Source organism: Pseudophryne corroboree, chromosome 8 (assembly GCF_028390025.1).
Source record: "Pseudophryne corroboree isolate aPseCor3 chromosome 8, aPseCor3.hap2, whole genome shotgun sequence".
In the NCBI taxonomy this organism is placed as follows: domain Eukaryota; kingdom Metazoa; phylum Chordata; class Amphibia; order Anura; family Myobatrachidae; genus Pseudophryne; species Pseudophryne corroboree.
The window spans coordinates 254,210,414-255,298,729 of record NC_086451.1 but is presented as its reverse complement, the minus strand read 5'-3'; the positions used below and the strand labels follow the sequence as shown (position 1 = coordinate 255,298,729).

At 45.7% G+C, this 1,088,316-nt stretch overlaps 2 protein-coding genes, 2 long non-coding RNA genes and 1 pseudogene across 8 annotated transcripts; 3 read left to right on the top strand and 2 right to left on the bottom strand.

The window, feature by feature from the left end:
- Positions 1 to 120,626: 120,626 nt before the first annotated feature.
- Positions 120,627 to 852,164, bottom strand: NEXMIF (neurite extension and migration factor). 4 transcript variants are annotated; one of them, XM_063937182.1, is made up of 6 exons: positions 851,411 to 852,164; positions 651,934 to 652,014; positions 511,153 to 511,213; positions 259,603 to 259,700; positions 128,139 to 128,263; positions 120,627 to 127,114 (listed from the first exon to the last, which is right to left on the bottom strand). In XM_063937182.1, exons 4-6 carry the CDS (start codon positions 259,614 to 259,616, stop codon positions 122,880 to 122,882), a joined length of 4,374 nt encoding a protein of 1,457 aa, XP_063793252.1. In that variant the 5' UTR covers positions 259,617 to 259,700; positions 511,153 to 511,213; positions 651,934 to 652,014; positions 851,411 to 852,164; the 3' UTR covers positions 120,627 to 122,879. The 4 variants fall into 4 exon arrangements, with proteins under 4 accessions (XP_063793252.1, XP_063793250.1, XP_063793251.1 ...); XM_063937180.1 differs by lacking the exon at positions 651,934 to 652,014 and adding an exon at positions 564,169 to 564,219; XM_063937181.1 differs by lacking the exon at positions 651,934 to 652,014.
- LOC134947689 (uncharacterized) lies at positions 236,768 to 257,921 on the top strand. The gene is made up of 2 exons (XR_010182694.1): positions 236,768 to 237,551; positions 257,349 to 257,921. It is a non-coding gene; the product is annotated as an uncharacterized LOC134947689 (long non-coding RNA).
- LOC134949991 (5S ribosomal RNA) lies at positions 440,943 to 441,061 on the top strand (annotated as a pseudogene).
- A 172,089-nt stretch (positions 852,165 to 1,024,253) lies between the features above and the next one.
- On the top strand, positions 1,024,254 to 1,026,865 carry LOC134947687 (myb-related transcription factor, partner of profilin-like). Its single transcript, XM_063935653.1, has 4 exons — positions 1,024,254 to 1,024,592; positions 1,025,176 to 1,025,235; positions 1,025,311 to 1,025,523; positions 1,026,138 to 1,026,865. The coding sequence occupies exons 1-4, from the start codon at positions 1,024,265 to 1,024,267 to the stop codon at positions 1,026,815 to 1,026,817; spliced, it is 1,281 nt and encodes a 426-aa protein (XP_063791723.1). The 5' UTR covers positions 1,024,254 to 1,024,264; the 3' UTR covers positions 1,026,818 to 1,026,865.
- On the bottom strand, positions 1,025,058 to 1,028,139 carry LOC134947688 (uncharacterized). Of its 2 annotated transcripts, none has more exons than XR_010182692.1 (3): positions 1,027,248 to 1,028,139; positions 1,025,371 to 1,025,520; positions 1,025,058 to 1,025,261 (listed from the first exon to the last, which is right to left on the bottom strand). It is a non-coding gene; the product is annotated as an uncharacterized LOC134947688 (long non-coding RNA). The 2 variants fall into 2 exon arrangements; XR_010182693.1 differs by lacking the exon at positions 1,027,248 to 1,028,139 and adding an exon at positions 1,027,070 to 1,027,237.
- Positions 1,028,140 to 1,088,316: the final 60,177 nt, after the last annotated feature.

Genomic DNA, 1,088,316 nt, shown 5'->3' with positions numbered 1-1,088,316 from the left:
GAAGTTTGTGCCTGCGGTGGTGTTTGTGCGCAGCTGCCACAGGAGGAAGGGAAGTTACAGCCCACTGTCGGAGGGCAGGAGGTCGGAGGGTGGCAATTGCAGGCTGCTGTAGCAGGAAAAATGTTTCCTGTCTACAGTCGCAGCACAGTAGATGCAGTGGGCCTATTTTGATGGGGGGGCCTGGAGCTGCAGCTCCATCCGCCCCATTGTTAATCCGGCCCTGTATATAGGAGACACCCACACAACGAATAGGGCCGAGCGCAGCATTTAATCACCAATTACTGTCTATAGGTTAGTCACCTAAGTGCTGCAGCTAGCCCGTACAGGTATACTCAGTGCGCAGAGTCACGAACTTTCTGTACTAATTCCTGGAATTGTTGCATTTAATAAATATATGAAACTGAACTTTCTTCGTCCTCCCTGCTTTCATCATACATCAGCACCTACACCTTTGATTGGTCCAGGGTTAACGGATTCACAAAAACACTCGGCCCTGACAAATACATGCGCAGCGCGACTTAGAAACATGAGCAGTGTGACTTAGACACATGAGCAGCACAACTTATACACAGGCATAGCGTGACTTAGACACATGCATAGCGTGACTTAGACACATGCGCACAGCAACTTAGACACATGCATAGCATGACTTAGATACATGCGCAGCGCAACTTAGACACATGACCAGTGCGACTTAGACACATACCAAGCGCATCTTAGACACATGCCCAGCATGACTTAAACACATGTATTGCGTGACTTAAACACATGAGCAGTGCAACTTAGACACAAGCGCAACATGACACAGACACATGCGCAACGTGACTTAGACACATGCGCAGTGTGACTCAGACACATGCGCATTGTGACTTAGACACATGCGCAGCGTGACTTAGACACATGAGCACTGCGACTTAGACACATGGGCAGCACGACTTAGGCCCTCATTCCGAGTTCATCGCTCGCTAGCTACTTTTAGCAGCCGTGCAAACGCATAGTCACCGCCCACGGGGGAGTGTATTTTCGCTTTGCAAGTGTGCGAACGCCTGTGCAGCTGAGCGGTCCAAAAACAGTTTGTGCAAAACAAGACTAGCCCTGCAGTTACTTATTCTGTGCGATGATTGCAGCGACGAAGGTCCTGGAATTGACGTCAGATACCTGCCCTGCAGACGCCAGGACACACCTGCGTTTTTCCAAACACTCCCAGAAAACGGTCAGTTGACACCCAAAAAATGTCCTTTTTCTGTCAATCTCCTTGCGATCGGCTGCGCGAATGGAATCGTCGGTAAAATCAGTGCAAAACAACAATGCTCTTTGTATCCGTACGACGTGCGTGCGCATTGTGGTGCATGCATATGCACAATTTTGCATTTTTTTTACCTGATCACTGTGCTGTGAAAATCGGCAGCGAGCGATCAACTCGGAATGACCCCCTTAGACATGCATAGTATGACTTAAAACATGCGCATTGCGACTTAGACACATGCATGGCATGACACATGGGCAGCGTGACACACACATGAGCAGTGCAACTTGGACACATGCGCAGCATGACTTAGACCTGTGAGCAACGCGATTTAGACATATGCGCAGTATGACTTAGACACATGCGCATTGCAACTCAGACACAGGCATAATGTGACTTAGACACATGCTCAGCGTGACTTAGACACATGAGCAGCACGACCTGCATAGCGTGACAGACACATGCGTACAGCGACTTAGACATATGCGCATCGCAACTTAGACATATGCATAGCGTGACTTAGACACATGCATAGCGTGACTTAGACATATGAGCAGTGCAAATTAGACACATGAGCAGCACTACTTAGACAAATGCATAGCATGACTTAGACACGTGAGCAGTGCGACTTAGGGGGTCATTCCGTCCTGATCGGTGCTGTGTGTTTTCGTACAGCAGCCGCTCAGGTCTCAACTGCGCATGTGCCGGCACCGTAGTGCACCGGCGCAAGCCAGACAGCCGACGACTGTCGTAGCCCAGCGAATGCCTCTGCCTGATTTACAGGCAGAGGCGTTCGCTGGGTGAAAGGGGGAGGAACGGAGGCGTTTGGCCACAGTTTTTGAGGGCGTGGTCCAGCCAATGCAGACGTGTCCGGACAGTGCGGAGGGGGGCCACAGCGGCTGCGTGACATCACACACAGCCGCTGCGACTCGGCCAGCGACGACTAACTCCCTGCCAGCTGCAGGAGCTGCGCTGGCTGGGAGTTACTCTACAAGTAGAAAAGCATCGCATTGTACTTGTTCGGGGGGCGCATGTCCGGGAAGATGATCGTAGCTGCTCCTGAAGTACAAAAGCATCACCGCTGTGCGATGCTTTTGTACTTCTGCAACGGGGCAGGGACTGACATTCGGGGCTGCTGGGTGTCCCCCCCCCCCACATGTCAGTGTGCCTGATCGTATATCAACTCTGAATCACCCCCTTAGACACATGCATAGCGTGACTTAGACACATGCGCACAGCGACTTAGACACATGAGCAGTGTGACTTACACACTTGAGCAGCACAACTTAGACACATGCATAGCTTGACTTAGACTGTGACACATGCGCACAGCGACTTAGATACATGCATAGCGTGACTTAGATACATGCGCAGTGCGACTTAGACACATGACCAGAGCAACTAAGACACATGCCAAGCACATCTTAGACACATGCCCAGCATAGAAACACAGAAACATAGAATTTGACGGCAGATAAGAACCACTTTGCCCGTCTAGTCTGCCCCCTTTTTTTTATCCTTTAGGCAATCTCAACCCTTTTTGTACCTTAATTCTTTGTAAGGATATTCATATGCCTATCCCAAGCATGTTTAAATTGCTCTACAGTCTTAGCCTCTACCACCTCTGATGGGGGCTATTCCACTTATCCACTACCCTTTCTGTGAAGTAATTTTTCCTTAAATTTCCCCTGAACCTCCCCCCCTCCAGTCTCAGTGTATGTCCTCGAGTTCTAATACTTCTCTTCCTTTGAAGAATGTTTCCCTCCTGAACTTTGTTAAGACCCTTGATATATTTGAAAGTTTCTATCATGTCCCCCCTTTCCCTTCTCTCCTCCAAACTATACATGTTAAGATCTTTTAGCCTTTCCGGGTAAGTTTTGTGATGTAGGCCATGCACCATTTTAGTTGCCCTTCTTTGTACACTCTCTAATGTATTTATATCCTTCTGGAGATATGGTCTCCAGAACTGGACACAGTATTCCAGATGGGGCCGTACCAATGACCTATACAGTGGCATTATCACTTCTTTTTTCCTGCTACTGATTCCTCTCCCTATGCAACCAAGCATCTGACTTGCCTTTCTCATTGCTTTGTTGCATTGCTTTCATGCCTTCAGGTCACTTGAAATAGTGACTCCTAAATCCCTTTCCTCCTCAGTAGTTTCCATTATAGTACCCTTGATACTATATTTAGCCTTTGGGTTTTTGAGACCCAAGTGCATGGTTTTGCCTTTTTTAGCATTAAACTGTAGTTGCCACGTTCTTGACCATTTCTCAAGCCTACCTAGGTCATCAATCATTTGTTTTACCCCTCCCGGTGTTCCGGGACCAGACAGGCTGAAGTGATCGCAGCGGCTGAGTAAGTCCTGGGCTACTCAGAAATTGCACAAAACCTTTTTGTACCGCTCGGCTGCACATGAGATTGCACACTTGCAAAGCGAAAATACAGTGCCCTATAGGCGGCGACTATCTGATCGCAGCGCTGCAAAAAGTAGCTAGCGAGCGATCAACCCGGAATGAGGGCATATGTCAAAGGACACAGTATGTCTAATCCAAAATAGATATGTGTTATATATATTATATACACACATATATACTATGCTGTGAGGGCATCTGTGAAGCTTAACCTGTTACTTCGAGTGCCACACCGAAAAAAAGAATTTTTTTATATATATATATATAGAGAGAGATAGATAGATAGATAGATAGATAGATAGATAGATAGATAGATTATATTTTATATATATATATATATATATATATATGTACACAAACACACACACATACACACACATATACATACATACATTCATTATGTACGCCTGAAGACAGGGGTCCAGTATTCATATTTTTGGAAGTCCTGAATTACTGTGCCGTATCCATGCTACATGCTAGGACTTCACACGTCAACATTACATATCTGGCAAAGGCACTCAGACACTTGATTTTATTCAGAGAGTGACAATTTGTGGTATAATTATATATTTACAGTATATTATATAATATATATAGTATGCCAGTGCCTCAGTTACTGTTATTATATAAGCTCTCACGCAGCCAGCAGGGCTGACGCCTCACCTCACCTCAGGAGGATCAGTCAGCCTGCCAGGCCACCTTCATGGAGAATCCTGCTGTCAATGCTGCCAGTGCTTCCTGGTGTAGTGGTGGCAAGGCAGCACACTCAGAGCCGGCCCTAACCAGTTTGATGCCCTAAGCAAGATTCTAGCTGGTGGCCCCTAGCATCACCCGCTAGTTCCGCCTCTAACCAGCACCCTTCTCCCAGCATCGCACCCAACACCCAACAGTACAGATCACAGCAGCAGCCAGCAACACCCATCACCCCTCATAAAGGGGAAGAGAGGGATAGAGAGGCAGCGGGGTGTGAGAGAGATAGAGAGAGAGAGAGAGAGAGAGAGAGAGAAAGAGAGAGGGAGTAGAGAGAAAGAGAGAGAAAGGGACACAGACAGCAGGGTAGAGAAAACAGGGTGAGAGAGAAGAGAGAGGTGAGAAGGGGAGAAAGAGAGAGGGGGAGTGTGAGAGGAGGGGCAGGGTGTAAGAGGAGAGGGAGAAGAGAACAAAAGAAAGAGAGATAGGTAGAAAGAAGGTTAGAGAGAGAGAAAGAAAGATAGGGAGAGAGAGAGGTAAGACAGAGGGAGGGGTGAAGGGAGGGAGAGAGAGAGAGAGAGAGAGAGAGAGAGAGAGAGAGAGAGAGAGAGAATGAAAGAGAGTGGAGACAGAGAGAAAGGATGAGAGATAAGGGAAAGAAAGAAAGAAAGAAAGAGAGAGAGAGGTGAGACAAAGGAGGGGTTGAGAGAACAGGGGAGGGAGAGATGGGAGAGGAAAGAGGTTACAGAGTGTGGGTGAGAGAGAGAGAGAAAGAGGAGAGAAAGAGGTGAGACAGACAGCAGGGTAGAGAAAGCAGCGCGAGAGAGGCGAGAGGAGGAGAAAGAAAAAAGACAGACAGAGGGTTGTTAGAGTGGGGGAGGAGGGTGTAAGAGAGAGTGGGGAGGGAGGGAGGGAGGGAGGGAGATGAGAGAGGGAAAAAGAGCAAAAGAAAGCGAGGGAGAGAGGGTTAGAGAGAGAGAGAGAGAAAGTATGAGGGAGAGAAAGGTGAGACAGAGAGGTAGTGTAAGAGAGAGGGTTGAGAGAGAGTGGGATGGGGTGGAGAGCAGGGGAGGGAGAGAAAGAGAGAGAGAGAGAGAGAGAAAGAGAGAGACAGGGAGGATGAGAGATACAGTTGAGTGAAACAGGGGTGGATGAATGAGGGAGAGGGTCGGAGAAAAGGGAGCAGGGTATAGAGAGAGAGAGAGGGGGGACAGAGAAAGTGAGAGAGAAAGAAAGAGCAAGACAGAAATGAGAGAAAGAAAAGAGAACGAGAGAAAGAGTTAAAAAGAGAGAGAGAGAGAAGGGGGTGACAAAAGGGGGGGCTGTATAGAATGAAAGAAAAAGAAGGAGGGAAACAGTGGGGGTGAGAAAGACCAGGGTTGAGAGAGAGGGGAGATAGCGAAAGAGAGAAAAAGAGAGAAGTGAGATAGATGGAGGGTTGAGAGAGAGGGGGTACAGGTGGCCCTGTGTACTTCGCTCTGTCCCCTGCCCCCAGTACAAGTGACACTGTGCTTCCATCCCTTCAGTGAAACGGCACTGTGTACCTCGGGCAGTAGTGGGTCCCCATTCTCATCAGTGACGGTAACAGCGGGACCCCTTTCTTCTCCGGCAGCAGTGGGTCCATTCTTCTGTTTTCTGTCGGGCAACAACGTCAGAGAGTGGTAAAAAAGGTGAGTGCGGCTGGACTGGCTGGACCACCTCCTCCTGCTAGTACTGCTGCATGCCCCTTCATGGCACCACACTGCCGTAGGTCCCTGCTAAAAAAAAAAAAGTGGCAGAAACAACATGGGGTGGCTCCGACAGTGCCTTCAGTCACCCCACACAGCCTGTTCCCCCCCAGTCACCCCCCGTCCCTCACACACACACAGCCTGTTACCCGCAGTCACAGACCCCCTTCCCGCACATACACAGCCTGTTCCCTCTAGTCCCACCCCCCTCGACACACACACACACAGAGCCTGTTACCTCCAGCTAAGTCATCCCCCCTCCCCTCACACAGCCTGTTACCCCCAGTCACTACCCCCCCAAACACACACACATTACCCCCAGTCACACACCCCTCCCACACACAGCCTGTTACCCCCTGTCACCCCCCCCCACACACACACACACACATTACCCCCCAGTCACACACCCCTCCCACACACACAGCCTGTTACCCCCAGTCACACACCCTCCCCCCCCCACACACACAGCCTGTAACCCCCAGTCACCCCCTCTCACACACACAGCCTGTTACCCCCCAGTCACACACCCCTCCCACACACACAGCCTGATACCCCCAGTCACACCCCCTCCCCCCCCCCCACACACACACAGCCTGTAACCCCCAGTCACCCCCTCTCACACACACAGCCTGTTACCCCCCAGTCACACATCCCTCCCACACACAAAGCATGTTACCCCCAGTCACCCCCTCTCACACACACAACCAGTTACCCCCAGTCACCCCCTCACACACACACACAAAGCATGTTACCCCCCGTCACCCCCTCCCACAAACAAACACAGCCTGTTACCCCCAGTCACCACACATACACACAGCCTGTCCCCCCCCCCACACACACACAAACACACATGTATACTATACCTGTCACCTCCAAGTCCCCACAGAGGAAGCAGTGAGGGGCAGGCCACACACAGACTACACGCCAGGAGCCAAGCAAATTCGGGGGCATGGCCTAACAACGGACCCCCCCCCCCCCCCGTGGCCACGCCCATTTTTATGAAGAAAACCCTAGCATGCAGCATTACAGCACCTGGCTGGAGGCGGAGCTATCCTGGACTCCGGAAAAGAGGAGGAAACACTGACTGCAGTTACGTCACTGCCTATGCGGCGCAGAGTGGGTTAGTGACCCCTTCCACTCCGCCGACCTGTGTATGAAGTTTGTGCCTGCGGTGGTGTTTGTGCGCAGCTGCCACAGGAGGAAGGGAAGTTACAGCCCACTGTCGGAGGGCAGGAGGTCGGAGGGTGGCAATTGCAGGCTGCTGTAGCAGGAAAAATGTTTCCTGTCTACAGTCGCAGCACAGTAGATGCAGTGGGCCTATTTTGATGGGGGGGCCTGGAGCTGCAGCTCCATCCGCCCCATTGTTAATCCGGCCCTGTATATAGGAGACACCCACACAACGAATAGGGCCGAGCGCAGCATTTAATCACCAATTACTGTCTATAGGTTAGTCACCTAAGTGCTGCAGCTAGCCCGTACAGGTATACTCAGTGCGCAGAGTCACGAACTTTCTGTACTAATTCCTGGAATTGTTGCATTTAATAAATATATGAAACTGAACTTTCTTCGTCCTCCCTGCTTTCATCATACATCAGCACCTACACCTTTGATTGGTCCAGGGTTAACGGATTCACAAAAACACTCGGCCCTGACAAATACATGCGCAGCGCGACTTAGAAACATGAGCAGTGTGACTTAGACACATGAGCAGCACAACTTATACACATGCATAGCGTGACTTAGACACATGCATAGCGTGACTTAGACACATGCGCACACAACTTAGACACATGCATAGCATGACTTAGATACATGCGCAGCGCAACTTAGACACATGACCAGTGCGACTTAGACACATACCAAGCGCATCTTAGACACATGCCCAGCATGACTTAAACACATGCATTGCGTGACTTAAACACATGAGCAGTGCAACTTAGACACAAGCGCAACATGACACAGACACATGCGCAACGTGACTTAGACACATGCGCAGCGTGACTCAGACACATGCGCATTGTGACTTAGACACATGCGCAGCGTGACTTAGACACATGAGCACTGCGACTTAGACACATGGGCAGCACGACTTAGGCCCTCATTCCGAGTTCATCGCTCGCTAGCTACTTTTAGCAGCCGTGCAAACGCATAGTCACCGCCCACGGGGGAGTGTATTTTCGCTTTGCAAGTGTGCGAACGCCTGTGCAGCTGAGCGGTCCAAAAACAGTTTGTGCAAAACAAGACTAGCCCTGCAGTTACTTATTCTGTGCGATGATTGCAGCGACGAAGGTCCTGGAATTGACGTCAGATACCTGCCCTGCAGACGCCAGGACACACCTGCGTTTTTCCAAACACTCCCAGAAAACGGTCAGTTGACACCCAAAAAATGTCCTTTTTCTGTCAATCTCCTTGCGATCGGCTGCGCGAATGGAATCGTCGGTAAAATCAGTGCAAAACAACAATGCTCTTTGTATCCGTACGACGTGCGTGCGCATTGTGGTGCATGCATATGCACAATTTTGCATTTTTTTTACCTGATCACTGTGCTGTGAAAATCGGCAGCGAGCGATCAACTCGGAATGACCCCCTTAGACATGCATAGTATGACTTAAAACATGCGCATTGCGACTTAGACACATGCATGGCATGACACATGGGCAGCGTGACACACACATGAGCAGTGCAACTTGGACACATGCGCAGCATGACTTAGACCTGTGAGCAACGCGATTTAGACATATGCGCAGTATGACTTAGACACATGCGCATTGCAACTCAGACACAGGCATAATGTGACTTAGACACATGCTCAGCGTGACTTAGACACATGAGCAGCACGACCTGCATAGCGTGACAGACACATGCGTACAGCGACTTAGACATATGCGCATCGCAACTTAGACACATGCATAGCGTGACTTAGACACATGCATAGCGTGACTTAGACATATGAGCAGTGCAAATTAGACACATGAGCAGCACTACTTAGACAAATGCATAGCATGACTTAGACACGTGAGCAGTGCGACTTAGGGGGTCATTCCGTCCTGATCGGTGCTGTGTGTTTTCGTACAGCAGCCGCTCAGGTCTCAACTGCGCATGTGCCGGCACCGTAGTGCACCGGCGCAAGCCAGACAGCCGACGACTGTCGTAGCCCAGCGAATGCCTCTGCCTGATTTACAGGCAGAGGCGTTCGCTGGGTGAAAGGGGGAGGAACGGAGGCGTTTGGCCACAGTTTTTGAGGGCGTGGTCCAGCCAATGCAGACGTGTCCGGACAGTGCGGAGGGGGGCCACAGCGGCTGCGTGACATCACACACAGCCGCTGCGACTCGGCCAGCGACGACTAACTCCCTGCCAGCTGCAGGAGCTGCGCTGGCTGGGAGTTACTCTACAAGTAGAAAAGCATCGCATTGTACTTGTTCGGGGGGCGCATGTCCGGGAAGATGATCGTAGCTGCTCCTGAAGTACAAAAGCATCACCGCTGTGCGATGCTTTTGTACTTCTGCAACGGGGCAGGGACTGACATTCGGGGCTGCTGGGTGTCCCCCCCCCCCCACATGTCAGTGTGCCTGATCGTATATCAACTCTGAATCACCCCCTTAGACACATGCATAGCGTGACTTAGACACATGCGCACAGCGACTTAGACACATGAGCAGTGTGACTTACACACTTGAGCAGCACAACTTAGACACATGCATAGCTTGACTTAGACTGTGACACATGCGCACAGCGACTTAGATACATGCATAGCGTGACTTAGATACATGCGCAGTGCGACTTAGACACATGACCAGAGCAACTAAGACACATGCCAAGCACATCTTAGACACATGCCCAGCATAGAAACACAGAAACATAGAATTTGACGGCAGATAAGAACCACTTGGCCCGTCTAGTCTGCCCCCTTTTTTTTATCCTTTAGGCAATCTCAACCCTTTTTGTACCTTAATTCTTTGTAAGGATATTCATATGCCTATCCCAAGCATGTTTAAATTGCTCTACAGTCTTAGCCTCTACCACCTCTGATGGGGGCTATTCCACTTATCCACTACCCTTTCTGTGAAGTAATTTTTCCTTAAATTTCCCCTGAACCTCCCTTCTCCAGTCTCAGTGTATGTCCTCGAGTTCTAATACTTCTCTTCCTTTGAAGAATGTTTCCCTCCTGAACTTTGTTAAGACCCTTGATATATTTGAAAGTTTCTATCATGTCCCCCCTTTCCCTTCTCTCCTCCAAACTATACATGTTAAGATCTTTTAGCCTTTCCGGGTAAGTTTTGTGATGTAGGCCATGCACCATTTTAGTTGCCCTTCTTTGTACACTCTCTAATGTATTTATATCCTTCTGGAGATATGGTCTCCAGAACTGGACACAGTATTCCAGATGGGGCCGTACCAATGACCTATACAGTGGCATTATCACTTCTTTTTTCCTGCTACTGATTCCTCTCCCTATGCAACCAAGCATCTGACTTGCCTTTCTCATTGCTTTGTTGCATTGCTTTCATGCCTTCAGGTCACTTGAAATAGTGACTCCTAAATCCCTTTCCTCCTCAGTAGTTTCCATTATAGTACCCTTGATACTATATTTAGCCTTTGGGTTTTTGAGACCCAAGTGCTTGGTTTTGCCTTTTTTAGCATTAAACTGTAGTTGCCACGTTCTTGACCATTTCTCAAGCCTACCTAGGTCATCAATCATTTGTTTTACCCCTCCCGGTGTTCCGGGACCAGACAGGCTGAAGTGATCGCAGCGGCTGAGTAAGTCCTGGGCTACTCAGAAATTGCACAAAACCTTTTTGTACCGCTCGGCTGCACATGAGATTGCACACTTGCAAAGCGAAAATACAGTGCCCTATAGGCGGCGACTATCTGATCGCAGCGCTGCAAAAAGTAGCTAGCGAGCGATCAACCCGGAATGAGGGCGTATGTCAAAGGACACAGTATGTCTAATTCAAAATAGATATGTGTTATATATATTATATACACACATATATACTATGCTGTGAGGGCATCTGTGAAGCTTAACCTGTTACTTCGAGTGCCACACCGAAAAAAAGAATTTTTTTATATATATATATATATATATATAGAGAGAGATAGATAGATAGATAGATAGATAGATAGATAGATAGATAGATAGATAGATTATATTATATATATATATATATATATATATGTACACAAACACACACACATACACACACATATACATACATACATTCATTATGTACGCCTGAAGACAGGGGTCCAGTATTCATATTTTTGGAAGTCCTGAATTACTGTGCCGTATCCATGCTACATGCTAGGACTTCACACGTCAACATTACATATCTGGCAAAGGCACTCAGACACTTGATTTTATTCAGAGAGTGACAATTTGTGGTATAATTATATATTTACAGTATATTATATAATATATATAGTATGCCAGTGCCTCAGTTACTGTTATTATATAAGCTCTCACGCAGCCAGCAGGGCTGACGCCTCACCTCACCTCAGGAGGATCAGTCAGCCTGCCAGGCCACCTTCATGGAGAATCCTGCTGTCAATGCTGCCAGTGCTTCCTGGTGTAGTGGTGGCAAGGCAGCACACTCAGAGCCGGCCCTAACCAGTTTGATGCCCTAAGCAAGATTCTAGCTGGTGGCCCCTAGCATCACCCGCTAGTTCCGCCTCTAACCAGCACCCTTCTCCCAGCATCGCACCCAACACCCAACAGTACAGATCACAGCAGCAGCCAGCAACACCCATCACCCCTCATAAAGGGGAAGAGAGGGATAGAGAGGCAGCGGGGTGTGAGAGAGATAGAGAGAGAGAGAGAGAGAGAGAGAGAGAGAAAGAGAGAGGGAGTAGAGAGAAAGAGAGAGAAAGGGACACAGACAGCAGGGTAGAGAAAACAGGGTGAGAGAGAAGAGAGAGGTGAGAAGGGGAGAAAGAGAGAGGGGGAGTGTGAGAGGAGGGGCAGGGTGTAAGAGGGGAGGGAGAAGAGAACAAAAGAAAGAGAGATAGGTAGAAAGAAGGTTAGAGAGAGAGAGAAAGAAAGATAGGGAGAGAGAGAGGTAAGACAGAGGGAGGGGTGAAGGGAGGGAGAGAGAGAGAGAGAGAGAGAGAGAGAATGAAAGAGAGTGGAGACAGAGAGGAAGGATGAGAGATAAGGGAAAGAAAGAAAGAAAGAAAGAAAGAGAGAGAGAGAGGTGAGACAAAGGAGGGGTTGAGAGAACAGGGGAGGGAGAGATGGGAGAGGAAAGAGGTTACAGAGTGTGGGTGAGAGAGAGAGAGAAAGAGGAGAGAAAGGGGAGAGAAAGAGGTGAGACAGACAGCAGGGTAGAGAAAGCAGCGCGAGAGAGGCGAGAGGAGGAGAAAGAAAAAAGACAGACAGAGGGTTGTTAGAGTGGGGGAGGAGGGTGTAAGAGAGAGTGGGGAGGGAGGGAGGGAGATGAGAGAGGGAAAAAGAGCAAAAGAAAGCGAGGGAGAGAGGGTTAGAGAGAGAGAGAGAGAAAGTATGAGGGAGAGAAAGGTGAGACAGAGAGGTAGTGTAAGAGAGAGGGTTGAGAGAGAGTGAGATGGGGTGGAGAGCAGGGGAGGGAGAGAAAGAGAGAGAGAGAGAGAAAGAGAGAGACAGGGAGGATGAGAGATACAGTTGAGTGAAACAGGGGTGGATGAATGAGGGAGAGGGTCGGAGAAAAGGGAGCAGGGTATAGAGAGAGAGAGGGGGGGGACAGAGAAAGTGAGAGAGAAAGAAAGAGCAAGACAGAAATGAGAGAAAGAAAAGAGAACGAGAGAAAGAGTTAAAAAGAGAGAGAGAGAGAAGGGGGTGACAAAAGGGGGGGCTGTATAGAATGAAAGAAAAAGAAGGAGGGAAACAGTGGGGGTGAGAAAGACCAGGGTTGAGAGAGAGGGGAGATAGCGAAAGAGAGAAAAAGAGAGAAGTGAGATAGATGGAGGGTTGAGAGAGAGGGGGTACAGGTGGCCCTGTGTACTTCGCTCTGTCCCCTGCCCCCAGTACAAGTGACACTGTGCTTCCATCCCTTCAGTGAAACGGCACTGTGTACCTCGGGCAGTAGTGGGTCCCCATTCTCATCAGTGACGGTAACAGCGGGACCCCTTTCTTCTCCGGCAGCAGTGGGTCCATTCTTCTGTTTTCTGTCGGGCAACAACGTCAGAGAGTGGTAAAAAAGGTGAGTGCAGCTGGACTGGCTGGACCACCTCCTCCTGCTAGTACTGCTGCATGCCCCTTCATGGCACCACACTGCCGTAGGTCCCTGCTAAAAAAAAAAAAGTGGCAGAAACAACATGGGGTGGCTCCGACAGTGCCTTCAGTCACCCCACACAGCCTGTTCCCCCCCAGTCACCCCCCGTCCCTCACACACACACAGCCTGTTACCCGCAGTCACAGACCCCCTTCCCGCACATACACAGCCTGTTCCCCCTAGTCCCACCCCCCTCGACACACACACACACACACACACAGAGCCTGTTACCTCCAGCTAAGTCATCCCCCCTCCCCTCACACAGCCTGTTACCCCCAGTCACTACCCCCCCAAACACACACACATTACCCCCAGTCACACACCCCTCCCACACACAGCCTGTTACCCCCTGTCACCCCCCCCCCCACACACACACACACACACATTACCCCCCAGTCACACACCCCTCCCACACACACAGCCTGTTACCCCCAGTCACACACCCTCCCCCCCACACACACACAGCCTGTAACCCCCAGTCACCCCCTCTCACACACACAGCCTGTTACCCCCCAGTCACACACCCCTCCCACACACACAGCCTGATACCCCCAGTCACACCCCCTCCCCCCCCCCACACACACACAGCCTGTAACCCCCAGTCACCCCCTCTCACACACACAGCCTGTTACCCCCCAGTCACACATCCCTCCCACACACACAGCATGTTACCCCCAGTCACCCCCTCTCACACACACAACCAGTTACCCCCAGTCACCCCCTCACACACACACACAAAGCATGTTACCCCCCGTCACCCCCTCCCACAAACAAACACAGCCTGTTACCCCCAGTCACCACACATACACACAGCCTGTCCTCCCCCCCACACACACACAAACACACATGTATACTATACCTGTCACCTCCAAGTCCCCACAGAGGAAGCAGTGAGGGGCAGGCCACACATAGACTACACGCCAGGAGCCAAGCAAATTCGGGGGCATGGCCTAACAACGGACCCCCCCGTGGCCACGCCCATTTTTATGAAGAAAACCCTAGCATGCAGCATTACAGCACCTGGCTGGAGGCGGAGCTATCCTGGACTCCGGAAAAGAGGAGGAAACACTGACTGCAGTTACGTCACTGCCTATGCGGCGCAGAGTGGGTTAGTGACCCCTTCCACTCCGCCGACCTGTGTATGAAGTTTGTGCCTGCGGTGGTGTTTGTGCGCAGCTGCCACAGGAGGAAGGGAAGTTACAGCCCACTGTCGGAGGGCAGGAGGTCGGAGGGTGGCAATTGCAGGCTGCTGTAGCAGGAAAAATGTTTCCTGTCTACAGTCGCAGCACAGTAGATGCAGTGGGCCTATTTTGATGGGGGGGCCTGGAGCTGCAGCTCCATCCGCCCCATTGTTAATCCGGCCCTGTATATAGGAGACACCCACACAACGAATAGGGCCGAGCGCAGCATTTAATCACCAATTACTGTCTATAGGTTAGTCACCTAAGTGCTGCAGCTAGCCCGTACAGGTATACTCAGTGCGCAGAGTCACGAACTTTCTGTACTAATTCCTGGAATTGTTGCATTTAATAAATATATGAAACTGAACTTTCTTCGTCCTCCCTGCTTTCATCATACATCAGCACCTACACCTTTGATTGGTCCAGGGTTAACGGATTCACAAAAACACTCGGCCCTGACAAATACATGCGCAGCGCGACTTAGAAACATGAGCAGTGTGACTTAGACACATGAGCAGCACAACTTATACACATGCATAGCGTGACTTAGACACATGCATAGCGTGACTTAGACACATGCGCACACAACTTAGACACATGCATAGCATGACTTAGATACATGCGCAGCGCAACTTAGACACATGACCAGTGCGACTTAGACACATACCAAGCGCATCTTAGACACATGCCCAGCATGACTTAAACACATGCATTGCGTGACTTAAACACATGAGCAGTGCAACTTAGACACAAGCGCAACATGACACAGACACATGCGCAACGTGACTTAGACACATGCGCAGCGTGACTCAGACACATGCGCATTGTGACTTAGACACATGCGCAGCGTGACTTAGACACATGAGCACTGCGACTTAGACACATGGGCAGCACGACTTAGGCCCTCATTCCGAGTTCATCGCTTGCTAGCTACTTTTAGCAGCCGTGCAAACGCATAGTCACCGCCCACGGGGGAGTGTATTTTCGCTTTGCAAGTGTGCGAACGCCTGTGCAGCTGAGCGGTCCAAAAACAGTTTGTGCAAAACAAGACTAGCCCTGCAGTTACTTATTCTGTGCGATGATTGCAGCGACGAAGGTCCTGGAATTGACGTCAGATACCTGCCCTGCAAACGCCAGGACACACCTGCGTTTTTCCAAACACTCCCAGAAAACGGTCAGTTGACACACAAAAAATGTCCTTTTTCTGTCAATCTCCTTGCGATCGGCTGCGCGAATGGAATCGTCGGTAAAATCAGTGCAAAACAACAATGCTCTTTGTATCCGTACGACGTGCGTGCGCATTGTGGTGCATGCATATGCACAATTTTGCATTTTTTTTTTACCTGATCACTGTGCTGTGAAAATCGGCAGCGAGCGATCAACTCGGAATGACCCCCTTAGACATGCATAGTATGACTTAAAACATGCGCATTGCGACTTAGATACATGCATAGCATGACACATGGGCAGCGTGACACACACATGAGCAGTGCAACTTGGACACATGCGCAGCATGACTTAGACCTGTGAGCAACGCGATTTAGACACATGCGCAGTATGACTTAGACACATGCGCATTGCAACTCAGACACAGGCATAATGTGACTTAGACACATGCTCAGCGTGACTTAGACACATGAGCAGCACGACCTGCATAGCGTGACAGACACATGCGTACAGCGACTTAGACATATGCGCATCGCATCTTAGACCCATGCATAGCGTGACTTAGACACATGCATAGCGTGACTTAGACATATGAGCAGTGCAAATTAGACACATGAGCAGCACTACTTAGACAAATGCATAGCATGACTTAGACACGTGAGTGCGACTTAGGGGGTCATTCCGTCCTGATCGGTGCTGTGTGTTTTCGTACAGCAGCCGCTCAGGTCTCAACTGCGCATGTGCCGGCACCGTAGTGCACCGGCGCAAGCCAGACAGCCGACGACTGTCGTAGCCCAGCGAATGCCTCTGCCTGATTTACAGGCAGAGGCGTTCGCTGGGTGAAAGGGGGAGGAACGGAGGCGTTTGGCCACAGTTTTTGAGGGCGTGGTCCAGCCAATGCAGACGTGTCCGGACAGTGCGGAGGGGGGCCACAGCGGCTGCGTGACATCACACACAGCCGCTGCGACTCGGCCAGCGACGACTAACTCCCTGCCAGCTGCAGGAGCTGCGCTGGCTGGGAGTTACTCTACAAGTAGAAAAGCATCGCATTGTACTTGTTCGGGGGGCGCATGTCCGGGAAGATGATCGTAGCTGCTCCTGAAGTACAAAAGCATCACCGCTGTGCGATGCTTTTGTACTTCTGCAACGGGGCAGGGACTGACATTCGGGGCTGCTGGGTGTCCCCCCCCCCCCACATGTCAGTGTGCCTGATCGTATATCAACTCTGAATCACCCCCTTAGACACATGCATAGCGTGACTTAGACACATGCGCACAGCGACTTAGACACATGAGCAGTGTGACTTACACACTTGAGCAGCACAACTTAGACACATGCATAGCTTGACTTAGACTGTGACACATGCGCACAGCGACTTAGATACATGCATAGCGTGACTTAGATACATGCGCAGTGCGACTTAGACACATGACCAGAGCAACTAAGACACATGCCAAGCACATCTTAGACACATGCCCAGCATAGAAACACAGAAACATAGAATTTGACGGCAGATAAGAACCACTTTGCCCGTCTAGTCTGCCCCCTTTTTTTTATCCTTTAGGCAATCTTAACCCTTTTTGTACCTTAATTCTTTGTAAGGATATTCATATGCCTATCCCAAGCATGTTTAAATTGCTCTACAGTCTTAGCCTCTACCACCTCTGATGGGGGCTATTCCACTTATCCACTACCCTTTCTGTGAAGTAATTTTTCCTTAAATTTCCCCTGAACCTCCCCCCCTCCAGTCTCAGTGTATGTCCTCGAGTTCTAATACTTCTCTTCCTTTGAAGAATGTTTCCCTCCTGAACTTTGTTAAGACCCTTGATATATTTGAAAGTTTCTATCATGTCCCCCCTTTCCCTTCTCTCCTCCAAACTATACATGTTAAGATCTTTTAGCCTTTCCGGGTAAGTTTTGTGATGTAGGCCATGCACCATTTTAGTTGCCCTTCTTTGTACACTCTCTAATGTATTTATATCCTTCTGGAGATATGGTCTCCAGAACTGGACACAGTATTCCAGATGGGGCCGTACCAATGACCTATACAGTGGCATTATCACTTCTTTTTTCCTGCTACTGATTCCTCTCCCTATGCAACCAAGCATCTGACTTGCCTTTCTCATTGCTTTGTTGCATTGCTTTCATGCCTTCAGGTCACTTGAAATAGTGACTCCTAAATCCCTTTCCTCCTCAGTAGTTTCCATTATAGTACCCTTGATACTATATTTAGCCTTTGGGTTTTTGAGACCCAAGTGCATGGTTTTGCCTTTTTTAGCATTAAACTGTAGTTGCCACGTTCTTGACCATTTCTCAAGCCTACCTAGGTCATCAATCATTTGTTTTACCCCTCCCGGTGTTCCGGGACCAGACAGGCTGAAGTGATCGCAGCGGCTGAGTAAGTCCTGGGCTACTCAGAAATTGCACAAAACCTTTTTGTACCGCTCGGCTGCACATGAGATTGCACACTTGCAAAGCGAAAATACAGTGCCCTATAGGCGGCGACTATCTGATCGCAGCGCTGCAAAAAGTAGCTAGCGAGCGATCAACCCGGAATGAGGGCGTATGTCAAAGGACACAGTATGTCTAATCCAAAATAGATATGTGTTATATATATTATATACACACATATATACTATGCTGTGAGGGCATCTGTGAAGCTTAACCTGTTACTTCGAGTGCCACACCGAAAAAAAGAATTTTTATATATATATATATATATATATATATATATAGAGAGAGATAGATAGATAGATAGATAGATAGATAGATAGATAGATAGATAGATAGATAGATAGATAGATAGATTATATTATATATATATATATATATATATATGTACACAAACACACACACATACACACACATATACATACATACATTCATTATGTACGCCTGAAGACAGGGGTCCAGTATTCATATTTTTGGAAGTCCTGAATTACTGTGCCGTATCCATGCTACATGCTAGGACTTCACACGTCAACATTACATATCTGGCAAAGGCACTCAGACACTTGATTTTATTCAGAGAGTGACAATTTGTGGTATAATTATATATTTACAGTATATTATATAATATATATAGTATGCCAGTGCCTCAGTTACTGTTATTATATAAGCTCTCACGCAGCCAGCAGGGCTGACGCCTCACCTCACCTCAGGAGGATCAGTCAGCCTGCCAGGCCACCTTCATGGAGAATCCTGCTGTCAATGCTGCCAGTGCTTCCTGGTGTAGTGGTGGCAAGGCAGCACACTCAGAGCCGGCCCTAACCAGTTTGATGCCCTAAGCAAGATTCTAGCTGGTGGCCCCTAGCATCACCCGCTAGTTCCGCCTCTAACCAGCACCCTTCTCCCAGCATCGCACCCAACACCCAACAGTACAGATCACAGCAGCAGCCAGCAACACCCATCACCCCTCATAAAGGGGAAGAGAGGGATAGAGAGGCAGCGGGGTGTGAGAGAGATAGAGAGAGAGAGAGAGAGAGAAAGAGAGAGGGAGTAGAGAGAAAGAGAGAGAAAGGGACACAGACAGCAGGGTAGAGAAAACAGGGTGAGAGAGAAGAGAGAGGTGAGAAGGGGAGAAAGAGAGAGGGGGAGTGTGAGAGGAGGGGCAGGGTGTAAGAGGAGAGGGAGAAGAGAACAAAAGAAAGAGAGATAGGTAGAAAGAAGGTTAGAGAGAGAGAAAGAAAGAAAGATAGGGAGAGAGAGAGGTAAGACAGAGGGAGGGGTGAAGGGAGGGAGAGAGAGAGAGAGAGAGAGAGAGAGAGAGAGAGAGAGAGAGAATGAAAGAGAGTGGAGACAGAGAGAAAGGATGAGAGATAAGGGAAAGAAAGAAAGAAAGAGAGAGAGAGGTGAGACAAAGGAGGGGTTGAGAGAACAGGGGAGGGAGAGATGGGAGAGGAAAGAGGTTACAGAGTGTGGGTGAGAGAGAGAGAGAAAGAGGAGAGAAAGGGGAGAGAAAGAGGTGAGACAGACAGCAGGGTAGAGAAAGCAGCGCGAGAGAGGCGAGAGGAGGAGAAAGAAAAAAGACAGACAGAGGGTTGTTAGAGTGGGGGAGGAGGGTGTAAGAGAGAGTGGGGAGGGAGGGAGGGAGATGAGAGAGGGAAAAAGAGCAAAAGAAAGCGAGGGAGAGAGGGTTAGAGAGAGAGAGAGAGAAAGTATGAGGGAGAGAAAGGTGAGACAGAGAGGTAGTGTAAGAGAGAGGGTTGAGAGAGAGTGGGATGGGGTGGAGAGCAGGGGAGGGAGAGAAAGAGAGAGAGAGAGAGAAAGAGAGAGACAGGGAGGATGAGAGATACAGTTGAGTGAAACAGGGGTGGATGAATGAGGGAGAGGGTCGGAGAAAAGGGAGCAGGGTATAGAGAGAGAGAGAGGGGGGACAGAGAAAGTGAGAGAGAAAGAAAGAGCAAGACAGAAATGAGAGAAAGAAAAGAGAACGAGAGAAAGAGTTAAAAAGAGAGAGAGAGAGAAGGGGGTGACAAAAGGGGGGGCTGTATAGAATGAAAGAAAAAGAAGGAGGGAAACAGTGGGGGTGAGAAAGACCAGGGTTGAGAGAGAGGGGAGATAGCGAAAGAGAGAAAAAGAGAGAAGTGAGATAGATGGAGGGTTGAGAGAGAGGGGGTACAGGTGGCCCTGTGTACTTCGCTCTGTCCCCTGCCCCCAGTACAAGTGACACTGTGCTTCCATCCCTTCAGTGAAACGGCACTGTGTACCTCGGGCAGTAGTGGGTCCCCATTCTCATCAGTGACGGTAACAGCGGGACCCCTTTCTTCTCCGGCAGCAGTGGGTCCATTCTTCTGTTTTCTGTCGGGCAACAACGTCAGAGAGTGGTAAAAAAGGTGAGTGCGGCTGGACTGGCTGGACCACCTCCTCCTGCTAGTACTGCTGCATGCCCCTTCATGGCACCACACTGCCGTAGGTCCCTGCTAAAAAAAAAAAAGTGGCAGAAACAACATGGGGTGGCTCCGACAGTGCCTTCAGTCACCCCACACAGCCTGTTCCCCCCCAGTCACCCCCCGTCCCTCACACACACACAGCCTGTTACCCGCAGTCACAGACCCCCTTCCCGCACATACACAGCCTGTTCCCTCTAGTCCCACCCCCCTCGACACACACACACACAGAGCCTGTTACCTCCAGCTAAGTCATCCCCCCTCCCCTCACACAGCCTGTTACCCCCAGTCACTACCCCCCCAAACACACACACATTACCCCCAGTCACACACCCCTCCCACACACAGCCTGTTACCCCCTGTCACCCCCCCCCCCACACACACACACACACACACACATTACCCCCCAGTCACACACCCCTCCCACACACACAGCCTGTTACCCCCAGTCACACACCCTCCCCCCCACACACACACAGCCTGTAACCCCCAGTCACCCCCTCTCACACACACAGCCTGTTACCCCCCAGTCACACACCCCTCCCACACACACAGCCTGATACCCCCAGTCACACCCCCTCCCCCCCCCCCACACACACACAGCCTGTAAGCCCCAGTCACCCCCTCTCACACACACAGCCTGTTACCCCCCAGTCACACATCCCTCCCACACACAAAGCATGTTACCCCCAGTCACCCCCTCTCACACACACAACCAGTTACCCCCAGTCACCCCCTCACACACACACACAAAGCATGTTACCCCCCGTCACCCCCTCCCACAAACAAACACAGCCTGTTACCCCCAGTCACCACACATACACACAGCCTGTCCCCCCCCCCACACACACACAAACACACATGTATACTATACCTGTCACCTCCAAGTCCCCACAGAGGAAGCAGTGAGGGGCAGGCCACACACAGACTACACGCCAGGAGCCAAGCAAATTCGGGGGCATGGCCTAACAACGGACCCCCCCCCCCCCCCCCCGTGGCCACGCCCATTTTTATGAAGAAAACCCTAGCATGCAGCATTACAGCACATGGCTGGAGGCGGAGCTATCCTGGACTCCGGAAAAGAGGAGGAAACACTGACTGCAGTTACGTCACTGCCTATGCGGCGCAGAGTGGGTTAGTGACCCCTTCCACTCCGCCGACCTGTGTATGAAGTTTGTGCCTGCGGTGGTGTTTGTGCGCAGCTGCCACAGGAGGAAGGGAAGTTACAGCCCACTGTCGGAGGGCAGGAGGTCGGAGGGTGGCAATTGCAGGCTGCTGTAGCAGGAAAAATGTTTCCTGTCTACAGTCGCAGCACAGTAGATGCAGTGGGCCTATTTTGATGGGGGGGCCTGGAGCTGCAGCTCCATCCGCCCCATTGTTAATCCGGCCCTGTATATAGGAGACACCCACACAACGAATAGGGCCGAGCGCAGCATTTAATCACCAATTACTGTCTATAGGTTAGTCACCTAAGTGCTGCAGCTAGCCCGTACAGGTATACTCAGTGCGCAGAGTCACGAACTTTCTGTACTAATTCCTGGAATTGTTGCATTTAATAAATATATGAAACTGAACTTTCTTCGTCCTCCCTGCTTTCATCATACATCAGCACCTACACCTTTGATTGGTCCAGGGTTAACGGATTCACAAAAACACTCGGCCCTGACAAATACATGCGCAGCGCGACTTAGAAACATGAGCAGTGTGACTTAGACACATGAGCAGCACAACTTATACACATGCATAGCGTGACTTAGACACATGCATAGCGTGACTTAGACACATGCGCACACAACTTAGACACATGCATAGCATGACTTAGATACATGCGCAGCGCAACTTAGACACATGACCAGTGCGACTTAGACACATACCAAGCGCATCTTAGACACATGCCCAGCATGACTTAAACACATGCATTGCGTGACTTAAACACATGAGCAGTGCAACTTAGACACAAGCGCAACATGACACAGACACATGCGCAACGTGACTTAGACACATGCGCAGCGTGACTCAGACACATGCGCATTGTGACTTAGACACATGCGCAGCGTGACTTAGACACATGAGCACTGCGACTTAGACACATGGGCAGCACGACTTAGGCCCTCATTCCGAGTTCATCGCTCGCTAGCTACTTTTAGCAGCCGTGCAAACGCATAGTCACCGCCCACGGGGGAGTGTATTTTCGCTTTGCAAGTGTGCGAACGCCTGTGCAGCTGAGCGGTCCAAAAACAGTTTGTGCAAAACAAGACTAGCCCTGCAGTTACTTATTCTGTGCGATGATTGCAGCGACGAAGGTCCTGGAATTGACGTCAGATACCTGCCCTGCAGACGCCAGGACACACCTGCGTTTTTCCAAACACTCCCAGAAAACGGTCAGTTGACACCCAAAAAATGTCCTTTTTCTGTCAATCTCCTTGCGATCGGCTGCGCGAATGGAATCGTCGGTAAAATCAGTGCAAAACAACAATGCTCTTTGTATCCGTACGACGTGCGTGCGCATTGTGGTGCATGCATATGCACAATTTTGCATTTTTTTTACCTGATCACTGTGCTGTGAAAATCGGCAGCGAGCGATCAACTCGGAATGACCCCCTTAGACATGCATAGTATGACTTAAAACATGCGCATTGCGACTTAGACACATGCATGGCATGACACATGGGCAGCGTGACACACACATGAGCAGTGCAACTTGGACACATGCGCAGCATGACTTAGACCTGTGAGCAACGCGATTTAGACATATGCGCAGTATGACTTAGACACATGCGCATTGCAACTCAGACACAGGCATAATGTGACTTAGACACATGCTCAGCGTGACTTAGACACATGAGCAGCACGACCTGCATAGCGTGACAGACACATGCGTACAGCGACTTAGACATATGCGCATCGCAACTTAGACACATGCATAGCGTGACTTAGACACATGCATAGCGTGACTTAGACATATGAGCAGTGCAAATTAGACACATGAGCAGCACTACTTAGACAAATGCATAGCATGACTTAGACACGTGAGCAGTGCGACTTAGGGGGTCATTCCGTCCTGATCGGTGCTGTGTGTTTTCGTACAGCAGCCGCTCAGGTCTCAACTGCGCATGTGCCGGCACCGTAGTGCACCGGCGCAAGCCAGACAGCCGACGACTGTCGTAGCCCAGCGAATGCCTCTGCCTGATTTACAGGCAGAGGCGTTCGCTGGGTGAAAGGGGGAGGAACGGAGGCGTTTGGCCACAGTTTTTGAGGGCGTGGTCCAGCCAATGCAGACGTGTCCGGACAGTGCGGAGGGGGGCCACAGCGGCTGCGTGACATCACACACAGCCGCTGCGACTCGGCCAGCGACGACTAACTCCCTGCCAGCTGCAGGAGCTGCGCTGGCTGGGAGTTACTCTACAAGTAGAAAAGCATCGCATTGTACTTGTTCGGGGGGCGCATGTCCGGGAAGATGATAGTAGCTGCTCCTGAAGTACAAAAGCATCACCGCTGTGCGATGCTTTTGTACTTCTGCAACGGGGCAGGGACTGACATTCGGGGCTGCTGGGTGTCCCCCCCCCCCCACATGTCAGTGTGCCTGATCGTATATCAACTCTGAATCACCCCCTTAGACACATGCATAGCGTGACTTAGACACATGCGCACAGCGACTTAGACACATGAGCAGTGTGACTTACACACTTGAGCAGCACAACTTAGACACATGCATAGCTTGACTTAGACTGTGACACATGCGCACAGCGACTTAGATACATGCATAGCGTGACTTAGATACATGCGCACAGCGACTTAGACACATGCATAGCGTGACTTAGACACATGCGCACAGCGACTTAGACACATGAGCAGTGTGACTTACACACTTGAGCAGCACAACTTAGACACATGCATAGCTTGACTTAGACTGTGACACATGCGCACAGCGACTTAGATACATGCATAGCGTGACTTAGATACATGCGCAGTGCGACTTAGACACATGACCAGAGCAACTAAGACACATGCCAAGCACATCTTAGACACATGCCCAGCATAGAAACACAGAAACATAGAATTTGACGGCAGATAAGAACCACTTTGCCCGTCTAGTCTGCCCCCTTTTTTTTATCCTTTAGGCAATCTTAACCCTTTTTGTACCTTAATTCTTTGTAAGGATATTCATATGCCTATCCCAAGCATGTTTAAATTGCTCTACAGTCTTAGCCTCTACCACCTCTGATGGGGGCTATTCCACTTATCCACTACCCTTTCTGTGAAGTAATTTTTCCTTAAATTTCCCCTGAACCTCCCTTCTCCAGTCTCAGTGTATGTCCTCGAGTTCTAATACTTCTCTTCCTTTGAAGAATGTTTCCCTCCTGAACTTTGTTAAGACCCTTGATATATTTGAAAGTTTCTATCATGTCCCCCCTTTCCCTTCTCTCCTCCAAACTATACATGTTAAGATCTTTTAGCCTTTCCGGGTAAGTTTTGTGATGTAGGCCATGCACCATTTTAGTTGCCATTCTTTGTACACTCTCTAATGTATTTATATCCTTCTGGAGATATGGTCTCCAGAACTGGACACAGTATTCCAGATGGGGCCGTACCAATGACCTATACAGTGGCATTATCACTTCTTTTTTCCTGCTACTGATTCCTCTCCCTATGCAACCAAGCATCTGACTTGCCTTTCTCATTGCTTTGTTGCATTGCTTTCATGCCTTCAGGTCACTTGAAATAGTGACTCCTAAATCCCTTTCCTCCTCAGTAGTTTCCATTATAGTACCCTTGATACTATATTTAGCCTTTGGGTTTTTGAGACCCAAGTGCATGGTTTTGCCTTTTTTAGCATTAAACTGTAGTTGCCACGTTCTTGACCATTTCTCAAGCCTACCTAGGTCATCAATCATTTGTTTTACCCCTCCCGGTGTTCCGGGACCAGACAGGCTGAAGTGATCGCAGCGGCTGAGTAAGTCCTGGGCTACTCAGAAATTGCACAAAACCTTTTTGTACCGCTCGGCTGCACATGAGATTGCACACTTGCAAAGCGAAAATACAGTGCCCTATAGGCGGCGACTATCTGATCGCAGCGCTGCAAAAAGTAGCTAGCGAGCGATCAACCCGGAATGAGGGCGTATGTCAAAGGACACAGTATGTCTAATCCAAAATAGATATGTGTTATATATATTATATACACACATATATACTATGCTGTGAGGGCATCTGTGAAGCTTAACCTGTTACTTCGAGTGCCACACCGAAAAAAAGAATTTTTTTATATATATATATATATAGAGAGAGAGAGATAGATAGATAGATAGATAGATAGATAGATAGATAGATAGATAGATAGATAGATAGATAGATAGATTATATTATATATATATATATATATATATATATATATGTACACAAACACACACACATACACACACATATACATACATACATTCATTATGTACGCCTGAAGACAGGGGTCCAGTATTCATATTTTTGGAAGTCCTGAATTACTGTGCCGTATCCATGCTACATGCTAGGACTTCACACGTCAACATTACATATCTGGCAAAGGCACTCAGACACTTGATTTTATTCAGAGAGTGACAATTTGTGGTATAATTATATATTTACAGTATATTATATAATATATATAGTATGCCAGTGCCTCAGTTACTGTTATTATATAAGCTCTCACGCAGCCAGCAGGGCTGACGCCTCACCTCACCTCAGGAGGATCAGTCAGCCTGCCAGGCCACCTTCATGGAGAATCCTGCTGTCAATGCTGCCAGTGCTTCCTGGTGTAGTGGTGGCAAGGCAGCACACTCAGAGCCGGCCCTAACCAGTTTGATGCCCTAAGCAAGATTCTAGCTGGTGGCCCCTAGCATCACCCGCTAGTTCCGCCTCTAACCAGCACCCTTCTCCCAGCATCGCACCCAACACCCAACAGTACAGATCACAGCAGCAGCCAGCAACACCCATCACCCCTCATAAAGGGGAAGAGAGGGATAGAGAGGCAGCGGGGTGTGAGAGAGATAGAGAGAGAGAGAGAGAGAGAGAAAGAGAGAGGGAGTAGAGAGAAAGAGAGAGAAAGGGACACAGACAGCAGGGTAGAGAAAACAGGGTGAGAGAGAAGAGAGAGGTGAGAAGGGGAGAAAGAGAGAGGGGGAGTGTGAGAGGAGGGGCAGGGTGTAAGAGGGGAGGGAGAAGAGAACAAAAGAAAGAGAGATAGGTAGAAAGAAGGTTAGAGAGAGAGAGAAAGAAAGATAGGGAGAGAGAGAGGTAAGACAGAGGGAGGGGTGAAGGGAGGGAGAGAGAGAGAGAGAGAGAGAGAGAGAGAGAGAGAGAGAGAGAGAGAGAATGAAAGAGAGTGGAGACAGAGAGGAAGGATGAGAGATAAGGGAAAGAAAGAAAGAAAGAAAGAAAGAGAGAGAGAGGTGAGACAAAGGAGGGGTTGAGAGAACAGGGGAGGGAGAGATGGGAGAGGAAAGAGGTTACAGAGTGTGGGTGAGAGAGAGAGAGAAAGAGGAGAGAAAGGGGAGAGAAAGAGGTGAGACAGACAGCAGGGTAGAGAAAGCAGCGCGAGAGAGGCGAGAGGAGGAGAAAGAAAAAAGACAGACAGAGGGTTGTTAGAGTGGGGGAGGAGGGTGTAAGAGAGAGTGGGGAGGGAGGGAGGGAGATGAGAGAGGGAAAAAGAGCAAAAGAAAGCGAGGGAGAGAGGGTTAGAGAGAGAGAGAGAGAAAGTATGAGGGAGAGAAAGGTGAGACAGAGAGGTAGTGTAAGAGAGAGGGTTGAGAGAGAGTGAGATGGGGTGGAGAGCAGGGGAGGGAGAGAAAGAGAGAGAGAGAGAGAAAGAGAGAGACAGGGAGGATGAGAGATACAGTTGAGTGAAACAGGGGTGGATGAATGAGGGAGAGGGTCGGAGAAAAGGGAGCAGGGTATAGAGAGAGAGAGAGGGGGGACAGAGAAAGTGAGAGAGAAAGAAAGAGCAAGACAGAAATGAGAGAAAGAAAAGAGAACGAGAGAAAGAGTTAAAAAGAGAGAGAGAGAGAAGGGGGTGACAAAAGTGGGGGCTGTATAGAATGAAAGAAAAAGAAGGAGGGAAACAGTGGGGGTGAGAAAGACCAGGGTTGAGAGAGAGGGGAGATAGCGAAAGAGAGAAAAAGAGAGAAGTGAGATAGATGGAGGGTTGAGAGAGAGGGGGTACAGGTGGCCCTGTGTACTTCGCTCTGTCCCCTGCCCCCAGTACAAGTGACACTGTGCTTCCATCCCTTCAGTGAAACGGCACTGTGTACCTCGGGCAGTAGTGGGTCCCCATTCTCATCAGTGACGGTAACAGCGGGACCCCTTTCTTCTCCGGCAGCAGTGGGTCCATTCTTCTGTTTTCTGTCGGGCAACAACGTCAGAGAGTGGTAAAAAAGGTGAGTGCGGCTGGACTGGCTGGACCACCTCCTCCTGCTAGTACTGCTGCATGCCCCTTCATGGCACCACACTGCCGTAGGTCCCTGCTAAAAAAAAAAAAGTGGCAGAAACAACATGGGGTGGCTCCGACAGTGCCTTCAGTCACCCCACACAGCCTGTTCCCCCCCAGTCACCCCCCGTCCCTCACACACACACAGCCTGTTACCCGCAGTCACAGACCCCCTTCCCGCACATACACAGCCTGTTCCCTCTAGTCCCACCCCCCTCGACACACACACACACACACAGAGCCTGTTACCTCCAGCTAAGTCATCCCCCCTCCCCTCACACAGCCTGTTACCCCCAGTCACTACCCCCCCAAACACACACACATTACCCCCAGTCACACACCCCTCCCACACACAGCCTGTTACCCCCTGTCACCCCCCCCACACACACACACACACACACACACACACATTACCCCCCAGTCACACACCCCTCCCACACACACAGCCTGTTACCCCCAGTCACACACCCTCCCCCCCCCACACACACAGCCTGTAACCCCCAGTCACCCCCTCTCACACACACAGCCTGTTACCCCCCAGTCACACACCCCTCCCACACACACAGCCTGATACCCCCAGTCACACCCCCTCCCCCCCCACACACACACAGCCTGTAACCCCCAGTCACCCCCTCTCACACACACAGCCTGTTACCCCCCAGTCACACATCCCTCCCACACACACAGCATGTTACCCCCAGTCACCCCCTCTCACACACACAACCAGTTACCCCCAGTCACCCCCTCACACACACACACAAAGCATGTTACCCCCCGTCACCCCCTCCCACAAACAAACACAGCCTGTTACCCCCAGTCACCACACATACACACAGCCTGTCCCCCCCCCCCCACACACACACAAACACACATGTATACTATACCTGTCACCTCCAAGTCCCCACAGAGGAAGCAGTGAGGGGCAGGCCACACACAGACTACACGCCAGGAGCCAAGCAAATTCGGGGGCATGGCCTAACAACGGACCCCCCCCCCCCGTGGCCACGCCCATTTTTATGAAGAAAACCCTAGCATGCAGCATTACAGCACCTGGCTGGAGGCGGAGCTATCCTGGACTCCGGAAAAGAGGAGGAAACACTGACTGCAGTTACGTCACTGCCTATGCGGCGCAGAGTGGGTTAGTGACCCCTTCCACTCCGCCGACCTGTGTATGAAGTTTGTGCCTGCGGTGGTGTTTGTGCGCAGCTGCCACAGGAGGAAGGGAAGTTACAGCCCACTGTCGGAGGGCAGGAGGTCGGAGGGTGGCAATTGCAGGCTGCTGTAGCAGGAAAAATGTTTCCTGTCTACAGTCGCAGCACAGTAGATGCAGTGGGCCTATTTTGATGGGGGGGCCTGGAGCTGCAGCTCCATCCGCCCCATTGTTAATCCGGCCCTGTATATAGGAGACACCCACACAACGAATAGGGCCGAGCGCAGCATTTAATCACCAATTACTGTCTATAGGTTAGTCACCTAAGTGCTGCAGCTAGCCCGTACAGGTATACTCAGTGCGCAGAGTCACGAACTTTCTGTACTAATTCCTGGAATTGTTGCATTTAATAAATATATGAAACTGAACTTTCTTCGTCCTCCCTGCTTTCATCATACATCAGCACCTACACCTTTGATTGGTCCAGGGTTAACGGATTCACAAAAACACTCGGCCCTGACAAATACATGCGCAGCGCGACTTAGAAACATGAGCAGTGTGACTTAGACACATGAGCAGCACAACTTATACACATGCATAGCGTGACTTAGACACATGCATAGCGTGACTTAGACACATGCGCACACAACTTAGACACATGCATAGCATGACTTAGATACATGCGCAGCGCAACTTAGACACATGACCAGTGCGACTTAGACACATACCAAGCGCATCTTAGACACATGCCCAGCATGACTTAAACACATGCATTGCGTGACTTAAACACATGAGCAGTGCAACTTAGACACAAGCGCAACATGACACAGACACATGCGCAACGTGACTTAGACACATGCGCAGCGTGACTCAGACACATGCGCATTGTGACTTAGACACATGCGCAGCGTGACTTAGACACATGAGCACTGCGACTTAGACACATGGGCAGCACGACTTAGGCCCTCATTCCGAGTTCATCGCTCGCTAGCTACTTTTAGCAGCCGTGCAAACGCATAGTCACCGCCCACGGGGGAGTGTATTTTCGCTTTGCAAGTGTGCGAACGCCTGTGCAGCTGAGCGGTCCAAAAACAGTTTGTGCAAAACAAGACTAGCCCTGCAGTTACTTATTCTGTGCGATGATTGCAGCGACGAAGGTCCTGGAATTGACGTCAGATACCTGCCCTGCAGACGCCAGGACACACCTGCGTTTTTCCAAACACTCCCAGAAAACGGTCAGTTGACACCCAAAAAATGTCCTTTTTCTGTCAATCTCCTTGCGATCGGCTGCGCGAATGGAATCGTCGGTAAAATCAGTGCAAAACAACAATGCTCTTTGTATCCGTACGACGTGCGTGCGCATTGTGGTGCATGCATATGCACAATTTTGCATTTTTTTTACCTGATCACTGTGCTGTGAAAATCGGCAGCGAGCGATCAACTCGGAATGACCCCCTTAGACATGCATAGTATGACTTAAAACATGCGCATTGCGACTTAGACACATGCATGGCATGACACATGGGCAGCGTGACACACACATGAGCAGTGCAACTTGGACACATGCGCAGCATGACTTAGACCTGTGAGCAACGCGATTTAGACATATGCGCAGTATGACTTAGACACATGCGCATTGCAACTCAGACACAGGCATAATGTGACTTAGACACATGCTCAGCGTGACTTAGACACATGAGCAGCACGACCTGCATAGCGTGACAGACACATGCGTACAGCGACTAAGACATATGCGCATCGCAACTTAGACACATGCATAGCGTGACTTAGACACATGCATAGCGTGACTTAGACATATGAGCAGTGCAAATTAGACACATGAGCAGCACTACTTAGACAAATGCATAGCATGACTTAGACACGTGAGCAGTGCGACTTAGGGGGTCATTCCGTCCTGATCGGTGCTGTGTGTTTTCGTACAGCAGCCGCTCAGGTCTCAACTGCGCATGTGCCGGCACCGTAGTGCACCGGCGCAAGCCAGACAGCCGACGACTGTCGTAGCCCAGCGAATGCCTCTGCCTGATTTACAGGCAGAGGCGTTCGCTGGGTGAAAGGGGGAGGAACGGAGGCGTTTGGCCACAGTTTTTGAGGGCGTGGTCCAGCCAATGCAGACGTGTCCGGACAGTGCGGAGGGGGGCCACAGCGGCTGCGTGACATCACACACAGCCGCTGCGACTCGGCCAGCGACGACTAACTCCCTGCCAGCTGCAGGAGCTGCGCTGGCTGGGAGTTACTCTACAAGTAGAAAAGCATCGCATTGTACTTGTTCGGGGGGCGCATGTCCGGGAAGATGATCGTAGCTGCTCCTGAAGTACAAAAGCATCACCGCTGTGCGATGCTTTTGTACTTCTGCAACGGGGCAGGGACTGACATTCGGGGCTGCTGGGTGTCCCCCCCCCCCACATGTCAGTGTGCCTGATCGTATATCAACTCTGAACCACCCCCTTAGACACATGCATAGCGTGACTTAGACACATGCGCACAGCGACTTAGACACATGAGCAGTGTGACTTACACACTTGAGCAGCACAACTTAGACACATGCATAGCTTGACTTAGACTGTGACACATGCGCACAGCGACTTAGATACATGCATAGCGTGACTTAGATACATGCGCAGTGCGACTTAGACACATGACCAGAGCAACTAAGACACATGCCAAGCACATCTTAGACACATGCCCAGCATAGAAACACAGAAACATAGAATTTGACGGCAGATAAGAACCACTTGGCCCATCTAGTCTGCCCCCTTTTTTTTATCCTTTAGGCAATCTCAACCCTTTTTGTACCTTAATTCTTTGTAAGGATATTCATATGCCTATCCCAAGCATGTTTAAATTGCTCTACAGTCTTAGCCTCTACCACCTCTGATGGGGGCTATTCCACTTATCCACTACCCTTTCTGTGAAGTAATTTTTCCTTAAATTTCCCCTGAACCTCCCTTCTCCAGTCTCAGTGTATGTCCTCGAGTTCTAATACTTCTCTTCCTTTGAAGAATGTTTCCCTCCTGAACTTTGTTAAGACCCTTGATATATTTGAAAGTTTCTATCATGTCCCCCCTTTCCCTTCTCTCCTCCAAACTATACATGTTAAGATCTTTTAGCCTTTCCGGGTAAGTTTTGTGATGTAGGCCATGCACCATTTTAGTTGCCCTTCTTTGTACACTCTCTAATGTATTTATATCCTTCTGGAGATATGGTCTCCAGAACTGGACACAGTATTCCAGATGGGGCCGTACCAATGACCTATACAGTGGCATTATCACTTCTTTTTTCCTGCTACTGATTCCTCTCCCTATGCAACCAAGCATCTGACTTGCCTTTCTCATTGCTTTGTTGCATTGCTTTCATGCCTTCAGGTCACTTGAAATAGTGACTCCTAAATCCCTTTCCTCCTCAGTAGTTTCCATTATAGTACCCTTGATACTATATTTAGCCTTTGGGTTTTTGAGACCCAAGTGCATGGTTTTACCTTTTTTAGCATTAAACTGTAGTTGCCACGTTCTTGACCATTTCTCAAGCCTACCTAGGTCATCAATCATTTGTTTTACCCCTCCCGGTGTTCCGGGACCAGACAGGCTGAAGTGATCGCAGCGGCTGAGTAAGTCCTGGGCTACTCAGAAATTGCACAAAACCTTTTTGTACCGCTCGGCTGCACATGAGATTGCACACTTGCAAAGCGAAAATACAGTGCCCTATAGGCGGCGACTATCTGATCGCAGCGCTGCAAAAAGTAGCTAGCGAGCGATCAACCCGGAATGAGGGCGTATGTCAAAGGACACAGTATGTCTAATCCAAAATAGATATGTGTTATATATATTATATACACACATATATACTATGCTGTGAGGGCATCTGTGAAGCTTAACCTGTTACTTCGAGTGCCACACCGAAAAAAAGAATTTTTTTATATATATATATATATATATATATATAGAGAGAGAGATAGATAGATAGATAGATAGATAGATAGATTATATTATATATATATATATATATGTACACAAACACACACACATACACACACATATACATACATACATTCATTATGTACGCCTGAAGACAGGGGTCCAGTATTCATATTTTTGGAAGTCCTGAATTACTGTGCCGTATCCATGCTACATGCTAGGACTTCACACGTCAACATTACATATCTGGCAAAGGCACTCAGACACTTGATTTTATTCAGAGAGTGACAATTTGTGGTATAATTATATATTTACAGTATATTATATAATATATATAGTATGCCAGTGCCTCAGTTACTGTTATTATATAAGCTCTCACGCAGCCAGCAGGGCTGACGCCTCACCTCACCTCAGGAGGATCAGTCAGCCTGCCAGGCCACCTTCATGGAGAATCCTGCTGTCAATGCTGCCAGTGCTTCCTGGTGTAGTGGTGGCAAGGCAGCACACTCAGAGCCGGCCCTAACCAGTTTGATGCCCTAAGCAAGATTCTAGCTGGTGGCCCCTAGCATCACCCGCTAGTTCCGCCTCTAACCAGCACCCTTCTCCCAGCATCGCACCCAACACCCAACAGTACAGATCACAGCAGCAGCCAGCAACACCCATCACCCCTCATAAAGGGGAAGAGAGGGATAGAGAGGCAGCGGGGTGTGAGAGAGATAGAGAGAGAGAGAGAGAGAGAAAGAGAGAGGGAGTAGAGAGAAAGAGAGAGAAAGGGACACAGACAGCAGGGTAGAGAAAACAGGGTGAGAGAGAAGAGAGAGGTGAGAAGGGGAGAAAGAGAGAGGGGGAGTGTGAGAGGAGGGGCAGGGTGTAAGAGGGGAGGGAGAAGAGAACAAAAGAAAGAGAGATAGGTAGAAAGAAGGTTAGAGAGAGAGAGAAAGAAAGATAGGGAGAGAGAGAGGTAAGACAGAGGGAGGGGTGAAGGGAGGGAGAGAGAGAGAGAGAGAGAGAATGAAAGAGAGTGGAGACAGAGAGGAAGGATGAGAGATAAGGGAAAGAAAGAAAGAGAGAGAGAGAGGTGAGACAAAGGAGGGGTTGAGAGAACAGGGGAGGGAGAGATGGGAGAAGAAAGAGGTTACAGAGTGTGGGTGAGAGAGAGAGAGAAAGAGGAGAGAAAGGGGAGAGAAAGAGGTGAGACAGACAGCAGGGTAGAGAAAGCAGCGCGAGAGAGGCGAGAGGAGGAGAAAGAAAAAAGACAGACAGAGGGTTGTTAGAGTGGGGGAGGAGGGTGTAAGAGAGAGTGGGGAGGGAGGGAGGGAGATGAGAGAGGGAAAAAGAGCAAAAGAAAGCGAGGGAGAGAGGGTTAGAGAGAGAGAGAGAGAAAGTATGAGGGAGAGAAAGGTGAGACAGAGAGGTAGTGTAAGAGAGAGGGTTGAGAGAGAGTGAGATGGGGTGGAGAGCAGGGGAGGGAGAGAAAGAGAGAGAGAGAGAGAAAGAGAGAGACAGGGAGGATGAGAGATACAGTTGAGTGAAACAGGGGTGGATGAATGAGGGAGAGGGTCGGAGAAAAGGGAGCAGGGTATAGAGAGAGAGAGGGGGGGGGACAGAGAAAGTGAGAGAGAAAGAAAGAGCAAGACAGAAATGAGAGAAAGAAAAGAGAACGAGAGAAAGAGTTAAAAAGAGAGAGAGAGAGAAGGGGGTGACAAAAGGGGGGGCTGTATAGAATGAAAGAAAAAGAAGGAGGGAAACAGTGGGGGTGAGAAAGACCAGGGTTGAGAGAGAGGGGAGATAGCGAAAGAGAGAAAAAGAGAGAAGTGAGATAGATGGAGGGTTGAGAGAGAGGGGGTACAGGTGGCCCTGTGTACTTCGCTCTGTCCCCTGCCCCCAGTACAAGTGACACTGTGCTTCCATCCCTTCAGTGAAACGGCACTGTGTACCTCGGGCAGTAGTGGGTCCCCATTCTCATCAGTGACGGTAACAGCGGGACCCCTTTCTTCTCCGGCAGCAGTGGGTCCATTCTTCTGTTTTCTGTCGGGCAACAACGTCAGAGAGTGGTAAAAAAGGTGAGTGCAGCTGGACTGGCTGGACCACCTCCTCCTGCTAGTACTGCTGCATGCCCCTTCATGGCACCACACTGCCGTAGGTCCCTGCTAAAAAAAAAAAAGTGGCAGAAACAACATGGGGTGGCTCCGACAGTGCCTTCAGTCACCCCACACAGCCTGTTCCCCCCCAGTCACCCCCCGTCCCTCACACACACACACACAGCCTGTTACCCGCAGTCACAGACCCCCTTCCCGCACATACACAGCCTGTTCCCCCTAGTCCCACCCCCCTCGACACACACACACACACACAGAGCCTGTTACCTCCAGCTAAGTCATCCCCCCTCCCCTCACACAGCCTGTTACCCCCAGTCACTACCCCCCCAAACACACACACATTACCCCCAGTCACACACCCCTCCCACACACAGCCTGTTACCCCCTGTCACCCCCCCCACACACACACACACACACACATTACCCCCCAGTCACACACCCCTCCCACACACACAGCCTGTTACCCCCAGTCACACACCCTCCCCCCCCCACACACACAGCCTGTAACCCCCAGTCACCCCCTCTCACACACACAGCCTGTTACCCCCCAGTCACACACCCCTCCCACACACACAGCCTGATACCCCCAGTCACACCCCCTCCCCCCCCACACACACACAGCCTGTAACCCCCAGTCACCCCCTCTCACACACACAGCCTGTTACCCCCCAGTCACACATCCCTCCCACACACACAGCATGTTACCCCCAGTCACCCCCTCTCACACACACAACCAGTTACCCCCAGTCACCCCCTCACACACACACACAAAGCATGTTACCCCCCGTCACCCCCTCCCACAAACAAACACAGCCTGTTACCCCCAGTCACCACACATACACACAGCCTGTCCCCCCCCCCACACACACACAAACACACATGTATACTATACCTGTCACCTCCAAGTCCCCACAGAGGAAGCAGTGAGGGGCAGGCCACACACAGACTACACGCCAGGAGCCAAGCAAATTCGGGGGCATGGCCTAACAACGGACCCCCCCCCCCCCGTGGCCACGCCCATTTTTATGAAGAAAACCCTAGCATGCAGCATTACAGCACCTGGCTGGAGGCGGAGCTATCCTGGACTCCGGAAAAGAGGAGGAAACACTGACTGCAGTTACGTCACTGCCTATGCGGCGCAGAGTGGGTTAGTGACCCCTTCCACTCCGCCGACCTGTGTATGAAGTTTGTGCCTGCGGTGGTGTTTGTGCGCAGCTGCCACAGGAGGAAGGGAAGTTACAGCCCACTGTCGGAGGGCAGGAGGTCGGAGGGTGGCAATTGCAGGCTGCTGTAGCAGGAAAAATGTTTCCTGTCTACAGTCGCAGCACAGTAGATGCAGTGGGCCTATTTTGATGGGGGGGCCTGGAGCTGCAGCTCCATCCGCCCCATTGTTAATCCGGCCCTGTATATAGGAGACACCCACACAACGAATAGGGCCGAGCGCAGCATTTAATCACCAATTACTGTCTATAGGTTAGTCACCTAAGTGCTGCAGCTAGCCCGTACAGGTATACTCAGTGCGCAGAGTCACAAACTTTCTGTACTAATTCCTGGAATTGTTGCATTTAATAAATATATGAAACTGAACTTTCTTCGTCCTCCCTGCTTTCATCATACATCAGCACCTACACCTTTGATTGGTCCAGGGTTAACGGATTCACAAAAACACTCGGCCCTGACAAATACATGCGCAGCGCGACTTAGAAACATGAGCAGTGTGACTTAGACACATGAGCAGCACAACTTATACACATGCATAGCGTGACTTAGACACATGCATAGCGTGACTTAGACACATGCGCACACAACTTAGACACATGCATAGCATGACTTAGATACATGCGCAGCGCAACTTAGACACATGACCAGTGCGACTTAGACACATACCAAGCGCATCTTAGACACATGCCCAGCATGACTTAAACACATGCATTGCGTGACTTAAACACATGAGCAGTGCAACTTAGACACAAGCGCAACATGACACAGACACATGCGCAACGTGACTTAGACACATGCGCAGCGTGACTCAGACACATGCGCATTGTGACTTAGACACATGCGCAGCGTGACTTAGACACATGAGCACTGCGACTTAGACACATGGGCAGCACGACTTAGGCCCTCATTCCGAGTTCATCGCTTGCTAGCTACTTTTAGCAGCCGTGCAAACGCATAGTCACCGCCCACGGGGGAGTGTATTTTCGCTTTGCAAGTGTGCGAACGCCTGTGCAGCTGAGCGGTCCAAAAACAGTTTGTGCAAAACAAGACTAGCCCTGCAGTTACTTATTCTGTGCGATGATTGCAGCGACGAAGGTCCTGGAATTGACGTCAGATACCTGCCCTGCAAACGCCAGGACACACCTGCGTTTTTCCAAACACTCCCAGAAAACGGTCAGTTGACACCCAAAAAATGTCCTTTTTCTGTCAATCTCCTTGCGATCGGCTGCGCGAATGGAATCGTCGGTAAAATCAGTGCAAAACAACAATGCTCTTTGTATCCGTACGACGTGCGTGCGCATTGTGGTGCATGCATATGCACAATTTTGCATTTTTTTTTACCTGATCACTGTGCTGTGAAAATCGGCAGCGAGCGATCAACTCGGAATGACCCCCTTAGACATGCATAGTATGACTTAAAACATGCGCATTGCGACTTAGACACATGCATAGCATGACACATGGGCAGCGTGACACACACATGAGCAGTGCAACTTGGACACATGCGCAGCATGACTTAGACCTGTGAGCAACGCGATTTAGACACATGCGCAGTATGACCTAGACACATGCGCATTGCAACTCAGACACAGGCATAATGTGACTTAGACACATGCTCAGCGTGACTTAGACACATGAGCAGCACGACCTGCATAGCGTGACAGACACATGCGTACAGCGACTTAGACATATGCGCATCGCAACTTAGACCCATGCATAGCGTGACTTAGACACATGCATAGCGTGACTTAGACATATGAGCAGTGCAAATTAGACACATGAGCAGCACTACTTAGACAAATGCATAGCATGACTTAGACACGTGAGTGCGACTTAGGGGGTCATTCCGTCCTGATCGGTGCTGTGTGTTTTCGTACAGCAGCCGCTCAGGTCTCAACTGCGCATGTGCCGGCACCGTAGTGCACCGGCGCAAGCCAGACAGCCGACGACTGTCGTAACCCAGCGAATGCCTCTGCCTGATTTACAGGCAGAGGCGTTCGCTGGGTGAAAGGGGGAGGAACGGAGGCGTTTGGCCACAGTTTTTGAGGGCGTGGTCCAGCCAATGCAGACGTGTCCGGACAGTGCGGAGGGGGGCCACAGCGGCTGCGTGACATCACACACAGCCGCTGCGACTCGGCCAGCGACGACTAACTCCCTGCCAGCTGCAGGAGCTGCGCTGGCTGGGAGTTACTCTACAAGTAGAAAAGCATCGCATTGTACTTGTTCGGGGGGCGCATGTCCGGGAAGATGATCGTAGCTGCTCCTGAAGTACAAAAGCATCACCGCTGTGCGATGCTTTTGTACTTCTGCAACGGGGCAGGGACTGACATTCGGGGCTGCTGGGTGTCCCCCCCCCCCACATGTCAGTGTGCCTGATCGTATATCAACTCTGAATCACCCCCTTAGACACATGCATAGCGTGACTTAGACACATGCGCACAGCGACTTAGACACATGAGCAGTATGACTTACACACTTGAGCAGCACAACTTAGACACATGCATAGCTTGACTTAGACTGTGACACATGCGCACAGCGACTTAGATACATGCATAGCGTGACTTAGATACATGCGCAGTGCGACTTAGACACATGACCAGAGCAACTAAGACACATGCCAAGCACATCTTAGACACATGCCCAGCATAGAAACACAGAAACATAGAATTTGACGGCAGATAAGAACCACTTTGCCCGTCTAGTCTGCCCCCTTTTTTTTATCCTTTAGGCAATCTCAACCCTTTTTGTACCTTAATTCTTTGTAAGGATATTCATATGCCTATCCCAAGCATGTTTAAATTGCTCTACAGTCTTAGCCTCTACCACCTCTGATGGGGGCTATTCCACTTATCCACTACCCTTTCTGTGAAGTAATTTTTCCTTAAATTTCCCCTGAACCTCCCCCCCTCCAGTCTCAGTGTATGTCCTCGAGTTCTAATACTTCTCTTCCTTTGAAGAATGTTTCCCTCCTGAACTTTGTTAAGACCCTTGATATATTTGAAAGTTTCTATCATGTCCCCCCTTTCCCTTCTCTCCTCCAAACTATACATGTTAAGATCTTTTAGCCTTTCCGGGTAAGTTTTGTGATGTAGGCCATGCACCATTTTAGTTGCCCTTCTTTGTACACTCTCTAATGTATTTATATCCTTCTGGAGATATGGTCTCCAGAACTGGACACAGTATTCCAGATGGGGCCGTACCAATGACCTATACAGTGGCATTATCACTTCTTTTTTCCTGCTACTGATTCCTCTCCCTATGCAACCAAGCATCTGACTTGCCTTTCTCATTGCTTTGTTGCATTGCTTTCATGCCTTCAGGTCACTTGAAATAGTGACTCCTAAATCCCTTTCCTCCTCAGTAGTTTCCATTATAGTACCCTTGATACTATATTTAGCCTTTGGGTTTTTGAGACCCAAGTGCATGGTTTTGCCTTTTTTAGCATTAAACTGTAGTTGCCACGTTCTTGACCATTTCTCAAGCCTACCTAGGTCATCAATCATTTGTTTTACCCCTCCCGGTGTGTCTATTGCCTTATCTCCCTCTACCAAATGCTCACTCTCTGTCTTAAGTCTTATTATTCCTCCATTTGATTTTCTCCTTTCACTTATATACTTAAAAAAGTTTTGCCCCCTTTACCTACTGACTGGGCCATTTTCTCCTCAGCTTCTGCCTTTGCATGTCTTATCACTTTCTTAGCATCCTTTCGGCTGTCCAGATACACCTCTTTGTCATTATTATTTTGAGTCTGTTTGTATTTCCTAAAAGCCATCTTTTTTGCCTTCACACTAGTTGATACTTCTTTTGTGAACCACACTGGTTTCCTTTTCCTGGTGCTTTTCCTAACCCTTTTGGTACAAAGGTCTGTTGTACTTAGTATTGCACTTTTCAGTTTTTCCCACCTCTCCTGCACTCCTTCCAAGTTCCTCCAGTCTGCCAATGAATCACTTAAACATCTCCCCATTTTTGCAAAGTCAGCATTTCTAAAATTCAACACCTTTGTTTTTGTGTGACAGGAGTTGGATCCTGTCTTTATACTAAACCATACTGCTTGATGATCACTGGATCCCAGGTGCTCACCCACATATGTGTTGGATATCCTATCACCATTTGTAAGAATTAAATCTAATATTGAGTCTTTGCGAGTGGGCTCCGTCACCAATTGCTTGAGAGATGCTCCCTGTAAGGAATGTAGAAATTTGCCACTTGTAGCTGAACTTGCAAAAGACCCCTCCCAATTTACATCAGGTAAATTAAAGTCTCCCATGATTATGACTCTCCCTTTAAAGCCATTTTAGTGATGTACAACAATAGGTTCCTGTCCAAATCCTGCCCCTGGCCTGGTGGTCTATAGATCACCCCAATGCGAATAATGTCCTTCTCTGCGGTTTCTATGGTGACCCAAAGGGTTTCAGTTTTGTCTTCAATATTTTGTATTAAAGTAATATTTATGCTTTTTTTTACATACATTGCTACCCCTGCTCCTATTCTATCCTTCCTAAATAAATTGTATCCTGGTATAGCTATGTCCCAGTCATGATTCTCATTGCACCATGACTCTGTAATTGCCACAAAATCCAGGTTATCCCTTGCAATTAGCTCTGGAATTTTATCTCCTAAGCTCCTAGCATTTGCACACATAGCTTTAAGAATTTTGTCTGTGCATTTGTTATTAGTAGCCATATCCAGACAGTACAAAATAAATGACAAGTATAAAGTTGAAATGACCTGTTTGGGGATGTTGCTCAGTGTTTGTTTGTTTTTTTTACTAATCAGGAATCACACTCTGTCCTGTACACCACGACTACACCTCAGTAAATGTAAAGATATAGTACCCTGACCACAATGGCCAAATGATCAAAGGAGGTAAACACCAGAGAGCATGCAATAATAAACTGTTTCACTGTGCAACTTCCCCACACATGCAATGCCAATTACAAGGCAATCATTACACATATACATACATTAGAAGTTGCAAAGAAGTAAATGTGTAGTTGTTGTTGGTGCTTGTTGTTTTCTTTCAGTTTTCGTACAGTTTAAGTACAGGCTAAGTACAGTAAAGGCTGAAAAACCACTTATATTTCTCCACTTTGATTTCTACACTCTATCTACGTCAGCCTGGCTTGTCAGCCATGTATCCCTTAATATGTAGACCAAATACCAAGTGTTTGCATTTCCCCTGATTAAGGCCACACCTCACTACCCATCACCCACAGAGGGTCAGTGAGGAGAGCAATAAAATTAAAACAAACAAAATGCTGAGGGAGACAGACACCATCACATAAGTACAAAACAATAACAGATCAAACTACTTTTTTACACATATTACAATTACCTAAGAATGCTGTTATATTAACTAGAGATGAGCGGGTTCGGTTCCTCGGAAACCGAACCCGCCCGAACTTCAGTTTTTTTTACACGGGTCCGAGCGACTCGGATCTTCCCGCCTTGCTCGGTTAACCCGAGCGCGCCCGAACGTCATCATCCCGCTGTCGGATTCTCGCGAGGCTCGGATTCTATCGCGAGACTCGGATTCTATATAAGGAGCCGCGCGTCGCCGCCATTTTCACACGTGCATTGAGATTGATAGGGAGAGGACGTTGCTGGCGTCCTCTCCGTTTATAGAGAGTGAGACTACTAGAGTAGAGAGAGACACAGTATTATTTACTTTAGTAATTTTGGGGAGCATTAGGAGGAGTACTACTACTTGCTGAAGTGATAGTGTGACTGTATATCTGACTTGTGGGGGAGACAGTGGGGAGCAGTTAGAGTCTGAGAGCAGGAGTACATATTTTAACGTACAGTGCACACTTTTGCTGGCACTCTGCTGCCAGAGTGCCACACTGCCATTGTGACCACACTGACCACCAGTATATATTGTGATTGTCTGCTTAGGAGTACTACTTGCAAGTTGCTGATAGTGTGACCAGTGACCTGACCACCAGTTTAATTAATCACCACCAGTTTAATATATATATATATATATATAATTGTATATAATATATATATAATTGTATATGTATACCACCTACCCGTGTTTTTTTTTTTCTTTCTTCTTGATACATACTACTATAGTAGCTTACTGTAGCAGTCTGCGGTGCTGCTGAGCTGACAGTGTCCAGCAGGTCCGTCATCAGTCATTACATAATAAATATATATACCTGTCCGGCTGCAGTACTAGTGATATTATATATATATATATATATATATTAATTTCATCTCATTATCATCAAGTCTATATTAGCAGCAGACACAGTACGGTAGTCCACGGCTGTAGCTACCTCTGTGTTGGCAGTCGCTGGTCCATCCATAATTGTATACACCTACCCGTGGTTTTTTTTTTTCTTCTTGATACATACTACTATAGTAGCTTACTGTAGCAGTCTGCGGTGCTGCTGAGCTGACAGTGTCCAGCAGGTCCGTCATCAGTCATTACATAATAAATATATATACCTGTCCGGCTGCAGTACTAGTGATATTATATATATATATATATATATATATATATATTAATTTCATCTCATTATCATCCAGTCTATATTAGCAGCAGACACAGTACGGTAGTCAACGGCTGTAGCTACCTCTGTGTCGGCAGTCGCTGGTCCATCCATAATTGTATACCACCTACCCGTTGTTTTTTTTTTTCTCTTTCTTCTTGATACATACTACTATAGTAGCTTACTGTAGCAGTCTGCGGTGCTGCTGAGCTGACAGTGTCCAGCGGGTCCGTCATCAGTCATTACATAATAAATATATATACCTGTCCGGCTGCAGTACTAGTGATATTATATATATATATATATATATTAATTTCATCTCATTATCATCCAGTCTATATTAGCAGCAGACACAGTACGGTAGTCCACGGCTGTAGCTACCTCTGTGTCGGCAGTCGCTGGTCCATCCATAATTGTATACCACCTACCCGTGGTTTTTTTTTTCTCTTTCTTCTTGATACATACTACTATAGTAGCTTACTGTAGCAGTCTGCGGTGCTGCTGAGCTGACAGTGTCCAGCAGGTCCGTCATCAGTCATTACATAATAAATATATATACCTGTCCGGCTGCAGTACTAGTGATATTATATATATATATATATATATATATATATTAATTTCATCTCATTATCATCCAGTCTATATTAGCAGCAGACACAGTACGGTAGTCCACGGCTGTAGCTACCTCTGTGTCGGCAGTCGCTGGTCCATCCATAATTGTATACCACCTACCCGTGGTTTTTTTTTTCTCTTTCTTCTTGATACATACTACTATAGTAGCTTACTGTAGCAGTCTGCGGTGCTGCTGAGCTGACAGTGTCCAGCAGGTCCGTCATCAGTCATTACATAATAAATATATATACCTGTCCGGCTGCAGTACTAGTGATATTATATATATATATATATATATATATTAATTTCATCTCATTATCATCCAGTCTATATTAGCAGCAGACACAGTACGGTAGTCCACGGCTGTAGCTACCTCTGTGTCGGCAGTCGCTGGTCCATCCATAATTGTATACCACCTACCCGTGGTTTTTTTTTTCTCTTTCTTCTTGATACATACTACTATAGTAGCTTACTGTAGCAGTCTGCGGTGCTGCTGAGCTGACAGTGTCCAGCAGGTCCGTCATCAGTCATTACATAATAAATATATATACCTGTCCGGCTGCAGTACTAGTGATATTATATATATATATATATATATATATATATTAATTTCATCTCATTATCATCCAGTCTATATTAGCAGCAGACACAGTACGGTAGTCCACGGCTGTAGCTACCTCTGTGTCGGCAGTCGCTGGTCCATCCATAATTGTATACCACCTACCCGTGGTTTTTTTTTTCTCTTTCTTCTTGATACATACTACTATAGTAGCTTACTGTAGCAGTCTGCGGTGCTGCTGAGCTGACAGTGTCCAGCAGGTCCGTCATCAGTCATTACATAATAAATATATATACCTGTCCGGCTGCAGTACTAGTGATATTATATAAATATATATATATATTAATTTCATCTCATTATCATCCAGTCTATATTAGCAGCAGACACAGTACGGTAGTCAACGGCTGTAGCTACCTCTGTGTCGGCAGTCGCTGGTCCATCCATAATTGTATACCACCTACCCGTGGGTTTTTTTTTCTCTTTCTTCTTGATACATACTACTATAGTAGCTTACTTTAGCAGTCTGCGGTGCTGCTGAGCTGACAGTGTCCAGCAGGTCCGTCATCAGTCATTACATAATAAATATATATACCTGTCCGGCTGCAGTACTAGTGATATTATATATATATATATATATATATATTAATTTCATCTCATTATCATCCAGTCTATATTAGCAGCAGACACAGTACGGTAGTCCACGGCTGTAGCTACCTCTGTGTCGGCAGTCGCTGGTCCATCCATAAGTATACTAGTATCCATCCATCTCCATTGTTTACCTGAGGTGCCTTTTAGTTGTGCCTATTAAAATATGGAGAACAAAAATGTTGAGGTTCCAAAATTAGGGAAAGATCAAGATCCACTTCCACCTCGTGCTGAAGCTGCTGCCACTAGTCATGGCCGAGACGATGAAATGCCAGCAACGTCGTCTGCCAAGGCCGATGCCCAATGTCATAGTACAGAGCATGTAAAATCCAAAACACCAAATATCAGTAAAAAAAGGACTCCAAAATCTAAAATAAAATTGTCGGAGGAGAAGCGTAAACTTGCCAATATGCTATTTACCACACGGAGTGGCAAGGAACGGCTGAGGCCCTGGCCTATGTTCATGGCTAGTGGTTCAGCTTCACATGAGGATGGAAGCACTCAGCCTCTTGCTAGAAAAATGAAAAGACTCAAGCTGGCAAAAGCACCGCAAAGAACTGTGCGTTCTTCCAAATCCCAAATCCACAAGGAGAGTCCAATTGTGTCGGTTGCGATGCCTGACCTTCCCAACACTGGACGTGAAGAGCATGCGCCTTCCACCATTTGCACGCCCCCTGCAAGTGCTGGAAGGAGCACCCGCAGTCCAGTTCCTGATAGTCAGATTGAAGATGTCAGTGTTGAAGTACACCAGGATGAGGAGGATATGGGTGTTGCTGGCGCTGGGGAGGAAATTGACAAGGAGGATTCTGATGGTGAGGTGGTTTGTTTAAGTCAGGCACCCGGGGAGACACCTGTTGTCCGTGGGAGGAATAGGGCCGTTGACATGCCTGGTGAAAATACCAAAAAAATCAGCTCTTCGGTGTGGAAGTATTTCAACAGAAATACAGACAACATTTGTCAAGCCGTGTGTTGCCTTTGTCAAGCTGTAATAAGTAGGGGTAAGGACGTTAACCACCTCGGAACATCCTCCCTTATACGTCACCTGCAGCGCATTCATAATAAGTCAGTGACAAGTTCAAAAACTTTGGGCGACAGCGGAAGCAGTCCACTGACCAGTAAATCCCTTCCTCTTGTAACCAAGCTCACGCAAACCACCCCACCAACTCCCTCAGTGTCAATTTCCTCCTTCCCCAGGAATGCCAATAGTCCTGCAGGCCATGTCACTGGCAATTCTGACGAGTCCTCTCCTGCCTGGGATTCCTCCGATGCATCCTTGCGTGTAACGCCTACTGCTGCTGGCGCTGCTGTTGTTGCTGCTGGGAGTCGATGGTCATCCCAGAGGGGAAGTCGTAAGCCCACTTTTACTACTTCCACCAAGCAATTGACTGTCCAACAGTCCTTTGCGAGGAAGATGAAATATCACAGCAGTCATCCTGTTGCAAAGCGGATAACTGAGGCCTTGACAACTATGTTGGTGTTAGACGTGCGTCCGGTATCCGCCGTTAGTTCACAGGGAACTAGACAATTTCTTGAGGTAGTGTGCCCCCGTTACCAAATACCATCTAGGTTCCACTTCTCTAGACAGGCGATACCGAGAATGTACACGGACGTCAGAAAAAGACTCACCAGTGTCCTAAAAAATGCAGTTGTACCCAATGTCCACTTAACCACGGACATGTGGACAAGTGGAGCAGGGCAGGGTCAGGACTATATGACTGTGACAGCCCACTGGGTAGATGTATGGACTCCCGCCGCAAGAACAGCAGCGGCGGCACCAGGAGCAGCATCTCGCAAACGCCAACTCTTTCCTAGGCAGGCTACGCTTTGTATCACCGGTTTCCAGAATACGCACACAGCTGAAAACCTCTTACGGCAACTGAGGAAGATCATCGCGGAATGGCTTACCCCAATTGGACTCTCCTGTGGATTTGTGGCATCGGACAACGCCAGCAATATTGTGTGTGCATTAAATATGGGCAAATTCCAGCACGTCCCATGTTTTGCACATACCTTGAATTTGGTGGTGCAGAATTTTTTAAAAAACGACAGGGGCGTGCAAGAGATGCTGTCGGTGGCCAGAAGAATTGCAGGACACTTTCGGCGTACAGGCACCACGTACAGAAGACTGGAGCACCACCAAAAACTACTGAACCTGCCCTGCCATCATCTGAAGCAAGAAGTGGTAACGAGGTGGAATTCAACCCTATATATGCTTCAGAGGTTGGAGGAGCAGCAAAAGGCCATTCAAGCCTATACAATTGAGCACGATATAGGAGGTGGAATGTACCTGTCTCAAGCGCAGTGGAGAATGATTTCAACGTTGTGCAAGGTTCTGCAACCTTTTGAACTTGCCACACGTGAAGTCAGTTCAGACACTGCCAGCCTGAGTCAGGTCATTCCCCTCATCAGGCTTTTGCAGAAGAAGCTGGAGGCATTGAAGGAGGAGCTAAAAGGGAGCGATTCCGCTAGGCATGTGGGACTTGTGGATGGAGCCCTTAATTCGCTTAACAAGGATTCACGGGTGGTCAATCTGTTGAAATCAGAGCACTACATTTTGGCCACCGTGCTCGATCCTAGATTTAAAACCTACCTTGGATCTCTCTTTCCGGCAGACACAAGTCTGCTGGGGTTCAAAGACCTGCTGGTGACAAAATTGTCAAGTCAAGCGGAACGCGACCTGTCAACATCTCCTCCTTCACATTCTCCCGCAACTGGGGGTGCGAGGAAAAGGCTCAGAATTCCAAGCCCACCCGCTGGCGGTGATGCAGGGCAGTCTGGAGCGACTGCTGATGCTGACATCTGGTCCGGACTGAAGGACCTGACAACGATTACGGACATGTCGTCTACTGTCACTGCATATGATTCTGTCACCATTGAAAGAATGGTGGAGGATTATATGAGTGACCGCATCCAAGTAGGCGCGTCAGACAGTCCGTACTTATACTGGCAGGAAAAAGAGGCAATTTGGAGGCCCTTGCACAAACTGGCTTTATTCTACCTAAGTTGCCCTCCCACAAGTGTGTACTCCGAAAGAGTGTTTAGTGCCGCCGCTCACCTTGTCAGCAATCGGCGTACGAGGTTACTTCCAGAAAATGTGGAGAAGATGATGTTCATTAAAATGAATTATAATCAATTCCTCCGTGGAGACATTGACCAGCAGCAATTGCCTCCACAAAGTACACAGGGAGCTGAGATGGTGGATTCCAGTGGGGACGAATTGATAATCTGTGAGGAGCGGGATGTACACGGTGATATATCGGAGGATGATGATGAGGTGGACATCTTGCCTCTGTAGAGCCAGTTTGTGCAAGGAGAGATTAATTGCTTCTTTTTCGGTGGGGGTCCAAACCAACCCGTCATTTCAGTCACAGTCGTGTGGCAGACCCTGTCACTGAAATGATGGGTTGGTTAAAGTGTGCATGTCCTGTTTATACAACATAAGGGTGGGTGGGAGGGCCCAAGGACAATTCCATCTTGCACCTCTTTTTTCTTTCATTTTTATTTGCGTCATGTGCTGTTTGGGGAGTGTTTTTTGGAAGGGCCATCCTGCGTGACACTGCAGTGCCACTCCTAGATGGGCCAGGTGTTTGTGTCGGCCACTAGGGTCGCTTATCTTACTCACACAGCTACCTCATTGCGCCTCTTTTTTTCTTCTTTGCGTCATGTGCTGTTTGGGGAGTGTTTTTTGGAAGGGCCATCCTGCGTGACACTGCAGTGCCACTCCTAGATGGGCCAGGTGTTTGTGTCAGCCACTAGGGTCGCTTATCTTACTCACACAGCTACCTCATTGCGCCTCTTTTTTTCTTCTTTGCGTCATGTGCTGTTTGGGGAGTGTTTTTTGGAAGGGCCATCCTGCGTGACACTGCAGTGCCACTCCTAGATGGGCCAGGTGTTTGTGTCGGCCACTAGGGTCGCTTAGCTTACTCACACAGCTACCTCATTGCGCCTCTTTTTTTCTTCTTTGCGTCATGTGCTGTTTGGGGAGTGTTTTTTGGAAGGGCCATCCTGCGTGACACTGCAGTGCCACTCCTAGATGGGCCAGGTGTTTGTGTCGGCCACTAGGGTCGCTTATCTTACTCACACAGCTACCTCATTGCGCCTCTTTTTTTCTTCTTTGCGTCATGTGCTGTTTGGGGAGTGTTTTTTGGAAGGGCCATCCTGCGTGACACTGCAGTGCCACTCCTAGATGGGCCAGGTGTTTGTGTCGGCCACTAGGGTCGCTTAGCTTACTCACACAGCTACCTCATTGCGCCTCTTTTTTTCTTCTTTGCGTCATGTGCTGTTTGGGGAGTGTTTTTTGGAAGGGCCATCCTGCGTGACACTGCAGTGCCACTCCTAGATGGGCCAGGTGTTTGTGTCGGCCACTAGGGTCGCTTATCTTACTCACACAGCTACCTCATTGCGCCTCTTTTTTTCTTCTTTGCGTCATGTGCTGTTTGGGGAGTGTTTTTTGGAAGGGCCATCCTGCGTGACACTGCAGTGCCACTCCTAGATGGGCCAGGTGTTTGTGTCGGCCACTAGGGTCGCTTAGCTTACTCACACAGCTACCTCATTGCGCCTCTTTTTTTCTTCTTTGCGTCATGTGCTGTTTGGGGAGTATTTTTTGGAAGGGCCATCCTGCGTGACACTGCAGTGCCACTCCTAGATGGGCCAGGTGTTTGTGTCGGCCACGAGGGTCGCTTATCTTACTCACACAGCTACCTCATTGCGCCTCTTTTTTTCTTCTTTGCGTCATGTGCTGTTTGGGGAGTGTTTTTTGGAAGGGCCATCCTGCGTGACACTGCAGTGCCACTCCTAGATGGGCCAGGTGTTTGTGTCGGCCACTAGGGTCGCTTAGCTTACTCACACAGCTACCTCATTGCGCCTCTTTTTTTCTTCTTTGCGTCATGTGCTGTTTGGGGAGTGTTTTTTGGAAGGGCCATCCTGCGTGACACTGCAGTGACACTCCTAGATGGGCCAGGTGTTTGTGTCGGCCACTAGGGTCGCTTATCTTACTCACACAGCTACCTCATTGCGCCTCTTTTTTTCTTCTTTGCGTCATGTGCTGTTTGGGGAGTGTTTTTTGGAAGGGCCATCCTGCGTGACACTGCAGTGCCACTCCTAGATGGGCCAGGTGTTTGTGTCGGCCACTAGGGTCGCTTAGCTTACTCACACAGCTACCTCATTGCGCCTCTTTTTTTCTTCTTTGCGTCATGTGCTGTTTGGGGAGTGTTTTTTGGAAGGGCCATCCTGCGTGACACTGCAGTGCCACTCCTAGATGGGCCAGGTGTTTGTGTCGGCCACTAGGGTCGCTTATCTTACTCACACAGCTACCTCATTGCGCCTCTTTTTTTCTTCTTTGCGTCATGTGCTGTTTGGGGAGTGTTTTTTGGAAGGGCCATCCTGCGTGACACTGCAGTGCCACTCCTAGATGGGCCAGGTGTTTGTGTCGGCCACTAGGGTCGCTTAGCTTAGTCATCCAGCGACCTCGGTGCAAATTTTAGGACTAAAAATAATATTGTGAGGTGTGAGGTATTCATAATAGACTGAAAATGAGTGGAAATTATGGTTTTTGAGGTTAATAATACTTTGGGATCAAAATGACCCCCAAATTCTATGATTTAAGCTGTTTTTTAGTGTTTTTTGAAAAAAACACCCGAATCCAAAACACACCCGAATCCGACAAAAAAAATTCGGTGAGGTTTTGCCAAAACGCGGTCGAAACCAAAACACGGCCGCGGAACCGAACCCAAAACCAAAACACAAAACCCGAAAAATTTCAAGTGCACATCTCTAATATTAACTAAGCCCAATGCAACAGTGTCTGACTTAGACACATGCATAGCGTTACTTAGACATATGAGCAGTGCTATTTAGACGCATGAGCTTAGACACATGCGCATCGCGACTTAGACACATGAATAGCGTGACTTAGACACATGAGCAACGTGACTTAGACACATGTATAGAGTGACTTAGACACATGCGCAGCGTGACTTAGACACATGACCAGTGCGACATAGGGGTCTTTTTACTAAGCCTTGGACGGAGATAAAGTGGATGGAGATAAAGGGGGCATGTACTAAGCAGTGATAAAAGTGGAGAAGTGAGCCAGTGGAGAAGCTGCTCTGTAAACTTTTATATTATGCAAATTATAAATGTTACACCAATACTGATTGGTTGCCATGGGCAACTTCTCCACTGGCTCACTTCTCCACTTTTATCACTGCTTAGTACATCTCCCCCAAACAGTGTGGGACTGGGTCATGAAGGGCCCACCGGTGGAATGCTGTTCTAGGGACCCATGCTTAAGGGTGTGGCCAGGCTCCAGTGGGAGCGTGGCCAGCCACCACAGATGTTTGGCTAACCTTTACGGAGTACATGTTCTGTGCCCCTTGGTAAATGTATAATAAAGCAAATTCTAGTGAAGTATAATGTTAAATAAAACTGATCTCTAGAGGAGGAGGGCCCACAGGCAATGGGGCCCACCGGTGGTTTCCCCTGTTCTCCCTGTGGGCCAGCCCAACCCTGGCCACAAAATACCAGCCAATCAACTCCTGTCATTTTTCAAACCCAGCCTCTGGCATGGCAGTTAGGAGCCGATTGGCTAGTACTTTATCTCTGTCAACTTTATCTCCTTCCAAGGCTTAGTAAATAGACCCCCTAGACACATGCCAAGCGCATCTTAGACACATGAACAGTGCGACTTAGACACATGCATAGCTTGAACAAGTAAAGAAAGTTTGAATGGTTAACCTGTATGGCGCAAAGCTGCCCGTCCACTAAAATATCAATGTAAAAATCACTGTTTCTACAAAAAAACAATATGTAACAAAGAAAGAGGATGATATTTATCTATGTCCAGGGCGCATATAAAACATAAAAATATTCAACATGAAAAATACATCCCTTATTATTGTAGATGAATAATTCCATCTTCTACACTCCTGCAGAACATTGCACTCAAATTCCTGCTGGTAATTCCATCTTCTACACTCCTGCAGAACATTGCACTCAAATACCTGCTGGTGAATATATACTTGTCTAGGTTTATTGTAAATGAGAGCTGCAGATTATCACTACTGATTGCACTGAAATAGTAATTAGCAAATTGGTTATTAAGAATTATAGCATTGCTATAGGCATAAGGCATCTGCTTTTATATTAGATTGCTTATGCACATGATGGGTTGCTATTGATAAATTGGAATGTTATCTCCTGAGTATAGGCATGAGGGCATGACTGTGTTAAATCTCAGTTGGTTGGTTTGTTCGCTTGTTTTGTTAAGAGTGTTTTATTACTAGTCATTGCTGGGGGAGGGTTCATTGGAGTTTGGGTGCAATCAGTGTATTCACATGCTTGGTCCATTACTTAAAGAACATCAGGAAGGCTTAGGCCGTAGGCTTGTGGGCCATTACTTTAAAGGACATTATTCAAAGGATAACTACAAATTTAAAAATAATTTCGACATTACACCGACGTTAAACCGAAGGAAAACAGAAGGACAACAACCTAACCACAATCTGGACCACTGAAGGACAGCTTTCAAACAAATGTGAGTCCAGTTCCTTTTCACATCAAACTACTCCAGCCTGAGTAACCCATACTTAGAACTTAAATCTGTGTTAGGAACGCTGCTAGACCTTTCCACTTCATCCGCAACTACTCAAATCTATGTCTATAGCTTACCAAAACCATCTGAATTCTCACCTGTACCAATGTTATCTGTCTTTTTACACTATGAAAAGACCTCCCCAAACTGCTCACTACAGCTCTCTCTTATGCAAACTCATGTATGTTTTTTTATGTAATAATTGGCTTGTAATTGGCATTGCATGTGTGGGGAAGTTGCACAGTGAAACATAGTTTATTATTGCATGCTCTCTGGTGTTTACCTCCTTTGATCATTTGGTCATTGTGGTCAGGTGTACTATATCTTTACATTTAGGGAGGTGTATTCATGGTGTAAAGGAAACAGTGTGATTCCTGATTAGTAAAAAAAAAAATTATATATATATATATATATATATATATATATAGCATGCAGAGTTGGGCGGCACTCACGGCGCAGGAAGAAAAACAGACAGGCAAGTCTGGAAGTTTCAATCAACGTTTCAATGTGTATTATAACATTTTCGTCAGGATAAAAATACAATGTGTTGCTCACCCTTTTAACTCCGTCTGATGGTCCATGGCGCCTCCTGCCAGTCGCGTCCCGCTCCGTCCAACTGATGACGTCATTACGAGGCACCAGCCGCGGCGTCATGGAGCATCCGGACCGGAGCACGCAAAAAACACCTCCCCTGTGACAAAACAGTTACAAACAAAACACACATTTTAACCCCAAGAAACAGTATCGGTCACAGGAAAATCAGTGATACTAAGTACTAAATATGTATCAACTTGAAGTGAAACAAAGTACATAATTGTATATAGCAATAAGCATGTTTAACCCATACTGATTTCATAGGAGAGCTGCACAGAACAAATGCACTGATACCCACCTAGTAATGCTACTACCGAAAAATAAGTTATATTACAATCAGCACTATAAAAAGCTAGTAATAATCATAAATACAACGAGCTACCAATCACTAATAAATTATAGGAAAGCTGACAGTCCCGCTTGTTCATTTAGCCCTTTAGGGGATAGGGTGTCCAATGTGAAAATCCACTTAGCCTCAGCTCTAAGTAAAAGTTGTGCCCGATCACCCCCTCGTTTTAATGGGGGGATATGATCAATTATTCGGTGTCGCAAGACGGCAACAGAATGTTTAGCCTGCAAGAAGTGTCTTGCAACAGGTGATACAAAATGTTCATGATTACATAGCTGAGTTGGACCGTCAACTAGCAGATAATACCACCTACCGAAAACTACCATCTGATCCCACCGTATCCTTCAAAAAGGAACTTGATAATGTTTTGTCACAGGCAGTGAAGGACGGCTACTTAACATCAGCACAGTTTGAAGCTTTGACCACAAGATTTCCAGTGGTACCAATACTGTACTCAATACCCAAATTACATAAAGACAGTAAATCTCCTCCAGGACGTCCGATAATTTCGGCAAGAGGGTCGTTGTTCCAGAAAATTTCCAGCGGGACTGTCAGCTTTCCTATAATTTATTAGTGATTGGTAGCTCGTTGTATTTATGATTATTACTAGCTTTTTATAGTGCTGATTGTAATATAACTTATTTTTCGGTAGTAGCATTACTAGGTGGGTATCAGTGCATTTGTTCTGTGCAGCTCTCCTATGAAATCAGTATGGGTTAAACATGCTTATTGCTATATACAATTATGTACTTTGTTTCACTTCAAGTTGATACATATTTAGTACTTAGTATCACTGATTTTCCTGTGACCGATACTGTTTCTTGGGGTTAAAATGTGTGTTTTGTTTGTAACTGTTTTGTCACAGGGGAGGTGTTTTTTGCGTGCTCCGGTCCGGATGCTCCATGACGCCGTGGCTGGCACCTCGTAATGACGTCATCAGTTGGACGGAGCGGGACGCGACTGGCAGGAGGCGCCATGGACCATCAGACGGAGTTAAAAGGGTGAGTAACACATTGTATTTTTATCCTGACGAAAATGTTATAATACACATTGAAACGTTGATTGAAACTTCCAGACTTGCCTGTCTGTTTTTCTTCCTGCGCCGTGAGTGCCGCCCAACTCTGCATGCTACATTGGACACAGCGCTGCTGTAACCAGGGAGGGCACCGGCCATATCTCTTGTATTCAGAGACTTTTGGGAATTGGGAGTGCCGTGAACCTGGTAAACATATATATATATATATATATATATATATATATATATATATATATATATATATATATATATATATATACCAAACACTGAGCAACATCCCCAAACAGGTAATTTCAACTTTAAACTTGTCATTTATTTTGTACAGTCTGGACATGGCTACTAATAACAAATGCACAGACAAAAATCTTAAAGCTATGTGTGCAAATGCTAGGAGCTTAGGAAACAAGATTCCAGAGCTAATTGCGATAATGACAAGGGATAACCTGGATTTTGTGGCAATTACAGAGTCATGGTGCAATGAAAATCATGACTGGGACATAGCTATACCAGGATACAATTTATTTAGGAAGGATAGAATAGGAAGAATAGGAGGAGGGTAGCAATGTATGTGAAAAAAAGCATAAATGCTACTTTAATACAAAATATTGAAGACAAAACTGAGGCCCTTTGGGTCACCATAGAAACCGGGGAGAAGGATGTTATTCGCATTGGGGTGATCTATAGACCACCAGGCCAGGGGCAGGATTTGGACAGAAACCTATTGTTGGACATCACTAAAATGGCTTTAAAGGGAGAAGTCATAATCATGGGAGACTTTAATTCACCTGATGTAAATTGGGAGGGGTCTTTTGCAAGTTCAGCTACAAGTGGCAAATTTCTACATTCCTTACAGGGAGCATCTCTCAAGCAATTGGTGACGGAGCCCACTCGCAAAGATTCAATATTAGATTTAATTCTTACAAATGGTGATAGGATATCCGACATATATGTGGGTGAGCACCTGGGATCCAGTGATCATCAAGCAGTATGGTTTAGTATAAAGACAGGATCCAACTCCTGTCACACAAAAACAAAGGTGTTGGATTTTAGAAATGCTGATTTTGCAAAAATGGGGAGATGTTTAAGTGATTCATTGGCGGACTGGTGGAACTTGGAAGGAGTGCAGGAGAGGTGGGAAAAACTGAAAAGTGCAATACTAAGTGCAACTGATCTTTGTATCAAAAGGGTTAGGAAAAGCACCAGGAAAAGGAAGCCAGTGTGGTTCACAAAAGAAGTATCAACTAGTGTGAAAGCAAAAAAGATGGCTTTTAGGAAATACAAACAGACTCAAAATAATAATGACAAAGAGGTGTATCTTGACAGACGGAAGGATGCTAAGAAAGTGATCAGACGTGCAAAGGCAGAAGCTGAGGAAAAAATGGCCCAGTCAGTAGATAAAGGGGGCAAAACTTTTTTTTAAGTATATAAGTGAAAGGAGAAAATCAAATGGAGGAATAATAAGACTTAAGACAGAGAGTGAGAATTTGGTGGAGGGAGTCAAGGCAATAGCAGATCACCTAAATAATTATTTTTGCTCAGTATTTACTACAGAAGAAGGGATGGGGCCACAGTTAAGTTGCAAGGACATTCATAAAAATAAGGTAGATGAAAGTACATTTACAGAGGAGAAGGTCCTAACAGAACTTTCACAACTAAAAGTGGATAAATCAATGGGACCAGATGGGATACACCCAAGGATACTCAAAGAGCTAAAAGATGTGCTGGTTACACCGTTAACAGAATTATTTAACCAGTCACTAAGTACAGGTGCCATTCCAGAGGACTGGAAAAGAGCAAATGTAGTTCCACTGCACAAAAGTGGAAGCAAGGAAGAAGCAAGTAACTACAGACCAGTAAGCCTTACATCAGTAGTGGGGAAAGTAATGGAAAAACTATTAAAAGAAAGAGTTGTGGAATATCTTAAATCAAACCAATTACAGGATCCAAAACAGCATGGATTTACTGGTGGTAGATCATGCCAAACAAATCTTATTGACTTTTTTGACTCTGTGACGAAAATAATAGATCAAGGGGGAGCTGTAGATGTAGCATATCTAGACTTTAGTAAGGCATTTGACACTGTCCCACTTTGCAGACTGCTAAATAAACTTGAAAGCGTGGGGGTGGATTATAAAACAGTTAAATGGATAAGAAACTGGTTGCAGGATAGGAAACAGACAGTTGTAGTTAATGGAGTGCAATCTATGGAGGGAAATGTTACCAGTGGAGTACCCCAGGGATCTGTACTTGGTCCAGTTCTCTTTAATATCTTTGTTGGTGACATTGCAGATGGTATTGAAGGGAAGGTATGCCTTTTTGCAGATGATACAAAGATATTCAACAGGGTAGACACACCGGGAGGGGTAAAACAAATGATTGATGACCTAGCTAGGCTTGAGAAATGGTCAAGAACGTGGCAACTACAGTTTAATGCTAAAAAAGGCAAAATCATGCTCTTGGGTCTCAAAAACCCAAAGGCTAAATATAGTATCAAGGGTACTATAATGGAAACTACTGAGGAGGAAAGGGATTTAGGAGTCACTATTTCAAGTGACTTGAAGGCAGGAAAGCAATGCAACAAAGCAATGAGAAAGGCAAGTCAGATGCTTGGTTGCATAGGGAGAGGAATCAGTAGCAGGAATAAAGAAGTGATAATGCCACTGTATAGGTCATTGGTGGGGCCCCATCTGGAATACTGTGTCCAGTTCTGGAGACCATATCTCCAGAAGGATATAAATACAGTAGAGAGTGTACAAAGAAGGGCAACTAAAATGGTGCATGGCCTACATCACAAAACGTACCCGGAAAGGCTAAAAGATCTTAACATGTATAGTTTGGAGGAGAGAAGGGAAAGGGGAGACATGATAGAAACTTTCAAATATATCAAGGGTCTTAACAAAGTTCAGGAGGGAAACATTCTTCAAAGGAAGAGAAGTATTAGAACTCCAGGACATACACTGGGACTGGAGGGGGGGAGGTTCAGGGGAAATTTAAGGAAAAATTACTTCACAAAAAGGGTAGTGGGTAAGTGGAATAGTCTCCCATCAGAGGTGGTAGAGGCTAAGACTGTAGAGCAATTTAAACATGCTTGGGATAGGCATATGAATATCCTTACAAAGAATTAAGGTTCAAAAAGGGTTGAGATTACCTAAAGGATAAAAAAAAAGGGCAGACTAGATGGGTCAAGTGGTTCTTATCTGCCGTCAAATTCTATGTTTCTATGAATAGTTTCCTTCAAATATGGGCTTAGGAAATTCCTCTTATTCGGATTTATCTTCTTTCGTGATGTCGTGAATTTCTCCCAATTTTATACAGAAAAGAATATAAAGAACATATGTGTAGAACAGTTTTACACAAATCAGATTATTTTCACAAAAAAAACAAAACAAGAAGGGCGTACCCCACTCTTACAGAAACAAGTGAGTGGAAACCCATAAAGGTATCTTTATCAACGTCAGTAATTCTTTTCAGATTAGATTTTCAAGGCGTACCAAAAACTCACACTAAGAACGAGGTGGAAAATCCCATAAAGGTATCTTTACAACCAATTAGATGAATAGTAGATGAATAGCTTCCTTCAAATATGGGTTTAGGAATTCCTCTTATTCAGATTTATCTTCTTTCATGGTGTCGTGAATTCCTCCCAATTTTATACAGAAAAGAATAAAAAGAACATATGTGTAGAACAGTTTTACATACATCAAATTATTTTCACAAGAACCCCAAAACAAGAAGGGCGTACCCCACTCACACAGAAACAAGTGAGTGGAAACCCATGAAGGTATCTTTATCAACATTAGTATTTCTTTTCAGATTATATTTTCAAAGCGTACCAAAAACTCACACTAAGAACAAGGTGAAAAATCCCATAAAGGTATCTTTACAACCAATTAGATGCGTACCCCAACTTACACACATCGGGGGTAGAACATATACATAAAGGTATCTTTTCAAAAGGCAATCATATGCGTACCCCAACTCACTTGATAACAAGTAGATGACACCTATCAAGGTATCTTTGTCCCGAGTTTAGTATTTAAGGAAAAAATATATTTCATAAAATGATACACACTGGACTGTTGTGAATAAATTCTCTTTTTAATACATACAAAGAAGAGATCATTCTTTTTTCCTGGTATTTAAAAATATATTTTTTCCTTAAATACTAAACTCGGGACAAAGATACCTTGATTGAAGTTATCTACTTGTTATCAAGTGAGTTGGGGTACGCATATGATTGCCTTTTGAAAAGATACCTTTATGTGTATGTTCTTCCCCCGATGTGTGTAAGTTGGGGTACGCATCTAATTGGTTGTAAAGATACCTTTTATGGAATTTTTCACCTTTTATTATTATTATTATTACATTTTATTTATAAGGCGCCACATGTGTTTCACAGCGCCGTACAAAGGACAGTACAGGGAGACAAAACATAGCATTACAGTAAATAAATAACAGAAATAGTGTACAGGTAACATACAGCACCACACATTCTCAAGACATAATACAGCTAAGATGTAAGTATTGAGGGATTGATCATCGTACTACTAGAGGCTGGTGGCCATAGATGGAGATGAGCCTTTACTTGCAGGGTAAAGATGGTCTTTGACCTTGTTCTTAGTGTGAGTTTTTGGTACGCTTTGAAAATATAATCTGAAAAGAAATACTGACGTTGATAAAGATACCTTTATGGGTTTCCACTCACTTGTTTCTGTGTGAGTGGGGTACGCCCTTCTTGTTTTTGGGTTCTTGTGGAAATAATTTGATTTATGTAAAACTGTTCTACACATATGTTCTTTTTATTCTTTTCTGTATAAAATTGTGAGGAATTCACGACACCACGAAAGAAGATAAATCTGAATAAGAGGAATTCCTAAGCCCATATTTGAAGGAAACTATTCATCTACAATAATAAGGGATGTATTTTTCATGTTGAATATTTTTATGTTTTATATGCGCCCTGGGCATAGCTAAATATCATCCTATACCTTTGTTACATGCATAGCTTGACTTAGATACATGCGCAGTGCGACTTAGACACATGCCAAGCGCATCTTAGACACATGAGCAGCGCGACTTAGACATATGCATACCTTGACTTAGACACATGCACATCGTGACTTCGACACATGCATAGCGTAACTTAGACACACGAGAAGTGCAACTTAGACACATCAGCAACGCGACTTAGACACATGCATAGCGTTACTTAGACACATGTGCATTACGACTTAGACACATGCATAGCGTGCCTTAGACACCTGGGTGGCGCAACTCAGACACATGACCATTGCAACTTAGACACATGCCAAGCGCATCTTAGACACATGCGCATCACGACCTAGACACGTGCATAGCGTGACTTAAGGTCCATACACACGGAGCGATATAGCTGAGCGATTTTGACTATATAGTCAAAATAGCTCAGAAAGTTAGTGCATATCGCTCCGTGTGTATACAGGAGGCGATAGCGATGCGCGTCCCCGCTAGGTCGCTATTGCTGGGAAAAATAGACTGTGCAGGCAAGTCAATTTTGACTAGGTCGCTGCAAAAATAGGATTTTAATACCTACCAGTAAATCCTTTTCTCCTAGTCCGTAGAGGATGCTGGGGTCCATTTCAGTACCATGGGGTATAGATGGTTCCGCAGGAGCCATGGGCACTTTAAGATTTTTCAAGGGTGTGAACTGGCTCCTCCCTCTATGCCCCTCCTCCAGACCTCAGTATAGGAACTGTGCCCAGGGAGACGGACATTTCGAGGAAAGGATTTACTTTTAATTTAACGGTGAGATTCATACCGGTCACACCTCAACCATGCCGCACAACATGGCATTCAACATAACACACGCCAACAGGCACGAACCATTTGCAGCAACATGCTGAAAATAATTGTAACACAACACTTGTGTAACTACAACAAAGTAACTACTGCAGGTAAAGTACGCACTGGGTTGGGTGCCCAGCATCCTCTACGGACTAGGAGAAAAGGATTTAACAGTAGGTATTAAAATCCTATTTTCTCATACGTCCTAAAGGATGCTGGGGTCCACTTCAGTACCATGGGGTTATACCAAAGCTCCAGTACGGGTGGGAGAGTGCGGATGACCCTGCAGCACCGATTGACCAAACTTGAGGTCCTCATCGGCCAAGGTGTCAAACTTGTAGAACTTTGCAAACGTGTTTGACCCTGACCAAGTAGCTGCTCGGCAAAGTTGTAATGCCGAGACCCTCCGGGCAGCCGCCCAGGATGAGCCCAGCTTTCTAGTAGAATGGGCATTTACCGACTTCGGTATCGGCAATCCTGCCATGGAATGAGCGTGCTGAATCGTCCCTCTGATCCAGCGCGAAATAGTCTGCTTAGAAGCAGGACACCCAATCTTGTTGGGAGCATACAGGGCAAACAGAGCCTCTGTTTTCCTTATCTGAGCTGTTCTTGCAACATAAATTTTCAAAGCTCTGACCACATCAAGAGACTTTGACTTAGTGAAAGTGTCAGTAGCCACTGGCACCACAATAGGTTGGTTCATATGGAAAGACGAAACCACCTTTGGAAGAAATTGTTGGCGAGTTCTCAACTCTGCCCTATCTTCATGGAAGATCAGGTAAGGGCTCTTGTGAGACAAGGCCCCCAAGTCAGACACCCGCCTTGCGGATGCCAAGGCCAAAAGCATCACCACTTTCCAAGTGAGAAACTTCAATTCTATCTCCTGTAGAGGTTCAAACCAATCCGATTGAAGGAACTGCAACAACACATTAAGGTCCCATGGTGCCACTGGAGGCACAAATGGAGGCTGAATGTGCAGCACCCCTTTCACGAACGTCTGAACTTCTGGAAGGGCGGCCAATTGTTTTTGAAAGAAAACTGACATGGCCGAAATCTGGACCTTGATTGAACCCAATCTTAGGCCCGCATCCACACCAGCCTGCAGAAAATGGAGAAAATGTCCCAACTGAAACTCCTCCGTAGGAGCCTTCTTGGATTCACACCAAGACACATATTTTCTCCAAATATGTTGGTAATGTTTAGATGTTACTCCTTTCCTGGCCTGAACAAGAGTGGGGATGACTTCTTTGGGAATACCCTTTCGGGCTAGGATCCGGCGCTCAACAGCCATGCCGTCAAACGTAGCCGCGGTAAGTCTTGATACACACATGGCCCCTGCTGCAGCAGGTCTTCGCAAGGAGGAAGAGGCCGAGGATCTTCTATAAGCAACTCGTGAAGATCTGGATACCAAGCCCTCCTTGGCCAGTCTGGGGCAATGAGGATTGCTCGAACCTTTGTTCTTCTTATGATTTTTAGAGCTTTCGGTATCAGTGGAAGTGGAGGGAAGACATATACTGACCGAAACACCCACTGGGTCACCAGTGCATCCACTGCTATTGCTTGAGGGTCTCTCGACCTGGAACAATATCTCTGAAGCTTCTTGTTGAGACGAGATGCCATCATGTCTACTTGAGGAACTCCCCAAAGACTTGTCACCTCTGTGAAGACTTCTTGGTGGAGGCCCCATTCTCCTGGATGGAGATCGTGTCTGCTTAGGAAGTCTGCTTCCCAGTTGTCCACTCCCGGAATGAAAATTGCTGACAGAGCTCTTGAATGCCTTTCTGCCCAGAGGGGGATCTTTGTCACCTCTGCCATTGCCGCTCTGCTTTTCGTTCCGCCTTGACGGTTTATGTACGCGACTGCTATTACATTGTCCGACTGGATCTGCACGGGTTGATCTTGAAGTAGATGTACCGCTTGTAGAAGGCTGTTGTAAATGGCTCTCAATTCCAGAACGTTTATGTGAAGGCAGGTTTCCTGACTTGACCATTTTCCTTGGAAGCTTTCCCCCTGTGTGACTGCTCCCCAGCCTCGGAGACTTGCATCCGTGGTTACTAGGACCCAGTCCTGAATCCCGAACCTGCGTCCCTCTAGTAGGTGAGAACTGTGTAGCCACCACAGGAGCGAAATCCTGGCTTTGAAGGACAGGATTATCTTCCGGTGCACGTTTAGGTGGGATCCGGACCACTTGTCCAAAAGGTCCCACTGGAATACTCTGGCATGGAATCGGCCAAACTGTATGGCCTCGTAGGCAACCACCATTTTCCCCAACAACCAAATACATTGATGTATTGACACTCTTGTTGGTTTCAAAATCTGTTTGATTTCCAGAGCCTTTTCTACTGGAAGAAATACTCTCTGTACTTCTGTGTCCAGTATCATCCCCAGAAAGGACAATCTTGTCGTCGGTTCCAATTGTGACTTCGGAAAATTCATGATCCAACCATGTTGTTGGAGTACTGACAGGGAGAGTGCAATGTTCTGCACCAACCGTTCCCTGGATCTCACTTTTATCAGGAGATTGTTGTCGAAGGAGGACCATCATCTCTGCCTTCACCTTGGTGAATACCCTCGGTGCCGTGGAGAGCCCAAACGGCAACATCTGGAACTGGTAATGGCAATCCTGTACTGCGAATCTCAGATAAGCTTGGTGAGGAGGATAAATGGGAACATGCAAGTAAGCATCTTTTATGTCTACTGACCCCATGAACTCTCCTTCCTCCAGACTGGAAATCACTGCTCTCAGAGATTCCATCTTGAACTTGAACCTTTTGAGGTAGAGATTCAGTTTTTTCAGGTTTAAAATTGGTCTGACTGAGCCGTCTGGCTTCGGAACTACGAAAAGGCTTGAATAAAAACCTTCTCCTTGCTGTGACAAGGGTACCAGGACAATGACTTGATCATGACATAATTTTTGAATTGCAGCTGTTACGACTTCTGTGTCTGGAAGAGAAGCTGGCAAGGTCGATTTGAAAAATCGGCATGGGGGGACGTCTTGAAACTCCAGTTTGTATCCATGGGACACTATTTGTAAGACCCATGGGTCCAGGCCAGATTGAAGCAAGATCTGACTGAAAAGTTTCAGACGTGCTCCCACCCGAGCGAACTCCCGCAAGGGAGCCCCAGCATCATGCTGCAGATTTGGCAGAAGCAGGGGTTGATTTCTGCTCCTGCGATCCTGGAGACGCTGCAGATTTCTTTCCTCTTCCCCTTCCTCTACCTGCAAAGAAGGGGGAACCTTTGGCCTTTTTGTATTTGTTGGGCCGAAAGGACTGCATGTGAGAGTGCTGTGTCTTTTTCGCCGGTGCAGGAGCATAAGGCAAGAATGTCGACTTACCTACGGTAGCCGCAGAGACTAACGCATCCAGCCCATCTCCAAACAAGGCCTCACCTTTATACGGGAGAGCCTCCATATTTCTTTTGGAATCTGCATCAGCATTCCACTGGCGAATCCACAATGCCCTCCGAGCTGATACTGCCATGGTAGCGGCTTTTGTACCCAAGAGTCCAATATCTCTCATGGCTTCTAGCATGTATGCAGCAGCGTCTTTGATATGACCTAACGTTAGAAGTATCTCGTTTCTATCTATCGAGTCAATTTCCGATGACAAGTTATCTGACCATTTTTCGATAGCCCCACTCACCCACGCGCAAGCAATGGTGGTCCTGAGCAACGTACCATTGGCCACAGAAATAGATTTTAACGTAGTCTCCAACTTGCGGTCTGCCGGCTCCTTCAGTGAAGCCGCCCCAGGTGCAGGGAGAATCACCTTTTTAGTTAACCTTGACAGGGCACTGTCTAATACGGGGGTGACTCCCATCTTTTCCTGTCCTCTGCCGGGAAAGGATAAGCAACCTGAATCCTTTTGGGAATCTGAAATTTCTTTTCAGGGTTTACCCAAACTCCCTCAAATAGAGTATTAAGCTCATGAGAAGGAGGGAAAGTTACATTATTTTTTCTTTCTTTATAAAAATAAGCCTTCTCCTGAGGTACAGGAGGGGCTTCCGTAACTTCCAAAACTTCTTTTATAGCAACAATCATATATTGAGTCCGTGTCGGTATCAGTATGTACTATTTGTGCAAATGGTCTCTTATGTGACCCAGAGGGGTCGCAGGCGGATGAGAAGGCAGAACTATAAAAAATCACATCTTCCACTGATTTTCTCCAGCTCTCTGCATGAGACTCAGACTTATCTAATCTCTTACTGATATGATTCACACTATCACGTTATTCTTTCACCCATTCAGGCTCGTGGTGTGCCGGCAGCGCCACCACATTACAACTCTGTGTCCCTAAAATGGCTCCCTCAGGGGAAGAGCTCCCTGCCTCAGACATGTCACACATGTGCACAAACACACCACAGACACTCCGGGGCTTATAGGGGACAGACCCACAGTAAAATCTGTCAGAAGGACACAGATAGGATTTGCCAGTTCACAACCCAGCGCCAGTAATAAATTGGCTGTGAAACACAAAATGCCCACTGACATGCAGCGCTTTTATAATGGTAATCACACAATATATAGCACCAAATTTCACTGTGCCTCCCCTGTTTTGCACCCTGATAGTTGGTTCAGCAGTGGAGGAGAACCAGCATTCTTCTCTGCAGCCTGGAAGGAGAGAAAATGGCGCTGAGCAGTGTGCTGGCTGACTGAGGAGGAAGCCCCGCCCCCGTAATGGCGCGTTTCTCCTCAGCATTTATGAGGTAATTTTTTATATTGGTGGGGGTAGGACTGTGCCTCAGCATCTTATGCCCCTTTATTTGCCAGTTTTACTAGGTTTCATGCTGCCCAGGGTGCCCCCCCCCCCTGCACCCTGACTTTTAAGACTTTTCAAGGGTTTGAACTGGCTCCTCCCTCTATGCCCCTCCTCCAGACCTCAGTTTAGAAAATGTGCCCAGGCAGACTGGATGCACTCCAGGGGAGCTCTGCTGAGTTTCTCTGAAAAGACTTATGTTACTGTAGGTTTTTTATTTTCAGGGAGAACTGCTGGCAACAGTCTCCCTGCTTCGTGGGACTTAGGGGGCAGAAGTAGGAACCAACTTCCTGAATAGTTTCATGGCTCTGCTTTGGGCTGACAGGACACCATTAGCTCCTGAAGCTAACTGAACGCTAGCTGCGACTATGTGCTCACTCCCACGGCCCGCCATCACTCCCCTTACAGAGCCAGAAGTCAGAAGACAGGTGAGTGTAAGAAGAATTCTTCAGACATCGTGACGGCTAAAAGGTACCGCGCAGCGGGTGGGAACGCTGCGCGCCATGCTACCCACACATACACAGGCATTGCAGGGGAGTGCATCCAGTCTGCCTGGGCACATTTTCTAAACTGAGGTCTGGAGGAGGGGCATAGAGGGAAGAGCCAGTTCACATCCTTGAAAAGTCTTAAAGTGCCCATGGCTCCTGCGGAACCGTCTATACCCCATTGTACTAAAGTGGACCCCAGTATCCTCTAGGATGTATGAGAAAGTTAGTTAAAATCGCTCATATGTTTTGTCCCCAGTGATTCTTCCCAGCGATAGCAATTTTTAGCCACTCCCCACTGCCCATTTTGTTACCTCAGTGCGCAGAGGCTGAAGTAGAGGGAAGAGCCAGCAGCATTCTGAACTGAAGACAGTCGTAAAAACGTATATTGTGGACTGCTGTCCTCCTCAGACTGTAGTGTCGTGTCCGGTCCAGGGGAGGTGGGAGGGAGACTGTAGTGTCGTGGACGGTCCGGGGCAGGGGTGGGGGAGACTGCAGTGTCATGTCCGGTCCGGTCTGAGGGAAGGGGGGGGGGGGAATGGCCGCTCTGTACTGTCTGTCCCCTGGCCACTCTGTAGTGTCCACGGTCCGGGAGGACGGAGGGGGAGTAATGGCTGCTTTGAAGTGGAGGAATGGCCGCTCTGTAGAGTCCGATCCGGTGGGGGGGGGGGGGGGGGGATGAAGGATGGCTGCACAGTGGTATGGCGCTGTGTGTCCCTGTAGCCAGCACATATAGGGGGACATTTACTAAGCAGTGATAAGAGCGGAGAAGTGAGCCAGTGGAGAAATTTCCCCATCAACCAATCAGCAGCTCTGTATCATTTTATAGTATGCATATTGTAAATGTTACTTCAATGCTGATTGGTTGCCATGGGCAACTTCTCCACTGGCTCACTTCTCCGCTCTTATCACTGCTTAGTGAATGTACACCATAGTGTCAGCAGGAACGGGTGGGTTACTGGCTGTACAGTGTGCCGGAACTCAGCTTCCCTGTGCATCTAGAGGCTGGCATATAGGGGGAGCAGCTCCTCTGGCTAACGTCCTGTGTAGGGAGGCCAATCCCGGGATCGGGATCGGCGGGATCCCGGGATTCAGGCCCAAAAACACCGGGATTTGAATCCCGGGATTAAAAGCGCGGCATCATCGCCTCCTTCCCCCCTCACTGCAGTCTCTGTTCCCGGGCAGCGCTGAGCACTCGGCTCAGACACTGCCTTTTGAAACGTGGCAGCATCGCCTTCTCCCCCCCCCCCACCCCCCTACAGTCTCTCACCTGGGTAGCGCTGAACACCCAGCTCAGAAGCTGCCTTCTGAAGCCGGCAGCAATGTCTCCTTGCCCCCATGCAGTCTCTCTCACCCGGGCAGCCCTGATCACCTGGCTCAGAAGCTGCCTTTTGAAGCCGGGCAGCATCACCTCCTCTCCCCCAGCAGTCTCCATCCTGGGCTGCGCTGAGCACCCGGCTCAGATGCTGCCTTCTAAAGCCGGGCAGTAAGGGACCCTCACTACCAGACGCCTGCGTTTACCTCCCCTCTGGACCTTGGGGACCGCTCTACTCATTTGTGAGTATGTTTTTTTTTTTTGTTTTGTTTTTTAACTTGTAACCCCCCTGACCCCCTCCCCCACATACATAAATTAAAGGAGGACAGTTCAATCCCGGGATCCCGGGAATCCCAGGATTGAGATTTTTTCAATCCCAATACCCGGGATTGAAAAAACGTCCCGGGATTGGCCTCCCTAGTCCTGTGAGAGGGAGAGAGAGGGGGGGGGGGGGAGACGGTGATGGTGCTATGCTGCCTGTGGAAGGGGGGGGAGTGCTGCTTGCTGTTGTCCCGCTAGTCTATGGGAGGGCATGATGGTGAAGTGCTGTCTGTCAATGGGTGGTTGGGGGTGGGGGAGCTAGAAGGGGCTGTTCTGTCTGTCAATGGGGGGTGGGGGAGGGAGAAGGTGCTGTTCTGTCTGTCAATGGGGGGTGGGAGAGAATGTGCTGTTCTGTCTGTCAATGGGGTTGGAGAGAAGGTGCTGTTCTGTCTATGGGGCTGAGGGGTTATGGTACTGTCATGTCTGTCTATTGGGGGGGGGGGGTGCCTGCACTGTCTGTATGTGTGGAGGGAGGGTGGGGGTGCCTGCGCTTCTGTGTGTGGAGGGAAGGTGGGGGTGCCTGCACTGTCTGTATGTGGAAGAAGGGTGGGGGTGCCTGCGCTTCTGTGTGTGGAGGGAAGGTGGGGGTGCCTGCGCTGTCTGTGTGTGGAGGGAGGGTGGGGGTGCCTGCGCTGTCTGTATGTAGAGGGAGGGTGGGGGTGCCTGTGCTGTCTGTGTGTGGAGGGAAGGTGGGGGTGCCTGCGCTGTCTGTGTGTGGAGGGAGGGTGGGGGTGCCTGCGCTGTCTGTATGTAGAGGGAGGGTGGGGGTGCCTGCGCTGTCTGTGTGTGGAGGGAGGGTGGGGGTGCCTGCGCTGTCTGTGTGTGAAGGGAGGGTGGGGGTGCCTGCGCTGTCTGTATGTAGAGGGAGGGTGGGGGTGCCTGCGCTGTCTGTGTGTGGAAGGAGGGTGGGGGTGCCTGCGCTGTCTGTGTGTGGAGGGTGGGTGTGGGTGCCAGCGCTGTCTGTGTGTGGAGGGTGGGTGGGGGTGCCTGCGCTGTCTGTGTGTGGAAGGAGGGTGGGGGTGCCTGCACTGTCTGTGTGTGGAGGGTGGGTGTGGGTGCCAGCGCTGTCTGTGGGTGGAAGGAGGGTGGGGGTTAATGCGCTGTCTGTGTGTGGAAGAAGGGTGGGGGTGCCTGAGCTGTCTGTGTGTGGAAGGAGGGTGGGGGTGCCAGCGCTGTCTGTGTGTGGAGGGAGGGTGGGGGTGCCAGCACTGTCTGTGTGTGGAGGGAGGATGGGGGTGCCAGCGCTGTCTGTGTGTGGAGGGAGGGTGGGGGTGCATGCTCTGTCTGTGTGTGGAGGGAGGGTGAGGGTGCATGCGCTGTCTGTGTGTGGAGGGAGGGTGGGGGTGCCAGCGCTGTCTGTGTGTGGAGGGAGGGTGGGGATGCATGCTCTGTCTGTGTGTGGAGGGAGGGTGGGGGTGCCAGCGCTGTCTGTGCGTGGAGGGAGGGTGGGGGTGCATGCTCTGTCTGTGTGTGGAGGGAGGGTGGGGGTGCCAGCGCTGTCTGTGTGTGGAGGGAGGGTGGGGGTGCATGCTCTGTCTGTGTGTGGAGGGAGGATGGGGGTGCCAGCACTGTCTGTGTGTGGAGGGAGGGAGGGTGGGGGTGCATGCTCTGTCTGTGTGTGGAGGGAGGGGGAGGGTGCATGCGCTGTCTGTGTGTGAAGGGAGGGTGAAGGAACATGCGCTTTCTGTGTGGAGGGAGTGTGAAGGAACATGCACTGTCTGTGTGTGGAGGGAAAGGGGGCTGATCGGGGTGCCTGCGCTGTGTATGGAGGATGTAATGTTAAACACTATGTGCGCAGCCCGGCTACAGGGACACACTCAACGCCATCCCACTGTGCAGCCATCCCCCCACCCCCAGACCCTTTACTACTAGGACGAAGAGGGCCGAACTCCATTGGATAAAAGGTGAGTATTTTTTTTTTTTTTTTTTACAGGTACCCCTGTAGAATTGGATTCTACTGGACAAGGGGACGTGATTGGTGGCGTGGGATGTAGGTAAGTATGTGTGAGTATGTAAGTAAGTGTGTTTAAATACATTTTTACTTTCACGGTGTGTGAATTGTGTTTTTATTTGGTTATTTCTTTTGTTGTGGATCTACAGGTACCAGCGGGTCCGTTATTTCCCTGCATGCTGGTACTTGTGGTTTATCCAAATACCAGCATGCGGGGGAGGCTTTCTGGGACTTGGGGAGGGTGAAGGCTGCGCTGTCTGTGTGTGAAGGTGCATGCGCTGTCTGTGTGCGGAGGGAAAGGGGGCTGATCAGGGTGCCTGCGATGTGTATGGAGGATGTAATATTAAACACTATGTGCGCCGCCCGGCTACAGGGACACACTCAGTGCCAGCCCACTGTGCAGCCATCCCCCCACCCCCGGACCTGACACTACTGGGACGAAATGGGACAAACTCAATTGGATAATAGTTTTTTTTTTTTTTTACAGGTACCCCTATTGGATTCTACTAGACAAGGGGACGTGATTTGCGGCATGGGATGTAGGTAAGTATGTGTGAGTGTGTAAGTGTGTTTAAATAAATTTTTACTTTCACGGGATGTGAGTTGTGTTTTTATTTGGGTATTTCTTTTGTTGTGGAACTACAGGTACCAGTGGGTCCATTATTTCCCGGCATGCTGGTACTTGTGCTTTTTCCAAATACCAGCATGCGGGGGAGCCTTTCTGAGACTTGTAGTTCCACAGAAAAGGACCATATTCTTTTTTTTGTCACTTTGAAAGACTATCAGCCCCCATCCACTGCCCAGGGATGGGGGGGACAGACTCGGCTCCACCCCTGGCCCTTGGGTGTCTGGGGGGTGACCTCTTGATTTAAGGGGTCCCCACTCCCCCAGGGAACCCTGTCAGGGATGACTAGTTGGGGGGATAATGCCATGGCCGCAGGGACCAGTATAAATGTGTCCCCCGGCTGTTGCATTATCTCTCTCGCTAGTGGAGCCCGGTGCTGGTCTTAAAAATATGGGGGACCCCTACATCTTTTGTCCCCTGTATTTTTGGAACCAGGACCGGACCAAGAGCCCAGTGCTGGTTGTCTAAATACGGGGGAACCCTATGCAATTTTTTCCCCTGTATTTAAACAGCCAGGACTAGCTTAAAGAGCCCGAGGCTGGTTATACATAGCAGGAGGGATCCCACACAATATTTTTTTTTACTTTTAACTTTTTAAATACTGTACACAGTGAAGCCCTGCACGGATCTCACTGATCCGGCTGGGCTTCACTGTGTAAAGTCTGGCAGTGTTTTACTATTTACTCCCGTAATACACTGCCGGCAATACGAATCACACCGACATTGGAGAATTAGATTTGAAAAAACACAGTAGTTTGGTAAATTACCATGTTTTTTCTCAAAAAGATGCAATCTCACACTGCCTATGTCAGCCGAGATTGATCTCGGCTGAAATCGGCAGAAATTAGAATGTTAGTAAATATACCCCTTTGTCTCAGTCACTATCTCTTTCTCTCCCTGCCTCTGTGTCTCTGTCTCTCTTGCTGTCTCTCTCTCTCTCTCTCCCTGTCTCTCTGCCCGTCTCTGTCTTTCCCTGTCTCTCTTCCTCCATCTCTCTCTCGAATCCCAGTGGCTGTACCAAGTGTCCAAAAAGTCATCTGTTGGGAGGCCATCGTTCAGTATACCGATGCCGGCATTCCAATCGCAGTAATGCTGACCCCTAACCCTCCCACTCTGCAGCCTAACCCTAACCCCCCCTTACCCACAGCCTAAACCCATCCCCCCCTTTCCCGCAGCCTAAACCTAACCCACCCCCTTAGTGCCTAACCCTAACCCCTCTCTCTGTAGCCTAACCCTAACACCTAACCTGGTTGCAAACTGGGAGGCATGTAGTTAATGCTTCCTACTGCTCACACGACCACCACCCACTCCTGGTCGGAGGCACCTAGAATTGGCACCCTGGGCAAAGATGGCCCTGAACTTCAACCACATCTGAATCAGGCCCAGTGGCGGAACTACTGCTAGTGTAAGCGGTGCCTTGCACTGGGGCCCGCCACTGTCAAGGGGCCCAAGGCTAGCACGGCATGTAATGAGTCAAACTGTCTCATTACCTGTTGCTGTGTGCTGTAGGCCACTGCCGCCTGCCGCGGAGAGGAGCAGCAGGGACGCAGCAGCCACGGGGGGGAAGGAGGAGGAGGGAAGTGGAGGAGGGAGCCGCAGCAGCGCAATGTAATTGGTGGAGGCGCCGCTGCTGCTGTCCCTCTCCTTCCACATAGGCTGTCCTCTGCCGCTGTGAATGCTGGGATGCGCTTCCCTCATCACAGCGGTGACGGGTAGCCTATGTGGAAGGAGAGGGACAGCAGCTGCGGCGCCTACACCAATTACATTGTGCTGCTGCGGATCCCTCCTACACCTCCCTCCGCCTCCTTCTCCTTAGCCCGGGATCATCATCTGCCAGAAGAAGCTGCTGCACTGCGGAGACAGTAAGTATAATCTATTCTTTCTTTCTGCCTATCTATCTATCTATCTATCTTAATGTGTAAAAAGGGGACGCTGTCTGCCGTAATGTGTAAAAAGGGGACGCTGTCTGCCGTAATGTGTAAAAAGGGGGACTGTCTGCTGTAATGTGTAAAAAAGGGGACTCTGTCTACCGTTATGTGTAAAAAGGGGACGCGGTCTGCCGTAATGTGCAAAAAGGGGACACTGTCAGCCGTAATGTGTAAAAAAGGGGACGGTGTCTGCCGTAATGTGTAAAAAAGTGGACGGTGTCTGACGTAATGTGTAAAAACGGGACGCTGTCTGACGTAATGTGTAAAAACGGGACGCTGCCTGACGTAATGTGTAAAAGGTGGACTCTGTCTGCCGTAATGTGTAAAAAGAGGAATCTGTCTGCCGTAATGTGTAAAAGGGGCTCTACCTGGTGTAGTGGCGCTACTGTGCTGCATAATTTGAATAATGGAGACTACTGTGTACCGTTATATGAATTGGTACTATTTTGTGGCCACACCGCTTCCCCATGAAGCCACGCCCCTATATTTTTTGTGCGTGCCTAAGGCACGCACTGCCCCTGTTTTACATAGAGGGGGGGCTCCGATGCCATTTCTTGCACACAACGCTAAAATGTCTAGTTACAGCACTGTTGCTAGGTATCTATTTTCCTGGCCCTGAACAGGTCCCCCTCACCAGATCCTCTCCAGGGGTGAGGGGGTGGACTTGAACAGGATGAGGGCCCAAAGCATTTTGTCACACCTGGGCCCACCGCTCGCTAGTTCCGCCACTGATCAGGCCCATCGAATGATGACTCTGGTTAATGCTTTCACAGTGTTCACATATATAAACATAGAATATATAGCGCTATGAAAGGCTGTAACATCTTTCAGGTCCACTGACCACTGGACAATACTACATAGTCCCATAGGTCCTAACCTACCAGAGACTGGTTTCTATGAATTTTTATGAATAGCTCCTTTTTTAATATTGTGGCTTATTTTTATTTTTATTGAATAATCTATGTCCAATAAATTTTATTGTCATTTACACCTGTCTGCTTATACCTTTCATAGCGCTATATATTCTATGTTTATATATGTTTCTAGTTGGACTGACTATCCATTGTTGATATAGCTGCTTAGAGAACCAATTTATTTCAAGCGTGTGGTTACCCACTTCTTAGTGAGGTATTTCACAGTGTTCACGCCTTGTTCCCACTTTCACTACAGCTGCCAATGACCAAGCACACGGCGCCCACTCATGAATTGTGCAGACACATTTACTAATCCGCCATCCTACATGCCTGGCCACAAACATACTGGCAGTACACACAAGACAATGCATTTAGTGATATATAATTCATTGGCTGTATGAACGATATATTGTATAGCGTGTACCCCATTTAAGACTCAAGGGAAATACCACAATTTCCATTACTCTTTTACTCATACATTTCAGGTAAAGTTGATAGACAAAATTAAGGACCAAAGAAGAAAGTAGCAGAACTAATTTATTAATTGTTATGTGCATCATGCTATGTAAAACTATATATAAATCTGGTATAAACAGTGTATTACAAATATACAAGATATTTATGGGAAGACGTATAAGGCTGCCACCATCTGTTTCCTGTCTGCTCCTGATTAGCAATTAACTGATGACCTGATTCTGCACTATTGTAAGACTTTTGAATGCAAAGTGTTCCTGCTTAAAAGTGTGAGCAGCAGAGGCAAAGGGAACAGACCGAGCCAGTCACTCTATTTAACAAAAAGAAACTTGATTTCTAGAAATATAGTATACCGTAGATGAAATACATGAGCCACAGTTATGCATACTTGCCTACTTTTGAAAACTAGTTTCAGGGAGATTTCAGGTGGCAGCATAATATGCAGTGCTTTCCGTTTGGGGGGGAAGGGGGCTCATGCATGTCTACGTCCACCTATGAGAGTATTTATTGCCACTAAGGGATGTGTCCTGATGAAATCTATAGTACTAAAGGCAGCAACAACAAAAAAGAGTAATAATATAGGTACACTAGAGTAATAATAGGTGCACTATATATTAAGGTAGTGTGTACTGTACACTTGTGAGAAGGGATGAACAAATAGAAAACCTACAGTATATATACTGGCGTGCGATTGTGTGATATATATTTATACACACACAAACACACACACATACACTTATTACACCCAGTACACACAGCACCATAATACATTACATTATACACAGACCCCACATTACACCCAGTACAAACAGCACCGTAATCCACTACATTATACACACAACCAGAGCCATAACTAGATATTTTGGTGCCCTGTGCCAGCATCTAACAAACATTAAACCAGGTAGCCTATGCCAGGTAGCCTCTTACACACATTACGCCAGGTAGCCTACGTCAGGTAACCTCTTACACACATTACCCACAGTAGCACATTACATTACACCCCCCCCATATTAAATACAGTAGTACATTATATTACACCCCCCCATATTACACACAGTAGCACATTACATTTTACACCCCCCATATTACACACAGTAGCGCATTACATTACACCCCCCCATAGTACACACAGAAGCACATTACATTACACCCCCCCCATATTACACACAGTAGCACATTACATTACACCACCCATATTACACACAGTAGCACATTACATTACACACCCCCATATTACACACAGTAGTGCAATACATTATACTCCCCATATTACACACAGTAGCACATTACATTACACCCCCCCATATTACACACAGTAGCACATTACATTACACACCCCATATTACACACAGTAGCACATTACATTACACATCCCATATTACACATAGTAGCACATTACATTACACCCCCCATATTACACACAGTAGCACATAACATTACATTACATATTACACACAGTAGCACATTACATTACATCCCCATTATTACACACAGTAGCACATCACATTACACCACCCATATTACACACAGTAACATATTACACCCCCATATTACACACAGTAGCACATTACATTGCATCCCCCATATTACACACAGTAGCACATTACCTTACACCCCCCATATTACACACAGTAGCACATTACATCCCCATTATTACACACAGTAGCACATTACATTACACCACCCATATTACACACAGTAGCACATTACATTACACCCCCCCATATTACAAACAGTAGCACATTACATTACATCCCCATTATTACACACAGTAGCACATCACATTACACCACCCATATTACACACAGTAGCACATTACATTACACCCCCATATTACACACAGTAGCACATCACATTACACCACCCATATTACACACAGTAGCACATTACCTTACACCCCCCATATTACACACAGTAGCACATTACATTACATCCCCATTATTACACACAGTAGCACATTACACCACCCATATTACACACAGTAGCACATTACATTACACCCCCTCATATTACAAACAGTAGTACATTACATTACACCCCCCATATTACACACAGTAGCACATTACATCACACCCCCCATATTACACACAGTAGCACATTACATTACACCCCCCATATTACACACAGTAGCACATTACATTACATCCCCATTATTACACACAGTAGCACACCACATTACACCACCCATATTGCACACAGTAACATATTACACCCCCCCATATTACACACAGTAGCATATTACATTACACCCCACCATATTACAAACAGTAGTACATTACATTACACCCCCCATATTACACACAGTAGCACAATACTTTACAACACCCCTCCCCCCCCCCCGAATATTACACACAGTAGCACATTACATTAATTATACATAGTCCCCCCACCACCCCCAATAACGCCCAGTAGACACCCACCTGGTTTGTTGCTCCATGAGTCCCTCCTGTGAAGAGCAGGGAGTGTGTGGTAGGGGAGGTAGCACAGAGCAGTCACATCCAGCAGCAGGAAAGCTGGGCTGTTACACGCAGCCTACTGTTAGCGTGGTGGGCGGGGCCAGCCACAGCGATAGAGCCATGGCTGCCGGGTCATGTGCTTCACTGTACACTACAGGTGGCTGCTGTGCTTATTCACACCCTGCTGCTGTTCAGACTGCCTGACACAGTGCAGTGACCTGGACTCTCACAGAACACAGTCTGCCTCTCCGGCGCAGGCCCCGCCCCCCGCATTTCCAGAATCGCGCATGCGCAGTTCGGACCACGGGGAAGAAGAGTTGAGAACCGGGAGGGCTTAAAAGGTTTGCAGGTCAGCTGGAGGCTCACGTAAAAATTATGAGCCTTTTGCTTAATGCGGGAGGGTAGGCAAGCCTGCAGTTATGTCTCCTTTCAGATCAATGGTGTATCTATAATGGGTGTAGGGTGTGCTGTGTACACAGACCCACATTGCAACACTGCATCCGTTGCTGCACTTACCTGTCTGTGGCAATCGCAGATCTTCAGTATAGTATTGACTGTGGAAGTATGGCGCTGGTGCTCTATTTCTAAAGTGGTCAACAGAAATATGTATTATTTTATTTATTAACAGTTTCTTATAGTCGTATAGCACAACAAATTCCATTGCGCTTTATAAAATAACAAGATCTACAGGCTATGAATGACTTAATAAGCTTTACTGAAGGGATAGAAAGTGGTAGTTTTTTATTAACAGTTTATTTATTAACAGTTTCTTATATAGCGCAGCATATTCTATTGTGCCTTAGAATTAGAACAACAGTAATATCCGTTTTAGACTGACAATAGCTGGGTCGCACCCGGGAATGTGTACACGGGTGTTTCCCAGGTGCAACCCGGCCAGACCCGGCATATTGCCAGGTTGGTGACGTCACCACTGACGCTACCGGAGATGGTGCTTGGAGATAATCATCTCCAAGCACCGCCTCCTCCTATGCAGAGAACGGGTGCCGGGTCGCCTTGACCCATCTTACCAGTCCACACTGCATGCATCCCGGGTCAATTCCTGCTTCAACCCAGGTCGAGACCTGGGATGAAATGCCAGGACGCTCGTCCCGGGATATTCTTTCAGGACCCTTTCACACTGAGCAAATTTCCGGGTTGATGTGCATTCATGTGCAATAACCCGGGAACTATTTGTCAGTGTGAAAGGGGTATAATAGAACAAAACTGGGTAATAACAGACAGACATAGAAGTAGGAAGGCCCTGATTGCAAGCTTACAATCTATAGGGAAATAGGCATTGATATACATGTACAAGGTGCTACCAGTTGCATAATGGTTCTGCCAGATTGCGAAGGCTTATAATGGGCGGTATGATATGGTCACACAGAAATGTTGCCCATGGTTCAAGAGGATGTGAATGCGAGTTGCTCGCTCGTTGACGATTTTCGCTATGCTGCGATTCGTTGCTAAATGCGCATGCGCATGGTACGCAGCGCGCATGCGCTTAGTTATTTAACTAAAAACTTAGCAGTTTTGCTGTTGTTCGTGCGGCGCTTTTCAGTCGCACTGCTGATCGGTGAGTGATTGACAGGAAAGGGCCGTTTCTGGGGGGTAACTGAGCGTTTTCCGGGAGTGTGCTGAAAAACGCAGGCGTGTCAGGGAAAAACGTGGGAGTGGCTGGCCGAACACAGGGCGTGTTTGTGACGTCCAACCAGGATCTAAAACAGACTGAGGTGACCGCAATCTAGGAGTAGGTCTGGAGCTACTCAGAAACTGCAAGAAAATATTTAGTAGCAATTCTGCTAATCTTTTGTTCGCTATTCTGCTAAGCTAAGATACACTCCCAGAGGGCGGCGGCCTAGCGTTTGCAATGCTGCTAAAAGCAGCTAGCGAGCGAACAACTCGGATTGTTCTATATAAAAGGTCAATGTTAAAAGAGCAAATTAGCAAACATTCAAATATGCCCAACAATATAGAAGTGTAAAACAGTGAATGCAGATGTGGTTTGTACCCGCATATATGAACTGCTAAAGTCCCAGCAATATAAGGTCCAGTTAGTTCATTTCCCATCAGGGATATTTACCAGGGGATCCGGTCTGAAGATCGACAGTGTCTAGGTCGACAGTGTCTAGGTCAACCACTATAGATCGACAGTCACTAGGTCGACAGGGTCAGAAGGTCGACAGGGTCAGAAGGTCGACATGTTCTAGGTCGACAGGTCAAAAGGGCGACATGAGTTTTTCCAATTTTTTTTTTTTTTACTTTTTCATACTTAACTATCCACGTGGACTACGATTGGAACGGTAACCTGTGCCAAGCGAAGCGGTAGAGGAGCGAGGCACCTTGCCCAAAGCATGGCGAGTGAAGCGAGCCATGTGAGGGGACACGGTGCACTAGTTGGGGTTCCCGGTCACGCTACGAAGAAAACGACACCCAAAAAAAATCACCTCATGTCGACCTTTTGACCTGTCGACCTAGAACATGTCGACCTTCTGACCCTATCGACCTAGTGACTGTCAACCTATAGTGGTCGACCTAAATATTGTCGACCTAGACACTGACGATCTAATGATCCACACCCATTTACCAGTCCTTGGATTATGCGGTCCAGACAGTCCTTAAGCAAGATGACTTGCAGTTGTTTGAGTTGCGGAGATCTGATTGCTGCTGTGCGTTTTCGCACAGCGGGCAATCAGTTTCGAACTGCTCATGCATATGCACCGAAATGCGCCGGCGCGTTGGACGGCTACAACGGGCTTCGCCGATCAGCGACAGGAAGGTGCGAAGGATCCATTCGCACGGGAGTTCGCAAGGTGATTGACAGGAAGAGGCTGTTTGCGGGTGGCAACTGACCGTTTTCACGGAGTGTCTGGGAAAACCAGATGGGCTCAAGCGTTTTCAGGGTGGGTGTCTGACTCACGATCAGCAGGATTCCTTCGCATTGGAAGAGTAAGTCCTGGGCTGCGCAGAGACTGTATAAACTAATATTGTGCAGCTCTGCTACACATGCGATCACACACTTGCGCAGCAAAAATACCCTCCCCCTGTAGGCTGCGACTATCTGATCGCAGGGCAGCAAAAAAAACGTAGCCCAGCGATCAGATCTCAATTACCCCCACTGTAGCATCAGTGGAAAGTGCAAATCAGTGTTTTATAGGTTGAATAGCTGCTTAATCACCCTCCCAGCAATATGTATAGCACTGTCAGAGCAAGGGGTTAAGGTGGTGGTGGTGGAACGAGGTGGAACTGAGTTCCAGCACCTGTAACTGTAGGTGGAACTAGTTCCAAATGTTCCACAGCCTTGCACAGTAAGTCCAACAGAAAAGCCCACCCTGCCCCCCACGTCAATAGATGATGCAGACGGCGCTATTGTCACTAATGAGCTGCAGACACCTCCCTTTCCTCAGGTCCTGGCAGCTACTTTGTCCTCCTCTACCTGTGGCCCACCCTGCCTGGAACTCACATACGCTTTGTCTATCAGACGGCATTTGTTCCTTCCGCAGGTCCCAGCAGCTTCCTTTTCCAGCACTGCGTATGTTATGTCATGCCATCACTGCCTCTGAAGAAGAGAACCACGAAGTGGAGCAGGCTCTGTTCATGCTGAAGACAAGGTGAGAGGGGGCTGGAGAGACACAGAGAGGCAGGGAAGCTGCTGGAGGGATATGGGGCATTGAACTGCTGGAGGGACATGGACGGTGAGCTGCTGGAGTGACAGAGGCAGATATGTGTATAAGGGGCACCACTGTGGGCATTATGTGTATAAGCGGCACTACTTCTGTAGGCATTATGTACATAAGTGACACTACTACTGTGGGCATTGCATGTGTAAGGGGCACTACTGCTGAGGGAATTGTGTATAAGGAGAACTTCTTGGGCATTGTATATAAGTGGCACTACTATGAGACATAATGTGTATAAATGGTACCACTGTGTAGCGTAACATGAATAAAGGGAACTACTGAGTGACGTAAGGGGCATTACTGTATGTCTTAATGTGAAAAGGGTGCACTACTATATGGTGTAATGGGAATAAGATTGTACTACAGTGTGATGTCATTTGAATTGGGGGTACTATTGTGTGACCACGTCCCTTTCTTGTGAGACCACTGTCCCTTTAAAAAGTAAGGGAGGTAGAGCATACATTTATAGTTTGCAGGGGTGTACCAAAAACCCTAGCACTGGCCCTGGCTCCAACTAATGGAAGGGGGGGGGGGGGGGGTAGTGTCGGGGAAATTGAGTTCCACCCCCTCTCCAGGATCACTTTAAGTCCTGGTTAGAGCTGGAATGGGCCTGGTCCACAGTTAGGAGCAGATAAAAAAGGGGGGGAAAATGAGAAATTTACTCCTGAAAAAAAACATGTAAGGGGAGCAGATGCATGTTTTTTTGTTTTTTTTATTTGGTGGGGAGCAACACGATTTAATCCATCTCCTATGCCTTTCTCATCCCCAAGATTAGAGATGAGCGGGTTCGGTTCTCAGAGAACTGAACCCTACCGAACTTCACGTCTCGAGCCTGGATCCGAGTCAGGCTCGGATTTTCCCGCCTGACTCGGAAACCTGAACGCGCAAAATGTCATCATCCCGCTGTCGGATTCCCGACAGATTTCGATTCCATATAAGGAGCCGAGCGTCGCACCCATTTTCACTCCAGTCTCGGAGACTGTATTGAGAGGACGTGTCCTCAGTGTTCAGTGTCTGTGTGGGGGTGGGAAAGTGGGGTGACGAGTCTTGTACTGTGTTGTGCTGCTCAGTCCAGTCCAGTTTAGTCAGTGTCTTATGCTGCATCAGTCCAGCCAGTCACAGTGTTACAAGAAAAAGCAATAGGAAAGCGCTAATTTGATCTGTAGTAGATTTTATTATTAAATGGTTAATTATGAAAACTAAAGTTAATACCGGCCAGTATCAATAAAATTGACTCACATTTTAGTAAAACACATATACATTACACCCATCCATATAGACAGTGACCTGCAAAAACTGTAATATAACTGCAAACCAATTCTCTGTATAAAAGTCCTTGAATGATACTTTCTATTATGGCTACAAGTTTACTGTTCAGTCCACATGTCCAATGTAGCAATAAAAGCATGCACTTGAAAACTCCTTTCTTTGCAGTTGATAAATGCCTGTTACTTTAGTAATGCAATTAATAGCTTTTTGTTAGTTTTAACTGCCAGATTAGTTTGATAATAAGCAGTCATGCATGGCCATGCAAAAATAGTCTATGCTAAATCCAGAGCTATTGTCAGCAGATAATATATCTCAGCATATTTTTTATGGATCAGTCAGCAAACCTATTTCACCGCAGTTGGATGATTACCCTCCCGGCTGCAGCTCTCTCATTCAGCCTTATCTGGAGTCCGTAGATCACCTCTATGCCAACGATGTTCCTCCCGGCTGCTTGCTCACCATCAGCTTTCTCAGGAGTATATTGTCACTTCTCCACCTTGTGCCCCTCTTTGCACTGGGGTATATTATTAACCAGCCGGCTGGTAAATGTATCTCCGCTATACCGTGTATGTGGATTTGAACCGTTATGTGCGTACTCTTAGTAGAAAAAGGTATTTTGCCTTAAAATCTCTAAAAAAGAATAAAAGCGATGAGACTCATATAATTCTGGATGCAGATGATGATAAGATGAGGGAAATTCTTGAATGTTTGGAACAAGAAGGGGCTACGGATGATCTAAATATAGGAATGGAAATTCCAGTGTATGATAGTAGAATAAATCCCTTTAAAAAGAAATCGGATTTTTATCCCTTGTCATACAAGGGTCCGTATGTGGACAGTTTTTATAGATCAACCCTGGCTAGTTTCAGGGAGATCTGTGAGAATTCTGATGACATTAAGTATCAGGATAATCTGACCCCTGGGGAGAGAAAAGCTTTGAAATCACTGCAAAGTGATGAAACTACTGTTATCAAACCTGCGGATAAGGGTGATGGGGTGGTTGTCATGGATGTGGAGAGCTACATTGCAGAATGTCATAGACAGTTGTGTGATGTGGTGTTCTACCGCAGGCTTGACTCTAACCCCACCACCCTATACCAAAAACAATATATGGGGTTACTAGATGGAGCCCTTGAAGATGGAGCTATATCCAAGGAAATATTTCATTTTTTAGTTTGTGCACATCCTATCACTGCCACATTTTATGTTTTGCCAAAAATACATAAGTCACTAGTTAATCCACCGGGTAGACCTATTATTTCAGGTGTGGGGTCACTCACCAGCAATTTATCGTTTTTTGTTGATCACTTTTTGCAAACACATGTAGAGGGTCTGAGATCACACATAAAAGATACTCAACATTTCTTGAATACTATCAACCAAATGACATGGAAAAATAATTACTATTTATTAACATGCGATGTTGAGGCATTGTACTCAAATATACCACATGAAAAAGGTATCAAAGCAATTGATCAATATTTGAGACAGGGTGAGGTCGCAGACTCTCTACAGAAGTTTTTACTGGCAGCTATACAATTTATATTATCTCATAATTATTTTATTTTTGACACTAAATATTATTTACAGACACGGGGTGTGGCCATAGGGGCCAGATTCGCTCCGAGTTTCGCTAACCTGTACATGGGAGTCTTTGAAGATCAACATGTGTGGGGAGGTGGACTCGGGGCGGATCTGGTATACTATGGCCGTTTTATAGATGATTTATTTATAATTTGGGATGGGAGTTTGGAAGCACTGCAAGTTTTCACCAATCACCTGAATAAAAATGAATATGGTTTGAAATTCACATTTAATTATAGTAGTACAAAAATTAGTTTCTTGGATATAGAGCTATCAGTAGAGGAAGATCAATTAATTACTAAAACATATATTAAGGAGGTTGATCAAAATAGATATCTTAATTATAACAGCTCTCATAAGAGAAACTGGAAGAATAATATCCCCAGGGGTCAGTTTGTCAGATTGAGGCGAAATTGTACCTCAATATCCACTTATCGGAAGCAAGCAGTAAAACTTATGGAGTCATTTCAAGAACAAGGGTATCCACAAAATTTATTAGAGACAGCAATGTTAGAGGTGGAAGGAATTGAGAGAGAGCTATTACTTAAACCTAAGGTTCAGAGTCAGTTAGACAATAATAAAAATGCAGATAGATGGGTTGCCTTTACCACAAAATATAACAGTTGTGCTGGTAAGATCAGTCAAGTTATAAGGAAGAATACCTCATTACTACTTCTAGATGAATATTTAAAGCCACAGGTGAATCCAAAGGGATACACTATTTTTAGAAAGGCTGATAATCTGAGAAATAAACTGGTGCCTAGTCACTATGTGAGTAAAGGGAAACTGGAAATGGGTGTGCAAAGTAAGTGGCTCCCAGAAAAACCAATAGGATACCACAAATGTGGGAAATTAAATTGTTTATCCTGTAAGAATTTACCTAGGAAGAGCACTAGCTTTGAGTCATTCAAAACGGGAGAAAAATTTCCTATAAGGGAATTTATGAATTGTATGTCGACTTATATTATTTATCTTATTTTATGCCAATGCGGCAAACAATATATAGGTCGGACTACTAGAACTCTCCATGTTAGGTATATGGAGCACAGGAGAAATATTATGAAAGGTGCTAAACATCCATTATCAGACCATGTGATCTATTGTCAGAATTCAAAAGTGGAAAATATTAAAATGATTGGTATAGAACAAATTAAGGTGACAAATAGGGGGGTGATCGATTTGATAGACTTCGGAGGAGAGAAGCGTACTGGACATTTAGAATGGATACTATGGTCCCTTCCGGTCTTAATGACATGATAGAGTTAAATGGAGTATAAATCATAAATATGATATTACGATATGGAGTGATATTTGATGGGATGAAAAGAAATTATTGTATAGGAATCTGTGGAATGAAATAGATGGAGTTTTTTATTTTTAAAAAATCTTTTGGATAGTAGTTTTTGTGATTTTATTCGTATATATTCATATAATATGTTATATATGAAATATATCTCAACTTAGAGGAAATATGTAGTTGAGGTGTGATAAATACAGTATAAGTTAGGTAATGTTAGGAGGATTCAGGAGGTTGCATTCATCTATTATTCTCTTTAATATTTTGTTATTTTTTATTTGTTTATTTATATTATGTAAAAGTGTTTAAACAAATATATATTTTTTAGTGAAGAAAGATTGAAACTGAAATAATAACAGGAGTGACCAGTGTTGCCGACAAATGAAACCGATATATATTTTTATATTTATATGTATATTAGTTTAATGTTTTTAAGTATATGTTTATGGATAATATTATTAATATGAAAAGCTCTTGGAGGTGCAAATAATTATGTTTGAAGAGGAGTAAGTGATGCTGCTATGTTGATGAGCCGATAACGGGGCTCAGATCCAAATAAGGAGTTAAGCCATTATGCTTTTGTGCTGGTGTCAGCTGTGCAAATGAGACGTGTAGAGCAGGATGTCTACGCTAGCACGGGCCACGGGAAAGAAATGTGTTTTAAAAGCCGTGCGGCCGGGGAGAGTGAATCACACTGAAGAAGCCGCCGAGGTTTAAAGGCGGGGAAACGCGTCTGTTTCGTCTCCCACATACACGGTATAGCGGAGAGACATTTACCAGCCGGCTGGTTAATAATATACCCCAGTGCAAAAAGGGGCACAAGGTGGAGAAGTGACCATATACTCCTGAGAAAGCTGATGGTGAGCAAGCAGCCGGGAGGAACATCGTTGGCATAGAGGTGATCTACGGACTCCAGATAAGGCTGAATGAGAGAGCTGCAGCCGGGCGGTAATCATCCAACTGCGGTGAAATAGGTTTGCCGACTGATCCATAAAAAATATGCTGAGATATATTATCTGCTGACAATAGCTCTGGATTTAGCATAGACTATTTTTGCATGGCCATGCATGACTGCTTATTATCAAACTAATTTGGCAGTTATAACTAACAAAAAGCTATTAATTGCATTACTAAAGTAACAGGCATTTATCAACTGCAAAGAAAGGAGTTTTCAAGTGCATGCTTTTATTGCTACAGTGGACATGTGGACTAAACAGTAAACTTGTAGCCATAATAGAAAGTATCATTCAAGGACTTTTATACAGAGACTTGGTTTGCAGTTATATTACAGTTTTTGCAGGTCACTGTCTATATGGATGGGTGTAATGTATATGTGTTTTACTAAAATGTGAGTCAATTTTATTGATACTGGCCGGTATTAACTTTAGTTTTCATAATTAACCATTTAATAATAAAATCTACTACAGATCAAATTAGCGCTTTCCTATTGCTTTTTCTTGTTCTACTGATTATGAGGGGTTTATAAACCAATTACCCCTGGGAAAGCAGCAATTTCTTCGGTGCAATAAAGGCGCCTGTGGTTTTTTGGTTTTAGTCACAGTGTTGGTGTCCCGTGCTGCCATATATCCAATGTAAAAGCAAAACATAAGGTTTGTTGGCGCTGAGCAGATCTGTGTGGGTTAACACCCTGGAATTAGCAGCCACCTGGTGAGAAGGTAGCCAGCCTCCTCAACCAATTAAACAAAGACAAGCAAACACCTGGCCGGCGCTCAATTCCAATGATGCTCCCAAATGTATATAAAGAAACAATTTATTAAAATAACATACAGAAAAAATGATAAACACACGTATGCATACTTAGATATTGTAAATAGCACTAGTTATAAAAATATGAGGTAGTCGCTGAAACTTATATAAGGAGACTCTCAATTAGATTTAGTCAGTCTTTTGTACTTAGTTAGTAGCCCACAGTTCAAATAAGGATGAATCCTCCAGCTGGTATATTTAGCATCTATAACCATATATATATGTATACTGAGTTGGTGTGGATATTTCCATGGAGTGGGTAAATAAATGCAATGATGTAAAACCGTATGGTTGCTGCTACTCACTGAATAATTGTGACTGTCCTTACTGCGCAAAATAAGTTGTTGGAAGGATCGAGTGGAAACCGCTCCCTTCCGTGCGGCACAGTGTTAGTGCACCGAGCCGCCGTGCATCACCCCCGACTCAGATGGAACAGTGCTCAACAAGGCGGGGTGTTTGAAAGTTCCCAATGCAAGGGAGGAATGGATGGTGCAGTCTCGTCACAAATGAGCAGATTACCGGCAAATGATAGCAGACAGCCAATTGCTGTGGAAGCTGGTATATTTCTCCTGTGGGCACTCGGTTAAGGCGACCCTTTCTCTCTGTACCCTCAACGCATTTCTCCGCACCCCAGGCGGCTTTTTCAAGAGGCAGAGTGAACTGTGGGCTACTAATTAAGTACAAAAGACTAAATCTAATTGAGAGTCTCCTTATATAAGTTTCAGCGACTACCTCTTATATTTTATAACTAGTGCTATTTACAATATCTAAGTATGCATTTATGCAAATATTAGAGGTATAATACGCCTCAGTTTTATGTGGTATAAAATAACGTAGTCTATTATTATTTTTAATAAGTGTGTTTATCATTTTTTCTGTATGTTATTTTAATAAATTGTTTCTTTATATACATTTGGGAGCATCATTGGAATTGAGTGCCGGCCTGGTGTTTGTTTGTCTTTGTATATATCCAGTGTAGCTGTATAAAGTGGTGCTGTGTTGTGCTGTCCAGTCCAGTGTAGTCAGTGTATTGTGCTGCATCAGTCCAGCCAGTCACAGTGTTGGTGTCCTCTGCTGCCATATATCCAGTGTAGCTGTATAAAGTAGTGCTGTGTTGTGCTGTCCAGTCCAGTGTAGTCAGTGTCTTGTGCAGCATCAGTCCAGTGACCAGTCAAAGTGGTGGTGTCCTCTGCTGCCATATATCCAGTGTTACTGGCGTATAATTCCTGTGATACTGGCGTATAATTCTCGTGATATTGCCGTATAATTCCCGTGATACTGGCGTATAATTCTTGTGACATTGCCGTATAATTCTCGGAATACTGGCGTATAATTCCCGTGATACTGGCGTATAATTCCTGTGATATTGCTGTATAATTCCTGTGATATTGCCATATAATTCTCGGCATACTGCCGTATAATTCCAGTTATCCTGCCGTATAATTCCATATAAATCCATATAATTCCGTATAAATCCAGTCCGGTGGTGCTGCCATATAAATTCAGTGGTGCTGTCCTGTGCTGTATATTATTTACTTCAAATAAAGGGGTTATTAATATTTAATCCAAATAATTTTTATAGGGTTTGCCCTGTGAGGTGTAAGGGTACTGTCACGATCCGGGTATCTGGACGCCATTACTTACCCTTCAGATGCCTCCTAAGGCTGGCTCAGCGTTCCAGGACCGGATCCCGCTGTTCCTGAGTTTCCACATGCAGAATGTCAGAGTGGTGATTTCATCAGCCGCGGCCTCCGCTGTGCCCGCGTGGTTAAATGTGCGCTTGTCAGTCTGGCGTCTCCTGTCTCCTGTGGCCGGCGTCGCCATTACTGTTTCAATTCTCACATGGATTACAAACCAAACTTCCCTCCAAGTGTCTGCATGGGCGCAGCCATCTTGGATTTTGTCATCTGATTATTTCCACCAATCTGCTGTCTGTATTGTTGATTTGCATAATTGCCTAGCCAACCCCTTCCTTGCTGCAGGTATAAGTATGCTGTGCCTGAGCAAGGAAGGCGTCAGTGCTTTGGTTGTCTAACCTAGTTCCAGTTTGTCTCTCTCCTGTGGTTGTCTTCCAGGTTCCAGCTCCTGTCTCCAGACTTCTGCTATAGAGACCCACACCAGCATTCCATCTGCGGTGTAGCCTGACTCTCCGATCCATTCTGGACTCACCTTGTTTCCAGCTACAACAATCACCTGCTTCCAGCCCAGCTTCCAGCAGTGTACAGCTTCTCTTAAAGGGCCGGTGTCCTTTCTGCAGTTTACCACTCTCCACCGGTATTATTATTTCACCGCTCTCAAACAATCACCTGCTTCCAGCCCAGCTTCCAGCAGTGTATAGCTTCTCTTAAAGGGCCGGTGTCCTTTTCTGCAGTTTACCACTCTCCACCGGTATTATTATTTCACCGCTCTCAAACTCCAAACTTCATTATTATTTCATCGCTCTCAAGTTCGTTTATTATTTAACTGGTTCCAGCCAGTATCCACTCCGTACCAACAACAGTCTGGTTCCAGCCAGTATCCACAGCAGCCGTTTTACCTTCAGCAGCCCAGCCTTTCCTGGAACATCAGCTGGTACGATCCTGGGTTCTCTCCATTGCTACAGTCAGGCCTGGTAAGGACTTTCCAACTAGAAGATTATAAGAACTGTCTCACACTACCAGTGCCTGTGGCCCTTGCCACCCTGTAGTACCCAGGAATTGTATTTATCCTCTGTTGACTTTTATGTTTCCTTTTACTGCTGCTGTGTTACGGAGTTTGTCATAATAAACATCATTGACTTTTATCCTGGTTGTCGTGGTCACGCCTTCGGGCAGTTATTCTACATGTTACTTACATGTCTAGGGGTCTGATACAACCTCCCAGGTTCCGTTACATCTCAGCCCCTACAACTGAGGCTGCCTCCCGTCAGCTCAGGCCCTCAGTTGTGACAGTAAGCACTGACCTAATGAATCCAGCCGGAGACCAGGATCAAGCGGCCAGGCCGATGCAAGAACTGGCAGCCCGACTTGAACATCAGGAGGCTGCACAGGGCCACATCATCCGCTGTCTCCAGGATCTCTCTACACGGCTGGATGGGATTCAAACGACCCTCCGTGGACCTGGCACGTCCGGTGCGTCCACTACAGTAACACCAGCTGTAACCCCACCCACCTTACCCATTTCCAGTCCACATCTTCATCTTCCAACGCCAGCAAAATTTGATGGATCTCCAAGGTTCTGCAGGGGATTTCTCAATCAATGTGAAATCCACTTTGAGCTTCTACCTGGCAATTTCTTCAGTGACCGTACCAAAATTGCCTATATCATCTCCCTTCTCAGTGGCTCAGCCCTTGACTGGGCATCACCTTTATGGGAGAAGTCTGATCCCCTGCTATCCTCCTATACTGACTTTGTAGCTACATTCAGGCGCATCTTCGACGAGCCAGGCCGGATAACATCTGCTTCATCTGAGATTCTCCGTTTACGCCAGGGAACACGTACTGTGGGACAGTATCTTATACAGTTTAAAATCCTGGCATCCGAACTGGCATGGAACGACGAGGCCCTGTATGCTGCATTCTGGCATGGCTTATCAGAACGCATCAAGGATGAGTTAGCTACCAGAGACTTGCCCTCTAAGTTGGATGAGCTAATTTCTCTTTGCACGAAGGTTGATCTACGTTTCAGAGAGAGAGCAACCGAGCGAGGAAGATCATCTACTCCTAAATCTTCTGCTCCTCCTCCTCGTCAACCATCTCCATCCAAGGATGAGCCTATGCAAATTAGTCGTTCCCGTCTATCTCCCGCTGAGCGCCGAAGACGTCTCTCTGAGTCTCTCTGTCTCTACTGTGCAGCTCCATCGCACACTATCAATGCCTGTCCCAAACGTCCGGGAAACTCCAGATCCTAGCTCGCCAAGGAGAGGGCCGGCTAGGAGTAATGATCTCCTCTCCATCTCCTCATGACTGTAACCTCCCAGTGTCGCTCCAAATTGCTCAACGTTACAGGAACGTCATTGCCCTCCTTGATTCCGGAGCAGCTGGGAATTTCATAACCGAAGCTTATGTTAAACGGTGGTCCCTACCCACCGAGAGACTGTCCTCGTCCATCTCTTTGACTGCCGTGGATGGCAGCAAGATTTTTGACGCAGTCATTTCCTTAAGGACTCTTCCAGTTCGTCTGAGAGTGGGAGTTCTTCATTCTGAGTATATTTCTTTTTTAGTGATTCCAAGAGCCACACATCCAGTGGTTTTAGGCCTTCCATGGCTCCGTCTCCACAACCCATCAATTGACTGGACGACTACGCAAATACTGGCATGGGGTCCCTCCTGTGCTGAGACTTGTTTAGCCAAAGTTCTTCCTGTTTGTTCTTCCTTCCCCAGGTCATCTGATGTTCCGCCTCCTCCATATCAAGACTTCACGGACGTGTTCAGTAAAGCCTCTGCTGATATCCTTCCTCCTCATAGAGAATGGGACTGCCCAATCGACCTCATTCCAGGGAAGGTTCCACCGCGAGGCCGAACTTATCCGTTGTCTCTGCCTGAGACACACTCCATGGAAGAGTACATCAAAGAGAACCTGGCGAAGGGTTTCATCCGACCATCTTCTTCTCCAGCCGGCGCAGGCTTCTTCTTCGTTAAGAAGAAAGACGGTGGTCTGCGTCCGTGCATCGACTACAGAGGTCTGAACGACATTACCGTCAAGAACCGATACCCTTTACCCCTGATTACCGAGCTCTTTGATAGAGTTAGTGGTGCAACTATTTTCACAAAGCTGGACTTGAGGGGTGCCTACAATCTCATCCGAATCCGTGAGGGTGACGAGTGGAAGACCGCCTTTAACACCCGTGACGGACATTATGAGTACCTCGTCATGCCCTTCGGATTGAGCAACGCTCCAGCAGTCTTCCAGCACTTCGTGAATGAGATTTTCAGGGACATCTTGTACCGCCATGTCGTGGTTTATCTAGACGACATCCTCATCTTTGCTAATAATCTCGAAGATCATCGTTTCTGGGTAAAAGAGGTTCTTTCCCGTCTCCGTGTCAATCACCTCTATTGTAAATTGGAGAAGTGTGTGTTTGAAGTTAAAACCATTCCGTTTCTAGGTTACATTGTGTCCGGTTCCGGACTAGAGATGGATCCTGAGAAACTCCAAGCAATCCAGAATTGGCCTATACCCTTAAGCCTCAAAGGGGTCCAGAGGTTCTTAGGGTTCGCCAATTATTATAGAAAATTTATACGAGACTTTTCCACCATCGTGGCGCCTATCACTGCATTAACCAAGAAAGGTGCTAATCCGTCCAAGTGGTCCGAGGAAGCTACACAGGCCTTTCACCTTCTGAAGCAACGGTTCATCTCTGCACCAGTTCTGAAACAGCCCGACACCGACTCTCCTTTTATCTTAGAGGTAGATGCCTCCTCCGTTGGAGTAGGAGCAGTGTTATCCCAGAGGGCCAAAGATGGACATCTACATCCTTGCAGTTTCTTCTCCCGGAAGTTCTCCCCAGCTGAGCGCAACTATGCCATTGGCGATCAGGAGTTGCTAGCCATCAAGCTCGCTCTGGAGGAGTGGAGATACCTGTTGGAGGGAGCTTCCCACTCAATCACCATACTTACCGACCACAAAAATCTTTTATATCTCAAAGGCGCACAATGTCTGAATCCTCGTCAGGCCAGATGGGCACTTTTCTTCTCTAGGTTTGACTTTAAACTCCAGTTCTGTCCGGGTTCTCAGAATCGTAAGGCCGATGCCCTTTCCCGCTCATGGGAGCAAGAAAATGAGTCCGAGTCTGCAGACAAGCATCCTATTATTAATCCGTTGGCATTCTCCACGGTAGGGATGGACTCTACGCCTCCACCAGGGAAAAGTTTTGTTAAGCCAGTTCTAAGGAAGAAGCTCATGCATTGGGCCCATGCTTCCCGTTTTGCTGGACATACAGGCATTCAGAAAACCCTTGAATTTATTTCTAGGTCCTACTGGTGGCCAACTCTGAAGAAGGACGTTATGGAATTTATTGCCTCCTGCCCAAAGTGTGCCCAACACAAAGTCTCCCGCCAGTCGCCTGCGGGGCAACTGGTTCCATTATCTGTTCCCCGTCGACCTTGGACCCATTTGTCGATGGACTTTGTTTCCGATCTACCTATCTGCAACAAGTTTAATACCATCTGGGTGGTAATTGACCGGTTCACCAAGATGGCACATTTCATCCCTCTCACCGGTCTTCCGTCAGCTTCCAAGTTGGCTCAAGTGTTTATACAAGAGATCTTCCGACTTCACGGTCTTCCTGAAGAGATCATCTCGGATCGTGGAGTACAATTTGTAGCCAAATTTTGGCGAAGTTTGTGTCAAGCCCTCCAAGTCAAGTTAAAGTTTTCCACGGCTTACCATCCTCAGACCAATGGTCAAACCGAGAGGGTGAATCAGGACTTGGAGGCCTTCCTCCGTATATATGTGTCTTCCTCTCAAGATGACTGGGTTCAACTCCTTCCTTGGGCCGAGTTCAGCCACAACAATCAATACCATTCCTCATCTTCTTCTACACCATTCTCCATTAATTATGGATTCCACCCTAAAGTCCCAGAATTCCAACCGCTTCCCGCAACTTCTGTTCCAGCAGTGGATGTCACCTTGCGTCAGTTTTCAAATAACTGGAGGAACGTCCGCGCAGCCCTGCTTAAAGCCTCATTCAGGTATAAGAAGTTTGCGATAGGAAGCGTAGAGCGGTTCCTGCTCTCAAGGTGGGTGATCGTGTGTGGCTGTCCACGAAGAATTTGAGGGTGAGAGTTCCCAGCATGAAATTTGCACCTCGCTACATCGGACCCTTCAAGATTGAACAAGTCATCAATCCTGTTGCCTACAGGTTACAGTTACCATCCTTCTTGAAAATACCCAGGACATTTCATGTTTCTTTGTTGAAACCGCTGATCCTGAATCGGTTTCATTCCGCACTTCCTCCAGCTCCCAAAGTTCAGACTCAACGGGGAGTCGAGTACGAGGTGGCCAAGATTTTGGACTCACGTTTCCGTTACGGTCAGTTACAATACCTCATTGACTGGAAGGGCTATGGTCCTGAAGAACGCTCTTGGACCAATGCCTCAGACGTCCATGCTCCTGCCTTGGTCCGAAATTTCCACGCAAAGTTTCCTTTAAAGCCTAAGAAGTGTCCTGGGGCCACTCCTAAAGGGGGGGGTACTGTCACGATCCGGGTATCTGGACGCCATTACTTACCCTTCAGATGCCTCCTAAGGCTGGCTCAGCGTTCCAGGACCGGATCCCGCTGTTCCTGAGTTTCCACATGCAGAATGTCAGAGTGGTGATTTCATCAGCCGCGGCCTCCGCTGTGCCCGCGTGGTTAAATGTGCGCTTGTCAGTCTGGCGTCTCCTGTCTCCTGTGGCCGGCGTCGCCATTACTGTTTCAATTCTCACATGGATTACAAACCAAACTTCCCTCCAAGTGTCTGCATGGGCGCAGCCATCTTGGATTTTGTCATCTGATTATTTCCACCAATCTGCTGTCTGTATTGTTGATTTGCATAATTGCCTAGCCAACCCCTTCCTTGCTGCAGGTATAAGTATGCTGTGCCTGAGCAAGGAAGGCGTCAGTGCTTTGGTTGTCTAACCTAATTCCAGTTTGTCTCTCTCCTGTGGTTGTCTTCCAGGTTCCAGCTCCTGTCTCCAGACTTCTGCTATAGAGACCCACACCAGCATTCCATCTGCGGTGTAGCCTGACTCTCCGATCCATTCTGGACTCACCTGTTTCCAGCTACAACAATCACCTGCTTCCAGCCCAGCTTCCAGCAGTGTACAGCTTCTCTTAAAGGGACGGTGTCCTTTCTGCAGTTTACCACTCTCCACCGGTATTATTATTTCACCGCTCTCAAACAATCACCTGCTTCCAGCCCAGCTTCCAGCAGTGTATAGCTTCTCTTAAAGGGCCGGTGTCCTTTTCTGCAGTTTACCACTCTCCACCGGTATTATTATTTCACCGCTCTCAAACTCCAAACTTCATTATTATTTCATCGCTCTCAAGTTCGTTTATTATTTAACTGGTTCCAGCCAGTATCCACTCCGTACCAACAACAGTCTGGTTCCAGCCAGTATCCACAGCAGCCGTTTTACCTTCAGCAGCCCAGCCTTTCCTGGAACATCAGCTGGTACGATCCTGGGTTCTCTCCATTGCTACAGTCAGGCCTGGTAAGGACTTTCCAACTAGAAGATTATAAGAACTGTCTCACACTACCAGTGCCTGTGGCCCTTGCCACCCTGTAGTACCCAGGAATTGTATTTATCCTCTGTTGACTTTTATGTTTCCTTTTACTGCTGCTGTGTTACGGAGTTTGTCATAATAAACATCATTGACTTTTATCCTGGTTGTCGTGGTCACGCCTTCGGGCAGTTATTCTACATGTCTTCGGGCAGTTACTTACATGTCTAGGGGTCTGATACAACCTCCCAGGTTCCGTTACATCTCAGCCCCTACAACTGAGGCTGCCTCCCGTCAGCTCAGGCCCTCAGTTGTGACAGGTACGCTCTCTTGTGCCGCATATTGTGTTATATAACGCCAGAAAAATAATGGAGAACAAACATTTGGAGGATAAAATAGGGAAAGATCAAGAACCACTTCCTCCTAGTGCTGAAGCTGCTGCCACTAGCCATGACATAGACGATGAAATGCCATCAACGTCGTCTGCCAAGGCCTATGCCCATTGTGATAGTAGAGGGCATGTAAAATCCAAAAAGCCAAAGTTCAGTAAAAAGACCCAAAAAAAGAAATTTAAATGGTCTGAGGAGAAACGTAAACTTGCCAATACAGTATGCCATTTATGACGCGGAGTGGCAAGGAACGGCTGAGGCCCTGGCCTTTGTTCATGACTAGTGGTTCTGCTTCACATGACGATGGAAGCCCTCATAACTGAGGCCTTGACACCTATGTTGGTGTTAGACGTGCGTCCGGTATCCGCCATTAGTGCAATGGGATTTAGACAATTGATGGCGATATTGTGTCCCCGGTACCAAATCCCATCTAGATTCCACTTCACTAGGCAGGCGATACAGAGAGTTTGCCATTTAATTCCAGTGATTTGGACGTATAATTATTAATTACAGTGATTTTGTCAATGAATTCCAGTGATTTGGATGTATAATTACAGTGATTTTGCAGTATAATTACAGTGATTTGGACGTATAATTATTAATTACAGTGATTTTGCCAATTAATTACAGCGATTTGGATGTATAATTCCAGTGATTTGGACGTATAATTTCAGTTGGAATTGTTTGTGTTGCTTGGCTTAGTCATACAGCTACCTCATTGCACCTCTTCGACATCTTTGCATGAGGTGCTATTTGGGGCCTAGTTCTTGAAAAGTGCCATCCTGTCTGACACTGCCGTATGAGCCCAGGGGTACTGCTGTATTAGTCCTGGGGTACTGCCATATAAGTCCACCAATTGCAGAATTTTATTAAAATGACAGGGGCGTGCTGGAGACAATTGCGGCCCACTCTCGACATTTAGCCACTGCGTGACACTACTAGATGGGCCAGGTGGTTGTGTCGTTTAGCTTAGTCATACAACAACCTCGGTGCACCTTTTTTTCTTCTTTGCATCATGTGCTGTTTGGGGCCTTTTTTTGGTATCTGCCCTCCTGTCTGCCACTGCAGTGCCATTCCTATATGGGCCAATTGTTTGTGTCGCTTGGCTTAGTCATACAGCTACCTCATTGCACCTCTTCTACATCTTTGCATGAGGTGCTGTTTGGGGCCTAGTTTTTGAAAAGTTCCATCCTGTCTGACACTGCACTGCCACTCCTAGATGGGCCAGGTGTTTGTGCTGCACACTTGTGTCGCTTAGCTTGGTCATACAGCCACCTCAGTGCAACTTTTAGGCCTAAAAACAGTATTGTGAGGTGTTCAGTGTAGACTAGAAATGAGTGGAAATGAATGTTATTGAGGTTAATAATACCGTAGGAGCAAAATTACCCCCAAATTCTGTGATTTTAGCTGTTTTTATGGGGGGGGGGGTGTTTCAAAAATCATCCAGGTTCAAAACCAAAACCAAAACACGAAAGGGTGGTTTTGGCAAAACCAAGCCAAAACCAAAACACGAAAGTGGAATTAGAACCAAAACCAAAACACAAAACATGAAAAGTGCCAGCCGCACATCTCTACCCAAGATCATGCAGGGTAAATACTGGTTGCTTCTGCATGCAGCAAACAAATACTCATCTGCTCTGTTTTTACACTGAAATTTAGAATTAAACTAAAACATGCCACTTGCGAAGTCTGCATATCTCTGCACAATGGGCCTAATTCAACGTTGATTGCAAAACAACATTTTCCTCTAATGGGCAAAACCATGTACAGTGCAGGTGGGGCAGATATAACGTGCAAATAGCGTTAGATTTGGGTGGGGTGTGCTCAAACTGAAATCTAAATTGCAGTGTACAAATAAAGCAGCCAGTATTTACCCTGCACAGAAAAAATATAACCCAACCACATCTCTGCACATGTTATATCTGCCCCGCCTGCTGTGCACATGGTTTTGACTATTAGAGGAAGAGTTTGCTTTTGCAATCAACTTTGAATTAGGCCCACTGTACAGTAAATGTGCTCCACCTGCAGTGTGACATGGTTTACCAAGGTATATATTTCTTTTTTGTTATTTGCTCTTAACGCTGAATGAGGCCCTATTGTAGAGATGTGCCCCGTGTCCCAGGGCACATCAGACTGGAGGGTGCAGGGGATCTGCATCCCTGCAGTTCCTGGCTATGGAGAACGCTGAGGCAGCTTGTCTGTCCCCAGCGCCTGTCAGTGTGCAGGAGCGGCGGGTGTCCGGTGAAGGGATTAGACTTTTTCCTGCACCGGACCGGAGGCTGCGGAGGCATTTGAATATTGGCGCCCTCCGGGAGCCAATCACAGATGGGCGCGGCGAGCCATCAGACGCCGGGCGGGAGCCGAAGACCTGGAGCACGCGGAAGAGAGCTGAAGAGGAGGCCGCGTGGAAGAGCGGCGAAGAGCGGGTCGGGAGGAGAAGACGGTGGCCGTTGGACGAAGAGATCCGATGGCCGCTGAGGAGGCCAGAAGACGTTGGGTTGCAGAAGGAAGATGTCCAGTGGTGGCTGGATGCTGAAGAGCGGAGGCGGCACCGCTGGCCAGGACGGGTCAGCGGCATAAGAGGGCGCCGGAGACCCCCCGAGCAGGTGATGCCTCAGTGAGGCTACTTTCACCCCCCTGCCCTTTCCTCCCTAGACCATCAGGGACGGGAATTAGGCCCAGGGCACAGTTCAGGCACTAGGCCTGTGGCGCAGTTAGGAGTTTCAGTCACCCCCTGATTTGGTGGTTTGGGCATTAGGCCCAAGCCACAGGAATTGGCGCTGTAGGCGGGCACTAGGCCCGTGGGCAATATCAGGCATTAGGCCTGTGGGTTATTAGAGGGCATTAGGCCCTAGTTCAGTTTGGTCGTCAGGAGTATAAGGTGACTCTGGGCACTAGGCCCAGGTCACCCAACGGGCCCCAAGTTAGGCGGGCGCTAGGCCCGTGGGTAATGTCGGGTCTCTAGCCTGTGCGCAAATAGGGGGCACTAGGCCCAGTCAATAAGTGGTTCCCCATAAAAGGTTAATAAAGGTGGCACTGGGCACTAGGCATAGGCCACCCTGAGGTGTATAGGTAGGCAGGCCCGCTCGGCCTGAGCCCCTGGAAAGTAGGTGTACGGGAGGTGGGTGAGCTGTACGGCACCCACTCCCTGGTGTTCTGATTCAGGTAATTAAAGGGACAGCACCGTGGTTCCTACTCGTACCGTGTATTGTAATGTATGTTGTTACCGTGCAGGGCAAAGTGTTAGTTTGTTAAGTTTGTATCTAGTTTGTTGCACCACACCCACAGAGTTAGTTGAGGGCTCTGCTGTTATAGTTGGTATAGGGGTGTTACTTTAGGTGAGAGTTAGGCACTGCACGGCTGTTTGTTTGTTTGCCTCCTTACAGGGACCTGTAAGTGGAGAGGAAGATCGCGGTGCAAGACTGATGACAGTGAGTAGCATCTGTGTACGTTTGTCCCTTTGTCTGTCCCCGAGCGCCGGAATAGGGGTTTGCTCACGGACGTGAGAACCCCTTCATCACACTATGCGCGAGAGTGCGAGTGTGTGAAATTTGGGTGGCTGAGGCTTTGTGCCGGTGATGACCTTACACCCAACCAGTGAAGGTCGCCGCCACTCCTGGGGTATCCCTTTTTCCGGTGGAAGAAGGGTTGATACCCCCCTTAAGTTAGTTTATTTTCTCCTCAGTCGTTCGTCCGTCAGCTCGGAGAGGGGATCGCCGTGTCCGGGTCCAACTGAAGATTTCCAGGTCCGTTGAAGCTTCCGGTACCTTAAGGTGGGAGAGTGCGGCGCCTGGTAAGTGGTGAACCTACACCTGCACGGCAGCAGGCACTACACTGCACCGCCACCCTCTTACACTATAACTGTTGAGCTACAGATTGGAAGGCCCTGGATTTACTTTATTTACATTTAAAAGGATCCAGTAAAATGAGACATGCTGGTTTTGACAAATGGGTATTACTTCTTTGTTTATGGCCTTAGGGGTAGATGCAGGGCCGATGCAAGTTTCCTCAGTATCCTAGGCAAATCTTCGGTGAACCCCACTCCCCACAATACCCAGCCCCTCAGGTGAAAAAGTGAGAAAGCTGCATCTTATAAGTTCCACAGCCACTTCGTGATAATGTTAGCACTGCGTGAAAGAATATTTTCTTCACATACAATTTAACGGCAGATAGAGACCATATGGCCCATCCAGTCTGCCCTTTAGGGTTTTGGACTAGAGAGTATTAGGGTTAGTTTACTGGATTGGATTAGGATATTAGGGATAAAGTATTAGGGTTGTTTTAGCGATTTGGGTTAGGGTATTATGGTTAGTTTGGGGCATGGGGTTAGGGTATTAAGGATAGGATATTAGGGTTGGTTTATCAGTTTGGGTTAAAGGGGTTACTATTAGGGAGAGATCTGACTATAAATATGGATACCCGGACGACAGCCGTCGGATGTTGCCCTTGGAGATGCACTCGTGCACGGGGTGGAGACTGATGGCAGAGGTGTAACTGGGGTTGATGGCGCTCAGGGCAAATAAAAAAATATCGCCCTTTCTCTATCAGTTAACCGCCAAGCCCCCCTGCCCCCCCCTCCCCCACCACTTTCATGGAGCGTTAATCAAAAGGCAGGTGCCAAGAGCAGCTGCAGGGTCCAGGTGAAAAGCCCTCTGCACTAATGGCAGGGTGTAAGTACTGTGGGTGTCAGAGCCAAGAGTGACATGGGGAGGGGGAGAGAGAGAGAATCATGAGGGAAAGAGGGGACATGGGGGAAAGAGAGAGAAAGTGAGACATGGGGTTAAGAAAGAGAGGGACATGGGGGAAAGAGAGAGCAAGACATGGGGTAAAGAAAGAGACACGTGGACATGGTAGAAAGAGACAGACATGGTGATGGGGTCATGTGGGAAAGAGAGAGAGGGACATGGGGGAAAGAGAGACATGGGGAAAGAAAGACAGCGAGACATGGGGAAAAGAGATAAGGGGAGAGCGACATGATGGATGGAAAGAAAGAGAGCGACATGGCAGAGAGATACACAAATAATGCCCCTTCACTGCTCACCTCACAGTTTGACATACTGCCCCATTAATCTCCTATAATAACAGCAACACCCCTCCCCACCTTTCTCCTTCTCCCTCCAGCTCCAGTGCTGGAGAGGGAGTTGCAATTCTGCATCAATTTTCCCCTCAGCAATTCATGTGCTAAAATGCACTTGGAGGGGGGAGATATGCAGTGACAATGCCAAGGCAGGACAGTGTGAGGGAAGAGAGAAGCCTGCTCGCCCACCTGCACTTCCGGGGTCAGCCTGCAGCAAGTGGGCTTCAACCTTGTCCTGCTGACAGTATGAGAGAACCTGAGTGAGGCCAGTGAACAGGGGATCCGCGGCACTGTTAGGACTCGCATCAGATTATCCTCATGTTCCATCTCGGGAATAGTGGTATTTTGGGGGTGGCGCCACGGCCGTGGATAGGAGGAGGAAGGTTGAGGAGGAGGAGCGGGTCTGTGAGAATAGAATGCTGCTCATTGGTGGCTGATCTTGGGGGAGGGACCAGCCTCGGGAGCTTAGCAGTGCAGAGACCGGGTTTGTCTCTGCAGCGATCAATAATATTGTGCAGCACTAGTTGAGGATCTAGGCAGGAGCAGGAGTTCCCTGTAAATGGCATTGCCTCCCCCCCAGCGTCAGCCTAAACAGAAGAGTGCTCATACATCCGCTGCTGGGCGGCAGTCACCGGCTGCAACTGAACAAACTGGTCCGGCGGCGAGTGAGTCCAAGCAGGGCACGATCCATATGACTCACCTACACTGAGACAGCCCGCCCCCAAAACATGCTGCCACCCTCCCTCTCGTACTGTGTGAACTGGACTAGTGAATGGCTGATCTAATAATCTGTCCGCCCTCAACTCCTCCCAGCTAAACTGCAGGCCTGATCGCCCCACAGTAATCACCTCCCTACTGTGATGCCGCTACCAGGAACATCGGCACTGGAAGCACTGCAGCAGGCAACTCAAAGGAACAATTGCCAAGGGGGAGAGTAAGTGAACGGCTCAGGAGGGGTAGGCAGGGACAAGTCCCGGACATGCAGCTCCAGCCCCGGCTGCCAAAGCTGACATCGGGTGAGCATGGAGCGGATGCCTCACTTGTCTCATCCCTCATGGCATTCCACTAAGCGCCGCCCTTCAAGTACCGGCGCCCATAGGCAGCTGCCTAAAGCTGCCTAGTGGTAGCGCCTGCCCTGGGTAGATGTACTAAAGCTTCTAAAACAGACAAGTAGCAGTGTTGCTCATAGCAACCAATCAGATTCACCAGACACTGTGCTAGAATGCCATAGAGAAATGATAGCTAAAATCGGATTGGTTGCTCTGGGCAGCACCTCCACTTTTTATTTTTAGAAACTTTACTAAATCTACCTCTTGGAAGCCAAAGATGCACAGGGAATCTTAATATTTACGATTTTGTGTGTTTATTCACTAAATGCTGAAACATATATCATGCCCAGGGCCGGTGCTAGGGTGTTCGGAGCCCTCCTGCAAACTATAAATTTGTACCCTCCCAGAGCCGGCCCTAACCAATATGATGCCCTAGGCAAGATTTTGGCTGGTGCCCCCTAGCACCCCACTAGTTCTGCAGGAGATGCCTGGCATGAGTCAGCTGGCAGCTCTGCTAACGTCGGGCTCCTTTGTTTATGAAAATGCTACTTATTTGCTTTACTATGAGGCTAGGGTGCATAAGCAGCTTCTGCTGATTAAAATGATATGCAGCATGCCTATACTCTGTGTTCAACTGCGGCTGTATCTGCATACGAAATGCTACTTTACAGTGATTTCCAGGAATACACTGCAACGTAGCATTTCGTATGCAGATACAGCCGGAGTCACACACAGAATATAGGCATGCTGCATATAATTTTAATCAGCAGAAGCTGCTGGTGCCCCTAAGCATACCAAATGCCCTAGGCATTTGCCTAGTTTGCCTATGCCTAAGGCCGGCTCTGTACCCTCCCATACTTTGTAAAGGGACAGCGCCCATAACGCTCCCTGTAGCAGTGACACATATACACATAATGATCCCTGCAGTGACGTGCGGTGGGGTGAGGCAGAGCCTTTCCTGTCATACTTACGCTTAAACCAGAGTTTTGACTGAATAAAGTATATGAAAAATACAAATAATTTGTTTGAAATATCTTCTTTCCATTATTCTAATAATTTTTATAGCCCAAACTCTGGAGTAAAAAGTCTATGGCAGGTGAGGCAGTGCCTCACCTGCTTATCTTTTCAGCACATCTCTGATCAAAACTCACCAAATTTCCAGGACTTTATACTGCTGCACCTGTGTATAATGCCCACATGTACCCTTTGGCTCATATATTGCATGGAATTCTGGCTCTGGGGCTAGCCAGTGCCTCCTGATCCATTTAGCTCACCGCACATCCCTGGATCCCTGTAGTAGTGCCGCTTACACACGCAATGCCCCCCTGTACCGGTGACACACATGTAACGCCCCCTGTACCAGTGACACACACGTAACGCCCCCTGTACCAGTGACGCTTACAAATGCAACGCCCCCCTGTACCAGTGACGCTTACACATGTAACGCCCCCCTGTACCAGTGACACTTACACACGTAACACCCCCCTGTACCGGTGACACACATGTAACGCCCCCTGTACCAGTGACACACACGTAACGCTTACAAATGCAACGCCCCCCTATACCAGTGACGCTTACACATGTAACGCCCCCCTGTACCAGTGACGCTTACACACGTAACGCCACCCTGTACCAGTGACGCTTACACACGCAACGCCCCATATAGTAGTGATGCTTACACACGTAACGTCCCAGTACCACTTACACATGCAACGCCCCCCATATTAGTGACACTTACACATGTATCGTAGCGTACACACGTAATGCCCCCTGCAGCGGTGACGCTTACACACGCAATGCCCCCTTCACCAGTGACGCTTATACACGCAATGCCCCCTTTACCAGTGACGCTTACACACACAACACCCCCCTGTAGCAGTGACGTTGTCGTTTACACACGTAACACCCACTGTACCAGTGATGCTTACACACGTAACTCCCCTTGTAGCAGTGACGCTTACATATGTAACTCCCCCTGTACCAGTGATGCTTACACACGTAATGCCCCCTGTACCAGTGGTGCTTACACACGCCGGCACATGCGCAGTTCCGACCCGATCGCTACGCTGCGATAAACTGCAGCGAGCGATCAGGTCGGAATGACCCCCAATGTCTCCAGATAAGTGTCAGACACATAATGATATGCCCCCAGTAGTGCCAAATACACATACACCCTGTCGAAGCCAAAAATACTACATAAAGAGAACATACAAACTCCACACATTATGAGTTGCTATGCTTGCAAATACGCACAGGGTGCACAGCAATATATGGTAACATACGCATTTACACAGACATGCCACAAAGATATATTCAACACATATTTCATACAGCACATAAATTAAACATGTCAAGCACCAGACATTATAAGGTTTTAAATTATATAATGGAGTATAATGTCATGTATGTGAATTGTTGGAGCGGAGCAAGATAAACATGTCATGCATGGTGTCAAAATGATCAGGAGAATGTGTGTGTCAATTTGATAGCTATGAGTAAGTTGTAGCACATTGCAATGAGTAGTTATGATTAAATGTATGAAAGCTAAAGTAACTCTTATTAGAACAATGAACTTCCTGGAAGACAGCATGCTTGCAGAAAGGAACCAGTGGCTATCCCCTGTAATTACACCATCAAGGCTGGACATTGCTTGCATATGAACTGACCAATGACTCATCATGAATGAGAAAGTTCCCTCCCCTGGACTAATAACAGAAGACCTATACTCCCCCAACATACACAGTGTATAGCTGATCCCACACACAAGGTTTCCTGTTGTTTGCTGGGTGCTGATCGAGATGGTGTTTTGCAGTTACTCTGCTACTGTGAGGATGGAGAGAGAGAGAGATATGGAGCGGAGTTTGCATTGAGGGAAATGGTAATTGTATGCTGTGGCTGTAACTGTAATGGATTCGTTTGTATCTATCTGCTTCCTGTGTAAATGTAACATTATAACTGAATGATATATACTGTACATGTGTTATATTGTATACATACCCTTTTAAATATCAAATATATACAATGAGTGTTGGAACTCATAAATGTGTGCGTGTACTTGTTTTTCTCTTAAGGGATGTAGTGATTGCGACGTACAGCGCACTTTTATCATATATGGTAATAAGATGCGCCTTGCGTCGGCAACATATATTAGCGCAGGCATTTTAAATATTTATTATAAATAAATCTGACTCTTACAACCCCCAGTAGTGCCAGATACACATACACCCCCAGCAGTGCAGTGCCAGATACACATTATATGCCCCCACAGTACCAGATACACATTTTATGCCCCCACAGTGCCAGATGCACATTTTATGCCCCCACAGTGCCAGATGCACATTAAATGCCCCTGGTAGTGCAGTGCCAGATATACATTATATGCCCCCAGCAGTGCAGTGCCAGATACACATTATATACCTCCAGCACTGCAGTGCCAGATACACCTTATATGCCCCCAGCAGTGCCAGATACACAGTATATGTCCCCATCAGTGCCAGATACACATTATATGCCCCCGGCAGAGCCAGATACACATTATATGCCCCCACATAGATACAGATAATATGCCCCCATATAGTCAGATACACATAATATACTGCCACACTGCATATACACATGCCCGCCAGTGTCAGATATACATAATATGCCCCCACATTGTTGTCAGATGCACATTATATGCCCCCGGTAGTGCAGTGCCAGATACACATTATATGCCCCCAGCAGTGCAGTGTCAGATACACATTATATGCCCACAGCTGTGCCAGATACACATTATATGCCCCCAGCAGTGCCAGATACATATTATATGCCCCCAGCAGTGCCAGATACACATTATATACCCCCGACAGTGCCAGATACTCATTATATGCACCCACATAGTCAGATACACATAATATGCCCCCATATAGTCAGATACACATAATATACCGCCACATTGTCATATACACATGTCCGCCAGTGCCAGATACACATAATATGCCCCCACAGTGCCATATGCACATTAAATGCCCCTGGTAGTGCAGTGCCAGATACACATTATATGCCCCCAGCAGTGCAGTGCCAGATACACATTATATACCTCCAGCACTGCAGTGCCAGATACACCTTATATGCCCCCAGCAGTGCCAGATACACATTATATGTCCCCATCAGTGCCAGATACACATTATATACCCCCGGCAGAGCCAGATACACATTATATGCCCCCACATAGATACAGATAATATGCCCCCATATAGTCAGATACCCATAATATACCGCCACACTGCATATACACACGCCCGCCAGTGTCAGATATACATATGCCCCCACATTGTCAGATGCACATTATATGCCCCCGGTAGTGCAGTGCCAGATACACATTATATGCCCCCAGCAGTGCAGTGTCAGATACACATTATATGCCTCCAGCACTGCAGTGCCAGATACACATTATATGCCCACAGCTGTGCCAGATACACATTATATGCCCCCAGCAGTGCCAGATACATATTATATGCCCCCAGCAGTGCCAGATACACATTATATACCCCAGACAGTGCCAGATACTCATTATATGCCCCCACATAGTCAGATACACATAATATGCCCCCATATAGTCAGATACACATAATATACCGCCACATTGTCATATACACATGTCCGCCAGTGCCAGATACACATAATATGCCCCCACAGTACCAGATACACATAATATGCCCCCACATTGTCAGATACACGTGTATTCACAGTGCCAGATACACATAATATGCCCCCCACAGTGCCGGATACACATGCTTCGCACAGTGCCAGATACACATGCCCCCCACAGTGCCAGATACAAATGCCCCCCACAGTGCCAGATACATATGCCCCCCACACAGTGCCAGATACACATGCCCCCCACACAGTGCCAGATACACATGCCCCCCACACTGTGCCAGATACACATGCCCCCCACACAGTGCCAGATACATATGCCCAGGCCCGGCGACAGGGGGGGTCAAAGGGGACACCCGTCCCGGGCCCCGACGTTGTGAGGGGCCCCGAGGTCCAACGATGGCATAGGCAGCTTGTCATAGATTAAAATAATTATATAAATCGCGCTAGCCGCGGGCCGCCCGCTGTGTAGTTAGACGTAATCAGTAACTAACTACTCTTTTTTTTTTTACAGCGTTCCTCCCGGCCCTGTGGTCACCACAGTGCCCCAAGCGCAGCCCCAGGTCAGCCAGTCCCCGTCCCGATCTCCCCTCCTCTCCGAGTTTTCCCCGCCCACCCGCTGTCTCTGCTGTGGCTGCTGCGCCTGTCAGGCGGCGCCGGCAGCTGTGTGGCTGTGCGGCTCCTCTCCGGCACTTACAGTGCAGCAGCCCGGGCTTCAGCAAGCCCCCTCTCCCCCCGGAGAGTGCGGTAAGCTCCGCCCCCTTACTCTCCGCAGCGCCTCATATTGCTGCTGCGGCCCTCATCAGCATTCAGCGGTGCAAAGAAGTGTGCTCTCCTGGGCACCAGTGAGTCAGACAGCCGGCGCCGGAGCCAGTAACTCAGTCTTCCTATGGGGTGGATGCAGGTTTGATCTGTGCAGCACTTCAGGTCACTGGGCTGGGGGAGGGCACAGGAGCACAATGGTTAGCATAACCACTGAGACTGTGTGATCAGTGGTCACTGTTTCAATCCCCCCCCATGTTCTGTCCCAGCCTTTGTCAAACCCCCCCCCCCATGCTCTGTCACTATTCCATCCCCCCCATGTTCTGTCCCAGCCTTTGTCAACCCCCCCATGCTCTGTCCCTACTCCACCCCCCCCCCCATTTTCAGTCCCACCTATTGTCACCCCCCTGTGTTGTGTCACTAATTAACCCCCCCCTCTGTGTACTGTCCCAGCCGTTGTGTCACCCCCCCATGCTCTGTCACTATTTCATCCCACTCTCTGTGTTATGTCCCTATTCCACCCCCCATGTTCAGTCCCAGCCAATGTGTCACCCCCCCATGTTCTGTCACAATTCCCCCCCCCCCCCCCCGTGTTCTGTCCCTATTCCATCCCCCCCTCCATATTCAGCCCCAGCTATTGTGTCACCCCCTTGTGTTCTGTCACTATTTCACCCCCCCCCCTCTGTGTACTGTCCAGCCATTGTGTCACCACTCCCGCTCTGTGTTCTGTCACTATTTCACAACCACCTCTGTGTTCTGCCCCAGCCTCTGTCAGCCCTCTCTGTGTTCTGCCACTATTACAAACCCCCCCTCCCATTGTGAAATATGGTAAGGCGCAAATTTGCAGGGGGGGTGCTGTACACCCTAGCACCGGCTCTGCATGCATTGCATCTGCCCTTTTTTTAATCAGTATTCAGAACACTGTAAACCTGCTATTACTGTAGAATGCATATTTAGCTGTGTCTTAGACATTTTCAGAAAATCAGACATGGCCCATGAGCCATCATCTTCATGAGATCACATTTGGCCTGTTATGTGGCCATCTTGGAAGTATTTTGCATTTACTGTACAATTGCTGCCTCTACACGCTCCTACCAACCCCTGTCCTGATCCCCTTGGCACATGGGAGTGTGTGTGTGTGTGTTGGGGGGGCCCACAGAGATATCAGTGTACCGGGCCCCAAGTTTTCTGTTGCCGGCCCTGCATATGCCCCCCACACAGTGCCAGATACATATGCCCCAAAACAGTGCCAGATACATATGCCCCCCAAACAGTGCCAGATACATATGCCCCCATACACAGTGCCAGATACATATGCCCCCCAAACAGTGCCAGATACATATGCCCCACAAAAGCCCCACAAACAGTGCCAGATACATATGCCCCCTACACAGTGCCAGATACACATGCCCATCACACAGTGCCAGATACACATGCCCGGCCCCTGTAGTGTTGCTTACCACCACCGGCCTCGTCCTGCTGTTCCCGCACTGCCACTGCCTCTGCCGCTACTCTGTGTGAAGGGAGAAGCGCACAGCGTGTGCCTCTCCTTCCCCTCACTCCCGTCTCCAACTGTCCCCTGCCTGAAGCCGCCGGTCAGTCAGTCAGACAAAGCTCGCGGTCCAGCAGGAGCTGACGCTGCTGGTTCGTGAGTTCTGATTGGCTGACGGACTGGCGGTTGATTTAAAATTGCGGCTGGCTACCGCCCGCCCTTAGAAGTTGGCGCCCTGCGTGGCCGCTCCTAAGGAACGTGCCTGGAGCCGGCCTTGTCTTTAGGTAATAATTTTCTTCATAATATAGTTGGAATATATTCTATAATTATATTCTTATACCCAGTGGTCACGTCCTTAGTGAGACAAGTGGAAGGCACTCAATAGGCACTTGCTCAGTGATCCTGGAAATTATGGTGGTCATTCCAAGTTGTTCGCTTGGTAATTTTCTTCGCATTGCAGCGATTTTCCGCTTATTGCGCATGCGCAATGTTCACACTGCGACTGCGCCAAGTAAATTTGCTATGAAGATTGGTATTTTATTCACGGCATTACGAGGTTTTTTCTTCGTTCTGGAGATCGGAGTGTGATTGACAGAAAGTGGGTGTTTCTGGGCGGAAACTGGCCGTTTTATGGGAGTGTGTGAAAAAATGCTACCGTTTCTGGGAAAAACGCGGGAGTGGCTGGAGAAACGGAGGAGTCTCTGGGCGAACGCTGGGTGTGTTTGTGACGTCAAACCAGGAATGACAAGCACTGAACTGATCGCACTGGAAGAGTAAGTCTCGAGCTACTCAGAAACTGCACAGAGAAGTCTTTTCGCAATATTGCGAATCTTTCGTTTGCAATTTTGACAAGCTAAGATTCACTCCCAGTAGGCGGCGGCTTAGCGTGTGCAAAGCTGCTAAAAGCAGCTTGCGAGCGAACAACTCGGAATCACCCCCTATGTTTCCTCAAGTGTGGAATAGAAACACATTTGAAGATACCACTTTAAAGTTTAGATATTTGTGGATTTTAATGCAATAAGATAAAATACAAGGTTCTACTTACCTCTGGGGTGGGTGAGTAGTTTTGCATACTCTCAAACTGTTCTAGATTGTAATATGGATCCATTAGGTGTGTTAATTACACTTATTCTTTTGTAATCTCTTATCAGTTTGGTTGTTTTATTTTAAGCATTTCCATTTTAGTCACTTTTTAAAACGTAACGATTATTAACCAGCAACCAGGTCTCTCATCCTCCCTGGAGGTAAGCCCCCGGTCCTACTACTGTGGACCTGATGCCAGCTCCCTCCAGCCACGGTTAGTGGTGTGCACCTAATCATTGATCAGATGCCAGTGACCACTACCCAGCATCTCCATTGGTACTATTTAGGGTATAAGGGGTATATTTACTAATGTGCCAGTTATTAGAAGTGGAGATGTTGCCCACAGCAACCAATCAGATTTTACTTTCATTTATCTAGCACAATCTAGAAGATAATAGCTAGAATCTGATTTGTTACTATGTGTTATATATTCACTGCTAAAAACCCGCATTTTAGTAAATATTCCCCTAGTTGTCTGAAGGTGAAACTGGGTACCTTGGAACAATTATGCTAATACTCTACATTAAATGTGTAAAAATATTTCACATAAAAAGTGTAAATATCTGCGTACCCCAGAGTAATGACATAGCGTGCACATCAGATTTAGTGGTTTCTACAAGGTGTTTTTGTCCTCCATATAAAACTGAGAAGAATAGACACAATAGAATATTACATTCACTAGGATTCTAGATGATGAATGCTTAAATTAGCACCTCAGTTATTTGGTTCTATACCAATATCTGCCAATCTCCACAGGGAAAGAAAGGATGACACTTTTGACTCTCATATAGGATTTTCCAATATGCCTCAAGAAATGCAGAGGGCATACAACAGTGTAACATCATAACTTAGATTTATTTTTAAATTATACACTACAATTGACTACATTAATAAAGAAAAAGATGGGATCTATTCATAAAGCCTAGAAAAGCCCTATTTTGCTAACCGCAATTCACAGAGCGTGTTATCGTGGAGAAGTCCCTGACTTCTCCAGCGGCAACCCTGCTCCGTGCCTGAATTGCATCACCATACTTTAGTATGGTGAGTGTGATTCATGAAGGAATGGAAAGCCCACCTTTCTGCTTCTCGATGAGTTCAGGTTCACCATCTCATGATGGCATAACCTGAACTGCAGTTAGGTAACTTCAGGCAAGCTCAGTGCTATCCTGCTCTCTGTCCGTCACCCATGCTGGCTCCGCCCCCCTGACCCACCTGTCATTTAGGATTAGGCTGTCCCCAGCGCTTAGAATGATGGTGTCAGTCAGCCTGTCATCCCTCCCCTCATATAGCTCAGACGCGGCCCGGAAGAACCTCCCTCTCTTCCGCTCTCAGCCCACACTTTCTGCGGAGGAGAGATCTGTGTTGTGTCCCTAAGATGTGATCATACGTTAGCTCCTGCCTGGGACCAGAGGCGAAACTACCGGCAGCCTGCCGCAGTGAAGGGGCCGCAGCATGACAATGAGTCAAACTGACTCATTATATGTTGCTGCTGCCTGTCAGTCCCTGCTCTGCGCTGTCACCCACTGCTTCTATGACCCTCTCCATAATCCACTGCCTGTCACCCTCTCTCTGTCACCCACTGCCTCTATCCGTCACCCACTGCCTGTAAACCTCTCCTTTCAGCTATTGTCTCTCTTATTCACCTACTGCCTGTCACCCACTGCCTCTCTCCATCTCCCACTGCCTGTAACCCTCTACCTGTCAGCTACTGCCTCCCTTGTTCAACCACTGGCTCTTCGTCACCAACTGACTCTTACCTGCTGCCTCTCTCCCTGCCACCCATTGACTCTCTGACTCCATCTCTCCTTGACACCCACTGCCTCACCCTCTGTTCTCCCCTTCATCAGTTTCTCCATCACCTTCTTTCTCCTGTCACCCTCTGCTTTTCCAAGGATTCACCCTCTGCTTTTCCGTCTCCCACTGCCTCTTCTTGTCACCCTCTCCCAATCACCTACTCCCTGTCACCCACTGCCTTTCCACGTCACCCTTTCCCAGTGGCGTCACAAGGCGAGTACGGAGGTTGCAGCCCGCACCTGGGTGTTACACCTGGGGGGGGGGGGGTGACACCAAAATGTTGGTTCCTTCACAGTGACAGGGGTCAGGTGCTGCAGTGTGAAAGTCTCCTACAGCCCCCGGCTCCTGTCATAGAAGAGGGGCCAACAGAGGAGGGAGACTGTCTCCGGGGGCAGCCCAGCATCTCCGGAGATGCTGGGCATGCCCCCCCCCAGAGTGAAATTCTCGGGGTGCACCGGGAGATCAAGGGTAAACACCGGGTGTCACCACTCCTGGTGACGCCTCTGCCCTTTCCTGACACTCACTACCTCACCATCTCCCTCTATCTCTCCCCGTCACATCTCTCTCCTGTCCTGCCTTTCCCTATTATCCTCTATGTAACCCACTGTCTCTCCCTGTCACTCATTCCCTGATGTCACCCTCTGGCTGTTACTGTAACCCGTACCCCTGTGAGGCCACTCCCACTTTTCCAGGAGCACATGCGCCTTCGTTGTGCACAAATACCCCCCCTCTTCCCTGTCATTTTGTTCTGGATCCGCCCTTGATACCAGCCTACGTATTTTAATAGTGTTCTATATATATCTGTTTACCATGTGTTGGAGAAGCCAACAGTAAGTACCAAATGAGCCTTAAATAAAAAAATGCTAGTGAACATGCATGCTGTTCCACGTGTGTTTTCACTCTTTTTAATTGCACTAAGGCAGGGATGGACTGGTTATCTGGCACTTCTGGCAAATGCTAGAAGGGCCTATGGCCTGATGGACAAGTCTGGCCACACAGAAACCAGGGATGGCTTCCTGACGCTCTGCTCATCTGCCCCCCGACACACAGAGACTTGGGGGGTCCTGTGAGGCCATGCCCCCATGAGCTGTGACCACGCCCCCTTGTATAACAGATACACATGGACTATCTATTAGAAACCAAGCACAAGTGACAGATGGTAGAAACAAGTGATAAGCAAGGAAGCACAAAAAAATATTTCAAATTAAGAACAGTTTTTTTATTTATTCCATAAACAATATACCAAAACTCAGCATGTTAACAATGTGACATTTTCACCATACAGGATCAATCACAAATATTGAAAAAACTTTGCAACAAGAACAACAAAACTTCAAATGTTACAAGAATAATTTACAAGGGAATCTATAAAACAGCAAAGAGCTCACAAAATTCTCAATGAATCTTTACACGAAATCACTACACTCTTCCACAATATTTGTTTTATTACAAAATTTCCAACAAAATGTACTTTTTTTTCTTTGTATTTTGGTTTTTAAAACCAGGAACCTTTAAATATACATCCTTTTAGTGACACCCCAGGGTGTAAGAAAAGGAATACCCACACATACAGACACTTCACAGCACTTCTCTAAGAAAAATATACACTTACAAAATATATTACAAATTGGCACACTTAAAAATATACAAGTTTTTTTTTGTAGGCGTCTTCTAATGATCCCTTAAAGAATTATACTTCAATTGATTCTACAGATATTTATAAAGCTTATTCTAAAAGAAATAAAGGCAAACCGAAAACATTAACTTTGCAGAAGTTCATGTTAAAACAAAACATCTGTTTTTACATTCATATAATGGGGCCTGCAATAGTTTGTGTAATACTGACAGAGGGTACGGCAAACCAAAATCAACTTAGCACCTTAAAAACCCCTATATTTGCTGGGAGGTTGCGTGACACAGACCTCTCCGAGACTGCACAGGTAAAGCAATAATAGTAACATGCAATGATAAAAAAAAAAAAAAAATTGAGAAGCATTACATTCAGATTTCTGTAGGTATATAGCAGAATATAAAAGGCCAATGGAATATTTATGATAAAATTGTATACTGTAATCTGATTGTATGTTTTATGGGTGACATTTGATCTAGGGTTGGTATAAGATAGCTACAGTACATTGAGGGTTGTAACATGTTTACTTGTGCATGAGATGACATTATATCTCTTTGGAAAGCATTACAAAGTACACAATGTACATTTGGTCTGATGTGTCCACAAGGAGTGACTTTAATCTTACGCATGTCAGATCTGCATGCTGTCATCAAATCGCTGGATTCAATGAAAGTCATTCCCTCATGTCTGCTGGTCAGTTTATTTTCTTTCATTTTACAGACTTTGTAAATTTCAAAAATCAGAAGAAAACATGACATGAATACAAGTTACTTCATTTAAGAAATCCATTGGAAAAAAAATATAGCTGCAGCTGAATTGTATTAATTTATCAGGGTAAAATAGAACTAATGTGTGTATAATTTATAGTGACATGTGTTAAAACCGTTAAAGTGCGTGTGTGTGTGTGTGGGGGAGTGCATTGATCAAACCGATACACTTCCCCATTGCACTTGCTGTATACATTTTTGAAATCCCGTTTGGTGTTTGTTAATCTTGTTAGTTATTCTAAATTATCCTAAACCAATCTATTTGATAGGTTGCACAAAAAAAAGTATCAAATATAAACAATATGATAAATAATCACATTTCATGGTGCATTCATTTTAGCCTAAATATGCTGTTCATAGCACAGGTTTTGAGGCATAAAGCAATGTTCCACAGATGAGGCCACTGCAATATTAAATACTGAAATACTGTGTGAACGCATAGCACTAGTTTTTTTCCCAATCGTTGTAAAGAAGGCATCAGATTGCTTTTCAGTGAGAGGGAACAATGCAGCCTTACATAGCAGCCGGTTGTCCATCAGTGATATGTACTGTAGTAGGATTTTTTAAAAATACAATTTTCTGAACTTCACGTTGTGGTAATAGTCTATAGAGAACTAACACTTTGAGTTTAAAATACTTTAGTTTAATAATTGTTCCTTACAAATGAGAAATCCTGTCTGTCTTTCTGGTTAGCTGGCAGTAGACACTGTAGGGTGATTGTCCCTTTTCAGCAACTAGTCCTTCTTGACTCCTCAACTTGTGAAATGCAGCAATTTACATTTACTGTGTAGCTTTCTGGAGTATTTGATTTTGAAATGTGATTTATAGTTCTACATAAAGTGTATAATGGACATATTTTCTTTATGTAAGACTCTCTAGCAGGAAGTATATAGCTGGAACCTTGTAGTGCAAAGCCTTCATCTTCAGGGTACCAGTCATCTGTCAATGCCTGGACCTACTGTCTTGTCATCTGCCTAACGTGAATGGGTAACTAGTGGAAATGGCCATTTGCACCAGTGAGTTCAAACCTACTGGCATTGTGCATAGAATGTATTTACAAAAAGAATCTATTTGGGACTATTATACACTCTAATAGAAGCCTGACGACACTGCATTCTGCATACACAGCTATAGCAGGCTATTGCTATTGAATGGAATACAAGTTGAAATAAAGAGATGAGCTGAATCAGTGAATATTAGACGTGAATGCCTGCTCACACACACACCTGAAGTTGGTAAATAACAGTTGCATGTGTGCCAGGCTGATGCCAGGAGTACAATAAACGTACTTACGTATATATCTCTGCATAGGCTGCCAGAGCAGGATATACAACTGTGAAAATTCCCCATGTGGTTATTGCTTGAGTACAGCTTTAAGACAAACTATCCTATAGTGTGACTGCACCAATTGAGCCTAAGCTATGCAATATTGATCCATTACAGACACTCTATACCAGTGGCCTTAGCTGTAACTGTAAAGCTTAAAATAAAAGTGAACAGATGAATCTTAATAACTAATTAATTAAGCACAATCAGCTGGAGAATGTTATCTGCAATCAACCAATAAAACAGCAGTCAATCAGAAGTATCTAGCTAATGCTGCTGAATGGTATAATCATCGATGCACTTTGCACTAGGGGCTGAGTACCAGAATGAATGCACCTCCTGACTGATATATATTCAGGTCTGAGGCAATGCCCTTACTGTACAAACCCATACCCTCCCCTCGTTCAGCCTCCTAAGTATAATGGGCCATACCCAAAGATGCAACAAACCCTGCATACAGACATCAGCGTATTTACTTGTGCATATGGTACAGTGTGGTATGGAAATACATATGTTGAGCATAAAAATTAAGCTGCCTACATTTAACTCTACATGAGGTCCCAAATGTACAGTATAAGCCACAGTTTCTATTGAGAACGAGTCCTTATATATAGAGACATATAATAATTTGTAGGAGTCATCTTCTTATTTAACATTTCTTTATTCCTAGTGCGATGAACTACATATATAACATTTTATGAAAATGGTCCTGGCATGCCTGCATACTGTAAACCCATAATGCAATGCTGAGATCATATACAGTAAATAAACATTTCATCATTGATCTTTCTTGTCTCTCTCTATAACTACTGTAACTGGGGTCATCCTCTATGTCAGTCTGCTGGAATGTGTGATACCACAGGTAAGCAAAAACCCTATGGCATCACAAAACAAACAGCAGGAGGGAGAGAGAGAGGAAAAACAAGAAAGAAACATGGCTCATATGAATACAGCCGCTTATTTAGGTGTTTTATAGTGTCCACTGGTTTATGCAGTCTTCTGCACATCTACAATACTTTGATTGACACCACAAGGTGGTTCCTGTTTAAAGCAATGAAGACAACTGAATTTTGGCAATAGGGGATGGGTATGAATTGTCCACAGTCACAATATTGACAGTGTAATGTCGACCAGACAATGCTGACATGGCAGCAATGTGATTTAAAGCATTTTAACTGTGTCGGCATTGTAACTTTAAGCATGATCTAACCGAGTCGGCATTGTAACTTTAAGCATGATGCTACCGAGTCAACATTATAGCATGAACATGATGCTTTATTATCATGTTTAAAGTTATGATCCCGACATGGTTAAAATGCTTTAGATCACATTGCTACCCCACTGGCATCGGGCAGTCAACATTATGCTGTTTAGGGAACCTTTTGGTACAGGCAACAGCATCCACAGGCTGTTTCATTACTGGAACCTAATGGTATTATGCCAGAATACTTGTTCTGAAGATTTTGAATGAGAATATCTTTATTTTAACCTCATTTAGGAAACACAGAATAGCTGAAATTCAGTTTAATATCATGATTGGCATAAGGCAATGGTGCAAGGAGCAGCGTAAAAATGAGAATTCATTTTGCAGAACGAAATTGAAAAAAGGTACGACAGGGTGTTGCACCCTGGGAGGATTACTGGAGTTGGTGTAGATAGGGACACATCCTAGACCTATACTATTAATTGGATATATTTGGTGCCTTCTAGTTACAATTTGTTGGAAAAACGGATTTGTAGGCACATTTTGGCCAAAATAAAACAAAGCATCAAACACACATAGTTGTAAGCTGTGAAAAACACAGGCCCGTGTTCCGCCATTCATATAATTCATTTAAGCCATGGACAAGGATAAAGAGGGAAAAACAGAAATGTGTTATTTAATAAGAGATGTAATTATGATGAGTTTGGCGGACGGTATGATATGAAAAGATAATTACACTTTTATGCTATGTGCTCCCAGATCTTTCTAGCTCTCTGCCCACCTAGATCTAACCTCCTGAGAGTGAGATGCAGGCATGATCCATAATGTGCAATGGGAGCACCATTTACTTGTACAGGTGTAAATCAAAAGCACTTTGATGTGTTTCATAAATGAGGTCTTGATATAATGATAGTGATGAACTTATAGACATGCAAAAGCCAATATTGAATAGATTTTGATCCCACTTTTCTGAGATTGCTCCCTTTTGGAAGGATAAGAATATGGCTTAGTGCAGTGGTTCCCCTTAGTTGCCTTGGGGCACTTCCCGTTGGGTGCCTCAGGTTGGTGTTCGAGGACCAACTAAAATTATTTATGGTCAATGTTATAGGCAATATCAGTGCTAGTGACTGCCAATCCAAAAATATGTGGACAAACAGAAGCGAATCCTGACCCTCGTCACATAACTGAACCTCCGGATGACATTTAAACACAATTTACTTAATATAATATTTTTTTCTGAATTTCTCTGTAAGAAACTTTTGGTTTAGGGGTGTTCTAGGGCATCGTGACTCAAAAAAGTTTGGGAGCCTCTGACTTTATTATTTATCTGACGTTACTAAATGACTTAAGCAATGTAACTGGTATTGCACCCACATACAAAAAAATATTTGGTATTGCTAGATCTACCTTCTGGGACACAGCAATCCCAACAAAATGACTTGATTGTTACATATCCTGCAGAGAAGAGATAATCATGCTGTTATCATGTTGATATTTTATTTCTCTCCTCTGGTAGATGCCAGGGGGGAATTCAAAGTGTGGGGTTGGGCAGGGTGCAGCAAATAAGGTAATTTTGCCCCCCCCCCCCCCCTCCCCCCCTCACCACCATTCTGCTTAACACCACTATCCGAGCCATGAGCAATGGAATGCGGGTCAGCAATGATTTGAGTCAACTTGAATTGCATCACCAAGCCACCAGGTCTGCCCACTTCATTGGGCAAGTGGGAGGCATCCGGGAGACTGGTCTACTAGCCCAGGATTACTGAAGAGCTCCCCAGAGAAACCATGAGTCTCCATACAGTTCCAATATTATGGAGGGGCACTCTCCTTAAATACAGAATAGTCCAGAAACACATTTGAATCTTGCAAATTCATGGCTTTAATCAGTCGGTTTCGATTCAGCCCAGTGAATCTTTTCCAAGACAAGCCTTTGTAACAATCAATTGTAGTTCATCCAAAATACAGCAGATAATAATGGTAGTGCATGGCTCCTGCAATGCGAACATAGTGGCACACCTACTCCTTGTGATCTATTAATCTGGTTGTACACATGGTATACACTGCCTTTGGACTAGTGCTCATTTGACTGATATGCTGTAGCTGTGTGGATATTTGTTGAAGTTTGCCCCATGTATTAAGGAGCTACTGACATCATTATTTTCTGCTGTATTCTGGATGTACTCCAATTGATTGTTGGAGAGGCTTGTCTTGAAAAAGATTAACTGGGCTGAATTGAAATGTCGACTGATTAAAGCCATGAATTTGCAAGACTATTCCGTATTTAAGGAATAGTATTTAAAATGTACTCATGGGAATAAACCTGGTATATGTGTTATATATATTGATATGCTCAACTTTAGTATGTTTTACTGGTGTGTAATAGCTTCTCTGAGCCTGCAGATAGCACTCTTGCAGCTTTTTATGTGATAATTATTTTACAAATGTGTTGATATTGTTTCAATAATGCATCATCAAGTTATGTGCAGGGCTTGCGCTACCCATAGGCAACAGTCCGTGCCTTAGGGCACCAAGGTTTAGGTGGCACCTACATCACCTAATGAGTGACATAGTGTTGCTCATTTACTGTTTTTATTTTCCCATTGGTGACCCCATTCTGACAGCTGGCTCTTTACATGCAAAACTTTGTCTGCTGCTTCTCCATGCGGAGGAAGTCTGGGGCTGAGCTATGATGCCACAGCACAGGGCCACACTTCCAGTCTGACAGGATCTGAAGATGGTGGTCATGCCCCCGCTTCAGCAAGGGAGTAGAAGCAGCAGGTGTGTCTGAAGGTAAGTGCACTTGCACCAGCCCTGATCATGTGGTTTGGGGCAAGGGCAGTTGGTAACAGAAGTGCCTGTTTCAGTATGCAAAATACAGGTAAATCTACACTGACATGAGACATGGCTCCGGCCATCTCGCACCCCATTACATCTAGTCCAAAAACTGGACCAGGCAGAAGAGGAGTAACCACATCCCCAGGGTGTGCCAAGCATTTCCAAAGTGCTAGACTGACCCCTTTCCATACTCAAAAACACCACTTCCATTGTCATACCTCCCAAGTCAGTAGGGAACTGTGCATTACAGGGTGTTGTAAACAATCAATATGGAGTATAAGAGTATACACAATGGTGATAAACTAAAAACAAAAACTAAACACTGTTTATATAGCGGGCAATCAAATATAGGTAGTATGTTTTATTTAATATTCAATAATGTTTTATAGTGTCAGTCATAGATTGGCACAATTACAAAAATTTGCAAGGCATTTGTGACTTTATATTCAAAAATTATTTAAGTTCCAAGAACTGTGTTAACTAAAAAAACAGCACATTAATAAGAGAAGGGGGGAGAGCAGGGTTTTTCTTCATTTCATGTGTACATGAAAATTGTTTTCCAATAATAACTACTATTATATTAATAAAGACCATCTGGTAGTCGGGGAACTGTGTACCATTAGTTAACCAAGCATCTTTGGATAGTGTCAAATACACTGTAGTATTCTGATTGCACTTTTAGAGGTTTTTTTGTTTTTGTTTACACGATGATTTAGATCCAGGGAAAACGTGTAAATGCCTAACTGATGTTTCACTTCTGGTGGTCAACCAGGAGCCGTTACACTAACAGGTATAAGTAAAGTTGCCACCATTTATCTCAATACCTAAATGTTATTCTTATCTTAGTCACAGAGTTCTTAATAAGTTATTGGCACTTGGCTATTGGCACTGTCCGATTGTAGTGATCAAGAAAAATGTACAGCTGCTTTATTCACTCTTCTGCATCTCTTGACCTTACAAAAATAGCTCAGGTTTGACAGGTTACTGCTGTAAACAAGATCGCTACATTTAAAATACAGTTAACGAGGATGTTTGTATTATGTAAACATAAATATCTGTTTGTTGGGAGTCAACCATACAAATAACATGTATGTAAACAATTGAGGTGAACAGTAGATCTACACAGAAAAACATATTTTAAACATTGCACAAATGCCCTGACACGTACTGTATATATTGCATTTAAAGATAGCACTATATGTATGTATGGGGGGCAATCAATTTGCCAGCTGTCGGGACCCCGAAGGTAAGGATACCGACGCCGGAATCCCACCAGCTGGAATACCGACTCACTGTCCATGACACCCATAGCGAGCCCACATGAGGACTCATAGCGCTCACCTAGCTGCTAGCATTCTGGTGGGTGGGATGCCGCTGTCGGGATACTGACAGTCGGCATCCCATCTGCTGGGAATACAGTACATATCTATTCCGTATGTATGTCCTCATCACAGGGATAAGGGATATAGAAGCTCTAGACCAACATTTCTCAACCTTTTTCCAGTAAACAAAGTAACTCCTTATGTGTGTTTTACAATACTAATGATCCCATAATGTGTGTAAATGGTAATAAAAAGCCTACTAATCTTACTAAGTTTACACCAAGTCCTTTAGAGGGGAGTTCAGTTAGCTGCGGTAAATACTGCAGGCTAATTGATTGGGCTATTCAATTAGTCCCAAACGGAACTGCTGATAACTAAGTAATTAACAGGTGACCCTGTTAACACACAAATCTGTGAACTTTTCACAGATTGGCCCACATGTGTTAACGCCCGTTAACACATGTTAATGCTCATTAACACGTTAAGTCAAAGGGTGTTAAGAAGGGTCTCAGGGGTTAAAAAGGGGCTGGAAATGAATAGCCCCAGGCATTAAAGCCTGAGGCTACCACCCATTTCCACCAGTGGTAATTTGCCGCAGGTAATTGAATTCCCCCCTTATATTTTTACATGTTAAATCTATTTGAGGTACACTTAGTGGTACAAGTATTAAAGTTTTCTTAGATTTGAAAACCTAGACTCTAGCATGAAGATGTATGTGACTCCTGATTAAACATAGGTTTTTGCTCAACCAATAACTATGGCAAACTAAGTTTTAAAGGGCTATCCAGTATAGCAGTCAGATGCGGTCCATCCAATGTGATTTTTGACCTTACCTTATTGGATTGTTATTCCTCTGCAAATGTCTGTTATTACCAGAGGCAGTGTGACAGTTCTCCAACTGTATCATTCGTCAGTATTGAGAAATAAAGAAGTTGTGGGCTAGTTGACTTTGGCCAACCGTGGTGGCTTCAGCTGCAGCTTAGACACAGCTTACTTCTTATTCATTCCTTGATATGGAATGCTTGTACAAAGTGGAATTTCTCTCATGTTGATGGCACTAATGGACATAGAAAACATATTCCTATTTTACCCTTTTTCATTTGGATGGTACTGCTGTAATAATAATTGTTGCATTGGCAAATTAAAGGGTGAATGCTTGCAACACTGACCAGTACATATATTTTATCAGCTCATTGTTGTAGCAGCTGTTGTAGACATAATATACTAGCCGTCACTTTGTAACAGATGAACTAGAGAAGATTGAGAAATGCTGATCTTGAAAGCTCACAGTTAGAACTTCCCAACAGTGCACGTTATCACAGTCTCATTGCATGACTATATTATAGTTGCTTCTAACGAAATGTCCCACACATCCTAAATACTTAAAAAAAAAAAAAAAGATAAAACTATACTGTTGGTAACTGCTGAGTTTGAGATTTGAAAGTCTAGGGCAGGCATTCCCAACCACGGTCCTCAAGGCACACTAACAGTGCGGGTTTTAGTGATATCCAGGCTGCAGCACAGATGGTTAAATCAAAATAACTGAGGTGCTAATTAAGTCACCTGTGCTGAAGCCTGGATATCACTAAAACATGCACTGTTAGTGTGCCTTGAGGACCGTGGTTGGGAATGCCTGGTCTAGGGGATGAGGTCTCAAAATGAACCAATTCAATTAGGAACATTTCTAAATCTGGTGCAAAGAATTATACCTTCATTTTAGAACTGCACTCGGGAAAGTCAGATTCTGCTCGTATTCTGTGAGTTACGCCATTTGTTCCTGTGCATCAGATGCAAAAATGTCCCCATTGAGTCTACGTATCAAGCAAACAGTTTAAATGCTAAGAAGAGCGCTAGTAGAATACCTTTGATCATAAATAGGGCCCAAGTGATGACATTATAACTTTCCATTTGAAAAGTAAACTTCAAGTTTGCATATAAAAATAGTCACTAAATTTTGTTAGGCAAGATTATATTTTTTGATCAGATTGTATATACATTAGTGTATTATATAACACATTTATAATATGCTTTATTACTATGTACTATATTAGACATAAATAATCAGTGGATTTTTTTTTAATTATAATCTGCAATAGCCACTAAGCAAAAAAAAAAAACCCAAAAAAATAATGAGCTGTATACTAGTAATATGCTCACAGGGTTTGTATTTAATTCATTTAGAGGAAATAAATTACACACATGAAAGTTAAATAGTAACAAAAAAAATAGACTTTTGTTACCATGTATAATATCAGCCGTTTTCATCAGTTTTTTGCATACACACTTTTTTTTATGGCTTTTGAGTTATATTATTTCACTACAGACTTAGGTTACCTTTTACTTTGCTTTAATAGAGGTAAAGATAAATGATACAGATTATAGACTTCAAATGTATCCAAAAAAGAAATTCTATTTAATCAATGGGATAGTTTTGCTTTATATATATATATATATATATATATATATACACACACACACATATATGTCCCTCACATCTTCTTGTACAGCATTTGGTCCATGTTTGCTGTGATACATAGACCAATAAGTGTTTCGAGAGACATGCCTCTGTACATACTTCAGTACAATATTGTTTCCGACATCTTATAAACTCGTGTAAATCCCTTCATACTATATAATGACGTGCTAAAACATGCTATGGCATAAAAGTGACATTAAAAGAAAAGCACAAAAAAATGTCAAACAAATAACATATAACAAAAATCCCAATATTGTCTTAAAAGGACACATCAATTTCTTCTTATCGTTTTTCAGCATGATTGTTCAATAATAAAGGCTTTTAACTCCAGTTCAGTGCAGCATACCGTAAATGTTATCCTGCCTGCGTACAGGTATGTCAGTCATTGGCTCAATCTAGACCGACAAATCTGTATCAGTGCAGGAAACCTTGGTTTAATTCTTGACGGCTGAAGTAACAGCCCACTACAGTTCTAAGGGAAAGGAATTCTAGTTAGAGATTTACAGTAGTCGCTTGTAGGAAGCATTGTTTTATACAAAATACTGGCATTAGGAATCAAATGTCTGTGCAGTACCTATGACTAAGCTACGGCCCCCATCATTGCAGAAGTCAAATAATGAGGGCCCTGCAGCATATTGCTCTGCACTTTAGTGCTGAAGTGTTCTAAAAAATAAAATGAGATGAAGACAGGGGATAGTGAATCTTTGTCACCTTTGGTCTTCCTTGGGTATATAGATGATATTCAGTTTGTTTTCTAGTAATCAGACTATGATATGAGGTAAGAAAATATGGCACTATATATGCTATGCTCAGTACGCAGTTTGAAGAACCAATATAATGCAGCTTAATGGTCACTTTGCGTATGTCAGGTGCATTACAAAAAAAGATGTGACTTAAAATGTGTATTTTGGAATGTTTGCAGTAAAGCAAAATGCTCAGATCCAGACTGAGATTACCCACCAATGAAATGTAGTAATATATATTTGTATATATATATTATATATAATAAAAATATGTACAGTCACAGATCAGAGTTTGGCACAAATTCATTTCTTTTGTGGGCTGCAATAGTGCATTAACTACTGTACAACAGTATGACTTTAAAACAGTCTTTCACAGAGAATACCAGATTAAGCTGCCCTTCAAACAAATTATCACAATGTAAACCCTGGATTTTAGCACTTAACAGATCAACAATCCACAAGGCATATATTTTTCCCAAAGAAACAAAACATAAACATCAATGTATTTTTTTTTTTTTTAGAAAAAAAAAAAGTCTCTTTTTTTTTTTTACTCTTGGAAAATCCAAAAAGTTTTTTTCTGTTTTCCTAGATTCCTGCAGAGAAAAAAATGCACGATGTCAGCTCGGTAGGTGGGACTATAAACACAGTTTCACGCATTTTGATTCTCCTAGGCAGATCTTGCGAATGTGCAGCAGGGGGAGCTGAAGAAAACATCAATGGGACCACATGAATCTAAACAACATATGTGTTTCATATCCTTTAGATTCCACATTGTTGCGTTTCAATGCATAATTTTCCTTTTTGTTACTTTTTTTTTATTTTTACAAGGTGTTTGTAAAAGAAAATCTTTGCATTAGAAACTAAGAAGCACATAAGTATATCATAAATAAAGAAGCCAAACAGCAGAAAATAGGATTTTGTGTTAGTCTTTAGTCATTGTAAAACACGGCCACGTCAGGAATCAAGTGATTTTTAGGTAGCTCGTTAGCAGTTGTCATGCGCAGCTTCTTCTTTAATGCAAGGCAATGACTATCATGCAGCTTTAGCCATTTTTAAGACTGGTTTGAAGGGAAAACTAAACAAGGACCAGCAGGCTTAGCAAGTGTGAAGAAAAACAAAGCAAAACAAAAAAAATATATGTTTGAGACATTTTGGTGCAACATTACCTCAGTTTCTCAAATGCAGCTGTGACCATTGGGTCCTTGTGTGCTTGGTCTATTCTTTTCCCTTTACAGTTTTCATCTCGTAGAGACTTAGATGTTGATTTATGACGATACAACTTTTTGTGAGTTGGTACATTATTGGTTAAAATACTGAGGTTCCCAAAGTTCTTATCAAAAAATGCTGCATGAAGGTTGGCTCCATAACCTAATGAAGAGCTTGGATCAAAGACCCCAAACTTAGCATTGTTCTTACCTGAGCCTTTGTTGGTTGACTTTTTGGACCCTCCCACTGAGGTACCATTTACCTTTTTCTTGAAATCCTGTGGTGTCCCAGCCAAGATTTTCAATGTTTTCAATTTTAGGCTGTTTGATTCTGGAGACAGCAGTATATCAGGGATGTCACTGGGGCCCACAGGATTATAAAAAGGCTCAATTGAAGCCATCATGAACCTTTGAACATCAGCCATACCAGATGCAATGTTGGAAAGAATGTTAGAAGGTTCCTCAAATTCTCTCTGATCATCATCAAGGAGATTGTTGGCATTACCTACCCTAGGATCGGACCATGCAGTATTACTGCCTTTATCTAGCGTCCACTCACTGACCCCAGCTGTGTGCTTCCCTGCCTTAGACGAGCCAGGACCATAAAGCTTCATGCAGTCAGTTAAAGCCTGTTTAGTTGAATTTGCATTATTTATGAGACCTGATCGATTGCCAGCACTTTGGGTTTTTTCATTTTTTCCATTTTTCCCTTTCTTGGATGACTTGGGGCCTGTTTGACGAGGAGTCTTTGTCTGTGTTTTATCTGCCCCTTTGCTAGCTTTGGGGGTTTTCTTCTTGCTACTTTTTGGAGAAGAACTTTGGTTGGCACCTGTGTTTTTGCTGGCAGACAGTTTCTTTTTAGATTTTGAGGGTTTGCCATTGGCATGAATTGGAATGGCAGACTCATCAAATGTTGGCAGACATGGACCTTTCTCCAAAATATTGACAGAATCCTCATCATTAAACATATGAAACTGAAACTGATGGTTATTTAATGCAAAGCCACTATTAGTCTGCTCCTGTGGAGGAAGAACAGCACAATTCCACTTGGCCTTTTCTGGTCCATTGAGCACAACCTGGGTACCATTCTGAAAAGCCTTTATGTTCCCTACTGACTTAACATCTGTGCCTGTGATTTGAGGGGAGAGATTTGGTGTATCTGGTGGGGACATCTCTGAAAGGGATGAGTGGCGGAATTTGTCAGGGGTAAAGTTGGAGATGTCCAGGAGGTCAGTAGACTCCTTCAGAGGTGTGATTTCATCAATGCTTTGCTGGATTATAAGTTTGGGACTGCAATGGGCTAGAAAATCATCGCTTATTTCATCCTCTCCATCTTTTTCACATGACTTCATGCTTAAAGAGCTGTAATTACTGGAACTAACTGACAATGAGCCTACTGAGTCAAAACTAATAAGCCTGCCATTGTCTGTGCTAAGTGTGCCTCTCTGCAGTATGAAGTGCCCATCTCCACTATTATAATGACAGGGCTGATAAGAGTCATCCTGCTGAATCTGGCCCTCTTGCAGAAATGTTTTGTGGTACAGCTGTTTGCTGCTGTTCGAATGAACTTGACTATATCCAGAGGCTGTCATGTCTGTATCTGATACAGCTGCAGAACCGGTAAAGTCTCCAGATATGATGGACACTTCCCTAAGGTTTGATATGAACTCAGCCTGATTGCTAGGGGGTTTGCTATGCCACATGTCTGGGAAGCTCTGCTCCATGTCTAAGTGATGAGGTGACTGCTGCAGCTCAGACTCTGATGGGGGAGAGAGCACACAGCTCTGTGCAAGTTGTAGGGAACTGAACTGTTTTTCTGCTGTCTGCATGATGTTAACTGAGTGCTGCCCCAAGGGATGAGGGGCAAAGTATGTTATACCAGTGCCACTAGATGAGTCTGATGCATCTAACAATGTCTGTAGATACCCTCCAGGGAGAACTGGTACATTGGTAGTGATGTGAGCAGATGGTAATGGCTTGTCAGGAGTGCAGGTGGCTTGTAGAAATGGGGAATTTTTAGCTTCATTATCAGTGTGGCACTGAGATGGATGAGAGCTGTCTGGTGCACTATGAATGGTTTCCTCTTTTAAAAGAGCTGCTGAATCCGGATTCTCAGTGGAAGGAAAGTTTTCTATTGGATCTGCAGTACTAATGGCATTTTCTTGCTCCAGTTTTAGCTGTTTGCATTTCAACCTAGCTTCACTTTTAAATTTGATTCTCCTGATCACTTTCCGGTCTGCACATTTAAGCTCCCTTTCTAAAGATCTGCATTTAACAGGGGCAACATCTACTATGTCACTTAAGTGTAATCCATTCACGCAGCTTGGGGTTTGCAGAGCTAGTGAAGGCAAGTCATTAAGGCTAGCATTATCTTTGCTGCTGCATCCCTGCCTGTGGTCATAGGAGGAAAGCATATCCCTGCTTATTGGTTGCTCAATAGTTTGTATCCTTTGTAACCGGTGTCTGTTTGCTAGCTGGCCTTTTCTCTTTCTCGGTGGAATGGCATTTTCTGAGCCATTAAGACTTCTCTGTGCACTCAGAGCTGATGTGTTCCTCCTCCTTTCTTCCCAGTACTCCTTGACTGGTGCAAGCTTTTGGTATTTCCCAAGCTGGTCATCACTCAGAGTAACTGTGGTCTCATTCGCATCAAGCTTGCCGAGCTTGATCAGCATGTGCTTCTCACCTTTGAACCTGTTGATGATGATATACTTGATGATGACAGGTGGCTCCTTCCTGCAAACTTTCCTGCGTTTCTTAGGGCACCAGTCATCATCATCTTCTTCTTTGATTCCATCTGGTGTGCCTTCCTTTTTCTCTACAACTTTCTCATTCTCCAGGGAATCCATGTCGTACAAGTAGTCATCACTGTACCTGACTTTCCTTTTCACCCTCAGACCATAATTTGGCTGGATTAGAGAATGGGAGTGCTCACGGGATAGGTATCTTGTACAGTCTTTGATGTCTCCTAGTACATCGTAAGATGATTCACTGCATGAGCTGTCATCACTGTACTCCCCTGAGTCCTCAGCTGAATTAACTGAATCCAGAAAGTGGCTCCTTTTGGTGCTTATGTATTGCACAACATCCATATTTCCACAGGTTTTATTCAAGCCAGATTTCCCACTCTCCCCTTCTTCTTCATCATCTTCCTCTTCATCATCATCTTCCCATATCCCACCTTCTTCTAATTTAAATTGAGAAGGATCTCCTACCCTCTTATTTGATCCTTTGCTTTCCTTCTTGGTGCAATTAGTGAAGACGCTTGGGAAGAAGTTAAACTGAGCATCTTCTTGAAGAGCATTTGTCTTCTCTCTAACATTGTCCTGAAATGATTCGTACCTGATCTTTAAGGAGCACACATCACTGCCAAGTGTAGAATCATCATCATCGAACATGTAATTATCCACATCTTCCTCTGAAAATAAGTTTACAGACAGCTCATTTTTAGAGCACAAGTCCAGCAGCTCAATTTTACTCTCGCTAATAAATGACTCAAAGTAGCCCCACTCCTGGCTAGGGTTGGCCAGTAATGCCTCATCCCCGTTGCATTTGTCGAGTAGCAATCCTTCATAATAGTTTTTTGGCGTAGGGTCCTCTGAATCACTGTCAGACTTGTCTTGGTCCCTTTTATCAGTTTCTCGTGATTTATGAACAGGAAAGCTTAAGAGCTGGTCAGAGAGCAGCTGATCACCATATTTTAGACTGTCTCCTGTACCCATGCAATGAATCCCCATGTCAGAGACGGGACAGGTGTCATAGTCTCTACTTATATCTTCTATTTTCAAACTGACACCTGGCTCTGGATCTACACCATCTTTTGATTCTATAAAACAGCCTAGGCAGGTCCGGCTTTGCTGCATCAAGCAGTCGCCAGTCAGAGCTGACAAAGCTCCAGGTTCCATGATGGTAAAAGGTGTTTTTTCACTGTCGCTGGGCAAGGACCAAGTACTTAGACCTTTGGTGACACAGGTTGTCAGGGATATGGCCTGAGCTGATGGGTCACTGATAACATGTTCCGCTGTATCGGATAACCTCAGGGGAGAAGGAGGACCCAGCAAGCAAGGCTCTTTGGAAATGATGGGTGGCAATGCTCGGTGACAGGCTTGGATTTCCTTCTGCATTAAGGCTGGGAACGTGACAGGAGCATCTGCAGCATCATAGGACTTCACATCATCCACAGGATCATGTGGCTCTGCAGCAGACAGGAGAGAGATGTTTTAGTGTAATTATTCATCAAGCTGTTCAGTGTATAAATGCATATACACATCACTACACAGTAGGAGATAGTCACTAACATGCAAAAACTATTTAATGATCATTAACAAACGTTCAAGAAAATGACTGTTAACAATGTTTAATGGCCTATATACTATAGTCAGTGGACCCCATGGTATGTAAAATAATTCTATCTCAATATAGATTTGATCAACAACTATCTGGCATAAGCAAGCACACATTATGACATTATTTATATGTGGGTGAGTTCCAAAAAGTTATGAATGAGGCCCATTTATCTTGTATAAGTAGCTGAACATGGATTTAACGCTATATGGTTATTATCTACACAATGGATCTACTTTGTGATGAGAGAAATGTTCAGTTTGCATTGAGAATTTGGGAATTGGAAATCAACGTCAATGTCAGGTTCTTAGAGAAGGAGACACTATTCTATATTACTATTCAATGTAAACATAATTCTGTCATAAATTGCTAAATAAATTCCAATAAAGGTAAAAAGGAAACACAGCTGTATAGGAGCATTTTTTTCAAAGAACCATTTTCTTTGATTTGTGAAGACAGGCCAGACCAATGTACACCACAATAGCTCTTATCAGATATACTGTCAATCATAATTGCCTACTTTTTGGACCTTTCATCCAGGTGATTCCATAAAGGAGGTCCAAGGAGCATATGTAGGGGCATGATGATGAGATACATGTTACCATGGTCACTACAATGCAATGCAACAATCATGTTGCCTTGCAGCAAGACCATGATGACACAATTCATAGGGAAATGCATAGTAAAGGCTGTGTCCACTTCACTCTGGAATTGAGCAAGATACATAAGGATGGCTAACATTTCTCAGAGAGCTCCATGAAATGTGAGAGTCTCCTATAGATTCTGTGAGAATAGGCAATTATAGTGTGCAGTAGTTCAGTAAATTCAGATGCAAAGGTGCATTTACTTTGTGTGCCACCTCTAAATAAACTTACCATTTCCACTAATCCCATTAATTAGAAGTGTGCTGACTGCTTCGGGGGCAGAGTCTTTCTCTTCTTGGCCGTCCATCAATTTATCGTTCTGGCACTCACTCCATACCTCACCACTTGTGTCCAACCTGTGAAATAAAAGCTTCCTTTTAGTTTTTGGCTAATGGCTTCAAGTAACAATTCATACAACAAAGTTCTAAAACACCTAATATGCATCCAGCAGCAGCAACAGTAGCAGCTTTCTAGTGTCCAATGTCAGGTGTGCCGGATGGAAAATGACTGCTGTACAGACAGAACTGAACTGTCATACACTGACCGATTTGCACTTTCATTTTAGCAGCACTAATAACTGGACACTAGCCTATACACCTGGGTTATTATACGTTTGGTTCTCCACATTGGCTTTTATATAATGGGTGCAGTGTGTGCGGTGCACACGGGCCCCTGAGTCCAGCGGGGGCTCACACCGCACCCATTTCTCCTATACTTACCTTTCCGGAGTCCATCGCTGACCATGTGTGGGCCCCCTCCTCTCCCGTAGCCGTCGCGCCGCTGCTAGCGCACTGACCACTAGAGACTCTGGCACAGTGACAGAGTCTACAGCGCATGTGCAGGACTCTGAAAAAATGGCGCGGCTGCCATTTTTCGTAGTCCTACGCATGCGCTGTATACTCTGGCACTGTGCCAGAGTCTACAGCGCTCAGAGCACTAGCAGCGGCGCGACGGCTACGGGAGAGGAGGGGGCCCACACACGGAGTCTGGACACGGGTCCGCTCCTCTCTAGAGACACCCCTGGTTCTCCAGCTGCTGTGGAACTACTCAGCTAGTCTGGACAGACGTCATGGTAGTCCTTGGTCACTCTGGGGTGTCAAGATAAACCTTAAAGAAGATTACAGCCGCCGGAGAACAGAAGTAACAACAGACACAAGTGTAAATTGAAAGCTTAAGACAGCATATAGTTATGACTGGCGAAATCCCGGACGTCGGAGGGCCATACACAGCCCCTTGCGACAGTGCTGTTCTGTCTCCCTTCTGTCCTACTTTATTTGGAACTGCTCATCCCAGCATGCCCTATTAGTCCATGCTAAAACAGTGGCAGACATGCTGGTATGTGTAGTTTTAAGCACTTTCTAAAAGCATATAACCTAAAATATATATTTTGCTATGAGAATGATACACTAGTGTTGCCTTAAGAGTAAAAGGGTTAATATATATTCATTTGATATACAGGCACACAGCAAAAACCTGATTTCATTTGTGCAGAAATCTACTGGCCAGGGCGCTGCGGCCTAAGGGAGGCGTAGTCGCAGTCACCCTGCCAGCAGCATTGCTAGACTCAAGGCATGCTCGGCGCTGCCTCTGTTTACCACTGGGCAGTTGTGTGCCCCGGCAGCCACACACCAACAACACCCCCCATCGCCTTCTTCCCTGAGATGTGTGCACCCAGCAATAACCCACCAACTATTATTATTACATTTTATTTATAGGTCGCAGCGCCGTACATACGCACACATTAGAACAATACAGGGTAAATACAACATCGCATTATAGTAACCAAAACTGAAATGGAGAACAAGTAACAATTACCACCACAAATCTCAATGCACAATACAGCTGGGATGTAAGGTAAGCGAAGAAGTCATTGCTGTATTACTAGGGGAGTGCAGCTGTTGGGAGAGTGGAACAGCTTTTTAGTGATTATTTTGCCAAATGTTTTTTTCAATTAATGCCCTTTTTTCACGGTAAAATTGACCTGCTTCTGTGCGAAAAAAACACATGATCTGGTATATGTTAACAATACCATGTGATTTTGCGATTGTGGCCATGGAAAAAATGGCATTTATAGCGGATTGTGGGCCTAATTCAGCATGGATCGCAAAAGCAAAATCTTTCTCTAATGGGCAAAACCATGGGGGTCATTCCGAGTTGATCGCTAGCTGCTTTAGTTCGCTGTGCAGCGATCAGGCAAAACATTGTCAGTTCTGCGCATGCGTATGCGGCGCAATGCGCATCGTACAATTACAACCAACGATGTAGTTTTACACAAGGTTTAGCAAAGCTTTTCAGTCGCACTGCTGGCCGCAGAGTGATTGGCAGGAAGTGGGCGTTTCTGGGTGTCAACTGACCGTTTTCAGGGAGTGTTCGTAAAAACGCAGGCGTGCCAGGAAAAACGCAGGCGTGGCTGGGCGAATGAAAGGCGTGTTCGTGACATCAAAACAGGAACTGAATAGTCTGAAGTCATCACAAGCGCTGAGTAGGTCTGAAGGTACTCCGAAACTGCACAAAATAATTTTGTAGCCGCTCTGCGATCCTTTCGTTCGCACTTCTGCTAAGCTAAAATACACTCCCAGTGGGAGGTGGCATAGCGTTTGCACGGCTGCTAAAAACTGCTAGCGAGCGATCAACTCTGAATGACCACCCATGTGCACTGCAGGGTGGGCAGATGTAACATGTGCAGAGAGAGTTAGATTCGGGTGGGGTGTGTTCAAACTGAATTCTAAATTGCAGTGTAAAAATAAAGCAGACAGTATTTACCCTTCACAGAAACAATATAACCCACCCAAATCTAACTTTCTCTGCATATGTTTCATTTGCCCCACATGCAGTGCACATGGTTTTGCAATTTAATTAACACCCCCCCCCCTCCCCCCCGGTAGCTGCCATAATTTACCGAGGCTAATTGAATTCCCCCCTTTGTTGGTAAAGATTTTCTACTGTTTATAAATTGTAACACCTACTTATACTGATCAACTGAAAGGTTTTTAGGAATTTTGTATGAACCTCTATAGTGATTGCTATTTTTTAAATAATAAAATAATATATTTGAATTTATACTGGTGTCATTTATCTAACTCAACAACGCTTCACTGGCGCAGTTCTTGTCTTGGGTTATATGATTTTTGGGAGGTTGCAAATACCTCTCATTTACTGTTGCAAGTGTCCCCTTGGATTCATGTGGGATAGTTCAGGCACTGGGTTTATTAGTATTTTTCATTACCATTCCCAGCCACTAGGCACACTAAAGAGACACTCAATCACACTTTTAAAAATTAAATGATAAGGGTTAAATTCATCTCTATCTAGCATATGATGAATTTTCCCTAGGATTTGTACCATACTTGCTGAAATTCTGGCTGCCCCCTCCAGAAGGAGGCAGTCAGGTCTGCAAAGTGGGGGGCGTATCGTGGCATGAGGGGGTGTATCGGTGGCGTGGTGCCAAATGGGGATGGGCCTGGGGAGTGGCAGCAGGATCACGTTATCGTGGCCCAACCCCGCCACACAATGCCAAGATTACTGGCATTGTGAGTGAGGGGGTAGGACCACGTTGACGCGATTCAGCACACATTGCGTGATCGGACCCCCACCAGACAGAGAGGGAGACCTGACCACTCTTCCGGGAGGGACATCCGATTTTCGGGAGCCTTCCGGGAGAGTAGACAAGTATGCCTTGTACAGATTTACAATATATATTGCAAGTGGCTAGAGCACAGGTTCTCAAACTCGGTCCTCAGGACCCCACACGGTTCATGTTTTGCAGGTCACCTGTAGATTTTTAAAATGTGACAGTTGGTGATAAACAGTGCAGCTGCTGGGTGACATGGAAAACGTGAACTGTGTGGGGTCCTGAGGACCGAGTTTGAGAACCACTGGGCTAGAGAACTCAACAGTGGTGGAGCATACTGTACCTGGTACGTCCTGGGATTCAATGTAATTGACAAATGCTTGGTTTATATTCTACCCGGTGGCACCCTGAAAGACATGCCCCAGTGCTGCCATCTCCCCAGTCAGTCACAATAAATATTTAGATGCAGCTTACCCTTTAAGTCTGCAGCCATTTGTGGGCCACTGGCATATATCATTAGCTGTGGTTGTATGTAGTAAATGGATCAAGAACAATCACTGTACCTGCAGTCCTCAGTAAAACACACATGGTAGAAAGCTGATAATGTAGCTGTCATGTGTAAGATATTTTCTCTTACTTCTACCTCTCCCTGCATTAGGCAAGAAAACATCAGTAATGTACAGTGCAGGTGCTTGGATTTGGAATCAGGATCCTGCAAGGTGCTGCAGCGTCTGTATGAGGCTACTGTAGCTGCAAATGAACAGATATAGGCCCTCATTCCGAGATGATCGTAGCTGTGCTAAATTTAGTACAGCTACGATCATTCACACTGACATGCGGGGAGACGCCCAGCACAGGGCTAGTCGGCCACGCATGTAAGTGCCCCCCCCCTGCAGAAGTGCAAAGGCATCGCACAGCGGTGATGCCTTTGCACTTCCAGAGTAGCTCCCGACCAGCGGAGCTTTAGCGTGTTGGCCGGGAGCTGCTGCGGGCCACTCCCCGCACGGTCCGGCCATGCCTGCGTTGGCCGGACCGTGCCCACGAAACGGCGGCCGAAAGCCGCCGTTCCGCCCCCTCCCACCCAGCTACCGCCTCTGCCTGTCAATCAGGCAGAGGCGATCGCAGCCCCGCTACGGCCTGCGGCCGTCTGGCATGCGCAGTGGGTACCCGTTCACTCGGCTGCGATAAAAAGCAGCGAGCGAACCTGTCAGAATGATCCCCATAGTACAGTACTGGCCATAGGAATATATAACTGCTGTCAACTGGTGGTATGCAGTCATCCAGATTTATCTGCATCCTAAAGCTGCTGCCCACACACCATAAGATTATGGTAGTAAGAATAAGAAGCAATGTCATATAATGTCACTTGATCCTATTTGTTGCTGTCAGACACAATAACATAGCCTAATATTATGGCAGCATTGCTGGCCTCTTCAAATGACAAGGTTACAGAAAGATCTTAATTCACAGCACTTCTATTCATCAAAGCTGTCACAGCGGAACAGACATTCTGTATTCCAAATCTCTTACGCAGTGAGATACACGGAAAAGATCTGAATCTGGGAGAAGATCTGCACCAGAGGCATACCTCCCAACTGTCCCGATTTCAGCGGGACAGTCCCGCTATTCACACACTGTTCCGCTGTCCCTCCCGTGGGTCACAGTGTCCCGTGGGCGGGGGGCAGTTGGGGGAGGCTTTGATCACCCACTGCTCTGCTCTGCAAAGCAGCGAGTGATCTCAGAATAGATGCTGTGTGCACGCGCGCGCACAGCCTCTATACGGTGCGGGGAGTGAGTCAGGGGCTGCCCAGATGCTCAGAGAGTGCTGGGCACGCCCTCAAAACAACGGAAAATGGGTCATCGGCGCGTGGCCATGCCCACTCGATTGTAGCCACGCCCTTACTACCCGAGGCCACACCCCTTTTTTGGGATGCGCGCAAGTGTCCCGACTCAGAAAGATTAAAAGTTGAGAGGTATGCAGTGGCGTATCTACAGTATAATGGGTGCAAGGTGTGCAGTGCAGGGGGGCCCACACTATACAATCCAGAGTGGCCCACACTATACAATCTACACCCATTTCTTGAATACTTATACTTACCCCCCCAGAGTCTCACATCGTCGGCCACAGTGCTGCACAAATCACGTCTGTCGCGCCATTTACGTGCGCATGCACAGTAGTGATGTGCACCTGAAATTTTTCGGGTTTTGTGTTTTGGTTTTGGGTTCGGTTCCGTGGCCGTGTTTTAGGTTCGAACGCGTTTTGGCAAAACCTCACTGAATTTTTTTTGTCGGATTCGGGTGTTTTTTTCAAAAAACCCTAAAAAACAGCTTAAATCATTGAATTTGGGGGTCATTTTGATCCCATAGTATTATTAACCTCAATAACCATAATTTACACTCATTTCCAGTCTATTCTGAACACCTCACACCTGACAATATTATTTTTAGTCTTAAAATTTGCACCGAGGTCGCTGGATGGCTAAGCTAAGCGACACAAGTGGCCGACACAAACACCTGGCCCATCTAGGAGTGGCACTGCAGTGTCAGGCAGGATGGCCCTTCCAAAAAATACTCCCCAAACAGCACATGACGCAAAGAAAAAAAGAGGTGCAATGAGGTAGCTGTGTGAGTAAGCTAAGCGACCCTAGTGGCCGACACAAACACCTGGCCCATCTAGGAGTGGCACTGCAGTGTCACGCAGGATGGCCCTTCCAAAAAATACTCCAAAAACAGCACATGACGCAAAGAAAAAAAGAGGCGCAATGAGGTAGCTGTGTGACGACTAAGCTAAGCGACCCTAGTGGCCGACACAAACACCTGGCCCATCTAGGAGTGGCACTGCAGTGTCACGCAGGATGGCCCTTCCAAAAAATACTCCCCAAACAGCACATGACGCAAAGAAAAATGAAAGAAAAAAGAGGTGCAAGATGGAATTGTCCTTGGGCCCTCCCACCCACCCTTATGTTGTATAAACATGACATGCACACTTTAACCAACCCATCATTTCAGCAACAGGGTCTGCCACACGACTGTGACTGAAATGACTGGTTGGTTTGGGCCCCCACCAAAAAAGAAGCAATCTCTCTCATCATCATCGTCCGATTCATCACCCCTTTCACTGTGTACATCCCCCTCCTCACAGATTATTAATTCGTCCCCACTGGAATCCACCATCTCAGGTCCCCGTGTACTTTCTGGAGGCAATTGCTGCTGGTGAATGTCTCCATGGAGGAATTGATTATAATTAATTTTAATGAACATCATCTTCTCCACATTTTCTGGAAGTAACCTCGTACGCCAATTGCTGACAAGGTGAGCGGCGGCACTAAACACTCTTTCGGAGTACACACTGGAGGGAGGGCAACTTAGGTAGAATAAAGCCAGTTTGTGCAAGGGCCTCCAAATTGCCTCTTTTTCCTGCCAGTATACGTACGGACTGTCTGACGTGCCTACTTGGATGCGGTCACTCATATAATCCTCCACCATTCTTTCAATGGTGAGAGAATCATATGCAGTGACAGTAGACGACATGTCAGTAATCGTTGGCAGGTCCTTCAGTCCGGACCAGATGTCAGCATCAGCAGTCGCTCCAGACTGCCCTGCATCACCGCCAGCGGGTGGGCTCGGAATTCGTAGCCTTTTCCTCGCACCCCCAGTTGCGGGAGAATGTGAAGGAGGAGATGTTGACGGGTCGCGTTCCGCTTGACTTGACAATTTTCTCACCAGCAGTTCTTTGAACCTCTGCAGACTTGTGTCTGCCGGAAAGAGAGATCCAACGTAGGTTTTAAATCTAGGATCAAGCACGGTGGCCAAAATGTAGTGCTCTGATTTCAACAGATTGACCACCCGTGAATCCTGGTTAAGCGAATGAAGGGCTCCATCCACAAGTCCCACATGCCTAGCGGAATCGCTCTGTTTTAGCTCCTCCTTCAATGCCTCCAGCTTCTTCTGCAAAAGCCTGATGAGGGGAATGACCTGACTCAGGCTGGCAGTGTCTGAACTGACTTCACGTGTGGCAAGTTCAAAAGGTTGCAGAACCTTGCACAACGTTGAAATCATTCTCCACTGCGCTTGAGACAGGTGCATTCCACCTCCTTTGCCTATATCGTGGCCAGATGTATAGGCTTGAATGGCCTTTTGCTGCTCCTCCATCCTCTGAAGCATATAGAGGGTTGAATTCCACCTCGTTACCACCTCTTGCTTCAGATGATGGCAGGGCAGGTTCAGGTGTTTTTGGTGGTGCTCCAGTCTTCTGTACGCGGTGCCTGTACGCCGAAAGTGGCCCGCAATTCTTCTGGCCACCGACAGCATCTCTTGCACGCCCCTGTCGTTTTTTAAATAATTCTGCACCACCAAATTCAAGGTATGTGCAAAACATGGGACGTGCTGGAATTTGCCCAGATGTAATGCACGCACAATATTGCTGGCGTTGTCCGATGCCACAAATCCCCAGGAGAGTCCAATTGGGGTAAGCCATTCTGCGATGATCTTCCTAAGTTGCCGTAAGAGGTTTTCAGCTGTGTGCGTATTCTGGAAAGCGGTGATACAAAGCGTAGCCTGCCTAGGAACGAGTTGGCGTTTGCGAGATGCTGCTACTGGTGCCGCCGCTGCTGTTCTTGCAGCGGGAGGCAATACATCTACCCAGTGGGCTGTCACAGTCATGTAGTCCTGAGTCTGCCCTGCTCCACTTGTCCACATGTCCGTGGTTAAGTGGACATTGGGTACAACTGCATTTTTTAGGACACTGGTGAGTCTTTTTCGGACGTCCGTGTACATTCTCGGTATCGCCTGCCTAGAGAAGTGGAACCTAGATGGTATTTTGTAACGGGGGCACACTACTTCAAGCAATTGTCTAGTTCCCTGTGAACTAACGGCGGATACTGGACGCACGTCTAATACCAACATAGTTGTCAAGGCCTCAGTTATCCGCTTTGCAACAGGATGACTGCTGTGATATTTCATCTTCCTCGCAAAGGACTGTTGGACAGTCAATTGCTTACTGGAAGTAGTACAAGTGGTCTTCCGACTTCCCCTCTGGGATGACGATCGACTCCCAGCAGCAACAACAGCAGCGCCAGCAGCAGTAGGCGTTACACTCAAGGATGCATCGGAGGAATCCCAGGCAGGAGAGGACTCGTCAGACTTGCCAGTGACATGGCCTGCAGGACTATTGGCTTTCCTGGGTAAGGAGGAAATTGACACTGAGGGAGTTGGTGGTGTGGTTTGCGCGAGCTTGGTTACAAGAGGAAGGGATTTACTGGTCAGTGGACTGCTTCCGCTGTCGCCCAAAGTTTTTGAACTTGTCAATGACTTCTGATGAATGCGCTCCAGGTGACGTATAAGGGAGGATGTTCCGAGGTGGTTAACGTCCTTACCCCTACTTATTACAGCTTGACAAAGGCAACACACGGCTTGACACCTGTTGTCCGCATTTCTGTTGAAATACTTCCACACTGAAGAGCTGATTTTTTTGGTATTTTCACCAGGCATGTCAATGGCCATATTCCTCCCACGGACAACAGGTGTCTCCCCGGGTGTCTGACTTAAACAAACCACCTCACCATCAGAATCCTCCTTGTCAATTTCCTCCCCAGCGCCAGCAACACCCATATCCTCATCCTGGTGTACTTCAACACTGACATCTTCAATTTCACTGTCAGGAACTGGACTGCGGGTGCTCCTTTCAACACTTGCAGGGGGCGTGCAAATGGTGGAAGGCGCAAGCTCTTCCCGTCCAGTGTTGGGAAGGTCAGGCATCGCAACCGACACAATTGGACTCTCCTTTGGGATTTGTGATTTCGAAGAACGCACAGTTCTTTGCTGTGCTTTTGCCGCAAGTCTTTTCTTTTTTCTAGCGAGAGGATGAGTGCTTCCATCCTCATGTGAAGCTGAACCACTAGCCATGAACATAGGCCAGGGCCTCAGCCGTTCCTTGCCACTCCGTGTCGTAAATGGCATATTGGCAAGTTTACGCTTCTCCTCAGACGCTTTTAATTTTGATTTTTGGGTCATTTTTTTACTGATCTTTTGTGTTTTGGATTTTACATGCTCTGTACTTTGACATTGGGCATCGGCCTTGGCAGACGACGTTGATGGCATTTCATCGTCTCGGCCATGACTAGTGGCAGCAGCTTCAGCACGAGGTGGAAGTGGATCTTGATCTTTCCCTATTTTTTTAACCTCCACATTTTTGTTCTCCATATTTTTCGCACAACTAAAAGCCACCACAGGTATACAATGTAGATGGGTGGATAGTATAGTATTATATTACTTATGGACGACGAGTGACGACACAGAGGTAGGTACAGCCGTGGCCTACCGTACTGCTGCTTATATATATAATATACTGTATAACGGACCTGGTGGACACTGTCAGCAGACTGCTAAACTAGTATGAAGAAAAAAAACAACAACACAGGTATACAATGTAGATGGATGGATAGTATAGTATTATATTACTTATGGACGACGAGTGCACTGACGACAGAGAGGTAGGTACAGCCGTGGCCTACCGTACTGCTGCTTATATATATAATATACTGTATAACGGACCTGGTGGACACTGTCAGCAGACTGCTAAACTAGTATGAAGAAGAAAAAAACATCACAGGTATACAATGTAGATGGATGGATAGTATAGTATTATATTACTTATGGACGACGAGTGACGACACAGAGGTAGGTACAGCCGTGGCCTACCGTACTGCTGCTTATATATATAATATACTGTATAACGGACCTGGTGGACACTGTCAGCAGACTGCTAAACTAGTATGAAGAAAAAAAAAACACCACAGGTATACAATGTAGATGGATGGATAGTATACTATTATATTACTTATGGACGACGAGTGACGACACAGAGGTAGGTACAGCCGTGGCCTACCGTACTGCTGCTTATATATATAATATACTGTATAACGGACCTGGTGGACACTGTCAGCAGACTGCTAAACTAGTATGAGGAAAAAAAAAACACCACAGGTATACAATGTAGATGGATGGATAGTATAGTATTATATTACTTATGGACGACGAGTGCACTGACGACACAGAGGTAGGTACAGCTGTGGCCTACCGTACTGCTGCTTATATATATAATATACTGTATAACGGACCTGGTGGACACTGTCAGCAGACTGCTAAACTAGTATGAAGAAAAAAAAAACACCACTGGTATACAATGTAGATGGATGGATAGTATAGTATTATATTACTTATGGACGACGAATGACGACACAGAGGTAGGTACAGCCGTGGCCTACCGTACTGCTGCTTATATATATAATATACTGTATAACGGACCTGGTGGACACTGTCAGCAGACTGCTAAACTAGTATGAAGAAAAAACAAACACCACAGGTATACAATGTAGATGGATGGATAGTATAGTATTAGATTACTTCTGGACGACGAGTGACGACACAGAGGTAGGTACAGCCGTGGCCTACCGTACTGCTGCTTATATATATAATATACTGTATAACGGACCTGGTGGACACTGTCAGCAGACTGCTAAACTAGGATGAAGAAAAAAAAAACACCACAGGTATACAATGTAGATGGATGGATAGTATAGTATTATATTACTTATGGACGACGAGTGACGACACAGAGGTAGGTACAGCCGTGGCCTACCGTACTGCTGCTTATATATATAATATACTGTATAACGGACCTGGTGGACACTGTCAGCAGACTGCTAAACTAGTATGAAGAAAAAAAACAACAACACAGGTATACAATGTAGATGGATGGATAGTATAGTATTATATTACTTATGGACGACGAGTGCACTGACGACACAGAGGTAGGTACAGCCGTGGCCTACTGTACTGCTGCTTATATATATAATATACTGTATAACGGACCTGGTGGACACTGTCAGCAGACTGCTAAACTAGTATGAAGAAAAAAAAACACCACAGGTATACAATGTAGATGGATGGATAGTATAGTATTATATTACTTATGGACGACGAGTGACGACACAGAGGTAGGTACAGCCGTGGCCTACCGTACTGCTGCTTATATATATAATATACTGTATAACGGACCTGGTGGACACTGTCAGCAGACTGCTAAACTAGTATGAAGAAAAAAAACAACAACACAGGTATACAATGTAGATGGATGGATAGTATAGTATTATATTACTTATGGACGACGAGTGCACTGACGACACAGAGGTAGGTACAGCCGTGGCCTACCGTACTGCTGCTTATATATATAATATACTGTATAACGGACCTGGTGGACACTGTCAGCAGACTGCTAAACTAGTATGAAGAAAAAAAAACACCACAGGTATACAATGTAGATGGATGGATAGTATAGTATTATATTACTTATGGACGACGAGTGACGACACAGAGGTAGGTACAGCCGTGGCCTACCGTACTGCTGCTTATATATATAATATACTGTATAACGGACCTGGTGGACACTGTAAGCAGACTGCTAAACTAGTATGAAGGAAAAAAAACACCACAGGTATACAATGTAGATGGATGGATAGTATAGTATTATATTACTTATGGACGACGAGTGCACTGACGACACAGAGGTAGGTACAGCCGTGGCCTACCGTACTGCTGCTTATATATATAATATACTGTATAACGGACCTGGTGGACACTGTCAGCAGACTGCTAAACTAGTATGAAGAAAAAAAAAAAAACACAGGAGTGTTTTTCAGGCAGACAAACGTATACTGGACTGGTGGTCACTGTCAGCAAAACTGTGCACTGTACTCCTGCTATAACTGCTCCCCAGTCCCCACAATTAGGCAGTGTGAGCAGAGCAGTGCACTCAGCACAGATATATCATGCAGCAGTGCAGCACACTGAGTGAGCACAGATATGGTGGTCGGAGCGTTTTTTTCAGGCAGAGAAACAAAGGATTAAACTCACTGGTGGTATAATCAAAACCCTGCACTGTACTCCCTAACAGCTGCTCCCCGTCCCCAATCCTCCCCACAATTATAACTAACTAAGTCACTCTGTGTTCTACTATAACGGAGAGGACGCCAGCCACGTCCTCTCTCTATCAATCTCAATGCACGTGTGAAAATGGCGGCGACGCGCGGCTCCTTATATAGAATCCGAGTCTCGCGAGAATCCGACAGCGGGATGATGCCGTTCGGGCGCGCTCGGGTTAACCGAGCAAGGCGGGAGGATCCGAGTCGCTCGGACCCGTGTATAAAAAGGTGAAGTTCGGGCGGGTCGGATTCCGAGGATCCGAACCCGCTCATCACTAATGCACAGTAGGAAAATCCCAGGCAAAATGGCTGCTGCGTGATTTCACCGAAGACCTGTGCATGCGCACTAGACTCTGGCACAGTGCTAGGGTCCCCAAGTGATCCTAGTGCTCACCGAGTCTACTACACTGCTGGCTAGAAAAGAGGATGTCCGGATGGAGACTGCACACGGGCCCCCTCCTCTCTTAGGGCCTAATTCAGATCTGATAGCAGCAGCAAATTTGTTAGCAGTTGGGCAAAATCAACTGCACTGCAGGGGGTGGGGGCAGATATAACATGTGCAGAGAGAGTTAGATTTCGGTGGAGTGTGTTCAATCTGAAATCTAAATTGCGTGTAAAAATAAAGCAGCCAGTATTTACCCTGCACAGAAACAATATAATCCATCCAAATCTAACTCTCTCTGCAAATGTTATATCTGCCACACCTGCAGTGCACATGGGGGTCATTCCGACCCGTTCGCACGTAGTGGTTTGTCGCTGTGGTGCGAACGGGTCCGGAATGCGCATGCGCAGCGGCCGCACTGTGCATTCGATACGTTGCCCGGCGCCAGGGGTCGCCAGGTTACGTCGCGTCCTACGATGGAAGCGGTCGCAGAGCCGACCGCAAAGAAGATTGACAGTCAGAAGGCGTACCTGGGCGGATCCGGACCGTTGGTGACCGTTTTCAGGGAGTGACAAAGAAAACACAGGCGTGTCCAGCAGAACGGAGGGCGGATGTCTGACGTCAAAACCGGCCCCATTGCAGAGATCGTCGCACAGGGTAAGTATGTCCAGGCCTAGTCTTCTTTTGCTTTACATTTTTTTAGCTTAGCAGGGCTGCACAAGCGATCGCAGCCCTGCTAAGCTAAAATACACTCCCCCATAGGCGTGGACTAGTTGATCGCAGCAGCAGCAAAAAGTTGCTGGCTGCGATCAACTCGGAATGACCATCATGGTTATACCCAACTGCTAACAAATTTGCTGATGCGATCAGATCTGAATTACCCCCTTAATATGCCCCTGATCTGCACACACTGCAAAAGTGTGCAAGGCCTGTACAGAGCTGCACTATCTGACAAGCACAACTTTATTGCTTGCCATTTGTCTCTACTGTTTCATGGCGACTCCATGTAGAAGTTGACTAGTGACAACGCATTGGTTGGATCTTTGAAAGAAAATGTAAAGTGAGAATTAGGAATCTGTCTTTATTTTGAATCAGGCCTGCAGTACCTCAGTGTTTCAAGATGTGCTGCTGTGACATTCAGACACTTTCTCCTTACTGCAGGGTTAATATGTCTTCCCTGCTAATCACCTACACCTGCCTCACTGCTATTTTTTCCTGCCCTTTATTATGTACCTTGCTTGTCACTAATTGATTTGCAAGAGCCTTGGATTCATAGTTGCCGACTTCCTGGCTGACAGGTCAGCTCAGCCGAGGGGCAGTGCGGGGGTGTAACCCATCACAGAGATCAGGGTGGAGGAATGATAATGCAAGGAGGCGGTATGGGGGGCATAGTGGCCGCGTTCGAGTCATCGTAGCCCCCCCCCACTGTACAATGCATTATACAGCAGGGGGTGTGGCTACGGTGATGTGATTCAGTGAGAATCGCGTCATCGGCTGCCTGAACCGCCCACTTTACTCGCTTAGTGGGTTGCCGGGCAGAGGCTAAAATCAAGACACTTGCCCATTCTTCCCTGGGGCTTAGAGGGCCTCCAGAATTTCAGTAGCCTTCCGGCCGTTCCGGGACAGTAGGCGAATATGAGCTAAGGTACTCCTGCAAGTCTTCTGATTTCCCACTGTATCTGCCAAGCCAAAGGAACTTGCTCATTTATCAGGTTATCAGTCTGCTGTTTGTTATAAACTCTGTTTTTGCCATTCACTACATTATCATTCTCCCATAATTTCTGGACTCTGCTTCCGTCTTTACTATTGCAAAGTTTCCAGTAATCTGCATATCATGCTTATCTGCACTCTCCTGCCATTATTATAACCCATTATATACACCATTTGTAGTCACTACTGCATTCTGTGACTTGTGGTTCTACTGCACTCCAGAGTTTCATAACACTGGAAGCCACTTACATTCTTACGTTCTATATTCTACTCAGCATGTAGGATCTGGAGCAGTCATTTCTGATAATTACTCCTTTCCTGTACAGATGGCGGGAGATGGGGCGGGAGGGAGAACACTACACTGTAGAAGGGGGCAATGGGCTGAATGATAGGGCCCTGGTACATGACTTCCAGGGTTGTAGGGGGTGTTTAATATGCAGGGGAGGGGTGTATAGTGGAGTGGGCTTAATATTCATAATTTTATGGTGGGAGGGCAGCTTGCTTGACTGCAGATATCTCCAGTTCCTGAAAATAAATTTCTTAGCTTTCAATGGGATAAAAAAAAATATATAGAACCCCACATTTCAGGAGGTACTGGAGACTTGGGGATCAGAGTTCAGGAGACAGAGCAATCCACCGACGAAAATGTAAAACTGCATACCAGGCGTGTGGAGCTGGAGCAGGGACCAGCTGCTGGAAGGCTGATATCTCTGGGTCTGGGCATAATAGGGACAAGCTGCTAGTGTCCACCAAGAGGGGAGAGTCCAATCTTTTGGAGTACACCTTCAGAAAAACTCAGTCAGACAGAACCCGAGATACTATATCTGGCTGGGAAGAGCAATTAACAGGCTCAGGTGGGGACCAGTGCTTTGAAGTCTGATATCTCCGGTTCCCCAGGACCAATTTTCAAAAATCAGCCTAGGACCCCTATACTCCTGGGGCCCTTGGGCAACTGCCTATTGAGCCCATATGAAAAGACGGCCCTGACTAGAGGAGGTATTGTGTGTATGTGCTGTATTATGTGTAGGTGTAGTCTGTATAGATGCTGTAAACAGTGTAGGTGTTGTATATGTAGTGTATAGTGACTAGAGAGGGTACTATGTGTATGTGCTGTATTCATACTCACCTACTCTTTCAGATCCTGCAGGGAACACATGGTTTTTCGTGTAGTCCTCTGCAGCCCAGGAAGAGTGGGTACGCCTCCCACAGATAAATACAGAGACATCACAATCCCTGTGGAGGCCTAATGATGCTATTATATGCTAATTGCTTAATTTTAGCCCCACCCCTATGCAAATACATCCAATCCTGGCATTTTTCCTGTGAGGGGACGGGACCTAATGAGGCTATTAGCCCGTCTCCGCCAACCTGCTTCTCTTCTCCGGGCATCTCCTGGAGAGGATATTCAGAATGTAGGCAAGTATGGCTGTATTATGTGTAGATGTCGTGTGTATAGATGCTGTATACACTATCTCCCTGTAACCCACTATCTCCCTGTTACCACTGCCTCCCCAGTCACTTACTATCTCTGTGTCATCCACTATCTCCCTGTACCCTTGGGGGTACTACTGTGTGGCAACATCTTTTCCTTGTGAGACCACACCCCTTTTTTGCAGCATGCACCGAAGGTCCACACTGACACTTTATAAAGTTTATGCCCATCAAGGGACGCCGAAATCTATATTCGCTTACCAGAAAAATTGTGCCCAACTCAGTCGAATCTCCACTTGTAACTGAAGTGACACAACTGTCTAGAGAGAGTGTGTCAGCAGAGTTGTGAGCTACAGGTATGCAGAGTTGTCCACATAAGTAATTACGCCTGGTTTCAGAATGTTAGGGTGGTGCTGTGGTTACTGGCGTGACCAGCAGCCTGCTAAGTATAAAGACAGTGCTGCTGCGGCGCAAGTTGTGACTGGCTCGAGGACAGCATGAACTTCAAAATGCTTCACGCTTGGCATGCAGCCGGACCACAATTTGCTGCCAGGATCCCCTGTCTGCGGGTGGAAGGGGGTCCTAGGAGGCAGCAGGAGCAGCAGTAGTGGTGGCTGCCTCCCACCATCATCTGGATTGTCTTCCTATCTGAGGTGCGTGTATCAGGCTAGCATTCTGTGCCCTCCCCTCTAAAGTCCAGCCTTCTCTTTAATATGTCCCCCACCCAAGTCCAGCCTGCCCTGTCCTGTGCCCCCCCCCCCCCCCCCCATTAAGAGACAGTTTTCTATGCCCTGTGCCCTCATCCAAGGTCCAGCCTCCCCTGCCCTGTGTCCCTCCATTAAGGTCCAGGATCCATGTTCTTTGTCCCCTCATTAAGGTCCAGCCTTCCCTGCCCTGTGCCACCACACCATGTCTTCCATCCCTGTGCCCCTAATAGGTCCAGACCTCCCGCCCCTGCATCCCCCTTTGGTCTTGTCTTGTCTTCCCCTGTCCTGTGACCTTCCAGCTTCAGTCTTCGCATACCCAACATCACTGGTCTCTCATATATTGCCCCCGCCATCCACCTTTCCCCTGTGCCCTTCACAAACCACTTTTCCTCTTGCTCTGTCTGTCTCTCATCCTTTTTCATCACTTTATATTTATTATGGATTCCCCACCCCCATAGCCCAAATGTAATTTTATTTTTGTTTGATTACACACCAATTGCTGCACCACACCCGCTGTATCTCCACCTGACTTTTGTTATGGGGGGGAGGGGTGGGGGCTGCCTATTTCGTCAGTCCCGGGCCCCACAATTTCTGATTGTAGCCCTGACAGGGACTTTTATGTGATAAAAATCCACATGCAAAGGGGTAACTTATTAAATTCCAATAATTCATTAAAGTTACAATTATACACTATGTAGTCAAAAGTGATTGGACACCACCACTCTGCTCCCCACACAAGCAAAATAGTGTGTTCATACAGCAGACGTGTTCGTGAAGGTATAAAATGGGTAGAGGGGCACTGATTAGATAATTTGATAACGCAATGGCTTGCTGGAAGGAGCTAACCGAGTTTGAAAAGGAGTATCATGGTAGGCTGCGCGATGTCATGTTTCCAGGGCGATGCTGGACTGGTTTACGGAACATTTCAGTCAGATTTACCAAGTTTGGCCCCCGCAGCTAACGCCATCTGAAGATGGTGTTAGCCATTTGTAGCCTATGGGCTACAGAATGCAAATTTTACTGTCAGAGGGTCCCCCCAGGACCCTCCCGGCAATGGCCACTGAGCACGTGTGGGCAGCGGGACTGTGCATGCGCAACGCTACCCCTCTGAACACATTACAGGGACAGGCTCCTTTTGAAGCCCCTATCTCTGTGACTGTTTATTATTGCCGGGTGTAATCGCATATCCAATTATCAGATTGCATTGAGTATGTGATTAGTAATAAATACACCCCTATGTCCTGAATGAAGGCCAGTTCTAGAGCATAACATGTACAATTATTAAGCAATTTCCAGAATTGCAGCAGGCAGCCCATAGAAGTGCATGCAAAAATAAGTAGGGTTTTGCTGGTTATGGTATAATAGGTTGACAGTCAAAAGGTCGACAGTGCCTAGGTCGATACCACATGGTCAACATGCACAAGGTTAACATGGACAAAAGGTCAACATGGAAATGGTCGACGCATGAAAAGGTTGACATGAGTTTTTCTTATTTTTGGTGTCATATTATACCTTGCAGCACGTGGAACCCCAATTAGTATGCCATCCTTCAGGCAAGAAAGAATTTTCCTGGTTCTCCACGCTCCTGGATAACATCAATGTTGCTGGCAGAAGGAAAGTAGGAGGGCACCTTACTCCATAAAAGTCCTAAAGAAAAATTGGAACTGTCGTTCACCGAGTACAGCATCAGACACTCTTTGTGAAGCGCTGGACGAGACGACAAGCCGGGCATCTTCTGCCGGGTTTGACCGGACCTCTCTGTTCCTCGCCAGGTTTTCTACATACGTTTGTGACTGTTGGCTGTACTTTCAGATAAACTTTTACATGCTGTATCGTTAATTTTACATTAAAAATTATCCGGTGTCTACTCTACGGTGGTGAGGATTACCTATCATTCCCCTTTAAAGAAACCTTTGATGTGAATGTGAGATAGAAACAAAATGTAAGTGTGTTTCCAATCAGCTTGAAGTTGCCATTGTGTTTCCATTTAAAGAAACTGCTACATGAATGCGAGACAGAACTATAATGTGAGTGAGTTCTGTCCAGTTTTTAGTATGAGCTAATGCTTTTTAGCAGATTACAGACAGTAGCGGCTCTTGCCACGGGCAAGCAGTACTTTTGCCCGGGGCGCCGCTGTCCCGGGGCGCCGCCGCCGTGGCAAGAGCCGCTACTAACTAGGATGGCGGCGGCGGTGGGTTTGAAAAGGTCCTCTCCGCGAAGGGAATCTAGATGCGCAGTGAGGTAGCATCTAGTTTCCCTTCACGGAGAGGACCTTTCTGTGCAGCGCTATGGAAGAGACGTCATGACGTCTCTCCCATAGCGCAGAGGAGCGGCGCTGGAGACAGAGTGCAGTGATCGGGAACAGGAACGGGGCTGGTAAGTATTTATTTTATTTTTTTACTAGGTGCACAGCTACTTTTGGGCACTACTAATGGAGGCACAGCTGCAGGGGGCATACTAAGGGGGACACAACTACTGGGGCCACAACTAATGGGGGCACAACTACTGGGGCCACAACTAATGGGGGCACAACTACTGGGGCCACAACTACTGGGGGCACAGCTGCAGGGGGCACAACTAATGGGGGCACAGCTGCAGGGGGCACAACTACTGGGGCCACAACTAATGGGGGCACAGCTGCAGGGGCCAAAGGAAACTTTCGCACTGGGCGCCACAAGGTCTACAACCGGCCCTGATTACAGATTATATGGTCTCACGATAAAGGTATTTTATTTATACTGTTAAAGAGACCATCTGGCGCAGGTGGACGGTTCCAATTTTTCTTTAATGCTTCAGGCAAGGTTACTATTCACAATCGTAGTCCATGTGGATGGTTAAGAATGAAAAAGTTGGGACAAAAAACATGTTGACATATGCTGTGTCGACCTATTGTTTGACAACTTTTTAACTGTTGACCTATCATCCGGATACCAGTTTTGCTCCCATAATAAACCCTGGATGCATTCCACTCTCATATGTACTTGCATGTTCCAACACATCTTTCTACTGTAGAAATATTTTCCTTTCCAATGTAAGGTAAAGCTGTAAGGCAGATTGGCACTTTAGCTGGTCCATTTACCATTACTATGCCGCTTTGTTTGCTGGGAGCTGTGTACGAAAGAGGATGTAGCAATGAACTGCCATTCCCGAAGCCAAGTGCAATCTATCATGATTAGCTGGCCTGGATAAGGGGTGCCCCACTGTTGCAGTCAGCAGGTGGGGCTGCAGGTCAGAGCTGGCTGAGTGAAACTGAACAGTGCCAGCTGGCTTTAGAAATTCTTCTTCAATGATTTCCTTGTAAACTGTGCCACCGACTATCAGTTTCTCTGCTGGCTAGAACTCCCCTTCCCTGCACAGATTAAACTAACTCATTCAATGCTGATCTCACATACATCACAATGAAGTGATATACTAGAAAAAAACATGGGCTGGCAGCTTTCTGCTATCTGTGAGGGTAGTTTGCAACTTTTTAACTTTTGCCCTGAGATGACCAACTGCAGAAAAGAAGTAGCCTTGCTCCATCCCAGTATGACACACCATGGGCCAAATTCAATTAACCGCAAACAACCAGTAGAACAGCTTCCGGGAGCATTGCAGGATACCTCTTTAGCTGATTTTCTGTCTGCAGCCTATGGAGGTGGAGCAGAAATCAGCTACTATAATGGGCCGATATGCTAGTCTGCTTTCTCAGAAGTCTGGGGGAGCTCCATGAAATCTGTGAGCCTCCCGGACGCTTCAGGAAAGTAGGTATTATGTTTTTGCATCTGTGTATATTATATTGAATATTTACATCGCAAGGAACATGCTGACTCTATTTAAGTAAAGGTTAATAAATATGTTTTATTCCTTGTCTCTGGAAACTTCTGGATAACACATTTCCAAATAAGAGATACCTCAAATCTTTATGTACGATGACAGTGATGAGCTATAGTTGGCCTCTGAGGTATACAATCTGAATGCTGTCAGGACAGAGGATCGTTTAAGCATGTGTGTTAAAAGAATTTCTGGGTATAGGAATGAAGGTTTGTACGTTACCATTTGCTGCTGGTTCTTGGTAAATTTGCATCGGCAGAGTTAAGGTTGGCCTGTCTGTAACGTCGCGCCTGTTCGTTTCCATATAAATGTGAAAGGAGAGGGGATGGCAGCTTGACTGTTATGAGGTTTACTTTCAGGCATTTGCAGGCGCACATGAAGATTAATTGCAGCGCTGAGAGTGGATGGGGCGACAGGCATGAGCAGATTGCCAGGATTTGGTTTTCTGACAGGCGCACCTGTTGAGACCCAGAGATTGAGATCTAATATTCTAGGCAAGAGTCTGTCAGCTCTAATCATCCTGGGCAGGTTGCTATGTGCAGTGGTTAGACAGGCCGTGGGGAGCTCATCTGGACATTATAGCGCTTAGCTTTGAAAAGCACAGCCAAGTAGCTCCACCATGGGCTTCTCTGACTGGCTAATTCACCCTGTCACACAGCCCACATGGCATCAACCACAGATAGTTGCGACAGGTCATTTTATTTTTGGTTTTTACTTAATTAACCTACCCTGCATAACTAATAGCTGGCTTTTTTTTTTTTTAGCTTTTTTATTTAAATTGCCTTTTTTTATATGGGCACCTTACAGTAATCTCAGCATGAGGGAGATGGCACATGGATTCCAATCTCTTTGCCTTGTAAGTGTTTGCCCCTTTTAAAAAAAAATCCAAGATCGTCCGGCATCCCGCACCTCCGGCGATCTCAGACTTCATTACATCCCATCGATGTTGTGGTTTGAGTTGGAGTGAATCTTTTTCAAGTTCTGAAGCCATAGGGTAAAAATGTGTAAATGGCATGATGAGGCAGGATGAGAATATGGGTCTGATAGTGAGATGGCAGGATGGGAATATGGGTCTGATTGTGAGGTGGCAGGATGGGACTATGGGTCTGATTGTGAGGTGACAGGATAGGAATATGGGTCTGATAGTGAGGTGGCAGGATGGGAATATGGGTCTAATTGTGAGGTGGCAGGATAGGAATATGGGTCTGATTGTGAGGTGGCAGGATGGGAATATGGGTCTGATAGTGAGGTGGCAGGATGGGAATATGGGTCTAATTGTGAGGTGGCAGGATGGGAATATGGGTCTTATAGTGAGGTGGCAGAATGAGAATATGGGTCTGATTGTGAGGTGGCAGGATAGGACTATGGGTCTGATTGTGAGGTGACAGGATAGGAATATGGGTCTGATTGTGAGGTAGCAGGATGGGACTATGGGTCTGATAGTGAGGTGGCAGGATGGGAATATGGGTCTGATAGTGAGGTGGCAGGATGGGAATATGGGTCTAATTGTGAGGTGGCAGGATGGGAATATGGGTCTTATAGTGAGGTGGCAGGATGAGAATATGGGTTTGATAGTGAGGTGGCAGGATGGGACTATGGGTCTGATTGTGAGGTGACAGGATAGGAATATGGGTCTGATTGTGAGGTAGCAGGATGGGACTATGGGTCTGATAGTGAGGTGGCAGGATGGGAATATGGGTCTGATAGTGAGGTGGCAGGATGGGACTACCGACCCTCCAACATGACCCGTCCCACTAGGTACAAAATGCTCTGTTTCTGGATTTCCCTCTTAATGTATGATTTCCATCACCTGTGTTGAACTAGCTAAATGATAAGAAAGCTGTTTCTTCACAGGTGATGGCAATAATAAATTAAGAGGGAAGGCCAGAAACAGAGCATTTTGTACCTAGTGGGGCGGGTCATGTTGGAGGGTATGGGACTATGGGTCTGATTGTGAGGTGACAGGATGGGAATATGTGTCTGATTGTGAGGTGGCAGGATGGGAATATGGGTCTGATAGTGAGGTGGCAGGATGGGAATATGGGTCTGATAGTGAGGTGGCAGGATGGGAATATGGGTCTGATTGTCAGGTGGCAGGATGAGAATATGGGTCTGATTGTGAGGTGGCAGGATAGGAATATGGGTCTGATTGTGAGGTGGCAGGATAGGAATATGGGTTTGATAGTGAGGTGGCAGGATGGGACTATGGGTTTGATAGTGAGGTGGCAGGATGGGACTATGGGTCTGATTGTGAGGTGGCAGGATGGGACTATGGGTCTGATTGTGAGGTGGCAGGATGGGACTATGGGTCTGATTGTGAGGTGGCAGGATGGGAATATGGGTCTGATTGTGAGGTGGCAGGATGAGAATATGGGTCTGATTGTGAGGTGGCAGGATGGGAATATGGGTCTGATTGTGAGGTGGCAGGATGAGAATATGGGTCTGATTGTGAGGTGGCAGGATAGGAATATGGGTCTGATTGTGAGGTGGCAGGATGGAAATATGGGTCTGATAGTGAGGTGGCAGGATGGGACTATGGGTCTGATTGTGAGGTGGCAGGATGGGACTATGGGTCAGATTGTAAGGTGGCAGGATGGGAATATGGGTCTGATTGTGAGGTGGCAGGATGAGAATATGGGTCTGATTGTGAGGTGGCAGGATGGGAATATGGGTCTGATTGTGAGGTGGCAGGATGGGAATATGGGTCTGATTGTGAGGTGGCAGGATAGGAATATGGGTCTGATTGTGAGGTGGCAGGATAGGAATATGGGTCTGATTGTGAGGTGGCAGGATGGAAATATGGGTCTGATATTGAGGTGGCAGGATGGGACTATGGGTCTGATTGTGAGGTGGCAGGATAGGACTATGGGTCTGATTGTGAGGTAGCAGGATAGGAATATGGGTTTGATAGTGAGGTGGCAGGATGGGACTATGGGTCTGATAGTGAGGTGGCAGGATGGGACTATGGGTCTGATTGTGAGGTGGCAGGATGGGACTATGGGTCTGATTGTGAGGTGGCAGGATGGGAATATGGGTCTGATTGTGAGGTGGCAGGATGAGAATATGGGTCTGATTGTGAGGTGGCAGGATAGGAATATGGGTCTGATTGTGAGGTGGCAGGATGGAAATATGGGTCTGATAGTGAGGTGGCAGGATGGGACTATGGATCTGATTGTGAGGTGGCAGGATGGCAATATGGGTCTGATTGTGAGGTGGCAGGATGGGAATATGGGTCTGATAGTGAGGTGGCAGGATGGGAATATGGGTCTGATTGTGAGGTGGCAGGATGGGAATATGGGTCTGATTGTGAGGTGGCAGGATGGGAATATGGGTCTGATTGTGAGGTGGCAGGATGAGAATATGGGTCTGATTGTGAGGTGGCAGGATAGGAATATGGGTCTGATTGTGAGGTGGCAGGATGGAAATATGGGTCTGATAGTGAGGTGGCAGGATGGGACTATGGATCTGATTGTGAGGTGGCAGGATGGCAATATGTGTCTGATTGTGAGGTGGCAGATGGGAATATGGGTCTGATAGTGAGGTGGCAGGATGGGAATATGGGTCTGATTGTGAGGTGGCAGGAAGGGAATATGGGTCTGATAGTGAGGTGGCAGGATGGGAATATGGGTCTGATTGTGAGGTGGCAGGATGAGAATATGGGTCTGATTGTGAGGTGGCAGGATAGGAATATGGGTCTGATTGTGAGGTGGCAGGATGGAAATATGGGTCTGATAGTGAGGTGGCAGGATGGGACTATGGGTCTGATTGTGAGGTGGCAGGATGGGACTATGGGTCTGATTGTGAGGTGGCAGGATAGGAATATGGGTCTGATAGTGACGTGGCAGGATGGGACTATGGGTCTGATAGTGAGGTGGCAGGATGGGACTATGGGTCTGATTGTGAGGTGGCAGGATGGGACTATGGGTCTGATTGTGAGGTGGCAGGATGGGACTATGGGTCTGATTGTGAGGTAGCAGGATGGGAATATGGGTCTGATTGTGAGGTGGCAGGATGAGAATATGGGTCTGATTGTGAGGTGGCAGGATGGGAATATGGGTCTGATTGTGAGGTGGCAGGATGGGAATATGGGTCTGATTGTGAGGTGGCAGGATGGGAATGTGGGTCTGATTGTGAGGTGGCAGGATGAGAATATGGGACTGATTGTGAGGTGGCAGGATGGGAATATGGGTCTGATTGTGAGGTGGCAGGATGAGAATATGGGTCTGATAGTGAGGTGGCAGGATGGGAATATGGGTCTGATTGTGAGGTGGCAGGATGAGAATATGGGTCTGATTGTGAGGTGGCAGGATGGAAATATGGGTCTGATAGTGAGGTGGCAGGTTGGGAATATGGGTCTGATTGTGAGGTGGCAGGATGGGAATATGGGTCTTATAGTGAGGTGGCAGGATGAGAATATGGGTCTGATAGTGAGGTGGCAGGATGGGAATATGGGTCTGATTGTGAGGTGGCAGGAAGGGAATATGGGTCTGATAGTGAGGTGGCAGGATGGGAATATGGGTCTGATTGTGAGGTGGCAGGATGAGAATATGGGTCTGATTGTGAGGTGGCAGGATAGGAATATGGGTCTGATTGTGAGGTGGCAGGATGGAAATATGGGTCTGATAGTGAGGTGGCAGGATGGGACTATGGGTCTGATTGTGAGGTGGCAGGATGGGACTATGGGTCTGATTGTGAGGTGGCAGGATAGGAATATGGGTCTGATAGTGACGTGGCAGGATGGGACTATGGGTCTGATAGTGAGGTGGCAGGATGGGACTATGGGTCTGATTGTGAGGTGGCAGGATGGGACTATGGGTCTGATTGTGAGGTGGCAGGATGGGACTATGGGTCTGATTGTGAGGTAGCAGGATGGGAATATGGGTCTGATTGTGAGGTGGCAGGATGAGAATATGGGTCTGATTGTGAGGTGGCAGGATGGGAATATGGGTCTGATTGTGAGGTGGCAGGATGGGAATATGGGTCTGATTGTGAGGTGGCAGGATGGGAATGTGGGTCTGATTGTGAGGTGGCAGGATGAGAATATGGGACTGATTGTGAGGTGGCAGGATGGGAATATGGGTCTGATTGTGAGGTGGCAGGATGAGAATATGGGTCTGATAGTGAGGTGGCAGGATGGGAATATGGGTCTGATTGTGAGGTGGCAGGATGAGAATATGGGTCTGATTGTGAGGTGGCAGGATGGAAATATGGGTCTGATAGTGAGGTGGCAGGTTGGGAATATGGGTCTGATTGTGAGGTGGCAGGATGGGAATATGGGTCTTATAGTGAGGTGGCAGGATGAGAATATGGGTCTGATTGTGAGGTGGCAGGATGGGAATATGGGTCTGATTGTGAGGTGGCAGGATGGGAATATGGGTCTGATTGTGAGGTGGCAGGATGAGAATATGGGTCTGATAGTGAGGTGGCAGGATGGGAATATGGGTCTGATTGTGAGGTGGCAGGATGGGAATATGGGTCTGATAGTGAGGTGGCAGGATGGGAATATGGGTCTGATAGTGAGGTGGCAGGATGGGAATATGGGTCTGATTGTGACGTGGCAGGATGGGAATATGGGTCTGATTGTGAGGTGGCAGGTTGGGAATATGGGTCTGATTGTGAAGTGGCAGGATGGGAATATGGGTCTGATTGTGAAGTGGCAGGATGGGAATATGGGTCTGATTGTGAGGTGGCAGGTTGGGAATATGGGTCTGATTGTGAAGTGGCAGGATGGGAATATGGGTCTGATTGTGAAGTGGCAGGATGGGAATATGGGTCTGATTGTGAGGTGGGAGTGAACCAAAAAAGAGCAAGGGGACCAGTAATTAATAATCGCATTTGCAATGTGACCGGGGAGTGATATTAGCTCCCAGAATCACGTTGCACTATGCGATTATACCAGGACAATGTATTAACAGGCACCCGCAGGAACAGAGGGTACAAAAGGAGCCCATGAATGCAATGTGCTCAGTGTGCTGCCGGGGCACCTGCGCACACACCCACTTCCAGCTAAGATCTCGTAGGCTACAGCTAGCTACCGTTGGTAACTCTGGCAGCATAGCAATCCCATAGAAACTTATGGGGCTGCATTTGCCAACGGGAATGGAGGGATCGCAGCAGGTATCGGAGATATCTGCTGCGGACCCTCAGTAATACATTAGGGTGATACTAAATATTTGCAGTTAACCCCCAAACCCCAAAAACTGGTGATTTTGGGGATTAAGCACCAAATATTCAATGATAAATGGACTCCCAAGTGACAGTGCACCTGGGCAGGTGGGGAAGATATAAAATATGCAGAAAGATAGAAAGATTTTGATTTGGGAGGGGGAGTGTCCAAACTAAAATCTGAATTGCAGAGTAAACATAAAGATGTTATACAAACAAAAACGAATGTTTCCGCACCGGTATAGTATGACCTAATCCCCATATAACATATTAATATAGGGATCTAGATATCTACCTGAGGGGACGTGCTACCTGCTACCTAAAAGGTCGATATTTAATCAAAAAAGAAAAAGAAAAAGGGTAGCGTTGTGGTGCACAAGGTCATAAATTGGCTGTTTATTAATGAATTAAAACGTAACTTTTATTAGTAATTTAGAATAAAATAAACTCCCCACCAATCAACAAAAAGGCGAAATATTAAAAACTAAAAGATAGTAAGAAATGAAATATTAAAAACTGGCGCTGAGACACCTGATATTGCTCCTATAGTACTAAATGATTGATCCAAATATCAATGTTAGTATTGTGTAGTGGTGTGTAAATTATCACCTACTAAATATAAATGTTAGTCTCACGAAGTGGTGTATAAATTATCACCACTGTAAATTAACATTTATATTTAGTAGGTGATAATTTACACACCACTACACAATACTAACATTGATATTTGGATCAATCATTTAGTACTATAGGAGCAATATCAGGTGTCTCAGCGCCAGTTTTTAATATTTCATTTCTTACTATCTTTTAGTTTTTAATATTTCACCTTTTTGTTGATTGGTGGGGAGTTTATTTTATTCTTAATTACTAATAAAAGTTACATTTTAATTCATTAATAAACAGCCAATTTATGACCTTGTGCACCACAACGCTACCCTTTTTCTTTTTCTTTTTTGATTAAATATAAACATAAAGATGTCCAGCGTTTCCGGGCTACATGCAAAAGCAGCCAATATTTACCCTGCATGTAAAAAAAAGTAAATAAATAAGTGTATTTGCTCCTTCTGTAGCGCAGCATGGTTTGTCCAGGTACACTGATTCTTGGGGGTGGGTGGGTGTGAGGGTGCTATGGTTGCAGGGGCGGGTGGGGGAGGGGGTGGAGTGCCACGGGTGGTGGGTGGATGCGGTGGGTGCCGCGGGTGTTGGTGCTGCGGGTGGGGGAGAGGGTGGGAGTGCCGCGGGTGGGGTGCGAATGCGGTTGGTTGCCGCGGGTGTTGGTGCTACGGGTTGGGGGAGGGGGCGGGAGTTCCGCGGGTGGGTGGCGCGGGTGTTTGTGCTCTGGGTGGGGGAGGGACGGGAGTGCCGCGGGTGGTGCGCGTGTTGGTGCAGCGGGAGGGGGGGGGGAGTACCACGGGTGGTGGGTGGATGCGGTGGGTGCCGCGGGTGTTGGTGCTGCGGGTGGGGGAGGGGGTGGAGTGCCACGGGTGGTGGGTGGATGCGGTGGGTGCTGCGGGTAGGTGGCGCGGGTGTTGGTGCTGCGGGTGGGGGAGAGGGTGGGAGTGCAGCGGGTGGGGGGCGAATTCGGTTGGTTACCGCGGGTGTTGGTGCTACGGGTTGGGGGCGGGAGTTCCGCGGGTGGGTGGCGCGGGTGTTTGTGCTCTGGGTGGGGGAGGGGACGGGAGTGCCGCGGGTGTTGGTGCAGCGGGTGGGGGAGGGGGTGCCACGGGTGGTGGGTGGATGCGGTGGGTGCCGCGGGTGTTGGTGCTGCGGGTGGGGGAGGGGGTGGAGTGCCACGGGTGGTGGGTGGATGCGGTGGGTGCCGCGGGTAGGTGGCGCGGGTGTTGGTGCTGCGGGTGGGGGAGAGGGTGGGAGTGCCGCGGGTGGGGGGCGAATGCAGTTGGATACCGCGGGTGTTGGTGCTGTGGGTGGGGGAGGGGGCAGAGTGCCACGGGTGGTGCGGGTGTTGGTGCTGCGGGTGGGGGAGGGGGTGGAGTGCCACGGGTGGTGGGTGGATGCCGCGGGTAGGTGGCGCGGGTGTTGGTGCTGCGGGTGGGGGAGAGGGTGGGTATGGGGGAGGGGCAGGGTTGCAGCGGGTGGGGGAGGGGCGGGGGGTGCTGCAGGTGTGGGAGCTACGGGTGGGAGTGCCGCGGGTGGGAGCGGATGTGGGGGATGCGTTGGGTGCCGCTGGGGGGGGGCAGTGGGTGTTGGTGCTGTGGGTGGGGGAGGGGGCAGAGTGCCACGGGTGGTGCGGGTGTTGGTGCTGTGGGTGGGGGAGTGCCACGGGTGGTGGGTGGATGCGGTGGGTGCCGCGGGTGTTGGTGCTGCGGGTGGGGGAGAGGGTGGGAGTGCCGCGGGTGGGGGGGCGAATGCGGTTGGTTGCCGCGGGTGTTGGTGCTACGGGTTGGGGGAGGGGGCGGGAGTTCCGTGGGTGGGTGGCGCGGGTGTTTGTGCTCTGGGTGGGGGAGGGGACGGGAGTGCCGCGGGTGGTGCGGGTGTTGGTGCTGCGGGTGGGGGAAAGGGGGGAGTGCCACGGGTGGTGGGTGGATGCGGTGGGTGCAGCGGGTGTTAGTGCTGCGGGTGGGGGAGAGGGTGGGAGTGCCGCGGGTGGGGGGCGAATGCGGTTGGTTACCGCGGGTGTTGGTGCTACGGGTTGGGGGCGGGAGTTCCGCGGGTGGGTGGCGCGGGTGTTTGTGCTCTGGGTGGGGGAGGGGACGGGAGTGCCGCGGGTGTTGGTGCAGCGGGTGGGGGAGGGGTGCCACGGGTGGTGGGTGGATGCGGTGGGTGCCGCGGGTGTTGGTGCTGCGGGTGGGGGAGGGGGTGGAGTGCCACGGGTGGTGGGTGGATGCGGTGGGTGCCGCGGGTAGGTGGCGCGGGTGTTGGTGCTGCGGGTGGGTGAGAGGGTGGGAGTGCCGCGGGTGGGGGGCGAATGCGGTTGGTTGCCGCGGGTGTTTGTGCTACGGGTTGGGGGAGTGGGCGGGAGTTCCGCGGGTGGGTGGCGTGGGTGTTTGTGCTCTGGGTGGGGGAGGGGACGGGAGTGCCGCGGGTGGTGCGCGTGTTGGTGCAGCAGGTGTGGCAGGGGGGGGAGTGCCACGGGTGGTGGGTGGATGCGGTGCGTGCCGCGGGTGTTGGTGCTGCGGGTGGGGGAGGGGGTGGAGTGCCACGGGTGGTGGGTGGATGCGGTGGGTGCTGCGGGTAGGTGGCGCGGGTGTTGGTGCTGCGGGTGGGGGAGAGGGTGGGAGTGCAGCGGGTGGGGGGCGAATGCGGTTGGTTACCGCGGGTGTTGGTGCTACGGGAGGGGGAGGGGGCGGGAGTTCTGCGGGTGGGTGGCGCGGGTGTTTGTGCTCTGGGTGGGGGAGGGGACGGGAGTGCCGCGGGTGGTGTGGGTGTTGGTGCAGCGGGTGGGGGAGGGGGGGGAGTGCCACGGGTGGTGGGTGGATGCGGTGGGTGCCGCGGGTGTTGGTGCTGCGGGTGTGGGTTGCCACGGGTGGTGGGTGGATGCGGTGGGTGCCGCGGGTGTTGGTGCTGCGGGTGGGTGCGAATGCGGTTGGTTGCCGCGGGTGTTGGTGCTACGGGTTGGGGGCGGGAGTTCCGTGGGTGGGTGGCGCGGGTATTTGTGCTCTGGGTGGGGTAGGGGACGGGAGTGCCGCGGGTGGTGCGCGTGTTGGTGCAGCGGGTGGGGAAGGGGGGCGAGTGCCACGGGTGGTGGGTGGATGCGGTGGGTGCCGCGGGTGTTGGTGCTGCGGGTGGAGTGCCACGGGTGGTGGATGGATGCGGTGGGTGCTGCGGGTAGGTGGCGCGGGTGTTGGTGCTGCGGGTGGGGGAGAGGGTGGGAGTGCAGCGGGTGGGGGCCGAATGCGGTTTGTTACCGCGGGTGTTGGTGCTACGGGAGGGGGAGGGGGCGGGAGTTCCGCGGGTGGGTTGCGTGGGTGTTTGTGCTCTGGGTGGGGGAGGGGACGGGAGTGCCGCGGGTGGTGGGTGGAGACGGTGGGTGTTTGTGCTACGGGTGGGGGAGGGGGCAGGAGCAGTGGCGCCACAACGTGGGTGCGGGGAGTGCGGCCCGCTCCCGGGTGTTACCCTCTGAGGGGTGACACCAAAGTGCCGGCTCCTGTCACAGCGCAGAAGCCAGCACTGCAGATTCAGCAGTGTCCCCCGACCCACAACGTGCCGAAAACGGGGGTCGGGGCACAAAGCCACGCCCCCTTCCGCGAAGCCACGCCCCCTTTTCGCCCGCGACCGCAGCGGGTGTTAGAAAAGTGAAGACTCTGGGCGGGAGTGCTGCGGATGTTGGTGCTGCGGGAGGGGGAGGGGACGGGAGTGCCGCGGGAGGGGAGCAGATGCGGGTGGTTGCCGCGGGCGGGAGGGCGAGTCACTGTTCAGCATGTCTCCCTGACTCAGTGGCAGCCGCAAGACTGTGAGGCGGGTAATGTGAGTTCCGCTCACAGTCAGCGGCTGCGGTGTCACCACTCACCAGGGGCAGTACGGGGAGAAGGGAGACAGGGGACTGGGCGGAGATCGGGAGGGGACTGGGCGGAGAGAGGGAGGGGACTGTTCCTGGCCAGATCTGTGCCTGTGAATCCGCCCAGCGTTACGGCCAGCACAGAGTCACAGACTTGGGCAAATATATAGGAGATGATCATAGGCAAACACGGGGGGGGGGGGGGGGGGGAATTGGTTGCCTGGAAACCCCCCTCGTCTTGGCAAGTGGCTCAAATTATAACAACAATAGCAATGGTATATAAAATTAAGGTAGCTGCCAGGGAGAAGAGACCGAAGCCATTCCATGAGGTGGGAGAATGTGTGCTTAGAAAGTGCACTTCTGTATACTACTGGTTCTATTATGTTTATTTATTTAGTATGGTATGTTTAACCTTTTCCTGACCACATTTCTTATTTATATTGTTTAACTATGTTTTTTATAATGCCTATACTATAGACAATCTATAGCGTTAAATAATAATACTCTATTCCATACAATATCCAATGTATATAAAGTACCAATGTTCAGGGTCGTTACTAGGTTCTTCTACTGCTCCCCCAGACTCCTGCACTTGCTCCGCAGAGTGGGAGATTATGGATTTCATTTGGAATCCCCCCTCTAGAAATCCTGCGTTTGCCACTGATGATTGATGATAATTTCAGGCTCAGGTTTTTATCTCTGTCATACAAAGGTTAGTGGTGAATTTTGAGACACATGCCTAGGGGCAAAACTTGTTTGGGGTGCACTTGGATACTTTTGTTGGTACTGTCAGCCCGAAACGTACCAGTAACTGCTAAATATTTCCACTATACTGCATACTTGTCTACTTAATAGCTGCTCACTCTAGGAGAGAACAGCCAGGTTGGCTCACCAGACGGTGTGGTTTCAAAATATGGGGAGTGGTCCGGGGGCATGGAGCTACGATGGCCACATTGCCGGCATTGAAACTGGGGGCGGAGCTACGATAGCGTGATTCAGCACAAATTGCCTCATTGGCCCGCCCACTTTTCCTCTGTGAGCAGAGGATGTGGCGGTGAGAGGGGGCTGCTGGCAGGGGGTGACAAAATGCGTGAGACTTGCCCACTTTTCCGGGTGGCCAGGAGGGCCACCCAATTTTTGTGAGCCTCCCAACCATTCTGGGAGAGTAGGCAAGTATGGTGTAATGTACCACATGCCATCCTGAATGGAGTGTAAATAGCAAGGACATGCACATACTTCCCAAGTAAGGTGTTCTACTTAGTAAATATGTATACATAAATTAAAAAGAAAAAAATTTCAAAGTGGCTTTTTTTATTACTCTTTTAAATTGGCTATTATCAATGAGGGCTTATAACCAATTAATGAAAATAATAAAATTATGCAGTGGGGGGGCAGCGGCCATTACTGTTGTGCCTAGGGGTGCCCACACCCCTACATCTCCCCCTGATATAGATGCCTACATATTTATCAAACAATATTTGCAAGATAATGGATGTTTTCGGGAAGGGTGCAAATACTAAAGATCTCCTGGATGTACCATCTCCGTTTCCATGGGAGCTGATAGTATGCCAAGTTTACTAAGCTTGGTTTGGGCCCCTAACCCCAGCGTTAGCCCATTGTAGCCTATGGGCTATAATCACAAACCTTATTGGGAGATTATAGGATACCTCCCTACTGCTGCCAACTCAAACGTGCTGCCGGAGCAGTAGCGCAGCATTTGGTCAAATCAGAAAGTGAAGTGATCGCGATGCCATGATTTTACTTTTACTAATCACCGGGACGTTCATACGACTGAGATTTGATATATTCAGACGAATAAGGATTCCTTGTTGACGCAAATTTTGTTAATCAGGGATACACCATATATATTAATAAATATGCCCCTAATGGCCATATTTTATCAAACAATATTTGCAACATATCGGATACACGTAAATATTGCAGATCCCCCAGATGATGGCAGCAGATATCGACAAGTGTGCCGCACCCCCTGGACGTATTACTGACAGCAGTTGTAGAGCCCCCATAGAAATGATGGGGGCTGTACAATTGTCAGATTGCTGTCAGTTTGGCCCCCGGCATTTAATGCCATCTGAAGCTGACGTTAGCCACTGTAGCCTATGGGCTACATTCTTCCCCAGCAATGACCTCCACACATGCATGGCCAGCATTCCGTGTATGAGCAGAATGGCCCCGGCTCCAGGATAAGTGAAATGATTATAAAAGTGATCACTTTGCTTCTTACATATCGCAGGGCTAGGCTGCATTTATATTAATAATAGTACATTTGGGCATTCTATAATTTCTTATTGCCGCAAATAGTGGCAATAAGAAATATAATTATCAAGTGTAAAACCTGACAATTACAAAATATGCCCCATAGTCTCTTATAACAATTATATACAGTACTTAGTTGCCCTGGGATCCTGATGCAGGAATATCTCCCAGAACATCCCTCCACTGTCTGTCCCTAATGCCCTAATATACTTATCTCCCTGCTGGTGACTGTACGCCATAGACTGTCACCTGTTTGCGGGTTCAGGCTGGTGACAATTTCGTTATGCATGTAACATCATAAGCAATTCAATATTAGACCACCAATAACATAAGGGTCATCAGGCTTGGACTGGCCCACAGGGGAAACCACCGGTGGGCCCCACTGCCTGGGGGCCCACCTCCTGCTCTAAGGATCAGGTTCCAGACTGTGCACTTGAATTATACATCATACATATGTTACCTTATACTGGAATATGGTATATTTTCTACAGTGCATTGCTGTTATTAATCTGTTATTAATCTGGTACATTATCATGCATGCAGCAGCTGAATTTATGGTATATATTTATGAAGGGGCCCAGATGTTGCACTCTCTAATGGTTAGTCAAACCAATGAGGTGGCAGACCCCACCCCCTCTGCAGACTGGCCACACCCCTAAACATGGGCCCCTACCACTGCATTCCCCCGGTGGGCCCTACATGCCCCAGTCCGACACTGAGGGTCATTGTGTAGCATGAAGGCCTACTATGGCCCAAAGTCCACTAGTGTTGAATGTCCAGCTGATTCTGTGAACCCTTATACGCTACTCCAGCACTCACAAAACCTAGCACCTCGAGCTGGCTGCAATTTTCAGTACATGTTAATGGGCCTAATTCAGGCCTGATCGCAGCAGCAAAATCTTTCTCTAATGGACAAAACCATGTGCACTGCAGGTGGGGCAGATATAACATGTGCAGAGAGTTAGATTTGGGAGGGTTATATTGTTTCTGTGCAGGATAAATATTGGCTGCTTTATTTTTACACTGCAATTTAGATTTCAGTTTGAACACACCCCACCCAAATCTAACTCTCTCTGCACATGTTACATCTGTCCCACCTGCAGTGCACATAGTTTTGCCCATTAGATAAAAATTTTGCTGCTGCGATCAGGTCTGAATTAGGCCCAAAGTCCCATTGAATTGTATAATAAGCAGTCTGGGAGTTGTAATGATCTATACCGGCATAAATGAAAGTGATATCACGCATTGATATGTCTGTCACTGCAGCAGCAAAGTTTCCCCAAAAATACTATGCATATGTTGGCAAGTAAGGAAATGGTATTATGTAGCAGAAATAATAAGAATTTACTCACCGGTAATTCTATTTCTCGTAGTCCGTAGTGGATGCTGGGACTCCGTAAGGACCATGGGGAATAGCGGCTCCGCAGGAGACTGGGTACAACTATAAAGAAAGCTTTAGACTACTGGTGTGCACTGGCTCCTCCCACTATGACCCTCCTCCAGACTTCAGTTAGGATACTGTGCCCGGAAGAGCTGACACAATAAGGAAGGATTTTGAATCCCGGGTAAGACTCATACCAGCCACACCAATCACACCGTATAACTCGTGATACAATACCCAGTTAACAGTATGATAACAACTGAGCCTCTCAACAGATGGCTCAACAATAACCCTTTAGTTAAACAATAACTATATACAAGTATTGCAGACAATCCGCACTTGGGATGGGCGCCCAGCATCCACTATGGACTACGAGAAATAGAATTACCGGTGAGTAAATTCTTATTTTCTCTGACGTCCTAAGTGGATGCTGGGACTCCATAAGGACCATGGGGATTATACCAAAGCTCCCAAACGGGCGGGAGAGTGCGGATGACTCTGCAGCACCGAATGGGCAAACTCTAGGTCCTCCTCAGCCAGGGTGTCAAACTTGTAGAATTTTGCAAATGTGTTTGACCCCGACCAAGTAGCTGCTCGGCAAAGTTGTAGAGCCGAGACCCCTCGGGCAGCCGCCCAAGAAGAGCCCACCTTCCTCGTGGAATGGGCTTTCACTGATTTAGGATGCGGCAGTCCAGCCGCCGAATGTGCAAGCTGAATCGTACTACAGATCCAGCGAGCAATAGTCTGCTTTGAAGCAGGTGCACCCAACTTGTTGGGCGCATACAGGAGAAATAGGGAGTCAGTCTTTCTGACTCCAGCTGTCCTGGAAACATAGACTTTCAGGGCCCTGACTACGTCCAACAACTTGGAAGCCTCCAAGTCTTTAGTAGCCGCAGGCACCACGATAGGTTGGTTCAGATGAAAAGCTGATACCACTTTAGGGAGAAACTGGGGACGAGTCCTCAATTCTGCCCTATCCATATGGAAAATCAGATAAGGGCTTTTACATGACAAAGCCGCCAATTCTGATACACGTCTGGCCGAAGCCAAGGCCAACAACATGACTACTATCCACGTGAGATATTTTAAATCCACGGTTTTTAGTGGCTCAAACCAATGTGACTTTAGGAAATCCAACACCACGTTGAGATCCCAAGGTGCCACTGGAGGCACAAAAGGGGCTGAATATGCAGCACTCCCTTAACAAAAGTCTGAACTTCAGGTAGTGAAGCCAGTTCTCTCTGGAAGAAAATCGATAGGGCCGAAATCTGGACCTTAATGGAACCCAATTTTAGGCCCATAGTCACCCCTGACTGCAGGAAGTGCAGAAATCGACCCAGCTGAAATTCCTCCATTGGGGCCTTCCTGGCCTCACACCACGCAACATATTTTCGCCAAATGCGGTGATAATGGTTTGCGGTAACTTCTTTCCTAGCTTTAATCAGCGTAGGAATGACTTCCTCCGGAATGCCCTTTTCCTTCAGGATCCGGTGTTCAACCGCCATGCCGTCAAACGCAGCCGCGGTAAGTCTTGGAACAGACAGGGCCCCTGCTGTAGCAGGTCCTGTCTGAGCGGCAGAGGCCATGGGTCCTCTGAGATCATTTCTTGAAGTTCCGGGTACCAAGCTCTTCTTGGCCAATCCGGAACAATGAGTATAGTTCTTACTCCTCTTCTCCTTATTATCCTCAGTACCTTTGGTATGAGAGGAAGAGGAGGGAACACATAAACCGACCGGTACACCCACGGTGTCACTAGAGCGTCCACAGCTATCGCCTGAGGGTCTCTCGACCTGGCGCAATATCTTTCTAGCTTTTTGTTTAGGCGGGACGCCATCATGTCCACCTGTGGCCTTTCCCAACGGTTTACAATCATTTGGAAGACTTCTGGATTAAGTCCCCACTCTCCCGGGTGGAGGTCGTGCCTGCTGAGGAAGTCTGCTTCCCAGTTGTCCACTCCCGGAATGAACACTGCTGACAGTGCTAACACGTGATTTTCCGCCCATCGGAGAATCCTTGTGGCTTCTGCCATCGCCGTCCTGCTTCTCGTGCCGCCCTGTCGGTTTACATGGGCGACCGCCGTGATGTTGTCTGACTGGATCAGTACCGGCTGGTTTTGAAGCAGGGGTTTTGCCTGACTTAGGGCATTGTAAATGGCCCTCAGTTCCAGAATATTTATGTGCAGGGAAGTCTCCTGACTTGACCATAGTCCTTGGAAGTTTCTTCCCTGTGTGACTGCCCCCCAGCCTCGAAGGCTGGCATCCGTGGTCACCAGGACCCAGTCCTGTATGCCGAATCTGCGGCCCTCTTGAAGATGAGCACTCTGCAGCCACCACAGCAGAGACACCCTGGTCCTTGGAGACAGGGTTATCAGCCGATGCATCTGAAGATGCGATCCGGACCACTTGTCCAATAGGTCCCACTGAAAAGTTCTTGCATGGAACCTGCCAAATGGAATTGCTTCGTAGGAAGCTACCATCTTTCCCAGGATCCGCGTGCAGTGATGCACCGACACCTGTTTTGGTTTTAGGAGGCCTCTGACTAGAGATGACAGCTCCTTGGCCTTCTCCTCCGGGAGAAACACTTTTTTCTGTTCTGTGTCCAGAACCATCCCCAGGAACAGTAGACGTATCGTAGGGATCAGCTGTGACTTTGGAATATGTAGAACCCAGCCGTGCTGTTGTAGCACCTCCCGAGATAGTGCTACCCCGACCAACAACTGCTGCCTGGACCTCGCCTTTATCAGGAGATCGTCCAAGTACGGGATAATTAAAACTCCCTTCTTTCGAAGGAGTATCATCATTTCGGCCATTACCTTGGAAAAGACCCTCGGAGCCGTGGATAGACCGAACGGCAACGTCTGGAATTGGTAATGACAATCCTGTACCACAAATCTGAGGTACTCCTGGTGAGGATGGTAAATGGGGACATGCAGGTAAGCATCCTTGATGTCCAGTGATACCATGTAATCCCCCTCATCCAGGCTTGCAATAATCACCCTGAGCGATTCCATCTTGAACTTGAATTTTTTTATATATGTGTTCAAGGATTTCAAATTTAAAATGGGTCTCACCGACCCGTCCGGTTTCGGTACCACAAACATTGTGGTATAGTAACCCCGTCCTTGTTGAAGTAGGGGCACCTTTACTATCACCTGTTGTGAATACAGCTTGTGAATTGCCCGTAACACTGCCTCCCTGCCTGAGGGAGTGGTTGGTAAGGCAGATTTGAGGAAACGGCGGGGGGGAGACGTCTCGAATTCCAGCTTGTACCCCTGAGATACTATTTGAAAGATCCAGGGATCCACCCGTGAGCGAGCCCACTGATCGCTGAAATATTTGAGACGGGCCCCCACCGTACCTGGCTCCGCCTGTGGAGCCCCAGCGTCATGCTGTGGACTTAGAGGAAGCGGGGGAGGACTTTTGCTCCTGGGAACTGGCTGTATGCTGCAGCTTTTTCCCCCTACCTCTTCCTCTGGGCAGAAAGGACGCGCCCTTAACCCGCTTGCCCCTATTGGGCCGAAAGGACTGTACCTGATAATACGGTGCTTTCTTTGGCTGTGAGGGAACATGGGGTAAAAATGTAGACTTCCCAGCTGTTGCTGTGGAAACGAGGTCCGAGAGACCATCCCCGAACAACTCCTCACCCTTATAAGGCAGAACTTCCATGTGCCTTTTGGAATCTGCATCTCCTGTCCACTGCCGAGTCCATAACCCTCTCCTGGCAGAAATGGACATTGCACTAATTTTTGGATGCCAGCCGGCAAATATCCCTCTGTGCATCCCTCATGTATAAAAGTGCGTCTTTAATATGCTCTACGGTTAGCAATATAGTGTCCCTGTCTAGGGTATCAATATTATCCGACAGGGAATCTGACCACGCAGCTGCAGCACTGCACATCCATGCTGACGCAATAGCTGGTCTCAGTATAACACCTGTGTGTGTATATATAGACTTCAGGATAGCCTCCTGCTTTCTATCAGCAGATTCCTTCAGGGCGGCCGTATCCGGAGACGGTAGTGCCACCTTCTTTGACAAGCGTGTGAGCGCTTTATCCACCCTAGGGGATGTTTCCCAGCGTGACCTATCCTCTGGCGGGAAAGGGTACGCCATTAGTAACCTCTTAGAAATTACCAGTTTCTTATCAGGAGAAGCCCACGCTTCTTCACACACGTCATTTAACTCCTCAGGTGGAGGAAAAGCTACTGGTAGCTTTTTCTCTCCAAACATAATACCCTTTTCTGTGGTACAGGGGGTAACATCAGAAATGTGCAACACATTTTTCATAGCCTCAATCATGTAACGTGTGGCCCTATTGGAAGTTACATTAGTCTCATCGTCGTCGACACTGGAGTCAGTATCCGTGTCGACATCTGTGTCTGCCATCTGAGGTAGCGGGCGTTTTAGAGCCCCTGATGGCTTTTGAGACGCCTGGGCAGGCACAGGCTGAGAAGCCGGCTGTCCCATAGTAGGTATGTCGTCAAACCTTTTATGCAAGGAGTCGACACTGTCGCGTAATTCCTTCCACAGAACCATCCACTCAGGTGTCGACCCCGCAGGGGGTGACATCACATTTACAGGCATTTGCTCCGCCTCCACATAAGCCTCCTCATCAAACATGTCGACACAGCCGTACCGACACACCGCATACACACAGGGAATGCTCTGACAGAGGACAGGACCCCACAAAGCCCTTTGGGGAGACAGAGAGAGAGTATGCCAGCACACACCAGAGCGCTATATAATACAGGGACTAACTGAATTATATCCCCTTATAGCTGCTATATATATATACTGCGCCTAAATTTAGTGCCCCCCCCTCTCTTTTTTACCCTTCTGTAGTTGTAGACTGCAGGGGATAGCCAGGGAGCTTCCTTCCAGCGGAGCTGTGAGGGAAAAATGGCGCCAGTGTGCTGAGGGAGTTAGCCCCGCCCCTTTTTCGGCTGACTTCTCCCGCGTTTTTGAAACTCTGGCAGGGGTATTAATTTACACCTATATAGCCTCTGGGACTATATATGGTGTATATTTGCCAGCCAAGGTGTGTAATATTGCCCTCAGGGCGCCCCCCCCCCCCCCCAGCGCCCTGCACCCATCAGTGACCGGAGTGTGAGGTGTATATGAGGAGCAATGGCGCACAGCTGCAGTGCTGTGCGCTACCTTGGTGAAGACCGAAGTCTTCTGCCGCCGATTTTCCGGACCTCTTCATGCTTCTGGCTCTGTAAGGGGGACGGCGGCGCGGCTCCGGGAACGAACATCAAGGTCGGGTCCTGCGGTCGATCCCTCTGGAGCTAATGGTGTCCAGTAGCCTAAGAAGCCCAAACTACCACCTGTTAGGTAGGTTCGCTTCTTCTCCCCTTAGTCCCTCGCTGCAGTGAGTCTGTTGCCAGCAGATCTCACTGTAAAATAAAAAACATAAATATACTTTCTTTCTAGGAGCTCAGGAGAGCCCCTAGTGTGCATCCAGCTCAGCCGGGCACAAGATTCTAACTGAAGTCTGGAGGAGGGCAATAGTGGGAGGAGCCAGTGCACACCAGTAGTCTAAAGCTTTCTTTATAGTTGTGCCCAGTCTCCTGCGGAGCCGCTATTCCCCATGGTCCTTACGGAGTCCCAGCATCCACTTAGGACGTCAGAGAAATTATTTAAAACTTAATATAATTTCTATTAAAAAAATGCACTACAGTCATCTCATGTAAAAAGTTGTATTTGTTCACAATACAGATAAAAATAAATATAGTAAAAAAAAAAATCTTGTTTAATTCCAAAAAGATGTATTTTGTTCTGGGATCATATGGTAACTTGGTCCGCTGAGGTAATTCAAACCTCAGATAGAAAACCACCATTCTGCTTGTGTGCAACTATTACAGGAGTAATGAGCCCAGGCAGATTGAGCAGTCATGACAAATGACAAGATCATGCCATCAGAAGCACGCTGGATTATTGCTTCAACTATTCAAGACGTACAGATTCCAGAGCACTGCTGCGAGGCAGCTTCGTCACACAGAGAGGCAAATTAGGATTTATTGAGATTTGTGAATAGGGAAAAATAGATATTTATAGTACAAGAGAGACTGATGAAATGATTCATTTCTAATTTATATGGGGACAAGCAAAAATGAACCCTTTCTGTACTTTGCATATATCTCTGCTTCTCAATAATAAAGAATACCACATTTTACCACTAATCACGGTGCAGAAATACGGATAATACTTCATTGACTCCCATGCCAGGCAGCACTCTGTCAGTCAGAGTGCTTATTCCAGCTGGTAACAAGTACCTGCTTTGTTCCTATAGAGGGCACTCTTTACCAAGTCTACTCCCTACATCTTGTACCTGTATATATAATAGCCGCTCTATAACTGAGGCGATTTAGGCATACATATGGTACGTATACACAGAGGTACTATACCTGCTTTCATGCTATAAAGCATAAAAATGACTGCAACCTTTCACGGTGTATTTGTCTCAATTTGCAACCATGTATTTGCAATAATTTGGGGCAATGCTTCAAAGAAACTAATAGAGAAGGTTTACCTCTTAGCCTCTCCTCATCACTGTTTTGTTAGAATAACACATTTAAAATGTGTATTTTAAATTGAGTATTTTCATTATTTAAAAAAACAAATATATATATATATATATATATATAAACAATAATCAGAAAAGAGCACATATGTAGCCATACATATATAGAAGTTCCAAAGACCATCATCATTAATGCATATTGGGGGTGATTCCGAGTTGTTCGCTCGCTAGCTGCTTTTAGCAGCATTGCACACGCTAAGCCGTCGCCCTCTGGGAGTGTATCTTAGCTTAACAGAATTGCGAACGAAAGATTCGCAGAATAGCGAAAAGAAATTTCTTAGCAGTTTCTGAGTAGCTCCAGACCTACTCACAAATAGTGATCAGCTCAGGCCGTTTCGTTCCTGGTTTGATGTCCAACACACACGCCCAGCGTCCGGCCAGCCACTCCCCCGTTTCTCCAGCCACTCCCGCGTTTTATGCTGGCACGCCTGCGTTTTTCCACACACTCCCAGTAAACGTCCAGTTTCCGCCCAGAAACACCCACTTCCTGTCAATCACACTACGATCACTTCAACGATGAAAAATCTTCGTTCGGGCGTGAGTAAATCTACTAAGTTTTGTGGTAAAATACTAACCGCATGCGCACTGCGAACCATGCGCATGCGCATTTTTGCCTTAATCGCTCCGTTGCGAAAATTGGCAACGAGCGAACAACTCGGAATGACCCCCATTGTACACATAAATCAGCACACAGATATACAATAAAAAAAAAACAATGAATGAGCAATCAAGGAGACTATAGGTGTGTAGTATGCTATGCCGGCACTTGGGACCCCGGCCCCAAGATCCCAACCGCCGGCATGCAGGCAGCGGGGTGAGCGCAAAAGAGTCCATGACACCCCATTTATAATCCTTTCACACCGCCAATGCCGGATCCCACCCGGGAATTGGAAACGGGTCCTTCCCGGGTGGGATCCGGAATTGGACGCTGCTGCTGGCTTCCCCGACCCGGCAATATGCCGGGCAGGTTGCCATAGCAGCGGGGGGCGGAGCTGGCAGCGTTGGTGGAAGTGGAGGCGGCGCTGGGAGATGAGATAATCTCCGTGTCGCCTCTCCCTGTTGTAGTGAACAGGTCCTGGGTCGCATCGACCCGGGAGCCCGTTTACACTGCCATTGACCCGGTATTCATCCCGGGTATAACACTGCTTTATTCCCGGGTTGAATTGCCGGGTCAGGTGACCCGGGATTTCGGTTATGCCCCTTTCACACTGCACGCTGACCCGTGTCGACCCGGCAATATGCCGGGTCGATACCGGGTTATTTGTGTGGTGTGAAAGGAGTATTATTCTCCCTCCAGGGGTGTCGTGGACACCCCAAAAGGTAGAATAGTTGTCAGTATGCCGGCTGTGGGGATTCCGGCGTCGATATGGTGAGCGCCTGGGATCCTGACAGCCGGCATATCAAATGCCTCCCGACTATAGTATAGGTAGTATTCATTACACAAATAGCACTAACCATGCAACAAGGTATACACTACAGTATATAAAATAAACAATACAAACACAGCCACACTCTGTAACATATCAGTGAAATGCAGCAGAAAAAACGTGTATTTTAATATAAAACAAATAAAAGAGTCCTACATGTACAGTACATGCTGTACCTCCCAACTGTCCCGATTTTGGCAGGACAGTCCCATTTTTCACGATCTGTCTCGATGTTCCACCCGCGGGTCACAGTGTCCCGCGGTGGGGGGGGGAAGGGGCAGTTGGGAGATCCCCCCGTCACTCGCTGCTCTGAGCAGAGCAGCGGTGAATAGATGCTGTGCGCATGCGGACAGCGTCTATTTCCGGCAGAGAGGGATAGTGGGCATGGCCAGCAGCTCTCTAAGCGCTGTTCATGCCCCCATAATGACGAAGACTGGGCATGGCTTGCGATCGCGATACTTGCCGTGAGGTTGCACCGCCTTTCCGATAGGCCACCCCTCCCTGACTCACAGCAAAGTTGGGAAGTATGACAGTATGAAACAGATGTAGTGCTGGCAATGCCAATTGGCTGGAGAAAGGTAGGGCTAAGAGGCAGTATTCTTTTGATGATTCATCAAATTACTATTCAAAATTAATCTTAATAAGATTTTTTTTTTTTAGCAATAAGATTATAATATAAACAGAGACCACTTTGCTGGTTCTGGAAACATGAATACAAACATAAATACAAATGTGGTAAATGGGCAATGGCGCCACCAATACATTGTCAGATTTCCCCTTTCATTGCTAGGAATCAGTAAAACTTATCCTCAGTACGTCTTCAAAAATGTTGATATGTAGGTCTGAGGAAAGATTGTTGCGATACAGGTGGCAATAACAAGAAAGTCATGATTCTCTGCTAATTGCAGTCCGTACTGGCAGTCCTATAGGGGGAAAACACCTCCCTCTGGGACTGCCTGACCAGCGGTGATTAGCTGGCAATACTTCCAATGGGAAGAAATAGGGATGGCCATCGGAGGGCTGCCCATCGATGGCTGCCATCAGTGGTGCCATCAGTGATAACCATAGATGGAACATAAACAATCTATGGTGACTCATTGATGGTTTGCACCACTTGATGGCCACTGCTGGCAGGTGCTGCCCCGGCCGTGGGCCAATAAAAAAAATGGGGATGGAGCTTAGCAGGTAGCCGGAGGCGGGGCTAAGCTCAATGTGGGTAAAAAATTTTAAGAAATATTTAGTTTTACTCAGCCATCGATGACAGAGAACCATTGGCTCTCTATCACCGATGGCAAAACAACTGGCCATCAGTAGTTAGCCATCGATGTTTGGCAACTATCGGTGGTCGATGGCCATCCCTAGGATGTCACTGCCACTGCCAGGCAGTCCCTGTGTGTGGATTTTACTGGGGAGCTGCAACCCTGCATGGGCTACTCCAGCCATAGTTTGCAGGTACTGATAGCATTGCTTCAATTCCAACCAGGAGCTATCTGTTGTTACATGAGTCCATCCCAAGTTGGTTCTTTTTTTCATATGTAATCTAGATGAAAAATAACTAAAAAACCCTAACATGAACAGTCCCTTTATGAAGGATTATTGTCAGAAGAGAGTGAGGATGTGTAGAGATGTGCCCTGTGTCCCAGGGCACATCACCACAACAGTGTGCAGGGGATCTGCGTCCCCTGCAGTTCCTTGCTGTGGACAGCGCTGGGGCAGCTTGTCTTTCCCCAGCGCTGGGAGTGCGGCAGCGGCGGGTGTCCGGTGCAGGGATCGGATATTTCCCTGCACCAGACTGTCAGCGGAGTCGGGCAGCGCGGCGGCGTTTTGCATTTGGTGCCAATTTGGCTGCCAATCAGAAGCACCGCCCGCGGGATTTCAAATCCGGCGCTGTCCGCGAGCCAATCACGGCTCGCGGGGTGCCGGCCAATCAGATGCGGGCGCGGCAAGCCAATCGTCTCTCGTCGCGTCACAGGCCCCGCCCCCGGCTTCTGACGTCAGACGCCGGGCGGGAGCCAAAGACGGAGAGCGCGCGGAAGAGCGCTGAAGAGCTCCGGTGGCCGCGGAAGAGGCCAGAAGACTCCAGGCTCCGGGAAGAAGATGTCCAGCGGCGGCTGGACGCGGCGAGGCGACGGCGGCGACGCTGGCCAGGACGGGCCAGCGGCCGAAGATTGAAAAGGAGCGCCGCAGAAGTCACCAGGGGTGGAAAGGAAGAGAGCTGACGAAGCTCCCCCCTGGTGCCTCTCCCCGCGGGTCAGGTAGGCCCTTCTCAGGTGCCCCTGTACCCACTCCTCCCTAGACCACCGGGTGTTCGGGCATTAGGCCCGTGGGCACAGTCAGGCCCTTCCGGCCTGTGGGCACATAGTCGGGCCCTCCCGGCCCGTGGGCACTTTGTCGGGCTCATGGCCCTGTTAGCCGGGCACTAGGCCCGTGGCCACGTTTAGTCGGGCCCCCCACGGCCCGTGGCGCAAGATAGGCGGGCATTAGGCTTGAGGGCAAGCGCACGCAATAGGCCTGGGGGACATTAGATGGCATTAGGCCCTAGTTCAGTTGGCGGCTGCTAGGGATACAAGGTGACTCAGGGCATTAGGCCCAGGTCACCCAATTGGCGACCAGTTAGTCGGGCGCTAGGCCCGAGGGATAAAGTCAGGCCTCCGGCCTGTGTGCAGTTAGGGGGCGTTAGGCCCAGTAGATACGTGGTCCCCCCCCCCAGGAAAATAGGTAGGCAGGCTCACTGGCCTGAGCCCTACATAATAGAGGGTATCGGAGGTGGGTAGGCTGCACGGCGTCCACCCCCCCCCCCCCCCCAGAGTGCAGGTAGGGGTTTAAAGGAACAGCACCGTTTGATGCTGTACTCTGATATGTGTGTTGTTACCGTGCAGGGCAAAGTATTGTTTTAGAGTTTGTGCATAGTTTGTGTTGCACCACCCACACTTGAGCCAGTTTGAGGGCTTTGTTTATGTAGCTAGTGTAGCGGGTGCACACTAGGTTAGAGTTAGGCCCTGTTTCTCTCTTTGCCTCCTTTCAGGGACCTGTAAGTGGAGAAGATCGGAGTACAAGACGTAGGACGGTGAGTAACATCTGTCTGTGAGTTCCTTCTGTGTTTGTCCCTATCTGTCTCCCTTCCTTCAGCGCGAACGGTAAGCCTTGCACACCGGTGCAAGGTAGAATTTCCACCTGGTGCGAGAGTGCCAATAGGTGAAATTCGGGCTCTGAGGCGTACGCCTGGGATGACCCTCACCTAGCCCGAAAGCGCTATTTTCCTCGGTTCCGGAGGGCGTTTCGGTCCACAGTCAGAAGGACGGCACTCAGCAATCTTCTTCCTCCTAGGTCATCGTGTCCGGGTCCGACTGAAGATTTTCCAGGTCCGTTAAAGGTTTCGGTACCTGAAGGTGAGAGAGTGCGGCGCCTGGTAAGTGGTGAACCTACACCTGCACGGCAGCAGGCACTACACGCACCGCCACCACCCTCTTACATTTTGGCGTAGTCGGCAGGATCAAGGATACAAGATCACGGACACGATGTGGAACGTCCCCAAGAAGACCTCCCTGCGGACGGCTCCGGAACAGACCCACCCCCGGATGTGTGCGGACCAGAGCAACTGGGTGACTGTGTCTGGGGCAGACCTCCTGAAGATGGTGCAGCGGTCGTTCCAGCGTGAAAAGGAAGAGCGCCGGGAGAAGGGGCGCAAGAAAGCCGCTGTGATGCCCTGCAAGAAAAGCCGGCAAACGGGACACTTTGCCGACGAATGTACTTGGCGAGAGACATCCCCAAAGAAGGTGGTCCAGGAAGCGGACCGAAGACGTCAGAAGGGCCAAGCGAAGAAAGAGTCCTGGTGTTTGCTCTGCGGAAACTACGGGCATGAGCATAACAGTTGTCCCTGGGATGAAGAGTTGAGCCAAGACGAGGGTGATTTCTGGTGTGAAAGCTGTGGAGATCCCCGACATCGGCTCCTGGAGTGTCCATGGACTGAGGACAGGACAGACTACGAAGCCACGGTGAAGCAGCTGACGGAGTCATGTCAGCAACTTTGGGACCGGGTGGCTGCAGAGCCCGTGTGTGCGCTCTGCGAGGCTAAGGGACATGAGCTTCCCGATTGTCCGTGGAGTGAAGACCGGATGATTGCGGATGGTCGTGCCCAGAGATGGGAGGAGGAAACCAGAGAAATGGAGCGGAAGAGCATGCTTGAAGTTAGTTCGCAGGTGCCCATTTCATCTGAGCCGGAACCAACGGGTGAAGATCCCTCAGTGAAGGAGGTGGCCAAGGAACCCGTCTTGGAGAAGGTGGCAGTGACCCTCCCTTGTTGGAAGTGTCGGCGATCAGGACATTCGGCCAATGAGTGTCCCTGGGAAGTTCCCAGTGTTCCTGGGAAGATGCCGCGGACCTACTCTGCCCCAAGAAAGCGACCCCAGTAAAGAAGGATCCTTTCCCGCATACGGCGGAGGTGGACGACTGGGAGGAGAAGAAACCACACTGCGAGGAAAAGCGTGAAGACCCAGTGACGAAGACGTCCGGAATTTCCCCGCGTTGGAACCGTCCACGACCAGGACGTGCGGAATAGGTATGTCCTGGGTACCAAGAGATGCCAGCGGAAGCGAAGGAGTACGCTGAGGAAGTAGAGATGCCAGCGGAAGCGAAGGAGTACGCTGAGGAAGTAGAGATGCCAGCGGAAGCGAAGGAGTACGCTGAGGAAATAGAGGTGCCAGCGGAAGGGACTAAGTACGCTGAGGAGGAAAATCATCCCCTAGTCCAGTTATCGGAGGAGGACTCAGACTACGGTGAAATGTCCGCCGACTAATCCCTCCAAGAACAGAAGGAGGACAACTCTGGCATCGGGAGTGCTGACGAGGGTGACTGGCAGGATCGGGTGGAGTCGTGCTCCCAGTTGATTGCCCTCCGTGAAGAGGAGGAGATAGTCCTGGAGCAAGAATACCTGCCGGAAGTGACGAGTTGGACGTACGGGGAGGGGATCGTGATGCCGTGGGAGGACCCGTTCCAGAGGAAGACATAGGACCTTTGGAGATGCCCCACGAGGAGATGCGACAGATGGTGGTTGTTGCCCGGGAGGAAATGGATACCCCGGAGGATTCCGCTGTAGGGTGGTGGTCGGTACCACACCCTGAAGACTGGGACGATGCCCCAGACGATATGGGAGGTCAAGAGTAGGTGACTGTTGTCCCCGTGGAGGAAGATTCCCCTTGGTGGCCAACGTCGAGCGACCATGAGGAGATGCCACCCCCCCAGAGGATCCGCCGATGGAGGTCAGGAGGTAAGAAAAGGAACCCGGAGCTGGAGGAGGAAGGATGTGGGGTCACAGTCTGTCCGGGCTGGGCCCTTGAATACAACCTCGCCGTAGGGACCTCTGAATTCCCTGACCCGCGGACAATGGACGTCGTGGAGACCTTTGTAGGAACTACAAAGGAAAAATGGGGGGGGGGGGGGAAATGTAGAGATGTGCCCTGTGTCCCAGGGCACATCACCACAACAGTGTGCAGGGGATCTGCGTCCCCTGCAGTTCCTTGCTGTGGACAGTGCTGAGGCAGCTTGTCTGTCCATAGCGCTGGGAGTGCGGCGGGTGTCCGGTGCAGGAATCAGATATTTCCCTGCACCAGACTGTCAGCGGAGTCGGGCAGCGCGGCGGCGTTTTGAATTTGGCTGCCAATCAGAAGCGCCGCCCGCGGGATTTCAAATCCGGCGCCGTCCGCGAGCCAATCACGGCTCGCGGGGCGCCGGCCAATCAGAAGCGGGCGCGGCGAGCCAATCCGCACTCGTCGCGTCACAGGCCCCGCCCCCGGCATGTGAAGTCAGACGCCGGGCGGGAGCCGAAGACGGAGAGCGCGCGGAAGAGCGCTGAAGAGCTCCAGTGGCTGCGGAAGAGGCCAGAAGACAGAAGGCCTGTGGGCACATAGTCGGGCCCTCCCGGCCCGTGGGCACTTTGTCGGGCTCATGGCCCTGTTAGCCGGGCACTAGGCCTGTGGCCACGTTTAGTCGGGCCCCCCACGGCCCGTGGCGCAAGATAGGCGCATTAGAGGGCATTAGGCCCTAGTTCAGTTGGCGGCCGCTAGGGATACAAGGTGACCCAGGGCATTAGGCCCAGGTCACCCAATTGGCGACCAGTTAGTCGGGCGCTAGGCCCGAGGGATAAAGTCAGGTCTCCGGCCTGTGTGCAGTTAGGGGGCGTTAGGCCCAGTAGATACGTGGTTCCCCCCCCAGGGGTATAGGTAGGCAGGCTCACTGGCCTGAGCCCTACATAATAGAGGGTATCGGAGGTGGGTAGGCTGCACGGCGTCCACCCCCCCCCCCCCCAGAGTGCAGGTAGGGGTTTAAAGGAACAGCACCGTTTGATGTTGTACTCTGATATGTGTGTTGTTACCGTGCAGGGCAAAGTATTGTTTTAGAGTTTGTGCATAGTTTGTGTTGCACCACCCACACTTGAGCCAGTTTGAGGGCTTTATGTAGCTAGTGTAGCGGGTGCACACTAGGTTAGAGTTAGGCCCTGCACGGCTGTTTCTCTCTTTGCCTCCTTTCAGGGACCTGTAAGTGGAGAAGATCGGAGTACAAGACGTAGGACGGTGAGTAACATCTGTCTGTGAGTTCCTTCTGTGTTTGTCCCTATCTGGCTCCCTTCCTTCAGGGCGAACGGTGAGCCTTGCACACTGGTGCAAGGTAGAATTTCCACCTGGTGCGAGAGTGTCAATAGGTGAAATTCGGGCTCTGAGGCGTACGCCTGGGATGACCCTCACCTAGCCCGAAAGCGCTATTTTCCTCGGTTCCGGAGGGCATTTCGGTCCACAGTCAGAAGGACGGCACTCAGCAATCTTCTTCCTCCTAGGTCATCGTGTCCGGGTCCGACTGAAGATTTTCCAGGTCCGTTGAAGGTTCCGGTACCTGAAGGTGAGAGAGTGTGGCGCCTGGTAAGTGGTGAACCTACACCTGCACGGCAGCAGGCACTACACGCACCGCCACCACCCTCTTACAGATGCAGAGAAACATGAGGATATCGATCCCTCCCTTGCTGTAACAGACACATGCTATCTTTCTCATTTGTAGAGGTGTAGCAAATGGGATTGTAGAAGTCGTGTTACTGACCAGGACTCTGGCCCCAAGGGACCTGTTATGACCTTCCTATTACATTATTTCTCCATTTAGATTCATAATCGCTTCTCCCTAGCACCAAGCTGATAGCACAAAAAGCATGGTCATTTCATGACTTGTAGAAAAAATATATATATAAAAAATGGCTTTATTAATACTTTGTGCTTCTATTAAGACTTCATAAAAGCACATTTCAGTGCCGAATCATTGATGTGCTTTAATAGCATTATGTTTTGTTATTCAACAAGTCCGGGGATGACCCTGACTTTGGAGTATGTTTATGAGACTTCTGCTTGGATTTTGTACATGAGACCCCTCAGCTATTGTTTTAAAGGGTGGTCTTCAGTATGCCGACTGACGGGATCCCGGCGCACAGTATACCGGTGCCGGGATCCCGACAGCCGGCACACCAACACTTATTCTCCCTCGTGGGGGTCCACGACCCCCCTGGAGGGAGAATAAAATAGCGCGCCACCGTGCCCGTAGCGTAGCGAGCGCAGCGAGCCCGCAAGGGGCTCATTTGCACTCGCCACACTGTCGGTAAGCCGGCGGTCGGCCACCCGGCGCCGGTATGCTGGTCGCCAGGAGCCCGACCGCCGGCATACCGTAGTGAATCCGTTTTTAAAGACAGTTTGTACTGCTATTTGATTATATAAATATATTTATAGTAGGACTATACAGCACAATTAAAAAATACTTATATTTGCTGTATATTAAGTAGAGATGTGTGGGTTCAGATTTATTTGGTTCATAACGCCAAAATAAAAAGTTAGGATTTATCTGCATTTTTCTTATTGGCTATCCAAAACATCTGACATCCAAGAGCCAATAAGATGCTGTTTTGAGATCCGGGTAAATCCGGGTAAATAAGAACCTGCACAACTGTAATATTAAGGCGGCTCTTCTTAAGCTGTGTGTTGCGCGTTGATATTTGGTGTGTCACACACAATAACAGTGGAATAACACCCCAAAAGAAGGATGGGTCCTGCAGGATTTACTGTGGCCTGTCAGCAGAGCAAGGGGAAGAGAGTGTTCTTTTCCACTCTCCCATCTGCTCCAGGATACTCAGTGGTCAATCAGCAGAGCAAGGGTAAAAGAGGGTTCTTTCCTGCTCTCCCCTATGCTCCAGGATAGTCTCTCCGTAGCGCACACAGGGGAGGAAGGGGTTTCTGAGTACCTGGAACCCCCCCCCCCGATGAGCCAAATGTTTTATTATTGAGACGGAGACAGCATTGTCTCCGTATCAACAAAATCCGTGATCGCGGCCGCGGAACTGCTGCAGCAGCAGAGAGCTACAGTGCATAGCTCTATGCATAGTGACAGTCCAGGGGGAGCTGCTGGCGGTGGAAGCTCAGCCACAACAGCTACCTCCCTCATCACAGAACTCCCACTCCCAGCCCCTGGTGCTATGTATACAGTACCACCATATATTTATACTGTATATGAAGTGTCTATGTATGTGTATGATAGATATATATATATATATATATATATATATATATATATATAAACAAATGAGCAGCAGCACTCCAGGATTTGGTAAAAAATAAATCTTTGTATTGTGAAAAAATGTCACATGTAGCCAACATTCACGCCTTGACATGGGGCACCGGGCACCCGAAACCTATGTGTGCATGTATATATAAATATATGGAATCGGTATGTTTTACAGGCACACGGGATGCAGTCTGTCAGTATACCGACAGCGGCATCCTATCTGTTGGAAGCGAGGCAGCGAGTCCCCTCATGGGTTTACTATGCTCAACACGCTTCGGGCCCGGTGGTTTTCCCGTTCTCCCCCTGCTCCACTAGATACTGTATAGTCTTGGCAAAACAAAGTCCCATCCATCCCCGGGGCTTCTTGCATGCTGGGTTAGTAGGAAAACAGACTAGGGGGGCAAAAAAGGAGAGGAGTAATAAGGTAGGTAAACTACGAAGTTTAAAGAGAATGGGTGGAATGCACTAATAGGAAAATGTGGTAACGCTCCCATTCTCTGGGTTCTACTGCATTTTCTACATGCTCTAACCCCTGGCTGCTGGTTTTCTGAGGCGCAATAGCTGGCATTACCCTACAGAAGCCTATGGGATTCTCTCCGCATCGGATGCTGTCAGAGGGATCCTATCGGATGCCTCCCAGCATGCCCCGCGGCCGCCGTGTCTCTGCGCATTCACATAAAGACTCCTGGGTAATAAACCTGGAAATCCAGGGATGGGAGCACATCGCGAAGCTTATTGGAAGAGCTTTCCTTCGCAATACCAATCACATATGTTAGTGCATATGCGACTGGTATCGGTGCAATGATTGGCGATGTGTGGCGGGATGAACACTGCAAGGTTAGTACATCCAGACCATTGGGCCTGATGCTGAGTAAGACGTACGCATTGTGTGTGGTTTTTGCACATCACATGCTCTGGAACAGCGCTCATGCATGTACGGCCAATGGAGAGTTGTACATGTTGCAGGCACATCTCCATGTCTAGAAGTGTAAATAAGTCTATTTTCAGATGTATGTTTTGCACTAGGGATAGGGCTGGTCCAACAGTGCACTGGTGATGATGATGATGATGATGGCTGTCAAGCCAAGAGTAAGGATGGGGTGATCCACTCGCAGTGTTACTTACAACTCGTATTACACATTTAGTTCACTCCTAAGTGCGCTAGAAAGAGTAGAGAAAAGAATATGTACCTTGCTTTATTTTTACTACTGGAGTAAAGACAATTCCAGTCTATTATTGATAGGGTGTAATTTCTGAACACATAGCAGAGCAGAAATAGCCTCCATGAAACCAATGTGTATTTTGTAATTTAAGGTGTTGCTGACATATTCAGTCTTAATCAATGTGCTTTGTGTTGTGACTGCTCGTGTCATGCCTTGCTCAGATAACTCATATATTCAATGAAATTTCTTCAAAGTGGAGGCGGTATAAAAACCTTTCAGATTACTGCGGTTATTTTGCAGCTTACGCTGGCTTCACAATGATTACCGAGTCTGACAGCCACTGCACTAAGGCAAGAAAAGTGTATTTAAGTGATTAGAATGAAATTACAAAGACAACAGATTAAGCACAAGTACATTTTATCATGTTTTTATCCCATGCATTTGAATATATCGTACATCTTCTAATGGCACAAAGACAGATCATAGTTCTTAGTGCGAGTGACAAGACCCTTTGCATTGCACCTACAAGAAGAACATACCAAGGCTGACTAAAAAATATACCACACTTTATTACATCAATATGTTGCTGCTAATTTTAAGCCATTCAGTAATGTGTCTGGCTTAGATAGACTGCAAACATTCAGATGTATTAAATTATTCAGTAATGTACACAAGGGAGGCATACAGCAGTGACGGAGAAGCGGCAGAGTAAGAAGTCATGTGGGTAATATTAGTGTGTGGTATAGCAGGACAGCTGCACAGTAAGCATGGTACAGGCTATAGCAAAGTATTATATTTCTAAGAAAATTTTTTAATGCACGTTCCAGTACATATCCTGTCCATCAAATATGAATACATTAAGAGTGTTTTAAAGCATCCATTGAGTAAGCAGTTAGTAACTACGGCTGGATTGGACATCATGAGACATGTGGTACAGTATCACTGGATGGACTGACTGACTAAAACCAAACCCAATCAAGCCTTAAAGCAGGGGTTATCAATCATTTTTTGGGCGAGTACCATATAGAAACTATGTGAATAAGTTAAGTTACACTTTACAGAGGTTATGAATTTATAAACATGTACACAAGGGTGACATTCATTACACATAGCCCCTCCATAGCTCTCAATGCCTCCTTCACATAGCACTCATTGCCCCTCCAGAGACCACTCTCTGCCTCCTCCACAGACTTCTCTCTGCCACCTCCGCAGACACTTCTCACTGCCCTATTCACAGACCTCTCTCTGTCCCCTCCACTGACTTCTCTCTGAACTTTGCACAGTCCACTCCGTAGCCCTCCCACAGACCTCTTCTTACTGCCCCTCTACAGACTTCTCACTGCCCCCCCACCCCACAGACTTCTCACTGCCCCTCCACAGACTTCTCACTGCCTCCTCCACAGAACTCTCTCTTTCCCTGCACATACCTTAATGCTGTATTTCATGCTGATGTTCCTATTCATCATACGCAAGTTCACATTCTGGGCGGGATGGACTAAAAGAAAAATGTGGTAAAACCTCCCGTTTTCGGGGATTTACCGCATTTAAATATGCACTAAGCTCCGTATCCCGGGGCTTTGGTGCAGAAAGTAGCTGGCGTTACTCTATAGAAGCCTTTGGGCTTCTTTCCACATTGTGCTGTGAGAGGGATCTGATTGGATCCCTCCCAGCATGCCCGCGGCTGCTGCGTCACACAGGGCAGATAGCCGGAAGTCCAGTGAGGACTGAGTTATAGTCAAGGTTTATTTTCTGCCAGCGCTTAGAGTGCCAGGGAGCCTGCTCTCCATAGAGTGTTAACGGGACCCGTGTCGGATGACCCGGGTCACCCATTCAACTTTACACTGCACCCAAAGCTGGAGTTTTACCCACCAGGACTAAGCTCCAGACTGTATCGTATTCTGGAGTTTTGTACATATGGAAAATACTAAAAAGAGAAATGCATTTATTTTGGGTTTTTATCGCATTTTAGGGTTTAGTACATCCCAACCTCAATCACTACATAAAATAGTGCGATGGTGCAAGCTAGTCATTCTTTCCACAGCCAAGTTGAAAAGATTTAGTGCAGAGGTTTGTTTGAACAACAAGCTCAGAAATTAGTGACGAAGACCCCAAAGTAGTCACACACTGTGGCAACGAGACTTAATGTTCAACCTACACCTAATGAAATACAAGTGGATTAGATTTTACTCTCTCTGAATGATTATGTACCCGGCCATAGGCAGTACGATTTTACAGTGATTAAGGTTAAAAGACCTAAATGGCGAATTAGAGATCCATGGGTACGGCTATCAATGGCTACAGAACAGGACACGCAGTGCTATAGATAACACATCTGCAGGCAGTATTTGCCACACGATTCTCCCAGCGGTGTCAGGCCTAATACACAGTACAAGATTCCTTATCCCTGTTAATCTACTCATAGCAAAGATGGGTCATAAGGCACAATACACTCACAAGTCGGAAAAATGTACCGCTCTTATAGAACAAAGGGCCTATATTATACTCTGATAGATCTTTGAATTTAAGAAATGAGAGCTGAGCAGTGCAGTACCGCCCAATGATTTCATCACCATCAGTAATAGTATGTTTGATTGAAAAAAAAAAAGTTATCTTTTTTCTAACAAAGCAACTCCCACATATGTACGAATATTCATTTTGCAGCAGTAACAACCACAGTAAAAGGAGATTTATGGTTAAATCTCTTTCTGCGAGGTACACTGGATTCCACAGGGAATACATCAGGTTGTAGAGTTGGATCTTGATCCGAGGCACCAACAGGCTAAAGCTTTGACTGTTCACAGGATGCACTGCACCGCCTCCTCTATAACCCCGCCTCGAGGCACTGGAGCTCAGTTTCGCTAACCAGTCCAATGCAGTAGCAGGTAAAAGAAATGGCAGATGTTAGTCACATAGAACCACATTCTCACGACAGGAGAAGGGACCAGCGGCTAATGCCATACAAACCCAAAAATTTCCATCAAGGTGGACGGCCTGTGGAATCCAGTGTACCTCGCAGTAAGAAATTTAACCATGTTAAGTCTACCATAAATCTCCTTTCCTGCAGCGGGTACACTGGGATTCCACAGGGAATACATCGGGGATGTCCTAAAGCAGTTCCTCATGGGAGGGGATGCACCGTAGCGGGCACAAGAACCCGGCATCCAAAGGAAGCATCCTCTGAGGCGGAAGTATCAAAGGCATAGAACCTGATGAATGTGATCACGGAGGAGCACAATTTCTTCAACGGCCGCCCAAGAAGGTCCAACAGACCGAGTAGAATGGGCTTTAATAGCTTGTGCAATCACCATTCTAATCCATCTGGCCAAGATTTGCTTATTCGCAGGCCAGCCACGTTTGTGAAAACCAAAAAGAACAAAAAGGGAATCTGACCTCCGGATAGAGGCAGTCCTCTCCAAGTAGATACAGAGAGCCCGTACCACATCTAAAGACCATTCTTTGGAAGACAAACCAGAAGAGATAAAAGCCGGAACCACAATCTCTTGGTTAAGATGGAAAGAAGATACCACTTTAGGTAGATAACCGGAGCGAGTTCGAAGCACTGCCCGGTCATGGTGAAAAATCAAAAAGGGTGGACGACAGGACAAAGCGCCTAAGTCCGACACCCTCCTAGCAGAGGCAATAGCCAGCAGAAACACGACCTTAAGCGTAAGCCATTTAAGGTCCACAGACTCAATAGGTTTAAATGGAGACTCTTGTAGGGCATTTTAAAAAAAACTACAGATCCCATGGAGCCACAGGAGGGATTATAGGGAGGCTGAATCCGTAAAACACCCTGAGTGAAAGTATGAACATCAGGAATAGACGCAATTTGTCTCTGAAACCACACCGACAAGGCAGATATGTCAACCATGAGAGAGGCCAGACGAAGGCCTAAATCCAGGCCTTGTTGCAGAAAAGCCAAAAGCCTGGAAGTACTGAACGAATAGGCATCATAATTCTTAGGAGCACACCATGTGAAGTAAAAGTTCCAGACCCTGTAATAAATCCGTGCAGAAGCCGGTTTGTGGGCCTTCAACATAGTTTGAATAACCGCCTCAGAGAATCCTTCGGCCCTCAGGAGTGAAGCTTCAAGAGCCACGCCGTCAAAGCCAGTCTTGTCAGGTCCGGATAGGCACAAGGGCCCTGAACGAGGAGGTCTGGGCATTGAGGGAGTAGAAGAGGGCACTCTATCGACAGACCCTGCAGGTCTGAGAACTAATGCCGTCTGGGCAACGCTGGAGCGACTAGAAGTAGTATTCCTCTTTCTTGCTTGAACTTCCGTAGTACCCTGGGCAGAAGTGACACTGGAGGGAACACGTATGGCAGCTGAAAGTTCCATGGAATTGCCAGTGCGTCCACGAACGCTGCTTGAGGATCCCTTGTCCTTGATCCGAAGACCGTGATTGTGATTGTGTCGAGACGCCAAGGTCTACATCTGGTAAGCCCCACTTGTCCACCAGGAGTTGAAAGACTTCCGGATGAAGACTCCACTCTCCGGCGTGAACGTCCTGATGACCCAGTTGAGGACTCCGGGAATGAACACTGCTGATATTGCTGACAGATGGCGTTCCGCCCAACGGAAGATTTTTGTTACTTCCAACATTGCCATGTGGCTTTGAGTGCCGCCTTGATGATTTATGTACTCCATCGTGGTGGCGTTGTCTGATTGTACTTGAACAGGCCTGTTCTGTACCAGAGGCAGGGCAAGCGTCAATGCATTGAACACTGCCCGCAATTCCAGAATGTTTATCGGGAGGAGAGATTCCTCCCTGGTCCACCACCCCTGGAGAGAGTGTTGCTCCAACACCGCGTCCCAACCCCGCAGACTGGCATCCGTTGTCAGGAGGACCCAGTTGGAGATCCAGAAGGGAAGGTCACTGCTCAACTGTTGGTCCTGAAACCACCAACTCAGTGACAGACAAACCTCCGGAGTCAAGGAGATCATGTGAGACCTGATCCGATGGGGCATGTGTCCCACTTGGAAAGGATTAACCTCTGCAGAGGGCGGGAATGAAATTGAGCGCACTCTACCATGTCGAAAGCCGACACCATGAAGCCTAGTACTTGCATCGCCGAGTGTATCGACACTCTTGGACGAGAGAGGAAGTATCTGATCCTGTCCTGAAGCTTCAGGACTTTCTCTGGAGACAGGAACAGTCTCTGGCTGTGTGTCCAGTAGTGCCCACAGGTGCACCATGCTCCGAGCAGGGACCAGCGAGGACTTTTTCCACTTGATGAGCCACCCTTGGGTCTGTAGGAATTGGACCGTCAGTTCCAGATGACTCAGGAGAACATCTTGGGAGTTCGCCAGGATCAGTAAGTCGTCCAGATATAACAGGATCCTGATTCCCTGACAGCGGAGAAGGGTCATCATCACGGCCATGACCTTAGTGAAGATCCTAGGGGCCGTGGCCAGACCAAATGGCAGAGCCTGGAACTGATAAAAGAGGTGATGTGAGACGGCAATAGGTATATGCAGGTAAGCATCCTGTATGTCTAGGGATACCATATAGTCTTCGGTTTCCATGGCCAGTACAATAGAGTGCAGAGTTTCCATACGGAATTTGGATACTCTCACAAATTTGTTCAATGCTTTCAGGTTGAGTATAGGCCGGAAGGACCCATTTGGCTTCGGAACTAGAAACAGGGTCAAATAATATCCCCTGCCTCTCTGGGACAGAAGTACCGGCACTACCACTCCTGTGTCCAGGAGGAATTGTACAACCAAGTGTAGAGCTTGCGCTTTCAACGGATCCGAAGGGATAACTGTCAAGCAGAGCTGGCAAGGGGGACATCTCTTGACGGAGATTGCGTACCCGTGAGAGACAACTTCCCACATTCAAGGCGTCCGAAGTGGTCTTTAACCAGACCTGGGCGAACTGCAGAAGTCGGCCTCCCACCCTGGGGTACCCCAGGGGGAGGCCCACCCCGTCATGCAGCAGGCTTGTCTTGTTTGGAAGCAGGCGGACGGGCGGCCCAGGATTGTTTAGGTTTGGACTTAGTGGATTTGAAAGTACGAGCCTGTGTGGGGTACACCTGACCCTTTGCCTTCCCTGCAGGTCGAAAGGAATGAAAAATTGTACTCTTTGCCTTCGGTGCAGAAGGATTAGGACTTGGGAGAAACGCAGTCTTAGCAGTTGCCAAGTCAGTCACAATCTTATTCAGATCCTCCCCAAAAAGGATGTCTCCCTTAAAATGAAGCACCTCCAAGGTCTTTTTGGAGTCTAGGTCCATCTTCCAGGACCTGAACTACAGATTTCAGCGAGCCAGTATAGACGTAGTTGACGCCTTGGCTGCCATTACACCTGCCTCAGAGGCCGCCTCCTGAATATAGTGAAAGGCTGTGGTAATATGAGACTGATATTGTCTGGCAGTGTCAGAAACATCCTAACGCAGCTCATCTTTAATTGCCTGAACCCATGCTTCAATTCCTTTCACGGCCCAGCACCGGTAAGAAAATAAATAGACTTCAGGCATCCCTCCACACGCTTATCCGTCGGTTCCTTCAGTGAGGTGACAATGGTGACAGGCAGAGTAGATGACACCACAAGACGGGCGACATGATAGTCCACCGGCGGTGGAGTTTCCCACTTGTTACTCAACTCCGCAGGGATAGGATAACGAGCTAGCATCTTTTTTACAGGGAAAATTTCTTTGCTAGAGGCGACCAGGATTCCTGACGTATGTCAATTAAATGGTCAGAATGTAGTAAGACTACTTTAGTAACTTTCTGACGTTTGAACTTATCAGGTTTCTTAGACGCAGTAGTGGGATTGATCTCATCGTCAATTTGGAGTATCAGCTTAATAGCCTCCACTAGGTCAGGGACATCAACCTGGGTTGTAGATTCCTCATCAGAAGCAACTATATCAGTGTCTGATGGATCAGTTTATTCCCCATCCTCATCAGAAGAATTATCCAAAATATTAGTGGATTGTGAGGAACAAATGGCCCGCTTAGATGACCCCTTGGCCCCAGAGGGGCATGGGGTAGACTTTTAACTAACCAAAGATTGATTTAATTGTTGTAACTGTTGTAATTGTTGTAACTGTCCGCCCATGGCGGATTAACTACAGGGACCATATGTGGCTGCAATGGCACTGGACGCCCCATAGGGGACGTATGACTTGTCACAAGTGTATTCAGCATACTTGAAAACGCAGCCCAAGATGGTTCCTGATTGGCCACAGGTGCCGCAGGCTGACTGGGAGATGTATGGCACCCAGTGCCTGAACCATTATCTAAAACTTCTCCCTCAGGTAAATCCTTGGTGCCAGCACTGCATGATGCAGAAGCGTCCGCGGATCTCCCACCCTGTGTGGCATTCATTATAGGGAATGTAGCCTTAGAGCGTAACAGTACAATATAGCCAGACAATACAACAACACAATACCTGCAAATATCCCCCTGAGTTATGTGAAAGTAAATACAGGGCACAAAAAGAGGATTAAAGCGGTATGAGGTGACTGAAATACACAGTAAAAAAACCCAAACAGTATATACTGTGTAGCACTATATATATATATATATATATATATATATTAGACCCTGATGCACCTAGCCCCCAGGGTACGGAATATAGTGATAGCAAGACGTGTGGTGCAATAGAATGAAAGCCACACAGCAGGTACAGGCACACTCAGTCACAGGTACAATGCAGAAGTTATTACAGATAAACAATAAAACTGCACTGGACTAGTAAAACTACATATAGATATGTATGTATATAGATATAATAATGCACAGTAGATACTGGATGTATATCACAGAATACTTGTACTAAATATTCTGGTAGCAGTACACTTGTTCTTAACTAACACTGCCTAAAATGACATGTAGAATACTTAAGTGTCTGCAAATGCACAGCGCTGATGAGACAGGCGGCTTTACAGAGGAGACAGTACCCTGCAGTCCCGGAGATCAGACCAGCTACTTGTGTAAAGATGCCGCCAAAATCTCTGTCAGGGAGTGAGGGAGAGTGAACTGCAGCTCCAGGGCGGGAACACCAGCAGTAGATGGTGCCTGGAGCTGGGGGAGGGGCTACAGGTCAGTGCCTTATCCCCTATGCTGGTCCTCACCACTGGGTACTGTGGAGTTTATGTAAAATGGATTTGAGTAAATCCGACCTGTGCTCCCTGCCCTGGTGAATATAGTGGGGTCCCTGTGCAGTACAGTGTCCACGCCAGCAGCGCAGTCCGTCTCCTGGGACTGCGACCGGACCTCGATTTACTGGCGGGTCCCACCTGGGGGACCCTCTTACCTCCTCCCTGATGTGCAGCCACGCGATCCAGGAGAGCGTCAGTGGTGTGTGCCTGAAGTCCGGTGCACCTCCGCTGAAAGTACCCGGGAACCAGGCCACTGGAGTATGCAGCGCTGCTGGGGGAGGTGATGAAGCCGCAGCACAGCATGTCAGACTGACATAAACAGTGCTGCAGCCCTTGAAGTCTTCTTAAAAAGCTCTTTTCAGGGCTGCCCAGCGCAGACCCACCTGTTAGTGACCTGCTCTGCAGGCACCAACTTACAAACTGAACTCCAGTGCATGGCGGCGGCGTTATAGAGGAGGCGGTGCAGTGCATCCTGGGAACAGTCAGAGCTTTAGCCTGTTGGTGCCTTGGATCAAGATCCAACTCTACACCCCGATGTATTACCTGTGGAATCCCAGTGTACCCTGCTGCAGAAACATATATTATATTTAGTATTGTATAATTACCAATATACAAAGTTTGCATTTCTGAGATGGATTAAACAGTATATTGTATTGAGAATATCACAGAGTAAGAAAAGATCACGAGAATGTAATTTTCTTTAGCAGTGAGCTGTAGATTTAAGGGCTAAGCGGCAGGTCGTCCCTCTCTGTTCCATCTTGTCATGTCTTTCAGATGGGAAAAGCGTTACTTCCAAGTAACACAGAATCTGCCTCAAGTTTCTCTGGCAACAAGGTTAAAGTTAGCTCAAAGTTGGCAGCTTAATTGACGCACAGAAAATGGGAAAAAATAAATGAGGCACGTAGTATAATCAATAGCTGTCATAATATGTGCGCACGCACAACGGCCGCCCAAGAAGGTCCAACAGACCGAGTAGAATGGGCTTTAATAGCTTGTGCAATCACCATTCTAATCCATCTGGCCAAGATTTGCTTATTCGCAGGCCAGCCACGTTTGTGAAAACCAAAAAGAACAAAAAGGGAATCTGACCTCCGGATAGAGGCAGTCCTCTCCAAGTAGATACAGAGAGCCCGTACCACATCTAAAGACCATTCTTTGGAAGACAAACCAGAAGAGATAAAAGCCGGAACCACAATCTCTTGGTTAAGATGGAAAGAAGATACCACTTTAGGTAGATAACCGGGGCGAGTTCGAAGCACTGCCCGGTCATGGTGAAAAATCAAAAAGGGTGGACGACAGGACAAAGCGCCTAAGTCCGACACCCTCCTAGCAGAGGCAATAGCCAGCAGAAACACGACCTTAAGCGTAAGCCATTTAAGGTCCACAGACTCAATAGGTTTAAATGGAGACTCTTGTAGGGCATTTTAAAAAAAACTACAGATCCCATGGAGCCACAGGAGGGATATAGGGAGGCTGAATCCGTAAAACACCCTGAGTGAAAGTATGAACATCAGGAATAGACGCAATTTGTCTCTGAAACCACACCGACAAGGCAGATATGTGAACCATGAGAGAGGCCAGACGAAGGCCTAAATCCAGGCCTTGTTGCAGAAAAGCCAAAAGCCTGGAAGTACTGAACGAATAGGCATCATAATTCTTAGGAGCACACCATGTGAAGTAAAAGTTCCAGACCCTGTAATAAATCCGTGCAGAAGCCGGTTTGTGGGCCTTCAACATAGTTTGAATAACCGCCTCAGAGAATCCTTCGGCCCTCAGGAGTGAAGCTTCAAGAGCCACGCCGTCAAAGCCAGTCTTGTCAGGTCCGGATAGGCACAAGGGCCCTGAACGAGGAGGTCTGGGCATTGAGGGAGTAGAAGAGGGCGCTCTATCGACAGACCCTGCAGGTCTGAGAACAATAAAACTGCACTGGACTAGTAAAACTACATATAGATATGTATGTATATAGATATAATAATGCACAGTAGATACTGGATGTATATCACAGAATACTTGTACTAAATATTCTGGTAGCAGTACACTTGTTCTTAACTAACACTGCCTAAAATGACATGTAGAATACTTACGTGTCTGCAAATGCACAGCGCTGATGAGACAGGCGGCTTTACAGAGGAGACAGTACCCTGCAGTCCCGGAGATCAGACCAGCTACTTGTGTAAAGATGCCGCCAAAATCTCTGTCAGGGAGTGAGGGAGAGTGAACTGCAGCTCCAGGGCGGGAACACCAGCAGTAGATGGTGCCCAGAGCTGGGGGAGGGGCTACAGGTCAGTGCCTTATCCCCTATGCTGGTCCTCACCACTGGGTACTGTGGAGTTTATGTAAAATGGATTTGAGTAAATCCGACCTGTGCTCCCTGCCCTGGTGAATATAGTGGGGTCCCTGTGCAGTACAGTGTCCACGCCAGCAGCGCAGTCCGTCTCCTGGGACTGCGACCGGACCTCGATTTACTGGCGGGTCCCACCTGGGGGACCCTCTTACCTCCTCCCTGATGTGCAGCCACGCGATCCAGGAGAGCGTCAGTGGTGTGTACCTGAAGTCCGGTGCACCTCCGCTGAAAGTACCCGGGAACCAGGCCACTGGAGTATGCAGCGCTGCTGGGGGAGGTGATGAAGCCGCAGCACAGCATGTCAGACTGACATAAACAGTGCTGCAGCCCTTGAAGTCTTCTTAAAAAGCTCTTTTCAGGGCTGCCTAGGGCAGACCCACCTGTTAGTGACCTGCTCTGCAGGCACCAACTTACAAACTGAACTCCAGTGCATGGCGGCGGGGTTATAGAGGAGGCGGTGCAGTGCATCCTGGGAACAGTCAGAGCTTTAGCCTGTTGGTGCCTTGGATCAAGATCCAACTCTACACCCCGATGTATTACCTGTGGAATCCCAGTGTACCCTGCTGCAGAAACATATATTATATTTAGTATTGTATAATTACCAATATACAAAGTTTGCATTTCTGAGATGGATTAAACAGTATATTGTGTTGAGAATATCACAGAGTAAGAAAAGATCACGAGAATGTAATTTTCTTTAGCAGTGAGCTGTAGATTTAAGGGCTAAGCGGCAGGTCGTCCCTCTCTGTTCCATCTTGTCATGTCTTTCAGATGGGAGAAGCGTTACTTCCAAGTAACACAGAATCTGCCTCAAGTTTCTCTGGCAACAAGGTTAAAGTTAGCTCAAAGTTGGCAGCTTAATTGACGCACAGAAAATGGGAAAAAATAAATGAGGCACGTAGTATAATCAATAGCTGTCATAATATGTGCGCACGCTCCCTACCACTCCTGCTATGCAGTAAAACACTCCGACGTATCACTGGCTGCAGCGAATAGGCTAACATCAGTACAAAGTGCCTAGACAAATTGTTGTGACACGCTGTGCAGCCACATATTTTATATCTACTGCAAACTGTGTGGGAATTATTTAATAAGATGTCATTTTATTAGTAGAAATCAGAAGACGCAAATTTTCTAATTGCACCTAAACAGAAAATTCAATTCCTGTACAATTCAGAACCTCATTTGTATATGGCATTGTTTTTCGTAAGTGATATTGTATTTGTCCACTTGAATGTACTATGACTGTATATGTATTTTCTAATAAGTAGTATGACTGGGTCATGCAAGAAAATCACTTATACCGCTTTCACATCGCAAACCCTGCTTTTGAAACGGTTCTTTAAACGGTTCTTAAAACGGGTCTGAGCATTTAAACCCCCTTCACATCGCATGTTGTAACTGTTATATTACCGTTTCATTACCGTTTTGGTACCTTTCACATTAAACCCGTTTCTCCCATAGAAAACAGTGGTTGTCATTTTAAATGGACTTTTCTGGCCCACACATTATTAATAATTATTAATTATTAATTAACTATTAATAATTTGGCTAGTCGTACGATGGAACCCAGCAGCTTCAAGCAACTTTACCATGTTTTTGTAGATTACTGCATCCTTCACTGTCCCAGTGATTTGTCTACATATTTCTTCATCCCCTCTCATCCTAAGCAGCTCCCTAACCTCCTCATCACTCCAATTTGCCATTTTAAACTGTATTCTGTATAATAAAATGCTTCTTCACTCTCATGTGTTTCCTCCAGTTTATTTCCTGCTTCTGCCTGGTGACATCACGCATGGAGACAGCCTACCACCTTCTGTGGTTTGGAAATTCCGTTTCTGAGCCTTTCACATTGCACAATGAAACGGGTCTGAACCGTGTAGGACCCTGCTTTTTAACCGTTTTAAAATACCAGTAATCTGTAACCAGTAAATTCAAAGTGGCCCTTTCACACCGCAGCTAGAACCGTTTTGGAAGGCTTAAAAAAACGGCAATTTACCGGGTTATAGCTGCGGTGTGAAAGGGGTATTATATATATATATATATATATATATATATATATTTTACATCCTTTATGCCTGCTATTTTCTTTATAGGTCTTTTCCACTTTGTTTGCGGATAGCTACTCCCTATTCTCAGTGCCACTGCTTGACAATGCGAGAGAAGGAGACAGTTATAGGGCCTGATTCTGACTTGTACGCTAAAGCCTATTCAGTGGGTGAATCATATGGCACAATGTGGTCTACCAGCCTATGGACTGGAGCAACTACGCAAGTGAAGCAGCCACCCAGAAGTGAATAGAAACACCCACAGGAGCCATCGCAACATCTAAGCAACTGCGTACACATCCACTGCACCGACGGAAATCAGAAGAACATTGACCCCATGAGCTGCGATGCTGGCGCCATATTTTCTGCGTGCACGATCGCGGATGTAGGCAGAGACAAGCCCTGAAAATGGTTATGACATGCCTGCGTATTTACCACCACCCCTCCAAAAGGTTTTTGACTGTCAATAACTGAGAATAAATCCTCAGTGTGAGCAGCATCACAAAAGTATCTTTCAGCGTGCGCAGTGTAGCCGTGATGCATGCGAAGTCCGATATAACTGATCTGCTGCATAAATATTTGCATTGCATACAAATCAGGGTCAGGCCCATAGATCCGAGATCACAGACCGTGTCAATTCCATTTGGAAATAATAATAATAATAATAATAATAATAAAAAAATTAATATAATACCATAACATGCAGTACCCAGAATAGCACTAACCCTAGTATCGTCTCAGTCTTTCCTATACATCAAAAATAGACCTAGTTACTTATAATGATGAAAATTATTATGAGTTGCGTACAGCATACTAAAATGTCTTGTCTATTTCTAGGTGTTATTTCACATATTGTGTTTCATTTTTACTTTAGACGTATGTTTCTACAAGTACAGAAATACGTAATTCGTATGATCTATAGTACAATTATTTTCTTTTTGCTGCTTGTATTGCACTTTACATCACATCCTATAAAAATGATGTCAGTACAGACGTAAGCTGCTTTCCTAATTACGCTCTGTAGCTTTGTGTCAGTGCATGTTGTAGGAGACAGGCCGTGTTTCTCCAGGGAGGTGAAGGTACAAAGATATGTCCTCCTAAGACATCTGTCAAGGGCTGACAGTGTCAAATCCTCAATATGTCCATTGACCCCAGTAATATATGCAGTGACAGAAGCCTGTGCTTTAGTTTAGGTGCTGCCATCAACAAGGCGTTTGTATACTTGATAATGCAAGGAAGAAGAATCCAGGCAATATTGTCAGAGGTTAAAGTACCGTGTAGCAGGGGAGAATGCTGGAAAACCGCCTGATGAAGAGTCTGCAAACAGCAACAATGTAATAATTTATTGCCAAATATCAAAGTATTTAATGATGTTATCTTGAAGATTAGTGCTGTTTAATTAAAGTAAATAAACATCATTTAACTCACATTTCCTTTACATGTTCTATCATTGTCATGGTTGATTTTAATAGTTGGAGTATTTCATGTGCCTTTATTGATATTATTATTATATTAATTTATTTATTTATATAACACTACCAGAACTGCGCACATTGCAATATTAGGACTATTTATTAAGGCGGTAGCGCAGCAACAGTCAGAGATATCGGCTGTGTTCCCTCTGTTTAGTTATGTATCCTGTATGCTGCATTGTTGAATACTCTATTTTATTGTAAAGGGATCCTTAGGATCCCTCTCCTGTAGTGGGCATAAACTTGGGCATGGCTATACATGCCATACCTCCCAACATAACCCTCTCCAGGAGGGACAAAAGGCTCTGCTCCTGGACTTTTCTCTTAATGTATGATTGCCATCACCTGTGTTGAACAGGTTATAAGAAAGGTGTTTCAGCACAGGTGACGGCAATCATACATTAAGAGTGAGGTCCGGGAGCAGACATTCTGTCCCTCCTGCAGAGGGTCATGTTGGGAGGTATGCATGCACATATTGCTGAACTCCTCGCCAGTGGCGTTAAGTTGCTGGAGAGATTGTAAAAACACCCAGCTACGTTTTATTTCCGCTGGGGCTCCGAGAGGAATGCCAATTTTTTAAATACTGCAGGAGACAAAAAAAAACTTGGGCCGCACAGTAACACTAATAATACTGAATAGGCTCCTGCTCCTGTCTCCCAAATCTGCGCCACGTTGTTTGCATTTTCTGCTGCTTTCTGGCTGGGAGCTAGAAAAATAAAAAGTGCAGGCTTAGGATTTTTATATAAAAACAAAGATATGTAAATCTCTGAGGATTCAATCACATATAAAATGGGAAACTATCCTGAAAGGGTTCATAAAAACGGAGCTTCCACTTAGGTTTTGTTTCAGCAGCAGAGTTGGGAAATGTACAGTGTTAGTGGTCACTTCATCAAGATGAACTACCTCTGGCTTACATACAGAGAGGAGATAAAGTCTTCAGCCATGTTCCCTTCTCTGCCATCGCAAGCAATAAATCTTGGAGAAGCTAATTCACTTCACGGCAGATAAATACAAAGATGTGTGTTAGAGCATTATATGTGTGATCCCTAAATCCTTTAGCTCATGGGGAAAAATATGTCTGGTAGAGAAGGGATATAAATCTACCTCTGGGGAGAGGAGATAAATGCATTGAGAGGGATGGCATTCTATTTTTTATAGCTGCGCGGTGACATTAAATCTGGTGCATACATTTCCACAAGTGCCACTTCATTTTATTAATTAGCTTCCTATTTATTTCTGTTAAGAGAAATTATTGTGTAAAGCAGAGGGTCCTAAACTCGGTCCTCAAGGCACCTTAACGGCCCAGGTTTTACGTATATACATGCCTGGCCGCGGGAGACTTAATTAGTACCTCAGACTATTGGATTTAATCACCTGTTCTCAGCCATGGATATCTATAAAACCTGGTCTGTTAGGGTGCCTCGAGGACCGCATTTCGGAACCACTGGTGTCAGGGCCGGTTCTAGACCTTGTGGCTCCCAGGACGAAAGTATCTTTTGCCCCTCCCCCCCCCTTAGGTGAAATAGAGTTAGTGCGCGTCGAAGGCGCGCGCCAAAAATAGGGTCGTGGCTTCCCAGGAAAGGGGCGTGGTCAGTTTTGCTCCCTGTAGTTTTGCCCCTGAGTAGCTGTTGTTCCCCAGTAGCTGTTGTGCCCCCAGTACTGCACCCTAAGTAGTTGTGTCCCCAGTAGCTGTTGTGCCCCCAGTAGCAGCTGGGCCCCCAGTAGCTGTGCCCCTTGCAGCTGTGCTGCCAGTACTGCGCCCTCAGTAGTTGTGCCCCCATTAGTTGTGCCTCCAGTAACTGTTGTGCCCCCAGTAGTTTTGCCCCCAGTACTGCGCCTTCATTAGTTGTGCCCCCATTAGTTGTTGTGCTCACTGCAGCTGTGCCCCCAGTACTGTGCCCTCATTAGTTTTGCCCCCAGTAGCTGTTGTGCCCCCATTAGTTTTGCCCCCATTACTCTGCCCACCAATAGCTGTGCCCCTAGTAAAATGAAAAAATCAAGAATACTCACCAGCCCCGTTCCTGTTTCCCGACCACTGCTGCCGCCTGTCTTCCGCCGCCGCTCCTCGGATCCATAGGAGCGCATAGACACTAGAGATCAATTATGACCCCTAGCGTCTATGACTGTCCTAAACTGCCGTGCGGTGCGCGATGACGTCAGGCGCACCGCACGGCAAGCTCCAGTAGCAGAGAAAGGTCCTCTCCGCGACACTGTGTGTCTAGTTTCCCTTCAGGGAGAGAACCTTTTCCTAACCACCACCGCCACCATCCCCGTCGGGACACAGTACCGGCGCCGCCATCTGGACACAGTAGCGGCTCTTGCCACGGCAGCGGCGCCCTTGGGACAGTGGCGCCCCGGGCAAAAGTCCTGCTTGCCCGTGGCAAGAGCCGCTACTGACTGGTGTAAAGGTAGCTCTATCCCGATAAGATTGCATACTTGGATAAACTGTTTACCTTATTATATCTATATCTCTATCTCTCTCTCTATCTATCTATATATATATATATATATATATATATACTGTATATATACTGTATATATGTATATATAATTACCATACTATCCCTTTAAACCAGCACAGTCATGAATTACACAGGTTCTGTGGCTGGCTGTCTTCAAGCTTGCACTTCACCTGGTCTTAATCAGCCACAGAACAGGTGTAATTCATGTGTGTCCCGATTTAAAGAGATAGTATGGTAATCCTACTGTACTGTATTTATACATGTGTTTCTGGCAGAAGATGAATATACAGTAAAATGGAAATATTTATAAAATTAGAGAATTACAGAATACTGGTTATGAAGATGGTAAGATGATGGTAAATGGTAAGGCCAGCCTGCCATCAGTTATACTCTACTGCTCACAGTCCAGATGTGTTGGACAGCTCTAGTTCTCCTACACAGGGCCGACTCCAGGCCTACTAGCACTCTGAGTAAGAAACTGTGGAAGTGCCAACCCCCCCCCCCCCACCCATGTGCAGAAGGCACGCGCGCTCCTGGAAAAGTGGACATGGCCTCGCAACTTTATATTATCAAACTGTAAATAAATATATTTTCACACCCCCTCTACACACACAATTATCAGCCTTACACATAACAGCCACAGTAGTGTTCTTTACACATAATGTCTCGAGTATAGTGTCAGATACACATAATAATCCCAGTAGTGCCAAATACACATACACCACCAGTAGTGCCAGATACACATTATATGCCCCAGCAGTGCCAGATACACATATGCCCCCAGTAGTACAGTGCCAAATATACATATGCCCACAGCAGTGCCAGATACATATGCCTCCAGCAGTGCCAAACACACATTATATGCCCCCACATATGCCGCCAACAGTGCAGTGCCAGATACACATTATATGCCCCCACAGTGCCAGATACACATTATATGCCCCCATATTGTCAGATACACATTATATGACCCCACATTGTCAGATACACATTATCTGCCCCCAGCAGTGCAGTGTCAGATACAGATTATATGCCCTCAGCAGTGCCAGATACACATATGCCCCCAGTAGTGGAGTGCCAGATACTCATATGCCCCCAGCAGTGCCAGGTACACATATGCCCCAACAGTGCAGTGCCAAATACACATTATATGCCCCCACAGTGCCGGATACACATTATATACCCTAACATTGTTAGATATACATTATATGCCCCACATTGTCAGATACACATTATATGCCCCCAGCAGTGCAGTGCCAAATACACATTATATGACCCCAGCAGTGCCAGATACATATGCCCCCAGCAGTGCCAGATACACATATGCCCCAACAGTGCAGTGCCAGATACACATTATATGCACCCACAGTGCCAGATACACATTATATGCACCAACATTGTCAGATACACATTATATGACCCAACATTGTCAGATGCACATTGTATGCCCCACATTGTCAGATACACATTACATGCGTCTAGCAGTGCAGTGCCAGATACACATAATATGCCCCCACAGTGTCAGATACACATAATATGCCCCCACAGTGTCAGATACACATAATATGCCCCCACAGTGTCAGATACACATAATATGCCCCCACAGTGTCAGATACACATAATATGCCCCCACAGTGTCAGATACACATAATATGCCCCCACAGTGTCAGATACACATAATATGCCCCCACAGTGTCAGACACACATTATATGCCCCCACAGTGTCAGATACACATAATATGCAACCAAAGTGCCAGATACACATAATATGCCCCCACAGTGTCAGACACACATTATATGCCCCCACAGTGTCAGATACACATAATATGCAACCAAAGTGCCAGATACACATGCCCCCCATAGTGCCAGATACACATGCCCCCCATAGTGCCAGATACACATGCCCCCCATAGTGCCAGATACACATGCCCCCCATAGTGTCAGATACATGTGCTCACCACAGTGTCAGATACACGTGCCCCCACAGTGCCAGATACACGTGCCCCCACAGTGCCAGATACACATGCCTACCATGGTGCCAGATACATGTGCTCCCCACAGTGTCAGATACATGTGCCCACCACAGTGCCAGATACATGCACCCCTGTAGTGCTGCTCACCGCTGCCGGCCTCGTCCTGCCGCTCCCGCGCTGCCATCGCCTCCGCCGCTGCTCTCTGTGTGAGGGGAGGAGAGCGCAGCGTGTGCCTCTCCTGCCCCTCACTCCCTTTTCCCCCTGCCTGAAGCCGCCGGTCCGTCAGCCAGACAACGCACGCGGTCCAGCAGCAGCTTTCGCTGCTGATCTCCAAGCTCTGATTGGCTGACAGACCAGCGGCTAATTTAAAATTGCGGCCAGCTACCGGCCACCCTTAGGAGCCGGCGCCCAGCGCGACCACTCCTAAGGAACTTGCCTGGAGCCGGCCCTGCTCCTATAGTTATAAACTCCTGGATTATAGCAGAATAGCACATGCTTGTCTGAAAGATTAAGCCATGCACATGTAAGTACACATGGCCGGTACAGTGAAAGTGCAAATGATACATTAAATCAGTTATGGATCTGCTATAATCAACTGTTTAAATAATTCTTCAAAACTATGGTTGCCATTTATCAGTAGCCCCTCCCCTCATACAATGTTCACTGCATTATGCAGCAGAGGCCACGATGGCGCAATTCACCGCAAGATGCAGCACTGATCTCTAGTACTACCAACTTCACTGGTTAAATGTGCTGAATCCAGGAGACTGGTTTACTGTACATCTCCAGGGAGCCCAGGAGAGCTTCCCTAAATGCTGGAGTTACTGAGAGAGTAGGTGAGAATGATCACATATTAACCATTTATTTCAGAAATTAGCTTCTTGGTTACTGGCCACTTTCTTTGTTGCTTTCCTCTTTTATTGGTAGCATTGCTCTAAAGCTTTAAGTGGGGTACACACAGAGCGATATTTACTTAATTTCTAAGCAATATGGCTAGATTTCTTAGAAATTAAGCAAACATCGCTCCGTGTGTAGTGGTGCCGGCGACAGGCCGCGCATCGCTATCGCTGGCTCTAGATTGGGCATGCATGCGTGCCCAATCTACTGTAGTGAGATCGCTCACTTCGCGGGTGAAGTGAGCTTTTTTTTTTTTTCCACCCTTGCTCAGCACACAGCGCACACATTGCGCTATGGGGGTCATTCCGAGTTGATCGCAGCCAGCAACTTTTTGCTGCTGGTGCGATCAGCTAATCCCCGCCTATGGGGGAGTGTATTTTAGCTTAGCAGGGCTGCAAACGCTTGTGCGTTTTGTGTAAAACAAGACCCCTGCGAGCAAACGGGTCGGAATGACCCCCTATGTGCTGAGCTTGAGAGATGTATGTTGAGCAATCTGTGTGTTGAAAATCAGTTAGCACTCTCAGCACCCCCGCAGAGAAGGCAAGTCTCCAGAAGACGTCAGATGCTGGCTACCCCCCCCCCCCACCCCAAATCCGCTCGCACGCCCCACGATCCCCCTGTTCGTAGACCAAAAGGGGGTGGAGCGATGATGTGATCTGTGCTTAATCGACCATCGTAGCCCTGCCCCCCGCTTTATGTGCCGGTAATCACATCACCACGTCCCCGCACTGCCCACACATGCAGATTCCCCACGCCCTGCTGAATCGACCTGGCTGCCACCAGCCAGATAGTAGGTAAGCATGCAATGTAGTGCACCCTAGATGGCTGCCTCGCATAGTATTTTTAAGGGCAGGATGAGCTACACACTGAATTATCTATGCAGTGGGTAATATGCAGTGGGTAATTTGTTAGTCACTGTCCATTTTCAGGGGTGTATCTGGGGGTCCGAGCACCCCTAGCAAAGTAATGGGCTGGCCCTTCATTCATTTTTTTGAGGGCATGCAGCAAAAATGTTAAAAGTCATTTGTGACATTATAATGGGGAATTGCTAGGTCATGGAGGGGGACATACCTGATCAGCAGAGGGTGTACACAGTGCTGGAAGTCACACACTGAAAAGAAACAGAATAATGAGCTTTTAATTACTAGAAAATACCTATAGTACCCCTCTCACACCGCAGGGTTACTGAACACGGACTGGCTGGACCAGGGATATTACCTGGCTTTCCTCAGCCGGTTCTTGGAGATGACATCATCATTAGTCATCATTAGTCATTTTGACTAATCGTTTTGACAGCGGCCGTGGGATCCTTCATAGCAGAGGTCCACAGTGCATTATTGTATTGGCTGCACCGCCGCTAGTTTTGCAACTGCCCGCATCATGCTTTTGTGTGTGTCCGTGACTGTCTGCATGCAGCGTTTAACTGGTTTCCGGACTTACTGCGCAGTGATGGCTGCGTGCGCGGCAGTGGGGGTACTGCATGGGGCTGGCAGTATCCCTGGCTGTATCAGGCACTGGCCGTAGCCAGTGAGAACATCGAAAACTTCAGTTTAGAGTAAGAGGTTCCGCAGCATAGGAGACGCTGCATGTGATCTGCAGAAATGTCATGTATTTACGGGGCATGGCGGATTTTCTATTGGGAATCTGAGTCCTGAGAGACCTGTTCCCAGAGCCTCTAACAGTAATAGGCAGAGTAGGACCCACCTCCAACTTCCACAGTGTGTGATTGGTGGAAGAGGTGCACCCCACACAGCCACAAACAACTCAGCTCACGGAGCCCAGACCTACTGGCCACTGGTTTTACCACCTCGCGGCGCTCCTGGTGAGTGCCATCCTGGTCAAGGGGTAGATATGCCCCTATTCATTTTATCCTTGTATGCCTTATTTCCACATATTACTCATTCACACATTGTACCCAAAGTAGTAACCCCAATATGGCTGCCTCGCCTTGTGTGCTGTGTAGGATATAAATATATATGGTTCTGATAAACATGCAAGGACCTCGCCTAGTATTTCTATCTTTCCCATGATGTGTCAAACCTTGCTTATTCTGCCCTGAGTAATCCTATGTAGTGTGCCTAAAATATGGGCCTCCCCTGGATCTTTTGTTGATAGGATGATGCTTGCAAGTGATGACCCAAAATGGCTGCCTCGCCCTTTGTATTATCGCCATGATTTATGTATTTCATGCAAAGTAAAACCTCTTTATTATGTCCATAGTTTCTGTGCTGTCTTATGTTCATACTATCTGTTAAGGTCTTTGAGTCCTATTGGAGAATATATAAATATAAATAAAATTACAAGTTGAGTATCCCATATCCAAATATTCCGAAATACAGAATATTCCGAAATACGGATTTTTTTGAGTGAGACTGAGATAGTGAAACCTGGTGTTTTCTGATGGCTCAATGTACACAAATTTTGTTTAATGCACAAAGTTATTAAAAATATTGGCTAAAATGACCTTCAGGCTGTGTATATAAGGTGTATATGAAACATAAATGCATTCAGTGCTTAGACTTAAGTCCCATCGCCATGATATCTCATTATGGTATGCTATTATTCCAAAATACGGAAAAATCCCATATCCAAAATACTTCTGGTCCCAAGCATTTTGGATATGGGATTCTCAACCTGTATTATTAGAGAGGGAAGCTAGTGCAAAATGGGAATAGTACTTTTAACATTTAAGGAGCCCATCAGTCAGTGATGGCTATTGCCGAAGACAGCTTATTGCCAGCTACCTCTATCAACAGCTCCTCATACAAGGCAATAGGATGCCTATTTAAGTAGGCTGGCAGTGGTACATGAAGCGCGACAATGATCATCTCAGGATGGCCATAGAATGGAGCAGCAAAGGAACAACAGCTGTAAGAGTCTTGTATCCACTGCCAGCCAGTGTCGTGGGGGAGCTGAGCTGCCACAGAGAATTGTTTTTCTCTGTATTATCTTTTCTATCACCACATATTAATAATCATAAATCATTGGCCTGTAAATATCTATCAAGCTAGGGTGTGAGCAAGCAATATAAGCTAAGATCAAAACAGACAGATTCTAAGGGCGAGATTCAAATCTTTTAGGCGCCGGCAGCCTCAAGATGGCGTCGAATGTAGATTTTGAAATGTACATCCGTTCGGGTGCAATCGGCTGCCAGCATCTACATTTCAGCTCTATCCAAATTCTAATCCTTTCTACTGTTGACAGTTAATCTGGGTGGCTAGCTGAAATGTGTGAAAGGTGATCCTCTTGGACAACCAAACGGCACTTTTCCCGATCACGCCTATTAGTAGGTCACTAATGGGCACGATCAGCGCGATAGGGGGCATCAAATGAATATCGCCCCCTGCGATCTCCCGTCTCTTTAGACGGGGGCGATAACATTTGAATTCCCTCCAATGATGCAGTTACCTCATATTAATTCTACAAGAGACCTGTAATCATATGGTGTTCCTATTTTGAATACTGAGTGCAGGGCCAGCAGCTTGCGCACTCCAGTTCTATAGCCCCAGTCTGACTTAAGGGATCCATACATCTAGCTTGTATTGAAGCAAATTCATGTATTAGGGCAATTGGATTTCCACAACTCACCAATTCTAACCAAAAAAATGGTCTGTATCGGCAAGTCAGTAATTGTTAACATGTTGAATTTCCCTGATGTATCGCCAATCATCGATGTCTGCCAATCAGCAAATCAGAATACCAATGAGATCGGCAACATGGTGAATCGGAGCTGCATGGGCAGCAGTATTTTCTCCTTTATGTTGTATGGCATAGAAAAAAAACTAGATGGGAGCAGCTGGCTTACACATCCTGTGTTTTCCTCTTCAGCCCGCAGGGAAGTCATGCAGCCCATCTATGTTGTATGAGGGCATGTGGGATATGTATGTGGGGCTGTTTTATTTTGAATTAAAGGTAATGTGCATCATTTTTTAAAGGTGAGGGGACTAGTGCAGCTGAGCAAAGATGTGAAAAAGGCCATTGCCAGTCTTTCAACTGAAACATGTATCTTAGGGATGCAGTCATGTGACTGGCGCTCGGGATCCCGGCGGTCACCATGTCGACGCTGAGATCCCGAGCGTTCAAATGACCGACAGTCGGCATGGCAACTAACATGGACTCTTCCCATATAGTGGGAATAGAACCTGTGGCGAACGCAGCGAGGGGCTTTGTTGCGCTTGCCGCCCCAGCTGGCATTCTGCGGCCAGGATCCGGGGTCGCTATGCTGACTGCAGGGATTCCAAACACCGGTAACGCAGCCCCAACCCATATCTTAGTATACTTACTTTAACATAATTAGTGGTAAATTAATTAGCTTATTTCCAAAATAAAAATAAGCAAGTGGTATCCTGTAATAATCAACCTGGACATAAATGTAGTATTTTTTTTCCATGACCCCATACTTGCTGTTTCTGCAACGCTATACTGTAGCAGAAGAACCAATATATATTAAATCTTAGATGATGGAATGAGACCCTTCCACATTTCAAAATAAAAGCTTCTCTGTCACCATCAAGCTTAACAACATACACAGTACAGTGTACATTATTGTGTTCAGAGTGACCAGTAGCTACTGATACATTGTTCTGCAAGTAGACACAGGACTGACACTTCTAGCTGAGAGAAAGAAGCAACAAACAAGCCGCTCCTCACACTAGGAGATTTAATGTTTGGACAACAACAAATAGAACTTTGATGATAACACCATAGGTAGTCATTTTACAATAGTAAAATAAGTAACACTACAATAAATTCAATAAGTGCTACTTCAACCTAAACCTGGTACTTACCTTAAAATAATATCTGAATAAACAGGAGGACTCTTCCATCATTTCTATTACAAATCAATGACTGTTGAAAATCACCATAACTACAAGTAGTCTTTGGTCAGGGTTGGATTTCATTTGAGGCTGATAAGACTTACAGATACACAGAACCTCAGCAAAGGCATTTCCCTACAACGCGCAAATGTCAACGACTGTTTTTCATTTTATCAGGAAATAAGAAATGAGCGAATGAAAGGAAAAAAAATGTCAACTAAACTGACAACATCATTAACTTCTTCATAGCCATAAGCCCAAGGGTTCTCTTTGCACAAGTAATAACTATTTTATTACTTAGGGCTGATATCGGCCGGTTCGTTGCGATATTGTGTAGTGTGTGTGCTCAATACAGGATACGATGTGCACTTCCGTGGATCATGTCCTGCATCACACATCGGAACTGCATGCAGGTCTGACGTGAGATATTGCTTACGACTTACGAGGGCTATGCTGCCAAATGCAGCATGGCCCTGCTCCGCTCCAGTATAACACAAACCAAGGGAGTGACAAATTTGCAGGACGAGAAGGTGGTCCACAGTGTTAAAAGTAGCAGAGAGGTCGATGAGAACGAGTAGAGTCTAGTTGGCCTTGGATTTGGTAGCAAGGAGGTCATTGCTGACTTTCGTGAAGGCAGTTACAGTGGAGAGGACAGGAGCGAGATAGAAATGGGTCAAGCAGGGAGTGAGAAGAATGAAAGGTGGTTGTAGACAATATGTTCAAAGAGTTTGGAGACAAAAGGGAGGAGTGAGATGGGTCGGTAGTTAGAGTGCCAAGATCAAGGGTAGGTTTTTAAAGAATGAGTAAGACAAGGGAATACTTGAATGCAGAGATAAAGGGATGAGATAAAGGGATTGAGGAGGTGGGCAAGATGGAAAAAGGCAGAAGAAGAGAGGAGCAGAGGAGGCGGGTAAGGATAGGGTCAAGTAAGGAAGGGGGTTTACCATGACTTCATATCCAGATACAGAGGAAAAAGAAGTTGGGAGTTGGTAAGATAGATGGAGTGGGTTGTCTGGGAAAGGAGGAGGCAGGGTGCTGAGGGTCTGGTGGGATGTGATGTACTGATGTATGGAGTCAATTCTGACTTTGAATTAGGTGGCAAAGTCAAGGGCAAAAGTGAGGAGGGGAGTTGAGGTGGGGGTGGGCAGAGGAGGGAGTTGAAAGTGGCAAAGAGACACCGGGGGTTTGAGGACTGGGAGAAGATAATGTTCTTGAAATACAACTGTTTAGAGAAGGAAATGGCAGCACTGTGACAGCAATGATGAGAGCATAAGTGTGAAATGAAAGAAGTCCGCTTTAGAGCGTGATTTCCACTGTTGCTCGGCGCTTTGTGAACACTTTTGCAGATATTTGGTGAATCTGGAATGGCAGGGTTGAGGTGTGGATTTGTGAGGGTAAATAGTGGTCACTGGAGGAACAGAGTCAAGAGCAGAAGTAAGGGAGGCACTGTATAGGGAAGTGGTTTGTTCATGGAAGAAAAGAGAAAAGGAGAGAGAAGTGAGTCGAGCAGGGAGGATAGGGAAATGGTGTTGTAAGCCTCATGAAACTGCATACTGATTTTTGCTGAGATTATCATGCTGCTTTCTGAATGACAATATATAGCATAAAATAAACTAGGCTGTGTGGAGGAAATAAAGAGACAGCAGTGCAAATTGAATACAGGCTTGTTAGGACCCTGTGACTTAAGTTTTCTACTATACCAGCAGCACGGCCTGAGATCGCTGTATGATCACAGTTTATAGACAATGCAACAGGTATTAGCTGTGATTTAGGGACATTAGGCCTGATTTGGTGTTGTGTGCAATTTGGCCACAACGGCATTGTGTGCTAAATAAAGAGTCTGCCTCTTCTATGCTGCCGCTCCTCCCCTATATACATCCCATTATTAGTTCCCATCAGAGATCAATCTCTAAATACACTCAACTCTGAATTGTCTGCAATTCTGTCTCAACGCCCACATCACCTTATCCTGCGTGAGAGTACCCATTCATACCCAATCAGCCAAACCGGAGATGTGGTTTAGTTGCGTTTGACTCTGAACAGCCCGCAGATCACATATGTCCCACTGGGATGCATGCGCAATGCAGAAAATGGCAGATGCCGCCACTTTGTGTGTGACTCTCAATAAGGCCTTTTTTGTATTATTATTTATTTTCAAATATACATTATACTGTATGTAGAAAACAAAAGATACACATTCAATAGCACAGACAATATATGTAATGAAAAAGAGGGGGCGGGGACTGACTATATTCGCAGGCACAAACAGAGTGAAACACAAGTATCTATAAAGGAATAGGACATTGGGCTTAATTCAGAATTGGTAGATAGTGCATAATTGCTGTTTCACTGGAAGCAGCAGCAATGCTTATATATGGTAATGCAGCAGGAGGCATATGGTATAGATAGACGCCACCTGAGTGCATTTGTGATCCACTGCTGCTGTGATGCAGCTCTGTTGCTGAGGCCAGGACACCCTGATCTAGGCACGCCACACAACGGAGACATCACACCTCCGTTTTTGTAAAACTGAGCCCATCGCTGCCTCCAAACCTCTGCAAACTGTCAATCACCTGACATCTGCAGCCCATTGCGAGCGTGGATGCAGGACCCATACTACACATGTTTTATGATAATCGGAAAACTGTATTAATGAAGCAATACCGACCAGACCTGAATCAGGCAGCTGGTATCAATAAAGTCCACATTCTGTACCCATTCCTTACATCGCTTTTAAAAGTACTATCTGTATAAATATATAAATAATGGAGATAAGGTACTAAAAAAACTGCTGAATGGACTTCACTTCTGAGCATAATAGGTACATTATCTTACCAGGTCCCAGACCACCCAGATGAAGGTGCCTGTCTGCATAAATCACAACCTGTTGTTTCCATCTCGTAATGTCTATGGATGGGGAGATTTCATGCTGTCTGTATGGGAACAAATATAGCCTGTGCATCTTGGGATGTGTTATACATTTAGCTATTATATTACAAGTTCAAACAATTTTTACCCAATCTTCACTGGAAAGATTCTTAGATACAGTATATCTCTGTCCCACGTCAGGTGGATTGAGAGCTTCCCTTTTATTTTTGTTTTACTGACAATTATCTATGTAAAATATAAAATAGAATAGTACACAGTATAGTGTGAGGCAACAAGAACCTTGTAGCTGATATCTGATTTGAAGGCATTTATGAAGATCAGATATGAGGGAATAAGTTAGGATTCCTAAAGTTGGAAGAAGGCAAACAGGGCACCTCCTGGAGTGTCACATGGCCTTTGTCATGCCAGGTTTCCAGATGTAGTTTGGGAATTAGTTTTGCTAAGATGAGAAGGGAAATGATAAGAGAAGGCAAAAACATGTCCTCGGGGTGGTCTACAAACAATTGTGGTTTTAGACATATTAGCCTTCTCCCTGTCAGATCTCAGTATCCAAATCAAGTTTTTAAGAGAAAAAACATTGGTGTTATAAGCCACCTCTGGTGGGTCTGTGTAATTGCAGCCTGACTCCTATGTCTTCTGTGTGCAGTCCAGCTGCTGCATAATTAGGCCATTAGCACTAGGCCTTGTGTGTCAGGCTGCTCACCTGCAATGACTCTCCTCATTGAGGGGGCTTTTCCTTTTTGTCTGTCCTGATTGGATTAATGTGTCTTTTATTACCCAGCCTGCCTAGGACCTAGTGGTTGGTTATACTCAGTCCTTATCCTGATTCTGTAGAACCTTGATCTACTCAGTCTATCCTGACAAACCCTGAACAGTTCGTGTAATCCTGTCATACTCTGAGCCTGTTGTTTCCCTGCAAGTGCCTAATCCTGGGTGTTCCAGTCTACACTGTCTCTGTTAAGAGCTTCTGTTTATGCACCTGATTCTGTGCACAATCCGGAGTACTCCAGTCTGTATTTGCTCAACTAGAGCTTTAGTTTGTACCCTGTGTAACTCGTAGCATCTATTCCATACATGTACCGTTGGTGTCGCTGTTAGTGGTCATGTCAGTATTCCAGCCCTGCCTATTTGTATGTCTGTAGCTTGCGCCGCTCCGCGGTCTGGTCCTGTATTTCTGTCTGCCTGTGCCGGCGCTGCTCCGCAGCCCGGTCCAGCAAGTCCATTTGTGAGTTCCTGTATTGTGTGCTATCTGGTCCTGTATTTCTGTCTGCCTGTATTATATTTAGATGCTACCAGGGACTGCACCGCTATCCCCTTGGCCATGATGGTTCAGTACCCAGTGCTTGGTTTCCCATCTCCAGTACTGTGGCGCTAGTGTGTACCATCTGCCGCAGTACCATCCTGGTGGCACCCCTAACAACTGGCCACCATACAATTTGGTAAGTTTTTAGACTGGGGAACACCAGGTGGCCATTACCTTTGCTGCTTGCTAGTCCCCTGCCATATGTACCCATTCATATTCTAGTAAAAGTAACATAAAAAAATGGACAAGAATAACCTGGGAACAGCATGAAACAAAGTAATGAAGGTAATATGAATATTTTAATGTCTAGCCACAAGACATCATAGAACATTTAGGGCGGTAACCAATTATCTGCGGTAATTTATTCCAAATAGCTTTGATAGCCAGTGCTTATCCCCTGATGCAAGCGCTTATCTGGGGCTTGGTTTCACCTGACTGAGGCAGACAAAGCCAAATTCGCTTTTAGCAAGTTTATTGTCGGCATTCGCGCTACGAAAATACATATGTCTGCAGCTTTTCAAAGAGGCTATGTATTTTGTTTTTCGTGCGTAGCAATATTTTTGAGGCTAACTGGATACACCCATTAGTCCTCAATGAGGGCTGATAATTTATTTAATAAAGATTGATAGTTACAGGCTAATTTATTTAATAAAGATTGATAGTTACAGTCCAATTGATAGTTACAGTCCATGGCTGAGATTTGCATTACAAGATAGGTGAAGCACAATATCTGCCAAAGGAGGTACAATCATGCATAAAGACTGTGCCCCTTATATGCTCATGTTTAACTTGAATTAGACACCATTTAGAATTCCAGAATGAAGTGCTTTGCATCATCATGTTTGTGACCTAATTTTACCATAATACAGTAGCAATAGATTTCAAAAAATGCATATAAATGAACAGTTCATTGTTTTTTTTTTCGAACTAATATTTCGTATTTTAATGCTTAACATATTTTAAATTTTTATATGTATCAAAAATATTCTGATGGTTTTATGTGCTACGTTATGGAGTTCAATATATTATAATTAAAAAAGTCCTTTAGCTCGCTATACAGCATGTATTTTATTGTGTAAGCATAACTTGATTGTGTAATCTAATATGACTCCTAGCCAGTGCACATATATGTAGGCAGCAGACGCCTGAGTAGCATACGGCTTTAGCAGACCCGCTGGAGCCACATGTCACAGAGTGTCTACAAGTGATCTGAGCACTTGTGAAGGTCCATGGACTGTCCCAGGTAAATGTTACATATGAAAGAGGTGTTAATCAAAAGTACTTTCTTGGAATGAGCTGTTGCAGGTTTATTGCTTCAGTAGAACTCAGGATGGAAACATTTGTGTATACAAGTGGAAAGTGAAACATCTATTGTCTTTGCTGCCCAGTAAGTGTAGTAAGATATTGAGGTCAATCCCCATCATGTGAGTAGAAGAGAGAAGACCATAGCTCAGGACCTGGGACTACTCATTACAGGTATTGGAAAAGAACGCTGGTGAGTAGAGTGTAATGTGAGTACAGTGTAAAGTGATCCCCCAACTATTGCTGCATTTTTGCATTACAGTGTGCTTTGCGTTTTTCAGATATTTTAAAGACTGACACTTTCACCTACCAATTGCCTAGGTGATTTATTTAACCCTGGATGATGTACCAGTAAATACAGGAGTGACAAGTAAAGTTGACATGTGAGCAGACCAGTTGGCTAGCAGGATAAAAAGAATGAAACATTTTCCAGGTATCCTCACAACTTCGTCAAATAGTGGTGCTCCTTGTGGACCAACTAGGGGGGTAATTCAGAGTTGATCGCAGCAGCAAATTTGTTAGCAGTTCGTCAAAATCATGTGCCCTGCAGGGGAGGCAGATATAACTTTTGCAGAGAGTTACATTTGGGTGGGTTAATTTTTTTCTGTGCAGGGTAAATAATGGCTGCTTTATTTTTACAATGCAATTTGGATTTCAGTTTGAACACACCCCACCCAAATCTAGCTCTCTCTGCGCATGTTATATCTGCCCCCCTGCAGTGCACATGGGGGGTAATTCCAAGTTGATCGCAGCAGGAAATTTTGTAGCAGTTGGGCAAAACCATGTGCACTGCAGGGGGGCAGATATAACATGTGCAGAGAGAGTTAGATTTGGGTGGGGTGTGTTCAATCTGCAATCTAAATTGCAGTGTAAAAATAAAGCAGCCAGTATTTACCCTGCACAGAAACAAAATAACCCACCCAAATCTAACTCTCTCTGCACATGTTATATCTGCCCCCCCTGCAGTGCACATGGTTTTGCCCAACTGCTAAAAAATTTCCTGCTGCGATCAACTTGGAATTACCCCCATGGTTTTGCCCAACTGCTAACAAATTTGCTTCTCCGATCAACTCTGAATTAGGCCCTAAGTTCAATGTTTCAAAACCAAGGGCCAGATTAATTTTACCCTGCGACTAAATAACAGCCTACACCTATTCAATTAGTTCCGCATCCCCACAAGTTACGCCTCAGATAGTGCACTTTGGGCCTAATTCAGCAAGGATCGCAAATCAGCAAAAAAAACGTAAAAACGCAGATTCTGCAACTTAAATAGCAAAAACTGAGAGAAAAAAACCAATTTCTGAGACTTAGCAAAAACTGCATGTGCACTACGAAAAGTAGGCGTGTAGGGGGCGTACTAAAGGGCTGGACTCACAAAAACTACGATCAGGGGTGTGTTGTGGGCGTATGCTGATGGTCGGTGGGCAGTGCTTTCGCAATTTTTACAACAGATCGCACATTCTGATGTGCAGTTTCTGAGTGACTACAGGTCTACCTTAAAAATTGCACAAGCTGACTTCAGCTGTAGACTGCATGTATACTGCAATCATTGCTTCATTACACCCAGCTAAAGAAGCTCAGACCTCAGACCACAAATCACTTCATTCAGCTGTATTGGAACTTAGAAACATGTAAGGTATTGTTTAACTCCGTAACACATGTTGATTGTGAAAATATATGTTACTAACCGATTTGTGTTTACACCATACTTGCCTACCTGACCCTCTCCATGAGGGAGAAAATGCTCTGTTCCTGGACTTTCCTGGTAATGTATGATTGCCATCACATGTGGTGAGCTAGTTAATTGATACGAAAGGTGTTTCGCCACAGGTGATTGCAATCATACATTACCAGGAAAGTCCAGGAACAGAGCATTTTCTCCATCATGAAGAGGGTCAGGTAGGCAAGTATGGTTTAAGGGCCCTACACACTAAAAGATTATCTGTCCAATCTGGCTGATTGGAAAGAAAATCTGGCAATTCACTATTTGCTCTCAAACATTGGAAAACAGACAAAAATGGACTTTAAGACAAATTGGTTAAGTTTGTTTCATTAAACCAATTTATCTGAACTGTTTTTGTCCATTTTCTTGATTTTGGTAGCAAATTGTTGATTGTCATTTGCTCCCAGCCATTACCAGATTTTCTTTCCAATCAGCCAGATTGGACAGATAATCTTTAAGTGTGTAGGGCCTTTTACACTTACTAACAATCGAGGTTTGCCAACCACACTATTTGATAGAAGCAAATGTAAAATAACCTTTACAAGCATTTTGCTTAGTAGTATCTGCTAAATGACATTTAGCTTCCTAACATTTTTGTATTTTTTTTTAAACAACCAACATTTTTTTTGTTAAACAAAACATACTTACATACATTTTTTTTATTTTTTAAACTTTATTTGTGCGCTACACACATAAACATACGTTGAAGAACAGCAACACCATCTTTGTATTTTCAAGTTTTGCAAATTCTGCTCCATTTGTATACTTATTGAAACAAATATTTACACATAGAGTAATTCTTTAAAGTAAGGTATGTAAATAAAAGCAAAGAAACAATAATATGTAATGTTTGACCACTTCACAATCAAAAACACACTTTTTTTTAATAAAAATGTTACTGTTTCCGAATTCAAATATTTTGACTCCAAAAAAAAAGTGTGTTTGTTAATACATATACCAATAATTGCTGTTGTGTAGGGTTTAGAGGCTAGAATTCACACTCTCTCTAGTTGAATATATTTGAACACAGTTATGGGCATTAGTCAATGTTTGAAGAAAAACACTATGGTGTCTTTAAGGTAATAATTGCTAAATTACCACAAGATCATTTGACCAATTAAGTGATGATTGAATTGATTTACAATTGTTGAGTAGTTTCTTTAATTTGGGTGCAGGAAAGTAGGTTGTGCAATTTTTTTTGGGGAAAAACACTGTTGTTAGCAAAAAATGCAACATCAGAAACGTGTATGCAAAAATTATGTACATTTGTAATATGTACGCAAAAATATTAGGATGGTTTTCGCAATATTTGCACATTTCACAAGGCCACCTTCTTTTTGTTAAATTAAATTAGTGTTGCAGTTTTTCCGTTTTGGCGTGCTTTCGCAATTTTGCTTTTGCTCGCAATTTTTGCTAATTTTTAATTTTTGCAATCCTTACTGAATTTGCCCCTTAATGCATATTTTTCCTCGCAATCCCAGAAGCAGAGAGAAAAATCTGCATTAAATGCTCCCTCTGGGGCTTAACACACAGGAAAACGCATAGATTTCAACACTTAATGCAGTACCTATAGATTAACCAGTGATCATCCAGTGAGCTTTATATACAGTATGAAGTTCATTGCGGTCATTTATACTCCGGTATGTCACTAAAGGGCCCTACACCTAAAGATTATCTGTCCAATCTGGCTGATTGGAAAGAAAATCTGTCAATGTCTGGGAGCAAATGACAATCAACCACTTGCTCCCAAAATCAAGAAAATGGACAAACGGTTGTTCTGATAAATTGGTTTAATGAAACAAACATAACCAATTTGTCTGTAAGTCCATTTTTGTCTGTTTTCCAGTGTTTGAGAGCAAACAGTCAATTGTCATTTGCTCCCAGACATTTCCAGTTTTTCTTTCCAATCAGGCAGATTGGACAGATAATCTTTTAAGTGTGTAGGACCCTTTAGTCTAACATCTTCTAGGACTCATTCATATTTATTTATTATTGGCCTCAAGGCAGGGGCGGTTTAAGAGAGGAAAGGGCCCATATGCATGTTCCATGTGGAGCCCCTCCTCTCTGGCAATGCAGTAGATTCTGGCTACTGCGCACGTTTCTGGTAACATGGTGCCCGTGCTATGTTCCCAGAGACATCTCTGAGCACATGTGCAAATTTCCAGCGAAATGGCCTCCACAACATTTTCTCAGTGATTTCTGTCTGCAGCGCCAGCCTGCGCGGGACTCCAGAGAGGTAAGCAAAATTATAAGAGTGTGCACCGCCCACCCTGCACCCATTATAGATATAAGCCTCAAGTAGTAGTTTATTCCTATTATGCCTTTATTATTATTATTATTATTATTATTAACCACTTGCCTGGCTTGGTCACATGTGATTTGACAGGAGCCAGATGTACATTACCTGGCCACGTCACATCGAATGTGATGCAACCTCTGTCTGGAGCCCGTATTGTGCGCTGCCCCGCTTGTGTCCTGGACCCGGCAGTGAGGGGTGGTCTCTGACTGCCAACACCACTGCCGGAATTGCGCCCTGGAATGCTGTGTGGCTGGAATTCTGGAGCGCACACTCTGGAGAGCACAGTGTACGGAGGGGAACTTCATTTCTCTCCCAGCACAATTTGCCTGATCTTCAGTCCCACATAACACACACTTGGCTGCCCTCTGCATTTGAGAAAGGGGTGTATGCCTATGGGGGCCCCCAGGGGGGGATCTATACAAGTGGGGGAGGGGGACTATATCGTAAAAGGATGCTAAAGGGGGAGTAAAATAATTGAAACAAAAAAATACATTGGTCACAGGTGGGGGGTGCAAAAGGCTCTTTTTGAGGGTGGGTGTGTGTATGTGTATATATATATATATATATATATATATATATATAATTACAAATATTTTTCCACTTTGTTAAGTAATAAAAATAAAAACGACAATTTCTTAATGGTTTTGTGGTGAAAGATTTGTCAGCTAAGTGGTTAAGCCGTTTCTTTTTAGAAACGTATACTACTATATAGGCAGTAGGAGCGATAAGTTGGAAATACTGTATACATTTCATTTTTAGAACATTCATTCTTTTCTCACAAGGGAAGCTCAAAAAATTGCACACGTATGGAAAAAATGCTCATGGGGAGTAAAAACATATAAACGTTTTGTATACAGCTAAATGTATGTGTTTTGATATACACTCGCAAAGTCCATTACCCAGCACTGTAACAATGTTTTTTATTTAGTAATGTTGCTTTAAATTGAAAGCGCAACAAAATAAAACACCTAAAAAACAAAAACATTTCTTTAAAACTAGAGTGAGCTACACTAATAAGCCAGGAAGAATTTGACAATCAATTCTCTTTGTACTAATGATGGCTGTTTATCATTAGAAGACAATGTGCGCAGTGATTATATAGGGTAAAGGGCTAGAGGTGTTACCTGCAGTTTTGTATTCACGTAGCTGTAGCAATTTATACCATATTTCAGTGTAGCTGTAAACATGTAGCATCTACTGTACGTGTTGGCACATACAATCTGAAGAATTACAGATTCAAAAAAGATTACATATTCATTGTAATTAGCATGTCTTTAATACAAAGGAATGTTGGGTTCTGCTCATGTGCCAAACAAATTGTATAAACACACATATGTCACATATATACAGTACGTGTCCACATTATTAGATACCTTTCTACTACAGGGTAGGGGGAGTTTGGAGCAGAGTAGCAGAACCCCCTCCCCTTTGTTCCCGGAACACCCTGATCTGTCTCTTGATTCACACACCACTCATATGCAGCTGCATCTAGCGATCATTCTCATACTGCGCATACGTCTCAGCCGTTTCTCTGCAGCTACTAAATGGGCATTTCTGGGTGCTAACTGCACAATGCTCGTGCATGCATGCACGATAATCATTTTTTGGGTGTGTTGGGGTGTTGTGACCATGTAGCCAGAGTTACTCACTATTCTGAGTTAGGTGTATGAATACTGAACACCAAATTCAGATGGATCCTATGCAGCTAACATGGGGTAGGTATAAGTGCCTAAGGGGTCTATTTACTAAGCCTTCGGTAGAAATAAAGTGGTTGGAGTTAAAGTCCCAACTAACCAGCTCCAAAACTGTTTTTCAAACACGGGCAGAATTAGCCTGGTGAAGTGATAAAGTGGAAGGTGATAAAGCACCAGCCAATCAGCTCCTCACTTCCATGTTACAGGCTGGGTTGGAAAAATGACAGTTAGGAGCTGACTGGCTGGTGTGTTATCACCTTCCACTTTATCACTTCACCAGGCTTTAATAAATCTGCCCCACAGCCTGTGACATGGCAGTTAGGATCTGATTGGCTGGTACTTTATCTCCATCCACTTTATCTCCATACAAGGCTTAGTAAATTGACACCTAAGTTAGTGATGATGGCTGTGCTCATGTACAAAATGGTGAAGCCTGCATCTGCATTAGGACGTGCATATAGTCACATCAGTATTCCATTTGCAGTTCATTCTCATTCTGTTCGCAGTGGTCAGCCAGAGATACATTTACTTTATGGGCCTAATTCAGGTTGGATCGCAGTGTGCGACCAAATCGTAATTTTTGAGAAAACGATGAGGGAGCATGCGCAGCGCCCGTCCTGCGCCTGCATTTTCTGTGGGGGGGGGGGGGCGCAGAAACTGCGATCACCTCTGCCTGTCAATCAGGCAGAGGTGGGGGAGGCGGGCAATGCTCCGTTTCCAGGGAGGAGATGGAGCGTTGTGGGGGGCGGTGTTGCGCGAATGGGGCGTTCTGGGGTGTGAACGTGGCTGCTGCATGACATCACATGCAGCCACTGCGATGCCGGCGATTCTCCTGCGGCCGCAGCTAAGCTGCGCCGGCAGTTGGCTTCCTCTATTTCTACTAACAAGCAGAAATTGCAATGCGATCGCAATTTCTGCTTGTTGAAGGGGAGGCTGGCAGCATGCTGGCCGGCCTTGCCCTGTGAGGGGCGGCCCCCAGCATGCGATCCAAAGGATAGCAAATTCTGCTAATTAGCAGAATTTGGATCCTTACTGAATTAGGCCCTATGTGCGACTCAGAATCAATCCTGTTGTGGCATGACAGCGTCACGCAGTTACTTTATATTGTCAGCAGCTCATTCATGCTTCAAATCACTTGTGTTACCACATCCCAAAGGTGCTTTATTGGAGAGATATGGTGACGAAGGAGGTCACTGGAGTACACAGGCCGCAATGGCATGTTCATAGAACCAACAAGATGTCTGATTTCTCTAACTCTCCTTTCCTACTTTCCACCCACCATCTTCTATTCTTTTCCCTCTTCTCATCTCCTGCTTCTTCGGTCTCCTTCATCAAGTGCAATCTCAGCAACCTTGACCCCGCCTTCTCCACCCTTGAATCCCTCTACTCTCTCCTATTACAAAACTGGCCTGTGCAAAACAGGTAAACCAAAGCTCAATTCTGGTCCTTCAAACTTAACAAAAATGCTCCCGTAATGCCGATAACCTGTGACCTTCTTTGTTTCAAATGTATTCTGTATTCCTAGAATTCTGCCCTCACACATGCCAAATAGTCCTTCTTCAAGACACTCATCTCCTCTCAGTCCTCCAACCCTACAGACTCCGTGCCAGGTTTAGTATATTGTCTCGAGATTGTCAAGGTTGACAATGTCAACATTCATAATGTCGACATGAGAATGTCAACATGTTGATAGTGTCAACAGACATGTGCAGAGAGAGTAGATTTGGGTGGGGTGTGTTCAAACTGAAATCTAAATCGTAGTGTAAAAATAAAGCAGCCAGTATTTACCCTGCACAGAAACAATATAACCCACCCAAATCTAACTCTCTCTGACAGTGCACATGGGGGTAATTCAGACCTGATCGCACGCTACATTTTTTTGCAGCGCTGCGATCAGGTCAGAACTGCGCATGCTCCACAATGAGATCGCCGGAGAGTGACGGTCTTACCGAAGAAAACGATCGCACCGGCGATCGCAAGAAGATTGACAGGAAGAGGCCGTTTGTGGGTGTCAACTGACTGTTTCCAGGGAGTGTCTGAAGAAACGCAGGCGTGTCCAACCGCTTTAAGGGAGGGTTCCTGACGTCAGCTCTAGGCCGGGTCATTGCAGCGGGTGAGTAAGTCCTGAGCTGTGCAGAGACTGCACAAACGTTTGTTTGTGCAGCTCTCTGCTCATGCATTTGCACCCCAGGACAGCGATTACCTCCTCCCCCTGTAGGCGACGACTAACTGGTCGCAGCAGTGCAAAAAATGCCTGCTTGCGACCAGGTCTGAATTAGGCACATGATTTTGCCCACTAGCTAATAAATTTGCTGCTGTGATCAGATCTGAATTAGGACCTTTGTTAATATCAGTAGTAGAGAACACCCAGGCATTCTGGATATTATAGTAGACCCCTGCAACTAATACCCCTTTTCCACTAGCTCCTTAAAACACGGGTAAATGCACGGGGGAGCGCGTTTACCCATGTTTTCCCTAGTTGAAACGGGTCCCCCGGCAAATTCCCGGATCAAGTGATCCGGGAATCCTACCCGGGTAGCTAGCCGGGTTGAACACGTGTTCAACCCGGCTAGCTGTCTAGTGTGAACGGGAGCCGTGTCGAGGCGACACGGCTCCCGTTCACAGTGTATAGGGAGGGCAGCGCTGGGAGATAATGTGATCTCCTAGCGCCGCCCCTGCCGCGTCACTAGCCGCGTCACCAACCCGGCAATATGCCGGGTTGATGAGCGCTGCTGAAAGGGGGCTGTAGCACGGGTTGCAGCCGTGTCAGGCGACACGGCTGCGACCCGTGCTTATAGTGGAAAAGGGGTATAACACTCCTTGCTTAAATGTAAGCAATTCCAAAGCAGGCAAACAGCACTAGAGATGAGACAATAATACAGCATACTATAATCCTCTACTGTCATTCAAACTAAGGGAAAAGGAATCTTTTGTAATCAGAGCGGCATGCAACAGCCTCAGCTCAGCATGTGATTTCAATTATATTTAGATTACCATCATGCCTCTAATTGTTTTTATTTTGTGTAATGTTATTATGTCAGTGTGTGCCTCCTTCCCTTCGCTCTAGTGTTATCAATTACTCACACAGATCGTATGAAAACTGAACTGGTGCAGGTGGTCATGGGTAACATAACATGCAAATAAAGTATCGCTCATTCTCTGAGAGACCTTCTAAAGCGAGTTCAATACTGCTACCCTGGGGAGAGGAACTGAGCAGAGATGTTGTGATGTGGTGTCACTGCTCTGCTATGCTTTTTAAGACATGTCCAAATAATGAAAAGGTTTTGTATGCATTGAAATAATTTTGACTCCAGCATTTGTACAAAACAAAAAATAGACAATTCAATGTTAACCCTGTTCTGTAGACTGTAGGTCATTATAAATGCAGATTTCTAAATCTTTGGTCGTTTTACAATGTAAGTCCCTCAAATCTGGGTGACTTTACAATGTACAATGCAGGCCCCCTAAATCTTCTATGGCTTTATGATACAGACCTAGACCTACGGTGATATATTTTTTGTAATTAAAACCCCACTTCCCTTATGTCAATTTTAGTGACAAAATGCAGACCCTAGATCAGCGGTTCTCAAACTCGGTCACCAGGACCCCAAACGGCTCACGTTTTCCAGGTAGCTAACAGGCGCACAGGTGAGTTTATTACTCATTTAAAACTGACACATTTTAAAAGATCCACTGGTGGAACTAATTATTCCACGTATGATTCTTTGAGAAGACCTGGACAACATGAACTGTTTGGGATCCTGAGGACTGAGTTTGAGAACCTATGCCCTAGATCTTTGGTGTCAACCTGTAATAATTACTTACTCATCCCAGCACACTGCAGATTAAGTTTGGATGTTACAGGATGATATCATACCCAGTAGGCAATTCCCAGCATTCTGATTGCTGACTTGTTCCAGCCACATTACCCTGATGAATGGCCAGCTCCTTCCACTAACCGCATGCTGTGAAGCCGCACAGTTCCTGGTTGCCCATGGTGTAAAGGCAGGCATAGGATGCTACTTGGCCATTCCTGTGCGTTTTATAATAGAGCAGAAGTAGAATGGATGAGGAGCATCTTGTGTATGCATCTCTGCTAAGGGGTTTATTGATCAATTAATACGAAGTATCCCCTGAATGTATCTACAGGGGATCGCATAAGATTGTAGAGATGACTGCTGCAACCCCCTATTTTTTACAGTAAAAGCAGCTCCCATAGAAATCTATGGGGGCTGCTTTTTTTTGCCAAATTTACCACACTCCAGAAAGCATTGAATCTACATATTAGCCATTGTAGCCAATCAGCTACATGTTACAATAAGTGCCGAGAGAAGGATCCCTCCTCGGGACTCACCACAGTTGGTCCCTAAGCATAGTCTTAAACAGTTCAGACCAATTCCAAAAAGTACAAATGTTACCTGCTTGTATGAAAGATAATCTCCTGGCCGCACTCCCTACATGTTCCTGTGTATAGAAACCCAAGAATAAGCATGAACTATTGTGTCTAAAGGGGTGTAATACATTTACAAATTTGCCTAATAACATTTAACACGCAAAAAAATAGAACCATCATGGGCCCAGCACAATTTTGCTAAATAGATTACATTTTTTTGAAACATAGAAAGCATCTGTAACAAGGCAGTGTTTTTTTTTTTTTTTTCAAATGTGTTTATTAAGTTTTTCACAAAGTTTTTCATATAACAAAGTTTCGCAGTGTTGTACATGATAGACTTATAAAAGATAGAGTCATGGACATAAATTCGTCATCTCTTAAAAGCAAACACAGTCAAACCGGATAATATTTCGTCAGAGAGCTGATGGAGGAATCATCTAGAGGTAGATTTAGTCCCTTAAGAAATAAGACATTTTAGATGAATCGCTATAATTGGTGAGTTTGAAGCTTGACATCTAAGCCTGGGTGATGTTCTACAACACAGTTAGGTAGTCTCATAATATATTCATAAACCTCAGAAACATACAGAGTGTGAATATAAACAATTTTAACAAAGGGGGTGTAAGGGGGAAGGGGAGAGAGAAAAAAGGGGGGGGGGATGGGATTAACTAGGGGTGCTGCCTATATTCCTGAAAAGTATAGCGTATAAGAACCATTCCTATAGGTGATTATAGCCTATCCCATAAGAGTCAGCATACCTCTCTTCTTGGTTGATTATTAAACTGAGCATGGTTAGGGGTGTCAGTAAATCCCAGATCACCATGGAGAAAAGCGGAAAACAGTAACTGGAATGAGGTGTTTCCCTATCATTACCTCACCATATCTTGGGGTTTTCCCTTTGGGTAGATTCTATATATAAACCCCATTTCTTGTGAAATCCTACTGACCCATTACAATAATCAGACAGTACGTCATACCTGTCGAATGCCATATATTTCTCAAGTAAGTTAATCACTTCCCTCAATGAAGGAGACCTATGTTTAATCCAAGAGTTTAGGATGATTTTTTTTAGCTACAGTGACTATCATAGTCAAAATAGGAATAAGTTGTCGTCTCCGAGTACCGAGATCCCAAACGTCAAAGTTGGCAAATAAAAGTGGGAGGGGATGTAATGTCAATTGCATGGTGAAAATGGCATTGAGATGGTGTAGTACCTTATACCAGAATTTCTTCACATGACCACATGTCCAGAAGTTGTGTATGAACGTCGCTGATGAAATCCTGCACTTTGGGCAGCTACCACTTTCTTCCGGCACATAATGGCTGCGTTGCCCCTGAGAAATGTATGCCCTGTGTGTGGTTTTCACATGAACCTCCTGGAGCACCGAGGATCGTACTGTCTTTAGCACTGAGTGATAATGTTTAAGTATAGTGTCATCTTGTATGTCTGTGGGAAAATCTGTTGTCCAGGGCCTCTCAATTTGTTTCCATGTGGGATCCTTATTAAGTTTTAATAAAGTTTCATAAGTGATCCTTGGTTTATATTTATTTAACGTACATTTAAGGAAAATGTGCTCCAATGGGTCTAAAGGTGGATGTTGTTTAGGTAGGGTAGGGAGGGTGAGAGCATAGTGTGTTAGTTGGGCATAAGCATAGTAATCCGCAGATGTGATACCGTAAGTCGCCTGTAGTCGCACGAATGGGATAATGTGACCCCCTGGGTCGAACACCTGGGATATAGCTTTCAGGCCTTTTTGTCGAAAACGCTGAAAGGCAGCGTTTTCGATGCCCGGGCTAAATATAGGGTTGCCCCCCATTGGTAGCCACTGGGAATAACTGGGGTCCCTACCAAGCGAGGTGTATATAGTATGCCAGGCTGAGTGAGTATCTCTGAGAAAAACATGGTTGTAAACCCGTTTGTCTATGGCCGATTTGGGAACATGTAATAAGGCCCCTGGGGATAATGGAGTGAACAAGGCGCATTCCACTTCATAATTTGTGTATTGACTGCGTTCTAGTAGCCAATCCATGGCATATCGGAAGTGTATGGCTTGAGTGTACAATGATAGGTCAGGGAAACCCAACCCGCCATCCTTTTTGGAGAGACACATTTTTTTGAGAGCTATCTTCGGTTTTTTAGATTGCCAGATAAACTTCGTACAGGCACTATTGAGGGACTTAATGTCTGCCTTAGTTATTTTGATAGGTAGAAGCTGCATAATATAGGTTAGTTTTGGGAGAAGGATGGATTTTATAACTTCCACTCTACCTAATAGGGATAGGGGTAAATCATGCCACTGTTTAAGATACTTTTCTAGTGACGACAGGATCGGGTGGAAATTCAGCTTGTAAAGGTTCGCAAGGGTATGTGGGATCTGGATGCCTAAATATTTAATATGGGAGACGGCTAGTTTGATCGATGATATATCGTCCGTTTGAGGTAAACTAGGTGGCGGGCCCCTTAGAACTAATAATTCAGATTTGTTAATATTTATTTTGTAACCCGAAAAGGAGCTAAATTTGGATATGATCGAGATGGCTGTAGGGATTGAATGCTCTGGGTGTGATAGAAAGAGCAGCATATCGTCCGCAAAAAGCGATAGTCTAAGATCAGCCGAGCCTATCGATATGCCTTGGTAGAGGGGGGATTGTCTCAGGGCGACTGCTAGGGGTTCTAATGCAATCGCAAATAGTAAGGGGGATAGGGGACATCCCTGTCTAGTGCCCCTCAAAATGGGGAAAGGGCCGGATAGAGTGCCATTACATAGTATGTTTGATGCTGAGTCTGTATATAAGGTTTGGAGGAAGTGTGTAAATTGTATTGGGAAGCCAAATTTGGAGAGGGAACGGAATAGGTGATCCCAGTGTACCATGTCAAAAGCTTTCTCTGCATCAAGAGACAGTATTGCCCTCCCTGAGTTTGACATGGCACCCTGGGAATCACTCACCGCAGCCAAAACCTTCCTGATATTGGTAACTGGATTCCTACCTTGGATAAAGCCCGTCTGGTCGGTGTGTATTAGGGTCGGTAAAAGGGGTTTCAATCTATCTGCTAAGATCTTGGTCATGATTTTATAATCTAAATTGAGGAGTGAGATAGGACGGTAGGAGCCTGGATCGGAGAGGTCCCTTCCTGGTTTCGGCAGTAGTCTTAAGAGTGCTCTGTTAAAATAGATGGGAAGTGCGTTAGTGAAGAGAATTGTGTTATAAACTTTAGTCAAAATTGGTACAATGTGATCTGCCAGTAATTTGTAGTAATCCGCCGTGAGGCCATCTGGGCCTGGCGCTTTTCCCTTTTTAAGGTGTGCTATACCGTCCCTTACTTCTTGCTGTTATATCTCAGAAATCAGGGTTAGGCTTTTATCTGTAGTTAACTGTGGCAGTGCTAGGTTTTCCCAAAACTCAGTTTCCTGGACTATGTCAGAGTACGGGGCCGAGTATAGTTTTTGATAATAGTCAAGTAATACTTGCGCTATCTGTGCATTATCCGTGGTAAACCCACCATTAGTTGTTTTTAGCGGATGGATTATGGAGGGGGGGCGGGTACCTTGGAGCATGTTTGATAGGAGCTTGCCCGACTTATTTCCAAATTTGTGGAATTTAGCATCTCTGGAAAAGGAGTAAGACATCTCCATCTTAATGAATACCTGTTCATGAATTAATTTGGCCTTTTGATAAGCGGATCTATTTTGTGGGGTGGGTTTGGCTGCAAATGAGAGGAACGTCCTAGAGACCAGATCGTGTGCTTCTAAATATTGTTTAGTTAGTTGCTTTTTAATTGTAGAAGAGTGTGAGATAATCTCACCTCTTATAGTAGCTTTGGAAGCCTGCCAGAAGATGATGGGGTGTGTTTGTTTAGTGTCTGCGTTATGTGTGTCATAAGTAGCCCATGCATCTAGAACCGCCTGCTTCAGCTTGGAGGAGGTTGCCAATGTGGATGGGCATCTCCAGTTAATATAGCTGCCCTTATCCCGTGAGAGTTGGATTTGAATCCAGATCAATGCGTGATCTGATAAATGTATTGGCTCCATATCAGCTATGAGCGTGGTTGATAAGAGTTTGGTGGAAACCAATATATAGTCAATACGTGACATTGTATGCTTGGCAGCAGATAGGCATGTAAAATTTCTGTCCGTGGGGTGTAATATACGCCACAGATCTAGTAGTAGCAGTTGTCGTGCTAATTCTGGGACCCCCAGAGTGGGCAGTTTTCTTCTGCAAGTGCTCGGTTGTTGTCTATCTAGGTGTATGTTTGAGATCAGGTTAACGTCACCTCCTAGCAAAACAAACATATGTAGACGTGGAGTAAGGATGGTTATGATGTGTTCGAAAAACTTTCTTTCATAAATATTAGGAGCGTATACATTCATGCAATAAAATAGCTGATGTTCAATCTTTAAAGTGCAAGAGACATATCTGCCAAGTGGGTCCGAAATTACATCAGACACCTCCACAGGAAAGTGTCGTCTCGCCAGTATAGCCACCCCTCTTGCTTTGGAATTATAGGAGGCCGAGGCGAGCACCACCCATCCTAGCATATTTAGTTTCAGGGTTTCAGGTGGGGTAAGGTGGGTTTCCTGTACATATACTAGGTCAAAGCGTAATTTACGGAGATAGATTAAAATGCGCTTCCGTTTTTGGGGCGAGTTTATGCCACCTACATTCCAGCAGCCTAGTTTAAGTGTCTGTGTCATCTAGAAAAAGGAGTGACGTGACATAACCCCACAGGCAGTATTCTAAGGACATTTTCAGGCAGCGTAAGAGGTGTGGGAGGGGGAGGTGGTGGGGGGGGGGGAGGCTAACTGGGGACAAAAAAACCAACTAACAAACCTACATATAAGCATTCCTAATGAGGAATTCTCCTCAACAAACTGTTAGAAGATAAGATCCGTGCTCCTATACCGGAAGCACTATATCATGTGCACTCCTAGGCCGGGGCGCCTCTCGTGAACATCATGTGGAGCCTGCCAGCCTAATGCACTGGGCTCCTAATTAGAGCCTTAGGTCATAGAGGGGGGGTGGTGGGGTAGGGAAGGGGAGATAAGCGAAGTGCACATCAGGCAATATAACTTAGCACGATAAGCATTAATAATTGCACAGTAAGCATTAATAATTGCACAGATAACATAAATCTAATGGTAGATCAGTGATCTGCGGAAAGAAGACAACTCATAATCATACATTTCATTCACATTCAAACATGTGTGATCTTGAGCGAGCATTCTCAGCATATTCCTGGAGATAAGCCTTTGTGTCAGCTGGGCTTAGGAAGTCCAAGAAGGAAGACCTATCATAGATACGCAGGCGTGCCGGGTAAAGAAGTGCAAATTTACATCCGTCTTGCACTAGTTGCGAGCAGATAGGAGCGAAATCCTTTCTCGCCTTGGATAACTCCGCAGAGTAGTCCTGGAAAATGAGAATCTTGTTTCCATTCCATGTCAGATCTCTGCATCTGCGTGATGCTGTCCAGAGCAATTCTTTGTGTAGATAATTGAGGCTTTTAAAAATAACAGCGCGTGGACGCGCTCCCTCTTGTTGGCGCTGCGGCCCCAGTCTGTGTGCTCTTTCTATTATTAAATCCTGGCATCTGTCAGCTACTTTGAGCAAGGATGGCAAGGTGATTCGGATAAAATCAAAGAGCGCTTGACCTTTGACCTCCTCAGGTAGACCTACAATTCTTAGATTTTGCCTGCGTGAACGATTCTCCAAATCCTGTACCTTATTGTGCAGCTGATGTATTTCATTTGCCTGTGCAGAGACTCGTTGTTTTAAAGAGCTGACGTCTGCAAAATTCTCCCCCAATCTATGTTCGGTATCTAGAACTCTCTGTGAGAGTGATGCCAGTTGCTGATTAATTTGAGCAGTCTGTGCTTTCAGAAGGGGATCAATAGCCAGTCTAACTGCCTGCACCATTTCCCCATAAGTAACAGGACGGTCCATATGTGGGATCACCCTGTCTGTTGTATCTGATAATGTAGGGGAGCGGGGGGAGACTCACCCTCTGAGAAGTGCTGTGCTTCGATCCCGGGAGAGCGGACACGCTGAGGCAGGATGGCAGGAGAGGAGCACGCTGTGACTGTGCTGGCGTCCGGCGCCATCTTGGAATCCGCCCGGCGCTTCTCCTTGTCCTTAGCTCCGCGGTTCTTGGAGGACGGCATGGCGGTAAGATACTTGTCCATGTACCGGACTCTTCCCCTGATAATCGGTGGTGGCTGGCAGTGTTATGGAGGCGGCTAGCGCCGTGAAATCGGTAGTGAGGGGGCCCGGACAGCGGAGCTGAAGTGATCAGCAGCCGTTCATGCCGCTGCCGGAACCGGAAGTCCAACAATGCAGTGTTAAATGATTTCACGTCATGTTTATTTGTAGTAGAGGCTACAGGTTCAGGAACATATACAACAGTACATGCATCATTTTCCTACCTGGTCCATTTAACAATGTTTTTGTTTGTTTTTGAGGTTTTTTAGATTTGCATGGAGGTGAATGGGAGTAGATGTTATGCATGTCTTTGGAAGACCTTTGAAACAACAGAAGATAATTCAAGTACCGAAGAATAGTAGCACATAAAAAAAAGTTAAGTCTCTCTCTCTAAGAGTTTATGTAGCACATCAGTCAGTTATGTCCCTAGAAGCAACATATGTGTCTTATAGGACGGCTCTGGGGGGACAATGGCGCGATATCCGGCTTTGGGGCCACGATGACGCAATTCAGCATGAATCGAATCACTGGCTGCCTGAACCATCCGCTTCACTCGGGAAGTGGGTGGCAACCAATTCTTCAGGAGCCACTTGGCTGTTTCGGGAAAGTAGGGAAGTATAGACAGAAGTCTAATTACTAGGACGGCAGTACTATATAGTCATTTAGAATAAAGATGGTTGGGAGATACATGTATGCATTATACAAGTGGTCCACTGTAAGATAGACAAGTCTGCAAGACCAATGAGGATTATAATAATTCATATCAGCTATGTTGCACATATTTATCAACAATACAAGTCTTTACATCAACAGTACAAGTCTGTACTGTGCATTCAGGACACAAACAATAAGTGGTGGTGTAATGTACAGTTGATCAGCACTGTCAGGAAGGATAACTGAAGGATAACCAACGGCATTTTAACTCCTAAACTTGTTTTCAATTGAAGTACAGAGCATTTTCAATGCAGACTGTGAGAGTTAAAAAAAATGTTGCTGGATAGTTTTGTTTTAGGGACCAATGGGGAAGGAGCAGGTTTGGTTATTGGTCTAATCAGTGGCGTAGTAGTCTCTGGCTTCTTTGTGCAGTTGGAATTACCCAACCCTACCCCCTTGTGAATTACCCTATCCCATGTGAATCTCATAGCCGGTCCCAAGCCCGTATAAATGGAGAGGGGTGCTTGCCATGGTGAAGGAACCGTAACGCCCAGCTACTTAACCAATGGCAGAACAACTCTCAAAACTGCAGCAAAAATCTAGCACATAAGGCAGAACCCAGCGTCAGAGGCAGCTGGGCCCTTGGCAAAAAATGGACTACCAGCCTTAAACCTGTCAACTGCAAAACAAACTGTAATTCTAGGCACATAGCATAGCCGATCTGGCTGTCAAGCAGGCAAATTAATATTTTAGCTGATGAACTTGAGAAATACAACGTAGATGTGGCCACAATAACAGAAGCTAGAATTTCTAGTCAAGGAAAACGGGAAAGAACACTAGGCCCATATGGATGCGGGAAAGTAGAAAAGTATAGATATATTTTCTAATTACTAGGACGGGTAAGCACAACAATCTTGCAATATGTAACACCTGCTTCTAACATTCACAAAACCATTTCTTAACATGGTTCTCCAATAATGGAAGAGACAAAAGTATGCTGGACTATGTCCTCATCCAAAAATGATTTCAGAGTGCCTTCCCTGATGTTAGAGCAATATACGGAGCATCAGCTGGCTAAGATCATCATTTAGTATGAGTAAAGCTATAAATCTATCTAAAAGCGTCAAACTCCTTGAAACCCTCACCAATTTTAGACTTTAACGCCTTAAAAGACCTCAGTACCAAGGTGAAATTTAAAATTCTGCTCAAAAACAGGTTCACGCCCCATCACCTAATGATAATGTAAACCACAGCTGGATTGACACTAAAACGTCAATAAAGTAGTCCCTCGGACAGACATGCCCAATTAAACGGAGAAAGATAAAACCATGGATCTCTAACAACACCTTACACTTAGTAGAAGAACTTGTCAAGTTACAAACATTAACCATAAACTCAACTTGCGCCTGAATACACAAATTAAAAAACAACTCAAAACAGAATAAGAAAGGTGGAAAGGAAAAGCACAAGAAATGGAAGAGGCCAGTAGAAAGCATGATTTATGGCTGCTGTACAGCATATTATGCAGCTGCAATGGAAAATTAAGAACCTTCACCACAAACGTCACAGATCTAAATAGCCAACATATTACAGTACATAAATGAGCAGCAAATTCGAAAGATGACAAGAACACTTTGAGCACCTATTAAATTGCCCCAGGCCTGTTTAGTCCCTGAGTTACTAACAAATATGACCTTCCAACCCCCCACATGCAGACCAAATTAGACGAGCACTTAAAAAGCTGAAGAATGGAAAAGCACCAGGCATTTATAACATCGCAGCAGAAGGAGAGGTAATAGTAAACCAACTTAGAGACATATACACAATTACCTGGAAAGACTCCTGTGTGCCAGAAGACGTCAAAGATGCCTTAATAATTCCAATTCACAAAAAAAGGTGACCCTGCAAACTGTAAAAACTACAGAGGCATAGATTTACTAACATCCAGCAAAATATTAACATCAATTATTAACATCAATTCAATATTAACATCCACACGAGAAAGCAACTGCAAAGAACAACAAGCTGGATTTAGGCCCAGTAGAGGATGCAGTGACCATATTTTCGCTATCAGGCAAATACTTGAATCACACCTACAGTGCATCCGGAAAGTATTCACATTGCTTCCCTTCTTCAACATTTTGTTATGTTACAGCCTTATTCCAAAATGGAATAAATTAATTTTCCCCTCAAAATTCTACACACAATACCCCATAATGACAATGTGAAAAAAAAATTTTTTGAAATTTTTGCAAATTTATTAAAAATAAAAAACGAAGAAATCACATGTACATAAGTATTCACAGCCTTTGCTCAATAATTTGTTGATGCACCTTTGGCAGCAATTACAGCCTCAAGTCTTTTTGAATATGATGCCACAAGCTTGGCATACCTATCTTTGGGCAGTTTTGCCCATTACTCTTTGCAGCACCTCTGAAGCCCCCTCAGGTTGGATGGGAAGCATCTGTGCACAGCCATTTTCAGATCTCTCTCCAGAGATGTTCAATCGGATTCAAGTCTGGGCTCTGGCTGGGCCACTCAAGGACATTCACAGAGTTGTCCTGAAGCCACTCCTTTGATATCTTGGCTATGTGCTTAGGGTCGTTGTCCTGCTGAAAGATGAACCGTCGCCCCATTCTGAGGTCAAGAGCGCTCTGGAGCTGGTTTTCATCCAGGATGTCTCTGTACATTGCTTCTTTGCCTCTATCCTGACTAGTCTCCCAGTTCCTGTGACTGAAAAACATCCCCAAGGCAAGATGTTGCCACCACCATGCTTCACTGTAGTGATGGTATTGGCCTGGTGATGAGCGGTGTCTGGTTTCCTCCAAACGTGATGCCTGGCATTCACGTTAAAGAGTTCAATCTTTATCTTATCAGACCATAGAATTTTGTTTCTCATGGTCTGAAAGTCCTTCAGGTGGATTTTGGCAAACTCCAGGCGGGCTGCCATGTGCTTCTTACTAAGGAGTGGCTTCCGTTTGGCCACTCTATCATATAAGCTTGATTGGTGGGTTGCTGCAGAGCTGGTTGTCCTTCTGGCAGGTTCTCCTCTCTCCATAGAGGAATGTTGTTGCTCTGACTGAGTGACCATCAGGTTCTTGGTCACCTCCCTGACTAGGGCCCTTCTCCCCCAATCGCTCAGTTTAGACAGCCGGCCACCAGAGTCCTGGTGGTTCCGAACTTCTTCCATTTACGGATGATGGAGGCCACTGTGCTTATTGGTACCTTCAAATCAGATCTTTTTCTGTACCCTTCCCCAGATTTGTGCCTCAAGACAATCCTGTGTCAGAGGTCTACAGACAATTCCTTTGACTTCATGCTTGGTTTGTGCTCAGACTTGCACTGTCAAGTGTGGGACCTTATATAGACAGGTGTGTGCCTTTCCAAATCATGTCCAATCAACTGAATTTTGCACAGGTAGACTCCAATTAAGCTGTAGGAACATCTCGGATGATTAGTGGACACAGGATGCACCTGAGCTCAATTTTGGGCTTCATGGCAAAGGCTGTGAATACTTATGTACATGTGAGTTCTTCGTTTTTTATTTTGAATAAATTTGGAAAAATCGGGAATTTTTTCTTTCTTTCAGTTGTCATTATGGGGTATTGTGTGTAGAATTTCGAGGGGAAAAATGAATTTATTCCATTTTGGAATAAGGCTGTAACATGACAAAATGTGGAAAAAGTGAAGCGCTGTGAATACTTTCCGGATGCACTGTACAAATCAAAGAAATAACTTTTTCAAGCTTTTGTTGACTTTACATATGCCTTTTACAGTGTGGACCAAGAATCTGCTTGGTGTGCCCTCAAGGTGGAGAACATCCCACATAACACCATTAAGGTGCTTAAAGCTCTATACAACAACGAATCAAACAAAGTTAAATATGCGGGCCAAATGTCCCAACCGTTCACAATCTCAACTGTGCCAAGCAAATTTTTCTAAATGAAATGGGCACAGTTACTGGCAAACATATAGTCCTCACAGATCTTGTCTACGCCGATGATATCTTCCTAGCTAAAAACATTCAGGGTGCCCAAAACATCCTAAATAAGCTTCACACAAATGTAGCAAAACTTGGCTTATAAATAAATGTTGAAAAAAAAACAAGTAAATTTTTACTGGAACTACGTCTGTGCAGCTAGACCTAGATGGAAACATCAGTGAACAAGTGGATACCTTTAAATACTTGGGTTCAACTTTAAATGGTCAATAGACCAAGCAAAATCACAAGTTGTAGTGGTTGAGCTACAGCTGCCTTTTAACTCTGAAAAAATGGCCTCTGGAACCAACAGGACATTTCCATTTCCACGAAAAAGAAGGTATTCAGTGCATCGGTTACAACAATATTACTTTATGGCTCAGAATCATGGACAACCCTTAAAAATCACCTAACAAGACTGGAACATTTCCAAATGAGGTGCTTAAGAAAACATACTGTACTACAAGCAAAACTAACAGACTGCTGGAGAAATGCAAATATCCAAAAACTATGCCAAGACCAACCCATAATTTAATTATATATTAAAAGACAGCATTTAATGTGGTTCGGACATGTCTACAGAATGGAGCCAAAAATAATACCATACAAGTGCCTAAATAACACACGTCCGGATGGATGGAAAATAACACAGGGTGCACCAAAGATAACACGTCTAAAGCAGATTGCCCATTGCCTTCAACCATTGAATGTCAATGATTGATGCCATCAATATAACTAAAAGAACTAAAACAAGGACAGTTCGAGCTACAGGCTCATGTCAAAAATATAGGGGGAAGGAGCCGTGGTCATAAAATAATATCAGTTTATATTATGCTGCACAGTAGTCTCCATTATTCAAATTCATCCTTGATCCACTACAATCTGGCTTTCGCCCACTCCACTCTACTGAGACTGCCCTGGTGAATAACCTGCTTTCGGCGAAATCCAGGGGTTACTTCTCTCTGCTTATCCTTCTGGACCTCTCTGCTGTCTTTGACACCATGGATCATCCTCTCCTCCTCCGCATACTCCAAAACATTGGCCTCTCTAGCACTGTCCTTGACTGGTTTACTTCTTACCTCACTAACCACTCCTTCTCTGTGTCTGCCCCCGGCACCATCTCATACCCTTCCATCCTTCCTGTTGGTGTCCCTCAGGGTTCTGTCCTCGGCCCCCTTCTGTTCTCCCTGTACACCTATTCCCTGGGTGCACTCATTAACTCCTTTGGCATTCAATACCACCTTTATGCTCTTGACACACAACTCTACCTCTCCTCTCCTGATCTGTCCCCCTCTGTCCTCTCTCAGGTTTCCAGCTGCCTCTCTGCCATCTCCTCCTGGATGGCTGAGCGCTCTCTGAAGCTCAACATGGACAAAACTGAACTCATTATCTCCCCCTCAGCCAGAGTAACACCCCCTACCAATATACCTATCACTGTTGACAACACCACCATCTCCCCCGTTCCCCAACTCCGCTGCTTGGGCATCATTCTTGACTCCTCCCTCTCCTTTGCACCCCACATCCAAGCCCTGGCACAATCCAGTCGGTTCCAGCTATGCAACATTGCTCGCATCAGGCCATTTCTCTCCCAGAGTGCAACTAAACTTGTCATCCACTCACTGGTCATCGACTACTACAACGTTCTCACTGGCCTCACTTGCTCCCATCTTGCTCCTCTTCAATCTGTCCTGAACTCCGCAGCTAGGCTTATCTTCCTCTTCCACCGCTCCACATCTGCCACTCCACTTCGACAAAATCTGCACTGGCTTCCATTCCTCTACAGAATCCTCTTCAAACTCTTCACCCTCACATACAAGGCCATCTCTAATTCCACTGCTCCCTACATCACCAACCTCCTCTCCCTTCATACTCCCTCCCGCCCCCTACGGTCGGCCAATGACCGTTGCCTCTACCCTGGTAACGGCTTCCCATGCTCGAGTTCAAGATTTTGCCTGTGCTGCACCCCTTCAGTGAAATGTGCTCCTCTGCTCCATTAGACTCTCCCCAACCTTGCAAAGCTTCAAATGGGCACTGAAAACCCACCTATTCAATAAAGCATACCCTTCCGATGCATAACCTAGTCCTGAGGCTGCTGCTCCAACCTCCTGCCTCGTGCCTTGACCATCTCTGCTTTGCTTACATCCTGCCATCAGGCTACCTCCCACTTGCTTGCACCGCATGTCATCTGTCTGTCACCCCTTCCTACTAGCTTGTTAGCTCCTCAGAGCAGGGCCCTCTTTCCTCTTGTTGTCAAAACCCTCTCCTCGACACATTTCACTCACAGCCCTCTCCTATCAGCGACCATATTTACCTGCTTTTTCTCCTGCTGGTAAAGGCTCATCTCTATCACCATCCCCTAGTAGTACGATGATCACTCCCTCACTACTTACATCTAAGCTGTATTATGTTTTGAGAATTGTGGTGCTCTTTGTTACCTGTACTCTATTTTTGTTATTTATTTACTGTAATGATACGTTTTGTCTCCCTGTACTGTCCTTTGTACGGCGCTGCAAAACACTTGTGGCGCCTTATAAATAAAATGTAATAATAATAAAAAGCGCAGGGCACTGTTGGTAGCACTTGTTAATTCTGAATTTTCTAATTACTTTCACTTGCAGCTTCCCACTTTTTGAAGCCCAGCATCTCCTGACCGCCCTGTTTCCTACCCCCACCCCTTTTGTCACTAATACCTATACTACATTTGTAGACTTAACTTAAGAGCTCTTTGTTGTTCAGTCACACTTTCTTTATTACATTTCGGATGCTGATGTGCCCAGGATTAGAAACAGTTGCCTATGACATTACAGTCGGACACTCTGGTTGTAATTCAGACCTGATCGTAGCAGCAAATTTATTAGCAGTTGGGCAAAACCATGTGCACTGCAGGGTGGGCAAATATAACATGTGCAGAGAGAGTTAGATTTGGGAGAGGTGTGTTCAAACTGAAATCTAAATTGCAGTGTAAAAATAAAGCAGCCAGTATTTACCCTGCACAGAAACAATATAACCCACCCAAATCTAACTCTCTCCGCAAATGTTATATCTGCCTCCCCTGCAGTGCACATGGGGGGTCATTCCGAGTTGTTCGCTCGGTAAAAATCTTCGCATCGCAGCGATTTTCCGCTTAATGCGCATGCGCAATTTTCGCACTGCGACTGCGCCAAGTAAATTTGCTATGCACTTAGTAATTTTACTCACGGCTTTTTCATCGTTCTGGCGATCGTAATGTGATTGACAGGAAATGGGTGTTACTGGACGGAAACAGGCCGTTTTATGGGCGTGTGGGAAAAAACGCTACCGTTTCCGGAAAAAACGCAGGAGTGGCCGGAGAAACGGAGGAGTGTCTGGGCGAACGCTGGGAGTGTTTGTGACGTCAAACCAGGAACGACAAGCACTGAACTGATCGCAGATGCCGAGTAAGTGTGAAGCTACTCAGAAACTGCTACGAGGTGTGTAATCGCAATATTGCGAATACATCGTTCGCATTTTTAAGATGCTAAGATTCACTCCCAGTAGGCGGCGGCTTAGCGTGAGCAACTCTGCTAAAATCGCCTTGCGAGCGAACAACTCGGAATGACCCCCATGGTTTTGCCCAACTGCTAACAAATTTGCTACTAGGATCATGTCTGAATTACCCCTCTGTTCATTGAGCTATCTGCCCTTGCATAGAAAGCTAGAGAGTTCCAAGCTGGAGAGTTTTAACTATTTGAAGCTTACCTTGTACTTTGTGAAGGGTGATCAGCATTACAGCTGGGCAGATCTATGTAGTGTCTGGCTGCAATAGATTATGGTGCTGATTATGGTGCTTAATATTTGGTGCTGGTTATTTTTTTTATGGGGTACAGGTAGCTTCATATAGTTATAAATCTCATTGTTTTTATGTGGGTTCAAGTAGCTCGGTGGGTGGATTGTTTGGCTGAGATGCAGCAGGCTCTGGATTTGAGAGCTGGGTGTGGCAGTATATTACAGGTTGAGTATCCCATATCCAAATATTCTGAAATACGGAATTTTTTAAACGAGATTGAGATAGTGAAACGTTTGTTTTCTGATGGTGTTCAATGTATACAAACTTTGTTTAATACACAAAGTTATTAAACAATAAACATATTGTATTATATGACCTTCAGGCTGTGTGTATAAGGTGTATATGAAACATAAATGCATTCTGTGCTTAGACTTAGTTCCCATCGCCATGATGTCTCATTATGGTATGCAGTTATTCCAAAATACGAAAAATCCCATATCCAAAATACTTCTGGTCCAAAGCAGTTTGGATATCGGATACTCAACCTGTATTATTATATATTAGTTATTTAATGAATTTAATGAGGGGTATTGAGGCTAAATGATGGCAAGCTCTTGGGTTGAGTGCATGTGTGTGGTATAGAGAGGATTTGTGTCCAAATCTATATATATAGGAAGGTGCAGCATAGCACGGGTGTTCTCTGTGATCAATTTTGTAATGCCCCTTCCCCGTATAGAACTAGCTGCTTTAAGTGGTACAGTTATCGTACAGATGACCAGGTGAATACAGGTTATAAGCAGCGAGTGGACAAATCAAATTCCAGCCAGACAATCTATGATATGTGAGTTGTTTTTAATTGAATGTGTGCTTATTTTTTATCGTTTATTATATGTATTGTGATTGTACTTCACTATTGTGCTTCCCCTTTTTATATTTTTATGCAGATACTGCTGTTACATTGAGGATGGAGAATGGGGGATGCTGCCTAAAGAATTATTCTACCAACATGCATATTGGAGTAACTTTACCCATGGTGATAGAAGATTTTATGCATATATATTTAATAGATATACTACTTTTGGGTGCACGGTCACGCTCTGACATACAGTACGCATGATGCCTTTAACTACCCAAGATGGGTGTATATCAGAGCGCAACCACACACCCAATAGTGGTATATCTATGTTACAAAATGGCCCCTGTTGTGGGTCAATATGTTAAAACAGATACAGAAAAGGAGGAAAAAATAGTTCAGAACAGGCTGCTTTGTTTGAATTATTTTTAATAAATAATCATTTAAATGGATAACAGTGTGAGCGAATAAAATAGTGAGACAGTGATGTGCTGATGGCAGTGATAAGCTGCATTTCTGTGAGTGGTATCTGTGAATGATGGTATTATTTACAAGTTGAAAGTTGGAAGTAGTTCAGGTGTATGGTTATGCTGGAGCAGTGCGGTCATTGGGAAATAATGCATGGTCATGTGATCTAGTGTGTCCAATCACATTAAGAGGAATTTATGTGATTAAAACACACAATTTTAGATAGATAGATAGATAGATAGATAGATAGATAGATACCATATAATGTTATAATGTTGGCCGCTGTCACGACAGAAGCCGCAGAGATAGCCAATGGAGGAGTAGGAATGGCAGCAACAATGACAGTTGAACTCACTGGGTCCAGCAGCAGAAATGAGATGATTTCGGTAGATGCCCCAAACCACCCTGTTCTTGGTGTAATGACTCCTCAGCACTAACATGTCATTTCCCACTGATTCCCACATGATTACTGTGTAATATCAGTGGAAAGATGCTGCTGATGTGAAGCACGGCCATCACCAACTGCCATCACCAACTGCCGCCGGCATGCTACATTTGAATTCTCATGGTATAAATCCCCAGTGCATGGCAATATCACTGGCATTTCCTGAGCTGAAGCTGCTGCTGACGCATGAGAAAAAGCCTCCCAAGAGAGATCACATTTGCTAACTAGAATTTGCTGCCAGCGATTCACCAGTGACCGGACATCCGCGCACAATCACATCTGTGTTTGTTCTTTCCCTTTTTATTTTTTAAATTTGTGTAAGTACTGTCACCAGTTACAATTAGTCAAAGGGACTTAGCCCAGCTGTTTGGAAATGAAGGAACATCCCATAACATCAGTGAGACATGGCTGAGGTCGGGATGTTGCAGACCATCCAATGGAAGACAATCATCAGGTAAAGGAAAAGCAGGACCATTATCAGGAAAATAGAGACCTGGACCATCACCAGGAAGAACTGCACCATCATTGGGAAAAGGAAGAGCTGGACCATCATCAGAAAGAGGAAAAGCTGGACCATCATTGGGAAGAGGAAGAAATGAGCCCAGTGCCAGTGAAAATCGGGCAACTGCATTGAAGGAAGAACTCCTGAGGCTGGAGAACATCCTGAGGCCCATTCTGCTCAGTATTCCCACCTAAAGCAGACGCACTGTTGCGGAAGGAAAAGACGAAGGAGTACTGCACCATCTGCATGTCTAACATTGAGGTTGGAATGGAAATGGCTGTATCATCCTGCCACCATAACTTCCATGTTTCTTGCCTGACAAAATGACTACAGATGAACAGCGTTTGCCCTGTGTGCTGCACAAGGTGCTGCAACCTGAACCTTATCTGAAGGACACCAAATAGAAGCAGAAACAGTGGACCCAATCCTAAGATCAGAAGTCCAAACCGGTGAGTAAAGATCAATAATAATTTTAAACCAGTGAGCCTGTTCTGGGCATTCGACTGGATGGATTTGGATGAAAACTTTAACCACTAGCCTGGCATGGTCGAATCAGATGGACCACACCAGGCCGGGCTTTCCTTGATGTAGTTGTATCTTATGGAACCTGTCTAGGTGGCGCACACAGGGGGAGGATCTGAGTACCCAGAAACGCCCCTGATAGATGAGGAGAGGGAGCACTGTCTTATTAAACCCCATCCCACGCGGCAAAAATGCTGTGATGCGCGTCAATCGAGAGGGGGCAAAGCCAATATGAAATAATTCCATTAAAATCATGTAATTTTGTCCCTGCTCCCTCCCGACTGACACGTAAATCATGGCATTTTGCCGCGATGGGAAGGGCATAATGATGGTGCCTATCTACAACATGTCTGCAGCTGCAAGCCAGGTGAGAGTGAGTGAGTGAATGTGTGTGTGTATGTATAGACATATGTGTGTGTAATCATGTCTGCAGGCATGGCCAACCCGTGGCTCCCCAGCTGTTTCAAAACTACACATTCCAGCATGCCTTGCCACAGTTTAAGTATTCCATAATAGCAAAACTGTGGCAAAACATGCTGGGATTTGTAGTTTCACAACAGAGAGACACAGGTTGGCCAGTCCTAATGTATGTGTGACTCTGTGTGTAATGTATGTGTGACTCATACATATGTGTGAGGTTTTTTTAAGAAAATTGTATTGGACATACTTTTAAATATTCTTAACCTAATTCAATTCTAAAAAAAAAAATGCACAAAAAGAATGACAATTTCGGAGCAGTTTTTGAAAAAAATATTAATCAGATAAGTGGTTAGTGAACTGTAATAACTGACAGAAAATAGGATTTTAATACCTACCAGTAAATCCTTTTCTCTTAGTCCGTACAGGATGCTGGGGACTCCGTAAAGGACCATGGGGTACAGACGGGATCCGCAGGAGACATGGGCACACTATAAGACTTTGAATGGGTGTGAACTGGCTCCTCCCTCTATGCCCCTCCTCCAGACCTCAGTTAGAAAACTGTGCCCAGGGAGACGGACATTTCGAGGAAAGAATTTATTGTTTAAATACGGTGAGTGTCATACCAGCTCACACCTTGAACATACCGCAGAACGCGGTATTCAATAGAACACCAGCCAAGGGCATGAAAAATTACACAGCCACATGCTGAAATAATACGTAACACAACCTGTGTGTCAATCCAACCAATAAGAAGATACCACATGCCATGGCATGAACAACGTCAGCAACAGACTGACTAAAAAGACACACTACAAGAGTGTAACCATAACCAAACTGCATATACAGTACGCACTGGGACGGGCGCCCAGCATCCTCTACGGACTAAGAGAAAAGGATTTACCGGTAGGTATTAAAATCCTATTTTCTCATATGTCCTAGAGGATGCTGGGGACTCCGTAAGGACCATGGGGTTTATACCAAAGCTCTAGACCGGGCGGGAGAGTGCGGACGACTCTGCAGCACCGATTGAGCAAACATGAGGTCCCCATCAGCCAGGGTATCAAACTTGTAGAGCTTAGCAAAGGTGTTTGAACCTGACCAAGTAAACGCTCTGCAAAGTTAGACCGCCGAGACACTTCGGGCATCCGCCCAAGAAGAGCCCATCTTCCTAGTAGAATGGGTCTCCACCGACTTCGGTAACGGCAATCCAGCCGTAGAACGAGCACACCGAATCGTATCACAGATCCAGCGTGTAACAGACTGCATAGACGCAGGCGCCCCAATCACGCTGGGAGCATACTGGAAAAAACAGGGCCTCTGTTTCCCCAAACTGAGCCAAATTGGCGACATAAATATTCAAAGCCCTATGCATCGAGAGACCTTGAATCAGCCAATGCTGAGGTTACCACAGGCATCAAAATAGGCTGGTTTCTGCAAAACACAGAAAACCCCTTTTGGCAGAACTATTATCCGAGTTCTCAATTCCGCTCTATCCACATGGAAGATCAAACAGGGCTCTAGTGAGACAAAGCCGCTACTTCCGACACCCGCCTTGCGGACGCCAAAGCCAAAAGCATGACCACTCTCCAAGAGAGGAATTTTAACACTACCTTTCATAAAGGTTCCAATCAGTGTGACACCAGAAAACTCAACACCACGTCAAGGTCCCACGGTGCCAATGAGGGCACAAATGGAGGTTGGATGTGCAGTACTCCTTTCACGGAAATCCGAACCTCCGGAAAGGTGGCCAATTCTTTTCTTGAAAGAAAATTTATAAGGCCAAAACCGCACTGAAATGGAGCCTAACTTTAGGCCCGCATCCACACCTGCTTGCAAAGAATGGAAAAGAACGACCCAGGTGAAAGTCTTTCGTAGGAGCCTTCGTGGATTCACACCAAGACACATATTTTCACCAAATACTATGGCACGGCTTTGCCATTACTTCTTTTCTAGCCTGGAGAAGTGTGGAAATGACTTCACTGGGAATACCCTTTCGGGCTAGGATATGGCATTTAACCGCCACGCCGTCAAACGCAGCCGCGGTAAGTCTTGATACACGCCCGGATCTTGCTGTAACAGTTCCTAATGTAGAGGAAGAGGCCTGGGATCTTCTATGAGTAAATTTGAAGAACTGGATACCAAGTCCTCCTTGGCTAGACCGGAACAATGAGGATCGCCTGAACCTTTGTTCTTCTTACGTTTATCACCTTCAGAAAGAGTGAAAGCGGAGGGGACACACAGACCGACTGAAAACACAGAAGGTGTCACGAGGGCGTCCAGCGCTATAGCTTGAGTGACGCTTGACCTGGGACAATATCCCTGAGGTCTCTCGTTGAGGCGAGATGCCAACATATCCAATTGAGGCACTCCTCAAAGACTTGTCACTTCTGTGAAAACTTCTCGATGACGAGTTTATATCTCCCGGATGGAGATCGCGTCTGAAGAGGAAATCTATTTCTCCGTCGTTTACATCCGGAATGAAGACCGCTAATATATCGTTTACCTGTCTTTCCGCCCAGCGGAAAACTTTTGCGGCTTCTACCATTGCCGCTTTGCTCCTTGTTCCGCCCTAGCGGCTTACTTACGCCACTGCTGTCAAGTTGTCCGACAGACATAACACGGGCAGATCACGAAGAATATGTTCGTTGAAAATAGCTCTTAATTCAAGAAAACTTATTGCAGACAAGCTTTCCCGCCTGACCCCTTTCCTCTGGAAATACTTCCCTTGGAAAGACTGCTCCTCAGCCTCTGAGATCTTCATGCATGGACACCTGGATCTAATCCTGGATCCCGAACCTTCGTCCCTCTAGGAGGTGAGACTGTGCAGACACTATAGGAGCGATATCCTGGCCATTAGGATTATATTCCGGTGCATGTGCAGGTGAGACCCGGATCATATTTCCAACTGGTCCCGTGAAAACCACTCTGGCATTTGACCTGCTCACCGAAAAGGCCTCTTAGGCCGCACCCGTCTTCTTCATCAACGGAACATTGATGGATTGTCACTGCAAATCTGATCCGACTCTGGATCCTCAGACCTCTTTCCACAGGAAACCACAGAACCTCAACCGTTCAGTATCTACTCTGATACCCACCTCCGACATCCGCGTAGTTGGGAACAACAGCCATTCCCTGTGTCAAAGAACAGTCAGAGAGAAACAACTATTTGGAGCACTTGTTTCTTGACCTCTCCGTAATCAGGGGAGCGTCTCAGTACAGAATAACAATGGCACTTACTATTGAAAGGAACCATCATACTGCCAACACTCCGGTGAGATGGCAAAGACAATCCTGGATATCAACCCAGGTAGGCTGAATGCTGAGAAAAAACTAATTTAAACCCTTTTTCTACCTTTACGAGCTGGAGCTCCCTGGCCTGAGATATTCTATCCTGTAGTTCAACTTTGTAAGTAGAAGTCTTTGTTTCTGGCGGATGGGGATCTGAATCCAGGACCCCAGCTGTTGTAGTGCAGAGCACTGTACCACTAGGCTACTCGAGTAGCTATATTTTATTTTTTTTTTTTACAGGGGCAGCAGGACAAAGTCCTGAACCTGACGCAACTCTGGTATGGCGTCGCGTACTACCTCCCCTTCCAGAGGGGAATCGGTAAGATCTATTTGAAAAATCAGTGAGGGGAATCATCTGTAAACTCCAGTATGACCCCCTTTTGATTCTATTATTAACTCCCAGGTCCAGGTCCATTCCTGGACTGACGGAAGAGCCTTAGACGAGTTCCCACCAGTGTGGGATCCAGCCAGATAGACCCAGCGACATGCGGTGGATGTGGCAGAAAATAAGATTTTACTTACCGATAAATCTATTTCTCGTAGTCCGTAGTGGATGCTGGGAACTCCGTAAGGACCATGGGGAATAGCGGCTCCGCAGGAGACTGGGCACATCTAAAGAAAGCTTTAGGACTAGCTGGTGTGCACTGGCTCCTCCCCCTATGACCCTCCTCCAAGCCTCAGTTAGGATACTGTGCCCGGACGAGCGTACATAATAAGGAAGGATATTGAATCCCGGGTAAGACTCATACCAGCCACACCAATCACACCGTACAACTTGTGATCTGAACCCAGTTAACAGTATGATAACAACGAAGGAGCCTCTGAAAAGATGGCTCACAACAACAATAACCCAATTTAGTTAACAATAACTATGTACAAGTATTGCAGACAATCCGCACTTGGGATGGGCGCCCAGCATCCACTACGGACTACGAGAAATAGATTTATCGGTAAGTAAAATCTTATTTTCTCTGACGTCCTAGTGGATGCTGGGAACTCCGTAAGGACCATGGGGATTATACCAAAGCTCCCAAACGGGCGGGAGAGTGCGGATGACTCTGCAGCACCGAATGAGAGAACTCCAGGTCCTCCTCAGCCAGGGTATCAAATTTGTAGAATTTAGCAAACGTGTTTGCCCCTGACCAAGTAGCTGCTCGGCAAAGTTGTAAAGCCGAGACCCCTCGGGCAGCCGCCCAAGATGAGCCCACTTTCCTTGTGGAATGGGCTTTTACAGATTTTGGCTGTGGCAGGCCTGCCACAGAATGTGCAAGCTGAATTGTACTACAAATCCAACGAGCAATAGTCTGCTTAGAAGCAGGAGCACCCAGCTTGTTGGGTGCATACAGGATAAACAGCGAGTCAGACTTTCTGACTCCAGCCGTCCTGGAAACATATATTTTCAGGGCCCTGACAACGTCAAGTAACTTGGAGTCCTCCAAGTCCCTAGTAGCCGCAGGCACCACAATAGGTTGGTTCATGTGAAAAACAGAAACCACCTTAGGGAGAAATTGAGGACGAGTCCTCAATTCTGCCCTGTCAGAATGAAAAATTAAGTAAGGGCTTTTATATGATAAAAGCCGCCAATTCTGACACACGCCTGGTTGAAGCCAGGGCTAACAGCATCGTCACCTTCCATGTGAGATATTTTAAGTCCACAGTGGTGAGTGGTTCAAACCAATGTGACTTAAGGAACCTCAAAACAACATTGAGATCCCAAGGTGCCACTGGAGGCACAAAAGGAGGTTGTATATGCAGTACCCCTTTTACAAATGTCTGAACTTCAGGTACTGAAGCCAGTTCTTTCTGGAAGAAAATCGACAGGGACGAAATTTGAACCTTAATGGACCCTAATTTTAGGCCCATAGACAGTCCTGTCTGCAGGAAATGGAGGAAACGACCTAGTTGAAATTCCTCTGTAGGGGCCTTCTTGGCCTCACACCACGCAACATATTTTCGCCAAATGCGGTGATAATGTTTTGCGGTTACATCCTTCCTGGCTTTGACCAGGGTAGGGATGACTTCATCTGGAATGCCTTTTTCCTTCAGGATCCGGCGTTCAACCGCCATGCCGTCAAACGCAGCCGCGGTAAGTCTTGGAACAGACAAGGCCCCTGCTGGAGCAGGTCCTTTCTTAGAGGTAGAGGCCACGGGTCTTCCGTGAGCATCTCTTGAAGTTCCGGGTACCAAGTCCTTCTTGGCCAATCCGGAACCACGAGTATTGTTCTTACTCCTCTCCTTCTTATGATTCTCAGTACTTTTGGTATGAGAGGCAGAGGAGGGAACACATACACTGACTGGTACACCCACGGTGTCACCAGAGCGTCCACCGCTATTGCCTGAGGGTCCCTTGACCTTGCGCAATATCTGTCCAGTTTCTTGTTAAGACGGGACGCCATCATGTCCACCTTTGGTTTTTCCCAACGGTTTACAATCAGTTGGAAGACTTCTGGGTGAAGTCCCCACTCCCCCGGGTGGAGGTCGTGTCTGCTGAGGAAGTCTGCTTCCCAGTTGTCCACTCCCGGAATGAACACTGCTGACAGTGCTATCACATGATTTTCCGCCCAGCAGAGAATCCTTGCAGCTTCTGCCATTGCCCTCCTGCTTCTTGTACCGCCCTGTCTGTTTACGTGGGCGACAGCCGTGATGTTGTCCGACTGGATCAATACCGGTTGACCCTGAAGCAGAGGCTTTGCTTGACTTAGGGCATTGTAAATGGCCCTTAGTTCCAGGATATTTTTGTCTCCAGGCTTGACCATAAGCCCTGGATATTCCTTCCCTGTGTGACTGCTCCCCAGCCTCGCAGGCTGGCATCCGTGGTCACCAGGACCCAGTCCTGAATGCCGAATCTGCGGCCCTCTAGAAGATGAGCACTCTGCAACCACCACAGGAGGGACACCCTTGTCCTTGGTGACAGGGTTATCCGCTGATGCATCTGAAGATGCGACCCGGACCATTTGTCCAGTAGGTTCCACTGGAAAGTTCTTGTGTGGAATCTGCCGAATGGGATTGCTTCGTAGGAAGCCACCATTTTTACGCAGAACCCTTGTGCATTGATGCACTGAGACTTGGTTCGGTTTTAGGAGGTTCCTGACTAGCTCGGATAACTCCCTGGCTTTCTCCTCCGGGAGAAACACCTTCTTTCTGGACTGTGTCCAGGATCATCCCTAGGAACAGAAGACAAGTCGTCGGAACCAGCTGCGATTTTGGAATATTGAGAATCCACTCGTGCTGCCGCAACACTACCTGAGATAGTGCTACACCGACCTCCAACTGTTCTCTGGATCTTACCCTTATCAGGGAATCGTCCAAGTAAAGGATAACTAAAATTCCCTTCCTTCGAAGGAATATCATCATTTCGGTCATTACTTCAGTAAAGACCCGGGGTGCCGTGGACCATCCCTACGGCAGCGTCTGAACTGATAGAGACAGTTCTGTATCATAACCTGAGATACCTTTGGTGAGAAGGGTAAATTTTGACATGAAGGTAAGCATCCTTGATGTCCCGAGACATCATGTAGTCCCCTTCTTCCAGGTTTGCAATCACTGCTCTGAGTGACTCAATTTTGAATTTGACCTCTGTATGTAAGTGTTCAAAGATTTTAGATTTTAAAATCGGTCTCACCGAGCCGTCTGGCTTCGGTACCACAATAGTGTGGAATAATACCCCGTTCCCTGTTGCAGGAGGGGTACCTTAATTATCACCTGCTGGGAATACAGCTTGTGAATGGCTTCCAAAACTGCCTCCCTGTCAGCGGGAGACGTCGGTAAAACAGACTTTTGGAAACGGCGAGGGGAATACGTCTCGAATTCCAATTTGTACCCCTGAAATATTACCTGAAGGATCCAGGGGTCTACTTGCGAGTGAGCCCACTGCGCACTGAAATTCACTGAGAACGGGCCCCCACCGTGCCTGAACTTGTAAAGCCCTAGCGTCATACTGAGGGCTTGGCAGCGGCGGAAAAGGGTTTCTGTTCCTGGGAACTGGCTGATCTCTGCAGCCATTTTCCTCTCCCTCTGTCACGAGCAGAAAAGAGGAACCCTTTTGTCCGCTTGCCAACCAGGACTGCGCCTGATAATACGGCGTCTTATTTTGAGAGGCGACCTAGGGTACATCCCCTTTTTTAAGGCAATACTTCCAAATGCCGTTTGGAATCCCTGACCACTTTACTGGTAGAATACAACGCACTTATACTTGATGCCAGTCGGCAAATATTCCGCTGTGCATCATGCATATATAGAAAAGCATCTTTTAATTGCTCTATAGGCAATAATATACTGTCCTTATCTAGGATATCAATATTTCCAGTCAGGGAATCCGACCACGCCACCCAGCACTGCACATCCAGGCTGAGGCGATTGCTGGTCGCAGTATAACACCAGTATGTGTGTAAATACATTTTAGGATACCCTCCTGCTTTTTATCAGTAGGATCCTTAAGGGCGGCCATCTCAAGAGAGGGTAGAGCCCTTGTTCTTACAATCGTGTGAGCGCCTTATCCCCTGTAGGGGGTGTTTCCCAACGCACCCTAACCTCTGGCGGGAAAAGGTATACTGCCAATAACTTTTTAGATTATCAATTGTTATCGGAGGAAAACCCACGCATCATCACACACCTCATTTTATTTTTCAGATTCAGGAAAACTATAGGAAGTTTTTCCTCACCAAACATAATACCCCTTTTTTGGTGGTATTCATATTATCAGAAAAGTGTAAACATTTTCCATTGCCTCAATCATGCAATGTGTGGCCCTATTGGAAATCACGGTTGTCTCTTCACCGTCGACACAGGAGCCAGTATCCGTGTCGGCGTCTGTATCTGAGGTAACGGGCGCTTTAGAGCCCCTGTATGAGACATCTGGACATGCACAAGCTGAGTAGCCGGCTGTCTCATGTCAACCACTGTCTTTTATACAAAGCTGACACTGTCACGCAATTTCAACAGTACATCCACTCAGGTGTCGACCCCCTAGGGGGTGACAACACTATTACAGACACTCTACTCCGTCTCCACATCATTTTTCTCCTCATACATGTCGACACAAAAGTACCGACACACAGCACACACACAGGGAATGCTCTGATAGAGGACAGGACCCACTAGCCCTTTGGGGAGACAGAGGGAGAGTTTGCCAGCACACACCAGAGCGCTATATATATACAGGGATAACCTTATATAAGTGTTTTTCCCTTTATAGCTGCTGTATTGTTTATACTGCGCCTAATTTGTGCCCCCCTCTCTTTTTTAACCCCTTTCTGTAGTGTAGTGACTGCAGGGGAGAGCCAGGGAGCTTCCCTCCAACTGAGCTGTGAGGGAAAATGGCGCCAGTGTGCTGAGGAGATAGGCTCCACCCCTTTCTCGGCGTCCTTATCATCCGTTTTTCTATATGTTTTGGCAGGGGTTAAATGCATCCATATAGCCCAGGAGTTATATGTGATGCATTTATTTTAGCCATATAAGGTTTTATCGATTTATTGCGTCTCAGGGCGCTGCCCCCCCAGCGCCCTGCACCCTCAGTGACCGGAGTGTGAAGTGTGCTGAGAGCAATGGCGCACAGCTGCGGTGCTGTGCGCTACCTTATCTGAAGACAGGATCGTCTTCTGCCGCCGATTTCACCGGACCTCTTCGCTCTTCTGGCTCTGTAAGGGGGCCGGCGGCGCGGCTCCGGGACCCATCCAGGCTGAACCTGTGATCGTCCCTCTGGAGCTAATGTCCAGTAGCCTAAGAAACCCGATCCACTCTGCACGCAGGTGAGTCCGTTTCTTCTCCCCTTAGTCCCACGATGCAGTGAGCCTGTTGCCAGCAGGTCTCACTGAAAATAATAAACCTAAACTAAAACTTTCACAAAGAGCTCAGGAGAGCCCCTAGTGTGCACCCTTCTCGTCGGGCACAGAAATCTAACTGAGGCTTGGAGGAGGGTCATAGGGGGATGAGCCAGTGCACACCAGCTAGTCCTAAAGCTTTCTTTAGATGTGCCCAGTCTCCTGCGGAGCCGCTATTCCCCATGGTCCTTACGGAGTTCCCAGCATCCACTAGGACGTCAGAGAAACAGAAGACAATATCCTCTTCTACGAACCTAACAAGACTGCAGAACTCTTACCTTTTCACCTTCCACTATCCGCACAGAAAGGGAAAAAATAACGGTATCGAACCGGTTAAAATGACTACATCCCACAAAAGAATGCGTCACCAACCGCTGTGAGGGAATCTAACACCCGAAGGTAGACTTATCAGTGGTATCCGCCGAGAGTGACTTAACTGAGACATCCCCAAACAGCGGTACACCGTCACAGGGAAAAACTCCAGTATCTCTCGGAGTCAGCCTCAGCATTCCCCCGGCCACACCTCCTGTATACGCACGGCAGCCTGCCGCAATGTTATAGAGAAGAACCAACATAAGAAACATTCCCTCTCTCTCTAGGGTAATTCTATCGGATGCCTTTCCGAATACAAGCACTCCCCCATGCGCATGTAATGCAAATAACTTCAAAGCATATAAAGAAAATATCACTTAGCTTCCTGTATACGATCCTCACGAGGATCTGAGACCAACTCGTTACGGCCGACCTAGAGCTTTATCAACAGAGCGACCAGCACATGAGAAGGAATAATTTTACTTCAGCATTCATTAGAAATCGTAATATGAATATACATATTGTAATACACATATACACACATATCCTATAATATATATATATATATATATATATATATAGCAGACGTGGAGACTGCGGCACTCGTGATGAATTTTGAAAAAAGTGCTGTTTATTAAATCAAGCCCATGATAATGAAAATGCCATGCAAGGCCAACGTTTCGGTGTGGCGCACCGTTTTCAAGGCAGGCATGAACATAGGACAATGCACTGTATACATATTTAGCTACGCTTAATGGAGAGGTATATTGCTGCCCAGGGCCCCCCCCCCTGTACCCTTGTAAAGCCGTTGGTGTGTGGGAGCAATGGCGTGCAGCGTGACCGCTGCGCGGTACCTCTGAGACTGTGCCGTCACTGAAGTCTTCTGTTCTTCTAATACTCACCCGGCTTCTTTCTTCTGGCTTCTGTGAGGGGGGTGACGGGACGGCTCCGGGAACAAACAGCTAGACGCACCAAGTGATCGAACCCTCTGGAGCTAATGGTGTCCAGTAGCCTAAGAAGCAGAGCCCTTAACTTAGAAAAAGTAGGTCTGACTTCTCTCCCCTCACTCCCACGATGCAGGGAGCCTGTAGCCAGCAGGTCTTTCGAAAAATAAAAAACCTAACAAAAGTCTTTTTCCAGAGAAACTCAGTAGAGCTCCCCTAGTGTGTGTCCAGTCACTCCTGGGCACAGAATCTAACTAAGGTCTGGAGGAGGGGCATATAGGGAGGAGCCAGTTCACACCCATTCAAAGTCTTATAGTGTGCCCATGTCTCCTGCGGATCCCGTCTATACCCCATGGTCCTTACGGAGTCCCCAGCATCCTCTAGGACGTATGAGATATAACCATTTTTCAGTGACCTGAAATTACTTTACAGAAATGGAGGTGGGAAGACACAAAATTTTGTGTACCCAAAAGCCTTGGAATAGCAACATTGATAACAGAAGGAAAACCCATTTCGGAATGTAAAAGTGATTAAAAAACTGAACAGAAATGAAAACTGGGGATTAGGGCTACTGGCAATACCCCAAAAACAAAAACGACATTAGGCAGCCACCTCATGCGTGTGTTGGAAGAGCTGCTAAGTATTTTTAATATGTTGACAGTTACATCCAACTCATTGATAACTTAATAACTGGAAAATGTAAACCTGGGCAATGCCGGGTACTTCAGCTAGATTCACACATTTATAGAAAACTGCAAGAAAATGGATTTGGACACATCCTTTTTATGCACTTAACGTGAGAACTGCTGTTATTCACTTACAATACACTTTATTAAATAACACTTTTCAATATACTGCCATACCCAGGATTCAAACCTATAAGCTATTTAATTCCAGGCAAACAGACATTTTTTTCATAAAGTACAAGGTAAGCTTCAAATAGTTAGAATTCTCTAGCTTTCTATTCAAGGGCTGATAGCTCAATAGTTTCTGATTGCAATGCCACTGGCAATGGGTTTGAATCCCAGGTATGTCAGCATCTTGAAATGTAATAAAGGACAGTGTGACTGAATAACAAAGAGCTATCAAGTTAAGTTTATGAATGTTGTATAGGTACCAACAGAAGGGGTAGGGGTAGGAGACAGAGGCGATCAGCAATTGCTGGGCTTCAAAAAAGGGTGTAGCATCAACTGAAAGTAATTAAAACAGACCATTGACAAGTGCCATCAGCAGTGCCCCCCGCCCTGTGGCGCTATGTGCGGTGGAACACTCTGCACACACCTAGTTACGGCCCTGAAACACCACTTTGTGCAGTTGACGCATAAGTAGTCATTCCTTAAGTTAATTTTTTAACAGGGTTGTGGCCACACCTCCATGGTAAGTCCACGTCACCTTTATTACCGGGGCCCAGGCAAGCTCTCTAGTGCCCTGGGTATGCCAGCAGTCTCCGTGAGCTATTCCTGAATGGCACATTGCATCCATTGTGCTGAATTGAATTCCCCCCTTTGCTACTTACAGTGTGCCTGCTGACTACAATGACAGTGAGGGCAACCACTTGACTCGCACTGTGCCTCTGGAATACATATGATTTACCGGCGGGCAGGATGCCGGCTGTCCATATACCGACAGTGGCATCTCGCCCGCCAGACTGCTGGCAGCAGGGCAAGCGCAAACAGTCCCCTTGCGGGCTCGGCGGGCTCGCCACAGAATCTATTCCCACTCTATGGGTGTTGTGGACACCCACGAACGGGAAAAGTTCTGTTCTGCCGGGATTCTGGCTGGCGGGATTTCGGCGTAGGTATCCTGACCGCCGGGATCCCGACAGCCGACAAAGTGAACAGATCTCGTGCTTCCATATTGTCACTGGTTCCATGCAACTGATAGGTCACATTGTCATAAATATTAGTTTCGCTGGCAAAATGGAAAAAATACAATAACCTTAGTCGGCAAATAATACATTGGTTAGAACCATATTTTATAATTATACAGGGTGGTAAAACAACATCTTGCCTTCACTCCATATATTTTTTGTGTTATAATACATTTCTCACTTTAAATCTCTAATCCCTCTAAATTGTTCCTCATAACTCAGATCAACTAACTGTGCCGTACCGGGAAACAGCTGAGATAAATGGCTAGGTAGTGAGGAAGGGAATAAAATGCAAAACTCATCATAAAACAAGCACTTTAAAGCATCACAGACACTTTCAGGGTTTCTCTTTTGATTTCCCTGGAGCAATGGGGATTTAAAACAGCACAAAGAAAATCCACAATATAGATGTAAGACCAAACCAAGCATGCCAGATCATCCCCTCTTTGCACACATTTCATAGCATTGTGCAATGTTAAAAAGTGTTATAACCCATAGCAACCATCCATTTGATTTGATTTTGTAAAACGCACTAGGAATTCTAGCATTTATACATACCTCCCAACATGACCCTCTCCAGGAGGGACAGGATGCTCTGCTCCTGGGCATCCTTCTTAATGTATGATTGCCATCACCTGTGCTGAAACACCTTTCTTATCCATTAACCTGTTCAATACAGGTGTCGGCAATCATACATTAAGAGGGAAGTCCAGGAGCAGAGCATTCTGTCCCTCCTGGAGAGGGTCATGTTGGGAGGTATGATTTATATCTATAGATTATAAAATATTTGTGCTTATTGCACCATGCCATAAATAAGTGTGATGCAGTGAAGGGTTAATGTCATTACAGCTTCCTGTGCACCTAGCCAAGTCCTCACATTATTGCTCCTGCATTTACTGATGCAGTAGGTATAGAAAGAAGCACTGAACATTTGTGCAGTGGTGTTTAGTGGTCACTGCTGCTGCCAGGCGCCTGGGGGTCCTCCAGAAACAGAAAGACTTGTCACAGATCACGACTGCAGGTTGTTCACCATTAAATTGCCCTGACTGCTGCTAAGATTTCTATTCTTCAGTGTCTCAATGAAATGTTCAGTCTATGGTAAGACATGCAGTGCTGCTGTGCCTCCTAATACTGTGCGCGTTCCATACCCCATTCATTTCTTAATGAGGTCTATTCAAGGCATGTAGGCCATGCTGCGACGACAAGATATTGGCAACCTTTGGCCTTCCAGCTGCCGATGAACTACATCTCCCAAGATTCTCAGCCGGGTTTAAATCCTTTTGATTACTTGATTTCTTTATCTGAGCTGACACCATCTCCACTGTCCGTCGAATGTTTTTGAAGATATATATGATTATCCTATAGGGACATTCCACAGACTTTGAAACCAAGATAAAAAAATTTTTTTTTGGATAACACATCATTCACACTGAAAACAGTGTGATAATTGTAGTTAACTTTATTTTTCTCTCAAAAGCTTGGATCTAGACATAAATCATATCTGCCTTCTCTTGCGGCTACCTGGGAGAATATTCAAGTCTCCACCTGAGTAAAGTGACGTGATTTGTGCTGAAATTGTGCCACCATGATCCTTATAAAATAGGTTTCCCATTATTTGCTTGGGAAAGCTTGCACCAGTGAGGCCATACAATCTTTTCTGGGGGGAAGGGGGGAATACCCATTTTGATATAGGTAGGGCTTAGCTCAGTTTGATAAATAGAACTAAGGGCCCTACACACTGGCCAATGTGTTGCGGCCGATATGAACAATCTCGTTCAGTAATGAACGAGAAATTGTTAATATCTTTCAGTGTGTAGGCACCAATGATGAACGATGTCCGGCCAAGCGGTTGTTCAGCGTTGGTGCTGGCTCGTTTATACCTGCAAGCCAATATGGACAATATCAACCATATTAGCATGCAGGGCTATGGGGCCGGGGAACGTCAAGGAGTGAAGAAACTTCACTCCCCCCATCACCCTCCCTTCTCCCGCCGCCGGGTTGTCCGACAGCCGTATTGGTCGTCGGGCACCTCGGCGGCAAATCGGCCAGTGTGTAGGGCCAATTAAGGGAGAATTGTATTCTATTTTCACTAAAAGAGCTGTTTTTTTCCCCATGATTGCTGGTGACTGAGTGATAATGCCAGTAATACCACTTTGCCATCCAACCTGGTTCCTTATGCATATGCATGAAGTACTATGTAATAAATAACCCCCTTTCTATGATTCCAGCAACAGAGGCCAGAAATGTGAATGGTACCCTGGGCCTATAGGTGGAGGGATAGAGCCCATTTATGAATCCACACCAATAGCCATAAAATGGGGGCTGCATGTGTTTTTGCATATGCATTAAAAAGGGATTACAAGCGTTATCCCGGCGGACGGGATGCCGGCTGTCAATATCCCGACAGCTGCATCCCGCCCGCCAGAATGCCGGCAGCGGGGCGAGAGCTAAGAGTCCCCTTGTGGGCTCGCCACGTTGCGGTCTCGGTGGCTCACTACACTCGCCACAGGATCTATCCCCACACACTCTGCATACACCTAGTTACGGCCATGAAACACCACTTTGTGCAGTTGACGCATAAGTAGTCATTTCTTACGTTAATTTTTTAACAGGGTTGTGGCCACACCTCCATGGTAAGGCCACGTCACCTTCATTACCGGGGCCCAGGCAAGCTCTCTAGCTCCCTGGGTATGCCATCAGTCTCCTTGAGCTATTTCTGAATGGCACATTGCATCCATTGTGCTGAATTGAATTCCCCCCTTTGCTACTTACAGTGTGCCTGCTGACTACAATAACAGTGAGGGCAACCACTTGACTCGCACTGTGCCTCTGGAATACATATGATTTACCGGCGGGCGGGATGCCGGCTGTCCATATACCGACAGTGGCATCTCGCCCGCCAGACTGCTGGCAGCAGGGCAAGCGCAAACAGTCCCCTTGCGGGCTCGGCGGGCTCGCCACAGGATCTATTCCCACTCTATGGGTATTGTGGACACCCACGAGTGGGAATAGCCCTGGTACGCCGGGATTCCGGCTGGCGGCATTTTAACTGTATCCCCTAAAAAGGTTGGGTGAAATAAGTCTGTTCTGGTGGCTGGTCCAGTTTGTATGTGGCAGCTTGGGTGTCCTGCTGAAAAATACAATTTGATAATTTTAGTGCTGTAGCAGAACCCTAAGATTCCAGCTAAAACAGAGAATGCCTATGTATTTTTTATGTGGCAATTTGAAACCTTTCATTCCAGGGCTAATTAGAAGACTGCTTTTGAGGACTCTTAAATATTTTATGAAATTGCTGCACACAGAAGGAGAACACACAAAAAAGGCTGCAGACTTAGGAATAATTGATCCTTAAGTCGATAGGTGTTTTTTTTACGTCAATGCTAAATGCAGAGGGAAGTGAGAAAATGCACTAGTTTAATCTGTCCCACGTTTAACACTGCTATCTATTACTAAAAACACAGCTATGTCATCCTAGGGAACATTGGGGCAAATGTATTAAGCCTGGAGACGGCACAAGGAAGTAATAAACCAGTGATATGTGAAAGGTGATAAACGCACCAGCCAATCAGATCCCAACTGTTAATTTACATATTGTAACTGATTGGCTGGTTCGTTATCACCTTGCAAATATCACTGGTTTATCACTTCCTTATGCCTTCTCCAGGTTAATACATCTGCCCCATTGGATCTATGCAGTGTAGCCTTCGGGTGTAGCCCGTTGTGTCTGCTTTCTAACCCTCTGCCTTGCACCTCAGAAAAACACTTTGATAAATCTAGAAGCACTCATCTGAAGCATTTCTTTATCTACGGTCATTTTCGTTGGAGCTGTATTTCTTTGTGTCCAGTTGAAGTGTGCCGCACAGATGGAATGGCCAAGATGTATTCATATTAAGAAATTCACTGGAAAGAACTGTTACAGCAAAAGCAACTGCTACAAAAGCACATCTACCTCTACCAGCTTAGACCCACCTGGATCAGCAAAGTCCCCAGTAGGAGTTATCCATTTTCCTGAATCCCCGGCCTATACCCTCCTCATAAAAAAAAGCAGAACAGTACCAAAAGCTGATTATCATATTAGTCTATACATAGTGATATAATTCACAATTATTTCGGTAAGTGTTAGTTTGCCTTATTGAAAACAGACAGACCACGGTAGGGATAGATCTCTCCTTTGGTAAAGCATACAAAAACCAACTGAAAACAAAGAAAGATGGTTCCTTAAAAATAAATAAGTGCTTTCAAGCCATGTAGTTATTTGATATCAGCAAGGTCTGCATCAATCAATCTAGAGATACCATCTTTTATATTTACAGGCATACTATTGCTTTGTATTTCAAAAGAGCTCTCTTCATCTCTATCATACCGCCAGGATGTAATAAAGACAATGTCAGCACAAACATGACATTCCCACACCCAAAGAGCATTTGATTGCATTTACCGAGAGTGGCTGTAAAATAATTCCAGTGGAGAAAAGTACACATATATTCTGCAGCAGCCCCCTCCTAGCTGTCAGCCTGTCACTCCTCTATTGTTCCATGCACTCTGTTCTCAATGGGTAATCACTGCACATCCAGGACAAATTGAATATGATTCCAGGTCACGAGCCTTAAAGAACAGTTGTGAAAAAACGTCAGCACTTCACCAGTGTGCTCCAGACATATATATTCAACCCATACTCTATCAAGACTACCTGAAGAGATTCTTTACTTCAAGTGAACACATGTACTTATTGTCTCCTCTTTCAACTTTTTTCTTACTTACAAAGGAATACCTGCTTTAAATTCACCTTTAAGCAGTACAGACACTGAGACTGAGACTGATAGTAAAACACTGTACAGGTTGAGTATCCCATATCCAAATATTCCAAAATACAGAATATTCTGAAATACTTAATTTTTTTGAGTGAGATAGTGAACCCTTTGTTTTCTGATGGCTCAATGTACCCAAACTTTGTTTAATACACAAAGTTATTAAAATTATTGTGTTAAATGACCTTCAGGCTGTGTGTATGAGGTGTATATGAAACATAAATGCATTCTGTGCTTAGACTTAGGTCCCATCGCCATGATATCTCATTATAGTATGCAATTATTCCAAAATACAGAAAAATCCGATATCCAAAATACCTCTGTTCCCAAGCATTTTGCATAAGGAATACTCAACATGTATAGTACTGGAGAGAGGCACTATTTTAAGCAACTGAATTAGGTCACAAAGCAGGTTACTAGCATGTGCCACCAAAGCTGGTGGGCATATTTCATGTGCAATGGGCACACCCATATTTGGAATGTTATACCCTAAGCCAAGGGTTTCACAGGTGTCAGTGAGAAAGTAGAAGTCATCGCTTGGGGCACCACTGATTCATTCTGCAGTGATTGCCATATAATGGTAGTTTAGGAGCAAGGAGCTCAATTACTGTAGAAAGACTGGGCCTGCATAAGGCTGAAATAGTACTGCTATAAGGCACGCCACGTACCCACTGGTGTTTCACTAGTGCTTTCCATACTATTAACTACACAGATTTAACTCCTAAATGTAAGTTTATTACTAGCATTTACAAGGTTATATGTATCCTGGGGATTACTGCCAATGATAGCTGTAAGATTCGCTGCAAGCTCAGCTGCAATCCTTCTGTTTTGACATCTCTGCAGTTAAAAGCCCCACTGTATTATGTTTTTTTAAAGCATGTTTTAAAATCAGACTTCATTTAAAATTAATTTTATTGTTAGATTTTTTTTATTTTCTTTTTAGTTTTTTCTTTAAAAAATTGGAAGTGAAAGCCCAAGTTCAGGCTCTCGGTTGGGGATCCGAAGATAGGTGCCGAAATCCTAACACCTGTCAGAATGCCGACGCTGGAATCCTGACAGGCGGAATCCCAACAGTCGAAATCCCAAATATAAACATGCCGGGAAGGGTTAGGGTTAGGCTGCGGGTGGAGGGTTAGGCACTAAGGGGGCGGTTAGGGTCAGAGGACAGAGGGTGTTAGGCTGCGGGAAGGGAGGTTTGGGGTTACTTTAGTTGCTCGCACCTGTAAGGATTTTGGCAGTCAGGATGCCGATGTTAGTATTCTGGTGCCAGCATCCTCACTTCCGGAATCCCGTACCCGATCCAGTTGCACTAATCATACGTGAACAGCATAGCTGGGTCACACATGGGCACTTTATCTCAGTTAAGCCAACAGATGAATTTCTATTGCTGAGAAACGGATAATAGACAAACGGTCCTATTACTATGTATTAGTAAATAGACTGGTAACACAGGGATGCAGCAAGATCAGATGCAATTATACAATGGACAGGTGGACAGAGAGACAGGAAACAAAATTGTTCGCTGGCCGCTAAGCTTGGTACACACCTATCTAATGACTGGTAAGTGCACACACACTTACCAAATGTCCGCCTTGTGTCGTGCCTGATGTCACAATTTTGTGGGCTTTTAAATGTGGCCGTCCAGTTGAGCAGTCAATCACCTGCGGTCCCTGCAGCAAGTGTGGGTATTGGCTGTGCCGCACAGTCGGCGTGATAGGTCTGTAAACAACATTCACATACAAACCGGGGGGACCACATCTGCCGACGGACTTACAATATACAGTATCAGCCGTTTGCTCAAACTTATTGCCTTGGTGTTATGCTTAGAAATTACTGAGTCTGCCAAGGGCCTCCATTAAGAGTAGCCAATGATAAAAGCATCAGACTATGGGGTTGACTGATGTTTTTTTTTCTTACTTTGCCCTACACATCAAATGGTTACCACTGCCGATAACACAGCTATGGCCGGCGATAGCATCCCACTGACGAAAGATTTGCCGGTGATAGTTTATTGACCTGCAGTTGGAACACAGTTTGGAAAGTCACAATGCTGGTGCCTCATTGACAACATCATCAAATTTTCCCTCGTACCCCATAGAGGATGTTGGGATGCCATAATTCCTGGGAATGTGACCAGCAGCACATTGCGTCTACTTGCTAAATTCATCCTTTATGATCTCCTATAGAGATAATGTCTACTTACAATCCCCTCCATGTTTTTAGCTTGAGAATATAATTTTATATTAATATTTTTTGTTCTCAGAACCTTCCAATTCTATATGATGGACTATTAGGAACAACTGACAACACGGCCTTTCATCCTCTAACACATCACACGGCATAGCTTAATGCAGCCTTCATCTGTTTGTGGAGGTGCCTGGGAGAGATAGGATGTTCTCAGCAGCCAGCAAGTGTGCTCTGAAAGGCCAGAGAACAAACCAGGTTTGCCCTTGAAACCTTTTAGCATGTGACAAGCTCAGCCGCTCACCAATTATCCTGTGATGAAAATCAATGATGAAGTCCCAACATTATATGTGTATAGTTGTAGCAGGCAATAGAAGGCATTAGGACAAGACAAGCTACTACACTGTGACTTCGGAAACCTATGTACCTTATCAGCAAACATGAAAACAGTTATATGTCACTTATATGTGCAGGAGCACAAATGCATTATTGTTCACCACACTAGTCATATATTAAGGAACAAGTTACATGATCAAAAAAAGCTGTTGCCCCTAACTCACTTTAAAAGGCAAAGCAGCAATTTCGGTTGAGCGCTTAATTCCAATGGAATTCCAACTGTTATCAAATAAATGGTTTAATGTGTAAAGTTAAATTATCGGTTACATGTAATAGCTCAGTAACCTAATGACAGTGAAATGATGTGGAATTGTCTAAACGTTGATTTCTAAGTAGCTAAATGGCAGAAGTGTATTAAAGGGAGAATCTCCCCTATTTGTGTGCAGTGACAAGCCATCTATTTTTGCATTAGCTACTCTAATGATATAGTTGTGACAACACACCACCCTGCCCCCGCACACTCAAATCATTTACAGTGCTTGACTGCTGCCATAACCAGTGACCACTGTTTATTCTAAATTGGGGTATTTTTGTTCCTGAAACAAAGATCATTTGAAAGTGTGTACAGTGTGATCTTTATCTAGATTAGATTACATTATCCGAGCATTCTAAGATGTCACAGGTAACATATTGTGGGAGCACTGGAACAGATAAGTGTTAACACTCACTGTCAGATTTTTGAACTACAATTTCAACAGTGGGGCTCCATTGGCCTCCATTAATAAGAACTAACCCTACTTCATCTGAAAAGAATTAAACATCTGTTTTTAAAAGCACTCAAAACAAAATCAACTAAATGTGTCCGTGATCAACCCGCCATTGTGGAAGTAGGTTATAATAGCTAGACCTTTCTGCGTTAAAGGGACATTCAGAAATATAAGTACCATAAATATAAATACATCAGTACTTGTGTACGTACAAAATTATGGAGAAATGTATCAAGCCTTCTAAAGAGGACTGGTGGAGATGTTAACCATAGTGATCAATCAGGTACATTCTATAGAATGTACTTGATAAGTAAAATCAGAGTGGTTGCTATAGGCAACTTCTCCAATTCTCTGTAGAATGGTTGACACCATTCCCCCAATGTATCTGATCACAGGACCATGTTTAGTTAGAAAAATTGGCCCTCATTCCGAGTTGTTCGCTCGCTAGCCGCTTTTCGCAGCAGTGCACACGCTAAGCCGCCGCCCTCTGGGAGTGAATCTTAGCTTAGCAGAATTGCGAATGAAGTATTTGCAATATTGCAAAAAGATTTTTCTTTGCAGTTTCTGAGTAGCTCGAGACTTACTCTTCCAGTGCGATCAGTTCAGTGCTTGTCGTTCCTGGTTTGACGTCACAAACACACCCAGCGTTCCCCCAGACACTCCCCCGTTTCTCCAGCCACTCCCGCGTTTTTCCCAGAAATGGCAGCGTTTTTTCACACTCTCCCATAAAATGGCCAGTTTCCGCCCAGAAACACCCACTTCCTGTCAATCACACTACGATCAGCAGAACTAAGAAAAAACCTCGTAATGCCGTGAGTAAAATACCAAACTTCTTAGCAAATTTACTTGGCGCAGCCGCAGTGCGAACATTGCGCATGCGCAGTTAGCGGAAAATGGCACAGATGAGAAGGAAAAGAACGAGCGAACAACTCGGAATGAGGGCCCTTATTCTATATGTAGAGAATAAAGAACAGTCCTATTACACGATAGCTAAGTCAGATTCATCTCCTGAAGGCGGTTATTATGTCAGCTGAACCAATAGATGCTTGGAGCTTGGACATTATTCAGAACAATATTCATGAGAATGCAGACTATTGGTTATTTATTCATTAGAAACTCATAAGATCACTGAATAAAACTATCAACATCTCCAGATCACAGAAAAATGTCTTGTGCGCTGTGTTATTTATTACTGCACTCTGTAATAGGAGGTTGTATGCAAGTGTTTACCTTGAACAATGCATTCCCGCCTTATCTCTGGGCCTTCGGTAGTGATCTGCAGGCTGCTTGACGGGCGCGGACTATTGGCATCTTGCATCCTTCAGCACCTTTGGAAAACCACAAGACAAACACAAATCAAGGTTTTTGTAAATAAATGATGTCTCTATAAAGGGCTGCAAGTATAAAGCTGGGATCATATATCATAGTCAGTCCTATGAAGTACTGTACACATATTGCTGGTCATTCACAAGTAATGCTATGTACTATAGATTAGGGTCACATTTACATATCCCATGTAAACCACTTAACTGAAGTTGTTTTCCAACACAAATCACTCAGAAATTTACTTTTTTGTATTACTTAAAAGTTTATAAAGTATTTTTTATCACATATTTAAATATTTTATTTGGAAAAAATATATATCTGGCGGTTGAACCGTGTTTATAGGCCCCCATTATAAAATAACTCCCCACCCCCTTAGAAGTAAAAAAAATATTTTATAAACAAACCACCCCAATATAAAAAGACCCTGTTTTTGCACCCCCTCCTCCTACCCTGTGACCAATGTATTTTTTTTCTCATTATTCTACACCCTTTCCCCTCCAGCATCATATATCTTTATTTTACCCATCCCCACCCCCACTGGCATATACTCCCCCCCCCCCCCCACACACACACATGCAGAGCGCAGCAGAGTGTGTGTCGAGAGGGATTGATCTGTCCCCACCTCCGTTGCAGCTAATTTCTCACACTTTGATCTCCAGTGCACGCGCTCCATGTGATTCCGGCATTGATGTTAGTGGTCACAGACCGCTGCATCACTGCAAAGGGTCCAGTGAGCCTGAGGAGATCCGTACTGCACTCTCCTCATCAAAAGTCGGGCACACGGATGGCAGCGCGTCAGATGTGATGCGACCTTGCCAGCTGATGCACTTCTGGCTGCTGTTGCATCACATGCGACGGCGCCAGTTAAGTGGTTCACACAACTTTGTTTCTCAAAAACAATTACTGACAGAGGCAAAAAACAGCCACAATAATCAGAGAAAAGAATTACCCTAAAACAGATCTGTAGTATAATTATTACTTCAGGATTTTCATTCCACCACCAGACTAATTAAAATGTAGAGATTTGTTCAATTTTTACAGCATAGAAAGTATATCTGAAGTACGGGACACAATAAATAAGACAAAATATTTCAAAGTCAGAGGCACTGATCTATAATGTAGGGTATTTTGTTCTTCTTTAGCTGAATTGTAGATATCTCATCACGGTTCCACATATCCAGTGCCGCAAACTATGTATTTGCTAGACAGCAAATTTGAATTGATAGTCTTATAGATAGCTTAAGTTATTTCAAATACATGCTGATCCTCCTCCCTCATGAACTTCCCTTTGCAGCGGGGGTGGTGAAAGTAGTGTGGAGTATAGCGTGGAACAACTACAGCCATCAGTGAACCGAACGGATCTGGCGAATAGCACCTGTCATGTAAAAGTATTGTTTTTATCTAATTAATCAACACAATTAAGATAATCAAATCCTAATATGGTCCTCAAATCATTGTTGGGGTGAAGTACCAATGAGGCTACATTTTCACTCCTTTGTTAAGGGCTCAGCATTATTGGAGATCTGATGCAGGGAAGGTTGAATGTACAGCAAAGCATGGTATATCCTACTGTAAATGTATTGCTCCTGCGTGCTCAGTATATAAACTGTAAGGCAGCAAGGTTATAAGTCAGTTCCATTTTCCTTCATTACAATTTTTTAGTGGAGTCTAGTGATTTATTAGAAAGCCAAAAACAAGTCATTATGCTAGCTCATAATATACATATAGCTATATCCAATCTATGGCAAAACTGTTCCATATAGCCTGAATCTCTAATAAGCGTGTAACATACTTATACCTTGGTATCCTAATTTGTACTGTACACATGAGTACTGTCACTGTGATGTAGACTGCTGATAGCAAAACCACATATGTGATATACACAGTTACCGCACACAGCCCCAGTGATATCAGTCGTCCATCGTCACAGAATTATCCATCAGCATGTAGAGGCTGGAACCAGAGAAGCCGGATTCCGGTGCTGTCTCTATCTCCTAATCATATTTCAGGCAAACTGGCTCATCTGAAGAAATGCAATTTTTTGTATTGCCTGTTTCCTTAAAAATGCAAGAAATATCCTCTGCTTGGAGCGTAAATACCCATTTCACAGATGGCACTGATTCAGTTACTGTGTATGAAATTCATTTTGTACACAGTATGCAGACAGACAGTTCAAAAGAGATCTGAAGGCTCTATTAGTATGCATAACAAGGGTCCCCTGGCAATAACTGTGACCAGCACTGGAGAAAGATAAGCCAAGCACTGAACATGTGGTTTGAGCTGCAATAAGCTCTTCTGAGTGACTGTTTATCTGTTTATATTTTTCTGTCTGTTCTGCAGTGGAAGTGTCCTGGTACAGAGTATCTTCACCATGGACAAAACCCCACAGCTGCGCAAGAGAAAGACTAAATAGAACATTCTAATATTCGTTTTATACTAGCCATGGAGACAGGCTTCCAAGGGCTTCCCCACACCCCCCGAATCCTTTGTATAGAAATAATCAACATATGTCAGTAGTTTTAGGCTTGCTATTTTGCTTTCTCTGATCTACGGTCTAATGGGCCCTACACACTTGGCAATAAGGATGATCGATATGAATGATATAGTTAAAAAATGAACGCTAAATTGTTCATATCGGTCAGTATGTATGTATCAACGATGAATGATGTGTGGCCCCATGATCGTTCATCATTGATATATCCTCGTTTATACTTGCAAGTCAGTTTGGACGATATATATGTATAGATGTGTCCACTTACATCTTTCCTATTTTGCTTAATCTGGCACAACATGCTAAGCTGTTTTTCACGAGTAGCAAGTGGATGGATTTTAATATTTTTGCTTGCCATAATAGAATATGTCTAAAGTAACATATTAAAGAAGCAAATTAAGAAAAATCACAAGGCATGGCTAAATCTCTGAGTTTATGGCATGCAAAACCGTGCCATACATGGCGGGATATAGCAAAGATGTACATATGTATGTAGTCTCATACCGTCCAAATTGCCCATCGAAATCATCCAGTGTGTAGGCAAAAATCGTTGGCGAAAATATCGACCATCGATAATATCCTTGGTCGATAAAATCGCTAACATCGCCCAGTGTGTAGGGCCCTTTAGAGTTGACAACCTGTGTTGAATACTTATGGAATTCCAAGTCAGAAAATACCCTGCCAGAGTTCTGCAAAGCTGGGCAGCAAAGGTTTGCCAGGCAAGAATATAGACGTCTTTTTTTTATTATTCTTAATAATAATAATAATAATAATAATAATAATAAGTGCACCAGTGGCGTAAGTTCTTCCCTATCTACAGGAAGCAAGTTAGAGTTTGGTGCCCCCACCCCTTGAAAAAAAGGGAACATTATACATAATTTGGGGCTAGGACAAAGGTGACAGGACCAAGAGGGACAGTGCCAGGAGAGGTGTGACAGGGCCAGTACTGAGATAAAAGGAACAGTACAGTGGGCAACGACAGACTAAGACAGAGAGGACAGGAACAGGACAGATTAGAGGGGACAGGAGAGAGGTGACAGAGCCAATACAGAGATGACAGGGATAGTAAAGTGGGGAAGAACAGAAATGACAGGGCCAAGATAGAGAACCAAGATAGAGGTGACATGGACAAGAGAGAGGTGACAGGGACACAATAAGGACATAGGTGACAGGGCCAGGATAGAGGGGACAGGGGTGTAAGCGACAGTACAGAACAGAGGGGTGACAGGGACAGGACAATGACAGAGGTACCAGGACAGAGGGGACAGGGACAGAAATGAAGGGACAGGAGAGAGGGTTAACAGGACCAGGACAGAGGTGACAGGGTCAGGACAGGGGTGACAAGGACAGGAAAGGGATGGCAGGGACAGAACCAGAACAGAGCCGACGGGCAGAACAGAAGGGTCAGAAGAGAGGGATGATAGGGCCAGTATAGAGGTGACAGGGACAGGAGAGAAGGGAGACAGAGCCAGCACAGAGGTCACGGGACAGGGGTGACAGGGACAAAAGAGAGGGGAGACAGGAATAGGACAGGGGAGACATGGCCAGCACAGAGGTGATAGGGACAGGAGAGAGGGGAGACCGTGCCAGCACAGAGGTGACAGGGACAGGACAGAAGGGCCAAGAGAGAGGGGAGACAGTGCCAGCACAGAGGGGACAGGACAGGGGTGACAGGGCCAGCACAGAGCGGACAGGATAGGGGTGACAGGGCCAGCACAGAGGAGACAGGACAGATGTGACAAGGACAGAACAGGGGTGACAGTGACAGGACAGAAGGGCCAGAAGAGAAGGGAGACAGGGCAGAGGTGACAGGGACAGGACAGGGATGACAGGACAGAAGGGCCAGGAGAGAGAAGAGACCAGGCCAGCACAGAGGTGACAGGACAGAAGTGACAGGGCCAGCACAGGGGGGACAGGACAGGGGTGACAAGGACAGGACAGGGGTGACAGTGACAGGACAGAAGGGCCAGAAGAGAGGGGAGACAGGGCAGAGGTGACAGGGACGACAGGACAGAAGGGCCAGGAGAGAGGGGAGACCAGGCCAGCACAGAGGTGACAGGACAGAAGTGACAGGGCCAGCACAGGGGGGACAGGACAGGGGTGACAAGGACAGGACAGGGGTGACAGTGACAGGACAGAAGGGCCAGAAGAGAAGAGAGACAGGGCAGAGGTGACAGGGACAGGACAGGGATGACAGGACAGAAGGGCCAGGAGAGAGGGGGGACCAGGCCAGCACAGAGGTAACAGGACAGAAGTGACAGGGCCAGCACAGGGGGGATAGGACAGGGGTGACAAGGTCAGGAAAGGGGTGACAGGACAGAAGGGTCAGGAGAGAGGGGAGACCAGGCCAGCACAGAGGTGACAGGGACATGACAGGGGTGACAGGGACAGGACAAAAGGGCCAGGAGAGAGGGGAGACAGGGCCAGCACAGAGGTTCTACACATAGTTGCCTACCCTCCCGCATTCTGCAGGAGACTCCCTGAAATAGCAGCAATCTCCCTGACTCCCTAAATAGACCAGCAATCTCCCTTATTGCACCTTAATCCCATTAAGAAGCTGTTTCATTCATGGGGAAAAAATTAATTAGAGATACAGTATATACATTCAAATGGGCTCATCAGTGCCATGTCCCTGCATTGGTTATAAGGCACAATGATCCCTATGGCTACATGCATTTTAAATAATGTTTCTCATGGCCACTTACAGTATATGGAACCTCTTGTTCATATTATTACAGTTATAATTATAACTGTTATATATAATTATGTTTTATATATATATATATATATATTATAATTATGTTATATATAGTTATATATAATTATATCCACTTACAGTATATGGAACCTCTTGTTCTTGTTCACAATACACAAACAAATCCTGAAAAATATGAGTGTCTTTTCGTCAACAAGTAGATCTTACTAACTTTGGGGCTCATTTACATTTGGATGTAAGTCATTTTTATGACACGCCTCTCTGATGTAGTAGGATACGTCCGCGCTGATAGGTGTTACTTTCACATCTCAATGAAATGCTTTATCAAAAGTAGGCAATTATGGTACTACATCATAGGAAATTAGCCCTCACATCCCTTATGCATTTTCTGGGTAGGAGGATTTATACAGATAAGACATCAAGAAACATATACTTATAAAGAAATGAAAACACCAATATGGAGAATTAGGCAATCTTTTTAAAGCTACTCCTACGTATTTAGGACAGCAAAAGCTAATGCACCATTAGAGGAGAAATGGGAGGTGATGGGTTTATTGCGGTGCTGTCAGAGTGCCAGCTTCTACGGACATTCCAGGGAGAGTAGAGAGGAGCAGCATCCCCAGCCAGTACATGTAGGGAGGAAGATAGGAGACTGGAAGCAGATGCTGTATAGCTTGGATGGTGCTGCTGGTGCATAGCGACGGGATGGTGCGAAAAAAGTGATTGCACGGGCGATCGCATGGAGATTGACAAGAAGAGGGCGTTTGTGGGTGGCAACTGGGAGGGTTTTCAGGGAGGGTGTCTGACGTCAATTCCGGTCCTGAACAGGCTGATGTGATCGCCTGTCCTGAGCAGAGACTGCACAAAATCAGTTTGTGCAGCTCTGTTACACATGCGTTTGCACACTTGCACAGCTCAAATACCCTCACCCTGTAGGTGATGACTATCTGATCGCAGGACAGCAAAATTCGCTACCCAGTGATCAGGTCTGAATTAGGCCCTGTGTCCTGCACCCTCTGCGATCCCTAACCCTGCTCTTTTTTACGTATCGTCAACCTGCTGCTGGAAAGATTGGATGGCTCGAGTTTGCTGCTATGCTGCGCTGCTCCTGCTTTAACTCAATACCAGGTCTACAGAGAAGCGGAGATAGTGCCTCTTCAGCCAGATGCCACTAGGCTTTTGCAGATGCCCTAGGCAATTGCCTATTCTGCCTATGCCTAGGGCCGGCTCTGCACTGGGGTCTATTCAACTGATTCGACAAGTTGGAAAAACTGCATTTTCTGACCTTTTTAGGTCGAATCTGGATTCAATCTATTTAAGTCAGTTTCCGTTTTTCCGACTTGTCGGAAAACACGTAGATCGGCGGATTAGCCGCCGATCCACGTGTTTTGTCGGATTTGCGGTCATTTTCAACAGGTTTTTGCCCCATTTTCGACAATGCCGATCTGACTTTAAGAATCGGATCGGCGTTGTCGAAAATAGACAAAACCTGTCAGAAATGCACGGAAATTGAATAGTGCAGTGTCGGATCCTCTCCGTCTGAGAGGTTTCGACACCAATTGAATAGATCCCATTGATGTACATTAGCAAAGCAAGATATATCATGGTTTGGAGACCTAATGTGCCATGCCGTCCCCATACTCTAGTATGGGACGTAGCAATTATACTATTCAGCATGCTCCAAAAACAGAAAGCTTCCTGTGCTTGACTGAAGTAGCTAACATCATCCTACATGGCGTGAGTGTGCTGAGCCCATCTCCTTCTATCCAGATGGCCATACCTCCCAACATGACCCTTTCCAGAAGGGACAGAATGCTCTGCTCCTGGACTTCCCTCTTAATTTATGATAGCCATCGCCTGTGCTGAAACACCTTTTTAATCCATTGACCTGTTCAGCACAGGTGATGGCAATCATAAATTAAGAGAAAAGTCCAGAAGCAGAGCATTGTGTCCCTCCTGGAGAGGGTCATGTTGGGAGGTATGCAGATGGCATGAGTGTGCTGAGCCCATCTCATACTTGCCTACCTGACCCTCTCCATGAGGGAGAAAATGCTCTGTTCCTAGACTTTCCTGGTAATGTATGATTGCCATCACCTGTGGTGAGCTAGTCAATTGATAAGAAAGGTGTTTCACCACAGGTGATGGCAATCATACATTACCAGGAAAGTCCAGGAACAGAGCATTTTCTCCCTCATGGAGAGGGTCAGGTAGGCAAGTATGGCCCATCTCCTTCCTTTGATTATCAGTGAAAGTGGTAGTGTTAGGTATGGGGACAGCTTTGTTTCCAAGCAGCTGCCCTGGCATCGGAACAATGATGAATTACTCCTGTAGATTTGACTCTGTTGCCATAAATTATGGAAAATACAATTGTTAATTTGCATATGGCCCTTACGATTATTGATAAACAGGCCCCTAAAGCACTGGATTTGTCCGGTTTTGGAACCCGGTCATGTTGTATTTTAGGTATACAGTTTTATTTTCTGGTGTAATAAATTTCAGAGACTCTGGGGCTCATTCCGAGTTGATCGTAGCTGTGCTAAATTTAGCACAGCTTCGATCGTAAACTCAGACATGCGGGGGGACACCCAGCACAGGGCTAGTCCGCCCCGCATGTCAGTGCCGGGCCCCCCCGCACAAATACAAAAGCATCGCACAGAGGCGATGCCTTTGTATTTGAGGAGTAACTCCCAGCCAGCGCAGCTCCTGCGGCTGGCCGGGAGTTACTCGTCGCTCTCGCTGGCCGCAGCGGCTGCGTGAGACGTCACGCAGCCGCCGCGGCCCGCCCCCGAATGGTCCGGCCACGCCTGCGTTGGCCAGACCGCTCCCCCTAAACAGAGGCGATCGCTAGGTAACAACAGCTGCCATGCGCCGGCGCATGCGCAGTTCCGACCCGATCGATGCGCTGCGACAAACTGCAGCGAGCGATCGGCTCGGAATGACCGCCTCTGTTTTAAAGTTCCATTATAGTCTGTAGCTAATTAGCTTTTCAACATCCCTGGGTTATGCTCAGTGCAGCACTTTTTCCAACTACTCTGTTGATTGTCCAAGACTTGGTGGATCAAGATCAGGTGGATCAATAAGAAGCCATAAAGTGGTAAATTTAAATGTTCACAAAGTTATGTGGTAATACGACTTTACATTTGAATGGTCCTGATGTCACTGCTAGAAGTTTCAATGAGTCAGAACTACGAGCTAACAAAAATAAAACAGATTTCTCAATTCAAGCCCGATATTGGGGGTAATTCCAAATTGATCGCAGCAGGAATTTTTTTTTAGCAGTTGGGGAAAACCATATGCACTGCAGGGGAGGCAGATATAACATGTGCAGAAAGAGTTAGATTTGGGTGGGTTATTTTATTTCTGTGCAGGGTAAATACTGGCTGCTTTATTTTTACACTGCAAATTAGATTGAAGATTGAACACATCACACCCAAATCTAACTCTCTCTGCACATGTTATATCTGCCTCCCCTGCAGTGCACATGGTTTTGCCCAACTGCTAAAAAAATTCCTGCTGCGATCAACTTGGAATTACCCCCATTGTGCGGTATTCTGAGCTAACCCTTGTATAGTCAGTTGAGTACAATGGGGCAGATGTATTAATCTCTCCTCATCGCTACAGCAACCCTGATAATCTCATTCACATCTCTCCCACAAACTCATACCCCCTATCCTGTGCCCTCTGGAATGCCAGATCTGTTTGTAACATGACCTTTTCATTTCCAACTCCCTACACCTACTAGCCATTACTGAAACTTGGATTACGCCCTCTGACACTACCTCTCCTGCTGCTCTCTCTGCTGGAGGCCTTGCATTCACACACACACACACCCCGACCTGGGGGTCGCCATGGGGGTGGAGTTGGGGTCCTTTTACCTTCTAGTTACTCCTACCAGCTCATACCACCAGAACCATCCCTTACATTCTCTACACTTGAGTTCCATACTTTACGCCTCTTCCAACCAGTCCATCTTAGAGTAGCTGTCATTTACCGCCCCCCCTGGCGCTTCTTCCAAATTCGACAACTTTGCTTCCTGACTTCCTCTCTTCTGACATTCCCTCCATTATCCTAGGTGATTTTAACATCCCTATTGACATCCCCACACAACCCCCTGCCTCTAAACTCCTTAACCTCACCTCTTCACTTGGTCTCTCCCAGTGGACCTCCTCACCCTCCCATGTGAATGGGAGCTCACTAGATCTGGTCTTCACTCACCGCTGTGATATTTCTGATTTTTCCAATTCCCCATTTCCCCTCTCTGACCACCACCTGCTTTCCTTTAACCTATCTCTCTCAACTTCCCCATCTCTACCTCCCAAGGCTACCATCACTAAGCGTAACATTGAGGCTATTGACACCACATTCCTTTCCTCCCTGTTTGACTCACTTCTCTCTCCTATTCTCTCTCTCTCATGCCCTGAACAAGCCACTTCCATATACAATGCTTCCCTCACTTCTGCTCTTGACTCTGTTGCTCCACCAACCACTATTCACCCTCGCAAATTAACACCTCAATCCTGGCACACCAAATGCACCAGATATCTGCAAAAATGCTCACGTGCTGCTGAGCGTCACTGGAGGAAATCACGCTCTAAGGCAGACTTCCTCCATTTCAAACTTATGCTCTCATCCTTCAGTGCTGCCCTTTCTCTTGCTAAACAGTCATACTTCAAGAACCTCATCTCCTCCCAGTCTTCCAACCCCCGGCGCCTCTTTGCCACTCTCAACTCACTCCTCTGCCCACCTCCACCTCGTCTCCCTTCCTCACTCTCTGCTCTTGACTTTGCCACTTACTTCACATCCAAAATTGACTCCATACGTAAGGACATCACATCACACCAGACCATCAGTAACCAGCTTTCTCCCATCCCTTACCACCCCTCCCCATCCCTCCCACCAACTCTGACATCTTTTTCCCATGCATCTGGAGAGGAAGTCATGGCCCTCATTCATTCCTGTCCCCTCACCACCTCCCCACTTGACCCTATCCCCTCCTGCCTCCTCCGCTACCTCTCTCCTTCTGCTTGTTCCCATATTTCCCACCTTCTCAATCTCTCCCTCTCATCAGGCACTGTCCCCTCTGCCTTCAAGCGTGCACACATCTCTCCTATTCTTAAAAAACCTACTCTTGATCCAAACACTCTCTCCAACTACCGACCCACCTCTCTCCTCCCTTTTGCCTCCAAACTCCTTGAGCGTTTTGTCTACAACCGCCTTATTTCCTTTCTTTCCTCACACTCACTACTTGACCCATTCCAGTCTGGCTTCCGTCCTCTCCACTCACTGAAACTGCCCTTACAAAAGTATGCAATGACCTCCATGCTGCTAAATCTAAGGGACACTACTCTATACTTATTCTACTTGATCTCTCTGCTGCTTTTGACACTGTGGACCATCCTCTCTTACTGCAAATCCTTCACTCCATTGGTCTGCGTGACACTGCCCTCTCTTGGCTGTCTTCCTACCTCCCTGACCGTTCATTCTCTGTCTCCTCTCATGACTCCACCTCCGCCTCACTTCCACTAACTGTAGGTGTACCCCAAGGTTCTGTCCTTGGTCCTCTTCTCTTCTCTCTCTATACATCCTCACTAGGTAAGCTCATTAGTTCTTTTGGCTTCCAATATCATCTCTATGCTGATGACACCCAAATCTATCTTTCCTCTCCAGACCTCTCCCCTGCTCTCCTCACTCGTATCTCCAATTGTCTCTCTGCTACCTCTTCCTGGATGTCCCAGCGCTTTCTTAAACTTAACATGTCTAAGACCGAGCTGATCATCTTCCCTCCCTCCCGCATAACCTCACCTCCTACAATCTCATTATCTATTGATGGCACTACTATCTCCTCTAGCCCCCAAGTGCGCTGTCTTGGAGTAATCCTTGACTCCTCCCTCTCCTTCAAACCACACATTCAGCACCTCTCACAAACCTGCCGTTTTCATCTAAAAAATATTTCCAGGATCAGACCCTTTCTGACCCAGGATGCTACTAAGACTCTTATCCACTCACTGGTCATCTCCAGACTGGACTACTGTAATCTCCTCCTGACTGGCATTCCTGACAAACACCTCTCTCCACTCCAATCTATCCTCAATGCTGCTGCCCGGCTCATTTTCCTCACCAAACGCACTACGTCTACCTCTCCTCTCCTACTAGACCTTCACTGGCTCCCCTTCCATTTTAGAATCCATTTCAAGCTTCTCACACTCGCTTACAAAGTCCTCACCCACTCCTCTCCCACCTACATCTCTGACCTTATCTCCCTATACACTCCCACCCATCCTCTTCGCTCTGCTAATGCATGACGACTCTCCTGCCTACGGATTACTTCCTCCCACTCCTACCTCCAAGATTTTTCACGTGCTGCACCACTTCTCTGGAATTCCCTACCTCTCCCCCTCAGACTCTCCACCTCTCTACAAAACTTCAAACGGGCTCTCAAGACCCACTTCTTCACCAAACCCAGCCAAATCTCATCCTAAGCCTCTGTTCCACATTCTCTATGTACCCCATCTGTGTCACCCCTGTCTGTCTACCCTCCCCTTTAGATTGTAAGCTCTCACGAGCAGGGCCCTCTTCCCTCATGTGCTTATCCTTTGTCTTACTTTAATAATCTTCAACTGTACCACATCCAGCAGTCTTCTGCCATCTGATACTTATTCCAGTGTCATTGTCACAACTGAGGGCCTGAGCTGACGGGAGGCAACCTCAGTTGTAGGGGCTGAGATGTAACGGAACCTGGGAGGTTGTATCAGACCCCTAGACATGTAAGTAACATGTAGAATAACTGCCCGAAGGCGTGACCACGACAACCAGGATAAAAGTCAATGATGTTTATTATGACAAACTCCGTAACACAGCAGCAGTAAAAGGAAACATAAAAGTCAACAGAGGATAAATACAATTCCTGGGTACTACAGGGTGGCAAGGGCCACAGGCACTGGTAGTGTGAGACAGTTCTTATAATCTTCTAGTTGGAAAGTCCTTACCAGGCCTGACTGTAGCAATGGAGAGAACCCAGGATCGTACCAGCTGATGTTCCAGGAAAGGCTGGGCTGCTGAAGGTAAAACGGCTGCTGTGGATACTGGCTGGAACCAGACTGTTGTTGGTACGGAGTGGATACTGGCTGGAACCAGTTAAATAATAAACGAACTTGAGAGCGATGAAATAATAATGAAGTTTGGAGTTTGAGAGCGGTGAAATAATAATACCGGTGGAGAGTGGTAAACTGCAGAAAAGGACACCGGCCCTTTAAGAGAAGCTATACACTGCTGGAAGCTGGGCTGGAAGCAGGTGATTGTTTGAGAGCGGTGAAATAATAATACCGGTGGAGAGTGGTAAACTGCAGAAAGGACACCGGCCCTTTAAGAGAAGCTGTACACTGCTGGAAGCTGGGCTGGAAGCAGGTGATTGTTGTAACTGGAAACAGGTGAGTCCAGAATGGATCGGAGAGTCAGGCTACACCGCAGATGGAATGCTGGTGCGGGTCTCTATAGCAGAAGTCTGGAGACAGGAGCTGGAACCTGGAAGACAACCACAGGAGAGAGACAAACTGGAACTAGGTTAGACAACCAAAGCACTGACGCCTTCCTTGCTCAGGCAAAGCTTACTTATACCTGCAGCAAGGAAGGGGTTGGCTAGGCAATTATGCAAATCAACAATACAGACAGCAGATTGGTGGAAATGCTCAGATGACAAAATCCAAGATGGCTGCGCCCATGCAGATACTTGGAGGGAAGTTTGGTTTGTAATCCATGTGAGAATTGAAACAGTAATGGCGACGCCGGCCACAGGAGACAGGAGACGCCAGACTGACAAGCGCACATTTAACCACGCGGGCACAGCGGAGGCCGCGGCTGATGAAATCACCACTCTGACATTCTGCATGTGGAAACTCAGGAACAGCGGGATCCGGTCCTGGAACGCTGAGCCAGCCTTAGGAGGCATCTGAAGGGTAAGTAATGGCGTCCAGATACCCGGATCGTGACAGCACCCCCCCCTTTAGGAGTGGCCCCAGGACACTTCTTAGGCTTTAAAGGAAACTTTGCGTGGAAATTTCGGACCAAGGCAGGAGCATGGACGTCTGAGGCATTGGTCCAAGAGCGTTCTTCAGGACCATAGCCCTTCCAGTCAATGAGGTATTGTAACTGACCGTAACGGAAACGTGAGTCCAAAATCTTGGCCACCTCGTACTCGACTCCCCGTTGAGTCTGAACTTTGGGAGCTGGAGGAAGTGCGGAATGAAACCGATTCAGGATCAGCGGTTTCAACAAAGAAACATGAAATGTCCTGGGTATTTTCAAGAAGGATGGTAACTGTAACCTGTAGGCAACAGGATTGATGACTTGTTCAATCTTGAAGGGTCCGATGTAGCGAGGTGCAAATTTCATGCTGGGAACTCTCAACCTCAAATTCTTCGTGGACAGCCACACACGATCACCCACCTTGAGAGCAGGAACCGCTCTACGCTTCCTATCGGCAAACTTCTTATACCTGAATGAGGCTTTAAGCAGGGCTGCGCGGACGTTCCTCCAGTTATTTGAAAACTGACGCAAGGTGACATCCACTGCTGGAACAGAAGTTGCGGGAAGCGTTTGGAATTCTGGGACTTTAGGGTGGAATCCATAATTAATGAAGAATGGTGTAGAAGAAGATGAGGAATGGTATTGATTGTTGTGGCTGAACTCGGCCCAAGGAAGGAGTTGAACCCAGTCATCTTGAGAGGAAGACACATATATACGGAGGAAGGCCTCCAAGTCCTGATTCACCCTCTCGGTTTGACCATTGGTCTGAGGATGGTAAGCCGTGGAAAACTTTAACTTGACTTGGAGGGCTTGACACAAACTTCGCCAAAATTTGGCTACAAATTGTACTCCACGATCCGAGATGATCTCTTCAGGAAGACCGTGAAGTCGGAAGATCTCTTGTATAAACACTTGAGCCAACTTGGAAGCTGACGGAAGACCGGTGAGAGGGATGAAATGTGCCATCTTGGTGAACCGGTCAACTACCACCCAGATGGTATTAAACTTGTTGCAGATAGGTAGATCGGAAACAAAGTCCATCGACAAATGGGTCCAAGGTCGACGGGGAACAGATAATGGAACCAGTTGCCCCGCAGGCGACTGGCGGGAGACTTTGTGTTGGGCACACTTTGGGCAGGAGGCAATAAATTCCATAACGTCCTTCTTCAGAGTTGGCCACCAGTAGGACCTAGAAATAAATTCAAGGGTTTTCTGAATGCCTGTATGTCCAGCAAAACGGGAAGCATGGGCCCAATGCATGAGCTTCTTCCTTAGAACTGGCTTAACAAAACTTTTCCCTGGTGGAGGCGTAGAGTCCATCCCTACCGTGGAGAATGCCAACGGATTAATAATAGGATGCTTGTCTGCAGACTCGGACTCATTTTCTTGCTCCCATGAGCGGGAAAGGGCATCGGCCTTACGATTCTGAGAACCCGGACAGAACTGGAGTTTAAAGTCAAACCTAGAGAAGAAAAGTGCCCATCTGGCCTGACGAGGATTCAGACATTGTGCGCCTTTGAGATATAAAAGATTTTTGTGGTCGGTAAGTATGGTGATTGAGTGGGAAGCTCCCTCCAACAGGTATCTCCACTCCTCCAGAGCGAGCTTGATGGCTAGCAACTCCTGATCGCCAATGGCATAGTTGCGCTCAGCTGGGGAGAACTTCCGGGAGAAGAAACTGCAAGGATGTAGATGTCCATCTTTGGCCCTCTGGGATAACACTGCTCCTACTCCAACGGAGGAGGCATCTACCTCTAAGATAAAAGGAGAGTCGGTGTCGGGCTGTTTCAGAACTGGTGCAGAGATGAACCGTTGCTTCAGAAAGTGAAAGGCCTGTGTAGCTTCCTCGGACCACTTGGACGGATTAGCACCTTTCTTGGTTAATGCAGTGATAGGCGCCACAATGGTGGAAAAGTCTCGTATAAATTTTCTATAATAATTGGCGAACCCTAAGAACCTCTGGACCCCTTTGAGGCTTAAGGGTATAGGCCAATTCTGGATTGCTTGGAGTTTCTCAGGATCCATCTCTAGTCCGGAACCGGACACAATGTAACCTAGAAACGGAATGGTTTTAACTTCAAACACACACTTCTCCAATTTACAATAGAGGTGATTGACACGGAGACGGGAAAGAACCTCTTTTACCCAGAAACGATGATCTTCGAGATTATTAGCAAAGATGAGGATGTCGTCTAGATAAACCACGACATGGCGGTACAAGATGTCCCTGAAAATCTCATTCACGAAGTGCTGGAAGACTGCTGGAGCGTTGCTCAATCCGAAGGGCATGACGAGGTACTCATAATGTCCATCACGGGTGTTAAAGGCGGTCTTCCACTCGTCACCCTCACGGATTCGGATGAGATTGTAGGCACCCCTCAAGTCCAGCTTTGTGAAAATAGTTGCACCACTAACTCTATCAAAGAGCTCGGTAATCAGGGGTAAAGGGTATCGGTTCTTGACGGTAATGTCGTTCAGACCTCTGTAGTCGATGCACGGACGCAGACCACCGTCTTTCTTCTTAACGAAGAAGAAGCCTGCGCCGGCTGGGGAAGAAGATGGTCGGATGAAACCCTTCGCCAGGTTCTCTTTGATGTACTCTTCCATGGAGTGTGTCTCAGGCAGAGACAACGGATAAGTTCGGCCTCGCGGTGGAACCTTCCCTGGAATGAGGTCGATTGGGCAGTCCCATTCTCTATGAGGAGGAAGGATATCAGCAGAGGCTTTACTGAACACGTCCGTGAAGTCTTGATATGGAGGAGGCGGAACATCAGATGACCTGGGGAAGGAAGAACAAACAGGAAGAACTTTGGCTAAACAAGTCTCAGCACAGGAGGGACCCCATGCCAGTATTTGCGTAGTCGTCCAGTCAATTGATGGGTTGTGGAGACGGAGCCATGGAAGGCCTAAAACCACTGGATGTGTGGCTCTTGGAATCACTAAAAAAGAAATATACTCAGAATGAAGAACTCCCACTCTCAGACGAACTGGAAGAGTCCTTAAGGAAATGACTGCGTCAAAAATCTTGCTGCCATCCACGGCAGTCAAAGAGATGGACGAGGACAGTCTCTCGGTGGGTAGGGACCACCGTTTAACATAAGCTTCGGTTATGAAATTCCCAGCTGCTCCGGAATCAAGGAGGGCAATGACGTTCCTGTAACGTTGAGCAACTTGGAGCGACACTGGGAGGTTACAGTCATGAGGAGATGGAGAGGAGATCATTACTCCTAGCCGGCCCTCTCCTTGGCGAGCTAGGATCTGGAGTTTCCCGGACGTTTGGGACAGGCATTGATAGTGTGCGACGGAGCTGCACAGTAGAGACAGAGAGACTCAGAGAGACGTCTTCGGCGCTCAGCGGGAGATAGACGGGAACGACTAATTTGCATAGGCTCATCCTTGGATGGAGATGGTTGACGAGGAGGAGGAGCAGAAGATTTAGGAGTAGATGATCTTCCTCGCTCAGTTGCTCTCTCTCTGAAACGTAGATCAACCTTCGTGCAAAGAGAAATTAGCTCATCCAACTTAGAGGGCAAGTCTCTGGTAGCTAACTCATCCTTGATGCGTTCTGATAAGCCATGCCAGAATGCAGCATACAGGGCCTCATCGTTCCATGCCAGTTCGGATGCCAGGATTTTAAACTGTATAAGATACTGTCCCACAGTACGTATTCCCTGGCGTAAACGGAGAATCTCAGATGAAGCAGATGTTATCCGGCCTGGCTCGTCGAAGATGCGCCTGAATGTAGCTACAAAGTCAGTATAGGAGGATAGCAGGGGATCAGACCTCTCCCATAAAGGTGATGCCCAGTCAAGGGCTGAGCCACTGAGAAGGGAGATGATATAGGCAATTTTGGTACGGTCACTGAAGAAATTGCCAGGTAGAAGCTCAAAGTGGATTTCACATTGATTGAGAAATCCCCTGCAGAACCTTGGAGATCCATCAAATTTTGCTGGCGTTGGAAGATGAAGATGTGGACTGGAAATGGGTAAGGAGGGTGGGGTTACAGCTGGTGTCACTGTAGTGGACGCACCGGACGTGCCAGGTCCACGGAGGGTCGTTTGAATCCCATCCAGCCGTGTAGAGAGATCCTGGAGACAGCGGATGATGTGGCCCTGTGCAGCCTCCTGATGTTCAAGTCGGGCTGCCAGTTCTTGCATCGGCCTGGCCGCTTGATCCTGGTCTCCGGCTGGATTCATTAGGTCAGTGCTTACTGTCACAACTGAGGGCCTGAGCTGACGGGAGGCAACCTCAGTTGTAGGGGCTGAGATGTAACGGAACCTGGGAGGTTGTATCAGACCCCTAGACATGTAAGTAACATGTAGAATAACTGCCCGAAGGCGTGACCACGACAACCAGGATAAAAGTCAATGATGTTTATTATGACAAACTCCGTAACACAGCAGCAGTAAAAGGAAACATAAAAGTCAACAGAGGATAAATACAATTCCTGGGTACTACAGGGTGGCAAGGGCCACAGGCACTGGTAGTGTGAGACAGTTCTTATAATCTTCTAGTTGGAAAGTCCTTACCAGGCCTGACTGTAGCAATGGAGAGAACCCAGGATCGTACCAGCTGATGTTCCAGGAAAGGCTGGGCTGCTGAAGGTAAAACGGCTGCTGTGGATACTGGCTGGAACCAGACTGTTGTTGGTACGGAGTGGATACTGGCTGGAACCAGTTAAATAATAAACGAACTTGAGAGCGATGAAATAATAATGAAGTTTGGAGTTTGAGAGCGGTGAAATAATAATACCGGTGGAGAGTGGTAAACTGCAGAAAAGGACACCGGCCCTTTAAGAGAAGCTATACACTGCTGGAAGCTGGGCTGGAAGCAGGTGATTGTTTGAGAGCGGTGAAATAATAATACCGGTGGAGAGTGGTAAACTGCAGAAAGGACACCGGCCCTTTAAGAGAAGCTGTACACTGCTGGAAGCTGGGCTGGAAGCAGGTGATTGTTGTAACTGGAAACAGGTGAGTCCAGAATGGATCGGAGAGTCAGGCTACACCGCAGATGGAATGCTGGTGCGGGTCTCTATAGCAGAAGTCTGGAGACAGGAGCTGGAACCTGGAAGACAACCACAGGAGAGAGACAAACTGGAACTAGGTTAGACAACCAAAGCACTGACGCCTTCCTTGCTCAGGCAAAGCTTACTTATACCTGCAGCAAGGAAGGGGTTGGCTAGGCAATTATGCAAATCAACAATACAGACAGCAGATTGGTGGAAATGCTCAGATGACAAAATCCAAGATGGCTGCGCCCATGCAGATACTTGGAGGGAAGTTTGGTTTGTAATCCATGTGAGAATTGAAACAGTAATGGCGACGCCGGCCACAGGAGACAGGAGACGCCAGACTGACAAGCGCACATTTAACCACGCGGGCACAGCGGAGGCCGCGGCTGATGAAATCACCACTCTGACATTCTGCATGTGGAAACTCAGGAACAGCGGGATCCGGTCCTGGAACGCTGAGCCAGCCTTAGGAGGCATCTGAAGGGTAAGTAATGGCGTCCAGATACCCGGATCGTGACAGTCATCTGCTGATGTAACTTTGTTTATTTACCCTGTACTTGTCCTATACTGTCATCAACTGTAAGTTGCTGTTTTCCTGTTTGATTATTTATGTACTCTGTAATTGAGCGCTGCGGAACCCTTGTGGCGCCATATAAATAAAGGATAATAATAATAATATTAACCTGGAGAAGGCATAAGGAAGTGATAAACCAATGATAAAGCAGTGTTAAGTGCAAGGTAATAATGCACCAGCCAAATTGGCTCCTAACTGTTAATTTACATATAGGAGCTGATTGGCTGGTGTGTTTATCACCTTGCATTTATCACTGGTTAATCACTTCCTTATGCCGTCTCCAGGTTAATACATCTACCCCAGTGTCTCTACTGACCATGATACTAGAATGAGTCTTCTGTTCACACTATAAACAATGCACTCAACACTTTGCCCATCAACACTACTCGGATGATTTTCATAATATATAATGACATATTTTCTATTATGAAAATTATTAAAATTTTTAATAGTGCATGAAGACTAGCTGGGCATGCACTATACAATTATCTGGCGGGTCATCTGCCAGATCTGGCTAGTTGGAATGAAAATATGGTTATGGATGAGAGCAAATGACAACAGACCATTTGCTCCTGAACACTGGAAAACGGACAAAAAAAAAACTGTTGCTCAGACAAATTGGTTAAAAGTAAACGCGGAATTAACCAATTTGTATGAATGACAGTTTTTTTCCTATTCCCAGTGTTCGGGAGCAAATGGTTGATTGTCATTTGCTCTCATCCATAACCAGATTTTCATTCCAACCAGTGAGAGAGATCTGGCAGATGATCTGCCAGATAATTGGATAGTGTATGCACAGCGTCTAGGTTGCCTTGATTTTCTACCCAATTCTGTTACTTGGAAAATATTTTTAGCATGAATTCCTTGCAATACAAAGAGCAAGTGTTGACACCTGCTCCTTCACCAGCTCTCAGCGACTGTTATATAGGTCTATTCATTACATTTATTTAATATGTAGAGGTATATTCGACATCAAACTCTTTTTTCAGTAGTCAGATAAGAGACTCACGTTATATTTCTATGCTGTTGGGCCACGGAAAGCTCGCCAAACCTGAAGGCAACCACTACAATCCGAAGGGGGGTACACACGTAAAGATGTGTGCTTAAATTCTAAGCAATCTGACTAGATCTGGCATGCATTCAGGCCAATCTAGAGTCAGCGATAGCGACACGCGGGGACGTCGTATATGTAATACATGTATAGGTAATATCTGCAGGGTCAGCAAGTTGGTAAGTTACAAGTCCACTAGTAGACATAAGAGGTGTTCTGGGTGAATGGGCATTGTGTGGGAGATGGAGGTGAGTGGGGGTAAGATTGAAATGTGGGACAATACCTGGGCAGAGGCATTCATGGGGTGAGGGACGGCAACACTGTTTCCAAGGCGGAGACGGAGCTGAGAATTGGGGGAGGAGCCAGTCAATCGGTAGGCGTGATGGGAGCGGGGTGTGACACGCAGCAGCTGCGATCACAAAAATGGCGGCGGGTCTCCTGCGGGTGCAGCCAGGCTGCGCTGGCAGGGGGCTACCCCATTTTTAGCGATCACACTCAAATTGCGGTGCGACCGCAATTTCAGCTTGGTCAAGGGGGGTGCTGGCTGTTGGCATGCTGGGCGGCCTTGCGCTGCGATGGGCGGCCCCCAGCATGCGATCCAAAGAACTTAGCAGAACTTGCTATCCTTACTGAATCAGGTCCTAATTCCTAATTCAGACCTGATTGCAGCAGCAACATTTTTCTCTAATGGGCAACACCATCAGAGAGTGCATGGTCTGGGCCATAGTTGCCGACTTCTGGGCTGCTCTCTCCGGGAGAGAGCAGCCCGTCAGCTCAGCAGGGGGGGCGGGCAGTGAGGTGACGTGACAGGGGGGCGAGCCAGAGGCGGAACGGAGGCGGGCCAGAGGTGGAACGGGGCATGGCTTCTGGACCGCGTCATTTAAGCCCCGCCCCGCAATGCCGCGATTACCAGCATTATACAGCAGGGGGCGTGGTTACGATGACGCGATTCAACAAGAATCGCGTCATCGCCTGCCCGGACCGCCCACTTTTCTCGTTAAGTGGGCGGCGGGCAGGGGGTGACCCGCGGATATCGGGAGACTTGCCTGCTCTTCCGGGGGGCCGGGAGGGTCACCCGTTTTTCGGGAGCCTCCCGGCCATTCCGGGAGGGTAGGCAAGTATGGTCTGGGCCCCTTGATAAATATGTATAGTAAATACTTCTAGTGCATCATGATAATGTAGCAGAGTAATAACAGCAAAGCACTGTAGAGAATTCACCATAGTCCTGTGCAATATAAGGTAACATATGTATAATGTATACAGTAAGGCAAATAAACTGTCTGGAACTTGATCCCTAAAGGAGGAGGTGAGCCCCAGGTTGTGGGGCCTACCAGGGGGGTAGCCCTGCACCCCTGTGGGCCAGTCCATCCCTGGAGGTATGTAGTACTGATGATGAATCGTATACACGTGACAAGAGAGAACAGTATTATAACAGTTTAAATATGAGTCCCAGCTTCCATACAAAATGGAATTAAATACAGACATCTCCACATCTGTTATTTATCCATTTCCAAATTCCTGCAGTAGTCTAAATAGAGATAAAAAGAAATTAAACGATTAGACAGCAGTGACTTGATATAATGTTATAACAGCGCTACTGAATTGAGAATTTTCAGCTGGAGAGGTCAAGGGCCTAATTCAGACCTGATTGCAAAAGCAAAATCTTCCTCTAATGGGAAAACCACGTGCACTGCAGGTGGGCAGGGTGTGGTATGCGTGACCGGCAGTCAGGAGACCACCAGTCAGCATACCTCCGCCCTTGCGGGCTTGATGCGCTCGACATGCTGCAGGTGCCACTGCTTCTATTCCCACTCTATGGGTATCGTGGACACCCACGAGTAGAAATAGTCCCTGTTGGTCGGCATGCCAATCGACGGGATTGTGAGGAAGTGGAATGTAGGAGGAGGTATTGTGACCGTTACATAACTACATCCCGGTGGGCCGATGTAACATGTGCAGAGAGAGTTAGATTTGGGTGGGTTATATTGTTTCTGTGCAGGGTAAATACTGGCTGCCTTATTTTTACACTGCAATTTAGATTTCAGTTTGAACACACCCCACCCAAATCTAATTCTCCCAGCACATGTTATATCTGCCCCAGAGCCTCCTCTCCGCAGTGCACATGGGGGGTCATTCCGAGTTGTTCGCTCGGTAAAAATCTTCGCATCGCAGCGATTTTCCGCTTAATGCGCATGCGCAATGTCCGCACTGCGACTGCGCCAAGTAAATTTGCTATGCAGTTAGGAATTTTACTCACGGCTTTTTCTTCGTTCTGGCGATCGTAATGTGATTGACAGGAAATGCGTGTTACTGGGCGGAAACAGGCCGTTTTATGGGCGTGTGGGTAAAAACGCTACCGTTTCCGGAAAAAACGCAGGAGTGGCCGGAGAAACGGAGGAGTGTCTGGGCGAACGCTTGGTGTGTTTGTGACGTCAAACCAGGAACGACAAGCAGTGAAATGATCGCAGATGCCGAGTAAGTCTGGAGCTACTCAGAAACTGCTACGAGGTGTGTAATCGCAATATTGCGAATACATCGTTCGCAATTTTAAGATGCTAAGATTCACTCCCAGTAGGCGGCGGCTTAGCATGAGCAAATCTGCTAAAATCCGCTTGCGAGCGAACAACTCGGAATGACCCCCATGGTTCTGCCCAATTGCTAACAAATTTGCTGCTGCGATCAACTCCAAATTACCCCCATAGTACGGTCTTTCAGGATGATCCCAACATATGGCCACGTGTTTTACGGTGTGACGGTGAAGTTGTAGCATACTGTATGTCAACAAGTGATTAAGAACTCAGCAGCACATTGTAACATATGGATGCATTAATGGTAACAGATGTAAAATACTCCATGACATTTATGCTGCTTTCTAATAAAACACAGAAATAGCAGAGGAATAAGAATTGCACACATATAACATCACAATATGTTACGTGCATGGCAGTAGAGCGTCTGGCTGGGCCCAGCTACTTTTCAGGGGGCGTGGCCTAACCACAGTAGGCGTGGTCATGCACCCTTTGAAAAAAAATGGTATTGTAAGTGCCTCCCTGGCCACACTGCAGCCCAGCACACAGCAGGATATGCTTGGCTGAGGAGAAGAGCTGCAGCTGCTGCTGCCAGGTAAGGGAGAGGGGACCCAGGGCCCCCACTGGGCCCCTCCATCAGACCTGGGCCCGGGTAATTTGTACCTTCTCCCATCCTCTCTCGGCACCACTGGTCACGTGTCAAGTAATATCTTATCACATATAAAAGGAGCTCATATAACTCATGCTACAAGTGTCACAATACCGCATTTAGATTTATTTATATTGGTTTATATGGCTATTAATGTGCTGCTGCTATGAAATGAGGCGCTGCAGTCTGATAATTGCCATCTCTGCTTAACTGAAACGGATTTATAGGCACATGCTAATAATGGACCACCGCCAAATATGCTAAGGATACATACTTCCTTCTGCTACTACAACCTTCTTGCTGTGATGCGTGTTTGCTGAGAAAGAGTGAGGGGTGGGGTTAGAAAAAACTCGGGCCTGGGCCTTTCTGGGCCATGTATCCACACCCCAGTACCAACCATTCTCTTAGTAGTTCTGCATGTAAATGCAAATACTATAGGTGTAAATATGCACAAATAGGCACCCATCGCTGCAATTTTCTTACCTACAGTATATGGTGGTTTCTTTGCATCGGGGGAGTCTCCTTAGGCCAACAATGCATATAGAAGAGCATGTGTCACGGAAGCCACCTGTTTGCGTATGAATAAAATATCATCTTCATATAACATGAGGTTTAACCAGATAAAGTTTTGGGGCAGGGTAAATGTGAACTTCCCTAATCAAATATCCTGGAGACACCATCCTTCTATACCTCTCAAGCATCATCCACTGCATCTCCCCAGTGCCATCCCTCCCTGCATCTCTCCAGCGTCATCCCTCCCTCCGTACATCTCTCCAGTGCCATCCCTCCCTCCCTGCATCTCTCCAGCACCATCCCTCCCTCCCCCCCTACATCTCTCCAGTGCCATCCCTCCCTTCCTGCATCTATCCAGCACCATCCCTCCCTCCATCTCTCCAGCACCATCCCTCCCTCCCTGCATCTCTCCAGTGCCATCCCCCCTCCCTGCATCTCTCCTGCACCATCTCTCCCTCCCTGCATCTCTCCAGCACCATCCCTCCCTCCTTGCATCTCTCCAGTGCCATCCCTCCCTCCCTCCCTGCATCTCTCTAGTGCCATCCCTGCCTCCCTACATCTCTCCAGTGCCATCCCTCCCTCCCTCCCTGCATCTCTCTAGTGCCATCCCTGCCTCCCTACATCTCTCCAGTGCCATCCCTCCCTCCCTGCAACTCTCCTGCACCATCCCTACATCTCTCCAGGGTCATCCCTCCCTCCCTGCATCTCTCCTGCACCATCCCTCCCTCCCTGCATGTCTCCAGCACCATCCCTCCCTCTCTGTATGTCTCCAGCACCATCCCTCCCTCCCTACATCTCTCCAGTGCCATCCCTCCCTCCCTGCATCTTTCCAGCACTATCCCTCCCTCCCCCCCTACATCTCTCCAGTGCCATCCCTCCCTCCCTGCAACTCTCCTGCACCATCCCTACATCTCTCCAGGGTCATCCCTCCCTCCCTGCATCTCTCCTGCACCATCCCTCCCTCCCTGCATGTCTCCAGCACCATCCCTCCCTCTCTGTATGTCTCCAGCACCATCCCTCCCTCCCTACATCTCTCCAGTGCCATCCCTCCCTCCCTGCATCTTTCCAGCACTATCCCTCCCTCCCCCCCTACATCTCTCCAGTGCCATCCCTCCCTCCCTGCAACTCTCCTGCACCATCCCTACATCTTTCCAGGGTCATCCCTCCCTCCCTGCATCTCACCTGCACCATCCCTCCCTCCCTGCATGTCTCCAGCACCATCCCTCCCTCCCTACATCTCTCCCGGGCCATCCCACCCTCCCTCCTGCACCATCCCTCACTGCCTGCATCTCTCCAGTGCCATCCCCCCTCCCTGCATCTCTCCTGCACCATCCCTCCCTCCCTGCATCTCTCCAGCACCATCCCTCCCTCCCTGCATCTCTCCAGTGCCATCCCCCCTCCCTGCATCTCTCCTGCACCATCCCTCCCTCCCTGCATCTCTCCAGTGCCATCCCCCCTCCCTGCATCTCTCCTGCACCATCCCTCCCTCCCTGCATCTCTCCAGCACCATCCCTCCCTCCTTCCCTGCATCTCTCCAGTGCCATCCCTCCTTCCCTGCATCTCTCCAACGTCATTCCTCCCTCCCTGCATCTCTCCAGTGCCATCCCTCCCTCCCTGCATCTCTCCTACACCATCCCTCCCTCCCTGCATCTCTCCAGTGCCATCCCTGCTTCTCTCCAGCACCATACCTCCCTCCCTCCCTGCATCTCTCCAGTGCCATTCCTGCCTCCATACTTCTCTCCAGTGCCATCCTCCCCCCCCCCTGCTTCTCTTCAGAACCATCCCTCCCTCCCTCTCTGCATCTCTCCAGTGCCACCCCTCCCTCCCTCATCTCTCCTGCACCATCCCTCCCTGCATCTCTTCAGCACGACCCTCCCCTCCCCCCTGCATCTCTCCAGTGCCATCCCTCCCTCCCTGCATCTATCCAGCACCATCCCTCCCTCCATCTCTCCAGCCCCATCCCTCCCTCCCTGCATCTCTCCAGTGCCACCCCCCCCTCCCTGCATCTCTCCTGCACCATCTCTCCCTCCCTGCATCTCTCCAGCACCATCCCTCCCTCCCTGCATCTCTCCAGTGCCATCCCTCCCTCCCTCCCTGCATCTCTCTAGTGCCATCCCTGCCTCCCTACATCTCTCCAGGGTCATCCCTCCCTCCCTGCATCTCTCCTGCACCATCCCTCCCTCCCTGCATGTCTCCAGCACCATCCCTCCCTCTCTGTATGTCTCCAGCACCATCCCTCCCTCCCTACATCTCTCCAGTGCCATCCCTCCCTCCCTGCATCTCTCCAGCACCATCCCTCCCTCCCCCCCTACATCTCTCCAGTGCCATCCCTCCCTCCCTGCAACTCTCCTGCACCATCCCTACATCTCTCCAGTGCCATCCCTCCCTCCCTGCAACTCTCCGGCACCATCCCTACATCTCTCCAGGGTCATCCCTCCCTCCCTGCATGTCTCCAGCACCATCCCTCCCTCCCTGCATCTCTCCAGCACCATCCCTCCCTCCTCCCCTACATCTCTCCAGTGCCATCCCTCCCTCCCTGCAACTCTCCTGCACCATCCCTACATCTCTCCAGGGTCATCCCTCCCTCCCTGCATCTCACCTGCACCATCCCTCCCTCCCTGCATGTCTCCAGCACCATCCCTCCCTCCCTACATCTCTCCCGGGCCATCCCACCCTCCCTCCTGCACCATCCCTCACTCCCTGCATCTCTCCAGTGCCATCCCTGCTTCTCTCCAGCACCATACCTCCCTCCCTCCCTGCATCTCTCCAGTGCCATTCCTGCCTCCATACTTCTCTCCAAAGCCATCCTTCCCCCCCCTGCTTCTCTTCAGAACCATCCCTCCCTCTCTGCATCTCTCCAGTGCCACCCCTCCCTCCCTCATCTCTCCAGCACCATCCCTCCCTGCATCTCTTCAGCACGACCCTCCCCTCCCCCCTGCATCTCTCCAGTGCCATCCCTCCCTCCCTGCATCTATCCAGCACCATCCCTCCCTCCATCTCTCCAGCACCATCCCTCCCTCCCTGCATCTCTCCAGTGCCATCCCCCCTCCCTGCATCTCTCCTGCACCATCTCTCCCTCCCTGCATCTCTCCAGCACCATCCCTCCCTCCCTGCATCTCTCCAGTGCCATCCCTCCCTCCCTCCCTGCATCTCTCTAGTGCCATCCCTGCCTCCCTACATCTCTCCAGTGCCATCCCTCCCTCCCTCCCTGCATCTCTCTAGTGCCATCCCTGCCTCCCTACATCTCTCCAGTGCCATCCCTCCCTCCCTGCAACTCTCCTGCACCATCCCTACATCTCTCCAGGGTCATCCCTCCCTCCCTGCATCTCTCCTGCACCATCCCTCCCTCCCTGCATGTCTCCAGCACCATCCCTCCCTCTCTGTATGTCTCCAGCACCATCCCTCCCTCCCTACATCTCTCCAGTGCCATCCCTCCCTCCCTGCATCTCTCCAGCACCATCCCTCCCTCCTCCCCTACATCTCTCCAGTGCCATCCCTCCCTCCCTGCAACTCTCCTGCACCATCCCTACATCTCTCCAGGGTCATCCCTCCCTCCCTGCATCTCACCTGCACCATCCCTCCCTCCCTGCATGTCTCCAGCACCATCCCTCCCTCCCTACATCTCTCCCGGGCCATCCCACCCTCCCTCCTGCACCATCCCTCACTCCCTGCATCTCTCCAGTGCCATCCCCCCTCCCTGCATCTCTCCTGCACCATCCCTCCCTCCCTGCATCTCTCCAGCACCATCCCTCCCTCCCTGCATCTCTCCAGTGCCATCCCCCCTCCCTGCATCTCTCCTGCACCATCCCTCCCTCCCTGCATCTCTCCAGTGCCATCCTCCCTCCCTGCATCTCTCCTGCACCATCCCTCCCTCCCTGCATCTCTCCAGCACCATCCCTCCCTCCCTGCATCTCTCCAGTGCCATCCCCCCTCCCTGCATCTCTCCTGCACCATCCCTCCCTCCCTGCATCTCTCCAGTGCCATCCCCCCTCCCTGCATCTCTCCTGCACCATCCCTCCCTCCCTGCATCTCTCCAGCACCATCCCTCCCTCCTTCCCTGCATCTCTCCAGTGCCATCCCTCCTTCCCTGCATCTCTCCAACGTCATTCCTCCCTCCCTGCATCTCTCCAGTGCCATCCCTCCCTCCCTGCATCTCTCCTACACCATCCCTCCCTCCCTGCATCTCTCCAGTGCCATCCCTGCTTCTCTCCAGCACCATACCTCCCTCCCTCCCTGCATCTCTCCAGTGCCATTCCTGCCTCCATACTTCTCTCCAAAGCCATCCTTCCCCCCCCTGCTTCTCTTCAGAACCATCCCTCCCTCCCTCTCTGCATCTCTCCAGTGCCACCCCTCCCTCCCTCATCTCTCCAGCACCATCCCTCCCTGCATCTCTTCAGCACGACCCTCCCCTCCCCCCTGCATCTCTCCAGTGCATCCCTCCCTCCCTGCATCTATCCAGCACCATCCCTCCCTCCATCTCTCCAGCACCATCCCTCCCTCCCTGCATCTCTCCAGTGCCATCCCCCCCTCCCTGCATCTCTCCTGCACCATCTCCCCCTCCCTGCATCTCTCCAGCACCATCCCTCCTGCATCTCTCCAGTGCCATCCCTCCCTCCCTCCCTGCATCTCTCTAGTGCCATCCCTGCCTCCCTACATCTCTCCAGGGTCATCCCTCCCTCCCTGCATCTCTCCTGCACCATCCCTCCCTCCCTGCATGTCTCCAGCACCATCCCTCCCTCTCTGTATGTCTCCAGCACCATCCCTCCCTCCCTACATCTCTCCAGTGCCATCCCTCCCTCCCTGCATCTCTCCAGCACCATCCCTCCCTCCCCCCCTACATCTCTCCAGTGCCATCCCTCCCTCCCTGCAACTCTCCTGCACCATCCCTACATCTCTCCAGGGTCATCCCCCCCTCGCTGCATCTCTCCTGCACCATCCCTCCCTCCCTGCATGTCTCCAGCACCATCCCTCCCTCCCTACATCTCTCCCGGGCCATCCCACCCTCCCTCCTGCACCCTCCCTCACTCCCTGCATCTCACCAGTGCCATCCCCCTTCCCTGCATCTCTCCTGCACCATCCCTCCCTCCCTGCATCTCTCCAGCACCATCCCTCCCTCCTTCCCTGCATCTCTCCAGTGCCATCCCTCCCTCCATCCCTGCAACTCTCCAGCACCATCCCTCCCTCCCTGCATCTCTCTAGTGCCATCCCTGCCTCCCTACATCTCTCCAGTGCCATCCCTCCCTCCCTGCAATTCTGCTGCACCATCCCTACATCTCTCCAGGGTCATCCCTCCCTCCCTGCATCTCTCCTGCACCATCCCTCCCTCCCTGCATGTCTCCAGCACCATCCCTCCCTCTCTGTATGTCTCCAGCACCATCCCTCCCTCCCTACATCTCTCCAGTGCCATCCCTCCCTCCCTGCATCTCTCCAGCACCATCCCTCCCTCCCCCCCTACATCTCTCCAGTGCCATTCCTCCCTCCCTGCAACTCTCCTGCACCATCCCTACATCTCTCCAGGGTCATCCCTCCCTCCCTGCATCTCTCCTGCACCATCCCTCCCTCCCTGCATGTCTCCAGCACCATCCCTCTCTCTCTGTATGTCTCCAGTACCATCCCTCCCTCCCTACATCTCTCCAGTGCCATCCCTCCCTCCCTGCATCTCTCCAGCACCATCCCTCCCTCCCCCCCTACATCTCTCCAGTGCCATCCCTCCCTCCCTGCAACTCTCCTGCACCATCCCTACATCTCTCCAGGGTCATCCCTCCCTCCCTGCATCTCTCCTGCACCAGCCCTCCCTCCCTGCATGTCTCCAGCACCATCCCTCCCTCCCTACATCTCTCCCGGGCCATCCCACCCTCCCTCCTGCACCATCCCTCACTCCCTGCATCTCTCCAGTGCCATCCCCCCTCCCTGCATCTCTCCTGCACCATCCCTCCCTCCCTGCATCTCTCCAGCACCATCCCTCCCTCCCTGCATCTCTCCAGTGCCATCCCCCCTCCCTGCATCTCTCCTGCACCATCCCTCCCTCCCTGCATCTCTCCAGTGCCATCCCCCCTCCCTGCATCTCTCCTGCACCATCCCTCCCTCCCTGCATCTCTCCAGCACCATCCCTCCCTCCTTCCCTGCATCTCTCCAGTGCCATCCCTCCTTCCCTGCATCTCTCCAACGTCATTCCTCCCTCCCTGCATCTCTCCAGTGCCATCCCTCCCTCCCTGCATCTCTCCTACACCATCCCTCCCTCCCTGCATCTCTCCAGTGCCATCCCTGCTTCTCTCCAGCACCATACCTCCCTCCCTCCCTGCATCTCTCCAGTGCCATTCCTGCCTCCATACTTCTCTCCAAAGCCATCCTTCCCCCCCCTGCTTCTCTTCAGAACCATCCCTCCCTCCCTCTCTGCATCTCTCCAGTGCCACCCCTCCCTCCCTCATCTCTCCAGCACCATCCCTCCCTGCATCTCTTCAGCACGACCCTCCCCTCCCCCCTGCATCTCTCCAGTGCCATCCCTCCCTCCCTGCATCTATCCAGCACCATCCCTCCATCTCTCCAGCACCATCCCTCCCTCCCTGCATCTCTCCAGTGCCATCCCCCCTCCCTGCATCTCTCCTGCACCATCTCTCCCTCCCTGCATCTCTCCAGCACCATCCCTGCATCTCTCCAGTGCCATCCCCCCTCCCTGCATCTCTCCTGCACCATCTCTCCCTCCCTGCATCTCTCCAGCACCATCCTTCCCTCTCTGCATCTCTCCAGTGCCATCCCCCCTCCCTCCAGCACCATCCCTCCCTCCATGCATCTCTTCAGCACCATCCCTCCCTCCCTGCCTCCCTCCAGCAACATCCCTCCCTCCCTGCATCTCTCCAGCACCACCCTTTCCTCTCTCCCTCCTTTCAGTGTCATCCATCCCTCCCTGCATCTCTCTAGCACCATCCATCCCTCCCTGCATCTCTCCAATGCCATCCCTCCCTCCATCTCTCCAGTGCCATTCCTGCCTCCATGCATCTCTCCAGTGCCGTGTCTCCCTCCCTGCATCTCTCCAGCACCATCCCTCCCTCCATCTCACCAGCACCATCCCTGCCTCCAGGTGTCTCTTCAGAGCCATCCTTTCCTCCCTGCATCTCTCCAGTGCCATCCCCCCTCCCTGCATCTCTCCTGCACCATCTCTCCCTCCCTGCATCTCTCCAGCACCATCCTTCCCTCCCTGCATCTCTCCAGTGCCACCCCCCTCCCTCCAGCACCTTCCCTCCCTCCCTGCCTCCCTCCAGCAACATCCCTCCCTCCCTGCATCTCTCCCTCCCTCCTTTCAGTGTCATCCCTCCCTCCCTGCATCTCTCTAGCACCATCCATCCCTCCCTGCATCTCTCCAATGCCATCCCTCCCTCCATCTCTCCAGTGCCATTCCTGCCTCCATGCATCTCTCCAGTGCCATTCCTGCCTCCATGCATCTCTCCAGTGCCATTCCTGCCTCCATGCATCTCTCCAGTGCCGTGTCTCCCTCCCTGCGTCTCTCCAGCACCATCCCTCCCTCCATCTCACCAGCACCATCCCTGCCTCCATGTGTCTCTTCAGAGCCATCCTTTCCTCCCTGCATCTCTCCAGCGCCATCCCTCCCTCCGCGTCTCGAGCGCCATTATTCCATCCCTGCATCTCCACAGGACCATCCCTCCCTATATCTCTCCAGTGCCATCCCTGCATCTCTCCAAAGTCATCCTTACCTCCCTGCATCTCTCCAGTGCCATCCCTGCCTCACTCAAGAGCCATGCTTGCCTCCCTGCATCTCTCCAGCGCCATCACTCCTTTCCTGCATCTCTCCAGTACCGTCCCTGCCTCTCTCGAGCACCATTCCTTCCTCCCTGCATCTCTAGCCTCCAGTACCGTCCCTGCCTCTCTCGAGCACCATTCCTTCCTCCCTGCATTTCTCCAGTACCTCCCTGCGTCATCCCTGCATCTCTCCAGTGCGATGCCTCCCTCCCTGCATCTCTCCGGCACCAAATCTCCCAGCATCTCTACAGTTATACCTTATATCTCACCAGCATCACCCCCCGTGTCACTCCAACACCATCCCCTTCTTCATGTCTTCATCACCATGTACCTGTGTCTCTCCAGCCTTATCCTCGACCCTCTATGTATTGATTTTATGCTCTAATCAATGGTGCCCACCTCCCCCGCTTTACATTTGTTTTGTTTAATTTGACAGCTAATCAGTCCCAAAGAACCCACACTCCTCATTCAGTAATAACACCCCTAGCAACTCTCACTGACTACCAACACCCCCCCAACTAAAAGAAAACAAAGCCAAAATGCTAAGTATACCCCCACCCCTCCCTCCAGCATCCACTCACTCACTGGTTATGCCTTGGATATGGATTGGGAACACCTGTGGGCTGCTGTATGCACATTGAATAAGAACAGAGTGGTGAGTTTGGGGGTTGCCCAGCTGAAAACGGGGGCTGTGACACATGGCCACACCCACTCACCCGAGACCATGCCCCCACAAATATGATGCCACACCCCCTTTCCGGGCGCAGGTCCCGAATCCCTGTGCTTAGAAGTTGGGAGGTATGCATTGATGAATGACACCCAGTCTTTATGACGTGAAAACTGCCAAGCTATTAGCACAATCACTTGTTTTCAGACTGCCGGAGAAATCTTAAAAATTATCTTATAGATGAAAAAAAATATTTACAAGATATTATCTAGATAGCCTTACATTGTATACAGAAATCTTTGCAATTGATCAAAATCGCAGTGGGCATATTTATTGACAGCAGTAGAATTTTCTGATCAATAGTACATCCTACTGTCAAAATTGTTTCAGTTCTGCTAAAAATCTGTGGGACAAGGAATGAAATTAGCGAAACAAGCATGAACATGTCCCTGTCCTCAAGCCTCCCTAATGCAGTAGCCTAGAATATCATTGTAAGCTGACTTAAATGGCCACATTCTCTATCTGTGTACAATCAAGTATATAGGGGGTGATTCAGACCTGATGGCTAGGCTGCTAACATTGTAGTCCTAAGGGGAGTGTATATTCGCCGTTCAAGTGTGCGATCGCATGTGTACGCCGAACTGCTATAAACTTCCTCGGTCAGCAGACAGCTGCAAATCCGTTCGCACCTCATTAACCGGTGAATTATTTGCCCTATGTGTGCAGTCTGTGCACAGCCAAGGACAAATAGGCCTACACACTGGGCGATAATACTCAAAGATATGAACGTTCTCGTTCATTAATGAACGAGACAACGTTCATATCTCTGAGTGTGGAGGCATCAGCGATAAACGATGCATGGCCCCGCGCTCGTTCATCGCTGGTGCCCCCTTGCCTGTGCATGCAGGCCAATATGGACGATCTCGTCCATATATGCCTGCACTTCTATGGAGCCGGGTGACGGGGGGAGTGAAGAAACTTCACTCCCCCCATCACTGTCCCCCCTCCCCCCGCCACCGGGTCGCCCCTCAGCCCTACACATTGAGCGATCCGCCGCCGAGCTGCCCGACGGCAGATCGCTCAATGTGTAGGGCCCATTACTCCTACAGTGCGATGAGAAGAGGCTGATCGGATCCGCTGCTGTCGTCACACACCTTTCCTGAAAACGATTGGGAACGCCTGAGTTTTCCCTGACACTCCCAGAAAACGGTCAGTTACCACCCACAAACAGCTTCCTCCTGTCAAACAGCATGAGAATGGATTAGAATTTTCGCACCAGCCTATCGCTGGCCGGCGATGCCTGTTGTTTGCCTGATCACCCACTGTGCGAAAATGCACAGCAGCGATCAGGTCTTAATCGGCCCATAGATACATATATAAATATATTAATATACACACACACACACACACACACACACACACACATATAGATATATACATTGAAAGAATAATATTTTGCAATCAATTGGTATTGCCGAAATAAAATGTTCAGGCCATTTTATGTTTATGTCAATTTATTGCATTTAACCTATTTTGTAGAACTAGGCATTTAGCCTTTACTCTAAATAGCATTTTTCATAGCAATGTACAGTAATCATTGGATTATAGAGGTTTAATAAAATCAATGTACTTTTATTCTAATTCCAGGATTTCAAGCAGCGAGACTAAACTTTGATTTTTCGTGTAATTTTTTTTCTAGTTAAGAGATGCTTGCAAAAAAACGAAAAACACAGAAATCACTCCCAGAAGACATGGTGAAAAAGCAATATAAGTCAGCAGGGGTCAGTCTCTGGCAGCGCTAGTGGGAGAAGTGTAACTCCTGCTGACCTCCTTCCCAGCTCACACACCAATTAGCTGCAATTCTGCCTATTAGTTGTGGAAAATGCAGAACAATTATGGAGAAAACACAACAGCTTGCACGCAGAATACACAGCAGAGACTGAGCTGCCAATCACCACTATACCCCTGATGTTCCAAGCACACAGCACAGCAATGTTACAATCACAGATGTCCCGTTTTCTCCCTTTGTGAATGCTGTTTAAATGAATTCATGTGAATTGTAAAAAAAAAAAATTCTCAAAACCTGAGACATGTTATGTTTTTTTTTTTTTTTTTTAGCACTTTACAAAGAAATGTTAGACTTTGTTAAAAATTCAGAGAAGTGACAGAAAGATTAAAACGGAATTAAACTTGAGCTTTAAGCAGTGCCAAAAAATCTGTAAGTAAATAATGCCCCTTTCAGACAGAAAATGAAATTACCGGGTGAAGCAGTTTCACCCGGTAATTTCATGAAACATGTGGGTCCTTTTTCTGTGTGAAAGGGTCGACCTGGGTTGAAATTCCCGGGACTTCAACCCTTGAATCTACCAGGGTCGGAGACACGGGAATTTCGACACGGGTTGACTCTTTCACACAGTCAAAATACCCGTGTTGATCTGCAATATGCGTGTGTATAATATAGCTTCAGGTTAGGTTTTTACGTGTGTAGTATGGTATGCCGGCGGCCAGCATACCGGCGCTGGCAAGAGAAAAAGAAATACCCGAAGGTATTGCTACTCCCAGGCGCTAGATGGGTGGTTCACCACAGCAGCTAAACAAGAAATGGGGTTGGTCAGACCCCCAAACGATATAAGCAAACAAGGAAGTACAGCGCCTATTGTTCACAAATGCAGACTTGGTCACATGAAAACATTTATAATTTTATTTTTTTATTTTATTTTATTTTACTATATGTTTTAATAAAATTATAAATGTTTTCATGTGACCAAGTTTGCATTTGTGACCAATAGGCGCTGTACTTCCTTGTTTGCTTATACCGGCGCTGGCATACTGACAGCTGGGCAAGCGCAAATGAACCCCCGTGTCGGCTCGCTGCGCTCGCCACGCTACAGGGTACGGGTCGCGTGCTAAACGCGCCCCACTATTTATTCTCCCTCCAGGGGGGGTTGTGGACCCCCAAGAGGGAGAATAGTTGTCGGTATGCCGCGTGTCTTGACTCTGGTGCCGGTATACTGAGCGCCGGGATCCCAACAGCCGGCATATTGAATACCACCCGGTTTTTACAAAGAACTCCCTACAACAAGAGCTAAATGGATCTAATGAGGGATAATGAGAGATAATGAATAGGCCCTTAAAGGACAAAACTGATGAGCCTACATGACCAGTTCTACAGAATGGTGAAACAAATGTGTAATTTATTTCCTTCAATTTATTCATCATGATGGGCTGGAGAATTTTGAATCTATCAGTTTAAAGATCTGATCCTTCAAATTCTAATGCTGATATTTTTACTACACATTGGGGGTCATTCCGAGTTGTTCGCTTGTTGCCGATTTTCGCAACGGAGCGATTAAGGCGAAAATGTGCATGCGCATGGTACGCAGTGCGCATGACCTAAGTATTTTAGCTCAAAACTTAGTAGATTTACTCACGTCCGAACTAAGAATTTTCATCGTTGAAGTGATCGGAGTGTGATTGACAGGAATTGGGTGTTTCTGGGCGGAAACTGACCGTTTTCTGGGAGTGTGCAGAAAAACGCAGGCGTGCCAGGATAAAACGCGGGAGTGTCTGGAGAAACGGGGGAGTGGCTGACCGAACGCAGGGCGTGTGTGTGACGTCAAACCAGGAATGAAACGGGCTGAGCTGATCGCAGTGTAGGAGTAAGTCTCGAGCTACTCAGAAACTGCTAAGTATTTTCTATTCGCAATTCTGCTAATCTTTCGTTCGCAATTCTGCTAATCTAAATTACACTCCCAGAGGGCGGCAGCCTAGCGTGTGCAATGCTGCTAAAATCTGCTAGCGAGCGAACAACTCGGAATGACCCCCATTGTGGTGTTTTCTGTTGCTACATTGAGTCTATGGGCCTGATTCAGTCATCGTTGATGCAACGGCAGAGATCGCAGGCTGAAGCCCTATGTGGTGTGTGCATGTACAGCGGCTGCACTGCACGTGCGCACACAGTGAGATGCGAAATTGACAGGCAGAGGTGGTTGCGGGGCGGTTGTGGGTGTGTCACCGGCATTGAGGGGCGCGGTCCAGACAAGCAGGTGTGTCCGGACCGTTGCTGGGGTGGGCCACGGTGGCTGCGTGATGTCACACGCAGCTGCTGCAACCCAAAACATGGCGGGTAGCCGACTGCCTCCGCAGCACAGAGAGCTATTCTCCAAGTGTGAAAGCATCTTTGGGAGGAACGGACTGGCATGTGGGGCGGATTAGCCCTGTGCTGGGCGTACCCCTGCATGCCTCAGACTGTGATCGTAGAATTGCAGATGTTTGCTTTTTTGCACATCTACTATCACCTCTGAATCACCCCTATGTTATATGACCTATTGGGATGGTGTTGGGATCCTGGCGCTAGGGATGCCAGTGGTCAGAATACCGACGCTTAGTTTCCCAACACCTACTAGGTAAATATGCTAACCCTTTTTGGTTTTACTTTTGAGGATCTTCGCTTTGATGGATGATGGATTCCATATATGAATGAGACATCGATAATAGAAAACTCCATTACATTACCATATTTAATGGACTAAAGGGCTAAGTTTTGGACAGGATTATGCGCTATTTCCTTTAAAAGAAATTCTGCAGATTGAACACACCCCACTCCAATCTAACTCTCTCTGCACATGTTATATCTGCCCCCCTGCAGTGCACATAGGGGGTCATTCAGACCTGATTGCTTGCTAGGTTTTTTTTTTTGCGCTGTTGCGAGCAGATAGTCGCCACCCATAGGGGACTGTATTTTCGCTTTGCAAGTGTGCGATCGCATGTGCAGGCGGCCGGTACAAAAAAGTTTTGTGCAGTTTCTGAGTAGCCCAGAACTTACTCAGCCGCTGTGATCACTTCAGCCTGTCCGGGGCCGGAATTGACGTCAGACACCTGCCCTGCAAATGCTTGGATACGCCTGCGTTTTTCCAAACACTCCCAGAAAACGGTCAGTTGCCACCCACAAACACCTTCTTCCTGTCAATCTCTTTGCGATTGGCTGTGCGAACGGATTCTTCGAACAATCATCACTGGTCAACAATCCGCTTTGTACTTGTACGACGCACCTGCGCATTGTGGTGCATATGCATGCGCAGTTCTGACCTGATTGCAGCGCAGCGAAAAAACCTAGCGAACGATCAGGTCTGAATGACCCCCATGGTTTTGCACAACTGCTAACAAATTTGCAGCAACGATCAGGTCTGAAATAGGCCCATAGTCTTTGTACTTTTCATATACTTTACATGGTCAAAATCTGGCACAAACGTTAGTATGACAGGAGAGGCTCTGCCTCACCTGCCTCACCGCACGGCACTTCACTAAACCCTAACCCTTCCTCGTGCCTAACCTTCCCACCCCTGCAGCCTAACCATAACTCCCCATCCCTCAGCCTAACCATAACTCCCCACCCCTCAGCCTAACCATAACTCCACACCCCTCAGCCTAACCATAACTCCACACCCCTCAGCCTAACCATAACTCCCCACCCCTCAGCCTAACCATAACTCCCCACCTCTCAGCCTTAACCTAAACACCCTGCAGCCTAACACAAACCCTCCATGGGAGATGCATTTATTATACCGGCTGTCGGGATCCCGGCGTTCAGGAGACCGATGCCGGAATCCCTACAGCTGGTGAAATGCTGCTGGAAGGAATCCCGACAACAGCGCGTAATTCCCACTCGGTTGGTGGGTCCACGCCACCAACCGAGTGGTAATATAACCTGTGGCAAGCGAAGTGAGCCAGTGGGCCCGATGTGTGGTGATCGCATCGAGTCCTCGAGGGGACTTGCTGCCTTGCTGCCGGGATTCCAGCAGACGGGATGCCGCTGTCTGTATAGTGACAGCCGGCATCCCGTCTGCCGGTCAATGATATGTATTCCCTTCCCTCGTCTATTCACTGGAGACAGAGGGAGAGGGGGCATGCCAGCGGCTCACAGAGCGCTGGGCATGCCCCCTCAGTGACGAAAACGGGTGCGTGGCTCGCGATCGCGGTCCTCCCGCGAAGCCACGCCCCCTTTTCATAGGCCATGCCCCCTTTTCGGGAGCGTGTGTCCCTCCTTGGGGAACTCTAAAGTTGGGAGGTATGCTGTAGTGCATTTCTCCTCTGCAGTCTGCTGCAGCTGAAAGCATGTAACTGATCAACCAGAGCATCAGTGAGGAATTTACTTAAGAAGGCAGGGTGGGTGTGTCGCTTGCCTGTCGGTATTGGAGGCGGGGTTTACCGTATACAAAGACTGTCTTGTACAGTTATCTGTATGACCGATGCTGGGAAATCTGGCTTGTGACGAGGGAGTAGATCTTTGTTAGGCCGTGAACGTTTACTATATGATGGTTACTGGTCTACGGTCATCCCGACTAAATAATCCATAGTGGACAAGTCCTGAGTCAGTGTGTGCTACCACTACACACCTTCTCTGTCACAACACACATAATTTTTTAATACACTGTAATTAAACAAACACCCCAAACTCTTTCTCATAACTTTGTGAAGTATAAAATACAAATCTATTTTCTTCTTAATCTGATGTAATCCTTATGGTAATGCGATACATAGAAAAATGAACACTAAGGATAAGACCCACACATTCACCGGGAATGCAAATCACACTCAGGCACCCCAGAGACTCCACTGTGCTGCCTGTGGCTCACATGTAGCCAGCATGGGAAATAGCTTTTGACAGGTTGGTGGTAAAGGGAGATACAGGTATAGGAATTTTCTATCATTCATAGTTACCAGGTGAAATGTTTTCTATAGAGATGTTTTTTTCTTTTCAATATTTGATCAGGAAAGAATAATTTAATAAAGTGGTAAATTAAGAAATATTAGATGTTTATTCTACTAATATTTATTTTAAATAGTTTTTATGTGTCCTATTTACCTAGGACTGCTGGGTTAGTAAATTTGCAGATCCTTGGGTGCCAATCTTGTTAGTTACCCTGGCCTTCACAGACTGGGAGGTCTGGTTTTAGGGAAGGTCGCAGAGTCACGTTACCAGAAGGTAAACCCATGCCTTTTCCTACAAAGCCAATGATTAGAAGGTGCCTTAAACTCAGAATGAATGACCCACCCACCCTGCTTCTTACATGTGAAGATGTCAGCTGCTGCTGCTGCTTCTCCATTGACTGGGAATGTAACATCTGCCTATGATACTGCAGAGAATACTGTCTTCTACTATGAGGGTGCAGCTTTTGAGGAGGGTTTGGCACCATCCTCAGAGCTAATTATGGCCCTGGAAGGTTGCATGCTGATTTTTGTAGGCCTCTTAATAGCATCACCAGATTTGCACCAACCAACCTAGGGCTATGATATAGTGATCACCCCTATGTGACTGCCATATAACACAGAGAGCATCAGTGACTGCCATATAATACAGAGAGCATGTGCTGAGAGCATCTCTGACAACTACATAATGAAAAAAGCTTTCGTGCCCACCATATAACATACAGAGCATTAGTGACCACCATATAAGATCGCGCACCAATTGAAAGCATGTGACTGTCATATAATGCAAGGGGTTGGTATTGGGAGATTGGCTTTTGGGATCCCGGAGGTCACTATATCGACCCCGGCAAGCACTTGCCACAGGTTCTATTCCCACTCTATGGAATAGTCCCTGTTAGTCGGCATGCTGACTGTCGGGCTGTCCAGCGCTCGGGATTCCGGTGTCGGTATAGTGACCGACGGTCACATAACTACATTCCATGCAGAGAGCATCACTGACCACCAAATAATGCAAAAAAAATGTAACTGCCATATAATACAGAGAGCATCAGTGACAGCCATATAATGCAGAGAACATTAGTGACCATCATATAAGACAGAGCACACCAGTGACCACCATATAATAAAGAGAGCATCAAACCTATAATGCAGAGTTTACAATATACAATATATTTCCTACCACATGTACAAACATTCATATTATAAGGTTCTTTTTTGTCAAAAGACAGTTAAACTACCAGTACTGTATGTTTTTTTATTGTGGGAGGAAACAGAAGTACCCAGAAAAAAAAATGATGCAAACACAAGGAGAATATACAAACCCCACATACATAGTTACTTGAGGGGTGGGATTGAACCCAGTTGAGGCAACTAGCTAATCAATAAATATGCTAAAAAAAAAATGTAAACAGACAATAAAAATAGTGTGTGCAGAAAGTCAAAACAAAAGTCACGGAACCCCATTGCAATTTTGGTTAAAGGTTCAGTGATACTTTTTAAGGCCAATCTCTTCTGAGCATGCAGGAACCTGGGGAGCATGTGGGTCAGAGGAGTCCTCCACTGAGGTCATAGGGTACTATAAATATAAAACAGTGAGAGCTCATGACTAAAGGAACAGGTTTTCTTAACATAAAAAAAAATGTAAATCCTTTACATTTCAGAGGTTGCACAAGAGTTAACTTGGTATTCCCTGATCTCTGTCTCCGGCTCTTTGCTGATATCTGGTTACCATGGTAATGAAGCTACTTTGTCCGCTCAAAATAGTTAATCATGATTAGTGCAAATCTGGGGTCTCTGGCCCTTGTTGGCTTCAAACTGTTCCGTACAGAGTAATTTCTGAAATCAGGTAATCAAAGAGGTGCTTAACAAGGCGTAATTACTTCTGAATTTGGACTGGGGGGTATATTTACTAACTTTTCAACGGTTCTGGTCAAATGATTTAAAAGAGCAATAATATTTAATATAAAACATTCTTGGATTTGCATTTTATATTATTGCTCAATTTAAATCCCGAGTCCGGAACCACAGAAAAGCAATCATTACCTTGGGTCTCTGTCTAACAAACCTCTATAATAATAAGGCGCCGCCCTCAGCTTTCCCAACAAGCAAAATCTTTGTGGTTGATTCAATATGTCATTGCAACATAATGGAAAACCAGCAACGGAACATCAATTGCCCCCCCCCCCCCCCCCCCAATTATGCCCTTATTTCACTCTGACATCACTGATTTTTCCATACATGATCTCTGTGTACCATAAGTACCCTAGTGAGCGTTAGTGTTATTTATAGACCATTAAGGGTAAAAGGTAGTGTTTTATAAGGGGGAAACAATTCACCAGTGGTCTGGATGCCAGCGATCACATGACTGACACTGGCACCTGACAATAACAATGCCGACAGGGAACAGGGTAATTATTTTAACCCTCCCCTGTCCCCTACACTACCCCACCTGGGGTGGCAGCTAGGGCTAAGATTCGGAGGGTGGCGGTGCTAGGGCTAAAGGGCCCCATACACTACAACGATACGTCTGAGGCTGAAGTCGGATGTAATTTCCCTTGAACTCCCCCGGGACCTTCCCGGGAGTGATTCCATACGATTTGGTACTTTTGTGCTATTTTTGCATAAGATATATCGCATGCGATTGATGAAGCTGCTGTACATCGCATGCAATATATCGTACAGCCTACAATTGTACCATGAGATATATCTGATGGGCTGGATAGAGGGCTGTGGGGGCTGGGAGTGTCCTGAGAATGCCAGTCAAACTTCCCTGTGATACATTGCATGCGATATATCATATGCACAAAAAACACACTTTTTTCATCCGATTTCATCCAATTCCGATATATCATTAGTGCAGCACCAACGACCTAGGGGATCCTATCCGACAGCCACGGAGACACACATCAGATTGGATACGATCTAAAACACATAGGATTGTACACAATTTCATACAATATATCAGATGGATATATCGGAATTGTATGAAAACGTGTAAAATCGTTCTAGTGACGGCTAGGGCTAATCCCCCATCTAGTGCCTAACCCTAAACCCCCCCCCCCCCAGGACCTAACCCTAACACTTACCTTCGGGTTGTTGGGGTTCCGGTGCCAGGATTCCGTCTGTCTGCCCCTTTCCTTGAGCTTGATATACATAGGGTGATCCAGTTGCAAGGATTGGTTGCTAATATATAGTACAAAATTCAAACTTATTCAGAGCTGATCGCTATGGCTGCGATTGTTCTCACGCCTGTTCTTTTAGCTTCTGTGCACGCGCAGCGGCCACAGTGCGCGTGTGCAGCCTGGGAGGATGCGTTCACATCATGATTGACATGTGATGGGTGTCTGACAGTGGTAACGTGCCATTGGAGGGGTGGAGAGCAGGAAATTAAGGTGTGTCATGGCAGCTTTGCGCTTTTTGCAATGCGCTCACAATTGAATTGCGATCGCAACACATGGTGCCACACATGCTGGGCGGCCTTGCCCTGTGCTGGGCGGCCCCCACCATGTAAGTAGTACGACCGATGTTTTTGCTAATTTACCAAAAACTGCAATCAACTCTGAATAACCCCCCCTCGTTACATATGTAACCGGACAGTTTCAAAAGCAAATGGCACCCATTATTGCAATAAATTATGATTATCTGGCTTTATGATCGTTTGGGAGCCTATTGCCCTGAGTCACAGTGTAGCCAGCATTATAAATTGTACCTCTTTATTGTTTCCCAAAGTGTCTTTCTTGCACCTAAATTCACCAGAATAGGACGCGTATGTGGAATGTTATAGCACTATCTGGTGTTAGTAGCTGTGCACAGTTTCTGTGTTTTATGTTGATTTTTAATATAAAAGTCTAGGCAGGTGGAAGATGGGTCAATTACAAGTAGTATTAAGAACCCATCTGTAAAATGTTTAGAGATATGACAAAAATTGATGACACTATATAATGGCAAATAGACATGATTAGTGGAAAAGCCTACAGCAACAGGATTCAGGGGCAGCAATTGTAATTCAATAATTCAATATAATTTTCAATCTTCCTTCTTACTCTATGTGTGTCTGTATTTCGGCAGCGGTTAGAGGAGCAGATTTGTTATTACACACACATGCCTGTCAGCATAAAATATGTAATAAATAAATGTAATAGAAATGGAATGTGGTGGAATCTGCTGAGGGAGAGGCACAGCAGCGTTGGCTAAGGTGCAGTAAAGGTCTGATATAAAGTCTACAATTATCACAGATTTTATGGCACCATGTACACGCAAATGAATTGGCCTGATTCAGACTTGTACCCTACCCCACTGGTTAGCATACAAGTCCGATGGTGGGGACACCGCGCATGTGCAGGACCCATTCAGCGCATGTGCAGAACGGGGTCCTCTGTCCTCGCATGTAGTGCCCCCTGATCTCCGTTTTGTGAGAGTGACAAGGTCAGTGTCTGGCGATGCAGATTTACTGACCTTAGCTACGGATCTGAGACGGAAATCTGAGCAACCTGAAGGTTATTCAGATGACCGATGGTCCCGCAGAGTGATCCGATGGTGCATCTTGGGCCGCGACAGTGGATCACGGAAGCAATCAGGAGGTGTCTATTTACTCCAGACACCTCTTGTTGCATTAGCATATGAGAAGTACAGGATTGTACAGCCGCTTCCTTGCAGCTGTGCAATATCGTACAAATCCGAATCATTATCGTACAGCTCTGAATCAGGCCCATTGATCTTCTGTATATAATAATACCCATATACTGTACAAACTACAAAATCAGCATGCTCAGCTTTTGAGAGACAGTAACGTTACAATAGTATTTACTCATTTCACAAATGAACCAAATATCTATCATTACATATTATTGTTTGTAATATAAAATGGAGTCACTGCGAATGCAGCAGATGAAATGGAAAAGTACTTGGGTGTGAGGTTTTGTCTGTGTAACGCCAATGGTGGGTTCACTGTGCATGTGAAAAATGGGTCCTGTGTCGTTGCATGCAGTGTCCCCTATGCTGCAGACTGATTGACAGACTGCGATGGTGATCTAATGCACTGGGGTCTGCAATGCCTGTCTTTTTGTCTTGAGATGCCTCCTGCCACATTAAAATATTTTTACATTACTGCTACGTCCAAAGACGCAGCAGTGGTGCAAATTGCACTCACCTTTGAATCAGGCCCTCTATGCACTGGCAGTGATACAATTGACATTGTCAAACTTATGAAGAACGAAAGCAGAGCGTTGGGCCAATGCAAGCAAACGTGCGATGCAAGTGAGCTCAGCCTCTGGCATATTATCCATATTGCTGCAGAGCAGGGTGTCACATTACTACCACCTGTGAAAGTCCCAGCAGCAATATCAGAATTACTTGATGATATCCTGATGGGTATGGTATGTATTACCGGTGGACAAGATGGGGCTGTCCATATCCCAACAGCGGCATCCCACCTGTCAGAATGCCCGCAGTGGGGCGAGCGTCCGCAGTGGGGCTGCGCTCGCCACACTGCGGACTTGGTGGCTCGCTGCGCTCAACACAGGATCTATTCCCACTCTATGGGTGTCGTGGACAACAGTGGGAATAGCCGTAGTGCCCCGGGATTCCGGGCTGGTGGCATTGGGGGTCATTCCGAGTTGATCACTAGATGAAAATGTTCGTTGCGCAGCGATGATGCCAAAAAATGGCACTTCTGCGCATGCGTATGCGGCGCAATGCGCACGCGCGACGTACTTTCACTACCGATGTAGTTTCACACAAGGTCTAGCGAAGCTTTTCAGTCGCACTGCTCGCCGCAGAGTGATTGACATGAAGTGGGCGTTCCTGGGTGTCAACTGACCGTTTTCAGGGAGTGTTCGAAAAAACGCAGGCGTGCCAGGGAAAACGCAGGCGTGGCTGGGCGAATGCAGGGCATGTTTGTCACGTCAAAACAGGAACTGAACAGTCTGAAGTGATCGCAAGCGCTGAGTAGGTCTGAAGCAACTCTGAAACTGCACCAAATTATGTTGTAACCGCTGTGCGATCCTTTCGTTCGCACTTCTGCTAAGCTAAAATACACTCCCAGTGGGTGGCGGCATAGCGTTTGCACGGCTGCTAAAAACAGCTAGCGAGCGAACAATTCGGAATGACCCCCATTGTCGACTGTCGGGATTTCGGCGGCGGTATCCTGACTGCCGGGATCCTGACCGCTGGCAAATTGACTGCATCCAAACCTGATAGCAGCCACATTTGTAATAACTCACATGAGCCATGCTCAAACGGACAATGTACAGTGGGAATTCACGGCCGCTCCATGGCTGGGTGAGGGGAGGAGGAAAATCTCCATCAAACAGCATAGTTATGCAGAACTCACTTCATGCCAAAGCTCCCCAGATCTTCAGATGTTCTGCAGTCAGCACAAATCCTGGAGTTCCCTGTCAGTCAGTACAGTAATAATAGCTGCAGGTAACACTCACGTGCTGTAAAAACCTTCAGTCAGTCTCACAAGACTACCAACTCACATACTTACACTTCTGTCCTAAATGATGCACCATTTACACTCCATCTGTCTTTTGTAAACTGTAGCTAAAATAAACAGTGTGACATAAACATACTGCAGTATTGTATTGCTCACTTCTGTTTTACCTTCATGGCATGGAGATATTATTCTACACTCAGGGTTGTATTTTTGACATACCTAGAGAAGCCGGGGCCCAGACTGGATAATATCTGATCAAATGTTGTTAGGTTATTTTGCTTCCAAGCTTTATACAGTCGAAGCCACGAATGATTGGTGTTAGTGCAAAACGAGCATGCAAATATGTTCTATTATTAAAGCCCCTTCCTTTATGAAGACATAGAGCAGCATACCTTCTAAACAATTATAAGACGGCAGAATATGGAATACGGAAGATGTATGGCTGACATTACACTCATTTTCAGCTACAATAAGAATTATTGCCCTTTAACAAATCAATTTAACTGAATGACCATTTTTGTCCGTTTCTCGGTGTTTGGGAGCAAATGGTCAATTGTCATCTGCTCCCATACATTACCATCCTATCTAGTTGGATGGCTGTACATATAATCTTAAAGTGCATGGCCAGTGTTAGTCTCTCTGCACATTTTACATGTCCCCGACCTGCAGTGCAACATGATTTTGCTCAGTTGCAAAATTACTCGCTCTTTTCTGCGTTGCTCCCACTCAGAAGCAGCAAAATAAGCAGCAATTTGCTTGTTTTATCCACAATTATTTTAGTAATTATGGATTACTATTTTTTGTTATTTTAGAAAGTAGTTTATTACAGGAATCCTGTGAATAGTTTTACAGACATTCTAAACTCAAACTATTTTCTGCATTGTTCTAATTAAATGACCAATATTCTTTTAGTTATCAATGCATCAAGGGTCCAACTAGAACCATAATTAGTGACACTGCAGTCCTCTACTAAAATGACTTCCCTTCGCATTTACTGTCTGGTGACAACACCACTAGCCATAAAACCATGAACAGGGCTGTGCAACTGTTTAGGATTATCTACTCTTGTTTGTTAATTCTGATAAAACTCAACTGTACATGGGCCCTCATTCCGAGTTGTTCGCTCGGTATTTTTCATCGCATCGCAATGAAAATCCGCTTAGTACGCATGCGCAATGTTCGCACTGCGACTGCGCCAAGTAACTTTGCTATGTAGAAAGTAATTTTACTCACGGCTTTTTCATCGCTCCGGCGATCGTAATGTGATTGACAGGAAATGGGTGTTACTGGGCGGAAACACGGCGTTTCAGGGGCGTGTGGCTGAAAACGCTACCGTTTCCGGAAAATACGCAGGAGTGGCCGGAGAAACGGTGGGAGTGCCTGGGCGAACGCTGGGTGTGTTTGTGACGTCAACCAGGAACGACAAGCACTGAACTGATCGCACAGGCAGAGTAAGTCTGAAGCTACTCTAAAACTGCTAAGTAGTTTGTGAGCGCAATATTGCGAATACATCGGTCGCAATTTTAAGATGCTAAGATACACTCCCAGTAGGCGGCGGCTTAGCGTGTGTAACTCTGCTAAATTCGCCTTGCGACCGATCAACTCGGAATGAGGGCCATTAAACAGAAAAATGACCTAAAAGGAAAATGACCTAAAGCTTACTAAATGTATTTGAAAATTAGTCTCAAACATTAAAATGAATACATGTTCGTGTGACAGTTCTCCTATGGCTAAGATCGTACTCAGGGTCGTAACTAGAGGATGACCAGGATGGCACTCCCCAGGGTTGAGGGGGCACCACCTGGCTCAGCCTGCCAACCACTATGGGACACGGCATGGCAAGGTCATGGAGGAATAAGATTAGTGTTTTAGAAGATCCCATAGGACTGCTTAGTGCGGCACTGGCTTTATCTTGCTAGGAGCTGATAGACTCTACAAAATAATGCACAAGGTAATGCCACCACTTTTTGAATCTGCTTCAGGCCATGCCTTTCTCTCTGCACTCTAACTCAAGTCATGCCCTCCTTGTATTCTTCATAGTTTGCCCCATGTTGTTCACTGTGCCAAGAGCGCTCGGACCACTAGTCATGCTGTACCTCCTCCATTTTTCATTTTAGCCAATCTTATTATTTTTTATTTATAATACACAAACATATTTAGCAATGTTATTCAAGGCATTATACAGTATCTGAATTACTTTATTCTGATATGTATACAACATGAAACAATAGCTATAAGAAACTTGCTCAAAAATCGTACAAGGAATCTTAATGTTAAATGTTAACATTACCCATACTCTCTATTTGAATATTATGTAAGCCTAGCTGTCTTTAGAGTTTCCCTATTTTTATTTTTTTATTTACAACCTTACAGCATATCCAAGATGCTAAGGCTTTGCAATTGAAAGCACCCTAGCTGTTGTGCTGGTTGGGAAATAAATAGTGGATGTGAGGAAGAGAAAGGGAGGTGTGAGGAAGAGAAAGGGAGGTGTGAGGGAGAGAAAGGAGGTGTGAGGGAGAGAAAGGAGGTGTGAGGGAGAGAAAGGAGGTGTGAGGAAGAGAAATGGACGCGTGAGGAAGAGAAAGGGACGCGTGAGGAAAAGAAAGGGAGGTGTGAGGGAGAGAAAGGAGGTGTGAGGAAGAGAAAGGGACGCGTGAGGAAGAGAAAGGAGGTGTGAGGAAAAGAAAGGGAGGTGTGAGGGAGAGAAAGGAGGTGTGAGGAAGAGAAAGGGACGGGTGAGGAAGAGAAAGGAGGTGTGAGGAAAAGAAAGGGAGGTGTGAGGAAGAGAAAGGGAGGTGTGAGGAAGAGAAAGGGAGGTGTGAGGAAGAGAAAGGGAGGTGTGAGGGCAGGGCCGTCTTTTCATATGGGCTCAATGGGCTCTTGCCCAAGGGCCCCAGGAGTAAAAGGGCCCTAGGCTGATAGCTGAGGGTCCCCTCTTTCCAGGGGTACCAGATTTTTGAAAATCGGCCCTAGGGAACCGGAGATATCCGACTTCAAAGCAGTGGTCCCCATCCAAGCCTGTTAATTGTTCTTCCCAGCCAGATATCTCGGGTTCTGTCTGACTTAGAGATTTCCCGAGAGTATGCTCCAAAAGCTGGGACTCTCCCCTTTCAGTGGAAACTGGCAGCTTGTCTCTGCTATGCCCAGAACCAGAGATATCAGCCTTCAAGCAGCCAGTCCTTGCTCCAGCTCCACACGCCTAATATGCAGTTTTATATTTTTGTTGGTGTATTGCTCTGGCTCCTGAACTCTGATCTCCAAGTCCCCAGTACCTCCTGAAAGGTGTTGCCAGTACCTCCTGAAAGGTGTTACTCTGTAGTTTTTATATCCCTTTAAAGCTAAGAAATCTATTTCCAGGAACTGGAGATATCTGTAGTAAAGCAAGCTGTCCTGACCCCCGGAAAATGGTGAATATTAAGCCCACTCCACTATCCACCCCTCCCCTGTGTATTGAACACCCGCTACTACCCTGGAAGTCATGTACCAGGGCCCCTTCATTCAGCACAATGTCCCCTTCTACAGTTTAGTGTTCTCCTTCCCGCCCCATTTGTGCAGTAAAGGAGTAATTAGCAGAAATAATTTCTCCAGGTCCTACATGCTGAGCGAAAGATAGAACATTCCCTACCCCCCACGGGACATAAAAGCTGCCGCTGATAGCACCCCCCACCCCTACTGCTGATGGGTGGTCAGGGGCCCCAGTGCATTGCTGTGCCAAGGGGCCTACACTGCTGTTAAGACAGCTCTGTGTGAGGGAGAGAAAGGAGGTGTGAGGAAGAGAAAGGGACGCGTGAGGAAGAGAAAGGAGGTGTGAGGAAAAGAAAGGGAGGTGTGAGGGAGAGAAAGGAGGCGTGCGGAAGAGAAAGGGAGGTGTGAGGAAGAGAAAGGGAGGTGTGAGGGAGAGAAAGGAGGTGTGAGGAAGAGAAAGGGACGCGTGAGGAAGAGAAAGGAGGTGTGAGGAAAAGAAAGGGAGGTGTGAGGGAGAGAAAGGAGGTGTGAGGAAAAGAAAGGGAGGTGTGAGGGAGAGAAAGGAGGTGTGAGGAACTTGAGGAAGAGAAAGGGACGCAAGAGGAAGAGAAAGGAGGTGTGAGGAAGAGAAAGGAGGTGTGAGGGAGAGAAAGGAGGTGTGAGGAAAAGAAAGGGAAGTGTGAGGGAGAGAAAGGAGGTGTGAGGAAGAGAAAGGGATGCAAGAGGAAGAGAAAGGAGGTGTGAGGAAGAGAAAGGGAGGTTTCAGGGAGGGTACTGCTTGTTTGCTGTGCACAAAAATATCAGACACAAGAGACTGCAGCTTGCTGATAAAAATCAATGCGACTACACTATGTATGTTTGTAAGCGTTGAGTATTTCCAAGTGTTACATATTCATGGGTTAGGGAAGATATCACTGAATTTGGAGAGAGGGGAATTACTAAGGCATGTGAAGATCACAGTTAAACCTGCTTTAAAGGTCCAACATGATAACTCTACCATATACAGTACACGTGCTCCCTTATCACAGGAGTGCCATGGTTTCACAGCTGAGGGATAAGCATCCATGGTTTGTTATGCTGCTGAAATCGGTCGGACAAGTCCTCACCATCTGATCATGGATTACTTTGCTCTCCAGTCTATGTACATGCGCCATGCTGACTCTTTGGTATCACACCCACTAAAAAGTAGATTTAATTGAATACTAATCATTGTCACAAATGCCACAAGTCAATTTCCTGTGTCACCTGTTGCCCACCACACAGGGTGACACCAGGGGCAACTCTCTTTGTTATAGTCACCCCAGTACAGGTCTGGTAAATAAATAACATACTATCATCATCTGATGGTCAGTCAGTGGTACATATTTAAATTTCACATGAGCTTGTTCCCATCACAGCAATGTTACTAATGCACGCTGCTAGTGGAGTGATTCATGGCATCTGTATGTGGCAGCAAGGATTCCCCAGGCAGGTGGTCACCTGCACATGCACCGGATCTGGGATCTGTCTAACCCACCATTCTATAAGTCTGAACTTGAACATTGGTGTAGACTACAGACATAATAGCACACTTCTCTTTCGGACATATAGTTCCACAAACACGTTCCTCTAGTGACAATATACTATAGGGATCAGTCAGATGTGGTTAGAGTTGAGGAAGCAGCAGTGATAGTGCTGTAAGGAGATGTAGCAGAAGGCGTCTACTAAAAGCAGATGCCTCCTGCTACAGTAGTGACCCGACCTGTTTCCTACGCAGCATCAGGTCAGCCACCATTGGGCGGCTTAGGGCACCCATGATGCTGCGCAAACTGCTCGTCGCAGAGACCAGGAAATCTCAATCCAAGGGCAGAGATCCCTGACCACTTCCCTTCCTCGTGGAAAAATAAAGTGCTATTTGTGGCGGTTCAGACCACAGAGGTAGCTCATGTGCGATGGTTGCAGGGGACACCATCTCTGCCCACTACCGCTGGCTGTGCCTGAATAGCAGAGCAGCCCAACGGCACATTAGGCAGAGCAGTCTCCTCTCTATCACTGCCTAATGTGCCGCTTGGATGTGCTGCTATACAGGCACAACAAGCAGTAGTGGGCATAGCAGAGGGAGAGAATGGAGATCATAGACCCGGACCTTTGCCAGGCTCCTCTAACCGGCCCGGGCCCATAGTACCTGTTCCCCGCCCTCTCTGTGCCACTCTGTATTACAGTATGGTATTTTTATATGCAGTGTTGGTGGCCAAACATATTTTATCGACTCCAGTGTTTATTTGTCAGACACTGGGGTGAGACTTATTCAGAGTGTTACTGGCCACGTCGCATGATGGACAGTATCAGGATGTAGAGCAGAGAAGACCTCGTCCTCCTGTATAAAATGAAGGGTGTGGACGCTAGCAGGAACAGACACTGCGGAATGCTTAAGAGAGAGATCAGGGTGTGTCCCCACTCTGTGCATGTCAGCGGCCATGTTTGTTATTGGGGAGCCCTTATGTGTAGCCAGCAAGTGGGGGCAGCATCTGGGCAGCACTGCTGTGCCCAACCATTGTGTTGTTACTGTGCCCTCTATGTAGCCAGCAAGTGGGGGCAATGTCTGAGTGCTAGTAAAAGTATGCAGCATATTGAGTCAGTCCTACAAAATTTGTGTCCGATAAAGCACATATGAAGCATTAGGGTAACTCCTAAATAAATGTATTTGTGTCCATAAAAGCAATTAAACAGCATCTAGGTCACTCTTAAAAATGTATTTGTGTCCAAAAAAAACAAGTGTGCAGTATCTAGGCCACTCTTAAAAGTGATTATTGTGTGCCTGATTTAGGTGTGGTCGAAATTCCAACTGCAACTGCTAGTTAGCAAACTACAGAGTTGCAAATCTGTGTACAAAAGCACCCACATCCAAACATCATAGCGCAAACAAGAATACAGCTGCATATACTGCCACATTCCTTACGCAAACCCTCCGATTGCAATCCCGAGTAGCCCCATGGCTGGAGTGAGTCGCTGGGTCCATAAACAGTGCCTGCAGGAACGCAGGCGTTTCAAGCTACCAACCCCTAAAATAGCCCAACCACTCCTGCTTTTGATGACAACCCCAACCCCGTCACCTCACCCTAATGCAGGACTCCTGTCAATCACTCTGCGATCCCAGGAGTAGAGTTTGCGTATGCGCGTTGCGATATATGCACATCTCAATGCATGTGCAGTCTCAACAGCATAAATATGGGAACAGCTTCCACATCTGAATCCGGCATCTGATGCATCTAAAGCATTTTAAATAGAAAACATTATTCTAAAAATGGAAGTCCCGCAGTCTTAAACTATGAAAATAGAAAACGAGAATGGTCAGTTGCACCAAAATAGTTTGAACTAAATTCCTGCATAAATCTAGATTCAAAACAAATAACACTGTACATTTTCAACAAACAAGCTCAAAGAATCTCCCAAATTTGGCATAACTGGCTACTACTGGACTTACTATACAAGCAAGCAGTGTCGGACTGGGGTATGTAGGGCCCACCGGGGGAATGCAATGGTAGGTGCCCATGTTTAGGGGTGTGGCCAGTCCGCAGAGGGGGTGTGGCCTGCCACCTCATTGGTTTGACTAACCATTAGAGAGTGCAATATCTGGGCCCCTTCATAATTATATACAGTAAATTCTGCTGCTGCATGCATGACAATGTACCAGATTAATAACAGATTAATAACAGCAATGCACTGTAGAAAATACACCAATGGTCCAGTATAAGGTAACATATGTATAATGTATAATTCAAGTGCATAGTCTGGAACCTGATCCTTAGAGCAGGAGGTGGGCCCCCAGGCAGTGGGGCCCACCGGTGGTTTCCCCCGTACCACTGTGGGCCAGTCCAAGCCTACATGCAAGCACAGCTGTTATTGGATTGATAAAATTATACTTGAACGCACAGCTGCTTTTGGACTGACTACACCTTAATTCACAGCTGCTAATGAACTGACTATACCTATAAGCACAGCTGCTAGCAGACTGACTATACCTGTAAGCATAGTCGTTATTGGGCTGACTATACCTGTAAGCACAGCTGCTATTGGACTGACTATACCTGTAGGCACAGCTGCTAGTAAACGGACTATACTTGTAAGAACAGTTGCTATTGGACTGACTGTACCTGAATGCACAGCTGCTACTGGACTGACTATACCTTAACGCGCAGCTGCTATTGGACTGACTATACCCGAACGCACATCTGCTATATTCTAAAACAAATTAAAACCTGTTAAGGAATGGCATGAAGCTGAGCACACTAAATAATCTGATGCTGATTTCACTACTGGGACCTACAGACTTTGATCATGAATAACCTGTAGACTGGGTCTCTAAGAAGAGAAGAATTAATATATAAAAGGTTAATCTCAGATTGAAATCAATATCAGAACAGTATTTTATTATTGCGGACGGTAGTACGGATGGTGCCCGGCACACATGACATATACCTTGTGGGCGGAGAACTGGCCGCATCCACCCGTAATCGCCCATATGCTATAAGCCACCAGCTGCAGCGCTGCCCACTGTAATGTATACAGCTGTGCGGCCGGCTCCTTCTCTGTCAGGGCACTGCAACATGCATTACAGCGGACAAAACTGCAGCTACCTGCCCATGTGCTCCATACCCTCCTGGCTTCCCCATCTCCTGCAGTTTCTCTTGGAACAGGGAGAGATGTCATGTTGTCTCTCCCAGTTCATTCCCACAGTGACCTGCGCCGAGGAGCAGCGGTGTGTGGGCAGTCAACAGGACTGGAGAGTCAGGACTAAGGCAGGCCAGCAGCTAATTGAAGGAACACTGATAGTGCTGTATGTGCCGTGTGGGCATAATGTGTAAGGGGCATAGCTGTGTGGGCGGAATGTGGGCATTGCTGTTGGGGTGTAATGTGTAAGGGGCTCTACTGCTGTGTAGGCGTAATGTGTAAGGGGCATGTCTGTGTGGACGTAATGTGTAAGGGGCATTGTTGTGTGGGCATAATGTGTAAGGGACTCTACTACTGTGTAGGCGTAATGTGTAAGGGGCATTGCTGTGCGGGCATAATGTGTACGGTGCATTGCTGGGTGGTGTAATGTGAATATGGGACACTACCGTGTGGCATAATTTGTATTGGGGTATTATTGTGTGGCCACACCCCATCCCGACAAGATCACTACCTTATTCCTGCGCACAGTCTCCCTATTTAAAATATGGGGGGTCACCAATGCACTTCCTGGCATAGGGGACCAAAATATCTAGTTATGGCACTGTCTACCACACTCTCCACCATGCACCCAGTAATCTGTAGCATTCATCTTCTAAATACAAATCTATCTAAAATGTTTCTGAGCTGTGAAAGTTAAAAGGAGAATTCAGCATCCAGCAATGCTTCTTACAGTACACATTAAGCATCAGAAATATAGGTTGATGATTGTGGCGTTTAGACATATATTTCAGCATTTATTTAATGGATAGTGAAGGGTAAATCTAGATATGGACACGTGGCCAGGAATAACATCTGCTTCAATGCCCAGAGCTAATCAGCTACAGGAACTAAAAACTGCAAAAATATTAACACAAAAACACATTTAATCATAAATGAAAGGACAGGGAAAAACAATGAGACGTACAGGAGCTAATCATTAAGCCTAGGATATTTCTGCTGAAGAGCAACTGTCTGGGTCTCAGCACTGTGATAATCAGCGGCCCTGATGCTGTAGATCTGCACTGCAGCAATTGTACATGTGATCAACCACTAGCAAAACAAAGCAGCCAGCTCTACTATGCTCAGCGAGCCCCTTCGGAACAGAAAGGTTAATTCTCCAGTGTGCAGCACATATGCCCCGCAACCCTCTTGAAAAAAGAGACAAACACCTGCGCATCCACAGCATATTACAGGAGCAATGAAGAAGAAGTGGCTATTTTGGATAATGAGTTGAGAGCACATGCTTATCACATAATATAATGCACCTACTGTACCATTCACAACAGGATCGTTTACCACACTTAACACAATGAGCCATGTAGTATTCTGTGGCCAATCTCAGATCATGTGTGCTCACAATGGAGAGCTGTTCAGTAACCTGTGTTCCACCTGATCGGTTGGAATGTTTAATCCACAGTAAACTGCTGTACAGAATCATCAATAGAATAAGGATTCATAACCATGAATAATGTCATTGTTTACTGCTATAGATATACAGACAATGGGCCTAATCCAGACCTGATCGTTGTTCTGCGAAACTGCACAGCGGCCGATTATCGAATGACTGCGCATGCGTCCGGATCGTAATGCGCAGGCTCGAGGACAAACTGCAAAAAATATCCTGGGTCTTTTTTTAGAAATTAAATTTTTATTGAGATTTTAACAGTTATAGTAGGAAGGGAAGGAAAAATGGGGGTACAGAATAAAAAACGGGAGGGGGAAGGAAATACAGCAGCGTGGTACATACAGTGTTCGGTAATATCGATATATTGACAGACTGGTTTCGGTAATATTACATAGTCACATAATGAAAATCAGAATATAGCATCACTGACATTTGACATATAGACACAATGAAAAATATAGCGGTGTCAATAAAGAAGAACAAAAGAGCAGTTATAGTGAGGGCACTAGTTGGTGGCCGAAGGTTTAGCTTTGTAGTTGGTGATTGTGGGTTTCTGAGATTTAGTGTTTTCTATAAGCGCTCCATAGGGACCACCTATCAGGTGGACAGGAGATAGAAGAAGAGTAGGCCGCCCCTGCGGTTTCAAACTCGAAATATGATTGGACTGCATTTTCAATAATCTTTAGTGTGGGAAGTATGTTGGTGCGCCAATGGTACGCTATGAGAATTTTAGTTGTCAATAGAATATGATTCATTATGTATCTGTCATTGGCCCTCATTCCGAGTTGTTCGCTCGCAAGCTGCTTTTAGCAGCATTGCACACGCTAAGCTGCCGCCCTCTGGGAGTGTATCTTAGCTTAGCAGAATTGCGAACGAAAGATTCTCAAAATTGCGAATAGAAATTTCTTAGCAGTTTCTGAGTAGCTCGACACTTACTCTGCCACTGCGATCAGTTCAGTCAGTTTCGTTCCTGGTTTGACGTCACAAACACACCCAGCGTTCGCCCAGACACTCCCCCATTTCTCCAGCCACTCCCGCGTTTTTCCCAGAAACGGCAGCGTTTTTTCACACACACCCATAAAACGGTCAGTTTTCGCCCAGAAACACCCACTTCCTGTCAATCACACTCCGATCACCAGAACGAAGAAAATTCCTCGTAATGCCGTGAGTAAAATACCTAACTGTTGAGTAAAATAACTAAGCGCATGCGCTCTGTGAACATTGCGCATGCGCAGTAAGCGACTAATCACAAAATAGAGAAAATCGGCAACGAGCGAACAACTCGGAATGAGGGCCATTGTTCGTTAAGAGACCTGTATAAATATGTAAGAGGGATCATTTGGGGTGGGGTAACACTTCAAAGCCAAGCACTGTAGAAATAAGGGAGAACACTGCAGTCCATAAATTAGTGACAGTAGGGCATGACCAGAAGATATGAATAGAGAACCTACATTGCCGCATTCATGCCAGCAAGCACATTATAAGTCATTGTTCATTTTATGAAACCAAATTGGGGTTAAAAATACTCTGTTTAGTAGTTTATAGAATGCTTCAATTTAGTTGGTGCATTTTGAAATTCGCTGGGCATGGTGGAACAACAATTCCCATTCCTCTTGTGATATAGAGCAGTTCAGGACCGCCTCCCATTTAATTTGACAGGGTAGATTGTGTTGGCACTGGGCGGAATTCAGCGCATTGTACCAACGTGATATAGATCCCCTTGTACCACTCTTGAGAAGTAAGACACGAATATATGCCGGGATAGGATAGGGTTTATGGGGAAAAGGTGATGTCTGCATCCACCAGTGGCGTATTTGCAAGAATTTGTAAAAATCTCTATGGGACACTGAATATTGGGTATTCAATTTTGTGAATGAAGTGAGGGAGTCACCATCCATAATTTCATAATTTCATTTAGAGTCAATATTCCACAAGAAGCCCAGTCATCTAATTTTAAATCTGGTATAAAGGACGCCAAACCTTTCAGAGATAAATCGGAGGAAGGTAAGCAAACATCTAGAGTCTAACCAAATTTTCTGGGAAACCTTCACGGAGTGTAATCTGTTAGCATAAGATTTTCCCTCACCTGAAGAGAGCCAAAGAAGGTCTGCTAAAGGAAGGGGGAGGCGCCTGTCCTGTTCTAGTCTGGCCCAGGGCATGGGGTTATCCACGGTCACCCAGGAATCTAAGTGTGCTAAAATACATGCCGCTTGGTATTTACGGAGATCCTGATAAGCCAAGCCCCCATCTCGTTTGTCAAGGGACATTATTTTTCTCGACAGTCTTGCTTTTTTACCCTGCCAGACATATTTACTAAAAACGGAATAGATTTTCTCCATCAGGTGGTTAGGGAGGAGAATAGGGATGGTTCGAAACAGGTACAGAATTTTGGGAAGGATCATCATTTTTAGGGCCGCTATACGCCCAAACCACGTCACATGATGCATCATCCAATTTGTTGTTAATTGTGTGATTTGTCGTAATACGGGTAGATACTGTAGTTAGCTGCCACCATATCTGAAACATTTGTCGTAATCTTTATCCCCAGGTATTTTAGACCTCCATCTTGCCAGTGAAACGAGTACACGGCTTTCAGATTATGGATCTCATTCGCTAGAAGGCAAATGGGCAAAGCTTCGGTTTTGGCACAGTTCAATTTATAGTAGGAAACCATAGAGAAATCGTCTAGTACCAGAAAGAGATGTGAAAGCGCAGAGTGAGGGTCCTCTAACGTAAGCAGAACGTCGTCTGCGAAAAGACATATTTTGTAAGAGTTACCAAATAGTTAAGGGCCTTTTATATTAGGGTTGGATCTGATTTTTTAAACTAGGGGTTCTATTAGTAGCGCAAACACCAGTGGAGATAGGGGACAACCTTGGCGTGTCCCGTTTGTAATTGGAAACTTGGAAGAAAGCATGATGAACACAGTGGCAGAAGGGTTAGTATAGAGCGCCAGAATGGAGGACAGGATTCTACCAGAAAATCCAAACTTATTTAACACTGTTCGCATGTAGCCCTAATGAACACGGTCAAATGCCTTTTCGGCGTCTAATGATAAAAGCAAAAGAGAAGAGTTAGCGTTTGAGTATATGTCTATCAGGTCAATAATCCGTCTGGTATTGTCGGGGGATTGTCTACCCTGGACAAATCCAACTTGATCCTGATGTAACAGAGAGGGTAGGTAACGGCATAATCGGTTTGCGATGAGTTTCGCATAAACTTTTATATCCGTGTTCAAAAGGGCTATCGGGCGGTAATTGGACATATGTGCCGGGTTTTTACCCAGTTTCGGGAAGGTAATTATACGTGCCTCCAGCATCTCTTCAGGGACCAAACCATTCAGATGCATGGTTAAAGACAGCAGTCAGGGAAGGGTACGGAGGATTCCTTAAAGCTTTTGTAGAAATTGTTGGTAAACCCATCTGGGCCTGGGGATTTATTCAATGGGAGGGAATCTATAGGGTCAGAGACTTCTTCTTGGCTCTGGGTCTTTTTTTATCATTAGGCGAACACAGGCTGATTGATAGGAAGCGGGCGTTTGGGGGTGGTAACTGGACATTTTCTGGGAATGTCGGGAAAACGCATGCGTTCCCAAGTGTTTTCAGGGCTGTGACATCAGCTTCGGCCCCGATCAGCCTGATTCTATCGCATTGCACGAGTAAGTCCTGGGCTACGCATAGACTGGAAAAATCATTCATTGCAAAGCTTTTTGCTCGGCTGTACGCAGACTTGCACGGGGCAGTTATTCACTCTGGCTGGGTGGCGACTATCTGCAAATTCGCAGAGGAGCGATCAGGTTTGAATTAGGCCCTATATACTGTATTGTATTCCTTGGCCCTACAACAAAAACATAGGATAATTACAACATGAGATCAGTTGTATAAAGCAAGGATTACCTTGATGTATTGGTACATGGACCACACCAACACCTACACTCCAGCGTTACTCCAACAGGGCCAGATTAAGGGCCTGATAATAATCCATGCTTGAGAAGCAGAGGAGGTGCAGCCAGTGCCATGTCTGCGTTTGCGCTCTTTACACTATGAGCACCAATAACCCTCTTTATTAAAGAAAGCTTGTGGGATAAAAGGTGTTTTTTAAGTGGTACCCGCAAATATGCATCCCCAGGATTTAAAGAGAGACCACAGCAATCCCTTGATTTCCAACCACGAAGGCCGCACATGAGCAATGCGAGCACAGGACCTCAGAAGCTATCACTCTGCCTCCGGCTCTTTGCCGGACATGCATCCTCCCGGCAATAGCTTATTAATTAAAAAAAGAAATAAAGTTTAAATATATTGAAAAACTTGTGAGGAAAACAGAAATACTATTTTAATAGTTATGATTTGTTGCCAGTTGGGCAGCTGATCATCATCATTCTGTCATGATGATGAGCCTATTTTTTTTGAAGGCCTGGGGTTGTAGTCCCATCGACACCAATGTTAATCTGTCTCTGTCCAGCAGTCACTGCAAATATGTAACAATGCACTTCAAGTGATACCCTATGATGTCGGCATTCCTCCTGCTGTGTTATAAATAAAAGCACAAATTAATGCAAGACATTCCGTCTCTCTATATCAGAGTGCAGCTGTTCTACCATCTGCATGATTAGCTGCACACAATCCTCTGCTGGTTCAAAATGTTAAATGCAGCTTGCAGGATTCATATGAACCTGTGACATCTTAGATGCTGTAACTGCCAATGCACAGGGAACTGGCTGGCAGTAATGCCAAGGTTGTGCCATATGATCCTGTGACATCTTAGATGCTGTAACTGCCAATGCACAGGGAACTGGCTGGCAGTAATGCCAAGGTTGTGCCATTTAAATTTGATTTACCTAACAGAGGCTAAAGTAACCTGTGCATATCAACCTTACCAGGTTGTACCAGCCAGCAATATTGTTATATACTCTTATGTGTTTAGGGTAAATGGCTCTTCCAAATATGAATAATACACGCTTATCATTTCAAAGAATTTCACTTTGGTACAATGTCCACCACAAATTTCACTAATGACAGTACCAATCCTACACATGATTCTCATTTATCTCCATTATACCTGGATTTGTGCATATGCACCTCCCTTTTTTACAAATCCACAAAGATCACCATTTCATCTGCCTAATTTGGCAGGCCATTGGGATTTGCATTGTGCTGTTTATAAAGTTAGAAAAACCTTACCCACCTATGGATTCTCCCCAACCTTCTTAAAAAGCTCTCTGAAATCTCACCATGTTATTAGAACTACTCTTTTGGCCCCCCCCTCAAGCTTTACTGCTTCCAATAAGTTCCAGCAAACAGGGTCGGACTGGCCCATAGGGTCACAGGGGGGAATTCTCTGTGTGCCCTAGTGACAGCAGGCCCCAACACCACCACTAGTGTCAAGTTCCAGACAATGTACTGGCATTCAGATGAGGATGTGAAGTCTCTTCAGAGCGACTTATTTAAACTGGAATTTTGGGCAACAAAATGGAGCATGAGGTTTAATGTGGAAAAATGTAAAGTTATGCACTTTGGGACTAAGAATAAACATGCACCCTACAAATTAAATGAGGAAATTGTAGGGCAAACGGTATTGGAAAAAGATTTGGGGGTGTTCATTGATAGTAGACTTAGCAGCACTATACAATGTCAAAGTGTAGCAACAAAGACAAATAAGGTATTAGCATGTATGAAAAGGGGAATTGAGGCAAGAGAGGAGAGTGTAATCCTGCCACTGTATAAATCATTTTTCAACCTCACCAACTATGTTACTATATTACTATGTTTTATACATTGTTACTCTATTAGAGGGTCAGTTAGCTGGTAGAGCAGGAACGTGGATGAACATGTCTGTTTAGTTTGTTTCTGTAGAAACTACACCAAGATCCGCCTTCTAGCAAATCAAATTTAGTGGTGTGGTCATATAGGTGTGGAATGAGAGCATATTCAAATGTCTGAAATTAAACAACTCAAAGAAAATGCATATTGACGGTTACACTGAGTGGAGTACATATACATTTTCTTTGAATTGTCTAATTTCAGACACTTTTATATGCTCTTATTCCACTACGGTATGACCACACCTCTGGATTTTAATTTATGTATGTTTGTCATTTGTAGGGTTTTTTTGTCAGCTCATTACCTGAGTCAAATACAATATATAAAAATGTTTATGTTTTAATAACAATTTTGTCATCATATTGACTTTAGGGTAGTAGTGTGCCCCAAACAAAAGAGTACCTTTATCTCCTTTTCAAAGCTTTGTACTATATATACTCAGGGGCATAGCGAGGGGGGAGCAAGCTATGATCGAGCTCCAGGCGCCGGCAGGAACAGAAGGCTGGGAGTCGGTACTCAGTGTAGGAGGAGAGGACTTGAAGAGAGATAAGGGGTGGCCACCACACTGCCTGCATGTTCCATGTCACTGACTGCAGTGCAGAGAGTACAGTTTAGTGTAGTGTGGTGTTGGGGGGGTGTTTGAAATCTTGTCAGAAGAACCTTCCAGGCAGTCAGGTATCTGCATTCAGTGATATGGAACCTGCAGGCAGTGTGGTGGCCACCAATTCCCTCTTCTCAGTCCTTTCCTCATACCCATGGAGGCCCAGCATGTCAATCACATAGAAGCGTTGTCCCTCCAGAACAGACCGAGGAGTTGTTGCCCTCTTCTTGGAGATAATTCATATGTGTATACTGTATGTGTATATGTGTGTGTGTATATATATGTGTGTTTATGTGTATGTGTGTGTTTATGTGTACAGTATGTGTGCATGTGCTGGGCCCACAAGCTGCCATATTCTGATCTCGGCGGCTGAGTGTGACATACCACAGCCGCTGCAATCACACCCACGCCACGCCCCTATTTGTAGGACGCCACCCGTTTCCCCTCCTCCACCCCTGCAACGCTCCGTCTCTGCCTAGGAAACGGAGTGTTAAGGCCACCGCCCTGTGAACACCTCTGCTTGATTGCTTGATTGCCAGGTAGAGGCATTCGGATTTTCTGCAGGCGCAGTACAGACGCTGCACATGGGCCTGCATCATTTAGTAATTTTTGTCGTTGGATTGCGATTAGCGATCCAACCTGAATCAGGCCCACTGCTCATACTTATTTTAGCTTGTTATCTGTCAGCTGTCTCAACAGTTCCGTTGTTTTCTTCTATCCCTTAGTAACAATGCAAAATGGGCTCCGTTAAACAACAGTGCCATAACTAGACATTTTAGCGCTGTGTGCAAGAAACAGCATAGGCGCCCCCATATACAAAACAGGGCCAGTGCACACCGTCGGTGTGCATCAAAAATATAGGCGTGTGGCTTCACGGGGTATGGGCATGGCCACAACATAATACAAATTCATATTACGCTCTACATTAGTCTCTATTATTCAAATGATGCTGCACAGTAGTGTCATTACACATTACACCATGTAGAGCCCATTTTACACATTACGGCAGGTAGTGCTCCCTATTACACATTATGCCAGGTAGAGTCCCCTTTTACACATTACGCCAGGTAGAGTCCCCCTTTTTACAAATTATGGCAGCAGAGTCCCCCTTTTTACACATTGGACATCAGAGTCCTCTTTTTTACACATTAGGCATCAGAGTCCCCCTTTTTACAGATTAGGCTGTCAGAGACCCTCTTTTTACACATTAGGCTGGTAGAGATCCCCTTTTTACAAAATAGGCTGTCAGAGACCCACTTTTAACACATTAGGCTGTCAGAGACCCACTTTTAACACATTAGGCTGTCAGAGACCCCTTTTTACACATTAGGCTGTCAGAGACCCCCTTTTACACATTAAGCTGGCAGAGTCCCCCTTTTTACACATTTAGCTGTCAGAGACCCCTTTTTTACACATTAGGCTGACAGAGACCCCCTTTTAACACATTAGGCTCGCAGAGACCACGTTTTACAAAAAGAGAGAGAGAGTGGGGGTAAGGACAAAAGAGAGGACAGAAACATCTGCACTCACCAGGGAGGGTCAGCACTCTCCCTCCAGTGCTGAGGCTGGCCGAGTGCTATGCTGTTGCTGGGATCCCAGACTGCGTGAGTAGCAGCCGGCAGAACTTCTCCTCAGTGGCGGGGGCTCAGGCAGGCTGCAGACCTGGGCCTGGCTGGTGCTTGTGGGTGGGTAGGTGGATGGCTGCGTGTAGAACACCATGCGCCATTGCTCCCACCACTGCATCCGCTCCCAGAATGCAGTGCGCAAAGACATAACTGTACCGGAGAGGTGCATTGGGACTGGGACTGGGAGTGTCGAGTGGAAGGTGGGGCTGCTCAGCATTCCTCCATTCAGTGTCCTGGCTCCCAGCTGACCCGGCATCACAGCGGGGGACTCTCCATCACCAGCGATGTGCTCCCTCCACAAGTGTACTGTGTGCAAGGCACACTCCGCACACACTTAGTTACGGCCCTGCTGTTGAGTACAGATTAGACTTTAGGGAAAAGAAAGAAGCCACACGGTGCTAGGTCTGGTGAGTATGGAGGGTGTTTTAGCACTGCAATCTGTTTCTTGGCCAAAAAACTGCTTCACAGAGAGAGCTGTGTGGGCTGGTGCATTGTCCTGATGGAGGATGAAACCATTTTCCACAACTCTGGCTTCTTTCTTCTGATTCTTTCCCGCAGAGTTGCTAGAGTATTTCTGTAGTAATGTTGATTCACTGTCACGCCTTTTGGTACCCAGTCTGCCAAAATAACACCCCTGATATCAAAGAAGACAATTAACATAGCTTTGAATTTGGATTTGCTTTGACGTGATTTCTTCATTTTTGGTGATGATGGTGTTTTCCAGGACATGGACTTGCATTTTGTCTTAGGATTGTACTAGAAGATGATTGTTTCATCACAGGTAAGAACTTTATCTAAAAAATGTGAATCCGCTTCAATTTGTTCCAAAATGTTTATACAGATTTGATTTTAGTCCTGCTCGGCAGTGAGAAGCCTTGGAACCATCTTAGCGCACACTTTTGTCATGTTAAGATCTCGATGCAAAACTTGCTCAACAGCTTCTTTGTCGATGTTTATCATTTCTGATATCATTCGGATGCTGAGTGACTGGTCAATTCGAACAAATGACTACATTTTTTACACATTTTTGTTTGGTTTTGATGTGCAAGGCCTTCCGTGACGTTCATCATCTTCGACATCCTCACGACCATTACTAAATCTTTGTGCCACTCAAATATATGGGCATGTAACATACAATTTGCACCGTTAGCCTCGGTTAGCATACGGAAAGATTCGGTGGGCGTTTTGTTCAAATTAGCTAAAAATGTGAAATTAATACATTGCTCTACTTTTGAACTAAACATTTTTAGTATGTATAGAAAAAACACAACTTTTTTAAATACTGTGTGACAGCAACATTTTGGGATAGTCCAAGGTCAGTGTTCTCTTGCTCCATTTTAACTCATGCAGTATGGTTTATTTTTTACAAGCACAGTCTCATTTTATTAATTAATAGCCACATCTCATACACTACACACACTGGAACACCGAATTCCCACCCAAACTACCCACACTAGTACATCCTAACAAATGTCCAATCTCTATTATGAGACACATTCACCCCTCTTGTCTCAGCTCTACCGGTTTCCCACTCGATTGCAGAACCCATTTTGTTTTTACATCTATATTTTATTTTCTCCACTTTATCTGTCTCTGTTTTATGGATACTCTGTTTTCCCCAATGTTCCACGGTATGGAGAACAGTGGTACCTTACAAATTGATGATGATGACGATGAAAACAGGGCTACTCATGATAGTAAGGTGACACTGGTGTTAACTTTATATTGTTATTTTAAATACATTGATTTGTGTATTTCCCATTGTCTGCCCCCCCCCCCCCCCCCCTTTCAGAATATTCCAGCGCTGAGAGGCCATGGATACACAATGGTTCTTTCAGTAAGCTTGACTGGTCACATGACAACTACTGTATCAGTGACTTACAGTAAATATGTACAGCTTATCTGTACAGAATTACTTATGCCCATAAGTTTTTCTCAACGTATACAGTAAATTAAAATAAAGAATCATTTCACTGTGATTTGTTTATGGGTCTGAAAGCCGGAAGACAGGACTTAGAGATTGTTTGCCTTCCAGAGATTTCTGCAGGCGGAAAAGAGACACCATTGTTAAATAAAACACGGATTACTCTATTCTCTTGCACATTTGTCACTTTCTTACTCGGACAGACAGCCATACTTGGTCAGGATTCCATCGCCATCATATGGTGTGACAAAACCCTGAAATTGAGAGAATAAATCGTGGTATCATTTGAAAAGAGCATGTCAGAGAAGTGTAGCATGCCTCATTGTAGAGCATTTATCAGTATTGAAAGAGCAAAGGAAAAAAGTGCTGTATATTTGGCGCTTAAAAAGAGCAATTATAACTCTAAATCTTAGCTTTTAATATAGCAATAACATTACACGGAACTGTAACATTATCTAAGCTCAAAACATTCAAGAGCCAATTCTCATTAATACTCACCTTATATTCACTAAATTTGGATCCAAAGGGAAAAAGCATCCCACCAATGTACCATGGACTGATACATTATATCATCTATTTATTAGCACATATTTGTATGTTTTGTTCGTGTGATTTTAACCTCTATTTTTCACTGTTACAACAAACATATATGTGAGTTATTATCACAATATTTTACCTTAATAAGATTATCAAAAGCTATGTTTTATAATTGCTGTTTTTGTCCGCCAAATATAACTTTTTCCCTTTTCTCTTTCAATACTTGTAATCTTGCAGTAGTCAGTGGCACCCCCTACTGGAATAATGAAATAAAAATCGAATTTAGGGGTACATCTCTAGTTAATCATCGATACAAGTGTGCATTGTCGGGTCGGGCCGAAAGTCTGAAGGGGTCCCAAGCCGGTTCGCACCTGGGAAGCACCCGTATACACATTCCCGGGTGCGACCCGGCTATTGTCAATCTGAAAGGGGTATAAATGTGCTCAATCGGTTCGACAATCTGTAAAATGTAATACCATTGGATACCTGGATATCACTGTCCCTTCGTAGCAGATGTCTGCACATTTGTGAAAAGGCTCTTTCAGCAACACAATGCTTCAGGCTGCACAGCTAGAATAGTATTTAAATGATTCCAAGAGCAAGACAATGAATTCAGTGGAAGGTAGTATCCCTCATTGGTGGTCATTCCGAGTTGTTCGTTCGCTGCCGGTTTTCGCAGCGCAGCGAACAGGTGGAAAATGCGCATGCGTATGGTACGCAGCGTGCATGCGCTAAGTATTTTAACATCAAACGAAGCAATTTTACACAGGTCTGAGCGACGCTTTTCAGTCGCTGTGCTGATCGGTGTGTGATTGACTGGAAAGGGGCGTTTATGGGAGGTAACTGGCCGTTTTCAGGGAGTGTGCTAAAAAACGCAGACGTGCCAGGTAAAAACGCAGGCGTGGCTGGAGAAACGGGGGAGTGGCTGGCCCAACGCAGGGCGTGTTTGTGACGTCAAACCAGGAACTAAACGGACTGAGGTGATCGCAGTCTAGGAGTAGGTCTGGAGCTACTCAGAAACTGCAACAAATTATTTAGTAGCAGTTCTGCTAAGCTAAGATACACTCCCAGAGGGCGGCGGCCTAACGTTTGCAATGCTGCTAAAAGCAGCTAGCGAGCGATCAACTCGGAATGACCCCCATAGTCATCAGATCTCTGGGGGTCATTCCGAGTTGATCACTTGCTAGCTGTTTTTAGCAGCCGTGCCAACACATAGTCGCCGCCCACAGAGGAGTGTATATTAGCCGTGCAAGTGTGCGATCGCATGTGCAGCCGTGCTGTGCAAAAACAGTTTGTGCAGTTTCTGAGTAGTTCTGAACTTACTCAGCCCTTGCGATCACTTCAGCCTGTCCGTGGCCGGAACTGATGTCAGACACCCGCCCTGCAAACGTTTGGACACGCCTGCGTTTTTCCAACAACTCCCTGAAAACAGTCAGTTGACACCCATAAAGGCCTTCATCCTGTCAATCTCCTTGCGATCAGCTGTGCGAATGGATTCTTCAATAAATTCATCGTACAGCAGCGATTCGCTTTGCACCCATACAACGCGCCTGTGCATTGCGGTGCACACGCATGTGCAGTTCTGACCTGATCGCTGTGCTGCGAAAATCCGCAGCGTGCGATCTGGTCAGACTGACCCCCTCTATTCACTGTGGGATAAGCTGGAGCTAGTTATTCAGGGTCCAGCCTCCAGATCCATCAATTAATATACAACAAATAGAGTTTAGCGGTGTATACAGGTAAATTGCGAATGTAATTGTGTCCAGGTGTGTAGCTTACTTGTCAACTCTCCCTAAATGTCAGGAAGACTCCCTGAAATAGTAGTAATCTCCCTGACTCCCTGAAGAGACTAGCAATCTCCCTGATTGCATTTTATCCATATTATGTAGCTATTATTGTCTTGCAAAAAAAAAAAAAAAAAAATAGAAACATAGAATTTGATGGCAGATAAGAACCACTTGGGCCATCTAGTCTGCCCCTGTTTTTTATCCTTTAGGTAATCTCAACCCTTTTCGAACCTTAATTCTTTGTAAGGATATTCATATGCCTATCCCAAGCATGCTTAAATTGCTCTACAGTCTTAGCCTCTACCACCTCTGATGGGAGGCTATTACACTTATCCACTACCGTTTCTGTGAAGTAATTTTTCCTTAAATTTCCCCTGAACCTGCCTCCCTCCAGTTTCAGTGTATGTCCTCGAGTTTTAATACTTCTCTTCCTTTGAAGAATGTTTCCCTCCTGAACTTTGTTAAAACCTTTGATATATTTGAAAGTTTCTATCATGTCCCCCCTTTCCCTTCTCACCTCCAAACTATACATGTTAAGATCTTTTAGCCTTTCCGGGTACGTTTTGTGATGTAGGCCATGCACCATTTTAGTTGCCTTTCTTTGTACACTCTCTAATGTATTTATAACCTTCTGGAGATATGGTCTCCAGAACTGGACACAGTATTCCAGATGAGGCCGCACCAATGACCTATACAGTGGCATTATTATTTCTCTTTTCCTGCTACTGATTCCTCTCCCTATGCAACCAAGCATCTGACTTGCCTTTCTCATTGCTTTGTTGCATTGCTTTCCTGCATTTAAGTCACTTGAAATAGTGACTCCTAAATCCCTTTCCTCCTCAGTAGTTCCATTATAGTACCCTTGATACTATATTTAGCCTTTGGGTTTTTGAGACCCAAGTGCATGATTTTGCATTTTTTAGCATTAAACTGTAGTTGCCACACTCTTGACCATTTCTCAAGCCTAGCTACAGTAGGTCATCAATCATTTGTTTTACCCCTCCTGGTGTGTCTACCCTGTTGAATATCTTTGTATCATCTGCAAAAAGGCATACTTCCCTTCAATACCATTTGCAAAGTCACCAACAAAGATATTAAATCAAGGAAAAAGATATCCAGAGTGCATCATCCGAGCAATTTCCCTACATTGCTTATAAGGCAGAGGCGTTTTCAAATAAAGATTCTTGTGGCTACTTATATGGGACCAAGAAGAGCACAATACACGAAGAAGACCTGAAATGTATCAGTGTGTTTTCGTAAACAAGTACATATTACTGAATAACAATGCCACAATCCTCATGCGCAGCAGTACACGTCCACTTTAACACAGCGCTCATAGTTGTTGCTTTTACAATCTCCCTAAAATGCTTTTTCAAAAGTGGGCAAGTATTGTGTGTAGTGAAACCTCATATCATTGCTGCAATGTCCTTATTTGCATCCAAATTTTAGCTAGGATCAAGGACAAATGCAGGATTTACTTGGGGGGATTCCATATTTTTTATATCTATACATATATAGCAAGCGGTGTCAGCGGCACCGAGGTAGTGAAAAGACTTTTCATTACCTGAGTGCCGCCGACACCACTTGCTATACGTTGGCTCCTGGCCGGCAGACACCATCGGAAGGCACCGGGGCTGTTATTTATATATGGGAGTGCTGCCTCATGAACTGCATATAATACAATATATATATATGTATGTATATATATGTACAGTGAGGCAAAAAAGTATTTGGACAGCCACTGATTGTGCAAGTTGACCCACTTAAAAAGATGAGAGAGGTCTATAATTTCCTTCATAGGTACACTTCAACTGTGAGAGACAGAATCTGAAAAAAACCCTAGGAAATCACATTGTATGATTTTTAGTAACATAGTGTTTGAGGTTGAATAGAGGCAATTGCCCATCGTGTTCAACTTGTTTTAAGTTGTGATGATTCTACATATTTGCTAAATAATGTTTTATGACTAGTTAGCTACTATAACTCATGTTACCCCCGGATTAACCACGTTGATATTTTAAATATTATAACCTTGGATAGCTTTTTCATTCAGAAATGTATCCATTCCTTTTTTAAGTTTAACTCAATACTTTGTAATATAACCTCGGTTGGCAATTACAGAGGTCAAACGTTTCCTGTAGTTCTTGACCAGGTTTGCACACACTGTAGTAGGTATTTTGGCCCACTCTTCCATGCAGATCTTCTCTAGATCTGTCATGTTTTGGGGCTGTTGCTGGGCAACACAGACTTTCAACTCCCCCCACAGAATTTTTTATTGGGTTGAGGTCTGGAGACTGGCTAGGCCACTCCAGGATCTTGAAATGATTCTCACAGAGCCACTCCTTAGTTGCCCGGGCGGTGTGTTTGGGGTCATTGTCAAGCTGGAAGACCCAACCACGTTCCATCTTCAATGCTCTTACTGAGGGAAGGAGGTTTTTGCCCAAAATCTCACGATACATGGCCCCATTCATCCTCTCCTTAATACGGATCAGTCGTCCTGTCCCCTTTGCAGAAAAGCAGCCCAAAGCATGATGTATCCACCCCCCTGCTTCACAGTGGGCATGGTGTTCTTGGGATGCCATTCACCATTCTTCTCCCTCCAAACACGGCGAGTGGAGTTTATACCAAAAAGTTTGATTTTGCTCTCATCTGACCACATTATATTCTCCCAAGATCATCCAGATGGTCACTGGCAACCTTTAGATGGGCCTGGACATGTGCTGGCTTAAGCAGGGGGACCTTTCGGGCGCTGCAGGATTTCAATCCATGACGACGTAGTGTGTTACTAATGGTAACCTTTGTGACTGTGGTCCCAGCTCTCTTGAGGTCATTGACCAGGCCCCCCTATGTAGTTCTGGGCTGATTCCTCATCGTCCTCAAGATCATTGATACCCCACGAGGTGAGATCTTGCATGGAGCCCCAGGTCGAGAGAGATTGTCAGTGATCTTGTATTTCTTCCATTTTTTAATAATTGCGCCAACAGTTGATTTCTTCTCACCAAGCTGCTTGCCTATTGTCGAGTAGCTCATCCCAGCCTTGTGCAGCTCTACAATTCTGTCCCTGGTGTCCTTAGACAGCTCTCTGGTCTTGGCCATGGTGGGGAGGTAGCAGTCTGACTGTTTAAGGGTGTGGACAGGTGTCTTTTATACAGATAACCAGTTCAAACAGGTGCCATTAATACAGGTAATGAGTGGAGGATAGAAGAGCTTCTTAAAGTAACAGGTCTGTGAGAGCCAGAAATCTTGCTGCTTGGTAGGTGTCCAAATATTTATTTTCCACAAGTAAATTGTTTAAAAATCCCTACTATGCTAAAAAAGTTTCACTCAAAACAAGATTAGCCTTAGACCTACTTACCCTGTGCGTTGGATCCAGTGCTGATGGGCCCGGCTTTGACGTCACTCCTCCGCCCTCCGTTTGCCTGGACACGCCTGCGTTTTGCTTACCACTCCCCGAAAACGGCTCTAAACGGTAGGTTGATGCCCCGGAACGCCCTCTTGCTGTCAATCTTCTTTGCGGTCGCCGCTTTCTTCTCTGTAAGCGTCGTTGCCCGGCGACAGCAATGTCATGCGTGCGAACAGGTCGGAATGACCCCCATAATGTGATCATCTACAAAAGCTCCCGCATATATTCTGAGCAGAGAGCTCTGATGACTAGAGGTCCCTGATTTGTATTGAGACAGAGACCAAGCTGTCCATATCTCTAAAAACTAGAATCTGCCGGGGGGTGGGGGTGGGGGGGGGGGGGGGTGTTTCTGGATACTCAGAAACCCCCCCCCCCCCCCATATGCGCTACTGAGGATTCTTTTTCATTACACTGTGTGTGTGTGTCTCCTTCAGTCATAGATAGCCTAATTCAGATCTGATTGTAGCAGCAAATCTGTTTGCAGATAGACAAAACCACGTGCAGTGCAGAGGGGGCAGATATAACATGTGCAGAGAGCGTTAGATTTGGGTGGGGTGTGTTAAAACTGAAATCTAAATTGCAGTGTAAAAATAAAGCAGCCAGTATTTACCCTGCACCAGGGGCGTCAGAACGTTTTTCAGTTGGGGGTGGGCAAGATAAAATCTCAATTTGGCGCCCCTAATTTATGGCCACCTTAGACAGGTCACTTGTACCTGTACGAAACTCTATGGAGTAGCAGTGAGTGAGTAACCCCGTATATACATTATGTCTGGTAGAGCTCCCTTACACACAATATGCCCGGTAGAGGGCCTAATTCAGAACTGATCGTAGATATTGCTAAATTTAGCACATCTACGATCAGTTTCTCAGACAATTCGGGGGACGTCCAGCAAAGGGCTAGTCCATCCAGAATGTCTGGTTCTACCCCTTCCCCCCCCCCCCCCCCCCCCCCACACGGGTGTGAAAGCATCGCATAGTGGTGATGATTTTGCACCTGGCTAGTATCTCCCTTCCAACGCAGCCGCCGCGGCCCGACCCCGCAACGGACACACCTGCGTTGTCTGGACCGCACCCAGCCAACGGTGTTCTTACGCCGTTGGCACGCCCTCTCCCGCCCCGCAACTACCTCTTTCTCTCAATCAGGCAGAGGTGATCGCAGCCCAGAGATGCTGTCAGCATTTCACTGGGCTACCGGGGTGTGTGCGCACTCCACAAAGGGATTCAGACTGTGTTCACTGTCGCTGCAGCAATCCAGTCTGAATTACCCCCCAAAGCCCCTTATATACATTATGTCTGGTAGGCCCTCTTACACACATTATGCCTGACAGAGCCCATTATATACACTGTAGAGCGTCCCCAGTGCCAGTTATACATAAATGCCCCAGTGCCAGATATACATATATGCCCCCAGTGCCAGATATACATATATGCCCCCAGTGCCAGATATACATACATAAATGTCCCCAGTGCCAGATATACATACATAAATGCCCCCAGAGCTAGATATACATATGTCCCCAGAGCCAGATATACATATGTCCCCAGTGCCAGATATACATATATGCCCCCAGTGCCAGATATACATATATGCCCCCAGTGCCAGATATACATATATACCCCTGAGCCAGATATACATAAGCATATGCCCCCAGAGCCAGTTATACATACATGCCCCAGAGCCAGATATACATATATGCCCACCGCACATCACTGATATATGCCCCCAGAGAGGTAGATAGATATATATTATTTATATATATATATCTATATATATATATATATATATATATATACATATATATATCTCTACCTCTCTGGGGGCATATATCAGTGATGTGCGGTAGGCATATATGTATATCTGGCTCTGGGGCATGTATGTATAACTGGCTCTGGGGGCATATACTGTATGGATATCCAGCTTAGGGGTATATATGTATATCTGGCACTGGGAACATGTGTATAACTGGCTCTAGGAATATATATATATACACACACATACACTCCTAGAGCCAGTTATACACATGTTCCCAGTGCCAGATACATATATGCCCCATGAGCCAGTTATACATAGGTCCTCAGTGCCAGATATACATATATGCCCCCAGAGACAATTATACATTTGTCCCCAGTACCAGATATACATATGTCCCCACAGTGCCAGGAACACATACCCCCACAGAACGTTGACTGGCTGGCTGGCCAGGCAGGCGGGTGGGCAATCAGGAGCGGGCGGCCCCCGCATTTTCAGTGACAGTCTCTCCCCTGCGACATCCGTGGCCGGCCCCAGCAAAGCTTGCGCATATGTAATGAGCGGCTTGACGTCATGACGCTCCACCGCTTTTTTACATATGCGTGATCAGAGCAATACGGGAGGAGCAGCAGCAGCACTGACTGTCACTGGCAGACAGTGACAGTCAGTTAATCGCGGTACGCGGCTGAAGCGCTAGTTATGTGCGGCGCCTATCTCAGCCGCGTACTGTGGCGGCAGGCGCCTCTCTCATGTTTGGGGGGAGCGAGCTGCCTCCTTGCCCCCCCCCCCATTCCGACGCCTCTGCCCTGCACAGAAACAATATAACCCACCCAAATCTCACTCTCTCTGCACATGCAAATTTGTTGCTACGATCAGGTCTGAATTAGGCCCATAGTCAGAAAGACAGTACCATACAAATCACCAGAGTTCAAGGGATGAACTTTTCTCTCTTTTAAAACAAATGTTTGGGTTTTTTTTGTTTTTTTTTTACACATTGGTCTAAAATCAATTTCTCACACCAGATCTCACAGTATTTATCTGCAGAAAACACACTCTAGTCCTTATCGCAGGATTGACAAAAGCTTCTGTTATCTAAATAGCCAACCAATACAACAATCACATGGTAATGATTTGGACTGACAAGAGGGTGTGTGTGTGTGTGTGTGTGTGTGTGTGTGTGTGTGTAACTCCCATTGCTAGCAAGACTTGCCGGGGACACACTAGAGCGACAAGGATTCGTTACGATGTAGGCATGAATCCCCGTCAGACCTAGAATGTTTGTACATACTGGGGCGATGCTAATGAAGGTTGGAAGAATCATGTTCCATCTTCATTAGCATACTACAGGACACTAGCGACAACGCTTGGTTGGATGCAGCACATCCAACCAAGCGCCTGATGCTAGCGTCCACAAGAGTGCGCAATCCCCCATACACACTAAGCGATGTAGGTAATATGTCGTTATGAAACAGCATATTGTGCCGACATCACTCTAGTGTAAACCCTGTTGCAGGGGTTCTGCAATCACAGAATTGCCATTATATGTATTTACATACAGTTTGCTGGTATGTTGTGCATCAGTGGAAGTCAAACTGCAAGACTTACCTTTCTCTTGGTTTACCTCATCGACAAAGACATACAGGGGGTAAAGAACCAAATACACGAGAGTGAGACAAAGTAATAAAGAGAATATAGAAGTTTTAGATGTTATTAATATTGTGGCCAACATTATGTAAATGTAACTGTCCATAAGTTACCTGCTACATAGGTTTTTGGGAGAAAATAACTCAATAAATGAGCAGCAACCTAAATAAATATTGGGGTTTAAGAGAGTGAGTAGCTACAGTATGTTGTACATGTAGTGGCAGGTGTTGGATGAACATCCTTGGTGTTTTATATTTGACCTGCCAGCTTGGACAGTTCTACTGTGAACACACAAGGGTTTATGTAGAGATAGGAGCAAATGAAATAAGGGAGCAAAATGGAAGCAAATTTGCACCTTGGTAAAACCATGTTGTACTGCAGATGGGGCAGATTTAACATATGTAAAGAGGTTAGAGTGGGTAGGGTTGCGTTCTAGCGTCATTTTACATTTCAGTTTAAAAATAAAATTTGAAGGCAACATGCTTGCAAATCATAAATAAGAAAAGCATTTACACCCCTTATAGGTGGTCATTCCGAGTTGATCGCAGCCAGCAACTTTTTGCTGTTGCTGCGATCAACTAGTCCACGCCTATGGGGGAGTGTATTTTAGCTTAGCAGGGCTGCGATCGCTTGTGCAGCCCTGCTAAGCTAAAAAAAATTCAAGTAAAACAAGACCAGCCCTATACCTACTTACCCTGTGCGTCGATCTCTGCGATGCTGGAGCCGACTTTGACGTCAGACATCCACCCTCCGTCCTGCTGCACATGCCTGCGTTTTCTCATCCACTCCCCGAAAACGTCTGGCAACGCTTCGGTGACGCCCAGGTACGCCTTCTTTCTGTCAATCTTCTTGTGGTCGGCTCTGCGACCGCTTTCTTCGTTGTCCTGGACGTAACCCTGGCGACCCCTATCGCCGGGCAACGTCACGCATGTGCAGTGCGGTCGCCACGCAGGCGCTTTCCGGACCCGTTCGCACCGCAGCGACAAACCGCTGCATGCGAACGGGTCAGTATGACCCCCATAGTGTTTGGTCCGGGAACAGATTGATTCCTTTTTTGATTTGCTCCTAACTCTGTATAAGTAACTTGGGATGGCGACACATGACCACTGGAGATGCCTTGCATACGCAGGCATGGACACTGGGCTACACACAGTATTTAAAGTAAGGAATGGATCACACCTACCAGTCCTACTTGCTATACAAATGATATTCATAGCACTACAACCAAACTAATATGTGGGCAAAGGATGTGATATACAAGATCTACATTCATTAGGTCTGCAGTCATTAGGTTGACATTGGTCGACATGCACAAGGTCGACATGGGCAAAAGATCAACATATGAAAGGTTGACGTGTCAATGGTTGACACACAAAAAATGTGTGGATAGTGTGGGTTAGTGTGGATAGTTTTTTCACCTGGGACCACCATTTTTAGAAATGCGTCCCCTCGTAGATTTCTTTGCTAGTCACACTTTGAGCACTATGTCTCGGTCTGCTCTGCTTCACTCTCCACAAGGTTACTAGAGGTTATGATTTGTGACATGGATAGTCAAGGATGGAAAAAGTCCAAAAACATGCCCCCCCCCCCCCAAAAAAAAAAACAACAACACACGTGTTGACCATTGTCATGTTAACCATATGAACCTGTTGACCTTTTCCAGTGTCGACTTTTCATATGTTGACCTTTTATCCACGTTGACACTGTGCATGTCGACCTAATGATTGTCAACCTAATGTATGTCGACCCATAGTCCGGATCCCGGGGGAAAGGGGGTGCGTGTGAACAACAGAACTCTGGTACATTATACTCTATTCACAATATAGCTTTTATATTGTTGTGCATATTTATTAAACTTTTGTTTTTGGCAATTTCTGCAATTTTGTCAATTTCTGCATTAATTATGAACATATTATTGGGTTCCTGTAGGCTACATAACTAGGTGTATGCCAGTGGTGCTTGGCACACACCGCATATACACTGTGGGCGCAGGACCACCAGGAACACCTGCTCAGCCGTGCTGTCACTGCTGCAGCACTGTGGGGTCCATCCACCTGTCCGCCTGACGTTGAACTCAGCTGCTTTGGCGCCCCGGCTAGCTCTTCTCACATAGGTAGCCAGGCAGCGCTGCAGCTTCTGTCTCTTGCCTCCGCCTTCGACCCCCCCCCCCCCAACCAGAGTCTTCAGGGAGAGCCACCCTGAGCCCACCCACAGTGCCCTGCGCTGCAATGAGCTGCCGCATTAGGGCGGGAGAGGAGGACAGAGACAGCAGGCTGGAGGATGGAGCCAAACGTAAGTATAACACACACACACACACACACACACACACACACACACTCTCTCTCTCTCTCTCTCCTCTCCCCGGCATTGTAAAAGGGGCTCTGGCATAGAGTGGCCAATCTTGGGTAATTTTTTCAATCCCGGTTATCGGGATTGCAAAATGGTCAATCCCGGGGATTCCCGGGATTGGTTTGTTTCCTGTGTAGCCCCACACACATAATTCACCATGATAACCAGGATGGAGGGTGGGTGGGCCACTTCCTTCGGTGTGAGGTCCGTGCGGCAAGCGGCGGACGGCTGGCTGCACAGCGCGACCTCTGATGTCACGTCACGCTGCGCAGGGGGAACCAGGAGGAGGGAGGCGGACAGCATCTTAGCCTCCAGAGGACGCTCAACGCTGCCCAGAATTAAAAAAAAACAAACCAATGGGCCGCCTCATCCTGAAATCCCCGGGATTGAATCCCGGCTGGTTCTTGGCCTAAATCCCAGGATCCCGCTGATCCCAATCCCGGGATTGGCCACCCTAGTCTGGCATCATACATAAAAGAGGCTTTGGCGTAATGTGTATAAGGAGGCTTTTCCTGTTGTAATACGTAGAATGTGCTCTATCTGACGTAATGTGTATAAGGAGGCTCTACTTGGCGTAATATGTATAATGTGCTCTACCTGGCATAATGTGTATAAGGAGGCTCTACCTGACGTAATATGTATAATGTGCTCTACCTGTCGTAATATGTATAAGGAGGCTCTACCTGGCGTAATATGTATAATGTACTATACCTGGCATAATGTGTATAAGGAGGCTTTTCCTGGCGTAATACGTATAATGTGCTCTACCTGGCGTAATGTGTATAATGTGCTGTACCTGGCATATTATGTATAATGTGCTGTACCTGGTGTAATGTGTATGAGGAGGCTCTACCCTGCGTAATAGCTATAATGTCCTCTACCTGGTGTAATATATATAAGGAGGCTCTACCTGGCGTAATATGTATAATGTTGTCTACCTGGCGTAATATGTATAATGTGCTCTACCTGGCGTAATGTGTATAAGTAGGGTCTACCTGGCGTAATTTGCATTAGGTCAAACATCTTATTTCTAAGCGCCGGGCCTTTTTACCTTGGTAAATCTTCCCCACGTAATATGTATAATGTATTCTACCTGGCGTAATATTTAAAAGGAAGCTCTACCTGGTGCAATGTGTATAAGAGGCTTTGCCTGGCTTAATATGTATAATGTGCTCTACCTGGAATAATGTGGATAAGGAGGCTCTACCTGGCGTAATGTGTATAAGGAGGCTCTACCTGTCGTAATCCGTAAAAGGAGACTCTACCTGGCGTAATGTGTATAAGTGGCACTACTGTGTGACGTAATTTCAATAATGTATATTACTGTGCGGCATAATATGAATTGGTATTATCTTGTGATCACGCCCATTCCCCATAAAGTCACGCCCCTATATTATTGGTGCAAACCTATGGCCACACTGTCCTTGTTTTGCATATAAAGAGTTAGATTTGGGTGTGGTGTGTTCAATCTGCAATCTAAATTAAAGTGTAAAAATAAAGCAGCCAGTATTTACCCTGCACAGAAACAAATTAACCCACCCAAATCTAACTCTCTCTGCACATGTTATATCTGCCTCCCCTGCAGTGCACATGGTTTTGCCCAACTGCTAACAAAAATCCTGCTGCGATCAACTCAGAATTACCCCCTGTATACAATATTTTAGGCAGCATTAATTACTTCCATTCTATATTACTATGGTTTCTGTTAATCTAAGCGTACCATAATAATGAATAATAATCACTTGTGCTGACATTTCTGCAAAAGCTTGGCGTTTCAGCAGTTACTTCATAACCAGTGCTGATAGGATTTCCAAGAATACACACTGTACTGGGTATTGGAGAGACAGCCCAGGGAGTATTCTTTTTATAGAAGCTCCATTTCTCATCTGAATAGCCCTACAGGTACTATGTACCCAACAGGATTTAGGTGTGAAACAAGGGAGTGCACAACAGCTATAAAGACCCCTGGATATTAGTAAGAAATGTAGCACTAAACGACACAGAAACAAGTTTAAATCCAAACAAAGTTGAGGAGATAAGGAACAAAGGGCTTAATTCAGCATGGATCGCAAAAGCGAAATCTTTCTCTAATGAGCAAAACCATGTGCACTGCAGGTGGGGCGGATATGTCCCGAGAGAGTTAGATCTGGGTGGGTTATATTTCTGTGCATGGTAAATACTGGCTGCTTTATTTTTACACTGCAATTTAGATTTCAATTTGAACACACCCCACCCAAATCTAACTCTCTCTGCACGTCATATCTGCCCCACCTGCAGTGCATATGGTTTTGCACATTAGTGAAAGATTTTGCTTTTGCGATCCATGCTGAGTTAGGCCCAAAATCAGGTAATAAAGTGATGTGGCCCAACACAGACAGAAAGGTCAGTGAACGTTTTAGTTCTGTTATAGTCTAGCCAATCTAGATCTGTTGTCAATACACAGGTGCTGGGCAGGAACACATGGGCAATGCACAGGTGATGGGCAGGAACGCATGGGCAAAGTGCAGGTGCTGGTCAGGAACACATGGGCAATGCGCAGGTATGCATGGGCAATGTATAGGTGCTGGGCAGGAACACATGGGCAATGCACGGGTGCTGGGCAGGAACGCATGGGCAATGCACAGGTTTTGGCAGGAACGCATGGGAAATGCATGGATGTTGAGCAGGACCGCATTGCAAGCACAAGTGCTGGGTAGGAACGCATGGCAATGCACAGGCAGCAACACAAACAGTTTTGTTCCATCACATATTTCTTCTTTTATTGTAACAAATACCACAATACTCTGGACTGATTCTTAGCTGCATGCAGGTCCAAATGAGGGTGCATTCTGACGATGAATGGATTGCAAACAAATGCTAACATGAGTATACAAACATCCCACTTGTATCCATATGCAAGAGCAGCCATCATCACTATTCTCTGCAGTTGCTCCATGCATCCAGAATGCATACACATTGGAAAAGTGAGTAACTGTGGCTATGCACCCACGACAGACCCCGACACACCCAAAGAATGGTTTTCTTGCATGCTTTTGCATTTTTGTCATTCTATTGCCACCCTAAAATGTCATTTTAGCAGCAGGTTGCGTTACGTACCACTTCTGAACCATCAGTATGTTTCGCAGTATGGGAAAAATTGGTAGATGAGGCTGCAATCAGTCTACGTGCAACTCAGTCTCAGGCCCTAAGTGACCTAGTTATGATATGGCAATTACTTAGTGTATTCTGGTAATTATTACTTTATGAAACTAGCTGTCGTTTTCATTCCGCCCCATACAATTATATGCTCTGGACTGAGAAACAGTATAACAGCTAGAATGAATATTGAGTCTTTTTGGAAACAGAAGATTATGTTCTACTTACTATTTCTTCCTTATTTTAATAGTATTGGGAGGGTTGCACAAGCAAGAGCACAGTCTTATGTCGTTCCCGTGCGTTACTGTTTCTCTAACGTCCTAGAGGATGCAGGGGACTCCGTAAGGACCATGGGGAATAGACGGGCTCCGCAGGAGATAGGGCACTTTAAGAAAGCTTTGGATTCTGGGTGTGCACTGGCTCCTCCCTCTATGTCCCTCCTCCAGACCTCAGTTTTACACTGTGCCCAGAGGATGAAGGGCGCACTGCAGGGAGCTCTCTTGAGTTCTTTGCTACAGAAAGCATTTTTGTTTGGATTTTTACTTTTTCACAGGGAGCACTGCTGGCAACAGGCTCCCTGCATCGAGGGACTGAGGAGAGAGGGGCAGACCTACTTAACTGATAGGATCTGCTTCCTCGGCTACTGGACACCATTAGCTTCAGAGGGGGTGAACACAAGTTCGTCCTGGGCGTCCACCCCCGGAGCCACGCCGCCGTTCTCACAGAGCCAGAAGAACAGAAGCAAGAAGACGTCTCAGGCAGCAGAAGCCTTCAGCTTCACAGAGGTAACGCACAGCACTGCAGCTGTGCGTCATTGCTCCACATCACCTCACACACTCCGGTCACTGTATGGGTGCAGGGCGCAGGGGGGGGGGGGGGGCGCCTTGGGCAGCAATAATAACACCTCTTAGATGGCAAATAGGTATATACATGTACAGCTGGGCACTGTACATGTATATAATTGAGCCCCCGCCATTTTACACAATTTTGAGCGGGACAGAAGCCCCCTCAGCGCTCACCAGCGCCATTTCTCTCTCCACAGAACGCTGAGAGGAAGCTCCCCGGACTCTCCCCTGCTTACACACGGTGAAGGAAGTTTAAAAAGAGAGGGGGGGGGGGGGGGGCACATAATTGGTGGATAAAGTATAATACAGCGCTGCTGGGGAAAAGCATTCTGTGTTGGTCTCCAGCTTGTTGCACTGGGGTGTGTGCTGGCATACTCTCTCTCTGTCTCTCCAAAGGGCCTTTCAGGGGATACTGTCTTCAGAAAAAGTTTCCCTGGGTGTGTGCAGTGTCGGTGCGTGTGTGTCGACATGTTTGATGAGGAAGGCTCGCTTAATGCATACCCTCCAACTGTACCTTCTTGGCCGGTACAGTACCGTTTTTTTATGGTCTGTACCAGGCAAAAAGGGCTGTGTACCGATTTTTGACTCACTGCATCTCCATTGAAAGTATAGGAAAGGGACGTGGCCACGCACCCTTACCCGCGGCCACGCCCCCTTTCCTTATTTGTACCGGTTTTTAAGTGTAAAATGTTGGAGGGTATGTTAATGTGGAGGGGGAGTGCTTGAATGTTAGGTCGCCGTCGGCAACGCCGACACCGGACTGGGTGGATATGCCGAATGCCTTAAATGCAAATGTAAATCTCCTGCATAACAGATTAGACAAGGCTGAAGCTAGGGATCAGTCAGGTAGCCAGTCCGTGCCTGTCCCTGTGGTGCCAGGACCTTCAGGGTCTCAAAAGCGCCCCACGTCGCTGACACAGATACCGACACAGATACTGACTCTAGTGTCGACTATGAGGATGCAAAATTACAGCCGAAGGTGGCAATAGGTATTAGGTACATGATTATTGCCATAAAAGAGGTTTTGCATATCACGGAGGAACCCTCTGTCCCTGACACGAGGGTTCACATGTATAAAGGGAAAAAGCCTGAGGTCACGTTTCCGTCCTCATTTGAGCTAAGCGAATTATGCGAAAAGGCTTGGGAATCTCCGGTTAGGAGACTACATGTTCCCAAAAGGATTCTCATGGCGTATCCTTTTCCGCAGAAGGATCGGATACGATGGGAATCTGCGCCTAAAGTAGACAAGGCGCTGACACGCTTATCCAAGAAGGTGGCATTGCCTTCTCCGGATACTGCTTCCCTCAAGGATCCTGCTGATCGCAAGCAGGAAATTACCATGAAGCACATTTACACACATTCAGGAACTATAGTTAGGCCGGCCATGGCGTCGGCCTGGGTTTGTAGTGCTGTCGTGGCATGGGCAGACTCCTTATCTACGGAGATGGACACCTTAGATAGGGATACCATTCTAATGACCATGGAGCATATCAGAGATGCTGCCTTGTATATGAGGGATGCTCAGAGAGACATTTGTTTACTAAGCTCTAGAATAAATGCTATGTCTATTTCTGCTAGGCGGCTCTTGTGGACCCGACAGTGGACGGGAGACACCGACTTAAAGCGGCATATGGAGTCATTGCCTTACAAGGGGGAGGAGTTGTTTGTAGAAGGCCTCTCGGACCTAGTCTCTACTGCTACGGCCGGTATATCGAATTTTTTACCTTATGTTCCCCCGCAGCATTCTAAGAAGGTACCACATTATCAAATGCAGTCCTTTCGTTCCAATAAAAACAAGAAGGTACGTGGATCGTCCTTCATTGCCAGAGGTAGAGGCAAGGGAGAAAAGCTGCACTCAGCTAGTTCCCAGGAGCAGAAGTCCTCACCTACTTCCGCTTAGTCCACAGCATGATGCTGGGGCTTCCCGGGGGGGGGGGGGGGGGGGGGGGGGAAGGGGGGGGGGTCAGGTCAAGTGGGGGCACGTCTTCGTCTTTTCAGCCACGTCCGGGTTCAATCACAGGTGGATCCCTGGGCAATATAAATTGTTTCCCAGGGTGACAGACTGGAATTCAAAGACATGCCCCCTCGCCGGTTTTTCAAATCGGCTCTGCCGGCTTCCCCGTCAGAGAGGGAGCTAGTGTTAGCGGCAATTCACAAATTGTACATTCAACAGGTGGTAATCACGGTTCCTCATCTCCAGCAAGGAGAGGGTTATTATTCATCCCTGTTTGTGGTACCGAAACCGGACGGTTCGGTCAGACCCATTCTAAATATAAAATCCCTGAACCTGTACTTGAAGAGGTTCAAGTTCAAAATGATATCGCTCAGAATGGTCATCGCCAGCCTGGAGGGAGGGGATTGGATGGTGTCCCTGGTCATAAAGGATGCGTACCTTCATGTTCCGATTTTCCCCCCTCACCAGGCGTTTCTGAGATTTGCAGTACAGGATTGTTACTACCAATTTCAGACGTTGCCGTTTGCTCTTTCCACGGCCCGAGAATTTTCACCAAGGTAATGGCGGAAATGATGGTGCTCCTGCACAAGCAGGGAGTCACAATTATCCCGTACTTGGACGATCTCCTTTTAAAGGCGAGATCTCGGGAGAAGTTGCTGGACAGCGTGTCTCTGTGCGTGCAGACATTGCAGAAGCACGGCTGGATTCTCAATTTACCGAAATCCCAGCTAGTACCTGCAACGTGTCTGACCTTTTTTGGGCCTGATTCTAGACACAGACCAAAAAAGAGTTTTTCTTCCGGTGGAGAAGGCTCAGGAGCTCATAGCCCTGGTCAGGAACCTTTTAAAGCCAAAAAAGGTTTCGGTGCATCATTGCACAAAGGTTCTGGGGAAGATGGTGGCTTCATACGAGGCCATCCCCTTCGGCAGGTTCCATGCGAGGACTTTCCAATGGGACCTATTGGACAAATGGTCCGGGTCCCATCTCCATATGCAGAAACGGATCACCCTGTCTCCCAGGGCCAGGGTATCTCTCCTGTGGTGGCTGCACAGTGCTCACCTCCTAGAGGGTCGCAGGTTCGGCATTCAGGACTGGATCCTGGTGACCACGGACGCGAGCCTCCGAGGTTGGGGGGCTGTCGCACTGGGAAGAAATTTACAAAGTCTATGGTCAAGCATAGAGACAATGTCACGGCAGTGGCTCATGTAAACCGCCAAGGCGGCACAAGGAGCAGAGAGGCCATGGCAGAGGCGACCAGGATTCTGCGCTGGGCGGAAGGCCATGTAAGCGCACTATCAGCAGTGTTCATCCCGGGGGTGGACAACTGGGAGGCGGACTTCCTCAGCAGGCACGACCTGCATCCGGTAGAGTGGGGACTTCATCAAGAAGTCTTCGCACAGATCGTGGATCGGTGGGGACTGCCTCAAATAGACATGATGGCGTCCCGTCTCAACAAAAAGCTAAAGAGGTATTGCGCCAGGTCAAGAGACCCTCAGGCAGTAGCGGTAGACGCTCTGGTGACACCATGGGTGTTCAGATCGGTCTATGTGTTTCCTCCTCTGCCTCTCATACCCAAGGTGTTGAGATTAATAAGACTAAGAAGGGTCAGAACAATTCTCATTGTTCCAGATTGGCCAAGGAGGACTTGGTATCCGGATCTGCAAGAGTTGATCACAGAAGAACCGTGGCCTCTTCCTCTAAGGCAGGACCTGCTGCAGCAGGGGCCCTGTCTGTTCCAAGACTTACCGCGGCTGCGTTTGACGGCATGGCGGTTGAACGCCGGATCCTAGCTGAAAAAGGGATTCCGGAGGAGGTCATTCCTACCCTGATCAAGGCTAGGAAGGATGTGACATCGAAACATTATCACCGTATATGGCGGAAATATGTTTCTTGGTGTGAGGCCAGAGCTGCTCCTACGGAGGAGTTCCATTTGGGCCGTCTGCTTCACTTCCTTCAAACGGGAGTGAATTTGGGCCTAAAATTAGGGTCCATAAAGGTCCAAATTTCGGCCTTATCCATTTTCTTTCAAAGAGAATTGGCTTCTCTTCCTGAAGTAAAGACTTTTGTGAAGGGAGTGCTGCATAGTCAGCCTCCTTTTGTACCTCCGGTGGCGCCTTGGGATCTTAACGTGGTATTAAGTTTCCTCAAGTCACCTTGGTTTGAACCACTCAATACAGTGGAGTTGAAATACCTCACTTGGAAAGTGGTCATGTTGTTGGCCTTAGCTTCTGCAAGGCGTGTTTCGGAATTAGCGGCTTTATCATATAAAAGCCCATACCTGATTTTTCACGTGGATAGGGCAGAGTTGAGGACTCGTCCTCAATTTCTGCCCAAGGTGGTCTCATCTTTTAAAATGAACCAACTTATTGTCGTGCCTGTGGCTACACGGGACTTGGAGGACTCCGAGTCCCTGGATGTGGTCAGGGCTTTGAAGATTTACGTGACCAGAACAGCTAGGATCAGGAAGACTGAAGCTCTGTTTGTTCTGTATGCGGCCAACAAGGTTGGCGCTCCTGCTTCAAAGCAGACAATTGCTCGCTGGATCTGTAACACGATTCAGCAGGCGCATTCTACGGCAGGATTGCCATTGCCTAAATCGGTTAAGGCCAATTCCACTAGGAAGGTGGTCTCTTCTTGGGCGGCTGCCCGAGGGGTCTCGGCACTACAACTGTGCCGAGCTGCTACTTGGTCAGGGTCAAACACCTTTGCAAAGTTCTATAAGTTTGATACCCTGGCTGAGGAGGACCTCCTGTTTGCTCAATCGGTGCTGCAGAGTCATCCACATTCTCCCGCCCGTTAGGGAGCTTTGGTATAATCCCCATGGTCCTTACGGAGTCCCAAGCATCCTCTAGGACGTTAGAGAAAATAGGATTTTACTTGCCGGTAAATCTATTTCTCGTAGTCCGTAGAGGATGCTGGGCGCCCGTCCCAAGTGCGGACTTCTTCTGCAAGACTTGTATATAGTTATTGCTTACATAAGGGTTATGTTATAGTTGGTCGGTCTTGAACCGAGGCTATGTTACTTGTTCATACTGTTAACTGGGTAGTTTATCACAAGTTATACGGTGTGATTGGTGTGGCTGGTATGAATCTCGCCCTTAGGTTACATAAATCCTTTCCTCGTACTGTTCATATCCTCTGGGCACAGTTTCTCTAACTGAGGTCTGGAGGAGGGACATAGAGGGAGGAGCCAGTGCACACCCAGAATCCAAAGCTTTCTTAAAGTGCCCTATCTCCTGCGGAGCCCGTCTATTCCCCATGGTCCTTACGGAGTCCCCTGCATCCTCTACGGACTATAAATAGATTTACCGGTAAGTAAAATCCTATTTTTATCACTCAGCCAAAGACAAGTAAGTGGACTCTGTATTGTTAGGATATGGGGAGCTCTGTACCTGTCTTCTTCTGTGTACCAGTCTATGGGTGCATCCCCTTGTGTCAGACCTCTAGTGCCAGGAGTCACTCGTAGGCGGAGTTATATGATGTCGTTTCCTGTTCCTCCATCTCAGATAGAGTGTGAGGAGAGTGTGACAAAGACTGAGAGACAGAGTCCTGATGTACAAGTGTGCAGAGCTTAGACTGGGAGCAGATCTTAGCTACAGAGACTCACAGTGTTCCAGTGCATGCTGCATCATCTTCTCTACAGTGTGAGTCAGACTGCACGGCTGTACAGTCCTCCATGCTTCACCACCACAGACATCTCCTGATAAGTACCATTACCTAAAGCGATATATGGGCTCCTGAATACCGCTATCAGGGTTACATCTGAGTCACCTGTGTTCAGTAAATAAACCTGCATTACTGTTTAAGTCACTAAGTGTGTGGACTGACGTCACTGCACCAGATAGCCCAGAACACTCTGCCAACATGTATGACCTCTCAGATCTGAAGCTGAGTAGTCGAATCTCTTCTGGCATTACAGGAACTTGTTAGTGCAGTTAGAACTTAAGATGTGCGGTTCTTTGTCCATGGAAACCGAATCCACAGAAACGTATGCATTTGAGGAGATCCGAGTCCCGATTCGGTTCTTCCTGCCAGGCTTGGCAAACGAGGCAAAATGTCATCTTCCCAAAGCCGAATCTTGCATGTTTTGGATTGCATAAAAGTCACTCCCTTGTGATTCGGGCACCATTTCACACTGATCGCCGGAGGAGAAGGGTGTGGGAAGTGAACTGGGAAGCACATTCTATTGTGAAAATTAATAACTTTTTTTCTAGAGGTTATTAGTGTTAGCCACTAGTGGGCCTATCACTAAAAAGGGGGGCTTAGTGTGTGGCGCACTCTTTTGAAATAATTATTTCAAAAGAGTGCGCCACACACTAAGTCCCCTTTTTAGTGATAGGCCCACTAGTGGCTAACACTAATAACCTCTAGAAAAAAAGTACTGCTACCTAGCTTAGTGGCGCACCTCCAACCCCCATCTATTTTAAAAGGACCCCTTTTGGTCCTGATAATAAATTCCTTTTCTGAATGGTTGGTTTCATTAATATTCCTTAATTGGTCTTTCTATGCCTGTGCAGTGTCTTTTAGACTTTGTGTCCTCTCCATAAGAAAATTAATAACTGTCAAAGTCATTAAAGAAGGGCAGGGGCATTTTGTCATTTTGGGACTGTGGGCTAGCACTATGTTGTACTTGTAACTTAGCTTAAAGCCAGTAAAGGCAGGGCCACTTTGTCATTTATAAACGCCATTAGAAGAATTGTGTTTGTCTTAAAGGGGCACTGTGTGGGCACTGTCATTTAAAAAAATAACATTATTTAGCCAGCCAGACTTTGGCCAATATTGGTGAACAATACTGTGAGCTGTGAGGAGGTCAAAACTGATTGGAAACTATGGGAAATAAATGTTATTGAGGTTTATAACAATGTAGGAACAAAAACTGTTTTTAGCAATTTTTTTCTTTTAAATCCAAAACCAAAACACTGAGGGTGATTTTGCCAGAAACATAACACCAAACCAAAACACTGAGGGTGGTTTTGCCAGAAACATAACACCAGACCAAAACACTGAGGGTGGTTTTGGTGGTCTGCGCACTTTTCTAGTTAGAACCACATTTACTAACAAGTCTAATTAGGATCTGACCAGCATGATGTTGGGCCTGATATTTCTACAGATATTGTGGTGTGTGGCCAGAATTAGTAGGCTTGGGTGGCAAGTCTTAAGAAAACACAGAGGTTTGCCCACAACATTCAACAGTAATCTATCATTAATGGGGGTCTGTCTATATTTACCTTTCCCTGTCTGGATTCCAATCATTGGGATGCCACGGTCAGTATTTAATACCCAACGCATTTCCAGCTGTGGGACTTCTTAAATAGGGAGAAGACCCATGTGCAACAAAAACACCAGTTTTCACTGAATTTGGGAATCTCCCTATGATAAATAGACCCCAGTATCTCATTGGGTGGGCAGGCTGGCCGGGATCGGTATGAAATACCTCCAATCAAAATCCCGACAAGGTCAAAATCCCGACAAGGTCAAAATCCCTACATGGACAAAATACCGACATTTAAAATACCGACAAGGTCAAAATACCGACATGTAAAATGCCGACAGGTCAAAATACCGACACGGTTTCTTGTTGTTTTTTGTGTGTATGTCGACATAAGTCAACATGGACACCATATAAAGTGTACCGCGTCCCCTCGCATGGCTCGCTGCGCTCGCCATGCTTCGGGCATGGTGCCTCGCTACGCTCGGCACACTATTATATTCCCCCTCCAGGTCCACTGGGATGGTAAAGTATGAACAAGTCGGTTTCAATGAAAAAAATCATAAAAAACTCATGTCGGTATTTTGACCTGTCGGCATTTTACATGTCGGTATTTTGACCTTGTCGGTATTTTAAATGTCGGTATTTTGTCCATGTCGGTATTTTGACCTTGTCGGGATTTTGACCATCGGTCAATTGGTGTCGGGATTTTGAACGTCGGGATTTTGATTGGAGGTAAACTGACTGCATCCCGGCTGGCCAGTCTGCTGAAAAAAACAGCAATACTTATGTACACAAATCTCTATACATTTTTTTATTTGTATAGAGAATGTGAACACAGCGTCGCTATAAGCATTATTACAGCTAACAGCAGGCAAAACCACTCATTTTGAAATTTTCAACAGAACTCAATAAATGTATTTTATAATTAATTCCCTATATTTTGCTTTCCCTGAAAACCTACCGCAGCAGTCCAAGTATGACACATTATATAAGCGATAAATGCAGTGTATCAGAAGTCACAAATTACAGTAAATTATATGAATATTAGACATCACAGAGGGGGTCTTTGACCATATAAAAGCAGGAGATTGAAGGCTGGGTGCTTTTATACAGGTTGCAGAAATCCGCAGTGAGGTCTGACATCTGAACTAATGTACAGCAGGGGGTGCATTATTCTTTATATTTCACAAGTTTTCCTAATGAATACCGGAGTACTCACATCAGAACTCATTGTTTGCCGATATTATTTACAGCAGTTTATACATATATCACTCGTGTTTTATTAATCCATACATGCGTACTTATCCAGCCCAATATAAAGAGTGAATATTTTACAAATATATGTACAGTATAATCTAAGATTCTCCACTTAAAGCGCAGTATATATGTTGTGGTATGCGTACGCTGCACAGAGTACTCCACATGTTGAGGTTGCATCTTCATGGAAAGACTTCGAGGACTTTTGGTAAACACTGTGCATATACAGTACTTGACGTAGTTTGTTACGTTATCCATAAAATATGATGCCTACAGGGACATACAGTGTGTATACAGAATGTGAAGTAGTAGAGATGCCGCATTAGCACATTCAGATGTGCTTGTGAGAGGCATTTTACTGTGCCACATTTGGGAGACAGTTTGACCTACATATGAATGTAACATGAGCCTGTAAAACAAATACATTTTACAGCAGCTTTCTCGTGCAGATTTAGTACATATTGTTGAGCCAATATTTTGTGCCACAAATAAGTGTTATGTCGTCTCTACAGTGACAGGGAAATATAAGCAGAGTGCAGAAGAACCTCATAAATAATCATGTTCCAACAAACAGTGCTTCCTTCTTCCAGCACCAGAATAATATAAAGTTACTTACATGTCACACATAGGAAGACAGAAAAAATGATGTATTATTTATTTATTGAAATGGGACAAGTCTGACACTCTTGTGTAATACAGAGTTAGTAGTAAGTCTAGGGGAAGGCACTCTATATCCCAGCTGTTGGGATCCCAGCGCTCTCCATACCAGTGCCCGGATCCCGACCGCCGGGATACAGACAACTATTCTCCCTCTTATTCTCCCGACACCCCTGGAGGGAGAATAAATATCGTGGCCCGTATAGCATGCCACCGTGCCCGCAGCGTGGTGAGCGCAGTGTGCCCGCAAGGGGCTCTTTTGTGCTCGCCCCACTGCCAGCATTCCGGCAGTCGGGATCCCGGCGCCGGTATGCTGGGCGCTGGGATCCCAAGCGACAGTATATCGTAGTACACCCAGTCTACGAATCCTGAAACTTGGTACAGTTCTAACTTAAAGCTACATATACCGCTTTCACATCGCAAACCCAGGTCGGACCCGGCTTTTGAACCTCGGTCCGACCTAGGTCCGAACAGCCTCAGACCCTTTCACATAGCAGTTTCGACCCGGGGTTATTCCTGTGTTATTCCCGGGTTGGTGCCTTCAAAACTGAACCTGGGTCACCCATGTTAAACATTGTGATGTGATTTAAAATGGACTTTTCTGGCTCACACTGATGAGGTTTAAAGGGAAATAAATGAAGGGGCTGGGGACTGCTCTGAGCAGACACATAAACAGCCAATCAGCACCATTTTCTGAGACCCGGGTTGAATATCCTTGGTCAGTGGCTTTCACATTGCACAGCGACCTGGATCCGACACGTGTTTAATCCTTCTTTTAATTAGAGATGTGCAGCGGGCATTTTTCGTGTTTTGTGTTTTAGTTTTGGATTCGGTTCTGCGGTCGTGTTTTGGATTGGGACGCGTTTTGGCAAAACCACTCTTTTGGATTTTTGTCGGATTCGGATGAGTTTTGGATTCGGGTGTTTTTTTTAAAAAACCCTCAAAAACAGCTTAAATCATAGAATTTGGGGGTAATTTTGAACCTATAGTATTATTAACCTCAATAACCATAATTTCTACTCATTCCAGTCTATTCTGAACACCTCACACCTCACAATATTATTTTTAGTCCTAAAATTTGCACCGAGGTCGCTGGATGACTAAGTTAAGCGACACAAGTGGCCGACACAAACACCTGGCCCATCTAGGAGTGGCACTGCAGTGTCAGACAGGATGGCACTTAAAAAAAATAGTCCCCAAACATCACATGATGCAAAGATTAAAAAAAAAGAGGTGCACGATGGAATTGTCCTTGGGCCTTCCCACCCACCCTTATGTTGTATAAACAGGACATGCACACTTTAACAAACCCATCATTTCAGCGACAGGGTTTGCCACATGACTGTGGCTGAAATCACTGGTTGGTTTGGGCCCCCACCAAAAAAGAAGCAATCAATCTCTCTTTGCACAAACTGGCTCTACAGAGGCAAGATGTCCACCTCATCCTCATTGTCCGATTCCTCACCCCTTTCACTGTGTACATCCTCCTCCTCACAGAGTACTAATTCGTCCCCACTGGAATCTACCATCACAGGTCCCTGTGTACTTTCTGGAGGCAATTGCTGGTAAATGTCTCCGCGGAGGAATTTATAATTAATTTTGATGAACATCATCTTCTCCACATTTTCTGGAAGTAACCTCCTACGCCAATCACTGACAAGGTGACCGGCTGCACTAAACACTCTTTCGGAGTACAACTTAGGTAAAATAAAGCCAGTTTGTGCAAGGGCCTCCAAATTGCCTCTTTTTCCTGCTAGTATACGTACGGACTGACTGACATGCCTACTTGGATGCTGTCACTCATATAATCCTCCACCATTCTTTCAATGGTGACAGAATCATATGCAGTGACAGTAGACGACATGTCAGTAATCGTTGGCAGGTCCTTCAGTCCGGACCAGATGTCAGCACTTGCTCCTGACTGCCCTGCATCACCGCCAGCGGGTGGATATGGAAATTTTATCTTTTTCCTGACAGCTCCAGTGGCGGTAGAAAATGAAGGAGGAGCTGTTGGTGGGTCACGTTCCGCTTGACTTGACAATTGTCTCACTGCAACATCTGCAGACTTGTGTCTGCCGGAAAGAGAGATACAACGTAGGCTTTAAACCTAGGATCGAGCACGGTGGCCAAAATGTAGTGCTCTGATTTCAACAGATTGACCACCCGTGAATCCTGGTTAACCGAATTAAGGGCTCCATCCACAAGTCCCACATGTCTAGCGGAATCGCTCCGCTTTAGCTCCTCCTTCAATCTCTCCAGCTGCTTCTGCAAAAGCCTGATGAGGGGAATGACCTGACTTAGGCAGTCAGTGTCTGAACTGACTTCACGTGTGGTAAGTTCAAAGGGATGGAGAACCTTGCACAACATGGAAATCATTCTCCACTGCGCTTGAGTCAGGTGCATTCCCCCTCCTTTGCCTATATCGTAGGCAGATGTATAGGCTTGAATGGCCTTTTGCTGCTCCTCCATCCTCTGAAACATATAGAGGGTTGAATTCCACCTCGTTACTACCTCTTGCTTCAGCTGATGGCAGGGCATGTTCAGGAGTGTTTGCTGGCGCTCCAGTCTTCGGCATGCGGTGGCTGAATGCCAAAAGTGGCCCGCAATTTTTTGGGCCACCAACAGCATCTCCTGCACGGCCCTGTCGTTTTTCAAAAAATTCTGCACCACCAAATTAATTGTATGTGCAAAACATGGGACGTGCTGGAACTTGCCCACATGTAATGCACGCACAATATTGGTGGCATTGTCTGATATCACAAATCCCCAGGAGAGTCCAATTGGGGTAAGCCAATCTGCGATGATGTTCCTCAGTTTCCGTAAGAGGTTGTCAGCTGTGTGCCTCTTATGGAAAGCGGTGATACAAAGCGTAGCCTGCCTAGGAACGAGTAGGCGTTTGCGAGATGCTGCTACTGGTGCCGCTGCTGCTGTTGTTGCTGCGGGAGGAAATACATATTCTCTAAGTCCCTGTGAACTAACGGTGGATACCGGAAGCACATCTAACACCAACATAGTTGTCGAGGCCTGAGTTATCCGCTTTGCAACAGGATGACTGCTGTGATGTTTCATCTTCCTCGCAAAGGACTGTTGGACAGTCAGTTGCTTACTGGAAGTAGTACAAGTGGTCTTCCGACTTCCCCTCTGGGATGACGATTGACTCCCAGCAGCAACAACAGCAGCGCCAGCAGCAGTAGGCGTTCCACTCAAGGGTCCATCAGAAGAATCCCAGTTAGGACAGGATTCGTCAGACTTGCCAGTGACATGGCCTGCAGGACTATTGGCGTTCCTGTCTAAGGAGGAAATTGACATTGAGGGAGTTGGTGGTGTGGTTCGCAGGAGCTTGGGTACAAGAGGAAGAAGGGATTTAGTTGTCAGTGGACTGCTTCCGCTGTCACCCAAAGTTTTTGAACTTGTCAATGACTTTTGAAGAATGCACTCCAGGTGTCGTATAAGGGAGGATGTTCCTAGGTGGTTAACGTCCTTACCCCTACTTGTTACAGCTTGACAAAGGCAACACACGGCTTGACACCTGTTGTGCGCATTTCTGTTGAAATAATTCCACACCGAAGAGGTGATTTTTTTTGTATTTTGACCAGGCATGTCAATGGCCTTATTCATCCCATGGACAACAGGTGTCTCCCCGGGTGCCTGACTTATACAAACCACCTCACCATCAGAATCCTCCTTGTCAATTTCCTCCTCAGAGCCAGCAAGAACCCATATCCTCATCTTGGTGTACTTCAACAGTGACATCTTCAATTTGAATATCAGGAACTGGACTGTGGGTGCTCCTTCCAGCACTTGCAGGGGGTGTGCAAATGGTGGAAGGAGCCACCTCTTCCCGTCCAGTGTTGGGAAGGTCAGGGATCGTAACCGACACAATTGGACTCTCCTTGGGGATTTGTGATTTAGAAGAACGCACAGTTCTTTGCTGTGCTTTTGCCAGCTTAACTCTTTTCATTTTTCTAGCGGGAGGATGAGTGCTTCCATCGTCATGTGAAGCTGAACCACTAGTCATGAGGAACATAGGAGAGGGCCTTAGCCGTTCCTTGCCACTCCGTGTCGTAAATGGCATATTGGCAAGTTTACGCTTCTCCTCAGACGATTTTAATTTAGATTTTTGGGTCATTTTACTGAACTTTTGCTTTTTGGATTTTACATGCTCTCTACTATGACATTGGGCATCGGCCTTGGCAGACGACGTTGATGGCATTTCATCGTATCTGCCATGACTAGTGGCAGCAGCTTCAGCACTAGGTGGAAGTGGAACTTGATCTTTCCCTATTTCACCCTCCAAATTTTTGTTCTCCATTTTTTAATGTGTGGAATTATATGCCAGTAATATATCTGGAATTGGACGGCAGTAATGTCTGGAATTAGATACCACTAGATAGATACCAGATACCACTGTGACTGGAATGAGGATGACCTATGCACAGTGACAGGACACTACCACAGCACCCTACAGCAGCAAGATGCAACACAAGACACTGTACTAGTATTAGTAATGTTGTATTACTGAGCACCACAAGACACTGAGCACTGATGATACCGAGCACTGATGATACTGAGCACTGATTATACTGAGCACTGATGATACTGAGCACTGATGATACTGAGCACTGATTATACTGAGCACTGATGATACTGAGCACTAATACTGAGCACTGGTGATACTGAGCACTGATGATACTGAGCACTGATGATACTGAGCAGTGATGATACTGAGCACTGATGATACTGAGCACTGATTATATTGAGCACTGATGATACTGAGCACTGATGATACTGAGCACTGATGATACTGAACACTGATACTGAACACTGATACTGAGCACTGATGATACTGAGCACTGATGATACCGAGCACTGATACTGAGCACTGATGATACTGAGCACTGATGACACTGAGCACTGATGATACTGAGCACTGATACTGAGCACTGATGATACTGAGCACTGATGATACTACGGAGAACCGACACTGAGCAGCACGATGCAGCACAAGACACTGTACTAGTATTACTGAGCAGCATAAAAGCACTCTGGAATTGTCACCCCCCCAGATACCATTGTGACTGGAATGATGATGACCGATGCAGTCACAGGACACTACTACCACAGCACCCTACAGCAGCAAGATGCAGCACAAGAGAGACACACTACTAGTATTACTGAGCAGCACAAAAGCACTCTGGAATTGTCACTCCCCAGATACCACTATGACTGGAATGATGATGAACGATACACAGTCACAGGACACTACTACCACAGCACCCTACAGCAGCAAGATGCAGCACAAGAGAGACACTGTACTAGTATTACTGAGCAGCAATAAGCACTGATACTGAGCACTGATATTGAGATATGCCACTAAGAGAACGTAGCCACGTCTTCTTATTAGCCTCTACAATGCACGAGTGAAAATGGCGGCGACGCGCGGCTCTTTATATAGCATCCGAATCTCGCGAGAATCCGACAGCAGGATGATGACGTTTTGCCTCGTTCGGGTTTTCCGAGTCAGACGGGAACAACCAAGCCTGGCTCGGACCCGTGTAAAACACGTGGAGTTCGGGGGGGGGGGGGGGGGTCGGTTCTCGGAGAACCGAACCCGCTCATCTCTACTTTTAATCCAGGTTGAAATGCAGGATTGCTGGACCCGGGTTATTCACTTTGGCGCTTTCACACTGCACATCAATGTGAAAGTGGTATAAGGTGGAATGCAGCAGCCTCATGGTTGCACAGCCTGCACATTGTGGGTTATCCCATGACTTGGAGGCCGTGGTGCTATCATCATGCTGCGATTTTTGACTAATTAAAAGTCACTGGAGAGCCTCAAACTATTCCAAGTAGTATATTATGTACATGCCAAGGTAACTGTATATTTGTACCACTGCTTACCATAGTGGTACCAAGCAGTTTACCTGCAATTCATTAAATTAATACCCTCTTGCAATGCCCTCATTACACTGGTAGTGCTCCTGCGAGTAGCTTATTACAGTAATAATTGCACAATTCACAATTATAAGTTACACACAGATCACAGTTCCAATAGCATACTATGGCAGGCACTCCCAACCTCGGTCCTCAAGGCACACTAACAGTGCAGGTATAGTGATATCCAGGCCTCAGCACAGATAGTTAAAGCAACATAACTGAGGTACCAATTAAGTCACCTGTGCACAAGCATGGATAACACTAAAACATGGACTATTAGTGCGTCTGGAGGACCGATGGTAAAAATACCTGTACTATTGTGATGCAATGAGCTTCGCAATTTAAGGGACCAGATAAGAAATCTATTATTTCTCAGCGGTAACCTATATTGTATTTGATTTAAAGAAAAAAGGAGTATCACTGCTTAGTAAATATACCTCTAATTCTTGTAAACTCGTTTGCTGTTGACCATGTGAATTTCAGTCTGCCACTGAAAAAAATCAAATTAATAGACCTATTAAAGACCAATTGAAAGGGTGAGCTCAGAAGACTGCTGTGTCAGTTGCAGAATTGGGCATTAGTTTTTCTCCTACCCCGGCTTTAAAATGACAGGAATCACTGCTTTGTACTGTATAGCAAGCAGTGGAGCCACAATGATGCAGTTGTGGCAACACACTCACGCACTCCCCACCTGGCTGCACCCACGTCCCCCGAACCTCCCACCTGGAAGTCAGAAAGTATGAGGATAAACTAGACAACTGAGGACCAGAATTGAGACTCTACAATACTTTGATAATTATGCAGATTGCAAGCAGGTTTCCATATCGAGTCTTGCTAATGCAATCGTTAGGGCCCCAACAAATAACATATTGTAATGTGCATGCTGCAAAAACTATATTCAACTTGGTAATTTAAATGAGTAGTCAAGAAAAAATCAGGTGGCATCAACTAAACCGAATAGTAAAATCAATACATTTAAATAAAATTGGAACTTATGCTGTAATTGTAAAATATTTAGGCGATATCAACTTAGACATATAGTTTATAGGATATATTGACCAAATTAGGCAATATCTGTCTGTTTGTTCTAGGCTAACTAAAAAACTACTCAACCAAATTTTATAAAACCTTCAGTATTTTATTTGGTATATATCAGGGAATAGGAAAGGCTATGTATCATTTCATCCGTACTCAACGGGGGCAAGTATCAAACAAAAAAACTAATTGTGAGCAGGGCGACATGGCCTTGGTATGAGTGGTGGGGAAATGTACATCCAAAGGCAATCTGTGCAATATATACTCAATACAACTAAAACACCTCAAAAGCTAGTATTAAGGGGGTCATTCCGAGTTGATCGCTCGCTAGCTATTTTTTGCAGCGATCAGATAGTTGCCGCCTATAAGGGAGTGTATTTTTGCTTTGCAAGTGTGCAAACGTTCTTGCAGTCGAGTGGTACAAAAAAGTTTTTTGCAGTTTTTGAGTAGCTCTGGACTTACTCAGCTGCTGTGATTACTTAAGTCTTTTTGGTCCCGGTTGATGTCAGACACCCGTCCTGCAAACGCTTGGACACGCCTGCGTTTTTTCAAACACTCCCAGAAAATGGTCAGTTGACACCCATAAATGCCTTCTTCCTGTCAATCACCTTGCGATCGGCTGTGCGAATGGATTCTTCGTTAAATCCATCGCCCAGCACCGATCCTCTTTGTTCCCGTATGACGCGCCTGCGCATTGCGGTGCATGCGGTTTTGCAGAGTTTTGACCTGATCGCAGCGCTGCAAAAAATAGCTAGCGTGCGTTCAACTAAGCCCATAAGTGCGGAGTTAAGATGTAGTATTCCATTGAACACCCCATTACAGCTTTTTCTTTCTTCTTTATTAGCAACTTGGAGCTTGAAGGCAATGACTAATGTGCCATGCGTTGGCTTATACAGTATATACACATGACTAAAGGTGTTTCTAATATGCACTTCATTGTGGCACACTACTGAATGCTTCACTCACTTCAGAGGTGGAGACAATATAGATTGCAGTCGCAGTGGATTGATGTTTTGCCTAGTGATGAGCGGATTCGGTTTTACTCGGTTCTCAAAACCGAATCTTATTGGCTATCCAAAACACGTGACATCAGTGAGCCAATAAGATTCGGTTTTGAGAACCGAGTAAAACCGAGTAAAACCGAATCGCCTCGGCACATGCGCAAAAGTCATAATGTGCACACCCGGCAATGGATTAGCAATAGAATCTTAAGTGGCACAGAAGTGTAAATGTTGCATTAAGGTCCTATTTCTTACCATTTTACCTTCAGGATCCGAATGAGGGCCCATGTGCACCAGTACAGTTTTAGAAGGCAAAGAGGATTTGTGATTGGTCAATCATATGTTTGAGAATGGTTTTCATCATTTATATAAAAACATACGATAAATGGTTATATAAGTATTCACTCCCTTAACTTTATAAGAAACTATAGTTGGGAGTAGTGATGAGCGGGTTCGGATCCTCGGAATCCGACCCGCCCGAACTTCACCTTTTTTTTACACGGGTCCGAGCGACTCGGATCCTCCCGCCTTGCTCGGTTAACCCGAGCGCGCCCGAACGTCATCATCCCGCTGTCGGATTCTCGCGAGACTCGGATTCTATATAAGGAGCCGCGCGTCGCCGCCATTTTCACACGTGCATTGAGATTGATAGGGAGAGGACGTGGCTGGCGTCCTCTCCGTTATAGTAGAACACAGAGTGACTTAGTTAGTTATAATTGTGGGGAGGATTGGGGACGGGGAGCAGCTGTTAGGGAGTACAGTGCAGGGTTTTGATTATACCACCAGTGAGTTTAATCCTTTGTTTCTCTGCCTGAAAAAAACGCTCCGACCACCATATCTGTGCTCACTCAGTGTGCTGCACTGCTGCATGATATATCTGTGCTGAGTGCACTGCTCTGCTCACACTGCCTAATTGTGGGGACTGGGGAGCAGTTGTAGCAGGAGTACAGTGCACAGTTTTGCTGACAGTGACCACCAGTCCAGTATACGTTTGTCTGCCTGAAAAACACTCCTGTGTTTTTTTTTCTTCTTCATACTAGTTTAGCAGTCTGCTGACAGTGTCCACCAGGTCCGTTATACAGTATATTATATATATAAGCAGCAGTACGGTAGGCCACGGCTGTACCTACCTCTGTGTCGTCAGTGCACTCGTCGTCCATAAGTAATATAATACTATACTATCCATCCATCTACATTGTATACCTGTGGTGTTTTTTTTTTCTTCATACTAGTTTAGCAGTCTGCTGACAGTGTCCACCAGGTCCGTTATACAGTATATTATATATATAAGCAGCAGTACGGTAGGCCACGGCTGTACCTACCTCTGTGTCGTCAGTGCACTCGTCGTCCATAAGTAATATAATACTATACTATCCATCCATCTACATTGTATACCTGTGTTGTTGTTTTTTTCTTCATCCTAGTTTAGCAGTCTGCTGACAGTGTCCAACAGGTCCGTTATACAGTATATTATATATATAAGCAGCAGTACGGTAGGCCACGGCTGTACCTACCTCTGTGTCGTCAGTGCACTCGTCGTCCATAAGTAATATAATACTATACTATCCATCCATCTACATTAGGGGTGGGCAAAATACGGCCCGCGGGCCGGATGCGGCCCGCAAACCCATCCTGCCCGGCCCACTGCCTCCCACCAGCGAGCAATGACAAGCGGCCCGACTGCTTGTCATTGCTCTGCAGTACCTTCAAGCTGCCGATGCAGTGGCGTCAGACTGTTTTTAGGTTGGGGGTAGAGATCTTTAGCTCTCGCTGTACCAACCATTCCCGTGTTCTGTCACCGTGACACCCCCCGTGTTCTGTCACTGTCACCCCAGTGTTCTCTCACCGTGTCACCCCCGTGTTCTGTCACTGTCACCCCAGTGTTCTGTCACCGTGTCACCCCCCCGTGTTCTGTCACTGTCACCCCAGTGTTCTGTCACCGTGTCACCCCCCCATGTTCTGTCACCGTGACACCCCCCATGTTCTGTCACTGTCACCCCAGTGTTCTGTCACCGTGTCACCCCCCGTGTTCTGTCACTGTGTCACCCCGGCCGTGTTCTGCCACCGTGTCACCCCAGTGTTCTGTCACACCCCGTGTTCTGTCACTGTGTCACACCCCCGTGTTCTGTCACTGTCACCCCAGTGTTCTGTCACCCCCCCCGTGTTCTGTCACTGTGTCACCCCCCCGTGTTCTGTCACTGTGTCACCCCCCCGTGTTCTGTCACTGTGTCACCCCCCCGTGTTCTGTCACTGTGTCACACCCCCGTGTTCTGTCACTGTGTCACCCCCCGTGTTCTGTCACTGTGTCACCCCCCCGTGTTCTGTCACTGTGTCACACCCCCCATGTTCTGTCACTGTGTCACCCCCCCGTGTTCTGTCACTGTGTCACCCCCCGTGTTCTGTCACTGTGTCACCCCCCCGTGTTCTGTCACTGTGTCACCCCCACCGTGTTCTGTCACTGTGTCACCCCCCCGTGTTCTGTCACTGTGTCACACCCCCGTGTTCTGTCACTGTGTCACCCCCACCGTGTTCTGTCACTGTCACCCCAGTGTTCTGTCACCCCCCTGTGTTCTGTCACTGTGTCACACCCCCGTGTTCTGTCACTGTGTCACCCCCACCTTGTTCTGTCACTGTGTCACCCCCACCGTGTTCTGTCACCGTGTCACACCCCCGTGTTCTGTCACTGTGTCACCCCCACCGTGTTCTGTCACTGTCACCCCAGTGTTCTGTCACCCCCCTGTGTTCTGTCACTGTGTCACACCCCCGTGTTCTGTCACTGTGTCACCCCCACCTTGTTCTATCACTGTGTCACCCCCACCGTGTTCTGTCACCGTGTCACCCCAGTGTTCTGTCACCGTGTCACCCCAGTGTTCTGTCACCGTGTAACCCCCCGTGTCCTGTCACTGTGTCACCCCCACCGTGTTCTGTCACTGTCACCCCCCCCGTGTTCTGTCACTGTGTCACCCCCCGAGTTCTATCACTGTGTCACACCTTTCCCCAGGGGCCACAAGACACTGGATAATTTGCTTGCTGCGTAATGATTATCCCAAATAAAATGTTAATGTGTAAAAGGGGGCTCTACCTGCTGTAATGTGTAAAAGGGGTCTCTACCATCCATACTGTGTATAAGGGAGCTCTACCTGCCATAATGTGTGTAAAAGGGGCTCTACCTGGTGTAATGTGTGTAAGTAGCTCTACTGTGTGGCGCAATTTGAATAATGGATCAGCCTAATATGAATCTGTATTATTTGTTGGCCATGCCCCTTCCACACGAAGCCACATCCCTATATTTTTGGCATGTGGGGGGGGGAGCTGCTATTTTATGCGTGGCCCACGGATAGTGACAAGAAAGTGTCAAGTGGCCCCTCAGCTGAAATAATTGCCCACCCCTGATCTACATTGTATACCTGTGTTGTTGTTTTTTTTTTCATACTAGTTTAGCAGTCTGCTGACAGTGTCCACCAGGTCCGTTATACGGTATATTATATATATAAGCAGCAATACGGTAGGTCACGGCTGTACCTACCTCTGTGTCGTCACTCGTTGTCCATAAGTAATATAATACTATACTATCCCATCCATCTACATTGTATACCTGTGGTGTTTTTTTTTTCTTCATACTAGTTTAGCAGTCTGCTGACAGTGTCCACCAGGTCCGTTATACAGTATATTATATATATAAGCAGCAGTACGGTAGGCCACGGCTGTACCTACCTCTGTGTCGTCACTCGTCATCCATAAGTAATATAATACTATACTATCCATCCATCTACATTGTATACCTGTGGTGTTTTTTTTTTCTTCATCCTTGTTTAGCAGTCTGCTGACAGTGTCCACCAGGTCCTTTATACAGTATATTATATATATAAGCAGCAGTACGGTAGGCCACGGCTGTACCTACCTCTGTGTCGTCACTCGTCGTCCATAAGTAATATAATACTATACTATCCATCCATCTACATTGTATACCTGTGGTGGCTTTTAGTTGTGCGCAAAATATGGAAAACAAAAATGTGGAGGTTAAAAAAATAGGGAAAGATCAAGATCCACTTCCACCTCGTGCTGAAGCTGCTGCCACTAGTCATGGCCGAGACGATGAAATGCCATCAACGTCGTCTGCCAAGGCCGATGCCCAATGTCATAGTACAGAGCATGTAAAATCCAAAACACAAAAGATCAGTAAAAAAATTACCCAAAAATCAATATTAAAAGCGTCTGAGGAGAAGCGTAAACTTGCCAATATGCCATTTACGACACGGAGTGGCAAGGAACGGCTGAGGCCCTGGCCTATGTTCATGGCTAGTGGTTCAGCTTCACATGAGGATGGAAGCACTCATCCTCTCGCTAGAAAAAAGAAAAGACTTGCGGCAAAAGCACAGCAAAGAACTGTGCGTTCTTCGAAATCCCAAATCCCAAAGGAGAGTCCAATTGTGTCGGTTGCGATGCCTGACCTTCCCAACACTGGACGGGAAGAGCTTGCGCCTTCCACCATTTGCACGCCCCCTGCAAGTGTTGAAAGGAGCACCCGCAGTCCAGTTCCTGATAGTGAAATTGAAGATGTCAGTGTTGAAGTACACCAGGATGAGGATATGGGTGTTGCTGGCGCCGGGGAGGAAATTGACAAGGAGGATTCTGATGGTGAGGTGGTTTGTTTAAGTCAGGCACCCGGGGAGACACCTGTTGTCCGTGGGAGGAATATGGCCATTGACATGCCTGGTCAAAATACCAAAAAAATCAGCTCTTCAGTGTGGAAGTATTTCAACAGAAATGCGGACAACAGGTGTCAAGCCGTGTGTTGCCTTTGTCAAGCTGTAATAAGTAGGGGTAAGGACGTTAACCACCTCGGAACATCCTCCCTTATACGTCACCTGCAGCGCATTCATAATAAGTCAGTGACCAGTTCAAAAACTTTGGGCGACAGCGGAAGCAGTCCACTGACCAGTAATCCCTTCCTCTTGTAACCAAGCTCGCGCAAACCACACCACCAACTCCCTCAGTGTCAATTTCCTCCTTACCCAGGAAAGCCAATAGTCCTGCAGGCCATGTCACTGGCAAGTCTGACGAGTCCTCTCCTGCCTGGGATTCCTCCGATGCATCCTTGAGTGTAACGCCTACTGCTGCTGGCGCTGCTGTTGTTGCTGCTGGGAGTCGATCTTCATCCCAGAGGGGAAGTCGGAAGACCACTTGTACTATTTCCAGTAAGCAATTGGCTGTCCAACAGTCCTTTGCGAGGAAGATGAAATATCACAGCAGTCATCCTGTTGCAAAGCGGATAACTGAGGCCTTGACAACTATGTTGGTGTTAGACGTGCGTCCGGGGTCCGCCGTTAGATCACAGGGAACTAGACAATTTCTTGAGGTAGTGTGCCCCCGTTACCAAATACCATCTAGGTTCCACTTCTCTTGGCAGGCGATACCGAGAATGTACACGGACGTCAGAAAAAGACTCACCAGTGTCCTAAAAAATGCAGTTGTACCCAATGTCCACTTAACCACGGACATGTGGACAAGTGGAGCAGGGCAGACTCAGGACTATATGACTGTGACAGCCCACTGGGTAGATGTATTGCCTCCCGCTGCAAGAACAGCAGCGGCGGCACCAGTAGCAGCATCTCGCAAACGCCAACTCGTTCCTAGGCAGGCTACGCTTTGTATCACCGCTTTCCAGAATAGGCACACAGCTGAAAACCTCTTACGGCAACTGAGGAAGATCATCGCAGAATGGCTTACCCCAATTGGACTCTCCTGGGGATTTGTGACATCGGACAACGCCAGCAATATTGTGAGTGCATTACATCTGGGCAAATTCCAGCACGTCCCATGTTTTGCACATACCTTGAATTTGGTGGTGCAGAATTATTTAAAAAACGACAGGGGCGTGCAAGAGATGCTGTCGGTGGCCAGAAGAATTGCGGGCCACTTTCGGCGTACAGGCACCGCGTACAGAAGACTGGAGCACCACCAAAAACACCTGAACCTGCCCTGCCATCATCTGAAGCAAGAGGTGGTAACGAGGTGGAATTCAACCCTCTATATGCTTCAGAGGATGGAGGAGCAGCAAAAGGCCATTCAAGCCTATACATCTGGCCATGATATAGGCAAAGGAGGTGGAATGCACCTGTCTCAAGCGCAGTGGAGAATGATTTCAACGTTGTGCAAGGTTCTGCAACCTTTTGAACTTGCCACACGTGAAGTCAGTTCAGACACTGCCAGCCTGAGTCAGGTCATTCCCCTCATCAGGCTTTTGCAGAAGAAGCTGGAGGCATTGAAGGAGGAGCTAAAACAGAGCGATTCCGCTAGGCATGTGGGACTTGTGGATGGAGCCCTTCATTCGCTTAACCAGGATTCACGTGTGGTCAATCTGTTGAAATCAGAGCACTACATTTTGGCCACCGTGCTCGATCCTAGATTTAAAACCTACCTTGGATCTCTCTTTACGGCAGACACAAGTCTGCAGAGGTTCAAAGACCTGCTGGTGACAAAATTGTTAAGTCAAGCGGAACGCGACCCGTCAACATCTCCTCCTTCACATTCTCCCGCAACTGGGGGTGCGAGGAAAAGGCTACGAATTCCGAGCCCACCCGCTGGCGGTGATGCAGGGCAGTCTGGAGCGACTGCTGATGCTGACATCTGGTCCGGACTGAAGGACCTGCCAACGATTACTGACAAGTCGTCTACTGTCACTGCATATGATTCTCTCACCATTGAAAGAATGGTGGAGGATTATATGAGTGACCGCATCCAAGTAGGCACGTCAGACAGTCCGTACGTATACTGGCAGGAAAAAGAGGCAATTTGGAGGCCCTTGCACAAACTGGCTTTATTCTACCTAAGTTGCCCTCCCTCCAGTGTGTACTCCGAAAGAGTGTTTAGTGCCGCCGCTCACCTTGTCAGCAATCGGCGTACGAGGTTACTTCCAGAAAATGTGGAGAAGATGATGTTCATTAAAATGAATTATAATCAATTCCTCCATGGAGACATTCACCAGCAGCAATTGCCTCCAGAAAGTACACGGGGACCTGAGATGGTGGATTCCAGTGGGGACGAATTAATAATCTGTGAGGAGGGAGATGTACACAGTAAAAGGGGTGATGAATCGGACGATGATGATGAGGTGGACATCTTGCCTCCGTAGAGCCAGTTTGTGCAAGGAGAGATTGATTGCTCCTTTTTTGGTGGGGGCCCAAACCAACCAGTCATTTCAGTCACAGTCGTGTGGCAGACCCTGTCGCTGAAATGATGGGTTCGTTAAAGTGTGCATGTCCTGTTTTTACAACATAAGGGTGGGTGGGAGGGCCCAAGGACAATTCCATCTTGCACCTCTTTTTTCTTTCATTTTTCTTTGCGTCATGTGCTGTTTGTGGAGTATTTTTTTGAAGGGCCATCCTGCGTGACACTGCAGTGCCACTCCTAGATGGGCCAGGTGTTTGTGTCGGCCACTAGGGTCGCTTAGCTTAGTCACACAGCTACCTCATTGCGCCTCTTTTTTTCTTTGCGTCATGTGCTGTTTGGGGAGTATTTTTTTGAAGGGCCATCCTGCGTGACACTGCAGTGCCACTCCTAGATGGGCCAGGTGTTTGTGTCGGCCACTAGGGTCGCTTAGCTTAGCCATCCAGCGACCTCGGTGCAAATTTTAGGACTAAAAATAATATTGTGAGGTGTGAGGTGTTCAGAATAGACTGAAAATTAGTGGAAATTATGGTTATTGAGGTTAATAATACTATGGGATCAAAATGACCCCCAAATTCTATGATTTAAGCTGTTTTTTAGGGTTTTTTGAAAAAAACACCCGAATCCAAAACACACCCGAATCCGACAAAAAAAAAATCGGTGAGGTTTTGCCAAAACGCGTCCGAACCCAAAACACGGCCACGGAACCGAACCCAAAACCAAAACACAAAACCCGAAAAATTTCAGGTGCACATCACTAGTTGGGAGTATATTTTGGTTAATCTGGATTCTGTCATTTTCATCTAGTTTTCTTTGGAATATTCCTTGAGTTCCATCCAGTTATATGAGCAACGTTAGTCAACACCAATTTTCAAATCATTCTGTAGATTCTCAATGGGATGGAGTTCTGGGATTTGAATATGTCACTCTGGGACATTAATTAATTTGATTTTAAACCATATAAATGTAGCTTTTGCTCATTTGCTGTATACGTTGGATTACTGTGCATCTGGATTATAAAACACTTCCCTTCCGCTCTTAAAAATTGCAGCAGGTTTGCCTGCAAAATGTGTGTACATCTTTCTCCATCCCTTACGCCCTTTAGTTTTACTTTTTTCCATTCCCGGTCTCAATACCAACGCCAGGATCCCGAACGCTGAATAGCGCGCCGGTCGGCATGCCAACCAACAGGGACTATTCCCACTCATAGGTGTCCAAGACACCCATAGAGTGGGAATACAACCTGTGGCAAGAGCAGCGAGCCACCGAGTCCGCAAGGTGCTTTGTTCCATTCACCACCCGCCATCCCCCCCGCTGGAAATACAGGTTTTATGCAAGAAGAGTGTCTTTATCTATGGCATTTAATAATTTACTGCATTTAATATACTTAAAATTTTCAAAGGGAAAGACTATTATTTATTCTAAGGCTACTATTCACTTGGCCAATTCAGCAGTCCATTTATGGCCTAATTCAGATCTGATCGCAGCAGCAAATTTGTTCTCTAATGGGCAAAACCATGTGCACTGAAGGCGGTGCAGATATAACATGTGCAGAGAGAGTTAGATTTGGGTGGGGTGTGTTCAAACTGAAATCTAAATTGCAGTGTAAAAATAAAGCAGCCAGTATTTATCCTGCGCAGAAACAAAATAATCCGCCCAAATCTAACTCTATCTGCACATGTTATATCTGCCCCCCCTGCAGTGCACATGGTTTTTCCCATTAGAGAACAAATTTGCTGCTGCGATCAGTTCTGAGTTAGGCCCTTAGACCAAACATGGTTGAAATCCACACGGTGAGCACTGACCCAGGGCCGTCTAAACAGCAGGCTAGGCCCCTGGGCACAGCAATGCACTGGGGACCCTACCTATCCTCCAGCGGTAGGGGTGGGGGGTGCTATCAGCGGCAGCTTTGAAGTCCCGCGGATGTCAGCTTTGATATCCAGCTTTGATGTTCCACTCAGCATGTAGGAATGTAGCAGGAGTTTCTGCTAATTACTCCTTTACTGTACAGATGGGACAGGAGGGAGAACACAAAACTGTAGAAGGGGGCATTGTGCTGAATGAAGGGGCCCTGGTACATGACTTCCTGGGTGGTTGGGGGGTGTTTAATACGTAGGGGAGGGATGGATAGTGGAGTGGGCTTAATATTCATTATTTTCCAGCGGGAGGGCAGCTTGATTTACTACAGATATCTCCAGTTCCTGGAAATAGATTTCTTAGCTTTGAACAGGATAAAAAAAACTAGAGAGTCCCATCTTTCAGGAGGTACTGGAAACACATTTCAGGAGGTACTGGGGACATGGGGATCAGAGTTCAGGAGCCAGAGCAATACACTGACAAAAATTTAAAACTGCATCCCAGGCGTGTGGAGCTGGAGCAGGGACCAGCTGCTTGAAGGCTTATATCTCTGGTTCTGGGCATAATAGGGACAAGCTGCCAGTGTTCACCAAAAGAGGATAGTCCCAGATTTTGGAGTATACCCTCAGAAAAACTCAGAGAGAACCCGAGATATCTGGATGGGAAGAGCAATTAACAGGCTTGGATGGAAACAATTGCTTTGACATCGGATATCTCCGGTTCCCCATGGCCGATTTTCCAAAATCTAGTACCCCTGGAAAGAGGAGACCCTCAGCTTATATTCCTGGGGCCCTTGGGCAAGTGCCAATTGAGACCATATGAAAAGACAGCCCTGCACTGACCGAGACCATCACAGAATGTGTGTGTTCTTGGAGAGATGCATCCCATCAGCGCCCGGCCTCCACAGCTGCCATGTGGCCTCACCTATGCCATGAGAACAGCAGGACCAGGCCTACATGGACCTAATGATTATGTAGGGTCTCTACTCAACTGATTTTGTGTTATCTCTTCTAGGTATGACCTATTCCACCCAAGGTAATTATATGTAGTGCATCCAACATGGCTGCCAAACCTGTTACATTTTGTGGGTGGTATACTGTATATAACTAGAGATGAGCGCCGGAAATTTTTCGGGTTTTGTGTTTTGGTTTTGGGTTCGGTTCCGCGGCCGTGTTTTGGGTTCGACCGCGTTTTGGCAAAACCTCACCGAATTTTTTTTGTCGGATTCGGGTGTGTTTTGGATTCGGGTGTTTTTTTCAAAAAAACCTAAAAAACAGCTTAAATCATAGAATTTGGGGGTCATTTTGATCCCAAAGTATTATTAACCTCAAAAACCATAATTTCCACTCATTTTCAGTCTATTCTGAATACCTCACACCTCACAATATTATTTTTAGTCCTAAAATTTGCACCGAGGTCGCTGGATGACTAAGCTAAGCGACCCTAGTGGCCGACACAAACACCTGGCCCATCTAGGAGTGGCACTGCAGTGTCACGCAGGATGGCCCTTCCAAAAAACACTCCCCAAACAGCACATGACGCAAAGCAAAAAAGAGGCGCAATGAGGTAGCTGTGTGAGTAAGATAAGCGACCCTAGTGGCCGACACATACACCGGGCCCATCTAGGAGTGGCACTGCAGTGTCACGCAGGATGGCCCTTCAAAAAAACACTCCACAAACAGCACATGACGCAAAGAAAAAAAGAGGCGCAATGAGGTAGCTGTGTGAGTAAGATAAGCGACCCTAGTGGCCGACACAAACACCGGGCCCATCTAGGAGTGGCACTGCAGTGTCACGCAGGATGGCCCTTCCAAAAAACACTCCCCAAACAGCACATGACGCAAAGAAAAAAAGAGGCGCAATGAGGTAGCTGTGTGAGTAAGATAAGCGACCCTAGTGGCCGACACAAACACCGGGCCCATCTAGGAGTGGCACTGCAGTGTCACGCAGGATGGCCCTTCCAAAAAACACTCCCCAAACAGCACATGACGCAAAGAAAAAAAAAGGCGCAATGAGGTAGCTGTGTGAGTAAGATAAGCGACCCTAGTGGCCGACACAAACACCGGGCCCATCTAGGAGTGGCACTGCAGTGTCACGCAGGATGGCCCTTCCAAAAAACACTCCCCAAACAGCACATGACGCAAAGAAAAAAAGAGGCGCAATGAGGTAGCTGTGTGAGTAAGATAAGCGACCCTAGTGGCCGACACAAACACCGGGCCCATCTAGGAGTGGCACTGCAGTGTCACGCAGGATGGCCCTTCCAAAAAACACTCCCCAAACAGCACATGACGCAAAGAAAAAAAGAGGCGCAATGAGGTAGCTGTGTGAGTAAGATAAGCGACCCTAGTGGCCGACACAAACACCGGGCCCATCTAGGAGTGGCACTGCAGTGTCACGCAGGATGGCCTTTCCAAAAAACACTCCCCAAACAGCACATGACGCAAAGAAAAAAAGAGGCGCAATGAGGTAGCTGTGTGAGTAAGATAAGCGACCCTAGTGGCCGACACAAACACCGGGCCCATCTAGGAGTGGCACTGCAGTGTCACGCAGGATGGCCCTTCCAAAAAAACACTCCACAAACAGCACATGACGCAAAGAAAAAAAGAGGCGCAATGAGGTAGCTGTGTGAGTAAGATAAGCGACCCTAGTGGCCGACACAAACACCGGGCCCATCTAGGAGTGGCACTGCAGTGTCACGCAGGATGGCCCTTCCAAAAAACACTCCCCAAACAGCACATGACGCAAAGAAAAAAAGAGGCGCAATGAGGTAGCTGTGTGAGTAAGATAAGCGACCCTAGTGGCCGACACAAACACCGGGCCCATCTAGGAGTGGCACTGCAGTGTCACGCAGGATGGCCCTTCCAAAAAACACTCCCCAAACAGCACATGACGCAAAGAAAAAAAGAGGCGCAATGAGGTAGCTGTGTGAGTAAGATAAGCGACCCTAGTGGCCGACACAAACACCGGGCCCATCTAGGAGTGGCACTGCAGTGTCACGCAGGATGGCCCTTCCAAAAAACACTCCCCAAATAGCACATGACGCAAAGAAAAAAAGAGGCGCAATGAGGTAGCTGTGTGAGTAAGATAAGCGACCCTAGTGGCCGACACAAACACCGGGCCCATCTAGGAGTGGCACTGCAGTGTCACGCAGGATGGCCCTTCCAAAAAACACTCCCCAAACAGCACATGACGCAAAGAAAAAAAGAGGCGCAATGAGGTAGCTGTGTGAGTAAGATAAGCGACCCTAGTGGCCGACACAAACACCGGGCCCATCTAGGAGTGGCACTGCAGTGTCACGCAGGATGGCCCTTCCAAAAAACACTCCCCAAACAGCACATGACGCAAAGAAAAATTAAAGAAAAAAGAGGTGCAAGATGGAATTGTCCTTGGGCCCTCCCACCCATCCTTATGTTGTATAAACAGGACATGCACACTTTAACCAACCCATCATTTCAGTGACAGGGTCTGCCACACGACTGTGACTGAAATGACGGGATGGTTTGGATCCCCACCAAAAAAGAAGCAATTAATCTCTCCTTGCACAAACTGGCTCTACAGAGGCAAGATGTCCACCTCATCATCATCCTCCGATATATCACCGTGTACATCTCCCTCCTCACAGATTATCAATTCGTCCCCACTGGAATCCACCATCTCAGCTCCCTGTGTACTTTGTGGAGGCAATTGCTGCTGGTCAATGTCTCCACGGAGGAATTGATTATAATTCATTTTAATGAACATCATCTTCTCCACATTTTCTGGATGTAACCTCGTACGCCGATTGCTGACAAGGTGAGCGGCGGCACTAAACACTCTTTCGGAGTACACACTTGTGGGAGTGCAACTTAGGTAGAATAAAGCCAGTTTGTGCAAGGGCCTCCAAATTGCCTCTTTTTCCTGCCAGTATAAGTACGGACTGTGTGACGTGCCTACTTGGATGCGGTCACTCATATAATCCTCCACCATTCTTTCAATGGGGAGAGAATCATATGCAGTGACAGTAGACGACATGTCCGTAATCGTTGTCAGGTCCTTCAGTCCGGACCAGATGTCAGCATCAGCAGTCGCTCCAGACTGCCCTGCATCACCGCCAGCGGGTGGGCTCGGAATTCTGAGCCTTTTCCTCGCACCCCCAGTTGCGGGAGAATGTGAAGGAGGAGATGTTGACAGGTCGCGTTCCGCTTGACTTGACAATTTTCTCACCAGCAGGTCTTTCAACCCCAGCAGATTTGTGTCTGCCGGAAAGAGAGATCCAAGGTAGGCTTTAAATCTAGGATCGAGCACGGTGGCCAAAATGTAGTGCTCTGATTTCAACAGATTGACCACCCGTGAATCCTTGTTAAGCGAATTAAGGGCTCCATCCACAAGTCCCACATGCCTAGCGGAATCGCTCAGTGTTAGCTCCTCCTTCAATGTCTCCAGCTTCTTCTGCAAAAGCCTGATGAGGGGAATGACCTGACTCAGGCTGGCAGTGTCTGAACTGACTTCACGTGTGGCAAGTTCAAAGGGCAGCAGAACCTTGCACAACGTTGAAATCATTCTCCACTGCGCTTGAGACAGGTGCATTCCACCTCCTATATCGTGCTCAATTGTATAGGCTTGAATGGCCTTTTGCTGCTCCTCCAACCTCTGAAGCATATAGAGGGTTGAATTCCACCTCGTTACCACTTCTTGCTTCAGATGATGGCAGGGCAGGTTCAGTTGTTTTTGGTGGTGCTCCAGTCTTCTGTACGTGGTGCCTGTACGCCGAAAGTGTCCCGCAATTCTTCTGGCCACCGACAGCATCTCTTGCACGCCCCTGTCGTTTTTTAAAAAAATTTTGCACCACCAAATTCAAGGTATGTGCAAAACATGGGACGTGCTGGAATTTGCCCATATTTAATGCACACACAATATTGCTGGCGTTGTCCGATGCCACAAATCCACAGGAGAGTCCAATTGGGGTAAGCCATTCCGCGATGATCTTCCTCAGTTGCCGTAAGAGGTTTTCAGCTGTGTGCGTATTCTGGAAAGCGGTGATACAAAGCGTAGCCTGCCTAGGAAAGAGTTGGCGTTTGCGAGATGCTGCTACTGGTGCCGCCGCTGCTGTTCTTGCGGCGGGAGTCCATACATCTACCCAGTGGGCTGTCACAGTCATATAGTCCTGACCCTGCCCTGCTCCACTTGTCCACATGTCCGTGGTTAAGTGGACATTGGGTACAACTGCATTTTTTAGGACACTGGTGAGTCTTTTTCTGACGTCCGTGTACATTCTCGGTATCGCCTGCCTAGAGAAGTGGAACCTAGATGGTATTTGGTAACGGGGGCACACTGCCTCAATAAATTGTCTAGTTCCCTGTGAACTAACGGCGGATACCGGACGCACGTCTAACACCAACATAGTTGTCAAGGCCTCAGTTATCCGCTTTGCAGCAGGATGACTGCTGTGATATTTCATCTTCCTCGCAAAGGACTGTTGGACAGTCAATTGCTTACTGGAAGTAGTACAAGTGGGCTTACGACTTCCCCTCTGGGATGACGATCGACTCCCAGCAGCAACAACAGCAGCGCCAGCAGCAGTAGGCATTACACTCAAGGATGCATCGGAGGAATCCCAGGCAGGAGAGGACTCGTCAGAATTGCCAGTGACATGGCCTGCAGGACTATTGGCATTCCTGGGGAAGGAGGAAATTGACACTGAGGGAGTTGGTGGGGTGGTTTGCGTGAGCTTGGTTACAAGAGGAAGGGATTTACTGGTCAGTGGACTGCTTCCGCTGTCGCCCAAAGTTTTTGAACTTGTCACTGACTTATTATGAATGCGCTGCAGGTGACGTATAAGGGAGGATGTTCCGAGGTGGTTAACGTCCTTACCCCTACTTATTACAGCTTGACAAAGGCAACACACGGCTTGACAAATGTTGCCGCATTTCTGGTGAAATACTTCCACACCGAAGAGCTGATTTTTTTGGTATTTTCACCAGGCATGTCAACGGCCCTATTCCTCCCACGGACAACAGGTGTCTCCCCGGGTGCCTGACTTAAACAAACCACCTCACCATCAGAATCCTCCTGGTCAATTTCCTCCCCAGCGCCAGCAACACCCATATCCTCCTCATCCTGATGTACTTCAACACTGACATCTTCAATCTGACTATCAGGAACTGGACTGCGGGTGCTCCTTCCAGCACTTGCAGGGGGCGTGCAAATGGTGGAAGGCGCATGCTCTTCACGTCCAGTGTTGGGAAGGTCAGGCATCGCAACCGACACAATTGGACTCTCCTTGTGGATTTGGGATTTCGAAGAACGCACAGTTCTTTGCGGTGCTTTTGCCAGCTTGAGTCTTTTCATTTTTCTAGCGAGAGGCTGAGTGCTTCCATCCTCATGTGAAGCTGAACCACTAGCCATGAACATAGGCCAGGGCCTCAGCCGTTCCTTGCCACTCCGTGTGGTAAATGGCATATTGGCAAGTTTACGCTTCTCCTCCGACAATTTTATTTTAGGTTTTGGAGTCCTTTTTTTACTGATATTTGGTGTTTTGGATTTGACATGCTCTGTACTATGACATTGGGCATCGGCCTTGGCAGACGACGTTGCTGGCATTTCATCGTCTCGGCCATGACTAGTGGCAGCAGCTTCAGCACGAGGTGGAAGTGGATCTTGATCTTTCCCTAATTTTGGAACCTCAACATTTTTGTTCTCCATATTTTAATAGGCACAACTAAAAGGCACCTCAGGTAAACAATGGAGATGGATGGATACTAGTATACTTATGGATGGACTGCCGAGTGCCGACACAGAGGTAGCTACAGCCGTGGACTACCGTACTGTGTCTGCTGCTAATATAGACTGGATGATAATGATATGAAATCAATATATATATGTATATATAATATCACTAGTACTGCAGCCGGACAGGTAGATATATATTTATTAGGTAATGATGACTGATGACGGACCTGCTGGACACTGTCAGCTCAGCAGCACCGCAGACTGCTACAGTAAGCTACTATAGTAGTATGTATCAAGAAGAAAGAAAAAAAAAACCACGGGTAGGTGGTATACAATTATGGATGGACTGCCGAGTGCCGACACAGAGGTAGCTACAGCCGTGGACTAACGTACTGTGTCTGCTGCTAATATAGACTGGATGATAATGATATGAAATCAATATATATATGTATATATAATATCACTAGTACTGCAGCCGGACAGGTAGATATATATTTATTAGGTAATGATGACTGATGACGGACCTGCTGGACACTGTCAGCTCAGCAGCACCGCAGACTGCTACAGTAAGCTACTATAGTAGTATGTATCAAGAAGAAAGAAAAAAAAAAAACCACGGGTAGGTGGTATACAATTATGGATGGACTGCCGAGTGCCGACACAGAGGTAGCTACAGCCGTGGACTAACGTACTGTGTCTGCTGCTAATATAGACTGGATGATAATTATATGAAATCAATATATATATGTATATATAATATCACTAGTACTGCAGCCGGACAGGTAGATATATATTTATTAGGTAATGATGACGACTGATGACGGACCTGCTGGACACTGTCAGCTCAGCAGCACCGCAGACTGCTACAGTAAGCTACTATAGTAGTATGTATCAAGAAGAAAAAAAAAAAAACCACGGGTAGGTGGTATACAATTATGGATGGACTGCCGAGTGCCGACACAGAGGTAGCTACAGCCGTGGACTAACGTACTGTGTCTGCTGCTAATATAGACTGGATGATAATGATATGAAATCAATATATATATGTATATATAATATCACTAGTACTGCAGCCGGACAGGTAGATATATATTTATTAGGTAATGATGACTGATGACGGACCTGCTGGACACTGTCAGCTCAGCAGCACCGCAGACTGCTACAGTAAGCTACTATAGTAGTATGTATCAAGAAGAAAAAAAAAAAAAAAAAACACGGGTAGGTGGTATACAATTATATTATTATATATATATTAATTATATACAATTATATATATATATATATATATATATTAATTAAACTGGTGGTGATTATTAAACTGGTGGTCAGGTCACTGGTCACACTATCAGCAACTTGCAAGTAGTACTCCTAAGCATACAATCACAATATATATTATACTGGTGTGGCACTCTGGCAGCAAAAGTGTGCACTGTACGTTATATGTACTATGTACTCCTGAGTCCTGCTCTCAGACTCTAACTGCTCCCCACTGTCAGTGTCTCCCCCACAAGTCAGATAATACAATACAGTCACACTATCTATCACTTCACTTCAGCAAGTACTAGTAGTAAATACACAAAATTGAGAGATCACGTCTGCGCTCGTTGATGTATGTGAATGATAGAAAGTGAAGTTAAACGTACACAGTTACTAAACAATAGTTTTTAAAGTGGGTAAAATAATTTTGTCACGTGATGCCGTTAAAACGTGTGGACCTTTTTGTGTGGTTTAAATAGATCACTGTCCTTGGTCGCGTCCACAACGAGAAGTATTTCACTTTAGAGAAGTCTCAATTAGTCGTTCTCCGCGTTTTCTCCTGTATAAGTGTCCGAGGTATCGGGATAGTTCTTATCCTCAATAATTGGAGACAAAGAGACAGAAAAAAAGGTCGCTGATAGTGTAGTAGATGTATCAAAGGATGGAGGTATCTTAATATGAAATCTTTAACGAAATGGTGGCTAAAGATTTCGGGAGGATCCGAGCCTGCTCGGCCCCATGTAAAAAACCCTGAAGTTCGGGCGGGTTCGGATTCCGAGGAACCGAACCCGCTCATCTCTATATATAACCCATGGAAGTTATTACCCAAAATGCACCAACCCTGCATTATGCTTATTGTGAGCTCTAGGTTATCTTTTTTTACTTCTGTTTTACTGTATTAATCTCTTGTACTATGTGGTTTGTTTCGATGCATGTAAAGCGCCAGAAAGAGCACTAGATAAATACAATTAATTATTATTATTATTATCATCAGCATAGGCCCTTGAACATTGTCAGCCCCAGGCCCATGTGGCTAAACAATCTGATCTTAATGTATATGGCTAGTTCTACAGAGTTATTTCCCAATAATCATATGGAGATTCCCCTGTATATACACACAAACGAATGGTGCTCACAGTTGACACTTAGGGGTCTATTCACGAAGCCGTGAAAAGTGTGGAGAAGGGAGCCAGTGGAGAAGTTGCCCATGGCAACCAATTAGCTGCTATGTATAATTTTATAGAACTAATTTAATAAATGTTACCTCAACACTGATTGGTTGCCATGGGCAACTTCTCCACTGGCTAACTTTTCCACTAATTTCACTGCTTTATGAATAGACCCCTTATTCAGTTATATAATGGCAGAAGCTTATAGACATAGTCTTGTACACTTTTTCTATTGGAGAACTTCTTTTCTAGTCAGCAAAAACCTTGTGAGTTTAGTGGGAACAAGTACTATAAGGTGAAACTCTCCCCATCTACAGTACTTATACTAAAACACCAGTTAATTTCAGATTTGTGATCAGGTAATGCAATAGTCAAAATGCTTAGAAAAAATGAAGGTAGTATTTTAATGGAAAATTCCCCCCACCCCAACCCTTTTGCACAATTCAATTCCTGAAATGTAACAACCGTTACTTAAATCTTATGTATTATCTTCTAAAATTGCACGCTGTGCATCTGAAGTCCCCTCTTAGAAAAAGAGGAAGTGAATGCATTTGTGAAGAGTATAAACTAGCAGCAAATGAATAGGGGGGAGAAGAAAAAACATATTAAAAAAACTACAATTACACTTTTCATCCATGAGAAGTAAATCAGATGGTGCTAAAATCCCTGCAGAATACACAGATTAATTAAAGTCTGCTCTTTCCAAATCTGTTATTCAGCTAAACACAGCTGCTGAAAAAATGAAGCCTTTCCTATAATTTTCATGTGCCATCACAGAGCTAAAGTACAGTATCAAAATGATGTAGGAGATATGGTCAAAAAGGTAGAGGCATACAGCTTTGCAGAGAGAACGTTTGCTACAGTAGGTGTAGTCTGCAATCAACTATATAACAGGACACAGGCCGAGGTGAGCAATGTCACAGAGTGAACACATCTGCACTGTCGTCCATTTATCTATTCCTGATGCTTCTGCATTGTCTGCTGATTCATGGGCTCTCCTCTCTATGTTCCTAATATATTTTTATTCGATACCCTTAAGTATTAATTAGGATAATTCCTTCAATACCTGAGGCCATATTTATCATAAAGCATTTTCGCTGATGACAGGGTGTCACGCTATACCTGAAGAGGTCAGCACTGCTAGCTGTGTTCTAGCTGGCGGTAATCCCCTGCCATTGAAAAGATTCAACAGTTCTCACTGCAAAACATGGAGAGGTTTAGCATCACGTCAGTACATGTACGCCACAGTGCTTGTTCTGCTGCTTGTGCTGACCTATTATAATCTGCTGCAATTAGGTATTTCTATAGGTGACCCCTTATAAAATGCTCAAAATTAAACATGGGCAGGAGCAATTTCAATACAAACTGTGAAATAGACACTATAACAGACAGACCAGTTTGGCTCACAATTCTATTTTTAGATTGATCAAAGTGTCACTAGATGTACCGATCATCTAAGATACAGTAATAACAGGTATGTTCCACTTCCTACTGTGTAGGGCAAAGCAAACTTTTGTCTTCATTTCAGAGCTGATTTATGTCTCACCCGCGGTAGGTCCAGCGGAGGTGGTTAAAAAAATCAAAGTTCTAAAGTACTATTTAATCAAGACATTGAAGTCTTAGTCACATTCTTATTACCTTGTTACAGAACTCATTTTAAATCCTGTTTTATGGCAATTCTTAAGGCTTTAGTTAGTGAGTCTTAGGAATGTATTTTTATTACAAAAGTTTTTTTGCTTTTTATCTTTCATTTGCTGTGCAGGTCTGCACTAGACTGACTGCATTGCAGTGAAGGGGCTGTCTTTACTGATACATTCTGCAATTTACTAATTTCAGAGAAATAGCAGATATTGGCTTAGAATCTATCTCTGCCATGTGGAACCTAGTAAATCCTTGTGTGTCAACATCATGTCTTAGTTTAAATTTTTTGGCCTTTGGGGCTCATTTAGAGTTCAACAAAAGGCCCAGTTTTAAGTGTAAAATGCATTTCTTTACACATGTGCAGGAAAACTGCATCTCCCTATGTACAAATGACAATTTATGCCTTGAATCAGAACTCAGTGAGGTGCCCTCAGTCTCTGACCTTCCATGGCTCTCTCGGAAGCACAGACCCAGCTCTATTTCATCAGTCCACTCAATTACACTTACTATCTGGAATTCTCTCGATACTAATTTCACTTTATCCAATTACCCATCGCCTCAGACACCCCTATGGTTTCACCCCTCTTTTCCACCTGGTTACTCCCTCCACATGGTTTCTACTTGGTCAAAGACTGGGATCATCCGTTTCCATCACATTCTGGTTGGACTTGCCCCACAATCTCTCTTGGAACTATGGGAGAAACATTCTTTACCGCAATCCTGTTTCTATCAATATCTCCAAATGCATCACTTTGTTACTTCATCTTTTCCCTTTCCATACCTTTTATGGGACCCCAGTGCACTAGAATGTCTCTGTATCCATAGACCTCTGGACAAGGGTACTATATCTTAAATTTATCAATCTATCTTATTCCAGGACTGTCCACCGCTGGAGACCCATGAACGATGCTGGGAATCGGACTTAGGCTCCTCCCTGGGTGAAGGCACGTGGGAGGCAATTAGCCACACCATTTCTAAATGTTCTGTCAGTGTTTCCCTCAAAGAAAACACTTATAAGGTATACACTCGCTGGTACCTTGTTCTGGAACGTTTACACCAAATATATCCTAATACAGATGTGTCCTCTTACATCCTTGCTGCAGTCACGCTAAACAGCCCTTTAAGTTGCGCCATGCTATGGTGGAACTCGGCAGCGACGACTGCCTTTTTTGTGTCTTTTTCCGCAAAAATGCATCTTAGACACAATGTAATGCAATACGGTGCACAAGCAGCTTCTGCTGATTAAAATATGTAGCATGCCTGTATTCTGTGCGTGACCGTGACTGTATTTGCATACAAAATGCTAGGCTACAGTATTTTCTTGACAAACTGTAACGTTTAATTTCAGATGCAAAAAGAGCCGATATTACACACAGAATATAGACATGCCGCATATAATTTTAATCAGCAGAAACTGCTCGTGTGTCTTACGCATTACATTGCGCCTAAGACACATTTTCGCTGCAAAACACGCAAAAAAAAGGCGCTCGGGGCTATCGAGTCACACGGCTCCCACACGACCTGTAGTGCATGGAGCAAAGTTGTAAGAGGACACATCTGTACCTCTAACCTCTGCTGGAGACAATGTAGACACATCGGTTCCTTCTTTCACGTCTGGTGGACTTATCCACTTATTGCTTCTTTATGGTTAATGGTCCAATCTCTTATGTCTTGGTTAGTCACTCTCGTTTCGTACGCATGGTTCCTTGTAAGTGATTGCTGCTTTAAAAAAACGTCTGAGTTTGTCTGGCATCCCACACGGCCTTCGGACTCGGGCAGCATTACATGCCGCCGCTGTTCTCCAAAACAACACAGTGGACAAGTGTCATACATCCTGGTCTCCATGGTACAGAACTCAGGGTGTAACCCCTCCTGGTCTTTCCTAAGCCACCTGCTTTCCTCTCTCCTGATCTCTACGGCCTTCTCTCCTCTTTTTTCCTTTTCTCACCTTGGGGTAAATTTACTAAAGTGTGAGTTTTTTAGAAGTGGATATGTTGCCCATAGCAACCAATCAGATTCTAATTATCATTCATCTAGCACCTTCTAGAAGATAATAGCTAGAATCTGATTGGTTGCTATGGGCAACATCTCCACTTCTAAAAAACTCACACTTTAGTAAATATACCCCCTTGTCTCATTTTTTATTTTTTTATTTTTTTTCTCTTTGTTTTGTTCATACTTTATATACTGCTTTATTTTCTCACTGTTTTAGTTGATTCCCAACTCTTTTTTTCACTCCTTATCTTTAATTCTGACTACTCTTCCCACTGGGATTACTGAGGACTCCCTGCAATTATATATATGCCGCCGAATACTGCTACACTCTGATTATCCTTTTTTTATTTTCCACTTACCTTACATGGCTTACTTTACGCACTGATCCTATCCCAACCCCTCTCTTTGTTTCTTTGTATTCTCGCCCAATAAAATTTGTTACTGTTATGTTGCTATATGTCTTGTTTCTTAGCAAATAATGTTTTTCACACTCGTAACTGGATTATTTTAGTCCTACTTTGTCACTCCACTTTTATTGGTGACAGATGCTCCGTTATTTCTATCTCAATGTTGGTGATTTCTCAATAAAGCTATGTGATTTAAAATTTTGTACAATTTATGCATAATAATAATCTGTAAAGACAGAATGGGAGGAGGGAAAGGAGTGTGTATTCGTAGGCTAACTACAGTAAAGGTGTATTTACATAATTGTTCTACGCTTAGAGGTGGACACAGCTGCAAAGATGCCTGTTAGGTGCAAAGATCCATGCTGATGTTGATGTAGAGTTACAAAAGTGTACGGTCCCTTCACAAAATCCAGAAACTATAACAGATATACAATGAAGTTGAGTTGTGAAGTTACCCTTCTGCTCTGGCAGAGCCGGCCCTAACCAATATGATGCCCTAGGCAAGATTTTGGCTGGTGCCCCCTAGCACCGCCGCTGGTTCCGCCTCTGACCTTGCACCTCTTTCCCAGCACCATCACCCCTCATCCAAAGCACACCTCATTTTGGTGTTTGTACCCCCTATATTTTAAATAGGAACAGTTCGCACATTTGGCGCACAGCCCAAAAAGGGGTGTGTTTTTGCTGAGAAGGGGCATGGCCACACAATAGTAACCCCAACTCCAATTACGCCACACAGTACTGCAACTTTATTCACATTTGATCATGCGATAGTGTCCATAATTCATATTACATCCCACAGTAGTATCACTTTACCTTATAAACGGTACTACTCACAGTAGAGCCCCTTATTCACATTACATCACACTGAATTGCTCCTTATTCACATTACACCACACCCTATTGCTCTTTATTCACATTAGACGACACTGTAGAGCCCTTTCTATGCGCAACGTCACATAGTAGAGCACCTTATACACATAATGCCACACAGTAATGCCGCATACACATATGAGACACATTATTAATGTCCTTATAAACATAATGCGCCTTACACATAATGAAAACCTTCATTAATGCCCTTTTACACAAAGTGTCCCTTACACATATGCTGCACATTATTAATGCCCTTATACACATAATGACACACATAGTGCCCCTACACATTTGCTGCACATTATTAGTGCCACTATACACATAATGACACACATACAGTAGTACCCTGTTACACATATGCCGCACATTATTAATGCCCTTATACACATAATGACACACATAGTGGCCCTTTACACATATGTTGCACATTATTAATGCATTTTTACATGACACGCATAATGCTCCTTACACATATTCCAAACACTACTGCACAACCAACCCACTCACATGCACACAGCACTCACACTGCCACTAACACTGTGACCTCTGCCTAGATACAGATGTGTCCTCATAAATCTTGCCTCAATGCTAACGTCGGACACACCTTTTTTTATGAAAATGCATCTTATTTGCAGTGCTATGTGGCTAGGATGCACAAGCAGCTTCTGCTGGTTAAAATTATATGAAGCATGCCTATATACTGTGTGAGACTGTGGCTGTATCTGCATATGAAATGCTACACACAGAATATAGGCATGCCGCATATCATTTTAATCAGCAGAAGCTGCTGATGCCCCTAGGCATATCAAATGCCCTAGGCAATTGCCTAGTTTGCCTATGCCTATGGCCGGCTCTGTGCTCTGGAAACAAGTCCCGGGCTGGTCAACCCAGGACTGGATACCTTATGGAATATGCAGCAAAAAAAACAACAGCATGACCCTTCTGTGAAACTATAAACACATACACAATTGTCAAATACACTTTAATTGACTGGTCAATTCCATAAAACCAACATTGAACACTTTATTAGGCAAAAAAAATAAATATCTTCCCTTCTTAATTGAACAGTTATAGTACAAATGGGAAAAGAAACAACCTACTAATACAAAGTGCAAAATGATGAAAGGCTCACTTTCGCCACCAGTCAATCACAAGCATTTTCTCACACTGGCCACTTGTGATTGGCTGACTTGGTTACTACTGGTTATAGTAATTTCACCTCTGACAGGACTCACCTGTAGCTGCGGTCTGGCATGGCAAGGGTGCCGCAATCTTGCCTAAGTTCAGCTGAGCTATTCTAACCATAGACAGCGTCTCAACACTCACATGACTCATACATCCAATCCACTGTTAGAACTCCCTATTTAAACTGCTTCTGGCCACCTGTACCTTGCCAGCACAATAAGTCTTCTAGGACTCCTGGTCCCCTGTGGCAGAAGCGGCCTCTAGTTCCTGAGCTCCAGCTTCTGAAACAGTTACCTGCATTTATTACCTGAGTGCTCCTTTCCTGCCAGCCTGTATAAGTGCTCTCCATTTCTCTGCTGGAATTACCCCCTGCTTCTGCTATAATCAGCGCTTCCTCTAAACACCAGTGTGCTGTCTGCATCCAGCAGCCTACAGTACCTTTGTTTGGTCCAGTCTGCTCTCAAGCCTCATGCATGCAGTTTCCTCACTCACGTCACACCAACAGAGTCCAGAGCTGCTACTGACTGTAAAACTATTCCGCTGCTTCTGCAGATAAACATGCAATAGTGTTTTCACAGGCCGGTCCATCAAGTATTCACAAAACACTCACTTGTACTCAGTGTTATTGCTACCACTGTCAGGTAGCATACTGTTTAAACCTAGATTTACTCTTTTCTCTCACAAATTCATATGCGGAGGAGTATCATTCAGCCGCCTTGCTTTATTCATCCTAGTCTTAGCCAGCACAGTCCTGCCCTGCGTCCCCAGCCCGAGTATGATAAAAACGCTGAATCTGACAAGTTCCTTTGAGAAGGGAAAAAGGGGGAGGGTGCTTCATGAAATATTTGAATGGACACTTTGAAGAGCCACTTCTGCTAACATTTACATTGTGCTAAAGGGGCACACATAAATAGGGCGATTCCTCCATCCCCAATCTGATCCAATCCCCCAATTCTCAATCTCCATTTCTCAGACGGAAATGAAAGTTTATATGAAAAGTTTTTATATCTAGGTTCTTTAGGGATACCTATTCATTATATAGTGCAAAGTTGGCACTTCAGGTGTTCCAATCTTGCTAAATATAAAAACGTTCTATGAACTATAAATTTGTAACTGTGTTAATTTCAGTGCAAACACTCAAAGGGGGGGGGACAACTTAAATTAGGAAGCACATTTTTCAGGTGTGAAAAACTCTAATTTCTCAGGCTATCCAATTGGCACCTGTTGTTTTTTTGTCCGAAAGAAAAAATATCTATTTTTGGGCCAAAACACATAGAGGGGAGATGTACTAAGCCTTGGAGAGTGATAATGTTAAGAGAGATAAAGTACCGACCAATCAGCTCCTAACTGCCATGTTACAGGTCATGTTTAAAAAATGACATTTAGGAGCTGATTGCTTGGTACTTTATCTCTCCCCACTTTATCTCTCTCCAAGGCTTAGTACATCTCCTCTAGAGTCTGAGATGTGTTTCCACTGTCAGATTTGCTGATAAAGCCTAATTATTGGGATTTTGTTTTCGACGACTGCTGATATACTGTACAGACACACACACATATGATAACAGGTAAGGGGGAAAAAAAGTTATTTGGATTTAATAAAAAGATTACAGTATTCCTCCAAAAGAGGGACACTTTGGAGCTGAAGCTGAAGAGCTAAATATAATTCCTGAAAATAATCTAAAAAAATGAATAAATAAAGAGAAGCATTCCTAAAGCGGAGTTTCCTGGAGTCCGCATCCGCAGTCCACTGGCGTAGCCATAAACATCTGTGTGCTGACACTGCTGTAGCAGTGGTGCGTGCATTAAGCAAACCAACTTCTTTTATGACTTCCACCATAAAGTTCGCAGAGTCCTGTATATGTTGCAGGAGTAACACAATCTTCCCCCTAGATAAGGAATCCAACCCTTCAATAAGATTATCCGACCATTTAGCAATGGCTTTAGTAATCCACGCACATGTTATAGTGGGTCTCTGAGCCACCCCAGTCGCTGTCTACAAGGATTTCAGTGTGGTCTCAATCTTACCATCAGCAGCGTACTTCAGGTTCAGGGAGGCTGCACACGGGTAACACAATCTTCTGTGACAACCTGGACACAGATGCATCCACTATCGGTGGACTTTCCCATTTTTTCCTATCCTCAGGAGGAAAAGGAAAAGATGAGAGTAACCTTTTAGGGATTTGACATTTCTTATCAGGATTTACCCACGGTTCTTCAAACAGGGTATTCAATTCCTTTGACACAGGAAAAGTGACTGAGGACTTATTTTTACATTAAAATAAGATTCCTCACACTCCTCTGTCAGCTTATCAGTAATTTGTAGCACATCTCTCATAGCCTCTATAAGAGCCTGTATTCCCTGTGACAGAGCAGCGTCTCGCCCTTCTGTATCCACCTCCCCCTCCTCCATGTCTGACCCCTCAGCGTCAGAGTCAGACTGCAGGATATGGGCCAGAGTTAGTTTCTGTGGACAAATGGCATGGGACTGAGACGCTTGTTTGGGGACTGAGTCTCTGTTCATAATCTCATCCACAGACTGTCTTAAGTATTGCGTCTCTTTCTTATTGCGGGACAATTTATTAGAAAGATTTGAAATAATTCCCTTGAGGGAATCCAGCCACACTGGTTCAGCCCCGCTAGCCTGAGAAGGTGCACTACACTGACTACATAGTAGTGAGCTCCCTGGGGAAGAGGAACACTCCGCCGTACATGAACACACTCTTTTTGCCTGACATAAAGTAAATGTGACAGCGCACACACACACACACACACACACACACACACACACACACACACACACACACACACACACACACACGGTTAAAAGCACAATTAACCCACAAAGAGCCCTTTCAGGGAGACACAGAGTATTTTGGAGCCAGCCCCAGCGTCCTTATCACTAATGCCAAGCTTAGCCAGGTCGCAGTCTAAAGGGGTAATTCCAAGTTGATCGCAGCAGGAAATTTTTTAGCAGTTGGGCAAAACCATGTGCACTGCAGGGGGGGCAGATATAACATTTGCAGAGAGAGTTAGATTTGGGTGGGTTATTTTGTTTCTGTGCAGGGTAAATACTGGCTGCTTTATTATTACACTGCAATTTAGATTGCAGATTGAACTCACCACACCCAAATCTAACTCTCTCTGCACATGTTATATCTGCCTCCCCTGCAGTGCACATGGTTTTGCCCAACTGCTAACAATGTTCCTGCTGCGATCAACTCAGAATTACCCCCTAAGTACCCAGATTGGGGACTTAGTACACTAATATCACTACCCCCTGCTATGACCCCCTGGTACCGCTGAGGTAATCTGGAGTCACACCGGAGGAGCTACGTGTCCCTGTCAGGCAGCGTCTGTGTCCACTGCAGAGGGAAAATAGCGCTGGTGAGCTGCTGGATCCTCTCATAGTGAAGCCCCGCCCCTTCAATGGTGCGCGGTCTTCCAGCTTTTTTTATACTGGCTGAGGAAATTTTTGTGCTTAAAATGGAGCAGAACTGTTTTAAGGCTGTGTTTGCCAGTTTGGGTACTGTATACAGTGTACTGAGATGCAGTCGTGTACTGTGTCTGGAGACGCAATCCACACCGGTTAGAAGCCGCGCATCTCCGTACCCTCGTGCCGCCATAATGGCCGGCGACCCGCTAACCAGGATGCCGGCTTAGTACTCACCACTCTTCTATCTTCTGGCTCTGTTAGGGGTGGCGGAGTGCTGCGGGAATGTACGCTCACCGTGGTGGGGCTTGCGAATAGTTCCATCAGGAGCTTAATGTCCTGTAGGCGGGGAACGGGACCATTAACCCTTCAAGAGGTTGGGCCGTTCCCCCCCCCTAAGTCCCACGAAGTAGGCAGGCTGGTGCCATCCAGACCAGCCTGAAAATAACAAACAGATAAATAAATGCACAAAACTCTTCAGGAGCTTCCATAAGCGTGACCGGCTCCTCCGGGCACATTTTCTAAACTGAGTCTGGTAAGAGGGGCATAGAGGGAGGGGCCAGCCCACACTGTCAAATTCTTATGGTGCCCATAGCTCCTAGTGGACCCATCTATACCCCATGGTACTAAATGGAACCCCAGTATCCTCTAGGATGTAAGAGAAAACATATTGTTGACTGGCCTAGGTAGAAGAGTGCAGGAACTGCTTGATTTTACGCAGTGAGCTAGCATGGATGTCACTATCATTTATCAGAACATTTGCTCTCTTAATAATAATATTCTTCTTCTTCTTAGATGAAAGACAAAGCCATGAAACTCCAGAAGTTTCTTTTTCAAGTATTCTCAAAGCAACAGAGTTTCAAAACCCTCTGCACTTCACCTATGAAAATCAATTTTGTAGCTGCCATAAAATGTATGACCATCTATGGCCAAATGACTTTCCTCCAAGGCCATTATTTTGACTGAAATTACAAACAGAATAAGTGTAAATACTGTTTGTTACATGACCTGTACAAGAATAATTCAACATTACAGTTACAGCGGGTAAATAAGAATGGTAAAATAAATGTATTGCTGTATCTTCTTCAGGTACTGGAAGCTAGAGATATTATATGGTGTGTAACACTACTTCCATTTTCTGGAAAATATACTGAATACTTCCCAGTCTTTGTTCTACCTTCTACACTGATAGAATTGGTACAGTCATACACTGTAGGCTGGTAATGTACTAGACCAGTGGTTCTCAAACTGTGTGCCTAGGCACCCTGGGGTCCCAGGATAGAAGGGGGTGGGGTGGGGGAAGGGGGGGGGGGGGTTGGGGGGTTGGAAGGGGAGCTAGCTAGAAACAGATCAGGCTCACTTATTACAGCTACCTTGGATTTCTGGATATGAAAATTCTTGGATTTAATAGACTTCCAATGTAATCACAGGTGAAAATTGTTTTGCAAATTATTACAACTGTATTCATACAATACATAGACTATTCCATTTTTGAATTAAGCATAAACAGATCATCTGAACTGTTTCATTGGATTAAACACTCACTAATTCATCTAATAGCTTATAACATAGCATGCATAACATTACTCTTTATCAAACAATGTGGGATATTCAGAGTTGATCGCAGATTTTGGTCTCGCAGCAAAATCTGCAACAAAATACTCACATGCTGGGGGATGCCCAGCACAGGGCATGGCCATCCAGCATGTGTGGCGCCGACCCGCCGACCCATGATGCGATCAGAGGTTGATCCCTGTCTGCTCAGTCTGGCTGTGTAGGCAGGGGCACCTCCACTATGTTTCCACACACAGGGAATGCAGGTGACGTCATAGCCCTGACCTGAAAAATGGGCATGACACGCCTGCGTTTCCCGATCCCCCCCCCCCCTCCCCCCCACGGATGCGCGTCGCCTGTCTCTTGGATGCGATCGCATGGTGAAGGGTTGCGCACGCACACTATGGCTGCTGCGCACAAACGCTGCATTCAACTTCGTATGAGGGCCAATATTGGGTACTTCCCCGGGAACTCAATGTTAGATATTCTTATACTGCAGTATAAATGATCCCAATAAAGTAAATTTTTCAAGATTTTAAATGCACCAACGAGCTAATTATGAGCTCGTTGGTGCACAAAACTTCCTTTCTTATTTAGTAATATTTCCGTAATATTTAGGTGGAGTACATAGCAACAGCTGATGTACGTAAGCTTTAATGGTTCTAGAAAGAGCTTCTATTATCTGTTAGGCTGATGCTAAGGTTTTTCCAGAGACATAGGTAGAGTACTTCCTTACTTATACCCCTTTCACACCGAACAAATAACCCGGTATCGACCCGGCATATTGCTGGGTCGACACGGGTCAGCGTGCGGTGTGAAAGCGCCATGTCGGAAATCCCGGGTTGCCTGACTCGGCAATTCAACCCGGGAATAAAGCAGTGTTATTCCCGTGTTGAATACCGGGTCAATGGCAGTGTAAACAGGTTCCCGAGTCACCCGTTTACTACAACAGGATGAGGCGGCGCGGAGATGATCTCATCTCCCAGCACCGCCTCCGTTGCCGGCTCCGTATGGAAGCCAGCAGCAGCGTCCAATGCCTTATCCCACCTGGGAAGGACCAGTTTCCGGGTGGGATCCGGCATTGGCGGTGTGAAAGGGGTATTATAGAGCTACAATTGTTGCTAAATGCTTGTCATTGGGGAGTGGTTACACCTTCAGTTAAGATGTACTAGATCTGGGAACTGAGCCAACGTAAAACAGTGTAGCTTTCCAATAGCGCTCTCTGTCCCTATACGGAGACAGGTGGAACATACATCCCTTTACAGAGCTCTTTATTAATGTCCTAAGCACTTTTCCTAGGAAATTTCCTGCAAAAAGAGATAATATATGCAGAGCTACGTGTCGCAACGGCAGGTAATGCTATAGAGCAGGGAACAAATATTAGAAATTGGAAGAGTTTATTCTGTTTCACAAATATGTTGGCAATGTTCAGCAAAAACCAGCCTAAGGAACACCCAGCATGTCCTTGAGTAATGTGGGGCTGTCCTGTAAGGTAGCATATGGCAAACTGCATCTCTTTCTTATGTTGCAATAGTCTGTGTGTAGTGACAGGTCAATTTAACCGTAGCAAATATTAGCTATATGCAGGGAGTTACACTAAACTGACGAATGCAAGGATTACTTAGCTCAGATTCCTCCTACAATCCATACAGGAAAACTCTGTCACTGGCAGGACATATAACTTCTCCTTGTTAGGGTCTCCTGCTCTGTGCTGCCACGTCGTCATGGCAACCGGGAGACAAGTGCTAGCGGAGTAACCTGAGCGTAGCTGATACTCCGGTTCGGGTCTTTTGCTGTGCAGTGGTTACAGGCTCTGTGCACGGCAGGGGATCTGGTGCTGGTTTTTGTGCTCACAGTCTGTGAGGTCTGAGTGGGGCGTGGACAGCACCTGCTATATAAACCCTCTTCTCAGGTTAGGCAGATGCTGCTGAATCTTTGTTGGTTAGTCAGTTCCTGAAAGCTAGCTAGTACTGTGTAAACTTTGTATTTGTTTGTTGCTTACTGCAAATAGGCCTTGGGATTTGGTATTACACTCTGCCAATCCAGACCTAGCAGTAAGACTGGAGTCAGTCGTTTAACCTGCTGGGGTTCTTTTGCTACTCTGTGAACCTAGCAAGTTTGCGGCTGTATTCTCAGACTTGCCTGCCAAAATCCTTTCTCACTGTGCAAGGTGTTCAGGTGTCAGTTTAGTGGCAGTAAGCTGAACCAGTGCACTGCACGTGAGGACTAGGATTGTGGAGACTCTCCTTGTGTCTATTATTCCATCTCTGACCAAGGAGTTTACTGCCACACCCGTTGGTAACCCTTTAGGGTTTTGCTGTTGCCCTTAGCAACAGCATTTCGGGTTCTCTACGTATTAAATCACTACATCTTGCTTCTTTCCATCTGAGCATTCCTAATACTAGGGAGACACCCAGTTTCTTAGCCTTTGGGCTTCTCTGTTCACTTTGTGTTTATTTTGTTACCCTATCACCTTCTGTGTATGTAATGTCTTATTCCCCAGTCTGTCTGTGAGTTCATTTGTTTCGCATCCCTCACCGTTCAGACACCAGTACATTCCTGCTGGCACTGGTGTGCATAACACTCCTGTCCAGTTGACTGCCACGTTTGCACTGCCCCAAGGCGGATCCAGAGGTTGGAGACCGCCCTACTCTCACTGCCTGTCTCTCAACAAAGTTAGTCTCTCTGGGATGTGGCTCCAGACAGCCTCCATCGGCAGTAACACAACAGTGTCGATTCCCACCTCTTTAACTGTTACTTCAGACTGCGCTGCTCTTTGAGCAGCTGCAAAGCCTGCTGGGAATTGTCTGCTTGTGTAATGACAGACATAATATCTCGCATGGCGGGGTATTACACAAATGACAGGCGGGTGCAGCGGATGCTGTACCCAGGGCCCCCTTCTCTCCCTCTTGTGCAGCAGCAGAACCAGGCAGCCAGAATGCCAGAAGGACAGTGGGGGTCATTCCGAGTTGTTCGCTAGCTGCATTCGTTCGCTGTGCAGCGATGAGGCTAAAAAATTGCACTTCTACGCATGCGTATGCGGTGCAATGCGCACGCGCGACGTACTATTACAACGAACGATGTCGTTTTACACAGGGTCTAGAGATGCTTTTCAGTCGCACTGGCTGCCGTGGAAAAACGCAGGGGTGCCAGATAAAAATGCAGGCGTGGCTGGGGAAACGCAGGCGTGGCTGGCTGAACGCTGGGCGTGTGTGTGACGTCAAATCCGGAACTGAATGGTCTGAAATGATTGCAAGCGCTGAGTAGGCTTTGAGCTACTCTGAAACTACACAAAAATATTTTGTAGCCGCTCTGCGATCATTTCGTTCGCACTTCTGCTAAGCTAAAATACACTCTCAGTGGGTGGCGGCATAGCGTTTGCACGGCTGCTAAAAACTGCTAGCGAGCGAACAACTCGGAATGACCACCAGTATGCAGTGCAGGCAGAGACACAGGAGTATCAGGTTTCATGACACACTGATGGAGCTTCCTGACCAGAGGAGAGATAAGAGGGGAGAAGAGAGCTGTAAGTGATCCAAGGATCAAAGCTTCGTCTCCTCTTCTGTGTTGAAATTACTTTCTTATCAACTAAATAGTTCAACACAGGTGATGCCAATCATATATTAGGAGAGAAGTCCAGAAGAAGATAATTTTGTCCCACCTAGAATGGGACATGTTGGGAGGTATGCACAATCTAATATACATCCCCCCTTCCCCGGGTCCCCCTGTCTTAAGTTCCCTGGGTCCCCCAAGTCTTAATCCGAACCTGCGACCTGTGTCTCCCCTAGGGGCAAATTTAGGGGTGAGGGCGCCCCTAGGCACAACGGGAACCCCGCCTGCCAAATTGTATTATTTTAATTGATTGGTTTTAAGCCTTCATTTGATGATAGACTATTTAATAGAATAATAAGAAAAAATCCCCTAACTTTTTTTTATTTTTAATTATGCACAACATATTTACTAAGTAGCACAGCTTACAGGGGTAGTAAGTGCATGTCCTACCCATTATACTCCATCCAAGATGGCATATGGTACAGTACAGTGGATATATTTTGCAGTTACTGGTACCTGTACTTTCGGACTTGCAATACCAACACAAGCATCCAAGTGCTGCCCCCAAACAAGTGCCTCCCCTAAATTTGCCACTGGTCTCCCCAGCCCAACCCACCCACACTTCTGCACGAGAATGTTGTTTTGACTTTGCGGGCGTCTGGGCTCCTCTGCACTGTCCAGCGTTGTGACATCACACGCTGTGTCTACACAACGCCCACTTTATTGTGCCACCCAATGGTGGCTGACTGGTCTCTGCCTCCTCTCTCTTCCTGTGCTCTGCAGTTTGTCCTGTTTTCATGTCTGATGCAGGGTCTGATATGAAAACGGAACAAACTGTGTCCTGCCAGCAGTAAGATGGTAGGGTGAATGGCGAACCACCAGCTACTAATTCCTTAATGGTACACCGTACCGCCTTGTACCACCAAACTTACACCTCTGAGTATAATGTAAAAACAGGGCATGACATTCGGTCATGCCACACCTCAGAGGCATGAACTAGCAGGAATGAAGCCACGCGCAGCCTTCGGGAGCAGTTTATTAATGTTGGGAGATATGAATATGTGTCATGCAGGACTATCAAGTACTTCACAACACACCCACAATTTGTATCTCCCAATCTCTGCTAATAACTGAATTGTATTTCTTGTCTGTCTGGAGGAACACACAAAAAAAATTGTATGCATTGTTTTAAAAGTGACGGGAGAAACCTCCAAGCTTATAGGATCATAAATATCACAAGGAACATATAGTAATAATCTCTTAGTGAAGACAGTACTAATGAATATAAGCTGTAAACTATACTCCCTGTCAGGGGCATTTTTACATGCGCACTCTGCATTACTACAACCCCCACTCACCCCGCCAGAGTTGCGGCCATCCATAAAGGGGGCGTGGCCTTGCAAATCTCCTATTCTTCACTCCGGGGGCATGACCAGCTTCCCCCAGAGATGCTTGCTGCTCCCGGAGACTGGGCAGCGTGCAGTGCCGGCTCCTTATCTGTGACAGGAGCGGAGTGCTGCAGAGGATTATCACACTGCAGCACTCGGCTTCTGTCACTGCAGAAGAGCCGGCATTTTGGTGTCACCCCTTCCGAGGGTGACACCTGGGTGCTGGCTGCACCCGTCTTCTGACGCCATAGCCTGTGAGTGATATTTTTTTTTTAAATAATCAGAATAAATCATAAGAGACGCTTCCATTGATATGAGTATATAAGAGAATAAATAAGGTTCTATAAAAGTAACCCTCCCAAATGTTTAATATATGTACAATGGAAGAATAAAACACGGTCTAAATAGTGTGTAGTGCATGTAGATAAAATGCTTGTTCCAGAGATTGCGAAATTTCCAGCTTATTACCACAGCCGACAGTAACGTAATGAAAAGAAAAACATATCCTTGTTTCCGCAGTGGAACATACAGACATTTCTTGCATAATTTACCAAGGACAGAATCTTGGAACTTTAAAAAAAAAAAAAAAAAAAAAAAAAGTAAATAAATAAATTAGCAACAATGCTCACAGCTGAATAACAGGCTGAGTACTGCAAACAGGGTGTCCATAATCACAAAGCAAGGGACTGGAGCTGTACTCTGTGTGTATAAATTCTGTTCCCTCTGTAATGAGAGTGAAATGGAAAAGGCAGCCATAATTTTTTTACAGGAATGCATCAGCGAGGGTCAGATTAGTGCACATCATTCCACTAATGCTCTTTTCATTATTTGGTGCGCTTACAATGAGAGTAAAACGCTTTTCTATTCCAGTTTCCCAGAACATTGTAAACTGTCATTATTAAACAGCTTTAACAAAACAAGAACATTTTTTTTCTGTGAGATTCTGGTGTACTTTCACATTTGTAGAGCTCCGTCGTTCTGCAGTCTAAATACTGCAATAATTTAGCTCTGCAGAAACGCAACAGGTATATTAGGAAATGCGCTGTTTGATAATGTAAAAGGAAAATACAAAAATTGCAAGGATTATTTTGAAGTTGAACACTTGTATAATCCATACACAAGGCTGTGCCGCTATGAGGCAAGGATAGGTGCATTAGGTAGCAGTTTAAGGCCTCTTGCACGTGAGCATTAAATCCAGTCATAGGGGGTCATTCCGAGCTGATCGCTCGCTAGCTGTTTTTAGCAGCCGTGTGAGCGCATAGTCGCCGCCCACAGGGGAGTGTATTTTAGCTTTGCAAGTGTGGGAACGCCTGTGCAGCTGAGCAGTACAAAAACAGTTTGTGCAGTCTCTGAGTAGCACAGGACTTACTCAGCCACGGCGATCACTTCAGCCTCTCCGGTCCCGGAATTGAAGTCAGACACCCGCCCTGCAAACGCTTGGACACACCTGCGTTTTTCCAAACAATCCCTGAAAACAGTTTACACCCATAAATGCCTTCTTCCTGTCAATCTTCTTGCGATCGGCTGTGCAAATGGATTCTTTGTTAAATCCATCGCCCAGCAACGATCCGCTTTGTACCCGTACAACGCACCTGCACACTGCGGTGCATATGCATGCGCAGTAGTGACCTGATCGCTGCACTGCAAGAAACGGTGGTAAGAGGATGGAGATTCACATGGCCTTTGCAACGGGTTGCTTGTGCGCCCGATAATGGGTGCTTAGATCCAATACTGCTTCCTAGGACGCAGCTCAGATCACTACTGCAGCAGGAGGTGTCTGCTTGTAACAGACCCCTCCTACTGCATTACCATACAACCGCACCTGAATGACCCCCTAATTATTCAGGCTGAGCTTGTTGGAAGGACCGGGTCATGCTCCTCCTCCACCCCCTTTCTTACCTGTTAGCCAGCTGCAGCTGTCTCTCTCCCCAGCCCAACACACACTGCTGTGTGCTAGGCTGTGGTGGGTCGTGGGAGGCTGTTGCCACTGAGTGCAGCATTCTTCTCTGCCTGCAAAGGGGGTTAGCAATGGCTAAGGGGCTCACTGCACCCCGCTGTGTAGGTTGGCAGTGTTTTTTTTTAAACGGGGCATGGCCACACCTCCATGATTAAATCACACCCCCTCCTTTATCGTGACCCGGGCAATCTCTCTACGGCCCTGTGCATCATCCACAAGCGTTAACATAGTACATTATATGTCAGAGAGGATTTGAGAGCACATCACCTCCTCACTACGCTACCTTTGGCTGTGTACATCCGTTACTCTAGGTCACACATGCGCAGGAAGCCGGCACATGGGGTTGTATGACTGCTACTGTAGTAGCAATGTTATGAAAAGTGGGGCCAGCTGCTTTTTGACCGGAGCAATGCTGAATTGCTCCACCGCAACTATGGCCCCTCGTTTATGTATAGGCCCCACAGTGTTTTAGAAACGTATTCAACACCTTGGGGGGTAATTCAGCCCTAAGCAAGCAATTTTTTTCACTGCTACGATCAGATAGTCGCCGCCTACAGGGAGAGGGCATTTTAGCTGTGCAAGTGTGCGAACGCATGTGTAGCAGAGCTGTACAAACAGATTTTGTGCAGTCTCTGCGCAGACCAGGACTTACTCAGCCGCTGCGATCACATCAGCCTGTCCGGGACCGGAATTGACGTCAGGAACCCTCCCTGCAAACGCATGGACACGCCTGCGTTTTTCCAGACACTCCCTGAAAACGGTCAGTTGACATCCACAAACGCCTTCTTCCTGTCAATCTCCTTGCGATCGCCTGTGCGAATGGATCCGTCGCACAAACCCATCGCTGTGCGGCGATCTGCTTTGTACCCGTGCGACGCGCCTGCGCATTACGGTGCATACGCATGAGCAGTTTGGACCTGATCGCCCGCTGTGTGAAAACGCACCACAGCGATCAGGTCTGAATTACCCCCCTATACGATCAACAGATTTGTCTTTATTACAAACAGTGCCATAGCAGGGTAGCACTGCACCCTGTACCAGCCTCTTCATCATGGGACAGGATCTAACAGAGTCCGAGTTCACCTGACGTGAAGGATGCCATCCAAACTCGGATGTTTATTTAAAGGGGCAATCATTTACAAGGCAAAACTACTGGGAAGTACAGCACTGCCCCGAGTGTCCTATATGTACAAGGCCTAAGACAAGTAGCTGAATCCTACAAGAATTGCATGATATAAATGGCATGCAAGCCATCCTCCATGTGTGTGTCCCCTGTACAGTACCTAGCTCATGGGGCACTCTTAGAGGCATTTCTACATTGACTCCCAAATTCTTCAGTTTAGGGGCTACAGGTTTGGATTTTGTTATAATTGGAGGGTCTGCTTGGGGTGAAAGGTTAGTGTTAGAGAAGGTTAAAAGTCTAATAAAACTAGTGTTACATTACAAGCAGCTCATCCAAGCATGCGTGTTTCAGGGTGTGTGTGTGTGTGGGGGGGGGGACTGCTATCTGCTATTACTGTGCATACTCAGTACAGCCACCCATGTTCCTGAGACTAGGGGGTATATTTAGTAAGGTGTGAATTTTGTAAAAGTGGAGATGTTGCCACTTCAATCAGATTCTAGCTATTATCTTCTAGAAGCAGCTAGATAAATGTTAAGTGGAATTTGAACGGTTGCTATCGGCAACATCTCCACTTCTGAAAAACTCACACCTTAGTAAATATACCCCTAGATACCTGTCATTTTCAGAGAAAATCACTTTTTTGTTTTTTAAATAAAGGTGTTATGGTCGGAGTATTACTGTGGGTGTGAAACACTAAATTAAACTACCATTGACCCCCACCTCTACCATCCTACATCTACTCTTCAAACTCAAGCAAAAATCCAATATTAGCAGAACCCTAAAATTTAACATAACAACTAATAAGTCTAACCATAACCCCATACTCTAAAGGTGCGTACACACTGGGGGTAATTCCAAGTTGATCGCAGCAGGAATTTTTTTTAGCAGTTGGCCAAAACCATGTGCATTGCAGGGGGGGGGGGGGGGGGGGGCAGATATAACATGTGCAGAGAGAGTTAGGTTTGGGTGTGGTGAGTTCAATCTGCAATCTAAATTGCAGTGTAAAAATAAAGCAGCCAGTATTTACCCTGCACAGAAACAAAATAACCCACCCAAATCTAACTCTCTCTGCAAATGTTATAACTGCCTCCCCTGCAGTGCACATGGTTTTGCCCAACTGCTAAAAAATTTCCTGCTCTGATCAACTTGGAATTACCCCCACTGGCCGACATATCGGCCATTCTCTTGAACGGCCGATTATATCGCGAGTCCGTCGGCCAGTGTGTACGAGCAATATGTTTATGAACGCCGTCGTTCACAGACATATCGCGTCAGCCCTGCAGCACAGCCAATATATTAGCCGACCGCCCGTACACAAGCTGCTGCAGCCGGCGGTGACTGACAGCTGAACTGGGCGGGTGGGTGTAAATGCCCGCCCAGTTCATGACGTCAGTCCCAACGGATCGGGCAGTGTGTATGCTCAAGGCTTCTGTGTGTGGTGACAGCTGATGTCAGCACAATGCCAGTGTATTATGATGGAGCATATTGTGGCTGTGCCGCAACCTCATTATACTCCAATATGCTCCATCACTATACACATGCATTGTGCTGATATTTGCAGCCATCACCACGCATATTTTTCTACTCTAAAATGGTGTGGCAATGGCTGCAATAATCAGTACAATGCAGGTGTATACTGATGGAGCATATTGGAGCATAATGTGACTGTACAGTTCGTTTTGGGGGCACTGCTGGGGGGCATTATTTGTGTATCTGACACTGCTGGGGGACATTATTTGTGTATCAGGCACTGCTGGGGGACATTATTTGTGTATCTGGCACTGCTGGGGAACATTATTTGTGTATCTGGCACTGCTGGGGAACATTATTTGTGTATCTGGCACTGCTGGGTGGCATGATTTTAGTATCTGGCACTGCTGGGGGGGCATTATTTGTGTATCTGGCACTGCTGGGGGGGCATTATTTGTGTATCTGGCACTGCTGGGGGACATTATTTGTGTATCTGGCACTGCTGGGGGGCATTTATTGTATATCTGGCACTGCTGTGGGACATTATTTGTGTATCTGACACTGCTGGGGGGGGGGCATTATTTGTGTATCTGGCACTGCTGGGGGACATTAATTGTGTATCTGGCACTGCTGGGGGGCATTATTTGTGTATCTGGCACTGCTGTGGGACATTATTTGTGTATCTGACACTGCTGGGGGGGGCATTATTTGTGTATATGGCACTGCTGGGAGAGCTTTAGTGGTGTATCTGGCACTGCTGGGGGGGGGGGGGCATTATTTGTGTATCTGGCACTGCTGCGGGGCATTATTTGTGTATCTGGCACTGCTGGGGGGCATTTTGTGTGTATCTGGCACTATGCGTGGGTATTATTTGTGTATCTGGCACTACGCAGGGGGCATGACTGTTGAGAGACCACACTCACTTGTTGAGGCCACACCCACTTTCACAGAAATGCACGCGCATTCCGAAAGTAGCTCACACCCCAATTAAGGTTGAAGACCACTGCAGTAGACCTCTGGTGCATGGAGACTTGGGTCTATGGACATCCATGTCGGAGGGGGGATGCCCTGCATGGCACCCTTCATGTTACTGAATCATACTACTGCATCCTAATAAGTGAGCACAGTTCCTGGTCATGTTGCACTATCCAACATCCTTTATTTCTTGTTATTCAATTGATAAACTGCCTCCAAGTGCCAGCATGCCCTAGCAGCCATTTAAATTGGACATGAAAGGATTAGCTTGAACCTGTACTGTACTAGTAAAGAATAATGGCCCAGATTTATCAAGCCTAAGGGTGTGTACACACGGTGAGATAAATCTGTGAGATTTTGACTATATAGTCAAAATCTTATGAAAAGTTAGTGCATATCTCAAGGTGTTAGGCAGCTTGCGATACAGATTTGATACCGATGCGCGCTCCCGTGGGGTCGGTATCGTAAGGCTAGATAGACTATGCAGACAAGTCAATCTTGACTATCTAGTGTACAATCTAGTACAAAGTATAGTCAAAATTGGCACTTAGTCAAAATCGTACATAGACAAAATCTCAAGCACAGATAGTCAAAATCTGTACAATCTGTGCTATCTGGGCTCTGGGGGAGTTCAAGGGAAATCGCATAGTCAAAATCGAACATAGTAGGGATCTCACCGTGTGTACACACCCTTAGAGAGTGATGAATTGTGATAAAGTACCAGCCAATCAGCTCCTATCTTTAATTTTTCAAACACAGCCTGTAACATGGCAGTTATGAGCGGATTGGTTGGTACTTTATCACCACGCAATTTATCACTCTCCAAGGCTTGATAAATCTGGGTCAATATTACATAAAGGTTCTTCCTATGGGGGGGGGGGGGGGGGGGGAGGAGTCCACATGTATTTTCTGCAGGCCCCACGCCCCTGGGAATTTCAAACTCATGCTGGCTGACCAAGGGTTGGTGGCACACCTCACGCCATGTGCTCTCCCTGCTATAGTGCCAACAGCCCCGGCTAGCAAAGTCTACTGCTGGTTAGTGGAAATTCAGGGGGGAAGGGGGGGGACTCCATAAGTTGTCAACTTCTTCTGTATAATGCTAAAAACATGTATATCATATTTATGTTTTTAAAGAGTTAATTATTGCGACACTGAGTGAGACACATTTCTTATGTACTAAATATGTCCACCATACCATTTAATACTTCTCTGCAGCAGGCTGACATGTTACTAGGGAGACACCTTTCTAACAGAACAGTGACTGATGATAGGCTTGACTGATGATTGGTGGATTTGTGCGCTGGAGCATTGATGTCACAGACAGTGAAATACCATTCTGACTTAAAATAGACATATATCTCAACATCTGGAGGTTTGAAGTAGGGACCCTGAAAAAGGGGAGTGGCCTGTTAAAAAGGGGGTGTAGCTTCATGCAAATGCCGCAATTGTGAGCCACACTTCCCATTTTCATCACAGTTGGGGCACAACTAGAGCTCTTTGAGCTGATGACCATGTCACCAGTCCCTCTGGCTCAATGGAATCGAAGCTGTGCGCATGCACACAGCATCTAGTCACCGCTGCTCTGAACTAAGCAGAGCAGCGAGTGATAAGGAGACTACCAACTGCCACCCTCACTGCAGGGCAATGCGGCCCGCGGGAGGGACAGCGAGTCAGACCCAAAACAATGGGGCTGTCCCGTGAAAATCCAGACAGTTGGGAGTTATGTAATAGATGCCACCATAGCACTATAAGGGGTTATAGCTGATAATAATAGAGTGGGGAAGTGACACTTTTGCAGTGGTATATATCAATAGGTCAACCACATATGGTAGATATGGCAAGGTCGACTGGGTCAAAACATCAACAAGGTCATAGGATCTAAAGGTAAAAGGTAGACACTTGAAAAGGTCAACAGGTAGAAAAGGGAGACACATAAATAGGTCAACATAAAAAAAGGTCTACAAAGAAAGTGTTTTAACTTTTGGTGTCGTCTTCTCTATCAAAGCACATGGAAACCCAATTAGTGCACAACATACCCTCACATGACACGCTTTTGCACGGCATGCTGCGGGAAAAGTGCCTCGCTCCAGTAATGCTGTGCTCAGCACAGGTTACTATTCCCCATCATAGTCCGATCGTAAAATATGAAAAAGTTGGAAAAAACATGAAAAAAACACACAAAAACTTATGTCAACAATATGTGTGTCGACCATTGTCATGTTTACCATGTGAACCTGTCGACCATTAGCACAATGTCGATTTGTTGACCATGTCGACGTAATGCGGGTTCAGTTCCCGGGGAACCGAATCCACCCGCCAGACCCGGGGGTATGGTATGCAAGGCCAACCACACTTAGGTCGTCAGTGTCTAGGTCGACAACTACTGGTCAATAGTAAGTAGGTCGACATGGTTTCTAGGTTGACAGGGACTGTAGGTCGACATGACAGAAGGTCGACATGAATTTTTTCACATTTTTGGGTGTTGTTTTCTCCGTACAGTGACCGAGATCCCCAATTAGTGAACCATGTCCTCTCGCATTCGGGAAAGGTTATCGTTCCCAATTGTAGTCCACGTGGATCGTAAAGTATGAAAAAGTTCAAAAAAGGAATTTTTTTTAAAAAAAACTCATGTCGACCTTTTGTCATGTCGACCTAGAACATGTCAACCTAGAGTCCCTGTCGACCTAGACACCATGTCAACCTACTTACTGTCGACCAATAGTGGTCGACCCAGACAGTGTCAACCTAAGTGTGGTCGACCTAGAGACCGGATACCCAGACTCGGATACCAAAGAGAGGCCGAACGTTATCTTCCCCTGTCGGATTCTCGTGGGTTTTGGATTCTATATAAGTCTCCGTGCATCAGCGCCATCTTTTCTCCGGCTGTGGAGTGTTCGTCTCAATACTGTGTTGTCTGGGGTGTCGTGGGCACCCACGAGTGGGAATAGTCCCTGTTAGCAGGTAGGACGACTGTCGAGCATTTGATCACTCGGGATCCCAGCGTTGGCATGGTGACATCAGGGATCCTGAGCGCTGGTCACATGACTGGATCACTATCTGAAAGGGGTGCTCTGTCTGCTGTATCAGTCCAGGCGGGGTGCTCTGTATGCTGTATCAGGTCAGGGTGCTCTGTCTGCTGTATCAGTCCACGGGTGCTAAGTCTGCTGTATCAGTCCAGGGATGCTGTCTGTTGTATCAGTTCAGGGGTGATAAGACTGCTGTATCAGTCCAGGGTTGCTCTGCCTGCTGTATCTGAAAAAGGGGTGCTCTGTTTGCTGTATCTGAAAGGGGTGATCTGTCCATCCATCCAGGGGCTCTGCCCCAGTGTAAAATTAAAATAATAAAAGCTAAAAACAAAAAGCCTAATATTATAATTATTAAAAAAAATATAAACCACAGTGTGTAATAATATATATTTCTGACTCATTTGTGCGACATTGAAACCGGCGGTGTGTGATATAAAAAATAATACATATTTGTGACTTGTTTATGTGACACTGTTGGTGAAGCGAAACCGCAGTGCGTGAGAATATATATTTCTGAATCATTTGTGCAATATAAAAAACAATACATATTTCTGACTCAATTGTGCGACACTGTCAGTGAAGCTAAACCGCAGTGTGTAAAAATATATATTTCTGACTCATTTGTGCGACACTGCAACCGCTGGTGTGTGATATAAACAATAATAATACATATTTCTGACTCATATGTGCGAAACTGTCAGTGAAGCTAAACCGCAGTGTGTAAAAAATATATATTTCTGACTCATTTCTGTGGCACTGTAACCGTCGGTGTGTGAGATAAAAAATAACAGCATATTTCTGACTCATTTGTGCGACACTGTTGCTGTACCCCATTTCGTGTTTATAGAAATGGAGGACAAACAACTGAAAGATCAGGAACCACTTACTACTAGTGCTGAAGCTGCTGCCACTAGTCAGGACACTGACAATGCAAGTCCATCAGCATAATCTGCTAAAGCCAATGCCCAATGTCGTTTAGGGCATGAAAAATCAAAGAAGCAATATTTTATGGTGAAAAATAAAATTAAAAAAAGTTAAGTTAGCTGATGAGAAATGTACTGTAAAACTGGCAATATGCCATTCACTACACAAAGTGGCAAGGAAATGCTAAGGCCTTGGCCTGTGTTTATGAGTGGTGGTTCTGCGTCTCATAATGATGATGTAAGCCCTCCTCTCTGTAGAAGAGTTAAAAAAATTAAATGTGTTAAGGCACAGGAACCAACTGTGCATTCAGAAATATCACCAATCCCCAAGGAGAGTCCAAGTGTGTCTGCGGTTGCGATGTATAAATCTGACCTTTCCAATACTGTACAGGAACAGGAGGCAGTGGGATTTATACAGTTTATTGACGTACTATGTCCCCAGTACCAAATCCCGTCTAGATTCCACTTCACTAGACAAGAAATTCCCAGCCTGTACATCAACATTAAAAAAAGTGTTATAAGTGTCCTCAGAAATGCCATTGTACCCACTGTCCACTTAACCACGGATATGTGGACAAGTGGAACAGGGAAAACTAAAGACTATATGACTGTGACAGCCCACTGGGTAGATGTTTTGCCTTTCCGCAGTACCAGCAGCATTTTACAAATACCAACTCATTCAGAGACAGACTATGCTGTGTATCACCAGTTTCACTAAGAGGCACACCGTTGAGAACCTCTTAGAAAATCTCAGGGAAATCATTGCACAATGGCTTACCCCACTTGGACTCTCCTCGTGATTTATGATATCTGACAATGCCACCAATATTGTGAGAGCATTACATCTGGGCCAATTCCAACAAGTCCCATGTTTTGCGCATACAATTAATTTGATGGTGCAGAATTTTACTTAAATTGACAGGGGCAAGAGATGCTGTTGGTGGGGTGACAACACAGCCGGCGCGTTGTGTCGCACAGTGGTAACAGACACGCAGCTACTTCCCTAGCCCTGGTCTGACCCATGGACTACACTGATTGTTGATTTGTATTTTGGCTATGTACTAGGCAATATTGTATTATATTGTATGATGTTATTGTTACAAGGGTACAGTTATGTTTTCGATGTATATATATGAATGTATTGGTTATTGGGTTATAGTTTGTAAAATAATGTTCCCCCCAATGTGACTGCGCAGATAACCTGTGTGTTTGCTGTTGTGTAGATACAGCCAGTCTCAGATGTCAGGCCATTCAACCCCCCCTCATTCTTCCCCACACAATGGATTCCAGGCCACACAATCAGATTAAGTAAGGTTACTTTAGTTAACATCTATTGTGGCCTAGGGGACATGCCTGGACATGTGAAAGTAGGTTTGCTCTGAAACTGTTCTGGGGGTGTCGCCTTATTGTAGAAAAGACAAAGGTTTGATAATAACAAACAGGGGCGGTTGGGAGAGATCTGGACAGAAGGTCAGAGAGTGGCAGGAGACTGACTAAGAAGTAATGTTCTGTCAGGAGTTCCAGGAGGGAATTGTCGTGTAGAATTGGATCACAGAAGTGTGCTGAGCTGTTAATAACCCATTCTGTTCAATAAACCACTGTTGGTTTTTCATCTACCACCGTGACTGAGTGATTTTGAACCCAGTATCCTCACATTTGGTGGCAGCAGTGGGATCACTCAAGACACCAGCAGAAAGGAATAAACCACAGCAGGCAATGGATTCTGCCCCGCTATGCTACCGATACAGCAAGAAGGATCAACTACAGGACCTCTGTCGAACAAGACGGATTGAGTTTAATGCATCGGACACCAGAGCAGTCTTAATGGCAAAGCTAGCTGAATCGGACCAAGAACACCCTGGGCAGGAGGATGATGAGGACTGCATCCCAGAGCAGGCCGAGGGTCAAGGAACCACTGGAACTGCTACAACGAGCCCTGCACTGGCCGTTGGAAGTACAGACCAGTTGCGGGAGTTGCTGGCAGCACTAGGACAAGGAGCATCAGTACTGGGAGCTGCATTGGGGGCGCAGACCGGTATAACCGCCCCGGCAGTAGCGGTAAGGCAGACATCCCGGCTGAGGTATAATGAGGTCCCACCTTTTGATGAGGTCAGTTCGGATATTGATACTCATTTGCAGATGTTTGAATCTGTTATGATAATGCATGGAATTGAGGCAGCAGAGTGGCCTCGATATTTGGTACCCAGTCTGAGAGGGCGGGCACTGGAGGCATTCCATGCCCTGAGTCCAGAGCAGATCCTGGTATATGAGGAGGTACGGAGTGTGCTGCTTGCCAGATATGCGGTGACCGCTGAATCGTATCGCATAAAGTTTCGGTCTATGGCGCGGAAAGGAGATGCCTCATTTATAGAGTTCAATAACTTGCTGCGGAGGAACTGTGATAAGTGGCTGGCTGTGAAGAAGGCCCGTACTGTAGCAGACATTAAAAATGCTTTTATTTTGGAGCAGCTGCTAAACAAGATGCCTCCAGAGATCAGGGAGTGGGTGGCAGACCGGAACCCTACCACTCCGGAAAAAGCAGCACACCTAGCAGATGAGTTCACAGCTAACAGGCCTCGGTGGAGAGGTGCCAATACAGAGGAGAGGACAACCCTCCGACGGCCCCAGCAGGATCGTGATCTACCATTGCTCCCCCACCGGCCGGCCCCAATACATACCCCAGCTTCCCTAGCCAGAAATTCAAGGTCTCGGGGACCAGCGTCACCTGCAAGCCGATGCTGCTACAACTGTGACCAGGTGGGGCATTTACTTCGTGACTGTACACGGGTAAGACGGCCATTCCCAGGTACCCAATCTGCCATGTCGTGGGTGGCTGTGTGCCACGAATCATTTGGAACGGGCGAGGCGGACTACTTTCCTGATGCGCCAGAGGCGGAGGAAGTAGCATACCAAGTAGAGGTGGTAGCAGCTATTGGGAAATCCACCCCGGATAATATGAAGATCCACCTACAACCTGTAAAAGTTAATGGGAAGGAGCTGCAAGGATTGAGAGACTCTGGAGCTTCTATCACCCTTATCCGGCCAGAATTAATTCCCCCCTGCCAAATACTGAAGAAAAGGAAAGTTAAAATTTCCATGGCAGGAGGGCAGATCACTGTAATACCTATGGCAAGGGTACACCATGGACTGGGGCCTGGACTCTGGAGAGGTAAATGTGGGACTTTTGGATGGATTACCCACTCACGTCATTCTGGGCAACGATCTGAGTGCTGGATTGGCTAGTTACTTTGTGGGAGCTATCACCCGAAGCCAAGCACAAGCATTGGAGACAGTGCATGAGGACCCTCTCATGCCAGCACCAGGAGTCTCTGTGGAAGTGACAGCCACAAACCCTGAACCGTTGGCGGTGAGTAACCCTGTACCAGACTTGCCTGACTGTGATGAGAATCTGGGGGAAGTAGATAGGGTAGCCTTTAGGGAAGCCCAACGGACCGACCCCTCCCTAGCTAGCCTCCGCAGGGCAGCGGGACGAACAAATTGGGGGCCTCAGGAGGATCGCATTATGTGGGAGGAGGGGAGACTGTACCGGGTGCCAGCAAAAGCAGACCCATTAGAGCCCGGGGTCCTAAGAAAACAGTTGATTGTTCCACAGCAGTACCGTGCCCGGTTGCTGGCCCTTGCCCATGACATTCCCTTAGCAGGCCACTTAGGGGTTCGGAAAACCCGTGCCCGGCTGCTGCGACATTTCTTCTGGTCTGGAGTTAACCAGGAGGTAAAACAGTATAGAGAGTCATGTGAGGTCTGCCTACGCCTCGGGGGACCCCCACGCCGGGTTCCCCTACAACCCATGCCTGTCATAAGTGAGCCATTTAAGAGAGTGGCCATGGACATTGTGGGGCCTTTTAAGAAACCGAGCCGAACAGGAAAGAGATACATACTGACTGTAGTTGATTACGCGACTAGATACCCTGAGGCAGTGGCACTGGCATCCATAGATGCTGAACATATCGCCCAGGCTCTTATGGATATTTTTAGTCGCGTAGGATTTGCCCAAGAAGTAGTTACTGATCAGGGTACACAATTTCAAGGGGAATTGCTGCAGACAGTATGGGACAACTTTGGGGTCCATCCCTTACGCACCACCTCTTATCACCCCCAGACTAATGGGCTCTGTGAGAGATTCAATTCGACCCTAAAGCAGTTGCTGCAGGCATTTGCTGAATCGGAGGGGGGAGACTGGGAGAAGTCCTTGCAACAGCTATTATTCGCGTACCGCGAAGTGCCGCAGGATTCAACCGGATTTTCTCCTTTTGAGTTACTATATGCCCGAAGGGTAAGGGGACCACTTGACCTAGTCAGGGAAAGCTGGGAAGGGTCATTTCAGGAACCTGAGGTTCCCATCTTGGAATATGTAGTCCAAATGAAGGAGAAACTGCACAGGCTGATGCAGCTTGCGCATGACCACACCCTGGGCAAGCAGGAAAGACAGTGCTGGTACTATAACCAACGAGCGCAGGACAGGGAACTAGAGGTTGGACAGAAAGTGATGGTGCTAGTACCTGCCCGAAAGCATAAGTTACAGGCGACCTGGGCAGGGCCTTATACTGTAGTGGATCGGCAGGGACGGGTAGGTTACATTATTGCCCTAGACCAAACAGGGAAGCGGGTGGGTACCTACCACATAAATAGGTTAAAGAAATATGTCACCAGGGAGATAGGGGCGGTGGCAATCTGTTGCCCACCTATGGATGACCCAGAGACTGACCCCATCCCTGACATTCTAGCAGCCACCAAGAGGGACCTAGGAGTAGAGGCGGTGCCCATAGGCTCGCAATTAACCGAAACCCAGGCCCTACAGATGAGGGAGGTATTGGAGGTAGAGAGGCCACAATTCACAAGCAGGCCAGGGCGCACTCATGTAGTGGCCCATCATGTCAACACCGGGGAGGCTCGGCCCACTAGGCAACCCGCTTATCGGGTGAACCCCAGGGTGATTGATATGATTAAAAGGGAGGTCGATGAAATGCTGGCGCTTGGTGTTATTGTACCGTCCCATAGTCCCTGGGCCGCCAGCGTAGTCCTAGTGCCCAAGAAAGATGGCAGTACCCGCTTCTGCGTGGACTATAGGAGGCTGAACGAGGTGACAGTGACAGACGCATACCCCATGCCACGGGTAGATGAGCTGTTAGACAGGTTGGGAATGGCACGCTATGTATCCACTCTGGATCTTAGCAAAGGATACTGGCAGATACCCCTTACCAGGGAGGCACAGGAGAGGTCTGCATTCAGCACCCCATTTGGGCTCTTTGAATTTGCTGCCATGCCCTTTGGGATGAAGAATGCCCCAGCCACCTTTCAGCGTACCATAGATCACCTACTGACAGGGTGTCAGGACTTTGCCCAGGCATACCTTGATGACATAGCCATTTTTAGTCAGACATGGGAGGAGCATCTGCAGCATGTGGCCCAGGTGTTGGCACGGATCAGCAAGGCAGGGTTAACAATCAGACCTGACAAATGTCAGATGGGGATGGCAGAGGTGTTGTACCTCGGGCATAGGGTTGGCGGAGGCCATATTCGTCCAGAGCCAGCTAAAATTGAGGCCATCCTGAAATGGCCTCGGCCCACTAACCAAAAGCAGGTACGGGCCTTCCTTGGAACAGCAGGGTACTACCGTAAATTTGTGCCCCAGTACAGCACCATTGCCAAACCCCTGACTGACCTAACGACAAAAAAGTACACCCGACAAATTGACTGGAGCCCAGAGTGTGAGCAGGCTTTTTCCCAGCTGAAGGACATTTTGTCCCAATCCCCAGTGTTAGCAGCCCCCGACTTCCGCCGGCGGTTCATTGTGCAAACAGATGCCTCGGGTTGTGGAATAGGAGCTGTGTTGAGCCAAGTAGGGGAGGATGGTTGTGAACACCCAGTTGCCTTTCTCTCCCGAAAACTTATGGACCGTGAGATAGCCTATGCCACTATTGAAAAGGAGTGCCTGGCCATAGTCTGGGCACTCAAGAAATTGCAGGCATATGTGTACGGGCGCGAGTTCTCAGTGGTAACAGACCACAGTCCCCTTAGTTGGTTACAGCGCACTGCCGGAGACAATGGACGACTGCTGAGATGGAGCTTAGCCCTACAACTATACAATTTCTCTATCTCTCACAAAAAGGGCAGAGATCATGGGAACGCAGATGGCCTGTCCCGTCAGCAGGAACCAGACCCAGCGCCGAGCAAGCCCAGGAAATCCCTCGCTACAAATACCCAGGGTACAGGAGAATACCATTACTCTCAGCAAGCTTAAGCCACCCAGGACACCGGGCTTGGAAGTAGAGGGAGGAAAATGTGACAACACAGCCGGCGCGTTGTGTCGCACAGTGGTAACAGACACGCAGCTTCTTCCCTAGCCCTGGTCTGACCCATGGACTACACTGATTGTTGATTTGTATTTTGGCTATGTACTAGGCAATATTGTATTATATTGTATGATGTTATTGTTACAAGGGTACAGTTATGTTTTCGATGTATATATATGAATGTATTGGTTATTGGGTTAGTTTGTAAAATAATGTTCCCCCCAATGTGACTGCGCAGATAACCTGTGTGTTTGCTGTTGTGTAGATACAGCCAGTCTCAGATGTCAGGCCATTCAACCCCCCCTCATTCTTCCCCACACAATGGATTCCAGGCCACACAATCAGATTAAGTAAGGTTACTTTGGTTAACATCTATTGTGGCCTAGGGGACATGCCTGGACATGTGAAAGTAGGTTTGCTCTGAAACTGTTCTGGGGGTGTCGCCTTATTGTAGAAAAGACAAAGGTTTGATAATAACAAACAGGGGCGGTTGGGAGAGATCTGGACAGAAGGTCAGAGAGTGGCAGGAGACTGACTAAGAAGTAATATTCTGTCAGGAGTTCCAGGAGGGAATTGTCGTGTAGAATTGGATCACAGAAGTGTGCTGAGCTGTTTATAACCCATTCTGTTCAATAAACCACTGTTGGTTTTTCATCTACCACCGTGACTGAGTGATTTTGAACCCAGTATCCTCACAGTGGTCTGAAAAATTTTGGGAAATTTTCGACATTCAGCAACCGCATGTCGAAGAATGTAGCGCCAGCAAACACTCTTGAATTTGCCCTGCCATTCTACCCTTTATATGCTTCAGTGAATGGAGGAGCAGCAAAAGGCCATTGAAGCCTACACATCCACCTATGACATGGGGAAAGCAGCGAGAATGCACCTGAGTCAAGCGCAGTGGAGAATAATTTCTGTGTTGTGCAAGGTTCTCAAACCCTTTGAAGTTGCCCCATGTGAAGATTGTTCGGACACTGCCAGCTTGAGTTAGGTGATTCCCCTAATCAGGCTTTTGCAAAAGCAGCTGGAGAAAGTGAAGGAGGAGCTGAAATGGAGCGATTCCGCTAAGTTTGTCGGACTTGTAGATGAAGCCCTTTATTCGCTTTGCCAGGATTCAAGAGTCATCAATCTGTTGAAATTAGATCACTATATTTTGGAGACTGTACTTAATCCTAGGTTTAAGTCATACATTGTGTCTTTCTTTCCAATGGGCACAAATCTGCAGAGTTGCAAATAGCTGTTGGTGAGATTATTTGGGGTCATTCCATTGTTCACAGCGCAAGGATCGGGTCGGAACTGCGCATGCACCGGCGCCACAGTGCACCGACACATGCCAGACGGCTGAAGGCAGGCAGGGGGATTGACAGGCAGATGTGGTCGCTGGGTGAAAGGGGGCGGCACAGCGGCGATTGGCCACCATTTCCGGGCACGGTCCGACCTGACTTGACCATCTTCCTTGAAACTGCACCACCTAGGTGACTGCTCCCCAGCCTCTGAGGCTTGCGTCTTTAGTTAACAGAATTCAATTCTGAATACCGAACATCCGACCCTCGACGAGGTGAGAAGTCTGTAGCCACCACAGAAGGGAGATCCTGGCTTTTGGCGACAGACAGATCCTCTGGTGCATGCGAAGATACGATCCAGACCATTTGTCCAACAGATCGAGCTGGAATGGTCTTGCGTGAAAACCTTCCATATTGAAGCGCCTCGTAAGAGGCCACCATTTTCCCCAGAAGGCAATCAGGACATCCCGAACCATTGGCAGGATTACTAATGCCTTTTTCAACGGAAGGAATACCTTCTGCGACTCCATGTCCAGCATCAATCCCAGGAAGGGAAGCCACCATGTTGGCACTAGGTGAGATTTCAAAAGGTTCAGAATCCACCTGTGATCCTGGTCAGAAGATCGTCCAAGTGCGGTATTATGTTTACTCCCTGTTTGCGGAGTAGAAACATCATCTCTGCTATTACTTTGGTAAACACCCTCGGTGCTGTGGAGAGACCAAATGGCAGGGCCTGGAACTGGTAGTGACAGTCCTGCAGTGCAAACCGTAGATAAGCCTGATGAGGCGGCCAGATCGTAATGTGTAGGTACGCATCCTTGATATCCAGAGACACTAGGAATTCCCCCTCCTCCAGACCTGAGATCACCGCCCTCAGAGACTCCATTTTGAATTTGAATACTCTTAAGTAGAAGTTCAACGACTTGAGGTTCAGAATCGGCCTTACCGAACCATCTGGTTTCGGTATTACAAACAAGTTGGAATAGTACCCCTTGTTTTGATGATGAGGTGGAATTGGGTCAATGACCTGAGTCAGTACCAGTTTTTGAATGGCATCCTGTAAAGTTATACTTGCCTCTTGTGAAACTGGTAAGCCTGATTTGACCTAGGGATCCTGGCACGAACTTGTCCAGATGTTACTGAAGAATTTTAGCCGGGCTCCCACCTGCCAGTCTTCCAGGCATCGCGGCCCACCATCATGCTGAAAGCTTTGAGGAAGCAGAGCCTGAGCTCTGTTCCTGAGAACCGGCAGTTGCTGGATTGCGTTGTTTACCTCTAGCACCTCTGGTGGCTGTAGAAGCACCTCTGGATTTGCCCTTAAACTTGGCCGTCCGAAAGGACTGTAAATTTGAAGCTGAGTAGGCTTTCCTGGCTGGGGGAGCTGCGGAAGGAAGATATGTAGACTTACCGCAGTAGCTTTGGAGATCCATTTGTCTAGTTTGTCTCCAAATAAGGCCTCTACTGTGAATGGTAGGCCTTCCACGCCCTTCCTGGAGTCCGCATCAGCAGTCCACTGGCGTAGCCACAAGCCTCTGCGTGCTGACACTGCCATAGCAGTGGTGCGTGCATTAAGCAAGCCTATATCTTTTATGGCTTCCACCATGAAGTTTGCAGAGTCCTGTATATATTGCAGGAGTAACACAATCTCCCCCCTAGGTAAGAAATCTAAGCCCTCAATTAGGTTACCTGACCATTTAGCAATGGCTTTTGTAATCCATGCACATGCAATAGTAGGTCTCTGGGCCCCCCCAGCAGCTGTGTACAAGGATTTTAGTGTAGTCCCAATGTTACGATCAGCCGTATCTTTTAGGGAGGCTGCATCAGGGACAGGCAATACTATTTTCCGTGACAGCCTGGACACTGATGCATCCACTAGCGGTGGATGTTCCCATTTTTTCCTGTCCTCAGGAGGAAAAGGAAAAAAGATATCAACCCTTTAGGGATTTGAAATTTCCTGTCAGGATTAACTCATGATTTTTCAAACAGAGTATTCAATTCCTTTGACACAGGAAAAGTGACTGAGGACTTCTTTTTTACATTAAAATAAGAAAATAAGATTCCTCACGCTCCTCTGTCATCTTATCAGGAATTTACAGGACGTCTGTGATAGTTTCTATAAGAGCTGGTATTCTCTGTGACAGAGCAGCACCGCCCCCTTCTGTATCCACCTCCCCCTCCTCCAAGTCAGACTGCAGGATATGGGCCAAAGTTCGCTTTTGTGTACAAATGGTAGGGGACTGAGATGCTGGTTTGGGGACTATGGGGTCTATTTACTAAGCCTTGGGTGGAGGTAAAGTCGCTGGAGATAAAGCATCAGCCAATCGGCTCCTAACTGTCATTTTTCAAACACAGCCTGTCGGTTAGGAGCCAATTGGCTGGTGCTTTATCTCCAGCGACTTTATCTTCATCTAAGGCTTAGTAAATAGACCCCTGAGTCTCTGTTCATAACTCATCCACAGACTGTCTTAAGTATTGCGTCTCTTTCTCATTGCGGGACAATTTATTAGAAATATTGGAAATTATTCCTGTAAATGTAATCCAGCCACGCTGGTTCAGCCCCGCTAGCCTGAGAAGGTACATTACACTGAGTACATAGTAGTGAGCTCCCTGGAGAAGAGGAACACTCCACCATACATGAAACACAATCTTTGCCTGACATAATATAAATGTGACAGCACACACACACACACACACACACACACACACACACGGTTAAAAGCACAATTAACCCACAAAGAGCCCTTTCAGGGAGACACAGAGTATTATGGAGCCAGCCCACACAGCGCCCTTATCGCTAATGCCAAGCTTAGCCGGGTCGCAGACTAAGTACCCAGATTGGGGACTTAGTACACTAATATCGCTCTCCCCTGCTATGACCCCCTGGTGCCGCTGAGGTAATCTGGAGTCACACCGGAGGAGCTGGGCGTCTCTGTCAGACAGCGTCTGTGTCGAATGCAGAGTGAAAATGGCGCTGGTGAGCTGCTGGATCCTCTCATAGTGAAGCCCCGCCCCTTAAATGGCCCGCGGTCTTCCAGCTTTTTTTATACTGGCTGAGGAAATTTTTGTGTTTAAAATGGAGCAGAACCATTTTAAGGCTGTGTTTGCCAGTTTGGGTACTGTGTACAGTATACCGAGACGCAGTTGTGTACTGTTTCTGGAGACGCAATCTGCCCCGGTTAGAAGCCGCGCGTCTCCGTACCCTCGTGCCACCATAATGGCCGGCGACCCGCTAGCCGGGATGCCGGCTTAGTACTCACCACTCTTCTTTCTTCTGGCTCTGATAGGGGTGGCGACGTGCTGCGGGAATGTACACTCGCCGCGGTGGGGCTTGCGAATAGTTCCCTCAGGAGCTAGTGTCCTGTCAGCGGGGAATGGGACCATTAACCCTTTGGGAGGTTGGTCCCCCCCCCCCCCCCCCCCCCTAAGTGCCACGAAGCAGGCAGACTGGTGCCATCCAGTCCTTCCTGAAAATAACAAACAGAAAAATAAATGCAGAAAACTCTTCAGGAGCTTCCATAAGCGTGACCGGCTCCTCCGGGCACATTTTCTAAACTGAGTCTGATAGGAGGGGCATAGAGGGAGGAGCCAGCCACACTATCAAATTCTTAAAGTGCCCATGGCTCCTAGAGGACCCGTCTATACCCCATGGTACTAAATGGAACCCCAGTATCCTCTAGCATGTAAGAGAAATTAATGTTATTGAGGTTAATAATACAGTAGGAACAAAAACATCTGTTATTTTAACTGTTTTTATGATTTATAAAAACAAATCCAGATCCAAAACCAAAACCCGCAAGGGCGGTTTTGGCAAAACCAATACAGATCAAAAACACAAAGGAGCTACAGTTCCAAAACACAAAACCCGAAAAATGGCTCGGTGCACACCCCTAGTTCATTTCTAAAAATGTCGTAGCTGTTGCTTATACCCCTTTCATACCTAAAACTGCGGGTCTTACCCGGGAATACGGTCCCGGGATCATACAGGGACATTCCAGGGTAAGACCCCTTGCATACTGCAGTCAGCAGCCCGGCATATTGCCGGGTTGCTGACGTCACCGGTGACGCGGTGGGGGCGGCGCAAGAGATCACATGATCTCTAAGCGCCGCCTGCTACATAGAGAGTGAACGGGAGCCGCGGCACATTGACCCGGCTCCCGTTCACACTGACCAGGTTCCCGGGAAGATCCCGGGACCAACCCTGGAAGATAGCAGGGTTGAAATGCCGGGGCAGGAATCCCTGGATTTTGACCCTGTACCCTTTCACACTGAGAAATTTCCCAGGTTGATGCGCGTTCATGTGCATTAACCCGGGAAATTTTGGCTGGTGTGAAAGGGGTATAAGTAGTCCTTTGAAATACAGGTATTTACACAATGTTTTTATATTTGGTTTGCAGCTTTTAAATAACCTTTGGAACATTTTAATAAGTTCCAAATGTTGACTATTCAAATATAAACTGACATACATTAAACAAAGCCACAGAGCACATGAATTATCCACAGCACTTTTTATTTTCATTCCCGGTAATTTCTGTTTGATGGCACTTTAGCAATTGAGCTGTAATAAACATGCATGTATATTAATAGGCACCTACAGTACATAGAACCTTGTTACACATTTTCACCCGAACCCACTGTGCACAAAATCATAAAATAAAGGAAACGTCATACCCAGCTTCAGAGATATGGATGAGAAGCTCTGAATCAAACACTTCTATTCACAGATAGAAACGGCTGAAGTAGTCAGTTTGAGATGGAAAAAAATAGCTCAGCATTGCCTGGATGACATTAGCATTCAAACTTCCGTTCCTGTGATGAATAAATAACTTTCATATAAGGGGACAGACAATTGCCTCTACGACTCTACTGTCAAACTCAAGTTGATCTGTATGCAATTTCCAGTTCATCCAGCCTGCTCTGTTGTTTAAATTTCTCTTTGTGCATCCTAGTAATTTCTTTATATATTCAGCCTTTGCTTCACGTCTCACATGCATCTACCAGCAGTGTGCGGTGAAACAGTCCTCTAAGGAACAAGGGCTACTAGAGTGCGATAATTGGAGCATCTTTCTGGGTCAATGTGGCCAGCTGCTGATGGGTGATGGTGTCAGAATACACAGGTTCCACGCGCTCGCTATCTTGTGTCGCAAAACACTGTACTCTGTGGGGGGAGGGGACAATCATGTCTTAATAGAATTTATGCTGCTGCCGGTGACATATCATGTATTCCAGGTCTGTGGATCTCTAGTCTAAAGCTCTGTTAGGGCCAGCAAAAGGGCTGGCCATAAAAAAATCACTTATATATTACTTACACAGCTGGCAAAGGATCATTATGGTAATTTAATATATTATTATCATCACATTTCTTAGTAGCATGATCATGTATAATTGCAATGCTATGCTGTTTTCATAACATTAAACCTTAGCAGAGAAAATAGCTCATGTTTCTTCCACATTATCAATACAATGGCATCCTAAGTGATTACAGCGGTTATAAGGGAATCCAGTGTATATATAAATCAAGCATCTGATTATATGCCTGCTTCTATGCTGAATAATAAATTATATCCTTCCCCTGTATTCTATGTAATGCTCGCTGGCCCCAACCATATCCTTCTGTGCAGCAGTAGATCAAATAAATATAGCAGATATTACCAAATAGCCAATCGCAAGCATGGAACAAAATACATAGCATATATACTTAGTTGGCCCCATACTTTTCCAAAATAATAAGTACTAGTGGTAATATAAAACATCCGAACTTTTCTGTTCGGGTGTAGTAGGGTATGCCGGCGGCCGGCCTCCCGGCGACCAGCATACCGGCGCCGGAATCCCGACCACCGGCATACCGACAGCTGGGCGAGCGCAAATGAGCCCCTTGCGGGCTCGCTGCGGGCGCAGTGAGCGCTCTCCCTCAAGGGGGGTCGTGGACCCCCAAGAGGGAGAAAAAGTGTCAGTATGCCGGCTGTCGGGATTCCGGCGCCGGTATACTGTGCGCCGTGATCATGACAGCTGGCAAACTGTAGACCACCCTTCTGTTCTATAGTTGTCCTAAGCACTGTTCCTTGTGGCCTTTCCGTAAAGCACCAGACAAGAGCATGCTTTTCCTTCAAGCTGCTTCGTAGCAACAAAACCACTAACGAGCAATATACATGTATGGGTGAATATTTGGAAGTGTTGATATGTCCTGCTGGTGTAGAACAATAGGCTCCAGCGGAATGTGAAATGGAGTTGAAGCCAAACAGGCAAATTTGAAGGTTTATTCAGGATAGAGGTGGGGTTGCACATGTTCAGTAAAGTTTGTGGTGGCCATCTTGGTAAAGGTGTCTGCCTGACACTGATACTGCAAAGGAGCAGGAAATACAGACCCTCCAACATGACCCGCCCCACTAGGTACAAAATGCTTTGTTTCTGGACATCCATCTTAATTTATGATTTCCATCACCTGTGTTGAACTAGTTAAATGATAAGAAAGCTGTTTCTTCACAGGTGATGGCAATAATAAATTAAGAGGGAAGTCCAGAAACAGAGCATTTTGTACCTAGTGGGGCGGGTCATGTTGGAGGGTATGGAAATAGCACTGAAACGCATTCCTCTCTGACATCCCCTCCCTGAGCGGTAGCAGTAATGCTGGTGGTGATACCTGTGGTAAGACTTATTAAGAGGAACATGTGCTGCAAGTCCGTGCAGTATATCAGTCACACATCTAAGATGGCGCAGTGCTGCGCATGCTTGGTAAAGGTTAAGACGGCCATCTTGGTAAAGGTAGCTATCTGGCTTCACAGTAAAGGAGCAGGAGATAGCACTGGAGCACACTCCTCTCTTAACTGGAAGCACAATACAATCCTGGAGGTTTTATACCTACACACCTGTGCTGCAGTCTGGCAGTGAAGTGGTTTATCATGTGGTCACTCTCTGGGAATCAAGCTGACAGCATCAAATTCTCATTGTGGACAGAACCAATGATTCGATTTTTCGTCTTCTTTTGTTACAATTCACTTAATGGCTTTTAACAGACTCTCCCCATCAGAGTCATCACGTATTAATTACTTCAGAGTATTCTGCCTTCCGACTTACTCATGCGAGAGATGGGAAGAGCTCCACTGCAGTGATGTAATTAGTTTTTGCCTCTGTCTTTCACTTTTAAGCTTAATCAAAGATTTAAAATTAGAAAAACACATGGACTAGAATAAAAAGCCACCAACCTTGTTAAAGCATAGCATGAAGAAATCTTGCTGTAGATATTAGTATTAAAGACCTGTTTCAAAAGTTAACTCAATTACAATTGTTCTAGTTAATTATCTAATTTTAAACGCACCAATTTCTGTATACAGTATATGCTTAAATTGCTGATACATTTACCAAGCAAAGGAAATGTTTATTATGTTCCTCTCAGGGAAAGAAGATAGGCAACATAAACCTTTACTTACTTAAGCAACATCTTAGCATTCAGCAAGCAGGGAGGTCAGAGGCAGGTTAGAGCTGTGGTGGTGTGAGACTCACAAGACCTCAATATAAACACCTGTTCAGGAGGAATCTGCTGCCTGGCCGTGCTTGAGATAATCTGCTAACATAAAAAAACACTCATATACCTCTCAGGGGGGATGTTACACTGTGACGGCAGCTAGGAGGGACCTCTTCAGCTTATCCATCATTACGCTTTAAAAATAAAAATAAATGTAATAACGTTAAAGTTACCCCAATGCATTTTTTCCCAGTGTATATCTCTAACATGTGCTTGTGCTACATAAACACCACGGTAGCTTTTCCAGGTTAGTAAAAACACTCTGGGCCTTATTCAGAGATGGATGCAAATGCCGTCGCAGCTGCAAATGTGTCCGCAGCGGCTGTGGAAAATATGCAAATGTTGCAGCCGCTGGGATTTGTATTGTGTCTCGGATCTGCCGCTTGTGCAGGAAGATGCAACCATCAGGCGCAAATCGGCTGCACAGAATGTGAGGAGAACTGACACACGTCTTTTTGGCTGCGTATGGGATATCGGTAGCAGGCAGTCACACGCCCCCAAAATGGTCACCACACGCCTGCATGTTCATAGCCACCCCCAGTTACTGCCCACAAACTGTGCCTGACTGTCTGTCACTTTGTGGATAAATCCTCATTGCGACTGTCATCAGAAGACCATGGCGACACAGGTGCAGTGGTAAAAATTAGAGATGAGCGCCTGAAATTTTTCGGGTTTTGTGTTTTGGTTTTGGGTTCGGTTCCGCGGCCGTGTTTTGGGTTCGAACGCGTTTTGGCAAAACCTCACCGAATTTTTTTTGTCGGATTCGGGTGTGTTTTGGATTCGGGTGTTTTTTTCAAAAAACACTAAAAAACAGCTTAAATCATAGAATTTGGGGGTCATTTTGATCCCAAAGTATTATTAACCTCAAAAACCATAATTTACACTCATTTTCAGTCTATTCTGAATACCTCACACCTCACAATATTATTTTTAGTCCTAAAATTTGCACCGAGGTCGCTGTGTGAGTAAGATAAGCGACCCTAGTGGCCGACACAAACACCGGGCCCATCTAGGAGTGGCACTGCAGTGTCACGCAGGATGTCCCTTCCAAAAAACCCTCCCCAAACAGCACATGACGCAAAGAAAAAAAGAGGCGCAATGAGGTAGCTGTGTGAGTAAGATTAGCGACCCTAGTGGCCGACACAAACACCGGGCCCATCTAGGAGTGGCACTGCAGTGTCACGCAGGATGGCCCTTCCAAAAAACCCTCCCCAAACAGCACATGACGCAAAGAAAAAAAGAGGCGCAATGAGGTAGCTGTGTGAGTAAGATTAGCGACCCTAGTGGCCGACACAAACACCGGGCCCATCTAGGAGTGGCACTGCAGTGTCACGCAGGATGGCCCTTCCAAAAAACCCTCCCCAAACAGCACATGACGCAAAGAAAAAAAGAGGCGCAATGAGGTAGCTGACTGTGTGAGTAAGATTAGCGACCCTAGTGGCCGACACAAACACCGGGCCCATCTAGGAGTGGCACTGCAGTGTCACGCAGGATGTCCCTTCCAAAAAACCCTCCCCAATCAGCACATGATGCAAAGAAAAAGAAAAGAAAAAAGAGGTGCAAGATGGAATTGTCCTTGGGCCCTCCCACCCACCCTTATGTTGTATAAACAAAACAGGACATGCACACTTTAACCAACCCATCATTTCAGTGACAGGGTCTGCCACACGACTGTGACTGATATGACGGGTTGGTTTGGACCCCCCCCAAAAAAGAAGCAATTAATCTCTCCTTGCACAAACTGGCTCTACAGAGGCAAGATGTCCACCTCATCTTCACCCTCCGATATATCACCGTGTACATCCCCCTCCTCACAGATTATCAATTCGTCCCCACTGGAATCCACCATCTCAGCTCCCTGTGTACTTTGTGGAGGCAATTGCTGCTGGTCAATGTCTCCGCGGAGGAATTGATTATAATTCATTTTAATGAACATCATCTTCTCCACATTTTCTGGATGTAACCTCGTACGCCGATTGCTGACAAGGTGAGCGGCGGCACTAAACACTCTTTCGGAGTACACACTTGTGGGAGGGCAACTTAGGTAGAATAAAGCCAGTTTGTGCAAGGGCCTCCAAATTGCCTCTTTTTCCTGCCAGTATAAGTACGGACTGTGTGACGTGCCTACTTGGATGCGGTCACTCATATAATCCTCCACCATTCTATCAATGTTGAGAGAATCATATGCAGTGACAGTAGACGACATGTCCGTAATCGTTGTCAGGTCCTTCAGTCCGGACCAGATGTCAGCATCAGCAGTCGCTCCAGACTGCCCTGCATCACCGCCAGCGGGTGGGCTCGGAATTCTGAGCCTTTTCCTCGCACCCCCAGTTGCGGGAGAATGTGAAGGAGGAGATGTTGACAGGTCGCGTTCCGCTTGACTTGACAATTTTGTCACCAGCAGGTCTTTCAACCCCAGCAGACTTGTGTCTGCCGGAAAGAGAGATCCAAGGTAGGCTTTAAATCTAGGATCGAGCACGGTGGCCAAAATGTAGTGCTCTGATTTCAACAGATTGACCACCTTGTTAAGCGAATTAAGGGCTGCATCCACAAGTCCCACATGCCTAGCGGAATCGCTCCCTTTTAGCTCCTTCTTCAATGCCTCCAGCTTCTTCTGCAAAAGCCTGATGAGGGGAATGACCTGACTCAGGCTGGCAGTGTCTGAACTGACTTCACGTGTGGCAAGTTCAAAGGGCGTCAGAACCTTGCACAACGTTGAAATCATTCTCCACTGCACTTGAGACAGGTGCATTCCACCTCCTATATCGTGCTCAATTGTATAGGCTTGAATGGCCTTTTGCTGCTCCTCCAACCTCTGAAGCATATAGAGGGTTGAATTCCACCTCGTTACCACTTCTTGCTTCAGATGATGGTAGGGCAGGTTCAGTAGTTTTTGGTGGTGCTCCAGTCTTCTGTACGTGGTGCCTGTACGCCGAAAGTGTCCCGCAATTCTTCTGGCCACCGACAGCATCTCTTGCACGCCCCTGTCGTTTTTTAAAAAATTCTGCACCACCAAATTCAAGGTATGTGCAAAACATGGGACGTGCTGGAATTTGCCCATATTTAATGCACACACAATATTGCTGGCGTTGTCCGATGCCACAAATCCACAGGAGAGTCCAATTGGGGTAAGCCATTCCGCGATGATCTTCCTCAGTTGCCGTAAGAGGTTTTCAGCTGTGTGCGTATTCTGGAAAGCGGTGATACAAAGCGTAGCCTGCCTAGGAAAGAGTTGGCGTTTGCGAGATGCTGCTACTGGTGCCGCCGCTGCTGTTCTTGCGGCGGGAGTCCATACATCTACCCAGTGGGCTGTCACAGTCACATAGTCCTGACCCTGCCCTGCTCCACTTGTCCAAATGTCCGTGGTTAAGTGGACATTGGGTACAACTGCATTTTTTAGGACACTGGTGAGTCTTTTTCTGACGTCCGTGTACATTCTCGGTATCGCCTGCCTAGAGAAGTGGAACCTAGATGGTATTTGGTAACGGGGGCACACTGCCTCAATAAATTGTCTAGTTCCCTGTGAACTAACGGCGGATACCGGACGCACGTCTAACACCAACATAGTTGTCAAGGCCTCAGTTATCCGCTTTGCAGTAGGATGACTGCTGTGATATTTCATCTTCCTCGCAAAGGACTGTTGAACAGTCAATTGCTTACTGGAAGTAGTACAAGTGGGCTTACGACTTCCCCTCTGGGATGACCATCGACTCCCAGCGGCAACAACAGCAGCGCCAGCAGCAGTAGGCGTTACACGCAAGGATGCATCGGAGGAATCCCAGGCAGGAGAGGACTCGTCAGAATTGCCAGTGACATGGCCTGCAGGACTATTGGCATTCCTGGGGAAGGAGGAAATTGACACTGAGGGAGTTGGTGGGGTGGTTTGCGTGAGCTTGGTTACAAGAGGAAGGGATTTACTGGTCAGTGGACTGCTTCCGCTGTCACCCAAAGTTTTTGAACTTGTCACTGACTTATTATGAATGCGCTGCAGGTGACGTATAAGGGAGGATGTTCCGAGGTGGTTAACGTCCTTACCCCTACTTATTACAGCTTGACAAAGGGAACACATGGCTTGACACCTGTTGTCCGCATTTCTGGTGAAATACCTCCACACCGAAGAGCTGATTTTTTTGGTATTTTCACCTGGCATGTCAACGGCCATATTCCTCCCACGGACAACAGGTGTCTCCCCGGGTGCCTGACTTAAACAAACCACCTCACCATCAGAATCCTCCTGGTCAATTTCCTCCCCAGCGCCAGCAACACCCATATCCTCCTCATCCTGGTGTACTTCAACACTGACATCTTCAATCTGACTATCAGGAACTGGACTGCGGGTGCTCCTTCCAGCACTTGCAGGGGGCGTGCAAATGGTGGAAGGCGCATGCTCTTCACGTCCAGTGTTGGGAAGGTCAGGCATCGCAACCGACACAATTGGACTCTCCTTGTGGATTTGGGATTTCGAAGAATGCACAGTTCTTTGCTGTGCTGCTTTTGCCAGCTTGAGTCTTTTCATTTTTCTAGCGAGAGGCTGAGTGCTTCCATCCTCATGTGAAGCTGAACCACTAGCCATGAACATAGGCCAGGGCCTCAGCCGTTCCTTGCCACTCCGTGTGGTAAATGGCATATTGGCAAGTTTACGCTTCTCCTCCGACAATTTTATTTTAGGTTTTGGAGTCCTTTTTTTTCTGATATTTGGTGTTTTGGATTTGACATGCTCTGTACTATGACATTGGGCATCGGCCTTGGCAGACGACGTTGCTGGCATTTCATCGTCTCGGCCATGACTAGTGGCAGCAGCTTCAGCACGAGGTGGAAGTGGATCTTGATCTTTCCCTAATTTTGGAACCTCAACATTTTTGTTCTCCATATTTTAATAGGCACAACTAAAAGGCACCTCAGGTAAACAATGGAGATGGATACTAGTATACAATTATGGACTGCCTGCCGACTGCAGACACAGAGGTAGCCACAGCCGTGAACTACCGTACTGTACTGTGTCTGCAGCTAATATAGACTGGTTGATAAAGAGAAGATGTCTATGTAACTATGTATGTATAAAGAAGACTGAAAAAAATCCACGGTTAGGTGGTATACAATTATGGACGGACTGCCTGCCGAGTGCAGACACAGAGGTAGCCACAGCCGTGAACTACCGTACTGTACTGTGTCTGCAGCTAATATAGACTGGTTGATAAAGAGAAGATGTCTATGTAACTATGTATGTATAAAGAAGAATGAAAAAAAACCACGGTTAGGTGGTATACAATTATGGACGGACTGCCTGCCGAGTGCAGACACAGAGGTAGCCACAGCCGTGAACTACCGTACTGTACTGTGTCTGCAGCTAATATAGACTGGTTGATAAAGAGAAGATGTGTATGTAACTATGTATGTATAAAGAAGAATGAAAAAAATCCACGGTTAGGTGGTATTACAATTATGGACGGACTGCCTGCCGAGTGCAGAGACACAGAGGTAGCCACAGCCGTGAACTACCGTACTGTGTCTGCTGCGACTGGATGATAAATGATATAAAAAATATATATATATCACTACTGCAGCCGGACAGGTATATATTATATATTATATAATGACGGACCTGCTGGACACTGTCTGTCAGCAGAATGAGTTTTATTTTTATAGAATAAAAAAAAAAAAACACACAAGTGAAGTCACACGACGAGTGTTTAACTTTTTCAGGCAATCACAATATAAGTATACTACTAACTATACTGGTGGTCAGTGTGGTCAGGTCACTGGTCAGTCACACTGGCAGTGGCACTCCTGCAGCAAAAGTGTGCACTGTTTAATTTTAATATAATATGTACTCCTGGCTCCTGCTATAACCTATAACTGGCACTGCAGTAGTGCTCCCCAGTCTCCCCCACAATTATAAGCTGTGTGAGCTGAGCAGTCAGACAGATATATAATATATATAGATGATGCAGCACACTGGCCTGAGCCTGAGCAGTGCACACAGATATGGTATGTGACTGACTGAGTCACTGTGTGTATCGCTTTTTTCAGGCAGAGAACGGATATATTAAATAAACTGCACTGTGTGTCTGGTGGTCACTCACTATATAATATATTATGTACTCCTGGCTCCTGCTATAACCTATAACTGGCACTGCAGTAGTGCTCCCCAGTCTCCCCCACAATTATAAGCTGTGTGAGCTGAGCAGTCAGACAGATATATATAATATTATATATAGATAATAGATGATGCAGCACACTGGCCTGAGCCTGAGCAGTGCACACAGATATGGTATGTGACTGACTGAGTCACTGTGTGTATCGCTTTTTTCAGGCAGAGAACGGATATATTAAATAAACTGCACTGTGTGTCTGGTGGTCACTCACTATATAATATATTATGTACTCCTGGCTCCTGCTATAACCTATAACTGGCACTGCAGTAGTGCTCCCCAGTCTCCCCCACAATTATAAGCTGTGTGAGCTGAGCAGTCAGACAGATATATATAATATTATATATAGATAATAGATGATGCAGCACACTGGCCTGAGCCTGAGCAGTGCACACAGATATGGTACTATGTGACTGACTGAGTCACTGTGTGTATCGCTTTTTTCAGGCAGAGAACGGATATATTAAATAAACTGCACTGTGTGTCTGGTGGTCACTCACTATATAATATATTATGTACTCCTGGCTCCTGCTATAACCTATAACTGGCACTGCAGTAGTGCTCCCCAGTCTCCCCCACAATTATAAGCTGTGTGAGCTGAGCAGTCAGACAGATATATATAATATTATATATAGATAATAGATGATGCAGCACACTGGCCTGAGCCTGAGCAGTGCACACAGATATGGTATGTGACTGACTGAGTCACTGTGTGTATCGCTTTTTTCAGGCAGAGAACGGATATATTAAATAAACTGCACTGTGTGTCTGGTGGTCACTCACTATATAATATATTATGTACTCCTGGCTCCTGCTATAACCTATAACTGGCACTGCAGTAGTGCTCCCCAGTCTCCCCCACAATTATAAGCTGTGTGAGCTGAGCAGTCAGACAGATATATATAATATTATATATAGATAATAGATGATGCAGCACACTGGCCTGAGCCTGAGCAGTGCACACAGATATGGTATGTGACTGAGTCACTGTGTGCTGTGTATCGCTTTTTTCAGGCAGAGAACGGATTATAAAGTAAACTGCACTGTCCTCACTAGTAAACTCTCTCCACTCAGTCTCTACACTTCTACAGTAACAGTACTCCTCCTAGTCAGCTCCAGTAAATCTCTCTCAGTCTCTTATAATCTAAATGGAGAGGACGCCAGCCACGTCCTCTCCCTATCAATCTCAATGCACGTGTGAAAATGGCGGCGACGCGCGGCTCCTTATATAGAATCCGAGTCTCGCGATAGAATCCGAGCCTCGCGAGAATCCGACAGCGTCATGATGACGTTCGGGCGCGCTCGGGCGGACCCGTGAAAAAAAACATGAAGTTCTGGCGGGTTCGGATTCAGAGAAACCGAACCCGCTCATCTCTAGTAAAAATTGCTCCACTGCTTACAAAATGGACAATGCATTCATCGCTGAATCAGGCCCAGTGCTAGCTGTACAAGACGGTCAGTGACAGACACATAGTGGTCCTTTCTTCAGCTGCAGCGGTCTGGAAATACTGGGTATATCAGCAGTGCTAATACTAAAGTGTCAGCTGCCTTAGATCTCACAGTTGAAGTATATGGTTAAAAAAACGAGTGTCATATCCGCTCTACAGTCTCTTTCTTCCATCATGTCCTTTCATAGCTAAGTACAATGGGGGTGATTCAGACCTGATCATCCACACTGACATGCGGGGGGACGCCCAGCACAGGGCTAGTCTGCCCCGCATGTCAGGCCCGGCCCCACCGCACAAGTACAAAAGCATCACACAACGGCGATGCTTTTGTACTTGAAGAGTAACTCCCTACCAGGGCAGCTCCTGCGTGCTGGCAGGGAGTTACTTGTCGTTGTGATGGTCACAGCGGCTGCGTGTGACGTCACGCAGCCACTCACGCAGCCCCCTGTACGGTCTGGCCACGCCTGCGTTCGCCGAACCGCGCCCACAAAAAAGCGGGCAAACACAGCCGTGCCGTCCCCTCCCGCAAAACGAACACCTCTGCCTGTCAATCAGGCAGAGGCGATAGCTGGGCTACGACAGCTGTCTGGCATTCGCCGGCGCACTGCGGCGCCGGTGCATGCGCACTTCTGACCTGATCGCTGCGATGAACGGCAGCATGCGATCAGGTGAGAATGTCCCCTAATGTGCTGTAGCTCTCATTCAGTCACTATCCAGTCATCAGATGTGCCAGGAAAGTGGTTGCCAGATAAGTGCAGGACTGGGTCTCACAGCTGGCATGGAACTGTGCAGATAGCAAACACAAATATATGATGGGATTATATTGGTGTGTGAGCAAAGCAAAGGTCAGTGTAATGATTAGACGACACTTCTTTGCAAGGACTGGAAATCAGATCCTTAATTATCTTTGTGTACCGCAGTAAGCGCTGCTGAGGAAAGGCGAACAAACACGACAAATAAAGCTATCAGGCTTTCTCATGAACTCTGTTTCCTGTCATGATGAGCGGCAAATAGAAATGGGGTAAAATGTAAATAGACTGATAAGACTGCAGCAGCAGGCCCATCTTAGTTAAAGACTTACAAAGGGTATATCATATCATGTCTGTGAACAGCAAGATGACAATTATATATTTATGCTCAAACAAATTCATAATTACCACAAGTTACATTAATTTTATTAGGCAGCATCCTCAGTCTGATATACATACGTCACGTTTTAACCTTGCTTTAATCCCACTACTATCGCTATCCATACCAGACAATTATTTTACTCTTTGTTTCTCTTCAGGGGACTTGCATATCTCTAGGGATAACAGATAACGCTGCCACATCATAGCATAGTTGGTCTCGTACAGTAATATGAGCCATTGTATATCATTAGGATTGAGGTTAGATTTGGTTTTGTGATGATAAAACATGCAAGCTCAGTGGAAGTGCCCTAATTTTCAGCTACTGAATCTGAGATCAGCTGAGTTTTAGTATTCTAACACTGCAGATGTGGACAGCTGAAGCATCAGTGGTATGGTATGGTATGGTATGGACTTGACTGTCTACGGGTGTCCTATGGTAAAGTGATATACTGCTACTGAAGTTGAGTATTCACTATAATGATATAACTGTGCATATGAACTCTCATGCCACGCCCCCTTTTCTCTGCCTGCTGGACGGCCAAGCAGAGTGCCGAGAGGTGGAGCTGCTCGGCCAGCCCCTGTTTCTATCTACCATAGTGACGGGCAGCCGTAGGGATGGACATCGGAAGCCCACCATCAAATGATAGCTGGGCTTCCACCAACGAAACTTTCGATGTGACGGTAGTAACTATCACATCAAAAAAATTTGATGGTCAAAAACATTCATATGACTTGCGCATGCGCAAAAACCTTGCATTGCGACAAGCTGGGGTGGGACTGGCGGTTGTATTGGGGGCGGAGCCATGTCTGTATACCTGCTGCTCCAGAGTCCCGTTTTGAAAGATACAGAAGTTACACTCGGGAGTGATCTCAGCCAACATGAAGCCGGCTGTTAGCCTATTCCACTCCCGAGGGCAGTATGACTAGCGTAATGTGTGCAAGGCTTGCCAAGGAGGAGAGAACACGGCATTAACCCATTTAGAGTGATAAAGATCATTAAAAATCAAAATGCATGCAGAAAAGGCGTATCTGATAACTTCATTTGCTGCAAACTCTAAACAGTCACCACTAAAATGGCTCCAACATGTAGGTACAGTGCTTAGCTGGCTGCTGCTGCGCCAGGAGTGAGGGCTGCACTCTGATTGGCTCTCTGAGACAGTAAGAGCCAATCAGAGCTAGCAATGTACTCTGTTGCCTAGGAGAGGGGAGGGAAGAAACAGGTTACGTCTGCTGCAGAAAGGAACAATCTCCAATGAAGCCAAGGTGCCGGGTGCCGCGATGCAGGTAGTAACAGCCAGGATGGAAGCAGCCAGGGGCCATGGAGTTGTCAGGAATTTTAAAATGGTAACCATCATAACATCATCAAATCACTACCATGGCAAACGTCAGAAAGCCACCATCGAACGGTAAAGACACTACCATCAAAAGAAAAACATTTATGGTGTGTAATTACCGAAATTCGATGTCCATCCCTAGGCAGCTGTGCGCTGCTCGGCTAGCCCGTCTCTCTGTGTGGCAGGACTAGCCATCAGACCATCGTCCCTTTTGCCATTTACCAGAAGTGCCAGGTGGGCAGCCAGGCTCTGAGTTCTACTGTTCTATCTACAGCAGACCATGGGGGTCATTCCGAGTTGATCGCACGCTGCCAATTTTCGCAGCGCAGCGATCAGGTAAAAAAACGGCAAAACTGCGCATGCGTATGTACCGCAATGCGCTCGTGCATCGCATGGGTACAAACAGCATTGTTGCTGTGCAATGATTCTAGCGACGAATCCATTCGCACAGCCGATCGCAAGGAGATTGACAGAAAGAGGGCTTTTATGGGTGTCAACTGACCGTTTTCTGGGAGTGGTAGGGAAAACGCAGGCGTGACCAGGCGTTTGCAGGGCGGGTATCCGACGTCAATTCCGGGACCTCCGACGCTAGAATCATCACACAGGATAAGTAACTATAGGGCTGGTCTTGTTTTGCACAAAATGTTTTTGTACCACTCGGCTGCACAGGTGATCGCACACTTGCAAAGTGAAAATACACTCCCCCATGGGCGGCGACTATGCGTTTGCACGGTTGCTAAAAGTAGCTAGCGAGCGATCAACTCGGAATGAGGGCCCATATACAATATGTTATATGCCGTAGCTAAATACATAAACAATAATACTAATAATAGTAAATATGCAAGATGGCCAAGAAGAATATATTTCTCCATTCATATCTACTTGCAGGTCATGTGATTTGTTTTTATTTGAAACCTGCAGAATTAGTTTAGTTCTAGCACAGATTAGTCTAGATGCAGAAATCCCAGCCAGCCACATGGAAACCTCGGTGGTGTTATAGTATAAACACGTCTCTTTATAGAATGTTTGCACACTTTATCATTTAGCATGCACTGCCACCACTATTTAAAGAAGAAAATTCAATGTTAAAGTCAGCATGGAAAGCTGGGATTTCACTATAGTCATTGAAATTGTTTGTTCAAGCTACCGTGTAGTTTCTATGCACTTTTAAAGCTCTGGCGTTGCTATTGTTTGGCTGCTGCAAGTTTTTATAATTAAAGGAAATTCAATTATAACAGCTCTACCTGTATATTCTGACCTGCTACTGCACTGCAGAGAGGACAGCAGGGGATAAAGCCAACAAATAATAGACCTTATTTATTATAAATTACTGCCATGTTGAGTATATAGGGCTGTATGTAATGGGTGTAGTATGGTATGCCGGCGGCCGGGCTCCCGGCGACCAGCATACCGGCGCTGGGAGCCCGACCGCCGGCATACCGACAGTGTGGCGAGCGCAAATGAGCCCCTTGTGGGCTCGCTGCGCTCGCCACGCTGCGGGCACAGTGGTGCGATACGCGCGCCACACTATTTATTTTCCCTCCAGGGGGGTCGTGACCCCCACGAGGGAGAATACCTGTCGGTATGCCGGCTGTCGGGATTCCGGCGCCGGTATACTGTGCGCCGGGATCCCGACAGTCGGCAACCTGAAGACCATCCATATGTAACATGGGGCCTAACTCAGAGGTGCACGAAGCTGCGATTTAATATGCAGAGGACTTGCTGAAATATGCTAATGACTCAGGCGCCCACTGCGATGTCTCACAACCACTGCTTACAGTACATACAAAGGATCGGGATCATTGGGCACACTATCGAGCCTCCGAGCAACCCTATGCTGTCTCAGGATGAGCGTCTCACCTAAGGTGCCAGGTCCTTTCTAGCCTTGGATGAATTTACAGTGGTTGAATATGGCATGCCCAGACAACGCTCCTGAATTTTTCTAGCCACCCACCATTATCTCCCCCGATTGCTGACTACCTGCAACTCACTTTGCGTATACATTCTCTGTACCTGTGCTGGATCTAATTCATTGCTGCGTGTGAGCATTACAACTTTGGCACATACGCAGTAGATAAAACATTGGGGGTGATTCCGAGTTGTTCGCTCGCTAGCTGATTTTAGCAGCATTGCACACGCTAAGCCGCCGCCTACTGGGAGTGTATCTTAGCATAGCAGAATTGCGAACGAAAGCTTCGCTAATTTTCTCGTAACGATTACCCCGCAGTTTCTGAGTAGCTCCAGACTTACTCAGCCATTGCGACCAGCTCAGTCCTTTTCGTTCCTGGTTTGACGTCACAAACACACCCAGCGTTCGCCCAGCCACTCCCCCGTTTCTCCAGACACTCCCGCGTATTGGAACTCGAACGCCTGCGTTTTTCCGCACACTCCCATAACATAAAACGGCTAGTTTCCGCCCAGAAACACCCACTTCCTGTCAATCACACTACGATCAGCAGAGCGATGAAAAAACTTTGTAATGCCGTGAGTAAAATACCTAACTTTTGTGTAAAATAACTAAGCGCATGCGCTCTGCGAACATTGCGCATGCGCAGTTAGCGAATAATCGCAGTATAGCGAAAATCGTCAACGAGCGAACAACTCGGAATGACCACCATTACTCCACTGCATCTGCAATCAACATTATGTGCACCGCTGAATCAGGCCCATACATACAGCAGTTCCCCAGAGCTCCATTTTTGGAGCAGACCGACACTATAAGTAAAGGTGGGTACACACTAATAGATATATCTGCAGATCAATTGATCTGCAGATATATCTATGGACGGATCGGGCAGTGTGTTGAGCATACACACTGCCCGATCCGTCAGGGACTGACGCCCAGTTCATCTGTCAATCACCGCCGGCCGCCACAGCATGTGTACGGGCGGTCGGCCGACCACCCCGTACACACACAGCGACGCGCCAATATATCGGTAGATATATTGGCCGTCGGCTGTGCTGCGGGGCCGACGCGATACGTCTGTGAACGGCGGAGTTCACAGACGTATCGGCCGTACACACCGGCCGACGGTCCCGCGATATATCGGCCGTTCAGGAGAACAGTGTGTACGGGCCTTAACCTTGAGGTATTACATATAACTCAATATTGCTCAAAAAAGCTGAGTATTTAAGCCCCGGGAGGGAGTTGAGCAAGGCACTCCATGGTAATGACTAATCTCTTTACCATGTGTATGGCCTTGCTTCACCACATCTCCTCACGCCACACCTCCAATACATGGTCTTCCTGAGGCAAAAATCTAGGAAAGAGTTGAAACGTGCCACTCTTTCCTTCTTGTACACCTTGGGGTATATTTACTAAAATTCGTATTTTTCAGAATGACATTAAAGTTCCAACACGAATGACATCGAATGTGTAAAGTTGCAACTTTTTGAATTTATTACGACTTATTTACTAAGCTGTCGTATTTTTCATTTTCGTGTCTTCCGATGTCGATGTCATTCGTGTTTTTCAAAGGTAGAATGCGGCCTATTTTGAGGATTTGCGGCCGTGTTATGAGGTTTTTCCACGACTGCGTCATTTTTCATTTACGGCAGTGTTTATCCGTTCCCGGCCGCGTTTTTTTTCTAAGTTTCGTTTTTGTCACTCGTCCGTGATTGGTTTGATTCGTGATGGAGGAGTGTCTGTGCTCATTACTATAAAACCGCCCCAAACCGTCTGCACCTCGTGGGTTTAGCTAGTGAAGAGGTGAGAGGAAGGTGTGTTAGGAGTTGGTGAGTTGTTTGGAGTTTTTGGCGGTTTTGAGGAGGTTATTTGCGATTGTTGAGTGCTGTACTGTGTGTGTAAGTAGTCTTGTCATACTTGTTGTGTAGTTATTTAAAAGTCTGTCTAGTTTTTTGTCTGTTTTTTTTTAAGGTCTATTGTCATTGTTTGTGAGTGAGTGAGTGAGTGAGTGAGTGTGTGTGTGTGTGTGTGTGTGTGTGTGTGTGTGTGTGTGTGTGTTTTTGTGTGTGTGTGTGTGTGTGTGTGTGTGTGTGTGTTGTGGTAGTGGAGGAGTGTGTTTAGTGTTTTTTTTTTTATCAGTGTTATTTGTTGTTTGTCCTGATTATGTCCCAGTCAGAAGTGAGTGTGGTGGAGGAGGTGAGTGAGAGGGAGGAGGTGAGTGAGAGGGAGGAGGTGAGTGAGGTGGAGGAGGTGAGTGAGAGGGAGGAGGTGAGTGAGGTGGAGGAGGTTAGTGAGGAGGAGGGGGAGGTTGCTGCTGCGGCCTCCAGTAATAGTGACAGTGATGGTGCTGTGGCTCCGAAGCCACGCACCACTACAAAGACGGGCCGCAATGTTAAATTCAGCTACGCTGAAAATATGGCTTTGGTGCGGGAGCTGATGAGGCATCATCAGCAGCTGTTTGGCCATGATGCTGCAAAGGTGTCGTCCAGTGGCGTAAGTTCGTCCAAGATGCCCGGAGGCAAGATAAATATTGGTGCCCCCCCCCCCCCCCCTGTATTTAGACAAATAAATATATATATATATATATATATATACACACACAGTGTATATAGAGAGAGAGGGAGAGGGAGAGAAGGTTATAGGCGGCACTCAGGAGGCTGCATAATTCAGCATATTTTTAATGCATACAATGCATTACAGGGGTGGGGGGCACCAACAGTTATCTTGCCAGCCATATATATGTCCTGCCATTCTTCACACGCATATTGGCGTATGATTGAAGAAAATTAGAAAATTACAAAGGACAGCTCTTGCGGTAAGAGCTGGTTCTTTGCGATGATAGGACTTCGAGGTTAATGACCCAGATTCCTATCTGAGCATGCATGGGCTGACAAATGCTGCTGGGGGGGGGGGGGGGTTGCTGGGAGGGGTCCAATTGGGCAGGACTTAGCTAAGGGGGGGCAGATGAAACAATGGAGGTCAGACAGCAGGGGGGCAGACCAGATTGAATCCGAGGCAAGCGCGGTTCCGCTTCTTCTAATCACAACCCTACCTTGCAGGGGCAAACGCAGGATTTTTATGTGGGGGGGGGGGGTCCGTGTGTGTGTGTGTGTGTATGTGTGCGCGCGCAGTAATAGACACACACACATGTATATACTTATAATATATGTACATATATATATTTATGTACACACACAGTATATATAGCACACGTGCATATGCCCCGCCCACACACATATGCACTACAGAAAATATAGGCTGCTGCACTCATTATAGCCACCCACCCCAGCAAATATTGTCTGTTGCAATAATTTTTTACAGACCCCACCACCACCACACACACACACCCCAGTACCCTCATTCCAGCAAATATAGGTAGCAGTCAACTATTGTAGATCCCACTCCTTCATCTCCACATATACATACACCAATCCCCCTCCCTCAACTAGCAAATATAAGCTGCCACAATCATTTATAATAGACACCTCCCCCCACACACATACACCAGCACCTGCCTGGGCTCCAGCACCACTGTATGCGCCATACAGTTTGAGCGCTGTCTTACCTGCAGACCAGCACGAAGGAAGAGTGTGTCGCACAGTTCTCAAAGTCAAAACCCCATAGGAAGTTATTTGAGGAGAAGAGCTGCTTGCTGCCGCTGCGGCTCCCCCTGCAGTAGACTCAGCAAGCCGTCTTATTTGAGCTCCACTTGGTCAGCTGCGGCAATGCATCGGCGGGCAGGGGGGGTTTCTAGGTACTCAGCAGAAACCCCCCCTGTGTGCGCGTATGTGGTGCCTCGCACGTGTCCCCCCCTCCCGCGGCAGCAGCTCCTCTTCCAACTCTTAAAATCACTGCCGCCGCGCACAAGGGGTGAGCGCTGGAGGGACCGTCGGGCTTACAGGCATGAGTCAGTCTGACTCATTGCGGCCGGCACAGACTTGGAGACAACGGAGGCGATGTGCCCTCTTTAGGGCAGGAGCCCGGCGGCACGCGACTCCGTTGCCTCCCGGAGTTCCGCCTCTGGTGTCGTCACGCAGGAAGACTGTTCTGTGGGGGAAGGTTGTTGCGGTGGTGAAGAGTGAGGGTGTGGTGAGGCGGACTGAGGACACGTGTCGTAAGCGATTCTACGACATCAAGCGCCGTGTCAAGGCTAAGATGTCGAAGGAGGCTAAATCAGCCTGCCAAACAGGGGGTGGACACCCCTTCCGAGCGTCTTATAAGGGATTGGAAGGAGCCTGTGTGTACTCTGATTCCGCCAGAAGTGGTTGGTGCGACTCATGTCCGGGATTCGGATCGGCCAAGGCAGGATGGTGAGTTTATTATTGGTTTTTAGTTATCATTTTAACATCTGTGCTTTGTCCTTAGTTCTCTGAAATGTCTTCTAGCTAATTGTGATTGTAAGTTGGTTCATTCTTATAATGTGTTGGTGAAGTAGTTGTAATCACAATTAGTTTATTTTTTTTCCTTTGTTTTGTCAATTTATCAGGTTGTCTTTGGCTTTTTCTGGTGTTTTAATTCAAAAGAAAATTGTTGTCGATGTATTTTAATGAAGTGTGATTCATGTGTTTTTTGATACTTTTTAAAAGTAAAATTTTTCAATGGACTTATGTTTATTGTGTGTTGATCTGGGTTTTCTTTTGTGTGGTTGATGTGATAATTTAAGCATATTTTTTTTTGAGGCTAACAATTTGTTGTAGATATTTGTGGGTAGTGGTTTGTTGTTAGCCGCAAAATTTAGTAACATATCGTGCTATATTCTGGTTGTGTCAAGCTACCAAGGGGTAAATTTAATAAGATGGGAGTTGTATTTAAGATGGGATGTTGCCCATAGCAACCAATCAGATTCTACTTCACCTTTATCTAGCACCTTCTAGAAGATAATACCTTGAATCTGATTGGTTGCTATGGGCAACATCCCAGCTCAAATAGAACTCCCATCTTAGTAAATTTAGCCCCAAGTTTGGGATTTAAGTAGTATAATATTGTGCATTATGCACCTTTGTGTATGGATTGCTTGGTGAAATTGTTTATTAATTCAACTATACACACCCAATGAAGTCAGGCAGAAAAGCATAAGAATAGTTTAGTTTACTTCTCATCAGGTTCCACATATGTTTCCATCACAATAAGGAATTAGCATAAACAGATAAACATAATAGTACGTTCATTAGTACATTGTTAATATTTTTACAGTACGAAAGAGAAGCAGCACAGCCAGGCCACATCCCACACTGCCAAGAGATGCAGATGCTGGCGATGCAGGTAAGAATTTAGTGTAAACACATATTCTGAAAACACATAGAAAAGCAGAATGTTAATGTTTATCTTATCACATAGGTTCTTCTTCAGCAAACCCCCCACCACTAAGGCGCCCATCACAGGGTTCGGATCCTCAACATAGGGGGCCAACCAAGAGACGCCGTCTTGAGGCTGAAGCACCAGCAGTAGTGTTCACTCTAGGTTTCTTTCACAGGGCGCTGCGCCCTGCCCCTTTTTTAGATGGCTAAATCCCGGCCTGCCTGTTTTTGCGCGCCCTGCCGCCCCGCTGGACCCAGCCGTGCGCCGCCGGACCCAGCCGTACGCCGCCGGACCCAGCCGTACGCCGCCGGACCCAGCCTAAGAGATCCCTACACCGCCCGGACTCCCAGAAAGATCCCGACACCACCGGAGCAAACGGCTGCGCTGATGTCCCCGACAGCTGGTATTCCGCGCACGGTATAGGAGTCTCCGGGAAGAGAGGTGAGAGCCGCCTGCCAGAGGCTGTCACCTATATCTATGTCCTATGTGTGTGTATAATCAGTGTATGGGGGTCTCAGTGATACAGTGCTGTGTGTCTATCAGCGTACAGGGGGATCAGTGATACAGTGCTGTGTATATAATCAGTGTATGGGGGTCTCAGTGATACAGTGCTGTGTATATAATCAGTGTATGGGGGTCTCAGTGATACAGTGCTGTGTATATATTCAGTGTATGGGGGCTCTGTGATACAGTGCTGTGTATATAATCAGTATATGGGGGCTCAGTGATACAGTGCTGTGTATATAATCAGTGTATGGGGGCTCAGTGATACAGTGCTGTGTGTGTCAGCGTACAGGGGGATCAGTGATAGTGCTGTGTGTATAATCAGTGTATGGGGGTCTCAGTGATACAGTGCTGTGTATATAATCAGTGTATGGGGGTCTCAGTGATACAGTGCTGTGTGTATATCAGCGTACAGGGGGATCAGTGATACAGTGCTGTGTATATAATCAGTGTAAGGGGGTCTCAGTGATACAGTGCTGTGTGTATATCAGTGTAAGGGGGGCTAAATTTACCTTGTAAGTACTGCAGCGGTAAACTTCAATCTCAGTGCTCTCTACCTGGTGCAATGTGTCTCAGTGCTCTCTACCTGGTGCAGTGTGTGTCTCAGTGCTCTCTACCTGGTGCAATATGTCTCAGTGCTCTCTACCTGGTGCAGTGTGCCTCAGTGCTCTCTACCTGGTGCAATGTTTCTCGGTGCTCTCTACCTGGTGCAATGTTTCTCAGTGCTCTCTACCTGGTGCAGTGTGCCTCAGTGCTCTCTACCTGGTGCAATGTTTCTCGGTGCTCTCTACCTGGTGCAATGTGTCTCAGTGCTCTCTACCTGGTGCAGTGTGTGTCTCAGTGCTCTCTACCTGGTGCAATGTGTCTCAGTGCTCTCTACCTGGTGCAGTGTGCCTCAGTGCTCTCTACCTGGTGCAATGTTTCTCAGTGCTCTCTACCTGGTGCAATGTTTCTCAGTGCTCTCTACCTGGTGCAATGTTTCTCGGTGCTCTCTACCTGATGCAATGTTTCTCAGTGCTCTCTACCTAGTGCAGTGTGCCTCAGTGCTCTCTACCTGGTGCAATGTTTCTCGGTGCTCTCTACCTGGTGCAATGTTTCTCAGTGCTCTCTACCTGGTGCAATGTTTCTCAGTGCTCTCTACCTGGTGCAATGTTTCTCGGTGCTCTCTACCTGATGCAATGTTTCTCAGTGCTCTCTACCTGGTGCAGTGTGCCTCAGTGCTCTCTACCTGGTGCAATGTTTCTCGGTGCTCTCTACCTGGTGCAATGTTTCTCAGTGCTCTCTACCTGGTGCAATGGTCTCAGTGCTCTCTACCTGGTGCAATGTTTCTCAGTGCGCTCTACCTGGTGCAATATTTCTCAGTGCTCTCTACCTGGTGCAATGTTTCTCGGTGCTCTCTACCTGATGCACTGTTTCTCAGTGCTCTCTACCTGGTGCAATGTGTCTCAGTGCTCTCTACCTGGTGCAATGTGTCTCAGTGCTCTCTCCCTGGTGCAATGTGTCTCAGTGCTCTCTACCTGGTGCAGTGTGTCTCAGTGCTCTCTACCTGGTGCAATGTGTATAGGAGGTTCTACCTGGTGCAGTGTGTATTAGCTGCACTACTGTGTGAAAAACAACGCCCCTAAATTTTTGCAGCGCGCCTTCGGCGCGCAGTGTCCATTCTTTAGCATGTGGGAATGGGAGGGCCAAGCATTATAGTATGTATCTAATTTTGCCCTTCTAACTGAAAAATGTGCCCTCCCGAATGAAAAATGTGCCCTCCCGAATGAAAAATGTGCCCTCCCCGTGATCAGCACCCTGCCCTAAAAAATTCCTAGAGTGAACACTAAGCAGCATCCTCACCACCCCAACGGCTCATCTCCATAGTGTCGGCCCTGCCACCACAAGCCATTTTGGCAAGCCCAGAAAGCGAGGATCCTCAATCCCCTCAGGTGTCTGGTGAGTAAACATAACAATTACTTGTAAAGAAGTTAAAAAACAGTGGTGCAGATGTATTAACCTGGAGAAGACATAAGTAAGTGATAAACCAGTGATAGGTGCAAGGTGATAAAGACAGCAGCCAAACAAATCCTAACTGTTAATTTACATATTGGAGCTGTTTGGCTTGTGCCTTTATCACCTTGCACATATCACTGGTTTATCACTTCCTTATGTCTTCTCCAGGTTAATTCATCTGCCCCACTGTTTGTGCACAGAAAAAAAAAGGAGTCACAAAGAAACATTCACACTTGTAATAATCATCAACAGCAAGCACATGGGGGTTTATGGGTTTTTTTTGGTGCATAATTTTCAGAGGTGATGTTGGGCATAGCAACTAAAAATTTTTTTTTACATGTTTGCTAGAAACAGCTACATAAATGTAAAGTTTCATACAATTGTTTTGCATGCCCAACATCACCAGTTCGAAACATAGGACACCTTAAGACTTTTTCACCCATTGTTAATGTTTACCTTTTTTACCACTATATTTGTTTAAGTTTTGCCCAGACCACTGACTGCCTTGAACAATGTATGAGTGTATGGCTCAACACATTTATTGTATTGTGTGTGTTCTTCAAATGGAAGCTTCATACACAATATGTAAATGTAGTAATTTGTATTTGTTAGAGTTCTTCGTGTTCGAACATTAATTATGGCTCAGAGTCCAACAATTCCCTTAATCATTTTTCAACTGAGTAGTGGACGTTATAAGCAACATATTTTTTCAAAAAGGTGAGCTAAATTGTGAAGTTTCAGCAACAAACTATTTATCAATACCAACATGAATATTAAGAAGTAATGCATGTTGACGTAAAGCTATAATTAGACAAATGCTAAATAATGACTAAATAGTGGCTGTCTTCAACCCCATACAGAACCACCCATCATGGCCGAGGATGCCCAGCAGGAAAGTGACCAGCAGGAGACCTACACACTACACCTGCAAGCCATAGATCCTACCCAGACAACCACGCCGCAGGACATACCCCAACCACCCCAAACATCTCACAGCCCCCAATTAAGCCCAACACCACCCTAGCCACAAATGGCCACCGAGTTTTGGAGCAGTCGGGCCACACAACAGGCGCAACACTATGCGTGCCTGAACACCCACAGCCAATACCTTGCCAGTCTGCCCCATCATCTGCCGCGACTCAGTCGGAACTCAGGCAGACTGATAGTTCAGGTTGGCAGAATTGCCAATTCAATGGAGCAGATGAGGGCAGACAACACTCAAATGCAAGCCAATCTGCAACGCATCATGGATGAACAACAGCGGCAACAACAAACCCTAATTCAAATCATACAACACAACCAAATGATTAATGAAAACCTGTCCAGAATCATAGCAAACAACACTGCCGCTAATATCCAAATGACTGCAAGCCTAAATAACCTCAGCCAAAGCCTTCATGTGTTAGCATCACACCAAGTAAGCTCTATCTCGGGAACAACTACACCAAGCCAGACCCCAGTTAACTCCCCAGTTAGACGCTCAAGCCGAACCCGGCCCAACGAACCAGGGCAAGCCTCTGCACCCAGCAAACACAAAAATATAAAATAATGAGGCCTGCAGAAAATAGTTTAGTCCAAATAATGTTTTTTGATTTGTTACACCAAAAATGCCTGTGTTAAAGGTAATACATTTTTAACTTGGAATCTATGTATTGTTTAATTTGCAACACAAACCACATGCACATTACTGGATTGGCCCAGATGTCTATTGGTAGAAATATATTGCCTGCCCCTAGGTGGTCTCAGCTCAACGTGTGTGCAATCTATGGCACCCAGCACATTGGCCATGCCAGCAAGCTCAGAGAAAGCTACCCTGACTGCATGCCACTGCGACTCCTGGGTAGGGAAGCAGAGAGAGGCATCTATGTGGGCATCCAAGACATCCAAAACCTGAGTGGACATTACCAAATTTAAGGTGAGTGTCATGACCTGTAATCAATACAATACTGTGTTATATTACATAACAGATGCACCACTTAGACATAGACGTGTATGTATGTTTTAAGTCACCTGAATTAAATATTTAGAAATGGTGGCCTGTGAAATACTAATTACATCGCCAGTCACAGGCTGGAAGCTGCCAGTAGCCATAAAGTGCAACACAGCCAGGAGTTTGTGCAGGCCTGAGACAGAGCGAGAGCATGCTGTGTCAGAGTCTAGGTTCAGTTTGACAAGGTCATACAGATGGAAAATGTTTAGTCTATTTAGCGGGACCATCTGTATAACCTGGTCATCGGCCAATTTGTTCAAGTTTAAACGCCCCCTAAAAAAACCTGGCCTGCCCAGCCTACGCGGAACCTGTACAACCTGCTGACCATGTTCAGTTTCCTGGCCTTGCTTTATTGTAACCTCATGGAGCAGTGTCAGGTATCCCCCAGCAAACAAGAAATCAGTACTACACACGGTAGCAGCCATTTCAGAGTGAGAGATGTGAAACATGTGCTTGGGTCCCTTTTAAAAGTCCAAAAAATCAGGTGTGAGTAATGTAGAATTGGAAACACATGTAAACACGCTTCTCAAAAGCAGGTCTACTTTTTTTTAGGCTTTTTTTACGATTTGCATTTTTTCACGGCCACCAATGCATTTTCACGGAAGAGATTTCAAATACGAATGCTTAGTAAATGACCGAGTTCTATACCTAAACTGCCGCGTTTGACCGATGGTGTATTCATTCGTATTTTTAATACACAGCCGTAAAAAAAATACGAATGCCCTCATCACTGCCGTGATTTGAGTTTAGTAAATTCCCGAGATGACACTTTGAAGAAAAAACACCATCTCGGTCAAAATCGGGAGCTTAGTAAATATACTCCCTTGTCTTAATACACAAACCCCATAATTTATGATTATGTAAACATAAATATGTATTGCGTGGTGAGAGTATGGCGCCACAAGTATAGGTGTATAGGCCGGCTATAAGATTTAAAAATGTATACGTAAAATGTATTAGCCAAAAAGTGTAGACACTCCTTTAGGAGTAAAAGGTGTCAGCTGACCCCAATAGATAGGCAGTGATAAGCTGCCTGTTAGTTAAAAATGTGCAAGGGAGGGTAGGGGTAATAGCGACTCACAGTGTCTACACATAAAAGGATATATATATGAAGAAATGATAAAATACGTATTTCTAAAAAACAGGGGGAAATTTATTATAAAACAATTATAAAATTACAAAATTATAAAATTACAATAAGAGAATTGTATATTTTTGGATGGTCTAAAAAGTTGTGAAGAAAATATAAAAATATGAGGGTTGGATTTATAACATGAATTTAGACTAATAAAAACATAAAAAACATAACTGGAACAATAAAAGTATATAAAGGTATTTTCAGATAAGAGAAAGGTGCTTATCTTAAAAAAGGAAGGTCACTTGAGGTATACCCAACGCGTTTCGTCCATCTGACTTCATCAAGGGGTAGAGAGCTACTGAGCAGACATTCTATTTATAGCCAGAGTGGTTAACAATGTAACTATGACATCACTTCCTGTTTGGGACTACTTGGTTAAGCAATTAAAAACGGCCTCATGAAAATTAAGATCTAGATGTTGCCAGGGATAGATCTAGGGAGCTTAGTCTGCATGGGATGAGTTTAGTTAAAAAACGAGTGTCTTAACTGGTATTACAACATAAAATAGAGTGAGATGTGTCCAGGAGCGCTTTTTGCCCCACTTCCGCCCCGCTTCCTGTGTCCAATTCCGCGTACTGCGCATGCGCGCGATGCCCCGTTTCCGGTCCTCGCGTCTCTTTGCAGGCGTTGCGCTGCCACACTTCCTGTGTGTGTGCACAGCGCATGCGCACGGCGTTCCGCTTCTGGACATCTTTTTGAACCCACACGTCAAAAATTTACCATCATTCCTGCAGGACACCACTATGGTATTAAATGTGATGAAGAACATCAAATGGAAAAACTCATATATATGGATAACCATCGATGTCCAATCACTATATACCTGCATTGAACACAAAAAAGGTATTGAAGCCAGCAGGATATATCTTAACAAAGACTCATCTCTTACGGAAGCACACAGGATTTTTATTTGCGAATTGATGAATTTTATTTTAAGTCGGAATTATTTTAAATTTTTAGACAAATTTTACTTGCAACAATGCGGCACCGCGATGGGCACGATTTTCGCACCGAGTTTCGCTAATTTATTTATGGGCCAATGGGAGGAGAAGCACATGTATAACACGCAACACTTCGAAAAACATGTCATTCTATACAAAAGGTATATAGATGACATTCTGATCATCTGGGATGGCAGCTCTGATTCTTTTTTGGACTTTTTTACAATTCTACAACTCAATGATTTTAATCTGTCTTTTACTTACAATATGGATAAAAATTCAATTGAGTTCCTGGACCTGATACTAACTGGAGAGGAAGGGGCGGTCTCCACAAAAAATTATATTAAGAATGTTGACAAGAATAGCTATCTTCATTACAAGAGCAGTCACTCTAAGAAGTGGAAAAACAATATCCCCTACTCCCAATTTCATAAAATCAGGAGAAACTGCAATAAGAACGAAGAATGCGAAGCACAACTTGGAATTTACAGAAAAAGGTTCGAAGAAAAGAAGTACCCTAAAACTATACTGGACGGAGCCATGGAGAGAACAAAAAACCTGGAGAGAGAACAATTACTTACCTACAAAGAAAAAACAGAGAGGAAGGAGTCCGTCTCCTTCATAACAACCTACAACAGCCATGAACACTCCATCAGAACCTCATTAAAAACACACTGGGGTATACTTCTGATGGATCCCATCCTTAAGGAAATTCTACCTGCACAACCTGAGCTGATCTTCCGTAAATCTAGAAATCTTAAGGACATTCTCGCACCAAGTATGCTACGAGCACTACCATCAGAAGATAATCTACGCTCTCTTCCAAAATGCGTTGGAGCATACAAATGTGGACATTGCAATATCTGTAGATTCCTGAACCCTAATAGGAGGACTTTTAGCAACACCGATGGTACTAAAGAATTTAAAATCAAAGACTTTATGAACTGTAATAGCACGTCAATTATTTACCTCATGGAATGCACTTGTCACAAAAAGTATGTAGGCAAAACAAAGCGGACGTTGAAAATCAGGATTCAAGAACACATACGCAGCATAAAGAACAAGTCGGAAACACATTTACTCTACAGACATTTTAAACAAGAACATCAGTCCAACCCGGAAGAACTGTCCTTTAAGGCAATTGAACACGTTACAAATGGCGAAAGAGGAGGAGATCTAGCGAAGAAGCTGTCCCAGAGAGAGATGTACTGGATCTTCCAGCTGAGAACTACCCATCCCTTGGGATTTAACGAAGGATATGAGATCGCACCGTTCCTATGAAGAAAAGCTAATTCCTGGTCTTATTCCTTCATTTTTATCACCTGTATTTTCTCTCTGCACTTATCGGGGGCATATCGAACCCTTATGCACTTAGCACTTTATAAAATTAAATCACAATATGAAGCACTTGTATAAATTGTTAATTTGCCTGTCATGTTAATAAATTCAGATTGCTGTGCGACTCAGTTATTTATCCACGAGATACAGTCATACCACACTGGCGGACGCCCAATCTCGCCCGATCTTGGAAGCTAAGCAGTGTAGGGCCCAAATAGTACCAAGCGGGGAACCACTTGGGAAGACTGGGTACTGTACAATGTGAGATGTAATTAGCCCATGACATACCAGCAATGTAAAATATTGACATAAATACTGGCTCATTGACCACCCTCGTCCAACCTCACAAAATATACGAATTCATATTGCACAGATAAAACTGTGCAATATATCTATTGTTTTCTTACGCTCTGTCCATTATCTAATTTATCATTACACAAATAATTGTTTGTACACCAATGTACACAGTTTAACACTCCTCCACCCTTTTGTGGCATGTGCACTTTTTATTCATATATACCCCTCACTGGTGCAAAAATTCAACACACTATAAGCACAATGTTCTGAAACAAATATGTATTTTTTATTGTATAGATAAGCACTATGCATCACTGAATAAGACACCATATATTGGCCTTATACTAATGAATATCGTTTTTTCACTAATATATAAATAGCGCAGTTAGCAGTTTACTTGTCTCATTTTGCATATATAGAATTCTGAAAATTAAGTATCAAGTAGTATGATCTCCTTCCAATATAACCTTCCTTATGCCCCAACCCTATAATGAACTGAACAACCTATAAGTTATTAATCTCTGCTTTATCTGTTTTTCTATGTATTTCGGCATAAGCTGTAAAAACCACTCAATGAACGTGTCCTGCCTAATATGGCTCCTTAAAGATGGCCGCCGTGATGACTGACAACTCAATTGATCCAATCACCATTTAAGACACAAAGCAGCACAGCGCCCACACAGATATGCTGATATCAGAAGCGGAACGCCGTGCGCATGCGCTGTGCACACACACAGGAAGTGTGGCAGCGCAACGCCTGCAAAGAGACGCGAGGACCGGAAACGGGGCATCGCGCGCATGCGCAGTACGCGGAATTGGACACAGGAAGCGGGGCGGAAGTGGGGCAAAAAGCGCTCCTGGACACATCTCACTCTATTTTATGTTGTAATACCAGTTAAGACACTCGTTTTTTAACTAAACTCATCCCATGCAGACTAAGCTCCCTAGATCTATCCCTGGCAACATCTAGATCTTAATTTTCATGAGGCCGTTTTTAATTGCTTAACCAAGTAGTCCCAAACAGGAAGTGATGTCATAGTTACATTGTTAACCACTCTGGCTATAAATAGAATGTCTGCTCAGTAGCTCTCTACCCCTTGATGAAGTCAGATGGACGAAACGCGTTGGGTATACCTCAAGTGACCTTCCTTTTTTAAGATAAGCACCTTTCTCTTATCTGAAAATACCTTTATATACTTTTATTGTTCCAGTTATGTTTTTTATGTTTTTATTAGTCTAAATTCATGTTATAAATCCAACCCTCATATTTTTATATTTTCTTCACAACTTTTTAGACCATCCAAAAATATACAATTCTCTTATTGTAATTTTATAATTTTGTAATTTTATAATTGTTTTATAATAAATTTCCCCGTTTTTTAGAAATACGTATTTTATCATTTCTTCATATATATATCCTTTTATGTGTAGACACTGTGAGTCGCTATTACCCCTACCCTCCCTTGCACATAAATATGTATTATTTTGGGGCGGCATGGATGATGTAATGGTTAGCATTACTGCCTCACAGCACTGAGTTCATGGGTTCAATTCCTACCATGGCCCTAACTGTGTGGAGTGTGTATATTATCTATGCGCATGTGCGTTTCCTCCGGGTACTCCGGTTTTCTCTCACAGCCCCCCCAAAAAGCTGGTATGTTAATTGGCTCATAACAAACTTAACCCTAGCGTGAAGGTGTGTTCATGTACATGTGGTAGGGAACATAGATTGTAAATTCCACTGGGTTCTCTGTAAAACACTGCGGTATATGTGTGTGCTATATTAGTAACAGGTAATAATAACACTAATGGTGTTCTCCACTTTTATACAACCCAATCTCCTTAAGCCCAGACTCAGTATTGTAACAAATCAATCATGCTGACACCCAAGTTTACCAACGCTTCTCCTTAATTATATGTGTAAAAGTAGCAGCAACAGGCAAGTCACAGCGCAGGAGGACTCTATCTAGTTCTATTTAGCGGAGACCAAACTAGAAGTACTCTGTTGTGCTCTACTGCAGTGGTTCTCAAACTCGGTTCATGGGACCCTACACGGTTCACATTTTCCATGTCACCCTGCAGGTGCACTGTGTATCACCAACTGACCTGCAAAACATGAACCGTGTCGGGCCCTGAGGACTGAGTTTGAGAACCTGTGCTCTACTGAATGTGTTGGTAAAAGGGATCCGACAGTTGGGATGTCGGCTGTGAAAATACCGGCAGACACTAATTAACTAAGCTAACCCTGATCTCTAACCCCCCCTGACCCTAACACACCATCCCTGCAGCATAACCTAACCCTCCCACCCCCCACAGCCTAACCCAATCCTTCCCGGCGGTGCCTAAGAATAATCCTCCCTCCCCAGTGCGCAAACCTAACTTGTATTGGAAAAAAGCTGCAGCTGCCACATTGTGCACTTTGTGTGCAGATTCAGGGACTCAGTCGCACACAGATATACAAATGTGTCCTCTTATGCTGTTGCTGCGGGAAGCAGTTTACCGTGGCATGCACTCCCCCCCCCCCCCCCCCCCCCCCCCCACTCCCCCAAGCCAAAAGCTTTCTATTATTCTTCTACCTGAGACCGCTCTGCAACTGTCCCTTTATGTTTAGGTCAGGAGGAGCATCACGGAATATAACTCTTTTCTGTGTAGCGGGAGCGTGTGTACGCATGTCCCCGCTACAGCATGCTATACCGGGAGACAAAGCCCTCTGAGACGCTCTCTGCTAATCGCAGCCCAGTCTGGCAGCCCCAGAGTGAGGAAATACCTCCCAATGGGACTGCATGTCCTGCGGGTGACTGGCAGGTAGGACTTCCAATAGGAAGTCACTGTCAGTGACAGTGAATGACTACTGACTGAAGTGGTGGATTTTACTGGGGGGCCTGCAGTCCTTAGTTCCATTGTGTTGTGACTAAAGGTGGGTACACACCTAAAGATATATCTGCAGACCAATCGATCTGCAGATGGTACACACTGGCCAACTACCACTGCCATCTGCAGATATAGCTGTTGTTGAGGACATTAGCCAATTAATCTTTCCTCTGTACACACTGGCAGATTGTTGTCATGAAATGTGCCAAATATTCCTGCAATTTACATAATGGGCTGGCCTTCTAACATCTGATACAGTTTCAGGGGTGGCGACGGGCTCCATTTGGAAAAACAGAGGAGTGTCATCGCCATTTAGTGATTAGGAAGAGGCCAGGGATCTCTATCATAGGACAGAGATTTCCTGGCCTCTGCAACAGGTGGATTTGCGCTGCACCATGGGTGCCACAAGCCACCCAATGGTGGGTGATTTGATATGATGCTGCATCCTATGATGAAGCTCTGATCACTACTTCAGCAGGAGGCGTCTGCATGTAATAGATGCCTCCTGCTGCATTTACACGTGCTGGGAAGCAGTTAGCTTCCCGATGGACGGGATCCCGGCAGCCTATATACCGACGCAGGGTATCCAAAGGAGATGCAATCCCGGCATCTAGATACCGACGCCGCATGGGATACCTGTGCCACAATACTGACAGCCGGCATCCGGATCGACCTGACAGGGGGATGCGCGGGCGTCCTACAGTGCGGGGGGGGGGGGGGGGGGGTTAGGTTTAGGCAGGAGAGGGGTGGTTAGTGTTAGGATGCAGGGCCGGAAAGGTTAGTGACGCGGAAGGGAGGGTTAGGTTTAGGCACATAGAAGTGGAGGTTAGGGTTAGGCATCAAGCGGGGAGGGTTAGGTTTAGACAGCGGGGAAGGGAGGGGAAGGGTTAGGCACCACAAGGGATGGTTAGGTTTAGGCACCCACAAGGGAGGGTTAGGGTATATTAGAGGTTGTTGACGGGATTTTGAAGGACAGGAAGCCGCTGTCCATATTCTGATCGTCGGCATCCCGTCCACCGGGAAATCATACTGAACCCATAGTGCAATCACTGCTGGTTCCAAGGAAGCAGCAGTGAAAGCAAATCTGACCGCACCTGAATGATCCTGAGACTGTATCCCAGGGACCTCTGTGTGATCATGTCCCTGCAGACTCGTATAGATAACACTAGCACTGCTGGACTAAATTTATCATACAGCATGGCCATGGACATTGGGTTGGGAGTCACACACATAGAGGAATGACATGGGTAGCTGCTACTATGTGTGTGCATCCCTTGCTCAGTAGTGTAAAGGTGGGTACACAATAGGTGATGTGCTCCGTGAGCAACATCTCCTAGTGTGTCCCCTCCTGGCCCGCCCACCAGTGGGCAAACAACATTACACAGTGACGTCATGCCTCGGGCAGCCTGTGCATGCAGCTTTGGACGATGAGTCCAAATTGAGCTACATGTTCGGCCGACACTGAGGGTCGTCAATGACCGTGGGGACGCGTATTGGCTGTCATTCTGATCGGCGATCCGTCATAGGATCGAGGAAATTAAGCATGTAAGAAATGCCCAATTCAGCGAATCCTGCCGGGATCAGGATTTTTAAACATGTTTAATATCCCCAACGCAACCATCATGGGATTGGGGGATTACCCCAATACGTCACCAGTGTATAGGTGCTTATACAGTATGTGGCTGTTCTCTCAGCCTGGGGAGCAGGGTGGGTGTCCCCGGGGTGGCAGTAAACAGCCTCAGAACAGGTAACCCTGGGCACTTTGACAAGGGGGTAGAATGGGGCTAGCATGGGCCCTGGACATGGAGAATAGTGGCTGCCAGCCAGATCAAGCAATGTGACCAGTCAGGGTAGATGAGGCCAGACACATAGGGAGCACACTCCCCAGCTCCACTCACCAATCAGCCTCTGCATCTCAATGGTCATTCAGACTGGGAACCAGGAGCAGCAGCAGCAGGGATGGACAACATAGACCAGCCGGCTGCCTCCTCATTCTCCTTCACCCCAGGGGCTTTGGGGACCTGCACAGTATATCTCTGCAGTGGGGATATGCCCTGGACCATCCTTCCTCTCCTAAATAACAAGCACCGCGGTACACAGCGAGCCCCACAGACATCACACGGCCCCCCGCTGGCAGCACACGGCGAGCACAGCAGACATCAGCCGTCCCCCCTCCCTGCAGGCGGCACAAGGCACCTATCGCAGACATCACCCCCCCTTTCCCCGCAAGCTGCACACGCAGTTGTCGGTGACTGCTATCGCAAAGCACAGACATACCCCGGAGGACAGGACCACCGTAAGGAGACAGTCCCGAGACATGTAAAAGGTAGTTTACATAATCCAGCCTACCTAAAGACGGCCGATCTATTGCTAGTCAATACACCCAGCACGATGAACTAATATATGTGCAGCAGGGTCGAAGCGATATGTCTGTGAACGACGTTGCTCACAGACATATCGCTTGTACACACAAACCGATCAGTAAACGATATATTGGCCTATCAGTTGATCGGCCAATATATCTGCCAGTGTGTACCCAGCATAAGATGCATTTTCATCACAAAAGCAGCAAGAAAGAAAAAACGCATGAAGCTAGAAGATTCTCACGCGTGCCAAGAGGGGCTGTTTGATGTGACGGCAGCAAAGATATATGAGGTCACATCTGTACATGGTGCTAAGGCTGGATACACACTTGCCGATGTCAGTGACATCGTGCAAGATCCCACGCAAACAATATCGTTCATACACACTGAACGATATCGTTTGCGTCTCATCAGTGATTGCATGCACCCACATCCAGGTGCATGCCGTCTCGTACAATATCTTTACATTTCAAGTTGAAAACAAAAGATATTGTACCTCGTTAACGACCAGCGGGAGCTCGCATCATTAACGATATGGGGTATACACAGTTGCCGATGTATACGATATATCGTCCGATCCGTCAGTTCGGACGATATATCGGGTGCACATCGGCAAGTGTATACCCAGCCTAAGACTAATATGCAGGACCATATCTTGAGTTACTTTATGCAGAACCATATTATGGACTTACAATGTGCAGAGCTATATCTAGGTTAACGTTAAGATGTACAGTAATTCATTTTTATCAAAATATGTGATGACAGTGCAACTTTTTAATAAAACTCACTGCAATCTGCAAATTGTTTAACTCATTACCATTTACCAGTAATATACCATTGTTCCCGTTTCGGAACAGCAGCTCCTATAAGCAACTGTCAAGGCTAAGTTAACAATGACACTTTCGCCACTAAAGTATACAGTGCCTGGGTTCTGTCCCAGCAGTGTAAACTTATATCCCGCACACAAACTGAGTGTCAGAAGATGTGGAAGATGCTGAATGGATCCCACTAGCTCTCTATATTTAGGAAGTAGCGAACTTTTGAAGCTTAATAAATGAGATCATTACGAAGTCCCCTTACACTGTCAGGGTACAGCATTGCACATCGGGTCTTAAATGAAGGTACAGATGTGTCCACTTACATCCTTGCTGCAGTCACGCTAAACAGCCCTTCACGTCGCGCCATGCCGTAGCAGGACTTGGTAGCGCTGAGCGTCTCTTTTGCGATTTTTCCAAATATTAACAGCGCATATTCCCTTAAAGCAGAATATGTAAAGTATACAACAAAATAGAGAATAACAGCTGCAGATATAAATAATAAAAGTATAATTTAAAAAAAATAAAACATTTTACAGTTAAAAGGTAAACAAAAATAGGATTTTAATACCTACCGGTAAATCCTTTTCTCTTAGTCCGTAGAGGATGCTGGGGTCTCCAAAAGGACCATGGGGTATAGACGGGATCCGCAGGAGACATGGGCACACTATAAGACTCTGAATGGGTGTGAACTGGCTCCTCCCTCTATTCCCCTCCTCCAGACTCCAGTTAGAGAACTGTGCCCAGGGAGACGGACATTTCGAGGAAAGAATTTATTGTTTAAACACGGTGTCATACCAGCTCACACCTCGAACATGCCGCAGAACGTGGCATTCAATAGAACACCATCCGACGACATGAAAAATTTACAGCAATATGCTGACCGAAAGTGTAACACAACCAGTTTGTAAACACGACCAACAATAACATACCGCATGCCATGGCATGAATAACGTCAGCAACCAAGTTGACTGAAAAAACACCACAGGAGTGTAACCACAACCAATAACTGCAGATCCAGTACGCACTGGGACAGGCGCCCAGCATCCTCTACGGACTAAAAGAAAAGGATTTACCGGTAGGTATTAAAATCCTATTTTCTCATGCGTCCTAGAGTATGCTGGGGTCTCCAAAAGGACCATGGGGTCTATACCAAAGCTCCAGACCGGGCGGGAGAGTGCGGACGACTCTGCAGCACCGATTGAGCAAACAATGAGATCCTCATCAGCCAGGGTATCAAACCTGTAGAACTTAGCCAACGTGTTTGACCCCGATCAAGCAGCTGCTCGGCAAAGTTGAACCGCCGAGACTCCTCGGGCCTCCGCCCAAGAAAAGCCCACCTGCCTAGTAGAATGGGCCTTCACCGACTTCGGCAACGGTAATCCAGCCGTAGAATGAACATGCCGAATCATATCCCAGAACCAGCAAGCAACCGTCTGCTTAGAAGCAGGGGCCCCAATTTTGTTGGGAGCCTACAGGACAAACAGAGCCTCTGTTTCCCCAATCTGAGTCGTTCTGGCGACATAAATATTCCAAGCTCTGACTACATCGAGAGACTTCGAAGCAGCCAAGGCTGCAGTAGGCACAGGCACCACAATAGGCTGGTTCCTGTGAAACACAGAAACCACTTTTGGCAGAAATTGTTGCCGAATTCCCAATTCCGCTCTATCCACCTGGAAGATCAAATAGAGGCTCTTGTGAGACAAAGCCAACTAATTCCGACCCCCGCCCTGCAGACGTCAGGATCAATAGCATGACCACTTTCCAAGGGAGAAATCTTAACCCAACCTTTCGTAAGGTTCCAACGAGTATGACATAAGAAACTGCAACACCACGTTAAAGAACCATGGTGCCACTGGGAGCACAAATGGAGGTTGGATGTGCAGCACTCATTTCACGAAAGTCTGAACTTCTTGAGGTTGGCCAATTCCTTTTGAAAGAAAGTTGATAAGGCCGAAATCTGCACTTTAATGGAGCCTAACTTTAGGCCTGCCTCCACACCTGCTTACAAAACATGGAGAAACGACCCAGCTAAATTCTTCCATAGGAGCCTTCTTGGATTCACACCAAGACACATACTACCTTAAAGCTTCGCCGTTACTCCTTTCCTAGCCTGAAGCAACGTGGGAATGACTCCACCGGAATATACCCTTTCAGCTAGGAAATGGCGTACAACCGCCATGCCGTCATCGCAGCCACGGCAAGACTTGATACACGCACGGTCTTTGCTGTAAGAGGACCTCTCGTAGAAGAAGAGGCCAGGGATCCTCTATGAGTAAGTCTTGAAGATCTGGATACCAAGCCCTTCTTGGCTAGACCAGAACAATGAGGATTGCCTGAACCTTTGTTCTTCTTATGTATCTCACCTTCGGAAAGAGTGAAAGTGGAGGAAACATATAGACCGACTGAAAACACCCACGGTGTCCCGAAGGCGTCTCCTGCTATTGTTTGAGTGTCCCTTGACCTGAAACAATATCCTTGAAGTTTCTTGTTGAGGCGAGACGCCATCATGTCTCATTGAGGAATTCCCCAAAGACTTGTCACTTCTGTGAAAACTTCTTGAAGAAGACCCCACTCTCCTGGATAGAGATCGTGTCTGCTGAGGAAGTCTATTTCTCCGATGTCTATACCCGGAACGAAGACCACTAATAGAGCATTCACATGCCTTTCCGCCCAGCGGAAACTTTTTTCGGCTCCTGTCATTGCCACTTTGTTCCTCGTTCCGCCCTAGCGGCTTACTTACGCCACCTCTGTTAATTCGTCCGACAGAATTAAGACGGGCAGATCTCGAAGAAGATGTTCCGTTGTAAACAGCTCCTAATTGCAGAATGCTTATTGCAGACAAGCTTGCCGGCTTGACCGTTTCCCCTGGAAATTCCTCCCCTGGAAAGACTGCTCCCCAGTCTCGGAGACTTGTATCCATGGACACCATGATCTAATCCTGGATCCCGAACCTTCGTCCCTCTAGGAGGTGAGAACTGTGAAGCCACCACAGGAGAGATATCCTGGTCCTGGAAAATAGGATTATTTTCCGGTGCATGTGTCCGGCATTTGACCTGCTCACTGAATGGCCTCGTAGACCGCAACCATCTTCTAAATCAACGGAACGTATTGCTGGGGTTACACTGTTGCAAAACTGACCCGACTCTAATCTTATTCCTAACTCCTACATCTGGGTCGTTGGAATCAACAGCGATTCCCTGTGTTGAAAAACTGTCAGAGAGAAACAACGATTTGTACCCCCTGTTTCGTGACCTCGCCGTAGTCAGGAGAGCGTTCCAGTACAGAACAATAATGCCTCTTACTATTGAAAGAAAACCATCATACTGCCATCACTCCGGTGAAATGACAATGACAATCCTGAATAGCAAACCCAGGCAAGCTTAGTGCGTATGAAAACGCATTTAAACCCTCTTTCTTCTTTTACAGGCTGGAGATCCCTGCCCTGAGAGATTCCAACTTGTAGTTCAACTTCTTAAGAAGAAATCTTTTTGGGATTGGTCTGACCGAGCTGTCCGGTCTCAGAAGCCCGAAAAAGCCTGAATAACAGCTTATTCCTTTCTTTTTTTTGTGTGTGACAGGGGTAGCAGGACAATGTCCTGATCCTGAACCAACCCTTGTGTGGCGTTGCATACTACCTCCCCGTCCAGAGGAGAATCGGTAAGATCTATTTTAAAAATCAGTGAGGGGAATCATCTGTTAACTCGAGTATGTCCCCCTTTGGACTTTATTCTTAACCCACTGTGTCAAGTCCATTCCAGGACTGACTGAGGAGTATTAGACAAGTTCCCACCAGTGTGGGCTCCAGCAAGATAGACCCAGCGACCTGCGGTGGATGTGGTAGAAAAGGAGGACGATATCTGCTTCTGCGAACTTGAAAAGGCCGCAGACCTCTTACCTTTTCACCTTCCTCTACCTGCAAAGAAGGGGAAAACAAAACGGTATCCAACCGGTCAAAATGACTGCATCCCACCAAAAAATGCGTCACCAACCTTTGTGAGGGAACATAGCTCAGGACAGTAGACTTACTAGTGGTATCTGCCGAGATCAACTTAACAAAGCCATTCCCAAACCAGGTTACACCTTCATAGGGAAGAAACTCCAGTATTTCTCGGAGTCAGTGCATACCTCTTGTAGTCACACGGCAGCAAGCTGCAATGTTCTAGATCAGACCTAACTGAAGGAATATTCCATCTCTCCCCAGGGTAATTATATCGGATAACAAGGTAACCGACTATTTCTGAATACAAACATTCCCCCATGGGTATATAATGCAAATATCATCAAAACATATAATTAAAATATCACTTAGCTTCCTGTATACGATCCTTTGTGACAGGGCCCCGTGCAGACCAGGGGTTGACGTTCACTTTATTCTATCCACGGCGGGAAAAGAATAAACACCATCTCGTCACGGCTGACCTAGAGCTTTATCAACAAATTGACCAGCACATGAAAAGGAATAACTTTACTTCAGCATTCATTAGAAATCGTAATATGAATATACATATTTAAATACACATATACACACATATCCTATATATATATACATCATACGTATATTTTTTTGTCAGGAACCGCAGGGTCCCTAGTGACATTAATGTGTTCTGAATGTGTATGAACATGTACTGAATGCCATTGTTGTGGATCTAACCAGGAAACCTTATGGTCGACATAAAACATAGTATTCGCCGACAACAGTGAGTAGCAACCGGGCAAAATAACATTCTTGCGACCCTGAGGGGTCTGAGGGAAATATATATGCACAATACTATCACGTCTGTGCTAAAGCTACAGCTCAATGTATTCGTGTCCTCAGGACACTGCAAACGGGTGACAATACAAAGAAAACAACTTAAATACCTCACCTATCCCGGGTCCCTGCGTCTGCAGCCACGTCCGCGTCGTCCAGTGTGTGGAGCCCGCACTTCCGGCAGCATGTGGCATGCGGCGCCCGGAAGTAGTGTCATCCCGCTACATGGACCCGCTGATGACGTGACTGTAAACAGAGGGGAGCCGGTTACCATGGAGACGCGACGCAGCATTACAATGCTGCGCCGCCCCAAGTGACACAACAAAAACATAAAAAAACATGATGGAAAGTGCCTGCATAAATGAATAATGCTGTAAACCAAGTGTTGTAAAAAACGTGAAACATAATGTGATCATGTAAACCGTGAATACGACTAAATGACTTATCCATAATTGCGAAAGTTACCTGCTGACATCGGCCATGTACGATCACTGGTGGATCAAAGATGATCCTGTCATAAAAGAACTAATTGAGTATCCTATATAAATCTAATATACTGGACATCACTCAGTATGCCTGGTATATATTTGCTGCTTAACATGTATATTCATTCATATATATGTATATTCATTTATGCAGGCACTTTCCATCATGTTTTTTTATGTTTTTGTTGTGTCACTTGGGGCGGCGCAGCATTGTAATGCTGCGTCGCGTCTCCATGGTAACCGGCTCCCCTCTGTTTACAGTCACGTCATCAGCGGGTCCGTGTAGCGGGACAACGCTACTTCCGGGCGCCGCATGCCACACTCTGCCGGAAGTGCGGGCTCTACACACTGGACGACGCGGACGTGGCTGCAGACGCAGGGACCCGGGATAGGTGAGGTATTTAAGTTGTTTTCTTTGTATTGTCACCCGTTTGCAGTGTCCTGAGGAAGGGGGCCCGTCCCCCGAAACGTTGACCAATAAATGCACCTTCTGCTTTGATTTACCTGGGTGTGAAAGACTCTGAATGCCGCCGTTACCCTCTATTCTGCATATTGGGGCCACCATACCCCTAGGAGGGCACCGGAGCGATACCCCTATGGGGACAACGGAGTGCCGGGCTGTTTCCATGGACTACATATAGTGGGCCCCAGGCTCAAGCCAGCGGTTCCATTCCAGCCAAGGCACCTGTACGTTTTTTATCTATTTCAGTCACACAGGATCACAGCTTTCTCCTTGCACACAGGGGATTTTGGCACTATTTTGTACAACAGCACTAATCTGCACTTTATTGCACTGGCACTTTAGTGCATCACCGCTTGCTTTTGCACAGTTATACCGACACAGCCTGTTTCCATTGGTGGACCCATTAGACATCATGTCGGTTGCCGACACGGATACTGGAGATGCCATGTCATACATTCTTCAACAATGTGACACGTATGACACATTAAGCTTCTCAGACCTGGAGGCGGAGCACATTCTATTAAAGGAACCAGCTTTCGATGAGAGCACAGGCACTACGAATGATGAATTATACCGTGAATTTTACAAATTAAAGAAACGTGAAATAGATTTCATGTTCCACGGCCGCACGCTCTCTGATTATTTCAGAAACAAGCAGATCCCCAGGGGATTCCGAGTACAAAACTCCCCCATGATTGGACGTCACAACCCCAATTTTTGTAAAAGATGGTTCGCAGTCCTCAATAAATGTGCGATGGACTTGATGCTGCTGGTCATCGAGGAGTCCACCAGAGAAGTCACTTGCACACGTGATAAATTAAAAGCGTTTGAGGAACAGCATCTTGATACTCTCACTGGGGACAAAACCACCAATTGGTTAGACAAATTAAAGATTCAGATTGAATCCTACCGTACTGAGTTAGTCAAGTTCAAGAAAGACAAACTAAAGAAAGTTCAAGCTGACTATGAACAACATCGCGTCTACACCCGGTTATCAAGCACCGCAGCCCCCACTGCTCAGTACAGGAGCAGAGGCTCACGTAGACAGCGGACTTATAACTCACATCGCAGCACTTCAGCCAGCGAAACTGACGACATTCCTACATCTGACCACACTTCTTCTGCCCAGGGGGCCCCTTTAGGGGCAATCACCAGGGCAGTGGCGTCCGGCAGAAGAAACCACCCACCCGCAGGGGCGGGCAGTCGAGGCGGCAAACGGGGCGGACGCCCTCCAAGATCTTTAATCTGTCCTCAGTTTCTCTCTCTGCGGTGGAAACAGCTGTCTTATCCAAAGGACTGGCGTATGTCCCAACTAAGTCCCCGGACAAGTTTAAATGGAAGGTAGAGACGTTCAAATTTAATAGATCACTCAAGCTCCGGGAATACTTTGACAAAACCACAACACATCCAGCCAAACCATGCTTACAACCGCAGATCAGGAGACTAGGTACTGCCTCCAAATTTGATCCCGTATCCACCAACTCGTCCATCAAAACTTTTACACGCATGATGGACAGTCTGCAGGATGCTCCAGCCCCTCGGGCCAATAAAAATCTAACCAGAGAAGAACAGGCGGCCCTCAAGTCCCTTCAGGAGAGGCAGGACATAATCGTGAGGGCAGCAGACAAGGGTGGCGGGATTGTTGTTATGGACACGGACTTCTACATTGCAGAATGTGACCGTCTATTAGCAGACAGTGACACATATAGTGCACTGCCAGCTGACCCTACCAAGGAATACAAATCTGAGCTTGATGATATTTTAAGCATAGCACTGACTGAAGGGCTCATCTCACAGGAAATATATAACAAGTTGTGTTGCAGATTCCCTGTCACCCCTATATTCTATACCATTCCCAAATTACACAAAGATGCCCAGCACCCCCCTGGTCGGCCTATCATATCCGCCAGGGGGTCACTGTGTGAGGCATTAGCAATTTACCTGGATGTGTATTTACAGCCTTGCATTCAGGCCACTTTTACTCACTTGAAAGATTCCAACACTCTATTGAGGAAGTTGGTTGCTTTTGGGCCTATTGATAACCATACCACGCTCAACACGTTAGACGTAACAAGCCTATATACGTGCATTCCGCATCAAGCAGGTTTATCAGCAGTAAGACAGCTTGTTACCAATAATTCACTATACACTGGGCCAGACATAGATTTATTTATCACTCTATTGGAGTTTACGTTAACACATAATTACTTTTTGTTCAATGGCCGGTTCTTTATCCAGAAGAAAGGATGTGCCATGGGGTCTGCGGTGGCTCCGTCTTTGGCCAATGCATATATGTGGGAGATAGAACGTAATCTGTTCTTTGAAAATGTGTCCATTTCTAAACATATTTCATTATATTTTCGGTACATAGACGATTTACTATTGTTTTGGACGCATGAACCCCACAAATTGTGCGCTCTTATTGAGGAACACAATGAGTCAGCTAGTCCGGTCAAGTTTACTCTTAATTCACATGCTAACGAAATCTGTTTTTTGGATATTAAAATCATGTTCCGTGATGGTAAGATCCTCACAACACTGTACAGTAAGTCCACAGATCGTAAAACTCTGCTACGTTACGATAGCTTCCACCCTAGACCCTTGGTGAGGGGTCTTCCGTATTCACAGTTTCTCAGGGCTCGCAGAATTATTAGCGAACCTGACGATCTTGAAAGACAGCTAGACTCCATGTCAGAAAAATTTCGCCAGAGGGGTTATCCCAATCACATTCTTAAACAGGCACGCAAAAAGGTCATGGCCCAAAGCAGAAGTGAGGCACTGAGGGGTGAGAGCCCTAAAGTAAACAGCGATAAGATAGCCTGGGTCAACGAGTTTAATACCACCAGCTCTAGGACCAATAAGCGCATTAAACAAATGTGGCCAATTACTAGTACAGACCCTGGTTTATCATCTCTTAAACATACTGAAATAATGCCCTGTTACACACGTAGCGCCAATATCAAGGACCTAGTGGTCAAAAATGATGTCACCGGTTTTAAAACAGCCACGACAGCCACACATTTTTTGAGCCGCAAGCCAGGTTGTTTTAAATGTCTAGGCTGCACTACGTGCAGCTACATGCTGACGGGTGACTTCATCCTACACCCGCATACCGGGAGAAAAATTAACATCTCATGGCCTTTGACCTGTAGTTCTTCATTTGTAATTTATGTGCTGGTCTGTCCATGCAGCCTGTATTATGTAGGCAAGACACAATGCCTTTTCAAGGAACGGATGGCCCAACATAGATCTGCCATTAGGGCCGCCCTTAACACTGGCAAAAGCGACCAACCGGTCGCTCGCCACTTTACACAGATGCGCCATAATTTGGCTGCTATTCGGTACAAAATTGTGGACCACATTCCTGCTTCCCCCCGCGGTGGGGATAGAGCGGCTCAATTACTCCAATTGGAAGCCCGCTGGATTTTCAAACTAGATACCATCCACCCCAGAGGCCTAAATGAACAACTTAATTTACAGTGTTTTCTTTAAATGGGCCTGGTTTCAGAAATTGACCAGTTTTTTGCTTTTATACAACTTATTTTACAGTATTTTTTCAAAAAAGCGCATAGTCAGAAGATTTTTGAAGTATTACTCTTCCCTGTTTGGAGACAGATCAGGTCCCTTTCGCATGTCTAGGCAGCCAGTAATATACATGTTAAGCAGCAAATATATACCAGGCATACTGAGTGATGTCCAGTATATTAGATTTATATAGGATACTCAATTAGTTCTTTTATGACAGGATCATCTTTGATCCACCAGTGATCGTACATGGCCGATGTCAGCAGGTAACTTTCACAATTATGGATAAGTCATTTAGTCATATTCACTGTTTACATGATCACATTATGTTTTAACGTTTTTTACAACACTTGGTTTACAGCATTATTCATTTATGCAGGCACTTTCCATCATGTTTTTTTATGTTTTTGTTGTGTCACTTGGGGCGGCGCAGCATTGTAATGCTGCGTCGCGTCTCCATGGTAACCGGCTCCCCTCTGTTTACAGTCACGTCATCAGCGGGTCCGTGTAGCGGGATGACGCTACTTCCGGGCGCCGCATGCCACACGCTGCCGGAAGTGCGGGCTCCACACACTGGACGACGCGGACGTGGCTGCAGACGCAGGGACCCGGGATAGGTGAGGTATTTAAGTTGTTTTCTTTGTATTGTCACCCGTTTGCAGTGTCCTGAGGAAGGGGGCCCGTCCCCCGAAACGCTGACCAATAAATGCACCTTCTGCTTTGATTTACCTGGGTGTGAAAGACTCTGAGTGCCGCCGTTACCCTCTATTCTGCATATTGGGGCCACCATACCCCTAGAAGCGCACCGGAGCGATACCCCTATGGGGACAACGGAGTGCCGGGCTATTTCCATGGACTATATATATATATATATATATATATATATATATATATACATACATACAGGTATCATGTTAATTTACACCCAGTAATAGAGTTGGTGCCGACAGGGTCACCCACATACGACTGTGTCTTCCCATATGATGCTTACTTTAGAAAAGCTTACAACATCATCTACTGAATCAAGTACCCTCAGGAGTCGGCAACGCCGACAGAGGGATCCCATAGCTGTTTGTGGCAGAGCACTCACACATGTCGACACACGTGTCCTAATTGCTATAATGGGTAGATTCCTGACAGGGAAAACACAGAAACTTTTCAACAACTCATTTATACATATATAGTGCTTTTATATATGAGCCCATAGTGCCCCCTGCAACTGTGCCCCCCTCCGTTTTACACTGTTAAATTTTTTTACAATGTTTTGGCGGGCCAGCGTCCCTGTGAGGAGAAAATGGTGCTGTATAGAGTTGTGAGGGGTAAGCCACGCCCCCTGCTCGGCGCGCTTCAGCCCCGCTATTTTTCACAATTTTTTACTTGCGGGGGTCAGTATACAGTGCCTATGCACTGTATACTACTTTGCCAGGATATTATATGAGGTAAAATTGCTGCCCAGGGCGCCCCCCTGCGCCCTGCACCCGTGTAGTGCCGCTTGTATGTGGGAGCAATGGCGCGCAGCGCGAACGCTGCACGGTACCTCAGAGACTCTGAAGTCTTCTGCCATCACTGAAGTCTTCTGTTCTACTAATACTCACCCGGCTTCTTTCTTATGGCTCTGTGAGGGGGGTGACGGCGCTGCTCCGGGAACAAGCAGCTAGGCGAACCAAGTGATCAGACCCTCTGGAGCTAATGGTGTCCAGTAGCCTAAGAAGCAGAGCCCTTGAACTCAGAAGAAGTAGGTCTGACTTCTTTCCCCTCACTCCCACGAAGCAGGGAGCCTGTAGCCAGCAGGTCTCCCTGAAAATAATAAACCTAACATAAAGTCTTTTCAGAGAAACTCAGGAGAGCTCCCGTAGTGTGTGTCCAGTCTCTCTGGGCACAGAGTCTAACTGGAGTCTGGAGGAGGGGCATAGAGGGAGGAGCCAGTTCACACCCATTCAAAGTCTTATAGTGTGCCCATGTCTCCTGCGGATCCCGTCTATACCCCATGGTCCTTTTGGAGACCCCAGCATCCTCTAGGACGTATGAGAAATAATGATGCTAACACAAATGTATCAAAGTGACTATACTCATGAGAACTTGAGATATTTTATAGTATACTAGCTGGAGTACCCGGCGTTGCCCGGGATTTTAAGAATGTCTTTTTACAAAAATAAATTTAAATATTAAACACACAGTATAAATAACATTGTAAATAGCTGAATACCCGCGCTTCGCTATGGGATGAGGATGGTAAATTAAAATGATAGTTGTTCGTTAATTTACGTTGGTTAGAGATCTAGTATATGGGCATATGTTGCTTCCCTAATGCACTTTGTGTAGTGGCCGGAACCCTTTTTGGTTCCCCAAAGGACCCTGCTCTTCCCATTATACAACTCTCAGTCTGTGGCTTCGTGTTGCCTCCATTCCCCTCCTCACATCATGTCAGTGCCCCTGTGAAATTATCGATTTGTTTACAATTTCTTATATAGCGCAGCACATTATATATCTCCTGATATACTCTGTACTGCTGGGGGACCGTGCTACTTCCACTATATAACTCTCAGTGTGTGGGTTTGTGCTACCTGCATTCCCCTTCTCACATCATGTCACTGGCCCTGTCACATGCAGCCCTGTTATCACTAACATATCATGCATGTCCTGATATAATCTGTGCTGCTGTTCCACCCCTAGGGCTGCTAGTGGTGTGTTACCCCCACAGTGTTTGTTCCCAGAGTGTAAGTCATATGTGTAGCAAGTTTGGTGTAAATTGCTTCAGACATTCCAGAGTTATGCTGTCTGCTGAAAAACTCTGTGCTGCTGCCTCACCCCTAGGGGTGTCTTACCCCCACAGTGTTTGTTCCCAGCTTGTAAGTCATATGTGTACCAAGTTTGTTGTAAATTGGTCCAGGCATTCGGGAGTTTTGCTGTCTGCTGACATACTCTGTGCTGCTGTCCCACCCCTAGGGGTGCTAGTGATGTCTGAAACCAACAGTGTTTGTTTCCAGAGTGTAAGTAATATGTGTACTAAGGGGGTAATTCTGAGTTGATCGCAGCAGGAACTTTGTTAGCAGTTGGGCAAAACCATGTGCACTGCAGGGGAGGCAGATATAACATGTGCAGAGAGAGTTAGATTTGGGTGTGGTGTGTTCAATCTGCAATCTAAATTGCAGTGTAAAAATAAAGCAGCCAGTATTTACCCTGCACAGAAACAAAATAACCCACCCAAATCTAACTCTCTCTGCACATGTTATATCTGCCTCCCCTGCACTGCACATGGGCCCTCATTCCGAGTTGTTCGCTCGCAAGCTGCTTTTAGCAGCTTTGCACACGCTAAGCCGCCGCCTACTGGGAGTGAATCTTAGCATCTTAAAATAGCGAACGAAAGATTCGCAATATTGCGATAAGACATCTCTGTGCAGTTTCTGAGTAACTCGAGACTTACTCTGCATCTGCGATCAGTTCAGTGCTTGTCGTTCCTGGTTTGACGTCACAAACACACCCAGCGTTCGCCCAGACACTCCTCCGTTTCTCCGGCCACTCCCGCGTTTTTCCCAGAAACGGTAGTGTTTTTTCACACACTCCCATAAAACGGTCAGTTTCCGCCCAGAAACACCCACTTCCTGTCAATCACATTACGATCACCAGAACGATGAAAAAGCCGTGAGTAAAATTCCTAACTGCATAGCAAATTTACTTGGCGCAGTCGCAGTGCGAACATTGCGCATGCGCACTAAGCGGAAAAACGCTGCGATGCAAAGAAATTTACCGAGCGAACAACTCGGAATGACCCCCATGGTTTTGCCCAACTGCTAACAAAGGTGGTCATTCCGAGTTGTTCGCTCGGTAATTTTCTTCGCATCGCAGCGATTTTCCACTAATTGCGCATGCGCAATGTTCGCACTGCGACTGCGCCAAGTAAATTTGCTAAGAAGTTTGGTATTTTACTCACGGCATTACGAGGTTTTTTCTTCGTTCTGGTGATCGTAATGTGATTGACAGGAAGTGGGTGTTTCTGGGCGGAAACTGGCCGTTTTATGGGAGTGTGTGAAAAAACGCTGCCGTTTCTGGGAAAAACGCGGGAGTGGCTGGAGAAACGGGGGAGTGTCTGGGCGAACGCTGGGTGTGTTGTGACGTCAAACCAGGAACGAAACTGACTGAACTGATCGCAGTGGCAGAGTAAGTCCCGAGCTACTCAGAAACTGAAAAGAAATTTCTATTCGCAATTTTGAGAATCTTTCGTTCGCAATTTTGCTAAGCTAAGATTCATTCCCAGTAGGCGGCGGCTTAGCATGTGCAATGCTGCTAAAAGCAGCTAGCGAGCGAACAACTCGGAATGAGGGCCAAAGTTCCTGCTGCGATCAACTCAGAATTACCCCCCAAGTTTGTTGTAAATTGCTGCAGGCATTTCAGAGTTAAGGGGGGTACTCACGGAGCGATCGCTGCTTAAAATCTAAGCAATCTGACTAGATTGCTTAGATTTTAAGCCTGATCGCTCCGTGTGTACCCCCTACAGAGATAGCGATGCGCGGCCCCGCACATCGCTATCGCTGGTGCTAGATTGGCCTGCCGTGCAGGCCAATCTAGTGGGTCGCTAATTTTACCCGCTGGGTGAAATGAGCGACCCCCCCATCTCCCCCCTCCCGCACGTTCAGCACACATCGCGCTGTGCTGAGCGGCGGGAGAGATGTGTGCTGAGCGGTTCGCTCAGCACACATCTTTCCCGCATCGGCCAGTGAGTACTGGCCTTTATGCTGTATGCTGAAATACTCAGTGCTGCTGCCTCACCCCTAGAGGTGCTAGGGTTGTCTTCCCCCCACAGTGTTTGTTGCCAGATTGTAAGGCATATGTGTACAAATTTTTGAGTACATTGCTCCAGCAATTGCGGAGTTATGCTGTCTCCTGATATACTCTGTGCTGCTGTCTGCCCATCCTAGGGGTGCTAGGGATTTCAAATTGTTTTAGTTGCCTCCGCCGTATTTTAATACGCTTGTATGTAAAATTTCACGATCTTCGCTTGTAAACTGTGGATTTGTATAGAAAGACAGAAGGACAAATTAAAATTTTTATATATTAGATTTAAATTTGCTTTGCAACTCATTACAAGCTACTATTCCCTGTTATCAGCTATGGTCTGAAAACAGGGTAAAAAAGGCTGACTGCAGAGTTCTTCAAGAGGATTATTGAAAGGACGTCTGGTGTGTCTTTCACGATTACACCCTAACATCAGATATCTTCCATTCTGATAAACCCCTGAAGCTTTTAATCTGTATTTGTTAACGTTAATAATACTTATATATAAGCCTCCTTATACTTGGATTCAGTGAAACGTTAAAACAGAAGTCCACTCAAGCCTTTGGGTCCTCACATGTCTGCCCCTTCCTAGTTATGAATCATTCTTTCCAGACCTTGGGGCTAATTGAGATTGGATCGCTGCAGCGGCAGCGATCGCAGTCTGAATCTTTTTGTGGAGTGCGCTCGCGCAGCGGCCGCACTGGGCGTGCTCACCCCGGGAGCCCATTAAGATGCTATATGCATCTCTGGCCTGTGATCGCTTCTGCCTGATTGACAGGCAGAGGCGGTCGCAGGGCGGGAGGGGGCGTGCCAACGGCGTTAGAACACCATTGGCGGGGTGCGGTCCGAACAACGGTGGGTGGGCCGCCGTGGCTGCGTGACGTCACATGCAGCCGCTGCGACCCGGGATGTGGCCGGTAGCTCCCTGCCAGAACACAGGATCTGCACTGGCAGGGAGCTACTTGTCAGGTACAAATGCATCGCCACTGCACAATGCTTTTGTACCTGTGCGGGGGGGGGGGGGGGGGGCAGGGACTGACATGCGGGGCGGACTAGCCCTCTGCTGGGCGTCCCCCCACATGTCAGAGTAACTGATCGTAGATGTGCTAAATTTAAACTCTGAATTACCCCCTTAATGGCGGCACTTGGTTGTTCGACTAAGGATCATTTTTTGCACTAGGCAACCTGTAACAGACCGGGCACTTTTTCATTATAGCATTAAAAAAACTAAGCAGTACTGTGCTTTCTCTTTATAACGCCAGCTAAATCATGGGCCAAAGCTGGTCTTATACTGAACATCTCAATTGTCCTGATTAGACAGGACAGTTCTGGTTTGAGGTCTCTGTCCCGCCATCACACCTGCCGCAGACACCTTTGATAGGTAGATTGTGAAGTTGGGAAGTACTGTATGTGCCACTCACTGCTACTCTGCTCTTGTAATTCCTTTAGTGGATTCCACCAAGCTAAATACGAAGTATAACCATAGCTCTATAACCAGTAATGCCTTCAAAGTTGATTGGTGCTTGAGTTGCAGAAGTACAGTAGTTCATGGTTTTCATGGGTTATTAGTATCTGCTTATGAAGTGAATATATTGTGGCACTGGTACAGATTATAGGGCCAGATGTACTAAGCCTTGAAAAGTGATAAATTAGCATGCTGCTAATGGTAATATGGTATAGAGGTAAACTGTGGCGAGATGGTATATGGTGGCAAACAGAGCCGGCCCTAACCAATATGATGCCCTAGGCAAGATTTTGGCTGGTGCCCCCTAGCACCACCGCTGGTTCTGCCTCTGACCTTGCACATCTTTCCCAGCACCATTACCCCTCACCCATAGCAGTCCTTGTACCCCCTATATTTTAAATAGGAACAGTTCGCACATTTGATGCACAGCCCAAAAAGGGGCATCTTCTTGCTGGGAAGGGACATGGCCACACAATAGTAACCCCAATTCCAATTACGCCACACAGTACTGCAACTTTATTCACATTTTATCTTGCGATAGTGTCCATAATTCATATTACATCCCACAGTAGTATCACTTTACCTTATAAACGTTACTCCTCACAGTAGAGCCCCTTATTCACATTACATCACACTGAATTGCTCCTTATTCACATTACACCACACCTTATTGCTCTTTATTCACATTAGACGACACAGTAGTGCCCTTTCTATTTGCAACGCCACATAGTAGAGCATGTCACACCCCGCGGGCAGCGGCGGCCGCGCTTACCGCTGCGGGTGTCCTGGATGGCCTGGCGTCTCTCCCCTCCGGCGGCCTCGGGGGTCCGGCGTCGGGTCGGCGGGTCTCTCCGGCGGCTCCCGGAGCGAGGGCGCCGCCATGCTGCTTTAGATTAGGTAGGCGGAGCGGGGCTGACGTCATCTGCCCGCTCCGCCAATCAGACCAAGGCGGGAGGTTCAAAGCCAGACGCCGAGCAGGGAGCCGGCGCCTGTGTATCATCGTTCTGCTTGTCTGAAGCAGTGATTTCCAGAGCTCCCTTGTTCCTATTTTCCGCTGTGTCTCCAGTGTCTCCAGTGTCTCCAGTGTCTCCAGTGTCTCCAGTGTCTCCAGTGTCCAGTGTCTCCAGTGTCTCCAGTGTCCCAGTGTCTCCAGTGTCTTCACGCACTTCCGTGCCTCCAAGCGCCCGAGCGCCATCACGCACCTCCGTGCCTCCAAGCGCCCGAGCGCCATCACGCACCTCCGTGCCTCCAAGCGCCCGAGCGCCATCACGCACCTCCGTGCCTCCAAGCGCCCGAGCGCCATCACGCACCTCCGTGCCTCCAAGCGCCCGAGCGCCATCACGCACTTCCGTGCCTCCAAGCGCCCGAGCGCTATCACGCACCTCCGTGCCACCAAGGCGCCTGAGCGCCATCAGCACCTCAGTACCTCGGCACCTCAGTGCCTCTGTTCCTCAGCACGCCGGTGCCTCAGCACCATAGAACCTCAGCACCTCGGAGCCTCTGCACCTTAGTATCACAGAACTCCAACACCTCAGTACCTCGGTGTCTCAGCACCTCAGTGCCTTCAGCACCTCAATAATACCAGCATCTCTGTACCTCAGCACTCAGCACTTTCACTAGTCTTGTTTTTCAGGAGACCTTCATCATTCCTCCGTGCTTCCTGCTTACCGTCTTCATCCTGTATGAAGAAGACCTACATCCGGCCATCTCTATTGCGACCCAGTAGCGGTTCCTCTTCCCTGTCACCGGAAGAAGCCCCGAGTCCACAACACCCTTCGACCAGGTCAGTGATAGTATACACAGGCCCCATGGACCCGGGGAATCGGAACCCAGAAGCAAGTGCCATCCAAGATCTGGTTTCCCGTGTACAGAGTCAGGAAGCGGCGCAAAACCAGGTGATGCGGTATCTCCAAGAGCTATCCGGCAGGTTGGATCAAATTCAGGTTTCCCTGGCCTCAGTAGTTCCAGTTCCAGCTCCAGTACCCACTCCGGCAGTCGTTCCTGTTAATGCTCACGCAGTGTCCGGTACCAGGTCACGTCTTCAGCTTCCCACTCCCTCTCGCTACAACGGCAACCCGAAGAATTGCCGTGGTTTTCTTAACCAGTGCGAGGTGCAGTTTGAACTCCTCGCACACAATTTTCCCACGGATCGATCCAAAGTAGCATACATTATTTCCTTGCTTGAGGGTTCAGCGTTGGAATGGGTGTCTCCTTTATGGGAGCGATCTGATCCTTTGGTTTCCAACTACACTAATTTCATCTCATCTTTCCGCCGGATCTTTGATGAGCCTGGCAGAACGGCCGCTGCCTCTTCAGATCTTCTTAGAGTTCGACAAGGCTCTCGTTCAGTGGGTCAGTATGTGATTCATTTTCAGACCATAGCTTCCGAATTGCGCTGGGATAATGATGCCTTACGGGCCGCTTTCTGGAACGGGCTGTCCGACCGTCTTAAAGACGAATTGATTACAAGAGATTTGCCAGATTCCTTGGAACAGTTGATCTCGCTCTGTGTGAAAGTGGATCTCCGCATGCAGGAACGAGTTGGTGAACGTTCTCGGTCTGATCGGTGCAGATTCCGGGCTCCTCCGTCTAAACCATCGGTTACGACAGCTCCAGACGAACCCATGCAAATTAATCGGTCTCGACTGTCTCCAGAGGAGCGACAGCGTCGACGTGAGAACAAACTTTGCCTCTACTGTGGAGCCGCGGATCACTTCCTCAAGTCTTGCAAAGCTCGCCCGGGAAACGGGCAATCCTAGCCTGTTCCGGGGAAGTCAAGCTGGGTGTGGTTTCTCAATCTTCTCCAGAAGTGGACTGTTTACTCTCAGTATCTTTGTCTACTAAAACAAAAGTCAAGACCGTCATGGCTCTTTTGGATTCAGGTGCTGCGGGGAATTTTATTTCTCTTTCCTGCGCCCAGAGTTTGGGTTTGAAATTACAGTTGGTCGAACGACCTATTACTATTACAGCCATTAACGGGGTTCAAATTCCTAACGCCTTGATTACGAGTCAGTCTGAGTCAATTCAGCTACAAGTGGGAGCTTTACATCATGAACAACTGAAGTTTCTAGTTATTCAGGAAATGTCTCACGATCTCGTTTTGGGTTTTCCCTGGCTCAGGCTACACAACCCTCATGTCGACTGGGGGTCGACACAAATAATTTCTTGGAGTCCTTTCTGCCGATTGAATTGTCTTACTCCTGTCGTTCCACTCCGTGCGTCGGCCAAGTTGGACGTGGAGTTAGTTCCTGAGGCTTATCGAGAGTTTTTGGATGTCTTCTCGGAACAGGCGGCTGATAAATTACCTCCGCATAGGGCTTGGGACTGTCCCATTGAGCTCATTCCTGGGAAAATACCGCCTCGAGGTCGCACTTATCCTTTGTCGGTTCCAGAGACACAAGCTATGTCTGAGTACATTAAGTCGAATTTGCAGAAGGGCTTCATCCGTCCCTCCACTTCTCCAGCGGGAGCTGGCTTCTTCTTTGTAAAAAAAAAAGATGGAGGGCTGAGACCATGCATCGACTATCGTGGTTTAAATGAAGTCACCATTAAAAACAAGTATCCTCTGCCGCTCATCACAGAGCTTTTTGATAGAGTGCGTGGAGCTCGAGTATTTACTAAGCTTGACTTAAGAGGAGCATACAACTTGATACGTATTCGTCAAGGAGATGAGTGGAAGACGGCTTTCAATACGAGAGATGGGCATTATGAGTACCTGGTAATGCCATTTGGCCTCAGCAACGCCCCCGCTGTCTTTCAAGGATTCATTAATGAAGTCTTTCGGGATATGTTGTATCTGAATGTAGTAGTCTATTTGGATGACATTTTGATTTTTTCTAAGAATCTTTCTGAGCACCGACTACAAGTTAAGGAAGTACTCCTTCGGTTGCGCAAGAATCATCTTTATGGCAAGATCTCCAAGTGCACCTTTGAGGTTCCTTCTATTTCATTTTTGGGCTACATTATTTCTGGAACTGAATTGCGTATGGATCCGGAGAAACTTTCGGCCATCCGGGATTGGACTCAACCTCTTTCCTTAAAAGCAGTGCAACGATTTCTAGGATTCGCAAATTATTATCGGAAATTTATAAGAGGTTTCTCTACCATCGTGGCACCTATTACGGCTCTGACTAAAAAAGGGGCTGACCCAAGCAATTGGCCTTCTGAAGCAATAGCAGCGTTCAAACAGTTGAAGACCGCCTTTATATCTGCTCCCGTACTTCAGCAGCCAGATTTCCTAAAACCATTCTTTTTGGAGGTTGATGCTTCCACGGTAGGCATAGGTGCTGTACTCTCGCAATACGCCTCAGATGGGAAGTTGCATCCGTGTGGGTTTCATTCTCGCAAGTTCTCCCCTGCTGAACTAAATTACACCATCGGAGACAAAGAGCTACTGGCAATTAAATCTGCGTTGGAAGAATGGAGGTATCTTCTGGAGGGTGCTAAACACTTAATCACAATTTTTACGGACCACAAGAATTTACTGTATCTAAAGACGGCCCAATGTTTGAACCCCCGTCAGGCGAGATGGGCGCTCTTCTTTACCAGATTTTCCTTTATCATCAAGTATCGGGCTGGAATTCTAAATACCAAGGCGGATGCCCTATCCCGTTCAGTGATGGCTTCCGATGAGGAGAATACTATGGGGAAGGCATTAATCCTCAGTCCCATCTCTATTTCTGCAGCTCCCACTAGGTTGGGCCCTCCTCCGGGAAGAATGTCGGTACCAGTTAAATTTCGACCGAGACTGTTGCAGTGGGCACACACTTCTAAGTTTTCTGGTCATCCGGGAATTCAGAAAATGTGGGAATTTCTGCGAAGATCATACTGGTGGGACACTATGAAAAAAGATGTTCAAGAGTATGTCAATTCGTGTCCTCAATGTGCTCAGCACAAAACTCCACGTCTGCCGCCTACGGGTTTGTTGCATCCTTTGTCCATTCCTAAAAAGCCTTGGACTCATATCTCGATGGACTTTGTTACTGAATTACCGCTCTCTAAGGGTCATAACACCATTTGGGTGATCATTGACCGATTCTCTAAGATGGCACATTTTATTCCGTTGACCGGATTACCCTCCGCTTCCAAGTTGGCCCTGTTATTCATCCAAGAGCATTTCCGCCTGCACGGGTTACCTCTGGAAATAGTCTCAGATCGGGGAGTACAGTTTACAGCGAGATTCTGGAGAGCCCTCTGTTCAACTCTACAAATTAAGCTCAAATTCTCTTCTGCTTACCATCCACAGACTAATGGGCAAACTGAACGCGTCAATCAGGATCTAGAGACTTTTCTCCGCATTTACCTTTCCCCTTCTCAAGATAACTGGGTGGAGTTGTTGCCGTGGGCTGAGTTTGCCCACAACCATTTTTATCATTCTTCTACTGGTGAGTCTCCATTCTTTATTAATTATGGATTTCATCCCCAAGTTCCGGAGTTGCCCATTTGTCCTCCAGAAGAAGTTCCTGCTGCAGCCTCAACTCTTCGACATTTTACTCAAATTTGGAGCCGAGTTCATGCCAATCTTAAGAGGGTTTCCGGTCGCTATAAATTCTTTGCGGATAGGAAACGACGAGCAGCTCCTCAATATAAGGTTGGTGACAAGGTATGGCTCTCTACCCGCAATCTTCGTTTAAAAGTACCCACCATGAAATTTGCCCCAAGGTTCATTGGTCCTTTCTCAGTGCGGCAAGTCTTGAACCCGGTCGTTTGCAAATTGGAGTTGCCTTCCCACCTTCGAATTCCAAACTCCTTCCACGTCTCTCTCCTCCGCCCCCTCATTCTAAATCGGTTCCACTCAGCATCTCCTAGGCCAACTACTACTGTGTCTGAAGCTGGGACAGAATTTGAAATCAAAGCTATTCTTGACTCTCGTTATTTTCATAAGAAATTACAGTACTTGGTAGAATGGAAAGGTTATGGTCCTGAAGAGAGAAGTTGGATCAATGCTACTGAGGTAATGGCTCCCCGACTGGTTCGAATCTTCCATTCCAGACATCCAACTAAACCCGGAAAGTGTCCAGGGGCCACTCCTGGAGGAGGGGGTACTGTCACACCCCGCGGGCAGCGGCGGCCGCGCTTACCGCTGCGGGTGTCCTGGATGGCCTGGCGTCTCTCCCCTCCGGCGGCCTCGGGGGTCCGGCGTCGGGTCGGCGGGTCTCTCCGGCGGCTCCCGGAGCGAGGGCGCCGCCATGCTGCTTTAGATTAGGTAGGCGGAGCGGGGCTGACGTCATCTGCCCGCTCCGCCAATCAGACCAAGGCGGGAGGTTCAAAGCCAGACGCCGAGCAGGGAGCCGGCGCCTGTGTATCATCGTTCTGCTTGTCTGAAGCAGTGATTTCCAGAGCTCCCTTGTTCCTATTTTCCGCTGTGTCTCCAGTGTCTCCAGTGTCTCCAGTGTCTCCAGTGTCTCCAGTGTCCCAGTGTCTCCAGTGTCTCCAGTGTCCCAGTGTCTCCAGTGTCTTCACGCACTTCCGTGCCTCCAAGCGCCCGAGCGCCATCACGCACCTCCGTGCCTCCAAGCGCCCGAGCGCCATCACGCACCTCCGTGCCTCCAAGCGCCCGAGCGCCATCACGCACCTCCGTGCCTCCAAGCGCCCGAGCGCCATCACGCACCTCCGTGCCTCCAAGCGCCCGAGCGCCATCACGCACTTCCGTGCCTCCAAGCGCCCGAGCGCTATCACGCACCTCCGTGCCACCAAGGCGCCTGAGCGCCATCAGCACCTCAGTACCTCGGCACCTCAGTGCCTCTGTTCCTCAGCACGCCGGTGCCTCAGCACCATAGAACCTCAGCACCTCGGAGCCTCTGCACCTTAGTATCACAGAACTCCAACACCTCAGTACCTCGGTGTCTCAGCACCTCAGTGCCTTCAGCACCTCAATAATACCAGCATCTCTGTACCTCAGCACTCAGCACTTTCACTAGTCTTGTTTTTCAGGAGACCTTCATCATTCCTCCGTGCTTCCTGCTTACCGTCTTCATCCTGTATGAAGAAGACCTACATCCGGCCATCTCTATTGCGACCCAGTAGCGGTTCCTCTTCCCTGTCACCGGAAGAAGCCCCGAGTCCACAACACCCTTCGACCAGGTCAGTGATAGAGCACCTTTTACACATAATTCCACACATTAGTAATGCATTTATACACAATTCCACACAGTAATGCCCCTTACACATATGAGACACATTAATGTCCTTATAAACATAATGCACCTTACACATTATGACAACCTTTATTAATGCCCTTTTACACATAATGTCCCTTACACATATGCCGCACATTATTAATGCCCTTATACACATAATGACACACACAGTGCCCCCTACACATTTGCTGCACATTATTAGTGCCCCTATACACATAATGACACACATACATTAGTACCCTGTTACACATATGCCGCACATTATTAATGCCCTTATACACATAATGACACACACAGTGCCCTTTACACATATATTGCACATTATTAATGCATTTTTACATGACACACATAATGCTCCTTACACATATTCTTAACACTACTGCACAACCAACCCTCTCACATGCACACAGCACTCACACTTCAACTAACACTGTGACCTCTGCCTCTGCTTGGATACAGATGTGTCCTCACAAATCTTGCATCAATGCTAACGTTGGGCACTTTTTTTTAATGAAAATGCATCTTATTTGCATTGCTATGTGGCTAGGATGCACAAGCAGCTTCTGCTGATTAAACTGATATGCAGCATGCCAATATACTGTGTGAGACTGTGGCTGTATCTGCATATGATATGCTACATACAGAATATAGGCATGTCGCATATCATTTTAATCAGCAGAAGCTGATGATGCCCCTAGGCATATCAAATGCCCTAGGCAATTGCCTAGTTTGCCTATGCCTATGGCCGGCTCTGGTGGCAAGCACCTATTATAATATCGACCTGATGCAGAGAAGCTGTGCACGTATTTGCTTATAAATTTAGTTAAGGAAAAAACTTTTTCATGTACATTATTATGCTCAGTCACTGCCTTTGCCATACAGGCCCGCCATCAGGGGGGGTGCTGCGGGCACAGATGTCCCGAGCCCGGCCTCTCTAACAGAGAGGAGAGGGCTTGGGCTGCTCATGCCGCCATCCGTCCGCCCGCCGCAATGCTCCGCCAACTTTTCATTACCGAGTTCTGGCACTGTCAAAGGAGGGGGAGAGAGATGCTGTTAGCTTCTATTGTAAACGTCTCTCCAAAAATTGCCGCCGCCTCAGAGGAGACAGTTACCTCTGAGGCGGCGGCCATTTTGGCAGAGACTTTTCAATAGAAGCTTGCAGAATCTCTCTTCCACTCCTTTGATAGTGCCAGAACTTGGTCATGAAAAGGGGTGGGGCTACACAAAACAGAGGGGGAGGAGCTAAATGGGATTGGGCTGCTACAGCTCCGGCCAGCCTGTGACAGGTAAGTTGAGGGAGAGTGAGTGGGAGAGAGAAAGTGTGTGTGTGTGTGTGTGTGTGTGTGTGTGTGTATGTGTGTGTATGTGTGTATATATATATATATATATATATATATATATATATATATATATTTTTTTTTTTTTATATATATATTTTTTTTGTGGAAGGGGGGGGGCTGCCTATTTTGTGAGTCCCGGGCCCCAGAATTTCTGGTGGCAGCCCTGTTGCTATATATTATTATGTCATTAAGGGGGAGATGTATTAAACCTTTAAAAGTGGACATGCATACCAATCAGCTTCTACCTATCATTTCTTATCATGTACTTGATAAATGCTAGCTAGAAGCGGGCTGGTTGCTATGGGCAACTTCTCCACTCTTTAGAAGGTCTCTGCATGGAAGCAAATGATGAGCTTTAGCATGGAGCGCATGTGCAGATACCAATTACGCATATCTTAATAATGGCCCTCATTCCGAGTTGTTCGCTCGTTGCCGAGTTTCGCTATATTGCGATTAGTCGCTTACTGCGCATGCGCAAGGTTCGCAGAGCGCATGCGCTTCGTTATTTTACACAAAAGTTAGGTATTTTACTCACAGCATAACGAGGATTTTTCATCGTTCTGGTGATCGGAGTGTGATTGACAGGAAGTGGGTGTTTCTGGGCGGAAACTGGCCGTTTTATGGGTGTGTGCGGAAAAACGCTGCCGTTTCTGGGAAAAACGCGGGAGTGGCTGGAGAAACGGGGGAGTGTCTGGGCGAACGCTGGGTGTGTTTGTGACGTCAAACCAGGAACGAAACTGACTGAACTGATCGCAGTGGCAGAGTAAGTCCCGAGCTACTCAGAAACTGCAAAGAAATTTCTATTTGCAATTATGCGAATCTTTCGTTCGCAATTCTGCAAAGCTAAGATTCACTCCCAGTAGGCGGCGGCTTAGCGTGTGCAATGCTGCTAAAAGCAGCTAGCGAGCGAACAACTCGGAATGAGGGCCAATATTCTGTCAGATGGAACAGATCTGTCTTTCCGTGAAATTGGGTATCTCGGGAGTGGAAACTGGGTGGTGACAAAGCGAACACATGGAACTGTCATGGCCAATGGGCGTGTCATGGGCGTGTAACTAAGGCTCTGTGTAATTCATATATACAGGGAAGAGAAGCCTGTGTCTCACAGATCATAGCATGGGGCTGGTTGTGGCGGCTGATGTAAAATCAGTGGGCGGCATTCTTCCAGCTTGCAGGTGCATGGCTCTTTGCATTAGCTGAAGGCAACATAGTAAATCTGGCTTCCCTGGCTACCCACAAATCCAGTCATTTTGTGACCAGCTCAGAATCAGCCCCTGTATTTGTTCTTTAAGGTGTGTTCAATTAAACAATTATCTCACAACAGTTATCAAAATTCTGTTTTATGTAATATTAATATGATGAAGTATAATGCATTATATATGAAAGTAGTATATTATTTTGTTATTAGAATTTTGCATTCTATGCAGAGCTCTTAGGGCTCTATGTATTATGGCAGATAAGAATATACACTGTTTCCTCCATATCTGCCTGTAAGGCTGGGGCCACACATAGCGGCCAAGTGGGTCCCTCTAAACGGGACCCGCTTGACTGGGAGGGGGGTTTTGTGTTCACACGGATCCTGTTCTGCGGTCAGTGACACACAGGATTTCATAGAACACAGTGCGGCACAGCCGCACTGTGTGAACACATACATTGAAATGTATGTGTTCACACTGAAATACCGTCGTCCTGCCATCCGGCCCAACCGCAGCATGCTGCGGTTGGATCAGGCGGCGGCGGGTCTGCCCATGTGCAGTCTCCTTGCAGGCAAGCGGATCCTGCTGAACGGGGGGGCCCACACCGCACTGCACAAACTGCAACCATATATTATACTTGGGAGGAGGAATCCAATACTAATCACAAGTGAGGTTTGGAGGAGGAATCCAATACTATTGAAAATGAGGCTTGGATTGCAAGCGCGATTGCGCATGCGCAGACCCGGAAATGCCGGTATTTAAAGTCAGAAAGAGGAAGGAGGAATATTCAACACTGAGGAAGCCGCCGAAGCCGGAGGGTAGGCGGAGAAACGCTTTTCAGACACGCTCTGTGGTTAAAACCACATCACGAATTGCTGCTGCTGCTGTCGGAAGCGCCCCGATCAGCACAGCCTGTGCTACGGAGAGCCGAGATTTCCTGTGACCGCTATCACGCTGACTGCCGCGGCTGCGGCTGTTTAAAGTGGACATTGGGATTTGCTGCACCGAGGAGGTAAACCCATTACCGGAGAGGGGGACATAAACCCCAATCACCATTGCGGGAGAGGCTGCTACACTCATAAGCGCTGTGAGGAGAGGTATTGAATATAGAGTATACAGCACACTGTACTCGTGGTGAAGTGTGGACTTTCGGTTTTAGATTCCTACATCCATTGTTTTTTGGCATGACAGCTGACTACATTTAAACAGTGATATATGTTGAACAGCATTAAGCCTGGTATGATTTATGGACGGTATTAATTAATAGAAGTTTTTCTCTACCTATCTACCTGACTTTAAGCATTAACAGCTGATTTCCAACTAACAGCTGCATCATCAACTACAATTATAGTGCACTAACAAAACAGTTTGCTTGAACTAATGGACATAACTATCTGTTTCCAAATCTTATCTGCTTGACTAACATCTGCATGTGGAGCTTTTGAAAAAACTTACCTGCTTACTAATTACGCATACCGTGCTATATTAAGAGGATAGAAAATCTTATCCCAGAGCTTTATTAAGAGATCTATAGAGTAATATGATATCTGTTATTTTAGCTGGATAAAATTGGATGAATTTTTCTTAATGTGGAATTGTTCTTAATACACTATGGGGTATATGCAATTAGCGGCGAATCGCGGCAATTTTTCGCCCGTTTTTTAATTCAACACAATTCGACCGTCAAATTCCAGCAAGTGGGTGCCGGAATTCAACATATTCAATAAAAAACGGATTCGACAGTCCCGCTGTCGAAAAACGGCCGATTTGACGGATTTTGATCCGATTTTTAAAAAATGGAAAAAACGGTAAAAAACCCGGAAAAAAATTGCGTGGGGTCCCCCCTCCAAAGCATAACCAGCCTCGGGCTCTTCGAGCCGGTCCTGGTTCTAAAAATCCGGGGGGGAAAATGACAGGGGATCCCCCGTATTTTTAAAACCAGCACCGGGCTCTGCGCCTGGTGCTGGTGCAAAAAATACGGGGGACAAAAAGAGTAGGGGTCCCCCGTATTTTTTACACCAGCATCGGGCTCCAATAGCTGGACAGATAATGCCACAGCCGGGGGTCACTTTTATACAGCGCCCTGCGGCCTTAAATATCCAACTAGTCACCCCTGGCCGGGGTACCCTGGGGGAGTGGGGACCCCTTCAATCAAGGGGTCCCCCCCAGCCACCCAAGGGCCAGGGGTGAAGCCCGAGGCTGTCCCCCTCATCCAAGGGCTGCGGATGGGGGGCTGATAGCCTTGAGAAAAATGAAATAATAGTTTTTTCCAGTAGTACTACAAGTCCCAGCAAGCCTCCCCCGCAAGCTGGTACTTGGAGAACCACAAGTACCAGCATGCGGGAGAAAAACGGGCCCGCTGGTACCTGTAGTTCTACTGGAAAAAAATACCCAAATAAAAAACAGGACACGCACACCGTGATAGTAAAAATAAGAATTTACTCACCGGTAATTCTATTTCTCGTAGTCCGTAGTGGATGCTGGGAACTCCGTAAGGACCATGGGGAATAGCGGCTCCGCAGGAGACTGGGCACAACTAAGAAAGATTTAGGACTACCTGGTGTGCACTGGCTCCTCCCTCTATGCCCCTCCTCCAGACCTCAGTTAGGATACTGTGCCCGGAAGAGCTGACACAATAAGGAAAGGATTTTGGAATCCCGGGTAAGACTCATACCAGCCACACCAATCACACCGTATAACTCGTGATACTATACCCAGTTAACAGTATGAAAAATAACAGAGCCTCTCAACAGATGGCTCTAAACAATAACCCTTTAGTTAGGCAATAACTATATACAAGTATTGCAGACAATCCGCACTTGGGATGGGCGCCCAGCATCCACTACGGACTACGAGAAATAGAATTACCGGTGAGTAAATTCTTATTTTCTCTGACGTCCTAGTGGATGCTGGGAACTCCGTAAGGACCATGGGGATTATACCAAAGCTCCCAAACGGGCGGGAGAGTGCGGATGACTCTGCAGCACCGAATGAGCAAAAGCAAGGTCCTCCTCAGCCAGGGTATCAAACTTGTAGAACTTAGCAAACGTGTTTGAACCCGACCAAGTAGCAGCTCGGCAAAGTTGTAAAGCCGAGACCCCTCGGGCAGCCGCCCAAGAAGAGCCCACTTTCCTCGTGGAATGGGCTTTTACAGATTTAGGATGCGGCAGTCCAGCCGCAGAATGTGCAAGTTGAATCGTACTACAGATCCAGCGAGCAATAGACTGCTTTGAAGCAGGAGCACCCAGCTTGTTGGGCGCATACAGGATAAATAGCGAGTCAGTTTTCCTGACTCCAGCCGTCCTGGAAACATAGATTTTCAGGGCCCTGACTACGTCCAACAACTTGAAATCCTCTCACCTGCTGAGAATACAGCTTGTGAATCGCCTCCAGCACTACCTCCCTGTCCGGGGGAGCTGTCGGCAAGGCAGATTTGAGGAAACGGCGAGGGGGAGACGTCTCGAATTCCAGCTTGTACCCCTGAGATACTACCTGTAGAATCCAGGGATCCACCCGTGAACGAGCCCACTGGTTGCTGAAGTTCTTGAGACGGGCTTCCACCGTACCTGGCTCCGCCTGTGGAGCCCCAGCATCATGCGGTGGACTTAGAGGAAGCGGGGGAGGACTTTTGTTCCTGGGAACTGGCTGTATGTTGCAGCTTTTTCCCTCTACCTCTGCCTCTGGGCAGAAAGGACGCGCCTCTAACCCGCTTGCCTTTCTGGGGCCGAAAGGACTGTACCTAATAATACGATGCTTTCTTTGGCTGTGAGGGAACATGGGGTACAAATGCTGACTTCCCAGCTGTTGCTGTGGAAACGAGGTCCGAGAGATCATCCCCAAACAACTCCTCACCCTTGTAAGGCAAAACTTCCATGTGCCTTTTAGAATCTGCATCTCCTGTCCACTGCCGAGTCCACAATCCTCTCCTGGTAGAAATGGACATTGCGTTTATTTTAGATGCCAGCCGGCAAATATCCCTCTGTGCATCTCTCATGTATAAGACAGCGTCTTTAATATGCTCTACGGTTAGCAATATAGTGTCCATGTCTAGGGTATCAATGTTTTCCGACAGGGAATCTGACCACGCAGCTGCAGCACTGCACATCCATGCTGAAGCAATAGCCGGTCTCAGTATAATTCCTGAGTGTGTATATACAGACTTCAGGATAGCCTCCTGCTTCCTATCAGCAGGTTCCTTTAGGGCGGCCGTGTCCGGAGACGGTAGTGCCACCTTCTTTGACAGGCGTGTGAGCGCTTTATCCACCCTAGGGGATGTCTCCGAACGTGACCTATCCTCTGGCGGGAAAGGGTACGCCATTAGTAACTTTTTAGAAATTACCAGTTTCTTATCGGGGGAAGCCCACGCTTCTTCACATACTTCATTTAATTCATCAGAAGGGGGAAAAACCACTGGTAGTTTTTTCTCCCCAAACATAATACCCTTTTTTGTGGTACCTGGGGTAATATCAGAAATGTGCAACACATTCTTCATTGCCGTAATCATGTAACGGGTGGCTCTATTGGAATGTACACTAGTCTCATCATCGTCGACACTGGAGTCAGTATCCGTGTCGACATCTGTGTCTGCCATCTGAGGTAGCGGGCGTTTTAGAGCCCCTGATGGCTTTTAAGACGCCTGGGCAGGCACGAACTGAGAAGCCGGCTGTCCCACATCTGCTATGTCGTCAAACCTTTTATGTAAGGAGTTGACACTGTCACGTAATTCCTTCCACATGTCCATCCATTCAGGTGTCGACCCCGCAGGGGGTGACATCACATTTATCGGCCCCTGCTCCGCCTCCACATAAGCCTCCTCATCAAACATGTCGACACAGCCGTACCGACACACCGCACACACACAGGGAATGCTCAGAACGAGGACAGGACCCCACAAAGTCCTTTGGGGAGACAGAGAGAGAGTATGCCAGCACACACCAGAGCGCTATATAATGCAGGGATACACACTACACAAGTGATTTTTCCCTATAGCAGCTATATATATATTATATGCGCCTAAATTTAGTGCCCCCCCCTCTCTTTTTTTACCCTATGTAGTCTGGAAACTGCAGGGGAGAGCCTTGGGAGCATCCTTCCAGCGGAGCTGTGAGGGAAAATGGCGCCAGTGTGCTGAGGGAGATAGCCCTGCCCCTTTTCTGGCGGACTTCTCCCGCTTTTTTAAATGTATATTTGGCAGGGGTATTTTACACATATATAGTCTTTATGACTATATTATGTGGTATTTGCCAGCAAGGTACTCATATTACAGCCCAGGGCACCCCCCCCCAGTGCCCTGCACCCATCAGTGACCGGAGTATGTGGTGTGCATGGGGAGCAATGGCGCACAGCTGCAGTGCTGTGCGCTACCTTGATGAAGACCGAAGTCTTCTGCCGCCGATTTCCAGGAACGTCTTCTTGCTTCTGGCTCTGTAAGGGGGACGGCGGCGCGGCTCCGGGACCGGACGACCGAGGCTGGGCCTGTGTTCGATCCCTCTGGAGCTAATGGTGTCCAGTAGCCTAGAAGCCCAAGCTAGCGGAAGCAGGTAGGTCCGCTTCTCTCCCCTTAGTCCCACATAGCAGTGAGTCTGTTGCAGGCAGCTCTCACTGAAAATAAAAAACCTAAAATATACTTTCTTTTCTAGGAGCTCAGGAGAGCCCCTAGTGTGCATCCAGCTCGGCCGGGCACAAAATTCTAACTGAGGTCTGGAGGAGGGGCATAGAGGGAGGAGCCAGTGCACACCAGGTAGTCCTAAATCTTTCTTAGTTGTGGCCAGTCTTCTGCGGAGCCGCTATTCCCCATGGTCCTTACGGAGTTCCCAGCATCCACTAGGATGTCAGAGAAACTTTATTTCACACATGTCGACACATACATACTTACCTATGTTCACACGCCGACCTCTGTCCACTTGTCCAAGTAGAATCCACGTGTACCTGTGAATAAAATTATACTCACCTGATCCAGTGTCCAGATTATAATCCACGTACTTGGCAAAAAAACACCCGGCAGACGCGCATACAGCCAATCAGGTGAGTGCCACGAAGTAGCGCTTCCTGATTGGCTGAAGGGACCTTTCTGTGACAGCAGTCACGTGGGGTCTCTGCATTCGGGGAAAGGGGTCCCATGTGTAAACATGGGACCCCTTTCAGTCCGTTTGGTCCGGGTGTTCGTTTTTTTTTTTTGCCAAGTACGTGGATTATAATCTGGACACTGGATCAGGTGAGTATAATTTTATTCACAGGTACACGTGGATTCTACTTGGACAAGTGGACAGAGGTCGGCGTGTGAACATAGGTAAGTATGTATGTGTTGACATGTGTGAAATAAAGTTTTACTATCACGGTGTGCGTGTCCTGTTTTTATTTGGGTATTTTTTTCCCAGTAGAACTACAGGTACCAGCGGGGCCGTTTTTCTCCCGCATGCTGGTACTTGTGGTTCTCCAAGTACCAGCTTGCGGGGGAGGCTTGCTGGGACTTGTAGTACTACTGGAAAAAACAATATTCTTTCAATTTTCTCAAGGCTACCAGCCCCCCATCCGCAGCCCTTGGATGGGGGGGGACAGCCTCGGGCTTCACCCCTGGCCCTTGGGTGGCTGGGGGGGTACCCCTTGATTGAAGGGGTCCCCACTCCCCCAGGGTACCCCGGCCAAGGGTGACTAGTTGGATATTTAATGCCACGGCCGCAGGGCGCTGTATAAAAGTGACCCCCGGCTGTGGCATTATCTGTCCAGCTAGTGGAGCCCGATGCTGGTGTAAAAAATACGGGGGACCCCTACTCTTTTTGTCCCCCGTATTTTTTGCACCAGCACCAGGCGCAGAGCCCGGTGCTGGTTTTAAAAATACGGGGGATCCCCTGTCATTTTCCCCCCCGGATTTTTAGAACCAGGACCGGCTCGAAGAGCCCGAGGCTGTTATGCTTAGGAGGGGGGACCCCACGCAAGTTTTTTTCTGATTTGTACCATTCCATTTAAAAAAAAAATTTTTTTTAAATATATAAATAATACTTGTGCCTCCAAAATAGACAAACCAAGTACCTAATCCCTTCTAATATAAATAGATATGTTATTACCAATAAAAAAAAACACAAAAAAAAACATGTTTTTAAAATTTTTTATAAGATTCCGCCACCAAAGTGTGGCGGATTGAAAATGACGAATTTACTGTCTAAAAGCACTGTTGTCGAATTTCCAAACTTCAATTGAATATACTTTTGGCGAATTGCCGCATTTGTACCATTGCAGAAATGTTGAATTTGACAAATGTCGAATTTCAAAAAGTAGAATTTGGAAAGTCCGTTTTTTTGACGGAAAGTACTGAATTGCATTGTCGATTTTTTTTTTTTGGCGAAAATGTCCCGTTTTTCGACATTTTCGGGAATTCGACCGCAATTGCATATACCCCTATATATTTTAGATTTATTGATACTGGCCGGTGGCATTTATTTATATGTGTAGAAAATTTTTATATATACTCTGCATAAAATATAAAGTAAAAGTTATTTTTTATATACAACGTGAAATAGCGCTGTCTCATTTCTTGTTTGATATATTATACTTACCCCTCCGAAGTCCCGCAATGGCGGCTCTGCTGTGTGGGCACAAATCACTTGGAAAATGGCCGCCTCGGCCATTTCTGAGTGATTTGCGCATGCGCACTGAAGATACCCCCGGGAACAAGGCGTGTGTGCCATGTTTCCGGAGACTTGCGCATGCGCAGTAGACTCTGGCATTATGCCAGAGATTACTGCTGCAGTGACGGAGGCTGCACACGGGTCCCCTTCTCTCTTAAAACGCGCCTGACTGTAGCCTAGGCTACATTATAGCTGGAGAGAGACCTTTGGACATTGATAGACAGGACAGCCTCTCACCACGTGCACTGACATGGCATGACTGTAATAGTAAAGTGCTCTGTTAATTGTTTTGCAATCGCTGTGAGTAGTGATAATTGATGATAATTAACTGTCCAAAATATAAAGATAATTTATGAACCACAAAATTTGTATAATAAATATGGTTTAATTTTTAATAAATGCATCTCACTTTCTACCTGACTTATGACAAGGGGATTGCCCACATTACTGTCCCTATTAAATTTGTGTATTTGTGGGTCTGGTAATGCAGGAAATATCACTTTTCTCTAGTGTCCAGTTTCCCAAACTCCGCAAGTACAATCTAGGTTTTATGGATATCCATGCTTGAATCCAGATGGTTAAATAAAATTGACTAATGTACTAATTAAGTCACCTGTACTCAAGCATGGACATCCTTAAAACCTGGACTATAAGACTCTGGTCTAGTGCATTAACATGCTTACCAACTTTCTGCGGGAGGAGGCAGCTAGGTTTGTAAAACAGGGGGCGAGCTCTCATTAGATGGAGGCTGCATTGCGGCGTGGATGCAAGATTGCTTCATTGGGGCCTCGTCCCTCGCTATTCAATGCTCGGATTACTGGCATTAAATAGCGGAGGATGGGACTACTATGATGCGATTCAGCACAGATCAGGTCATCGTCCTTTTTGGAACACCCACTGGGGGTGCGGGAGGCAGTGGAGGGTGAGGCCGGGCACCAGGAGACTAGCCTACCCTTTCGGGGGGCCAGGAGCACCACCCGATTTTTGGGAGCCTCCAGGGAGAGTAGGCAAGTATGGTTCATAAATAGGTGCAAGCCTTCTTCCTGGTTTGGAAAGTGTAAATGCCCAGAGGAATTATTTACAAGATTCTGGCCTGAAGTTGATCATTATTTTCATTGTGAAGTTGCTCACAGTTTCACACTACTGTAAGTAACCATATCTACTAACCCTCTTAATGGAATGCAACATCAACAGTGACACCAACAGGCAACACAAAGGTAGTACAGGACATACTAAGAAGAAGAATCATCATAAAAAAACAAAGGTATACAATCGTAAGAAATAATTTATTTCTAACAAAATTAGAAAAAGAAAAAATGCCAATTATATTTTTCTAAAATGTATGAATACAGGTGCATGTGTTTCTATTTCACTTTCTGTATTTCAGACTGATACAACAACTACAGATTTTGGATAAGGGATACTCAACCTGTATTGTTCCTCCATATCTCTGTAATCATCTGACCTGCAAACAAATGCTAATAATACATGTGATGGCACACGGTGTATGTATTCACTGGCAGTTTATTTTAATATGCAGCTGGGATTTTCCTTAGGTTAATATCATCTCCAAGATCTGAAGAGAGAAGTGATCATTATGCTAATACAGTCAGTACTCACTTACCCAGTGCTCAATTATCTGATTCTTTCAGTTAACTGGAAGCACATAATATAACAGTGATGCCGGCTCCAGAATAATAAATTAGCGCCCTACTTAGCTCCATGCCCTTTAATAGTGCAAAGGATGGTGATGAAGCAATTGCTTACTTTATGTTCTGTTCATTACGGTTCTACTCAATTATCATGGCATTGGATCTTTAACAAAGCAAATGTGGACATTGTAGAATGTGTACTGAAGTACTGTGTTCCTTGATCAATGTGACAAGGATATCATTGGTTATGGTAGGTTTCACGTGAGGGAAAATGATTGCTGCTTTCTATACCAGGTATAGATGCTAGCTAATGCTGGTGACCATCATCATCATCATCAGCAGCAGCAGCGTGAATTTTCTCGAGCTATCAGGCTCTTGGCATGGCTACAGCCTTGTAACGCATATATGTGCCACTTTGCAGGCCTGCATCGCTTCACAAATATGCAAATACACCATTATTGCATTTGGCCTATGTTATGCCAACCCTTCCCTATGCAAATTCGGGTATGCCCAACTCTGCACTGTGCTATTCACGCATGGTTGTACACATTTTGTAGTGTGTTTATTCTACATTTAGGGCATTCTTGTGTGAACAATCATGACATGCATACAGTATATTAGCCAGATGATTTAGATGGTCTGAAATAATATTGTGATCCCCAAATATATATCTTATGCCAATATTTCTGGGTTTCAAAGATTGCAAGACCTTTAGTACCTCTGCTGGTGACTATACCAGTGGAAGGCAACCTTTTGCCATAAGTGCGGGCAGGGTGGGACTAGCCTACAGGTGTACAGGGGATATCCTTGTTGGATTCCTCTGGCGGAGGGTCCCCACCCCCTCCTCCAGGGGTCAGTAACTTGGTGGAGCAGGATCATGTATGAACTTGGGTGGTAGGTTTGTTTCTATAGATACTACATCAACATTAGCCCTTCTGCCAATCAAAGTGGACAGACTTGCGTAACTTGCGTTTTAAGGGCCCTGTTCTTTGCAAGTCCTCTCTAATGGTTGATGAAATCCCTCTGTGGTTACTGGAAAACCCCCTCTGGTGGCTGGCCACACTTGTTAAACTTGGGACCTTATGCTTGCATTCCCTGGTGGGCCCTACATGCCCATATCCAACACTGAGTTCCAGCATTTCAAACTACAATACTTTAAAAGGAATCCGGACTCCAGGTCGACAACAAAAAGGTCGACACACCTTACGTCGACACTAATTGGTCGACACACCTTAGGTCGACATGGACAAAATGTCGACGTGGACAAAAGGTCGACATGAACAAGGTCGACGTGGAAAAATGTCGACATGAGTTTTTCACAATTATTTTCTTTTTTGGAACCTTTTCATACTTAACGATCCACGTGGACTACGATCGGAACGGTAATCTGTGCTGAGCGAAACGAGGCACCGTGCCCGAAGCATGGCGAGCGAAGCAAGCCATGCGAGGGGACACGGTGCACTAATTGGGGTTCCCGGTCACTCTACGAAGAAAACGACACCAAAAAAACATTAAAAACTCATGTCGACCTTTTTCCATGTCGACCTTGTTCATGTCGACCTTTTTCCATGTCGACCTAAGGTGTGTCGACCAATTGGCGTCGACCTAAGGTGTGTCGACCTTTTTGTTGTTGACCTGGAGTCCCAGACCCTTTAAAATGGGGGAAGTAGTAAGAATGGAAGGATCAAGGAGTTGGTAAAAGCTGGCAAGACCAAAACACTGACTGAGATTATAGGTACATCAGTTGGTTTAGGCTTATTGGTATTGTTTCCTATCTGTAACTGAATCAATAAACAAACTGTTCTTTTAATTGTAAAAATAGGATTTTAAATACCTACCGGTAAATCCTTTTCTCGTAGTCCATAAGGGATATTGGGGACACATTAGTACGATGGGTATACGTAGAGTCCAAAGGAGCCAGTGCACTTTAAATTTCTTCCACTGGGTGTGCTGGCTCCTCCCCTCTATGCCGCCTCCTACAGGCAGTTATAGGTAAAACAGTGCCCAAAGGAGAAATCTACAGCCAGAGATTCTTCCCAGAACTTTCTGCCCTCAGGGACAAAGGGGAATGTATGCAAAAACCATTTTGACACCTGATATTTCTTATCAGGATTTTTCCAGGCGGGCTTAAATATATCATCTAATTCTTTAGAATCAGGAAATGTGACAATCAGTTTGTCTTGAGGGAGAAAAAACTGCTGATTTGCAGCGTCCTCTAGGGGAAGCAGAAGTGCAGTGCACTTCTAGAAGTGCAGTACTGGTTCTTTTATGTTTGTGTATTTATCTATTTATTATGGTATGTTTAACCTTTTCCTGACCACTTATCTTATTTATATGATTTAAACAGGGCCGAAACTAGGGGGGGGGGCTAGGGGGGCAGGCGACCTGGGCGCCGGATTGGAGGGGGCGCCGAGACCCCCTAACACCCTCTCCCTATTCTTTGTACTTTGAAACCCCCATCTCCCTCCTCCCGAGTGCCCAGCTCGGGGGGGGGGGGTTTCGCGGAATGACGCGATTGCGTCATGACGTCACGACGCAAACGCGTCATTCCACGAAACCCCGCCCCCCCGAGCTGGGCACTCGGGAGGAGGGAGAAGGGGGAGCCGCGCAGACGAGGAGGGAGAGGCGGCTGAAGAGCGGCGAGAACCGCTTCAAATGTAAGTCAGCCCCTCTCCCTCTCTCTCTCTCTCCCTCCCTCTCCCCACCACCTGCCGGAATGTGTAAAATGGGGACCTGTCTGCCGCAATGTGTAAAATGGGGACACTTTTTCCTGCCGCAATGTGTAAAATGGGGACACTTGCCTGTCGTACTTTGTAAAATGGGGACACGTGTCTGCCGCAATGTGTAAAATGGGGACACTTGCCAGCGTACTGTGTAAAATGGGGACACGTGCCTGCCGCAATGTGTAAAATGGGGACACTTTTTCCTGCCGCAATGTGTAAAATGGGGACACCTGTCTGCCGCAATGTGTAAAATGGGGTCACCTGTCTGCCGCAATGTGTAAAATGGGGACACTTGCCTGTCGTACTGTGTAAAATGGGGACACTTTTTCCTGGATATGAAATTTATGTTAGAAAAGGCAATTTTTCAGGTAAAAAAGTTCTGAAAGAGATTATATATATATATATATATATATATAAATAATATTTTTATTCATTTATTTATTTATTTTAAAATGTTTATTTTTTATTTTTTTATTGTAAAAAAAAAAAATCTTTTTTTTTTTTTTTGGGGGGGGGGGGTGTCAAATGACTACCTTGCCCCGGGTGACAAAAGTCCTAGTTTCGGCCCTGATTTAAATATGTTTGATACAGCCTATACTGTACACAATATATTAAATATTAATCCTGTATTCCATACAGTATCCAGTGTATACAAAGACCAATGGTTACACTAATGTCCAGAGTCGTTACTAGGTTCTTCTACCACTGTGAGAGGAGACCAAGATGAAGAGAAGGCACGAGCACACCCACGCCAGATAGCCCCAGTGAGGCTGCCAGCATTTAGTTCAGTGAAACACTATTTGTTTTAAAAACCCAATCTTCCTTTAGGAATGTGAAATGTGCACAATTTTAGCGGCTCTCCCCCAAGCATGTGTCAGCGTCTAGAGGAGCTGTGTGAGGCTGCTGCTGCTGTATCTGCAGAGGAAGGCGCCAAAATGCCGCTGAGCCCACTCTGATGTAACTCCACCCCCCTTTATGGCACTGGAGCTACAGAAGATTTTATACTGCCAATGTCTCCAAACATGCTTAAAACTTCACATAAATGCTCAGTTAAGCCCACGCTAGCCAGTTTTCACAGGGGCAATAGCGGGTCCCCCCCCAGGAGGAACCCGTATGCCTCACCTGTGTGATAGCCGTACCATGAATTAGTCCCCCCCCCCCCAGCAGGGCCCCCGGTGTGTACTCACCACTGATGTTCACCTTTAGGCTTCTGTTAGGGGTGTGTGGCGTGCTACGGTTGCAACAGCCAAGGCACAGTGCCCCGCTGAACAAACAACCCCTCAGGATGGTGGTCCTGCAGCGGGGAAGCGGCTCTGCACCTCGCGAGGACGGTGACCACCCCCCTTCCCCTCCCAACTCCCACGGCACAGGTATGCTGTTGCCCAATTTCATCATACCGAAATAAATAAAAGTTTAAAACGAACTGAAGAAAACTCTGGAACTAGCAGAGTGTGCATCCTCTCCTGAGGGCACTTTTTTCTAAACTGCCTGTAAGAGGGGGCATAGAGGGGAGGAGCCAGCACACCCAGTGGAAGAAATTTAAAGTGCACTGGCTCCTCTAGACCCCGTCTATACCCATCTTACTAATGTGTCCCCAATATCCCTTATGGATGCTAGAGAAATACTGAGACTTCCAAACCTACAGCATGCCACCTAAAACTGATCCGTGTGCCATTTCTGGCACATGTCCCAAGAGTTGCTGAACCCTGGTCTGAACTGTCTGGAGCATGCTTGATTACAGATCACCAGCAAAGGTATGGAAATGTTTAAAAAACAACAAAGTAAGATCTGCCGCTCTTTTCAAAAGTTAAATATGCTCACAGTATCCATACACTAGAGAGAGGGACTGAGGGCAGCCCAGCAGTTCAGGAGCGCTGTGCTTGCCCCCAGAGTGACAATCGAGGGTGCGATACATAGCCACATCCCATACTGCTAAGATATGTCCCCACAGTGTTAGGTCACGCCCTTTGGTGCAGTTATAATATCAATTTCCCTTTTGGGCTAATATTGCTAAATTGTTGCTTCTGTATTACAGAACTGATTGTGTCCCAGTAAAAAGAGTTGCATGGAGCAGCCCCTGGAATTCCAGCAAGAGCATATTAGTAAATTTTATAGTAAACTAGCTGGGGTACCCGATGTTGCCCGGGATTTTAAGAATGTCTTTTTACAGAAATAAATTTAAATATTAAACCCACAGTATAAATGACATTGTAGATAGCTGAATACCCGTGCTTCACTACAGGATGAGGATGGTAAAATAAAATGATAGTTGTTCGTTAAATAACGTTGGTTGGAGATCTAGTATATGGGCATATGTTGCTTCCCTGATGCACTTTGTGTAGTGGCCGGACCCCTTTTTGGTCCCCCAAGGGACACTGCTCTTCCCACTATACAACTCTCAGTCTGTGGCTTCCTGCTGCCTCCATTCCCCTCCTCACATCATGTCAGTGCCCCAGTGAAATTATCGATTTTTTTACAGTTTCTTATATAGCGCAGCACATTATGTATCTCCTAATATACTCTGTGCTGCTGGGGGACCGTGCTACTTCCACTATATAACTCTCAGTGTGTGGATTTGTGCTACCTCCATTCCCCTCCTGACATCATGTCACTGGCCCTGTCACATGCAGCCCTGTCATCACTGACATATCATGCATGTCCTGATACAGTCTGTGCTGCTGGCCCACCCCTAGGAGTGCTAGTGGTGTGTTACCCCCACAGTGTTTGTTCCGAGAGTGTAAGTCATTTGTGTAGCAAGTTTGGTGTAAATTGCTCCAGGCATTCCAGAGTTATGCTGTCTACTGAAAAACTCTGTGCTGCTGCCTCACCCCCAGGGATGCTAGGGGTGTCTTACACACACAGTGTTTGTTCCCAGCTTGTAAGTCATATGTGTACCTAGTTTGTTGTAAATTGGTCCAGGCATTCGGGAGTTTTGCTGTCTGCTGACATACTCTTTGCTGCTGTCCCACCCCTAGGGGTGCTATGGGTGTCTGACCCCCACAGTGTTTGTTCCCAGAGTGTACGTCATATGTGTACCAAGTTTGGTGTAAATTTCTGCAGGCATTCCAGAGTCATGCTGTCTGCTGAAATACTCAGTGCTGCTGCATCACCCCTAGGGGTGCTAGGGGTGTCTTCCCCCCACAGTGTTCGTTGCCAGATTGTAAGGCATATGTGTACCAATTTTTTAGTACATTGCTCCAGCAATTCCGGAGTTATGCTCTCTTTGATATACTGTGTGCTGCTTTCCCACCTCTAGGGGTGCTAGAGATTTCAAATTGTTTTAGTTGCCTCCGCCATGTTTTAATACGCTCGTATGTAACATTTCACGATCTTCGCTTGTAAACTGTGGATTTGTATAGAAAGACAGAAGGACAAATTTTAATTTTTAGATATTAGATGGCAGTGGAGCTTCAGCACTATAATATGTATTTGGATCTAAAAAATTTAATTTGGGTGTTTAGCAATTCTTTAAATCAATGACTGACTGACTGACGTGTATCCCCCAAAACAGGCTCTGCAGAGCTGCAAGTTAACCTTTTGTGCTTCCGAGACGGCTGCAGTGCCCCCTATGATGCAGCATGATTGATATACTACAGCCGTTGTGGAGCTGGGAAGGGGTGGTGATGGCCAGCGAGTCGGCTCCATTTTGTGTGCGTTAAGTGGTTGTGTACTTGGATGCAACTTAACTGACCCAGGAACATCGGCCATCCTGAGTAACCTGCGAGTTCCTCAGATGACCGATGTTCACACAGATGATAAAATGGAGGCTCATTCATGTAAAGTTGTTCTTGCTGCCGTTGCTATTGCCATATGCAGTTACGATTACATGCTAATATGGGCAAAAGCTAACCTGAGCATAGGGACGATCACTGGACATACATCGGAACCATCGTCGTGAATCGGGACATGTCCCAGAGTCTGAGTGCATCTGATCTGCTCTCAGAGACACGGTGGACTCTCCAGTAGCAAGTAAGATCGCACCTGCTAATTTATGCACGACCACAAAACTGCGTCTGAACGGCCATGATACGCCTGTGTTTACCCCATTACCACCCCCAAACGCTATCTTCCTGTCACTCACTTTGCGACTTATTCCTCGGTGCAACCGCAATCGTAATTCACTCTCTGCACATGCACAGTGGGGCTCAGACAAATGTGCAGTAAGAAAACAACCGACCGTTGTGAGTACAATAGCATCTTTGCGACTGCACCTGAATGAGCATCATGCTGCATCCTTGAATGCAGCAGATCAGAGAAGCCTCCAGGAAAAGTCTATCTACAGAAGATGCCTCCTGCAGCATTAGCATATTACCGCACTGCCACTGCATACAAAGGGCCTGATTCATGTTTGTAAGTAAAGCAAATAACCAAGGAACTGGGCAAAACATGTAGCAGTGAAGGTGGGGCAGATGTAACATGTGCAGAGAGAGTTAGATTTGGGTGGGGTGTGTTCAAACTGATCTCTAAATTGCAGTGTGAACATAAAGCAGACAGTATTTACCATGCACATCAGTAACATCGGGGAAGCTGGTGTTGCGGTGATAGAAAATCATACTTAGCACCACATTTTGGCAAAAAGAATCTCCTACCACATTCCAATAATGAGTAACAAAGAGGAAGGTTGTCCACCACAGGAATGCCTATACTGCAGCATTTCTTCCACAGGTAGACAATCCTGTAAATACTGCCCTTAATTAAGATTTACAGCAGCAGAATGAGAACATTTTATTGAGAAATTAATGTAAACAAGAGAATAAGGGACATATTTATCACAATCCATATTTTTAATGCAGATGTGATAATATTTTTTGCCAAATTTCACAATGTGGAAATTAATATTTTCACACAAATTTACTAAAATGCTCTTGCCAGGAGCTGGAAGCAGTGGATAGAGTAGTGGTATCACACTGCTTCCTGCTTCGGGTCCCTGGCAGCCAATACGTAAGCATCTGAAATTATTTGCAAATTAGTAGCCCATAGGCTACAATAGGGTAACGCAATCTGGAGATGGCGTTATTTTATCGGGTATTCCAGAGCGTGGTAAATCCGCAGAAGATCTCAGAGATATAAGTCCCCATAGTACCTCTGGGGAAACAGCCGCAAATCTTAACGATAAATAGACCCCATAGTACTGATTGTTTTATCCATCTGATCTCTGAAAATGTAGAAATCAGAGATCGTTTTTACCATGTGGAAATATGTCCTGAATGGCAGTAAGCAGGCCATTGAATAACATAGGAGTGTGATTCACATTTCAGGAGTCAGTGTACTGTTCTCTAAACCTCACTGTCTGTTTTGTTATTAAGTCAAATTTCACCCAGCAAGCATGTTGTTAGAATAAATGATTTCACTCACCGGCATCCTGTAGCGCTGTTCTCAGTCGTTTGTCTGGGATTTAAGCAGAGTTACAACAATAAACTAATGTGCAGCCTGCCAGGAGATGTAGAGTATTCTCAGCAGTATAAAGTATACAGCTTTAAACTTCAGATTTAAACACAAAGCTCATCCATAACTGCTCTCTAATGATTTCTGTTGTTTCCTGACTCCACAGCATTAATTGCTAAGTTAATGGTCTATACTCTACAGCTGCTCTTCCTATCCATCCACCCAGTACCCTTGAGCCAGCAATAGTTCACTCTTTTAGGCTGCAGTGGAAAGTTCATCAAAGTTATATGATTTCTATTAACCATTAAATTGCCTGCAGAAGTTAGTCACAGTGATATTTTATATCTGAAATAAAGCCAAATCTCATATTTACTGTCCCTTTACCTTCTTCTTTTTCTCTAAGCTGCAGTTCACCTCCTCTTTACCTACTTATTTCTTACCTTTTCCCTTGGCCCTCCCTTCTGCCGAACACCCTAACTCCTATCAACTAACAAGTAGAGGAAATTGGGAATACAGGGCCCATGTGCAAATATACTGTATGTCCTCGCCCCCTTCTGCCCCCCATCCCAGAAATATATCAACAGTAATAAAGTGGTTTACTGACAGAATATCAACTGTTCAAACTTAACAACTTTCTCAAGTACCATGAAAAAAGTCCCTATAAATACTAACATATTCATGTTACCCAAATTTTCAGTATTCTACTTCAATACTCCTCTCTAACTAAAGGGCCCTACACACTGGCCGATTTTTTAAAAGATATGAACGATCTCGTTCATAAATGAACGAGAACTCGTTCATATCTTTCAGTGTGGAGACTCCTGCGATGAACGATGCGCGGCCCAGCGCTCGTTCATCGCTGGTCTCCCGTCGGCTGTGCATGCAGGCCAATATGGACGATCTCGTCCATATTTGCCTGCACTTCAATGCAGCCGCGTGACGGGGGGAGTGAAGAAACTTCACTCCCCCCGTCACTGCCCCCCCGCCGCCGGGTCGCTCGTCGGCCGTATCCGCCGTCGGGCAGCTCGGCGGCGGGTCGGCCAGTGAGTAGGGCCCTTAATTATATATACAAGTAAATAATAGTGTGTATTACATTTGTACAATATGTAATCCATTCCACTTTAATTTTTATTCTATCATTTCAAGTAACTCTTGCATCAAATAATTTTTCTTTCACCTAGGGATGGCCATCAATGCGTTAACCATCAATGGTACCATTGGTGGATGACATCAATGGTATAAACCCATCTACAGGGGAACCATTGATGGTTTCACCCACCCATGGTCATCTCTGCTCTATTAATTACTGAGCTGCGGGCCAATCAGAGCATGGGAGTGGGGATTCACAGTGCATCTATGGTTGAGCTAGGCTCTGTGTCTTGGGCCAAGTGGAAAAAAAAACCCAATGGGTGGCTTTGTATCATCGATGGTAAAGAACTGGATCTCACCAATAGGTGGAAAAACCATCTAACATTAGTGGTTAACCATTTATGTTTTTTAGTTATCGATAGTCAATACCCAACCCTGCTTTCATCTCCCTTATACCTTTCACACAAGCTCCTGTTTCCTAACTTTCTGTCACTATCTTCAGTCACTTACCTTGAATATGCCTCCTACATTTCTCCAAGCTCTAGATCCATACTTTTGTTCCATCTTTTGCATCATACCTCTCAACTTAACAACTGAAACCTGTTTTGCCTCCTACCATTCGCCAGAGTTCTTCACCTGCATTTTGCCCTAACTTACAGTATATCTTCTGCATCTATACATTATTACTTTCATGTCACTTTTGCTTTTCTACAAACTCTTCCCAATCCATGCTCCCCCTATACAGTATCTTCCTTACCTGCTACTTTCTGTGGACATCTATCTCTTACAGCATACATCTCTCTGCCTAGCTCTGGGTGCTTGATATTATGCTACTCCATGCTTCAACATATGACATGTTTTCCAATTATTACCTGTTTCCCTAGCTTCTATCTCCATGACATAAGTGACTCATTTTCTGTGAACAGGAAGGAATTTTGGAGAAATATTTTTTTTGTTTATAAGATCCTGCTGATCGCAAGTACTTGATTGGCTGGGAGACATTGGTGAAAGAGGTAGTCAGTAACATAAATTCCAATATCGAACTTTCTTTTTTGTGTCTATCAATCTATAGAGAGACAGCTTTGAGCGTACTGTGATCCTGCAATAAATAGTTGGGAAATATCAATATAATAATATCATGGTGGCTGCTCCAGAATAAATCCTTGCAATAAATCAGCAGTGAGCCTTCCTTCCTCAGGTTTGCCCAATTTCAATTCCGTGTGCTTTGCAGACAAAGAACAGATGGATCACTAAGTGACATAATGAATAGCACACTATGTGTTTGAGTCAGCGCAAGTCATAATGTCTTTAAACTCTTCCCATTTTATTCTCCTTGTTAGCAGAAATTACCAGTGTCTAGATATGCTCCAGTTACAGATTCTCATAAGAGACGTTGGTCAGCAATTTAAAAAGTAAAAAGAGTGAGACTTAGGGAACAAGATACATAACATAATGCTGGCAGGGTTGGATCTTGAGAAGTCAGAAATTACACCTAGTTCTGTTCTGATGTGAGTGAGTGCCTATGCAGCTTGAATGCAAAAGCCTCCTCTAGAACCGTCAGAGAAAGGATAGAGAGGGGTCTATTTAACAGATATTGGCAATAGTAAAGATCTTCAATTATAGTTAGAGATGTGCACTTGAAATTTTTCGGGTTTTGTGTTTTGGTTTTGGGTTCGGTTCCGCGGCCGTGTTTTGGGTTCGACCGCGTTTTGGCAAAACCTCACCGAATTTTTTTTGTCGGATTCGGGTGTGTTTTGGATTCGGGTGTTTTTTTTTAAAAAACACTAAAAAACAGCTTAAATCATAGAATTTGGGGGTCATTTTGATCCCAAAGTATTATTAACCTCAAAAACCATAATTTCCACTCATTTTCAGTCTATTCTGAATACCTCACACCTCACAATATTATTTTTAGTCCTAAAATTTGCACCTAGGTCGCTGGATGACTAAGCTAAGCGACCCTAGTGGCCGACACAAACACCGTGCCCATCTAGGAGTGGCACTGCAGTGTCACGCAGGATGGCCCTTCCAAAAAACACTCCCCAAACAGCACATGACGCAAAGAAAAAAAGAGGCGCAATGAGGTAGCTGTGTGAGTAAGATAAGCGACCCTAGTGGCCGACACAAACACCGGGCCCATCTAGGAGTGGCACTGCAGTGTCACGCAGGATGGCCCTTCCAAAAAACCCTCCCCAAACAGCACATGACGCAAAGAAAAAAAGAGGCGCAATGAGGTAGCTGTGTGAGTAAGATAAGCGACCCTAGTGGCCGACACAAACACCGGGCCCATCTAGGAGTGGCACTGCAGTGTCACGCAGGATGGCCCTTCCAAAAAACACTCCCCAAACAGCACATGACGCAAAGAAAAAAAGAGGCGCAATGAGGTAGCTGTGTGAGTAAGATAAGCGACCCTAGTGGCCGACACAAACACCGGGCCCATCTAGGAGTGGCACTGCAGTGTCACGCAGGATGGCCCTTCCAAAAAACCCTCCCCAAACAGCACATGACGCAAAGAAAAAAAGAGGCGCAATGAGGTAGCTGTGTGAGTAAGATAAGCGACCCTAGTGGCCGACACAAACACCGTGCCCATCTAGGAGTGGCACTGCAGTGTCACGCAGGATGGCCCTTCCAAAAAACCCTCCCCAAACAGCACATGACGCAAAGAAAAAAAGAGGCGCAAAGAGGTTGCTGTGTGAGTAAGATAAGCGACCCTAGTGGCCGACACAAACACCGTGCCCATCTAGGAGTGGCACTGCAGTGTCACGCAGGATGGCCCTTCCAAAAAACCCTCCCCAAACAGCACATGACGCAAAGAAAAAAAGAGGCGCAATGAGGTAGCTGTGTGAGTAAGATAAGCGACCCTAGTGGCCGACACAAACACCGTGCCCATCTAGGAGTGGCACTGCAGTGTCACGCAGGATGGCCCTTCCAAAAAACACTCCCCAAACAGCACATGACGCAAAGAAAAAAAGAGGCGCAATGAGGTAGCTGTGTGAGTAAGATAAGCGACCCTAGTGGCCGACACAAACATCGGGCCCATCTAGGAGTGGCACTGCAGTGTCACGCAGGATGGCCCTTCCAAAAAACCCTCCCCAAACAGCACATGACGCAAAGAAAAAAAGAGGCGCAATGAGGTAGCTGTGTGAGTAAGATAAGCGACCCTAGTGGCCGACACAAACACCGTGCCCATCTAGGAGTGGCACTGCAGTGTCACGCAGGATGGCCCTTCCAAAAAACCCTCCCCAAACAGCACATGACGCAAAGAAAAAAAGAGGCGCAATGAGGTAGCTGTGTGAGTAAGATAAGCGACCCTAGTGGCCGACACAAACACCGTGCCCATCTAGGAGTGGCACTGCAGTGTCACGCAGGATGGCCCTTCCAAAAAACCCTCCCCAAACAGCACATGACGCAAAGAAAAAAAGAGGCGCAATGAGGTAGCTGTGTGAGTAAGATAAGCGACCCTAGTGGCCGACACAAACACCGTGCCCATCTAGGAGTGGCACTGCAGTGTCACGCAGGATGGCCCTTCCAAAAAACCCTCCCCAAACAGCACATGACGCAAAGAAAAAAAGAGGCGCAATGAGGTAGCTGTGTGAGTAAGATAAGCGACCCTAGTGGCCGACACAAACACCGTGCCCATCTAGGAGTGGCACTGCAGTGTCACGCAGGATGGCCCTTCCAAAAAACACTCCCCAAACAGCACATGACGCAAAGAAAAAAAGAGGCGCAATGAGGTAGCTGTGTGAGTAAGATAAGCGACCCTAGTGGCCGACACAAACATCGGGCCCATCTAGGAGTGGCACTGCAGTGTCACGCAGGATGGCCCTTCCAAAAAACCCTCCCCAAACAGCACATGACGCAAAGAAAAAAAGAGGCGCAATGAGGTAGCTGTGTGAGTAAGATAAGCGACCCTAGTGGCCGACACAAACACCGGGCCCATCTAGGAGTGGCACTGCAGTGTCACGCAGGATGGCCCTTCCAAAAAACACTCCCCAAACAGCACATGACGCAAAGAAAAAAAGAGGCGCAATGAGGTAGCTGTGTGAGTAAGATAAGCGACCCTAGTGGCCGACACAAACACCGTGCCCATCTAGGAGTGGCACTGCAGTGTCACGCAGGATGGCCCTTCCAAAAAACCCTCCCCAAACAGCACATGACGCAAAGAAAAAAAGAGGCGCAATGAGGTAGCTGTGTGAGTAAGATAAGCGACCCTAGTGGCCGACACAAACACCGTGCCCATCTAGGAGTGGCACTGCAGTGTCACGCAGGATGGCCCTTCCAAAAAACCCTCCCCAAACAGCACATGACGCAAAGAAAAAAAGAGGCGCAATGAGGTAGCTGTGTGAGTAAGATAAGCGACCCTAGTGGCCGACACAAACACCGTGCCCATCTAGGAGTGGCACTGCAGTGTCACGCAGGATGGCCCTTCCAAAAAACCCTCCCCAAACAGCACATGACGCAAAGAAAAAAAGAGGCGCAATGAGGTAGCTGTGTGAGTAAGATAAGCGACCCTAGTGGCCGACACAAACACCGTGCCCATCTAGGAGTGGCACTGCAGTGTCACGCAGGATGGCCCTTCCAAAAAACACTCCCCAAACAGCACATGACGCAAAGAAAAAAAGAGGCGCAATGAGGTAGCTGTGTGAGTAAGATAAGCGACCCTAGTGGCCGACACAAACATCGGGCCCATCTAGGAGTGGCACTGCAGTGTCACGCAGGATGGCCCTTCCAAAAAACCCTCCCCAAACAGCACATGACGCAAAGAAAAAAAGAGGCGCAATGAGGTAGCTGTGTGAGTAAGATAAGCGACCCTAGTGGCCGACACAAACACCGGGCCCATCTAGGAGTGGCACTGCAGTGTCACGCAGGATGGCCCTTCCAAAAAACATTCCACAAACAGCACATGACGCAAAGAAAAATTAAAGAAAAAAGAGGTGCAAGATGGAATTGTCCTTGGGCCCTCCCACCCACCCTTATGTTGTATAAACAGGACATGCACACTTTAACCAACCCATCATTTCAGTGACAGGGTCTGCCACACGACTGTGACTGAAATGACGGGTTGGTTTGGACCCCCACCAAAAAAGAAGCAATTAATCTCTCCTTGCACAAACTGGCTCTACAGAGGCAAGATGTCCACCTCATCATCATCCTCCGATATATCACCGTGTACATCCCCCTCCTCACAGATTATCAATTCGTCCCCACTGGAATCCACCATCTCAGCTCCCTGTGTACTTTGTGGAGGCAATTGCTGCTGGTCAATGTCTCCACGGAGGAATTGATTATAATTCATTTTAATGAACATCATCTTCTCCACATTTTCTGGATGTAACCTCGTACGCCGATTGCTGACAAGGTGAGCGGCGGCACTAAACACTCTTTCGGAGTACACACTTGTGGGAGGGCAACTTAGGTAGAATAAAGCCAGTTTGTGCAAGGGCCTCCAAATTGCCTCTTTTTCCTGCCAGTATAAGTACGGACTGTGTGACGTGCCTACTTGGATGCGGTCACTCATATAATCCTCCACCATTCTTTCAATGGTGAGAGAATCATATGCAGTGACAGTAGACGACATGTCCGTAATCGTTGTCAGGTCCTTCAGTCCGGACCAGATGTCAGCATCAGCAGTCGCTCCAGACTGCCCTGCATCACCGCCAGCGGGTGGGCTCGGAATTCTGAGCCTTTTCCTCGCACCCCCAGTTGCGGGAGAATGTGAAGGAGGAGATGTTGACAGGTCGCGTTCCGCTTGACTTGACAATTTTGTCACCAGCAGGTCTTTCAACCCCAGCAGACTTGTGTCTGCCGGAAAGAGAGATCCAAGGTAGGCTTTAAATTTAGGATCGAGCACGGTGGCCAAAATGTAGTGCTCTGATTTCAACAGATTGACCACCCGTGAATCCTTGTTAAGCGAATTAAGGGCTCCATCCACAAGTCCAACATGCCTAGCGGAATCGCTCCGTGTTAGCTCCTCCTTCAATGTCTCCAGCTTCTTCTGCAAAAGCCTGATGAGGGGAATGACCTGACTCAGGCTGGCAGTGTCTGAACTGACTTCACGTGTGGCAAGTTCAAAGGGCATCAGAACCTTGCACAACGTTGAAATCATTCTCCACTGCGCTTGAGACAGGTGCATTCCACCTCCTATATCGTGCTCAATTGTATAGGCTTGAATGGCCTTTTGCTGCTCCTCCAACCTCTGAAGCATATAGAGGGTTGAATTCCACCTCGTTACCACTTCTTGCTTCAGATTATGGCAGGGCAGGTTCAGTAGTTTTTGGTGGTGCTCCAGTCTTCTGTACGTGGTGCCTGTACGCCGAAAGTGTCCCGCAATTCTTCTGGCCACCGACAGCATCTCTTGCACGCCCCTGTCGTTTTTTAAAAAATTCTGCACCACCAAATTCAAGGTATGTGCAAAACATGGGACGTGCTGGAATTTGCCCATATTTAATGCACACACAATATTGCTGGCGTTGTCCGATGCCACAAATCCACAGGAGAGTCCAATTGGGGTAAGCCATTCCGCGATGATCTTCCTCAGTTGCCGTAAGAGGTTTTCAGCTGTGTGCGTATTCTGGAAAGCGGTGATACAAAGCGTAGCCTGCCTAGGAAAGAGTTGGCGTTTGCGAGATGCTGCTACTGGTGCCGCCGCTGCTGTTCTTGCGGCGGGAGTCCATACATCTACCCAGTGGGCTGTCACAGTCATATAGTCCTGACCCTGCCCTGCTCCACTTGTCCACATGTCCGTGGTTAAGTGGACATTGGGTACAACTGCATTTTTTAGGACACTGGTGAGTCTTTTTCTGACGTCCGTGTACATTCTCGGTATCGCCTGCCTAGAGAAGTGGAACCTAGATGGTATTTGGTAACGGGGGCACACTGCCTCAATAAATTGTCTAGTTCCCTGTGAACTAACGGCGGATACCGGACGCACGTCTAACACCAACATAGTTGTCAAGGCCTCAGTTATCCGCTTTGCAGCAGGATGACTGCTGTGATATTTCATCTTCCTCGCAAAGGACTGTTGGACAGTCAATTGCTTACTGGAAGTAGTACAAGTGGGCTTACGACTTCCCCTCTGGGATGACCATCGACTCCCAGCAGCAACAACAGCAGCGCCAGCAGCAGTAGGCGTTACACGCAAGGATGCATCGGAGGAATCCCAGGCAGGAGAGGACTCGTCAGAATTGCCAGTGACATGGCATGCAGGACTATTGGCATTCCTGGGGAAGGAGGAAATTGACACTGAGGGAGTTGGTGGGGTGGTTTGCGTGAGCTTGGTTACAAGAGGAAGGGATTTACTGGTCAGTGGACTGCTTCCGCTGTCGCCCAAAGTTTTTGAACTTGTCACTGACTTATTATGAATGCGCTGCAGGTGACGTATAAGGGAGGATGTTCCGAGGTGGTTAACGTCCTTACCCCTACTTATTACAGCTTGACAAAGGCAACACACGGCTTGACACCTGTTGTCCGCTTTTCTGTTGAAATACCTCCACACTGAAGAGCTGATTTTTTTGGTATTTTCACCAGGCATGTCAACGGCCATATTCCTCCCACGGACAACAGGTGTCTCCCCGGGTGCCTGACTTAAACAAACCACCTCACCATCAGAATCTTCCTGGTCAATTTCCTCCCCAGCGCCAGCAACACCCATATCCTCCTCATCCTGGTGTACTTCAACACTGACATCTTCAATCTGACTATCAGGAACTGGATTGCGGGTGCTCCTTCCAGCACTTGCAGGGGGCGTGCAAATGGTGGAAGGCGCATGCTCTTCACGTCCAGTGTTGGGAAGGTCAGGCATCGCAACCGACACAATTGGACTCTCCTTGTGGATTTGGGATTTCGAAGAACGCACAGTTCTTTGCGGTGCTTTTGCCAGCTTGAGTCTTTTCAGTTTTCTAGCGAGAGGCTGAGTGCTTCCATCCTCATGTGAAGCTGAACCACTAGCCATGAACATAGGCCAGGGCCTCAGCCGTTCCTTGCCACTCCGTGTGGTAAATGGCATATTGGCAAGTTTACGCTTCTCCTCCGACAATTTTATTTTAGGTTTTGGAGTCCTTTTTTTACTGATATTTGGTGTTTTGGATTTGACATGCTCTGTACTATGACATTGGGCATCGGCCTTGGCAGACGACGTTGCTGGCATTTCATCGTCTCGGCCATGACTAGTGGCAGCAGCTTCAGCACGAGGTGGAAGTGGATCTTGATCTTTCCCTAATTTTGGAACCTCAACATTTTTGTTCTCCATATTTTAATAGGCACAACTAAAAGGCACCTCAGGTAAACAATGGAGATGGATGGATACTAGTATACTTATGGATGGACTGCCGAGTGCCGACACAGAGGTAGCTACAGCCATGGACTACCGTACCGTGCTGCTAATATAGACTGGATGATAATGAGATGAAATCAATATATATATATGTATGTATATATATATAATATCACTAGTACTGCAGCCGGACAGGTAGATAATATATTTATTAGGTAATGTTGACTGATGACGGACCTGCTGGACACTGTCAGCTCAGCAGCACCGCAGACTGCTACAGTAAGCTACTATACTCTATAGTAGTATGTACAAAGAAGAAAGAAAAAAAAAAAACCACGGGTAGGTGGTATACAATTATGGATGGACTGCCGAGTGCCGACACAGAGGTAGCTACAGCCGTGGACTAACGTACTGTGTCTGCTGCTAATATAGACTGGATGATTGATAATGAGATGAAATCAATATATATATATATGTATGTATATATAATATCACTAGTACTGCAGCCGGACAGGTAGATAATTAATATATTTATTAGGTAATGATGACTGATGACGGACCTGCTGGACACTGTCAGCTCAGCAGCACCGCAGACTGCTACAGTAAGCTACTATACTATAGTAGTATGTACAAAGAAGAAAGAAAAAAAAAAACCACGGGTAGGTGGTATACAATTATGGATGGACTGCCGAGTGCCGACACAGAGGTAGCTACAGCCGTGGACTAACGTACTGTGTCTGCTGCTAATATAGACTGGATGATTGATAATGAGATGAAATCAATATATATATATGTATGTATATATAATATCACTAGTACTGCAGCCGGACAGGTAGATAATATATTTATTAGGTAATGATGACTGATGACGGACCTGCTGGACACTGTCAGCTCAGCAGCACCGCAGACTGCTACAGTAAGCTACTATACTCTATAGTAGTATGTACAAAGAAGAAAGAAAAGAAAAAAACCACGGGTAGGTGGTATACAATTATGGATGGACTGCCGAGTGCCGACACAGAGGTGGACTAACGTACTGTGTCTGCTGCTAATATAGAGTCTAGACTGGATGATAAATTATTGATAATGAGATGAAATCAATATAATATCACTAGTACTGCAGCCGGACAGGTACTATATATATTTATTATGTAATGACTGATGACGGACCTGCTGGACACTGTCAGGTCAGCACAGCACCGCAGACTGCTACAGTAAGCTACTATAGTAGTATGTATAAAGAAGAATGAAAAAAAAAAAAACCACGGGTAGGTGGTATACAATATTATATATATACATATATATATATATATTATATACAATTATATATATATATATATATATATATATATTAAACTGGTGGTGATTGATTATTAAACTGGTGGTCACTTCAGGTCACGTTGCAACTAGTACTCCGAGGCCTAAGCAGACAATCACAAAATATATTATTATACTGGTGGTCAGTGTGGTCACAACAATGGCAGTGTGGCACTGACTCTGGCAGCAAAAGTGTGCACTGTACGTTATATGTACTCCTGAGTCCTGCTCTCAGACTCTAACTGCTCCCCACTGTCAGTGTCTCCCCCACAAGTCAGATAATACACTTACAGTCACACTATCTATTATCTAATCTAGTATAAAATATCACTTCAGCAGCAAGTAGTATAGTAGTATACAGTATAGTAGTACTCCTCCTAATAATGCTCCCCAAAATACTGTGTCTCTCTCTTCTCTAAACGGAGAGGACGCCAGCCACGTCCTCTCCCTATGACTCTCAATGCACGTGTGAAAATGGCGGCGACGCGCGGCTCCTTATATAGAATCCGAGTCTCGCGATAGAATCCGAGCCTCGCGAGAATCCGACAGCGTGATGATGACGTTCGGGCGCGCTCGGGTTAGCCGAGCAAGGCGGGAAGATCCGAGCCTGCTCGGACCCGTGTAAAAAACCTGAAGTTCGGGCGGGTTCGGATTCAGAGGAACCGAACCCGCTCATCTCTAATTATAGTAATTGCAAAACACAATATTTAGCTATTTTCTTCAAATGTAATAAATAATACATAAACACATATGATAGAAATCGGGCACACACTTAGAAATTAATAATTGACACAACCTTTTAAAAAAGGAATCCAATGGTGCATATACCTCAAAGATAAAAAATAAAGAATGTAATTTTGCAGCTCCTAATAGACAATCTGGACGTCAATTAAACAGGAAAACACATAGGTACTATATGAACCAATGATAAAGAGCGCTTAAAAATGTAAATACATATTTTAATTGCATAAACAAGTATTAATACAATTACATTAAAAAGATCTCTGATGGCAAAAAAATTGAATATAGACTGATATCATTATAAGTAGTGTTCATATGTATGCACAATGTACTTCCAAGATGGTGAAATTAATCTCTGGTGAAATATAATTTCATTCAAATTGGTATGTTTAGCATTGGACTAAAACCGTTAAGCTCAGCCCCCCGATATTGGTTGCAAAGATCTCACCCTTGATAACTGGATGGAGTCATCTGTGTGCCTCTCTTGGGACTCGTGAGCTCAGCCTTATGCCGCACGAAGGTATCAGCGTTTAAATCTGTAAATCCTACAGTGTGGATATACATCTTTGAGAATAAATATATTGAAATTTGTTAAATTGGGTTGAGTGCACCTTAAATTGTACCTGGTTTCTCCTTCCTTTCCCCTCTCTATGGGGATTTGATTCTATATCCCTGTTTAAACCAGTTGGTAGCACCTTGTGAGCCTTAATCCCTGTCTCACATATACACATATGAGACCCCAAAATAAGGGTGGAAATGATATTATGGAAGGCACCCCAACAGTATAAATTAAATTAAATTATTTTATCTCGGTGCGGGTTACTCTCCTGATTTGGTGGGAGCTTTATGCTTGACCAATATCGGAAATATTTTCCATAACAGAGGAGGGTGAGCTGTGCCCCTGCCCGAGGAACAGTTCCTAGGAATGCCACCCTACAGCCTAGAGAGCCACCACAGAGCTGTCCTGTGCATCTTTAGAACACGCCAGATGCTCAGCTCCTCCCTGGTCCCTTGCATCATCCCGCCCCAGCAGTGTGACATCATGACATCAAATATTCAGCTAGAGGCAGTGGGCCTTCACAGGATGAATTATCGCCTTACGTAAAGTTACAAGCAGCAGCATCTTAGCGCTTCTCCGATCACTTTTGATGCATCTGCACATACATGCTTTGCCGGTGCACATTCTGCAGTTGAACTGAAAACTCAAACTTCAGTTTCTGGTCCCACTTATAAAACCAATGTAAAACCAAAGAAAAAGTAAAATTGTATATAAAAAAAACGACATAAAATAGCAAAATAAAATAAAAAAATGCTTTATTTCAATCAATCAAAAAATAAATAAAGCAATTTTTTTTTCAATTAATTATTTCCAGAGATGTCAAGGATTACAGTGGTGCAGCTGCTGCCATTGTTATACCACTGGCTGCAGCCTGTGATAGCACACCCCTAGCATTCATACATAGGGAGGAAAATAGGCTTTTCTGTCATTCAGAAATAGACCCATTAATGTGTAAAGTGTGAAAATATGTCCCAAGTGGGACATTCTCTCCTTCCACCCAAATCCAGCCATGTGCCTATATGCTTCTACATTGTCTGTCACACTGTGCCTGAGAATTCATAAGAATTTGGAGCCTAATTCAGACCTGGTCGCAGCAGCAAAATTGTTCTCTAATGGGCAAAGGGCAAAACCATGTGCACTGCATGTGGGGCAGATGTAACATGTGCAGAGAGAGTTGGATTTGGATGTGGTGTGTTTAAACTGAAATCTAAATTTGCAGTGTAAAAATAAAGCAGCCAGTATTTACCCTGCACAGAAACAAAATAACCCTCCCAAATCTTACTCTCTCTGCAAATGTTATATCTGCCGCCCCAGCAGTGCACATGGTTTTGCCCATTAGAGAACAATTTTGCTTTTGCGATCAGGTCTGAATTAGGCGCATGGTTAAGTAATTTGAGTAATATGACAACATACAACCCATGCAAAACTGAATGTGTATAAAATATGTATATCACTTATAACTGTATGTTAACATGCACAACACTCAGAGTTAAAAGGAATATTATTAGAAATTGCCTAGGGTTCAGTATTTTGTGAGGACACCATTTTCCTGAACTAGAGATTGGCACTCACATGAATTACACTAGTACAATACTTTCCATGGTACAGCACACTGAAGATGGCCCTGGGAGTATATAAGCAGGAAATACCGACATGGCCTGCAGGCAGGGATCCAGACTCTCTGAGTCTCTGGGATTTAAGAGACAGGTGCACTGGGGTCAGGACGCTGCCCAGAAATTGGCCTTGGGATTTATCTGTACATTTGCCTCTGTTTGGTGGAGACTGAAAGTCATTACTCTGTGACAGGCACCAACCGGGCTAAGTGAAATAATGTGCTTTCTGTATCCTCCCTGGTGAGCAAGCGTCCGCATTACAAAACTACCAATAAAACTGACACTAATTGGCCGCTCGGATGATGGGTCCTGAGAATTCAGAGGGAAACGTCTGCACATTAAGATCTCAGTGGCAGATTCACCCATCCTCGGAAAGTTTAAAGTCTGGAGCACATGAAGTCATGCCCTGAAAATCTGCTGCAGTATGTGATGTGAATATCCATTTTAACTCTTCACTTACTTTAAGTCACTGTGTTTTTTTGAACAGTTTTTAGAATCAGAAAGAATTGTCTTGAATTTAATATGTAACCTAAATGAATCAGCATATTTCTGTGGCAGAAAATATGGGTTAAAGCCAATACTACTTCCAGCTAAAGAAAACAGTTTATAATGTAAAACCGAAAAATAAAAAGGTACAAATGTGGGACTAGATGCTGAATAAGAATCAGGTGGAATAGCTTGGCCGTTAATGTTTGGGGTATTGAGGTCGATGTACTTTGAAGGGAAATTTGACACGTGTCGCAGCCCTGTATATAGTGTTGGCCAATGAGGTTGCGTCATCACCCTTTACTATATCCAAACGCTCGTGGCAAGAATGCCCTCTATCCCCATTCATTTTTGCCTTAGTTATAGTGCACCTGGGCACGAGGATCCGAGCCAGTCCAAATAGCAAAGGGATTAGGGTGGATGATGTGGGACATAAAATTGCATTGTATGTAAATTAGGTCTTCCTGACAAAGGGGGTAATTCCAAGTTGATCGCAGCAGGAAATTTTTTAGCAGTTGGGCAAAACCATGTGCACTGCAGGGGAGGCAGATATAACATGTGCAGAGAGAGTTAGATTTGGGTGGGTTATTTTGTTTCTGTGTAGGGTACTGGCTGCTTTATTTTTACACTGCAATTTAGATTGCAGATTGAACACACCACACACCAGCACAGCGGGCGAAGTGAGCAACCCGCTAGATTGGCCTGAATGCAGGACAATCTAGCAGCAGCGATAGCGATGCGCGGGGCTGCGCATCGCTATCGCTGTGAGGGGTACACACAGAGCGATCATGCTTAAAATCTAAGCAATCTAGTAGTGATGAGCGGATTCGGTTTTACTCGGTTTTACTCGGTTTTACTCGGTTCTCAAAACGGCATCTTATTGGCTCACGGATGTCACGTGTTTTGGATAGCCAATAAGATGCCGTTTTGAGAACCGAGTAAAACCGAGTAAAACCGAACCTCGCTCATCACTACAATCTAGTCAGCGATCGCTCCGTGAGTTCTCCGTGAGTAACCCCCCTTTACACCTCTATGGGGCCGATTTATCACAATCCGCATCTCAGGAGGTGGATGTGTTGTGAAAAAATTGCCCCAATTTGCAAAGCAATTATTCATTACATTACATAAATAGTATCAATAATCTCACGCAGGGGCACAGCTTGCGAGAAAGCTCTGTCCCTGCAATGCCATGGTGAACAGAGGGCTGCCGGTCTTCAGATCCTCTTCCTGCGGTGACACCTTACATTACTGCACCGGGGGTCACACGAGTACACGACGCCTGCGGACCACGATCATCAGCACCTGGCTTTTCTTTGTACTTTTTTTTTTACAGTGATCAGCTTGTATGTACATCGGACACACATAGCTGATCACACTAGATGGGTCCCTGCACAGCTTTCTCTGTTAGTGGGCAGAGAAAGCTGTGCAGGAGGCAGTATATCGCAGTGAGCCCTGTGATTACACTATCTGAAGCTGGCGTTATTATCACAGGGCTCACTGCAGTGTTTTTTTTTTACTAAATTCGGTCAGATCGCATTTGCTATTGTAAAAGTATGGAAAATGCGATCTGGTTACTAAACAATGACAATTAAAGGGTTTGGAGTAGTTTTGCACAGAAGATGGGACACAACACCCTGCAGCAGCAGACTGCTTTTAAAGGAGAAGCCACCCACGGGGACCCGGAGGTAAGCGCTCACCCGCACCTGCGCCTCTGTCATGCTTGGGGGCGGGGCAGCTCGCGGGGCAGCTCCCCACATTCTGACGCCTCTGGTAGGTTAATTGGCTCCAACAAAATGTAACCCTAGCGTGAATGTGTAAATGTGGTGGGGAAAATTAACTGTAAGCTCCACTGGAGCAGGGACTGGTGTGAATGGCTGAGTATTCTCTGTAAAGTGCTGCAGAATATGTGTGCACTGAGTAAATAACTGGTAATAAATAAAAATAATAAATAATAAAATAAGAGAAGTATGATTGTTGTATGTGCTGCATAAAATATATATGTAAAATATAATTATTATCAGTGATAAAAACAAACAAACAAACAAACAAACAAACAAACAAACAAACAAACGGAGAAATAGATCCAGAACTAACTTTAGGTGTACCTAGGCTGTAGTCTAAGATGCCAAAGATTACTAGAGTACTTAAAATACTATGATGTCACAGCCATGAGCCACATTCTTAGTTTGATGCCACCAAGATACTCCAAGGTTGGCATGCATTTTGAATGGGGGAGGGGTCCAGAATTACATCCCATAGAGCAGGGGTGAGGTGGAGGGCCGCATATTGCCCACCCTGTCATAGAGGCAGGAATCTTCCTAATGTAAAAAAAATAGGGATAATGCTTTGGCCAGGTAAATCAATATTTTGATAATGTATAATCTCTATTACAGTAGTCACTGTTACACATACCCTGAGAGAAGTGAATAAAGGCTTGTTTTAGTGCCAGCTTGAACATTCCTTTTGAACCTATGGGCAGATGACACACAGGGGGTAATTCCAAGTTGATCGCAGCAGGAATTTAGTTAGCAATTGGGCAAAACCATGTGCACTGCAGGGGAGGCAGATTTAACATGTGCAGAGAGAGTTAGATTTGGGTGTAGTGAGTTCAATCTGCAATCTAAATTGCAGTGTAAAAATAAAGCAGCCAGTATTCACCCTGCACAGAAACAAAATAACCCACCCAAATCTAACTCTCTCTGCACATGTTAAATCTGCCTCCCCTGCAGTGCACATGGTTTTGCCCAATTGCTAACTAAATTCCTGCTGCGATCAACTTGGAATTACCCCCACAGGCCGTTACTTTACACAAGATGTTTTCTAATGTAAGGACAGATGCTGGGGTCTCTTTTGGGGAAGGACAGCATGTTAGGAATTCAGAAACACTTTGTTATCTGGGAAAAGCTCTCTTCATGTTCAGACAATTGGAGTACTCTGCTAAATTAGATGCCTGGAACTTACAGAGGCAGTATGTGCAACACTAACACAAAGATCTTAGGTTATATTAAAATGCAGTTTTTATTTAGCTTTAAAGCTACTTTAACTACCCAAACTGCATTCGGGTTCGTCCACGGCGAAAACCTATTGATTCCGCAGTTTACACGGAAACAGTGGTTTTCAGTGTCTGAAACACAGATTTTATGCGTGGGAAAAAGGTTATTTCATCGAACAGCCTTTCCCCGCACCACAGGGATTATAGCTGGCAATTAGACGTGATGTAAACTCTGCGGCTAACTGAATATCCCCCATATTGTCTGTGTCTCCTTTGTCCGCTTTATGATAATTTACATCCCAACATTCTGTAATTGAAAATTGGAGCAAATAAGGCTGGGATCCGATCTTTAGGTCGACTGCACTTAGGTCGACACTCATTAGGTCAACCACTATTGGTTGACATGCATTAGCTCGACATGGTCTATAGGTCGACATGGTCACTAGGTCGACATGAAAAAATGTTGACATAAATTTTTTTTTTAAACTTTTTTTAACTTTTTCATACTTTACGATCCACGTGGACTACAATTGGGAATAGCAAACCTGTGATGAGCGCAGCAGTAGCGGAGTGAGGCACCTTGCGGCAAGCGAAGCGAGCACAGTGCACTAATTGGGGTTCCCCATCACTTTATGAATAACACGACACATAGAAAAAAGTAAAAAACTCTCGTCAACCTTTTTCCATGTCAACCTTGTTCATATTGACTAAATGACCACGTTGACCTATTTTAGGTGTCGACCTAGTCACTGTCGACCAATAGTGGTTGACCCAGTTACTGTCGACCCTATGATCCACACCCATAAGGCGACGATCCTCTTCTGCGAGACCACAGTCTCTCTGCTCAGCCACACCCCTTTAGACTTAGAACCGTTCTTTCAGTATCAGTCTCTCTGCCCAGCCACACCCCTTTAGACTTAGGACCGTGCTGTCAGTATGTATGCTATTGGGACGTATCAGAGACCAAACTGAAACTTTTGCTTCGGTATTCCAGAGGTGAGATAACAATGGTCCATAATTCTTCTTTGTTAAACCAGCAAAATTTTGTGGCCAAATATAGAGCAAGCCAAATATTTTGTGGTATTTTTAAAAAAAATGAAACTCATCTCAAGGAGGAAAAAGTGAAATATGAAAAATGTATTAACAAAATGTATATATGTGCTGCAATAGATACTTTTATTCTTTAAGGTGTTTGACTAAGCTATTGTGTTTAAAGCTACAGTATTATTGTGACGGGGCCAGTATGAAATACCGGTGGCCGGGATGCTGGCCGTCAGTATACTGACAACGGCATCCCAGCCGCCAGCGTGGCGAGCACAAAGAGTCCCCTTGCGGGCTCCCTGTGCTCGCCACGCTGCAGGCTCAGTGGCACGGTGCGCTCGCCACAGGTTCTATTCCCACTCTATGGGTATCGTGAACACCCACGAGTGGGAATAGCCACTGTCTGACTGTCGGCATTGTCAGCTGTCGGGAATCCGGCGTTGGTATCGTGACCGCCGTGATCCCGACAGCTGGCAAATTAACTGCATCACATTGTGCTCACTCAATCTTAGAGAGACAGAGGAGAATTTAGCTGGGGAACATTCATTTCTCAAACCAATGCCAGGTTGTCACTCTGCACAGCAGCTGGACGTTTCTTATACTGTACATGGGACATTGCTAGGCCTCAGCAAAAAGTCTCAAGGACTTGACTATTATTGATTTGTAGCAATTTATATGAAATATTTATAGAGCCATGTGATGCGTCATTATGTTATCTATAATTAGCACAAGTTTCCTCTTTATGTGCTTGGTAGAAGCAATATAAATGTGGTCTTGTCTGACTGTGGGGCCGAGCTTCATTTCTTTTGATCAACTAATAATGCAGCACGATACAGTTTTCCTTATAATTTTCTCTTGTTATTTGCATAATGTAAATATTAACCACTTAACTGACAATCTTTCCCTTCAAAAACCGGTCATAGCATTGTTTTTTAATTATTTAATATAGTTTAAACAGTGTTTTTAAAAATATTTAAATATTACATTAAGCACATCTGCAGGACAGATCTCCTCGTCAAAAACTGGGGGACACAGTGTTTAAGGGATGAAAATGTTCTTGATACATATTCTTGCTACAGGTCTTTACCAAGGTGTGCTACTAAAGTTGGCCATACTAGCTGTAGAAATGTAGTCTCAAAATGAACTCACTGCTCAATAATAATCCACTGCTATTAACCTGTCATCATCTCCTCACTACAAGCTGCAGGGATGTCGGAAGTAATCCAGTTTCATGATCCATGACATGGACATAGAGGTGCCATTGTTTCACTTCTCTTCCACACAATCCTTTATATTCCTTATAGTGTTTTGTTTTTTTCAGTTTTGTTGAGATGTGATAATTCTTTACAATAATGTAATTTGTGGACAGTGAAAAAGTGTGATGTAGTTATGGGAAGGGTAAGATATCATTACGGTTTGTTCTAGTCCACAAAGGACTCAAACTAAAACAGACACGGCAAAGATGGGAAAACAAACCACCCGAGTTAGAACGCACACAAGGATCATATAGAACTCTGGAACAGCAGTCGCCAACCCGTCACTCGCGAACAACGGGTAGCTCGCAGCCGCAATCCAGGTCACTCGACCACTGCTGGCTGCTGCCCGACTTCGGAGAGAGTCCACAATGGACTCCCCGCCTATCCGAAGCACTCCTCCGTCTTGGAGGGGACAGATGCTAGAGGTCATACTTGACCTCTAGCGTCTGACAGGGAGCACAATGCTATAGCTACCTGGGAGTGCCGGGAGCACACAGTGCTGGCACCAACCAGAGAGGATGCAGCTTTCTACAACGCTGCATCTTCTTCCACGATATCCCTAACAATGAGCATGAAACCCCTGGCAACAAGCATGAAACAAGCATGAAACCCCTGGCAACAAGCATGAAACCCCTGGCAATTTGCATGACACCCAGGGCATGAAACCCCTGGCAACAAGCATTACACCCCTGGCAACAAACATGACACCCAGAGCATGAAACCCCTGGTAACGAGCATAGAACCCCTGGCAATGAACAGGTAATTTAAAAGTAATTAGAAGCCTTACTGTTGGGCATAATGTGTAATGGCCATTACAGTGTGTGGAATAATGTATCAGGTGCATTACGGTGTGTGGAATAATGTGTCAGGGGCATTGCAGTGTGTAGAATAATGTATCAGGGGCATTGCAGTGTGTGGCATAATGTGTCATGGGCATTATGGTGTGTGGAATAACGCATCAGGGGCATTGTGGTATGTGGCATAATGTGTAATGGGCATTACAGTGTGTGGCATATGGTGTAAGAGGCATTACGATGTGTGGTATAATGTGTCACGGGCATTATGGTGTGGGGCATAATGTGTAAGGGGCATTAATATAAGGAGGAAAAATGACAAGTAATGTAAGTGGGATGAATCAGGATTTTTTTCTCCTGTGGTGGCCTGGGCGAGTAGGTTGCAAAACTGGGGTTTAAGGTAGTCATTTCTGGCAATGCCACGTCCTTTGCAGTGAGGCCACACTCCCTTTTTGGAGCTGCTTCTTTACTTTTCATATGTCAATGGTATGGGGTGCCAGAAACTTTTTTGGCAGAGAGGAGCAAAATTTATAGCTATGCCACTGCCCACAAGTCCGGTCTCAACACTGAGAGAGCCCCAGCACCCACTCAAGTACAGCATTTTTTTCAAAAACTTTAGTAGCTCTTCAGGAAGCTTCATTTTTCTTGAGTAGCTCACGCCCCAATTAAGGTTGGAGACCACTGCTCTAGAAAATAAATTTCCTTGTGCTACACTCAATTAAGCAACTACATTTTTGTATTCAAATCTTGTAACAGTTCAACAAATGAAGAACAGTCCACCTTTCACAGGGGCTTAGGAAATATGAAATGAACTACAAAATATTGGGGAACAGAAAAATAAACAATTTTTATAATCAATTTATAAAAAAATCTAGCGAGTTTAAACCTTCATTTATGCTATGTATAAGTAATTAATACACAAAATACACATTTACTGGTCACTTATATATAAAAAAAATAGTTAAAAAAAAACCTCCAGTCAATGAGAATGTTCTGTGTAGTTCATTTGTTGAAATATTTACTGTAATTATATATTGTAATCAGTGGTAATTTCTTTGGATAACACCACAGCACATGTTGTATATTACCTGTACAATATGTCAAACAGAAACTGGATGAATCCCATTGTATCATTAGTTACAACATTTATTTTTGAACAGAACAACACTTATCTTTTAGACCTTAATGGAACAGTGAGCACCAATCACTCCTTGTAGAAAGAAACTGTGCTTTATACAATAAAGTGAAACGTGATAAAAGTGCTTTGAAATGCAATGAAAAGTATAACCGTATTATAAAATACAAGGTTGGTTCATTGTTACCTGTTGCCAAGAGGACCCATTCGATTACACGTCTATTTTCCCTCAATCTGGACTGCAGAACCTAAAAAATATATATAAAGTAATGTGTTAGCAGTATTAGAGCACCTGCTTTATAGAAAACTCACAGGTGGGGACAGAAAACGTGGCTAAGCTCTTACACTTTCTAATCACTGCAGAAAAACTGACATGGTAATTGCAGATCAGAAGCATTAGTTGCACTGTATTTATCTGTTATCTTCCCGTCCCTATCTTCATCTGAAACAACGTCAAGTTATCAACAGCAAATAATTTTTATTGCCAACCTCCTTATACGCAGCTCCCGCTGATGGAAATATTTTGACCTATCATGTCCCTTGAATGAGAACAGAAATTGCTCTATATTTATGGTGATGCGACTTTTTTAGGAGTGTTTTGTGCTTGTGTATTCCCATCCATCTGTCTTTCTTACTGCAAGACAATAGGAAGGACACACAAGTCTGGATTATAACAAACAAGCCATGAGTGCCATAATATACCCTCTTTAGTGTATATTCTCTCTTGCAGGAGCTGTATAGATTGTATTGCAGTCAGCGGATTACATATCTTTACATTTAAACACTGCAATCATAATCCATTTACATTTATTGTATCCGTGCAACAAAAGTCCAAGCCTAAATAATGTATTAAGTATTGCTTACAATCTCAGAAAATGTACCTAATCAATGTATCACTGTATTGTTTCATACTGATAAATTGAATTACTATCGATCATTCACTCTTGGGAGAACTAAAAAATTAAATAGGATTTAGCTTTGTCCAAACGCTGCATACAGAATAGATACATACTGTAGATAAAGAGGCTGAAATCATTACAGATTTGAAAAATGACAGTTAGGAGCTGATTAGCTGGTGCGTTATCACCTTGCACTTATCACTGCTTTATCAGTTCTTTATCACTTCTCCAGGCTTTAATGCATCTGCCCCAAAATGCCAAGCTCAAATTATTCATATATGGACTAACTGTATTGGTCCAGAGGAGGACATGGCAAAACTCCAGCTAGCCAGCTCCCAATATATGATTTTAGTAGAGGAAAGATAAGGCTTCTGATGTAAATGACAATCTCATGAATTCCCTGGATCAATCACTCCATATTTTTGGTAAAGAGTTCCATATTCTGATGATGCTTGTAGTAAAGAAACCCCTTTCTGTGCAGATGGTAAAAACATATTTTTTTCCCTGCGGATTTACTTGTCATCTTGTTTAATGAAAAGCTCATTAATCATAAAAAAAATTTTTTACTGATGTTTATACATACTAATTAATTTTTATCTAGGCATATTTTTCCCCATTGTACCATGAACAAGTCTAATAGGTAAATCTTTATAATGTAAACCCTTCATTTATTTCATTAATAAAGTTGTACATCTCTCAACCCTCTCGAGTTCTGTCTGTCATTCTTGTAGATAGGTGCCCAAAACTCTATTTGATAATTAAGATGTGACCTTACAAGCAACTATGGGGGATATTCATTGGCTGTGATAACCCATTTTGTGTGAAAAACAGGCTTTTATAGCGATTCACAAAAACTGACCCATTCATTTAATTGCCAGCCGATAATTCTCCAAAGGTTTAATCGTAAATTTCTTTTCACCGCACCAGAGCAGGTGAAAAGTTGGGGTAAATCCCTATTTTAAGTAGCATTGGTAAAGCATTTTCATGGTAAAATGGAAAGCCTAATGTAAACGATGTATTCACCTATAATTAGGCACCCAGTATTTTTTATTATTTTTAATTGGCCAAAAAGTTTATGTAGTTTTTGGGGTGAAAAAGTGCATAATGATGAAAATTGGGGTACAAGGTATGGGACAGGTATATTGGGGTGCTTTATGATTGGGACAAGTGTTTTTAGGCTTTCAGGTGGGAGTAATCTGGGGGGGTTTTGGAGGTTTTTTAAAGTGGATTAAAATTACCCAAATATGTACTTATACCAATTTTTATGTACCCCTAATTTAATGGTATCCGTTCACATGGTCGACCATGTTATGGTCGAAAGTCATTAGGTCGACCACTATTGGTCGACATTGACATGGTCGACACATGAAAGGTCGACACATGAAAGGTCGACACATGAAAAGGTCGACATAAGTTTTTTTACTTTTTTTTCTTTTGGGGATCTTTTCCATACTTTACGATCCACGTGAACTACGATTGGAACGGTAATCTGTGCCGAGCAAAGCGGTAGCGGAGCGAAGGCACCATGCCCGAAGCATGGCGAGCGAAGCGAGCCATGCGAGGGGACGCGGTGCACTAATTGGGGTTCCCAGTCACTTTACGCAAAAAACGACACCAAAAAAAGTTAAAAAAGTCATGTCGACCTTTTCATGTGTCGACATTTCACGTGTCGACCATGTGTCCATGTCGACCATGTCAATGTCGACCAATAGTGGTCGACCTAATGACTGTCGACCATAACATGGTCGACCATTCATACCGGAACCTAATTTAATTTGAGCACTTATTTTGCTGAAAAGCACTTGCTTTCTATCATTTTTTTTAAAGCATATGACCCAATTTAAGTACCCCAAATACTTTTAATATGACCACTAATACACTTCTATACCATTATCCTATATTATTTTACCTTTTTGGGGGGTACATGCAGATTTCCCCAATTTCACCTACACTTTTCTCTGGTTTTGCTGGCAGGAATTACCACACGAATCATGTTTTTGTGCATTTGAAAATGGACAGGTCAAAAAACAGGGGTACACATACTGGTGAAACGGGTGGTCTTCAGTTTGCCTGCTGTCGGGATCCCGGCGCACAGTGTACCGGCGCCAAAATCCTGACACCTTTTCTCCCTTTTGAATGTCCAGAACCCCCCTGGAGGGCGAATAGATAGTGTGGCGCGCTACGTGCCCGCAGCGTGGCGAGCACAGCGAGTCCGCAAGGGGCTCATTTGTGCTCACCCAGCTGTCGGTATGCCGGTGGTCGGGATTCCGGCGCCAGTATGCTGGCCTCTGGGAGCCCAGCCGCCGGTATACCATACTACACCCGGTGAAACGGTGCAAAAAGTTTTCGCGGCCAACTGGATATCCCCCTAAGTTTCCATTACGTACATGTATGCCCTTTTTTCACTGAGACTGACTACTGTATTTCACCTTACTGCTTACTAGTATTCCTAAAGGCCAATGCATGCAGGCCAATCTAGCACCGGTGATAGCGATGCGCGGCCACTGTGGGGCATACACACCAGAGATCCATGCTTAAAATCTAAGCAATCTAGTCAGATTGCTTAGATTTTAAGAACGGATCTCTCTGTGTGTACCCCCCTTAAGTCTTTTACCATCTCAGATGTCTCCAGCTTCATCTCATCTACAGTAACTGGACCTATAACCAGATTCTATATTATGATTTTTTTGCATAGGAATGAAAACTCTTGAAACATTAAACGCATTTACTGTACCACTGCACTAATAACTGTACTCCAGTGAGAATATCTTCACGCATCACCTCTAAGGCAGGCAGAGCGGAGGAGCTGTGCACGGAGTATTCATTCATGTTGTTTGAGATATTATATATATTACTGTGCACTATTTTAACAATGTTCTGGAGCTGGGGCTGGCACTTGGCGCTAGCTCCGCCCCTAACTTCCCAGCAGCCACTGCAGCCTCCGGAGACCTCAGATGACGGCGCATGCACAGCAGGACCCGCCGGCTTACTCCAACACCACAGAGGGGGACCGCAGAAGAACAATTTATCTCTGGAGCCCTCTAGAGAGACCGGTTTGAATTGGCTGAAGGGTAAGTATACATGAATTGCTACTTTAAACTATTTATCACATCAAACTATTGCAATCTATAGTGATAAATAACAATTAATTTAAAGATTTCTATATGAATAAACCCTTATGTTTGGAAAATTGCCAGTTGGAAGCTGATTGCTTGGTACTTTAAATGTCTCCAAGCTTTTAAAAAATATCCCCCTTAGGGGTCTATTTACTAAGCCTTGGATGGAAATAAAGTCAGCGGAGATAAAGTACCAGCCAATCCGCTCCTAACTGACATGTCATAGGCTGGGTTTGAAAAATTACAGTTAGGAGGTGGTTGGCTGTACTTTATCTCTGTCCACCTTATTGCCATCCAAGGCTTAATAAATAGAACCCTTTGTTGCTTACAGCTATGTTAAACAAAAAAAAATCCAAATAATGTGCATGGATAAATGCTATACAGTGACTATACAGTAGTTGAAAGTTGACCATAATATATCTGTATAGCTTTCTGTCCCCAAATCTCATCAGGCTTTAAGTGGCCCAATGCTAACAATTCTATTTATTTTTGCTATTTATGTAGTTGAGATCAGGGCCGTAACTAGGTGTGTGCAGAGTGTGCGTTGCACATAGCACACTCGTATTGGGAGCGCATCTTGCTGGTGTAGAAGAGTCCCCCGCTGTGCTGCGGGGTCAGCCAGGAGTCAGCCGGGAGCTACTGCATTGAATATAGTAGGCGGCATGACAGTTCCGGAGCGGTGAACATGAAATGTGGCATGGCCGGTCAGGCTTTCCCCTTGCCTGTTGAGCAGCCCCGCCTCCCACTCAGCACTCCCACCGCCTCTCTCTGTTATCTCCTCTCCCTCCCCCAACCTTCCCAGAAAGCCGGTGCGGGCGCGACATCAACGCGCACGGCATTCTGGGAGCGGACGCGGTGGTGGAAGTAGACCGAGGAGCAGGGAAGATCAAGGAGCAGAAGCAGCCCCAGCGGCGGCGTGTGGTGACCGAGGAGCGGAGAAGTTTGAGGAGCAGCAGCACCCCCAGTGACGACCAGGTCTGCAGCCTTCCTGAGCCCCTGATACTGAGGAGGAGTCCTGCCGGATCCTGGCACCAGCAGCAGCAAAGCTCAGAGACAGCTTCAGCACTGCAGGGAGAGTGTGCCACCCCACCTTCTCCCCGGCCAGGGTGAGTGCGGATGTACAGTATATATGCCCTGACTGACTCTCTCACTCTTTCTGTCCTCTCTCTCTCTCGCTCTCTCTTTTGTCCTTACCCCAGCTCTCCCTGTCTCTCTGTCCTCACCCCCCCTCTCTCTCTCTCACACTTTCTCTATCTCTCTTTGTAAAAGGGGGACTCTATCTGCCTAATGCGTAAAAAGGAGGGCTCTGCTGCCATAATGTGTAAAAGGGGGACTCTGCCTAATGTGTAAAAAGGGTACTCTGCCTGCGTAATTTGTAAAAAGGGGACTTTGCCTGCTTAATGTGTAAAAAGGGGGACTCTGCTGCCGTAATGTGTGAAAGGGAGCTCTGTCTACCTTAATGTGTAAAAGTGGACTCTACCTGGCTTAATGTGTGACAGGTGCTCTACCTGGTGTAATGTGTGTAAGTGGTGCTACTGTGAGTCGTAATTTGAATAATGGAGGCTTCTGTACAGCGAAATACGAATAGGTATTATTTTTTTGGCCACGCCCCATCCCAATGAAGGCGGGCCCCTGGCCCTGATTTCTATATTTGGGGAGGGGGGTATGGGGCTGATGCTGTTTCTTGCACAAAGCACTAAAATGTCTAGTTACGGCACTGGTTGAGTTATATTTATGTCAATTTACTTGCTGTACTGTTTCCCATGTGCACAGCTGTGTGCAACAGACAATGAAAGCACCCTATAAAATCAAGTGCTAGACGCTAATCAAATGATGCTGAATGCCTGCACTGTGGATCTGCTGTACAGTGCAACCTGGCACAATGGATGCTTCTGAGCAAGTGCATTTAACCCAGTCATTTCCAGATCAGCTTATCAGCTGCAGTGTATACATGGCATCTATAATAAGTGCAAAGGTTGTTACAGAGAGAACTCAAGATGGTAAAAAATAATATATGTGCTGTATACATGTACAGTAACGAGGAATGTCTAAAATGCTACCTCACACTGTCCATTGTAGCTAACTTACATACTACACAAGAATGTACTCTATACTAAAGTGCACCTGTAGACTGATGTGTGTCCAGGTACACATCAGGCGATATATTGGCTGATATATCTGTCCGATGCGGATAGGATCACTATATCAGTAATATCACACAGAATGTACGCTTCATTGTGTATTCACAGGTATCATCAACGGGGTCATCCTGTGTCATGTGCAGCACGTCAGATGGGACGATTCTGCTGACAACTCCATGCTGGTGAATGCGGGATGTACTGATATATTGCGCATCATACAATAGATCGTGCAGTGTGCATGGCCACACGATATATAGGTACATTGGTTGTCACGTCACCTGAAAAACACATCATTCTGATGTGTAACTGGCCTTAGATGACAACTCCCAGTAACATATCAAAACACCTATCCGACAGCATACAGCTAAATGTTAGTGCAGTCAACTTCCTCTTGACCACAATACACAACATTTTGCACGCAGATGGCCATAGTGATATCAACCACACAATGAGCGGCCACCGTGTGCTTAGTGTCTCATTAGTAAACTCTAATTAAGTAGGACTTTCAGTAGGAGTGCACTGGCCTGACAGCTTTCTGTATTCATACAGGAGGAACAACTAGGACATTGACCTCCAAGCCTGATAGACCATTTGTGCATACTGACATAGTACCACGTACAGTATGTCAGAATTCCCTCCAGCTTATCATCTATTTTATACCAGTACAAAAAACAAACCATTCCTCCTCAAGTGTTAATCTACGTGGGGATGGGTTAAAGATGTACAACTGGCTGAACATTTTTCTCCTGACCTCCCCCTAACCATTCTAACATTCGCCCTCCCTCTGTGAGGAGCAGCCACCCTACTGCATCTGTCATTGTGCTGGAAATGCAGATTTCTGTTTTACACCAGGCGGTCTGAAGCTGTGCACATAAAGGTAAGAGCCTGATGAGAAGGTCACTGACTTTCCTAGCTCTTAAAGCAAGCTCCGTCTTACAGGTGCTGCCATTACATTCTTTATAAGCCAATGAATATTCCGGTCATTCTGAATACATGGATAATAGGTATGTACATATGCATCTTGTCAGCACTACCAGGACTCCTTCTCTGAGTTCTGCAGAAACATTACAGATTAAATACAGTCACTGCATGATATGTCATACTGGAACATTTAAATTGATAGGTTTAAAAGGTTACTAAAGTGAAATACTTGACTAAAGTCATTTATCACGTTTCTTTACATTTGAAAACCATGCTGTTGCGATTTCGGGGTTTTACACAGAAATAAAAAAAATACATCCCATCAATAGTAGGCAAACAAAAAGTCTCAAATCTTTTGATGCGACCACCACTTACTAGAAACAGTCTAACAGCTCCCAGACTAAAGTTACCAGTCAAACAAAGTGAATTCAAATCCATAATTCCAATATATATCAGCTATAACATTAAAACCACTAACAGGTGAAGTTAATAACATTGATTATCTCGTTACAATGGCGCCTGTCAATGGGTGGGCTATATTAGACAGCAAGTGGACAGCAAGTTGATGTGTTGGAAGCAGGAAAAATGGGTAAGCGTAAGGCTCTGAACGACTTTGGCAAGGGTCAAATTGTGAAGGCTAGACAACTGGGTCAGAACATCTCCAAAATGGCAGGTCTTGTGAGGTGTTCCTGGTATGCAGTTTTTAGTACCTATCAAAAGTGGGTCAAGGACACACAATCTGCAAACAAGAGATGGGTCATGGGCGCCCAAGGCTCACTGATGCACGGGGGAAGAGAAGGCTAGCCTAACTGGTCCAATACCCCAGAAGAGAACAAACTGCTAAAACAATGAATGTGGCTATGATAGACAGGTGTCAGTACACACAGTACTTCACAGTTTGCAGTGTATGGGGCTGCATAGCCACAGACCAATCAGAGTGTCCATGTTGACCCCTGTCTACCACCAAAAGCACCTACAATGGGCACTTGAGCATCTCAACTGGACCATGAAGCAATGGACGAAGGTGGCCTGGTCTGGCAAATAATGTTTTCTTTTACATAATGTGGACGGCCAGGTGCATGTGCGTCATTTACCAGGGTAAGAGATGGCACCAGGATGCAATCTGGGAAGAAATCAAGCCGACAGAGGCAATGTGATGCTCTGGGCAATGTTCTGCTGGGAAACCTTGAGTCCTGGCATTCATGTGGATGTTATTTTCACAAGAACTACCAACCTAAATATTGTCAAAGACCAAGTACACCCCTTCATGGTAACAGTATTCTCTGATGGCAGTGGCCTCTTTCAGCAGAAAAATGCGCTCTGCCACCCTGCAAACATTGTTTAAAAATAGTTTGAGAAACATGACGAAAAGTTCAAGGTGTTCAGTTTGTCTCTAAATTCCCCAGATCTCAGTACGATGGAGCATCTGAAAACAAGTCCAAGCCATGGAGACCCCATCTACAATTTGCAGATTCACCTTCAGTGGTCTTATGGAGTCCATGCCTAGATGGGTTAGAGATGTTTTGGTTTCACATGGAGGACCTACACAATATTAGGTAGGGGGTTTTAACATTATGGACGATAAGTTGATTGATTAATAAATTTATTGATTTATTTATTTAGTACTGATTATAAGTTGCACGTAAAGTGGCTGTAGCTGCGGCAATTGCTGAAGCCCGTTTTACGACTTTATGCTAATGTTAGCATACATTCAACTAATGCAGGGGGATTGTGCACGTGCAAACAGATACCAGTGCCACCCATTGATTTTATGCCACACGCCGCTACTGTCTTCATTAGTCTCTGCACTTGCAAACCCATGCTGGGTGCAAGTGATCTGTCACGAACAGGCCTCCCTTGTCCATATGCACAACTCGGAACACAATGAGCTTTAGCTGCATGCTCATGACACTGCCACCATTCTGGATGGGTCCATGCAATCGCTTTGCCACATCCCAGTTCCCGTCCCGAAACGTCCTATTTCATGGAAAGACAGATCCAGCCAAGTTGCGTCAGACTCAGATGAGTATAGAATGGGCATATGCAAAGCTGTATAAAGTGACATCTGTGCACTCGCTGGGGTAAATTTACTAAGATGGAAGTTCGATTTCAGATGAAATGTTGCCCATAGCAACCAATCAGATTCTACTTCTCATTTATCTAGCACCTACTAGAAGATAATACCTGAAATCTGATTGGTTGCTATGGGCAACATCCCAATACTTTAAAGAGAACTTCCATCTAAGTAAATTTACCCCACTGGATACAAAACTTGTCCATTTACGTCTGTGAAGAGAGATCCTTGTAGCTCAGAATCAGCCCCTGTAAGATGTAACCTGGTCTAAGATCTATCCATGTTTCAAAATAAGGTCTGCATATTAAATATACAGCACATTTAACAACTTAATGTGTTATAGCCGATTCCAGTTCTCTGTTTTTGTTTAATTTATTATTTGTATGTTGTTTGGAATAAATTATTGCTATTGTTTATTATGGTAAATCCTATGATTCCCAAACTCTTTTCTATCTAATATCCCTTTGTTTTTTTTACCCCAAAACCACAAATAGTATTGTACTTTAACAGAATTGTAATAAAAGAATTGCTGTAATGGTGTAAAATATTAGAAATGTAAAAAGGAGATTTATGGTAAGACTTACCATTGTTAAATCTTTTTCTGCGAGGTACACTGGTTTCCACAGGGAATAACATCGGGGAGTAGAGTTGGATCTTGATCCGAGGCACCAACAGGCTAAAGCTTTGACTGCACATCCTCCTCTATAACCTGGCTCAAGGCACTGGAGCTCAGTTTCGTTAACCAGTACAATGCAGTAGCAGGTAAGAGAGACGGTAGATGTTAATCACATAGACCCACATTCTCACGACAGGAGAAGGGACCAGCGGCTAATGCCATACAAACCCAAAAAAGCTAAGTGCGTCAGGAGGGCGTCCTGTGGAAACCAGTGTACCTCGCAGAAAGAGATTTAACAATGGTAAATCTTACATTAATCTCCTTTTCTGCAGCGAGGTACACTGGTATTCCACAGGGAATAACTTCGGGGATGTCCTAAAGCAGTTCCTCATGGGAGGGGATGCACTGTATCGGGCACAAGAACCCGGCGTCCAAAGGTCAAAGGCATAGAACCTGATGAACGTGTTCACTGAGGACCACGTAGCCGCTTGCACAATTGTTCAGCGGACACGCCACGGCGGGCCGCACAAGAAGGTCCAACAGACCGAGTAGAATGGGGTGTGATAGCAGCAGGAGCTGGGAGTCCAGCCTGCACATAAGCTTGTGCAATCACTATTTTAATCCATCTGGCCAAGGTCTGCTTATTTGCAGGCCAGCACGTTTGTGAAAACCAAAAAGTACAAAAAGAGAATCTGAACTCCTGATAGAGGCAGTCCTTTCTACATATATACGGAGAGCCCGTACCACATCCAAAGACCGCTCTTTGAAGGACAAACCAGAAGAGATACAGGCCGGAACCACAATCTCTTGGTTAAGGTGGAAGGATGACACCATGGTAGGTAGATAAGCAGGGCGAGTTCTAAGAACTGCCTGGTCACGGTGATAAATCAGAAAGGGTGGATGACAGGACAAAGCGCCTAAGTCTGATACCCTCCTAGCAGAGGCAATAGCCAACAGAAAAATGTCCTTAAGTGTAAGGCATTTAAGGTCCACAGACTCAAAAGGTTCAAAGGGCAGTAAGAACAACAGACAGATCCCATGGAGCCACAGGAGGGACATAGGGAGACTGAATCTGTAGTATGCTCTGAGTGAATGTATGAACGTCAGGAATAGATAACATTTTTCGCTGAAACCACACCGACAAGGCAGAAATGTGAACCTTGAGAGAGGCCAAGCTAAGTCCTGAATCCAGGCATTGTTGCAAAAAAGCCAGAAGTCTGGAAATACTAAACTTGTATGCATCATAATTCTTAGCAGCACACCAAATGAAGTAAGAATTCCAGACCCTATAATAACCTGAGCCGAAGCCAGTTTGCGGGCCTTCAACATAGTTTGAATAACCGCCTCAGAAAATCCTTTGGCCTTCAGGAGTGAAGCTTCAAGAGCCACGCCGTCAAAGCCAGTCTGGCCAGGTCCTGGTAAACACAAGGGCCCTGAACGATAAGGTCTCGGCGTTGAGGAAGTAGAAGAGGACGTTCGATCGAGAGACCCTGCAGGTCTGAGAAACAATACCGTCTGGGCCACGCTGGAGCGACTAGAAGCAGTTTTCCTCCTTCTTGCTTGAACTTCCGTATTACCCTGGGCAGGAGTGACACTGGAGGGAACACGTATGGCAGCTGAAAGATCCATGGAATTGCCAGTGCATCCATGAACGCTGCTTGAGGATTCTTTGTCCTTGCTCCGAAGACCGGAACCTTGTGATTGTGTCGAGACGCCATCAGGTCTACATCTGGTAGACCCCACTTGTCCACAAGGAGTTGGATGAAGACTCTACTCCCTGGCGTGTACGTCCCGACGACTGAGGAAGTCCGTTTCCCAGTTGAGGACCCCCGGAATGAACACTGCTGATATTGCTGGCAGATGTCGTTCCGCCCATCGAAGAAATTTTGACACTTCCATCATTGCCATGCGGCTTCCAGTGCCGCCTTGATGATTTATGTACGCCACCATGGTGGCGTTGTCTGAGTGTACTTGAACGGGCCTGTTCTGTACGAAAGGCAGGGCCAGTGTCAACGCATTGAACACTGCTCCCAATTCCAGAATGTTTATCGGGAGGAGAGATTCCTCCCTGGTCCACCGACCCTGGAGAGAGTGTTGCACCAACAACGCGCTCCAACCCCGCAGACTGGCATCCATCGTTAGGAGGACCCAGTCGGAGATCCAGAAGGGACAACCCCTGCTCAATAGTTGGTCCTGTAGCCAACTCAGTGACAGACGAACCTCCGAAGTTAAGAAGAAAATTTGAGACCTGATCCGGTGAGGAAAGTCGTCCCACTTGGAAAGGATTAACCTCTGCAGAGGGCGGGAATGAAATTGAGCGTACTCTACCATGTCGAAAGCCGACACCATGAGGCCTAGTACTTGCATCGTCGAGTGTATCAACACTTTTTGGCGAGAGAGGAAGTATCTGATTCTGTCCTGAAGTTTCAGGACCTTCTCTGGAGACAAGAACAAACATTGGTTTTGTGTGTCCAGTAATGCCCCCAGGTGCACCATGCTTTCAGCAGGGACCAGTGAGGATTTCTTCCAGTTGATGAGCCACCCATGGGCTTGCAGGAATTGGACCGTCAGTTCCAGATGACTGAGGAGAACCTCTGGGAAGTTCGGCAGGAGCAACAAGTCATCCAGAGACGGCAGGATTCTGATATCTTGACGGCGGAGAAGGGCCATCATGACCCCCTTGACCTTGCTGAAGATCCGAGGAGCCGTGGTCAGTCTGAAAGGCAAGGCTTGGAACTGATAATGAAGGTTGCCAATAGCAAACCGAAGATATTACTGATGCGACATGGCAGTAGGTATATGTAGGTAAGCATCCTGTATATCCAGGGATACCATACTGTATAGTCCTTGCGTTCCATAGCCAGTACAATAGAGCACAGAGTTTCCATTGGAATTTGGACACCCTCACAAATTTGTTCATAGATTTGAGGTTGAGTATAGGTCGGTATAGGTCGGGAGGATTCATTCGGCTTCGGAACTAGAAACAGCGTCGAATAGTATTCCCTGCCTCTATGAGACAGAAGCATTGGCACTATCACTCTTGTATCCAGGAGGGATTGGACAACCAAATGTAGAGTTTGTGCTTTTAATGGATCCGAAGGGATAACCATTGAGCAAATCTGGCGAGGGAGACGTCTCTTGAAGGATCGCGTACCCGTGAGAGACCACTTCCTGCACCCAGGCGTCCGAACTGGTCTTTAACCATACCTGGGCGAACTGCAGAAGTCGGCCTCCCACCCTGGGGTCCCCCAGGGGGAGGCCCACCCCGTCATGCAGCAGGCTTGTCCGGTGTGGAAGCAGGCTGAGGGGCGGCCCAAGAATATTTAGGTTTAGGCTTAGAGGACTTGGAAGTGTGAGCCTGTCTCGGGTACACCTGACCCTTTGCTTTACCTGGAGGTCGAAAGGAATGAAAAGTAGGACTCTTAGCCTTCGGAACCGAAGGATTAGTACTTGGGAGAAACGCAGTCTTGGCCGCCGCCAAGTCGGTCACAGTTTTGTTCAGATCATCTCTAAATAGTATATCTCCCTTAAAAGGGAGTACCTCCAATATCTTCTTAGAGTCCAGGTCCACCGACCAGGACTGTAACCACAGAATCCGGCGAGCCAGGATAGACGTAGTAGATGCCTTGGCTGAAATAACGCTTGCATCAGGGGCCGCCTCCTGAATATAGTGGGAGGCTGTGGTAATATAGGACAGATATTGTCTGGCAGTGTCAGAAAAATTCAGAGGTAGCTCTTCCTCAATTGCTTGAACCCATGCTTCAATGCCTTTCGCAGCCCAAGAGGCTGCCATAGTGGGTCTATGTACAGCACCTGTAAGAGTGTAAATAGACTTCAAGCAACCCTCCACACGCTTATCCGTCGGCTCCTTCAAAGAGGTGATGGTGGTGACAGGCAGAGTAGATGACACCATAAGACGGGCTACATGTGAGTCCACTGGTGGCGGGGTTTCCCACTTGTTACTCAACTCCGCAGAGATAGGATAATGAGCTAGCATCTTTTTAGACAAGGAAAATTTATTTCCCGGAAAAGACCAGGATTCCTGACGTATGTCAATTAAATAGTCAGAATGTGGTAAGACTAATTTAGTAATGTTCTGACGTTTGAACTTATGAGGTTTCTTAGACATATCAGGAGGGTCAATCTCATCATCAATTTGAAGAACCAGCTTGATCGCTTCCACCAGGTCAGGAACATCAACCTGTTTTGTAGAATCTTCATCAGAAGCAGCAGTATCAGCAACTGATGGATCAGTATAGTCCCCATCCAAATCGGAAGAATCATCCAAAATATTAGTGGATTGTGACAAAGAAATGGCACGCTTCGATGACACTTTGGTCCCAGTAGGGCGAGGGTTCGGTTTTTGTTTAACCAAGGACTGATTTAATGGCTGTAACTGGGTTGAGAGTATCCGCCCATTGTGGATTACCTACAGGGACAATATGTGGCTGTAATGGCACAGGAGGTCCCACAGGGGGCGTAAGTCTTGTTACAAGTGTAGTCAGCATATTTGAAAATGCAGCCCAAGGTGGATCTGCCACAGGTGCTGCGGGCTGACTAGGGGTTGCAGAACACCCAGTACCTGTACCCTCAGCAGAAATAATTTCCTCAGGTAAATCCGTGGCGCAAGCACTGCATGATGCAGGAGCATCTGCGGATTTCCTGCCCTGTGCAGCAGATATTATTGGGAATGTAGCCTTAGGACGTATCAGTACAATATAGCCAGACAAACACAATATCTGACAAAAAAATCCTCAGATATGTGACTGCAATGCAGAGCATAAACAGAGGATTTAAGTGGTATGAGGTGACTGAAACACACTGTGAAAAATACAAAACAGTATATCCTGTGGAACACTATATGGTATATGAGACCCTGACTCCCTTAGTTCCCCAGGGTACAGAATATAGTGATAGCAATATGTGTGATACACAGAATAGAATCCACACAGCAACTATAGGCACACAGTCACAGGTACAATGCAGAAATTATTACATATAAACAATAAGACGCACTGGACTAGTAATACTACATAGAGATATGTATGTATACAGATATAACAATGCACAGTAAACACTGGATGTATATCACAGAATACTTGTACTAAATATTCATATAGTAGTGCACTTGTTCTTAGCGAACGCTGTGTAAATGACATGTAGAATACTTAAGTATCCTGTAAATGTACAGCACTGATGAGACAGGCGGCTTTACAGAGGAGACAGTGCCCAGCAGTCCCAGGATCAGTGCAGCTCTGTGAAGTGGCTCCCAAGCTCTGACAGGGAGTGAGGGAGAGAGATGTGCAGCTCCAGGGCGGGAACACCTGCTGTAGATGGCGCCTGGATCTGGGGGAGGGGCTACAGGTCAGCGCCTTATCCCTTCTGCTGGACTTTACCACCGGGTACTATGGAGCCTATAATAAACGGATTTTTGTAAATCCGACCTCTTCTCCCTGCCCTGGTGGATATAGTGTGGTCCCTGCACGGCCATAGTGTCAGCGGGACAGCGACTGGATCGCGATTTTGTCGGGTTCCATGATGGGGGACCCTCTTACCTCCTCCCTGAAGTGCGGCAACGCGATCCAGGAGAGCAGCAGCGGTGATGTGTGCCTGATGACCAGAGCGCCTCAGCTGCAAGTACCTGGCAACCAGGGCGCGGGAGTATGCAGCGCCACTGGGGGAGATGATGGAGCCGCAGCACGATATGTCAGCATGACATGCCTGTGCTGCCGCCCTTGAAGTCTTCTTTCTTCTTAAAAAGCTCTTATTAGGGCTGCCTAGCGCAGCCCCACCTGTTAGCTGCCTGCACTGCAGGCACCAACTTACAAACTGAGCTCTGGGATATAGAGGAGGCGGTGCAGTCAAAGCTTTAGCCTGTTGGTGCCTCGGATCAAGATCCAACTCTACACCCCGATGTTATTCCCTGTGGAATACCAGTGTACCCCGCTGCAGAAAACAATTTGTTATACTGTATGACATTACTCGGCTAATTGACTTTGAAGTTTTCTTTACAATGTTATATCTGGGGTAGAGTTTAGAAGTGAAGTGCCAGAATTACCAATATGTTTTATTATGTTACATTTGGAAGTAATTGCTGGAGCAGAATATAGCTGAAGCCGTCAGCTGCTGGTCTCTTAAGCTACAGCGATTCATTTAGATTTTTGCATCAGTACTTTTTTCTGCTCAGACTGCAGCTGAGAGCTTATAAACTTGCTCAACAACCCCATCTGCCTTTGCAAAACTCGAGCCCCGTCTGTGCTCGGCAGGGAGGCGAAATTCTAAAAAGTGTTATTGCAATATGAGTTATGCTTTCCTTTCTTCTTCATTTTTTCTTTTTTTCTTTTTTTTTTGCTTTCTCATATTGATTTGGCACTCCACTGTTTGGAATGCGTGAATATAAGGAGGCAAAACTGAAACTCTATGTTATAATTCCAGGTTTGCAACCATACTGTATTTAGCTCTTCCAGCATATGACAGAATAGTAAAACGAGACTAGTAACCTGTTACTATTTTAATACTATCTAATGTACACCACTTTCAGAAGAGCTCATGGTATATACATTGCTGGCCATTAATGTGTATAAGCCACAAACATTAGTTAGTTAAAAAATTTTAATTTCATATAGGTGTGTTTGAGGGATATAGTCTATATCCTGGTGGTTGAAATCCTGATGGTTGGAATGCCGACTGCAGTACCCCGACGGCCCTACTCCTGACAGTAAGTACTGGGGTTAGGAAGTAGGGGGAGGGTTAGGCTGAGGGGACGGGACGGGTAGGGATAGGCTGCCGAATGGGATGGTTAGGTTAGGCTGCAGGAAAGGTGGGTTAGGATTACGGTTGCTGCTGTCATTCTCATGCTGCTGGCATTCTCCATTGCTGGTATATCGATACAGACCGTGTGTTTGATACTACAATCTTTACACAAAATTCTGAAAGGAGCTTTATATCACAACTCTGTACTGCTGGTTTACCCATCTGTTTCCATTATCTCACTATTAGTCTTTGGATTCCTTTTTTCCACACCAAAATCCCTGAACCAATTGCACTGCATCCGTAGCAACCAATATTCAAGTGACTTCTTTGGAAATATGGCGCTGATACCATCATATTTCCAATGAAATTGCTGGAAAAAAGGTTCATGCACTGAAAATGATGGAACCTCTATCACTGTGCCAGTCTGCATGGTGCTGTGATGCATCGGCGCTGTATTTTCGGTGGGAGAAACCTATGGAAATATGCCCCCCTTCTGACTTAAACACCTATGTCCTGATGCTAGTAATGTTTTCCTTATTGCGCATACCAAAATGATATGATTTTGTGGGCATATTCTAGAATGAATGTGGTGCTATTTTTCCCTGTGCACAGAAGAAGGGAGATTATGCTTGCTGTATTACGGATGCGGTCAGGATCCCGGCATCTGGAATCCTGGCGTTCAGAATCCCGACGTCGGAATCCCAACACTGCTTGGAATACCAACTCTAGGATCCCGACATGGATTACAATGCCGGAGCCCGTATCCCTTATGCTGGTATCTCAAACGAGGATCTGCCACCACTCAGGAGCAGTAAGCCGCAGTGGGGGTGGGAGGGTTAGGGTTAAGATGCGGGGGTAAGGGATTAGTGTTAGGCAGCACCAGGGAAGGTTAGGGTTAGGCTGCGGCTAGGGAAGGGTTAAATTTAGGCTGCGGGGAGGGAGGGTTGGGGTGGTTAGGGATAAGGGATAGGTATAACACTGTTTAGGTGTCGGGATTCACAGCGTCGGGATGCTACAGTCAGTATTTTGACTGGCGGCATCCCGACCGCAGGGATATCATACTGTATGTATTCCCTGTATTATAGAGTTTTTCATGTAAATCATACATAATCATAGATAATGTGATTTATGCTATCTGGACAAATGTTCAAAATAAATGTATCAGGCTTATGATTGGGTGTAAATGTAATATAAGAATCTGCTTACAAATGAATGACTCTTCAAACTGGTTAGCTCAGTCAGATGGCTTCTAAACTCATCACAAATGTTATATCAGCACATTTGTATACATCATTTGGATACATGAGATGGCTTCCTGACACTAGCTATGCCCCACCAGCCCTAGCTATCGTCCGGCAGCTAGTCAGCATTGGAAGTCCCGCCCACCGGATCCCACAATCCTTTTATTCTTCACACACCCCAGAACAATCACACCCAGGTAGTGCAGCTGTGTGTAAAACCTTTCCTGTATGAAACAACAGCATTATTAACCCTGTCTGCCCCTTGTCCTATGGAGTGAATCCTGTTCTGGACATCAGAACATGGTAATGTTACCTGTATGCCACTGTATCTTAAATACGATTAAACATGGAGCACATGCTACTGGTACACAGCTGGATTCATCTTTTGATGCAACTGACTGGGAAACATAGCAAGTACATTATACGAGCTCGTATTTAGAGCTGATTTTACACATATGTGTCCAGTTCAGCATCAGCTCCTTTACTTCTAGCTGGCTGTAATGTACATGTAACACTAGACTTGCACTACATGGACTGGTCAACACTCCGCAGGCTGGCCACCTAAGTGGTGGTACATTCCATTATCCGGGTCCCCACCATTGGTTTCCCAGTGGGCTCTTCAATCCTCATACCGAAACAGCATGTATTAAATAATGTAAATACTGAACATAGAAATGGACAATTTTAGGCCACAGGCTGTTTGTGTTTATGGTCCTCATCAGAACAACATGCTTCCAGTCGGGCAGCAATGATCTAAATTATTAATTGAACAAAACTTATTCAACAATCCCTGCAGTGTTTCCTTTACATACAAGACTGTGAATGTGTTACACTTATGTGCCATTATAAAATCTCATTTATGACCCAAAAAAATATTAATATAGCATCCTGGCAATCCCACAGGGCTCAACTGTTGTAGTAACTATTGAAAGTCATGATTTTCTGTCTTTCATTCTATTCCTCACAGAGGGATAGCTTCCACAGATTTACGTTGTGTATTCAGTGAACATCCTCAATGCAGATAACTGGGAGAGGTCTATGTGAAAGCTTTTCTGCTTTTAATTGGTTAGCAATTTTAAGCATCAATGTACCTGTAGGAATTAAAATTCAGAGAAACACATTTACTCAAATGCTTGTCAGAGGAATACACCTGTTGCAGCTGTCACCCACTGGAAGTGTTCTCAGAAAAGCAAAGATCTCTATATCTCCAGCTGTTCACTGTCTGTCTGGATGGATGTAGTGCTTCACTCTCTGACAGTGAAACTGTGACAGTGGAGAACGTGAGCGATTTTGTCATGCAGTGAATAGTCCATGTAATGCCATGCCAATAGAGCAGGGGTTAACGTTGGTGAGGCCATGCAAGTGCCTGCTCAGTATGGTACTGTGACTATTGCAGCTTGTTTACTAAGCACTGCGGCTCTGTACTCGAGTCCTTTCCCCTTCTGGTTTTCACTTGTCTTGCAGTGCAAGATTGAAGTAGACAAGTGTGAAAGAATCAGAGGCAGAGGCAGCATTAGGCGCATGGACTGACAGGTCTGGGGTAGAAACATTCAGCACACCCCTAGGGATCGCAGGGGAAGGAAACAATATTGTAGCTCATTTTATGTATGTATGTAGGTATGTAGGCATGTATGTGTGTTTATATCACATATAGAGGTCTGTTCACTAAAGATCAAATAAAACTGTACTGCCAAATGATATTGCATAACTATATAGTAAATCAAGTAAAAAACACTGTTCCACTGACACACATTACGAGAAACTGTTTCTACACGATGTCTGCAAGTCTTGCCGTGGTTGGTGGGTTACCATATGTTTGCAAATGTAAGTCACTGAGATCTCTGCATTTTATTATGAAGTAGGATGCAAATTTAATTTGCTTGCCTATTGCAGTGTGCTAGGGCAAATTGTGTTTTTTTTCTAGATTAACCACTCTTTGGCATGCACCTGTGATGGGCCAATAAATTGATTAAGTAACTTCCATTCTGTGCATAATAAATCAGCCTATTTTTGCTATTAGTTTTTAATACAGCAGTGGCACAGATAATTAGATTCCAGTTATACCTGAAGCCGAGGACGGGGGTAAACCCCGAAACATGTCGGTACCTAACTGACCTACTAAACCTGTTTGCAATAAGTCTGTTCGAGTGCCGCCTTTTTCTTCACGCTATATATATATATATATATACACACATATACCGTATATACTCGAGTATAAGTCGACCCGAATATAAGCCGAGGCACCTAATTTTACCACAAAAACCTGGGAAAACTTATTGACTCGAGTATAAGCCTAGGGTGGGAAATGCAGCTCTAGCCGTACACAGCCCTCAGTGCCAGATATGCCCTCATACTGCCAGATATGCCCCCACAGTGCCAGATATGCTCTCATACTGCCAGATATGCCCCACAGTGCCTGATGTGCCAGATATGCCCTCATGCTGCCAGATATGCCCCACAGTGCCAGATATGCCCTCATGCTGCCAGATATGCCCCACAGTGCCAGATATGCCCCCACAGTGCCAGATATGCCCTCATGCTGCCAAATATGCCCCACAGTGCCAGATATGCCCTCATGCTGCCAGATATGCCCCCTTATAGTGCCAGATATGCCCCCTCATAGTGCCAGATAAGTCCCCTCAGTGCCACATATGTCGTCCCCCCCAAGTGCCAAATATGCTCCCCCAGTGCCTGTTACTTACCCTCCGTCGCTCCCGCGCTGTCTTCTGAAGGAGGGACACGGAGCGCACAGCGCGCGCCTCTCCTGTGTCCCTCCTGCATCTCCGGCGGGTCTATTAAAGGAATTGCCGGTTCGTGAGCCAATCAGAGCTCACAAATGGGTACTTCCTTTAATAGACCCGCCGCTGCCACCGGAGATGCAGGAGGGACACAGGAGAGGAGCGCGCTGTGCGCTCCATGTCCCTCCTTCACACTGCTCTCCCTGTCACACTGCTCTCCCTGCACTGACTCGAGTATAAGCCGAGGGGGCTTTTTCAGCACAAAAAAAAGTGCTAAAAAAGTCGGCTTATACTCGAGTATATACGGTATATATATATAAAGGGATTCGTCTCTGAAACGTCGACCTATCCAGCGGTGTGTCGTCTTTTTCTTTCTGAGTGCCTCCATTGGTTCCAAATTTGCATGCTCTGTGAGAGGTTGCGCACCAGAACAAGTAGGTTGAAGCTTATCAGTGAGTGCCGGACAAAGGATATTTATAATATATATATATATATATATATATATATATATATAGCATATATATCACTCACATGGTGTGATAAGGTAAAGCAATTAAACCTCTTATTAGTACAGACAACAATAGATACATTTAAGAGATGTAAGACGATGGGGGTGATTCAGCATGACACCAATGTAGCTGAAATAGCTGTTGAGTGATTTCAGCACCTGTGCGTATGTGTGCTCGCCGGGGTGCGCATGTGCAAGGTCTTAAACTGTGTTCTCTTTAGAATGCAGCGGGGCATCAATGCAAAGATGTATGCCCTCCGACTGCCTTTGCAGCTAGGCTGCATAGGCAGGGGGCAACCCTAATCATGCGAGCGCATCACTGTGTAGCAATGCGCTCGCATGTTGGCAGGTGGGGGGCAAGACCCGGCCTGCAGGGCGTACCTGCCCTGTGCTGTTTGTCCGCCAGCATGGTAAATCGGGCCCTATAAACAGTACTTTAGAATTTCTGCAAATGTAACTGACAAAAAAGGGAAAAACATTTGAAAGTTTAACTTTACAGTTGGATTTACTAACTTAAATAGTTTAAACCTCTCCTTACTTAACTAAAAAGAAACCACAACATGCTGTAAATATTCACCTTATTATTAGAAACAAGCTAAGCTTTGGGGCTGTGCAGCTCAAAAAGGGCGCATCTCCATTAGGTGGTGTGGAAACATGACATTAGGGTGTTCCTAGTAATTTAGAAGAGATAGGTTTAGCCCAATTCTCCCATCTTCCTCTATAAACACACTTGCCAACCTTACAACAGTTTCCTCAGAGAGATCTTTGATGGGGAATTGCCAGAGGGAGGAGTGCATGGTGTTGTGCCATAAAGTGCAGCATTGCATCCTCGGGAAGTAGGTGGGATTCGGGAGTCTGGTCTACCCTCCAAGGAGTGTTGAGAGATTCCATGAACACTGTGAGTCTTCCAGACATTATGGGCCAGTAAGCAAGTTTGCCTAAAAACAAGTTTGCATTGCTGAACGATCCAACTTTCCCAAAGAAGGCACCAACCTACTGCTTAAACACATTTAAAGTATGGACACACAACTTTTACCCAATTGCTGGAGCTTTTATTCAAATTATGGTCAAGCACCACTCACATCCTGCTGCCAGGGGAATGTGTTTTTCATGTAAGGTCATGGAGGTTAATCAGCAGTCAACATACCAAATAAAGGTCAAAACTGTAGCAACACCTGACCAAGAACTGCAACAACGCACAAAAGGACTGTAAAATATGCATGAGACTGTGAGAAAACATACGAGAAGCACAGAACATAGAACATACCGGTGAGTTGGCTCTTATACATGCGGGACATCACTATAATCTACTTGTATATGTGAATCCTGAAATACGCTGACTATAAGTCTGGATGGGCATACACTCACATAAGGAAAGCAGCAAGCCACTAGTGACTGCACATACAGTATGCCCATGTTTCAAAGGACTGTAACAAAGCAATTATAGTTTTAGTCGAATTTGACCCAAATTTGTCCCAAACAGTCAGTCTCATATATTGCATATTCATTGTCTAGAATTTACCAAATTTACCATTTTATACATCATTATTACCAGCCAGTCCTTCACATATCATAAGACTTCCATGGCGTAGCGCTGGCACTAAAACAGTACTTCCTAAAATGGTATGTACAAAACAGAAAGCAATGGGCAACTTCGCCACTAAAAAAATCAATGCAGCTTTCCACCACTAAAGTCACTTCCTGTCAGTATAAAATATTCCCACTTGATTGATTGATTGATTGATTGATTGATTAATTAATTAAACAGAAGATTCATTCAACTTGTTATGGCTGAGTTTGTTTGTGAACCCGGACTAGTACTGGACACTGGGTTTGGTCTTCGGCGCTTTGGCCAGAATTGGGCTGGCTTGATAAATGATCTGCTCATCCAGACGTGGCAGTCAGGCAGTATACTCTATGAGGAAAGGTGACCAGCTATGGGTACTTGAACACTGGTTGTGGGACCACCAGTGCAATGGGTATCTGGGTTATCACCTAATGAAGTCATGTGAAGACTGGTGAGTTAGACTGAGGACAACAGTAATTACTGTAGAGGAAGCTGAGGACATCAGCAATGACTGTAGTAGAAGCTGAGGACATCAGCAATAATTGTAGACGAAGCTGAGAGCATCAGCAGTAACTGTAGACGAAGCTGAGGGCATCAGCAGTAACTGTAGATGTAGCTGAGGGTATCAGCAGTAACTGTAGATGTAGCAGATGGCATCAGCAATGACTGAAGCAGAAGCTGAGGGCATCAGCAATAATTGTAGATGAAGCTGAGAGCATCAGCAGTAACTGTAGATGGAGCTGAGAGCATCAGCAATGACTATAGCAGAAGCTGAGGGCATCAGCAATAATTGTAGACGAAGCTGAGGACATCAGCAGTAACTGTAGAGGAAGCTGAGGGCATCAGCAATGACTGTAGCAGAAGCTGAGGGCATCAGCAATAATTGTAGACGAAGCTGAGAGGATCAGCAGTAACTGTAGATGGAGCTGAGGGCATCAGCAATGACTGTAGCAGAAGCTGAGGACATCAGCAATAATTGGAGACGAAACTAAGAACATCAGCAGTAACTGTAGACGAAGCTTAGGGCATCAGCAATGACTATAACAGAAGCTGGGGGCATCAGCAATAATTGAAGACGAAGCTGAGGACTTCAGCAGTAACTGTAGAAAAAGCTGAGGGCATCAGCAATGCAGATTTCCAGATGCTGGGCAACTGAGGTAGCACAGTGGGGATTCCGAATGCTGTGTAATGCAGTGTCAGCACTGCTGGTTTCCCAGGTACTGTGAGGTAGTGATTCTGCACACTGTATGAATGAATGCTGCAGGGTGGAAGACAGCAGTAGCAGGTTTTCCGGATACTGAAGTGCGCTACCTTTCGCAGCAGTTTAACTGGAAGTTGGTAGGAACCAGTAGAGTCTATAATTCCGCTAGGGGTATAGGATAGTCCCTCTGGATCACTGGAAGACTACCAGTGAATCTGGAGATGCCGGGATGTAGTGGCAGTGATGGCCCTTTAAATCATCCAGGGAGTCAGGGAGTGCGTGAGATGACAACTGCAAATGCCGCTAGAGGTAAGTCGCCAATTGATATGATTTTAGTCAGGATTGTGACACAACTTTAATTACTGTAAATAGGTCAGAAGCAAACCTTTTACCTCTTTAAGACTACAGTAAAACGTTACATATCAGACCATTATTTCCAAAATCAGCATAACTCACTTGCTAAAGATGAACAATGAAGTCATTTTGGATCTGGGTATATTTTTACATCCAACAAATGCTACATGAATTCTAGATACATCTGTAAATATATATTTGTGTATCTATTGTTCATCCTATTTACCAGTCTTTGCATTCAGGCTTGTCATGAAAGCCAAATCCTGCCAAAAAAGCTTTAAATCTCAAACCCACAGAGACTGACTCAAAGGGAAAGATAATTGCACTGTAGAACCAGTTGTTTCACGTCCCAATATTTTTGCAAAATAGTCCCACTTGCATCCCATTTGAATTTTTTTTTTCTTTTATTTAATCATAGACATTAGTAATATATTGCACCATGACATTGGCCATTTCCAGCTGGGTGTATACAAACCCCTGGCAGATTCCTCCTTTATTATCAAACAGATACCTTATAACGGGTTTAGTATGAAATACCTAATCCTGATGGTCAAAATCCCAACAAGGTCAAAATCCCAACAAGGTCAAATACCGACATTTAAAATACAGACAAGGTCAAAAAACCGACATTTACATTGTCGATAGGTCAAAAAGTTGACACAAGTTTTTCATTGTTTTTTTTGTGTGTGTGTGTGTGTATGTCGACATGGACACCGTATAAGTGTACCGCGTCCCCTCGAATGGCTCGCTGGGCACGGTGCCTCGATGCGTTTGGCACAGTATTATATTCCCCCATCGAGGTCCACTGGGATGGTAAAGTATGAACAAGTCGGTTCAATGAAAAAAACTCATGAAAAACTCATGTAGACTTTTTGACCTATCGACATTTTAAATGTCGGTATTTTCACCTTATTGGTATTTTAAACTTCGGTATTTTGACCATGTTTTTTGACCTTGTCGGGATTTTGACCGTCGGTCAATGGTTGTCAATATTTTGACCATCGGGATTTTGATTGTAGATAAATTGACCGCATCCCCTTATAACAAGTACAACTTTGGTTCTACTGGATGTTCTATGCTGATCTACAGGACCCGAACATTACAATTAACAAACTAGTGAGGAGGAACAGAACTAGTATAGTGCCTTATGCAGAGACATGAAAAATACGTGCTCCAGCACTGTGTGCGCAGGAAAAGTCATACTTATTTACTTTTAAGGTCTCCTATCTTGGAGAAGCCTAGAGAGGATATGATGCTTGCCTTACCCGTCGTGGCAAAATGGTGTGCTTTGTGGGTCCACTGGGAGGGAGCAGGGCTAAATGATGCAATTTAGAGTGCCACAATTCCCAGTATAATCTCTTCATCCTGCCACTTCACTAAGAAGGTGCGGCGGATTGCCTGAAAAATTGTGGGAGAGTAAGCAAGTATAGGAAAAATGTGTATGTTAACCTGTATGCAGACTGTATGTGACTGCACTGTAGTGCAATGATTAGTTTGCTGCCTCACTGAACCGAGGTCTTGAATTTGATTCCCATAAAGGCTCTGTCAGTGTGGAATTGTAGTTTGTGTTTCCTATGGATGAAGATGTACCCTTACTCAGCTTTGCTCTCAGTGTGACACATATTCTCTAAAGTGGCACCGAATCTCATGCCAAGGTTTCACTAGTGTGCTGTATATTCACACTGCCACCACTAGTGCCCTATACTGTACAAAACTTAGCACATTCGATTGCACAAAATTCACACAAATATTTGCAGAAAAGTAGCATCATATTAGGGGAAATGTAGCACTATAGGAGTGAAAAAGTAGCAAAGAGCGTGAAGACTGCTGTGACTACATACTGACAATGTGGCTAACAGTGGAAAACGCATGTCATACATATAACAGAGAGCTATGACATACACAACAAACAAGCTGCATTGTCAGTCTTCTGCATATACATTAATGCTGATTAGTCTTCACGCTCTTCGCTACTTTCCCATAATAGTGCTACTTATACACAGATACAGTATTTGTGCGGCTTTTGCACAATTAAAAGTGCTATATTTTTGCATATTTATCATAGATGAACACGCATGTTTTGAGAGTACGCGCACTTTACGAATAGCCTATAATATGGAACACCACTATGGTCCTGGCTGAGATGTGGTGGGAGCTGCTATCGCTGCTGCTTACATGGAAGTAGCAGTGATAGCACTAATATGGTAATGCAGCAGGGGGCACCCCACCTTCTGCTGCATTATTGATCCGAGCTGCATCCTAGAACGCAGTATCGGATCTTCCCCGACACCATCGGCTGGCTGTGTGACCAATGGGGTCGTGCAAGCCAGCCGCCGCAATTCCTACCTAGAGCTAGGAAATCTCAGAGAATGGATATACTGACCTCGTCTGTCCCCTGTAACAGTGGGTCGCCGCCCTTAAACAGCATAGACTGTTAATCACTGACAATATCGAATATGGAAAATACTCCTTCGGGACCTCTAAATTGCGCAAAAATCACAAGGCAGCCTACTAGGTATATACAATCTCCAAGGTACCCCTCCAAAGTACCTGAAGTCTAATATAGAAAAAATTGGGTGGTAGAGAAAGTATTCCCTCAGGCGCTCAACATCAATATACAGATACAAATTAAAAGGAGTAATACATCCCTTATTCAGTAGAGGAGATCCAGAAAACACTTAGGATTCTTCTTCTTCACTTTTCAATATCTCACAAATACAGGAGAATATGTAAAAAAGAAATCATAACATGTGTAGTACAATCACAATTTAATGATAAAACACTAACACACATTAGACATAAACACAATTCACAGTAGAAAACTATCCAAAGGTTCCGCTGCAGGCGGGAAGCCAGAATAATTACCAGCAAGTAATGAGAACTGGTTTTTGTCAGCTCTCAAAATAGCAGTTTGTAATACAGTCACCAACCGTCTCTCCGGAAAAGGCCACTGGAACTGGTGTTTTGGCAATCAATTCAGCTTTCCTGGTCCTTTAGCAAAAGCGGGTGGTATTCATGTGACCGCCGGTCAGCTGACCGACAGTCACATGACCTCCTCCACCAGCCCGACGGGTCACTGTCCCGATGGTCGGCATGCCGACCAACAGGGACTATTTCCACTCGTGGGTGTCCACGCAGGGCCGGCGCTACCACTAGGCAGCTTTAGGCAGCTGCCTATGGGCGGCGACCACTGGAGGGCGGCACCGCAAAGTGAAAGTGAAAGAGAACACAGGAAAGAGGAGCAGCTTGTTGGCGCCTGGCCCACCACGTCTGACTGTCTGCCAGTGCCACTGCCTTCAAACGTGAGTGTGCCGCCCTAGCTACTTCAGTTCATGAAGGAGTCACCCCTCACCCGCTGCCCTGGTCGCTGGTCCGCTCCGCTGCTGCATCAGCCGCCGGCGCGCCGCCTCTCCGGGAGATCGAGAAAATTGTTATCCGCGCCCCCCCTCCACGCAATCCCGCGACTGGTCGGTGCGTCCCACATTATGTCCTGACTACCCGCCGCTCCGGCGCTCCCCCACGCGATGGTCTCCGTCTCCCGCGGCGGGCGTCCCCCCCCTTCACCCCTGCATTTGGGCACAGTGACTGACTGTGACAGTGACACAGGTCAGGGCAGCACATGAAGGAGTCACCCGCTGCCCTGGTCCGCTCCGCTGCCGCATCGGGCGCCACCTCAGGCTCCCCGGGAGATCGAGCAAATTGTTATCCGTCCCCCTCCCCCCCGCAATCCCGCGACTGGCTCCCGTGGGCCGCATCTCATCAGTACCTGCTGCTGCCTCCACAGCTATTGGGCTCCGCTGCACTCTCTCCCCCCCCCCCCTTCCTGCATCTTGTTCCTTGCTAGGTTCATGTCTCTCCCCCCCCCCCCCCCTCTGCTGCTGCCTCTTCTTATTACCAGCTTTCCCCCGCAGCTATTAGGCTCCCGCTGCCGCCCCCTTCCCCTTCCTGCATCTTCTTCCTAGCTAGGTTCATGTCTCTCCCCCCCCCCCCCTCTGCTGCTGCCTCTTCTTATTACCAGCTCTCCCCCGCAGCTATTAGGCTCCCGCTGCTCCCCCCTCCACCCTCCTGCATCTTGTACCTAGTTTCATTTTTTAAACCCCCCCCCCCCCTGCTGCTGCCACCTCTTCTTATTACCAGCTCCCCAGTGGCCTCCCATATATTACCCCCTCCCCCCCTCCGTTATTGGGCTCCCGCACTCCACATCATTATGTAACCCCCCCCCAGCCCCCCACGATTGAGCTCCCGGACTCCCGTATGTCACCCGCTCCCCCCTCCGTAATTGGGCTCCCACATGTCGCTTCTTGTCACACGCATCTTGTAACCTGCTCTCTCCCCTCCGCCCCCCCCCACGCCTTCCCCAGACCCTGCTCCCGCTGCCTGTTACCCGCACCCACTGGGCTCCTTCATCTTGTAACCTGCTCTCCTCTCTCCACGCCCCCCCTCCCTGCGACTCTGCTCCCGCAGCTTGTTAATCGCACACACTGGGCTCCTGCATGCATCTTGTAACCCCCTCTCCTCTCTCTGTGAGGGCGGGATGTACTAAGCGATGCTACTATTACAAATCTGCCGCGGAGTGGCCGCAGTGGGAGTTCGGGGCTGAGTTTCCCCACTGATTGTCCGATTCAGTCCTGGTAAGGGCGGCGCTGCGGGGTCCGGTAACCTCAATGTTATTCTATTATTGCTGCTGCTAAGGGCTGTATCTGGCAGTAACTCCCCATGCCACGCCCAGGACGGGGGAATGATCCAGTTACCCAGCTGCGGCACAATGTACTCGGGGTGGCGGGGGCGATCTGACCGTGCCAGAGCTGGGTGCAGAGTGAAGCTGTGCCTGTAATACGCCAGACGCTGCCCAGCTACAGTACCTCTGCCCTGCAGCCCCTGCCTGGGTGAGAGTAGCATGAGGGCTCCTGGCGTGGGGCTTCTGATTTTATGTAGTGTGTGTCATTTACTGTGCGTCTTACTGTGTCATATTTTATATTGTGTGTGTCACTGAAATAATTTGAATTTCGGCTCATTCTGTGTGCTATAATTTGAACTGCAGCTCATTCCGTGTGCTATAATGTGAACTGCGGCTCATTCCGTGTGTTATAATGTGAATTTCGGCTCATTCAGTGTACTAAATGTGAATTTCGGCTCATTCAGTGTGCTATAATGTGAATTTCGGCAACAGTATTAGATAGTATAAGGGGTCCTACTATTGTGGTGCATAATGTGTATAAGGGGTATATGGTGTGGTAAACTATACTGAAGGTCACGTCCCCTTTTGAGTGGCCATGCCCCCACTCTGGAGCACACGCGCGCTAAATTGCAACCTTTACTTTTCCATACACCCACTTCAAAATTTCTACTTCGACTGCTGTGTGTATGTGTGTGTGTATATATATATATATATATATATATATCTATCCGGGAGCAGGGTCGGATTATAAGAAGGGCGACTGGGGGGGGGGGGGGGGGGGTTATGCCTTAAGTTTTGCCTAGGGTGCCAAAAAACCTTGCACCGGCCCTGTGTCCACGACACCCATAGAGTGGGAATAGAACCCATGGCGCCCGCAGGTCGCCACCGTGCCCGCAGCGTGGCGAGCGCAGCGAGCCCGCAAGGGGCTTACTGCACTCGCCCCTCCCCGCCGGGATCCCGGCGTCGGTATGCTGCCGGGATCCCGGCGTCGGTAAGCTGACCGGCGGTCAGGAGACCGCCGGTCAGCCGTACTACACCCAGCAAAAGCTGCTGTTGCTAAAGGACCAGGAAAGCTGAATTGATTGCCAAAACACCAGTTCCAGTGGCCTTTTCCGGAGAGACGGTTGGTGACTGTATTACAAATTGCTATTTTGAGAGCTGACAAAAACCAGTTCTCATTACTTGCTGGTAATTATTCTGGCTTCCCGCCTGCAGCGGAACCTTTGGATAGTTTTCTACTGTGAATTGTGTTTATGTCTAATGTGTGTTAGTGTTTTATCATTAAATTGTGATTGTACTACACATGTTATGATTTCTTTTTTACATATTCTCCTGTATTTGTGAGATATTGAAAAGTGAAGAAGAATCCCAAGTGTCTTCTGGATCTCCTCTACTGAATAAGGGATGTATTACTCCTTTTAATTTGTATCTGTATATTGATGATGAGCGCCTGAGGGAATACTTTCTCTACCACCCAATTTTTTCTATGTTAATCACTGACAGTCTGATACCACAGACTGCTTTCGATGTTGCAGCACACATTTGCGCATGCACAGAATGGGTCCTACATATGTGCAAGGTACTGATAATCGGTGCTTTGTGGCACAAACAGCAACTCCAACCACATCTGATTAACCCCTGTATGCGATACTGTGGCATGAGACAGAGGGGCCTTTTGCGTAATTGTAGAAAAGCTTAGTAAGGACACATCCGCAGTCATCATTATCAGTGCAAACATTTACCAGTCTATGTGAGCTACAAAGGTAAGTCTGAGAACAGAGTCCAACTCCTCATAGCCTGCAGCTCCATCCACGCCCTCACTGACCTTTGCCTACCTGAGGATGGCCTGTTGCAGCCCTCTTCAGTCGTCAGTGTAGATGCAAATGCATATGGCTCTGCATCTCCTGTACCCGCATGCAGTCTGTTCTGGAGTATGTGCAGTGTGAAAACATGCAAGATATACTCAATCAACATTACCTTCAGTTATGCATCAGACCCTTAGTATAAAGCTTAAATGGCCACTGCTGCATCAATATTTTAAAACAAACATTGCAGTATTATCACTTTATAGGTTCACAGTTCATAAACATGACAAAAGCGTTGAAGGAAACACATATTTGGTTATCAGTAAGGGTGCCCATTGTTCACTGTGGGCCCAATTCATGTTTGTATAGAATTGCACAGCCACAAGGAAGCGGCTGTGCAATTCCATCTAATTAACATGCTCTCTATCCCTGTAGGAGGTAGAGACCTCCTGTCAGCATTAGCAAGATCCGAGTGCTGAAGCCGCAGCCCACCGATTTTGATTTGTGGTGGTTACATATACCAGCCAGCCTGTGTAAGTTGAAGTTTACCCAAGCTGGCTGTAAGAGCTGGAGACTGGGACACTGGGTCCAGGAGAATTGCATCCAACAACAAAGACCCTGGACCCGTCACGCCTTCAAAATAGGGGCACCCCCCGTTTTGAAGAACGGTGTCAGAAGCCGCTCCCAGTTGTCCCCACAAATGCTGCAGCATGTCAATCATGCTGTGACAGACAGGGTGCTGCTAGAAACATTGCAAGAGTCATTCTGTGTGAAGAAGGGTCTTGCGCCTGTGCAGGCCTCAAAACATCATATTTGTATATATTTGTATGCAACCCATCAGGCAAACCCCACCCCCACCACCAACACCACCACCCGTATCCAGGTTTGTGGCCACAGTCGGGCAGCCCTGCCTATACATGCAGATATGGCTCCATAACTGATCACCTGACTCTTATCCCAGTGATAAACATCATCAAAGTCAGTAAAGATGGGATGATGCAACTGACTATGTGGATAGCACCAAAGAATCAATAAATGCAAAACATTTTCAAAGTAGCAGAATGCCTATAGCTGCCGTAGTCTTTGTGATCTGTCACCACTATAATTATACATGTTATTATCACTTTTCAAAATTTCTGTTCCCTGAAATCAATGTGATTCCCAGGAAATAATATTGGCTCATTTGGCCCTGGAAATTTAGGAACCCAAGAGATGTCAACTATGATTTCCCTGTAAAAGTGTTCCAAGAACAATGAAATGACAGAGACCAATATAATTCCTTCTGTTCCCGGAACTGAGAAAGGTCAAGCGATCAGGGCTGATGATAGACTGCTACAAGCCACACCATCAATCTCTTACATGTAGAAGTTTTCTGCAATCATTCTGCAATACCTTCAGTCAGACATTGCCCTGTTCACCATCCTCTTAAATCCAGCTTTGTGAACAATTACAAGCTGTGATAATGTAGGACAAGTACAGGTTGTACAGTTCTATAGTGTAATTTTTTAAGCACATAAGCCAAAATGCCCCATCACATTACGGTACATTAGGTCCTCTTCCATAAACAGTTAGTAGAGGTACTTACATACAATTATGTGTCTGATGGGGATCAGTACGAGATCCCGACGGTCGGGATCCCGACTGTCAGGAGACCAACGCCAGGAGCCCGACAGCCAGGATCCCGGCGGCGGCGGGCTCGCTGTGCTCGCCACGCTTCGGGCCCGGTGGCATGGACCACCACCCAAGAGGGGTAACTGCCGGTATTTCTGCTGGTGTCGGGATTCCGGCGTCGGTATCCTGACCACCGGGATCCCGACAGGCGGTCAATTGACTGCCTCCCATCTGATGTATCATGGGTAAAAATTAAGAGGTCATGACACTAACTAACTAAAGACTGTACATCAGGGACGAAACTAGGATCTCTTTCACCTGGGGCAAAACAGTAATTCCCCCCTCCCCCCATTTAATTAAATTATGCCACACAGTAATAATGCCATTTATGCCACACAGTACCCCACAGTGGCGGAACTACCGCCAGTGCAAGCTGTGCCTTGCACTGGGGCCCGCCACTGTCAAGGGGCCCAAAGCAGCGCGGCATGTAATGAGTCAGCCCAGGATCATCATCTGCCATCAAGCTGCACCGAGGAGCCTGAGCCAGCGGAGACAGTAAGTATAATCTATTCTTTCTTTCTTTTCTGTCTGTCTGACGCTATGTGTAAAAAGGGGACGCTGTCTGCCATTATGTGTAAAAAAGGGGACGCTGTATGCCGTAATGTGTAAAAAGGGGGACGCTGTCTGCCGTAATGTGTAAAAAGGGGACGCTGTCTGCCGTAATGTGTAAAGAGGGGACGCTGTCTGCCGTAATGTGTAAAAAAGGAGATGCTGTCTGCCATAATGTGTAAATAGGGGGACGTTGTCTGCCGTAATGTGTAAAAAGGGAGACGCTGTCTGCCGTAATGTGTAAAAAGGGGACGCTGCCAAAAGGGGGGCGCTGTCTGCCGTAATGTGTAAAAAAGGGGACGCTGTCTGCCGTTATGTGTAAAAAAGGGGACGCTGCCTGCCGTAATGTGTAAAAAGGGGACTATGTCTGCCATAGTGTGTAAAAAGGCTACGCTGTCTGCCGTAATGTGTAAAAAGGGGAATCTGTCCGCCGTAAGGTGTAAAAGGGGCTCTACCTGGTGTAGTGGCGCTACTGTGCGGCGTAATTTGAATAATGGAGACTACTGTGCACAGTTATATGAATTGATATTATTTTGTGGCCACACCCCTTGCCCACTAAGCCACGCCCCTATATTTTTTGCGCACGCCTAAGGCGCGCACTGCCCGTGTTTTACATAGGGGGGGGGACTCCAATGACATTTCTTGCACGCAGCACTAAAATGTTTAGTTCCGACACTGTTGCTAGGTATCCATTTCCCTGGCCCTGAGCAGGTCCCCCTCACCAGATCCTCTCCAGAGGTGGACTTGGATGGGATGAGGGGGCCCAAAGCATTTTGTTGCACCTGGGCCCTCCGCCACTGGTACCCCATATACATGTTACACCACACAGTAGTAATGCACGTTGTACACATAACCGCCGACATCATTTCAGCCCCAACCCATATACACAATGCCACACAGCAATGTCCCACATTATGCCACACATTAGTAGTACCCTTTCAAACTATTCCACACTTTTGGGGATTAGTCAGTGTCCGGTAAGGTGAGGTCCTATCAATAGGAAGCTGCAAGATAGCTACCCTGGCAATAGAGGGGTAGAGGGCAAGAACCCTTGGAGAAAGGGGAGAAAGTGCACACCCCTGTATGGTTCAGGGAAGACTGAAGGTGCAGGACATGGTCAGCAGTGACTGACACAGCAAATATCCCCCACATAAGGGGTAGCCCCGCTCACCTCACTAGCAGGTCTCAGTGGAGGCAGGACAGAGCGACAGGCAGGCACTGCAGGGAATCCAGTCAGGGCAGCAGGAAGCCATATGGCAATATCACTGAGTCTCCCAACAGCTTAGCAGCAGTCGAGAACCATACTGACAGACGAAGCTCCAGAGCCGCACCACATGCCTCCCAGAGGACACACAGTGCCGCTGAGGCAAACACAGCAGGCAATGCAGCACAGACATACAGTAGGCACACACAGGTAGGCAGATAAGCTGCTCCCCCTGTCTCTCTTTTGATTAATCCAGCCAGCGCTCCCGGATGTATCCTACTTCCAGCACACGGTACTCCGCAGCACTAAAGCAGCAGGGGGAGGGTTGGGGGGAGTAGACTGGCCTTGTGCACAGAACAGTCCACCTCAACTGCTGCACCCGGGTCACTTGCCCCCTTTGGCACCCACACCTTCCCTAGTTGCGGCCATGTGTACATCCACATGACTTCCGAGTAATGAGTGCATTTATTGATGTTTCACAAGATATACAGTACAGGCAGCAGCATCAGAATCACATTGATATATTACTTCATTGTTATGACATATTTAGGAAGGAACTATTGCATGCATTTATTACAATTATATGGACCAAGCTAAACTGTCCTCTTGCATATAGGGGGTCAATCAAGTGCAATTGCATCTATGACCATAGGTGGAAATGTTCTGCGCGTGTGTGAATGGGATCTACAGCATAGGCCACCACTTAGGGGAAGGAAGAGGCCAGTGATCTCCATTGTAGGACAGTGATTTCCTGGCCTTAGCAACGGGCAGCACCATAGGTGCCATAAGCCGCCCAATGCTGGTTGCTTTGATCCGCTGCTGCACCCTAGTATCACTAGTGCTGCAGGAGGCTTCTACGTTTAATAGACGCCTCCTGCTGCATTGACTAACAGCGCTTGGTTACTGCATCCAAGGAAGCAGCAGTGACAGCACTTCCAACTACATCTGAATGACCCCCATAATGCCATATTCTGCTTTATAAATGCTTTGTACAAGTGGTATTGGTGAGATGCGATGATCACATGTATATCTCTTATACATATCTGAGTGCAATGTTCCCTTGGCTTTGGCCTTTAAGACAAATGGGCCTATTTCTTAAAGAATATTTGCAGGATATTCCCCGAAAAAAGCCATATTCATAAGTTTCTATGAGGGCTGCAAAGCTGTCAGATTTACTAAGCCCTGGGATGCGAAGCAATCAGCCACTTGGCTCTGATAGGAGAATACCATCGCCAGACAGCATAATCCAATAGTAGCCTATGGGCTCCTAATTTGCAAACTTCTACGTAGAGGGAGCCCTCCCTCCTGTGGCCCCCCTGCAGTAGCGGATCTTACTACGGGCACACAGGATTTTTGCCAGGGGTGCCGCCGCCATCCGGAGGGCGCCGCCGCCTTGGCAAGATTCGCTACTGGTGGTGCCCCCCCCGCTACTGGGGGCACAAACGGGGACAATACTACTGGGGGGCACAAATGGGGGCAATACTACTGGGGGCACATTGACCACACCCCTTTATGAAGCCACGCCCCTATTTTCACCAGGGGCGCCACAAGGGCTAGAACCGGCCCTGCCCCCCAGTGAAGCATGCTTCGGCCACCGGCTTGATAGTGTTACACTACCATACTGCTACCAGCTCTTTGCCTGGATGGACACTTATCAGAGCCCGTCTCCTAGCAAGAAACATGTAGCTGATTCAGGTGATAATAATGAAAATATGGATTGTGTGTGTGTGTGTGTGTGTGTGTGTGTGTGTGTGTGTGTGTGTGTGTGTGTGTGTTTAAGCATATTTTAAATATTGTACTTAATTAGATTAGACACTTATTAAATTAAGAAGCGTTGACACATTGACAAATTGACACATATCTCCTATATATTTGCCCAGATCTGTGACTTTGTGATTCATTTGCTAACGCTGGGCGGAGTCACAATGCTGGGCGGAGTCAAGTCACAGATCTGCCCAAATATATAGGAGAGAATAGGAGAACACTTAACAGTACATGGTGATAACAGTACATACATAGTGAGCGCAGGAGAGACAGCAGCAGCAGGTTAAAGCTCCGTATAAGCACCACCCCCAGCCGTCAGCTATTGGACACATGTTAAAGCTCCGTACAAGCACCGCCGCCAGATATTGGACACATGTTAAAGCTCCATACAAGCACCGCCCCCAGCCACCAGCTATTGGACACATGGCTGAGGAGTGCGCTGTGATTGGCCGCCAATGCAACTAGCACCTGGGTCCCCGCTCACACAGGGAGACGCTGGCGGACACTACAGTGCCAGGTGCCAGAGAGTGCAGTAAGATGCCTGTGCGCTCCGTCCCCTGGCAGTGAGCCCCGCTTCGTACCCGCCCTCACCCCGCGTCCCCGCTATATGTAGGGAGTTGGGGATGCTCTGTACCACGGGGGCAGCAGCAGTAGCTACATCCCATCACACCCACGGGTGGCCAATCACAGCGCACCCTTCAGCATGTGTCCAATGGCTGGCGCCTGGAGGCGGTGCTTGTATGTCGCGTTAACATGCTGCTGCCTTTCCTGCGCTCACTATGTATGTACTGTTATTACAATGTACTGTTATGTGTTCTCCTATACTCTCCTATATATTTGGCCAGTGTGTACTCCTATTCTCTCCTATATATTTGGCCAGTGTGTTCTCCTATTCTCTCCTATACATTTGGCAAGTGTGTTCTCCTATTCTCTCCTATATATTTGGCCAGTGTGCTCTCCTAATTTCTCCTATGCTTCTCCTATATATTTGGCCAGATCTGTAACTTGACTCCGCCCAGCATTGCGACTCCACCCAGCTTTAGCAATGAGTCACAAAGTCACAGATATGTCCTAATATATAGGAGATACCTACCTCCATCCCACCCACAGCAAACCCACGGCTGCCCCTACACCACCTACGGACCCCCTCGACCATCCACTGCACCCCCTACACCTACACCTCCCCCACTCAATGAACCCCAGCCCCTCACCCGCCACCACCGGACCCCCAACACCACCCGCAAGCACACCTACCCCTTACCCACCCACAACGCTTCCAGAACCCCTCCCACATCCACGAGAGCCTTGCACCGACCCCTCCCCCACCCCCTCCAACGCTACCCCACCCACATCGCATCCAGACCCCATCCACCACCCCCAGTCCCCTGCTCCTCCCCCACCCACACCACCCTCTCCTATCCGCACACACTCCCGGCATCCGCCCCTCCTCCACCCACAGACACCCTCCCCCATACGCGGTCACCCCTGCACCCGCTACATTCTGTACATCATGCCCTGCAGCCACTGTTCACACCCACTAAAGGGCCTACGCCCACTTCACCATCAAACGCACTTTCGTCGTGCACTATTTACCCACTCACACAACTACGTGCAGGGATTACGGGGGCGTAGCCCCTTCCGACGGTGTGAAGAGCGCCCGTAGGGCGCAATGAATCACCTAGTAATATTTATTTGTGCCAAATCATCAAAGAGAAATTCTTTATACAGTAGCAGCGACCAGGTAATGTGTTACTATGAATTAACTGAGACCCTTGACAGAAAGAGCTACCGTTGTATCCGGCGTGTTTCCTATTTTACAGATGAATTATTTAGTGTACTGCATTTCTGATATAAATGCATTTTTGCTTAAGGTACTGACACTTTTCCACCACAAGTATACCCTGTGTCTCAGTTATTAACAGCTCCACAAGGGATTGTAAAGGCTCCACTTTAATATTACGATTAGAATGTCACAAGCAAATCCTTGAGCCGATGGGAATTCCTTGGAGCTCTGTACTAGTAAAACAAGTACTTCTTTTATTAGACTATATCAATCAGAGACTCTCGGAACAGAACCTGCTTCCATTTGATTCTTCCACATGACACGGGACATACATTGATACATACTGTTAAACATACTATTGAGGATCTGTCACATTTGCTGGACCAACAGTTGGGATTTTACAATATGCATCCTGAAATATGCATGAAAGAAGTAATACTTGAAGGAAAAGTAGACACATGTATAAAGCTTCTTGTTTCTCTGAATTATATTCAAAGTGTGAATGACAGTATACAAACCTCATTTTGAAGGTGCCATTGATCCTTATGAAGATCTCTATTCAGTACACATCATGCAGGCCTCATTTAGGGATGGTATTCAGTTTGCCGGCTGTTGGGATCCCGGCGCACCGTATACCAGGGCCGGAATCCCGACACCCGGCATACCGACAACCTTTCTTGCTCTTGGGGGTCCACGACTCCCCTAGAGGGAGAATAAATAGCGTGCCCGCAGCGTGGCGAGTACAGCGAGCCCGCAAGGGGCTCATTTGCGCTCGCCCAGCTGTCGGTATGCCGGCGGTTGGAATCCCAGCGCCAGTATGCTGGCCGCCGGGAGCCCGGCCACCGGCATACCATACTACACCCCTCAATTATGGTAGCGTCCCCAACATTATAGAAAAATTATGAATGCAAAACTAAGGCTAATGTGTGTAATTGGAGTTGCATCTACGAGCATTAAGATATCTGCAAAAGAATCTGCTTCCATGTAGCATGAGGTTCCCCTGACATATACCAGTCACAGCCTGGTCAGTACTGGGCAAAATTCTCTTCTGATGTCACCAACTCCAAGAGCATGCATGTTATGGTAAATAAGTCTAAATGAGCCCCAAATTGCCACTTAAGCGAGGCCAAGAAATTCAGAAAACCCATTCAGAATCTGATCAGTATGAAGTACATTTCAAGTTATAGTGAAAAATTCAGCTATACAAAAAGCGCATTAGGCTGTGATTGCAGCCATCAGTCAAACCCAATACTCAGCCCATAAGTTGTTCAAAGGGGATGCGGTTCTGTCACTATTCCGACGCTGGTATCCCAATCAGTTAATCTTATGCTTAATTGATTATGAAATCAAATATTAGTAAAGATCAGATATTTCAAAATAATTGGTTAATACCTCTATTTATAAAAGGTTTATTGTATTTTCCTGCATGTAAAGTGTCAAAAATTCTATCCAAAAGAGAGGAAAATTGTCGCACAAGCAGGTATTTCCATTGCACGTCATTCGCTTGAGATTGCTGCAAATGTGAACAGAGACACTCAGCATTTCACATAGGACATGCTATAAAGAAAAATACATACGGGGGCTTGGAATGAGGGGATGATTAGAGATCAGTGGGCAGCTCTCTTTTCATCGAATAGATTATAGTCTTCTGTCAAATGTAGCTGGAAGAGGAATAGTAAGTCCACGGACCATAGACGTGTTTCTAAGACATATTTTTAGTTTTTCCAGTTCCATTAGTTATTTTTATTTTTAGGATGCAGTTCATGTTGGTTTGGAGGTTTATCTTACAGATTATAGGATAACTGATTCTGATATTACTAGATATTACTCCAAAATAGTTTAGCCTTCAGCCAGGTTCATCTAAGCTAGTGTGTATTTTGTATTGATTCTCTTGCTACAGTATAGTCTGTGACATTTACATCAATTTATGAAGTGGACTAGAATATTGGAATTTGCACCGCAGCCACCGCCAGCAGATGTGACATAATGATGTCATAGAATAGGGCGCGGCAGCAGCAAGCTGGGCATGCTGGGTACTCCACAAGCCAGAAATAAGTGCCACTGGGGCAGCAATAGTGCTGCTGCCCTCTGCCGTACCCCATAGCTGTTTCATTGCCATTTCAGAAGACATTTGTTTTCAACAATCTTGCATCATGCTTTATTTTGTATTACTACATTACATAACAGCAGAAATTTGCTAAAAAAAAAAATAGGAAAAGATATGTGTACAATTTTTTTACATATATAATTACTTAAATTATGTCCTCAATAAATATGCAATTATATTATCAAGATTTTTCAAAACAGTGCTTTCCTTAGAGGGATTTACCCAACATTTATGTAATGGACTAAGAAAAGAAAGACCATACGTAAGGAATGTCGCACGGGGAGATTTTGTTCCAAGAAAAAGACAGTTGGGATTTTTGTTATACAAAAAAAACAAAAACACATGTAGAGGCCTATCTAATAAAGGGAAAAGAGCACAAAATTCAGCCAAAAAGAACCATCTAGGAATTCTTCCTATTTATACCCCTTTCACACCGCCTGAGGCGGGTCATACCCGGTCGCCTGACACGGGAGCTCCCAGCGCCGCCCGTGCATACACAGTGAATAGGAAACAGGTCGCATTGACCTGACTCTCGTTCACAACACACAGCGAGCCAGGTTGAACACGAGTTCAACCCTGTTCGCTACCAGGGTTGAAATACCGGGTATTTTTCCCCTGGCACCTTTCAGACTACACATGAAAACGGGTTATGCGCACTCATGTGCCGATAACCTGTGTTCATAGCTGCCGGTCTGAAAGGGGTATTACTGTTCCTCACTCGGACCCCCAGGTGCAGAGCCCCTGTGTAACCTGGGAGCTTTGACTGCTACTGGCCAATATTACCATGGAGCTGAGCATCTCTCAGCTGCCCTGGCTTTGTTTTCCCCGAAAAATATTTTCTACTGCCGCTACAAGTGAGGATAGAAAATAGGACTTTCCGGAACTGTCTGATAAATAGACCTCAATTACTGATTTTTCAGGAAATAAAGCATTATGTTAGAGATCAGCAAGCATAATGTGCCAAAAGATACAGCAGCTTCCAATTGATGACCAAGAATTTACATAGGTAAAGTATCATAAAACAGAGAATTAATAATTACTATGGTTGGCACAATTACTGGCTTTGCTGCATCAGGGCCGTCTTAACAGCAGTTTAGGCCCCTGTGCACAGGAATGCACTGGGGCCCCTACCCATCCTCCAGCGATAGGGGGTGGAGGGTGCTATCAGCGGCAGCTCTGATGTCCCGCGGGCGGTAGGGGGTGTTCTATCTTCCGCTCAGCATGTACGACCTGGAGCAGTAATTTCTGCTAATTAACTCCTTTACTGCATAGGTGGTGGGAGATAGGGCAGGATGGAGAACACTAAACTGTAGAAGGGGGCATTGTGCTGAATGAAGGGGCCCTGGTACATGAATTCCAGAATGGTAGGGGATGTTTAATACGAAACCAAGACAAAAGTTATATTCCAAAACCGCGCTAATTACAGTAGCCGCCTATGAACTTTCAGAAAATCCTCCACCAAGATTTTAGGAACACAAATTTTTCACACCGAGTAGAAAGGACATGTGGCGCTACCATAGATTTTAACACCTCATAAACAATAATAAGGTCCCAAATATTCTCAAATAATATACTTAATATAAATGCATCCTTTTGAGATGGAGATCTATAAATGATGTTTAATACGCATGGAAGGGGTGGATAGTGGACTGGATTTAATATTCATCATTCTCTGGTGGGAGGGCAACTTGCTTGATTGCAGATCTCTCAAGTTCCTGGAAATAGATTTCTTAGCTTTGAATGGGATAAAAAAAAAATAGAGAGTCCCACCTTTCAGGAGGTACTGGGGACTTGTAGAGCAGAGTTCAGGAGCCAGAGCAATCCACCGATGATAATATAAAACTGCATATTAGGCGTGTGGAGCTGGAGTAGGGACCAGCTGCTGGAAGGCTGATATCTCTGGTTCTAAGCATAATACAGACAAGCTGCCAGTGTCCATCGAAAGGGGAGAGTCCCAGGTTTTGGAGTATACCCTCAGAAAAACTCTAAGTCAGAAAGAACCCGAGATATCTTGCTGGGAAGAGCAATTAACAGGCTTGGATGGGGATCACTGCTTTGACATCGGAAATCTCTGATTCTCCTGGACCGATTTTCAAAAATCTGGTACCATTGGAAAGAGGGGACCCTCAGCTATAAGCCTAGTGCTCTTGTACTCATGGGGCCCATGGGCAAGTGCCCATTGAGCCCATACGAAAAGACGGCCCTGTGCTGCATGACAGCACTGGTATTATGCGTTCTATTCATATAGTGCACTGGAGCTTGTAAATTCTCCGTACATGGAGTTTGTGAGTTTCCTCCAACCGCCCAATCACTTGCAGCTAGTTCAATCCGCCTGTACCAAAATTAACCCCAGTGAGTTTGTATGGTAGAGAATTTACAGTGTAGGCTCAAATGGGGCAGGGACTGATGGAACAGTATAAAGACTTATAAAGTGTTGCATAATATGTTGTTACTATATAAACAAGGAGTAATAATTAATGAAATTAAAATAGATTTAAGACAACAATTCACTAGTATGACTTCTTCACTATAATAGTCTACAGAACTAGTCTTTGTGTGCGTATCACATCTCTCATTACTGGTTTTAATTACAGCAATGAAACAGAATAATGATCCTGAATGTCTGGCTGACAATAAAGCATTACGTCTCCCCGCGTGTCAACGTGAAGACTTTTATTTGATGTCACAGAAGATGGATGGATTCTGCATTTTGCTCTGACATCACAGTACTTTCTTTGGATCATTTGGCTTTCTCACTTGTCACATTTCAGTCAGCAGGTTTTATCATTTGGATGGTTTCATAAAAATCAATGTTTCTCTTTCCTTTTCTGGAAGTCCTATCTCTGGAGGTCCCGCTGGTATAGCCCTGTCAGCCAGTGGAATATTATCAATTTGTTAGCCCGGGGCAAGGCCTACGTAGAGCTGGCTTGAAACGAAGGAAGGCAGCTGCAACGCACTTGTTTTCCTTACTGCCTGTGAGATAAAGCCCCAGAATTGCTACTTACCATCTTGTTATACTGTTTCCAAAAACATGCTAAAAAACAGCTGCACATTCTTGTCTTTTACCTCATCTAAATAAAGCATTGTTTGTTGAAACCTTAGGCAATAACACAGTTTATCCTCCCATGTATGCTTTTATGATGGTACAAAATAATTTATGGTTACAATAAGTAGTTTTTATTTGTATCCATTGTCCCTGGCATTTAAGATATTATTTCAGAACTGTTTTATATATATTTGGCAATGCTCCTCTCCCTTTTACAACAACAAAGTTATAGTGCTCCTATTATTACCGATAGTGCAATACTAACTGCTAGTGTCATATTTTGTTTAGTATCACAATGATACTTCTGTATATGCTGGCAAGTTTTAACATTATTGATCTATCTGGCAAGTTCCAGCAATGCACTCCTCATTGGCGGTGGCTTCTGACCAGCTCCCAGCAGATGCCAGCAATGGGTTGTTCACTAATGCGCATCAGCGATGGCCATCTGCACATTGCACCTCCACCTGGCAGGGACTCACCAAAATCAGGAAGGCTTTGCTAAAAGTTTTTGTACCTTACCAATAAAAACATCTATAGATCACATCAGCCGCCATAAGTCACACACAGCAGTAAGTTAAGCTAACTACTCTTGATTAAATATAGACTGGAGCACATAACCCCTTCAGCGAGTGCTTCTTAAATGAAGCCCATGGTATCTTAACATATACCAGGACTATTTTAGCACCTTGCGGCCCCCTACAACTTGGATTCTAATTTGTCCCACCTATCTCCCATCAACAGCCCTTGCTGGAGCTGTATGCCAGGTCCTATGCCCGTCACTACAAAGCTCCATGACGCCATTTCCCAACACATCCAAAACACCATGGGGCTGATGGATACACTCTGGGGCTGATGAATACACCATGGGGCTGATGAATACACTATTGGGCTGATGAATACGCAATGGGGCTGATGGATACACTATGGGACTATACCACAGGGCTAATGGATACACCAGAGGGTTGATGTGAATACACACTATGGGGCTGATGAATACACACTATGGGGCTGATGAATACACCATGGGGCTGATGAATACACCATGGGGCTGATGAATACACCATGGGGCTGATGAATACACCATGGGACTATATCACAGGGCTAATGAATACACCATGGGCTGATGAATACACACTATGGAGCTGATGAATACACCATGGGGCTGATGAATACACCATGGGGCTGATGAATACACCATGGGGCTGATGCAGAGAACATTCTATATTTATACAGAGACATATGCATTGTGCAAATGTCAAACCTTACCACTGAAAAGACAGGACTGAGGACAGAAATGGGGATGGAAACGGCATCTTCATGTAGGCAAAGTTCATTGGGCGCATGTTGAAGCCTATGCAGTGCATGCAGACTTGCAGTTACTCACACATGCACCAGCAATGCTCAATTAGAGCCTCTCTAGAATGCAAGCAGGGCTCGTTCTCCTTCTGTGATCTCTGCATATTTATGTAATATATAGATTATAATTATGTAATTATGAATATTTGTAAAGCTGTGAACGTGCCTATAAGTGCCCTGTCTAATTACCCAATTTTCTATGTTTTCTGTATGTTTGAGCCACTATGCACAGCACTAAGGAACCCTTGAGGCACCATACAAGGCAGGTGTACAGATGTGTCCTCATACAACTAGTCTCAAATGTCATGTGACGTGATACACCTGGCGTGAGTGAGTTGTCAGGTTTTGTGCGACTTTGCTAGCGACTAGCGTCTTTTTACCCTAAAGCGCATCTTAGTCGCAATGTGATGCAACTAGCACACACCAGGAGACTGTGCTGATTAATTTGATATGTGACCCTTGTATATCTGTGTGCGACTAAGTCTGTATACAGTACAGGCCACAACAGAGCTTGGCATGGAAAAAAGCAGTAGCCGCGCCCTAGTAGGACTTCGTTAACCGATTCATACTCAGTCACACACAGATACAGAAGTGTTGCATATCAGATAAATCAACACAGTCTCCTGGTGCATCCTAGTCCCATTACATTGCTTTTAAGATGCAGTGTCAGGAAAAAAAAATGCAAAAAAGATGGCAACACTAACAGAGTCACATGGGACCTGGAGTGCTGGGAGGGTCTGATTGGTGCAACTATAGCAATAATGCATGAGGATACTTCTGTGCACAATGATGATGATGATGATAACTATGCAAAGCAAAATCCCTTTCAGTGTTAATTACTCTCAATTTGCAACCAACTCTTCATCCATCCCCAGATGTATAAAATAAATCAATGTGTTAAAATAGTTCTAAAAACTACCATGGATATGTTTATGTATAAGACGTGAAATAGAGTTGAGATTATGAAGCAGGGGCAGCTCGGCCTGCATATCTGCCTTACTATGGGTCCTTTCCATAAAACGAGGCCTGCACGGCCATAAAAAAGTGTAATAATCTTGAAGAGGACACACCTTTCCAGCCACAATACTTGTGAGTAGGTAGAAATAGCATGCAGCACATGTTTTCACATAGTTATTCTGATACAGAACATATTTAATAGATTGGATGTAGGTAATTGACACATTGTTTAAACATATCTGACAGTAGCCCACATTTGCAAATGTATTTAATGCCTCCATGGTAACTATAGTTTTGAGAATGAGCTTTCTGACTTCTACTGATCTTGAGACTAATGATGGCAGACTAATTAGTTTCAAGATAGGAACAAGCTACTAGATAAGGTGAAAATGAAATGACACTAAAACAGGAACATTCTAATTTTGTACAAATAAATAAGCAAGATGCCTTCTACAAGAGATAAAATATCTGCCTGAGGAAGCACATTATTAATGGTGCCCATCATGCTTCAAGTATAATGGTAATTAATATGTTACAGTGCTAACTAACCATTCTGCAGTTTGTATGCACCAAAAACAGCCACTGCTTCTAGGATTAGATACTGAGAAATGATGGCTTTATAAGCTCCCACGGTCCATTGAACTTACTTCATGTGCACACTTTCATGTCAATGATTCTAGTGAAGAATAATTGCTGTACAAATCTCACCCTTATTTTAGCGTATGTTTTCTTAACATGTACACCTAATTCTACTCGTATACTGTAGGTGATTCTGGAAGCTGAACCCAGTAGCGTCACTATGGATGGTGTCCCCTCTAAAATGGTGATGCCACTGGCTGATCCTCATTTATCTTCATATTGTAATTTTTTAAGATTAGTCCTGACATAACGCTTCTTCAAAACCCCTAAAATGAAATATCAGCAATAGACATCAGTGGAATAGCCCATATAGTCTCTATGAAGAGCATATTATTTTTAAAAGCTGTAAAACAATTAGTCAATTAAATAAGCAATTAGGCAAAACTTAGTGAGTCTGTAAGCTACTTCTATACACAGATATATATATATAGTGTGGTAGCTACATGCTCTTGGACGCTGGCAATCGTCTTTATCCAGTTTAGACACACAGTGGCACTAGCATAGCCTGCTTAGTAGATATCGGACACTTAATAATTCTGAATTCTGCAGAGAAGGTCTGTCAAGTCTGATAAACAGGACATCCTGTGCTTTCGCGGCCACAGAGAGGAGGGACAAGACAAAGCCCACACAACATATTTAGGTTGCAGCATGTCTCTCAGAAACCCTGGTGTGATCACTACTGCTGCGATTCTTGTTGCTACCTAATAGAGTCATACAGTACATACAGCACATACAGCACATTTACTTAAGTATCTCAGATGTATATACTCTGGTCCTCTGGGCAACCTACATAAAGTCCTTAATAGTGCTGTGAAAGCTGTGATCCCTGTACATTGGCAGTCTTCTTTCTCCAACACACACTCAAAGACTGGTTCGCCAGAATAGATAAATACATGTCTATGGAGGACTTCTGTATGGAGGCAGAGAGGAAGCAGGAGTTCTCTTTCCATTTGGTACCCATGGATGGAATTCAAAACCTCAAGGTTTTCCTCTACAAATGCTGGTTGAGCCTTGGTATCTCCCTCCGTTAGGGCGAGTTTAGTTGCTTCTGGAGCTATCTGCCCTCCTCTTTCTAAATATTAGAATTGCTAGGCAGACAACTCCCTCCTTTCCTCACCTTTTCTCCCCTCCCCCTCCATTTGTGTGTTGTCCTATGCATTACTGGAGTTCCAATTGTTCCCATTGCTTAGTTTGTACTGGATTTTTCAGAATTTTGTTGTTTTATTACGATTGTGTATCTGAAATTTGCTTATGTTGTATGTGGCCTTTATTTCATATTTAGATGTACTGTATTTGGCGTATTCTGTATCCAACTTTGAAAACAATAAACATATATTGCAAAAAAAATAAAATAATCTGGTATAAAACTGTAAAGTGATTCTACCATAAATCAAAATTATAAAGGTTATTTCTATTCTCTGTCATTTTCTGTATTTTCCACAACATAAGATACGTTCTACCAGGGCCGAAACTAGGATTTTTGTCACCCGGGGCAAGGTAGTCATTTGACACCCCCCCACCCCCCCCAAAAAAAAAAAAAAGATTTTTTTTTTACAATAAATAAATAAAAAAATAAACATTTTAAAATAAATGAATAAAAATATTATATATATATATATATATATATATATATATATATCTCTTTCAGAACTTTTTTACCTGAAAAATTGCTTTTTCTAACATAAATTTCATATCCAGGAAAAAGTGTCCCCATTTTACACAGTACGACAGGCAAGTGTCCCCATTTTACACATTGCGGCAGACAGGTGACCCCATTTTACACATTGCGGCAGACAGGTGTCCCCATTTTACACATTGCGGCAGGAAAAAGTGTCCCCATTTTACACATTGCGGCAGGCACGTGTCCCCATTTTACACAGTACGCTGGCAAGTGTCCCCATTTTACACATTGCGGCAGACACGTGTCCCCATTTTACACAGTACGACAGGCAAGTGGTCCCATTTTACACATTGCGGCAGGAAAAAGTGTCCCCATTTTACACATTGCGGCAGACAGGTCCCCATTTTACACATTCCGGCAGGTGGTGGGGAGAGGGAGGGAGAGAGAGAGAGAGGGAGGGAGAGGGGCTGACTTACATTTGAAGCGGTTCTCGCCGCTCTTCAGCCGCCTCTCCCTCCTCGTCTGCGCGGCTCCCCCTTCTCCCTCCTCCCGAGTGCCCAGCTCGGGGGGGGCGGGGTTTCAAAGTACAAAGAATAGGGAGAGGGTGTTAGGGGGTCTCGGCGCCCCCTCCAATCCGGCGCCCAGGTCGCCTGCCCCCCTAGCCCCCCCCTAGTTTCGGCCCTGGTTCTACCACCCTGACATTTGCTTACATTATTTACCTCTAGCTGGACCTTAGTCTCGAAAGGTGGGGCAGGTATGTCACACGTTGCACTTATCACTCTTTCCTGTGTTGCAGAATGACCACTAGGTTTTATCTAGCAATTAGTGGAATCACTGAAATCCTGTGTTGTGTTAATAGTGTGTGACATTGGAGAAGTCTGTAAGCTCTGCTGAATGCTATTTAAGAAATCTGATGATTATTCACACAATATAGTGTTAATTACCACTCAAAAAGATTATATTATAATTATTAATATTATAAGTAAATAATATGACTGTATTGCTAATGCATAACTGTGCAGTGGTGATAATACTCTAATACGGTGCACTTCTTTAGTTGAGAGGTTGTCGAGGTATTTGACATGAAATATGTCTTAATGAACTGTAAATATTAAATTGTGTGAGCTATATATTAACACTAGCTGGAAGGTCAATTTTGAACCGCAATTTCTCTTTGTCAGAGGTTGTGAAGTGCTAATTTACATTTTTTGCCTATGTAATGAGTTAATGAATGTGATAGTAGTGGATATCACCGTTTAACCTTAGCAACGAGTTTGGAGACTAATATGAAGAAGTTGTTCTGTTACCAGTGCTAACTAGATGTAAATGACCACGGTTCCCCCCACTACTTTACGGAACTTAAGCCTTGACAGTTGTTTGTTAGCTTCTGGGACACCAAATGATTATTTAATTCAAGTTTCTAATGCAATTTGTCTTAGTTGTCTTATCGGAAAACACATCTATACCATACAGATTACTTTTATAGTTCGAGGAGAAGGATGTTTGAAAGTGTAGATTATTATATGAGTTTAAAATGTTTTAAACACAAACCACATTATGAATGGGTATGGGTCGTTGGGTCGACTCAACTTAGGTCGACAGTCATTAGGTCGACCACTGAAGGTCAACATGGGCATTAGGTCGACATGGGAATTAGGTCGAAATGTACTAGGTCGACAGGTGAAAAGGTCGGCATGAGTTTTTGGACTGTTTTTGGTGTAGTTTTCTTCGTAAAGTGACGGGGAACCCCAATTAGTACACCGTGTCCCCTCGCATGGCTCGTAGTCCACGTGGATCGTCAAGTATAGAAAAAAAATGTGAAAAACTCATGTCGACCTTTTGACCTAGTACATGTCGACCTAATGACCATGTAGACCCATTGACCATGTCGACCTAATGCATGTCGACCTTCAGTGGTCGACCTAATGACTGTCGACCTAAGCTGTGTCAACCTAACGACCATATCCCTTATGAATTAATCTGCGGTTTGCATAGAATTGGATCCAATGTATAATTATTTTAAAACATACAAACCCCATACAGGTTAGATCTACATGCAGTTTATAGAAACCGCTGGTCTGCAAATCAAACATCATGCAAAAACAGTCTAGGAGTGTATCTAGTTTTGACATACACATGTCTTTAACCAATATATACCTTTTAGCAAACTATCCTGGTATACGTTATGTTGATGATGATAACGATCACATCTGTGCTCTGAATTCATCTGTACACTACATTTAAAGTCATGTGTGTTGTATGATTTACAGGATGTCCACGAGTTACTTTGCAGCTTTGAGGCCACATTTCAGAGATCAAATGAAGGCCAGACACCATTTCACAAGCATAATACTTAAACTCTATACATTCTCAGTGGGATGCATGTCTAAAAAAATGTGTATTTCATTGTACAGTTTTGAAAACCACCACCTATTACATTACACAGTTTGTATGGATCTCAGGTCACAAAATTGGCATTGCAGATCTGCCAGCTTGGCTAGGTGAGCATTTCCTAATTTGATAAATAGCATGGTTTGAAACACGAAAAGACAGATTTTAGAAGCCATTTGGAAAAAATCGCACTTTGATCCACCCCAACACCACTTTCCCAAAAGGCTGAAAAGCTGATTTCCAATTATGCGAAGCTGAAATATAACGAACAGCTATGCCTTTACCTTCCACCATAGAAAGCTTTCTCAGATGGAGAACAGCCTACCACAAATTGCATTCTGAGCCCCTCTGGCTTCAGTGGGGTTAATGATAGGTGAGACATAAAAACATTTTTCTATGCAGCTGTGCTTTCTATTTCATAAAGAATAAATGTGTAAAAGTCTGATTACTAGCCACTTCCATGCAATTATTCCTTCATTAGGAATAAAAACACATGCTTTTTCAACGCGTGATGATTAACAGGCAGAGCTAATTCATATAAAATACACTTAGAGAGAAATCAGTCACCTCTAACTGTGCATACTCATTTATTATACTAGTTCTTAGATGGCGCCGTAGGTAGAATATTACCTACAGTACAGTAGTGCAGTGCTGGATGTGTGATATAAAATACAATGGGTCACATGAATCAGTCAATATGTGGATTTGTCCGTGGAGATGAAGACATGTTAGGAAAATGGAAAAGTACATTTATATAGTAGTAATAGGGGCTATTTATCAAAACTTGGAGAGAGATACTGTACCAACTAATCAGCTCCTAATTTACATTTTCCAAACGCAACCTTTAAAATGGCAGAAGCCAACTGTTTGGTGCTTTACCTCTCTCTACTTTATCTCTCACCGAACTTTGATTAAATTCCCCCCCACCCCCTAAAAAAAAAATTTCTTTCAGTTCTAAAACTCCTTCATATGTTAAAAACTGAGCATTCATTTTGCAAGTGCCCAAAAAATGTCAGATGTGCGCTTTACAGCCTTTACTTTACCAACCCTGTTTATCATGTTAAGAAATGAAATATTCTAATCTGAGCTACGATTTTGTAGGTTGAAGCCTGTTGACCCTCTATAAAGTGATCAGTGTTGATTTTTTAAAAAGTCATGGGGTTTAGCTCACAACTCATGCACATTCTCAGACCAGGGGGAAATACAGCTAATTTCTCAGTGACTTGTGCACATGCAAGCCACTGTAAGGTGCGCTTACAGCACCACAACCTGCCATACTTTGACATGCCAATGGATCAGTGGTGGGCTGACAGGGCACTCGCCAGGAGTGCTGTGGCCTGGGAATGGGGGGGTCCCAGTTGCAGTCACCCCACTACTCTGCCCCTACATATCCCACGCTCGGCTGGGAGAAGCCTCCGCCTGTAGCACACTGGCAGTAACAGGGTCTCCTGTGCGGCCATGTGCGATGGGCCTGAACTGTGTGACTGACCGTCCCTTCACCTAGACTGAGATGCGGCTACACCGAGAGATTTGCTAGTGATAGTGTCACGCCGCACATACTGTGTGTGTCTATGCCCGGCACGTCACCAAAGAAGTGACGTAGAGAAGCAGGTAGCTAGGCAGTAAGCAATCAGCTGGGAGAGCAGGAGGATGCCAAATCACCAGAGTCTACTGCGCATGTGCCGGACTCTAGAAACATAGCACCCTCCATGCTTCCGATGATTAATCTCTACTGCACATGTGATAATCACTAGGAAAATGGCTGTCACTCCACCTGCTTTCTGCTGCAACTGCAGCGCCAATACGGGACTCTGGGCAGGTAAATAATTAAATATGGGTACAGTGTGTGCCCCCCTAGATGGCACACACTACATACATTACAGATATTTAAATGGTGACTCTCTATTTTGACTGTCACCTGCATGCCCTGGTTTTCCTTATGGATGTGGACCATTCTTATTAATACTAAACCTGGGTACACACCTATACAAATGTCGGACCATTATCCTGTTATTGGGTTGATTGTATATGTGTGTACTCTATAATGTTGCAGGAGTGTACTTCGATAAATGGCTTATAATGCTCCTGCAACGGTCTGGCTCGGGAGATCACATCTTATGTGCTGCACAAGCGACCTCCCAATCCCCATAGTGGAACCACTACCCCCTGCCCCCCTCCACTGCTGCCCGGCTGATCAGGAGTGTTTTACCCAATTCAGCTGGGATAGAACAAGTGTGTACCCAGCTTAAGTTAGTGCTGAATTTGCCTCACCGTCGCAGAGCAGGCCTGACATTTTCATTAACACTGAACTCTCCGGACTCCAGGCCAGTTGGGAAAAGTGTCACATGCACCTGCTGCCGGACTGGTACTCTAATGTCTGTCATGCCTGTTTTCTAAAATTAGCCCAAAAATTGTTTTCCAGCTAGAATCAAGGCCACCATATGTTCTATATATTGTTCTATTGTTATTGAAAGGTATAAACAAGAAACAGAAATGTCACATCACCACAGTATAATAAAAAAGACAGTAAATGGCACCTACTGTTACGTTCACTGTACTTGGTACTCCTGGAACTGGGCGGATGAGCCCCAAGTACAGGAACGTAAAGCTGCAACAGATACGGAGCTCAGCAGCAACCCCTAAGGAAACCTGACTCCATTGTCTCACCCTCGTTGCCAGCCCACGCCTGCGTGACTATGGTCTCTTGGGCCCACGGCAGCCGCGTTTGAAGGGCGGATTAGGTCTGCCCAACTCCGATGCCCCCAGGTCTTAATGTGAGACAAGGCGTGAACCGAGACGGGGTGATGACAAGGGGAACCTCTAACTAAAGACAGAAATACAGAGTTAGGGGCGCTACAGAACTTAAATAAAGTATGTGCGGCACAGCCGCCAGGATAAACAACAACAAAGGAAAATGCTGTCCACACGCCAACACAATACTGTTGTGTACCAGTGGTGACAGCATATGCAGAACCCTCTGCAAAAACACCAGTAACTAGAAACTAAAGAATACAGCGGCCTTGGCCGACGGACGCGGCAAAGCCGCTACTCACGGAACCGGTACAAATACTGGCAAACAGACAGGAACCCCCAATGTAGCCGACACAGGCTCACAGGACCAGAGGACAGGCAGAGTTCCAACGACTGAGCAGTGGACACCAAGGAACAGGATACCGAATCAGGATCAGGAATAGACAAAGCCACTGGACTCCAGGGCAGGAACGCTTCAAGGCAAGAAGCTGGATCAGACACTGGATCAGACACTGGATCAAGGCTGGAAGCAGCTAGACAGAAACTGCTAGACAGGAGTTCAGGAACGGGACAGGAACTAGCTCAGAACTATCACCGGCGTCTGTGTATTGCACTGAGCCAGAATATAACAGGGAGCCCTAATTAATCATGTCGTGCAGCTGCCCTGTTGCACGACTCCAAACTGACAAGATGCAATTAACAGACAGGTGAGGCCAAACACATGGAAACAGGCTGCAATTACACAGACTCACCACCGGCAGCAAACGAGAGTCTTCTAAACCAGAGCGAAGGGAAATCCTGGCCTGCAAAAGAACGATAACATAAAATACATAAACGGAAAACAGGAATGAACCACTACCTGTGGTTCATAACACCTACAATATATAAAAAATATAAATAACACAGCAAGGAACAGTGATATCAGTTTCACAGATAAGATGGACATCAAAAATTAGATTTCATTATAATAGAAGTAAAAACCCAATCAGCTGTCACAACTACAAGTCTAGCAGCAACCCTAGGTCATTACATAGGTGGGGTCATCATCAGACAACCGTATGTCCTGGGGAAGGGTAAAGATAACAAAATAGAACAAAAAAATTCACTCTGGCCTCAATATATACTGAAAATTATCCATTTGGTAAAGTTAGGCTAAACGAGGTAACAACATGGACATGGAAGGGGTATCCGGATGATCTTCACTGTCTAGATAGACAGTCGATATGTCGACACCATATGGTCAACATGGATTAGGTCAACAAGGTCAACAGGTAAAAGGTAGACAGTGCTTAAGGTCGACAAGTACAAAGGGTCGACAGGTTCAAACTGTCATCACGATAGTAGTTGACACACATATGGTCGACAAGTTTTTTTTGGGGGGGTTCACGATTGGGAATAGTAACCCGTGGTGAGCGCAGTAGTAGTAGAGCGAAGACTGAAGCGTGGCGAGCGAAACAAACGTTTGCAATAATTGAAACTGAAAAAAACTTGTGTTGACCTTTTCTGCGTCGACCATTGTAATGTTTACCTTTTGACCCTGTTGACCTTTTGTAACTGCGGACCTTTTCTACTGTGTACCTTATTCATGTCGACCTTCTGACCATGTTGACCTAATGCATGTCAACTGTCAAAGTTGAAAAATATTGCAGTACACACATCACGTACAAACCACACACAGATGGCCTCTGCGCGTGTACTTGTTCTGCCGTGCGTGCACATATCCGCAATTTGCGTATGGTCGCTCCCGCGGTCGTGCGCATCAGCGCGTGGTATGGGTATTTACGGTAGAGTTTGTGAACGCATGGAGAGCTATCAAAACACATTACATATTTAATCCAAATAGTGCACAATGTACACATAGTCCCCCTGCACCACATATGAAATAAACAACAGTTTAAATGGTTTCAGAACAAAGGGATTCGCCTTTACAGAATAGGAGGGGACAGAACAAGGTCATAAGGTGGTGTCCAGCTGTAGGGTATTTTAAGGGTAACATTCCGGTGTTGGTTTGAGGAAGATCGCATGTTCCTGCGGATAGTTATGTGCAGAAGCAGAATATAGATATAAACTGTATTTACTGTACATTATGTATGCGTCGGGAATCCAGAGGAGACCACCCACAAGAGCAGTTGGGAAAGACATCGCCCACCTATTCAAACCGACCTATGACCTCTCCTGTACTGTAAAAGTGCATTCCTGTGTCCAAAGGGATTACAGTATCTATTGTATTACTTTTGGAAGAAGTGTATAAAGAGAGCCTGCTTCTGGCCTGGTAAATCACAAGACTCACAAAGTTATCTATTTGATGACCGAGGACCGGGCCGGGAAGCGCAAGCGAATCTACTCACGTATGTAACATTGACTGTAGCCATTTACTCTGTTATATTGTATTGTATTATTTGTATTGTAACCCCCTTTCAGCAATAATCCACTGTGGTGTAGGAACCCAGCGGTTAAATCACAATTGGTGTCGTGTCTTCATTGCCCTGCTTAGGTTTAAAGTGTTGTATCATTGCATTGCTGTGAAGGTTTAAAGTGTATCTCTGGGTGTGTGCGCGCTGTGTGTACTTTGTACCCCCAGCGCGGCGTCTGTACGCTAAGTCCGTACAGTGATACGGGACTCCGTATGCAAACAGTGTATAAAGTACGTAGTGTGTGTACTAAGTTTAGGGGACGCAGCGGCTCCATGGTAAAGTGTATTCTAAGTGTGTATAAGGTATAGCTTTCTTTCCTATAAGATAATCGACATTATCAATTGGGGGCTCTCCGGTTTTCCACATACTCACTACCTAACAGGTCACAGCAGATGTAATCTATCAGCAAAGGGTGGGAAATTATCCAACGTATCCTTTTCTTGGTCGATGGATGCACTGAAAACCCTACTTAATTACTGATTAGATGGCGTCTGCTCTGTATGGTTTGGAGAGATGCTGGTAGAACTCGTAAGGTAAACAGGAAAAAAGCTATTTAAAATCTGTGAAATTTCTTTTGGCGCCAAAAGCGTACACAGAACCCATACTCTTTGCATACTCTCTCACAGTGTTGCCATAACATTCAGATTGCTAGATTCATTTAAACTTGTGTGAAACCGGAGATATTTGTTGCTATATAGTTAAAACTAAAATAAATGTTAAGGAAGTAAGTGTAAGACACACACGCAGCCTGGCCTAGTTATAAAGGTTTATACAGAAAGAAACTGTGTGTTGTGTTAAGTGAGCAATTATAGTTGGTATTGCTCACATTTATAGAAGTTGTGGAATTTGTTTAATTGCGGACGTACGGTTTTGTACACGTGTCTCGGACAAAGTACGAGACTGCGTACGCAGCGTAAGAAGACACGCACGATCGCGTGCTTACGCAAATTGCGTAAGAAATACGGTCGCTAAGTACAGATTACATAATAGTTCATTTAGTTTAAAGGCGGGACAGTAGCTACGCTACAATAGCACCAAACTACCCGGTTTCTAAAGAAATTTAATATAAAAACAAAATTTAGTATAAATAATTTTTTTTTAAATTGCCTCTGGGGGTAAAGCTGCCAACTTGAATGAATCCTAATTTTCTGTACAGAAAAGAAAAATAACATGTATTTGAGTGAGCAAATGCAGGAGTATGTGGATACTGAACCCAAGAACTAAGTGGTCTAAGTGGTCTAGGTGGTCTAAGTGGACACACTGGGTTAGTAGAGGCCCGGTGGCGTAGGGTTCGCAACCCTGCGTTATTAACTAGGTGGTCTTAGTGGACTGAGTGGTGTCCCATACAACTCTTAGAGGTCTAGGTGGTCTAAGCTAGGTGGTCTACAGCAATCGTAGGGCATATAGATAACTAGTATCTATAGGCTGTGCTATTGCATCACATGTCCGTTTGTTCAGCACAGAGCAACGTGATATTATTGTGTCATATGCGCTGTGGAAGAGCATACGCAGACGTGATTGTATAGACAAAGGGGTTTTTCTTTGATAACTTCGGGAAATCAATCTCCCTGGTGGGCTTCACTGGAAAGGGTGAAAGATGGTTATCTAATTTCTCTGTTTTTCACCCTACAAACAATTCCAGTTGAAAGATACCGAAAAGGATATTTCACTGCCTCTCTCAGGAAAATATTCCAAACAGAACTTCCACCGAAAGAAATTACGGTGTAAGGTCTGATAGGAGCCCTAAGTTGGGTACATTGCGATCCGCTATCAACAGTGTATCGTTGTATTGGCCAGCGTGGGTGAGAGCGAGTGGAAGGCGCTCAAGTATACTTCCACCGTCTACTTATATTGAGTATTTTGGTGTTTGTGGGAATTTTTTAAAGATATTAGAAGAGACCCACAAATATGGGAGCCAGTTGCTCAAGTAAGAGATGTTTAGACATGGTTCAGGCAGAATTGTGGCCAAAAGGCTCAGCAAGGTTTATCATGTGTGAAAAATATGGTTCACACACAGAAGTTTTATGCAATGAGTGGATGTGTATGACTAACAATGATAGGGAACCATTCCCTAGGGTGGGCAGCTTTGAACCAGAGGTATTACAGAACTTAAGGTTAAAGATATGTCTGATTAAATCCAGGAAACAAAGGATTAGACATAATGATTGTTTAAAATTATGGCAGCAAGAGGGGGATATGCAAAGGGCATTAGCTCGTGCAGCAGGTTCCAAACCTAGCGGGAGAAAAATGGCGACCGCACCACCACTACCGTATATTGCGAGGGAGAAGATGACTACAGTCAATGGTATATCCGTAAAATATAGTAGTATGTAAAAACAATGTATTAACCCTAATTATTTTTTTTTTGCAAGATGTATCCTGTTTTTTTTTTTTTAAGTCTTTTCAAGGTTATAGGTCACAAGAGGATGATGGACTTGCTGGCAGATCAGTTCCTGTATTTATTTACAGAGAGAGAGAGACATAAGATGCAATGGAGGGAATAGTAATTGTATCGCTGGCCTGTAACTGTAATTGTATGTAACTGCATGTTTTAACTGCTTACTGTATGAGTTGTAACTATAGGTATACTGTACTTTGTAATATATATATTGAATCTATATCTTTTTTTTAATAACAAATATATCCAGCCAAATCGCAGCTCTCCTCCAAGCAGTCACCTCGCTGCAGGAAACTCAGGTGGGGCCTGTTCAACCAGATAGAGCAGTAACAATATTCCCCAATGAAAGAACTGGTGAGGTCACAGCTACCGGTAAGTGTGAGACAGTTCACTGCAAAGAGACAACAACACCTCACAGTAAACAGATTAGGAACGGAATGGTAGGATTACACCCTGTCTTGGAAATAGTAACCCCCAATGGGGGAACCGATAGTCAGGGAATAATCCTCACCAGGAATAATGCAATGTATTGCCCGTGGCCCAGAGATGAGCTGCGATCAATCATTTCAGAATTCCCCGACCCTCGGAAGCATTTAGCCAGATGTCAGAAATTTTTCAGAGATCTGGGTAATGCGTATGAACCGACAAACAAACACTGGCGGATATTTTTTAAAGCGTGCCTACCTCCTAATATTGACACCCAAAAATGTATCACTGATTGTAGATTAGAGTTGGATAGTCTTATGACTGACAAAACACAATCAGGAGAACTTAGAGCAAATTAACATGCAACTAGAGTTGTATTTCCCCACAACTGTTAAGTGGAGAAAAAAAAAATGTTCTCCATAAAACAGAGGGAAAATGAAATGACATCTGAATACTTCCATCAGGACCTGCAAATAATAAATAGATACATGGGGGTATCAGATACAGGGAACGAATTACAGGAAGGTAGCTGTTTCTGTATTAATGGACGGACTCAATCAGACAGTAAGGGACAGGGTACAAACATTTTTTTTTCCCTGATTGGAGATGGGCCACAGTAGCTTGTCGTAGAGAGTGCGCAATTGAACACCATAAGAATATTGCTAGGCGTAGAAAACTGCAGGAGGCGAGGCTGGGGATTGAAAGTATACAGGCTCTTACACCAGAGTCTCATCAGCCTAAACCCCAAAAACCCTGGTGGTAAGAAAAGACCGAGAAATTGTTACATTTGTAAAAAAATAAAAATAAAGAACATTTTGCTAGAGATTGCAAGAGTAGTAGAGCACATAGCCAATATAGACCCCCTAGACAGAGAAAACAAGCCACGTTATTAAACACATAGACGGGATCAAGGGACATATAGTAAGGAGTCACGAGCCATATAGAAAACACAGATTCGGTTAATGGGAAGAATGGAATAAATGCAACTTTACCCTTTTGACAGAACTTACTGGGGTTAGGAGGAGGTCTCTAAACTTCTGCTTCTTTCTCTAGCAGAAGTGACCTCTAATTAATTTAGCAGAAGTTTTGTTAGAGATGGTATACATATAGCGTGCTCCCGCCCAGGAAGTATGAATTATGTTGGATACCCACGAAGACTAAGGTTGCATTTCGTTGTTCTAGATACATGTCCATCACAGGTAGAGGAAATTATCTCAAAGATACCGGGTTTCCTATGAATTTAGAATGGACAGGACACTGGATTGATGGCTGGGATAGTCCCAGTAGAGATATAACACACATATATATATATATATATTTTTTGGGGGGGAGCAGACCGAGTAGAGAATCATTCCCCTTAGTGCCCAATCCAGATGTCAAACTTTGTAAAATCTTCTTTGCCTCTACCAACTTATCTGTTACTAAACTCTATGTGATTTGTCTTCAAAGTTTCCTCTTCATCTCTTACGTCCACCGACAGGGTTACAGTTCAGACGCCACAGGCCTATTCGGTCTTTCAGAGTTCTGCCCAAATCCAGTATATCTCACCAGCATAGGGACACCAGTATTAACACAGTGTGCCTGGTCATGCACAAAGGGTGGAGAATGAGAATACTGGTGAAGGGAGACTGTGCACAGACACCGATATGCATGATGGCGTGAAAGCCTGATGGTGAACGCAAATCTGAAAAATTTTTCTTTTTAATATTTCCTTTCTCTTTTCACTTTCCACAGATGGTTTACTTCACACTACTGATAATACACAACAGTTAAACACATTGAAATACAAGATTTATGTTCCCTACAGAAAGGCCGCTGACCCGGAGAGAACTCGTGACAAAGAGCAGAGCATAGAGAATCTCGTATCACTGGAGTGTCTGTTCCGGGAAGGTTGAGAGGCAGGACTGTTGAAGGGCATTCGAGCACAGATCTAGAACGGTTGTAGTATCAATTTTTTTTCTCTTCACCTCCCCCTGCATTTTCCTGTCTTTTCCCCTTCTTATTTTCCTCCTTTCCCTAAACGAAATGGATCGATCACAAGAGACTTTCGGGTTCTATTAGTAACTCTGGTTTTGATAAGGACAGTTTGTTTTTGTGAGGGTCCCAGAGAGGTCGAGCAGGGATCTGGAATGGGTTCTGATGGCAAGTATGAATTTGTAGGATCTCAGGATCAGCACATCACTTTAGTAAAGGCTGGCATCAGTAAGCACTCTGGTAGTCAGGGAGTTCGGAGGCACTGTGAGGGGTTATTGTCTGATGAATATTGTATTTGTAGGAATTATGAGAATATAGGTGAGAATGGGTGCATCCAGAGATGTCAGTCCAACCTTAGTATCGACATGGACCGTCATCCGTTGAGTGATTACCACTTACTGGTGGGTAAGGTCTTAGACCAAGACAGAATGCTGGGTGTGCTCACAGGTACCTCAAGATCAGAGCAAGTCAGGATTAGTGCCATACCCTTTAGCAATAGATGAGGTACTCGAATTACGGGGTGGGAGACCGGTGGACAAGAAATTCAATATTTCTAGGCCCCCTAGTTTGAAGCTCCACCAGTATCATGTAGCTAGATCCTTATTATGTTTTAATGTTTCCAATTACCGAAAACCGGGAAATTGGGAAGTGACGTGGAATAACCAGACAATGACCTTTTCACACAGAGCTGATAGGATACCCATAGCCTCTGAACTTGTACGCCAAATAGCCAACAGTGGGAGGTATTTTCGGTATAGGTATACTCGTGGAAGCAAGACCATGTGGGTTGGAAAAGTATTGCCAGGGTATTGTGCTCATATCATCCAGCCCGATACTTGTACTGAGCAGACGGGAGACCTGGGGATGGGTTTCTTTACTTGGAAAGTTTGTAATATGGTGATGTTATATTTTGTCCCCTATGTTCTCCCAGATGATGCCTATTTCATATGTGGGAGGAAGGCGTACAAGTGGCTTGCCCCGAGCTCAGAGGGATTGTGTTATATTGGGAGAGTACTGCCAGAGGTCATGACCATAACCCATGATAAGATGAAAGACGTTCACCGCAGTGCTCAGGCTCCTTATACTCATACTCACTATGAACACATCGTCAAGAGACACCTCATAGATAGGACAGAGCACGCAGCCTCTGATTTGATCCACGAATCCACCGGGATTCAATTCCTTCTCGCATTAGACATCACCCGTACTGCCAGAGGAATTATAAATTATAGGTATATCCATGCGCTAGCGAACTTGATAGATAATATCACTGAGATGTATGACGACACCTTCAGGTATACGGGAAGGGAGTTACAAGCTTACAAGAAGGAACTGATTCAGCACAGGATGGTCCTGAATTATATCACAGCCGTGACAGGTGGGTACTGTGTTACTCTGGCAACTCAATATGGGGTGAAGTGCTGTACGTTTATTACAAACAGCACTGATGACCCAACGGAGATTATCGATCAAAAGATGGACGATATCTTACAGTTGAAGTGGGAGTTCAGGAGGAAACACAGCCTTACCTTGGCGACTGTGAGTAATGAACTGACCGGCTGGGTCTCATGGTTGAACCCACGAAATTGGTTCTCAGGTTTAGGAGAGTGGGCTCAAAATGTTATTATGAGTGTAGGGAAGTTTCTCCTTTGTATCCTGGGAGTCGTCATAATTATTGGTTTGATATTTAGGTGTGTTCGAATTCTGATGCGGCGCAAGTACGGCACAAAGTTGATGAGTCTCAGGAGCCAGGGTACTGTTATAGCAGCAGATTTAATTCATGACCCTTCCATAGAGACAGTGATATGATAAGGATTGCAAATGAATTTCATGGCCTGTTTCGTTCACCTGTTTTTCTTTTGTCTCCCCCTTTGCCCAGATACATCCATCCGGAAAAGACATCAGCCCTACCCAAGAATGTTTATGTAAATGTTTATGTGAATGTATTTTAGATATGTGTGTTACCTTCATCTCTACAACCTTCAGTTAATGACACACATAGTCGACAGGTGATATCCACATATACTAGCACTCACATATGTTCCCCCTCCATGTATCATCAACTAAATGTGCACCCCATTTGTTGGAACAATCCGACAAGAGCTCGGTAGTGTTTGTTGGCCCATTTACAGACCCTTAGTACGGGATGAGAAGGATTTAATGTATACTTCGCAATACCTCGAAGCTTATTTAGAACATATACGGCACGATGATACATGCCCCTCAGACACGGATTCATACATACATGATTTTTACTATCCCACTAGGTCATACATTTCCTACCTACCCCTCTCTCCCGACTATCCAAACTTCTGTAGATATTGTGTAGATATTTTTCTGTTTAGTGATTAGATAGTGGCAGTTATTGGTGACTGCCAAAGGGTGGACTGTCAAAGTCGAAAAATATTGCAATACACACATCACGTACAAACCACACACAGATGGCCTCTGCACGTGTACTTGTTCTGCCGTGCGTGCACATATCCGCAATTTGCGTATGGTCGCTCCCGCGGTCGTGCGCATCAGCGCGTGGTATGGGTATTTACGGTAGAGTTTGTGAACGCATGGAGAGCTATCAAAACACATTACATATTTAATCCAAATAGTGCACAATGTACACATAGTCCCCCTGCACCACATATGAAATAAACAACAGTTTAAATGGTTTCAGAACAAAAGGATTCACCTTTACAGAATAGGAGGGGACAGAACAAGGTCATAAGGTGGTGTTTGGTATCCAGCTGTAGGGTATTTTAAGGGTAACATTCCGGTGTTAGTTTGAGGAAGATCGCATGTTCCTGCGGATAGTTATGTGCAGAAGCAGAATATAGATATAAACTGTATTTACTGTACATTATGTATGCGGCGGGAATCCAGAGGAGACCACCCACAAGAGCAGTTGGGAAAGACATCGCCCACCTATTCAAACCGTCCTATGACCTCTCCTGTACTGTAAAAGTGCATTCCTGTGTCCAATGGACAAAGGGATTACAGTATCTATTGTATTGCTTTTGGAAGAAGTGTATAAAGAGAGCCTGCTTCTGGCCTGGTAAATCACAAGACTCACAAAGTTATCTATTTGATGACCGAGGACCGGGCTGGGAAGCGCAAGCGAATCTACTCACGTATGTAACATTGACTGTAGCCATTTACTCTGTTATATTGTATTGTATTATTTGTATTGTAACCACCTTTCAGCAATAATCCACTGTGGTGTCGGAACCCAGCGGTTAAATCACAATTGGTGTCGTGTCTTCATTGCCCTGCTAAGGTTTAAAGTGTTGTATCATTGCATTGCATTACTGTGAAGGTTTAAAGTGTATCTCTGGGTGTGTGCGCGCTGTGTGTACTTTGTACCCCCAGCGCGGCGTCTGTATGCTAAGTCCGTACAGTGATACGGGACTCCGTACGCAAACAGTGTATAAAGTACGTAGCGTGTGTACTAAGTTTAGCGGCCGCAGCGGCTCCATGGTAAAGTGTATTCTAAGTGTGTATAAGGTATAGCTTTCTTTCCTATAAGATAATCGACATTATCACAACCTAATGACTGTCTATCTAATTACTGTAGATCTGTAGAATTATTGTAGAATTTTTAGCAGCTGCAGCCACTTTTGCCAATATGTCCTAGTTGACAATTGAAGTAGGAAGTCCTTGAAACTTTGCATTCTCGTTTTGGAAATGATATGTCCAGAAGGATGTTCCTGACTAACTCAGATTGTTCATGGTAATCATAGTTTGAAGGACTTCTATTTTGGGAATCCTAGAAAACTGGGTGGCTCTCTTGGCTGTGGAATTCAATTGTTCTTGGTATCATCACTAGATATCAGCACTATACTGATAGGCTCAACATATCTGTCTCACTATAACCATAACCAGTGCCATAACTAGACATTTTAGTGCTGTGTGCAAGAAATGGCATCGGCGCCACCACCCCCTTATGTAAAGTGGAGGCAGTGCGCGCCGTAGGCTCATGTCAAAAATATATAGGCATAGCTTTTTAGGGAAGGGGTGTGGTGACAAATAATACCAATTCATATTACGGTGCACAGTAGTCTCCATTATTCAAATTACGCAGCACATTAGCGCCACTACACCAGGTAGAACACCTTTTACACATACGGCAGGTAGAGTCCCCTTTTTACACATTACGGGCAGACACAGTCCCCTTTTACACATTACAGCAGACAGAGTCCAACTTTTTACACATTACGGCAGATAGCGTCCCCTTTTAACACATTACAGCAGACGGAGCTACCCTTTTTACACATTACGATAGGCAGTCCCCTTTTTACAAATTACGGCAGACAGCGTCCCCTTTTAACACATTACGGCAGACAGAGTCCACCTTTTACAGATTATGGCAGACAGCATCCCCCTTTTTACACATTACGGCAGACAGTCCCCCTTCTTACACATTACTACAGGCAGAGCCCCCTTTTTACACATTAAGGCAGACAGAGTCCCCTTTTTACATATTATGGCAGACAGTCCCCCTTTTTACACATTACGGCAGACAGTCTCCCTTTTAACACATTACAGCAGACAGCGTCCCCTTTTTATTTATTTATTAACAGTTTCTTTTATAGCGCAGCAAATTCCGTTGCGCCTTAAAAAATTTTTTACACATTATGGCAGACAGCGTCCCCTTCTTACACATTATGGCAGAGTCCACCTTTTACACATTACAGCAGACAGAGTCCCCCTGTTTACACATTATGACAGGCAGAGTCCCCTTTTTATACATTACGGCAGACAGCGTCTCCTTTTTACACATTACGGCAGACAGAATCCCCCTTTTAACACATTACGGCAGCCAGTCCCCCTTTTTACACATTACGGCAGACAGAGTAACCCTTTTTACACATTAAAGCAGACAGGTTCCACCTTTTGCACATTAGGTAGACAGGATAGATAGGTAAATTAATAGATTGATTGATAGATAGATAGATAGATAGATAGATAGACAGACAGAATAGATGATAGATAGTTACTGTCTCTCCGCTGGCTCAGGCAGTCAGGCTCCTCAGTGCTGGCCGCTGCCGCTGTGAATGCTGGATGAGGGAAGCGCATCCCAGCATTCAGGGTGGCGGCCGGCAAGCCTATGTGGAAGGAGAGGGACAGCAGCAGCGGCGCCGCCACCAATTACAGTGCGCTGCTGCGGCTCCCGAGTCCCCCTCCCTCCTCCTCCTTCTCCCCCACCCCCGGAGCTGCTGCTCCTCTCCGCACAAACGCAGGCGGCTTGTAAAGAGTCAGTTTGACTCATTACAATGTCGCAGACTAAAGTCCCCTTGGAACGGGGATGCGGCCAGTTGCACCCTCAGGGCGACTGCACTGTGTGCCAGGCATACCTGGCCCACACATAGGTACGGCCCTGACCATAACTATACATTCAAGGACAAAGTAATATTAATGGTTGTAAACATTGCTTCATTGATAAAGTAGGACTGAAATTAAATCTAAATGCCCATATACTACATAAGTGATAAGCTGATGATTTAAGGTAAAAAACATAATTGTTCACCTGCCAGCTCCCAGAAAGAGATACAAATAGCATGCAGCGTCTGAATGTATACAGGGGTTATAACACTCACAGTAAATGCATTACACTTAGAGATGACTTGCTAATTCAATTCACTACAAAAAAATTCTCTAAAAAAAGTATATATTTTTTCAATTACAGCAGTCAAATAAATAAATTCAAGCTGTGAGGTTTCCATGGTTCTTTCGCTGTTGGTAGCTGATCAAATTTAGAGTATATTACATGAATAAAATACAGGACTCGGCAAGCTTCTTAACTGTGAGTCTGTATGCCTAAAAAACGTATGCATTACAACAAGCCTTGGAATCAAGTGCAGGCTTCTGTGTATTGATAAGCTTGCAAGTAGAGTAGTCATTAGTGTACATGGCACATTCAGATCAGTAACAAGCAGTGCACACACCAGTCCATGTCAGAGACACAAGATGGGTTCCTGGACAATACTGTATATACCTTGAATAATGACCATATTTCATATGTGATTACATCCAGTCCTATCTTACATTATCTTTTTTTTATAACATCACATGTCCTTCTCTCTGCAGTTACGGCATATAGACCTTTATTAAAGATAGTTTAGATAGCCAATATTTTGTTAGTGACAACATAGCCTCCCAAATATCCCAAGCAAGAACAACTATGTTATAACCTTTCAACCATTGCCATTCACTCTGCGGCTAATCGAGCGTGTGATTATAAGCCTCATTGCTGAACATGATAGTGTAAATCTGCTCAAAGGCCAACTTGGATCATTATCATTCTCCTAATGGTGACTTCATTAATAGTGCACTTTCTCGCTTCCCGCCGACAATGAATCATCTTATCTTTCACAGAACATAGTCTTTATGGGTTTGTCCTTTGCTTGACCATAACATTACTGATTCTGAGAGCTCATTCAAGTATTTTCTTCATGTTAATGCTTAAATCAAAGTTTATTATGCCAATTGCATAATTAAAAGCCTAGTTCCAAATCTCCACATCTAGTCTCTCACACCTATCTACAATCCCAAATTTAAATCCCCATTTTAGCATGATCTATTCTAATAGATTGGAGACAAAGAAAACAAAGCAACTACCTCAATAAGTTATGTTCCCAGATGACCTCAGTGGAGCCCAAATGGTACTAGGTATTAGGTGAAGCTAATCGCTTGTCTCGGACACCACTGGTAATGGAGAACTTAAAACACTATGGGGACTATTTATGAATAGAAAAAAAAGGATAAACAGAAGTTTATCAGGAGGCGCTGCCCAGTTAAATAATAAAACTAATTATTTCCAATCCAAAGAAATTTTATTTATACACAGACATACAAATATAGCCATATAGATACAATAGAAATATGTTATAATACAAATATACTTTCTTTTGAAAAAATTTTTAAAAAATAAAAAAAACCTCAGACAATTCTTAAATATAGCAACCAATACCTTTTGAAAGCACGATAATCAATATCAGCTCATACTATCTAGCAGTTAATAGGGTTAGTATAGATAAAATCCTTCCATGCTGATGTTAGTCATTTTTCTCTCATGCTGTCATACTGCTCATGTTAGAGGAATAAATAAAGTGCAAGCTTTAAAAGCAGAAAACCGAGTCCACCTTTAGAATTGCATAGAATGGTCCTCCTACCTCCCTTTATTGCAAATATAAGGGGGCTATACATACATGGAGTCCTGGTTGATTTTTCATAGATTTCCTCTGGAGCAAGGTGTAACTGGTGGTTAGATGAATGGGGATTAAAGGAATCCCTTCTTGGTGCAGAAAAGACTTTGTGCTCACTGGAACTTCCTACCAGCGATGACCAGCATTTAAGATAAAAGTAAAGTTCTCAGCATGGGGTTTTGGAGTAATAATGACGCGTTTCTCCGCCTCGCCACTCTGGACACTCAACAGCTTCCTCAGATATTTATGAATGTTTGCATTTTATCCCCTATAATTACCATTTCTCATTGATGTATAGAAATTATGCTTCAAGGCTAGTTAGCAATATTTTCTTGTGATCTCTCTTTACTTCCGGGTTACAGAACCAGCTAAATTACAGCGCAAGCTGTGGTAATTATTGTGGCAATAACAAAAGAGAGACCCAAAGCATTCCTCTGTAAGAAAAAAAAAGTGCAATGAATAAAGTGCAAGCTTTAATAGCAGAAAACCGAGTCCACCTTTAGAATTGCATGGAATGGTCCTCCTACCTGCCTTCATTGCAAATATAAGCGGGCTATACATACATGGAGTCCTGGTTGGTTTTTCATAGATTTCCTCTGGAGCAAGGTGTAACCGGTGGTTAGATGAATGGGGATAAAAGGAATCCCTTCTTGGTGCAGAAAAGCATTTGTGCTCACTGGAACAGAACCGGGCAATGTAGCCCATAAAGATGGTTTTAGCTGGCCTTAGATTGCTGGTAAATCAGGGTTTTTTTTTGCCCAGTTTCCAAAGAAAGTAATGGGGACTGTTTTTTTTGCAATCGTAAAGATATCTGCTGTGTTACTCCTCAAAAATGTGTCACTCCTCTGAAAACAGCAGCCTAGAGTGTCCCCATAATGGACACCATGATGTCATGTTACATATGCTTTCGATAGAATCCACCATTGTTGGGCCTGGGTATCAATCAATTTTGTCATGTTTACAGACTAGAGATTATGTTTAAACCTGCAAAAAACCAGCTGAAAGATAGTAGAGTTTCTTCTCCTAAATCAAGCTCCATAGTTTTAACTCCTTATCCTTACAGTGAGTGTGCATACATGATAAACAATGAGGGCAAGACATACCTATGTGATATAAGGTGAATGAGTGTAGCTGACATCAGTGGTTTGATCCCAGATGCACAAAGTGCTACAGGCAGTGTAATTATGAAATGGGGTACCTGTTCTGTGATCCACTCTGTCCAGGGCCGTCTTAACAGCATTGGAGGCCATGGGTAATGCAATGCACTGGGGCCCCTACCCACCCTTTCATGGGATTAAATTAAAGAAAACATAATTTAGCCCTCTTAAGGTCCCACACTGTCTCTCCAAATGATTCCATACACTTTGAATGGTGGATTGCTTCAGCAATCCACCAGTCAGAATGCTGACAGCCATTCACTGTGTGGCGGCAGGCTGGAAGGCAGGTAGAAAAAGCAGCCTGGGCCTCTCTCATTGTCTGCAGCCAGGAAGCATTTTCTTACTTCCTCCTAAGAAGCTCCAGTGGCACCAGCCCGGGGGGCATCTGCCACCTGTCCCTGCTCGAAGGTCACTGTGAAACTGCCCAGTGGTGCCCATACTTTAAGATGACCCTGCCTCTGTCACTCGTGATGAGCAGCTGTTTCAGAACAAGGTAGGATGAGAGTCTTCATCAGAAAAATGGACTGAGGCCCAGATTTATCAAACCTTGGAGAGCGATAAATTGTACAGAGATAAAGTACCAGCTAATCAGCTCCTAACTGCCATGTTACAGGCTGTGTTGAAAAATGACAGTTATGAACTGATTGGCTGGTACTTTATCACTGTGTAATTTATCACTCTGCAAGATTTGATAAATCTGGGCCTGAGTGGCTAATTCAGTTCTGCTGGAAAGAGTGTAGTAAATGCAGAAGTCAATGTGACAGAACCTACAGATGCCACATTCTGTACTTGCTTCCTGCAGCAGCTAGAATAGCAAGGGAAGGTCCATCAATGCTTTCAGCCCTCTATACTCGACAATGATCATAGCTATTCTTATACCCCTATTCCACTTGCTAGCACGGGTCGCAGCCGGGAGCCTGACGCGGCTGCGACCCGTACTAGAGCTCCCTTCTACACTGCGCTCACCAACCCGGCATATTGCCGGGTTTGGTGACGCTGCTGGTGACGCGGCAGGGGCGGCGCTGGGAGATCATGTGATCTCCCAGCGCCGCCCTTCCATACAGTGTAAGCGGGAGCCGTGTCGCATCGACACGGCTTCCGTTCACACTACAACCCTACCCGAATCATTCCCGTGTCCTATCTAGGTAGCTACCCAGGTAGGATTCACGGGTCACTTGATCCGGGTTTTTGCGGAGGGACCCTTTTCCACTAGCAAAAAACACGGGTAAATGCGCGCGCCCCCCCCCATGCATTTACCCGTGTGTTTGAAGCTAGTGGAAATGGGGTATGAGTAAAGTAATGGTGGTTGAGAGATTCCTATTAAGGAATAGGTTGTGCACAACCATGTTAATACATTGTGCTATTAAACAGTTGTAGTGAATCAAAGTGGGTTTACAGACCTACAGATGTAGCCACCTTTATCTTGACTGGCTGAGGCGTTTGTCCCGATCGAGCATACGCAGCGTAGGGAGGCGCGCCTAGTCACGGAGGCAGACAGAGCATTTGGCGTTACCTTTACGTGTAATACCTGCGATCAGCCACCAGATGTCGCTTTTTACAATCACCACTGAGCATGCGTGTGGTCTCCCGTAAAATACAATACTGAAATATATAATAAGGACTACTTTACTAAGGCGTCTCATTACGCTGCATACAGTAAATACTCATTACGCTGCATTATTTAATACAGTATATACAATACAGACACAGATAGTACAGCATACAGTATATGATCCATCTACAGTACTTTATGAATATGTGAGCGTCCAAGTCCCGCAGACAAAACAACAGAAAACCAGTAGTGTACACTGTCGCAAATGGACGTGTTAGAAGTTCACTATTGCCTCTTGAGATTAGGAATTTTGTACAGTATGTTAGCGTCCTAATCCCGTAGTCATTACAGCATAATCAAAACCAATGGATTTATTCATCTGTCTGCGGCGAAGTGGTGAAGTGTTCCGCTTCCTATACTCAGAGTCCTGAGTTCGATTCCTAAAGTACAAATGCATGTTAGTTTTTTCCAGACACTTTATTTTTTTTATTCACATAAACCAGGGCAAAGCTGCATGAGCGGTTCTACTGTTAAGGTTCTATGCACCGTAAAGTACACATACAATTCTGTAGCTGGGCAGACTCAATAGAAATGGCTACCACCTATGACTCCTTGCCCCACAGAGGCCCTAGGCTACGGAGCAAGTTACAGTCCAGATTTTACAGGCTATGGGGCAATGCTGAAGGAGCGTCACAATCCCCTAGCTAAAATACACAGGGGCGATAGGGATAAGCTAGGTCTGCACATTATGGTACACCGGACTCAATCGCATAGCACACTGGCAAAATGACCATTACCCCTGGACCCCCACCTCGTGGCAGGCAGCGATGGCTACAGGGCAATGCTGAAGGAGCGTCACAATCCCCTAGCCAAAATACACAGGGGCGATAGAGATAAGTGAGGTCTATGCACATTACGTTACACCGGGCTCGATCGCATGGCAAACTGACAAAACACAAGTTTTACATAAAGCAGGGCAAAGCTGCAGGAGAGTTTCTACTGTCAAGGTTCTATGCACTTTACGGTACACATACAATTCTATAGCAGGGCAAACTCAATTGAAATGGCTACCGCCTGTGACTCCTAGCTCCATGGAGGCACTCGGCTATGGAGCAAGTAACAGCACAGATTTGAAGCAATGCTGAAGGTGCGTCAGAATCCCCTAGCTAAAATACACAGGGGTGATAGGGATAAGCGAGGTCAATGCACATAACGATACACCGCAAAGTACCCCATGGTTTTGATTATGCCTTTTCTTTGAACACGGTATTTTCCACTGCCTCGCCCTACCCCCATCCCACTTTCCCCTTCCCCCCTGGGAGCCTGCAAAGTACATGCAGTAGACAGGGAGGGAGTTCCGATCAGGTTACAAGACATGTGCAACAGTATACTACTGTATGTAGGAAAATCCACCGCCCACTCTGATTTATGTGAAACCTGTGTGCACCCGTCCATTGAATGTATAACAAAGAAAAATAATAATAATAAAGTGAATGTTACAGGAACACATTAAAAAAAGGTTGGCACTTCCTTCCCATTGGTGTTGGTTTATGCCTTAGGGGACTCGGACGTTAATACTTGTATTTCAAAAGCACAATGTTTTCCACCGCCTCTCCCTACCCCCATCGCCCTTCCCCCCTGGGAGCCTGCACAGGTCATGCAGTGGACAGGGAGGGAGTTCAGGTCAGGTACAATACACAAATGCTGACGATCTACAGTACTGTGTTGCTCAGTTAGTTGCGTCGGAATACACTAATTTATACTCATTACCGCTGTGTATTTGTATATAGCGGAATGAATCGCTGCTGCAGATTTACTTTGATTTATGTGAAACCTGTGTGCACCCTTTCATTGAATGTACAACAAAGAAAAAAAATAATAAAGTGAATGTCACGGGAACATAGAAAAAAAAAGTTGGCACTTTGTGACTCTCAGCATGGGAGGTGGGAGCCTTTATCACTAGGTTGGTATGGAAGGGGAGACAATTAGCTACCGGAGGGTACCAACCCCAAGTTTCTGTGACCCCCCCACAAGGCTCATGGCAAGCGTCGGACCCTATGGTGGGTCTGAATTAACGGTCCCATTATAGTCTATGGGAAAATGGGTCCACTTTGCGTACTGATATCTCTAGTTCTGGGTGTACCAGAGATTCAGGACTTGTACCATACAAAAGAAGAGACTCTTGGCTTTCGGGGCAGACCAACCACTAGTTTATGTGACACTGGGAAGGGAAACGGGAAGCAACCGTGTTTCGGGTCCCATCCAGTTGTCCGCCTAGCTTGCACAGGATACAGGGTTTCTGGCTAGATAGGAAATACTGTACAGAAATGCTAAGCATGGTAATTTGACATCCAGGAACATAGGGAGGAGTTTTTATCTCACTCCATTATACTTAGAAAAATTACACTTGCCACTGTACGTTACAAGCTGTTTGTGCTAATTAGTACACTAGTAGAACATACTGTACAGAGATAATAAGTACAGTGATTTGGCATCCACGAACTTAGGGAGGAGCTTTAATCTCTCCATTGTAATCTATCTAAGTATAATGGAGAGAGATAAAAGCTCCTCCCTAAATTCCTGGATGCCAAATTACTGTCCTTAGTATCTCTGTACTCTATGTTCTACTAGTGTACTAATTAGCTGTTTGTGCTAATTAGTACCCTAATAGAAAATACTATGCAAAGATACTAAGGATGGTGATTTGGCAACCAGGAACTTAGGGAGGAGCTTTTATCTCTCTATATTATACATAGAAAGATTAAAATTGCCGGTGTACGTTACAAGCTGTTCGTGCTAATTAGTACACTAGTAGAACATACTGTACAGAGATACTAAGTACAGTGATTTGGCATCCACGAATTTAGGGAGGAGCTTTAATCTCTCCATTGTAATCTATCTAAGTATAATGGAGAGAGATAAAAGCTCCTCCCTTAATTCCTGGATGCCAAATTACTGTCCTTAGTATCTCTGTACTCTATGTTCTACTAGTGTACTAATTAGCATGAACAGCTTGTAACGTAGAGTGGCAAGTTTAATAATTCTATGTATAATGGAGAGAGATAAAAGATCTTCAATAAGTTTCTGGATACAAAATCACCATACTTAGTATCTCTGTACAGTATGTTCTATTAGGGTACCAATTAGCTGTTTGTGCTAATTAGTACCCTAATAGAAAATACTATGCAGAGATACTAAGGATGGTGATTTGGCAACCAGGAAGTTAGGGAGGAGCTTTTATCTCTCTATATTATACATAGTAAGATTAAAATTGCCACTGTACGTTACAAGCTGTTTGTGCTAATTAGTACCCTAATAGAAAATACTATGCAAAGATACTAAGGATGGTGATTTGGCAACCAGGAACTTAGGGAGGAGCTTTTATCTCTCTATATTATACATAGAAAGATTAAAATTGCCACTGTACGTTACAAGCTGTTTGTGCTAATTAGTACACTAGTAGAACATACTGTACAGAGATACTAAGTACAGTGATTTGGCATCCACGAAGTTAGGGAGGAGCTTTAATCTCTCCATTGTAATCTATCTAAGTATAATGGAGAGAGATAAAAGCTCCTCCCTAAATTCCTGGATGCCAAATTACTGTCCTTAGTATCTCTGTACTCTATGTTCTACTAGTGTACTAATTAGCTGTTTGTGCTAATTAGTACCCTAATAGAAAATACTATGCAAAGATACTAAGGATGGTGATTTGGCAACCAGGAACTTAGGGAGGAGCTTTTATCTCTCTATATTATACATAGAAAGATTAAAATTGCCAGTGTACGTTACAAGCTGTTCGTGCTAATTAGTACACTAGTAGAACATACTGTACAGAGATACTAAGTACAGTGATTTGGCATCCACGAACTTAGGGAGGAGCTTTAATCTCTCCATTGTAATCTATCTAAGTATAATGGAGAGATAAAAGCTCCTCCCTAAATTCCTGGATGCCAAATTACTGTCCTTAGTATCTCTGTACTCTATGTTCTACTAGTGTACTAATTAGCACGAACAGCTTGTAACGTAGAGTGGCAAGTTTAATCTTTCTATGTATAATGGAGAGAGATAAAAGCTCCTCAGTAAGTTCCTGGATGCCAAATAACCGTACTTAGTAACTCTGTACAGTATGTTCTATTAGGGTACTAATTAGCTGTTTGTGCTAATTAGTACCCTAATAGAAAATACTATGCAGAAATACTAAGGACGGTGATTTGGCATCTAGTAACTTACAGAGGAGCTTTTATCTCTCCATTATACATAGAAAGATTAAACTTGCCACTGTACGTTACAACCTGTTCGTGCTAATTTGTACACTAGTATAACATACTGTACAGAGATACTAAGGACAGTGATTTGGCATCCACGAACTTAGGGAGGAGCTTTAATCTCTATCCATTGTAATCTTTCTAAGTATAATGGAGAGAGATAAAAACTCCTCCCTAACTTCCTGGATGCCAAATTACCATCCTTAGTATCTCTGTACTCTATGTTCTACTAGTGTACTAATTAGCACAAACAGCTTGTACTGTAGAGTGGCAAGTTTAATCTTTCTATGTATAATGGAGAGAGATGAAAGCTCCTCTGTATGTTCCTAGATGCCAAATCAACGTCCTTAGTATCTCTGTACAGTATGTTCTACTAGTGTATTAATTAGCATGAACAGCTTGTAACGTACAGTGGCAAGTTTAACCTTTCTATGTATAATATAGAGAGATAAAAGCTCCGCCCTAAGTTCCTGGTTGCCAAATCACTGTCCTTAGTATCTCTGTATAATATTTTCTATTAGGGTACTAATATAATATACTTAGTAACTCTGTACAGTATGTTCTATTAGGGTACTAATTAGCTGTTTGTGCTAATTAGTACCCTAATAGAAAATACTGTACAGAGATACTAAGGACGGTGATTTGGCATCCAGGAACTTACTGAGGAGCTTTTATCTCTCTCCATTATACATAGAAAGATTAAACTTGCCGCTGTACTTTACAAGCTGTTCTTGCTAATTAGTACCCTAATAGAACATACTGTACAGAGATACTAAGTACGGTGATCTGGCATCCAATTAAAAGCTGTTTATGCTAATTAGTACACTAGTATAACATACTGTACAGAGGTACTAAGGACGGTGACTTGGCATCCAGGAACTTACTGAGGAGCTTTGATCTCTCCATTATACATAGAAAAATTAAACTTGCCACTGTACTTTACAAGCTGTTCATGCTAATTAGTACACTAGAAGAACATACTGGGGACTCGGACTCATACAGTACTTGCATTTCAAAAGCACAGTTTTTTCCACCGCCTCCCACTAGCCTATCGCCCTTCCCCCCTGGGACCCTGCACAGGTCATGCAGTAGACAGGGAGGGGGTTATTCACATAAACCAGGGCAAAGCTGCAGGAGCAGTTATACTGTTAAGGGTCTATGCACCATATGGTACACATACAATTCTGTAGCAGGGCAGACTCAATTGAAATGGCTACCGCCTGTGACTCCTCGCCCAATGGAGGCCCTCGGCTATGGATCAAGTAACAGCACAGATTTGGTAGGTCACGGGGCAATGCTGAAGGAGCGTCAGAATCCCCTAGCTAAAATACACAGGGATGATAGGGATAAGTGAGGTCTTTGCACATAACGATACACCGCAAAGTTCCCCATGGTTTTGATTATGCCTTTTCTTTGAACACTGTATTTTCCACTGCCTCACCCTACCCCCATTCCTCTTTCCCCTTCCCCCCTGGGAGCCTGCAAAGTACATGCAGTAGACAGGGAGGGAGTTCCGATCAGGTTACAAGACATGTGCAACAGTATACTACTGTATGTAGGAAAATCCACCGCCCACTCTGATTTATGTGAAACCTGTGTGCACCCTTCCATTGAATGTATAACAAAGAAAAATAATAATAATAAAGTGAATGTTACAGGAACACATTAAAAAAAGGTTGGCACTTCCTTCCCATTGGTGTTGGTTTATGCCTTAGGGGACTCGGACGCTAATACTTGTATTTCAAAAGCACAGTATTTTCCACCGCCTCTCCCTACCCCCATCGCCCTTCCCCCCTGGGAGTCTGCCCAGGTCATGCAGTGGACAGGGAGGGAGTTCAGGTCAGGTAAAATACAGAAATGCAGATGATCTACAGTACTGTGTTGCTCAGTTAGTTGCGTCGGAATACACTAATTTATACTCATTACCGCTGTGTATTTGTATATAGCGGAATGAATCGCTGCTGCAGATTTACTTTGATTTATGTGAAACCTGTGTGCACCCTTTCATTGAATGTGTAACAAAGAAAAAATAATAATAAAGCGAATGTCACGGGAACACATAAAAAAAAGGTTGGCACTTTGTGACTCTCAGCATGGGAGGTGGGAGCCTTCATCACTAGGTTGGTATGGAAGGGGAGACAATTAGCTACCGGAGGGTACCAACCCCAAGTTTCTGTGACCCCCACAAGGCTCATGGCAAGCATCGGAACCCATGGTGGGTCTGAATTAACGGTCCCATTATAGTCTATGGGAAAATGGGTCCACTTTGCATACTGATATCTCTGGTTCTGGGTATGCCAGAGACTCAGGACTGGTACCATACAAAAGAGGAGACTCTTGGCTTTCGGGGCAGACCACTAGTTTATGTGACACTGGGAAGGGAAACGGGAAGCAACCGAGTTTCGGGTCCCCTCCAGTTGTCCGCCTAACTTGCACAGGATGCAGAGTTTCTGGCTAGATAGGAAATACTGTACAGAAATGCTAAGCATGGTAATTTGACATCCAGGAACATAGGGAGGAGTTTTTATCTCTCTCCATTATACTTAGAAAAATTACACTTGCCACTGTACCTTACAAGCTGTTTGTGCTAATTAGTACACTAGTAGAACATACTGTACAGAGATACTGACAGTGATTTGGCATCCACGAACTTAGGGAGGAGCTTTAATCTCTCTCCATTGTAATCTTTCTAAGTATAATGGAGAGAGATAAAAGCTTCTCCCTAAGTTCCTGGGTTACAAATTACCGTCTTTAGTATCTCTGTATTCTATGTTCTACTAGTGTACTAATTAGCACGAACAGCTTGTAACGTACAGTGGCAAGTTTAATATTTCTATGTATAATGGAGAGAGATAAAAGCTCCTCTGTTAGTTCCTAGATGCCAAATCACCGTCCTTAGTATCTCTGTATAGTATTTTCTATTAGGGTACTAATTAGCACGGACAGCTTGTAACGTATAGCGGCAAGTTTAATCTTGCTATGTAAAATGGAGAGAGATAAAAGCTCCTCTGGAAGTTCCCAGATGCCAAATCACCATCCTTAGTATCTCTGTACAGTATGTTCTACTAGTGTACTAATTAGCACGAACAGCTTTTAACTGGATGCCAAATCACCATACTTCGTATCTCTGTACAGTATGTTCTCTTAGGGTACTAATTAGCACAAACAGCTTGTAACGTACAGCACCAAGTTTAATCTTTCTATGTATAATGGAGAGAGATAAAAGCTCCTCAGTAAGTTCCTGGATGCCAAATCGCCGTACTTAGTAACTCTGTACAGTATGTTCTATTAGGGTACTAATTAGCTGTTTGTGCTAATTAGTACCCTAATAGAAAATACTATGCAGAGATACTAAGGATGGTGATTTGGCAACCAGGAACTTAGGGAGGAGCTTTTATCTCTCTATATTATACATAGAAAGATTAAAATTGCCACTGTACGTTACAAGCTGTTCGTGCTAATTAGTACACTAGTATAATATACTGTACACAGATACTAAGGACAGTGATTTGTCATCCACGAACTTAGGGAGGAGCTTTAATCTCTCTATTGTCATCTTTCTTAGTATAATGGAGAGAGATAAAAGCTCCTCCCTAAATTCCTGGATGCCAAATTACTGTCCTAATTATCTCTGTACTCTATGTTCTACTAGTGTACTAATTAGCACGAACAGCTTGTAACGTAGAGTGGCAAGTTTAATCTTTCTATGTATAATGGAGAGAGATAAAAGCTCCTCTGAAAGTTCCTAGATGCCAAATCACCATCCTTAGTATCTCTGTACAGTATGTTCTACTAGTGTACTAATTAGCATGAACAGCTGTTTTACCGGATGCCAAATCACCGTACTTAGTATCTCTGTACAGTATGTTCTATTAGGGTACTAATTAGCTGTTTGTGCTTGTTCACGGGAACACATTAAAAAAAAAAAAGGTTGGCAATTCCTTCCCATTGGTGTTGGTTTATGCCTTAGGGGACTCAGACGCTCGCATTTGTAAAGCACGGTATTTTCCACCGCCTCCTGCTAGACCATCGCCCTTCCCCCCTGGGAGCCTGCACAGATCATGCAGTGGACAGGGAGGGAATTCAGGTCCTGTGCAATACACAAACGCCGAAGATCTACAGTACTGTTTTGCTCACTCAGAATACACTCATTTCTACTCATTACCGCTGTGTAGATGCATTTAGTGTAAAGAATCGCTCCAGCAGATCTACTCTGATTTATGTGAAACTTGTGTGCATCCTTCCATTGGATGTATTAGAGAGGAAAAAAAAATATTAAAGTGAATGTCACAGGAACACATTAAAAAAATAAGGTTGTCACTTCCTTCCCATTGGTGTTGGTTTATGCCGTAGGGGACTCGGACGCTCATATAATTGCATTTCAAAGGCACGGTATTTTCCATCGTCTCCCCCTACCCCCATCGCCCTTCCCCCCTGGGAGCCTGCACAGATCATACAGTAGACAGGGAGGGAATTCAGGTCCTGTGCAATACACAAACGCCGAAGATCTACTGTACTGTTTTGCTCAATTCGTTGCATCAGAATACACTCATTTCTACTCATTGCCGCTATGTAGTTGCATTTAGCGTAAAGAATCGCTCCTGCAGATGTACTCTGATTTATATGTAACTTGTGTGCACCTTTCCATTGACTGTCTTACAATGAAAATAAAATAATACAGTATATTATTACAATTAAAAAAAAAAAGGCACATCAGGTCTCGAACCCTGGACCCCCAGCGTGGGAGGTGGGAGCCTTCATCGCTAGCCCACAACGCCTCATGAGAGATTCCCAATTTCATGTGTAAAAGTACAGCAAACAGCGCCCGGCCCCCTCCCCATTGGTGTTGGTTTATGCCTTAGGGGACCCGGGACTCAGACGCTCACATTTGCAAAGCACGGTATTTTCCATCGCCTCCCGCTAGCCCACCATTCTTATTATGCCTTAGGGAACTCAGACGCTCATGTACTGTACATGTATTTTAAAAGCAGTGTAGGTCACCATCTTTTTCCACCGCCTCCCGTTACGCCTACAGTATTAACATTACAGTCGTCACTGACCAATTGCCAGAGCTGTAGATCAATCCGCCACTATACTGTACGATCGAAAGTACTGGATTAGTGGAGCATTAGCCACCCAGTGGTGGAGATGTGTAATGCATGCTGAGTATCTAGAATCGCCTCAACGCGCCTGCCTGTGATTAAACACAGCTATGGCCTTAGCGTGACTAAACGTCCGTCTTGGCGGAGAATCGGTCAAGATAAAGGTGGCTACATCTGTACTTCACATGAGGAAAACATGGGGGGAAATATTTTTGACTTAAAAAAAACAATGTTATTCTGCCCTTATCAGGATTAAATATTTGTGCCTATTAGAGAGAGAGGGAGGGACTATAAATGGAAGTGCATTAGTAGGACAAACAAAGGTCTCTGAGTTCAGGATGACTTACATGAGAACTCCCGCAAAAATTGTTCTGTTTGACCGCATTGTTCTCTTTGACCGCCTTCCCCAGAGTATAGATTTTGTCTGGAGCAATCCCTCCCCCTGTGACCCATTACTTTGTCTTGCAAACATTCTATGAAGAAAATCTGAAGGTAACATCTGCTGGGACCAGCAAGCACTGGATATGTGGAGCTGACAGTTATTATTTAAGCAGTGGTCAACAGCAACTGTGCTCTCAAAAAGTGGCACATGGTTTACATCTGACATATCCCTCTAGCCAATGGAATGTTCCATTTTCAGTGTTCTTTTAAAGAATGTTTGTGGCATTATCCTATTTAATGCAGGTGCAGATCCTGGCAGGCAGATGATCAGCAGATACAGAATCTTTGGCATTGACTTAGACAACCAATAATACACTGTTTGTCTGGAACCAATAACCATGGCAGTGGAATGGTTAATCTCTAGCAATCTCTGAGGCATTTGGGCCTCTATGACACTTAATCAATAAAATCTATCATGGCTCTCCTGCTCTTTCACTCTCACCCTACAAAGATTTATTTTCTGGTGAGACACATCTATTCATATCATCTGCCACTGCAGTTTGCCTGACAATAGACCTTGAGTCAATAAACGTTCCATGGTGTTTATCAATCCACATCACTTGTAGAGACACATTAAAGTACAGAATTGGCACATAGGCTGTAGTCCCTGTGTTCAATTAGATTAAATGGAACCACTCCTGCTGTTACTTTCAATTGAATTCAAGTATTACAAAGGCTACAATATTGTTTTGTTTTGTAATTATTGAATAGAAAAAATCTACATCTCAACAATGTCCTCCTTAGAATGTTTTAGATACTAATATACTGATTAGTGCAATGACTACTGATTAGTGCAATGACTTGAACAGGAATTCAGAAGTTTTCAGAGACATCTACAGTAGCTTACTATCATACCAAGTTGAAAATACACAAAATATGTTCTTTTACGTATAATTGTCATGTCTGTGACACTGGGAAACCACCGGGAAAATGGTGTGGTGGTGATTTGCGCATGTAGAGATATCCCAGGAAAAAGACGTGGTCTCCATGTATCCGGAGACCTGTGCATGCATAATAGACTCTGGTACAAAACAAGAGCCTCCTGCATTGTCAGAGAGTAGGATCGGATTCTGCACATGGGCCCTCTCCTTTTAAAACTGATTTAACCCTATCAGCTGGGGAAATGCCAGCGGTCGGAATCCTGACCCAAGCCTGGTATTCCCGCTCAAGTGGTGGTCCACACCACCACCCAAGCGGGAATATAACCGGGTGTCGAGCTAAGCTCACCATCGAGCCTGCTGCATGGCGAGCGCCCGCGAGGGGACTCTCTGTGCTTGTTGCCAGTATTCCGGATGTCGGGATTCCGGCATCAGTCTCCTGACCACCGGGATCCCGACCTCCGGTAAATCATACCGAACCCATTTTTGGTAATGTTGTGTGTTGTTAAGATAAACCCTACAATACAAAATCCCTCCGACTGTGAGGTGAGGAGTGTCATTTGATTTTTGAATGGGCAGAAATTGAGACCTGCTGAAACGTATCGGCAATTTAAGCGGGTGTATGGTGATGTGAGACAGTAGTGTGAAATGCTAAATAATGGAAGAACAAATGTGCATGACGAAGATCGAATCCATCACAGTCTTGGGTGGGAAGTTTTCAGTCATTCACCCTATAGTCCAGACTTGCTCCAAATGAATTTTGCCTTTTCACTAAGCTCAGAGAGTTCCTGTGCAGAAAATGTTTTGCAACTGGTTCAATGAACTTGAGGCAGCTGAGGACAACAATGGGACTCAAAAGCTTGTGGATATAAATGCTTAAAAGAAGGAGGTGCTTGTGTGGAGAAATAGACAGAGGTACTTTTTTTTTCAAAAAATGAACAAAAATTGTTTTCATTCTTTTTTATGGTGTTCATGTTCCAAATCACCCTTGTATATTCAAGCAATAGAGTTATATCACAGGGAGTACGTGGTTACTGACAATTCCAGCCCAACCATGATGCAGGCTCCTACTCTTCTCTTCTGAGCGTACACATGGGCCTTTGAATATGCAGTGAAGACCCAATAGGGCTTTCAGTTGCTTGCACAGGTCCCCACACATTTTCAGGAGTGAGGATAAGGAGGGAGTATAGCATGGGCCCACTGATTTTGCTTTACCCTTATAGTACATACACTGTTAGGGAATATTTATTCTTATAATTGTTAAATAACCAAAACACTACATTACATGACATTAAATGGTTTTACAGACAAGCTATAAAACAATGTTTGCAGCTAAAGAGTAATCAAATTGAATGACAAAAATTAATAATCAATGATCAAGGAAATGCAAAGATTAAAACTGTATTGTATTCAGTGGCAAAGCTCTGATGCTTAGTAGCAGGATTTCTAGAGGGGGTTCCAAATGCGTGATGCAAAAAAAACAAAAAAACAAACTTGTAACAATATGTTTCAATTTATAAAAATGTAGCATTCTTAACTGGTTGGTTATAATGTTGATGATGACCATGTTGATATATATCATGTAGACCAGGGGTGGCCACCCAGTCATAGATAAAGAGCCAAAAAATCTTGTTAGGTACGTCAAAGAGCCGACATCGAATCGAAGGCACGCATGCAAGAATGGAGTGTGGCCTTGTGCCTGCTAGGCCACGCCCATGGTATAAAATACATTGAAAAAACCAGGGTCACATAAAATACATTTTAAAGCCAGATCCAACATAAAATACATTGGGGAAAAAAACACCTCCACATAAAATAATTGAAAAAGCCAGATAAACATAAAATATATTGAAAAAGCCAGATTACATAATACACTTTAGCTCCCCCATATGTCACTCCAGCCAGCACCCTCCTGTGTCACTCCGTCCAGCACTCTGCTGTGTCACTCCAGCCACCTCCCACATGTGTCAATGTGTCACTCCTGCCAGCACCCTCCTGAGTCACTCCAGCCAGCTCCCCCTTATGTCACTCCAGCACACCCTCATATGTCACTACAGCTGCCCCCCAACTTGTGCCATTGCAGCAGCCCCTTATGTGTCCTCAGTTTGTCGGCGACTCCCTCAGTTCTTAGTTAACATAGTGCTGCTACGTGTCTCGCTGGAGTGCAGTGGTTTCTGAATCTCTTGTGGTCATGTGACTTTGAGTGTCGGGGACCACATCTGAATAAAGATAGAGCCACATGCGGCTCAAGAGCCTCAGATTGGCCACTGCTGATGTAGGCAGTGATGAAATGTCAGCATGTTAGAATGTCGGCATTGTTGCCTGGTGGCCCAACGGTAACTAACCTGCTCCTGATGGCTGCAGCAGCTTTAGCTGCATTTTCCTTGTCCTGTTGGTCATGTGATCCTTACTTCCAAGTCAGGATAAATATTTCTCAGCTATCCCTAACGCTAATCCTTACTCCTAACTCTCCTTCTAGTGCCTAACCCTAACCTCCTCCTGCAGCCTAACCCTAATGTCGACATTTCACATGTTGACATTATCAGTATTTCAACATGTTGCCTGTCAACATTTTAACAGTGTCGACATAACTACATCATTACAATTAGCATTAGTTACTCAGCCATTGCTTCACATCACTTTGAGCAGCCAAGAAACTGCAGAGAAGCATGTTTAACTTGAGTTAAAAATAAAGAACCATAAACTGGAGACAAAAAAATAACAAAAATAGGAACAATAAAAGCAGCCATTTTGTTATAGCCAAAGTTCATTAACATATATGCAAATCCCTGCACAAATGGGTCTCAGACTGCATACAAAGTGCTATAGTTTTTCATTGCATGTAATATTTGGAAGGTTCCTATGAGCTTCATACTTCTAACTAAATGTGTAGTTCTAGCATACTTTCTTTACAAAGGATTTTTCCATTATACATCAGTTCTGACCAAGGTCTCAGGGCAATGGGACTGTTGTAATAATAAGGTTCAGAACATAGCATTTCCATAGAGCGGGCGGGGTAGTGCTTTAGATCAAGTGCCTTGGTTCTCTCACCCTGCATATTATTACCAGCAAGAATGCAAGAGGCAAATGATGAGGCACTGCTAGGAATCCCCTATGTTCCAGATGTCATACACTGCGCTGCAGTGAATGGTCAGGAAACTGGTGGAGACACATCACGTGTGTTTCGGAGGCGACATTTTCAAGCAGAAAGGCACAAAAAGACTGTCAGTTCAGTACTCATATACAGGGGAGGGAAATCAGAGTTGACTTCTGATACTGTATATTAATAAAATACAAACTGTATTTGTAATAAAAACTGAAAAATCAGAATTCACCTTTTATATACAGGTTCCGTTCAGGATCCCAGCAGTCAAAATACAGACGCCGGAATCCTGACACTGACTGAAATGCCGCGCCGGCCGAACCAGACAGCCAGGCAGGTAAGCCACGGAGGGGGGAGGGGGTTAGGTTTAGACTGCAGGGGGAGGGTTAGGATTAGGCTGCAGGGAAGGAAGGGTTAGGCTGCGGGGAGGGAGGGTTAGGGGGCATTGAGGTGAGGTAAGAAAACTTACCTTCCCCATGTCGGAATTCTAAGCATCGGAATGCCGCGGTCAGTCTTCTGACCACTGGCATCCCGACCACCGGCATTTCCTACCCAATGCTTTATATACGTACATTACAGGTGTTTATATGGGTTGGGTAGGAATTGCTGGCGGTCGGGATGCCGGTGGTCACATAACCAACTGCGACATCCAGACAGTGAGAATTCCGACATCGGACGGGGGTAAGTATTTTACCCCTCTCCCCTACCCTTATCCTGCGAGGGTGTTGGCTAAGGCTAGTCCTACTGGGTTGTCGGCTACAGCTAACTCTCCAGGGGTGTTGGCTACGGCTAACCCCGCCCCCTCAGTGCCTAACACCCTCCAGTGCCGAACCCACCCAGTTCCCCTAACCCCCACCCTGATACTCACCTTCTAGTTGTCCGCTGTTCGGTGTGCCCGCACCGGTCTCCTGGTGTCGGGATTCCGGCATCTCTCACATGACCGTTGTCATCCTGACCACTAGGATGCCAAATGTATCCGTTATACAGTATGTATTAGCGTTACTTGTGTTTTGTATTCCTGTATGTACTGTATGTCATTGATACATTATTGTGAATGTGAGCCCTATAAATAAACATATACTGTAGAACAAACAATTGAGTCTTTCAAGTTCTAAATGAAGCTAGTTAAAACAGTGTGCATATTACCGCTTTCAGATCGCAAATGCCAGATCCCACCCGGGAAGAGAAACGTGTCCTTACCGAGTGGGATCCAGCATTTGCTCTGCTTTGCTGGCTTTTTGACGCGGCAATATACTGGGTCGGTTGCCATAGCAGCGGGAGGGCGCAGCAGCAGCAGGGGCGGGGGCAGAGGCGGCGCTGGGAGATGAGCTCATCTCCTGTGCCGCCTCTCCCTATGCTGTGAATGGGAGCCGTGTCGCATCGACACGGCTCCCATTCACACTGCGCCTGACCCGGTATTCAACCCGGGTATAACCCTTCTTTTATACAGAGTTGAATTACCGGGTCAGGCGACCCGCTAATTCGGGCAAAGTGCTTTCACATCGCACACTGACCCGTGTCGACAAGGCAATATGCTGTGTCGATACCGGGTTATTTCTGCAATGTGAAAGGGGTATAATAGTCCTTAACCACTTAACTGGCTCATATTTTTTCCCCAAATGTCCCAAAACTGTCATTTTTTTAATCTTATCAAATTAGGTAAATAATCGCTACCTGATTCAAGAGAAGTTTTTAATAAAAATGCAAAAAGGAGATTTATGGTAGACTTACCATGGTTAAATCTCTTTCTGTGAGGTACATTGGTTCCACAGGGAAACATCGGGGTGTAGAGATGGATCTTGATCCAGGCACCAACAGGCTAAAGCTTTAGCCTGTCCCAGGATGCATTGGGGCCTCCTCTATAAGCCCGCCTTCAGGCACTGTGAGCTCAGTTTCGTTAACCAGTCTAATGCAGGAGCAGGTAAAAGAGAAGGTAGATGTTAGTCACATAGAATCACGTTCTCACGACAGGAGAAAGGACTAGCGCCTAATGCCATACAAACCCATAGAAGGTGCGTCAGGGTGGGCGCCCTGTGGAACCAAGGAACCTCGCAGAAAGAGATTTAACCATGGTAAGTCTACTATAAATCTAATTTTCTGCAGCAGGGTACATTGGTTTCCACAGGGAAACATCGGGGATGTCCTAAAGCTTTTCCTCATGGGAGGGGATGTGCCGTAGCGAGCATGAGAACCCAGGGTTCAGAGAAAGCATCCTGGGAGGCGGAAGTATCGAAGGCACAGAACCTAATGAACGTGTTCACTGAGGACCAAGTAGCCGCCTTGCACAATTGTTCAGCGTACGCGCCTCGGCGGGCCGCCCAAGAAGGTCCAACGGACCGAGTAGAATGGGCATTGATAGCAGCAGGAGCTGGAAGTTCAGCCTGCGTATAGGCTTGTGCAATCACCATTCTAATCCATCTGGCCAAGGTTTGCTTATTCGCAGACCAGCCACGTTTGTGAAAACGAAAAGTACAAAAAGGGGTATCTGACCTCCTGATAGAGGCAGTCCTCTTCACATAAATACGGAGAGACCTTACCACATCCAAAGACCGCTCTTTGGAGAACAAATCAGAAGAGATAAAGGCCAGAACCACAATCTCTTGGTTAAGGTGGAAAGATGAAACCACCTTAGACAAATAATCAGTGCGTGTTCTAAGAACCGCTCGGTCATGGTGAATTATCAAAAAGGGTGGACGACAGGACAAAGAGTCTAGGTCTAACACCATCCTAGTAGAGGCAATACCCAGTAGGAACAGGACCTTGACCGTGAGCCATTTAAGGTCCACTAACTCAAGAGGTTCAAATGGAGACTCTTGCAGGGCATTCAGGACAACAGACAGATGCTATGAAGCCACAGGAAGGACACAGGAAGGCTGAATCCGTAAAACACCCTGAGTGAAAGTATGAACATCAGTAATAGACGCAATCTTCTCTGAAACCACACCGACAAGGCAGAGATATGAACCTTGAGGGAGGTCAGATGACGGCCAAAGTCCAGGCCTTGTTGCAGAAAAGCCAGAAGTCTGGAAGTTCTGAATTTGTATGCGTCGTATTTCTTAGCAGCACACCAGGTGAAGTAAGAATTCCAGATCCTGTAATAAATCCGTGCAGAAGCCGGTTTGCGGTCCATCAGCATAGTTTGGATAACCACCTTGGAGAATCCTTTGGCCATCAGGAGTGATGCTTCAAGAGCCACGCCATCAAAGCCAGTCTGGCCAGGTCCGGGTAGACACAAAGGCCCTGAACGAGGAGGTCTGGGCGTTGAGGAAGTAGAAGCGGACGCTCTATCGATAGACCCTGCAGGTCTGAGAACCAATGCCGTCTTGTCCACGCTGGAGCGACTAGAAGTAGTATTCCTCCTTCTTGTTTTTAACTTCCGGAGCACCCTGGCCAGGAGGGACACTGGTGGGAAAATGTAGGGCAGCCGAAAGTTCCATGGAATTGCCAGTGCATTCACAAACTCTGCTTGAGGATCCCTGGTCCTTGAGCTGAAGACCGTAACTTTGTGATTGTGTCAAGACGCCATCAGGTCTACATCTGGTAGGCCCCACTTGTCCACTAGGAGTTGAAAGATATCCTGATGAAGACTCCACTCTCCGGCGTGTATATCCTGACGACTGAGGAAATCCGCTTCCCAGTTGAGGACTCCCGGAATGAACACTACCGATATTGCTGGCAGATGGCGTTACGCCCAACAAAGGATTTTTGACACTTCCATCATTGCCATGCGGCTTCGAGTGGTGTATATATGCCACCATGGTGGCATTGTCTGATAGTACTTGAACAGGCCTGCTCTGTAGCAGAGGCAGGGTGAGAGACAAAGCATTGAACACTGCCCGCAATTCCAGAATGTTTATCGGGAGGAGTGATTCCTCCCTGGTCCACCGACCCTGGAAAGAGTGTTGCTCCAACACCGCGTCCCAACACCTCAGACTTGCATCCGTAGTCAGTAGGACCCAGTCGGGGATACAGAAGGGACGGCCGCTGCTCAACTGCTGGTCCTGTAGCCACCAGGTCAGCGACAGATGAATCTCCGGAGTCAAGGAGATCATGTGAGACCTGATCCGATGAGGTAGGCCGTCCCACCTCGAAAGGATTAACCTCTGCAGAGGGCGGGAATGAAATTGAGCGTTCTCTACCATGTCGAAAGCCGACACCATGAGGCCTAGTACTTGCATCACTGAGTGTATCGACACTCTTGGGCGAGAGAGGAAGTATCTGATACTGTCCTGAAGCTTCAGGACCTTCTTTCAAGACAGAAACAGCTGTTGACTGTGTGTGTCCAGCAGCGTCCCCAGGTGCACCATGCTTTGAGCTAGGACCAGCGAGGACTTCTTCCAGTTGATGAGCCACTCGTGGGCTTGTAGGAAGTTTACCGTCAGTTGCAGATGACTGAGGAGTACATCATGGGAGTTTGCCAGAATCAGCAAGTCATCCAGATATGGCAGGATCCTGACTCCCTGGCGCTGGAGATGGGCTGACATCACGGCCATAACCTTGGTGAAGATCCAAGGAGCCGTGACCAGTCCAAATGGCAGAGCCTGGAACTGATAGTGGAGGTTGCCAATAGCAAACCGCGGATATTGCTGATGCCGAAGTGGAATCCTCATCATCATCTGATATTTGCAGGATCTGCTTAATAGCAACCATTAGGTCAGGGACATCAACCTGTGTCGTAGATTCCTCTTCAGAAGCAGCGGTGTCAGTGTCTGACGGGACAGTATGCTCCCCATCGTCATCAGCAGAATCTTCTGAGAGATTAGTGGATTGTGAGGAGGAAGTAGCCAGCTTAGATGACCCTTTTGACATGATAGTGACTTGGGGCAGTCTTATGTCTAACCAGGGATTGATTCAATTGCTGCAACTGGGTAGACAAATTATTCACCCAAGGCGGATTTACCATAGGGACAATATGTGACTGTAATGGCACTGGAGGTCCCATAGGGGGCGCAAGGCGTGTCACAAGCTTATTTATCATAGATGAGAACGCCACCCAAGGTGGCTCCTGATTGGTTACAGGAGTTGTGGACTGACTGGGAGATGTATGGCACGTAGTACACAGACCGTCATACAAAACTTTCCCCTCAGGCAAATCCTTGCCGCATGCGCTGCATGATGCAGGATAGTCTCCGGATTTCCCGCACATTTTCAGAGATGCAACAGTAGAGCTTATTACTACGGTACAGCCAGACAGAGTACAATACCTGCGAATAAATCCCCTAATACAGTATGTGACAGCGTACACAGTACACAACACCAGCGAATAAATCCGGTATTATGTGACTGACTACACAGTAGAATGGTAAATACACTTAATGGTAAATACTGTGAAGCACTATATATGTGACCCAGACACACCTAGGGGGTCATTCAGATCTGATCGCACGCTAGGTTTTTTCGCTGCGCTGCGATCAGGTCAGAACTGCGCATGCGTATGCACCGCAATGCGCAGGTGCGTCGCATGGGTACAAAGTGGATTGTTGCTGTGCGATGGGTTTTACAAAGAATCCATTCACACAGCCGATCGCAAGGAGATTGACAGGAAGAGGGCATTTGTGGGTGGCAACTGACCGTTTTCTGGGAGGGGTTGGAAAAACGCAGGCGTGTCCAAGCGTTTGCAAGGTGGGTGTCTGACGTCAATTCCGGTCCCGGACAAGCTGAAGTAATCGCAGCGGGTGAGTAAGTCCTGGGCTACTCAGAAATTGCAAAAGATCTTTTTGTACCACTCGGCTGCACATGCGATCGCACACTTGCACAGGGTGCATACATATACACACACACACACAGTGGCGGAACTAGCGAGCGGTGGGCCCATGTGCGACAAAATGGCTTGGGCCCTTCCCCCCCATCCCATCCAGGTCCACCCCCTCACCCCTGGAGAGGATCTGGTGAGGGGGACCTGCTCAGGGAAGTGGATACCTAGCAACAGTGCCGTAACTAGATATTTTAGCACTGTGTGCAAGAAACGGCATCGGAGCCCCACCCCTGCATGCAAAACAGGGGCAGTGCGCGCCGTAGGTGCGCGCAAAAATACATAGTGGCGTGGCTTTGTGGGGAAGGGGTGTGGCCACAAAATAATACCAATTCATAAAACGGTGCACAGTAGTCTCCATTATTCAAATTACGCCGCACAGTAGCACCACTACACCAGGTAGAGACCCTTTTACACCTTACGGCGGACAGATTCCTCTTTTTACACATTACAGCAGACAGCGTGCACTTTTTACACATTACGGCAGACAGTGTCCCCTTTTTACACATTACGGCAGACAGCATCCCCCTTTTTTACACATAACGGCAGACAGCGTGCCCTTTTTACACATAGCAGCAGACAGCATGCCCTTTTTACACATTACGGCAGACAGCGTGCCCTTGTTATACATTACGGCAGACAGCGTGCCCTTGTTACACATAATGGCAGACAGCGTCCCCTTTTTACACATTACGGCAGACAGCGTGCCCTTGTTACACATTACGGCAGACAGCGTGCCCTTGTTACACATTACGGCAGACAGCGTGCCCTTGTTACACATTACGGCAGGCAGATTCCCCCTTTTTACACATTGCGGCAAGCAGATTCCCCCTTTTTACACATTATGGCAGACAGTCCCCCTTTTTTATAGAAAGAAAAGAAAGAAAAGAAAGAAAGAAAGAAAGAAAGAAAGAAAGAAAGAAAGAAAGAAAGAAAGAAAGAAAGAGAAAGAAAGAAGAATTATACTTACCCTCTCCGCTGGCTCAGGCTCCTCGGTGCAGCGTCAGATGATTCCCGGGCAGGAGAGAAGGAGGAGGAGGGAGGTGGAGGAGGGAGCCGCAGCAGCGCTGTGTTATTGGTGGAGGCGCTGCTGCTGCTGCCCCTCTGCTTCACTATAGGCTGTTCTCGAAAGACAGCCTATAGTGAAGCAGAGGGGCAGCAGCAGCAGCGCCTCCACCAGTAACAAAGCGCTGCTGCGGCTCCCTCCTCCACCTACCTCCTCCTCCTTCCCCCGTACCGCTGCTCCTCTCCTCTCTGGGCGGCTGTGCGCTGCGGGCAGCGGTTGCCCGCAGCGCACAGCGGCATGTAATGAGTCCGTTTGACTCATTACATGCTTTGGGCCCCTGGACAGAGGCGGGCCCCAGTGCAACGCACTGGTTGCACTGGCGGTAGTTCCGCCTCTGCACACACACATATGTTGTTTGCTCCTGTGTGGGATGACACTTCACTACCCGATCAGCAGTGATCTGGACACAATGGGGTGCCGAGCCGTTGCTGCTGTGCATCTAACGCAGACTAAGCTGCGCAGATGCTGGCAGGATGGGGAAAGGCAGGGCTGCCAGATCAGTATTGGCCACAGTTAGCGGGTCAGAGGGATACGGGGGAGGGGGGCAGAACCGCAGCAGCTTTCTTCTCGAGGATGCCGGCAGGAGGGGGAGACGCTGAGCTGCCCAATTGCTGCTGGTCACAGTTAGCTTTGGCTGCAGCCACCCAGTCTGCGTTTCTGACTGATCGCATCATCAGATGCGACTATGTCAGGGAAAGCCCAACCTGGCTTGGCTGCATCTGATGTAACCATGACAGGCAAGTGGTTAAGGCACAACCAATAAAAAAGCCTTTTTAAAACTATTAAATATTTCTTATAAGGCCAAAACAGCTTTGGAATCATTCTGTATAGTGACAGTGTATAGGCATAGGTATTGCATCTGAGCTATAAGTTGTAAGGGCAGATTCAATTAGCCACATGACTTACAGTAGGTTATTAGCTCCTGGGTTAGATGCCCAGAGCTAAGCAATTACCGCCCATGGTAAGCCCGTGACTAGTCGCGGGCTTATCGTAGGCAGTAATTGAATATTTCCAGGCACTTAATCCATCAGCTATGGCTTACCACCTGTTAACTGGCCTCTTCATGCAGGAAATAATTGAATAGCTCCCCTCAGTTAACCTGGGAGCTAAAATCCTGTTGTAAATCCCACTGCTAATTTAATCTGCTCCATGAAGTTTAAATGCCTCACTGCAGCAAAGACATTCATACACACATACAATACATACATACAACAGAATTTTCACAGTACTGCTAACTAAGATTTAGGGCCTAATTCAGCATGGATCACTATTGTGAGAATTGCAACTTGAGCGATTATCGAACTGCTCATGCGTAGCATTCGCATTGCGCACATGTGAGGGGTAGTACAGACAGAAAATGCGTACAGATCGCAATGTAGCCGCTGTTTGATTGACAGGAAGCCTGCGTATCTGGACGGAAACCTACCAAAACGGCCAGAAACGCCGGCTTCCATTCAGTCAAAAAGCGGGTGTGTCTGAAAAAACGCAGGCGTGCCCAAGCATTTTTGGGGCGGGTCTCTGACGTTAACTCGGACCACTTTCAGGCCATCTCAGCCGCAGATCAGTGGCAGCCTCAGACCTACTCCCGTTTGCTCAGACGGCAAAGTTTCTTCAATGTTCCAGAAATTGCATATGCATCTGCGAGTGGATGGCGAACTGCATTCGCAATTTTGCACAGGGCGTTTTTTCTTCCTGTCGGGGCAGCACCTTTCTACCCACAGACAACTGCAATTTCTCACAATAGTGATCCATGCTAAATTAGGCCCTTAGTTTGCAAAAACAGAAAAATCTTACAATTTATGTAATAGCAGAGAAAATGTTCTGATGAACCAAAAACAGAGCATCCTGATCAGGTATCCCAGCACAAATGGTTGCTCATTTTATTCACGCTATTGAAATGCTTTCTTGAAATATTCCTTTATTTAGAAAATTACCCTTTCAAGTGAAATGGTACCTTCTGGGAATGAGAGGGAGAGGTTTCACTTTCCAGCTGTGATGATAGACCCAGTAAAAATACAACTACCCAGGAAACTGTAGATCTTTGCAATGAAAGAGTGATGCTAGCTGTACTGAACTCTGTCTATGGCGCATGACTTATTAGATTTGGCAGAGTGACATTTGCAGATAGAGCAGGTGATGGATTTCAAGATTCTTATAACAAGTTAACTCTTTACTGAAAGAGTAGAGGGGGTATACAAAACATTGACTATACAAAGGATTTTCCCCAAAGTGCAAGCATATTTACTTATAAGAGGGTGTATAGCTCTTTTATATATGGCAATGGCATAATTAAAAAATCAATGTTCCTCATTGCATACTGGTCCATCCACTCCATAGTACTGTACTGGGATATACCAGCATCACAAGGCACAGCTCACTGCCTTACTTCCTGGCAGCTACAGGAGCTGTAACAGCACAGCTCAAACGGTTCCGGTATGAATGGTCGACCATGTTATGGTCGACAGTCATTAGGTCGACCACTATTGGTCGACATTGACATGGTCGACATGGACACATGGTCGACACATGAAAATGGTCGACACATGGAAGGTCGACATATGGAAAGGTCGACATGAGTTTTTTTTTTACTTTTTTTGGTGTCGTTTTTTGCGTAAAGTGACTGGGAACCCCAATTAGTGCACCGTGTCCCCTCGCATGGCTCGCTTCGCTCGCCATGCTTCGGGCATGGTGCCTTCGCTCCGCTACCGCTTCACTCGGCACACTTTACCGTTCCAATCGTAGTCCATGTGGATCGTAAAGTATGGAAAAGTTCCCCAAAAGAAAAAAAAGTAAAAAAACTCATGTCGACCTTTTCATGTGTCGACCATTTTCATGTGTCGACCATGTGTCCATGTCGACCATGTCAATGTCGACCAATAGTGGTCGACCTAATGACTGTCGACCATAACATGGTCGACCATGTGAACGGATACCGCTCAAACAATGACATATGGAAATATACCTGTATGTAGGTAAGGCAGCATGTTTGGAAAAATTAAAGAGTAACTAATTTAATGGACCCAGCGTCACCTCTGTATCTGCCCCCACTCTGGCTGTCCCCACCCCCTTTCTGCTGTCCTCCACCTCCCCCTGTGAATACTCCATATTGACCATCCCCCTCCCCCATTTCCATACTTATCCGAATGACCAGTCCTCCTCTCCTAAGTAGCAGTGGGAGCTGGGTCTCATGCACTGATGAGACAGGACAGCTATCCATAATTATTACATAGACTAGGTGATTCATCGCGCCCTACGGGCGCTCTTCACACCGTCGGAAGGGGCTACGCCCCCGTAACCCCTGCACGTAGTTGTGTGAGTGGGTAAATAGTGCATGACGAAAGTGCATTTGATGGTGAAGGGGGCGTAGGCCCTTTAGTGGGTGTGAACAGTGGCTGCAGGGCATGATGTACAGAATGTAGCGGGTGCAGGGGTGACCGCGTAAGGGGGAGGGTGTCTGTGGGTGGAGGAGGGGCGGATGCCGGGAGTGTGTGCGGATAGGAGAGGGTGGTGTGGGTGGGGGAGGAGCAGGGGACTGGGGGTGGTGGATGGGGTCTGGATGCGATGTGGGTGGGGTAGCGTTGGAGGGGGTGGGGGAGGGGTCGGTGCAAGGCTCTCGTGGATGTGGGAGGGGTTCTGGTAGCGTTGTGGGTGGGTAAGGGGTAGGTGTGCTTGTGGGTGGTGTTGGGGGTCCGGTGGTGGCGGGTGAGGGGCTGGGGTTCATTGGGTGGGGGAGGTGTAGGTGTAGGGGGTGCAGTGGATGGTCGAGGGGGTCCGTAGGTGGTGTAGGGGCAGCCGTGGGTTTGCTGTGGGTGGGTGGAGGTAGGTATCTCCTATATATTAGTACATATCTGTGACTTTGTGACTCATTGCTAAAGCTGGGTGGAGTCACAATGCTGGGCGGAGTCAAGTTACAGATCTGGCCAAATATATAGGAGAAGCATAGGAGAAAATAGGAGAGCACACTGGCCAAATATATAGGAGAGAATAGGAGAACACACTTGCGAAATATATAGGAGAGAATAGGAGAACACACTGGACAAATATATAGGAGAGAATAAGAGTACACACTGGCCAAATATATAGGAGAGTATAGGAGAACACATAACAGTACATTGTAATAACAGTACATACATAGTGAGCGCAGGAAAGGCAGCAGCATGTTAACGCGACATACAAGCACCGCCTCCAGGCGCTAGCCATTGGACACATGCTGAAGGGTGCGCTGTGATTGGCCACCCGTGGGTGTGATGGGATGTAGCTACTGCTGCTGCCCCCGTGGTACAGAGCATCCCCAACTCCCTACATATAGCGGGGACGCGGGGTGAGGGCGGGTACGAAGCGGGCCTCACTGCCAGGGGACGGAGCGCACAGGCATCTTACTGCACTCTCCGGCGCCTGGCACTGTAGTGTCCGCCAGCGTCTCCCTGTGTGAGCGGGGACCCAGGTGCTAGTTGCATTGGCGGCCAATCACAGCGCACTCCTCAGCCATGTGTCCAATAGCTGGTGGCTGGGGGCGGTGCTTGTATGGAGCTTTAACATGTGTCCAATAGCTGGCGGCTGGCGGCGGTGCTTGTACGGAGCTTTAACCTGTGTCCAATAGCTGACGGCTGGGGGTGGTGCTTATACGGAGCTTTAACCTGCTGCTGCTGTCTCTCCTGCGCTCACTATGTATGTACTGTTATCACCATGTACTGTTAAATGTTCTCCTATTTTCTCCTATATATTTGGCCAGTGTGTACTCCTATTCTCTCCTATATATTAGGGCAGATCTGTGACTTGACTCCGCCCAGCATTGTGACTCCGCCCAGCGTTAGCAAATGAATCACAAAGTCACAGATCTGGGCAAATATATAGATTTTCTACAAAAATCTAAACTAATGTTAGGGCCTTTTTATTATCGGTAGCAGTGGGGTCCCATATACTAAAATGTCTAATCTCCGCACATCGTGGCAATAAGAAATTATTTGTAGCAACAATTTACCACAATCCTTACACTATAACTTTACTGTCAGATTTAGGCCCTGCTCCCCTAACTACCATCCTGCCAGGAAATACATATGATTTACCGGCGGGCGGGATATCGGCTGTCCATATCCCAACAGCGGCATCCCGCCCACCAGAATGCCGGCAGTGGGGCGAGCTCAAAGAATACCCTTGTGGGCTCGCACTGCAGGATCGGTGGCTCGCCACAGGATCTATTCCCACTCTATGGGTGTCGTGGGCACCCACGAGTGGGAATAGGCCTGTTTTGCCAGCAAATGGAATGGATCCCCCTGCCAGACGTGTGCAAATATAGGCTGCCGATACAGCCATCTAAAGAGTAAATGAGCATTTTGGGCCTGCGCTGGACCACTCCGTCAGTTAGTAATTGATAAATAACACATTCAGTATCGCTGAAATAAACAATACAATTATAGATATTATGTAAAACATTTTCTTATGACTAACAGAATGGCACCCTGGCATCTCTAGATAAGATGAGCATATATATCTGAATACATGCATGCGGAAGGAAAACTTATGTGTGTTTTATTCATTCAGAATTTTGTTCTCTTCTATCAAATCCATTATGTTATTTATATGTCTATGGTTATGAATGTCTGATCTGTATTTTCACTCTGACAGCCTTTGGTGTGTTGTCAATGGATGTCTAACACATCCACAATGGTCCAAAGTGTTTGCTTCTCATAAAATAGACACAGTATAATAATTTTCTTCCAGTGTCGGAAGAAATGATATCAGGTCTGTATTTCTCATTTAATTATATGTTCAGAGTTTTAACATTTCCCGCCCCTTGCTAAGCTGTTCTGGGAAAAGATGAATTGTGGAAATATACCAGGTGCATGGGAATAATGATCTAGCCTCATGTCCCCTGTTGATTAAGTGTTCATTTTATTTTATGTATATATAATATATATACATCTATATATATGTTTATTTGTTGGACAGGCACTCGCATCATTTTATCACTTTTCTCTGGTGCCCTCTGGTAAAAATCCATATGAGGTAGTACAAACAAGCAGCGGCACGCAGAGTCTTTAATTCACAGCATCAAACAAACCAACCAACATTTCGGGGCTTGCGTGCCCCTTTGTCAAGGTGAACAACCATACTGGTTCATTGTTTTGGGCCCACTTTCAGTGTGACAATGTTCTAGGCCCTGTTTCACTGTCACTATTCTGGGCCACACATTTCAGTATGCCAGTGTTCTGGAACTAGGGCCGTCTTAACAGCATTGTACCCCTAGACAAAGTAATGCACTGGGGCCCCGACATACAGGAACCAATAAAAAAATAATAATAATAGCATGCCCCTCCTGCAGACCTGCGCTATCTTTTCATATGCTTGCATACAGTGAATGGGCGCTGCGCCATTTTCCCAGAGACCTGCGCATGTGCACTAGTCTCTGGGACAGCGCTAGGGTCTCCTAGTAACCCTAGTGCCAAGAGTCTATTGTTCTGCCAGCTAGAGAGGAGGGAACCCAGACGGAGACTGTATACGGGCCTCCTCTTCTCTTGATGAGCTCCTGAATTGGCGATATTCAGCAGGTTGAAAGATGTTGATGCCCTGATCCCAATCCGAAAAGTGGCAAATTGTGGATTTTTAACATGAACATTTTCCCAGATGGAACATCGATCATCGATGGCCACCGATAAGCATTTCCGATTGAATTCGGAAATCGCCAGCCATTTATGGGGCCATTAACTTGGCAAAACCATGTTGCACTGCAGGTGGGGCAGATGTAAAAAGTGCAGAGAGATTTAGATTTGAGAGGGGTGTGTCTAAACTTAAATCTAAATTGGTATGCTGTCTAGCATTTTTAGGCTGCATGCAAAAGCAGCCAGTATTTCCCCTGTCACTGTTTCCATACAGCCTGTACTGTACTGAAGAGTTAAGATGCTGGGAGAGAGGTTCCCAGCAGCGCAAACCCTGGTGTGACGTCAGCATCATCAGAGACCCATAGCGAAGAACTTCACATGAGACAGCTAAGGTGAGTGAAAAAAGTGAAACAGTGGGGGTCTGTAGAGACTCTAAGACACTTCAAAAATTCTCACACAGGGTGCTAGTAGAGCTGGGAACAGCCCTGCTATTCGCGGCAATAAGAAATTAAGTACCGCCTGGATTCAGGAACTGGCGCTCCATAGCTGCCCATCCCTGCGACGTGCTTGGAATGAAGTGACAGTATCAGCAGTCTACTGACCATGCATGTACGGTGGCAATAGCTGGAGAGTTTTCCGGAGTTTCTGGGAAATGTAGCCCATAGGCTTCAGCAGCAGAACACCATGTTCAGGTGACATTAGCTACGGAGGACAAACTCTTTAACGCTTCGCATTCTGGAATTTGATAATTCTGACAGCTTTGTAACCAACATAGAAACCTATGGGGATTGTGGCTGTTGTCGGAAATAGAATGTACATTGGAGTGATACTTATTCAATAGCACACACAGGGAGGGTTTCTGAGCAACCAGAACCCCCCCCCCCCACACACACACCTATGGACCAATTTTTTTTGTGCTGCTTACCGCTGTCCCGAGGCAACTAATCTTGCCCCCGCCCCCTCATGGTATTGTGCCATGATTCGCTGGTCAATGGGGGGGGGGAGGGGGGGGTCTGACAAGCACTCTACCTCCCCCTATTATTTGCTTCATTACAGATCATTGAAGAAACAGCAGCGCCAATTTTCCTGTGTTACTGTAGCCCATATAAATGTATGGGCAGCATCACTTTGTTGGTGATTATAGAACTGTATTCAATAAAAGCCTTCCAAACAACACCCAGTACTGGGGCTCCTATCAATATTCTTACATTGGAACATCCAGCTGATCCCCCTAAAAAGTGCATGTGTAGTAAGAGTCTTATATAGATATATTATATTTTGTGTGGTTCTTATGCAATCTAATATATATATATATATATATATATATATATATATATATATACACACACACACACACACACGGTTCCAGTAGTCTGGGGGGCACTCTCCACAGACAAACAAATCCAATCAGTGTTTCCAGGCTTTATTCAATGGCTTTATTTGGTCAACGTTTCGATTCTCTAACAAGAATCTTTATCAAGACAAGCCTCATTCTTTTTCACAAATGTTGAATCCAAGTAACAGCAGAGGATAGCTACCAGGAATAAGGCAAGAAGAAAACAAAAAACACAAAATCAGAATTCAGTCTCATCGCCCCCCTCTCCCCTTCCCACACCACCCAGACACATGCCTGTCACTCCCAGCGCCTCCCCCTGGCCCTGGATTGGGCAGCAGCTACCGGGCTGCAGCCCCCTCACTGCTGCCCCGTCCTGCGCTGCTTGGGCTCTCCCAACTTCATGGGTTTGGCCAGCGCTGCTCCTTGTTAGCGAACAAGGGAGGCACCTTGCTGGGAGTAAGGTGGAGCGGTGGCCAGGAGGGTCTGTGACCACACGTAGTGAGATGTAACCCGCTGGCTGGCTATAATAGTAATCACACTGGTACAGGCAGCGGGGACATGGATAGAGAGTGTCTGGGAATGCTCTGATCTCAATTATAGCTATGTGAGCACCAGCTGCCAGCATCCCACATTACATTATCTCATGTTAACAGTATCACACTACTGAAGACGAGGATTTATTTATAAAGTGCCTCAACTTCTTCCATAGCGTTACAGGGCTGTGGCACACACCAGCGCACCTGTATAATAAGCAGTATTCCTATGTATGTATGTATGTATGTATGTATGTATGTATGTATGTATGTATTATATGCTGTGTCACATGCCTACCTATATGTGGTAGCATGCAGTATCCCTATGCATACATGCATTAGAGTGCTGAATCACATGCCAGGGCACCTCAATGTAGTAACATGTATTATCCCTATGCACATATACATTAGAGTGCGGTGTCACACACCATTGCACCACATATATGTGATAACATGAGGGATCCCTATGCATACTTGTACTATGCTAGGCAGCTATATATGGTAACAAACCAAACTCCTATTCACATATGCATTATAGTTCTGTGCCACATGCCAGGCACCTATATATGATAATATACAGCATCCCTATGTACATATGCATTATAGTGCTATGCCACATGCCAGGCACCTATATAAAACATGGCCTTAGTTACTATGTAAAAAATGTAAATAAATACTTCTTTAGCAAGAAAGCAAGGTTAAAAAAAAAACATAATGAACATCTGTTTCGTTTACAAAAACTCCTTTACTACTAATAGTACAAATCGTACTATCTGCCCCCTGGCCTGTCTGATGGCGCCAGGGGTCTTCTGCCCCCTGGCCTGTTTGATGGCCACAGTTGTCTTCCTGCCTGTGCTGGGGGCCCGCTGGCCTGTCTGATGGCACCTGGGGTCTTCTGGCCTGTGCTGGGGGCTCGCTGGCCTGTCTGATGGTGCCAGGGGTCTTCTGGTTTGTGCTGGGGGCCCGCTGGCCTGTCTGATGGCGGCTGGGATTTTCTGGCTTGTGCTGGGAGCCCATTGGCCTGTCTGATAGTGCCAGGGGTCTTCTTCCCCCTGGCATGTCTGATGGCACCTGGGGTCTTCTGGCATGTGCTGGGGGCCCGCTGTCCTATCTGATGGCTTTGGGGGTCTTCTGGTTTGTGCTGGGGACCTGCTGACCTGTTTGATGGCACCGGGGACTTCTTGCCTGTGCTGGGGGCCAGCTGGCCTGTCTGATGGCGCCGGGGATCTTCTGGCCTGTGCTGGGAGCCCACTGGCCTGTCTGATGGCACCGGGGGTCTTCTGGCCTGTGCTGGGGGCCCGCTGGCCTGTGTGATGGCGCCGGGGGTCTTCTGGCTTGTGCTGGAGACCCGCTGGCCAGTTTGATGGCACCGGGGACTTCTTGCCTGTGCTGGGGGCCTGCTGGCCTGTCTGATGGCGCCGGGGATCTTCTGGCCTGTGCTGGGAGCCCACTGGCCTATCTGATTGCACCGGGGGTCTTCTGGCCTGTCTTGGGGGCCCGCTGGCCTGTGTGATGGTGCCGGGGGTCTTCTGGTTTGTGCTGGAGATCCGCTGGCCAGTTTGATGGCACCGGGGACTTCTTGACTGTGCTGGGGGCCCCCTGGCCTGTCCAGTGGCGCCGGGGATCTTCTGGCCTGTGCTGGGAGCCCATTGGCCTGTCTGATGGTGCTGGGAGCCTTCTAGCCTGTCTGATGGCACTGGGGGCCCGCTGGTCTGTCAGATGGTGCTGGGGGTATTCTGGCCTATGCTGGGGGCCCGCTGACCTGTCTGATGGCACGGGGGAATCTTCTGCCCCCTGGCCTGCCTGAAGGCTTAGGGGATCTTCTGGTCTGTGCCAGGAGCCCACTGGCCTGTCTGATGGTGCTGGGAGCCTTCTAGCCAGTCTGATGACGCTGGGGGCCCGCTGGTCTGTCAGATGGTGCTGTGGGTAATTTGGCCTGTGCTGGGGGCCTGCTGTTCTGTCTGATGGCACCAGGGGTCTTCTGCCCCTTGGCCTGCCTGATGGCTTTGGGGGTCTTCTGGCCTGTGCTGGGGGGTCGCTGGCCTGTCTGATGGCGCTGGAGGCCTTTTAGCCTGTCTGATGGCGGGCAGAAGTACACTACATGGCTGGGCAGAAGTACAGGCTCTGCAGTGAGCCCTGTAAAGCTGGCGTAATTAGCACAGCGCTCACTGCAGTATTTTTTTTTTTTTTTTTGCAACTTCAGCAAGATCATATCTCCCATTATAAGTATGGAAAATGCAATCTGTAAACTAAAAAAAAAAAAGAGAAAGGGTTTGGAGCAGTTTTTCATGAAAACTGCTCTAAAAGCACTTTACCACAACAGGTATTAAATATGAAAATGGTGTGAAAACACCCATTTTCCCATTATTTTATTTAAAATATTGTTAATAAATATGCCCGTTAAAGAGGAGTAATAGAATGTTATTCATGTGAGAAAATTCACAGCAAATGAACATAGGGCCTAATTCAGAACTGATCGCAAAAGCAAAATCTCTCTGTAATGGGTAAAACCATGCGCACTGCAGGGGGTGCAGATATAACATTTGCAGAGAGAGTTAAGGTGCATACACACGGAGCGATATAACTGAGCGATTTTGACTATATAGTCAAAATCGCTCAGAAAGTTAGTGCAGATCGCTCCGTGTGTATACAGGCAGCGATAGCGATGCGCGTCCCCGCTAGGTCGCTATCGCTGGGAAAAATAGTCAGTGCAGGCAAGTCAATTTTGGCTATGTCGCTGCAAAAGTTAGTCAAAATCGCTAATACTTTAAGAGGCCAGCGATTTTTCCCAGCGATAGCGATGTTGCAGGCGGCGGTGGTGCGGGCGGCGGCGGGTTGTGGCGGCGGTGCGGGCGGCGGCGGGTTGCGGTGGCAGTGTGGGCGACGGCGGGTTGCGGCGGCGGTGCGGGCGGCGGCGGGTTGCGGTATGGGCGGCGGTGGGTTGCGGTGGCGGTGTGGGCGGCGGCGGTGTGGGCGGCGGCGGGTTGCGGCAGCGGTGCGGGCGGGGGAAATTTACCTTTATCTTGCAGAGTTTGGCAGCGGAGCGGTACCAGTTTCAAAAATGGCGACTCAGCGTCATTTTTGAAATTCAAGATGGCCACCGTGAGCCAATCACGGCTCGCCGCGTCATCGCCCCGCCCCCTCCCGCTGACTTATATAAGTCAGCGCGAGGCAGCGGCTTTCAGTCCGACGGTGGAGGAGGAGCGGAGAAGAGCTCCTGAAGACGCCGTGGAAGTCCTGGATGGGCGGCGGCTATGCAAAAGAGCTTAGCAGCCGCCGCCCACCAGGTGAAGACGCCGGAGCAAGACCCCAGAAGCCCTGGGGAGGTGGCGCCCCCCCAGGTGAAGACGCCGAAAGCCCTGGGAAGGCGGCGGCCATGCAAAAGAGCTTAAAGGCCGCCGCCCCCAGGTGAAGACCCAGTTTAATAAAGGATTTTTTAAAGAATGTGTCGTGTTTTTTTTCCAATATTTTCTTTACAGGTGCCAGCGGGCCCTTTATGTCCGGGCATGCTGGCACTTGTGGTTCTCCAAGTGCCAGCATGCTGGGGCAGGCTTGCTGGGACCTGTAGGCCACCTGTAAAGAACAATATTACTATTGAAAGGCTATCAGCCTCCCATCCACCGCCCACGGATGGGGGGGACAGCCTCGGGCTTCACCCCTGGCCCTTGGGTGGCTGGAGGGGGGGACCCCTTGATTTAAGGGGTCCTCACTCCTCCAGTGTACCCCGGCCAGAGGTGACTAGTTGGGGGGGTAATGGCACGGCCGCAGGGACCAATATAAAAGTGTCCCCCGGCTGTGGCATTATCTCCCTGGCTAGTGGAGCCCGGTGCTGGTTTGAAAAATACGGGGGACCCCTATGTCTTTTGTCCCCCGTATTTTTTAAACCAGGACCGGACGCAGAGCCCGGTGCTGGTTGTCTAAATATGGGGGAACCCTACTCATTTTTTCCTCTGTATTTTAACAACCAGGACTGGCTCAAAGAGCCCGAGGCTGGTTATACATAGGAGGGGGGACCCCACGCAATTTTATTTTAAAACTTTTAGTTATTTAAATACCAGCCACCCTGTAAAATTGTCCTATATATGACACTCCCCCACTCATCCCCTTATTTAAATGAGATAGTCAAAATCTCCCATAGCCAAAATCTCCCATAGCCAAAATCTCTTGCATAGTTAGACAAAATCTCTGGTAAAGTTAGTCAAAATCTCCTACTGCCAGTTCAAGGGAAAAGTTAGTCAAAATCTCTCATAGTCAAAATCTCTCCGTGTGTATGCACCTTTATTTGGGTGGGTTATTTTGTTTCTGTGCAGGGTAAATACTGGCTGCTTTATTTTTACACTGCAATTTAGATTTCAGTTTGAACACACCCCAACCCAAATCTAACTCTCTCTGCACATGTTATATCTGCCCGACCTGCCCGGAAACCCCTCCCCCCCCTCCTCTTGGCCAGCAGCTCAGATTATAACCACAATAGCAGTAGTATACAATATGATTACTAGAGCTGCTGCCACAACACGCAGTTTAAGGGACAGAGCAGAGCTACTGCACATGGCCAGTGATTGCAGCTTCATCTACCAAGTTTGCTATGTGTGTGGATCTGAGTCTTCAATCAGACCAGAGAGTAGCTGCCAGGAAGACGAGACAGGTGCCTTACCATTAGATGGAAGAATGTGCTTGGAAAGTACAGTTCTGTCCCCTACTGGTTCTATTATATTTGTGTATTTATTTATTTATTTATTTATTTATTTATTTATTTATTATTGGATGTATAACTTTTCCTGGCCACTTATTTATTTACATTAATTAAATAGGTTTGATACAGCCTATACTATAGGCCATCAATAGTGTTCAATATTAACACTGTGTTCCATACACTATCCAGTGTAAAAGAAGACCAATGTGTACATTAATGCCCAGGGTTGGTACTAGGTTCTTCAACTACTCGCCCGATTGCTCCAATGTTCTGCAGAGTGGGAGATTGTGGATTGCATTTGGAAACCCCCCTGTAGAAATGCTGCATTTGCCCCTGTTAATATTTGCGGCTATCCCACCAAAACACCCATGATATGCTGCAAATACTGAAAAATAATTAGGCCCCTTAAAGAGATAATAATAGTAGGAATAATCATCATCGGCATTTCTTTCTCCAGCACTACCACCCAGAGAGAAATTAAGTTCATTTTTTTCTTCCGCGTCCATTTTGGCCTTGCCTTTGGAAAAGAACCTGGGTGGTTTTATACCCTTATACCCTGCAAACAAAAAAAGCTCTTTGCATAATTTTCATATCGGTCCAAGAAAAGCTCTAACAGTCACTACTTTCCTGCAATTGTTTTGTGCTCTGCTGGATGAAAAAAATAAATAAAAAGAATAGAAGCAAATGCATCTCTTTCACAACCAACTATTAATCTGCATAATTATTTGAGCCAAGGGCACAGATGGAGCACGGAATGTGAATGGGGAACTGTTTTATGAATATTTGTCACGTTCCTGGGTTATTGTTATTCTGAATATGCAGTTTTATACCACACAGCTAAATGATTTTATGGAAAATAAGGTAGCATGTCTTCGTTTGTGAGAGCCAATGGCAAAAAGTGTTTATGATGGCGAATTATGTAAAAGACAGAAACAGGGAAAATGGTAATGCGTTAGGTTTATGATCTTTACAGAGCAAAAAACCCAAGATGTCAAATGTAATATAGTATATGTCATGATATTATCTGGATAATCTGTGAATGGCAAGGTGTTTTGGATAATCCAAATATAAATTCCATAATATATTTCTAGAGTTATTTTATCCTTAGGGCTATGCATCCAAAAGACTCGTCAGGTGTGTTTGTATGCACCACTGTCTATCATAAAGACTTGGCCATTCTATAACACATTCTAGATGACTCTTTTTGTATTATTAAGACATTTTACTCATGATGTGCCAATGCTAGTAGCACTCTGTGTGCTTTTCTATAATGTTTTTATCCAGAAAAAATGCATCCCTCTGTGTCATATCGGACCTCATACTGAGGCACACACAGTAGGGCACGCAGCAGCATCTATTGGCAGTCACCCGTGTGGGAGTTTATTCACATGCTGCAGCACTCCTTTCCTTGTGTGTATGAACTTTTAGCATCTGTGTACACTGTAATACCGTTTGGAGCATTCTTATATGACACCATCGGTCACACCATTGAAACTTGCACCAGCCTTATGGCCCTTGTAAATCAATGTCTGCAGCCATAAAACCAGGTGCACAATTACCTGTGTGGTGTCAAACAACAGTATTCATCCTGCTTTTTTACATTTGTTGGAATTTACTCATTCCTACTGAATTAATAGTCTGCACGGTATATCAGACCGGATCCCTGCACACACATGAATGACAGTACAGTACAAAAATGGTCCTCTGTATATAGGCTATCGGACTCATTTGTCAATGGAATAATGTATTCCTGATAAAATCCCTATTTCCTCAAATTGACCAATTGCTAAATACCACATTTCACGTCCACCTGTACTGTAGCAAATCTTTATAGAAGAGGACATTTTAATACCAAAGCAAAAAAAATAAGAATTTACTTACCGATAATTCTATTTCTCGTAGTCCGTAGTGGATGCTGGGGACTCCGTCAGGACCATGGGGAATAGCGGGCTCCGCAGGAGACAGGGCACATCTAAAAAGCTTTTTAGGTCACATGGTGTGTACTGGCTCCTCCCCCCATGACCCTCCTCCAAGCCTCAGTTAGGTACTGTGCCCGGACGAGCGTACACAATAAGGAAGGATCTTGAATCCCGGGTAAGACTCATACCAGCCACACCAATCACACCGTACAACTTGTGATCTGAACCCAGTTAACAGTATGATAACAAAACGAAGTAGCCTCCGAAAAGATGGCTCACAACAATAGTAATAACCCGATTTTTGTAACAATAACTATGTACAAGCATTGCAGACAATCCGCACTTGGGATGGGCGCCCAGCATCCACTACGGACTACGAGAAATAGAATTATCGGTAAGTAAATTCTTATTTTCTCTAACGTCCTAGTGGATGCTGGGGACTCCGTCAGGACCATGGGGATTATACCAAAGCTCCCAAACGGGCGGGAGAGTGCGGATGACTCTGCAGCACCGAATGAGAGAACTCCAGGTCCTCCTTAGCCAGAGTATCAAAATTTGTAAAATTTTACAAATGTGTTCTCCCCTGACCACGTAGCTGCTCGGCAAAGTTGTAATGCCGAGACTCCTCGGGCAGCCGCCCAGGATGAGCCCACCTTCCTTGTGGAATGGGCATCTACATATTTCGTCTGTGGCAGGCCTGCCACAGAATGTGCAAGCTGAATTGTACTACAAATCCAGCGTGCAATAGACTGCTTAGAAGCATGAGCACCCAGCTTGTTGGGTGTATACAGTATAAACAGCAAGTCAGACTTTCTGACTCCAGCCGTCCTAACTATATATATATATATATATATTTTTAGGGCCCTGACCACGTCTAGTAACTTGGAGTCCTCCAAGTCCCTAGTAGCCGCAGGCACCACAAGAGGTTGTTTCAGGTGAAAACGCTGACACCCCTTTATGAAGAAACTGGAGACGAGTCCCAGTTCTGTCCTGTTCAAATGGAAAATTTTAATATGGGCTTTTGTAAGACAAAGCCGCCCATTCTGACAATCGCCTGGCCGAGGCCAGGGCTAACAACATGGTCACTTCCCATGTGAGATATTTGTCAACAGCATGGTCACTTTCCATGTGAGATATTTCAAATCCACAGATTTGAGCGGTTCAAACCAATATGATTTTAAGAAATCCCAACACTATGTTGAGATCTCACGGTGCCCCTAGGGGCACAAAAAAGCTGTATATGCAATACATCCTTTACAATCTGGACTTCAGGAACTGAAGTCAATTCTTTCTGGAAGAAAATCTACAGGGCCGAAATTTAAATGTTAATGAACCCCAATTTGAGGTCCAAAACACTCCTGTTTTCAGGAAGTGTAGAAATCGACCTAGTTGAATTTCCGTCGTGGAGCCTTCCTGGCCTCACCCACGCAACATATTTTTACCACATGTGGTGATGACGTTGTGCGGTCACCTCCTTCCTGGCTTTGACCAAGGTAGGTATGACCTCTTATGGAATGCCTTTTCCCCTCAGGATCCGGCATTCAACCGCCATGCCGTCAAACGCAGCCGCGGTAAGTCTTGGAATAGACATGGTACTTGCTGAATCAAGTCCCTTCTTAGCTCCCCAGGCCCTTAGTCCTCTGTGAGCATTTCTTGAAGTTCCGGGTACCAAGTCCCTCTTGGCCAATCCGGAGCCACTAGTATAGTTCATACTCCTCTATGTCTTATAATTCTCAATACCCTGGTTATGAGAAACAGAGGAGGGAACACATACACCGACTGGTACACCCACGGTGTTACCAGAACATCCACAGCTATCGCCTGAAGGTCTCATGACCTGGCGGAATACCTGTCCCGTTTTTTGTTCGGGCGGGACGCCATCATGTCCACCTTTGGTCTTTGCCAACGGTCCACAATCATGTTGAAAAAACTTCCCTATGAAGTTTCCACTCTCCCGGGTGGAGGTCATGCCTGCTGAGGAAGTCTGCTTCCCAGTCGTCCACTCCCGGAAAGAACACTGCTGACAGTGCTATCACATGATTTTCCGCCTAGCGAAAAATCCTTGCAGTTTTCACTGCCCTCCTGCTTCTTGTGCCGCCCTTCTGTTTACGTGGGCGACTGCCGTGATGTTATCCCACTGGATCAATACCGGCTGACCTTGAAGCAGAGGTCTAGCTAAGTTTAGAGCATTATAAATTTGCTCTAAGCTTATTTATGCGGAGAGAATTCTCCAGACTTAATCACACTTCCCTGGAAATTTTTTCCCTGTGTGACTGTTCCCCAGCCTCTCAGGCTGGCCTCCGTGGTCACTGGCATCCAATCCTGAATGCCGAATCTGCGGCCCTCTAGAAGATGAGCACTCTGTAATCACCACAGGAGAGACACCCTTTTCCTTGGATATAGGGTTATCCGCTGATGCATCTGAAGATGCGATCCGGACCATTTGTCCAGCAGATCCCACTGAAGAGTTCTTGCGGGAAATCTGCCGAATGGAATTGCTTCGTAATAAGCCACCATTTTTACCAGGACTCTTGTGCAATGATGCACTGACACTTTTCCTGGTTTTAGGAGGATCCCGATTAGCTCGGATAACTCCCTGGTTTTCTCCACTGGGAGAAACACGTTTTTCTGGACTGTGTCCAGAATCTTCCCTAGGAACAGTAGACGTGTCGTCGGAAAAAGCTGCGATTTTGGAATATTTAGAATCCACTCGTGCTGTCGTAGAACTACTTAAGATAGTGCTACTCCGACCTCCAACTGTTCTCTGGACCTTGCCCTTATCAGGAAAGCGTCCATGTTTCTTTTAAGAAAAATCCTCATTCCGGCCATTACCTTGGTAAAGACCCGGGGCGCCGTGGACAATCCAAACGGCAGCGTCTGAACTGATAGTGACAGTTCTGTACCAGGAACCTGAAGTACCCTTGGTGAGAAGGGCAAATTTGGACCTGTAGGTAAACGTCCCTGATATCCAGTGACATCATATCGTCCCCTTCTTCCTGGTTCGCTATCACTGCTCCGAGTGACTCCATCTTGATTTGAACGCTTGTATGTAAGTGTTCAAATATTTCAGATCTCACCGAGCCGGTTGGCTTCAGTACCACAATATAGTGTGGAATACTACCCCCTTCCTTGTTGTAAGAAGGGTACTTTGATTATCACCTGCTGGGAATACAGCCTGTGAATTGTGTGAGGGGGAGACGTCTCGAATTTCCAATGTACACCTGGGATATTACATGTAGGATCCCGGAGTTCCCTTGCGAGTGTTGCTGAAACTCTTGAGATGACCCCCTACCGCACCTGAGTCCGCTTGTACGGCCCCAGCGTTATGCTGCGGACTTGGCAGAAGCCGTGAGGAGCTTCTGTTCCTGGGAATGAGCTGCTTGCTGCAGTCTTCTTCCCTTTCCTCTCCCCCTGGGCAGATATGACTGGCCTTCGCCCGCCTGCCCGTATGGGGACGAAAGGACTGAGACTGAAAAGACTGTGTCCTTTTCTGCCAATATGTGACTCGGGGTAACAAAAGGTGGATTTTTCAGCTGTTGCCATGGCCACCAGGTCCAATGGACCGCCCCTTTATACGGCAATACTTCCATATGCCGTCTGGAATCTGCCTCACCTGACCACTGTCGTGTCTTCGTCTGGCAGATATGTACATCACATTTACTCTTGATGCCAGAATGCAAATATGCCTCTGCGCATCACACATATATAGAAATGCATCCTTAAAATGCTCTATAGACAATAAAATCCTGTCCCTGTCAAGGGTATCAAAATTTTCAGTCAGGAAATCCGACCAAGCCCCCTCAGCGCTGCACATCCAGGCTGAGGCGATTGCTGGTCGTAGTATAACACCAGTATGTGTGTATATACTGTTATGATATTTTCCAGCTTCCTATCAGCTGGCTCCTTGAGGGCGGCCGTATCTGGAAACGGTAACGCCATGTTTTTTATAAGCGTGTGAGAGCCTTGTCCACCCTAAGGTGTGTTTTCCAACTCGCCCTTACTACTGGCGGGAAAAAGGGTATACCGCCCATAACTTTCTGTCGGAGGAACCCCACGTATCATCACACACTTCATTTAATTTATCTGATTCAGGCAAAACTACAAGTAGTTTATTCCCACCCTACAAAATACCCTTATTTGTGGTACTTGTGGTATCAGAAATACGTAACACCTCCTTCATTGCCCTTAACATGTAACTTGTGGCCCTAAAGGAAAAATACGTTTGTTTCTTCACCGTCGACACTGGGGTCAGTGTCCATGTCTGTGTCTGTCGACCGACTGAGGTAAATGGGCGTTTTTACAAGCCCCTGACGGTGTCTGAGACGCCTGGACCGATACTAATTTGTCCGCCGGCTGTCTCATGTCGTCAACCGGCTTGCAGCGTGTTGACATTATCACGTAATTCCATAAGTAAGCCATCCATTCTGGTGTCGACTCCCTAGAGAGTGACATCACCATTACAGGCAATTTTCTCCGTCTCCTCACCAACATTTTCCTCATACATGTCGACACACACGTACCGACCTACAGCACACACATACAGGGAATGCTCTGATAGAGGACAGGACCCACTAGCCCTTTGGGGAGACAGAGGGAGAGTTTGCCAGCACACACCAAAAGCGCCATAATGTATATAACAACCCTAGAAGGTGTTGTTTCTATATATGGGCTCTTAATATATAATTATATCGCCAATTTATGCCCCCCTTCTCTTTAACCCTGTTTCTGTAGTGCAGGGGAGAGTGGGAGCCTTCCTCACCAGCGGAGCTGGTCAGGAAAATGGCGCTGAGTGCTGAGGAGAATAAGCTCCGCCCCTTTCACGGCGGGCTTTTCTCCCGGTTATTAGGAAAACTGGCCTGGGTTAAATACATACATATAGCCTTAATGGCTATATGTGATGTATTTATTTGCCAAATAGGTATTTATATTGCTGCCCAGGGCGCCCCCAGCAGCGCCCTGCACCCTCCGTGACCGTGTCAGTGAGCCGTGTAGCAACAATGGCGCACAGCTGCAGTGCTGTGCGCTACCTCTCTGAAGACTGTGAAGTCTTCTGCCGCCTGTTTCCGGACCTCCGTTCCGCCGTCTTTCTTCAGCGTCTGTAAGGGGGATCGGCGGCGCGGCTCCGGGACGAACCCCAGGCTGACCTGTGTTCCGACTCCCTCTGGAGCTCAGTGTCCAGTAGCCTAAAACTTCAATCCTCCTGCACGCAGGTGAGTTGCAAGTCTCTCCCCTAAGTCCCTCGTTGCAGTGATCCTGTCGCCAGCAGGAATCACTGATTAGAAACCTAAAAAAAAACTTTACTAAACAGCTCCTTAAGAGAGCCATCCAGTTTGCACCCTTCTCGGACGGGCACAAAAACCTAACTGAGGCTTGGAGGAGGGTCATGGGGGGAGGAGCCAGTACACACCATGTGACCTAAAAAGCTTTTTAGATGTGCCCTGTCTCCTGCGGAGCCCGCTATTCCCCATGGTCCTGACGGAGTCCCCAGCATCCACTAGGACGTTAGAGAAACTGGCAAATTTGTTGTATGGAATATATCTATAGTATTCTTCACAATACCTCTAATACATGTGCTACCATATAGACCACATGGATGGCTCATTATGGAGAGTCACAACCTCATCAATACTAGCTTGGAAGACTTCATTAGTGCTTCTCCTGAGTGACCTCACCCACCCCCTTCCCTTTATCTGCTTTCCATCTCTCCCCCATTCCCCATCCCCCTTCATTTTCCCAAAAATATGAGGAATGTTTATATCTAGTCATAGTTCCCATTGTGTATTTCCTCACGCTATGTATCAGACTACTTTGTAACACGATTTTTACATTACAATGTACATTCTTCTTGTTCATTTTCTTTATTGATACTCTGCTTGCTGTTGCGTTCCTACCACTCCATCTTCCTTTATTGTTCCCCTTCTCTTATATCATTTCTAAGAACAAATAACAATTCAAGCATGATCAGTGATGTTCATGTTGGCAGGTTTACGTTTGCCCTGTGCTAGACTTTTTCATGTAATAAACTTACTTTCACCTGTTCCTAAAATGTTTGCCAACATTCCTACTAACAATTATTGTAGCAAGGGACGTGGTATGCAATAATATGTGGCCAAGGTACCATAGAATAATTCACAGAACTGGCAGCTAGTGAGAGACAACTGTATACACATACAGGGTAATAATGATTATGACTCTACAGCTTATCAGAAATATGTTGTTGTTGTTTCAACAGTAGCACCAACTAGTCAGTTCCTGTTTTAAAGTACTGTATTGCACAAATTATACATGTAGAAAAAATATGCACCTTATTTTTATCTCTGTCAGATGTGATCTAACAAAAAGGCCTTTGTGGGTCAATTGCCCCCCTGTCCTTCATACTCTAGTCACAGGAGCATTCTAGTCTCACAGAGTGGGTGCAAGTGTTCTGATGTTGGACCTGAATAGGTGGGCCTTTAATGAATGTGGGTATGGTTGGGTGGATTTGGTGGAGTTTACACTTATCGGTAGAAGGCTTAAGTTAGATTGCAGGCCAAACATTTTTGTGTTGATTTTGCTTGGGAAAATATTGAATGCTATAAAGCAAGCTCTCGATTGGGCATGTACTAAGTTGTTTTAGAATAATGTAATTTTTTTCAAGAAAACCATTACCACAAATCACTGAAGCTAAAATTTACATTATATACAGTATATTATCATGCAGAACGTAAGATCCAGGAGCTTATAAAATAAGCATTTGCAAGATTCACTATCCCAAAAAACAAGACAGGAAGATCTGTCTGCATAGAAAAGGCTAAACAGTTACGCAGTTGGTCAAAGGGTTACACTTGAAATTAGTTCTAAAACATATATATTTGCTTGTGTTCATAGACACACACAAACACACATGGGTTGGGTATGCGTGACCGGCAGTCAGGAATGCCGTCGGAGGTTGGGGGGGGGGGGGGGGCTGTCCCACCTGTGGGGGGATGTGGCAAGGTTGTGTAAGTCTGCAAAGCAGCAGTAAAAAAATTAATTATGAAATTCAATCCCGCTACTGTTTGCTATTGTTACTCCAGTAATAGCTTCCTATAAGATGATCCACTTAGCTCAACAAATTACATTTGTATCACTTCTCCAGTAGCTGCTGTCTTTGCTTAATATATGCTGCTCTGAAATGCAATCAATACAAATGCTTGTGACTTAAGTACACTAAGAAAACAGTCAGATAAATGTACATTCTGCAGAAAATGTATGTTTTGTCCCCTCCCGGCGGCTCGCTGGGTGCTGTGACGTGCAATAATTTACAATATAACACCACTTAGGGGTGTGATATTCGGAGGCTATTGGTGGAGTTACGGCAGAGAAAGAAGGCATTAGCGATGACATAGTTGCTTGATTGAGCCCCCAGAGATCTGGTGCCAACAAGATTAAATCAAGAATGTATCTGTTCTGTGTCCGGGGGGAATTTTGATTAGGCAGCTTTAGAGAAAGGAACAGGCGCAGGGTTGTGAGGGTAATTGTTCCTTAAAAAAAAAAGCCCCACAGAGGAACAGGGAAGGATTTTTGAATTGTTATAGTTGTGAAAGCTACTAATCCTAATTTGCATGTTTTTATATATACAGTAGATAGATAGATAGATAGATAGATAGATAGATAGATAGATAGATAGATAGATAGATAGATAGATAGATAGCTGGCTAGATAGAGAGACAGAGAGAGAGAGATAAATAGACGGATTGATATGCTAAGTAGGGTCATACAGCCTGCTATTCGAGTATATTATGTTTATTGCAACATAATTTATAAACCAGACTCACAATCAGTTCAGAAATAAAGATATATGTATGTATGTATGTATGCCGCAAGGCTGTATACACAATCTGGTTTTACATGAAAAAGACAGTTTATTTTTAGGTAAATGTGTTGCAGTGAACTCATTCATCCATTTCAAACCCAGAGAACACCCAGAAATGATGTATAATATACTTAGTGTTTTCATGGTTGCCCTTACAAGGGAACAAATCATGACTGTTCTGTTTATACGGATCCTTGTAGGAACCTCTCAGATATTGCCAGCACTTAGAATCTATAACACTTTAATCTTTGTGCTTCCCTCACAATCCTAGTTGTCTGCATTTCTCTTCCACCAGTGTCTATGTTTCCATCACCCTCCAGTGTTATCTGTCTCTTCTTTATGTGGGAATGTCCTTTCTCCATTTCCCTTTTTGTACGTGTTTGTTGCCCCCTTTTCCCCTTTATCATATCTTGCCCCACCTACTATACTTCTACCATCTACCCCACCACACACTCTTCCCTTGGGACCCTCTCGACACACTATACCTCTTGTCCAGCTCCTACTCCTGCCACCCCCTTCTGCCACTTCTCCCATCTACACCCTTAAGGGGGGTACACACGTAGCGATGTATGCTTAATTTCTAAGCAATCTGACTAGATTGCTTAGAAATTAAGCACGGATCTCTCTCCATGTGTATGCCCCATAGCGATATTGATGCGCCGCCCTGCGTGGCGTTATCGCCAGTTCTAGACTGGCCTGCAGACATAATCTAGTAGATCGCTCACTTCACACACCACCCCCCTCGCTCAGTAGACACCGCGCTGTGTGCTGAGCGGGGGGAGAGATGTGTACGGAGCATTCTGTGATAGATCTCTTAGCACACATCTTCCCGCGTGTAACCCCCTTTTAACGCTACTTTTACTCTTTTGTTGAACTGGTTGAAGTCCTACCGGCTGCTTTCCAGAAGTGACATGGACGAATCTGAGGATGTCAGGTAAGTGTTATCTTCTCAATAATGATCATTTGCACCCTATAACCCTGATGTCAAGGGCAATAACTAAAATTGAATTACAATTCACTGGCTACTCCAAGTGATAGTTTGGGCTTGCCACTTCCCCTCTGATAACAGGCCACGCTTTTCCACTAGTTTTATTATTACTGCAAATGTTTTTTGTTTTATTTGAAAATCAAGTATTTGGAAACACCCCTCTGTTCGAATCTTGTGTTTACCCTGATTTTTGCCCTGATTTTCATGACTCTCTCTTCCCTCACAAATTTAGGAGTATTCACTTATGTCAGCCACAATAAATTCACTTTTCTTCTGCCACAATATGCAAAGCACACACAGTGTAATCCAAAACTTTTAATTTTCATATGCTATACATGCATTTCAATGGGGAGAATATAGTGAAATACCACACGACTAGAATATTGGAGCAGAGGAGTAATTTAAAGACAGATGCTCACGTAGGGGGTTTCCAGTTGCCTGGAATGCGCCTCCATTCTCTCTGGTCTGGCACACCACTTTCAGCTACATTTCAGTCACTTGAGAAGTACCATGGCCATAGAAGGGGTCCAGCCATTTATCAACCTGTGCAGGTACAGTATGTAGCAACCTGAATTCTATTAAATGATGCAAGGTTTGCATAACTGGATCCTTGGATTTTGGCCTGAAATTGGCCGGGATTGAATCCTGGGATTGGATCTTTCAACCACGAGATTTCGGGATTAGCCAGCAAATGCTTTTTTTTTATGCTGGGCAGCGCTGAGCACCTTCAGCAGATGGCACAGATGCTGCCTTGCTCCCTCTGCCCCCAGCTGTGTGGCTGCACAGCCCTACACCAGCCGTGCTGCGAATACCACAAGCCACTCTGCCCACCCGCCCAGAGAGGAGGGTGTCACTATGGGGTCTGGGCGGGGGGCATTATATATATATATATATATATATATATATACAGTATATAATTTTCGCAAATTATTGCCCTGGCACTCCGGTCTCCATGACTGATTACTTGCTCCGGTTCCCTCCTAGTGGGTGTTTGCCCACAATACTATAGAGTCCAAATCACAGGCAGCAATTAGAGACTGGTGAAATATATGTCTGAGGAAGGGGATACGTCCGAAACGTCACTGAATAAACACACCCTTTGGGGTATTTTTTCACAATATATTATATATTATTTTTATTTTTTTCACCAACCGAATCCCGGCTATCTTGGGAATCCCGGGAATGATCATTCATCACTCCTGAATCCCAGAATGAAAAAACGGCCCGAAATTGCTCATCCTGAGATGACGTTATGTTTTTAAATCAGATGGATAATGTTTCACAATCCCCATAATAGGGGTTTTTGGTACAGGGCAGTAATGGAGGGACCCAAGCATAAATCAGTGACTTTTTTTTACAGTTTCCGTAAGTAGGTAGTAGGTGATTTTCTAGACCTGAATGAGTTTTCACCTTATTTCAGTAATATTTGTGTCTAATTTAAAGGAAGTTGCCATTACCTTACTTACAGTAGTAAAGTTAAATTGAAGTATACTTGTTTTCTCCTCATAGATGTGATTTCTCTGCATATGTATTTGGGAACCTCACTTTAAAACCCTGTGCTTGACCCTGGGATTTCCAGCTATACAGTGTTCAAATACCGCAGGACCGTGATTCCACAATCTACAGATGGAGCCCTGCTCATCTATCCCTTTAATAAGAATTTACTCACCGGTAATTCTATTTCTCGTAGTCCGTAGTGGATGCTGGGAACTCCGTAAGGACCATGGGGAATAGCGGGCTCCGAAGGAGACTGGGCACTCTAAGAAAGAATTAGGACTACCTGGTGTGCACTGGCTCCTCCCTCTATGCCCCTCCTCCAGACCTCAGTTAGGGAAACTGTGCCCGGAAGAGCTGACACAATAAGGAAGGGATTTGGAATCCCGGGTAAGACTCATACCAGCCACACCAATCACACCGTATAACTCGTGATACTATATCCAGTTAACAGTATGAACAACAACTGAGCCTCACGAACAGATGGCTCATAACAATAACCCTTTAGTTAGGCAATAACTATATACAAGTATTGCAGACAATCCGCACTTGGGATGGGCGCCCAGCATCCACTACGGACTACGAGAAATAGAATTACCAGTGAGTAAATTCTTATTTTCTCTGACATCCTAGTGGATGCTGGGAACTCCGTAAGGACCATGGGGATTATACCAAAGCTCCCAAACGGGCGGGAGAGTGCGGATGACTCTGCAGCACCGAATGAGCAAACTCAAGGTCCTCCTCAGCCAGGGTATCAAACTTGTAGAATTTTGCAAATGTGTTTGAACCCGACCAAGTAGCAGCTCGGCAAAGTTGTAAAGCCGAGACCCCTCGGGCAGCTGCCCAAGAAGAGCCCACTTTCCTCGTGGAATGGGCTTTTACAGATTTAGGATGCGGCAGTCCAGCCGCAGAATGTGCAAGTTGAATCGTGCTACAGATCCAGTGAGCAATAGTCTGCTTAGAAGCAGGAGCACCCAGCTTGTTGGGTGCATACAGGATAAATAGCGAGTCAGTTTTCCTGACTCCAGCCGTCCTGGAAACATATTTTTTCAGTGCCCTGACTACGTCCAGTAACTTGGAATCCTCCAAGTCCCGAGTAGCCGCAGGCACCACAATAGGTTGGTTCACATGAAAAGCTGAAACCACCTTAGGAAGGAATTGGGAACGAGTCCTCAATTCCGCCCTATCCATATGAAAAATCAGATAAGGGCTTTTACAAGACAAAGCCGCCAATTCTGATACACGCCTGGCCGACGCCAAGGCCAACAGCATGACCACTTTCCATGTGAGGTATTTTAGCTCCACGGTTTTAAGTGGCTCAAACCAATGCGACTTTAGGAAATCCAACACCACGTTAAGATCCCACGGTGCCACTGGAGGCACAAAAGGGGGCTGAATATGCAGCACTCCTTTAACAAAAGTCTGAACTTCAGGCAGTGAAGCCAGTTCTTTTTGGAAGAAAATCGACAGAGCCGAGATCTGGACCTTAATGGAACCCAATTTTAGGCCCATAGTCACTCCTGACTGTAGGAAGTGCAGAAATCGACCGAGCTGAAATTCCTCCGTTGGGGCCTTCCTAGCCTCACACCAAGCAACATATTTTCGCCATATGCGGTGATAATGTCTTACGGTCACATCTTTCCTAGCTTTAATCAGCGTAGGAATGACTTCCTCCGGAATGCCCTTTTCTTTTAGGATCCGGTGTTCAACCGCCATGCCGTCAAACGCAGCCGCGGTAAGTCTTGGAACAGACAGGGCCCCTGCTGCAGCAGGTCCTGTCTGAGCGGCAGAGGCCATGGGTCCTCTGAGATCATTTCTTGAAGTTCTGGGTACCAAGCTCTTCTTGGCCAATCCGGAACCACAAGTATAGTTCTTACTCCTCTCCTTCTTATTATTCTCAGTACCTTGGGTATGAGAGGCAGAGGAGGGAACACATAAACCGACTGGTACACCCACGGTGTCACTAGAGCGTCCACAGCTATCGCCTGAGGGTCCCTTGACCTGGCGCAATATCTTTTTAGCTTTTCGTTGAGGCGGGACGCCATCATGTCCACCTGTGGCCTTTCCCAACGGTGTACAATCATTTGGAAGACTTCTGGATGAAGTCCCCACTCTCCCGGGTGGAGGTCGTGCCTGCTGAGGAAGTCCGCTTCCCAGTTGTCCACTCCCGGAATGAACACTGCTGACAGTGCTAACACATGATTTTCCGCCCATCGGAGAATCCTTGTGGCTTCTGCCATCGCCATCCTGCTTCTTGTGCCGCTCTGACGGTTTACATGGGCGACCGCCGTGATGTTGTCTGACTGGATCAGCACCGGCTGGTGTTGAAGCAGGGGTCTTGCCTGACTTAGGGCATTGTAAATGGCCCTTAGTTCCAGAATATTTATGTGTAGGGAAGTCTCCTGACTCGTCCATAGTCCTTGGAAGTTTCTTCCCTGTGTGACTGCCCCCCAACCTCGAAGGCTGGCATCCGTGGTCACCAGGATCCAGTCCTGTATGCCGAATCTGCGGCCCTCTAGAAGATGAGCACTCTGCAGCCACCACAACAGCGACACCCTGGTCCTTGGAGACAGGGTTATCAGCCGATGCATCTGAAGATGCGATCCGGACCACTTGTCCAACAGATCCCACTGAAAGATCCTTGCATGGAACCTTCCGAATGGAATTGCTTCGTAAGAAGCTACCATTTTTCCCAGGACTCGCGTGCAGTGGTGCACCGACACCTGTTTTGGTTTTAGGAGGTCTCTGACTAGAGATGACAATTCCTTGGCCTTCTCCTCCGGGAGAAACACCTTTTTCTGTTCTGTGTCCAGAACCATCCCCAGGAACAGTAGACGCGTTGTAGGAACCAGCTGCGACTTTGGAATATTCAGGATCCAGCCGTGCTGTTGTAGCACTTCCCGAGCTAGTGCTACTCCGATCAACAACTGTTCCCTGGACCTCGCCTTTATAAGGAGATCGTCCAAGTACGGGATAATTATAACTCCCTTTTTTCGAAGGAGTTTCATCATTTCGGCCATTACCTTGGTAAATACCCTCGGTGCCGTGGACAGACCAAACGGCAACGTCTGGAATTGGTAATGATAGTCCTGTACCACAAATCTGAGGTACTCCTGGTGAGGAGGGTAAATGGGGACATGCAGGTAAGCATCCTTGATGTCCAGTGATACCATGTAATCCCCTTCGTCCAGGCTTGCAATAACCGCCCTGAGCGATTCCATTTTGAACTTGAACCTTCTTCAAGGATTTCAAATTTAAAATGGGTCTCACCGAACCGTCCGGTTTCGGTACCACAAACATTGTGGAATAGTAACCCCGTCCCTGTTGAAGGAGGGGTACTTTGGTTATCACCTGCTGGGAGTACAGCTTGTGAATCGCCTCCAGCACCGCCTCCCTGTCTGGGGGAGTAGTTGGCAAGGCTGATTTGAGGAAACGACGAGGGGGAGACGTCTCGAATTCCAGCTTGTATCCCTTAGATACCACTTGTAGAATCCAGGGATCCACCCGTGAGCGAACCCACTGGTCGCTGAAGTTCCGGAGACGGGCCCCCACCGCACCTGGCTCCACCTGTGGAGCCCCAGCGTCATGCGGTGGACTTAGAGGAAGCGGGAGAGGACTTTTGTTCCTGGGAACTTGCTGTTTGGTGCAGCTTTTCCCCCCTACCTCTGCCTCTGGGCAGAAAGGACGCGCCTTTAACCCGCTTGCCTTTCTGGGGCCAAAAGGACTGTACCTGATAATACGGTGCTTTCTTTGGCTGTGAGGGAACATGGGGTAAAAATGTCGACTTCCCAGCCGTCGCTGTGGAAACGAGGTCCGAGAGACCATCCCCAAACAATTCCTCATCCTTGTAAGGCAAAACCTCCATGTGCCTTTTAGAATCCGCATCACCTGTCCACTGCCGAGTCCATAATACTCTCCTGGCAGAAATGGACATTGCATTTATTCTAGATGCCAGTTGGCAAATATCCCTCTGTGCATCTCTCATGTATAAGACTACGTCTTTAATATGCTCTACAGTTAGCAATATAGTGTCCCTGTCAAGGGTATCAATGTTATCAGACAGGGAATCTGACCACGCAGCTGCAGCACTGCACATCCATGCTGAAGCAATAGCCGGTCTCAGTATAATACCTGAGTGTGTATATACAGACTTCAGGATAGCCTCCTGCTTTCTATCCGCAGGCTCCTTTAGGGCGGCCGTATCCGGAGACGGTGGTGCCACCTTCTTTGACAAGCGTGTGAGCGCTTTATCCACCCTAGGGGATGTCTCCCAACGTATCCTATCCTCTGGCGGGAAAGGGTAAGCCCTTAGTAACTTTTTGGAAATTACCAGTTTCTTATCGGGGGAAACCCACGCTTCATCACACACTTCATTTAACTCTTCAGAAGGGGGAAAAACCACAGGTTGCTTTTTCTCCCCAAACATAATACCCTTTTTTGTGGTACCAGGGTTAATGTCAGAAATGTGCAACACATTTTTCATTGCCGTAATCATGTAACGGATGGCCCTATTGGAATGTACACTAGTCTCATCGTCGTCGACACTGGAGTCAGTATCCGTGTCGACATCTGTGTCTGCCATCTGAGGTAGCGGGCGTTTTTGAGCCCCTGATGGCTTTTGAGACGCCTGGGCAGGCACGGACTGAGAAGCCGGCTGTCCCACATCTGCTATGTCATCAAACCTCTTATGTAAGGAGTTGACACTGTCACGTAATTCCTTCCACTCAGGTGTCGACCCCGCAGGGGGTGACATCACATTTATCGGCACCTGCTCCGCCTCCACATAAGCCTCCTCATCAAACATGTCGACGCAGCCGTACCGACACTCCGCACACACACAGGGAATGCTCTGACTGAGGACAGGACCCCACAAAGTCCTTTGAGGAGACAGAGAGAGAGTATGCCAGCACACACCACAGCGCTATAAATACACTATAATGAGTGATTTTACCCTATAGCAGCTATATATATAGTATTTGCGCCTACATTTAGTGCCCCCCCTCTCTTTTTTACCCTATTGAGCCTGGAAACTGCAGGGGAGAGCCTGGGGAGCGTCCTTCCAGCGGAGCTGTGAGAGGAAATGGCGCCAGTGTGCTGAGGGAGATAGCCCCGCCCCCTTCACGGCGGACTTCTCCCGCTTTTTTTATGGATATATGACAGGGGATTTTACACATTTATAGTCTTAATGACTATATTATGTGTATTTTTTGCCAATGTAAGGTAATCTTATTGCAGCCCAGGGCGCCCCCCCCCCCCCCCAGCGCCCTGCACCCATCAGTGACCGGAGTGTGAGGTGTGCATGGGGAGCAATGGCGCACAGCTGCAGTGCTGTGCGCTACCTTAATGAAGACCGGAGTCTTCAGCCGCCGATTTCCTGGACGTTCTTCTTGCTTCTGGCTCTGCAAGGGGGACGGCGGCGCGGCTCCGGGTCCGGACGACCGAGGCTGGGCCTGTGTTCGATCCCTCTGGAGCTAATGGTGTCCAGTAGCCTAGAAGCCCAAGCTAGCTGCAAGCAGGTAGGTTCGCTTCTCTCCCCTAAGTCCCTCGTAGCAGTGAGTCTGTTGCCAGCAGATCTCACTGAAAATTCAAAACCTAAAATATACTTTCTTTTCTAGGAGCTCAGGAGAGCCCCTAGTGTGCATCCAGCTCGAGCCGGGCACAGATTCTAACTGAGGTCTGGAGGAGGGGCATAGAGCGAGGAGCCAGTGCACACCAGGTAGTCCTAATTCTTTCTTAGAGTGCCCAGTCTCCTTCGGAGCCCGCTATTCCCCATGGTCCTTACGGAGTTCCCAGCATCCACTAGGACAGTCAGAGAAAATAGGATTAATTGAGCCAGTGCTGTCGGACTTAATCCCCTGCTGTATTGTTCTCTCTGTATTGTATTGCAGCTGAGAACAATAAATGAAAGGATTATGCTAATAACCCTTGGTGCACCTAGGCACAGCAGAGAAGGCTAGATGAGCGAGGCTCCATCTGTATTTGTACAACTACATTTTGAAAACAAAGGACAATGCACTTTGCTCTGTGATAGGGTTTGGTGGACAAAATGATATAAAAATTCCACTTGGATCAATAAAGGGAAACACTGTCAAATACCAAATGCAGAATGAGAGAAAACATTTTGTAAATATTGTTCATCTGATGTAGAATACAGATAAACCAAATGTCACATTACTAAGAGCAGCAGAAGCGCTCATGAGGCCGCCTCACTGTACTCAGCAGACAGACGCATCATCCATGCAGAACAACGTTGGGCACTGCTGAGAATGCAGTACAAGTCAACGCAACACACACTATCTGGTAATCACTGCCTCATGATGAATGCCAGCAGATGCAAATGACTTCAATTTGCATACAGCATTGCTTATGTAGCTGAATACACGTCACATTTTGCTTTAACCTCCACGCATTACCTATGCACAGCACTCACAGAATTTGCCAACTCTTCTGAAATGTGCATTATATCAGACTGATCCCTTTAGAGATGTACCAGCTCTGCTGGCATTACTGGAGCACAAAATGTAGATAGACGGAGCCGATCGAATCAGTCAGGTTCTCTTTCTGTGTTTTTTTTTCTAAGCCTCTTTTCAAGGTGACAAAATTGAAGTGGAAACAATAACGAATGCCAAGGTGAAAGCAGTCTATGCTTGTTCTCTGGAATTGAATAGAGTTGTTAGGTCACAGGCCAGCAGGACTGCACTGAAAATATTAGCTGTATGGCAGGAATCATTAACCCCTTGCAGACAGAATCCCTGGATAAAGTCACATTAACATCTTTGTTGTATACTCTAAGTGAAACATGTTTATCACATCCATAAACATGCACCTTAATGTTCTTTAACTGAAATAGAAAATCGCATGGATAATTTATTAATATCATATATTAAAAGTTTAGGTATAACGTGAGCAAAGGCTGCACGATGTGGTCTATGCACTCAATAAAAATACATTTTTTTTCGATACCTAAGATTCAATCGTAGGTTCCAGAATAATGTCACTTGCCTTAATCATGAAGCCCTAAGGGAGTACATTATCAAAATCTTCCAAGTACAAAACGTCAGCTGACAGTTTGCACCTGGTTTATCAGAAGTGGGGATGTTCAACTGCTCTCTAAGGGCTTTTTTTCAATTTGCACCAGATGAACACGTAAACGTGAAAGCTTGAGTCGGTGAGTGAAGCTAACCCCCGCTGCCTGCATACAGTGGTAGAATCTGAATGCTGTGCGCAAGAGAACGCTGGGAGGAAGGGGGTGTGTCAGTCAGTTCAGCAATATGAATGGCTCACACGCTCTGGCTGCTTGATAATGGTTTAAATTCAGCCTGCATGGAGCTCTGAGTCATTCCATTTTATAGCTGCTAGCAGATTATCTGTTGATAGGTCTCACTTCATATCCTCCGAAAAGTGCCTTCATGACACTAAGTACAAATGTTACAAAGGAATACTCTATACTGGCATTGCAAGAGAGGTCATTTCTACAGTGTATTCTGGTAACACTGCTACCTTTTTATAAGGGGTTGTGTTGGTGAAACTGGCAAAATGTGAGGATAAAAATGATTCATTGTTTGCTGCATATAGTAAATGAGTCTCAGTACAGTTCTAACATCATTCCTCATATCTAACCTCTGAAGGCTGAACAGCAGCCCAGCACCCACAGCCCTGACCTAGACTGCAATTATCCTGACACCACTCGCTAGATATGGAAGAATACACAGGTTCAATTTATTTAATTCACATGTACCTATGAAACAATGATGGACATCAAATTATAAAAGAATAAAACATAATATGCCCCCAGAAATGGAGAAACCTGTCTGACACAGGGCAAGCCAGGAGCACTACCAACAGAATACATATGATATCCTGGCAGACAGGATGCCAGCTGTCAGTATACCGACTGTGGCATCCCGTCTGTCGAAATGCTGGCAGCAAGTACCCTCGCAGCTTGCCACTCTTTGGGACCGGTTGCTCACTTCGCTCGCCACAGGCTATATTCCCTCTTGGTTGGTGGCGTGGACCCACCAACTAAGTGGGAATACCCGGTGGTGGTCGGGATTCCAGCTGTCTGTATTTTACTGGCTTTCGGGATTCTGACGTCAGTCTCCTGAGTGCTAGCATCGTGATAACTAGTATTTTGACTGCGTTCCCTACCAATAGCTGGTGCTGCTGGCCAAGCTCACTCTTTGCAGTGCTGCTACTCTGTCGACAGCTGTTTAAAGAGACCATGGGAATGAGGTGATCCCTGAACAATTAAAGAATTCTTGGAGACCACAGATCATACAACAGTTCCAGCCATATAATTTGCTGGTGTCAGAGGGCTGGAGCAAATACTTGATGATGATGACAATGATAATGATGATGACAATGGTCACCAGCAATAGTGAAATGCTTGTGATTGGCTTACTGCAAATCCACCACTGATACTGATACATGGTACTTTTGTTTCTTGTGCATACACTGAGATGATGCAAAGTGGGAAGCATGCCTTTTTACATAGTGTAATACATACACATTTGTACTGCACTTGCTCACACAAAGGGGTATATTTACTAAGATTCGTAATTTCCGAAAATAGGTCAAAGTTCAATCACGAATGACATCGACAGTGTAAAACTGCAACTTTTTGAATTGATTACGATGGATTTACTAAGCTGTCGTATTCGTATTTTTCTTGGCTTCCGATGTCGATGTCATTCGTTTTTTTTTACCTATTTTTACGGCAGTGATTAGCAAAACACTGCCGTTTTTTTTTACAATCAATCTCGGCCGGATCTGTGTGATCCGTGCTGGGGTTCTTATTTTTTTTTTTTTTAATTAAACAATGTAAAATCCCCAAAAAAAATGCGTGGGGTCCCCCCTCCTAAGCATAACCAGCCTCGGGCTCTTTGAGCCGATCCTGGTTGCAGAAATATGGGGAAAAAATTGACAGGGGTTCCCCCATATTTAAGCAACCAGCATCGGGCTCTGCGCCTGGTCCTGGTTCCAAAAATACGGGGGACAAAAAGAGTAGGGGTCCCCCGTATTTTTAAAACCAGCACCGGGCTCCACTAGCTGGACAGATAATGCCACAGCCGGGGGTCACTTTTATACAGTGCCCTGCGGCCGTGGCATCAAAAATCCAACTAGTCACCCCTGGCCGGGGTACCCTGGGGGAGTGGGGACCCCTTCAATCAAGGGGTCCCCCCCCCCCAGCCACCCAAGGGCCAGGGGTGAAGCCCGAGGCTGTCCCCCCCCATCCAATGGGCTGCGGATGGGGAGGCTGATAGCCATTTGTGATAATGAAAAGATATTGTTTTTAGTAGCAGTACTACAAGTCCCAGCAAGCCTCCCCCGCATGCTGGTACTTGGAGAACCACAAGTACCAGCATGCGGCGGAAAAACGGGCCCGCTGGTACCTGTAGTACTACCACTAAAAAAATACCCAAAAAAACACAAGACACACACACCGTGAAAGTATAATTTTATTACATACATACACACATACATACATACTTACCTTATGTTCTCACGCAGGTCGGTCCTCTTCTCCAGTAGAATCCAAGGGCTACCTGTTGAAGAAATTCTACTCACCAGATCCATGGGTCCAGGCTCCTCGGCAAATCCAGGGTTAATCCACGTACTTGAATAAATAAAAAAAAACGGTGTCCCGACCACGAACTGAAAGGGGACCCATGTTTGCACATGGGTCACCTTCCCACGAATGCCAGAAACCCACTTTGACTTCTGTCTAAGTGGGTTTCTTCAGCCAATCAGGGAGTGCCACGTTGTAGCACTCTCCTGATCAGCTGTGTGCTGCTGTCCTCACTGACAGGCAGCACGCGGCAGTGTTACAATGTAGCGCCTATGCGCTACATTGTAACCAATGATGGGAACTTTCTGCCCTGCGGTTGACCTAAAGTGACGTCACCGCTGAGCAGAAAGTTCCCAGCATTGGTTACAATGGAGCGCATAGGCGCTACATTGTAACACTGCCGTGTGCCGCCTGTCAGTGAGGACAGCAGCACACAGCTGATCAGGAGAGTGCTACAACGTGGCACTCCCTGATTGGCTGAAGAAACCCACTTAGACAGAAGTCAAAGTGGGTTTCTGGCATTCGTGGGAAGGTGACCCATGTGCAAACATGGGTCCCCTTTCAGTTCGTGGTCGGGACACCGTTTTTTTTTATTTATTCAAGTACGTGGATTAACCCTGGATTTGCCGAGGAGCCTGGACCCATGGATCTGGTGAGTAGAATTTCTTCAACAGGTAGCCCTTGGATTCTACTGGAGAAGAGGACCGACCTGCGTGAGAACATAAGGTAAGTATGTATGTATGTGTGTATGTATGTAATAAAATTATACTTTCACGGTGTGTGTGTCTTGTGTTTTTTTGGGTATTTTTTTAGTGGTAGTACTACAGGTACCAGCGGGCCCGTTTTTCCGCCGCATGCTGGTACTTGTGGTTCTCCAAGTACCAGCATGCGGGGGAGGCTTGCTGGGACTTGTAGTACTGCTACTAAAAACAATATCTTTTATTTTACAACAAAGGCTATCAGCCCTCCCATCCGCAGCCCATTGGATGGGGGGGGACAGCCTCGGGCTTCACCCCTGGCCCTTGGGTGGCTGGGGGGGGGGGGACCCCTTGATTGAAGGGGTTCCCACTCCCCCAGGGTACCCCGGCCAGGGGTGACTAGTTGGATTTTTGATGCCACGGCCGCAGGGCGCTGTATAAAAGTGACCCCCGGCTGTGGCATTATCTGTCCAGCTAGTGGAGCCCGGTGCTGGTTTTAAAAATACGGGGGACCCCTACTCTTTTTGTCCCCCGTATTTTTGGGACCAGGACCAGGCGCAGAGCCCGATGCTGGTTGCTTAAATATGGGGGAACCCCTGTCATTTTTTTCCCCATATTTCTGCAACCAGGATCGGCTCAAAGAGCCCGAGGCTGGTTATGCTTAGGAGGGGGGACCCCACGCAATTTTTTTGGCAAAAATAAGCACTTTCCCACCCCTTCCCACTGATATACATGCACGGATCTCATGGATCCCTGCATGCATCTCAAATCACGGAAAAAAAAAGCAGGTCTGTTTTTTTTTAGGACTTTTTTACGAGTTGTAATTTTTCACGGCAGTGTTTTGTGTTTTTTTGCTTTGCACTTCTTAGTAAATGACCGAGATTCATATCTAAACAGGCGTAATTTGACCGATGGTGTATTCATTCGTAATTTTTTACCTGAACTAGCAAAAAATTACGAATGCCCTCATCACTGCCGTGATTAGTGTTTAGTAAATGACCGAGATTAACCGAGATGACACTTTGAAGAAAAAACGGCATCTCGGTCAAAATCGGGAGCTTAGTAAATATACCCCAAAGAATGCTCACAGATGCAGATTTGCACATTCCTATGACTGGAGAGGGAAAGGACATGGAAACGTAGGCCGACTGCATTGAGACCATGTAGTGAGCATATACAGAAAGATGCAGGTACAGTACACCTGGAAAAGCAGCATATAGGCCCTCATTCCGAGTTGATCGTACGTAGCAACTTTTTGCTGCTCGTGCGATCAACTTGACGCCGCCTATGGGGGAGTGTAATTTAGCATAGCAAGGCTGCGATCGCTTGTGCAGCCCTGCTATGCTAAAAAAAGTTTTGTGCAAAACAAGACCAGGGTCAGACCTCCTTACCCTATCCGACGGATCCAGCGACAAGGGTCCCGGGATTGAAGAAACACTGCGTGCGAACGGGTCGGAATGACCCCCATTGTCAGGTGCCTGAGGGTTGGTGCCAATGTCCATGATAATTAGGAGGATTATCAGCATAGAATTCTGCAGTGTGCATAAAGGAAATATGCAAATTAAAGGCTTCACTCTACCATCCACCATTCCCCAAAATGTTCCCAGCATCAGTAGCTGTGAAGTCGGTAAATGAGCTGCATAGGGTTCCCTCAAAAATCTGCTAGTAACACTAGAATATACCATTCTGGGCAGGTGATACCATAAAACTGATATTACGGCATGGGAAGCCTGCCATAATGGCAACCAGCCCCCACCTGTTAAGCACAGGGCTGAATTCTAGGCCCTCGTGAAGCAGTTACAATCCTCAATATCTAGTTCTGCATACTTCCGCTTAGTAAAATGTATCCAACTTGTGCTTTATTTATTTGACAGTGGCAATTGAAAGCATCTGCCAGACCCCTCTTCTCCTATGTGAGTTGCAGAGAACTCATACTAATGACAGTCAGAGAACAATGAATAGCACAGAAAATTGCTTTTCTTCAGACACAAGTTTCCAGTGACCTGGGAAAGGATATACTTGCACTCAGATATGATGTTTCTGTAAGAAACCCTCTACTTCAATTCAAGGTGAAGCAGTTTCTATGAGTAAATAATACAATACGCAGCCTATAGCGACAATGCAGAGACATGTACATACAGGAGAGAATCATGCTATTAAAATATCCACATTTCTACAGAGGTAAATAGTCTTATTGTTCAAGCTTTTTTCTATTTGCAAGTCATTTGTAAAGAAGTTACAAACTGTTCAAATGTGGACCTCATTAGGGCAGAGAAAAACACTAACTAGATAGCATCTTACATCATTTTACTGATACAATGTACGCTTTATTGTCTTTTCTGACCTTGGGTAATATCTGACGATTATGAGTAGGAGTGCAGAGTGGTTGAGTGTTTACCCAAAGGGATAACAGCAAATCAGATGCTTACTGTGATTATACAATGGGTCTTGTAGTAGGTATCCGTTTGGATGGTCGACTATGTTATGGTCAACAGTCATTAGGCCGACCACTGTTGGTCAACATTGACATAGTCGACATGGACACATGGGCCAGTATTTACTAAAAATCCGAGTTTGGCCGATTTGTGGTTTTTTTTCTAAGTCCCAATCCGGGAATTTACTAAGCACCAATCTCGGCAGTGTCTGGTCTATTCGTAATGATTTGAATGACAGCCTTCCGAAATACGAATGAATAGACCATCGGTCAAACGCGGCTGTTATGTCATAGAATACGGCCATTCACTATTCATTCGTATTTGGGTGTTAGTTTCTGAGTGCTCAAGTGCGGGTCTGTTTTTTTTCGATTCGTTAAAAAAAGCAGCAAAAAAAATAGAGCTGCTTTTTCCAGTCGAGTTTGGATAACCATGCACGGATCAGTGAGATCTGTGCATGGTTATCTATGGGAAAGGGTCTGTTTAGTGTAAAATCAGAAAAAAAAATTGCGTGGGGTCCCCCCTCCTAAGCACAACCAGCCTCGGGCTCTTTGAGCCGGTCCTGGTTGAAAAAATATGGGGGGAAAAATGACAGCTGTTCCCCCATATTTAATCAACCAGCACCGGGCTCTGCGCCTGGTCCTGGTTCCAAAAATACGGGGGACAAAAAGCGTAGGGGTCCCCCGTATTTTTGAAACCAGCACCAGGCTCCACTAGCCAGGTATATAATGCCACAGCCGGGGGACACTTTTATCCTGGTCCCTGCAGCCCTGGCATTACATACCCAACTAGTCACCCCTGGCCGGGGTACCCTGGAGGAGTGGGAACCCCTTAAATCAAGGGGTCCCCCCCCTCCAGCCACCCAAGGGCCAGGGGTGAAGCCCGAGGCTGTCCCCCCCCATCCAAGGGCGGCAGATGGGGGGCTGATAGCCTTTTTGTTAAAATGTGAATATTGTTTTTAGTAGCAGTACTACAAGTCCCAGCAAGCCTCCCCCGCAAGCTGGTACTTGGAGAACCACAAGTACCAGCATGCGGTGGAAAACCGGGCCCGCTGGTACCTGTAGTAGTACTACTACTAGAAAAATACCCCAATAAAAATAGGAGACACACACCTTGAAAGTATAAGTTTATTCCATACATGCACACCTCCAAACATACATACTTACCTATGTTCACACGAGGGTCGGTCCTCTTCTCCATGTAGAATCCATGGGGTACCTGTGGGAACAATTATACTCACATAATCCAGTGTAGATCGGTCCTCTTCTGTTTTTTTTGTAATCCACGTACTTTGCAAAATAAAAAAACGGACACCCGACCACGCACTGAAAGGGGCCCCATGTTTTCACATGGGACCCCTTTCCCCGACTGCCAGGAACCCCCCCTGACTTCTGTCTAAGAGGGTTCCTTCAGCCAATCAGGAAGCACCACGTCGTGGCACCCTCCTGATTGGCTGTGTGCTCCTGTAGTGTCTGTCAGGTAGCACACGGCAGTGATACAATGTAGCGCCTATGCGCTCCATTGTAACCAATGGTGGGAACTTTGTGGTCAGCGGTGAGGTTACTTTCGGACCCCTACGCTTTTTGTCCCCCGTATTTTTGGAACTAGGACCAGGCGCAGAGCCCGGTGCTGGTTGATTAAATATGGGGGAACCCCTGTCATTTTTTACCCCATATTTTTTCAACCAGGACCGGCTCAAAGAGCCCGAGGCTGGTTGTGCTTAGGAGGGGGGACCCCACGCAATTTTTACCAGAATTTTAAAGACTTTAATGAACTTTTTAAGGTACGCAATGAAGCCCTGCACGGATCTCACAGATCTGGCCGGGTTTCCTTGTGTTTTTTCAGGCAGCGTTTTACTCATCACTCCCGTAAAACACTGCCTGATATTACGAATCACATCGACATCGGGAAAAACGATTGTGCAAAACTCGGCAGCTTAGTGAATGACCGTATCAGGATTCAAAAAGTTGCAGTAAAATGCACCCGATACCATTCGAGTTCAAACACCCTTCAAAACGGTCAAAACACGAATATTAGTAAATAACCCCCATGGTCGACACATGAAAATTGTCGACACATGAAAGGTCAACATGAGTTTTTCATATTTTGTTTCTTTTGTGGAGCTTTTCCATACTTTACGATCCACGTGGACTACGATTGGGACTGGTAACCTGTGCCGAGCTGGCAGGAGCGAAGCGAGGCACCTTGCCGGAAGCATGGCGAGGGGACGCGGTGCACTAATTGGGGTTCCCCGTCACTTTACGCAGAAAACGACACCAAAAAAAGTTAAAAAACACATGTCGACCTTTTCATGTGTCAACCATTTTCACGTCGACCATTTGTCCATGTTGACCATGCCAATGTCGACCAATAATGGTCAACCTAATGACTTTCGACCATAACATGGTAGACCATTCATACCGGAACCCTTGTAGTATACCCATCAGAAACATTTCCTTACACAGTACTTGTAATTAATGGTGCAAAAAATGGCAAACAGCTGAAAAAGTGCTCCTGTAAGAAAATATTGACAGCACTGATGATCCCTTTACTAAGAAGTCAAGATAACTCCACTTTAGTAGCTACTACTGGCTTTAAAAATTTGTGACACTATGAAAATCATATTATCATATAAGAAATAGGTAGCACAGTTAAATCGGCCATGCAAGGTAATGGACTCCATAAGAATGTGTATAGGTTATCATTAAGCCAGGAAATACAATACCCCAGTGTAATTTGGGTGGTTTTCAGTATGCCGGCTGTCGGGATCCCGGCGCACAGTATACCGGCGCCGGGATCCCGACAGCCGGCATAACGACACTTATTCTCCCTCGTGGGGGTCCACGACCCCCCTGGAGGGAGAATAAAATAGCGTGGCGCGGGTAGCACGCCACAGTGCCCGCAGCGTGGCGAGCGCAGCGTGGCGAGCGCAGTGAGCCCGCAAGGGGCTCATTTGCGCTCGCCACACTGTCGGTAAGCCGGCGGTCGGGCTCCCGGCGCCGGTATGCTGGTCGCCGGGAGCCCGAGTGCTGGCATTCCATACTACACCCGTGTAATTTGGGAGGACTCTTAATGTTCAGATCTGTACTGTGAGCTTGATAAAGGCAAATGCCGTCACAGCTGTAAGTTAGTACGTGTGAAAATATGCAAATGTCACAGGCACTGGGTTTTGCATTGAGATGCCCTCTTGTGTAGGAGACGCCCATTTGTCCGCGGCTTGTATACGAAGATGCAGACATAGTAAGCACATCAGTCCATAATATTCTGATTAACCCTATGGTTGTGCAGCATGGCCGTCAGAAGTATAGATGATGGAGTCATTGTAACTGCATACAGGATCACTGTCGCAATGGTCGTGGCACGCCTGCGTTTGAGTCCCCACTCCCCCATCACCTATCAAAAATGCCCGTGTCTTGAAAACCTCTTTGCAAATAAATCCTCCCTGCAACCGCTGCCACAAGTGATTCACAAAAGATTTAACACAGAGAAGTTATGGTTGGACAGTTCCTAGAGCAGCCAGCTTATTTTTTGGATCTTACCCATGGAGAAGACCATGAGGCCAGTGCACGGAGGTGGGAGGAATCATATCATATCAACCCGCCATTCGCTGCGCACAGGGGGCTCATTCTGAGGTGGGAACAAAACACAAAAATAAGCACGTAACTTTGCACCTTGGCAAAACCATGCTGCACTGCAGGTGGCACAGAGTTAGATGCAGTGTAATAACAAACCTGTCCTACGTTTGTGGGCTACATACAACTGCAGGCAGTGATTATCCTGTACGCAAAAACTAAATAAATAAATGTATTTTCACCATTTGCAGTGCAACATGGTTGGTTCAGGTGCAAAGTTAATGGCTTTTTTCTTTGCTCCCATTGGAAGAATTGACATGACGATGCGAATCAGGCCCCACCTAATTGCGTAATGCTGCAAAATTCCCCCTAGCGTTGAGCAGGTGGGTCCTGATGATGCAAATAATTAGCATCCCTAAAGCTATTTAGAAGTTCACAAACACCCTAGTGGGGAATCCCAATACTAGTGGCAAACAGAAAGTATTGCATCCTATTTATAAAAACATGTTCTTCACCTTCGCCATCACTGATCTAAACTACAAGTTTTTGGAGACAAAGGAGGCTCAACTTTTTAAATATTATACATCAGATTCAAAATAGACAATGTGGATTAAAAAGGATTTAGACACTATCTCAAAATAAGAAAAAATGGAAGTTAAATGATTTATAAGTATGTGCATAGTTATTGTACTCTCTAAGGGGGCAACTGAAATGGCACTCTTCCTTTACACAAGTCAACATAAACATTGTAATCAGGGGTGTAACTAGACTTAGGGGGGCCCACAGCAACATTTTCACAACCACCCCGCCAGATAACAGGAATGAACATACAGCTCCCACCAATCCCCAGTTCTTATCGCTGCCTGCAGGAGGCACTGTGCTCTCCTCACACACCAGACACACAGGGAGAGAGAGGAAGCGGGACTTGGAAGGTGGCAGAGTGGCACATCTTCAGGGACAGTAGTGTGATGCTCACATAGTTACTCTCCAATATTTATGAGTTTAGACTGGGACGTTGGACATGACCACATCATCATGGCCGAGGTCACTCCCTTGATCAGCATTGTTAGTACAAACACCTGCCCCTTTATTGCAGCACACCCTGGAGGTACCTACCTCCAGTGCATGCAGCAGTAGGTCCCGGCCTTCTGCAAATCAGGATGAATGTTCTAGTCCCTGGGCAGCCCCTCAGTTCAGGATTGTTATGATGTGCTCAATACATATACATACCCAGAAGACATTAAATAAAATCACCCCGTGGAATATATTTGCAATACTCCGCTTGAAAAAGGTCTCTCTGTTATATGTAAATTATATGAACATATTTGCTTTTTTTTCTCAGTAAACATTCATAATGTTTAATAATTCCAGACAGACAAACGTACTGCATAATAACGTACATTCTAAAAATGATATATAAATGCAGAGCAAAAAAGCATTGTTAATAATGTATCAATGAATGATTAATCACAGTGCTATATTACAATAGTAGATGTTATAGTAATTGTTAATAATGGTTTCCTACTTGATAAATAAAAAGCTTCAATAAACCCCCCTTCTCCAAATGACTATTAGACGTGGGTCAGTGTATAATCGTCACAGAATTACTCGGCCCAGCAGATCTCTCCAAAAGACAGGTTTACGCCCCTTGGAATCACATTAAAATATAATATGTCACCTATTACAAATTTGCTGAAGATAATTTATCTGCTAGTGTCTGATGGTAATGACTAAAAACCGAGAACCATTTATTCAGATGTCAGATATAGGATACAAGAACACAATCCTGCAGAGATTGGGGAGCAAATTCCTGGAGAAAAATGCCAGCGGCAGCCATGCTCCCAGGAGACTAAAGTGTTCTTCAATCCTTGGCATTTACAGAAATAGCAACAAATACTGCACGCAGAATCACTGAATATGACAGCAGATAAGAAACGTATAGGCCACCCAGACTATTTGCTGCAGATATAAAACCCAACAGCATATTTACTACTTGTCCTCACTATTTTATTTTATTACTACTCTTCATGAGGTCACACTGCTATTTACAGATTAGAGGCAGCAATTGCCAAATACAAATTTTACAGACCACACAAATTTTACAGACCACTGAATTGCTAAGGAGCTATCCCTATTCCTAGACATGAAAGCTTTCAGAGAGGTCAGTAGAGAAGGCAAGACTGAGAGTAATTGCTGCATAATAATTATACACTTTAGGTAGGCAGCTTGTGACTTTGCATGACTCGTCTGGAATACTGTGTCCAGTTCTGGAGACCATATCTCCAGAAGGTTATAAATACATTGATTAGAGAGTGTACAAAGAAGAGAACTAAAATGGTACATGGCCTACATCACAAAACTTACCCAGAAAGGCTAAAAGATCTTAACATGTATAGTTTGGAGGAGAGAAGGGAAAGGGGGAACATGATAGAAACTTTCAAATATACCAAGGGTCTTAACAAAGTTCAGGAGGGAAACATTCTTCAAAGGAAGAGAAGTATTAGAACTCGAGGACATACACTGAAACTGGAGGGAGGCAGGTTCAGGAGAAATTTAAGGAAAACTGACTTCACAGAAAGGGTAGTGGATAAGTGGAACAGCCTCCCCTCAGAGATGGTAGAGGCTAAGACTGTAGAGCAATTTAAACATGCTTGGGATAGGCATATGAATATCCTTACAAAGAATTAAGGTTCAAAGAGTGTTGAGATTACCTAAAGGATAAAAAAAGGGGCAGACTAGATGGGCCAAGTGGTTCTTATCTGTCGTCAAATTCTATGTTTCTATGACTTTTCAAAGGAACTTAAAATGTACCTACCACTTACACACAATGAAAGCATCCATCTTGAGACCTGAGCCAACATCCACTCTGTTGATTTATGAGGACTTAGGCTTGGTACACACTTAACGATGTGCATTTAATACAACATCATCAAGGCAAATGATATTGGGCATACAGACACTGAACGATATTGTTACCAATATCGACAGTGACCGCATCCACCCACATCCAGGTGCATGCAATCTTGTCCAATATCTTTAGATTTCAAGGCTTGAACTAAAGATATTGGTTATCGTTAACGAGCTGTGGGTGCGCGCATCGTTAACGATATATTGCATACACACTGGACGATATGAACGATATATTGTCTGATCCACCGGTTTGGACGATATATCAGCTGCATATCGTCAAGTGTGTGCCCAGCCTTATGCTGGGTACAAACTAGGACGACAGATCGACCGATATGTGCTGACTGGTAAGTGCATACACACTTACCAATCGTCGGCCCGATATGTCATGCCTGACGTCACAACTGGGCAGGCATTTACATGTGCCTTCCCATTTGTGATGTCAGTCACAGGCAGCCTCTGCAGAAAGTGTACAGTTGTTGGGCTGACCGCCAATACACACAGCAGATCTGCAGATACTGTATATTGGCCATCAGCTGTGCTGTACAGCCAACATGATATGTCTGTGAAAGAAATATCGCTAGTACACACCCGCCAATGTGCCCACGATATATCGGCCCTTCAACTGAACGGCCGATATATTGGCTAATGTGTAACTGGTTTAAGTGCCTAATTCATTATTGTATGGAATAACACAACTACAAGAAAGCGGTTATGCAATTCTGTGTACTTAAAATTCAAATGCAGCAGAAGGCGTTTGTAGGAGATAGATGCCTTGAAAATACATTTGCGAGATCCGAGTGCTTCGCCTGAAGATGCAGCCTTGGATCATCATCGCGACCATCAGTCATGATTCACAATGGTTTTAGGTAGCAATCAGCCTGCATGAGCTGAAGCTTACTCAGGCTGGCTGTTGTATCCGGACACATAGGTCCAGCAAGCCTGCATCCAATGGCACAGATACTGAAGTCGTCATGCCTTCAAAATGGGGATGACACGTCCCGGTTTTGAAGAACCGTGCTGAGTGCCACCCCCAACCAATGCAGCATGTCAATCGGGATTGCAAGCATTATTGCAAGACAGAACAGGTCTTGCACCTGCGCAGCCCCACAACCATCAGATCTGTACGTAAACCATCGGGTTTGCGTACAAATTTGAATTAGGCCCTAAGTGACATCACTAAGCCATGAGGCATAAAGTTTCTAATGACTTCTGGATGATGCAACAGTCTTGTGCAACACTTACTGTATACTCAGCACTTCTCTTAGGGGTCAGGCCAATTAAGACTTAAATACCTTCCTCGTACACACCCTTTATAGGGGGGATTTCAGTTATTTTACTGGGCACTTTAACTAATGGGTGCTGCCTCCTGAGGGGGTGTGAACAAATGTGTGAATAGTTTGTGGTTTGGGCACCCTAACCAAGACGGGTGTAGTAACTATACACGGCTATACCCGATGCTTTTGGGTCCATGTAAAGAAATAATAGATGCATGAATGGAGCAAATAAAGCATTGCTCCACTGCAGGGGCATAACCAGAACTTTATGGATCCCATAGTAACATACTGAAGGAGCCCCTGTCCATATGCTTGTAGAAAGATGCCTCTCTGCAGCAGCTTTATGCTACAGAATAGTCCCCTAGTTTATTTTCTGAACCATAGTGGTGGCCTAATTTATTTTATGAACCTTCGTAGTTCCCTAGTTTACATGATGTATCATGGCTACATCTGCGGCAGATGGGCCAAGCCGTGCCAAGCTGCATATTAAACTGCACCATTCATTGCTTAGACGTGCACGCGGTACTTTGCCTAGATGTAGCTACGATGAGCGTGACTACATCTGTATATGACGCTTTTCAACTTGCCGAGAGAAATGCAGAAAAACCGCAGTGTGCCGTAACTAGCTTACACTCCGTCGTGTTTCTCCCAGAAACTTTGTTGCTCTATATTCACAAATTAATTTCCTTTCTCTTCAGAAGAGCAAGTACGGCGCTTGCTCTGGAGAGAATAACATTTGCTTATATGATATCTTACACATTTACAGAAAGGGAAAGCAGAAAAAATTACTTTTAGTGAGTATGCTCTCCAATAAAAATGTTACCTGATAATCATTGCAGAGGGTAAGGATGAAATGCAGTTTAGGGCATATAAAGGGGTGTGGTTCATCAAATCGACAGTGTCTAGGTCGACAATGTTTAGGTCGACCACTACAGGTCGACAGTCACTAGGTCGGCATGGATGGAAGGTCGACAGGGTTTCTAGGTCGACATGTGCTAGGTCGACAGATCTAAAGGTCGACATGAGGATATATATTTTTGTGTCGTTTTTTTCGTAGAGTGACCGGGATCCCAAATTAGTGCACCGCGTCCGCTCGCCATGCTTCGGGCATGGTGCCTTCGCTCCGCTACCGCTTCGCTCGGCACACTTTACCGTTCCAATCGTAGTCCACGTGGATCGTTAAGTATGAAAAAATTAAAAAAAAGTAAAAAATGTGAAAAACTATGTCGACCTTTAGACCTGTCGACCTAGCACATGTTGACCTAGAAACCCTGTCGACCTTCCATCCATGTCGACCTAGTGACTGTCGACCTATAGTGGTCGACCTAAACATTGTCGACCTAGACACTGTCGATCTTCAGACCGGATCCCATATAAAGTATGTACTGTGAACATGCAGAAACCCTCAGCAGGAATGAGCTAAAAATCCTATTTAATCAACTGAGATGAAAAATCCCAGGCTAATTATCCCTACTCCTAGAACCCTGACACCACTGAAGTAGGACTGTGCCTATTGTGAGTTATAGGCCCTACACACTGGCCTATTTTCTGAAAGATATGAACGATCTCGTTCATAAATGAACGAGAATTCGTTCATATCTTTCAGTGTGGAGACTCCAGTGATGAACGATGCGCGTCCCCGCGCTCGTTCATCGCTGGTCTCCCGTCGGCTGTGCATGCAGGCCAATATGGACGATCTCGTCCATATTTGCCTGCACTTCAATGCAGCCGCGTGACGGGGGGAGTGAAGAAACTTCACTCCCCCCGTCACTGCCCCCCCGCCGCCGGGTCGCTCGTCGGCCGTATCGGCCGTCGGGCACCTCGGCGGCGCATCGTGAAATGTGTAGGGCCCCTTAGAGATTTGAGTGTGATTTTATTGACACATTGATCTTTACAGGGTGCTTTAAATAGCTCACTATGAAACCATACAAGACTATTAATTGACAGCACTAACTTTTTTTTTTAAATCTCATGATGACAGTAGACTTAAAAAAAAAAAAAACAACCTCTACATATCTTTAAGAGAAACCTACAACATTTACAGATTTTGGGAGTATAAAGAGGCAAATACTGCATTAAGAGACCCATTGTAAGTAATGCATTTAGTGTGTTATTCATTAGGAATGCATCAAATTCATATTTTTCAGGCATAGGTAAATATTAAATCATATTGCAAGAATTGTGTAGAGCCCAGAATGGAAGCCAACCGAGAGTTTACGTTTTAAAAATAAGCTGGATAAATCTACATAAAATCTTGTCTTCAGTTTTAGCACTGGGAAGCAATAACTCTGTGTTCTCTGCATTAAAATCATAGAGATATTATTATTCGGGCAACCCCAAACGTTGCGGCAAAAACCCTTGAGATTTAGTTGATTCATTTTTTATTACACCTGAACAGAGCTAGCCAACCACATATGTATATATACAGTTGTTACTGGTGCACATAGGAGGGGGTATCTGAGTACACAGACTACACCCCCCTTCCCACCTCCCAATGAACCACTTTTATTTTTCACACTGGCTGACTGGAGCCAATACATCTGATGCAATTGTGAAACCATAGAGCCATGAATCATAGCATTATACTGCAAGGGGATGAGGAATAGTTAAACAAAGTGCCTGACCCGCCCCGTCACCAAATCTATAAATCATATATATAGTATAGCATAGCATTCAGATGCAGAAGTTTTAATTAAAATGATCAAGACTCCTGCGCCTGAGTGCTATTTTACTCTAATATCCAAGTACTGCACAATGGGGGTCATTCCGAGTTGATCGCTTGCTAGCAGTTTTTAGCAGCCGTGCAAACGCTATGCCGCCGCCCACTGGGAGTGTATTTTATTTAGCAGAAGTGCAAACGTTTTTATCACAGAGCGCCTGCAAAAAAATTTTGTGTAGTTTCAGAGTAGCTCAATACCTACTCAGCGCTTGCAATCACTTCAGACTATTCAGTTCCGGATTTGACGTCACACACCCGACATGCGTTTGCCCAGCCACGCCTGCGTTTTCCCTGGCACGCCTGTGTTTTTCCGAACACTCCCTGAAAACGGTCAGTTGCCACCCAGAAACACCCCCTTCATGTCAATCACTCTGCGGCAACCAGTGCGACTGAAATGCATCGCTAGACCCTGTGCAAAACTACATCGTTCGTCGTGCCCGTACGTCGCGCGTGCGCATTGCGCCGCATACGCATGCGCAGAATTGCCATTTTTTAGGCTGATTGCTGCGCTGCGAACAAATGCAGCCAGCGATCAACTCGGAATGACCCCCACTGTTGGAACCTACATAATACTGTTTGTTGGAGTGTCTGACTGCTTGTGTGTATATATGTGTCCTATTGCTTTGTTGCTGCGTTCTGCAGCATATAGTAGAGGCATGCCATGATTAGTTGCATCCAACGCCAGCCCCATTGACTGTAATGGGTAGCGGGAGTGTGCATACACCAATTAAATAGGAGTAAAACAGTAACTTCTATCTGTGTGGATCTACAATCTGTGTGAAATTGTCATCAGATTGGAGATCCACACAGATAGAAGTTTCTACTTGACTCCTGTTTAATTGTTGGACACTGCCAGTTTCTTACCTGTTGTCATCTTTAATTTTGAATTTTTGTATTGATGGAAGGTATGAACTCCTTACAGACATATAAAGCTTGAACTGGTCCGGAGATATAATGGTTTGACCCACCTTGAATACGCATGGTGGAATATTTGTGTAACACACCGTTTTGATATACAGAAGTTATTTTGAAATATGTATGAGTAGACGAAACGCATAGCCTAAAGACTGTGTGATCCACCTTGAGGACTTGCAATTTGCACTCTATACCCCCATGTTAAGGTGTAAAAAAAACAAAAACTCAAGCATGGAAAACCTTAAGCCAATCGTCAAATCTGTGTTTTGTACGACATATGCTCTGTTATTATGTGGACCTTAAGTTTTAATAAATTTTCTACTTTACAATTTCTAAGTCAGATTTTATAGGGAGTTATTATATTGATATAGATATTTATAGGCATCTATATAGTGAAAAAGGAGGGTATATCTCATATCTAAATTAAGTTTCACAGCTCCACAAGGAAACATTTTTCTTTCTTTATTCTAGTACATTAATTCTGAGCGCCCCCTCATCCGTTTCTTAAGACATAAAAATCACTTAGTTTTGCTTACAGAAGACTGAGTGGAGCAGCCAAACGTTCATTGCTTGGTTCACAGTTGCATACAATGTCGATATTCATGCAAACGATGAATGCGCATGCATCTAAGTCGGACCGGGCATGCATTCTCATTTTGTACATACAGTCGCCCTACAGATTTGGACACATTGTATCAGAAATGTAGGGCATTCCTGCACAGTGACTAGGAGGTAACAGGGGATGACTAAAAAGACGCACAGAGATATTCCATCTAATAAGAGTGCCGCAGGCGTGTCATGGCCTGAAAGCGGCTGCATACGAAGACATTGAACCACTCACACGGGAGGCCATACTGAGATGTAGAATGTGCACCTACCATAGAACTGGTGCAAGTTTCGATGTGGACTGATGGTGGTGTCTAAAGATGCACCAAGTGGTAATTCAGCATTCTCAGAAGTTGACAGTAGGCATCTCAGCCTTTGCGCATTCAGTCACATGGAGGCACACTAGAGAAGGACTTTGTAAGATGCAGACGCCAAGTTGGGAGCATGCAATGGAGCAGCAATTACTGTACATCCGAGTAACGTTCAACTTTGCATCGCCCCATAGTATACCTATGCATGTAACAGAGCATACTGCTTATAACAGATTACAACCTCAGAATATTTCTCACATCACAACTACTGGAATCATATAATACACTATGGAATACTCTGTACATGCTTTTTATAAACAAGTACCTACTGTATCTCACTGTAGTACAGAGGGCAGAGCTGTTATCAATACAATTTTGTCACCAACCTTGTGAATCCAACACGTATTTCTCAGCAGCAGCGTGTGGTTAATGTATGCAGCACACTGATCTCCTATAAATCTCGTATCCTGAAAAGGTAAGAACACAGTATCCATTGCAAATGTACTGATTTGAGGAAAATAGTGCTGTATTTTGTAAAAGGTCACAGCTCATGTAATCATGAATTTTGTATGTAAGGAGAGAGATTCCTGTGACAAAGTGAACAATGTAATGTTACTTTCATCAGCAACAACATGTGTAGCTAGACCTGTATTTCATAATATACAAAATCGACTACTGAAATAGATGTAACATTTAAAAATGTATTTAAAAAGAAATACTGCAAAGCATACTTTTTTATTTTATTTTGCAAAACTTAAAGGGAGCTGTAACCTCAAAAACGTATATTCTTGATCTACATTGTCTCAGATGCACAAAGATGTATATGCTGGATATAGTTTATAGCATATGTTTACATGAGCAAATATGGGGGGGTCATTTCGAGTTGATCGCTCGCTGATGATTTTTGCAGCGCAGCGATCAGGTAAAAAACGGCAAAACTGCGCATGCACTGCAATACGCAGGCGCGTTGTACGTGTACAAAGAGGATCGATGCTGGGCAATGGATTTTGCAAAGATTCCAATCGCACAGCCGAACGCAAGGAGATTGACAGGAAGAGGGCGTTTATAGGTGTCAATTGACCATTTTCTGGGAGTGTTTGGGGAAACGCAGGCGTGTCCAGGCCTTTGCATGGCGGTTGTCTGACGTCAATTCTGGCACCAAAAAGTCTGAAGTGATCGCAAAGGCTGAGGAAGTCCAGAGCTACTCTGAAACTGCACAAAATGTTTTTGCTGAGCTCGGCTGCAAAGGCGTTCGCACACTTGCAAAGTGAAAATACACTCCCCCATGGGTGGAAACTATGCGTTTACACGGCTGCTAAAAGTAGCTAGCGAGCGAACAACTCGGAATGACCCCCATGGGGAGTTCCTTCCTGCCACCTCAAAGCCTGTTCTGTCATATATCACTGGCATTAAATGTCACATAAGCTCATACTTGCCTAATCTTCTGCAAATTGCAGGAGGCTACCGGATTTTTTTAGCAGTCTCCAGCACCCAGAAAGGAGTGACCCATATCTCGTCTCCCATATATCCCATATCTCGTCTGCTTCCTAGTGAAGCGGGCAGGATGAGGAGATTACACCTGGGATTCACGGCTCCGTATAGAGGAGGTGGGGCTAAATTACGTAAATTTGCATAATGTAGCCCTGCCTCCTCCCCGTGGACTCACAGATTGCTTCATTTTGCCATGATGGTTATCAACGAGACAGTGAAGTGTCCTCCCTTGTCTCTTCTCCTGGCCTCTCCTGGAGAGGAGACCGTAAAAGTAGATATATACGCATATGCTTCGCATCCTCCCATGAGTAAAATTGGTACGAAGTCAATAAAGGGGAGATGTACTAAGCCTTGAAACTTTATACATTTCACGGTGATAAAGTACCAGTCAATTAGCTCCTAACTACCATGCTACTGGCTGGGTTTGAAAAATGACAGGAGCTGATTGGCTGGTACTTTGTCACCGTGAAATGTATCACTTTTCAAGGCTTAGTACATCTGGCTCTAAGGATCTCCTCATTATTACTTAATTTCTACAAATTGAGGTGAAAATTATTATTTTCACCATCTTTTGCAGAAATGAAGTATTGGGGAAATTCATTATAAAGTTATTGTAGGACATACTACATACAGCACTTGCTGAAACTGGCGCATTATTGTGTCTCAGCCATTATGCATGCAGAAAAACTGTGAAGCTCAACATTGATATCATTGCAATAGATGACATCTTGCTGCTCAAATACAGATGTGACATCATAATTCCCATCAGCAAAAACTCACATCACAAAAAAAAAATCAATGTACTCTGCGCCCTGTCCTCTGTAGTGTCTGATCTATCAAGTCAGGACTGCAATTTGGTTACATTTGGTTTGTGTAATGATACAAAATGAATGAAAAATAAAGTTTTACATAATATAGGTGCGTGATAAATTGTATAGTAGGGATGGATTAAATTATCTATCCCTTGGAGTCAATCCAAACGATTTTTTGATAATGTATTATCTACCAGCTGCAGACTGCAGAGACTGCAATCTAAAAATAAAATGAATTTGGACTTGGTGGATCCACGCTTCACTAGGTAATATCCATGGGGAGTAGGTTTACACTGTTGCCGCTGTAGCCTTGGATAAAAATTTACTTACGCTTTCTAAGCAATAATTCACTTCTAAGGTAGTGTTCACACTGTTAAGGGTCAACAGTCAGAAGGTCGACAATGTCTAGGTTGACACTAAATGGTCGACGTAGCCAAAAGGTAGATAGGGTTTACAGGTTGACATGGACCCCCAATTAGTGCTCCACTTCGCTCACCATGCTTCAGCACAGGTTACCGTTCTCAGTTGTAGTCCACGTGGATGGTAAAGTATGAAAAAGTCAAAAAATGAAAAACAAAAATCCCCAAAAATGAAATCAACCATTTGAACCTGTCGACCTTTTGACTGTGTCGACCATTTGGTGTTGACCTATTGCTTGTCGACCTTTTAACTGTTGGCCTATCATGTCATTCACACTAGACTGTTTTAGTAGGACGCTGCGCCCTGACCAATTTTAAAAAGGGCAAATGCGCCCTGGCCCCTTTAGTGTCGCCCTGCTAAAACAGCCTGCCCGCTACCTTACTGCCCCTGCATGAATAGGTGCCATGTGCACACACACGGCATCTATTCACATTAAAGGGAGAGCTTGGGGAAGCCGAGCACTTCCGCGGGTGCTGGGTACACCCCCATCAGTGACGCTGACGGTTGTGGCATACTCCCATAAGTGACTGCCCCCAATAGTATCGAGGATGGGGCCACGCCCCCATTTCATGTGCGCGCTGCAACCCTGTCCTTCACGCTTCCTAGAATAATATACTAAAAATTCCCTCTGCGCATGCAAAGAATCAGGCCCACTGAATATGTGGAAATGCTGTGTGGCTTGCATCTGACACAACATCCCATGCCTGAAAAGGTGGAACGCTCACGCAAATAGACTTTGGCTACAGTAACTGATCAGATGCAATCTGCATAAACCTACACATATGCCTGTCAGTAGTCTTACCTGTCTCTGGTGCATTAAAGATATACCAAAGTTTTGCTGATGATGATCATGGTCAGGCTCTTAGCAGCGGTTATAGGTAGAAAAATAATGACTGACTTAATTAAAAACAGAGAACTCCTTTAAAGCATACTACAGCTGTTATCATTCGCCAATCTGTACAGAATACTGTATATCGATCCACCGCCCCTACGTTTTAGATATCAGTGGCAGTATTGGCACCTTCCTCCACATGGAATCGACGTCCCACAAAATAGCGGTTTTCTAGGATGAGATTGTAGACCAATATCCTTATCACTAAAAAACCATGGTTCAACGTCCAGGGGATCCTGACAAACAGACAGATAAATTGGCAATTCAGATTATCAATGCAGCTAGATGCTTGATTGAAATTTAATGGAAATGCCCAGATGCTCCCCTCTATAATTAGATACCAGCAAAAGAGAACATTATTGCCTATATAAAAAAATACATTTCAAAAGATCTGTTGCTTATGGTACTCTTTCAATAAATCTCCATTCCACGCACTGTTAGAACTTCTAATCCCTATACAGGGACCACCTTCAAGATTTCTATACTGTAAATAGGTGCCTTGCTGTAGAATATTGCTGTGCAGACCATAATAATGCCTTTTAGACCAATAGAGGTCTCAATTCTGAGCTACCCTCCTCCTTTAACCCCGCCACACTTGCTCCTTTTCTGCCCTTTGCCCAAGTATTCTTAGGTTGTTCTTTGCTAAACACATATCTTGCTAATATATAACAAAGAAAGTTTATGCATTGTCTATATTCTGAGCAGCTTGGATCACAAGGATAGACGCTATATTTGTGTACACATTTTGTTGGCGCACAACTTTGCATCAGCAACTTCATCTTCTAACACAACGTTTCCGAACCTAGACTATGGCCAATGGATTGCTAAGCAGAGAACACGAGTTCAGATGATTTTATTAACTGCATACCCTGAAAAACTGATTGAACTGACAAAAAAAAAGTAATGTATGTGTAGAAATAAGCGTTCTATGGACCTTAATCCAGTAAGGACTGTAAAATTTGTGATTCGCAATCTGGATGATTATTGAACGACTGCGCATGTGCAGCGTTCACATTGCGCACGAGTGAGCAGAAATAGGGCCAGAAATTGTGTACAGATTGTGATCGCTATGCAGCCGCTGTTTGATTGGCAGAAAGCTGGCGTTTCTGGGTGGAAACCTGACGTTTTCTGGGTGTGTCAGAAAAAACGCAGGCATGCCCAGGCGTTTTTAAGGAGGGTGTCTGACTTCAGCGATAACCACTTCCAGTCTCTTGTGTTGCAAGAATTGTGGACGACCTTGCCTGGCGCAGATAGGAAAAAAATCTTTGTTGGTCTGAGAATTGCGTATGGTTTTGCGATCAGACCGCATATTGCGATGCATTTGCAATTTCTGCAATGTGCGGCTTTTTTCTCTATTTCTCAGCAGCAACTTTTTGATCGCAGCTACTGCTTTCAAGCAGAAATTGCAATCCTTACTGAATAAGGTCCTATATCTACTAAAATAATGTGGAAGTTCAAGTGGTTGAGTGGTTACACTGTGAGGCCTTTTTCATTTGTTTCTTCTAGCTACCACTTACTGTAGAACAGTTAGGACTGGGTCACAATATTGTATACATAGATGCACAAGAATTAAGGGTAGTTGTCAACTCCCATTCAAGGTGTTCAGAGTACAATGCTGTCTGATCAATTATACTATGAAACCTTCAATCATATTTCAGATTGACAAAACTTAGTTTCCCCACCCCAAACATATTAAATACACATTGTCATACAATGGATCGTTTACATTTGAGTGTGGCCTATATACACATTGTAATCATTATACAATCTAATTTATTAAAATGAGTGTATGTGGTGTTTAGATTTTCTACAGTTAACTGTAATTTATTTTAATTTGTGTCTGTAAATATATAGACACGGTGGCTGGGGTCTCCCATGTGTTTTCACAGAATAGTCCTTATTTATGCGAGTTGGGTATGAAATGTTGGTGGTCAGGATCTGGATGGTCACAATGCCAACTAATCCCAGTGACTATTCTAACCCTAACCCACCCCTCCTGCAGCCTAACCCTAACCCACCCCTCCTGCAGCCTAACTCTAACCCACCCCTCCTGCAGCCTAACCCTAATCCACCCCTCCTGCAGCCTAACCCTAATCCAACCCTCCTGCAGCCTAACCCTAATCCACCCTCCTGCAGCCTAACCCTAACCCACCCTCCTGCAGCCTAACCCTAATCCACCCCTCCTGCAGCCTAACCCTAATCCACCCTCCTGCAGCCTAACCCTAACCCACCCTCCTGCAGCCTAACCCTAATCCACCCTCCTGCAGCCTAACCCTAACCCACCCCTCCTGCAGCCTAACCATCCCCTTCCAAAGCCTAACCCTAACTGTGCCCTTCAGAAGCCTACCCCTAATCCCCCCCCCCCTTCCCATCATGCATACAGCCTAACCTTCACTCTAGCAGCTAACCCTAATCCTAAAACTAGCCCTAACCCTAATACTCACCATCGGGATCCGTCGGCATTGTGACCATCTGGATTCTGACCGCCAGGATCTTGACTACATCCGATTTATGCAAGTACAAATTGTTATCTCATATTCTTAACTCTCATAACATTCAGATGCTTAATGATGTTATAATGTTATGTTTCACCTAAAGGACATTTTACATTGTGCATAAAATATGAACGACCACAGTGTGCTGCATCCAAATCTTGGATGTCAGCTGCAGAGACCGTCTCATGCATACATGCTCTGCTTATGTCACTGTCTCATAATTGCAGTGCAGAGAAGCTGCAGTACAGGGTCACAAGGGAGTGAGCATGTGTCCCTTCACTTCAGACATTTGCATTTAGTGCACAGAACTTCCAGACCCTCTATTGGGTGGAGGGAGCATCAGGGTAAGTTTTTTTTAGGACATATATAATGCACAAGGCAATATACAAATATGACAGATCATCATTAAGCAAGTCAGTCGAAATGAGTTTCTATAACAATTTTATTGCATTTATCATGCCAAAGCAAGAATGGGTGACTTGTAGTCTAAGAATGGGTTTCCTGATTATTTTACTTCCAAATAATGGAGCTTAGGATGAAAGAGCTAATGGAGACATTGGTCCAGGTCAATTTATATAGACATTTCAGGACAGACAAACGACAGGTTATGAAAATTTAGTACTTATTTTTCCCTGTCAGTGGAAGGTAAACAACTGATAATAGCATGAAAGGGTTCGCAGAATGAAACCAATTAGACCTTTCAACCAAACAGACATAGGGCGGGATGTACTACATATCGCGTCGTTGATGCAATACTTGCCGCCACTTATCGGGTACATTCCGGCGTAAATAACTATGTTTTATTCAGTTATTGAGTTGTTAGATGAGGTAAAGGATTAACACAGAGCTATACATTTATGTTCCAGTCATTTCCCTCAATCAACCAGGAGATTTGATGTGCAGAAAACACCCACATTTTGCAGACCAGCCTGAAGATGATTGCAATGCTGCTACATACTACAGGCTACATACTGTAGTACGGGGTAGAGCGCTGCCATGTTAAGGTGGAAATCTAACTTTATGCAACATAAATACTGAAGAAAACCCCATTATGAAATACCTGTTTATAGACTTTGGTGTAATATGGGCCCCTAGGCATGCTGGCACTACACCAATCCTCAGCTTCTTACCTGATGTGGGGGCAGGAAGTGGGGATGACAGCACCTTCTGCTCCCCTGTCACACTGCAAATGATACTCCAGCACCAAATTCCCAGCCTATCAGTGACATGGAGAAGCAACAGCTTCACATGTAGGAATCTGCTGGTTGCTGCTACCTCCTGTCAGCTTCCAGAGCGCATTGTGGGTTTACTGTAGGGAAAATAAAAACGATCAATGAGTGGCAGTATGTCACCCATTCAGAGTTTTGGGAATCCCTTGAACCTGAGTGACCTTATAGGTGTGCCTAGTGGCAGTGGCAGTTCTGGCCTAGATAAGATACTGTAGTTTCACAGCACTGGTATTGGTGTGTGACTCACATTTTCCCTCTGCCATTAGCCCATATAATAGACCAACTCGTAGCTGATAGGCCAGAGACTTTCAGACCCAGTAGTATAGGGGGCGTGTACTATGGGGTGTGGTATGGAAGGTAGATAGTAACGAGGTCGACAGTGTCTAGGTCGACCACTATTGGTCGACAGTAACTAGGTTGACAGGGATGCTAGGTCGACAGGGCCTGTATGTCGACATGTTCTAGGTCGAAAGGTCGACATGAGTTTTTTATGGGGGGGGGTTGTGTCGTTTTTAGTGCACCGTGTCGCCTCGCAACCGCTGCGCTCGGCACAGGTTACCGTTCCCAATTGTAGTCCACGTGGATCGTTAAGTATGAAAAGGTTAAAAAAAAGAAAAAAATTGTGAAAAACTCATGTCGACCTTTTGACCTGTCGACCTAGAGACCCTGTCGACCTAGTTACTGTCGACCAATAGTGGTCGACCTAGATAGTGTCGACCTAGTTACTGTCAACCTAGAGACCAGATCCCGTACTATGTTATACCGACGCTTGGGATCCTATAGGGGTGTAATCATTTAGCTTTACAGAAAGTCCGGATACCAGGCCATACTTACAGTAGGGCTCTTCTATCGCGTAGATCTCATTTTATTTAGAACATGGAGAATAGGTGCTAAATCAGTACTGTGCTTGCAGGAGCTCAGACATGCAAGAAATGCCTCCCTGGGCATAGTACCTGCTAAAAGGACAGCGTCAGGATACTGATCTGAAGGGAAAGTGAGTGTCAATTATGTTATTATATTTTTCTTGTGTGGATATGTCCCCTGCGAGACAAAGTGGCAGACAGCGCTGGGGCAGTGAGTCTGTCCCCAGCGCTGGAAGAGCAGCGGCGGCGGGTGTCTGGCACCGGGACCATCTATTAGTTCCCAGTGGTGGTCATACCATGGCGACGAGCAGTGCAGCGGCAGTGGGGCTTCACACTTGGCGCCGATTCGGCAGTCATTTGGAAGTGCCGCCCACGGCCTTTCAAATCTGGTGCCCTCCGTTAGCCTAGCATGGCTCGCGGTGCGGCAGCCGATAAGAAACGGCCAATCTGAGCACACCGCGCCGTAGCAGGCCCCGGGGAGCAAAGAGAAGAGACGAGTGGTACTAGAAGAAAGATGACATCGCGGGAAGTACTCCTGTGGCCACGGAAGGCCAGAAGACGCCGGCTTCAAGACTGAAGATAGAAGACGCCGGCTGGTTGCGGAGAAAAGGCGGCGACGCCGCAGGCCAGGACGGGCCACTGGAAGAAGTTGAGGATCGGAGAGGACAACAAGGGTGGAAAGAGCTAACGAAGCTCCCCCCTTGTGCCTCTCCCAACAGATAGGTAGGGCCCTTGGTGAAGGCACCTGTCACCTACCCCTCTCCCTAGACCATAAGGGATCGTGGACACATTCAGGCCATGGCGCGGTAGGCGGGCACTAGTCCTGTGGGGTAATTTCAGGCATTAGGCCTCTGCGCACATTAATGGGCATTAGGCCCTAGTTCGTGTGGCTCCCTTAGGTGAACAAGGGTGATCTGGGCATTATCCCCAGGTCACCCCAATGTGCCCCTGTTAGGCGGGCAGTGTGCATGAGGCTGCAAGCCATAAGAGTGATCTGGGCACTAGGCCCATGTCACTCCAAACTACCCCATGTTAGGCGGGCACTAGGCCCGTGGCTAGAAGACAAGCCCTAGGCCTGTGGTCAATTAGGAGGCACTAGGCCCTACCAGTTAAGCGCCACTTCCAGGTTTATAAAGTGACGTTGGGCATTATGCCCAGGTCACTCCAGTGGGCTCAAAGTAGGGAGACCCATAGGTCTAGGCTTGTTCATGGAGATTAAGTGATCTGGGCGAGTCTCATTAGGTCAGAGCCCCTGCATTGCGCAGCAGGCCCAATTGAACGCTGGAGAGGTGGGCAGGCTTTGCGGTGCCCACTCCCCAGTATTTAAAGTAATATTCCACTGTGTGGAGGAGCGGTCCAGCTCCACGCACTTGGGGCCTAATTCAGACTGGATCGCTGCAGCGAGCGCAGTCTGAATCCCTATGTGGAGTGCGCACACACACCCTGGGAGCCCAGTCAGATGCTAAAAGCATCTCAGGGCTGCGATCGCCTCTACCTGATTGACAGGCAGAGGCGGTCGCGGAAGGGGGCGAGCCAATGTCGTTAGAACGCCGTTGGTGGGGTGCAGTCTGGACAATGGAGGCATGTCCGGACCGCTGCGGGGGCGGGCCGCGCTGACTGCGTGATGTAATGCGCAGCCACTGCGACCCGGGATGGGATACGGCGAGTAGCGGCCTGCCAGTGCGCAGGAACTGCGCTGGCAGGGAGCTCCTAAGCGGGTGCAATGCTTTTGCACCTTCCGGGGGGGTCGGGGTAGGGCCAGAAATGCATAGTGGACTAGCCCTGTGTTGGGCGTTCCCCCACATGTCTGAGAAACTGATCGTAGATGTGGCACATCTACGATCAGATCTGAATTACCTCCTTAGTCAAAGCAGCCACCAGGGATAGGAAAGGGGCTGGCCAGCTCTAGATTGGTAGTGGTTATTGTAGCAGCTTGAAGGCAGAGACGTAAATAGAGCAAACGTTGCCTAGTCTTGTACTATGTTATTGCAAATGCAGCAGGGCAAAAAGTTTGTTTCATATGTTTGTGCTTAGAGGTTGTGTCACACTACACACACACACAGTTAAGGGCTCTATACTTGAAGCTAGTGTAGCTGTCGTGCACTAGGGTAGGTTTTAGCTCTGTACGGCTGTTGTTTGTTTTTGCCTCCTTACAGGGACCTGTAAGTGGAAAAGAAGTTCGGGGTACAAGATTGGCAATGGTGAGAATCATCTGTGTCCATTTGTCTCTGTGTTCGTCTATCCCTTGAGAGTCGGTACGGTGGACCTTGCATGAGCGTGCAAGGACTGGAGTGCACCTCAGGTGAAAATTTGGTGGCTGAGGCTTTACGCGTGTGATGACCCTTCACTCAAACGGTGAAGGTCACCGCCATCCCTGACGTATTCTCTTTTCCTGTGGAAGAAGAGTTGATTGGTTTGTTTTCCATCCTAGCTCGTACATCGTCTGCTTTCTAGGTTCAAGTGAAGGTTCCAGGGGCCTGATTACTCACTAGGGGTTTTTTGCACTGCTGCGAACAGACAGTTGCCTCCAATAGGGGAGTGTATTTTCGCTTTGCAAGGGTGCGAACGCATGTGTAGCAGTGATGTACAAACAGATCTTGTGCAGTCTCTGAGTAGCCCAGGACTTACTCAGCCGCTGCGAACACTTCAGCCTGTCCGGGACCGGAATTCACGTCAGGAACCCTCCCTGCAAACACATGGACACGCCTGCGTTTTTCCAACCACTCCCAGAAAATGGTCAGTTGCCACCCAAGTTGCCTTCTTCCTGTCAATCTCCTTGCGATCGCCCGTGCAAATGGATTCTTCGCACAAACCCATCGCTGAGCGGCGATCTGCTTTGTACCTGTGCGACGTGCCTGCGCATTGCGGTGCATACGCATGCGCAGTTCTGACCTGATCGCAGCTCTGCAAAAATCGCTAGCGAGCGATCAGGTCTGAATTACCCCCCAGGTTTGTTGAAGTTTCCGTGATCTGAAGGTGAGAGCGTGCAATGCGAGGTAAGCAGCGAAACTACACCTGCACGGCAGCAGGCACCACATGCACCCCTCTCACACTTGCACCTGCATAGTATTAACCTGACTTTTAAATTAAGTTGAATTACAATTATGTGACGTATAAGCTCAGCTTCTTTGTACATAGAAAGCTGGCATTCTCAAAGCAGACTTAAGGCCAATATCTACTTTACATGTATCTATCAAGTACTTTATTGTATTCTATTGTCTATTATTTGCAAAACCACGTTTAGTTATATTACATACTGCTCTTTACATGACAGCACAAAAATGACCTTGAAGAGATTGTCCATAATGTTTCAAAATCCAGAACAAGCATTTACTGGTCCGTCATCACTGATTATATAAAGTTACTGTTTCAAGTGGTGATATGTGAGCTACCGTCTTATCACACGTATGGTATTTGCAAAGCACTTGCAGAGTACAAAAAAAACTGTAAGACTAAACACAGTGGTGGGATACGTTGGTTCCGTGGTGTTTGCATTCAGAGGGCACAATTACAGGTCTATTTAGTAAAGCGATAAAATACCTTTTTCTATCAAAAACAGCAAGACCCCGGATATTTCAGTACAGATTTATATATATATATATATATATATAGTGTCAGGGCAAAGGTAAACGGCAGTAGTGAGCCATGGATGCTGTGTGGTGCTGGAAGGATTCGTCCACACAGGGAAGAAAAAGTCAATGTGACACCTAAGTGCTGCAGTCCAGGTGTGCGACTGTGCAGTCAGTGAGGCTGCTGCCAAATATAGACAGTCCGTGAGAGACTATGGAGAGCAAGAGAGGCTGCCCTATGGAGACAGAGCCCAGGTGGAGCTGGCAGCAGGACAGTTCAGATGGAGTTAAGGCAGTCAAACTACAAGCCAGAGTCCTTGGGGGTCATTCCGACCCATTCGCACGTGCCCAGCCATTGAAGAGGAGGGTTCCTGACGTCAGCTCCAAGCCGAATCATCGCAGCGGGTGAGTAAGTCCTGAGCTGTGCAGAGACTGCACAAACTTTTTGTTTGTGCAGCTCTCTGCACAAGCGATTGCAGACTTACTCTGCTCTCTGCACAAGCGATTGCAGACTTGCACAGCCTGAACCCCCTCCCCCGTAGGCGGCGATTACCTGGTCGCAGCAGCGCAAAAAATAGCCTGCATGCGAATGAAGAGTTGTTCGCAGCAGCAAATTTGTTAGTAGTTGGGCAAAACCATGGGGGTCATTCCGAGTTGTTCGCTCTGTAAATTTTTTCGCATCGCAGCGATTTTCCGCTTTGTGCGCATGCGCAATGTCCGCACTGCGACTGCGCCAAGTAAATTTGCTATGCAGTTAGGAATTTTACTCACGGTTTTTTCTTCGTTCTGGTGATCGTAATGTGATTGACAGGAAGTGGGTGTTTCTGGGCGGAAACAGGCCGTTTTCTGGGTGTGTGTGAAAAAACGCTACCGTTTCTGGGAAAAACGCGAGAGTGGCTGGTGAAACGGAGGAGTGTCTGGGCGAACGCTGGGTGTGTTTGTGACGTCAAACCAGGAACGACAAGCACTGAACTGATCGCACTGGCAGAGTAAGTTTCGAGTTACTCAGAAACTGCACAGAGATGTCTTTTCGCAATATTGCGAATCTTTCTTTCGCAAATTTAAGAAGCTAAGATTCACTCCCAGTAGGCGGCGGCTTAGCGTGTGCAATGCTGCTAAAAGCAGCTTGCGAGCGAACAACTCGGAATGACCCCCCATGTGCAGTGCAGGAGGGCAGATATAACATGTGCAGAGAGAGTTAGATTTGGGTGGGGTGTGTTCAAACTGAAATCTAAATTGCAGTGTAAAAATAAAGCAGCCAGTATTTACCCTGCACAGAAACAATATAACCCACCCAAATCTAACTCTCTCTGCAAATGTTATATTTGCACCCCCTGCAGTGCACATGGGGGGGTCATTCTGACCCGTTCGCGCGCATCTGCCCGTCGCTGCGGTGCGAACAGATCGGAACTGCGCATGCGCGGCACCTGCAATGTGCAGGCGCGCCGTTGCCCAGCGACAGCCTTAGCCGGGCAACGACCAGAAGAAAGAAGAAAGTGATCACTAGCGCGATCGCAAGAAGATTGACAGTGGGGAGGCGTTCCGGGGTGGACACTCACCATTTTCCGGGCATGGATATCCGTACGCAGGCGTGTCCAGGCGTTTGGAGGACGGATGTCTGACGTCAATTCTGGGACCTTCGTCGCTGGATCCGTCGCACAGGGTAAGTAAGTCTGACCCTGGTCTTGTTTTGCAGGAAACTTTTTTAGTAGAGCAGGGCTGCAGAAGCGATCGCAGCCGTGCTATGCTAAAATACACTCCCCCATAGGCGACGTCAAGTTGATCGCACGAGCAGCAAAAAGTTGCTACGTGCGATCAGTGCCGTTTCTAGCGGCGGGCGAGCCGTGCAACCGCACGGGGCGCCCGCCGCGGCACTTTCTGACTCCTTATCTCCTCTCCCCGAGCGCTCCTGCTCGGGGGGCAGAGTTTCGCGGAATGTCGCGTTTGCGTCGTGACGTCACGACGCAAACGTGTCATTCCGCGAAGCCCCGCCCCCCGAGCAGGAGCGCTCGGGGAGAGGAGATAAGGAGATAAGCATGGAAGGAGGAGGCGGCCGGCACGAGGGACGTGAGGCGGCGGGACCGAAGAGCGGGAAGATGTAAGTATTCTCTCTCTTTCTCCCCCTCTCCCCCTTCCTTCCCCCCCAATTGAAACCTGCCTGCCGCACTGTGTAAAATGGGGATACCTGCCTGCCGCACTGTGTAAAATGGGGACACCTGCCTATGGGGATACCTGCCTGCCGCACTGTGTAAAATGGGGACACCTGCCTATGGGGATACCTGCCTGCCGCACTGTGTAAAATGGGGACACCTGCCTATGGGGATACCTGCCTGCCGCACTGTGTAAAATGGGGATACCTGCCTGCCGCACTGTGTAAAATGGGGATACCTGCCTGCCGCACTGTGTAAAATGGGGACATGTGCCTGCCGCACTGTGTAAAATGGGGGCACGTGCCTGCCGCGCTGTGTAAAATGGGGATACCTGCCTGCCGCACTGTGTAAAATGGGGATACCTGCCTGCCGCACTGTGTAAAATGGGAATACCTGCCTGCCGCACTTTGTAAAATGGGGGCACCTGCCTGCGTACTGTGTAAAATGGGGATATCTGCCTGCTGTACTGTGTAAAATGGGGATACCTGCCTGCCGCGCTGTGTAAAATGGGGATACCTGCCTTCCGCACTGTGTAAAATGGGGACAACTGCCTATGGGGATACCTGCCTGCCGCACTGTGTAAAATGGGGACACCTGCCTATGGGGATACCTGCCTGCCGCACTGTGTAAAAATAAGAATTTACTTACCGATAATTCTATTTCTCGGAGTCCGTAGTGGATGCTGGGGTTCCTGAAAGGACCATGGGGAATAGCGGCTCCGCAGGAGACAGGGCACAAAAAGTAAAGCTTTCCGATCAGGTGGTGTGCACTGGCTCCTCCCCCCATGACCCTCCTCCAGACTCCAGTTAGGTACTGTGCCCGGACGAGCGTACACAATAAGGGAGGAATTTTGAATCCCGGGTAAGACTCATACCAGCCACACCAATCACACTGTACAACCTGTGATCTGAACCCAGTTAACAGTATGATAACAGCGGAGCCTCTGAAAAGATGGCTCACAACAACAATAACCCGATTTAGTTAGCAATAACTACGTACAAGTATTGCAGATAATCCGCACTTGGGATGGGCGCCCAGCATCCACTACGGACTCCGAGAAATAGAATTATCGGTAAGTAAATTCTTATTTTCTCTATCGTCCTTGTGGATGCTGGGGTTCCTGAAAGGACCATGGGGATTATACCAAAGCTCCCAAACGGGCGGGAGAGTGCGGATGACTCTGCAGCACCGAATGAGAGAACTCCAGGTCCTCTTTTGCCAGGGTATCAAATTTGTAGAATTTTACAAACGTGTTCTCCCCCGACCACGTAGCTGCTCGGCAAAGTTGTAATGCCGAGACCCCTCGGGCAGCCGCCCAAGATGAGCCCACCTTCCTTGTGGAATGGGCCTTAACAGATTTAGACTGTGGCAGGCCTGCCACAGAATGTGCAAGTTGAATTGTGCTACCAATCCCACGAGCAATCGACTGCTTAGAAGCAGAATCACCCAGCATTGTTGGGTGCATACAGAATAAACAGCAAGTCAGATTTCCTGACTCCAGCCAACCTGGAAACTATATTTTCAGGGCCCTGATAACATCCAGCAACTTGGAGTCCTCCAAGTCCCTAGTAGCCGCAGGTACCACAATAAGCTGGTTCAGGTGAAACGCTGACACCACCTTAAGGAGAAACTGGGGACGAGTCCGCAGCTTTGCTCTGTCCGAATGGACAATCAGATATGGCTTTGTGAGATAAAGCCGCCAATTCTGACACTCGCCTGGCCCAGGCCAGGACCAACAGCATGGTCATTTTCCATGTGAGATATATCAAATCCACAGATTTGAGTTGTTTAAACCAATGTGATTTTTTAGGAATCCCAAAACTACGTTGAGATCGCCCAGTGCCACTGGAGACATCAAAGGGGCTGTATATGCAGTACTCCCTTAACAACTTCTGGACTTCAGGAACTGAAGCCAATTTCTTTCTGGAAGAAAATCAACAGGCCGAAATTTGAACCTTAATGGACCCAATTTGAGACCCATAGACACTCCTGTTTGCAGGAAATGTAGAAATTAACCTAGTTGAAATTCTTCCGTGGAGCCTTCCTGGACTCACACCCTGGCACATATTTTCACCTAAGTGGTGATAATGTTGTGCGGTCACCTCCTTCCTGGCTCTGACCAGGGTAGGGATGACCTCTTCCGGAATGCCTCTTTCCCTTAGGATCCGGCGTTCACCCGCCTTGGCGTCAACGCAGCTGCGGTAAGTCCCGGAACAGACACGGTTCTTGCCGAATCAAGACCCTTCTTAGTATCTCTTGAAGTTCCGGGAACCAAGTCCTTCTTGGCCAAACCGGAGCCACGAGTATAGTTCTTACTCCTCTCCTTCCTATCATTTTCAATACATTGGGTATGAAAAGCAGAGGATGGAACACATACACCGACTGGTACACCGACGGTGTTACCAGAGCGTCCCAGCTATTGCCTGAGTGTCTCTTGACCTGGCGCTTCAGGTGGGACGCCATCATAACCACCTTTGGTCTTTCCCAACGGTTTACAATCATGTGGAAACTTCCAGATTAAGTTTCCACTTTTCCGGGTGGAATTCATTTATGCTGAGGAAATCTTCCCAGTTGCCCACTCCCGGAATGAACACTGCTGACAGTGTTATCACATGATTTTCCGCCCAGCGAAGAATCCTTGCTGTCATTGCCCTCCTGCTTCTTGTGTCGCCCCGTCTGATAACGTGGGCGACCGCCATGATGATGTCCTACTGGATCAGCACCGGTTGACTTTGAAGCAGGAGTCTTCCTAGGCTCAGAGCATTGTAAATTGCCCTTAGCTCCAGTATATTCATGTGGAGAGAAGTCTCCAGACTTGACCACACTTCCTTGGAAATTTTTTTCCCTGTGTGACTACTCCCCAGCCTCTCAGGCTGGTATCCGTGGTCCCCAGAACACAGTCCTGAATGCTGAGTGTGCTGCCCTCTAAAAGATGAGCACTCTGCAGTCCCCACAGAAGAGACACCCTTGTCCTTGGAGACAGGATTATCCGCTGATGCATCTGAAAATGCGATCCGGACCATTCGTCCAGCAAATCCCCTGAGATCTGCCCAATGGAATCGCTTCGTAAGAAGCCACCATTTTTCCCAGGACTCCTGTGCATTGATGCACTGATACTTGGCCTGGTTTTAGGAGGTTTCTGACTAGGTCGAATAACTCCTTGGCTTTTTCCTCCCGGAGGAACACCTTTTTCTGGACTATGCCCAGAATCATTCCTAGGAACAGCAGACGTATCGTCGGAAAACAGCTGCGATTCTTGGAATATTTAGAATCCAGTCGTGCTGTCGTAGAACTACTTTAGATAGTGCTCTTCCGACCTCCAACTGTTCTCTGGAACTTGCCCTTTTCAGGATATCGTCCAAGTAAGGGATAATTTAGATGCCTTTTTTCTTTGAAGAAACATCTTTTCGGCCATTACCTTGGTAAAAGGCCCGGGGTGCCGTGGATAATTCAAACGGCATCGTCTGAAACTGATATTGACAGTTCTGTACCACGAACCAGAGGTACCCTTGTTGAGAAGGGCAAATTTGGACATGGAGGTAATCCTTGATGTCCAGGGACACCATATAGTCCCCTTTTTTCCGGTTCGCTATCACTGCTCTGAGTGACTCCATCTCGATTTGAACCTTTTATGTAAGTGTTCAAAGATTTCAGTTTAGACTATGTCTCACCAAGCCGTCTGGCTTCAGTACCACAATATAGTGTGGAAAAATAATACCCTTTTCCTTGTTGTAGGAGGGGTACTTTGATTATCACCTGCTGGATATACAGCTTGTGAATTGTTTCCAATGCTGCCTCCCTGTCGGAGGGAGCCGTTGGTAAAGCAGACTTCAGAAACCTGCGAGGAGAAGATGTCTCGACTCTCCAATCTGTACCCCTGTGATAATACTTGTACTATCTAGGGGTCAACCTGCGAGTGATCCCACTGCGCGCTGAGACTCTTGAGACTACCCCCCCACCTTGAGTCCGCTTGCACGGCCCCAGCGTCATGCTGAGGACTTGGCAGACGCGGTGGAGGGCTTCTTTTCCTGGGAAGGGGCTGCCTGCTGCAGTCTACTTCCCTTACCTCTATGTCTGGGCAGATATGACTGGCCTTTTGCCTGCATGCCCTCATGGGAAAGGAAGGATTGAGGCTGAAAAGACGGTGTCTTTTTCAGCTGAGATGTAACTTGGGGTAAAAAGGTTGGATTTCCCAGCTGTTGCCGTGGTCCCCAGGTCCGATGGACCGACCCCAACTAACTCCTTCCCTTTATACGGCAATACTTCCATGTGCCGTATGGGATCTGTATCACCTGACCACTGTCGTGTCCATGACATCTTCTGGGTGATATGGACAACGTACTTATCTTGATGCCAGAGAGCAAATATCCCTCTGTGCATCTCACGTACATATATATAGAATGCATCCTATTAAATGCTCTATATGAATAAAATATTTTCAGTCAGGGAATCCGACCAAGCCAACCCAGCACTGCATCTCCAGGCTGATGGCGATCGCTGGTCGCAGTATAACCACCGTATGTGTGTATATACTTTTTAGGATATCTTTCCAGCTTCCTATCAGCTGGCTCCTTGAGGGCGGCCGTATCTGGAGACGGTAACGCCACTTTATAAGCGTGTGAGCGCCTTATCACCCTAAGGGGTGTTTCCCAACGCGCCCTAATTTCTGGCGGGAAAGGGTATAACGCCAATATTTGCTATCGGGGTAACCGCACGCATCATCACACACTTCATTTTATTTTATCTGATTCAGGAAAAACTACAGGTAGTTTTTTCACTCCCACATAATACCCTTTTTTGTGGTACTTGTAGTATCAGAAATATGCAACACCTCCTTCATTGCCCTTAACGTGTGGCCCTAATGAGAAATACGTTTGTTTATTCACCGTCGACACTGGATTCAGTGTCCGTGTCTGTGTCTGTGTCGACCGACTGAGGTAAATGGGCGTTTTTAACGCCCCTGACGGTGTTTCTGAGACGCCTGGACCGGTACTAATAGTTTGTCGGCCGTCTCACGTCGTCAACCGACCTTGCAGCGTGTTGACATTCTCACGTAATTCCCTAAATAAGCCATCCATTCCGGTGTCGACTCCCTAGAGAGTGACATCACCATTACAGGCAATTTCTCCGCCTCCTCACCAACATCGTCCTCATACATGTCGACACACACGTACCGACACACAGCACACACACCGGGAATGCTCTGACAGAGGACAGGACCCACACTAGCCCTTCGGGGAGACAGAGGGAGAGTTTGCCAGCACACACCAAAACGCTATAATTATATAGGGACAACCTTATATAAGTGTTTTCCCTTATAGCATCTTTATATATATCTCAATATCGCCAAAATCAGTGCCCCCCCTCTCTGTTTTAACCCTGTTTCTGTAGTGCAGTGCAGGGGAGAGCCTGGGAGCCTTCTCTCCAGGCTTTCTGTGAGAGAAAATGGCGCTGTGTGCTGAGGAGATAGGCCCCGCCCCTTTTTCGGCGGGCTCGTCTCCCGCTATTTAGTGAATCTTGGCAGGGGTTAAATATCTCCATATAGCCTCTGGGGGCTATATGTGAGGTATTTTTCGCCAAAAAAGGTTTTCATTTGCCTCCCAGGGCGCCCCCCTCCCAGCGCCCTGCACCCTCAGTGACTGCCGTGTGAAGTGTGCTGAGAGGAAAATGGCGCACAGCTGCAGTGCTGTGCGCTACCTTTAGAAGACTGCAGGAGTCTTCAGCCGCCGATTCTGGACCTCTTCTTACTTCAGCATCTGCAAGGGGGCCGGCGGCGCGGCTCCGGTGACCATCCAGGCTGTACCTGTGATCGTCCCTCTGGAGCTGATGTCCAGTAGCCAAGAAGCCAATCCATCCTGCACGCAGGTGAGTTCACTCCTTCTCCCCTAAGTCCCTCGTTGCAGTGATCCTGTTGCCAGCAGGACTCACTGTAAAATAAAAAACCTAAGCTAAACTTTCTCTAAGCAGCTCTTTAGGAGAGCCACCTAGATTGCACCCTTCTCGGCCGGGCACAAAAATCTAACTGGAGTCTGGAGGAGGGTCATGGGGGGAGGAGCCAGTGCACACCACCTGATCGGAAAGCTTTACTTTTTGTGCCCTGTCTCCTGCGGAGCCGCTATTCCCCATGGTCCTTTCAGGAACCCCAGCATCCACAAGGACGATAGAGAAATGGGGATACCTGCCTGCCGCACTGTGTAAAATGGGGGCACCTGCCTGCGTACTGTGTAAAATAGGGATATCTGCCTGCCGTACTGTGTAAAATGGGGATACCTGCCTGCCGCAATGTGTAAAATGGGGACATGTGCCTGCCGCACTGTGTAAAATGGGGGCACGTGCCTGCCGCGCTGTGTAAAATGGGGATACCTGCCTGCTGCACTTTGTAAAATGGGGACACCTGCCTGCCGAGCTGTGTAAAATGGGGACATGTGCCTGCCGCACTGTGTAAAATGGGGGCACGTGCCTGCCGCGCTGTGTAAAATGGGGATACCTGCCTGCCGCACTGTGTAAAATGGGGACACCTGCCTATGGGGATACCTGCCTGCCGCACTGTGTAAAATGGGGACACCTGCCTATGGGGATACCTGCCTGCCGCACTGTGTAAAATGGGGATACCTGCCTGCCGCACTGTGTAAAATGGGGGCACCTGCCTGCGTACTGTGTAAAATGGGGATATCTGCCTGCCGTACTGTGTAAAATGGGGATACCTACCTGCCGCAATGTGTAAAATGGGGACATGTGCCTGCCGCACTGTGTAAAATGGGGGCACGTGCCTGCCGCGCTGTGTAAAATGGGGATACCTGCCTGCTGCACTTTGTAAAATGGGGACACCTGCCTGCCGAGCTGTGTAAAATGGGGACACCTGCCTACCGCGCTGTGTAATATGGGGACACTTGCCTGCTGTAATGTGTAAAAAGGGGACTTTTTTTATTTTTATTTTTTTCCCCCTGTGGTGGGTGTGATGATATCAGACGAGGCCACGCCCACTTTAATGAGACCATGCCCATTTTAATCAGGCCACACACCCTTGTCGGGAGCGATATGGGGGGGGGGGGGGCACGCAATTTTTTTTTAGAGCACTGGGGGGGGGGCGCATTTTGAAATCTCGCACTGGGAGCCAAATTGTCTAGAAACGGCCCTGCGTGCGATCAACCTGGAATGAGGGCCATGGTGTTGCCCAGCTGCTAACAAATTTGCTGCTGCGATCAACTGAATTACCCCCATTATCTGCAAGATGCAGGGAGGACAAGCTTTGGAGACATTTGAGACTTTGCACGCAGACTAGCTGCTCATGCCCACTATAGTAAAGGGTGAAGCAGTGAGTTAGTGCACTGCATGGGGCTAGGCTATTTTTTTTTATTTTTTTTTCCATATCTTTGTAACATTTCTTTGCAATATGTTACTTTGAAAAGAGTTTCCACAGAGGAATTCAAATCACTTTATATCACCTTCTCGCAAAAACACTTGTTTCACTTCTAGACTGTTTACTACAGTCGGGGCTTTGTGACCCTCTTGCTTGAAAGTGAACACTTTTAAGAATCAGAGCTCTCCATTATGCCGTGCAGTAAGCATCCAACTTTTCCTTTAAGCTGCTGTTACAATCCACATTTTCTTCATAGATCTTTTGCAAGCCAATTCCCCACCACATTTGACAATTCTGGGGTAATTATCTCGGTAGAGTGGTGCAGTGTCTAATGCAGTGTCTTAGTCAGGGTCCACTCACAGATTTTCAGGTTTGAATAAATGAAATGGTGCTTTATTGTCAGCATTCATTAAACGAAAAACACAAACAGCTCATGCAGGACACTAACTCATCGCTTGACCCCTTACTATACTGGGCAGCTACTCTGTGTGCACAGTCTCCAAATCTTGTAGACCTCCCTGCCACTTGCAGGTAAGGACTCTGGCCTGCAGTTTGACCGCCTTATCTCCAACTGAGATGGCTGGCTGCCAGCCTCACCTGGGCTCTGTCTCCACAGAGCAGCCTCTCTTGCCCTTCGCAGTCTCTCCCAGACTATCTATATCACTGATTGCACCAGAGCCGTAACTAGACTTTTTGGTGCCCTGTGCCAAAGAGAGAATAGGTGCCTCCCCTCCCCCCATTTTTTCAATAGAAAAGCCCATGCTATGATGCCCCTTCCAACATTTTCACATACTGTATATATATATTTTATACTGCCATACCCAGGATTCAAACCTATAACCTGTTGAATTCTAATCAAACACCCTACTCATTTAGCTATTTGATCCTACATAAAACTACGAACACTATATGTAGCTACTGGCACTTTAAAAAACAAAAATCAGCATTGCAGCTGAGCAGATCTATGTAGTGTGCAGCCACACATCCAATCCCTTGCAGCCACACACTACATAGATCTGCTCAGCTGCAATGCTGATCATTATTTTTACAAAGTACAAGGTAAGCTTCAAATAGTTAGAGTTCTCTAGCTTAGAATTATTCTACCTTTCTATGCAAGGGCAGATAGCTCAGTGAATCGATTGGGTTTGAATCCCGGGTATGTCAGCATCTTGAGATGTAACAAAGGACAGTGTGACTGAATAACAAAGAAATCTCAAGTTGATCTCATGAATATTTTATTAGCAACAGAAGGGGTGAGGGTAGGAGACGGGAGGTCAGAAGCTCCAAAAAGAGGGGAAGGTGCAAGTTAAAGTAATGAAAACAGATAATTGACAAGTGCTGCAACAGTGCCCCCTATCCTGCAGCGCTATCTGCGGTGCCCCCTCCGCACACACCTAGTTACGGCTCTGGATTGCACAGTCCCACACCTGGACTGTCTGCTCTCTGCAGCACTTTACCTTCATATTGCCACTATATAATATATATATAGTTGCCCAGTGGTGACTTACCTGCTCCTGACAGCTGCAGCGGCACTGACACGGCTTCCGGTGTACCCTATCCCAAGCCCCTATCCCCCACCCCCACCCCTCCTGCCCCACAGCAGCCTGACCCTCCTGGCTGCTGCCTATCCCTAATGTCAACAAGTTGACTATCAATATTTTAACAATACCAACATAACTGTTTACATTGTGGTATTGATATTATGACTGTCAACTCTGTAAATGCCGACAATTTGACTACATCCTGGGTCTAAAAGTACATTTTTAATCTCACAATTCACTATTTGTTTGCGTTTTTGTTTTTAGAAATAAGGAGATTTATGGCAGACTTACCATTGTTAAATCTCTTTCTGCGAAGTACATTGGTTCCACAGGGAAAACATCGGGGTGTAGAGATGGATCTTGATCCAGGCACCAACAGGCTAAATCTTTAGACTGTCCCAGGATGCATTGGGGCCTCCTCTTTAACCCCACCTCCAGGCACTGTGAGCTCAGTTTCGAGTTGGTGCCTGCAGAAGCGGCGCTGCACTGGGCAGCCCTGAAAAAGCTTTTAGAAGACTACAATGGATGCAGCATTTACATGTCAGGGTGACATTCTGTGCTGCGTTTCCGTCACCTTCCAAGCGGCGACGCATACTCCCGCTGGCTCTGTTCCCGGGTACTTGCAGCGGAGACGCTCCGGCTCTAGGCACACGGTCGCAGACGCTCTCCTGGTTTGCGTGGCTGCTACAGAAGGGAGGAGGTAGGAGGGTCCCCCAGCCGGGACCCACCATTAAAACGCTGGCGTGGACACTGTAACAGAGCAGGGACCCCACTATATCCAGGGCATAGGAGTACAGGTTGGATATATTAATATCCACTTTATTAAGACTTCATAGTACCAGGTGGTGAGGACCAGCATAGGGGAGAAGGTGCTTGACCTGTAGCCCCTCCCCCAGCTCCGGGCGCCATCTACTGCTGCTGTTCCCGCCCTGGAGCTGCCTCACACTCTCCCTCACTCCCTGATTGAGACTTTGGGCGCCATCTTCGAGTATTAGCAGCGACTGGTCTCCGGGACTGCAGGACAAGGTCTCCTCTGTAAATCCGCCTGTACATCATCTCATATATAGTGCTGCACAATATTTACCATCAAGTGTATTCTACTGTGTACTCAGTCACATACTGCCGGATATATTCGCTGGTGTTGTGTACTGTGTACGCAGTCACATAGTACCGGATTAAGACGCTGGTGTTGTGTACTGTGTGCGCTGTCACATAATAGGGGATTTATTCGCATTTAGTGTACTCTGTCTGGCTGTATCGTACTCATACGCTCTGCGGTTACATTCACTAAAATGTCTAACAAAGGGCGGGAAATCCACGGACCATCCTGTATCATGCAGCGCATGCGCCAGGGATTTGCCTGAGGGGGGAGCTTTGTATGATGGTCTGTGTAATATGTGCCATACATCTCCCAGTCAGTCCGCAGCTCCTGTAACCAATCAGGAGCCACCTTGGGCGGCGTTCTCATCTATGCTCAGTACGCTTGTGACACGCTTGCGCCCCTATGGGACCTCCTGTGCCATTGCAGCCACATATTGTCCCTATGGTAAATCCGCCTTGGGCAGATAATTTGTCTTCCCAGTTGCAGCAATTGAATCAATCTTTAGTTAGACGTAAACCTACCCCACGTCACTTTGGTGTCAAGGGGTCATCTAAGTGGGCCACTTCCTCCTCATAATCCACTAATCTCTCTGAAGATTCTTCTGACGAGGATGGGGAGTATACTGACCCGTCAGACACTGATACAGCTGCTTCTGACGAGGAATCTACAACTCAGGTTGATGTCCCTGACCTAGTGGTTGCTATTAAACAAGTTCTACAAATAGATGATGATGTGGATCCCACTACTGTGTCTAAGAAACCTGATAAGTTTAAACATCAGAAGGTTACTAAAATATTATTACCGCATTCTGACCATTTAGTAGACATACGGCAAGAACCCTGGTCTTCGCCAGGAAAGAAATCCCTATCTAAAAAGATGGTAGCTTGTTATCCTCTCCCTTCTGAGTTGTGTAACAAGTGGGAAAATTCACCACCGGTGGATTCCCATGTCACCCATCTCGTGGTGTCATCTACTGTTTCACTACTGTCACCTCACTGAAGGAACCGACATATAAGCGTGTGGAGGGTTGCCTGAAGTCTATTTACTCCATTACAGGTGCTGTACATAGACCCACTATAGCAGCCTCCTGGGCTGCAAAAGGAATTGAAGCACGGGTTCAGGCATTAGAGGAGGAGCTGCCTCAGGATATATCGGACATTGCCAGACAGTACCTGTCTCACATTACCACCACCGCCTATTATATTCAGGAGGCGTCCTCTGATGCAGGTGTGCTAGCGGCCAAGGCATCGACTACGTCCATCCTGGCTCGCCGTATTCTGTGGACATGGTTGCATCTGATGTGACCAGTCAGAATTGGCCACTGGGAGGCAGCTTTTTTTTTTTAAGGGATAATGTGGACACGTTTAAAGTTCAAGTTCATGAACTGTATACCATATTTATTATTTATATGTATATTTTTTTCTAATTCGATCAAACAAATACTAGCGATTCAGGGCATGCATGAACAGCAGGGGTGAAGTTAGGTGTCAAGCCACCCCTAGGCACAATATTATCGGGTCGCCCCCATCATGTCACTGCCCCTTCATGTTGGGGCCTCCTGACTGCCAAACCAGCACCAACTTCACCCACCCCCCAAACACCACAGTTTACTGGCCATTGCCCCCTCCTCCCTCACCAGTTACAAATTAAAAATATTATGACAAAAACAAAAAGAATCACCTGGCCTCATCTGGCCATCGGCCTAGCAGGACTCTTATGCAATTGCCGCCTCCCCCCACCAGCAAGTGTCACCCCTAGGCACATGGAATCATGATTGTATAATTGCATAATTTGGAGAAATCTGAGCTTCAGATCCCACTCATTTGTAGATTTTTTTAATGTACTGTTTTAGTCATTGGTGATCACCAGACAATAACTACTAAAGTAGCACTTTGTATACCCACTGTGTGTGTGCAACTCTTTCGCAGCTTCCCCTCTCCTCACCATGTGTTCCCTGCCCAAAATGGGATCATGTACTTGCCACACTGTATACCGACCTGACTGTGACACCCTTATTCTGTGTGGAGTCTGTCCTAAGGAACCAGAGAAACTGCCAGTGCACTTTTGCTGGCGCATCGGAGCTGATACAGGTAGATGTAAGCTGCACATCACCTGTCTGTATGTGTTGGTGATCTCACAGTCTCTTACAGAGTCCCGTGGACACACTACTGTTTGCTATAACCGGTGCCTCCGTCAACCTGCAGTGCTAGCGGTTCTGTCAGGGAAGATATACCTAAGGAGACCTGCCACCCAGCTACCGCCATCTATGTTGGCAATTCCATCATTCAGATTTGCACCAGTAGACTCTCCTTGCATTTGAATACATCTGTGATGGGTTCCCCTTGCTGTGCAGGCCAGGATTTCAGCTCCAACATCCGCTTCCCGCTATATTCAGGATGTAAATATCCCAATATGGGATGCGGTCAATATGCCGGCTGTCGGGATTCCAGGAAGGCGAAATACTGACGCCGGAATCCCGACACCCATCAGAAGGCCAGGAGACTGAAGCCAGAATACTGACAGCTGGCATCCTGACCATATTAAGTATACCTCGCCGTTATGTATAGGACCGGGGGGGGGGGGGGGGGGGGTAGGTTTATGTGCCACCCGGGGGGTGTTAGAGTTAGGCTACGCGGGATAGGTTAGGGTTAGGCTGTTAGGATGGGGGGTTTGGGTTAGGCACAACTGGAGAGGATTAGGGTTAGGCTGCAGGGAACGGAGGGTTAGGTTTAGGCAACAGGGAGGGAGACTTAGCTTTAGGCACCACCACAGGGAGATTAGGGTTAGGCACTAAGGGGGTGGTTAGGGTTAGACTGCGGTAAGGGAGGGTTAGGTGCTAGGGGACAGGGAGGAACACCCCTAACTCACCCCAGTCGGGATTGCTGTTGTCAGGATCCCAGTGTCAGTATTATGTCCACTGGGATCCTGTAAACCGGGATTACATACTGAACCGCCCAATACAAGCCTTTCTGGAGGGACCTTTGCATACCATCGTATGCAAAGGTCCCTGTGCTCAACTGGACTCCAGACAGTAAATGGGCGTGGACTTGTTGGTAACTGGTGTTTGTGTGGAAGGGAGCGGGTTTGGTGGGCAGAGGTGCCAAATTACTGCCTTGCCATGGATGACAAAAATCCTAGTTTTGGCAGTGCCCCTAGTTGAAACAAAGGTAAACCCATATGTGAAATGGCGGTAATAAATCTTTCAGCAGCTGCCACTGCTGATCGGGCAGCCTGGTTGTAGCGGAGGGCTGCAGACATTAGATGCTGTCTGGGAAATGTAAAATAAGAAGCCCTTATCTTCCCTGTGTATACCCTGCAACTGCAAATAGGAGAACTTACAGTATGTAGAGTATGGTTTCCTTAGTGCAGCATGATCACCAGGCAATAAGTACCACGGGCCCATCATTGATATAGGTGGTCTCACCCTTTCTGTAATGTGGGGGAGAGCTTCCTCAATTCCTGAACTTGATGTTTTTTTTCTGTAATGTAGGGAGTTCATGTCTGTTGATCACAATGATCACTCAACATTAACTTTGATTGGGGCACCTAGTTTAAAATGAAGGATGTACCTTCACTCTTGTCACTCTTGTTCTCAGGTGGGTGAGATATGGGAACTTAAAATCCCTCTCTCATTCCCTGGCATTACCTTTTTATTGCTCATTTACAGTTATTCTGAGTGATCCCAATGGCCACCAACATCTCCCCATTAGTACCAGTTGAGAGAAATTAATGTTTGTATTTTTTTTGACATGGGCACTTTGAGACTCACCATCCACAGGTTTAAGATATATGCAGGCACTCCTCAAATAGGTTTCTTACAAAAACAACATAATGACGCTGATCTTGGCTGTCAGAAAGACCAAAAGCAAGCTGTTACAGTCACATTGTTACAGGTCATTTCAGTAGATAATAGCTCAGTTTTGCCACTGATCTCACCTTGAATCCCCTGAATTGTAGCCAGCTGCCTCTGGCTTACTGACGTATAGTACAGCACACTTTCCTCACAGCTATATTAAAATGTTCCACCAATAAACAATGGCAGCAATACATGCCTGTAGAGGTCAATTTAACAGGTACAGCAGACTGAAAATACACAAAGGATCGGTGTAACAAAACCTAATCAGCTTTAGCTGGAGGGTTACTAAAAACCCCATCACTCAATACGTTCTTATGCGCAACACTACTGCCAAACTACATTATTTATTTAAGCCAATTTAAGTGCAATATTTGTTTCCATTAAGTCTTCTGGCTTCTTTAAGCGTTTTAAACATGTAATCCCTCACTGCAATCATATTAGCAATTAGAATATATATTTGCGGCACATATATTGCAGCTACTACAAGCGACGGAATTCTAGATCGAAAATAGCAAAAGGGTAAAACATTCAATTCTAGTGTGTAAAGAGCAGGCTTTCTCCATTAGAAAGAGTCTGGCAGGAAGAAATTTAAATAAGGACAACTGGCACTGCTGCAGAGAATGAAAAGGGGGAGAGGAGAGAGAGAAAAAATTATATGATTGCAAGTGAGTTGAAAATAGCCCAGCACACATAATGAAGAGTCTTCATCAGATGTTAGCCACACTCCCACACAAATATGCGAGGGAACGATTTATTTACATTGCAGGCATGCTGTAGGATGGCACATTAAGTATACAGAACAGAAGTAGAGGTGTGTGTCTTTAGATTGGATACTGTGGAGATGCCTTAAAAAGCAGCAGTCACCTGGGGACGAAGTACTTACTGCACAAAGCTTTAAAAAAATGATTGAAGGGAGGCTCTGAGTTACTATTATTTTTTCATTGCTTTATTTTTTTTGTACATTTACAGTAAAAGAAAATATTCCGCCTGAACATATTTGACAATACTATATGCTGGAAAACATAGAGGGGCTGATTTAGAGATGCATGCATCCATTTAGAGTTGCACACAACCAATCAGCTGCACTACTCATCTTCAGCCATTTGTGAAAGTAGCAGTTATCATTATTAGAGCGTACAGTATTTGCACTATCCATATACCTGGTGCAAGAGATGCATCCGAAATCAGACGGGTCACTGTGGAAGCTCAAATCAATCTAACCTGCAATTCCACCTCCACCCCCATGACATGCCCCTTAGAATACATCCAATCAGCCAATACTGGAATACAACTGAGATGCAGGCAATTCACCCGTGACTGTTCATACTGAAGATGCATAAACTCAGCCACGAGGAATGCACACTGCTAAAAATCACAATAATGACGTTGCGGATTGATTACTGGTAATGCTATAGTTATAACTGACATAAGTGGGTGGGATTCAGTTGCATTCAGCCAATTAGAAGTGACAGCCATATTTATATATTGCACCAGCACTGAGCACCTGCAAGTGATCACACTCTAAACAGCACACTGTACGTGTCTTTCTTGTGGTCAGACAGGAACTCAATTTTGTGCAATCGTTCTCTACTTTGTCTACAATTACTTGCCACCTGCAACCCCCTTCCTAAGAGCAGAATGTATTTCAGTTGGCACGGCTATGGATGCAAAAGATTTTAGGGGCACATATGCGGTAAAAAAATAAAATAAAGAATTTGCAGGAAAAAATAAGTGTCCAACTTTACATCATGATCCCAAATGTTTTTTGGTACTCCAACTCCTAATTTCTGAATACAACATAAAGTGATTACTATGGACTTCATTTTTTCATAGCAGTAGAGAAACTGATGGATCCACATTGTTTATTATATAGAAATAAATGATTACATCTATTATATAAAATGAAATATAAATGATAATAGAATAAAAAACACAAGTACCAGCGCTGGCTGTAAGAATTATATAAGGACGGTTTGCTGAATAAAATGTCAATTTATTAAATCATTTAAAAAGACAGGTGTGAAATCCTGTTATTGATCTAAATAACACTTAAAATATAAAGTATAATAGTGCCCACTGGGTATAGTCACTTATACATCCACTTTCCTTTGGGACATATACAGATTTACACGGCTAGGACAGTCTCCAAAGTGGCAATCACTGTAGCAGCAGATAATTACCGGTTTCCACAGATGAGATGTTTAATGGCATCAGCTTTAGGAAGGGTCCATTGCTAGCTGTTTGTGTGGATCCGGTTCTTTATCCTTGGGGAATGAATCCCAGTGATAGGAGCAAAGTCCAAATGAATGCCGAGAATGTCAGAGTCCCAATGTGTCGTGGAGTGGTGCCCAGGTGGGGTATAGGGCTCAACGCGTTTCGCTGGCAACAAGGTGATCCAGCTTCCTCAGGAGCATAAATACACTGTATATTGGGTCTCTATTTATACCCTGCTTCATTAATTGATCAAAAACACCTGTCTGGTGCTTAATTAAAAATGTTGCAAACCGTCACAAAATATAATTATAATCATATCCTTATTTGCACAGAGATCTGCTGTTATATATAAAGCAAATCCCACCTCAAAACGAGCATTAGTATTTAATTTATACATAGAATTACATTTGAATGAAACCGGTCACGTGACCTGAAAAGACACGTGATCGGGAGTCTAGGTAGTCCTATTGGTCCGATATAACATGTGGTTTTAGTCACATGATCGGAGACTCAGTCATCCCCTTCTCAGAGGACACTGTTCACAGTTTACATGCTCAGAGAAACCTCTCCAGTCACGTGACCCCGAGTCTCCGATCACGTGACCGTGTTATCATTGGTTCACAAACGTCACATGGTTTTGGTGATCTCATAGGAGAAAAATCCCCTTCATGGAGAGTACTGTCTAGTCTTTTCAGTACTACTAATTAGTTACATATCACGCAAATAGTATGGCTTTAATTGGCAACAGAGATACATTGTGTACAAGTTAGATAGAAAAGATGTAAAGTATATATGAGAGAGGGAGAACGCACTGGAATCATTATATAATATTTGTCAAGTTTTCCTTGCAGTGATTCGGTACAGGATGTTTCTTATTTAGAGCTAGTCACTGTAACTAATAATACATATGAACAGAGTTTCTTTGTATACTTGTCAATATATTATAAATAATATTATAAATAGTAAACAAACATAGTTAAAACAAATTAAAACCAATAACACAAAAACGAGAATAGAGAATGAAAAAATAATGATAATAAAAAAAAATAAAAATTAAAAATAATAAGAAATTTAAAACACATTTTGAATGTAATTGTAGTTCTATAAGATTTAATTACCACTAATATATATGTGTGTATATAACACACATACCTGCATCTGTAAACACAGCTACGCCTTAAGACATAATATACCTTGAATAGGTATACCCACAGATAATTTAATTAAATTTGATTTGTACCACTGGTTACATGTGAGGGTGCTCAATTATTAATTAGACCTTTATGGTACACATTTTTTTCATAAGGGATTTGTCATTTGTTATTAAATAGATATATATACATGTGTGTATACCCTCCAGAACGGGAGTTGATTTAGATTTAAGTTTACAATTTTTGGCTTTTAGATCTTCCCAAGGAAACCTGTAGAGTCTATAGGACCTATACATTCTAATGATGTGCATAAGGAGAGGAGAGAGGGAACCATAGAACACGGGTAAATATAAGAGCTCCAGACTAGAGGACCGAATTTAATTCAATTGCTTCATTCAGTCCATCTGGATGTAAAGAGTTAAACTTTAACATCCAGAAGACTTCCCTCCGACAGAGTTTATTAAATCGGTCTCCTCCTCTATCCGTAGGGGCGATATGTTCAAGACATTTTATCGAAAGACAAGCAGGATTGTTATTATGTTCATTGTAATAATGTCGTGATACACTGTGAGCCATGTATTTGCGTATTATGTTCCGTCGATGTTCCATAAATCGCGTGTGTAATGGTCTTGTGGTTCAGCCCACATAATTTAGACCGCATCCGCATGTCAACAAGTATATCACGAAATTTGAATTACAATTTAAAAAGGATCTCAATAGGTATTTTTCATTAGACGGTGGAATAGAAATAGAAGTAGTTTTGCGTTCCATGTGTTGACACATTGTGCATCCATTTTTTCCACACCTATGGAAACCCAAAGGTTTCTTTGTCAACCAGTTTGAGTCATTTTTGTTTGTATTTTTCTCTATTGTTGGGGTTTTGAAGAAACTGGGAGCCAGTATAGTCTTTAAAGCTCTGTTTTTTCTATAAATCACTTGAGGTTTATTTGGTAGGAGGTTCCCAAGAATGTTATCATGTTTCAGAACTCTATAGTTTCTTTCAATTATTGTCTTGATCTCTTTTGCACAGTTATTATATTTACAGATAAAGGCCATCTCTCTCTCTTTTCTGTCATATTTTTCCATCTTATTTGGGGAGGAGGGGCGTAACAAATCTTGTCTATTCATGTCTAGGACCTCTTCTAATGCTTTTTTCAGAAGATTTGGTGGATAGTCTCTATTTCTAAAAGATTCCAGAAGTTCCTCGGCTTGTATTTTGAAAGTCTCTATATCAGAACAGTTGCGTCTCAGACGCATTAGTTGTCCCTTGGGTATGTTATCTTTCCAAGGTGTGTAGTGGGCACTTCTATAGTGTAGGTATGAGTTAGTGTTAACTGGCTTGACAAAATTGGATGTGGTTATTTGGTTATCTTGTATCTGGAGGGTCACATCCAAAAAGTTCATGCGGCTCCTATCATAGGTGTAAGTGAAAGTGAGATTATGTGAATTAGATTGGAGACTGGTAACAAAAGAAGAGGCAGAAATAGAATCCCCATCCCAAATAATAAAAAGGTCATCTATATACCGACCATAGAAGACCAGGTTCGCTACCCAGTCAGTGCACCACACATGGGTGTCCTCAAGGTCACCCATATATAGATTAGCATAACTGGGAGCGAACCTGGTCCCCATGGCGGTGCCAGTGAGCTGTAAATAATATTTGTGATTGAAAATGAAATAGTTGTGTGACAAAATAAAGGTGATGCATTGTGTAAGGAAATCCTGGTGTTTTTTATCAAGTGTAGAGGTCCTTTTAAGTAATTTGGAGATAACTTGGACACCCAAATTATGAGGGATATTGGTGTATAATGCTTGCACATCCAGTGTCAGGAACGCATATGTATCCTTCCACTGGATATTCTGTATTTTATTTAAAAAATCTTTTGTGTCTGATAAATGTGATTTTAATGACGTGACGTGTGGTTGAAGAAAGGAATCGATGTAGAAGGAAAGATTGGAAGTGAGGGAATTGATCCCAGAAATAATGGGGCGACCAGGGGGTGCAGTGAGGGACTTGTGTATCTTAGGAAGAAAATAAAAGGTGGGAGTGGTGGGGAATTGTGAAGAAAGGAATCGTAATTCTTCTCTGGATATGACCCCCAGACCGAAACCATGATCTAATAAGATCTTAAGCTCCTCTATAAATTTTGGAGTGGGGTCTTGAGTAAGAGTGGTATAGAAGAATTTGTTTTCTAATTGACGCAAGGATTCCTGCAGATAATATGACGTGTTCATGATAACTAGGCCTCCACCTTTATCTGCCTCTTTGATTGTTATGGATGTGTCTTGTGTTAATTCTTTGATAGCTCGTTTCTCCTGTCTGGTAAGGTTGGATACAAATTTAGATGAGGGTCTAGAATCATTTTGTCCCACCAGCTCTTTAAAATCTTCCAGTGTGATCTTATAAAATGATTCTATGCAGCTGCTCTTGGCCGAAATAGGAAAGAATTCCGACTTTACTTTAAATTTGGACTCCTCTTTTTTGATATCATAAATTTTAATCTCATTCTCTCCTGAATCAGTGGGTATATGGTTTTCTTCCCACAGTTCTTCTAATGTTGTAAGTAAAGGATAATCAGAGCTATCCAGAATAATGGGTATTGATTCATCTTTCTTGAGTGTTAAACTTTTTTGGCAAAATACCTTTTTCTACAAAGGGTGCGGATATACCTATTAAGGTCTACATAAAGGTCAAAAATGTTGGGACCGCTTGTAGGTGAGAATTTAAGTCCCTTTTCTAATAAAGAGAGTTCTGATTTCGACAATACTTTATCTGATAAATTGAAAACAGTGGGTTTGGATCTAGATATCGGGTTTGTTAGAACCTCCTTGGGTTTTTGTGACCTCCCTCCTCCTCCTCTGCATCCTCTGTGCTTAGATCTCTGTTTCTTTTGGGAGTGCCTCGTTGTTCGGTGTCTGTCATCCACCGGACATAGGTTTTTGGTCGTGCTCCTAAAAAAATCCCCTTTTGTTCATAATTCTCAGTAGTTCTAGGGGTTTGTCTTTCACTACCCTTCCCCAACTCTGCTCTAGGGTTCCTATACCTATTAGCATTTGGTCTTAATGGTGATTCTGTATCACTATCTTGTATATCCATTAATGGCTGGAATCTATTGTGATTAGTAAAGTCTCGTTGTCTAGAAGTATATTGATCTCGTCTTTGTCTTCTATCGTTACCCCAATAGGTATTTTGTTTGTATTGAGTGGGGTTTTCTGTGGGTTTTTGTTTCTGTCTATATGTACGTACTGAGTCATTCTCATAATCGTATACATCACGTTTAAACTTTTTCTGTTTTGTTTCCATAAGACTCTGTTCAAATTTTATAACTCTCTCATTTACAGCTCTATCTTTCCTTTCAAATTGTTCATCATTTTTATATTTGTCCATAGTTCTATTGAGTTCTTCAATCTCTTTTTCAATCAAAGATACCTTATCATTCCTGTACCTGATAATCAGTTTCATTAGTTCTAGGGAGCAATTATCTAGTAATTGGTCCCATTCTTTCTGATAATTAGGATTATCATGAAAGATAGATGATTTGAAAAGTCGAAGACCTCTAGGGATCATTTTCTTATTTACATACTGTTGTAAATTAACACTGTCCAACCAATTTTTGGATTCAGTTTTAAGAAGATTTTCTAATCTATTGAAATCTCTAATCAGATCTGGTTTATCAGGTACAGCTGATTTGGTATTAGAATTTCCTAAATCGGACCAATAGGACTGTCTTCTATCATTACGTTCTTTAACATTAGAAAAACAGCTCATGGCTGCAGCACTTACGGACCAAACAATATAGAAAAGTAAAAGAATATGTAAGTGCGCAGTCAGCAGCAGCTGGTATGGGGATGGTCAGATCCCAGAATATAATAGAATAAAAAACACAAGTACCAGCGCTGGCTGTAAGAATTATATAAGGACGGTTTGCTGAATAAAATGTCAATTTATTAAATCATTTAAAAAGACAGGTGTGAAATCCTGTTATTGATCTAAATAACACTTAAAATATAAAGTATAATAGTGCCCACTGGGTATAGTCACTTATACATCCACTTTCCTTTGGGACATATACAGATTTACACGGCTAGGACAGTCTCCAAAGTGGCAATCACTGTAGCAGCAGATAATTACCGGTTTCCACAGATGAGATGTTTAATGGCATCAGCTTTAGGAAGGGTCCATTGCTAGCTGTTTGTGTGGATCCGGTTCTTTATCCTTGGGGAATGAATCCCAGTGATAGGAGCAAAGTCCAAATGAATGCCGAGAATGTCAGAGTCCCAATGTGTCGTGGAGTGGTGCCCAGGTGGGGTATAGGGCTCAACGCGTTTCGCTGGCAACAAGGTGATCCAGCTTCCTCAGGAGCATAAATACACTGTATATTGGGTCTCTATTTATACCCTGCTTCATTAATTGATCAAAAACACCTGTCTGGTGCTTAATTAAAAATGTTGCAAACCGTCACAAAATATAATTATAATCATATCCTTATTTGCACAGAGATCTGCTGTTATATATAAAGCAAATCCCACCTCAAAACGAGCATTAGTATTTAATTTATACATAGAATTACATTTGAATGAAACCGGTCACGTGACCTGAAAAGACACGTGATCGGGAGTCTAGGTAGTCCTATTGGTCCGATATAACATGTGGTTTTAGTCACATGATCGGAGACTCAGTCATCCCCTTCTCAGAGGACACTGTTCACAGTTTACATGCTCAGAGAAACCTCTCCAGTCACGTGACCCCGAGTCTCCGATCACGTGACCGTGTTATCATTGGTTCACAAACGTCACATGGTTTTGGTGATCTCATAGGAGAAAAATCCCCTTCATGGAGAGTACTGTCTAGTCTTTTCAGTACTACTAATTAGTTACATATCACGCAAATAGTATGGCTTTAATTGGCAACAGAGATACATTGTGTACAAGTTAGATAGAAAAGATGTAAAGTATATATGAGAGAGGGAGAACGCACTGGAATCATTATATAATATTTGTCAAGTTTTCCTTGCAGTGATTCGGTACAGGATGTTTCTTATTTAGAGCTAGTCACTGTAACTAATAATACATATGAACAGAGTTTCTTTGTATACTTGTCAATATATTATAAATAATATTATAAATAGTAAACAAACATAGTTAAAACAAATTAAAACCAATAACACAAAAACGAGAATAGAGAATGAAAAAATAATGATAATAAAAAAAAATAAAAATTAAAAATAATAAGAAATTTAAAACACATTTTGAATGTAATTGTAGTTCTATAAGATTTAATTACCACTAATATATATGTGTGTATATAACACACATACCTGCATCTGTAAACACAGCTACGCCTTAAGACATAATATACCTTGAATAGGTATACCCACAGATAATTTAATTAAATTTGATTTGTACCACTGGTTACATGTGAGGGTGCTCAATTATTAATTAGACCTTTATGGTACACATTTTTTTCATAAGGGATTTGTCATTTGTTATTAAATAGATATATATACATGTGTGTATACCCTCCAGAACGGGAGTTGATTTAGATTTAAGTTTACAATTTTTGGCTTTTAGATCTTCCCAAGGAAACCTGTAGAGTCTATAGGACCTATACATTCTAATGATGTGCATAAGGAGAGGAGAGAGGGAACCATAGAACACGGGTAAATATAAGAGCTCCAGACTAGAGGACCGAATTTAATTCAATTGCTTCATTCAGTCCATCTGGATGTAAAGAGTTAAACTTTAACATCCAGAAGACTTCCCTCCGACAGAGTTTATTAAATCGGTCTCCTCCTCTATCCGTAGGGGCGATATGTTCAAGACATTTTATCGAAAGACAAGCAGGATTGTTATTATGTTCATTGTAATAATGTCGTGATACACTGTGAGCCATGTATTTGCGTATTATGTTCCGTCGATGTTCCATAAATCGCGTGTGTAATGGTCTTGTGGTTCAGCCCACATAATTTAGACCGCATCCGCATGTCAACAAGTATATCACGAAATTTGAATTACAATTTAAAAAGGATCTCAATAGGTATTTTTCATTAGACGGTGGAATAGAAATAGAAGTAGTTTTGCGTTCCATGTGTTGACACATTGTGCATCCATTTTTTCCACACCTATGGAAACCCAAAGGTTTCTTTGTCAACCAGTTTGAGTCATTTTTGTTTGTATTTTTCTCTATTGTTGGGGTTTTGAAGAAACTGGGAGCCAGTATAGTCTTTAAAGCTCTGTTTTTTCTATAAATCACTTGAGGTTTATTTGGTAGGAGGTTCCCAAGAATGTTATCATGTTTCAGAACTCTATAGTTTCTTTCAATTATTGTCTTGATCTCTTTTGCACAGTTATTATATTTACAGATAAAGGCCATCTCTCTCTCTTTTCTGTCATATTTTTCCATCTTATTTGGGGAGGAGGGGCGTAACAAATCTTGTCTATTCATGTCTAGGACCTCTTCTAATGCTTTTTTCAGAAGATTTGGTGGATAGTCTCTATTTCTAAAAGATTCCAGAAGTTCCTCGGCTTGTATTTTGAAAGTCTCTATATCAGAACAGTTGCGTCTCAGACGCATTAGTTGTCCCTTGGGTATGTTATCTTTCCAAGGTGTGTAGTGGGCACTTCTATAGTGTAGGTATGAGTTAGTGTTAACTGGCTTGACAAAATTGGATGTGGTTATTTGGTTATCTTGTATCTGGAGGGTCACATCCAAAAAGTTCATGCGGCTCCTATCATAGGTGTAAGTGAAAGTGAGATTATGTGAATTAGATTGGAGACTGGTAACAAAAGAAGAGGCAGAAATAGAATCCCCATCCCAAATAATAAAAAGGTCATCTATATACCGACCATAGAAGACCAGGTTCGCTACCCAGTCAGTGCACCACACATGGGTGTCCTCAAGGTCACCCATATATAGATTAGCATAACTGGGAGCGAACCTGGTCCCCATGGCGGTGCCAGTGAGCTGTAAATAATATTTGTGATTGAAAATGAAATAGTTGTGTGACAAAATAAAGGTGATGCATTGTGTAAGGAAATCCTGGTGTTTTTTATCAAGTGTAGAGGTCCTTTTAAGTAATTTGGAGATAACTTGGACACCCAAATTATGAGGGATATTGGTGTATAATGCTTGCACATCCAGTGTCAGGAACGCATATGTATCCTTCCACTGGATATTCTGTATTTTATTTAAAAAATCTTTTGTGTCTGATAAATGTGATTTTAATGACGTGACGTGTGGTTGAAGAAAGGAATCGATGTAGAAGGAAAGATTGGAAGTGAGGGAATTGATCCCAGAAATAATGGGGCGACCAGGGGGTGCAGTGAGGGACTTGTGTATCTTAGGAAGAAAATAAAAGGTGGGAGTGGTGGGGAATTGTGAAGAAAGGAATCGTAATTCTTCTCTGGATATGACCCCCAGACCGAAACCATGATCTAATAAGATCTTAAGCTCCTCTATAAATTTTGGAGTGGGGTCTTGAGTAAGAGTGGTATAGAAGAATTTGTTTTCTAATTGACGCAAGGATTCCTGCAGATAATATGACGTGTTCATGATAACTAGGCCTCCACCTTTATCTGCCTCTTTGATTGTTATGGATGTGTCTTGTGTTAATTCTTTGATAGCTCGTTTCTCCTGTCTGGTAAGGTTGGATACAAATTTAGATGAGGGTCTAGAATCATTTTGTCCCACCAGCTCTTTAAAATCTTCCAGTGTGATCTTATAAAATGATTCTATGCAGCTGCTCTTGGCCGAAATAGGAAAGAATTCCGACTTTACTTTAAATTTGGACTCCTCTTTTTTGATATCATAAATTTTAATCTCATTCTCTCCTGAATCAGTGGGTATATGGTTTTCTTCCCACAGTTCTTCTAATGTTGTAAGTAAAGGATAATCAGAGCTATCCAGAATAATGGGTATTGATTCATCTTTCTTGAGTGTTAAACTTTTTTGGCAAAATACCTTTTTCTACAAAGGGTGCGGATATACCTATTAAGGTCTACATAAAGGTCAAAAATGTTGGGACCGCTTGTAGGTGAGAATTTAAGTCCCTTTTCTAATAAAGAGAGTTCTGATTTCGACAATACTTTATCTGATAAATTGAAAACAGTGGGTTTGGATCTAGATATCGGGTTTGTTAGAACCTCCTTGGGTTTTTGTGACCTCCCTCCTCCTCCTCTGCATCCTCTGTGCTTAGATCTCTGTTTCTTTTGGGAGTGCCTCGTTGTTCGGTGTCTGTCATCCACCGGACATAGGTTTTTGGTCGTGCTCCTAAAAAAATCCCCTTTTGTTCATAATTCTCAGTAGTTCTAGGGGTTTGTCTTTCACTACCCTTCCCCAACTCTGCTCTAGGGTTCCTATACCTATTAGCATTTGGTCTTAATGGTGATTCTGTATCACTATCTTGTATATCCATTAATGGCTGGAATCTATTGTGATTAGTAAAGTCTCGTTGTCTAGAAGTATATTGATCTCGTCTTTGTCTTCTATCGTTACCCCAATAGGTATTTTGTTTGTATTGAGTGGGGTTTTCTGTGGGTTTTTGTTTCTGTCTATATGTACGTACTGAGTCATTCTCATAATCGTATACATCACGTTTAAACTTTTTCTGTTTTGTTTCCATAAGACTCTGTTCAAATTTTATAACTCTCTCATTTACAGCTCTATCTTTCCTTTCAAATTGTTCATCATTTTTATATTTGTCCATAGTTCTATTGAGTTCTTCAATCTCTTTTTCAATCAAAGATACCTTATCATTCCTGTACCTGATAATCAGTTTCATTAGTTCTAGGGAGCAATTATCTAGTAATTGGTCCCATTCTTTCTGATAATTAGGATTATCATGAAAGATAGATGATTTGAAAAGTCGAAGACCTCTAGGGATCATTTTCTTATTTACATACTGTTGTAAATTAACACTGTCCAACCAATTTTTGGATTCAGTTTTAAGAAGATTTTCTAATCTATTGAAATCTCTAATCAGATCTGGTTTATCAGGTACAGCTGATTTGGTATTAGAATTTCCTAAATCGGACCAATAGGACTGTCTTCTATCATTACGTTCTTTAACATTAGAAAAACAGCTCATGGCTGCAGCACTTACGGACCAAACAATATAGAAAAGTAAAAGAATATGTAAGTGCGCAGTCAGCAGCAGCTGGTATGGGGATGGTCAGATCCCAGAATATAATAGAATAAAAAACACAAGTACCAGCGCTGGCTGTAAGAATTATATAAGGACGGTTTGCTGAATAAAATGTCAATTTATTAAATCATTTAAAAAGACAGGTGTGAAATCCTGTTATTGATCTAAATAACACTTAAAATATAAAGTATAATAGTGCCCACTGGGTATAGTCACTTATACATCCACTTTCCTTTGGGACATATACAGATTTACACGGCTAGGACAGTCTCCAAAGTGGCAATCACTGTAGCAGCAGATAATTACCGGTTTCCACAGATGAGATGTTTAATGGCATCAGCTTTAGGAAGGGTCCATTGCTAGCTGTTTGTGTGGATCCGGTTCTTTATCCTTGGGGAATGAATCCCAGTGATAGGAGCAAAGTCCAAATGAATGCCGAGAATGTCAGAGTCCCAATGTGTCGTGGAGTGGTGCCCAGGTGGGGTATAGGGCTCAACGCGTTTCGCTGGCAACAAGGTGATCCAGCTTCCTCAGGAGCATAAATACACTGTATATTGGGTCTCTATTTATACCCTGCTTCATTAATTGATCAAAAACACCTGTCTGGTGCTTAATTAAAAATGTTGCAAACCGTCACAAAATATAATTATAATCATATCCTTATTTGCACAGAGATCTGCTGTTATATATAAAGCAAATCCCACCTCAAAACGAGCATTAGTATTTAATTTATACATAGAATTACATTTGAATGAAACCGGTCACGTGACCTGAAAAGACACGTGATCGGGAGTCTAGGTAGTCCTATTGGTCCGATATAACATGTGGTTTTAGTCACATGATCGGAGACTCAGTCATCCCCTTCTCAGAGGACACTGTTCACAGTTTACATGCTCAGAGAAACCTCTCCAGTCACGTGACCCCGAGTCTCCGATCACGTGACCGTGTTATCATTGGTTCACAAACGTCACATGGTTTTGGTGATCTCATAGGAGAAAAATCCCCTTCATGGAGAGTACTGTCTAGTCTTTTCAGTACTACTAATTAGTTACATATCACGCAAATAGTATGGCTTTAATTGGCAACAGAGATACATTGTGTACAAGTTAGATAGAAAAGATGTAAAGTATATATGAGAGAGGGAGAACGCACTGGAATCATTATATAATATTTGTCAAGTTTTCCTTGCAGTGATTCGGTACAGGATGTTTCTTATTTAGAGCTAGTCACTGTAACTAATAATACATATGAACAGAGTTTCTTTGTATACTTGTCAATATATTATAAATAATATTATAAATAGTAAACAAACATAGTTAAAACAAATTAAAACCAATAACACAAAAACGAGAATAGAGAATGAAAAAATAATGATAATAAAAAAAAAATAAAAATAAAAATAATAATAAATTTAAAACACATTTTGAATGTAATTGTAGTTCTATAAGATTTAATTACCACTAATATATATGTGTGTATATAACACACATACCTGCATCTGTAAACACAGCTACGCCTTAAGACATAATATACCTTGAATAGGTATACCCACAGATAATTTAATTAAATTTGATTTGTACCACTGGTTACATGTGAGGGTGCTCAATTATTAATTAGACCTTTATGGTACACATTTTTTTCATAAGGGATTTGTCATTTGTTATTAAATAGATATATATACATGTGTGTATACCCTCCAGAACGGGAGTTGATTTAGATTTAAGTTTACAATTTTTGGCTTTTAGATCTTCCCAAGGAAACCTGTAGAGTCTATAGGACCTATACATTCTAATGATGTGCATAAGGAGAGGAGAGAGGGAACCATAGAACACGGGTAAATATAAGAGCTCCAGACTAGAGGACCGAATTTAATTCAATTGCTTCATTCAGTCCATCTGGATGTAAAGAGTTAAACTTTAACATCCAGAAGACTTCCCTCCGACAGAGTTTATTAAATCGGTCTCCTCCTCTATCCGTAGGGGCGATATGTTCAAGACATTTTATCGAAAGACAAGCAGGATTGTTATTATGTTCATTGTAATAATGTCGTGATACACTGTGAGCCATGTATTTGCGTATTATGTTCCGTCGATGTTCCATAAATCGCGTGTGTAATGGTCTTGTGGTTCGGCCCACATAATTTAGACCGCATCCGCATGTCAACAAGTATATCACGAAATTTGAATTACAATTTAAAAAGGATCTCAATAGGTATTTTTCATTAGACGGTGGAATAGAAATAGAAGTAGTTTTGCGTTCCATGTGTTGACACATTGTGCATCCATTTTTTCCACACCTATGGAAACCCAAAGGTTTCTTTGTCAACCAGTTTGAGTCATTTTTGTTTGTATTTTGATAATGATAATAGGCCTAATTCAGTAAGGTTTATGTGCAATCCTTCTGAACGCATGCTGGGGGCCGCCCATCACAGGGCAATGCCACCCAGCATGCTGACCGCCGCCTCCCCCTCTTCATCAAGCAGAAATTGCGATCGCATCACAATTTCTGCGTGATAGCAGAAATTAAGGTTGCCTCCTGCTGGCGCAGCTTTGCTGCGCCCGCAGGAGACCCGCCACCATCTTTCCCATTGCGGCAGCTGCATGTGACGTCACGCAGTCATCGCAATTACACCCGTCACGCCCCCCGTTTCCAAGCCACGCCCCCGCAGCACTACTTCTCCACCTAGGAAACAGAGCATTGCCGCCCCCCGCCTCGCGAACCCTTTTGCCTAATTGACAGACAGAGGCATTCGCATTTTCTGCAGGTGCATGCGCAGGACGCATGATGAGCATGCGGCCACGGGGTGAACGCAATAATTCCGGTTGGATGGCGATTTGTGATCCAAGCTGAATTAGCCCCATTATCTAACTTAAATGCTACTTTCTATTTATGAAGTTATGAATGATCATTTTCTATAAGATTTATTTCTTTTAATCTAGTTTGTTGTTGTAGCCCTACGTTGTATAAATACTTATCCTATTTTTGTTACTATTGAACAGCAAGCTTAGTACAACTGTATCATTCTGGTATCAACTGTCCTAGCCTGCACTCTACAGCCTTGTTCTACAGGTGCAAACATTGTAAGTGCATGACTAGTGTTTTATCTCACAATCTCACATCGCCTCCAAGCACAAGAAATAACAATTGCTATCCATGAAAGCATTACATAATGGATGGCAACATAGAATGTATTGCATAAAAACAGAGTGTTATAAAACGCGCAAAATACATTAACACATACACAAACATAAATAATCCTCTTTCAATGCTGCTGAGTAATGTTTACTTTATGGTCATTCCTTATAGTTATTCTGAATGTTTTATATAGGGTGCCATATTGTGTTAAATCTAGTGTCAAATTAATAATCATTATTATTTCACTTAAAATTCTTTTTATCTTTTTCACAGTATTACCACTTAATAGTAGAGATGTACGGATTCAGATTTACAAGGTTCTTTTCGACAAATTATCGCAAGTTGGGATTTATCCTATTGGCTATCCAAAACACGTGACAGCCAATAGCCAATAAGATGCCGTTTTTGAGATCCTAGTAAAACCCAGTAATTCAGAACTGCACATCCCTACTTAATGGTTAACATTTTATCAGCAAACAGATTTGTTTTTACAAGTTGATAAACTCATATTTAATTCATAACATCAATGCTGTATAATCCCTTTGTGTTGTTTATTTCATTATTAGGTACTGACAATATTACATTATTATGCAAACAACCCATCTACAGTATGATGCAAGGGAACATGAAGTGAGTGCTGTCTTTTGCAAGTGTATGTTGTGTACACAATAAGCCTGCCCCTTTTCTGTGACGACACCAATTACACAATCTGTGAATGGCATCATGCCCAAATTTAAGTAAGCCAAAAGCAGAACTGAACATTAACCATCTTCAATGGAGTATCAATTAGATGCCTACATAAAGCTTTCTGTAATAAGCCACCTTTCATATCTATATTAGTAAGCACACACCAATGGCGTTTTAAGGTGCAGGCTAGGAGAGTCTTGACCAGCCCTCTAGTCTACCTAGTTCATCAATATTTGTTCTACCCTCCCGGTGGTGTCTACCCTGTTGCATATCTTTGTGTTACCTGCAAAAATACATACTTTCCCTTCAATACCATGGGGGGAGGGGGGGAACACGCCCAGCACAGGGATAGTCTGCCCCGCATGTCAGTCCCTGCCCCATTGCAGAAGTACAAAAGCATCGCTTTTGTACTTCAGGAGTAGCTCCAGCCCAGCGCAGCTCCTGCGTGCTGGCCGGGAGCTACTCGTCGCTGCCCGGGTCACAGCGGGTGCGTGTGACGTCACGCAGCCACCGCAGCTCGCCCCCAGCACAGGATGGCCACCGCAGGGACCACGCCCCCTCCCACCCAGCGCCCGACTCTGCCTGTCAATCAGGCAGAGGCAATCGCTAGCTAAAGACAGCCGTCGGCAGTCTGGCATGTGCCGGCGCACTGCGGTGCCAGCACATGCGCAGTTCAGAACTGATCGCTGCTGTGCGAAAACGCACAGCACCGATCAGGTCTGAATTAGCCCCCATATACAATGTCACCAACAAAGATATTAAAAAGCCCTGGTTTAGGTACAGATCCCGGGGGTACTCCACTGGTAACCTTTCCCTCCTGTGACTGCACTCCATTTACTACAGTTTTCTATCCTGCTACCAAGATGGATTTAGTACGGTATGCCGGCGCTCGGGCTCCCGGCGACCAGCATACCGGCGCCGGGAGCCCGACCGCCGGCATACCGACAGTGTGGCGAGCGCAAAGGAGCCCCTTGCGGGCTCGCTGCGCTCGCCACGCTGCGGGCACGGTGGCGTGCTACGCGTGCCACACTATTTTATTCTCCCTCCAGGGGGGTCATATTATCCATTCAACTACCTTAGTATCCAACCCCAAGCTTTCAAGTTTATGTAACAGTCTGCAATGTGGGACAGTGTCAAAAGCCTTACTAAAGTGTAGATAAGCTATAGCTACAGCCCTCCTTGATCTATTACTTTAGTCACTCAGTCAAAAAGATTTCCAGCCTATGCTCAATCTTGTGGTCAACAAAATTGTTTACAGATGTGTCCTCTTACATCCTTGCTACAGTCACGCTAAACAGCCCTTCAAGTTATGCCATGCCGTGTCAGAACTCAGTAGCACGAGTGTTGTTTTTGTTTGGGTTTTTCCCGAAAAGATGTGTCCTGTTCGCTAAAGCAATAGGACGCATGATCAGCTTCTGCTAATTAAAATGAAATACATCATGCCTATATTCTGTGTGTAATTGTGGCTGTATCTGCATCCGAAATGCCACGTTTGCCATTTTGTACGTACATACAGTACTATTGCTTTACTTTGCGGAAAATATACCTTTTCGCGGCTAAAAAAGGCCAAAAAAGATGCTCAATGCTACCGAGTCACACGGCACTCACACGTTATATGTAACGCGAGTTGTAGCGCACAGAGCACATCTGTATGTCTACCAAAATGTATTCATTTGTTTGTTTTTTATTAATGTCTGTTGGTTTAGTCTACAGTAATTGGAATATTTAATATTTTATATGATAAGAGAATGCTACATATTTGTTGCATAAACACCATGCGAAAACCGATACACATGCAGCATTGTTTTTGCAGCAACATTGGGTATTTACAGTAGGTAACTGTGGAAATGTGTGTATTGCCCTAAAACAACACCGATGTTTGATAATAAAATGATTCGTCTCGTCAGAAATGTTGGAGCATGGAGGCAGCAGCGGGCTGTTATAGGTCTGTGCGGATTATTTCACTAAAACGCCCCAGTAACAGAACAGCCACTTGGAATTAAATGTATCCAGTTTAGATGCAAATTTGACGGAATACGGTTGATAGATGTATTGGTCAACAGTCAATAGGTCAACTCTATACGGTCGACATGCATTAGGTACAAAAGGTTGAAATATTCTAAAGATCAACACATAAAAGTTTGACACATAATTCTGGGGATTTTCTTGTTTTCCCAACATTTGCTGGATTTACTATCCACATGGACATCTATTGGGAACAGTAACCTGTGGCGAGCGAACCAAAGTGAGACGCCTTGCTCAAAGTGTGGCGAGCGCAGCAAGCCCATGTTGGTGCATGTTAGTACTGATGGTGGTCATATAACATGGAATATACAGGATTTGGACTAAAATCAACACACACAAAAAAGTAGGTGGAACAATTTTGTTTGGACCATTATTATGACCATTATTATTTCACCCTTTTTATCGTCAACCTTTTGTACCTGTCGACCAAATGCATGTCGACCTATTGACTGTCCACCTAGAGATTGTAGATCTATTACACCACACCCAAATTTACCCATTAACATGTGACCAAATTGGACATTCGGTAGGCAGGATCAGTCCATGTGTGGGAACCTTTAACTAGCTGACCCCATAAATGTGAGCTTTCATGTTTCCCTCCGCTCTTACTGTGCCTCATCCTGTACCATTGAAATTGGCAATTAGCTAGCCAGCTTCTGAAATTCTTCCTATTGGAAAAAAAAAAACCTTTACTGCTGCGGGGAAGCAGAGAAGTATAATGCTGATTTTAACCATAAGGAAGCTGAAAATGTATTACCAAACATTTCTGAATCCTTTTAATATAAATTGGAAAAATAAAAAATACAATGCACAGCTCCTTTTATGACTATTATTAGAAAATCACTCAGTACCATTTATTTACTTTTATTAACGTTACTTTGTGCCTACTTTTACGGAATGTCTGGGAAAATTCATATCTCCTGGGAGTTCTCCTGAACTACCAAGAGGGTAAGAGGTCTATTTATAAAGCAGTGAAAAGTGTGAAGAAGTGAGCATGTGGAGAAGTTGCCCATGGCAACCAATCAGCTGCTCTATACAATTGTATAGTATGCAAATTCGAAATGTTACTTCAATGCTGATTGGTTGCCAAGGCAACTTCTCCACTGGCTCACTTCTCCACACTTTTCACTGCTTCATGAATAGACCCCTAAGCCAGCCTCTAGCCAGGGTGGACAATAAGCGTCCCTCCAGCTGTTATTGAACTACACATCCCAGCATGCTCTGCCACAGTTTTGCTAAAACTGATACAGTGCATTCTGGAAAGTGTAGTTCTACAAGAGATGGATGGCCGCTTAGTGCATATCCTTGCTCTAGTATCTGCACTATTCCCCAGGGTAGTGAGTACTCTGGGGGTATGAAGATGGAATTTGCAGTGAATCATGTCATCCTAGCCAGAAGCAACAGCGATGCAAAAATATGCTAATGCTGGAGGAAACGTCTGACGCATCAGATCAGATGCATCAGATCAAATGGTCACAGTCACTGGCCATCTGAGTAAACCTAAGCTTGCTCCGAATTACCACCAGAACTCCTCTGCCAAGGCCAGGAAATCTGCATTGGAAGAGGCCCACTTTTTGTAGAACAGCCCCCTCTGCCCTCCAAATGGCATGTCAATCATGCTGTGGCTTGGGAGCACTGTGAGTGATAACGCTGGACCCATTCTGCACAGGTGTAGAGCGGGTCATGCACATGCGCAGTCCACCTGCCATCAGAGTTGTAAGCAAACCATCAGGGTTGCGTCTATCTCTGAATGAGGACAAATGCCATAATTAGTGGGGGAGCAATGACGGGATTTATTCCCTGCGCTAACCACAGAAAGTGAATGAGGCTATAGGTCAAATACATAGGATAGCTACTTTATCTGGGACATGATAATCATTTTCTGGAACCTCTTTCTTACAGCTGTGAATATGGTGGGAAAGCTCCTCTCATTAATATATACGGTACAGTCAATAGCACTTTTTAATCCACACATAAAAGATTGGAAAGATTTTCATCACACTTTTGCTATCTCCTTTACTAACTAAGCAAACAGTAATGAGCTCTATACAAAATAATTCTTCAAAGGGGATATCTGCTAGAAAGGGCAGAAAGGGCACGTCTTCAAGCTTTGTGCATCACTTTCTTTCTTGCTGCAGTGTTTGTACAAGAAATGCCTCATTACGGATATATTTCAGAAGCGAAATTCGTTCTGCTCAGCCAAGTTGCCCAGTGGTGAGTTTAAAGTAATTGTGTAGCACAGGAAACCTTGCACATTCTATGTCCCATTAGGATGCTCCAGCCTCAGCTCCACAAGTAGTGATGAAAGCTACATTGAAATCCTTTGCAAGTTTAATCCTTGGCTTCTGCTGTGGTTGCAGAGTGTGACAGTCAGAAGCTAATGTCTCCTTTCTATCACTGCTAACTTGATCTCATCTTCCTGCTTAACAGTTTATCTGCCACAGCACACTAAGAATAATTCCATGTGTCTCCTCAGCTACTAGTCATTGATGATGATGATGATGATGATGATGATGAATTATAAAGTAGGAAAAAGGTTTTGATTTTAGAATTGTTCTTACAATTTATTTCAATATGTAAGAATCGCCAATATATATGTTTAGCTTGGACATATGAGAATTTTTCTATACAAAAGGTGTTGTGTTGCTCTTAAATAATAACATATACAACTGTACTTTGAGAGGTCCTTTGGATGTTTTTGTAAACCAAAGCGGTAATATGACTGGCAGATGCACGCAAAACACTGAGCCCAAACGTGTTAGCAAATAAATCAATCCTTCCTTTAGGGCAGTGGTTCTCAAACTCGGTCCTCAGGACCCCACACGGTTCACGTTTTCCATGTCACCCAGCAGCTGCACTGTGCATCACCAACTGTCACATTTAAAAAATCCACAGGTGACCTGCAAAACATGAACCGTGTGGGGTCCTGAGGACCGAGTTTGAGAACCTGTGCTTTAGGCTATAGTGTCCTCAGGAACACAAAAAAATGTAATTAAAGCCGAAAGGAAGTTATTATTTAATGCAATGAAGAGCGAACACCAAGCATGGGTTCATACACTGCAACTTGTCTAGTAAGTATTAATCAATTGCACTTATATAAGCGAATTAACACAGCATGTAAACTGTTACTTTTGTAATTGCATTATTTAGTAGACTCTTCTACAAAGTTATAGGTCTACAACCGTAAGCAGGAAACAACCAATTATCCAAGTGGTACATGGAGAAACGGTTGGCTCGTACCATTGCATGTATTGGAGGTTGGGGTACAGGAGAGCTAGCAGAAGCTCATATGTATAGTTACAGCAGCTTAGGGTACAGGCGTATGCCGCCAAGGTTCAAGGGGGGCTTATGCTGATATGTACCCGACAGTAAGCTAGGACAATTACATCTATTTTATACAGAAGAATATGTATGATCAGAAATCAGCAATGTTCTAATTCATAGTCATGCTGAATTTACACAGTATGTATTAAAGTAATCATTAACCTAACCCAATTGTAAAGCACAACGGAATATGCTGCGCTTAGAGGCGTAACTAGGGTTTTCGGAGCCCAGGGCAAGATGGAAAATGCCCCCCCCCCCAAAAAAAAAAACCACAAAAAAAGAAGCATGTGCGCGTGTGGGAAAATGGGCGTGGCCACACACCAGAAGGGGTGTGGCCACTGAAAATGGCCGACAGTGCCAGTTACATTGCCCCACAGTGCCGGATACATGCCCCACAGTGCCAGTTACATTGCCCCACAGTGCCGGATACATTGCCCCACAGTGCCGGATACATTGCCCCACAGTGCCAGATACATACCCACTCAGTGCCAGTTACATTGCCCCACAGTGCCAGTTACATTGCCCCACAGTGCCAGTTACATTGCCCCACAGTGCCGGATACATGCCCCACAGTGCCAGATACATTGCCCCACAGTGCCAGATACATGCCCCACTCAGTGCCGGATACATGCCCCACAGTGCCAGTTACATTGCCCCACAGTGCCGGATACATGCTCCACAGTGCCAGTTACATGCCCCACAGTGCCAGATACATTGCCCCACAGTGCCAGTTACATGCCCCACAGTGACAGATACATGCCCCACAGTGCCAGTTACATGCCCCACAGTGCCAGATACATTGCCCCACAGTGCCAGTTACATTGCCCCACAGTGCCAGATACATTGCCCCACAGTGCCAGTTACATTGCCCCACAGTGCCAGATACATTGCCCCACAGTGCCAGTTACATGCCCCACAGTGCCAGATACATGCCCCACAGTGCCAGGCCCCACTCAGTGCCAGTTACATGCCCCATTTGGTGCCAGTTACATGCCCCAAAGTGCCAGATACATTGCCCCACAGTGCCAGTTACATTGCCCCACAGTGCCAGATACATTGCCCAAAAGTGCCAGTTACATTGCCCCACAGTGCCAGATACATTGCCCCACAGTGCCAGTTACATGCCCCACAGTGCCAGATACATGCCCCACAGTGCCAGGCCCCACTTGGTGCCAGATACATGCCCCACTGTGCCGCCGGACCCCCCCCCCCCCCGTGCCGCCGGACCCCCCCTCCCCCGTCACTTACCGGCCGCTTGTTGCTATGTGAGGGGAGGAGAGCGCAGCTCAGCGCCTCTCCTTCCCCTCACCGCTCCAGGTCTCCGGCGGCTGTCTGGCGCCGGTTCGCTAGCCAATCAGAGCTCGCGGACCGGCAGCCAATCAGGAGCATGTCCGCAAGCTCTGATTGGCTAACGCCGGAGACCGGACACAGCAGCGCTGCTAGTGCTGGCAGCGGCGGTGAGGGGAGGGAGAGAAGCTGCGCTCTCTTCCCCTCACATTTAGGGTTGACGGGGGAGAGTGGGGCATGATGCCCTGGACGCCGGCGGCGCCCCCCTCTCCTGGGCCTGCCAAGGCGCCCAGGGCACGTGCCCCACTCGCCCTACCCTAGATACGCCTCTGGTTGCGCTATATAAGAAACTGTTAATAAATAAATGCTGTGCTGGATAAAGAAGCTATAGACTTAAGATAATAAAGCAAATTATAATATTTTGGAAGAAATACTAAGTGCAGTGTAAATGCCGTTTAGTGTCAAAAGTGTCTGATGTAACAGGACGTGCAAGCATCATTACATATCTAACCTTATATAAAGGGGACCTGTATTATCCCAATGCTTTCAGAGTTAGATAAAATGGTAAATTTCAATATGTCAAGTTGATATGAATTATTCTGTATCATCCTCCGAGCATCAGCGGTGTCCTATTTATTCATTAGGTCATGTGTGAACACCGTGTACTAGCAGACCAGCTTGTGACAGGGTTAGCAATCAGATGACTGTATATAATATACAATAGGGTTAGCAATCAGATGACTGTATATAATATACAATAAGACACAAGTGTTGATGCATATGGACATCGAATAGTGAGTCTGAATTGTCTCCTGTGACATTCTCAGCCCTAGAAATTTTCTAAGAAACTGAAGTTAGTTTTTCTGGCATTAATATTACCCTAAACTTATACCCCAGCCCTAATTCCCTAACCCTTAGCCCTAAACCTCACCCTAACCATAACCCCCTAAACCTATAGTTTAACCCTAATACACCAACTTTAATACCCTAATCTCTAACCCTAAGGTAGCAGACTAGATAGGCCAAGAGGTTCTTATCTGCTGTTAATTTCTATGTTTCTATATAACGTGTTGTATTTAAGCCTAGGTTAATCTAACATGAATCTGTAAGTAGAAACAGATCAACTTCATTGATGCACAAAGCTAGAATTGGTTAGTACGTTTCCAAGGCAATACAAATGCTCTGTGAAGGCTTTTTATTGGTGGAGTCATGCACATGATCCGTGGTGGTTGTTGCATTTTGTTTGGTACTACATAACATTATGAGAGTGTCATACTGTATGGGATAGGGCTTCAGGTGATTGTTGTATAGAAAGGAGTAATTGCTGTAAATATTTTTTTCCAATGAAAATTGCACTTGAAAGTCCGGGAAGAAACTGTAACGGATGATTTCACAAAAAAAATAATTTAATAATCTAAGTACATTCCAGTCCCAATATATTACATACCAGTTTACTTCTGCATTCTCTTACAGTGCTACGCTCATAACTGCAGAACAACAAGCAGGAAGGAGCATGCTGAGCGTTGGCCATTATCGAAAGATGTTGGTTGAGATACTCATTATGGGATACACTGGACTGCACACAAGCAATTACTGGAGTCAGAAATTTACAGTAGGTAGGATATTTTGGTGTAGAAGGCTGAGAGATACTTTCAGTACAGTACATACTTGCTGACTTTTTACCCAGGCCTCCAGGGAGATGCTGTAGTGGGTGGTGTGCAGTACTGTGAATCATGTTATTGCGGCCCTGAACCCTCTGTAGAACACTAATAAGGCAATACAATGGGTCTATTCAATTGATGTCGGACGGAAACGATCCGACATTTCAGTATTCATTTGCGGCCAAACCCGACAGGTTTTGGCCATTTCCGACAATGTCAATCCGACTTTTTGTAATGTCGTCTTGACATTGTCGGAAACGGAGCTAAAGCCTGTTGGATTTGGCCGCAGTACGACAAAACATGTGGATCCGCGGCTAACCTGCCGATCCACGTGTTTTCCAATGAGTCAGAATTTCTGACTTGTCGGATAAATGGCAGTTTGAATAAGTCGAATCTGGATTCGACCTTAAATTGTCGGAGACTGCCATTTATCCGACAAGTCAGAAATTCCAACTTGAATTGAATCGCAAATGGTGCCATTGTGCCCACGTACTAAAAGCCTGGTTCACCCTCTCAGGACTTCTCACAGAAGATTATTTTCCTATGAAGAATCTGTATGAAAATGTATGTAAGCTTTCAGTTTGGAAATAAGATTCCTTTAAATAATAAACTGAAGAGGTTCTGTCCTACTGAGAAACTGCAAAGCTAATAAATACATAACCTTTATGATGCTACATTTTCTTTATTGACAAAGGAGATATGCTTTAATATGTTTTGTGCATCCCTGGTGGTGATGGAGTTAATATAGACAGACTACGTACAATATGTCACAGTAATACTGCTAACATTGAAAGCCAAGCCCCTTATTTATCTCAGTTCCTCTGCACACAAGGAAACCTCCTTAATTAGCTAAGGGCAAGCAAACAATTTTTGCCAAGTTTTAAATATGGATTTTCCTCTGGAGCTTCCATGAAGCAGAAAAGTCAGTTTGGCTACCGGCCATAAAACATAATTACTTATGTGAAATTATTTTAAGTATTTAACTGCAATTACTAATGGAGTAACTGAGTGCCGCATGCAGAATAAATCCTATGAACTTCCTTGCACTGAGAATCAGCCACCTCTCTGAAGGGCAGCACCCAGTAGGAATGAGACATTCATTACTGTACAGATTAATTGCACATGCAGACTTGATGAGAAGCTTGTAACAATAAAAGGTAAAGAATGAAGAATAGGGAATGGTCTCATTCAACACAGACATGACATGAAAAGTAAGAAATTCTTGCCTATTTACCCTAGGGCGTAGCTACCATAGGTGCAGGGAGTGCAGCTGCTATAGGGCCTAGAGCTGAGAGGAGCCCACCTTCCCTGTCACAGTTACATGTGTTATATACAATGGTGTAGCTACCATAGGTGCAGGGAGTGCAGCTGCTATGCAGCCCAGAGCTGAGAGGGGCCCATCTTCTCAGTCACAGTTACCATACATGTGTTATATACAATGGTGTAGCTACCATAGGTGCAGGGAGTGCAGCTGCTATGCAGCCCAGAGCTGAGTGGGGCCCATCTTCCCTGTCACAGTTACATGTGTTATATACAATGGTATAGCTACCATAGGTGCAGGGAGTGCAGCTGCTATGCAGCCCAGAGCTGAGAGGGGCCCACCTTCCCAGTCACAATTACCATACATGTGTTATATACAATGGTCTAGCTACCATAGGTGCAGGGAGTGCAGCTGCTATGCAGCCCAGAGCTGAGAGGGGCCCATCTTCCCTGTCACAGTTACATGTGTTATATACAATGGTATAGCTACCGTAGATACAGGGAGTGCAGCTGCTATGCAGACCAGAGCTGAGTGGGGCCCATCTTCCCTGTCACAGTTACATGTGTTATATACAATGGTATAGCTACCATGGGTGCAGGGAGTGCAGCTGCTATGCAGCCCAGAGCTGAGAGGGGCCCATCTTCCCTGTCACAGTTACATGTGTTATATACAATGGTATAGCTACCATAGGTGCAGGGAGTGCAGCTGCTATGTAGCCCAGAGCTGAGAGGGGCCCACCTTCCCAGTCACAGTTACCATACATGTGTTATATACAATGGTCTAGCTACCATAGGTGCAGGGAGTGCAGCTGCTATGCAGCCCAGAGCTGAGAGGGGCCCATCTTCCCTGTCACAGTTACATGTGTTATATACAATGGTATAGCTACCGTAGATACAGGGAGTGCAGCTGCTATGCAGACCAGAGCTGAGTGGGGCCCATCTTCCCTGTCACAGTTACATGTGTTATATACAATGGTATAGCTACCATAGGTGCAGGGAGTGCAGCTGCTATGCAGCCCAGAGCTGAGAGGGGCCCATCTTCCCTGTCCCAGTTACCATAAATGTGTTATATACAATGGTCTAGCTACCATAGGTGCAGGGAGTGCAGCTGCTATGCAGCCCAGAGCTGAGAGGGGCCCATCTTCCCTGTCACAGTTACATGTGTTATATACAATGGTATAGCTACCATAGGTGCAGGGAGTGCAGCTGCTATGCAGCCCAGAGCTGAGAGGGGCCCACCTTCCCAGTCACAGTTACCATACATGTGTTATATACAATGGTCTAGCTACCATAGGTGCAGGGAGTGCAGCTGCTATGCAGCACAGAGCTGAGTGGGGCCCATCTTCCCTGTCATAGTTACATGTGTTATATACAAGGGCGTAGCTACCGTAGATACAGGGAGTGCAGCTGCTATGCAGACCAGAGCTGAGAGGGGTCCATCTTCCCTGTCACAGTTACATGTGTTATATACAATGGTGTAGCTACCGTAGGTGCAGGGAGTGCAGCTGCTATGCAGCCCAGAGCTGAGAGGGGCCCATCTTCCCTGTCACAGTTACATGTGTTATATACAATGGTGTAGCTACCATAGGTGCAGGGAGTGCAGCTGCTATGCAGCCCAGAGCTGAGAGGGGCCCATCTTCCCTGTCAAAGATACATGTGTTACTTCATGTACATTTTTGACCATTGGATGATACATAGTGGCCCTTACAAGCATTTATTTGCCTTGGGATCTACAATATATTTAGTTATGCTCCTGGATCAGCTCATTGTAATGTGGTATAAAATAAACTGGAGGGGATTATAATGTTACATAATATGAATTGGGGCATTGCAATGTGGCACGATGTGTAGTGGAGGCACTATAGTGTGGCATAATATGAAGTGGGGGCAGCACTGTAATGAGGCACAATATGAAATGGAGGCAATATAGTGTGACATAATATGAAGTGGATTCACTATAGTGATGCAGATTATGAACAGTGGGCACTGTTATATGGCATTATATGAAGCGGAGGCACTATAGTGTGGTATAATATGAACTGGGGACACTGTCATAATGTTAATTAGGGTAGACTACTGTGTTACATAATGTTTACTGGCAGCTATACAATGTGACATAAAGTGAACTAGGGGACTACTATGGTTCTTAACATAAAGTGGGTCACTACCATGGGGCATAACATTGGGGATCAGTATGATTTACTAGCTGCTGGGATGCCGGTCGTATACCGACACAGCATCCCATCTGCCAATATGCCGGCAGTGAGGCGAGCGCAAAGAGTCCCCTTGCGGGCTTGCTGCGTTCACCATGCTGCGGGCTTGGTAGCTCGCTGCACTCGCCACAGGTTCTATTCCCAATCTATGGGTATTGTGGACACCCACGAGTGGGAACAGCCCCTGTGCGCCGGGATTCCAGCTGTCTGCATTGTCGGCTGTCGGGATTCCGGAATCGATATCCTGACTTCCGGGATCCCGACAGCCGGCAAATTAACTGCATCCCTAACATTGACTAGGGTACTATTATGGTTAAGAAAATGAACCAGGGCACTATTATGCTGCAGAGAGGTGTCTCTCATGAAGCATTGGGACAGGGGTCCCTTCAAACTGTTGCTATGGGGCCCACAAAGTACTGGCTACGCCCCCGACCCTAAGCATCAATAACAAAAAAAGTATATCCCCACAATACATTTATATATATATATATATATATATATGTATATATACATACACACACACAGTATATATTTACATACATAGAGTATAGCTGCTATGAGTAAGTTTTAGAACTAGCCATGGATAATCCTAGTAGGGATGAGCGGGTTCGGTTCCTCGGAATCCGAACCCGCCCGAACTTCATGTTTTTTTACACGGGGCCGAGCGACTCGGATCTTCCCGCCTTGCTCGGTTAACCCGAGCGCGCCCGAACGTCATCATCCCGCTGTCGGATTCTCGCGAGGCTCGGATTCTATCGCGAGACTCGGATTCTATATAAGGAGCCGCGCGTCGCCGCCATTTTCACACGTGCATTGAGATTCATAGGGAGAGGACGTGGCTGGCGTCCTCTCCGTTTATAGAGAAGAGAGTGAGACAGCAGAGAGAGACACAGTAGTAATTTTGGGGAGCATTAGGAGGAGTACTAGTTACTTGCTGAAGTGATAGATAGTGTGACTGTATATTATCTGACTTGTGGGGGAGACACTGACAGTGGGGAGCAGTTAGAGTCTGAGAGCAGGACTCAGGAGTACATATAACGTACAGTGCACACTTTTGCTGCCAGAGTGCCACACTGCCATTGTGACCACACTGACCACCAGTATAATATATATTGTGATTGTCTGCTTAGGAGTACTACTTGCAAGTTGCTGATAGTGTGACCAGTGACCTGACCACCAGTCACCACCAGTTTAATATATATATATATATAATTGTATATAATATATATATATAATATTGTATACCACCTACCCGTGGTTTTTTTTTTTCTTTCTTCTTTATACATACTACTATAGTAGCTTACTGTAGCAGTCTGCGGTGCTGCTGAGCTGACTGTGTCCAGCAGGTCCGTCATCAGTCATTACATAATAAATATATATACCTGTCCGGCTGCAGTACTAGTGATATTATATATATATATATATATATATATATTGATTTTATCTCATTATCATCCAGTCTATATTAGCAGCAGACACAGTACGGTAGTCCACGGCTGTAGCTACCTCTGTGTCAGCAGTCGCTCGTCCATCCATAATTGTATACCACCTACCCGTGGTTTTTTTTTTTCTTTCTTCTTTATACATACTACTATAGTAGCTTACTGTAGCAGTCTGCGGTGCTGCTGAGCTGACAGTGTCCAGCAGGTCCGTCATCAGTCATTACATAATAAATATATATACCTGTCCGGCTGCAGTACTAGTGATATTATATATATATATATTGATTTCATCTCATTATCATCCAGTCTATATTAGCAGCAGACACAGTACGGTAGTCCACGGCTGTAGCTACCTCTGTGTCGGCAGTCGCTCGTCCATCCATAATTGTATACCACCTACCCGTGTTTTTTTTTTTCTTTCTTCTTTATACATACTACTATAGTAGCTTACTGTAGCAGTCTGCGGTGCTGCTGAGCTGACAGTGTCCAGCAGGTCCGTCATCAGTCATTACATAATAAATATATATACCTGTCCGGCTGCAGTACTAGTGATATTATATATATATATATTGATTTCATCTCATTATCATCCAGTCTATATTAGCAGCAGACACAGTACGGTAGTCCACGGCTGTAGCTACCTCTGTGTCGGCAGTCGCTCGTCCATCCATAATTGTATACCACCTACCCGTGGTTTTTTTCTTTTTCTTTCTTCTTTATACATACTACTATAGTAGCTTACTGTAGCAGTCTGCGGTGCTGCTGAGCTGACAGTGTCCAGCAGGTCCGTCATCAGTCATTACATAATAAATATATATACCTGTCCGGCTGCAGTACTAGTGATATTATATATATATATATATTGATTTCATCTCATTATCATCCAGTCTATATTAGCAGCAGACACAGTACGGTAGTCCACGGCTGTAGCTACCTTTGTGTCGGCAGTCGCTCGTCCATCCATAATTGTATACCACCTACCCGTGGTTTTTTTTTTTCTTTCTTCTTTATACATACTACTATAGAAGCTTACTGTAGCAGTCTGCGGTGCTGCTGAGCTGACAGTGTCCAGCAGGTCCGTCATCAGTCATTACATAATAAATATATATACCTGTCCGGCTGCAGTACTAGTGATATTATATATATATATATTGATTTCATCTCATTATCATCCAGTCTATATTAGTAGCAGACACAGTACGGTAGTCCGCGGCTGTAGCTACCTCTGTGTCGGCAGTCGCTCGTCCATCCATAATTGTATACCACCTACCCGTGGTTTTTTTTTTCTTTCTTCTTTATACATACTACTATAGTAGCTTACTGTAGCAGTCTGCGGTGCTGCTGAGCTGACAGTGTCCAGCAGGTCCGTCATCAGTCATTACATAATAAATATATATACCTGTCCGGCTGCAGTACTAGTGATATTATATATATATATATATTGATTTCATCTCCTTATCATCCAGTCTATATTAGCAGCAGACACAGTACGGTAGTCCACGGCTGTAGCTACCTCTGTGTCGGCAGTCGCTCGTCCATCCATAATTGTATACCACCTACCCGTGGTTTTTTTTTTTTCTTTCTTCTTTATACATACTACTATAGTAGCTTACTGTAGCAGTCTGCGGTGCTGCTGAGCTGACAGTGTCCAGCAGGTCCGTCATCAGTCATTACATAATAAATATATATACCTGTCCGGCTGCAGTACTAGTGATATTATATATATATATATATATATATATATATATTGATTTTATCTCATTATCATCCAGTCTATATTAGCAGCAGACACAGTACGGTAGTCCACGGCTGTAGCTACCTCTGTGTCAGCAGTCGCTCGTCCATCCATAATTGTATACCACCTACCCGTGGTTTTTTTTTTTCTTTCTTCTTTATACATACTACTATAGTAGCTTACTGTAGCAGTCTGCGGTGCTGCTGAGCTGACAGTGTCCAGCAGGTCCGTCATCAGTCATTACATAATAAATATATATACCTGTCCGGCTGCAGTACTAGTGATATTATATATATATATATTGATTTCATCTCATTATCATCCAGTCTATATTAGCAGCAGACACAGTACGGTAGTCCACGGCTGTAGCTACCTCTGTGTCGGCAGTCGCTCGTCCATCCATAATTGTATACCACCTACCCGTGGTTTTTTTTTTTCTTTCTTCTTTATACATACTACTATAGTAGCTTACTGTAGCAGTCTGCGGTGCTGCTGAGCTGACAGTGTCCAGCAGGTCCGTCATCAGTCATTACATAATAAATATATATACCTGTCCGGCTGCAGTACTAGTGATATTATATATATATATATTGATTTAATCTCATTATCATCCAGTCTATATTAGCAGCAGACACAGTACGGTAGTCCACGGCTGTAGCTACCTCTGTGTCGGCAGTCGCTCGTCCATCCATAATTGTATACCACCTACCCGTGTGTTTTTTTTTCTTTCTTCTTTATACATACTACTATAGTAGCTTACTGTAGCAGTCTGCGGTGCTGCTGAGCTGACAGTGTCCAGCAGGTCCGTCATCAGTCATTACATAATAAATATATATACCTGTCCGGCTGCAGTACTAGTGATATTATATATATATATATTGATTTCATCTCATTATCATCCAGTCTATATTAGCAGCAGACACAGTACGGTAGTCCACGGCTGTAGCTACCTCTGTGTCGGCAGTCGCTCGTCCATCCATAATTGTATACCACCTACCCGTGGTTTTTTTCTTTTTCTTTCTTCTTTATACATACTACTATAGTAGCTTACTGTAGCAGTCTGCGGTGCTGCTGAGCTGACAGTGTCCAGCAGGTCCGTCATCAGTCATTACATAATAAATATATATACCTGTCCGGCTGCAGTACTAGTGATATTATATATATATATATTGATTTCATCTCATTATCATCCAGTCTATATTAGCAGCAGACACAGTACGGTAGTCCACGGCTGTAGCTACCTTTGTGTCGGCAGTCGCTCGTCCATCCATAATTGTATACCACCTACCCGTGTTTTTTTTTTTTCTTTCTTCTTTATACATACTACTATAGTAGCTTACTGTAGCAGTCTGCGGTGCTGCTGAGCTGACAGTGTCCAGCAGGTCCGTCATCAGTCATTACATAATAAATATATATACCTGTCCGGCTGCAGTACTAGTGATATTATATATATATATATATTGATTTCATCTCATTATCATCCAGTCTATATTAGTAGCAGACACAGTACGGTAGTCCGCGGCTGTAGCTACCTCTGTGTCGGCAGTCGCTCGTCCATCCATAATTGTATACCACCTACCCGTGGTTTTTTTTTTTCTTTCTTCTTTATACATACTACTATAGTAGCTTACTGTAGCAGTCTGCGGTGCTGCTGAGCTGACAGTGTCCAGCAGGTCCGTCATCAGTCATTACATAATAAATATATATACCTGTCCGGCTGCAGTACTAGTGATATTATATATATATATATATTGATTTCATCTCCTTATCATCCAGTCTATATTAGCAGCAGACACAGTACGGTAGTCCACGGCTGTAGCTACCTCTGTGTCGGCAGTCGCTCGTCCATCCATAATTGTATACCACCTACCCGTGGTTTTTTTTTTTCTTTCTTCTTTATACATACTACTATAGTAGCTTACTGTAGCAGTCTGCGGTGCTGCTGAGCTGACAGTGTCCAGCAGGTCCGTCATCAGTCATTACATAATAAATATATATACCTGTCCGGCTGCAGTACTAGTGATATTATATATATATATATATATATATATTGATTTAATCTCATTATCATCCAGTCTATATTAGCAGCAGACACAGTACGGTAGTCCACGGCTGTAGCTACCTCTGTGTCGGCAGTCGCTCGTCCATCCATAAGTATACTAGTATCCATCCATCTACATTGTTTACCTGAGGTGCCTTTTAGTTGTGCCTATTAAAATATGGAGAACAAAAATGTTGAGGTTCCAAAATTAGGGAAAGATCAAGATCCACTTCCACCTCGTGCTGAAGCTGCTGCCACTAGTCATGGCCGAGACGATGAAATGCCAGCAACGTCGTCTGCCAAGGCCGATGCCCAATGTCATAGTACAGAGCATGTAAAATCCAAAACACCAAACATCAGTAAAAAAAGGACTCCAAAATCTAAAATAAAATTGTCGGAGGAGAAGCGTAAACTTGCCAATATGCCATTTACCACACGGAGTGGCAAGGAACGGCTGAGGCCCTGGCCTATGTTCATGGCTAGTGGTTCAGCTTCACATGAGGATGGAAGCACTCAGCCTCTCGCTAGAAAACTGAAAAGACTCAAGCTGGCAAAAGCACCGCAAAGAACTGTGCGTTCTTCGAAATCCCAAATCCACAAGGAGAGTCCAATTGTGTCGGTTGCGATGCCTGACCTTCCCAACACTGGACGTGAAGAGCATGCACCTTCCACCATTTGCACGCCCCCTGCAAGTGCTGGAAGGAGCACCCGCAGTCCAGTTCCTGATAGTCAGATTGAAGATGTCAGTGTTGAAGTACACCAGGATGAGGAGGATATGGGTGTTGCTGGCGCTGGGGAGGAAATTGACAAGGAGGATTCTGATGGTGAGGTGGTTTGTTTAAGTCAGGCACCCGGGGAGACACCTGTTGTCCGTGGGAGGAATAGGGCCGTTGACATGCCTGGTGAAAATACCAAAAAAATCAGCTCTTCGGTGTGGAAGTATTTCACCAGAAATGCGGACAACATTTGTCAAGCCGTGTGTTGCCTTTGTCAAGCTGTAATAAGTAGGGGTAAGGACGTTAACCACCTTGGAACATCCTCCCTTATACGTCACCTGCAGCGCATTCATAATAAGTCAGTGACAAGTTCAAAAACTTTGGGCGACAGCGGAAGCAGTCCACTGACCAGTAAATCCCTTCCTCTTGTAACCAAGCTCACGCAAACCACCCCACCAACTCCCTCAGTGTCAATTTCCTCCTTCTCCAGGAATGCCAATAGTCCTGCATGCCATGTCACTGGCAATTCTGACGAGTCCTCTCCTGCCTGGGATTCCTCCGATGCATCCTTGCGTGTAACGCCTACTGCTGCTGGCGCTGCTGTTGTTGCTGCTGGGAGTCGATGGTCATCCCAGAGGGGAAGTCGTAAGCCCACTTTTACTACTTCCACCAAGCAATTGACTGTCCAACAGTCCTTTGCGAGGAAGATGAAATATCACAGCAGTCATCCTGTTGCAAAGCGGATAACTGAGGCCTTGACAACTATGTTGTTGTTAGACGTGCGTCCGGTATCCGCCGTTAGTTCACAGGGAACTAGACAATTTATTGAGGCAGTGTGCCCCCGTTACCAAATACCATCTAGGTTCCACTTCTCTAGGCAGGCGATACCGAGAATGTACACGGACGTCAGAAAAAGACTCACCAGTGTCCTAAAAAATGCAGTTGTACCCAATGTCCACTTAACCACGGACATGTGGACAAGTGGAGCAGGGCAGGGTCAGGACTATATGACTGTGACAGCCCACTGGGTAGATGTATGGACTCCCGCCGCAAGAACAGCAGCGGCGGCACCAGTAGCAGCATCTCGCAAACGCCAACTCTTTCCTAGGCAGGCTACGCTTTGTATCACCGGTTTCCAGAATACGCACACAGCTGAAAACCTCTTACGGCAACTGAGGAAGATCATCGCGGAATGGCTTACCCCAATTGGACTCTCCTGTGGATTTGTGGCATCGGACAACGCCAGCAATATTGTGTGTGCATTAAATATGGGCAAATTCCAGCACGTCCCATGTTTTGCACATACCTTGAATTTGGTGGTGCAGAATTTTTTAAAAAACGACAGGGGCGTGCAAGAGATGCTGTCGGTGGCCAGAAGAATTGCGGGACACTTTCGGCGTACAGGCACCACGTACAGAAGACTGGAGCACCACCAAAAACGCCTGAACCTGCCCTGCCATCATCTGAAGCAAGAAGTGGTAACGAGGTGGAATTCAACCCTCTATATGCTTCAGAGGTTGGAGGAGCAGCAAAAGGCCATTCAAGCCTATACAATTGAGCACGATATAGGAGGTGGAATGTACCTGTCTCAAGCGCAGTGGAGAATGATTTCAACGTTGTGCAAGGTTCTGCAACCTTTTGAACTTGCCACACGTGAAGTCAGTTCAGACACTGCCAGCCTGAGTCAGGTCATTCCCCTCATCAGGCTTTTGCAGAAGAAGCTGGAGGCATTGAAGGAGGAGCTAAAAGGGAGCGATTCCGCTAGGCATGTGGGACTTGCGGATGGAGCCCTTAATTCGCTTAACAAGGATTCACGGGTGGTCAATCTGTTGAAATCAGAGCACTACATTTTGGCCACCGTGCTCGATCCTAGATTTAAAACCTACCTTGGATCTCTCTTTCCGGCAGACACAAGTCTGCTGGGGTTCAAAGACCTGCTGGTGACAAAATTGTCAAGTCAAGCGGAACGCGACCTGTCAACATCTCCTCCTTCACATTCTCCCGCAACTGGGGGTGCGAGGAAAAGGCTCAGAATTCCGAGCCCACCCGCTGGCGGTGATGCAGGGCAGTCTGGAGCGACTGCTGATGCTGACATCTGGTCCGGACTGAAGGACCTGACAACGATTACGGACATGTCGTCTACTGTCACTGCATATGATTCTCTCACCATTGAAAGAATGGTGGAGGATTATATGAGTGACCGCATCCAAGTAGGCACGTCAGACAGTCCGTACTTATACTGGCAGGAAAAAGAGGCAATTTGGAGGCCCTTGCACAAACTGGCTTTATTCTACCTAAGTTGCCCTCCTACAACTGTGTACTCCGAAAGAGTGTTTAGTGCCGCCGCTCACCTTGTCAGCAATCTGCGTACGAGGTTACTTCCAGAAAATGTGGAGAAGATGATGTTCATTAAAATGAATTATAATCAATTCCTCCGTGGAGACATTGACCAGCAGCAATTGCCTCCACAAAGTACACAGGGAGCTAAGATGGTGGATTCCAGTGGGGACGAATTGATAATCTGTGAGGAGCGGGATGTACACGGTGATATATCGGAGGATGATGATGAGGTGGACATCTTGCCTCTGTAGAGCCAGTTTGTGCAAGGAGAGATTAATTGCTTCTTTTTCGGTGTGGGTCCAAACCAACCCGTCATTTCAGTCACAGTCGTGTGGCAGACCCTGTCCTGAAATGATGGGTTGGTTAAAGTGTGCATGTCCTGTTTATACAACATAAGGGTGGGTGGGAGGGCCCAAGGACAATTCCATCTTGCACCTCTTTTTTCTTTCATTTTTATTTGCGTCATGTGCTGTTTGGGGAGTGTTTTTTGGAAGGGCCATCCTGCGTGACACTGCAGTGCCACTCCTAGATGGGCCAGGTGTTTGTGTCGGCCACTAGGGTCGCTTAGCTTACTCACACAGCTACCTCATTGCGCCTCTTTTTTTCTTCTTTGCGTCATGTGCTGTTTGGGGAGTGTTTTTTGGAAGGGCCATCCTGCGTGACACTGCAGTGCCACTCCTAGATGGGCCAGGTGTTTGTGTCGGCCACTAGGGTCGCTTAGCTTACTCACACAGCTACCTCATTGCGCCTCTTTTTTTCTTCTTTGCGTCATGTGCTGTTTGGGGAGTGTTTTTTGGAAGGGCCATCCTGCGTGACACTGCAGTGCCACTCCTAGATGGGCCAGGTGTTTGTGTCGGCCACTAGGGTCGCTTATCTTACTCACACAGCTACCTCATTGCGCCTCTTTTTTTCTTCTTTGCGTCATGTGCTGTTTGGGGAGTGTTTTTTGGAAGGGCCATCCTGCGTGACACTGCAGTGCCACTCCTAGATGGGCCAGGTGTTTGTGTCGGCCACTAGGGTCGCTTAGCTTACTCACACAGCTACCTCATTGCGCCTCTTTTTTTCTTCTTTGCGTCATGTGCTGTTTGGGGAGTGTTTTTTGGAAGGGCCATCCTGCGTGACACTGCAGTGCCACTCCTAGATGGACCAGGTGTTTGTGTCGGCCACTAGGGTCGCTTAGCTTAGTCATCCAGCGACCTCGGTGCAAATTTTAGGACTAAAAATAATATTGTGAGGTGTGAGGTATTCAGAATAGACTGAAAATGAGTGGAAATTATGGTTTTTGAGGTTAATAATACTTTGGGATCAAAATGACCCCCAAATTCTATGATTTAAGCTGTTTTTTAGGGTTTTTTGAAAAAAACACCCGAATCCAAAACACACCCGAATCCGACAAAAAAAATTCGGTGAGGTTTTGCCAAAACGCGGTCGAACCCAAAACACGGCCGCGGAACCGAACCCAAAACCAAAACACAAAACCCGAAAAATTTCAAGTGCACATCCCTAAATCCTAGCCATTGGAGACTAATAAGGCCTCTCATTAAAAAAAAAACACAATAAATATCACGGTGGAATAAGGTTGTTTTGCAAACAACAATTTTCTATGGCCGCTTATCGTTTTAAAAAAGTAAAAAAAATAAAAAAAATCCAGCCTATTGCAGAAGAAAGCATTGTGTCAAGGCTGGCCAGCCAGTCTCGATACCTTGTATGCTTGCAAGGTCACACGTGCCACTGCACTGAAATCCCAGGCTTCCGATTCTCAAACAGCTGTGACTGATACTGTATATAACCGATGGTAGCCTTTGCCAAATTGCAAAACCCAAGAATAAAAAAAAGCATCTCCATTTTTGAAGGTGAGAAGGATTTTCGGGGCTTCATAAATTACCTCCCTTTGTATTTATATTGAGCTTTATAGTTTGCCATTAGATAAAATGCCTCTGATTTGTACTACTTACACCTAAATCTAGTCAAAATGAACAAAAAAAGTCATCCTTTTTTATAACATTATATTATTACCCTTAGGATTAGTATTTCTTGTGGCAAAGGAATTGGTAAACGAGCAGATGAAGCATAATGATGTATGTACTGTGTACCAGTGACGCCAGCACGCACCATTATGCTTAATCTGCTGCTTTATACCAGTTCCTGTGCTGCACAAAATTCTAATCCTACGCACAGGATTTAGGGTCTGATACAGAGATGGACACAAACCTGTTATTTATATGCTAAATTGCAAAGCACAAGTGCCACTATGGTCTTGCAATGGCGGGAGCAGAGAGAATGTATGCGCAAAGTGATTGACAGTCTGGGAATATGTAGGGGAGGAAATGGGGAGTGGCGGCAAAAATAAGATTTTAAACCTACCGGTAAATCTTTTTCTCCTAGTACGTAGAGGATGCTGGGGACTCCGTATGGACCATGGGGTATAGACGGGCTCCGCAGGAGACATGGGCACTCTAAAGATTTTAGAATGGGTGTGCACTGGCTCCTCCCTCTATGCCCCTCCTCCAGACCTCAGTTAGAGAAACTGTGCCCAGAGGAGACGGACAGTACCAGGAAAGGATTTTTGTTAATCTAAGGGCAAGATACCAGCCCACACCATCCACACAGTATAACATGGAATATACGCAACCAGTTAACAGTATGAACAAAACAGCATCAGCCAAAGACTGGCCCTCATTCCGAGTTGTTCGCTCGCAAGCTGCTTTTAGCAGCTTTGCACACGCTAAGCCGCCACCTACTGGGAGTGAATCTTAGCTTATCAAAATTGCGAACAAAAGATTAGCAAAATTGCGAATAGACACTTCTTAGCAGTTTCTGAGTAGCTCCACACTTACTCGGCATCTGCGATCAGTTCAGTGCTTGTCGTTCCTGGTTTGACGTCACAAACACACCCAGCATTCGCCCAGACACTCCTCCGTTTCTCCAGCCACTCCCGCGTTTTTCCCAGAAACGGTAGCGTTTTTTCGCACACACCCATAAAACGTCCAGTTACCGCCCAGAAACACCCACTTCCTGTCAATCATATTACGATCACAAGAACGAAGAAAAAACCTTGTAATGCCGTGAGTAAAATACCTAACTGCATAGCAAACTTACTTGGCGCAGTCGCACTGCGGACATTGCGCATGCGCATTAGCGACTAATCGCTCCATTGCGAGAAACAAATAACGAGCGAACAACTCGGAATGACCCCCACTGATCTTAACTGTAACATAACCCTTATGTAAGCAACAACTATATACAAGCCTTGCAGAAATATGTCCGCACTGGGACGGGCGCCCAGCATCCTCTACGGACTAGGAGAAAAAGATTTACCGGTAGGTTTAAAATCTTATTTTCTCTTACGTCCTAGAGGATACTGGGGACTCCGTAAGGACCATGGGGATTATACCAAAGCTCCAGACCGGGCGGGAGAGTGCGGATGACTCTGCAGCACCGATTGAGCAAACATGAGGTCCTCATCAGCCAGGGTATCAAACTTGTAGAATTTTGCAAAGGTGTTTGAACCGGACCAAGTAGCTGCTCGGCAAAGCTGTAAAGCCGAGACGCCTCGGGCAGCCGCCCAAGAAGTAACGGCAATCCAGCCATAGAATGAGCCTGCTGAATCGTGTTACAGATCCAGCGAGCAATAGTCTGCTTAGAAGCAGGAGCGCCAACCTTGTTGGCTGCATACAGGACAAACAGTGCCTCTGTTATCCTAACCCGAGCCGTCCTGGCTACGTAAATTTTTAAGGCCCTGACTACATCTAGGGACTTGGAATCCTCCAAGTCTCCCGTAGCCACAGGCACCACAATAGGTTGGTTCATATGAAACGATGAAACCACCTTAGGCAAAAATTGAGGACGAGTCCTCAACTCAGCTCTATCCACATGGAAAATCAGATAGGGGCTTTTGTGAGACAAAGCTGCTAATTCGGACACCCGCCTTGCAGATGCCAAGGCCAACAACATGACCACCTTCCAAGTGAGAAATTTTAATTCAACCGTTTGAAGATGTTCAAACCAGTGAGATTTTAGGTACCGTAACACCACGTTAAGGTCCCCTGGGGGCACAAAAGGAGGCTGGATGTGTAGCACTCCCTTTACAAAAGTCTGGACTTCTGGGAGAGAAGCCAATTCCTTCTGAAAGAATATAGATAGGGCCGAAATCTGTACATTAATGGAGCCTAACTTCAGGCCCATATCCACTCCTGTCTGTAGAAAGTGGAGAAAACGGCCCAGGTGGAAATCTTCCGTAGGAGCATTCTTGGCTTCACACCAAGATACATACTTCCTCCAGATACGGTGATAATGTTTCACCGTCACCTCCTTCCTAGCCTTTATCAGAGTAGGGATGACTTCCTCCGGAATACCTTTCCCAGCTAGGATTTGGTGTTCAACCGCCATGCCGTCAAATGTAACCGCGGTAAGTCTTGGAACACGCAGGGCCCCTGCTGCAACAGGTCCTCCCTGAGAGGAAGAGGCCATGGATCTTCTGTGAGCATATCCTGAAGATCTGAATACCAGGCCCTTCGAGGCCAATCTGGAACAATGAGTATTGTCTGCACTCTTTTTCGTCTTATGATTCTCAATATTTTTGAGATGAGAGGAAGAGGAGGGAACACATAGAACGACTGAAACACCCATGGTGTCACCAGGGCGTCTACTGCTACTGCCTGAGGGTCCCTTGACCTGGCACAATACCTCCGAAGCTTCTTGTTGAGGCGTGACGCCATCATGTCTATTTGAGGAAGTCCCCAAAGACTTGTTATCTCTGCAAAAACTTCTTGATGAAGTCCCCATTCTCCTGGATGGAGATCGTGTCTGCTGAGGAAGTCTGCTTCCCAGTTGTCCGCTCCCGGAATGAAGACTGCTGACAGAGCGCTTACGTGATTTTCCGCCCAGCGTAGAATCCTGGTGGCTTCCGCCATTGCCACTCTGCTCCTTGTCCCACCTTGGCGGTTTACATGAGCCACGGCTGTGACGTTGTCTGATTGAATCAGAACCGGTAGGTCGCGATTGAAGATTCTACGCTTGTCGTAGGCCGTTGTATATGGCCCTTAATTCCAGTATGTTGATGTGTAGACAAGCCTCCTGGCTTGACTATAGTCCCTGAAAATTTCTTCCTTGTGTGACTGCTCCCCATCCTCGGAGGCTCGCGTCCGTGGTCACCAGAACCCAGTCTTGAATGCTGAACCTGCGACCCTCTAGAAGGTGAGCACTCTGCAGCCACCACAGGAGAGACACCCTGGCCCTGGGGGACAGGCTTATTTTCTGATGAATTTGAAGATGGAACCAAGACCACTTGTCCAGAAGGTCCCACTGAAATGTCCTCGCATGAAACCTGCCGAAGGGGATGGCCTCGTAGGTCGCCATCATTTTTTCCAGTACTCGATTGCATTGATGGACTGACACTCTTTTCGGTTTTAACAGGTCTCTGACCATGTTCTGGAGTTCCTGGGCTTTTTCCATTGGGAGAACAACCCTCTTTTGTTCCGTGTCCAGAATCATGCCGAAGAAAGTTAGCCGAGTTGTTGGAACCAACTGTGACTTTGGTAGATTTAGAATCCAGCCATGCTGCTGCAGCACTATCAGGAAGAGCGACACACTTTTCAGCAACTGATCTCTCGATCTCGCTTTTATCAGGAGATCGTCCAAGTACGAAATAATTGTGACTCCCTGCCTGCGCAGGAGCACCATCATTTCCGCCATTACCTTTGTGAAAATCCTTGGGGCCGTGGAAAGCCCAAACGGCAGCGTCTGAAACTGGTAATGACAGTCCTGTACAGCGAATCTCAGGTACGCCTGATGAGGGGGATATATGGGGACATGAAGGTATGCATCCTTTATGTCTAGTGACACCATAAAATCCCCCCCCCTTCCAGGCTGGAGATAACTGCCCGAAGCGATTCCATCTTGAATTTGAACTTTTTCAAGTACAGGTTTAGGGATTTTAGATTTAGAATGGGTCTGACTGAGCCATCCGGTTTCGGAACCACAAACTGGGTTGAATAGTACCCCTTCCCCTGTTAAACTATGGGAACCTTGAAAATCACTTGCTGTTGACACAGCTTTTGAATTGCAGCTAAAACTATCTCCCTCTCTGGGGGAGAAGCTGGTAAAGCCGATTTGAAAAATCGGCGCGGAGGCACCTCTTCGAATTCCAGCTTGTAGCATTGGGATACAATTTCCATCGCCCAAGGATCCATGTCTGACTGAACCCAGACGTGGCTGAAGAGTCGAAGACATGCCCCCACTGGCGCGGACTCCCTCAGTGGAGCCCCAGCGTCATGTGGTGGATTTAGTAGAAGCCGGGGAGGACTTCTGCTCCTGGGAACTAGCCGTAGCAGGCATTCTTTTACTTCTACCCTTACCTCTGGCGAGGAAGGAAGAGCCCCGACCTCTTCTGGACTTATGCGACCGAAAGGACTGCATCTGATATTGTGGTGTTTTCTTTTGCTGTGGGGGAACATAAGGTAAAAAAGTAGATTTACCCGCGGTAGCTGTGGAAACCAGGTCCGCGAGACCTTCCCCAAATAAAACCTCACCCTTGTAAGGCAAAACTTCCATATGTCTCTTTGATTCGGCATCACCCGTCCATTGGCGGGTCCACAGGGCTCGCCTAGCAGAAATCACCATGGCGTTGGCTCTTGAACCTAACAGCCCAACGTCTCTCGAAGCGTCTCTCATATATAAGACTGCGTCTTTAATGTGACCCAAGGTCAATAAAATGCTATCCTTATCTAGGGTATCAATGTCAGCTGACAAGGTATCTGCCCAAGCTGCTACTGCGCTACAAACCCAAGCCGACGCTATTGCCGGTCTGAGCAAGGCACCCGTATTTGTATAAATTGATTTTAAGGTAGTTTCCTGTCTGCGATCAGCAGGATCCTTGAGGGCTGCCGTGTCTGGAGACGGTAGCGCCACCTTTTTGGACAAGCGCGTCAAAGCCTTGTCTACCCTGGGCGCGGATTCCCACCGTACCCTGTCCTGCGTGGGGAAAGGGTACGCCATAAGAATTCTCTTGGGAATCTGCAATTTCTTGTCTGGAGTTTCCCAAGCTTTTTCAAATAACGCGTTCAGCTCATGAGATGGGGGAAAGGTAACCTCAGGTTTCTTTTCCTTAAACATGCATACCCTCGTGTCAGGGACAGAGGGGTCATCTGTGATATGCAAAACATCTTTTATTGCAATAATCATATAATGAACACTTTTGGCCACCCTTGGGTGTAACCTTGCATCATCGTAGTCGACACTGGAGTCAGAATCCGTGTCGGTACCAGTGTCTGTTACGTGGGACAGGGGACGTTTCTGAGACCCTGAAGGGCCCTGTGACACAGTCAAAGCCATGGATTGACTCCCTGTTATATCCCTGGACTCTGCTTTGTCCAATCTCTTATGTAATAAAGACACATTTGCATTTAAAACATTCCACATATCCAACCAATCAGGTGTCAGCGTTGCCGACGGAGACACCACAATCATCTGCTCCACCTCCTCCTTAGATGAGCCTTCCGCTTTAAACATGCCGACACACACGTACCGACACCCCCACACACTCAGGGATATATCTATATGGAGACAGTCCCCCAATAAGGCCCTTTGGAGAGACAGAGAGAGAGTATGCCAGCACACACACAGTGCCACCGGACACTGGAATAAAATCCCAGTTAGTACAGCGCTTTTATATAAATATGTAAATACACTCACTGCGCCAATTAAATGTGCCCCCTCCCCCTCTTTTTTGCCCTCTGTAACCGTGTTCAGCAGGGGAGAGTCCGGTGGAACGCACTTCTGAACTTCCGGCTTTCAGGTGGAACGCATCGCATCCCCGGCCACTTCCGGTTTAGCGCAACTTCCGGTTTCAGGTGGAACGCATCGCGGACCATGGCTAGTTCCGGTCCTCGTATGCATTAACTCATTCCTCCATGGATAACCCCTTAATCCCTGCATATTGTCTTCCTTTTTACACACCTTTGTTTAAGTTTATCCATCATGTTACATTCATCTGAAAACTGTGAATTTTGATACAGTAGATTTATTTTATTTCATTTTATTACCAACATGCATTGCAAACCTCCCACTTCCTGTTTTATAGGATAAATAGCTTCTCTCCCCTCTCAGCTCATACACCTTGAAAAAGACCTTAGGGTTGAAACGGCGTTGGTGCATGCTGAGAGTGGATTTTTATTGACCTAAGCCTGATCACCTTTAAACCATTTGCAAGGTACACGGGGGGTTTATTTACAGGAGGGAATTCCGGACTACCCTCTTGTTTTTGGAGTTTATCAACATTCTCTCCCCACACCCCCGCTGTTACCATACAAATAAGGTTTTCGTATTGGCTTTTGTATTTGTTTTATTTCCAATTGACTTTTTGTCAAACATTAAAAAGAAACATTTTATGGAATTCGTTGGATCCATTTTTTGAAAGATACCATTATATGAGGAAATCTTCTGCTGTACATGTGAGTGAGGTACGCTGTACCTTCTATCAATCAGAAAAAAGATAAAGATACCTTTATGTGCTTTCCCTCATTTTTCTCACTGTGAGTCTTGGTACGTCCCAAGAGAGAGTATGCCAGCACACACACAGTGCCACCGGACACTGGAATAAAATCCCAGTTAGTACAGCGCTTTTATATAAATATGTAAATACACTCACTGCGCCAATTAAATGTGCCCCCTCCCCCTCTTTTTTGCCCTCTGTAACCGTGTTCAGCAGGGGAGAGTCCGGGGAGCCAGCTTCTCTACAGTGTGCTGTGGAGAAAATGGCGCTGGTTAGTGCTGGAGGATCAAGCTCCGCCCCTTCACCGGCGGGCTTCGGTCCTGCTCAAATTATTTATACTGGCGGGGGTTTTTCAATATACTGCCTCTGCAGTATCTACTCTATTTGCCAGTGTCCTTTGAGGTTAATATTGCTGCCCAGGGCGCCCCCCCTGCGCCCTGCACCCTTACAGTGCCCGCTGTGTGTGTATGTGTGGGAGCAATGTGAAGATCTGAAGTCTTCTGCCGGCTTTGAAGTCTTCTTTCTTCTTAATACTCACCTGGCTTCTATCTTCCGGCTCTGTGAGGAGGACGGCGGCACGGCTCCGGGACGAACGGCGAGGGTGAGACCTGCGTTCCGACCCTCTGGAGCTAATGGTGTCCAGTAGCCTAAGAAGCAGAGCCTATCATTTAAGTAGGTCTGCTTCTCTCCCCTCAGTCCCACGATGCAGGGAGCCTGTTGCCAGCAGTGCTCCCTGAAAATAAAAAACCTAAGAAAAAGTCTTTTTCAGAGAAACTCAGAAGAGCTCCCCTGCAGTGCACCCAGTCTCCTCTGGGCACAGGATCTAACTGAGGTCTGGAGGAGGGGCATAGAGGGAGGAGCCAGTGCACACCCATTCTAAAGTCTTTAGAGTGCCCATGTCTCCTGCGGAGCCCGTCTATACCCCATGGTCCTTACGGAGTACCCAGCATCCTCTAGGACGTAAGAGAAAATGGAGACGCACTGCAGTCGTTTTTGGGGCGTGTATGGACCTGCAATTGAAATCCCATACATTGCTACAATGGCTCCGGCTTCTTACGTCCTGCGGCCATGCTGCGCGACCATTGGGCTACTCATAAGTTCGATGAATCGACTGATCTGCGACCAATGTCGAGTCTTTGTACGCAGTCATTGGGAACAGCAAAGCCACTGGTGGGTGTCTCAAAACAAATCCAGGTTGCTGCAGCATATTGCTGCACAGTTGCTGCATACTAACTGCAGCTGAAGCAGCATTAGGGTACATTACTGAATGAGGCTCTATTAGTGACTTAGGGCCTGACTCAGAGCTGGTTGGTAATGCAGCCGCGCTCTCAACAGCGGTTGTGGCTATAAGTAAATGCTCACCTCAGCCTTCCCTCTGTGCTGCACTATGTGATGGAGTGTACGAGCGCTGACACGCACACTTTTAGGCTCTGTGCAAGGAAGACTGTAGGCAAACCAACATCAACAAACATCAGTCGCACCATCAACATTTGCGGTAGCCTAGGGCCTGCTCTAGCTGCTCTTCTCAAATCCAACTAAACATGGCTGCTGAAGCAGTGTACTAGCCATTGGAACGCGGCAGCATTCCCAGACACACCCACTACCCATAATACTCTCAAAAATGGTCCCTTTTTTGCACTCACTTTAGAACACCTTCCCGACTAAACACCCAGTTATCGCAAACCCCTTCTAAAGTGTTAGCGTTATATGCAATTGCAGATGCCATCGGACATGTGGGATCTCGAGTGAGCAGTATGGGGTTTCCAGGACTGCTCACCTATGTGCAGTAGCAAAATATCACTCCACTGCTTCCAACATCAACACTGCATCCGTCTCTGACTAAGGGTTCTCTCAGCACCAATTGGTCACCATTTAAACTCATGCCTCCCCTCTGCCATGGTGGAAATGCTCTACTGCCACAGGACTCCTTTTGTCACCTGACACCATCAATGCCCAGGAGAGATCTGATGCTGGATTTGAACTGTGAACTTTGGAATGTACAGCAGACTAGTGCAGTCTCTATGCAGTGAATCCCACTCTCACTCAAGAACTTTTGGAGGGATTATGTTATTATTGAGCTAGAGCAGCATTTCACTGGACAGAAGGATTAACAACAAACTACTGTTATTGAGCTGCAAGCACATGATGCTCATTACCTTCCAGGCATACTCAAACTGCTTCCTATAATTCACTCAAAGAGTGTGTGTGAACGGGTGGTCTTCAGGTTGCTGAATGTCGGGATCCCGGCGCACAGTATACCGGTGCCGGAATCCCGACACCCGGCATACCGACAGATATTCTCCCTCGTGGGGATAAACGACCCCCCTGGAGGGAGAATAAATAGCGTGGCCCGCAAGGGGCTCATTTGCGCTCGCCATGCTGTCGGTATGCCAGCGGTCGGGCTCCCGGCGCCGGTATGCTGGTCGCCGGGAGCCCGGACGCCGACATACCATACTACACCCGTGTGAACCAGTATTTTGAATCCTGTACGGGATCCGTTTGGGATTCCATCTGTCAAAATACCAACGCCGGAATCCAGACACGACTTTGAATGCTATCACCAGCATCCCAAATTGGGACACAATCCCGAATCCCAATCAAGGGTTTGCCGGGCCGCAGGACAGGTAAGCCACGGGGGATGGTGGCAGGTTAGGTTTAGGCTGGGAGGGGGGGGGGGAGGGTTAGCCTGCGGGGAGGGGCTTAGGTTTAGGCTGAGGGAGGGGGTTTTAGGGTTAGGCACACCCTGGGGAGGGTTAGGGTTATGCTGCAGGGGGGAGTGGGGATATGGGGTTTAGGCTGCAGGAGGGGGGTTAGGTTTAGGCCCACTGGGGAGGGTTAAGGTGGGTAAACACTGGTAGATATATCTGCAGATCAACTGATCGGCAGATATATCTATGGACGGATCGGGCAGTGTGTTGAGTATACACACTGCCCGATCCGTCGGGGACTGACGTCATGAACTGGGCGGGCGTGTACACACGCCCGCCCAGTTCAGCTGTCAATCACCGCCAGCTGCCGCAGCATGTGTACGGGTGGTCAGCCGACCGCCTGTACACACACAGCGACACGCCAATATACCGGTAGATTAATTGGCCATCGGCTGTGCTGCGGGGCTGACGCGATACGTCTGTGAACGACGGAGTTCACAGACGTATCGGCCGTACACACTGGCCGACGGACCCGCAATACGGCCGATATATCGGCCAGTGTGTACCCACCTTTAGGGTTAGGCTGTGGGAAGGGGGGGGAGGGTTAGGTTTAGGCTGCGGGAAGGGAGGTTTAGGGGAGCCTTGGGGAAAGGTAAGTATACTTACCTTCTCCCTGTTGGGATTCTCAACATCGGGATGCTGCGGTATTTTGACCGCCAGCATCCCGAGCGCTGTCATGACGAACCTTCCTAGGGATCTTGCATGAGTATTTTCTCTATGGACTCCTGACAATTCCAGATTTTGTTTTAAGTGTGTCCCCTGACTCAACCTCTGTATTTAAAGGTCTAGTATACTTTTTTCAAATAAAGAGAGCGACTACTATTGACATCCACCAAACTAGTATCTACTATACAAATACCATAAGTCCTGGCTGGCAAATTCCTCTTTCCTTGTTAGTAGATAGCCACATAAGCAATATGGATCAATTTTACAAGGCTCAGTTCTAATTATATCAGATTGTGATCACACACCTGAGGAGGTGTTCTGTTGGATATAACAATTACAGCACAATATGGTATCCAGCCACAAAAGAACAGAACAGAAATCCAATGCCTGAATACAATCCATAGAGAGCTCTCCCATGAACATGAGTTTATTTGACCAAATACAAGTAGACACATCTGGAGCTGTTTTTCTAAGACAATCTTACCTTGCTAATGATAATGAAACATGTAATGTGCCCTGTGGCACTGAAGCTTCTTAATGATATTCAGAGCAAGTGAGGGTTGACACAAGGTATTCTCTTTAAACCTTTCCCCTGTTAGAAAACCGGCAATGGGTTTACCATTTTCATTCTCCTTCAACAAAAACTATATAAACAGCTTTTATTAGGTAACGGTTTGGCTGAGAATGCTCTGGGGCACTTTGTACAATAAATGATTAAAAACAGAGACATAAAACATCCTTTCCGACATATTCACAAGGTAAATCCACAAGAAAGATAAAAACAGCCCTGGTTAATCTAGAAAACAGAGTAGCAGCGGTACCTTGTAATAAGACTATGTATATCACTAATGGCAGCATAACTAATAGACAATCAGCTCACAAATTATAAAATTATATTTTATAAAAATGGCAACATAACACACAATTGTGAACAACAAACAATTAATATTATCATCTATAGTGAAGTTAGCTTTCAGTTACAATTAGTGATGAGCGGGTTCGGTTCCTCGGAAACCGAACCCCCCCGAACTTCACCCATTTTACACGGGTCCGAGGCATACTCGGATTCTCCCATATGGCTCGGTTAACCCGAGCGCGCCCGAACGTCATCATCCCGCTGTCGGATTCTCGCGAGATTCGGATTCTATATAAGGAGCCGCACGTCGCCGCCATTTTCACTCATGCATTGGAAATGTTAGGGAGAGGACGTGGCTGGCGTCCTCTCCGTTTATTAATGTTGCTGCAAATATTTGTGCTTATTGCTTAATTGTGGGGACTGGGGAGCAGCTGTATTATATAGGAGGAGTACAGTGCAGAGTTTTGCTGATCAGTGACCACCAGTATACGTTGTCTGCCTGAAAAACACTCCATATCTGTGCTCAGTGTGCTGCATATATCTGTGCTCACACTGCTTAATTGTGGGGACTGGGGAGCAGCTCTATTATATAGGAGTAGTACAGTGCAGAGTTTTGCTGACAGTGACCACCAGTATATATAGCAGTACGGTACGGAAGGCCACTGCTCTACCTACCTCTGTGTCGTCAAGTATACTATCCATCTAGATTCTATACCTGTGGTGCATTTTAGTTTTGGAATTGGAATTTGGTTTTATTGTCATTAAATATTCAACGCATGAACAATCAATGAAATTTTCATGTAAGAAAAAGAACAGACACCACGGAATATGTATAACACAAAGAACATTACAATAAGATACTTTAAAAAAAAAAAAAAAAGCCGTAAGAACACGGTAACACAAAAGCATAGCAGCTCAAGCAATCCTATCTACATTTAGAACCATTAAGCATTGTTATAGCCCTAGGAAAAAAGCTGTCTTTCAGCCGACTGGTCTTACACATTATCGATCTATAACGAGAATTAGAGGGGAGTAGGGTAAACATCCCATAATTAGGATGGGTCACATCACCCAATATACTCCCAGCCTTCGCAAGGAGCCTCTTCTCGTAAACAGACTGGATACTAGGCAATTGTGACCCAATTATCTTGCCAGCAGTTTTCACAATTCTTTCCAACGACTTACGCTCTATAATACTACAATTTCCGAACCATGCTAGAATACCATAAGTAAGAACACTCTCGATAATACATGAATAAAAGTTAATTAAAATTTCCACTGTTATACCTGCTGATCGCATCTTCCTAAGAAAGTATAAACGCTGTTGAGCTTTCTTTGTAGCAGCATTAACATGAGAATTCCATGACAGATCATTAGATATAGTCAAACCTAAAAATCTAAAAGATGTTACAATCTCCACCTCCTGCTTATCTAAAACTAAGGGACCATAAATATACCTATTTTTAGTTCTAAAATCTATAACCATCTCTTTAGTCTTTTTGACATTAAGTATCAATTGATTTTCTTGACTCCACTCCTTCAGCCTACCTACTTCAAATATAAAATGTGAGTCGTCATTTCCACTAATAAGACCCACGATGGCAATATCGTCTTTGACTATGTGCACAGAATCTGACTTTGAGACGCAATCGTAGGTAAACAGAGAATAGAGTAACGGACTCAACACACAACCTTGTGGGACACCAGTGCTAATCATTACCTCACTAGAAATTTTATTATTAGTCCTGACTGCCTGTGGCCTGTCTGTCAGAAAATCAAAAATCCATCTACAGACAAAACTGTCCAAACCTAACTGAGTCAGTTTACTAACTAAAGAAATGGGAATAACAGTATTAAAAGCCGAACTGTAGTCTACAAATAAAATTCTTACTGAGGAATTCCTATTTTCTAAATGGGTAAGCACGTGGTGAAGTAAAGTGAGAGCAGCATCGTCGGTTGATCGATTTGCTCTATATGCGAATTGAAAGGGATCCAAACTATCCGGTAAGAAGCCCTTTATATGTCTCATAACTAATTTCTCAAATGACTTCATAATAAGTGAAGTAAGGGCAATTGGCCTGAAATCATTTGGCTCACTGATATTACTTTTTCCATTTTTCGGAATGGGGACAATTACTGTTGATTTAAAACTTTTGGGGACAACACATTGGGCAAGTGAAAGATTAAAAATGATAGTGAAAATTCCTGCTAACTGTTCAGAGCATTTCTTAATTATACTCCCTGGAATTCCATCGGGACCAGGGGCTTTACTAGATTTAGTAGTGGTAAAGCACTTCTTTACGGACAATTCGTCCAATACCAATGGCGCACCCTCACCCTCGCTTACTCCCCACCTAGGAGGAAAATCAACAACCTTGTCGAAACGTGAATAAAAAATATTCAGTGTTTCACCAAACATGGGATCCATGGGTTGGTCCAAATTGCCCTTATTAGCTTTACAGTCGGTGATATCCTGAATTCCCTTCCACATACTTCTCGCATCTCTATCATTTTTAAATTTAGTTTCGAGTTTAGCCGAGAACGCTCTCTTTGCATCACGAATTCCCCTTTTTAAATTTAATCTAGCGACCCTAAAGGCAACCTGGTCATTAGATTTAAAAGCTCTATCCCTTGCTGTTAATAACGCTCTCACTATATCATTTACCCACGGCTTATTATTTGCGAAGACTTTCACACGTCTCCTACCGGTGACACTCTCGATACAACAATTAATATAACCTAAAACCATAGAGGTAAGATAATCTATATTGACCAAATTATTGTTATTCTCCCCCACCCGGGATTCCTCAATAAACAAATCCCAGTCAGTAACCTCCAACATATCTTGGAGTTTGACCATAGCCTCTTTTGGCCATGTCACCACAAATTTAATTTCAGGTTTAAAACGCTGCACTAAGGGTTTGTACGTGGGCACCAGAAACAGAGAGATATGATCCGAATTGCCTATGTTAGCATGCCTAAAAGGTAAATAAACTTCCTTGATGTTAAAATACACATGGTCCAGTAAATTTTTCCCTCTAGTAGGAGTATTAATGTACTAATAATATTTAGGCAAAACAACCGTCAATCTAGCCTGATTGAAATCACCTGCAACTAAGAATACACCATCAACATATTTAGATTCTAATTTAGCTATGGCAGTGTACAAACACCCCAAAGCTGATACCACATGAGCATCTGGGGGAATATAGACAACAACCACAATCACCACTGAAAATTCTCTCGGGAGATAAAAAGGACGGCATTTAACAATAGCATACTCTATATTTAGTGAACAGAAATTTTCAATGAGGAGTGTGTCAGAACACCAATTATCATTCACATACACGCAAACACCTCCACCTTTGGATTTACCAGAATAATGTTCTGTCTGCAAGCTGTACAGCAGTATCCAATATATAATCATTCAACCAGGTCTCTGTAAATATCATAAGGGAACATGATTTTATAAGAAACTGGCTAGCTATTGTCGCCCGGATCTCATCTAATTTGTTTGGAAGCGACCTCACATTTGCAAGAAACATACTGGGAAGAGCAGGTCTGTAAGGGCATAGTCACAGTTTGCAGTTTGCTGACAGTGACCACCAGTATATATAGCAGTACGGTACGGAAGGCCACTGCTCTACCTACCTCTGTGTCGTCAAGTATACTATTTATCTAGATTCTATACCTGTGGTGCATTTTAGTTTTGCAGTTTGCTGACAGTGACCACCAGTATATATAGCAGTACGGTACGGAAGGCCACTGCTCTACCTACCTCTGTGTCGTCAAGTATACTATCCATCTAGATTCTATACCTGTGGTGCATTTTAGTTTTGCAGTTTGCTGACAGTGACCACCAGTATATATAGCAGTACGGTACGGAAGGCCACTGCTCTACCTACCTCTGTGTCGTCAAGTATACTATCCATCTAGATTCTATACCTGTGGTGCATTTTAGTTTGGCAGTTTGCTGACAGTGACCACCAGTATATATAGCAGTACGGTACGGAAGGCCACTGCTCTACCTACCTCTGTGTATCAAGTATACTATCCATCTAGATTCTATACCTGTGGTGCATTTTAGTTTTGCAGTTTGCTGACAGTGACCACCAGTATATATAGCAGTACGGTACGGAAGGCCACTGCTCTACCTACCTCTGTGTCGTCAAGTATACTATCCATCTAGATTCTATACCTGTGGTGCATTTTAGTTTTGCAGTTTGCTGACAGTGACCACCAGTATATATAGCAGTACGGTACGGAAGGCCACTGCTCTACCTACCTCTGTGTCGTCAAGTATACTATCCATCCATACCTGTGGTGCATTTCAGTTGTGCGCAGTATATATAGTAGTAGGCCATTGCTATCGATACTGGCATATAATTCCACACATTAAAAAATGGAGAACAAAAATGTGGAGGTTAAAATAGGGAAAGATCAAGATCCACTTCCACCTCGTGCTGAAGCTGCTGCCACTAGTCATGGCTGAGACGATGAAATGCCATCAACGTCGTCTGCCAAGGCCGATGCCCAATGTCAAAGTAGAGAGCATGTAAAATCCAAAAAACAAAAGTTCAGTAAAATGACCCAAAAATCAAAATTGAAAGCGTCTGATGAGAAGCGTAAACTTGCCAATATGCCATTTACGACACGGAGTGGCAAGGAATGGCTGAGGCCCTGGCCTATGTTCATGGCTAGTGGTTCAGATTCACATGAGGATGGAAGCACTCATCCTCTCGCTAGAAAAATGAAAAGACTTAAGCTGGCAAAAGCACAGCAAAGAACTGTGCGTTCTTCTAAATTACAAATCCCCAAGGAGAGTCCAATTGTGTCGGTTGCGATGCCTGACCTTCCCAACACTGGACGAGAAGAGCTTGCGCCTTCCACCATTTGCACGCCCCCTGCAAGTGCTGGAAGGAGCACCCGCAGTCCAGTTCCTGATAGTCAAATTGAAGATGTCACTGTTGAAGTACACCAGGATGAGGATATGGGTGTTGCTGGCGCTGGGGAGGAAATTGACAAGGAGGATTCTGATGGTGAGGTGGTTTGTTTAAGTCATGCACCCGGGGAGACACCTGTTGTCCGTGGGACGAATATGGCCATTGACATGCCTGGTCAAAATACAAAAAAAATCACCTCTTCGGTGTGGAATTATTTCAACACAAATGCGGACAACAGGTGTCAAGCCGTGTGTTGCCTTTGTCAAGCTGTAATAAGTAGGGGTAAGGACGTTAACCACCTAGGAACATCCTCCCTTATACGTCACCTGGACCGCATTCATGAGAAGTCAGTGACAAGTTCAAAAACTTTGGATGACAGCGGAAGCAGTCCACTGACCACTAAATCCCTTCCTCTTGTAACCAAGCTCCTGCAAACCACACCAACAACTCCCTCAGTGTCAATTTCCACCTTACACAGGAAAGCCAATAGTCCTGCAAGCCATGTCACTGGCAAGTCTGACGAGTCCTCTCCTGCCTGGGATTCCTCCGATGCATCCTTGAGTGTAACGCCTACTGCTGCTGGCGCTGCTGTTGTTGCTGCTGGGTGTCGCTCGTCATCCCAGAGGGGAAGTCGGAAGACCACTTGTACTACTTCCAGTAAGCAATTGACTGTCCAACAGTCCTTTGCAAGGAAGATGAAATATCACAGCAGTCATCCTGCTGCAAAGCGGATAACTCAGGTCTTGTCAGCCTGGGTGGCGAGAAACGTGTGTCCGGTATCCACCGTTAATTCACAGGCAACTAGAGACTTGATTGAGGTACTGTGTCCCCGGTACCAAATACCATCTAGGTTCCATTTCTCTAGGCAGGCGATACCGAAAATGTACACAGACCTCAGAAAAAGACTCACCAGTCTAAAAAATGCAGTTGTACCCAATGTCCACTTAACCACGGACATGTGGACAAGTGGAGCAGGGCAGACTCAGAACTATATGACTGTGACAGCCCACTGGGTAGATGTATTGCCTCCCGCAGCAAGAACAGCAGCGGCGGCACCAGTAGCAGCATCTCGCAAACGCCAACTCGTTCCTAGGCAGGCTACGCTTTGTATCACCGCTTTCCTTAAGAGGCACACAGCTGACAACCTCTTACGGAAACTGAGGAACATCATCGCAGAATGGCTTACCCCAATTGGACTCTCATGGGGATTTGTGACATCGGACAACGCCACCAATATTGTGCGTGCATTACATCTGGGCAAATTCCGGCACGTCCCATGTTTTGCACATACATTGAATTTGGTGGTGCAGAATTATTTAAAAAACGACAGGGGCGTGCAAGAGATGCTGTCGGTGGCCCGAAGAATTGCGGGCCACTTTCGGCATTCAGCCACCGCGTGCCGAAGACTGGAGCACCAGCAAACAGTCCTGAACCTGCCCTGCCATCATCTGAAGCAAGAGGTGGTAACGAGGTGGAATTCAACCCTCTATATGCTTCAGAGGATGGAGGAGCAGCAAAAGGCCATTCAAGCCTATACATCTGCCCACGATATAGGCAAAGGAGGGGGAATGCACCTGACTCAAGCGCAGTGGAGAATGATTTCAACGTTGTGCAAGGTTCTGCAACCCTTTGAACTTGCCACACGTGAAGTCAGTTCAGACACTGCCAGCCTGAGTCAGGTCATTCCCCTCTGGAGACATTGAAGGAGGAGCTAAAACAGAGCGATTCCGCTAGGCATGTGGGACTTGTGGATGGAGCCCTTAATTCGCTTAACCAGGATTCACGGGTGGTCAATCTGTTGAAATCAGAGCACTACATTTTGGCCACCGTGCTCGATCCTAGATTTAAAACCTACGTTATATCTCTCTTTCCAGCAGACACAAGTCTGCAGAGGTTCAAAGACCTGCTGGTGAGAAAATTGTCAAGTCAAGCGGAACGTGACCCGTCAACAGCTCCTCCTTCACATTCTCCCGCACCTGGGGGTGCGAGGAAAAGGCTAAGAATTCCGAGCCCACCCGCTGGCGGTGATGCAGGGCAGTCTGGAGAGAGTGCTGACTAGAGATGAGCGCCTGAAATTTTTCTGGTTTTGTGTTTTGGTTTTGGGTTCGGTTCCGCGGCCGTGTTTTGGGTTCGAACGCGTTTTGGCAAAACCTCACCGAATTTTTTTTGTCGGATTCGGGTGTGTTTTGGATTCGGGTGTTTTTTTCAAAAAACACTAAAAAACAGCTTAAATCATAGAATTTGGGGGTCATTTTGATCCCAAAGTATTATTAACCTCAAAAACCATAATTTACACTCATTTTCAGTCTATTCTGAATACCTCACACCTCACAATATTATTTTTAGTCCTAAAATTTGCACCGAGGTCGCTGTTTGAGTAAGATAAGCGACCCTAGTGGCCGACACAAACACCGGGCCCATCTAGGAGTGGCACTGCAGTGTCACGCAGGATGTCCCTTCCAAAAAACCCTCCCCAAACAGCACATGACGCAAAGAAAAAAAGAGGCGCAATGAGGTAGCTGTGTGAGTAAGATTAGCGACCCTAGTGGCCGACACAAACACCGGGCCCATCTAGGAGTGGCACTGCAGTGTCACGCAGGATGGCCCTTCCAAAAAACCCTCCCCAAACAGCACATGACGCAAAGAAAAAAAGAGGCGCAATGAGGTAGCTGTGTGAGTAAGATTAGCGACCCTAGTGGCCGACACAAACACCGGGCCCATCTAGGAGTGGCACTGCAGTGTCACGCAGGATGTCCCTTCCAAAAAACCCTCCCCAAACAGCACATGACGCAAAGAAAAAAAGAGGCGCAATGAGGTAGCTGTGTGAGTAAGATTAGCGACCCTAGTGGCCGACACAAACACCGGGCCCATCTAGGAGTGGCACTGCAGTGTCACGCAGGATGTCCCTTCCAAAAAACCCTCCCCAATCAGCACATGATGCAAAGAAAAAGAAAAGAAAAAAGAGGTGCAAGATGGAATTGTCCTTGGGCCCTCCCACCCACCCTTATGTTGTATAAACAAAACAGGACATGCACACTTTAACCAACCCATCATTTCAGTGACAGGGTCTGCCACACGACTGTGACTGATATGACGGGTTGGTTTGGACCCCCCCCAAAAAAGAAGCAATTAATCTCTCCTTGCACAAACTGGCTCTACAGAGGCAAGATGTCCACCTCATCTTCACCCTCCGATATATCACCGTGTACATCCCCCTCCTCACAGATTATCAATTCGTCCCCACTGGAATCCACCATCTCAGCTCCCTGTGTACTTTGTGGAGGCAATTGCTGCTGGTCAATGTCTCCGCGGAGGAATTGATTATAATTCATTTTAATGAACATCATCTTCTCCACATTTTCTGGATGTAAACTCGTACGCCGATTGCTGACAAGGTGAGCGGCGGCACTAAACACTCTTTCGGAGTACACACTTGTGGGAGGGCAACTTAGGTAGAATAAAGCCAGTTTGTGCAAGGGCCTCCAAATTGCCTCTTTTTCCTGCCAGTATAAGTACGGACTGTGTGACGTGCCTACTTGGATGCGGTCACTCATATAATCCTCCACCATTCTATCAATGTTGAGAGAATCATATGCAGTGACAGTAGACGACATGTCCGTAATCGTTGTCAGGTCCTTCAGTCCGGACCAGATGTCAGCATCAGCAGTCGCTCCAGACTGCCCTGCATCACCGCCAGCGGGTGGGCTCGGAATTCTGAGCCTTTTCCTCGCACCCCCAGTTGCGGGAGAATGTGAAGGAGGAGATGTTGACAGGTCGCGTTCCGCTTGACTTGACAATTTTGTCACCAGCAGGTCTTTCAACCCCAGCAGACCTGTGTCTGCCGGAAAGAGAGATCCAAGGTAGGCTTTAAATCTAGGATCGAGCACGGTGGCCAAAATGTAGTGCTCTGATTTCAACAGATTGACCACCCGTGAATCCTTGTTAAGCGAATTAAGGGCTGCATCCACAAGTCCCACATGCCTAGCGGAATCGCTCCCTTTTAGCTCCTTCTTCAATGCCTCCAGCTTCTTCTGCAAAAGCCTGATGAGGGGAATGACCTGACTCAGGCTGGCAGTGTCTGAACTGACTTCACGTGTGGCAAGTTCAAAGGGCATCAGAACCTTGCACAACGTTGAAATCATTCTCCACTGCACTTGAGACAGGTGCATTCCACCTCCTATATCGTGCTCAATTGTATAGGCTTGAATGGCCTTTTGCTGCTCCTCCAACCTCTGAAGCATATAGAGGGTTGAATTCCACCTCGTTACCACTTCTTGCTTCAGATGATGGCAGGGCAGGTTCAGTAGTTTTTGGTGGTGCTCCAGTCTTCTGTACGTGGTGCCTGTACGCCGAAAGTGTCCCGCAATTTTTCTGGCCACCGACAGCATCTCTTGCACGCCCCTGTCGTTTTTTAAATAATTCTGCACCACCAAATTCAAGGTATGTGCAAAACATGGGACGTGCTGGAATTTGCCCATATTTAATGCACACACAATATTGCTGGCGTTGTCCGATGCCACAAATCCACAGGAGAGTCCAATTGGGGTAAGCCATTCCGCGATGATCTTCCTCAGTTGCCGTAAGAGGTTTTCAGCTGTGTGCGTATTCTGGAAAGCGGTGATACAAAGCATAGCCTGCCTAGGAAAGAGTTGGCGTTTGCGAGATGCTGCTACTGGTGCCGCCGCTGCTGTTCTTGCGGCGGGAGTCCATACATCTACCCAGTGGGCTGTCACAGTCATATAGTCCTGACCCTGCCCTGCTCCACTTGTCCACATGTCTGTGGTTAAGTGGACATTGGGTACAACTGCATTTTTTAGGACACTGGTGAGTCTTTTTCTGACGTCCGTGTACATTCTCGGTATCGCCTGCCTAGAGAAGTGGAACCTAGATGGTATTTGGTAACGGGGGCACACTGCCTCAATAAATTGTCTAGTTCCCTGTGAACTAACGGCGGATACCGGACGCACGTCTAACACCAACATAGTTGTCAAGGACTCAGTTATCCGCTTTGCAGTAGGATGACTGCTGTGATATTTCATCTTCCTCGCAAAGGACTGTTGAACAGTCAATTGCTTACTGGAAGTAGTACAAGTGGGCTTACGACTTCCCCTCTGGGATGACCATCGACTCCCAGCGGCAACAACAGCAGCGCCAGCAGCAGTAGGCGTTACACGCAAGGATGCATCGGAGGAATCCCAGGCAGGAGAGGACTCGTCAGAATTGCCAGTGACATGGCCTGCAGGACTATTGGCATTCCTGGGGAAGGAGGAAATTGACACTGAGGGAGTTGGTGGGGTGGTTTGCGTGAGCTTGGTTACAAGAGGAAGGGATTTACTGGTCAGTGGACTGCTTCCGCTGTCACCCAAAGTTTTTGAACTTGTCACTGACTTATTATGAATGCGCTGCAGGTGACGTATAAGGGAGGATGTTCCGAGGTGGTTAACGTCCTTACCCCTACTTATTACAGCTTGACAAAGGGAACACACGGCTTGACACCTGTTGTCCGCATTTCTGGTGAAATACCTCCACACCGAAGAGCTGATTTTTTTGGTATTTTCACCAGGCATGTCAACGGCCATATTCCTCCCACGGACAACAGGTGTCTCCCCGGGTGCCTGACTTAAACAAACCACCTCACCATCAGAATCCTCCTGGTCAATTTCCTCCCCAGCGCCAGCAACACCCATATCCTCCTCATCCTGGTGTACTTCAACACTGACATCTTCAATCTGACTATCAGGAACTGGACTGCGGGTGCTCCTTCCAGCACTTGCAGGGGGCGTGCAAATGGTGGAAGGCGCATGCTCTTCACGTCCAGTGTTGGGAAGGTCAGGCATCGCAACCGACACAATTGGACTCTCCTTGTGGATTTGGGATTTCGAAGAATGCACAGTTCTTTGCTGTGCTGCTTTTGCCAGCTTGAGTCTTTTCATTTTTCTAGCGAGAGGCTGAGTGCTTCCATCCTCATGTGAAGCTGAACCACTAGCCATGAACATAGGCCAGGGCCTCAGCCGTTCCTTGCCACTCCGTGTGGTAAATGGCATATTGGCAAGTTTACGCTTCTCCTCCGACAATTTTATTTTAGGTTTTGGAGTCCTTTTTTTACTGATATTTGGTGTTTTGGATTTGACATGCTCTGTACTATGACATTGGGCATCGGCCTTGGCAGACGACGTTGCTGGCATTTCATCGTCTCGGCCATGACTAGTGGCAGCAGCTTCAGCACGAGGTGGAAGTGGATCTTGATCTTTCCCTAATTTTGGAACCTCAACATTTTTGTTCTCCATATTTTAATAGGCACAACTAAAAGGCACCTCAGGTAAACAATGGAGATGGATGGATTGGATACTAGTATACAATTATGGACGGGCTGCCGAGTGCCGACACAGAGGTAGCCACAGCCGTGAACTACCGCACTGTACTGTGTCTGCTGCTAATATATAGACTGGTTGATAAAGAGATAGTATACTCGTAACTAGTATGTATGTATAAAGAAAGAAAAAAAAACCACGGTTAGGTGGTATATACAATTATGGACGGGCTGCCGAGTGCCGACACAGAGGTAGCCACAGCCGTGAACTACCGCACTGTACTGTGTCTGCTGCTAATATATAGACTGGTTGATAAAGAGATAGTATACTCGTAACTAGTATGTATGTATAAAGAAAGAAAAAAAAACCACGGTTAGGTGGTATATACAATTATGGACGGGCTGCCGAGTGCCGACACAGAGGTAGCCACAGCCGTGAACTACCGCACTGTACTGTGTCTGCTGCTAATATATAGACTGGTTGATAAAGAGATAGTATACTCGTAACTAGTATGTATGTATAAAGAAAGAAAAAAAAACCACGGTTAGGTGGTATATACAATTATGGACGGGCTGCCGAGTGCCGACACAGAGGTAGCCACAGCCGTGAACTACCGCACTGTACTGTGTCTGCTGCTAATATATAGACTGGTTGATAAAGAGATAGTATACTCGTAACTAGTATGTATGTATAAAGAAAGAAAAAAAAACCACGGTTAGGTGGTATATACAATTATGGACGGGCTGCCGAGTGCCGACACAGAGGTAGCCACAGCCGTGAACTACCGCACTGTACTGTGTCTGCTGCTAATATATAGACTGGTTGATAAAGAGATAGTATACTCGTAACTAGTATGTATGTATAAAGAAAGAAAAAAAAACCACGGTTAGGTGGTATATACAATTATGGACGGGCTGCCGAGTGCCGACACAGAGGTAGCCACAGCCGTGAACTACCGCACTGTACTGTGTCTGCTGCTAATATATAGACTGGTTGATAAAGAGATAGTATACTCGTAACTAGTATGTATGTATAAAGAAAGAAAAAAAAACCACGGTTAGGTGGTATATACAATTATGGACGGGCTGCCGAGTGCCGACACAGAGGTAGCCACAGCCGTGAACTACCGCACTGTACTGTGTCTGCTGCTAATATATAGACTGGTTGATAAAGAGATAGTATACTCGTAACTAGTATGTATGTATAAAGAAAGAAAAAAAAAACCACGGTTAGGTGGTATATACAATTATGGACGGGCTGCCGAGTGCCGACACAGAGGTAGCCACAGCCGTGAACTACCGCACTGTACTGTGTCTGCCGCTAATATATAGACTGGTTGATAAAGAGATAGTATACTCGTAACTAGTATGTATGTATAAAGAAAGAAAAAAAAACCACGGTTAGGTGGTATATACAATTATGGACGGGCTGCCGAGTGCCGACACAGAGGTAGCCACAGCCGTGAACTACCGCACTGTACTGTGTCTGCTGCTAATATATAGACTGGTTGATAAAGAGATAGTATACTCGTAACTAGTATGTATGTATAAAGAAAGAAAAAAAAACCACGGTTAGGTGGTATATACAATTATGGACGGGCTGCCGAGTGCCGACACAGAGGTAGCCACAGCCGTGAACTACCGCACTGTACTGTGTCTGCTGCTAATATATAGACTGGTTGATAAAGAGATAGTATACTCGTAACTAGTATGTATGTATAAAGAAAGAAAAAAAAACCACGGTTAGGTGGTATATACAATTATGGACGGGCTGCCGAGTGCCGACACAGAGGTAGCCACAGCCGTGAACTACCGCACTGTACTGTGTCTGCTGCTAATATATAGACTGGTTGATAAAGAGATAGTATACTCGTAACTAGTATGTATGTATAAAGAAAGAAAAAAAAACCACGGTTAGGTGGTATATACAATTATGGACGGGCTGCCGAGTGCCGACACAGAGGTAGCCACAGCCGTGAACTACCGCACTGTACTGTGTCTGCTGCTAATATATAGACTGGTTGATAAAGAGATAGTATACTCGTAACTAGTATGTATGTATAAAGAAAGAAAAAAAAAACCACGGTTAGGTGGTATATACAATTATGGACGGGCTGCCGAGTGCCGACACAGAGGTAGCCACAGCCGTGAACTACCGCACTGTACTGTGTCTGCTGCTAATATAGACTGGTTGATAAAGAGATAGTATACTCGTAACTAGTATGTATGTATAAAGAAAGAAAAAAAAACCACGGTTAGGTGGTATATACAATTATGGACGGGCTGCCGAGTGCCGACACAGAGGTAGCCACAGCCGTGAACTACCGCACTGTACTGTGTCTGCTGCTAATATATAGACTGGTTGATAAAGAGATAGTATACTCGTAACTAGTATGTATGTATAAAGAAAGAAAAAAAAAACACGGTTAGGTGGTATATACAATTATGGACGGGCTGCCGAGTGCCGACACAGAGGTAGCCACAGCCGTGAACTACCGCACTGTACTGTGTCTGCTGCTAATATAGACTGGTTGATAAAGAGATAGTATACTCGTAACTAGTATGTATGTATAAAGAAAGAAAAAAAAACCACGGTTAGGTGGTATATACAATTATGGACGGGCTGCCGAGTGCCGACACAGAGGTAGCCACAGCCGTGAACTACCGCACTGTACTGTGTCTGCTGCTAATATAGACTGGTTGATAAAGAGATAGTATACTACTAATATTATATATACTGGTGGTCAGGTCACTGGTCACTAGTCACACTGGCAGTGGCACTCCTGCAGCAAAAGTGTGCACTGTTTAATTTTAATATAATATTATGTACTCCTGGCTCCTGCTATAACCTATAACTGGCACTGCAGTAGTGCTCCCCAGTCTCCCCCACAATTATAAGCTGTGTGAGCTGAGCAGTCAGACAGATATATAATATATTATATAGATGATGCAGCACACTGGCCTGAGCCTGAGCAGTGCACACAGATATGGTATGTGACTGACTGAGTCACTGTGTGTATCGCTTTTTTCAGGCAGAGAACGGATATATTAAATAAACTGCACTGTGTGTCTGGTGGTCACTCACTATATAATATATTATGTACTCCTGGCTCCTGCTATAACCTATAACTGGCACTGCAGTAGTGCTCCCCAGTCTCCCCCACAATTATAAGCTGTGTGAGCTGAGCAGTCAGACAGATATATATAATATTATATATAGATAATAGATGATGCAGCACACTGGCCTGAGCCTGAGCAGTGCACACAGATATGGTATGTGACTGAGTCACTGTGTGCTGTGTATCGCTTTTTTCAGGCAGAGAACGGATTATAAAGTAAACTGCACTGTCCTCACTAGTAAACTCTCTCCACTCAGTCTCTACACTTCTACAGTAACAGTACTCCTCCTAGTCAGCTCCAGTAAATCTCTCTCAGTCTCTTATAATCTAAATGGAGAGGACGCCAGCCACGTCCTCTCCCTATCAATCTCAATGCACGTGTGAAAATGGCGGCGACGCGCGGCTCCTTATATAGAATCCGAGTCTCGCGAGAATCCGACAGCGTCATGATGACGTTCGGGCGCGCTCGGGTTAACCGAGCAAGGCGGGAAGATCCGAGTCGCTCGGACCCGTGAAAAAAAACATGAAGTTCTGGCGGGTTCGGATTCAGAGAAACCGAACCCGCTCATCTCTAGTGCTGACATCTGGTCCGGACTGAAGGACCTGCCAACGATTACTGACATGTCGTCTACTGTCACTGCATATGATTCTGTCACCATTGAAAGAATGGTGGAGGATTATATGAGTGACCGCATCCAAGTAGGCACGTCAGACAGTCCGTACGTATACTGGCAGGAAAAAGAGGCAATTTGGAGGCCCTTGCACAAACTGGCTTTATTCTACCTAAGTTGCCCTCCCTCCAGTGTGTACTCCGAAAGAGTGTTTAGTGCCGCCGCTTACCTTGCCAGCAATCGGCGTACGTGGTTACTTCCAGAAAATGTGGAGAAGATGATGTTCATCAAAATGAATTATAATCAATTCCTCCGTGGAGACATTCACCAGCAATTGCCTCCAGAAAGTACACAGGGATCTGAGATGGTGGATTCCAGTGGGGACGAATTAATAATCTGTGAGGAGGGGGATGTACACAGTGAAAGGGGTGAGGAATCGGAGGATGATGATGAGGTGGACATCTTGCCTCTGTAGAGCCAGTTTGTGCAAGGAGAGATTGATTGCTTCTTTTTTGGTGGGGGCCCAAACCAACCAGTCATTTCAGTCACAGTCGTGTGGCAGACCCTGTCGCTGAAATGATGGGTTCGTTAAAGTGTGCATGTCCTATTTATACAACATAAGGGTGGGTGGGAGGGCCCAAGGACAATTCCATCTTGCACCTCTTTTTTCTTTCATTTTTCTTTGCATCATGTGCTGTTTGGGGACTATTTTTTTAAGTGCCATCCTGTCTGACACTGCAGTGCCACTCCTAGATGGGCCAGGTGTTTGTGTCGGCCACTTGTGTCGCTTAGCTTAGTCACACAGCGACCTTGGTGCGCTTCTTTTTCTCTTTGCATCATGTGCTGTTTGGGGACAATTTTTTTGAAGTGCCATCCTGTCTGACACTGCAGTGCCACTCCTAGATGGGCCAGGTGTTTGTGTCGGCCACTTGTGTTGCTTAGCTTAGTCACACAGCGACCTTGGTGCGCCTCTTTTTTTTCTGTGCATCATGTGCTGTTTTGGGACTATTTTTTTGAAGTGCCATCCTGCCTGACACTGCAGTGCCACTCCTAGATGGGCCAGGTGTTTGTGTCGGCCACTTGTGTCGCTTAGCTTAGCCATCCAGCGACCTTGGTGCAAATTTTAGGACTAAAAATAATGGTGTGAGGTGTTCAGAATAGACTGAAAATGAGTGTAAATTATGGTTATTGAGGTTAATAATACTATGGGATCAAAATGACCCCCAAATTCTATGATTTAAGCTGTTTTTGAGGGTTTTTTGTAAAAAAAACACCCGAATCCAAAACACACCCGAATCCGACAAAAAAATTTCAGGGAGGTTTTGGCAAAACGCGTCCGAATCCAAAACACGGCCGCGGAACCGAATCCAAAACCAAAACACAAAACCCGAAAAATTTCCGGTGCACATCTCTAGTTACAATGCATACATAATGGCATATACAGTACACAACAAAAAGTGTGAGGTGGAGCCAGTGTCGGACTGGGGCATGTAGGGCCCACCGGGGGAATGCAGTGGTAGGGGCCCATGTTTAGGGGTGTGGCCAGTCTGCAGAGGGGGTGTGGTCTGCCACCTCATTGGTTTGACTAACCATTAGAGAGTGCAATGTCTGGGCCCCTTCATAAAAATATACAGTAAATTCAGCTGCTGCATACATGATAATGTATCAGATTAATAACAGATTAATAACAGCAATGCACTGTAGAAAATACACCATAGTCCAGTATAAGGTAGCATATGTATAATGTATAATTCAAGTGCACAAACTGAAATCTGATCCTTAGAGCAGGAGGTGGGGCCCCAGGCAGTGGGGCCCACCGGTGGTTTCCCCTGTACCCCTGTGGGCCAGTCCAAGCCTGGGTGGAGCTCTGTAGCAATTGGTTATCAGGAGAAATATCCTTACTGTTTGTATTCAAAAACAGTTGTGTCCTGATAAATTCAGTTAGTATTAAGCACAAAGAGTTAGGGCGGTATGTATCACGCATATACATCCTGCCATGTACCGCGTGCATAGCTGCATTTATTATCGCCATTGTGCACAGATTAACGAATACAAGTGCAAAGGGAAACCCTTCCAATAGGGCAGATGTATTAAGCCTGCAGAAGTGATAAAGAAGCGATAAGTGCAAAGTGATAACGCACCAGCCAATCATTACACGTTTGAAAAATGACAGAGCTAATTGGCTGGTGCATTATTAACTTCCACTTATCACTGCTTTACCACTTCTCCAGGCTTAATACATCTGCCCCAATAAGAGCTGTCCATTGTGATATGAAGACATCCAGAATTATGTGATAAGAAGCCCATACCATACGTTTCTATGCTAAAAGGTCATCTTATAGATGGTGTTGTCTATTGGGTGAAAGCTCTGGAAAGTTTCTGGAGCTTGACACCTATTGTAAATGCAGTGGCACCTCAGAAAGCGCCATTTTTCTGAGTTTTGACTGCATTTTGCCATAAGTACATCCCACCCTCAGTATGTTCAAGATATTAGTATACTTGTCAACTAGATTAAAATGCTCGGTCTTGTTTATATTCATGTTGGTTGGAAACAAATAGTGTGAAAAGAATCCCAGCATTAACCTTCTGTCTATATTTAAAGACATACTGTATACAGTCCTTACAGACTCTTGCCATATATATGAGAGATACTACCCTCTACTTATTCTCACATACAGCCTCTCCCAGTTCTGTCACCTCCACTTTTCAGATATTGGTCCAAATGTATTAAGCTTTAACATGAGATGAAGTGGAGACAGATAAAGAGTGATAAAGTACCAGCCAATCAGCTTCCTGTCATTTTTCAAACACAGCCTGGCAGTTAGGAAGCTGGTTGGCTGGTTATTTATCTGTCTCCACTTTATCTCTTGTTAAGGCTTCATACATTTGAGCCATTTAGGCAAATCTCAATAAGCTATAGCAGCTATTTTATCAAAGCCTTCTTTTTTTAGGTAACATTTTCTTGAAATAGGGGACAAATGGTTAAAAGAACTAAACGTATAGCAATGTCGCTTTGAGAATTGTTGGACATCCAGGTTTAAATCCCACGTACAGTTCTGTGTGACCTTGGATGGGATTCTTTCAATATCCCGGCTGTGGGGGTCCCGGCGCTCAGCATACCGGCGCCAGGATACCAACACCTATTCCCCATTTTGGGGTGTCCACGACATCCCTGGAGGGAGAATGAATAGCGTGGTATGTGTAACGTGCCACCGTGCCCGCAGCGAGCCTGCAAGGGGCTCATTTGCGCTCGCCCTGCTGCCGGCATTCCGGCACCCGGCATCCCGCGGTCGGGATTCTGACCGCTGGGATGACGGGCGCCGGTATATAGATACCAACCCCCTTGGACAAGTCTCTGTCTCTGCATATCACAGAAGCCATGCGTGAACTACAAACTGTACCACAAAATTGCAGTGTATGAGTTACATACATAATAAAAAATCTGACTTAATATATGATCTGTCGTTTAGCTCCTTCTGAAATAGAAATCTGTATTTGCTAGTTTAAAGCATAGAAGCTAAGGTATAGTTCAATATATTGTACTTAATGAACCCGAGGGGCATGTAAATAAATCACTGTTGTGCTGAGGGCTTCTATGGTTTGCAGATTCCAATTTTATTCAGTACAAAAGTATAATAAAAAAAAAATCTGTTAGTTTCTAAAGAACAGTTGCTTGAATTAATGCAGTGGTATTTTCAGCACAACAGAAGACCATAGCGTTATTATAAATAAAATAAAAAAAGCTCTCTACAGCCCGGAAATGTTGTAAAGAGACTTGGGGTCAGATTCGGCTACACACAGGCAATTCAACTACTGTTCATCTTACTTATGCAGAAACGTCCTTGGATGAGTGGGAACCTTCAATGTGAAATGTTTCTTACTAATGTATTTTTATTGTAGTCCCCAATTAAACTGGCTTCAACCATGTGCAGTAAAAGTCTCCGAGGCTTTTTATTCTAGTGTTGTCTATTAACTATATAAGAAAACACCACGGTAAGGCTCTCCCTCTATAAAAATGACCACACCAATAATCAAAACCCAACCCAAATGTAAATATAATGAAACAAAGAATTACAATCCGGCACAGTGATAAAGTAAACCCTATAGCAGTGGTTCTCAAACTGTGTGCCATGGCACCCTGGGGTGCCTCGGGACACTTGCAGGGTGCCTTGGGTTGGTGGTCCAGGACCACTTAAAATTATTTATGGTCAATGTAATAGGCAAAACCAGTGCTGGTGGCTGTCAGTCATAAAATATGTGGACAAACAGAAGCAAATCTTGTCCCTCACCACACAACTGAACCTAAGGATGAGATATAAACACAATGAATTTAATATTTCTTTCTAAATTTCTCAATAAGAATCTTTTGGCCTAGGGGTGCTGTGAAATAATTACTGATACTCTAGGGTGCCGGGATTCATAAAAGTATGGAAACCACAGCTCTATAGCATACAGTATATGACACCAAAGGTCTGATTCTGATGCAACAGCGATGTCAGCAGCAGTGGCGCGATGTTATTCAAACGTGCACACCCTTGAGTTGCACAGCGTCTGCACCCCAGCCCGAGTCGCATAGCGCTACGCACGTGCCCAAGTTGCACAGCATCTGCGCACGCGCCCGAGTGGCACGATCATTATTATTATCATGCACCTGCAATAGCCGATACATGGTGTACGATGTTTGGAATCCCACAGATCACTGTAAACACACAGCTCTGCTTAGGTCATAACTCACCCTACACTTAAGTATCTCCTCCTACAACATGGGAACACCATGTTGCCACCCTGTCCCGACCTTGCAGCCACATTCTGATGCGGCTGGGATGCGTACGACTCTGAACCACCCGTAGTTGCATATGCTAGGTAATGGAACATGCACAGTGACAAAAATTGTGGCATCCATCACAGGAGCGGATCTTGGTGTGGGCAAGCAGTGCCTTCGCCCGGGGCGCTGTGGCCTGGGGGCGCGGCCGCAGTCACCCCGCAGGCACCGCCGCCTGCCCGCAGCCCGCTCCCCGGGTGCAGCAGACGCCGTGGGCTGTGTGGGCGTCCGCTGCAGTCGGCTCCAGGGACAGACACTAGAGGTCAGTATTGACCTCTAGTGTCTGTGCGGCGCTGCTATGGGAGAGACGTCATGACGTGTCTCCCATAGAGAGGAGCCAGCGGCCAGACGGAGCAGGAGCAGCAGCAGCGATCGGGAAGCAGGAGCGGGGCAGTGGTAAGTATTGGGTTTTGTTTTTTTTGTGTGTGTGTGTGTGTGTGTGTGTGTGTGTGTGTGCACAACTACTGGGGGCATAGAAACGGGGCACAACTACTGGAGGAAAAGAAAGAGGGGGCACAACTGCTGGGGGCAAAGAAACGGGGCACAACTACTGGGGGCAAAGAAAGAGGGGGCACAACTACTGGGGGCGGGCAAAGAAACAGGGCACAACTACTGGGGGGCAAAGAAAGAGGGGGCACAACTACTGGGGGCAAAGAAAAGGGGCACAACTACTGGGTGCAAAGCAACAGGGGGCACAACTACTGGGGGCAAAGCAACAGGGGGCACAACTACTGGGGGCAAAGCAACAGGGGGCACAACTACTGGGGGCGCCACAAGGTGTAGAACCGGCCCTGATCCATCAGCAAAACGGACTTGCACGCAACTCTGCATTAGCTCCTTAGAGGATGTGTTTGGTTGCTACTGGGCTTGCTGATCTTTTTCACATCCAACCATTCTGTTTACTTATAAACAATTATTCCAAAACTCTAATACATACAGATATTAATTAGAGATAGAAAAGCCATTTAGAGTCACCTCATATTACTGTGTGGGATACAAGACTTGAAACACATACAGTCCTATTCATCCGTAGTTCATGAAATGGTTAAAGGCAGTTATGACAGATAAGATTTCTCATTTATGTTCATTCTTTTTGTGATGTACTAAAATGCTAGCAGATATCTTTGATAAAATAATGTACAAAAGGTTCCATTTTTGGAGGTGCTAGGCAATTATGTATTAATAATGCCAGTAATAGATTTTCTAGTTATCCCCAAGGTTACAGTGTGTGGAGCGAGGCAGAGTGAAGAAAACAAGTATTATTAGATAGGTAACCACGGAGATCATGTAACCTCAACATCTTCCGTGGCAAATGGAAAAAAAATCTTCATTTCATCAATTAGTCTTGTGCAGGAGGTCTGAGAATCAGATCGTAGCCCTTGAATATAGAATATTATAAAATAAAATCCATGAAGGAGACCCCTAAGGGATTAAAAAAGTGTGACCCAGATATTGTGGTAGTTTACAATTGAATAAAAGAAAAAGATTAGTTCTTGTAATTTTTAAAATACCTAGAATTTTACCTGACTGTTGGCCTGTTGACTGTTTTATGCAATGCAGATTTTTTCACAGTTAATTGTTTCTCATCCGTCTGTGTATGCATTTAAGTTAGGCTTACCATACCATCCCTTTAAACTGAGACACTAAAGAACTACACAGGTTATGTGGCTAACTGACTTCAAGCCTGCATTGCCTGGTTTTAATCAGCCACAGAACCTCTGTAATCCACGAGTATCCCGGTTTAAAGGGATGGTAATATATGGTAAGCTAGTCTAAAATGCACTGCGCATGTTCTGTGATGGTCTTGTGATAACAGTCACAGGGTGGATTATTCAGAAAGTGACTGACTGGCAAGAACTGTTTGTGGACAGCAGCAGGGATGCGGCAATTCAAACACTGGGGCAGATGTACTATAGTGCGCTATGTGCTTTTTGTACATAGCGCACGCTAACTCCCGCTGTAATCGCATCCCCGGGATGTATGATGCGGCTCCTTAAGGAAAGCAGGTAGTGCACGTCGCAGTTTCGTCCGGGCGCTGCGCCTATCTGCAGGTGTTGTGTCCCCGATGTATTAAAGTTGGGGCAGTGTCTTACCGTTTGGTAAGCTCCCTCTGTCCTTTCGTGTGTTCGGGGCTGGCAATGCCGTTCTGCAGGGAGTTCGTTATGTGGTTTGTTTGTTTTTGTTCATCAAACTAACTTTATTGCTCGCTGCCACACACCTCCACAGCGGCGTCTGACATCACCCCCACACGTCTCCCCGATTCTCCTCAATGCCCGGCGCCGCATGGCGTCCTCACAGCTTATCCGTGCATGCGCCGGATCACTGCACAGGGCTCACTGGGTGCTAGGATGACGGCGCATGCGCACCCACATTACGAACGGCGCTGAAAGCCAAAACAGCGATTCATCGAGGGACCTAGATAGCGCATCGCTAAGAGGGCAGGCTGGGGGATCATACATTCCGGTGATTTGTGCAGACAGATCCCGGCGAAAAACAGGAGAAGAGAGACAGCGTCAATAAGGAACATAAAGTAAATGATAATACATCTGCCCCACTGTTTCAGCCAGGTACGCAGTAGAAAGGGCTCTGGTCCTGCGGCCATGCTGCACAACCATATGGCTATTCAGAACACCGATCATCGGATGCTGCGTCTTTATACGCATACCTTGAGTTTTGTGAGGCCACCGGTGGGCGTCTCAATACATTTCCAGGCGGCTGCAGCATTAGCATATTTTTGTAGATTAAATAAGTACAAATTCCCAGCTGTGAGCGCATTCGCATACATCTCTGAATCAGGCCCTAGAACAGCCCTAGAACAGCATCACAGACAGATATGTTAGCACTCTGTATGTAAAAATGTCATCAATATACCCTTGAGTTTAGTTATATTGTATGTCAGTTATCCGGCATCTGGACGTTCACATGGAAAGATAGGAAGTCACAGTCAATGAGATGCTAATCGCCCCCAACATGAGCCAGACACACTCAAAGCTCAGCACTAACAAATACAGCTTCAAAGAAAAACTAAAAATGACAAAATCAGTTAACAAGCTTAACTTGACCACCCAAAAACATACTACACACTATACTACACCTTGCCAGCTAGTCAACATACTGGAAGAAGTCTACAGTAGATACCCTGGTTCCTGCCTCAGAAACTCCTCCATGTACAGTAGCTTAATTCTATGGATGCTCTTGCTTCAAGAAATTTGCAGCCAGCTTCCCAATGTTTGGTGAGAGGGGGATTTACTATTCAAGCATGTATTTGGGTGACATTTATTCAAAGTACAGTAAACACTAGTGGTGGCTCCTACCTCTTGTTTTGAGGGGGGTTGCCACAACTTGCAGATGGCAAAGCATCACTGTGAAGTGATGGGGGAAACAAAACTCACACATGGCAGCATTGACAGCAACCCCTAGAAGCACATTACGATTGGCAGCTAAATGTACATATGCGCACCACTCCCCTTTCTGTCCCCAGGCTTTTAGGGACTGCATCAGCTCTAGCCCCTAGACACATATTAAGGCTGGTGGAAAGGCAGGGGAGTGGCTTCCCATCGGAAGCACTATCCAAAAAGAAGCCACAGCATTTGCTGGGGTGTCACTGGGGGCAGGCCCGGCCCAGCGCATACGCCAGCTACGTGGCTGCGTAGAGCGTCGGTCCGCTGCTGCAGTCTGTAACAGTAGGTCAGGGTCACTCACGCTGCAGCACGCCGCCCACCCTGGTCGTTAACAGACTCCTCTGACAAGCGCACAGCTGTGCCGTTGTACACAGGAGATTTGGAAATGGTGGCTCCACCTCCCAGGAGATTGCTCTGTCCTTGCAGCCATGGGCACACAGCCCTCACACGATGCCAGGGAACAGGGGAAGGTGACGAGAGGGAGCTGGAGCTATGACAGAAAGGAAGGTATGTGCCTCTGCATGGCAGCCAGCTCTAAAGTCTGTCACAAGTTAACATTCCTAGTGGTAAGCAGTGTTATTGACAGCAGCGTCTGTCTAATCATTAATTCATTGTCATATAAAGCCCACCTTCACTGGTTTAATCCTAAACAAAGAGGAAAGATGTGTTCAAATCAGTGCTCCCCCTGTATAAACTATAAGTGTAAGGTCTTCAGACTGTCAGGATAGGTCAACTGCATGGTACAGACAGATATATGTCTACTTTTTGTTTGCAATCTAAAGCTTATTACTCAAGTCAGCACCAATATCTCCTTGTTGTTATTAGTTACTGTTCTGTAGCTGGATTGTGCTGACACTCATATGCTGAGGCACTATTAGAGACAAATGTTCTAAAATTAGGACAGACACTTATTTTAGTCAGTTCCTACAGAATGATTTAGGAGTCTGACAATACGATAATGAGTCCTCCCATGACAATAGAGCTGATGAGGTGTGTATTGCGGGTTGGGTATGTGTGATCGGCGGTCAGGAGACTGCCGGTCACAATACCGATGGCGGAATCCCGGCATCTACATGCCCGGCGGGGAAGGGGGGGGGGAAGGGCGGGCGAGAAGAATGCTCGCCGCAGGTTCTATTCCTACTCTATGGGTGTCGTGGACAATAGTCCGTGTTGGCATGTCGCCCGTCGGGATAGCAAGTGGGCGGGATGTAGTTGCCGGTATTGTCCCATTACTACATCCCTGTATTGCTCATGTTACATAAATCGCACCCTATTTCTTCAATCCATAAAAAGACTCCTGCTCCTGGGGTGCCAAAAACAGAATACGTGTGAGCAGGGCACTATTACCTCGTTGTCTATTTTACACAGTCTTGTTTTATTATGGTTCTATTACTGTTTTGTTCCCAATTGTGAAGCACAATGGAATATGCTGGTGCTTTATTAGTAACTCTGTATAATAAAAGCTACCGCTGCTCCTCACCACTAGAAGGTGCCCGATGGAGCAATTCAAGTAATGCTCTGTTCAGACGTGCGCACACACACATACCCACCCACCTACACACACATACAAATACACCTACACACCTCAGCATGACAGAGCCCCGTTCCCAGCAGCTACATCATATTGATGGGCAGGTAACTAGTTGTTCATAAATTATCAATGGGAACAGCAAAAATAAGATTTTACTTACCGGTAAATCTATTTTTCGTAGTCCGTAGAGGATGCTGGGGACTCCGTAAGGACCATGGGGAGAGACGGGCTCCGCAGGAGACAGGGGCACTTTAAAAAAGAATTTAGTTCCTGGTGTGCACTGGCTCCTCCCTCTCTGCCCCTCCTCCAGACCTCAGTTAGAGAACTGTGCCCAGAGGAGATGGACAGTACGAGGAAAGGATTTTTGTTAATCCAAGGGCAAGATTCATACCAGCCACACCAATCACACCGTATAACTTGTGATAACAATCCAGTAAACAGTATCACAATAACATAGCATCAGTTCACGCCCGATGCAATAATAACGTAACCCTTATTGAAGCAATAACTATATACAAGTATTGCAGAAGAAGTCCGCACTTGGGACGGGCGCCCAGCATCCTCTACGGACTACGAGAAATAGATTTACCGGTAAGTAAAATCTTATTTTCTCTAACGTCCTAGAGGATGCTGGGGACTCCGTAAGGACCATGGGGATTATACCAAAGCTCCCAAACGGGCGGGAGATTGCGGATGACTCTGCAGCACCGATTGAGCAAACATGAGGTCCTCCTCAGCCAGGGTACCAAACTTATAGAATTTTGCAAAGGTGTTTGTACCCGACCAAGTAGCAGCTCGACACAGCTGTAGTGCCGAGACCCCTCGGGCAGCCGCCCAAGAAGAGCCCACTTTCCTAGTGGAATGGGCCTTGATCGATTTAGGTAACGGCAATCCTGCCGTAGAATGCGCCTGCTGAATCGTGTTACAGATCCAGCGAGCAAGAGTCTGCTTTGAAGCAGGGCCGCCAAGCTTGTTGGCTGCATACAGAACAAACAGTGCGTCTGTTTTTCGGACTCTAGCCGTCCTGGCTACATACATTTTCAAAGCCCTGACCACATCAAGGGACTCGGAATCCTCTAAGTCCCGTGTAGCCACAGGCACCACAATAGGTTGATAATATGATGAAACCACTTTTGGCAGGAACTGAGGACGTGTCCGCAATTCCGCTCTATCCATATGGAAAACCAGATAGGGGCTTTTATGTGATAAAGCCGCAAATTCCGACACTCGCCTAGCCGAAGCCAGGGCTAATAACATGACCACCTTCCAAGTGAGATATTTCAACTCCACCGTTTTCAGTGGTTCAAACCAGTGTGACTTTAGGAAGCCCAAGACCACATTAAGGTCCCAAGGCGCCACAGGAGGCACAAACGGAGGCTGAATATGCAGTACTCCCTTAACAAAAGTCTGAACTTCTGGGAGAGAAGCCAATTCTTTTTGAAAGAAAATGGATAGGGCCAAAATCTGGACCTTAATGGAGCCTAATTTAAAGCCCAAATCTACTCCAGTTTGTAGGAAGTGAAGGAAACGGCCCAGATGGAATTCTTCCGTAGGAGCATTCCTGGCCTCACACCAAGAAACATATCTTCGCCATATACGGTGAACATGTTTTGCTGTTACTTCCTTCCTAGCCTTTATCAGCGTAGGGATAACCTCCACCGGAATACCTTTTTCCGCTAGGATCCGGCGTTCAACCGCCATGCCGTCAAACGCAGCCGCGGTAAGTCTTGGAACAGACAGGGACCCTGTTGCAACAGGTCCTGCCTTAGAGGAAGAGGCCACGGATCTTCCGTGAGCATTTCCTGCAGATCTGGATACCAGGTCCATCGTGGCCAATCTGGAACAACGAGGATTGTTCTCACTCCTTTTCTTCTTACTATTCTCAACACCTTTGGTATGAGAGGAAGAGGAGGAAATACATAGACGGACCGGAACACCCACGGTGTCACGAGGGCGTCTACCGCTACTGCCTGAGGGTCTCTTGACCTGGCGCAATACCTCTGCAGCTTTTTGTTGAGGCGGGACGCCATCATGTCTATCTGTGGCAGTTCCCACCGACTCACAATCTGAGCGAAGACTTCTGGATGAAGTCCCCACTCTCCCGGGTGTAGGTCGTGTCTGCTGAGGAAGTCTGCTTCCCAGTTGTCCACTCCCGGAATGAACACTGCTGACAGTGCACTTACATGATTCTCCGCCCAGCGAAGAATCCTGGTGGCTTCCGCCATTGCCGCTCTGCTCCTTGTGCCGCCTTTGGCGGTTTACATGAGCCACTGCGGTGATGTTGTCTGACTGGATCAGAACTGGTTGGTCGGGAAGTAAGGCCTCCGCTTGACGTAGGGCGTTGTATATGGCCCTTAGTTTCAGGATGTTGATGTGCAGACAAGTCTCTTGACTTGACCAAAGACCCTGGAAATTTCTTCCCTGTGTGACTGCTCCCCAACCGCGGAGGATTGCGTCCGTGGTCACCAGGATCCAATCCTGAATGCCAAATCTGCGGCCCTCGAGAAGGTGAGCACTCTGCAGCCACCACAGAAGTGACACCCTGGCCCAGGGGGACAGGGTGATCAACCGATGCATCTGTAGATGTGATCCGGACCACTTGTCCAACAGATCCCATTGGAAAGTCCTCGCATGGAACCTGCCAAAGGGAATGGCCTCGTATGAGGCCACCATCTTTCCCAGGACTCGAGTGCAATGATGCACGGACACCTGTCTTGTTTTCAAAAGGTTCCTGAGTCATAAGTTCCTGGGCTTTTTCTATCGGAAGATAAACCCTTTTCTGGGTCGTGTCCAGAATCATGCCCAAGAAGGGCAGACAAGTCGTAGGAACCAACTGCGACTTTGGGATATTGAGAATCCAGCCGTGTTGTTGTAACACTTTCAGTGAAAGAGATACGCTGTTCAGCAACTGCTCTCTTGATCTCGCTTTTATGAGGAGATCGTCCAAGTACGGGATAATTGTGACACCCTGCTTGCGCAGGAGCACCATCATTTCCGCCATTACCTTGGTGAAAATCCTCGGAGCCGTTGAGAGACCAAACGGCAACGTCTGAAATTGGTAATGACAGTCCTGTACCGCAAATCTTAGGTACGCCTGATGAGGTGGAAAAATGGGGACATGAAGGTACGCATCCTTTATGTCCAGTGACACCATAAAATCCCCCCCTTCCAGGCTGGCGATGACCGCTCTTAGCGATTCCATCTTGAACTTGAACCTCTTCAAGTATAGGTTCAGAGATTTTAAATTCAATATGGGTCTGACCGAACCGTCCGGTTTTGGAACCACAAACATGGTCGAATAATACCCCCTTCCCTGTTGAAGGAGGGGAACCTCGACCACCACCTGCTGAAGATACAATTTTTGTATTGCATTTAACACTATCTCCCTCTCTAGGGGGGAAGACGGTAGGGCCGATTGGAAAAACCGGCGAGGAGGCACCTCTTCGAATTCCAGCTTGTAACCCTGAGACACAATTTCTATTGCCCAGGGATCCACCGGGGAGTGAACCCACATGTGGCTGAAATTCCAAAGACGCGCCCCCACTGGCCCCGACTCCGCCAGTGGAGCCCCAGCGTCATGCGGTGGATTTTGCAGAGGCCGGGGAGGACTTCTGTTCCTGGGAACCAGCTGTATTGTGCAGCTTCTTTCCTCTGCCCCTCCCTCTGGCAAGAAAGGACGCACCTCGGACTTTCTTGTTTCTTTGTGAACGAAAGGACTGCATTTGATAATGCGGTGCTCTCTTAGGCTGTGAGGGAACATAAGGCAAAAAATTTGACTTTCCAGCCGTAGCTGTGGAGACCAGGTCCGATAGACCTTCACCGAACAATTCCTCACCCCTGTAAGGTAAAACCTCCATATGCCGCTTTGAGTCGGCATCACCTGTCCATTGCCGAGTCCACAGGACCCTTCTGGCAGAAATCGACATAGCGTTTATTCTAGAACCCAGCAGACTAATGTCTCTTTGAGCATCTCTCATATAAAGGACAGCGTCTTTAATATGCCCCAGGGTCAATAAAACAGTATCCCTATCTAGGGTATCAAACTCCTCTGATAAGGTATTAGTCCATGCCGCCACTGCACTACAGACCCAGGCCGATGCGATTGCCGGTCTGAGCAAGGTACCTGAATGTGTATAAATGGAGTTCAGGGTACCCTCCTGTTTGCGATCAGCAGCATCCTTGAAGGTAGCCGTATCCTGGGACGGCAGGGCTACCTTTTTGGATAAGCGAGTTAAAGCTTTGTCCACCCTAGGGGAGGATTCCCATCGTAATCTGTCCGTTGGCGGGAAAGGATACGCCATAAGAATCCGTTTGGAAATCTGCAGTTTTTTATCTGGAGATTCCAAAGCTTTTTCACATAACTCATTCAGTTCGTGTGAGGGGGGAAAAGTTACCTCAGGTTTCTTTCCCTTATACATATAAACCCTTGTGTCAGGGACAGGGGTTTCCTCTGTGATGTGCAAAACCTCCTTAATTGCTATAATCATATATCGGAGTGATTTAGCCAACTTTGGCTGTAACTTTGCATCATCGTAATCGACACTGGAGTCAGAATCCATGTAGGTATCTGTGTCAACAATTTGGGATAGTGGGCGCTTATGAGACCCCGACGGTCCCTGCGACATAGGATCAGGCACGGGTTGAGACCCTGACTGTCCCAATGCATCAGCCTTGTCTAATCTTTTATGCAAAGAATTAACATTATCATTTAAAACCTTCCACATATCCATCCAATCAGGTGTCGGCGCCGTCGGCGGAGACACCACATTCATTTGCTCCCGCTCCTCTCCCACATAGCTTTCCACGTCAGACATGTCGACACAAGCGTACCGACACACCACACACACAGGGAATGTCCTTTCTGAAGACAGTTCCCCCACGAGGCCCTTTGGAGAGACAGAGAGAGAGTATGCCAGCACACACCCCAGCGCTATATAACCCAGGAATAACACAGTAACTTAATGTTACCCCAGTAGCTGCTGTTTATATACTTTTTTGCGCCTAATTATGTGCCCCCCTCTCTTTTCAACCCTCTTCTACCGTGTATCAGCAGGGGAGAGCCTGGAGAGCTTCCTCTCAGCGTGCAGTGGAGAAAAAAATGGCGCTGGTGAGTGCTGAGGGAGAAGCCCCGCCCCCTCGGCGGCGGGCTTCTGTCCTGCTTAAATTTTATTTCTTTGGCGGGGGCTCCTACATATATACAGTGCCCAGCTGTATATATGTGTTTATTTGCCAGAATGAGGTCCCAAATGCTGCCCAGGGCGCCCCCCCCCTTCGCCCTGCACCCTAACAGTGACCGGAGTATGTGTAGGTGTGTGGAGCAATGGCGCACAGCTGTAGTGCTGTGCGTTACCTCCAGTGAAGATCACGAAGTCTTCTGCCGCCTGTGAAGTCTTCTTGCTTCTCATACTCACCCGGCTTCAGTCTTCCGGCTCTGCGAGGGGGACGGCGGCGCGGCTCTGGGACGGACGGTGAGGGTGAGATCCTGCGTACCGATCCCTCTGGAGCTAATGGTGTCCAGTAGCCTAAGAAGCAGGACCTAGCTTCAGAGAGTAGGGCTGCTTCTCTCCCCTCAGTCCCACGATGCAGGGAGTCTGTTGCCAGCAGAGCTCCCTGAAAATAAAAAACCTAACAAAAAACTTTCTATCAGCAAACTCAGGAGAGCTCACTGAAAAGCACCCAGCTCCTCTGGGCACAGAATCAAACTGAGGTCTGGAGGAGGGGCAAAGAGGGAGGAGCCAGTGCACACCAGGAACTAAATTCTTTCTTAAAGTGCCCATGTCTCCTGCGGAGCCCGTCTCTCTCCATGGTCCTTACGGAGTCCCCAGCATCCTCTAGGACGTTAGAGAAACTAAAGGGACAATATCATTAAAAGTTAATAACGTCCAGTGCCAAAGAGCAGGGTTGTCACTGGCAAACTAAGGTGCACCGGAGGCCTGTATATGAGATGAAGAGAAACCCCATGTGTGGAGCTCCTTAAGGGGTCTATTCATGAAGCAGTGAAAAGTGTGGAGAAGTTGCCCATGGCAACCAATCAGCATTAAAGCAACATTTATAATTTGCACTCTATAAAATTATACAGAGCAGCTGATTGGTTGCCATGGGCAACTTCTCCACTGGCTCACTCCTCCACACTTTTTACTGCTTCAAGAATAAACCCCTAAGTGCATTCTCAGGGGGATACTTATCAAATCTTGTAAAGAGGACAAATGATGGTATTGCTCATAGCAACCAATCGACCATTTCATAAACTACATAAATAATGGCTAGCCTCTGATTGGTTGCTACGGGCAACACCTCCACTTATTCTCTATAGAAGGTAGCTGCTTTACATGTAGAAAATAATAACATTTTGGCTTTGTGACATTGCTCCTAGTAAATACATGTGTGAATGCAATGCAAACATATATGTATTGGACGGCATATAAAATGTGTTTGAGGTACATTTCTATGCACTTTTATACACGCGTTTATTAAAAAATCCAAACACATTTGAAATGTGTTTCAAAAATGTTCCCCAAGAATTTTATTGAATGGTCTTTTTATCAAGACCAGTTTAAAAAGAAGCCTCTCTATCGCTGCTTTCTTTCCGATAGTTTATTAGAAAAAGGTCACCATGGCAGTGGAGTGATGCTCTACTCTCAGGCGATACTGGCTAGCAGCAATCTTGCCTCTTGCTAGGCCAGTAAGCTGTCCATAAGTGCATGCATGAGTGGGGCTTCCAGTTCCAGATTCAACTAAAATGAAGAAATAACTACAAAAAAAAACTTTTTAGAAACAAACAAAAAAAAAGAAAAAAAAGTGGAACCACTGTCAGAAGGCCAGTGGTGAAGACTAACTCCTTGTGATTGCTGGGTATAGTCTTTATCAGCAATGGGGCTTAAATTAATAAGCAGGAGCTCTGAATAACGCAAAAAAAAAAAAATCCCAGGATTTTAGGGATTTCTTACTTTGATAAATAGACCACCCAATGTGTTGAAAGCATTTTTTTTAGTTTGCGTAGATTTTAAAAAATACAGTGCAATGATAATGCTTTCAAAGTACACTCTGATGAACAAAACTGAACATACAGTAAGTACTGTACATGCATTTAGAATGTGCTTACAGCACTTCAAAATGTGTATAAAATGCGAGAGGCCTTAGGGTTAGGGTACATTTTTGCTAAGCTTTATAAAAAGGTCAGAGTTACATTTTGGTATTTTTACACTATGTCCTTGTTGATTTTGGAGAGTTTGATTGATGTGCAGAGTTATAACTTCCAAACCTTATCTTTCAACCAAATCCTACAGGCCTAATTTAAAAATGTTGATTTTCTATTAAAATGTAACTGCAATTAGAAGTGTACTGGGCCTGTGGACAGATTGGAAATGCAGCTGTAGTGTAGAGTGATGGCTTCATGAGCATATACAATCTCTATGCTGACAATATGCAACTATACCTCTTCTCTCCTGACCTCTCCCCCTCTGTCCTCTCTCGGGATACCAGCTACCTCTCCACCATCTCCTCCTGGATGTCTGAGTGCTCTCTGAAGCTCAACATGGACAAAACCAAACTCATCTATCTTTTAACCAGCCGGAGTGTACACACCCTCCCCCCAATATCTCTATCACTGCTGACAACTCTATCATCTCCCCCTTTCCCCAACTCAACGTCATCCTTGACTCATCCCTCTCCTTCGCCACCCCACGTCCAATCTCTGGCTCAATCCTGTTGGCTCCAGCTATGCAACATGGATCGCATAAGGTATCTCCTCTCTCAGACTGCGACTAAACTTATTATCCATTTATTATCATCTCATGGCTCAACTATTGAAACATTCTCCTCACTGGCCTCTCACACTTCCATCTCACTCCCCTCCGACCTGTTCTCAACTTCGCAGCTATACTTATCTTCCTCTCCTGATGCTCCACATCTGCCACTCCCCTTCGACAAAATCTGCACTGGCTCCCATTCCCCTACAGAATCTTCTTTAAACTCCTCACCCTCACATATAAGGCCCTTTCTTAACTCCACTGCTCCCTACATCTCCAACCTCATCTCCCTACATGCTCCCTACTGCCCTCTTCAGTCGGTCAATGACCTTTGCCTTTCCACATTGGTCACCCTGGATTCTGCATCCCATGCACAAATCTAAGATTTTGCCTGTGCTGCCCCTCTTCACTGGAATGCACACCCTCACTCTATTAGACTCTCCCCAAGCTTGAAGAGCTTCAAACGGGCACTAAAATATTCTTCCGCCACATAACCTAATCTCGAGGCTGCTCTCCCAAATCCCTGCCTCATGCGCTGGCCATCTCTGCCTTACTTAATTCCTGCCATCAGGCCACCTTCCGCTTGCTCGTGCCTCATGTCACCTGTCTGTCTTTCCCCTTCCCCTAGATTGTAAGCTCCTTGGAGCAGGGCCCTCTTCCTTCCTGTTCTTACAGCCCTTTTCTCTCACACTTCAATTACAGCTCTCTCCTACTCAGCGACCGCCTATACTAGCATCTCCTCTCGCTCATAACCGTTCATCTCTTCCAGTGGCTGCCTGTCCCTAGTAGTATGCCAATTACTCCTTGCTTCCTTATATCTCAGCTGTAGTGTGAACTGGTAACTGTGATGCTAATTGTTACCTGTGCTGTTTAAGTCTTTCAGTTACTATAATGTTAAGTTCTGTGTACTCTGTATTGTTCTAATGTGTGCCGTATGTACGGTGCTGCGAACCACTTGTAGTGCCTTATAAATAAAATGTAATGATAATAATAATAATGATGCATAACCTGTTATTGCACGTAGGCACACCAAACTCTTCTCCCTCTTACCTTCGAATAAGGTGAGACGTGCTGGAGTTACAGGCTGTGTCTTCATCCCCCTAAGTCCTCTGCGTGTGTGTGTGTGTGTGTGTGTGTGTGTGTGTGTGTGTGTGTGTGTGTGTGTGTGTGTGTGTGTGTGTGTGTGTGTGCACAAGTTCAAAGAGCAGAGCAGGGGCCAGTTTAATATATGAATCAGCTATGGCTTAATAAGGAGAAATTAAACCATTTTACATACAGTACAGTATAACCAGATGTAATTTATGGATCAAAAGACGGTCAATCCCATAAATATCTGGTCAGGATATATCAGATGTCATTTAAATAGACAGTAAAAGCAGTGAGGCAGTTTTTTATGCAGTTAATTGTGACCTGTATGCCCGATCTTTCTGACATGGCCACACAGACTATTAGAGACTATTATGCATATATATGGTCACTCTGAGAGAGACCCAGCCCCCAGACTGAACTGTGCATGGCCGGATTTAAACAAAGAGAAAAACAGATATTGGCCCTCATTCCGAGTTGATCGCATGGTAGCTAAAAGTTTGCTGCCGTACGATCAGATAGTCGCCGCCTATGGGGAAGTGTATTTTTGCATAGCAAGGCTGCGTTCGCCTGTGCAGCCGAGCTATGCAAAAAATAAGAATTTACTTACCGATAATTCTATTTCTCATAGTCCGTAGTGGATGCTGGGAACTCCGTAAGGACCATGGGGAATAGCGGCTCCGCAGGAGACTGGGCACAAAAGTAAAGCTTTAGGACTACCTGGTGTGCACTGGCTCCTCCCCCTATGACCCTCCTCCAAGCCTCAGTTAGGATACTGTGCCCGGACGAGCGTACACAATAAGGAAGGATTTATGAATCCCGGGTAAGACTCATACCAGCCACACCGATCACACCGTACAACCTGTGATCTGAATCCAGTTAACAGCATGATAACAGAGGAGCCTCTGGAAAGATGGCTCACAACCACAATAACCCGATTTTTGTAACAATAACTATGTACAAGTATTGCAGACAATCCGCACTTGGGATGGGCGCCCAGCATCCACTACGGACTATGAGAAATAGAATTATCGGTAAGTAAATTCTTATTTTCTCTGACGTCCTAGTGGATGCTGGGAACTCCGTAAGGACCATGGGGATTATACCAAAGCTCCCAAACGGGCGGGAGAGTGCGGATGACTCTGCAGCACCGAATGAGAGAACTCCAGGTCCTCCTCAGCCAGGGTATCTAATTTGTAGAATTTAGCAAACGTGTTTGCCCCTGACCAAGTAGCTGCTCGGCAAAGTTGTAAAGCCGAGACCCCTCGGGCAGTCGCCCAAGATGAGCCCACTTTCCGTGTGGAATGGGCTTTTACAGATTTTGGCTGTGGCAGGCCTGCCACAGAATGTGCAAGCTGAATTGTGCTACAAATCCAACGAGCAATAGTCTGCTTAGAAGCAGGAGCACCCAGCTTGTTGGGTGCATACAGGATAAACAGCGAGTCAGATTTTCTGACTCCAGCCGTCCTGGAAACATATATTTTCAGGGCCCTGACTACGTCCAGCAACTTGGAGTCCTCCAAGTCCCTAGTAGCCGCAGGTACCACAATAGGCTGGTTCACGTGAAACGCTGAAAACAGCTTAGGGAGAAATTGAGGATGAGTCCTCAATTCCGCCCTGTCTGGAAGATCAGATAAGGGCCTTTACAGGATAAAGCCCCCAATTCTGACACGCGCCTGGCCGAGGCCAGGGCCAACAACATGACCACTTTCCATGTGAGATATTTTAACTCCACAGATTCAAGTGGTTCAAACCAATGTGACTTTAGGAACCCCAAAACTACATTGAGATCCCAAGGTGCCACTGGAGGCACAAAAGGAGGCTGTTTATGCAGTACCCCTTTTACAAAACGTCTGAACTTCAGGAACTGAAGTTAGTTCTTTCTGGAAGAAAATTGACAGGGCTGAAATTTGAACCTTAATGGACCCCAATTTTAGGCACATAGACACTCCTGTTTACAGGAAATGCAGGAATCGACCTAGTTGAAAATTCCTCCATCGGGGCCTTACTGGCCTCGCACCCCGCAACATATTTTCGCCAAATGCGGTGATAATGCTTTGCGGTTACATCCTTCCTGGCTTGATCAGGGTAGGGATGACTTCATCCGGAATGCCTTTTTCCTTCAGGATCCGGCGTTCAACCGCCCTGCCGTTAAACGCAGCCGCGGTAAGTCTTGGAATAGACAGGGTCCTTGCTGGAGCAGGTCCCTTCTTAGAGGTAGAGGCCACGGGTCCTCCGTGAGCATCTCTTGAAGTTCCGGGTACCAAGTCCTTCTTGGCCAATCCGGAGCCACGAGTATAGTTCTTACTCCCCTCCGTCTTATAATTCTCAGTACTTTTGGTATGAGAGGAAGAGGAGGGAACACATACACTGACTGGTACACCCACGGTGTTACCAGAGCGTCCACAGCTATTGCCTGAGGTTCCCTTGACCTGGCGCAATACCTGTCCAATTTTTTGTTTAGGCGGGACGCCATCATGTCCACCTTTGGTTTTTCCCAATGGTTTACAATCATGTGGAAGACTTCTGGGTGAAGTCCCCACTCTCCCGGGTGGAGGCCGTGCCTGCTGAGGAAGTCTGCTTCCCAGTTGTCCACTCCCGGAATGAATACTGCTGCCAGTGCTATCCCATGATTTTCCGCCCAGCGAAGAATCCTTGCAGCTTCTGCCATTGACTGCTTCTTGTGCCACCCTGTCTGTTTACATGGGTGACTGCCGTGATGTTGTCCGACTGGATCAACACCGGCTGACCTTGAAGCAGAGGTCTTGCTAAGCTGAGAGCATTGTAAATGGCCCTTAGCTCCAGGATATTTATGTGAAATTATGTCTCCAGGCTTGACCATAAGCCCTGGAAATTTCTTCCCTGTGTGACTGCTCCCCAGCCTCGCAGGCTGGCATCCGTGGTCACCAGGACCCAGTCCTGAATGCCGACTCTGCGGCCCTCTAGAAGATGAGCACTCTGCAACCACCACAGGAGGGACACCCTTGTCCTTGGTGACCGGGTTATCCGCTGATGCATCTGAAGATGCGACCCGGACCATTTGTCCAGCAGGTCCCACTGGAAAGTTCTTGCGTGGAATCTGCCGAATGGCTTTTCTTCGTAGGAAGCTACCATTTTTCCCAGAACCCTTGTGCATTGATGCACTGAGACTTGGCTCGGCTTTAGGAGGTTCCTGACTAGCTCGGATAACTCCCTGGCTCTCTCCTCCGGGAGAAACACCTTTTTCTGAACTGTGTCCAGAATCATCCCTAGGAACAGAAGACGAGTCGTCGGAACCAGCTGCGATTTTGGAATATTGAGAATCCAATCGTGCTGTCGCAACACTACCTGAGATAGTGCTACACTGACCTCCAACTGTTCCCAGGATCTTACCCTTATCAGGAGATCGTCCAAGTAAGGGATAACTAAAACTCCCTTCCTTCGAAGGAGTATCATCATTTCGGCCATTACCTTGGTAAAGACCCGGGGTGCCATGGACCATCCAAACGGCAGCGTCTGAAACTGATAGTGACAGTTCTGTACCACAAACCTGAGGTACCCTTGGTGAGAAGGGTAAATTTGGACATGAAGGTAAGCATCCTTGATGTCCAGAGACACCATGTAGTCCCCTTCTCTTGAATTTGAACCTCTGTATGTAAGTGTTCAAAGATTTTAGATTTAAAATCGGTCTCACCGAGCCGTCCGGCTTCGGTACCACAACAGTGTGGAGTAATACCCCTTTCCCTGTTGCAGGAGGGGTACCTTAATTAACAACTGCTGGGAATACAGCTTGTGAATGGCTTCCAACACTGCCTCCCTGTCTGCTTGTAAAGCCCCAGCGTCATGCTGAGGGCTTGGCAGAGGCGGTGGAGGGCTTCTGTTCCTGGGAACTGGCTGATTTCTGCAGCCGTTTCCCTCTCTGTCACGGGGCAGAAATGAGGAACCTTTTGCCCACGTGCCCTTATGGGAACGAAAGGACTGCGCCTGATAATACGGCGTCTTCTTATGTTGAGAGGCGACCTGGGGTAAAAACGTGGATTTCCCAGCTGTTGCCGTGGCCACCAGGTCTGAAAGACCGACCCCAAATAACCCCTCCCCTTTATAAGGCAATACTTCCATATGCCATTTGGAATCCGCATCACCTGACCACTGTCGTGTCCATAACCCTCTTCTGGCAGAAATGGACAGCGCACTTACTCTTGATGCCAGTCGGCAAATATCCCGCTGTGCATCACACATATATAGAAATGCATCTTTTAAATGCTCTACAGGCAATAATATACTGTCCCTATCTAGGGTATCAATATTTTCAGTCAGGGAATCCGACCACGCCAACCCAGCACTGCACATCCAGGCAGAGGCGATTGCTGGTCGCAGTATAACACCAGTATGTGTGTAAATACATTTTAGGATACCCTCCTGCTTTCTATCAGCAGGATCCTTAAGGGCGGCCATCTCAGGAGAGGGTAGAGCCCTTGTTTTGAAAAGCGTGTGAGCACTTTATCCCCCCTAGGGGGTGTTTCCCAACGCACCCTAACCTCTGGCGGGAAAGGATATATGCCAATAACTTTTTAGAAATTATCAGTTTTTTATCGGGGGAAACCCACGCTTCATCACACACCTCATTTAATTTCTCAGATTCAGGAAAACTACAGGTAGTTTTTCCTCACTGAACATAATACCCCTATTGGTGGTACTCGTATTATCAGAAATGTGTAAAACATTTTCCATTGCCTCAATCATGTAACGTGTGGCCCTACTGGAAGTCATATTTGTCTCTTCCCCGTCGACACTGGAGTCAGTATCCGTGTCGGCGTCTGTATTTGCCATCTGAGGTAACGGGCGCTTTAGAGCCACTGACGGCCTATGAGACGTCTGGACAGCCACAAGCTGAGTAGCCGGCTGTCTCATGTCAATCACTGTCTTTTGTAAAGAGCTGACACTGTCATGTAATTCCTTCCAGCAGTTTATCCACTCAGGTGTCGACCCCCTAGGGGGTGACATCCCTATTACAGGCAATTTGCTCCGCCTCCACATCATTTTCCTCCTCATACATGTCGACACAAACGTACCGACACACAGCACACACACAGGGAATGCTCTGATAGAGGACAGGACCCCACTAGCCCTTTGGGGAGACAGAGGGAGAGTTTGCCAGCACACACCAGAGCGCTATATATATATATATACAGGGATAACCTTATATAAGTGTTTTTCCCCTTATAGCTGCTGTATTGTTTATACTGCGCCTAATTAGTGCCCCCCTCTCTTTTTTAACCCTTTCTGTAGTGTAGTGACTGCAGGGGAGAGCCAGGGAGCTTCCCTCCAACTGAGCTGTGAGGGAAAATGGCGTCAGTGTGCTGAGGAGATAGGCTCCGCCCCTTTCTCGGCGGCCTTTTCTCCCGTTTTTCAGTGTAATCTGGCAGGGGTTAAAATTCATCCATATAGCCCTGGGGGCTATATGTGATGTATTTTCGCCAGCCAAGGTGTTTTTATTGCTGCTCAGGGCGCCCCCCCATAGCGCCCTGCACCCTCAGTGACCGAAGTGTGAAGTGTGCTGAGGAGCAATGGCGCACAGCTGCAGTGCTGTGCGCTACCTTGGTGAAGACAGGATGTCTTCTGCCGCCGATTTTCCGGACCTCTTCTTGCTTCTGGCTCTGTAAGGGGGCCGGCGGCGCGGCTCTGGGACCGGACTCCATGGCTGGGCCTGTGTTCGATCCCTCTGGAGCTAATGGTGTCCAGTAGCCTAAGAAGCCCAATCCACTCTGCATGCAGGTGAGTTCGCTTCTTCTCCCCTTAGTCCCTCGATGCAGTGAGCCTGTTGCCAGCAGGTCTCACTGAAAATAAAAAACCTAAAACTAAACTTTTCACGAAGCAGCTCAGGAGAGCCCCTAGTGTGCACCCTTCTCGTTCGGGCACAAAAATCTAACTGAGGCTTGGAGGAGGGTCATAGGGGGAGGAGCCAGTGCACACCAGGTAGTCCTAAAGCTTTACTTTTGTGTCCAGTCTCCTGCGGAGCCGCTATTCCCCATGGTCCTTACGGAGTTCCCAGCATCCACTAGGACGTCAGAGAAACATTTTGTGCAGTTTAGGAGTAGGTCTGGACTTACTTACCCACTGTTATCACTTCAGCCTGTCAGGTCCCGGAAATTGACGTCAGACATCCGCCCTCCAAACGCCTTGACACGCCTGCGTTGGACTCACCACTCCCCGAAAACGGTCAGTTGACGCCCGGATCTGCCTTCTGCCTGTCAATCTTCTTGCGTTCGCTGCTGCGAAATCTTTCTTCGTAGTACTTGTCGTTGCCCAGCGACGGCCGTTGCCGGGTAACTATGTGCCTGCGCATTGCGGCCGCAGTGCATGCGCAGTTCCGACCCAATCGCATGGCTGCGAAAAAGTGCAGCGTGCGATCGGGTCGGAATGACCCCCATTGTCAAGTACAAATACTTATAATGACAGAGCTTCCTACCATGTACTTACCCTCCCTGGAAACGCTATAGAACACACGCCTTAAAGCCATCCAGTTTTAAATAGGGTCTGGCAGACATGTCATTCCTCCAGATGTAAGCCGGCAGAGAGCTGCCTTATCTTTATACTGTCATCGCATAAGAAATGCCACTACGATCACCCACTGCTGCTGATTATGGTTTCTGGTTTTCCAAAGCAAGAATCTTTTTTTATCTAATTACTAAAAACTATAATTATTGGTTGGAACCAGCAACATCTTTTTTTAGGATTCTAAATAGCTGGTGAATAGTTCGATGGTTATTAACTTACAGGCCTGCGTTCAGATCATTGGGCATTTTGCAATTCAGGGTGATCCTATTTTGCAAACTGATTGCATACTATGAATGAATAAACTACTTAACAATCATATGAATGAATAATAATACCACCTCTCAATGTCTGAAGTGTTGAAATCATGATTCCTCCAGTAATGTGTTGTGCTCATTTCATGCTGGGGGCATGCAACATCGAATACACTAAGGACTAAGCCATCCCAATTCCCCTCCCATAAACCCCCCTTGCACTGCATGTGCACAACTCCCAACAGTCCCAGTTGTCAGGACAAAGATCCTGGCTGTGTGAGTGGGACAGTCCTCTAGAAGCAGTCCTAATCTGCTCTGGGACAGTTAGGAGGTATCATAATGGGTGGCATTTGATATGCCGGCTGTCGGGATCCCGGTGCTCAGCATACCGGCGCTGGGATCCTGACAGCCGGCATATCGACAGCTATTCTCCGTCTTGGGGGGTCCACGACACCCCTGGAGGGAGAATAAATAGCGTCACTGTGCCCGCAGCGTGGTGAGCGTGAGCCAGCAAGGGCTTTTTTGCGCTCGCCCTGCTGCCGGCATGCCAGCGGGATCCAGACAGCCGGCATAATGTAGTAGACCCATCATAACTAATTTGTTCACTAAGAGGACTATTTATCAATATTCATGTTTTATTTGCAACTATAATGTGATTTAATTAAGAAACTATTCTCAATACTATAATATCGCCGTAATGTATTAATGTTGCAGCGCTGAGACAGTTGTAGGGAAAAAGTGCTATCCTAGGGAATAAGTACAATTTACATAAAATATCCCTGTTGCCTGGCTGGTGTATTTCATATACCTATATAAGCATTGTACCAAGCTAAGGGATCAGTGTAAGGACAGCACACTGGGGAAATGTTAACCTTGTGAGTTTACATGCAAGTGTTATTTCTCATTGACCAGATCACTTACCTAATACCACTGGAAAGTTTAACCTGTATAAATGTGATCGGAAGACCCCAGCTACATATGATGGAGTTCAGTGATAGATATAAGGGAGGTGGAACAATGTGTGGTTTAACTTAACATAGGGCCTAAATCAGTAAGGATAGCAAATTCTGCTAATTAGCAGAATTTGCAATCCTTAATATCGCATGCTGGGGGCCGCCCATCGCAGGCCAAGGCCACCGGGCATGCTACCAGCCGCCTCCCCCCCTTCAACAAACAGAAATTGCGATCGCAACTTAGCTGCGCCCGCAGGAGACTCACCGCCATCTTCCCAAACGCGGCGGCTGTGTGTGACATCATGCAGTCACCGCGATTACACCCCTGACACGCCCCCACTTGTGCCGTACCGCCCCTCGTTCATCCAGCTCCGCGCCGCAACGCTGCGCTTCCTTCTTGGAAATAGCTTGCTAACACCCCCCCCCCCTCCCCCGCGACCGCCTCTGCCTGGTTGACAGGCAGAGACAATCGCATTTTCTGCAGCTCCCTGCAGAAAATGAGGGCGCATACGCCGGCTGAGCGCTGCACATGCACCCGCATCTTTTTCTCAATAATTCCGGTTGACACTGCGATCCAACCTGAATTAGGCCTATAATACGTTCCGATGGTGCACAGAATAATTTCGCTTAATTAGGACTCTGCTGTGGGGAAGGCAGGTCAGACAGGAGGACACAGTAGGAAAAGGAGGGATCTTTGAAAAAATCCCTCTGCAAACATAAAACATGCCTCAAAGTGCATGTTAATAACATCTGAAGATGGAGCTAGCTATGAAGCATAAACCATGAAAAATAAAACATTTTGGAGCTTTATACATTTGACTAAGTGGTAGTACCCATTACCAAGATGGGAACTGCAGTGAACAGAGGAGATCTTTGCGAAATCAAATTCATTAATAGTTTGATACATGTTGACAATACTACAATGTTACAAAATCTATGGGAAAACACAAATGTTTTTTTTTTCTATTGTTGAATGATAAATAGGCCCCTAACTCATTAAAGCTGCACTACCAAAGAAGAGGTTTAAGATTATCATTTTAAAATGGCTTCAGTGGCTGCGTGTTATCCAGAGGATCATCCAGAAGCTGCATTCTCTATAATTACTGCTCTTATAGCTCCTACCGCTCACATCCCCCTTCACAGTGTCACAGAGCCCCAGAATTGGCTGGCGTTGTGCATCGATCCACTGAGCCCCATAATGGATGGCAATGCAACTTTAAATATGATTTCTATCATAGAAAACAGAACTATGAAAGATAATACTCAAATATAATTGGATGTCACCTCCCACCTGGAGAGTAAACAATACTGTTTTGTTATTGTATATACACATCAGTAACATCAGTAATATACAAGGAAGACGTTAAGTCTGAGGGACTATGCACAGGCCCAAATGATAATATTATAATTTTCTATGTATGAACCAACAGATAAAGGGAATGATCCTAAGGTGTTAATACCAAAGATTAGCTAATTTGGTTGGAGGTGCGCCATTAAGCAAATTGCAATAACTGGTTAGGGGGTTTAAAAAAAAACACTAGTGGGCTTAAATCTAAAGAAGGCTTAATGTGTGACGCACTCTTTTTAGTTTCTGTTTCATGATTAAATTTAAACTTAACTTTTATTACTTTAATTTAAGATACATTTTTCAATAGGCGTGTCATAAGGCAACTGGTTGTCAGCCTGGAAAGATAAAGAATTAATACAAAATATAAATTATTTTTTTTACTAGCACTACCCATGCATAGGTATATGGGTAGAGCATTTAAACAATTGATTTAAGCAAGTGAAAATATGTAATAAAATTTTTTACAGGTTTTAAGTATCAAATTTATGAGATCCTTTCATAATTAGCTTGTGATCTCAGAATAAACCTGTTTTAAAGCCAGACACCGATTTGGTCAAGCTAATGTGAAACGTACGTCATCGGAAGCTCAGACGTACATGGTCTCCGGGTGCGTGGAATTCAAACCCGACCCGGCGTTTGGTCAATATGATAGGCAAAACCAGTGATAGCGGCTGCCAATCATAAATATGTTAACAAACAGAAGCAGAATCCTGTCCAACACCACATACAGTAACTATCACTCAGGATGACAGTTGAGCACAATTTACTTAATTTGATTTTTTTTTCTGAATTTCTCATAAACAAAGTTTTGGTTTAGTGGTGCAGTGAAAATAATTCTGATACTCTAGGGTGCCGTGACTTAAGAAAGTTCGGGAACCACTGGCTTAACTTATTAGTGAGGGAACACTTGGACTATCTTTATTACGTGTGGAAGTCATTGGTTTATCTCTAATCGGTGCAGTGTGTGCGGAACACCCGAGTTCCTGGGCCCAGGGGGATACACACTTGTTTAATTATTTACCGTTCTGGAGTCCAGCATCGGTATTGCAGCCGCGGCAAAAATCTCCTGTTGGAACTTCCATGTATCAGAAGCATTTTTCCTTTATATGTGGCCGCCAAAGTGCAACCAAAAGGTGCAAACAAAGCTCCACTAAGAAAGTATAAAAGCCTTTCAGATAAGCCCCTAAAATACACCCATTTTACCCCTTCCTCTCATGCTAATAATCTCTTCTACTCCACTGTAAATGGTGCAATGTTGACCTGTTTTCCCAAGTGCAGTGAACAGAGCACATTGCAACCACAGTTTTCGGAAGCACTCCAGCCAGTCTGCATATTGCTAATGACCTCCAGAGGTTTACAAATGTGCAACTAAGGAGCAATTCATTATTATTTAGCAAAACCTAAAAGGTTTCACCAGCACCCGGCTGCTAGACAGGAAAAACAAACTCAATTCTACTAACTGTAATCAATGAGCTTTATAACAATGGGTCACAATGTGATGGTCTGCAAATGATAAGATGTTGTTTAGCACAACGACATTTCATTTATTGATAGTTTGTTTGTCAATAGGTAAAAATAAAATAAACTCTATTGCATTTGGGACAAAAGTAAACCAAAATAAGCAACCAGTCCTTGAATGGCCTTAAGCCAGCTGTCAGTGAAATCACATAATGAATAATGTCAATGTTCTCTCTAGTATTTTATACATATCCATAAACATGACATAATCTAGTTTTAGAAATATATACGTTTTATATATATATATATATATATATATAAGATAGCCCACCAGAAACTACTGTCAGGAGAGGGAGAGGAATACAGGGTATAAAGAACATCTTCCTCACAATATTATTATTATAATCCTTTATTTATATGGCACCACAAGGGTTCCGCAGCACCCAATTACAGAGTACATATGCACATAGTCAAAACAGGAAAACAGTGACTTACAGTTGAAGACAATATAGGACAAGTACAGGGTAATTAAGCATATCTTCACCAGTAAACAACATAGAGATGAGTTCCAGGTGGCCAAAAAACTGCGGGATTTGGGCAGTTGAGGATTATTAAAGTAAGAAAAGTATAAGCACATGAGGGCAGAGGGCCCTGCTCGTGAGAGCTTACATTCTAAGGATATATACGTACAGTATGTAACACATATAAACTACCCAACATAAATCATGTACCAAAGAATTCCAAAATAAAGTATCAGCTTCCTATAATAATATAATAATATGGATTTCACCATGTTATGGCAGAGTCACATACATTCTCTACCACAAATGCCTTTACTACGTGTTTCTAATTAATATGACACCCAAGCTATCCTCTCTCTTCCCACAGTCCCCATCTCCTTTCAAATCTTCCTCACCATCTTCATCTGCCTGTTGCCTTGGTGTCACCATCGCTTCTTAAAAAAGATCTCACATGAAAGGTATGACGTGCCGACATTCACAATTTGTCAACAGTATAATGTCAATCACAGTAGGCCAGCACAGTATTAATGGTAAAGCATTGTAACTGTGTCAGCAGTACATCATGTAAGAATCATGTTTAAACTTATACTGCCAACATGTTTACAGTGCTTTACTGTGTCGACATAGGGTGGTATCCAATTATCAGTGTAAGTTACCATGGCTAATTGACTTGCCCAGGACAATCCTAATAGCCCTGACCTCAACTATTTTTTCCATGGTCACGGAAACACATAGGTCTGCAGCTGCGGAAACTCATAAGTCCGCGGTTATTTGTGGATCCTATGGGGTATATGCAATTGCGGTCGAATTGCCGCAAATGTCGAAAAACGGGGCATTTTTCGACACAAAAAAATGATTCGACAATGCAATACATTACTTTTCGACAAAAAAACGGCCGTTTCAAATTCTTCTTTTTGCAATTCGACAGTAGTCAAATTCGACATGTCTGCAATGGTAAAAATGCGGCTTTTCGACAAAAGTATATTCAATTGAAGAATGTCGATTCGACAACAGTGCTTTTCGACAGTCATTTCGTCAATTTCAGTCCGCCACTATGCCGCTCCATTATATTCAATGGTGGGAACTTTGCGGTCAGCGGTGAGGTTACTCGTGGTCAACCACTGACCGCAAAGTTCCCACCATTGAATATAATGGGGCGGCATAGTGCTATGCGCCATCTGACAGCTCAGACGCGCACAGCCAATCAGGAGAGTGCCACGACGTGGCGCTCCCTGATTGGCTGAAAGGACCCTCTGTGACAGGAGTCACGGAAAGTCTCAGCAGTCGGGGAAAGGGGTCCCATGTGTAAACATGGGACCCCTTTCAGTGTGTGGTCCGGGTTTTGCGTTTTATTATTTTGCCAAGTACGTGGATTACAAACAAGAAGAGGACAGATCTACACTGGATTTTTGTGAGTATAATTTTATTTACAGGTAACCCGTGGATTCTACGTAGAGAAGGGGACCGAGTCGGCATGTCAACATAGGTAAGTATGTGTGTGTCGGCGTGCATGTATGTAATAAAGTTTTACTTTCACGGTGTGCGTGTACTGTTTTTATTTGGGTATTTTTTTGCAGTAGAACTACAGGTACCAGCGGGCCCCATTTCCCCCCCGCATGCTGGTACTTGTGGTTCTCCAAGTACCAGCTTGCGGGGGAGGCTTGCTGGGACTTGTAGTTCTGCTACAAAAAAACAATATTCTTTATTTTTGTCACTTGGCTATCAGCCTCCCATCCGCAGCCCTTGGATGGGGGGGGGGGCAGACTCGGGCTTCACCCCTGGCCCTTGGGTGGCTGGAGGGGGGGACCCCTTGATTTAAGGGGTCCCCACTCCTCCATGGTACCCCGGCCAGGGGTGACTAGTTAGTGATTTAATGCCACGGCCGCAGGGACCAATAAAAAAGTGTCCCCCGGCTGTGGCATTAACTCTCTGACTAGTGGAGCCCGATGCTGGTGGTAAAAATACGGGGGACCCCTACGTTTTTTGTCCCCCGTATTTTTGGCACCAGGACTGGACGCAGAGCCTGGTGCTGGTTGTGAAAATACGGGGGATCCCTTGTAATTTCCCCCACCCCGTATTTTTACAACAAGGACCGGCTCAAAGAGCCCGAGGCTGGTTATGCTTAGGAGGGGGGACCCCACGCATTTTTTTCCAGGATTTTTTACACACTTTTGTGCCGTCCATGAAGTCGAATCCAGGACACACACTATCGTCAATTGGTCCATTTTTCGACAGCGGGACTGTCAAATCCGTTTTTTATTGAATATGTCGAATTCGGGTCCCGGCGGGAGGGTGTCTGACTGTCGAATTGTGTCGAATTTAAAAACGGTCGAATTCCAGCCGGAATTCGAACGCAATTGCATATTCCCCTATGTGTTTCCATGCTAAAACAGGTAATTTTTCGCACTGGAAAAAAAGGGCTAAAATTGAATAGCCCGATAATGACCATTTGCAAAAATTGTGATAAAAGCTATTTTTTTTTTTCTGTGTAAAAAATTACTGTGGCTAATAGAATACCCCTATAAGTGTGCTTGACATTACAATAGCGACGTGTTTGTCTAAATTGTCACTGACGCTCACATAATTACTTCCCTATCCCTCTGGTGGCAAAAATTTTGGGACTACTGTCATACTTCTCAATTAATTTAAATATTACTCACTAACTAGTGTTACTGTATATTGTATATTCATAATCAACTTTACTCTTATGTACACTTATCTTTTGCACTAGTCAGCTGGTCAACTCCTTCACTTCTCATAGTCTGCTTGACACTTCACTATCTGTATTTATTGTCTACTGTTTATTCAGTTATTCAGTATCTACTTTCCCATTGTTTGTATTAATCATTGTATAATGCAGGGGTGGACAGCAAAACTATGGCAGGGTTTTCTGGGATGTGTACAGGGGCGTATTAAGTTATTAACAGAAGAGGAAACCTGTGTGAAGCCCTGCTGACCGGTCCCCCTCCTCTCTAGACGGCAGCCGGGCAGTGCAGTAAAGTCTAAGCACTAGGGGACACAGACTTTATTGCGCATGCACAGATCTTCGGGAAAATGGCCACCGTGTCATTTCCTGGTGATTTGTGGAGAGGTGCTGCCGCCGACGGGGGACTCCGGAGAGGCGAGTATGGATAAACTGGGTGCAGGGTGTGTAGTGTGAGGCCCCTCCTGGACTGAGGGGCCCCTGTGTATCGCACACCTTGCACCCATTATAGATACGCCACTGGATGTGCAATCCCACAGCAGCTAGAGGGCCGTTTATTGCCTACACCTGGTATGTTGTGTACTCACTGTTAACATATTCTAATTCTGTTATGTGTATAATGTATACTTTATTAGCCTTCTCATTATTGGCACTCCTAAGTACCAGCTCTCTCTACACTAATACCACTATTACATACTGTGATCTTGTAGCTATCCACATCACATACAGTATATTATCGGTATATATACATACTGTACATGGTCTTACTGTTTATCTTTCTTTATCGCCACTTTATTCCATATTTTGGACCATGCATCTTTCCAAGTCATGCTGACTTTATTCTTTCACTTTTACTCTCCATTCCCTATCTGCTATAGCCACATGCTGCTTATACAGTATATTGCATGTATATTTATTGTTATACCTTGTTAAATCCCTACTGTTATCAAATTTAATACTATTCACTCTTAATTTGCCTATTTCTTGCATGTTTATTGCTATACTTTGATATATTCCTTTTTTCATCTGAGAAACAACGGTTCTCCATTTGTATCATCCTACTACAACCATGCTACCTCATCCACCATCTATGGACCTTACTTGCATCCTTTATCTACCAACTACAGGCACTGGCTACTTTACAACACTACCATGCCAACCCCAACAAGTAGCTCTCCATGGCCACAGATGGGTATTCTTTATTATTAGTGGACTACTGTAGGTGGAGGAACCTAAGTCTGCAGAGCATTTTCCATAATAGCCATTGCGCAATAGTATACCCTAACAAATGTGCACTTCATAACATAGTATAATACCCCTCCGTTTTGGGAAAAGGCTGCCATTGCCTCTCTGCACCCAAATGGTGGCAGACTGTCAATCTACTGATGACTATGCATGTACAAAGGAGTCTACATCGGTACTTTGCATCATGTCCCTCAGATATTTTGGGATCTGAATTAGGCCTAAAATGCTTACCCAATAACTTAGAATCTACTGACTTGACTACTGAAAACTCCTGTCTGGCATTCCCCTCATTCATCTATCCTAACTTCCAAATGCTGCGATAAGACTATTTTTCCTCTCTTGCCACTCTCTATGGGGTAAATTTACTAAGATGGGAGTTGTATTTAAGATGGGATGTTGCCTTTAGCATCCCATCTGTAACAGAACACCCATCTTAGTAAATTTACCCCTATCTGCCACACAACACAGCACATCCCTATGCTTGCCCTGAATAGTCCTGAATCCAATTCAAACTGATTATTCTTCCTTACTTACACACCTCTTAACAACCCCCCGCCCTTACATCTCAATACTTTTCTCAACATACTAGTCCATATCTTTTCTTTCATAGCCACCTCTTGCTCCCACCTTCAAGGCTGTGCAACTACCCCCCCCCCCCCATATGAAATACCCTGCCACACCTAATCAGGTTTTTGCTATGCCCTCAAATTCACACTGCTCACTCTGGTAAATTCTAACTCCTTTCGCAATTTCCTCTTGTCCCGGCTGTGCACCTTTCCCACAAGATTGTGATTTATCGCTAGCAGAACCCCCCTACTGTACCCCTTTGATTTCGAGTGTACATTTATTTTGTCTACCTTGCATGTCCCTGTATTATGTACAGTATAGTGGGATTTCTCTACTTTCAGTTACTGAGTAGCAACATGGTGCCTTACAAATTAATGGCAATGATAATAAAACAGCTATCAGACCTCAGCCCCCCTATCTGCTCTTGGGTAGATGTGATTGAACAATCAATCATGAACCAAAATATTTTGTCCTTGCCTCATTGGAAGTGGGGTGCGAACTTACATCCTCAAACCCAGAAGAAAATGTGTGCCATAAGTAGGCCATTAACTTGCTATTAAATCTAAAAAAAATGGCATTATTTGAGAACAGAATGATTCCTGATTTTTGTTAAAGACAGATCATATAAAAAGCCACAGTTTAATATCAAGTATACAACTTTTCTATCCCACTGTCCTAATCTGATACTGATGCAACTTTTAATTAAAAAAATAATTCTAAAAATTGCTGCGCAGTATCACAATGTTAACAGAGCTCCTTGAATCCCAGGGGCAGCATGCAAGGGAGTTTAATAATCTCATTCCGTATTGCTGCTGTAGCTGTCATTAAAGAACATTCTGTGTAGCTTCCACTATTATTTTTGGGCTCTGAGACAGAGTATAATAAATCATTATTGGTTTCTGTGCATGGCCCAACCAAAGAATTATTATCCATATGGGGCTCCTACCATTGTAAGGCCAGCTACAATAATAATATAGCCAACTTTACAATAATTCCTGCTGCCACGGATCTATTAACCCCATCTGTCTACACAGTTTTAATGCAGTAATGCAAAAAAATTTTTTTAAAAAGAGACAAAGACGAAAGAGAAAAGATATTATCATTATCATTCATGGTGATAATGTTATTTTTATGTTTGTATTTTTAAGTGCAGTTGTTCACCCAGCAATTAGAGACTAACTAAGTAGAAATTTGTATAATTACTGCATATTAGCTCAATATAATCTATTTTAAAAAAAATTATATTTAGAAAATAATCATTTGGTAGGTGGCACTGATCCCTGTTGTACTCACATTCTTTTAGTAACTAAATATAATAGATAACGGCAATTTGAATAAAGAAGGGTAAGTTGTCAATTGCTTTATATATCGCCTCCATATGTGTCATTATTTTTTGACCTTCTCACCTTTGTTACTGGATATATTTATATAATTCTAACATACTGTATCTTTGTCCAACTTCTGACATATTTATTACAATTGTACCAATATGTCATGCTTCAATAAAAATATGTTTGTTTGTTTTTTAAAAGGAAAAAAAAGAAAGGCTAAGTCAGAAAATCTGCCCCATCTGCCCTTATAAGCTTGTGAAATAATGTTGCGTCATAAGACCTAATCATGTCTATATTACCAAGCAGATGGTCCATGCTTAGATTGTTTACTTTCTACCAAATCAATAAGTCAAGTCAAATATACAAGCCCATAGGGAAATAACATACAAGAGGCTGCAAAAATAATCTAAAGGGAAAATTTCCTCTAAGTTAGGAATGGTGAAAATTCAAGAGCAAATCAGTCAAATCCATGAGCTCTTTTAAAGCTCCAGGTAAGATCCATTCACTAGAAATGATCCCCTATATTTAGGAGACAGCAGTAATTTTGTCGGCACATTGGCTACCTGCCTGGGAAATGTAAATAGGATTTAATTTTAATTTCTAATAGGACATTAAGTAAAATACAGGTTTGTTTGACGTTTATACAACGAGAACCTTAGTTTTATATATATATATATATATATACATATATTGCTGTCTATTGGGGATGTCATACTGCTTTCTCTGCTAGGTATGCGGTGGTACAGTGCTTTCAGTGGCCACATTATCAACCCAATTAACAAGCAATAGCTATTGAACAAAATACTTCCTAGATATGGGAGCAGCTGTGCTATATTCAGCAAGAAGAACTGTGCTAAATAAATAAAATTAATTATTTAGGAATAACCAGGGGTGATTGTCAGGTTCCTCATGCAGTGTTTACACACAAATGCCCAAAAGACCATTCAAAGTCAGGTTTTACAGGTAATTATTTATGAAGAGCCCCAGTTTCATATCATGTCTAAAATAACCCCCCAGGAATAAACTAAAATGTTAATAGAAAGGAAATATAATCAAAGATGTGCATTACATTTCTGTTAAAAAAATGTTTACATTGTGTTTATTCATATTCTGTTTTGAATAAATTCAGTTACATAAAGATATAAACATTTGTATTTTTATATTGTTTACTTAATCTATTTGGTGCACCCTGCATCCACATACGTCAGACACTTTCTAGTGTATGGCTCCGCCTTAAGCTATCTAAATCCTACCCCAAATTTAAAATCTCACGCATAATAAAAAAAAGAAAAAGTTTTTTTTTTTACTAAAAATAGGAGTAAAAACATAAAAATGAAGTAGAAGAGTGAAAACTCCCCTCTTCTACTTCATTTTTATTTTTGTATTTTTAATTTGACTTATATTTTAAGAAAAAAAAAGATTTTTTTTGTGTATGATGTTTTAAATTTGTATTACTAGGTGCTGCTAGATATTTTATTGGTTCAGAAGCATTTTTGGACATTTATAAATATCTTTTATTTTATCTTTATATGTTTGCAATTCATTATGTGCACTAATTATATACATTTGTGTCTGTTCTTTGAGTGATAAAGACTGGAGTGAAGGATTGAACACCCAGATATTACAGTACTATTTAAATAAACTTATCTTATATCTTGATCAATCTCAAACATTTACTCTCCTTCCCAAAAACAAGAGTGTATTAAGGGGGGTACACATGGAGAGATCCATGCTTAAATTCTAAGCAAGCTGACTTGCTTAGAAGTTAAGCACGGATCTCTCCGTGTTAATCCCCCACAGCGATAGTGATGCGCGGTCCCCGCACGTCGCTATCGCCGGTACTAGATTGGCCTGCATGCAGGCACAATCTATCAAGTCGTTCATTTCACCGCTGGGTGAAATGAGTGCCCCCCCCCCCCCGTGCCCCCCTTGCTCAGCACACATCACGCTGTGTGCTTAGCCCCCCACTCCGCACACAGCGCGATGTGTGCTGAGTGGTCTGTGCTAGATCGCTCAGCACACATCTCTCCCCACATGTACGGGGCTTTACTGTTCACCACCACTAATTAGAGCCCATAATAAAGAAGGGGTCGCAAACTAAAGTTCACTTAGAACAGGGGTATTTTTCCAGCTCCAGAGTACAAATATCTCATCCACTATGATACTTGCCTGCTCTCCATGACTATCTGAGATACTCCTGAGTTTCATGAAGTCTTGGAAAAGCAGGCAAACATCCCGCAACCCACCCACTTTCACACCAAAATAGGATGGGAGGCATTATGACACAAATGAATTTGAATAATTAAAATTATTCAATTATTGTATCATCATGTCCCTTCCCCTACTGTGTGACACAGTAAATTCCTGGCATAACACAGTGAGGGACAGGCAAAGATGGCATATATTGCATTGCCAGCCCTCACACCTGCCATTTGGAACTCCTCTACAGGTGAAGATAAAAAAGACGATGTAGCAAATTTTAGATATAGATTACGTGAAGTTGCCCATAGCAACAAAACAGATTCTGTCATTTTATAGACTAAGCTAAATAAATTATACCTACAGTAGAAGCTGTTTGATTGCAATGGGCAACTTCTTCACTTTATCTTTCAATAAGGTTTGATACATCTCCCCCTATTTATGTTTCAAGGCACATCAATAGCCAGACATACAATACAACTGCTTGAAATAAGACAATATTAACTACTACTGGAGCAGCCCTAATAAACATATGACCATACAGCCAATCAGCCTTAAATATAAATTAATAATATTATAATTGCTAAGTTTCCTCTATGATTAATTCCTGATTATATCATATATTAGTGTTACTTTTGTCATCTTTTCAGAGGGCCTAGTTATCAAAATGTAGCGATAATTCTTTTTCTACACTTAAGGGCCGATTTGGATGTGGATGTGCTAATATCGGCCCAATCTGCAATGCGATAATTGATTACATTGCACAGATGTATTAATTATCACATGCAGGGACAAAGCTTGCGAGAAAGCTCTGTCCCTGCGATGGCATTCCACAGCCAAATCGGGATATTTTTCATGAAAAATTACAATTAAAAGGTTTGGAACAGTTTTTCATGAAAACTGCTCCAAAAGCCTTTTAATACACTCAGGTGATACTGAGTGTATTAAAAGGCTTTTTTTCACACCCTTTTCACATTTTTTAGTAAAAAAAAATTGTTAATAGGTCCATTAAGTGAGATGATAGAAACCTACTACTGACGCACTTTGTCAAAAATTCTCACCGAGACAGCTGTATAATACTAGCCGAGGTTGGTAAGGATTCAGGCTTTGCCGGGCCTGTTTCTGCTGATATGCAAATGGATCCCAGACAGACTTACCAACCATCCTGGAAGTCGCAGGAAACTCACGATTTTACCAGTAGTCCTCCACACCTCCGGAAGAGTGAATATGCCTCCGGCATCCCGCCCGCTCCCTAGTAAAGCAGGCAGGATAGGGAGAAAATGCAGAAAGTTGCGGGTCCATATGTAGGGGGCTGGGCTAAAATGAAGCAAATTAGTCATTGTTGCTCCACCTCTTCCTAGGGGACACACCCAATCACGGGATCTCCCATGACGAGGATGGGGCCTAATGCTGTAAATGCCCGCCCCACCCCCCAGTGTGTCTAGCTGCTTCTCCTCTTTGGGCTTCTCCCACAGAGGAGTAAAAAAAAAAAAAGGCAGTAAGTATGATCCCAGATTTGGGCATTTTGTCCCACAAGGAAAAAAAAAGATAAAAAAATATTAAATAAAGCTTTATTTAAAAAAATCAAACACTTTTTCAGGATGGAGATAAAAGAATAAGTATTGTGGCAGTGCAAGTACCAATGTAACAACAAATGCTTTGATGTATACGGAGAAGCAATATACAGCCCTATCACCACTGAAAATATCACCAGACATAGGGCTATTCACACTGTGATAAATCGGTACCTACGGCTTTGTTCACTTAAAACTCATGAATCTGCCATTTATTCTGTGCTTAGAGGAAATTGCAATTATTGATCCCTGCAGCACAGGATACATGGATGTATAGTCGCCACTGGGATCAATAATCAATCTTCAAGAAGAATCTTTTTCTGCTCACCTGTAACTCATAAATGACCCTAGTGAATGGCAAAAGCAAAACAAAAGGTAATTGAGCATCACATCATGCAGCTATCATAGCTTTGGGTGTGGATCATTAGATGGACAGTGTCTAGGTCAACAATGTTTAGGTCGACCACTATAGGTCGACAGTCACTAGGTCGACGGGGTTTGAAGGTCAACAGGGCTTCTAGGTCGACATGTTCTAGGTCGACAGGTCAAAAGGTCGACATGAGTTTTTCATGGGTTTTTTTTGTGTTATTTTCTCCGTACATTGACCGGGAAGCCCAATTAGTGCACCGTGTCCCCTCGCATTCGGGAAAGGTGCCTCGCTCCGCTACCGCGGCGCTCTGCACAAGTTACTATTTCCAATCGTAGTCCGCATGGATCGTTAAGTATGAAAAAGTTTAAAAAAAAGATTTTTTTTTTAAAAACTCATGTCAACCTTTTGACCTGTCGACCTAGAACATATCGACCTAGAAACCCTGTCGACCTTGAAAACGTGTCGACCTAGTGACTGTCGACCTATAGTGGTCGACCTAAACATCCCCATAGCTATATACTATTATCCAGGGGCGGATTGGGATACAAAACCAGCCCGGGAAATTTCTGGAAGCAGCCCTAAATAGGGGGCGGGGTCAGGGCAGCAGAGAGCGGATATGGATTGAAGTACTGGTGTGGTGTGGCAAAATATGGAGAGGCATGGCCACCCCCTTAAAAAAAATTACTATTCATCTGACCCCCTCTGCCACTAACATGGGACACTACTGTATGTGGAAGGCGACATACTGTATGCTGATATATCCATGTGGGATGTAGTTAATATCACGGCGGTCGGGATCCCGACACAAATATCCCAACAGTCGGGAATGCCGACAGCGCTCGCCACGGCTATTCCCACTTGTGGGTTTCCACGACACTCATAGAATGGGAATAAAACCTGTGGCGAGAGCAGCGAGCCACTGCGCCTGAAGCGTTGCGAGCACAGTGAGCCCGCAAGGGGACCCTTTACGCTCGCCCCGCTGGTTACGCTCGCCCCGCTGGTGGCCAGGATACAGCTGTCAGTATATTAACAGTCGGCATCCCGTCCGCTGGGATATCATTACCATCCATGTGTGTAAGACCCTCTCATCCCTTCCTGTAAACATATTTAGCGATGAGTTACGTGAAGGAAGGAAAGCTATTTGGTGCGATCTGAGTGCGGGGGCGAGGCAGAGCAGTGTGCGTAGGGGGGGTCTGTGTTAGAAGGGGAGAGCTCTATGAGGGGGGATCTAACGGAAGGGGAGAGCTGTGTAAGAGGGAGAGAGGTGTGTTGGGGGAATCTGAGTGGGAAAACGCAGAGCTGTGAAAGGGGGGAAAGCTGTGAGTGGGGATCTGTGTGAGGAGGGGAGAGCTGTGTGTGTGGGGATCTGAGTGGGGGGAGTTGTGGGGGGGGGTTCTGTGTGAGGAGGGTAGAGCTGTGTGTGGGGATGAGTGGGGGAGAGAGCTGTTGGGGGGGCTGTGTGAGGAGGGTAGGGCTGTGTGTGGGGATCTGACTGGGGAGGGCTGTGTGAGGAGGGTAGGGCTGTGTGTGGGGATCTGAGTGAGGAGCTGTGTATTTACCTTTAGTTGAATGGCTGTGGCTGGGGGTGGTTCCTCCATGGTGGCCAGTTCCTTTTGAAAGTGGCTGCAGGAGACAGAGATGGCAATTTGGTGGCCCTTGTTCAGCGTGGTGGATGGGCTGAGGCAGACACCGGACGCGCTTCTCTGCCTGGGACCCTCCTCTGTTTTCCTACACGCAGTTTTTTCCTACATGCAGCGCAGGCAGACACTAAGCCTGCGCTGCAGTGAGACGCCGCAGCCCGGTCCCATGACACAGGGCGAGCGGTGGCAGTGGGGACCTCCTCACCTGTGAGTGCAGAGGGACGGGAGCCGGGAGATAGCGCAGCACATCAGAGACTTAAACTTCTGCACATGCGCGGTCTCCCGATCGCGGCAGCCGGCCCAGCACGGGTGAGTGAAGGCCACTGAGGGGACGTCGGGACCGGCTAACCGGAAACTGATCTGGCGTCCCAGCGTCCCAATCCGCCCCTGCTATTATCAATAGTTGTAATTAATTTATCCGTTTTATTGAAGTGAAATATACATTTAAAAAAAAACACTCCAGTACTTTATTTATATATGTATTCATACGAGCACTTATACAGTAAAATGTGTTGCTTGTTTATTTATAATGTAAAAACCAAGTAAAATAGACATGAATACATTGTAATGGATGTTTGTGTTATTGGTGACATAAGTAAACAAGAATTTTATTACTAATTCAATGTGAAAGTACTGAGCTGTACAGGAAACACCTAAATATTCTATTACTTTCACTAATGGATAGAGAGACACTATCTACTGTAGTCCACCTATGGACCACACTCCACTGCTTCCTGGAACCTTAATGGGTGAATATAGCACCCATAAGTACAATTTTCATTGGCCTGATGATAGTTATAAAGTGTAGTGTTGTGTTGTGTTATGTTGTGGCAGTCGTATAATTCTTGTATACTGTTTAAGATACACAATTATGTTCCTTTTTTTCAGTACCCCTTATCCTAAAAGATGTTAAAAATGTATATAGTAAACCTAAGTAGTGATAAAAATGATTGTCATCAGTCTGGTGCCTATGTAATTATGACACTGAAAAGGTGTCTCTGCAGATTACGACATAGTAAGGCATCTGTATGTTGTGACATATGGAAGTGTCAGTAGAGTATGAGATATGGTGGGCATGTCTTTATTATGGCTAATGGAAAATTTGTCTGTAGATTATTACGGGTGTAGTATGGTATGTCGGTAGCCGGGATCCCGGTGGCCAGCATACCGGCTCCGGAATTCCAACCGCCGGTATACCGACAGCTGAGCGAGCGCAAATGAGCCCTTTGCGGGCTCACTGCGTTCACCACGCTGCGGGCACAGTGGCGCGCTATGCTATTTATTCTCCCTCCAAGGGTGGTCGTGGACCCCCAAGAGGGAGAATAGGTGTCGGTATGCTGGGTGTCGGGATTCCGGCGCCAGTATACTGAGTGCCGGGATCCCAACAGTCGGCATACTGAATACCACCCTATTATTACACATGGAAGTGTATCATGACATATGGAATGTGTGTCTGTTGTTTATTCTGACATTTAAAATGAGTATCTGTATAGTGTGATATATGAAAGGTGTACATGTTTATTATGACATACAATATCTCTCTGAAGATACAAAAAAAAGACTTTGAGATTCATATGATAGATAGATATGACAGATAGATAGATAGATAGATAGATAGATAGATAGATAGATAGATAGATAGATAGATAGATAGATAGATAGATACAGGTAGATCAGTAAGTAGGTAAAACTGTCCTTCTAAACTGCCTATTTTTGCCTGCTAGTAGACAAATAATGATTAAACATTATCTCCAGGGAATAGAAGTGGAAGTAATGAATGCCATTAAATAGACATATCATAAAGTGGATATTTTTAACTCACCAAGAACTACGGCTACCAAATACCTGAGGGGTGAAAGCTTTATTTTCAGCATAATTAACACGTCAGGCTTTGTCGCAAGTGTAATTAACAAGATAATATCACAAGCCTTCAAATCTTAAGTAATAAATACAATTCATTTTCTTCGAACCCTGACTATGCCAGGGCTGATGTGAAAATGTACTGCCTATTACATAACAAATATAATACTGTACAATGACTCATTGTCAATCTATATAAGTCTGCATTGTAAATACTAGCAAGAAAATATATAAAATATATAAAAATATATATCTGTAACATGAATCATACTTGCCAACATTCCATATTCCATATTGAAAATTCAGGACAAAAGAGGCCACAATTCAGCCGTCTGACTATGACTAGGGCTGTCCCAAAACCCACCCAAGTCATGCACACTTTGCTTTTCAGGAAGGGAACAACATTATGGCTGCTAAAAAGGTTGGGTGTAGTACGGGTGACCGGCGGTCTCCTGACCGCCGGTCACCTTACCGACGCCGGGATCCCGGCAGCATACCGACGCCGGGATCCCGGCGGGGAGGGGCGAGTGCAGCAAGCCCCTTGCGGGCTCGCTGCGCTCGCCACGCTGCGGGCTCAGTGGCGACCTGCGGTCGCCACGGGTTCTATTCCCACTCTATGGGTGTCGTGGACACCCACGAGTGGAAATAGTCCCTGTTGGTCGGCATGCCGACCATCGGGATAGTGAGCCGTCGGGCTCACGGAGGAGGTCATGTGACTGTCGGTCAGCCGACCGGCGGTCACATGACTACCACCCAAAAAGGTTGACCTTTCTGAGAATATTGGTGGAAGATATATAGACTGACCTTTCATGTAGTCATATAGAACTGTTCCAGCATAATACCATAAACAATATTTCAACCTCACCAGTAAACAGAATAAGATACTACCACATGACAATTACATATCAGATGGGGAATGAGAGGTAAACAAAAGTCTCCTTTGCTGACATTGTATTGTTGGAAGATTTTTATCACAATTCACCAATCATGCATGATACAATTTTGAGCCTAATTCAGATGTGGTTGGACTTCCTTGGAAGCAGAAGTGATAGCGCTGTATGGAGATGCAGTAGGAGACGTCTATTACAAGCTGACTCCTCCTGATACAGTAGTGATCCGATCTGCGTCCTAGGAAACAGCACTGGATTACTTAGTCACAATGGGCAGCTTACAGCAAGCCGTCCGTCGCAGAGTCCAGGAAATCTCCATCCTATGACAAAGATCCCTGACCTCTTCCCTCCCCCCAAAAATGGTGGTCATCGCCGCCCCCTTTCCACCCCATAGACTGCAGCAGACTGTCAATCACTGACAGTCCGCTGCTGTCCTGCATCCTGATCCATTTGTGCACGCACAGAATGGGTCCTGTGCATGTGCAAAGTACCAGTAATTTGTACTTTGCAGTACAAGGCGCAACTCCAACCATCTGAATTAGGCCCATTGTGTTATGTGCTCCCATCTGCTGAAGTGACACAAGCTATTGCTGGCGTTGATTTCGCCGTATTTTGGCCACACATCAGCCCATACTTGCCTACTGTTTTTTCCTCCTTGCCTACTGTTTTTTCCTCCTTACAGGAAAAGCTTGGAGAGAAGATGCAGATGACCACTCTGTGGATGTGGGAGGGGGCAAGGCTAAAAAGGCATGAATCTCATAGAATTGTGTCATATTGCCCATGCCCCCTCCCTATGAACCAACATTTTCCAGTATTAGTCTTCCATCCTGCCCACTTCACCAGGAGTGGGAGCAGTGTGGGAGATCCACATATTCTTCAAGGATTCAGAGTATTACCCAAAAAATTGGGATTCTACCATACGTCCTGGGACAGTAGGTAATTATGCATCAGCCCCAAAGACGAGTAATATGATTCTTGTTCAATTTGGTCACACCAGTTTCCATAGAAACAATGATGGGTCTGGGTGATGGGGGAGACGTGGGCCCAACCTGGAGGTGTAGCCATGACTGCCTCCCAACAAAAATGGATGACAACAATCATGCAAACCTGAAGACTTCTTCCCCCTGCACAGCTGGCCTAGATTAATTAGTACCCCACCCGCAGAACCCTTGCATCAGTGTAAAACTAAGCCAGTGTACTTTGTAAATGAGATTAATATGAATTTCAGTCATTCAATTTATCAATATATACCATTACACATGGTGTTAAACAGCTGCAATGCAAACAAGTTCCACACAATCTGCATTCTTCCCAATAGCCATGATGTTGGTACTGATACCATTTTTGGACAAAGAAAAAGATGTAGTCTATCAAGGGCAGAACACTACAAAATTGGGCAAACATATCAAAGGTTTGCTTGGACTGAACTAATAGCCTCGGGAGTTACCACTGTACAGTGTGGTGGCTATAGACCCCAACTCAATGGCAATTGGTCCATCCTAAAGTTGTAGAGCCTTAACAATAATGTGGGTGTGGCTGGGTAGATCTATACAGGCTTCTAGCATATCAAGGATGGGGCTTATTTTGCCACAATTCTAGATTTTGAAATGAGCAGTGAGACCAATGTGCTTTCTTCTCAAGTTACGAGCCCTCAGAGGGGTGGATGGATGGAATAAGGTATTTATGGCTCCATCTATGCCAGACTGTGAGCAGGAGAAAGTGACTTCCTTCGGCCCATGCAGTAACTCCCCTCATTGATGAACACGCAACATCACCTTAGGGTGGATTCAAGAAGCAACTGCACTGGGGCTCCCAGGCTTCTCCCAGCTGCCCTGCTCACGCCACAGAAACAGATTCTTACACAATGAAATAGCTTTCTTAGCCCAAAAGAAAACAACTAAAACACTGTCACATGTAACTGATTAGTCAAATTGGTTGCTTAACGCAGCTGCAAGTCAAAGCATTTTGAGGATGGGGTAGAAGCACAAGACTGCTTATTATGTCTACTGCATACAAAATACAGTAACTCTTTGGGAACCAGATAAGCTTATTTGCTGCATGAAAAATTAATAGTGACTATCATGATATATACATAAAGATATATGTATTATATAAATTGCTATTTAAAGAAACCTTTTGGAATATATCCATATATTGGCATGTCTTCACAAACCCACAATAGACAAAACTCAAATTTACATTTTTAAACCTAAATGAAATGCTAATGAGTATCTAGTGTCAATGTTCAGAGGTATGAGGGCTTACAAAATATTTTAATATATTCCTCTATTACACATATGTGTGGTATTAAAGGGACGAACAGGCAACCCAACATTCAATGGCCAATGACAATTGAGGGAAGGCACACTGGGCCTGATTCAGAGATGTCCACTAATGCATTCACAGCTGCAAATTTGTAAGCAGTGACTGTGCGGATATATGCATATGCCGCAGTCGTGTTTTGTATTGAAACACCCACCAGTGGGTTTTAAAATCCCAGCGGCTGAGTACAAAGACAAAACATCGATTGCAGAAGCCATTTATGAAAGTTCTGAACAGTCCTATGCAAGTGCGGCGTGGCCGCAGGAAGTAAGATGCCGGAGCCATTGTACTTGCATCGCAAACTCTGAGACGCCCAGAAACGGTCGCAACATGCCAGCGTTTGAGTAGCAACTCCCTCGTTACCTATAAGAAATGCATTCTATTACAATGCTGACATTTTCATCTTTTGCTGACTACAGTATTCACAGGTGAAACCATGCTTGCTAGCGTTGAAATAATTCCTACAGTATGTGCTAGTATGTAAGTAGCTGTGTGGTGTATTACCAGTGTAAGACTATAGATGGCACTGTAGACAAATTAGCTAAGTACTAATGCAAGTATGTTTTGCAAGACTCTATGATTGTTTATTTGCATGGAACTAGGGATAATCATAGATGGCCTCCAATTGATGATGCCATTGTTGGTTAACCTCGATGGTATGAACCCATCTATGGGTTTCACCCAACATGGTCATCTCTATTCTATTATTCATCAGGCAGCGTTCCCAATCAGCTCCATGTCCCAGCGCCAGGGAGAAAACAAAAAATACAATGTGGGGGCTCTGTGCCATTGATGGCACCATCGGGGTTTCACCATTGATGGCAAAACAATCAGTCTTCCGTTGTCAACCATCAATGGTTATTACACATGAATGGTTGATGGCTGTCCCTATATGGAGCTCCATGTTACATGCACTTTGACAGATCATTCTGCCTGCTCCTCCGCTGTGTATAAGATATACTATACCTAATTATGAACTCATTTTAATCAACAAGAGGCGACCTGAAATCTTGGGGAATACAATATTTTTATTTTTGTACAATAAATTTCCTAAAGTTACAAAAATACATTTTGACACATTTCTAAAATGTAATTGATTTTATTACATACAGTATTTCAATTCATTATTGAATTAAGAAGGGTAAAATAACAGTGGTAGACAATAACTGACTTCAGTTTTTTGACAAATATTTTTGCATATTTTAGGCATTGTCTTTGCATATTTATACATGTTTGTTGCATATTTCATGTTTATTTTGGGCAATATGTTTTGCATAACTTCCCATCTCTGATTATGATGAATCTATTTCCATCTGTCCAGCACAGAACAGATAATTTTGTTAGACTGAAAACCCAAAAGACCGTACAGTAAAACCTCTACTAATACAGAATATTTGACCTGTTCCATGTTCAGAGCATTTCTCTATTCTCTGTTTACTTTCCTCCTTTTCCACATGCAGGGATGCTGAGGGGAAGGGGGGGGGGAGGGGGGGGTTACTGGTTACCTGGAACTGGGCTTGTTGGAGGGAGTCTGGCAGGGGCCCAAGTCAGCTGCCGAGGGGAACATTATCCTCCTTTGAAGCACTGCTGACCGTCCATATTTGCCAATGCTCCCCCCTTCCCCTCAGTTTTGCAAGTGGGCCAGGACTTTCTACGTGCTGTGGTGAATGGGGAAAAGTTACATTCTCAGCCCCTGATGCAGGGGGTGCAGCCAGGGTTTCCAGTGATAGTGATGACAGAGAAGGGGGATAAATACCCGGACAGCAGGGCACAACATGGGGGGGGGGGGATGTGCTCCTGTGTATGTGCTCCTGGAGCCGGGCTGTGCTACTGCAGTGAAAATACAATTAAAAAAAAGGAACATGTAGTGTCACCACCTAGTGTAGCAGCCTAAATGAAATCAGGTGCTAGTCAACCACAAAATATGCTTAAAAGAATTCTGAAACACTTCTGACGCTACTAGTTCCTTGCACAGTCTCTTTAGAAAGAGCTCATCAAATGACAGATCATTCGATCCCCAATATTAAGATAAGGGGTCATCAATCAGTTCCATACTGGCTGAATGTTTCTCAATAAGATTCAAACAGGGTAAGTTCTTTTTCTCTGCATAAAATGTCTTGTAATTCCAGTGTAGCAAGTTTCTCCACTAAGTATCAGAGAAGAAGAGAAATAAAAGACATATAGGGGGGTATCTAATTGAGTCAAGGTTTTACCTGCAAAAAAACCTTATGGATCTTGCGTCCAGTTTTGGACTACCTCGGGTATGCACATTCCCAATACCGGCGTTATCCAATTAAGACAAAATGTACACAGGATTTTTTACTTTGAAAACCTTGCGATGGGGAAAAAAAAAAAAGTCAGATACTTACCAGTCTGGTGGTCTCTTTAGCTCCTGGTCATTTCCCCTCCATCTTTTCACTGTTGATGTGGCCTATGGGAGATGTACTTCTCCCTGCTGCTGCCTCTGGACACACACAAGGGTCACACACGCAGGAGGGAGGTAACACACATACACCAGGTATCACACACTTACACACACATACTTACACACACCGTTGCTGAAGACCGGATCCCGACAGACTGGAGGAAGAAGACATGAGTTGAGTAATTGAGAAGGTGAGCAATTAATGACTAATTAAATTAATTGGAAACTACCAATTCACTAATTAGTCCGTGGGTGGGAGGGGGACCCACAGGGGTACCAGACTAGTCCCGATAATTTTCCTAAATTGGTGAATGTAACCGTACCGTGTTAGCTACCAATAAAGAGCAAAGAAGTGAGCTCAAACTGGGAGGTTCCGGATTACTGGAGTTACTGGAGTGTCCACGAGACCAGTTCCTATAATTCAGGTTAGTGCAAGTAAATAACCAATGCTTCCAACACAAATGTTGCCAAATCAGAAACCTGCTTGTTTAAACAAGGAATTGAAATTGAAATGGTTCTTATAAAACATTTTTTTTTTATGTTTTTATTAAGAAAAACAAACCACACAGTAACAGTTAACATGGTAATAGGAACAACATGGCAGTAAGGGTGAAAATACATATACCATCAGGAAACCTATACATGACGTGATTAGCAGAATAAAATATTACAATTTTTATAACAATGTACCCATTATATATTTTTATGTTGATATTTTGCATAAGAGACATTCACATATGAGCTTTTATTTGGGGATAAGGAAATATGAAATTTCTCTTGTTTTTATTGGATTCATTTATTTTTGTAGTCATTATTTGTAAGGAATTTTTGCCCTTTTTGATCACCTCCAGTTCACTTTTTAAGATTAAAGATTAAATAAGATTTTACTTACCGATAAATCTATTTCTCGTAGTCCGTAGTGGATGCTGGGACTCCGTCAGGACCATGGGGATTAGCGGCTCCGCAGGAGACAGGGCACAAAAATAAAAGCTTTAGGACTAGGTGGTGTGCACTGGCTCCTCCCCCTATGACCCTCCTCCAAGCCTCAGTTAGGATACTGTGCCCGGACGAGCGTACACAATAAGGAAGGATTTTGAATCCCGGGTAAGACTCATACCAGCCACACCAATCACACCGTACAACTTGTGATCTGAACCCAGTTAACAGTATGACAACGTAGGAGCCTCTGAACAGACGGCTCACAACAATAACAACCCGATTTTTTTGTAACAATAACTATGTACAAGTATTGCAGACAATCCGCACTTGGGATGGGCGCCCAGCATCCACTACGGACTACGAGAAATAGATTTATCGGTAAGTAAAATCTTATTTTCTCTGACGTCCTAGTGGATGCTGGGACTCCGTCAGGACCATGGGGATTATACCAAAGCTCCCAAACGGGCGGGAGAGTGCGGATGACTCTGCAGCACCGAATGAGAGAACTCCAGGTCCTCTTTAGCCAGGGTATCAAATTTGTAGAATTTTACAAACGTGTTCTCCCCCGACCACGTAGCTGCTCGGCAGAGTTGTAATGCCGAGACCCCTCGGGCAGCCGCCCAAGATGAGCCCACCTTCCTTGTGGAATGGGCCTTGATAGATTTAGGCTGTGGCAGGCCTGCCACAGAATGTGCAAGTTGAATTGTGCTACAAATCCAACGAGCAATCGTCTGCTTAGAAGCAGGAGCACCCAGCTTGTTGGGTGCATACAGTATAAACAGCGAGTCAGATTTTCTGACACCAGCCGTCCTTGAAATATATATTTTCAATGCCCTGACAACGTCCAGCAACTTGGAATCCTCCAAATCGCTAGTAGCCGCAGGCACCACAATAGGCTGGTTCAGGTGAAACGCTGAAACCACCTTAGGCAGAAACTGAGGACGCGTCCGCAGTTCTGCCCTGTCCGAATGGAAAATCAGATATGGGCTTTTATACGATAAAGCCGCCAATTCTGACACTCTCCTGGCTGAAGCCAGGGCCAGTAGCATGGTTACTTTCCATGTAAGATATTTCAAATCCACCGATTTGAGTGGCTCAAACCAATGGGATTTGAGAAAATCCAAAACTACATTAAGATCCCACGGAGCCACTGGGGGCACAACCGGGGGCTGTATATGTAGTACTCCTTTTACAAAAGTCTGGACTTCAGGAACTGAAGCCAATTCTTTCTGGAAGAAAATCGACAGGGCCGAAATTTGAACCTTAATGGACCCTAATTTGAGGCCCATAGACAATCCTGTTTGCAGGAAATGTAGGAATCGACCCAGTTGAAATTCCTCCGTCGGGGCCTTCCTGGCCTCACACCACGCAACATATTTTCTCCAAATGCGGTGATAATGTTGTGCAGTCACCTCCTTCCTGGCTTTTACCAGGGTAGGGATGACCTCTTCCGGAATGCCTTTTTCCCTTAGAATTCGGCGTTCAACCGCCATGCCGTCAAACGCAGCCGCGGTAAGTCTTGGAATAGACACGGTCCCTGCTGAAGCAGGTCCCGTCTTAGAGGTAGAGGCCACGGATCTTCCGTGAGCATCACCTGAAGTTCCGGGTACCAAGTTCTTCTTGGCCAATCCGGAGCCACGAGTATCGTTCTTACTCCCCTTTGCCGTATAATTCTCAGTACTTTTGGTATGAGAGGCAGAGGAGGAAACACATACACTGACTGGAACACCCACGGTGTTACCAGAGCGTCCACAGCTATTGCCTGAGGGTCTCTTGACCTGGCGCAATACCTGTCCAGTTTTTTGTTGAGGCGGGACGCCATCATATCCACCTTTGGTTTTTCCCAACGGTTCACAATCATGTGGAAGACTTCTGGATGAAGTCCCCACTCTCCCGGGTGTAGATCGTGTCTGCTGAGGAAGTCCGCTTCCCAGTTGTCCACTCCCGGAATGAACACTGCTGACAGTGCTATCACATGATCTTCCGCCCAGCGAAGAATCCCTGCAGCTTCTGCCATTGCCCTCCTGCTTCTTGTGCCGCCCTGTCTGTTTACGTGGGCGACTGCCGTGATGTTGTCCGACTGGATCAACACCGGCTGACCCTGAAGCAGGGGTTTTGCCAGGCTTAGAGCATTGTAAATCGCTCTTAGCTCCAGTATATTTATGTGAAGAGACCTCTCCAGGCTTGACCACACTCCCTGGAAGTTTCTTCCCTGTGTGACCGCTCCCCAGCCTCTCAGACTGGCATCCGTGGTCACCAGGACCCAGTCCTGTATGCCGAATCTGCGGCCCTCTAACAGATGAGCACTCTGCAACCACCACAGAAGAGACACCCTTGTCCATGGAGACAAAGTTATCCGCTGATGCATCTGCAGATGCGATCCGGACCATTTGTCCAGCAGATCCCACTGAAAAGTTCGTGCGTGGAATCTGCCGAATGGAATCGCTTCGTAAGAAGCCACCATTTTTCCCAGGACTCTTGTGCATTGATGCACAGACACTTTTCCTGGTTTTAGGAGGTTCCTGACAAGTTCGGATAACTCCCTGGCTTTCTCCTCCGGAAGAAACACCTTTTTCTGAACCGTGTCCAGAATCATTCCCAGGAACAGCAGACGTGTCGTCGGGGTCAATTGAGATTTTGGAAAATTCAGAATCCACCCGTGCTGTTGCAGCACTACTTGGGTTAGTGCTACTACGTCCCCCAGCTGTTCTCTGGACCTTGCCCTTATCAGGAGATCGTCCAAGTAAGGGATAATTAATACGCCTTTTCTTCGCAGAAGAAACATCATTTCGGCCATTACCTTGGTAAAGACCCGAGGTGCCGTGGACAATCCAAACGGCAGCGTCTGAAACTGATAATGACAGTTTTGCACCACGAACCTGAGGTACCCTTGATGTGAAGGGCAAATTGGGACATGCAGGTAAGCATCCTTGATGTCCAGGGACACCATAAAGTCCCCTTCTTCCAGATTCGCTATCACTGCTCTGAGTGACTCCATCTTGAACTTGAATTTTTGTATGTACAGGTTCAAAGATTTTAGATTTAGAATAGGTCTTACCGAGCCGTCCGGCTTCGGTACCACAAATAGTGTGGAATAATACCCCTTTCCCTGTTGTAGGAGGGGTACCTTGACTATCACCTGCTGAGAATACAGCTTGTGAATGGCTTCCAATACCGTCGCCCTGTCTGAGGGAAACGTTGGCAGAGCAGACTTTAGGAACCGGCGAGGGGGAGACTTCTCGAATTCCAACCTGTAACCCTGAGATACTACCTGCAGGATCCAGGGGTCCACCTGTGAGTGAGCCCACTGTGCGCTGAAATTCTTGAGTCGACCCCCCACCGCCCCTGAGTCCGCTTGTAAAGCCCCAACGTCATGCTGAGGGCTTTGCAGAAGCCGGGGAGGGCTTCTGCTCCTGGGAGGGAGCTGCTTGGTGCACTCTCTTACCCTTTCCTTTGCCTCGGGGCAGATATGACTGTCCTTTTGCCCGCTTGTTCTTATAGGAACGAAAGGACTGCGGCTGAAAAGACGGTGTCTTTTTCTGTTGGGAGGGGACCTGAGGTAAAAAGGTGGATTTCCCGGCTGTTGCCGTGGCCACCAAATCCGATAGACCGACCCCAAATAATTCCTCCCCTTTATACGGCAATACTTCCATATGCCGTTTGGAATCCGCATCACCTGACCACTGTCGCGTCCATAAACTTCTTCTGGCAGATATGGACATCGCACTTACTCTCGATGCCAGAGTGCAAATATCCCTCTGAGCATCTCGCATATAAAGAAAAGCATCCTTTAATTGCTCTATAGTCAATAAAATACTGTCCCTATCCAGGGTATCAATATTTTCAGTCAGGGAATCCGACCAAACCACCCCAGCACTGCACATCCATGCAGAGGCGATGGCTGGTCGCAGTATAACACCAGTATGAGTGTATATACTTTTCAGGGTAGTTTCCAGCCTCCTATCAGCTGGATCCTTGAGGGCGGCCGTTTCAGGAGACGGTAACGCCACTTGTTTTGATAAGCGTGTGAGTGCCTTATCCACCCTAGGGGGTGTTTCCCAGCGCGCCCTAACCTCTGGCGGGAAAGGATATAATGCCAATAACTTCTTTGAAATTAGCAGTTTTCTATCGGGGTTAACCCACGCTTCATCACACACTTCATTCAATTCCTCTGATTCAGGAAAAACTACAGGTAGTTTTTTCAGACCCCACATAATACCCCTTTTTGTGGTACTTGCAGTATCAGAGATATGCAAAGCCTCCTTCATTGCCGTGATCATATAACGTGTGGCCCTACTGGAAAATACGTTTGTTTCTTCACCGTCGACACTAGATTCGGTGTCCGTGTCTGGGTCTGTGTCGACCGACTGAGGTAAAGGGCGTTTTACAGCCCCTGACGGTGTCTGAGACGCCTGGACAGGTACTAACTGGTTTGCCGGCCGTCTCATGTCGTCAACTGATTTCTGTAACGTGCTGACATTATCACGTAATTCCATAAACAAAGCCATCCATTCCGGTGTCGACTCCCTAGGGGGTGACATCACCATTACCGGCAATTGCTCCGCCTCCACACCAACATCGTCCTCATACATGTCGACACACACGTACCGACACACAGCAGACACACAGGGAATGCTCTTATCGAAGACAGGACCCCACTAGCCCTTTGGGGAGACAGAGGGAGAGTTTGCCAGCACACACCCAAGCGCTATAAATATATAGGAACAACCCCACAGAAGTGTTGTTTCCTTTATAGCAGCTTAATATATCAATATCGCCAAAAAAGTGCCCCCCCTCTCTGTTTTTTTACCCTGTTTCTGTAGTGCAGTGCAGGGGAGAGTCCTGGGAGCCTTCCTCGCAGCGGAGCTGTGCAGGAAAATGGCGCTGTGTGCTGAGGAGATAGGCCCCGCCCCCTATTTCGGCGGGCTCTTCTCCCGGTGTTTGTGAGACCTGGCAGGGGTTAAATACATCCATATAGCCCCAGGGGCTATATGTGATGTATTTTTAGCCAGAACAAGGTATTATCATTGCTGCCCAGGGCGCCCCCCCCCCAGCGCCCTGCACCCTCAGTGACCGCTGGTGTGAAGTGTGCTGACAACAATGGCGCACAGCTGCAGTGCTGTGCGCTACCTCATGAAGACTGAAAAGTCTTCTGCCGCCGGTTTCTGGACCTCTTCACTTTTCGGCATCTGCAAGGGGGTCGGCGGCGCGGCTCCGGGACCGGACTCCATGGCTGGGCCTGTGTTCGATCCCTCTGGAGCTAATGGTGTCCAGTAGCCTAAGAAGCCAATCCATCCTGCACGCAGGTGAGTTCACTTCTTCTCCCCTAAGTCCCTCGTTGCAGTGAGCCTGTTGCCAGCAGGACTCACTGAAAATAAAAAACCTAATAACTTTTTCTAAGCAGCTCTTTAGGAGAGCCACCTAGATTGCACCCTGCTCGGACGGGCACAAAAACCTAACTGAGGCTTAGAGGAGGGTCATAGGGGGAGGAGCCAGTGCACACCACCTAGTCCTAAAGCTTTTATTTTTGTGCCCTGTCTCCTGCGGAGCCGCTAATCCCCATGGTCCTGACGGAGTCCCAGCATCCACTAGGACGTCAGAGAAAAATTGTTTTGGATCCATACTACTAGTACATGGCATTCCTACTTCCGGTTATGTATTGCCCTATTTTATATCTAAAATGTATGCTTTGTGAATAATCAAATTTATTGTGGTCCTCCTCAACTTCAGTCCCAGGATTGAACTCAAATAATTTTTTGACCTGTGAGTATGTAATCCCTGCGGTATCCAAGGAAAAGGTAAACTTCTGGTGTGTGGTACAGTATATGATTTCCGGCAGAGACTGGCTCTGAAGCAGATGCATAGAACCACCATGGGAACTGATCACCAAACATGACTTCCGGTCAGCGGGGACTGTATGCTTTATTGAAATAAAACAGAAGTGAATCAGCGGACTACAATTCCAGGAATTGATTGATGTTTTTTTATTAATGTGTTAATGTTTTCAGTTTGCTGTATATAAGTACCACATTATGTATTTTAACTATTAATGTTTTAAGATAGTATTTATGTTGAAATCATTATACTGTTGTTTACTTCCGGGTCATACAGCCTTTACATAGAGGGACAAGGAGTGCAGGTAAAGCCAAACAGCCCTGAGGAAGAATCCAAGTATTTGAAATGCATTGGAAGCATTGGTTACTAACCTGCACTCACCTGAACTACAGGAACTGGTCCTGTGGATGCTCCAGTAACTTGCCTGGAAGGGAGGAGAGAAGATATCCAGAACCTTTTCGTTTGAACACCCCACTTTGGCCCAAATGTACTAAGCCTTAACAAGAGATACAGTGGATATGGAAAAAGAGTGATAAAGTACCAGCCAATCAGCTCCTAACTGCCATGTAACAGGCTGTTTTTGAAAAATGACAGTTAGGAGCTGGTTGGCTAATCATTTATAAGGCTTTATAAAGGTGGGTACACACTGATAGATATATCTGCCGATCAATTGATCGGCAGATATATCTATGGACGGATCGGGCAGTGTGCTGTGCATATACACTGGCCAATCCGTTGGGGACTTACGTCATGAACTGGGCGGGCGTGTACACACGGCCGCCCAGTTCAGCTGCCAATCACCGCTGGCCGCCGCAGCATGTGTACGGGTGGCCGGCTGGTCGCCCGTACACACACAGCGATGCGCCAATATATCGGTAGATATACTGGCCGTCGGCTGTGCTCTGGGGCCGACGCGATATGTCTGTGAACGACGGAGTGTATCGTATGTGTATATTGAACCTTTATATTAAATAACCAGGACTTTTAAGACATTTTACACTATATGACTTTTATGTCTCTTTAACTCTTATACTGAGTGGAGAGCTTGCTACACTGGAATTACAGGATATTTTATGCAGCATAAAATAGTTTACCCTGTTTGAATCTGTTAGAGAAACATTCACACTTTTTGGAACTGATTGACAAGTGCTTACCTTTTCAAATATTGGGGCGCAAACGGGCTGTCATTGGATGAGCTCTTTTTAAAGAGACTGTACATGTAGCTTCAAAAGTGTTTTCATAATTCTTTTAATTTGTGCTACTGTGGTTGGTCCCCTCTGAGCACACACTGCAGTAACATGCTGTATAGGGAGGCAGAACTATCATTGGACCTCCTGATCTCCACTGTTTTGCAACCTCCTCCTCTCCAGCCCTGGGAATACCTAGCAGGGAGCAGCAGCAGAGTCATATGCCAGATGCCTGGGACCCTCTCCATATGTACATATATCATCAGTAATACATACAAATTCTTAGTGCATGCAGCTCAGACACTGTAGTATGTATCTCATGTCAATGAGGTCGATTCAATTCAGCAACAGTTGAATAGCGCCGGGCGCTATTCATTACAGTGACTAGTTACCCTCAATTGTCGGGAATTCTTCTCTCAGCCCTGGGGGGTGAGAGAAGAAAACCGACAAAAGAGGTGCCGCACGGCCTGCGCGTGGCTGATTCTGTCGGGAATCAGCATCGCCGCGGGTAGTTAAGTCGGTGAATGCCCGTTCTCCCGACAATTCAACCTGTTAAGTCCGCGAGAATGGGCATTCTCGGACTTAACTTTAGCTGAATTGAATAGCGTCGTGAGCTAATTCCCGGCGCTATTCAACTGTTGCTGAATTGAATCGACCCCAATGTGTGTTACAATGTAACATTATCTCCCAGCTTCCCACTGAATTCCACCTTGGGAATTTCATGCACTAACAGTAAGATTGACATTTACAGGGGATGTGCCAAGAGTGGAGCTGTCACTCACACCTGCGCTAAAGATTCCACTATGCGGCACAGTGCATAGTATGTTTCTTTTTTTGGGAGGGTCACGCCTCCATGGATTTGGTCACGCCCTCCGAGTGCTCAGACCTTATTCACCCATCAACGTCCCTGTACACAAGGATAAACTGAATGAAAGGCAGCTATTTTTGGCCCCAATGTGCTCTTACTCCTGGCTCAGGGAATTATTATATTTAAAAAATTATATAAAAGTACAATTACGATGTTATATAGTTTATATGAATGACTCCTTCTGAACCCTTTGTTACCGTGTAGTATGCACTCAATTATTGCAAGACAGGTATCAGATATCAGGTATCGTTCTGCAGGTATCAGATATTTCTCTGTAAACGTTGGCTAGCTGTATGACTAGAATGAGGATAGGCCAAGACACAAGAGTGCACTGTAAAATTACTAATTCAATTCCTGTAAGTAACCATTCTAGTTCTGAGCATGGCGAGAAATAAACACATAATACTAAAACTCCATGTAGTAGCTGTGTATGATGACCCTCATTCAGTATGGATCTCCCCTGCAAAGTAGCAAATGCGATCCTTAGCAATGTAAATGCAGTAGGAGGTGTTACACCAGAGTCGCAGTCTGGGATCAAACATTACGTCGGCAAGCTGAGTAAACCTCAGCTTACTCAGGCTGGCCATTAGAGAGCGGCTTGCAAGGCCAAGGAAACTGTTTCTCGTGACGCGAGAAAACTATGGTAACGCGCCTCCATTTCTGGCAACACCAGCCACCCCCACCCATTCCCCTGAAACCTTCTACCTGTCAATCAGGCAGAGGCATCCACAATACTGCTATGCAATCGCAGGACCCATTCTGCGCATGCGCAGTTTCCTGATTCTCTGAAAACTGTGCTGAGTATGACTCCTGCGATCAATACTGAATGAGGGCCGATATACAGTATATAGGTATACTATAAAGCTTTCATAAAGATCAGTTGTGCAATCTCTTTCACAGCCCTTAGGGTCATGAATTCAATGTGCCCCAGTTTACCCCTCCATGTATGGGTAGTAGGGAACTTAGGGCCTAATTCAGATCTGATTGTAGCAGCAAATTTGTTAGCAAATGGGCAAAACCATGTGCACTGCAGGTGGGGCAGATATAACCAGTGCAAAGAAAGTTAGATTTGGGTGGGTTATGTTGTTTCTGTGCAGGGTAAATACTGGCTGCTTTATTTTTACACTGCAATTTAGATTTCAGTGTGAACACACCCCACCCAAATCTAACTCTCTTTGCACATGTTATATCTGCCCCCCCCCCCCTGTAGTGCACATGGGGGGTCATTCTGACCCGATCGCACGCTGCAGTTTATCGCAGCGGCGCGATGGGGTCAAAACTGCACATGCGCCGACGCCGCAGTGCGCCGGCGCATGCCCGAAGATCGCCTCTGCCTGATTGACAAGCAGAGGCGTTCGCTGGATGAGGGGTGGGCGGAACGGCGGCATTTGGCCACCGTCTCGTGGGCGCGTTCCAACGCAGGCGTGGCCGGACCATGCGGGGGGTGGGCCGCAGCGGCTGCGTGACATCACACGCAACCGCTGTGGGCCGGGGTGCGACGAGTAGCTCCAGGCCAGCATGCTAGAGCTTCAACGCCGTCGGAGTAATAAAGTAGTCATTTAAAACTTCATCAAGTCTGCATCGAGTGCCGCTGTCTTTCTACATGTCTATCTATCTATCTATCTATCTATCTGTATATCTTGTATTTAATAATACAAACTAATAACTGGTATGGGCTGTAGTATCAGAAAGCAGAAATAGTGTAATAGTTAGTGGTGCAGTCATTAACTACCACTTGAAAAACATTACTTGAGCTGTGTGCCCTCACATAATACAGGTACGTTATACAGGTCACTCAAATGGTTTTTTTATATATATATATATATGTATATATATATATATATATATATACTAGTGAACACATCCGGCACTCAATGTAGCAGAATAAATGCTTATATATATCATTTTATTTATTTTTAAATGGGAAACCTCCCCTTATAATTCCTGCGTTTGCACCTGGGAGAAGAGAGGAGCGGGCAGAGGCCGGCATGTAGATAATGGGGAGAAGTGCTGAGTGGGGAGCCAGGGTGGTCAGCAGCCGGCTGTTCAGAGAGACTCACTGAGGGCACTTGGCCAGGGGTTCATTGTTCGCCAGCCTCTTGAAGTGAGACCTGGCATGAAAGCAGCCAGGCAGTACAGGTGCAGAGAGTCAAGGAAGAAGCTGCAGGTATGCAGGGAGAATAGTAATTCTTAAGTTTGTCACTGATGCAAGCCAGTGCCTCCCTAGCCACTGACCTCACCGCACGTCACTGTGCTGTACGATATATTACATGCGATGTATAGCGGCTTCATCAATCACATGCGATATATCTTATGCAAACATAGCACAAAAGTACCAAATCGTATGGAATCACTCCCGGGAAGGTCCCGGGGGAGTTCAAGGGAAACTACATCCGACTTCAGCCTCAGACATATCGTTGTAGTGTTTGGGGCCCTTAATTCTAGATAAGAAATACCAGATATTTGTGAAAGTTATTAGTAGCACTTTAATATAAGGCAGTCCTTGTTGTGTGTCCCTACAATGTTACAGATATAGCACATATAATACTATGCAAGAAAATAAGGAAGGCAGTGGCATGATCTAATAAGCTGAATGCAGCATGTGTGTTTTACATATGTCTGATTATAAATGGCTAACCTGGTCACCCTGAGAGCACGTCCATGACAGCGACTGAATGTTAGGGAGAACCATCCATGGAAAGCATGGAAAAGAATGGAATTAAGAGTTTTTCAAAATGTTCCTGAGGAGAAGGAACCAATTGTGAGTTTGTACGGAATATATATGTACAATAGAAGAAGATAAAATGATAATAGAAAAGCAAAATTATTCATCTAATTTGCATATAAATAGTAAGGTACATGAACACCTGTAACGGCGATAAGCCAAATATACTAATGCTTCTGACAGAAATGATGATCTAATAGTAGCTTACTAATAAACACAATGGGGCTGGTGCATACATGAAGGCAAGTCAGTTTTGCATATACGTATTTACCTAGCATGTTTTTGCACTATGCAAGCTGACTGTATGCATCAGGGCCATACTGGATCATAAGCAGCTTAGCTGTATCTCTACCTGCAGAAGAATGGGCATGAGTGGTAATGGGGTGGGTCACACATAAGATAAGTGAGGGTGTGTCAATGAAATTACAGGCTACAGATGTGTCAATCTACACCTAGCCTCAATATCCCATGCAGCACGAGACGCCTGGCGGTGAGCCGAGCGGTACAGCATCTTTTTCCATGCAAAAGTGTATCTTAGTAGCAATGTGATGCAATAAAACTGCTTCAGGAGACTGCACTGAGTAATTTGATATGCGACCCTTGTATATCTGTGTGCGACTGAGTCATAATATGTATATGTATGTATTGGTTTGAAAAAAAGCCTCGGCTGCATCATCAGAGAAGTATGTATATAGGGCTTAAAAATGGCTGATTATCATGCAACAGAGTGATTATTAGCCAACTGCACATGTGCTGCGATCGCAATGCACATGTGTCAAGCTGCCACAGCAATCTCTCTTGCAAGGAGAATTTAATTGAAAAGTGATTGACAGGAAGCGACCATTTGGAGGGGTTAACAGGGAGTGATTGGAAAAACGCAGGCATGTCATGGATGTTTTTTGGGCATGTATCTGGCATCAGTTGCGAGCTCGTATGTGCAAAAACATGGCTCCTACGCCACGGTTGTGGCTAGACTGAATACCCATAGACCTATCCTTAACCTCTTTTGTTCAGGCGAATCTTCTCAAAATAACTCTATGGAGGAATCACAGAAGAAAAGGAGTCCAGGAATCACAAAAAAGATATAGAGGAGTATCTGATGAGTAGCAGGGTATTCTTTGGCTTAAGCAAGCACAGGAGTTCATAGGCATAGTACAACGTCAAGAACATAGGTTAGCACAAAGTGATATTCATCCAGACTGTGGCAAGAAGCAAGACTGTGAGATGCTTGGTGGATCCAGAGAACCTGAAGTCCATAGCAAGCATAACATAACAACAAACATTAATGCCTCTTGTTGGAATCTGTACAGTGGGAGGAAGGAGACATCCTAGTGACAGCAGATGTCAGCTCCCTCTACACCGTTATCGACCACGATGACGGTGTGGAGGCAGTCACCCACTTTCTGGATCAGTCTAGTCATACAAAGGATCTGAAGGAGTTTGTTGTAGAGGGAATTAAGTTTATCCTTAATAATAATTTCTTTTTATTTCAGAATCAATTCTATATTCAGAAGACGGGCACAGCTATGGGCACCAGATTCGCTCCTAGTTACGCTAACCTGTTCCTTGGTTTATGGGAACTCAATATGGTTTGGTCAAACAATGACTATGGAGCGAATCTGGTGTCTTATGCCCGGTATATCGACGACATTTTCTTTTTATGGAGAGGGGGGGTCGAAACACTCAACTCTTTCTGCACTTTGCTCAATACGAATGATAGGAACATCGTCTTATCATTTGAAAAAAGTGAGAAATCTATAAATTTCCTTGACATCACTGTCTATATTAAAGAGGGCCAGTTACACACCATGACCTACTCCAAACCTACCGATTCAAGGTCATATATAGCAGCCAGTAGTTGTCACCACAACAACTGGCTGGATTCTATCCCCACCAGCCAACTGAAAAGAGTCAGGAGGAATTGTACGGAGGATAACGTTTTTGAAGCTCAGGCAAAAGAAATGAACGAAAAATTCAGGGCATGTGGTTACAATGAGGACACCATTGAAAAGGCACATTCTGAAGTAAGAAACATCACACGTAAGGATCTCCTGAACGATAACGTGATCAAGACCACCACAGATAACAAATACGAATGGGCTTTTATTACCCAGTTCAATCAAAGTCATCAGGAAATCGAGAGAATCTTCAAGAGACATTGGGGTCTGTTAAAGAAGGACCCAGTGATTGGACCCCTTGTCCCAAATAGACCCATTCATATCTACCGTAGGGCTCCCAATTTAAAAAATAAATTGGTCTCCAGTGCCATGCCCTCAATGAAACCCCAGTCTAGAATTGTGTCCCAGGGGTTTTACAGATGTGGTAATTGCATGGGCTGTAGACACATTAAAAGTGAAGGAAAAAGTAAAATTGAAAATATTCATATAAATGAAAAAAAAGTGAATATTACAGATTTCATGACTTGTGACAGCAAAAATGTCATTTACGCCATCAAATGCAGCTGTAATTTATTTTATATCGGACGGACCTCTAGACCCCTAAAGGTTCGCCTGGGGGAGCACATTAGGAACATAAAAAAAGGCCTTCAAACCCACTCCTTGTCTGCTCATTTTAAAAGCAAACATAATTGTTTGGTTACAGAAATATTAGGTTTTTATGGGATCAGACAGGTTAAAGGAAATGGAAGGAAGAAAGACCTCAATACATTTCTAGCAAAGTCAGAAATGAAATGTATTTTCATGTACAACACTTTAAGTCCAGGGGGTCTGAACTGTGACTTTGAACTGAAATGGTTCCTTAACTGATGCATTCTTTCGTTTTTTTAAAAAATGAGCTGATTTATGTTTGCGTTTTTACTGATAAATTAGATCTGCTTAGAAAGTCCATCTTTTATTAAAAGGAGGCATTAATGTTTGTTGTTATGTTATGCTTGCTATGGACTTCAGGTTCTCTGGATCCACCAAGCATCTCACAGTCTTGTTTCTTGCCACAGTCTGGATGAATATCACTTTGTGCTAACCTATGTTCTTGACGTTGTACTATGCCTATGAACTCCTGTGCTTGCTTAAGCCAAAGAATACCCTGCTACTCATCAGATACTCCTCTATATCTTTTTTGTGATTCCTGGACTCCTTTTCTTCTGTGATTCCTCCATAGAGTTATTTTGAGAAGATTCGCCTGAACAAAAGAATTCATAGACCAACACCATTTGAAGAAGAATCCTTACATTCATTGATAAGGGATGTGTTAAGTCTTATTACTTTTATATTAAGTTTTCTATGCGCCCTGGTCACAGATGTATACCATTCCTTGTGTTTTCTATATATTGTTTTGGTAAAATCGGTGATTTTTACATAGGTATTCTATCAGTTGACGGGCTGCTGTGCGCCGAATTTGTAGACCCTCCCTACTCTTTTTCCTCTATCCTTAACCTCAATGTTCCTCATTTTTGTGTACAGGCTGCGAACGTGTATGCAATTGCTAATGAGTTTGCAATGGCTCTAGTGGGCGCATCTATTCATTTCTGCACGGTAGCTTCACTTGCTAACATTAGCAACTCCATAGCCTAGAAAATCGCAACTGCAATTGCATCTGCGTACAAACATGAATTAGGCCCACTGATTCAGACTCAGTCGCATAGATATACAAGCGTCATATATCAAATTAATCAATGTAGTCTTGTGAAGCGACTAAGATGCACATTCACGCAAAACAGGAGCTTGGGGCAACCCATGTCACATGGGACAGGGTGCCCCCCAATTAGGGATGTTTGGCGTGACTAAAGCAATAGTGTATGAGGACACAGCTATATGCATAGTTATGAATTACAGGCATATAGTTTACACAGGATCGGTATGTGATTCCGCTGCATGGGATGCCAAATGTCAGAATACAGACATTGACATTCCGTGTGCCAGAATGCTGGGGGCGAGCGCAACAAAGCCCATTGCAAGCTCAGGTTCTATTCTCCCTCTATGGGTGTCGTGGAAACCCAGAGAGGGTGAATCGCCGGTGGCAGTATAGTACCCCAGTCGGGATCCCGGCATCGGTATTGCGACAGATGGGATCCGACGGGAGGTATGTTAACCACATACGTTTACACGTAGTATAGTGCTGCTACAATAGTGACCTGATAATTATGGTGGCTGTGGAACTATACATACGGATAGCGGCGATATGGACGCACAGATACATACAGCTCTGCATATGAGTGACTATATAACCTTTGATCTCTGCACATCAAGCAGGAACAATTACAGAAAACTTTTGTTTAACTCTGAATTGGCGGAAATATTACTAAATGAAGCAATTCTACATGCTGGGTCTGTCATAATAAAACAGAATGTATGTTAAAGGCCGCTGCAACTAAAATGGAAAGCTTAGTTCCCTAATAACTTTCACTTACTGTATAACTTTACCAATAACACATATAAGTATTATATTATCATTACAATAAGCATAATGCTGCCAAGTTTTAAATGTAGTTATTATCTAGAAATCGTCTTTATATTGCTTGTTTGCATGCTTATTCGATTAAACTGAACAAAATATTTTTGAAGCACTAATATATAATCACATTAGCCAGAACCTTGTTACTAAATTACCAATAGTGGCTATGCTGACAAATATAATTAACATTAATAATTACCTTTTCTGTAAGCCTTAAAGGCTAATTCATCCAATCCATTATTGAACAAAAATATATCAAATGTTTCCTCCATTAAACGGGAAGAAGGGGACGAATGCTCCATTAATGGGAAGCAATAACCCAAGTAATATGCTGCAGTTCCAAATACTGGGGTCGATGCAGGGTTGAATGCAAGTCAGTTTTGTGGATGAATATTGAGTGTTCTCACACTGCACATGCTCCATAGCCAAGCGTACACAACTATAAGTGGTGGAGATTTTTGCGCAACTCATGTCAGCTTCACCTCTACTTACTGTTGAAGAGGCGTAACTGGGCTGCAACGGGGCATTTACATTTAGACTTAAATTTGGTGGTGGTGTGTCTAGACCATGTTGATGGAATTGCAAGCTATGCAAAGCTATGTATACACACGTACGTGACTATGCCTATTTTCAGTAACATCTCTTGCACTGGAGCAAGTGCCCTAACTGTGTGGAGTTTGTATATTCTTCCCATGCTTACGTGTGTTTACTCCGGGTACTCCTGTTTCCTCCTACATTCCAAAAATGTACAGTTAGGTTAATTGACTCTCAATAAAAAAGTAACCCTAGTGTGTATGTGTGTGCGTGTACATATAGATTGTAAGCTCCACTTGGACAGGGACTGATGTGAATGGCTGAATGTTCTCTGTAAAGCGCTGCGGAATATCTGTGCCCTATATAAATAACTGATAATAAATAATAATAATAATAATAATAATAAGGACAGACTGGTTGTAGAGATGGGAATATACACTTTCATTTCCATGCAGATAACTGCTACCACAGAATGTTACATACCATATGGCCTCACACTAATGAAAATGCACTAGGTGTACTACAGCCTCTTTAAATCTAGGTCCATCAATTTAAAAAATGCCAACTCCCTGTTTATTCTCCATGTGACTGGCATGTGACACTGTTACAAGAGTAGAGCTTGACAGCGCTGCAGAAAGAGAATGGAGACACAACTGCATATAAAGTAGCAGGCAATTATTAGGCGCATTAAGTGACTGTCGGAGTAGGAGCATCTGTCATCTCTAGGAGAACCTGTTTTAGAATCTGCAAGTTTAACTCTCCTATGCATGATTCCAAAGTATCATTATTTATCTATAGTCGAACAATGTGCACAGTATCATAACGCAAAGCGTAAAAAAAAAGTAGAAACTAATAATGTGGTACAAACACGACTGACACTCTTAGATAGGACGATTGACACCCTTTGATAGGTTATAATAAGGCAGAGTTTGTTAGGCCATGCGCAAATGTCCATTTTATTTTCCATCTCTCCTCCCTTTGCATTTCTGACAGGATAGCGGAGGAGAGACAGATACTCACATGGAGATAATTAATCTCTATGGAGTATCGGAAGGAGCGTGCACACAGACACTTTAGAGAGACGGATGTAGGATCAGGGAAGCAGAAAGAAGAACATGTTTTACTTTTTATCATTCTTATTTCAACACTGGCTTCAGTAAAGCACCCATGAGGACAGTCAGTCCATTACTCCATAAAGATCTCCTCTGTTACCGGGTCAAAAGCCATACTACAGAAGGGATGGAAAATATGTCCATGCAGACATGTCTAAATTCTCTAAAGAACCCTCAACCGGTCATCTTGAGAATGAGAACAAGTGGGATAATTATTAACCAATACATTCAATGATCCGATCAGTCATTTAAAGCAAATCATACAGATGTGTCCTCATACATCTAGCTTCAATACACCACGTGACACGAGATGCCTTGCACAAGTAAGCCACCAGATCCTCTCTGAAACTCCCTTGACGTTGCGACCAGGATGCACCAGGAGACTGTGCTGATCAATTTGATATGCAACACTTACACACATATCTATGTTCGACTGAGTCTGTATACAAAGCACAATAGAACTTGCCATGGAAAAAAGCTGTGGTCGCTGCATCATAGCACTCTGAATACAGATTCAGAGACTCAGCCGCACACATATATACAAGTGTCACATATCAAATTAATCAACACAGTCTCCTGGTGTGTCCTAGATTGTGACTGAGATGAATTTTCATTAAGAAAGAGGCAAAAAGACGACCAACGCTAGCAGAGCCTCAAGGGACCTGGCGCACTGAGAGGAGCTGTTTAGGAGAGTACAGCCTGCTGCAAGTACTTAAGGAGAGAGCTATGAAAGTACACAGTATAGCACCACAGTGCATGCACACATCACAACCAGTGTTTGTTTTTAGCTATGGTCCATCAAAATCCCAACCAAATCATTTATATGCATTGGAGAATTTCCCATTAGGCACATTAGGCACGTGGCTACGGGCAACACTTGTTTGGGGGCGGCACTTGGATGCCTGTGTTGGTACTGTCAGCCCAAAAATGTACCAGTAACTGCAAAATATATCCACTGTACTGGACCATATGCCCTACTGAATGGAGTGTAAACAGGTAGTACATGCACATACTGCCCCTGTAAGCTGTCCTACTTAGTAAATATGTATACATAATTAAAATTAAAACAAATGTTATAGTGGGATTTTTATTATTCTATTAAACTGGCTATCATCGAATGAGGACTTATAACCAATCAATAAAAATAATACAATTAGGCCTTTACTGTAGTGCCTAGGGGTGCCCTCACCCCTAAATCCGGCCCTGAAACAAATCGCATGCAGGAAAACATGGCTTTTTAGTTCTAGATATAACATGGAAAAAAAAGAAAAAAATTCTGAGTGTTCCAGCATTCTCATGAAACCATGGGCCGTACTAAGGACATATACTTATAAAAGTTTTATAGCCATGTTCATTATGTGTAAGGCTACTAGTTGAATTTGCTGTATTTATCGACATAGCATCACTGAATAAACAGACTAAAGGAAAAAAGAATTTGCATTGACTAATGGCTTGTTCGATCATACACATTCATGGTTCATTCCCCACCCAAAAACCAAGCAAGAAAATGCATCTGTCATAAGGCTCGTTGATGCATATGGTGAAATCTCTTCCCATTCACATATGAATGAACATGAAAGTCACTGCTGTAATGCATCAACAATCCTTATGACAGTTGCATTTTGCATCTGGTCTTCAACCAGTTCGCTTACGGTGAATGCACCTATGTGAACAAGCCATAAAACAGCATTCAAATTTGATCAATATCCTGCATGCGAGAAAGAGTTTTGATTTATTCTGCATATAGAAGTAAAAAAAAGCAAACACACATAAGTCATCATTGCCATAAATACAAATGTCATAAAAGATTCATAAGAAACATTGAGTGAAATTTAACAAACATCTCTTCCTAGAATAGAATACTTAGTATGCGAATATGTCTTTCAAAATCCTTATTGTTAACATGACATTCAGATAGTTATTTACACTGTTTTATTAATTACAAAGGAAATGTTAAAAATAAAATGTATTGTTATCAACCAGCAATTAAGTGAGTTACCATTTGGTTGGCATGTTGTAGAGGTGTGTTCAATTTAGTTTAATTTTATTATAACTTATTAAAACCTAAACAATGAAAGTCTAGAGGAAATGAAAAATAAATTACTTATACACAACGTAAGCAAACTCTTTTGCCAAGTTTGCCGCAATCTTTACTTCTGACTTTTAATGCAGTGATTCACTCATTTACTTTGAATTCAACTTTAAGAATTAATTGCTACTACATTTGCTGAATCATAACTGAAGTCTAATGTTACTTTTGTGAATTCCACTGACTGTTTCCCTGTTCATTTAATTCTTCCTCAATGGTGTCTGAGGTCACGTACCAAACTCAATAAGAACATTTGACATGGGGTATGGGGCAACCATGCAGAGCATCTATGGATGAGGGGCAAGTGCACTATTACACTGTTAATTAACATAATAATTATACTCGTGGAGCCATTGCTTTGTTCATAAAAAGGGGAAAACATCTTTCAGAGTAATAATATAAGTACTAATCCACTGATTCTGAATCCCATTTCTAGATCTCCCAGTATAGGTTTCCACCACTACATCAATGTTGGACAGATGTTCCTGACGAATGCTCTACATGTGGCCAACTTGCACTGCTCTTGCTCAAGCACTGTATCATACAGCCAGTTTGCACTGGTGCCATCTGACATCCACCCCTCCACTTCTTTGTAAGATAATTAACCCATGGATATGATGATTATGGATGCGGGTTATCATTCTAAACAAGTCTGATTCAAAAGTACTGTAATATGATTGGGTATGATAAACCCATACATGAAATAGGGCTTACTAGGGGTGTAATAAGAGAGGAGGGGGCCTGTGGCAGTCTCCATCCGGTCCCCCTCCTCTTTAGTATGCAGTGGCAGCGCTGTACACTGACTCTGAGCACCAAGAGAACTGTGTCAGTCTTCTATGCATGCACAGGTCTCTTTTTCTCCTGCACATTCACAAAATCACGGGAAACTGCTACCGTACCATATTCCATGTGATTGGTGCAGCGCTGCTGCCGCCGACGTGGGACTCTGGAGAAGTGATAATTTAAAAAATGTATGCAGGGTGTGGACTTAGGGGCCAATGTGCACTGTATACACTGCACTCATTACTCTAGATACGCCACTAGTGCTTACTTATTTTGTAGTTATTTACAAAGTGGCCACAAGAACATTCCAAGTGTGACTAGCTTTAGCTATTAGAAATTTACATTTGTGGAATATACTGACTTGACTGAATGTATTTTTCTAAAGGACTGTAGAGATATCTGATGTTTGTATCAGCGACTAGTGGAATGAAATACATTGCAATCATTGTTAAATGACTAAAATAACTGCGCTGCAATATTTACTATAGTATTATGACCCAAACATAACTGCACATACATGCATGCAAAAAGCAAATCCAAAAAACATAACACAACCTCTAGGTAGGAAAAAACATCTAATGTATCAACATGACACTGAGAAAAAAAATCTCCATTGGCTAGAAGTCTGAAGGACTAATAAGTAGTCAGATATTCTAGAACGCTGTGATGTTCTAAGGTTTTTTTCCACAAACATTGTTTGCCGATGTAGAGATAGAATGATTATCATTACACACTGCACCAAATCTATCCCAAGGCAGAGTCCATTTTACTATGAAACCTGCAATGCTGCTTTGAACACACTGCAGTGAGAGAACAGATGAGGCACACATTATAAAGACAGAAAAAGAAACGGCACATAACAGATGTGTCCTCTCTTCTAGCATCTCCCCAATGTTATTTAAAATAGATTACAACTGCAAACACCTCAGTCTACTGTTCATCTCAATTTACAGCTATAAGGTTCAATTATCCATGAATGTTACCATGTACACATGGAGCACAAAGCCCAATAAAAATAAGCAGATGCATAAACAGATTAACCCGTGGTAAGTCTGTACAGAGAATGCCAAATGTCTACTTCATTTGCCAGCAATCTGATAATAGCTGTAAAACAATGATCATTTGTAAAATATATATTACACTAGCTAAATACCCATGCTTCGCTACGGGATAAGGATGGTAAATTAGAATTATAGTTCGTTAATTTACGTTGATTGGAGATCTGGTATATAGGCATATCTTGCTTCCCTGACCCACTTTGTGTAGTGGCCGGACCACTTTTTGGTCCACTAAGGGACCCTGCTCTTCCCACTATACAGCTCAAGTCTGGCTTCTTGCTGCCTCCATTCTCCTCCTCACATCATGTCAGTGCCCCTGTAAAATGATCAAGTTATTTAGTTTCTTATAAAGCGCAGCACATTATGTATCTCCTAATATACTCTGTGCTGCTGGGGGACCCTGCTACTTCCACTATATAATTCTCAGTGTGTGGGTTTGTGCTACCTCCATTCCACTCCTCACTTTATGTCAATGCCCCTGTCACGTGCAACCCTGTCCTGCCTGACATATCATGCATCTCCTAATATACTCTGTGCTGCTGGGGACCCTGCTCCTCCCACTATATGACTCTCAGCATGTGGCTTCCAGCTACCTCCATTCCCCTCCTCACATTATGTCAATGCCACTGTCATATGAAGCCCTGTCATCACTAACATATCATGCATGTCCTGATATTATCTGTGCTGCTGGCCCACCCCTAGGGGTGCTAGGGGTGTGGTACCCCCACAGTGTTTGTTCCTAGATCGTAAGTCATATGTGTACAAAGTTTGGTGTAAATTGCACCAGGCATTCCAGAGTTATGATGTCTCCTGAAATACTCTGTGCTGCTGTCCAACCCCTAGGGGTGCTAGGGGTGTCTTACATCCACAGTGTATGTTCCCAGATTGTAAATCATATGTGTACCAAGTTTGGTGTGAATTGCTCCAGGCATTCCAGAGTTATGCTGTCTACTGAAATAATCTGTGCTGCTGCCACACCCCTAGGGGTGCTAGGTGTGTTTTACCCCCACAGTGTTTGTTCCCAGATTGTAAATCACATGTGTACCAAGTGTGGTGTATATTGCTCAGGGCATTCCAGAGTTATGCTGCTGTCTGAAGAAATACTCTGTGCTGCTGCCTCACCCCTAGGGGTACTAGGGGTATGTTACCCCCACAGTATTTGCTCCCACATTGCAAGTCATATGTGTATTAATTTTGGTGTAAATTGCTGCAGGCATTCCAGTGTTATGATGGAACATACATATACACATACATACACACACACACATCTATACATACATACATACATACATACATATATACACACATCCATTTTTGGTGATTTCCGTGGATGGGCAGTGACATTTTTAAAACCGGATCTTAGCAAGCACCTGGGACCTAAGAAGAAGCTACCTGCCAGGTTTCAAGATTGTAGGCCTTGAGGTTTAAGAGATTTTGTGATGAGTCAATCAGTGAGTCAATCTCCTTTTTTTCCTTTTATATATATATATATAGATTAACTTTAATAATCTGCATGCCAACTAACCTGTATATTTGGTGTTGCTCCTTAAACAGCTCATTTTGCTGTTTATAAAAACTTGCTTGCTGCAGACAGCAAGCGTTGCTATGACGATGATGAAGCTCAGCCATTGGCCCTAGAGGTCATGTGACCATCGGAGCGGCATTGAGATTGGCTAATGGCTGCATGTGACTAGCTGATCCCCGCAGATTGGATAGCGGGGAAAGCTTAAATATCTTGCTAGGAGAGACATTCGGGTTCAAGCCCTGACGAAGCTGTCAGTGTAACGGCGGAACACGCGTGTGGGCAGCGTGTGTTCAGCGTGCTTCTATGTCCATATCTAAACACCAAATTTATGTATAGCCAGTTAACATCATACAATGTATAGTTAAGATTAGATACTGTTGTTGAGCAACAGGCAGTAGAGTAATGTGAGGATTACTGAGTATTGTATCAATTGCTAAAAACAAATCATTTGTTAACATGTGGTAAACAGAGGATAGTGGAAATAAAAACCTCTATATAGCTGCACTCTATGTTAATGTGACAAGCACATGACCATTGTGAATCACCTTTGGTATAATTTATTTTACAAAGGTGCAACAAATGTTTAAACTATAAATCTTCAATAACTACTCATATGAATGCACAAATGTTACAACTGCCAATTCTCTTGACTACATCTGAGAAATGGGTGGTCTTTAGTATGCCGGCGGTCGGGCTCCCGGCGACCAGCATACCGGCGCCGGGAGCCCGACAGCCGGCATACCCACAACCGGCATACCGACACTTATTCTCCCTCGTGGGGGTCCACGACCCCCCTGGAGGGAGAATAAAATAGTGTGGCGCGCGTAGCACGCCACCGTGCCCGTAGCGTGGCGAGCGCAGCGAGCCCGCAAGGGGCTCATTTGCACTCGCCACACTGTCGGTAAGCCGGCGGCCGGCCTCCCGGCGCCAGTATGCTGGTCGCCGGGAGGTCGGCCGCCGGCAGATCGTAGTGCACCCCTGAGAAATAGATGGCAACAATGTCAGCCTGAGTATTGCAACACAGTGTGCACATAGGAGAAATCTATGCAAGCTGCATAACATATGAAATAAAAATCTTTGGGATGTATAATTAGTGAGCTATTATTATAAAGTCATTATCTAAACTAATATCATTTGTGAATATACAAAACAAATAAAATCAGATTCTTTAATAATAGATTTCTGGATATTCAAGCGTGATGCATAAATTATTGATCTAGTGATACACCTTACAATGAGGCATAATTATATATAAGCTGCAGTGTATCTATTATATATGAGACCTATGGGACTTACACAGTATTAACTGGTCCAATTATTTACACTGATTTAAATGTGATTAGTCCTAAAATAATGAGGGTGCTTTTCCTCTAAGGACAATAATTTTGTGAACACCAGACTACTACAACTATCACATATCCAACTTGTTGTATACTGAACATTAAGGGAGGTATATATCATCTATGGTGTATTACGTATTGGAATTAGATCTAGTGCATCACCTCTATTTGAAAACATACATTGGACGGTGTATGGCATAGTAATAATCTATCATTCAGATAATAAACAACGCTCACTATATTTATTGTAATAACATCCTCTAGTAATCAGTATGACTATCTAATACTGATGTGTTTGACAAATGAACAGCAGCTAAAGCAACTAGTATACAAACTAGACATAGTAACAACCGATTTAATTATCCTGACCTAAACTTAATATTGAATTTTGAATTATTATTATCATACTATCAAGACCTGTACTCTCCAACATATCTCCTATACCACAGAAATTTAGGATTAAGAGAATGTTTATATCCCACTAATATGTCCCACTAAAATACATAGGAATACTATTTCCATTAAATTATGATGTATCATTGAATAATGACATCAACATTGGTAGACACAGTGTGGACAAATTAATTGAAGAATTAGTCACTGGCTCAACATATGATAAATATCATACTGTCTGGACATTAGAATAAAACACGCTGACACACATTTTTAATCTTTATTCACATTTATTAACTTTCATTGCACTTTTGTATGTTTTGTCTATGTCAAAATTTTTTAACCTCATTGGCCCTCATTCCGAGTTGATCGGTCGCAAGGCGAATTTAGCAGAGTTACACACGCTAAGCCGCCGCCTACTGGGAGTGAATCTTAGCTTCTTAAAATTGCGACCGATGTATTCGCAATATTGCGATTACTAACTACTTAGCAGTTTCAGAGTAGCTTCAGACTTACTCTGCCTGTGCGATCAGTTCAGTGCTTGTCGTTCCTGTTTGACGTCACAAACACACCCAGCGTTCGCCCAGGCACTCCCACCGTTTCTCCGGCCACTCCTGCGTTTTTTCCGGAAACGGTAGCGTTTTCAGCCACACGCCCCTGAAACGCTGTGTTTCCGCCCAGTAACACCCATTTCCTGTCAATCACATTACGATCGCCGGAGCGATGAAAAAGCCGTGAGTAAAATTACTTTCTACATAGCAAAGTTACTTGGCGCAGTCGCAGTGCGAACATTGCGCATGCGTACTAAGCGGATTTTCATTGCGATGCGATGAAAAATACCGAGCGACCAACTCGGAATGAGGGCCTATGTTTCGCCTCAACCTGTAGCACAAAAAATATATTATTTTTAAGATAATAATAATAATAATAAAAGTTAAATTTTAAGGAGAAGTGATAATTAGCTCACTCCTCTCTTTGTGCACCAATAGTACAGCCTTTTTTCTCTTTCCCTTGCAGCAATGTACAGCTCGCAGTTGTAAAGGAACATAAACCTCTATATTAATATTTAATTACATTTAGCACAGCGTTGGGTAACAGGAGTCTGGAGGACCACCTGTAGACCACCAAGCCTTCACCTGTGGACCCCAGGTCCTTCCTACATTGCTCTGAGGGTAATTTTCTCTTCTTTATGCCTTATTAAGCGCAGCTCTTAGCCTCTGTTTTTATGCCTTGCTGAGCTTCACCCAATGTCCCAGTTCTTACTGTGGAAGTTTTGGGGCAATGTGTGACTACATCATCACATGACACTTGTGTACCTTACATTAAGGGGCAAATTCAATGAGCTGTGAGCTCCCGCTGGAGCCTAGCGCAAGGTGGCTGTGCACAATTCCTGGTATTATGGTGCATTTTTGCAGCATAAAACATGGCTACAGATTTAGTGAACTGTAAATAAATAAATTCAATTAAAATAAATGCAATTTTAAATGAATGCTGAAATTAAAGATGAATCTTTTAAAGGATACAGCACTGCACATATGACCTTTTAAGTGTATCTGGTTGCCCTGCAATGACTTAATGTGTAATTGCATTAGTGAGGGTAGGCAATGGAGGTGAGTAGCAACTCAGATATTGATAGCGAGATGTTGGAAGCAGCACAATAATTAGCAGCGGCAGTGCACAATAATGAATGATGTGAGGCTACTCCAATTGTGAGATAGTGAATGTAGGCAAAACAGTTATACCAGTTATATACATAGTGCACGCATATTCTGCACTGTTCTAGAGAGAATATTTAAGTCATTCACATCAGTTCCTGCTCCTATGTAGTTTATTATCACATGGACACACTAGCACATTAAAGCCCCATACACACTAGACGAGAAAGTGAAAGATCTCGCCGATCACAATCTCGTCCAGTGTGTACAGTCAATGTTATTGATTTTAATCTGCAGCTGTGAATGGCAAAATCACAATGCTTCACACAATTCACACATGAATACATAAACACCAACGTGTACAGAAGAATTACATTACCTTTGCATTGAGATACAGTATATGTACTTTACCTAAAGCAGCAACATAAATATAATCAGTACATATTTTCAGGCCTGTGCCTGTGACACATATAAAAATTAATATTATAACAACATATATTTCAAATGCCATTATAGATCAACACAAGGTTGCAAACCTACGCTTCATGGTTGCCAACTGTCAGTAAATGTATGTCAACATTGTACAGGCTAGTAACATTTTCTTCTCTCAGAAAGAGATCACTAAAAAGTCTCATCTATCAGATATTACGTATAAGCACAGAACTAATGGGGACATGTACTAAGCAGTGATTAAAGTGGAGAAGTGAGCCAGTCGAGAAGTTGCCCATGGCAACCAATCAGCATTGACGTAACATTTATAATTTGACTACTATGAAAATACACAGAGCAGCTGATTGGTTGCCATGGGCAACTTCTCCACTGGCTCACTTCTCCACTTTTATCACTGCATAGTACATGTCCCCCTAATTCTTTTCAGCCGCTGCACACTTGTAGTACCTTCTACCCTTCCTTGCTCACCCTCCTCCTCTAGTTGCTGTGACTACATTACTTTTTATTTTTGAGACATTCTGGCATCAGTAATTTCTTGTTTGTTATAAAAAACTATCAGTAAATATTTACAAAGAGCAGTAACCATTCTACTCTCTCCACTACATTTATCATTCATCTGTAAGTTATGAACAGCGCTGATATTTGGCTGGGTGACCCTTCTGCGGTGCTCTGTTTTAAGGGCCCCATACACTAGAACGATTATGCCCGATTTCAGCCCAATTCGGGCATTCAGGCCGATATATTGGGTGAAATTGGGCATTTTGGCTGTGTATCCGATCCGTGGCCCCATGAGCATCAGATCGGATCCTCCAGATTGAACGTGCTGCACTCGTGATATCCGCAGGCATGGCTGGGATCGCCCAAGATATATTGTATGCAAAAGGACAGCATACGATGTATCTTGGGCGATCCTGCCGCCCGGGAGGCTGCCGGGGTGATCGCCTGCGTCATGTCAGATGGACATGTCGCAGTAGTGTATGGGGCCCTTTACTCTTCCCAGTATTGATTTTCTAAGATGCATAACCTCTTTAAATGCTCTGGACTCTCAGGATATTCAGCAAGATCTGGCATCTGACGGTCTACTGTAATATACCTCAAGCACAGGTAAAACACAGGGGGAAATCTGGGAGCCTGGAATCCCCCTATAGACACAAATAAGAAGAAAATGCAATTGAACTTCAACTTCTAGATTAACAGAAAGATAGATAGATAGATAGATAGATAGATAGATAGATAGATAGATAGATAGATAGCAGTATTTACTATGTGTAATCATTTTGCAGCATTTTCCTATTCAAAACTTCACAGAAAAAAAGCTGAAGAAAACAAAATAAACATAAAAGCAATTGTGACCCTTATAATAGATATACCCGGTAGCATGGTTGTAGGGCGCCCTGTGCAGCCACGTGACACGACGGTAGTGGGCCCTGTGCAGTCCCAGTCCCCTGAGCACATGCTGTCACACGGCGGTAGTGCACCCTGTGCAGCCCCGTCACACAGTGGTAGTGCATCCTGTGCAGCTCCAGCCCCCTGTGGGCATGCTGTTAAACGGTGGTAGTGCATCCTGTGCAGCCCCAGCCCCCTGAGTGCATGCTGTCACACGGTGGTAGTGTGCCCTGTGCAGCCCCAGACCCGTGAGTGCATGCTGTCACATGGTGGTAGTGTGTCCTTTGCAGCTCCAGCCCCCTGAGTGCATACTGTCACACGGCGTTAGTGTACCCTGTGCAGCCCTGTCACACAGTGGTAGTGTGCCCTGTGCAGCCATGTAACACGGCGGGATTGCGCCCTGTGCCGCCCCAGTCCCCTGAGCGCATGCTGTCACACAGCGGTAGTGTGCCCTGTGCAGTCATGTAACACGGCGGGACTGCGCCCTGTACAGCCCCAGCCCCCTGAGCGCATACTCATACAGCCCCGTCAAACAGTGGTAGTGTGCCCTATACAGCCCCAGTCCCCTGAGCGCATTCTGTCACACAGTGGTAGTGTGCCCTGTGCAGCCCTGTCACACAATGGTAGTGTGCCTTGTGCAGCCCCAGCCCCCTGAGCGCATGCTATCATGACGTCGCTCCGTGAACAGTGCATAAGCTGGGAGGCAGAACAGGGTGGGATGCAGCAGCACCCTGCGCAACAGCACTGGCCGCATTGCCTTTCTAAAGGTTCTGGATTTAAACCAACAACTCATTGGATCATACTACTGCCTAAACCATGTAAAATTTCCACATACTTAATAGAACATAGAAAACAGGATTTTAATTACCTACCGGTAAATCCATTTCTCGTAGTCCATAGAGGATACTGGGAATCCATTTAGTACCATGGGGTATAGACAGGTCCACTAGAAGCCATGGGCACTTTAAGAATTTGATAGTGTGCGCTGGCTCCTCCCTCTATGCCCCTCCCACCAGATACAGTCTAGGAAACTGTGCCCAATGAGACGGACATACTTTGAGAGAAGGATAGATAAGGAAAGTGGTAAGATTACGAACCAGCACACAGAACAATAGGAAAGCCATGCTAACCAAACTTGAAACATGAACAGCAACAGCTGAACAAACCAGAACACTTAACCAAGAAACAGTGTAGGAGGAACGAAGCACCGGGCGGGCGCCCAGTATCCTCTACGGACTACGAGAAAAGGATTTACCGGTAGGTAATTAAAATCCTTTTTTCTCTTACGTCCTAGAGGATACTGGGGATCCAATTAGTACCATGGGGAAGTACCAAAGCTCCCAAACCGGGTGGGAGAGTGCTGAGGTTCCTGCAGAACTGATTGACCAAACAGAAGGTCCTCAGAGGCCAAAGTATCAAACTTGTAAAACTTTGCAAACGTGTTCGAACCTGACCAAGTAGCTGCTCGGTAGAGCTGTAAAGCCGAGACACCCCGGGCAGCCGCCCAAGAAGAACCCACTGACCTAGTAGAGTGGGCCTGTACAGATTTTGGAACCAGCAAGCCTGCCGTGTAATAAGCATGCTGGATAGTGAGCCTGATCCAGTGTGCAATAGACTGCTTTGAAGCAGGACACCCAATTTTATTGGGATCATATAGAACGAACAGCTAGTCGGATTTCCTGTGACGAGCTGTTCTCTTTACATACACCTTCAAAGCCCTCACAACATCCAAAGACTTTGAAGTAGAAGAGTTGTCCGTCACAGCCGGAACCACAATAGGTTGGTTAATGTGAAAAGCGGACACCCCCTTAGGAAGAAATTGCTGACGAGTCCTGAGTTCAGCTCTGTCCTCATGGAAAATTAAGTAGGGATTCTTGTGAGACAATGCCCCTAGCTCCGACACACGTCTTGCTGAGGCCAAGGCCAACAGTGTGACGGTCTTCCATGTAAGCTACTTTACGTCAACCTCCTGTAACAGTTCAAACCAGTTCGATTGGAGGAACCTCAGCGCCAAATTGAGATCCTAAGGTGCCGTGGGAGGCACAAATGGAGGCTGGATGGGTAGAACACCTTTCAAAAACATCTGGACCTCAGGGAGAGACGATAATTGTTTCTGAAAGTAAATAGACAAGGCTATTTGGACTTTAATGGAGCCTAGGCGTAGGCCTACATCCACTCCCGACTGCAAAAAAAGTAGGAGACGTCCCAGATGAAATTCCACCACAGAATATTGGCCCTCATTCCGAGTTGATCGCTCGCTAGCTGCTTTTAGCAGCAGTGCACACCACCCTCTGGGAGTGTATCTTAGCTTAGCAGAAGTGCGAACGAAAGATTAGCAGAACTGCGCGTGAAAAATGTCATGTCATTTCTGAGTAGCTCAGACCTACTCCTATCTTGTGATGAATGCAGTCTGTTTAGTTCCTGGTTTGACGTCACAAACACGCCCTGCGTTCAGCCAGCCACTCCCCCGTTTCTCCAGCCACTCCTGCATTTTTGCCTGGCACGCCTGCGTTTTTTAGTACACTCCCTGAAAACGTCCAGAAACACCCACTTTCTGTCAATCATACTAGATCACTCCAGCGACTGAAAAACATCGCTCGAGCTTGGGTAAAACTACAAAGTTTTGTGTGAAAGTACTTAGCGCATGCGCGCTGCGTACCGTGCGCATGTGCAGAATTGCCATTTGTTCACTTGATCGCTGCGCTGCGAAAATCGGCAACGAGCGATCAACTCGGAATGAGGGTCATTGTCTGGTTTCACACCAAGAGACATACTTCTTCCATATACGGTGGTAATGTTTAGACATCACCCCTTTCCTGGCTTGGATCATAGTTGGGATGACCTTGCCAGGAATCCCTCTTCTGGCTAGAATCAGCCGTTCAACTTCCATGCTGTTAAACGTAGCCGCGGTAAGTCTTGATAGACGAACAGGCCCTGTTGTAGAAGATCCTCTCCAAGAGGTAGAGACCAAGGATCTTCGGTAAACATCTCGAGAAGATCCACATACCAGGCCCTTCGAGGCCAGTCTGGAGCAATGAGGATTGCTTGAACCTTTTCCCTCTATTCTCTTTAGAATTCTTGGGATCAGAGGAAGTGGAGGAAACACGAACACCAGCTGGTAGACCCACAGAGTTGTCAGAGCGTCTACCGTCACTACTTGTGGGTCTCTCGACCTGGAACAATACCGTTTGAGCTTCTTGTTGAGTCGAGAGGCCATCATGTCGATCTGTGGATAGCCCCACTGACATGTCAACCACCGGAACACGTCCGGGTGGAGGCCCCACTCCCCCGGGTGTAGGTCGTGTCTGCTGAGGAAATCTGCTTCCCAGTTGTCTAGTCCCGGAATGAAGACCGCCAACGCCACGGCTTGTTTTTTCACCCAGAGGAGAATTCTTGACACCTCTGTCATTGCTGCTCTGCTTTTCTTTCCGTCCTGACGGTTTATGTACGTTACCACCGTTACATTGTCCGACTGGACTTGAATGGCCTGATTCCAAAGTAGAGATGAGGCCTGCAGAAGGGCGTTGTAGATTGCCATGAGTTCCAAGATGTTTATTGGAAGGGCGACTTCCCAGCTTGACCATCTTCCTTGAAAATGCACCCCCTGGGTGGCTGCTCCCCAACCTCAGAGGATTGCGTCAGTGGTTAGCAGAATCCAATTCTGAATCCCGAACTTCTGACCGTCTATGAGGTCAGAAGTCTGTAGCCACCACAGAAGGGAGAATCTGGCTTTTGGCGACAGACAGATCCTCTGGTGCGTGTGAAGATGCGATCCGGACCATTTGTCCAACCAATCCAGCTGGAAGGGCCTCGCATGAAACCTTCCTTACTGAAGCACCTCGTAAGAGGCCACCATTTTCCCCAAAAGGCGACTGCAAAGATGCACCGAGATCCGGGTTGGCTTCAGGACAGCCCAAACCATCAACTGGATTTCCATAGCCAACTCCAAGGGAAGGAACACTCTCTGAGACTCTGTGTCCAGTATCATTCCCAGGAAAGGAAGCCTCTGCGTCAGTCCCAGGTGAGATTTTGGTAAGTTCAGAATCCACCCATGATCCAGGAGTAGTCTGGTTGAGAGGCCAATGCTGTCCAACAACCGCTCCCTGGACGGTGCCTTTATCAGAAGATCGTCCAGGTATGAATTATGTTCACTCCCTATTTGCGGAGTAGAAACATCATCTCTGCCATCACCTTGGTGAACACTCTCGGTGCAGTGGAGAGACCAAATGGCAGGGCCTGGAACTGGTAGGGGCAGTCCTGCAGTGCAAACCGTAGATACGCCTGATGAGGCGGCCAGATTGGAATGTTAAGGTACGCATCCCTGATATCCATAGACACTAGGAATTCCCCCTCCTCCAGACCTGGAATCACCGCTCTCAGAGACCCTATCTTAAATTTGAACACTCGTAAGTATGGGTTTAACGACTTGAGGTTCAAAATCGGTCTTACCAAACCATCCGGTTTCGGTACTACAAACAAGTTGGAATAATATCCCTTGTTTTGCAGATGAGGTGGAACTGGAACAATTACCTGAGTCTGTACCAGTTTTTGAATGGTGTCCTGTAAGGTTATACTTGCTTACTGTGAAACTGGTAAGCCTGATTTGAAGAATCTGTGAGGTGGGAGCTCCTGAAACTCCAGTCTGCAGCTCTGGGAAATAAGATCTATGACCCAGGGATCCTGGCATGATGTTGTCCAGATATGACTGAAAATTTTTAATCTGGCTCCCACCTTCCAGTCCTCCAGGCATCGCGGTCCACCATCATGCTGAGGGATTTGAGGAAGCAGAGCTAGAGCTCTGGTCCTGTGCACCGGCAGTTGCTGGTTTTCATGGCTTACCTCTAGCACCTCTGGTGGCTGTAGAAAAACCTCTGGTTTTGCCCTTAAACTTGGCAGTCCGAAAGGACTGTAGATTAGGTCCTGAGTAGGCCTTTTTCCTATCCTCAGGAGGAAAGGGAAAAGATAATATCAACCTTTTAGGGATTTGAAATTTCCTATCAGGATTAACCCACGGTTCTTCAAACAGGGTATTTAGTTTCTTTGACACAGGAAAAGTGGCTGAGGATTTCTTTTTTATATTAAAGTAAGATTCCTCAGTCTCCTCTGTTAACTTGTCAGGGACCTGTAGAACGTCTCTGATAACTTTTATGAGAGCCTCTGTTCACTGGGACAAAGTAGCCTTCCCCACCTCTGAGTCCACCTCCCCCTCCTCCATGTCTGACCCCTAATCACCAGAGTCAGACTGCAGGATATGGGCCAAAGGACGTTTTTGTGGACAAATGGCAGGGGACTGAGATGCTGGTTTGGGGACTGAGGCTCTATTCATAAACTTAAATCAATTTTCTTAAGTATTGCATCTCTTTCTCATTGCGGGACAATTTAGTAGAAATTTTTGAAATCATTCCCCAACGGAATCCAGCCAAGCTGGCTCTGCCCCGCTAGCCTGGTAGGGTGTACTGCACTGAGTATACTGCAGTGAACCCCCTGGAGAAGAGGAACACTGTGCCTTACATGAAACACACTCTTTGTCTGAGACACTGTGACAGTGACAGCACACACACACACACACACACACACACACACACACAGGCAAAAGGTTAAATGCACAATTAACCCACAAAGATCCCTTCAAGAGAGACACAGAGATAGTCTGGAGCCAAAACACAGCGCCATTACCAAGCTTGGCCGGGTCGCAGACTAAGTACCCAGATTGGGGACTTAGTACACTAGTAAGCACTTTCCCCCTGCTATGACCCCATGGTACCGCTGAGGTAATCTGGAGTCTCTCCGAAGGAGCTGCGCGTCCCTGTCAGTCAGCGTCTGTGTCCACTATAGAGGGAAAATGGCGATAGTGAGCTGCTGAATCCACTCATAGTGAAGCCCTGCCCCTTCAAGGGAGTGCGGTCTTCCCACTTTTTTATACTGGCTGAGGTAATTTTAGTGCTTAAAATGGAGTCAGCCGCCTTTTAAGTCTGTAATGCCAGTCTGGATACTGTGTACACCCGTAGTGTACTTAGACTCAGTTCGCTCCCTCAGAAGCGGTGCCTCCGCACTGTGTACTGAGTCTGGAGACCCAGCCGCCCCACGTAGAATCTGTGCGTCTCCGTACCCTCATGCCGCCATAATGGCCGGCGACCCGCTAATTGGGACGCCGGCTTAGTACTCACCACTCTTCTATCTTCTGGCTCTGTTAGGGGTGGCGGCATGCTGCGGGAATGTACGCTCGCCGTGGTGGGGCTTGCGAATAGTTCCCTCAGGAACTAGTGTCCTGTCAGCGGGGAACGGGACCATTAACCCTTCAAGATGTTGGGCCGTTCCCCCCCCCCCCACGAAGCAGGCAGGCTGGTGCCATCCAGTCCTGTCTGAAAATAACAAACATACAAAATAAATGCAGAAAACTCTTCAGGAGCTTCCAGCGACGTGACCGGCTCCTTCGGGCACATTTTCTAAACTGAGTCTGGTGGGAGGAGCATAGAGGGAGGAGCCAGAGCACACTATCAAATTCTTAAAAGTGCCCAAGGCTCCTAGTGGACCCATCTATACCCCATGATACTAAATGGATTTCCAGTATCCTCTAGGACGTAAGAGAAAAATCATTACGCAAAAACCATAATCTCATGACACAATTCTAAAATATTCCCCTTTCTGTTGGAGTCCTACAATCAATTTGTTTAAAATCTTGCATAATTTTTTTACTCTATTGATCTAATGTCTCACCAGTTTGTACCAGGTGAAAGTAGAGACGCTTGCCGCTGCTCCAGTGACAAATGTCAGAGGTAGGAACCTGGCCATTCATCTGATTTGTGATTGTTTTTGCTGGAGCTATAAATGTAACACTAGCCTGCCTGCTGGGATAGATGCATTGCTACTGGCAAAGTGAATGTTTTATTATCAGACTAATAAAATAACAGAAAGCACCAGGACAACAAAAAAAGAACGAAGCAATATACAATAACATAGATGTTACAGGAGCAGCACCATTTCCTGATGTCAGAAATCTCACCCGCTTTTCTATTGTTCTGTGATGGAAATGTAGTCAGATAATTGTCAGGTGACTATGAAACCCTTGAGAATAAAATAATACAAATAAAGTTATTGTAGTTTATTTAGCAGATATTGGCAGATTATGGCGTGATTCAGAGGTGCAGGCAGATCATGCGTAGTTACTCACAGATTCACAAGTGCGAAAATATGCAAATGACAGTGTAAGCATTCCTCTTACAGCTCTGTGCGACGGGCTGAGCAAGCCCTGCGACGCTCACTTTTCTTATCTGAGCATTGCACATCACTAGGGGATCCGAACACACCACCATCGGTGCACCATCGTACAAACATCAACTCCTTGAGCAGACCCTGACTAGCGCAGAATCTCCAATGTAACGTTCTTCAAAAATGGCTACTGTGGCAACGGTGGTGCGAGAACACAGCCGCATGTCGAAACACACCCATGATACTCCCATAACATGCCCATGATACTCCCATAAAACACCCATGATACTCCCATAACACGACTATTATACTCCCATAAAACACCCATGATGCTCCCATAACACGGCCATGGTACTCCCAAAAAATGTCCATGATACTCCCATAACACGGCCATGATACTCCCATAACACACCCATGATACACCCATAAAACACCCATGATACTCCCAAAACACGCCCATGATAGTCCCATAACACGCTCATGATGCTCCCATGATACTCCCATAACGCACCCATGATACCCCCATAACACACCCATGATACTCCCATAAAACACCCATGATACTCCCATAACAAGACCATGATACTCCCGTAACAAGCCCATGATACTCCCATAACACGCCCATGATATTCATATGAAACATCCATAATACTCCTATAACACTACCATAACACGCCCCTGATACTCCCATAACATGTCCATTATACCTTATCTTTTTGACACTTTCCAGATTCCGCTCTGAAAAGCCATGGGACTGCAAGAACCATCTCCAGTAGTAGTGATTTCGTACACAACAGCGTATGCCATTGCACTCATGATATGTGTGTGTGCAGTAACAGTTTCCTAGTCTTTTCGCACATGTGCAAACCTTTGAATGGAACTACCTGCATGGTGACTGGGGGAGCTGCATTTCTCCAATTACATTTTTCTCATTCCTGACATGAAATCGTGACTATAATTTCCTTCTATTACGGGCAGTACCTCACAGAATTATGAGAGAGGTATAATTACCACAATCTGAAATTGGAAGAACTGTGTGTTGCTTGGTTATTTTCTTAATTCTTGCAGCTAACTCTGGACGAGCATCTGCCCTCATTGTGGGATTTAAAATACTGAGACTTGTCTATTTTTATTGAGCTCCACTGCCACACAATCATTTTAGGGACTGGCAGAAAGCAGCAGGAGAAAAACATTTTGTGAGGAAAATTAGTCTCGTTGCTGCATTATAAACAGATTCTGTAGGGTGAACGTTATTAGAAGACCTGTAACAAGGGAATTGCAGCCAATGCAGAATATGAGTGCTTGAAGGTTTTTGTTTTTTTTCCCCTAGAGTTTATTGTTGTGCTGTCACCATAAATAGAGATGTGAGCTGTGGTAGCTTCTTCTGTTATAAGTTCAACTGGTGAAGTTGGCAGAATATTCATGACATAACGATTTGTGTTTCTCTTCAATATCATATCCAATAACATTAAAATACTAATGAACAATTATGACAATCTGGGGTATTTAGCTTAGTGTCTCGTGGTGCAGTGTTTAGGTGCTTGAATCAGGGTCAACACGCAGTTTTTCAGGTTCAGTAAATAAAATTAACCTTTACTGTAGCAGAATGCATAAATAAAAAAAATAAAAGAAACTTGGGCCAGATTTATCAAGTCTTGGAGAGTGATAAATTGCACGTTGATAAAGTACCAACCAATCAGCTTCTGACATTTTTCAGACATAGCCAGTAACATGGCAGTTAGGAAATGGTTGGTTGATACTTTATCACTGAGCAATTTATCACTCTCCAAGGCTTGATAAATCTGGGCCCTAGTTCCCCTGTCGGGTATTACCTCAATTCTTGGTCCCTCTCTAGAATGGGCAGCCAATCTGCATGCAAAGTCTCAAAGTCTTTTGAGTCCTGTCTTTCACAGGTATGGCTTCCAACACTGCATAGGAGGCTTGGCCACTGGCTGCCACAGTCCCACCCAGGCTCTGTCAGCTTCACTTGACTTCCACATTCTCTCATGAACTGTTTCCACATGGCAGCTGCCTCTCTTGACTTCCACAGACTCTCCAGGGCGGTATACACATGGCAGCTGCCTCCCTTGACTTCCATATACTCCCTTGGGCTGTATACATATAGCAGCAGGATCACTTGACTGCCACTGTCCCTCCTGGACTGTCAACACATGGCAGCCCTTAGGCATACCTCCCAACATCGGGAGATGCAAAGAAGGGACTCCCTGCCGCGTGAAACCGTGCCGGCTGATAAGGAGTCGTGGCCTATAGAGAAGGGGGCACGGCTTTGCAGGAGTTCCGTGATCGCATGTGCACAGCGTCTATTCACCGCTGCTCTGCTCGGCAGAGCAGCAAGTGACAGGAGCCTCCCAACTGCCCCCCACTGCGGGACACTGAGGCCCGCTGGTGGGGCAGTGGGACAGTCCCAAAAAAAATGGGACTGTCCCACGAAAAATTGGGACATTTGGGAGGTATGCTTAGGTATGGTCATACCTCCTTTCACAGAATCCATGGCTCAGTATTGCAATCTATCTTGATACTGCCACCAATATTAGATCTTGTTAGCAACTGGTGTTTATTCTGATCCCACATACAGTGCGGGGTATATTTATTATTGGCAACACTAGGGCCTTGAAAAATATAATTACTTATCGCCATATATCTCAGCGATCAGAAACTGTTTTCTTTCACTTTGTGAAAAGAAACCAAAAACTTGCCTTAAAGCCACCTCCTAAAAACTCACATACTATACATAGTAAGCAGAGGAAAAAGGGTCATACTTCCAGGGCCGTCTTAACAGCAGTGTAGGTCCTTGGGCACAGCAATGCACTGGGCCCCATACCCATTCTCCAGCGGTAGGGGGTGATATCAGCGGCAGCTTTGATGTCCCGGGGGCAGTATGGGGTGTTCTATCTTCCACTCAGCATGTAGGACCTGGAGCAGTAATTTCTGCTAATTACTCCTTTACTGCACAGATAGGGATAAACTGTAGAAGGGGGCATTGGGCTGGATGAAGGGCCCCTGGTACATGACTTCCAGGGTGGTATGGGGTGTTTAATACGTAGGGCAGGGGTGGATAGTGGAGTGGGATTAATATTCATCATTTTCTGTAGGAGGACAGCTTGCTTGACTGCAGATATCTCAAGTTCCTGAAAATATATTTCTTAGCTTTGAATGGGATACAAAACTAGAGAGTCCCACCTTTCAGGAGGTACTGGGGACTTGGGGATCAGAGTTCAGGAGCTAGAGCAATTCACCAATGAAAATATAAAACTGCATACCAGGCATGTGGAGCTGGAGCAGGGACCGGCTACTTGAAGGCTGATATCTCTGGTTCTGGGCATAGTAGAGACAAGCTGCCAGTGTCCACCGAAAGAGGAGAGTCCCAGGTTTTGGATTATACCCTCAGAAAAACTCTAAGTCAGACAAAACCCGAGATATCTGTCTGGGAAGAGCAATTAACAGGCTAGGATGGGGACCACTGGTTTCAAGTCGGATATCTCCGGTTCCCCAGGGCCGATTTTCAAAAATCTGGTACCCCTGGAAAGAGGGGACCCTCAGCTATCAGCCTAGGGCCCTTATACTCCTGGGGTCCTTGGGCAAGACTATATGGAAACGGGGCCTGGACTGCACACCCTAGCTTATTATAATGGGATGTGCTACCTTGCTGGGACTAAGTACTGTAATACTACAACATAGGAACAAAGGGTGCAGGTGCACCATACACCATTAAAATTATTATAACCATAATATAATATTTGAGGTTCTTGGCATATATTGGCCAGTATATGAGCCTGCCCACCTGCTTCACGGTGACCTCATCGGACAGGTCCCTAACACTATAGGGGTTCACCTCCGGGACGCAGAGCAACCCCAGACCACCCCAGCCAAACCACCCCAGGGCATCACACAGAAAAAAGGATAGGAGTGAAAGATCAGTATTAAGCAAATGAAAGAGGCTGCTGAATGTAAAAGAAAAGAAGAGGACAGCAGTAAAGTGTTAGAATGTGAAGTTTAGCTGAGCAGTGTTAGAAGTGTAAAAAATATGTGAAAAAAGCTACATGTGTTTGTTTTATATTTATGTAGCTTTTTTCACATATTTTTTACACTTCTAACACTGCTCAGCTAAACTTCACATTCTAACACTTTACTGCTGTCCTCTTCTTTTCTTTTACATTCAGCAGCCTCTTTCATTTGCTTAACACTGATCTTTCACTCCTATCCTTTTTTCTGTGTGATGCCCTGGGGTGGTTTGGCTGGGGTGGTCTGGGGTTGCTCTGCGTCCCGGAGGTGAACCCCTATAGTGTTAGGGACCTGTCCGATGAGGTCACCGTGAAGCAGGTGGGCAGGCTCATATACTGGCCAATATATGCCAAGAACCTCAAATATTATATTATGGTTATAATAATTTTAATGGTGTATGGTGCACCTGCACCCTTTGTTCCTATGTTGTAGTATTACAGTCCTTGGGCAAGAGCCCACTGAGCCCATAAGAAAAGACGACCCTGCATACTTCCCCAAATTCCCTATCACATTACTGACAGGTTCTGCCCATACACATGGGTGGCCATTAGGTCATAGAGCTACAGTAACTATCAGGACCAGCCTCTGAAATCTAAGCTTTTCAAAGATTGGTGGTAAATGGGCCCAGACCGCAGTCTCCATTGAGAAAAATTAGATGTGATTTGCAGCGTTAGTTTGCTATTTCCTGCATTAAAATGGCATAAACCATGTAGAAACAACCATTTGCTCCTGTTTATAAGCTTGATAAATACACCTCCATGGAGTGAAATATCTGTAATGTGTTTGTCAAACACACTTATACTGTACATTGCTTCAGGGGATGCCTGTTTACAGCTTGAGCTACAGTGATAACAGACCCTTACAGCATGGTTACATGCAAGCAAACCACAATATTGTATGACTTTCCCCCTCTAATTCCTACACCATGTTTGCCAACTTTCTGGCTGCTCCCTCTTGGAGAGGGCGGCACAGCAGGGGAGGAGGGGGGGGCAGCGCAGAGCAGCATGATACCTTATAGGGGCAGGGCAAGGCATAGAAGGTGGTAAGGTGGTAAGGGGTGTGGTGGCCGCGCTCGCATCATCGTGGCCACGGCACCTGCTATACAGTGCCAAGATAACCAGCATTGTACACTGGGGGACGTGGCTATGATGACGCGAATCAGCGGCAAGCGCATCATTAGCCACTGGGACCGCACTCTTTACTCCGTAAGTGGGCGGTTAACTAGTGGCAGTGGCTGGCTACAGGAGACTTGCCAACTTTTCTAGGATGCTAGGAGCGCCACGTGATATTTCGGAGCCTCCCGGCCATTCCGGGCGAGTAGGCAGGAATGTTCTACACCCTTTTAGGGCAGCCTGCATTTGCAATTACCAATTACACTTCTCCTATGGAGGCTATGCAGCTGGTCCTAATAGGGTCATAAATTAAACATCTAATTACAACTTTGAAGAGATATATACAAAGGTGGTGTTTAAAAAAGTTAATAAAAAGACATGATGATAGTTCACATTTACAATGTAGGAGACAGAACCCTCTGTACATACAGGTTGGGGCTGGGTGGCTGGCACTGGGGATCCCGGCGGTCAGCATATCGACCCCAGAATGGCCGCGGGGGGGGAGAGCGCAACAAAGGTCCTTGCAGGCCGGGTGGCAGGCTGCGCTCGCCACAGATTCTATTCCCACTCTATGGGTGTCATGGAATAGTCCCTGCGAGTCGGCATTCTGTCTGCCAGCATTTTGATCTCTCGGGATCCCAGCGTCGGCATGGTGACCGCTGGGATCTCGAACGCCGGTCATATGACCGTATCCCGTACATACAGGTGGAGGGCATAAAATAATGAATTTAAATTGTATATCTATAGACTAACACTTTTTTTTCCAATATTAAAAGGAAAGTAAAATACAATCCTGTGAAAGGCGCATTACCATTTCACATTCACTTCTTTTCTAATGAATTTCTCTTGGAAATCAAACTAATAGACGATGAGTGCATTTGATGCTAAGCCATTATAATGTCATATAGCCAAAGCATGATATTGCTTCCATACACACTTCACTTCACCGAAAATGAAATAAGCCTAATTATTGTTGTCCTTCCACATATATGATTCAGTTTGTAAAAAATTCCTGTGGTGGAGAACTTGAGTCACAAACAGTACACAAGAGAAGAAGAAATCTTCTTCTGTCATACAAAGCACTTTATAACTATGCTGCATTGCAGATACTAATATATTGCATTGATAAGCCTGGCAGCGTTGTATCAATGCACCAAGTACTGATTAATATCTCCTGATGTGTCCTTGTGAGTGTGAGCCCCAGGGTTCACAAAGAGAGAGGGCAATCGAATTATAAAGGGGTGAGCGGAAGGACAGTTCTACTTTTGGAATACAGAATAAGACATGGCCAAGAAAGGCTTCTTTCCTGCGCTCTGTCTCTGTTCACAGTATTTGTGTGAACTATACCAGACTCATAATAATGATCTGACATCCACACCTCATAAGTCTGGAGAGAAACACACTAAAATATGTAAGCGCTGAGAATAAAAATGTAACAAGGAATGAGGGTGCCTCAAATATTAATTAACACGATACACAGAACATCTTTAGCATTAGTTCACAGTTTATCTGAGGTGATTGTGTAAGTAAAACTAAATACAGTCCTGTTGTAATATACACATGTACAATATACAATGGGAGAAGTTAGTAGATTATTGCTAACAACAGTGTCAGCCATACAGTACCTAAACAAAATATGAACAATCTATCAGGTATGGTATAACCTGTCTGTATACTCTTATTTATCCAAAATCTGACCACTGTGAGCTCCCACCTTCTCCATCCATCTAACCATCTCAGCAAAGCAGTGCGTCTGTAATAATAAATTCAGCTCAGTCAAGTTATCACTATACCACATCTGTACCATCCATTAATACTTTCAGCCTCTGGATAATTTACAGTTTATGTATACAGTGATAATACAGGTGATATTGGCCCTCATTCCGAGTTGTTCGCTCGCAAGCTGCTTTTAGCAGCATTGCACATGCTAAGCCGCCGCCTACTGGGAGTGAATCTTAGCTTATCAAAATTGCGAACGAAAGATTTGCAATATTGCGAAAAGACTTCTCTGTGCAGTTTCTGAGTAGCTCGAGACTTACTCTTCCAGTGCGATCAGTTCAGTGCTTGTCGTTCCTGGTTTGACGTCACAAACACATCCAGTGTTCGCCCAGACACTCCTCCGTTTCTCCGGCCACTCCCGCGTTTTTCCCAGAAACTGTAGCGTTTTTTCACACACTCCCATAAAACGGCCAGTTTCCGCCCAGAAACACCCACTTCCTGTCAATCACATTACGATCACCAGAACGATGAAAAAACCTCGTAATGCCGTGAGTAAAATACCTAACTGCATAGCAAATTTACTTGGCGCAGTCGCACTGCGGACATTGCGCATGCGCATTAGCGACTAATCGCTCCGTTGCGAGAAAAAAATAACGAGCGAACAACTCGGAATGACCACCATTGTGTGATTAGCTAACTGGGGGCAGTGATGGACTGGGACAAGGAAATGAAGGGTCCACCAGGGGGAATGTGCTGGTATGGATCCATGCATAAGGGGTGTGGCCAGCCATTAGAGGAGGTGTGGCCAGACACCACTGAGTGCTTGTCTGGACGTCTTTTAAATATATATTGCAAATTGTGATAGTGCATTCTTGAAAATGTACCAGACTAATAACTGTAATGCACTGAAGTTAATACACCACAGTCTCGGGGATGCAGTATAATGTAACATAAGTATAGTAATTATGCACATGATGGTGATCTGTCTATACCACATTAATGCTATACATATGATAGGGGGGCCTGGTCTAAAACTCATGAGAACTGCATCAGGTCTAATAAAGGTAACATACATGCAACTATAAAAACAAATTCAACTATCTAAGAATCTCTTACCACTGGGATGACTTCATTGTAGGTTAGTGAATAAATGTACAACTACTATACTATTACAATCACTGGCAGGAATTGTGTTCATTGTGTAAAAAAAAAATCACAGCCACTAAAAGGAGGGGTTAGGGAAGTGTCATGACCTTCCGCCTTGGTTGGCAGAAAGGCAAATCTTTGTGTACTGTTCTATAGAAATGAAGCAAGCACCCACCCTGCTCCTCCAAGTAACTGACCCTCTAACAGAGTAACAATGCATAATTTGAGCACACAGTATGGGACCGGACCCCTAGAAGAGGTTATGGTCCCTCAGATAGTGGGGCCCACTGGGGATTTCCCCTAAACACATGTGGGTCATGTAGGCCCCCTCTAAGTGGGACAATTTAACACTTAAAAGAAATGTTATGTACTGGCTAGAGAGAGTGAGAGAGAGAGAGAGAGAGAGAGACAGAAAGTAGATATAGTGGATTGAGTACACTGGTATTATATAGTTTATTGTGACAAATGTTTGTGTTATTATCTGACAAGTTACTTTTTGTTGACATTGTATATACTGTATTTTTATGCTTATTTACCAAGATGAAATCTACTACTAATAAAAAACCAACAACAACAACAACAACAAAGTGGACTCTTGCATTCTGTTGAAGCTGTTTTCATGTCAAGCTTTGCTGAGAGTGGCCGTGGCTTAATGTTCCATGTTTATATATTCTAATAAATATGAATATACTCAAAATAAAAATGTTATAATCCTGTATTTATAAAGCACCCAAAAGAGTATCAGAATACAAACAAATGACGAAACAAAAGGTAAAGGTGGCCATAACTACAGTAAATGAGCTTACAGTTTTAGAGGTGGAGAAAACACTTCAGATCCAAAGTAGTAGAATAGCAATTGGAGCTGCTTGTGGGAAAAGTGCAAGCAGCCATTGACAATTGGAATTTTTGTGAAGCAGCATGCATAGCCAGATTAAGGGGGGGGGGGGGATGCAGGGCATACTGTACCCCGTGCCCCCCTTTGTCAGGGGGACCCCGGCCAGAGAACACTGACATCTCTAGCTTTTCCTCTTATGCAACAGCAGAACCAGGCAGCCAGAATGCGAGCAGGGCAGTATGCAGTGCAGGCAGAGACACAGAACTATCAGGTTTCATGAGATACTGACCAGAGTAGAGATAGGAGAGTGGAGAGAGCTGTAAGTGACACAGGTATCCCAGCTTCTCCTCCTCCCTGTCTGGGAGTCTGGGTCCTGTGTAACCTGATATCTAATGAGGGTCTAGACGGAGACACATACACAGAGTCCTCCTGCGTCCTGTCCCAGTGTGCAAGTACCAGAGAGGATAATGTTATTCTTTCATGTGACAAGATAAATTATAGATTCTATTTTTCTATGTGCATTTTAAGGTTGTTTAAGTTGCCTTCGTTGTAATACAAGTACATTTTATAAAATAGTTGTCTTTCAATATGCTATAAACAGTGTACAGGCATTATTAAACTATTAGTTTAAATCTAATATACACCATTGGTTTAAATTTAATATACACAATCCATACCTCCCAACATGACCCATTCCAGGAGGGACAAAATGCTCTCTACCTGGACTTCCCTCATAAATTATGATTGCAATCACCTGTGTTGAAACACTTTCTTATCAATTAAATAGTTTAAAACAGGTGACACCAGTCATATATGCACAATCTAATATACACCCTGCTCCACAGAGCCTCCCTGTCTTAAGTTCCCCTGGGCACCCCCAAGGCTTAATCCAGCCTTGGCAGCATGTACCATGGGTGCTGACAGTCGAAAGGGTTCTAATTACATGGGCTGGGCTCCCTGGGGGTCTGGGTTTGGTAGGTAGGTGTCACCATGTCACCAAGGTAGCGACACCGCCAAGTGGTGAGCAGTTCATACAAAGGTCACTAGATGGGATGCAGCCACATCCCCACCAAGTATATTACAGACTATGCAGCAAGGAACAAGATATGAAACAGAAACAATCAGTGCGCATAGAGGGGGTCATTCCGACCCGTACGCTCGCTGCGTTTTTACACAGCAGAGTGAACGGGTCCCTGCTGCGCATGCGCCGGCGCCTTTGTGCGCCTGCGCATGTGGGACGGCCGATGGCCGTGGCAGGACAGCGATCGCCTATGCCTGTTTGACAGGCAGAGGCGATCAATGGGCGGGAGGGGGCGAAACGGCGGCGTTTGGCCACCGTTTCGGGCTGCAGCGGCTGCGTGACGTCATACGCAGCCGCTGCAGGCCAGGGAGTAGCTTTCCAGATCATTTTAGACTTTTAGTTATTTGTAGAAACTTAGTTCCAATAAACTTGTTACAATTCAACAATATAATTTTCCAAAATATATGTCACATTCATTTTATGGGGAAAAAACAAAACAAAAACAAAAAAAACTTCACACTAAAATCCCCAACTGCTTCAGCTGGAAACTGCCAAAAAAACCCACAAAAAGTCATTTTAGCATTCTGTATCTTTGCAACAACACAAGCAATCAGCATAAAACTTGGCACGTCTGGAGACACGGAGGTTCTCACTATGCAGGCCAAATTTCATGCGAATCAGAGCAAAGCTTTAGTGATATTATCATAGCCCAATAGTAAGGTTTACCGTTTTGGAGGCCAGAACATGTTTAATATTGTAGTGAAATAGGAAAAATGAGTTGCACAAGTCCAGTCATCAGGAGTCACTGATGCAAAACCTCACACTGCTACTACAGCAAATGCTTATCTTTGGGAAAAGATAAATAGTTCCATTGACATATACAGTATTTTAGGCCAACTATCTGAGTAAATGACTGGCAGGTATCACTAGAAAAATGTTTAGAAAATAATACTGTTTGTTTTAACGTAAGTATTCAAGAGCCATACGCCCCGAATAAATAGGAAATCACTTTGCACGTACCAAACACTTCTACTTTATATCAATCATGACCACTGCTGGATGACGCTCTCTCCACTTTAGTACATGCTCCACCCATTTCCAAGTCCCCAATCTATGTATGCATGCTGGTTGACAATTACCAAATGAATCATTCAATAGTCAAATTATATTATGTTTAAACCAAATATAAGTATTTTTTCAATATATGGTTCTAAAAATCCTAATAATATAATAAATAATAAAAACACATGTAGGTGAAAGAGGAATTCATTTTATGGGTGGCGTATGACCATCACCAATGTGGCATTGTAAGCACAGCTGGTGAACATCTAGCTACAGAGATTACTGATGTCTTTTGTCATAGTGAATGTTGGTTGATCATGGACAGAGCATTCACTATTTTCTTGCTCCCATTGTCTATTCTGCCTCCATTCTAAATGCTCCTTCATATTTCAAATCCTTTGTTCAAATGGACACACAAAACAGCCCTACAAGCTGCCACTAAAGGTAAAACCCAACGTAAGTAATGCTAAGAACAGAGAGCTAGTGGGGGAAAACTCAGGGTAAGGTGATCTAAGATTGTGTCTACGGCCAAAGGAAACATTCACCTCATTCCACATTTGGTCATGAAATTCAGGAATTTCACCAGCAAAATGTGGTCCCCAGCAATCCTAATCCTACCTCCAATCAGCACATAGCAGAATAAATTGACCATTAAATCACAATTCTGAGATTGGGGCACCTTTATTATGTCACAAGTGACACTTTTTTAATGTGGATGTGCTAAATATTTTTCGCGTAACGTCACAAAGTGAAATTCAATATACTGTAGTCACCCAAATTTATGTTTCTCTTGCCAGGAGACAGCGGAAGCAGTGTGATAGCATGAGGGTTATTTCACACTTGCCGGTTCTGATCTGGCGGCAAAAAAACACACGGCATCAGTCCTTGTCAGTGGATATTTCCGTCTGTAATGCAGCGACCGTGCCGTCTAAAAGCATCCTTGTGTTTCAATACATAACTTCAAAAAAAATATACAACAACAAAACGGATGCCTATAGCCCTAACGCTGTCACACTGCTTCCTGGTTCAGGTTACTGAGGGGCGACAGAGAGGACACCGGAGTCGTTTTCCTATTGGGCCAGGCTCTGAAATGAAATCCGACAGATTTGGGGGCTATAGCTGCTGTTGGAAATGGAGGAACCACAGCAGATATTGGAGATAACTACTGTGATCCCATCGTAGTACATCTGGGGAATACTAGTTATTTGCGTAAATATTTAATTATAAATAGGTCCACAGACCTATCTATGGGGAATGCAAACACCATCCCAGCTGTCGGGATCCCGGCGATCAGGATATCGACGCCGGAATCCCGACAGCCGGGAAAATGCCAGTGCACGCAATCCCAGCACAGCCCCCCTATTTCCTCTCGGCTGGTGGTCCACGCGCCCCATTGGAGGGGGAATATAAACCCTGTGACCCGAAGTGTGGTGAGCGCAGCAAGCCCGTGAGGGGACATGCTGCGCTAGCTGCCGGGATTACCGCTGGCGGGTTGCCGGTGTCGCCTCCTGATCGCCGAGATCCCATACTGATTTTATCTATAGTACTCTACCTGACAATGCACAGCACAGGCTACTACTGTCAGTGGTACAGGAAGAAACACCATGTCTGTCAGCGCAGGCCTTACATTTTACAATGAGCAGTGTGGCATTTGACTGCACCATGTGACTTGGTGTTTACTATACATTCATCTTGTGAAGCAGAGGCGCTTGCAGCAGAATGATCTACCCTTTGTCTAAATTAAATCTATTGAACACAATCCATAACAAATCAGAAATGGAACACTTTAAGTCAGGCACGGCTGAAAGTCTATCGCTTTTTGCAGAAGTACAGTTCTGCAATATTAAGAAACATTTCCAGCCACCTAAATTTACTTCACTGGAGACAGAAAATCCTTAATAATGTCTGCAGGTAATTACTGCTCCTGACTACAATTGACGCCCGGTTGGCAACAGGCAGGTGTAGATAATGTGTTATCCATCAGGACACACACAATAACGGTAGGGTGATAGCTATATTGGCAAACTGCTGGGAAAGGCACTCTAGACCTCAAATATGTCATTTTATAAGAAAATTGTTGTTTAAACTAACACAAATGTCTAAGTGACGGATCTGTACATATATTCATAGTGGGTGCTGCAGATGGGACTTAACAAAGGCAATACTAAACTATGCAGAAGAATATAATATATACCAATCATATTAATATTAGCATGCTGCTAAGACACCACAGGGCAGAACTTTGAATTACAGGTCCCTATAATATTTGGAACCAAAAGAAATTCACTGTCCGTCATGTTCTTAATCACGAATTACTACTTACACATGAAATGCAAGTTTAAGTTCCATGTAATAGAATCATTGTTTATATCAGAGTAGTTGAACAAAGTTTCAGAGAATTGCAAACAGTTCTTTCTATTTGTGCGATTAGTATGGTAAGCTAAGAGACTACTGACCAAAATGAAAAAATAAAAAATGGAATAAAAAAGTGTAAAACCATTCTACATAAAAAAAATATGTATTCAAATAATATTTTTTAATGCAATTACAACTGTTATTGCTACCCTGAGATAGCAGTAACAGGACAGTTATTAGGCCAGTACAAGTAACAAAGGCATACCCAACCCACTGCTTGTTCATCTAGTACTGTTATTGTTGGCGGGAACTCATTCATACATTATACTGTATAGCCAGAGGTGTCATAAGAGGGTCTGAGGAGTGACCACCCTTCCAGGGGGTGACACCAAAATGCTGCCTCCTCCACAGTAACAGCAGCCGGGTGCTACAGTGTAAAATGATCCTGCAGCACTCAGATCCTGTCCCTGAGAAGGGGCGGGCAGAGTCCCCGGGGGCAGTCCAGCAGCTCCGGGGATGCTGGGTACTCCCCAAGACTGTGGTAATTGGGGGCTTCCCATGAGGCTACACCACCTGTAGTAATATTAGCAAGGGACTTTCGCAAGGCTGCACACCCTTTTTGGATGTGCAGGGGGCCTCATGGTCTTACAAGGTGTCAATGACCACAGTGCCACCACTGTGAATAGGGTAAAACATAGAAAATACATTTTGGGATTGGATGTCACTATGTCACTATGTGTTACATTTTATGAATGTCTACAACAACTAGGAATTTCTGTAATGTGAAAATATCTTTTTCAATAAAAATACTTTCGTTAAAAAATGAAAATACATTTTAGTAATTAATAAATTAACTTGTTAATGTGGATCTGTCAAAAGCCAAAGTTAGAAGACATCTGTCTAATTTTGGCCACATGATGAAATATCGCAGGGGATATGTGAGAAGAAGTCCTATATTCCAGTGTATGTGCTGCTACAGTCACTGCAATGGCTGCTAATAATCTTATAGAGAAATATTATCAGACATAATAGTATATAGAAAAGGCCAATAACGGCCTGTGTGCTACCACCTTCCATCAGGACCCAGTGATCAAGCATTGAGCATCCAATCTGGCTAACCATATACTGTATGTGGACAAATAGGCATTGATCCTGCTACTCATAAAGTTTGCCATCTGTGCAGCCAGCTTAACAAAAATTATAGTCAAAAGTGTTTGGAAAACATTTCAATAATATCATTATTCTTATAGATCACCAATACTATTGACTTTGAGGGCTACATTTGAGATACTCTGTAATCCAGCAGGCTGGCCACCCCCAAAGGGTGTAGTACGGGTGACCGGCGGTCTCCTGACCGCCGGTCACCTTACCGACGCCGGGATCCCGGCAGCATACCGACGCTGGGATCCCGGCGGGGAGGGGCGAGTGCAGCAAGCCCCTTGCGGGCTCGCTGCGCTCGCCACGCTGCGCTCACCGCGCTGCGGGCTCGGTGGCGACCTGCGGTCGCCACGGGTTCTATTCCCACCCCCTAATATATATACCCTGACTACCACCCCCTAATATATATACCCATTATATTATTGTATGTCTTAGTTTTGTCCCAGTGATTCATTTAATTTATGTATCCGTTGTGTACTGGGACAGTCCATACTGATTTTGTTACAGTAAAGGGAAAGTAAAGACAAGGACAGAGCCCGATAAAAATGAGCAAATAAAACGTGCAATTAAAATGTTTACAAAGCAAATGACCTCCTGCCAAATCCAGAGAAATTACTGTATATTTCCAGCCCATCATAGTTGTATGTGCAGCAGCGAAAATTCAGACAACGAAGGTCACATGCCGGGTTGTAAGTAAAGAAACAATAATTGGTTTTGCTGACCTCAAAGTTAATGCCAAAAAGTTGTAGATTATATTTTTTTGCTATTTTTGCAGCTGTAAGGACAGAAAGAATAAAACAACTTTATAACTACAGTAAGTTTGTAAATAAATTAACACTTGCAAATGAATGCTGCAATAAGCCTTCCAATAAATAAATGGACTAAAGATGTAATACAGTATAAATAAAAGTCTAAATGAGGGGTATAAATAAAGGGAATTCAATTGCCGGTGAAGTGTGAGAACTGCTGTTGCCATGGTGTTTAAACACTGGCAATGGCAGCCCATCTCGCACCCTTCGTCCAGCCAACCAAAAGCCCAATTCACACAAGAGTCCTTGCTACCCTTTATGGTAACAAACACTTTTATGCGAGATCCCATTGGTGTAAAGTGTTGCGGCGGCCACACAGATTCGGCCTGGCGAACGGATTCGCCCTTAGTCTTAATGTAGACAATCTCTATAAATATTGACCACTCTAGGTATAGCAGTATATTCTTACTGTGTCCTGGTGGGATCAGGCCTATATTAGGAGAGTCCGCCAATGTATGAAAGATACCTGGATTGCGGAAGTTGTGTGTGAGGAGTGCTAGGGGGCTATCATCTCTTGTGTTACACTGGGGCAGATGTATTAACCTGGAGACGGAATATGGAAGTGATAAAACAGTGATATGTGCAAGGTGATAAAGGAACAAGCCAATGAGATCCTAACTGTTAATTTACATAATGAAGCTGATTGGCTGGTGCCTTTATCACCTTGCACATATCACTGGTTTATCACTTCCTTATGCCTTCTCCAGGTTAATACATCTCCACCACTGTTCCTATGCAGACTGAGTCTCAGTTACTATTGATCTTCACATACAAATGCCATGGTTCAGATACAGTATATTTCAAGCTTTGGATGACTCTCCTAATATGGGATTGATGCCCATTGGGAGACAGTAAGACTATACTGCTATACCTTGAGTGGTCAATATTTAGAAACTGTTTACATTAAGGTTGACTTTTATTTATATTACATCTTTAGTCCATTTATGTGTTGGAAGTCTTATTGCAGCATTCATTTGTGTTTATTTCACCATTTTTATATTTGTTTATATATTTAATACTGTTTATGTAATTAAATACATTGTTATTTCTCATTGTTGACCTGCATTCAATGCCTTTAAGTAAGTGCTGCTTCTATTTTTTAGTTTACTATTTCCTTGGCTAGATGAAACACACAGAAGATTTACATGTTACAGCTGCTGAATATGCCCAACTATTATTATTAAATACAAACTTTTTATCAATACACAAGTTACACTTCAAATCAATTAGCACCAGATATGTCACAAGTGTTTTTTTTTTTTTTTTGTAGAAAAAACCACAGTAGCAGAGTTGGCAGAAAAATGTATTAAATGGCAGATACAGTATGTCACAACATTGAGAAACTTTTGAACCATTGGTGTCATTTAATTTTCCCATTCAGCATTCAGACTCATTGGATTTAAACACATCAATAGAAAGACTTGAGTTACTTTTTTACAAATAAGGATAAACATAAAGATAACCATGAAGATAAAGCACACAGCAGCCTACCTCACACTTAATGTCAACACGGTGCCTTTTTGCTATTATAGCAAGGGCACAGATTACAGTTAACTGAAACAAGACTCTAGGGACTATTTAACAGACTCCATTAGCAATGTCAAACTTTACTTTAGAGGTTGTAATGCTGTTTAATGGGCTGACATATAAATAATGAAAGACAATCTGTAACAAAAGCATTCAGCATTTACTGATTATTTACCCTATTTATTCTTGGTAAACATTTATCAAATAATAATTTTTGAATGGTGGCTCACCCTTTCTATGCCCACACGCTTTGTGGGGATACAGAGCGCAGGGCACCTAAATAATAATAATAACAATAATAATAATAATAATAATAATAATAATAATAATAAAGATATTGTGTTTATCCTGCCAGTAACGGGATTCGGTCTGAAGATCGACACTGTCTAGGCCGACAATGTTTAGGTCGACCACTATAGGTCGACAGTCACTAGGTCGACAGGGTTGGAAGGTCGACATGTGCTAGGTCGACAGGTCAAAAAGGTTGACATGAGTTATTCACATTTTTTTTTTTTTTTTTACTTTTTCATACTTAACGATCCACGTGGACTACGATTGGAACTGTAATCTGCACCTTGCCCGAAGCATGGCGAGCTATGTGAGCTATGCGAGGGGATACGGTGCACTAATTCGGCTTCCCGGTCATTGTACGCAGAAAACAACACAAAAACCCCCTCATGTCGACCTTTTGACCTGTCGACCTAGCACATATCGACCTAGAAACCCTGTCGACCTAGTGACTGTCTACCTATAGTGGTCGACCTAGACACTGTCGATTTGATGATCCACATCCCCAGTAACAAATGCCTGTCTCAGCAATTAAGCCATGCACCTTCCAATGTACATGACCGATCGCTCATTAAGGGGCCCATTTATCAATGAGTGATAAGACTCGTTGTAAATGATAAAACTCATTGCGTATGATAAATGGTGCTCCAACTAATCAGCTCACAACTGTCAGTTTTCAAACACATGACATTTAGGAGCTTAACACTTTGCAGGAGCTGATTGGCTGGGGCACAATTTATCATATGCAACGAGTTTTCTCCTTCATGAGTTTTATCACTCGCTGATAAAAGAGTCCCCCTATGTACATATTCAGATTATTTGAGAAACCTTTACATTCAACATTTTTAATGTCCAATTCAATCAGGTGCAAGCTTGGTCCTGCAAGCCAATCTCACGGCGAACTTGCACTGCAAATTACATTTGCAAATTCAATTCCAAACTTGCATCGCTTTTTCTGAGGAAAGGTATGTTTTTTTATGTTCGGGAAAAGGTAGGGTTTAGGTAGGGAAAAGCCTTATTTTATGGTATAAATGTTGGGACGCAAAGCCTCTGGTACACCCCACCCAATGAATACCTACGTACTTGGAGGGGTTTAAATAGCATAATTTGACCAATAAAGGCATGTCAGTTTTCAGGTGAATTTCTCTAAAAAGTTCAGTAATGGATTAAATGATATGGGACAGGTATGTGGAGTTGTGTTGATGGGAGAGAGTTTTTTGAACTTGCAAATGAGAGGTAAAAGTGTGTACTACAACTTTTCACAATGTGATATTAAAAAACTGAAAAATAACTTTACACACATTTTTTATACCCCAAAATGTTAGAAAGACTTTCATTTTCTGAAAACAATTGCTTCATTTTTCTGTCATTAATAACAAATGCACAAATCACCCTTTTCACATCTTTCAATAACCTTGAGTACTTTCCTTATGGCCACCAACAGCCTTCTATATGGTCCTTAAATCTCAAAAGTCAATGTTTTTGGAGCCCATGATGCAAAAAAATCAGGCATAGTTCCACACAAACAGTGCCAAGCAGATAACATGCAGCATTATCTATCTATATCTGTATCCGTAAATCTCTCGCCATGATCACAAACTGTGTAAAATATTTTGTATTCTGATAAACTTTTACATATATATTTCTAAATGTTACCAGCAGCGTTTATACAAAACAAATGTATTACAGATTTAACTGTGCTTAATTATGCAGTTATCATGCGTAAAATAACATGTATATTAGCCATGTATTTTAATGTATATTTTACAATGATTTAATATAGGGATTACTCTAAAACTATTTACCAACCCATCAAAATGACCCAACAACAAAACAATAATGTCATTGCCATTGGCTGTGCATGGCCGAACAGAGCAACGCTTGAATTGCTCCGTCGGGCGCCATCTAGTGGCCGCAGTTGCGCAAAATTAGAATTTCCCCCATAGAGTTTATATAGGATAATACAGAATTTTATTGTATGTGTTGATTTTTTTTACAATGCTCCTACTTTTAGTATTTTGTTTACAGATGATTGTTTATTATAACCTATAAATGTTACTAAAGTGAAGTTTAGCCTATGGGGGGGGGGGTATCCAATTACCTGCAAAAGTGCTGTGGGCTCGAAAAATTGGTGTTTTTTTATTTTTATCAGCCTATCCAATTAGGTCCCTCGAAAAACATCAATTTTTCACGCAAAAATACATCGATCCCGCGAAAAACAGCTGACCTATGTATTATCGGCACTTATCGCGGGTCTAGGGGGGCACTTATTGCGAATTATGCTTTGTGTGCCTGAGGCAGGTGAATCATAATGGGAGATAAGTGCCGGAATCAGGGATAAGCTCCCGGTGGACCAATCAGCCGTAGTAAATTACCGCAGGTAATTGGATACCGCCCTAAGACTTAACTCTCCGCAGAAAGTAACATGCTAAAGACGAGGAGCAGTAAGATTAGAACATATATTATAATAAACAATATGCAAGCTTTTCTGATTAAATCACCTGCACTGTTTAATTACATTTAATTGCACAGAACACTTTGAAAAATATATATTTGGGTAATAGTTTTCTTTTTATTTGTGTATTTTCTAACTTCATTTTTAAATGTGTATTTATTCTATCTATTCCTTCATTTGTCTTCATCTGTGAACAAATAAGAGCCCTGGTCTGTTTTCAGATGTGAGCACCAAGATACAGCACTCTAATGTACACTAGAACCCTTCTATTTCATAATTGCCCACAAGCACTTGGCCAGTCACAGTTCTGTACAATAGATTTAACTATTTCAGAATTTAATAGCCAGCAATGAACGTGTCAAATTGGCTAGTTTATTTTTTTATTTCACAAATGCAGAGCAAAGAAATGCACAAAATACAGTTTGCAGCAGCAGGTGAACTTGTCATGTTCCATTTCCTACAATGCACCTTAATAGATTTATACATATTAAAAAACAGTTTAACATCCCGTTGCATTATTATATCTTATAGCCTGTACAAATACCACTGTTTATTCATAAATAATATATGTATAATTTTTCAACGTGGAGAACAGTGCATGAAAAGGGTTAATACAGTTACCCATAGACATTAGGAATTTGAAACTGTAACTGAATGTTCCCGATGGAGATTTCCATTACACTTGACACAGATGGTTAATTGTATTAGCAACCAAATTTTTCTCTGGTATCCATTCCAAACAGTCATTCACTTGGGTGACTATTTGCCAGCTACCTCGTTAATATGTAAATGATCGCTACCCCATGTTTCTATTTTGGCATTATTTTGAGTTCTGGAATATCATTTTTGCCCAGTAAATCACTGCATGGTTGTAACCGCTCCAGAGAAATTCATTACTACAAATCGTAGGCAGAATATATAAGGAAGGGATACATCAGAACACAACGTGAAAGGAAGGAGAGGGAACAGCAATGGCCTTTGGCAAAGACAAAATTCACTTGTATCCCACATTACAGCTAGGATATTACAAGCGCTAAGAGGAACATATTATGCATAAAATGACAGCTTTAAGATCAGTTTTGTAAATTGCCATTTAACAAACCTCTACACCAAAAATAATTCACTTACTGATGTACACACAAGGCCTGTAGTACAGTGAGCATGTTTCTGCATGAAACGTCACTGAGCACGAGTATGGTTCCATGCTTCTCTTTCTTTCCCCTGAATTCTATAATCTAGCACATGGTTGTTCAGATAGTGGCCCACGGGCCGGTGTGGGCTACTGGGGCTTTTTGCTTGTTCCTACATTGCAAAATGGCCCCTGTAGATTACATACTGAATATGATTTGGCAATCAGGTTCACCTATAACATTTTTGGTATGTTGTATCTGTCTGTATTGACTATATGATAATTGTAATATTCTCATCGGAACAGCACTAACAAATATGTGTGATGTTTTATAATAAATGACTCGATTATTATTTATTAATTTAGTACAAATATTCTATAGCAGCTAATGTAAAAGGGTTTATAGAGAATGAATTCACAAGAACATACATATACCCCAACAGTACTATACACATAATTAGCTGAGTAACTTCACATTTTCAGATTTTTTTAGTTATTTTATTATTTTTTATCATGTGCAATATATGTTCAAAATATAATATAAAAATGTTTGTAAAACATTAATTCAATAATGTTAATATACACTTATAAAAGTATATTATTACCTGGGGCCTTATATAAAATGTAAATTTATATATATATATATATATATATATATATATATATGTATATATAGCGGCATATACCACAAACCGTCATATTAATTTGATGTAAAACTACTAATTTCCGTTTATATACATTTTCCATACTGCCATTCCTAAATTATATATGTTCTCTATTTAATCTCTATCTTTTTATGCAGGTATATGCAACTACACATACAGACTAGGTGATGAGTGTTTTGGTACCCAAGATATTTGTACAAGCTGCAGGCAGAGATTGCACACATTACAGGTAAACTTCATAGCACAAAGACACAGACTTTAAAACAATGTCTTTATACACATTTTAATTGGCGGAATTTAACAGGACTTCCAACTAAAGATATTCCCTCCAAGTATCCAGGCATGTGTTAAATATATGCAGAAAAACAGATACGCAAGTCATTAGAAGACCTCAATTACAAGTACTATATACACACCAAAGATGAGCGATTCAGATTATGTGGAATCCGAACCGCTCCGAACTTTAGGGATCCGGAAATCCCTGCCTGCCCCAGAACCCTATCCGGGGCAAAGCCGCAAGATCCTGCTGTTGGATCTCGCGGTATTGCCTCGATCGGCAATTTTCAAACTCCCATTGAAAACAATGGGCTGAGCGCTGATTGGCTGAGAGAGCCATCTGTCATGGCTCTCAGCCAATCAGCGCTTCCTCACTGTCTTCAAGGGGCAAAATGGAGGCCCTCATTGCACAGAGGATACAGCCGACCTGCACTACCGACACCAGCAACCACTGCACTGAGGGCATCGCTGACACTCCTGCGCTGCCGGCACCACCACACTGAGGACATCGCTGACACCCCTGCACTGCCGACACTGCCGGCAACACTGCACTGAGGACACCGCTGGCACCCCTGCACTACCGACGCTGCCGGCACCACCATACTGAAGACACTGCTGAAATCCCTGTACTGCTGACACAACCACACTGAGGACACCTCTGTCACACCTGCACTGCCGACACTACAACAATGAGGACACCGCTGACACCCCTGCACTGCAGACACTGCCAGGACCACCGCACTGAGTACACCGCTGGCACCCCTGCTCTGCCAGCACCACCGCACTGCGGAAACCGCTGGCACCCCTGCATTGCGAACACTGCTGGCACCCCTGCTCTGCCGACACTGCCAGCACCATCGCACTGACACCGCTGGCACCCCTGCTCTGCCGACACTGCCAGCACCCTGCACTGATGACTGCACTGACACCCCCACACTGTCTGCACCACCACTGGTACCCCTGTACTGCCGACACCACCACACTAAAGAAATCGCTGACAACCCTGCCCTGAGGACCCTCTGTCACAGTAAGTGCACTATTGGTGTATCTAACCTGCACTGTATCCGACCTGCACTGTAATCCGCGCTGTATCTGACCCACACTGTATCTGACCCACTCTGTATCCAACCTGCATTGTATCTGACCTGCACTCTATCCAACCCACACTATATTTGACCCGCACTGCAACCTGCACTGTATTTGACCCACACTGTATCTGACCCACAATACATACAACAGACAATGTATGCGATCCATACTGTATCCGAACCTACACTGTACTGTATACAACAAATTTGAGTGGAAATGGCTGGAAATTAATGTTATTGAGGTTAATAATACTACAAAAAAAAGGCTGAAATTAAGTGATTTTATCTTTTTTTTAAAAAATTTGGGGGAAAAAATCCAAATCCAAATCGAAATCCAGTCACAGCGTTTTGTCAAATCCAAATTCAAATCCGGCCGACGAATTAGAACCAAATCCAGCAAAAATGGCCCTGCGCACATCCCTAATACACACAATATAACTCTCCAGCACAAAAGTTGCCATTAATGTTTAAATACGAAAAGGTTATTTTATGTTGTTAATCCTTGTCTTCCTAAACAAATCACACTCATATAAATAATGACTGTTTCCTTATTCATCCCACCCACAGCACATCTGTAAATAAGCATGTATGTTGCCTAAGAAAGTCGGAACCAGAAGGAGAATGTCATGCAGATAAAGTAAATGTCAGACAGAAGCACACAGTAAACCGCTGGATGCTCTGGAGAAAAGGCTTTTTGGGAAATGTGAGAGTGGCCCTAGTGACTGAGTAGCTGTATAGGGGGTGCAGCCTGCTCTGACGCTGACATCGTACTGTGCCATTAATATAATACCATTTGCACCAATTAGGCTAAGTTGATGTGAAAATTTAGACTAAACCGGCAAATCCAATCATACGTTCTGTAATAGATTAGACAATACAAATAAGGGGACGCAGAATATGTTCCATTGTGAATGATACATCCGCATGGGGCCTGGCCACATTTCTTGGTCTTTTGCAGAGGTACCAGCCAGGGGAGGCCTTGGCAGGCTTATGTAGAGGATAGCAGGAAGCTGTCTCCCACACTCTACAGGAGGATGAAATAGGATGGTCACTTACCTAGAAGGCAAGGTGGCATGGCTGGTGCAGGGGCTCTGGAAGCTGGTGTGGAGGTGGCTGCAGAATGTGCCCCCTCTCTCTCCCCCTTCTGTATCCTTTCTCTCTCTCCTGGCTCAGGATCTGGGAGGATGGATGAGGGTCTCTCCTGGAGCAGTGAGTGTACACTGATGTGCTGGAGCACCTGTGCTGGCTCAGTGATGTGTGCTCCCCTGACTCAGTGAGTATTCTCCCCCCCACCCCTCTGCAGCAGCAGCAGCAGCAGCAGCAGTTAGTGTGGCACACAGCGGCGGCGCTGGGCTGGGAGCCCCGGCTGCAGCAGGTGGATGCTCCTCCCTGTCTCTGCTCCTCCTGCAGGATGCAGCATCCTCTCCGGCGCGCACAGCCCTTTGTGCATCACCCTGCTCTCTGCTGCATCTCTCCAGAGGAGGAGGTGGAGGAGAAGGAGGAGGGGAAGGGGGCGACGGGGGGTGGAGGACTCCGTGCACCTCACTCTTCCTTATGTGTACGATGCAGCATCCTCCTCCTTGCTACTTCTTGGTGTCCTCTGTCTTCCCCCTCACACGGTGCCCGCCGCCGCTGCCATTGTTTCTTCTGGTACCTATGATGATTTAGGGGCATGACCGATGTCTCAGTACCATCGATGTTTTTCTTTCGATGGTAGTGGTTTTTATCATTCAATGGAGACCTTCCGATGTTTGTCACCATCGAATGGTAATCATTCGATGGTGTTCCGATGGTGGCTTGTATTTTCTAATTCCTAATAGCTATGCCTCCCCGGCTGCTGTGTGTGTATCAGGGAAACATCCTAGGTTCATTGGAGGTTGTTTGACTCTATCTCTCTGCTTTAGACATGATTCCCCTCACTCCCTCCCCTCTCCAGGCTGCTGCTAGGCAACAGGGCACACTGCTAGCTCTGATTGGCTCTCACTGACTGAGAGCCAATCGGAGCACAGCCCTCACTCTGCAGCAGCAGCAGTCACTCTGATAGGGATGGCCATCGGTGGACTGCACATCGATGGTACCCCCAGATACACGGAGCTCAGGAGGATTCAGAGGAGGAGACAGAGTGACATCACTGAGCATTATACTAGCTCAGGCAAGCAATACTAATATGAGGTGCACAATATAATTAGCCACGGGCAGTTGTGAATGTGAGTTACAACAACATTCATTAAAAGCTGCATTAGTACTATCACCACACCATGCAGCGACCACCATCTCATCAGCATCTGTTCAGTGTCCGTCAGACTCAGAGACTGGCTGTTTTTGTGAATATAGGGGCTGATTCAGAGATGGACGCAGCCGCACGTCTGTATGCAGCGCCCGCGTTCATGTAGTCTGTGCACGTGCACTGGCCGCAGTGCGCATGCACCACCTTTCTCCTTCCTGGATGCGGATGCAAGATGATTGACAGCAGCGAGCGTTGTGGGGGCAGCGACACAGTGTTTTGTGGGCATAGCGGGCAGAATGGGGGAGGGCCGAGAACGTTTTCAGGGTGGCTGCATGACGTCATACACAGAGCCGGCCATAGGCAAACTAGGCAATTGCCTAGGGCATTTGATATGCCTAGGGGCATCAGCAGCTTCTGCTGATTAAAATGATATGCGGTATGCCTATATTCTGTGTGTAGCATTTCATATGCAGATACAGCCACAGTCGTCTCACACAGTATATCGTGCATGTCAGTTTAATCAGCAGAAGCTGCTTGTGCATCCTAGCCACATAGCAATGCAAATAAGATGCATTTTCATAAAAAAAAGGTGCCCGACGTTAGCATTGAGGCAAGATTTATGAGGACACATCTGTATCCAAGCAGAGGTCACAGTGTTAGTGGCAGTGTGAGTGCTGTGTGTGAGTGGGTTGGTTGTGCAGTAGTGTTCAGAATATGTGTAAGGAGCATTATGTGTGTCATGTAAAAATGCATTAATAATGTGCAACATATGTGTAAGGGGCACTATGTGTGTCATTATGTGTATAAGGGCATTAATAATGTGCGGCATATGTGCAACAGGGTACTACTGTATGTGTGTTATTATGTGTATAGGGGCACTAATGTGTAGCAAATGTGTAGGGGTCACTGTGTGTCATTATGTGTATAAGGGGATTAATAATGTGCGACATGTGTATAAGGGACATTATGTGTAAAAGGGCATTAATAAAGGTTGTCATAATGTGTAAGGCGCATTATGTTTATAAGGACATTAATAATGTGTCTCATATGTGTAAGGGGCATGACTGTGTGGAATTATGTGTATAAATGCATTACTAATGTGTGGCATTATGTGTATAAGGTGCTCTACTATGTGGCGTTGCGTATAGAAAGGGCACTACTGTGTCATCTAATGTGAATAAAGAGCAATAGGTTGTGGTGTAATGTGAATAAGGAGCAATTCAGTGTGATGTAATGTGGATAAGGAGCTCTACTGTGAGGAGTAACGTTTATAAGGTAAAGTGATACTACTGTGGGATGTAATATGAATTATGGACACTATCGCATGATCAAATGTGAATAAAGTTGCAGTACTGTGTGGCGTAATTGGAATTGGGGTTACTATTGTGTGGCCATGCCCCTTGCCAGCAAAAAAAAACAACACTTTTTGGGCTGTGCGCCAAATGTGCAAACTGTTCCTATTTAAAATATAGGGGGTACAAACACCAAAATAAGGACTGCTATGGGTGAGGGGTGATGGTGCTGGGAAAGAGGTGCAAGGTCAGAGGTGGAGCCAGTGGTGGTGCTAGAGGGCACTAGCCAAAATCTTGCCTAGGGCATCATATTGGTTAGGGCCGGCTCTGGTCATACGTAACTGCTCTGATTAAAAAAAATGGTGTTGCCAGGGGTCAACCTTAACTCGATGTGTCCGCAATATCATATCGGACACATCAGGAGGCGGCGCAGCATACATGCTGGTTGGCTTTGCCCTGTGCTGGGCGACCCCCAGCATGTGAGGAGATGGATGCAATGATCTGCGTCCATCTCTGAATCAGGTTCCTAGTGAGAAATAATATATACAGTCCCAGGGTACCATGGGAATGAAGCATCATAACTGTATTTATATACAGGGTTACATATGTTATTCCGGCAGACGGGATGCCGGCTGTCAATATCCCGACAGTGGCAACTCACCCGCCAGAATTCTGACAGTGGAGCGGGTGCTAAGATTCCTCTTGTGGGCTCGCTGTGCTCGCCACGCTCCGGGCTCGGTGGTGTCGTGGACACACACACGAGTGGGAATAGCACTGGTGCAACGGGATTCTGGCTGCCGGCATTTTCGGCTTTCAAAATTTCCGTGTCGATATCCTGAACGCCGGGATCCAGACAGCCGGCATTTTTACTGCATCCCATATATATATATTTATTCAGAGAATACTCCCAGTGCTGGATCAGTATATATAGACCACATGCAGCCTGCGATGAAAGCTAGCGGCAAGATATTGAATCTGTCGCTGTCACTGACACAGTAGAGCAAGACAGCAGTATATTTCCTCCTCGATGCCTTGCTGTAACACACTGACTAGACTCAAGTTCAGCCTCCCCAGTCCCACCTGTGCAGGGCATGCTGGAATCTGGAGCTGGACTGTATATGTATGTAGTGTACCCTCAGTCCAATCCATTCCCTCTTCCCTGTATGTTAGTTGTTGCTCCAAATCCGGGCCCTGCCCCCGATCCCAATTCTAACCCTGCCAATGGCACTGCAGGGTTTTTGTGCATGCACTAGTCATATAAATAGTATTCACCATCGAATACTTTTGATGCAATGGTTAGTTACCATCGCATTGAAAGTTTCAAGGTGGAAGCCCAGCTATGGTGGGCTTCCGATGTCCATCCCGATTTAGGGCTTGTAGATCCGGAGGCGTACAGCGACCTGTCATAAAGGGCGCGCACCCAAAATGCAGGAGCGTGCAGAGCAAAGGGGGCTGTCGCGGGTGCATGCGCAGAAGGGACCATTATGAGGCAGCAGAGTAGATGGGGATTTAGGGGTATCCGGTCTCTAGGTCAACCACACTTAGGTCGACAATGTCTAGGTTGACCACTATTGGTCGACAGTAACTAGGTCGACAGGGTTTCTAGGTCGACAGGGTCTCTAGGTCGACATGAGTTTTTCACAATTTTTTTTAACTTTTTCATACTTAACGATCCACGTGGACTACGATTGGGAATAGTAACCTGTGCCAAGCGCAGCGGTAGCGGAGCAAAGCACTTTTCCCGAAGATGCAAGGGGGCACGGTGCACTAATTGGTGTTCCTAGTCACTGTATGGAGAAAATTACATCAAAAAACAAAACAAAAACAAGTCATGTCGATCTTTTGACCTGTCGACCTAGAATCCCTATAATACAACACTGGTCGATGTAGACACTGTTGACCTAAGTGTGGTCGACCATCCATACCACTCCTGGATTTAGGGGGGAGTGGATAGAGGGATAACACAGCAGCAAATGTTTAACCCCTTGTGTGGGAATAATGTACTTGCTTATGTTGGTGCCTTATAAATGAATAGTGATGATACAGACTGTGATTGCATTTGCAGGCATCAGTATGTGCAGTATCACTGGAGTAATTATAGTTATCTGGTAATTTCTCATATATTTTGAAGAAGATACAGTAGATGTTTCTTGCAAAAAAAGTTTAAGGCTGGTGCCTAGGGATTGCCAAAGTAGAATTTAAATCTATCTACACAGACATGTCTCTTTTTACCATCAAAAACAGTAAGCTATAGCAGGAATTTTGTACGAATTTGCATAATGTATTCCAGGTTATTATAAAAATCTACCTGGATAATGTTCCTATTACCTACATTATCATAATATAACTGAAAGCACTACAAGAGCTCTTATATCTACCAGCTTTGCCATAAAGTGTGTACTGATAGTGATGACAAAACCAAATGAAATAAATAAGCCAAACTACTACTAATGCTAAAGGTATGGCAGTAAGCATTGGCACATTAATGATGATGACTGTCGTACCTGTCCTGTGCCCCACATCTGTACATCAGAGTGTAGATTTACATGCTGGCCACATCTACAAAAAATAACTGTAGTAATAATATTTCTATCTATATGTTTTAAGTTGCATGTGTCCACATGTAAATATGCACCTGTTCACACACTTTTGTGAATGTTTGGGTTGTATTTTACATTTATATTCATGTACTGAAAATATATTGTTAATAAGTAATTTTCTATACTAATAAAGGCAGACTTTTTGTTTAAATAAGCGCACAAACTTATGTAAAAATAATTCTAACATTCAAACATGACATGATGTCGTCTTTTCTTATTTTAAAATACAAGATGTATTTATTTTAATATGAAATGCATTTGTCCGTAAGACATTGGTATTTAGTGAGGTAATTGTTGTAGCTATCTGCCTGACATTTAGGCAAATAGAACAGTTTCAAATGAATTTCAGTGAGTGGCTGACCACACGTGTAAAGGTGTGTACACACGGTGAGATCCTTGCTATGCCCGATTTTGACTATGCGATTTCCCTTGAACTTCCTCAGAGCACAGGTAGTACAGATTTTGACTATCTGTGCTTGAGATTTTGTCTATGTACGATTTTGACTAAGTGTAAGTTTTGACTACACTTTGTACTAGATAGTACACTAGATAGTCAATATTGACTTGCCTGCACAAACTATCTAGCCTTACGATACCGACCCCACGGGAGCGTGCATCGGGATCTAATCTGTATCGCAAGCTGCCTAATGGTGCCCATACACTTGCGACATCGCACCGACAGTTCAGGTGCGATGAAATCACGTGATGGGCATGGCACCGCCGAGTGGGAGCGGCCTCCGTCCGCTCCTGGCGGGTGCCCATCGCACATCGCAGTGTGATATATAGCATGTGTTTTAAAAAACACATGCGATCGCACTGCGATTCGATAAATATTAAGTGCAGCACATACTATCTTGAGACGTGAGATTCGTCCGGCGTGCCCGCGCATCGCGTCGAAAGGTACCTAAAATGTGCATACAATCCTTCGATTTCTCTCACAGATGCTGTCGAAATCGAAGGTTAGCACCGATTATCTCACAAGTGTATGGTCACCATAACACCTTGAGATATGTACTAACTTTTCATAAGATTTTGACTACATATTCAAAATCTTACAGCTTTATCTCACCGTGTGTACACACATTAAGTGACTAGATGGTCTGTTGTGATTTAAACTACAAACAAAAATACTGTAAGCTAAGTAAGAAAGCAGTCACATACAGTATACACCTCTCCACAGACATATCGCTTGCGTGTGCAGAATCCCAAGGACAAAGATTTGTGCTGATGATGACAAAGGTACAGTGCTGCCTAGATATGTGTTGGGCGCTAATACTAGTGGAGAATAACCAAACATATGGGGTTTAGCCACTCCCAATTGTGAATACCAGGGCCCATCATGGGGACATGGTTACGAATCCGTCTAGTTGTTCCCTAATCCCAGAGCCGGCCTTAACCAATATGATGCCCTAGGCAAGATTTTGTCTGGTGCCCCCTAGCAGGGCCACTAGTTCCATCTCTGGCTCTGCAACCCTTTCCCAGCACCATCACCCCCCACCCATAGCAGCCCTCATTTTGGTGTTCCTACACGCTATATTTTAAATAGAAACAGTGCGCACATTAGGGCGCAAAGCCCAAAAAGGGGTGTGTTCTTGCTAGGAAGGGGCATGGATGCACAATTTTACCCCCAATTCAAATAACGCCACACAGTAGTGCAACGTTATTCCCATTTTATCATGCGATAGTGTCCCTTATTCACGTTACACCCACCATATTGCTCATTATTCACATTAGACCACACAGTAGTGCCTTTTCTATATGTTATGCCACACCAGTAGAGCACCTTACACACATAATACCACACAGTAATGCCCCTTACACATTATGCCACATCATGATTTCTAGGAATACACTGTAATGTAGCATTTCGTATGTAGATATAGCCACAGTCACACACAGAATATAGGCATGCCGCATATCATTTTAATCAGCAGAAGCTGCTTATGCCCCTAGGCAGACCAGATGCCCTAGGCATTTGCCTAGTTTGCCTATGCCTAGGGCCGGCTCTGCCTAATCCCTTGCGTGGCTTTGCCACCATAAAGTATTGTGCACCCACCCCATCTGAACAAGCCTGCAGCGACCTTTGTACAGTGTCAAAAAAATCAAATACGTTTTTTTAAAAATCGCCTTGCCACGATCTAAGTTCTAGTGCTCATACAGTAGCTTGGGCTTGTTACCACCAAAGGGGTGGGGCGAACAATGTAACAGCATAAAATGTATCAAGCATCTTTACAGATTTAATGGAATCATTGAATTCCCACAAATAATTGTGGTCTGACCACAATTAACCAATCAGAGCAGCTTTTTCAATCTCAAAGAAAAGTTGCTCAGGTTTTGTGAATTAATCGTAAACAGGCTTCCTGGCTGTAATTCGAGTTGAGGTTCACAAGAGTTCATATGTGTATTACTTAATTTTGTTTGGATTTACCTGAAATATGAGAAAGAAGTGGGTCCTTTTGGAATTAGGTGATTAATAAAGTGTTGAATGAGGGGTTGGTGGAGTTTGTATTTTTAAATTAAGGATTTATTTTACACAGTGTTTTTTTTGTTTCAATATATTTCTGTGTGGCACTGCAAGTCTCAGCATGATCTCATACAGTAGGTCTACAGGTGCCAGCAGAAAGCTCTCTCTATGGTGACTGAATAGCACAGCTTCTTCTGTGTTATGCATCAAGCAACAAGATGCAATCATACAGTACTGAGCTGTCCATGGTACCAACTTCTGCTATACGACAGGCTTGGTGGTGCTAAAATTACAATTGTTCCTAGATTCCCTGCAAGACATAACACCAGACCCTGCTCACAAGCTCAATCTCCCACATACAACAGACTGTATGTATGAAATGGCAGATGTTATAATAGGAGCTAATTACATAGTGTGGTGGTATAAAAGCTTGAAATGTCTTTTACAAATTCAAATCATTTCTCACAGGCAGGTCACAGAGAGTATCATCTGGAGTATACTCATCAGTGCCATTGCCATGTGGTGTCCTGCAAGGTTCTATACTATCTCCCATCCTTTTTGCACGATACATGCGCCCGCTGGGTGAAATAATCAGGCACCATGGCCTGGTCTACCACTGCTATGCAGATGATACACAACTGTACTTGTCCTTTGCTCCGGGCACTGATAACCCAATAGCAACCCTAAATGGCTGTCTAGCTGAGCTCCAGGAGTGGATGAGTGCCAGTTGGCTGCGACTGAACCCTGATAAAACAGAGGTCCTTATGACAGGACCGCAACATCAAAGGACAAGACTACAGCATAGCCAACCAACTGGACTTACACTCTGGGATTCAGAATTAAAAACCACTGATCATGTGCGGAATCTTGGCGTTGTCCTGGATGGTGGCTTGACACTTAAACATCAGATATCAACCACAATCAAATCCTCATTCTTTCACCTGAGGAACATAGCCAGAATTAAGCACTTAATTCCCTCAGATGATCTGTCAAAAGTCTACTTTGGTCTCCCGGCAAAAGAATTGCACCGCTTACAGCTGGTGCAAACACAGCTGCCAGGCTGTCAACCAACCAGCCCTATTCTAGCCACATAACACCCATCCTCTACTCCCTTCACTGGCTGCCCGTAAAATGGCGAATCATCTTCAAGATTGGCTTACTGAGTTTCAAAGCACTGCATGACCAGGGCATAAGGTACCTGAAGCAGCTACTGACCCCATACTGCCCCACTCGATTACTGCGATCTGTAGATGAAGGACTTTTAGCAGTACCTAGAATCTCCCGTAATTCATCTGGGGGTCGAGCTTTTAGTCATGCGGCTCCGACTCTATGGAACTCACTTCCCCGCACAGTGCGAGAGGCCCCAACTATAGAATCCTTCAAAAGTAGACTCATGACTTTCCTTTTTACTCAAGCATTCCCATAATTGTCCCTTTAGTATCTCCATGCTTCTGTATTTTATGAAAATCTGTTCTGTACTTCATTATTTTCTGTACTATATTATGCTATGTATCTGTTAAGCGCCTTGAGTCCTATTGGAGAAAGGCCGCTATATAAATAAAATTATTATTATTATTAGAAACCCTGTGAGTGCCACATTGGCTACTATGGCTGCCACATTTGCTACAATGGATATATTGAAGCCACTGGAAAGAGTCCCTGCAAGCAAAAGCTAAGACTGTTATGTCAGTATAGATGTCTTAGATCAGGCCTGGCCAACCTGTGGCTCTCCAGCTGTTGTGAAACTACAAGTCCCAGCATGCCCTCCTACACTTTTGCTATTAGGAAATGCTAAAACTGTGACAGAGCATGCTGGGGTGTGTAGTTTCACAACAGCTGGAGAGCCACAGGTTGGCCAGGCCTGTCTTAGATGATCCATTTCCATATGTACTTGTAGATATCTCTGACATGCAGTTTTAAAGTACATTTATTCATTTAATTTTTATTAGGTTTAATGCTACTCTAAGGCTAGGTCCACATGTAGCGTTTTTGCAGGTCCCGCTCTTGGCCAGAAGGAACCTGCATATAGGCTCCTATCCGGCCGGCCACACATATGCGGTTCAGCCAGATGACGGGACGACCGGCTTTCAAGGAGAACACATACATTTCAATGTATGTGTACACACTGTGCGCTATGTGTGGCCCTAGCCTAAGGCAGATACTGGAATTTGTATTTATGTGGTAAACATATGGCTGCTGACTTCATCAGTGGATAACTGGTATGTCTTTCATAGATTCTTAAAAATATAGAACCAGTAAAATAGTCCAACTTTTCTTCCTCCCCTTGTCTTCCCTCTTACTGTATCCCTCCTCCCCCTTCGGTTTCTTCTTTATATTCTTATTAAGTAAATGTTTTTGTTGTTTCACATCTAATCATTATATCTATATAATTGCCTAACATTATTACACAGTTGTTCCTATTGATGTTAACTATTAATATACCTTGTTTACACCTACAGTATATGGTGTCCATATATATTTTTTCTTTCCTGATATGTTGACTGTACTGATGCTGTGTTGTCAGGATTTAACTGTATCATTTTATATCATAGCTATGTTTTAGCTATGTATATTTTGTTAAAAATTCAATAAAAGAAGATTTTGAGAAAAAAAATTGTAGAACCAGTTTGAAATTCTGTTGAATGTTTTCGGTACATTTGTCAAAAGTCCATGATTTGAATTTGTGCTTCAAAATATGCATTCGCCATTTGCAGTTTCTGCCGCATTAAATACTAAAAATACTATTTGAATTAATTAAAAGTATTTGGAGATTTTCATTTATTTTCAACCACATTTTGAACACTGTGTTTGACGTTCACACTTGGCATTCAAGGAGACCACAAATAAAAACTGCCAAAATTAATTACATTTAGCTTGTCCATGTTTGCGCCTTTTCTGTTTGTGTGAACAGGCTTAACCATGACTAAGATATACAATCTTCATATCTGTAAAATGAGGTGTAACAGGGAGTTTTATAACTGTGCAGCTGTTGCACAGACCACATTGCAATTCTGTTTATCTTATTTTTCTGCACTATTTTAATTCTGCCCCGTTCTCCCCCCAAGTTCTGTCCACTGTCTCCCTTGTCCACACCCCCATCCCACCCCCATCCCGAGCTCCAACCCTAGTTACACCTCTTCCTAGAAGTAACTTTATTCTGTTCTCACCACATTGTTGTCCTGATACATGTTTGTAAGTGAAGAAAAAAAGCAAGCAACTGGGCAAAACCATGTTGCACTGCAGGTGGAGCAGATGTAACGTGCAATGAGAGTTAGATTTGGGTGGGGAGTGTTCAAACTGAAATCTGAATTGCAGTGATAAAGCTGTTCAGTGTGTGTGTGGTCTACAAGCAAAAGCAGCTTTTTTTTACCCTGCACAGAAATAATATAACCTACCCAAATCTAAATCTCTCTGCATATATTACATCTGCCCCACCTGTAGTGCATCATGGCTTTGCTCAGTTGCTTGCATTTTTGCTTTACTTACATACAAACAGGAATCAGGCCCTGTATCCAAATGCTGGATATACTGTTAAAACGTCTTGTTTTGGTCCAGACTGCTTTGTATCAAAGGGTATATTAATATTTTGAAACCTACTTAAATTGCAGCATTCATAGCACTGTACCTCAGATGATTTTAAAAGTGGCCCTAAGTATGTACCCTAAACTAAAATACATTTTAATACATTTAAGTAGAACTGAAAGCACCATTATGGGATTTCTGTTCCACCGTACACATGTGAACCAGTTACACTAGGTAGGTTATGTATGCTCATATTTCCACAGACTGGCCCAGTGATGCGGTTTGTTAACCTTACTGGTCCAGACCGTATCGTCGCCAAGGCATTTGAGTATTGCTCAATATTTTATTGATAAATTGCTGTGATAAATGACTTTTTGTCATCTCATAAAGCAATAATGATGTAGATTAATAAATTGGCCTCTTGGTGAAGTTGGTTTGAGTCACTGGGAAACAAGCACCCTAAAAGTGCTCATATGGGGGAGTATTTTAAAACAACATTAAAGAGTGTATGTTGGGGGAGGAGGGGTAGTAGGGGTGGTGGTGGTGGTGGTGGGGGTGGGAATCCAGAGTCACACACAGTACAGTACTTGCTGCTTTTGCGTGTACACATCTACATACATGACCTAAGTCAGACACATTATGCCCAGTTTATTAGAGAGGCATTACATGTCAGTGAGTGATTGATGCAATCGGAATCTGTTTTGTGCATGAAAATCCCTCCCCAGAGGATTATTGAGTTGACACCAGGGCTCGTGTGCTGTTAACAGACTTGAAGTGACCTTTCATTTGTTGCAGCAGTCAGATATACTCAGCCTTCATGTTATGAAAAGTACATTGTGTTTTTAAAGTCTTGACCTTTATAGTTCTTTTTTTTATAATTCTGATGATGTTCCATTGGGTTAAAAAACCTTGTGCAAATTCTCATTTAAACTACTATACAAAGGGTTGCTATACTAGTGATGCATGAGCAAAGGGTTTATCTATTACAAGAGTGTTATAAATATAGTTTCCATACTAAAATATTAAAGACAAATTAAAAATGTTTTGGAGTTTAGTCAGTTTTGTTTATTATTTTCAGTTTCTGCTGTTTCCTGAGCTCACTGATAAACTTCTGTGTTGGGAGAATTGATGCTGGCCCTCAAATCCCTACTGTACTGTCTGACAACAGCCTTTCCTTACTCATCTCATAGTGTCGGCAACTAGCTGCTTTCTACCTTGCCCACTACAGCAGATCTGGTGTTAAATACAACTGTTGTAATTTATTAATAGGCAGATATCAATAAAAGATTTTTCAATCTACCCTGTTATGGTGCTCCCCCTCCAACCGCCCAACCTCTATCTCCCTCCTACAAACGGTACAGTTCTCAGTATCCATTTTGGATTTCTGTATATGTTTTTATAAACTTTGCTTGTTTCACCCACTACTAGTCCCCCTTTGGAACAACCCTGCCTTCATCCCAGGTTTGGATCACCGTCAGGTTCAGTTATGGACTAACCACAACCTCTTATTTCCTCTGGACATTGCCCCTCTACACACCTTCCGAGATTTTGCTACTATACAATCCCATTTTAATCTCCTCCACAGGCTCTTTCACCAATATTTACAAAATAGGCATTACTATCAGTCCCTCGAGTGTCCTAATCCGTCTACGTCTATTTCAACTATTGAATCTTTATGTCATCATCATCAGTCATCTTAAGGGCTTATTTCATCTCTGTATCAACTCCTGTTGTCCCACAACCCCCCAAAGAATCTCATGAGTTGGCCTGGGAAAGAGATGTAGGCGAGCTCACTCCTGCAGCATGGTCCCAAATCAAACAGGCAATATCGAAATGCTCGATCTCCGTGCGCATTAAAGAGAATGGATATAAGATCTATACTCGCTAGTACCTAGTTCCTACTCGCCGTCACACTATTTATCCCGACACACCAGATCTTTGCTGGCATCAATGTGGCCTAACGGGAACTTTCTTACATATTTTGTGGACATGCCCTTATATTAGTCAATATTGGACGGAAATCCATAAGTTGGTTAAAAATATCAGTGACTTTGACATGCCCTCTTCACCCTTATACTCACTTTTAACTAGACCGATTACACCCACCTCCCATGACCTACACATAAATTGATCACCCACATACTCAATACAGCTAAGTGCCAAATTGCAGCAAATTGAAAGTCGATCACTTCTCCACCTTTACCTGCTACCATCAACGCTATCTGGTCGACCTACAGCCTAGAGTGAATCTCCTGAGTTATTCACGATACTCCGACTCAATTTGTTCGCATTTGGTCGCCTTGGACCACCTACTATGAGTCCGAACCCCCTCTAGCGACCATTTAACTTATTTATATTTTGCACTGATAAAGCGTGCACTCCACGGCTGGCTAGCCTTCTATCCTTTTTTATTCTTCTATTTCTCTATTCTCCCATCCTTCTATCATTTTATTCTCCTATTCTTCCAATCTTCTCTTCTTCCATTTCACTGTTCCACTTATACTCTATTCCCTTCTTCCTTTCTCCCTTTTCTTTTGTTTCTCTTTTCTCCTCTTCTTTTTTTTCATACACCTTTCTGGCTATTGATCTGATTGTTTTCTCCCATTTAGAAAAGAGAAAATTATTCTGCTCTAGCTCAGTGCTTTGATATGTTACGCCTTTATTGATGTATCTTATTGCCTCTAAGATTTTAACTCCTAATGCTTGTTGTCTACATTGTTGTGTACTGTTTTGATTATGGAAATTTTGGATATGATTGGTGTAACTTTTTTCTGTTATACTCAAAAATTTATAAAAAAAAAAATTCTTCAAAAATTAAACAATTCATACATAAAGCATAAAGGTAAAAAAACAGCAACTTATTGTAATATAGTATTTCCTCTCTCCATCATGACCAAGTAAATCAGCACTTAGCAAGCATCTGTGGTGTACATAGGACAAAATGGCAAAGTAACATATCAGTTAAATGTGCTATAACAATATTGTCAGGTCTCAGGTTTTGTCTGTCCCCGGAGGGGGCACTAGTAGGTCAGTGTTGGTGCAATGTACAAAGCGTGGAGGCAATATGAAAGTCCTGTGCATATGCGCTGATGTTTATTAGCACAGAGGTAACAAAGCAGATGGTATAATAATGAATAATAACTAAAGACCGGCAATGTAGCAAACAATGATTGATAACTGAAACCAAAAGTAACTGAAAGTCTCTTGCAACAAAATATGACTTAACTACATTGGCTGAATGCAGATGAATAAACAAAACTTCGGTAATACTTGAAAGCACAGTCTCTGTATAATATGAAATTAACGGATAACTGAATGCAGATGGATTGAAAAGCAGAACTCCGGTATTATTTAGAAACACACAGTCTCTGTATAACACAATATGAAATGAACTGAAAACTGAAATGCAGATGGAAAAGGCAGAACTCCGGTATTATTTGAAAATACACAGTCTCTATATAGCATAAGTCCTTATGGCCTCACTAGGCCCAAGCAGTAGACAGTCTCAATGCAATTAGTGGGTATTACTGCTGAGATGCACAGGTTGATATACTGATAACGAAGTGCACAGGTAAGGAAATGGAATGAACACCTGAGGAGAGTCTCTTACTGCTGATGAGCTTGTAGCTGTGGTTTGAAGTCCAGAGTAAACAGGAGAATTGTAGAGTGATGAATGATGAGAGTAACCACGGTGAATAACTGGAGACAGGAACACGGGAACAACAACGGAGGAATCACTGGAGACAGGAACACGGGAACCAGGAGAACTAGACACACCATATGTGACTCGTTGTCCGAGGCAATGTGAGTGAGCCCCGGACAGGAACTTATACCCCTTGCTCTGCAGTGATTGGTCACAGGGCCCTGGCTGGAAACACAGCGCTGGATTGGATGCCGGGATCAGCTGAGTGTTAACTGGAGCTGGTGATTAACCGGGAGAATAATTCTATAGACAGTTAATGCAATGCACTGCTGGTTGCTGGCTGGGATCAGTAGTGCACCGGGAGTTAATGCTGTTTAGCACGAAGCACTGTGTACTCCAGGCTGCTGGCTGAAACCAGTGGTTACCAAAAGATAGAACTGGTTAGGTGGAGCACAGTGAGCTGTGGGCTGCAGGAGACTGAAGACTGGAACTGCTGGGACCTGTAGTTCCACAGGTCCAATTCACAGGGAATACTCTGAAAACAGAGGACTGAAGCCAGGAGACGCCTGTTCACTGGAAGTGATGCAATGGAGAATGCGGATTCCTGACAAATATATATGATAATATGTATACATATACCAATCCATAACTATTATTTCTATTGCCTAAGAAACAGGATACTACAAATGTGCACAGACCCCCTGTTTTGGTTTTGGTCCTAATTCATCATTGTGTTTTGCTTTTGTTAAAACCACCCTCAAGTATTTTTGTTTGGATTCGGTTTTTGGTTTGGAAAATGAAAACATTGATAAGCATTGATTAAAAAAAAAAAAAAAAAAAGATAAAAAAATTGATAAAAGCAGCTAAAATCATGTAATTTCCAAACCGTGGGCTTGGTTTATAATTGGATCTCCTCGGGAGAACCAGACAAGGTTTTGGTTCGGTTCAGATCAACACAATTCGGGTGGTTTCGGATTTCTGGAGAACCAAACCGCACATCTCTACTGGATACCTATCAGCCTGACACTGGCAGCTGCTTAGAGCAACTCTCCTCTCTCTTAGCATGACATCCTGCAGCAAAGGGATGGGACAGGTACAGATGTAGCTATGCTCATCATGGCTTCATCTAGGCACATTCGAGCCTTGGTTGCCATGACCATGAGCCCGCCGAAGGCGTGTGCATGCTTTAGATGTGCACGCGCCCCATTCACATGAATGGAGAAAGCAAAAGACGCGGCTGGCGCAGGGCTCGTACACAGCAGACATAGCCGCGATGAGCGTTGCTACATCTGTTTCAAACGGGTGTGGAATGCCGGCGGGGAGGGGGCGAGCGCAACAAGCCCATTGCGGGCACAGTGGCAACAGTGTTGTGGACACCCACAAGTGGGAATAGTCCCTGTTGGTCAGCATGCCGACTGTTGGGATTGTGAGGGGGGGGGGGGGGCGGGATGTAGGGGGAGGTATTGTGACCGCCGGTCACATAACTGTATCCCGTTTCTAACTGGACTGAGTTAACTAAAGATTATGTACTGTAAGTATACAATATGGAGTATTTAACTTCCCTTCTCCTTTGACAAGTATTTTAAAGGGGGTTCCTTATATGAATGGCCTTTGCTTTGCTATGTAAACGTGTTCTTATAAACTCAAAGTAACACTGCGGGAAAGTGTCCCCTGCACTCCTAACAGCAAGTTGGCAGCGACAGGCGTATGCGCCTCAGTGATGCCCGATCAGAACATCGTGGCACACATGTACCGCGATAGACTTATTCGTAGGTAAGCGTTGTTTATTAGTTCTTCTTTGGACTAACATCTATAAGTTTAGGTCAAAGAGTTAAAAATATTATTTTTAAGCGGTTCGTTTTCACCAACTGAAGCCTGAGCAGAGCCGGGAACTGCACCTAGCTTTAGATGTAGTATTTAGCTGAGGATTTCAAAACAGGTAAACCGCTGGCAACAAGGAGATGTATTTCTTTATTAAGTCAGTGATTATAGTACAGTAGGTATGAATAACCAATGCTGTTCTTAAATTCAGATGACAGTAAACACAATATATTTTAACTTCTCTTATAACATTCCAACATGTTTTTTTTTTTTCAGGTGTACTTAAATTTCTAAAGCAATGTTTTCTAATTTCATACTACACCAGTGGTTCTCAAACTGTGTGCCGCGAGAAACTTGCTGGGGTGCCTCGGGTTGGTGGTCCAGGACCAATTAAAATTATTTATGGTCAATGTAATAGGCAAAACCAGGGCTGGTGGCTGCCAATCATATAATATGTGGACCAACAGAAGCAAATCTTGTCCCCCACCACACAATTGACCCTAAGGATGACATATAAACACAATTTACTTAATTTAATATTTCTTTCTAAATTTCTCAATAAGAAACTTTTGGCCTAGGGATGCCATAAAAATTTTTTATACTGTAGGGTGCCGTGATTCAAAAAAGTTTGAGAACCACTGTACTACACAGAAAGCCCACATCATGTAAAATATCTATCTATCTATCTATCTATCTATCTATCTATCTATCTATCTATCTATCTATCTATCTATCTATCCCTCTATTCTTTACTGACAAGCCGGCCTGAACATGCATTATTGTTAATGGGGGAAATATATCCTGTGTGTTAGGAGAGTGTTTTTTGACATATTTTTTCTGTTGACGTTCAGTGAAACATATGGAGATGTGTTATTCTGCTCATCAATCCATATTTCCTGCATACTTAGATTCATTTACGTTACTTCTATCTGACATATAGATTGTTCTCTGTCCTATGAAATATAGATATACTATGTAAAAAGATAAGGTGGATAAAAGATATTGGAGTACTTTCCAATGTACAGCTATTGAACATTCTTTTGTACTAAAATTATCTTGTAAACACACAAACCAATCTACAAAACACTTATTTATGCCAATTCAACATAATGGATGTAGCACTGACCTACAGGTATGTGCTTTACCACAGCTCCTTAAACTTCCAAAAAAAAAAGAACATTTGTTGTCAGGGCTAATCTTTGCCAATACAAAACTGAATATATTTAGCACAATAGAATATTGGTTCATATTTTGATCAAACATTTTACAGTAGCTTGCTAGCTAGGTATTTACTTATTTATTTTGCAATTCCCTACACTAAAGGTGCGTAAACACTAGGCGATGTGCTCTGTGAGTTACGTTGCCTAGTGTGTTCCCTCCCGGACATACACACTGTGCGATATCGTTAGCAATAAAAAAAAAAGTCACTTTTATCTCTCAAAGACAGAAAAGAATAGAATGAGCTAAAAAGCATATTAATTAATCAGAAGAACAATGGAACAGTGTCATCTGGACTGACGAAACCAGAATATCCATATTTGGTAGTGATGGAATGGAATATGGGACTAATTCAGACTTGATCGCTCCTCTGCAGAGGTTTGTGATCAGATAGCCGCCGTCCATTGAGAGTGAAAACCCGCCCCTTGCAAGTGTGAGAATGCATGTGTATGCCGTGCGAAATCTTAGCCAGACACCGGACATCTGCACATCCGTTCGCAACTCCTACAGTGTGATACAAACAGGCTTCTCGGGGCTGGAGCTGACGTCACACATCCGCCCTGGAAACGCTTGGGTACACCTGCATTTTTTCTGACACTCCCAGAAAACGGCCATTACCCCCACAGTGCATATGCATGCGCAGTCATTCAATAATCGGTCACTGTCACAGCGACCAGGTCTGAATTAAGCCCTATGTCCGCTGAAGAATGGAGAAGATTTGCTACATGAGTGCGCAATACCTACTATGAAGCGGGTCTACTATGCTTGCCCGGCTGTCGGGATCCCGGCGCCCAGCATACCGGCGCAGGGATCCCGACCACTGGAATGCCAGTAGCGGGGCGAGCGCAAAAGAGCTACGTGCGCCACGCTATTTATTCTTGGACACCCCAAGAGGGAAAATAGGTGTCGGTAACCCAGCGGTCAGGATCCTGGCGCCGGTATGCTGAACGACTGGATCCGACAGCCGGGATATCGAGTGCCACCCCTATGAAGCATCCAGTTAATGTAATGCTGTGCGGATATATGACAGCAAAAGGTGTGGGATGAATTTTTGTGATCAATGGCACTTTATATAGCAACAAATACATCAGTGTCCCGCAGTGGGGAGGGCGGGGCAGTTGGGGGGAGCACAAACTATGCAGAGCAGTGGGTAAGCAGCCGGTGAATAGATGATGTGCGCATAGTATACTCTTGGAGAGTGCTGGTCACGCCCCCACAGTGCTGGAAATGGGAGTGACATCAGGCTCCACCCTCTTATCCCTAGGCTCCACCACTTTTCTGAATTGGGCGCGCTTTTGGCACGCGAAAGGTCCCGGCCCACTGGCCACCAATGTTGGAAGGTATGTAATTGCAGCAAAGGCTTCCCAACAAAGTACTAATGAATATTGGGGGTAATTCAGAGTTGATCGCAGCAGCAAATTTGATAGCAGTTGGGAAAAACCATGTGCACTGCAGGTGTGTCAGATATAACATTTGCAGAGAGAGTTAGATTTGGGTGGGTTATATTGTTTCTGTGCAGGGTAAATACTGGCTGCTTTATTTTTACACTGCAATTTTTAGATTTCAGTTTGCTGCTGCTATCAACTCTGAATTAGGCCCCTTGTGTGAAACTAAGAAATGTACTTCCCCACAGTTCAGTTCGTATAACTGTTTTCAAAATGTAAAATTGTGTTATAAAGTTCATTGTATTATACGGTAGTATGTTCGAAATTAAAATACTGTTGTAGTGATGTATGCTTTCTGGTATAATTCTAAAATATTTTAAAAAGGTTTCCACAATTTTGGCCACTAGTGTATATATATATATATCCAAGAAAAAGCAGGAGCACTCACCAGTCTTCAAGTTAATAAAGGGTTTTTAATCAGACCATCAGTGTAAAGATGAGATCAACATTTCGGTCTATATGTAGACCTTTGTCAAGATAACTATATACTGAAAGGATTACCCTTATATACCCTACATAGATCCACCCACCAAGTAATCAAAGCAACACCCCACACCCCATACAAAAATTATAATGATAATAAACATATCGCATATACATAAAAAATGTATAAAAGACAACTATCAAGCCACCAATCCTCACCCTGTCTGGTTCCAGTCATGACTGCAGGCACCGATCGTGTATAAACAACTAAGAATACAGTCAAAGCCATAGTGCTCCGGCGTGCGTTCCACAGGCGTCCTCACTTTCTCTAGGTGGAATGCATCAGCTGACCAGAAGTCAAGCGCAACCATAGCAACGGAGCGTCGGGACTTAGACAGCGCTGAATCCAACCACAGCCTCATACACATATTAGGAGCGCAAGCTCACACAGAAGTCAAATAGTCTTAACATTTAGTGGCCTTATCCTCAGCGCTCATAATACAGATCATAGAGTATAAATAATCAATCCGTCAATCGGAAATGACATGTTGCTATAGCAACTATACCAGCATATAGGGAGTGTATCAAAGGTCAGGACTGGATAGGCAGGGCGATATTGGTATCAGGGGAGGCTACATAGTTATACATATGTACATATATAAATGCACATGCACATAGATGCGCATATGCATCCACATGTATATATATGTACATATGTATAACTATGTAGCCTCCCCTGATAAGTCTATACTCTGTACCTAGTGAATACTACCCGCAAGTGACCATTGACCAGATCAGAGCGCAACATCAGATCTGTGGTGTGTGTGTGTGTGTGTGTGTGTGTGTGTGTGTGTGTGTGTGTGTGTGTGAATTTATTTATGTTTATGTTTATTTATATTTTACTTTTGTGCACCTACTTTTTACTGTAAACTGTATCAGCAGCTGCAATAAGCCGGAGAGAATTAGCTCAGCTGATTGGAACGGGTCCAATCAGGAACATCAATGGGACATGGCTGAGATCAGGACGTCTCAGATCATCAACAAGGGCATTCTCACGAATACCAATCTCAGCAAAACCAACCTCTGGAAGGGCACCATCAGAAGGGGCACCATCAGGAAGACCATCCTCTGTTGGACTGCTGCACTGTTGCACTGCTGAAGAAGAAGAAGCCAGAGAGACCTGTATTATCTGTTTCTCACAGTTTGAGATTGGAGAGAAAGTAGCAGTGCTATCCTGTCTCCATGTTTTCCATGCACAGTGCTTGGCTCAATGGCTTCAGATTAACATGGCTTGACCCCTGTGCCCTGCACTGTGCTATGATTTCAACACATTCTGACAGTCTCTATGAAAGAGATAAACCAACAATTCCACAGCTACTAATCTACAGGTCAAGGCAGCATATAAAATAACGTGACTGGCGACAACAAGGGACAATACAGGTAAATCTCTTTTAGGTGATTCATACAGTATCTCTGTTCCTGGAGCTGGGACGTCTCTTGCTTCTGAGATCGTTTGACAGGGAAGTACAGTTTTGTGCTTTTTGACTGCATTACTGGTAGGAGGCGTGCTTAGCCCGCTGGGACATTCCTGCCTCCCCCCAGTAATGCATCTGTATGAAGAGCCGGCTAGGACAGGACATGGGGCAGCACGCTGAGGCAGCAGACTTTTTAAAGTAGGACTGGAGTCTCCGCAGTGATCCGGGGATAAGCGCTCCCCCTCCCCTGCAACTCTGTCATGTTTGGAGCTGCCCCCATGCCCCCCCCATTCCAACGCCTCTGACTGTACTTAAAGAAACACTGCCAACACCCCCCTTCCCCCACACCACCCTCCTGTCTGATTGGAATATGAAGTAGGTGTAATAGAGTACACTGGGAGATCTCATGTTTTTCACTGTGTGCGTCCTGGTTCCTCTCTCTAGGCACCTGACACCATACAACAGTTTGTCATGACGGGCCACATACACAATACTGCAGGACTGGAGACAAGGCGTGTGGTGAAGCGGCACCCAATAGCTGTGTAATCACTTACAGTCTGCCGGGGGTATTCAGCCAGCCCAGATCTCTGGCACTTTCGGCATAGCTTATAGCCCAACAGAAATGCCCTGGAATCAGCAGGGTACCCTGGGACCCTCAGGGCCCTAAGCAGCACCTCTGGTTGCCTTGTGGTAAATCTGCTATTGACTGGACAGTGGTCACCAGTTGAATAAGATAAGAATAGTCGCTACGACCAGACATTTCCCCCAGCACCTGGAACTGCTTATTTCATGGTAGTGTTTATAGCCCTGCAGCGCCTCTGCTGGTGAGTGGTGACTGTGCTTGGTTCCCTCTGATCACTTTGGGTCAAAACTGCAGGGTAGCAAGCAGAGCATTGAATTAGGATGCTGGGTTCAACAAAGGACAGGCACATCATGGATAAGATATTAGCTTTTCTCTGTAGGATACAGAATTTCTCTAAAACAAATGTAACTGCACTAGTTATTATTAATATGAGAATGTATATTTATCTGCTATATACTAACATACACATATACATATAAAAGTTATTAAAAAATGTTCACTTTTTGATCTCCGCTCTCAATTCACAGATGCAGAACCGTAACTTTCCTCTAGGCCTTCGCTTATGTTCATTCCTAGATTGGAAGAGTTTGTGCACTGTAGAGTACATCTTGGTCAGCTAGTGGAGAGGGAAAAGTCTCTGCAGTGCTGCCCCAGAGCCCCAAACACTTACCTGCATGTGGCTGTCGTCTTCGTCCAGCGGTTCCTGCGGCTCCAGTCCATGGGTGTCGCCAGCATGGAATCACTCAGACATTCAGCCAATCAGTGAACAGCAGGCCCCTGTCATGTTATCAGAAGGACCATTCAACAGCCAAGTTGCCCTATTTAAATCAGACAAAATAGCAGAAGCGCTAGTGTGTGGCTGATTAAACAAGTTGCCTGCTGCCGTCAAGGTATGAGGTATGCCTTCTTCAAGATATTGAAGTACAAAGGAAAAAACCCAATGACGCAAAGGCAACTTAAGAGTCTGACAACACGAATGTATAATACAAAACAATTTATTTAAATGAAACTCATTCCGAGTTGTTCGCTCGTTCTTTTTCATCTCATCGCAGCGATTTTCCGCAAACTGCGCATGCGCAATGTTCGCACTGCGACTGCGCCAAGTAAATTTGCTAAGAAGTTTGGTATTTTACTCACGGCATTACGAGGTTTTTTCTTCGTTCTGGTGATCGTTGTGTGATTGACAGGAAGTGGGTGTTTCTGGGCGGAAACTGGCAGTTTTATGGGAGTGGCTGGAGAAATGGGGGAGTGTCTGGGCGTACGCTGGGTGTGTTTGTGACGTCAAACCAGGAACGAAACTGACTGAACTGATCGCAGTGGCAGAGTAAGTGTCGAGCTACTCAGAAACTGCTTTGAAATTTCTATTCGCAATTTTGAGAATCTTTCGTTCGCAATTTTGCTAAGCTAAGATTCACTCCCAGTAGGCGGCGGCTTAGCGTGTGCAATGCTGCTAAAAGAAGCTTGCGAGCGAACAACTCGGAATGAGGGCCAATATCAACTATATTATCTCCGGAAATACTTAGACATATTATAGACTGTATAAAAAATGTAATGCTTCTCTTGTAACCATTTAAATATTACTTAATAAAAATGTAACAGATAAAATATGTGTCAATACAAAACACACAATGTTGCCACCATTATCATAATATATCTTTGTAAGAAATATTGGATATATAATGTCCACACAATGATGGTATTATACTTGCATAGTAAATAGTCCCAAAGGATCAGTACACATGTGGGGGTTAAGCAAAAAAAAACAAAAACGGGTAGGCTGCAAGGCACTGCTGGATCCCCCAGCTTGCTCAGTCCCACAGGCCCCTTTACTCACAGTTCAGGATGGAGACGGCGGCAAATGAGTATGGGAGAAAACGGGCCCATCCATTATGGATATATGGCGGCCCGGCTGGCTCAGAATCTCCTCACTGACAGCAAGATGGTAAATGTTGATACTTTGATCTGCTCACAGTCACTGATGCACTCCTTGTGGTTTTCGACGTCAGATGCTAGTCAGCATGGGCAATATGTGATCCTGGACTTGGTGCTGGTTATAAATGGCTGGAAATAATAAACAGCTGGTACAGTGCGTGTGTCAAAATGATGGTAACCAAATGGTGGCAAACAATGTAATCCTCCTGTGGTCACAGCCGTTGGCAGGGGCAGATTTAGTAGTGAGGGTGCCCCTAGGCAAAACAGTAATGGCTGCCCCTCGCCTGCCTAATTTTATTATTTTATTGATTGGTTATAAGCCCTCATTTGATGATAGCCAAATAGTATAATAAAAAATCAACTAGCTATGACAATTTGTTTAAAAATTATGTATAACATATTTACTAAGTAGGACAGCTTACAGGACAGTATGTGCATATCTTACACATTTACACTCCATTCAAGATGGCATATGGCAGTGGTTCTCAAATTGTGCGCCTAGGCACCCTGGGGTGCCTTGGGACACTTGCAGGGGTGCCCTGGCTTGGTGGTCCAGGTCCAATTCAAATTATTTACAGTCAATGTAATAGACAAAACCAGTGCTAGTGGCTTCCTGTCATAAAATATGTGAACACACAGAAGTTAATCCTGTCCCTCACCACACAATTGAGCCTAAGGATGACATATAAACACAATTTACTTAATTTAATATTTTTTTCTGAATTTCTCAATAAGAAACTGTTGTCCTAGGGGTGCCGTGAAAAAAATTCTGATACTCTAGGGCGCCGTGATTTAAAAAAGTTTGGCAACCACTGGCATATAGTACAATGAAAATATTTTGGAGTTACTTGTACTTTTTGGGCTGACAGTACCAACACAAGCATCCTAGTGCCGCCTGCAAACAAGTGCCGTCCCTAGGCACGTGCCTCACGTGCCTAATGGGAAATTCGCAACTGGCCATTGGAGACAGCAAGAGAGGTACAGATGGTATCTTTGCTGATGTTATTTCTGTTGACTTTGTGGGCTGTACTTGTACCTCATGCATTCTCTGGGAGATATACTCAGAAAATAGAAACAAATACAGTCAAATAAATTATGAACATGATTATTTAATGTGCTATTAGTCAATATATAAAATCAGTGACATTTCTAGGGATACAAAATGTTTGAATAATAATTATATAAGCGTTTGGCCTTGCCTGTACTGGCTACAGAACAAATGCACTATATTATACCTCCCAAGTGTTCCAATTAAAATGGGGGCAGTTCCAATGCCTTACTATGATAGATAAGAGGGAGAAGGGGGTGCTTAAGCTGGGTAGGAGCTGTGGTGGAACTCAGGAAGAGAAAGGTCCACCTCTCATTAACAATAGAAATAACTGTGTGTGTGTGTGGAAGTAGTGTGGATGGTATGCATATACTTGGGTGTTAAGGTCAGAAAGGGTGGCAGCAGATAACAGCGATAGTCAAAGGTAATTAAAAGGAATTGTAGTTTATTTGAATCAAGGTAATGCTCTTGTAAATCGTGAAAAAAAAAGGGTTAATTCTTGCAGGGATTTGCCACATAATAACACAGTGGTATTCTGTGCATCATATTAGACGTTCTCACGGTAAGGGGATTAAGACATTCTTTCAGGGACTGTCTTTCACTGTAAAGGTTGTTTTTAATTTCACCATACGGCCCCCTTATGGCCGATATGCAGCTTATGGTGAGGGGGTAAAAGTGGGGGATAAAGTCATTTGGTGGAGTGCGATGTCCCACATAAAAGTATACTTACCGGTAAGTTTGCTGAATTATTACTAACCACCAGGCTTTATGTTTCCATTTACTGCACAAATGCAAATGTCTCAAAAAGTCCAGTATGGTTGTACTTGAAAGTCACTGGGGCAGGCAGCTAACAGTCCAGGGATTGTAATGTGAGTCCAAATACAGATGTTAATGTTCCAATGCTGACCAGACTGAGTTCTGGTGTGGTGGCAGCCCAGGGATGCTGTATTATGTACGACATGCCTTTCTAATACTGGTATCATCTCAGTGCTTTGCTGCTTATGTGGTCCATCAGTGGGGGTACAGGTTTAGTGTGCTGCTGTTGCACTGCAGTTTCACTACAGTTCTGATTCTGCTGTTAGGACGCCGCTGTCTACCACAAAGCTCTATGTCTCTGTCTGTCTCTGGTGTGAAGCTCTGTCTGTCCTTGGTTTCCAGACTCAGGGCCTAAATCAGCATGGATCGATAAACTGAGAAATTGCAGTTGTCTGCGAGTAGAAAGGCGCCGCCCCGACAGAATAAAACACTGCAGATCGCTATCCATTTGCAGATGCATACGCATTTTTCTGAACATCGAAGATTTTTTGCCATCTGAACAAATGTGAATAGGTCTGAGGCTGCCACTAATCTACGACTGAGATGGTCTGGAAGTGGTCTGCGCTGAGGTCAGACACCCTGCCTGGGCACGCCTGCATTTTTTCCTGACACACCCAGAAAATAGCAGGTTTCTGCCCAGAAACACCAACTTTCTGTCAAACAGCGGCTACATTGTGATTGCGATCCGTGCACAATTTCTGTCACTATTACCTCTTGCGCGCGGGCAATGCGAGTGCTACACATGTGCAGTCGTTTGATAATCGCTCAATTTGCGATTCCTCAGAATAGCGATCCTTGTTGCATTAGGCCCTCAGTCCAAGGCTGTCCAGAGAGGATATCTTAGTCTGGGTGAGTGTGGCCCAAGTGTAGATACCAATGAATATAATAGTTGTAAGGGTCCCAATGTGTATTGGCCAGTGAATGGCCTTCCTCATTTTTATTATATTCAGGACAATATTTCAGGATAAGAAAAGATTAAAAGCATCTTAAAACTAGAGATGAGCGAGTTGAGAACCAAACCCGCCGAACTTTGAGATCTGAGCCCAGATCGGAGTCAGGCTCGGTTTTTCGCGCCTAACTCAGATCCGAAAATGAGGCAAAACTTCATCATCCTGCTGTCGAGTCTCACGGGTATTGGACTCTATATATAGTCCTGGTGAGCAGCGCAATCTTCACTCCGGACTTGGAGAGTGCACAGTAAGGACATGTTCCTTCTGTGCTGTATTCTGTGCTGTAAACGGATAGGCAGGTTAGGGAATGGGGGTAGGAGAGAGCAGAGGGGTTGCAGCAGGAGAATTGAGTTAACCTCGATTGCTGCTTGTGTAGGTGTACTGTGACTGTCACTGTGTTAGGGCTCTGCATAGTAGACAGTGCACTGCATATAGCATACTGTGGCTGTGTGTAGGACCAGGTGTTCTCTGTCTATACGGGGCTGTGTACTGCAGTACACTACTGCTATATATCCTCTGTATGTGATCCAAAGCAAAAAATATATATCTATTGGTGTGTCACTCAGTGACTACTAGTACTGCGGATGCAGTACACTACTGCTATATATCCTCTGTGTGTGATCCAGAGCAAAAAATATATTTCTGTTGGTGCGTCACTCAGTGATGACTACCAGTACAGCCGTACACTACTGCTATATATTCTCTGTGTGTGATCCAAAGCAAAAAAATATTTCTATTGGTGCGTCACTCAGTGACTACTAGTACTGCAGCTGCCGTACGCTACTGCTATATATCCTGTGTGTGATCCAGAGCAAAAAATATATTTCTATTGGTGCATCACTCAGTGATGACTACCAGTACTGCCGTACACTACTGCTATATATCTGTGTGTGATCCAAAACCAAAAATATATTTCTATTGGTGCGTCACTCAGTGACGACTACCAGTACAGCCGTACACTACTGCTATATATTCTCTGTGTGTGATCCAAAGCAAAAAAATATTTCTATTGGTGCGTCACTCAGTGACTACTAGTACTGCAGCTGCCGTACGCTACTGCTATATATCCTGTGTGTGATCCAGAGCAAAAAATATATTTCTATTGGTGCATCACTCAGTGATGACTACCAGTACTGCCGTACACTACTGCTATATATCTGTGTGTGATCCAAAACCAAAAATATATTTCTATTGGTGCGTCACTCAGTGACGACTAGTACTGCGGCTGCCGTACACTACTGCTACATATATCTGTGTGTGATCCAAAACCAAAAATATATTTCTATTATGTATTTGAAAGGGGGGCTCTGGCTGGTGTATCTGATAGGGGTGATCTGTCTGTCCATCTAGGGGCTCCGCCCCAGTGTAAAATGAAAATAATAAAACCTAAAAACAAAAAGCCTAAAATTATAATTATTAAAAAAAAAAAATCTATTTTTTGGTTTGTGCTGTACCCCAGTGTACCATACAATTTTTATTTTATGTTCATAAGTAGCATAAGGGCAGTAGGGATGGCGTAATGGTTAGCATTACCGCCTCACAGCACTGAGGTCTTGGGTTCGATTCCCACCATGACCCTGTGTGGAGTTTGTATATTCTCCCCGTACGTGCATGGGTTTCCTCCGGGTACTCCGGTTTCCTCCCACAATCCAAAAATATACTGGTAGGTTAATTGGCTCCCATCAAAATTAACCCTAACGTGAATGTCTGTGTGTACATGTGATAGGGAAAATAGATTGTAAGCTCCACTGGGGCAGGGACTGATGTGAATGGGCAAAAAATTCTCTGTAAAGCGCTCCAGAATATGTGTGCGCTATATAACTAAATTGTAATAATAATAATAAGTACTGTGACATTGCTGGTCAGACTGCAGTATATTATTTCCTACTCATAAATGCATTATGGTATAGTCAACCGCAGTGTGTAATTATTATATATATTTCTGATTCATTTGTGCGACACTGTAACCACCGGTGTGATATAAAACATATTTCTACATATTTTTGACTCATTTGTGCGACACTGTAACCGCTGTGATTGATATAAAAAATGATATATATAGTTTGATTTCAATTAATTTTTTGTGCTGTGTCATCCCAGTATACATCCAGGGACTGCAGCTGCTCCATCCATCTAGGAGTGTTCTGTCAGTCCACCCAAAATAAGAGACATATTTTTTTTATATTTTGTGCTGTATCCTTCCAGAATGCATCCAGGCGTGCTCCGTCCATTTTTAGGATGTGGTGTCTGTAGCTCACATTCTTATTATAACTTATTGTCCTATTTTCATAACTCTTCATCGCATTGTAATTAATTCAAATTAATATTATTAATAATATATTATGTATTATTAATAATAATTATAAATTAGATACATTTAAATTAAATGAATATAAATAAGCTATCCACACTCATAGTGAACTTTCTGCACATCGAAGGTATCTTTGAGGAAATGAAGAGCTTGATTCTAAAGAAATAAAATAAAATAAATCAAATTAAATAAATTAAATCTAAAATATTGTCTTTTTTTCTTCTTTGTTGCCTTAATCATCTTTTTGTGAACAGAGATCTTGAGCCTTGTCTAATGCATCTTTTATTAAATACATTCTTTTTTTTTATTTTTATATTTTGTCCTTCCAGTATATACATCCAAGGGCTGCTGCAGCTCCGTCCAGCTACCTCGGTGCAACCTTTTGGCCTAACCTAGAAGATAAATACAATATTGTGAGCTGTGAGGTGTTCAGAATAGTCTAGAAATGAGTGGAAATTTATGTTTTAAGGTTAATACTGTAGGTCAAAAAACACCCCCGAATTCTGTTATTTTAGCTGCTTTGATGATTTTTTCGAAAATAATCCAGATCCAAAACCAAAACTCACAAGGGTGGTTTTGGCAAAACCAATCTAGATCTAAAACACGAAGGATATCCAGATCCAAAACCAAAACACAAAACTCGAAAAATGGCTCGGTGCACACCCCTAATTAAAACATGGTTAACTCTTTGAATAAAGCAGTTTTTAATGTATACCGTTTACTGCATACCTCCCAACTGTCCCGATTTTCGAGGGACAGTCAAATGGTTCGTGTTTTCTAGGTCTTCTCACAGAATCACAAGTGAGATGATTAGTTTTGCCTTTGGATCTTTTAAAAGTGTCAGTGTGCAGCTGCTAGGTGACCTGCAAAACATGAACTGTTTGGGTTCAGAGGACAGAGTTTGCGAACCACTGATTTATATACTGGGTCTATCGGCATAGCCGGATTAAGAGGGGGCAGTAGCAGATCTTGCCATGGGCAAGCAGGATTTTTGCTCGGGGCTCTTCTGTCCCGAGGGTGCCGCCGCCGTGGCAAGATCCGCTACTGGTGCGGTAGTGTCTAGTTTCCCTTCATGGAGAGGACCTTTGCCACCTACTGGTGCCGGTGCTGTGCGGTGCGCGATGACGTCATCGCGCACCACACGGCATTGTGGGAGCGGCCATAGATGCTAGAGGTTATAATTGACCTCTAGTGTCTGTGCGGTGCGTCATGACATCTCTCCCATAGATCCGAGGAGTGGCGCCGGTGGCCGGAGACGGAGGGCAGCAGCGTTCAGGAAGCAGGAGCAGGGATGATGAGTATTTTTTTTTCTTTTTGGTAAGCGGCACTACTAGCAGCACAGCTACAGGGGGCACAGTATTGGGGGCACAACTACTGAGGGCACAGCTACAGGGGGCACAGTACTGGGAGCACAACTACTGAGGGCACAGTACTGGGGGCACAACTACTGAGGGCACAACTACTGAGGGCGCAGTACTGGAGGCACAACTAATGAGGGCACAGCTACAGGGGGCACAGTACTGGGGGTACAACTACTGAGAGCACAGCTACAGGAGCACAGTACTGGGGGCACAACTACTGAGGGCACAGCTATAGGAGGCATAACTTTGACCACGCCCCTTCCCCATGAAGCCACGCCCCTATTTTTTGACGCGCGCCGGGTGCCAAAGGAAACTTTTGGCCTGGATGCCACAAAATCTAGAACCGGCCCTGGCTTCGGGGGTAGGTTACCTCAGGCCTGCTTCTGGGGTGGGCCCACCTTTATTTGCATTTAATCTGTATAAATAACGAAGGAGAGGGAGAGAGTGGAGTCCGAGCCGGGAGGGGCGGGGCTACACAGCACTGTGCATTGAGTTTTAGTGCAGGCAGCATTGCATGTGAGAGGAGGGAGGGGAGGAGACAGGAGGAGCAGCTGTAGTCAATTTGTGCCCACAGCCCACCCAGTCAGTGTGTGATAGTGTAATGTACGAGGGAGGAGAGGGGCACACTATATGTATAGCATGTGTATAAGTGTGTGATAATACAGATGAAGCCCCCGTTATTTTTGCTGGCTGAGGCGTTAGTCACGATCAGGCATACGCAGCATGCCTGGGCGCAAGGAGGCTTGCATAGTCGTAGGGAGGCGCACAGAGCGTTTGGCGTTACCTTTGAGTGTAATATCTGCGATCATCCACCAGATGTTGCTTTTTAAAATCACCATTGCGCAGCATGTGGTATCCATTAGAATACAATACTGAACTACAGCGTAAGAACTACTTTACTGGTGCATCTCATTACGCTACAATATGCTACAGTATGTCATACAGTATATTACAGTATATACAGTACAGATGCAAATAGTACAGTATGTACAGATGCAAATGAACGTGATAAAGCCACAGTATCGTTCACTCACGTTAGGAATATTTGAGCGTCCAAGTCTCGAAATTAACAAATAAATATAGTAGTGTATACAGATGCAAACGAACGTGTTACAGGTATGCTAGGGGGGCCTTAAGACTGCACACCTATAGCTGCCAGTAATGTGAGGTGCTACCTACTGAGACTTGTAGTTCTACAGAGAAAAGGGAGGTGTTGTATGTACACTATCTCCAGCATTACTGATATCATACAGCTTAGCATATAATAAATAGTGGAGTTTGGGTATGTATTGATCAATGCGATGTAGCTGCAGCCCCACGGCAAGTGTTACAGGTATGGGGGGTAATTCCAAGTTGATCGCAGCAGGATTTTTGATAGCAATTGGGCAAAACCATGTGTACTGCAGGGGGGGGCAGATATAACATGTGCAGAGAGAGTTAAATTTGGGTGGGTTATTTTGTTTCTGTGCAGGGTAAATACTGGCTGCTTTATTTTTACACTGCAATTTAGATTGCAGATTGAACACACCCCACCCAAATCTAACTCTCTCTCCACATGTTATATCTGCCCCACCTGCAGTGCACATGGTTTTGCCCAATTGCTAACACAAATCCTGCTGCGATCAACTTGGAATTACCCCCATGGTCTGTTGATGTTAGGGATATGTGAGCGTCCAAATCCCGTAGCCATTATGGCATAATCGAAACCAATGGGCTTAAGCATCTGTCATGCGGTGACGGGTCCGAGTGGTGAAGGGTGCCTGCATGTTAATTTTTTCCTGACACTGTATAAATTTTTTCTTTTTGTATCTATTTTACTATACCTTCACATTCAATAGAAGTGTGCACACAAGTTTACATAAAGCGGGGCAAAGCTGCAGGAGTGTATCTAAAATACACAGCTGCTATGAGGATAAGCGAGCTCTATGCACCGTACGGTACACCAAGGACGTGCAGTGAGCTAAATGGCTCAGGAGGCGGTACACATACAATACTGTAGCAGGCCAGACTCGATTGACATGGCTACCACACGTAACCCTGCGTCTCTTGGAAGCCCTCAGCTATGGAGCGAGCGACGGCATATATTTTGCAAGATTCAAAAGCTGAAGGAGCATCTCAATACCCTAGCTAAAATACCCAGGGGTGATAGGGATAAGCGAGTGAGCTCTATGCAAGTTAACAAAATGGCTGCCGTACGTGACCATGCACCTCTTATAAGCCTTCAGCTATGGCGCGAGCGACAGCATAGATTTTGCAAAAGTCAGGGCAATGCTGAGGAGCGTCTCAATACCCAGGGGTGATAGGAATAAGCGAGCGAGCTCTATGCACATTATAATACACCAGACTTGATCGCACAGCAAGTTGACAAAATGTCTGCTGCCCGTCACCCCTTGCCTCGTGGAAGCCCTCAGTTATGGAGCCAGCGATGGCATGGTTTTGCAAGTTACTGGGCAATGCTGAAGGAGTGTGTCAATACCCCAGCTAAAATACACAGGGGCAATGAGGTCCCATAGAATGAGCAATTAATAAATATAGTGTATACATACGCAAAACAATGAGTTTAAGCTACAGTATGGTCCACTGAAGTTACGGATACAGTACAGTACAGTACAGTACAGTATGTGAGAGGCCAAGTCCCATAGCCATTAGGGCATAATCTAAACCCAATGGCAAGGGATCACTGCTTACATTTAAACATAAGCTTGTGTATCTGTCATGAGGCATGAGCATGGTTTTTTTTGCCCCCTGACACTTTATTAATTTTTTTCTGTTGTAATATACTGTACTGTACCTTTACATTCAATAGAAATACTGTATGCACACAGGTTTTACATGAATCAGGGCAATGCAGCAGGAGCGTCTCATTACGCTATCTAAAATACACAGCGACTATGGGTGGGGATAAGTGAGTCCTGTCACCATAAGGTGTCTGTTGTACAGTACAGCAGATTGGCGTCTGGGATGCATTTATGTGTTTGTAATTTAAAAAAAAAATTATTTACTGTACATTTACTGTATACAGTATACCTCTAATAAACATTTCCTGTGGAAAAGACTGTACATGGAGCTGTACATGGAGCATTTTCTTTACTGATCCATTTATTTAATTTATTTTATAATTATGAATTGCTCATTCTACGGGACCTCATTGCCGCTGTGTATTTTAGCTAGGGTATTGAGACGCTCCTTTAGCATTGCCCTGACTCTTGCAAAACTGATGCCGTCGCTGGCTCCATAGCCGAGAGCTTCCAAGAGGTGCAGGGTCACGGGCGGCAGCCACTTTGTGAACTTGCTATGTGATTGAGTCTTGTGTATCGTAATGTGCATAGAGCTCGCTTATCCTTATTGTTCCTGTGTAATATAACTAGGGTATTAAAAAGCATTGCCCTGATTCTTGCAAAACTGATGTCGTCGCTCGCTCCATAGCTGAGGGCTTAAATAAAAGAAAATTAATAAAATGTCAGGAAAAAACAAACATGCACTCGCACTGTGGGAATCGAACCCGGGACTCTTAGCATGGGAAGTGGCACACTTCACCACTCGGGCACACAGCCTCATGATAGATAAACATGTACTGTAACAGTGATCCCTTCCCATTGGTGTTTGTTTATGTCGTTACGGGACTTGGATGCTCATATTGTACAAAACATATAGTACAGTATACTGTACATACTTTAACGTCAATGAACTACATTATTGCTTTAACACATTAGTTGTGTCTGTATACAATTGCTTTGTCTACGGGACTTGGATGCTCACATACAGTAACACGGCAATGGATACGTTTTTTAACACGTTCGTTTGCGTATGTATAAACTATTTTTTATTTTTTTTATTGACTCTCTCCGTCTGGCCATTGGTCTGTGTGTACAGTATACAGTATACAGTACATTAACATTACAGTCGTCACTGATCATTTGCCAGAGCTTGTAGATCAATCCGCCGCTATTCGCTCTAAAGTACTGGATTAGTGGAGCATTAGCTAAAAGTAGCTAGCGAGCGATCAACTCGGAAAGAGGGCCTATGTGTGTGACTGTATGTATGTATGTATGTATGTATGTATGTATGTATGTGTTGTAAGCGTGTGACTGTATGTATGTGTGTAATAGTATATATATGCATGTGTATATGTGTGAGACTATGTGTATATGTGTGTCTGTTTATATATATATATATATATATATGTATATGCAGTGCTTAAAGTGGTCCTAGAGAGGTGGTGGAACTCACCCCCCCTCCACCATGGCCATGAAAAAAAGGGATTGTGTGCGCCACCAAAAAAGGGCGTGGTCTCAAAAAGAAAGGGGCATGTTCATCCTGTAGTATCCCCAATTCAAATTATGCCGCATGGTACCACAATCTTATTAACATTACACCACACATTAGTGCCCCTTATATACAAACCCCACAGTAGCAGCACCCCAAATACACATAATGCCCACAGCAATAGTGCCCCTTATACAATGCCCTCAGTAGTAGTGGCCCTTATGTCCTCAGGAGTGATAATCCTTATAAAGTGCTCCCTATGCAATTCCCTCATTAGTAGTGCCCCCAGTAGTAATGCCCCCAGTGGTAATGCCCCCCATAGTTTTGCCCTCAGTAGTTGTGCCCCCAGTCAGTAGTTATGCCCCCAGTTTATGTGCCCCCTGTAGTTATGCTCCAGTAGATTTGCCCTCAGTAGTTATGCCCCCAGTAGTTATGTCCCCTGTAGTTAAGCCCCTAGTCAGTAGTTATTCCCTCAGTCAGTAGATATGCCCCTAGTAGTTATGCCCCCTGAAGGTATGCACCCAGTAGACATGCCCCCAGTCAGATGTTATGCCCTCAGTAGTTATGCCCCCATGTAGTTGTGCCCCAGTAGACGTGACCCAGTAGTTGTGCCCTCAGTAGATGTGCCCCCAGCAGATGTGCCCCAGTCAGAAGTTATGCCCCCAGTAGATGTTCCCCCAATCGATGTGACCCCAGTAGTTGTGCCTCCAGCAATTATGCCCCCAGTAGATGTGCCCCCAGTAGATGTGCCCCCAGCAATTGTACCCCCAGTAGTTGTGACCCCAGCAGATGTGCCCCCAGCTGATATGACCCCAGTAGATGTGCCCCCAGCAGATGTTCCCCCAGTAGATGTTCCCCCAGCAGATGTTCCCCCAGTAGATGTGCCCCCAGTAGATGTGTCCCCTAGTAGCGCACTTACACACATAAAAAAAAACCCCCACTATACTCACCAGCCCCGCTCCTGCTTCCAGACCGCTGCTGCCCTCCGCCTGGCCGCCCGCTTTTCAGATCTATGGGAGAGACATCATGACGTCTCTCCCATAGCGCCGCATGCACACACTGCCTGAGCCGGAAGCCGGAGGTCAGGAGTGAGCTCCAGCGGCCACTGAGAGGAAGAAGCCGGGCGCCTACTGGTAATAAAATATTAGCGGGCGCCCAACTTCTCCCTGGGTTAGGTGAGCCAGAGGAGGCGGAACTGCGTGATGGCTCCAAATGGAACTGACGAAATGCAGTTCTACCCCATTCCGGCACACTTTAACCTCTGTGTATATGTGTGTATAACTATGAATGTATGCATTTCCCGATAACTATCATGTTTTGGTGGGACAGTCCTGTTTTTCGGGTACTGTCCCATCTTTGGGCTGGAGAAAAGGTAGGAAGGGAACGCTCACATCTGTGGGCTGGAGAAAAGGTAGGGACGGAATGCTCCCACCTGTTGTGCGCGTGAGGCTGGGGGAAGCACAGCAGCTGGGGGAGTTATGTGCATGCCCCCAGCGTGAAGTTACATTTTCATATGACGTGTGGCCAAGCCCATGCTCCGTGTTCATGTGCATGGCGAAGGCTTGTGCACTATGGTCCTTATTCAGATGTGGATGAGTAGCGGTTCATGCAGCAAACTACAGACGTTTGGTTGTTTGCACAAGCTCCGGACCCATACTGCGCATGTGCAGTATGGGTCTGTGGCGGCGGACACAAGGCAGATCAAACTGTGAGTGATTGACAGTCTGATGCCATTTGGGGTCAGCGACGGCCTCCGTTTCTCCAAATGGCGGCATGTTTCTGGGGAGAGAAGACGGAGATTTCCTGGCCTCTTGGTAGGTGTTGTGACCAGCTTGCGTGACCCCGTGGGTCATGCAGCTGGCCGATGGTTTCGGGGAAGGAAGAAGATCCAATACTGCATCCTTAGACACAGTTCAGATCAATAATGCAGTAGGATGCGTGACGCCTCCCGCTGCATTACCATATTAGTGCTACGGCTGCTGCTGCTTTATGTAAGCAGCAGCGATAGCTACTCCAACCACATCTAAATAAGAGCCCATACCTGTATCCCAAATGTTGGTCTTAAGTGCCCTGGGACCCCCCAAAGTTTTCATTCAGCTCTGTCCACTGGGATGGCAATCATGGCATTTCAGGGTCACACCTTTTTCCATCACCCCACTTCTCACAGTTAGCCTCAGTTTTGCATTGACCAGGCTGGATCTGGGTCCTAGTATGACAGGGAGATCCCATGTTGCAGATTTCCCTGTTACAGTGTGACTGGCCCAGTCTGTTTAGTCTGGTATTGGTTTCCACATATGTAAACTGACTCCATAACTATTAGTTGGATTCTCTCCAGAGTGTACAGTATAGCACTTGTTATGGAATTAAGGAGGATCTGTGCTTTGTTTACTTTTTGTTTTGTTTTACATATTTATTAAAAAGTCTAGCTTCTACCATTCATTGCAACAGCCCAATCTTTTCAGTGATGCATCTACAACCTGATGTCCCCATTACAATAAATAAGCTATTGAAAGGAAATGACAGTTACATCTGAATGCTTTTGTAAATGCCTGTGTACATGTAGCTGTGGGTATACTGAATGTGAGCCACATATCAAACGCATGGTGGGTAGGATGCATCAAGCATCTCAGCATCCTGCTACTCATCGCATGTATATCTGTATTTATGAAGATTTCAGAAGGACAGCTCTCCTAATAAGAGCTATCTTTTGCCATCACTGGGCTTCCGGGTTTAGGACCCGGAAGTCCGTCTGCACACGCGCCTCGGATACAATTAGATCCCTCTCAGAAGGTAATGCAAAAAGAAACCCATAGGCTTCTATTGGATAATGCCATCTTTAGCCCAGAATGTATCGTCAAACCTCCCAAAACAGCATTTTCAGAGGTTGATGCATCCTGCCAGGAGACACAAAAGCAGTGCCAGTGGGTAACCAGTCTAAAACTTATGTAAATGAGTTTGCAAATATAAAACATTGGGATACGTACTATTTACCGGCGGACAGGATGCCGGCTGTCATGATCCCAACAGCGGGATCCCATGCGCTAGAATGCAGGCAGTGGGATGAGCGCTAGTAAGCCCCTTGCGGTCTCGCTGTGCTCACCACGCTGCAGGCATGATGGCTCGCTGCGCTTGCCAGCTAAATATATCCTGTGGCAAGCTAAGCTGCGCCGGCAGGAGGCTTCACTAAGGCAGGAGGCTTCACTAAGGCAGGAGGCTTCACTAATTTCTACAATCAAGCAGAAATTGCGAGGTGGTCAGCATGCTGTCCGGCCTTGCCCTGCGATGAGCGGCATCCAGCATGCTAGGAAAAAGATTGCAAATTATGCTAATTAGCAGAATTTGCAATCCTTACTGAATTAGGCCCTTAATACTCACATTGTTGACTTACAACCAAAGAGAACTGGGTACAAAAAAAAAAGACAACTAAGGGCATGCATGTATTTAAAATAGCAAACCAGAATACCCATGCAACATAATATTTGCTCAATCCCCATGTTTCCTCTTGGATGCCAAAAGTTACAGGAACCCATTTGAACTAGGGGTGTGCAGTGCACCTCGGGTTTTGTGTTTTGGTTTTGGATCTGGATCACCTTCGTGTTTTGGATCTGGATTGGTTTTGCCAAAACCACCCTTGCGGGTTTTGGTTTTGGATTATTTTTTTCAAAAAATCATCAAAACAGCTAAAATAACAGAATTTGGGGGTGTTTTTGTTCCTACAGTATTATTAACCTCAATAACATTAATTTACACTCATGTCCAGACTATTCTGAACACCATTTATATAATGTGATAGTATTAGGAATGTTAGGGACCCATGTGATGAAGTCACCTGGTCGCGGTACATGGGCCCGCATATTTGCGCAAATGTGTGCTAAGAACTTCAATTATACTCCATTTTAATTGTGAGGGTTTATTTAAATTATTTTTACTATCAGTGTTATTAGTGCTAGGAGTGTGCATCTGCATCTCTCTTATTCTGAACACCTCACAGCTCAGAATATTGGGGGTCATTCCGAGTTGTTCGCTCGCAAGCTGCTTTTAGCAGCATTGCACACGCTAAGCCGCCGCCTACTGGGAGTGAATCTTAGCATAGTAAAAATGCGAACGAAAGAATTCTCAAAATTGCGATTACACACCTCTTAGCAGTTTCTGAGTAGCTTCAACCTTACTCGGCATCTGCGATCAGTTCAGTGCTTGTCGTTCCTGGTTTGACGTCACGAACACACCCAGCGTTCGCTCAGACACTCCTCCGTTTCTCCAGCCACTCCCGCGTTTTTCCCAGAAACGGTAGCGTTTTTTCCCTCACGCCCATAAAACGGCCTGTTTCCGCCCAGAAACACCCACTTCCTGTCAATCACACTCCGATCGCCTCAACGAAGAAAAAGCCGTGAGTAAAATACCTAACTGTATAGCAAATTTACTTGACGCAGTCGCAGTGCGAACATTGCGCATGCGCACTAAGCGGAAAATCGCTGCGATGCAAAGAAATTTACCGAGCGAACAACTCGGAATGACCCCCATTGTTTTTATCCAGTTTCAGGCCAAAAGATTGCACCGTGGTAGCTGGATGGAGCAGCAGCAGCCCTTGGATATATATACTGGGAGGACAAAATATAAAAAAAAGAATGTATTTTAAAAAAGACGCATTAGGCAAGGCTCAAGATTTCAGTTCACAAAAATATGATTAAGGCAAAGAAGAATAAAAAAGACAATATTTTAGATTTAATTTATTTTAATTTCAATTCATTTTAATTTAATTTATTTAATTAAATTAATTTAGAATAAAATTCTTAATTTCCTCATAGATATTTTCGATATGCAGAAAGTTCACTATATGAGTGTGGATAGTTTATATTCATTTAATTTAAATGTATCTAATTTATAATTATTATTAATAATATTAATTTGAATTAATTAAAATGTGGTGATAAGAAGAGTTATGAAAATAGGACAATAAGTTAGAATAATTATATGAGCTACAGACACCACACCCTGAAATGGATGGAACACGCATAGATGTATTCTGGGAGGCTACAGCACAAAATATAAAAAAATGATGTCTTTTATTTTGAGTGGACTTACCCCTAGATGGACAGAGCAGCTGCAGTCCCTGGATGTATAGTGGGATGACACAGCACAAAATATTAATTTAAATCAAAATATATATATATATTATTTTTTATATCACACACTGCGGTTACAATGTCGCACAAATGAGTAAAAATATGTAGAAGTATTTTTTATATCACACACTGGTGGTTACAGTGTTGCACAAATGAATCAGTACTTATGAAAATAAAATAAAAATTGTATAATACACTGGTGGGAATCGAACCCATGACCTCAGTGCTGTGAGGCAGTAATGCTAACCATTACACCATCCCTACTGCCCTTATGCTACTTATGAACATAAAATAAAAATTGTATAGTACACTGGGGTACAGCAGAAACAAAAATATAGATTTTTTATATATTTATAATTTTAGGCTTTTTGTTTTTAGCTTTTATTATTTTAATTTTAAACTGGGGCAGAGCCCCTGGATGGACGGACAGATCACCCCTTTCAGATAGAGCAGACATAGCACCCCTTTCAAATACATAATAAAAATATATTTATGGCTTTGGATCACACAGAGAGATATAGCAGTAGTGTATGGCAGCTGCAGTACTAGTCGTCACTGAGTGACGCACCAATATAAATATATTTTTGGCTTTGGATCACACACAGATATATAGCAGTAGTGTGTGGCAGCTGCAGTACTGGTAGTCGTCACTGAGTGGTGCACCAATAGAAATATATTTTTTGCTCTGGATCACACACAGAGGATATATAGCCGTAGTATACAGCAGCCGGAGTACTAGTATCATAGTGATGTACCAATAGAAATATTTATTTTGCTTTGGATCACACACAGATATATAGCAGTTGTGTACGGCAGCCGCAGAACTAATAGTCAGAGTGACGCACCAATAGAAATATATTTTTTGCTCTCTCACACACAGAGGATATATGGCAGTAGTATGCGGCAGCCGCAGTACTAGTAGTCACTGAGTGACGCACCAATAGAAATATATTTTTTGCTTTGGATCACACACAGATATAAAGCAGTAGTGTACGGCAGTACTGGTAGTCGTCACTGAGTGATGCACCAATAGAAATATATTTGTTGGCTTTGGATCACACACAGAGGCTATATAGAAGTAGGGTACGGTAGCCACAGTACTAGTAGTCACTGAGTGACGCACCAATAGAAATATATTTTTTGATTTGGATCACACACAAATATAAAGCAGTAGTGTACGGCAGTACAGGTAGTCGTCACTGAGTGATGCACCAATAGAAATATATTTTTTGCTCTGGTTCACACACAGAGGCTATATAGCAGTAGTGTACGGCAGCCACAGTACTAGTAGTCAGAATGATGTACCAATAGAAATATAATTTTTGCTTTAGATCACACACAGAGGATACTGTATATAGCAGTAGTGTACGTCAGTACACAGCCCCTTATAGACAGAGAACACCTGGTCCTATACATACACAGCCACAGTATGCTACTATGCAAAGCCCTAACACAGTGACAGCACACCCAACTCAACTCTCCTGCAAAACAACCCCTCTGCTCTCCCCTGCCCCCTCTGCTCTATCCTGCCCTCCTTTGCTCTCTCCTGCCCCCCCCCCTTTGCTCTCTCCTGCCCCCCTTTGCGCTCTCCCTGCTTGCTCCTTCCCTAACAGCACACAGCACAGAAAGAACACGTCCTTACTGTGCACTCTCCAAGTCCGGAGTGAAGAAGTTTGGAGGGGGGTTCAGTTCTCAGGGAACCGAACCCGCTAATCCCTAATTTGAACCAACTTTTTTTTTTTTGAACATACATTAGGTGCCTCTTCAGCTGTTTTCTATGGATAGGTCATGTGAGTAAACTAAAGAAAAAGTTTTGACTGTCTTAAGAAAGCCTGAATAAGAGTCAACTGTAATCTCATGTCACTGGAAATGTTGTCTGCCATCCATACTTTTCATAGAAGTGATTGTAGACATGTCTTATTTATTCAGACCGGTTATTTGCATCTCCCATTCAAACTTTTGCTGATTTATATGGCTGACCTGGCAGGTCTCGGCAACCACAATGGAATGGTGAACTCCTAAATAAACAAGTCACTTCTGCATCGGAGGCATACATCTTGCAAGAAATTTTCACATATTGTTCAGTCACATCTGCCAACAAAAAAACCATTGCAATAACTTAAGCTACATCTGTGTTTATGACTGACTACTATTAATACATAATTTTTTTCTCATTGAGTAATAGTATGATATATCTTTAGTGCTTGAACAGACGTTATTTTTCTTCTACTAAAATGTCCCTGTATCTATGCAAATAAAAGCCTATTTGGGGATGGTTAAGGGCCGACGCATAGAGAATTACTGCTTCGGTTAAGTAGACCTTTATCTGTTTGTGGGGGATGTTTCTTTATTTGAATTTTATTTTAAACGCGCTTGGATAGCTCCATCTTTATATAGATTCTTTTTTAGAAGTGATTTCTTTTTCCTCTCTCTCATAACAGCTTGAGACTAAAACTTAAGCAGATAGATTCATGCCTGGAGGATCTTGGAACATTTTCAGAAACTACTTGCAGCCAATAGATGGGCTAATTTGAACCAACATATGCCAGCATGGACAGTCATGTCGGCTTTCATGTGGCTCCATCAGGAATGGTGCCAGAGAGATGGTAAAATAACTAGAAACTTGTAATCCTTACCAATGCCAAGGCGGTCTTCTATGTGTTGAGAGGAAAAGAATATTTATTGGGCCACCCTTTGCAAATATTTACAAACATCACAATTGTATATCAAAAATACATTATTATATTCTGTAAATATTATAGTAGTAATAAAGAATCAGATATCCAGGGTGGTTATGTAAGGACTACACAAATAAGTTGTGTCCACGTAGATATACCGCTTTACCCAAGTCAGAATCTTTTTAGGGCTCTTATATGAATTGGTGCTTCTCCAGGTGATGTGGATACATACACCTGTAACTGTGCCCCCCATGTGTCATATCCCTTTATTCATCAACCCCTCCTAAATGAATTTTTACTGGAAATAATTAGGTCACTGATAAAGGTCAAAAAGTAAATGATAAAAGTACAGGGTGCTGCAAGAAAACCCTCCCGTATCTTCCCCAGGCATTGGTTCGGCATTTGTGAAGTGGGATGTGACGTAGTTGGATCTTCCTATAGCATGTGCCTTGCCTTTTAACTTATGTCATGGCTTGGACAGGTGTACAACGTGCATTTGTTACCGAATCATTTATCTGAAACAACAAATCTGTGATTGCTGCGCATAGAGCTTTCCAAATTCTCATTGCACTCAATCGAAATGCTGCCGTTCCAGACCGAAAAAGCATATTGCTATAGATGTGTCCCACTAAAGCCTTGCTGCGTATAGCAGTGTTGCGAATGGACATGGCATGCTGCGTCTATTCGCATTGCTGCTGGCTCCCATAGGAATCAATGGGAGGCGGACACATGCGCACGTGGCTCCCATTCATCTGAATGGCATAGCAGGGCGTATGCATAGCGTACACCCCTCTATGCTACAAACAGTGTGCTGGGATGCATATGCCCCGCAGCAACACTGTATAAGGACACATCTGTACGGGTTGCAAATGTCAGGTCCACAGGTTCGGCGTTAAAATGAAAACCACTTGGAAGACCACAAAGTGTTCAGACCCCAGAAAATGTACACTCTGTGAGACACTCCATTCTGAAATCTCCAAATGTTCAGCCAGTAAACATGCTTTTACTTTGAGGTTGAGGTTGTCTGATCGAAATAGGGGGGGGGGGGGGGGCACCATGGAAGGGGCAAGTACATTTGCATGCGGCTTCGGTGCATGTGAGGTGGCGCTTCTTATACAATGCCCACAGTTGTAGCGCTCATTATGCAATGTCCACTGTACTGGTAGTGCCCCTTATATAGACCCCATAGTAGTGGTGCCCCTCATGCAATGCCCGTATTGCCCCCTGTACTAATGTTGCCTGTAGTAATGCCCCCAGTCATTTAGCGCCCTAGTAGTTATGCCCCCAGTGGTAATGCCCCTGCAGTTATGACCCCAGTAGTTTACCTCCGCCCCCTTTAGTTTAGCCTCCCAGTGGTAATGCCCCCAGTAGTTTGCCTGCTTGTAGTTTAGCCACCAGTAGTAATGCCCCCCTGTAGTTTGCCCCATTGTAGTTTAGCCCCTGTAGTTTTCCCCCCCCTTGTAGTTTAGCCCCGAGTAGTAATGCCCCCAGTAGTTTGGCCCCTGTAGTTATCCCCCAGTAGTTTGGCCCCTGTAGTTATGCCCCCAGTAGTTTGGCCCCCTGTAGTTTAGCCCCCAAGTAGTAATGCCCCTGTAGTTAAGCCACCAGTAGTAATGCCCCTGTAGTTACGCCGCCAGTAGTAATGCCCTCCTGTAGTATGCCCCCAGTAGTTAGCCCCTTTGTAGTTGGCCCCCAGTAATAATATCCCCCAGTAGTTTGCCCCCAGTAGATGCCCCCCAGTAATAATGTCCTCCAGTAGTTTGCCCCCAGTAGATGCCCCCCAGTAATAATGTCCTCCAGTAGTTTGCCCCCAGTAGTAATGCCCCTTAGGAGTTTGCCCCCAATAGATGACCCCCCCAGTAGTAATGCCCCCAGTAGATGCCCCCCAGTAATAATGCCCCCAGTAGATGTCCCCCAGTAAAAATGTCCCCCAGTAGCTGCCCCCAGTAGTAATGCCCCCAATAGATGACCCCCCGGTAGTAATGCCCCCAGTAGATGCCCCCAGTAATAATGCCCCCAGTAGTTTGCCCCCAGTACTAATGCCTTCCCAGTAGTAATGCCCCTTGTTGATGCCCCCCCAGTAGTAATGTCCCCCCATAGTTTGCCCCCAGTAGATGCCCCCGCTGCACTAAGGAAGAAAAAACCATCATACTTACCGAGCCCCGTTCCCGCTTCCAGACTGCTGCAGTCCTCCTCTTGGCATCCGCTCCTCAGTCAGCACTATGAGAGAGACGTCATGACTGACGTCTCTCCCATAGCGCACGCCGCACAGTGTCAGCGCCGGAAGACGGAGCTCAGTACTGAGCTCCTGCCTCTGGCTGCCGCTGTGCAAGGAGACGGGCGCCCGCTAGTAACACAATCTCAGCGGGCGCCCGTCATCTCCCTGTGCGGCGCAGGGAGGGGACGGGGGACGGAGGCCACAAATGACAGGGGGGGGCACGGGCCCAAGTGCCCCCCCTGGATCCGCCACTGCATACACACTAGAAGATCTTTTTACATAGACATGAGCGATAACAATGGGATTGAACGATCTGCTTGTTCACATCATCTAGTGTGTACACAGTGAATGAGGAATGAAGTGTGCACCCGCACTCGTTAGAAGCAGGTTGGCAGTCGACTATGCATGCAGCTCAATTCCAACAATCTCGCTGGTGACATTGCTCATATTGACATGTATGTACAGTACGGTACAGTATGATGTCCAATATGAGCAATGTGAACGATTTGAATGATATGGTAATTAAACCTCTGCCAGGACCCTTCCTAGCACCATTTTAATGCACTATGCGTACCAAGAAGCTCCCTCCACAGCACGCTGCCAGGAGAAAACAAACAAACTTTTTTGGTGAGTATAAACTAAACGCCCACTGCCCCACCTGTGCCACTTACCACCAATGACCCACTGGGCCACCAGGGAGTGCGGACTGATTATAATATATATATGTATATCTATCTATCTATCTATCTATCTACATATATTAAGTGTATGCCACTGTCTACCAATGACCCACTGGGCCACCAGGGAGTGCGGGCCGGGCTGATTATAAAATATATATATATATATATATATATACACACACACACACATACAGTATATATTTATATATAAGTATTGTGTGTTTGTTATTTGGTCCGTCACCAAAAAATAGTAACACCTTAAGAGAAAATGGAAAACTACCATCTATGGTGGAATTTTCCACCATACAATTGCTTGTGGTCTTGGTAATGGGGTAGACCCACCACCCACTTTGGTGTGATGTCAGTGGAGTCCCTCAGATAGGGGTCTCAAGATTCCTCATATTGTACCCACAATATATAGAGAGAGAAAGGACCGCAATAGTGTATTACCACAAACATATAAAACAGTTTATTTATATAACGAGTATTGCCCATACAATTTAAAAAACATATAACAGCTTATCTGGGTGTTTTCCCCAAGGAATCCTCAGTCAGGTAGTAAGGTAAGTATGTCCAATCCACTCAACGCGTTTCGTTCCTGTGCCTTATTGCTGGCTTTAGATCATAAACAATGAGCTTAATTGGGGACGTGTTAAGCTAGCAAATGTCAGACAATGACATCACTTCCTGTGTCAGACAGTGACATCACTTCCTGTGTCAGTGACAACACTTTCTGTGTGCATCATTCAGGATGTTCCACCATGTGTTTTTCCGGAGAAAAACATAATCACACCTATCCGTGGTGACATCAGCGCGCTCATGACGTCATAACGTCACGGTGCCGATCGTTCATTCTCCCTATCAGAGTGCGCATGCGTAGCAGAGTGAATGCGGTCACAGTGCCGCCTCAACACACCATGCGCTCAGCTGACAGGAAGAGGAAAGCTGGCGGCCATTTTCAAGTAGCTCAAATGAATAAATATCCTCATAATTGGAGACATATTAAATATATATAAAAAAACAAGCTCATTTAAAAATAACATGAATAAAGGGAATGTGGGCCATCTGACTAACGAAAAAAACAATAGAAATAGCATAGATATAGGCATAAAAACAACACAATAAATTACAATAGACATTAAAAGATAATATTACAATGTATCGCCAATCATTAAATTACAAAGGGAGCCTATCATAAATAAGCAAATGATTATAAAAATATATAAATATATATGGTACTAATAAAATTAACACTAAGATGATTTATAGAAAATTTAAAAGGAGCATTATTAAGGAGTTAAAGGGTTAATTGTTACAGAAAAGGAATCAAAGAGTTAAATGTTACAGAAAAGGTGCTATTTCATAGTTATCATTTAACCCGTTTGGATGAAGGATGTTAAGTTTGTAAATCCAATACATTTCATGTTGGGAAAGTTTTTTCTCCCGATCTCCACCTCTTTGTCACAATTGTACCAATTCAATGGCCTTTAATTTCAAACCTGAAACATCTGATGCATGATAATTCTTGAAATGTTTGGGAATAGTGTGATTCTCTTGTTTGTTTTTGATGTTCCTTACATGTTCCTGTATCCAAATTTTAATTGACGTTTGGTTTTCCCCACATATTTCAATTTGCGACCACTATCTGAAGGACTCCGCTGACATCACACCAAAGTGGGTGGGTCTACCCCTTAGCAAGACCACAAGCATTCGTATGGTGGAAAATTCCATCATAGATGCTAATTTTCCATTTTCTCTTAAGGTGTTATTATTTTTTGGTGACGGACCAAATAACAAACTCAAAATAGTTACATAGTTTCTGAGGTTGAAAAAAGACAATTTGTCCTTCGAGTTCAACCTAATTAGGGGCTCCTACGCTGTATTATTTTTAGGACTATATATATATATATATATATATATATGATATGAGGCCAGCAGCACACATTTAAGTCCAACAGGCAGAGTGCAAGGCTCATATATATATATAGTCAACTTCTCCAGTGGCACACTTCTCCACTGTTTTAACTTCTTTTGCTTGGCTTGTATAGTTCTCCTCGGAACCCGAATCGAAAATGTTAAATTTTCTATTTGGACCTAACTACTTTTTTTTAATTTCAGTTTGTCTCACCCGACACCAATGAGCATGCGGAACTGGGCTGGAGATGCTGCCCCCTCAACCAGCCAGCAAGGGGAAGAGGCCAGCGAAGCATCAGCAACCTTCCAGTTCCGTACTGTCACGTGCAGAACAGGTTTTGGATCAGACGCAGCAGGTTCTTCAGACCAATCAATGATTTTTGGCATGCACATCACCTCAGAAATGCAGAACCAGCTTTGGCTGTTCAAACGCATGGTGTATGATGCATTGACACGTGTCAAGCCGGTCAATTAACCGAGAGCATTGTCCTTCAATCATGCACATTCAGCAGCTCACGCTACCCCCTCAAGACATTTCCTGACGCTTGCGTTGATTCCGCCACCGCCAAATCCTGCTGTGATACAGTCACATCCCAATTTTTCTGCGGCGCGGCCCCCTACACAACCTGTCTCTTAACCCAGTTCCTCGACTGGCATTCACTCCACATGGATGAGTGCACATTCGGCTCTGCATGGCGATCCTGCTTATTATTGGTGACTTTTTAATTGCGGCTTTTAAAGACGTTTCTTAAAATGTTCTGCACTATAGTAAGTTCTTGATCCAGGATGACCGAAATATGGTTGGAGTACCATAGTGTTGGTTTTGGACTTTATCTACTCCAACTACCGGACGTTGGGTCTTCTTGTATTTTTTGTGTTCTTTTGAAAAGACTTTCCACAGATTTTAAATCTTCTTGGCCCTAGCTATATCAGCATCAATGTTCTATACTTTGCTGTACTTGTGAATTTGTTGGAGTGCCCAAATTTGTTGGATTAATCCTTGCTTTAGAGGCACTCGTTGGTGTACAAGTTTATAAATTCAGTCCAGAATTCCTTGTTATTTGTAATATTTTGCAAAACTTTGATAAAAGCCATGTGTGGTGTTGATATTTGCGCCTCACAGGATGGATGGTAATTGGAAGGTATAGGTATTGGGAGGTATAGGGGGTATTGGGATGTATTGGGAGGTATAGGGTGTATTGAGAGGTATAGCGGTGTATATGGGAGGTACAGAGGATTTTGGGAGGTATTGGGAGCTATAGGGGGTATAGGGATGTATAGCGGTGTACATGGGAGGTATAGGTGGTATTGGGAGGTACAGATGGAGCCATGATCATGTTGGCTTCTATGCTGCGCCTAGGCACACCACATTTATTAGCATAAATCTTTCATCTATTGTTCTCAGCTGCAATGCAATAAGAGAGAACAATACAGCAGGGGATTAAGTCATTACAGCAGGGGATTAAGTCTGACTGCCCTGGCTCAGTTAATCCTATTAAAGGACAAGATAAATATGGCTCTATCTGTATAGAGGGTATTGGGAGTTATAGGGAGGTATAGAAGTGTATATGGTAGGTGTAGGAGGTATTGGGAGGTATAGCGGTGTATATAGGAGGTACAGGAGGTTTTGGGAGGTATAGGGGATTTTGGGAGGTATAGGGAGATATAGCGGTGTACATGGGAGGTATAGGGGAAATTGGGAGGTATAGGGAGATATAGCGGTGTACATGGGAGGTATAGGGGGTATTGGGAGGTATTGTGAGCTAAATGTAGAAGCTCTCACAGGTAGCTGGCAAAAGGTCCAAAGTGCAGCACATTTAGCATATATGCAAAAAGCTAAAATGGCTACTAGGCATTTATGCCCTCCTAAAGCCCTGCCCACACACCCACAAATGCCTCCCCAAAATTAAAATATGTAAATAAGGTGCCAATTCCCAGGAAATCTATCGTCTTTCAAATTGTTTGCAAAATCGCTCAGTGTGTACTAGTGATGAGCGGATTCGGATCCTCGGGATCCGAACCCGCCCGAACTTCACCTTTTTTTGCACAGGTCCGAGCAACTCGGATCCTCCCGCCTTGCTCGGTTAACTCGAGCGCACCCGAACTTCATCATCCCGCGGTCGGATTCTCGCGAGATTCGTATTCTATATAAGGAGCCGTGCGTCGCCGCCATTTTTCACTCGTGCATTGGAGATGATCGTGAGAGGACGTGGCTGGCGTCCTCTCAGTTTCTATGTTCAGTGGGCTGCAAATTGTGCTGAAAATATCTGTGCTCAGTGTGCTGCAAATATCTGTGCTCAGCGTGCTGCAAGTGCAAATATCTACGTTATCTGCCTGAAAAACGCTCCATATCTGACTGTGCTCAGTATGCTGCAAATATCTGTGCTCAGTGTGCTAATTGCTTTATTGTGGGGACTGGGGACCAGCAGTATTATATAGTAGGAGGACAGTGCAGAGTTTTGCTGACCAGTGACCAGTGACCACCAGTATTATACGTTCTCTGCCTGAAAAACGCTCCATATCTGTGCTGCATTGTAGTATATAGTAGGAGGACAGTGCAGAATTTTGCTGACCACCAGTATAACTATATATATAGCAGTACGGTACAGTAGTCCACTGCTCTACCTACCTCTGTGTCGTCAAGTATACTATCCATCCATACCTGTGGTGCATTTCAGTTTTGCACAGTTTGCTGACCACCAGTATATACTATATAGCAGTACGGTACAGAAGGCCACTGCTCTACCTACCTCTGTGTCGTCAAGAATACTATCCATCCATACCTGTGGTGCATTTCAGTTTTGCACAGTTTGCTGATCACCAGTATAACTATATATATAGCAGTACGGTACAGTAGTCCACTGCTCTACCTACCTCTGTGTCGTCAAGTAAACTATCCATCCATACCTGTGGTGCATTTCAGTTTTGCACAGTTTGCTGACCACCAGTATATGCTATATAGCAGTACGGTACAGAAGGACACTGCTCTACCCACCTCTGTGTCGTCAAGTATACTATCCATCCATACCTGTGGTGCATTTCAGTTTTTCAGTTTTGCACAGTTTGCTGACCACCAGTATAACTATATATATAGCAGTACGGTACAGTAGTCCACTGCTCTACCTACCTCTGTGTCGTCAAGTATACTATCCATCCAAACCTGTGGTGCATTTCAGTTTTGCACAGTTTGCTGACCACCAGTATATACTATATAGCAGTACAGGACAGAAGGCCACTGCTCTACCTACCTCTGTGTCGTCAAGTATACTATCCATCCATACCTGTGGTGCATTTCAGTTTTGCACAGTTTGCTGACCACCAGTATATACTATATAGCAGTACGTTACAGAAGGCCACTGCTCTACCTACCTCTGTGTCGTCAAGTATACTATCCATCCATACCTGTGGTGCATTTCAGTTTTTCAGTTTTGCACAGTTTGCTGATCACCAGTATAACTATATATATAGCAGTACGGTACAGTAGTCCACTGCTCTACCTACCTCTGTGTCGTCAAGTATACTATCCATCCAAACCTGTGGTGCATTTCAGTTTTGCACAGTTTGCTGACCACCAGTATATACTATATAGCAGTACAGGACAGAAGGCCACTGCTCTACCTACCTCTGTGTCGTCAAGTATACTATCCATCCATACCTGTGGTGCATTTCAGTTTTGCGCAGTATATAAAGTAGTAGGCCATTGCTATTGATATATTACTGGCATATAATTCCACACATTAAAAAATGGAGAACAAAAATGTGGAGGGTAAAATAGGGAAAGATCAAGATCCCCTTCCACCTCGTGCTGAAGCTGCTGCCACTAGTCATGGCCGAGACGATGAAATGCCATCAACGTCGTCTGCCAAGGCCGATGCCCAATGTCATAGTAGAGAGCATGTAAAATCCAAAAAAATAAAGCTCAGTAAAATGACCCAAAAATCTAAATCAGAATCGTCTGCGGAGAAGCGTAAACTTGCCAATGTGCCATTTACGACACAGAGTGGCAAGGAACGGCTGAGGCCCTGGCCTATGTTCAAGGCTAGTGGTTCAGCTTCACCTGAGGATGGAAGCACTCATCCTCCTGCTAGAAAACTTAAAAGAGTTAAGATGGCAAAAGCACAGCAAAGAACTGTGCGTTCTTCTAAATCACAAATCCCCAAGGAGAGTCCAATTGTGTCGGTTGCGATGCCTGACCTTCCCAACACTGGACGGGAAGAGGTTGCGCCTTCCACCATTTGCACGCCCCCTGCAAGTTCTGGAAGGAGCACCCGCAGTCCAGTTCCTGATAGTCAAATTGAAGATTTCACTGTTGAAGTACACCAGGATGAGGATATGGGTGTTGCTGGCGCTGGGGAGGAAATTGACAAGGAGGATTCTGATGGTGAGGTGGTTTGTTTAAGTCAGGCACCCGGGGAGACACCTGTTGTCCGTGGGACGAATATGGCCATTGACATGCCTGGTCAAAATACAAAAAAAAATCACCTCTTCGGTGTGGAATTATTTCAACAGAAATGCGGACAACCGGTGTCAAGCCATGTGTTGCCTTTGTCAAGCTGGAATAAGTAGGGGTAAGGACGTTAACCACCTAGGAACATCCTCCCTTATACGTCACCTGGACCGCACTCATCAGAAGTCAGTGACAAGTTCAAAAACTTTGGATGACAGCAGAAGCAGTCCACTGACCACTAAATCCCTTCCTCTTGTAACCAAGCTCCTACAAACCACACCACCAACTCCCTCAGTGTCAATTTCCTCCTTACACAGGAAAGCCAATAGTCCTGCAGGCCATGTCACTGTCAAGTCTGACGAGTCATCTCCTGCCTGGGATTCCTCCGATGCATCCTTGAGTGTAACGCCTACTGCTGCTGGCGCTGCTGTTGTTGCAGCTGGGAGTCGATCGTCATCCCAGAGGGGAAGTCGGAAGACCACTTGTACTACTTCCAGTAAGCAATTGACTGTCCAACAGTCCTTTGCAAGGAAGATGAAATATCACAGCAGTCATCCTGCTGCAAAGCGGATAACTCAGGCCTCGGAAGCCTGGATGGTGAGAAACATGTTTCCGGTATCCACCGTTAATTCACAGGGAACTAGAGACTTGATTGAGGTACTGTGTCCCCGTTTCCAAATACCATCTAGGTTCCATTTCTCTAGGCAGGCGATACCGAAAATGTACACAGACGTCAGAAAAAGAGTCACCAGTGTCCTAAAAAATGCAGTTGTACCCAATGTCCACTTGACCACGGATATGTGGACAAGTGGAGCAGGGCAGACTCAGGACTATATGACTGTGACAGCCCACTGGGTAGATGTATTGCCTCCCGCAGCAAGAACAGCAGTGGTGGCACCAGTAGCAGCATCTCGCAAACGCCAACTCATTCCTAGGCAGGCTACAGTTTGTATCACCGCTTTCCATAAGAGGCACACAGCTGACAACGTCTTACGGAAACTGAGGAACATCATCGCAGAATGGCTTACCCCAATTGGACTCTCCTGGGGATTTGTGACATCGGACAACGCCACCAATATTGTGCGTGCATTACATCTGGGCAAATTCCAGCACGTCCCATGTTTTGCACATACATTGAATTTGGTGGTGCAGAATTATTTAAAAAACGACAGGGGCGTGCAAGAGATGCTGTCGGTGGCCCGAAGAATTGCGGGCCACTTTCGGCATTCAGCCACCGCGTGCCGAAGACTGGAGCACCAGCAAACAGTCCTGAACCTGCCCTGCCATCATCTGAAGCAAGAGGTGGTAACGAGGTGGAATTCAACCCTCTATATGCTTCAGAGGATGGAGGAGCAGCAAAAGGCCATTCAAGCCTATACATCTGCCTACGATATAGGCAAAGGAGGGGGAATGCACCTGACTCAGGCACAGTGGAGAATGATTTCAACGTTGTGCAAGGTTCTGCAACTTTTTGAACTTGCCACACGTGAAGTCAGTTCAGACACTGCCAGCCTGAGTCAGGTCATTCCCCTCATCAGGCTTTTGCAGAAGAAGCTGGAGCATTGAAGGAGGAGCTAAAACAGAGCGATTCCGCTAGGCATGTGGGACTTGTGGATGGAGCCTTTAATTCGCTTAACCAGGATTCACGGGTGGTCAATCTGTTGAAATCAGAGCACTACATTTTGGCCACCGTGCTCGATCCTAGATTTAAAACCTACGTTGTATCTCTCTTTCCGGCAGACACAAGTCTGCAGAGGTTCAAAGACTTTCTGGTGAGAAAATTGTCAAGTCAAGCGGAACGTGACCCGTCAACAGCTCCTCCTTCACATTCTCCCGCAACTGGGGCTGCGAGGAAAAGGCTAAGAATTCTGAGCCCACCCGCTGGTGGTGATGCAGGGCAGTCTGGAGCGAGTGCTGACATCTGGTCTGGACTGAAGGACCTGCCAACGATTCCTGACATGTCGTCTACTGTCACCGCATATGATTCTGTCACCATTGAAAGAATGGTGGAGGATTATATGAGTGACCGCATCCAAGTAGGCACGTCAGACAGTCCGGACGTATACTGGCAGGAAAAAGAGGTAATTTGTAGGCCCTTGCACAAACTGGCTTTATTTTACCTAAATTGCCCCCCCTCCAGTGTGTACTCCGAAAGAGTGTTTAGTGCAGCCGCTCACCTTGTCAGCAATTGGCGTACGAGGTTACTTCCAGAAAATGTGGAGAAGATGATGTTCAGCAAAATTAATTATAATCAATTCCTCCGTGGAGACATTCACCAGCAATTGCCTCCAGAAAGTACACAGGGACCTGAGATGGTGGATTCCAGTGGGGACGAATTAATAATCTGTGAGGAGGGCGATGTACACAGTGAAAGGGGTGAGAAATCGGACGATGAGGGGGAGGTGGACATCTTGCCTCTGTAGAGCCAGTTTGTGCAAGGAGAGATTGATTGCTTCTTTTTTGGTGGGGGCCCAAACCAACCAGTCATTTCAGTCACAGTTGTGTGGCAGACCCTGTCGCTGAAATCATGGGTTTGTTAAAGTGTGCATGTCCTGTTTATACAACATAAGGGTGGGTGGGCCCAAGGACAATTCCATCTTGCACCTCTTTTTTCTTTCATTTTTCTTTGCATCGTGTGCTGTTAGGGACTATTTTTTAAATCTGCCATCCTGCCTGACACTGCAGTGCCACTCCTAGATGGGCCAGGTGTTTGTGTCGGCCACTTGGGTCGCTTAGCTTAGCCATCCAGCGACCTTGGTGCACCTCTTTTTTTTTTTGCATCATGTGCTGTTTGGGGACTATTTTTTTAAATCTGCCATCCTGTCTGACACTGCAGTGCCACTCCTAGATGGACCAGGTGTTTGTGTCGGCCACTCGGGTCGCTTAGCTTAGTCACACAGCTACCTCATTGCGCCTCTTTTTTTCTTTGCATCATGTGCTGTTTGGGGACTATTTTTTTGAAGTGCCATCCTGCCTGACACTGCAGTGCCACTCCTAGATGGGCCAGGTGTTTGTGTCGGCCACTTGGGTCGCTTAGCTTAGCCATCCAGCGACCTTGGTGCACCTCTTTTTTTCTTTGCATCATGTGCTGTTTGGGGACTATTTTTTAAATCTGCCATCCTGTCTGACACTGCAGTGCCACTCCTAGATGGGCCAGGTGTTTGTGTCGGCCACTTGTGTCGCTTAGCTTAGTCACACAGCTACCTCATTGCGCCTCTTTTTTTCTTTGCATCATGTGCTGTTTGGGGACTATTTTTTTGAAGTGCCAACCTGTCTGACACTGCAGTGCCACTTCTAGATGGGCCAGGTGTTTGTGTCGGCCACTTGGGTCGCTTAGCTTAGTCATCCAGCGACCTCGGTGCAAATTTTAGGACTAAAAATAATATTGTGAGGTGTGAGGTGTTCAGAATAGACTGAAAATGAGTGGAAATTATGGTTATTGAGGTTAATAATACTATGGGATCAAAATGACCCCCAAATTCTATGATTTAAGATGTTTTTGAGGGTTTTTTGTAAAAAAAACACCCGAATCCAAAACACACCCGACTCCGACAAAAAATTTTCAGGGAGGTTTTGCCAAAACGCGTCCGAATCCAAAACACGGCCGCGGAACCGAATCCAAAACCAAAATTTCCGGTGCACATTACTAGTGTGTACACTCAATTTCGTTTGTCAGGACTCCGGGAAGTTCAAGGGAAATTGGTCATCTTTCAAATTGTTCATCTTTCACATCTTTCATGTCTCCTAGTGTGTGTGGGCCTAATAGGCCCTACACACCAAAAGATTTAACTGAACGACATGAACATTCTCGTTCATTATTGAACGATAACTCCTTCATATCGTTCAGTGTGTATATACCAATGATGAACGATGCGCGGCCCCGCGCTCGTTCACCGTTGGTCTATCATCGCTGATACATGCAGGTCAGTTTGAACGATACCGACATATACCATGTGCGGTATTGTTCATTGTATATGTATCAGCGATGATGAACGATACTCACAATACTGACGACCCACCGCCTGCAAACCATGCCCGGCCGTCATCAGAGGAGCACTCCTGGCCGTCAGAGAAGAAGAGCGCAGCCACAGCACAACCACACAGCCACAGCACCGTGGAGCAAGAGGAGCAGCACATCTTCGGTAAGTATAGAACAGTGGGGGTCATTCCGAGTTGATCGCTAGCTGCCATTGTTCGCAGCTCAGCGATCAGGCTAAAGATCGGCATTTCTGCGCATGCACCGCAATGCGCACGCGCGACGTACGGGTACAAAGTCCTTTGTGGTTTTGCACAGGTTCTAGCGAAGCTTTCAGTCACACGGCCAAAAGCGAAGAAGATTGACATGAAGTGGGCTTTTCTGGGTGTCAACCGACCGTTTTTATGGAGTGTTTAGAAAAATGCAGGCGTGTCGGGGAAAACGCAGGCGAACGCTGGATGGGTGTGTGACGTCAAAAGCTGTCCCTCCGTCGTTAGAATCTACGCACACGAAGAGTAACTACTGGTCTTGTTTTGCACAAAATTATTTTGCAGGCGCTCTACTGCACAAGCGTTCGCACTTCTGCAAAGCAAAAATACACTCCCCGGTGGGCGGCGACAATGCGTTTGCATGGCTGCTAAAAGTATCTAGTGAGTGAACAACTCGGAATGACCCCCAGTGTTCCCACTGGCCACCAATGTATGAAACACTGGCCACCAATGAAACACTGGCCACCAATGAATTTACTAAAATCCACTGCCCACCAATGTATTATGTCAGCATGCAGCATGTTTTTCATAGGCCCTCATTCCGAGTTGATCGCTTGCTAGCTGCTTTTAGCAGCAGTGCACACGCTAGGCCGCCGCCCTCTGGGAGTGTATCTTAGCTTAGCTGAAGTGCGAACGAAAGGTTAGCAGAACTGCTCGTAAATCTTTTCGTGCAGTTTCTGAGCAGCTCAAAACCTACTCCTACCTTACGATCACCTCAGTCAGTTTAGTTCCTGCTTTGACGTCACAAACACGCCCTGCGTTCGGACAGCCACTCCCCCGTTTCCACAGGCACGCCTGCGTTTTTACCTGTCACGCCTGCGTTTTTTAGCACACTCCCTGAAAACGGCCAGTTACCACCCAGAAACACCCACTTCCTGTCAATCACTCACCGATCAACACAGCGACAGAAAAGCGTCGCTCGACCTTGTGTAAAACTGCATAGTTTTGTGTGAAAGTACTTAGCGCGTGCGTACTGCGGCCCGTACGCATGTGCAGAAATGCAGATTTTTGAACTAATTGCCGCGCTGCGACCGAAAGCAGCTAGCGAACAACTCGGAACGAGGGCCCTTGTACACAGCATGCATATTGATATGCTATGTACTGAGAACACATGCTGCATGCACACTGTCTGGCCCTGGGGACAAACCACTGCCCACCAATGTATTTAATAAGCCACTGGCCACTAATGTATTATGTCCCCCGGCAGTGTGCATGCAGCATGTGTTCATAGTACATAGCATGCATATTGATTATTGATATGCTGTGAACTGAGAACATATGCTGCATGCACACTGGGGACAAACCACTGCCCACCAATGTATTTAATAAGCCACTGGCCACCGATGTATTATGTCCCCCGGCAGTGTGCATGCAGCATGTGTTCACAGTACACAGCATGCGTACTGACAATCTGTGTACTGAGAACACATGCTGGCTGCATACTGTCTGGGGACCAGGGCCGGTTCTGGCGCTCCGTGCGCCCCGGGCGGCAATAGGGGTGTGACTTCGTACAGGGGGCGTGGTCATTTACGCCTCCTGTACAGACTGAAATGATGTGCGGTGCGCGATGACGTCATCGCGCACCGCACAGTAAAGGACCTCTCCACGAAGGGTACGCGTCTAGTTTCCCTTCACAGCGGCAGCGGGGGGCAACGGGCAGCGGGGGGCACAGCAGCAGCGGATCTTGCCCTGGTGCGGCGCCCTCCGGATGGCGCCTTGTGCCCTCCGGAAGGCGGCGCCCCGGGCAAAAGTCCTGCTTGCCCGTGGCAAGATCCGCTACTGCTGGGGACATACAGTGCAAACAGAAAGTGTTTACAGGGCTTCACTTTTTCACATTTTGTTATGTTATAGCCTTATTCCAAACTGGAATAAATTAATTTTCCCCCCTCATAATTTAACACACAATACCCCATAACGACGTGAAAAAAGTTTTTTTTTTAGATTTTTGCAAATTAATAAAAAATAAAAAACTAAGAAATCAAATGTACACAAGTATTCACAGCTTTTGCTCAATACTTAAAAATGATTACTTATAAAAAGACGGATAAGGGAAAATTACCAAATATATTAAAAATGTTAACAATTATGCATGAAGGTGCTCAAATAACACTGTCTCACTATTTTTGTCATAAAGGAACTGCCCAAAAATATCCTGTTTGGGGTAATATCCTATGTGAACGAACTGTTCGAGAGCTTAATGGGATAATATGATTGTCCTATTTCATCATTAATTACCATTAGTGGTGACAAAAATAGTGAGACAGTGTTATTTGAGCAGCTTCATGCATAATTTTTTACATTTTTAATAAATTTGGTACTTTTCCCTTATCCATCTTTTTATACTTAATAATTTTTATTTATACATTTTAGACATAATATATTTACATTTATACTGATGATATAGGTTAAGCAACAGCGCTGGTTTTCTTTTCTTCTTTTGTATTTACATTATTTAGGGTTGACACCCCTTTACCAGCTGCTATTGGCAGCGCAGTGGATTTCTTCTTTCTTGGTTTGCTCAATACTTTGTTGATGCACCTTTGGCAGCAATTACAGCCTCAAGTCTTTTTGAATATGATGCCACAGGCTTGGCACACCTATCTTTGCGCAGTTTCGCCCATTCCTCTTTGCAGCACTTCTCAAGCTCCATAAGGTTGGATGGGAAGCGTCGGTGCACAGCCATTTCTAGATCTCTCCAGAGATGTTCAATTGGATTCAAGTCTGGGCTCTTGCTGGGCCACTCAAGGACATTCACAGAGTTGTCCTGAAGCCACTCCTTTGATATCTTGGCTGTGTGCTTAGGGTCGTTGTCCTGCTGAAAGATGAACCGTCACCCCAGTCTGAGGTCAAGAGTGCTCTGGAGCAGGTTTTCATCTAGGATGTCTCTGTACATTGCTGCATTCATCTTTCCCTCTATCCTGACTAGTCTCTCATTTCCTGCCTCTGAAAAACATCCCCACAGCATGATGCTGCCACCACCATGCTTCACTGTAGGGATGGTATTGGCTTGGTGATGAGCCGTGCCTGGTTTCCTCCAAACATGATGCCTGGCATTCACACCAAAGAGTTCAATCTTTGTCTCATCAGACCAGAGAATTTTGTTTCTCATGGTCTGAGTGTCCTTCAAGTGTATTTTGGCAAACTCCAGGCGGGCTGCCATGTGCTTTTTACTAAGGAGTGGCTTCCGTCTGGCCACTCTACCATACAGGGCTGATTGGTGGATTGCTGCAGAGATTGTTATCCTTCTGGAAGGTTCTCCTCTCTCCACAGAGGAATGCTGCAGCTCTGACTGAGTGACCATCGGGTTCTTGGTCACCTCCCTGACTAGGGCCCTTCTCCCCCTATTGCTCAGTTTAGACGGCTGGCCAGCTCTAGGAAGAGCCCTGGTGGTTCCGAACTTCTTCCATTTACGGATGATGGAGGCCACTGCGCTCAATGGGACATTCAAAGCAGCAGATATTTTTCTATACCCTTCCCCAGATTTGTGCCTCTAGACAATCCTGTCTCGGAGGTCTACAGACAATTCATTTGACTTCATGCTTGGTTTGTGCTCAGACTTGCACTGTCTTGTCTGGGACCTTATATAGACAGGTGTGTGCCTTTCCAAATCATGTCCAATCAACTGAATTTACCACAGGTGGACTCCAATTAAGTTGTAGAAACATCTCAAGGATGATCAGTGGAAACAGGATGCACCTGAGCTCAAATTTGAGCTTCAGGGCAAAGTCTGTGAATACTTATGTACATGTTCTTATTTTTTTTTATTTTTAATAAATTTGCAAAAATCTCCAAAAACTTTTTTCACGTTGTCATTATGGGGTATTGTGTGTAGAATTTTGAGGGGGAAAATACGTTTATTCCATTTTTGAATAAGGCTGTAACATAACAAAATGTGGAAAAAGTGAAGCCCTGTGAATACTTTATGGATGCACTGTAAATAACCAATTTTGTTTATTTATATGTTTATATTAAAAATACTAATTTAAATACATACGTATGTATGTATGTATGTATGTATGTATGTATGTATATATTTAAATATACTGTATACTGTGTATTTAATATATACATACACACAGGAGCAAAGGACTGACACTCCAGGAAAGCAGAAATCAATTCAAATCACAGTTGTATACACATCACTGGGCTGATCTGCTATAGTATATATATGTATACATACATACATACATACATACATACATACACACACACACACACACACACACACACACACACACTGTATATATATATATATATATATATACAAACAAATATAGAAAACCACAGCACTCGCCACCCCAGAAGCGGGGTGCAGTGTCTGCACTCACCACTCATAGGGTGGGGTGCATGCAGCCCATGGCCACCTACCCAAATACATACAAAATAGAGAATTCAGCACTCACCATAGCAAGCTCACTTGTCCTCACAACATCAATAAATAAATGATGGGGGTTTAGTTGGTGGATTGGCCAATGCACGGAAGCCTGCATACCGATTTTCAAGGTACCCCACCTTCATGCAGGTCCTACACTATCACAAAGCCTAAAGAATTAAAACCTGGCAACTGTATCACATATAATATAACTGCAAATATGCCCACTAGGTTTAATGTGGCAGGCATACATTAAACCTAGTGGGCATATTTGCAGTTATATTATATGTGATACAGTTGCCAGGTTTTAATTATTTAGGCTTTGTGATAGTGTAGGACCTGCATGAAGGTGGGGTACCTTGAAAATCGGTATGCAGGCTTCCGTGCATTGGCCAATCCACCAACTAAACCCCCATAATTTATTTATTGATGTTGTGAGGACAAGTGAGCTTGCTATGGTGAGTGCTGAATTCTCTATTTTGTATGTATTTGGGTAGGTGGCCATGGGCTGCATGCACCCCACCCTATGAGTGGTGAGTGCAGACACTGCACCCCGCTTCTGGGGTGGCGAGTGCTGTGGTTTTCTATATTTGTTTGTATATTTTGGGGTTAATCTTTGGTTAACTCTTATTAACCATGGTCACAGGCCTTTTCATGCACCCCTGTGTAATCTTAATTGTTCTAAACCTGTGTCAGCTGCTCCTTAGTAATTTATCGGCTGTGTCAGGTGACTAGTATGCCTTTCAAAGCCACTAGATATGTGGCAGGCATACATTAAACCTAGTGGGCATATTTGCAGTTATATTATATGTGATACAGTTGCCAGGTTTTAATTCTTTAGGCTTTGTGATAGTGTAGGACCTGCATGAAGGTGGGGTACCTTGAAAATCGGTATGCAGGCTTCCGTGCATTGGCCAATCCACCAACTAAACCCCCATCATTTATTTTTTGATGTTGTGAGGACAAGTGAGCTTGCTATGGTGAGTGCTGAATTCTCTATTTTGTGTATATATATATATATATATATATATACACTGCTCAAAAAAATAAAGGGTACACTAAAATAACACATCCTAGATCTGAATGAATGAAATATTCTTATTAAATACTTTGTTCTTTACATAGTTGAATGTGCTGACAACAAAATTACACAAAAATTATCAATGGAAATCAAATTTATTAACCCATGGAGGTCTGGATTTGGAGTCACACTCAAAATTAAAGTGAAAAAACACACTACAGGCTGATCCAACTTTGATGTAATATCCTTAAAACAAGTCAAAATGAGGCTCAGTAGTGTGTGGCCTCCACGTGCCTGTATGACCTCCCTACAATGCCTGGGCATGCTCCTGATGAGGTGGCGGATGGCCTCCTGGGGGATCTCCTCCCAGACCTGGACTAAAGCATCTGCCAACTCCTGGACAGTCTGTGGTGCAACGTGGCGTTGGTGGATGGAGCGAGACATGATGTCCCAGATGTGCTCAATTGGATTCAGGTCTGGGGAATGGGCGGGACAGTCCATAGCATCAATGCCTTCATCTTGCAGGAACTGCTGACACACTCCAGCCACATGAGGTCTAGCATTGTCTTGCATTAGGAGGAACCCAGGGCCAACCGCACCAGCATACGGTCTCACAAGGGGTCTGAGGATCTCATCACGATACCTAATGGCAGTCAGGCTACCTCTGGCGAGCACATGGAGGGCTGTGCGGCCCCCCAAAGAAATGCCACCCCACACCATTACTGACCCACTGCCAAACCGGTCATGCTGGAGGATGTTGCAGGCAGCAGAACGTTCTCCTTGGCGTCTCCAGACTCCGTCACGTCTGTCACATGTGCTCAGCGAGAACCTGCTTTCATCTGTGAAGAGCACAGGGCGCCAGTGGCGAATTTGCCAATCTTGGTGTTCTCTGGCAAATGCCAAACGTCCTGCACGGTTTTTGCTGTAAGCACAACCGCCACCTGTGGACGTCGGGCCCTCATACCACCCTCATGGAGTCTGTTTCTGATCGTTTGAGTAGACACATGCACATTTGTGGCTTGCTGGAGGTCATTTTGCAGGGCTCTGGCAGTGCTCCTCCTGTTTCTCCTTGCACAAAGGCGGAGGTAGCGGTCCTGCTGCTGGGTTGTTGCCCTCCTACGGCCTCCTCCACATCTCCCGATGTACTGGCCTGTCTCCTGGTAGCGCCTCCATGCTCTGGACACTACGCTGACAGACACAGCAAACCTTCTTGCCACAGCTAGCATTGATGTGCCATCCTGGATGAGCTGCACTACCTGAGCCACTTGTGTGAGTTGTAGACTCCATCTCATGCTACCACTAGAGTGAAAGCACCACCAGCTTTCAAAAGTGACCAAAACATCAGCCAGAAAGCATAGGAGCTGAGAAGTGGTCTGTGGTCACCACCTGCAGAACAACTAATTTATTGGGGGTGTCTTGCTAATTGCCTATAATTTCCACCTGTTGTCTATTCCATTTGCACAACAGCATGTGAAATTGATTGTCAATCAGTGTTGCTTCCTAAGTGGACAGTTTGATTTCACAGAAGTGTGATTGACTTGAAGTTACATTGGGTTGTTTAAGTGTTCCCTTTATTTTTTTGAGCAGTGTATATATATATATAAAGTTTATATATATATATATATATATATATCTGTGTGTGTGTGTGTGTGTGTGTGTGTATATATATATATATATATATATATATATATATATATATATATATTGTAACACCGGTATTGTAAACAAGGACTCATAGGCAGATTTTCAGGTTACAACCACAGTGTCTTTAATGATATCAGACACTGTAGCACAGCATACACAGGCTTGGGCCTAGTCACAGAGGTACATAGAGAAAATAAACAGACAAACATAAAAGATCCTAGCAATTCCCGTTCTGAAAAGTCACTCTGCTGCAGTGGCTTGCAGCTACACATGCCATGGTCTCCTGACACGGCCAATGTCCACAGTCCCTGACGCTATAAACTCAGCCCTGCTCACTGGCCTCTAACAGGCACCAGCGCAATGCATTGTGGGTAAGAGGGATTTTTAAACCTCTCTCATGCTCCTGACTTCCTGCTGTCTCTGGATGAGTAGGAAATCATGGATATCTGTTACTCAAGCTGCAGCTGTGCAGAATGTGCAGGACTTGTTTTCTTCTCCGTTGGAGGTAGCGGATTCCACCAGAATGTGGGGAATTGTGGTAAGACACAAGCCCTCTCACCACAATATAAATATATAATTAGTTGAACATATTATATCTGATTACTGTGTTAAGTTCTGATTTTAATATTTTATAATTAAATCTAACCTCTCACAGAGATATGGATGCAAACCGTGAGTTCTGGGCTGAATTCATCAATCTATACCAGTCCAATGAGTACTTGTGGCGTGTGGGATCAAGGGTTTACGCCAATAGAGTAAAGAAAAATCTGGCATACCAGCAATTGGCCAGGTACAGCCTTGTCCAAGATAGTGGCGCCGACATCAAGTGAGTGAAGAAGATCCAGAATCTGAGGACAGTATTTCTTAAGGAGCACAAGAAATACAAAGATTCCCAACGTTATGGAGCAGGGGCAGATCAAGTCAAGAAGCCAACATTATGGTATTATGAGTTGATGAATTCATATTGGATGAGGAGCCTTCAAAGACAGCATGGAGCACGGAGGAGCTGAACACACCCGAGATGTTCGAGCCTGGGGAAGAGGAGAGCGTGGAACCGGTAAGTGTCTGCACAATACAGATATCATTGTTTCTTGTTTACTTTGTTGCCTTAATATTCTCACATTTTTTTCATTACTTTTGTTAACACAGCTGTCTTCGAGGGAGTTGGACGTGGAACCTGCAGTGGAGGAGCCGGCAGAGCAAGCCACTGTAATCCCGGAGCTGGAGGAGAGTGAGGTGGTGATGGAAACGCCCCAGCCTCCGGCTAGAGAGAGACGCCTGCCGGCTACCCATGGAAGATCTGTCTCATCCAGCAGGTCAGATACAATTCTGAGGCAGGCAGAGGAGGTCCTAAAAAAAATGGGATAAATTTGAAGCTATGGGAGACCATTTCGCCTGTGAGTTGTGGGACGTGAACCCCACTCAGCAAAAATATGCTCAGCACCTGGTATATGCCATTATAACACATGGCCACGATGATGAATTGACCAACCACAGTGGTGTTCTGTTTGATACCAGACAGGTACCTAGTACATCTTATGCCCCACCTCACCCTCCCATTTATTCTGCATCGGTAATTCCTCCTCAACAATACCCCACATATCCTGCGCAGGGTTACCAAATGCCACAATCCCCCTTCCCTGGCACCTATTCAAGTGGAGTATGCACCACTCTGTTGAGTGCTCACTCCACTGTTCATGGCAACCCAAATTTTTTATCAAAATTTTTTGGAATTTTTTTAATTTGCATTTTTGTTTGCTGGCTTCAGATTTTTATTTGACCTTCCTCATCCAATATGTTTTTTCTTAAAGTCAATTGTATCATAATGTTGTTTTTTTTACACTTAATTTGCCCCGTAACAGAACATTGAGAATAATTTTATTCCTTGTGCACTTTAGAAATACTGTCCTCAAATTCTTTTACTTCTTCTTCACCCCAAGTTATATTGGCGCCACTATTTTCTCTGCACTGTATCTGGACAATTGTTGGACTGCCTGAGGCCTCTATTGGTGTAATCCCTGCTGTCATGGCACGCATTGGCCCAAAAATCAATGAATCCAGCCCAGAATGTTTCTATTTTTTTTTTTTTTTAAATGTATAATTAAAAATTGTTCCTAAAAATTTTGTGGAGTCTTTATTTATGGGTAGTGCTAAAAGGTTTAACAGGTATACACCACACCAAACACACTACAGAGCAGATATGCAGTGGTTTAAAATGGATGGTGCTATTTATTGTAGAAATAAGTCCTGCCCATCCTCCTAAAACCATGCCCAGAGTTTAAATGAAGCTGAATCTTTCTAATCTTTCTAATTTTTCATCAGACATTGTTCAGTGTGTATGCACATAATCGTTGATGGGAAATCTTTCATCAGACATTGGGGGTCATTCTGAGTGGATCGCTAGCTGCCGTTGTTCGCAGCACAGCGATCAGGCTAATATTCAGCATTTCTGCACATGTGTATGCACGGGTACAATAAGCATCGTGGGTTTGCACAGAGTCTAACGAACATTCCAGTCGCACGGCCAAATGCAGGAAGATTGACATGAAGTGGGCGTTTCTGGGTGGCAACTGACCGTTTTCAGGGAGTGTTTGGTAAAACGCAGGCGTGGCTGAAAATACGCAGGCATGGCTGGGCGTTCGCTGGGCGGGTGTGTGACGTCAAAGGCCGTCCCTCCATTGTTAGAATCAACGCACACGAAGAGTAACTACAGGGCTGGTCTTGTTTTGCACAAAAAGATTTTGCAGGCATTCGCACTTCTGCAAAGCGAAAATACACTCCCCGGTGGGCACCGACAACGCGTTTGCACGGCTGCTAAAAGTAGCCAGCGAACGATCAACTCGGAGTGACCCCCATTGTTCAGTGTGTATGCACATAATAGTTGATGGGAAATCTTTCATCTATCATATATTTCATCTTTTAAATCTTTCGAATCTACAAGTGTGTAGTGGGCCCTACACACTGGCAGGTCTCACTGCACGAAATGAACGTTCTCGTTCATTAATGAACGAGAACTCGCTCATATCGTGCAGTGTGTAGTGTGCAGTGTGCCTACTAGGCACCAATGATTAACGATGCATGCAGGCCAATATGGACAATCTCGTCCATATTAGCATGCAGTGCTATAGAGCCGGGTGACGGGGGGAGTTTAGAAACTTCACTACCCCCGTCACCTATCCCCCGTCGCTGGGTCGCCCGTCGGCTGTATCCGCCGTCGGGCAGCTCGGCGGCGGATCGCTGAGTGTGTAGGGCCCTTAGGGCTCTTATGTTCCATCTGTACAAAATGATGGTTGTCGTGGACACCCACAGAGGGAGAATATGTTGGTATTGTGCCGGTCGGGATCCCGGTGTTGGTATTCCGACCGTCGGGATCCCGTCCGGCGGGATCTTGACCGCATCCCAGCAGAAATAAGCAGAAAAAAAGCACAGCCCATACTCAAAACCTGCACTCCACAGATAGGAAAGGACACTAAAAGCAGAGGGCGGCTAGGTAAGAGCTCTGCCCATTGAACCTTAGTCCTGTCATCTCTACATTCATCTGGTGGCTGAGCCTGTCCATCTGCTCAAGGAGACACAGATCTGACACTACAGGTTGGTGACAGAATGCAAGAATATTAGCATCACCCTACTGTGTCTGATATACTCCGTTTAAGCTTATAATCCTTGAGTCACTATCAGGGGCGTAGCTAAGACATATGGGGCCCCATAGCAAAAATCCCCCCTCCCCCCCGTGCACACAGCCCTACCCAATTTGTGAGCCTCCCGCAACCCACCCCACCACCTGACACTGTGGAGGCGGTCACATACCTCCTGTACCCCGCAGCTTCTCTATCAGCAGTGTGCTACAGCAGGCACACATCATTTGTCAATGTCCCGGCCGGCTGGCTTCGTGTCTGTCCATGCTTACTGATGCTGGGAGGAGCCATACTAAGCAATGCCATGACTCCTCCCAGCAACAGTGAGAGAACGGGGAGCCCGAAACTTCCATAACCGTACCACTGACAGCAGATGTGCCTGCAGCAGCAGCACACTGCTGATAGAGGAGAAGCCACGGGGCACTGTGTGTTAACGTTCGTATGTGGTCACTCCAGCACTAGCAGGTAGCATATATCCAGGGCAAAAAAATGGTGAACTGCTCAATCAGATAGTGATGTCACTCAGGTGCTAAAAGGGAGGGGTAATTCTGTGAAGGAAAAAACAATGGTTCCCTAATGCACACTGAGTGAATAATATTCCTACATAATAGTCAGATAATACGGAGATCTTGGTTGCGTATATCTGCAGATATAGGGTTAAGCCCCCAGGCCGATCGACAAGGCCTCTCCGTCACTGGGGGTCCCTAATATTAGGTATGGGTCCGGGGTGCAGGACCCCATAATGTCGGCTACCCCAGGTCAGCACACAGGTGAGAGTTAATAGGGTTAATAAGAAGCACAGAAGTGCTATGTGAGTGGTGTGATTAAAATAATACAAAAATATATACAAAGTGATAGGGAAACTCATAAGTGTTAATAAAGTGTTAGGGTGTGCCGACCTGAAGCAGCCCAGCGATACCGACACAGGGGCCACCACACCCCACACCCACCCCATAAATAATTCCAAATATGTCTGGGTTGAATTCCCAGTGTAAGGCCACATGGTAATGGCTCCTACAGCATCTGAGAGCCAGCTTACCTGGGGATACCCCTGACTTCCCCCTATGGCAGTCTAGAGTCAGCAATCCCTCCTAATGCTGACCCGTTCATGCCTCTCAATACAATGCAAAAAAATGGTGAACTGCTCAATCAGATAGTGATGTCACTCAGGTGCTAAAAGGGAGGGGTAATTCTGTGAAGGAAAAAACAATGGTTCCCTAATGCACACTGAGTGAATAATATTCCTACATAATAGTCAGATAATACGGAGATCTTGGTTGCGTATATCTGCAGATATAGGGTTAAGCCCCCAGGCCGATCGACAAGGCCTCTCCGTCACTGGGGGTCCCTAATATTAGGTATGGGTCCGGGGTGCAGGACCCCATAATGTCGGCACAGGTCGGCTACCCCAGGTCAGCACACAGGTGAGAGTTAATAGGGTTAATAAGAAGCACAGAAGTGCTATGTGAGTGGTGTGATTAAAATAATACAAAAATATATACAAAGTGATAGGGAAACTCATAAGTGTTAATAAAGTGTTAGGGTGTGCCGACCTGAAGCAGCCCAGCGATACCGACACAGGGGCCACCACACCCCACACCCACCTCATAAATAATTCCAAATATGTCTGGGTTGAATTCCCAGTGTAAGGCCACATGGTAATGGCTCCTACAGCATCTGAGAGCCAGCTTACCTGGGGATACCCCTGACTTCCCCCTATGGCAGTCTAGAGTCAGCAATCCCTCCTAATGCTGACCCGTTCATGCCTCTCAATACAATGCAAAAAAATGGTGAACTGCTCAATCAGATAGTGATGTCACTCAGGTGCTAAAAGGGAGGGGTAATTCTGTGAAGGAAAAAACAATGGTTCCCTAATGCACACTGAGTGAATAATATTCCTACATAATAGTCAGATAATACGGAGATCTTGGTTGCGTATATCTGCAGATATAGGGTTAAGCCCCCAGGCCGATCGACAAGGCCTCTCCGTCACTGGGGGTCCCTAATATTAGGTATGGGTCCGGGGTGCAGGACCCCATAATGTCGGCACAGGTCGGCTACCCCAGGTCAGCACACAGGTGAGAGTTAATAGGGTTAATAAGAAGCACAGAAGTGCTATGTGAGTGGTGTGATTAAAATAATACAAAAATATATACAAAGTGATAGGGAAACTCATAAGTGTTAATAAAGTGTTAGGGTGTGCCGACCTGAAGCAGCCCAGCGATACCGACACAGGGGCCACCACACCCCACACCCACCCCATAAATAATTCCAAATATGTCTGGGTTGAATTCCCAGTGTAAGGCCACATGGTAATGGCTCCTACAGCATCTGAGAGCCAGCTTACCTGGGGATACCCCTGACTTCCCCCTATGGCAGTCTAGAGTCAGCAATCCCTCCTAATGCTGACCCGTTCATGCCTCTCAATACAATGCAAAAAAATGGTGAACTGCTCAATCAGATAGTGATGTCACTCAGGTGCTAAAAGGGAGGGGTAATTCTGTGAAGGAAAAAACAATGGTTCCCTAATGCACACTGAGTGAATAATATTCCTACATAATAGTCAGATAATACGGAGATCTTGGTTGCGTATATCTGCAGATATAGGGTTAAGCCCCCAGGCCGATCGACAAGGCCTCTCCGTCACTGGGGGTCCCTAATATTAGGTATGGGTCCGGGGTGCAGGACCCCATAATGTCGGCACAGGTCGGCTACCCCAGGTCAGCACACAGGTGAGAGTTAATAGGGTTAATAAGAAGCACAGAAGTGCTATGTGAGTGGTGTGATTAAAATAATACAAAAATATATACAAAGTGATAGGGAAACTCATAAGTGTTAATAAAGTGTTAGGGTGTGCCGACCTGAAGCAGCCCAGCGATACCGACACAGGGGCCACCACACCCCACACCCACCCCATAAATAATTCCAAATATGTCTGGGTTGAATTCCCAGTGTAAGGCCACATGGTAATGGCTCCTACAGCATCTGAGAGCCAGTTTACCTGGGGATACCCCTGACTTCCCCCTATGGCAGTCTAGAGTCAGCAATCCCTCCTAATGCTGACCCGTTCATGCCTCTCAATACAATGCAAAAAAATGGTGAACTGCTCAATCAGATAGTGATGTCACTCAGGTGCTAAAAGGGAGGGGTAATTCTGTGAAGGAAAAAACAATGGTTCCCTAATGCACACTGAGTGAATAATATTCCTACATAATAGTCAGATAATACGGAGATCTTGGTTGCGTATATCTGCAGATATAGGGTTAAGCCCCCAGGCCGATCGACAAGGCCTCTCCGTCACTGGGGGTCCCTAATATTAGGTATGGGTCCGGGGTGCAGGACCCCATAATGTCGGCACAGGTCGGCTACCCCAGGTCAGCACACAGGTGAGAGTTAATAGGGTTAATAAGAAGCACAGAAGTGCTATGTGAGTGGTGTGATTAAAATAATACAAAAATATATACAAAGTGATAGGGAAACTCATAAGTGTTAATAAAGTGTTAGGGTGTGCCGACCTGAAGCAGCCCAGCGATACCGACACAGGGGCCACCACACCCCACACCCACCCCATAAATAATTCCAAATATGTCTGGGTTGAATTCCCAGTGTAAGGCCACATGGTAATGGCTCCTACAGCATCTGAGAGCCAGCTTACCTGGGGATACCCCTGACTTCCCCCTATGGCAGTCTAGAGTCAGCAATCCCTCCTAATGCTGACCCGTTCATGCCTCTCAATACAATGCAAAAAAATGGTGAACTGCTCAATCAGATAGTGATGTCACTCAGGTGCTAAAAGGGAGGGGTAATTCTGTGAAGGAAAAAACAATGGTTCCCTAATGCACACTGAGTGAATAATATTCCTACATAATAGTCAGATAATACGGAGATCTTGGTTGCGTATATCTGCAGATATAGGGTTAAGCCCCCAGGCCGATCGACAAGGCCTCTCCGTCACTGGGGGTCCCTAATATTAGGTATGGGTCCGGGGTGCAGGACCCCATAATGTCGGCACAGGTCGGCTACCCCAGGTCAGCACACAGGTGAGAGTTAATAGGGTTAATAAGAAGCACAGAAGTGCTATGTGAGTGGTGTGATTAAAATAATACAAAAATATATACAAAGTGATAGGGAAACTCATAAGTGTTAATAAAGTGTTAGGGTGTGCCGACCTGAAGCAGCCCAGCGATACCGACACAGGGGCCACCACACCCCACACCCACCCCATAAATAATTCCAAATATGTCTGGGTTGAATTCCCAGTGTAAGGCCACATGGTAATGGCTCCTACAGCATCTGAGAGCCAGCTTACCTGGGGATACCCCTGACTTCCCCCTATGGCAGTCTAGAGTCAGCAATCCCTCCTAATGCTGACCCGTTCATGCCTCTCAATACAATGCAAAAAAATGGTGAACTGCTCAATCAGATAGTGATGTCACTCAGGTGCTAAAAGGGAGGGGTAATTCTGTGAAGGAAAAAACAATGGTTCCCTAATGCACACTGAGTGAATAATATTCCTACATAATAGTCAGATAATACGGAGATCTTGGTTGCGTATATCTGCAGATATAGGGTTAAGCCCCCAGGCCGATCGACAAGGCCTCTCCGTCACTGGGGGTCCCTAATATTAGGTATGGGTCCGGGGTGCAGGACCCCATAATGTCGGCACAGGTCGGCTACCCCAGGTCAGCACACAGGTGAGAGTTAATAGGGTTAATAAGAAGCACAGAAGTGCTATGTGAGTGGTGTGATTAAAATAATACAAAAATATATACAAAGTGATAGGGAAACTCATAAGTGTTAATAAAGTGTTAGGGTGTGCCGACCTGAAGCAGCCCAGCGATACCGACACAGGGGCCACCACACCCCACACCCACCCCATAAATAATTCCAAATATGTCTGGGTTGAATTCCCAGTGTAAGGCCACATGGTAATGGCTCCTACAGCATCTGAGAGCCAGCTTACCTGGGGATACCCCTGACTTCCCCCTATGGCAGTCTAGAGTCAGCAATCCCTCCTAATGCTGACCCGTTCATGCCTCTCAATACAATGCAAAAAAATGGTGAACTGCTCAATCAGATAGTGATGTCACTCAGGTGCTAAAAGGGAGGGGTAATTCTGTGAAGGAAAAAACAATGGTTCCCTAATGCACACTGAGTGAATAATATTCCTACATAATAGTCAGATAATACGGAGATCTTGGTTGCGTATATCTGCAGATATAGGGTTAAGCCCCCAGGCCGATCGACAAGGCCTCTCCGTCACTGGGGGTCCCTAATATTAGGTATGGGTCCGGGGTGCAGGACCCCATAATGTCGGCACAGGTCGGCTACCCCAGGTCAGCACACAGGTGAGAGTTAATAGGGTTAATAAGAAGCACAGAAGTGCTATGTGAGTGGTGTGATTAAAATAATACAAAAATATATACAAAGTGATAGGGAAACTCATAAGTGTTAATAAAGTGTTAGGGTGTGCCGACCTGAAGCAGCCCAGCGATACCGACACAGGGGCCACCACACCCCACACCCACCCCATAAATAATTCCAAATATGTCTGGGTTGAATTCCCAGTGTAAGGCCACATGGTAATGGCTCCTACAGCATCTGAGAGCCAGCTTACCTGGGGATACCCCTGACTTCCCCCTATGGCAGTCTAGAGTCAGCAATCCCTCCTAATGCTGACCCGTTCATGCCTCTCAATACAATGCAAAAAAATGGTGAACTGCTCAATCAGATAGTGATGTCACTCAGGTGCTAAAAGGGAGGGGTAATTCTGTGAAGGAAAAAACAATGGTTCCCTAATGCACACTGAGTGAATAATATTCCTACATAATAGTCAGATAATACGGAGATCTTGGTTGCGTATATCTGCAGATATAGGGTTAAGCCCCCAGGCCGATCGACAAGGCCTCTCCGTCACTGGGGGTCCCTAATATTAGGTATGGGTCCGGGGTGCAGGACCCCATAATGTCGGCACAGGTCGGCTACCCCAGGTCAGCACACAGGTGAGAGTTAATAGGGTTAATAAGAAGCACAGAAGTGCTATGTGAGTGGTGTGATTAAAATAATACAAAAATATATACAAAGTGATAGGGAAACTCATAAGTGTTAATAAAGTGTTAGGGTGTGCCGACCTGAAGCAGCCCAGCGATACCGACACAGGGGCCACCACACCCCACACCCACCCCATAAATAATTCCAAATATGTCTGGGTTGAATTCCCAGTGTAAGGCCACATGGTAATGGCTCCTATAGCATCTGAGAGCCAGCTTACCTGGGGATACCCCTGACTTCCCCCTATGGCAGTCTAGAGTCAGCAATCCCTCCTAATGCTGACCCGTTCATGCCTCTCAATACAATGCAAAAAAATGGTGAACTGCTCAATCAGATAGTGATGTCACTCAGGTGCTAAAAGGGAGGGGTAATTCTGTGAAGGAAAAAACAATGGTTCCCTAATGCACACTGAGTGAATAATATTCCTACATAATAGTCAGATAATACGGAGATCTTGGTTGCGTATATCTGCAGATATAGGGTTAAGCCCCCAGGCCGATCGACAAGGCCTCTCCGTCACTGGGGGTCCCTAATATTAGGTATGGGTCCGGGGTGCAGGACCCCATAATGTCGGCACAGGTCGGCTACCCCAGGTCAGCACACAGGTGAGAGTTAATAGGGTTAATAAGAAGCACAGAAGTGCTATGTGAGTGGTGTGATTAAAATAATACAAAAATATATACAAAGTGATAGGGAAACTCATAAGTGTTAATAAAGTGTTAGGGTGTGCCGACCTGAAGCAGCCCAGCGATACCGACACAGGGGCCACCACACCCCACACCCACCCCATAAATAATTCCAAATATGTCTGGGTTGAATTCCCAGTGTAAGGCCACATGGTAATGGCTCCTACAGCATCTGTTAGCCAGCTTACCTGGGGATACCCCTGACTTCCCCCTATGGCAGTCTAGAGTCAGCAATCCCTCCTAATGCTGACCCGTTCATGCCTCTCAATACAATGCAAAAAAATGGTGAACTGCTCAATCAGATAGTGATGTCACTCAGGTGCTAAAAGGGAGGGGTAATTCTGTGAAGGAAAAAACAATGGTTCCCTAATGCACACTGAGTGAATGATATTCCTACATAATAGTCAGATAATACGGAGATCTTGGTTGCGTATATCTGCAGATATAGGGTTAAGCCCCCAGGCCGATCGACAAGGCCTCTCCGTCACTGGGGGTCCCTAATATTAGGTATGGGTCCGGGGTGCAGGACCCCATAATGTCGGCACAGGTCGGCTACCCCAGGTCAGCACACAGGTGAGAGTTAATAGGGTTAATAAGAAGCACAGAAGTGCTATGTGAGTGGTGTGATTAAAATAATACAAAAATATATACAAAGTGATAGGGAAACTCATAAGTGTTAATAAAGTGTTAGGGTGTGCCGACCTGAAGCAGCCCAGCGATACCGACACAGGGGCCACCACACCCCACACCCACCCCATAAATAATTCCAAATATGTCTGGGTTGAATTCCCAGTGTAAGGCCACATGGTAATGGCTCCTACAGCATCTGAGAGCCAGCTTACCTGGGGATACCCCTGCCTTCCCCCTATGGCAGTCTAGAGTCAGCAATCCCTCCTAATGCTGACCCGTTCATGCCTCTCAATACAATGCAAAAAAATGGTGAACTGCTCAATCAGATAGTGATGTCACTCAGGTGCTAAAAGGGAGGGGTAATTCTGTGAAGGAAAAAACAATGGTTCCCTAATGCACACTGAGTGAATAATATTCCTACATAATAGTCAGATAATACGGAGATCTTGGTTGCGTATATCTGCAGATATAGGGTTAAGCCCCCAGGCCGATCGACAAGGCCTCTCCGTCACTGGGGGTCCCTAATATTAGGTATGGGTCCGGGGTGCAGGACCCCATAATGTCGGCACAGGTCGGCTACCCCAGGTCAGCACACAGGTGAGAGTTAATAGGGTTAATAAGAAGCACAGAAGTGCTATGTGAGTGGTGTGATTAAAATAATACAAAAATATATACAAAGTGATAGGGAAACTCATAAGTGTTAATAAAGTGTTAGGGTGTGCCGACCTGAAGCAGCCCAGCGATACCGACACAGGGGCCACCACACCCCACACCCACCCCATAAATAATTCCAAATATGTCTGGGTTGAATTCCCAGTGTAAGGCCACATGGTAATGGCTCCTACAGCATCTGAGAGCCAGCTTACCTGGGGATACCCCTGACTTCCCCCTATGGCAGTCTAGAGTCAGCAATCCCTCCTAATGCTGACCCGTTCATGCCTCTCAATACAATGCAAAAAAATGGTGAACTGCTCAATCAGATAGTGATGTCACTCAGGTGCTAAAAGGGAGGGGTAATTCTGTGAAGGAAAAAACAATGGTTCCCTAATGCACACTGAGTGAATAATATTCCTACATAATAGTCAGATAATACGGAGATCTTGGTTGCGTATATCTGCAGATATAGGGTTAAGCCCCCAGGCCGATCGACAAGGCCTCTCCGTCACTGGGGGTCCCTAATATTAGGTATGGGTCCGGGGTGCAGGACCCCATAATGTCGGCACAGGTCGGCTACCCCAGGTCAGCACACAGGTGAGAGTTAATAGGGTTAATAAGAAGCACAGAAGTGCTATGTGAGTGGTGTGATTAAAATAATACAAAAATATATACAAAGTGATAGGGAAACTCATAAGTGTTAATAAAGTGTTAGGGTGTGCCGACCTGAAGCAGCCCAGCGATACCGACACAGGGGCCACCACACCCCACACCCACCCCATAAATAATTCCAAATATGTCTGGGTTGAATTCCCAGTGTAAGGCCACATGGTAATGGCTCCTACAGCATCTGAGAGCCAGCTTACCTGGGGATACCCCTGACTTCCCCCTATGGCAGTCTAGAGTCAGCAATCCCTCCTAATGCTGACCCGTTCATGCCTCTCAATACAATGCAAAAAAATGGTGAACTGCTCAATCAGATAGTGATGTCACTCAGGTGCTAAAAGGGAGGGGTAATTCTGTGAAGGAAAAAACAATGGTTCCCTAATGCACACTGAGTGAATAATATTCCTACATAATAGTCAGATAATACGGAGATCTTGGTTGCGTATATCTGCAGATATAGGGTTAAGCCCCCAGGCCGATCGACAAGGCCTCTCCGTCACTGGGGGTCCCTAATATTAGGTATGGGTCCGGGGTGCAGGACCCCATAATGTCGGCACAGGTCGGCTACCCCAGGTCAGCACACAGGTGAGAGTTAATAGGGTTAATAAGAAGCACAGAAGTGCTATGTGAGTGGTGTGATTAAAATAATACAAAAATATATACAAAGTGATAGGGAAACTCATAAGTGTTAATAAAGTGTTAGGGTGTGCCGACCTGAAGCAGCCCAGCGATACCGACACAGGGGCCACCACACCCCACACCCACCCCATAAATAATTCCAAATATGTCTGGGTTGAATTCCCAGTGTAAGGCCACATGGTAATGGCTCCTACAGCATCTGAGAGCCAGCTTACCTGGGGATACCCCTGACTTCCCCCTATGGCAGTCTAGAGTCAGCAATCCCTCCTAATGCTGACCCGTTCATGCCTCTCAATACAATGCAAAAAAATGGTGAACTGCTCAATCAGATAGTGATGTCACTCAGGTGCTAAAAGGGAGGGGTAATTCTGTGAAGGAAAAAACAATGGTTCCCTAATGCACACTGAGTGAATAATATTCCTACATAATAGTCAGATAATACGGAGATCTTGGTTGCGTATATCTGCAGATATAGGGTTAAGCCCCCAGGCCGATCGACAAGGCCTCTCCGTCACTGGGGGTCCCTAATATTAGGTATGGGTCCGGGGTGCAGGACCCCATAATGTCGGCACAGGTCGGCTACCCCAGGTCAGCACACAGGTGAGAGTTAATAGGGTTAATAAGAAGCACAGAAGTGCTATGTGAGTGGTGTGATTAAAATAATACAAAAATATATACAAAGTGATAGGGAAACTCATAAGTGTTAATAAAGTGTTAGGGTGTGCCGACCTGAAGCAGCCCAGCGATACCGACACAGGGGCCACCACACCCCACACCCACCCCATAAATAATTCCAAATATGTCTGGGTTGAATTCCCAGTGTAAGGCCACATGGTAATGGCTCCTACAGCATCTGAGAGCCAGCTTACCTGGGGATACCCCTGACTTCCCCCTATGGCAGTCTAGAGTCAGCAATCCCTCCTAATGCTGACCCGTTCATGCCTCTCAATACAATGCAAAAAAATGGTGAACTGCTCAATCAGATAGTGATGTCACTCAGGTGCTAAAAGGGAGGGGTAATTCTGTGAAGGAAAAAACAATGGTTCCCTAATGCACACTGAGTGAATAATATTCCTACATAATAGTCAGATAATACGGAGATCTTGGTTGCGTATATCTGCAGATATAGGGTTAAGCCCCCAGGCCGATCGACAAGGCCTCTCCGTCACTGGGGGTCCCTAATATTAGGTATGGGTCCGGGGTGCAGGACCCCATAATGTCGGCACAGGTCGGCTACCCCAGGTCAGCACACAGGTGAGAGTTAATAGGGTTAATAAGAAGCACAGAAGTGCTATGTGAGTGGTGTGATTAAAATAATACAAAAATATATACAAAGTGATAGGGAAACTCATAAGTGTTAATAAAGTGTTAGGGTGTGCCGACCTGAAGCAGCCCAGCGATACCGACACAGGGGCCACCACACCCCACACCCACCCCATAAATAATTCCAAATATGTCTGGGTTGAATTCCCAGTGTAAGGCCACATGGTAATGGCTCCTACAGCATCTGAGAGCCAGCTTACCTGGGGATACCCCTGACTTCCCCCTATGGCAGTCTAGAGTCAGCAATCCCTCCTAATGCTGACCCGTTCATGCCTCTCAATACAATGCAAAAAAATGGTGAACTGCTCAATCAGATAGTGATGTCACTCAGGTGCTAAAAGGGAGGGGTAATTCTGTGAAGGAAAAAACAATGGTTCCCTAATGCACACTGAGTGAATAATATTCCTACATAATAGTCAGATAATACGGAGATCTTGGTTGCGTATATCTGCAGATATAGGGTTAAGCCCCCAGGCCGATCGACAAGGCCTCTCCGTCACTGGGGGTCCCTAATATTAGGTATGGGTCCGGGGTGCAGGACCCCATAATGTCGGCACAGGTCGGCTACCCCAGGTCAGCACACAGGTGAGAGTTAATAGGGTTAATAAGAAGCACAGAAGTGCTATGTGAGTGGTGTGATTAAAATAATACAAAAATATATACAAAGTGATAGGGAAACTCATAAGTGTTAATAAAGTGTTAGGGTGTGCCGACCTGAAGCAGCCCAGCGATACCGACACAGGGGCCACCACACCCCACACCCACCCCATAAATAATTCCAAATATGTCTGGGTTGAATTCCCAGTGTAAGGCCACATGGTAATGGCTCCTACAGCATCTGAGAGCCAGCTTACCTGGGGATACCCCTGACTTCCCCCTATGGCAGTCTAGAGTCAGCAATCCCTCCTAATGCTGACCCGTTCATGCCTCTCAATACAATGCAAAAAAATGGTGAACTGCTCAATCAGATAGTGATGTCACTCAGGTGCTAAAAGGGAGGGGTAATTCTGTGAAGGAAAAAACAATGGTTCCCTAATGCACACTGAGTGAATAATATTCCTACATAATAGTCAGATAATACGGAGATCTTGGTTGCGTATATCTGCAGATATAGGGTTAAGCCCCCAGGCCGATCGACAAGGCCTCTCCATCACTGGGGGTCCCTAATATTAGGTATGGGTCCGGGGTGCAGGACCCCATAATGTCGGCACAGGTCGGCTACCCCAGGTCAGCACACAGGTGAGAGTTAATAGGGTTAATAAGAAGCACAGAAGTGCTATGTGAGTGGTGTGATTAAAATAATACAAAAATATATACAAAGTGATAGGGAAACTCATAAGTGTTAATAAAGTGTTAGGGTGTGCCGACCTGAAGCAGCCCAGCGATACCGACACAGGGGCCACCACACCCCACACCCACCCCATAAATAATTCCAAATATGTCTGGGTTGAATTCCCAGTGTAAGGCCACATGGTAATGGCTCCTACAGCATCTGAGAGCCAGCTTACCTGGGGATACCCCTGACTTCCCCCTATGGCAGTCTAGAGTCAGCAATCCCTCCTAATGCTGACCCGTTCATGCCTCTCAATACAATGCAAAAAAATGGTGAACTGCTCAATCAGATAGTGATGTCACTCAGGTGCTAAAAGGGAGGGGTAATTCTGTGAAGGAAAAAACAATGGTTCCCTAATGCACACTGAGTGAATAATATTCCTACATAATAGTCAGATAATACGGAGATCTTGGTTGCGTATATCTGCAGATATAGGGTTAAGCCCCCAGGCCGATCGACAAGGCCTCTCCGTCACTGGGGGTCCCTAATATTAGGTATGGGTCCGGGGTGCAGGACCCCATAATGTCGGCACAGGTCGGCTACCCCAGGTCAGCACACAGGTGAGAGTTAATAGGGTTAATAAGAAGCACAGAAGTGCTATGTGAGTGGTGTGATTAAAATAATACAAAAATATATACAAAGTGATAGGGAAACTCATAAGTGTTAATAAAGTGTTAGGGTGTGCCGACCTGAAGCAGCCCAGCGATACCGACACAGGGGCCACCACACCCCACACCCACCCCATAAATAATTCCAAATATGTCTGGGTTGAATTCCCAGTGTAAGGCCACATGGTAATGGCTCCTACAGCATCTGAGAGCCAGCTTACCTGGGGATACCCCTGACTTCCCCCTATGGCAGTCTAGAGTCAGCAATCCCTCCTAATGCTGACCCGTTCATGCCTCTCAATACAATGCAAAAAAATGGTGAACTGCTCAATCAGATAGTGATGTCACTCAGGTGCTAAAAGGGAGGGGTAATTCTGTGAAGGAAAAAACAATGGTTCCCTAATGCACACTGAGTGAATAATATTCCTACATAATAGTCAGATAATACGGAGATCTTGGTTGCGTATATCTGCAGATATAGGGTTAAGCCCCCAGGCCGATCGACAAGGCCTCTCCGTCACTGGGGGTCCCTAATATTAGGTATGGGTCCGGGGTGCAGGACCCCATAATGTCGGCACAGGTCGGCTACCCCAGGTCAGCACACAGGTGAGAGTTAATAGGGTTAATAAGAAGCACAGAAGTGCTATGTGAGTGGTGTGATTAAAATAATACAAAAATATATACAAAGTGATAGGGAAACTCATAAGTGTTAATAAAGTGTTAGGGTGTGCCGACCTGAAGCAGCCCAGCGATACCGACACAGGGGCCACCACAGGGTGGGTGTGGGGTGTGGGGTGTGGTGGCCCCTGTGTCGGTATCGCTGGGCTGCTTCAGGTCGGCACACCCTAACACTTTATTAACACTTATGAGTTTCCCTATCACTTTGTATATATTTTTGTATTATTTTAATCACACCACTCACATAGCACTTCTGTGCTTCTTATTAACCCTATTAACTCTCACCTGTGTGCTGACCTGGGGTAGCCGACCTGTGCCGACATTATGGGGTCCTGCACCCCGGACCCATACCTAATATTAGGGACCCCCAGTGACGGAGAGGCCTTGTCGATCGGCCTGGGGGCTTAACCCTATATCTGCAGATATACGCAACCAAGATCTCCGTATTATCTGACTATTATGTAGGAATATTATTCACTCAGTGTGCATTAGGGAACCATTGTTTTTTCCTTCTCAGCATATATCCAGGTGCAGGGTGAGGGGAGGGCCGGGCCCTGGACGTGGCCAGGGCCCCGTAGCAACCGCACTCCCTGCACCTATGATACCTACGCCTATGATCACTTTGTCATCTTCATGAAGACTCCTGCAGATAACAGCCGCACTGACACTACCATGCATTAGTGGGGCATATGGGGCACTACTGTGGTGAGGTCAGATCAGTACAAAAAAGAACACTAAGGCTAAATAACAAATTATAAGATCACAAACTTCACAGATTACTGAGGAGCAGTGACGTGCTGTGGGGTGAGGCAGGTGAGGCAGAGCCTTTCCTATCATACTAACGTTTGTGCCAGAGTTTTAACTGTATAAAGTATATGCAAAATACCAAGAATATGTTTGAAATATCTTCTTTGCATTACTCTATTCATTTTTATAGCCAAAACTCTGGAGTAAAAAGTCTATGGTAGGCAGGGGCGCATTGGGAACAAAAAGCGGCCCTGGAAAAATTTGTACTAGTGGCCCCACATGGGCAGCACCAGAGGTGTAAGGTTTAGCCATGGCAGCAGCACCCTCCCCCCAAGACTTTCCAGATAGTGGACATGTCCAGCATCAAGGGGGAAGTTAAAAATAAATAAAATTAAATATTATGAGCACATTATATGATATACCTTCAGAATTTAAAAAACTATATCATTCTTTAGAAAGATAAATTTTCTTGCTTATTACACCAACCGTATCCTAATCACTATTCACTCAATCTTATGTCAGCCAAGCAGGCAGACAGAGCATACACTAGATTAGGGGTGGCCAACCATTCAGAGACAAAGAGCCCAAAAAATTAGTTAGGTACGTCAAAGAGCCGACATCGAGCCCAAGGCGAGCATGCAAAAATGGGGTGTGGCCTTGTGCCTGCTCGGCCACGCCCCTGTTATAAAATACGCTGAAAAAGTCAGATCCCACATAAAATACATTGAAAAAGCTACTTCCACATAAAATAATTGTAAAAGCCAGATTCACATAAAATATATTGAAAAAGCCGGATTCACATAATGCACTTCAGCTCCCCCATGTGTCACTCCAGCCAGCACCCTCTTGTCACTCCAACAAGCACCCTCCTGTCACTTCAGCCAGCACCCTCTTGTCACTCCAACAAGCACCCTCCTGTCACTTCAGCCAGCACCCTCCTGTCACTTCAGCCAGCACCCTGCTGTGTCACTCCAGCCAGCTCCCTCATATGTCATTCCAACCAGCACCCTGCTCTGTCACTCCAGCCACCACCCTCCTGTCACTTCAGCCAGCACCCCGCTGTGTTACTCCAGCCAGATCCTCATGTGTCACTTCAGCTTCCCCCAACTTGCTGGTGGGTGTCTCATCTTTAGTATCTGGCTCCCTCAGTTCTAAGCCCCGTAGTGCTGCTGCGTGTCTTTCTGGAGTGCAGTGGTTACCAAATCTGTTGTGGTCATGTGACTTTGTGTTTTAGGAGCCACATTTGTAGAAAGAAAGAAAGAAAGAGCCGCATGTGGCTCAAGAGCCACTGGTTGGCCACCGCTGCACTAGATCATCTGTAATCACAGGCTAAGTGGCAAAGTAATTTTCATATATGCAAATTATTTTGCATCTTATTCATTATGTCTATAAAAAGGACCACATGTCCTCAAACAAGAACAGGCCCCACGGGTGCGTCGGCCCACCGGGAATCTTCCCTGTAAGCCCTATGGCCAGTCCGCCTCTGATGGCAGGTGAGGCAGTGCCTCACCTTCCTATCTTTTCTGCACATCTCTGATCATAAGTGGCCAAATTTTCAGGAGTTTATACTGCTGCACCTATGTATATTGCCCAGATGTACCCTTTGGCTCATATATTGTGCGTAAATCTGGCTCTGGTTCTAGCCAATGCCTCCTGAGCCATTTAGCTCACCGCACGTCCCTGCTGAGGAGAGGATAAAGGTGTCCATGAGTGCTACAGTATGTCTAAGTATGACACAGAGCTGTTTCTTGCGGCGGGCGTGGTGGTTCTCTTGGTGCTCCCTCTCCTCCCCATCAGTACTACTCCGCTCCAGGGGAGGACTTTCACCCCGGAGCGGAGTTGTATTGACAGTGAGGACGGTGAGGAGGGGGAGCAAGGACACTGCCAGGACACTCACAAACAGGCGGGCAGCACAAACGGGTGGGTGGGTGGGCGGCACAAACGGGCAGGTGGTGGGTGGGAGGAAGGAGATGGTGGCTGGCAGGCGACCGGGCACCAAAGACAACTACTCAGCCCTGGCAACTAGCATTACACAGCCCTGGCAACTGACATTACACTGTGCAATGTCAGTTGCCAGGGCTGTGTAATGCTAGCATGACACCCGTCCCAGAGCATGAATCCCCTCGCAACCAGCATGGATCTAGGGTTACCACCTCATCCCTTTAATTCTGGACACATATTAATTACACAGGTTCTGTGGCTGATTAAAACCAGGTGAAATGGAGTCTTGAAGTTAGCCAGCCACAGAACCTGTGTAATTAATATGTGTCCAGAATTAGGGGGATGAGGTGGTAACCCTACATGGGTCCCAGAGCATAAAACCCCTGGCAACCAGCATGGATCCAAGAGCATGAAACCCCTGGCAACCAGCATGACACCCAGCTCGTTAAACCCTTGGTAACGAGCAGGTAATTTAAAAGTAATTAGAAGCTTTACTGAAGGGCATAATGTATCAAGGGCATTGCGGTGTGTGGCATAATATGGTGCAGGGGGCACTGTGTGGGGCTTAATATGGTGGAATTATTATTTTTTCCTGTGGGGGCCGTGATCTATTGGTGCAGGGTCAAAAACTGGGGTGTAAGGTAGTCTTTTCAGGTGAGACCGCGTCCATTTTAGCGAGGCCATGCCCATTTTAGCGAGGCCATGCCCCCTTGCCAGGCACGCGCAATTCTGTTTGTTTTTTTAATCTATGGGGGCCATTTTATTTATGTCAATGTGTCTGTGTGTGTGTGTGTGTGTGTGTGGGGGGGGGGGGGTTTACATCTCGCACTGGGAGCCAGATTGGCTAGAAACAGCCCTGGTCTGACATTTCTGATTCGTTACACAATTTCCGAACCCTCTGCAAGTAGGAGGAGTAGTATAGTAAACCTCAATATAATGATAATGATGATGATTGTGATAGTTTAGTCTAAGAAATTGATGAGGCTACTTTGAAAGTGTAACAAGAGGTTAATTGTGTATCTGCCACTAATGAGGATGATGATGATGATAATGTGTTGGCAAGAACAATTTGATAAAATTCAGGAGGATGATGTTTGTGTAAAGTAAGTAAGCCATCAGTGTGGCAGCATTTATTGCCAGTGATAAGAAGAAGTGCATTGTCATGTCTGAGCAAAAGACCAATAGAGTCACCTCTTCCACATGGAAATATAAGTACCATTTCAGAAGCCAAAGTATATTGAGGTAGGGATATTAACCATGTAGGCACCTCCTTCCTGCTACATTTTCAGCTAGTTCTTTTAAGTTTTTTATCAAAATCTGAAAAAATAAGAATTTACTTACCGATAATTCTATTTCTCATAGTCCGTAGTGGATGCTGGGGACTCCGAAAGGACCATGGGGAATAGCGGCTCCGCAGGAGACTGGGCACATCTAAAGAAAGCTTTAGGACTATCTGGTGTGCACTGGCTCCTCCCCCTATGACCCTCCTCCAAGCCTCAGTTAGGATACTGTGCCCGGACGAGCGTACACAATAAGGAAGGATCTTGAATCCCGGGTAAGACTCTTACCAGCCACACCAATCACACCGTACAACTTGTGATCTGAACCCAGTTAACAGCATGATAACAGACAGAGCCTCTGAAAAGATGGCTCACAACAACAAAAAACCCGATTTTTGTAACAATAACTATGTACAAGTAATGCAGACAATCCGCACTTGGGATGGGCGCCCAGCATCCACTACGGACTATGAGAAATAGAATTATCGGTAAGTAAATTCTTATTTTCTCTAACGTCCTAGTGGATGCTGGGGACTCCGAAAGGACCATGGGGATTATACCAAAGCTCCCAAACGGGCGGGAGAGTGCGGATGACTCTGCAGCACCGAATGAGAGAACTCCAGGTCCTCCTCAGCCAGGGTATCAAATTTGTAGAATTTAGCAAACGTGTTTGCCCCTGACCAAGTAGCAGCTCGGCAAAGTTGTAAAGCCGAGACCCCTCGGGCAGCCGCCCAAGATGAGCCCACTTTCCGTGTGGAATGGGCTTTTACAGATTTTGGCTGTGGCAGGCCTGCCACAGAATGTGCAAGCTGAATTGTACTACAAATCCAACGAGCAATCGTCTGCTTAGAAGCAGGAGCACCCAGCTTGTTGGGTGCATACAGGATAAACAGCGAGTCAGATTTTCTGACTCCAGCCGTCCTGGAAACATATATTTTCAGGGCCCTGACTACGTCCAGCAACTTGGAATCCTCCAAGTCCCTAGTAGCCGCAGGCACCACAAATAGGTTGGTTCAGGTGAAACGCTGAAACCACCTTAGGAAGAAACTGAGGACGAGTTCTCAATTTCGCCCTGTCCGAATGGAACATCAGATAAGGGCTTTTACAGGATAAAGCCGCCAATTCTGACACGCGCCTGGCCCAGGCCAGGGCCAACAGCATGACCACTTTCCATGTGAGATATTGTAACTCCACAGATTTAAGTGGTTCAAACCAATGTGACTTTTGGAACCCAAAACTACATTGAGATCCCAAAGTGCCACTGGAGGCACAAAAGGAGGCTGTATATGCAGTACCCCTTTTACAAACGTCTGAACTTCAGGGACTGAAGCTAGTTCTTTTTGGAAGAAAATTGACAGGGCCGAAATTTGAACCTTAATGGACCCCAATTTCAGGCCCATAGACACTCCTGTTTGCAGGAAATGTAGGAATCGACCCAGTTGAATTTCCACCGTCGGGCCTTACTGGCCTCGCACCACGCAACATATTTTCGCCAATTGCGGTGATAATGTTTTTGCGGTTACATCCTTCCTGGCTTTGATCAGGATAGGGATGACTTCATCCGGAATGCCCTTTTTCCTTCAGGATCCGGCGTTCAACCGCCATGCCGTCAAACGCAGCCGCGGTAAGTCTTGGAACAGACAGGGTCCTTGCTGGAGCAGGTCCCTTCTTAGAGGTAGAGGCCACGGATCCTCCGTGAGCATCTCTTGAAGTTCCGGTTACCAAGTCCTTCTTGGTCAATCCGGAGCCACGAATATAGTGCTTACTCCTCACCATCTTATCAATCTCAGTACCTTGGGTATGAGAGGCAGAGGAGGGAACACATACCCTGACTGGTACACCCACGGTGTTACCAGAGCGTCTACAGCTATTGCCTGAGGGTCCCTGGACCTGGCGCAATACCTGTCGAGTTTTTCCCAACGGTTTATAATCATGTGGAAGACTTCTGGGTGAAGTCCCCACTCTCCCGGGTGGAGGTCGTGCTGAGGAAGTCTGCTTCCCAGTTGTCCACTCCCGGAATGAATACTGCTGACAGTGCTATCCCATGATTTTCCGCCCAGCGAAGAATCCTTGCAGCTTCTGCCATTGCCCTCCTGCTTCTTGTGCCATCCTGTCTGATTACGTGGGTGACTGCCCTGATGTTGTCCGACTGGATCAACACCGGCTGACCTTGAAGCAGAGGTCTTGCTAAGCTTAGAGCATTGTAAATGTCCCTTAGCTTCAGGATATTTATGTGAAGTGATGTCTCCAGGCTTGACCATAAGTCCTGGATATTCCTTCCCTGTGTGACTGCTTCCCAGCCTCGCAGGCTGGCATCCGTGGTTACCAGGACCCAGTCCTGAATGCCGAATCTGCGGCCCTCTAGAAGATGAGCACTCTGCAACCACCACAGGAGGGACACCCTTGTCCTTGGTGACAGGGTTATCCGCTGATGCATCTGAAGATGCGACCCGGACCATTTGTCCAGCAGGTCCCACTGGAAAGTTCTTGCGTGGAATCTGCCAAATGGGATTGCTTCGTAGGAAGCCACCATTTTACCCAGAACCCTTGTGCATTGATGCACTGAGACTTGGCTCGGTTTTAGGAGGTTCCTGACTAGCTCGGATAACTCCCTGGCTTTCTCCTCCGGGAGAAACACCTTTTTCTGGACTGTGTCCAGAATCATCCCTAGGAACAGAAGACAAGTCGTCGGAACCAGCTGCGATTTTGGAATATTGAGAATCCAACCGTGCTGCAGCAACACTACCTGAGATAGTGCTACACCGACCTCCAACTGTTCCCTGGATCTTACCCTTATCAGGGAATTGTCCAAGTAAGGGATAACTAAAATTCCCTTCCTTTGAAGGAATATCATCATTTCGGCCATTACCTTGGTAAAGACCCGGGGTGCCGTGGACCATCCATACGGCAGCGTCTGAACTGATAGTGACAGTTCTGTACCATAAACCTGAGGTACCCTTGGTGAGAAGGGTAAATTTTGACATGAAGGTAAGCATCCTTGATGTCCCGAGACATCATGTAGTCCCCTTCTTCCAGGTTCGCAATCACTGCTCTGAGTGACTCAATCTTGAATTTGAACCTCTGTATGTAAGTGTTCAAAGATTTTAGATTTAGAATCGGTCTCACCGAGCCGTCCGGCTTCGGTACCACAACAGTGTGGAATAATACCCCGTTCTCTGTTGCAGGAGGGGTATATTGATTATCACCTGCTGGGAATACAGCTTGTGAATGGCTTCCAAAACTGTCTCCCTGTCAGAAGGAGACATCGGTAAAGCCGACTTTAGGAAACGGCGAGGGGGAGACGTCTCGAATTCTAATTTGTACCCCTGAGATATCACCTGAAGGATCCAGGGGTCTACTTGCGAGTGAGCCCACTGCGCGCTGAAATTCATTGAGACGGGCCCCCCCACCGTGCCTGATTCTGCTTGTAAAGCCCCAGCGTATACTGAGGGCTTGGCAGAGGCGGGAGAGGGTTTCTGTTCCTGGGAACTGGCTGATTTCTGCAGCCTTTTTCCTCTTCTGTCACGGGGCAGAAATGAGGAACCTTTTGCCCGCTTATCCACGAAAAGACTGAGCCTGATAATACGGCGTCTTCTCATGTTGAGAGGCGACCTGGGGTACAAACGTGGATTTCCCAGCTGTTGCCGTGGCCACCAGATCTGAAAGACCGACCCCAAATAACTCCTCTCTTTAATAAGGCAATACTTCCAAATGCCGTTTGGAATACGCATCACCTGACCACTGACGTGTCCATAACCCTCTACTGGTAGAAATGGACAACGCACTTAGACTTGATGCCAGTCGGCAAATATTCCGCTGTGCATCACGCATATATAGAAATGCATCTTTCAAATGCTCTATAGGAAAAAATATACTGTCCCTATCTAGGGTATCAATATTTTCAGTCAGGGAATCCGACCACGCCAACCCAGCACTGCACATCCAGGCTGAGGCGATTGCTTGTCGCAGTATAACACCAGTATGTGTGTAAATACATTTTAGGATACCCTCCTGCTTTCTATCAGCAGGATCCTTAAGGGCGGCCATCTCAGGAGAGGATAGAGCCCTTAGAAGCGTGTGAGCGCTTTATCCACCCTAGGGGGTGTTTCCCAACGCACCCTAACCTCTGGCGGGAAAGGATATAATGCCAATAACATTTTAGAAATTGTTATCGGGGGAAACCCACGCATCATCACACACCTCATTTAATTTCTCAGATTTAGGAAAACTACAGGTAGTTTTTCCTCACCGAACATAATACCCCTTTTTTTGGTGGTACTCGTATTATCAGAAATGTGTAAAACATTTTTCATTGCCTCAATCAAGTAATGTGTGGCCCTACTGGAAGTCACATTTGTCTCTTCACCGTCGACACTGGAGTCAGTATCCGTGTCGGCGTCTATATCTGCCATCTGAGGTAACGGGCGCTTTATAGCCCCTGACGGCCTATGAGACGTCTGGATAGGCACAAGCTGAGTAGCCGGCTGTCTCATGTCAACCACTGTCTTTTATACAGAGCTGACACTGTCACGTAATTTCTTCCAACAGTTCATCCACTCAGGTGTCGACCTCCTAGGGGGTGACATCACTATTACAGGCAATCTGCTCCGTCTCCACATCATTTTTCTCCTCATACATGTCGACACAAACGTACCGACATACAGCACACACAAAGGGAATGCTCTGATAGAGGACAGGACCCCACTAGCCCTTTGGGGAGAGAGAGGGAGAGTTTGCCAGCACACACCAGAGCGCTATATATATACAGGGATAACCTTATATAAGTGTTTTTCCCCTTATAGCTGCTGTATAGTTAATACTGCGCCTAATTTGTGCCCCCCTCTCTTTTTTAACCATTTCTGTAGTGTAGTGACTGCAGGGGAGAGCCAGGGAGCTTCCCTCCAACGGAGCTGTGAGGGAAAATGGCGCCAGTGTGCTGAGGAGATAGGCTCCGCCCCCTTATCGGCGGCCTTATCTCCCGTTTTTTTATGTATTTTGGCAGGGGTTAAATGCATCCATATAGCCCAGGAGCTATATGTGATGCATTTTTTGCCATCCAAGGTGTTTATTATTGCGTCTCAGGGCGCCCCCCCCAGCGCCCTGCACCCTCAGTGACCGAAGTGTGAAGTGTGCTGAGAGCAATGGCGCACAGCTGCAGTGCTGTGCGCTACCTTGTTGAAGACAGGACGTCTTCTGCCGCCGATTTTCCGGACCTCTTCTGCCTTCTGGCTCTGTAAGGGGGCCGGCGGCGCGGCTCTGGGACCCATCCAAGCTGGGCCTGTGATCGTCCCTCCGGAGCTAATGTCCAGTAGCCTAAGAAGCCCAATCCACTCTGCACGCAGGTGAGTTCGCTTCTTCTCCCCTTAGTCCCTCGATGCAGTGAGCCTGTTGCCAGCAGGTCTCACTGAAAATAAAAAACCTAAACTAAAACTTTCACTAAGAAGCTCAGGAGAGCCCCTAGTGTGCACCCTTCTCGTTCGGGCACAGAGATCTAACTGAGGCTTGGAGGAGGGTCATAGGGGAGGAGCCAGTGCACACCAGATAGTCCTAAAGCTTTCTTTAGATGTGCCCAGTCTCCTGCGGAGCCGCTATTCCCCATGGTCCTTTCGGAGTCCCCAGCATCCACTAGGACGTTAGAGAAATTATATATACCGCAACAAGCAGCTCAACATCAGCTGCCAGCAGCATGGATAGCTACCAACACATGCAATCTCCACTGCCAACACCTTCATCATCAACCTCCTTATTAGCAATCCTCACGTATCCAGTTTGCAACTGGCTTCCCTAATACAATCCACAATTTCACAGAAAGATCCTTGCACTCTAGGGCTGCTGCGGATGAATCTGGGGGCGAATCTTCATCACAGAAGGGGACCAAGAAGACAGTAACTGTCTGTGAACATCATTTGTAACATTAACCAAGCTATAATGTTGAACAATGCATTACTGAAGCCATGACAGCTATGTTAGCATTAGATCTGCGTCCATTAACCCCCACCAATAAATCTGGTTATAGCTGATTAGTCAAAGTCGTGTCTACACTATTAAATTCCATCTCGATTCTATTTCATCAGAACAGCAATTTCCTTTCCTGTACTGGGATGTTAAACAAAATGTTATTCTTTGCCTAACAAAATGCTGTTGTACTGATTATCCACTTAACTACAGATATATGGGCACGCAGTACTGGTCAAATTACAGATGACATGACTGTGACAGCCCACTGGGGGGTGTATCGCCATCAGCAGCAGCATCAGAATCTAACACAGAAGACCAGCTCATTAACAGGCAGGCTACTCTCTGTATCACTGGCTTCACTAAAAGCATACTAGTGTCAATCTGTTGGGAAAACTCAGGGATGTGATAGCAAAATGGCTTCCCGTTCTAAGACTCTCCTCAGGATTTCTTATTTCCGATAATGCAAGTAACATTAAACAATCGTTGCAACCAGGTGAATTTCAACATGTACCATGTTTTGCGTACACACTAAACTTGGCTCAGAATTTCTTAAAGCCAGGTCCATGCAGGGCTCAAAGACAATTCCATTGTGTACCCCTTTTTATTATCAGCTTTGCCAAGATTATGTTGCTTTGAAAAGCAGCATATACTACGAGGGTGGCTCAATAAGTAAGGTAACAAGACCTATCACATGTGTAATGTTCTCTCTTTCATTCTAATTTCCCACCAGGCCAGAGCAGGTAGACCACTGCTACCCTCACAGCCATTAGACTGTGCCTCATATCCAGGGCTGGATCTAGGGGGGGGGGCGCGAAGGGGGCGACCGCCCCCCCCTAACATAGCCACGCCCACTTTTGAGCAGAAGAGAGCTCTCCGGGGAGAGCCTGAGGCAGAACGATGTGCTGCAGCTTATACTACAGCAGCACAGAGGAGCCAGGAGAGCAAGGGTTACAGAGCATGTGCCCCTCACTTGCTGGTGTGTGGGTACTAGGGCTAATAAATACAATTACCTCATAGCACAGTCACATGTACATAGAACAACCACAAAGCTCTATCTCAGTCTCACTCAAAATGTTCAGTCAGAATTGAGAGAGGAGTTAGGATTGCAGATGGGAGGAGTTGGGACTGTAGAGGGAGGAGATTAGATTAAACAGTAAACCGCCCCCCCTAAAGAAAAGTCTAGATCCGTCGCTGCTCACATCAGTCATACTGTGCCATACCTCCCAACATGACCCTCTCCAGGAGGGACAGAATGCTCTGCTCCTGGACTTCCCTCTTAATGTGTGATTGCTGTCACCTGTTTTGAACAGTTTAATGGATAAGAAAGGTGTTTCAGCACAGGTGATGGCAATCCTAAATTAAGAGGGAATTCCAGGAGCAGATCATTCTGTCCCTCCTGGAGAGGGTCATGTTGGGAGGTATGCTGTGCCAACATCACTTATAAGATGGTGGGGTTGCGGGAAACATGGTCAAACATTGAGGTGCGTAGTGTTATCAAATTTCTATGTTGCTTGCTCTCAGGCTTTTACGAATGGTCTATTCATGAAGCAATAAAAATAGTGGAGAAACAGACCAGTGGAGAAGTTGCCCATGGCAACCAATCAGCATCTCCCCTACATTTTATAGAATGTACTTGATAAAGGATACCTACAAAGCTGATTGGTTGCCATGGGCAACTTTTCCCTGGTCCCTTTCTCCACTCTTTTCACTGCTTCATGAATAGACCCCTGAGAGACAAATGTAGGATTTTAAAAGGCCTGCTGCAATAACTGATGTTAGAGGAAGAAAGACAAGAGAGAGTCTACAGCACCAGATAATCTACGGGTCATGAATTGATTGCATTATTAAGTTAATACCATTTATAAAAAGTGCCACAGAGAGGGGCTATTAACTTCCAAATTGGATTTTAACTAGTAGAATGGAAAGTGGGTGGTTCTAATATTGCGCTAATTGATGTCAGATTGGTTTAAAACATACATTTTACTTTGTTCTAGTTGACATAAAAATTGTGTAATGCTAACATATAAAAAACCATCTAAAACTATATAGAAGTATGTATAGCAAAAAAAAGTACAATAATAATTAAAATACCCAGAGATCAGTGAGTACCAAACCCTAGTTATTACCAGAGATCTTGTAGGAGTATGACTGTCGATAGATGAATTGATCACAAATCAAATAGAGTCTGACAATCCATCAAGATTTTTCTCCAGTCACTGGGCCCGATTCAGGTTGGATCGCAATAGGTGATCCAACCGCAAAAATTACTAAAAGGATGCGGGCGCATGCGCAGAAAAGCGAACACATCTGCCTGTCAATCAGGCAGAGGCGTTTGTGGGGCGGCAATGGTCCGTTTCCTAGGTGAAGACGGAGCTTTGCTGAAACCCCCCCACCCCGGCCCTAGGCGGAGATGGAGTGTCGCTGGGGCGGAGGCGTGGAACCGGGGGTGGCATCATCCAAACGGGGGCGTGAATGTGAATGTCACACAGCCGTCGTGATCAGAAAGATGGCGGCGGGCCACTTGCGGGCGCTGCCAAGCTGCGCCGGCAGGAGGCAACCCTACTTTCTGCGATCAAGCAGAAATTGTGGTACAGTCGCAATTTCTGCTTGGTTAAGGGGAGGGGGGCGGCAGTCAGCATGCTGGGCGGCCTTGTCCTGTGATGGGCAGCCCCCAGCATGCGATCATCACTGAATTAGGCCCACTATCTCTATTATACCTCATGTCATTTTCAAACATACATTTCAAATGTTCTGTGGTTTTTTGGAAAGTGTTAATCAAAGACATGCTACTCACCCCAATAATGGTAGGGCAGGATCCATGCTATGTACTCTAAAGGGCTGCATGCTCTCTGCCTCTGCATACAAGACATGAAGGTGGTGAATCACAGGAGGATTTTTGACCAATTGGAAACCCTCCACTTGTGCACCCCTAGAGATCCATTTACTTCCACAAAATACACGTGACTCCAACATACTGTAAGAAAAAAACACAGTTACTACAAACACCACAAAACACCTACACATTATAATATACTTGCCAGATGCTATCAGGGTGGACTGGCCAGTGGGGGTCCAGGTATATCTCCTGTGGGGCCCCACTGCTTCAGAGCCCCACCCTGTATCATATGGGGTGGGCACCAGATGATCCACAAACTCTGACAGTAGGTTGGGAGCATCAGTGAGGAGAATTGCCTATTAATCTACCAGTTATCAAAAAATAGGAAAATACCTTGGCGCACCAGGGGTGAAGGAAAGAGTACCAGAAGGAGGTGGTCAGACTGATTCTAAATTTATTTGTACGTTTAAGACATATTAAAACATATTTATAAAATCATAACATTTCATCCAAAGAATTAGCACGATTTATCTTAGCATAACCTGATAAACACAACAGTGTGATGATAATGACAATCTATTATCTTTCACAAATAATCATATCAGTGTGCCAATGCTTATAAATGTAATTCAGTACTCGCCCCAAAAGGCATAGGAAAAAGTCCCGAGACCTGCTTATCCCACGTGGATGATACTTAATGTCCTTTAGAAAAACAGTTTTTAAATAGTAGGGATTTCCTATATGAATGTACAGCCGTGTATCACCTCGTCCCAGCAGCTCAGTTTAATAGCTGATAGGCTTCTTGGGATGATCACGGTTCAATATACCCTTTCCACTGTGGCTGTTCTTATTATGTAGGTAACTCCCAGCACTCTTCTTTTTTACACACCACAAATGTGTGAACTTCAATTAAATTATTTTTTAATATAATCAGACAACAAAACTTTTGATTTAATCATGATATTTGCATAATTCTTATATAATTAATTTTTTATAATTATATATTTTATGAGTTTGTTTCAATCATTTAATATAATGACAAATTTGCTCCTGCAAGGAAGGAGTTAACATACACATAATGAAGCGACTGGCCTGCGTTTCACGCTTGCGGGCCAGACGATACAAGCTGTATCGGAGCTCTGGGAATCGGCTGCCCGGCCCCACCGGAGGTCCTACAGATACGGACCCGGGAGAGGAGGGAACGGAGGATTCTGGACACTTTCGATTTACAGGTACTGTTACCCGATAAGCACTAGTTCACACATTTGTGGTGTGTAAAAAAGAAGAGTGCTGGGAGTTACCTACATAATAAGAACAGCCACAGTGGAAAGGGTATATTGAACCGTGATCATCCCAAGAAGCCTATCAGCTATTAAACTGAGCTGCTGGGACGAGGTGATACACGGCTGTACACAGGGGCGGATCCAGAAAAAAATTACGGGGGGGGGGGGGGGGGGGCACCATAAGGGGCGTGGCTTCGTTGGAATGGGCGTGGCTTCGTTGGAATGGGCGTGGCATTGCAGGAAAAGACTACCTAATACCCCAGTTTTGCAACCTGCACGCCCAGACGTTGGCCACCACAGGAAAGAAAAATAATCCTGATTCATGCCCCTTACATTATTTGTCATTTTTCCTCCTTATAGTAATGCCCAGTATACATTATGCCACATACTGCAATGGCCCTTAGACATTATGCCACACACAATAATGCACATGACACAGTATGCACACACCGTAATGCCCCCGACACATTATGCCACACACCGTAATGCCCCCGACACATTATGCCACACACTATAATGCCTGTGACACATTATGACAGGAATTGCAATGCCCGTTATACATTATGCTACACACTGCACTGCCCCTGATACATTATAGCACATACAATGTCTGTGACACATTATGACACACACTGCAATGTCCGTGATACATTATACCACACACTGCAATGCCCGATACATTATAGCACATACAATGCCTGTGACACATTATGCCACACACTGCAATGACCTTGAGACATTATACCACAATGCCCGTGATATAGTATACCATACACCGTAATGCCTGTGACACATACTGCAATGCCCGTTATACCCTATGCCACACACCGCAATACCCGTTATATATTATGCCACACTGCAATGACCCTGAGACATTATACCACATACCACAATGCCCGTGATATAGTATACCACACACCGTAATGCCTGACATATTATGACACACACCGCAATGTCCGTGATACATTATGCCACACACTGCAATGACCCTGAGACATTATACCACATATCACAATGCCAGCGATATAGTATACCATACACCGTAATGCCTGTGACACATTATGACACACACCGCAATGTCCGTGATACATTATGCCACACACCGTAATGCCCATTACACATTAAGTCCTACAGTAAGGCTTCTAATTACTTTTCAAATACCTGCTCGTTGTCAGGGGTTTCATGCACTGGGTGTCATGCTCATTGCCAGGTGTTTCATGCTCTTGGTTCCATGCACGGTGCCAGGGGTTTTCATGCTCAGGGTGTCATGCTCGTTGCCAGGGGTTTCATGCACTGGGTGTCATGCTCGTTGCTAGGAGGTAGTCCTTGTTGCTAGGGCTGTGCTCCCAGTGCCACATATGTCCCCAGTGCCAGATATTCCCCCACGGTGCCAGGTACTCACATGCCCCCAGTGCCAAATATAGCCCCCCCCCCCATGTGCCAGGTACACATATACCCCCCCAGTGCCACATATGCCCCCAGTGCCAGATATTCCCCGACAGTGCCACATATGCCCCCAGTGCCAGATATCCCCCCCCAGTGCTATATATGCCCCCAGTGCCACATATGCCCCAGTGCCAGATATTCCCCCCCAGTGCCACATATGCCCCCAGTGCCAGATATTCCCCCCCCCCAGTGCCACATATGCCCCCAGTGCCAGATATCCCCCCCAGTGCCATATATGCCCCCAGTGCCAGATATTCCCCCCAGTGCCATATATGTCCCCAGTGCCAGATATTCTCCCCCCCCCCCTCCCTGCCAAATATGCCCCCAGTGCCAGATATTCCCCCCCAGTGCCAGATATGCCCCCTCAGTGCGTCCCCTCCCCCCCCCCACTTCCTCCGCCGCCGCTCCCCCCGCTCCCCTGCTGTTAGGAGGGACACGGAGGGCACAGCGCACGCCTCCCTGTGTCCCTCCTGGGTCTCCGGCGGCCGCGGGTCACTCTAATAAAGGAAGTGCTCACGAACGGCACTTCCTTTATGAGACCCGTGGCCGCCGGAGACCCAGGAGGGACACAGGGAGGCGTGCGCTGTGCCCTCCGTGTCCCTCCTAACAGCAGCGGAGGAAACGAGACCGCAGACTGACATGCGGACGCTCGTCCGCATGTCAGTCTGCACTAAATCAGTGGCGCCCCCGCAGCCCCTCGCCCCCAAGCCACCGCGAGGGCTGCGGGGGCAGGAGTTACGCCACTGTAAACATCCTTCAGGACCAGCAGCAGCAGCCTCATGTCGGGTGGGATAAGCAGGTCTCGGGACTTTTTCCTATGCCTTTTGGGGCGAGTACTGAATTACATTTATAAGCATTGGCACACTGATATGATTATTTGTGAAAGATAATAGATTGTCATTATCATCACACTGTTGTGTTCATCAGGTTATGCTAAAATAAATCGTGCTAATTCTTTGGATGAAATTTTATGATTTTATAAATATGTTTTAATATGTCTTAAACGTACAAATAAATTTAGAATCAGTCTGACCACCTCCTTCTGGTACTCTTTCCTTCACCCCTGGTGCGCCAAGGTATTTTCCTATTTTTTGATACAGTCCACACTAGTAAGGGTACTAGTTTACCTGTCGGCTGCACCACTTTTACTAATCAGAACATCTGGCCATTACGGCCCTTTTCAACTATACCCCACACCTTTCTCTGTCCTTTACACTACTCTTTCTAAATTAAAAGGGGTTGCGCAAATAGTATCTGTCCTTATAAATCTACCAGTTATATACAGTTGTGCTCATAAGTTTACATACCCTAGCAGAATTTGTGATTTTCTGGCCATTTGTCAGAGAATATGAATGATAACTCACAAACTTTTCTTTCACTCATGGTTAATGGTTGGGTGAAGCCATTTATTGTCAAACAACTGTGTTTACTCTTTTCAAATCATAATGACAACAGAAACTACCCAAATGACCCTGATCAAAAGTTTACATACCCTGGAGATTTTGGCCTGATAACATGCACACAAGTTGACACAAACGGGTTTGAATGGCTACTAAAGGTAACCATCCTCACCTGTGATCTGTTTGCTTGTAATCAGTGTATGTGTATGAAAGGTCAGTGAGTTTCTGGACTCCTGAAAGACCCTTGCATCTTTCATCCAGTACTGCACTGACGTGTCTGGATTCTGAGTCATGGGGAAAGCAAAAGAATTGTCAAAGGATCTGCGGGAAAAGGTAATTGAACTGTATAAAATAGGAAAGGGATATAAAAAGATATCCAAGCAATTGAGAATGCCAATCAGCAGTGTTCAAACTCTAATTAATAAGTGGAAAATGAGGGATTCTGTGGAAACCAAATCACGGTCAGGTAGACCAACAAAAATTTCAGCCACAACTGCCAGGAAAATTGTTCGGGATGCAAATAAAAATCCACAAATAACTTCAGCTGAAATACAGGACTCTGAAAAAAAGTGGTGTGGTTGTTTCAAGATGCACAATAAGGAGGCATTTGAAGAAAAATGGGCTGCATGGTCGAGTCGCCAGAAGAAAGCCATTACTACGCAAATGCCACAAAGCATCCCGCTTACAATACTCCAAACAGCAAAGAGACAAGCCTCAAAACTTCTGGAACAAAGTCATTTGGAGTGATGAGACCAAAATTGAACTTTTTGGCCACAACCATAAACATTACATTTGGAGAGGAGTCAACAAGGCCTATGATGAAAGGTACACCATTCCTACGGTGGATCGCTGATGTTTTGGGAATGTGTGAGCTACAAAAGGCACTGGAAACTTGGTCAAAATTGATGGCAAGATGAATGCAGCATGTTATCAGAAAATACTGGAGGAAAATTTGCACTCATCAGCCCGGAAGCTGCGCATGGGACGTACTTGGACGTTCCCACATGACAATGATCGAAAACACAAGTCGACCTGTCATTGGCTACAGCAGAATAAAGTGAAAGTTCTGGAGTGGCCATCTCAGTCTCCTGACCTCAATATCGTTGAGCCACTCTGGGGAGATCTCAAATGTGCAGTTCATGCAAGACAAGAATTTACAGGAACTGGAGGCTTTTTGCCAAGAAGAATGGGCAGCTTTACCATCTGAGAAAATAAAAAGCCTCATCCACAACTACCACAAAAGACTTCAAGCTGTCATTGATGTTAAAGGGGGCAATACACGGTATTAAGAACTGGGGTATGTAAACTTTTGATCAGGGTCATTTGGGTAGTTTCTGCTGTCATTATGATTTAAAAAGAGTAAACACAGTTGTTTGACAATAAATGGCTTCACCCAACCACTAACCATGAGTGAAAGAAAAGTTTGTGAGTTATCATTCATATTCTCTGACAAATGGCCAGAAAATCACAAATTCTGCTAGGGTATGTAAACTTATGAGCACAACTTGTATGTTTATGGAATGTGGAGGAAACCGGAGCACTCGGAGGAAACCCACGCAATAACGGGGAGAATATACAAACTCTACATAGTTAAGGATGTATAATATAGACAATGGTGGTCATTCTGAGTTGATCGCTAGCTGCTTTCATTCGCAGCGCACCGATCAGGCAAAAAAAGGCACTTCTGTGCATGCGTATGGGGCGCAATGCACACGCGCGACGTACTTTCACAACAGCCGATTCAGTTTCACACAAGGTCTAGCGACGCTTTTCAGTCGCACTGCTGACCGCAGAGTGATTGACAGGAAGTGGTTGTTTCTGGGAGGTAACTGACCGTTTTCGGGGAGTGTGTGGAAAAACGCAGGCGTGTCAGATACAAACGCAGGCTTGCCTGGGGTAACGCAGGCATGGCTGGCCAAATGCAGTGCGTGTTCGTGATGTCAAAACAGGAACTAAATAGTCTGCAATGATCGCAAGCTAGGAGTAGGTCTGGAGCTACTCTGAAGCTGTACAAACTTATTTTGTAGCCGCTCTGCCTTTCGTTCGCACTTCTGCTAAGCTAAAATACACTCCCAGAGGGCGGCGGCTTAGCGTTTGCACGGCTGCTAAAAGCAGCTAGCGAGCGAACAACTCGGAATGAGGGCCAATATACAGTATATTTACCATCAGTGCCGTTTCTTGCAGCGGGCGAGCCGTGCAACCGCACGGGGCGCCCGCCTCGGCACTTCCTGAGCACTTTCAAACCCCCCTCCCCTCTCCTCCCGAGTGCCCAGCTCGGGGGGCGGGATTTCGCGGGATAACGCGTTTGCGTCATGACGTCACGACGCAATTGCGTCATTCCGCGAAACCCCACCCCCCGAGCTGGGCACTCGGGAGGAGGGAGAAGGGGGAGCCAAGACGGCCAGAGCTGCACAGACTAGGGAGAGGCGGCTGAAGAGCGGGAAGAACTGCTTCAAATGTAAGTCAGCCCCTCTCCCTCTCTCTCTCTCCTTCCCCCCCACCACCACCTGCCGTACTGTGTAAAATTGGGACACTTGTCTGCCGGAATGTGTAAAATTGGGACACTTGTCTGCCGAAATGTGTAAAATGGGGACACCTGTATGCCGGAATGTGTCAAATGGGGACACTTGCCTGCCGTAATGTGTAAAATGGGGACACTTGCCTGCCGCAATGTGTAAAATGGGGACACTTGCCTGCCATGCTGTGTAAAATGGGGGCACGTGCCTGCCGCAATGTGTAAAATGGGGACACTTTCCTACCGCAATGTGTAAAATGTGAACACTTGCCTGCCGTACTGTGTAAAATGGAGGCACGTGCCTGCCGCAATGTGTAAAATGGGGACACTTTCCTGCCGCAATGTGTAAAATGGGGGCACGTGCCTGCCGCAATGTGTAAAATGGGGACACTTGCCTACCGTGCTGTGTAAAATGGGGACACTTGCCTACCGTGCTGTGTAAAATGGGGACACTTGCCTGCCGTGCTGTGTAAAATGGGGTCGCGCGCCTGCTATAATGTGTAAAATGAGGACTTTTTTTTTTATCGTGTGGTGGCCATGATGATGAGATCAGATGAGGCCACACCCATCTTAACAAAGCCACGCCCATTTTAACGAGGTCACGCCCCCTTCTGCGCGCACATACTTTTCCTCTTTATATCTATGGGGGGGGGGGGCGCATTTTTTCTTATGTGAATGGGGGGGGGGGGGGCGCATTTTATAAATCTCGCACTGGGAGCCAAATTGGCTAGAAACTGCCCTGTTTACCATACACGGTATAGGATGCTGCAGCATGTTTGGTGCGATGTTCACCATAAATTCACACCAGCTACTAACATGTTAGTGCCAGGAAGAATGTTTATTCAATTTTTTTTTCTGGTAATTGTTATTTTTTATTAATTGTACCTATGGATGTTTTTATAATGAATGAGATAAGCTGTTTAGATTGGAGTGACATTATTTAAATGTGCATGACCCTTTTGTAAGTACACCACTATAGCATAGTATACAGCATTATGGCCTGAGTTGCACCCCACATACTGTACGTCCTGATGGTGTTTGTACAGAGTTACAGTACACAGTCAGACACATGTATGCAGAAGTGCATTAGACATGTGTTGGGTGTTCCTGAGTGGTCAGTGGGGGTTGGCTGATCAGACACAGATGTAGCGTAGTATGGGTGTGCAATTGGAGTGTTGTGGGTGTGTCGCTAAAAGCGGTTGCCTATAGAGGCACTGAATCGCTCACATTGGAAACCATACTACCATAGGCTGGTTCAAGTTTTGATGGTGCGACCGATGGTTGCGTCTAAAGATGCACTATGCATTATTGCAGAGCCTGTAGATGCTGAAAGTGGATGTCTCAGTCCTTGAACATAGAGACGCATGGATGTACACAGGGAAGGGCTCTGTAGCGGCATTAACATAAAGTCACAGACTCAATTGTTCCAAAAGATGCAAAGAAGGCCATGTCCTACTCAGAATTTTCCTGGGCTGATTTTCTATTCCAATCTGCCCCTGCCCTGGTGATACTGGCTGTCAGTGGTATGTGGATTTTTACCACTTTTCAGGGGATCTCGGGTCCGTATGCGTCTGCTTGATGTAGCTGTTCTAGAAACCCAGACTATTGATCAGAGATCAGCTGCAGTACTCGTACTGTCGCTGTCCTTGGGATATAGGGGGTCATTCCGACGTGATCGCTATTCGATGCACACGCAAGCAGCGTTCGCACAGCAGCGACTGCTGCACATGAGTGCAAATGAACGCCCACCACTTACAACTGCACACGAGTGTGCAGCAATGCAGAAAATAGGCGTGTATTAATATGCTTCGCATGGTAGCGATGCGTTTGCATAACTGCCAACACAGAGAATATCGTACATGTGCTGTTCCTTTCGTTAGATTGCAAATATTCGCAGTCATCTTTTTTTTTTAATGTTTTTTTTTCCATCCCATTCCTTGGTAAATTAAGACACCAATTAGCCAAAGGATTTATAATGTGATTGAACAATTCAGTGATCAAAGTCTGTAAAATGAAGAGTTTGTCAACCTAATTGCACAATAACATTCAGCAATTAAGCCAACAAATATCAAATTTTAACATATTTGTTGGCCTATTTGCACAATTCCCCAAAATGTAATAATCTGAAATCCCTGACTGACATACTGGACATTACACAGTTTAGCATAGATTTTTCATTGTTTATAATGTGTTAATGCAGAGTGATAAAGTATCAAACAATCAGCTCCTAACTGTCATGTCAATGGCTTTGGTTTTTAAATGTCAGTAGTTGATTATCTATTAATTTTACCCTCTTCATTTTAGTGATGAGCGAGGTTCGGTTTTACTCGGTTTTACTCGGTTTTACTCGGTTCTCAAAACGGCATCTTATTGGCTATCCAAAACACGTGACATCCGTGAGCCAATAAGATGCCGTTTTGAGAACCGAGTAAAACCGAGTAAAACCGAACCCGCTCATTAACCCTTTACAAGTGATGACACATCTCTAGATATATGTAAATGACCTTTGACACAACACACAAAATGTTAATTTTAAGATTTTTATTCTTTTGTTTATAACAAGGAAAAAATAAAGGTTTATCTTCTCAAAATTAAATTATTTAAAAATTTTGCGCAAAATAATAATGCCATCCAGGAGTCCCCCACAATTCCACTCCATGGTGGCAAGCACTCGCCGAATTTCCTCATTTGGATTTCCAACAGCAGCATCTGTAAGGAATGTTTGTAAATAATAAAAAATTAATATCACACATTTCACAATATATAAGCACGGCACAAAGCACACTTAAAAAGCTCACTATGGATGGTGAACGTTTGGCCCTCCAGCTGTTGCTGAACTATACATACCAGTATGGCCTGCAATTGTTTTAAAAAATGACCAGGAAAAAACTGTAGCAGGGCATGCTGAGATGTGTAGTTCTGCCACATCAGGAGTGGTTACGGTTCACCATTTCTGGTCTTGGTCCAGGGTCAGCAACCTGCGGCTCTACATCTGCTGTGGAACTACGCATCCCAGCATGGCCTGCCTCAGTGACAGCCTGCCTTAATAGTCCAACTGTGGCACGGAATGGTTGGATGTGGTTTCACACAGCAGCTGCAGGGACACAGGTTAAAGACACATGTAGTTGGATATTTTTAAACATGAAATGATTGGGTTTACTATAATTAGTCTTACTATGCTCCAGATCCAGCCACTCAACTACATCTTCTTCGGGGGCCAGAGTGGCCCACTCGCCATCACCTGCAATTTCTGGTCCCAATGAGGGGGAGGGAGGTTGGATGGGGGAAGGGGCTTGAGAGGGGGTGGGAGGTTGGATGGGGGAAGGGCTTGAGCGGGGGTGGGAGGTAGGATTGAGGAGCCAGATTGCGTGGGTACGGGTGGTTGAGAGGAGGAGGAGCCAGATTGAGGGGGTGTGGCGGCTTAAGAGGGGGAAGAGGAGGAGCCAGATTGAGGGGGTGCGGGGGCTTGAGAGGGGTAGGAGGAGATAGATTGAGGGGGTGCGGGGGCTTGAGAGGGGGAGGAGGAGCCAGATTGAGGGTGTGCAGGGGCTTGAGACGGGGATGATGATGAAGAGGAGCCAGATTGAGGGGGTACGGGTGGTTGAGAGGGGGAGGAGGCTGAAGAGGCGGAGGATTCAGATATTTGGGGGGAGGGTGGTTGAGAAGGGGTGGATGGAGGACGGGAGAGAGTGGTTGAGATGGGGAGGAAGCTGGGTCTTGGGGTTGTGCCAGGACTCTGTTGCCTTCGTGCTCTGCCTAAGGAGAGGGAAACACAGATGTATGTATTTGTTTTAGTTTATTTTTGGTAAAAAGTGTCAAGAAGCAAAACTGTGTATAATTTGCCCAATATTACTCAAATGTTAACATTCCATAATTTTTTTTTTTAAATATTTTATTATTATTTTGTAAATGAGCTATATTCGTAACCTGTTCTCATGTGTTCTTCACTTTTGGTAACATTACAAAAGCAAAGGGTAAATGTTATCTTAAAAATGGGTCATACAGACAGGGTTGTACTGGCCCACAGGGGGGACACAGGATTTCCCCGGTGACCCACTCTGGCTGGTCAAGCAACCTCCACGTAAGGGATCATGTTATAGGCTGGGCACTTGAATAAAACATAATACATATGTGAACGTAGCCTATGCAGGATTTTGTAAATGCTTCTGCAGTGCATTGTTATTCTCACGCTTGCACTCGCAATGTTTACTCTATTTATGTATTAACGTGGCCAGTCCATGCACTCTTCAAACTTTTAACAAACAAATGTGTTGTTTTGCTACACCCTCTCTATACCCCCTAAACATGGGCCCTGACCACTGCATTTCCCGGTTTGACCATCATGGGCTAGTCTTAAGGCCCCCATCCACTAGTCAGATTTGGGCAGTTTTCTTCAGATTTCGATGCATCTGACCGTCATATCTGAAGAAAAGTGTCACATTGGATGACTCTTCAGATCCAATGCTCACTCCCGTGTCAGATATGTCTGAACTACAGATCTCTGAGGCTGCCCCAACTATTTATCTGAATCTGAAGAAAACAGGTGCACATCGGATTGTTTTTTTTACTTCAGATGTATCTGATCAGATTCATCTGAAGCGTCACTTGACTGGCATCTCCTTGGCCACTCCCACCCACCAAGAGGGGGAACAGCGGCAGCAGCAGCATCAGATCAATCACATGTAGCATGTGTGCATCAGATATATCTGATGCGATCTGGCACATGATATATTGCATCAGATATATCTGAAGTGAATGTAATGAAAATTAAAGCCAGGGTCTGATCCGATTCCCGGGACGCTCCCGGGAGAGTTCAAGAGAAATCTGATGCTATCTGCAGTTCAGACAAGTCTGTGTAGTGGATGGCCACCTCTACACTTCCTAGATACATACACTACAGTCCTTTTAATGATTAATTTTCTGTCTAATATTGCTAAGTATTAAAATGCTAAAAAAAACCACAAATGCATACACAAATGGTAGTGTGGAACACTCACTTGCACTTATTTGCCTGCGCAGGTGCACCAGCAGACGCGGCTGGCGGCGCCGGAGGTCTGATCACCGGTGCTCCAACTGAACAATGGTCCGCCGTGTGCGGACCCTCGCCCGCAGTTTGTGGCGAACCTCAGAGTAGGCGGCTCGCTTCCGGGTGTTGGATATGTATGGGCCGGAACGGCCTATGCGGCAGTCCATAACTGTGGTCAGCAGCCTCAGCTCACGCACACTAAATGCTGCAGCTCGCATGGTTCCAATGGTGTTTTCATCACAGGGGCTAATATTTGTATTGTTTGCTAACTGTTGATTGGCCGACACCTATGGTGGTGTTATCTTAATTAATCAACTTTATTGCTCTTACAGTGTATTGACAGTGTGCCGTTTTCTCTTTTGCGTACGCATATGCGACTATTTGCCAGTGTCACTGCTAAAAACCTCACTGTTATAACAATAATTGTACACTCACCAAAATTGTCCTCACCATTCAGCTAAACCCTCCAGAAGGTGAGGCATTTGTAGCCACCAGAGGAGTGAAATCCTTGCTTTCGGCGACAGACGTATCCTCAGGTGCATATGTAGATGAGAACCCGACCACTTGTCTAGGAGATCCAATTGGAAGGATCGAGCATGAAACCTGACGAACTGCAGAGCCTCGTAAGAGGCAACCATCTTTCCCAGAAGACGAATGCACTGATGAGTCGATACCCGGGCTGGCTTCAGGACATCCCAGACCACTGATTGTATCACCAAAGCTTTCTCCACCGCTAGAAACACCCTCTGCACATCCGTGTCGAGGATCATCCCCAGGAAAGACAATCTCCTTGTTGGCTCCAAATGTGACTTTGGAAGGTTCAGGATCCAACCATGGACCCTGAGCAGATGAGTCATGAGAGCAATGAACTGCAATAGCTTCTCCCTGGACGACGCCTTTATCAGCAGATCGTCCAGGTATGGAATTATGTTCACTCCCTGTCTGCGGAGGAGAACCATCATCTCTGCCATGACCTTGGTGAACACCCTCAGTGCCATGGAGAGACCGAATGGCAGTGCCTGAAACTGATAGTGACTGTTTAACAGTGCAAATCTGAGATAAGTCTGGTGCGAAGGCCAAATTGGAACGTGGAGATATGCATCCTTGATATCTAAGGATACCAGAAACTCCCCCTCCTCCAGACCTGAGATCACCGCTCTCAGAGACTCCATTTTGAATTTGAACTCTCTTAGATAAGGGTTTAACGATTTCAAGTTCAAAATTGGTCTGACCGAACCATGCGGTTTCGGTACCACAAAAAGGTTTGAATAGTAACCCACGTTGTGCATATGAGGTGGAACTGGCACAATGCCTGGAGGCGGGGTTATAGAGGAGGCCCCAATGCATCCTGGGACAGTGTAAAGCTTTAGCCTGTTGGTGCCTGGATCAAGATCCATCTCTTCACCCCGATGTTTCCCTGTGGAACCAATGTACCTTGCAGAAAGAGATTTAACCTCGCCTCCAGGCACTGTGAGCTCAGTTTCTTTAACCAGTCCAATGCAGGAGAAGGTAAAAGAGAATGTAGATGTTAGTCACATAGAACCACACAGGAGAAGGGACTAACGGCTAATGCCATACAAACCCATAGTGTTATGAGCCACGGCTGTGGCTCATTCCTGTTTTGCATTTTGGTTATGTATTTTATGTTATACTTCTGTTTATGTTCCCCGTGGGTGTCATGGGGTGTTCGGAGCTCACCCTTAAGGAGAGGGTACTGTTATGAACCACAGGTAGTGGTTCATTCCTATTCTATGTTTATAGTTGTCTTGCAGGCCAGGATTTCCCATTGCTCTGGTTTGAGAAGACTCTTGTTTGCTGCCGGTGGTGAGTCTGTGTGATTGCAGCTTGTTCCCATGTGTTCAGCCTCACCTGTCTGTTGATTGCACCTCTCAGTTGTGCAGCAGGGCAGCTGCACGACATAATTAATTAAGTCTCTCTGTTATATTCTGGCTCAGTGCAATTCACAGATGCTGGTGATATTTCCAGAGTTCCAGAGTTCTTGAGTTCTGAGCTAGTCCCTGCCAGTTCCTGAGCTCCTGTCTAGCAGTATCTGTCTAGCTGCTTCGAGTGTCAGTTCCAGTGTCGGTACCAGTGTCGGTTCCAGTGTCTGATCCTGTGTCCTGCCGTGAAGCGTTCCTGTCCAGAAGTCCTGTGGCTTTGTCTGTGCCTGGTCGAGTATCTGGCTTCTTGGTGTCCACCGGTCTGTCGTTTGGGATTCTGCCTGTCCTCCGGTTCTGAGAGTCTGCGTCGGCTACATTAAGGGTTCCTGTCCGATTGCCAGTATTGGTACCGGTTCCGTGAGTAGCGGCTTTGCCGCGTCCGTCGGCCTAGGCCGCAGTATTCTTTGGTTATATTTTGTTACTGGTGTTTTGCAGAGGGTTCTGCTTATGCTGTTACCGCCAGTACACAACAGTATTGTGTCGGCGATTGGACAGCATTTCCTTTGTTGTTCTTTTCCTTTGGCGGCGTGCCGCACATATATTTAGTTTTAGGGCTGTTAGTAGCCCCTAGCCTTCTGTTTGCTTTAGTTAGGGGTCCCCTTGTTATTATCCTGTCTCGGTTCACGCCTTGTCTCACTCTAAGACCTGGGGGCATCGGAGTTGGGCAGACCTAATCCGCCCTTCAAACGCGGCTGTCACCATAGTCACTCAGGCGTGAACTGACCACACGGGTGAAACAATGGAGGTAGGGTGCTAGGGGCAATTTCCACACCACACCTTATTTCAGCATCACGTTCTGGTGCTCTGGACTCACTACGCAACATCTCCCTTGTTCTGAGCACCAGGAACCTAACACATAGAAGCTAGGTGCATCAGGGTGGGCGCCCTGTGGAACCAATGTACCTCGCAGAAAGAGATTTAACCATGGTAAGTCTACCATAAATCTCCTTTTTGACCATTTTGATTACATTTCATTTGATGTGTTACAAATAGAGATGTGCGGCTGGCACTTTATGTGTTTTGTGTTTTGATTTTGGTTCTAATTCCATTTTCGTATTTTGGTTTTGGCTTGGTTTTGCCAAAACCACCCTTTCGTGTTTTGGTTTTGGATCTGGATAAATTTTAAAAACAGCTAAAATCACAGAATTTGAGGGTAATTTTGCTCCTACGGTATTATTAACCTCAATAACAATCATTTCCACTCATTTCCAGTCTATTCTGAACACCTCACAATATTGTTTTTAGGCCTAAAAGTTGCACCAAGGTGGCTGTATGACTAAGCTAAGCGACACAAGTGTGCGGCACAAACACCTGGCCCATCTAGGAGTGGCACTGCAGTGGCAGACAGAATGTCAGATTTAAAAAATAGGCCCCAAACAGCACATGATGCAAAGAAGAAAAATAGGTGCAATGAGGTAGCTGGATGGCCAAGCTAAGTGACACAAGGTGTGGCACAAACACCTGGCCCATCTAGGAGTGGCACTGCAGTTACAGACAGGATGGCACTTAAAAAACTAGTCCCCAAACAGCACATGATGCAAAGAAGAAAAAGAGGTGCAAGATGGAATTGTCCTTGGGCCCTTCCACCCATCCTTATGTTGTATAAACAGGACATGCACACTTTAACAAACCAATAATTTCAGCGACAGGGTCTGCCACACGACTGTGGCTGAAATGACTGGTTTGTTTGGGCCCCCACCAAAAAAGAAGCAATCAATCTCTCCTTGCACAAACTGTCTCTACAGAGGCAAGATGTCCACCTCATCCTCATCCTCCAATTCCTCACCCCTTTCATCGTGTACATCCTCCTCACTGAGTATTAATTCGTCCCACTGGAATCCACCATCACAGGTTCCTGTGTACTTTCTGGAGGCAATTGCTGGTAAAGGTCTTCCCGGAAGACTTTATAATTCATTTTGATGAACATCATCTTCTCCACATTTTCTGGAAGTAACCTTCTATGCCGATCGCTGACAAGGTTACTGGCTGCCCTAAACACTCTTTCGGAGTACAAACTGGAGGGCAACTTAGGTAAAATAAAGCCAGTTTGTGCAAGGGCCTCCAAATTGCTTCTTTTTCCTGCCAGTATACGTACGGACTGTCTGACATGCCTACTTGGATGCTGTCACTCATATAATCCTCCACCATTCTTTCAATGGTGACAGAATCATATGCAGTGACAGTAGACATGTCAGTAATTGTTGGCAGGATTTTCAGTCCGGACCAGATGTCAGCTTTCGCTCCTGACTGCCCTGTATCACAGCCAACGGGTGGGCTAGGAAGAATTATCCTTTTCCTTGACTCCCCAGTGGCGGGAGAAATTGAAGGAGAAGCTGTTGACGGGTCACGTTCCGCTTGAGTTGACAATTTACTAACCAGCAGGTCTTTGCACCTCTGCACACTTGTGTCTGCTGGAAAGAGAGAAACAACGTAGGCTTTAAACCTAGGATCGAGCACGGTGGCCAAAATGTTGTGCTCTGATTTCAACAGATTGACCACCCTTGAATCCTGGCAAAGCGAATGAAGGGCTCCATCCACAAGTCCCACATACTTTGTGGAATCGCTCCATCTTAGCTCCTCCTTCAATTTATCCAGCTGCTTCTGCAAAAGCCTGATGAGGGGAATGACCTGACTCAGGCTGGCAGTGTCTGAACTGACTTCACGTGTGGCAAGTTCGAAGGGTTGGAGAACCTTGCACAAGACGGAAATCATTCTCCACTGTGCTTGAGTCAGGTGCATTACCCCTTCTTTGCCTATATTGTAGGTGGCTGTATAGGCTTGAATGGCCTTTTGCTGCTCCGCCATCCTCTGAGCATGTTGAATTCCACCTCGTTACCACCTCTTGCTTCAGTTGATGGTGGGGCAGGTTCAGGAGTGTTTGCTGGCGCTCCAGTCTTCGGCACGCAGTGGCAGAATGCAGAAAGTGGCCTGCAATTATCCGGGCCACCGACAACATCTCCTGCACACCGCTCTCATTTTTCAAAAAATTCTGCACCACCAAATTAATTGTATGTGCAGAACATGGGAAGTGCTGGAATTTGCCCAGTTGTAATGCACGCACAATATTGGTGGCGTTGTCCGATATCACAAATCCCCAGGAGAGTCCAATTGGGGTAAGCCATTCTGCGATGATGTTCCTCAGTTTCCGTAAGAGGTTGTCAGCTGTGTGTCTCTTATGGAAAGTAGTGATACATAGCGTAGCCTGCCTAGGAATGAGTTGGTGTTTGCAAGATGCTGCTACTGGTGCCGCTGCGGGAGGCCATACATCTACCCAGTGGGCTGTTACAGTCATATAGTCCTTAGTCTGCCCTGTTTCACTTGTCCACATGTCCGTGGTTAAGTGGACACTGGATACAACCGCATTTTTTAGGACACTGGTGACTCTTTCTGACGTCTGTGTACATTCTCGGTATCGCCTGCCTAAAGAAGTGGAACCTAGATGGGATTTGATACCGGGGACACAGTACCTCAAAAATTCTTTAAGTGACTCTGAACTAATAATGGATACCGGATGCACCTCTAACACCAACATAGCTGTCAAGGCCTCAGTTATCTGCTTTGCAAAAGGATGACTGCTGTCATATTTCATCTTCCTCACAAAGGACTGTTGGACAGTCAATTGCTTACTGGAAGTAGTACAAGTGGTCTTCCGACTTCCCCTCTGGGATGATGATCGACTCCCAGCAGCAACAACAGCAGCGGCAGCAACAGCAGGATCCTACGGAGGAATCCCGGTTAGGAGAAGACTCCTCAGTCTTGACAGTGACATGGCCTGCAGGACTATGTACGTTCCTGACTGAGGAGGAAGTTGACGTTGAGGGAGTTGGTGGTGTGGCTTGCAGGAGCTTGGGTACAGGAGGTAGAAGGGATTTAGGTGTCAGTGAACTGCTTACGCTCTTACCCAAAGTTTTACAACTTGACAGTGACTTCTGACGAATGCGCAGCAGGTGACGTATAAGGGAGGATGTTCCTAGGTGGTTATCATCCTTACCCCTACTTATTACAGATTGACAGATGGCTTGACACCTATTGTTCGGATTTGAGGAGAAATAATTCCACACCGAAGAGGTGGTTTTTTTGGTAGTTTGCCCAGGCATCACAATGGGCTTCTTTGTCCCAAGGACAACAGGTGTCTCCCCCGGTGCCTGACTTAAACAAACCACATCACCATCAGAATCCTCATCATCAACTTCCTCCTCAGCGCCAGCAACACCCATATCCTCATCCTGGTGTACTTCAACAGTGACATCTTCAATTTGAATATCAGGAACTGGACTGTGGGTGCTCCTTCCAGCACTTGCAGGGGGCGTGCAAATGATGGAAGGAGCCACCTTTTCCCATCCAGTGTTGGGAAGATCATGCATCACAATCGCCGACACAATTGGACTCTCCTTGGGGATTTGTGATACCATCTCAGAGAGCACAGTTCTTTTCTGTGCTCTTTCCAGCTTAACTTTTTTAATTTTTCTAGCGGGAGGATGAGGGCTTCCATCGTCATGTGAAGCTGAACCACTAGCCAGCCGTTCCTTGTCACTCCGTGTCGTAAATGGCATATTTGCAAGTTTACGTTTCTCCTCAGATGATTTAAGTTTCTTTTTTTGGTTCTTTTAACTGAACTTTGGCTTTTTGGATTTTACACGCCCTCTACTATCACATTGGGCATCAGCCTTGGCAGACGACGTTGATGGCATTTCATTGTCTATGTCATGGCTAGTGGCAGAAGCTTCAGCACTAGGAGGAAGTGGTTCTTCTTGATTTTTCCCTATTTTCTCCTCAAAATTTTGGTTCTCCATTATTTTTTGGGAGTTATAAGAGACAATATGTGTCACAGGAATGACTGGAATTACTGATGACACAGAACACTACCACTGGTCTGATGCAGCCCAACAGGTTGTTAATAATAATATAATTGTAATTTGTTATACTGTAACAGTGGATATATATAGCAGCAGCGTATATTGTCACTGGAATTACTGATGACACAGGACACTACCACTGGTCTGATGCAGCACAACAGGTTGTCAATAATAATATAATTGTGATTTGTTATACTGCAGCAGTGGATATACATAGCAGAAGCGTATATCGTCACTGGAATTACTGATGACACAGGACACACATTACCACTGTTCTGATGCAGCCCAACAGGTTTTTAATAATAATATAATTGTAATTTGTTATACTGCAGCAGTGGATATACATAGCAGAAGCGTATATCGTCACTGGAATTACTGATGAAACAGGACACATCCTACCACTAGTCTGATGCAGCCCAACAGGTTGTTAATAATAATATTATTATAATAATTTGTTATACTGTAGCAGTGGATATATATAGCAGCAGCGTATATTGTCACTGGAATTACTGATGACACAGGACACTACCACTGGTCTGATGCAGCACAACAGGTTGTTAATAATAATATAATTGTAATTTGTTATACTGCAGCAGTGGATATACATAGCAGAAGCGTATATCGTCACTGGAATTACTGATGACACAGGACACACATTACCACTGTTCTGATGCAGCCCAACAGGTTTTTAATAATAATATAATTGTAATTTGTTATACTGCAGCAGTGGACATATATAGCACAAGCGTATATCGTCACTGGAATTACTGATGAAACAGGACACATCCTACCACTAGTCTGATGCAGCCCAACAGGTTGTTAAATAATAATATTATTATAATTTGTTATACTGTAGCAGTGGATATATATAGCAGCAGCGTATATTGTCACTGGAATTACTGATGACACAGGACACTACCACTGGTCTGATGCAGCACAACAGGTTGTTAATAATAATATAATTGTAATTTGTTATACTGCAGCAGTGGATATACATAGCAGAAGCGTATATCGTCACTGGAATTACTGATGACACAGGACACACATTACCACTGTTCTGATGCAGCCCAACAGGTTTTTAATAATAATATAATTGTAATTTGTTATACTGCAGCAGTGGACATATATAGCACAAGCGTATATCGTCACTGGAATTACTGATGAAACAGGACACATCCTACCACTAGTCTGATGCAGCCCAACAGGTTGTTAATAATAATATTATTAGAATTTGTTATACTGGAGCAGTGGATATATATAGTAGCAGCGTATATCGTCACTGGAATTATTGATGACACAGGACACTGGATATATGGCAGCAGAGAACACCAACACTGTGAATGGCTGGACTTATACAGCACAATACACTGACTAACCTGGACTGGTCTGCACAACACAGCCCCACTTTACAGCTACACTGGATATATGGCAGCAGAGAACACCAACACTGTGACTGCCTGGACTGATGTAGCACAATACACTGAAGCCCCTTTCACATCGCACAAATAACCCGGTACCGACACGGCATATTGCCGTGTCGAACCGGGTCAGTGTGCGATGTGAAAGCACACTGGGCGATTTAGCGGGTCGCCTGACCCGGTAAATCAACCCGGTAAAAAAGAAGGGTTTTACCCGGGTTGATTACCGGGTCAGGTGCGGTGTGAATGGGAGCCGTGTCGATGCGACACGGTTCCCATTCACAAGATAGGGAGAGGCGGCGCTGGAGATGAGCTCATCTCCCGACGCCGCCTCCACCCCCGCCCCTGCTGCTGCTGCGGCCTCCGTTGTCATGGCAACCGACCCGGTATTTTGCCGGGTCGGGAAGCCTGCAACGGAGCGCAAATGCCGGATCCCACCCGGTAAGTACACGTTTGTCTTACCGGGTAGGACCCGGCATTTGCGGTGTGAATGCAGCATGAGTGACTACACTGGACTGGTCTGCACAACACAGCATCACTATACTGGATATATGGCAGCAGACAACACCAACACTGTGACTGCCTGGACTGATGCAGCACAATACACTGAGTGACTACACTGGACTGGTCTGCACCACTTTACAGCTACACTGGATATATGGACTGGACTGAGCAGCACAACACTTGTCACCCCACTTTCCCTCCCCAATAAACAGAGACTGAGCACACTGAATACACGTCCTCTCACTCTCCGAGACTGGAGTGAAAATGGGCGCGATGAGCGGCTCCTTATATGGAATCCAAATCCCGCGAGAATCCAACAGTGGGATGATGACGTTTTGCAGAGTTCGGGTTTCCGAGTCAAGAGGGAAAATCCGAGACTGGCTCGGATCCGATCTTGGAAGGCAAAGTTCGGGGGGGTTCAAACCCGCTCATCTCTGGTTACAAAAAAACGAAATAATGATTTTTTTTTTTAAATGCAATATCTTCTGAAAAAACAACAACACAGTTGTAAGTTGTGTGAGTGCTGCATAAAGAAACTAGTGATACTGATATGTAAATGTAATGAGCTCATACCATAGTTCCCAACATGACCCTCTGCAGGAGGGACAGTATGTTCTGCTCCTGGACTTCCCTCTTAATTTATGATTGCTATCACCTGTGCAGAAACACCTTTCTTATCCATTAACCTGTTCAATACAGGTGTCAGCAATCATAACTTAAGAGAAAAGTCCAGAAGCTGAGCATTTTGTCCCTCCTGGAGAGGGTAATGTTGGGAGGTATGCTCATACTTTGAGAAATGGTCTCAGTACAGGACTGAGAAAACAGTCAGCAGCTAAAGGGTAAAACATGCATTTGATTGTAGGTTCTTGCTGGTGGTTGGCCCCACCCCAGTGACCAGCCACTGTATTAAATACTTCTCTGCTTGCAGGAGACATGAACCTGCACTCACCAGTAGAAATATACAAAAAAGCAAAAACAACCTCCACAGAACCATGAATTTTATAAACATAAATATCTCCAATATCTCAATTATCCCATTATTATATCCCTAATTACATAAGGATTCTCTTTTCTTATCTTTTAATATTTTTCAGATAAATCCAAATGATAAAAAAAGAAAATAACCATTTGAATGACGATTTTCAAATGATTTATGTGATGGACAAGCCTGGGGCTTGTCTGCAAATAACTAATCCAAAACAGCTTTTTTTGATTAGAGTGTGAAAAAGCATCTCTGGTTATTTGTGTCTAGTCCAGTGTACTTCATTATATCAGTGAGGTTCATATATGTGGTTTTGTGACTATACAGTATGTGCCTGCACTCCTGCATTTTACGTCAGTATTTTATGTAAGATGCATCATATAATATGTGCGACCAGTGCATAACTAGAAATTTTTCTCCCCCAAGCCAAAACATTCTCTGGCGCCCCCTCCCCCCTCCTCCCCCCATAATTGCCACTAGGGGGCATGGCCTTGTGGAAATGGGTGTGGCTTTGCATAAAGGGGCGTGACATTGCAGGAAAAGACTACCTTATACCCCAGTTTAAAAAAAAACTGCATGTCCAGACGTTGGCCACCACAGGAAAAAAATTTATTTTGATTAATGCCCCTTACATTATTTGTAATTTTTCCTCCTTATAGTAATGCCCAGTATATATTATGCCACATACTGCAATGGCCCTTAGACATTATGCCACACACAATAATACCCATTACACAATATGCCACACACCGTAATGCCCCTGACACATTATGCCACACACAGTAAAGCCTGTGACACATTATGCCACGCATCGCAATGCCAGTTATACATTATGCTACACACTGCAATGCCCCTGAGACATTATAGCAAATACAATGCCTGTGATACAGTAAACCACACACCGTCATGCCTGTGACACATTATGACACACACCGCAATGCCTGTTATACATTATGCCACACACTGCAATACCCCTGAGACATTATACCACATACCACAATGCCCGTGATATAGTATACCACACACCGTAATGCGTAATGCCTGCGACACATACCTCAATGGCCATTATACCTTATGTCACACACCGCAATTCCCATTATACATTATGCCACACACTGCAATGCCCCTAAAACATTATACCACATACCACAATGCCCGTGATATAGTATACCACACACTGCAATGTCCGTGATACATTATGCCATACACCGCTAATCCCATTACACATTAAGCCCTACAGTAAGACTTCTAATTACTTTTAAATTACCTGCTTGTTGTTCATGCTCTTGGTTCCATGCACGGTGCCAGGGGTTTTCATGCTCAGGGTGTCATGCTCGTTACCAGGGGTTTCATGTGGTAGGTGTTATGCTTGTTGCCAGGAGTATCATGTGCTGGGTGTCAAGCATGTTGCCAGGGGGTAATATTCATTGCCAGGGGTTTCTTGCACTGGGTGTCATGCTCGTTGCTAGGGGGTAATGCTTGTTGGCAAGGATTTCATGAGCTGGGTGTTGTGCTTGTTACCAGGGGGTAATGCGTGTTGCTAAGGCTGTGCTCCCAGTGCCACATATGCCCTCAGTGCCAGATATTCCCCACAGTGCCAGATAAAAATATGCCCCCATAGTGCCAGAAACACATATGCCCCCAGTGCCCCATATGCCCCCCAGTGCCAGCTACACATATGCCCCCAGTGCCAAATATGCTCCCCCAGTGCCAGGTGCACTTCCTCCCCTGCTGCTGTGTGGGAAGGAGCCGGAGGGCACAGCGTGCGCCTCTCCTGGCTGTGTCCGTTCTGTGTCTCCGGCGGCGTGTCATTCAAATGAAGTGCCGGTTCGTGAGCCAATCAGAGCTCGTGGACAGGCAGCTGCGGCTCCTGATTGGCTGCTGGTCCGCAAGCTCTGATTGGCTCACGAACCAGCACTTCATTTAACAGACACGCCGCTGCCGGAGACCCAGGAGGGACACACAGGAGAGGCGCGCACTGTGCCCTCCGGCTGCTTCCCGGACTCACAGCAGCAATCATTGGCAGCCCCCCCGCAGCCCTGCACCTCCAAGCGTCCGCAGTGGCGGGAGTTACGCCACTGTGTGCAATCTTTAATGTAGTTCGTGCGCTATTGGAATTTTCATAATTTGTACCAGTGATTTAAAGGCGCAGAATTTGTACTTTCTAATGTATAGATATTTGTGATCCAAAATACTAATTCATCTCAAGGGGTGTAGCTAAATTGCGTGTCTAGGCCTTACAAGTTGTGTGTGTCCTCTGTATGACACATTCTGCATGATATTTATAATTACATTGCACAAATATACCTGCACCCGACTGCATATCAGGCCCAAAGAGTGCACTATAACACACGACAGCTGTGTGACAGATTGACCGCTTTCTTGTCTCTCATTAAAAAAAGAAAAAACATAGGGCCATATTCAGGTTGGATCACAAGTGCGATCTGATCGCATTTTTCCAATTTTCAAGGCTGTGCGCAAGCGCAGGGCCCCGAAATGCAATTGCATCACACTGATATGCGCGCCTCTGCCTGTCATTCAGTGGGGGCGGCGATGCAGCATTGCGGGGGGCTTGGTGACCGGAGCGCAGGGTCACATGCGGCCGCTGTGACGGGACAGATGGCCATGCTGTGCAGGCAGGTGGATTGTTGTGCGGGGTCTGCGATTTGTTTGCAATTGAATTGCAGATGCGTCGCTGGCGGCCATTAGCATGCTGGGCAGCTTTGCCCTGTGTTAGTCAGCCCCCCACATGTGATCGTGCTTTCGGGATGCGATAACACTATGAAGTTTGCGCACACGTGCTGCGGCCGCTGTGCATGCGCAGAAGTCTAAAAATCACCTGTTGAATAAGCTGAATAAGGTCTATTAACAAAAAATATTTAACAAAATGGTAATTCAAATATGAACATCTGTTAACCCCTGTGTAATGATAATTACTACTGGTGTATTTTTAGGAATAAAGTATTGTCATTACTTAAATAGGAGGATAATAAAAGCCATCTTTTGGTAATATGATATGTTCGCAAAACACCCCAATGACTTCTAATCAGGGCCAGGGTTACCATTATGTGACCTATGGATCACAGGCGCGCCAACATTTCTGGGGCTCTTTCTTTTTTTTTTTTAAACATATGTTAATTGGATTTTTCAGAAAGAAAAAACAACACATAACAAGTCTTCCAAAGGAAGAAGAGAGACATTGTCAAAATTCCAAAGGATCGAGGCGGAGGTGATAGAAAGTCGTCCTCTCATCAAAATGACATACAGTATAGAATACATATGGCAGTGCAAATGACATGCATAGACTAGGGGAGGTAGTTACGTGCCGGTCACAAAACCGATGCCAGAATCCCGCCCCATTACAATCCCGACAGTCGGCACCCATAGAGTGGGAATATAACCTGTGGCGAGCGCAGGGGCTTCATTGTGCTCGCCCCAGTCCCCCCCTTACCGCCGGGCATCTATGATGACCAGCAGTCTCCTGACCGCCGGTCACACATACCCAACCCTAGACCGGACATTGAACCATGTTTACATAAAGATATGAAACAGGGTCATTCCATGGTAACAAACGTTAAATTTTGAAATATATTTCATGTGAAATATATTTTTTTGAGCATGTGTTTTAAATATTTTGTGCAAAGTAATGTTGTTTGTGTGGTACATGATATGCATGAAAACTGGTAACAAACGTTACATAAAAAGACCATTTTCATGGAATGACCCAACAGTGCAATAAGAACAATAATATTTATGTCAAGATTAAACCTCGTTCCCTGAATAAATCATCATACATTCATAATGCGTGTCTCATTCTTAAAATCAAGAAATCTTCAATAAGGTAATGGAACAGAACAGAACATAAAACATACATTTGGTAAGAAGGAGATGGGGGAGGGGGCATTAGACGACCAAAGGAGAGAATTTGTCAATATCAGAACTCATCAGTCCAGCCAATAGTAGAATAGGTCTAAACTATGTATCTCAATGTTACACAGATATATAAGTTAGAAAGCATAGAGATAAGTACATGTAGAATGGGAGTTAAGCAAAATCCAATAATTTCCTATGTAACCACGTCAGTGGATTCAAATAATTGAAAGATATTTGACCATACTGATTCATCAAGCTTCTCTATATATGGGCCCCATTTCCGGTAGAAGAGGACTACCCCCCATTCCTCATCCGGATGGGCTTATTGTCTCGGTTTACTGCAAATGTGCAGGTACTGAGATATAGTCTGGGACCTACAATAAGCAATGCTAAGGGCTTTTCATAAGTTCATGAACAACAACGACACTGCAGTGCATTGGAAGATATCTGAAGATAAGTCTTTCTCTTTTAAATACTAGAACAAATGTTACTTTTTCATCCTGAAAACAAATGTTTACCACTACCTACTGTACAGAAAAACATTTATAAATAGAACCATAAGCATACTTCCCAACTGTCGCAATTCCAGCAGGACAGTCACAATATTCGGACACTGTTCCGCTGTCCCTCCCGCGGGACACTGTGGCCCGCGAGCGGGAAAGGGGGGAAGGGGGCAAGTTGGTAGAGCTTGTGATCGCCACTGCTCTGCTATGCAAAGCAGCCAGTGATCACTGAATAGATGCATCTAACAGTGCGGGGAGTGAGCCGGGGGCTGTTTAGTTGCTCAGGGAGTGCTAGGCACGCCCCCCAAAGTGATGATAACATGGTTGGGAAGTGATGCCCTGCCCACTTTATACAAGGTCCCATCCCTATTATCTGGGACCCCACCCCTTTTTCGTGCATGGATGCGCAAGGTCCTGAATCTCCATCTGTTCAACTTGGGAGGTATGCCATAAGTAGGCTACTAGCAATAAAATGTCAATGATGAACTGTTGTAGGAGTATTATAATGGAGATCTGAACGTCACTCTATAAGACCCAGACTAATTAGCATTATTGGCCCAAATAAAATAAGAGTAATGAGAACGAATCATAATTATTTATTTGGTAGTACAGAAACCATTTGGAAAAAGGGGATCTTAAACTCCTGCCCTAAATAACAAGGCACAGTCAAAAGGACAAGAGCCCTGATGTAAACAAAGTTTAAATAAAGGGCAAATTAATAATTGGAATATTGTAGCAACTATCAGCACATAGGTGTGATAACATTATTTAATTATAAATACTACAGAAAGATTCTATTTTCTCTGCACAAACTGTCTTTAATAAGGTCCCAGCCACTTCCTAGCTGATTATTACATCACATGACACATCATAATGACGCTGTCACAGGGTTTAGCAGTTTCAGTCTTTTGAAAGGTAGTTGTCAGTGGATGAAGACGGATATTGAGGGTGTTCTGATTAAGGACTTTTTTATTATATTTTTACTGACCGTGACTGACACAGGAGACCCTATGCAGACAGCTGAATGTAAGTGGTCATTATAATTCTTTTAATACTTTTTACTAAGCAGAAATAAATATTTTATTTGAATAAATAGAGCCATAGACAGTGACACATGTATAACTCAACAGGTATCTGGATACAAAGTATATAACAGATAACTTACTATACACAATGGGTGGAATTCAAATGTTATCGTGGGTCCCCCTGCCTGGGGGCCCACCTCCTCCTCTAGGGATCAGGTTCCAGGCTATTCACTTGAATTTTACATTATGCATATTATCTACAGTGTGATACGGTTATTAATTTGGTACATTATCATGCATGTACTAGCAGTATTAACAGTGCTGCAAGTATGGCGGTACTGGGCGATACTGCATACTGGTTAGAAATTGGCAGCCGGTACGCAGTACTGCTGGGCCGACCACCATACCTGCAGCCGCTGCTATGTGAGGGGAGGAGACCGCAGTGCAGTGCCTCTCCTGCCCCTCAATGCTCAGTGAAGTCCGGTCTCCGGCAGCGGCTGCAGCGTGAATCTCAAATAAGGCGCTGGTTTGTTAGCCAATCAGAGCTCGCGGATCGGCAGCTGTGGCTCCTGATTGGCTAACGAACCGGTCCCTCATCTAAGATACCCACTGCTGGAGACCAGACTCATTCACTGAGCATTAAGGGGCAGGAGAGGCACTGCGCTCTCCTCCCCCTAACACAGCAGCAACAACAGAGGCAGCGGTGAACAGCACGGTGGGGGGCATATGCACTGTGGGGCAATGTGTATCTGACACTGTGGGGCAATGTGTATCTGGCACTGTGGGATAATGTGTATATGGAACTGTGGGATAATGTGTATATGAAACTGTGGGGCATATGTGAATCTGGCACTGTGGGGGCATATCAGGCACTGTAGGAGCATTTCTGGCACTGGAGGTATATGTGTATCTGGCACAGTGGGGGCGTATCTGGCACTGTGGGGGCATATGTGTATCTGGCACTGTGGGGGCATATGTGTATCGCACCCCCATTTTCATTAGCCACGTCCAATGTGGCATTTAGCCACACCCATTTATTGCCACACGCACCCAGTACCACTAAAGTATTTTTTCTACTTGCACCACTGAGTATTTACTAGATATATTTATCAAGGAGTCCATAACATGCACTCTCTAATGGTTAGCAAAGCCTCTGTGGCAGCTGGAGACTGGTCACACCCCTAAGCATGGGTCCCTACCACTGCATTCCCCTGGTGGGCTCTTCATGCCCCAGTCTGACACTGTTCCCCACACCCACGCGCGCACGCTGGCAGCTATTCAAATGTTGCTGCCGATGGGTGCGAGAACCTACGGTGGTGGCGAGATGAAATGCACGAAAAGTGACCTGTTTGGTGCTATATGAGCACGATCAGCGCTATAATGGGGGACAATTGAATATCACCCCGCAATCTCCCGTCACTTTAGACGGGAGATCAGGCACGATTAAACAACAGAATTCCCCCCCAATATATGAATATTATAATAGTAAATGTGTTATGTGAGAATAGAATTGGGGTATTGTTGTTTTTGGTGTGAAAACTCAGCTGTGTGCAGGGGTTTGTTATATGATAATAATAATAATAATAATAATAATAATAATTAATAAATTACTTTATGGGTATATATATATTTGTATAGGAAATATCTCAAGTTTCGAAATGCTGTAATTTTCAGGCCTGATATTAACATTCACCACCGTAATTTATGTTATGCACATGGGTTTGCACAGATCATAGGTGGCACGCTGCTCTGCCAGCATGAAGGTAGAGATGCAATTTTAATCTTCTCCTCAGCAATCAGTATGAGGAAGGCTGGCTGTGGAGGATGGATATACAGAATGAGGGATCATGTGCAGTGCACCCAGGGAGCACACTGTCAGCGGATCACTGGAATCCACTCTCCCACTGCTCTCTTCTGCTCCCAGCCCAGTGACAGGCTGCAGCTCTCCGCTGGCTTCTATACTCCACCTCTTACAACACACACATGCTACTTACTGTTAACGGTCTTGGGAGGAGAAGAGAACACTGCTATCACTGAGGCTCTGCTGGGCGAGGATGTAACCACCGTAACCACCACTACTGCCGTACCCGGGTGCTCGGGTACGGCACATCGCGGACTGGGTAGATAGATTGTTGGGAGGGGCTGGGAAAGACCCGGCGGTCTTGGTGCACGTTGGCACCAATGACAAAGTTAGCGGAAGGTGGGATGTCCTTAAGAAAGACTATAGGGACTTAGGAAAGAAACTGAAGGCAAGGACATCTAAGGTAATATTCTCGGAATTATTACCCGTGCAACGCGCTAGTCCAGGGAGGCAGAGGGAGCTTAGGGAGGTAAATGTGTGGCTTAGGGATTGGTGCAGGAAAGAAGGGTTTGTGTTCCTGGAACACTGGGCGGACTTCTCAGTCAGGCGCCATCTCTTTTGTCGTGACAGATTGCACCTGACTGAGGAGGGGGCTGCGGTGCTGGGGGGAAGGATGGTTAGAAGGTTGGAGGAGATTTTAAACTAGGAGCCTGGGGGGAGGGTTTAGCTAGAAACTACGGGTCATGCAGTGAGAATAGTGGGGATGGCGGTAGTAAACGAAATGGGGGAAAAGTTGGGGGGAGGGTAAGAGCAGGCGGTAAGGTTACTAACATGGGTACTAAAAGGGATTTTACCAAAGCACTAACCAATGACGATTACAGGACATCATTGCTACATAAGGTGAAAGATGTCCCTAACGCAAGGGAAAATCCTAATCTTAGTTGTATGTATGTAAACGCCAGAAGCATTACTGGTAAAAAGGGTGAACTAGAAATACTTGCAGCAAGCAAACAGTATGATATTATAGGCATTACTGAAACTTGGTGGGATGAATCTCATGATTGGACAGTCAATCTAAAGGGCTATACACTGTTTAGGAGAGACAGACTAAATAAAAAGAGTGGAGGGGTGTGTCTTTACGTAAAGCCGTTTTTAAAACCTGATATACGGGAAGATATTCAGGAGGGGACTGTAGACACTGTCGAGACATTATGGGTAGAAATTGCATGTGGGGAAAAAGGAATAAAAAAGTTAGTATTGGGTGTATGCTATAGGCCGCCTGGTATCAACGCATCTGATGAAGAATTGTTACTAAAGCAAATTGAAAGAGCAGCAGGAGTAGGAGACATAGTAGAAATGGGAGATTTTAACTATCCAGAGATAAACTGGAAAAACGATTCATGTGATACTGCTAGGGGCAATATTTTTTTAAACACACTTAATGATAACTACTTTGTCCAACTAATTGAGGAACCAACCAGGTACAATGCAATCTTAGACCTGGTATTAACAAACAATGGGGATTTGGTATCAGGTATTATAGTATGGTCACATTCAATATCAGTTTCCATAAACAGCCCTATACTGGCTCAACTAGGACTCTAAACTTTAGCAAAGCAAATTTTGAATAGATGAGGGTATTTTTCAGGGATATTGAATGGGAAGGTTTGTTTTTAGGAAAAAATACTACGGAGAAATGGGAGGTACTAAAATTTCTGCTAGCTAAAAATACACTCAAATTTATTCCTATGAGCAGCAAAAAAAGGAATAAAAATCATAAACCGATGTGGCTTAACAAAAAGATTAAGGAACTTATGGGCAAGAAAAGGCGAGCATTTAAAAAATACAAATCGGACGGGGAAGCAGAGTCATTTCAGCACTATAAGGAATGTAACAAAATTTGCAAAAAGGAAATAAGAGCGGCTAAAGTAGAAACTGAAAAACTAGTAGCAAAGGAAAGCAAAGCGAATCCCAAAAAATTCTTTAAATACATTAATAGCAAGAGATTAAAGAAGGAGAGTATAGGCCCTTTAAAAGACAAGTTGGGAGTCTTAAGCAAATATGATAATGACATAGCGGACACACTAAATTAGTTTTTTCCAACAGTATTCACTAGAGAGGACCCAATTCAGGGACTGACACACAATCTCAATAATGAGAATATCCCACTGATAGGTACTTATTTAAGTGAGGAAGTAGTCTGTGACCGATTAAAACATTTAAAGATTAATAAATCACCAGGGCCTGATGGTATTCACCCAAGGGTTCTAATGGAGCTTCACTCTGAACTGGCAAAACCGCTATCTTTGATCTTTAAGGATTCAGTTATATCAGGTATGGTTCCCAAAGACTGGCGTATAGCGGAAGTAGTGCCTATATTCAAAAAGGGAAGTAAAGCTGAACCAGGTAATTATAGACCAGTTAGTCTTACATCTATAGTGGGGAAAGTATTGGAAGGTATTCTAAGAGATAGTATTCAGAAGTTCCTTGAAGTCAATAAGGTCATTAAAAGGAATCAACATGGGTTTATGAAGGACAGATCCTGTCAAACCAACTTACTTGGCTTTTATGAAACAGTAAGCGCAAACCTAGATCAGGGTAAAGACGTGGATGTAATCTTTTTAGACTTTGCCAAAGCGTTCGATACTGTACCACACATAAGACTTATCTACAAGCTACAAGAATCAGGGCTAGGAAGCACAATATGCACTTGGGTCAAAAACTGGTTAGATAATAGGGAGCAGCGCGTTGTGGTTAATGGATCTTTTTCAACTTGGACTGAAGTGCTAAGTGGTGTGCCGCAAGGCTCAGTATTAGGACCGCTATTGTTCAATATTTTCATTAACGACCTAACAGAAGGTCTAGAGAGCATGGTGTCAATTTTTGCAGATGATACCAAATTGTGTAAGGCTATAAATACAGAGGAGGATGCCGAGTCTCTTCAGAACGACTTAGTTAAATTAGAAGAATGGGCAGCCAAATGGAGAATGCGCTTCAACACAGACAAGTGTAAGGTAATGCACTGTGATAACAAGAACAAAAATTACACCTACCTACTAAATGGGGTAAAATTAGGGGATTCTATACTGGAAAAGGACTTAGGTGTCCTCATAGATAGCAAGCTAAGCAGTAGTACCCAAAGTAGGACTGCAGCAAAGAAGGCTAATAAGATATTAGCATGCATAAAACGGGGTATTGATGCTAGGGACGAGAGTATTATACTCCCGTTATATAAATCACTAGTGAGGCCACACCTTGAATACTGTGTACAATTCTGGGCACCGTACTACAAAAAGGATATCCTGGAGCTAGAAAAGGTACAGAGGAGGGCGACCAAACTAATTAAGGGCATGGAGACGATGGAATACAAGGAAAGGCTTGAAAGACTAGGCATGTTTACATTGGAAAAGCGGAGACTAAGAGGGGATATGATCAACATCTACAAATATATAAGGGGACAATACACAGAGCTTGCGCAGGACCTGTTTTTGGTTAGATCAACACAGAGGACTCGTGGACACTCGCTCAGGTTAGAGGAGAGAAGATTCCGCACAATACGTCGTAAAGGCTTTTTCACGGTAAGGACAATACGTGTTTGGAATTCCCTGCCCGAGGGAGTTGTAATGGCGGAATCTGTCAACACCTTTAAGAATGGGTTAGATAAATTCCTAATGGATAAGGATATCCAGGGGTATGGTGCATAGTCATGCATTATAGTTACTATAAATAGGGATAAAATGCAACGGCTGACAGCAGCATCAGTCAGAAATTTTAGTCAAATCATCATGCATAGGAGACCACAAATAGGTTGAACTCGATGGACAATTGTCTTTTTTCAACCTCAGATACTATGTTACTATGTTACTATGTTACTATGTTACTCACAACCCTGCGGTGGCCAGCCTATTGAGTATACTGACATCATGCAACCAGGCCCCGCCCCATCACACCCAGACTCGCACATGTACAGTCCGGATTGCTGACGGGCAGTGGAGAATCCAGGGGCTTTAATTCATTTTCCAGAGCAGCAGAAGACTATTTATTGAACCATGAGTCTCCCGCAAAAAAGTGGGAGGGTTGGCAACTGTGAGATTTATGGATGTGAGCCGGCCCAAATCTTGGGTTTTGGGTTCTTGTTTTGGATCTGTATCTCCTTTGTGTATTTGTTTTGCCAAAACCTCCCTAGCGAGTTTTCGATCTGTATTTGTTCTTGATCTGTATTTGTTTTTAAAAAAATCATAAAAACAGCTAAAATCACAGAATTTGGGGCTGTTTTTGTTCCTACAGTATTATTAACCTCAATAACATTAATTTCCACTAATTTCCAGTCAATTTTGACTACCTCACAGCTCACAATATTGTTTTCATCCAGTTTAGGCCAAAAGGTTACACCAAGGTTAACTAACCTAAGCAGCAGCAGTGGGCGGCACAGATATGTGGCAATTAAACTTCCAACATGGCACATCTAGGAAACAGAATGGCACTGTAGTGGCAGACATGGTGGCAGTTTAATAAACTATGCAAATGTTTGTCGTCTACACAAGAAGACAGTCAGCAATGCTCCAAACAGCACATAATGCAAAGAAAAGAGGTGCAAGATGGAATTGTCCTTAGGCCCTCCCACCCACTAGGAATATTAATTAAGAACTGCAGTTTTATTTCACCAACAGTGTCGCACAATATGTACATGAGTAGGAAATAAAATATATCACTGTGGTACCACCTTCACCCACAGCGTCACACAATACATGTGTGCGTCAGAAATAGTAATCGAACACTGCGGTTGACCTTCACCAACAGTGTTGCACAATACGTGTATGAGTACGAAATAATAATATACTGCAGTCTGACAGGCAGTGTCACAGTACTTATGAAAATGTAATAAAAATAGTATAGTACACTGGGGTACAGCACAAAAAAATATATTTTGTATAATTATATTTTTAGGCTTTTTGTTTTTAGCTTTTATTATTTAAATTTTACACTGGGGTGGAGCCCCTGGATGGACAGACAGATCACCCCTTTCAGATACAGTAGACAGAGCACCCCCGGACTGATACAGCAGACAGAACACCCCTTTCAGATGCAGCAGAGCACCCAGCCTGGACTTATACAGCAGAGCACCAATTCAGATACAGCAGACAGAGTACCCCTGTACTGATACAGCAGACAGAGCACCCAGCCTGGACTTATACTGCAGAGCACCAATTCAGATACAGCAGACAGAGCACCCCTGTACTGATACAGCAGACAGAGCACCCAGCCTGGACTTATACTGCAGAGCACCAATTCAGATACAGCAGACAGAGTACCCCTGTACTGATACAGCAGACAGAGCACCCAGCCTGGACTTATACTGCAGAGCACCAATTCAGATACAGCAGACAGAGCACCCCTGTACTGATACAGCAGACAGAGCACCCAGCCTGGACTTATACTGCAGAGCACCAATTCAGATACAGCATACAGAGCACCCCTTTCAAATGCAGCAGACAGAGCACCCAGCCTGGACTTATACAGAAGACAGAGCACCAATTCAGATACAGCAGACAGAGCACCCCTGTACTGATACAGCAGACAGAGCACCCAGCCTGGACTTATACTGCAGAGCACCAATTCAGATACAGCAGACAGAGCACCCCTGTACTGATACAGCAGACAGAGCACCCAGCCTGGACTTATACTGCAGAGCACCAATTCAGATACAGCAGACAGAGCACCCCTGTACTGATACAGCAGACAGAGCACCCAGCCTGGACTTATACTGCAGAGCACCAATTCAGATACAGCAGACAGAGCACCCCTGTACTGATACAGCAGACAGAGCACCCAGCCTGGACTTATACTGCAGAGCACCAATTCAGATACAGCAGACAGAGCTCCCCTGTACTGATACAGCAGACAGAGCACCCAGCCTGGACTTATACTGCAGAGCACCAATTCAGATACAGCAGACAGAGCACCCCTGTTCTGATACAGCAGACAGAGCACCCAGCCTGGACTTATACTGCAGAGCACCAATTCAGATACAGCAGACAGAGCACCCCTGTACTGATACAGCAGACAGAGCACCCCTTTCATATGCAGCAGACAGAGCACCCAGCCTGGACTTATACTGCAGAGCACCAATTCAGGTACAGCAGACAGAGCACCCCTGTACTGATACAGCATACAGAGCACCCCTTTGAAATGCAGCAGACAGAGCACCCAGCCTGGACTTATACAGAAGACAGAGCACCAATTCAGATACAGCAGACAGAGCACCCCTGTACTGATACAGCAGACAGAGCACCCAGCCTGGACTTATACAGAAGACAGAGCACCAATTCAGATACAGCAGACAGAGCACCCCTGTACTGATACAGCAGACAGAGCACCCCTTTCATATGCAGCAGACAGAGCACCCAGCCTGGACTTATACTGCAGAGCACCAATTCAGATACAGCAGACAGAGCACCCCTGTACTGATACAGCATACAGAGCACCCCTTTCAGATGCAGCAGACAGAGCACCCAGCCTGGACTTATGCAGCAGAGCACCAATTCAGATACAGCAGACAGGGCACCCGCCCCACGCCAGATAACACAGTGCCGCAGACGGACACATCCCTCCACAGCCGGAGTGAAGATGGCACCAATCACCGGGGACCTTTATAGAATTCAAAACACGCAAGAATCCGACAGTGGGATGATGACATTTTGACACGTTTTGGGATCCAAGTAAGGTGGGAAGTCCCGAGCCGGAATCGGATTGCTAAGTTAGGGTGGGTCCGGTTCTCAGAGAACTGGACCCGCACATCTCTAATGAGATATAGTAGATGGAAAAATCAAGAAGCAGGCAATTGTACCAGTACAATTTCCTGCTTTACGAGCATTGATGTTTAGATAGACTGATATGTATATACCAGCAGTCTATAAATAATAGCATAAGCAGCTGGGACATACAGTATGTGTGCATATTGGAAGTAGGGAATACTTTGGGTGGAATTACATATGCTGCTCAAGGCCCTTGTAGCTGGCTATATTAGGATAGCTATTCAATGATATTAGCCTATTGATCGTAAGTCGCTAATGTTCCTTTATATAAAAGTAGAACACATTTGTCATACCGCCCAACATATCTGAGTTACAAATAAAAAAAATGTGGCATGTGAGCATTTTAAGCACCCTGGCAGTGTGGCCGCGGCATTCCTGGAGATGCTGGGCTGCTCCCAGGCTGTCCCCTGAACTGCGAAGATGGTGTTAGATAAGGTAGCCTGACGACACGGATTAAACGCCCGAAACGTTGCAATCTCTTCTGACTACTGATGTGGCTTTACTGTTACATTGCAAGCATACAGTATTCCAATGTTTCAACAATAAAGAGGCATTTTTACCAAGGTGCAGTGCATATAGTAGCACCACGGTATTTGCCCATTTTCCAGACTTACAATTGCTGATTGGAATATATATATATATATATATATATATATATATATATATATAGCAGCTGGTATCGGATCGGCACTCTCCTGGATACAATTAAAGTGCTCAGGTGCCTTCTGGAGAAATTCATGCAGACGAGTAACTGTAGTACAAACAGCGGCACTCAGAGACTGACACAGCCAAATAGAGGTAAAGTGCTGGTGCTATTTATTCCATAAAACAGGCTAAGTGTTCCAACGTTTCGGGGCACGCAAGCCCCTTTGTCAAGGTGAGCCAAATACAGAGTGAAGTGAAAAACATAAATCATTACCTTTATGGTGTAGAGGACCCACGAGTGGGAGGAACAGCAGCGTCCGGGGGAGCGTGGTGCTTCCGTCCCGGATGGTGTGAAGTGTGTGCGCCGTGATCACGTGATCCTCCTGCGCGTCATTGGATTACCGCGTTGCCATGGCAACCTGACGCACTGCTGTTGTCATGGATGCCTAGGGTTGACGTGGGTCTCCCGATCGCGGAGGTGGAGTGACCCGGGCTGTAAAGAGTGACAATTGTGTAGATGATATATATGCTGCACAAGGAGGTGAATGCAATTCAGTTACTGTAGCAAATCATTAAACGTGACAGTATGTAGTAATCAGGGAAAGGCAACTAATGTCACATAATTAATAACCATCACATAAGAACTATATAAGTGATGGCAACATGCTTCAGTGGCAGATGCATGAACAGACTGATATGTAGAATGAAAAACATAATAAAGGGAGGGGTTAATGACACTTAGTAGTGATAACCTAATGGGAAACAAACATGTGTCATACAACTGAATTTCTAGGGAGTTTCCAGTGGTGTTGCACAGGGACGTATGTGAAAAATGTCTCGACCTTCATTGAAGTGGACATTAGCAATGGTCCATGTGGTGGTAAGTGGCATTCCTACCACAAATATGTCTTAGAAAACACTCCATTGTATTCTGTCGTTGAGACCTTTCGGTCTTACGGTGTCCAGTTTGAACATCCAGGTGGCTTCACGTCTGAGCAGGGTACCAGCCCTGTCGCCACCTCTTAAGTTGTGAGGTATATGGTCGATAATTTGGAACTTTAGATCCTTCAGGGAGTGTTGTTTTTCCACATAGTGTCTAGCAACGGGTTGATCGGATTTCTTTGTTGTTAGTGCCGCTTTGAGTGCAGATCTATGTAGTGCAAAGCGTTCCCTGGCATTGCGTATGGTTTTGCCCACGTATTGGTACTTGCATGGGCAGGTGATTAAATAGACAACATGAGTCGTTGTGCAGGTGAGCACATGTTTAATATTATGTGTCACACCTGTCGAAGTGGATGTGAACGTTGTGCCAGTAGTCATCAGTTTACATGTCTCGCAGCCTAGGCATTTATAGCAGCCTGGTGGTTTTGTTAAGAAGTTGGAGACTGTTGTTGAGTCGAAACCTGTGATATCTGAATGGACCACGAAGTCTTTGATGCTTCTTCCTTTGGTGTGGCACATCATGGGCCTTTTGTTCCGTAACCCAGTCAGATTTTTGTCTGTTGTGACTATGGGCCACAATGCATTAAGGGCTCGTGGGACCACTGGGCTGGAAGTGTTATATCGTGAGACGAAAGGTATAATGGCCTGATCATTTTTGATCTTAGATTTCAAGAGGTCATCTCTATCCATAGCTGTTATTTGTTGTTCGTATTCCTGTAGTGGTCCCTTGTTGTACCCTCTATTTCTGAACCTTTTGGTTACGCTCTTTAGGGCCACTTCGAGTTTGGCAGGATCCCTTGTGCAGCATATATATCATCTACACAATAGTCACTCTTTACAGCCCGGGTCACTCCACCTCCGCGATCGGGAGACCCACGTCAACCCTAGGCATCCATGACAACAGCAGTGCGTCAGGTTGCCATGGCAACGCGGTAATCCAACGACGCGCAGGAGGATCACGTGATCACGGCGCACACACGTCACACCATCCAGGACGGAAGCACCACGCTCCCCCGGACGCTGCTGTTCCTCCCACTCGTGGGTCCTCTACACCATAAAGGTAATGATTTATGTTTTTCACTTCACTCTGTATTTGGCTCACCTTGACAAAGGGGCTTGCGTGCCCCGAAACGTTGGAACACTTAGCCTGTTTTATGGAATAAATAGCACCAGCACTTTACCTCTATTTGGCTGTGTCAGTCTCTGAGTGCCGCTGTTTGTACTACAGTTACTTGTCTATATATATATATATATATATATATATATATACATACACACACACACACACACACACACACACACACACACACACACACACACACAAACAGACAACTCAGCACTCACCATAGCAAGCTCAATTATCCTCAACACATCAATAAATAAATGATGGGGGTTTAGTTAGTGAATTGGCCAATGCACAGAAGCCTGCAAACCAAACGTCAAGGTACCCCACCTGTGGTTTTGTATCTGTGTGTATATTGCAGGGTTAATCTATGGTTAACTCTTATTAACTGTGGCCACAAGCTTTCTCATGCACCCCTATGTTGACTCAATTATCCTGAACCTGTAATTTATTAGCCAGTGCCAGGTGACTAGTGTACCTTTAAAAGCCGTAAGGTATTTTGCAGGTGCACATTAAACCAAGTAGGCATATTTGCAGTTAGATTATGATGTGTGAAACAGTTGCCAGGTTTTAAGACTCGGTGATAGTGTAGGACCTGCAAGAAGGTGGGGTACCCTGGCGTTCGGTTTGCAAGCTTCTGTGCATTGGCCAATTCACTAACTAAACCCACATCATTTATTTATTGATGTGTTGAGGATAAGTGAGCTTGCAACGGTGAGTGCTGAACTTTCTGCTTGTATGTATTTAAGTAATGTGGTCATGGGCTACATGCACCCCACCCTATGAGTGGTAAGTGCAGTCATGTACCCCGCTTCTGGGGTGGCGAGTGCTGTGGTTTTGTATGTGTGTGTGTGTGTATATATATATATATATATATATATATATATATACACACATATATGAAGGTCCCCTTACAATGAGGTTACTTTAACAAGGATGTAAAAGTGAGGATGCCATGGACCTCACTTATCTACAGAGTGGGAAGACAGTGCGACTGGCAGGTGGGGCTTTTCCTCGAGCACACTGACAGGTTACAGTGTTGCTGCTGATCCTGTCAGGCTTCTCTTGTCCTCCAGTGATGGCTGCTGCCTTCTGAGTGGTGTAGCTCCCCCTGTCCTCCTCCCTGCATGTGGGCTTGGCTAGCGGAGGGGGCGAGCAGTAGAGATGGGGAACGGAAGTACAGATCATTAGAGAACTGGCAGGCTCCCACGAGGCTGAAGTAGTTCAGCCTCGTCCGGCTACCCAGGTCAGGTCCAGCGATATGACAGATCACTACACTGGTGCCCCGTAGTGTTCCTCCTTCTACGTACTGGGGGCATTCTGCCTGGCGTGGTCATGGCAGACGGGAACCAGGATGTGGTGCAGCCTCGCTACAAATGGGGACTTTTTCCCCTCAGCGGCAGCCTGTCTGCTGGGCCCTAGGCAACCGCCTATGTTGCATAGCAGTAAATCTGCCACTGCATCTGGGTGATCTATCATTTCTTATCGCTGCAAATAGTGGTGATAAGAAATTATAATTATCAGGTCTAAAACTCAATAATTAGTACATTTGCCCCCTTGTCACTTGTTGTCCGATGATTATTTTTTTATGCAACCCCTATGTTTCTCCCTCCCTGGACAGATAGTGTCTTGAGTTGGTATTTACTATTCATGTATGAGATCACATGGTCCGGAAGATGCCTGTTTCTCATCAAACAATTTTATATTAAGAAAATACTATATATTTACACATTTGGTACCATTTATATAAGTAATATTGTTTCTTGGTGTCTTACTGAAGATTACTGTCCCCCAGCGTTTTCTTCTACCACTACATGTGGTCCTACCTGTCTGTCTCCAGCACCATTCCCCTTTGAGTCCCCAGCACCAACCCCCCTCCCCCCGTTTGTCTTCCCAGCACCATCCCCCTGTGTCTCTCTAGCACCATCTTCCCTGAGTCTTTCCTGATCCATGCCCCTGTGTCTCCAGTCCTACCGACATCATCAGCCCACATCTTACTGTAGCCCACATCACCAGCTCCATATTATTTGTAGCCCCATGATGACATGTAACCATCTTGTAACCATACTGTAACTCCATCTTTAGCCCTCTTTTACTGCACCCCTATGATACTGACCATGCACCATCTACTGTACCCACAACACCATAAACTCGATCTTACTGCACCCCATGTCACCTTGCACAAAGGCATACTGCACTCCACATAACCCTACACCCATCTTACTTCACCAACATATCCCCAGCCCCCATATTACTACACCCCCACTCCACAGGCCCTGTCACCCCATTAGCTGCAGTGATCTGTATGATGAGCTGGATGGCCTCATCATGTAGAAGCGGACCTCTCCCCCCACGTCCAGTGTACCGTCCTGCCACTTCCTGGGCAAGGTGCAGGAGTGAGGCAGTTCTAGCTGTCTTGACTTGATCCATGCATGATCCCTGCAGACACTAGCTGGGCTAAGCTACACATATGGTGGCTCTGTGCAGCCATATAAGGATGCATGCAGCACAGGTCACTCACCCTCTGTTTCCTGGGTCCACACTGACCTGTGAATGCCACAGCGGCCTGCAAGTACCACTCCAGCAGCGGCAAGCAGAGAACTGAGAGTGGAGGTTGCACGTTTTGGTCATTAACAAGCTTCTCACTCTCTGTACAAGTGAGCCAGAGGTCTGGTCGCATTATGATTTGAAAGCAAAGCAAAGCTTACAAATCTGAATTAGGCCCATTGACCTTGGACTATTTCAAAACTTTTTTTTTCTTCAAATTTCACCCCCTCTCGCACAGTTTGCTGTCACACAGCATTCGAAGAACTTGTGTTTTTCCCGTGTGTCCTAAAAATGCTTAGTTCAAAAGTAGAGCAATGTGTTAACTGTAAATATTTAGTTAAATTGAACAAAACTCCCAATGAATCTTTCTGTATACTAACCGAGGCTGACGAGGCAGATTGTATGTCACGTGCACATGTGTATTAGTGGCACAATAGATTTAATAACGGTTATGAGGATACCAAAGATGATGAATGTCTCAGAAGGCCTTGCACATAAACAAAACAAACAAAAATGCAGGAAAAATGTAGTAAATTGTTCAAATTGCCCGCCGACTGAGCATATGAATGATAGCAGAAATGGTAAATATCGACAAAGAAACTCTTTGACAAGTTTTTCATCAAGATTTTCACATGACAAAAGTTTGTGCTAAGATGGTTCCAAGGCTTCTCATTGCCAAGCAGAAAGAAAATTGAAAGTGAATTTGTACAGACATTTTGGAACAAATTCAAGCGGATTCACTTTTTTTCGATAAAGTTATTACCTGTGGTGAAACATGGATCTTCCAATACGATCCTGAGACACGACGCCAGTCTATGCACTGGAAATCACCATCATCACCAAGAATGAAGAAAGCAAATCCAAATTCAAAGCCATGTTAATTGTCTTCTTTAATACCAAGGATGTTATTTTGGCAGACTGGGTACCCATGGGTCAACAGTGAATAAATATTACTATAAAAATGTTCTAGAAACTTTAAGGGAATGAATCAGGAGAAAGAGGCCAGAGTTGTGGAAAATGGTTTCATCCTCCATCAGGACAACACACCAGCCCACACAACCCTCTCTGTGAAGCAGTTTTTGGCCGAGGAACAGTTTTCAGTGCTAGAACACCCTCCACACTCACCAGACCTAGCACCGTGTGACTTCCTTCCTTTCCCTAAAGTCAAATCTGTACTCAAGGGAACCTGTTGTGCATTAGTAACTGAGGTAAAAACGACGGCGCTGTTGAGAAAGCTGACAGATAATGAGCTACAGCATAGTTTTGACCAAAGGAAAATAAGAATACAGCAGTGTGTGGGGGGATACAGTCAATTTACCTACAATGAAAATCCCGATGGCCAAAATACCGACAACCATTGACCTAAGGTCAAAATCAAGACATGGTCAAAATACCGACGTTCAAAATACTGACAAGGTCAAAATACCGACCTTTAAAATGTCAACAGGTCAAAAAGTCGCCATGAGTTTTTCTTGATTTTTTTTAAATTGAAACCGACTTGTTCATACTTTACCTTCCCAGTGGACCTGAAGGGGTAATATAATAGTGTGCCGAGCGCAGCGAGGCACCGTGCACTCACCATGCGAGGGAACGTGGTACACTTATACAGTGTCCATGTCAACCTATGTCAACATTCACACAAAAAAAACAGTGAAAACTCTTATTGACTTTTTGACCTGTCGACATTTTAAATGCTGGTATTTTGTTCTTGTCTGTACTTTACATGTCGTTATTTTGATCTTGTCGGGATTTTGACCGTTGGTCAATTGTTGTCGGGATTTTGACTGTCAGGATTTTGATTGTAGGTATTTCATACTGATCCCGTGTGTGGATGCAGAAGGGGAGTACATAGAAGGGGAAAGAAGTTAAAATGTACTTAATATAATTAAACATAAATTATAGCATATGTCTCTTTTATTTAATAGCTACACCTGTAAAAGCAGGATAATTTGCGGATGACTGTCACCAGCACTAGCTAGACACTTATTGATTAAATGTAGATGATTGGTGCTTCTTTGCTTTGCTTGCACATATATTAGGTTTTTCTGAGCGCATTTTTTTATGTGCACAGAAAAACAAGAGTTGTACCTGCTATATTCAGTAGGGTTTGTTTATTTTATTGACACCTAATACCAGATTTGCATTTCACGATCACTAAAAATGTTCGTATTTATAAATTACATATGCCTAACGCATATGTTAGGGGTGCAGACTTGCAGCTTGGAATATGCAACAAATTGCATTATTTAGTGTAGGCATTTTAGCCTGTAGTCTTGGGTGCAATTGTGTTCAAACTCAGCCTCAGACCTTCAATTTCCTAGATCATACCCTATTGCCTGGGGTAAAATTAGGACTGTCCCATTAAAAGTACTGTGGAGCAATTAAGATACAAATTTATAATAAATGACACATTTCTTGTCTTAGGTGTATATTCAATTGCAGTCGAATTGCCGAAAAATGTCGAAAAACGGGTCATTTTCGACACAAAAAACCTGTCGAATTTGATTCGACAATTCAATACAGTACTTTTCGACAAAAAACCTGCCGTTTCAGGTGGCGCACTCGAGATACAATGTAGCGCATAGGCGCTTCAATATATTCAATGGTGGGAACTTTGCGGTCAGCGGTAGACCGCGAGGTTATGTGGGGTCACCCTTGTGGTCTACCGCTGTTGGGGATTTAATGCCACGGCCGCAGGTACCAGTATAAAAGTGTCCCCTGGCTGTGGTATTATCTCTCTGGCTAGTGGAGCCCGGTGCTGGTGTTAAAAATACGGGGGACCCCTACGTCTTTTGTCCCCCGTATTTTTTGCACCAGGACCAGGCGCAGAGCCCGGTGCTGGTTGTTAAAAGATGGGGGAACTCCTGTCATTTTCCCCCCCGTATTTTTACAACCAGGACCAACTCAAAGAGCCTGAGGCTGGTTATGCTTAGGAGGAGGGACCCCACTTATTTTTTTTCAGGATTTATTGAACACTTTTGTGAAGTCCATGAAATCGAATCCAGGCCGCCCACTATTCGTCAATTGGTCCGGTTTTTGACAGCGGGACTGTTGAATCCGTTATTTATTGAATATGTCGAATTCAGGTCCCGGCAGGAGGTTTCGCCTGTCGAATTGTGTCGAATCCAAAAACGGTCGAATTCACGCCGGAATTCGATTGCAATTGAATATACCCCTTAGTAAGTTAAAGCAAGTCTTTATTGAGCTAGGTGAACTCTTAATATAAACTTTTAAGTACTAAACATTTCCGGCCTTTTTGGATAATTTATACATTGTATTTTCTAAATAAATAAAAATAAATAAGATAAATAGAGGCTGCCTTGTTTACAGCTGTCAATGTATTTTATTGATAATTAACATGTATCTGCAGCTGCAAAGATGGAAGTGACTCACCAAACCTGTCTTTATGTGGGAGATTACTCTTGTCAGCAATGAAAGACTCAGCAGCTTGGATGAGGCCGAGTTGGCTGCCACAGTGCCCCAAAATGCACGCACAATTTGCATTCTCTAAAAACAACTGATTTTTTTTTATGTATATGAAAAATTGCAACTAATGCAAGATACCAGCAGGTCGCCCACAGGAGCATATGGGCCCAGCTTACGCCCTGTTTAACTCCCTGTTTTGTGTACAATATAAATAAAAAATAAAACTTGTGCAGTCACAGACATCCAATGACAAGTTCTTCACTAGTGGTAGTGATCATAATCATTTAAGCATATTTACAAAGATACTTGAACAATTCAATATTTAATTGAATAAGAGGGACAACACCACAAGGGATGAGGTCAATTTACCGACAATCAAAATCCCGACGGTCAAAATACCGACAGCAATTGACCGATGGTCAAAATCCTGACAAGGTCAAAATCCCAACATGGTCAAAATACCGACATTTGAAATACCGACAAGGTCAAAATACTGACATGTAAACATAAAGTTATTTAGGTCAAACCAGATACTTCTGAAGTACATTTCATTGTATGTACAATCTGCTGCTGTTGGAGAATACTTGTCTATTTGTTATATAGAAACTGTGAAGGCTTAAGAGAAGAGCTGGGCATGATTTTGTTGCACCATTCCCTATCTCATGTAGGTGGGGCAAAGCCATGATAATGCTAATATCATTCTCACACCCTTGTCCACAAAATGGGGGAGATGTATCAAACCTTGAAGAGGTAGGAGAGAGATAAAGTACAAACCAATCAATCAGGGTCTATCTGTGAGTGTGTAGACTGCATTTGGAAAATTACAGGAACTGATTGATTGATTGATAGTTTATCTCTCTCCAAGGCCTAGTACATCTGACCCCCAATATGACTGAAGTCCCACATCACTACTCTGTGTTAATGGGCACCTTACTCCATCCACTATCTAACTTGTAGTCTTTGTTTGACTTCCTCCATACTCCCCCATTTCATATAATTGTACCCTTGTCACATGACGCCTTGCCCTCCTAATATAGGGCCTAATTCATATTTGTATGCAGACCCGATGGTTTGCATACAAATACGATGTTTGGGGTCTCTGCAGGCACAAGAACCATATGTGTAGAACAGGTCTTGTGATATCGCTCTCAGCCCCTTGTCAGCTGCAGCATGATTAATATGCAGCAGCATTTTGGGGGCGGCACCCAGCACCATTTTTTGAAACAGGGGTGCGTCGCCCCCATTGTAAAGGCATGACAGGTCCTGAGTCTGCGTCGTTGGATGCAGACTTCCTGGACCTTGGTGTCTGGATCCAATGGCCAGTCTGTGTAAGCTTCAGCTTACGCTGGCTAGTGCCTAAAACCATCACGAATTGCGTTGGTTATCTGGGCCTCATCCTCAGACACATTTGGATCCTCGTTCTATCTCCTATAGACGCCTTCTACTGCATTTTCATTTTAATGACACAGAATTGCACAGCCGCTCCCTTGAGGCTGTGCAATTCCTTACACTCTTGAATCAGGCCTATAATCACACAAGATCCTTCTACAAGATCAGCACATTCACAAATCATATTTACCTACTCTCCAGGATTGTGCGGGAGACAACCAGTTTCTCTGGTAGTCCCCCGCGGCCCCGGAAGAGTGGGCAAAATTGCGGACCTGGTGGAGGGAGTGTAGCCTAATTATGCAATTATATGCTAATATAATCATTGTAGCGCCACCCCTATGCATATATTGCCCAATCATGATATTTTGCAGGCGAGTGGGTGGGGCCTGATGACATAATTAGCTTGGCCCAGCCCCCCTTGCCTCCCACCTGCTTCTCCTCTCCAGGCATCTCCCGAAGAGAAGAGAAGAAATGTAGCAAAGTATGTCACAAATACCATGTGCTGCTGTGAACATTCAAATGACCTGATTGGCTGATAAACTGAGGACATCCCTAAAAAGCAGGAGATGGTGACTGAGATCAATGTGATTCTCCTGACACTAGTAGGACACTCCTTACATTTATTATTAGTAAACACACTGCTGTATGTCATGTGGAAAATGTAACCTTGGAAAATATATTTGTATCTGCAGTGTGTATTATTTGTGGCTTCTGTACACTCCCTCTAGTAGTTACTTTAATTAAAGATGGCAACACACTGTGAGTTGTAAGCACTGCAAGCGCAATGTCTGCAAATACATGAAACCTGCAGCACTAGTGCTGGTCCCTTCCTCACTCCTGTGTATTGTGTCACATTTACATCACCCAGGGGCTAGGAACTGGAAAGGCATGGCTGATAGATTCTGCTTAGTTATTCCTTTTGGGAGGATTTGGGGATAACATTATAAACTAATTAACATTACATAGCCTAAAGCAGGTCGTTCTAAATTCAGGTTTTCCAGCAATACTGTATGTCAATACTAAGTCAGTTTCCTCTGCGCTAATTAGACCTAAGTTGATTAGCCTCAGCCAGGTTAATTACATGTTAATGAGAGAAATATAGAAAACCTGATCTGTTAGTGACCTCTTTGAGGTCCAAGTTTAGACCTAGACGACTTCATACCTGTGAATATATTTGTTCAGGATAACCTGTAATAAGAGGCGGATTTAGACCTCATGGGGCCCTAAGCAAGAAACCAATTTGGGGCCCCCCTTCCTCAAACTGCTTGTAGTTTGCCCAAACTGATTGTAGTATGTCCATTGACCATAGCATAAAGCCGCAGTTGTGCTGCGTAAAAAAGTTGCAGCTTTTTTTTGTCCACTTGTGAATCCCCCCCACTTTATACAACAAATAGCCTATACACCAAGGCAAACCAATATGCTGTAGAGATGCACTGCCTTCTCCACTAGGGATTGTCAGCAGTCAGTGTGTGATGGCCTGGGGAAAGCTGGGAGTGCTCATGTCTCAGAGGTCTTCTGGTCCCGTTCCCTCTGCTGGGTGCATGGAATTGGATGTAGTCATGTGACTGGTGGTCTCGAGACCACCGGACACAATACTGACCCCTGCATCCCGCCCAAAATAAATGCAGACAAGCATGGACTACTCCCACTTGTGCGTGTCCACGACACACATAAAGTGGGAATAGAACCCGTGGTGAGCACAGCTCCCCGCTAAGCCCGCAGCGTGGCGAGTGCAGTGACCCTGCAAGGGGCTTTGTTGCGCTCGCCCCCCCCCGGCATTCTGCTGCCGGGATCCCACGGTCGGATACTGAGATGGAGTAAAGCATTGTTTTTCGAAAGTCCCTAGTGCACTTTATTGGATTTTAAAATATATGATGGCACAGCGCGCGCGCACACAAACACACACACACATATATAAAAATAAATAAATATATAGATAGATAGATAGATAGATACAGTATACTGTATATGTACCAGAAGACACAGTATATATAAACATGGAGGAGGCTAGTATGTATTTATATGTGTGGAACACCCCAGCACATAGAAAGCCAGCACACAGCAGCGTTTTCCCTGTCCCCTGTATCCCCCACACCCAAGATCAGAGTGGCTGCAGTCTCTCTTCTCCTTACCCCGCATCCTGGTCACAGTGGCGGCTGCATCTCGCTCTCCACCCCCACCGCAGATCACAGCGGCGGCTGGCTATCTCCCGCCACCAAACACAGCGGCTGCAGTGTGAGACTGCTTAGTTCAGGGGCAGGAGACAGCCCCGATCAGAGCAGGATAGTCACGCTCTCCACCCCATACTCCAGATCACAGCGGCTGCCAAACATTGCAAAACATGGCAAATGAGTGAATTTCAAACATAAGTAAAGCCCTTACGCTCGTTTCCCAATCAATGCAGCATCGCCAGTCAAAGCGCCACATGCTCCTCTCCTATCCTGTCCACGCACCTCCCTGCTTCCTCTCCTGTTCACACAGAACACCCACCAACAATTGCATCCACGCCTCCTCCCACCCATCTGGTTGTATGACTGAGTGCAGGGAGAAGGTGATGGAGAGAGGCAGTGGGGGACAGGAAGAAGGGTGGGGGCTTCTGAACACAGATGGAGATAGGGACCGCCAATTTCTGGGAAGTCGCAGTGGTTCCTAAGCAGGGAAGCGGCTGGGCAGGGAAGTGAGGGGGCGGGTGGGGAGGGGGTAAATTTGGGGCAAGATGGTAGCCCCTTAGCAGAAATGCAGCATGCATGATGGCAGTCACAGTCCTCCCCTCATCACCACAAGCCCCCTTCCCCAGCGCACCCCCACCCATCCCAGCTCCCAGCTCACCTGGAGGGAGAGGTACATATGTTGAACAGGGATGCCACAGCCCATGCCACACTAACTGCACTGAAGTCTCCATGCAGATGTCCTGGAAGTGCCTCTGCATGCAGGTCACACTTGCGGAAGTCGCCAGCTCTACTGTGTCCTACTCCGGCAGCAGGTGGGAAAATCTGTGCTCGGGAGTTTTTCTGTAGGCAGCGCACATCAGGACTGCCAGGGTGCACATATCTAGGGGCAGAAGCAGTCAGTGCCAGGACAGGGCGGAGAGTTCACAAAGCTGCTGTGATCAGCGAGCAGCTCCAGTCAGTGGCCACAGGCGGCAGAGAGATGCAAGGTGACTGAACTAGGGTTGGGAAATCTACTTCACTTTGGTGCTTAGTTCATTATGATCTAGTTCACTGAAAGATTAGTTCAGAAGATTAGTTTATTTAGTTCATCATTTCACTCACTGACTCTGAGACTGAAAGGAGTGAATGGATTTAGAACTAGAGATGAGCGCCGGAAATTTTTCGGGTTTTGTGTTTTGGTTTTGGGTTCGGTTCCGCGGCCGTGTTTTGGGTTCGACCGCGTTTTGGCAAAACCTCACCGAATTTTTTTTGTCGGATTCGGGTGTGTTTTGGATTCGGGTGTTTTTTTCAAAAAACCCTAAAAAACAGCTTAAATCATAGAATTTGGGGGTAATTTTGATCCCAAAGTATTATTAACCTCAAAAAACATAATTTACACTCATTTTCAGCCTATTCTGAACACATCACACCTCACAATATTATTTTTAGTCCTAAAATTTGCACCGAGGTCGCTGTGTGAGTAAGATAAGCGACCCTAGTGGCCGACACAAACACCGGGCCCATCTAGGAGTGGCACTGCAGTGTCACGCAGGATGTCCCTTCCAAAAAACCCTCCCCAAACAGCACATGACGCAAAGAAAAAAAGAGGCGCAATGAGGTAGCTGTGTGAGTAAGATTAGCGACCCTAGTGGCCGACACAAACACCGGGCCCATCTAGGAGTGGCACTGCAGTGTCACGCAGGATGTCCCTTCCAAAAAACCCTCCCCAAACAGCACATGACGCAAAGAAAAAAAGAGGCGCAATGAGGTAGCTGACTGTGTGAGAAAGATAAGCGACCCTAGTGGCCGACACAAACACCGGGCCCATCTAGGAGTGGCACTGCAGTGTCACGCAGGATGTCCCTTCCAAAAAACCCTCCCCAAACAGCACATGACGCAAAGAAAAAAAGAGGCGCAATGAGGTAGCTGACTGTGTGAGAAAGATAAGCGACCCTAGTGGCCGACACAAACACCGGGCCCATCTAGGAGTGGCACTGCAGTGTCACGCAGGATGTCCCTTCCAAAAAACCCTCCCCAAACAGCACATGACGCAAAGAAAAAAAGAGGCGCAATGAGGTAGCTGTGTGAGTAAGATTAGCGACCCTAGTGGCCGACACAAACACCGGGCCCATCTAGGAGTGGCACTGCAGTGTCACGCAGGATGTCCCTTCCAAAAAACCCTCCCCAAACAGCACATGACGCAAAGAAAAAAAGAGGCGCAATGAGGTAGCTGACTGTGTGAGAAAGATAAGCGACCCTAGTGGCCGACACAAACACCGGGCCCATCTAGGAGTGGCACTGCAGTGTCACGCAGGATGTCCCTTCCAAAAAACCCTCCCCAAACAGCACATGACGCAAAGAAAAAAAGAGGCGCAATGAGGTAGCTGTGTGAGAAAGATAAGCGACCCTAGTGGCCGACACAAACACCGGGCCCATCTAGGAGTGGCACTGCAGTGTCACGCAGGATGTCCCTTCCAAAAAACCCTCCCCAAACAGCACATGACGCAAAGAAAAATAAAAGAAAAAAGAGGTGCAAGATGGAATTGTCCTTGGGCCCTTCCCACCCACCCTTATGTTGTATAAACAAAACAGGACATGCACACTTTAACCAACCCATCATTTCAGTGACAGGGTCTGCCACACGACTGTGACTGAAATGACGGGTTGGTTTGGACCCCCACCAAAAAAGAAGCAATTAATCTCTCCTTGCACAAACTGGCTCTACAGAGGCAAGATGTCCACCTCATCATCATCCTCCGATATATCACCGTGTACATCCCCCTCCTCACAGATTATCAATTCGTCCCCACTGGAATCCACCATGTCAGCTCCCTGTGTACTTTGTGGAGGCAATTGCTGCTGGTCAATGTCTCCGCGGAGGAATTGATTATAATTCATTTTAATGAACATCATCTTCTCCACATTTTCTGGATGTAACCTCGTACGCCGATTGCTGACAAGGTGAGCGGCGGCACTAAACACTCTTTCGGAGTACACACTTGTGGGAGGGCAACTTAGGTAGAATAAAGCCAGTTTGTGCAAGGGCCTCCAAATTGCCTCTTTTTCCTGCCAGTATAAGTACGGACTGTGTGACGTGCCTACTTGGATGCGGTCACTCATATAATCCTCCACCATTCTATCAATGGTGATAGAATCATATGCAGTGACAGTAGACGACATGTCCGTAATGGTTGTCAGGTCCTTCAGTCCGGACCAGATGTCAGCATCAGCAGTCGCTCCAGACTGCCCTGCATCACCGCCAGCGGGTGGGCTCGGAATTCTGAGCCTTTTCCTCGCACCCCCAGTTGCGGGAGAATGTGAAGGAGGAGATGTTGACAGGTCGCGTTCCGCTTGACTTGACAATTTTCTCACCAGCAGGTCTTTGAAACCCAGCAGACTTGTGTGCGCCGGAAAGAGAGATCCAAGGTAGGTTTTAAATCTAGGATCGAGCACGGTGGCCAAAATGTAGTGCTCTGATTTCAACAGATTGACCACCCGTGAATCCTTGTTAAGCGAATTAAGGGCTCCATCCACAAGTCCCACATGCCTAGCGGAATCGCTCTGTCTTAGCTCCTCCTTCAATGTCTCCAGCTTCTTCTGCAAAAGCCTGATGAGGGGAATGACCTGACTCAGGCTGGCAGTGTCTGAACTGACTTCACGTGTGGCAAGTTCAAAAGGTTGCAGAACCTTGCACAACGTTGAAATCATTCTCCACTGCGCTTGAGACAGGTGCATTCCACCTCCTATATCGTGGTCAGTTGTATAGGCTTGAATGGCCTTTTGCTGCTCCTCCAACCTCTGAAGCATATAGAGGGTTGAATTCCACCTCGTTACCACCTCCTGCTTCAGATGATGGCAGGGCAGGTTCAGGCGTTTTTGGTGGTGCTCCAGTCTTCTGTACGTGCTGCCTGTACGCCGAAAGTGTCCCGCAATTTTTCTGGCCACCGACAGCATCTCTTGCACGCCCCTGTCGTTTTTTAAAAAATTCTGCACCACCAAATTCAAGGTATGTGCAAAACATGGGACGTGCTGGAATTTGCCCAGATGTAATGCACGCACAATATTGCTGGCGTTGTCCGATGCCACAAATCCACAGGAGAGTCCAATTGGGGTAAGCCATTCCGCGATGATCTTCCTCAGTTGCCGTAAGAGGTTTTCAGCTGTGTGCGTATTCTGGAAACCGGTGATACAAAGCGTAGCCTGCCTAGGAACGAGTTGGCGTTTGCGAGATGCTGCTACTGGTGCCGCCGCTGCTGTTCTTGCGGCGGGAGTCCATACATCTACCCAGTGGGCTGTCACAGTCATATAGTCCTGACCCTGCCCTGCTCCACTTGTCCACATGTCCGTGGTTAAGTGGACATTGGGTACAGCTGCATTTTTTAGGACACTGGTGACTCTTTTTCTGAGGTCTGTGTACATTTTCGGTATCGCAACCCTAGAGAAATGGAACCTAGATGGTATTTGGTACCGGGGACACAGTACCTCCAACAAGTCTTTAGTTGGCTCTGCAGTAATGATGGATACCGGAACCACGTTTCTCACCACCCAGGATGTCAAGGCCTCAGTTATCCGCTTTGCAGTAGGATGACTGCTGTGATATTTAATCTTCCTCGCAAATGACTGTTGGACAGTCAATTGCTTGGTGGAAGTAGTAAAAGTGGTCTTACGACTTCCTCTCTGGGATGACCATCGACTCCCAGCAGCAACAACAGCAGCGCCAGCAGCAGTAGGCGTTACACGCAAGGATGCATCGGAGGAATCCCAGGCAGGAGAGGAATCGTCAGAATTGCCAGTGACATGGCCTGCAGGACTATTGGCATTCCTGGGGAAGGAGGAAATTGACACTGAGGGAGTTGGTGGGGTGGTTTGCGTGAGCTTGGTTACAAGAGGAAGGGATTTACTGGTCAGTGGAGTGCTTCCGCTGTCACCCAAAGTTTTTGAACTTGTCACTGACTTATTATGAATGCGCTGCAGGTGACGTATAAGGGAGGATGTTCCGAGGTGGTTAACGTCCTTACCCCTACTTATTACAGCTTGACAAAGGGAACACACGGCTTGACACCTGTTGTCCGCATTTCTGGTGAAATACCTCCACACCGAAGAGCTGATTTTTTTGGTATTTTCACCTGGCATGTCAACGGCCATATTCGTCCCACGGACAACAGGTGTCTCCCCGGGTGCCTGACTTAAACAAACCACCTCACCATCAGAATCCTCCTTGTCAATTTCCTCCCCAGCGCCAGCAACACCCATATCCTCCTCATCCTGGTGGACTTCAACACTGACATCTTCAATCTCACTATCAGGAACTGGACTGCGGGTGCTCCTTCCAGCACTTGCAGGGGGCGTGCAAATGGTGGAAGGCGCATGCTCTTCACATCCAGTGTTGGGAAGGTCAGGCATCGCAACCGACACAATTGGACTCTCCTTGTGGATTTGGGATTTCGAAGAACGCACAGTTCTTTGCTGTGCTTTTGCCAGCTTGAGTCGTTTCATTTTTCTAGCGAGAGGCTGAGTGCTTCCATCCTCATGTGAAGCTGAACCACTAGCCATGAACATAGGCCAGGGCCTCAGCCGTTCCTTGCCACTCCGTGTGGTAAATGGCATATTGGCAAGTTTACGCTTCTCCTCCGACAATTTTAGTTTAGGTTTTGGAGTCCTTTTTTTTCTGATATTTGGTGTTTTGGATTTGACATGCTCTGTACTATGACATTGGGCATCGGCCTTGGCAGACGACGTTGCTGGCATTTCATCGTCTCGGCCATGACTAGTGGCAGCAGCTTCAGCACGAGGTGGAAGTGGATCTTGATCTTTCCCTAATTTTGGAACCTCAACTTTTTTGTTCTCCATATTTTATAGGCAGAACTAAAAGGCACCTCAGGTAAACAATGGAGATGGATGGATTGGATACTAGTATACAATTATGGACGGACTGCCACGGTTAGGTGGTATAAAAAAAACACGGTTAGGTGGTATATATTATAATAATAATACAATTATGGATGGACGGACTGCCTGCCGACTGCCGACACAGAGGTAGCCACAGCCGTGAACTACCGCACTGTACACTGGTTGATAAAGAGATAGTAGTATACTCGTAACAACTAGTATGACACTATGACGACGGTATAAAGAAAGAAAAAAAAATACCACGGTTAGGTGGTATATATTATAATAATAATACAATTATGGATGGACGGACTGCCTGCCGACTGCCGACACAGAGGTAGCCACAGCCGTGAACTACCGCACTGTACACTGGTTGATAAAGAGATAGTAGTATACTCGTAACAACTAGTATGACACTATGACGACGGTATAAAGAATGAAAAAAAAACCACGGTTAGGTGGTATATATTATAATAATAATACAATTATGGATGGACGGACTGCCTGCCGACTGCCGACACAGAGGTAGCCACAGCCGTGAACTACCGCACTGTACACTGGTTGATAAAGAGATAGTAGTATACTCGTAACAACTAGTATGACACTATGACGACGGTATAAAGAATGAAAAAAAAACCACGGTTAGGTGGTATATATTATAATAATAATACAATTATGGATGGACGGACTGCCTGCCGACTGCCGACACAGAGGTAGCCACAGCCGTGAACTACCGCACTGTACACTGGTTGATAAAGAGATAGTAGTATACTCGTAACAACTAGTATGACACTATGACGACGGTATAAAGAATGAAAAAAAAACCACGGTTAGGTGGTATATATTATAATAATAATACAATTATGGATGGACGGACTGCCTGCCGACTGCCGACACAGAGGTAGCCACAGCCGTGAACTACCGCACTGTACACTGGTTGATAAAGAGATAGTAGTATACTCGTAACAACTAGTATGACACTATGACGGTATAAAGAATGAAAAAAAAACCACGGTTAGGTGGTATATATTATAATAATAATACAATTATGGATGGACGGACTGCCTGCCGACTGCCGACACAGAGGTAGCCACAGCCGTGAACTACCGCACTGTACACTGGTTGATAAAGAGATAGTAGTATACTCGTAACAACTAGTATGACACTATGACGACGGTATAAAGAAAGAAAAAAAAATACCACGGTTAGGTGGTATATATTATAATAATAATACAATTATGGATGGACGGACTGCCTGCCGACTGCCGACACAGAGGTAGCCACAGCCGTGAACTACCGCACTGTACACTGGTTGATAAAGAGATAGTAGTATACTCGTAACAACTAGTATGACACTATGACGACGGTATAAAGAAAGAAAAAAAAATACCACAGTTAGGTGGTATATATTATAATAATAATACAATTATGGATGGACGGACTGCCTGCCGACTGCCGACACAGAGGTAGCCACAGCCGTGAACTACCGCACTGTACACTGGTTGATAAAGAGATAGTAGTATACTCGTAACAACTAGTATGACACTATGACGACGGTATAAAGAATGAAAAAAAAACCACGGTTAGGTGGTATATATTATAATAATAATACAATTATGGATGGACGGACTGCCTGCCGACTGCCGACACAGAGGTAGCCACAGCCGTGAACTACCGCACTGTACACTGGTTGATAAAGAGATAGTAGTATACTCGTAACAACTAGTATGACACTATGACGACGGTATAAAGAAAGAAAAAAAAATACCACGGTTAGGTGGTATATATTGTAATACAATTATGGATGGACGGACTGCCTGCCGAGTTCCGACTGCCGACACAGAGGTAGCCACAGCCGTGAACTACCGCACTGTACTGTGTCTGCTGCTAATATAGACTGGTTGATAAAGAGATAGTATACAATACATACAACAATATACTACTATACTGGTGGTCAGGCACTGGTCACCACTAGTCACACTGGCAGTGGCACTCCTGCAGCAAAAGTGTGCACTGTTTAATTTTAAATTAATATAATATTATGTACTCCTGGGGGCTCCTGCTATAACAACCTGCAGTGCTCCCCAGTCTCCCCCACAATTATTATAAGCTTTGCCTTTTATACATTGATGTGCAGCACACTGGGCTGAGCTGAGTGCACACAGACTGAGTCACACTGTGTGACTGGCTGCTGCTGTGTATCGTTTTTTTTCAGGCAGAGAACGGATATAGCAGAGAACGGATATATTATATTAAAATAAATAAAAGTTAACTAACAACAACTGCACTGGTCACTGTGGTAAACTCTGTCTGACTCTGCACAATCTCTCTCTCTCTTCTAATCTAATTTCTAATGGAGAGGACGCCAGCCACGTCCTCTCCCTATCAATCTCAATGCACGTGTGAAAATGGCGGCGACGCGCGGCTCCTTATATAGAATCCGAGTCTCGCGAGAATCCGACAGCGTCATGATGACGTTCGGGCGCGCTCGGGTTAACCGAGCAAGGCGGGAGGATCCGAGTCTGCTCGGACCCGTGAAAAAAAACATGAAGTTCGTGCGGGTTCGGTTTCAGAGAAACCGAACCCGCTCATCTCTATTTAGAACTAGTCTAGACTATTACACATGGGCCCTCATTACGAGTTGATTGCTCGCTAGCTACTTTTAGCAGCCGTGCAAATTCATAGTCGCCACCCACGGGGGAGTGTATTTTCACTTTGCAAGTGTGCAAATGTCTTTGCAGCGGAGCTCTGCAAAAACATTTTTTGCAGTTTCAGAGTAGGTCTGGACTTACTCAGTCCTTGCGATCACTTCAGTGTTCTTGTTCCCGGAATTGACGTCAGACACCCGCCCTGCAAACGCCTGGACACGCCTGCATTTTGCCAAACACTCCCAGAAAACGGTTAGTTGACACCCACAAACGCCCTCTTTCTGTCAATCTCCTTGCGACTGGCTGTGCGAACGGAATCGTGGTAGAAGCTATTACTGGGTAATGAACCACTGTGTACTCGTACGACGCACCTGCGCATTGCGGTGCATACACATGCGCAGATTAGCCCCGTTCTGCATTGATCGCTGCGCTACGAAAATCCGTAGCGAGCGATCAACTCGGAATGACCACCATAGAGTAGGTATTTCTAATACTAGCTCATTGTGGGAGTTAAAGTCTTGTTCAAATGCTCAGATACAGTATGTTTAATATGTCAGATTTTTTTATATTTAAGAAAAGTAATAACTTATATAGCAACCTTATAGTGACATGTTTATCTCTGCAATATTAATCCTATTGTTGGTACTAATTTTTACTTCATAATATGCAAGTGAAAGACCCAAATTCAGAGTGATGTAATAAGTCACCTTTTTCTGCTTTTAAAATACAGTAATTAAAAGAAAAAAATGTCCCATTGCCCCAGTGTAACAGAGAGAGAGAGAGAGAGAGAGAGAGATAAAGTGGAGATATTGCAAAGTAATCAATCAGCTTCTGTCATTTATCTTCAACAGTCTATAAAGTGACAGAAGCTGATTGGATGCTAGGGGCAACTGCTCTACTTTATGTCACTTGAAGATTCATAGTACATATCCCCCTGTCTTGAGTTCCTGTCTAACCTTACCCAACTCAACACCAACCTCCTCTATAACCAGCAAAATAAGGTCTAGGGAGCATTTATTTAATACTCCACACCACCGGGTACACAAAATAGGATTATTTTTGCCCGATGGTAGGAGTATTATTTACACGAAAACCACGTTGAATCTTTTTATTATGGTAGTAATCGGACAGAAACTGCCTTTGTAAGGTCAGATCAATGTGCCTTTTTCTTAGGCATAAGATTTTGTGATAGAGGTCTATTGGTGTATCATCAGGAAGTTTATTAAATCCACGGTGGTCAAACAAGACCTTGTCTGCATCATCATCTGTTAATGATATAAAATTAGTCTCTGCTATGTTAAGTGTCGCTTCATCAAGTACATTTCCAGCTCCCAGGGACATTTTTCAATAAGATCAAAAAGTACGCATAAAACACTATATGGCAACACATTTGTATATAATGATTAGGAGAGTGAGTCCCATGGGACAGCCCAGATATATACCTCGTAAATACAGCAGAACCTCAGACAAGACAAAAAACAATCATTTAAAAATGTATGTCCAAAAAAACAAATAAAGCTCCAATAGCCTAGAAACAATGATGCTCAATCCGCTGGTAGATGGATTCCAGTAGATACAGGAAAGTCATAAACACACAGTAGTAGTTAAAAAATAGGCAGGTGCTGGATCATGGGATAATCAAAGAAAAAATCTGTAACCATCCCCATAATATGTGTTTGTGGATCTGGACAAATCCGCTAGTAAATATCCAACTGGGCGGTGCTCCTTCCATGGAAATGAATCCAAATATACATGCTTGAAAAGAGGGCACTCAACACATTCTTAATGAAAGGCTTCAGAAGGCCATTTTATTCGAAAAAAAACAGTATAGCACAGCAAGTAGGTCAGTCGAAGTTTCGATCAGCAATGTGATCTTTGTCAAGACATCTTTAGGTCACAAGATAGTATAGGACACCCAGAGCAGCATGAGCAGCATGTGCAGCTGCTAAGACATTCATACCCACTGCAGTTACTAACCAGAACACTACCTCTGACCTCACTTCCGGTCATCTCACAAAAAGGAAGTGTGGATCAAACAATATAAACCAGAAAAGTTCAAAGTTTAAGAGTCAACAGAATCATTAGTAGAGGTGGCGATTAGGTGCTAAATTAAAGCACAGTCTACAAAACGCACTCAAAAAGATGATAGGCAGCGATGTACTTCAGCGCTGCCAAACAGGAAGTAACATGCGTTCCACCAGCCGTGGAACGCATGCCGAAACCAGAAATTACATCGCATCATCATGGTAACCGGCGCCAGAGACCGTTCTAGTTACTGAATCAAAACACACTAAATCTAAATGTCAATCAGGTAAAATATTAAGGGAGCAGGTATAAACTGCCCAGCGACTGCATCATATACATTGTCAGTAGCCGAGAAAGATAAAAATTACCCTTTAATTGTACTCAGTTAAGAAATGCCAGAAAACGGACAAGCTGTCACTGCACTCACACCTATAAAGTGTCAGATCAGCGCAACACGTTCCGGACTAACACATACTGTAGTTACATAATCTGTCAAAAAACACTAACAGTATAAAAATTAGACAAAATATACATACACCTAGAGACATAGAGATGAGCGCCGGAAATTTTTCGGGTTTTGTGTTTTGGTTTTGGGTTCGGTTCCGCGGCCGTGTTTTGGGTTCGACCGCGTTTTGGCAAAACCTCACCGAATTTTTTTTGTCGGATTCGGGTGTGTTTTGGATTCGGGTGTTTTTTTTAAAAAAACACTAAAAAACAGCTTAAATCATAGAATTTGGGGGTCATTTTGATCCCAAAGTATTATTAACCTCAAAAACCATAATTTACACTCATTTTCAGTCTATTCTGAATACCTCACACCTCACAATATTATTTTTAGTCCTAAAATTTGCACCTAGGTCGCTGGATGACTAAGCTAAGCGACCCTAGTGGCCGACACAAACACCGGGCCCATCTAGGAGTGGCACTGCAGTGTCACGCAGGATGTCCCTTCCAAAAAACCCTCCCCAAACAGCACATGACGCAAAGAAAAAAAGAGGCGCAATGAGGTAGCTGTGTGAGTAAGATAAGCGACCCTAGTGGCCGACACAAACACCGGGCCCATCTAGGAGTGGCACTGCAGTGTCACGCAGGATGGCCCTTCCAAAAAACCCTCCCCAAACAGCACATGACGCAAAGAAAAAAAGAGGCGCAATGAGGTAGCTGTGTGAGTAAGATAAGCGACCCTAGTGGCCGACACAAACACCGGGCCCATCTAGGAGTGGCACTGCAGTGTCACGCAGGATGGCCCTTCCAAAAAACCCTCCCCAAACAGCACATGACGCAAAGAAAAAAAGAGGCGCAATGAGGTAGCTGTGTGAGTAAGATAAGCGACCCTAGTGGCCGACACAAACACCGGGCCCATCTAGGAGTGGCACTGCAGTGTCACGCAGGATGGCCCTTCCAAAAAACCCTCCCCAAACAGCACATGACGCAAAGAAAAAAAGAGGCGCAATGAGGTAGCTGTGTGAGTAAGATAAGCGACCCTAGTGGCCGACACAAACACCGGGCCCATCTAGGAGTGGCACTGCAGTGTCACGCAGGATGGCCCTTCCAAAAAACATTCCACAAACAGCACATGACGCAAAGAAAAATTAAAGAAAAAAGAGGTGCAAGATGGAATTGTCCTTGGGCCCTCCCACCCACCCTTATGTTGTATAAACAGGACATGCACACTTTAACCAACCCATCATTTCAGTGACAGGGTCTGCCACACGACTGTGACTGAAATGACGGGTTGGTTTGGACCCCCACCAAAAAAGAAGCAATTAATCTCTCCTTGCACAAACTGGCTCTACAGAGGCAAGATGTCCACCTCATCATCATCCTCCGATATATCACCGTGTACATCCCCCTCCTCACAGATTATCAATTCGTCCCCACTGGAATCCACCATCTCAGCTCCCTGTGTACTTTGTGGAGGCAATTGCTGCTGGTCAATGTCTCCACGGAGGAATTGATTATAATTCATTTTAATGAACATCATCTTCTCCACATTTTCTGGATGTAACCTCGTACGCCGATTGCTGACAAGGTGAGCGGCGGCACTAAACACTCTTTCGGAGTACACACTTGTGGGAGGGCAACTTAGGTAGAATAAAGCCAGTTTGTGCAAGGGCCTCCAAATTGCCTCTTTTTCCTGCCAGTATAAGTACGGACTGTGTGACGTGCCTACTTGGATGCGGTCACTCATATAATCCTCCACCATTCTTTCAATGTTGAGAGAATCATATGCAGTGACAGTAGACGACATGTCCGTAATCGTTGTCAGGTCCTTCAGTCCGGACCAGATGTCAGCATCAGCAGTCGCTCCAGACTGCCCTGCATCACCACCAGCGGGTGGGCTCGGAATTCTGAGCCTTTTCCTCGCACCCCCAGTTGCGGGAGAATGTGAAGGAGGAGATGTTGACAGGTCGCGTTCCGCTTGACTTGACAATTTTCTCACCAGCAGGTCTTTCAACCCCAGCAGACTTGTGTCTGCCGGAAAGAGAGATCCAAGGTAGGATTTAAATCTAGGATCGAGCACGGTGGCCAAAATGTAGTGCTCTGATTTCAACAGATTGACCACCCGTGAATCCTTGTTAAGCGAATTAAGGGCTCCATCCACAAGTCCCACATGCCTAGCGGAATCGCTCCGTGTTAGCTCCTCCTTCAATGTCTCCAGCTTCTTCTGCAAAAGCCTGATGAGGGGAATGACCTGACTCAGGCTGGCAGTGTCTGAACTGACTTCACGTGTGGCAAGTTCAAAGGGCATCAGAACCTTGCACAACGTTGAAATCATTCTCCACTGCGCTTGAGACAGGTGCATTCCACCTCCTATATCGTGCTCAATTGTATAGGCTTGAATGGCCTTTTGCTGCTCCTCCAACCTCTGAAGCATATAGAGGGTTGAATTCCACCTCGTTACCACTTCTTGCTTCAGATGATGGCAGGGCAGGTTCAGTAGTTTTTGGTGGTGCTCCAGTCTTCTGTACGTGGTGCCTGTACGCCGAAAGTGTCCCGCAATTCTTCTGGCCACCGACAGCATCTCTTGCACGCCCCTGTCGTTTTTTAAATAATTCTGCACCACCAAATTCAAGGTATGTGCAAAACATGGGACGTGCTGGAATTTGCCCATATTTAATGCACACACAATATTGCTGGCGTTGTCCGATGCCACAAATCCACAGGAGAGTCCAATTGGGGTAAGCCATTCCGCGATGATCTTCCTCAGTTGCCGTAAGAGGTTTTCAGCTGTGTGCGTATTCTGGAAACCGGTGATACAAAGCGTAGCCTGCCTAGGAAAGAGTTGGCGTTTGCGAGATGCTGCTACTGGTGCCGCCGCTGCTGTTCTTGCGGCGGGAGTCCATACATCTACCCAGTGGGCTGTCACAGTCATATAGTCCTGACCCTGCCCTGCTCCACTTGTCCACATGTCCGTGGTTAAGTGGACATTGGGTACAGCTGCATTTTTTAGGACACTGGTGACTCTTTTTCTGAGGTCTGTGTACATTTTCGGTATCGCCTGCCTAGAGAAATGGAACCTAGATGGCATTTGGTACCGGGGACACAGTACCTCCAACAAGTCTCTAGTTGGCTCTGCAGTAATGATGGATACCGGAACCACGTTTCTCACCACCAAGGATGCCAAGGCCTCAGTTATCCGCATTGCAGTAGGATGACTGCTGTGATATTTCATCTTCCTCGCAGAGGACTGTTGGACAGTCAATTGCTTGGTGGAAGTAGTAAAAGTGGTCTTACGACTTCCCCTCTGGGATGACCATCGACTCCCAGCAGCAACAACAGCAGCGCCAGCAGCAGTAGGCGTTACACGCAAGGATGCATCGGAGGAATCCCAGGCAGGAGAGGAATCGTCAGAATTGCCAGTGACATGGCCTGCAGGACCATTGGCATTCCTGGGGAAGGAGGAAATTGACACTGAGGGAGTTGGTGGGGTGGTTTGCGTGAGCTTGGTTACAAGAGGAAGGGATTTACTGGTCAGTGGACTGCTTCCGCTGTCACCCAAAGTTTTTGAACTTGTCACTGACTTATTATGAATGCGCTGCAGGTGACGTATAAGGGAGGATGTTCCGAGGTGGTTAACGTCCTTACCCCTACTTATTACAGCTTGACAAAGGCAACACACGGCTTGACACCTGTTGTCCGCATTTCTGTTGAAATACTTCCACACCGAAGAGCTGATTTTTTTGGTATTTTCACCAGGCATGTCAGTGGCCATATTCCTCCCACGGACAACAGGTGTCTCCCCGGGTGCCTGACTTAAACAAACCACCTCACCATCAGAATCCTCCTGGTCAATTTCCTCCCCAGCGCCAGCAACACCCATATCCTCCTCATCCTGGTGTACTTCAACACTGACATCTTCAATCTGACTATCAGGAACTGGACTGCGGGTGCTCCTTCCAGCACTTGCAGGGGGCGTGCAAATGGTGGAAGGCGCATGCTCTTCACGTCCAGTGTTGGGAAGGTCAGGCATCGCAACCGACACAATTGGAGTCAGACTCTCCTTGTGGATTTGGGATTTCGAAGAACGCACAGTTCTTTGCGGTGCTACTGCTTTTGCCAGCTTGAGTCTTTTCATTTTTCTAGCGAGAGGCTGAGTGCTTCCATCCTCATGTGAAGCTGAACCACTAGCCATGAACATAGGCCAGGGCCTCAGCCGTTCCTTGCCACTCCGTGTGGTAAATGGCATATTGGCAAGTTTACGCTTCTCCTCCGACAATTTTATTTTAGGTTTTGGAGTCCTTTTTTTACTGATATTTGGTGTTTTGGATTTGACATGCTCTGTACTATGACATTGGGCATCGGCCTTGGCAGACGACGTTGCTGGCATTTCATCGTCTCGGCCATGACTAGTGGCAGCAGCTTCAGCACGAGGTGGAAGTGGATCTTGATCTTTCCCTAATTTTGGAACCTCAACATTTTTGTTCTCCATATTTTAATAGGCACAACTAAAAGGCACCTCAGGTAAACAATGGAGATGGATGGATACTAGTATACTTATGGATGGACTGCCGAGTGCCGACACAGAGGTAGCTACAGCCGTGGACTAACGTACTGTGTCTGCTGCTAATATAGACTGGATGATAATGATATGAAATCAATATATATATGTATGTATATATAATATCACTAGTACTGCAGCCGGACAGGTAGATAATATATTTATTAGGTAATGATGACTGATGACGGACCTGCTGGACACTGTCAGCTCAGCAGCACCGCAGACTGCTACAGTAAGCTACTATACTATAGTAGTATGTACAAAGAAGAAAGAAAAAAAAAAACCACGGGTAGGTGGTATACAATTATGGATGGACTGCCGAGTGCCGACACAGAGGTAGCTACAGCCGTGGACTACCGTACTGTGTCTGCTGCTAATATAGACTGGATGATAATGATATGAAATCAATATATATATGTATGTATATATAATATCACTAGTACTGCAGCCGGACAGGTAGATAATATATTTATTAGGTAATGATGACTGATGACGGACCTGCTGGACACTGTCAGCTCAGCAGCACCGCAGACTGCTACAGTAAGCTACTATACTATAGTAGTATGTACAAAGAAGAAAGAAAAAAAAAAACCACGGGTAGGTGGTATACAATTATGGATGGACTGCCGAGTGCCGACACAGAGGTAGCTACAGCTGTGGACTAACGTACTGTGTCTGTTGCTAATATAGACTGGATGATAATGATATGAAATCAATATATATATGTATGTATATATAATATCACTAGTACTGCAGCCGGACAGGTAGATAATATATTTATTAGGTAATGATGACTGATGACGGACCTGCTGGACACTGTCAGCTCAGCAGCACCGCAGACTGCTACAGTAAGCTACTATACTATAGTAGTATGTACAAAGAAGAAAGAAAAAAAAAAACCACGGGTAGGTGGTATACAATTATGGATGGACTGCCGAGTGCCGACACAGAGGTAGCTACAGCCGTGGACTAACGTACTGTGTCTGCTGCTAATATAGACTGGATGATAATGATATGAAATCAATATATATATGTATGTATATATAATATCACTAGTACTGCAGCCGGACAGGTAGATAATATATTTATTAGGTAATGATGACTGATGACGGACCTGCTGGACACTGTCAGCTCAGCAGCACCGCAGACTGCTACAGTAAGCTACTATACTATAGTAGTATGTACAAAGAAGAAAGAAAAGAAAAAAACCACGGGTAGGTGGTATACAATTATGGATGGACTGCCGAGTGCCGACACAGAGGTAGCTACAGCCGTGGACTAACGTACTGTGTCTGCTGCTAATATAGAGTTTAGACTGGATGATAAATTATTGATAATGAGATGAAATCAATATAATATCACTAGTACTGCAGCCGGACAGGTACTATATATATTTATTATGTAATGACTGATGACGGACCTGCTGGACACTGTCAGGTCAGCAGCACCGCAGACTGCTACAGTAAGCTACTATAGTAGTATGTATAAAGAAGAATGAAAAAAAAAAAACCACGGGTAGGTGGTATACAATATTATATATATATATATATATATAATATACAATTATATATATATATATATATATATATATATTAAACTGGTGGTGATTGATTATTAAACTGGTGGTCAGGTCACTCACGTTGCAACTTGCAACTAGTACTCCGAGTCCTAAGCAGACAATCACAAAATATATTATTATACTGGTGGTCAGTGTGGTCACAACAATGGCAGTGTGGCACTGACTCTGGCAGCAAAAGTGTGCACTGTACGTTATATGTACTCCTGAGTCCTGCTCTCAGACTCTAACTGCTCCCCACTGTCAGTGTCTCCCCCACAAGTCAGATAATACAATACACTTACAGTGACACTATCTAATCTATATCACTTCAGCAAGTAGTATAGTAGTATAGTAGTACTCCTCCTAATAATGCTCCCCAAAATTACTTCTACTGTGTCTCTCTCGTCTCTACTGTGTCTCTCTCTTCTCTAAACGGAGAGGACGCCAGCCACGTCCTCTCCCTATGACTCTCAATGCACGTGTGAAAATGGCGGCGACGCGCGGCCCCTTATATAGAATCCGAGTCTCGCGATAGAATCCGACAGCGGGATGATGACGTTCGGGCGCGCTCGGGTTAACCGAGCAAGGCGGGAAGATCCGAGTCGCTCGGACCCGTGAAAAAAAACATGAAGTTCGGGCGGGTTCGGATTCAGAGGAACCGAACCCGCTCATCTCTAATATACATGTATATATACATGTATCTATGCATAAAGAAGAGGTTCTGCTGCATAAAAAAGAAGATCTTTCACAACTGAAAGATCCTAGGGGACAATTTTTTTTTTTAATTTACACTCAAACTAATCCAGGAAAATTTCATAAGGATTGGCTTCATTAAGTCCATGTGGGAACACAGTTCCTAAATCAAAAAATCCATCTTGCTTCACTGTGTTTAAACTTCTTCTCTCTATCGCCTCCCCTAATTGAGGCAGGAATATGATCAATCAGCACACATTTTAAGCTTGAAACAGAGTGTTTAAATGGCAAAAAATGTTTGGCTACAGGCTTGTCCGTTTTATTTGTTTCCAATGCCATGCAAATCGAGTAACAATGATTCACCATACGGTCTCTAAAGCAACGTGTAGTCAAACCGACATAATATAGCCTGCATGGGCAAATGATGACATAAATCACAAAATCAGAAGTACACAAAAGTTTATGGTTGATTTGGATCCTTTTACCAATGTGTGGATGTGAAAATGTCGAGCCACTCATCATTCACCTACATGTAGTGCAATCAGCACAGCGAAAACAACCCGTCTTCCTCATCGTCAGCCAAGAAGGATTTGCTTTTGACGGTTGTAACAGAGGTCACATCAGTAACTTTTTCAAGTTAGGACCTCTTCGGTAGGAATGCATTGGGGGTCTCTAATTGATCCCCTCAAATTTGGGATCTGTCGTGATGATTGGCCAGTTTTTTTATCACTTTTTCTGCTGCATATGAAATAGTGTCAAAAGTAGAGGTGAAAATTAGCGTTTTAGGGTCAAATGATGAAGACAATTTTAAATCAGTCTAATTTGGCCCTAGCTTTTTTAAAGCAATGCTGGATGGTGAAAGGTGAGTACCCTCGGTTTTGAAATCTCTCCTCCATTTCTGCTAACTGTTGGTTAGCCACATCTATGGAAGAATTATTACGTAAAACACGTTAGAACTGCTTTATTGTCAGACTCTCCAGATTATCAGGGTGATGACTTGTTGCATAGAGTAATGTGTTTTGATTAGGCTCTTTATGGTAGAGGGTAGACCCAAGATACTGTTGATCATGGAAGATGATAGGGCTGTCTAGAGTGTTGAGGTATTGAACCATCTCGTGGAACTCACTCTCTGTACCCTTCCATAATAAAAAATATCCTCAATATAGCTCCTGAAATAGGCTATGTTTTACCAAATACTCATAGAATATATAAGTACTTGTACCAGTGCATTTATAGGTTTGCGTAGGATGGCGCCAGTTTGGAACCCATAGCGGTCTCCATATTTTGGATGTAGAAGTCATTGCCATAACAAAAATGTTTCTTGCTAAGCACCAGCCAAGTCAACTCTAGTAGAAATTCAACAAATTCTCGATGCAATAAGACTGGCATTTGGTGACGGTACCCATAGTGGACCCCCTGTTGAATTTGTACTAGAGTTGGCTTGGCTGGTGCTTAGCAAGAACTGTTTTGTTATGGCAATGACTTTTACATCCAAAAGACAGGAACCGCTATGGGTTCCAACCTTGCGCCATCCTACGCAAACCTATATATGCACTGGTACGAGAACTTACATATTCTACCAGTATTTTGATGATATTGTTTTATTATGGAAGGGTACAGAGGGTGAGTTCTACAAAATGGTTCAATACCTTAACACTCTAGACAGCTCTATTAGGTTTACACATCAGATTGATCGTAATGTAATAAATTTTTTGGATGTGACCATCTTCCATGATCAACAGTATCTTTGGTCTACCCTCTACCGCAAAGAGACTAATAGGAACACATTAATCTATTGAACAAGTCATCACCCTGATAATCTGAAGGAGAGTTTGCCGATATCACAGTTCTTACGTGTTTTACGTAATAATTCTTCCATAGATGTGGCTAACCACAGATAGCAGAAATGGAGGAGAGATTTCAAAACCGAGGGTACTCGCCCTTCACCATCCAGTATGGCCTTAAAAAAGCAAGGGCCAAATTTGCAAAGACTGATTTAAAACTGTCTTCATCATTTGACCCTAAAAGGCTAATTTTTACCTTCTACCTCATATGCAGCAGAAAAAATTATTCAAAAACACTGGCCAATCATCACAACAGATCCCAAATTTGAGGGGATCAATCAGAGACCCCCCAATGCATTCCTACCGAAGAGGTCCTAACTTGAAAAAGTTACTGATATGACCTCTGTTACAACTGTCAAAAGCAAATCCTTCTTGGCTAACGATAAGGAAGACGGGTTATTTTCACTGTGCTGATTGCACTACATGTAGGTCAATGATGAGTGGCTCGACATTTTCACATCCACACATTGGTAAAAGGATCCAAATCAAGCATAAACTTTTGTGTACTGATTTTGTGATTTATATAATCATTTGCCCATGCAGGCTATATTATGTCGGTTTGACTACACGTTGCTTTAGAGACCATATGGCGAATCATCGTTACTCAATTTGTATGGCATTGGAAACAAATAAAAAGGACAAGCCTGTTGCAAAACATTTTTTGCAATTTAAACACTCTGTTTCAAGCTTAAAATGTATGCTGATTGATCATATCCTTTCCTCGATTAGGGGAAGCGAGAAGAAGCTTAAATGCCGTGAAGCGACAAGGATTTTTGATTTAGGAACTGTGGTTCCACATGGATTTAATGAAGCCAATCCCTATGGAATTTTCCTGGATTAGATTGAGTATAAAAAAAAAAAATTGTCCCCTAGGATCTTTCAGTTGTGAAAGATCTTCTTTTTTATGCAGAACCTCTTCTTTATGTATATATCTCTGTATATATATACACGTATATATGTCTCTAGGTGTATGTATGTTTTGTCTAATTTTTATACTGATGGCTTCCTTGTTAGTGTGTTTTGACAGATTATGTAACTATGTGTTAGTCCGGAAAGTGTTGCGCTGATCTGACACTTTATAGGTGTGAGTGCAGTGGCAGCTTGTCCATTTTCTGGCATTTCTTAATTGAGTACAATAAAGGGTAATTTTTATCTTTCTCGGCTACTGACAATGTATATGATGCAGTCGCTGGCCAGTATATACCTGCTCCCTTATTATTTTACCTGATTGACATTCAGATTTAGTGTGATTTGATTCAGTAACTAGAACTGTCACCGGCGCATTTTACCATGGTGACACAATGGCACTTCCGGTTCCGGCATGCGTTCCACGGCTGGTGGAACGCATGTTACTTCCTGTTTGGCAGCGCTGAAGTACATCGCTGCTTATCATCTTTTTGAGTGCGTTTGTAGACTGTGCTTTAATTTAGCACCTAATCGCCCCTCTACTATTGATTCTGTTGACTCTTAAACTTTGAACTTTTCTGGTTTATATTGTTTGATCCACACTTCCTTTTTGTGAGATGACCAGAAGTGAGGTCAGAGGTAGTGTTCTGGTTAGTAATTGCAGTGGGTATGAATGTCTTAGCAGCTGCACATGCTGCTCATGCTGCTCTGGGTGTCCTATACTATCTTGTGACCTAAAGATGTCTTGACAAAGATCACATTGCCGATCAAAACTTCGAATGACCTACTTGTTGTGCTATGCTGGTTTTTTTTTAATAAAATGGCCTTCTGAAGCCTTTCATTAAGAATGTGTTTAGTGCGCTCTTTTCAAGGATCTATATTTGGAATCATTTCCATGGAGTGAAGCACCGCTCAGTTGGATATTTACTAGCGGGTAGGTGAGGCAGGTGAGGTAGAGCCTTTCCTGTCATACTAACATATACACCAGAGTTTTCATTATATAATGTACTAGCTATTCTACCCGTTCTTCGCACGGGAGTTTCTGATTTTCACAGTTGTACATATAAATGGGTGTTAAAAATTTGGTAAATCTATAGAGATGTAAATTTGAGACGTCTTATCATAAGAAAATATTAATCCATGTTTTTTGGCGTTACCCGAGGAGCACCCATAGTAGATATGGTAAAAAGTGACAGGACCATTTTTGTAGTTTAATAAATTCTACACACTGGAGGTGCAATCCAAATTTTGATCCGATTGTCCATTATCGTTCACACAATGCAAGTGCCTCCCCTGCCCACCTTTTCCACACATTTCTTATCAACACTCACCAAATTTTCAGCAGTATATACTGCTGCACCTGTGTATAATGCCCACATGCACCCCTTGGCCCATATAGTGTGTGTAAATTTGGCTCTGGTACAAGTGTCTACTGAGCCATTTACCTCATCGCCCATCCCTGATGTATACAAATATATAAATATGTATATATCTCCCAGTGCCGTAACTAGACATTTTAGTGCTGTGTGCAAGAAACCGCATCCATGCCCCCCCTCCGCATATGTAAAAGAGGGCCCTTATCTCATACAAGGTAACAGCAGTGGTAGCGGTACTTATCAGGAGTTGTCTCTGGTGGTGAGGGACGGAGGACTGCACAGCCGTGCAGTCTGACTCCCGCTGTAGAGAAGATGCAGCGCCCAGCTCAGCGTCAGCTCTGGAGCCGCGATACATGCAATGGAACGCTGTGAGTCTCTGTAGCTGAGATCCGCTCCTGGTCTCAGCTCCGCATGCTTGCACACACCAGGATCAGTCTCTCTTACTCTCTCACTCTAAAATGGAGGAGCTGGGATTGCATCACATAGCTGCGCCTCTGAGTGACTGCTGTGTAGAAGGAGACAAGCACAGAGCACACCATGGGGCTAATTCAGACCTGATCACTGCTGTGCGTTTTTGCACAGCGGGTGATCAGGTCTGAACAGCGCATGCACCGCAGTGCGCATGTGTATGCCAGAGAACCGATGGCCATCTTAGCTCTGCGACCGCTTCTGCCTGATTGACAGGCAGAGGAGGTCTCTGGGTGGGAGGGGGCGGGCCGGCTGTGTTTGGCCGCCATTTTGAGGGCGCGATCCGGGCAATGCAGGCGTGCCTGGACCGTGCGGGGGGCGGGCCGTGGTGGCTGCGTGACGTCACATGCAGACGCTGTGACCCAGGAAGCGACGAGTAAGTAGGGAGCTACTCCTCATGGTTTCTAGGTTGACAGGGACTCTAGGTCGACATGTTCTAGGTCGACATGACAAAAGGTCGACATGAGTTTTTTTACATTTTATTTCAGTTTTTGAACTTTTTAATACTTTACGATCCACATGGACTACAATTGGGAACGGTAACCTTGCCTGAAGCATGCTAGGGGACACGGTGCACTAATTGGGGATCCCGGTCAACTACGGAGAAAACAACACCGAAAAAAGTGCAAAAACTGATGTCGACCTTCTGTCATGTCGAACTAGAGTCCCTGTCGACCTAGAAACCATGTCGACCTACTCAATGATGACCTAAGTGTGGTTGATCTTGCATACCACACCCCTTTTATGCAACTCTCACACATGGGTCTTTCAGCGTTGCTCACGCTGATCCCTATTACCATTCCATCTAGCAGTTTCTGGACGTTATCATATCCCAGATGACCTAAGCTACATTGGCTGTTTTTCATCAGTAGCCATCATTGCAGTACACTTTTCAGTGTCCAGGTCATATAGTTGGTTACAACGGGTTGCTGAAGCTTCTAAAATTGGACTTTATAGCCTTTCTTCTCTAGGACGCTGATAGCAATGAGATTACTTCCTAAATCACGCACGTACAATGCATCTTGGATACCTGTAACAACTGTCTCACCTCCAATTCTTAAACGTACTCTGATTGTACCAGCTTGTGATGCAGTAAGGACCTCATTTCCAATCCCTGTAACTGTAGTGGGAACACACGGTGTTAAAGAATGGAACCAATGCTTACTGCAACTGAAATGTCTAGTGGCCCCCGAGTCCATGTACCAGCAATCCTTCCTGTGATTGTCTGCTACATTCAGTGCTGACTCGTTTGGCTTGTCACGCTGCTTCTGCGCACCACTGGAATTTCTCATTCTGCAATCTGAAGCTTTATGTCCTATCTTGTGACATACAATACATTTGAAATTTGTGCTTTTTGGACTTTGTGCCCTTTGTGATCAAGGCAGAACTCTCAGTTATGGTCTCAACAGGAATACATTCTTGGAACTGCAGCAACTTGGCCCTTACAATCTCCGTTGTCAGCTTAGTGTCATGTGACTCTAACGCAACCACCCAAAAATCAAATTCTGCCATCAGATTCTGTAACATAGCCATTGTGACTTCTTCCTCGTCCACCTGTACCCCCACGCATGCCAACCGCTGAGCTATCGACAATAACTTATCAATGTAATCGTTCATGTCCTTGCAGTCACTCAGTTTCGTTCCATATAGAATGTGTCTCAAACTTATCCTTAATATTGAATAGACATGCTGCTCCACAGTTAAACCTATCGTCACGATGGCTCTGACTACGTCATCTGGGTTCGGTCTATAGTAACCTTTCACAACTTTTCCTGCTTAAGCTGCATCTCCATGGCAAACTTTCATGTAGCATAGCTCTCTGAACCTTTCAGCTTAGCAAAGTTCATGCTGTGTCCTGTGTTATAAATCCTTTCTGCACTTGTATAAAATGTCACTTTAAACTTTGTCAGTGTGATTAATTAAAAGCACTCAGGGGGTTAATCTTCAGGCACACGTGGGTCTGGGGTGTGGGACTGGGCCCATAACCTGTTGGCAGAGTGTATTGGAGTCCCTGGTGCAGTGACGTCAGTCCACACACTTAATGACCTAAACAGTAATGCAGGTTTATTCAGTGAACACAGGTGACTCAGATGTAATACTGATATAGGCAATTAGGGATCCTTATCTCATACAAGGTATTAGGAGTTGTCTCTGGTGGTGAGGGACGGAGGACTGTACAGCCGTGCAGTCTGACTCCCGCTGTAGAGAAGATGCGTCGCCCAGCTCAGTGTCAGCTCCGGAGCCGCGATACATGCAACTGAACGCCGTGAGTCTCTGTAGCTGAGATCCGCTCCTGGTCTCAGCTCTGCGCGCTTGCACACACCAGGACTCAGTCTCTTTTACTTTCTCACTCTAAGATGGAGGAGCTGGGATTACATCACATAGCTTTGCCTCTGAGTGACTCTTGGCAGTAGGGAATTAACAATAGGAGAAGCGCCCATAGACTGCTGTGTAGAAGGAGACAGGCACAGAGCGCACCATATCCTAACAGCTACAAAATAATATAATTTTATATTACGCTTCACAATAGTTTCCATTATTCAAATTACGCCGCACAGTAGCGCCACTTACACACATTATACCAGGTAGAGCCCCTTTTACACATTACGTCAGGTAGAGCCCCTCTCCCAAATTATGCCAGGTAGAGACACTTTTTACACATTACTCCAGGAAGAGCCCCTTTTACACATTACACCAGGTAAAGTCCCCTTTTACACATTACAGAAGGTAGAGTCCCTTTTTACACAGTACAGCAGGTAGGGTCCCTTTTTACACTTTACAGCAGGTAGAGTCTCTTCTTACACATTACAGCAGGTAGAGTCACGAGAGAGGGAGATAGGGTTGGGAGGGAGAGAGAGAGAAAGAAAGGTGGCAGGTAGAGAGACAGAGAGAGGGGTGGGAGGGGGAGAGAGAGGTTGGAAAGGTATAGAGATGCTGTGGCTTAATTTACATGAGCAGCAGCTAAGCTCCAGTAACGTGAGCCTAGCCTTAGCACATGGGGGAGAGACATGCACGCAGGTACGTATGTAATGGTGTCAGCAGTGCACTCACCTGGCGGCAGCTCCCTGCTGGCAGGAGGCACGTCTTCGGACCAGCCTGTATGCTGGAAGGACACTGGGCTTTCGCACAAGAGGAGGAGAAGGCAGGAAGAGCACATGGGGAGACTGAGACTGCTGCCCAACACTGCTGGCTATTGAATATCAGCAACAATGCGTCCAGCAGAGAGGGAGTTGGGCTCAACACTACTGTTATAAAATATAGCAGGCAGCGCTGCAGCTGGCCAATTGGGGTGTATGCAGATGGTGCGTCCACTAGAGATGTGCACCGGAAATTTTTCGGGTTTTGTGTTTTGGTTTTGGGTTCGGTTCCGTGGCCGTGTTTTGGGTTCGAACGCGTTTTGGCAAAACCTCACCGAATTTTTTTTGTCGGATTCGGGTGTGTTTTGGATTCGGGTGTTTTTTTCAAAAAACCCTAAAAAACAGCTTAAATCATAGAATTTGGGGGTCATTTTGATCCCAAAGTATTATTAACCTCAATAACCATAATTTCCACTCATTTTCAGTCTATTCTGAACACCTCACACCTCACAATATTATTTTTAGTCCTAAAATTTGCACCGAGGTCGCTGGATGACTAAGCTCAGCGACCCAAGTGGCCGACACAAACACCTGGCCCATCTAGGAGTGGCACTGCAGTGTCACGCTGGATGGCCCTTCCAAAAAACACTCCCCAAACAGCACATGACGCAAAGAAAAAAAGAGGCGCAATGAGGTAGCTGTGTGAGTAAGCTAAGCGACCCTAGTGGCCGACACAAACACCTGGCCCATCTTGGAGTGGCACTGCAGTGTCAGGCCGGATGGCCCTTCCAAAAAATACTCCCCAAACAGCACATGACGCAAAGAAGAAAAAAAAGAGGCGCAATGAGGTAGCTGTGTGACTAAGATAAGTGACCCTAGTGGCCGACACAAACACCTGGCCCATCTAGGAGTGGCACTGCAGTGTCACGCAGGATGGCCCTTCCAAAAAACACTCCCCAAACAGCACATGACGCAAAGAAAAATGAAAGAAAAAAGAGGTGCAAGATGGAATTGTCCTTGGGCCCTCCCACCCACCCTTATGTTGTATAAACAGGACATGCACACTTTAACCAACCCATCATTTCAGTGACAGGGTCTGCCACACGACTGTGACTGAAATGACGGGTTGGTTTGGACCCCCACCAAAAAAGAAGCAATTAATCTCTCCTTGCACAAACTGGCTCTACAGAGGCAAGATGTCCACCTCATCATCATCCTCCGATTCATCACCGTGTACATCCCCCTCCTCACAGATTATCAATTCATACCCACTGGAATCCACCATCACAGCTCCCTGTGTACTTTGTGGAGGCAATTGCTGCTGGTGAATGTCTCCATGGAGGAATTGATTATAATTTATTTTAATGAACATCATCTTCTCCACATTTTCTGGAAGTAACCTCGTACGCCGATTGCTGACAAGGTGAGCGGCGGCACTAAACACTCTTTCGGAGTACACACTTGTGGGAGGGCAACTTAGGTAGAATAAAGCCAGTTTGTGCAAGGGCCTCCAAATTGCCTCTTTTTCCTGCCAGTATACGTACGGACTGTCTGACGTGCCTACTTGGATGCGGTCACTCATATAATCCTCCACCATTCTTTCAATGGGGAGAGAATCATATGCAGTGACAGTAGACGACATGTCCGTAATCGTTGGCAGGTCCTTCAGTCCGGACCAGATGTCAGCATCAGCAGTCGCTCCAGACTGCCCTGCATCACCGCCAGCGGGTGGGCCTGGAATTCTGAGCCTTTTCCTCGCACCCCCAGTTGCGGGAGAATGTGAAGGAGGAGATGTTGACAGGTCGCGTTCCGCTTGACTTGACAATTTTCTCACCAGCAGTTCTTTGAACCCCTGCAGACTTGTGTCTGCCGGAAAGAGAGATCCAAGGTAGGTTTTAAATCTAGGATCGAGCACGGTGGCCAAAATGTAGTGCTCTGATTTCAACAGATTGACCACCCGTGAATCCTTGTTAAGCGAATTAAGGGCTCCATCCACAAGTCCCACATGCCTAGCGGAATCGCTCTGTGTTAGCTCCTCCTTCAATGTCTCCAGCTTCTTCTGCAAAAGCCTGATGAGGGGAATGACCTGACTCAGGCTGGCAGTGTCTGAACTGACTTCACGTGTGGCAAGTTCAAAAGGTTGCAGAACCTTGCACAACGTTGAAATCATTCTCCACTGCGCTTGAGACAGGTGCATTCCACCTCCTATATCGTGCTCAGTTGTATAGGCTTGAATGGCCTTTTGCTGCTCCTCCAACCTCTGACGCATATAGAGGGTTGAATTCCACCTCGTTACCACTTCTTGCTTCAGATGATGGCAGGGCAGGTTCAGGCGTTTTTGGTGTTGCTCCAGTCTTCTGTACGTGGTGCCTGTACGCCGAAAGTGTCACGCAATTCTTCTGGCCACCGACAGCATCTCTTGCACGCCCCTCTCGTTTTTTAAATAATTCTGCACCACCAAATTCAAGGTATGTGCAAAACATGGGACGTGCTGGAATTTGCCCATATTTAATGCACACACAATATTGCTGGCGTTGTCCGATGCCACAAATCCACAGGAGAGTCCAATTGGGGTAAGCCATTCTGCGATGATCTTCCTCAGTTGCCGTAAGAGGTTTTTAGCTGTGTGCGTATTCTGGAAAGCGGTGATACAAAGCGTAGCCTGCCTAGGAAAGAGTTGGCGTTTGCGAGATGCTGCTACTGGTGCCGCCGCTGCTGTTCTTGCGGCGGGAGTCAATACATCTACCCAGTGGGCTGTCACAGTCATATAGTCCTCAGTCTGCCCTGCTCCACTTGTCCACATGTCCGTGGTTAAGTGGACATTGGGTACAACTGCATTTTTTAGGACACTGGTGAGTCTTTTTCTGAGGTCTGTGTACATATTCGGTATCGCCTGCCTAGAGAAATGGAACCTAGATGGTATTTGGTACCGGGGACACAGTACCTCAATCAAGTCTATAGTTGGCTCTGCAGTAATGATGGATACCGGAACCACGTTTCTCACTGCCCAGGATGCCAAGGCCTCAGTTATCCGCAGGATGACTGCTGTGATATTTCATCTTCCTCGCAAAGGACTGTTGGACAGTCAATTGCTTGGTGGAAGTAGTAAAAGTCGTCTTACGACTTCCCCTCTGGGATGACCATCGACTCCCAGCAGCAACAACAGCAGCGCCAGCAGCAGTAGGTGTTACACGCAAGGATGCATCGGAGGAATCCCAGGCAGGAGAGGACTCGTCAGAATTGCCAGTGACATGGCCTGCAGGACTATTGGCATTCCTGGGGAAGGAGGAAATTGACACTGAGGGAGTTGGTGGGGTGGTTTGCGTGAGCTTGGTTACAAGAGGAAGGGATTTACTGGTCAGTGGACTGCTTCCGCTGTCGCCCAAAGTTTTTGAACTTGTCACTGACTTATGATGAATGCGCTGCAGGTGACGTATAAGGGAGGATGTTCCGAGGTGGTTAACGTCCTTACCCCTACTTATTACAGCTTGACAAAGGCAACACACGGCTTGACAAATGTTGTCCGCATTTCTGTTGAAATACTTCCACACCGAAGAGCTGATTTTTTTGGTATTTTCACCAGGCATGTCAATGGCCATATTCCTCCCACGGACAACAGGTGTCTCCCCGGGTGCCTGACTTAAACAAACCACCTCACCATCAGAATCCTCCTTGTCAATTTCCTCCCCAGCGCCAGCAACACCCATATCCTCCTCATCCTGGTGTACTTCAACACTGACATCTTCAATCTGACTATCAGGAACTGGACTGCGGGTGCTCCTTCCAGCACTTGCAGGGGGCGTGCAAATGGTGGAAGGCGCATGCTCTTCACGTCCAGTGTTGGGAAGGTCAGGCATCGCAACCGACACAATTGGACTCTCCTTGTGGATTTGTGATTTCGAAGAACGCACAGTTCTTTGCTGTGCTTTTGCCAGCTTAAGTCTTTTCATTTTTCTAGCGAGAGGCTGAGTGCTTCCATCCTCATGTGAAGCTGAACCACTAGCCATGAACATAGGCCAGGGCCTCAGCCGTTCCTTGCCACTCCGTGTGGTAAATGGCATATTGGCAAGTTTACGCTTCTCCTCCGACGATTTTATTTTAGATTTTTGAGTCCTTTTTTTACTGATATTTTGTGTTTTGGATTTTACATGCTCTGTACTATGACATTGGGCATCGGCCTTGGCAGACGACGTTGATGGAATTTCATCGTCTCGGCCATGACTAGTGGCAGCAGCTTCAGCACGAGGTGGAAGTGGATCTTGATCTTTCCCTATTTTTGGAACCTCAACATTTTTGTTCTCCATATTTTAATAGGCACAACTAAAAGGCACCTCAGGTAAACAATGGAGATGGATGGATACTAGTATACTTATGGATGACGAGTGACTGACGACACAGAGGTAGCTACAGCCGTGGACTACCGTACTGCGTCTGCTAGTATAGAGATGATAATGATATAAAAAATATATATATATATCTATCACTACTGCAGGTATATATAATATAATGACGGACCTGCTGGACACTGTCAGCAGACTCCTAAACTACTAGTATGAAGAAGATAGAAAAAAAAACCCCACCACAGGTAGGTATACAATTATGGACGAGCACTGACGACACAGAGGTAGCTACAGCCGTGGACTACCGTACTGCGTCTGCTAGTATAGAGATGATAATGATATAAAAAATATATATATATCACTACTGCAGGTATATATAATATAATGACGGACCTGCTGGACACTGTCAGCAGACTCCTAAACTACTAGTATGAAGAAGATAGAAAAAAAAACCCCACCACAGGTAGGTATACAATTATGGACGAGCACTGACGACACAGAGGTAGCCACAGCCGTGGACTACCGTACTGCGTCTGCTAATATAGAGATGATAAAGATGATAGAGATGAACAAAAAAAATATAACACTACTGCAGGTAAATATTTATATAATATAATGAATGACGGACCTTCTGGACACTGTCAGCAGAATGCGTTTATAGAATAAAAAAAAAAAACACCACAGGAGTGTTTAACTTTTTCAGGCAGACAATATACTGGTGGTCACTGGTCAGTCACACTGGCAGCAAAAGTGTGCACTGTACTCCTGCTATAACTGCACCCCAGTCTCCCCCACAATTCAGCTGTGTGAGCAGTGAGCACTCAGCACAGTCAGATATACATAGATATATCATGCAGCACACTGAGGCTGAGCACAGATATGGTATGGAGCGTTTTTTTCAGGCAGAGAACGGATTAAAAAAAACTAGCAAAACTCTGCACTGACTGTACTCCTCCTAACAGCTCTCCCCAATCCTCCCCACAATAAGCTAAGCAGCAATCAGATCAACTAACTACTAACAGTAACTATAAACGGTGAGGACGCCAGCCACGTCCTCTCCCTATCAATCTCAATGCACGTGTGAAAATGGCGGCGACGCGCGGCTCCTTATATAGAATCCGAGTCTCGCGATAGAATACGAGCCTCGCGAGAATCCGACAGCGGGATGATGACGTTCGGGCACGCTCGGGTTAGCCGAGCAAGGCGGGAAGATCCGAGTCTGCCTCGGACCCGTGTAAAAAGGCTGAAGTTCGGGGGGGTTCGGATTCCGAGGAACCGAACCCGCTCATCTCTAGCGTCCACAGCACAAGTATCCTGTGTTCTTGGCGCCATCGCCCACACCTAGTTACTGCCCTGCTTACATACACCTTACTGACAGACACCACTTTCTAACATAGATACTGCTCCCTGACACAGACACCACTTGCAGACACAGTCACCCATTTCTGACAGATACCACTTGCTAACACAAACACACTGACACAGATGCTGACTGACACAGTTACACTTACTGAATAAGGATTTTTAATGTGTGCATAGGCGCCCTTGTAACAAAGATGAAAGAATAGCGTAGAGAAATATAATATAGATAAAATCACAATTTTTATTGACACAATATGAACATAAAGAACACAAAAAAATATATTGCACTAGTCCCAAAAGGTTTCTCACCCTCTATATTAGTTTGCGGTGGGCAGATGGCTTTCTCAGCAAAAAGCAATCAGATCCCAGTGTGGTTCAGATGGCACCACCGCAAAAGGCTTTTATCTTTAGAAGGCTGAGTAGGGAATCCAGCAGTGCATTCACAAAAGGGTATCCATATCGTCCAAACGACGCATTTCGGAGCATAAATCTCCTTTTTCAAGCTTGGATCCATTTATGCTCCGAAACGCGTCGTTTGGACGATACATATGGATACCCTTTTGTGAATGCACTGCTGGATTCCCTACTCAGCCTTCTAAAGATAAAAGCCTTTTGCGGTGGTGCCATCTGAACCACACTGGGATCTGATTGCTTTTTGCTGAGAAAGCCATCTGCCCACCGCAAACTAATATAGAGGGTGAGAAACCTTTTGGGACTAGTGCAATATATTTTTTTGTGTTTTTTATGTTCATATTGGGGTAAATTTACTAAGATTCGTAATTTCCAGAATCATGTCCAAGTTCAATCACGAATGACATCGACAGTGTAAAATTGCAACTTTTTGAATTGATTACGACTAATTTACTAAGCTGTCGTATTCGTATTTTTCGTTTCTTCCGATGTCGATGTCATTCGTGCTTTTCTGCTGTAGATTGCGGCCGCGTTTGCTGTTTCGCGGCCGCGTTTATGGGTTTTTTTACGACTGCGTCACATGTCTGTTACGGCAGTGATTTAGAAATTGCTGCCGCGTTTTTAGTCCTAAGTTTCGTTTTCGTCACGCGGCCGTGATTGGTTGTATTCGTGAAGGAGGAGTGTCTGTGCATATTACTATAAAACCGCCCCAAACACACCGCACCTCGTGGGTTTAGCTAGTGGAGAGGAGAGAGGAAGGTGTATTTGGAGTTGGTGAGTTTGGTGGAGTTTTTGGTGGATTTGGAGAGGAGTTTGGTGATTGTTGAGTGCTGTACTGTGTGTGTAAGTAGTCTTGTCATATTTGTAGTATTGTTTTTTCACAGTTTGTCTACTTTTTTGTCCTTGTTTTTTTTTTACAGTCTTTTGTCATTGTTTGTGAGTGAGTGAGTGAGCGTGTGTGTTGGCTGTGTGGTGTGTAGTAGTAGGAGTAGTGGAGGAGTGTGTTTTGTGTTTTGATTTTTCAGTGTTTTTTGTTGTTTGTCATGTCAGACTCAGAGGTCAGTGTGGTGGCGGAGGTTAGTGAGGTGGAGGCTGGTAGTGAGGTGGAGGCTGTTAGTGAGGTGGAGGGGGGTAGTGAGAGGGAGGAGGTTAGTGAGGAGGAGGAGGAGGGGGTGCCTGTTGCTGTATTTTCCAGTGATAGTGATGGTGTTGTGGCTCCGCAGCCACGCACCACTACCAAGACTGGCAGGAATATAAAGTTCAGCTATGCTGAAAACATGGCTTTGGTGCGTGAGCTGATGAAGCACCATCGCCAATTGTTTGGTCAGGATGCTGGCAAGGTGTCCTCCCGCAGGAAGTCTGTCCTGTGGGGGCAAGTAATACTTGCCGTGAATAGTGAGGGTGTGGTGAGGCGGACTGAGGACACGTGCCGCAAGAGGTTTTATGATATAAAGCGGCGTGTCAAGGCCAAGATGGCCAAAGAGGCCAAATCTGCAAGAAAAACCGGAGGTGGCCCCCCTTTCCGGGCCACCTATCGGGACTGGGAGGAGCCTGTGCGGGCATTGATTCCTGCCGAAGTGGTGTCTGCTACTCATGTCCGGGATTCGGACCGACCCACGCAGGATGGTAAGTTTGATGTGTTATATTTTTATTTAAATGTCCTCTAAATGTTGTAAATGTCATTTTTAAAGGGTAAAGGATGCATAAATTGTGTTTCACATACTGCAGGCCTATGCACCCTTAAGGTGTGTTTGTGTTTAGAATGTGCTTTTTTCACCTTGCATTGGCTGTTTGGTAAATTTAATATTGCGCAAAAACATGTGCAATGGCTTTTTAATTTTTAAAAAAAAAAAGATTTTTTTTTTGACGATATTGCTTGGACATCTGTGTTGTCTGCTTATTTTAAAAAGATTTTTGTATTTATTTACTTCTGAAAAACGGTGCAATTATTTCAACATTAAATTTGTGAAACATTTGCAAGTAGTCAATCTCTGCAATATCTGAGGCATAATTCTAAAATGTAACAGATTTATTGTGTGCAACATCATGTACATTTGGATATACACCACAAAATAATGAAGCTTGAAGCTCTTAATCAGAAATTATTTGTTTATCCAATACCTAATAGATGGTTACAGTACAATAAGGCTTTGCAGGGGTTTTTTTTACACAAAGCATGGTAATAATGTTTGGTACACTTTTTCAACAGTCCCACAGACCAGCCGGCCAGACAGGCCTCAGACAAGTCAGGATGAGGCTGGGATTGCAGGTAAGACTTCAGTGTAGTCACATATTCTGCAAACACATAGAAGTACAAAATATTAATGTTTATATTTTCACATAGGTTCTGCTTCTGGAAGCCGACCTCCTGTAAGGCGCCCATCACAGGGCTTGGGCCACTTACCCAGGAGGCCAAGTAAGACACGGCGTCTTGGCTCGGAATCTGCGGCTCCATCATCCCCACCCAGGCGACGACTTTCGGCAGTGTCACCCCAGCCACCACTGGCACTATTGGCGAGTTCGCAGAGTGATGAGCCCCGATCCCCTCAGTTATCTGGTGAGTAAAAACAGAAATTAAACACATAGGCAATAATATACACAGTACAGTTAATATGTTGTTAGTTGGTTTTGAGATTACATGTTTTCCAGAACAAGCAATGTGATGTTACGTCTTCAATTGCTAAAGGTGAAAAAAAATTTTTTTATAAGGTCTTAGTGGATGTTCTCGCCAACATCATTTTTAATAAATATCAGAATTTTTTTAAAATTTGGCCCACACACGTGCACATTTAAATAAAATAACAATAAAATTCCAAAAAAAAAACAGCATCCACAACATTATAGTGTTCACACATCTCCCCTGTCCAGTATGTAGATGGCTTACTTGCTCCGCTCCTCTGGACTATCCAGGTAAGTAGTCTATATCGTGGTCAGGGGAGGGAATCTAACAGTGTAATGCTGTGGAGGGGAGTTAGTTAGGTGAGGATTATGCAAATCTGTCTATGTGGCCGCCTGTGTTGGTATATATGTTTTTGAGCATAAAAAACATTATAAGTTTATAAAATCAATGCCAAAAAGTTAAAAAATGGAGTATTATGAATGTAGTAATGTGTAGAAGTAGCCTTGCAAAAAATTTACAAATAAACATTGCATGTTGGCCACCCCATACAGAGCCCAGCTTGATGGCCGACGTGGACCAGCAGGGACAAGACCAACAGGCAACCATCACACTGCAACTTACACCTGTTGACCCAAGCCAGCCAATACAGCTGCAGGATATCCCCCAAGCCTCCATCAGTCCACAACTGGCACAAGCTCCGCCCCCAAGCCAAATACCAGATGATTTTTGGGCCAGTTGGACAAGCCAACAGGCACAAAGCAATGCCAGCCTGACCGCACATACACAACACCTTGCCAGTCTGCCCCATCATCTACCGCGTATTAGTCGCAACTCGGGCAGACTGATTGTACAAGTAGGGCGAATGGCAACCTCAATGGAGCAAATAAGGGCTGACAACAGCCAAATGCTTGCTCATTTATCGCGCATCATAGATGAGCAACAGCGCCATCAGCAGGCACTCGTTCAGCTCATTCAGCACAACCAAGTGGTGAATGAGTCGTTATCCAGGATTGTAGCCAGCCACACTGCAACCAACACTCAGCTGATTGCAAGCCTTAATAATTTGAGCAGCAATATTTCATTGATGGGAGCTCACCAAGTAACCTCCAGCTCGGGGACCACGACCCCTATCCAAACGCCAGTAACCTCCCCTGTTCGGCGTTCCTCCAGAGCACGTGCCAGTGAGCCAGCACAAAGCTCAGCACCCAGCACACACAAGCGGAAAAAATAACCCCAATGTGATTGGCAAAATAAAAATTTGTATTTGACAAACACACAACTTCCTGTGTCCGTCTCAAACATTGTCGAAGCTGCTCTGTATGTATGTATGTTTTTCATGGGTAATGACTGAAAATGTATTTTTAGCATAAACTAAGTACAATGGACACACCACTATAAACTACAAACAGTAAGTAACAAAACACACAATAGAAAGTAGTGCAAAGTGTTTAGTCAAGGATAATTACAGCCTACTAAAACTGACCTGAAAAATAGCGCAGGATCACTTCTTGCCGTACCTGCCTCCCTACATATGTACTCACACTGTCACCAGATGGGTCTAACTCCTCTGCTTGCCGACTGCTTTCTCCCTCATCATGTGCCAGATGTTGGGTTAAACACAGATTATGGAGAAAACAGCAGCAGAACACAATTCTAGTCACCTTTGAGGGACTATACAACAAAAGGCCAGCAGATTTATCCAGACACCGAAACCGTGACTTCAGCACACCAAAACATCTTTCTATCACATTCCGCGTAGCCTTATGTGCATGATTGTAACTGTGTTCAGCAGGAGAATCAGGTTGGGACAATGGAGTAAGGAGCCAAGAGTAGCAGCCGTAACCCCCATCACCTGAAAAACAGATATAGTCCACATTAGTACATATGTTAGATTATTCTTTCACCTAATCATAACTCGAGTTTGTGGATAAAAGACATACACACAAAACATTTTAAACATACCCAACAGCCAGCCATCAGGCATTTGTCCGTCCTCAAATTTATCGAAGAGCGATGACTGACTGAGGATGAAGGAGTCATGGCAGCCACCAGGGTAACCTGCAACAACACTCATAATTTTTAAGTTTGCATCACAGACCACCTGGACATTAGTTGATTGGGACAGATGTCTATTAGTATATATATATTGGCGGCCCTTAGGTGATCTCAGCTGAACGTGTGTGCAATCTATGGCCCCCAGCACATTGGGCATGCCAGCAAGCTCATAGAAAGCTACCCTGACAGCACTCCACTCCGACTCCTCGGTAGGGAAGCAGATTGAGGCATTAATGTGTGGCTCCAACACATCCAAAACCTGAGTGGACATTAAAGAAGCTAAGGTGAGTGTCATGTTAGGTATTCTCTACAATACTGTGTTGTTTGAACTTACAGAAGCAACACTTAGACATAACCGCCTATGTATTTTTAGACTCACCTGCATCAAATATCTGGAAAAGGTGGGCTGTGAGATACCAATGACGTCGCCTGCCACAGCCTGGAAGCTCCCAGTAGCCATAAAGTGTAACACAGCCAGGAGTTTGTGTAGGCCTGAGACAGAGCGAGAGCGTGCTGTCTCAGGGTCTATGCCCAGTTTGACAAGGTCATACAGGTGGAAAATGTTGTTTCTATTTAGGCGGAACATCTGTATGACCCTATCATCGGACAATGCATTTAAGTTTAAACGCCCTCTAAAAAAACGAGGCTGGCGCAGCCTCCGCGGTACCTGGACAACCTGTTGACCATGTTCACTTACCTGGGCCTGATTCCTGGAAGCCTCATGGAGCAGTCTAAGGTATCCCACAGCAAACAAAAAATCATTGCCACACACCACAGCCGCCATTTCAGAGTGAGAGAAGTTCAAAATGTGCCTGGAACACTTTTATAGGGCCAAACATTCAGGTGTGAGTAATGGATAATTGAGTACACATGTAAACACGCTTTTCAAATGCTGGCGCGTTTTTTTTTAGGAAAAAATTACGATTTGTAATTTTTCGCGGCCGCGAATGCATTTTCACGGCAGCAATTACAATTACGAATGGTTAGTAAATGACCGAGATTCATATCTAAACAGGCGTAATTTGACCGATGGTGTATTCATTCGTAATTTTTTACTTGGACTTGCAAAAAATTACGAATGCCCTCATCTCTGCCGTGATTAGTGTTTAGTAAATTACCGAGATGACACTTTGAAGAAAAAACGGCATCTCGGTCAAAATCGGGAGCTTAGTAAATTTACCCCATTGTGTCAATAAAAATTGTGATTTTATCTATATTATATTTCTCTACGCTATTCTTTCATCTTTGTTACAAGGGCGCCTATGCACACATTAAAAATCCTTTTTCTGTTGTTTATATAGGGACGTGGTGTTCCCTTTTTTTGTGTGACGGCTGCCCATTGTAACATTAATTGCGCACTTTGGATTTATTTTTCTATTTGGATACAGTTACACTTACTGACACATCTTACTGACACACACTTACTGACACAGACACTTATTGACACAGACACCACTTACTGACAGATACAACTTACTGACAAAAACACACTGACGCAGATCCCCTTAAAATAAATACCACTTACTGACACAGACACCCCTTACTGACATTACTCGCACATTGGCCCTCATTCCGAGTTGATCGGTCGCAAGGCGAATTTAGCAGAGTTACACACGCTAAGCCGCCGCCTACTGGGAGTGAATCTTAGCTTCTTAAAATTGCGACCGATGTATTCGCAATATTGCGATTACTAACTACTTAGCAGTTTCAGAGTAGCTCCAGACTTACTCTGCCTGTGCGATCAGTTCAGTGCTTGTCGTTCCTGGTTGACGTCACAAACACACCCAGCGTTCGCCCAGGCACTCCCACCGTTTCTCCGGCCACTCCTGCGTTTTTTCCGGAAACGGTAGCGTTTTCAGCCACACGCCCCTGAAACGCCGTGTTTCCGCCCAGTAACACCCATTTCCTGTCAATCACATTACGATCGCCGGAGCGAAGAAAAAGCCGTGAGTAAAAATACTTTCTTCATAGTAAAGTTACTTGGCGCAGTCGCAGTGCGAACTTTGCGCATGCGTACTAAGCGGATTTTCACTGCGATGCGATGAAAAAGAACGAGCGAACAACTCGGAATGAGGGCCATTATTATACATACTTACTGACAGACACACTTTACTGACACAGATACCCCTCACAGACACACACAAGACACCACTTACTGACCGATGCCCGGACCTTACTGACACACATACTGACAGACACACTCATTTATTATGCATTCACACAGCCCCCCCCCCCCCCCCAAGGCTCACTGTCACCCCATCTCCCATCGGCCATCAGCAGGTGACTGTTGCAGCAAACACCCCTAACCCCCCCGCTTTCCCCGCGTTTCCCGGGTTGATGACGCCGATTTTAATGCTAAATATCTCAGCTTCTATGTGGTCCATCGACTTGCTTTTGGTTCCCCACTTTCACAAAGACACCTGTCCCGTGATCAGGAGCCTTGTAGGAGCAGAGATATCAGGCTTCAAAACAGCTTGTTTTCTGGTTGTTGGAGAGACAATTTATATAGTGGGCACAGGCTTTGACTTCAACAGCTCTGTCAGCACTGTGGGTACCCTGAGACCTGCTGAGCCCTAAGCGGCATTTCTCCACTACTGCCCTCTTCACAGTGTTCACACACTTTGCAAGAGCAGGAGGGGGGACAGGCACAAAGGTATAGATTGCCTGATCAGTGCTGCCTGCTGTAATATACACAGTGACCAGCGCAGCAGGTGTCTGAAGATAGGCGGCTGGCTAATCAGGGTGGATGTGGACGGTGTGCCCACAGGGCAAATGGGCTGTGAGCAAAGCACGGTCTGCCCACACCTAGTTTATGATCTCTCCTCAGGGTCGGACTGGCCCACAGGGGTACAGGGGAAACCACTGGTGGACCCCACTGCCTCAGGGCCCTCTCCTTCCTCTAAGGATCAGGTTCCAGACTATGCCCTTGTATTATACATGGTAGATATGTTGCATTACACTGCAAACGACAATTGTGTATTTCAAGCCTCTGTGGAGGCGGGCCACACTACCTCTGTAGGCTGGCCACTCCCATAAGTATGGGCCTCTATCACTGGATTTCCCTGGTGGGCCCTTCATGCCCCAGTCCAACACTGTCTCTCCTTCCTCCCCCACACACACCACAGTCTGTGTCTCCCTCTCTCCTTCCTCCCACACACCCCACAGACTGTCTCTCCCAAATTAATAATTCCCAGCTCCCCCACCCCATCCCAAAGCCCTGTATCCCCTCACCAATCCACCCCTAGGAGAGACTCACCTGCGCTGCACTTCCCAGTATCCAGATCAGAACACCGCACAGCAGGAATTATGCACCCTCACACACTACCGGTGCAGGGAACAGGAATCCTGCCCAGCGGAGCTGCTGCCATGCCCCGTAACTGCCTGCAACAGAGCTGGACCCGGAAAAGCGACACACAGTCACTGTCTGTGAAACGCTTCTGTCACTCTAAGGCTGTGACACGCTGCCTTATTTGGACAAGACTGCTTACATCCCTGCCGGGCACAAAGCGGTGTATACTTGGGGTCCCTCTGATCCTTGGGGCCTGGTACAGGTGTCCCCTTTGACCCCCCCGTTGCCACCCCCTGGGTGCGGGCCCCCTGGACACAGAGACCTGTGTGCACTGCACACCCTATACCCATTAAATATCGGACCCACAGTCTGATTCATGTTTGTAAGTAAAGCAAAAAAGCAATCAACTGGGCAAAACCATGGGGGTAATTCAGACCTGACCGCTGCTGTGCGTTTTCGCACAGCGGGCGATCAGATATGAACTGCGCATATGCTCCGCAATGCGCTGACGCGTTGGACGGCTGCACCGGGCATCGGTGCCTAGCGACAGGGTGGGGCAAAAATTTCAAACGCACGGGTGTTTGCAAGGTGATTGGCAGGAAGAGGCCGTTTGTGGGTGGCAACTGACCGTTTTGCAGGAGTGCCCAGAAAAACGCAGGCAGGATCAGCCGTTTTCAGGGAGGGTGTCTGACGTCAGCTACGGCCCCCGATCAACTTGAAACAGTCGCAGTGGCTGAGTAAGTCCTGGGTTGACCAGAGACTGCACAAATTGATGTTTGTGCAGCTCTGCTACAGAAGCGATCGCACACTTGCACAGACCTTTTCCCCTTCCCCTGTAGGCGGCGACTATCTGATCGCAGGGCAAAAAAAAACGCAGCCCAGTGATCAGGTCTGAATAACTCCCCATGTTGCACCACAGATGGGGCAGATGTAACATGTGCAGAGAGATTCAGATTTAAGTGGGGTTTGTTCAAACTGAAATCTAAATTGCAGTGTGAAAATAAAGCTGTCTAACATTTGTGGGCTGCATGCAAAAAGCAGCCAGTATTTACCATGCACAGGAAAAAATATAGATGTATTTGCTTCCATTGCATGGCAAAATGGCTTGTTCCAGACACAAAGTTACTTACTTTTTTTTTCTTTACTTATAAACATGAATCAGGCCCTAACTCACAATTGGTACATCCTTCTGAAGAAAGTACAATCAATGTGCAGAACCGTATTAAGGACTGAGCAACTGATGAAAGTATTTTATCTCCTTCTGAAGAAACTGTGGAGCCTGTTATAAAGCATACTGCAGTCAGGACCATAACTAGCAGTGTGCTAGCGGTGCCGTGCACACAGCGCATATGCACTGTGGGCACAGTACTGCCAGCAGCACCCGCACAGGCGCTCTCCGGCCACCGCCGACCCTGCTGTACTATCCCGGCTACTGCTCACACAGTGACAGGCAGCAGTGCACTGCACTGACTGCAGCATCCTGTATCTCCTACGCTCCACCCCTCCCGAGTCCCAACATCCGCAGCAGGAGAAGAACACAGCAAGGGTGAAAGGCTGGCAGCTAGGTGGAAGCAGCTGCTCTGGTGGCAGATGTAAGTATAACACAGACACACACAGACCCGCTTTAAAAGGGAGCTCTACCAACCTGGTGCAATGTGCAAAAGGGGGCTCTACCTGGTGCAATGTGTAAAAGGAAAGGGGGCTCTACCCGGTGCATTGTGTAAAAGGAAAGGGGGCTCTACCTTGTGCAATATGTAAAAGGAAAGGGGGCTTTACCTGGTGCAATGTGTAAAAGGGGACTCTACCTGGTGCTCTACCTGGTGCAATGTGTAAATGGGGGCTCTACCAGTGTGTAAAAGGGGGCTCTACCTGGTGCAGTGTGTAAAAGGGGGCTCTACCTGGTGCAGTGTTTAAGAGGGAGCTCTACTTGGTGCAGTGTGTAAAAGGGGGCTCTACATGGCATAATGTGTAAAAGGGGTCTCTACATAACATAATGTGTATAGGGGACTCTACCTGGCATAATGTATATAAGGGACATAATGTGTAAAAAGAGCTTTACCTGGCATAATGTATATAAGGGGCTCTACCTGGTGTAATGGGTACAAGTGGCACTACTGTGGGGTGTACTTTGAATAATGGAAACTACTGTGCGGCATAATATGAATTGGTGTTATTTTGTGACTACGCCCCATCCCCATGAAGTGACACCCCTATTTTTTTTTCTGCGTGCCATATGCACGCACTGTCCCTGTTTTACTTAGGGGTGGGGCACCAATTATATTTTTGACACAGGGCACAAAAAATGTCTAGTTACGGCTCTGACTGCAGTAGTGAGAACACTGCACATTGCCGGTTATCACTTCTACCTCTAATGGTGCCCATACACTTGTGCGATGCCCCGCGACGCAACATCGTGGGGCCTCGCACCGGCAGTTCAGGTGCGATAAAATCGCACCTGAACTGCCAAAGTGATTACCATGTGATCATGCAATAGATCGTATTGTAATCACGTGATGGGCACATCACCGCCGAGTAGGAGCAGCCTCTGGCCGCTCCCCGCGGGTGACCATCGCCCATCGCAGTGTGATTATATAGCATGTGTTTTTAAAAACACATGCGATTACACTGCGATTCGATAAATATTAAGTGCAGCACATACTATTTTGAGATGTGAGATTCGATCGGCGTGCCCGCGCATCACGTCGAAAAGGTATCTGAAATGTGCATACAATCCTTCGATTTCTCTCACAGATGCGGTCGAAAGCGAAGGCTAGCACCGATTATCTCACAAGTGTATGGTCACCATAAGCTAATGTACAAGAGGGACATTTGTTCCAAATTATTCGAATACTTCAGTATTAAACTCAGGATGTCCAGGATCTCTCCAAAGATTTTCTCATCTTTTAGGACACTGTGTTCATATTGTTCTTGTTAATAAACAATCCACACTAACACTATTGTATGGATTTTAATCGGCATAAGCTATTTATTTGTAATGCTCTTATAGGTTTATTTTAGAGTTATTATTTACTAATAAATGTATGATTACTTAACATTGTATTTATTAATTTATGTGATAGAGATATTTGGCCTGATTCAGAGTTGAAAGCAAGTCCCTTTTGCCAACTGACCTTGGACCTTATTCAGCTTCATTAGTAGTTTTGCTAAGAATACAAAACTGCTAATGATAAAATCGCATGGTGGGCAAGGCATGTAAATGGCCGGCAGTGATGCGATTGCAATTCAATTGCGATCACATCACTGATTTGTGGATGCCCCCTGCCTCCGCAGCCAGGCTGTGAAAGGCAGGCACAGAGTGGCCATTTTCTGGGTCGCAGCGGCCGCGTGTTCCGCCTCAGATTCCCACACCACGCCCGCTCAATGGCGTGTCACTGGCCATACAATGCAGCGTCGCTGCCCGTACCTCCCCGTGAGTGCCTCTGCCTGTCAGGCAAAGGAATTCGCATAACTGAGATGTGATCGCATCTCCCCGCCGGTGCACGTGCAGAGCGGGTCCTGCGTGTGCACTGTTGGGGAAAGCGGGAAGATGTGATCGCATCTCAGTAGCGACTACTACTGAATACCCTCCTTTGTCATTTTTTGCACAGAGCAAGTGCCTGAAGGGAGGCTATGCAACTTTGAGGATTTGTGAGTGATTTATAGTCATACACATCTCAGCACGTTTCCACTTGCAGCTGAATGGATGTAACTGGGCAGCAAATGGGTGTTCGCTTCAGATTTCTATGCACATGCCTACACAGCTGCGATTTTTCAGCCTATGGATTTGCTAATCTCTGATTTCTCTAACTCTTCCTTCCCTCTCTCTCTCTAACCACCATCTGTTTTCTTTCACCCTCTCAACTTCCCCTCTCCTCTCCACGGCCAGACCCACCATCACCAGACGCAATCTCGGGTCTCTCGACCCTGCTATCCTGTCTTCCCTCTAGACTTTCCGCTCTCCTCTTTCCACCATGAGCTGTCCCAACCAGGCAGCCTCCTTCTATAACTCTTCCTTAATCTCTGCTCTCGACTCTGTGTACCCCCTCTCCTCTGTCCCCCTCCGCCGCTCTAAACCCCAACCCTGGCATACCAAAGTAACACGATTCTTACAAAAATGTTCATGCTCCGCTGAACGCTTCAGGAGGAAATCTCAGTCTCTGGCAGACTTCCTCCATCTCAAGTTTATTCTCTCCTCCTACAGCTCTGCTCTTTCCCTCACCAAGCAATCCTTTTTCCAAGTACTGTACTTATCTCTTCTCAGTCCTCCAGTCCACGCCGTCTCTTTGAAACTTTCAACACTCTCCACCTCTCCTCCCATTCTCCCTCACTGCCACTGACTTTGTCTCCTTCTTCATCTCCAAAATTGAGGAAATCTGACATGATATCTCCTCCCATCACCACTCTGCTGCCCCCCTGCTCCCATCATCCTTCCCCTCCATCTATCCCACCCTGTCCTCCTTCCATCCCACTACAGACAAAAAAGTCCATTCCCTCATCTTATCCTCCCCCTTTCAACCTGCCCCAAGGACCCCCTCCCCTCCCGTCTTCTCTGCTCCCTCTCCCCCACTGCCTGCTCCCACCTTGCTCACCCCTTCAACCTATCACTCTCTACCAGCATCTTTCCCCCACCATTCAAACATGCTCAGGTCTCACCTGATCTCAAAAACCTCTCTGATAACTCCATCCTTGATTCACTACAATCTGGCTTTCGCCCACTCCACTCCACTGAGACAGCCCTGGTGAAAGTCACCAATGTACGTATAAAATGGAGAGTAAAACTTAACCAGCGCTTGTGTATAGACGTTCAAGGTCTGACGTATTTCTTATCTATTCGTCCTCATAGTAAATCATGTGAAGGAAAAAGATGTATATAGCATAACACCCTTTTAATTATCATAAATGATGTAAACAAGTAAAAACAATGGTAGTGAATAGCACAAATCCTGGAGTGTTAATAGGTGCAGTGGGTAATTACCAGATGTTCTAGAACTGTGGTTAAACAGTTCTAAATGGGCATAGAGATTTAACTGCAAGGATTCCGGATTTCCCCCAGTGTTCGGTCTCGTGATGTTACAACCGTGTCTCCACTCCACTGCAAACCCGTAAACGCCTCCCTGGATCTCACCACCGCGTTTCCACCCCGGGCTGGGGTCTTTTTCAAGGTGCAAATAGTGCAGTATCACTCTCCTTCTGACTCCAGATATTTAACAAAACCATCATGGAGTCTGGAGTCAGATTTACTATGAGGACGAATAGATAAGAAATACGTCAGACCTTGAACGTCTATACACAAGCGCTGGTTAAGTTTTACTCTCCATTTTATACGTATATTTGTGCACTTTTTGGTGAGGGGTTGGAGGAAACCTCACAGGAGTTTAAACATTACTAGCAGCTTTTGCGCACGGGACACTTTCACCTTTTTTTGTTAGAAAGTCACCAATGACCTGCTTTCGGCCAAATGCAGGGGTCACTTCTCTCTGCTTATCCTTCTGGACCTCTCTACTGCCTTTGACACCGTAGATCATCCTCTTCTCCTCCGCACACTCCAAAACATTGGCCTCTCTAGCACTGTCCTTGACTGGTTTACCTCTTACCTCACTAACGGCTCCTTCTCTGTGTCTGCCTCCACCACCACCTCACACCCTTCCATTCTTCCTGTTGGTGTCCCTCAGGGTTCTGTCCTCAGCCCCCTTCTGTTCTCCCTGTACAACTCTTCCCTGGGTGCGCTCATTAGCTCATTTGGCCTTCAATACCACCTCTATGCTGATTACACACAACTCTATCTCTCCTCTCCTGACCTGTCCCCCTCTGTCCTCTCTCTGGTTTCCAGCTGCCTCTCCACCATCTCCTCCTGGCTGGGTGCTCTCTGAAGCTCAACATGGACAAAACTGAACTCCTTATTTTTCCCCCAGCCAGAGTAACACCCCCTACCAATATCTCTATCACTGTTGACAACGCCATCATCTCCCCCGTTCCCCAACTCCGCTGCTTGGTCGTCACTCTTGACTCCTCCCTCTCCTTTGCACCCCACATCCAAGCTCTGGCACAATCCTGTCGGTTCCAGCTACACAACATTGCTCATATCAGGCCATTTATCTCCCAGAGTGCAATTAAACTTATCATCCACTCACTGGTCATCTCACAGCTCGACTACTGCAACATTCTCCTCACTGGCCTCACTTGCTCCCCTCCAATCTGTCCTCAACCCGCAGCTAGGCTTATCTTCCTCTCCTGCCGCTCCACATCTGCCACTCCCCTTCGACAAAATCTGCACTGACTCCCATTCCCCTACAGAATCCTCTTCAAACTCCTCACCCTCACATACAAGGCCATCTCTAATTCCACTGCTCCCTACATCTCCAACCTCCTCTCCCTTCATACTCCCTCCCGCCCCCTTCGGTCGGCCAATGACTGTCGCCTCTCATCTACCCTGGTCACTGCTTCCTTTGCTCGAGATCAAGATTTTGCCCGTGCTACATCCCTCCAGTGGAACGCGCTCCCCCGCTCCATTAGACACTCCGCAACCTTTCAAAGCTACAAACGGGCACTGAAAACCAACATTTTCATCAAAGCGTACCCTTCCAATGCATAACCTAGTCTCGAGGCTGCTCCTCCATCCCCCTGCCTCATGCTTTGGCCATCTCTGCTTTGCTTACATCCTGCCATCAGGCTACCTCTCGCTTGCTTGTACCTCATGTCATCTGTCTGTCGCCCCTTCCTACTAGATTGTAGCTCCTCAGAGTAGGAACCTCTTTCCTCTTGTTGTCAAAACCATATTCTTGACACATTTCACTCAGAGGCCTCTCCTACTTAGCGACCATCTTTACCCGCTTTTCTCCTACTGGTAAAGGCTCATCTCTCTGTATGGTCACCAGCTCCTAGTAGTACTCTGATCACTCACTCGCTACTTACATCTAAGCTCTATTATGTTTTGAGAATTGTGGTGCTCTTTGTTACCTCCACTCTTTTTTTGTTATTTATTTACTGTAATGTTAAGTTTTGTCTCCGTGTACTGTCCTTTGTACGGCGCTGCAAAACACTTGTGGCGTCTTACAAATCAAATCTCCTATATAATAGCCCAGATCTGTGACTGTGCCTGGGCCTCTAACGCTGGGCATGGCTAGGAGCTCTCATTAGCTTAGTGGCATGTCTATCACACCCAGTCCACAGCTGATTGGGCGAGAAACGCCCTCCCACACAGGTTACATCCAATGGGAGGCTCTGCCTTTTGGCTGCTGTGTTTTCACAGAGCAGGATTAGCAATGGGACTGATGGAGCTGCAGCTCAAGCCCCACACCCCAAAATAGGCCCACTACATCTGCAGCAACATACCCTCCAACAATTTACACATAAAAATTAATACAAATTCGAAAAGGGGGCGTGGCCACGGGTACAGCGGCGTGGCCACGTCCCTTTTCCTATACTTTCAATGGAAGCTTGGAGAGTCAAAAATCGGTACATACCATAAAAAAAGGGACTGTACCTGCCAAAAAGGTACACTTGGAGGGTATGCCACTGCATCTGCAGCAAGTCTCTGCGCTGAAGATAGGGAAAAAACATCCTTTTACTGCAGCGTCCTATGTCCTGCTGCCAGTCCACCTGCCCCCTCCGCCATCAACAATCCCCACTCCCTAGCCGCAGCACAGGTGGAACAAAACCTGCTGCGTCCACCGGCATAGATGTGAATAAAAGCGGCGCAGTGGAAGGCTTTCATAGCCCTCCCTGCGCCGCATACTCTCTGAGCCCCGGAGCCTCTCTGTGCGTGATCAGGGCCGTCTTTTCGTATGGGCTCAATGGGCTCTTGCCCAAGGGCCCCAGGAGTATAAGGGCCCTATGCTGATAGCTGAGGGTCCCCTCTTTCCAGGGGTACCAGATTTTTTAAAATCGGCCCTGGGGAACCGGATATATCCGACTTGAAAGCAGTGGTCCCCATCCAAGCCTGTTAATTGCTCTTCCCAGCTAGATATCTTGGGTTCTGTCTGATTTAGAGTTATTCTGAGGGTATAATCCAAAAGCTGGGACTCTCCCCTTTCAGTGAACACTGGCATCTAGTCTCTATTATGCCCAGAACCAGATATATCAGCCTTCAAACAGCTGGTCCCTGCTCCAGCTCCACACGCCTAATATGCAGTTTTATATGTTCGTTGGTGAATTGCTCTGGCTCCTGAACACTGATCCCCAAGTCCCCAGTACCTCCTGAAAGGTGGGACTCTTTAGTTTTTTATCCCATTCAAAGCTAAGAAATATATTTTCAGGAACTTGAGATATCTGCAGTCAAGCAAGCTGCCCTCCTACCGGAAAATTGTAAATATTAAGCCCACTCCACTATCCACCCACCCCTTACAAAGTAAACACCCCTTACCACCCTGGAAGTCATGTATCAGGGCTTCTTCATTCAGCCTAATGCCCCCTCTACAGTTTAGCCCCATCTGTGAGGTAAAGGAGTAATTAGCAGAAATTACTGCTCCAGGTCCTACATGCTGAGCGGAAGATAGAACACCCCCTACCGCCTGCGGGACATCAAAGCTGCTGCTGATAGCACCCCCCACCCCTACCGCTGGAGGATAGGTAGGGGGCCCAGTGCATTGCTGTGCCCAGGGGCCTACACTTCTATTAAGGCGGCCCTGTGCGTGATGTCACAAAAGTGCCTCCCAGCCACAGCCGCGTCAAGATCCCCAGAGGCCCTGACTCCGCAACACAGCACCTGGGCTGCTGGCCTTGAAGCCCCGAGATGGCTAATGTAACCGATAGAGTGGGTGATATCACGGAGGGTGATGTCTGAACACTGTATCAATGTAAAAGGTGACAGTGCAGTGCAGTACAGTGGGTGTGCAGTCAGGGCCGGTGCTAGGGTGTTTGGACCCCCCCTGCAAACTATAAATTTGCTCCCTCCCATACTTTACAAAGGCACAGCGCACATAATACCCCCTGTAGTAGAGACACTTACACATGTAACGCCCCCTGTACCAGTGATGCTTACACAAGTAACACCCCCTGTAGCAGTGACGCTTACACACGTAACGCCCCCTGTACCAGTGAACACATGTAACACCCCCTGTACCAGTGACACTTACACACGTAACGCCCCCCCTGTACCAGTGATGCTTGCACACGTAACGTCCCCCAGTACCAGTGACGCTTGCACACGTAACATGCCCCTGTAGCAGTGATGCTTACACATGTAACGCCCCCTGTACCAGTGCCGCTTACACATGTAATGCCCCCTGTAGCAGTGCCGCCTACACACGTAACTCCCCCGTACCAGTGACACTTACACATGTAATGCCCCTTGTACCAGTGCCGCTTACACACGTATCGCCTCCTGTACCAGTGACACTTACACATACAACAGACATATATATATATATATAGACCCCTTGATGAAGTCTGAGTGACGAAACGCGTTGGTTGTACCTCTTTTGACTCTCCACTTTTAAAAGATAAGCAGCACTCTCTTATCCGATATTTTATTATTTATTGCCTTTTATTATATGTAATTTATCGTTTTGTTTTTTTTAGCTATCTTTTTACCTGTTATTAGTTAATAGCATATGTCCTCCGGCTTTTTTACCCACCCTGATATTAATTATATTCGTTTTTATATTGTATAAACAAATGTATTGTTATTTTATACGTATCCAATGTCTCCTCATATATATCATATTTTACCAGACACTGTTGGTCGCTGAAACCCTTGTCCCCCCCTTTTTGCATGTCCTAATTGAGGCAGTTTATCACTGCCTAATACTTAAGGGTTAGCTGACGCCTTGTATCACTTAAGGAGTGTCTGATTTTGTTGCATTTTTATCACTTTATTATTCTATTTCACACACACCTGTGGCGCCATACTTCTACTACCCAATATATATATATATATATATATATATATATATATAAAAAAAAGGTAGAGGCACTCTTCAGATTTTACAAACATGCAAAAAAAGTTCTCATTTATTATGATATACGTTACATAATCCACTTGAATAGTATCCTCAAGCGCTTTCGGCCCACAACAGGCCTTCCTCAGGAGGCTATATAAAGCAGCTACATATCAGGTAATGAAACCAAACAGCAGATCAGTCCAGGCATGTTTTTTTGCAAGTTTGTAAATCTGGAGAGTGCCTCTACCTTTTTTCTATAATTAAAATGCTCTGACATTGGAGTGGACACCCCAGTTGCTGGTTTCTTGAAGATGTGAGTGCGACCTTCATTGGATATATATATATATATATATATATATATATCCCAAATGGGACTGGCACTCTCCTGACTGGCGTTCAAGTACCCCGGTGCCTTCTGTAGAAGCAATGTAGAGATCCGAAAGGAGCGTGTGTAACGCTACACACCTTGACAAAGGGGCATGTAAGCCCCGAAACGTTGGCTTTTTTGTAAACCTTTTTTGAATACAAATTTGATTGTTTCATCAAAATCCCCGAGTGCCGCTGTTCCTTTCGGATCTCTCTATATATATATATATATATATATATACAGACAAAATCTGAGGGCGCTAATGACTTATTAATCTATTAGACAATCAAAATAATTTAATAAATTTATTCATAAAACACAATGTTATCTCTATTTCATATTATCAAATACGCAACACTGGATTGATAAAAATTTTGTTGGCCTCAAATCATGTAGTTTGAGTGCTTCAATGCTGCCACCTCTCTCAAAGTCCAGTGAATAACCTACATGATTTGAGGCCAACAAAATTTTTATCAATCCAGTGTTGCGTAAAAACACACAGTACATGGGTCTGATATAAATTTATAGATCTACTCCACTATTTTTGACTATTTTTATAAATAATAGTCAAAGGAATTGTCACTTTGGTTTCAGTCTATGAGTCCGTTAGGTCCAATATTGGTGTAGGCTTATCTTGATCTTATAAATATGGATTTCGTCTGGAGTTATTAGCCTCAGACTTATTTTGATCTAATACCCCTGAGGAAGTCCTAAGGGATGAAACGCGTCGGGTTCTACATCTGATTAAACCTAATTGGTATATATTTGAATTGGGTTCTGCATCTGATCAAAAACCTAATTGGTGTATATTGAAATCTATAGATGTTATATCCATCCTGTATGGTGATAATGTTATTTGATAATATGAAATAGAGATAACATTGTGTTTTATGAATACATTTTTTAAATTATTTTGACTGTCTGTAATAGATTAATAAGTCATTAGCGCCCTCAGATTTTGTGTGTATATAATATTTTTGAATCCTTGCTGACGAGGGATTCTTCTAGAGGTGCTGCTTATATATCCCGAGCGCAACTTGGTACCATTCTTGTGTGTATATATATATATTTATATATATATATATACAAACACACACACACACACACACATACTGTGCATACATTACACACATACACAGTCACACATATATACAGTATACACAGACACTGTGTATACACACACACACACACACACACACACACACACACACACACACACACACACACACTGTCTTTCCAGACACTTACCTAATGAAGTATGGCTGGCCGAAGCTGTAGCAGCTCATCCTCCTCCTGCTGCAGCATGGTCCTGTATAGCTCTACCCCTTATTCCCATCTAGCCCCACCCCCTTTGGCTCCCGCCCGGCCACTGAATGTCACACAGGGGAGGGGAGGGGGTGAAGAGGCTATGTGCTGCTGGTGCCGAGGGGGAGAGGAGGTTTAGTGCTGCTGGCGCCTCTGCATGTGTGACAGCAGCCGACAGCAGCAGCAGGGATAGCAGCAGCAGCTCAGCACAGAGATGCAGAGCATGGAGAACACCTCTCCTTCCTGGTGCCTCCCTGCACTGCATCCCTTTGCTGAGTGGCTAGCGCCGGGCCTGTGTGCAGTGTCACTGACATTGCACAGCACTCTCACCTTTTACATTGATTCGGCCAGTCACTCAGTTCTGCCAGCCAGTCACTATTGTTAGCACCAGTGTCCTAACGCGCCACATTACAGGGAAGTAGACGCACTAATTAAACTACAGCTCCCAGCAGCCCTTAGCGCCGAAGGATTCCGGCCCTTAGGACTTCTGGGAGCTGTCGTTTATTGAGTGCATCTTCTTCCCTGTAATGCGGCGCGTTGGGACACCGGCGCTAACAATAGTGACTGGCTGCTGTGCGAGTCTCCGGGAGAGCCACTGCCAAAGGGAGGACAGCCGATTAGCTGCTGACAGGAGGAGAAGCAGGATAAGCATTACCCGCCCCTCCCCACTCACAGTACCTCCGGGCCCCATCTGCAGCGGTTCCGGTATGAATGGTTGACCATGTTATGGTCGACAGTCATTAGGTAGACCACTATTGGTCGACATTGGCATGGTCGACATGGGCAAATGGTCGACACATGGAAATGGTTGACACATGAAAGGTCAACACATGAAAAGGTCGACGTGAGTTTTTTTACTTTTTTTGGTGTCGTTTTTTGCGTAAAGTGGCGAGGAACCCCAATTAGTGTACCGCTTCACTCGCCATGCTTCGGGCAGATTACCGTTCCCAATCGTAGTCCACGTGGATCGTAAAGTATGGAAAAGTTCCACAAAACAAAAATATTCCATGTGTCGACCTTTCATGTATCGACGATTTTCATGTGTCGACCATGTGTCCATGTCAATGTCGACCAATAGTGGTCGACTTAATGACTGTCGACCATATCATGGTCGACCATACAAACGGATACCATCCGCGGCACCCCCACACACCCCCTCCAGCACTCGCGGTATCTCTGGACCCCCTCCTCCACCCGCAGCAACCCCGCACCCGCCCCACCCGGGGCACCACCACATCCACCCCTCCCCACCCGGGGCACCCCCACAACTGCTCCTCCCCCACCCGCGGTGGCACTGGACACCCACCTGCGGCACCCATGCACCCTCCCCGGCCCGCGGCACCTCCACACCAGCCCCTCCCCCACCTGTGGCTCCACAGCAACCGCCCCTCCCCTCCCACGGCACCCCCAGATCCCATCCACGTTTTCCCCGCACCTGCCACTCCCCCAACCAAAGCACCTACTAGGTGATTCATCAGGCCCTGCATACACTGTTCATGCCGTTGCAAGGGTCTTCGATGCCTTAACCATTGCACGCCCTTTGTCTGTGCAATATTTAACCACTCACACAATTATGATTGGAGATAATACTCCATATAATAAAAATATTGCATGCCACAAGGGTGTGCAAGGGTTAAGGGGATGTAGCCAATTACGACTGTGTGAAGAGCGCCCGTAGGGCGCGATGAATCACCTAGTGTAGTAATAATAATAATAATCATCGCAAGTGAAGCAGACATCCAGAAAAAAATAGAGATGCCCACTGGAGACATTGCAAAATCTCAGCAACTGCGTACACATATGTAGCATCGACAAAGAAATGAGAAACATTGACCCCCAAGGGAGTCTATAGCAGTAGCTGGCAGTGGCATATTTTTCTACATACATGATTGCATCTGTATGCAGAAATACGCCCCAAACATGGTTTAGAAGATCTACATGCATTAAGTTTACAGTCATTAGGTCGACCCTATTTGGTCGACAGGCACTAGATTGACATGGACAAAAGGTCAACATGGATGAAAGGTTGATATATGAAAAATCGACATTGGAAAAGGTTTGAAAGGTAGACATAACAATTGTCGACACAAAAATGGTCAACATACTTTTTTTTGCATTTTTAGGGTTAGTGTGGATAGTTTTGGCATCTGAGACCACCATTTGTTCAAACGTGTCCATTGCAGGCTTGCTTCGCTTGCCACTCTATAAGCAAGGTGTCTCGCTCTGGTTGGCTCGCCACAAGATTACTAAAGGTTAATATTTGTGACATGGATAGTCAAAGAAGGAAAAAGTTAAAAAACAAGAAACCCCAAAATGTGTCGACCATATGTGTATCGACGATTGACATGTCAACCATATGAACCTGTCGACCTTTTGAACCTGTCAACCTCTCCCAGTGTTGACCTTTCATATGTCATAAATTTGTCCATGTAGACCACAAGGGGTCGACCTAATGAGGGTCGACCTAATGTATGTTGACCAGTAGTCCGGATTCCCCCAGAAAATGGCAGTGAATTCCTGTCAATTACTCTGCAAATAAATCCTAGCTGCGAGCAGCATAAAAAATGGTACCTTGGAGCGTGCTTAGTGCGATCACGGTGCATGCACAGTCTGCTGATAATCACTCAGTTGCGTGACCATCTGAATCAGGCCCGTAGGGCCATTTGTGGTTTTGTAGGTGTAATTTCATCCTTTCCAGAGTTGTGCATATGCAGAGATGTGATCCCGGCCACCAGAATGCTGACAGGGGGGCGAGCGCAATGAAGCCCCTTGCGGGCTCACACACTCACACACTCTGTAGGTAGAACCACAGAATCTCATCTTGGGCACCAGGCACTCCTTCTCCAGCCACTCGTCCAAGCTCCCAGCCACCTCCAAGCTCAATCTTCCTGCCAGAGTGGCTCTACGTGCCAGGCTTGTTCTCCTATCACTCCCGCTGCTCCCAATGGGTGGGGTGGGGTGGTGTTGGTGGTGGGGGGGGGACAGGGGGAGGGATCCGCGCTGCTGCTGCCACTGGTCGATGTGGTCTCCATGCCTGTCCTGCACTAGTGGGCGGGAGGAAGAATACCGCTTGTAGGCTGCCATGAACCTGACTTTAACAGTATGTTATTGCAACCAGCCGAGTGTCTTACCTCGTCCTACTGTCCTACAGGCCAGGATTTCCTGCAGTATCACAGATTATGCTCAGCCTTGCTTCATTCTCTGACTCAAGTGTTTGCTCTGCATACTGGTTTCCAAGCTGCAGCACCTTCCCAGACTGATTGCACAGGTGCTGAGACTGCAGATTACAGCAGTATTCTCAGACCAGCTGGTAACTATTTGTGCTCCTGAGGTTAATTCATGCTCCTGTGTGCAGTACTTTGATATTCTCTGACATTGCTGCATTCCATGATTACCAGCTGATCTCCACTTCACCAATCTAAGCCTCAGTTCAGTCTACTGACTGTATGTTGCCATTCACGGAGCTCAAGCCAGCCAGTTTCTCTGCAGCCAATCTCAGCACGGCTAGCAGTTTAAAAGAAGTCTGGCTGCAGCATTCTGGGCCTGTGCAACTCAGTCATAGCCCTACTGTGACTGCAGAAGTCCTGCTTCTTGAGTTACTGCATTCACCATCTATGCACCAGGCTCTTACCAGTTCCAGTCTGGTTTTCCAAGCCTCACCGGTTCCAGTCCAGTTCTCCAAGCATCACCGGTTCCAGTCCGGTTCTCCAAGCCTCACTGGTTCCAGTCCAGTTCTCCAAGCCTCAACGGTTCCAGTCCGATTCTACAAGCCTCACCGGTTCCAGTTTGGTTCTACAAGCCTCACCGGTTCTAGTCTGGTTCTCCAATCCTCACCGGTTTCAGTCTGGTTCTCCAAGCCTAACCAGTTTCAACCTGGTTTTACACGTCTTACTGGTTCCAATCTGGTTTTAAAGCCTTACCGGTTCCAGTTTGGTTCTACTAGCCTCACCGGTTCCAGTCCGATTCTCCAAACCTAACCGGTTCCAGTCTGGTTTTACAAGCCTTATTGGTTCCAGTCCAGTTCTACAAGCCTTACTGGTTCCAGTCCAGTTCTACTAGCCTCACCAGTTCCAGTCTGGTTCTACTAAGCTTCACCGGTTCCAGTCCCATTTTACAAAGCCTCACAAGTTCAGTCCGTAATTACCAGTCTCATCCCAAGTGTCATCATCCTGGTATCAGCTCGGTCAGCACTCCAGTCCAGTGTCTGTTCTTAGTGTCATCATCCCGATTCCTGCCCGGTCAGTACTCCAGTTTGGTATTAATCCAGTTCAGCTCGGAACCTCTTTACATGTGATCCAGCATCTCTAATATCCCAATTGCAATAGCTTTCCAGAGATTCCTTGAGCTTAAACATTATAAGGTAGTTTTCACTGCCACCACCCACTCATACAAAAGAGCTATATTCAACCCCCTCGCTTCATTCTAGTTCCAGTGTCCACAAATCCCATGCCGAAGCCATCCACAGGTAAGACTGAATCACAAGTCTTGACATAGGCTCTGCTGTGTGGCGACGTGACCTGTGATGTATGGCCGGTCATCAAGCTCTGCCCCCATTGCATCAGGGCTTGCGAATACATGAACCAGATTTTTAAATGGGGCTGGGGGATTACTGGTGGATTGGATGGCTTTCCTGTACAGCGGTAGACTGTCCGGGGAAACGGGAGTCGGCAAGTGTGTCCTGACGTCTTCTGTGATACGTCGCAATGGGGGAGTGGGTGTGCAGTGAGTATACTCGTGCACAGGATAGGGACCAATAATTTTCAATAATATATTGCAAATCAATAGAAATATGGGTAGGTATATCCAGTGGAAAACAATTAGATTCCTAATTTTTAAAGGAAGAAAGGTTCTGTCCATGGAGGTGCTCCCATACAGTATACAGTACAAAGTTTAGAAAAGAAGAGAAAGGTCACACTACTAGGGCAAATTGCCCAAAACAAAAAAGAGTACCTTTCAAAACGTTGTCTTCTGTGATACTTCTATGTGAACATTGGCCATCGACCATCTGAATAACACACACAGAAACCAAGGTCATCATGCAGCACTGCATGCCTCACCCCTAAACTCTGGCAGAATGTCAATCATGCTGCGGCATTTGGGGCACTGCAAGAGACATTGCAGCACCAGATCTGCACATGTGGATTCTCTTCAAGAAATTATGATAATCAGTTCTTGCGCCAATTTTTGTTTCAGAAAGTCCATATAATTCTGAACAGTACAAAAGTGAATCCGCCACATGGGATAAAGAGATACCTTTACATGCACATATCAGCTGTTACCAAATAAGAGAAAGTGTGAGCAGCAGTCAAACAGCACTTATTGTGATATCTACCTATTGAACATCTTATTAAAGATACCTTTATGTGCTTGTGCACAAATGTGTTAATGTAAGCACAAATGTGAGCATCCTTTTTATATTCACATATAGTGGTGCGTTTGGTGATTGCTCATCACAACATTCGGGTGGTTCGTTGGGTGATGAGTCTACAACTTCCATCTCTCTATTCTCTAATTCGATTTATTTAAGACATTTCTTTGCATGGACCATTGTGACCTATGAGACGGAGTGGAGATATTTGGAGTGTACGGTTCAGAATTATATGCACTGACTGAAACAAAGATTGGCTCAAGTACTGATTATCATAATTTCTTGAATATATTTCTGCACAAGATTGGACAATTTGTTTTTGATAATCGTCTGCTGCCTTTTTATAGTGCCTGGGTGGGTCACACATTTATTTCTGACTGTGGATTCTGTGCATGTGCAGAATGGGAAACATTTGAGATGCACGTAGACCATTGGATTTGTGTACAGTATATCTCTGAAGTAGGCTCAATGTCAGAAATGTGTGGTCAAAGCTATAACATGATTATATCATGTGACAATGTTGTAGGTCACGTGTGGCCCCATAATGATTTGGGTTTCCAACGTTCAACCGTGTGGAACAGGGCGGAGGAGATTTGCTATGGAGAGGTAGGTACCCTCAACCCACAAGTCCACAATTATAATTAGAAAGAGAGGTGGAGTTGCCACCAGTGTTATGGAGAGGAGAAGAAACCCACAAATAACATGGGCGCAGTAGAAGCCGCTAGAAATTCTATTAAGATCGCTGACAGGCATAGCAAATCCATTAAGCAAAGTGCATGCTACAGAGATACCGGTTGCATCTTGACAATCTTGACAAGAAGTGTCTTGTGCAAACTGTATGGAGCTATTTCTGAGTTTCAGATTCCCACTGTGAATAAATGATGCAGGAGTGTTTATATGTAGAGTGGATACAGTGTGAAGTAAACTACAGAAATATATTAAGCTTAGGTAGACAGTAGTTACACTACAGGGAGTACAGCTTAAAACAAAACAGGTATGGAAAATAAGTCTATTTTAAATATTGAATATATAAAGTTCACATAAAATAATACCACCACTGAATAACATCATATTTAAAATTAAAGATTTTTATGAATGGTTTGCAATAATATTCTGATATAATTACACATTCTAAACCTTTGCAAAATGCTAATGACAAACCCTAATTAGCAGACCCATCAGTACCAAATATAAATCCAAACTTTTAATAACCTACTGCATACTACGGGGAAATGGGGTGTATTTATTAAGCAATATTTCTGGGTACCCATGAATATTACACATCCCAGGGATTAAACAAGGAAGGACCACTGCAGGTATCTCTGATATCTGCCGCCGTTTCTCCATTTCCGACGGTAAACCAGCCACTCAGAAAGCATGAGAAGTAGAGCTTGGCCCAGGTAGCTAATGACACAACATATATTAGCCCATTGTCAGGATCAAATCAGGATTTGGGTTTCTATATATTTGCATCACATACAGTCATGATGACATCTCTGATGCTGGATGAAGGTAGTGGTGTGATAAGAATCTTCATGATATTAGGGTGGGGCTGGGCTATTCATTTATTGGTCTGGTGGGATCTAATCGTTTGATGAAAACAGGGCAGTTGTCGGGCTACTAATTTATTAGTGCTGTGTGTGTTAATCATTTAATAGGGTGTAGGGCTGGTCTATTAATTAATTGGTGTGGTGCTGCTTAGTATTATAATGTAACTAGACTTTTATATAATAGTGTGGTGGGGTTGCTCATGTAATGGGGGTGGAGGCTGGGATCTTAATTTTTTTGGTGTGGCAGGGGTTACTAATTTAACGATTACATGTTAAATGCATTAATAATGATTTATTAAAAATGTATTGATCAAGCTTATGTACTAATATTGTTGAAGTGAAGAGTGCCCCACAAAAAGAGTCCTCTTTTTCCTTCTTGTTTACTTAGTATTTATTTTGACTCTTAGGAGCACCATCAACTTGCATGATGGTCAGGCCTACTCTGTATAGGACTCCCTAGAAATCCTGCATTTGTCCCCGAATAATGAATACAGTTTATTTGTTACTTTTGGTATCTGTCAATCATACAAGTGCCACTGTAGCTCACCACTGGAGTATCTCTTCCACTTGTATCACTGTTTCTCTTACGTCCTAGAGGATGCTGGGGACTCCGTAAGGACCATGGGGTATAGACGGGCTCCGCAGGAGACATGGGCACTTTAAGACCTTTTAATGGGCGTGAACTGGCTCCTCCAGACCTCAGTTAGATTCTGTGCCCCGAGGAGACTGGTCGCACACTAGGGGAGCTCTACTGAGTTTCTCTGGAAAAATACTTTGTTAAGTTTTTTATTTTCAGGGAGCACTGCTGGCAACAGGTTCCCTGCTTCGTGGGACTGAGGAGAGAGAAGCAGACCTACTTTACTGATAGGCTCTGCTTCTTAGGCTACTGGACATCATTAGCTCCAGAGAGTAGGAACACTTGGTACGCCTAGCTGTTCGACTCAGAGCCGCGCCGCCGTCCTCCTCACAGAGCCGGAAGATAGAAGCCGGGTGAGTATGAGAAGCAAGAAGACTTCAAAGGCGGCAGAAGACTTCAGATCTTCGTGAGAGCTGCGTGCCATTTCTCCCACACACACACACGAGGCACAGCAAGGGTGCAGGGCACAGGGGGGGGCGCCCTGGGCAGCAATAATTACCTCATAAAAGTTCACTGGCACGCATAGATACTGCATGGGCAGTATATACAGACCCCCGCCAGTATAAAAATTAGCGGTAACGAAGCGCGCCATTGAGGGGGCAGAGCTTAGTCCCTCAGCTCTAACCAGCGCCATTTTCTCCACAGCTTGCTGCTCCAGGACTCCCTTCACCGCTGTATACAAGTAACAGGGTGCAAAACAGGGGGGCACATTAATTTGGTGCTAGTGTGATACAGAAAGCGCTTACAGGTCTAGGACATTATTAATATTTCAGACCGCAGTGGCATTGGGTGTGAGCTGGCAAACTCCCTCTCTGTCTCTCTAAAGGACCTTATTGTGGGTCTGTCCCCTATATCCCAGTGTGTATGGGGGTGTCAGTACGTGTGTGTCGACATGTCTGAGGTGGTAGTGTCAGGTTCGGTTTTGCTTGTGTCCCCGGAGGGGGCGCTAGTGGGTCAGTGGAGGTAGGATGGAAGAAGTGAGGAGGCTGGATTGGGTTTCTGCGCATCAGCGCAATGGTGTTTTATTAACATAAAAGTTCACACAATATGGCAGCAGAATAACGTGCAGGAATAAACAAACAAAAGTATGCAATGGAAATGGTGCAGCTTGGATGCTGAGAGTCTATGGAGGAAATGGTAATGATAGATAAGCTCACTGGTGTGAGAACCAGAATGGTTTAAAACGTGGAGCCAGCAGAGATGGTAAATAAATGTATAGCAACCTGGTAGCAGATGCAGGAGACTCAGGTGAATGTTCACAGTGCAGTTCGTTAGGCACAGGCAGCTAGCAAGCTGCTTCACAGGTGAGGTGATGGAATGCACCTGGAGAGAGTCTCAACTGCAGAGGCTGAGGCACACTGCGGTTGTAGTTAGGTGTGAAGCCAAATGCAGATGCAGGGGTTGCTGATGCTTGTAGTTCCACGGAGATGTAAGCAGGTAACCAGGAACACGGAGGAACAGGTAGGTAACCAGGAACACGGAGGATCCAGGAAGGTAACCAGGAACACGGAGGAATCTAGGCACATGGGTCGCAGGAGTGACACAAAGTTCAGGACAACCACAGGCTCACCCTGCAGCTCCTGATATACCCCCTGGTGTGCAGACATTGGTTGGAGTGGGAAAAGGAGGTGCGGCCAAGCTCCGGATTGGCCGCCGTACTCTGACCGATGGAGACTGTCATGGCGGCGCCCATGCTGCGGCCCGGCGGGAACGCGGTGCGCTCACACGCCCGCTGTTACAGGAGCGTTCCTAGGCCCAGGATGACGTCTGGCGGCAGAGGAGCGGACGACAGCAGAACGTAGGGACCCCGGACGGAGTCCGCACCCACGGATAGATGTGGCTGTGGTGAGTCGATTCCTGACAGTACCCCCTCCTTTATGGGTGGGCACGGAACACCCATGTGGCTTGGAAGGATGAGTTCTGTGGAAGATACGGACCAACCTTGGAGCATGGACATCTGACGAATTCACCCAACTTCTCTCCTCAGGACCATAACCGGACCAGTCGATAAGGTATTGTAGACGACCGTACCGGCAACGGGAATCCAGAATCTTCTCAATCTCGAACTCCACGCCCCGCTGAGTTCGCACTTTGGGGCCGACTGGAAGAGCTCTTTGGAAGCGATTCAGGACTAACGGTCTGAGGAGAGAGACATGAAAGGCATTAGGAATTCGTAGAGAAGGTGGTAACTTGAGCTTGTAGGCCACAGGACTGATGACTCTTTCGATGGAAAAAGGACCGATGAAACGTGGTGCAAATTTCATCGATGGGACTCTAAGATGGAGGTTCCAGGTGGAAAGCCAAACCTTGTCACCAGGTTTCAGGCTAGGAACTGCACGTCTTTTGCGGTCAGCAAAAAACTTATACTGGCTAGAAGCCTTCTTGAGAGAAGCATGAATCTTCCTCCAGGTTGAAGAGAACTGACTCAAGACAGCAGTGGCAGCAGGAACATCAATGTGAGGACGTTCTTGAAAATCTGGAACACGGGGATGTTGTCCATATACAGCAAAGAACGGAGTTGTTTCTGTAGCAGTATGGTAGCGGAAATTGTGGGCAAATTCAGCCCATGGGAGCAGGTCCAACCAGTCATCTTGAGAAGACGAAACATAAAGTCTTAAAAAGTTTTCTAACTCTTGGTTTACCCTCTCCGTCTGCCCATTCGTCTGAGGGTGGTAGGCTGACGAAAACTTGAGGTTGACTTGCATGGCAGAACAAAGGGCTCTCCAAAATCTTGCCACAAACTGAACTCCACAGTCAGATATAATTTCAGTGGGTAGTCCATGTAAGCGGAAAATCTCCCGTAGGAAGATTTGGGCAAGCTTCGGTGCGGAAGGAAGACCCTGGAGTGGTACAAAATGGGCCATTTTGGTAAACCTGTCAACCACAACCCAGATGGTATTGAATCCTTGAGAAGAGGGAAGGTCAGAGATGAAATCCATGGACAAGTGTGACCAGGGACGGCTGGGAACAGATAATGGTTGTAACTGACCTGCTGGAGATTGTCGAGGAGTCTTGTGCTGCGCACACTTCGGGCAGGATGCCACGAAATCTTTGATGTCAACTTTCATCTTCGGCCACCAGTATGTCTCAGAGAGGAACTTGAAAGTTTTCAGGACACCAGGATGCCCAGTAAATTTGGACTGATGAGCCCAAGACAGCAACTTGGAACGGAGTTCTGGGGAAACAAAAGTCTTACCAGGAGGTGGAGCAGGAAAAACTTGAGACGAAGCAAATACCACTGGACTCAGGATGGAATGCGGAACTGAGTCGGACGTCTCCTCTTCGGACTCCATAGATCGGGATAAAGCGTCTGCCTTGATATTCTGAGAACCTGGGCGGAAATGAAGCTTAAAGTTAAAACGAGAGAAGAACATAGCCCACCGGGACTGGCGAGGATTGAGGCACTGGGCTGCCTTCAAATAAAGCAGATTTTTATGATCCGTATAGATATTGAACGGAAATTTGGCCCCTTCCAGGAGATACCTCCATTCCTCAAGGGCCAGCTTATTCGCTAGTAGTTCTTGATCTCCAATAGAATAGTTAGCTTCTGCAGGAAGGAATTTACGAGAATAAAATCCACAAGGGTGAATCTTCCCATCAGTTCCCTTCTGGGAGAGAACAGCTCCAACTCCTACTGTGGAGGCATCCACCTCCAACTCGAATGGCTTGTTTACATCCGGTTGAGGCAGAACTGGAGCAGACATAAAGGCCAGCTTGATCTTTTGAAATGCCGCTAAAGCTTCTTCTGACCAGTTGGAATGATCTGCCCCTTTCCGAGTTAAGTTAGTAATAGGAGCGATGAGAGTTGAAAATCCTCGGATAAACTTCCTATAATAATTGGCGAATCCCAGGAATCGCTGAATAGACTTGAGACTACTTGGAATGGACCAATTGGCAATGGCTTCCAACTTTGTCGGGTCCATCTGGAGATCTGATCCGGAAATTATATACCCCAGGAAGGGTATGGAGGGAACTTCGAAGGTACACTTGGATAATTTGCCGTAGAGGACCTCACGGACTTGCAGACGATGAGAAGAGAGATCTTGGGAGAAGATGAGGATATCATCCAGGTAAACTACGAGGTATTTGTACAGAACGTCACGGAAGATTTCGTTAACAAAGTGCTGGAACACTGCTGGGGCATTGCTCAACCCGAATGGCATTACCAGGTACTCGTAATGACCATCTCGAGTATTAAAAGCCGTCTTCCATTCGTCACCACTATGGATTCTGATGAGGTTGTAGGCACCGCGGAGATCTAACTTGGTGAAGATGCGGGCTCCCTTAACTCTATCAAACAATTCAGTGATGAGTGGTAATGGATAACTGTTTTTGATGGTAATGTCATTGAGACCCCGGTAGTCAATGCATGGACGTAATCCTCCATCCTTTTTTTTAACAAAGAAGAAGCCCGCACCAGCGGGTGAAGATGAGGGACGGATGAATCCTTTCAGTAAGTTCTCCCTGATGTAGTCGCTCATCGCCTCAGTTTCAGGAACGGATAACGGATAGGTACGCCCCCTTGGTGGTTTCTTGCCGGGAATGAGGTCAATGGGGCAATCCCATTCTCTATGGGGCGGCAGAACATCAGCGGCCTTTTCACTGAAGACGTCAGAGAAATCTTGGTAAGCCGCAGGAAGATTTGACTGGGTTTTGACTTCAGAAGACTTGACAGGACAAACTTGGGCTAAGCAGGACTGGCGGCAACGTGAACCCCAGGAAGTGAGTTGTAACGTAGACCAATCAATCTGCGGATTATGTAGTTGGAGCCAGGGCATTCCCAACACGATCTCCTGGGTTGCCTGAGGAATAACTAAAAACTTTATTAATTCAGAGTGCAGGAACCCAACTCCCAGAACCACTGGTCTGGTTTGGTGAGAGATATTCCCCTTGGAGATTCGGCTACCATCTACTGCAGTGATGTAGACTGGATATGAGAGTTCGCAGATGGGCAAATGAAACTTATCTACCGCAGCTTGAGTGATGAAGTTTCCTGCGGCTCCACAGTCCACTAACGCAGATGAAGACTGAAGACCATCTGTAGTCTCTAAAGTCACGGGAAGAATGAGGTCTTGGTTTGAAGGAGCTTGTCTAGAAGATCCCAACTTGACTCCTCCTTTACAAGTCAGGATCTGGCGTTTCCCGAACGCACTGTACAAGAATTGATCTGGTGACCTGCAGCCGCACAATAAAGACACAGTCTCTCACGGAGTCTTCTTGACCGCTCCTCAGGAGTTAAGCGGGACCTATTAACTTGCATAGGCTCATCAGAAGGTGGAGGCTGAAATTGTACTGAAGGTACCATTCTTGACTTGCGCGGCTCACTACGAGCACGCTCACTGTTGCGTTCGCGGATGCGAGAGTCCAACTTGATACATAGAGAAATCAGTTCAGGCAATTGCTCAGGGACATTGCGGGTTGCCAGTTCATCCTTGATCCGATCTGAAAGTCCATGCCAGAAGGCTGCTACCAGGGCTTGATTATTCCACTGAATCTCTGCGGCTAACGTCTGGAACTGGATGACATATTGTCCCATACTCCGGGTACCTTGACGAAGCTGAATAAGGTCTGCAGAGGCTGATGTTGCACGACCTGGCTCGTCAAAGATACGTCTGAAGGTTGACACGAATTCAGCGTAGTTGTTCATCAGAGGGTCAGCACGTTCCCACAGAGGAGACACCCAACTCAAGGCAGAACCAGAGAGCAGTGAGATAATGTAGGCAACCTTGGATCTTGACGTGGGAAAATTGTGTGATAATAATTCAAACTGGATTTCACATTGGTTAAGGAACCCGCGACATAACTTCGGACTGCCATCATATTTGCTAGGCACGGGCAGGTGCAAGCGTGACACTGAAGCTGATGCAGCCGGCGTAGAAGAACTCACAGCACTTGCAGGTGCTGGGGTAACTGGAACTGGAGTAGCAAGTACACTAGGCAGGGTTTGCTGTAGTGTATCAATCCGGGAGGACATCCCTTGCAGAAACTGGAACATCTGCTGCTGCACAGCCTCTTGACCATCCAAGCGGGAGACCAGATTTTGTAAGGCCCCTGACCCCACACTCTGACCACCGTCCGAGTCCATCGGTCCTGAACTTACTGTCCGGTTCGGTTTTGCTTGTGTCCCCGGAGGGGGCGCTAGTGGGTCAGTGGAGGTAGGATGGAAGAAGTGAGGAGGCTGGATTGGGTTTCTGCGCATCAGCGCAATAGTGTTTTATTAACATAAAAGTTCACACAATATGGCAGCAGAATAACGTGCAGGAATAAACAAACAAAAGTATGCAATGGAAATGGTGCAGCTTGGAAGCTGAGAGTCTATGGAGGAAATGGTAATGATAGATAAGTTCACTGGTGTGAGAACCAGAATGGTTTAAAACGTGGAGCCAGCAGAGATGGTAAATAAATGTATAGCAACCTGGTAGCAGATGCAGGAGACTCAGGTGAATGTTCACAGTGCAGTTTGTTAGGCACAGGCCGCTAGCAAGCTGCTTCACAGGTGAGGTGATGGAATGCACCTGGAGAGAGTCTCAACTGCAGAGGCTGAGGCACACTGCGGTTGTAGTTAGGTGTGAAGCCAAATGCAGATGCAGGGGTTGCTGATGCTTGTAGTTCCACGGAGATGTAAGCAGGTAACCAGGAACACGGAGGAACAGGTAGGTAACCAGGAACACGGAGGATCCAGGAAGGTAACCAGGAACACGGAGGAATCCAGGCACATGGGTCGCAGGAGTGACACAAAGTTTAGGACAACCACAGGCTCACCCTGCAGCTCCTGATATACCCCCTGGTGTGCAGACATTGGTTGGAGTGGAAAAAGGAGGTGCGGCCAAGCTCCGGATTGGCCGCCGTACTCTGACCGATGGAGACTGTCATGGCGGCGCCCATGCCGCGGCCCGGCGGGAACGCGGCGTGCTCACACGCCCGCTGTTACAGGAGCGTTCCTAGGCCCAGGATGACGTCTGGCGGCAGAGGAGCGGACGACAGCAGAACGTAGGGACCCCGGACGGAGTCCGCACCGACGGACAGATGTGGCTGTGGTGAGTCGATTCCTGACAGGTAGGCTCTTCCAGAGAGGATGCGGAGCAGAATGTAATAGTGACTCCGGCACCGCCGACTGCTGATTGGGTAGACATGTGGAATGTTTTGAATGCAAGTGTGGCTTTATTACATAAAAGGTTGGACAAATCTGAGTCCCAGAACCAAGCATGGAGACAATCCATGGATATTAATGTGTCACAGAACCCATCAGGGTCCCAGAAACATCCCTTTACCCAGATAGCAGACACTGATACTGACACGGATTCCAACTCCAGTGTCGACTATGATGACGCTCGGTTACACCCAAGGGTGGCCAAGAGTATTCAATACATGATTATTGCAATAAAAGATGTATTACATATCACAGAGGACCCTTCTGTCCCTGACACACGGGTCTGTATGTTTAGGGGGCAGAAACCTGAGGTAACATTTCCCCCATCCCATGAGCTGAACGCTCTATTTGAAAAAGCTTGGGAAACTCCAGACAAAAGACTGCAGATTCCTAAGAGAATTGATATGGCGTATCCAGAGGCGTAGCTAGAGTTTTCGGAGCCCAGGGCAAGATGTAAAATGGCGCCCCCCCCCCCCCCCCGAAAAAAAAAAAACCACACACCAAAAGAAGCATGTGCGCGCGCGCTGAAGGGGTGTGGCCATGCACCAGAAGGGGTGTGGCCACTGAAAATGGCCCACAGTGCCAGTTACATTGCCCCACAGTGCCAGATACAATGCCCCACAGTGCCGGATACATGCCCCACAGTGCCGGATACATTGCCCCACAGTGCCAGATACATTGCCCCAAAGTGCCAGATACATTACCCCACAGTGCCAGTTACATTGCCCCACAGTGCCAGATACATGCCCCACAGTGCCAGATACATTGCCCCACAGTGCCAGATACATTGCCCCACAGTGCCAGATACATTGCCCCACAGTGCCAGATACATTGCCCCAGAGTGCCAGTTACATTGCCCCAGAGTGCCAGTTACATTGCCCCACAGTGCCAGATACATTGCCCCACAGTGCCAGATACATTGCCCCACAGTGCCAGTTACATTGCCCCACAGTGCCAGTTACATTGCCCCACAGTGCCAGATACATGCCCCACAGTGCCAGATACATGCCCCACAGTGCCAGATACATTGCCCCACAGTGCCAGATACATTGCCCCACAGTGCCAGTTACATTGCCCCACAGTGCCAGTTACATTGCCCCACAGTGCCAGTTACATGCCCCACAGTGCCAGTTACATGCCCCACAGTGCCAGATACATGCCCCACAGTGCCAGATACATTGCCCCACAGTGCCAGTTACATTGCCCCACAGTGCCAGTTACATTGCCCCATAGTGCCAGTTACATTGCCCCATAGTGCCAGATACATTGCCCTACAGTGCCAGATACATTGCCCTACAGTGCCAGATACATGGCCCACAGTGCCAGTTACATTGCCCCACAGTGCCAGATACATGCCCCACTGTGCCAGATACATGCCCCACTGTGCCAGATACATGCCCCACTGTGCCAGTTACATGCCCCACTGTGCCAGATACATGCCCCACTGAGCCAGTTACATGCCCCACTGTGCTCTCCCCCCCCTCCCCCCCGGTCACTCACCGCTTGTTGATATGTGAGGGGAGGAGAGCGCAGTGCCTCTCCTTCCCTTCACCGCTCCAGGTCTCCGGCGGCTGTGTGGCGCCGGTTTGCTAGCCAATCAGAGCTCGCGGACCGGCAGCCAATCAGGAGCCGGTCCGCAAGCTCTGAGACCAGACACACGCAGCGCTGCTGGCAGCGGCGGTGAGGGGAGGGAGAGACGCTGCGCTCTCCGCCCCTCACATTTTGGCGTGACGGGGGCGAGTGGGGCATGATGCCCTGGCCGGCGCCCCCCATTCCTGGGCCTGCCAAGGTGCCCAGGGCTTGTGCCCCACTCACCCTACCCTAGTTATGCCTCTGGGCGTATCCTTTCCCCTCACAGGACAGGTTACGGTGGGAATCATCACCCACGGTAGATAAGGCTTTGACGCTTTTATCCAAAAAGGTGGCCCTACCATCTCCGGGCACGGCGACACTAAAGGATCCTGCGGATGGCAGGCAGGAATCTACCTTGAAATCGATTTATGCGACTTCGGGAACCCTGCTCAGACTGGCGGTAGCGTAAGCATGGGTGAGTAGCGCGATTGCAGGATGGGCAGATAACTTGTCATCTGACATGGACACCCTCGACAGGGAGAGTTGTTGCCATATAGGTAATTGTCCGCACTCAATATAATATTAGGGCAATGGATGTTGTCTGAATCAAAATATAATTCATTATAAATAGGCGATGTAACCATAGTGAACAGTATAGTGGATATATATAGTAAGTAATAGATATGAAATAAGTTTGAATGTATGAGGTAATGCTTAGCTGATTTAAGAAATTAGGTTTGTATATGTGTTTATATATTTATACTGTATACATTTGTGTTTTACTGCAAGATGGTAAAATATAGTGTAGGGAACAGGTTTAATCTGCTCTAGCCATAAATAAGGCTAGAGAGGTCACAGTATAACAAAGAATGCATTTACAATCAAATGGATACTGGAATCCACAGGTGTACATTTAGATCAGAATCAAGATTTGCAACACCTCTGGCAATTATAAAACCAGCTGGTCAATGGTCCAGTTGTAGGTCAGATCATGGGTCATAAAACAGTAGCTTACATTAGCTACTACAAAAAGAGATCACATCCATTGATAAAACATGCTTCAGGCAAACAAATACTGTTACACTTCAAATAACCAAAGGAAGGTGTTTGATGTACAGTATAAGGACAGGACACGTTTTATAGTACCATGCCTGCTTGAGCAGAACAATCCAACTTCGAGCAGAGCATGTTTTATGACACCTTGGAATTTAAATGGAAAACCTATAATAATCTATTCCATTGGAAACTGTGAGAATATGCTAGTTTGAATTGGTAAAATATGGCATGAAAAGAGGCAGGTCTAGGGAAGTTAGTCAGGAGGAGAAGGAAGTCACTCAGAAGGAGAGAAGGAGCAGGAGGAGAAGGAGACATGATCCTTGGGATGGCAACCATGTAACTTGCAAGTATAAACTATGATAGTAATTGAAACTGTTTGTGAAACTTATGTCATGTTGTTGTATGTTATATAACTAAGGAAGCATTAGATAAATAATTAATATATATATATATCACTACTGTGTATATCTTATTCTGTACGATTTGATCTGCCTGTAAATAAATAATCATATAAAAAGAGCGGTAATATTCAAGCTTGAACTCTCTTTAAGGAATCTTAACTTCATAATTTCATAAGTCATATATATAAGGACTGCATATATTTATCAGCCACTTAGTAAGCCTGACATAATATATTTGCAGATATATATGATAAACGCATATTAATTAAAATATATCCATATATTAAATACCATATATGATATATTAAATATTAATATTCATAAATATGATTCCATAAATCAATAGAGTGTATTGTTGACAATGGGTCACATCAAGGACGCAGCGTTATACCTAAGAGAGGCTGCGAGAGATATTGGCCTCTTGGGATCAAGGGCCAATGCCACGGCAATTTCAGCTAGGAGGGCGTTGTGGACCCATCAATGGACTGGTGATGCTGACTCCAAGAGACTTATGGAGGCCTTGCCTTACAAAGGTGAACTTTTGTTTGGGGACAGCCTCGCGGACCTGGTTTCCACAGCTACCACTGGTAAGTCTTCTTTTTGCCTTTTGTTCCCCCACAGCAAAAGAAAACGCCTCCATACCAGATGCAGTCCTTTCGGTCTCATAAATTCAGAAAGGGACGTGGATCATCCTTCCTCGCCAGAGGCAAGGGTAGAGGGAAAAGAACACCAGCTGCGGCTAGTTCCCAGGAGCAGAAGTCCTCTCCGGCCTCTACCAAATCCACCGCATGACGCTGGGGCTCCGCTGCAGGAGTCCGCACCGGTGGGGGCACGTCTTCAGCCAGGTCTGGATTCCTTCGAACTTGGATCCTTGGGTGCTAGAAATTGTAACCCAAGGATACAGACTGGAGTTCGAAGACGTGCCTCCACACCGATTTTTCAAATCGGCCTTACCAGCTTCTCTCCCAGAGAGAGAAATAGTTTCAGCTGCGATACAAAAGCTGTGTCAACAGCAAGTGATTATCACGGTTCCCCTGTTGCAACAGGGAAAGGGGTTTTATTCAACTCTATTTGTGGTCCCGAAGCCAGACGGCTCGGTCAGACCAATTCTGAACCTAAAATCCCTAAACCTGTATTTGAAAAGATTCAAATTCAAGATGGGATCTCTCCGGGCAGTGATTTCCAGTCTGGACGGGGGGGATTTTATGGTGTCACTAGACATAAAGGATGCATACCTTCATGTCCCCATTTATACTCCTCATCAGGCGTTCCTGAGATTCGCTGTGCAGGATTGTCATTACCAATTTCAGACGTTGCCGTTTGGGCTTTCCACGGCCCCAACGATTTTCACCAAGGTAATGGCGGAAATGATGGTGCTCCTGCGCAAGCAAGGTGTCACAATTATCCCGTACTTGGACGATCTCCTGATAAAGGCGAGATCAAGAGACCAGTTACTGAATAGCGTGGCACTCTCTCTGAGGGTACTACAACAACACGGCTGGCTATTAAATTTGCCAAAGTCGCAGTTGATGCCGACAACTCGACTGTCGTTTTTGGGCATGATGCTGGACACGGAACGGCAGAGGGTTTTTCTCCCATTGGAAAAAGCTCTGGAACTCAGGAACATGGTCAGGGATCTGTTGAAACCAAAAAGAGTGTCGATTCATTAATGCACTCGAGTGTTGGGAAAGATGGTGGCGGCCTACGAGGCCATTCCGTTTGGCAGGTTCCATGCAAGAACTTTTCAGTGGGACCTACTAGACAAATGGTCAGGGTCCCATCTCCAAATGCATCGGATGATAAGCCTGTCCCCCAGGGCCAGGATATCTCTCCCGTGGTGGCTCCACAGTGCTCACCTCCTAGAGGGTTGCAGGTTCGGAATCCAGGATTGGGTTCTGGTAACCACGGACGCGAGCCTTCGAGGCTGGGGAGCGGTCACACAAGGGAAAAAATTTCAGGGAATATGGTCAAGCCAGGAGGCTTGTCTGCCCATAAATGTGCTGGAATTGAGGGCAATATACAACGGCCTGAGACAGGCGGAGCATCTTCTTCGCAACCTACCTGTACTGATCCAGTCAGACAACATCACAGCCGTGGCACATGTAAACCGCCAGGGCGGAACAAGAAGCAGAGCAGCGATGGCAGAGGCCACCAGGATTCTTCGCCGGGCGGACAATCATGTAAGCGCTCTGTCAGCTGTTTTCATCCCAGGAGTGGACAACTGGGAAGCAGACTTCCTCAGTAGACACGATCTCCATCCAGGAGAGTGGGGGCTTCATCAAGAGGTCTTTGCAGAAGTGACAAACGGTTGGGGACTCCCTCAAATAGACATGATAGCGTCACGCCTCAACAAAAAGCTTCTGACGTATTGTTCCAGGTCGAGGGACCCTCAAGCAATAGCAGTAGACACACTAGTGACACAGTGGGTGTATCAGTCGGGCTATGTGTTCCCTCCACTTCCACTCATCCCAAAGATATTGAGGATCATAAGAAGAACAAGAGTTCAAACGATACTCATTGTTCCAGACTGGCCTCGAAGGGCCTGGTATCCATATCTTCAGGAAATGCTCACAGAAGATCCTTGGCCTCTTCCTCTAAGAGAGGACCTGTTACAACAGGGGCCATGTGTGTTCCAAGACTTACCGCATTTACGTTTGACGGCATGGCGGTTGAACACCAAATCCTAGCTAGGAAAGGTATTCCAGGGAAGGTCATCCCTACTCTGCTTAAAGCTAGGAAGGAGGTAACGGCGAAGGATTATCACTGTATCTGGAGGAAGTATGTGTCTCGGTGTGAATCGAAGAATGCTCCTGCGGAGGTTTTTCAGCTGGGTCGTTTTCTCCATTTTCTACAGGCAGGGCTGGATATGGGCCTAAAGTTAGGCTCCATTAAGGTGCAGATTTCGGCCTTATCAATATTTTTTCAGAAGGAATTGGCCTCTCTTCCAGAAGTGCAGACTTTTGTGAAGGGAGTACTGCACATCCAACCTCCTTTTGTGCCCCCAGTGGCACCGTGAGACCTTAACGTGGTGTTACAGTTCCTCAAATCACATTGGTTTGAACCACTTCAAACTGTTGAGTTAAAATTTCTCACTTGGAAAGTGGTCATGTTATTGGCCTTGGCATCTGCAAGGAGGGTGTCAGAATTGGCGGCCTTGTCTTACAAGAGCCCCTATCTGATTTTCCATATGGATAGAGCGGAATTGAGAACTCGTCCACAATTTCTACCTAAGGTGGTTTCGTCGTTTCACATGAACCAACCTATTGTAGTGCCGGTGGCTACGGATGTCTTTGAGGATTCCAAGTACCTTGATATAGTCAGGGCTTTAAAAATCTATGTAGCCAGAACGGCTTGTGTTAAGAAAACGGAGGCTCTGTTTATCCTATATGCAGCCAACAAGGTTGGCGCTCCTGCTTCCAAGCAGACTATCGCACGCTGGATCTGTAACACGATTCAGCCGGCTCATTATACGGCTGGATTGCCGTTACCAAAATCGGTAAAGGCCCATTCCACTAGGAAGGTGGGCTCTTCTTGGGCGGCGGCCCGAGGTGTCTCGGCGTTACAGCTTTGCAGAGCAGCTACTTGGTCAATCAGCAGCAAAAGTTCCTATGGTTAATTGCAAAATCACAGGCCCCTGATGGTGTTCATAGTAATGCAGGGAATGCTGTTTAGTGTGCTGCATGCCTAAATAAACAAATTAGCATTTTTCAATTGACAAAATAACCCTTTTCTTTAGGTATATATGTTGTCATGTGTATGCTCATTTTAGCACAGCATTGTGCATAACGATGTATAAGGGCCCTCATTCCGAGTTGTTCGCTCGCAAGGCGATTTTAGCAGAGTTACACACGCTAAGCCGCCGCCTACTGGGAGTGAATCTTAGCTTCTTAAAATTGCGAACGATGTATTCGCAATATTGCGATTACCAACTACTTAGCAGTTTCAGAGTAGCTCCACACTTACTCGGCATCTGCGATCAGTTCAGTGCTTGTCGTTCCTGGTTTGACATCACAAACACACCCAGCGTTCGCCCAGACACTCCCCCGTTTCCCCGGCCACTCCTGCGTTTTTTCCGGAAACGGTAGCGTTTTTTCCCGCACGCCCATAAAACGGCCTGTTTCCGCCCAGTAACACCCATTTCCTGTCAATCACACTACGATCGCCGGAGCGATGAAAAAGCAGTGAGTAAAAATACTATCTCCATTGTAAAATTACTTGGCGCAGTCGCAGTGCGAATATTGCGCATGCGTACTAAGCGGAATTTCACTGCGATGCGATGAAAAATACAGAGCGAACGACTCGGAATGAGGGCCAAGATGTTTATTCTCGTGATTTTGAGTTAATGTGCGCAATGTTGCATTTGTAGCTATGCAATGGGAGTGGGCTATTGGGATCATTCCAACCTGTTCACACGCTGCAGTTTGTTGCAGCGGTGCGAACGGGTTGGAACTGTGCATGCGCGGCGGATGCATTGCGCACGCGCATCGTTGCCGGCGACGGTTGTCACCGGGCAGCGCCGTCGCCAGTGGAAAAAGTGATCGCAGTTGCGATCGCAAGAAGACTGACAGGTGGGAGGTGTTCCGGGGCGTCAACTGACCATTTTCCAGGCGTGGTGAGGTGAACGCAGGCGTGTCCAGGCATTTGGAGGGCGGATGTCTGACGTCAATTCGGGGATCTTTGTCGCTGGATCCATTGCATAGGGTAAGTAAGTCTGACCCTGGTCTTGTTTTGCAGGAAACTTTTTTAGCATAGCAGGACTGCACAAGTGATCGCAGCCCTGCTATGCTAAAATATACTCCCCCGTAGGCGGCGTCAAGTTGATCGCACAAGCAGCAAAAAGTTGCTATGTACGATCAACTCAGTATGACCCTCTATATTTGTGATGCGGTTGTAGTATGGGGGTTATTCACCGTTGTTAGCAAACCAAAGAAGTTAGCAGTCGGGCAAAACCATGGGCCTAATTCAGATCTGATCGCAGCAGCAAGTTTGTTAGCAGTTGGGCAAAACCACGTGTACTGCAGGTGTGGCAGATATAACACGTGCAGAGAGAATTAGATTTGGGTGGGGTGTGTTAAAACTGAAATCTAAATTGCAGTGTAAAAATAAAGCAGCCAGTATTTACCCTGCACAGAAACAAAATAACCCACCCAAATCTAACTCTCTCTGCACATGTTATATCTGCCCCCCCCCTCCAGTGCACATGGTTTTGCCCAACTGCTAACAAAGTTCCTGCTGCGATCAACTCTGAATTACCCCTCATGTGCACTGCAGGTGGGGCAGATGTTACATGTACAGAGAGAATTAGATATGGGGGTGTGGTATGCGAGGTCGACAGTAACTAGGTCAACAGTAACTAGGTCGACCACTATTGGTCGACAGTAACTAGGTCGACAGGGTCACTAGGTCAACAGGGTCTCTAGGTCGACATGGTGTAGGTCGACAGGTCAAAAGAGCAACATTTTTTATGGCGTTTTTTGGTGTCATTTTCTCCGTACAGTAACCGGGAACCCCAATTAGTGCACCATGTCCGCTCGCCATGCTTCGGGCAAGGTGCATCGCTCTGCTACCGCTGCGCTCGGCACAGGTTACCGTTCCCAATTGTAGTCCACGTGGATTGTAAAGTATGAAAAAGTTAAAAAAATGAAAAAAACAAATGTGAAAAACTCATGTCGACCTTTTGTCATGTCGACCTATAGTCTCTGTCGGCCTAGAAACCATGTCGACCTACTTACTGTCGACCAATAGTGGTCGACCTACACCGTGTCGACCTAAGTGTGGTTGACCTTGAGACCGGATACTCGAATAAAAGGCAAGCAAACTCGCAAACCATTTCTAAAGTCAGTTAATAGAGCAGAGACACTGTTAGCTCTAGTGCACACAGACGTGTGTGGTCCAGTGGATGAAGAATCAATCAGTGGGTACAGATGTTGTTTTATCCGTACAGTGACTGGGAACCCCAGTTAGTGCACCGTGTCCCCTCACATGGCTCGCTGCAAAGTTACTATTTCCAATTGTAGTCCGCATGGATCGTTAAGTATGAAAAAGGTCAAAAAAAAGAAAAAAATTGTGAGAAACTCATGTCGACCTAGAAAATGTCAACCTAGAGACCCTGTCGACCTAGTAACTGTCGACCAATAAAGCAGCCAGTATTTACCATGCACAGAAACAAAATAACCCACCCAAATCTAACTCTCTCTGCACATGTATTATCTGCCCCCCCCTGCAGTGCACATGGTTTTGGCCAATTGCTAACTTTTTGGCTTGTTAACTTTGAATAACTCCCTATACGCAGGTGCAATTGTGGGTTTGGCTAGAGGTCTTCGCAGATTTGCGATTGTGGTGATCGCAATCACTGTGTGTTTAGCCGCAATTGCAATCTGTACTGAATAAAGTCCTATATTAGAATTTTTTTTTTCTCCAAGAAGAATATGCTTCTGGCACCTATATCTGATGATGATATTAACAGAACTGGTAAGCCCAACGGCTATCACTGGTGGTAACCCTATGAATGTATATAGTGAAAACAAGACCTTTTGCTGACAAATAACCCATTTTCTCCAGCAATAGCGCTTATCTCCCTTTGATATATCTATACCTACTGTTCTACACTTAAAATATCTAATAAAGGATAACACACTCCTTATGGACCAGCGGCAGTGGTGTAACTAGGGAGGCGGGGGGGGGGGGGGGGTGATCGCTGGCTTTGCCCCTATGCTCTCAAGCTGCAACTCTCTGCTAATGGATGACAACGGAGACGCAGCCTTAAAGGAGGGGTATTGCTGGTGAGAGGAGAGTGGTGACAGTGAGAGGAAGTAAACGGAGAGGGGGGGCACAGTCTTACAGGGGCATCCAGAGGCTGCCTAATACATACCTCCCAACATGACCCTCTCCAGGAGGGACAGAATGCTCTGCTTCTGGACTTTTCTCTTCATTTATGATTGCCATCACCTGTACTGAAACACCTTTCTTATCCGTTAACTAGTTCAACACAGGTGACAGCAATCTTTAATTAAGAGAAAAGTCCAGAAGTAGAGCATTGCGTCCCTCCTGGAGAGGGTCATGTTGGGAGGTATGCTAATATGGTTATTTTTGTGTGTGCTGGGTGCTATTCTGTGAAAAAAGGAGGTGCCATGCAGGTGGATACATACTGTAGGTAGGTGTGTGAACCATGTATGTCCACTTAGATGATGCACATTACTCCTCCTCTAGTCCCCTTTGTGTGACACTGGGGCAGATGTATTAAGCCTGGAGAAGTGATAAAGCAGTGACAAGTGGAAGGTAATAACGCACAAGCCAATCATTACAGGTTTAAAAAATGACAGGAGCTGATTGGCTGGTGTGTTATCACCTTCCACTTATCACTGCTTTATCACTTCTCCAGGCTTAATACATCTACGCCTGTGTAGCCTATTGCTGCAGTACACGGCCTCTGCCTCCTTGTTATCCTTCCTCTACAGGTTGCACCGGCACTGCAAGACTTGTGGCCCACAGTTGCAGAATAAATAGTTTAAGGCATACTTGCCTACTCTCCCGCAATGGCCGGGAGGCTCCCGAAAATCGGGTGACCCTCCCGGCCCCCCGGAAGAGCAGGCAAGTCTCTCGATTTCAGGGGTCCCCCCTTGCCCGCCCGCCCACTTAGCGAGTAAAGTGGGCGGTCTGGGCAGGCAATGACGTGATTCTTGTTGAATCGTGTCATCATAGCCACGCCCCCTATTAAGCCAGCATTACACAGTGGGGGCGTGGCTTACATGACACGATCCCGCAGCTACGCCGCAGTCCCACCTCTTTCACGCCCCATTCCACCTCTGGCCTGCCCACCTCTGCACGGCACAACGCAGCCTGCCCCCCTGCTGAGCCGACCAGGCTGCTCTCTCCCGGAGAGAGCAGCCAAAAAGTCGGCAAGTATGCTTTAAGGCCATCTCCTACTTTTCATGTTCTGATGACAGTGGAAGACACAGTGTAAACAACATAGAGGACTGGAGGATATGGGATCTGCAACATGTACAACATGTACATGACACTGGGGGATGAAGGATAATGAGTATAGCTTAGGGAAGTTAATAGGTATAGGGAGCTAAGTTTTAAGCATTTTTTATTATGAGGATGAAGGCGTTATTGGGTTTAATCGTACATAGAGCTAATTAAAGTAATAGGATTAATGATTTTACTGTGATTAGTTAAGGTTTTTTTTATCAGACTGTGAGGTACAGTTAGTCAGGTAATAAGGAAATAGTTGAATATTAATGAAATTAACATATGGTGGTCAAAAAATGCTTTTTGCTTTGTATGGTGGTCACAAAAGTGTTGTCTATATTGTATGACGGTCTGAAAACTGGTCTATGCAGTGTAGGGTTGTCTCAGTAAGTTTCTCTCTTTTGTGTGGTGGTTGCAAAAAATTGTTTTAGTAATGTATGGCAGATACGAAAGTTCTCTGTATTGTATGGCAGCCACTGTGATCCTATGTGTACTGTATGGTGGTCACTGCATGCACTGCTTGCTGTACAGAGATCACCGAGTTATGGCTGTGTTGTTTTATATAGTTTCTGTAGTGTGTGTATTCTATAATTTTAGGGATAATTATTGATGTCATTTGGATGCAAATAATGAATTTACAGATGTGTCCATGCATAGCTTTGCCACGAATATTTGCGGCAAAGTGGTGCTGCATTTGCATCCGCGACCTATAGGGTTGCATGGTAGTACGCTCCCATGAATGTATTGTGCACGTAGATGGGAACGTGGCGGTAATGCTGAGCATGCACACCTCTGTAGATGCTGATATTTGCATTTTGAAACACCTGGGCCTGGGAGGGCCTATGTCCATCTTTGATCCCATACATGTCAAAAGCTGGCTACAGCACTGTGTGGTAATATACGACACAGTGGTATATTCTTGCCCCCAGGCTCAAATTTGATAGCCAGTCCCGAACTTCCTAATTGTTAAACATCTACTCAGAGCTAAGCTCACAGTTTCCTTTGCTATCAGTAAACACACAGTTGCTTTGAGTGCCCATGTGTCTCAATCCACTCCATATAAGTCCTTGTGTGTCAGAAACATAGCAATTACTTTGCCAACTGCAAAGTAAGTGTGTCTGTAGTTGCTAATAGCTGAGATTCACTTACATCGCCCATGTGTTACTAGCTTGATTGCTTCATGTGGCCAACTGCAGCAGGGGGCTGTAGCAGCCTTTGACTCTTCAGCTGTTATAGAACCATAATTTGAAGCAGGGCTGGACTGGCTATTTGGCTCTTCAAGCAAATGCCATATGGGCCTATGCTCTGATACACCAATCCAAGCCATCAGTGAGTGGAATAGCTGCTCAGACAGACAGACAGACAGCCGTATAACTTTTCCTCCTATCTGCTCAGCTCCAACTGTCACTTCTTACATTGCATTTTAGGGGCAAGCCTTGGACTATTGGTCAGCACCGCCATTGGTTTCTTCCTGGTCCCTCTCCAGGGAGTGTCTAGCTACCTTATTACAAGTGCTGCCCATGTGTCTGCTGGACTCCTCTGTGGCAATGGACACTATTACTATGCTTGCTAAGTAATCAATAATATACAGTTGCTGTTCCTAGCTAGCTGGAACTCAGACAGCATAATCGGTATTCAAGCACAGACATTGCATACCAACTGGACTCCTGCAACTCTTCATTGACACTAAGGTTACCCTGTTGTGGAAATCTAGATCCTCCACTAATAACAGTATTAGTGATCCCACTGCAATCTGTAAATGCCCACAAGCATCCAACTTTGATGACCCGCTGACATATATTACAGTCTGTACCGCACGCCTTCCTAACATCTGAACTGAGCTCTGCAACACTTAATCTGGGTACACACTGGTAGCTATATCTGCAGATCAATGGATCTGCGATAAATCTATAGCCGGATCGGAGTGTGTTTTACATACACTCTGCCCTGATCCGTCGTGGCTGAGTTCAGCCGTCAATCACTGCTGGCTGCTGCAGCATGTGTATGGGCAGTCGGCTGACCACCTGTCTACACACAACGATGCACCAATATAACTTTAGGTCATAGTGTGTGCTGCAGGGCCAACGCGATATGTCTGTGAACGACGGCGTTTACAGATATATCGTTGGTACACGCTGGCTAATGGGTCAGTGATATATCAGCCGTTAAATAGAATCAGCATTAGTTCTGTCTCCCAGTAATTCTGGAATGAAATCAGTGACTGCAATCTGCTATATTCCTATACTGTACTTTCCACTTCCCAATGGCTGCTTACTAGGAGAGGTACTTTATTCCTAGATGTTATCTATACTATTGTTTTGCACTCTGGGCCTAATGGACGCAAAGCCAATGTTCCATGGAATTGAGTGACTGCACATGTGCTGCATTTGCATTGCACATGTGCCAAGGTGCCGCTGCATACCCGTATGCAATGAAGATGCATTCGCAAAGTGATTAACAGGAAGTGGCCTTTTGGGGGTGATTGCAGTGCTGTATCTTGCGGTGGGCGAGCCGTGCGACAGTGAATGGAGACTGAAAGTGGAAGGAGTTATCCAACAACACAGGTTAGTGATATGAAGCTATGGTCCACCTGGTGGGGGAAGATGTGAGATCAAACACACCTCATATATATGAAACATATTCCCTAGTTTACAGGGGAAAATATACAATTTTAATTCACTGTTTGTCTCCAAAAACCATTTGAGGTTTTACCACAATTAATTTAATTTACAGGATAGCTTAAACCATGAAACCAATTAAGAAATTTGCTGTCTGTTCATGTAGTAGGTACACCAACTTCATTAAATTTGAGCTTCAAATTTAAATCTCATTGAATCTCAATTAATTCCATATGAGTTGCCACTTTTTCTATTTCAATTGAAAAAAATGGCTGAAAACAAATAAAACTTGTGTTCAAAAGATTTGAAATCTTCAAACCTTTCTTCAAATTCAGTCTTAAGACATTGGTACATTTTGTATGTAACAGGTTCACTGGTTTTATAAGACTTACAAGTCAGAAAATGTGTTAAGTCGTCATTTTTTAAACTTTTTTACCCGAAGAAGTAACTTACTTCTAGAGATGAGCGCAGACCCCCCCATGTTTTGGTTTTGCTGTTGAATCTGAATTGCCTTTGTGTTTTGGATCTGTATTTGGTTTTGCCAAAACCGCCCTTGTGTGTTTTTAGTTTTGGATCTGTATTTTTTTTTTTTTTCAAAAGAATCATAATAACAGCTAAAATCATATAATTTGGGCCTGTTTTTGTTCCTAAAGTATTATTAACCTCAATAACATTAATTTCCAGTAATTTACAGTCAACTTTGACTACATCACAGTTCACAATATTGTTTTCATCCATTTTAGGCCAAAGGCTGCAGCGAGTGGACTGGTTACTAACCGAAAGAGCAGCGGCACAAACACGCAGAATAGCACATCTATGAAACTTTGCCACACAGCAGTGGCAGAAAAGAAAAGTGGTGCAAGATGGAATTGTCCTTGGGACCCCCTCCATGATTAATATTAAAAAGGACATGCACAGTTTATCCAACCAAGTACTTCAGTGACACTTTTGTGGCTGAAGTGCTTGCTATGTTTGGGCCCCCACAAAACAATTTTTTAGAAGGACTACCTCTGATCACTAATCAGGAAGTTGATGAAGAGGGTGCTAATTACATTATAATATTGGAGGAGGTGCCTAGATGGCTAATGTCCCTACCTTTACTTATTTTGCTCACACATGGAGCAGATGTCTTCACAAACATTGACAGGATTGGGGTAAAAATAATCCTACACTCAAGAGCTGGCTTTTTTTTGTCTTATGCCCAGGCATCACAATGGCTTTCTTTTTTATCACTGCAGTCACTGGTAGCTGACTTACACAAACAACACCATCAACATCCTCATCTTCAGTATCACATAGTAGTACTACACACATATCCTCCTTATCCTGTTCCACTTCCACACAAGTATCCTCAATTTCTATTATGTCCTCTTCACCATATTTACTTGTACTGCTCCCCACATGTGCAGATGGTGCAGTAATGGTGGAAGGAGGCGAAAGAGGCTTCTATGAGGACAGTATGAGAAATGTCAGACTCACACAGCTATCAACTCACATAGTGTTAGGGTCTCCTGCCCTGTGCTGCCACGTCGTCATGGCAACCGGGAGACAAGTGCTAGCGGAGTAACCTGAGCGCAGCTGATACTCCGGTTCGGGTCTTTTGCTGTGCAGTGGTTACAGGCTCTGTGCACGGCAGGGGATCCGGTGCTGGTTTTTGTGCTCACACTCTGTGAGGTCTGAGTGGGGCGTGGACAGCACCTGCTTTATAAGGCCTCTTCTCAGGTTAAGCAGATGCTGCTGAATCTTTGTTGGTTAGTCAGTTCCTGAAAGTTAGCCAGTACTGTGTAGCTTTGTATTTGTTGTTGCTTACTGCAATAGGCCTGGGGATTTGGTACTACACTCTGCCAATCCAGACCTAGCAGTAAGACTGGAGTCAGTCGTTTAACCTGCTGGGGTTCTTTTGCTACTCTGTGAACTTAGCAGGTTTGCGGCTGTATTCTCAGACTGCCTGCCTAAATCCTGTCTCACTGTGCAAGGTGTTCAGGTATTCAGTTTAGTGGCAGTAAGCTGAACCTGTGCAGTGCAAGTGAGGATTAGGATTGTGGAGACTCTCCTTGTGTCTATCATTCCATCTCTGACCAAGGAGTTTACTGCCACACCCGTTGGTAACCCTTTAGGGTTTTGCTGTTGCCCTTAGCAACAGCATTTCGGGTTCTCTACGTATTAAAACACAACATCTTGCTTTTTTCATCTGAGCATTCCTAATAATAGGGAGACACCCAGTTTCTTAGCCTCTGGGCTTCTCTGTTCACTTTGTGTTTATTTTGTTACCCTATCACCTTCTGTGTACGTAATGTCATATTCCCCAGTCTGTCTGTGAGTTCATTTGTTTTGCATCCCTATCCGTTCAGACACCAGTACATTCCTGCAGGCACTGGTGTGCATAACAGTTCAGACACCAGTACATTCCTGCAGGCACTGGTGTGCATAACAGTTCAGACACCAGTACATTCCTGCAGGCACTGGTGTGCATAACATATTCAGCAGCCTAATACTCCTGTTGAAATGTTGTGGGAATATGGAGCATACCCCTCAAAATACGTTGCAACAGGTGGTCGATCAGGTGCAGGTCCTGACTCGACAATTTAATGATTTGTCCATTAAAATGCACACCTCCCAGGCCGCTGGCGGAACTCCCGCAGCAGCAGCACCTTCAGGGGTTAAGGAGCCGAAAGTAAATCTCCCGGATCGTTTTTCTGGAGATCGCTCGCAGTTCTTTTGTTTCAAGGAGAGCTGCAAGCTGTACTTCCGGCTTAGGCCTCAGTCTTCAGGGTCGGAGATTCAGCGGGTGGGCATAGTGATTTCCTTGCTACAAGGAGACCCACAGGTCTGGGCATATGGGTTGCAGCCTGACTGTCCGTCGCTTAAAAGTGTTGATGCTTTTTTTACGGCACTGGGCATGTTGTATGATGACCCTGACAAGACGGCCTCAGCCGAGGCTCAGATTTCGATCCTTAAGCAAGGGCGAAGGCCAGTTGAGGTTTACTGTACGGAGTTTCGGAGGTTGGCCCATGATACCCAGTGGAATGACCCAGCCCTGAGACACCAGTACCGAAGAGGTCTTTCTAACCAGATAAAAGACCAACTGGTACAATATCCCTTGCCTGATAGCTTGGATCAGCTCATGCAGTTATCCATCCGGGTGGATAGACGGCTGAGAGAGTGTAGGCTTGAAAGGGAGACCGAGGTTTCCTTCTTTCCCAGGGGAACCTCAGACTCTGAGGAATTTTCCGAGGAGCCTATGCAGATTGGGGCTACCCGCCTCTCCTCGCGTGAGAAGACGCGGAGGAGACAGCAGGGGTTGTGTTTGTACTGTGGGAATAAAGGTCATGTGGTAGTATCATGCCCAGAAAAGCCGGAAAACTTCAGGGCCTGAGGGTGATGGGAAATATCCTGTCAGGCCAGAAGTCAGAATTTCCCAAGAAGACTTTTATCATTCCGGTGACCTTGAAGATCCTCGGTCAAACTGTCAAGACTGAGGCCTTTGTAGACAGTGGGGCCGACGGGGTTTTTATGGACCGCCAATTCGCCCTGAAACACTCTGTTCCCTTAGTACCCTTGGCATCGGAAATTGAGATTTGTGGGTTAAACGGGGAACCATTATCCCAAGGTAAAATTACCTCTTGCACTAGCCAGATTTCTTTGTTTATTGGAGCCACACACTCTGAAAAATTGTCCTTTTATGTGACTGTCTGTACTTTTGCCCCATTGGTGTTGGGGTTACCCTGGTTAAGGGCCCACAATCCTCAATTTGACTGGGTCTCTGGGGAGATTCTTAGTTGGGGTACTGATTGTTTCAGGAGTTGCTTGAGCCTTCCAGTAAAGCTCTCGCAGCTAAGTTTGCCAGGATTGCCAGGGTGTTATGCAGATTTTGCGGACGTGTTCTCCAAAAAAGTTGCAGAGGTACTACCTCCCCATCGCCCCTATGACTGTGCCATTGATTTGTTGCCAAATGCTAAGCTTCCCAAGAGCAGGTTGTACTCCCTGTCACGTCCTGAGACTCAGGCTATGGCAGAGTACATTCAGGAGAACTTGGCTAAGGGATTTATCAGACCTTCACAGTCTCCAGTTGGGTCGGGGTTCTTCTTCGTGGGTAAAAAGGACGGTTCGTTGCGACCCTGCATCGACTTCAGGGAATTGAACCGTATCACGATTAAAAACTCATACCCACTGCCTCTCATTTCGGTCTTGTTTGACCAGCTTCGTACTGCCACCATTTTTTCTAAGATTGACCTACGCGGGGCGTACAATCTAATCCGAATAAGAGAGGGGGATGAATGGAAGACTGCCTTTAATACCCACTCAGGGCATTATGAATATTTGGTGATGCCTTTTGGGCTCTGTAATGCCCCGACAGTCTTCCAGGATTTCATGAACGATGTACTCAGGGAATATTTGGATAGATTCTTAGTTGTATACTTAGATGACATCCTAATCTTCTCCCATTCCCTGGAGGAACATCGGAAGCATGTACGCTTAGTCCTCCAGAAACTCAGAGACCACCGGCTTGGGGCGAAGCTGGAGAAGTGCGAATTTGAAGTTCAGAAAATCGCATTTCTAGGATATATTATCTCCCCAGAAGGTTTCCAAATGGAGGGTTCCAAGGTACAGGCAGTCCTGGATTGGGTGCAGCCCACTAGTTTGAAGGCGCTTCAGCGTTTCCTGGGCTTTGCAAATTTTTATAGACGATTTATCGCTGGATTTTCGTCTATAGTGGCCCTCGGTGGCTAAGGATGTGGATCAGTGGGTTCGGGCATGTGACATCTGTGCCCGAAATAAGACTCCTAGAGGGGTTCCTGTTGGCCCATTACATCCACTCTCTATCCCATCTAAGCCATGGACCCACATTTCAATGGATTTTGTGGTGGACTTGCCCAAATCCTCGGGGATGACAGCCATCTGGGTTGTCGTTGACAGGTTTTCGAAGATGGCGCACTTCGTTCCACTGGTTGGGCTGCCATCGGCCAGACGCCTGTCTGAATTATTTATGCTGCATGTTGTGCGTCTCCACGGGTTGCCACTTGATGTGGTCTCTGACCGCGGATCCCAGTTTGTGGCCAAATTCTGGAGGGCATTTTGTTCCGATCTCCAGATTTCTGTCAGCTTGTCGTCAGGCTACCATCCGCAGTCTAATGGGCAGACTGAAAGGGTGAACCAGTCCTTGGAGCAGCTCCTCAGGTGTTATGTCTCCAAGTGTCAGACTGACTGGGTTGCTCATCTGTCCATGGCGGAGTTTGCTTATAACAACGCGGCTCACTCTGCTACAGGGATCTCTACCTTCCTTTGTGTGTATGGGCATCATCCTAAGGCCAATTCTTTTGACCCCCTGGACTCCACGCCTGGTGGTTCCTCTGTGGTTTCTGTCCTTAGAGGTATTTGGAGGAAAGTGAAGAAAGCCCTTGTGTCTGTGTCATTAGTGACCAAAAGGGTTTTTGATAAGCGGAAAAGACCCTGCAGCTTCAAATTAGGAGACTTCGTCTGGTTGTCTACCAAGAATTTGAAGTTGAGACAGCCATCTCATAAGTTAGGCCCCCGGTTCATCGGCCCTTATAAGATCACCAGGGTAATCAATCCGGTGGCATTTCAGTTAGACCTGCCCCGTTCTTTGGGTATCAATAAAACATTTCATTGTTCCCTTTTAAAACGGGCGATTAGTAATCCTTCTTCCAGTGGAAGACCTTCTCCTCTTCTGATACGTGGCCAGAAGGAGTTTGTTGTTGAAAGGATTCTTGACTCCAAGATGGTTCGGGGTCGGCTGTCATTTTTGGTGCACTGGAAGGGGTATGGCCCGGAGGAGCGGTCGTGGGTGCGCAGTTGTGATCTTCATACCCCCAGACTGATACGCTCTTTCTTCTCGCAGTTCCCAGATAAACCCGGTGGTAGGGGTTCTTTGACCCCTCGTCAGAGGGGGATACTGTTAGGGTCTCCTGCCCTGTGCTGCCACGTCGTCATGGCAACCGGGAGACAAGTGCTAGCGGAGTAACCTGAGCGCAGCTGATACTCCGGTTCGGGTCTTTTGCTGTGCAGTGGTTACAGGCTCTGTGCACGGCAGGGGATCCGGTGCTGGTTTTTGTGCTCACAGTCTGTGAGGTCTGAGTGGGGCGTGGACAGCACCTGCTTTATAAGGCCTCTTCTCAGGTTAAGCAGATGCTGCTGAATCTTTGTTGGTTAGTCAGTTCCTGAAAGTTAGCCAGTACTGTGTAGCTTTGTATTTGTTGTTGCTTACTGCAAATAGGCCTGGGGATTTGGTACTACACTCTGCCAATCCAGACCTAGCAGTAAGACTGGAGTCAGTCATTTAACCTGCTGGGGTTCTTTTGCTACTCTGTGAACTTAGCAGGTTTGCGGCTGTATTCTCAGACTGCCTGCCTAAATCCTGTCTCACTGTGCAAGGTGTTCAGGTATTCAGTTTAGTGGCAGTAAGCTGAACCTGTGCAGTGCAAGTGAGGATTAGGATTGTGGAGACTCTCCTTGTGTCTATCATTCCATCTCTGACCAAGGAGTTTACTGCCACACCCGTTGGTAACCCTTTAGGGTTTTGCTGTTGCCCTTAGCAACAGCATTTCGGGTTCTCTACGTATTAAAACACAACATCTTGCTTTTTTCATCTGAGCATTCCTAATAATAGGGAGACACCCAGTTTCTTAGCCTCTGGGCTTCTCTGTTCACTTTGTGTTTATTTTGTTACCCTATCACCTTCTGTGTACGTAATGTCATATTCCCCAGTCTGTCTGTGAGTTCATTTGTTTTGCATCCCTATCCGTTCAGACACCAGTACATTCCTGCAGGCACTGGTGTGCATAACAGTTCAGACACCAGTACATTCCTGCAGGCACTGGTGTGCATAACAGTTCAGACACCAGTACATTCCTGCAGGCACTGGTGTGCATAACACATAGCTAAGGTGCACACCCCTAAATGTTCCTGAGGAATGTGTGACAGTTCCGAAAACACAGTTTGTTCTAATGCCTCAGTGGTTTTCAGTTTTTTGACACATGTTCTAGACTCTGAGCAGGTGGACGTTTTTGGACATTTCCATTCATTGTGACGGTGAAAGAACTGCTTCTCTTCGGCGATGTGGACCGGCTGGCTCGGATTTCATCTACCATGAGAATCAACCTTTCCTTGGGGAGTTTATTATATGCTTTTGTGGATTTTTAATCTTGTGAGTGTAACCTTGTTAAATCAGATTGTTTTTAAAAAAACGGTGTTGCACTAAATCCCTTTCTCCCTTTGCCTTTTGAGTCACATATTGGATGAAGGAAGTGTAAAGGAGTACCATTCAATTGTGGAGGATGATGAGCATTTATAATATTGATTAAATGTGAGTGCAACAGTATACGTTTCTAAGGAGTGCTATTCTTATATGTAAAAATAGTGTTGCACTAAGGATATTACTTTTCTGTCCGATGTATAATTCCTACCGTAGTGGATCTTCAAAATAGAAAACCACAAAGGTTGAAGAAATTCATTGAGGACATTATACAGGAAAGACGTTTGTTTATCGTTATTTGTAATTCACTTTTGCGCCACTGGGTTTCTCTCTTTTTGTATTCTAGACTCTGAGTGAAAAATTCTTGCATCATCATGAGATGCAGAAGAAGATGTCTCACTGACAGTTGCAGAACCACCACTAAATGAAGGCCAAGACCTGAGTCTTTCCTTGCCACTTCATGTGGTGAATGGCATAGTGCCAATTTTATGTTTCTCTACAGCTAACTTTCCTTTTGATGTTTTTTCTTTACTACTGTAAAATTATATTGCTTCTTTGATTATACATGCCTTGACTTAAGCCCTCCATGGCCTTGGGCATCGACTTTAGTAGATGGTGTTGACAGGCTTGTATCGTCATGACTGGTGGCATCACCTGCAGCACTAATATTTGCCTCCTGCTCTCCTCTCAATTGTTCATCTACAATATCTATCATCAAACACGAACAAAGTGGGTACAGCACACACCACAATTTGTACAAAAAATGTACCACCTACAGTGTCACAACACGTGTATGAGTCAGAAATAATAATCTAACATTGCAGTTTACTTTCACCTACAGTGTCACATAATAAGTGTATGAGTCAAAAATAATAATCTAATAGTGCAGTTTATTTCACCTACAGTGTCACACAATATGTGTATGAGTCAGAAATAATAATCTAACAGTGCAGTTTACTTTCACCTACAGTGTCACACAATATGTGTATGAGTCAGAACATATATTACACTGAAGTTTCCTTTCACCTACAGTGTCACATAACATGTGTATCATACACTGCCGTCTGACCAACAGTGTCACAAAAAAATAATAGTATAGTACAGTGGGGTATTACCACAAAAAAAAAATATATATATATTTTACACTGATGTCGCAACCATAGTTTGACAGAGCACCCCTGGATGGATAGCACAGCACCAGGGCCGGCTCAGGGTCTTTTTGCGCCCCGGGCAGCCATAGGGGGCGTGGCTTCATACAGGGGGCGTGGTCAGCTACGCCCCTTGTACAGTAGTAGCGCCACTGAAATGATGTGCGGTGCGCGATGACGTCATCGCGCACCGCACAGCAAAGGTCCTCTCCACGAAGGAAAACTAGACGCTACGCATCTAGTTCCCTTCGTGGAGAGGACCTTTGCTGTGCGGTGCGCGATGACGTCAACGCGCACCGCACATCATTACAGAAAAGGTCCTCTCCACGAAGGGAACTAGATGCGTAGCATCTAGTTTTCCTTCGTGGAGAGGACCTTTGCTATGCGGTGCGCGATGACGTCATCGCGCACCGCACATCATTTCAGCGGCGCTACTACTGTACAGGGGGCGTAGCTGACCACGCCCCCTGTATGCATAGCGTCTAGTTTCCCTTCACAGCGGGGCAGCGGCAGTGGGGGGGCACAGCAGCAGCGGATCTTGCCGTGGTGCGGCACCCTCCGGATGGCGCCGGCGTCCTCCGGAAGGCGGCGCCCCGGGCAAAAGTCCTGCTTGCCTGTGGCAAGATCCGCTACTGCACAGCACCCCTGGGGACGGGCCACCTACAGTGTCATACAATACGTGTATGATACACTGCGGTCTGACCAGCAGTGTCACAGAAAAATACTAGTATAGTACACTTGGGTATAGCACAAAAAAATATATGTCAGGAATCGACTCACCAAGCTGACATCTGTCCGCCGCTGCGGACTCCGTCCTGGGTCCCTGCGTTCATCTGTCATCCGCGTCTCTGCCATCAGACGCCATCCTGGGCCTGGGAGCGCTCCTGTGATAGCGGGCGTGTAGCACGCCGCGTTCCCGCTAGGCCGCGGCATGGGCGCCGCCATGACAGCCTCCAGCAGTCAGCATACGGCGGCCAATCCGGTGCTTGGCCGCACCCACTTTTCCTCACTCCACCAATGACTGTTTAACAAGGGGTATATATGAAGCTGCAGGATCAGTCTGCAGGCATCCTGAACTTTGTGTCACTCCTGCGACTCATGTGTAAGGATCTGGTTCCTGTTTCCTCCGTGTACCTGGATACCTACCTGCTGTTCCGTGTTCCTGGCTTTCTACCTGAGACTTTGTACTCCTGGTTACTTTTCACAGCTCCGTGGAACTTCAAGCCCCAGCAATACCTGCATCCATCTACAGGCTTCACACTCATCACCATCTCTGTGTGCTTCAGCCTAGCAGTAGAGACTGACTCCAGGTGTGTTCCATCTCCCCACCTGTGATGCAGCTTGCTCGCTGCCAGTGCCTCATCACCTGCACTGTGGACATAGTCAGACTCCTGCCTCTGCTACCAGGTTTGCCATACAACACCATCTCTGCTGGTTCCATGTTTTAATCTGCTCTGGTTTCCATACCAGAATATTCTCTGCCAAATTATCACTCATCTGTTATCATCACTACCGGTTATTATTTCATCAGTCACTATTCATTCTGTTACCATAGACTCTCAGCTATTACGCTGTACAATTGACATTTGCATTTCTACTGTTATTTTCTGCTGCCGTTTGTGAATCATCTGTATAATAAATATCATTGCGCTCATGCGCAGAAACATAATCCAGCCTCCTCGTTTTCTCCCATCCACCTCCACTGACCCACTAGCGCCCCCTCCGGGGACACAGACAAAACCAAGTCTGACAGTAAGTTCAGGATCGATGGACTCGGACGGTGGACGGAGTGTGGGGTCAGAGGCCTTGCAAAATCTGGTCTCCCGTTTGGATGGTCAAGAGGCTGCGCAGCAGCAGATGTTCCAGTTCCTGCAAGGGATGTCCTCCCGGATAGATACACTACAGCAATCCCTGCCTAGTGTACACACTCCTACAGTTCCTGTTACTCCAGCACCTGCCAGTACTGTGAGTCCTTCTATGCCGGCTGCATCAGCTCCAGTGTCACGTCTGCACCTGCCCGTGCCAAGCAAGTATGATGGCAGCCCAAAGTTATGTCGCGGGTTTCTCAACCAATGTGAAATCCAGTTTGAATTGTTGTCACATAATTTCCCCACGTCAAGATCCAAGGTTGCCTACATCATCTCTCTACTTTCTGGATCTGCTTTGAGTTGGGTGTCTCCTCTGTGGGAACGTGCCGACCCTCTGATTAACAACTATGCAGAATTCGTGTCAACCTTCAGACGGATCTTTGACGAGCCTGGTCGTGCAACATCAGCTTCTGCCGACCTAATCCAACTTCGTCAAGGTACCCGTAGTATGGGACAATATGTCATCCAGTTCCAGACGTTGGCCGCAGAGATTCAGTGGAACAATCAAGCCCTGGTAGCAGCTTTCTGGCATGGACTCTCTGATCGGATCAAGGACGAACTGGCAACCCGCGATCTTCCTGTACAATTGTCTGATTTAATTTCCCTGTGCATCAAGTTGGACTCTCGCATCCGTGAACGCAACAATGAACGTGCTCGGGGTGAGCCACGCAGATCAAGGATGATACCTTCCGTACAGTTCCAGTCTCCACCTTCTGATGAGCCTATGCAAATAAATAGGTCCCGCCTAACTCCTGAGGAGCGGTCAAGAAGACTTCGTGAGAGACTTTGTCTTTATTGTGCGGCTGCAGGTCACCAGATTAATTCCTGCACAGTGCGTTTGGGAAACGCCAGATCCTGACTTGTAAAGGAGGAGTCAAGTTGGGATCTTCTAGACAAGCTCCTTCTAATCAAGACCTTATCCTTCCTGTGACTTTAGAGACTTCAGTTGGGCTTCAGTCTGCATCAGCATTAGTGGACTGTGGAGCCGCAGGAAATTTCATCACCCAAGCTGCGGTAAATAGATTTTGCTTGCCTGTATGTGAACTTTCTTACCCAGTCTACATTACCGCCGTGGATGGTAGCCGAATCTCCAAGGGGAATATTTCTCACCAAACTGCACCAGTGGTTTTGGGAGTTGGGTTCCTACACTCAGAATTAATAAAGTTCTTAGTCATTCCTCAAGCCACCCAGGAGATCGTTTTGGGCATGCCCTGGCTCCAGCTACACAATCCACAGTTTGACTGGTCAACGTTACAACTTACTTCATGGGGTTCACATTGCCATCAGTCCTGTTTAGCCCAAGTTTGTCCAATCAAGTCTACTGAAGTAAAAACCCAGTCAAGTCTTCCTGCGGCTTATCAAGATTTCTCTGATGTCTTCAGTGAAAAGGCCGCGGATGTCCTGCCGCCCCATAGAGAATGGGATTGTCCCATCGATCTCCTTCCTGGCAAGAAGCCACCTAGGGGGCGTACCTACCCGTTATCTGTTCCCGAAACTGAAGCGATGAGCGACTACATCCGGGAGAATTTACAGAAGGGATTCATCCGTCCTTCATCATCACCCGCTGGTGCAGGCTTCTTCTTTGTTAAAAAGAAGGATGGAGGACTGCGTCCATGCATTGACTACCGGGGTCTCAATGACATTACCATTAAAAATAGTTATCCATTACCACTCATTACCGAATTATTTGACAGAGTTAAAGGAGCCCGCATCTTCACCAAGCTAGATCTCCGCGGTGCCTACAACCTCATCAGAATCCGGAGTGGTGACGAATGGAAGACAGCTTTTAACACTCGAGATGGTCATTACGAGTACCTGGTAATGCCATTCGGGTTGAGTAATGCCCCAGCAGTGTTCCAACACTTTGTGAACGAAATCTTCCGTGACGTTCTGTATAAATACCTCGTTGTTTATCTGGATGATATCCTCATCTTCTCCCAAGATCTTCCCTCTCATCGTCTACAAGTCCGTGAAGTCCTCCGACGTCTTCGTGAGAACCGGCTCTACGGTAAACTATCCAAGTGTACCTTTGAAGTTTCCTCTATACCCTTCCTGGGTTATATAATTTCCGGATCGGATCTCCAGATGGACCCGACAAAGTTGGAAGCCATTGCCAATTGGTCCATTCCAAATTCTCTCAAGTCTATTCAGCGGTTCCTGGGATTTGCCAACTACTATAGGAAATTTATTCGGGGATTCTCCACTCTCATCGCTCCTATTACCAACTTAACTCGGAAAGGGGCAGACCATTCCAACTGGTCAGAAGAGGCTTTAGCGGCCTTCCAGAAGATCAAGCTGGCCTTTATGTCTGCTCCAGTTCTGTCCCAGCCAGATGTAAACAGACCGTTCGAGTTGGAGGTGGATGCCTCTACAGTTGGAGTTGGAGCTGTTCTCTCCCAGAAGGGAACCGATGGGAAAATCCACCCCTGTGGATTTTATTCTCGTAAATTCCTCCCTGCAGAAGCTAACTACTCCGTTGGAGATCAAGAACTACTGGCGATTAAGCTGGCCCTCGAGGAATGGAGGTATCTCCTGGAAGGGGCCAAACATCCGTTCAACATCTACACGGATCATAAAAATCTGCTATATTTAAAGGCAGCCCAGTGCCTTAATCCTCGCCAGTCCAGGTGGGCTATGTTTTTCTCACGTTTTAACTTTAAGCTTCATTTCCGCCCAGGTTCGCAGAATGTTAAAGCTGACGCCTTATCCCGATCTATGGAATCCGAAGAGGAAACGCCTGACTCAGTTCCACATTCCATCCTGAGTCCAGTGGTATTTGCTGCATCTCAAGTCTCCCCAGCTCCTCCTCCTGGTAAGACTTTTGTTTCCCCAGAACTCCGTCCCAAGTTGCTGTCTTGGGCCCATCAATCCAAGTTCACTGGTCATCCCGGTGTCCTGAAAACCTTCAAGTTCCTCTCTGAGACATACTGGTGGCCAAAGATGAAAGCTGACATCAAGGATTTCGTAGCATCCTGTCCTAAGTGTGTGCAGCACAAGACTCCTCGTCAGTCTCCAGCAGGTCAGTTACAACCATTGTCTATTCCTAGTCGCCCTTGGTCACACCTGTCCATGGACTTTATCTCCGACCTTCCTCCTTCTCAAGGATACAATACCATCTGGGTTGTAGTGGACAGATTTACCAAGATGGCCCATTTTGTTCCTCTCCAGGGTCTCCCTTCTGCCCCAAAACTCGCCCAAATCTTCCTACGGGAGATTTTCCGCTTACATGGTCTACCCTCAGAAATAATATCCGACCGAGGTGTACAGTTTGTAGCGAGGTTTTGGAGGGCTCTCTGTTCTGCCATGCAGGTTAAACTGAAGTTCTCGTCATCTTACCACCCTCAGACGAATGGGCAGACAGAGAGGGTAAATCGAGAACTAGAGACATTTTTAAGATTGTATGTTTCATCTTCTCAGGATGACTGGTTTGATCTGCTCCCATGGGCCGAGTTTGCCCACAACTTCCGCTACCACACTGCTACTGAGACAACTCCATTCTTTGCAGTATATGGGCAACATCCTCGTGTTCCAGACTTCCAAGAACTCCCTCACATGGATGTTCCTGCTGCCACTACTGCCCTGAGTCAGTTTTCTTCAATCTGGAGGAAGATTCACATTTCTCTCAAAAAGGCCTCCAGCCGGTATAAATACTTTGCTGATCGCAAAAGACGCGCAGTTCCTAGCCTGAAACCTGGGGACAAGGTTTGGCTGTCTACCCGGAACCTCCGTCTTAGGGTCCCGTCTATGAAATTTGCACCACGTTTCATTGGCCCCTTCCCTGTCGAAAGAGTCATCAACCCTGTGGCCTACAAGCTGAAGTTACCACCTTCTCTGCGAATACCTAATGCTTTTCATGTTTCTCTCCTCAGACCTTTAGTCCTGAATCATTTCCAAAGAGCTCTTCCAGTTGGCCCCAAAGTTCGAACTCAGCGGGGCGTGGAGTTCGAGATTGGCAAGATTCTGGATTCCCGTTGCCGGTATGGACGTCTTCAATACCTTGTCGATTGGTCCGGTTATGGCCCAGAGGAGAGAAGTTGGGTAAATTTGTTGGATGTCCATGCTCCAAGGTTGGTCCGTGTCTTCCATAACACTCATCCTTCCAAGCCACGTGGGTGTTCGGTGCCCACCCTTAAAGGGGGGGGTACTGTCAGGAATCGACTCACCAAGCTGACATCTGTCCGCCGCTGCGGACTCCGTCCTGGGTCCCTGCGTTCATCTGTCATCCGCGTCTCTGCCATCAGACGCCATCCTGGGCCTGGGAGCGCTCCTGTGATAGCGGGCGTGTAGCACGCCGCGTTCCCGCTAGGCCGCGGCATGGGCGCCGCCATGACAGCCTCCAGCATACGGCGGCCAATCCGGTGCTTGGCCGCACCCACTTTTCCTCACTCCACTAATGACTGTTTAACAAGGGGTATATATGAAGCTGCAGGATCAGTCTGCAGGCATCCTGAACTTTGTGTCACTCCTGCGACTCATGTGTAAGGATCTGGTTCCTGTTTCCTCCGTGTACCTGGATACCTACCTGCTGTTCCGTGTTCCTGGCTTTCTACCTGAGACTTTGTACTCCTGGTTACTTTTCACAGCTCCGTGGAACTTCAAGCCCCAGCAATACCTGCATCCATCTACAGGCTTCACACTCATCACCATCTCTGTGTGCTTCAGCCTAGCAGTAGAGACTGACTCCAGGTGTGTTCCATCTCCCCACCTGTGATGCAGCTTGCTCGCTGCCAGTGCCTCATCACCTGCACTGTGGACATAGTCAGACTCCTGCCTCTGCTACCAGGTTTGCCATACAACACCATCTCTGCTGGTTCCATGTTTTAATCTGCTCTGGTTTCCATACCAGAATATTCTCTGCCAAATTATCACTCATCTGTTATCATCACTACCGGTTATTATTTCATCAGTCACCATTCATTCTGTTACCATAGACTCTCAGCTATTACGCTGTACAATTGACATTTGCATTTCTACTGTTATTTTCTGCTGCCGTTTGTGAATCATCTGTATAATAAATATCATTGCGCTCATGCGCAGAAACATAATCCAGCCTCCTCGTTTTCTCCCATCCACCTCCACTGACCCACTAGCGCCCCCTCCGGGGACACAGACAAAACCAAGTCTGACAATATACATATAAATAATATTTCTAATTCTGTTTGTGGCTTTATTTATTTTTTTAGACTGGGTTCGCATCCCTAGTTTCACAGAGCACCCCTGGATGGACAACAAAGCACCCGTGGATGGACACAGTATCGCTAGAGCACCAATAAGCAGCCCCAGCCTCTTGATGAACAACCCTGCAGCACCCCTGGGTGGACAACACTGCAGCACCTCATGACAGACACAGCACGAACATGCCTGCACTATACAAGCTCCACAGCCGGAGTGAAATGACACTAATCACCGGGGTCCCTATATAGAATCCAAAACCTGTGAGAACCCAACAACGAGAGGATGACGTTTTGCTTCATTTTGGGATCCGAGTCAGGTGGGAAATCCCAAGCCGGACTCGTATCCCGGCTTGGATCGTGAAATTCAGGGGGTCAGGTTTTTGGAGAACCAGACCCGTTCATCTGTACTGAATGCTTTAACTGGAATCGGAATGTTTTACCAACAGATGGCATGACGGCTGTCAGTATACCGACATCGGCATCCCATCTGTCAGAATCTTGGCAGCTTGGCATTGAGTCCCCTTGTGGGCTTGCTGTGCTCACCCCTCTTCAGGCCTGGTGGCTCGCTTCGCTCGCCATGGGTTATAGTCCTACTCGGTTGGTGTCGGTGGTCCCACTAACCGAGTGGGAATACCCTGCAGAGGCTGGGATTCTGTCTGGTGAAATCCCAGCTGTCGGGATTCTGACGTTGGTCTCCAGAATACCGGGATCCCGACAGCCGATATTTTAACTGCATCCCCTTTAACTTGGTTATACACGTTCATTATAATTTTATCTTTTCATTGCAATTTCAGATTTAAATACAAGTGTTTTTGATATCGACCATGAAGGATAGATCTTGTAACTACATTGAATCAGTTAACAGGCTGGTATCTTGTTCTTTGATGTCTACAAATTGAAGTATTTAATCTTTTAACTTCCATCTTTAATCTTTTAAAAACTTTGGAGCAGGATAGCCAGCGCACTTCTTTATAGTATGGTAAAGCAGAATATTCACTTTCTAAATCTTTTAAAAAAGTGGATAAATTGATGCTGGTTTAAACCATATGATCTTATAAAATGAATAGCTGTTTTTATGGGTTGTATTACATTTTCCATCTTACTTTTTGATCATAAAACTTCTTGGTGTATAATGCAGTGTCCATCCGTCGCGACAAAAGTCAACTTTGATAGAGATAGATCATATTTTTGTACAAGATCATAAACAGAATTAAATACATCTTCTCCAGTTGTCGTGTCAGGCAGTTGTACCATTTCCTCAAAAATATTACATTTCACATCGCAAGCATGAAGAAACACAGTTAACTGAGCTACACCACCGATGTCTGTACTGTCGTCACAAGCAATGGAAAAAGCTTGAAAAACTTCAGGCTTTTGTTTTGATCTATTCACTTTCTGTATATCGTAACTCGTAAGCCAAATCATTTACTCTTTCAGCAACTGTATTTTGAGACAATGGAATACCTTGAAAAGCCTTCCCACTTTCCGGACAAACAATTTCTGCAGCTTGTTTCAGACAATGTTTTATGAGATCACCTTCAGTGAAAAGGTTTTGAGTGTTTGGCTATTAATTCCATCAATACATAGCTTGCATGTAGCGCAGTTTAGCTTTTTTGTGTTACTCTTGTAAACATAAGCTGTTCTGTTTTGTTGTCCTAACTTTAAGTGTTAATTTATCTTGTCTCATTAATCCTTCAAACTGGTCGTATTTTGGTTTATGTTGCTCATAGTGACGCCTGACGTTATATGTCTTTGGAACACAGATGGCATTATTACATTCTAAGTCAGAGGTTCTCAAGCGCGGTCCTCAAGGCACCCCAACAGTCCAGGTTTTAAGTTTATCCATGCTTGACCACAGATGACTTAATTAACACCTCAGTCAATTTGTTTTAACCATCTATGCTGTGCCATGGATATACCTAAAACCTGGATTGTTGGGGTGACTTGAAGAGCATGCTTGAGAACCTATGCACTACGTAAATAATTTTATCTTTTACTTCACAGCAAAAATACTCCAATTTCCACTTCTTTTTAAAAATACGATTTTCATCTGTCATTTTTTGTTTACTACTATTTTGTTTTGATAGAGACATGGTTGCTACCA

Excerpts from the sequence above, each read along its gene's own strand:
- NEXMIF (XM_063937182.1), bottom strand. Across the intron at positions 127,115-128,138 it reads TAATGGGATTAGTGGAAATG|AGCCACATGATCCTGTGGAT; the intron begins GTAAGTTTATTT and ends TGTCTGCTGCAG.
- LOC134947687 (XM_063935653.1), top strand. The coding sequence starts at position 1,024,265 with ATGAAGCACCATCGCCAATTGTTTGGTCAGGATGCTGGCAAGGTGTCC. Across the intron at positions 1,024,593-1,025,175 it reads GGACCGACCCACGCAGGATG|TCCCACAGACCAGCCGGCCA; the intron begins GTAAGTTTGATG and ends CTTTTTCAACAG. Across the intron at positions 1,025,524-1,026,137 it reads CCGATCCCCTCAGTTATCTG|AGCCCAGCTTGATGGCCGAC; the intron begins GTGAGTAAAAAC and ends CACCCCATACAG.